This window comes from Ambystoma mexicanum, chromosome 1q, assembly GCF_040938575.1.
Source record: "Ambystoma mexicanum isolate Mex_15411 chromosome 1q, UKY_AmexF1_1, whole genome shotgun sequence".
NCBI lineage: Eukaryota > Metazoa > Chordata > Amphibia > Caudata > Ambystomatidae > Ambystoma > Ambystoma mexicanum.
The window spans coordinates 1,414,327,463-1,415,480,895 of NC_090922.1; the positions used below are offsets into that span (position 1 = coordinate 1,414,327,463).

The 1,153,433-nt window shown below is 47.3% G+C and overlaps 1 protein-coding gene across 1 annotated transcript; it reads left to right on the forward strand.

The window, feature by feature from the left end:
* The first annotated feature begins 421,755 nt into the window (after positions 1 to 421,755).
* On the forward strand, positions 421,756 to 954,421 carry POMGNT1 (protein O-linked mannose N-acetylglucosaminyltransferase 1 (beta 1,2-)). The gene is made up of 21 exons (XM_069642286.1): positions 421,756 to 421,952; positions 449,430 to 449,535; positions 463,677 to 463,792; positions 480,823 to 480,888; positions 481,555 to 481,668; positions 499,792 to 499,909; positions 518,282 to 518,380; positions 533,622 to 533,749; positions 553,711 to 553,781; positions 567,406 to 567,481; positions 568,019 to 568,102; positions 619,180 to 619,221; positions 636,350 to 636,408; positions 733,158 to 733,230; positions 775,793 to 775,921; positions 785,867 to 785,992; positions 819,940 to 820,004; positions 844,013 to 844,057; positions 895,199 to 895,334; positions 896,008 to 896,117; positions 940,234 to 954,421. Exons 1-21 carry the CDS (start codon positions 421,851 to 421,853, stop codon positions 940,331 to 940,333), a joined length of 1,965 nt encoding a protein of 654 aa, XP_069498387.1. The 5' UTR covers positions 421,756 to 421,850; the 3' UTR covers positions 940,334 to 954,421.
* The last annotated feature ends 199,012 nt before the right edge of the window (positions 954,422 to 1,153,433 follow it).

Below are 1,153,433 nucleotides of genomic sequence, written 5' to 3' on the forward strand. Positions count from 1 at the left end.
ACTTCTTGGCTCAGTGGGGTCAGGGGGATTCTGAGAGAGGGGTGTTATATAAGGGTTGTCATCCAGAGTAAATGAACTGGACATAAAAATACATCAATAAGGGCTTCCATCAGCATCCCAGACTTGGCATTGACTTAGCTGTAGTGTTGAATTGAAGTCGCTTACAAAGTGGGGGCTCGTAGCCGGGATATTCTGGATTAGTTTTACCACTTGTGTAGCTTAATACAGTGTGTCAACTGACCGGATACACATATCCGGTTAGATAACCACACTGTTTTACACTGTGAAAGCACCCCTCAAAGGAACGCTCTAAGGAAACGGTCTGTTTTGCAAAATAAAATACAAACTTCTGTAAGTCGGGAAGGAACTCAAATTCCAGAATGACGACACTGGTAGACATCAAAATAGCCAGAGAACACTTCTTACATAAGCTATTTGTGAGAGGTGAATGGACTGAGCAGGGCCAGGATGCGTGGTTGCAGGCAATCACACAACAGGTCACTGCAACTGGGTTAGATATCTGGAGAGATCAGGGTCCCAGTGAATTATACGTGGCTCCTAAAGCTAAAGATGAACACGACAAGATGGTTAGGATAGCGGCATATTTGTATCTATATATGGGAGCCATGCAGGACAAATGCGCTGAAGGCCAAGATCTGGCAAATAGGCAACAGATCGCGTTAGAGAAGGCCCAATCTGACCTGGTCTCTTCTGAGCAGAGGATGCACAGAAGCCAGGAGTCAGAAAATGAGAGCAGACAGTATCTCATTAAAATCAAAGAGGACATGTGTATCCTGCAACAGGAAAAGTCTGACCAGGATACCAGATTTCTGGCCTTGCAGAAGGAGTACCAAGAAGGTTTGGACTCCCTACTGCAGAGCCAGAAAAAGCTGGAGCAACAATAAGATTTCAATAGGGCATGTGCTGAGCAGGTAGTCACCCTGCAAAGCCACCTAGATAGGGAAAAGGCAAAGAGCAATAAACTGATCCTGGAAGACCTGGATACCCAGGCAGAGTTTCATCAGGAGCGCCAGAAAGCTGGTGCCCTTCAAAGGCAAAGGGACGACCTGGCGGCACAGATGCAGACTCTTAGTCAGGAAAGGGACACCTTAGGCCAGGAAGTCTGCCATTTAAAAAGAAAAACTGAAGAAAATCACTTGGCCCTCCAGGGGCTGGGTGACCTCCAAAAAGAGCATCAGAACCTGTTAGAGCACACCAGGAGGGTGGAAGAGGCTCTGGCAAGAAAGGAGCAGGCCAGTAGGGATGGGACTCAGGAGGTAACCCTCCTGCAGCAAAGACTGGCCCAGTACTCCAGGACCAATCAGAAGGCACAGAGAGAGAATGAGGCTTTCTTCCAGCACAATGATAGGCTCCAGCAACAGGTAGCCATGCAGGAGAGACTGATAGAGTCTAGTAAGGCCTTAACTGAGGAACTGAAAGCGCAGGCTCTTGCATGGCAACAGGGAGCAGGGGCTGATAGAGATGAGGTTCGCTGGGAAAGGGAAACGCCTGAGCATAACCTCAGGAGCCCTAGTACCAGAGGCCTTCATCTCTCCCAGTCCCTGGACTCTGCCACCCCCATATCCCCTGGCGCACATGAGCACAGGGCCATAGGGATGGCAGATTACTATCCAGCCAAAAGGATGGGGCTCATAGGCCAGTACCACCCAGAAATGGATGGGCCGGCATCCGGGTATGGGCACCTAAGTACAGTGCAATTTAGTGGGGAACCCCAGGAGAGTAGGCCCACTAAGGGCGTCCTGAAAACCTCTGCCCAGTTAGGTCAGTGGGGGGGTACCCATTAAATCCTGGTAGCAAGGAGGGATCTGAAGACTCCTCTGAGCATCACAGGACACAGGAGACCAGGTCCCCACATTCTGCCAGCTATTCCCAGGCTCGCAGAATCCGGGAAAACCTGGAAGATCAGACGGGCACCTCTGGGAGCAGTGCTTCTGAATCAGAGGATGAATGGACCAGGGTTACCCGAACCAAAAAGGCCAATAAGGTGAAAAGGGCCTTGCTTAAGGACCCCTTAAAACAGATTAAGGCAATCAGGAGTGTTATCACGCCTTATCATAAGAACGCCAAGTATTCTGTTTGGGAACACTTGGAGCTCTATGAGCAAATGATGGAGACTTTCCATTTGAAGGACAGCAGTAGCTGCATCCAGTACGTCAAATGGACATTCTCCCCTGAATACTCCAGTTTCTTTGCGGGGCTGGAGGACCAAAACCATTCAAGATGGTCCACATATAGGGCGGCCATCTTGAAACATTTTTCTGTACATAGAAATCCCCAAGAGGCTCGCAAGGCAGCCTACAATTTGCAATGTGGGGAGGATCAGGCCCCACAAGAATTTGTGCAAGAATTGAAGTGTGCCTTTGCGCAGACCACCAGAAGGGTGCGCACGGACAGCAGAAAATTCATCAACACATTTTTCCATGCTCTTCCCAAGTACATAATGACCCAGCTCGTGAGAGATTTTCACGAGAAAAGATCTTTAGACTGCTGTAAATACTGGAAGGGGGTGTCTGTACTTCTGCTCCCTATATGGTAGAAGAGAGGCACAGAGGACCCCAGCCAAGATTCTCTATTACGGTAGCAATGGACGAGCAATCAAGGCCTAGCTTCTCAGGAGGTGATGCAGGCTGGTTCTTAAGTACAGTGTAGTCCCCAAGCCCCCACAAAGGAATGTCCACACAATGTATTGGTTAGAACACAGTCTTTATATAATCAATATTCAAGGTTATGTACACTTATCATAATAACTCACTTTGTACTTAGGAAAATCAACAATGGCAAATATACAATTCTAAAAGTGGTACCACCCTTTGTATTAGATCTCATGAAAAGTGCATCAACAATACTGTAATCATGTCACACAGATCAATAGAGTGAAACCAGCAATAGAGAGAGGGGAGAAAATAAGATGGTTGAACAATAGGCAGAATACTGGCCCCTACCACTAGACACAGTTCTGTGTGGAGATCCCCCCACCTGGGCAACCTGTAAAATAAAGATATAGCACAAGCCCAGTCCATATATTGTTCTGCAAGTCTTATTCCCTCCTATAATGTTTTTACCCCCCAAATGTACCTGGTGGAGTCGAGTTCTTCGAAGAGGCGTCGACAGATCCTTCTTGAGTGACCCCCTTTCAAGCGGGAGTCACGGATCGTCGAGAGGCATCGAGAAGCGTCGAGGAACTTGGCGTTCGGCGTCAGGGAATCGACGGCCCTTCTTGAATGCCTTCCCTTTCAAGCGGGAGACACGGGGCGTCGAACGTCCGACAACAAACAGGGTAGAACGGCGTCGATGAGGCGGCAGCTTCGATCCAAGCGGTGCTCGTCGACGACGGAGCGTTGGCGTCCTGCAAGGCAGAGGCGTGCGGGGCACCTCGATGACAATTGTTCTGGACCGCAAAGATTGTGAAGACAGAGGCCCAGCAAGGGCGTCGAGTCGTTCGAGTCTTTGTGGTCTTCGGGTGGCGGGAAACCCACCGGCAGATTTCTCCTCGGCGCGTTGGTCGTCCTCGACTCTCTCCGGCGGGACAAAGCGGTCGACGGTGCGGACGAGGGAGTCCTTCGATTCAAATGTTCTTAGGCAAGGAGCGGACGGCTCCGGTCGTCGGCGGCACAGCGTCAAGTGGTTCCCACGGCTGGGCAACACAACTTCGACGGGCCTCCAGCGGTTATACAGACCTGCGAACCCTGGTCGACGGCAATGGACTTCGACGGCGGCGATGTCCGGGTGCTTCACTTCGATCTCCTCGGCGGTCCCGTCTCGGGTCGGCAGCCTTTCGAGGGTCTGACTTCCAGGGCGCTTCGGCGAAGATGTAGCGGTGCTCGATGATCCCTCGGAGCACGGGAAGAGGTCGCCTTACCTGGTCCTCTCTCGGGTCAGTCCTCGACGAATTCGGCAACCTTCAGATCTGTCGAAGCAAATGCAACAGCAAGTCTTCTTCTTCCAGCTGGACGTCAAGGATCAGCAGTTCCAGTTACTCTTAGAGTGGAGACTCAGCTTCTGAATGCTTCTGAACCATTTCCAGTGGTGAGAGGTCCCCAGATATACTATTCTGTCTCTCATCCACACTGCTGGCACACACTCAGCAGCCAATCACACAGAAGGGCATTCATGCAGTCAGTCAGCCAATCAGGCACACAGTGCATTCAGGCCACACTCCTCCCTTTCAGACACTCACAACAAGGAATGTGGATTGGGACAAGTACCCAGCCATTCAACACTACACACTGCATTCAGGCCAGTTTCGGGCAGGGCTGTCTCAGTCTTTGTCTCTCATGCCAGAAACCAGACAACCACAACAAGGAGTGTATATTGGTCACACACTCCATTCACCCAGGTCCCACCCACAGTTGGTACCCACAACATACAGTCACTGGGAAGGCTCCAGTCAGTCTAGCAGGGCACCTGTCAAATTCAGCATGGAGCTGCCACCAGCCCATACCCTGCTCTGTGGGCCACCCACAGGTGCCCAAAAACATACACTAGGGGCACAGGGTTGTACCCCTATCCATGGGTGCCATAAGGGATATCCCATGGATCTGTTCACCAAACCAAAAGAGAGAGCTGCACTGCCAGGAGTCCCACATGGACTCCTGGGCAGAAAAAATGACAGAACACACGAAAAAAGACAGTAAAGGACAAGGATTCAGAGGCCCTGTCCCTCTGATGCATTTCCAGCATCACAACTGGGTCATTGAGCAAGCCACCCGGATCTATGAGGTGCAGAAGCCCATAGGAAATAAAAGTAATGCGCAGAAAAACCCCAAAACCAACAGCACCCCTGCTGCTGCCAAGGTGGCAGAGGGAAAGGTTGCCCCCGTTTTAGATTTGGAGATGGGGGGGCCTAAAAACCTGCCTGCACCAAATAATTCACAGCCCAGAAGGCCCTTGGGCCAGTCACAGACAGGGAGTCGAGGAGGTAGTCCCACAAATGGGGTCCCCCGCTCCCCTGACTATGTAAGTCCCCGCTACAAGGGAAACCGAACAATCCTGGGTTATGTGTGGACTCCTCCAGCCCAAGGGGGGGGATCCAGCCAAGCACCTGACCCAGGGAACTTCCTTCCTTACTTCCCACAGGAGGGCAGAAATTCCCCAAACACTGGACAGAACTTTTTTCCCAGGTATCCACAAGGTTTTCAGCCCCAAAACCATGCATCCTTCTTTCCCAAATTCCCTGAGCCCAGACAACCTAATCCGGGAGAGGGGCGGCCAAGGGTGAAGGGGTACCCAAATCTTCCCAACCCGGGGTATTACCAGAGAAGGGATAGCTACCCTTCCCGGGATCAGCCCAGGGGAGAAAATAGAACCCCGTATCAACCTCAGCGGGTTTCCCAACTTGAGCGCCAGGTCCAAAATATGGCACGGGATCTTGGTCACATACTGAGGGCTCAACAGAACCCTCAGATGAGCATGCCACCGCAGAATGCCCCAAACTCTGGACCTGGTGCTCCAGAACAATGACGGGGGCACCACCCCGATAACCCACGGTTCCCAGGGAGGAGGCACAAGGGGAAGAGGGGTGTAAAGCCTTGGAGGAAGCTTCCTTCCCAACTTGTAAACAGCCCCTGGAAAACCAGGAACCGGAAACAAAATCTCCTGCCCCTGAAAGCCTGCCTCCCAAGGAGCAGAGGGGAGGTAGGAGAAACAAAGGACCCAAACAGACCCATTTTGTGGAGGAGGTACAGGTCTTCCAATTTGAGGGAGAGGGATCCCAAGAGGATCCTGGGAAAAGGACCTTCTCCTTCCGAGATGGTGGAACTCCTCCCAAGGAAAAATGGGTCCCAAGAGATTCCAATCCAGACTGGGTAGATGTGGGGATTGACCTGTCACCGCCCATCATTCTATCCCAGAACCAACAAGACCGAAAACCCCTGGTTAAACCCCTCCTGGTGACTGCCTCCAAAAAGGCAGGGGCGGCCCAGAACTGGAACCAGGGGAACCGAAAACCGAATCAACAGACTGGGTAGATGTGGGGATTGAGCTGTCGCCACCCATCATTCTATCCCAGAACCAACAATACCAAAATCCCATGGGTCCAACCCATCCTGATGACTGCCTCCAGAAAGGGGGGGGCGGCCCAGAACCCGAAACCATTTCCAGTTGCCAACTTTTTCTTTCAGATTCCCCAGGTTTGTTAAGAAAGGAAGAATGCATTGACTATGGCAAGGAGAAAAAATGCACAGGATTGCACTGTGAACAACTTGTATATAATACCCAAGACTTGTGTATGTGTAAAACCCAGGAGTGCAAGTAAAGTAAAACAATATATGAAAAGGGATGTGGGGTAAACACTTAGGAACTCCTTATGACTGAAAGGAAAGTCAGTAAACTCTTTACCCACTATGCTCTTACAGATACTGACAGAGCTAAACCCACGTAGCGGGCAAGCAAGGACAGATTCTGTGAACTGGCACTCTGTAGAATACTTGAATAAGGAACTTATTAACAGTACTCACTCGGACCGGAAAGACCACTTGAATGTCAGTAATTACACGAACCCTGTAGATCAAACAGGGACTCAGAAGGCTGTAAAAGCAAAGGGTTAAAGATAACAAAATACATAAAACCCTAGACAAAGGCAAGTTGGAATTGCGATAATAAATTGTGAGGAAAACTAAAAGGGGAACACACTGGAACTAGTTACAACAACACCCACACCAAATAATCAATGGAAAATAAATGCAGAAGTGCAATGGAAAACATGGAATGGAATCTCAATGAAGTAGGATCAGGAGCAGGGAAAATGATATCGCAAAAGGAAACCTTTCCCACCCATCCAAGGATAAAAGGCAGTAAACTAATTCTACAAAATAAAGATTAATGCATCAAGCTTTTCAGTAACCAGGACAGCATAAAGAGACAGAAAGCACCGGCAGACTGGGCTGCATCAAATAGTAAAGCACAGAGAAAGGCTGTCTGCAGACAGAGGAAAACAGAAAGGGAAATTCAGAAAGCATAAATCAATTAAGCACATAAATCCGAAATCCAGGACAGAGGAACAAGATACAGGAACTAGGGACTGGGCACAAAAGCTAGGAACAAGGAACAGGAACTAGGTACTAGGCGCAGGAACTAGGAACAAGGAACTGGAACTAGGTACTAGGCACAGAAACTAGGAACAAGGAACTGGAACTAGGTACAAGGCACAGAAACTAGGAACTAGGAACAGAGACTAGTCACAACAGGAACACTGCTACGATGACCAGCGCCGGACTGAAGCAAACTGAGGTTTTTAAAGCTGCTTAACGAGCACACCCCCAGGCGTGTTGCCTGCTGCACCTGGAGCCACAGGTGTTGCCTATCCTCCTCCCAGCCTTGTGCTGCAAGGGAGGAGATGATGCAGTGAGCCAGGCATTCTGGGAAGCAAGAGGTGAAGCAGTGAGCCAGGCATTCTGGGAAGCAAGAGGTGAAGCAGTGAGCCAAGGCATTCTGGGAAGCATAGTCATTTGATTTGAGTAGCATGCTGGCTGCCAGGGAGGAGATGAAGCAGTGAGCCAGGCATTCTGGAAAGCAGGAGGTGACGCAGTGAGCCAAGGCATTCTGGGAAGCGTAGTCATTTGATTTGAGTAACATGCTGGCTGCCAGGGAGGAGATGAAGCAGTGAGCCAGGCATTCTGGAAAGCAGGAGGTGAAGCAGTGAGCCAAGGCATTCTGGGAAACATAGTCATTTGATTTAAGTAGCATGCTGGCTGCCAAAAACCTGGAATGGATCCGGAAGGGAAGTAACTTGGAAAATAAGGTTTAAATGCTCCCAATTCATCAGAACACTGTAGCATAGGGTTCGAAGGAAATGTCCAGTAGGGAAGAAACCCCAAAACATGCCCCCAAGTGGCGGGAACGGGAGCGAAGGGAGCGAGCCGTGACAAGGTTCTTCACAGAATTCTACCCAAATCTCTTCTTTCGCCATGTCCAAAACCAGAAAGTTAGCCCACCAGTTGTCCAAAAATGTGCATTATCTGTGCCCCCTTGAGGAGAAGGAGGGTAGATATTATGCCCCGGTACAAGTACAGGGGCAGGGTACAATCTTGGCGCTGGTGGACACTGGATCTCAAGCCACCCTTCTGTCCAGAAGGGCCTTTGATGAACTGAATTCAGGTAGGGGGGAGTAGTACCAAATTCCCCTCACCTCTCTTCCTGGACAACTTCAGAACTTTGACGGGAAGGAAATTCCCGTCGAGGGGACTGCAGAGTTGGACATTAAAATTGGGCGACACAAGGTGAAACACCCGGTCATAGTAGTAACTCCAGAGGGCACCCCTTGTTTACTAGGGAATGACCTCCTGAGAAGGTTGTCACCCCTAATAGATTGCGTAAACAAGGTCCTCTGGACCCAGACTAGCCGACCAATAAAATTATAACAGAGTGTCAACCATGTTAGTTTAAACGGCACCTGCCACATGGTTGAACAAAAATCTGACCAAGTAGAATTTCACTTCCAGAACAACCAAATTCCAGACGTGACAGTAATCGCAGTAGGGCAACAGAATGGTGATGGGGGGTCCTCTCTATTTCTGAAAATCAACCTTCCTTCCAGTTTAAGGTGGTATTCCACACTGAAAGGAAACACTCTGAAATTCTTTACCAATCCACAATCAGACACTCCCACTCCTATAGTCCAGAAAGATGTGAAATCAGCTCAGAGCCTGGCTGATATTCAGCAAATTGGAGAGCAGTTGTTCATCCCTGTTCAGTTAATTGATGGGAAGGACTCTGTTCTCATTTGAGTGTGTGTGAACAACGGTAAGAGCTTCATCAGCGAAGCCATGTTCCGCCAACTCCCAAAAGATCCAGCCATTCCCACATTCAAACTGATAGACAAATGGGAAATGGATCTGGAAACACCCAATTCCAAACATCTCCTGCCAAGCAGGTGTATGCTCAAAATCTCAATTGGCAACAAGAGCATAGTCCATAATTGTTGGCTCGTGCGAGACGTCACTGCCGCCTTTTACTTAGGCAGTGACATTCTCAATCGCTTCGCCATTAGTTTGGACCCAATAAACTTCAAAGCTTGGTCCCGATTAGCGGATAATCCCATGGGCTTTGATGATCAAGAAAAAGCATCTAGGTCAGCTCAATTGCTACCTTATGCAGTTGAAATTCAGCTTAAAGAGGAAGTCACCATCCCAGAAAGGACCCGACAATTCTCCCTGGAAGTGAAAGTTAAAAGAGGACAAAAATTCAAAAACCCTGATGCTTATATTCATCTAAATGCTTCTCTCCAACAGCAAGGGTTAGGGGTAAACCCAACACCATTAGTCAACATAGAACATGACACCATTCCAATAGAGGTGGATAACAGCGACTTACAGAGTATTACTCTAGCCGCAGGCACCATTATTGGAATGGCGGTTGATGACCGACATTTCTCCATTGATTTAGGAAATGAACTGTTGGGACCAATCTCCAAGGACTGTTTTGACAGTGACTGTGATGACAATACAACACCAGACAGGATTTTCACCCGGCATGGGGGGAACTTCCTGGTGTACACTTCTTGCCCTTATGGTAAGGAAGATGTGACTTGTGACTTCAGGAGGGATGAGGTGATTTTCTAGGTCCATGAGGGGTGCCTTTCCCACCTGAAGCCTCCAGTCCAAATCAGCACTCTGACCAGGGACTTTTCCACCCAGGTGGAGGAGGCCGCTGAGATAGCAAAACCAGAAGTCTTTCCAGGCTTGAAGCAGATGGTGGAAGAGAGAGTCAACCTGGCTGATGCCTGCGTGACTCGGGAACAGAAGCAAAAGTTGAAACAAGTTTTCTTGGATTTCCAAGATCTCTTTGCGGTAGAATCATATGACTGTGGTCGCACCGACATCCACACGACAACAATTCCAACGGACCCTGGCATGACTCCAGTGTTTGTGAAGCAATATCGCTTGCCTCTCGCATCCATGGAGTCCCTTACTGAAATAATTAAGAACCTTGAGTCCCGGGGAATAATCCGTCCAGTCCACAGCACTTTCAATAATCCGGTGCTGGGAATATTGAAGCCAAACGGCCAGTGGAGACTCTGTGCCGACCTTAGGGAGCTCAACAAATGGGTCCATACTTCCCGATGGCCTCTGCCCTACATTGACCAAGGGCTGGCCCAGATCCAGGGGTCACAGGTATTCACAGCAATAGACCTGACCAATGGATACTGGGCTGTGCCTGTCAGTAGGGAGGACCAATACAAACTGGCTTTTACCTTTGGGGGCCAGCAGTAGACATGGACCCGGACTCCCTTCGGATACCTCAACTCCGACAATGAATTCAACATTTTCCTACATAAGGCCATGCCCGACCTGGGTGGGAGGGGTAACCTGGCTTATGTAGATGATGTCCTCATCAAAAGTTCATCTGTGGAAGAACACATAGTGGAGATCCGTTATGTTCTGATGCAGTTGAGGGCCGCCGGAGCAAAACTTTCCTTTCAGAAAGCACAGTGGTGTAGAACCCGTGTTAATTTCTTGGGGCATGAGATTACTCCTCAGGGTCTCTGTCCCCAGGAAAAGAAAGTGGAAGCACTTCAGAAACTGAAGGATCCCACAACTCTGCGGGATCTAAAGAGCCTCCTTGGACTGACTAATTACAGCAGAAAGTTCATTGAAGGCTACGCAGAGATCACTAGACCCCTGATTCATCTTTTGAAGGGGGGGGTCAAGTGGGAATGGGGTCCAGAACAATCCGAGGCAGTAAGACAACTCAAAAGAAGCCTCTCACAAGCGCCTTGCCTAGCTTACCCTGTCAGAAACAAGGAGTTCTTCCTGGAGACAGGGTTCTCTAATAAGTGCTTGACGGCAGTATTTTACCGAAAGCATGACAAGGTCAATAAAGTAATCTCCTATGCGAGCAAAACCTTATCCTCTGTGGAGGAAAAATTCAACGATTGTGAAAAGGCACTCCTGGCAACGCTGTGGGCATTGAAGAATTACCGCCCGTTCATCCAGGGGGAACACATCATAGTGGAGACTCCACACCAGCCTCTGCAATACCTCCAAAGTGACAGAATCCGGCCGGAAATGTGAGTAATTTCCGAATTACTTCCTGGATTCTGTCAATGCAAGGCTTTCCTGTGGAGGTCAGATATGGCCAAAACAAGAAGAGTCCCCTCGCGCAAGGTCTGGCTGACTTGCATGATTGTGCCAGAGAAAACTGTCTCGAGGACGAAAGTCTAAAAATCAAGGACAACATGGAGGCATACCTTAATTCCCCACACAAAGTCTTTGAAGAAGACAAGTGTGAGGCAATGCCCACTGTCTATGAGGATGGATGCTCTTACCATGTTGACAACAACGGGGAGAAAGAACTGGTGGCCGGCGTAGGGAATGCATGGGTGAAGGAGTTTCCAGAACCCTCCGCTGGGTACAAAATTGGTCCCCGAAGTAGTCAGGTGGCAGAGTTGATGGCTGTGCATCAGGCCATCCTCACTGCTGTCCAACATCAACTCCACGAACTGGTCATAATCACAGATTCGGATTATGTACGGAACGGGTTCGTGGAGCACCTGTTCAATTGGAAAACCAGAGGCATGTTATGTGCTAATAACAAACCCTTGAAACATGGGAAGTTAATCCAAAACATTGATGATCTGGTCACCTCGAATGGGAAGACCATCTACTGGAAAAAGATTAAGGGTCATTCCAAAGTAGAGGGACAAGACAAAACTGGAAATAAGTTAGCTGATCAGCTGGCCAAAACCGGGGCCATCCAAGGGGATCTAATAGAAATAGAGTCCCTGTTGGGGGAAATCCAGGTCACTGCTATCACTAGGTCCCAGACAAATGCTCACAATGATCTTTCAACTGCACAATGGAGTAAGGAGACCCCTGATGCTGATTTAATTACGGCTCAAAAGGGGGATCCAATAATTGGTAAGTTTTACCAACACATTGAGGACCCTGAGAACTTTCCCCTGACAGATACCGAATACATTGGGAAGGAGGACCTTAGAGTGTTGATGAAATGTCCAAAGATGTTCCGAATCCAAGACGGTTTGTTTGTAACGAAATCCCAAGCTGGCCATGATCAGTGGGTGGTCCCTACCTCATTCCGAAGCCTGATGTTAAGTCATGCCCATGATGCGGCCACAGCCGGTCATAGGGGGTTTCACACAACACTTGAGATCTTAAGAGAGATTGCATACTGGCCACACATGGGGCAGGACCTTGACCAATACTTGAAGGGGTGTCTTGTGGGTGCACAATTTCAGCCATCATCCCTCACACAGCGGGCGCCTCTCCAAAAGAGGGGGATGACACTGCCATGGTCAGATTTGCAAATCGACTTCGTAGGCCCTGTAATTCGCTCGTCTAGAGGAAACAAGTACATGTTGACCGTCACATGCTTGTTTACCAAGTGGGTGGAATGTCTCCCGGCCCCAAACTGCAAGGCAGAAACAGCTGCTGCCCTGATGATTAACCACATCTTTTCCCGTTTTGGTCTACCTCAAAGGATTGAGTCAGACAGAGGTAGCCACTTCACCAGTGAAGTAATGACAAAGATGTGGGAGATACTGGGGGTTAAAAGGAAGCTACGCATTGCTTACAGGCCAGCTTCTTCTGGAGCAGTAGAGAGATACAACCGAACCATTGTGAGCATATTAAAAAAGTTTGTGGCAGATTCTGGGCCAAGTTGGGATATCCGATTACCTCTGGTCCTAATGGCCATCAGATCTACCCCTTCATCTGCAACCAAAATGTCACCATTTGAGTTGATGACCGGACGCAAGATGGTGCTTCCCCAGCATTTGCTCTACAGGACCCAAGAGCAGACACTGATAAATGCCTCCACAACTCATGAGTATGTGGAGAATTTAAGGAAACACCTCCAACATGCTTTTGCCTATGCTCAGCGGAATCTAGAAAGATCAGCTGATAGCATGAAAACCCACTACGACCTGAAGACCACCAGGAAGGAATATACTGTGGGAGACCGGGTCTATCTATACAATTTCCAAAGAAACCAGGCCAAACAGCGAACATTTTTGTCTACGTGGAAGGGACCTTTTGAAATTATAGACAAAATCTCCCTTGTAGCATATAAGATCCGCATCCCCAAAGGTAGTCTGGCGGAAGGGGAAGACAAGTGGGTCCATATTAATCAGCTAAAGTGTTGCCATCCCATGCACACTCTGCAACAACTGGAGGAATCCTCTGGAATTCCAGAGGGGGCCGCTCCAGATTAATCCAGTTCCAACCTAAAATATCCCACATAAGTCTCTAAAATATTATGATTGGAAAAAAAAATGTTTCATGTTATATCTTGTTTTAAAATAAGACTGAAAAATGATTCCTGATGTATAAAATGTATATGCCTGCCCCACCATTAATAATGGTGGAGAAATGTCTACGAATAGGTATTGCCGCTTTTGCTTTATCATCCTAGGAGAGATGAAACCATGGAGACTGACCATGGAGAACGACACGGGGACCGGGAGCAGAGATCCGAGGGGCTCGGGGTACCGCCCAATATTCCCATCAGGACCGGCGAGGAGAACCGATCGATCCAACCGGATGGAGGAAAAGATGCTGAACTGTGCCATCTACAGAATTGGAAGAAGATGATGCAGACATACCAGCGCGTGGATCAAAACATCCTTTGCACCTGACTCCCCTCGACTTGAAATCAATGCGCAGTCAGGCGGGGGGGCTTGTCAAGGGTTTTGACCCATGTTGAATTATAAGACAGGGTAGATGTGGGGATGAGCTGTCGCCGCCCATCATTCTATCCCGGAATGAAACTGAATCAATAGACTGGGTAGATGTGGGGATGAGCTGTCGCCGCCCACATTCACGCCAGAATCCAGGAGAACCGCGCAGTTTGCGCACACCAAAATGGTCACTTAATCTGCCACCCACCAGTGCAAAGAAAGGTGGTTCTGTTCAAAATCCGTTTTTATTTTTGTCAAAAAGTTGCTAAAATCATGGGCACAAGACCACTCTAAAGATACAACCTTCTTGTGGGGGGTTCCACATCACCACTCTACTGTAAGGATGCCATCAAAACAATGTTAAGCAAGGGTCCTATACTATCAAGCAAAAGACCACTCTATTGAAATGCATTAATTCAAGACAGATCCCAAAAATGGGTGCAGTACCAGCTTTGTCCACAAACCGGCACTAGCAGTCTAAACTCTGACAGTAGAACCGTATCTCAGAATGCAAGAGGATCCTGAGCTAACTGGGACTTCAAAGGTTTGTTCCCAGGAGGCAGGCTAATTCAATTAAAACACATCAAAGGGCCTCTGTCCATGGGAAGCATTCACACCAGCCCTTACCAGCAACAGCCCCGGAGATCACAGGGATCTGCTAACCAAATGCAGGGTGGCCCCCTGGTTTTCTGACCCCAGCCCACACAATAGACTGTTTCCTTTGAATAGGATATGCTAATTATGAGTGTGGACTGTAAACAGAGCTGCCTGGGAGGGCAGACATGTGATCCCTGACCCACCCAAGCTTCTGGGGGGTGGGCTCAGACACTTTTGTGGAATCATATTGCAGCAAATATATGTTTAAGTTAAATGCTTCTAAAATATTGTATTAAGCTTACAAAAATGTGCAATTTGGAGAACCTCAATCTAAGAAATCTACCCACAATTCAAGACTTGATTCAACTTTGTACCATGTTCTGAGGCGAAACCCCGCTATTTATTGATATTACAGACAGCGGGTTTATGCTAGAAACCTAGTAAATAGCTGGAATGTGTGTAGAAGGAGGGTGTACATTTGTGTAATTTTTGATGAAAAACCAATGTTGCAAAACCCACTAAAAACGAAATTAAGTTGCCATTTGTTAATGCAAGCCCCCAGGAAGATCAGAGTCGGACAAGCATGGACCATAAGGAATCTGTAGTAATATATACATGTAATTTCAACAAATTGTGTATCTAGGAAATATGTATTTGGATCAGAAATAGATTTGTGTGCAATTTGACAAGGGGAGGTTCCTCTGACCATAAAACCTACAGCATCACTCTGACACTCCATTTTCTTTCCCCCAATCAAGGGAGAGAATAAAGCTTGGCCAATGATAAGTGAGAGGGGCAGGCTTAGCTAGGCCCAGGCACACACCCGTTTTCAAAACACATAAAAGGAGCATTGAAACCCAGGTAGAGAGGATTCACTTTCCACTTTCTTGCGGGACGCTTTGCTGGGAGACTCCAGACTTCAAATCCATCAATCTCCAGAGACCTAGACTGACTCCAGCTAGACAGAGACCATAACTTAGAACTCTGATTCCACAATTTAAAGCAAAGGCCTAAACCACAAGATGAGTTCTCTTCAGCAGGCCTCAAAACAAACCAAACTATTCAACAGCCGGGCAAGCTGTTTGAATTCTTTGCCAAGAACTTTTGCAAGAACCTGTAGCAGTATCCAGAAAGCAGTGCTGTATCCGGAACCAGAGAGAACCACAAACCAGACCGTTGTGAGCAGAACCGGTGCTTGACAGACCCAGAGAGCAGAGCTGACCCGGATAGCCGGTCCTTCAGAACCACCCGCCGGACGTCCCGTCCAACTTGACCAGACCTTGATGGCTTATTTCAAAAATATAGTGTGAGTACTCACTGTGCAAAACTAATCTCTTAGTTTAAAATAATCTAATCCAAACTATTTTAGCCTATTAGAACTGACTCCTAGAATCATGTTATTCTGTCATCTCTAAACCTGAAAACTGTCATCTGTCATTCTGAGCTTTAAAATTTCAAATATGAAAAACTACCTTGACCAAATCGGCCGTTCTAACTGTCATCATAAAGTTAAGATTCTAAGCTTTCCAACAAACCTAAAACCAACTTGCTACTCCTTATAGTGCCTCCGTAATTGCGGTCGACGCACGCGACTACATTTGCTGCAATTTGACATTTTGCTTAATTTCAGCCACGTGTAAAAAGAGTTGTCCTTGCTTTCCTTGCTGAAATTTGTGTGCAACCTGACAATCATTCATAGAGCATTGCTAAAGTGATCCTGAATTCATTTAAAGTATCTCTCACTCACCCTGAACCCCCTAGAGGGAATTAAAAGCATTTTTAGCATATTTCTCACTTCTGTGCATACCACATCAGAGTATCTTGCCTGTGTTTACAACTCCTACCTGTTTTCCTCTAAGCTTGCTAGGGGGGAACTGAATTATATTTGATTGCATTCCTGAGAACTGTGTGCTTTCCTTTACATCTCCTTATCTTGCATAAAGGGGGGGGTGAATTGTCAAAGAAAAGTGATTACATTGTGTTTTGTTGAAGTCATATCAAGTTTATTTTCTGTACTACATTTTCATTCATCATTGCATTGTCCTTGAAGCCATAAAAGCATTCTCAGCTACTTCATCCTCTCTATATCACTTCTATGCCATCAAAAAGAGTGTACCACGGTAACATTATCCATTATTGATCACTACCATCCTCACAAGTGTGCTATCAAATATTAATTTACTATAAAAGTGTGATAGATATATATTGTTTAATTTTCAAATAAACCTTTTAATTTGCAAAACAAACCTACTTCTTGGCTCAGTGGGGTCAGGGGGATTCTGAGAGAGGGGTGTTATATAAGGGTTGTCATCCAGAGTAAATGAACTGGACATAAAAATACATCAATAAGGGCTCCCATCAGCATCCCAGACTAGGCATTGACTTAGCTGTAGTGTTGAATTGAAGTCGCTTACACAGTGCAGGCTTTGACGAAGGCTCAGGATGTCACAGAGGTTGACGTCAGAGGGGTCTCCTCTCGTACTTTCTCGGAAAAATCTGGGGAAAATTCTGAGAGCAGTCTAGAGGACTGGAGTTGGTTGGCTGGGTTCTTAGCAGTCAAATCATAATGCCAGCAGTACCCCCGGGGTGTCCAACAAATTACCTTGTCAAAAGGGAAAAAAATCATTGTTGGAACACAAGGGGGTTCTCCCATTTTCTCGGGAATCAAGCAGTGGACCTAACTAACTATGACCTATTCTGCCTACAGGAAACATGGTTGTGCGACCTTCCACTCTTAGATGGGTTTGAACTTTTCTGAACCCTGCAGTAAAGGGTCCAAAAGGGAGACCAAGTTCGGGTCTCTTATTGGGGATCAAGCGAACATGTGGTCTAAGGGTGCTCTCATCTATAAATAAAAACCCATGGATTAAGCTTACCACAGTTCAAACTCCTACCAAAGCTCTGGACCCCTCATTGGAATGGAAATTGCTTGTATTTAACGTCTACTGGAGACCCACAGAAAGTCAAGAGGACAGCTTCAAGGAAGTGCTCTTAAAAGCCATAGACGACGCTAGGACCATGTGTTCCAAACTGGAGGTCCTCCTTTGTGGTGATTTCAATACGGAATGCTTGATAAAATGGGGAGCAAAATTGAGTTTCTGCCTTTGTTCGCTACAAAGAACATGACAAGAGGAGTCAACCTTGAGAAAAAACTTACATGTAGGAACATTCTGATGGTAAACAGAAGTCTGTGGGGTGATCAACTGGCTGCATCAACTTGGAAACGTGCTAATCAATTTAGCACGTTGGACTACATTTTCGCAACAGAGGAACTGATGGGGAAACTAACATCGTTGAAAGTGGTCCTCGCGGCACAAAGTGATCACAATATCCTGGAACTCGTAAGTGAGGACTGGGACAAGCGTTCTACTTTACCAGCTCAACACTTACCGGATTACCATCTTGAATTGGTCCCGGGTGGAAACAGACTCTGAATTAAGAGAAAGGACACAGGCTTGGTATTGGACTCTCTAATGAAGTTAAATTCTGATGAGCACGACCAAAGTACTAACATCATTGAATATACTGACGTACTGAAGGTCTTTCACATGAAGGAGGCAGTTACGGGTGGTCCTTCAATTAATAGGCACGCTTACGACCATCAAGTAGCTGCCAAAAAAAGGTTGTTCGAAGAGCCAGGAGGCGATTTTTAACTACTAACACACCAGTTAATCTACTTCAGTACAAGAAAACTAGAAAGAGCTATAAAAACTGGCTCATTCATCACAAACATTAGCTAGTGCCACAAGACAATGAGAAGATGCTAAAACTGATAACCAGTAAAAATATCTCTGGCATTTGGAAATTAATCAATGACACAAGTTCACCTCTGGACTCAAAAACTGTAAACCCTATAACAACCACAGCCTGGGAGGATCACTTCCAGAAACTCTTCTCCATGGGGAAAGTCTGTGGTCCACAAAAACAACTACTTTCGGATGAGTCCTGGGACCTCAAATTCGAAAAACAGGATATTGTGGACCTTATTAATAACTCAAATTCTTCCAGGGCCGCTGGGCCAGATAGCCTTACAAACGACATTCTTAAGAAAGATCCGAAGAAATGGGCCCTATTCATGACAACTCTGTTTAACGATATAAAGAGACTCAAAAGGATACCTCATTCTTGGACCAGGTTAATAATTGTACCGATTTTCAAGAAGGGCGACAGGTCTGTGCCTGCGAATTACAGACCGATTGCCCTCTTGGATGTCGTGGGAAAAATATTCGCTGCAGTGGTCCTGAGACATTTGAATGACTGGAGTCGGCTGTCAAACCACCTAGACCCCTGGCAATCGGGCTTCCGCAAAGTCATCGGGACGTCCTTGAATGTCCTAATCATTAACATACTCAAATGTATGGTTAAGGAAAAAAAATACAAAACCATCTTCATTGCGTCTATAGACCTGGAACAGGTGTTCGACTCTGTCGATCGTAGCCTCTTGTGAAACAAACTGAGGAAATGGGGTTGTCCTAATAATCTGAGAGAACCCTTGGAGGCACTACACAGTGGAACAACTCTCAGAATCAGACTGGACAGACAGGGTACCCTTTCAAATAGCGTTGTTGCTCAGAATGGGCTGAAACAGGGGTGTCGCTTGGCACCGGCGGTATTCTGCCTATTCATATCCGATATGCACAAAACCTTTGGAGCAGTAAGAAGCTTCCCATCTAAGATCGCGGGGACCTCTGTGGGCAGGCTGTTGTTTGCCGATGATCTTCTTTTACTAGATCAGACTGCAATAGGTCTTCAGCGACAACTAAAAGCATTAGAGCTCTACGTACAGGAAAATGGTCTCAGAATTAACATAAAAAAAAAAAATTCTGAGCTTAGGTCCAACAACCAGCGACAAAAATCTTAGGTGGTACTTATCGGGGGAAGCTGTACCAGTGGTCCCGTCAATGGTTTACCTTGGAATTACTCTAAACAATAGTATCCAAGAAGGACCAGGCGTCGCAAGATTAAGAAGCAAAGTCACGAACTTGGCATCCCAAGCACTTCTAATAAAGCGACGCTATTGCTCGTTCTCACTCCGACCACTTATAGACTTCTACAAATTAAAAGTATCGCCTGTTTTGACCTACGCCGGCGAGGCTAACTTCTTTCTTGCCCCGGAGGTTTGGCGCTTGTTGGAAGGCCTATTTTGGAAAAGAGCCCAGAGATTACCATCATCCATTCCCATCGAATGCGTGAGGAAAGAACTAGGGTTAACCTCACTCTACATTTCCATGGTTTGGAAATCATTAACCTTTTACAGCAAATGCCTGCACCCTCCGGAAAGAAGTGGATTATTGGCCATAAATGAAGCACTGTCTGGTAGACAGATTCCAGCCTTAAATACATGGCAGATAACTTGCATTGGCATTCTGAACAACATTGCCCAAAACACAGACAGGCTAATGCAAAATCCGCTCAGGGTAAAGAAAAATCTTTTAGACTGGGATTGGATTGTTACCTTGGACAGGCTTAGTGCTCTCCCGTCTATATCCCTGGGCACGGACGAACACTACAGTAGAGGCACTGTGCTTCCATACTTGGACAAATTCCCTTCATACTCTGAAAGGCAGCACTTTCTGAGATTCCGTCTAAACCTCCTCCCTACAAGGGAAGTACTAGGAAGGAGGATCAAAAAGAGGGAAGACGGGAAGACCGAGCTTTGTTATGTCGTTGCTGTGGACAGGAGGAAGAAACCATACAGCATTTGGTGATGAATTGCGTTCCACTCTCTGTTTCTAGAGAAAAATGGTTGGGAATACATTTTGAAAAACTGTAATTTAAATCTCCTCACGAGAGGTGGTCTATTTTAAGATGGGAAGGAAAAGTATCTCTGACTTTGGCTGTGTTGAACTTTGTGAGAGAGATTTTTTTAATGCTGGATACGTAGTTCTCTGGTTTCCTTTTCTGCCTTTTCCTCCCTATATAGTTGTATTTTTTTTCTTACTCTTTTTCTTTCTTTCTTAATTTTTGTACAGTGCATTTCAAGTATTTTTTTAAACTAATTGATGCAATAAGCAATAAAAAAAAATATATGGCATTGCATCAGCTTCATAAGATAACGTAGGAAATACTTTAGAGTGGTAAAATGTAAGGACGGGTAGACTATAGAACCGTCCATATATCTGCTATGTCCTGACTATCGACCTCGGCAGGATGAAAGGCTGAGTCAAGCCCTTCCGGGATTCGAACCTGGGTCAGCCGGCTCTGCATGGATGAGCGCTCTACTCGCTGTGCTATCTGACCAGCAGTTTCAGTTTTGTGTGCACCGAATAGCATATTTTTTTATGCTCCGAATGTGAAGCCAAATAGCTCTTTCTTTTAAACTTTAATTGGGAAAAGTAAACCAAATGCCATAAAAGTACCAAACACAGATACAAATACAATAACATTAAAAATCCATCTCATAAAAATGAAGTTAAGTCAAAACCAATTTAGATCAGCCAAATAAATTGTAAGATGAACAAACTTTTCAGGAAAAGACATGAAATATAGAGAACAAGCTTCATACCTTCGAGGTTGTGGACTAAGTGATGGTCTTGCTTCCAACAACTCGGAACAAACTATTACCCAGATAGCAGAAACCTTAGATCAAACTAAGGTCATATATTGGCTCACCTACAAGGTGCATCAAGCTGATAGAAGCTATCCCAGCTGTATCATGTGAACAAGCTAAAGGCATTGAGCCTTTAATCCCCAACGCCTAGTTCTCTATAGCAACAATACCTGGGAGACTCCTCTACCAGTCCAAGTTCATGGGGTTATGATGCCATTGAGTCTCCTCACCTACAGTCACCAAGAACTAGCCATGTTGTTAGAGCGATATCAGGACATGTTCTCGGCCAAGACAGGAAGAGGGAAAGGGCGGTAGAGTAGATTTGTTGTTTTTGAAATATTTCATGTATATGTTTTAAATTTTGTAAAGGCTTCTGGAAGCTATATACAATAAAAAAAAATAAAAAAAAGGGTGGATCACAAAATCCAAATCGCACCAGGAAGGGTCATACAATTGAAACCCTGTTGGGTGTTTGAGACTAGAAGCAAATCATAATAGAAGAAGTAAAGAAAATGCTGGATCTCGGGGTTATCGAGAGGTGGTCCTTGCCAATCGCTCTGGTCCCCAAGCCGGATAACAAGTGGATATTCTGTATTGACATCAGGCGACTCAACGAGATATCGGTGTTAGATGATTACCCAATGCCCACGATCGATGCCTGGGAGGGCAAAATTAATCTCCACCTTAGACCTGACAGAGGGCTACTGGCAGGTGGCTTTGGAAGAAGAAGCCAAATGCAAGACTTTCTCATTCACTCCGGAAGGCCTCTTCCACTTAATGATGCTCCCATTTTGCCTCCATGGGACGCCTGCTAAATTTCAGAGGCTAATTGACTGAGTTGTGGCACTGTCAAGCTTGTGCTGGAGCTTATCTCAATTACATCTTCATATCCAGTATCACCCGGGAAGCCCATCTAAGGCACTTGACAGCTGTATGTGACCAGCTGCGGCAGGACCCCCTCACCGCCAATCCAGTTAAATGTCATCTAGACAGCCCTATTTATTGGGCATTTATTAGGTGCTTATACAACAAATACATTACGTTTCAAAGCACCCACAGGGCAACAGAGAGGGAACATGGGATAGAAACCAATACATTGGAAGATAAAGACAAACCCACTAGGCCTTGTGAGCATTCAGAGCGTGCAAGTTCAGAGAGAGGAGGAGGATGGGGGAGAGAGGGGTAAATGCAGTGCCCATGCTCGTGAGTGAGCAGCAGGTGTAGGTACCCAGAGTAGGATGTGCTAGGGAACTATCATCTGTAAAAAATAGAAATAACTGGGTAAGTGAGGCCTACAGTGGCGAAGGCCGGTAAGTGCCAAGGCAAGTGCTGTGTGTAGATGGAGGATGAAGGTGTTTGGGTGTGGGAAGTCAGGGCCCCAAAGACACATAAGGGCCCTGGTCACTAATCACAGCGAACGTGAGATTAGCAGGGGAGGGAAGAAGCAGGGGAGGGGATGCAAAGGAAAGCCTTGAGGTGGTTTCGGAATTTGAGAATGTCTGGCTCAAGATCAAAAGGAAGGCGGAGGCTGTTCCATAAGAGGGAGCCAGCTGAGGAAAGAGATTGGCTTCCAGCCCTCTGTTAGCGAAACACTTCACACACAGAGACTTGGTACCAGTGGAGTGTAGAGGTCTAGAGGGAGAGTATTTAGTAAGAGCAAGTTGCAGATAGTGTAGTCCCCAGCCCCAGGCAGACTTGTAGTTGATGTTGAGGGATTTGTACTTGATCCTTTCAGCAACTGGGAGCCAGTGGGGAGATTTTAGGGCAGGAGAGATGCAGTCCCTGGGCTTGAGGCCAAGGATAAGGCTTGCTGCCCTATTCTGGATTAGCTGGCGGGTCGTAGAGAGGAAGAAGATAGATTCAAGAGAAGGCTATTGTAGTAGTCTAGCCTAGAGAGAACCATACCTAGATATACCTCCTTCAACATAGACGGCAACGCGATTAAGGTGATGAAGGAGGTATATTATGGCTGAGTTTGTTAGTATTAGGTGGGGTCCCCAGGATGATGAGCTCCGTTTTATCATCATTCAGGCATAGGCCATGGAGTGCCATCCATGCCTGGATGATGAGGTATATCCTATTCACCAAGGCCATATCCTTGTTGTAATCCCCTGTAAGCGGGAAGAGAATCTGAGTGTCCTCTGCATAGTTACTGTAGGTGACACCCAGACAATCCAGATCATCAAAGAGGGGCTTGGTGAATATGCAGAGTATAGCATTTGGGTAGATCTGTTGGGCAATTGTGTTTCGTAATTCCATCTTTCTAAAATAGACAACTTGTGTCAAACAGATTTGCAACCGGTATCAGTTGTACATCATCACACAGTCAAAACTGTCAATCCTGGTCAAGTCAATCCTCGACTCTGGTCTCACCCTGACAAAACAAGTAAATGCTCTGGCATCTGCCATGGTTTACACGTGTAAACTGATTAGATCAGCTAAACCCTTCCTCTCTACAAGCAGTTGTACCACATTGGCAAGAGCACTTGTACTATCTAAATTGGACTATTGTAACACTCTCTACATTGGGGCCAACAAATATATCACTAAGAAAATACAATCACTCCAAATCAATGCCTTAAGAGCAGCGCTAGGAATGTCTAAAAAAGATCACATCTCCTCAGTAAGGAGAAATGATAACTGGCTATCTACTTTAGATAAAATCAAACTTAAAACTGCCTCCCTTACCTTCAAAGCCCTCAACAATGCAGCACCCCCCTACCTCACCAAGAGGTTCAACAGAAGACCGACAATCCGACCTACGAGATCAACTTACACCAACTGCTTGACAGTTCCACCATTCAAACGAGTTACCATTGAGCGAAATAGCTTCCCTGTCAAAGCCGCCCAACTATGGAACTCCTTGCCTCCACACCTGAGGGAAAACCAAACATACCGAGATTTCAGGTATAACATTATCAATTGGCTTAAATCGAATGATATCTAAATCCAGACTAAGGAGAGAACGGCCCCTAACCCTTCCCAACAGTACCTACCGTTACACGACTGCCATCCTTATTTACTGAATACTCTTGCCAATGCTGCTGCGCCCTGTACTAAAACTTGTAAGCTGTATAACTAATATGGAATATGTAAATTTGTAAACTCCTCTGTGCCATATCATGCAACTTTGTAAGCCTCATACCTCAATATGTAACATGTAAATTTGTAAATTCCACTGTACTATATTATGTACCTTTGTAAGCCTCCTACCTCAGTATGTAACATGTACATTTGTAAATTCCACTGTACTATATTATGTAACTTTGTAAGTCTCTTAACTCAATATGTAACATGTAAATTTGTAAATTCCACTGAACTACATTATGTAACCTTGTAAGCTTAAAATATCCTTGTCTCCGCGCCCTGACACCTCCGGGTCTGGCGCGTGTTACAAATAAAATAAACAAACAAAACAAACAAACAAATATCAGAAAAGATTTGGAAACCAGCCACACCTCCTGAAGTTTCTAGATTAATCACCTGGCAACCCAGATCCTCACTTATACACTGAGAATCAGTAACAACACCTTGGACATCATCAAATGCATTAACATATGGATTATAACCTAAATGATGCAGTAAATATTTTACAAAGCATCAATCAAGTCAAACAACTTTTGCACTGTTTGGCTCAATTTCTACTGTGTGGTGGATTTGTCTGATAATGTCAGCAACATGAATATCATCAGTGTCAAAAGACACCTCTGTACTCTTGGCCCGCAATCTCTGTCTCGCTCGTGAGCTCAGTGCAAGGACCTCCGACAAGTGGTACCTATTAGGGATTGGGGACCGAGCCATAGCACTACATTCTTCTGGTACAAACACACTGCTTATCACGGGTATATAGGACTTTTTGGACGCACATTTTCTTTTAGCGGGCATGTTGTACCATAAGTACCAGACTTATTAGCAAGCAAGAAGAAACACTGAAAAAAAATAATACCAAGCTAGATACCAGAATCAAGGCTGTACCAAACTATTCAGGGTTGCCTAATGAACAGCACAACGGCACACGGAAATGCCAGAAGCCGCCACAACCACGGTCAAACTCAAGCGCCAGAACGCCATACTGCAGCTCCAGCCGGACCGTCACCGACAAGACAGGCTATGCATTAAAGTAGCAAGAAGCGGGCAAAGCAGTGAGGGACGGAAATAATTAAACAAAGTAAATGTCCTGGCACCTGTTAACATTTTTCAACATCTAGAACGTAGTGTGTGCTTTCCGGTTCTAGTTATCTTCATTACTCCAGCCCTCTTCCTCGTTTCAGTGTTATCAAGCAAAGGGGAATGTAAATGCAGTTAGTGACTCGCCATGACTGGAGGCTCTACACCCACACTACAGTATGCCATTCAGGACTAGGGAGACAAATGTGTGTTACCAGAGGCTAAAGAAACAGGGAAATGTCTGCCTTGACCTAGCAAGTCTAATCCACCTCCTGAGGGTTGACTTCCCACATGTGGTCCTCTCACAGAGAGCCACCCCCAGAGTCATGTTAGAATATATTACACGGCACAAGCAAGTCAGCAATCTCCTTCCCCTACAATGAATGTAGCGCACAATAAAAACACTTTTTATTCCTACAACTCAGATTCTTTCTTAAGGAGGCCTCCAACCCGTCTCGCAACCAACCTCCACCAGCACCCCGTGTCACAATGGACTAGTAACCAGGCCGGTGTGTATCAATAAATATTTTAGAATTAGAATAAACCAATTACAATGGCCACCAAGGTCGTGACAACACAAAAATGCAATGACTTCTAGAAAGCAACCAGGTTAAGATATACTGTGATACTTCTTCCTTATTTAATGACAAAACAGGGCAAAAAAAACAATTCACCTCAAAATGATAGCACAAAGATTAGGCACTCCACCTGCAAGACTCCACCCCAAACATCAATTGGACTTGATTCCCTTGAATGGAAGGCACTGGCAGGGAGTAGGAATACAGGGGGCAAATCGGTGTTGGGGTGGTGCCCACAGACACAAGATGGGGAACCAGCAAAGAAGGGAACAATTTGAGCACAATGAAAACATTTTTTTTAATGATCTAGCACAACTGCTATGGGACAGAACAGAAGGGTATTAGCACTTCTTATACTTAGGAGACACCCAGGCCTTTAGAGAATACTAGTCAGCACACAAGGGGAAACAGAAACAGAGTAGGACAATTGTTTTTAGGAGATTCAACACATGGGCAATGGAAAAGAAAAATACAAATGGGAATTTGATTTCACTGATGCTTACAATGACAGGCAAGCTCGGAGAAATGGGGTAACTCACAATAGGAAAATCTTTGGTTAGGATGACAGATGCCAGGGGAAAATACAGCTGCAGATAGAAATTCATTTGGCAGGGCACAATTTAAACACAGTGACACATTCCTTTTTTCACCTCACAATGGGATTACTTCTTTTGGGCAACACTTTATAACTATAACAACTCACAATGCACTGGGAAGAGACAGTTGGTTTCGAATTCCAACTATACAAATCCTATGAAATAAATGGGGAAATTGATTGATTTACTTAGAAAAATATACTAGGGATCTACACAGGCAAATGGGGATTCTTCAATGGGAAACTGACTAAACTGCACAGACAAATAAAGGATTCTTCAATAGAAAAATAACTAAAATGCATAGACAAATATGTTAGAAGTTTGTCTATGGCAATGCTGAAGAGGATAGGGCTTATGCAATCTATGGCTTGGGATATATATACTTACAGGAGAGGGCTTGATTGGATAGCAGGGAGCGTCAGAGCACCACTGCTGGGACAGTCAAGTGGGCCAGTCAAGGATTTCCTCTTTCCTCCAAGGGGTACCAAGTCAGATACTAAAACTCCTGGCTCGACTGCAAGCTATGCCTCACTGTGCTGGGATGTACACTCCAGATTTCGCCAGCTGCTCACCTCAGGATTTAGTAGGAAGAGCCCTGATTTGTGGCAGAGTGACTTATTTATAGGGCAAGTGACATCACAAATGTGTCAGACTTCCCGCAGCAGGGCTTGGGTACTGTTCAAAAGTCCACTCCCATCTGTGGGCTTATAGGTCCCAAAAATGTGGGAGTGTTTTGGGAAACTGCAGGAGTTGTCATGATTCACTATGGTTTTCACTATCACCGACCTGCTGCCAACGCTTAGATTTGACTTTATGGACACATTAGGGGTCATTCCGAGGTTGGAGGTAAGGGATAAACGATGCCGGTAAAGGATTACCGGCATCGCTTAGCGCTCTGGGCTATTCCAACCAGCCAAACCGCTATTAGAGGCACCGTAAATAACGGTGCCTCTAATAGCGGCATGGGCGCGGGCACGCGGCCCATCATACCGGCAATATCGGCATGCCGAAAACTGGAGGACATCACAAGTGAAGCGGACATGCAAATACCGGCATCATGAAGGCGCTAAAAGTGGATTCCGGCATGCCGTAAATACCGGCATCGCTGACCAACCGTAAAATGCCATGTGAAGTGTTCCCAACTGCCACAGGTGCACACCATCAGCACAGGTAGAGGCAATGGAGTCTGGGCCTGAACAAAAGGAGCACACCCACACACCACACCCCTTTCCACACCAAGATCAATCCAATAGTAGCATCAACACTTCAGCTGGAGGACATGCATGCATTGCAACACCAGCAACAACACCAACACAACAGCAGGCACCACAAAGACGCAGCAGGAGAAGGAAGGTGAGTGTTACGCTCATCTGGCTCCCACAGGGGCGTCGATCGGAACTGGACAGCTGCGGTCTCCACCAACGTGACGCGTAGTGCAGAGATGACAGACTGGACTGGCCCGCCTAGTTTCGTCTGCTTGACCCGTAGAAGTATTCTCCTGAAATTGGAGAAAGGGAATTAGCCACCCGTGGATTTGAGTGATAACACCCCACTGTTCTTCCCACTAATCACCTCCGATATCTCCTTTCATAGTCTCACCTTATGTTTTTAAAAGATGAGCTCTCCACCTTGCGTGGAATGCAGGGGTGCGTAGATAACCAGTTACTTCACTGGTCCAAAGGAATTGGGAGAGTTCCAGACCAATATTGACTCTGAGGTCCCTGGCGAGGAACCGTAAGTATATAGTTCGTAAGAGTTCAAAATGTCTAATATTCACTCTTGTCCGATTCCTTTTGTCTTGCAGCTTGACCCAAGAGAAGATTGCCTCGTGGCAGCGGGTAGCGTTCAGGTAAGAGTCTGTATTACCCATCACTGTCCGGTAAATGATACTTGTGTTTAATCTGTTGCTTTCCCTCTTATTACAGGTACGGCGTGAGAAATGATGATGTTTTGATGAATAATGCCTCTGGTGGTAAAATCAGGTAAGTCTATGGCGGTAAAAGAGATTGCCTTTGTTTGTTCTCTCGGCTCACCTTGCTGTTCTTTTGTTCCCCTTAGGTGCCGGAGTTCGGCGAAGATGTGATGGAGTCTGCGCCGGATCGTGGAGGTGCTGCGAAGGCTGGTGAGTATAGCGTGGCGCTGCGGCGGGCGATGCCACGCATATCAAATTAACGTCTTTTTCCTTGTTCGAAGGCGCGATGGATCCGGAATCAGGTGAGGAATAAAAGTAATGTTCTTGTTCTAACCTTTCCTCCTTCTTCCCCTTTTCTCTAGGAGCTCCGGACTCGAGGCGGGCGTGGCAGAAGGCTGGGTGCTGACTTGCAGGCACGGTGAGCGTTACGCTGCAGGATTCAGAATAATGCGAAGCGTGTGCTGCTCTTCGGGCGTGGTTTAAATAGCCTTCAAAGTAGTCTCAGGTAAGAAGTTCCCCCAAGACCACACCCGAGTAAGAAAATAGTCCCTGAAGTAAAGTAGTCCCCTTCAGGCTGCATGTTGGCTTGGATTCTTAGAAGCATGGTCTGCATGAGATAAGTGTAAGCATATGAGCCTGGTGCCTACGGCGCCAGGACTGTACCCAGATAGCCCCTAGCCAGGGCTGCTGGGCTTTTTCTAAGCATCTGGATGCCTGCTCCCGGGACTGATGGGCCTGGTCCGGATGCCCAGGGGTAGGCATCATGACAGCACTCCCCCCAAGGCCCCTCCTAAGGTCGTTCTTCCCCTTGGCCCTGGTTTGTCTGGGAAGTTCCGATGGAATTCTTTCACCAATCGAGGTGCATGAACGTGGTCACTAGGCTCCCATGACCTTTCTTGTGGTCCGTAAGCTTTCCAGTCAATTAAATAAAAAAGTCTTGAGTTAACTATCTTAGAGGCCAGGATATTTTTAACTTCAAATTCGGGCTCCCCATCTATTAGCATGGGGTCAGGTGGATTGGTTAATCTTGTCCCGGGTTGAACTGATTTCAGAAGTGAAACGTGAAAGACGGGATGGATTTGCATATTAGAAGGTAATTCCATTTTGACGGCCACCGGGTTGATAATGGCCTTAATAGTGTAAGGTCCCAAATATCTAGGGTTAAAGGTCTGAGTTCCTTTTAGGGGTATCCCCCCAATCTGGTATTGTGGAGCATCACTCCTATGTTGGTCAGCATTTTTTTTGTATTTTTCTTTTGCTTGTTTTAAATGTTCTGTTGCCTCCTTGAAGGCTTGTGTGATAGTAGTGTGCAGATGATTCACCACAGGCATTTCTAGGTGTTGGGACGAATCGAGTTCTGAGGTTCGAGGATGATGCCCATATATGGTATAAAAGGGGCTTTGTCCGGTTCCTGAATGTACAGAGTTGTTGTATGCGTATTCGGAAATCCACAAAATATCCTTCCAATTGCCTTTGGTTTCGTGTAGCATACAACGTAGGTATTGCTCAAGAGTCTGGTTGGTTCTCTTCGTCTGACCATCGGTCTGGGGATGGTGACTGGTGGATAACCTCATGTCGATTTGCGCCAATTGACAGCATTTCTTCCAAAATTGCGAAATGAATTGACTACCTCGGTCTGAGACCAATACTGAAGGGAATCTGTGTAGTCGAACAATATTTTCAAGAAATTCCTTGGCCAAAATTTAAGCGGAAGGTAATCCCTTTAAAGGAATAAAGTGGGCCATCTTGGAAAAAAGATCCACTACAACTAGAATGGTGTTAAATCCACTACATGGAGGCAGATCAGTAATGAAGTCTAGGGACAAAGTGTGCCATGGTGTAGGTGGAATATCCAAAGGTTGTAAAAGACCAGCTGGTTTTTTCTTCAGGCTTTTGTTTTGGTCACAGATACCACAAGATAGCACAAATGACTTTACGTCTTTTCGCCAGGTAGGCCACCAAAATTGTCTCTTAATTTTAGCTTCAGTTTTTGCGACTCCTGGATGTCCTTCAATCAGCGCATCGTGATAATTGGAGATAACTAATTCTTGTAGTTCCTTGTGTGGTATGAATAGACGACCTTGATAGTAAGGTAGGTCATTGATGACTGAATAATCTTGGCCTTTCTTTACCCAGTCCTGTAGGGCTGCTGGATCGAAAAGTTGCTTGATTTTTAAATGAATATCTTCTAGAGTCTGTAGAGTAGTTATGCCAAGAATTCTTTCTTCTAAAATTATAGGCACCGGTTCTGGGTTCGAGTATGCTTCTCCCATTCCTATTAGGGATAAGGCATCTGCCTTTCCATTTTTACAACCTGGTCGATAAGTGATCACGAAATCGAATTCTGCAAAGAATAATGCCCACCTAAGTTAACGTGATGATTGGGCCTTGGCTGTCTTCAAATATTGCAAATTCCTGTGATCGGTGATTACAGTGATGGTATGCCTGGCGCCGAGAAGATAATGCCGCCAAGCCTTGAAGGCAGATTTGATGGCCAATAATTCTTTATCGGTAACTGCATAGTTTAATTTGGGTGCCGAGAATTTTCTTGATCAGAATGCTACTGGATGAAGTCGGCCGGTTTCAGGATCCTTCTGAGACAGGACAGCTCCCATGGCTAAACTGGATGCATCCGTTTCAACTATGTATGGAAGCTCGGGACGTGGGTGCTTTAAAACATGTGCAGACATGAATTTCAATTTTAGATCTTGGAAGGCTCTTTCAGCTTCTTCGGTCCACAAGAAGCGCTTGTTCTTTTGCAAGAGTGCTGTGATGGGATGTACAATATGTGAGAATTCATGGATAAATCTTCGGTAGAAATTAGCGAAGCCAAGCATGCTCTGTACTCCTTTGACTGAACTGGGTGATGGCCATTTAAGAATGGCGTCCACCTTTCGAGAGTCCATTCGGACTCCCTTTTGGGTCAGGATAAATCCAAGAAATTCGACTTCTGTAGAGTGAAAGACACATTTTTCCAATTTTGCATATAACTTGTGCTGGCGTAATTTCTCAAGGACTGCACAAACGTGCTTAACATGGTCTGATTTTGAGGCGGAGTACACTAGAATATCGTCTATGTATACGACAACACAGACGTCAATGAGTTCACGAAAGACATCGTTCATAAAATACTGGAAGGCTGCCGGTGCATTGCACAACCCGAAAGGCATCACCTGATATTCGAATAATCCGTACTTGGTGCGAAAGGCAGTCTTCCATTCATCGCCTTTCTTCACAAGTACCAGATGATATGCCCCTCGGAGATCTAACTTAGTGTAGATACAAGCATCCTTAACTTGGTCCAGTAATTCAGGGATCAGAGGCAATGGGTATCGGTTTTATACCGTAATTTGGTTTAATGCGCGGTAATCTATGCACGTTCTAAGGCCACCTTCCTTTTTAGGCACAAAGAATAGAGCTGAGGATGCAGGAGACTTGGATGGTCGAATGAAGCCATTAGCAAGGTATTGACCCAAGTATTGTCGTAGGTGAAGGTTTTCGGGCTCCGTAAGGGCGTAGATCCTGCTGCATGGGGGTTGTGCACCGGGTAAGAGATTGATTTGACAATCGTATGATCTGTGAGGTGGTAAGGTGTTTGCCTGTTCTTTCTGAAAAACATCCTGAAATTCTTGATATTCCTGAGGTAACTGCACGATTGGATTAGTGACTGTGGCCAGGCCTTTGTTCAAGGTTTTTTCCGGGTAACAGGTGTGAGCACAATCTGGGAAGGTCATTCTCTTCTCTCGCCATTCGATACAAGGATTATGTGTTTCCAACCATGGCATTCCCAGAATTATTTGGAATTGCTGAGCCTTGATTAAGTCAAACACAAAGCTTTCTCGATGCCCATCTTGACCCAACAGTTTCATCTCTGTAGTGGAATGAGTTACTGGCCCAGAGGCAATTTCAGTTCCATCGACGGTAGTGATGACATCTGTAGTGGTCCTTTTGCAAAGAGATAGGTTCATACTTGAAGCAAGTTTGTGGTCCATGTAGTTTCCTACGGCCCCACTATCAATATACGCTCTTACTGCGTGCATACGTGATGGCTGCCTTGGATCAATAAGGACCATTTGTATGATTAGGTGCGAGGTCTGAGTGTCCTTCTTTAAGCTCGGCAAGCGGACCTCTATTCTTGTTGGGCGTGGTCGTTTCCCGAAGCAGACTTAGTATGGATTTTGTCCGCAGCTCCTACCACCCTTTTGGGTAGTTTTACCGGGCAATCCCGTAGAAAATGTCCTGAGGTTCCACAGTACAGACACAAGTGCAATTGCCGTCTCTTTTCTCTTTCCTTCGGAGTTAAAGGTCCTTTAACCCCCCCGATCTGAATGGGTTCTGGTGCATCTGTTCCTTTGGGGGTAACGTTGGGTTTAACCAACACTCGATTCTCGAACTTAGCTTGATCAGCCTTTCTATTCTGAAGTCGGTGATCTATCTGGACCACTAAGTCTATGTATTCAGCGCAATCCTGAGGTGGGTTCACAACTTGAGCCAAAACATCTTTCAGTTCTCCTCGCAGTCCACGATGGAATAATGTAATTCGTTTTACCTCAGGCCATCCGGTTTCCACCACCAACCTATTGAAGGTAGCGATATAGGCTAGCAGATCCTGGTTACCCTGTCGCAGGGACAAAAGTTCGTTATCCAGGGCCTGTCCCTGTGAATGTCGGGCGAATAGTCTTTCCATGCTCATTTGAAAACCCTAAAAATCCCGAAGAAGAGGGTCATCCTGGTTGACTAGTGGAATTGACCAATCAGCTGCGCTGCCACTGAGGTATGATAGTACAAAGGCTACTTTGGCTTGATCGTTTGGAAATGCTCCAGGTCTGCATAAAAAGTGCAGGCGGCATTGGTTCATAAACACGGCAAACCTTTTGGGGTCCCCAGCAAAGCGTTCGGGTGGAGCTAAAGGAATCGTTCCTGGTAGAATTCCTTGCACAGGGTTGCTTGATGAAACAGGAGTTGGGTTTCCCCCGAGTCCAGGTAGGGGTGTTTGCCCAGCCTGGCTTTGCAGTAGTTGTCTAGCAAGGTCTTCAGTGCGCTCCTTCAACACAATCAGTTCTCTCCTGAGAGCATTAGTTTCTTGGCGGGCGGAATGTACTTCAGCCCTAAGTTCCCCTAATAATTGGGCCAGTTGGTCAGTTTCTGAGGTCTCCATAACGCCCGGGTGGGAATTTGTAGGGAGGCTTCGCATTCTGTTATGCTCATCTGGCTCCCACAGGGGCGTCGATCGGAACTGGACAGCTGCGGTCTCCACCAACGTGACGCGTAGTGCAGAGATGACAGACTGGACTGGCCCGCCTAATTTCGTCTGCTTGACCCGTAGAAGTATTCTCCTGAAAGTGGAGAAAGGGAATTAGCCACCCATGGATTTGAGTGATAACACCCCACTGTTCTTCCCACTAATCACCTCCGATATCTACTTTCATAGTCTCACCTTATGTTTTTAAAAGATGAGCTCTCCACCCTAAGTGGAAAGCAGGGGCGCGTAGATAACCAGTTACTTCACTGGCCCGAAGGAATTGGGAGAGTTCTAGACCAATATTGACTCTGAGGTCCCTGGCGAGGAACCGTAAGTATATAGTTCGTAAGAGTTCAAAATGTCTAATATTCACTCTTGTCCGATTCCTTTTGTCTTACAGCTTGCCCCAAGAGAAGATTGCCTCGTGGCAGCTGGTAGCGTTCAGATAAGAGTTTGTATTACCCAACACTGTCCGGTAAATGATACCTCTGTTTAATCTGTTGCTTTCCCTCTTATTACAGGTGCGGCGTGAGGAATTATGACGTCTTGATGAATAATGCCTCTGGCAGTAAAATCTATGGTGGTAAAAGAGATTGCCTTTGTTTATTCTCTCGGCTCACCTTGCTGTTGTTTTGTTCCCCTTAGGTGCCGGAGTTCGGCGAAGATGTGATGGAGACTGCACCGGATCGTGGAGGTGCTGCGAAGGCTGGTGAGTATAGCGTGGCGCTGCGGCGGGCGATGCGACGCATATCAAATTAACGTCTTTTTACGTGTTCGAAGGCGCGATGGATCCGGAATCAGGTGAGGAATAAAAGTAATGTTCTTGTTCTAACCTTTCCTCCTTCTTCCCCTTTTTTTCTAGGAGCTCCGGACTCGAGGTGAGCGTTACGCTGCAGGATGTAGAATAACGCGAAGCGTGTGCTGCTCTTCGGGCGTGGTTTAAATAGCCTTCAAAGTAGTCCCAGGTAAGAAGTTCCCCCAAGACCACACCCGAGTAAGTAAATAGTCCCTGAAGTAAAGTAGCCCCCTTCAGGCTTCACATTGGCTTGGATTCTTAGCAGCATGGTCTGCATGAGGTAAGTGTAAGCATATGAGTGTGGCACCTATGGCGCCAGGACTGACCCCTTCTATGAGCCTGGTGCCTACGGTGCCAAGACTGTACCCAGATAGCCCCTAGCCGGGGCTGCTGGGCTTTTTCTAAGCATCTGGATGCCTGCTCCCGGGACTGATGGGCCTGGTCCGGATGCCCGGGGTTAGGCATCATGACAGTGAGACAGGCCCAGCATGCCCCACCAATGCAGCCAGCGTAACCATGCATGCAGCCCCCAATCCCAAACATCAGAGCCAACCCAACCCCGGAGCACAACCACACCCTGTACCGTCTGGACCGGGACACCATCAACACCATCGTGGACATGATACACGATTGTCAGCCTCATTGAAATACGCATCGCCATCCCCCCTCTACTGAAGGTAGTGTTAGTGCTCCACTTCCTTTCCACAGCCACCTACCAGCACACAGTGGGGCACATGCATGGCAAATCACCACCCTTATTCACTCGCATCCTGAAGCAAGTGCTGGATGCCCTCCTCAAGCACACAACAGAATACATATCCCTACCACGGACTCCCCAGGAGATTCTTGAAACAAAAGGTGGCCTCCATGCCATGGAGGTGGTTTACCACAATCGCAAGCAATACCACTCCAACCAGGTGCAGATGGGAGGCGACACAAGCAAGATCATCACACATTGTTGTGCCCGATATCCCGGATCAACCACAGATATGCCGCATGTCACGGACCGAGGTGTATGCGTACACAATGCATGAGCAACAACACGGCAGAGCACACCTTCTATCATCTTGAAGATGCAACCCACACCATTATTCCATGGCACAGGACACATGGAGGGCCTAAAAATGGTGTGCATACATCCAGGGACATATGCATGTGGCCAACGATAATCTGGCGGCATGTGTATCCAACGCAACGTGCCCCTGCCCCCTGACATTGAACTGCAACCACCTGGTGATGATGAAGGGGATGAAGAAGAAGTGGCTGCACATCATTGCGGTGCCGATGCACAGGAGGGACGTGCTGTGCGTCAGTCAGTGATTTCACAATATTACTGACACACATGGCTGCAGAGGGTGACATGATAGTTTGACAGAGGGCACTGGGTGTGGGGGAACATGCACACTATGCACTGTATATGAATAAATGACACATGCGCAATGATGAATGTCCACTCAGGTCTTGCTTTTGACAGAACGGGTGTATTGAACTTAGCAATAACCCTCCCCCACACTCTCCCTCCTCCCCCTGCCCCCACAACTCCCCCACACACCCTGCTCCCCTTCCCCCACACACCCTCACCCCCTCCTTCTCCCCCCACAACTCCCCCACACATGTCCCATCAAGTCTCTAATGCCTACATCAGGCTGCCCAGACTATGAATTAGCACTCCCTGGACCTGGTGGCGGCATGTCTGGCCGGCGCAGGGTGTGTGACGGGTGTGTGATGACCTGCGGAGCGGGCTGGTCTGGGTAGAGCTTGACGAGGATGGTGTGGCCGCCTGCTCAAATGGGTTGTCGGACACCCTGACTCCATGGCATCGGCTATGCGGCTGAGTACCTGCTGCAGGGCGGATACCTCCTCGCACAGGCGGCTAGTGTTCTCCGTAAATATCTTGCCCATGGAGGCAGTGTTGTCTGAGATGGTCCTGCCTAGAGAGGCGATGTTCTCCTGCCACTCCTGCCTTGCCTGGGCTTTGTCCTCAGTGAACTGCCGCACAAGGGCAGTCATTGGCCCTGTGGGTGCCCCTGTGGAGGTGGACGGTTCCTGGGTGTCATGCTCGGCCTCACTACTCGCCACTATCGGACTAAAGGGCCCTTCAATTGACTCCCACCTAGACTGCTCCGGGGTGGTGGCGTGGTCTGTCTCAAGGGATGAGATTTGGGGGATGCCTGTGGACTGGGCGTGCGGGGCAGTTCTGAGGAATCATCCTCCACGGGCACCCATACCTCATCATGTGCCTCCTTCACAGCCTGGGGTGCTGTGGCTGCCACCTCCCCAGCCAAACCTGACTCCTCCGAGTGTGGTGCCTCGGCTGCTTCCTCTGGCTGTGCAATAGGTGTTGGCGCTTTCGCCTCTACGGCCCTTGGCATCACCGGCGCACAGGCAACCTGGGGTGTTTTCACTGGTGGTGCACCACGGCCCTTGGGTTGGCTCTTCAAGGTGGAAGGCCGGTTGGCCTCATCACGGGCCCTCTTCCGGGGTGTGGTTTCCACGGGGGTTGAGTCCTGGGCATCGCTGTCATGGTCAGAGCCTGTCGGGGTCGAAGATAGGGACGGCATGGGTGATGTTTTGATAGGCATCATATATACATTTGTACAATTGATCAGCCACACAATCGAGGGTAATAGGCATTTGAGTTTGGATGATCAAGTTGTTTGATACATGGGTGGGTTAAGCAGGCATACGTCGGGGGGGTCACTCATGTTGGCCAAGACCTATGGTATGTGACATGCATATTTGTTGGGGCCTACATGCTGTCTGACTTATGACATTTACATTTTGTGTGGTATGTGTCAGGTACGGCATTGCCTTGCTGCAGGCATCTACATGTGTCTGTGATGCATCCAACAACTTTGCTGGGAGTGTGTGTGTGTTGGGCCATGGCTTGGCTCTTTGGATGGACACATTGGTTGACTTTCATCAGACTCTGCATTACAGTGTTTTCTTAGGACACTCACCTCCATCCGCCGATGTTGTGGCGCTACACTCCATGTCACCGACACCTTCTCTATCCCCTCAATGCCAATCATGCTGGCGCAGATGTCAGCTAGCATCTCCAACTCGTCTTCGTTGAAGTGCTCCTTTGCGATGGCGGGCGGCGCCCTTCTTAACGACCTTGGGCATTCTGGTGTGTAAGTAGAAGAGTTTCCAACAAACAGCAGAGTCCCACAGATCCTGTGTGCTCAGGATGGCAATGGATTGTGTTTTTAAAGATGGCTGCCGTGCTCCTTCCCGTTCCTGTGCGATGATGCTACTTCCGGTTCCGCTTATTTACGGTGACCATTATTAGCGGTCACCGCTATTAGCGGTCACCGCTAATGCCGCATTGGTTCATGCTGGTAGTGCAATCTGCGCTATGCATGATGACGCTAAGGGTATTTTTCGTGCCTTTAATGGAATGGCGGTAAGGACAGTTACCTCCAAACTCGGAATGACCCCCATTGACTTTGGTGCTGCACCTTCTCAACTCTCATGCTGGACCTCCCCCTGATCTCATACTCAGGGTGGCCCTGAATCATGCTGTATCCATCATCTTCTTGAATCCTTGCCTACATTTTCTATTCCCTGCAACATTACGTGTTTTACTAACCTCTGAAACTGTATTCGCTCTCCCCTCTGCTTCTCTGCTCCTTTTCACTGTTTTATTCTCGGTTCTCCCCTCTCCCTCCTTCTCTCCTCACACCCTCCCTTACTTTTTTCTATGCACTTACTCCATCAGAATTGTCCCTGGACCAAGTATGATAGTAACAAATGTTTGTCTCCTTCCCCCTTCCCATACTTGTTCCCTCCCCCCTCCAGCACTATCTGAAATGTCATCAGGCCCAATACGATAGTCACAGGTTTTGTTCATCTCCCTCCTTTCTCCTCCCATTTCCCTCACCTCTTGTAAATCTCCGACTCTACCAGAAAAGTCATCAGGCCTAGTACGGTAGTTGCGTTTCTGTTTCCATTTCCTTCTTATCTGTGTTTTAGCTCTTGCATTATCTAAAATATCGCCTGGCCGAGTACGATAGTTATTTCACATTCTTGTTGTTCATGGCCTTGTAAGAATGTCACTGTATTTTCCCTTGTTCACGCCCTTGCCTTGAAGCGCTATGAAACGCATTGTGTATAGGCGCTATATAAATAAACTATCATATCAAATCATATCATAAACCAGGGGAGGAGACCTATCCATCATCTTCCTTCGACAGGGTGGCTTGGTTTGGCTCAGGGACAGAGAAATATCCCTGCATGACAAGTGCCCTTAATCTTTATATTTCGACGCATTTTTGCACTCTAGATTTTATTGCGAATCAAATTACCCTATTAAGAGGTTTGTGGGTTATTCCATTGCAGAGCTACAGTTTTCCCTCATTTACCCCAGAATTATATCTGTGAAAAATATGGCGCTCGATAGCCGGAATATGGATCATATTCTGCATGTTTTCTCAAATGTGTATGGTTCTCACCTTCATATGGAGGGCCACATGACGTTTTCCTAAATAACTAGGGGTGTGTAGGCCCCACCAAAATAATTTTCGGGTGACCAGAAGCGCCTGGCCGGCATCTTTTCAGAAATCGTAACATGAAAATTGTGTGACAGATTTCCATTTTTATGGGCCAAAAAACGCTTCTCCCATTTTACACAATGGGAAATAAACTCCCTCATTTACCTGACCCCCACCCTTGCCATGTGTCTGTTCCTGGCTGTGACATAAAGAGGGAGTCCTGTGTTTAGATTAGCTCAGAGCTTCAAGAGCTAATTGCCAGCTATGGCCAATTTCTATGGCCGTTTGTGGGGCCCAGGGTCATAAACTGGAAAGCAGAACTTGTTCTTATCTCGCCACACCACAAAAGTGATCGCTAACAGCATTTAGTTTGTATTTTTAAAAGAATGGCCTCAGGTCTGCACTGAGATAGGCCTAAATCCCCACGGCAACATGGGCTTTTGAATCTAGTTTCACATTTGAAGACACAAGCAGAGAGAAACAAAACCAAGATTAGGCCTGCCCCCACTTAGCCAACATGGCCTTTTAACTCCATTGTACTTTCAAATGAACTCTTGGAAATGCACACAATTTTAACATGTAAAACCCTAGTAGTTCTCTGCACAAAATGGTTAAAGAAGCGCAACATAATCATAATTTTGGAGGCTTTTGTTGTACATCTAGATGTGCAGAGTGTCACTTTAAAGCAAAATTTAAATTACATTGGGCCTCATTACGACCCTGGCGGAATGGGTTAAACGGCGCCATAAAAGGCTGCAGCGGCGTTCAACCCGTTCCTCCACATTACGAGGTCCCCTCGCGGGACACGTTAAGCACACCTGGGAAAACCAAGCGTGCATACCGGGTCCCGCGAGGGGAAGAGGGAGCAAACAACGGGCCATCTCGTAATGGCCCGTTGTTTACTCCCTCTCCCATTCCCATTCAGCCCTCTGGGGGCTGAAATGGGAATGGGGATGAACCGTGTCAGTGTCCTCGAGTGAGGAATTACCGGGCCATCCGAACTCGGAATGGTCCGGTAAGTCCTCATTCCGAGGACACGGACACGGATGCGGTTTTGCCGGCAGCCATGCCGCCAATAGCGGCATGGCTACCGGCATACCTCGTAATGAGGCCCATTGTGTTGCTTTCATCCGTGAAAAAATCTTCATTTTACTGCAGTTCAACATCCCCTTGTAGATTCTGTGTATTGTTGTTTTCTCTGTGGTGGGCTCATGATGGACAGAATCCAAGTTCATATTGTACAGTCTTGCACACATTGTGATGCACATTACTTTAGTATAAAGGGAAAAACGGAATTATCCCTGAAATGTCTGCAGACAATGCTGACATCCCATTAAGGGTTCTGTGTACTGTAGTTTCTGAGGATGTTGCTTCAGCTTTCTCATAATTTGGCAACTCCTGCCATGTGTCTTTCCCTTATGTAAGGCAATTATCATTTTTATGCATCTCAATATTTTGATGCTCAATTTCCCTCCTTTTTGCTTTGAAAGTGCAGGGCCTCATTTCCACATGATTTCAGTACCGGCCTGAGAATTTGGGGAGTCCTCTCACCCCACAATCCTAGTCAGGTAGTTTCTGCCTTTCCCGGGCCACATGAGTGGAGATTTTCCCCCAGTGAAGTAGTTAAGACTTTGCTAGATTCCTCACAAAACCCAGATCATCCAGGCAAGTCACCCACTTGTTTCCATTATACCTTTTCATTAAGCTATAACTACTCAAGGAAGCATCTTCTGGGGAATCCAGATTCACACATATGGAATTTAGGTCACTTCCCAAGAGGACCTAGCCCCGGTTGGTCATTGACAGCCAATCGGTAATAACATCCGTCAAAAGATATAAGACTTGGTCAATACTGCAAATCAAGTGGTGCCACTAGATGTTAAGCAGCATTTTACGCTTCAATGCCGCCATTGAGAGAGAGACCAGGGCTGCAAGCAACCCTAGAATAAAGTGAGAATGCCGAGAGCCTGAATATATATATATATATGTTCAAATAAACACACATTAAATAATTGTCATTATTTATTGACTATCTCAAAGTGGTAAATTTCACATTTCCAACACTTCCAGCACACTATGTATAAAGGCCACGAGATTATTTAAAGCAAACGAACACACAAATTGCGAACAAAGTGAACACGAGATTTAAAAATGAGACTCAATATGAAACATAAATCATGGCAAGAACCACAGCCAAATAAAATTGCAATCTCCCTGTCACGAGCCCTGTTATAAATAACAGAAGCCAACTGATCCTATCCTAGGGATGTCACGTCACCTCGGGTGTACGTAGGGAAATGCGCTGTACATTTCAAACACATTTCCATTCTGTAACTGACCCAGAAGCGGCGGGTGTAAAGATGTCAGGACCAGAGAGAAAGTGGATACTGTGATGAATATGAAATATACATAGAGTAAAAACACAGAAATACACCGATAAACAGAAACCTCTGCAATAGTGGGAAAGATAACCATCACCAGACACTCAGGTGTCGATTCATGGAATTAATGTGCGCCGATAATTCCCGCGCAGAGGTGCCAAAACGTGCGATTCGCAGTAAAAGTGCGAAAATCGCAGTGCAAGTGCGAAAAACGCAGGGAAACCAGCGCACATCGATTCATGGAAGGCCGGGCGCGAGAAAAATATCGGATGTGCGCTGAAAAAGTGCGTGGCGCACGCCGGCGCACAGGATATCTAACGACGTGCGCCACGGCCACAGCGAAATCGCACATAGCGCGGCGCACACAACAAAAGTAGGGGGAACACGGGGCGTAACATTCGGAATGGGGAACAACTCATCAAAATGTGTGCGTCACGGGGGAAGTACAGGAGGCAAGTGCGCGGAACGCCCACACGCTCGCCTACAACACATATTCATGGAATCCAATAGGGCAAACCAGCGCACGGTCAAACCAGCGCACAGGCCCAAACACGTCCAAAAAGCACCTATATACAGCTATGATGAATGTCACATACTGTGGCCCTCTAAGACAAATGACGTGCAAAGGGGTACGCGACAAACACGGACACCCGCTGTGTGAAAAATAGCGTGTGCGTGTATTCTGTGCTGCGCGGAAATTCCCATTCGCGATTGGCTGGGTACGTGTATTCCGGGGTGCGCGGGAAGTTCCACACGCGAATTGCCTGGGTCTCTGTATTCCGGGGTGCACGGGAAGTCCCACACACGATTGGCCTGGGTACGTGTATTCCGGGGTGCGCAGGAAGTTCCACACGCGAATTGCCTGGGTCCGTGTATTCCGGGGTGTGCGGGAAGTCCCACACGCGATTGGCCTGGGTACGTGTATTCCGGGGTGCGCGGGAAGTTCCACATGCGATATCAGCAGGGTACGTGGATTCCGGGATGCGTGTGAAGTTCCACACGCTAATTCTGCAGGGTACGTGTATTCCGGGGTGCGCGGGAAGTTCCACACGCGATTTCAGCAGGGTACGTGGATTCCGGGGTGCGCGTGAAGTTCCACACGCTAATTCTGCAGGTTACGTGTATTCTGGGGTGCGCGGGAAGTTCCACACGCGATTTCAGCAGGGTACGTGTATTTCGGGGGTGCCGGGTAGTACTACACGTGAATTGACCGTGTGGGTCCTCCCAGGTGTTCCCTCTACACCCTCCAAGGCCCCTGCAGGCAGCCCACACCACAGGGGACTACCCTGCAGCCCTACTCATGTCACGCAGGCAGCCCATCCACCATGGCCATGCCCCCCAGCCAACCCACATGTCACCTTGCACTACTGATCACCAACGCATGTCTCCCAGCACCCCCACCCACCAGCATCCAGGGGCACCCTCCACCAGGCCCCCACACATGTCTCCCACCACCCCCACCCCCCAGCAGTCAGGAGCACCTGCCAGCAGGCCCACACACATGTCTCCCACCACCCCCACCCCCCAGCAGTCAGGGGCATCCTCCACCAGGCCCCCACTGATGTCCACCTCATGTCCCCCTGCACCTCCACCCCCCAGCAGTCAGGGGCACCCTCCACCAGGCCCCCACTCATATCCCCCTGCACCCACACCCCCCAGCAGCCAGGGGCACCCTCCACCAGGCCCCCACTCATGTCCCCCTGCACCCCCACCCCCCAACAGTCAGGGGCACCCTCAACCAGGCCCCCACTCATGTCCGCCTGCACCCCCACCCCCCAGCAGTCAGGGGCACCCTGCACCAGGCCCCCACTCATGTCCTCCTGCACCCCCACCCCCCAGCAGTCAGGGGCAGCCTCCACCAGGCCCCCACTCATGTCCCCCAGCACCCCCAACCCCCACCAGTCAGGGACACCCTCCACCAGGCCCCCACTCATGTCCCCCTGCACCCCCACCACCCAGCACTGTGGTGCACCCTCCACCAGGCCCCCACTCATGTCCAACTCATGTCTCCCAGCACCCCCACCCCCCAGCAGTCAGGTGCACCCTCCACCAGGCCCCCACTCATGTCCCCCTGCACCCACACCCCGCAGCAGTGCAGGAAACCTGCCAGCAGGCCCCCACACATGTCCCCCTGCACCCCTACCCCCCAGCAGTCAGGAGCAGTATCCACCAGGCCCCCACTCATGTCCAACTCATGTCCCCCTGCACCCCCACCCCCCATCAGTCAGGGGCACCCTCCACCAGGACCCCACTCATGTCCCCCTGCACTCCCACCCCCCAGCAGTCAGCGGCAGCCTCCACCAGGCCCCCACTCATGTCCAAATCATGTCCCCCTGCACCCCCACCCCCCAGCAGTCAGGGGCACCCTCCACCAGGCCCCCACTCATGTCCCCCTGTACCCCCACCCCCCAGCAGTCAGGGGCACCCTCCACCAGGCCCCCACTCATGTCCCCCTGCACCCCCACCCCCCAGCAGTCAGGGGCACGCCCCACCAGGCCCCCACTCATGTCCCCCTGCACCCCCACCCCCCAGCAGCCAGGGGCACCCTCCACCAGGCCCCCACTCATGTCCCCCTGCACCCTCACCCCCCAGCAGTCAGGGGCACCCTAAACCAGGCCTCCACTCATGTCCCCCTGCACCATCACCCCCCAGCAGTCAGGGGCACCCTCCACCAGGCCCCCACTCATGTCCAACTCATGTCCCCCTGCACACCCACCCCCCAGCAGTCAGGGGCACCCTCCACCAGGCCCCCACTCATGTCCCCTTGCACCCCCACCCCCAGCACTGTGGGGCACCCTCCACCAGGTCCCCACTCATGTCTCCCAGCACCCCCACCCCCCACCAGCCAGGGGCACCCTCCACCAGGCCCCCACTCATGTCCCCCTGCACCCCCACCCCCCCAGCACTGTGGTGCACCCTCCACCAGGCCCCCACTCATGTCCAACTCATGTCTCCCAGCACCCCCACCCCCAGAAGTCAGGTGCACCCTCCACCAGGCCCCCACTCATGTCCCCCTGCACCCACACCCCCAGCAGTGCGGGGCACCTGCCAGCAGGCCCCCACACATGTCCCCCTGCACCCCCACCCCCCAGCAGTCAGGGGCAGCTTCCACCAGGCCCCCACGCATGTCCAACTCATGTCCCCCTGCACCCCCACCCCCCAGCAGTCAGGGGCACCCTCCACCAGGCCCCCACTCATGTCCCCCTGCACCCCCAGCCCCCAGCAGTCAGGGGCACCCTCCACCAGGCCCCCACTCATGTGCCCCTGCACACCCACCCCCCAGCAGTCAGGGGCACCCTCCACCAGGCCCCCACTCATGTCCCCCTGCACCCCCACCCCCCAGCAGCCTGGGGCACCCTCCACCAGGCCCCCACTCATGTCCCGCTGCAGCCCCACCCCCCAGCAGTCAGCACCCTCCAACAGGCCCCCACTCATGTTTCCCTGCACCCCACCCCCCAGAAGTCAGGTGCACCCTCCACCAGGCCCCCACTCATGTCCCCCTGCACCCACATCCCCCAGCAGTGCGGGGCACCTGCAAGCAGGCCCCCACACATGTCCCCCTGCACCCCCACCCCCCAGCAGTGCAGGGCACCCTCCACCAGGCCCCCACTCATGTCTCCCAGCACCCACACCCCCCAGCAGTCAGGGGCACCCTCCACCAGGCCCCCACTCATGTCCCCCTGCACCCCCACCCCCCAGCAGTCAGGGGCGCCCTCCACCAGGCCCCCACTCATGTCCCCCTGCACCCACACCCCCCAACAGTGCAGGGCACCCTCCACCAGGCCCCCACTCATGTCTCCCAGCACCCCTACCCCCCATCAGCCAGGGGCACCCTCCACCAGGCCCCCACTCATGTCCCCCTGCACCCCCACCCCCCAGCACTGTGGTGCACCCTCCACCAGGCCCCCACTCATGTCTCCCAGCACCCCCACCCCCCACCAGTCAGGGGCAGCCTCCACCAGGCCCCAACTCATGTCCAACTCATGTCCCCCTGCACCCCCACCCCCCAGCAGTGCAGGGCACCCTCCACCAGGCCCCCACTCATGTCTCCCAGCACCCCTACCCCCCATCAGCCAGGGGCACCCTCCACCAGGCCCCCACTCATGTCCCCCTGCACCCCCACCCCCCAGCACTGTGGTGCACCCTCCACCAGGCCCCCACTCATGTCTCCCAGCACCCCCACCCCCCACCAGTCAGGGGCAGCCTCCACCAGGCCCCAACTCATGTCCAACTCATGTCCCCCTGCACCCCCACCCCCCAGCAGTTAGGGGCACCCTCCACCAGGCCCCCACTCATGTCCCCCTGCACCCCACCCCCCAACAGTCAGGGGCACCCTCCACCAGGCCCCCACTCATGTCCCCCTGCACCCCCAACCCCCAGCAGTCAGGGGCACCCTCCACCAGGCCCCCACTCATGTCCCCCTGCACCCCCACCCCCCAGCAGCCAGGGGCACCCTCCACCAGGCCCCCACTCATGTCTCCCAGCACCCCCACCCCCCACCAGTCAGGGGCAGCCTCCACCAGGCCCCCACTCATGTCCAACTCATGTCCCCCTGCACCCCCACCCCCCAGCAGTTAGGGGCACCCTCCACCAGGCCCCCACTCAAGTCCCCCTGCACCCCCACCCCCCAACAGTCAGGGGCACCGTCCACCAGGCCCCCACTCATGTCCCCCTGCACCCCCACCCCCCAGCAGTCAGGGGCACCCTCCACCAGGCCCCCACTCATGTCCCCCTGCACCCCCACCCCCCAGCAGCCAGGGGCACCCTCCACCAGGCCCCACTCATGTCCCCCTGCAGCCCCACCCCCCAGCAGTCAGCACCCTCCAACAGGCCCCCACTCATGTTTCCCTGCACCCCCACCCCCCAGAAGTCAGGTGCACCCTCCACCAGGCCCCCACTCATGTCCCCCTGCACCCACATCCCCCAGCAGTGCGGGGCACCTGCCAGCAGGCCCCCACACATGTCCCCCTGCACCCCGACCCCCCAGCAGTGCAGGGCACCCTCCACCAGGCCCCCACTCATGTCTCCCAGCACCCACACCCCCCACCAGTCAGGGGCACCCTCCACCAGGCCCCCACTCATGTCCCCCTGCACCCCCACCCCCCAGCACTGTGGTGCACCCTCCACCAGGCCCCCACTCATGTCCCCCTGCACCCCCACCCCCCAGCAGCCAGGGGAACCCTCCACGAGGCCCCCACTCATGTCCCCCTGCACCCCCACCCCCCAGCAGTCAGGGGCACCCTCCACCAGGCCCCCACTCATGTCTCCCAGCACCCCCACCCCCCAGAGGTCAGGTGCACCCTCCACCAGGCCCCCACTCATGTCCCCCTGCACCCACACCCCCAGCAGTGCGGGGCACCAACCAGCAGGCCCCCACACATGTCCCCCTGCACCCCCACCCCCCAGCAGTCAGGGGCAGCCTCCACCAGGCCCCCACTCATGTCCAACTCATGTCCCCCTGCACCCCCACCCCCCAGCAGTCAGGGGCACCCTCCACCAGGCCCCCACTCATGTCCCCCTGCACCCCCACCCCCCAGCAGTCAGGGGCACCCTCCACCAGGCCACCACTCATGTCCCCCTGCACCCCCACCCCCCAGCAGTCAGGGGCACCCTCCACCAGGCCCCCACTCATGTCCCCCTGCACCCCCACCCCCCAGCAGTAAGGGGCGCCCTCCACCAGGCCCCCACTCATGTCCCCCTGCACCCACACCCCCCAACAGTGCAGGGCACCTGCCAGCAGGCCCCCACACATGTCCCCCTGCACCCCCACCCCCCAGCAGTGCAGGGCACCCTCCACCAGGCCCCCACTCATGTCTCCCAGCACCCCTACCCCCCACCAGCCAGGGGCACCCTCCACCAGGCCCCCACTCATGTCCCCCTGCACCCCCACCCCCCAGCACTGTGGTGCACCCTCCACCAGGCCCCCACTCATGTCTCCCAGCACCCCCACGCCCCACCAGTCAGGGGCAGCCTCCACCAGGCCCCCACTCATGTCCAACTCATGTCCCCCTGCACCCCCACCCCCCAGCAGTTAGGGGCACCCTCCACCAGGCCCCCACTCATGTCCCCCTGCACCCCACCCCCCAACAGTCAGGGGCACCCTCCACTAGGCCCCCACTCATGTCCCCCTGCACCCCCAACCCCCAGCAGTCAGGGGCACCCTCCACCAGGCCCCCACTCATGTCCCCCTGCACCCCCACCCCCCAGCAGCCAGGGGCACCCTCCACCAGGCCCCCACTCATGTCTCCCAGCACCCCCACCCCCCACCAGTCAGGGGCAGCCTCCACCAGGCCCCCACTCATGTCCAACTCATGTCCCCCTGCACCCCCACCCCCCAGCAGTTAGGGGCACCCTCCACCAGGCCCCCACTCATGTCCCCCTGCACCCCCACCCCCCAACAGTCAGGGGCACCGTCCACCAGGCCCCCACTCATGTCCGCCTGCACCCCCACCCCCCAGCAGTCAGGGGCAGCCTCCACCAGGCCCCCACTCATGTCCCCCAGCACCCCCACCCCCACCAGTCAGGGACACCCTCCACCAGGCCCCCCCTCATGTCCCCCTGCACCCCCACCACCCAGCACTGTGGTACACCCTCCACCAGGCCCCCACTCATGTCCAACTCATGTCTCCCAGCACCCCCACCCCCCAGCAGTCAGGTGCACCCTCCACCAGGCCCCCACTCATGTCCCCCTGCACCCACACCCCCCAGCAACGCGGGGCACCTGCCAGCAGGCCCCCACACATGTCCCCCTGCACCCCTACCCCCCAGCAGTCAGGAGCAGCATCCACCAGACCCCACTCATGTCCAACTCATGTCCCCCTGCACCCCCACCCCCCAGCAGCCAGGGGCACCCTCCACCAGGCCCCCACTCATGTCCGCCTGCACCCCCACCCCCCAGCAGTCAGGGGCACCCTCCACCAGGCCCCCACTCATGTCCCCCTGCACCCCCACCCCCCAGCAGTCAGGGGCAGCCTCCACCAGGCCCCCACTCATGTCCCCCAGCACCCCCACCCCCACCAGTCAGGGACAACCTCCACCAGGCCCCCACTCATGTTCCCCTGCACCCCCACCACCCAGCACTGTGGTGCACCCTCCACCAGGCCCCCACTCATGTCCAACTCATGTTTCCCAGCACCCCCACCCCCCAGCAGTCAGGTGCACCCTCCACCAGGCCCCCACTCATGTCCCCCTGCACCCACACCCCCCAGCAGTGCGGGGCACCTGCCAGCAGGCCCCCACACATGTCCCCCTGCACCCCTACCCCCCAGCAGTCAGGAGCAGCATCCACCAGGCCCCCACTCATGTCCAACTCATGTCCCCCTGCACCCCCAACCCCATCAGTCAGGGGCACCCTCCACCAGGACCCCACTCATGTCCCCCTGCACCCCCACCCCCCAGCAGTCAGGGGCAGCCTCCACCAGGCCCCCACTCATGTCCAACTCGTGTCCCCCTGCACCCCTACCCCCCAGCAGTCAGGAGCAGCATCCACCAGGCCCCCACTCATGTCCAACTCATGTCCCCCTGCACCCCCACCCCCATCAGTCAGGGGCACCCTCCACCAGGACCCCACTCATGTCCCCCTGCACCCCCACCCCCCAGCAGTCAGGGGCACCCTCCACCAGGCCCCCACTCATGTCCCCCTGCACCCCCACCCCCCAGCAGTCAGGGGCAGCCTCCACCAGGCCCCCACTCATGTCCCCCAGCACCCCCACCCCCACCAGTCAGGGACAACCTCCACCAGGCCCCCACTCATGTTCCCCTGCACCCCCACCACCCAGCACTGTGGTGCACCCTCCACCAGGCCCCCACTCATGTCCAACTCATGTTTCCCAGCACCCCCACCCCCTAGCAGTCAGGTGCACCCTCCACCAGGCCCCCACTCATGTCCCCCTGCACCCACACCCCCCAGCAGTGCGGGGCACCTGCCAGCAGGCCCCCACACATGTCCCCCTGCACCCCTACCCCCCAGCAGTCAGGTGCAGCATCCACCAGGCCCCCACTCATGTCCAACTCATGTCCCCCTGCACCCCCACCCCCATCAGTCAGGGGCACCCTCCACCAGGACCCCACTCATGTCCCCCTGCACCCCCACCCCCCAGCAGTCAGGGGCAGCCTCCACCAGGCCCCCACTCATGTCCAACTCGTGTCCCCCTGCACCCACACCCCCCAGCAGTCAGGGGCACCCTCCACCAGGCCCCCACTCATGTCCCTCTGCACCCCCACCCCCAAGCAGTCAGGGGCACCCTCCACCAGGCCCCCACTCATGTCCCCCTGGACCCCCACCCCCCAGCAGTCAGGGGCACGCCCCACCAGGCCCCCACTCATGTCCCCCTGCACCCCCACCCCCACAGCATCCAGGGGCACCCTCCACCAGGCCCCCACTCATGTCCCCCTGCACCCTCACCCCCCAGCAGTCAGGGGCACCCTCCACCAGGCCCGCACTCATGTCCCCCTGCACCCTCACCCCCCAGCAGTCAGGGGCACCCTCCACCAGGCCCCCACTCATGTCCAACTCATGTCCCCCTGCACCCCCACCCCCCAGCACTGTGGGGCACCCTCCACCAGGCCCCCACTCATGTCTCCCAGCACCCCCACCCCCCACCAGTCAGGGGCACCCTCCACCAGGCCCCCACTCATGTCCCCCTGCACCCCCACCCCCCAGCACTGTGGTGCACCCTCCACCAGGCCCCCACTCATGTCCAACTCATGTCTCCCAGCACCCCCACCCCCAGCAGTCAGGTGCACCCTCCACCAGGCCCCCACTCATGTCCCCCTGCACCCATACCCCCAGCAGTGCGGGGCACCTGCCAGCAGGCCCCCACACATGTCCCCCTGCACCCCGACCCCCCAGCAGTCAGGGGCAGCTTCCACCAGGCCCCCACTCATGTCCAACTCATGTCCCCCTGCACCCCCACCCCCCAGCAGTCAGGGGCACCCTCCACCAGGCCCCCACTCATGTGCCCCTGCACCCCCACCCCCCAGCAGTCAGGGGCACCCTCCACCAGGCCCCTACTCATGTCCCCCTGCACCCCCACCCCCCAGCAGCCAGGGGCACCCTCCACCAGGCCCCCACTCATGTCCCCCTGCACCCCCACCCCCCAGCAGTCGGGGGCACCCTCCAACAGGTCCCCACTCATGTTTCCCTGCACCCCCATCCCCCAGAAGTCAGGGGCACCCTCCACCAGGCCCACACTCATGTCCCCCTGCACCCACATCCCCCAGCAGTGCGGGGCACCTGCCAGTAGGCCCCCACACATGTCCCCCCTGCACCCCCACCCCCCAGCAGTCAGGGGCAGCCTCCACCAGGCCCCCACTCATGTCCAACTCATGTCCCCCTGCACCCCCACCCCCCAGCAGTCAGGGGCACCCTCCACCAGGCCCACACTCATGTCCCCCTGCACCCCCACCCCCCAGCAGTCAGGGGCACCCTCCACCAGGCCCCCACTCATGTCCCCCTGCACCCCCACCCCCCAGCAGTGCAGGGCACCCTCAAACCAGGCCCCCACTCATGTCTCCCAGCACCCACACCCCCCACCAGTCAGGGGCACCCTCCACCCTGCCCCCACTCATGTCCCCCTGCACCCCAACCCCCCAGCACTGTGGTGCACCCTCCACCAGGCCCCCACTCATGTCCCCCTGCACCCCCACCCCCCAGCAGCCAGGGGCACCCTCCACGAGGCCCCCACTCATATCTCCCTGCACCCCCACCACCCAGCAGTCAGGGGCACCCTCCACCAGGCCCCCACTCATGTCTCCCAGCACCCCCACCCCCCAGAAGTCAGGTGCACCCTCCACCAGGCCCCCACTCATGTCCCCCTGCACCCACACCCCCAGCAGTGCGGGGCACCTGCCAGCAGGACCCCACACATGTCCCCCCTGCACCCCCACCCCCTAGCAGTCAGGGGCAGCCTCCACCAGGCCCCCACTCATGTCCAACTCATGTCCCCCTGCACCCCCACCCCCCAGCAGTCAGGGGCACCCTCCACCAGGCCCACACTCATGTCCCCCTGCACCCCCACCCCCCAGCAGTCAGGGGCACCCTCCACCAGGCCCCCACTCATGTCCCCCTGCACCCCCACCCCCTAGCAGTCAGGGGCACCCTCCACCAGGCCCCCACTCATGTCCCCCTGCACCCCCACCCCCCAGCAGTCAGGGGCACCCTCCACCAGGCCCCCACTCATGTCCCCCTGCACCCCCACCCCCCAGCAGCCAGGGGCACCCTCCACCAGGCCCCCACTCATGTCTCCCTGCACCCCACCCCCCAGCAGTCAGGGGCACCCTCCACCAGGCCCCCACTCATGTCCCCCTGCACCCACCCCCCCCAGCAGTCAGGTGCACCCTCCACCAGGCCCCCACTCATGTCCCCCTGCACCCCACCCCCCAGTAGTCAGGTGCCCCCTCCACCAGGCCCCCACTCGTGTCCCCCTGCACCCACACCCCCCAACAGTGCAGGGCACCTGCCAGCAGGCCCCCACACATGTCCCCCTGCACCCCCACCCCCCAGCAGTGCAGGGCACCCTCCACCAGGCCCCCACTCATATCTACCAGCACCCCTACCCCCCACTAGCCAGGGGCACCCTCCACCAGGCCCCCACTCATGTCCCCCTGCACCCCCACCCCCCAGCACTGTGGTGCACCCTCCACCAGGCCCCCACTCATGTCTCCCAGCACCCCCACCCCCCACCAGTCAGGGGCAGCCTCCACCAGGCCCCCACTCATGTCCAACTCATGTCCCCCTGCACCCCCACCCCCCAGCAGTTAGGGGCACCCTCCACCAGGCCCCCACTCATGCCCCCAGCACCCACACCCCCCAGTAGTCAGGGGCACCCTCCACCAGGCCCCCACTCATGTCCCCCGGCACCCCACCCCCCAGCAGTCAGGGGCACCCTCCACCAGGCCCCCACTCATGTCCCCCTACACCCCCACCCCCCAGCAGTAAGGGCACCCTCCAACAGGCCCCCACTCATGTCCCCCTGCATCCCCACCCCCCAGCAGTCAGGGGCACCCTCCACCAAGCCCCCACTCATGTCCCCCTGCACCCCAACCCCCCAGCAGTCAGGTGCACCGTCCACCAGGCCCCCACTCATGTCCCCCTGCACCCACACCCCTCAGCAGTGCGGGGCACCTTCCAGCAGGCCCCCAAACATGTCCCCCAGCCAACACGTCATCACAATCCAGATCCCAGGCTCCTATGCCCACCCAAATCCCACCCCACGCCACCCCAGTCCAAACACCCAACCAAGCTTTACATCCATTCAAAATGGAAATACCCATTACATGATAGATAACAAATAAGCAGTATGCGCATGAGTTCAAGTCCGTCAGACCCACACATTGGCAACACATGACTGTGAAAACCCACATTGTGACAGGCATGAAACCAATGAGAGAAGTCCACATATAGAAGTAAGAAACAAAAATGTATTACAGTGTTAATGAAGTGAATGAAATCTAAACAAACAATAATGGCAACAAATATCAAAATGCAGCATGTCCACAAAAATAATAAATCATGAAAATGGGAATCCAAAATAACCGTAAAGAAATTGTGTCCAAAGTCACCGTCCAACAAAGCAAATCCAAAGGGAAAGTAAAGTCAAAATCCATTGCTCAATGGTGAAAAAATTAATAAAAGATGAAGGCCACAATCCACTGTCAAACTATGTACAAAGAGCAAATTCATGGTCCATGATCCCAATGATGTAAATGAAACCTACAATAAAACCTACCTAACTAATAACTATATACAAAAAAGTGGGACATAGTCGAAGCGCCCCAAATTCAAAAAAAGAAATAAAACATAACACTAATTAACTATATACAAAGGCGGCGGGCTAGTCCAGCGGCTCACTCTGTGGTGTTCCGGGCCAGGGCATCATCGAACTCCTGTTCGATGTCCCAGAGGCGGTCCTGTTCCATGGCCCCGAGGGTCCGCAGGGACGCTGACAGGTCCTCCTCCAACTCCCTGTGGATTGCCTCTCCGCCCTGACCATTGTAAGAGGATTCAATTCAACACTACAGCTAAGTCAACGCCTAGTCTAGAATACTGAATGAAAACCCTTATTGATATATCTTTATGTCCAGTTCATGCGTTCTGGATGACTACCCCTATATAACACCCCTCTCTTGGAATCCCCCTGACCCCACTGAGCCAAGAAGTAGTTCTGTTTTGCAAGTTAAAAGGTTTATTTGATAATTTAAACAATCGATATATATATCACACTTGATAATAATTAATAATTGAATATCACACTTAATCTGAGCAGTAATCAATAATGGATAGTCTGGCACTAGCACACTTGTGAATAGGAACAGAAGAATAAGGTGGTAGAGAATACTTTATATAAGTTCAGATGGATGTAATGTTGAATGAAAAATGCAATACAGAAAATACTCAATATGATTTCAACAAAACAATGTAATCACTTTTCTCTGGCAATTCACCCCCCCCCCTTTTATGCAATGCAAGGAAATGGAAGGAAAGCACACAGTTCTCAGAAATGCAATCAAATGTAATTCAGTCCACCCCAGCAAGCTTAGAGTACAGAAGTTTGAAACACAGGCCTAAAATGCTTTTATATGTGCTGGCAATGAAGTGAAAAATATGCTAAAATGCTTTTAATTCCCTCTAGAGGTCCAGGGTGAGTGGTGTCAAGTTAATATTAGTCCAGGCTCACTCTAGCAATGAGTCAGGGATGGTTCTTAAGAGGCAAACAAATTTTTAGCAAGGAAAGCAAGGGAGCTGCTGTTTTCACACGTGGAGAAATTTGCAAATCGCGGTAATATTCGCGAGTGCGTTTTTCGCGATTGCGGCAAAAGTATCTGGAATAGGAATGCGTTTCTAGGTTCGTTGAAAAGCCAAGATTCCCAGCTTTCAGAGGAAAGTTACTGCAAGTCTCTAAGACAAACGGTCACGGAGATATGAGCGATATGGTAAATGTCTTTTTTCAGATTTGAAATTTTAAAGTTCAAAAAGACAAGTGACAGCTAGCAACTAGAAAATGACAGGTGACAGCTTTACAAATGACAGGTGACAGTTAGGAGACAGTTCTGGTTAGATTAAAATAGATTGAATTATATTATTTTAACTAAGAGATTGGTTCTGCACAGTTCTGCTAAGTACTCACAATATATTTTTGAAATAAATGGGCCTCGCCACGGATCTGGTCAGGTTTTCTTCACTCGCCACGGACGGTCTCTGCGCACAGCGTCTGGGTCAGCTCTACTCTGCTGGTCTGGTCTGGGTCTCTGGTTATGATCAGGTCTGTGGGTCCGGATACAGCGGTCTCCGGTTCAGCTGGTCTCTCTCTGGATACAGCACTGCTCTCTGGCAAAGGGCAAGAGTTCTTGCAAAGAATTCAAACAGCTCGCCTGGCTGTGATAATGGCAATGATTTGAGGCCTGCTAAAGAGGGATTTAGCTTGTAGTTGACCTCTCTGCTATGAATTCTGAAGTAAAGTCTTGGTCTCTGAAGGTGGATAGATTGAAGTCTCTATGTTGGCTCTCTGGAGGTTGATGGTGGTAAAGTATGGATTTTCCCGGCAAAGCGTCCCGCAGCAGATGGAATTGAATGCCTCTATCTGTCCTGCCTGTCTGCTTTTATGTGTTTTGAAAATGGGTGGAGAGGCTAGCTTCCTAGGCCCTACCCCTCTCCACTTGTCATTGGCCACTTCATCCTCTTCCCCTTGATTGGGGGAATGAAATGAAGTGTCATCATGATGAGGTCTGTTTATGGTACAGAGAACCCACCCCTGTCAAATTACACACAATCTATATTTTGACCCAAAAGACATATTTGCACAGGTACACATTTGTTTAAAATTACATGCACCCATCACATATCACAGGAGGTATACCCTGTCCAAATCTGCTCTTCCTGGGAGCTTGCATTCAGAAATGGCAACATTTGCACTTTTTAACTGGTTTCGTAATATCGGACATTACCCCAAATTTATACACATGTGCGCAAGGAGTATGGACATTACTTGATGAAGTGTCAGATTTTTAACATGCATACATTTTAAGTAATACCCTCTTAACTGCTAGCTTGCCCCCAGATCATACCACCGGTTCTAAAAACCTCTTAAAATGTGGGCAGAAAAATCACAAGAATAATGGTATCATTTAAATAATTATGACAAGTCCGTACTCTGAGTTATTCATCTTTTTCTAAAACCATATTCTGGCTACAGGGGTGTGGTTTCCCCCCAGCACAAGGTTAAATTTCTGGTTTTTCCAGTTCTGCCAAGCCAGCTTGCTCTCACAGGCAGTGCTCCTCCCCTTTCCTTCCAGGAGGAAGCCACTTTTATGGCCCCCATAATAAAACATTTGCCTGAGTCCGGACAGGGCTTTGTTCAATTTCCTGCAGAGCCCAGGTAATTCAATCAGAGAAGTGTCATATCCCTTTTGGTGGGAGCAGCAAAAGGCAGCTAGGCCTGGGAACATAGCTGTTGTGCAAGTCTCATCTCCTGTCGGGGGTAGCTGGTGGGCAGAATTCAGTTCCTCAAGCCAGGCCCCAGCTAATGTCACTTTTAGTTACCCAGTTTTCTGCATTCAAATAAAACTAACCATTTTTACATATGCAGCTAGAATGCTGATTCTAAGTTTAAAACTATGACATTTAAACAATTGCAACCTATGTGACACTCAAAAGTAGGTCACTCATTTCTTTTAAACATTTAGATTTTTAGTGTCTTTCAGTCCAAATTTACTTAAACTGCTGAAATCCACAGCTCAGCCAGTCTTGTTATAAACCTTCAAGTCAATTCAGAATATAACTTTACATTGTATCCACCTCTCAGTAAGTCTTTCTTTGGCCTGCTTTGGGTTCATCTATTCAGTTTTACACAAAGTCTGGTGGTTTTAAAACGCCGGCTTTCTGATAGTGGTGAGTACTGGTAATGCAACCATTTTGGGGATTTTTCTTGGATTAATGCATTCCAAACAGGAATGGTTCTTACATGGTAGTAAATCCTTGCTTAACATTGTTTTGATGGGGCTCCTTACAGTAAAATGGTTATGTGGAACCCCACAAAAGGGTTGAATCTTTAAAGTGGTCTGGTGAGCCACGATTTCAGCAACTTTTTGACATCAGTAACAGTGGATTTTGTTAACAAAGATCTTTCTTTACTCTGGTGGGTGGCATGTTAGGTAACCATTTTGGTGTGCGCACAAACTGCGTGGTTCTCCTGGATTCTGGCGCACTTGTGGGCTTTTTGGCCATCTTGGATTTTCTAAGCCCACAGCACCAAATGTTGCAGCATGATAGCTCAAACGTGGGTCAGGACACCCAACAGATCCCCCCACGTGACTGCCCTTTGAATTTGAGTCGATGGGGAGTCGGGTGCACAAGGGTTTTGACCCACGCACTGGTCTGTCCGCATAATCTTCTTCCAATTCTGCCAATGGCACAGTTCAGCATCTTTTCCTCCATCCGGTACTGATCGATCGGTTCTCCTCGCCGGTCCTGATGGGAGTATTGGGCGGTACCCCGGGCCCCTCGCGTCTCGGCTCCCGGTCTCCGGATCGTCCTCCTTGGCCAGTCTCGAGGTTTTCTTTCTCCCAGGACGACAAAGGAAGAGCGGCAATATCTATTCATAGACATTTTTCCCCCACCATTGATATAGTGGGGTGGCATATAAATTTATAGTCAAAACATATGAACATGCACATTTCTTTTTGCATTCAAAAACGACAACACCCACATTGAGAAACTCAGAATTTGATAGGCGATATGTAGGATCTTTTAAGTTAGAACTGAATTAATCTGAGACAGCACCCTCTAGGATTCCAGAGGATTCCTCCAGTTGTTGCAGAGTGTGCCTGGGATGGCAACACTTCAACTGGTTAATGTGGACCCACTTGTCTTCCCCCTCTGCCAAACCGCCTTTGGGGATGCGGATCTTGTAGGCCACAGGGGAGATTTTGTCTATAATCTCAAAGAGTCCCTTCCATGTAGGCAAAAATTTTCGCTGTTTGGCCTGGTTCCTTTGGAAATTGTATAGATAGACCCGGTCCCCCACCTGATATTCCTTCCTGGAAGTCTTCAGGTCATAGTGGGTCTTCATGCTATCAGCTGATCTTTCTAGATTCCGCTGAGCATAAGCAAAAGCATGTTGAAGGTGTTTCCTTAAATTCTCCACATACTCGTGAGTTGTGGAGGCATTTATTAGGGTCTGCTCTTGGGTCCTGTAGAGCAAATGCTGAGGAAGCACCATCTTGCGCCCAGTCATCAACTCAAATGGTGACATTTTGGTTGCAGATGAAGGGGTAGATCTGATGGCCATTAGGACCAGAGGTAATCGGATATCCCAACTTGGCCCAGAATCTGCCACAAACTTTTTTAGTATGCTCACAATGGTTCGGTTATATCTCTCTACTGCCCCAGAAGAAGCTGGCCAGTAAGCAATATGCAACTTCCTTTTGTCCCCCAGTATCTCCCATATCTTTGTCATTACTTCACTGGTGAAGTGGCTACCCCTGTCTGACACAATCCTTTGAGGTAGACCGAAACGGGAAAAGATGTGGTTAATCATCAGGGCAGCTGCAGTTTCTGCCTTGCAATTTGGGGCTGGGAGACATTCCACCCACTTGGTAAACAAGCATGTCACAGTCAACATGTACTTATTCCCCCTATCAGAGCGAATCACGGGGCCTACAAAGTCGATTTGTAAATCTGACCATGGCAGTGTCATCCCCCTCTTTTGGAGGGGTGCACGGTGTGTGAGGGATGTTGGCTGAAATTGTGCACACACAAGACAACCCTTCAAGTATTGGTTGAGGTCCTGGCCCATGTGTGGCCAGTATGCAACCTCTCTTAAGATTTCCAATGTTGTGTGAAACCCCCTATGACCGGCGGTGGCCGCATCATGGGCGTGACTTAACATCAGGCTTCGGAATGAGGTAGGAACCACCCACTGATCGTGGCCAGCTTTGGATTTCCTTACCACCAAATCGTCTTGGATCCGGAACATTTTTGGACATTTCATCAACACCCTTAGGTCCTCTTTCCCAATGTAATCGGTATCCGTCAGGGGAAAGTTCTCAGGGTCCTCAAGGTGCTGGTAAAATTTACCAATTATTGGATCCCCCTTCTGAGCGGTAATCAAATCACCATCAGGGGTCTCCTTACTCAATTGTGCAATTGAAAGGTCGTTGTGAGCATTTGTCTGGGACCTAGTGATAGCAGTGACCTGGATTTCCCCCAACAGGGACTCAATCTCAATTAGATCCCCTTGGATGGCCCCGGTTTTGGCCAGCTGATCAGCTAAGTCATTTCCAGTTTTGTCGGGTCCCTCTATTTTGGTATGACCCTTGATCTTTTTCCAATAGATGGTCATCTCGTTCGAGGTGACCAGATCATCAATGTTTTGGATCAACCTCCCATGTTTCAAGGGTTTGTTGTTAGCACATAACATGCCTCTGGTTTTCCAATTAACCAGGTGCTCCACGAACCCGTTCCGTACATAATCCGAATCTGTGATTATGACCAGTTCATGGAGTTGATGTTGGACAGCAGTGAGGATGGCCTGATGCACAGCCATCAATTCTGCCACCTGACTACTTCGGGGACCAATTTTGTATCCAGCGGAGGGTTCTGGGGACTCATTCACCCATGCATTCCCTACGCCGGCCACCAGTTCTTTCTCCCCGTTGTTGTCAACATGGTACGAGCATCCATCCACATAGACAGTGGGCATTCCCTCACACTTGTCTTCTTCAAAGACTTTGTGTGGGGAATTAAGGTATGCCTCTGTGTTGTCCTTGATTTTTAGACTTTCGTCCTCGAGACAGTTTTCTCTGGCACAATCATGCAAGTCAGCCAGACCTTGTGCGAGGGGACTCTTCTTGTTTTGGCCATATCTGACCTCCACAGGAAAGCCTTGCATTGATAGAATCCAGGAAGTAATTCGGGAATTACTCACATTTCCGGCCCGGATTCTGTCACTTTGGAGATATTGCAGAGGCTGGTGTGGAGTCTCCACTATGATGTGTTCCCCATGGATAAACGGGCGGTAATTCTTCAATGCCCACACCGTCGCCAGGAGTGCCTTCTCACAATCGTTGAATTTTTCCTCCACAGAGGATAAAGTTTTGCTCGCATAGGAAATTACTTTATTGACCTTGTCATGCTTTTGGTATAATACCGGCGTGAAGCACGTATTAGAGAATCCCGTCTCCAGGAATAACTCCTTGTTTCTAACAGGGTAAGCTAGGCAGGGCGCTTGTGAGAGGCTTCTTTTGAGTTGTCTTACTGCCTCGGCTTGTTCTGGACCCCATTCCCACTTGACCCCCCCTTCAGGAGATGAATCAGGGGTCTGGTGATCTCTGCGTAGCCCTCAATGAACTTTCTGCTGTAATTCGTCAGTCCAAGGAGGCTCCTTAGTTCCCGCAGAGTTGTGGGGTCTTTCAGTTTCTGAAGTGCTTCCACTTTCTTTTCCTGGGGACAGAGACCCTGAGGAGTAATCTCATGCCCCAAGAAATTACCACGGGTTCTACACCACTGTGCTTTCTGAAAGGAAAGTTTTTCTCCGGCGGCCATCAACTGCAACAGAACATAACGGATCTCCGCTATGTGTTCCTCCACAGATGAACTTTTGATGAGGACATCATCTACATAAGCCAGGTTACCCCTCGCACCCAGGTCGGGCATGGCTTTATGTAGGAAAATATTGAACTCATTACCGGAGTTGAGTTATCCGAAGGGAGTCCGGGTCCATGTGTACTGCTGGCCCCCAAAGGTAAAAGCCAGCTTGTATTGGTCCTCCCTACTGACAGGCACAGTCCAGTATCCATTGGTCAGGTCTATTGCAGTGAATACCTGTGACCCCTGGATCTGGGCCAGCCCTTGGTCAATGTAGGGCAGAGGCCATCGGGAAGTATGGACCCGTTTGTTGAGCTCCCTGAGGTCGGCGCAGAGTCTCCACTGGCCGTTTGGCTTCAACATTCCCAGCACCGGATTATTGAAGGTGCTGTGGACTGGACGGATTATTCCCCGGGACTCAAGGTTCTTAATTATTTCAGTAAGGGACTCCATTGATGGGAGAGGCAAGCAATATTGCTTCACAAACACAGGAGTCATGCCAGGGTCCGTTGGGATTGTTGTTGTGTGGATGTCAGTGCGACCACAGTCATATGAGTCTACCGCAAAGAGATCTTGGAAATCCAAGAAAACTTGTTTCAACTTTTGCTTTTGTTCCAGAGTCACACAGGCATCAGCTAGGTTGACTCTCTCTTCCACCATCTGCCTGAAGCCTGGAAAGACTTCTGGTTTGGCTATCTCAGCGGCCTCCTCCAGCTGGGTGGAGAAGTCCCTGGTCAGAGTGCTGATTTGGACTGGAGGCTTCAGGTGGGAAAGGCAGCCCTCATGGACCTGGAAAATCACCTCATCCCTCCTGAAGTCACAAGTCACATCTTCCTTACCATAAGGGCAAGAAGTGTACACCAGGAAGTTCCCCCCATGGCGGGTAAAAATCCTGTCTGGTGTTGTATTGTCATCACTGTCACTGTCAAAGCAGTCCTTGGGGATTGGCCCTAACAGTTCATTACCTAAATCGATGGAAAAATGTCGGTCATCAACCGCCATTCCAATAATGGTGCCTGCGGCTAGAGTAATACTCTTTAAGTCGCTGCTATCCACCTCTATTAGAATGGTGTCATGTTCTATGTTGACGAATGGAGTTGGGTTTACCCCCAACCCTTGCTGTTGGAGAGAAGCGTTTAGATGTATGTAAGCATCAGGGTTTTTCAAATGTTGTCCTCTTTTAACTTTCACTTCCAGGGAGAATTGTCGGGTCCTTTCTGGGATGGTGACTTCCTCTTTAATCTGAATTTCAACTGCATAAGGTAGCAATTGAGCTGACCTAAATGCTTTTTCTGGATCATCAAAGCCCATGGGATTATCCGCTAATCGGGACCAAGCTTTGACGTTTATTAGGTCCAAACTAATGGCAAAGCGATTGAGAATGTCACTGCCTAAGTAAAAGGCGGCAGGGACGTCTCGCACGACCCAACAATTGTGGACTATGCTCTTGTTGCCAATGGAGATTTTGAGCATACACCTGCTTGGCAGGAGATGTTTGGAATTAGGTGCTTCCAGGTCCATTTCCCATTTGTTTATCAGTTTGAAGGTGGGAATGGCTGGATCTTTTGGGAGTTGGCGAAACCTGGCTTCGCTGATGAAGCTCTTTCCATTGTTCACGCACACTCGAGCGAGAACAGAGTCCTTCCCATCATTTACCTGAACAGGGATGAACAACTGCTCTCCAATTTGCTGAATATCAGCCAGGCTCTGAGCTGATTTCACATCTTTCTGGACTATAGGAGTGGGAGTTTCTGATTGTGGATTAGTAAAGAATTTCAGGGTGTTTCCTTCCAGTGTGGAATACCACCTTAAACTGGAAGGAAGGTTGATTTTCAGAAATAGAGAGGACCCCCCATCACCAGTCTGTTGTCCTACTGCTATTACTGTCACGTCTGGAATTTGGTTGTTCTGGAAGTGAAATTCTACTTGGTCAGATTTTTGTTCAACCATGTGGCAGGTGCCGTTTAAACTAACATGGTTGACACTCTGTTTTAATTTTATTGGTCGGCTAGTCTGGGTCCAGAGGACCTTGTTTACGCAATCTATTAAGGGTGACAACCTCCTCAGGAGGTCATTCCCCAGTAAACAAGGGGTGCCCTCTGGAGTCACAACTATGACCGGGTGTTTCAACTTGTGTCGCCCAATTTTAATGTCCAAATCTGCCGTCCCCTCGACGGGAATTTCCTTCCCGTCAAAGTTCTGGAGTTGTCCAGGAAGTGAGGTGAGAGGAATTTGGTAATTCCCTCCCCTTCCTGCATTCACTTCATCAAAGGCCCTTCTGGACAGAAGGGTAGATTGAGATCCCGTGTCCACCAGCGCTGAAATCGTACCCTGCCCCTGTACTTGTACCGGGGCATAATATCTTCCCTCCTTCTCCTCAAGGGGGCACAGATAATGCACATTTTTGGACAACTGGTGGGCTAACTTTCTGATTTTGGACATTTCAAGAGAAGACATTTGGGCAGACTTCTGTGGAGAGCCTTGGGAATCTGAAAGAAAAAGTTGGCAACTGGAGATCAGAGCCATTGTGGGTTCCCCTGGTTCCGGTTCTGGGCCGCCCCGCCCTTTTTGGAGGCAGTCATCAGGATGGATTTGAACCAGGGGATTTTGGTATTGTGGGTTCTGGGATGAGATGATGGGTGGCGGTAGCTCAGTCTCCATATCTCCACAGTCTGGATTGGAATCCCTTGGGGCCCATTTTTCCTTGGGAGGAGTTCCCCCATCTCTGAAGGAGAAGATCCTTTTCCCAGGATCTTCTGAGGATCCCTCTCCCTCAAATTGGAAGATCTGTACCTCCTCCTCAAACTGAGTCTGTTTGAGTCTTTTGTTTCTCCTACCCCCCCTCTGCTCCTTAGGAGGCAGACTTTCAGGGGGAAGAGATTTTGTTTCCGGTTCCTGGGTTTCCAGGGGCTGTTTACAAGTGAGGAAGGAAGCTTCCTCCAAGGCTGTACAACCCCCTTCCCTTTGTGCCTCCTCCCTGGGAACCGGTGAGTTATCGGGGTGCTGCCCCCGTCATTGTTCTGGAGCACCAGGTCCAGAGTTGGGTGCGTTCTGCGCCGGCACGCCGATCTGAGGGTTCTGCTGAGCCCTCAGTATGTGACCCAGATCCCGCGCCATGTTTTGAACCTGGCGCTCTAACTGGGAAACCCGCTCAGGCTGATACGGGGCCCTGTTTTCTCCCCTGGGCTGATCCCGGGAAGGGTAGCCATCCCTTCTTTGGTAGTACCCCTGGTTGGGAAGATTTGGATACCCCTCCACCCTTGGCCTCCCCTCTCCCGGATTCGGTTGTCTGGGCTCACGGAATTGGGGAAAGAAGGGTGGAGGATTTTGGGGCTGGAAGTTGGGTGGATACCTGGGGAAGAAGTTCTGCCCAGGGTTTGGTGAGTTTCTGCCCTGCTGTGAGAAGTTGGGAGGGAAGTTCTCTGGGTTAGGTGCTTGGCTGGATCCCCCCCCTTGGGCTGGAGGAGTCCACACATAACCCAGGATGGGTCTGTTTCCCTTGTAACGGGGGCTTACATAATCAGGAGAGCGAGGGACCCCATTTGTGGGGCTGCCTCCCTGGCTCCCTGTCTGTGACTGGCCCGAGGACCTTCTGGGCCTAGCATTATTAGGTGCAGGTAGGTTTTTAGGCCCCACCATCTCCAAATCTAAAACGGGGGTGACCTTTACCTCTGCCACCTTGGCAGCAGCAGGGGTGTTGTTGGCTTTGGGGTTTTTGGGCGCATTATTTTTATTTTCTATTGGCTTCTGCACCTCATAGATCCGGGTCGCCTGTTCAATGACCCAGTCTAAAGATCTTTTCTCGTGAAAATCCCTCACGAGCTGGGTCATTATGTATTTGGGCAAGGCATGGAAAAACGTATTAATACATTCTCTGCTATCCGTGCGCACCCTTCTTGTGGTCTGTGCAAAAGCACGCTTTAACTCCTGCACAAATTCTTGTGGGGCCTGATCCTCCCCACATTGTAAATTGTAGGCTGCCTTGCGAGCCCCTTGAGGATTTCTATGAGTAGAAAAATGTTTCAAGATGGCCGCCTTATAGGTGGACCATCTTAAATGATTTTGGTCCTCCAGCCCCGCAAAGAAACTGGAGTATTCCGGGGAGAAGGTCCACTTTACATATTGAATACAGCTTTGGCTGTCCTTCAAATGGAAAGTCTCCATAATTTGCTCAAACAACTCTAAGTGCTCCCAAACAGAATACTTATGATAAGGCGTGATGACGCTCCTGATTGCCTTAATCTGCTTTAAGGGGTCCTTAAGCAAGGCCCTTTTTGTCTTATTGGCCCTTTTGGTCCGGGTAACCCTGGTCCATTCATCTTCTGACTCAGAGGCACTGCTCCCAGAGGTTCCCGTCTGTTCTTCCAGGTTTTCCCGGATTCTGCGAGCCTGGGAATGGCTGGCAGAATGTGGGGACCTGGTCTCCTGTGTCCTGTACTGCTCAGAGGAGTCTTCAGATCCCTCCTTGCTGCCAGGATTTGATGGGTACCCCTCCCACTGACCTAACTGGGCAGAGGTTTTCAGGATGCCCTTAATGGGCCTATTCTCCTGGGGTTCCCCACTAAATTGCACTGTGCTTGGGTGCCCATACCCGGATGCCCGCCCCTCCATTCCTGGGTGGTACTGGCCTATGAGCCCCATGCTTCTGGCTGGATAGTAATCTGCCATCCCTGTGGCCCTGTGCTCATGTGCGCCAGGGGACATGGGGGTGGCAGAGTCCAGGGACTGAGAGAGATAAAGGCCTCTGGTACTAGGGCTTCTGGGGTTATGCTCAGGAGTTTCTCTTTCCCAGCGAACCTCATCTCTATCCGCCCCTGCTCCCTGTTGCAATGCAAGAGCCTGCGCCTTCAGTTCCTCAGTTAAGGCCTTACTAGACTCTATCAGTCTCTCCTGCATCGCTACCTGTTGTTGGAGTCTATCATTGTGCTGGCAGAGAGCCTCATTCTCTCTCTGTGCCTCCTGATTGGTCCTGGAGCACTGGGCCAGTTTTTGCTGCAGGAGGGTTACCTCCTGAGCTGTGTCCCTATTGGCCTGCTCCTTTCTTGCCAGAGCATCCTCCACCTTCCTGGTGTGCTCTAACAAGTTCTGGTGTTCTTTTTGGAGGTCACCCAGTCCCTGGAGGGCCAGGTGATTTTCTTCCATTTTCCTTTTTAAGTGGCAGACTTCCTGGCCTAAGGTATCCCTTTCCTGACTAAGAGCCTGCATCTGTGCCGCCAGGTCGTCCCTTTGCCTTTGGAAGGCACCAGTTTTCTGGCGCTCCTGGTCAAACACTGCCTGGGTATCCAGGTCTTTCAAAATCAGTTTATTGCTCTCTGTCTTCTCCCTATCTAGGTGGCTTTGCAGGGTGACTACCTGCTCAGCACATGCCCTATTGAAGTCTAACTGTTGCTCCAGCTTTTTCTGGCTCTGCAGTAGGGAGTCCAAACCTTCTTGGTACTCCTTCTGCAAGGCCAGAAATCTGGTATCCTGGTCCGCCCTTTCCTGTTGCAGCACATCCATATCCTCCTTTATTTTAGTGATGTACCGTCTGCTGTCATTTTCTGACTCCTGGCTCCTGAGCAGCCTCTGCTCAGAAGAGTCCAGATCAGATTGGGCCTTCTGTAATGCCAGCAGTTGCCTACTCGCCAGATCTTGGCCTTCAGCACATTTGTCCTGCATGGCTCCCATATGTAAATATAAATATGCCGCTACCCTGGTAATCTTGTGGTGCTCATCCTTGGCCTTTGGGGCCAAATATAGTTCACTCAGGGCCACATGTAGGGGACCCTGATCTCCCCATATCTCTGACCCTGTTTCGCGATTGCCTGCAACCAAACCTTTTGGTCCTGATGAGTCCACTCACCTCTCACAAATAACTTATGTAAGAAGTGCTCTCTGGCTATTTTCATATCTACCAAGGTCGTCATTCTAGAGATTGGTCTCTGTCCTGACTTACAGAAGTTTGTATTTTATTTTTGCAAAACAGACCTTTTCCTTAGAGCGTTCCTTTGAGGAGTGCTTTACAGCGTAACACAGCGTGGTGATCCGACCGGATATGTGTATCTGGTCAGCTGGCACGCTGTATTAATCTGCACAAATGGTAGATCTAACCCAAACGTCCCGGACGAGCCCCCAATTTGTAAGAGGATTCAATTCAACACTACAGCTAAGTCAACGCCTAGTCTAGAATACTGAATGAAAACCCTTATTGATATATCTTTATGTCCAGTTCATGCGTTCTGGATGACTACCCCTATATAACACCCCTCTCTTGGAATCCCCCTGACCCCACTGAGCCAAGAAGTAGTTCTGTTTTGCAAGTTAAAAGGTTTATTTGATAATTTAAACAATCGATATATATATCACACTTGATAATAATTAATAATTGAATATCACACTTAATCTGAGCAGTAATCAATAATGGATAGTCTGGCACTAGCACACTTGTGAATAGGAACAGAAGAATAAGGTGGTAGAGAATACTTTATATAAGTTCAGATGGATGTAATGTTGAATGAAAAATGCAATACAGAAAAAACTCAATATGATTTCAACAAAACAATGTAATCACTTTTCTCTGGCAATTCACCCCCCCCTTTTATGCAATGCAAGGAAATGGAAGGAAAGCACACAGTTCTCAGAAATGCAATCAAATGTAATTCAGTTCACCCCAGCAAGCTTAGACTACAGAAGTTTGAAACACAGGCCCAACATGCTTTTATATGTGCTGGCAATGAAGTGAAAAATATGCTAAAATGCTTTTAATTCCCTCTAGAGGTCCAGGGTGAGTGGTGTCAAGTTAATATTAGTCCAGGCTCACTCTAGCAATGAGTCAGGGATGGTTCTTAAGAGGCAAACACATTTTTAGCAAGGAAAGCAAGGAAGCTGCTGTTTTAACACGTGGAGAAATTTGCAAAGCGCGGTAAAATTCGCGAGTGCGTTTTTCGATTGCGGCAAAAGTATCGGGATTAGGAATGCGTTACTAGGTTCGTTGAAAAGCCAAGATTCCCAGCTTTCAGAGGAAAGTTACTGCAAGTCTCTAAGACAAACGGTCACGGAGATATGAGCAATATGGTAAAGGTCGTTTTTCAGATTTGAAATTTTAAAGTTCAAAAAGACAAGTGACGGCTAGCAACTAGAAAATGACAGGTGACAGCTTTGCAAATGACAGGTGACAGTTAGGAGACAGTTCTGGTTAGATTAAAATAGATTGAATTATATTATTTTAACTAAGAGATTGGTTCTGCACAGTTCTGCTAGGTACTCCCAATATATTTTTGAAATAAATGGGCCTCGCCACGGATCTGGTCAGGTTTTCTTCACTCGCCACAGACGGTCTCTGCGCACAGCGTCTGGGTCAGCTCTACTCTGCTGGTCTGGTCAGGGTCTCTGGTTCTGATCGGGTCTGTGGGTCCGGATACAGCGGTCTCCGGTTCAGCTGGTCTCTCTCTGGATACAACACTGCTCTCTGGCAAAGGGCAAGAGTTCTTGCAAAGAATTCAATCAGCTCGCCTGGCTGTGATAATGGCAATGATTTGAGGCCTGCTAAAGAGGGATTTAGCTTGTAGTTGACCTCTCTGCTATAAATTCTGAAGTAAAGTCTTGGTCTCTGAAGGTGGATAGATTGAAGTCTCTATGTTGGCTCTCTGGAGGTTGATGGAGGTAAAGTATGGATTTTCCCGGCAGAGCGTCCCGCAGCAGATGGAATTGAATGTCTCTATCTGTCCTGACTGTCTGCTTTTATGTGTTTTGAAAATGGGTGGAGAGGCTAGCTTCCTAGGCCCTACCCCTCTCCACTTGTCATTGGCCACTTCATCCTCTTCCCCTTGATTGGGGGAATGAAATGAAGTGTCATCATGATGAGGTCTGTTTATGGTACAGAGAACCCACCCCTGTCAAATTACACACAATCTATATTTTGACCCAAAAGACATATTTGCACAGGTACACATTTGTTTAAAATTACATGCACCCATCACATATCACAGGAGGTATACCCTGTCCAAATCTGCTCTTCCTGGGAGCTTGCATTCAGAAATGGCAACATTTGCACTTTTTAACTGGTTTCGAAATATCGGACATTACCCCAAATTTATACACATGTGCGCAAGGAGTATGGACATTACTTGATGAAGTGTCAGATTTTTAACATGCATACATTTTAAGTAATACCCTCTTAACTGCTAGCTTGCCCCCAGATCATACCACTGGTTCTAAAAACCTCTTAATATGTGGGCAGAAAAATCACAAGAATTATGGTATCATTTAAATAATTATGACAAGTCCGTACTATGAGTTATTCATCTTTTTCTAAAACCATATTCTGGCTACAGGGGTGTGGTTTCCCCCCAGCACAAGGTTGAATTTCTGGTTTTTCCAGTTCTGCCAAGCCAGCTTGCTCTCACAGGCAGTGCTCCTCCTCTTTCCTTCCAGGAGGAAGCCACTTTTACGGCCCCCATAATAAAACATTTGCCTGAGTCCGGACAGGGCTTTGTTCAATTTCCTGCAGAGCCCAGGTAATTCAATCAGAGAAGTGTCATATCCCTTTTGGTGGGAGCAGCAAAAGGCAGCTAGGCCTGGGAACACAGCTGTTGTGCAAGTCTCATCTCCTGTCGGGGGTAGCTGGTGGGCAGAATTCAGTTCCTCAAGCCAGGCCCCAGCTAATGTCACTTTTAGTTACCCAGTTTTCTGCATTCAAATAAAACTAACCATTTTTACATATGCAGCTAGAATGCTGATTCTAAGTTTAAAACTATGACATTTAAACAATTGCAACCTATGTGACACTCAAAAGTAGGTCACTCATTTCTTTTAAACATTTAGATTTTTAGTGTCTTTCAGTCCAAATTTACTTAAACTGCTGAAATCCACAGCTCAGCCAGTCTTGTTATAAACCTTCAAGTCACTTCAGAATATAACTTTACATTGTATCCACCTCTCAGTAAGTCTTTCTTTGGCCTGCTTTGGGTTCATCTATTCAGTTTTACACAAAGTCTGGTGGTTTTAAAACGCCGGCTTTCTGATAGTGGTGAGTACTGGTAATGCAACCATTTTGGGGATTTTTCTTGGATTAATGCATTCCAAACAGGAATGGTTCTTACATGGTAGTAAAACCTTGCTTAACATTGTTTTGATGGGGCTCCTTACAGTAAAATGGTTATGTGGAACCCCACAAAAGGGTTGAATCTTTAAAGTGGTCTGGTGAGCCACGATTTCAGCAACTTTTTGACATCAGTAACAGTGGATTTTGTTAACAAAGATCTTTCTTTACTCTGGTGGGTGGCAAGTTAGGTAACCATTTTGGTGTGCGCACAAACTGCGTGGTTCTCCTGGATTCTGGCGCACTTGTGGGCTTTTTGGCCATCTTGGATTTTCTAAGCCCACAGCACCAAATGTTGCAGCATGATAGCTCAAACGTGGGTCAGGACACCCAACACCATCGTGAGCCGTGCCTCTTCCACCCGCCGCCGCTCCGCACCTATCTGCTGGCCCAACCGCTGCCACACGGAAGACACTTCCCGTCCTGGGTCCTCCTGCCCTCCGGCCGATGCCTGCCCCTGCGATGTAGATTGCCCCGGGCCATGATGCCTCCCACGTTGACTCCGCTGCTGCCTCCGACGCAACTGCCTCTGCCAGCACGACGACATCCAGGCTGATGGAATCCACCAACGCCGTTGTGCACGTGCCCTGCCCAATGATGCCGGCACATCCTCCATCTGCTGGGGTCCAGTTGCTGTGGTGTCCACCCCTGCTGGACCTCCGACTCTCGACTGTGGCAGGGATGGGATCCCCACCAAACTGGCTGCGTTGGTCAGGGCAGGTCCACAGGGGGCCCTGGTGGCATCTGGGCCAGAAGACGGCATGGAGAACGACTGGCGTATAGTCTCCACAGAGGAGGAGAGGGCCGCCAGATTGGCCGACACATGTATGAAACCCCCGACCACTGCCGATCCCAACTGGGCCACGTCGGCACGGTGCTCTTCGTGATGACGTGCAAGCTCCTCCCGGGAAGCATGCACATCATCACGAATGACACCCGTGCGCAACGCGACACCAATCAGAACCTTCTCCATACAGCCATGGGTCCCCTCGTCCGCAGGTGGAGGGGAGTCAGATGACATGGACATCCTCCCTACCTGCGGACGGGCCTGGGATGGGGCATCCCTGCTGGTGCATGGTGGTGCAGTCACAGTGTCAGGAACAGTGACATGCACAGGCCCCTCCACGGCGACCTATGCTGCCTCCTGCCCCTGCCCTTGGACTGCACCACTTGCACCAGCAGGGATGCCCCCACCAGGTCCCATGTGCGCCTCAGTAGCGGCCTCCTCCGCCTCTGTGGAAACCACCAACCTGGATGGCTCCACACCGTCTTCCGCCGTTGCAAGCCCCTGTGGGGGCTCACCCACCCCTTCCGCTGCAGCCGTGGGGGCATCCCCGCCGCTTTGCTCCACAGCGCCGTCTCCGCCCTCTTCTTCACTTGCCGCTGTGTAGAGGGAGACATATAACACAAGCATCAGGGTACTGTACAATGGTCCCCTAGACAGGAAGCAATAGCAGATGAGTGGCACTGTCAAAGATCACTTCCATCATGTCCCTCCACAACACATGGGTCAGTGCAGGCAAAACACACGCAGTAACAGGCATGGCACATGCTATGGACATTTGCATACATGTCCAAGGGACTCTCCAAACATACAATGTTGTTATGGAACTCACATGCATCATGGGTCATGCCTATCACATGCACACACATCACCGTAGTTTCATCCATCTGGCCTTGTACACCCCAGACACAGTGGATACAAGGATAACTAGGCTGCATCTGTGAATCTGTACTTTGTCACAGACATGTGTCATGCATCCATGGCATTCACAAGTCACAGGCACACAGGTCAGACACACAGACATGGATACCATACATGTACCACTCATGTGCCCCTGCACCCCCACCCCCCAGCAGTCAGGGGCACCCTCCACCAGGCCCCCACTCATGTCCCCTTGCACCCACACCCCCCAGCAGCCAGGGGCACCCTCCACCAGGCCCCCACTCATGTACCCCTGCACCCCGCCCCCCAGCAGTCAGGGGCACCCTCCACCAGGCCCCCACTCATGTCCCCCTGCACCCCCACCCCCCAGCAGTCAGGGGCACCCTCCACCAGGCCCCCACTCATGTCCCCCTGCACCCACATCCCCCAGCAGTGCAGGGCACCCTCCACCAGGCCCCCACTCATGTCTCCCAGAACTCCCACCCCCCACCAGTCAGGGGCGCCCTCCAACAGGCCCCCACTCATGTCCCCCCAGCCCCCAGCCCCCAGCACTGTGGTGCACCCTCCACCAGGCCCCCACTCACGTCCCCCTGCACCCCCACCCCCCAGCAGTCAGGGGCACCCTTCACCAGGCCCCCACTCATGTCTCCCAGCACCCCCACCCCCCAGAAGTCAGGTGCACCCTACACCAGGCCCCCACTCATGTCCCCTTGCACCCACACCCCCAGCAGTGCGGGGCACCTGCCAGCAGGCCCCCACACATGTCCCCCTGCACCCCCACCCCCCAGTAGTCAGGGGCAGCCTCCACCAGGCCCCCACTCATGTCCAACTCATGTCCCCCTGCACCCCCACACCCCAGCAGTCAGGGGCACCCTCCACCAGGCCCCCACTCATGTCCCCCTGCACCCCCACCCCCCAGCAGTCAGGGGCACCCTCCACCAGGCCCCCACTCATGTCCCCCTGCACCCCCACCCCCAGCAGCCAGGGGCACCCTCCACCAGGCCCCCACTCATGTCCCCCTGCACCCCCACCCCCCAGCAGCCAGGGGCATCCTCCACCAGGCCCCCACTCATGTCCCCCTGCACCCCCCCCAGCAGTCAGGGGCACCCTCCACCAGGCCCCCACTCATGTCCCCCTGCACCCACATCCCCCAGCAGTGCGGGGCACCTGCCAGCAGGCCCCCACACATGTCCCCCTGCACCCCCACCCCCCAGCAGTGCAGGGCACCCTCCACCAGGCCCCCACTCATGTCTCCCAGCACCCACACCCCCCACCAGTCAGGGCCACCCTCCACCAGGCCCCCACTCATGTCCCCCTGCACCCCCACCCCCCAGCAGTGCAGGGCACCCTCCACCAGGCCCCCACTCATGTCTCCCAGCACCCACACCCCCCACCAGTCAGGGCCACCCTCCACCAGGCCCCCACTCATGTCCCCCTGCACCCCCACCCCACAGAACTGTGGTGCACCCTCCACCAGGCCCCCACTCATGTCCCCCTGCACCCCCACCCCCCAGCAGCCAGGGGCACCCTCCACCAGGCCCCACTCATGTCCCCCTGCACCCCCACCCCCCAGCAGTCAGGAGCACCCTCCACCAGGCCCCACTCATGTCTCCCAGCACCCCCACCCCCCAGAAGTCAGGTGCACCCTCCACCAGGCCCCCACTCATGTCCCCCTGCACCCACACCCCCAGCAGTGCGGGGCACCTGCCAGCAGGCCCCCACACATGTCCCCCTGCACCCCCACCCCCCAGCAGTCAGGGGCAGCCTCCACCAGGCCCCCACTCATGTCCAACTCATGTCCCCCTGTACCCCCACCCCCCAGCAGTCAGGGGCACCCTCCACCAGGCCCCCACTCATGTCCCCCTGCACCCCCACCCCCCAGCAGTCAGGGGCACCCTCCACCAGGCCCCCACTCATGTCCCCCTGCACCCCCACCCCCCAGCAGTCAGGGGCACCCTCCACCAGGCCCCCACTCATGTCCCCCTGCACCCCCACCCCCCAGCAGCCAGGGGCACCCTCCACCAGGCCCCCACTCATGTCCCCCTGCACCCCCACCCCCCAGCAGCCAGGGGCACCCTCCACCAGGCCCCACTCATGTCCCCCTGCACCCCCACCCCCCAGCAGTCAGGAGCACCCTCCACCAGGCCCCACTCATGTCCCCCTGCACCCACCCCCCCCAGCAGTCAGGTGCACCCTCCACCAGGCCCCCACTCATGTCCCCCTGCACCCCCAACCCCCAGCAGTCAGGTGCACCCTCCACCAGGCCCCCACTCATGTCCCCCTGCACCCACACCCCCCAACAGTGCGGGGCACCTGCCAGCAGGCCCCCACACATGTCCCCCTGTACCCCCACCCCCCAGCAGTGCAGGGCACCCTCCACCAGGACCCCACTCATGTCTCCCAGCACCCCCACCCCCCACCAGCCAGGGCACCCTCCACCAGGCCCCCACTCATGTCCCCCTGCACCCCCACCCCCCAGCACTGTGGTGCACCCTCCACCAGGCCCCCACTCATGTCTCCCAGCACCCACACCCCCCACCAGTCAGGGGCAGCCTCCACCAGGCCCCCACTCATGTCCCCCTGCACCCACACCCCCAGCAGTGCGGGGCACCTGCCAGCAGGCCCCCACACATGTCCCCCTGCACCCCCACCCCCCAGCAGTCAGGGGCAGCCTCCACCAGGCCCCCACTCATGTCCAACTCATGTCCCCCTGTACCCCCACCCCCCAGCAGTCAGGGGCACCCTCCACCAGGCCCCCACTCATGTCCCCCTGCACCCCCACCCCCCAGCAGTCAGGGGCACCCTCCACCAGGCCCCCACTCATGTCCCCCTGCACCCCCACCCCCCAGCAGTCAGGGGCACCCTCCACCAGGCCCCCACTCATGTCCAACTCATGTCCCCCTGTACCCCCACCCCCCAGCAGTCAGGGGCACCCTCCACCAGGCCCCCACTCATGTCCCCCTGCACCCCCACCCCCCAGCAGTCAGGGGCACCCTCCACCAGGCCCCCACTCATGTCCCCCTGCACCCCCACCCCCCAGCAGTCAGGGGCACCCTCCACCAGGCCCCCACTCATGTCCCCCTGCACCCCCACCCCCCAGCAGCCAGGGGCACCCTCCACCAGGCCCCCACTCATGTCCCTCTGCACCCCCATCCCCCAGCAGCCAGGGGCACCCTCAACCAGGCCCCCACTCATGTCCCCCTGCACCCCCACCCCCCAGTAGTCAGGGGCACCCTCCACCAGGCCCCCACTCATGTCCCCCTGCACCCACCCCCCCCAGCAGTCAGGTGCACCCTCCACCAGGCCCCCACTCATGTCCCCCTGCACCCCCAACCCCCAGCAGTCAGGTGCACCCTCCACCAGGCCCCCACTCATGTCTCCCTGCACCCACACCCCCCAACAGTGCGGGGCACCTGCCAGCAGGCCCCCACACATGTCCCCCTGTACCCCCACCCCCCAGCAGTGCAGGGCACCCTCCACCAGGACCCCACTCATGTCTCCCAGCACCCCCACCCCCCACCAGCCAGGGCACCCTCCACCAGGCCCCCACTCATGTCCCCCTGCACCCCCACCCCCCAGCACTGTGGTGCACCCTCCACCAGGCCCCCACTCATGTCTCCCAGCACCCACACCCCCCACCAGTCAGGGGCAGCCTCCACCAGGCCCCCACTCATGTCCCCCTGCACCCACACCCCCAGCAGTGCGGGGCATCTGCCAGCAGGCCCCCACACATGTCCCCCTGCACCCCCACCCCCCAGCAGTCAGGGGCAGCCTCCACCAGGCCCCCACTCATGTCCAACTCATGTCCCCCTGTACCCCCACCCCCCAGCAGTCAGGGGCACCCTCCACCAGGCCCCCACTCATGTCCCCCTGCACCCCCACCCCCCAGCAGTCAGGGGCACCCTCCACCAGGCCCCCACTCATGTCCCCCTGCACCCCCACCCCCCAGCAGTCAGGGGCACCCTCCACCAGGCCCCCACTCATGTCCCCCTGCACCCCCACCCCCCAGCAGCCAGGGGCACCCTCCACCAGGCCCCCACTCATGTCCCTCTGCACCCCCATCCCCCAGCAGCCAGGGGCACCCTCAACCAGGCCCCCACTCATGTCCCCCTGCACCCCCACCCCCCAGTAGTCAGGGGCACCCTCCACCAGGCCCCCACTCATGTCCCCCTGCACCCACCCCCCCCAGCAGTCAGGTGCACCCTCCACCAGGCCCCCACTCATGTCCCCCTGCACCCCCAACCCCCAGCAGTCAGGTGCACCCTCCACCAGGCCCCCACTCATGTCCCCCTGCACCCACACCCCCCAACAGTGCGGGGCACCTGCCAGCAGGCCCCCACACATGTCCCCCTGTACCCCCACCCCCCAGCAGTGCAGGGCACCCTCCACCAGGACCCCACTCATGTCTCCCAGCACCCCCACCCCCCACCAGCCAGGGCACCCTCCACCAGGCCCCCACTCATGTCCCCCTGCACCCCCACCCCCCAGCACTGTGGTGCACCCTCCACCAGGCCCCCACTCATGTCTCCCAGCACCCACACCCCCCACCAGTCAGGGGCAGCCTCCACCAGGCCCCCACTCATGTCCAACTCATGTCCCCCTGCACCCACACCCCCCAGCAGTTAGGGGCACCCTCCACCAGGCCCCCACTCATGTCCCCCTAGACCCCCACCCCCCAGCAGTCAGGGGCACCCTCCACCAGGCCCCCACTCATGTCCCCCTGCACCCCCACCCCCCCCAGCAGTCAGGTGCACCGTCCACCAGGCCCCCACTCATGTCCCCCTGCACCCACACCCCCCAGCAGTGCGGGGCACCTTCCAGCAGGCCCCCACACATGTCCCCCAGCCAACACGTCATCACAATCCAGATCCCAGGCTCCTATGCCCACCCAAATCCCACCCCACGCCACCCCAGTCCAAACACCCAACCAAGCTTTACATCCATTCAAAATTGAAATACCCATTACATGATAGATAACAAATAAGCAGTATGCGCATGAGTACAAGTCCGTCAGACCCACACAATGGCAACACATGACTGTGAAAACCCACATTGTGGCAGGCATGAAACCAATGAGAGAAGTCCACACATTGAAGTAAGAAACAAAAATGTATTACAGTGTAAATGAAGTGAATGAAATCTAAACAAACAATAATGGCAACAAATATCAAAATGCAGCATGTCCACAAAAATAATAAATCATTAAAATGGGAATCCAAAATAACCGTAAAGAAATTGTGTCCAAAGTCACCGTCCAACAAAGCAAATCCAAAGGGAAAGTAAAGTCAAAATCCATTGCTCAATGGTGAAAAAAATAATAAAAGATGAAGGCCACAAATCCACTGTCAAACTATGTACAAAAAGCAAATCCATGGTCCATGATCCCAACGATGTAAATGAAACCTACAATAAAACCTACCTAACTAATAACTATATACAAAAAAGTGGGGTATAGTCCAAGCGCCCCAAATTAAAAAAAAGAAATAAAACCTAACACTAATTAACTATATACAAAGGCGGCGGGCTAGTCCAGCGGCTCACTCCGTGGTGTTCCGGGCTAGGGCATCATCGAACTCCTGTTCGATGTCCCGGAGGCGCTCCTGTTCCATGGCCCCGAGGGTCCGCACGGACGCCGACAGGTCCTCCTCCAACTCCCTGCGGATTGCCTCGAGGCACTCTGCCCGCCTCAGGGCCCTCCGCATGGAGTTCTCCGCCCTGACCATCGAGAGCGGCGCCTCTTCCGCCCGCCGCAGCTCCGCACCTATCTGCTGGCCCAACCGCTGCCACACGGAAGACACTTCCCGTCCTGGGTCCTCCTGCCCTCCGGCCGATGCCTGCCCCTCCGATGTAGATTGCCCCGAGCCATGATGCGTCCCACGCAGGTGGAGGGGAGTCAGATGACATGGACATCCTCCCTACCTGCGGACGGGCCTGGGATGGGGCATCCCTGCTGGTGCATGGTGGTGCAGTCACAGTGTCAGGGACAGTGACATGCACAGGCCCCTCCACGGCGACCTGTGCTGCCTCCTGCCCCTGCCCCTGGACTGCACCACTTGCACCAGCAGGGATGCCCCCACCAGGTCCCATGTGCGCCTCAGTAGCAGCCTCCTCCTCCTCTGTGGAAACCACCAACCTGGATGGCTCCACACCGTCTTCCGCCGTTGCAAGCCCCTGTGGGGGCTCACCCACCCCTTCCGCTGCAGCCGTGGGGGCATCCCCGCCGCTTTGCTCCACAGCGCCGTCTCCGCCCTCTTCTTCACTTGCCGCTGTGTAGAGGGAGACATATAACACAAGCATCAGGGTACTGTACAATGGTCCCCTAGACAGGAAGCAATAGCAGATGAGTGGCACTGTCAAAGATCACTTCCATCATGTCCCTCCACAACACATGGGTCAGTGCAGGCAAAACACACGCAGTAACAGGCATGGCACATGCTATGGACATTTGCATACATGTCCAAGGGACTCTCCAAACATACAATGTTGTTATGGAACTCACATGCATCATGGGTCATGCCTATCACATGCACACACATCACCGTAGTTTCATCCATCTGGTCTTGTACACCCCAGACACAGTGGATACAAGGATAACTAGGCTGCATCTGTGAATCTGTACTTTGTCACAGACATGTGTTATGCATCCATGGAATTCACAAGTCACAGACACACAGGTCAGACACACAGACATGGATACCATACATGTACATGGCATCAGCACCCATCCCTCACACCCACCCATGTCCAGGAACAGAGACTGGCATGCTCTCATGTGTCCAATCCGCATAGGGCTCCCCATGTTGCATTTAAACACATGCACCAACCGTGTGGTTCACACATTACTGGTCTCACATGCATGACCATGATGTCCCTGCACACATACATGCGTACATGGCCTATGTCACACATACAGGCAAGCATCAGACAACCAGCACACTGCAACATGCCCTGTCTCACACAGCAATGCTTGCCCACTTACCGCTCAACTCCAGACGGGTCTGCCTCGCAAGGATCTGGGCGTGGAGCGCTGGGTCTACACGTTCCAGGACCCTCAGCTGGATGGTAATCATGCGGCCTCGGCCCCCCTCCACGAGGCGCCGGGCCTTCAAGAGGGTCCTGGACCTCAAGTCCTCCCAGCACTTCTTGACTTTCTGGATGTTGCGGGTTGCCACCCCCTACGCGTTGATGGCAACCACCAAGTCGTTCCAGATCCTGTCCCGTCCTTCCTTGTTGGCGCGTGACGATCCGAAGAGGGCATCATACTGCCCCAGGACATGCTCCACCAGGACACCAACTTCGGTGGCAGTGAAGCTGGTGCCCCTCTGCCTCTCTGGCCAGGGGTTGCCACTGGTGCCAGATGTTGCAGTGCCCGACATGGCAACCCCAGAGGCAGGAGTGGGTGGGCAACTGGGTTCTGGGGCTGGACTGTGGAGCGATGGTATACCAGTCAGGAGTCTTCTGTTCCAGCAGGGGTGGACACAGCAACTGGACTCCTGCAGATGGCAGATGTGCAGGCACAAAATGGCAGGGCACGGTGGCAGCAGGCAGGCAGGCAGCAGCAGATGGCTCGTGGGAGGCTGCTCGGGGCTCTGGGGGGCAGTAATTCGGCCTTCTGGGCAGGAGCGTGGTCTTCCGTGTGCTTACACGTGGCCAGCTTGATACGGAGTGAATTGGCACGTGAAAATCCTGCACGTCAATGTGAAATTCGAGGAAAGGGCCTTAGCGCGTAAGCGTGTCAGCACGCATACGCGATTCCATTGGACCAAAGGCCCTCAGTGCGTAAGCGCGTCTGTGACGTGACGCACGTGGGTGTTTACCTCATAGCACGTGATGACAGAGCACACGTGGAAACACTGCACGCCAGAGTATCATTGCGTGTAATTGGAGGAAAGTGCGCGTACACGCAATTGGCCTGGGTACGTGTATTTCAGGGGTGCGCGGGAATTCTCACACGCGATTTGCTTGGGTACGTGTATTACAGGGGTGCGCGGGAATTCTCACACGTGATTTGCTTCGGTACGTGTATTACAGGGGTGCACGGGAATTCTCACACGCGATTTGCTTGGGTACGTGTATTACAGGGGTGCGCGGGAATTCTCACACGCAATTTGCTTGGGTACGTGTATTACAGGGGTGCGCGGGAAGTTTTACACGCTCGTCAACAACACGTATCGATGGAATTGAACGGGGCTAAGGCATGCGCACAAATAATCGTGCTAATCCGGAAACATGTATGCCAGCAGGAAGCAGGCGTACGTCGACCGGCGCAGCATAAAAGTGCGCTCAAACAACAAACAAGCTCAGACTCCAGGATGAATATACCGTTCCTAGCAGCAGTGGCCGTGGGTTACCAAAGGAGGAGGAGGAGGATAGTGAGGGCCCGAATTTTCACACCCAGAACCAGCCTTTTTGGGATGCCTGATGACCAGGTGTTTGGAGGTACAGGTTTCCACCTCACATAATACTGGACCTGGTGAGTGAGTGGGAGGATGACCTCACATCACCCACCCTGTGCTCCCAAGCACTCAGCCCCCTGGAGAAGGTCCTTAATGTACTGCACTTCTTGGCCACTGGATCATTTCAGCGGACAAGTGCCATAGTGGGTGGGGTGTCACAGGCCACGCAGTCACGCTGCCTACACCAGGTCTTGAACATCATCACTGCACGCCCATCAGTCCGCAGGCACATATACCTGCCCAGAACACCTGCAGAAAGTCAGGCTGCCGCCCTGGATTTCTACGGTGTGGCACAATTCCCCAAAGTGCTAGGTGCCATTGACTGCACCCATGTGGCACTACGTCCCCCCAGGGCATCTGAGCACATCTATAGGAACCGCAAGCACTGGCATTCCATCAACGTGCAGGTAGTATGTAATGCCAAGGGAATCATCACCTCAGTATATGCCAACTATCCAGGGTCCACCCACGACAGCTTCATTTACCGAATGGCTAGCCTAAGCCGGGACCTAGAAGCTGGGCGGCATGGCGATACATGGCTGCTTGGTGAGTATGAATGCCACTGCACATGCATGCATGTCAGATGCAGAGTTATGTCACTACCCCACTAATGATACCTGTCACCTCCTCACCAGGGGACAGTGCCTACCCTCTGGGCACCCACATGATGACGCCAATTTGGAACCCCATCACGCCTCCCGAGGTAAGATACAACACAGCCCATATTGCAACCCGGGGCATAGTGGAGCGCATATTCGGAGTGCTCAAGTCACGCTTTCGCTCCCTTGACCGTTCTGGCGGGCAGCTGTTATATGCGCCCCCAGTAGTGTGCAGGATCATAGTGGCAGCATGTGTCCTGCACAATGTTGCAACACGCCGGGGCCTGGCTGTGGACATGGTGGTGCCCCCACATCCCCAACCACATGCACGCCCGCTGCGCATGGGAGGGGAAAGGACACGGGGTGAGGCAGCCCGTACGCAGCTGGTGGCTAATTACTTCACATAGAAATCACACCCCTGTGGAGTGCACACAGCCCTGGCACATACCATCTGATGAGCAATGATGACTCGACCTGACAATTATGATGAACAAAGGGACAGTTAACTGTCAGAACCATAGCAGCCTGAGATTGTTCATTTGGAAGTGTCATAATGTGTGCATCCCTACCTACACAAACACCACCAATGCAGTGTCATCAAAAGACACACTTCCATGCAGCAAAAATGAATACCCACTTGCAAAATACTACATGAGAACAGTGCCATGTCACCCAACCCCTCCCCGGCACGGCCACACAACATACCATGGCATGTCATGCAATGTGAGAGCAAACAAATTAATCCCCACAACATGCCCCAAGTGTCACCAACTACAGTGTCCCTAATGGAAACTGGCCACACATGAAATGCTCACAGTAATGCAGGACCAACAACACACATTACCAAATACTTACCAAGAATACCAATCACCTACACAACCTCCAACCTACCATAAACATGACAGTACAGACTTAAAAAATTGGTAGCCTCACTACCTGATAATGCCAGCACTTCGAACACTTCCAAGTATACAGTATTAGCGCCACGCAAGAGTGTAGGTGCACTGCTTACAACATGGACTCCAGTCCCAAAGTAGACCGCCTTGTGAAGACATGAGAAATGGACCTGAAAATTAGGAGGGTGAGATGGATGCAGAGGCACATATCAATACACCATGCAGTGTACAATACAACAACAATATGCACTCGGAATGTATACACAGTATTGACTACAGACTGCCCACACATCAAATGGGAGTCCAACGTCACCGTGTACGTCAATGTCACTTGGGCACACCCTTTGCAAGCCCATGGAAACGGGAAGCAGGAGGGGTGTGTGTCACACAAACCCAAGCATCTGACCCAAATTCAGGACAAGCCTGCATGTGCCCAGCCACAATACAGCATATGCCCCCGGGAGCCACACAAGGCAACACACTGTCCAAAAAATCAAAAATTCAGAAATAAAAAAAATAAAAAAAAATAAATCAAAAATGGCCATTAATGGGCCCAGGGGGCTGGGGGAGGCCACCCAGGAGGTCCGAGGACAGGGTGCACACCAAAACCCACCTGTGTGGATCTTGCGAAAAAAAAACACCTCCATGGGCTCATGGCCTGCACGGCTACCCTATTGTGAGAGAATCACTGCTGTCGCTCTCCCCAGACTCTGCAGCTGCCTCAGGAGGTGGTGGCACTATAGGAGGCAGCCCACGCAAAGCCCTAGTCTGGTTGTCCATGGCAGCAAGTATGCAGGTCTGGAAGGTCTGGTTCTGGAGGATAATCGTGCGGAGGTCCCCATGCAATAACTCACGGGATGACCGGACCTCCTCACGAATTGCCTGCATCTCAGCTGAGAGCGTACATGTGAGACGCTCCAGCTTGTGTTTGTTGAAGCCTCCAGCTCAACAAGAGTCGTCCTGAGGTGACGGAGTTCCACCCTCAGGGCTTCCCTGTGGCCCTGGGACTCTATGGAAATGGCTTCCCGCAGAGTCCCCAGTCCCGCCCGCCTGTCCCTGTCGGACGCCAACATGTCCTCCCTGTGTGACTGGCAGATGGAGTCTGTTGCCTGCTGTAGTCGCTCCATCAGCCTTTCTGGGGGGACAATGGAAGTGGCCACCCTATCCATGGCCTGAGCCATCATCTCTGATGATGCTGCCTGTTGGGTTGCCATACCGTATATGGATTTCTCCCATGCGGTATTGCCAGGTGGCGTACGGCCACCACGTCGGCGGGCACCACACCTGTCTGGGGCAAGGCGAACTGCGCCTTGCTGGGCTGGCACTGCCTGAGGCTGCAGGACTGCATTCCCCCTCTGATCTGCTGGCCCAGGAACAGGATTAGATGTTGCGGAGTGTGACCCTGCATCCGTAACCACCAAAGGCGGACCTGCCAACACTGACATCCCCATTGAGGGTTCTACCCCTGGTGCAGGTGGGTCGGACAGAACAGAATCCCTCCCAGGAACACTCACCTGCGACGGCACATAGGTCTCATCATCCGAATCGACACCTGAATACAGCTCGGGGGAGGTGCACCCAGAGACACCCCTTGAGAGCACGACCTGCAGCAGTTGTGGGTTCTCACCCACCACCACACCACGACCCTCACTGGTGGTCGGTCGGCCCTGAGACCCCTGCTGGGTCTGCACCATCTCCACAACCCCAGCAGTATCAAGTGCATCATCCCCTGCAAAGACATGAAAGAAAAGAAATGGAAACAGGCATTAGCACTATGGCACACAATTAGGGCTGAGAAGCTACAGAACCAGTACTTGATTGACACATGTCCCACATGACTAAAATCCTCCCATGCATGCACCGTCACTGCGTATGAAGGGGAGGCAAATGGCACACATTGATGACACCAAGATGGAAGATCAACACATTTGCTGCATGCAGCCTAGCAGTGGCATCACACATTGGCCTGTGATTGGCAGGTCAAATACACATGCCATCACACAGATGGCATGTACCATAGCCATAAAGTGAAGAGGGGGAGGAGGGCACCACTTGTTCATTCAGTCTAGTTTGCTCATGAAATTGCTTTTTTAATTGAAATAGTTCAAATGTGTAACCTGGAGCTGCCAGTCCAAAATGGTCCTATAGCACAGGGACATGTCTAAACAAATGATATCCAGGAAACAAAGTCAGTCCACTTTACCATAGCCATGTCAGACATGTGACAATAGGACTGAGAAATGCCTAGTAAAAGTGGTGGAATGTAAACAATCTGCCTGAATAAACAGAGAAAAATAAGCAACAATGTTGTGGCAAGATGACACTTCAAGGGCAACTGGCGTGGTGTTGGGCTAGATGTCTACTGTTGGCAGAAGGGATACTGCTATACCCAAATGCTGGTGCGCAGAATGTATTGGATGAGGCACATGGGTGACCCAAACCACTCAGGCACACACACCCTCACCTGGCACCCAAACAGAAGCCCTCACACACACACCATGCACATGGATGACACACACATGCATGTGCACTCACCGGACAATGCCTCGTAATCTGCCAGTTCTCCCACGCCTTGGATCTGTTCCTCCGTGATGTAGGTCCCAGCAACATGCTCATGTGGAGTGAGTTCTATGTCCTCTGCTGGAGACCCACCTCCAGTCACTAGAGTAGCGGCATGACTTGAGGCCAGCTTATTCTTTGCCCTGCGCTTCAGGTAATTCCAGCGCTTGTAGCATTCAGTAGCTGTGCGCCTCACGATTGCAAGGGCACTTATGATGTCCGCGATGGTCTGCCAGTGTGCCAGACGTCGTGCAGGTGTGGTCTTGGATCCTGCAATAATCACCATTTCACGGTCATGTGCGGACACATACTCTACAAGTGCATTCAGTTCGGCCTCAATGAAGCTGGGCTTCCTTGACGGGCCGGACTGTGTAGCCGTGTCTGGGGCATCAGCCTCTACTGGACGAGCACTCTTCCCTTTCCGCTTGGAAGGTGGTGGGGATCCTGAGTGTCCTACACCGCTCTGGACACTAGGGGCAGGAGCCCCGGTGGACTCTGTACTAGGAGTGTGGGATTGCACACTCAGCATGGGAGTTGGTGCAGGCATTAGCTCAAGTGTGATGGTGTCAGGGGGAATGTCAGCAGGATGGACTAGGACCGACACTGTCCTGGCTGGGTGTGTGAGAGGTGGGGTGGATGGAGCCGCAGCTGCCCCTGCAGCCTCCCCACCCTGCCTACTCGGGGCAGCAGATGACCTAGCTGCCCCTGATCCACGTGGCCTGATGACACCAACGTGCACCAGCGCACGTGGCCTAGACCTGCTGACCTGGAAGTCAGCCATGGAGTCACCCTGTGCCAGGTCTGGTGCCACAGTGGGCTGGTCCAACAAGGGCTGAGCATGGATGGTGTCAGCCACGTTACCCTCAACCAGGGGGGGGGGCATGGGTGTCCCTGACTGGTCCTCCACACATGGGGGGCTAGGGGCACCCTGCAAGTCACGGCCACGTCCCCTACCGGATCCAACGGCCACCACTTGGGGCTCGGCCACCTTTGCCACCCTTACGGCTTGGTCGCCTCCCAACCATGGCACTGATGTTATTGTGCATATGGGAGTCGCTCTGAACTATTGTCCTGGGCAATTGGGGGTTAAAGGGGTTGGGTACCAGATGGTAATCGTACCCTAGTGCTCTAGCAAGGCTGTATGTCACCCCTGGGGAAAGATGACGGGTCATGCAACGCACAGGCACCCCAAAAAACGGAAGTAAGGTGCACGCAACCCTTCCTAGACCACGTGTGTGGAAAAATAAACCTGCACTATGCTGTGGCACCCAGAAGCACAAGAATGAACGTATGCGTGTCACAGGCAGCCTAGAATGACCTCTGAAGGGGTACGCGACACACAGGGCTAGCACAGATGTTAAATACGTGCGCGACTCACCGTCTGCCAGGAAAAAAAGCGTGAAAAAGACGCGTGTGTGCGCGTTGGCAACACCCCCGCAAAAAGAAGAATTGTACGCAGTCTGAGGAGACAGGACAACAGTAGAAGGGAACGCTGTTTGAGAAAACAGGCCCAGGAAAAAGAGGAAAAGAGAAAAAGCTGTCAGAGGTAACAGGGAGTACGAACTTGAAACGCTGTGAAGTAAATCGCGTGTGAACCGACAAGAAGTACAGATTTCACCCACTCGCTCTCCACGAAAAGCACGTACAAGGAAATGGTGTTCTACACGTACCTTTTATACACACGTCACAGACGCGCATACGCGCTGAGGCCATTTCCACCAATTACACGCTTTGACACTCGGACGTGTATTTTTTTTTTACACGCGCCATTCTCAGCGGCCATGCGCGTGATGTCATAGACGCGCCTGGGGGCCTTTGGGCCAATGAATTAATGTACGTGTGCTGACGCGCTAAGGGCCTTTCCTCAAATTACACACAGACGTGCTGGATTTTCACACGCCAAATCACTCCGTATCAAGCTGGCCACGCGTAAGCACACGGAAGACCACGCTCCTGCCCAGAAGGCCGAATTCCTGCCCCCAAGAGCCCAGAGCACGCTCCCACCAGCCATCTGCTGCTGCCTGACTTCCTGCTGCCCACGTGTCCTGCCATTTGCTGCCTGTGCATCAGCCAGGGGTGCTGTTGCTGTGACCACCCCTGCTGGAACCGAAGACTCCCGACTGGGATACCATTGCTCCACAGCCCAGCCCCAGGACCCAGTTGCCCACCCACTCCTGCCTCTGGGGTTGCCATGTCGGGCACTGCAACATCTGGCCAGAGAGGCAGAGGGGCACCAGCTTCACTGCCACCGAAGTTGGTGTCCTGGTGGAGCATGTCCTGGGGCAGTATGATGCCCTCTTTGGAAGGTTGCACACCGACAAGGAAGGACGGACTCGGATCTGGACGAACATCGTGACTGCCATCAACGCGGAGGGGGTGGCAGTCCGACTATTCCGTCATGTGAAGAAGCGCTGGGAGGACTTCAGGTCCAGGACCCTCAAGAAGGCCCGGCGCCTCCTGAAAGCAGCAGATGATAAGGGGCGTCAGGGCCACTTGTCGGAAGATCAGATGAGGGTCCTGGAACGCATATCCCCAGCGCTCCACGTCCAGGTCCTTGAGAGGCAGACCCGTCTGGAGTCGAGCGGTAAGTGTACATGCATACTGATTGTAAGCTGTGCGTGTGGTGGTATGGCAGGAGTGTGCAGGTTGCACATGTGGTTTTATGTGGCCAAGTATGGGGGGGTACAGGGCCGTGAGGCTGACACATGCGAGGGCTCTCATGTGTGACACATGGATGGTGCTTGTGTGTTTAGGCTTGCATGGCAAAGGATGTGGAAGAATGATTGGCAGGTGTGACATGGATGCCGATCTGAACACTGCGACAGTTGGCGGAGGTGTACACATGCATGCAAGTGTGGTGGTGTGTGTGCATGCGTAGTGCACTCCCTGTGTCGCATGTGATGTCTGGCTCACCTTTGCCTGCTCATGCTGTTGTATGTGTATGGATGGTGCTGGCTGTTGCGATATGGCTGTGGTATAGCTCATGTGTGCAAGTTGAAATGACATGTGTGTTGGGGATTGTGATGCCATGTCTGAGGTTTGCCAATGCCACTCATGTACAACTGTCATGTGTTTATGAGTCCATTATACAGTGCCCTGATGCCTGTGTTTTATTTCTCCCTGTCTGCAGCGTCAACTGATGAAGAGGGCGGAGAAGGTGCTGTGGAGCACAGCGGCAGGGGTCGCACCACCAGCCGGAGACGCAAGGCCCGGCTCCCCTCCCAGGTTGTGATCTCATCGGGGAGTGAGGAGTCCGGTGCCGCGTCTGAGGCCGCAGCTGCTGAGGGGAGGTCCAGGAGGCGGAGGTTAGAGTTGGACTCCTCGGCAGCAGAAGGGGCAGCTGGGACCCCACAGGGCCCAACGGAGGAAGATGGCACGGAGTCATCTAGGTTGGTGGGGGGTTTGGTGGAGGAGGAGGCCGTGCAATCAACAGAGGCGGGGTCTGGAGGTGGGGATTCCACTGGTGCTAGTGGTGCAGTGCAGGACCAGGGACAGGTGGCAGCACAGGCCGCCACAGAGGTGCCTGTGTGCAATCCTGTCCCTGCTCCTGTCACTGCATCATCTTGCACCAGCAGGGATGCCTACCTCCAGACCCGTTCTCAGGGAGGGGATTGGCTTACACCAACTGGCCTTCCTCTCCCTGCGGATGTGGCTATCCTGCAACAGGTTGAGCCTGTCCAGGGTGGGGTGGCGTTGCGTCAACGGACCATGCGAGCTGACCTGCAGTCTTTCCATGATGAGACTGCACGTCTTCTCGCATGGCTCGTTGACCGCGTTGACCCACTGGGACAACTCACCATGGCCGGATTCCTCCGTTTCCTGGACCTTGTTCCGACCCCCTCCTCAACGGAACCCCCTATGCCCCAGTCGTCCTCCATGCCATCTTCCCACACATGTATCACCTGGGTGCCCTGTGGAGCTGCCTCTGACCGTGCGGCCAGGCTGGTGGACAACAGATCCCTGCCACAGTCGGGAGTCGAACGTCCAGCAGGGGTGGCCACATCAACAACTGCACCCCAGCTGGAGGAGGATGCGCAGGCACCATCGGACAGGGCACATGGACAGCAGCAGCAGTAGCAGCAGCAGCAGGAGGCTGCCGGTCGGAGCCACGATGGCTCGGGGCCTTCGACATCGGAGGGGCAGGCATCGGCCGGAGGGCAGGAGGACCCAGGACGGGAAGTGTCTTCCGTGTGGCAGCGGTTGGGCCACGCCATACATGCGGAGCGGCAGCGGGCAGAAGAGGCACAGCTAACGATGGTCAGGGCGGAGAAGGGCCATGAGGCGGGCCGAGTGCCTCGAGGCAATCCGCAGGGAGTTGGAGGAGAACATGTCGTCCCTGCGGACCCTCGGGGCCATGGAACAGGACCGCCTCCGGGACATTGAGCAGTAGTTCGATGATGCCCTGGCCCCCAACATCCAGAAGTGAGCCGTTGGTCTAGCCCGCTGCCATTGTATATAGTTAATTAGTGTTAGGTTTTATTTATTTTTTTAAATTTGGGGCGCTTGGACTATGCCCCACTTTTTTGTATATAGTTATTAGTTAGGTGGGTTTTATTGTAGGTTTCATTTACATCGTTGGGATCATGGACCCTGGATTTGCTCTTTGTACATAGTTTGACAGTGGATTTGTGGCCTTCATCTTTTATTATTTTTTCACCATGGAGCAATGGATTTTCACTTTACTTTCCCTTTGGATTTGCTTTGTTGGACGGTGACTTTGGACACAATTTCATTACGGTTATTTTGGATTCCCATTTTCAATTATTTATTATTTTTGTGGACATGCTGCATTTTGATTTTTGTTGCCATTATTGTTTGTTTTGATTTCATTCACTTCATTTACACTGTAATACATTTTTGTTTCTTACTTCAATGTGTGGACTTCTCTCATTGGTTTCATGCCTGCCACAATGTGGGTTTTCACAGTCATGTGTTGCCATTTTGTGGGTCTGACGGACTTGTACTCATGCGCATACTGCTTATTTGTTATCTATCATGTAATGGGTATTTCAATTTTGAATGGATGTAAAGCTTGGTTGGGTGTTTGGACTGAGGTGGCGTGGGGTGTGATTTGGGTGGGCATAGGAGCCTGGGATCTGGATTGTGATGACGTGTTGGCTGGGGGACATGTGTGGGGGCCTGCTGGCAGGTGCTCCGCACTGCTGGGGGGTGGGGGTGCTGGGAGACATGAGTGGGGGCCTGCTGGCAGATGCCCCACAGTGCTGGGGGGTGGGGGTGCTGGGAGACATGAGTTGGACATGAGTGGGGGCCTGGTGGAGGGTGCACCACAGTGGTGGGGGGTGGTGGTGTAGGGGGACATGAGTGGGGGCCTGGTGGAGGGTGCCCCTGACTGGTGGGGGGTGGGGGTGCTGGGAGACATGAGTGGGGGCCTGGTGGAGGGTGCCCTGTACTGCTGGGGGTGGGGGTGCAGGGGGACATGTGTGGGGGCCTGGTGGAGGGTGGCCTGCACTGCTGGGGGATGGGGTTGCAGGGGGACATGAGTGGGGGCCTGGTGGAGGGTGCCCTGTACTGCTGGGGGATGGGGGTGCTGGGAGACATGAGGTGGACATGAGTGGGGCCTGGTGGAGGGTGCACCACAGTGCTGGGGGCTGGGGTTGTAGGGGGACATGAGTGGGGGCCTGGTGGAGGGTGCCCCTGACTGGTGGGGGGTGGGGGTGCTGGGAGACATGAGTGGGGGCCTGGTGGAGGGTGCCTTGCACTGCTGGGGGGTGGGGGTGCAGGGGGACATGCGTTGGTGGGCAGTAGTGCAAGGTGACATGTGGGTTGGCTGGGGGGCATGGGCATGGTGGATGGGCTGCCTGCGGGACATGTGCAGGGTAGTCCCCTGTGGTGTGGGCCGCCTGCAGGGGCCGTGGAGGGTGTAGAGGGAACACCTGGGAGGACCCACATGGGCAATTCACGTGTAGTGCTCCCCGTGCACCCCTGAAATACACGTGCCCTGATGGAATCGCGTGTGTTACTTCCCGCGCACCCCTGATGTACACGTACCCAGGACAATCGCGTGTGAAACTTCCCGAGAACCACTGAAATACACGTTCCCCGCTTGGCGTTTGCTGTTTGGCAGCCCTGTGAACTGGTCCAGGGTTAGCGCAGGCCTTTGCGATGATTTGGAAATTTTGAAGGCTTTTCCTTGCGCGAGGGCGTTCTTGGGTGCGTAACTGGCGCTGCTGCAGGGTCGCTGCGCCACTCTGCGCCACGGCTGGTTTTTGAGGCTAAAATCCATGAATACGCTGTGCGATGAAAAGGATTTTATCGCACGCGGCTGGCGCAGTGTATTGCACTGGGACACTCTACGCCAGCCGCGTGCGCCACTTTTGTGCGAATTTCTATGAATTACCCTGTCAATGTATTATTGACCTTACGATCCAGTGATGACACCAACCATCAGATGTGCACACTAGGCTTAGGTTAAAATGACACATGAAGTGGAAGAACCACCACCATGAGGAAAAGACCATCCCTCCCAAGTAATGGATGTCATACCTTACGGCCCAGAATAAACAAAAGGGCACTGACAATGCCTGCCAACTGTAAAATGCTGGTGTATCCATAGATTTCCTGAAGATTAGCTAAGTCCAAAAGGGCTAGAAAGAAAAAGAAATTAGAAGAGAGAAAATTACTATCCAGTTGGAATGCACCTACGAGTATTCCCCCTTATCTCAATGGAGGGGGGTGAAGGGTTTATTTATTTTATTTATATATTTGTAACGCGCCGAAACTCGCATCAGGGCGCGACAAGAACACGAAGATGGAGAAATAGAACGGGACTATACAGAAAAGAGAAACGATGGACTCAATATGTGTCCAGAATTGGATAAGGTGTCAGATTACCTAAAAAGTAATATTTTCAACTTGAGGGTCATGTGAGGTTTAGCAGCATGGTGAATAGAGCTTCCCAACAGACAGATCAAAGCTTCAAAACAGGGCCATCAAATACAGCGGCCAAATGGATACAAAGGGGCTGCAGAAAAGCATTACACGTGGCCACTGCAAACAAGGGAAAAGTGAGTAAAAAAGCGGACAATTATACAGTCGAACTGCATCGCTACTGTGACGTAAGGGGCGATGTTGAAGCTCACCAATATTATGCTGCGTTGATATGAGAAAAATCAGTTAAGGCAAGACGGACACATCCACACATGCTGGCGTTCCGTTGCTGGAAAACGGTGCGATGCAAAGTACATCTAAGGGAACTGACCTAGTCACATGATTGAGTAAAATGTTTTGACCACACACTGAGGAAAGATGTTGGAGTGGAGAAACTACAAGTGATGAAGGAGCCCCTAACAAAAACAGCAGCCCCAGAAGGTAAGAGAGACACTCTTTCTGGCCCTGTATCTGTAACTAATGTAAGGAAGGCATGGTATCAAAGTAAAACAGGCACAAGTGATCACAGTTCAAGGGGGTTTATTGAACTTTTATCAGGGTCGCGAAAAAGCCAATCTAAACCTAAATCTAAGATGGGAGCAAGCTACGACCATCACATAATAATAATACAGTCCTAAAGGCCTATACTAAAATAAACGATTGCCAATCCTTACCGCTATGCTACAAAATAGTGTGGGATAGTGTTCACAAAAGAAAGAAGTGTTCACAAAAAGATAAGTCAGGATGCTTAGGCACGGGACAAGGAGGGTCACTCAGCACAGCACACTCTTGAGCTTCTTCGGCACGAGGTCACAGTTCCTTTTACCAACATCAGCGCCTTCTGTGACCAAGTCGCTTTCGTGCTAAGTTTCTTGCTTCAGAGGGCCCGATTCACCATAAACAACAAAGAAACGTTATTGTCCAAATAGGCAAGCCCACCATTTACTCTTCACCCTGGATGACCCTCAGCCAGGGTCAGATGCTCTTTTCACAATTGGGCTCTCTCAGTCTCGGTTGAGACTAACTTTAATTTGCAGGCATCCCTCAATCGGGTTCACATTTGCCACAACAATATCTTTGTGGGTGAGTTTTACTGTTCACCCTGGATCCCCCTCTTTCGGGCTCAGATCCCCTTTTGACAATTAGCCCTCCTCAGCCGGGCTCGGACCAATTTTAGTTCGTAGGCAATCAAAGACTTTCGAATGTGCACGGCTTCCACTTAACCCACTGCAGGACCACTTAGATTTCACCGTTCAATAATCTTTTACACGCGGTGGAGGGGGGGGGATACCAAGCAGAAACGGTTGTGAGCGACAACTCACGTGGCGCCATACCACTCTGTATCTGGTACCTATTTTGGTTTCACAAAATTGAATCGCACACAAGTTCTTTGTTCATACAATGTTGCCACTTGCAACCTTGAGCGTCACACAGTCCGGTCTGTTATCAGTTTCTCCCAACTTACCAGCTGTGCTGAACTTGTTGCCGTTTGCTTTGCTGTCGGAGTCAAGGAAGGTACCACAGTGGCAATTGCTTCTCCCCGCCTTGGCTATCAATGCAGGAGGGCCCTGTGTACTTTTGACACACGCTACAGCGCTTGTAAGCTGTAATTCCTGGTCTTATGTTTCTTTTCCTTGAGGCTTCTAGAAAGTCACGATCGTTTCTTGAAAAGGGCAAGGGTAATTCACTCCTTGTCATACCCTATGGTTTCGCTGCCTTTCTCCTCAGTTTATACTGCCATCCCCGAACAGCTGCTTCCTCGTGCGTTTGACCTTGCTCAGAGTGTGCTTTTGTACTCCGCCTTTTATCCGTGTGGGGAAGTGTGATGAAGTCAGGTGTGTGTAGTTATCAGTAATTGCCTGACTCTGCCTGGCCCTTGTGTTGGGACATGTCAGGTATACGACTCTGGTGTTAGTCCGTTGTCGCTCACGATGTAATGTCCGTGAGAAAGTGTACGTGTCGGAAAAGGGGGGGGGTTGAGTTTCTAGATATCCTAGTAGGATGGGGAAAAGGTGTCATAAGGAAGGGGATACAGCGTCTCAACCTTTGGTGTCCCACCTCCACTCCCCGAAGACCCCCCATCCAGGTGATCCGCCCACACTGGTCCGCCCTCAGGAATTGGATCCAATAGCGATGGCTGTGTTCTGGCCACCTGGATGACAGATCCCCGGGGACTAGCGGGTGAGACACCTTCAGGTTTCTCACATAACCTTCCTCTATGCGATGTAGCCGCATCTGCTTCACAGGGGACCCGGGAAAGGAAATGTACATTCCCCTGATCTTTTCCTTTTCAGTGTTCCACAGTGAAATAGTAGCAATGCAGGTCTAAGAACCATCGCATGACACGAGGGTTGGAGTCTTTTTGTTGGCTAATCCAAACTAGTGGAGAATGGTCCGTGACGAGTGTGAACTCTCTCCCTAAGAGGTAGTATCTAAGGTGGATAATGGCCCACTTGATAACAAGGGCCTCTAATTCCAGCACAGAGTAATTTTTTTCACGTGGGAAAAGTTTGCGACTCATACAAAAGATGGGATGTTCTAATCCATCGCAGACTTGTGATAGGACTGCTCCTAACCCTGTAAGGGAGGCGTCCGTTTGCAATACAAATTCCTTTGAAAAATCTACTACCTTTAGGATTGGGTTCTGGCACATGGTTTGTTTTAAGGTGTTGTAACACATCATCCTCGTCAGTCCAGTGAAGTTCCTGGCGTTCAGCGTTCTTAATTTTATCTGTCAGTCTAGCTGTTTTGTCCAAAAAGTTTGGGATAAACCTACGGTAATACCCTATTAACCCTAGAAAGGCTCTGAGATCTCTTTTAGTTTTAGGTGTAGGGGTATCTAAGATGGCTTTCACTTTCTCATGTTGAGGTTGTACATTACCATTCCCTACAAAGAAGCCGAGGTATTTCACGGCTGACTGGGCCAGTCTGCATTTGGATGGATTAGCAGTTAGACCAGCCTCTCTGAGGACTCTCATAATAGTAAAAAGATGGAAAAGGTGGTACTCCCAGGTCTTACTATAAATGAGGATATCGCCACAGAAATCGGAGTAGGGTTGCAATATGTTGTCCATGAGGCGTTGCAAAGTGGCTGGAGAGCTGTGTAACCCAAAAGGGAGGACTTTGAATTTAAATAGTTCTAGGGGCGTTGAGAACGCTGTCTTTTCCTTATCAGGCCCATATACTGGGACCTGCCAGTACCCTTTTGTTAAGTCTGGGGTGGATAGAAAAGTGGAGGTTCCAAGTTTATCAATTAGGTCATCGATGCGTGGCATGGGATAGGCATTGAAGTCGGAAATGGCATTAACTGGACAGAAATCTATGCAAAACCTCCAGGAATGGTCAGGTTTTGTGACCAATATGATAGGGGAGGACTAGGGGCTGGAAGAAAGCTCGATAATATTTACTCTTAACATCTTATCCACTTCCTCAACCACTATCTCTTTACACGCTTCCGGGAGTCTATACAGTTTTGGATGAACCACTTTTCCCTTAGGTGTTCTAATATAGTGATAGGTGCCTTTTACTCTTCCTGTTTTTTCGGAGAATATATCAAGAAATGATGTGACTACATCTTTTAGATCTCCTTGTTTGTGAACAGATAGCTCTGGAGGAATTAATTCAATGTTGTCTATTTTTCTGGAACCAAACAGGATAGTATTGTGGCATGTGTGGCTGACGGGTTCTACTTCCACCCTTTTAAGAAATGTACATGATATAGATGGACCTTCTGTTTCCTGTCCAGTTGGGCTTCCTTATAAATACAGGTTCCCGTCCGTTCCAATATTTCATATGGCCCGTGCAACTTAGAGACACGCTTGTTTTCCTAGGTGGGCAAGAGGACTAGTACGTCTTGTCCTATGGAAAGCCATCTTAAACTCAACTTCTTGTCGTAAGTGGATTTTTCTTGGATCTGGGATTTTTCCATATGGGTGCAGACTAGATCTCGAACAAGTCTCATATGCTCCTGCAATCTGGTAGAAGTTTGCAAGAGGGGAATGGGTGCTTATTCCCGTTCTTCCCAGGTTTCCCAGAGCATGTCCTGGACATCTCTAGGTCTCTGCCATAAAGTTGTTCAAAAGGAGAGAATCCAGTAGAGGCCTGAGGGGTTTTCCTTACTGCAAATAGTGCCCAGTGGATCATTCGGTCCCAGTCCTTATCTACCAACTTTCTTAGGATCAATTTAAGGGTTTTATTGAATCTTTCTACCAAACTATCTGTTTGGGAATGGTACACAGAACTTTGTAAGGTGGTAATAGGGAGCAGCTCTTTGACTTCAGCGATGAGCTTGCTCATTAAATTTGACCCTTGATCTGTCAGTATTTCCTTAGGAAAGCCAACTCTGGAGAAACACGGTAGGAGGTGTTTGAGAATTTGCTGGGTAGTATTATTCCGCATACGGAATGCCTAGTGGTACCTGGTTGCGTAGTGGACAATCATGAGGACCTATTTGTTGCCTAGTCTAGATGTTTCTAGAGGTCCAATGTTGTCCATCCCGATACTTGAAAAAGGGACTTCTATGATTGGTAAAGGATTCAGAGGGGCAGTTAGTGGGATGTGAGTGCTGTTTTTTTGACATATCTCACACGTCTGAATAAAGGTCTTTATATCAGAGTGGATACCTGGCCAGTAATACTTCCCACTGATATGTGCCTGGGTTTTGAATTGTCCAAAGTGTCCCACGGTTGGATGGGAATGCGCATTCTCTAGTACAACCTTTCGGTGGGTATTAGGGGTTACTAATTTTGTCTTTTCTATGCCTTCTTTAGATGTTTCTTTTCTATATAGCAACCCCTGCTTCAAGAAGAAAGAAGGGCTTCCCTTCTCTATACCTTCTCCTTTGGAAATAGCTTGTAAAAAAGCTTCAGTAAGAGCTGGATCATTTTGCTGGGCGAAGGCTAGGTCGGGATGAATGGTAGGCTCTTCTCCCTTTCTTCCTTCAATGTTAGGTTTATCAGCTTCCCCAAAGCCTAATGTAGCTCTTTCTTTTTTGCCTGGTTCACTTTCTTTAAAATGAGGAAACTGAGCCTTTTCTAGAATTCATTGAGCAATTTGGTCCCCACGATGTACTTCGAATGGGATTTCACCATGATTCTGTAAGAGAACCTTTAGGTCTCCCTGAAGTCTGGACTGATGACGCGTCCTAGCAGGTCTATACCGAACTTCCAAGCTAGGCCAGATTTTGGGTATCAAAATCAAATCTGTAGGAATCATTCCTCTTTTCCCGGGGGGGATAATAGCCTCTCTACTGCTACAGATACCGAAGCCTATTGATTCTTACGTGGCAACAGAGGGGCTGGAAGTTCTATGACTAAGTTTCTAAAATTGTATGGTTCCCTGATTTGTTTCAATTGAGTCACATCCCACAGCTAACACCATATGTATGGAAGGCATGCTATCAAAGTAAGACAGATACAAGTGATCAAAGTGCAAGGGTGTTTATTGAACTTTTATCAGGGGTGTGAAAAATGCCTATCTAAACCTAAATCTAAGATGGGAGCAAGCTACGACCATCGAATAATAATAATACTACAGTCCTAATGGAGTCTAGTCAAATAAAAAGGGCCTGTAGTAAAAAAAAACTATTGCCAATCCTTACTGCTATGCTACAAAATATTGTGGGATAATGTTCACAAAAAGAAAGAAGTGTTCACAAAATAGTAAGTCAGGATGCTTAGGCCGTGGGACTCCCTTCCCCGCGTTTTTAGCACAGGACAAGGCGGGTCACTCAAGCACAGCACACTCTTGAACTTCTTGGGCACAAGGTCACAGTTTCCTTTATCAACATCAGGGCCTTCTGTGCCCAATTCACTTTTGTACAAAGTCTCTTGCTTCAGAAGCCTGATTAACCATAAACAACAAAGAAAAGTTATTTTACAAATAGTCAAGCCAGGCCATTTACCCTTCGCCCTGGATCCCTTTAAGCCGGGCTCAGTTCCTTCTTTCACAATTAGCCTCCCTCAGTCGGGTTCAGACCAACTTGAATTTGCAGGCATCCCTTAGTCAGGTTCACATTTGCCACAACAATATCTTCGCAGGTGAGTTTTACTCTTCACCCTGGATCCCCCTCTTGCGGGTTCAGATAACCTTTTGACAATTAGTCCTCCTCAGCCGGGCTCAGACCAATTTCAGTTCGTAGGCAATCGAAGACTTTTGAATGTGCACAGGCTTCTACTTAACCCGCTGCTGGACCAGTTTGATTTCACTGTTCAATAATCTTTTACACGCTCTGGGAGGGGGAGGGTACCGAACAGAGACCTTTGAGACAGCACCCACCTGGCGCCGGACCACTCTGTATCTGGTACCTATTTTAGTTTAATAAAATTCAATCGCACACAAGTTCTTTGTTCATACAATGTTGCTGCTTGCAACCCTGAGCGTCAAACAGTCCGGTCTGTTATCAGTTTCTCCCGACTCACCAGCTGTGCACAGTGGCAATCGCTTCTCCCCACCTTGGCTATCAATGTGGGAGGGCCTGTGTACCTTTGACACACGCTACACCGCTAATCAGCTGTAATTCCTCGTCTAATGTTTCTTATCCTTTAGGCTTCTAGAAAGTCATGATCCTTTCTTGAAAAGGGCAAGGGTAATTCCCTCCTTGTCGTCCTCTCTGGTCTCGCCGCCTTTCTCCTCGGTTTAAACTGCCATAGCGGAATAGCTGCTTCCTTGTGCATTTGACCTTGCTCAGAGTGTGCTTTTGTGCTCCGCCCTTTATCCGTGTGGGGAAGTGTTATAGAAGTCAGGTGTGTGTAGTTATCAGTAATTGCCTGACTCTGCCTGACCCTTGTGTTGGGACATGTCAGGTATACGGCTCTGGTGTTAGTCTGTTGTTGCTCACTATGAACTGCCTGTGAGAAAGTGTTTGTGTCGGAAAAGGGAAGGGGTTGAGTTTCTAGATATCCTACCTGGTAGGATGGGGAAAAGGTGTAATAAGGAAGGGGATTGCGCATCTGACCCTGCAGTGTCCCACCGCCACTCCCAAAAGATCCCCAATCCAGGTGATCCTCCCGCACTGGTCCACCCCCAGGCACTGGATCCAATAGTGATGGCTGTGTCCTGGCCACCTGGATGACAGATCCTCGGGTACTAGCGTGTGAGACACCTTCAGGTTTCTCACACTACCCCTATTGACACAGGATGTGACGCCTGCCTGTCAAGAAAATTTAAATTTAGACTCTGATGTAAAATATCCATATATTTACATTGGCAAGTGAAATAGATCATTCATTCCTCCGTTGTAAGTATTTAACTGATGGATCCATCTGGCCTCTTTACACAACTATGTGCGTTATGCATTAGGTGAATTCTTAACCATGTCTATGACCCACCACACTAGACCATCTGGTGAATAGGGAAATTCCAAAAAGTCTGAAACTAGGAGGTGCTGTGGTATTCTTACAGTGGATTCTACACTGATGTTTGGATATACACACATGCACTGACTGCATGGTTTTGCCCACTTATCTTTGATGCACTCGATGCAGTAGACCACCTTGGTGGTTTTGCAATTCGTGAAGCTTCTTAGCTGCCATTGTTTGTCTCCAATATTCAAAAAGGTTTTTTTTTTTTTTAAAGTGCAGTTTCCAAAGGGGAAATGTCCAGAAATTGGACGTAAATCCCAACTTAGGACGGTGGAACGAGTTTCTGGGATTTTTGAATGTACCACATCGTCCTTCAAGATTTTGGGTTGTCTGAATGCAAATAAAGGTACCGGCCTGTTGGAGATGCTCAGTTGTATCAGCGGACAAAATGTCTTAATCGATTTTTTAAGAGAAAATGCGCTGGGACTCTGTGTGATCACACACACACACACTAGTTTCTCCTGTTTGACCTGTTTGACCTTCTCTTGGGGCTTAAAGAGAGAATGTGAGATCAGTTTCTTGGGATAACCTCGAGCTTTCAAACGTTCACCCACATTTTTGGCATGGTGGTAGTAAAACTGTCATGGTACAGATTTGACTCAAGCATAGAAACTGACAATAAAGTAGGCTCTCCCTAACACTTCTCGGGTGGAAACTAGCAAAATGCAATGGTGTTCCGGTCTATTGACTTTTTTATAAAGTAAACAGATCAACGCACCTCAATGGTTCTTAATAATCTGGTCCAAGAAATTGATTTTTTCCCTACTTTATTCCGCAGTAAATTGTATGTTCTGATGACACTGATTAATCCAGCCAAAGATTTCACGTAGTGTTTCTTGGGGGCCAGACCAAATGAACACTATGTTGTGTATATAGCGTCGCCAGCTGGAAATCATAGACACAAAGGGGTTAGTCTCAGACAAAACAAATGGTTCCTCCAAAGATGCCATAAACAGTATGGCTAAGGTAGGCGCAAAAGCTGCCCCTATAGCTGTGCCTGGCAATATAACTGATTATTGAACTTGAAAAAGTTATTTTGGAGCGCCGTAGACAACAATTCAATGATGAATTCCATGGGTACACGTTGTTGTAAATTCTCACATGTAAGGTGTTCCCGTACTCATTTTATAACTCCTCTTGCGGAATACTGGTGTGTAACACTTTAATATCCATTGTAATCAGTATATCCTGCTCAGTATTAAAAGGGTGACCTTCAAAAAGCTGAATTACTGAGGTCTTATCCTTAAGATATGTGGGGATACATTGGTTGAGTGGCTGGGCTCGAAAATGGACCCACACCCTGCCGCTATAGGGCAACTAGGGGGTGCAATTGGGTCTTTGTGTATTTCCGTAAAGGTGGTGAGTCAGCATTGCGTTGGTTCGAGCATGCGGTTCAAAGTGGCGTCGAGCGATAAGGCCGATGGATCACCAGGAACGATCAGGCATGGTTTGAAGTGATGAGTACTGTTGGTTCGGGTTGATGAGTGATACAATGATCCAGCAAGTCGAGTCAAGCTGCAATGTGAAGTCCTGCCAGTTTGGTGCTTTGTTCGAAGTTGTTTGCATGGTGCTGTAAGGAACTCATGGTGGCAACAGTACAGACAGACACAAGTGATTTCAGTTTGAGGGTGTTTATTAAACTGTATAAATGGTTTGGAAAAATGTCAATCTAAACCTAAATCTAAGATGGGAGAAAGCTATGACCATCAAATAATAATAAGGCAGTCTTAGTGGCGTCTTGCCAAATAAAAGGGTGTATACTAAAAATATATATATTGCCAATCTTTAAAGCTAACTTCAAAAAGAGTGTGGGATAAGGTTCATAAGAAAAAGAAAAAAGTGTTCCGAGGGAGTGCGGGGGGTCTCCCTTCCCCACGTTTTTAGCACAGGAAAAGGCAGGACTTTTGAGAACAGCACACTCTGACTCTGCCCGACCCTTGTGTTGGGACATGTCAGGTAAACGGCCCGAGTGTTGGTCCGTTGTCTGTCTCGTTGTAGGAAAGTGTTCGTGTTGGAAAAGGGGAAGGCAGAAATTTGGAGTATCCTACGAGGTTGGATGGGGAAAAGGAGTTATATGAAAGGGGTTACCGCGTATCACCCGTCGGTGTCCCGCTGCAACTCCCCGAGGGCCCCTCAACCAGGTGATCCTCCCACACTGGTCCACACCCAGGAATTGGATCCAATAGTGATGCTGTGTCCTGGCCACCTGGATAACAGACACCCGGGACTAGTCAGGGAAACACCTTCAGGTTTCCCACAGTGCGCTGGTGCTGGAGCCCAAAGCAGAAGAAAAGACAGCCTCACCAGCAGAAGGTTACAGTTTATCAGGGCCGTCTGTGGCAATGTCTCTTTCACACAAAGTCTCTTGCCTCAGAGGACCTGATGTGTTACAATCAACAAAAACAAAGGTTCCCTCAATAAATCTTCATGGGGTGGTTACTCTTCGCCTTCGGATCTCCCTCTGCCGGGCTCTGATCTCTCATACAACATGGGCCTCCCTCCGATGGGTTCACGCTTGTCGACTCTATTTTCACTTTGTTTTATCGATATGTGATATTCACTCTCCTTAGCTTTCCCCTTGGCATCCCTCCATCGAGCTCATGTAGCCATTCTTATGCAGTTCATGATTTGCTCATTCTCGTCAGAAAGCGGGGTTCACCATGTGTCAAAGACTTTCGACTGAATGAAGGATTTTACTTGACCCTCGTATGACCACTTTGACACTACAGCCTCCCATAAGGCCCCTTGGTCTTTGTGGTTTCGTAAGCAAAAAAATGTTCTCAGTTAATACTTTCTCTTTCAGCAATGAAATACCATATAGAGCTCTTCGAATGAGGGCCCATGTGGTGCCTACCATTCTATGTCTGGTTCCACCTTCACTCACAAAAGACCTCTGTCTATTATCTTCTTTCTGTATATACAATGTTGCCACTGCAACCTTGGGCTCAACACATTCTGGTTTGCTATCACTTGCTTTCGACTCACCGGCTGGGTTGAACTCGTTGGCGTTTCCCTTTGTCGCTGGAGTCAAGGGCTGTACAATGATAAGAACCATCTCTTCCCGCCCTGGCAATCAGTGCGGGAGGGTTCCAAATACCTCTGACCTCCGATACGCCACTCGCCAGATGCAAATCCCAGTCTTAAGTTTGCTTTCACAGAGACTTTGTGGGTCTGGGTTGAAAAGGTGAAGGGCAATTCCCTCCTGGTGGTCTTTTCAAATCTTCCTGCCTTTCTCCTCCTCTTGAACTGCCGGTCCAGAATGTGTGCTTACACGTGCGTTCGGCCTTGCTCGAAGTGTGCTTTCATGCTTCGCCTTTTATCCCTGTGGGGAAGGGAAAGGGCTGTCAGGTGTGCATAGTTATGGTTAATTGTCTGACTCTGCCCGACCCTTGTGTTGGGACATGTCAGGTAAACGGCCCGAGTGTTGGTCCGTTGTCTGTCTCGTTGTAGGAAAGTGTTCGTGTTGGAAAAGGGGAAGGCAGAAATTTGGAGTATCCTACGAGGTTGGATGGGGAAAAGGAGTTATATGAAAGGGGTTACCGCGTATCACCCGTCGGTGTCCCGCTGCAACTCCCCGAGGGCCCCTCAACCAGGTGATCCTCCCACACTGGTCCACACCCAGGAATTGGATCCAATAGTGATGCTGTGTCCTGGCCACCTGGATAACAGACACCCGGGACTAGTCAGGGAAACACCTTCAGGTTTCCCACAGTGCGCTGGTGCTGGAGCCCAAAGCAGAAGAAAAGACAGAGAAAAAAAAACACATGCACAAAGATCCTGAATTTGTTAGTGAAACCCCCCCAAAATCCCATAATGTTCAATGTTTTTTAAACATTTATTGTTTTTAAAAAGGACCATGCGGCAAACACTACGGCTCTAAATGGGGAGGCGGAACTCACGTCACAGGGAAAGAGCCGCGGAGAAGGACAACAGGTAAAGGCGCCGCCAGAGGTAAGTTTTAGGGGTCAGGGGTGGAGGGATAGCTGGTGGGTGTAATGTCCATGTTTATTGCATGCCAGACATTTCAAATTCGTCCTGTAGGGGAGGCATGGTATGACAAGTATGACACTGACACAATGGGTACAATTTGTAAAACCTTAATTGAAATTGTTGGGGTTGGAGAAACTCCTATTCTGACCTATAACTAAGATGGGAGTCGTCTCGACCATCAAATAATAAATAACGCAGTCCTAGTGGAGTCTATCAAATCAAAATGGCCTGTGCTAACAAAACCTAATGCCTGCCCTATCTCTTGTACAAAAAAGTGTAAAAAGGAGAAATGTATGCAAAAGGAAAAATGTTAAAATGAAAATGTGGCTGAACCAGTTCTCCTCCCCACATTACACCTCACAGAGTAAGGTGTCCCTGTAGGCAGGATGACACACTCTGGCTCGGCTTCCAATACAATAAACCATTCCAGGATGAGGATCGAGGCCCATCTGGCCTTCCATGTTTAAGTCTCTTTTCTCGACTTCAAAATAAGGTTTCAGCCAAAAAGTTCACAAAGGTCCCCGTTTTTCGGGTTCAGGTCTTTCACCACACAGTTCTCGTAGGTCCCCCTCAGCCGGGCTCAGACTTCAAACTTGCCATGGGGCTACTTTCCCAAAGCTTATTTCACTTTGGGTCTCCCTCTGTCGGGCTCGGACCACTTTCAGATGTCAAAGACATTCGAATATACATGGTTTACCTTTCAGACCACTGCAGGACTTCCAACTCACAATTTACCGATCACCTTTCACTCTCCCCTTCTGTAGTAGTTAAACCTCGCAATTTCATTTTTGCTGTTCTTTTGCTTCGAACAATTTACTTTTACACTGAGACTTTGGAGTGGCTACTTCCTTTCGCCGGATCGCTCGGTTACTTATTAACGCTGATTTTGCAGCTATCTTTTACTTCAAAGTTCATTCACAGGTCTGCCTTTCCTCACGTCTCACTTGCACACGTGCAGCCTTCACTTGTGATAAAATGTTGCTATTTCAAACTTTAACCCACACTGGTCTTTCAGGTCGCTGGCCAACTCATAGGCTGTGGGCGTCTTTTTCTTGGTTTTGCGATATCAAAGTCACGAGTCAAGGTTAGTACCACAAGCTTGGCCTCGCGTCCCCAAATGTGCTGTTTACCCGGGAGGGTCTCTGGCATCCTTGCAACACAATGCAGTCTTCACTTGTGGGATCTGGCTTTCTCCCTGTGTTTTCCGTGGCCTGTCTGAGGCAACGACCTCCGGTAGGGAACTCTTGGGGTTTTCGACCCGCTGCTCTCACCCGATTGATCCGTTGCTCTGCTCCAGTAGGTTTGCCTTTGTCCCAGAAGTTCTGCTTGCACTCTTTTTCCACCTTGCTCTGAGTGTGTCTTTGGGTTCTGCCTTTTATTCGTATGAAAAGAGCTAGGTGGTATCAAGTGCCTGACTTTGCCTGACCCGATTAGTGGGACATGTCCAGTACGATGTGTTAAAGTTAATGTTGTTACTCTCAATCTTCCTCTTCCTCGGCCCAGTATTTGTGTAAAAAGGGGGCGGGGAGTTGGGACCTCGTAGCATCCTAAAACATAGGATGGGTTGGATAAACAAAATAAGGGGGAATACCGCATTTCAACATTGGCTATCCCACCTCCACTCCCTGAAAACCCCTCACCCAGGTAATCCTCCTGCACTGGTCCACCCCCAGGGTCTGGATCCAAAGGCGATGGCCGTGCCCTAGCCACCTGAGAGAGAGATCCCCGGGGATACCCTCTGGTTTCTCACAATCCCTAGAGCCAGACAAGTGATAAGGCTCTGCTGGGTTGCTGCAGAGTCGAGCCAGTTCAATGATTATCTAAATTCGAAGGTGGGTGCCAAAGGCAGCACCCCGGATACTGGATGCTTGAAAGAGTGGAACATGGATAGCACCCTGGATACTGGATGCTTGAAAGAGTGGAACATGGTTTGAATGAAGTGTTTACGCTGGTTTGAGTGATAAAGGAGACCTGGTTGCTTTGGCCCTCTGCATGCTGTGAATCCTACAGCAGGGGGGCTCTAGGGCAAGTTGAGTTTTTTTCAGTCTCTTCTCTGTCTGTCTAGGGAGGTATGGTAGCAGAGTGACATGCCTTGGTCCTCAGCAAAGTCACCCCCAAAGGGCCCGGGTGATGGGTATGGAGCAGAGCTTTCCTCTGCATTGGAGCACCTGTCGTCACCACTGGCAGAGGGCTTTGGAAAGGACTGCTTTCACAACAGTGTCCACATTAATATTTCCTGATGTCCTTGGAGGTCCAAAATTGAAACTAAGGAGTGTGAGACCCCATCTACTATAGGTAAAAGGCCACAGGAGATTGGATCAAAGCAAATTTGCTTTAATGGGTCCAATCCCCATTCTTGTGGCAAGTGTGCATTGCTCCTGATGTCACACTCAAAGTGCCATGTACTGCAGGAAGTGGTGGGGCACGTGTTATGAGAGAAAAGCGAACAGAGAATCGAGAAAGGTACCCTTCCTTAAACTGACTTGGGCTGCCTGTCTGTCCTGATTCCACTACTTTCTCAGCCCGCAGTTTGTCAGCAGAGTAAGGCACTCTGTCTTTTGGCCTATTCACTGGAATGCAGACAGTCAGGTGTCTGGAATACATATTGCATCTCATAGATGGTTTTATCTCACAGGATTGGAAATGATATGCTACAAATTAGGTATGGTCTTAATATTTATGTGAATCATCAGCCTCCATACCAAAACTTAGGTATGGATTATATTTGAAGATTATCCTGACACCAGGCATAATTATTATGGTTTTGAAACAGAGGTGCAAACTTAAATGCAGCCTTTACACTGCAGTGTCTGTCATCCAGGACACCTTTGGCCTCTAAACCTGCTTTGTTCCACTGGGGAGTAGGAGCTGCAGATCAGGAAGTTATGTTATGTTGATTTATAGCATGCACCGCTACCAGCCAGGGGCAGTCTCCATGCATACGGATGCAGCAGGGCATAGGAGTACACTATACTTCTGGAATGGAGTTTAATAAAAGTGGGGTCTGATTAGTAGAAATGGAATCAACTGAAGCAAGAGCTTTTACACTCTTACCAGATGGTAATTACTCACAACCACTTCTTCCATCTCATCATAAAGGGCTTGGAAGTCCTCTGCTGGGCTCATCTCTATGGTATGTGTTCAGTGAAGCAGGAAGGAGGTGCTGACATTTGAACGCGGTGCTGCTGGGGAGAGAGACCAGCTGCACTGTGTGCAATAGAACAGGTCGATTTTATGCTCATCTCAACCTGTAAAGGCACTCACTTGGATTATGATGGTACTCCTCTCTTGGTGAAGAAATTAGTACATCAGAACCTGGAGACGCCCTGAAATGAGGTATCCCACGAAGATGTGGAGTCTGAGGTAAACTTTCATATACTGACAGAAAGTGTGGCAGGGTGTAAAAAAAGACACATGTGAACACAGGATTCTATAGGAGTGGCGTGTGATTGAGCACCACTCAAATCCTGATGAAAGCCGGGTTTAGCTGGAGCAGTTGACATTGCTCAATGTGTTGTCTGGAAAAAACAGCCGAAACAACGTGTCTTGTGGAAAGAAACTTGTCGACCGGAAAACAACCTAAAGAAATACACACATTGTTAAATAGGTGTTGGTGTTGCAAAAAAGAAAAACGATACTTGGTTCGTGTACGCTAATAATTGTATTAGGGTGTAGAATTGAGCGTGACATTTATGTGTTTTTGTATGTATCATTTTGTATTGTCTTAGTCCTGTGATGTCAATGTCGTTTTTATGATGTCACTTTTTGGAATAAGTAGGTGTAGGTGTGTGTTTTGTGCAATTTGTGCACTTCCTTATTTCTCATGTGTTGTGATGTAATGTTTATTCTGATTGTGGCATACAGTGGGTGCATCAATTTAAAGGATGTTTTCAATATGCGCTATAGATAATGAATACAAATGTATTTTTTGAAGTAGTGAGTTGTCTTGCTGTGCATATTACATAGCTTCATCTGTCTGACAGAGGTCTTGCTCACATTGGGTCGTTAGATCTCTAGTGGGCTCCTACAAAGTTCTCCTCACTGGGGTCCTGCACTGCTGCCTTTTCTGCTGTTCTTGAGGGTCTTCAAATGCAACTTGACAAAATACTCTACCTCCCCTGAAGTGGGGGTCTCGCCTTCTACCCAGCAAAAATGTACATTATGTCCAGAAAGCGGTTGATACCCTCAGGTTCCTTCGACTCTTTGAGAAGCTTACTCTGGATAGCAGGGATAAGAGGCATTCCCTTATTTGAGTCCTCTTCAAATTACTGCATCAAATGGCCATTTTCCACAGCAAGCTGAGCAGCTTCTTTGAATTTAATACATGCTGTCATGCTAGCCAAAACCTTATACACGGTCCAGTTGAGGATCTTCTCTCTTGGCTTGCCGGTCCATTTTTCAGATCACTACGATGAGGAAGAGGCTGCAGGCAAGGATGATGGGAGATTCGGTTCATGCTATTTAGCCCTGCGCTTCAAAGCAATCGCCTTCTCTCTCACTGTCTCTCTGATAAGCTCCTTCAAGCACTCCACAGACTTCGACTATTCGGGGAAGGCGGATCAGCGGGATGAGGATGACCCTAGAGTTTTCTTTTTCAAAATACTTGGCCATTAATGTATCCTCATGAAACAAGGAGAGGGACAAATCTGGTAGCACCCATGGGTGCATACAGTCGGTGTACTAGTAATCTATTGCAAGGCCAGTGAGAAGCAGGTTTCCAGTAGACATGCGCAGTGGTGCAGGCTCAGGTGTGGCAGTCTGCACAAGTGCCCCAACATACTGCGGTGATGCGTCCATTCGCTGCAGGGATTCCAAACGTAGGAATCACAGCACCGCTCCTCACAGCCATCTCACCACTCACTTAACTGGCCAACAGGGAGAGGGCACGATCCAGTTTCCCCATCAATACAGACAGCCCATCAGATGACCTGCGCAACAGTGCAGACTGTGGGGTGCATTTAAAGGCCCTAAACAGAAATCCCTTTCACCTGAAAAACTGCATTTAAACACTGCCACCAAAAACGGCCATGCTTTGCTTTCCCTGTCACATGAGTGGCAGGCATTTGAACACTGCATCCAAAAACGGCCCTGCTTTGCTGTTATTTCACCTGAATGACAGGAAGCTATACACTGCATGCAAAAACGGTCTGCTTTGCAATTATTTTACATGAGTGGCAAGCTTTTGAACACTACAACCCAAAAACGTCCTTGCTGTGCTTTACTTCACTTGAATGACAAGAAGTTATACATTGCATCCAAAAACAGTCTTGTTTTACTTTTAATTCACATGAGGGGCAATGATTTCAACTCTACAACTAGAAACGGATTTTGCTTTCAATTTCACTTAAACAGCAGCCCTTCAAACACTGCAAATGAAAAACACCTTAGCTTTTTCTCCTGTTCAAGTCAAATCAAAGAACCACATGGAAGTGGGCCTACTCCTAATTGTCAATGGACTAATAGCAAATGCAAACTCACTAAAAATGAGAAATTAGAGAATCCTGTGATCTACAAGACAGGATCTCAAACATTAAACGCAAAAACGGCTTGCACACGTGTGAAAAAGAAAATTGACTTTAAAAAGCCACAGTGAAAAGATAGCACTGCTCGCACAAGAAAAATGTCTGGAAAATATGCTGGGTGTTGACTAAAGTAATGTACATTATGTTTCCACCCACAAGACTTCAGTCACCTTTGAAGAGGCACACACTATTGGAAAAACCAGTTTGCGGCTAAGGCAGGAAACTTCACAATTAAAAGCCCCACTTCCACTGGAAGTCGCACCTACCAGTGATCTATTCCGCAGTCAACTGTGAGGTTACTGATGGTGTGATAATTCCCTGCTCTGCCAGACTTGCAGGCAGGGTCTCAGGGATTTCAAAGAAAGCAAGTGTGGCTAAAGTTTGATTAGGGGGTGTGAGCTCCTTCCTACACCCACTACAAAGAACAAACTGACAACTTCAAATGGGTCATAAAATTCTCTGGTCACCGGCTGAGCCAGGGAAAGACAGTTGGCTGTGGGGGAGGAAGCGCCCCTCCCACAGAGGAGGATAGACCTCCCAATTGACTTCAAGGGACTGATTTCATTTTAGCCATTTTTAGCAGCAATTAGAATGACAAATAATTTAGGTTTATGCTATGTTTTTATGTAATTTCCATGCGGTTATTAAGAGATAAAGTGCATTTTCCTAAGACTTTGGAGACTGAAATGGCCAGTTAAGATAGTTTTCTGGCTGATTTAAAAATGGGACAAATATGACAATTGGTGGAAAGATGGAAAATGAAATCATGAACATGCTTGATCATTTGCAGAGTTATAACTGTTATACATTTTGTGAAAAGGACAGAAATGTGCCACCAGGCCATGCCAGATCGTACGGAGTTGGGGATTGGCTTACTCACTTCCGTATGACCCACTAAAACCACATATCTAGTTCATATGTCAGGGGCTAGTAGAATTATGACATTGGAGTCATAAATGGTGTTTGCCAAAAAGTGGCAAGGAGGACAAAGGATAGTAATAAATGCAAACAGACAGATGGTGCTCTCTTCCCTTGAACCAATCATGCCAGGGGGTGGTCAGAGGAATGGTAAACGGTCCTATCTGAGCAGTAGGGGTAATTACAGAGTACTTCCCCTAGATTGTAAAGTGAGTGATGTCATTTGTGCTATATAAGGGGGACTGTACTAGGTCAGGACACACAAAATAATCTGGGGAAACAGGAGAAGGACGACGGAGAGAAGGCGGCTGAACCAAACCAAGGTAGAGTGCAGTGAACATACTCCTTGCCTCGCTGTCTAGAGGGTCCTGAGATCCAGCTGGCTTTCCAGAATCCCAAACCAAAGCAGAGTGCAGTGACCAGACCACTTGCCTCGCTGTCCAGAGTGTCCTGATATCCAGCTGGCTTTTTTTCCGAGGCTTTTGCATTCAATGCTTCATATTTGAGGGAATCACTGGATACCGAACTGAGGCACTCAATGCCCCTGCCAGCGTTAATTGTTATGTCTCTTCTTACTTGTATTCAAGTCCAACGCCACTAGTGGCCCTCGATACCTCGTGCCGAGTATCACCGAGTACACTGAGAACTTAGCGGAGCAAAACTCAATCTGTGCCTTACTATTTCTGCCATGCCATGCCTTACTAGTTCTGCCATGCCAAATGTTAACCAGAAAATGAGCAAAGTACCATTACTTGTATAGGACCCACCAATCAGTAGCAAAACAGAACAGACTCTCCCCACCAAAATGTGCTCTTCTTCTCTACTGCTAATATCCTGAACACAACGGGTATCCCTCCAGTTATTTCTCTACTTAATAGTGGTAGTAATTCGCTTTCAACCAATCTGCCAAGGTATGCTTACCGTCACAAATCGATTCCAGCCCATCCTAGCAATCTGTCTCTTTCTGGTCCACCCATACGCAGAAATCGGTTATAGCTCCCATTGTCAGAAACGAAACATAGCACAAGCTACCCCATGGTGTCTCTTTCTACATATTACTATAGAAGTGAACTGCTGAGCTATACCTGTTTACCTACTGTTAGGAACTCATAGCTATCCTACTTTGCCAAATTGTATTCTCCATCCTATTGTTAGCAAATCGCATTTATCCATTTACCAACCTGTGTTCATCCATCCTTTTGTTGTTAGCACACTGCATTCTTCTACATGCCAAACTGTGTTCATCCATCATGTTGTTAGCACACTGCATTCATCTATATGCCAAACATTGTTGACCTATCCTCTAGTTAGCAAACAGCACTGAACCATCTGCCATACTGTGATTATCCACCCCATAGACAGCAATCAACATTAGTCTGCTACTGTGAAATCTCACCTAGCAGGCATCTTACTTGACTCACTATGTAAGCAGATTCCCACAGCCTACACCTGACCTCTCAGGCCAACCTGAACAGCCTAGCCCCTACTTATATCCAGCACCATTCCTTAGTTTCAGCTCATTGAGCAAGGCGCCCCTCCACCGCCTCAACCTTAACTAGACCCTGCCATGCTAGACTGGTTAACCCTCTTCATGTTCCCTTTCTGCATCATCCAAAATAACATACCCTGTTCTGGGAGTCACTACGTCAGCTACAAAAACGGCCTCTTCAAACTGGCCTTCATCCGGCATCACCCTATCCCCTGCCCCACTCCCTTCCTGCCCTCCCTGGCATCCTTTCCACCCACCACCAACCACTGCCACGTCACCAGCGCCAACGCCATTATGCACAGTACAAAACATTTCACCACCAACACAATGGAGTACCCACAAATCCACAACATCCTTGAAGAACTCCACTTTCTTCCCATTCTGGACAAGACTAGACACTATCGCCTGAGATCACGAACTATGCATCGTGCCCATGACTTCACACCTGATCCCAATTCATCCAGGCAGGCATCGCCTATGCTGCTCCCCTGTCACCATAAGCCGAAAACCAATACCAATCTAGTTCCTACTACTCCGTGCTCAGAGACCTCTAAAACAGAAGCTACACCCAGACAGATACCACCCACCAGCTACCAAGGTGCCCACATTAATGCCTGGTCTTTAGGAGCTCAAGCCATTGAAATATAAGATCTCATCACAGAACTACAACTAGACTTCCTAATAGTCACTGAATCCTGGCTTCACCAAGCCTCCGGCCCTCTCTTGTCACTCGCAATTCCACCAGACTACACTATCCTTAGAACCGATAGGTCCCACTCTCATGGTGGCGATGTAGCCATCATAGCCAAGACAAAACTCCAATTGAGATCCTGCCCCATTGAAAACATTGCAGGCTATGAACTACTCCTAGCTAAATCCGCCACCAATGAAAAAACTACAATTAAAATTGTATTGATCTATAGATCACCTAATTCAAACAGCCATCCAGAAATAGACATCCCATTATTACTAGCTCCACTTATCAAACCTAATACCAAATGCGTCCTCCTTGGAGACTTTAATCTAGGATTTAACAACAGCCTAGACCCCAAAGGGGAAGCCCTACAATCCTCTCTCAAGGATATGAGTTTTACACAACTAGTGAATGCCCCCACCCACATTAAAGGAAGAACACTAGATTGGATCCTCTCCCTCAACACGGCCATAACTATTGATTCCACCTCACCCCTAGACTGGACGGACCACCACAATATTAAGCTCATGCTTCACTCTGACGAACCCTGTACCTTCCAACCCAAAGCAACTACACCTACGAAACTTGCAATCCTCGCAAGCTTGCACCTGATAATCTTATCCCCATGCTTAGTAGAGCCTTAGACACCTTGTCAAGATGACAACCCCTGTCTCCTAGCAGATGCTTACCATAACTGTCTCACCTCTACCATCAATGCGGTAGCACCTCTAACCACCAAAACAAGACGCATAGACAAACGATTGTGCTTTTGGTTCAATGATGACCTAGTGATACTTAGGAGAACCAAACTCGCTCTTGAACATGCCCATAGGAAAATAAATACCCCACTACAGAGTCTGGAAAAGCCTTCCAGGTGGCAAACAAAACCTACAAATCAGCCATCATCACTCACAAAGCCAACGCTGTTTCTGATAACAAGGAACTTTTCTGGTGCACTACCATTCAAGATGCCCTAGCCGCCAAGATTGCTCTTCTACAAAACAAAATAACTACAAATAGGCAACTAATAGCTGACAAACCCGCCTCTGGCAACCACATCTTCATTACTAAAGTGAATACCAATCCCTTGTTCTACTTCACGCCTGTCAATCAAGAATTAGCGCTTGACACTTCAAAGCCTGAACTGTAAAGGAGACTCCGTCCCAGCACAAGTAGTCAAATCATGCGCCCATACCGTCACACCCATCATAACCAATTGTGTTAATGCTTCCTTCAATTCCAAACTGGTCCCAGCCAGCATTAAAGAAGCCTGGGTCACCCCCCTAGAAAAAAAGCCCACCGTAGATCCTACTGTGCCCACAAACTACTGGCCAATAACGACAGTTCCATTCTTACTCAAAATCCTCGACAAAATAGCCTACAGCCAAGTCCAAGCTCATCTTGAACATAACCAGCTCCTTGGCACCAGACAATCCGGCTTAAGGCCCAATCACAGCACGGAAACGGCTCTTCTGGATTTGAAAATCCAGATGCACACCATCAGGGATACAGGAAAACTCTGCATTCTCCTTTTGTCTGGACCTATCCGCAGTGTTCGACCTTGTGGATCACAATAAACTCTGCCCACCACAGCTAAGGATTTTAACTTCTCCACTGATGCCACCATGTGGGTTAAATCTTTCCTAGCTGAACGAACCCCCAGAGTCTCTATAGGCAAAGAAGCTGCAGACTCCATCCCAGTCCCCATTGGAGTACCCCAAGGCTCTTGCCTGTCACCTACTCTCTATAACACATACACAACGCTCCTCCTCTCAGCTCTAGATGACATGGGTGTCATCTACACTCATTTTGCAGATGACACCGAGATCCTCATTCCACTCTCAGGGAATTACACCCAAGATACACTGACTATTAATAAAATCTATGCCATAATACAAAACAGTCTCTCTTTGTCAACCCACAAACGCCAGGCGCAAGCAGACCTAACTTCACAGGTCTTAGGTGTACATATAAGTGGACAAATACACCAGACTCCTGTTATGCGCAACCCGGATACCCAACAGATCCAACATCATTTTGTTTGGTTTGAGTCCCCGGAAAGAGACACAGCTACATAATATACCAGGAGCGTAAAGGGGCATACATGTGCACTAGGTACAGGGTCCACACACAATGGTTCATTTATTTTGTACAAAATGATGCAGCTACAAATGTGATGATGTACAAACAGTAACGAATGTATAGGATGAGACTAATATGAAGTAATATTTAGCCTGATCCTTTTCTGTTTGGGTTATACGTTGAAGCACACTAAATTGATATGTTTTTGCCTTATCTTTTCTTTTCATGTTGTTGACTGTATGGATTACTCAATGAATGGTGTTTGCATATTTTCACAATATCTGTCTGTTTTGTAATACGTCAAACTTGTTTTAACACTCTTTTATAAAAACTGAATGAAAGCTACATGTCTAGCCAAAATAATAAAAAGGCAGCTGTAGACCAATCTCAGTAGTTGGATGGTTCCTCCCCCAGTGACACGTATTTGTAAGTTGCTCGTCTTGAGGATTAGGAAGCTTCAAATAATCATTGCAAGAAGTTATTGCAGAAACTAATTCTTGAGGGCATGACTACACCCCTTTTGTACATACTATTTCTCCAGCCCGCCATGTCCTGTCCGCTCCAGGGCTGTCCCTCATGTAATTAATAATACAAAACTGGATGGCACTTAATAGTCTCTGCCTCAACGATGAGAAGACAGAGATTCTCATTGTGGGTTCCCAGGTCAAAATCGGTTCTCTTCATCCAGGCTACTCCTCCATCAACATTGACGGCACTATAATCCCTGTACTAAAGCAAGCAAAAACTTTAGGAGTCTATTTGGATGCTAACCTCACAATGACCAAACACATTAGTACCCCCTCATCTACTACCTCCGACACCGCCAAACTAATTGCCCTAAGCTGCCAGTTCCTGACTCTGACCAACTGCATCACTCTGGCCAGAGCTTTGATTTTATCAAAACTTGACTACTGTAATGTGTTGCTACTCAGCACATCCATTACTAATCTTAATAAACAGCAACTAATTTAAAATAAGGCCTTACGGGCCATTTAGGAATAAAATTAATATGATCATATCTCCAAGACTAGAAGAGATTCTCATTGGCTACATATCAAAGGTAGAATCATCTTCAAAACACTATGCATCACCTTCAAATGCCAACATAAAAAGCCCTAACTACCTGAACAATGCTATAGTCAAAAAAAGAATCCACCAGAACGCTAAGATCTAACAGCCACCTTTTTTTTTTTTTTCCAAATATATTTTTATTGGTTTTATACATGCATTGCATTGGATGTTTGCAGGTACATAAATAGCGCTGGGCGCTGCGCGCCGCGCGCTTGAGTTCAGTTGTGCAAGTGTTAAATCAACAAGGACAATGTCCTTCATAACAGAACAACAGTCATAACAACAACAGGTCAGGGGAGGGATTCTGGGGTGAGGACAGCGATTAGTTTAGCCCTGGTGGGCCGAAATGGGGTAAATGTGGGTGACAAGGGGACTTTGTGTGAGCTTTTATGCCCTTGATCGATTTCAGCTCGCAGTGCGTGGGATTGTTTAGGCCTTAGAGCCTCATTCCTGGGTTCGTTGACAGGCCAGACCCTGGACCTCTTTGTACCTCCGCACAGCCTTGGCCCCTTTGTGTTTAGTCGGTTTTGTTCATCCAACGCAGGGAAGGGGGTTGTCGTGCTAGGCCTGGAAATTGTTGGGTAAAGTCTAGAAAGGGAGCCCACGTTTGGAAGAATTTATCTCTGTTTCCGAGTCGTAGGGCAGTAATTTTCTCCGCTGCAATTATGTCCCAACATTTTGTCCACCACATTTGCACTGCCGGGCCCTCTGGGTTTTTCCACAGCCTGGCTATGGAGATTTTTGCCGCCGTGAGCAGATGGGAGCATAGTTCTGCTCTATGCCCGGAGAGGGGGAATTGGTCTGCCCCGCTTGATCCAAGTAGGACAATGCCTGGGTCCCAAGGGATGGTGAGGCCTGTGATTTTGTTGATGTGGTCCAGCACTGTTTTCCAGAACTCCGTGGCCCTGGGACATGTCCAGAGTAGATGAAAGAGTGTGCCTTTGTCTGGGCACCCTCTCCAGCAGGACGGGGGGATTGCGGGATTGCATTTATTGAGTATCTCTGGGGTCCGATACCATCTGAAGCATACCTTAAATGCACCTTCCTTGTTGGTAACGCATTTCGAACTCCTGTTCGCTCTAGCCCAGATGTGGTTCCACTCCTCCACCTCGATAGGTCTCCCTATGTCGTTTTCCCACTTTAGCATGTATGGCTCTTTGCGTGCTGGGTCGGTTCTGTCCAAGAGCTTATAGAGGGTGGAGATTCTGCCCTTTGGCGGGGGACCGGTGAGGGTGAGTTCCAGGGCGGTAAGGGCTCTGCTTCCATGGCGTTTCACCTCCCTGTTCGATAGCCAGTGGCGGAGCTGCGTGTATCTAAATCTCTCGCTCTCTGGCACATCAAATTTTTCCTTGCAGGCCTCGAAGTCCAGGGGGTTTCCCTCCTCATAAAAATCTTGCAGTCTTTCCAGCCCTCCATTCTTCCATCTCCCAAAGTTCTTGGGGTTACAGCCCGGGGTGAAATCTGGGTTTCCCCAGACTGGGGTGAGGGGGCCCGTCGTGCTGCGTAGATTCCAGAGTCGCGCTGCTGTCTTCCAGCTTCTTACAGTATTTACCGTCGCCGTTAGAGGACCCATGTCCCCGATTGCACTGGGTTCCTTTAGGTGTGGCAGCGACGTTATTGGACTTGAGCTCCAGGCCTCCTCCAGCTCCAGCCAGCGGGGCTTGGAGGTGGTGGGGAGCCAGGCGAACGCCGACGAGAGCTGAGCAGCCAGCACATATCTTGCCACATCGGGCGCTCCCAGGCCTCCAGTCTCACGGCCCCGGAGCATGATCCTTCGCGAAATGCGTGGCTGTTTCCCCTCCCAGATATAGCTCATGACATATTTTTGTAGCTTCTGGATCTCCTGTTTCGGGATCAAGGTGGGTATGGCAGCGCACTGATAAAGGAGTCTGGGGATGAGGTTCATTTTCAGGGCAGTGATTCTTCCGAACCATGAGATCTCCTGCTTTTGCCATCGTCTGATATCAGCTCTGAGTTCTCTCAGGAATGCCGGGAAGTTTGCTTTGTATAGTCTGCTGGGAGCGCCGGGGAGCTGGACCCCCAGGTATGGGAGGTTCTTCTTGGCCCAGGGTATCTGGTATTTTTCCTCCAGGTCTGCTACTAGCTGGCTCGGTAGGTTGATGCTCAGTGCTGTAGATTTGGTAAGGTTGACCTTAAAGCCTGAGGCGTCCCCGAATTCTAGCAGTTCTTTCCATAAGGCCTTCATGGATTCCTCTGGCTTGACTAAGGTGAGAAGGACGTCGTCGGCGTAAAGGGCGATTTTATATGTTTGGGCCTTGATTGACAGCCCTTGGATCTTTACATTGCGGCGAATTCTGGTCGCGAATGGCTCCATGGAGAGGGCGAATACCAGGGGGGAGAGGGGGCAGCCCTGTCTAGTGCCCCTTGAGATTTTGATCGTGTCGGATCTGACTCCATTCATTCTGAGGCAGGTGGAGGGGTGTTGATAATTAGCTAGTGTCCATTTTATAAAGTTTGGGCCGAAGCCGTAATGAACGAGTGAATTTCGAATGTAGCCCCAGTCAACCATATCGAAAGCTTTATGTGCGTCCAAGGATAGTACCATCGCTGCCTGCCCCCTCCTGTTGGCTGATTCAATGACATTGATAGTTCTTCTTATATTATCGTGGGTGCTACGGCCGGGTATAAATCCCGTCTGATCCGGGTGGATGATAGCCGGGAGCAGTGGGGCCAGTCTGTTCGCTAGGGTTTTAGTGAAAATTTTTGCGTCATAATTCAGGAGGGTGATTGGTCTATATGAGGTGCACTGGCTCCGGTCTTTTCCAGGTTTCGGCAGTAGCACTGTGATTGATTCTTCCATGGAAGGAGTGGTTGTGCCTGAGGATAGAAATGAGTTAAATAGGGTAGCCAGGTGGGGGGCTAGGATGTATGCAAACTTTTTATAGAATTGGGCCGTGAGCCCGTCTGGGCCGGGGGTTGAGTTTTTCAGTTTGGTTATGGTTTCACTGACTTCTTCTGACGAAAAGGGGGCTTCCAGGGCCTCAAGTTGCGGACCTGGGAGGGGAAGTTGTACTTCAGCTAGGTATTTGGCTTGTGCTGCTTCGGAGGTGGGAGCACCCGACATAATCGATCTATGATGAGAAGCCATTATTTCCATTTTCTCTTTGATAGAGTAGCGAAGTGTCCCTTGCTCATCAGCGAGGCTGTGGATGAGGTTTCTAGTTTGTAGCTTTTTTAGTTTGTGAACCAGGAGCCGATTTGCTTTATTGCTGTGCACATAATAAAACTGTTTTGTGTAAGTTAGCGCTCTGACAGCTTTGTCGGCCAGGTGCATTTCTAGGGAACGTTTCGCCTTTTGGTGGATGCGGCTCGCTATCCTGTTTGGGCCTCGTTTAAGGGTGTTTTCCGCTTCTGCCACCTCTGCTTCGAGTGCGTCTTGCTGTACTTTATCCCGACGTCTGAGTCGGGCTGTGCAGTCGTTCACCGTGCCCCTGATGACGGGTTTCATGGCGTCCCAAATCATAGCCAACGATGAGTCTTCGGTAGTGTTTTCCCTGAAATAATTCTTAAGGGCTTCCGCAATTTCAGTTCTGGTTGCGATGTCTGAGAGGATGTGCTCTTGGAGTTTCCATTGCCTCTGGGGTGGCTCCGGAAGGCAGGATACCCTTAGGTTCAATGTGACTGGAGAATGATCTGAGAGGGCTCTGAGCCCGATTTGGATGGCTTCGACACAGGGAATGAGGTTACTTGAGATTAGAAGGAGATCGATCCGTGAGTATCCCAGGTGCACGTGAGAGAAGAAAGTGTAGTCCCTCTCCCCCATGTTGGCCAGTCTCCATACATCTATGGTGTCGGTTTCCCTTAAGAATTCTGCCATGGCCAGGGCTTTGCTGAAATCATCATTCGATGGTGGGAGCGATTTGTCAAGATTTGGGTCGGGAGTCAAGTTGAAGTCACCCCCTATGAATAATTGACCCTCTCTGAAGGCAGACAGAGTTGGTAGGAGATTCCGCAGGAATTTGCTTTGCCCGGTGTTTGGGCAATATATGGCGACGATGGTGATGGGTAGTTCTACCAGGAGGCCTTTTAGCAGGAGATAACGGCCCTCGGGGTCCCGTTTGGTGGTTATATTGGTCAAAGGTAAGTCCCGGTTTAACAGGATGGCCACCCCCCTCTTTTTGAGATCTGCTGAAGCAAAGAAGCTTTTGTTGTATCGGTGGAAGGCAATGCGGCGTTCGTCGCTCCTGAGGAGATGAGTCTCCTGTAGGCAAGCAATGTCAGGTGCCAGTTGAGCGAGCCTGTGTTCCACAGACTTTCTTTTCCGGGGGGAGTTTAGACCCTGGACGTTCCAGGTCAGCATTGAGAGTTCCTTATCCGGTTGAGACATTATTAGGTAGGATTGATAGCGGGTTTATGTGGCATCTTTTGGATTGTAGAGCTGGGGCCTCCTCAGCGCTGAGTGGACCCTCCGCCACTGCCTTGGGGCCGCCGTGCGGGGAGGGGGGCGCTCCGATTACTTGTATTTTGACCTTCGTTTCCACGTCACCTCCCGCCCGAGCCCAGACTCCGAATCTCATTTTCCCCCCGACCAAGGAGAACCAACAACATAAACTAAAACATAACTTAAAACAGTTAACATGTACAGGTATCCAGACCAGCCTTCTACCAACGGGGCTGTCGGCTGGGTCACGGACGCCAATTGTGTCGGAGACCACGGGGTCTCATGCTGTAGTGGTGAAGTTCTTGCAAATCAAGAGAGCGCTCCGCCGGCAGCTCTGGCCCACCCGGCTGTGAGGACACAGGGTAGGTTGGCGCCGCCCCGAGTAGGCCATATAAGTGTGAGTATTTAGGGTAGCCCTTTTGGCCCCCAGGAAGGTGGGCCGGTGTATGTTGACAGGTTCTGGAGAGGATCAGCATGGGACCGGGAAGACCGGCCTCTCAGTTGGTGTTGGTTTTATTCCCCCTAACAGGAGGGCCGCGCATCCTGCGTCGGCCAACCACCCGGGACCAGGAGCAAGAGGCCCCCCCCCCGACCCCCTCGGGGGAGCGGGCCGGGTCCCCTGGGACCTCCCCCTCCAGGTCCGGATTCATAAACACTGCAGCCTCCCGCGGGGATGGAATTTGCTGAGTCTTTCCCTCCCAAGTGAAGGAGAGACCTGAAGGGAAGCTCCAGCGGTAGGGGATTTTGCGCTCTCGTAGCCAGTCGGTCATAGGTTTGAGAGCTCTTCGTTTGGCTAGGGTGGAAGCAGCTAAGTCTTGGAACAGGGCGATCTCCGAGTCTCGGAAGTGGATCTGGCCCATGGCCCTGGCCTCCTGCATGATCTCCTCTTTGAGTTTGTAGAAATGAATCCTGACCAGGACATCGGCCGCCCCATTTGACCTCTGCCTGGGTCTAGCCCTGTGTACTCTGTCCAGTTCCAGGGGAGAGTTGTCTGGGAGGGTGATAATGTGGCGGAGAAGGTCGGAGACGTAGGATGGGAGCTCCTTCTCTGAGACTGCAGCTGGGATTCCCCGGATTCTAATGTTATTCCGCCTCGAGCGGTTTTCAGCGTCCTCTTGTCTGGCCTCAAGCGCCTCGCACCTGCACTCCAGGGCCCTGATCCTGTCGGCCCCCTCTCCGATCTCAAAGTTCTGCTCACATAATGTAGACTCAATCTCCTCGGCTCTGGCCTCCACCTCCCCCACTCTCTTGTCTAGCTGGGTAATTTGGGTCTTGACCTCCTCAGTGCCCTTCTGGAATTCCCTGGTGAGGGCCGATAGAAGCTCATGGAGGTCTGCTTTCGTGACCGCCTGTGATGCTTGGTCACCGGGGAGGCCGTTCCCCATCCCCGTGTCCATGCGTTCACCCCTCTTGCTTTTTTCCCCCGCAGGAGGCATTGTTAATAGAGTAGAAATATCCGACTGTTTGGCGGCTTTGCCCGATTTGGACATGGTAACCCGGGGACGCCCCTGCAGCTACGACGGGGGCGGAGGGGCCACCAGCCAGGCCCGAGGGGCAGCAGAGCGTCCAGTTAGGGCGAGATGCGGCAGGTGCCGCCTTACCTTGTGGCAGTGCTTTAGGGGGGGCTACCTCCCCTCCCCGGAGGTGCCCGAAGCGTGCGGCGAAAGGAAGTCCAGGGGCTCAGGAGAGTGAGGAAGAAGCTGAAGGGAACCCCGGCGCGGGCCCAACCTGCAGGGTAGGAAGCGTGGGGAGACCCCGGGGTCGTTAGTTGCCGGGTTCGCCTTGCTTCCGGAGATGAGCCCCCCCTGGGAGGTATGCTGGGTGATGGGGCCTCCGTGGCCCTGAGGTGGATGGGCCCCGTCCACACTGAAGCGGGCAGATCCAGGCGGCTGCGTAACTGAAGTTGAGGCTTTGTGGCCGAAGTGAGGAGGAAAGGGCGGGGGCTGCTGCGGCGAGCTCGCATCAGCCCCTGGGCGTCTATTCAATTGTGGCCTCTGTCCAGGTCTGTCCAGGCCGGGGGGCCCCCCCTGATCGTTCCGCAGGACCGCCGGTCCGGAGGTCTGGAGGCCGGGTCCCCAGGCGGCCCGCAGCTGCTGGGTGCCCTCCGGATCGGCTCAATTTGCTGGTCTGCCCCCACAGGAGGCGGGAGGCAGACGGTGGTCGCCGAAGTAATTATCCAGGAGGGAGGAGGGAGGAGGGAGGAAACCAGCCCCCACCCGGGCACCGCGGCCCCGATCGATCGGCTGGTGCGTGGGGCTGGCGTAAAACGGCAGACCGCCGATCCTTGGAGCAGGAGAAGCGGGGGAGGGGCCCCCAGAGCCGGAACCACCCTCGGGCGCAGCCGGGCCCCCGAAGGGAGCCGGAGAGCCTCCGGGGCGATGTGGTGGCCGAGTCGCTGGGTTCCGCCGGCCCGATCCCGCACCCGGGGTGCTCCGATCCAACCCCTAGGCCCCGGGGTTAGTGCCGGGCAGGGTGGGCGGCCGCCATCTTGCTACGTCCTGCGCTCCCTCTTGGTGTGTCGCAGGCGGCGGATCTTTGCCATCCGCGTCTGCAGGGCTCCACTATGCCGCCCCAGTGTTCCGCAGCATCTCAGCTGTCGATCGCTGAAGAGTGGATCGAGAAGATCTATCGTTCACCGGGCATTTTCCGTGGCGACGTGACACCAGCCGGGAGCTCTCACTGAGCACGTCCGACTGCCATGGCTCCAAGCCACGCCCCCACAGCCACCTTTTTTTTAGCTATGGCCGTTATTGGAACACTAGAGCAGGGGGGAGCAGCTTCCAATACCTAGCCCCCAAACACTCGAACTCCCTCCCACTCAGCATCAAAAAAGAGGAATCCTTCCCGGGCTTTAAAGAATTGTTAAAAACATGGTTATTTAACCAAAACTAATAAAGCAGCACCCCTAGATTTTGTATATAATGCTGCATATATGTTGTACTATTGTATTGTTGTAAATATGTTGTTCATTGTAACTATACTGAAATTGTCTTTTGACTGATGTTTTACAAGTTGTCTGTAACCTCGCCGTGATACCTAAGGGTCTGGGTGTGCAACAAATGCAATAAATAAATAAATAAATGAATAAAATCTCTTTATCAAATTGTTCTTTTTCAATGTTGCCATTAATGACTGTGTGAATTGTAATAGGATCTCTTAACCTAATTGTTTTGTAGAGATTAGTGCATTTTGTATTGCCACAACATTGGTGGCTATGAAATAGTTTGATTTTCCTTTTTCATTAAATAATAAATTAATAAATATCTTCTTGATACACGTGACACGGGGTGTTTGTGGAGGTTGGGTGCGAGACGGGTTGGAGGCATACTAAAAAAAAAAGAAACAGTGGTTTATTAAAAATAAAAAGTGCTTTAGTGTACACCACATTCATTGTCGGGGAAGGATTCCCTGTTTGGAGTGTGCCGTGTAATAAAACCTTGACAAGACCTGATCAACGGCATCGCTCGTACATGTGCTCAGCAACTCCAGTCCTCTCAGCTGTGATGCTGTTCCTCCAGTTTGTGGTGATGCTCTCCTGCCTACCAAAGTCATGGCACTACATCAAAGGCACAGAACTGCCTTATCTAAGGGCCTGGACTAAGGCCAATATCCCTGGTGCTGGTCCCCTGTGACAAAATGACTACTGTGGAAACCTGCCTACTCAGCTCTGCACTACTACTAAACCAGAAGTGATAAAAATCATAAAGATGAAATGGGCACACCCAATAGGTATACCACCTGTGCCTCTTTTGGTAACATGGGCCAAGGGGAAGACGTTACTCTCTCGGAATGCGAGCCCATCATTTTGAGCAGAAACAATAATACGTTAGTACTAAAATAAAATAAAATCCCAGCACAGGTTCTATAATAAATAGGACATTTGATAAAAAAGTAACAATGTAAACAACTAATTAAAAATGCTAAAGACCCACCGTTGTAAAGGAAACAGAGAAAGCAGATTTTTAGAATAATTGGGCACTCTTCACAAAGACAGGTTTGCAGGCAAATGATTTGAGCAGCAAATGTCAATGGACGTCATTACAAGTAGGGCGCAAAGGGATACCGGGCACCGGTAATGACACCAGTACCGGTAGTCCCTGTGCGCCCTAATACGAGTTCCCTTTGCGGGTCCTTCCTTAATGCCTGCTTTTAGCAGGCGTTAAGGACGGGACCCGCAAAGGGATACCAGGGTCAATAACGGTACCGCAATTTGCGGTACCATTATTGCTGCCTTCCCCCTTCCCATTGAGCCCTATGGGGGATCAAATGGGAATGGGGAATGGCCCTGGTGAATGGGGAATTACCGGTCCCGCCAACCTCGTAATGGACCGGTAATTACTCCATTCACCAGGCCGTAGTTGGAACGATTTTGGAGGCAGCCATGCCGCAAATAGCGGCATGGTTACCTCCAAACTCGGAATGAGGGCCAATATCTTAAAAGGAAAAGGGGGCTAAAAATCATTCAAGTACTTTAAAGCAGACGAGGAGGACAGGGCTTCCTCAAATTCCTTTGACTATTGTCTTTGGGGCTGGACAGCATCGAGGCATTTCGAATCGGTAGTCCCAGGAGATAGCGGACGTTTCGTCAGGTCCAATCAGCTCAAAGTATTCCAACAGTGTGATGCGGTCTCTGCAGCAATGATCGGCTCCATCCGGCAAAGTGCAGACAAGCAATGGGTCATGTTGCTATCTCAAATCACCAGAGTCGTCTTAAGGAGGTCCAAAGGTGAGTTGCAGTGCTTCAACATTTGGCTTCACAGTCCTGGAACACAGGCAGGAGATGTGTTGAATCAGCGGCTAACAGCATATGAGAAAGCTTTGAGTTTCTAAAGCAGCTCCTGTTGCTCACGGCAGCTTAAAATGCAGTTTGAAGCAGTTATGCAGGCTCAAAAAGTGATTGAAGTTGTGAAACAAGCACTAGAGCTGCTCCTTGGATTCTAGGTGCTGGTGAGCGACTCAATCCAGGATCGCCGCAGGCCAGCTGAGTCCTTTCTTTCTGCACCACCCAGCAAGGATGGTTGAAGAGCACACTTGCAGGATTTCGTCACCTCCAGTGAGCATGGTCCTGGGTGCCAGTTTCTCAGTTGCTGTAGAGCGATCCAGCCAAATGGTCACCCCAAATAGGCCCTTAGGATGGAATGGCAGAACACTTTGGAATAGACTGGAATAGACCAGGTGAATCCTTCTCGCCTTGAAGTCCAAAGAAGAATCAACTATTGGCAGGGTACCTCACCCTTAAAAAGCGAAAATTCTAAAGCAGACCGGTCCAAAGTAATTATGTTTTCTGGAGTCCAGTCCAGGCTGCTAAGTGCCCTCTGCCTTCTGATGTCATACTGTGAGTGCTTTGTTCGTAGGAAGTGGGCAGGAAGGGAGCTGTAACAGAACCCAAGATGGCGAAGTCCCTCTCTTGGCCTAAGCTCTCCCCTAGGCTACTCTAACTCTACCCCCTTCTCACGACTTCAAAAAGACTCCAGCAATCAGCACCCTGTTGTGAGAGTGTCTTTGTATGTCGGGACTGTCTGTGAAACACCAGTTAAACTGGGACCTCCTTGGGGGGATCCTGTGCCCTGGAGAAAGATGTAATCCTGCCTTATTGGGATCAAAATTGATAGCTTCCTGGGCAGAGTCCCATGAGAAACCCACACCAGACAGCTAATACAACCAGCTCTGTCACAAGTGAAGTACTGCTCACAAAGCTGACGCTAATATGACATCCAAAGGCTGTGGCTGTTTAATTGTGCAATCCCAGTAGACACTGGATTAGAAAGGAAAGATGACTCCAGGACTCTGCGCCAGTAAATAAGTGTAAGATTGATTTAATGTTCAATCAAAAGTAGCAGGTTTGCCCTCTTCTTGGTGATTACACGTGTTTCGGCTCACCTGAGCCTTTATCAAATCAGGACTGACATGTATGAGCAAAAATGTATGAAATAATATCATTAAAAACAATAGTCCATAATATATGTAGAAATACAAGAAAAACTATTTAAACATGTAATATTCCATTGCAGAACCATGGTACCATCATACCCCATGGTAAAATAACATTGCAAAAGACAGAAAAATGAGGGTTGGCGAAGGGAAGGATTAGAAGGGGTCGAGAAAACATACAATAATAAGCAAATGTCACAAAAAGGGAAAAGAACATAAAAAGGCCATTAATTCAATTGTTAATATATCTGATTCTCAGCACGGTATGCATTGTTGTGTTTCCAGCAAGAGCTTATATGTTGGCTTACATGCAAGTAACAGGAAAACATCCATAAGACTGTTGTCAGATGAGTAATTATTTGGGGTATTATCTTTCTGATCAGAACTCCATCAAAGCATGGACAGATATTATTAAATGCAAAACCAGACCACTCCTTTCTCAAATGAAAATGATTTATACCCGCTTTTGCAAATTTTCTTTAACCCCGTTAATTGAATTTATGTCCTTGAAAACTGAGAGTGTCATTCTTTATGCGTTAGACATTTGTTTGTGTGATATGTCTAATATGTTGGAGTGTTTACAAGGCTCACTTTTAAAAGCAGCAATGTTTTTGCCAATGTCCATTCCGAATGCCATCATCCGACATGAATTGGGGTTGGTGGCATTATCGTTTAGATGGAAGTGGAGACAGTTATCTCACTTTTCCAAGATGAATTATCCACCGATTAATTCATTATATGTGGATTTGAATAAGATGTTGGGTACCAACTGTCCTATTTCCTTTAATACCTATCAACTAAAAATGCAACAACTTTTAAGTGAAATCAACATCACAGTGAATGATGTTCATCTCCGCCCTGGTTATGCTAAAAAAAAACTTTTTGAATTAGATTGGTGTGCAACTATTGATCGGATTAGGACATATAATTCTTATGAAGAATATGGTGCCTATGTTAAGCAGCGCATCTCCCGCTATGCACATATCACTTTATTTCCTTGTGAAATTACTAGGAAGGCGTATATTCGATTTAGATTTAATCTCTATCACACGAGAGATAGAATTAAGAATTGGCAAAAAAATGCCATCACATTTGCTGCGGGATGTAGATTTAATGAATGCAGCGAACCATATGAAACATTGAAGCATCTTGTACTCTATTGTCCGCATTTTAAAAAAATGCGCACAGCAAGACTCATGAAATTTGTTGATATAGAGTTTGAAGATTGCCTTGAGTTTTTATGGTCTCGTTTGATGCAAGGAGCTCACAATCGCTTAATCTTTGAACTAGTAAGCCTCTGTAAGCATATAGAAAAGGAACTTATTTTGAGCGGAGTATGAAATGCTTAGACGGTAAATTGTTTAGTCTATCCCTTTTCGTATCTGTATTTTAAATTGTATTTAGAGTATTGTGTATTGATGTAATTCAACATGTTTTAAAACCCTTTTTACATGGATTTAATATGTTCGTTTTGCAAAGGTTCTACTCAAATTTATTCTTGTAATTGAACTAAATGCAAATAAAATAAAAAAAAAAATAGCTGAGACAAATCCCCAGATTCAGTAATCTGTAACAAAGCATTTAGCAAGTTCCTATATTAGTGTCTACACATGATTAACCACCAATATATTCAAAAACAGGACAATGTCATCCCATGTCGTGTAGGGAGTAGGAAACATTTAAAGCGTTAATAATCACACATCAAATACTGCAGTCTGGGCAGATTAGGTTTGTGTAGAGTTCCCATCCTAATCATATACACATCCCGTAGACCGTCATATTTTAAGTAAAAATTGATTTTCAAATTAAAATGAAACGATTTCCATCGTAATGCTATTGAATGCAAGATGCACTTAATGCGTGCAATCTATGTTATCTCAATAAAACAAGATGATTAGTATGCTGCAGATTGCCATCCGTAAATTCAGATTACAAATTCTAACTGGCCGTTAATAATATATCCGATCAATGTATAAGTAGACCGCATATAAACGGTGACAAGATAAGAAGACTTACCCTGTTGCTCGGAGTCACACGCGTCGGCTGCACGCGATTGTTCAGCAGCCGACGCCATTTTAGAAACTCAGGTATTGTTTCATCTCCATGGCAACGCGGCCACATTACAACAGTGGCGGTAAGACAACGGCGCTGGTAGTGCTACGGTGCCGTTGTTACCATGCTGCCACATTACGAGTTCTGCCCGCGGGTGCTGATCTGCACGCCTGGCCAGACCACGTGTGCAGAGCGGCACATGGGAGCAGAGCAGGATGGTAGCAACGGTACAGTTATGGATGATACCGCTGCTACCATCCTCCCCATTACCATTGAGCCCTGTGGGGCTCAATGGGAATGGGGACGTACTGGCTCCGGGCCCCGCGCAATGGGAATTACCGGCCCCGCAAAGGTCGGAATGGCTAAACATGGCTTATATTGACAGTTTAACATGCTACCAGGCTGACCAGGATACAAAATTGATATGTTTTGAATAAGAGCTGCAGATGATTAAAAATCCACCTCCTGCTCGAACATTGGGCCTCATTACACGGATGGCGGTAAGGATTTACCGGTATCGGTATTTTACCGGTACCGGTAAATCCTTACTGCCTTACTACGAGGTCCCTTTGCGGGTTGGGGAATTTAACGCCTGCTTTTTGCAGGCTTTAAAAACCAACCTGCAAAGGGACCCAGGGAGCTAATTATGGTACCGCAATTTGCAGTACCGTAATTAGCGCCTTCCCCATTCCCATTATGCCCTATGGGTCAAAAATGGGAATGGGGAAGGGTAATGGTGGAAGGGGGAATTACCGCCCCGCCGACCTTGGAATGGGGCGGTAATTCCCCTTTCCACCAAGGCGGTGCCGGTATTTTACCGGCATGAACCATGGCGCTAATAGCGCCATGGTTCTCCGCCATCCGTGTAATGAGGCCCATTGTGTTAAAGCACATTTCAGGAATGCACATGTGACATTTGAACCTGGCCTGCTGCCACTGTAGGGCAGTTGCTGTAGATGTCAAGATACGGTCACTGCAAAGGCACAGTAGTGCACCATGATTCTGGCATGAAATATTATGAACGGGGGCTGATTAGCAAATCCTCAGTTCAAAAACAGAATTACATGCATAATTTTGTTTCTAAAAATCAAAAAGTTTCAGGCTATCCCGCCTTGACTAGATGGAATTTTGTCACACGCCCCTAGACAGATCTCGTTGAGCACCACCCTCTTAAGAGTCAAACTCATCATCTAGTGAAAGTACCAATTGAGGCCATTTGCTTTGGAGCGCTGTATATTTGATGTCTATATTCAGTCCCTTTAGGAATATGGCCCGGCGCAGCAACCTGGGAGTCTTTCCCTACATGGTCATTAACCACCTAAAAGGTCTGTTGTCAGTCTGGATGGTAAAACAAGACCCAAATGTGAGGGTTTCAGATTGAAGATTACCAAAGCTAACGCAAATGCCTTTTTTTCACTGGAGGCCTAGGTGCATGAGCCAGTCACCTGCTAATATAGGCAACGGTAAAACCCTTTCTGAGTTTAGTTGCACTAAAACTGTCCAATTCCAAACTCAAAGGCATCTGTCTGGATAATGAATTCCTGTCCATAATCTGGAATCTTTACAACTGGGGTGGTTTGGCAGGAAAGAGTCCAAGTGACTTAATAAGGCATCTTTTTTATGTGAAGTTTTTCAGGGGAATGACAATGCTCCAGTATCCCTCGATAAAATATCTGTAGGACCCAGTGAGGCACAGGAAGGCTATAAATCAAATCTTAGTGGTAGGGACATCTCAAGCCTGAACGCCTTACACTTTCGCTGGGAGAGGCTGTGTCGTACTGTCACCCACCTGCTGTACCAAGTAAGTAACATTACCCTGCCATATCTGCACTTTGAAGACTTGATAATTAAACCAGCACTGCATGGCTTGAGGCACCTGCTACAGATTGGAAAGATGATCTTCCACGTCTGGTTTAAAACTGCAGCATCATCGATGTAGGCAGTGCGGAAGTTCTCGAGGCCACTGAGGACCTGCTTTACCATCCACTGAAAGGTGGCAGGCACATTTATTTATCCAAAAGGTGTAACGCTAAAGTAATCGTATAGTGGCCTCTCGTGTGGAAAATGATGCCCTCCCTTTTCTCCGTCAGACAGGCCAACCTACCAGCACCTGACCATGATCTCAAAAGGTACTTATGTACTTGTCAGCATTGAACCAATAGGTTTGTCTGCACAAGGTGTGGGGGTGAGCATTCTGTTTTGGTCATATTTAGCTCCTGCTTCTAGCATAGTAGAGCCTGGTTAGCTTGAAACCAACAGCTACCAGGAACTACTTTTGGCTCCTAGGGCCAACTGATGCCTTCCAAATATGTAAATGTGACATTAACACTGTGTGTTTGAGCGTGTTAATTAAGAAGAATTAGACCACATCCAATACACATTTAAAAATAATGGTTCATACAAAATGGCAAAAAGTTAAAGGAGCATCTTTTGTGGCCCCTGGTTCCCCTGTGGTAGCTCCTGTCTACAGCGGTGTTAGCTCATGCTCACCGAATCTCAATTTCAAAACCTGCTATGTAGTCCACACATAAGCAGACTTTAGTTTTCCCATTGCTGGATCTTTGGCTAGCCCATAAACTATGGGACGGGTCAATAACCCCTAGGTCCAACATCTAAAAAAAAACAACCTCTTTGTGGTGTCCCTCACCTTGTCAGACATCCATTGAAGTCTGCTCTTCACCGGCTAACTGTCTCCTGTGGCTATTTCATGGACACAGCTGTCTGTGAACTGGAGTCAGTGAAAACAGAATTGCCAAATGGCCCAGTAGCCACTGGCAGGCCTGCAATTGCCGTTGTTCAGATAGGCCCATCTGCGGCTTCTGTGTGTGGCAAGTCTGGGTCAGGATCTATCGCCTATTCAGACTCACCATCACTAGAGACAACACCAAATCATCCCTGCTACAATGTTGTTTCAGCTGATTGATATGAAAGACCCTATGAGTCTCCCTAGGCGTCTTTGTATCAAGGAAGTAGTTAACCTTACAGAACTTCTACAGAACCACATAGGGCACAGCCCTCCTAGCCTAAAGTGCATTCGGCTTGACAGGTTCCATAATCCAGACAATTGGTCCGGTGAAGTACTTTGTCACAGTGCCCTTCTGGTCATGCCAGTGTTTCATCAACGCTTGGCTAGCCGGAGATTCTTGGTAGACTGTTCTATGTACATGGTCATTCTGTATCTGAGCCCAAGCACATAAACCAATATGTTGTGGGAAGGACTTTGTGTGTTACCCTCCCATCCTTCACACACCAGACTTGGTGACCTCTAACCGGATGGCCATACAGAAGTTAATAGGCACTGAACCATATTCCATTCTGTGTAGGCGAACATCAAGCATTTCAGGCAAATATTCCACGTTCTATTCGGGTCTTTTTACAGACCACCTATCATGCCTTTCAATGTCTTTTAAAATCTCTCAAAAAGTCCAATGGTTTGGGGATAGAAAGCTGTAGAGAACTTGTAAATCACTTCACCCTTCACCCACATCGCCTTCATATGTGCAGATGGGAAGCTGGAGTCCCTGCCTGACAGGAATTATTTAGGGAACCCTATATCAGAGAAGCTGGTCAGATAGTGCAGCAAACTAAGCGCTCGTTTCTGACATCTGTGTGCAGCCTGCTGATGCAGGTTCGAATCCCGGCAGGGCCAACTCAACCTTTCATCCTTACGAGGTCGATAAATTGAGTACCACAAAGTGGGATAATAATTTCATCTGTGATCTCAGCACTCAGATGCCTGCGGGCTAGTAGCACTATATATTATTATTATATTTATATTATATAATATGTCATCCTAGGGGGTTTGATACTCCTCAGGGGTACTGCTTCAGGGTATCTAGTGGCACGGTCTACCACTACCAAGATATACCAGTTACCTGAGGTGGTTTGGGGATCCAGAGGACTCACAAGGTCCATACAAACGTCTTGCAAGTTTGCCCAACCACTGGTAGTGAGATTAAGAGGGCCTTTATTTTCCCGTCTGACTTACCAGAACCTTGGCAGGTCTGACAGGACCCGAACAAATTTCTACATTTTCAAGCCTCTCTGTGGCAAGTAAAAATGCACAAACAAGCTGTCAGCTGCCTTGGTCCCACTAAGTGACCTGCCAAAGGAATATCACGAGAAAGGTGCAGTTGGAACCTCTATGGCTTTGGGGAATAACTAATCGTTGGTTGCAAGAGACCAGCAGAGGGGGTGCCTTGAGCAAGCAGAGAGAGTGCAAGCCTAGTAGGCCCCCCAGGAACCGCGGACTAGAGGAAAGAACAGAAATGTGGAGGTTTATGATAAGAGTACTCTCTTAAAAAGGGCGGGGTAAAAAATAAAAAGCTGGAGTAATTTTGGTATTGGATGTCAGTAAGCAGGGCATATTCATGTGTAAGGACTGGAATGAGAAAGATGGGCGCACAATGAATGCAGTCGAGTGCCCTAAAATGCAGGAGTGTTCCACTTGGCAGTTCTTTGGTACCTCAATTCTAGTAGCAGGATCTTGACATTGTGCAGCAGAGTTTTTGCACAACTTTCAAAATGTCAATGATGGTGCAGCAGTCTTGATAAAAAAATAATGCTGCCTCTCGAAGAATATGACCAAGAGCATCACCGATGTACGTGCAATCTGAATTGCATGTGTTCTGCAACTGAATCATGTTATCTAAATGTAGGCGACATGAAAAACTGCAGAAAGATACCCTACAGGGAAGTACAGACCTAAAAAGAGTTTTATGTACCTTTGCATTGGTACGTTTGTGTAACATCGGAACGAACGATACAGCATCCTTTCTACTTTGTCTGGCATCCTTCCTCAGACTTATCAGAGGTCTGCACTTGCTGAATTTACCACAGGCCCCACACACGATCTCTGGGTGCCATGAAACGCGCACATATCCAAAATATGACAGATACATTTTCAAGATATTTTCTTTTTTTTTCTAACGTTTTAGAAGATACAAACCTGCGCATTATTAAGGAATGAAATGCTACCTTCCCAAAAAAAACCTTTTTTATTAGGCAATTAGCAGCTCTTCATACCTATGAACCACCGATATATTTTTCACAAGTCCAATTCCAGGGTTGCCCGTTTATTTTCATTATAGTTAAATTTTATGTAACTTTGAACATCATTGTGAGTTGGGCGGTATTACCACAGGGAGTTTACCGCATGCAGTACCGGTAAACCTGTCAGTCAGTAACAATAAGTCTGCATGATTCTGAGCCATGAGGACCCTTCAGTTATTCCCCATTTGTTGGAGTGCCAGATGAACTCCACACATAAGCAGGCGGTTTTCCAGAGTTTTGTTTGGTATTCCAAAATACCAGAAATAGGACCTCATTACATGTTTATTGGTATCTCAGCAGTAACTCCGCTGAGATACTATCAAATGGAATTACCGTTACCGCCACTTGGCCCGGCTGTATTATGACCGGATTACAAGTGGTAGTGTCGGTGTTAATCCTCATTTAATTAGAGTCAATAGGACTCCATGGGGGGTTTCGGCGGAATTTGGCAGAAAGCTTGCATATTTAACTCCAGCGAATCCGCCGACGGTCTGCCAAACTTATAGTTGGGCGGTGCGGTAATGCTCAACTCATAATCAGGCCCATATTACCACCATTATAAAATTCATAATGAGGCCCTTTGGTGCCCTTTGAACAAGAATGACAATTTTTTTGTTCTTGAACTAAATTATTTGACAAATTCAATACGACAAGCGTATTTCTCCAATATGTTGTGTTGACTTCACCGCTGATTCCTCTGATCCCCTAGAAATCTGCAGAGAAGGAGGGTACCTCCCAGAGTTTTCTATTTCTAAATACTTGCCCATGAATAGATCGATGGTGCACCGGGAAACCAGGAGAGAGCCAAAGCAGCTGGCACCCAGGGAAGCATGCAGGCAGCGCACTAGCAACAGGCGCAGCAATGCAACTGAGAAGCATGTTTCCGACGTGCAACGTGCTTACCTTCGGCCTCATCATGAGTTGGGCAGTATCCCGGCTGTAATACCGCCCAACTGTAATAGCGTTAGCACCCACTGGTCCGGCCGGTATTTCTGCTGGATCACAGGCTGGGCTTTAACAGTAAATCCACATTACCCATTGGGTCCATTGAATCCGATGGGGCATTTTTGGGGCTAATAACGCAGCCTAATATCTCTGAAAACAGGGCGCTTAATGGGATTTTCACCTCCAGAAAAAAGGTGGAGGTAAAACAGCCCATTTAGCGTCCAACTCGTGATAGAGCCAGGCCTTAAATGCGGCGGTAATACAGTTACCACAGCATGTAAGGGCTACAGCCCAGCTCGTGATGAGGCCCATTATGAGAAACATATTGTGTGCCTACAGCTGTAGAGCTCACGAGTTGCCCTTGATCATGTGTTACCTTGTCCAGTCCTCGTATCTCCTTTGCATTGTGGCGATTGGAGTCATAATGAGAAATTTTAAAACTACAAATGCCAGAATGCAAAGAATAAAAGCAGGATTTAATGGTCTTGTCATGCATGACATGTGGCAATTTGCCAACTCTGAAGCTTTTTAACAAAAGAACGACCTGTTTAGTAAATGGTGAAACGGATGCATTTGGTGGTCCTAGTCGCCCTCACCCTTTTCGGTGTATACCTGGGTACAGATCGATCTGCTTTACCCTGCGGATGCCGCTTTAGTTCTGCTGCATGGATACAACTATAGCCCTTACATAGAAAAGGTAAAGAAGAGCTAAATAGTAGTTCAGAAAGCAACAACGAGCCAAGTACAGAAATCAAGGTACGTGAGGGCTCGTTTAACACTGAAACTCGCGTTGGCCAGTGAATCACTATTTTGTGACTATTATTTTACAATCCGTCTTTTGTTGTAGAGTGGGAGTCTGCCCCTCTTTTGTCTTGATATTGGACGCGGATTCGGTTCACAGGTCAGTTGTTTCTTTCCAATTTGGTCCATGCAATTCCCCCTGGTCTTGCCAGTAATGACAGCAGCAGCTGATGTGGGCAGGTTGCAAGGACTCTTGGGAAATAGACATTTGCATACAGCTTGTTAAAAGGCGGACAACATTGCCGCCTTAGTACTTAGCAACCGACAGCCCTGATCTGTACAGGGCCCCCTTTCCTATCAAGTTTTATTTACATAAAAGAACATGTTTTGCTCGTGGTCTTTTCTTTATCTAAATGAAGACAGTGATTGAGCATCTGTGGTTGCTTGCACGTAACATATTTGTAATAATAATAATAATAATAACACAAAATACATTTTCCTGTACCGCCTCAGACCAGATGTCTCCAGCAATATGCATCCTAAGGAAATGATCTTGCCCTATTCGTGCGATACTCGGATAAAAGGATGAGTGGACCCATCTAGATTCAAACCTCTGACTCTCTGACCGCAGGTGACACAGATCTCAACAGCACGTACTTGCCTCGCTGAGCTATCAGCTAGGAAGTGTACATATTAGTGTGCACTCTAGCTTTTACTGAACAATGTGTTCTTGGACAATGATGGAAAGTGCAGTGTCCAGGAAGGACACTGAACCAGGAGCTTTGCCGCTGGACTGGGACCAATAGGAACGTGCGCACTGGTGCATGCGCATTGGAGTTCTGATGCGTTTGCGGCAGAGGGACGGAGAAAGTCAATAAAGAAACACTTCTTGCTCCCGGTCTCCGTGTCCCTTCAGGTGCGCTGCCCCCTGGCGACAAATGCACATAGCAGAGGCCCCATGAGAAGGGGACACAGAAGAAAGTGGCTCCATTTAGAATATAAATGTCACAAGCAGTGTTCTGGTTTCTTAGAAGTCTTCAAACTTAACTGCTTGAGACACTTGTCGGAAAAACACTGCAATTATAAACAAAAAATACAGAAGATTTAGATTTATTAGTTGCTGTTTTTATTTTCTTGATTGTTTAAGCCTCTGCAGAGAATGCGTTCACAACTCTAAATTCCTGATGAATTGCAGTAAAATGCTTTGCCGGAATGCAATTCCGTCAAATGGGTTTTCGGCCATTGGATGGTACATGGGGAAATAAGCAAGTATTGTTGAAGTAAACAGTTATGGCTTTTGCATTTGCTAATTGCATTTAACATATATACGCATTCATTTCGGAGGCGTTCTAAAGAACGGGACCAGGTCAAAGAACATACAAGTTGAAGTGCCAGTCATCACTGAACTATTATTATGTGAGCAGCTAGCCTCTGCTGGTTCATTAAATACTCTTACCATTTTAAATCCACTGAGGCACGAAGCCAGGAGCTTACAAAACCAGGGACGTCATTTCACCAAAACAACAGGGGTAGCGGAAGTGACATCACACGGCCTTTAACCTGACATCACAGGAAGTGATGTCATTTGACCCCCGCCCCAACGATACCTGGAAGTGACATCACAAAACAGGAAGTGGCATCACATATTATTCCTAAGTACACTACGAATAATATGTTTGCTATATCACTATAGTGTGATATACAATTTAATACAATAATGGATCACCATATGTATCGTTAATATCAGTGTGTATAGGACCATATTACCAAATTACTGTTAATGCAAGCAGACATTCAAGGCCAAATGATAACATGTTATGATATAGCACTTACCCTTAAGCGCTTTACATAGAGCAAATATACATACAATATCACCCAAACTGTGTTGGTACTCATTTATCGACCTCAGAAGGATGAAAGGCTGAGTTGAGGTGCTTAAGAACAGGCTCAATCAGTGACTCACCCCCTGAAGTTGACTGGAAATAAACCTTTAGGAGTCTGGCAATTATTGGATAGAATTCCAGAAAGACAAATTATGTTATTCCTATTCATTCTTATTTAGGGTCACTGCTCAAAGTGATACACTTGTGGAAACCCCTGTTTTTTATAAGAGGCCTGAACAAGAAAGTCAGCCACTCCAAAAATAAAGAGCTTCATGACACTGGCCACAGCCCAGGAGCTTACATTTAAAAAAAAGAAAAAAAAGTGTGTCGTTTTTGTTTCTTTCTTCTTCTTCTAGTAATAGCAAGGGAGACCACAGAGGTAGCAAGGGCGACCCCCAAATGACGTCCCTGCACAAAACGTGCTATGGAGACCGATACAATTCTTGTGATCTCTATACCATCCAGCATGACATCATCAATAATGTAAAAACACATCTTCTGGACCCAATTACCAACATGCCCAACTGAGTAGGGTATCCCTTAACAATCGATTTACTATAGGGCCAAACTTGTAGAACTATATCACCCCTAAGCAGAGTACAAACATACGTGATGCATGAGATCATGTGTAGGAGGGAATGTACTGCTCGCTAACTATTGTTTGCAGCAAGGTAAGTACGCTGAGCTGTAGATCCAGTTCACCAGCCATGTTCATACACATGACAGTGAGGGCAAAACAAATGATTGTTAATAAGAAAGTACACACCTGAAAAAATGTGTTAAGTCCTAGTCATATGGCTAAGGGATTCCGTCTCTGAAGGTTCATCAGACCTCGATGGTCCCGGCTCCTCAAACTCACCCGATACTATCTTCACAGCTGGCTGTGTGGTGTTATCAGACCCACAAAACCACATTAAGATGGCTGCCGTGCTGCCGAGCACGTATCCAGCCTGAAGGCATCTCATCCTGGCTCTTTGCAGTACGCTCCGGCAAGCTGGATGCGCAGTCAGCCAACACCAAGGCCAGCACTCAAGGCCTTTGGATTCTGTCCCTGCCGGCTCCTCAGACCTCCATGGTCCTGGCTACGCAAGCTCATCAAACCCACAAAACCACATTAAGATGGCCGCAGTGCTGCTGAGTGCTTATCTAGGCACCCAGCCTGCAGCCTCCCCCTTGGCCACTAGCCTGCTCTTTGTAACCCGCCCTGACAAGTGCAGCCGGCCTACACCGAAGGCCAGCATATAAGGCCTTTGGATTCTGTCTCTGCCAGAGAAGCCTGCAAGCTGACACCCTAATTTCGCCTTTCCAGACATTCACCATCCCGACCACCACCATCTACTCATTAGGTAAGCCCACACACTGGCCAACAGCGAGCGCATCGTCTAAGTATAGCAGCGTCTGGTTCTGCCGCATTGTAAACCTCACAGGGGCAACACACCCACCCATACCCAAACCATCGTCATTGCTCCGACTACTTCGCTCTCTGCACAAAACCACCTCCTACTTCCGGCAACTGTCAGCCACATGGCACAACAAACTGGAAGTGCCACCCTAAACTGCATTATTACCACTTGTGCACCAAAACTGCTGCTGCCTCAGCCAATTTCCTTCCTGCCATCACTCCGACCGATGCAAACAATTACTGCCTTGCAGCATATAACTGCTGGGTATGTGGCATGCCCCACGTCTAGTTTTTAGCCTGCCATTAAGTCAGCTCCCCTATTTACCCAGCAGCACATATTGCCTCCGCTCCCTACCCATCTGACTCCACTCCGAGGTCACACGCTTCAGCACACTACACATCTTACACCCTGGAGCAAGGAACCTAGGGTACCATACTTGCCTACACCATCAACCTCGGCTGTGCTACATACCTGCCACTGCCTAAGCCAACTTCCTTCTTGCCACCTGCCTGACCCTTGAAAATCACGACCTCCTTGCAGCAAATAACTGCCGGCCTCCTGGCATGTCCCACATACAGCTCTTTGCTGGCCATGTGGTTAGCTTGCTCACCTCACCCAGTGACACACAATGCCTCCCACCCCACCCAACACCACCCCTATCCTGCGTGCAATGGCACACTACATGACTAACAGCCTGCCATAACCTACAACAGAACGCTCCCACCACCTGGCAGCTTGCGCGTAGTTACCACCTCCCTTCCTTAATCCTTCCCACTGACAACATTGCTACGCAATTCCTATCTCAGACACCATACTGCCATCAACCTTTTCCCATCTCCTGCCACAGCTCCCTCGCATCTAATAAGCTCACCCAGCAGCACCCCAACCCCACGTCATGCTACACAAATACCACCCATCCAGTGTGCTTGATCAACGCCAGAGCGTTGGCGGCCCATGCCCCAGACATCCTGGACCTCATTGTATTCAACAACATCGACATCTTGGCCATAACAGAAACCTGTAGATTACACCATACTTCATTGCGATCTTTCAGAAAGGGCAGCACATTTGCCTCATCTACAGGGACACCCTCTCACTGGGCTCCATTACATCCACCCAGCTCCCCCCCAGCTTAACTCAACTGCTCACTTAACTCCACTATTGCCCTCCACCTCATCTACCGACCTCAGGTTCCGGGCGTAACATTTGAAGACGATCTCAACCAACTTACCTAAACCAACCTCAAACCCACTACCCACCTCATTATCTTGGGAGACTTTAACCGAGGCTTCAATTAATCCACTGACGCAGAGGACTTAGCCCTTGCAAAGTCCACCACCACCCTGGGCTGCATCCAACAGATTCTCAACCCCACACACTCAAAAGAACATCCCCTAGATTGGCTTTTGGATCACAACTGTAACACCTCCATCATCTGTAATCTACCTTGCCCATGGTCAAACCACCACATCATCATCTTCACCATCCCCATACCAAGCAAAAGTACCAAAACTAGCACCATACTACCCCCCACCATTGTCTGCAGCTCTTGTTTCCCCACCAGTGCTCACATTCGTGCTCTCCTCAGCCACCCCCTTCCCTTCACCACGACACCACCACCCTTGTGAACCACTACAATTCAATTGACTCCTTATCCCCTCTTAAAGCTTGCAAAGCCAAAAACACCAGTCAGGGTAACACTTTGTTCACCCTGATCTCTGTGCAACCCACGCAAAAATGGGTAGCCGAGTCCGCATGGCAGAACGACTCACCAACAGCAAATAAAAATCGCTTCTCAAACATATCTCTCAAGTACATGCATGCCATTTACTCCACTAAAGCTGCAACTTGCCACAAAAGAATAGCAAACGCCTCCTCTAATTCCCGAGAATTGTTCACAATCCACTGAGCTAGAAGCTCCTACTGCCTCCTCTCCCATTGTGAAAGACAACCTCTGGCGCAGTAACGTCCAAGACTTCCTCGATGGGAGAATCACACAACTGCAAACCAAAATCAGCACCAAACTCGCTTGCATATCCAATGCCCAGACGTAACATTCAGCTCGGCCCACCAGCCCACAACCCTCCTTTCGAGTTCCAACCTATCACGGATCCTGACCTGGCCACCATAATCAAATGGCTTAAACCTTCCAGCTGAAAAGGAGACTTATGCCCAGCATCCCTTATAAAGAAATGTGCAGATCCTCTACTCGCTCTCATCACCACATTGGCATCTTCTCCTTTGTCTCCTGCTCTATTCCTTCCACCATCTAAAAATCCTGGATCCATCCCCCGTTCAAAAAACCTCCCTTAGACCCTGCATCTCCCACCAACTACCGGCCCATCACAACCGTCTCCTTCCTCCGGAAAATCATTGACAGAATCACCTACCTCCAAATTCAAGACTTCCTTGACACGCACCATATCCTGAGCCCCTGGCAATCCGGATTCCGCCATAAACATGGAACTGAAACAGACCTGCTGGAACTTAAGAACTAACTTGATGACACAGATGATGTCTTACTCCTCGACATATCTGCTGCTTTCGACCTAGTCAACCATCTGGCGCTTTGCCACCACCCCATATCCTCGGCCCATTTCTCCCCTGAAGCCGCCAACTGGATTGCATCATTCCTGGCCAACACAACCTCCAGAGTCTTCAGTGGTGACGGTGTCGCCCTCCCACTGCAATCTCTTGCAGTATCCCACAAGGATCCTGTGTCTCACCTACCATCTAAAATGTTTAAATGAAGCCCTTATTTGACCACCTCAACTCTCCTGGTATAGCCTTTTGTAAGCGATATTCAATCAACACTACAGCTAGGTCAATGCCTAGTCTGGGATGCTGAGGAAAACCCTTATTGATGTATTTTTATATCCAGTTCAGTACTCTGGATGACAACCCTTGTATAACACTCCCCTCTTGGAATCCCCCTGACCCCACTGAGGCAAGAAGTAGGTTTGTTTTGCAAATTAAAAGGTTTATTTGGACAATTCAACAATATATATATCTATCACACTTTATAAATAAATTGATAACTGATATCACCCTTCAGAATATGACCGTATCAACAATGGATAATGTTACAGGGGTACACTGATTTGGTTACTTATGAGTAGTGTAGAGGATGAGGTAGCTGAAAATGCTTGATGGTTTCAAGGATATGCAAGGTGGAATAAAATGCAGTACAGAAATAACTTGTTATGATTTTAGCAAAATGTAATATGATCACTTTTTCATTGACAATTCACTCCCCCCCCTATGCATTACAAGAAATGGAAGGAGAGCACACAGTCTTCAAGAATCCCAACAAATCACACTTTATAATGCAATACACAGTTCCAGTTCCCCCAGCAAGCTTAGAGAAAACAGGGATGAGTTTTAAACACAGGCGAAATTACTTTAATGTGGTTTGCAAGGAAGTGAAAAGGTGCTAAAATTGCTTTTAATTCCCTCTAGAGGTTCAGGGTAGGTGATGGCTACTTTATATTAGTTCAGGCTCACTTTAACAATACTCTATGAATGATTAGCAGATTTCAAACGAATTTTAGCAAAGAGAAGCAAAAAGCTGCTGATTTCTACAGATGAAGAAATCGGGCCAAATAGCAAATCGCGGTAAATTTCGCGAGTGCGTGTCTCGCGATTACGGAAAGAGTATAGGGAGTAGGAAGTCGGTTCTAGGTTCGTTGGAAAGCCTAGATTCTCAGCTTTAAAATAAAAGTTAAACCACGGCTCCAGAGATACAGATGATTTAATAAAGGTAGATTTTCGGATTTAAAGTAAAACTCAAAATGACAGGTGACAGCTTGCAGCTGCAGAATTGACAGGTGACAGTTGTGCAGCTTTAAAAATGACAGATGACACGATTTCTAGGAGGCTGTTCTAATTAGGTTGAAATAGCTTGAATTAGATTATTTTAACTAAGAGATTGGGTTCTGCACAGTTCTGGCGGTACTCACAATATATTTTGGGCAGGAATGGGCCTCGCCACGGATCTGGTCAGGTTTTGGACTGGACTCCGGTTCTGGTCTCGGCACTTCACAGCGATCTGGGTCAGCACTCTGGATACAGCACTGCTTTCTGGATACTGCTACAGGTTCTTGCAAAAATTCTTGGCAAAAATTCAAACAGCTCTCCCGGCTGTTGAATAGTTTGGTTGGTTTTGAGGCCTGCTGAAGAGGATTCAGCTGGTGGATTCAGGCCTCTCTGCTACAAATTCTGGAGTTAATTTCTGCTACAGGTTCTGGAGATTGATGGATTTGAAGTCTGGATCTCTGGATGTGAAGTCGTCGGTCAGCATGCTCCGCAGCAAATGGAATTGAATGTCTCTACCAGTCCCAGCAGTCTCTTTGTATGTGTTTTGAAAATGGGTGTGTGCCTGGGCCTAGCTAAGCCTGCCCCTCTCTACTTGCCATTGGCCCAATTCTCCCCTCTCCCATGATTGGGGGAAGGACATGGATTGTCATCATGATGAGGTCTGTTTATGGGTCAGAGGATCCTCCCCTGGTCAATTTGCACACACATCTATTTCTGACCCAAATACATATTTATCTATGTACCATTTTTCTAATATTATAGGTCCAGTTAACATATTTTCTGTAGCACCAAACCATCCGATCCCTGTCTATGTACGATGTCGTGTCCACTGATGACAGAATTCTCCCCTTTTCATCCAGATAATGACCTCTAAACCTTTCCAGATTTTACACAAATGTGCACCAGGGATATGGGTTACAGATGATAAAGTCTCAGATTTATAACATTCATACATTTGGAGTAACAACCTTTTTTCCGCTACTATCCCCAGGAACATACCACAGGGTCCTAACACCTTTTAAAATGTGCACAGAAAAATCACAAGAATAATGATATTATTTATATATTTTTGACAGGTCCGTACTATGAATTATCCATCTTTTTAAAAGTATGCCCTGGTCAAAAAGGGGTGTGGCATCCCACATCACATGGTGGAATAACTGGTTTATCCACTTCTCCCAAGCTCAGCTGGCTAGCAGAGGCACTGCCCCTCCCAGTTTCCCCTAAGAGGAAGCCACTTTACGGCCACCCCAATATGACATTTGCCTGAGTCCATTGTTCAGTTTCCTGCAGTGCCCCAGCTGCCACTCCCCTTTCAATCAACAGGGCAATGTGACCTCCTTTTTGTGGGGCAGCAGAATGCAGCCAGGCCTGGGAACACAGCTGTTGATCCAGTTTCAACTCCTGTCGGGGGTAGTTGTCAGGCAGAATCCAGTTTCATTAAGCCAGGTTTCAGCTAAATGTCACTTTATGTTCCCAGTTTTCTACATTCAAATTCAACTTACATGCAGCTATTTTTTATATATACATTAAATAATTACTTCCTTCAAGTCATTTCAGAATATAGTTTTACATTGTATCCACCTCTTAGCAAGTCTTTCCTTGGCCTGGTTTCGGTTCATTTGTTCAGTTTTACACAAAAGTCTGGTGGTTTTAAAACACCGGCTTTCTGATATGGTGAGCACCGGTACTGCATCCATTTTTGTTATTAAAAAAATAATTCCCCACAATTCTGGGTTGCTTTTGGCAATCAGCATTGCCATTCCCAATGGTTTCAGGCTACTGTGTGTGTAGCCCAATGGTGGTTTTAGGCGGTGCCCTCCTGTGCTCACAACATAGGCAAAAATGGGTGGCAGCCTATTCTTCATGTTTTCCCTGTGCACTTTCTGGGGAGTTCTGGCCATCATGATGTTTTCCATGCCAGTACTGCACAGTTTTATGGTAGGGCTTGGATGCATAGGTAAAAACATCCCACAAGCCCCCCCCTCTTGCGATGGCCATTCTGTCCTTTCACTGATGGAACTCGCAAGATCTGGGATGTTCGCCTCCTCTTCTTCCAATTCCGTAGATGGCGCAGTTCAGCATCTTTTCCTCCCTCCAGTCGATCAATCAGTTCTCCTTGCTGGTCCTGATGGGAGGATTGGGCGGTACCACGGGCCCCTCAGGTCTCTGCTCCCAGTGCCCGGTCGTCCTCCTTGGTCAGTCTCCATGGTTTCATCTCTCCTAGGATGATAAAGCAAAGCGGCAACACACATTCCTAGACATTTCTTCCCCACCATTGATATGGTGGGGTGGCATATACATTTTATAGTTAAAACATTTGCGTTCTTATTTTAACCAAAACAAGATACAATTATAAGACATTCTTTTTCCAAATCATAATATTTTAGAGACTATATGTGGGATATTTTAGGGTTGGAATTGAATTACTCTGGAACGGTCCCCTCTGGTATTGCAGAGGACTCCTCCAGTTGTTGCAGAGTGTGTCTGGGATGGCAACACTTTAGCTGATTTATATGGACCCACTTGTCTTCCCCCTCTGCCAAACCGCCTTTGGGGATGCGGATCTTGTAGGCCACAGGGGAGATTTTGTCTATAATTTCAAATGGTCCCTTCCATGTAGGCAAACATTTTCGCTGTTTGGCCTGGTTCCTTTGGAAATTGTATAGATAGACCCGGTCTCCCACATCATATTCCTTCCTAGTGGTTTTCAAATCATAGTGCGTTTTCATACTCTCAGCTGATCTTTCTAGATTCCGCTGAGCATAGGCAAACGCATGCTGAAGTTGTTTCCTTAAATTCTCCACATACTCATGAGTTGTGGAGGCATTTATCAACGTTTGCTCTTGGGTTCTGTAGAGCAAATGCTGGGGAAGCACCATCTTGCATCCGGTCATCAACTCAAATGGTGACATTTTAGTTGCAGATGAAGGGGTAGATCTGATGGCCATTAGGACCAGAAGTAATCGGATATCCCAACTTGGCCCAGAATCTGCCACAAACTTTTTTAATATGCTCACAATGGTTCGGTTGTATCTCTCCACTGCTCCAGAAGAAGCTGGCCTGTAAGCAATGTTTAGCTTCCTTTTAACCCCCAGTATCTCCCACATCTTTGTCATTACTTCACTGGTGAAGTGGCTACCTCTGTCTGACTCAATCCTTTGAGGTAGACCAAAACGGGAAAAGATGTGGTTAATCATCAGGGCAGCTGCTGTTTCTGCCTTGCAGTTTGGGGCTGGGAGACATTCCACCCACTTGGTAAACAAGCATGTAACGGTCAACATGTACTTGTTTCCTCTAGAGGAGCGGATTACAGGGCCTACAAAGTCGATTTGCAAATCTGACCATGGCAGTGTCATCCCCCTCTTTTGGAGAGGCGCACGGTGTGTGAGGGATGTTGGCTGAAATTGTGCACACACAAGACACCCCTTCAAGTATTGGTCGAGGTCCTGCCCCATGTGTGGCCAGTATGCAACCTCTCAAGATTTCCAGTGTTGTGTGAAACCCCCTATGACCGGCGGTGGCGGCATCATGGGGGTGACTTAACATCAGGCTTCGGAATGAGGAAGGCACCACCCACTGTTCGTGGCCAGCTTTGGATTTCCTTACCAGCAAACCGTCTTGGATTCGGAACATTTTTGGACATTTCATCAACACTCTTAGGTCCTCTTTCCCAATGTAACCGGTATCCGTCAGGGGAAAGTTCTCAGGGTCCTCAAGGTGTTGGTAAAATTTACCAATAATTGTATCCCCCTTCTGAGCTGTAATTAAATCAGCATCAGGGGTCTCCTTACTCCATTGTGCAGTTGAAAGATTATTGCGAGCATTTGTCTGGGACCTAGTGATAGCAGTGACCTGGATTTCCCCCAACAGGGACTCTATTTCTATTAGATCCCCTTGGATGGCCCCGGTTTTGGCCAGCTGATCAGCTAAGTCATTTCCAGTTTTGTCTGATCCCTCTACTTTGGAATGACCCTTGATCTTTTTCCAGTAGATGGTCATCCCATTCGATGTGACCAGATCATCAATGTTTTGGATTAACTTCCCATGCTTCAAGGGTTTGTTATTAGCACATAACATGCCTCTGGTTTTCCAATTAACCAGGTGCTCCACGAACCCGTTCCGTACATAATCCGAATCTGTGATTATGACCAGTTCATGGAGTTGATGTTGGACAGCAGTGAGGATGGCCTGATGCACAGCCATCAATTCTGCCACCTGACTACTTCGGGGACCAATTTTGTATCCAGCGGAGGGTTCTAGTGACTCATTCACCCATGCATTCCCTACGCCGGCCACCAGTTCTTTCTCCCCGTTGTCGTCAACATGGTACGAGCATCCATCCACATAGACAGTGGGCATTCCCTCACACTTGTCTTCTTCAAAGACTTTGTGTGGGGAATTAAGGTATGCCTCCATGTTGTCCTTGATTTTTAGACTTTTGTCCTCGAGACAGTTTTCTCTGGCACAATCATGCAAGTCAGCCAGACCTTGCGCGAGAGGACTCTTCTTGTTTTGGCCATATCTGACCTCCACAGGAAAGCCTTGCATTGACAGAATCCAGGAAGTAATCCGGGAATTACTCACATTTTCGGCCCGGATTCTGTCACTTTGGAGATATTGCAGAAGCTGGTGTGGAGTCTCCACTATGATGTGTTCCCCCTGGATAAACGGGCAGTAATTTTTCAATGCCCACACCGTTGCCAGGAGTGCCTTCTCACAATCGTTGAATTTTTCCTCCACAGAGGATAAAGTTTTGCTCGCATAGGAGATTACTTTATTGACCTTGTCATGCTTTTGGTATAATACTGCCGTCAAGCACGTATTAGAGAACCCTGTCTCCAGGAAGAACTCCTTGTTTCTGACAGGGTAAGCTAGGCAAGGCGCTTGTGAGAGGCTTCTTTTGAGTTGTCTTACTGCCTAGGATTGTTCTGGACCCCATTCCCACTTGACCCCCCCCCTTCAGGAGATGAATCAGGGGTCTAGTGATCTTTGCGTAGCCCTCAATGAACTTTCTGCTGTAATTAGTCAGTCCAAGGAGGCTCCTTAGTTCCCGCAGAGTTGTGGGATCCTTCAGTTTCTGGAGTGCTTCCACTTTCTTTTCTTGGGGACAGAGACCCTGAGCAGTAATCTCATGCCCTAAGAAATTAACACGGGTTCTACACCACTGTGCTTTCTGAAAGGAAAGTTTTGCTCCGGGGGCCCTCAACTGTGTCAGAACATAACGGATCTCCGCTATGTGTTCCTCCACAGATGAACCTTTGATGAGGACATCATCTACATAAGCCAGTTTACCCCTCGCACCCAGGTCGGGCATGGCCTTATGTAAGAAAATGTTGAATTCATTGCCGGAGTTGAGGTATCCGAAGGGAGTACGGGTCAAGGTGTACTGCTGACCCCCAAAGGTAAAAGCCAGTTTGTATTGGTCCTCCCTACTGACAGGCACGGCCCAGTATCCATTGGTCAGGTCTATTGCAGTGAATACTTGTGACCCTTGAATCTGGGCCAGCCCTTGGACAATGTAGGGCAGAGGCTATCGGGAAGTATGGACCCGTTTGTTGAGCTCCCTAAGTTTGGCGCAGAGTCTCCACTGGCCGTTTGGCTTCAATATTCCCAGCACCAGATTATTGAAGGTGCTGTGTACTGGACATATTATTCCCCGGGACTCAAGGTTCTTAATTATTTCAGTAAGGGACTCCATGGATGCGAGAGGCAAACGATATTGCTTCACAAACACTGAAGTCATTCCAGGGTCCGTGGTAATTGTTGTGGTGTGGATGTCGGTGCGACCACAGTCATATGAGTCTACCGCAAAGAGATCTTGGAAATCCAAGAAAACTTGTATCAACTTTTGCTTCTGTTCCAGAGTCACACAGGCATCAGCTAGGTTGACTCTCTCTTCCACCATCTGCCTGAAGCCTGTAAAGACTTCTGGTTTGGCTATCTCCGCGGCCTCCTCCAGCTGGGTGGAGAAGTCCCTGGTCAGAGTGCTGATTTGGACTGGCGGCTTCAGGTGGGAAAGGCAGTCTTCATGGACCTGGAAAATCACCTCATCCCTCCTGAAGTCACAAATCACATCTTCCTTACCATAAGGGCAAGAAGTGTACACCAGGAAGTTCCCCCCATGCCGGGTGAAAATCCTGTCTGGTGTTGTATTGTCCTCACTGTCACTGTCAAAACAGTCCTTGGGGATTGGTCCTAACAGTTCATTTCCTAAATCAATGGAGAAATGTCGGTCATCAACCGCCATTCCAATGATGGTGCCTGCGGCTAGAGTAATACTCTGTAAGTCGCTGTTATCCACCTCTATTGGAATGGTGTCATGTTCTATGTTGACTAATGGTGTTGGGTTTACCCCTAACCCTTGCTGTTGGAGAGAAGCATTTAGATGTATGTAAGCATCAGGGTTTTTCAATTTTTGTCCTCTTTTAACTTTCACTTCCAGGGAGAATTGTCGGGTCCTTTCTGGGATGGTGACTTCATCTTTGATCTGAATTTCAACTGCATAAGGTAGCAATTGAGCTGACCTAAATGCTTTTTCTGGATCATCAAAGCCCATGGGATTATCCGCTAATCAGGACCAAGCTTTGAAGTTTATTAGGTCCAAACTAATGGCAAAGCGATTGAGAATGTCACTGCCTAAGTAAAAGGCGGCAGTGACGTCTCGCACAACCCAACAATTATGGACTATGCTCTTGTTGCCAATGGAGATTTTGAGCATACACCTGCTTGGCAGGAGATGTTTAGAATTGGGTGCTTCCAGGTCCATTTCCCATTTGTCTATCAGTTTGAATGTGGGAATGGCTGGATCTTTTGGGAGTTGGCGGAACATGGCTTCGCTAATGAAGCTCTTACCGTTGTTCACACACACTCGAGCGAGAACAGAGTCCTTCCAATCATTTAACTGACCAGGGATGAACAACTGCTCTCCAATTTGTTGAATATCAGCCAGGCTCTGAGCTGATTTCACCTCTTTCTAGACTATAGGAGTGGGAGTTTCTGATTGTGGATTGGTAAAGAATTTCAGAGTATTTCCTTCCAGTGTGGAATACCACCTTAAACTGGAAGGAAGGTTGATTTTCAGAAATAGAGAGGACCCCCCATCACCAGTCTATTGCCCTACTGCTATTACTGTCACGTCTGGAATTTGGTTGTTCTGGAAGTGAAATTCTACTTGGTCAGATTTTTGTTCAACCATGTGGCAGGTGCCGTTTAAACTAACATGGTTGACACTCTGTTTTAATTTTATTGGTCGGCTAGTCTGGGTCCAGAGGACCTTGTTTACACAATCTATTAGGGGTGACAACCTTCTCAGGAGGTCGTTCCCTAGTAAACAAGGGGTGCCCTCTGGAGTCACTACTATGACCGGGTGTTTCACCTTGTGTCGCCCAATTTTGATGTCCAAATCTGCAGTCCCCTCGACAGGAATTTCCTTCCCGTCAAAGTTCTGCAGTTGTCCAGGAAGAGAGGTGAGAGGAATACGGTAATTCTCCCCCCTTCCTGCATTTAGTTCATCAAAGGCCCTTTTGGACAGAAGGGTAGCTTGGGATCCAGTGTCCACCAGTGCCAAAATTGTACCCTGCCCCTGTACTTGTACCGGGGCATAATATCTTCCCTCCTTCTCCTCAAGGGGGCACAGATAATGCACATTTTTGGACAACTGGTGGGCTAACTTTCTGATTTTGGACATTGCTAGCGAAGAGATTTGAGCAGAATTCTGTGGAGAGCCTGGGGAATCTGAAAGAAAAAGTTGGCAACTGGAGATCAGAGCCATTGTGGGTTCCCCTGGTTCCGGTTCTGGGCTGCCCCCCCCTTTTTGGAGGCAGTCACCAGGATGGGTTTGAACCAGGGGATTTCGGTATTGTGGGTTCTGGGATGAGATGATGGGCGGTGGTAGCTCAGTCTCCATATCTCCCCCGTCTGAATTGGCATCCCTCGGGACCCATTTTTCCTTGGGAGTAGTTCCCCCATCTCTGAAGGAGAAGATCCTTTTCCGAGGATCTTCTGAGGATCCCTCTCCCTCAAATTGGAAGACCTGTACCTCCTCCACAAAGTGGGTCTGTTTGGGTCCTTTGTTTCTCCTACCCCCCCCTCTGCTCCTTGGGAGGCAGGCTTTCAGGGGCAGGAGATTTTGTTTCCGGTTCCTGGTTTTCCAGGGGCTGTTTACAAGTTGGGAAGGAAGCTTCCTCCAAGGCTTTACACCCCCCTTCCCCTTGTGCCTTCTCCCTGGGGCCCGGTGGGTCATCGGGGTGCTGCCCCCGTCATTGTTCTGGAGCACCAGGTCCAGAGTTTGGGGCATTCTGTGGTGGCATGCTCATCTGTGGGTTCTGTCGAGCCCTCAGTATGTGACCCAGATCCCGTGCCATATTTTGGACCTGGCGCTCAAGTTGTGAAACCCGCTCAGGCTGATACGGGGCTCTATTTTCTCCCCTGGGCTGATCCCGGGGAGGGTAGCTATCCCGTCTCTGGTAATACCCCGGATTGGGAAGATTTGGGTACCCCTCCACCCTTGGCCTCCCCTCTCCCGGATTAGGTTGTCTGGGCTCAGGGAATTGGGGAAAGAAGGATGGATGGTTTTGGGGTTGGGAATTGGGTGGATACCTGGGGAAAAAGTTCTGCCCAGGATTTGGTGAATTTCTGCCCTCCTGGGGGAAGTTAGGAGGGAAGTTCCCCGGGTTAGGCGCTTATCTGGATCCCCCCCTTGGGCTGGAGGGGTCCACACATAACCCAGGATGGGTCGGTTTCCCTTGTAGCGGGGACTTACATAGTCAGGGGAGCGGGGGTTCCCATTTGTGGGACGACCTCCTCGACTTCCTGTCTGTGACTGGCCCGAGGGCCTTCTGGGCTGTGAATTATTTGGTGCAGGCAGGTTTTTAGGCCCCCCCATCTCCAAATCTAAAACGGGGGCAAACTTTACCTCTGCCACCTTGGCAGCAGCAGGGGTGCTGTTGGTTTTGGGGTTTTTCGGCGCATTATTTTTATTTTCGATGGGCTTCTGCACCTCATAGACCCGGGTAGCCTGTTCAATGACCCAGTCTAAAGATCGTTTCTCATGAAAATCTCTCACGAGCTGGGTCATTATGTATTTGGGTAAGGCATGGAAAAACGTATTCATAAATTCTCTGCTATCCGTGCGCACCCTTCTGGTGGTCTGCGCAAAAGCACGCTTTAATTCTTGCACAAACTCTTGTGGGGCCTGATCCTCCCCACATTGCAAATTGTAGGCTGCCTTGCGAGCCTCTTGAGGATTTCTGTGCACAGAAAAATGTTTCAAGATGGCCGCCCTGTATGTGGACCACCTTGAATGGTTTTGATCCTCCAGCCCCGCAAAGAAACTGGAGTATTCTGGTGAGAAGGTCCACTTTACATATTGAATACAGCTCTGGCTGTCCTTCAAATGGAAAGTCTCCATCATTTGCTCATAGAGCTCCAAGTGTTCCCAAACAGAATACTTGGCGTTCTTATGATAAGGCGTGATGACACTCCTTATTGCCTTTATTTGTTTCAATGGGTCCTTAAGCAAGGCCCTTTTTGCCTTATTGGCCTTTTTGGTTCGGGTAACCCTGGTCCATTCATCCTCCGACTCAGAAGCGCTGCTCCCAGAGGTGCCCGTCTGATCTTCCAGGTTTTCCCGGATTCTGCAAGCCTAGGAATGGCTGGCAGAATGTGGGGACCTGGTCTCCTGTGTCCTGTGACGCTCAGAGGAGTCTTCAGATCCCTCCTTGCTACCAGGATTTGCTGGGTATCCCCCCCCACTGACCTAACTGGGCAGAGGTTTTCAGGATGCCCTTAGTGGGCCTACTCTCCTGGGTTTCCCCACTAAATTGCACTGTGCTTGGGTGCCCATACCCGCATGCCCGCCCATCCATTCCTGGGAGGTACTGGCCTATGAACCCCATACTTCTAGCTGGATAGTAATCTTACATCCCCATTGGCCCTGGGCTCATGTGCGCGAGGGGACATGGGGGTGGCAGAGTCCAGGGACTGGGAGAAATGAAGGCCTCTGCTACTAGGGCTCCTGAGGTTATGCTCAGGAGTTTCTCTCCCAGCGAACCTCATCTCTATCCGCCCCTGCTTCCTGTTTCAATGCAAGAGCCTGCGCTTTCAGTTCCTCAGTTAAGGCCTTACTAGACTCTATCAGTCTCTCCTGCATGGCTACCTGTTGCTGGAGCCTATCATTGTGCTGACAGAGAGCCTCATTTTCTCTCTGTGCCTCCTGATTGGTCCTGGAGTACTGGGCCAGTCTCTGCTGCAGGAGGGTTACCTCCTCAGTCCCATTCCTACTGGCCTGCTCCTTTCTTGCCAGAGCCTCCTCCACCCTCCTGGTGTGATCTAGCAAGCCCTGATGCTCTTTTTGGAAGTCACCCAGCCCGTGGAGGGCCAAGTGATTTTCTTCAATTTTTCTTTTTAAATGGCAGACTTCCTGGCCTAAGGTATCCTTTTCCTGACCAAGAGCCTGCATTTGTGACACCAGGTCGTCCCCCTGCCTTTGAAAGGCACCAGCTTTCTGGCGTTCTTCATAAAACTCTGCCTGGGTATCCAGGTCTTTCAAAATCAATTTATTGCTTTCCTCTTTCTCTCTGTCTAGTTGGATTTGCAGGGTGGCTACCTGCTCTGTGCATGCCCTGTTGAAATTGATCTGTTGCTCCAGCTTTTTCTGGCTCTGCAGTAAGGAGTCCAAACTGTCTTGGTCCTTCTGCAAAGCCAGAATTCTGGTATCCTGGTCTGTCTTTTCCTGTTGCAGTATATCCATGTCCTCTTTTATTTTAATGATATACTGCCTACTATCATTTTCTAACTCCTGGCTCCTCTGCAGCCTCTGCACAGAAGAGACCAGGTCAGATTGGGCCTTTTCTAACGCCTTCTGTTGCCTATTTGCCAGGTCTTGGCCTTCAGCACATTTGTCCTGCATGGCTCCCATATATAGATACAAATATGCTGCTATCCTGGCAATCTTATTGTGTTCATCTTTGGCCTTAGAAGCCATATATAATTCACTCAGGGCCACATGTAATGGACCCTGATCTCTCCATATATCTGACCCTGTTTCAGTAACCTGTTGCGCGATTGCCTGCAACCAGACCGTTTGGTCCTGATGAGTCCACTCACCTCTCACAAATAGCTTATGTAAGAAGTGCTCTCTGGCTATTTTCATATCTACCAAGGTCGTCATTCTGGAATTTGAGTTCCTTCCTGACTTACAGAAGTTTGTATTTTATTTTGCAAAACAGACCGTTTCCTTAGAGCGTTCCTTTGAGGGATGCTTTCACAGTGTAAAACAGTGTGGTGATCTAACCGGATATGTGTATCTGGTCAGTTGGCACACTGTATTAATCTGCACAAGTGGTAAATCTAACCCAGAATAACCCGGCTCCGAGTCCCCACTTTTGTAAGCGATATTCAATCAACACTACAGCTAAGTCAATGCCTAGCCTGGGATGCTGAGGAAAACCCTTATTGATGTTTTTTTTATATCCAGTTCAGTACTCTGGATGACAACCCTTGTATAACACCCCTCTCTTAGAATCCCCCTGACCGCACTGAGCCAAGAAGTAGGTTTGTTTTGCAAATTAAAAGGTTTATTTGGACAATTCAACAATATATATATCTACCACACTTTATAAATAAATTGATAACTGATATCACCCTTCAGAATATGACCGTGATCAACAATGGATAATGTTACAGGGGTACACTGATTTGGTTACTTAAGAGTAGCGTAGAGGATGAGGTAGCTGAAAATGCTTTATGGTTTCAAAGAAATGCAAGGTGGAATAAAATGCAGTACAGAAATAACTTGTTATGATTTTAGCAAAAGGTAATATGATCACTTTTTCATTGACAATTCACTCCCCCCTATGCAATACAAGAAATGGAAGGAGAGCACACAGTCTTCAAGAATCCCAACAAATCACACTTTATAATGCAATACACAGTTCCAGTTCCCTCAGCAAGCTTAGAGAAAACAGGGATGAGTTTTAAACACAGGCGAATTACTTTAATGTGGTTTGCAAGGAAGTGAAAAGGTGCTAAAATTGCTTTTAATTCCCTCTAGAGGTTCAGGGTAGGTGATGGCTACTTTATATTAGGTCAGGCTCACTTTAACAATACTCTGTGAATGATTAGCAGATTGCAAACGAATTTTAGCAAAGAGAAGCAAAAAGCTGCTGATTTCTACAGATGAAGAAATCGGGCCAAATCGCAAATCGCAGAAAATTTCGCGCAGCTTTAAAAATGACAGATGACACGATTTCTAGGAGGCTGTTCTAATTAGGTTAAAATAGCTTGAATTAGATTATTTTAACTAAGAGATTGGGTTCTGCACAGTTCTGGCGGTACTCACAATATATTTTGGGCAGGAATGGGCCTCGCCACGGATCTGGTCAGGTTTTGGACTGGACTCCGGTTCTGGTCGCGGCACTTCACAGCGATCTGGGTCAGCTCTCTGGATACAGCACTGCTTTCTGGATACTGCTACAGGTTCTTGCAAAAATTCTTGGCAAAAATTCGAACAGCTCGCCCGGCTGTTGAATAGTTTGGTTGGTTTTGAGGCCTGCTGAAGAGGATTCAGCTGGTGGATTCAGGCCTCTCTGCTACAAATTCTGGAGTTAATTTCTGCTACAGGTTCTGGAGATTGATGGATTTGAAGTCTGGATCTCTGGATGTGAAGTCGTCGGTCAGCATGCTCCACAGCAAATGGAATTGAATGTCTCTACCTGTCCCAGCAGTCTCTTTTTATGTGTTTTGAAAATGGGTGTGTGCCTGGGCCTAGCTAAGCCTGCCCCTCTCTACTTGCCATTGGCCCAATTCTCCCCTCTCCCATGATTGGGGGAAGGACATGAATTGTCATCCTGATGAGGTCTGTTTATGGGTCAGAGGATCCTCCCCTGGTCAATTTGCACACAAATCTATTTCTGACCCAAATACATATTTATCTATGTACCATTTTTCTAATATTATAGGTCCAGTTAACATATTTTCTGTAGCACCAAACCATCCGATCCCTATCTTTGTACGATGTCGTGTCCACTGATGACAGAATTCGCCCCTTTTCATCCAGATAACGACCTCTAAACCTTTCCAGATTTTACACAAATGTGCACCAGGGATATGGGTTACAGATGATAAAGTGTCAGATTTTTAACATGCATACATTTGGAGTAACAACCTTTTTTCCGCTACTATCCCCAGGAACATACCACAGGGTCCTAACACCTTTTAAAATGTGCACAGAAAAATCACAAGAATAATGATATTATTTATATATTTTGGACAGGTCCGTACTATGAATTATCCATCTTTTTAAAAGTATGCCCTGGTCAAAAAGGGGTGTGGCTTCCCACATCACATGGTGGAATAACTGGTTTATCCACTTCCCCCAAGCTCAGCTGGCTAGCAGAGGCACTGCCCCTCCCAGTTTCCCCTAAGAGGAAGCCACTTTACGGCCCCCCAATATAACATTTGCCTGAGTCCATTGTTCAGTTTCCTGCAGTGCCCAAGCTGCCACTCCCCTTTCAATCAACAGGGCCATGTGACCTCCTTTTTGCGGGGCAGCAGAATGCAGCCAGGCCTGGGAACACAGCTGTTGATCCAGTTTCAACTCCTGTCGGGGGTAGTTGTCAGGCAGAATCCAGTTTCATTAAGCCAGGTTTCAGCTAAATGTCACTTTTTGTTCCCAGTTTTCTGCATTCAAATCCAACTTACATGCAGCTATTTTTTATATATACATTAAATAATTACTTCCTTCAAGTCATTTCAGAATATAGTTTTAGGGGGCGCTGTTGAGCGGCCAGCAAGATGGCCACTTAGCGTTTAAGCTCTGTGGCCCGTGAGCTACACATCCACCATAATCAGCGGTTCTGGTGATACATACGAGCTGGGACCTCAGGCATTGTGCTGCCCATCGCCTCTGCTACACCCTGCCCCGTTTCTGGGTGAAAACGGACCTTCGGAGCCACTTTTCTGCCGACGAAGGCCTCCAGGCCGCGTGACTCTGCTTACAGCCCATCCCCCCTTCATTGCCCCGCGAGGGGTCATCTCCTGCGGCTTGGTACGAGGCCGCTTGGGGCACAGGCGCTGCCCCCTCTCCGCCCTCCCTCCCTGGCCTGCATGGACTGCCGCTCCTGAGCGGGGCTGACATCCGCACCTCGCTCCCCCGGCTGGGGTGCGCCGGAGCCAGTGTCCTGCCGGCGAGAGGGTGCCGCTCCTGCCATTGGCGGCGTTGGCGGCGCCGGCCGCCCTGCGGACACCACCTGGGCGCATCGGCTTCGCAACTCCGTCGCATAAACCTCCTGTCCCCTGGGACGGCTTTGGCGCCTGGCGGCACCTGGCCCTCCCCGCTGCGGCAGAACTGCCATCGCGCCCCGCTGCTACTGCGGTGGTGCCCCTGAGCCCGTGGCCTGCTGAGGTGGCTAGCCCGCCGACCGCTCCTGCAGCGGTGACAATCCGAGTCCATTCCGGGATGCGGCGGGGCTGCTGGAGCGGCCCCAGCACAGACACCATCGGTCCTCGCTACATCGAGGCTCCGCCGCCGGCTTTGCTGACACACGCACCCTACCCTCTCTGCTGTGGTGCGCCCGAGCCTGAGGCCCTCTGCGGGCAGGATACTCTGTGATACGGCAGGGGCTGCTGGAGCGGCCCCCGCACAGACTCCATCGGTCCTCGCTACATCGAGGCTCCGCCGCCGGCTTCGCCGACACCCGCACCCTACCCTCCCTGCTGTGGTGCGCCGGAGCCTGAGGCCCTCTGCGGGCAAGATACTCTGTGATACGGCGGGGGCTGCTGGAGCGGCCCCCGCACAGACACCATCGGACCACCGCTGCATTGGGGCTCGCTCTCCCTGCTACGGGTTCCTACCGAAGATTAGGGACCCGATTCTGCCTGGACCCACTACTGCGGGCTTGAGGCCTGCTTCATCCCGGCTGGACACACACTCTGCGGCCTGCGGGGTATCAAGGTGAGGAGAGCGAGGGAACAGGTCACTGCACATTGCCCCCTCCTCCCTTTCCTCATCCCTGGGCTGTGACTGTTCCACCTTGGGGAGGAAGCTTCCCCCAAGCATACTAGGCTCCCCTGCGGCTGCGGCCAATCTTCTGTTGCTGGTGCCACCCTGAGCGTCCCTTATTCTCCTCTCTCTGGTCTGAGCACATGCCCGCCTCGCCCTGGACGCACCCCGTGCCTCCTGACTGAGCTGCCCTCCACCACCGTCCTCCTTCGCCTGGGGCCCCCTGGCTCAGAGGCCTGTGCCGCAAGATACTGTTCCCCCCGAACCACACTGCCACCTTGCCTGCCCCGGAATTCGCCAGTCGGAGGTGCTTCTTCCCTCTGCCTCCTCGGCAATTGCCGTGCCGTCGCTGTCTACGGGCCCAGTCCCTCTTTAATCCTCCTAGGCCCCATTGTTGCCTGCCCACGAAAACATTCCCTGTTCTTATCAAGGTGCCCCCGAAGATGTCCGGCAAGGCACGAGGGGCCAACAAGGCTGGAGCAATGGACAAGTTTGCCAAAGCCCTAGCCAAACAAGACCAAGCTGGGGCTGCCCCTCTTCAGGACGACTCTGATGCTTCCTCATGCCCTCCTCTGCCGGACCTTACATCACTTATGGAGACCATGGCCAAAAACTTTGCGTCATTTCACGAAAAATTAGATGATATTAATCCCAATGTAGCCTCCCTACGCACCAAACTGGATCAGCATGGTACTAGGCTGGGTGAGGCCGAGACCAGAATTGGGGCCACTGAGGATGAGGTACATGTGGTCCAGAATACGGTCTCTGACTTGGTGCGAGATATGAAGCAGGTCAAGGCGAAGTGCGATGATTTGGAATCCAGGTCCCGCAGGAATAACATCCGCATCGTAGGGGTTCCTGAGACAGCCCTCAAGGGCAAAATGGAAGTTGCAGTCGAGGCCCTTCTGAGAGACCTCCTGGGGGATCCCCAACTCTCCCCCTTCTTTACTATCGAACGCGCCCACCGCTCATTGGCCTCTCGCCCCAAGCCAGGCGACTTCCCCAGACCGATTATAGCCAAGGTTCTCAGCTACAGAGATAGAGACCACATTCTACGGCTGGCCCGTGAAAAAGGGGAACTGAGATTTGAGTCCCAGATCATCCGCATTTTTCCGGACTTCTCTGTCAATGTTCAAATGGAGTGCAGGCAATTCAATGGGGTGAAAAAAATGCTCAGGGAGAGGGGGATGGAATATGCCATGTTATTCCCTGCTAGGCTGAAGCTCACCCACCGCAATAAACTGTACTTTTTCACTGTCCCTGAGGAGGTGGTGAAATTTATTGAGTCCCATATCCCTGTCCCTGTGTGTGACCCCATTGATGAGGATTGAGCCGGCCTGCCATGCACCTGTTACTTGAATCATGGTGGTATTACTACCACGCCTGTTATGTGTAACTTGCTTGTAATTTCATGTATCTGCATTTTTGTTAACTCTCCTATTCCTGTAACTCATTGTGGAAATCTGATATACAACATGGGTCACAGTGTATGGGACACGGTATATGGCACTTATACCTGGACTCTCTATCCCTACAGCCCTGGCTCACCGCTCCTTACTATGCTGTCTCCTCTTAGAACTTAACTTAATCACCGCTGTGCGCCATTTGGTGTACTTCACCGTCCAACTATCTTAATCGGGCTCACGGTAGCAGCTTCCCCCGCTGCAGTTGCAACGCCGAGTTTGGCCTGTTTAGTTCACTGCCTGTTCCCCTGTTTGGTTTGGGGATTGGTCCCCACACAAAAGCCATGAGACTTTGGGTGGGTTCTTGGGCACTGCTATGTTGGGGATGGCAGTGAGGGAGGGGGGAGGTCTTGTTGGGGTTTGTTATATTAACAAAAATGGTGAGACAGTGGTGGCTTTGGGTATGACACATCTGGCCACGGAATATGTGGCCGGCATTCGTACGACAGTGTTTGACACGCACTACTCAGATCCCCCCTAAACTGCTGCGGAATGGCCATTAGGCTAATGTCTTGGAATATCAGAGGGCTCAGTAACACCACGAAGGCACGCAGGGTCATCACCTACGTCCAGAGGCACGGGGTCAAGATTCTTTTCTTACAGGAAACCCATGCCCTCGCACAATTATCGTCCTCTCTTGTCCCGTCATGGGGCCCTAACAAATATTACACTGCGTTCTCCTCACAATCCAGAGGTGTCCTCACCTTGATTCACAAGTCCCTGGAGTTCTCCCTTCGCACCAGCCACATTGACACCCAAGGTAGATATGTGATACTACACTGTTCCCTCGCTAATGCAGAGTGCCTGCTGGTCAACACATACGCCCCTTGCATCGATGCACCCGATTTTTTTGATGACATCCTTGATATCCTCCTTGGCTATGTTGGGGTTCCCATCATATGGGGGGGAGACATGAACCTGATCCTGGACCCCGACCTGGACAGATCCGGTGTTGCACCCAGAACATTGTCCAGGGCCGCTCGCCGCCTCCATGCACACATGCTCACTGCCGGACTGGTGGACGCCTGGCGGGCACTCTACCCTATGTCAAAAGAGTTCACATTTTACTCCTCCGTTCATGACAGTCACTCCAGGATTGATCTTTTCCTTCTCTCTGCGGGGCTCATGGGCAAAACACTCGCCTCACAGATTCTCCCTCGCACACTCTCCGATCACTCTCCGATCACGTTGGACATCTCCCTACACCCGGCGCTCCCTCTGTATTCTAACTGGAGGTTCAAATCTGACGCACTACACGACATAGTCTTCAAGGCTGACATTCTCGCAGACATCACCTTGTTTTTCGATAGCAACAAACGCCATGACACAACGGACGGGGTGAGATGGGAGGCCTTTAAGGTTTTCATCAGGGGCATGTGCATCTCCAGGAAACTCTCTGCGCCGTTCTGAGTCCAGGCTTGGGGAGCTATAGCGTGAATATGCTGCCACTCCCTCTCCGTCCATACTGGCACAAATTAGAACTGAACTGGACTCGTTCGAGGCCTTCGCCCACAGAGAGATAAGATACCTTGCCCGCCCCACTATGGCCCGAAAGTACGGTGAAGGAGAGTGACCAGGCCGTACTCTTGCCCCCCTCGCCCGTGACGAGGGTGGTAGGGCTCGAATTAATTGTGTCATTGACAACGACGGTGTGCGACACTGGTCTGACCGGCCCATTCTCGAGACCTTTGCAGGGTTCTATGCAACCCTCTATGCCCACCAACCAGAGCACAGCCCGCGAGAGTTGGACGACCTTCTGGACCGCATCCCAATGTCCCTTGTTTCCCTGGCCACTAAAGAACAACTAGATGCTTCCTTCACCCTTGAAGAGATCACTGCCGTCATTTCGGCCCTCCCTAAGGGGAAAGCCCCCGGCCCAGATGGCCTGTCCGCCGAGTTCTATCAGGAACATGTTGCTCTGCTTGCCCCGCGCCTTCACGAGGTTTGGGAGCAGTTGCTGCGCCTATCCACCCTCCCCCGGTCCCTGCGCGAGGCTGTCATCACCGTGCTTCCTAAGCCGGGCAGGCCCCCTGATGAGTGCGGCTCTTACAGACCTCTATCCCTTATCAATACCGACACCAAGATCTTCGCGAAAATCATAGCAAATAGGTTCCTCCCTATCATGAAATACTTGATTCACCCGGACCAGAGCGGATTTGTTCCCGCCCGCTCCCCTGCCTTAAACATCCGGCGGCTATTCAACGTCATCTCTAGAATTGATCTCCAAGCCAACGCAGTGGCCGTGACATTAGACGCCCAAAAAGCGTTCAACATGGTTTCGTGGCAATATCTGTGGGCGGTCTTGGGAAAGATGGGGGTTGGCCCATATATGATGTCCTGCATTAAACTACTATACACTGACCCAGTGGCCAGAGTCCTGGTTAATTCTCGTCTGTCGGCTCCCTTCTGCCTCCAAAGAGGGACGCGACAGGGGTGCCCTTTCTCCCCCTTGTTATTCGCTATTGCCATCGAGCCCATGGCTGATAGTGTACGAAACAACCACGCTCGTAAAGGGATCCGCCTGCGGGATACTCCCGAAATTATATCACTGTACGCCGATGACGTGCTTTTATATATCAGAGACCCCTCGGTCCACCTCGACCCAATCATGCGTGAAATTATCAAAATCTGCACATTCTCGGGCTTCACCGTAAATTACTCTAAATCAGAAATCTTTCCCATCACTCCCGCAACCTCCCAGCCAGCGTGCGAATTCCCTCTCAAATGGGCTCCCGAGGGTATCAAATACTTAGGGGTCCAGGTGTCCCTCTCAAAATCCTCTTTATTGTCTGGTAACTACGGGGCTGCGCACAATATGCCCACACCAAGATGGAAAGATGGCGTAACCTCCCCCTCTCACTATCAGGGAGACTGTCCCTAATAAAGATGATTATCGTCCCTAAACTTCTGTACGTATTCGCCAACGTTCCTCTTTGGCACGGGAAACAATACTTTGCGGGCCTGAACTCGGAGTTTGCCCGTTTTCTTTGGCACTCGGGGGCGGTGCGCAGGAAGTGGCAGCACATGACCCTTCCTTACGTGAGGGGTGGCTTCAGTGCACCTGACCTCACCCGGTACTGGACGGCCGCTCAGGCCCAGCACGCTACATATTGGTACCACCACCAGGAACCCCCCCGCATGTCAAACTTGAAATACTAGCGACTGAGGAGGTGAATGTCATGTCCTTGATTCTATTCCACTCATACCGAACGCAAGCTCCAGCCGACCCAGTGGCCTCAACGATTAAGGCGTGGCGGCAGATTTTGCCGCCTGGCTCGCGCTCCCCCCCGTACTTCAAATGGCTTACCCTCTGGTCTTTCCCAGGCCTCACCCCCACACAAGACAAGCTCCTCATACGCCACTGGTCGGACCTGGGATACAGATCATTCTCCGACCTGTTCCCTGACGGGAAATTCATCACCCCAGATACGTGGAGGCCTGGGCACTTCAGATCCCCACTCGAGCTGCTACAATACTTCCGCATTAGAGCGGCGGTTCAGGACATGTGGCCCTCATACCCGAACGAACCCCATGTGTCCCCCGAGGTCTGCTACATAGCCAATTCTGCTGGTGCCAGGGGTATTGTATCCTCCCTGTATAAAATGCTGATGGCACATGCGAGTGAACCCCCCCACACTGCTCGTGATGCCTGGAGCCGGGATCTGGGATTGGACATCACAGATGATATGTGGTCCAAGATGTGCATACATACTCGCAAGGTCTCTCTCAATTCTAGAATTAGATGTATCCAATACAAGCTGCTCAATCGCCTATATTACACCCCCTTTGCGATTGGAAAATTTGCCCGGGATCAATCCCACCCCTGCCAAAGATGCAGATCTAACGAAGCGGACCACGCTCACATGTTCTGGTCCTGTAGGGCATTGGCCCCGTTCTGGAACGCAGTGCTTGAAACCCTCTCTGAAATTGTTGGGTTCTCCGTAGACCCTGAACCCATTTCTCTTCTGTTTGGGCTCTGGGAGGGGACTGAAGCGAAACGGGTAGCTAAGTTTCTGAATGTGGCGGTGAGTGTGGCCAAGAAATGCATTCTGCAATGCTGGAAGCGCCGGTCCCCCCCTCCCTGAAGATGTGGCTGAAGGCCCTCACCTGGACACAATCCTGCGAAGAAGACTACGTCAACATGCTGCCTAGCAACGCTCGTCCTAAACGTATATGGACAGAATTTTGTAGTTACTTGAACAGTAAGGTAGACTTGGAACTACTATCATCCCCTCCTTCTCCTGATCTGGGGGCTGATCTCGCCACGTGATGCACGCCTCTAATGTATCGAACCTCTGTTGTGATTGTATCTGACCTTCTGTAGTACTTATCCTTCATCATCCATGCTACAATATGAAATGTGTGTCACTGTCTTAATATGCACTGTACTGTCTGCTACTTCTTGCCAATAAAGAAAAGTTTAAAAAAAAAGAATATAGTTTTACATTGTATCCACCTCTTAGCAAGTCTTTCCTTGGCCTGGTTTTGGTTCATTTGTTCAGTTTTACACAAAGGTCTGGTGGTTTTAAAACGCCGGCTTTCTGATATGGTGAGCACCGGTACTGCATCCATTTTTGTTATTAAAAAATGAATTCCCCACAATTCTGGGTTGCTTTCGGCAATCAGCATTGCCATTCCCAATGGTTTCAGGCTACTGTGTGTGTAGCCCAATGGTGGTTTTAGGCGGTGCCCTCCTGTGGTCACAACATAGGCAAAAATGGGTGGCAGCCTATTCTTCATGTTTTCCTGTGTACTCTCTGGGGAGTTCTGGCCATCATGATGTTTTCCATGCCAGTACTGCACAGTTTTATGGTAGGGCTTGGATGCATGGGTAAAAACTTCCCACACTATACAAACTATGCAGATGACACCCAAATCCTTATCCGCCTGTCCGAAAACCACACACATGACACCCTCAAAGTAAACACCATGTATGAAATGATCCAAACTTGGATGGCCTCGCACAGCCTCTGCCTGAATGATGAAAAAAAAATAACTACTTCTCATCAGATCTCCTGCAACTCTTACAAAACTTGACAACGCCTCCAGTCACTTCAGTATCAACAGCCACAAAGTCTCAGTTGCCTCATCTATAAAAACCTTGGCCGTCTATCTAGATGCATCCCTCAGCATGTCACCCCAGTGGTCCTGATAAGACTTGAGGTGGGAGTATTTTACTCCCTATTTTTAAACTTTGAGAGTAAGTATGATTTTAAGAGAGTAAAAATGACTTTTCTCCTTTGCAAGAGAGTAAAATGTATGTGACATCCAGCCGACATGTGCATAAACTGTCTGGAAATCATTACTATGCGGCAGCTTTCTGCATTGTGACAGAATACACCTTTCATTATTTCTCTAAGGTCTGGCCATTCAATCTCTCCAGTATATATGTGTTGAAAACACAAAAACCTAGCCAATTACATAGTAAAGTAAGCATGAATTGTATTGTGTGTTTTGAGGTTCGATAGCAGAATTGTCTTTTGATGTTTAATGAAAGTCGTCATTTGCTGGAGCTATTACTACCCAATTGTATGCCAATGTTATGATAAAACAGTGTAGAGAGGCAAGGACTCCATGCTAAATTCTATATTTAATCTCAAGGTCAAATGGTTATTTATATAGCGTTTTTGACAAATCACTGTACATTGTACATATTTATCAGAATTATCACCAAACCAAAGTCGGTAATCCTTTATCGACCTTGAAAGGATGAAAGGCTGAGTTGGCTTTGCTGGGATTCGAACCTGCAACCTACAGATCACTGCAATGATTGCTCAACCGGCTGAGCTATCTTATTGGCTAACATGCTTCATAGGTTGGTTATCTGAGTATCGGCTGAGGTATAATATTCAGTGCCTAGATGTTGTACGAACCATGTATGAAGCGCTACATAAAGTAAAATATCTATCTGGATTATCACAGGGACAGGGTTTGCTGAGTTTCTATTTCAATTACAAATGTAACTTTCATTTGTTTGTTTTTGAACAGCGCTTGCACTTCCTGGAGAGTCATGTTTTTAATGTTTTAATTGTAGTCTTAAAGATTTGAGAGGCTAGAACACTTGGGATTGGTGTAATGAAAATCACTCACCCTTGAACAAAGACTCTGCTGCCACTGACCATTTATAGTAATGTACCCCATTGACTGCAAAGTTGAATGGATGTAAACTAGACCTTGCATAGTCATCATTTTACACAGTGTATTTATAATTAGAGTATAAAATAAATTGTAAGTGTAAAAATGATCTGCCTCTGCATGATTATGCACACAGTAAAGGAACTCTGAAAAATATGATTGTGCAATACTGGTTTGCTTTCACTGGGGAAAAAAAACATAATTTGTTACAAAATATTAATTCTCAATTGTAACTTAGTTTTCCATATTATTAATTTTACAATCTAAAATGGTAGGTAAATAAATATGCACAGGGCTTCCGTTTGCTCCATGAGCAGCAACACAGCAGAAGCTGAATAGAAATAAACCATCCCTTTTATCACAGTGTGCAGTTTCTTTTTTTGAAAAGCTTCACAGAAATACATTCTGTTTCAGAGGCTTTTATTCATGGCTTGCAATTACATTCATGTAGATAAAAATCAAAAGAAGCGTTCTGGTTTCTGTCAATTAACCTGACCTTTGCACTGCCGTCTGCTCTAAACTTGTGTGTACACTGGAAAATAATAAAGCTGTCGTATTGACAAGATTTACCTCTACCTCAGCCTATGACATATAGCTTATTAATGCAAGCAAACCTTTCCTTTCTTCCAAAAATGGCCTCACCATTGCACAGGCCCTCATCTGCTCCAAAATGGACTACTATAACGCACTAAACTGTGCCACATGTGATAAAAACTTAAATAATCTACAAGTAAAACAAAACAATGCCCTCCGTGCTGCTCCCGACCTGGGCAATTACTACCACACATCCATAGAAAAAAGATCTGCCCACTGGCTTCCTGTCAGAAAGAATCAAATTATAAATTCTTTCTATTGCCCACTGATGCCTGTCTAACAATGCACCATCATACCCTGCTCTGAGGCTCATCAGGCATTTCCCTAGCAGATCCCCACTATCCACTCACACCCCCTGCCTCAGCATACCAAGATATAAGTAGAAAAAGATGGTGGGTACAGTTTCCCGGTTCGCGCTGCCACCCTCTGGAACAACCCCTCCTTCCCTTGCGCAGGGAGCCCCATTTCCACCAGTTCAGGAAAAAGTTTAAAACACCTCTCTGTACTTATTCATCAACTGCTTTCACAGTAACAGCTTGCTAACTAGTCTCACTGTACTTACCTGTCTACCTACTTGACTGCCTAGATGCCCATGGGCTTTACACGCTACAATACATGCAAATGTATATGATATGATATGGCATTTATAACGCGCTTAAACACAAGTGTTTCAAGGCACGACGAGGTTTGGGAGGGGAAACAGAGGGAAGACATTGATCCTACTAGGCCAGGTGACATTGAGATTGTGCTAGTGCAGGGGAGGGGGGGGGGGAAAGTGCAGAGGGAAAGGGGAGGGGATAGTGCAGTACATAGGATAACAGTAAGATAAATAAAGACACTAAATAAGTAAATACATAAATAAAAGTGCGACCAGCAGGTGGCAAGTGCAAGGGTAAGTGCAGCCATAAGTTGTCAAGTGCTAGTCGGGACTGTAGGGATACAGAACAGTCCCCGAGTCCAAGGGCTGCCAGCGGGGCAGTGTAGGTATGCAACTGGTGGGGAGGGGACCTAGGCCCGAGATCAGAGGGTAGCCAAGTAACCAGAGCAAGTTCAGATTCAGTCAGGAGATCAGCAAGGGAGAGAAGGAGAGAAAGCAGAAGCAAAGAGGAAGGTCTTCAGGTGCTTCCGGAACCGGAGATGGTTCTCCTCAAGTTTCAGAGGAGCCGGGGGTTGTTTGAGGGGGAGGCCCCAGCAGAAGAAAGAGATCTACCACCAACTCAATGCCTGGAGAAGCGACTGACCCTGAGGGAGTTGGAGGTGGATGAGCAAAGAGCTTATTAAGATATTTAGGAAGAGAGAGTTGAGGGTATTGAGGTCCTTGACCCCAGAAGGCCTTGTGGACAATGTAGAGGGTTTTGAACGTAATCCTCGCCGCCACTGGGAGCCAGTGCAGAGATTTCAGTCCTGGAGAGATACGATACCTGGCCTTCACACCAACGACAAGTCTTGCAGTCCTGTTTTGGATGAGTTGCAGAGGGCGGAGAGTAGAGGCAGGCAGATTGAGAAAGAGGCTGTTGCAATAGTCCAGCTTAGAGAGAACCAGAGCTCTGGAGACAGTGAGCTTCTGGGGAAATGAGAGGAAGGAAGAATACCTCTGAGGAGGTGCAGCTGGTAGTGTGACTTCTTAGAGACGTCAGAGATGTGAGGAGAGAACGAAAGTGTGGAGTCGAAGATGACCCCGAGGTTTTTATTTATTATTAATGTGATACAGTTTTATTTAAAACTTTACACATAATCAAAATACAATCAAGAAATGTACCTAATTTGACTTTTATACAATACAGCGATGAAAAACATAAAACCTTTAAAAGAATACCATTATCCAAATAGGTGTATATATATATATGTATATGCCCCCTTGTTGCTGTCTATTTTTATATATATATATATATATATATATATAAAATAATAAAATAGTGAAACTGAGATGGAATAAAGTATATAACACGCTTAATAAGACCAAAAAAGAAGAAGAAATCAGGATAGCAACAGCCTAGAGAACAGCAATACGTTCGCCTAGAAGGTGCATTATGATACTAATAGCGATGATTAAACACCCTAATGGCAATTACTGGCCGTTAATGCCACATCATATGTACAACGTCCTTCACTTAGTAATAATGATTTGGCATTCATTCGACCAAGAGTTAACAATGAATTCGCTATTTTATCGGCATCATTCCACCTCTCTGAAAGAGTGCCATTTGTAACTTAGCACTGAGAGTGTTGACACACTGGTTCCAGAAGTCATTTTCCATGATGCTATTAATATTATGCACATGTGTTGCATAATTACTTATGTAACTAGTGGTCATAATTGGACAACTCGTGAGTATATGTCTTGCTGTTTCTGGTTCGGATTGATGTTTATACAACCTGCAATATCTGTCCGCCTGCGGAACTGATCTTTCAGCTCTTAAATTCATCAGAGTTAGTAGTCGATATATTCGTAGTAATAATATAAATCGCCTAAGATGTTCCGATGGGCATAGATTCAAGTACTTTTGTGCTTTTTTATGGGGATATATAGCATATGACACAGACTCGCAGCTTTTTAGACTTGCCAAGTGAGAGTAATTCTTCTGCCGATTGCATAGTTTTAATCATTTATGCATATGGTATTTTATATATTCGAAATCCTCACCCCAAGGTATTGTCCAGTTCATTGACTCAAACAGACATCTCATTTCTGTTACTAGCCTGGATTGCATGCCATTGCCCAGGGACTCCTTTAAAGATTTTAATAAGGCAGTATCAGGGCGATTCCGAATTTTAAGATATAATTCTGCCCTCTTCCCCAGGACAATCGCTTTCAGCAAAGGGATTCCCAATTCTGTTCGAAGGATAGCCATGGGTACACATTGTGGGAGTCCCAACAATGTCCTCCAAAATGTCTATTCTATAGTCTATAGCCACTCAAGAGTCATTGTGATCAGTGATTCCAGACCGTATCTTATCATGGGCACTAAACACTGCACATATAGATGACGTGCTCCCCATATAGAGTAGCATCATGGCTGTTAATTGTGCAGCTTTCACCTTACGTTGTTGAATACATTGCTCGTAATTGCCTTTGCTTTCAAATTCTACTCCCAGATATTTATAAGAGTGCGTATACCTGATTTCAACTGTTTCCAAAAGCATACGCGGTCGAGCAACCTTTCTGGCGGTGTACAGTATAAGTTCAGTTTTACTATGATTTATCACTAATTCATTCACGTTTGCATATTGCCATAGTTCCGTGGTCGATCTTACTAGGCCACTGAATGTATTGTCAAAAAGCACAATATCATCCGCGTATGCCATGACTACAAACATTGCAGAACCCACTCTAGGTGGGAAATTGTAAGTGCCCAATATACATTCTGGGATATCTGAAACAAAGAGTTTAATCAGTCCAGTTCTTGTCCCTCTGTAGTCTAATTTCAACTGAACAAAGCTATTGGTGTGGAGAAGTTTCAGATAATATATCAATACCTCAGGGCAGTTCATGATACGCAATTTATGCCATAGCTTGTTCCTATTTACTAAGTCGAAAGCTGATCTAAAATCGACATATAATGCATATAATGGGGGGCTATTAGGCTTCAAAGCTTTACTCCTTAATAAGTCCATTATTATTAAGTTGTGGGATGTAGAATATCCAGTTCTAAAGCCACTCTGGAAACAGCCAAGAATCCCAGCCCTGTCTGCCCATGCTTGAAGTTCTTTTAGTAATAAGGAGGCAAACATTTTCCCAGTGCAATCAAGCATGGATAGCAGGCGATAGCTACCAGAGTCTGTTTTGTTCCCCTTTTTATACACAGGAACTAATATGGCAGTTTGCCATGTTGCAGGGATTATACCATCCCTTAGTACTTTTTCAATTAAGATCTTCATTAAACTTGCCCAAAAATTAGGATTGCCCTTCATGATCATGTCAGATAGCCCATTAGGCCCCAGAGCCCTGGTGGATTTCAATTTATTGAAATTAGTTAAGAGTTTCTCACTAGAAACTGCAAACGGCCGAATGGGCTGGGCTTCTCTAATACTTTCCCCTTTCAGCGTGATCTCCGGCCCATTCCGATCTTCCAGGAACTTAGTCCACTCGGCTACCCCAATTGGATTGATTAGGTTTTTTTTCCGATCTCCCTGCGATTCCCCGAGAAGTGCCCATATTTTACGAGTGTTTTTGGTACATATAGTTGGACCGTATTCTGCCATTGTTCCAGCTTTCTCTTCCTCTTCCATGTTTTAGTCCATTGTCTGTATTTATTTTTAAGGATCCTGATATTATTATGGATTAGAATCATAGAACGGCCTTTCGCTTTTATTTCACAAATTCCCCTTCTAAGTTTACGCTTGGCATCTCTAATTTCCTTGTGGTATATGTTGTCCTCAGTTCGATCCCTTACAACTAAAGGGACATGGGTGGTAGCATTTTTACCTACAAATATAGTGATCCACTCTTCGATGTCTTCAAAGGTCATTAAATTAAACATCTGCGCATTTTTCTCATCCCAACCACTAATTGCATTCAGGGCCTTATTGTTGTTCCTATCAGTCCACTGCACCTGGTTAGCTGCCTGATTTACCAGTATCTCACCTGTGTTTGTGATTATGGGAATTTGATTGATTACACCTAAATTCATAATCAGTGCTTCATGGTCGCTGTAGGGATTTTTAGATATTCTAATTTCCCTGACCCTAGATGCGACCTTGACACTGAGAAATATGTAATCAAGTGTGCTCCAAGCAGAGCCGCTGTCCAGGTGCTTTTACCCGGCCTATCTCTTAAGGTCCGACCATTGATAATTTCGAGCTCCCAACAATCAAAAAAACTCAACCAACAATCATCCTCCATATCATCAATATTATGTTTCATAATACAAAGGGGGTAAAGTAGCAGATTATTTGCCGTGCCACTTCCTCCATTAATGTGACAGTTAAAATCCCCCCCCACAATAACAGAGTAATTATTAATGTCCAGCAACCATTCTCCCAAGAGGTCATGCAATGTTTCCTGTATTTGCTCTCTGTACTTTGCCCCTGGGGGGTTATTAATATTAACCAATAGTAATTTATCTACCTCCTGGCCAGCCGGAATCTAAACCTGCACGGCACTCACAAAATATCCAGAGGTAGTTATAAGTTTCCTACTGAACAGTGAGTTGGCAAGCCCAATTATTAGGCCACCAAATGGGTGGCCATGCACTCCCTTATTTGCAGGATGTTTTAGCCTCACAGGTGGGAGCGGGAAGAGGGCCAAGGGAGGCCGGCCAAAGAGTGACAGAAAGGAACAGGTGTGCCGATGAGGAGAATCTGAGTGTTACTGGCATTATGGCAGAGAACATTGGCGGGACACACCACTCCTGGATAGCAGAAAGACAGTCAGAGATGAGAGAAGGAGAAGAAGCGGTGGAGGGGAGCCTGAAAATGAGTTGGGTGTCATCCTCATAGCACTGAAAGTTGGGGCAGAGAGCTGCAATGTGGTGGGCAAGAAATGCCAGGTATTGGTTAAACAGCCAGGGAGAGAGATTTTGAGTTAGTCAATCCAGTCTGAACGACATGTTTAATATTTGTGTAGAGATTTCTTTCCATTTTTATTTGTATTAACAAAATGTATAAATGAGATCAAAGTCTATATAATGCATATTTAGGGGCCGATTCATGGAACAAACGTGCGCCGAAAATCTACGCGCAAGCAGGCGCAAGCAGGCGCAAGCAGGCGCAAGCGGAAAAAAAGAGGCGCACGCGCACGCGTGCGATTCATGGAAGTCCCTGCGCGTGTCTTCCTCGGGATGTGCGCCAAACCCGTGAATGGCGCACACGTCACTGCAACATCGTGAAAGGCGTGCGCGACGCGCACAGTGAAAGCGCACAACCGCAGCGCACACACCAGAAAGTGGGCGGGACATGGGGCGTAACGCGCGGAATGGGGAACAACGCGCGAAAATAAGGGCGTAACTGGGGATGTACTGCAGGGAAGCAGACGGAACGCCCACACGCACTCGAACCACACGTATTCATGGAACCGAATAGGGCAAAGCCACGCACAGCCAAAGACACGCACAAGCTGAAACACGGCCGCCACACGAAGGCAGGCGGTAGAGTCCCAGCGCATCAAAAAAGTGGCGCGCGGGAAGTTAAATACGCGATTGAGCGGGTACGTGGATTTCAGGGGTGCGCGAGAAATTCTACACGCGATTGGCCTGGGTACGTGTATTACAGGGGTGCGCGAGAAAATCTACACGCGATTGGGCTGGGTACGTGGATTTCAGGGGTGCGCGAGAAAATCTACACACGATTGGCCTGGGTACGTGTATTACAGGGGTGCGCGAGAAAATCTACACGCGATGGGCCTGGGTACGTGGATTTCAGGGGTGCGCGGGAAGTTCCACACGCGATTGAGCGAGGTACGTGTATTCCGGGGGTGCGCGGGAAGTTACACACGGGATTGAGCGGGGTACGTGTATTTCGGGGGTGCGCGGGAAGTCAAATATGCGATTGAGCGAGGTACGTGTATTCCGGGGGTGCGCGGGAAGTTCCACACGCGATTCGGCCGGGTACGTGGATTTCAGGGGTGCGCAGGAAGTTCCACACGCGATTTGGCCGGGTACGTGGATTTCAGGGGTGCGCGGGAAGTTCCACACGCGATTGAGCGAGGTACGTGTATTCCGGGGGTGCGCGGGAAGTTACACACGGGATTGAGCGGGGTACGTGTATTTCGGGGGTGCGCGGGAAGTCAAATATGCGATTGAGCGAGGTACGTGTATTCCGGGGGTGCGCGGGAAGTTACACACGCGAATGAGCGGGTACGTGTATTTCGGGGGTGCGCAGGAAGTTCCACACGGGTACGTGGATTTCAGGGGTGCGCGGGAAGTTCCACACGCGATTTGGCCGGTACGTGGATTTCAGGGGTGCGCGGGAAGTTCCCCACGCAATATGGCTGGGTACGTGGATTTCAGGGGTGCGCGGGAAGTTCCACACGCGATTGAGTGGGGTACGTGTATTCCGGGGGTGCGCGGGAAGTTCCACACGCGATTGAGCGGGGTATGTGTATTACAGGGGTGCGCGGGGAGCAGCACACGTGAATTGCACGTGTGGGTCCTCCCAGGTGTACCCTCTACACCCTCCACGGCCCCTGCAGGTGGCTCACACCACAGGGGCCTACCCAGCACATGTCCTGCAGGCACCCCATCCACCATGCCCATGCCCACCAGCCAACCCACATATCAACTAGCACTACTGCCCACCAACGCATGTCCCCCTGCACCCCCAGCCACCAGGGGCACCCTCCACCAGGCCCCCACCCATGTCTCCCACCACCCCCACCCACCAGCCACCAGGGGCAGCCTCCACCAGGCCCCCACCCATGTCTCCCACCACCCCCACCCACCAGCCACCAGGGGCAGCCTCCACCAGGCCCCCACCCATGTCCGACTCATGTCTCCCACCACCCCCACCCCCCAGCCACCAGGGGCAGCCTCCACCAGGCCCCCACCCATGTCTCCCACCACCCCCACCCCCCAGCCACCAGGGGCAGCCTCCACCAGGCCCCCACCCATGTCTCCCAGCACCCCCACCCCCCAGCCACCAGGGGCAGCCTCCACCAGGCCCCCACCCATGTCTCCCAGCACCCCCACCCCCCAGGGGCACCCTCCAGCAGGCCCCCACCCATGTCTCCCAGCACCCCCACCCCCCAGCCACCAGGGGCACCCTCCAGCAGGCCCCCACCCATGTCTCCCACCACCCCCACCCACCAGCCACCAGGGGCAGCCTCCACCAGGCCCCCACCCATGTCCGACTCATGTCTCCCACCACCCCCACCCCCCAGCCACCAGGGGCAGCCTCCACCAGGCCCCCACCCATGTCTCCCACCACCCCCACCCCCCAGCCACCAGGGGAAGCCTCCAGCAGGCCCCCACCCATGTCTCCCAGCACCCCCACCCCCAGCCACCAGGGGCACCCTCCACCAGGCCCCCACCCATGTCTCCCACCACCCCCACCCCCCAGCAGTGCAGGGGCAGCCTCCACCAGGCCCCCACCCATGTCTCCCACCACCCCCACCCCCCAGCCACCAGGGGCAGCCTCCACCAGGCCCCCACCCATGTCTCCCAGCACCCCCACCCCCCAGCCACCAGGGGCACCCTCCACCAGGCCCCCACCCATGTCTCCCACCACCCCCACCCACCAGCCACCAGGGGGAGCCTCCACCAGGCCCCCACCCATGTCCGACTCATGTCTCCCACCACCCCCACACGCCAGCAGTGCAGGGGCAGCCTCCAGCAGGCCCCCACCCATGTCTCCCAGCACCCCCACCCCCCAGCAGTGCAGGGGCAGCCTCCACCAGGCCCCCACCCATGTCTCCCACCACCCCCACCCACCAGCCACCAGGGGCAGCCTCCACCAGGCCCCCACCCATGTCCGACTCATGTCTCCCACCACCCCCACCCCCCAGCCACCAGGGGCAGCCTCCACCAGGCCCCCACCCATGTCTCCCACCACCCCCACCCCCCAGCCACCAGGGGCAGCCTCCACCAGGCCCCCACCCATGTCTCCCAGCACCCCCACCCCCCAGCCACCAGGGGCACCCTCCACCAGGCCCCCACCCATGTCTCCCAGCACCCCCACCCCCCAGGGGCACCCTCCAGCAGGCCCCCACCCATGTCTCCCAGCACCCCCACCCCCCAGCCACCAGGGGCACCCTCCAGCAGGCCCCCACCCATGTCTCCCACCACCCCCACCCACCAGCCACCAGGGGCAGCCTCCACCAGGCCCCCACCCATGTCCGACTCATGTCTCCCACCACCCCCACCCCCCAGCCACCAGGGGCAGCCTCCACCAGGCCCCCACCCATGTCTCCCAGCACCCCCACCCCCCAGCAACCAGGGGCAGCCTCCACCAGGCCCCCACCCATGTCTCCCACCACCCCCACCCACCAGCCACCAGGGGCAGCCTCCACCAGGCCCCCACCCATGTCCGACTCATGTCTCCCACCACCCCCACCCACCAGCCACCAGGGGCACCCTCCACCAGGCCCCCACCCATGTCCAACTCATGTTCCCCACCACCCCCACCCCCCAGCACTGTGGGGCACCTGCCAGCAGGCCCCCACCCATGTCCAACTCATGTCTCCCACCCCCCAGCACTGTGGGGCACCTGCCAGCAGGCCCCCACCCATGTCCAACTCATGTCTCCCACCACCCCCACCCCCCAGCACTGTGGGGCACCTGCCAGCAGGCCCCCACCCATGTCCAACTCATGTCTCCCACCCCCCAGCACTGTGGGGCACCTGCCAGCAGGCCCCCACCCATGTCCAACTCATGTCTCCCACCCCCCAGCACTGTGGGGCACCTGCCAGCAGGCCCCCACCCATGTCCAACTCATTTTCCCCACCCAACATGTCATCACAGTCCAGATCCCTGGTCTCTATGGTCAGCCCCCAAATGCAAAACACCCACCCGAGTTTTGCATCCACCCACTCATATTTTGCAATTACATCACAGAACACCAATTGCAAGTTCCAAAACAAACACATGTCCCTCACATACAACCAATGGGTGTCAGTGATTCTCAAAACACATAACATGAAATGCATGAAAACAATGAGATACCACACATTGAAGTTCAACAAAAAAATAATGTATTAAAGGAAAGATGAATAGAAACAAAAATGAAGAAACAGAAATGTGAATGGAAAAAAATGAAAAGAAGCATGTCCGTTCAAAACTTAAAAAAATAAAGAATATAGAAATCCAAAGTAATGTAGTATAAAGTCAATGTCCACCAAACAAAATCCAATGTGAAATAAAAATAATAAGCCATTGATCCATGGAGAATGTTAAAAAAGAAAGTATGTACAAGTCCACAACTATGTACAATGCAAGAAGCCAGGGTCCATTATCCCAACAAAATAAAGGAAACCTAACTAACTACACTAACTAATAAAAAAAACTATATACAAAAATGTGGCCAATGTCCAAAAGGTCCAAATGAAATAAAAACAAAAATGAAACTTAACACTATCTACATAACTATGTACAAGGGCAGCGGGCTAGTTCCACGGCTCACTTCTGGATGTGCCGGGCCAGGGCATCATCGAACTCCTCCTCAATGTCCCGGAGGCGGTCCTCCTCCATGGCCCCGAGGGTCCGCAGGGCCGTCGACGTGTCCACCTCCAAAGCCCTGCGGATTGCCTCGAGGCACTCGACCCGCCTCAGGGCCCTCTGCATGGAGTTCTCCGCCCTGACCATAGAGAGCCGTGCCTCTTCCGCCCGCTGCCGCTCCGCATCTATGGCGTGGCCCAACCGCTGCCACACGGAAGACACATTTAGTCCTGGGTCCTCCTGCCCTCTGGCCGATGCCTGCCCCTCCGATGTCGAAGGCCCCGAGCCTTCATGGCTCCCACCATGGTGCTGCTGCTGCTGTGCCTCTGCCCCTGCACTGCCTCCTGCTGCCTGCACATCCTCCGCCGGCTGGGGTGCAGTCGTTGACGTGGCCACCCCTGCTGGACGTCCGACTCCCGACTGTGGCAGGGATGCCTCCTCCACCAGCCTGGCCGCACCGTCAGAGGCAGCTCCACAGGGCACCCAGGTGACTGATGGGTGGGAAGATGGCACAGAGTACGACAGGCGCGTAGGGGGTCCAGCTGAGGAGGGGGTCGTGGCAAGCCCCATCAGACGGAGGAATCCGGCCTGGGTGACCTGTCCCAGCAGGCTGACGTGGTCAACGAGCCATTCGAGATGACGTGCAGTCTCTTCATGAAAAGACTGCAGGTCACCTCGCATGGCCCGTTGACGCAACGCCACACCAGCCAGGACAGGCTCAACCCGGGCCTGGATAGCCACGTCCGCAGGCAGAGGAAGGCCAGTTGACGTCAGCTCATCCCCTGCCTGAAAACTGGTCTGGACATAGGCATCCCTGCTGGTGCAAGATGATGCAGGGACAGGATCAGGGACAGGATTGCACACAGGCACCTCCGCGGCGGCCTGTGCTGCCTCCTGTCCCTGGTCCTGCACTGCACCACTAGCACCAGTGGGATCCCCACCCCCAGACCCCGTCTCCGGTGCTTGCACGGCCTCCTCCTCCACCAAACCCCCCACCAACCTGGATGACTCTGTGCCATCTTCCCCCGTTGGGCCCTGTGGGGTCCCAGCTGCCCCTTCTGCTGCCGAGGAGTCCAACTGCAACCTCCGCCTCTTGGACCTCCCCCCGGCAGCTGCGGCCTGGGACGCGGCACCGGACTCCTCACTCCCCGACGAGATGACAACATGGGAGGGGAGCCGGGCCTTGCGTCTCCGGCTGGCGGTGGGATCCCCGCCGCTGTGCTCCACAGCACCTTCTCCGCCCTCTTCATCAGTTGACGCTGCAGACAGGGAGAAACAAAACACACGCATCAGGGCACTGTACAATGGACACATACACACATGACAGTTGCACATGAGTGGCATTGGCAAACCTCAGACATGTCATCACGATCACCAACACACATGTCATTACAACTCGCACACACGAGCCATACCACAGCCATTTCGCAACTGCCAACACCATCCATACACATACAACAGCATGAGCAGACAAAGGTGAGCCAGACATCACATGCAACACATGAAGTGCACCACACATGTACACACACCACCACACTTGCATGCATGTGTACACATCTGCCAAGTGTCGCAGTGTTCAGACGGGCATCCATGTCACATCTGCCCATCAGGCTTCCACTTAAAGCTGTCACATGCATCCATGTTGCATCACTGTTGCACCCTTGTCAAATACACACACATGCACATGTACACAGCGCTGATACATGCAGCTGAAAACAACATACATGCGTGACATCACGGACATGTCTACTCACATACACATTCATACAAACTTGTGTGCCCACACAACTGCATATGGCATGCAAGCCCACACACACAGGCACCATCCATGTCTCACACATTACAGCCCTCGCATGTGTCAGCCCCACGGCCCTGTACACCTGCACCCATACTCGACCCCATACAAACAGATGTGCAACCTGCACACTACTGAACAATCACCACACGCACTGCTCACAATCAGGATGCATGTACACTCACCGCTCGACTCCAGACGGGTCTGCCTCTCAAGGACCTGGACGTGGAGCGCTGGGGATATGCGTTCCAGGACCCTCATCTGTTCTTCCGACAAGTGGCCCCGGCGCCCCTTGGCATCCGCTGCCTTCAAGAGGCGCCGGGCCTTGTTCAGGGTCCTGGACCTGAAGTCCTCCCAGCGCTTCTTGACATGTTGGAAGTCGCGGACTGCCACCCCCTCCGCGTTGATGGCAGTCACGATGTCAGTCCAGATCCGAGTCCGTCCTTCCTTGTCGGCGCGGGAACTTCCGAAGAGGGCATCATACTGCCCCAGGACTTGCTCCACCAGGACACCAACTTCGGTGGCACTGAAGCTGGTGCCCCTCTGCCTCTCTGGCCGGGGGTTGTCAGTGGTCACAGATGGAGTTTGCCCCGACATGACAACCCCAGAGGCAGGAGTGGGTGGGCAACTGGGTCCTGGGGCTGGGCTTTGGAGCGATGGAATCCCAGTCGGGAGTCTTTGGTTCCAGCAGGGGTGGTCACACCAACAGCACCCCTGGCTGATGTGCAGGCAGCAAATGGCAGGGCACGTGGGCAGCAGGCAGTCAGGCAGCAGCAGATGGCAGGTGGGAGCGTGCTCGGGGCTCTGGGGGGCAGTAGTTCGGCCTTCTGGGTAGGAGCGTGGTCTTCCGTGTGCTTACGCGTGGCCAGCTTGATACGGAGTGATTTGGCACGTGAAAATTCTGCACGTCAGCGTGTAATTCGAGGAAAGGCCCTTAGCGCGTAAGCGCGTCTGCACGCATTTTCATTGGACCAAAGGCCCTCAGCGCGTGAGCGCGTCTGTGACGTGACGTGCGAGGGAGTATCCCTCATTGCACGTGATGACAGTACACACGTGGATTCCAACCAATCGCGTGTGAAAGTTCACGGGACCCCGGAACACACGTACCCAGGCCAATGGCGTGTGGAAGTACCCGCGCACCCCGAAACACACGTACCCAGGCCAATGGCGTGTGGAACTACCCGCGCACCCCAAAACACACGTACCCAGGCCAATCGCGTGTGGAACTACCCGCGCACCCCGAAACACACGTACCCAGGCCAATCGCGTGTGGAACTACCCGCGCACCCCGAAACACACGTACCCAGGCCAATGGCGTGTGGAACTACCCGCGCACCCCGAAACACACGTACCCAGGCCAGGCCCCTCCGATCACACGCGATGACACCCGAATACGGGAAACCAACGAGTCCGCCCACACGGAGGCGTCCCGCGCCCGCGCACAGCATAAAAGTGCGTGCAAACAACAAACGCGTATATACAGCGACGATGAATGCCCCATTTGTTGCTGCACTGATTGTGGGACACCGCAGGAGGAGGAGAATAGCCAGGGCACGCATTTTTGCACCACGGACAAGCCTTTTTGGGATGCCTGACGACCAGGTCTACGGCAGGTATAGGTTTCCACCCCATATCATCCTAGACCTGGTCAGGGAGTGGGAAGATGACCTCACATCCCCCACCCTTTGCTCCCAAGCATTGAGCCCCTTGGAGAAGCTGCTCAATGTCTTGCATTTTTTGGCCACTGGGTCGTTTCAGCGGACCACTGCCATAGTGGGGGGGGTCTCACAGGCCACGCAGTCACGCTGCCTACACCAGGTACTGGCAATCATGACAGCGCGCCCCTCAGTCCGCAGGCACATATACATGCCCAGAACACCCGCAGAAAGGCAGGCCGTTGTCCTGGATTTTTTCAGGGTGGCACACTTCCCCAAAGTGCTCGGTGCCATAGATTGCACCCATGTGGCCCTACGTCCACCTAGGGCCACTGAGCACATCTACCGAAACCGCAAGCACTGGCATTCCATCAATGTACAGGTGGTATGCGATGCAAAGGGAATCATCACCTCTGTCTATGCAAACTACCCTGGCTCCACCCATGACAGTTTCATATACAGAATGTCCGCCCTGAGCCGGGCCCTGGAAGCTGGGCAGCATGGCGACACATGGCTCCTAGGTGAGTACAAATGCCCTTGCACATGCATGCAAGTCACACACAGACAAATATACCAACCCTAATAATCTCAACAATTATCACCTCCCCAGGGGACAGTGCCTACCCTCTGAGCAACCACATGATGACGCCAATCCGGAACCCCACCACACCACCCCAGGTAAGATACAACGCTGCCCATATTGCAACCAGGGGCATAGTGGAGCGCACATTCGGAGTGCTCAAGTCACATTTCCGCTCCCTTGACCGCTCTGGTGGGCAACTACTCTATGCACCACCAGTTGTGTGCAGGATTATTGTGGCAGCATGTGTCCTGCACAATGTTGCAACACGGCAGGGTGTCCCGGTGGACATGGTGGTGCCCCCACATCCCCAACCACAGGCACAGGCGCTGCCCATGGGAGGGGACAGGGCACGTGGCGAGGTAGCCCGGACCCAGCTTGTGGCCACATTTTTCACCTAAACTCCCACTCCTGCGGAGTGCACACAGGCCTGGCACATACCAGGTGACAATCGATGATGACAAAGTGACAGTCAACTGTCACAACCCTACCACCCTGAGATAGTTGCCATGGAAGTGCCACATCGTCTGCATCCCTAGCTACTTAAACACAAGCTATCCTGTGCAACCAAAATGCACACATATGACATGTGACATGACATGAGCCATACACAAGTATTCAAAGGCACAATGAGGCAGTGGGGGGGGAACAAGGGAACACAGAGAACGGTACTACTAGGCCAGGTGTCATTGAGATTGTGCAAGTGCAGGGGTAGGGGGAAGGGAAAAGTGCAAGGGGAAGGGTGGGGGGGAGTCCAGTACAGGGGAAGTAGGCCAAAAAAATAATACATAGGTCGCCTGGTGGCAACTGCAAAGGTAAGTGCAGACAAGTGCTGTGAAGGGAGGGCTGTAGGGATAGAGAGACAGTCCCGCAGTGCAGGGGTTGCCAGGGTGGCAGTGCAAGTGGACAGTGGCTGGCCCAGGGACCGAGGTTGGTGAGAGTGTCCCAGTTGCAGCTCCTGTGCAGTTCCAGTGAAGAATTCTGCAAGGGAGAGGCAGAGAGTAAGCAGAAGCAAAGAGGAAGGTCTTGAGGTGCTTCCAGAACTGGAGATGGTTCCCCTCAAGTTCAAGTCAGGCAGGAAGTCTGTTCGAGGGGGAGGGCCCTGCTGCGGAGAGAAACCTACCCCCAGCTAGTTGCTCTGAGAAGCGGATGACCTGGACATGCAAGGTGTGCATCACACACACCTGCAAAACAGGCCATGGCCATCACTGTCATGTCAGTCAAACCCTCCCAAACATCAACATGACATGGCAAGCAATACCCATACACCGACCCAGTAACGATAAGGTACACATTGCCATGTCCTAAATGTACAGTGGCATCGGACAATGATGCCTGACCCGGAATCCGATGAAATGACAGACCAACAAAAAGTCCCACCCAAAATACGTCGATTCCAAATGCATTACAACAGTCGTAGACGTAACATCACAATGAATGCCTGTCAATATGCACATTATGCATTGCAAAATCAACACTGCAGCTCATGTGTGCAGTGTCCTACTCCTGCATCACACTGCTCAGCGCACAGCACAGTGAACAGCCATTGCGTGTGATGCACACCCTGACCATCACATCTAAGTGACAGACTACATCAAACATCAAATTAGGCATGTACTGGAACCATAACCGGTCACAGAACATGTGCTGCCGGGACACAGTGGGCACCAGAAGGCAAACAGTGTACACGTGGATATGCAAGGGGGGGGAGTACATGGAGTGCATCCGAGTGCAAGTGTGTGGTTCTGCAAGGACATGCACTCCACATATGCATGTGCACTCAAGTAACCATCAGTGTTCCCTACACATCACATGTGAACATCCACCATGTGCACACCCCAGCATGTCAAACCACTACTATCCCCTCGCACCTGAAAGGAAAACACAACACATGAACAGGCATTGATCAGCAGAACACAACATGTACATAGGACAACAACATTACAATGTCAGAGTTCCCATCACACTGCAGGGCAACTCAACTATCAACAACAACCCCCCCCCTCGCAATTGACCATGCCCACTGAACAACTGCACCTGGGTCATGGAGCCTCCAACCCTCATTCCCACCTGGCCACAGGATCACCTTTACCCTTCGTGTCCATCTCCCACCATGTGTGTAAAGAGATGCCTGAACCCTCAGAATCCACACTCATTTCCTAAATCACATAATCCAAGGCATGAAAAGGAACCCAAACACCCTCCAGTAGATGACTTGACGTAGCAGTACGTCTCAAAGGCCAAGTACTACCACAATGATGCAACAACCAAGGTAGCACAGCAAAACAATGTCACGACAGGATGTGAGACATGTGTGGTACATGACATAGGATGATGCACCATGAATGGATGTGTACTGTCACGGGTCCCCTGTACAGGCGCCGGAGTCTCATGAAACAACCACCCACACCATGTCCCGGGGGCCTGCAAGGTCAAACTCACACAGGCCCCTGAGATTCTGGTGGGGAATGAGGTTCAGGGATATGCAGTCGGGACAGGTGTAGACACACTGGATGACTGGAATGCGTGGCAGGTGAGGGGAGTAGGAATGAAACATGAAACCAGGGAATGCACGAAAATGTACAACCTGCATGAACACATGCACAATCCAAACAAACTTGGACATCATTGTCATGGCCTTCTGAAGTCCAGGCTCAGGAGTGGTACGAACCAACCACCCCCTCTAGGGTTTTGGCGCCTGCAAGTTCGGGGCTTACACAGGCATCCGCAACCCCAGTGGGGAAAGAGGGTCAGGGAACATTGCTTGGATAGGCATGGGAATCAGGAACACCGGGTAGAGGGTACAGGTTTCAAAATTGCATAGGATCACGGGTGATTAGGGTAAAAAACATACCAAATAGGACCACACATACATCCATGCATCAGTGCACTCCCCAGCAAGCCTATGCAGGGCAGTTTGTAAGAAAATACAACAAGACACTTAGCTCTGGTTTTGAGTGCTGGCCTCCTGCCTGCGCACTCTCAGGTCCGGTTACAGGAGCACTGCAATGCTGCAAAGAGAGACACAGTCAGCAACCTGTACGTGCCAATTACACAAAAACACAACACAAAACATGCCCCATAACAACATACAACTCTACAAACAGACAATCTGTGCTCCATGCTTCGTACCCATATATAACATCACCCCTGTGACGGGTCATTCACAGTCAATGCAGTAAGTCAGCCGCTGGTGGGTGCTTGGCAAATGGAACACCAATGTGTCACAATTCACACAACATGCAAGGTTCCCTGGGTAAGCAGACAGACCCATATGGCAAGCCATGTCTACAGAGCAAGTTGTGTACCACCATGACCAAAACAAAGTTGCCAGTGCATTTATCATGAAGTACGTGGAATAGACATGCACTGCACCCGAGTATGTCCCTTGCTGTATGTCCCTGTGAGCTGCCCCTTTCCATGTCTTGGAAGGCTACATGGTTGATACAAGTGCCTCAATGAACCTTGGTGTACCGCAGGCTATGTGCCACTGCCCCCGCATGTGTCCCAGACAACCCTACTATCAACAGCCATCAGTCCACAAACACATCTGAGCTGCATTGTGTGCTTCAACACCAATATTTGTCTAAGCTCACCCTCAGTGCTGTGACTAAGCCTGCACGTGCAACTCGCCTGGTGCAAGCTTTGCTGTCTCGTGGCCCCCCTGTGATGCTCACCTTGCCTGGAGTTCCTTGGAACATGTCAGCAGTTCTAGGATGTGGGTCTGCAATCACTGTGGCTCTGCTTGTGCACACATGTGCATGTGGGCACCAACAAACGGGTCAGGAATTACGTCGTCCAATGGGCCATGTCTGCTGGCAAAGGTGCTCTGGTGCCTCATCCCCCTGCAGAAAGTGCATGAAACACATGATTAATGCATCAAAGTGATCTGTGTGTGTCTCATCAGGCATCTCATTACTTGACCATGTCAGAGAGTCACATCACAAATCACACCATCATTCCGTCTTTCACCTCCAAAGTGTGGAACACTATCTACAGCATGATTTGCAACAAGCACGTGTACAGGAAAGATATGAAACATAATACACAATGCATAGCAATCAATGTCCACATTAATCATGACACGCCCCATCTAGCAAAAGCTGAACAGTGGACAATTACACCTAAATCATCCCCACTAGGGGTGTCAACACAAGTCAAAAAGCACCAGACATGCCACAGATATGACAGTCCAAAGCCCTTGTGTAAAATTCTGTTACACCGAACCATCCTTGCGAGCCCATGGATAAGGGAGGCAGGAGTGGCATATGTGAGTCAAGGAACCCAAGCAGCAAACACATACACAAGACAACCATGAAGGGCCCAGCTGGAACAGACAGTGGATGCCTTCAAAAACCACAAGGCACCGCACTGTCACATGTAAGCACAATAGACTACAAATTTTAAACTAACTCAACTATTAACTAATTACACTAACTATGGAAAACCTACATTACCTATTTAAACTAACTATCAAACAGAAACTTAACTAACTAAACTAAAAGAAAAATAAAAAATGGCCACTTACGACCCGGGGGGGAGGGGAGGCACCCAGGAGGGGGGAGGTACAGGGTGCTGCTCAACATCCACATGCGATGATGCTGAGCCAAAAAAAAATACCTCCATGGGCTCAACGCCTTCACAGCACGACCTATGTGGGAGATAGATGGTCGTCCGAGTCTGGCTCATCCTGGTAAGGAGGACGTGGCACAGTAGCCTGGCCACGCCTAGCCGCAGCTTGCCCCTCGTCGGCAGCAAGTCTGCCGGACAGGTGAGCCTGGTTCTGTGTGGCGATGTTACATAGGTCTGCATGCAGGACCTCACGTGATACACGTGCTTCCTCTTGCAAGGTAGCACGTGTAACACGGAGTTCCTCCTGCAAGGCCTGGCTGGACAACCGCTGCACCTCCCGGCAAGCCTGTAGCTCAGCCGAGATGGTGCGCTCAAGCTGTGCAAACCTCTCCTCTGCCCGCTGCCTCTGGGACATCATAAGGACACCCAGAGTGGATCTGAGGGAGGCATACTCCTCCCTCAGGGCATCCATGTGCGCCTCTGCGTGAGCAGCAATTGCTTGACGCAGAGACGACATTTCAGCCTGGCGTGCCCTGTCTGAGGCCGCCATGCCCAGCCTGAGTGAGCGGGCCGTGGACCGTGCCGCCTGCTGCTGGAGAAGCACCTGCCTAGCAGGGGGGAGCACAGATCGGGCCATACGCTCCATGCTGTCAGCGATGTTCTCCATTGCTGCCCCCTGCCGTTCTGAATTGGCAGTCATGTCTTGCTCCCACTCAGTATACAGCGGTTGCGCGCGGCGACCGCGTTGCCGGGCTTGACCCCTGCGGGACCCAAGGACCGGGGGTCCTCGCTGTGTTGGCACCGCCTGCGGCTGCACGACTACATGCCCCCGTCGACGTGATGTCCCAGGCACATCAGTGACTGGTGTGGAGGGTGACCCTGCGTCCCGATCCACCACGGGCGGAGGAACCAAGACTGTCTGATCCCTCAGTGCAGGGGTCGCAGACAGAGGAGTGTCCACATCAGAATCACTCACCCCTGACACATGGACTTGATGCTCATCCAACTCAACATGGACGTCAGAGTCGTCATCAAGGCTGGACTCATAGGCAGCCAGAGACAGGATGGACTGCAGCACTTGGGGGTTTTCGTGGCCTACCACCCCACGACCCCCACTAGTGCCGGGTTGATGTGGTCTTACCAACCCTGTGTCTGGCATGACAACACCATCCTCTGCATCCATTGCGTCATCACCTGAAAAATAGAGAGGAAAAGGTCAGTACACATGTCAGAAGCACACAACACACACACACACACACCGACAGCAAAGGCATCCGGCAGACATGTGACACACAACATATGACCTTGCATGCATGCTGGGTCTACTTAGAATAGCTTCTGTGATCAGACCTGTCGAAAGGTGGCAGTTGCATGGAAGTGGGTCTATGCAGTGCAGAAAATGTGTACGCCACTCACTACCTACATGTACAAGCACTCCATGGTGTGTGCCAGGAAATGTGAAGGCAGTGCAATGTCAAAATCAGACATCACGTGCATTGTGTATTCAATGTGTACCATGTCTAGAAGGCAAGCACCCCTCCACCCCAGTACCAAAGCAGGGATGCCTAGCATGGTATCAAAAGGCTGACCATACACCTGTGTATTGACAAGCAGTGTTGACTGGCATCAACAGCTTAATGTGATTGAAATTACAACACTGCAAATGATGCTGGGACAGTGGGCAGGACACATGATGGAAGATCCGGAGGCCGGCCACGTGTGAAGAAGACACAACAAGAGTTGGACAGAGTCATTGGCCATTGAACAGGCTGAGGCCTGTGAGCCACACAGATTGTCAGAGCCTAAACATGTGTGCAACGCAGGACTGAGCCACAGTTGACATGGGGAGGCCGATAATATGGCAGGCAATGTATGTAACCAAGGACTCATATTACAGTGATCATCCAGTCAAGGACACATAGGGGCATGCGTGCAATGCACATGGAGCATTAATGGGCACTCATGTCCCTGCGGGACATCTGACCCATGCACAGTACAAGTGGGATACCCTGCATCGAGTACTAAGGCTGTACCACACGGCATATGTCTGGCACTTTCTAAGCTGGAAGTTAGCATCTACACAGGACACATGAACATGAAACTACACATTGGCAAGAATGTAGCAGACCAGTGCAAAGGTGGAACTGGGGTGCAGAGTGGCGGAGGAGGGGCAAGGGAGCATGGCCACATGGAGTCCCGCATGCAGGCAGAGGAGACATGCATGACGGTGGGATTGCATTACTTACACATCAGAACCATGTACACGTCACATGTAGCAGCAATCATGCACAACACATCCCACAAGTGAAACACACACGTCCTCAACAACTACGCATCAACACTCACTGGACTGGGCATCAAAGTCCAGCATCTCTCCCACACCTTCGACCAATTCTGGTGGTATGAACTCCGCAACGAGAGCCTCATGCGGAGTGAGTTCTTCCTCCTCTGGTGCAGGCCCACCGCCAGTCACCAGAGTCAAGTTGTAATTTGAGGCACGCTTGGCCTTAGTGCTGCGCTTGATGTCATTCCAGCACTTTTTGCACTCCTGCGCCGTGCGCACCTCATGGCCGAATGAACTGACATGTTCCGCCACATGCTTCCAGTGGGTGTCACGTTGGGCAGCCGTAGTCTGACTATTGGCACCCACTAGCATGTCACGGCTGTGTCCCCGCACGTAGTCCACGAGGAAGTCCAGTTCCTGCTTACAGAAAGGCTTCTTCCTCGACGTGCAGGAGGTCGTGGCTGTGTGTGGGGTCCCAGCCTGTGCTGCAGATGCAACCTTCCTCCTCTTGGACTGTGGCGCAGACCCTGGCTGGCTAATGCCGCCCCGACCAGTATGGCCAGTGGGGTGGGTGGATTGAGCCGAGGGAGTGGCAGGTGGAGGGATGACCAAAGGCCTGACTTGTGTCAGTGGCAGCTGGGTGCCCACTAATGGACCCTGCGCAGCAACATCAGCTGTGGCAGGGTCATTGACCGCAACGGTCCTGGTTGGCAGACTCACAACCGGGGTGCTGTTGGGTGCATCTGCCCCTGCACTTGCCAACACCCGGCTGTTCGGGGCAGCAGATGACATGACTGCCCCAGGGACACGTGTCTTGGTCTGAGCAGCCCGGCCTGCCCCAATGGTTTCCCCCCTGGCCTGTTGGAGATCTACCAAGGGCTCTTCAAGTGCCAACGCAGCCTGCGCTGGCAGACCCTGAGCCTGGGTGGCGGTGTCCACAGCTGCCCCTGCAGCTACCGCTACCCTTGGGCCCGTGGCAGTCGATGAAACGGACTGCCGGGTCATACGGGTGCCAGTGCCAGATGCAGGAGCTGCATCCCCCTGAACCACAGGGGGTGGTGGCATGGCTGCACCAACACATGGCACAACATTGTGCTCAAGTGGCGCACCCCTGCCTCTTCCCCCTCTGTGGCTGCCCTGGACACCCTGGAGTCCCCCTACTCCCTGGTCACCACGGCCACGTCCCCGACCACGCCCGCCACGAGGAGGACGCCCAGCTGAGGCGCCCCTCACCTTTGGTAGCCTCCCTACCATGGCACAGATGTAATAGTGCTGGCACAGATGGAGTGGTGCCAATGGGAGGTGTACAGCACAATTGACCTGGGCAATTGGGGTGAAGGGGGTGGGAAGCAAGATGTTAACAGCCCCCCTGCACCTGCAAGGCTGTATGTGACCCCGGTGATGTGTTGACGGGTCACGCAACGCTCAGGCACCCCAAAACTGCAGTAAAACCGTGCACGCAACCCTGCAGCCTACGTGCGTGGATTAAACCTCCCGCAGTACGCGGTGGCACCCAGTAACACGTATAACGCGTACGCGTGGGACACGCAGGCTACGATGACATCGAAAATGGGTGCGATACACAGGGGCACCCGCAGTGGGAAAAGGAGCGTTTGCGACTCACCGTCTGACTAGCGCGATGCAGAAAAACACGCGTAGCCAATACCCCCGCCAAAAGAAGAGATACGTCCTTGAGAGCTGTGAAGTAGATGGCGCGCGAAACAACTGGAAGCAGCAACACACGTCGGTCTCCACGAAAGGCACGTACAGCGAACTGCTGGGCCCACTCACCTTTAACCCGTGCTGAGGGAAACGCACGCGCGCGTCACGTCACATGCGGACGTGCACTTTTTCACGTTTGATTACGCGCATTACACGCGGACGTGCAGTTTTTCACGCGCGCACGCTTATGCATGGGCCCTTTCCTCCTATTACACGCGGACGTGCAGTTTTTCACGCGCGCTTACGCGCATTACACGCAGCGTGCAGATTTTTCACGTGCCTAATCACTCCGTATGAAGCTGGCCACGCGAAAACACACGGAAGACCACGCTCCTGCCCAGAAGGCCAATTCACTGGCCCCCAGTGCCCCAAGCAGCCTCCCACATGCCATCTGCTGCTGCCTGCCTGCCTGCCTGCCTGCCTGCCTGCCTGCTGCCACCGTGCCCTGCCATTTGGTGCCTGCACATCAGCCATCTGCAGGGGTCCAGTTGCTGTGTCCACCCCTGCTGGTACAGAAGAGTCCCGACTCAAATGACATCGCTCCACAGCCCAGCCCCAGGACCCAGTTGGTCACCCACTCCTGCCCCTGGGGTTGCCATGTCGAGCACATCCACATCTGACACCAGTGGCAACCCCCGGCCAGAGGGGCAGAGGGGCACCAGCTTCACTGCCACCGAAGTTGGTGTCCTGGTGGAGCATGTCCTGGGGCAGTATGATGCCCTCTTCGGATCGTCCCGCGCCAACAGGGAAGGACGGGAGAGGACGCGGAGGGGGTGGCAACCCGCACCATCCAGAAGGTCAAGAAGCGCTGGGAGGACTTGAGGTCCAGGACCCTCATGAAGGCCCGGCGCCTTGTGGAGGGGGGCCGGGGCCGCATGAGTTCCATCCAGTTGAGGGTCCTGGAACGCGCACACCCAGCGCTCCACAGCCAGGTCCTTGAGAGGGAGACCCGTCTGGAGTTGAGCGGTAAGTGGCCAAGCATTGCTGTGTGAGACAGGGCATGTTGCAGTGTGCTGGTTGTCTGATACTTGCCTGCATGTGTGACATAGGCCATGTACGCATGTATGTGTGCAGGGACATCATGGTAATGCATGTGCGACCTGTAATGTGTGAACCGCATGGTTGTTGCATGTGTTTGAATGTGACATGGGGAGCCCTGTGCAGATTGCACACATGACAGCATGGAAGTCTCTGTTCCTGGACATGGGTGGGGGCCTGGTGGAGGGTGCCCCTGGTGGCTGGGGGGTGGGGGTGCTGGGAGACATGGGTGGGGGCCTGGTGGAGGCTGCCCCTGGTGGCTGGGGGGTGGGGGTGCTGGGAGACATGGGTGGGGGCCTGGTGGAGGCTGCCCCTGGTGGCTGGGGGGGTGGGGGTGCTGGGAGACATGGGTGGGGGCCTGGTGGAGGGTGCCCCTGGTGGCTGGGGGGTGGGGGTGGTGGGAGACATGGGTGGGGGCCTGGTGGAGGCTGCCCCTGGTGGCTGGGGGGTGGGGGTGCTGGGAGACATGGGTGGGGGCCTGGTGGAGGGTGCCCCTGGTGGCTGGGCGGTGGGGGTGCTGGGAGACATAGGTGGGGGCCTGGTGGAGGCTGCCCCTGGTGGCTGGGGGGTGGGGGTGCTGGGAGACATGGGTGGGGGCCTGGTGGAGGGTGCCCCTGGTGGCTGGGGGGTGGGGGTGGTGGGAGACATGGGTGGGGGCCTGGTGGAGGCTGCCCCTGGTGGCTGGGGGGTGGGGGTGCTGGGAGACATGGGTGGGGGCCTGGTGGAGGCTGCCCCTGGTGGCTGGGGGGGTGGGGGTGCTGGGAGACATGAGTCGGACATGGGTGGGGGCCTGGTGGAGGCTGCCCCTGATGGCTGGGGGGTGGGGGTGCTGGGAGACATGGGTGGGGGCCTGGTGGAGGGTGCCCCTGGTGGCTGGGCGGTGGGGGTGCTGGGAGACATGGGTGGGGGCCTGGTGGAGGCTGCCCCTGGTGGCTGGGGGGTGGGGGTGCTGGGAGACATGGGTGGGGGCCTGGTGGAGGCTGCCCCTGGTGGCTGGGGGGGTGGGGGTGCTGGGAGACATGGGTGGGGGCCTGGTGGAGGCTGCCCCTGGTGGCTGGGGGGTGGGGGTGCTGGGAGACATGGGTGGGGGCCTGGTGGAGGCTGCCCCTGGTGGCTGGGGGGGTGGGGGTGCTGGGAGACATGAGTCGGACATGGGTGGGGGCCTGGTGGAGGCTGCCCCTGGTGGCTGGGGGGTGGGGGTGGTGGGAGACATGGGTGGGGGCCTGGTGGAGGGTGCCCCTGGTGGCTGGGCGGTGGGGGTGCTGGGAGACATGGGTGGGGGCCTGGTGGAGGCTGCCCCTGGTGGCTGGGGGGTGGGGGTGCTGGGAGACATGGGTGGGGGCCTGGTGGAGGGTGCCCCTGGTGGCTGGGCGGTGGGGGTGCTGGGAGACATGGGTGGGGGCCTGGTGGAGGCTGCCCCTGGTGGCTGGGGGGTGGGGGTGCTGGGAGACATGGGTGGGGGCCTGGTGGAGGCTGCCCCTGGTGGCTGGGGGGGTGGGGGTGCTGGGAGACATGAGTCGGACATGGGTGGGGGCCTGGTGGAGGGTGCCCCTGGTGGCTGGGGGGTGGGGGTGGTGGGAGACATGGGTGGGGGCCTGGTGGAGGCTGCCCCTGGTGGCTGGTGGGTGGGGGTGCTGGGAGACATGGGTGGGGGCCTGGTGGAGGGTGCCCCTGGGGGGTGGGGGTGCTGGGAGACATGGGTGGGGGCCTGCTGGCAGGTGCCCCACAGTGCTGGGGGGTGGGGGTGCAAGGGGACATGTGGCTTGGCTGGGGGGCATGGCCATGGTGGATGGGCTGCCTGTGGGACATGACATGGGGTGCAGGGTAGTCCCCTGTGGTGTGGGATGCCTGCAGAGGTCGTGGAGGGGGTAGAGGGGAGACCTGGGAGGACCCACACTGCCAATTCACGTCTTGAACTTCCCGCACACCCACCACCCGCGCACCCCTGAAATCCACGTACCCAGGCCAATCGCGTGTAGACTTTCTCGCGCACCCCTGAAATCCACGTACCCAGGCCAATCGCGTGTAGACTTTCTCGCGCACCCCTGAAATCCACGTACCCAGGCCAATCGCGTGTAGACTTTCTCGCGCACCCCTAAAATCCACATACCCAGGCCAATCGCGTGTAGACTTTCTCGCGCACCCCTGAAATCCACGTACCCAGGCCAATCGTGTGTAGACTTTCTCGCGCACCCCTGAAATCCACGTACCCAGGCCAATCGCGTGTAGTTTTTCTCGCGCACCCCTGAAATCCACGTACCCAGGCCAATCGCGTGTAGACTTTCTCGCGCACCCCTGAAATCCACGTACCCAGGCCAATCGTGTGTAGACTTTCTCCCGCACCCCTGAAATCCACGTACCCAGGCCAATCGCGTGTAGTTTTTCTCGCGCACCCCTGAAATCCACGTACCCAGGCCAATCGCGTGTAGACTTTCTCGCGCACCCCTGAAATCCACGTACCCAGGCCAATCGCGTGTAGACTTTCTCACGCACCCCTGAAATCCACGTACCCAGGCCAATCGCGTGTAGTCTTTCTCGCGCACCCCTGAAATCCACGTACCCAGGCCAATCGTGTGTAGACTTTCTCGCGCACCCCTGAAATCCACGTACCCAGGCCAATCGCGTGTAGTTTTTCTCGCGCACCCCTGAAATCCACGTACCCAGGCCAATCGCGTGTAGACTTTCTCGCGCACCCCTGAAATCCATGTACCCAGGCCAATCGCGTGTAGACTTTCTCGCGCACCCCTGAAATCCACGTACCCAGGCCAATCGCGTGTAGACTTTCTCGCGCACCCCTGAAATCCACGTACCCAGGCCAATCGCGTGTAGACTTTCTCACGCACCCCTGAAATCCACGTACCCAGGCCAATCGCGTGTAGTCTTTCTCGCGCACCCCTGAAATCCACGTACCCAGGCCAATCGTGTGTAGACTTTCTCGCGCACCCCTGAAATCCACGTACCCAGGCCAATCGCGTGTAGTTTTTCTCGCGCACCCCTGAAATCCACGTACCCAGGCCAATCGCGTGTAGACTTTCTCGCGCACCCCTGAAATCCACGTACCCAGGCCAATCGCGTGTAGACTTTCTCGCGCACCCCTGAAATCCACGTACCCAGGCCAATCGCGTGTAGTCTTTCTCGCGCACCCCTGAAATCCACGTACCCAGGCCAATCGTGTGTAGACTTTCTCGCGCACCCCTGAAATCCACGTACCCAGGCCAATCGCGTGTAGTCTTTCTCGCGCACCCCTGAAATCCACGTACCCAGGCCAATCGCGTGTAGACTTTCTCGCGCACCCCTGAAATACACGTACCCAGCCCAGCCGCGTATGGAAACACCCGCACACCCCTGGAAAACACGCTCCCAGCTCTGCGTTTGCTGCTGCCCTTTGCGCTGGGTTGGGGATTTTGATGGCTTTTCCCTGCGCGAGAGGCGTTCTTGGAGGCGTAACTGGCACTGCTGCAGGGTCGCTGCGCAACTGTGCGCCACGGCTGGTTTTGGTGGCTGGAATCCATGAATACGCTGTGCGCGGAAATGGATTTTAGCGCACGCGGCTGGCGCAGGGATTCGCACGCGCACACTGTGCGCCAGCCGCGTGCGCCACTTGTGCGCTGAATTCTATGAATCGGCCCCTTAATGTCAAATGGAATTATGAAAGTAGGGGCACAATATTTTTCTTCTCTTATTATAAATTAATTTTTCCTGTATCATAGTTTTAATTACTTATATTAATACATTTATAAAGACTGTTAGGCACGGAGAAGCACAGCATTTGTGTCAAATAATTGAGGACAATAATATCCAAAACACATTTTGGCAATTTTTTTGTGTAGTGTTGCGATGAAAGTATTCATGGTATACATTGGGAGGCTACATTGATATTGAAAAAAACAAAAAAAAACACATATACATATATATATATATATATATATATATATATATATATATATATATATATATATATATACATATATTATACAGCAACGGTAGTGGCCATGTAGTTATGGTTAAGTTGCTGTTTCCATAGGAAGAGCACTTTTTGGGCGGCTTATAACTCCGCTCCCCCTGGACGAATCCATACCACACTTTGCAAAAAAAGTGTATGGGCCACTGTGAATTTTTTTGCAAATTTTAGTTTAGTTATCTTTGTTCCAGGGGGGAAAAGTTATAGGGGGGGGGTCCCAAAATGTCTTTTTTCCCATAGACCGAATGGGGGAAAAACTTTGCGCACGTCTACAGCCCAAACAGCCCAATCGGCTGAACGGATTTTGACCAAATTTGCGGCAGGAGGAGGAGCTTGGTCCCGAAAGCGTGCTTTTGTAAATTTGGTGCCAATCCGTCCAGTAGTTTTCTTTAAAACAACCAAAAACTACGTCTGAAAAAATGAGTGATATCTATGTCCGCTCTGCGGACACACTTCCCTGTCCGCGGACAAGATACCGATTGGCTAATCCGTAGCGTCATGTTCGTGGACATGTGGCACGTTCACTGATTGGATGTTGAACGGAGTGAAGTGTGTCAGATTCTGTTGCTGTGCCCGCCATCTTTCATTTATGTTTTGGTGTGCGCGGACATCACCGCTAACACATATAAAACAACACACCATTGCACTTGTTAACCAAGGCAGGCACCTGCACTGTTTGATGGAAACAGCGGTTCTGCAAGTGTATGGGAGTGGCAGTTCTCATGCATGCATTCAGATATGTTGTTGCAAAGTCAGATTGTATTTTCATTCTGAGTCAAGGCCATTTGGTTTGCTTATTTGGTTGCGAGCTCAGTAGGCCCACGCATCTGACTTAACCCATAAGGGTCAATTGTTTTTTGACCTTGAGCGAAAGGGAAAATTCAGTAAGAATGCAGGGAGTGCAAGTTTGGAAAAAATACCATTTGATAAGGTTATGTATTCAAAAAGTTTGTAAGACATGTAATATTAATTGAAGAAGATTATTTGCTGCAAGTACATCGCTGTCAAAGTAAATGTACATGTGATGTCATCAATGACATTTCTGATGTCATCTTTGATGTCCTGGGTGTTAGTGTTAGCAGTGCACAGTGGTGGCGCGAGTTATGATTGCTTAGCTTACCATAACTGGCGAATTTCAAGGATTTTTCGGTTTTACATCGAACCATAACGTCCCGTTAACAAAGTTTTTTTTGTGAATATATATATACATACATTTGTTGCTGATGTGTTAAAAAGTTGATATATTTTAGAATAAATGACAATGCACACACACCATCCAGTAAGTAAAATGTTTTCAGTTTATCAGTCATGCCCATGAAAAGAGGGCGTTAACATATATGTACACATAAAATACTAGATAAAATTCATCTGAGAAAGAAGCAAAATAGTGAAGGACATATGAACTTTTCTAGCTGCAAACAAAATGTTATAACAGTGTTCATGCCTTGCCATTTGTCTCTAAGACAACTGAAGGAGCTGCTCTACTCAGTTCTTGCCTGCAAGTTTCATGCGTACTAAAAGATCTATGCATCCCACAAATTATCCAACCAGGCAATGACCCCATTTGTGAAATATAGACAGTTCACACACAGAGACACAGTTGCATACAGCTTGTTAAAAGGTGAACACCAATCTCACCTCATTACCTATCAACTGACAGCTGCGATCTGTACAGAGCCTCCTGTCCTTTCCATGTTTTATATCCACGAATGACAATTTTTCACTCATTGTCTTTCCTGTGTCTACAAATGCAGGTTTAGGTGGTGGTTACTTCAGCATAACAGAGCAACATTATTTTATATTACATAACATTTTGTGCTTTCAGTGTCCAGCCTCCCCTTTCAAACTTTGCATGCAACCTTGCATTCTTTATTTGCCTTCTCCTGTGTGCCATTTCCATTGAGATGAACAGAAATAGAAACTAAGAAAGAAGGGACCAGCAAGAGAGGAAGAAGAGAGACAGAGAGAGTGAAAAGTAGAAGAGTACAAGAGAGAGAGGGAGAACGAGAGCGAGAAATATAAAGAAAAAAGAATGAAGCAAAAGAAGAGGGGCCCTCTGTAACAGAGCGAGGGAGATTGTGAGAGATAGAGATTGTGACTGTGAATGACTGAAATGGGTATGTCACTAGTCTGTTTATACTGTGCACATTGTGTCTGAGAAGGACTGGGATGAAAGAGAATGACTAGAATGAAGGAAATGGTTTAAGGGTTAGGACAAAGGATGACGGAGAAAAGCAAAAAGTGAATACTAGGCAAAGGACTCTGATCAAATAAAGGACAGGGCTAGGACAAAGGACTAGTGTGAAGGACAAAGGACTGGGATGAAGTACTAAGATGAAAGACAAAGCAATATAACAAGGATAAAGGCTGATGGACAAGGACTAAGGGGATAGACGAGGATGTGAAAGGACTAGGACAAAGGAAAAGGTCTAGGTCAAAGAAAAAGAAATAGTATAAAAAAGGCACTAGGCTGAAGCAGAGGTAGGACATCGTAGCCCTTCTGCTGTAAAGCAGAAGGGCTAGGATGAAGGGGTAGGACAAGGATTAAGAACTAGAATGAAAGAGAAGCACTAGGATGAAGGAGAATGACTAGGACACATGAGAATAAAGAGGATGAAATTAAGGTAAATTGCTAGGATAAAGGAGGAGGACCTGGACAAGTGAGAGGGACTAGGATGAAGAGAGGGACTAGGCTGAAAGGTAATAACAAAGGGCTATGACAAACGATAAGCACTACGATACGTTTCTAGGATGAAGAAGGACTATGACAAAGGATTATGAAAAAGGAGAAGGACCAGTAGGAATACTAGGTTGATAATTAAAAACCTTGAAGAATGTGTATGATAAAGGAGAACTGCTAGGCACAGGCGAAGGACTATGGCAAAGGATTATGGTGAAGCAGATGGACTATGACAAAGGAGAAGGCCCATGATGACTGACTGTGACATAAGAAAATGGGGAAGGAAAAGGACTAGGATGAAGAACTATGATGACGAAGGAATGGGACCAAGAAGAAGGACTATGTCAAAAGACTTTGGTAAACTAGAAAGACTAAGACCAAGGACTATGATGGAGAATGACTATGACAAAGGACTATGGTAAAGAATAATTAAGAAGAATTAGGATGAAGGACTATGACTAAGCGAAGGAATTCGACAAAGGCCTATGAAGGAGAAGGACTAGGAGAGCGGTACTATGATTAAGGAAAAGTACTAGGATTACGAAGTTCTGTGATGAAGGTGAAACACCGGGACAAAGGAAAATGACCATGACAAAGGATGTAATGTCTTGGCTGCTAATCTGCCATCATACGTGGCAAAACTAAAAAGTAAGGGCTTTCTAACATTTTAGAAATACAAACAATATGTAGTGAACACAGGCTACCCCACCATTACACATGTAAGTAGATGGATACAGGCTACGGGTTGTGCTGAAGTTAACCACTAATCAGCACACATGGTCAAAAATAAAACAATTTATTCAAACAAGACAATATATTGCAATATCAAAAACCATTCTATTCAATACATATCACACATTTAGCATATATTTCCCAGGTGATTCTGTACCTCAAGTTTATACAACGTTCTTGCCACCAATACAATGCCCCCACCTTTGTCGGTCGGGTTTCCAATTTACGTAGCGCTATGCGCTCTTCCTTCATTAAGTTGTCTCTATACTGGTTCTTTGTTGAGAAACGATTTTCAGTTTTAAGAGGATCTTATTTTCAAAAGTGATGATTTCATATCATGGATGTTAAAGGAACAAAAGAGGAAGGAGGTTTTAAGCCTTACTCACTGGAGATGTCCCTCCTTTCTTCAGAAGAATCACAAAAGAAGTACTTAAGTCTTAGAATCCTAAAGAATTTTCTCAATTCCACTTCAGTTCGGGAACCTATTTGCAAGCGTACCTGGTACAAAATATAACCCTTTGGTCAAAACACTAGTCTCTTCTTTGGACAAAATATGTTTACATAAGTTGAAAATAGGGACTACCATACTGGGGGTGTTAGTTGTGCTGTCAACTGTCTGGTGCGCATACCATGGTTCCCTTGCTGTTGGACTCTGCCCCTTTTCCCTCTCCCATGAAGAAATTGTCTCATTTGATGCTGACCACCATGTTAGTAGTGGCGGGCCACCATTAGCTGTATCATAGTCACTGCTGTTGGACGTGCCTGAAAAAGGTGACAAATCTTCTTGGGTACCTTTGATTATTTAGGCCTCCATTATTTGTTCAGTTTAACTTTTGTTGTTGATAAAAATCTGGAACCAAATATGGGTATGTCCTTTCTTCATAGTCATTTTGAATATTTTTTTTTAAGGTCCCATATTTTTTTTATCTAAGGTAAACTGTTTGAATTTACTTATTTCATCATCAATTTCTTCCAGTTTGGTCTTTATATCTAGGATCACTGAACCTTCCTATATTTTTGTTTCCAGAAGATTTAATTAGTCTTTTTGGTTTTTGGCCTCGTCATCAGCTGTTTCCATGATCAGAATCACCCCATCTCTAGAGCACTCATTACCTACTCCACTGAAGTTAACCCTAAAATTGGTTTTGTCAAGGAACACTCTAGGGATATTTTTCACCTGTAACCCTTCCAGGATAACTCCCGCCTTCAAATACTCCAGCATGATCTGGCCATGGGACTCAGTCCAGACCAATTTCTTTTATTGTGTATGATGATGTCTTGATCATTTGTAGTAAGGCTGTTCACTACAATCACAGGGGGGGTCCCAACATTGAGGGTAAATCCAACAATTTTTGAAACAGTTCATCAGAAAACAATACAATATTCACGTTCTCCATTGTGCAATAAATTGCACCCAACCAAACAAAGGGGTGTCCTAATACATAATGTATAATCTGGGTAAATCCCTCTTTTTTGTTACCGGGGGCCTGTCTCATAATGGAACCAACTATGCAAACAATATGAAGTGAACACAAGCTACACCGCCCTTAAGCATGTCAGTAGATGGATACAGGCGACAGGTTGTGCTGAAGTTAACCACTAATCAGCACACGTGGTCAGGAAAAAATAAAACAATTTATTCAAACAAGACAATAAATCGTGATATCAAAAACGGTTCTATACAATACATATCACACATTTTGCGCAAGACAAGACATCAATCAATGGTTATACATCTACAGCCACTAGAGAAGGCTGTACTCAAAAACATTCACCTATTTCAAGGGCAAGCTGGTAACTGCGCATTTGCCCTAAATCTAGGTGAGGTTAGCAACAGTGTGAAAGAAGTTCCAGTATCAATGTCGACATATTGTGTTTCTGGCTAGCCAGGGAGGACTGTTTCTTGCATCAGCTGGCGGTTTTATTCATTCCACCAAGCCTTCCTCAGGGCACCCAATTCAAAACGATGTAGATAGAGTTCCCCGATTATGAGAAACACCTCCAGTTAAACACTAAATACAAAGAACATGGTTTGGTTTAAAAACTGACCATGAGAGGTTCTGTTGTATATGAAAACCATAAACCGAAACTGTCCACCATCCTTCAATTGCTTCTACTTTTCTTGGGCAATTCACTGCTCGACACAACATAACTATTGTGTGTTCAGTAATTTCTTAATAGAAATCAAAAGGGGAGGATTATCCTCTTGCTCACGTCAACACTGCTCACCATATATCACAGTCTAGCTACTGTAAAGATTCTTAGAATTATTACCTTGCTGTTTTGTATGGATACTACAAACAACAAGGTAATAATAATTCTAATAATTATTTCAAGATACCCTTAAATAACAAATTGATAAAACATATAAACTTAACTGTTATAGCAACCATGTGTTTTTTACCAATGTTGTGGGCATGAGAATCCAATGTATAGACCCTGTTGTAAAAGGAACACGGTATGCCCAACAGTTTGGTATTGAATATACCAAATGCCCAAAACTGAAGGAGCCCTTGTTTACAAATTCTGAGTATGTGCAATACAATGTTTTGTCGTACTTGACTGCAACAATGTCTAAATAGACTAAAACTAAGAGCATGTCACAAGAAGAAATGATCATTGTAGCTCTCATGGTCAATTTCATGTTTGTTTATTCACCAAATCCAATTTTGATATTCTGTTTCCCCACGCCTCACTTTTTGTACATGTTTGTTTGTAAATGAAAAACAGCACACCATACAAAGGTAAAAATGACAGTGCTCATTGTTATAGTTCAATAAAATAGGGCAATGCAAAAAGCCCCAAAAATCAAATGATTTTTTTTCACCAACATGTATGTATATGTATAGCAAGTTGTTTTATGAAGGCATTGAGGGATTCAGAACCCAGATGAATAAAGGAATAAGCTAAATTGATGCTTGATGGAATTATAAGTGTTAGGACACTTTTTTTGTTATAATTGAAGTGCACAGGCAATGCGGGTGCAGAGGCGGGTCTGATTTACATCAGGAGCTGGATCCCTCATCACGAATGCAGTACAAAGAAAGCACGGATGCCGCTTGTGTCAACACTTGAAGAAAGGCAGGAAAGTCGCCAGCAGTGCCCGCCACTGTCGCACAGTGATGCATGAGCACCCACGTCTTGCAAACTGACGCATGCTTCTCTCTCGCGGCCCAGAGTAGTAGGGATGACGAGATTTGGCAAGAAGGTGCTTGGCACTGCCAGCTTGGATTCTCCTAAAGCTCGAGCCGAAACTCGATGTAGCAATTCTTCAGCATGGGTGCCAAGGTACATGCTTGTCAGTCCACTGGAGGGCGCAGGGACACTTCCGAGAAGGCTTTTTTACAGGGCGCCAAGGAGACATTGAGAGTGATTGGTCACACTATTCAAAAGGATTGAAGCACCTTTGCAGGTCTTCGGAGATCAAGCGAAAAAGCAGGGCTTAACGGGACAACAGTAGGCTCAGGATGCCAAACCTTCACTGCGTGGTTCCAGACAGTCCTTGGACTTACTTTTCATCTCAGCATACTTGGCTCAGTGTAGAGGTTGATTCGGACCTCGTAGTGAACTGCGGGTCTGCACTCAGAGCCCCTTCTCATATCCCAAAGTCCAGTGAGTGCTCGCACCCCAGAAGGACATTGAGGACATCTGCCCCACCAATGCTCGCCAGCAGTTGTCCAATCAGGGACCACCGCAGCGCTCATGCTGTAGTGCACACCAGACATCCTGACACCAGTAGTGTGGATTGGGACCAGACAGTAATAACAGACCTGGCCCACTTCCTGGGAATCCACACACGTGAGACACATCAGCCAGCAAAAAGCGCTGGCTTTTGCAGGTGAATGCATGCCCAAATAAGGACCTCCAGGTCACAAAGAGCAAGGGGAAGGCCAAAGGACAAGACAAAAGACCACGTGGCACGGCCGTGACAGACACTAGCCACAGTTATGAGCCAAATGCGGTAAGCGCGGTGTGGCTCAGTAAAAGTTAATACAAATACACTAAAAGGTTTCTGCTGCTGCCAGTCTACTCCTAGGCACGCATATTGTTAATTTACAAAAAAATCCTTAAGGGATGTCAGGGGCAAAAAAACGCAAGGACCCCAGTGCGCGGTACAGTAATGTACTTTGCGCACTGAAATACAGTTAACAAAAGTGGCTACAAAGTCATAAGACTAAGGGAAACAATGTTTCCCAGTACTGACTGTTAGAAGGACAAGTTAGTTTCCCCAGAATAATGAGTGAAAGCCCGATGGAGCACAGCTAAGGCTGTGCTTCACTGGCAGAAAGTCAGGACAGGAGGCTGAAACAAAAGAAAACAGTTGAGGGGTCCACAAATATTGAGGTAAAACAGCAGTAAGTGAGATTTTACCTAAGAGGCGGTGATCCCAATGGTGTCCCCGGATAAGGACAGTAGGGAGTCTGGTTAGCAGAACAGGGTGGAGGGATATGAGTGGGGAGTCCCCGGAAGAGACAGAGGTGGGTGCTGGGAGGCCAGGGAGCAGAAAGAAGGTCATTTTTGCAACTCTTGTTGCATGAAAATGAAAGAGCAATTGGAGATGAGAAAAGGATTGTTTTGCAAACATCACATGCAACCGAGCAGAGATTGCGTCAGTGTTTTCAGGATGCCTGGGATAGCCCAGCAAATTGGTCACTCGTTTCAGATATATCTGTGGGACTTCTAGTTAATTTACAGGTCCGAATCATTCCTCTGGGGAAAATACCTTTTCAGTCCTTAGAATGTGTGAACGTTTTTTAAATAATATTATACATATCTTTAGTTCAAGTTTGGCTCACCGTTTACCTTCATCCCTTCCCTTCTTTCCTATCCTCTTTGCTCCTGATTGTTTATAAATCCTGTACTGTACTTAATTAGCTTTTTTATGTTTATATGTTTATGTATTGCATCTATAGTCCTTGGCTTTATATAATACTTTGTAATTGAAAATCTTATAAATACATTTATTTTCAAATTGCCTCCGGATCATCGGGCTTGATTGTAGAAGGATGGTTGATGACAGAGTGTAATTTCATGTAGCGGGACAGTTGCCACAATATATGCCGATGGCAGTGTATGTGCTGTGCTTCTATGCCCACCTCACACTGGCAGTTGGTGAGCAGGTGCAAGTGGATCTAGGTCACTTGGCCTAAGCCCCATCCACTTTTTTAGCCGTGCTTCTTACTTTCTGCTCTTAACTCTTAGCTCATGGGTGTCTCTCACCCCGGCGTCCCAAGTGAAGGTCAGACAAAGAAAAGGGCAGTTCCTGTTTTCGACTGGGAGGACCCAGGGCCCGAACCCCTGCTCAGACAACAGTTAAACATGCACTGACATGTGCATTCTCCCTCTGTCCCCACAGGCCATCCCCACCATTATCAGGCAGCAGCAACTTCTCCGGTGCTGGGTGAGGGCTGGTGCTCCGTGGCATAGTAAGTTGTGCTCTGACCTCTTCTTGTCACCCCCTTGCTTACTAATCCCTGCCCATTACACTGTTTGTTTCAATACTGTACCTTTGCATGCACTCCTTACTACTGGGTTCTTCAGTTGTTAACCGTGCCTGATGGGTTGGGATTCTGATTTGTACTTTGACACTGTCGTTTTCTTGCCTATTATATTGACATTGTAGTGTTTTCTATGTTTCTTTTGCATTACTTGCATTGCCTGCATTCCTTACTTCTAGGATCCTTGTTGTGGTTTTATTATCTGGTGATTATTTTTGACACTGGCTGTGCTCTTGGTTTTGACTTTACTTTACATTGCCTGCACTCTTCCTTGCTGTGTTTCGTGCTTTGTTGATGGTCCTTGCGTACATCTGATTTCATAGGTTAATTTGTTCTGAGCCGTTTCTCCTTCCCTTGTGCCTCCCTACTGTCTTCCCCCTGCGCTACCCTCCACCTGCTTGGGCCTGCCCCTTACCATCCCCCACCTCTTTCCCCGTACCCTCTATGGTGTTCTATATCTCACCTATCTTCTCTAACTGCTATTCTATTGACTATCCGATCCCTCTCACTAAATCTGGCAGGAAGAAGCTCAAAAGGGACTTCCTAGTATCAAAATAGGCCTCCCTATCACTGATATCTACGCCAATGCTTCTTCCAGACAGACCCTCAACGACATCCTCTTTGTCGTTCCCTCTCCAGTCCTATGGATCCCCCATATGGTCTCTGTTCTCTGTCCTTTTCCTTCTTCCATTAATGGTGGCACACGGTTGGAAGCCCTCCCAGCCCCCTTCCATTCCTCTGAGACCATCATTAATGTCTACCTAAATGGTACCATCTTGGTCCAGGGCCCTCAGGCCAATCTCCTCCTTTTTGATAGATGCTATCTGCACCTTATCAACTTTGTTTCTTCTCCTGCTATCCCTACTTACCACTCTCTGCCTCCTCAGCCACCTCCTTCCTCCGCCACCTCTCCGGCACCATCTGCTGCTTCACTGGCTACCCTGTTGCCTCCTTTCTCAGGTACCTCTCTGGCACTCTCTTCTTCCTCTCCGACTACCCTGCCTTCTCTTCCTTCCTCCTCTGCCCATCCTCGGGCACCTCCAACAGTTCTGCAGGGCGTGCCTCTGGCCTGTACCCCTCCACGGAAGTCCTTCAAAGGTGGCAACTGGTTCCACATTGCTACTCTCAACTCTCATTCTTCTGTCAAACACGCCTCTGACATCTGCCGTCTCCTGGAAGAGCTTGATTTGGATGTACTCGGTTCACCGAGACTTGGCTCACATCCAGCTCTGTCACAAGTTTTGACACTCTCCTAATGGCTACAAGATTCTCTCCGAATGAGAACTAACCGTCCTAGCTGGGGTGTAGCCTTCATTTTCCTGGAGTTGATCCCTGCGTCTGTCATTCCTACGCAGTTCTACTCCTCCCTTAAATGCCTGGTCTGCAGGCTCTCTATCTCTCCTGGCCTCTCTCACCTTGGCTACTATCTAAAGGCCACCTGGCCAGGACGCACTCTTCCTCTCTCACTGGGCTGACCTTTACTCTTCCCTCCTTGCCTCTACCTCTCAACTTCTCCTCGGAGACCTGAACATCCACCAGGATGCCACCAACCTCTCTTCTGGGCTCTTTCGTAACCCTTGCGATTCTCTCTCTCTCTGTTCTTCCCTCTGGCCCGACTGACTCTGCAGGGCACCCCCTGGATGTCCTGATCTCCTCGGACCTCCACCTCTCTAACCCTCTCACCACTCCTCTTTCTTGGAGTGACCACTTCCTCCTGTCCCCCCACCTCTCTCTCTCTACCCCTTACGTCAAGCCATCCCCAGCACTGCCACCTACCTTCTCGGTCATCCGAGCCATGAAGCGTGTGTCAGTGGAGGCTTTCGCAGATACTTTCTCTCCTCCTCTTACACCTTAGGCTGACTCACACTCTGACAGCCCTCTCTAACCTTCATCTTTCTATCTTTAACACTCTTGACGTCCTTGCCCCTTCCTGAGGATGTGCTTAAAGCCCACTTCCAAGTGCAACTCTTGGCATGAGTCCGACCTCGCCACCCATAAACGCAAGTGTAGGGCAGCTGAGAGGAAGTGGAGGGCAGCAGGTGCATTCTCGGACAAACTGGCCTGCCGACTGCTCCAAAGGCAGTAGAGACTCTCTGTCCTCTCTAAGAAGAGAGCCTACATCCAAGCCCGCGTCTCTGCGGCATCTAACAACTCTGCCGAGCTTTTCAAAATCTGCAAGGAGCTGGCCAATCCTCCTGCAGTCTCTACCTCTCCTGTTTCCTCCCAGGTCCTCTGCACGGCCCTGGCTTCTCATTTTACTGCTAAAACTCAACACATCCTGTCCATTCTCTCTTCCTCTACCTCCTCTTCCTCCTCCTCTGCCATCCCTGGCTCGTCTTCTGTCGCTTCCCCTCCTCCTTTCTCCTCCTTTCCCCTATTCATGCCTGACAATGTTTCTAGACAAGTCTGATCTATGAAAGTCTTATCAAAGCATGTGCTCCCCTGCTCATCCAGAACCATCAAGGAACACATTGACACCCAAGTTCCAGCCTTTGCCGATATCTGCAATCACTCCTTTGCCACTTTAACCTTCACCTCCACCGTTAAGCACTCCCTTGTGCACCCCCTTCTTAAGAAGCCCTCTGCCAATCCTTTCTCTCCGCTAACTATCGCCCAATTTCCATCACTCCTTTCATGGGCAAACACCTGGAAAGGCTGGCCATCTCCCAGCTTAAACTGTATACTGAATCTGTTGGTTGTCTCCACGACCATCAGTCTGGCTTCAGAGCTGCCAGAAGCACAAAAACTGCTCTCCTGAACATCTGTGAAGACCTGCTCTCCAATCGTGACTCTAATCTTCCATCTGTCCTCATTCTCCTCGAATTTTGACATGATCAAGCATGCCATCTTGCTCAATTGCCTCTGTGACAACCTTGGTATCACTGGCCAGGCCATGTCCTGGTTGACCTCCTTTCTCACTGACCGACCCTACAAGGTCCAACTGGGTTCTTTACTCTTCTATCTCTCTCTCTAGTTGTCGTATAAACTTTCTCCTTGGCTATTCAAACACTACCTGGCACCTGTAGCCCACCGCATCACTACTTTCTGTTCTAACCTTCAGTGTTATGCGGATGGCACCCAGATCTCCTTCAGGCTCCCCTCAGCCAACTCTGCTCCTTCTCTCATACCAGACTGTCTGGCCGCAATTCAGTAATGGTGTGCTTCCAATGATCTCTGCCTTAATGACAGTAAGACCGAGATCCTCCTCATCAGGACATCTGCTCCCTCCTTTCCTCACTCTCACTGGCTGCCTGGGCCATCATCCTGCTCCTTCCTGTGAGGCTAAGAACGTTGTTCTCATGTTTGACTCCACCCTCTCCTTCTCTTCTCACATCTCTAACGTCTCTAAGTAGTGTGAGAAACCTGAGGCATTTCTCCCAGGCTATTCCCGGGCATCCTTTATTCAGGTGGTCAGGGGAGGGCCATCCCTCTGGTTCCTAACCCTGCGGCGATGGAGGGAGTGAGCGAGCGAGGGAGGGAGGATCGCCTGGGCAGGGGGTCCTTGGAGATTATGGGAGACATGCCATCGGGCAAGACATGGTATTCCTCCCATTCCAATACACCCCTACCCGACATCCCCTCAGTTGTCATGGGATATTGTCAACCGAGTCCTATTATAGCACAGTACCTTTCTCTAAGGAAAAGGTGAAACCAATCAGGCAAAACAAATGTCATCCCTAAAGTCCAACACAAGTTTTAACCCTTTCCTCAAAACCCACTTTTTCGACAACCCTAAATTCAAACCCCTTTTCCTGGCAAAAATCTACAACATCTTTATCCCTTTTTTGTAGAACACCACAACTCTCATAATCCCAATCCCTTATTGAGGTACCGATGGACTGGGACGAAGAAGAGGCAGATGGTGTAAGCGGATTCAATTCAACACTACAGCTAAGTCAATGCCTAGTCTGGGATGCTGATGGAAGCCCTTATTGATGTATTTTTATGTCCAGTTCGTTTACTCTGGATGACAACCCTTATATAACACCCATCTCTCAGAATCCGCCTGACCCCGCTGAGCCAAGAAATAGGTTTGTTTTGCTAATTTAAAAGGTTTATTTGAAAATTAAACAATATATATATATATATATATCACACTTTTATAATAAATTAATATTTAATAGCACACTTGTGAAGATGATAGTGATCAACAATGGATAATGTTACAGTGGTACACTCTTTTTGATGGCTTAGAAGTGATATAGAGAGGATAAGGTAGCTGAGAATACTTTTATGGCTTCAAAGACAATGCAATGATGAATGAAATGCAGTACAGAAAATAAACTAGATATGATTTCAACCAAAACAATGTAATCACTTTCCCCCTGGTAGCAATTCACCCCCAAACCCCCTTATGCAATGTAAAGAGATGGAAGGAAAGCAAACAGTTCTCAGGAATGCAATCAAATATAATTCAGTTCCCCCTAGCAAGCTTAGAGGAAAACAGGTTGGAGTTTTAAACACAGGCAAGATACTTTGATGTGGTTGCAATTAAGTGAAAATATGCTAAAAAGGCTTTTAATTCCCTATAGGGGGTTCAAGGTAGGTGATAGATACTTTGAATCAGTACAGGCCAGCCCTATCTATGATTCAGGGATGGTTATTAGGTTGAAAACAGATTTCAGGGATGGAAGCAAAAACAAATATTTTTACCCGTGGCTAAAATGAAGCAAAATGTCAAATCGCGGCAATTTAGTTGCGTGCGTCGAGTATAATTACGGAGGCACTATAAGGGGTAGCAAGTCGGTTTTAGGTCCGTTAGAAAGCATAGAATTCTAGCTTTAAGATGACAGTTAAAACTCGCTCCTAACGGTTCCGGAGATACGGATGATTTTGTGAAGGTAGTTTTTCGGATTTGAAATTTGAAACCTCAGAATGACAGATGACAGTTTTCAGGTTTAAAGATGACAGAATGACACAATTCTAGGAGGCAGTTCTAAATAGGTTAAAATAGTTTGGATTAGATTATTTTAAACTAAGAGATTGGGTTTTGCACAGTTCTGGCAGTACTCACATTATATTTTGGACAGGAAGGCGACTTTGCCACGGATCGGGTCAGGATTGGACTGCGGTTCCCTCGCCACGGACGGTCTCTGCCTGGTTCTGCTCACTGGATAATTCTACCTTCTGGGTCAGCTCTGCTAGCGGCACTGCACAGCGGTCTGGATCTCTGGTTCTGACAAAAGTTCTTGGCACTGCACGGCGGTCTGGTCTCTGGTTCCGGGTACAGCTCTGCTTTCTGGGTGTTTCTGGCACAGGGTTTTAGCCAGAATCAGACAGCTCAGCCTGGCTGTCTGAATAGTTTGGTTTGGTTGCTAGGTTTTGAAGGCCTGCTGACAGGAGTTCAGCTGGTTGGTTCTAGAGTTCTTGGAGTTTCTGGATGTGAAGTCTGAAATCAGGATGTGGAGTTGTCTGTCAAAATGCTCTGCAGAAAGTGAAAAAAAGAAAGTCCTATCTGGCTTCCAGTGGCTCTTTTTATGTGTTTAGAAAGTGGGTGGGTCGGCTAATTCTGCATGCCCAACCCTCTCAACTTATCATTGGCCAGTTCCTCCTCTCTTCCTTGATTGGGGGAACTGGGTTGTGAGTCAGAGTGATGAGGTAGGTTTATGGTCAGAGGATCCTACCCTTGTCAAATTGCACACAAATATATTTCTGCTCCAAATACATATTTATCTATGTACCATTTTTCTAATATTATACGTCCAGTTAACATATTTTCTGTAGCACCAAACCATCCAATCCCTGTCTTTGTAAGATGTTGTGTCCACTTATGACAGAAATCTGCCCTTTTCATCCAGATCACGACCTCTAAACCTTTCCAGATTTTACACAAATGTGCACCAGGGATATGGGTTTCAGATGATAAAGTGTCAGATTTTTAACATGCATACATTTGGAGTAACAACCTTTTTTTCCGCTACTATCCCCAAGAACATACCACAGGGTCCTAACACCTCTTAAAATGTGCACAGAAAAATCACAAGATTGATGATGTTATTTAAATAATTTTTACAAGTCCGCACTATGAAATATCCATCTTTTTAAAATTATGCTCTGGCCCCAAAGGGGTGTGGTTTTCCAAAGCACATGGTGGAATTTCTGGTTTATCCTCTTCCCCCAAGCTCAGCTTGCTCACAGATGCAGTGCCCTTCCCACTTCTCCTTCCAAGAGGAAGCCATTTATGACCCCCCTAATATAACATTTGCCTGAGCCAGGGACAGTGCTTTATTTAGTTTCCTGTAGTCCCCAGGTGCTCCTCCCCTAATTCAATCAGGGAGGTGTCATCTCCTTTTGGCAGGGGTGGCAGAATGCAGCCAGGCCTGCGAAGAGTGGCTGAGCAAGTTTCACTCCTGTCGGTGGTATTGCCGGGCAGAATTCACTCTCTTCAACCCAGGCTTCAGCTAAATGTCACTTTAGTTCCCAGTTTTCTACATTCAAATCAAACTGACAATTTTTACACATGCAGCTAGAACGCTGATTCTAAGTTCAAAACTATGACATTTCAACAGTTGCAAACTATGTGACACTCAACAGTAGGTCACTCATTTATTTTAAACATTTAGATTTTAGTGTCTTTCAGTCCAATTTCACTTCAGCTGCTGACACCCACAGCTCAGCCATTTTTGTTATGAACATTGTTTTGGGCTATTTCTCTTTCCAGATTTAGTATGCACACAAGAATACATTCTGCCAAATGCCTGCTGGTGTTCATTGAGATTTTTGAATATCTTGTGATGTTTAAAATAGGCATTTTTAGCTTGTATTTCAGAGAAACAAAGGTGACTTCAAAGCGTTTCTTTTTTTTTTAGCCACCGGCACTGCTGTTTTTCCTTTGGCACACATTTCACTCATGGCACTCCTGGCCCCTCACGCTCTCACTGGTGGGTGGCAGGTCAGGGGACCACTTTACTGTGCGCAAAACTGCACGGTTCTCTAGGATTCTGGCGCAAATGTGGGCTTTTCCGCCCTCTTGGATTTCCTAAGCCCACAGCACCAAATGTTGCAGCATAATAGTCCAAACGTGGGTCAGGACACCCAACAAACCCCCCCGCCTGACTGCACTTTGATTTTGACTCGAGATGGAGTTGGGTGCAAAGGATGTTTTGATCCACGCGCTGGGATGTCCGCATCATCTTCTTCCAATTCCGCAGATGGCACAGTTCAGCATCTTTTCCTCCCTCCGGTTGGATCGATCGGTTCTCCTCGCCTGTCCTGATGGGAATATTGTGCGGTACCCCGGGCCCCTCGGATCTTTGCTCCCGGTCTCCGGGTTGTTCTCCTTGGTCAGTCTCCGTAGTTTCATCTCTCCTAGGATGATAAAGCAAAAGCGGCAATACCTATTCATAGACATTTCTCCACCACTATTAATGGTGTGGCGAACACATACATTTTACACATCCGGTTACATTTTTCAGTCTTGTTTTAAAAACAAGATATAACAGGAAACATTTTCCTACCAGAATCATGATATTTTAGAGACTATCTGTGGGATATTTTAGGGTTGGAACTGAATTACTCTGGAGTGGCCTCCTCTGGTATTGCAGAGGACTCCTCCAGTTGCTGCAGAGTGTGCCTGGGATGGCAACACTTTAGCTGATTTATATGTACCCACTTGTCTTCCCCTTCCGCCAGACTACCTTTGGGGATGCAGATCTTATAAGCTACTGGGGAGACCTTGTCTATAATTTCAAAGGGTCCCTTCCATGTAGGCAAAAATGTTCGCTGTTTGGCCTGGTTTCTTTGGAAATTGTATAGATAAACCCGGTCTCCCACATTATATTCCTTCCTGGTGGTCTTCAGGTCGTAGTGGGTCTTCATGCTATCAGCTGATCTTTCTAGATTCCTCTGAGCATAGGCAAAAGCATGTTGGAGGTGTTTCCTTAAATTCTCCACATATTCATGAGTTGTGGAGGCATTTATCAGTGTCTGCTCTTGGGTCCTGTAGAGCAAATGCTGGGGAAGCACCATCTTGCGTCCGGTCATCAACTCAAATGGTGACATTTTAGTTGCAGATGAAGGGGTAGATCTGATGGCCATTAGGACCAGAGGTAATCGGATATCCCAACTTGGCCCAGAATCTGCCACAAACATTTTTAAGATGCTCACAATGGTTCAGTTGTATCTCTCCACTGCTCCAGAAGAAGCTGGCCTGTAAGCAATGTGTAGCTTCCTTTTAACCACCAGTATCTCCCACATCTTTGTCATTACCTCGCTGGTGAAATGGCTACCTCTGTCTGACTCAATCCTTTGAGGTAGGCCAAAACGGGAAAAGATGTGGTTAATCCTCAGGGCAGCTGCTGTTTCTGCCTTGCAGTTTGGGGCCGGGAGACATTCCACCCACTTGGTAAACAAGCATGTAACCGTCAACATGTACTTTTCCCCCTCTTTTGGAGAGCCGCCCGGTGTGTGAGGGATGTTGGCTGAAATTGTGCACACACCAGACACCCCTTCAAGTATTGGTTGAGGTCCTGCTCCCTGTGTGGCCAGTATGCAACCTCTCTTAAGATCTCAAGGGTTGTGTGAAACCTCCTATGACCGGCTGTGGCCGTGTCATGGCCGTGACTTAATATCAGGCTTCGGAATGAGGCAGGGACCACCCACTGATCATGGCCAGCTTGGGATTTCCTTACCAACAAACCGTCTTGGATTCTAAACATCTTTGGACATTTCATCAACACTCTAAGGTCCTCCTTCCCAATGTAATCGGTATCCGTCAGGGGAAAGTTCTCAGGGTCCTCAATGTGTTGGTAAAACTTACCAATTATTGGATCCCCCTTTTGAGCTGTAATTAAATCAGCATCAGGGGTCTCCTTACTCCATTGTGCAGTTGAAAGATCATTGTGAGCATTTGTCTGGGACCTAGTGATAGCAGTGACCTGGATTTCCCCCAACAGGGAATCTATTTCTATTAGATCCCCTTGGATGGCCCCGGTTTTGGCCAGCTGATCAGCTAAGTCATTTCCAGTTTTGTCTGGTCCCTCTACTTTGGAATGATCCTTGATCTTTTTCCAGTAGATGGTCATCCCCTTCGATGTGACCAGATCATCAATATTTTGGATTAACTTCCCATGTTTCAGGGGTTTGTTATTAGCACATAACATGCCTCTGGTTTTCCAATTAACCAGGTGCTCCACGAACCCGTTCCGTACATAATCCGAATCTGTGATTATGACCAGTTTGTGGAGTTGATGTTGGACAGCAGTGAGGATGGCTTGATGCACAGCCATCAACTCTGCTACCTGACTACTTTGGGGACCAATTTTGTATCCAGTGGAGGGTTCTGGGGACTCATTCACCCATGCGTTCCCTACGCCGGCCACAAGTTCTTTTTCCCCGTTGTTGTCAACATGGTAAGAGCATCCATCCACATAGACAGTGGGCATTCCCTCACACTTGTCTTCTTCAAAGACTTTGTGTGGGGAATTAAGGTATGCCTCCATGTTGTCCTTGATTTTTAGACTTTCGTCCTCGAGACAGTTTTCTCTGGCACAATCATGCCAGTCAGCCAGACCTTGCGCGAGGGGACTCTTCTTGTTTTGGCCATATCTGACCTCCACAGGAAAGCCTTGCATTGACAGAATCCAGGAAGTAATTCGGGAATTACTCACATTTCCGGCCCGGATTCTCTGTTCTGACTTGAGTGTCATGTAGACCGTTGAGACCTCCGTCCCCAAGTGACGCACAGGGGAACCTAAAAGAACCCCGCTGTGCGACCTTTGGAGTCACAGGTGGGAGATTTTGCTTCCCGGATCCACCGAACCTCAGGAACACCGATGCTGCTGCAGAAAGAACGGGGTTAAGTACCAGGCAAATACAATAGAATACAAGAATCACAGGGTCTGAATGATCTTACCTATCCAGTGTTTGGAAAACCCAGGAGACCTAGTGAAGGAGGTTCGAGACTCAGATGAGAGGTAGTCCCCAGAACAACGGGGACCGGAGTCACACGTGGGTACAGGACAGCCCACCATAACTAAGGGCTTGGAGACGTAGCGTGAGCCCTCAAAGGGCAATGGCGTAGTGCAGATAAACAAAGTTCAAAGGGATGATCCGAAGGCAAGTGAAGGACGGGCCGAGGTTCAGCGATGAGTCAACAGTGCCAAGCAAAGGTACAAAGGATAATTCGAGAGAGTCCAAGTGAGTGATCCAAAGTCAAGGTAAACCAGAAGAGCAAACAGAGTCAAAAGACAGCTGAGAAGCGGTGAGTGCTCCGTGCATCAAGCGTTATGTACTGTGCGCTTCCGAGTCACGTCACGCCCTCCATCGTCACGTGGGAAACGCCGCTCCGAGTCACGTGACTGGACGACTGTTCGATGCGGAAGCGTTCTGCCGCCCCTTCTGCTGTGTGCTCTCCATGGCAACTGCCAATGCAGGAAGGGCTGCAACCGGGCACGTACATTGTACCTGGTACGGAGCTTTCGGTCCTGTGGGGCAACCAAATCACGTGAGTCTCGAAACCTGGGGGGAGTAGTGTGGGAAACCGGGGAAGGTGTTGTGGGGGTACTAGCAGTGTTCTGATGTGCAGAGGAGCGTCTAACATTCTGTCACTTTGGAGGTATTGCAGAGGCTGGTGTGGAGTCTCCACTATGATGTGTTCCCCATGGATGAACGGGTGGTAATTCTTCAATGCCCACACCGTTGCCAGGAGTGCCTTCTCACAATCGTTGAATTTTTCCTCCACAGTGGATAAAGTTTTGCTCTCATAGGAGATTACTTTATTGACCTTGTCATGCTTTTGGTATAATACTGCCGACAAGTACGTATTAGAGAACGCTGTCTCCAGGGGGCGTGGCCAAGCAGCCATGGAGTGAGGACGCTGAATCCATGAGCTCCGCCAGAGCCGCAGTAGTCTGATCCTGAACTGGCGCTCCGAGCCCTACTACACCTCCACGCGTTGCTCCAGCCGTAGCTGGGGCGAGGACCTTTGCTTTGCAGCCTATTCCGGAAAAAATCGGAGCGAGGGAGCCTGGTGCGACGCTCCGGCCCGGCACCCCCTCTGCTCCAGACAGCGCACACAAAATGGCGGCTGCGGCGCGCTAGCGGTCCCGGACCGCGCACAGGACCTGCTGGGGACCTGCTGGGCAGCGATGCCCGTGGCCGGCTGGGCACACGCACCTGCCGCTGGCCGGCGACGGCTGGGCGTGCGGCCAGACCATCGGAGCCGGCCAGACCATCGGAGCCGTTCTGGGAAGCCTGAGGTGCGCAACAGAGAATCTGGGGGGCGGCCCCGAGTGATCTCCCGAACTACACCCCGGGCGAGCCGACCGGATGGTGCTGGGCACCCCCTGCAGCTGGGGAGCAAGACGGTGCACTATCGGTGCACGGCCGAGGCATTCGGTCCAGCTGCTGCGGACCGGGGCTTCCCTGAGGAGGAATCTGCTCGCCGACGGCCTGGGCTGCCTGCCGCGACCAGACGCGGAGCCCCCCCGAGGCATTCACTGAAGGCTGTGCCCCCACTCCCAGGATCAGCGAGGTGAGGAGCTGGGGGAACCAAACGATACGGCAGCGAGTGCTGCATGTTCCCCGCACCCGGCGCACATCACAGACTGCGGCGAGGGAGCCTGCCCTGGGGAGCGCGCTGGAGCCCCATGTGATGAACTGAGCCCGGTGGGGCCGACTTGATGGGTCCACTCAGCAGTGTGCGATCGGACACGCCGCCCCCCTGGGCACAGGATTGGACGGCCTGCATTTGACAACACCATTGTGCACTCATAGCGGTACACCAACCCCACAACCTCGCAGGTTGGTCCTGCCCTCTGCACTGCGCCCAGTGGGTTGGCCTGCAGTGGTGACTGGGATAGACACTATCTGCGACAATGGTGCGGTGAGAGCCCACCTACTCAACACTAGGGCCGGGCCACCGAGGAGAGTTGCTGCGCTGAACCCCTGCGAGGGGGACAGCGAGAAACTGGAGAAGGTCGTGCCGCTCCCTGGCTCGAGGGGGCATACTGGACACCTGCACCGCTTGACGGGGCCTGGAGACCCTGCAATGGCCACCTCAAGGAGTAAAGCTAAAAACGCCACGATGGATCCCTTTGTGACATCGAAGCCTCACCATGCCTCCCCCTCTGCGCTGAGAGGCGCAGCAGCACAGGCCAGCCAAGAGGAAAACACCAAGGACAACCAGGTGTTGGAGGCGATTGCAGCCCTAAGAACTTTTATAGACACGAAAATAGGCGAGGTCAAAGCTGACATCCAGCTCATAAAACAGGATGCCCGCAATCTGACGGAACGCGTTACTATCATAGAATCCTCCCAGAAGGATATGTCGGACGATTCAGCGGACCTCAAGGCTGAGGTGGCAGACCTTAGGAGAAAGGTGTGTTTCCTGGAGGCGAGGTCGGAGGAGGCGGAAGGACGCGCAAGGCGCAACAACATCAGAATACTCGGCATTCCGGAAGGGACAGAGACCACAGACCCGACAACCTATGTAGAATCCGTAATACAGCAGGAAATAGGAGCGGAGAAGCTCTCACAGGGCTTCGCCATAGAGAGGGCCCACAGGTCGCTCCAGAAGAAACCCCCTCCGGGTTCCTACCCACGTCCCATCATAGCGAAGGTCCTCAACTTCTGAGACAGGGAAGTCATCCTGAAATTTTCAAGAGAGGGAGGTGTAATAGAACGGGGTAACTCTAAAATTACCATCTACCCCGATTACACACAGTCGGTACAGAGAGCAAGGAACTCTTTCGTCCCAATCAAGGCCCGACTGAGAAAATTGAACTTAAAGTACATGCTCCTGTATCCTTCCAGATTAAAGGTGATCTATAAGGGACGGGCGATATTCCTGGAGTCGCCGGCCGCGGCCAACATGTGGATGGAACACAACAACTTAGCTGAGGTCCCCGGGGAACCCTCCCACGAGAGTCACGGCTAAGAAAGTAATGAGCGGTAGACGGACGTCTCGGTATGGGCCCCCTCGACCCTTGCCTGGAGCACTAGAACGAGGAGGTACACTACCACCACTGAAGCAACACTACAACAAGAGAAAGCGAAACGACTACTGGGCTCGTGCGGCCTCCTCCACATGTGCACAAACCACGAACCCACTAAAGACAAGTGCAGGCCTGTTGCCAACATGCACCAACTTGCGCCAGAAACCCGGATGGGGAAAGGCAGCGCAAGAGCGCCCGAGCACTGCATCCTTATGGCAGAGGCTGGGTGCACCAGTTATAGTTACTGTTTTCATGTTACGGTTGAGACTGCCCTACTTCTGATGACCATTAGCCAAATTGAAGCGGACCCAGGACCAGACCTCGGAGCTTACCAACCTGAGCAAGCAGAACGAGATGTGACGCCAGACAATGGATTGCCAAATCACAGATACGACGTGGAGTCCACCATTGCTAAAAGCAATTTCACACAATGGCCGCACGACCCAAGATAATCACATGGAATGTTAGGGGGATGGGATCCTACCCACGAAGAAACCGTATACATTCGTACCTGAAGAGGAAGAAAGTATCAATCGCCCTCCTGCAGGAAACACACCTCTCAACGAACACTACGGACAAACTGGTAAATTACTGGGGGGGGCAGGGCGGCGGTGCATCCTACTCGAAGTACGCATGCGGTGTATACACATGGGTGAGCCCAGGTACACCATTTCACCTGATGGGTGTGGAAGCGGATAAAGAAGGTAGATATGTGATCATATGGGGCATGCTGGAGAACTCTCGGCTGTGCATAGTGAACTCATACTTCCCCCAACACAGTATCCCTTCTCATCTCAAGAAGCTATGTGCCATAATCACATACCACAGGGAGGACATTATTTTATGGGGGGGAGATTTCAACTGCGTGTTGAATGAAGAAATGGACAGATCCACCGCGCCACGTATCCTCAACACCCCTGCCCCTCGGGCACTTTGCAGCGCGATCGAGGACTTGCACTTAGTCGACGTCTGGAGAGATTTACACCCCACCGATAGGTCCTACTCATTTTACTAGGCCCCCCACGACCTGCATACCAGGATAGATCTTTTTTTCATCGACAGTGGGCTAACTTCGCAAGTCGAATCTGCGTGCTACCTGGGCAGGTCAATATCGGATCACTCCCCGCTGCTAATACAGCTCTGCCTTAGGGGCCCTAGACCACCTATCCCAATGTGGCGCATGCCGATAGACACTTTAACGGACCCCGCATTCATGGATGCCCTGGGTGAAAAGCTGGAAGAATACATAAATATCAACAAGGGATCAGTTGAGAAATGGAGCACACTATGGGATGCCATGAAGGTGGTAACTAGGGGCGAGATAATAGCTGAAGCAGGAGGGATCAGGAGACAACTGAGAAAGGAGCTGGAGTCAAAGGAGGAGGAGATCAGACACCTAGAGAACAATCTCCACCCTACCAATGAGAAGGAAACCAGACTGAAGGAGATCAGAGAAGAGTGCAGAATCGCATCGGAGAGGCTGTCCAAATTCGACTTCTCTGCGCGAACCCTTAAGGCACACAAGGAGGCAGATAAACCAGGCAGGATACTTGCCTGGCTATGCAGGAGGGAGCACCCGAGGCAGGCCCCCAAAGAGATCAAGGATAAAGACGGTATAACTCACAGGTCACAGCAAGCAATAAACAATGTCTTTTCAGACTTTTATGCCGAACTATATGCCCACAGAGACCAAATCCCTGAATCAGACATCAGAGATACCCTGGCCGAAGTTGAACTGCCTAAACTGAGCCAGGAACAACGAAATATGCTGGGAGAGGCCATCACTATTGAGGACATTTCAGAGGTGATCAGATCCCTTTCCACAAGCAAGACCCCTGGGACAGATGGCCTAACTCCAGAATTTTACAAGGCCTATGAGGAGGTCCTTGCTCCCATGCTGCACGGAGTATACGTGGAGGCATATGAGACCGGGACGCTACCGAGTAGTATGAGAGATACCCTCATAGTACCAATACTCAAACCAGGCAAACCAGCCGACGAGTGCGACTCATATCGCCCCCTAGCGATGTTAAACTATGATAGTAAAATACTGACAACGATATTAGCTAAGAGGTTCTCAAGGGTGATAGGATCCCTGATACACGAGGACCAGAATGGTTTTGTCCCAGGACGCAACACAACGGCCAACCTGAGAAGGCTCCAACACATAATGGCTCAAACAGCTGAGTACAATGACGACCTGGCAGCACTTTCGCTAGATGCCATAAAGGCTTTCGATTCAATATTTTGGGAATGGCTGATTGAGACCCTGAGGGAGTTTGGACTTGGTGAGCATTTCATCCGATGGGTTAGAGTGCTCTACAACAACCCAGTGGCGAGAGTGAAGACAGGAGGCATGGTGTCGGGGGCTTGGGCTATCCAAAGGGGAACCAGACAATGGTGCCCACTGTCACCAATGCTGTAAATCCTTGGCCTGGAACCAGTGGCAATCTATTTCAGGAGGCAGCTCTTTGACGCTGGCATCAACATTAATGGGGTAGATAACATCATTTCCTTGTACGCTGACGATGTCCTTTTATATCTGCGAGACCCCCAACTGAATGCACCAACCGCACTAGATATCCTTGATAATTTTTGCGAAATATTCGGGGATAAAATTCAGCAGACAGAAATCTTGCTCCTTCCCCCTGGCTGGGCTTAAAGGGAAGGGTACAGAGGAACGACCCGAGATCGGGATTCAATGGCAGCCGGAAGCCTTCCGCTATCTTGGTCTTACCATTATGCACACCCCAGCCTCCGCTCATGAGTGTAACATGGAGGCAGCAATGCGCGGAGTGCGCAGGTCTATCAAATTCTGGTCGAAGTTACCGCTCTCAGTGATGGGCAGAGCTGCAATCTCCAAAATGATTATACTACCGAGATTCCTCTATTACTTTACCAACATAACATACTACATACCCCCGTCCTTCTTCAGGAAACTGGAATCCCTAATCAGAGACTTCCTTTGGGGTCGGGCCAGACACAAACTTACATTGAACACCCTTACGCTCCCATATGCCGAGGGTGGCATTCAACTGCCTGAGTTCCAGAGGTACTATTTAGCAGCACAACTATCGCATGTCGCTAAGTGGCTACTGGATGAACCCACTGCTGAGACAGGCCTCCTCTGACAACTAATCACACCTATGCATCCCAAAGAAGTAATATGGAGCACTCAAATAGGGCCCCCTGACCCACCCATGATAGTAAAGCTGGGGAGACAAATCTGGAACAAGGTCAGATCATTGCTTGGACTGCAACACTTATATGCACCGGATATCCCCATGCTTGCAGACGTATGCAAAATCCCCACTGACTTACCAACGATGAGGAGCTGGGAGAACTGTGGCCTCTATACATGGGGAGACATGTTCGACGAGGGGCTGTTCAAAGACTTTGATTCATTACAATTGAAGGATGGGCTTGCCACAGGACAATTTCTATGGTACCAAAGGGTGAAGCACGTAGCCAAGATAAATTGGAACACTTGGCCTGAGGAGCCAGAAACGCACCCTCTTGTGCAGGAAATGTACAACCTTGGCGACGGCTGGAAACCGACATCGAGGCTCTATACACGAATAAACGATAGGCCTAACCCGAGAAGTGCGCGCCTGAAAGAGAAGTGGGAGACTGATCTGGGGACTGAAATCACGGATGGTGAATGGGCAGGAGCCCTGCTGTATCCGAAGGAGGTGTCACGGAACGCCAGGTTTAGGCTGCTTCAGCTGAATGTCCTTTATAGGACTTACATGACCCCGCACAGGATAGCCGCTTTTAATGATAAAGTCTCCCCGACTTGCCCATGGTGCCCCTCCGAACATGCTGACATTATCCATATGTTTTGGGCCTGCCCCAAATCACAGAAACTCTGGCACACTGCTGAGCAGACCTGCAGGAAAGCGGGAATGGAAATATACGAATGGACACCCAAAGAGTGCCTGTTGGGCACTCACCCGAGACTGAGCAAAGTCAGGCACTTAGTGAAACTCATGGACATGGCGTGTATACTAGTGAAGCGAACGATCGCTATGGCCTGGAAGTAGCCAGCTGGCCCCAGGTTTGAACCATGGATCAGGGAACTGGAGAGATGGTCCGCCGCTGAAACAAGAGCCTGGGAGGAAGGGAACAACCGGGGCGGAGAAGAAGTGAGCACCACACTGGAGTCTTGGAGGGCCCTTATGAGAGATATGATCTTCTCCACAAGTTACAAACCCCCTTGAATTGACTCTTCTGGCACAGACTGTAAGCTTGATGCACTGACCAGGACGGCGGGCCTGGGCACTCCCTCGAGCCACCCCCCATGTGAAGGCAATGAAGAGCGAAGGTGTTGGGCTCTGGGCTTGAAGTAGGAAGAATGAAGAACTGCAAGGCAGAAGGAAGAGGACAGTCAAAGTAGTTACCACTGTTTTTCTGTTTCTGTTTGTTGTTTTTTCTCTTTCTTTTTTCTCTCTTTTTTTTGTGTGTTTTTTCTGTTGTTCTTTCCAGTTTACTTGGCAAATAAGACATGCTACAGCTGATATGACGCGCATCTTTTGCGCAACTGTTTCTGGTATACCTATAAATGCCAATAAAAACATTTAAAAATAAATAGAGAACACTGTCTCCAGGAAGAACTCCTTATTTCTGACAGGGTAAGCTAGGCAAGGCGCTTGTGAGATGCTTCTTTTGAGTTGTCTTACTACCTCGGATTGTTCTGGACCCCATTCCTACTTGACCCCCCCCTTCAAAAGATGAATCAGGGGTCTAGTGATCTCTGCATAGCCCTCAATGAACTTTCTGCTGTAATTAGTCAGTCCAAGGAGGCTCCTTAGTTCCCGCAGAGTTGTGGGATCCTTCAGTTTCTGAAGTGCTTCCACTTTCTTTTCTTGGGGACAGAGACCCTGAGGAGTAATCTCATGCCCCAAGAAATTAACACGGGTTCTACACCACTGTGCTTTCTGAAAGGAAAGTTTTGCTCCGGCGGCCCTCAACTGCGTCTGAACATCTCCGCTATGTGTTCCTCCACAGATGAACTTTTGATGAGGACATCATCTACATAAGCCAGGTTACCCCTCGCACCCAGGTCGGGCATGGCCTTATGTAGGAAAATGGTGAATTCATTGCCGGAGTTGAGGTATCCGAATGGAGTCCGGGTCCATGTGTACTGCTAGCTCCCAAAGGTAAAAGCCAGTTTGTATTGGTCCTCCCTACTGACAGGCACGGTCCAGTATCCATTGGTCAGGTCTATCGCAGTGAATACCTGTGACCCCTGAATCTGGGCCAGCCCTTGGTCAATGTAGGGCAGAGGCCATCGGGAAGTATGGACCCGTTTGTTGAGCTCCCTAAGGTCGGCACAGAGTCTCCACTGGCCGTTTGGCTTCAATATTCCCAGCACCGGATTATTGAAGGTGCTGTGTACTGGACGGATTATTCCCCGGGACTCAAGGTTCTTAATTATTTCAGTAAAGGACTCCATGGATGCGAGAGGCAAGCGATATTGCTTCACAAACACTGGAGTCATGCCAGGATCCGTGGGAATTGTTGTTGTGTGGATGTCGGTGCGACCACAGTCATATGAGTCTAACGCAAAGAGATCTTGGAAATCCAAGAAAACATGTTTCAACTTTTGCTTCTGTTCCAGAGTAACACAGGCATCAGCTAGGTTGACTCTCTCTTCCACCATCTGCCTGAAGCCTGGAAAGACTTCTGGTTTGGCTATCTCAGCGGCCTCCTCCAGCTGGGTGGAGAAGTCCCTGGTCAAAGTGCTGATTTGGACTGGAGGCTTCAGGTGAGAAAGGCAGCCCTCATGGACCTGGAAAATCACCTCATCCCTCCTGAAGTCACAAGTCACATCTTCCTTACCATAAGGGCAAGAAGTGTACACCAGGAAGTTCCCCCCATGCCGGGTGAAAATCCTGTCTGATGTTGTATTGTCCTCACTGTCACTGTCAAAACAGTCCTTGGGGATTGGTCCTAACAGTTCATTCCCTAAATCAATGGAGAAATGTCGGTCATCAACCGCCATTCCAATAATGGTGCCTGCGGCTAGAGTAATACCCTTTAAGTCGCTGTTATCCACCTCTATTGGAATGGTGTCATGTTCTACGTTGACTATTGGTGTTGGGCTTACCCCCAACCCTTGCTGTTGGAGAGAAGCATTTAGATGAATATAAGCATCAGGGTTTTTCAATTTTTGTCCTCTTTTAACTTTCACTTCCAGGGAGAATTGTCGGGTCCTTTCTGGGATGGTGACTTCCTCTTTAATCTGAATTTCAACTGCATAAGGTAGCAATTGAGCTGACCTAAAGGCTTTTTCTGGATCATCAAAGCCCATGGGATTATCCGCTAATCGGGACCAAGCTTTGAAGTTTATTAGGTCCAAACTAATGGCAAAGCGATTGAGAATATCACTGCCTAAGTAAAAGGCGGCAGTGCCGTCTCGCACGACCCAACAATTATGGACTATGCTCTTGTTGCCAATGGAGATTTTGAGCATACACCTGCTTAGCAGGAGATGTTTGGAATTGGGTGCTTCCAGGTCCATTTCCCATTTGTCTATCAGTTTGAATGTGGGAATGGCTGGATCTTTTGGGAGTTGGCAGAACATGGCTTTGCTGATGAAGCTCTTACCGTTGTTCACACACACTCGAGCGAGAACAGAGTCCTTCCCATCATTTAACTGAACAGGGATGAACAACTGCTCTCCAATTTGCTGAATATCAGCCAGGCTCTGAGCTGATTTCACATCTTTCTGGACTATAGGAGTGGGAGTGTCTGATTGTGGATTGGTAAAGAATTTCAGAGTGTTACCTTCCAGTGTGGAATACCACCTTAAACTGGAAGGAAGGTTGATTTTCAGAAATAGAGAGGACCCCCCATCAGCAGTCTGTTGCCCTACTGTTATTACTGTCACGTCTGGAATTTGGTTGTTCTGGAAGTGAAATTCTACTTGCTCAGATTTTTGTTCAACCATGTGGCAGGTGCCGTTTAAACTAACATGGTTGACACTCTGTTTTAATTTTATTTATTTATTTATTTATTTATTTATTTATTTATTTATTTATTTATTAATAGTTGATTTGGTCGCGATCAATCAAGACCTTTCAACTTTAAAAACAAGTGATAATTCATATATGTACAAATTCACAACAATTTACATAAATGTAGTATATACAAAAAAGGAAGAAAAAAATCAAGAATGTTATATAATATGCGTAAACATTACAATGAAGTTTTGGCTTTGCATACATTGGTATTTTGAGCTGATGCAGGTAATTAACCACAGCATATCTTATGGCCTTTCTGTTGGTGTGGAGTAATAGGACCCATAAATGTTTTGAGGTCAGGATCTCTTGGGCCAAAAATAGGGGTTTAAAATGAGTACAGCGGGTTGATACTAGTCTATCACACTCAGTGCATAGATGCTGAAGCGTTTCTGGATGCTGTTCACAGACTCGGCAGGGCAAATAGCTGTTGACACTGTCCCTGCGATTCAACACATCGTTGGTCAACCATAAGTTTAGCCTGAATCTCAAGAAACCATTACGGTGACTTGGGTTAGGAGACCTCACCAAGTAGTCAGCCACTGTATTATAACATTTAAGTTCGAATGGAAAAACCTCAAAGTTTTTATAGTTAGCACAGGCTAGGCGTTTATGAATCCAGTCAGCCTCCCAGATTTTTGATCTCACTTTATCTGGATTCTCTAGAAATAAGGCTGGATCTATCTGTGCTTTTCCTAGGATAGATTGGATTTTTTGCCGCCATGCTTTCGGAAAGGTGTCCATAGATCTTAGTAGATAGATGGATACGATATTGGTAATCCCTGTTGTGGCTTGATTTAAGAGGCATTTGCGATATAAGGCATATAAATTCCACTTGTAGATTGCATATAGTGAGATTAGCCCCAGCTCATATCTTACAAGTGGTAATGGTTGTGAGGTTGGTAACTGTAAAATTTGTCTCCAAAACCGACCTTCCCTGGTGGCCCAGTAGGTGTATGACATGATGCAGCGGGTCTCGGCACCATATAAAATGACTGGACCCACCTTTTGTTTAAAGTACGTGAGGATCGGTAAAAGAGAGAATTTACAGTATCTCGCTTTAATGACTTTAGCTTGTGAGATGCACATTTGCAGTTTATGAAGCCCTTTTTTGTTATACTGATCAGGGGCACACAGATTGGAGATGACCATACCTAAATACACATAGACATTAGTAACAATGATCTTGCTGTTTTGAAGAGGCCAGTAAAGCTGAGATATGCTTTGCCTCTTAGTGCCAAATTGGACGACATTTGTTTTAGCAATGTTAATTGTTATGCCATTTGCTTTTGTATAGACGTCGAGGGCACCTAATAGTTGACGTAAGCCTTTGGGAGTGTGTGACATTAGGACCATATCATCAGCATAGAGTAGCCATTGAATCTGAACTCCCATGATTCTAGGAGAATCAGATATCACTTTGCTAAAGTTTTGATGAATGTCGGAGACAAAGAAATTAAACAGGGCTGAAGCTAGTAAACAGCCCTGCTTCAGGCCTCTGGCTGTGACAATTGGAGAAGTTAATAGGCCATCATTGGTGAGTTTCACTTGAATTGTAGTGTTGGTATATAGTTGGATTATCCATTTCAGAATGTACCATGGACAGTTAACATCAATCAATTTTTTTTACAAGAGCTCTCTTGGCACCGCATCAAATGCCATTTGAAAGTCGATAAAGGCAAGATACAGAGGCTGTTTTCTTTGATAGGCTCGTTGGATAAGACTTGATAAGGTGATGATGTTTATGCCAGTGCCTATCCCTTGCAAAAAACCCGTTTGGAATGGATCTCGTAAATTGCTATTCTCTAGCCATATGGTAAATTGTTTCAAGAGTAATCTGGCAAATAATTTGCCAGGACAATCTAGTAATGCAATTGGCCTATATGATTTGGGATTCTCGTGATTACCCTTTTTGTAAATCGGGAGAATGATGGATTTTTTCCAGGTCTCAGGAATGACACCAGAATTCGACACTTGATTGAAAATACGATAAAGGATACCTGCCCATTCGTCAATGTGCTTTTTTAACATGGCGTTATGCAGCCCATCTGGGCCTACTGCCCGGGACGAGCTCAATTTCAAAATGCATAATTTGATGTCGTCAATATCAAACGTGAGTTCTTTTGATGCCATTGACAAACAGAGATTTAGTTGCATGTCAGGAAAGGGAGAGAGATAAAGTTTCTGAAAGTACGACTGCCATGTCTCAGAGGAAATAGAGTTTATTTGGGCTACATGTTGGGAAATGTCAGATGTACGATTGAGTAGGGCCCAAATACCAGCTGTGGATTTTGTAACTAATTGTTTGAGCATTGTTTTCCCCTCCAGTTCGTACAACTTGGCTCTTTTTACTTTGAGCCATTTTTTATACTTTCGTTTGGCTGTTCTTATTTCTTCAGCCATATTTATTTTTTGTAAGTTCCGCAAATATCGAATTTCCCGTCTTAGGTCAGATTTTCGATAACGTATTTCCAAATCATGGGTATGAGTGTGCCGCTGTTTATTCTGTCCATGGCTTGGAATAATTCGAGTAAATATCTGCATGGCAGCTGTATAATCTTTAACTACAAGATTACTCCGATACATGGTCTCAAGGTTGCAATTGAGAATTCTCAATTTTTCTTTGTCCCAAGACAATCTATTTCTCCCATTATTCACAACAGCCCCAGTTACATATATGTTAAACCATTGTGTTATTTGTGTATAGCCAATCTGTAATGGCAGTTTAAGTTTATGATGATCACTTAAATTTGTGTTAAGAACTTCCAGTTTTTGGACTGAGTTAAAATTTTTAGCATTAATATAAATGTAATCAATTATAGCGTATTGGGCACCTCTTTGCCAGGTTGGCTGGGCGGGGCAGTCGCCCCTCACATTTCCATTTAGCCTCAAGAAGTTGCGCTCAGCCATGATAGATGACCATTTAATTTCATCTTCCGGTAAGGGCAAGGGCCCTTCTGAGATAAGATGTAGATTGAGATCGCCTAGTATAAGAATATGTGTTAAGGCAATTTCGATGGCCAATCCATCTAAAATTCTACAAGTTGCTGAAAAAATTCTTCGGAGGCTAGTGTGTTACTACACAAATAGATATTAACAATTGCTATTTTATGGTGAGTATTAGATAGCTTTACTACCTGGAATGAGCCGGAAGGAACCTTGCACATGGTTGCCTCTAGTCCACACTAGTCACTCACTCTTCCACACCGTGGGGCGAGGGCAGGAGCCCCCCCAGCACCCCAGCCCAGCGGCGAAACCACGAGACGACGAGGAGCACGGACAGGGCCTGCCTGACCCTGTCCCCACACGCCGCCTGACCCACGCATGCCGGGCGCAGCGCGGCCTGAAACCGAGGCTGAGCCTCGCTAAAATCAGCTGTAACCGCCGGCAGGCGGATCACGCCGGCGGCCAGCGCAAAGGCCACTCTAAGGCCTGTTGAGGCCTGCTTACCCCCTCACTCACTCTTCCACACCGTGGGGCGAGGGCAGGAGCCCCCCCAGCACCCCAGCCCAGCGGCGAAACCACGAGACGACGAGGAGCACGGACAGGGCCTGCCTGACCCTGTCCCCACACGCCGCCTGACCCACGCATGCCGGGCGCAGCGCGGCCTGAAACCGAGGCTGAGCCTCGCTAAAATCAGCTGTAACCGCCGGCAGGCGGATCACGCCGGCGGCCAGCGCAAAGGCCACTCTAAGGCCTGTTGAGGCCTGCTTACCCCCTCACTCACTCTTCCACACCGTGGGGCGAGGGCAGGAGCCCCCCCAGCACCCCAGCCCAGCGGCGAAACCACGAGACGACGAGGAGCACGGACAGGGCCTGCCTGACCCTGTCCCCACACGCCGCCTGACCCACGCATGCCGGGCGCAGCGCGGCCTGAAACCGAGGCTGAGCCTCGCTAAAATCAGCTGTAACCGCCGGCAGGCGGATCACGCCGGCGGCCAGCGCAAAGGCCACTCTAAGGCCTGTTGAGGCCTGCTTACCCCCTCACTCACTCTTCCACACCGTGGGGCGAGGGCAGGAGCCCCCCCAGCACCCCAGCCCAGCGGCGAAACCACGAGACGACGAGGAGCACGGACAGGGCCTGCCTGACCCTGTCCCCACACGCCGCCTGACCCACGCATGCCGGGCGCAGCGCGGCCTGAAACCGAGGCTGAGCCTCGCTAAAATCAGCTGTAACCGCCGGCAGGCGGATCACGCCGGCGGCCAGCGCAAAGGCCACTCTAAGGCCTGTTGAGGCCTGCTTACCCCCTCACTCACTCTTCCACACCGTGGGGCGAGGGCAGGAGCCCCCCCAGCACCCCAGCCCAGCGGCGAAACCACGAGACGACGAGGAGCACGGACAGGGCCTGCCTGACCCTGTCCCCACACGCCGCCTGACCCACGAATGCCGGGCGCAGCGCGGCCTGAAACCGAGGCTGAGCCTCGCTAAAATCAGCTGTAACCGCCGGCAGGCGGATCACGCCGGCGGCCAGCGCAAAGGCCACTCTAAGGCCTGTTGAGGGCCTGTTTGGAGCATCAGGAGCCAGGGGCCACAAACTCTGCCCGTGCTGCTCCAGGTGGAGTGCATAGTCGAGCTTAGAGCCAGGACCCCTTGCCGTCCACCTACAGGGTAAGCATACTGCCCCCCTCCTCCACTATCCACTCCCGACCCTCGAGCTAGAGCCCTGACCTAGCACCTCCTAACATTGCTACGCCCAAGGTCCCACATGCACCGTTGTGCTTCTGAACTGCAACAAAATACTTAATGCACAATCCATAGCCAACCAACCATGCTCTTGCCTTGCTCTGCAATATGCTGCCATCTGACAATAGCACCGTTACCACGGTCGCCCAGCGACCACTGTAATACTGTGTAGTCTCTGTGTTGTGCCCTATGGTCATATCTAGACCACACTACTGTGTTGTGCCTTATGGTCGCATAGTGACCACACTACTGTGTTGTGCCTTATGGTCGTATCTAGACCACACTACTGTGTTGTGCCTTATGGTCGTATCTAGACCACACTACTGTGTTGTGCCTTATGGTCGCATAGTGACCACACTACTGTGTTGTGCCTTATGGTCGTATCTAGACCACACTATTGTGTTGTGCCTTATGGTCGTATCTAGACCACACTACTGTGTTGTGCCTTATGGTCGCATAGTGACCACACTACTGTGTTGTGCCTTATGGTCGTATCTAGACCACACTACTGTGTTGTGCCTTATGGTCGTATCTAGACCACACTATTGTGTTGTGCCTTATGGTCGTATCTAGACCACACTACTGTGTTGTGCCTTATGGTCGTATCTAGACCACACTACTGTGTTGTGCCTTATGGTCGCATAGTGACCACACTACTGTGTTGTGCCTTATGGTCGTATCTAGACCACACTACTGTGTTGTGCCTTATGGTCGTATCTAGACCACACTACTGTGTTGTGCCTTATGGTCGCATAGTGACCACACTACTGTGTTGTGCCTTATGGTCGCATAGTGACCACACTACTGTGTTGTGCCTTATGGTCGTATCTAGACCACACTATTGTGTTGTGCCTTATGGTCGTATCTAGACCACACTACTGTGTTGTGCCTTATGGTCGCATAGTGACCACACTACTGTGTTGTGCCTTATGGTCGTATCTAGACCACACTACTGTGTTGTGCCTTATGGTCGTATCTAGACCACACTATTGTGTTGTGCCTTATGGTCGTATCTAGACCACACTACTGTGTTGTGCCTTATGGTCGCATAGTGACCACACTACTGTGTTGTGCCTTATGGTCATATCTAGACCACACTATTGTGTTGTGCCTTATGGTCGTATCTAGACCACACTACTGTGTTGTGCCTTATGGTCGCATAGTGACCACACTACTGTGTTGTGCCTTATGGTCATATCTAGACCACACTATTGTGTTGTGCCTTATGGTCGTATCTAGACCACACTATTGTGTTGTGCCTTATGGTCGCATACTGTGCCCTGATTTTGCTGCCCACATTGCATTCTGTTTCTAGTTGTGCCATGTTGAACGATACCCTCGCCATGCCTCAACAATCCACCAGCTCACCAGCTGCCCCACTGGCATTCCTCTCCAACATTCCTCCCACCTACTTCCTACCATCATTCTTCACTGAAAGCATCCCCACAGCACGTCATCCTCCACCCAGCATAACTTCCTACACCAGACCCATCCACACCAGGAACCAACTCCTAGGTCTCCGTTCTAGATACCCTAGACTCACCCACCAAGCACCTCCCACCACTCTTAACACGCCTAACACGCCATCCCTTACAGTCAAAACACCCTTACCTAAACCCACCATGCCGCACCCCATCCCGGCGACACCACTCAACACCACCCCTACCTCGGCCCAACACACACACAACCTACAGTGTGCCCTCATAAACGCCAGATCCATCCCTGCCCATGCCATTGAAATTCACGAACTCCTAATTAGCTTGGACCTCGACATCTTAGCCATCACCGAGACATGGCTGCACAGCGCTGCAGGGCCAGCCCTCAACCTTACTATCCCACAGGGGTACGCCATTATCCGGCAAGACCGCCTCTCCTCAGTAGGTGGTGGGGTAGCATTCATCCTGAAAGATCACCTCGAGGCCAGACAAATCACCTCCAATCTAGGTGACAACATAGACTCTCTAGCTATAAAAATTGCCCTCTCCCCTAACTCCACCATCACCTTCAACCTAGTCTACCGCCCGCCCGGCCCCCTAACAGAGTTCCATGAGAACCTTGTACACCGCCTAACAGAAAACCTAAAACTCACCTCCAAAAGCATCCTTCTAGGTGACCTTAACCTGGGGTATAACGATAAAAAGGACAAGCCTGCTAAATCTCTTGCACTAGCCTTAAAAGAACTAGGCTTCGACCAAAAAATAACCTCACCCACACACAACAAAGGCCGTATCCTGGACTGGATAGCTGACCACAACTGTCACGTCGACATTAGCTCCATCACCCCGACTCCTTGGTCAGATCACCACCTCATTCACTTCTTTATTCCCGCTGTATCTAACACAAACAAACCTAACCCCATCCCCCCAGCACTGGCAAGATGTGTAAAAAATCTCACTAAAGATAAAATTACACCCCACCTTCACATCCTCTCCACAGACCTCAAGTCATCTGACCCGTCAGAATTAGCAGATATCTACAAGAGCACCATAAGCACCGCCATTGACGCCATTGCCCCCTTGCAGACCAAAAAAGCCAAAACTATCAAACACTCTAATACCTGGTTCTCCACTGAACTCAAAGAACTCCGCTCACAGAAAAGAAAAGCTCTAAACTCCTGGCAGAAATCGCCTTCCCCAGCCACCCTATCCTCCTACAAAAAAATCACTGCCCAATACAAAAAAGCCATAATCACAGCTAAATCAGTCTCTTATAATGATAGAATTGCTAATGCAAGCTCCGAATCCAAAGAACTCTTCGCCATTTTCAACGAACTCACCACACCGGCCACCAAATCACAAGACATTGTTAAAGACCAAATCTGGTGCAACTCCATACAATCTGCCTTGTTAAATAAAATTGAACTCCTACAAACAAAAATTAAGGAGCACCACAAAAACCTATCACTGCACCTCAAATCTCCCACCACCACGAGCCACATGCCCACCCCTAGTTCGGGAACCACATCCACCAAAGCCCCCACTACCCCGTTCAAATTCAGGGAAGTCACAGAACACGAAGTTATTGAGATAATGAACAAGATCAAACCATCCAATTGTAAAGGAGACCCCTGCCCCGCCAGCCTGATCAAAGACTGCACTGAAACACTCGCCCCTTTCCTTAAATCATTCATTAATGCCTCTTTCAAAACCAACACTGTCCCTGACAGTCTAAAAGAAGCCTGGGTGCGCCCGCTTCTAAAAAAAACCACCCTCGACCCTGAAGTAGCTACCAACTACAGGCCCATCACCACTGTGCCTTTCCTGCTCAAGATACTGGATAAAATGGCCTACACACAAATCCAGGATTATCTCGAAACCAACCATATCCTAGGAAAAAGACAGTCAGGCTTCCGACCAGGTCACGGAACTGAGTCAGCCCTACTTGATCTGAAAATACAGCTTGCTGACACTATGGATAAAGGCAAACCGGCACTCCTTCTCCTACTGGATCTATCTGCCGCCTTTGACCTTGTCAACCACGATATCCTAGGCATGCACCTAAAAAATGAAGCACACTTCTCCCCGGAAGCCATTGCATGGGTGGCCTCATTCCTAAATGGCAGACTCATGAAAGTCTTCTCAGACACTGCCTCGGCAACCCCTACCACCATCCACTGCGGCGTCCCACAAGGCTCCTGCACCGCCCCCACTCTCTACAATATATTCACCCTTCCTCTCTTCAATGACCTCGACTGTCGTAACATAGCGTATACCAACTACGCAGACGATACGCAGGTACTACTCCCTCTAACTGGGACCTACGAAGAAGATGCGACAGCATTAACCAAAATCTACACAGCCATCCAAACCTGGATGGCGGCCAACGGCCTCTGCCTAAACGGGGACAAAACCGAAATCCTCATAGTAGGGACCAATGACATTCTCAACAAACTCCCCCCCCAATACAAATCCTTCAACATCGACAACTCCACCATCTCAGTCTCCAAGACTGTTAAAACCTTAGGCGTTCACCTAGATGCCTCACTATCTATGTCTCGCCAGGTCAACGCCATAGCCTCTTCCTCGGCACTTACCACCAAGATGATAAATGCTGTCAAGCCTTTTCTCTCCGCCAAAAACTGCCTGTCCATCGCCAGAGCCACTATAGGTACAAAACTAGACTACTGTAATGCCCTGTTCCTAGGCACCTCCGCCCACAACCTAAAAAAACTCCAAATCACGCAAAACAATGCACTCCGGGCAGCACTGTCCATTCCAAAAAGAGAACACATCTCGCAAGCAAGGAAAGATGCCCACTGGCTACCCGTGAAGGAACGCATACTTTTCAAAGCCATGACCATCACACATAGATGCCTATCCCTGGATGCCCCACCCTATCTCGCAGAAAGAATCACACCGAAAGCCTCCATCAGACCCACCAGAGCTCACCGCACCAACATGATTGCTGTCCCCACGTTTCAAAGATCCAGGGCGGGAGGAACCAGCTTCCAACACCTCGCACCTAAAAACTGGAACTCCTTACCTACCTCACTAAGGAACGAAAAATCATACCATACCTTCCGTAAAAACCTCAAAACCCTCCTATTCCGCTAAAGTCTTCCACATGCACTCTCATGCTTGCATTGTAACCACAGCATAGCATAACCTCTAAGCTCAATGTTTATTACCAATGTGAAATGTACTCGGTAACTCGGTTTACATCTGTAAACACATTCCTATGCTTGTGTTCATGACTAAGTCTGCTGTAACAGCGCCACGATGCCCCAGGGCAGTTCTGTGCGCTTTATAAATGCAAATAAATAAAACAGGTCTTTTTTACTGCTAGTATAAGCCCTCCTTTAGGTCTACCGTGGGCGCCTTTTTCTGCGGGGGTAAAATGGATAGTATGCGAGTCCCAAATCGGTGGCCGGACAAGCCATGTTTCCTGAAGGGCAACAATGTCACTGTCACTTAAGTCCTTGCTTGGTATAGAATTCAAATGGCTATGACCTCGTGTATTCCACAAGATCAAAGTTAGAATCTTCGTATCATGGCATAGTTATGCTTGTCTTGTTCGGTTCGTCACTTCTTGTTGCGAAGAGCCATTAGAGGATGATGTGAATATACGTAACATGTGGCCCTGTAGTGTTGTAGGACCAGGCATTGTTTCTTGTGATAAAATGAACCCCAGGTCAAATAATGCCATTCTGGCCTGCCACAAGGTCTCAGCTACCAATAAAGATCGAATGTATAAGCGGGCAACAGACAGGTCCGCATGGTTTATAAACTCGATCTGTTCAATATCCAGTGATGAAATAGCTGAGAGGGCCGGAACTTCTGCACAGATTTTGAGGATACCTGACCGATTCAGATCATAGGATTTAAATGGGGCGTCTCGACATTTTATTACAAAGCGATGATGAGATGGGCCTTGTTTCGGTTTGGTCTGCGCAGGTCGATCTCTCGACAGTATTGGTGGCCTGCCTGGAGAACGGGCTCGTCTATCTTGGTCCATGGGAACAATCGCCTTTGGTCCCTGTATAAGGGGTTTGAGCGAAGGAAACCCTTTTTCTGCCAGTTTAGATGGATTCATCTCATTTGATTGGTGGATATAGGCTTCAATAGAGGCTTTGATCTCATCTCGTAGCTCTTGTCGAGAAACTGAAGTTTGATTAGAGATGGGGACAGGGGTGAAAATAGAAGCTTGAGGCTGATGTAATACGTTTATCTGAGGATTGAGACTGGCATTACGCTTCAAGTATGCTTCCACAGAGGCTCTGATTTGATCCTCCGTGTTTTTCGGGAAGCTATCTTCTCTTGGCAGGGCATTGTGGGCATCTGGGCTCTGTTCATGTTGGCCATAGGACTGTGGAGCTCGTCTGTTGTCAGATTGTAAGGGGTGAATCTTAGTCTGATCATCCACAGATATGAGGGGCACGGCGTCACGGGACTCCTGAGTTATGAACTGAGAGGACTTTTTTGGCAGAGACTTCAAGTATAAGTCAATGGATTTCTGTACTTGCAACTGAATCTCCCTCAACATGGGAGCACTCTGGAGATCAGGCGATTGGGACACAGACTCCACTGGGGCTGTTACAGCAGCAATTGATGAGACCAGGGGAATTCTATCAGGGCTTTTTAGCTGAGGGTCTTGCTGTTTGCTATTGCATTCGACCATCTGCACCAGATCGTCCAATGGTTTATGCGGAACAACCGGCACAACTATAGGAGTCACCTCCGGGTTCGTGATGCCAAGATCAGAAATAGAGACGGTCGACTGATCAATTGGTGAATCCTCCTGATTTTTTCGTTTTTTGCCCACTGTTGATTTTGTGGCAGGAGTCTTGGGCTTGACGAATTGAACTTTCCTTCTTTTGATGGACCTTAATGTAGTGGGTTTGGCAGAGGTTATGCCAAATACCTCAAACATATTCTTTTGCTTTAGTGGACAGGTGAGTTGGTTTGTCTTTAAGCTTACGGCAGGTGCAGGAACGTCTGCATAAACATTTGGCTCTGGTATAGAGGTAGGCACGGGCGTGGGAGCATTCGTATTACCAGTTGATGGTATCATGGCAGAACCTGCCGTTATCTTAGTGGTACTGTCAAGAGAATTGATATCTTTGATTATAATAGGAGATAGGTCTGTGATCGGCATCGTAGATAATTTAGGTTGGATTAGAGCCCCTTCTGTTTGTAAAGGCAAATTATTATCATGTGTCTGTGTACAAACTGCATAGGTGACTTTTGAGCTCAAGAGCTCTTGAGTCTGACTTGATGGATTCATTTGTGGTATGATTTTTGATCAGGGAAAGTACAGGGAAAGTAACTGCTTAAGACAGGAAGTCTGTTTTGAAACTTTTGCATCCAAACCTTCGTACAGTTTTGCAACAGCTAACAGGGCTGTATTAATTGCTGACAACGTGTTGTTTAGGGCCGGAGCCTCTGGAAAGGAGTATCTCTCTCTAAGATTGGGGTTGAGAAAGAAATCAGAGACTCGGGGAACCTGATCAAAACGTGGTTGCCTCGGGGTGGGTGCTTTATAGGAATCAGCTTCCTCTATTGGTTCAGGGGGACAAGACGGGTGTGTAACAGGCGAAACCGTCAGTTCAACCACTGCCGTGTTATCATGAGGCAACACGGGAGATGGATTCTCACCATTTGCACCAAAATGGTTATTAATATCTCGCTCTAGCTGAATTAAGTCACCGGTATTTGAGCACACATAAAAAACTTCTTCAGAGCGCTCCTCAGTCCGATTGGAGAGGTTCATGAAATTAATATCCTCCTCCTCTATTTCCCCAATCACAGTCATATGAGTGTAAGCTTGTCTCAGTTTGTGTTGGGCCAGAACTGAGCACTGAACAGGTTGGGGCATAGTGTCCCCCAGAAAGAGAGCTGGAGTTGTTCGTAAATCGCCTGCAACACAGGCTGCTATTATTGTGTTATCAGTGGGGGCATTATATAAGCTGATTTCTCGAGGTGGCATGTCAGTAGCAGTTATAAGCATGGGGTCAGGAGAACTGGGGCTAGAGGGTTGATCTCGGGCGTTGGACCCCATAAGAACAGATTGAGTTATTGGAGGCTGGAGGCCAAGCTGACCCTCTACCTCAGACATGAACCCCTCAGTTGGACATAGTTGCATGTTATCAGAAACTGAGTGTGAATGTTGAGTTGTAGCACGTCCCACACATGGTAATAGGCTTGTGAGTCGTGGTTGGAGAAGAATTTTTTTCGTAGCACTTGCACGCCCAAATTCCATCAGTTTTGTCCGAGTCTCTAGAATGGGCGGCATGCTGGTGCTTAATGTGTAGAGAATCATGCAATTGGCCACACAATTAGGAGATGAAGAAGAAAAATATATAAATAAACAAAAAGTAGCAGGAAAAATAAAAAAGAAGAAGAAAAAATAATACCTTGGACCAGGACCTCGCGACCCGCGAACAGCAAACAGTACTTATAGTACTTGCCGAGTGCGCGCGCGGGTGCGCTGTGACGTGGGCTAATAAGGGCCAAGCAAAGCGGGCTTGGCGGGGGGCGTGGTCAAGGGCGTCACAGTCCTTTAAAGAAATACAATAGAAGAAAAGAAAAGAAAAAAAAAAGAAGAAAGAAAGAAAACGGAGAGCTATATTAGGGGCCAGCAAAAGCGGTTAAAAGTGACACACAAACACAAAGTGCACAACGTGGCTGCTGAGTAGAAGTGCACAGCGTGCACAACGTGCTTCACGCACAGTCACCTCTGTTGCTTTCCTTTGGACCAGGCAGGTCGGGTGTTACAAGGAAGGACGTCCTCCGTACGAAAGCAGGGCAAATCCACAAGTGATGCAGCAGCTGAAGAAAATGCTCCGGCTCCCAGTCTTGAAACGCACAGAGGATCGGCACAGCAAACAGTACTTATAGTACTTGCCGAGTGCGCGCGCGGGTGCGCTGTGACGTGGGCTAATAAGGGCCAAGCAAAGCGGGCTTGGCGGGGGGCGTGGTCAAGGGCGTCACAGTCCTCTGTTGCTTTCCTTTGGACCAGGCAGGTCGGGTGTTACAAGGAAGGACGTCCTCCGTACGAAAGCAGGGCAAATCCACGAGTGATGCAGCAGCTGAAGAAAACGCTCCGGCTCCCAGTCTTGAAACGCACCATTTTATTGGTCGGCTAGTCTGAGTCCAGAGGACCTTGTTTACGCAATCTATTAGGGGTGACAACCTTCTCAGGAGGTCATTCCCTAGTAAACAAGGGGTGCCCTCTGGAGTCACTACTATGGCCGGGTGTTTCACCTTGTGTCGCCCAATTTTGATGTCCAAATCTGCAGTCCCCTTGACAGGAATTTCCTTCCCGTCAAAGTTCTGCAGTTGTCCAGGAAGAGAGGTGAGAGGAATACGGTAATTCTCCCCCCTTCCTGCATTTAGTTCATCAAAGGCCCTTTTGGACAGAAGGGTAGCTTGGGATCCAGTGTCCACCAGTGCCAAAATTGTACCCTGCCCCTGTACTTGTACCGGGGCATAGTATCTTCCCTCCTTCTCCTCAAGTGGGCACAGATAATGCACATTTTTGGACAACTGGTGGACTAACTTTCTGGTTTTGGACATGGTGAGGGAAGAGATTTGGGCAGAATTCTGTGGAGAGTCATGGGAATCTGAAAGAAAAATTTTGCAACTGGATATTGATGCGGTTTTTGGTTCCCCTGGTTCCAGTTCCGGGCCGCCCCCCCTTTTTGGAGGCAGTCACCTGGATGGGTTTGAACCAGGGGTTTTCGGTCTTGTTGGTTCTGGGATAGAATAATGGGCGGCGACAGCTCAATCCCCACATCTACCCAGTCTGGGTTGGAATCCCTTGGGACCCATTTTTCCTTGGGAGGAGTTCCCCCATCTCTGAAGGAGAAAATACTTCTCCCAGGATCCTCTGAGGATCCCTCTCCCTCAAATTGGAAGACCTGTACCTCCTCCACAAAATGGGTCTGTTTGGGTACTTTGTTTCTCCTACCTCCCCTCTGTTCCTAGGGTGGCAGACTTTCAGGGGTAGGAGATTTTTTTTCCGGTTCCTGGTTTTCAAGGGGCTGTTTACAAGTTGGGAAGGAAGCTTCCTCCAAGGCTTTGCACCCCCCTTCCCCTTGTGCCTCCTCCCTGGGAACCGGTGGGTTATCGGGGTGCTACCCCCGTCATTGTTCTGGAGCACCAGGTCCAGAGTTTGGGGCATTCTGCGGTGGCATGCTCATCTGAGGGTTCTGTTGAGACCTCACTATGTGACCCAGATCCCGTGCCATATTTTGGACCTGGCGTTCAAGTTGGGAAACCCGCTCAGGTTGATACGGGGTTCTGTTTTCTCCCCTGGGCTGATCCCGGGAAGTGTAGCTATCCCTTCTCTAGTAATATGCCAGGTTGGGAAGATTTGGGTACCCCTCCACCCTTGGCCTCCCCTCTCCCGGATTAGGTTGTCTGGGCTCAGGGAATTGGGGAAAGAAGGATGGATGAGTTTGGGGCTGGAAACCTTGTGGATACCTGGGGAAAAAGTTCGGCCCAGGGTTTGGTGAATTTCGGCCCTCCTGTTGGAAGTCTGGAGGGAAGTTCTCTGGGTTAGTTGCTTGACTGGATCCCCACCCTTGGGCTGGAGGAGTCCACACATAACCCAGGATGGGTCGGTTTCCCTTGTAGCTGGGACTTACATAATCAGGGGAGCGAGGGACCCCATTTGTGGGACTACCTCCTTGACTCCCTGTCTGTGACTGGCCCGAGGGCCTTCTGGAGTTTTGAGTTATTCTGCGCAAGGCAGGTTTTTAGGCCCCCCCATCTCCAAATCTAAAACGGGGGCAACCTTTACCTCTGCCACCTTGGCAGCAGCAGGGGTGCTGTTGGTTTTGGGGTTTTTGGGCGCATTACTTTTATTTTCTATGGGCTTCTGCACCTCATAGATCCGGGTGGCTTGCTCAATGACCCAGTCTAAAGATCTTTTCTCATGAAAATCTCTCACGAGCTGGGTCATTATGTACTTGGGAAGAGCATGGAAAAATGTGTTGATGAATTCTCTGCTGTCCGTGCGCACCCTTCTGGTGGTCTGCGCAAAGGCACGCTTCAATTCTTGCACAAATTCTTGTGGGGCCTGATCCTCCCCACATTGCAAATTGTAGGCTGCCTTGCGAGCCTCTTGGGGATTTCTATGTACAGAAAAATGTTTCAAGATGGCCGCCCTATATGTGGACCATTTTGAATGGTTTTGGTCATCCAGCCCCGCAAAAAAACGGGAGTATTCAGGGGAGAATGTCCATTTGACGTACTGGATGCAGCTACTGCTGTCCTTCAAATGGAAAGTCTCCATCATTTGCTCATAGAGCTCCAAGTGTTCCCAAACAGAATACTTGGCGTTCTTATGATAAGGCGTGATGACACTCCTGATTGCCTTAATCTGTTTTAAGGGGTCCTTAAGCAAGGCCCTTTTCACCTTATTGGCCTTTTTGGTTAGGGTAACCCTGGTCCATTCATCCTCTGATTCAGAAGCACTGCTCCTAGAGGTGCCCGTCTGATCTTCCAGGTTTTCCCAGATTCTGCGAGCCTGGGAATAGCTGGCAGAATGTGGGGACCTGGTCTCCTGTGTCCTGTGACGCTCAGAGGAGTCTTCAGATCCCTCCTTGCTACCAAAATTTAATGGCCCCCCCCCCCCACTGACCTAACTGGGCAGAGGTTTTCAGGATGCCCTTAGTGGGCCTACTCTCCTGGAGTTCCCACTAAATTGCACTGTACTTAGGTGCCCATACCCGGATGCCCGCCCATCCATTCCTGGGTGGTACTGGCCTATGAGCCCCATCCTTTTGGCTGGATAGTAATCTGTCATCCCTATGGCCCTGTGCTCATGTGCGCCAGGGGACATGGGGGTGGCAGAGTCCAGGGACTGGGACAGATGAAGGCCTCTGGTACTAGGGCTCCTGAGGTTATGTTCAGGCGTTTCCCTTTCCCAGCGAACCTCATCTCTATCAGCCCCTGCTCCCTGTTGCAATGCAAGAGCCTGCGCTTTCAGTTCCTCAGTTAAGGCCTTACTAGACTCTATCAGTCTCTCCTGCATGGCTACCTGTTGCTGGAGCCTATCATTGTGCTGGCAGAGAGCCTTATTCTCTCTCTGTGCCTCCTGATTGGTCCTGGAGTACTGGGCCAGTCTTTGCTGCAGGAGGATTACCTCCTGAGTCCCATCCCTACTGGCCTGCTCCTTTCTTGCCAGAGCCTCTTCCACCCTCCTGGTGTGCTCTAACAAGTTCTGATGCTCTTTTTGGAGGTCACCCAGCCCCTGGAGGGTCAAGTGATTTTCTTCAGTTTTTCTTTTTAAATGGCAGACTTCCTGGCATAAGGTGTCCCTTTCCTGACTAAGAGTCTGCATCTGTGCCGCCAGGTCGTTCGTTGGCCTTTGAAAGGCACCAGCTTTCTGGCGCTCTTGATCAAACTCTGCCTGGGTATCCAGGTCTTTCAGGATCAGTTTATTGCTCTCTGCCTTTTCCCTATCTAGGTGGCTTTGCAGGGTGACTACCTGCTCAGCACATGCCCTATTGAAATCTAATTGTTGCTCCAGCTTTTTCTGGCTCTGCAGTAGGGAGTCCAAGCCTTCTTGGTACTCCTTCTGCAAGGCCAGAAATCTGGTATCCTGGTCAGACTTTTCCTGTTGCAGGATACACATGTCCTCTTTGATTTTAATGAGATACTGTCTGCTCTCATTTTCTGACTCCTGGCTTCTGTGCATCCTCTGCTCCGAAGAGACCAGGTCAGATTGGGCCTTCTCTAACGCAATCTGTTGCCCGTTTGCCAGATCTTGGCCTTCAGCACATTTGTCCTGCATGGCTCCCATATATAGATACACATATGCCACTATCCTAACCATCTTGTCGTGTTCCTCTTTAGCTTTAGGAGCCATGTATAGTTCACTCTGGGCCACATGTAAGGGACCCTGATCTCTCCAGATATCTAAACCAGTTGCAGTGACCTGTTGTGTGATTGCCTGCAACCACGCATCCTGGCCCTGCTCAGTCCATTCACCTCTCACAAATAGCTTATGTAAGAAGTGCTCTCTGGCTATTTTGATGTCTACCAGTGTCGTCAGTCTGGAATTTGAGTTCCGTCCTGACTTACAGAAGTTTGTATTTTATTTTGCAAAACAGACCGTTTCCTTAGAGCGTTCCTTTGAGGAGTGCTTTACAGCGTAACACAGCGTGGTGATCTAACCGGATGTGTATCCTGTCAGCTGGCACACTGTATTAATCTGCACAAGTGATAGATCTAATCCAGAATCCCCGGCTACGAGCCCCCACTTTGTAAGCGGATTCAATTCAACACTACAGCTAAGTCAATGCCTAGTCTGGGATGCTGTTGGAAGCCCTTATTGATGTATTTTTATGTCCAGTTCGTTTACTCTGGATGACAACCCTTATATAACACCCCTCTCTCAGAATCCCCCTGACCCCGCTGAGCCAAGAAGTAGATTTGTTTTGCAAATTTAAAAGGTTTATTTGAAAATTAAACAATATACATATATATATCACACTTTTATAATAAATTAATATTTGATAGCACACTTGTGAAGATGATACTGATCAACAATGGATAATGTTACAGTGGTACACTCTTTTTGATGGCTTAGAAGTGATATAGAGAGGATAAGGTAGCTGAGAATACTTTTATGGCTTCACAGGCAATGCAATGATGAATGAAATGCAGTACAGAAAATAAACTTGATATGATTTCAACCAAAACAATGTATTCACTTTTCCCCCTGGTAGCAATTCACCCCCAACCCCGCTTATGCAATGTAAAGAGATGGAAGGAAAGCACACAGTTCTCAGGAATGCAATCAAATATAATTCAGTTCCCCCCTAGCAAGCTTAGAGGAAAACAGGTAGGAGTTTTAAACACAGGCAAGATACTTTGATGTGGTTGCAATTAAGTGAGAAATATGCTAAAAAGGCTTTTAATTCCCTATAGGGGGTTCAGGTTAGGTGATAGATACTTTGAATCAGTTCAGGCAAGCCCTATCTATGATTCAGGGATGGTTATTAGGTTGAAAACAGATTTCAGGGATGGAAGCAAAAACAAATATTTTTACCCGTGGCTAAAATGAAGCAAAATGTCAAATTGCGGCAATTTAGTCGCGTGCGTCAAGCGTAATTACGGAGGCACTATAAGGGGTAGCAAGTCGGTTTTAGGTTCGTTGGAAAGCTTAGAATCTTAGCTTTAAGATGACAGCCTAGCACAAACGGTTCCGGAAATACGGACGATTTTGTGAAGGTAGTTTTTCGGATTTGAAATTTGAAAGCTCAGAATGACAGATGACAGTTTTCAGGTTTAAAGATGACAGAATGACACGATTCTAGGAGCCAGTTCTAAATAGGTTAAAATAGTTTGGATTAGATTATTTTAAACTAAGAGATTGGGTTTTGCACAGTTCTGGCGGTACTCACACTATATTTTGGACAGGAAGGTGACTTCGCCACGGATCGGGTCAGGATTGGACTGCGGTTCCCTCGCCACGGACGGTCTCTGCCTGGTTCTGCTCACTGGATAATTCTACCTTCTGGGTGAGCTCTGCTAACGGCACTGCGCAGCGGTCTGTATCTCTGGTTCTGACAAAAGTTCTTGGCACTGCACGGCGGTCTGGTCTCTGGTTCGGGGTACAGCTCTGCTTTCTGGGTTTTTCTGGCACAGGGTTTTAGCCAGAATCAGACAGCTCAGCCCGGCTGTTTGGTTGCTAGGTTTTGAAGGCCTGCTGATAGGAGTTCAGCTGTTGGGTTCTAGAGTTCTTGGAGTTTCTGGATGTGAAGTCTGAAATCAGGTTGTGGAGTTGTCTGTCAAAATGCTCCGCAGAAAGTGAAAAAGAAAGTCCTATCTGGCTTCCAGTGGCTCTTTTTATGTGTTTAGAAAGTGGGTGGGTCGGCTAATTCTGCATGCCGAACACTTTCAACTTATCATTGGTCAGTTCCTCCTCTCTTCCTTGATTGGGGGAACTGTGTTGTGAGTCAGAGTGATGAGGTAGGTTTATAGTCAGAGGATCCTCCCCTTGTCAAATTGCAAATATGTATTTCTGCTCCAAATACATATTTATCTATGTACCATTTTTCTAATATTATACGTCCAGTTAACATATTTTCTGTAGCACCAAACCATCCAATCGCTGTCTTTGTAAGATGTCGTGTCCACTTATGACAGAATTTTGCCCTTTTCATCCAGATCACGACCTCTAAACCTTTCCAGATTTTACACAAATGTGCACCAGGGATATGGGTTTCAGATGATAAAGTGTCAGATTTTTAACATGCATACATTTGGAGTAACAACCTTTTTTTCCGCTACTATCCCCGAGAACATACCACAGGGTCCTAACACCTCTTAAAATGTGCACAGAAAAATCACAAGAATGATGATGTTATTTATATAATTTCTACAAGTCTGCACTATGAATTATCCATCTTTTTAAAATTATGCTCTGGCCCCAAAGGGGTGTGATTTTCTAAAGCACATGGTGGAATTTCTGGTTTATCCACTTCCCCCAAGCTCAGCTTGCTCACAGATGCAGTGCCCCTCCCACTTCTCCTTCCAAGAGGAAGCCATTTACGACCCTCCTAATATAACATTTGCCTAAGCCAGGGACAGTGCTTTGTTTAGTTTCTTGTAGTCCCCAGGTGCTCCTACCCTAATTCAATCAGAGAGGTGTCATCTCCTTTTGGCAGGGGCAGCATGAATGCAGCCAGGTCTGGGAAGAGTGGCTGAGCAATTTTCACTCCTGTCGGGGGTAGTTGCCGGGCAGAATTCAATCTCTTCAAGCCAGGCTTTAGCTAAATGTCACTTTAGTTCCCAGTTTTCTACATTCAAATCAAACTGACAATTTTTACACATGCAGCTAGAACGCTGATTCTAAGTTCAAAACTATGACATTTCAACAGTTGCAAACTATGTGACACTCAACAGTAGGTCACTCATTTATTTTAAACATTTAGATTTTAGTGTCTTTCAGTCCAATTTCACTTCAGCTGCTGACACCCACAGCTCAGCCAGTTTTGTTATGAACATTGTTTTGGGCTCTTTCTCTTTCCAGATTTAGTATGCACACAAGAATACATTCTGCCAAATGCCTGCTGGTGTTCATTGAGATTTTTGAATATCTTGTGATGTTTAAAATAGGCATTTTTAGCTTGCATTTCAGAGAAACAAAGGTGACTTCAAAGCGCTTTTTTTTTTGTTTAGCCACCGGCACTGCTGTTTTTCCTTTGGCACACATTTCACTCATGGCACTCCTGGCCCCTCACGCTCGCACTAGTGGGTGGCAGGTCAGGGGACCACTTTGCTGTGCGCAAAACTGCACGGTTCTCTAGGATTCTGGCGCAAATGTGGGCTTTTCCGCCCTCTTGGATTTCTTAAGCCCACAGCACCAAATGTTGCAGCATAATAGTCCAAACGTGGGTCAGGACACCCAACAATGGGAGGCATGAGGATTACCCATAGGAATCAATGGCCAATGGATTCCTATGGGCAGTATCCATGTTGTCCCAATAATGAGGTGAGGCAGAGTCAGAGAACTACTCACACCTGACTCCAATGAACTCTAGCTGGGAGTATAAAAGCAGCAGCCAGAAACAGCATTTTGCGCAAGCTGGGGATGCTGAAGGGTGCAGGGACGCCAGAGGGAGACCATTGTTCCAAGAGAAAACCTGGAAGGCGTGGAGGAGGAAAAACTGCATAGACACTGCACTGGTGAGCACAGGGGAGGCTGCAGTGTGGAGTAGAAGCTGTGCCACCAGAAGGCCAAACCAGGGGCAGCTGGGGTTACCTGGTGACAACCACATCAGCTCCTCCCCTGGGCCAAACCAGAAAGCGCAGGCCTTTGAGGGGCAGGTGGTTGGACCCTGACCTCAAGCAGAAGATCTGATTTCAGCCCCTAATGCTCCCAAACTGTGAGAGTGCCGTTTTGTGGAGCTGATGAAGTGTGAGCAAAATATGCACAAGTGCATGGGGCTTGAATTCCAAAAACATTTATTTTGAAAACCGTGAAACGAGTCTGAGCCCGGCTGAGGGAGACCCTTGAGGCGTCTGAGCCAAACTGAGGGAGACCGCTGAAAAGTCTGAGCCTGACTGAGGGAGACAGTGAGGAGTCAAGAGCAAGGCGGTGCATGAGAGAAGGCTGTACTTCCACGGAAGAGGCAAAGGTAGCAAAGAAAAGCGAGCGACCAGGGGGCTGAATCCAGGAGGCTGGAGAGTGAGAGCCATTTGTCGACAGACTGCTACCACCTAGAAGCCAAGGGGGCTATGCAGGCCAGCCCAGCAGAGAAGGAGAAAGACGGCATACAATGCTACAAGGTTACCAGCAGGTCCTCCTGGGTGAACTGCAAAGATGGGGAGGTGCTGAGGCGATAAACGGTGACAGCCTTTGACTCCAACATCAAACAGATATGAAAAAGGGAGACTCCTAAACACAACCGGTGAGTTAATTGAATCAGTGAAAGTCCAGTCTGTTGTTTGGAGTGCTTGGAACATTGAATGTGTACTTTGCTTTATGAAATGCTTCAAGTACCAAAAGGCTTTGCATTTAGTAAGTTGTGATTCGAAGTGGTCCTGCAACAGGTCAAGCCAAACTCAGTGCACATTCGAATGTCTTCGATAGTTGATGCTTGATTGAAATTGGTACGAGCCCGGCTGACGAAGACTCATTGTGTTACAAAGGGATCCGAGCCCGGCTGAGGGAGATCCGGGGTGGACCGTGAGTCACCTGAAAAGAATATCCTACAAACATTGTGGAAAAGGGATCTGATCCTGAATGAGGGGGATCAAAAGGGAATGAACTTTGTACTGAAGAGATCTGAGCCCGACTGAGGGAGATCTAGGTGAATAGTGAATTACCTAAAGTGAATGCTTGTGAGAATCCAAAGAGAAAAAGAAATTGTCATTTAATTTTGGTTGCATCAGGCCCTCTGAATGAAGAGACTTTGAGAAGCAAAGAGACTTGTGTACGGAAGGTCCTGAGGCCAATGATCAAACTGTATCCTCATTCTAAAGAAGCCAGAGACTGTGCTACGCTTGAGTGAACCGCCTTGTTCCGTGCTGAAAACGTGGGGAAGGGAGGCCAATGGCCTGAACATCCTGACATATCATTTTTGAGCACTTCTTTCTTTTGTCATAAACACTATCCCCTACACTATTTGTATTTAGAGGTAAGGATTGGGAATAGGTTTATTAGTATATGCCCTTTTATTTTGACAAGACACCACTAGGACTGCATTTTTATTATTTGATGATCGTAGCTTTCTCCCATCTGTAGATTTAGAATTAGATAGGCATTTTTCAAACCCTTTTAAAGTCAATAAACGCCCTTCAACTGTGATAACTTGTGTCTGTCGTCTTACTGTTGATACCATGGTTTTCTTACAGAAGTCACACTTTCAGCTGCACCTCCTCAGAGATATTCTGCCTTTTATCACTGTCACCCAGAAGCTCACTGTCTCTAGATCCCTGGTCCTCTTTAGGCTGGACTATTGCAACAGACTCTTTCTAAATCTGTCTGTCTCTACTCTTCAACCTTTACAACAAGACTTGTCCTTAGCCTCAAGCCCAGGGATCGTATCTCTCCAGCTCTGGAATTTTTGTACTGGCTCCCTGTGGCTAAAAGTATAAAATTCAAGACCCTTTGTATCATCGACAAGGCTTTCTGTGGCCTGGGACCGCACTACCTCCAACTTTCTCTTCCTATACATCTTACTTCTCAAGCTCTCCGCTCATCCACCTCCAATTCTCTCAGGGTCGGATGCTTTTCCAAGCAGAGAATTGGGGGCAGATCTCTGTCCTCAGCTGGGCCTCCCTCTGGAACAGCCTCCATGCCTCTCTTAAACTTGAGCAGAACCACCTCCAGTTCCGGAAGCAACTCAAGACCTTCCTTTTCATTTCTGCTTTCTCTCTTCCTCTCCCCTGCTAATGTCCCTGATAGCTCCGCACACTGGTCACTTGGCCACCCCTGAGCTCGGCCCAGGCTCCTGCATCTCTAGTTGCCCTTGCACTGCCTCAGGGCTCCCTTAGCTCTTAAGGGTCTGTATCTGTAACCCTACAGTCCCTTCTCTTTGCACTTAAGAGCCACCCTCTGGCAGCACTTATTGAGTCACCTGCACTTCTCCTCACCCCTCACCCCGCCTTAGCACTTCTCCCCTCTTCCCACACTTGTGCGATCTGATTGACACAAGGCCTAGTAAGATCATTGTTTGTCCTCCTTCTGTTTCCCCCTCCATGTCTTGTCACGCCTAGAAACACTTGTGTACAGACGCATTATAAATGACTTATCATATCAGATTCAGGCGACTGAACAGCTTTTGATTTTGGTGCAGACTGGGAGACATCGCCATTCTTGTGCAGTGTTATCTATTTACGTATGCCAGCAGCACAAATGCAATCCCATTTAATGCCAGAGGGATGTGATGTGACAGTATTATCCTCTCTGAGGTTAGTAATAATAAAACAAAGTTGTTATATCACTTCATGTCATATTGCTCACACTTATAAGCAGTGTAAAATAGCTGTTATTATTACAAAATGTAATGCTACTCAATTTCTTCAAACTCGGCAGGATGCAAGACTGAGTCCACCCCCACAGGGATTCAAACTTACACCCATCTTTTCTAACAGATGATGATAAGTGTTCCTCCTGTTATTGGTTCTACGGAGACTTAGTTTAACTTAGAAGTGTGTTCGAGCAGAGGAACATACCAATCTCCGCTTCAGAGGCATATTTCAGCCCTAGGTCTCAAGATCCATTGCATCTCTAGAGATATGTTAACATTTCTATTCCATCGGGGAGAGACTGCTTTTTCATCCGTCATTGTTATTCTGAAAGATGCACGCTGGTGAGAAAACTATGAGGTTGATAACTTAATTAACATTAAATTGGCTTATACGAGAAGCAATCATTACATTGCTTAGAAGCATGAGGAATCCAGCATTTAAAACTTCATAATACATGGCAGTCTGCAATACCCTTATACAAGTCTATAAATGTTCTTTTTACAGACTAGTTTGACCATCATTGCTGACGTGCAATAGGAAAATGACATCACGTTTCACTGTAATCAGTTATTAGAGTTGTGTTTCACTGTAATCAGTTATTGGAGTTGGGTTGTGATGTAGGTCAACATGCCTGCTGCTTGTGTCAGGACAGTGCTGTGACAAGTATTTCTAGTTCCTTTTTTGGACAATAGCTGTATATGGCTTTACAGCCATTCATTGAAAAGGAATTGTTTATGGTAGGATGTTTAGTTTGTTTACTGCTATAATTTAACACAAGAGAACATGAATGTTAGAAATTATTGTAAAGAACAAAGCGTTTTAGATGCAAATTACTTAAACTAGTTTTCCTGCCAGATTTTAAAAGTTGCATATTAGCTTTTATTTTATTACAAAACATTCTACATTCAAGACACAACATTTTCACTCATCACTAGCCATTCGCTAGTGATAAATGACTATTGGCGAGGTAGAAATGGTGTGCTATGTGTATATGTACAATTGTGGTGGCGAGTGACTTTTTAGGGCTTGCTAGTAGCTTGCAAGTTTGCATTTTTATCCCGGTTGCATTGATTTTGTATCAACAACAAGGTGATCTTACACTAAAGCAAGAGGCCAGGTATTAAAGGGGGTGGCATTTACCATAACGAATAAAATACCCACTACTGTACTTAAAAAAAGGATATTGTAAGTCACCTCAGAGTTCTGTGACCTTATAAAGGAACTCGTCCATGTCTTGCAAAATCTGTATAATTTATGGAAAGAGGTTCTTTATCTCATATTTAAAAAACGTGGAAGTTATTATTGTGGTATGTTGCGCCGGGAACAATGTGTTGTTTAACATGCACACGGTCGTGCCTTTGCAATGGAGACCTTGTACAAAGAAAACCGAAACGGAAACCAAAGAAATTACAATTTTCTTTTAAAAATTAATTATTTAATTAAAATTTTTGTCAACTAGCCAATTGCTACTAAACAAAAGAGCATCTATGCAGTGTTATGACCCTTCATCGCCTGGTTATTTTTCGATGAGTAGTTTGCCGATTTTCTTTTTATCGAAAAAACTCAAGGAAACATTGCTTTTTGGGGGGGGGGGTTCCTGCCCCAAACCCCTATCCCCTATAGTTTAAAGTATATTCCCAACCCCCCTACACCTTACGCACACCCCTATATTTTTCTGAAAAAGAAAATGTCACCAAAAAACTCATAGATATATAATCTGGGAATGAACTGAACGTCGTACCATCTATGCAGCACACCGACACTGCAAAAGCAGGCGTTGAAGTGTAATTAAAGACTTGCCATATAATTATTTGCCATGAGTCCCCAAAATCGGATCACTACTAGGAGAGAGTGCCCTGCCAAATAGACCCCGATAGACCCATCCAATACTTTTGAAATAGAAAACCTTTTAACAACACATTAACATTTACTAGATATTTGAAACCAATACTTTCTTTGATAAGCAAGAAATTGCAATACGGCAATGATTTAGAAGATAATTTACTGCAATGGACTTGATTCATCAAGCAGCGGGCATAAGCTTGAGGTCTTCTCCACACCTTGGGATAGGTCGTCAGTATCTCAGCGCTGATTTCTTGCACTGTTTGTTTAGCAGCTTCCTCATGAGCTCGTCCTTAAGCCAATGAACCTGAAGAGCACAGTTACGGGCACAGGGCATACAACTGCATCCATATTTACTAAATCGGGTTGAAATACTGTGTTTCTGTGCACAAGCTTTAAAATGTAGTTGGTGTAACCCCTAAAGTGGTATGGCCGAATGTGTCCTGCATTCCCATAAGAAATCATAGTAGGCTGCACCCACTCCGTCCCTAACATGCCACAATAGTTAGCCTTAACTGTTCTACTACCGACTGGGATTGTGAAAAACAAAGTCTATGGTAATTAAGTTAATCACTCAAAATCCTAGTGCTACCTTGCAACACCAACCTGACCTGTGAAATCTTCCTGGGAGAATAGCTCAGCACCAACGCGTTCGCCTTAGAAGCAAGACGACACGAAAAAAACACAAGTTCGATCCCCGGTCTTGCGTCTCAATTCCTGCAGGCTGTGTGAGCGCTTTAAAAATAAATTAATTACATGAAGCATGTCTGGATCAACAACGAAGCCGTGTCTTCGCTTAATGGGTGCAGGCACTGCTTCCTCACAGGTGTGATCACTGTTTCAGAGTGTGGTTCATGAGAGTATGTAGACTTTTTTTAACAGCAGCCATGCAGAACTCCAGTCCCTCTGGAGCTACACAGAACATTCAGGTGTCCTGGACCAGGACTCTCTCGTGTGTGGACAGTGCAGTGGCTCTGTGGGAACCCGCCCAACTCAGCTTAGCCATTTCATTGCATTTTGTGAGGGGCCATTTTACTGTATATTTTTGCTGCAATTTGTAAAGGGGGGGGGGGTGGTCAGGGAGTAGGTAAAACGAGAATTTGAGGCTTGTGGAATGAGGGGGAGGAGCAGGAGGAGCTATGCGGTGTGCCCCACCATAAAAAAATGCATCAACAAGAAAATAAAAACGGTGAAATGGCCACTGTGGTGAGTTGGTCTGAGCCAGGACTGGTTCTCTGTGCATCTAGACTTGCATCCGTAGTCTTGGATTTATAGATGACCATATCTAGAAGAAGTTTTTGTAGCTGGATTTTGTGTGTTGGATGTGGGGTTGGTGAGCCAATACTCATTCTAATAACTATGTACATAATGTAAGGGTGCAGAAGGAGGATACTGATTGCTACAGACTTTTATTAGACAAGGAAATAAAGAGAAAACTTAACTTTCCCTATCTTTGAGGTTGTCTCAATTTTAATACTAAAAAGGTTGTCAGAATGTGTTTGTAAACCAAAGAGTCCACTGACCTATGCTAAAATCTCTAATTCTGTCCCTTACACTTATAACTTAAACTATAATATTGCATCAATGTCCTTGGTCCAGGAGAAGGACTCCCGTCTCTTGGACTGGGTGGCACAGTTATGGTGGCATGTTCTTAACCAGGGAGAAGAACTCCCTTGCCCAGGTCAAACTTGTCCTCCAGCACAAAAAGTATTTTCAGCCTTGGTTACCTGGAGAATGACTCCCTACTTCTGGTATCTTGATTTTACAGTCCAGTTCAACACAGCCAGAGGGAATGATTCCCTTCACCTAGACTTGGTTACCAGGAGAATGACTCCCTTCTCCTGGTATCTTGACTTCATAGATGAATACAACCAGAGGGAATGACTCCCTTCCCCTGGTCTCTCTTTAACTTTGATTTCACAATTCAATACTTTAAGTCTTTCAACTTGAGGGTCCCAGACCCAGGCTTCTCTGTCTCCAGACCTGGGCAGACTTGGTTCACTCTTGTATTTGTATTTATTTTATTTGTAAAGCGCTCCTGGCCCTGGGGCATCTGGGCGCATGCCTTACAGCACATGGTGTTACACAAAAATATACAATCATTTTACATAGGTTACAACATGAAGTCAGGCAAAACACAGTATTGAATAAGGCAGGTACAATAAAACAGGTAGCAGCAAGTGGCAGTGCAACAAAAGGAGCACAGTAAGATTGCAAAATGTAAAAAAAACAAAAATATATTCTCAAAAATATGTCAAAAATCAATTAATCAATTTATCAATTTCAATAAAATTCATCAATTCATCAAACCATCAAATCAGCATGAGGGGAAATCAATAGCACCCAAAAGTGCAATTATATATAGATAATACATGACACATCATTAGAGGGTGAGTTGATCCAATGACTATAGTGTAACCTCTCTGGTTCATTCCTCAGCTATTTATCTGCATGAATGGTTAACAGTTTTGGGTCACAGACTGCACAAAAGATATTTCAACTTGCCCTTTGGTGGTAAATACTTTTTCAGCTTCCCTCAAAACTCTAAAAAGAGCTAAATGTAGACCAGAGTTCAGCGTGTTCAGACATTGATACCAAGACTCGTTACTTTTCAAATGTTCAAAACAATGTATGAATTTTCCAAGATTTTTACCATAACTAATGCTCATCTTCGGGCACTGAGTGAGTATGTGTCTAGCTGTTTCCAGCTCAGGGCGGTTTTTACAAACCCTACAGAATTTCTCTGCTTTGGTCGCAGTTTGCCCCAATTCAGTGTTCTCCAATGTTGGCAAATGATTTATACGCACCTGCAGTACAAAACGCCTAAGAGCAGGGCCTGCACAAAGATCGAGGTACATTTGAGCCTTTTTATAGGTATAAAGTACAAATGTTGCAAACATATAGGTATTTAATGTTGCTAGATGTGTAAAGTTGTTCTGCCAATCCCATAGAAATAGGCGTTTATGTAGATGATAAAACATACATTTACTGTCTTGCCCCCATTTAGGAGACCAGCAGATCTGTTCAAACAGTGCTTTCATATGTTTATCGAGCTTGGACAGGCTATTTTTCCCCATGTCTTCCTTTACGGACATTAATAGGGGATTGGTGGGATTATTTTGGATTTTAATGTACAATGCCGCTCGTTTCCGGAGCACCATTGCCTTCAGCGAAGAAATCCCAGTTCTAGTCTTAATATAGCCATAGGAATACATTGCGCAAAACCCAAAAGACACCACCACAGTACAGTAATATTGCACTACAAGGAGGGAACTAGAAGGGGGAAATGTGGAAAGGAGAGCCCTCTAGTAATCCCCGTCAGGAATAGCTACATTTACGAGTACTGCCCAGCAAGATTGAGTTCCTGGAGCCAACGTTTAGTGTTGCTCTTAAATAGTTGGAAGGAAGGTTCGGATCTGAGGGTGGAGGGAAGCGTGTTCCAGAGCTTGCCCGCCAGAACAGGGAAACTGGAGCCTCCGGATTTTTGGAGCTTAAATCTCGGGATGGACATGGTGTGAACATGAGCAGCTCTTAGTGGCCTTATGGAAGTGTGTGGAGAAAGTCTGTTGGTGAGGTAAGCTGGGGCAAGATCCCTCGCTTTGTGTGTTAAAGCCAGTGTTTTAAGGGAGATTCTGTGCTCGACAGACAGCCAGTGAAGGTTACGTCTAGTGTCCGATATGTGGAGCTTCTTAGGAATGTTGAGGGCAGCCCTGATGGCATTGTTTTGTGTTACTTAGAGCTTATTGATATTTCTGTGGCTGATCCCTAAGTAGAGGGCATTGCAATAATCAAATTTGTCTGGGTTCTTGATTTGAAGGATTTGTTTGACCTCTGCCATCATTTTGCTCATGAAGGTTGTTCCATGGTCGGTTAGTATTTCCATTGGCAAGACTACCCTTGACAAAAAGGGGATAAGGTGTTTTAGAATCAGCTGCAAGGTGTTACTTTGCATAGGAAAGGCCTCAGAGTAACATGTAGCATAGTCTAGTATAAATGGATATACTTGTTCCAGAGTTTTGATGGTGCTAATGGTCTCACAATATCCATTCCTATTTGGGAGAAGGGGCGGTGTATCATTGGTAATCCACTGGAGGAGGGTTATGTGGGGTGGGCTTTTGACACAAAGAGCATGTTGTGATGAAGTTTTTGATGTCGGCCTATACTCCCGCCCAATAAAATCGACTCCCTTGTCCCTGGGCTTTTTCTGTTACCAAATATCCTGAAGTGAGGTGGCCGATTTCTAACCCTGCAATGACTTCTAGGAACTGCTATTTGGGTTTGAGGGGCTCCCTCACTATATAATAATCAGTTTGAAGAAATAAAATGGACCATCTTTCTTTATGCCTTCCTCCTCAGAGATGGCTTTGAGGAAAACTTTGGCCAACAAACGGTCATTGCATTGTGCAAATGCTAAATCTGGGATTATTTTAGAGTCCCCATCCTCAATATTATTCTTTGGTATTAGTCAGCCTCCTCAAAAACCTTTGGGCCCACTCCCTGTGGCATCTAGCTCAGGTGCTTACAGGACCTTTGGGAAATAGAACATTCTCTAAAATTCCTTGAGCAGTCTTCTCCCTAGTTTTTACATGATAAGCATGTTTACCATTATTCTGGAGTAAGCACGTAATATGCTCTGTATAGGTTGGGTCCACGACCCCGGCCATTACTTCCAGTCTGTGTTTCCAAGCGAGCCCCAGCTTGAAGACCAATTGGATGTATGCACCTTTGGGGGCTGCTAAAACTAGATCAGTGGGGACAAGTTGTCGCTCTCTAGGTTCTACAATTATATCACAGCTACTGAGAGGTCAAACCCTATAGATTTCCCAGTAGCAATAGAGGGGTTAGATGCTCAGTCAATTAGTTTTGTGAATGTTAGGGCCCCCTGATTGTGTCAACAAGGTCAGTTACCACGCCTTACTCCTTACCACTCCTTTCTTGATCAGTCACCCTTGCACTGCCTCTGGGCTTACAGCGCACTTAGGGGCTGTAACTGTAACCCTACAGTCCCTTGTTCTCCTTTGACTACCAAGAGCCACGCTGCCTTGGCTGCACTTACTAAGAGCATGGCTGCCCTGTTTTCCCCTCTCCTCTCCCTTGTACTTACCCCATCCCTTTCCCCTTGCACTTATCGTTCTCGCACTTGCATGATCTGAATGACAAGGTCTAGTGAGATCATTTGTCTTTTCCTCCCTCTGTCTTCCCTCCCTCCCTCGTCGAGCTTAGAAACAGTTGTGTACAGGCATGTTATAAATGACATATCATATGTATGGGTGCAGAAGGAGGAGACTGAAACAGGTGGCATGGTGATTGTTATAGACTTTTATTAGCCAAGAAAATAAAGAGAAAGCCTAACTTTCCCTATTTCAAAGAGGGGTTTCCCTGCCTCAACTTAAATACTAACAGGGTTATCAGAAAGTCCTTGTAAACTAAAGAGTACACTGACCTGTGTTGTGTCAAAATCTCCAATTCTATCCCTTACACGTATAACTTACACTAGAATATTGCATCAATGTTCTTAGTCCAGGAGAATGACTTCCTTCTCCTGGACTCCTGGACTCCAGTCAAGCGGCAGAGCTATAGAGGAGGGAAGGCAGTGCAGTGATCATGCAGTGATCATTAGGTCGAGGATGTTACCTTTCTTATGCATTGGGTTTTTCGTGTGCTGTGTAATGCTGAGGGTGCCGAGAAGCCTGAGGGGAGCTGCATTCATCGGTTTGGTGACCTTGTTGGCTGGGAGGTTGAAGCCACCTAGGAAGATATATTTATCAATCTTAACATCAGATCTCTCTGTGCCCTCCTAGACAAGCTGGGTGTCATTTTTACAAATTATGCTGATGACACCCAAATTGTCCTTGAACTCACAGGGCACTCACTATGCCACAGACATGGGCATACGTGAGGTGTGTCTGTGGATGCAGAGCTGGTGTCTATGTGCTGCCAAATCTTGCTGATTTTGTCGATGAAGGTGTTCATGGAGGTGGATGTTTCGATAGAGTGCTTGACTGCTTTGAAGAAGGCTCTGCTTTTGTTGTCAGCTTCTGCTATAGTATTCTGAAAGTAGGAGGCCTTGGCTGTGTTGATGAGTTGTCAGTGGGATGCTCAGAGTTCCTTGAAGAGCACCACATCAGATGCAGTCCTGTAATGGCACCATGTTTTCTCTCATTTTGTGATGACTCTTTTGCTGAGTTTGAGTTCTTGCACGTACCAGGGTGCTGATGATTGGTTGATGGAGGCTGAAAGGGGGATGTTCAGTGCTTCCAGAAGAGAGTCACAGTTCGGTTGGGGGTTTTGGGTCCATGTAAGGTGGAGGTTGGTAAGGTTATCTATAAGGGCTTCCACCGGGAAGTTCTTGCTTGAAGGACCTGAAGGTTTGTCTGATGGGTTTCCGCCGGGAGTAGTTAACTGGGGTGGTGTGCAGGATGGGAAGTGCAGTGATGATAAGGTCAAGGACGTTCATTTTCTCGTGTGTTGGATCAACCATGTGCTGTGTGAGGCTGAGGGTGTCGAGAAGACAGAGGAGAGCTTTCTTCATCGGCTTGGTGGTCTTTTTGCGTGGGAGGTTGAAGTTGCCTAGGAAGATGTTGCTGGCGTGCATGAGGAACATGGTGGTGACCAGGTCGGTGAAGACTCAGATTAAGGCAGTGTTGGGTTTGGGTGATGTGTCGATGAGATGGAAGGTGACTGTGTCCATTGGGGAGAGCGGGAAGTGGCAAGAGAGGACTTCAAATGAGCCAACAGTGTCGACATCAAGTCTGGTGTAGGAACACAAGGTCGTATGGCCGACTGCATGGCCTCCATCTGTCTTGTTCAGTCGCACTTTGTGTTGGATTCTGTAGCCGGTGGTGACAAGGACATCTAGGATGTGGGTGGAGATGGGTGCCAGCCAGGTCTCGGTGATGAAGATGGCATCAAGGTTGTGTGTGGTGATGAGGTTGGCGGATTCTGTTGCATGGGTGATAACTGAGCGGACTTTGGCGAGCATCAATTTCGTGTTGTGGAGAGTGAGGGGGTCCCGATGGACTTGGGGCTGTTGTGGGTGAGGTTGCTGCATTGCGGAGTCCATGCCTTCAAGGAGTGGCGATATTGTTGACACTGGCATTGCCTGATGATGGTGGGGATGGCCTGTGGGAACGAAGGAAGAAAACGCATGTCAGTGCGTGCTTGCCTGTTGTCTGAGCAGATGTTCAGGCCGGGGTCCTCTCAGTCTGATCAGGTCCAAACAGGAATAGCCCTTTTCTTCGTCTGCACTTAACTTCGGACACACAAGTGAAAACACCCTTGATCTAAGAGTAAAGAGCAGAAAGGAAGAGGCAGGGCTAAAAAGGTGGCTGGTGCTTGAGCAGTCATTTTACAAGTGGGAAAATGTAGCTTTGTAGAATAATATTTCAGTGGGTTTGTGTTTGCTGTTGAAGAATAGATAAGGAAGAGTGCTCACATTCCTGGACCAATAAAGATAATAGGCCTGGGTGGCCCACTGATTAGCTGCCTGCCCCACCTTCAAGGGACTAAGCCGATGTGGCCCCCGGGTGCGGCTTTGCCGGCTCATGAACTGTGCTCTTTACTGTCCTAGACTGATACTAGTTCAAGTTAGAACTGGTTCCTGTACATGCTTAAAGAGGACTTTGTAACTATGTATGTTTGATGAGGCGGTGTGGCTACAGTGCCATGGGATAGGACGTGGCTCTGAAGTGCTCCTGCGGATCACATGATCCTGAAGAAAATACGTGATCGTAACTGGCTACTGCACGAGATTTTAGACCTACAGCAGCATGAATATGCGAGGTACAATGCGATCTACAAGCTGCAGGAAATAGTAACATATGCAGGACATTGGGAGCTGTGGAACAGTTGGTGCACAAAATGGCGATCAGACTCAAACAAGGAAGTCAGCCGCTGAGTTATGGCACAGAGTGAGGGAGAGCCGATATGCGAATGAGGTCTGATCAGACTAAGACCGGCGGGGCAAATCGAAAACAGAATGGAGGCTCGTCAGCTGTCCTGCACAGCGTCAGGAAGCAACAGTGCCATTGTTGGACTACCGCTGCGAGCTGGCAACATGAGCGAAAGCAGCTCCCGACATAGCGAGAGCGGTGCGGAACACTAAGTAAAACAAAACAGAATGCCTGCGATTTTCGAAATACAAAGACGGGAGCAGGCACATTGTTGCCAGCGCACCGGCAAGTTGAATCGAAGAAGAAAATGAGGCAAGATCAGATAGAATACGAGGCATTCTATACGAAACGCCTGAAGTCATGGACTGAAACGGAGACGGGGTGCGACTTCACAGGCAACATTGCCGGGCTCTCAATTGCTACTTGCAGTGAAACATAGTATCAAGCACAACACAGAGCTCACGAGGCTTCTAACAAACGTGTAATTGATGAGGAAGCGGTATGCTGCAAATTCCCACATACACTGGAAGCATGGCTTGCCCACAACACTGGGTGGAAGAGCTGTTGGCTGGAGATGCCCATACGGAATAAAGACTGCTACGCTTTACGCACAAGGAGAAAAGGAAAGCGATGCACTGCACAACAAAGCAGCAACGCCTCGGCAGAAGTGAGGAGGCTCTGCTAAAGAGCAAGAAAGCCGCAGCAAACAACACGGAGGATTAGAACACTGCTAATTGTCAGCTGGTAAGGTCCGGCAGGAGGTAAACAGGACTGTGGGAGTATCGTAAGAGGACCGACTGCACATAAGTGTACGAGATTGCAGTGGAGTCAGCTCTGGGAACGGTAGGAGCGTCAATACTTTACAAGACCAACCAGATCACCCTACACCAACATGCTCTGTGTGCCTCTAGTAAAAAGAGCCAGAGCAGGCGGATCCAGCTTCCCATATCTCGCACACACACACTGGAATTTGCTACCTCCCACCTCATAGGTGAGGCTTCCCTCATCGCTTTCCGTAAAGCTATGAAAACTAGTCTCTTCACATAAGGCCCCTTCCTTTAGCCTTTAATACTAACCTCTGTCCCATTGCATAAGCTGCATTCATGGAACCTGTGACCCATTGCATAAGCTGTATTGATGGAATTATGTACTTATCTGTATTTCTGTATTAAATTGTGTAATGCGCTCAAATACTGCTACCACTTCTGTAACCCTGTAACTAAGCTCTTGCAAGTAACTTCGCCTCAATGCCTTTGGGCTGTTTGCGCGCTATATAAATATAATAAATAAGTAAAATAAATAAATACAGCAAAACTATTAAGCTCCAATGTACTGATCACCACTGTATAAGTGACACAGCAGGCAAGGGCAACAACTGAGCAAAGGGCTTACAAAGTAACGATCGAAGAGGGTGACGTGCAGTGAGTAAATCCGCAATTGATATCGCAGGAAGACAATCGAATAAATCCGCAGCGAACTATGGCTGTGCCAAGTTGGACGGCACAAGAAATACAGCTGTATGCACTAGGAAGGGTTGGTGGAGCCCTCCGAACAATGCTGCCGGGGGAGAGCAGGGGCTGGTAAGAGGTACCACATAGAACAAGCTCATCACAAGTGGGAAGGAACAAAAATAAAAGGCGAAGAACGCTGAGCAAAAGGAAAAGAACAGCCTGGCATGGGTCAGACAGAGTGCGGGCTGGCGGTGGAGGATGCAGATGACTTTGTAGGCTCCAAGGTGGTGAAAGAAGAGACAACAAGCCTGAAGTGGTAGTAAAACTGTGCCTGGACTGGCAAAGACAGCAGCCTTTATGCAACTGACTATAAAAGCACACCTTGGTAACTAATGCAAACCCCAACGAGCAATTGGAACACGGAGAGCTGAACAAGTACACTTGAAGAAGACACTACCCACCGCCGCACCACCGCAGACCAGACGGTGCTCCACACTGATTGTTGCTGAGAAGAGGACTGTGGAGCAAGAGGACGCAACAATGGCATCTAAGCCAAATAAGACCAAAGTGGAACAGTCATCAATAGACGCAGTTGCCAAATCAGCGCAATCGACAGACGAGGCGAGAACAATAGGGCAAGAAGCAAGAGCAGCAGAGGCCCCTGGGTGTAATGACCAGCAGTTCCTAGAGGCCATAGCAGGTTTGAAGTCAGCATCGATGTGAACCTCTTGAGGCAGGATGTCAGAGCATTAGCAGAATGCACAGGAGTGCTAGAGAAAGAGGTGAAGGCTAACACAAGCAGTTGCAACGAAAACTGAGGAGGTCTCCATACTACAACAACAGGTGTGGAATCTGGAGAACAGAGCAGAAGAGGCAGAAGGTTGGGTACGCAGAAATAATGTACGTATTGTTGGGCTCCCGGAAGGAGAAGGAAGCTCGAACCCGACTAATTTTATCGAAAATATGTTGCTGCAAGAGATAGGAGTCGAGTCACCCACCCAGGGTGTCACAGTTGAAAGAGCGCACAGAGCGCTGCCAAGAAAACCGCCACCTGGGGCCCCACCTCGGCCGATTATTGTCAAGATATTCAACTATAAGGACAGGAAAAGAACCCTAGAACACTCCGGAAAGGAGCACCAATAAGCAGAGCATCAGCGACCATCACGGCGTACCCGGATTACATCTTCTTGATGCAAAAGCAGAGGATGAACTATGTGTCAGTCAAGAGAAGGTTATGCGCAGCTAATCTTAAATACATGCTGCTACATCCGGCAAAGATGAAGGTCATACATAAGGACCGTGCGTTGTTTTTCGAGACACTGGACGATGTGAACAAATGGATGGACACGTTGAACATTTGTCACAGAAAGAGGACCAGACGAGAAGCGGAAGTGATAAGTGAACCTGCATGACTTGTATAATGTACATTTGAATCGCGCAGTGGCCAATGTGTAATGATCAGGCAATATCATCCGAGCCAGAGAATTGAACACAAACGTACAATTAGCTAAATGCAGGAAGTACCGGCGCCGCTTAGCTTTAGACAGCGCCAGGAATTACACTATCACCATCATTAGTTTACGTAGGAAGGATACTAGTAGTTCAGTATCCTCCTGCTGCTCTCTGAATACCAGCAATAGAGCCGAAATAAGAGCGAAATACGGGGATGCCTGAGCTTCAGATCCGAAGCTGGGCAAATGTGGGGGACAATTGGGGAAGGGGTGTGGGGGGGAGTTGGGATAGTTAAAGGGAAGTTGGCCTACAGACACGCACAGCAAAAGGATGGAGGAAGGAAGGAACAAAGAGAAGGGGAGGGCGGAATGGCTTAAAGAAGATGGGTGAACTGAGGATAGCAAACTGGAATTTTAGAGGTTTTAACAGTAACATCAAACGGAACAGAGTAATGGCATATTTAAAATGCCAAAAAAATGATATAGCCCTCCTGCAAGAAACACATCTAACCAAAGACAGAGAAGATACATTGGCACAGAAGGGGGGGTGACCTTGGGGTCCACATACTCGGCATATGCAGGGGGGTGCTGCTATGGGTGGTACTGACAGTTCCGTTCAAGGTCCTCCAAACCGATTTAGATGCAGATGGTAGGATGATCATACTATGGGGGGGGGTAGAAAATATAGAAATATGCGTCATTAACACATATGCTCTAAACCATGATACAGCTGCATATTTCCAATTCTTGTATTACAAGATAAACCCGAATAGGGATGGAGTGTTTGTATGGGGAGGAGATTTTAATTGCACGCTAGACCGGAGATTAGATATGTCAGATGGCACATTTGCTCATCCAGCCCCTGCAGCGAAAGCCCTAAACACGTTGCTGCACACATTCAAGTTAGAAGACGTGTGACGGACTATGCATCGGCAGGACCGGGTGTATTCTCACTATACTGCTCCCACGAATCCCTACACAAGGTTAGATTATGTGTTTTTGAGGGTGGGGGGATACTGGGAGAGATCATACGAACCAAATACAAAGCAAGAGTTCTCACAGATCATGCTCCTCTGGTGGTCACATTGCAGGCCCTTCCGCTGTGAGCTATTGGGTGTCCTGACCCACGATTGGACTATTATGCTGCAACATTTGGTGCTGTGGGTTTAGAAAATCCAAGATGGCCGAAAAAACCCACATTGCGCCAGAATCCAGGAAAACCACGCAGTTTTGGCGCACACCAAAATGTTCCCCTGACCTGCCACCCACCAGTGTGAGCGTGATGGGCCAGGAGTGCCATGGGTGAAATGTGTGCCAAAGGAAAAACAGCAGTGCCGGTTGGCTCAAAAAGCGCTTTGAAATCACCTTTGTTTCTCTGAATGCAAGCGCAAACTGCCTATTTTAAACATTGCAAGATATTCAGAAATCTCACTGAACACCAGCAGACATTTGGCAGAATGTAGTCTTGTGTGCATACAAAAAATGGGAATAAAAGAGCCTAAAATAATGTTCATAATGAAACTGGCTGAGCTGTGGATGTTAGCAGCCTAATTTAAATTGGATTGAAAGACACTAAAATCTAAATGTTTAAAATAAATGAGTGACCTACTGTTGAGTGTCACATAGTTTGCAACTGTTAAATGTCCTAGTTTTCAACTTAGAATCAGCATTCTAGCTGCATGTGTAAAAATTGTAAGTTTATTTGGATGAAGAAAGCTTAAAGAGATTGAATTCTGCCCGGCAACTACCCCCAACAGGAGTTGAAACTTGCTCAGCCACTCTTCCCAGGCCTGGCTGCATTCTGCTGCCCCCACCAAAAGGAGATGACACCTCTCTGATTGAATCAGGGGCGGAGCACCTAGGACTGGAGGGAAACCGAACAATGAGCCTTCCTTGGCTCAGGCAAATGTTAAATTAGGGGGGGTCGTAGATGGCTTCCTCTTGAGAGAAACGGGGAGGGGCAGTGCCTCTGTGAGCAACTTGAGTAGGAGGAAGTGGACAAACCAGAAATTCCACCATGTGCTTTGGGAAACCACACCTGTCTGGGCCAGAGCATAATTTTAAAAAGATGGATAATTCATAGTACGGACTTGTCAAAATTATATAATTAATATCATTATTCTTGTGATTCTTCTGTGCACATTTTAAGAGGTGTTAGGAATTTGTGGTATGTCCTTGGTGGTAGTAGTGGAAAATAAGGTATTACTCTAAATGTCTGTATGTTAAAAATCTGACACTTTATCATCTGATGCCCATATTCCTTGTGCATGTTTGTGTAAATTCTGGAAAAGTTTAGAGGTTGTGTTCTTGATGAAAAGGGCAGAATTCTGTCATAAGTGGACACGACATCTTACAAAGACAGGGATCGGATGGTTTGGTGCTACAGAAAATATGTTAACTGGACATATAATATTAGAAAAATTGTACATAGATAAATATGTATTTGGATCAAGAATAGATTTGTGTGCAAATTGACCAGAGGTGGATCCTCTGACCCATAAACTACCTCATCACGATGACACTCCATTTCCTTTCCCCAATCAAGGGAGAGAGGAAAACTTGGCCAATGATAAGTTGCGAGGGGCAGGCGTAGTTATGCCAACACACACCCATTTTCTAAAGACATAAAAAGAGCCACTGGAAGCCAGACAGGGACATTCATTTTCCAACCTTCAACTGAATTCCTGCGCAGCACGCTGACGGAGAACTCCAGAATCCAGAACTCCAGAGATCCAGACTAACTCCAGAACAAAAACTCCAAAGAACTGAACTCTTCAGAAGGCCTCAAAATCTTTTGCAAACTATTCAACCGCCGGGCTGTGCGGTTTGCTGCTTGCTAAGAGTCCTGTGTATCCAGAACAGAACCAGTACCCAGAAAGCAGTGCTATATCCAGAATCCATTTGATCCAGACCAGCAGAACCAGAGATCCGTGCAGTGCCGAGTGCCAGACCAGACCGCTGTATCCAGAACCGCAGACCAGACCCAGCCCGCTGTGAGCAGAACCGGTAACTGATTGACCCGCCGAGCAGAGAGAACCGCAGATAAACCTATTGACCAGATCCGTGACGAGGCCATTCCGTTTAAATTTATAGTGTGAGTATCTCGCCAGAACTGTGCAGAACCAATCTCTTAGTTTAAAATAATCTAATTCAAACTATTTTAACCTATTGAGAACTGCATCATAGGAATCATGTGTTAATTCTGTCATTTCAAAGCTGCAAAACTGTCATCTGTCATTCTGAGCTTGACTTTTATTTTGAGAATCTACCTTCACAAAATCGTCCGTATGTCTTGAAAAAGTGATCACATTATCTCTTGTTGAAATCATATCAAATTATTTCTGTGTTGCATTCTGTCCCACCTTGCATTTCCTTGAACCATATAAAGCATTCTCTGCTACCTTAGTCCTCTGTTCTTATTCATAAGTAACCAAGAACTGTGCTACTGTAGGATTACCTATTGCTGATTACTGCTCATATTCACAAGTGTGCTATCAATTATCAATTTATTTATAAAAGTGTGATATATATCTATTGTTTAATTGTTCAAATAAACCTTTTTAATTTGCAAAACAAACCTACTTCTTGGCTCAGTGGGGTCAGGGGGAATCTAAGAGAGGGGCGTTATACAAGGGTTCATCATCCAGATTATAACTTGTCATAAAAATATATAAATAAGGGTTTCCATCAGCATTCCAGACTAGGCATTGACTTAGTTGTAGTGTTGAATTGAAGCCGTTAACAGAGCCAGGATTCCAGCATGAAGACTTGGGCGGAAGCACTCAAGGATACATGGTTCCGGGAACATCTAAGGGAGGAGGTGAAGGAATATTTTCAGCATAACAAGGGCAGTGTGAAATCAGCGAGTACACTGTGGGAAGCTTTTAAAGTGGTGATGAGAGGGGCAGCCATATCGAAATCAAAGGGAATACAAGACGTGATTTTGCGAGATTTGCAGAAGGTGGAGGGCAGGCTAGAAGCTATAGCGCAGGCAGGAGAAAGGTCCCTAGAAGAAGCACAGGAGTTGACCCGCCTACAACAAGACTGTCAGAAGCATTGGGATAGGTTAAGTAACTTAAGCTACAGGGAATACGTCTAGAGACAACACGCAGAAGGGGACAAGCCGGGGCGATTGCTAGCCTGGCTCTACAATAGCGAGAACAAATGGGAGTCAGTTAGAGCAGTAGTGGAAAAGGAAGGAGGATTGTTCAAGACACAAGAAGGGGTAAATTAATGTTTTTATGAATATTATAAGCATCTGTAGGAGGAAACCGCAGAATGTGATGTGGCAGAGACACAAATAGCGCTGTCTGAGATTAGCCTGCCCAAGCTTAGCACAGAAGAGCAAGATAGATTGGAAGTCCCAATTGCGATAGAGGAACTTGAGTATGTGATCAAAGAACTACCCACAGGCAAGGCCCAGGGGGCGGACGTGCTCCCCAGAGAATTTTATTAAGAGTATAAGACAGAAATCCTGACCCCAATTCTAGAAATGCTTAATGAGTCTCTGGAAACGGGCTGACTGTCCGGATCCCTAAGGGAGTCATTTATTGTCCCCCTTCTAAAACCGAATAAGCCAGAGACAGACTGTGGCTCGTATAGGCCCCTTTCTTTACTAAATCAAGATGGGAAAATGCTTACAGCAGTAATGGCGCTAAGGCTCAAACCAATCATAGCCAAGCTTATACACTCAGACCAGACAGGAAATGTCCCGCATAGGAATATTACCATTTGCGTCGATTGAACCATGTCATAGACTGGTGGAGCTCCCGAGTCTCCTTCATTTTTTTGCAAATGTCCCGTTCGCGATACCGAGAACGTTCTTCAAGAAACTGGATAGTATATGCAGGAACTTCCTGTGGCATAACTCGAGGTGCAGAGTGGCACTTTGGAATCTCCAGAACAGTGGGCTACATTGACCCACTCAGCAGAATTCCCATTCATAACCGAGATGCACTTTTGCAGTCAACAGAAAATTGGTTGCATTGGCTCTTTGGAGCACTATTGCATCAAAACTGTGTTTTGAACCGACAAAAGGATGGCTGCATCATCTTGCCAAACACCTATTCGGCGGGTTGGAAAAGGGGCACACCGAGAAAGGTGCCAGTGTGTTCTTGGGTGCACCCAAAAGAAGCAAATCAAAGCAGCGCTGCTCTGCTACTTGCAAAAAGTGAATAATTTAAACTGAAAAGGATGCTACACTGACGCTATTCTTCATCTATTCCACATCACATTGCTTTTATCCATAAGGCCCTGCCCTGCCCATCCATATCCACATTGTGCTTCAGCAGAAGCATGATCCCTGCATGACAGGCTGTGCCAGCCAAATCTGAAAAAGGCAAAAGAAACCTCACTTTCAGCCGCAGAAAACGCTTGACTTTTGAGTCACAAAATGTCAAAAAGATCAATGCTTCAAAGAAGCCCCAGCTCTCTGGGCCTATGTCTATTTCAGTGCATCTGTGTTTCAAACAAGTTGCTGCATTCAAGAAACTAACTATGGCTACAGAACAATGTGGGAATTCAGATGGAAGAGAACAACCGAATTTGAAAGGAAAATGCCAGCAGTCACCACATGTTTAAATCTCATTTTGCAAATAAGAAAAATACCTGTTTAAAAGTGTATGTTGGATAAGGTCCTGCCCTTATCTAGCAAGGTAAAGGGGTTTGTGCTGTGAAACATATATGGAAGGTTTTATTCAACAGGCTTTAAATTGCATTGGCTACATGGGGGAAATCAGCCCCAAACAGGTTTCTGCTTGGGGGTTGCTAGCAACAGAAGCCCCCCCCCACAGTAGATTCTAGGGCACACATGGGTAATAATTGCTACCTTGGCAGACTTTTGTCTGGGCTGAGGCCTCTTACAATAGAAATTCTGGGACACCAACCTGTGAAGTGGAGAAGGGGCCATAAACATTCAATCAAACTGGGAAACCCCCATCCCCAACCTGGGCTGAAATGACAGTTGGTGGTAGCTGAGAATAAAATGGGCAAAGTGAAGGACAAAGGCCCACCCCATTTGTTTCCAAAGACTATGTTATTAATAAAATGTTAAGACTTTTATCTTTGCAACAGGACTTTGCAAAAATGTAAAAGGTTAACAGTTTTAATGTAATTTTGGTGGCTTTAATTTAACACGTTGCAGCTTTCACTGCCATATTGGAAACAGAAATGGCAGAGAATGGGATATTCTGAGGACAATGTACACGGTGCTCTTGTGAAATTCAATACTGACATGCCTAATGATAATCTGTAACCATGTCTAAAGTTATAGAATTGTAAGTAATATATTTCTACCTAAAAAGTGCGAAAAACTGGTAGAAGGGTGAAACAAAGTCTGATAAACTGTAGAGTTGGACTGCCATGCTCAGCATGAAATATCTAATCTGCCTAGGTAATTTGTAAAGGTGCCAAAAACTTGTGTAAATGTGTGATTTATGTGAAGAATGATTTTTGGCTAAAGTAACTGTGGGATGATCCTATGCCTTGTAAACCCATGCCATAAAGCTGGTGTCATGTCTTTAGAACCCCAATCAGCTGTCAGGAAGGTGGTAACAATCACCTCTGGCCAATTCGGTTGTTAAGAGGCGTGCTCAGCTAAGCCTGCCCTACTATATAATTCTATGATGTCACCATGCTTGATATAAAGGGTGGCTGACAGGACTCGGGACATTTCCAGCACCTGCCTTCCTGATCTTCTACATCCATCTTGCCAGATTCCACTACATGGCCAAAGCATAGCTGACCCTACTCCAGCCAGGCAAAAGCATAGCTGACCCTACTTCAGCAAGGCCTTGATCTAAAAACCCCACGAAGGGGAAAAACTGTGGTACCCTTTGTGGGGACCATCCTGTAACCAGACCACCTTCTTGCCCACTAGCTGCATGCCCGCTGTACCTCTGTCATCCAGCTGTACTGCTATCCAGTGACCCGAATTGCCCAGCTGTTCACTATCTGGTGACCTGAGCTGTGCAGTGACCAGAACCCGGGTGACTGTTCCAAAATCCCAAATTCAAGCGTGGACTGTTAGTATTCTCCCCATCTGATAGAAACACATAGCCTATCCCATATTGACCCATTGTCTTTGTTCCACTCTTTAAGCAACCCTATCTATGCCTTGGTAATTTTTCCAACTGTCAGAATTCTTTGTGCATCTTGTCTGTGATTTCCTAGTGTCATCGCCGACTCTGCTCGAACATCAACTCATCGCTGTAGATCACTTCGATTCACTGCATCATCGAGCATTGCAACAGAACCTCACCTCAATCCGGATTGAACATCGACTGTAACCGAACCGCTAGAAGCCATAGTGTCACATGCTGAGTCAACCCCAGCGATAACTTCATTGAACCGACTTGACTGCCGATCCACACCTGTTGGGCTATGCAAACAGCATCACTCAAATGCAACATTGAACCACACGGATCACTGTCTCAGAGCTGGCTTCAGGGCGACTAGCCAGCTGAATCAACGTGACTTGATGTAACTCAAACCTAGTTTGACCACAAGATCAGTGCAGAGAAGTCTAGTTTGACACTGTCGAACGACCCAAGATCAAGAACAAGGTACTGTTGATAGGTCCTGTCCGCCCAGTCTAATTTCTGGTACTGTACCGACTTGTTAGCCCTTTTTACACCTTTTCATGAAAATACATATCCTTCAATTTGACATTTCTTCAATCGCATGGTCAAGTATCTAGAGTGCTCTTCTCTACAAGTTCTGCAATTTTGATGCTCTCACAGGGTTGGATGTTTGCTTGGGTTGTCTAATTACTTAATTATATTTTTGATTGTTTAATTAACATTTTTTTTTAATACAAACTTGTCCGTACATTCTTTTATTTTGGAGTCTTTCTATTATTACTGTTTGAGTAAGTACTTTGATCACTTTACACCCCTCCTGAGAATATGGCCTGCCCTCGTTCCCACAAAAAGCAAAAAAGGTATAACCGCCGGGCTGTATCTGTTTTACCTTTATTAAAGGGATTCCCAATGGCTCAGTAGCAGTGTCGGGGTAAGTAGATGGTTTAAGTATCCCTGTACTCCATCAGAGTAGTAATTATTTTGTCTCAGACAGTTAAATGGAGTAGAATCTGATAAATTAACTTACCAATAAAAAGATTTACTGTCACGTCTCCCGTTGCTCGCCACATTAGGAATCACATGATCACACGCCCCACCTAACCACAAGAGCAGTCCCTGCACACAGAAAGAACCAGCAGTTTGCCTGGCGTAGGAGGACACCAGCCTGTAGCCCCGGCGTCTACCGTCCTTCGTTTCGCTGGCAGTTGCCATGGAGGCGCACTCACGGCTGGTCACGCCCACGGAGACTCCCACGGCAACCCCGAACATCCAGCGTCTCGTGACCACGTGATCACGTCACATCTCGCACGTCCATGGGACACATCACGTGACTGCTTAATCAGTTTAAAAGCATCTTGGCAACGTGGGTACAGCGCTTCACAGCTGATCTCTTGAGGATTGTTTAGCGCTCTGGTTTACCTGATTTTTGCTCACAGACTTTGCGACCTCGGATTGTTCTTTGGACTTGTCTTGCCTGCCCCTCGGATTTCTGCCTCTTGGATCCCGCCTTGTTTCCCCGGCTCCTTGACCTTGGAACTCTCTCTTGGACTGCCTTTGGATTATCCTCTCTGAACCTTGGAACTTGGTTTTGACCTTCTTGCCTTACTGGTCCATCTACATCAGACCCAGGTGTGACTCACCCACGAGCCGTGTAGAACGCCTCTTTCACCACCATCAGCAGTCTGTGGCTCTCGCCACGTTTAGGACCCCACCTACAGCACTCCTGGGTAAGCCTTGTTAATACTGATTGTTACCTGTACCAATTGCACTGCTCCTGTTTAACCATCAACCATTGCTTGCAGCGGTCAGGGGGTCCTTCCGGCGTTCCTGCTACCTGATTGACGGCTCAACACACCTGTGGCCTCAAAGATTGCACAGACAGTGTATCCTTTCTATCTGTGCGGTACTTGGGGACGGAGGTACAATAATCTGCACGACCATCAAGATCAGAACATTTACTATAAATCCCATATTGTGTCTTTATCAAGTTTCTAAAGGAGTTGCTTGTGCAATTGGCATATGTTTGCCACACCTGGACATATGCCAAACACGCTTACATATGACAAAGCGAAATTATTATGACATTAAGACTTGGAAGTGCCAGTGTGAGCCCTTGTCCCATGTAGACCCCTGCACAATTTCCGACTAGACTATCTCTGTTGAAAGTTGATTATCCACATGTTGGAATGGCTCCAGCCACTTTGATAGCTTTTAAGATCGTGCCCACTCTGTCTGTGTATATCAATGACCTGGAAAGTGAGAACGTTCTACCCGCACCCATGAGCAGATTGGCTGGTATACAGGAGTAGATTAACTGCCCACCTGGCCATGAATTTAGTCTTGTTTCCCATTTCCCTTATTCTCATCAGGGCAGCCTTGTGTGTAAGGCCAAGTAAATGGCGCATGGTAAAGGGTTCAACCACTTTGCCTACTCACCGGGCCTGCCTTCTTCCTGACATTAATTCCATGACAGTGACAAAGTATCCATGTGGCCATCTCTATTCTGAGTAAATGTCTCTGACCTTAAACCAACGCACCTCTCTAAAGTTGACCTTAAATGTTTAAGCTTGTCAGATCACAACTTTTACATTTCTTCTATGCTTTAAGGAGGCCCTTGTTGTATGAAATATTGACAAATTGACACTGGTTGCACGCACACTGAATGTAATAACTGCCTGTATCGATGTATGCCCACATCTACTCCACAGGTTACTTATAGTGTATTGTTGCCCATCTACCTCATTTTGTCCTCGGATAAAGTCTATTTCAGAAGCAAGTTTGCCTCTAATTGCGACACGCATACCGCCCAACAGCTTCCAGTGAGTCATCCAACTTTGAGGACACGCTTCATTACAACTACCTTCATGGAACCCTCAACTCCAAAAGCCAGCAAATTAAGAGCCCATTCAAACATCACGTCAAAGAAAGGCAGGCAATCCTTTAAAAAATCAGGACACTTCATGCAAAAGCACATCTACTCTTTGCTGACTGCTATTACAAAGGCAAACATATAATCATCTGGTGTACAGACCTATTACTGTCGGCAAATGATATGGACTTCAGGAGGACAACCCTTAGGTCCCTTTTCTCAATGATTCAGCAAGAAACCCCGAATATTGAAGGCATTCATTGGGAAGCCAAAATGACTGTCATAAAAGGCATAACCATTTTTTTTTTACAGATAAGGAAAGCCTCATTACAAGTTAGCCGGTCCGGATTTAACAGTGCTGGTAAAACCGTACTGGCACCGTTTTCCGGACTGGTTAACTACGAGTTCTGCGGCCATGTGTTGTTACACCCGGCAGGTCTGACCTGCCAGGAGTAACGCCACCCAGCCGCAGACAGACGCAGAAACACTGGCTCCATTACCGCATGGTGCCGGTGTTTCCGCAGTCAGCATTCCCATGGAGTCCTATGGGACTCCATGGGAATGGGGAGTGCGGAAAGGGTGCATGTAAAACATTGGGCCTCATTACGAGTGTACCGGACCGGTAACAACAGTGCCTACCAGCACCGTTGTTAACGGACCGGCACACTCAGAGCCGGCGGGCCACTGCCATCCCATCCGCAAGGCCTGACCTGGTGGGCAGAACGGCAGCCACCCGCAGACTTTCACGGAAGCACCAGCACCATTATTTACGGTGCCGGTGCATCTGTCATCCCCATTCCGGACTCAATGGGAATGGGGATGAACGATTTTCCAGCGCCTGACTTCCAGGAACAGCAGGTTCGTAATCCCCTGGTGTTTCCGTGAAGCCAGGCGCCGGAAAAATTCAAGTCCAGCGGCAGACTGCTGGTTTTACCGGCATAGATACTGTCGGACTTGTAATGAGGCCCATTTTCTTCACTTCTTATGAGCTGGACATTTTTTACCATAACCTTGTCTCAAAAACAACGTAAGACACAAGTTTCAATCAATGTAGTTTGAGACCACAGAATCATGTCTTCTTAGGTAAAATTAGAATAAATTAAGGCTGATACGCGATTACAAGATAGTTGTGTGTGTGTGTGCGCGGTTTCAGCTTGGTTAGGTCAATTTAGGGGTCTAACCAAGCTGAAACTGTGCTATAAATGAATTGTACAAAGTGTTTGAATCTACATAGGCTATTTCCTGCTAGAGTGCAGTCATTACTGGGGGAACCCTCCCATGGTCTCTCGTGTAGATAATCCTGAATTTTATGAAACATAGCTTTCTGGTAATTACACAACCATAGTGGATCGCCTAAATACTTCCTGATTCTAAATAAAATGTGTCCAGAACTGGTAAAAGATGCAGAGGTAGGACACTGATATATCCCGACCCCATTATAATCTCAAATATCGAAGCAGAGGTCACCCACTCATCCAAAAAACGTTTGCTAAACCGTAAAGAAGACATCACCATCTTAATCGTCTACCTTCTCCCAGGCATAGCTGTCTTTCTTGGCTCAATGGACTGAAGGGGCACCTTTCATTAATGTTATTTGGAATGTACATTATGAACTGTGATTGTTAACCCTGTATCTAGTGATTTTTTTGTGTGTGTTGGTTTTGCCATCCACTGTGGTCTGCTGATTTTTCTTAAATTTTACCCTGCTCTTCAAAGAATAACTAGGGGTCATCTACGACCCGCTACTTCCAGGTAAAAACCGCCCTGTATGTATGGGATATCCAGCTAACATATACCTTGTTACCTCCCTTCCACCAACCTGTTACCCCCCCCCCCCAATTACTTGTACATGGCTCTGTTGAAGCATACCTACGTGATCACTAGATAAACCCACATAAATGTGTTTACCCAGTCCCTTTGAATCTCTCTTTAAGCACATGGCAACAGGCACTCTATCAAACATCCCAAAATAATGATTGGTGGAATTAAGGGAGCACTTGTCATAGTCTGGCAGCCCGGCCCTTATAATGTGACTGTGACAAGCTCAAGATCGCATTATTTGGCATTTGAAGCTGCACTTGTCATATTTCAGCCCAAACCTATAAGCTTTGCCAATACTTCTTTTGCATTTTGACCGCTAAGAAGAGGCAGCGCTCTAACTCCTTGTGAGCAGACAGCTGAAGCACTATGACAGATCAGCCCCAGCTCTTGCATAGCCTTTGGGTGTGGAGCTGGGCTCTGGCGAACTGGCGTTATGCTGAAAAGCTATCCAGATATAGATGCCTGATGTCGAGTACTCAAGCCAGTGGTTTGGCTTCAGGGAGCTCAGTAGCCAGCAGTCCGCGATGCACTGACTCCTACATAAAGCCAAAGTGGTAGAAGCATAGCAAGGCCGCGCGGCGGTCAATGATTGTGAAACGCCTTGCAGCCAGCACGTCTTGGCCCGCAGTCTCCTTCCTCACAGTGAAAGGCAAGATGGATGATTGGTCTGGCCTTATCTGCCCTGCCCCTCCCTTGCAAGGTCCCCCTAATTACGTTTTGACTGAGAGATAGTCTTAATCAATCCCACAAGCTCCTGAGGTGGGGCATCCAATCCATTCAGCTCTGGGCAGGAGCTGACCTTTGACCTTAGAGTTCCAGCTGGACACTACACACAGCGGTCTGGGGCACGTCCAATTTACACTTATTAGCAATGCAAATCACGGCCGTCTGTCTGCAGACGTGCGCTCTGTGCGAGCGCCACTGACAGTAAACACATGCAGTCCTTGCAGGGCATGCCACGGGCTCAGAAGGCCGTGCATTCATATGACTAAAACATGACGTGCGCTCTGTGCGAGCGCCACTGACAGTAAACACATGCAGTCCTTGCAGGGCATGCCACGGGCTCAGAAGGCCGTGCATTCATATGACTAAAACATGTCGGCTCCCCATCATGTAGGGCACATCCTCCGAGATGAAGGTCTGCTGCTTGCATATGCAATACGGATAGCATGACAACTGCATCCAGTAACCAAGCTTTAAAGCAATTCCCCAAAAAAACGTCATGGTTTGATCCAAGGATAACAGTGTCAATGTATAAAATGACTTCAAGCATTTGTTTGCTAAATGTATATTCAGAATTAAATGGGTAAGGGGGGGAGGGGGGTAGGGGAGCTAGAATATGTTTCTTAAAGCGATTACCAAGAGAAGCCCATCTTGACTATCACCATTCTTGACTTTCCGAACTTTGTTGTTACATGGGGATGTGGGCCTCATTTTGAGGGTGGTAACAAGCAATGGCAATGCCAAGAGTTTTAGCATTTGTCTAGTCACCGGGCAAGCGTTTGCCAGACACTACCAAAATTATACTACTGGCTATTAATCATAGAGCTGCATAGTGGTGCAAGGACCTGGGCATATTTTAACAGTGCCTGTCAAATGCCCATCCAACACCACACACAAGCCAAATGTATTGGCTTTGCCAATGTTTGTTTTTAACAGGACTTCAATCCAAGGGCATGCAGACTGCTTATAAATGAAGTGGCTGAAGGTGCACTTGGTTAAGGAATTTTTATTACACCAGTAGAGCATTAAACAATCCAATTAATCCATGAACTCTCAGAAGACTGCTCTGAAATTTCACTAGAAGACACTTTGAGCTAGCTTTATCAAACAATGGTATCAAACACTTTACTCTAAGAGATCCCAGGTGAATGTGTTTTAGGCGGGTAGGGGTAAGAAGTGGGTGTGGATGGACATAGGGATTAGCACGGTAATGGGCAGTCAATGGGTGGCTAAATGGTATGTTATTCAATATTTATTCTGCTCCCATTACCACCTTAATGGTCTTGCGGCGCATGGACTTGAACAAAAGGTGGCATATGCGTCCCTCCTTATAGTTATGTTATGTTAAGTTACTTGACATTTATATAGCGCCTTATATATAATTGGTATGACCTCAAAGCGATGGTAGGTTGAACGCCCTCGGGAACCGCAGTTCAAGCCAGTAGAGAGATAGAGTGTCGTATGGTGCGTGGGTGCACCGGATATGTGTGCAGCCGGTGTGGTTGTTTCATGATAGCTGCTTCTTAGCGGTAGGTGTGGTGCTAAGGAATCAGTTGGATGTGTTCAGTCTGGAGGGTGGACACCCAGACTGATTTCTGGCTGCGTTAGGCCTGAGGAGACGCCTAAGCTAGCCAGAATGTGCTTAGCTAGCTGTGTTTTAATAGGATGATGAGATATTCGTGGGGTCATGTTAGTATGAGAAAAGCTAGACCGAATTTATCATGGTATAGCTGTGTTCTAGTTGAATGATGGTGTATAGGAGAGAATAGAAATTTGTCTGACCAAGCAGTCTCTCGGCCTAACGCACATAGCCTAGAACCAACACAGCATGTATCACAGCTAGAAGCAACAACTCGACAGACAGTGCCCAATTACACTTCGAGGGTGCATATGCAAAGATAGACAGAAGTTTTGGACCAACCTGCTAGTAGGAGAAATAAATATCACAGCCAAAAATCATCATGGCAATCACAGGCAATCGAGATCCTCAAAAAATAACCGACAACAGAAGCCGTACAACCAGGAGCATTTTAGGAACAGGAAGAATCCTTCCTTTAAACTGCGCCAACGTACAGGCAATCAAAAATATATTGTCCTAAATAGACGCACAGTTCTGAACCTGATACACAGCATTTCGACTTTGAGAGATATCAAATCTGAAGACTTCAGGACAGTGGAAACATTGCATGACGGTCACAAAGCACTTTGCTTTCTCTATACTTCATCTAAGGGAGTGGATGCTCTGTTAGTAAAGGCAACAGACGTCCTTTATAAACAAGGATTTGAACTAACACGTCTCATATTTGACAGCAACGAGCAACCAGAACGCAAAGAACAAGGTGCCGACTGTCTCCAATCCATCACACAATCAGTCGCATCCTCGTCAAGAGATTTGTTGCACCACAGGTCGCTGTCACCCTATAGACTGGATACAGCCCAGCCAACTACTGAAAGGGAAGCCCTAATGCTTCGACCAAAGGATCCAGCTATCAACAATACGGTTGGGGCGGCATGAGTCTTAACCACCCAGAAAAAGGGGGACTCTAATAGACTAGATTTACAGTCTCAATCGTGGTCATGGCTTCCCAAAGTTCTATCATCACGACTTCACAAATAGCCACCAACGTCGACCTTTACACATCTGGATGCTCACCTACTTTCCCTTGCCTGCTGGAATACAAGGGGGTTTCTTCATCTTACAACCCCAGGTGATATCAACTTAGGTGGCTAAGATATCTTGGGCCTCATTACACGGATGGCGGTAAGGGTTAACGGTCACCGTTAATGGCAACGGTGACCGTTAACCCTTACCGCCGTACTACGAGGTCCCTTTGCGGGTTGGAGGAATTAACGCCTGCTTCTTGCAGGCGTTAAGTACCAACCCGCTAAGGGACCTCGGAGCTAATTACGGCACCGCAAAATTGCGGTGCCGTAATTAGCGCCTTCCCCATTCCCATAGAGCCCTATGGGGCAGAAATGGGAATGGGGAAGGGCAATGGCGGAAAGGGGATTTACCGCCCCTCCAACCTTGGAATGGGGCGGTAAATCCCCTTTCCGCCAAGGCGGTGCCGGTAATTTACCGGCATGGTCCAGGGTGCTAATAGCACCCTGGATTACCGCCTTCCGTGTAATGAGGCCCCTTGTGTCTACAGGAGCTGTGGTTGAAAGAAAAACCAACACTTGATGGGTTCGAAATAGCTTTCTCCCCGGCTCTATCAGGCGAAAAAGGCAGACCATCTTCAGGACTGATGATCGCAGTTCGGATGGGAAGCGGCCTACAAATTGTAAAGGTCGTCTTGAAGTCCCCATTCGTCCTAGCGGTCCTCTTTTCATGGCTTCACAGAGAGGTCGGCGTAGAAACTCCTTCTCACACATATCTGCTCGTCATGACCATCTATTGGAATCCTAAGGCGATCCAAAGAGACCTACTGTTTGACTTGGTAACAGCTACGCTAGACTCTGTACACTTAGAGCTGAAAGCCTTTGAGGTAATCATCTGCAAAGACCTTAATATCAACTGTTCCACAAACTCACCAGATGCATCAGAACCTACAGCCTCCCAGGCTTGTCAACGGGGAAAGGAGTGGTCTAATTTAATGACTTCAAGGCACATATTCAACACAGCAACCACGCTACCCGAAACCTGTAAGACACCCAGTGGAAGCGTGGTTTGGCCTATTCCACCATTGACTATATCTTTGCTTCTCAACCAATTCTAGTTTGGTGGAAACTAGTGTCCAATATACTGCTCAAAGTGACCACAATCTTCTATATATAAAATGGCCATTAGCAAAGCCAGCAAACTCTTATTATCTGGGAGAGGTCAAACCGACAAGCAAGGGAAACCTGGTTCAGGTCACTCGGAATGACATCCAAGATATTACAGTCTCCTACTCAAACTATGTAAACTGCCTCGAAGTGTCATGAACTACAGAACACGTCCCTTTTGGACTTCCTGGTCCTTGTCACAACGGGGCTTGCACTCCATAATACTCCCAACATGGTCGTCCAGCGTGAAACCCCTTTCTCGCACCACGCGCTGGATGTAACGTATTCTATTAATAGACCACGCCCTCCGCGGCTCCGTGCGTCTCAATGCTATTGCAAAGTAGCGATCCGACGTCTGTCCCGTAGCTCGCGGTATTGTTTCCTTGTAACCTCTAGCTACCCGTTCCTTGCCCCTTCCTTTCCTCCTAATTCCTGGACTCGTGTGCTAGTTACACCTTTCTTAGTTCCCTGGATTCCTGGTCCCGTGTCCCGGAAACTGAACGCACTCTGGAATCAGAAGAGACTCGGACAGCCTTGTTCAAGACCAGGTCCGTCCGCAAGAAGGCAGCGACCAAGGACTCCAGCAAAGAACGGACCCAGGTGAAAAGGGGGAACTCCTTGACAGTTTGAGACGCCACCCGACCGATCTCGATAGCAACATGGAAGCCGCTGTTCAGGACCTGATGCGTGGCATGCAAGAACTATCAACCGAGGTCAAACATCTAAAGGCGGAAAATGCTGCACTCAAACAATTGGTCCTATCCCGGGATTCGGCCACAAAAGTAAGTGTCTTGTTGGGCAGCATTGTTGACAAATACGATGGGTCGGCAAAAACCCTTCGTGGATTCCTGGATTAATTTTTGGTCCACTTTACATTTAAGCCTTATTACTTTTCGACTCCCAGGGCTAAGGCGGGGTTCATAAGTTCCCACCTTTCTGGGAATGCCTTAACCTGGGCTACACCCCTCGTTAACTCCGGCGATGCCCTCCTAGATGACTATGATGGGTTCATACAGGCCCTAAAAAACATGTTTGATCGCCCTGAGCAGGTCTTTAGTGGCCAGGAATGTCTGTTGGACTTTCAGCAGGGTTCCCAGGATATGCTCACTTATGTGACCCGATTCAAACAATTGAACAAGGAAGCTGATTGGTGCTCTGAGGTGAGTTTCACCCTGTTCAGGAGAGGACTGAATGATGAGATTAAGGATGAGTTGGCCAGAGTGGCTCAACCAAACTCATTCCAGGCACTAATGGACCTTGCCATGCAAATAGACTTCCGTATCCAGGAAAGAAAGGCTGAAAAGAAGAAATCCAAGGGAAATCCTTCCAAGGTGTCCTTTGAGAGCACCGTCAGAACGGACACAAACCCAGGCTCAGTCACAGAACCAGAACCCATGCAGGTAGGAGCCTTCCGTGGACCCATATCCCCGCAAGAAAGGATGAGAAGGATTCATACGGGGTTGTGTATGTATTGTGCTTCGGACAAACATTTGGTTAGGGAATGTCCTCTAGCCCGCCCTCGGCATTCAGGAAACGCCAGCTCCCGATCCTAGATGGAGCAGAGCTTCGGGAGAGAGACGTTTGCTCCACATCAATTCCATCCTTGAACTCTCCTGGACAAAACAAATTGGTCATACTACAGGCATTTCTATCACCCTCCAAGAGCAAGACCTATCCCATTTTGGCCTTGGTAGACTGCGGAGCAATGGGGATCTTCATTGATCATGATTGGGTTGCTAAACACCAGATTCCGTACGAGACATGAAGTACCTTGCAGCCTGCGGAAGCCATCGACGGAAGACCCCTCACTTCAGGGCCCATAAGCCTGCAGACCAAGGAGATCCAGCTCTCAATAAATCACCATCAAGAGCTGATTAGGTTCGACATCATTAAGTCAGCCCACTACCCAATGGTATTGGGTATGCCCTGGTTACAAAAACATAAGCCGTATATCAACAGGACAGCAGGATCACTATTCCTAGGCTCAGAGTTTTGTATGTCTCACTGCCTATTCCTGGAACCTTCATCAACACCCCTAAGGAACCGCCTAAAGACCGAGAAACACCACTCGTGGTTTCCAATATAATACAAGTCCCTGGGGCCTACCAAGGTTACGTTGATGTGTTTTCGACTGCCATAGTCCAGGCCTTACCCCCACACAGGCCTGAAGACTGCGCAATAGAAACGGAACCCTCAGCAGTGATTCCCTTCGGCAGGATGTTCATCCTTTCTGAACCCGAGAAAAAGGCCCTCAAAGAATACCTGGATACCAACCTTGAAAATGGCACCATAAGACCTTCAAAATCTCCAGCAGGTGCTTCGTTATTTTTTGTTCCCAAAAAGGATACCCAGGAACTCAGACCCTGCCTCGATTATCATGGCCTAAATCAATGCACCCTCAAAGACCGATACCCGCTACCCTTGATTTCAGATATCCTGGAAGCTGTAAGAGGCGCGGTAATATTCACCAAGTTGGATCTCCGGGGTGCCTATAATTTGATCCGTATCCGGGAAGGAGACGAGTGGAAAACCGCCTTTAGAACACCCTTTGGCCATTACGAATACTTGGTCATGCCCTATGGACTAGCTAATGGCCCGGCCGTCTTCCAACGTTTTATGGATAGGGGGTTCTCTGACATGTTGTTCCTCTCCGTCATTGTATATCTGGATGACATTTTGATCCTTTCCAAAGACCCTCAAAAGCATGAAGAACACATAAAGGCAGTACTACAAAGACTCTGAACACCAACTCTTGGCCAAACCCGAAAAATGCTTGTTTCACGTTACCTCTGTTCACTACCTAGGATTTATCCTTAGCCCAGAGGGAATTGGTATGGACCCTTCAAAGGTAAAGGCCATTCTGGCATGGCCTGCTCCCACGTCCGTGAAACAAGTTCAATCTTTCCTGGGACTTGCCAATTTTTTCTGAAAGTTCATATCCACCTTTTCCGAGATTGTTCAACCGATCGTTGCTCTCTTAAAGAAGGACACTCCTTTTATCTGGTCCACACAGCAAGACACAGCGTTCCAGCATTTGAAGACCGAGTTTACACAAGCTCCTATCTTAGCCCAACCCGACATAAGCCGACCATTTCTAGTGGAAACGGATGCCTCTAATTACGCCATAGGAGCAGTGTTGAAACAGAAATTAGAAGATAAGCTGGAACCCCCCATTGCTTATCTTTCACGAACCCTGACTCTGAGTGAAACACACTACTCTGTCCTGGAAAAGGAATTGTTAGCCGTCCGCCAAGCCTTCACTGAATGGCGGCATCTACTTCTGGGAGCTAGACATCCAGTCCAAGTCCGTACAGACCGTCGGAATCTTCAGATTCTACAGTCATTGGAATGTAGAAATAGTCGTCAGGCGCGTTGGGCCTACTTTTTTGCCCAGTACCAGTTCCACATCACTCATGTCCCTGGATCACAAAATCTGATTGCAGACGCCTTGTCTCGACGTCCTGACTACGTAACCACTGAAGATATGGCATATCCTAAAATGTTTTCCCCCCACGACCTTCGTAGCTCAAGCAGTCAACCTCCTAGAACAAATCCGAGCGCAAACCCAATCTTCCTAGTTATGGAAGGATATGTCAAGGAAAATTCAATGGAATCTAAGAGCCAAGGAAGGATATTTATTCAAGGACAATGCTCTGCTCATTCCTACACAGAAATTACAACAGAAAATAATAAACCTCTGTCATGACACACTTCACTCCGGGCATCGTGGCATCACCAATACCCTCTGTCTTATACAGAGACAGTTCTGGTGGCCTAAGATGAAAACTGACATACAGCACTACGTCCAAGCTTGCGTTGTCTGTGCTCAAAATAAGCATGATAACAATAGACCGGCAGGTCTTCTACTGCATCCAACACTGCCAACTAGGCCATGGGAATTCATTGCTACAGACTTCATTGTGGAACTACCACCATCTCGAGGATACACTACTATCATGGTTACCATAGACTTGTTAACTCATATGGCTCATTTTACTCCCCTAAGTAAACTACCATCCTCCTCCGAACTAGCTGGAATCTTTCTGGAACACATATTCCGCCTGCACGGACTTCCTTCCAAGATCATATCTGATAGAGGACCTCAATACGTCTCGCAATTCTGGAAACATCTCTGTCGAATTCTGGGAATTCAACGTGCCCTTTCTTCAGGATATCACCCCCAAACCAACGGAGCCACAGAACGTGCAAATCAGACCCTGGAACAGTATCTTCGATGTTTCGCCACCAAGGTCCAGGATGACCGGTCACTCCTGATACCCATTGCTGAATTCGCCTACAACAACTCTGAACATTCAGCACTCAAAACCAGTGCTTTTTATTGTAGTCAAGGGTTCCATCCATCGGTTTTACCCTCTGTTCTTCCTCATTCTGCACCGGTACCTACTGTTGACTCCTGGATCGAAACCCTCGTCAACATGCATCAGGAGGCCAAGGAATACTTAGAGAAGGCCAGATCGCAGACCAAGAGATATGTGGATTCCAAAAGAAGACCAGGCCCCTCTTATGCAGTCGGTGTCCAAGTATGGTTGTCATCAAAATTACTACCCCGACATCTAAGACCAAACAAATTGGCCCCCCGGTACCATGGTCCATTTCCCATCAAGGAAATTATTAACCCCGTCTCATACCGGATCAAACTACCAGACTCCCGGAAGAAAATTCATCCAGTTTTTCATTCCTCTTTATTGAAACCCTACATTCCATCCTCCCGGAAATCCTGTAGACCTCCTCCTCTGCTGGTGGATAACCAACTAGAATATGAGGTATCCCGGATTTGCGATTCCAGGTATAAACGGGGCCAGCTTCAATACCTGGTTGAATGGAAAGGATACCCTCCTAGTGAAAGAACCTGGGAACCTATTTCTAATATCAAGGCCCCTCGGTTGCTCAGAAGATTTCACATCATACACCCGGGAAAACCTGGAGGAAAGGGTCTTCGGAGGAGGCATGCTGTCATGAACTACAGAACACGTCCCTTTTGGACATCCTGGTCCTTGTCACAACGGGGCTTGCACTCCATAATACTCCCAACATGGTCGTCCAGCGTGAAACCCCTTTCTCGCACCACGTGCAGGATGTAACGTATTCTAAAAATAGACCACGCCTTCCGTGGCTCTGCGCGTCTCAATGCTATTGCAAAGTAGCGATCCGATGTGTGTCCCGTAGCTTGCGGTATTGTTTCCTTGTACCCTCTATCTACCCGTTCCTTGCCCCTTCCTTTCCTCCTAATTCCTGGACTTGTGTGCTAGTTGCACCTTTCCTAGTTCCCCGGATTTCTGGACCCGCGTCCCGGAAACTGAACACACTCTGGAGTCAGAAGAGACTCGGACAGCCTTGTTCAAGACCAGGTCCGTCCGCAAGAAGGCAGCGACCAAGGACTCCAGCAAAGAACGGATCCAGGTGAGAAGGGGGGAACTCCTTGACACGAAGTGGACCACAGACCGCTCTTAGAACCTTTTAGATCTGTTAACGTAGGTCCAAAGCACACTAGACCAGAAGAACCCTGTCATACTCACATATTTGATGCCTTACTGGTGGAGAAACGCAATATGGTCTGCAGAGCGAAAAGAACAGCTGCACGGCATGACACAGCCTTAAATAGATCTTGTGCAAAAGAAGTGACTAGAGTCTACAAAGCCTGGTTAAGATCATACCGGCTCGCACTTCAGCAAAAGGATTCAGTGGGGATGTTGAAGCAAATTCACAACAATAACTCTAGAGACTTTTGGAAACTGATCAACCCTCGGAGTAAAGCGACAGAATTAATACTGTCAAACAGTATAGCAGAGTCAACATGGCTACAATTCTATGCATCACTCCTTAAATCTCCCGAGGCCGCATTTGCCATCTACACTATCAACTACAATGGCCCCTTGGGTTGATCTTCATGACCCAGCCGACATATTGTCATCTATAATCAAGCTGAAAAACTCAAGGGCACCAGGGCCCGATGGCCTATCTAATGAGACCTTAAATCTGCTCCTGAAGATTGGGCAAAACTTCTGAGCTTGATCTTCTTAAGATGCTCCACACAAAGCAGGATCCCGCCCTCCTGGACCTCAGCGTTGATTATGCCGATCTTTACAAAGGGTAGGAAAGATGACCCAAGGAATTTACGTCCCGTGGCTCTATTGGATGTCATAGGGAAGGTTTACGGCACCTTACTTCTGAGGCATTTCAATCTCTGGGCAAAAACAGCACCGTGTGAAGACCCGTTACAATCAGGGTTCAAAAAGGACATTGGAACTAGCATCCACATCTTGCTATTGAGTATATTAAAAGCTAAAGCCCTGGAGGGGAATCAAAAACTCTATCTGGCGTTCATAGACCTCACCCAGGCTTTGACTTGTCAACAGAGCAAAACTCTAGAGGAAGCTAAGTGTCTGGAACTGTCCGCCGGAGATCCTGGGACCTCTACAAGCACTACACACCACTAGTGTTCAGGTCCGGCTGAATTCCATGGGTCTGCTCTCATCCGTGATACCAACATCCCGAGGAGTTAAACAGGGTTGCCCCCTTGCTCCGGCTTTTTTTTTGGCATACTTTGCAGATTACAAAGAAGCAAACGCTGAGACAAGATCTTTTCCTCCGGTGATAGGCAATGTGAAAGTTCCTAGAATCCTCTACGCTGACGACCTGATACAACTTGATCAGACACCAATCAGCCTACAACGCCAGCTGGCTTCTTCAACCACGTACACTAAAGCCAGCGACCAGGAAGTAAACAGACAAAAAACCAAGATAATGATATTTGAAAAAAGGTCCCGAAGAAGAGGAAATCCTACATGGTTCTTGTTAGGAGAGAAAGTGGAACAAGTATCAGACGTCAAATATCTTGGGGTCCTGATTGTCTCTTCGCAAAAAAACACAGCAATGCAACTTTATCTGCATGCAAAAATGAAAAACCTCATCTCACAGGCCAAAGTCCTTGACAGAAAATACGGTCGCTTTTCATTGATGCATTTAATTAAGTTTTACCGTGGGAAAGTGATACCCACAATCACTTACGGAGCGGAAGCCATGCCATCTCTACCCGACCTTTTATGGCCTAGACTGGAGAGTCTTTTCTGGCGATCAGTACTTACTCTTCCGACTTCTACACCGATAGCATTGATTAGACGAGAACTTTCACTATCATCCCTGGCGGCAATAGTAACTAGGGCAACTATAATGCTTTATCGGAAGATTAAGGATCCATCTTCTCCAACAATGTTTTCCCTGGTCCAAGAAGAGCTGAATTCAGGCAAATGCAAACTCCTGGCCACTTGGGAGAATAGATGTAAATTAAACCTAGAAGCCTGTGGAAGTTCCATTGAAGAATTAGTTTTGAATCCTACCAAAACAAAAAAACGCTTAGAAGAAACAGACTGGATTGATACGCTAGAGAAAGCAGCCACCTACAAACTGACCCAGCATCTACCCACAACGGTCAGAAAACTGAACGAAATACAACCATTCCTCATTAGGCACCCAAGTAGGAAAACAAGATCTACACTTCTTCGTGCCAGGCTGAATTTACTGCCTACAAATGAGATTCTGCAGATAAGAGGAGCTTCCGTGACTAACAGCTGTCGTTTTTGCAAAGCAAACCAACCAATTGAAACACTACGGCACCTTTTGCTATCATGCTCGGGTACAAATTCATACAGATCCCCTTACTTGCTACACCACTTGGAGAAAGCTTATTTAATGGAAGAAGAGCTGTGGTGGGAGCGATTAATAGGGGGCCTTAGACCTTCATGGGCGATCGCTGCTATGAAAATTTTGGACCTAATTTTTAAGGACAAAGTAACGGAGCTCCTGCCAGAAGCTAAAAGCCCCTTTCTCTGTTTAAACAGCATATCCTACAACCTATAGAGGATGTTGTTTTGATACTAACTTTGATCTACTGTATTTTGAATTGGCACTTACTCTACCTCGGCTACTGTTTCTTCAATTGATTTTACTACTTGCTTGTAAAAATCACTTCAGTGATTATAACTCGTAAATAAAAAAAAAATACAAAATAAGCGTAGTGGTGTGAAATGGTGGTTATCAGTAAAGCACCTGCGACCAGGCACGAGAGCAGGACAGGGGGGCATACATTGCGCATACCTATATAAAGCGACAGGATGGAGAGGGATAAACATGTGATACAGATAACATGGGTTTACCGGTATATAGCATATATAAAACTTTAACACAGCGACGCTATTAGGCACACTTTCTAAGTTCAAACTTTAACACAAATAGCGATTAGGCACACTCAATGTTGTTGGGAACAATTTCTAAATTAAAATTGTAACACAAGCTAGATGCAGGTTTTGACACAGTGACGCTATTAGGACACACTCAATGATACTTGGGGACACTATCTAGATGAAAAACTCAACACAGTGAAACAGTTTGGGCACACTATCTAGATGTGAAGCTCACCACAGTGAAACAATTAGGGCACACTCAATGATATTGGGCACACTTTCCAAGTTCAAACTTTAACACAGTGAGCCTATTAGGGAACACTTTCTAGATTCAAACTTTAACACAGTGAGGCAATTAGTTACACTTTCTTAATTCGGCTTTAACGCTATTAGACACACTCAATGTTGTAGGAAACGCTTTCTAAGTTCAAACTTTAGCACAGTGATGCTATAAGGCACACTCAATTTTGTTGGGAGCACAGTCTAGCTGCAAGGTTCAGTACAGTGATGATGTTAGGGTACAAGTAATCGTTTGACCTTAATATGTGACTGCACGATGTAACATAGTAAAAACGTTACGTTTTTAAGTAAGAGTGGTAGGGCTTTCTGGCGTGAAGTAATTGCTTCAGTCCCACCCTTGCCACACGTACTTTTGGTTGGTGCTGGTTGACGGCAGGCTACTGGGTTCTTGCATCTCCTGCGGATACCTGCAGATACGATCTGGAGCCACCTCTGTAGGAGCCGCCCTTTGGCTTGGGGCCCTTAGCCGCAGAGGCTGCCTGGCACAGGGCTTCCCTGGGAGGGTCAGTTATGACCAGATGGATTAGCCAATGGAGGCAGGGGCGGGTTGGGAGGCGGGAGGGAGACCAGGATGTGGTTGCAGGGCTACGCAGGCACACAGGAGCAGGAGATCTTTTTTTTAAACAAAATTGGACCAAAATGGGGTCGCTGGGGCAGCTGCACTCACCTGCTTCCAAGATGAAAAGTGGGAGCAGGGGGCAGCAATAGGGTCACTAGACCGAGGAACACCGGGAAAATTAGCCACTGGGAGGCGGGGGCAGGTTGGGAGGCGGGAGGGAGACCAGGAAGTGGTTGCAGGGCTACACAGGCACACGGGAGATGGAGATCTTTTTTTAAACAAAATCGGATCAAAATAGAGTCGCTGGGGCAGCTGCACTCACCTGCTTCCAAGATGAAAAGTGGAAGCAGTGGGCAGCAAGAGGGTCACTAGACCTGAGGAACAACGGGAGAATTAGCCAATGGGAGGCGGGGGGTGGGTTGGGAGGCGGGAGGGAGACCAGGAAGTGGTTGCAGGGCTACACGGGCACACGGGAGCAGGAGATCTTTTTTTTAAACAAAATTGGACCAAAATGGGGTCACTGGGGCAGCTGCACTCACCTGCTTCCAAGATGAAAAGTGGAAGTAGGGGGCAGCAAGAAGGTCACTAGACCCGAGGAACAATGGGAGCATTAGCCAATTGTAGGCAGGTGGCGGGTTGGGAGGCAGGAGAGAGACCAGGAAGTGTTTGCAGGGCTACGCGGGCACACAGGAGCTGGAGATCTTTTTTTTAAAACAAAATTGGACCAAAATAGGGTCGCTGGGGCAGCTGCACTCACCTGCTTCCAAGATGAAAAGTGGAAGCAGGGGGCAGCAAGAGGGTCCCTAGACCTGAGGAACAACGGGAGAATTAGCCAATGGGAGGCGGGGGTGGGTTGGGAGGCGGGAGGGAAACCAGGAAGTGGTCGCAGGGCTACGTGGGCACACGGGAGCTGGAGACCTTTTTTTAAACAAAATTGGACCAAAATGGGGTCTCTGGGGCAGCTGCACTCACCTGCTTCCAAGATGAAAAGTGGATATAGATTGTAATAGTGGATTAGAGCCCATCTCTCTATTAGCTGTACTCACAACGCAGTAGTTATTTCCTTATAAGTGGCGTTTTATTGCCATCTAATAGCAAAAACTATAAGGGCCCGATTCATAGAATAAAATAGCGCTGAAAAACGGGCAAGCCCCCGTTTGTTGATTCATGGAACACATTGCGTGTGGCTTACCAGAGACTTGCACCGAATCCGCGTGGGTCCAACACATCACTGTGACACCACGGACGCCTTGCGCGAGATGCCCAGCGAAGGCGCATACCGTCTAGCGGAGTCACCTAAAAGGGGGCGGAACACGTGGAATGGGGAACAAGAAGCATTAATGTGGGCGTTACGTGGGAAGTACCACAGTAAAATACTTGCAATGCCACGACACGTATTCATGAAATTGAACAGGGCTCACTGGCGCACGGAAAAAGATGCGCTAATCCAGAAACACGTCCGCCGTGATTGTGGGACACCGCAGGAGGAGGAGGATAGCCAGGGCACACATTTTTTTTTACCCCCGGACCAGCCTTTTAGGGATGCCTGATGACCAGGTCTATGGCAGGTATATGTTTCCACCTCATATCATATTAGACCTGGTCACGAAGGGGGAAGATTACCTCACATAACCTACTCTGTGCTCCCAAGCACTGAGCCCCTTGTAAAAGGTGGTCAATGTACTGCATTTTTTGGCCACTGGGTCATTTCAGCAGACAACTGCCATAGTCGGGGGCACTTCACAGGCCACGCAATCACGCTGCATACACCAGGTGTTGGCAATCATGACTGCATCCCCAACAGTCCGTAGGCACATATACATGCCCAGAACACCCACAGAAAGGCAGGCCATGGTCCAGTCCTTTTACAGGGTAGCGCACTTCCCTAAAGTGCTTGGTGCCATCGATTGCACCAATGTGGCCCTACATCTACCTAGGGCCACAGAGCACATCTATCGCAATCAGAAGCACTGGCATTCCATCAACGTGCAGGTTGTATGTGATACCAAGGGAATCATTACCTCTGTATATGCAATCTATCCAGGGTCCACCCATGATAGTTTCATATACAGAATGTCACCCCTACACCGGGCCCTGGAAGCTGGGGGTCCTGACAACACATAGCCCATTGGTGAGTAAAAATGGCCCTGCAGAGGCATGCATGTCTCACACCGACAAAACCACACCACTGACAACCCATCTCACTTCTACAGGGGCAGTGCCTACCCTCTGAGCACCTACATGAATATGCCAATACGGAACCTCACCACACCACCCCAGGTAAGATACAGCATGCATGTCTCACACAGACACAACCACACCACTGACAACCAATCTCACCTCTACAGGGGACAGTGCCTACCCTCTGAGCACCTACACAATGATGCCAAAACAGAACCCCACCACACCACCCCAGGTAAAATACAATGCAGCCCATATTGCAACTAGGAGCAAAGTAGAGCGCACATTCAGAGTGCTAAAGTCACGCTTCCGCTCTCTTGACCACTCTGGTGGTGAGATACTATATGCGCCACCAGTAGTGTGCAGGATCATTGTGGCAGCATGTGTCCTGCAGAACGTTGCAATACGGCGTGGCGTACCGGTGGACATGGTGGTGCCCCCACATAACCAACCACATACATGGCAGCTGCGCACAGGAGGGGAAAAGGCACGTGGCGAGGCTGCCCGTACCCAGCTTGTGGCGCAATTTTTCACCTAAAATCCAACCCCTGCGGAGTGCACACAGCCCTGGCACATTCCAGGTACAATCCACAATGACAAATGGACAATCATCTGTCCCAACCTTACCACCCTGAGAACCTGTCCATGGAAGCGCCACATTGTGTGCACCCCTTAGAACTTAAACCAACTAAATCTGGTGTGCACAAAAGTAGCACATGGAAGATTTGGCATGTCACTAACACAATGGCAAAGTACACCTCCAAATGCCAGTATGTCACCTAAAACATCTCACAATCCATGTCACCTGGTCGCCACACCTTGTCATGGCATGCAATGTCAAAAGTGTAAATCAAAGGCCATCACTCAACTCCACTGTCACAAAGTGCTCAACAATCAACGGAACCAGTTCATAAATAAGTTACTTTCACACATCAAACTATCAGTGTACACAGGGACACCAATTGGCCAGTACCACATACCAGATACACAGGCCAGAATAGTGAATATGTCTGACAGTGACCAATCATAATTGCACACAAGTGCCTCAACATGTTATAACTTGCACATGCTACCCTTGCATCATTTTGGATGGCCCTGATAACTAAAGTGGGCAGGGAAGCACATACAGACCGAAGGACAACAATAATACAGATGGGCAAGCCAATACATGAAGATGGAAAATTATCAAAGGATGGATCCCAATGTACACACAAAAAGGGATGGCAACCATGCACTGGACATACAATCATGAATCGCACTAGTGGTGTATACACAGGCCGGACTTGAAACTGTCCACAGATAGAAAGGAAGCCCAATGCGTCTGTGTAAATTACTGTCACACGCTGCCCTCCTTGCAAGCCCATGTAAAGGGGAAGCAGGAGTGGAATATGTGTCTAGACCCAAGGCACAAACACCAACACGAGCCATGCCTCTATGGGTCCAGCTGGAATCTACAGTGGATGCCCTCGGATGCCACACAAAGCAACACACTGTCACATAAATGCACAATAGACAAAAAACAAAAAAATAAATAAAGAAGGCCATGGTGGCCGGGGGGAGGCGTGGGATCCACCGAGGAGGGTGGAGGGGCAGGGTGCACGCCAACACCCACATGTGCAGGAGTTGAGAAGAAAAAAACAAAACCCCTCCATGGGTTCATGGGCCGCACGGCTATGATGGATTGGGAGAGCTGTCGCTGTTGTCACCACCCTCTGGTGTAGCATTAGAAGGTGGTAGTGTTAAGGGAGGATCACCACGCATAGCCCTGGCCTGTTCCTCCATGGCATCGGCCATGCAGGACTGATATGCTGGCATCTACAACATGATGGCTCGGAGGTCCCCATGCAACACCTCACAGGATGCACGGAGTTCCTCTGTGATGGTATGAGTCAACTGTTGCATCTGCTGCTCAGATCATCTATTGCGGGCTTCCTCAAGTGCAGTCAGTGTAATTCTGAGGGACCTATACTCTTCCCTCAGGGCGTTCCTGTATGCACGACACTCTGCATCCAGGGATGCCTGCAGAGGTCTGAGTTCCGCCCGTAGGCTCCTGTTGCTGGCCTCCATGTGCAACCTGTATGAGCGGCATGTGGACCGCATTGCCTGCAGCTGGAGCTCCACCTGTCTTTCTGGGGGAACCTGGCCCTTGATGGATGTGCCTGTCTGTGGCTGCAGGACTGCATCCCTCCCTTGATCAGCTGTCCCGGGACCAGGAGCCAATAATGTGGAGCGTGACCCTGCATCCGTAACCACCACAGACTGACGTACCAACACTGACTGGCCCTGTGAGGGCTCTTCATCCCCTGCAGACGTTTGGGACACAACAGCACCCACAGTTGATCCACTTACCTGCAACAGTGTTGAGGAAGCCATATCTGGTTTACCACAAGATCCAAAGGAATCATAAGAGGTGGAGTCATACTGAGTCAGGGCCAGGATGGACTGTAGCACCAGTGGATGTTCATGGGCAAACACAGCACATCCTCCACTGGTGGTTGGTAGCGGATCAGTACCCTATACCACCTCCCCCTCCTCCTCTGCATCAAGTGCCTCATCACCTGCACATGGACAGAAAAGGAAATGAAGACCCATGTTAATTGCATAGCCCACTCACACAGCTACACAATATTCACATGCAAATATTAACCTGCCATGTCACTCATGACACAAGAAACCAGGCACGTACACAGTGCAAATGGAAGTGAAGGGAACTATGAATGCAGCCATGGATGTGTGATGAAGGGCTCAACAACAAATGTAGTGCATGGTGCAAAGCACCTGCTTCACACACAAGCACCTGACGTGTAATACACAGATGCCGCATAGCCATGCGTGTACTGCCAAACAGCATGAGACGGAAACCTCATGACTTCAGTCCCAGAGCCATGTGCAATAGTTGTGACATTGCATTACATTGTACTCACAAAACCAAAATACACAAGTGTCACAATTCGCAATGAAGCTAGGGTGTCGGAATAGAGTGAAGACAAGCACACTGATTCCATGATGTGAGGTCACATTGACATCATGCCACTGAGTAGGCATGTTGAAGGGGATACCTGGGTTTGGAAGTGAGAGGGGGCAGTGCAGAACATGTGAACCGCCTCAATAACAAACATGAATACGTCACAAGTAATGCAAATGTTGTGGCCTGTTGGCAGTGCAAGGGCAAATGCACACATCAGGTGCGAAGTGGCGGTAGTGGGTTGTAGGGATACAGTAAACACACATCAAGTGCAGGGGATGGCCGGGATGTAGTGCATGGGTGAAAACGTAGGCTCAGAGGACCGTGTCAGAGATCAGATTGTAGGCAGGTCACTAGTGCATCATCACAGTCATCATGGACTCCAGCAGGGGAGAGGAGGCGAGTAAGTACAACACATGAGGTAGCTAGCATCAGATGTGCCTACATACCTGGAGAAGGTTCACCTCCAGTCCCATTCAGCCAGAGAGACTGTACCAGATGGAGGAACAAGCCAAAGACAGACATCAACCACCAACTCATTGCAATGAGGAGCTACTGACCAAGTGTGATTATGAAATGGATGAGTGAAGACTATGACAGGTAAGCAAATATTTAAGATGGAGTTGAAGTAATATTGGACCCAGGACACCTAAGGACTTGTGGACAATGCACAGGGTTCAGGAAAGATCAGTCGTAGCCACTGGGAGACAATGGCATCATCACAGTCCGAGCGAGACACAATTCATGGCCCCAACCCAAAAGGACACTTCCCACAGTCCTGGTCTGGACGAGTAGCAAAGGCAAGAGAGTTCAACCACCAAAATCTAGTAAGATACTGAAGGAGGGAGGGAAAGGGGAAATGATACTGACTGATTTGACTTGTTAAAGGTTGATAATTATTTAACCAATAAAACAAAAAAAAACAAAAAAATCTAGTAAAAGTCCATTGCAGTAGCCCACCATAGTTAAGACCAGTCCTCTGTAGACAGTGAGCTGCAGGGTAATGAGAGGAAAGGTGTTACAAGTCTCTCCCCTTCTCACCTGTCTTTCCTTGCTTGCGACCTTCTTTGATGATTTCTTTCACACGGTCCGGGATTTGTAGAGGCCTGTGTGCTGGTCGTCGGGTCCCAGCGCGGGGATAGCGGTCCTACTTCAGGAGTGGTCGGATGTCCAGGACCAGGAAGGAGACAAAGTCCGAGCTCGTAGGCACGGAACGCCGTGACTCGAGCACAGGCGAGGATCCCGGAAGAAACATAAGGTAAGTTTGAGGAAAGGAAAGGGAGGAAGTAGATTCAAGCAATCAGGAAACAGGACACGGAAGGAAGTTCCGAGCGAACTGTGGCAACACACGTCAGACTGCTCCGAGCGGTAGCGTTGAGACGCGCAGAGCCGTGGGGGTGTGTCTGCTTTGTAGAATGTTGAACGTAGCGCATAAAGACTGGCAAGCTGCGTTCCGCACCAAACGGCCATGTTGGAAGGATCACGGAATTCAGTCCTCTATGGGTCAGGGACCACGAAGTCCAGAATGGGCACAGGTGGCGGTTCATGACAGTATGCCTCCTCTGAAACCCAGCTCCTCCGGGTTTGCCTTGATGGATGAGATGGTATCTTCGTATCAGCCGGGGGGCATTCATGTTTGACACAGGTTCACAGGTGCGCTCACTGGGAGGATACCCTTTCCACTCAACCAAATACTGTAGTTGACCACGTCGGTACCTAGAGTCACAAATTCCAGAGACCTCATATTCGAGTTGGTCATTGATAATCACTGGGGTGGATCTTGGAGCAGATTGAGAGGGCTGAACTGTTACGCTCACCTGGCTCCCACAGAGGCGTCGATCGGAACTGGACAGCTGCGGTCTCCACCAATGTGACGCGTAGGGCCGAGATGACGGACTGGACTGGCCCACCTAGCTTCATTTGCTTGGCCCGTAGGAATATTCTTCTGCAAATGGAGAAAGGGAATTAACCACCCGTGGAGTTGAGCGTAAATCCCCCCACCTCCGCTGTTCTCCCCACAGATCACCTTTGATGTCCCCTCTTATAGTCTCACCTGATGGTTTGAGAAGATGAGCTCTCCATCCTGCATTGAGCGCAGGGGCGCGTTGATAACCAGTTGCTTCAATGGCTCGAAGGAATTGGTGAGTTCCAGAACAATATTGACCCCGAGATTCCCGGCGAGATGCCGTAAGTATAAAGTTCGTAAGAGTTCAAATGCCTGACTTTCACTCTTGTCCGATTCCTTGCAGGTTGCAGCTTGACCCTAAAGAAGAGTTCCTCGTGGCAACCGGTAGTATTCTGGTAAGGATTTGTATTTTCCAACACAGTTCGATAAAATAATGTCAATATGTAACCTGTTGCTTTCTCCCTTATTCAGGCGCTGAGAGGAAGTATGAAGTCTCGGGGAATAATACCTCTGGCGGTAAAATCAGGTAAGTCTATTGTGGTGAGGAGGGTTCCCCTTGTTAGTCTCTTTGTTTCACCTTGCTGTCCTTTTGTTTCCCCTTAGGGGCCGGGGTTCGGCGAAGATGCAGTAGAAGCTGCGCCGACCCGTGAAGAGGAATAGTACCCACGGTGGTAAAATCAGGTAAGTCTATGGGGGGGTAACTAATATTCCTCTGTGTATTCCCTTGGCACACCTTGCTGTTCTTGTCTTCTCCTTAGGTGCCGGAGTGCGGCGGGAACATGCAGGAGGATGCGGTGGAATGTGAAGATGCTGCGAAGGCTGGTGAGGTCAGCGCAGCGCTGCAGCAGGCGAGGCGACGCGCATAAATAGCTTCTTTCTTCCAGCTCGAAGGCGCAATGGATCGGGAATTCAGGTAAGGATCAAAGGTATTCCTCTTGTTCTAACCTTTTTTCCTTCTTTCTCCCTTTTTCTAGGAGCTCCAAACTCGAGGCGGGCGTGGCAGAAGGCTGGATGCAGACTTGCAGGCACGGTGAGCGTTACGCTGCTGGATGCAGAATAACGCGAAGCGTGTGCTGCTCTTCGGACGTGGTTTAAATAGCCTCCAAAGTAGTCCGAGGTAAGTATTCCTCCCCAGCCCCGCCCGAGTAAAAAAATAGTCCCTAAGTAAAGTGGTCCCTTCCAAGCCTCTTTTGGCTTGGAGCTCTTGCAGCATGGTCTGCTTCAGGTAAGTTTTAATCTATGAGCCTGGCACCTATGGCGCCAGGACTGACTCTCCATATGAGCCTGGCGCCGTAGGCGTCAGGACTGGACCGAAATAGCCCCTAGCAGGGGTTGTGGGCTTGCTTAGGATAACTTGATGCCTGCTTCCGGAGTTGCTGGACTTGGTCTGGGTCCCCGGGGGTAGGCATCATGACATGAACATATGGTTTTAACAAAGAAGTGTGGAAGACTGGATTAATCCTTTTCCATGACTCTGGTAGTCGGAGTCGAAAGGCCACTGGATTAACAATTTCCTATATAGAAAAGGGTCCATAATACCTGGGAGCCAATTTATTTGGTTGTAGGTGCAGAGGAAGGAGTTTTTAGGATAACCAGACCTTATCGCTAATTGAATAGGAAAGCCCAGGCCTTCTTTTGGAGTCTGCATATTGTTTCACGTCTCTTCGGGCCTTTTCTAGGTGTTCCTTTGCTTCTTTGTGCACATTGATTAGTGTTTCAATCCAGGAATCAACCGCCAGAAGTGGGGTAGGATGTGGGAGAATGGATGGCAAGACTGAAGGATGAAATCCTTGACTACAGAAGAAAGGACTGGTCTTGATAGCAGAATGATCTGAATTGTTGTATGCGAACTCGGCCACAGTATTAAGAGTGACCAATCATCCTGGACTTTGGTGGCGAAAAAACGAAGATACTGTTCCAGGGTCTGGTTTATTCGTTCGGTAGCATCATTGGTCTGTGGGTGATAACCCGAAGACAATGCACGTTAAATCCCCAATATACGACATAGCTGTTTCCAGAACTATGTACTGTGGTCCTCTGTCGGAAATGATTTTGGAAGGTAATCCATGAAGCCGGAATATGTGTTCCAGGAAAATCCCAGAAAGTTCAGATGAGGATGGTAGTTTGTATAGAGGCGTAAAATGAGCCATATGTGTGAACAAATCAATGGTAACCATTATAGTCGTGTAGCCTCTGGAAGAAGGTAGTTCTACAATAAAGTCTGTGGCAATGATTTCCCAGGGTCTTGTTGGTAGTGCTGGTTAGTGTAGGTCTAAGGAATCTGTCAGGTAAGGACAAAGGCAGTGAATATGGCAAGGGATATATGCACAATATGAGACAGTGAATAGCTTCAGTCAACAACATACATACAGGAACCAAGACTCAGGTATACTAAAACCCAGGAGTGCAAACAAAGTGTGACAACAATACAAATATATGAAAAGGGATGTGGGGTAAGCACTTAGATACTCCTTATGACTGCAAGGAAAGTCGGCAAGCTCCTACCAACAATTGCTATTACAGGTTCTGACAGCGCTAAGCCCACGTAGAGGGCAAGCAACGACAGATCTGTGATCTAACACTCTTGATGGTATTAAATAAGGAAACTTAAAAACAATACTCACGAGGACGAGAAATACCACTTGAATGTCAGCAAGCCCACAAATCCTGTTGATCAAACAGGGACCCCGAAAGGCTGTAACAGCAATGGGAGGATAACTAAATACATAAGACTCAAGACAAGGGGCAAGTAGGAATAGTGATTACAGAATAGTGAGGAAAACATAGGCATTCACACAGGAGCTAGCTAACAACCGAACACCACACCTAATGATCAATGGACAGTATATGCAGAGGTGCAAGGAAAAACATGGAATGGATTGCAAGAAAAGTAAAGGAACAGGAGCAGGGAAAACGAAATTACAAGGCCAACCTTTCCCCACCCAACCAAGGAAAAGGGCAGAAGGCTAATCTAAAAAGAGGAAAGACTAAAGCATCAAGGTATACAGCAGCAAAGGACAAGTCAGAGAAATATAGAACATGGGCAAACTGGGCTGCACCAAAGGGAAAAGCACTGAGAAATGCTGCCTGCAAACAGGGGGAAACAGAAGGGAAATCTGAGATCCAGAAATCAATTAAGCACATAAATTCAAAATCCAAGGATAAGGAACAAGCAATGGAAATTTGGAACTAGGCAGAAGGCTAAGAGCCAGGAACAAGGGACCAGTCAGAAACAGGAACACTGCATCAATGACCAGCGCTAGACTGAAGCAAACTGAGGCTTTTAAACTTGCTTAACGAGCACACGCCGCAGGTGTGCAGCTTGCTGCATCTGCAGCCACAGGTGTTGCCTATCCTCCACCCAGCCTTGTCCTGCAAGGGTGGAGATGAAGCAGTTGGCCAGGCATTCTGGGAAGCATAGTCATTTGATTAAAGGAGCATACTGGCTGGCAAAAACCTGGAATGGATCAGGAAGGGAAGTAGTTTGGCAAATAAGGATTTAGCGCTCCCAATTCATCACAGCATTGTAGCATAAGGTTCGGAAGGAATGTCCAGTAGGGAATAAACCCCAAATCATGCCCCCAAGTGGTGGCAACGGGAGCGAAGGAAGCGGATCGTGACAGTATACCCCCTCCTTTGGCCGTCTTCTGGTGCCCGCCACCCACACGAGGCATCTTCTTTCCAGGATAGGAGTGCTTTTTCTTTGGAGGCGGCACTGATGGAAATGGTGGTCTGTGGGCAAAGGCAGATGGACTGGAAAGCATAGAATCAGGTTGCAGACTAGAAGAGTCATAGGCAGGCTTCTGGTGAGGAAGATACTCATGGGCCGAAGAAATGCATGAAGGACTTGCAGGATCTGAAGCAAAGTTGGAAGGCCCAGGAAACTCCGTCACTGAGAGCGGGCACTTATAAGTCCTTGAGGAGGAAGGCAGGCTAGTGCAACATGCATTAGACAATGGTAGGTGCTCTGTTAGCCTTTCTGTCGAAAGCAGACATGCGGGAGGTGAGGAAATTGCAGGCACGCTGGCAAAAGTCTCAGATTCTGATTCTGCATTTTCAGGAGGCTCTGATGTTAAAGTCAAGCAGTTGGGAGAATTGTCTGGTGTAAAAGGCAGGCACTCTGGTGATCCCCCTGAAGCATAAGAAGGGCAGGCTGGACGTTCATCAGCAGTAAATGGTTGGGATTCAGGAGGAATCTCTGGAGCTGAAGAAACTGCTGCAGGATCTGACGGTGTAGACTGGTATACCGCTGATATTGGCAGCGAGGCTAGGTAGGATACAGTTGTCTCATGAACTGAAGGCAGACAAGCGGTAGACTCTGGGACTGAAGACATGCACTTAGGATGGACTGCCAGAGGCTCTATGGCGGAAGAGTGATATGCTGGATGGGTCGCTGCAGCTGAAGACAAACATGTCAAGGTCTTTGGGACTGACCACGTGCATGGTGGAGGCTCTTGAATAAATGGCAGACATGGCAGAGGTTCATTGATTGAAGACACATGTGCCTCAGATGACTGCAGAGCTGTGAACTGAATCATAGAAGAGTCACTGGTTGTAGGAGGACAGACTGAAGTCTCAGAAGTCGACAGACACATTTGTGGCTCAGGAATGGAAGACACCTTTAGGGCAGTAGACTCCTTGGCATCAGTAACCAAATACCGAGCTGTACCCTTGCAGTCCCTTTCCTTAGTGGATGACACAGAGTCTCTTTCTTTGTAGAAGTCCAAATCAACCACAGGGATCACCATAGTAAAGTCTCTGTTAATCAGGATTTCATCAATTGTCCATTCATCTGTCTTGGTTTCTGAAAGTGGCAGATTAACAAACAGTTCAGGAATCGCCTGCAGGGTTTTTGGTTCTGTATACTGTGGAATGGGTCCATCAGAAAATGAAATCTTTTCTGTCTCGGACTGTTCGTTGTGACCAAAATTGGCAGGAAGGAAGAGAGAACACAGAGGTAGCATTGTTTTCCACATCAGCTTGGACATCTACTTCAGTCTCAGCAGCTGGATCAAGAGCAGAGCCTAAGCCTACTGTAGTGACTGATTCAGTGTATGCTGCCATTGTGGATTGTGTTTGGAAATCGGAATCTTGCATGTGTGCAGGTTCAGAGTTATGGCAGGCTGTTACACTGGAAATCTTTGGTGAAGGAGTGGCTTGTAAATATTCAGCTAACTGCAATCCCTGACAAACAGCAGGAAAATGTCATAAACTGATCCCTGTTTAAACTGTACACCGCTATCAGTAGGCACAGTGAAAGGCATGGTGGTATCAGGGCTGGATCCTGCACTAGCAATCTGGATGTGCACTGATTGTACATTGTCATTTACTGCTTGCAGGTTCTGTGACTTATTCTCTCTCTTACCAACTTGGTCTATGTGTGCTATAAGCAAACTATTAACATTGGACCTCTTCGCATTAGGGACTACAGTATGTACTTGTGCAGAGGAGTATGCTATAGACTGAGGGTAGAAGACAGAAGTTATGCAAGGAAACCCTCCATTCTTTATGTTTGTATCATGAAACTGTTCAATTCGAGGTGAAGCATAACTGGAATCATGGGGTTCGACACCAGAGGTACTCTTGTGTAATAAGCCTAACAGTGTGTTGTTTTCTGCTACTAAGGCTTGTGCTGACACAGAATCTGGGTCAGAATGAAAGACAGAACTAGGATCAGGCAAAGTAAGATGGGCCATCCTGTGGGAAAAATACTCTGCACGTAAATGCCCATTAGTGACAAGGAGTTCATTTATGTCAGGACTAGTGATTTGATTGTCACAGGTAAATGTAGGGGAAACCTTCCGTACAAATTTGTTACAGGCCTTGCTGTCTTTCTTTCTTAAATATGCCATATTCAATGGGAATAGGTGGCTGGTCATTCTGTCAGTAATCTGTCAGGTAAGGACAAAGGTAGTGAATATGGCAAGAGATACATGCACAATATCACACAGTGAAACATACAGGAACCAAGGTATACTAAAACCCAGGAGTGCAAACAAAGTGTGACAACAATACAAATATATGAAAAGGGATGTGGGGTAAGCACTTAGATACTCCTTATGACTGCAAGGAAAGTCGGCAAGCTCCTACCCACAATTGCTATTACAGGTTCTGAAAGCGCTAAGCCCACGTAGAGGGCAAGCAACGACAGATCTGTGATCTAACACTCTTGATGGTATTAAATAAGGAAACTTAAAAACAATACTCACGAGGACGAGAAATACCACTTGAATGTCAGCAAGCCCATGAACCCTGTTGATCAAACGGGGACCCCGAAAGGCTGTAACAGCAATGGGAGGATAACTAAATACATAAGACTCAAGACAGGGGGCAAGTAGGAATAGTGATTACAGAATAGTGAGGAAAACATAGGCATTCACACAGGAGCTAGCTAACAACCGAACACCACACCGAATGATCAATGGACAGTATATGCAGAGGTGCAAGGAAAAACATGGAATGGATTCCAAGAAAAGTAAAGGAACAGGAGCAGGGAAAACAAAATTACAAGGGCAAAATGTCCCCACCCAACCAAGGAAAAGGGCAGAAGGCTAATCCAAAAAGAGGAAAGACTAAAGCATCAAGGTATACAGCAGCAAAGGACAAGTCAGAGAAATATAGAACATAGGCAAACTTGGCTGCACCAAAGGGAAAAGCACTGAGAAAATGCTGCCTGCAAACAGGGGAAAACAGAAGGGAAATCTGAGATGCTGAAATCAATTAAGCACATAAATTCAAAATCCAAGGATAAGGAACAAGCAATGGAAATTTGGAACTAGGCACAAGGCTAAGAGCCAGGAACAAGGGACCAGTCAGAAACAGGAACACTGCATCAATGACCAGCGCTGGAATGAAGCAAACTGAGGCCTTTAAACCTGCTTAACGAGCACACGCCGCAGGTGTGCAGCTTGCTGCACCTGCAGCCACAGGTGTTGCCTATCTTCCACCCAGCCTTGTCCTGCAAGGGGGGAGATGAAGCAGTGGCCCAGGCATTCTGGGAAGCAAAGTCATTTGATTAAAGCAGCATACTGGCTGGCAAAAACCTGGAATGGATCCGGAAGGGAAGTAGTTTGGCAAATAAGGATTTAGCGCTCCCAATTCATCACAACATTGTAGCATAAGGTTCAGAAGGAATGTCCAGTAGGGAATAAACCCCAAATCATGCCCCCAAGTGGTGGGAACGGGAGCGAAGGAAGCAGATCGTGACAGTAGGAGACCTGCTGGTCTTTTATTGTAATGTTTGTTCTTATTTCACACTGTACAAGTCTGGGCATGGATCTTGATGTCATCCTTCATCCTTGGCCACCAAAACTGTATTTGTATAAGATGGAGGGTGTTGGTTATGCCAAGGTGTCCTGAATGGAGAGCATCATGGCATAGGCTTGTGATCTTTTGTCTCAATCCAGGAGTAGGGATGACCAGTTGATTGTCCTTGAAGAGATATCCGTCTTTTGTTTTGAGATTCCACTGATTGTTTTTCTTAAACTCCTTCCAGGGTTCAGAGGACTGAGTTTGGGCTCGAATATCCTCCAGGAGAGTAATTGCTTGAGCAACAAATATTGAGTTGGGAAACATCTTAGGAAAGGTCCGGTCCTCAAGGGTTTCGTAATCAGGACGTCTGGATAAGGCATCGGCAATAATGTTATGTGTTCCAGGAAAATTATGGATTTGAAATTGGTATTGGGCAAAAAAGAATACCCATCGGGCTTGGCGACTGTTTCTACATTCCATGGATTGTAGGACTTGAAGATTCCGATGGTCCGTGCAGACTTGTACCGGGTGTTTGGCTCCCAGAAGGAGGTGACGCCATTCAGTGAAGGCTTGACGAATGGCTAACAGTTCCTTCTCCAGGACGGAATAATGAGTTTCACTGGGAGTCAAGGTGCGGGAGAAATAGGCGATGGGGTGTTCTAACCTGTCGCCAAGTTCCTGTTTCAGGACTGCTCCGATGGCGTAGTTGGAGGCATCAGTTTCAACAAGGAAGGGTCGGTCAGTGTCGGGTTGAGCTAGGATGGGAGCTTGTGTGAACTCCGACTTCAACGGTTGTAATGCCGAATCTTGGGCTGGGGTCCACTGAAAGGGGGAATCTTTTTTTAATAGTGTGACAATGGGATGCACAATCTCAGAGAACACGGGTATACATTTCCTGTAGAAATTAGCAAGCCCCAGGAAGGATTGAATTTGTTTTACAGTGGTCGGAACAGGCCAAGATAGAATGGAGTCAACCTTGGAAGAATCCATCCCAATCCCCTTTGGGCTAATAAACAAATCCGAGATAGTGAACAGTTGATACATGGAAAATGTAGGGAGAGGTCTATGAGGGCCGGGAAGGAGCTTGGGCGAGCTACCCTGGCTAGCTCGTCCTTTATTTCTTCATTTAGGCCTCTTCGAAAGAGGGTGAAGCTGGCTTCTTGGGACCAATCAGCCTCTTTTACAAGTTGTTTAAAGCGGGTCACATAGGTAAGCGTATCCTGGGATCCTTGTTGAAATTCAAGTAGTCATTCCTGAGCGCTGTAAACAAGCTCTGGGCGATCAAACATGGCTTTTAGGGCTTCCACGAATCCATCATAATCATCCAGGAGGGTGTCACCCGAATTGACTAGGGGGGTTGCCCAGGTTAAGGCGTTAGGTGTGAGGTGTGAGATCATAAACCCCAGCTTAGCTCTTGGGGTGGAAAAGTAGTAGGGCTTGAAGGTGAAATGCACCAAACATGAATCAAGGAAGGAACGAAGGTTCTTTGAAGAGCCATCATATTTGTCCACCACTCTTCCCAATAAGACACTTTCTTTGGTAGCAGCGTTCTCTGCCTTAAGGTTCTGGACTTCAGTGGTTAATTCCTGCATACCTCGCATGAGGGCTTGAACCGTGGCTTCCATCTCTGTATTCGTATCATTTTTTAGGCGTCTCTATCTGTCACAAGTCTCTCCCCTTCTCACCTGTCTTTCCTTGCTTGCGACCTTCTTTGATGATTTCTTTCGCACGGGCCCGGGACTTGTAGAGATCCGTGTGCTGGTCGTCGGGTTTCAGCGTGGGGATAGCGGTCCTACTTCAGGAAGCAGTCAGATGTCCAGGACCAGGAACCAGGAAGGAGACAAAGTCCGAGCTCGGAGGCACGGAACGCCGTGACTTGAGCGCAGGCGAGGATCCAGGAAGAAACGTAAGGTAAGTTTGAGGAAAGGAAAGGGAGGAAGTAGATTCAAGGAATCGGGAAACAGGACTCGGAAGGAAGTTCTGGCGAACTTCGGCAACACATGTCAGACTGCTCCGAGCGGTAGCGTTGAGACGCGCAGAGCCGCTGGGGTGTGTCTTCTTTGTAGAATGTTGAACGTAGCGCGTAAAGACTGGCAAGCTGCGTTCCGCACCAAACGGCCATGTTGGAAGGATCACAGGATTCAGTCGTCAATGGGTCAGGGACCACGAAGTCCAGAATGGGCGCAGGCGGCGGTTCATGACAAAAGGAAGAATACTCCAGAGGAGGTGCATCCGGCAGGGTGACCTCTCAGAGACGTCACAGATGTGAGTACCGAAGGAGAGTGTAGAGTGGAAGATAACACAGGCTACCCGCCATCACAGCTTGGAGCAGGAACAGTGCCACGAGAGGCTGCACAGAGAGTGACATGGAAGGGGGGATGATAATGTGTGGTGAGGACGAGTGTCACAGTGTGCAGCATATCTTATGCATGCATTCTACAGGACAACAAGCACGTGTCAGTCCACCATGACATGCCCACCCATGTCAGTCATGTAAATACAGGCAGAACTGCCGGACAATCACAACAATCCATCCAAGCAACATACATATGTCATGGATGCACACGCAGCACCACTCACCGGACATGTCCTCATAATTGAATGTGAATATTAGCATGTCCACACTTAGATAGAATTGTGAATATTAGCATGTCCACACTTAGACAGATTCGTGAATATTAGCATGTCCATACTTGGAAAGATTTGTGAATATTAGCCTGCGTCGCATATAAATAGGACTTTGAATGTTAGCATGCCCGCACTTAGATGGAACTGTGAATATTAGCATGTCCACACTTAGACAGATTTGTGAATATTAGCATGTCCACACTTAGATAGAATTATAAATATTAGCATGACCACACTTAGACATATTTGTGAATATTAGCATGCGTCGCATCTAGATAGGACTTTGAATGTTAGCATGCCCGCACTTGGATAGAATGGTGAATACTAGCCTGCGTCACATCTAGATAGGTCTTTGAATGTTAGCATGCCCGCACTTAGATGAAACTGCGAATATTAGCATGTCCACACTTAGACAGATATGTGAATATAAGCCTTCGTCGCATCTAGATAGGACTTTGAAGGTTAGCATGCCCGCACTTAGATGGAACTGTGAATATTAGCATGCCCACACCTAGACAGATTTATAGACACTAGCCTGCGCCGCATCTAGATAGCATTGAGAATGTTGGCGTGTCCACACCTACATGCAATTCTAGACATTGGCATGCGCTGCATCTAGATAGGATTGATAATGTTGGCGTGTCCACACCTACATAGAATTCTAGACATTGGCCTGCGCCGCATCTAGATAGGATTGTGAGGATCAGCAGGTGCCACACTTAGACAATACTGTGAATGTTAGCATGCTAAAGATCAGGTAACCCACTAACCAATATAAGCTCAAACTCTGCATACTTATCTCACTCAAAAAACTCACACAACCATCTCTCGCAAAATAAGCTACACGCACTTCACAACACTGTAACAACACATAAGCCGGAGCAACAGCACACACGGACTGACACCGATCCAATACCCGCACCAAAGCTCAGCACCCGGTGTATACCGAGTTGAAGCTGCCAACAGACCTCCACTCCTCTCACTATCCTACTCGCTCTTCACCTTACTATTCCATCCCACCTTATCGTTTACAGATCCGCCAGAGCGCCTGGGGACCAATTCCGTTGGTGACGGTGCGCAGTACAAATACCTTTAACATTTAACATTTAACATAACTTGGCAGGTCTCCCATGCCCTTCAATCTGCTCCACATCAATCATGTTACTGACTTGTTCTTCATGCTGAGTGAGCTCATCGTCCTGTTGTGCAAGCCCACCTCCAGTCCCTAGAGTAGAGGTTTAGGCGCTACCCAGCTTCTCTTTGACTCGGCGTCAGAGGTCATTATAACGCTTCAATGCCTCAGAAGCTGTGCGCCTCTCATTGCCCAAGGCGTTGGTCAGATCAGTGTTGCGCTGCCAGTGGGCCATACGCTGAGCATGCGTATGTGTGCTCCCTGCCCGCACCAGCATGTCATGTCCGTGTTCCCGCACGTAGTCCATGAGGATCTTGAGCTCCTCATCACTGAAGCTCCTCTTCCTCAACGTTTGGGTATCCTGTGCTGTGCATTGGGTTGGAGCCTGTCCCACTACTGCACGCTTTGCCTTCTTGCGAGACGGTGCAGCCCAGGAGTGGCTGGGACCACTTGGGTCAGTAGTGGCTGGAGCACTGGTGGACTGGGCCATGGCATCACCCACCGATGTCTGGACAGGAGGCTGCCTTGCAGGTATCCGTACCTGTGTGCAGGTGGCTGCCACTTCCCCAACACGTCCCTTCTGCTTTGAGACAGGGACTACTCCACCTGGGTCTCTCTGGACCCGTGCCTTGACCACAACAGGACTGGCTGTGTGACCCTGAGCCTGGCCGGCGTGTGCTACAGCTGCCCCTGCAGCTTCCTGAGGCAGGCTGTTAGGGACAGCAGATGATACTGCTGCGCTGGGACCCTGGGTGCTGGGGATGTCAGCATCAGCTGCATCTCCCTGATGCTGTTTGGTGGGGGGCACAGCTCTCCCTGCATGTCCCTGGCCACGTCGGCCACGTCCACCTCGGCCACCCTTCCCACTTGTTGCCCTCCCACTCATGGCACTGATGGAATTGTGCAATGGGAGGCGCAGATATGAATTGTCCTGGGCAATTTCAGTGAGGTGGGGCAGTGTACGTGATGTTAAAATTACCAGTGTGCTCTTGTAAGGCTCAATGTAACCCCTGGGGAAAAATAAATGGGCAGCGAAACGCACAGGCACCACAAAAACATAAATTACGTGTACGCAACACCTCGTTAACCCACGTGTAAAGTAAAAACCTAATGCAGAACGCTGTTGGCACCTAGTAACACAAAAAATGGCGTACGAGAAGGGCACGTAGGGTAGTATGACCCTGAAAACGGGGGTACGCGAGACAAGGGGGAACCCACAGTCGGCAAAATGCATACGCGACTCAATGTCAGCCTCAAAAACAAAAATCAAAATGCATGCACGTGTGCGCAGAGGCAAATCCCCCACCAAAAGAAAAATCTTGCCCTCTCGCTGTAGGGTAGAGATCGCCTGAAAGTGCTAGAATCTCTCACACTCTCGCTGTAGGATAGAGATCGCGTGGAAACGCTAGATACTCTCACTTTAGGGTTGAGATCGCGAGGAATCGCAGAAGTCCACACTTCCGTCCGCTATCACTAGCACAAGCGTGTAATGGTCTCCTACACAGTGATTTAGCCCGATATTGTACACTAACGGCCAACGTCCAGCACGTGTCCCGTAACTTACACGCGTAGGCCCTTTCCTCTAAATCCACGCATGTGCAGAGTCACTCTGTTTCTGGCTGGCCACGCAAGTAACATGGAAGACCCAAGCTCCTGCCTACCAGCCAATTTACCTGCCTCAAACTGCCCCGAGCTGCCTCCTATGAGCCATCTGCTGCTGCCTGCACACTCTGTGTGCCTGCTGCCCATGTACCCTGCAAACTGGTGCCTGCTGTACAGCCATTGCCAGTGCTCCTGTCACTGTGACGACATCTGCTGATCCCGAAGACTCGCGGCAACGTGCCATACCACCGCTCCAAATCCCAGCCCCAGGACCACCTTGCCTACCCACACCTGCCTTGGGGTTGTCCCGGCAGCGAGGCAGAGGGCTTTGGCATCCTGGTGGAGCAAGTCCTGGGGCATTATGATGCCCTCTTGCCCAGACCATCGCAAGTGGGCATCGAAGAACGGAGGGGGATCTGGGTGGACATCATGGGTGCCATCATCGCGGAGGAGGTGGCACCCCGCGACTACAGACATGTCCACAAGCGCTGGGAGGCCTTCAAGGCCATGACCCACAACAAGGCCCGGCGCTTCGTCAAGGCTGGTCAGGACCAGGTGAGGCGCCGGGGCTGGTTGACCAACAACTATCGGGTCCTGGAGAGGTTCTATCCAGCGCTGTACACCCAGGTCCGAGACTTGGAGCTCCGTTTGGAGTCGACTGGTAAGTGTCCATGTGTTCTCGTACACCATGGTGCATGTGCATGTTGATGTGATATGATATGATATGGCATTTGTAACACTCCTATACACAAGTGTTTCAAGGCGCGACGAGGTCGGGGGGGGGACAAAGGGAGAACAGACAACGATCCTACTAGGCCAGGTGTCATTCAGATCGCGCAAGTGCAAGGGTAGGGGGACTAGGAAAAGTGCAGGGGGAAGGGGAGAGGGGAAGTGCAGTACATGGTTAGTAGAATACAAGATAAGTGATAGGGCCAGCTGCTGGCAAGTGCAAGGAGAGTACAGTACATGGTTAGTAGAATACAAGATAAATAATAGAGCCAGCTGGTGGCAAGTGCAAGGTAAGTGCCGGGAGAAGGGGCTGTAGGATACAGAGACAGTCCTGTAGTGCAGGTAGGCAGTGCAGGGAAGAGTGGCTGGGCCAAGGACCGAGATCAGTGAGGGCCAGTTGCAGATTCAGTGCAGGTTCAGTGATTTTAGCAGGGGAGAGAGGGCGAGAAAGCGGAGGCAAAGAGGAAGGTTTTGAGGTGCTTCCGGAACCGGAGATGGTTCTCCTCAAGTTTCAGGGAGGCAGGAAGGCTGTTCCAGAGGGAGGCCCCTGCTGCGGAGAGAGATCTACCCCCAGCTCGTTGCTTGGAGAAGCGGCTGACCCTGAGGTAGTTGGAGGTGGATGAGCGAAGAGCTCGAGAAGGAAGATATTTAGGAAGAGAGAGTTGAAGGTATTTTGGCCCAAAGCCCCAGAAGGCCTTGTGGACAATGCAGAGGGTTTGTCTTGCATGCCTCTTGTACAGATGTCTGTGTACATGTCCCAGACAGTGCTGCATGTGAGTCCGTTCAAACATGTGTGACAGCAATGCTGTTTGGGTTGCAATGCATGATGCGCGCAAGCATGTAGCAACATGCAGATGTTTACATGAATGTGTCTGTACTGGGGCATGTGAGTGGTGTTACACATGTGTGCTTTCATCAAAATCACAGGCAGGCATTGTGTACATGTGCATGTGCCAGGGAAGTGAGTGTGTAACTGGCCAGGACTCATGGATGTATGACACATGGGCATTTGAATGTGTGATTGTCTCATGCTGCCAATTTGGCCTCATGTACATTCTGACGTGATAGCTGCTTGGGCTGTTGCATGACTGTCAGGTGTTGTGTTTGAATGAGATGTGTAAGGCCCATTATGCATTTGAGGTGGGTACATTAATTTAAAGTGCTCGCAGTGCCTTGTACATGAATGTGAATGTCTGTTGCGCTTGACATTCATGATTATGCTTGTGTGAATGCCACTTCCCGGTGTGTAGTGGATGGTGATGATGGTTTTGATCTTTGACAGTGCCACTGATGTACATTTGCATTGTGCCAAACACACCTATGTCCAGTCCACTGATGTTTGTGTTCTCTGTTTTCACATCCACAGCGACGATGGGAGAAGAGGGTGGAGAAAGTGCTGTGGAGCAAGGCAGCAGGGATGCCTCCACCAGGCGCAGACGCAAGGCCCAGTAGTCCTCCCAGGTACTGTCATCTTCCGGGAGCGAGGAGGCTAGTGCCGCGTCGGAGTCACAGGCTGGAGCTGCTGAGGGTAGATCCAAGAGGGCGAAAGTGGTGGAGGACTCCTCAGCAGCAGGAGGGACAGATGAGCCCACACAGGGACAAGACACTGCGGAGGACGGTGGGGAGGCATCCAGGTTGGCGGGGGATGTGGAGGAGGAGGAGGCCACATCAGCACAGTCCATGGGGCTCGGCGAGTGTGATGACGTAGGTGTGACTGCTGCAGTCCAGACTCAAGGGCTGGAGGCAGTGCAGGTCGCCGTGGAGGTGCCTGTGCTAATTTCTGCCCCTGGGACGGTGACTGCATCTGTATGCACCTGCGGGCATGCCTCAGGCTGGACCCATCCGCACGTGGCGGATGTATCCACACAAACAGGTACACCAATACCTGCAGATGAAGCCATTCGGGACCAGGTGTACAGGCAACATCCGTGATGAGGTGCAGGCTTCCAATCAGGGGGCTTGCACGTCATCACAATGGGGTCTGTCAACTCTTGAACTGGCACTTTCATGGTCTCACAATGGGTCAGTGGGCTGGACACCTATGTGACCCCCTCCTCGTCTTCCTCCTCCGTGCGCCAGTCATCCTCCTTGTCGTCTTCCAGCACAGATACCACCAGGGCCCCTGTGTATCTGTCTCCACCCTGGCGGACAGTCTGGTGGAGATCACATCCCTGCCAGAGCCGGGAGTCGAGGTGAAATCAGCAGATGTGGTCACCACAGCAACAGGAGCTATGGGAATGGAGGAAGAGCAGGCACCAAGGAGAAAGGCACGTGCACGACAGCCCCGGGGGTTGTCATCATCCCGGAGGCTGTCCTTGATGCACCGGGCATATTGGCAGCAGCAGGCTTAGAGTAGGAGGCGACAGGACTCTGGGCTTTCAACAGCAGAGGGGCAGGGACCGGCCATCAGGCAGGAGGCAAATGTGGACCTTACAACAAAGATGTCTTCCGTACTCGAGCATTTGGCCCAGCAGATCAGGGAAGAGCGGCAGCGGGCACAGGAGGCACGTATCGCCATGGCCAGGGCGGAGAATTCACTGCATCGGACAGAGAGGCGGGTGGAGGTCTTCGAGGAGACTTGCAGGGAGTTTGAGAGGAGCATGGTGGTGTCCCTGCAAGCCCTCGAGGGGGAAGCATAGGCCCGTCTAGTGGAAGTGGACGCAGTGTTCAATTATTCCCTGGCAGAGACTGGGAGGGAGCATGGTGAGGAGGAGGGCTAGCCCACTGCCATTGTATATAGTTATTTAGGTGTAGGTTTCATTTATTTTTCACTTTATTTGGAGTTCCAGGACTTTGCTCCACATTGTGTACATAGTTCTTTTTTATTGTTTTTTTTAAGGATTTTAAAGCATGTTTTGGGACAATGGACCCTGGTTGTTTGTAAGTAGTTTTATCTGTCCAGGATCAATTTTAGTTCACCATGGAGGAATGGTTTTCTTTTCATTTTTGTTTTTATTTTGACTTACATTAATGGACATGGACCACATGTTTGAGTTTTCATTTTTGACATCTAATTTATTTCAGTTCACGTTGTTTTGCTTTTTAATTTTATTCATGATGGTTTTATATGTTGTTTTTACTGTGTATGATTTTAATACTGATTTTTTAATATATTTGTACCCGTTGAATTAAAGTGGTGAATTAAAGTGGTGTCTGGTCTCCATGGCTTAGTGCAAGTTTCACTCTTCCTTCACTCAGTTCTGTGTCCCTGCTGTTGGCCAATTTTGTTCATGTGTGTGCACACATGCATGTATGTGTGATTTTGGGATTCCGATGCCATGGGGCATGTATTGGGGTGCATGACCGATGGATGGGTGTTGAGGTGCACCTGGAGTGTACAGCGTGTGGTGGCATTGGATTGCACATGTGCTGCTTTGTATGTATATTGGTCCAAAGTGTTTTGGGGTGGGGGGTGTCCAATGAGAAGGTGGGGTAGGGGTGGCGGGACTTGAGGCGGGACCTGCCTGCAGGTTGCCGTCACTGGTGGGGTGGGGGGACATGAGGCGGGCCTGCCTGCAGGTTGTTGTTACTGGTGGGGTCAGGGGTATCCCATGAGGCGGGGCCTGCCTGCAGGTTGCCGTCACTGGTGGGGTGTGGGGGTCCCATGTGGTGTGGGCTGCCTGCAGCGGTGGTCACAGATGATGGGGGTTCCATGTGGTGTGGGCTGCCTGCGGGGGTGGTCACAGGTTTAATTACAAGTTGGGATCCTATGGAGATATTTAACACATGGCATATATAAAAAGGTTTGCATGGGGAAAACGAATATTACTCCCATAAAGTAGTACTTTCTAAGTACCCCATGCAATCTCGGCTCAAAATTAGGTGTTATAAAATACCACATACTAATCAGTTGGGATCCCCATGGGATCTGTATGGCATGGGGCATACAGAGGATTTTGCATGGGATAAATAATCAACAGTTGTCTGATGCAGTGTTTTCTATGTACCCTCATGTTTGTAAAATAGGCAGCATTTAAAATATCACGTTTTTCCTTTAAGCACCATATTCCTAACAAGTCACCCATTTTCTAATGGCTGTTGCGGATGTCGAACTAACGAATTTGACTTTTTTTGCTCTTGCTTGCCTTCACCCTAATTGTGTCATCCTATGCAAATCAGTTTATCTCCTGGTGTTTCAGTAAGCATTAACAAAGAAAGTGAATGGGATTTCAGAAAACCTTTTCTAGGAGTAAGTTTTACTTACTCTTACCAATATGCAATTTCTCTCCTATGCAAGAACAAACAATAGAATGCAGCTATAACCCTCGATTAATTCGGCCTAGTTGCACACATACTTATACACCTCCATGTGCACCTCAACAGTCTTTAAAACACAGCTATGCCCCATGAAGAATCGGGCTAGCTGCACACATAGGGCCTGATTCATGGAATTATTTGCACCGTAAATCGGGTACTTGCGAGCGCAATCACGCGCAAGTGCCCGCTCGTCAATTCATGGAACACAATGCGCGGAACAATAAGCAAAAATGTGGCCGTTACGAAGTAAGTCCCACAGTAAAATACTCGCAACGCCCATATGCGTGAAAAATAACCCTATTCATGGAACGGAATGGGGCTCGCCAGCGCGTGTAAAAATACGTGCAAATCCTGAAAAACGTACGCCACGCGTAAATGTCAACGCGCACACAAACAAATTCATAAAAATGCTGCGCAATCAACAAACGCACGTATACAGCTACGATGAATGTACCATTTCTGGCAGCAGTGATCGTGGGACACCTCAGGAGGAGGAGGATGGCCAGGGCCCGGTTTTTCTACAAAGGACCAGCCTTTTTGGGATGCCTGATGACCAGGTCTATGCCAGGTATAGGTTCCCACCTCATATCATCTTAGGCCTGGTCACGAAGTGGGAAGATGACCTTACGTCACCCACCCTGTGCTCCCATGCACTGAGCCCCTTGCAAAATGTGCTCACTGTTCTGCATTTTTTGCCCACTGGGTCTTTTCAGCGGACCACTGCCATCATTGGGGGCGTTTCACAGCCCACGCAGTCACGCTGCCTACACCAGGTGTTGGCATTAATGACTGCAGGCACATCTACATGCCCAGAACAGCGTCAGAAAGGCAGGCCGTGGTCCAGGAGTTTTATGGTGTGGCACACTTCCCCAAAGTGCTTGGTGCCATTGATTGCAACCATGTTGCTCCACGTCCACCTAAGGCAACAGAGCACATTTATAGCAATAGGAAACATTGCCACTCCATCAACGTTCAGGTTGTATGTAATGCCAAGGGCATCATTACTTCTGTATATGCTAACTATCCAGGCTCCACCCACGATAGTTATATATTCAGAATGTCACCCTTACACCAGGCCCTGGAAGCTGGGAGGCATGGAAACACATGGCTCATTGGTGAGATGCAAATATACTTTCACATTGTTTTCACACTTCGCCCTGACTTTGCAGGATTGCAGAATCCTTTTCTACTCCGGTTTCTACCTGGAACCGAGGCAAACTGCTGTCCTTCCAATCAGGCTGTACACCACACCGCTGCCATGCCGACTTGCGGATAATCCTGTGTTTCTCCATTTCCTTCAGAAAACCAGGTATAATGTCCATCCATTTATTTACATAGATGAGTTATCCAATATTGACATTTGTGACTACAAGCACAACCCCTCCTGACTATTGCAGGTTTTTTGGTGTATCATTTCGAACACTGGATGCTCGCCATTACGGACCAACGTCCTTAGCCAGAAAGCGCCTAAAACACTGACTAGCAGTACGTAGACATGTTTTCTTTTCTATCTAGAGCTCAGCCAAATACCATTGCGGCACACCCACTCATTTTATCTTGTTTATATTGTTTTTAGATGATGTTCTGAACAGCACTCTACCGACCATTATCCACTCACTTCTGCATTTCTAACAACACGACCAGTCCTGCTGATAGTTCGGATTTTCTTTATGAACCATGTTACCGAACAACTCCTTTAGAGAACTATAACTTCCCGAACTTGAAACACTTAATTCAGGTTGGACAAATCTTGCTACGAGTCATGCAATCAGTCCTGACCCATGCAATATTCTAAATGCATCTTACACTGTAAAAAAATGTTGAATTGGTTTCCATGTTCACACACAAATGTCTTTGATTGTTTTCCTGGCATACTTCAATGTAGAATTCTTTGTACACTAGCATGTGTTATATTTTCATGTGCCTGTTCTGTTTTTATGTTAGTACTTCTTCTTAACCAGAATAAATTTGATTTTTCTTATATTTCGTGCCCTACTAGTTTGATCTAATGTTTTCCTACTAGGCTCTAGATACATGTCAATCTCTGCTTAGCGCTTGAAAGGAGAGGTAGCTCTGGCTCACTTCCTCGTTTTCATTGTTACACCCTCACGAGTCAGGCCCCCCGTTACCAAAAAAGAAGGTACCATAGCCTTTTTGGTTTTTGATCATTGGGGAGTATAAATGGCCATGCATATGCATTCATGTCAGACATAGACAAATAGACACCAATGTCAAACATTCTCACCTCTCCAGAGGACAGTGCCTACCCTCTGAGCACCTACATGATGACGCCAATACAGAACCCCACCACACCTGCCCAGGTAAGATACATCACAGCCCATATTTCAACTCGGGCCATAGTGGAGTTCACATTCAGAGTGCTTAAGTCACGTTTCCACTCCCTTGACCACTCTGGTGGTGAGTTGGTGTATGCACCACTACTAGTGTGAAGGATCACTGTGGCAGCATGTGTCCTGCACAATGTTGCAACACGGCGTGGCATACCGGTGGTCATGGTGGTGCCCCCACATCCACATCCACAGGAACGCTTCTTGCGTATGGCTGGGCAAGGGGCATGTGGAGAGGCTGTCCGTACCAAGCTTGTGGCTACTTTTTTCACCTAAACCCCATCCCCTGCGGAGTGCCATGCCACATTTCTGGTGCCATTCAATGATGACAATGACAATGAGCCAATCAACAGTGCCCACAAAACCACCCTGAGAATGTGCCCCTGGAAATGCAAAATTGTGTGCATCCCTTACAACTTAAAAGACATTCCTCTCTTACCACCACAAGTAACACAATGACACCACTACCAACATGACAAACCTTCAATTAACTCACCTCTGTGTCACTCAACCCATCCCATATGTCATCTTAAAAATTCAATCATACTGTGTCACAGTATGGCAAATCGTGTAAAAGTATCTACTGAAAAGCCTGCTGCACAAGGCAACTTTCTCGAAGAGCTCAATGATGGATGCAACAAGGGAAGAAAAGGAACACTTGTACAGAGCCCTAAAAACACTGAAACCACAATAGTCCCTCCAGTCCACCTCTGTGCATGTCACACAATCAACAGTCGTGGCAATAGTGATTATGTTTGATGATGACGCAACAGTTTCATAAAGTGCATGATTGTGCTAACATGCAGGGAGCGAGGACAGGGTGGAACAGACAGACACCGTACCGGCATAGTGCAATCATAAGGAGCAAGTGCACAGTTGTTTACAGGGGTTTGGCATTCGGAGGGTGTGATCAAATTCAGGGGTGTTTCAAGAACGTCCAGTCAGTGGATGATTGGGTAAGTGCAGAGAGATGCAACTCTCTTGGGTCATTCCCCAAGTGCAGTGGTGATGACACTAGTCCAGGTCCAGGAGGCAACTGGCCCAAAAATTGCTGGGGGTGACAGGGGCGTGTGAGGCCTTGAGGTACATCAAGCAGACAGTCATCAAGCAGCAAGGTCACAAGAATGGAGAGAGTGAGAGAGCAGAGGGATCGCTTAGCAGGGAAGAGGGGGAGAGAAGGAAAAGGAGAAGATGAAACACATGAGTAGTATCTTTGAACTTAAGGATATGAGGCCCCAAACAGAGGGTGGCAGGATGGGTGTCCCAGAGGTTGACCCCTGCTGACAATTAAGATCCCCCTCCAAAAATCTCCATCAAGAACTGGCTCACCTGAAGAGGGTGGGAGTAACATGATGAAATGGCAATGAAGGGACAGCATTGAGGTATGAATATTTGCAGATAGGTGTTACGCAAGCCCCACAAATCCCTGTGTACAATGCATGCTTTCTATGACTCGATGCTTTCAGCCACGGATAGCCAGTGGCGGACAATCAGTGGCAGACAGGTGTGGTCCGTGGCCTTGACATCAAGCATAATCCTTGCGGACTTGTTCTGAATGTATTACACAGGGTGTGGATTTGAAGCATGGAGTTTGAGCAAGAGGCAGTTGCAGTAGTGCAGCCTGCCTAAAATCTGGGCTGTGGAGTGACCTGCTGGTGGAAAGTGAGAAAAGGTGCAGTACCTCAGAGGAGGTGTAGCAGATAGTTGTACTTCCAAGAGATGACAGAAATGGGACACGAGAAGGAGAGATTTGAGGCAAACATGACCACAAAAACCATTCATATCTGTGCAGATGGTTGTGGCTGTATGGCCAAGGGAGTCTGGCCACAGAGAAAGTGGGAAAGCTGGTTCTGGGGTCACAACGCAAATTAATCCAGTCCTGCTGGCTTCAAGGCAGAGGTTATTTGGAGCACACCATGACTGAATCGTAGAAAGACAGTCAGATATGCGTGATGAAGATGATGAGGATGAGGATAGCATTAAATAGAGTACTGAGTCATCCACATCACACTTCAATCCAGAGGTGAAAGTGCCTTTCACATGTGAAAAGTCAACCATGTACACATAGAATCACCACGGAGATAGCTAACATCCCTGTTTAGCGCCACTGTTAGAAAGAGCCATAGAAGAATGAAAGCTTTAGTTGTGCATGTGAGATGGGTGGGAAGAAAGTAATGAGGTTAACCACACCATAGCTTGATCCCTGAACCCTGTGTACCATACACACAGTAGTGTACACAAGCTGTATTAGTGGATGACAACAATTAACATGCCTGTAAAAACTGTAACCTTACATAACAATCAATGTAAAAGAACATCTTACCTGTACCCCAGTCGTAAGAATCTGCAGACCAAGAAAAACATGAAACATTGTCATGACACATAAAAATGCATAAAAAAACTTCAATACACACGGGCACCCCTCGGTGAACTGCAACACATGCAAACCGCAAGTCCCAATTCAGCCAGTAACATGTGTCCCTGCACACAAGCAGAAACACCTGTACACTGCATGCAATACAAACACACAATACACACACACTCACACCCAACAATTTCTCACAGTGCCTGTCCACATCAATGACATGCAGCAAATGTGCATGCAACACATCCACAATCATTACATGTTGTCACATACACAATACACACTTCACTCCACATCCTGCATGAAACTGTGAAGTCAGCACATATGACAAAGATTTTACCAAAAGAAATATGGGACAGCCTCCAAACAATACCAATGTCTGGATATCCACCTGCGTATTATAAGGACGTTGCACTCCACACAGTCTCGGACGTACATTACCAATTAACAAATGTGTTGCGCATAGCTCAGGCATACATCCAATATACAAACAAATTTCAAAGGGCACACAGGAGAACAGGTTGGGGACAAGTGAATGTACACAGTCAATCACTAACACAGATCACACAATCAATACTTCCAAGAAATAATGACAATCAATCAAAGGGGAGATAAAGCTGCAATGCCTTGTCATTGTTTACAACGTACAAGTATACAGGTGATTCCGTTCAGGCAAAAGGTTGGGATTAGTGCATGGAGTACATCTTGTGCAGAAAAGGCAAGACAATAATACACTAATGGAAGTGATTAGTCACGTGTCGATACTGATCGTGAGCAAGTACACCATATACACAGTTCTGCACATGATACATGTGGTGGGTCAGGGTACCAAGGACACATAAGGCACATAGACATGAAGCATGCTACTGCATCAATAGCACAGAATACAGTGGGAGATGGAAGTGGAGAAGAGAAAGGACTACATGATCAATGTGACCTTAAGGAGTACTGCTCAATGTGCAGGGGGAGAGTGCATCTACTACACAGAAGGCATCACGCAGAGCAAATTGAGCCACCACCATTCCTTCCAATACCTAAGTGCTTCACACACAGGGAGTAGTTGCCTGAGGAATGCAGGAGTACAGAAGTGTAGTATATCATCATGAAGCATTGAAGATGGTACTGTGATCCAGACATGCCTGTGGATGATGTCCCAGTATTACAATGTAATACGTGCAGAGTTAGTGAGCCTCAGAAGCATTCATATTGCAGGAGACATGTTGGCCCTGGCTCTGAGTCAAATGACGAGTCAAGCATACATAATGTGGGTAAACTGTAGGAGACGCAGGGTAGAACAAGGAACACTCATGAGTTGGATGTTGCAGTAGTGTAGCATGAAGAGTACCACAGCACATGTAACATTGCACCTCTGCGTGATGTTATGGAAGTGTACATTAACTGTGTGCATCAAGAGCTGCAAGTCGGACTCCTTGACTATCACACAAATATGTGGCATTAAGGGAAGGGGGTAGTCGAAGGTGAATTCAACATTCCTGCCCTGGGATGAGAGTGTAGGGTGTGAGCCCATGTAGGAAGGACAGAGTCAATACCAGAAGTAGGCTGCAGTGAAGCAAGTTTGGACATGCATTTATGTAAATGGTGCACAGGCCAAGGTCATTTTGAGTACAGGATGGCTGTGAGGCTGACATGGTGAATAAGGGTGCCAGTGTGTCACTAGGAACAGTGCTGAAGAGTAGTCTGTCCTCATCATAGCACATGAATCAGTTTGACAATGGTTCAAATATGCATTGCAGCAGGCAAATATATATGTCAAAGATGCATGGAAAAGGAATGGACACTTGCATGAGGCCACCGGTGGCGGATGAAGTAGAGTAGAAGAAAGGACACAGTATGGGGTATCTATGAAAAACGATTTATTTTTTGGAATGACCTCACTTAGTCCACTGTTCGTTCATGGAGCATCAAAAAGAGGATGCAATGCATCACTGTGTGAACATCATATGAGACATCAAGGAAGGTGAGAACTGCAGGGCATTATGAATTGAGGGATGGTACCATTCAGTCATGTGACCCCTGTAGTTCAGTGTCTGATGATTCCGACAGTTTCAATCCACGCTGGTGTCCATGTACATCCCCAAGAATGCCCTCATGTGCGCACATTAGTCTGCGGACCAACTTGGCAAGCAGTTTTCCTGTAAGGTGTATAAAGCTAATACCCAGTTTGTTGCTGGACAGGAAGGCTGTGCATAAGTCACAGTAACGATGGTGCCCACAAGTGAGTGTCTGATTGAGGATGAAAAGTAAACCCCAGTAAAGGGTTTACTTTTTTACCAGATCACCAAGAGCATTTGACAGAGAGAAGATGTTGGCAATGATGGTTCTGTAAATGCAGCGGGACACCAATAGGGATGATACCTTCATGGGCTTGTCAACTCTGTTGATGACTTCAGGGGAGACATGAGTGAATGAGGAGAATGAATAATGATGATGGTGAGTGCCAGGGGCTGCAGAGGTGTGGAGGATTGTGTCAGAAGAGCCTGCCACTAGTCTGTTCAGTCAGTCATGTGTATTTGCAAGACATAGGGCCTTATTACGAGTTTGGAGGCAGGCATGCCCTATATGCCTCCAAACTCGGGTCCGTGATCCCTGAATGGGGAAATACCGGGCCATTCAGACTTTGGAGGGCCCGGTATTTCCCCATTCAGGGAACCCGGACCCGGACCATCCCCATTGCCATTTGAGCCCCCATAGGGCTCAATGGGAATGGGGAGCATGCTAACAACGGGCCCGTTATTGACGGGCCCGTTGTTAGCATGCTGGTCCCCTCGCGGGACCCGCATAGGACGTCTGGTCTGACCAGACGTCCAGAGCAAGTCCCGCGAGGGAACTTCGTAATGAGGCAGTACGGGGTTAACGGCGCCGGCACCTTTACCAGTGCCGTTAACCCCTTACCGCCTCACTTGTAATGAGGCCCATAGTGTTAAGGATTTTAAAGGGGCGTCACACTCCATACCAGGACCCTTGATACTGGCCCGGGATGCAGCACACAATCAAAACGCTTTTAGATTTATGAATTTGGATTCAACTTTGAGAAGGCAGCCAACCCGTCTCACACCCCTCTTAACGTACATCCAATGTCACAATGGACCATAGACCAGGCCGGTGTGTAATAATGAAATATTTATTTATTTTAATTTTGAATAAAAATCAAACACATTCAACATAGGGCAGCAATCACCAGTGTGGTGATAATTACACAGGAAAATGATAGCATACACTTATTTTAACCTTCTAGCACAGGAGACACAATACGCAATTGCAAGAAAGCAAAATTACTTTTAGAGTAGTGTTTTTAAATGGCACCACAGTTAAGCATTCCCCCTACAACACCTCCTCAAAACCCTGTTAACCAGATTTTGTGTGGGTGGAGTGGAGTAGCAATGAGTCAGGTATACTATGCAAAAATCAAATTGAAACTCCGATCTACCACCCCTGAATGGGAGGCAAAAATCGGATTGAGCTCCTTTGAAAAATCAGCAAAATGGCACTCAGAATTACTAAACAGTTGTTTTACATGTGTGGTTGAATAAATAAGGCAAGAATGTGTGTGGCTGTACTAACGAAGCACGAAAATTCACAAGCTACAAGGCAATGTACTAAACAATGAGCATACAGTTTAAAAATTGACTTTGGGAAGGAAAAACAGTGCAGCAAAATCACACGAGGCAGGGTTGTAATTTCTTGACTTTTACAGGTTTACAATAGCAAAACGGCTTGGAAAATGAGCTAAACAGGCAAAATCGGAATGCGGTTTAAATACTAAAGGACAAAGGCACATCAGAGGTATGATATGAAAGTGTAAGGGTGCTTCTGGAGGGATGACAATATGGAATTCTTAAAGGGAGAGGAAACTCAGTTTTTAAACAGGAACAATTTCACGGGACAACCCGGTTTTGTTAGTAAAGGGATTTCCTTTACTGAAACTATATTTTAGTGACTAGATTGTTAAAGAAAGACACAGTATGTGAGGAGGTTACTTGCAATGGCAACCTATCCACTCTGCATTCGGCTCTATATGGGAAATAATTAAATTATTCAAAATAGTACTAAGGATTTACACAAGGACTGAAATGGTTTGGAAGGAATTGCGCTACCACATGGAGATTAGCACAGATTTTCCTAAGGACAGGATACACAAAGGATTCTGACAATTAAAGAATTTAGTAGGGTATTTATAGGATTTCTTATAGGGTTTCTAATAGGGTTTCTTATAGCGTTTGACAAATGGCAAGGTAACATAGCAAGGGATGCAGCTTTTTGGTTACTGGGGAAGTGAAATACTTACAAAGAGCCTTGAATGGGGTAGTTTTGACAGCGAACAAGGTTTCTGGACAGCGAGGCAAGATCTGGTCCTTTGCAGCGGTGGGCTCCCCTGGAGGGGACAGCTGGGCCTAGTCTGGTCACTGTAGACAGCGAGTTGCAACAGCTGTGAAAAACAGGTAGCGGGGCAAAAGCCAGTCTGGTCACTGGATAATCCCAAAAAGGGTTCCACCGCCTTTCCCCCTTTCTCCATGAATTATTGGGATTTTTGTAGGGTTTCATTCTGGATTAGAGGTTCTGCCTGGATAAGAGGTTCTGCCTGGATCCGCTCTCAACTACCCCTGGCCTGGCACTGGAACCTGAAATCTTGCAGGGTGAATGTGGAATGTCTGGATCTCTGGATGTTGAATTGGATTTTTGAATCTTGGATTTTTGAAAATCCTGACTCCCCCTAAGCTTCCTGCTTATAAAGGCTGGATGACATCAGAGGATTTTTACGATGTAGGCAGAACTAAGCTACGTTCTTTTTTTCATCTGGGAGCGGCACGCCAACATTTTCCTTCGGTCTTTCGTTGGAGAGTGTGGAGCGAAACGGCCAGATCTTCCCTCTGTCTTTCATTGGGGAGTGTGAAGCTACACCCCCTTTCCTTCCTTCCCTTTCCAGGTGCCCGGGGAGGTCCTCATTGGTCTAAGAGGGAATGGAATTAGTACTCTAATAGAAGATAGAAAAGACAGGTTTTAGAATCTTTCACTGACAGTCTTCCAGGAAGGTTGACATCAGTGGAACAAAACATATATTTACATTTCTTAAAGTACTTGAACAATATCAGCAAACAATTACTTAACAATGCAAGGACATGATTGAACTTTTACACCATAGTTTTGTGATCAATAACAATAACGAAAAGTACTCCCTGTTACACAGATATAGGTATCCAGTTAAAATGTTGAATGCACATTTTCAAATGCCTTTATGTCGGAAAAAAAAAATGTGGAAAACAAATTTTACAAATATTTTTTTTTAATTTTATATATTTTTTTTGTTTAGTTAGTAAAAAAAAGGGTCAATAAAAAAAAGGGGGAACCCAACATAAAAAATAAAAAAAATCGACATTTATTTTTGCCATTTTCATTTGAGAAAAAGGCATTCGAAAATGTCACTATAAACCATAGATATACATACCTATTCCGTTCTGCTTTCTCTTTTTCTTGCTTCTTATTCTCCAGGTGTTTCCTCTATTTGAATTTCCTTGGGCTCCTCAATCAGCTGAAAAGTGTGTCTTGGGTGGCAACTCTTTAACTGGTTAATGTGGACCCATTTCTCTTCTGACAGTTCTCCTTTGGGGATGCATATTCTGTAAAGCCAGGCCTGGGATGGTGACCTCCTCTCCACTTTTGAACTTCAACTGCCTACGGTAGCAATGGGGCTGACCGGAAGACTTTCTTTAGGATTGGCAGTGCCCTGGGGTCTACCCTCCAGTTGGTACCGGGCTTGGCAATTAATGGGATCTAAATTAATTTTGAGTCGGTTGGGGATATGACTGCCCAAGTAAAAGGCAGAGGGAACACCTCACACTACCCAAAATTATGCTCTATGCTTTTACCAGGGATAGCCATTTTAGCATGCAATCATACCCACTGATAAACTGACTCAGCAGCGGGAAGGGTCTGGTCTTTTGGGAGTTTCCTGAATAATGCTTCGCTGATGTAGCTTTCATCGCTATTCAAGCCAACTCTGGCGAGAACAGACTCTAATCCCTCATTTAACTGAATGGGGAGGAACAGTTGTTCACCCTTCTTCTGAATCTCAGCTGGGTTTTGAGCTGGCCTTTCATCACTTTTGACTATAGGATTGGGATTTTCAGATTGTGACTTGGCATAACATTTCAGAGTATTTCCTTCCAGTGTGGGATGCCACTTGAAACTGGAAGGAAGGTTGATTTTCAGGAATGGAGAGGAGTCCCCATCACCAGTTTGTTGTCCTACAGCAATTACCGTAATGTCATGAAAATGAAACTCAATTTGATCCGATTTTTGTTCAACCATGTGGCATGTGCCATTTAAACTGACATAGGTGCTGCTTTGTTTTAATTTTATTGGCCGGTTAGCCTGAGTCCAGAGGACCTTCTTCACACAGTCTATTAGGGGAGACAACCTGCGAAGGATGTAATTCCCTAATAGATAGGGGTTCCCATTTGGGGTCATGACTTTAACCGGGTGCTTCACCTTATGTCGCCCAATTTTAATTTTCAGATCCACAGTCCCCTTGACAGGAATTTCATTCCCGTTGAAGTTGTGGAGTTGTCCAGGAAGAGGGGTGAGAGTGATCTGGTGTCCCTCCCCCGTCCTGAATTTAGCTGCTCAAAGGTCTTTTTAGAAAGAAGAGTGGCTTGGGATACAGTGCCCACCAGTGCTAAAAATGCACATTGCCTTTGCAATCGGACAGGGGCGTCGAATCTACCTGCTTTCTCCTCCAATGGGCAAACGTAATGGCCATTCTGGGCCAGCTGGGCGGTTAACATCTTTATTTTGGAGTTTGGGAATCTGGAAGCAAAAATTGGCATTCTGATATTTGGGGAGTTTTGGGCCCTTTCTCTCTGGATTCAATCAGCCCTACCTTAACACAATTAAAGGGACATGCCTGACCTTCAATGCTCTTAACAGGCATCTTTCTAGTCCCAGTAACAGAGTAGCAAGAGTTTAGTCGTCATTGCTCTTAGTTGCCTCTTCTTCTTCTCAGTACTGTCAGTGTTTACATGTTGGGAACCAAGGGGAACAGACTTACAATAGCCTATTAAGGTCGGGGTAGCATTGGGTTGGTCATCAGTAGGGAAAGGGGGATACCATGTCTTGCTCAAGGGCTCCCCAAGGACCCTCCACCCAGGTGATCCTCCCCCACTTCTCCAGCCCCAGGGTCGGGATCCAAGAGCGATGGCCTTTCCCTGGACACCTGCACAGAGGATCCAAGGGGCTTAGGAGTGAGAATGCCCTCCGGTTTCTCACAATACCCTGTCTGGAAAAGCCAAGTAAAGTAAAGATAAACTATCACCACTTGTGAATTAGATTGCTGAAGTAAATGTGAAAGATATCAATCTGTATAATCTATTGAAGAGCATGAAGGATTGTAAAGTCGAACTGGAACTGGTTTTGAGACTTAAGAGCAGTGGTCAAAGTGAGCGGGAGCGGTCGGGAGCGGTGCTCCTGTACTTTTTCAAATTACCTTTGACAGCTCCTATACTTTTATTTTAAAAAGAAACCGTTCCGGAATGGTTTCGTTTTAAAATAAAAGTGTAGGAAGAAGTTGAAACGTGCACTTTCAGTGCACTGCACTGAACGTTCCCTTAAACAGCAGGTGCAAGTGTTTGGGAGTGTGTATTTTGCGTGGTAGGGGGTGTGGCGATGGGGTTTGTGAGGAGCTACTTTGAACTTGGGCAAGGGGAGCTGGAAAGTAAGACAAGAGCTGGAAGAAGCTCAGAACTTTATTTGGAACACTATTTCTTTTGTTGCCGACACCCCAAGACATTGATTAGCTTTAGTTGTGAGGGCAAGTATAGGTTTTGGACACAGACAAGTTGAACTTACTGACTCGGACTATGCTTAGTTTCTTTAGGTAGGGAAATCGCACCTTAGGATAGGGCAAGTTCGGCCTTACACTATCATTTAAGTAAATAAAGATATTTTGTTTGAACCTTGAATCTGTTGTCTTTTTCTTGATTCATGATACCTTTACAGTACACACTCCCCTCCTAATATAGAAAAGATATGCCATGGACCACAGTAGTTTATTTTCCCCCTCACATGTAACAAGAACGTCATGGGTCTCAGCAGTACAAGATTACCACAGTGAAGTTGGTCACATCAGTAGAGGGTACCCTCGCATAGAGAAGAAATTGCGTGAGATGGAGCCATGCAAGCACCTCCACAATGAAAAGGAAAATGAAGGTCCTCAGGAATGCATGCTCACATAGAACGTGAACAGCATACACTTAGCAATCCAAAATCCCCTCACAAAGAACATGCCAGAATGGGGTAAGTGATCCAAGCTCCAGAATAGGAATAGCATATCAGCAGTGGGAGAACTACCCCCATACAACAGGATCAGTTAATTGCCTCTGCAGAGCAAATTCTTCATAGATAGAACTAATATTTCATTGATAGCGACATAGGCTAACTCAGCTTTGGAATAGTAGTTATTTAGTCAACCTTAATTAGAAGAATTTCAACCTTAGAACATCAAATGATTTGTGCAATATAAGTCACTCAATATGCATTTCATTTTTCCTCTACAAATGGTCTGCACATTTGATCTCTTCTGTATATATTGCAATGTTAAAGACACACTCCAACCTGACAGAATCAGAGCACACAGTGACGTGAAAAGCTCAGAGCACACAGCCCAGAGAAACATTTCTGAACTGCTGCTTCATGGCCTGCAGTTCTATCCATGCAGCTTAGAATCAAAGCATGTGTTCTGGCTTCTATCAAATCGCCACTTCTTTCCAGTGACCTCTGCACTCAATTAATGTGTAAATGGTACGCATAGAAAGATTAAAGGTGTTGTATCTGCAATATTTTAATGCATAAAAATCATAGTACAACACTCATCTGGAGGCCTGAATTTAGGGAGTGGGGTGTATTTACCTTTTAAGATGCAACCTCGTATTTTGGGATGACCAGGCAGCCATCAATCTGTTAGCAAACCCTCAATTCAGGTAGGTTATTTGGAAGTCAATTCCCATGCTGACCATACTTCTCTGGGCTGCTCTGGCTTCTTTCTCTCAATGGACAGCTCTCATGGACTGGTCTGTCAGCTGTCAAGAGTCTGTTCTCTTGCTCTGCGATCCTTAGTTTGTGCTCCTTCCATCTCTTCCTCTCCCAATATTGTGTATGCCATTAAATTTCTCTCTAACTCTTCCTCTGGCTGGTCAGAGGTTTGACTTTCCAGTCCCACGGGTGGGAGGAAAGCCCTCCTTCAAGAGAAAAGGAAATATCACTTTTATGCTCCAATTTCTGACTCATCTGTGCTACCTTGATAAAACTTATATTTGTAGATTCTACTAGTCGAAGCATATTTTCAATGACCTTTCACCTTGACTAATGCAAGACAGAGGCCTGGTCGCAGTGCAACTGAATGTCATTCAATTCTTCGGTATCTGGTCACTGCATCGAATGCAATAGCATCGAATGCCATAACAATGAAAAAAAACATTAAAAAAAGAAAAGCATTGAATGCTTTTTTTTAAAGGTAAATGGTTTTGTTGAATTAAACTGGGGGTTAAAGGTTAAAAAAATGAGGTTGGAGGGGGGACCCCCTCATAAATTCAATGCTTTTATTTTGATGCTTTTTTTCTCTGGTATGGCATTCAATGCTATTGCATTTGATGCAATGACTAGAAACCAATTCTTCTGTTGACCTCCCATTGCTAATGCATTCAGTTTGAGTTGATGGGAAATAAAACTTGAGAGATTCTTTCAATCTAAAGCCCGGTGTCATGAGGGAATGCCTAAGAAAATGTATAGTGTTTATCTGCTTCATACGCCTACCTTAAACACAATAAAGGAGCCCATCGGTAGTTCAGCAAGCAATTGAGATAGACTTAACTAGTGAAGGAACATTGGGGACCAGGGAATATGAAACCTGCCCAGAGGAAGAATCGAATTAGGATATTTCACTCTTTATGGACCCCCCATGAACATAGGCACTATCGAAGAGTTTGCAAGGTTGGGGACCACGAAACCAGAGGGGTTGGCGCCTGAAATAGTCCCGACACAAATTGACCAATCAGTGATATTGTATGAGTCCTCAAGTATGGATAAAATTGCAACGATTCCGGAAAATGAAATCACTGCTGGTAAAAAAATACAAAGGAAAGAGAAATAAAGAACTAGGACAATGGATGGAGAAAAAACTAAGAACCTAAAAGCTAAGAAGGTGAACAGTAATGCATCTAGAGGGTTTGTAAAAGCCCTGAATGCTCACCTAGTTTCAACCATCTCTAAAACATCAAACAAGTGTACAAAGTCAAAAGAAAGCATGAAGATGGCCCCGATATTTTTCAAGCAAGGATGTAACCTGAAATATAATGGCCTATGTGAATTTGCCTCCCAATATTCCTTAAACGATGCAGAATGAAATGATCTCTTCCTCTCAGACAAGGAAATCCCATCAGGCAGCATAGAAAGGCCAAAGACTATTCTGATAGAAGACCTTCAGAGCGATTCTCTAAGATCTCTTTTAGAAGACAATTTTTCGAACATATTTAGGAATAACAACCAGATCTCAACCCCGACTGAAACACTTGTGATTGGTGGAAGTGAATATTCTTCACCGAGACAGAGTAAATGGCTCCTGACACAGAAAAGCAAGAGGCCTAACTCCACTGCGAAGGAAGACCTACTGTCTTGGCTTATTCCCGCTTCCAAAACCATCTCCTTAGACCCCAAAAGACGAGGCATCCTCGCCAAAAGATCTACCTCTCCTACTTGTTATCTAGGAGACTTGAGCAACAAGGAAGACCCAATTACATTAGGAATAACTACAGACTTACATAACCATTAGATCCTAAACGAGGAAGGCTGTAAGGATAGGATTAGAACAGTGGGCTGTAAATTGCTAGAAAGTTGTCTCACTTTGGCAGAGATGATTGCAGCACAGGTGGAAAGGAAAGAGGAGGGTGGGGGGAATTCTGCGGTTTTCCTCTGCAGAAATGGTACATCAAAGACCATACCAGCAAGGCCCTAACCCCCAGATGGGGACATGGTATCCTTCCATTACAGCCTACTATGGAGGCAATATTTGAAGATCCAAATATTAAATTCTTTAATAGGTCCCGAATAGTAGCTATACTAAATGATACTCCGGGACTGGAAAGGATCTCTTCAGGTGATATTGATCGTATAGAATTTTGTGATATAGAGAGGTGAAAAGTGTGAGAATTACGATTAGCTCAAGACTAACTAGAGAAAGGATCCTTCTTGTGACTGTGTCATGGCCACAGGCCCCAGAACACAAACACCACACCATCTAGTGATGAGGGAATGGGTCACTTGACTCACTTATGTCCCTTTCGGACTCATAAACACAGGGGCCCTGGTTGGACTCAGTCCTGGTGCCTTTGGTGCCAGGATCATATAGAGATGTGAGCAGGAACACTTTATTTCATTGCAGGAGTGCTTTTATTTTACTTCAGTACAGGAGTGCTTTTAATTTGGAACTTTTCAGGTGCTGAAAGCCTTTATTCCAGAGAACATCCTCATGTGCTGACTCATCGGGCGTGGCTCCCTAGGCCTGGTCTTCAGGTGCTGACTCATCGGGTGTGGCAGGCAGGCTGAACCTGGTGGGCATGGCTTCAGAAGCTCAGCTATATAAGATGTTCCATCCTTAAGGCCGGTGCTTCGCGTTACTGTGCACTCTCGTGCAACGTGACTCTCACCCCTGCTTGGACCAGTTTACTTACCTTTGAAATTAGGCATTTTCCGGCATACTCACCTCCAGGAAACCAGTGCTTCATCGCTTCATCTGCAGACTCATCTCCTGACATCTAGTGATCTTGATCTGGATGCTGAAGCACCACGCTCCGCATCCACAAACTCGGACCCTGTGAAGAAGAAGAAAGACAAGGTTAGAACATCTGTCCTAGGACCACGCAGCATTTGAACCCGCGCGCCCCCTAGTTAACAACTTACCAGCTATTGTACCGCTGCAGCTACGTTCCTCGTTCCCTCCAGCTTCCGCCTTGAACTCCACAGCTTCTGCCAGACCAGCAACATCACCTGCAAGGGAAGAAAGCAAAAGAGCAAAAATCAAAAGTGGAACGGACAGCGATACAAGACAACAAATTTTACAATTCAACAAAAACAGATGAGGAAAGACAAAGGCAAACAGGAACACTTACCTGAAGTATAGTGGCTTAGTCGCAGCTGGACAGGACTACCATGTGCAAGGGACCAGTGAAGGAACTTGGTCCAGATCATACAAGCGCCCCTGCCAGAAGCAGCAGGACGGAGTGCTCGCCAGAGCTAATCAACAGGTGAGCTTTCCAAGGGCAGCGCATCCCACGGGTACCACGTTTTGGATGAAGGGGCTGGGAGGGGATCAGGCTCACAAGCTGGCATACTCACGCCCCCTATTCTCCACGCAGGAGCAGTCCCGAGCAGCATCACCTATTACCACCAGTCACCACATAAGCGCAGAAGGTGAAGTCGGACCCGAGCGACCTCACCCCCGGAGGGCTGCAACCGTGCCCCAACGCCTCCGCAGAGACCAGGTGAGCGTAACCGACTGATGAAATTCGTCAGAGAGGCTTTGACATTTACAATAATATGCCCTCGAAAGATAATTGTCATGAGCATGTCCGTTAAGAAACATAGGTCTGCCTATGTGTCATGACCCCAAGGGAGCTGCTAAAGATAAAACCATGATGGAAGACCTAACAAGACGGGGAGACAGGAGGGAAAACATTAATGAAATAAAACATGAAGATTGGATGTGGTGACACAACCTATGGGAGTGGCTCCAAAGATAGACCAAAGAGTTAACATATACCTTTAGCATGTGCTTATTGAACACGAGGAGCCATTATCATCTCTTTGTCTCGGGCGAGTCACAGGGGAAGTTGGTTCAATACGACCTGGTATTATTACAAGAAACTCTCCTCACTAAACAAATGGCTGTACGTGGGAAGGCAGGTTGCCCGAAGGGAGGCCTATTGATAGGAAGTAGAAATAAATGTATCCTTGAGCTTAAAGGGGTAGACGATTCATTCTATGGCATACTTGCAGCTTCATCAATACTGAGAGACAAAAAGGTTCCAGTGTTAATTATTAATGTGTACTGCAATGATGCAGAACACGCACAAACAATAATTATTGACCACATGGATGAAATCCCAATGGGATGGAATGAGATCTGGCATGACACTAACTGCCTATCCCCCTTGAAATATGGTGATTTTCTGAGGACATTTGAAGAGAAACGGCTCCAGGACCCAAAAAGGAAGAAATGGTGGAACTTTCTGGAAGGCTGGAATGTTACTCTGCTGATGAGTAAGCCTGAACAAGGGGTGCCCAAGTGGAACACCTGGAGCAATGGTGTTAATGCTTTCCTCATTGACTTTACTTTCATTTCAGAAGATTGGGCCGTATCGAGTAGTAACTTCGAAGTGCAATGCGGCCTACCCAGTGATCATGTAATTCTCCCAGCAGCACTACCAGTCGACATAAAGACGGTCCTCCTGATAAAAAAGGATCAAGTCATGGCCTCAGAGGGCAAAACAGAATAACCTGATCTGGCCCAGAATGACATTCTGGAATTTAACGAGAAGCTTGAGACATTCCTTATTACGTCTCAGGGAAAGTTTAATAGTTCTATATGCTCAGGAGTCTTCGGAAAGCTCCTGTGCCTTATAAAATGTATACAGCAGAAAAGCAGAACCAACTATAACACTCTCATTCAACAAACAAAGAGGGAATTTAGGTGTAATCTAATAACAGCCACTCGTGAGATCGCCCAGGGACCCTCACTAGATATCACGATGACACAACTTACACAGACCTACAAGCATAAACTGAGAACTATTAAAGCAGTGAACTACCAAAGGGAAGGGGCGAGAATGCTTACCTAATTGGTGAAGAAAAGTGATAACACATGGGAAAACCTTCCAGACTACAGCACAAACAAATCCCATTACTGAAAATGTCTGGTCCGCATATTTTTACCGTTTACATAATCACCCGCTGGAGTCCATCGAGAATTGGGAGAGCCTAGAAAACGACGACTAGTCCCTGAAGGTCTCTTTGGAAGACATTGAAATAATGATCCGCAGTAGAAGTAACTCCAGAGCCCCGGGTCCTAACAGACTTATTAATAAAGTAATGAAGGAATCGCCTGAGCTTTGGACATCTATAATGCATAGCTACTTTTGGTCAATTATAGAAACTAAAACTACACCAAACTCATGGAAAGAAGCACACATAGTCCTGATTTGGTGTCCAGTCAATTGGTCGACAGCAAACTGGTCGACTGCAATTTGGTCGACACCATTTGGTCGAATGCCAAATGGTCGAATTTTTTTTTTTATATATATATAATTGTGTTTTGTGGGTTTTCGTGTGGGGAAAAAAAAAAAGAAAAAAAGGGGGTTGGGGGGGGGACCCCCCAAAAAAAAACAAAAAAAGGGTAAAAAACAAAAAAAAAAATTCGACCATTTGGCATTCTTCGACCAAATGGTGTCGACCAGTTGTCCTGTCGACCAAATGTTTTCGACCAATTGACTGGTAACCTCCTGATTTACAAGAAATGAGACAGGGAAGCACCAGAAAACTACAGTCCAGTGGCCTTGAAGGATTCTGACTCCAAAACATTTGAAGGACTACTACTCTCTTCATTAGAATAATGGGCCAAATGAAAGGATATCTTGAAACCCAATCAAGTGGGCCTCAGACCAGATGTTGGTACAAATTTGGCGGGATTGGTGATTAACCATGTCCAACGTCTGGTATGGGAAGGACCTACAAAGAAGTGTATCAGTAGACCTCTCCCTAGCTTTCGACCAGGTAAACAGGGTCATTTTATGAAAAAACTGGCGGGATGGGTTCTACCAAAAGGTCTGTTGGCATCTTTGATCCATCTGCATTAACATTCTTGCATCAGGACTAGATTAAACCAAGACGGAGTACTATCAAACAGGATAAACACTGACAATGGTCTCCGGTGACGTTGCACTCTTGCACCGTTCCTATTTAATGCATATATGGAAGACTTGGGGGACCGATTGGCAGAGGCAACTTTTATTGCCCCTAAAGTTTGGGGCACAAAGATTTTGTGGATGATGTATGCAGATGAAATTATTCTTATAGATTGTACCTGGGTGGGTATACGAAGTAAGTTGAAGGCCTTCCATGCTTACTGCGAGGATAATGAATTAATCATAACTCCAAGAAAACGCACTTAGTGACAATAAGAGCGGGACGGTGCAGAAAGAAGAAATCGGTCTGGCTTGGTGAGGAGAGAGTTTTAGAAGTAGATAGTATGAAATATCTGGGTTTCGACATCTTTAATAACCCGAGTAAGAAATCAATCATGGAAGGATTACATACACAGGCTTCTAAAGCAGTAGTCCAGATGAAAAACTTTAATTACAAATATGGCAAGATCTTCTTAATCCCGCTCCCGAAACTATATGAAGCAAAGATAGTACTGATGCTGACTTATGAGGCGGAAATCCCCCATAGTTTTTGGCGGAAGACTTTTACCATTTAGAGGGATTAATCTGGAAGAAGGTGTTAAGGCTCCCCAGTGTATCCCAATTAGTGTGATTACACACAAACTGGGATTATTGTCATTAGAAGCCTACATAGCTTGGAAGAGAATCCTGCTTTGCTATAAATGTATCTCAGCACCAGCTCACACCTTATACGCAGAGAGGTCAGAGAGGAAGAAGCAGAACTTAAAAACAGTCTTGGATTCAGCCAAACTCACATTTGGGAACTGGAAGGAACCTTAATAAATCAGCCCCCTGAATCATACAAACAAAGACTGTGGAGGGTGGATTGGTGTAGAACCTGTGATACAATGGGGAAAAAACAAATACCAGAATAACAGCCGAATCCATAAAAAATTGGTAATCTGCGCACAATAACTATGCAAATTCCCATATTGGAAGGTTGATTATACTTTAATGAGATTTAGATTTGACAGTCTCCCGACTAGAGCTAATGGTGTAAAATGGAAAGAAATTGAGCAAAGAAAAGATTGTTGTAGATTGTGTTCCTTGCCTAACGAAACTTTACACCATTTACTTCTGCAATGTGAAGCACCTAAAGCTCACTGCCTAACAGGCTTTAAGAAATATCTCGACCAATACGGCAGTAACACTGGCATAAAACTCTGGATATGTGTAGAATTACCTATCAATTAAGTAAATGCCTGTTTCAATTTTGTATACTAACTGGGCTGACGGAATAGAAAGAATGGGTGGATTAACTGGCAAACTGATTTAATAGTATTTTTAACATATTTAAACCGTGATTTTAAGTGAGGAAATATTTTCATTCAGCATTTAGGAAAATGTAATTTTGCATATATTCTTCTTTTTGTTTGTTTGTTGTTTTAAATACAGATTTTATTGTGTAATGTTGAATTAATTAATTTATGTAACATGTTAATTGTTTTTAAAGCTGAAAGCACAATAAAATATTAAATTAATAAAGGAGCATCTCATATTGGTCTTAAAATCCATCTGGCCTGACCATAACATTTTCTATGCATTTCCATAAGTGGGAATATAAATGCAATATTCATTCTGTTCTTTCATTCCAGCTCCTTTAGGTTTAATGTATTCATTTATCAATTAAGGCCTGTCTTTTCAATGTACATGACATAGCAAAACGAAATTCACTAGCATTTTCATGCCTATTCTTAAGTTTGAAACACTATAGTTTTAAATGAATGACTAACATAGAAAAATAAAGAAACACATTATATATTAATTCTCACATTGACTGGAATACAACTTTTACTGTAATCACATTAGCTTGACATATAATATTTGCATTGGAAGGACATATGAAGAGAGCCAAATAAACGTTTTTAATTAAATGGCTTGCGGTTTCCATGCAAAACAGCTCATGTAATTCAGGACCTGCCTTTCACGTGTTTTGTGGTTCATTCATGGAATTAAAAGGTAGTGCACGTTAAATATTACAGTTTTCTCTGCTTAAAGTTGTAAACAAAACTATACTATCCTGTGCTTGATGTTTTGGGCTCGGGATTTCACACAAGGCAGGGGTGTGCTTTGCAAAGAAGGCCTGTATACACCACAACACATTTCTGATACACTTTCTGTGGGGTGCACAATGGCTGAAGGAAACTATTTTATTAAAGTATTTTTATTGGTTTTACAACAAAAGAAACTCAAACACTTCCCCCTTATCCCTCTCCAGTAGCCCCCCCCCCCCCAACCGGGTTAGTCCTTGTAACTGCTCTGAGCTCCTGATTGTCGCTGGTTCTTTTTAACTAAACATGTCCAGTATCTTTATTTTATGTGGGCACCATCGTTCCATATAGTCACTTTGTAAGTATTCCAAGGTTACTGCCCAGCCATCTCTGAATTATTGATAGTTCCCTTGAAGATTATAAGTTATGTGCTCCATCGTTATATGGGACAATACTCTTCTTATCCAGTCTAGTGCCACTGGCGGGTGGTTCTGCTTCCAGTTTTTGGCTATTTCCAGCCAAACTCCGATCACTAGGCCCATAAAGTTCCTTTTCTGGGTTTTGGTGAGGGTTCTGTCTCTCGGGTCTCAAATGCCACATAGCCAAACCTCCTCCCCTGGGTCTCCCATGTCTGGGAATATTAACTTCAAGTGCGCCTTGACCTCTCTCCAATATTGTTGTAGGTTAAGGCAGTCCCACCATATGTGTCGCCAAGTGCCTACTACCCCGCATGCCCTCCAACACTCATTGGAGGCTCCCCTGAACATTGTATGCAGTCTTTCTGGTGTGTAGTGCCATTGGAGGAGAATTTTCATCCACATTTCCACATTTCCTTTGAATGTATTGATTTCGTTAATTTGGGTATCAGGTCCCACATGTATTCACACCGTTCTCTGGGGATCGTTATTCTTAGGGTCTTTTCCCATCTTTTAATGTATTGCCATGTTACTTCCTCCTCCTGAGTATTTATGAATCTGTATGTGTTTGAAACAACTTTTCTGGATCCGTCATTTGTCATAAAGTATTTTTCAAATTGGGTTAGTTCTCTCAAGGCAGCTTCTCTTATTTTGTCTAGCCAATGGTATAGTTGATCATATTTATATTTATCCTTGGGGTTGAGATTCAGTAATGTGGTACACTCTTCAAATGATCTTATCTGTCCCCCCTGATACATGTCTCCCACCATTTTGCAGCCTGCTTCCTCCCACTTAAGGAATGCCTTTTTCTCTAGACCTGGTGGGAATTCCGGGTTTTTGAATAGGGGTATGAAGGGTGCTGGATTTTTGGTCAAGGTGCCTCTCTGTGTAGCTCTGTCCCATATAATCAGGGCGGTCTGCATTATTTTGCTTGTTTGGTGGTTGGGATGTCCATGTTTTTCCCCGCCCATAGCAAGTGTCTCGTGGGTGTTGTTGCTACTGCTCTGTCTTGTGCCGCCCACAGCTTCTGGGAGTTGTCTGATATCCATTCTTTCAAGATCCATAATTGGGCTGCCTCGTAGTATTTTTTAAAATGCGGAAGTGCACATCCCCCGTCCTTTCTTGAGGCTGTGAGCACAGCATTGGATACCCTCGGAGATTTCCCTTGCCATATGTATTCCTTAACTGCTTTCGTTAGGGATTTAAAGAATTCCGGGGGGGGTCTTATTGGGAGAGCTTGAAAAAGGTACATGAGTTTGGGAAGAATGTTAATCTTGATAACTGTTATCTGCCCCACCATGATATTGCTTATGAGTTCCACTTCTCCAGGTCTCTTTTTATTTGACGTAGTAGCAAAGAGTAGTTTTGGGGGTATAGTTATTGTATCTTATGTGTCAGGGTGATCCCCAGGTATTTAACTCCCCGGTATGCTATTTTTAATTGGAAATCTTGTGAGGCTGATTTTATCTGCTCGGTATCTCCCGCCAGTATCAGTATTTCTGATTTCTGTCTGTTGATCTTAAGGCCTGACAGGGAGCCGAATGTTTCTATTTCCTGCATGAGGAGCGGCAGGGAGTTTTCTGGGTCCCACAGGATCACTAGCATATCGTCTGCATATGCTGCTATTTTATGTTCCGTACCGTCCCATATCTATGCCCTTTATTTCCTTTTTGCTTCTGATCTGCGACAGCAGGGGCTCGAGGAAGATTGCATATAATAAGGGGGACAAGGGCCATCCCTGTTTCGTTCCTCTCTCGATTTGTATCTTCTCGGATAGGGTGCCGTTCACTGCTACTCTGATGTTGGGAGAGTTGCAGTTAGCTGATGAAGGGCTCACCCACCCCCATTCTCTTCAATGTGTGGAACGAGAGCAGCCATTCAACTCGGTCAAACGCCTTTTCTGCATCAAAGTCCAGTATTAACACTGGAGCTTGTGTTATTCCTATTTTTTCCACAATGTGGAGGACCCTCCTGATGTTATTGTGGGGTTGTCTACCGGGGAAAAGACCCGACTGATCCTGATGGACCAACTTCGGGAGTATTTGTGTGATTCTGGTGGCTAAGATTTTGGTGTACAACTTTGCGTCCAGGTTTATCAACGCTATTGGTCGGTATGATGTTGGGAGTTCTGGGTCTTTTCCCTGTTTCTGTATTACCAGCATTTTGGCCAGAGTGATATTGGCCTTTTCTTTGAATGAGTTAAATAATTCCGTCAGGACTGGGGGGATAATAGGTCGCTATACGTTTTACAAAATTGGGCGGTGTAGCTGTCCGGCCTCGGAGCCTTATTCCTGGGTAGATCTTTAATTGCTACAATGACCTCTTCTTGAGTTATGTCCTTATCTAGCGTGTGGATCTCTTCATCAGTAAGTACCGGAAGCGTTACCCCCTCTATATGTCTTTTGGAGGGTCTCGTCTGGGTGATCTGAGGAGTATAATTGCCGATAAAATTGCTCAAATATGGCCCCTATTTCCTTTGTTTGAGACTTTCTTCTCCCTTTCTCGTCCTGAAGTGCCATCACTGTTCTATCTCGATTTTTCCCATTCAACTGTCTGGCCAGTAACTTGTCCGCTCTATTAGCCTTTATGTAGTACCAGTGTTTCATCCTAATGAGGTGTCTTTCAGCTTTTTTTGTACGGATGGAGTCTAGTTGGCCTTGTACATGTCTCAGGTCTCTTTGTAGCTTCAATGTTGGTTTCTGTATTATTTCTGTTTGGATTTTGCTGATATTTGCCTCCAGTTCCCTCTCCCATTGTAGGCTAGGTTTATCCCTTTGGGCTTTTAATGCAATTATATGACCCCTTGTGACCGCCTTCAAAGCTTCCCATTGGGCCTCATTCCGACTCAGGCGTTAAGGGGTTTACGACCCTTAACGCCTGATTACAAGGTTCCCTTTGCGGGATGGCTGTTTAACGCCTGCTTTTTGCAGGCGTTAAAAGCCATGCCGCAAAGGGACCTTGGCGATAATTAGGGCACCGTAATTTACGGTACCGTAATTATCGCCTTTCCCCATTCCCATTATGCCCTATGGGGCAAAAATGGGAATGGGGAAGGGGGCATTGGTGAATGGGGAATTACCGCCCCACTCACCTTGGAATGGGGCGGTAATTCCGCCATCCACCATGGCGGAATTGCAACCTTAGCGGCATGGACCATGGTGCTAATAGCACCATGGTCCTCCACCAAGGTTGTAATGAGGCACATTGTGTTTCCATTGATGTTTCTGAGTGATTGTTATTTTTGAGATATTCAATAATTTGTTCTCGCATAGTGTTCCCCATCACCGGGTCTCGGACTATCTCTTCTGTGAGTCTCCATTTCAACAACCCGGAGCCCCGTGGGGTGAGCATTATCTCTGCCGAAAGGGGGGCATGGTCGGATAGTGAGATGGAGCCTATGTCTGCGTTCTGTGTTTTCCCCAGAATTCCAGGCGTGGCCCAGAGGTAATCTATCCTCAACACTGTTTGGTGAACATGTGAGAAGTATGTGAAACCTTTTCGGTTAGTGTTGATGTGTCTTCAGATATCTACGAGTGCCATATTGGACCTTTTCGTTTCAGAGGGTTTGAGGGGGAGCATTGCCCCTGTTGTCTGGGGGCAGATCTGTCGAGATTGGGGTCCCACGATATGTTAAGGTCTCCTCCCAGGACTATCTCCCCTGTAGCAAATCGTTCTAGTTTCCCCAGTGTATCCTTTAGGAATCCTTCCTGCCCCGTGTTTGGCGAGTAAAGAGCCGCAAGCATTAGGGGCGCCCTTCTATTTTCATATTTGCTAGAAGATATCTCCCCTGTTTGTCCGCCTCTGTTTGGAGAAGTTGAACCTTCAATGAGTCCTTGAATGCAATTAGGACCGTAGTCTTTTTGTCCTGTGCATTGCCTGTATTATCAGATGATACCCTTTCAGTCGGACCTTTGCCCTGTCCTTTGTTCATATATGTGTTTCTTGAAGCATGATAATGTCATATCTTTCTTATTTTCGGAAATGCTCCACTTTTTTCCCTTTGACGGGAGAGTTGAGCCCTCGGATGTTGTATGTTAATTTTTTAGTCCCCATCACGTTTCTGGAAGTTGGTCCCTAAATGTATGCCTTGGAGCTTTGCCTGAGTGTTATAGTGGTTCCCGGTATTCCCCATTCCCCCCCACCCTTATAAGGCAACCCCCAACTTGCCCCCTACCCCTTCCCCCCCTGAAACTGCCCAGAGAGGGGCGCAGGTTCCTATGATCGCTCAGACGTTGCGCTGTATGCGTCATGCCCACCTAATCTCAGGGATAACTTGTAGTCTAAAACCCTTTTGGATTCAAAATGGTGTACCGAATGCCCTCCTCACCCTTCTCCGCACCTTTGTTTCTTGTTTCTGGAAGACTCTCCTCCATTGATTTTCGGCTTTTCGGGTTGGAGTGGTTGTTCTTTGCGGAGTGCTTGGCAATTTCATCTGAGCCCTTTTCTTTTTGTTACCGTTCTCTTGGCTGGGGACCCTTCCCTCTTCTTTCGTTGTTTTTCCATTGCCCTTCTGGTCTGTTCCGGGTTTGGGTGTCTCTCCTTGTTCTTTGAGGTTCTTCCTCTTGATCGTGCATGCCCAGTATTTGCCTCCCTTCTTCACAGGTTGTTACCCTCCTTTGCTTATCCTCCCATGTGAACAGCAAGGTCCATTTGTATCTTACTTGCTTTGTCGTTAGGAATCTTACTACTGGGTCCATGTCTCTGCGTTTCTGTAGCGTGATCTGCGCTAGGTCCTGATACAGCTGCACCTCCACAACATTCATTCTGATGTGATCCATTGTCCGGGTTTTCCTCAGGACCTGTTCTTTTTGGGGATACGAGGAGAGGGCTACTAGGACATCTCTTGGTCTTACCCCGGTTCTCCTGCTTGCTTTAGGCCCACTCGGTGTACCCTGTCTATGGGTACTTCTTCATCTTCCTTTGCGTCCAGGATCTCCTTGAATACTTGTTGGACTGCCTCTTTCAGGTCCCTGTCCTCTACTGATTCTGCCATCTTCTTTATCCTTATGTTCGATCTTCGCGATCTATTTTCGAGATCCTCACACTGTATTTGAAGATTATGGGTCCGTCTCAGTAGTTGTTCCTGGACCTCCGCATATTGTTGTGTCTCTTTGTCTAGATTTTGGGTGATTTTCTCCAGGGTGTCCGTCTTCTCCCCCAAGTTTGTGATCTCCGCTTTTAATTCTTGTACCACCTTTCTCTTGTCGTTTTTCATGGATTCAAAGTGCGTTTCCGTTTTAGCCATGAATTGCGATTGAAATTCCCCAAACCACGCCTTCATGTCCTCTTTGGTCGCCATTTCGGGGTTGGGTGCTCCCGTAGTTGTTTCCAAGAGATGTCCTTCCTGGATTTTTTCTTTGTGGAGATTGAGGGAGTAGTTTGTTCCGATCCCCACAGTTGTGGTAGGCTCTGCTCCTGCTTCCTCAGGGAGTTTTGGTGAGTTGATTTCGCTGTCCTCCCCCTGGATTTTGACATAGATGCTGTTATTTGTGTTTGCTTCATAAGCCCTGCTTGCGCTGCCTGCCCCCCTGGGGGCTTGTCCCCCTATGGTGGAGTTCCTGAGTTCAGTGGGGGGGGAACGTGTCCTTCTATTTTTTATCCCCTTGCCAGTCTTCCTGTGCCTTTGTGGGGGTCGCCCCGCAGATTTGAGTTTGACCAGGTGGTGAGTGGTCTTCTTTTCTGCCTAATGCTGCCTGAGGGTCACGAATCCTTAGGTGATCTTTCAACGTATTGGCGGGGTGGAAATTGCCCCCGGTTGTAGTGCCCACTGCTATGGAGAGGAGGGGCGTTGGGGTCCCGCCTGAAGTTAACGTTCCCTGTCCGCTTCCCCCCCGGGGGATGCTTCAGGGGGGCCTCATTGAGTTTGGGGTGTCACCCGCCCTGTTGTCCACTGGTCGTTGTGTGTAGCCCCTCTGGTTATTAGGGACGTGTGTGCCGCTTCCCCCTGTATCTCTCTGTTGTAGCTGGTTTTCTTTACTGCAGGCGTGTATTCCAGGCTGGAGTCGGCGATTGCATATGGGGCCTGCCCCCCTCAGGCACTCGTACCTGTATTGCATATGTGGTGGGTCCGATCCACTGTCCTGCTATAGTTTTCTGATCCTGGTATTGCGTGTGTTTGCCCCGCCTCTGTGGTCGCGGGGCTCGGCTTCCTCCCTCTTTACTCGCCGGTGCCAGTCCACAGTCCGTGCAGCTCTGAGTGCTGGGGCTGCTCCTGTCCTCCAGGTCTCCCGCAGGCCGCGGGGAGCAGGGGGGTGGCGCTTCTGTTGTCAGTTGCTGTGTGTGCGGCTGGGGTCGGACCTCCTCCGCTCCTCCTCTCTTCTGTGGATCCAAGCTTCAATCACTCTCCCGCGGTGGTTCTCTGTTGTCCCCTGATGTCACTGCCGAGCCGCATACCGCAGGGGAGTGTCTCCCGCCAATCCTTCGTGTACCCTGGGGCCTCCCGACGGGATGGGGGTTCCTCTTCACGGGGCTCGATCCGGGCGCTGGAGTTGCCATGCACTGCCGGAATCCTCCGTGTCTGTTCGAGTCTCGTGTGCTTCACCCTCTGGCCATTCCGGTGAGAGTTGTTCCGCTTTTTTGTAGTGCTTCTGTGGTGCGGTCCGGATGGGGGACGGAGCGACGTTCAGGCACGTCCTCTTCCCATCGCCGCCATTTTGGAATCCGAAAGAAACTATTTTGCTATGATATTATGAAGTCTGCATTTGAAAACAAATTAGCCCAACATCTATTGGACATAATGTGGGAATGCACAGCAATTTGACAGGTGTCCCTTTTAAAATGACAGCATGCAAAAGGCAGAAATCCCCAATAAACTTCCATAGTCGGTGCCTCTTATTTCCCTTGCCAGGAAGACCTCTAATTTTATTGGCTCTTGGCCAAATTTGTATCATACAATTCCGAAAATACTCTCTCCACCTCCTCAACACACTCTTCCTCTCTTACACACAGCCACTTTCTATTCCCAGCTCATCCACTTCCTCAACCTTGATCTGCCCCTCCTCAGACTGTCTCTCCCCTGCTGGCTGACTGCCTCAAACTCTGATTCAGAGGTTGCAGTGAGGTGCACCTCCTCATCTTCTGCCCACGGTACTCCCTCTGAATAAAAGAGTTCTCATGAATCCTCGTTACCGGGTCTTGTTTGCCTCCTGTTACGTGCTATTACCGAAGTGTAAGTAGCTGTCCCGTCCATTTCTAGATGGCTGCCGCCACAGCACATCCCCAAGAAGGCTTCACTTAATTCAGAATGGAGGATTTCCGCTCTGTCTCACAATGCTTCAGAAGCATGCAGAAGACACTGACTAACCTTTCTTCATTGTGCTGCTTCCTCTGTAAGTGTTTTCCCCTTCTTGTTCACACCTTCAGTTGTTCTGTTCCCTTTCTTCTTGGAGGAAGCAAGCGCTGCTCGCTGAAGCTCCCAGGAGTGAGAGAGTAGAAAGCGAGAACCCCAGATTGAAACCAGAGTACCTGGAGGAGCGTTCGCACACTGGTGTATGACAGGGAAGGATTACTCGGGCCATGGCTCTCCAGGGGCATGGTATCTAGAACGGTGGATGCTGGTCAAGTAAAAATACATGACAAATGGGTCTGGAGACCAAAAGTGAACCATTAAATACTGAATAAGATGCCAAGCGTCTAATTAATTTTGAATGCTGAACTGTGGAAAAGATATGAGAATATCGTACAAATGAAACAGCAAGTGATGTGCATTTGCAAACAAGGTGAATTTAAAGAGACAGCATTTGGGAACAAAGGGAAACAAGTCAAAAGCAAATCACTATTGGATTGTGTGAAAGAAAAGTGCTAACTAGGAGAAATACCACTAAGGGATGTGTGTGAGAGTTACATGTTGGTAAAGGCAAGAAGCCGTTAAAATGAACCGGAAGCATATGTGGACCTATGATACAGATACAGAAAGGAAACCTGTGTTGTCAAGGAAGTCCTACGAGAATGAATGAATTGTTGCAAAGTAGCAAGGGTTATAGGTTGTGCAACCTGTGATGGGTGGACCATGTGGTCCCACAAATGCGCCTAGACCGAGGACCCCTTCCTTGGAGTAAACCAAGGGAAGACAAGATGCTGATCGGCTGTTGTGGATCAGTATACACTAGTGTAATACCAACAAAAGGATACAGGTCTGTGATGGATCAGAATACACTAGCGAACACACCAAATAAAGGATACATCCTATGTCTGCGTTCCGTGTTTTCCCCAGAATTCCAGGCGTGGCCCAGAGGTTATCTATCCTCAACACTGTCTGGTGAACATGTGAGAAGTATGTGAAACCTTTTCGGTTAGTGTTGATGTGTCTTCAGATATCTACGAGTGCCATATTGGACATTTTCTGTTTCAGGGCGTTTGAGGGGGAGCATTGCCCCTGTTGTCTGGGGGCAGATCTGTCGAGATTGGGGTCCCACTCTATGTTAAGGTCTCTTCCCAGAACTATCTTGCCTGTAGCAAATCGTTCTAGTTTCCCCAGTGTATCCTTTAGGAATCCTTCCTGCCCCGCGTTTGGTGCGTAAAGATCCGCAAGCATTAGGGGCGCCCTTCTATTTTCATATTTGCTAGAAGATATCTCCCCTGTTTGTCCGCCTCTGTTTGGAGAAGTTGAACCTTCAATGAGTTCTTGAATGCAATTAGGACCCTAGCCTTTTTGTCCTGTGCATTTTCCTGTATTATCTGATGATACCCTTTCAGTCGGACCTTTGCCCTGTCCTTTGTTCTTATATGTGTTTCTTGAAGCATAATAATGTCATATCTTTCTTATTTTAGGAAATGCTCCACTTTTTTCCCTTTGATGGGAGAGTTGAGACCTCGGATGTTGTATGTTAATATTTTAGTCCCCATCACGTTTCTGGAAGTTGGTCCCTAAATGTATGCCTTGGAGCTTTGCCTGAGTGTTATAGTGGTTCTCGGTATTCCCCATCCCCCCCCACCCTTACAAGGCAACCCCCAACTTGCCCACTACCCCTTCCCCCCCTAAAACGGCCCAGGGAGGGGCGCTGGTTCCTATGATCGCTCAGGCGTTGCGCTGTACACGCCATGCCACCTTTTCTCAGGGATAACTTGTAGTCTAAAACCCTTTTGGATTCCAAATGGTGTACCGAATGCCCTCCTCTCCCTTCTCCGCACCTTTGTTTCTTGTTTCTGGAAGACTCTCGTCCATTGATTTTCGGCTTTTCGGGTTGGAGTGGTTGGTCTTTCCGGAGTGCTTGGTAATTTCATCTGAGCCCTTTTCTTTTTGTTACCTTTCTCTTGGCTGGGGACCCTCCCCTCTTCTTTCGTTGTTTTTCCATTGCCCTTCCGGTCTGTTCCGGGTTTGGGTGTCTCTCCTTGTTCTTTGAGGTTCTTCCTCTTGATCGTGTATGCCAAGTATTTGCCTCCCTTCTTCACAGGTAGTTACCCTCCTTTGCTTATCCTCCCATGTGAACAGCAAGGTCCATTTGTATCTTACTTGCTTTGTCGTTAGGAATCTTACTACTGGGCCCATGTCTCTGCGTTTCTGTAGCGTGATCTGCGCTAGGTCCTGATACAGCTGCACCTCCACCCCGTTCATTCTGATGTGATCCATTGTCCGGGCTTTCCTCAGGATCTGTTCTTTTTGGGGATACGAGGAGAGGGCTACTAGGACATCTCTTGGTCTTACCCCCGGTTCTCCTGCTTGCTTTAGGCCCACTCGGTGTACCCCGTCTATGGGTACTTCTTAATCTTCCTTTGCGTCCAGGATCAACTTGAATACTTGTTGGACTGCCTCTTTCAGGTCCCTGTCCTCTACTGATTCTGCCATCTTCTTTATCCTTATGTTCGATCTTCGCGATCTATTTTCGAGATCCTCACACTGTATTTCAAGATTATGGGTCCGTCTCAGTAGTTGTTCCTGGACCTCCGCATATTGTTGTGTCTCTTCGTCTAGATTTTGGGTGATTTTCTCCAGGGTGTCCGTCCTCTCCCCCAAGTTTGTGATCTCCGCTTTTAATTCTTGTACCGCCTTTCTCATGTCGTTTTTCATGGATTCAAATTGCGTTTCCGTTTTAGCCATGAATTGTGATTGAAATTCCCCAAACCACGCCTTCATGTCCTCTTTGGTCGCCATTTCGGGGTCGGGTTCTCCCGTAGTTGTTTCCAAGAGATGTCCTTCCTGGGTTTTTTTCTTTATGGAGATTGAGGGAGTAGTTTGTTCCTATCCCCACAGTTGTGGTAGGCTCTGCTCCTGCTTCCTCTGGGAGTTTTGGTGAGTTGATTTCGCTGGCCTCCCCCTGGATTTTGACATAGATGCTGTTATTTGTGTTTGCTTTATAAGCAGCATGCAAAATGCAGAATTCCCCAATAAACTTCAATAGTCGGTACGTCTTATTTCTCTTTCCAGGAAGACCTCTCATTTTATTGGCTCTAGGCCAAATTTGTATCATACAATTCTGAAAATACTCTCTCCATCTCCTCAACACACTCTTCCTCTCTTACACACAGCCACTTTCTATTCCCAGCTCATCCACTTCCTCAACCTTGGTCTGCCCCTCCTCAGACTGTCCCTCCCCTGCTGGCTGACTGCCTCAAACTCTGATTCAGAGGTTGTAGTGAGGTGCAGCTCCTCATCTTCTGCCCACGGTACTACCTCTGAATAAAAGAGTTCTCATGAATCCTCGTTACCGGGTCTTGTTTGCCTCCTGTTACGTGCTATTATCGAAGTGTAAGTAGCTGTCCCATCCATTTCTAGATGGCTGCCGCCACAGCATTTCCCAAAGGAAGCTTCACATAATTCAGAATAGAGGATTTCTGCTCTGTCTCACAATGCTTCAGAAGCATGCAGAAGACACTGACTAACCTTTCTTCATTGTGCTGCTTCCTCTGTAAGTTTTTTCCCCTTCTTGTTCACACCTTCAGTTGTTCTGTTCCCTTTCTTCTTGGAGGAAGCAAGCGCTGCTCGCTGGAGCTCCCAGGAGTGAGAGAGTAGAAAGCGAGAACCCGAGATTGAAACCAGAGTACCTGGAGGAGCGTTCGCACACTGGTGTATGACAGGGAAGGATTACTCGGGCCATGGCTCTCCGGGGGCATGGTATCTAGAACGGTGGATGCTGGTCAAGTAAAAATACATGACAAATGGGTCTGGAGACCAAAAGTGAACCATTACATACTGAATAAGATGCCAAGCATCTAATTAATTTTGAATGCTGAACTGTGGAAAAGATATGAGAATATCGTACAAATGAAACAGCAAGTGATGTGCATTTGCGAACAAGGTGAATTTAAAGAGACAGCATTTGGGAACAAAGGGAAACAAGTCAAAAGCAAATCACTATTGGATTGTGTGAAAGAAAAGTGCTAACTAGAGATATACCACTAAGGGATGTGTGTGAGAGTTACATGTTGGTAAAGGCAAGAAGCCGTTAAAATGAACCGGAAGCATATGTGGACCTATGATACAGATACAGAAAGGAAACCTGTGTTGTCAAGGAAGTCCTACGAGAATGAATGAATGAATTGTTGCAAAGTGGCAAGGGTTATCGGTTGTGCAACCTGTGGTGGGTGGACCATGTGGTCCCATAACTGCGCCTAGAACGAGGACCCCTTACTTGGAGTAAACCAAAGGAAGACAAGAGGCTGATCGGCTGTTATGGATCAGTATACACTAGTGTAATACCAACAAAAGGATACAGGTCTGTGATGGATCAGAATACACTAGTGAACACACCAAATAAAGGATATGTCACGCTCACCTGATTCCCACGGAGGCGCAGGTCTGGCTTCGAGTGCTGATGCTTCTTCAATGGTGAAGCGCAGGACTCTGATGATGGACAGGAAGGGCCCCTCTACTCTGGCTTTTCTGGCTCGCAGGAATATTCCCCTGTGCGTGAAAAGGGAGTATTACCTACTGACGGAATTATGCTCAAGCCTCTCACTCCCTTCCAACCCTCCACGATACCCTTCCACGATTCCCCGTGAAGTCTCACCTTAGGGTCTGGAAGGATGAGTTCTCCATCCTGCTTCTGATGCAGGGGCGCGTTGAAACCCAGTTACTTCACTGGATTGAGGTTTGATGGGAGTTCAAAATAAGCTTGACTATTCAGGTGAGGTGCTGTAAGAGTTCTGTTGCAAGTTCAAAAGTTCAAGCTTAATAATAATGTTCATTGTCTTATTGCAGCAAGCGCTAATGCTTATGTCTTTTTCCCCTTAGGGGCCGGGGTTCGGAATGCCGGAGATATGGCGCCGACCCGAAGTGAAACGTGCAGTTCCAGTAAATAACAGGTAAATTCTGGATGAGCGTTCAGGTAATGTCTTTGCATTCGCTCATTCAATGTCTTTGTCTTTTTTCCCCATAGGGGCCGGGGTCCGGAATGCCAGGAAGCGGCAGGACCCGAAATGAAATGGGAATGACCCAACAGGTAAGTCTTAGAAGGAAACTGAGCTTTTCCTATTTCCCTTCCTTCTCTCACCTTGTTTTCTTGCTTTTTCTCTCTAGGCTCTGGGAAGTGGGTGCGGATCCGGATGATCGCTGCTGAAGATGGAGGCGCCCAGGAAAGGTGAGTGAAATGCAGCGCTGCAGCGATCGAAGCGAAATGCTTTTAAAATGATGTCTTCCCTTTCAGGATCGTCGGTGTGATGTCTCCGTGATGCAGCTTTAGCAGGTAAGGTCTTCTTTCTCTTTCCAATTCTCTCTTATCTCCCTTTGCAGGCGACCCAGGATGCTGACAGGCGTGGCTGAAGTTCAGATGCAGGAGCTGACACGGTGAGCGTCCAGCTGCGAGGAGCAGAACAACGCGAAGCGTGAGTTGCTGATCGGGCATGGTTTAAATAGCTTTGGTAGAAGTTCCAGGCATGTATCCTTCCACCGATCAGGTATGTATCCTTCCCCGACCACACCCAGGTGGAAAGTAGTCCCACAGGTAAAATAGTTCCATTCAGGCCTCAAGAGGGCCTGGATGTAGCAGCATGGTCTGCATCAGGTAAGTGCACATTAAAACACTTGAACACATGTCTAGCTTTATGAGCCTGGCGCCTAAGGCGCCAGGACAGGGGTCCAACATGAGCCTGGCACCTAAGGCGCCAGGACTGTGTCCAAAGGGCCCCAGCTTGGGCCCGCTGGCACTTCCCTGGGGGGAATGATGCCTGCCTCTGGGGTTGCTGGGTCGGACCTGGCTCCTTGGAGGTAGGCATCATGACAGTACCCCCCCTCAAGGCCCCTCCCAAGGTTGTTCCCTCCGGGGGTTTTGGCTTGTTCGGAAATCTCCGGTGGAACCTTTGTATTAATCGAGGTGCGTGAACATGGTTACTAGACTCCCACGATCTCTCCTGAGGTCCATATCCCTTCCAGTCAACAAGATAGAAGAGTTTTGACTTTAACACCTTGGAGTCTAAAATGTCTTTAACTTCGAATTCTAATTCCCCTTCAATTTGAACTGGGTCTGGAGGCTTGTACAGTCGGGTCCCTGGTTATACTGGCTTCAAAAGTGATGCATGAAAAACTGGATGAATACGCATGTTAGACGGTAAATCCAGTTTAAAGGCCACGGGATTGATTATAGCCTTGATGGGATAAGGTCCTATGAATCTGGGATTGAAGGTTCGTGGGCCCTTGAGGGGTAAATGTTACGTTGCTAGCCATACCTGGTCTCCTACTTGGTAAGGAGGAGTTTTACTTCGGTGAAAATCAGCGTTTTCTTTATACTTTTTCTTGGCTTGCTGTAAATGAGTTGCAGCTTCTTTGAAGGCTCGGGTTATTGTGGAATGCAGATGATTTACTGCGGGCATTTCCAGGGTCAGAGGTGGATCTAGGTCAGAGGTCCGAGGATGGTGACCATACAAAGTATAAAAAGGAGTTTGTCCGGTTCCAGAATGCACTGAATTGTTGTATGCATATTCTGCGATCCAAAGGATGTCTTTCCAATTTAACTCGGATTGGTGTAACATGCACCGAAGATATTGCTCGAGAGTCTGATTGGTTCTCTCGGTTTGTCCGTCGGTCTGGGGGTGGTGGCTGGTGGATAACCGCACATCTATTTGTGCTAGTTGGCAACACTTCTTCCAAAAATGGGAGATAAATTGACTTGCACGATCCGTGACTAATATGGAAGGAAAACCATGTATGCGAACTATATTCTCCAGAAATTCCTTGGCCAAGGTGGAAGCTGAAGGCAAACCTTTTAAAGGGATAAAGTGGGCCATTTTGGAGAATAGATCCACAATTACAAGGATAGTGTTGTAACCAGCACAAGGAGGCAGGTCAGTTATAAAGTCCATTGACAAGGTGTGCCATGGTGCCGGTGGAATATCCAAGGGTTGAAGTAGGCCGGCTGGCCTTTTCTTTTGACCCTTGTTTTGGGCGCAAATTCCGCAAGACAATACAAAAGACTTTATGTCTTTTCTCCAAGAAGGCCACCAGAAGTGGCGTTTGATTTTTTCCTCCGTTTTAGCGATACCAGGGTGTCCTTCCATTAATGATTCATGATGATGGGCAATAACAAGTTCTTGCAATTCTTTACTTGGCAGAAACAACCGCTCCTGGAAGTAGGGTAAATCATCCTTAACGGTGTAATGAGGACCCTTTTGACTCCATTCCAGTAAGGCTGAAGAATCTAGAAGTTGTTTTACTTGCGTTTGGATGTCCTGAATAGTTTGCAATGAAGTTAGGCCTAAGATTCTTTGTTCAGGTATGATTGGCACAGGTTCTACACTTGAATTGGGTTCTTCCATGCCAATCCGGGATAAGGCATCCGCTTTACCATTCTTGCAGCCAGGGCGATAGGTAATTACGAAATCAAATTCTGCAAAGAATAGAACCCATCGGAGTTGTCGTGAAGATTGAGCTTTGGCCGTCTTTAAATACTGTAAATTTCTGTGGTCCGTAATTATGGTGATGGTGTGTCTTGCCCCGAGAAGGTAGTGACGCCAAGCCTTGAAAGCAGATTTAATAGCCAGTAACTCCTTGTCGGTAATTGCGTAGTTCATTTCAGGAGGAGAAAATTTCCTGGACCCAAAGGCCACAGGGTGTAGTTGGTTAGTTTCTGGGTCTCTTTGCGACAGGACAGCTCCCATGGCCGAACTGGATGCGTCGGTTTCCACAATGTAAGGGAGATCTGGGTGCGGGTGCTTCAATACAGGTGCAGAGGCGAATTTGGTTTTCAGGTCCTGAAAGGCTTGTTCGGCCTCAAGAGTCCATTCAAAGTGTTTGTTTTTCTTTAGGAGAGCTGTGATGGGTTGGACTGTTCGGGAAAATTCCGGAATGAATCTTCGATAAAAATTGGCGAAGCCGAGCATGCTCTGAACTCCCTTCACCGAGCTAGGAGATGGCCATTTGAGGATGGCGTCCACCTTTCGCGAGTCCATTCGGACTCCTTGAGGTGTCAGGATGAATCCGAGAAACTCAAATTCTGTGTTATGAAAAACGCATTTTTCGAGCTTTGCAAATAGTCTGTGCTGGCGCAATTTCTCAAGAACTGCCCTAACATGTTTTCTGTGATAGGATTCTGAAGAAGAGTACACCAGGATGTCGTCAATATAAACAATGACACAGAGATCGTTAAGTTCCCGAAGAACATCATTCATAAAGTACTGAAAGGCGGCAGGTGCATTGCAGAAACCGAAGGGCATCACCTGATATTCGAAGAGCCCAAATTTGGTGCGGAATGCAGTCTTCCATTCGTCGCCTTCTTTTATACACACCAGGTGATAAGCTCCTCGGAGATCTAACTTGGTGTACACACAAGCGTCTTTCACCTGGTCGATAAGCTCAGGGATCAGGGGCAGAGGATAACGATTCTTAATCGTTATTTGATTTAGGGCACGATAGTCTATACACGTTCTAAGGTCGCCCTCTTTTTTCGGCACGAAAAACAGAGCTGAGGAGACAGGAGACTTGGACGGGCGAATAAAACCATTGGCTAGGTACTGATCTAAATACTGACGCAAATGCAGGTTCTCAGGTTCCGTAAGAGCATAAATCCTACTACAAGGTAGTTGAGCATTGGGTACCAGATCGATTTGGCAATCATAAGACCGGTGGGGAGGTAACGTGTTAGCCTGTTCCTTCTGAAAAACGTCTTGGAATTCTTGGTATTCTGACGGTAGCTGTACAGGGGTGGAAGTTGCTGAGGCTAGACCCAGAACTGGATTTCTTGGATAACAAGTTGATTCACAATCAGGAAAACTTATCTTCTTTGCTCGCCAGTCGATTCTGGGATTATGTGTTTCTAACCAAGGAATTCCAAGAATTACTTGAAATTGTGGGGCCTTGATCACATCAAACACGATTGCTTCCCGATGTCCATCCTGACCCACCAGTGTCATTTCAACAGTGGAATGCGTTACAGGCCCTGAGGCTATTTCGGTTCCATCTACTGTAGTAATGACATCTTGGGTTACTTTCGGGCGGAGAGGGAGCTTAATCCTGGAAGCCAATTCACGGTCTATGTAATTTCCAATAGCTCCACTGTCGATGTATGCTTTTACAGCATGCAACTGCTGAGGCTGTTTTGGGTCCACGAGCACCATTGGCATGACAAAATGCGAGGTCAAAGAGTTTGTTTTCAAGCTCGGCAAGTGGACCCCTACGCTTGTCGGGCTAGGTCGTTTCCAGAATCAGGTGTCAATAAATCGTTATCAGTGGCTCCAACCACCTTCTTAGGTGGTTTAACCGGACAATTTCGAAGAAAGTGACCGGAAGTCCCGCAATACAGACAAAGTTGCATTTGCCGCCTTCTCTCTCGTTCCTTCTGTGTTAATGGTCCTTTAACACCGCCGATTTGCATAGGTTCGGATACGTCGGTACTCTTGGAGTTTGCGTGGGTTTTGATCGGTACTCGGGTTTCGTACTTGAACCGATCTGCTTTTCTATTTTGAAGTCTGTGATCAAGTTGAACCACCAAGTCTATGTAGTCTGCGCAGACCTGGGGTGGATCTACTATCTGAGCTAGAACATCCTTAAGCTCTCCGCGCAGGCCTCGATGAAACAATGTGATCCTTTTGTTTTCTGGCCATCCAGTTTCCACAACCAGTCAATTAAAGGTGGAAACGTAGGACAGAAGATCCTGATTACCTTGTCGTAAGGATAGCAGTTCGTTATCAAGGGCCTGTCCTTGCGAGTGTCAAGCAAACAATCTTTCCATGCTGGCCTGGAAGCCCTGAAAATCCTGGAGAATGGGATCATCCTGATTTACCAATGGAATAGACCAATCGGCAGCACTGCCACTGAGGTAAGATAGTATAAAGGCTACATTGGTCTGGTCGTTAGGGAAGGCCCCGGGTCTGCATAGAAAGTGTAAACGACATTGGTTCATAAAGACGGCATATTTCTTGGGATCCCCCGCAAAACGTTCAGGCGGGGCCAAAGGCATGTGTCCAGGTAGATTGATTTGTACCGGGTTATTCAAACCCATTGATGTGGAAGTACCTCCGGAATTAGGTAAAGGAGTGTGCCCTGCCTGGGCCTGCAATAACCTTTTGGCCAGGTCATCAGTTCTTTCCTTGGATAGGATCAGTTCTCTTTTGAGAGCGTTAGTCTCCTGGCGGGCTCAGTGCACTTCTGCCCGTAATTCCCCCAAAAGCTGGGCCAGCTGATCTGTCTCGGAAGTCTCCATAGCGCCCGGGTGGGAAATTGTGGGTAGGCTTCGCGTTCTGTCACGCTCACCTGATTCCCACGGAGGCGCAGGTCTGGCTTCGAGTGCTGATGCTTCTTCAATGGTGAAGCGCAGGACTCTGATGATGGACAGGAAGGGCCCCTCTACTCTGGCTTTTCTGGCTCGCAGGAATATTCCCATGTGCGTGAAAAGGGAGTATTACCTACTGACGGAATTATGCTCAAGCCTCCCACTCCCTTCCAACCCTCCACAATACCCTTCCACGATTCCCCGTGAAGTCTCACCTTAGGGTCTGGAAGGATGAGTTCTCCATCCTGCTTCTGATGCAGGGGCGCGTTGAAACCCAGTTACTTCACTGGATTGAGGTTTGATGGGAGTTCAAAATAAGCTTGACTATTCAGGTGAGGCGCTGTAAGAGTTCTGTTGCAAGTTCAAAAGTTCAAGCTTAATAATAATGTTCATTGTCTTATTGCAGCAAGCGCTAATGCTTATGGGCCTCATTCCGAGTATGGCGGTAAGGGATAGCGGCCACCGGTAATGAGACCGGTGGCGGTGATCCCTTACCGCCATGCTCCGAGTTCCCTTTGCGCCCTCGCCCTTAACGCCTGCTTTGAGCAGGTGTTAAAGTCGAGGGCGCAAAGTGGCCTCCAAGCCAATAACGGTGACCGTAATGAACGGTCACCGTTATTTGCATCTTCCCCATTCCCATTGAGCCCTGTGGGGGCTCATTTGGGAATGGGGAAGAGCCTTGGTGAATGGGGAATTACGGCCCCGCCAACCTTGGAATGGGGCGGTAATTCCGCCATCCACCAAGGCGCTGCCGGTCCGGGTACGGCGTCAACCAAGGTGTTAATAGCGCCATTGGTTAGCGCCGTACTCGGAATGAGGCCCTATGTCTTTTTCCCCTTAGGGGCCGGGGTTTGGAATATCGGAGATATGGGCCGACCAGAAGTGAAACGTGCAGTTCCAGTAAATAACAGGTAAGTTCTGGTTGAGCGTCCAGCTAATGTCTTTGCATTCGCTCATTCAATGTCTTTGTCTTTTTTCCCATAGGGGCCGGGGTCCGGAATGCCAGGAAGCGGCAGGGCCCGAAATGAAATGGGAATGACCCAACAGGTAAGTCTTAGAAGGAAACTGAGCTTTTCCTATTTCCCTTCCTTCTCTCACATGTTTTCTTGCCTTTTCTCTCTAGGCTCTGGGAAGTGGGTGCGGATCCGGATGATCGCTGCTGAAGGTGGAGGCGCCCAGGAAAGGTGAGTGAAATGCAGCGCTGCAGCGATAGAAGCGAAATGCTTGGGCCCGCTGGCACTTCCCTGGGGGGAATGTTGCCTGCCTCTGGGGTTGCTGGGTCGGACCTGGCTTCTTGGAGGTAGGCATCATGACAGGATACAGCTCTTTAACCAGAAAAGGATACACTTGAGACATTCCAAGGTTTTCTGGATTGGAAGGGGAACAACATGGTCAATTGAAACCTTCCAACTAATGTCACCCTCTGACTAGTAAAACCGACAGTCAGTGAGAGCTATTAGTGGAAAGGGCATGTATGAACTATATCACCAGGCTGTTGATACAAAAGATATCGAATTAGGACCTAACTAAGACTTTAATAAGAATATCCCCTATCTAGTGTACACTAACCTGTTGATGAGGACAGCCATGAGTAGATTCCAAGGTCAGCAAATAATCCAAAGGAACAACGACAAGGAGGGAAGTTATTATGGGAATCCTACCCGGGCAGAACGACGGCTACACTAGAATCAGGTTGGTGCATACAGGAAAGCGTCCATTAGTCCAATGCACAGCTCTTCGTGGTTAACTCAGGAGGCAGAAATGATGTGGATATAGTCCAGATATATGAAAGTACTGGCCCTTTTATTTTTTTGAGGAATGCTCACTTGGGATTTGCAAGAGTCGACTGTTAACAATGTGTAAACCCAGTTTAAGCAGGAAGTAGGTATTGAGTACAAGTAGATGGGTAAATGACAGATGCCAGGTTACAACACTTGGACTAGACTAAACTGGAGCAGGATATGTATTATTGTTAATAAGATGTCTCCAAATGGGTGGCAGAGAAGCTAAAGTGGCAGGGTAACTTGAGTGGAAATAGATGCCACCTGTGAATCAGCTGACAGCTCCAAGAGAACTAGTGCTAGAAATCAGCCGTCGCTTGTAAACAGTTGCTGGCTCCGAATGCACTGAAGAGGGCAGTCAGACGCCGCCTAGGAAATTGATGACGGCTCCGACAGATGCTGGAGAGAGTGTCGGACGCCGTTTGTAGGTAAGAGAAAGCTCAGAATGAATTGGAGCAGGAATTCAAATGCCGCAGAGTCAGCTGAGGGCTCCTGAACGTAGGAACGAGCAGACAGGAGTTGGCCGGCTGATACTAACGACTCTGGGTAAAGCAGCAGCTGGAAACACACCGCTAGGGAAGGCGGAAGGCACAGCTGCTCCGAGACTGTAGCGGGAATAGCTTGACAACAAAGTACTGGAAAAGACAGAAGCCACTGGAATGCAACTTCAACTCCGGATCGAAACAACAATCAGAAGCACTGATTGACCAGAAATTACGTGTTTTATACGCATCACCTGATTCTAGCGTAACACGTACATCAGAACCCAGCCGGTACACATCACGTGATAAAAGTCATGTGTATACCAAACATAAACAAGGCAGATACGCGTGGAATTAAAAGGACCTGTAACATGTGTATTTGGACGTGCTTCTGACTCTCAATAGTGATGTTTCCCAGGTAATCTTCCAAACAGTCTCCAGCGCGCGTAGAATGGCCTGGCAGTTCTGAAGGCTGTGTGAGTTGGTAGCGCTGAGTGTCTGTGAGAGAAAACTGACGTGCCGGTAGTAGAAGGGCTGGCAGGCTGGACATCGGCCTAAGATTGTTCAAGTGACAGAAAGAAAAGGCAAATTGAGCAAGTTGATTTGACTGTGAATTTTAATCCAAAAGCGCCGCTTACTTGGGGAAGGGAACCCTGAGACATTTAGTGGAACTGTGATGCCATTTGGTGGAACTGTGATGAACTTGGGGAAGGGGACCACAAGGAATTTGGTGGAAGTGTCTTGAACTTGGGGAAGGGAGCCAAGAACAAACCAAAAGCTGAAAGAAGCTTAGCACTTTCGTTTGAACACAGTTTCTTTGGTTGCCAATATCCCTGCACATTGTTTAGCTTTAGTTGTGAGGGCAAGTATAGGTTTTGGACACAGGAAGACTTTTAAGTTGAACTTACTGACTCACTAGCCTTAGTTTATTTAGGTAGCGAAATCCCACCGTAGTATAGGGAAAGTTAGGCCTTACACCAACCTGACATTTGAGTTAATAAATATCTTGTTGTCTGTATCTTGCTTCATGATGCCATCACAATACCCAAATGCAATTAAAGAACACTGTAGAACCAGCAAAAGAATGCTCTGTGGCCCCTGGTCGCCGTGAGGAAATGTCATGTGGCACCCATGGAAATGCTGGCAGCGTTGGAGGTTCCATTATGGTGCCGTCGCGTAGAGTCACTCAACAGCAGTGAGCAGTCCAGTCTACAACCAAGATGGCCGACGCAGTCATATCTACGTGTGGGAACAGACGTACGGTGCATTGTATCCGTCTCTTGGTGATATGCTGCTGTTCGTCCTCTAGCTACATCTTCTTGGTCTCAGATTCTTTTGCCCTTCCAAACAATTTTGCTCCGGTTCTCTGCTGGCTTTCCTTCTTTATCTCGTGCTCACCCTCCTTTTCTTCCAGCCTTTGCTCCACCTCCCTTAGTCTACTGTTTTCTGAGTTTCCCCTTCAGGCTGTAGATTTTTCCTATTTCCCTCTCCACGTCTCCGCTGAGCTTTGCCTTTCTCTCGGCTTCAGCCGGTCTATCTCTCAGCCTTCCCACTCCCTTTATTTCCTCCCACCTTTTTTGCCGGGTTTCTCTCTTTCCTTTTACTGTTCCAGCTCTCTCTGTTGGGTATCTTCGCCAACTGGCGTTCACCCCGCGTTCTCGTGTGTTTTACACTTACCTGTCACCTTCGCACGCTACCTCGCTAGGCATTTTCGCATCTGCGCTTCAACCACACGCTCGCAGGGCTACCTCCTCTCTTCTCAGAATCTACCCCGGGTGGCTGTTCCCAAACTTCTAAGCCCAGTTTCAGGCCAGCCCTCATCTGCTGCATCCTCTACCCGCTTCCTTATCAGTCGAGCGGAATTTGCAGAACTGCTGTCCATCCCCCAAGCTCTTCTCAGAATCCTCATTAAGCAGCACAGTTTTCTGGAAGGAACTGACTTTTCAGTTATTCTCTGCGAGTGTACCTGTGCTGGTACATCACAAGACACTAACTCTGCCAGTTACCTACTTTCTAATCCTCGGAAGGACATTCCACAGAAGAACTTACATTATCCCCAGGACTCCCGATCAACGTGAGATCCACTGCCTTAGATCATACAGGGTTTTTTGTGCCAAGAGGCTTTTTCCCTGTTGTAGGGGGCTTGCTCCTCGGGGTTCCACTTGGCTTCGGTTTCCCATCAGGCCAAGGTGGACTCTGTGGGAGCTCGCCCCTACTTCCACGATAAAAGGTAGAAGAAGTTAAAGGAACCTAAGAAGCCTCGACGTAAGAAGAGGTCAGAGACCCATGACAACTCTACTGAAGACCCAGTTGAGGAGGAGGTTCTGGAGCGATCACCTGTGCATGACAGGGAAACACTCTCCTGTTCATTAATGGGATGCTGCCTCAGGAGAACAAGTGAAGTCCCAAGATCCTATCTGGCAAGAATGTTAATTTTGATACCTCGCTTTTAGTATTGTGAATTAAGGTCCGCCTCCCTGAAAATTCAGCATTAGCCAGTCCAGCCCTAGTAGACTGCAGAGTAGCTGGCCTGTTTATGGATTTACAATGGGCACAGATCAATAGCATTCCAGTTCAACCTAAGGAACAGGTACAACCTATAGCTGCATTTGATATACAGTCCCTAAATTCAGGGCCTGGCAACATCTCAGAAGAGAGAAAGACTGAAGTGACATTCAGTGTACTTGAACTGTGCATGTGGGTGAGGAGTCCCTTTTTTGATAAAGAGACATCACCTTTTATTGCCAAAGTATATACCAAAAACCTTTTCCCCCTGCAGCGTCAGTGAACAAATGCTCTTGTGGCAGTGTCATATACCGGTTTGCACCATATTACTTTTCCATTAAAGTTGTTAAGGAACGTTTTGTATACAGCTAAGTCTTATTGTACCTCTTTGCCCAGCCTTATGTGGTGATGCTGCTTGCTAGCCAGTCTCGTTCTTATTACAAGACTCATGTGGAAAACTCGGTCTTGTGGCATAATTCTAGTTGCAAATTTGACGTTCCCCGCTAGTGACTGCATTTCTTCAAAGAGTTGCTTTGTTTTTCCTGTCATTTTTGATAGCCCCTAGTAGGTCATCTACTTTCTCTTTGGGTATGCAGCATTCCCCCTTGGTGGGATACATTTCAACAACTTTAAGAATGAGAGGGTCTGGGTGGGACCTACTGTTTTCTCTACCCTTCGAACTGCCGTGATTTCACAATAATTTTTTAGTAGCGAAGCTACACAGTGGAGACCCTTCTGATCCTGTAATGAAAACAATTATCCAACTAGTGAACTACTCTCACCCCTGGCATGGCCTTTTGTAGGGGCCATTACAGAAATTAACTTATTGCTCAAAGTATGCACAAGCAATGCCAAAACCCATGGTGAGGCATTTGTCAAAATTAAAATGTCTTTCCAAAGTGAAAGCAAAGCCACTAGTATGCGCTCTTATTGACCAGCAACAGCCTAAATGCTGACTGGATGTCTGCTTTTCCCATGAGTGTCTGCCACCCTGATACTCTCTCCCGATCAATAACATCCTGAAAGCAGTTGTAGTAAACTGCCGTCTCTGTGACGGGGATGCCATCATTAAAAAGAGCCCCCTGAAAGGTAGCGCAATTGGTGGATCATTCTAAAATCACCCTTCTCTTTCTTGGGCCCTAGTCCAAGGAGGAGGAGCATACACATTCTAGGAAAGGGTGGCAGAGGGTGTCAAATGGTCCCTCTGTCATGCCCAAGCCTAGTTCTTTTTCTATTTTCTCCTTGATTATTGTAGGTAGTGAAGTGCCAGATTTCAAATTATAGGGCATTTGCTGGGACCCTGTTCATGCATTGGGATTCGAAATCCCTATTTAAAGCCTTGCCTTAAAAGGTTTCTTGCTGTTATGTTAGGGTAGTCTTGCACATTATCCTCAGTTTATCTACGTACAATGGTGAAGCCCCCATTTTAAGTTTAGTGAGTGTTTTCCCCTCATTGACTTTGGGGCTTGGCCAGGCAGCGGGGTCTTTCTGCATTTATCACTGCTGTGTTCTCCACCACATGTGTTACATTGGTGTCTGAACCTACCTTTTTCTCCCCACTGCAAGAAACCTATTTCATAATCCCAACCATATGGGGTGGTGTTCCCCCTTGGCGCGCCAGAGTTGTGGGTGCCTGTTTGCCCCTGGGTTTGTTGCACGGTTCTAGGCCCCCAATGGACAGGCCTCCGAAAAGGGTGCTTTGTTTTATGTTGGGTGACCTGCATCTCTGGTATCTGCTTCCGTGAGGCATGTACTGTGCTTCAGCTTCCAACAAAATTTTACCTCAAGTTGGCAACCTGCCCGTGTAGCTAGGTTATTTAATTAACTCAAGTGAGGCATTTACTGGGCTTCAGCCTTCAACAAACTTTACCTAAACGTTGGTAACCTGCCCATGTGGTTTGGTTATTTAGTTCACTCCATTGAGGCGTATTACTGCGCTTCAGCTTTCATCAAACTCACTTCAAGTTTGGCAGCCTGCCCTTGTAGTTTGATCATTTAATTAATTCCCGTGAGGCATATGATAACTTCTTTCATTGGGTATTCCTGCAAACTTATACCCAGGCTATAGGACCCATGCCTTGAGGTGGCCTTGGTCATCCTCGCTCCCAGATTCAGACTCAGTGTCAGACCTGTCGCTCTCGCTGCTGAAGCTGCTAGAGTTCTCCCTGGCCTTTTCTTCTTTGTCCCAGCGCCCAAATCTTTGTGCCATTTTAAAAAACTAGTATTGGCCCCAAGACATTTTGCACAGTACCTTATTTTGCTTTTCTTTTGCTGCAGGGGTGGACGTCTGCTGAGGCTGGCATGCTGCAGACATCAAGGTGCCTTTTCTTCTTGGCCTGTGGATTTTGCTCCGCTGGTCTTTCCCTTAAGGGCGAGAGCGTCAGCCATCCTTGATCCTGTTGTGGGTTTTCAATGAAGAATTGGCTGTGCTGGGGGCCTAGCTCAGGGGTGTTACACCTTTTCTCTACCAAATGGTGTTTTTAAATATATTTGTCCACAGGGCTGATTTTACAGGGATGCTGCGTTGGTCTGGTCTTTGTCTCGTGCAATCCTGGCACCCCGTAACCCACTGGCAGCTTTTCCCACTTTCCGCTGTGCGTTTTAATTCTTCTGCAGTGAATTTTAGTCCTCCTTTAAAACCTGGGTGACTCTTGCGTAGTTTCCTTCCATGCTGCACCCCTTTCACACGTTTGCTAGTTCTGTGCCGTCTTGCTTCCGAAAATGCATTTATTTTATACACGCTATTTCTCCTTGTCACCCAAAGGGCAGGGACACCGTTGCCCCCCCCCCCCCCCCCTCCCCTTCAGGCTGCTTGGGCCTCCTGCCCCCGTTATTTGGATTGTGGCGACTGGAGCGCGAGTCTGACCCTTATGCTGCTTCGTCTTTGTCATGCTTGTCCACTTGTCGCCCCCTCTCCCATTGCCATATGCAATCCAACCTCTAAAAGACGGAGGGTTGCTGCACGGTTCAGATTGTTGTTTGCCGTGTGGCCAGATGTGGGTAGCTTTTAAAATGATGCCGTGAGTTAAAACCCTCAAGACACTGAGCTGTCCTCCTTGAGGTGCCCGCTTGTCTCTCCAAGCCGTGGATGATATGGGGTGGGCTGCCAGAGACCGGGGAGTGCTTTCTACCATCCCGCCGTAGACGTGCATCCGTGTTCAAGCGCTGTTTCAGTTCGCTATGTCCACATAGTTCCCTTTTCTTTTCTCAATGATTTGCACCTTAAAATGATGTTCGCCGTATTATGAACGGTCCGCCGTGTTGAGGGGATCATGCCTGCTTACCCTCTGCTGTTCCGTCAAAACACCAGCACACTTTGCGGTAGTATTAGCCTTATCGTCCCCTGCTGCAACTGCCTGCAGCATGCTTGCATACAACGTGTTATGGCTCCGTGTCGTCCTGCTTCCAAAAAGAAGCCAGGTTTCTCTCTGCACCTGCCAGGAGCGTGGGGCGTGCGTTGTGTTACATTGTACCTCTGTGGCAGCCGCGCCTTCTCCGAGTGGCTGCCGTGTCCCGCGGGGAAGCCGACGGGGCTGGATGGAGTCATTCTCTTTCCAGCGCAGCTTCCTTTGGACGGCTCGTGTAGAGCGAATGCAGGAAAGGATTTCCTTGATTTCAATATTGCAATGCTGCTCTGGGCAAAATGACAAAGGCTGCCGAGGTTCTGCTGTCTTTGGTAGTCAGTTTCATTTTCTGAATAATTCGCTTCACCAGCTATACGCCAATGAAATCCCTGCAGCTCCAGTCGATGCAGGAGCAGGGAACAGATGACTGGGGGCTGCCTAGCCCTCACGTAGATATAGGCCAAAACTGGCCTGAGGGCGAGGCAGCCCCATCCCCTTTGATACATCAAAGTCCCCTTGTCTCCACGTCCGTCCAGATGGGAGAGGGGCCTTTGATGTGAGGTGTCAGGAGCAGAGACTACCTGTTGTCACATCCCCCTGTCACCTCCTTGCCATCCCTTTTGTTGCTAGGGCCTAGTGGCCCACCCTAAACACCTGCATGCTAAAAGGGGGGCAGCACCTGGAAGGTGCTGTCCATGTCCTGACCCACAACAGAGCCCACCTCCCATCTTATGCACCTGGGCCTACCACCTCCGGAGGGCCCATGTAAAACGGGGACCCCATGGCGAGCAGTGCTGGGGCCAGGACAGAACCACCTGCACTGCAACAGGGCAGGAGCCCCCCCGAGATAGCTGCAGGAGCAGCTATCCCGCCATCAGATCCCACAGCCCGCACCCAGCCGGCATCCGGAGACGCAGCACGAGTTCTGCAGCAGTGGCTAAGAAGCCGCGTTATCTCGTTGTGAGCCTCATCCCGTGTGCTCACCCCACAGTAGGCTGCCACTGCTCCCCAGCCTCATACCGCCACCTCCGAGCAGAGAGCAAGCCCAAGACCCCACTGCTGCCGCCATTCGCCACGTGGACCAGATCCACACAAGAAAATGGCTGCTGCGACGTGTCGGAGTGCTTTTGTTTATTGATGTCGCCTAGCAACCAGCAGATACGTGCTATTTACTTCTCCCGGCACGACCGGAAGGCGTGAGCCGACAGCCCGCCTCTAAGGCACCGCCTACAAGGCTCAGCCTGTCTGTGCCTGTCCGTGCATGACAGTGCCCAGAAAGCTTCACCCCCTCCTCACCAAAGGAACTGCAGCCAAAAGGACTCTAGTATCCCGGACACAATTGTAAGGTACTCGTAAAACCATTAGATTGTTTTGAATCATTACTCACCGTTGATAAGACCTTTACCAGGTCCTCCTATCAGTGAGCTGTTCAGCAACCTATATCATCTTAAGGCACTGCATTTGCAACACTGTACTCTATGTCTATGAATGCTCTTGCTATGGTCAATGATGTGTCACCATATGATGCTCTGCTGTCCGCCTGATATACTGCTGATCACACCCTCATCCCATTAACGGGCCACCTACCCCATTCTGACCTAAGAAAGAGTGCCCACAACTGACTATGGCACCCTCTCGTCCCTGCTCACCTCACATCCCACCCACTTGGTTCTTACCCGCACTCACTATTTCCAGCACCAATCCCTCGCATACCATCAACTGCCCTAAAAGCGCTCCTACCCACAACACCACCACCAAGCCACAAACCAACACACAAACTATCACTAGACCCATGCCTGTCCACTTGAGGAACCAAAATCTCTGTATCCGCACCACTCGCCCCAGACACTACTCTGTCATCCACCCAAGCACACACCCGCAGAACCCACCACCCCCAATAAAAACATGCACCTCGCAAGTCAACACCAACAAAACCAACAACCCAACTAATACCTACACAAACGCCAAGCATAGGGACAACCAGAAAATACAGCTCCAATGCGCACTCATTAATGCCCGCTCCCTAACTGCACATGCAACTGAGATCCATGACCTCACGCAGGACCTAGACCTGGACATACTCGCTGTTACCGAGACATGGCTACATGAAGCCTCCGGACCAGCCATCTGCCAAACCCTACCACATGGGTACATCATCTTACGCCAAGACAGAACCTCCGGTAAAGGAGGAGGGGTTGCACTAATCCTCAAGGAGACCCTCAACGTTAGGCAGTTGAAGACCCACGAAGCTGAGAACTTCGACATCTTATCAGTGAAAATATCACCCTCTCCCAACAACACCATCACAATGCATATCGGCTACCGCCCACCAGGCCCAAGCCCAGACTTCCAAACTAACATAATACACACCCTAGGAGACAACCTGAAAGCCAATTTGAGAGTCCTTCTCTTAGGAGACCTTAACCTTGGGTTCAAAGACCCTAAAGACACAAAAAGTAAAGATCTCGCCAAAGCCCTCCTAGACTTAGGCTTCACCCAACGAGTCAACGATCCAACACACACCAAAGGTCGCATCCTAGACTGGATTGCCGACCACAACTTCACAGCTGACATCAGCTCTAACACCCCCCGCCCCTGGACCGACCACCAGCTACTGCACTTTTCCATCCCAATACAAACAGGAGGTAACCCGTACCCACCTGCACCAGCCACCTTGGTCAGATCTAAAAAACTGCTCACCGTAGACAGGCTACTCCCAATCCTGGAAACCTCAGCCCTCGCCCACCCCACCTCTAAGGACCCAACAACATTAGCTGAGACTTACAACACCACGCTTAAAGAGATAGTGGAGGCCATAGCCCCACTGGAAAGGAAAAAAGCCAAAAAAATACTCCATTCTAACTCCTGGTTCTCTGAAGAACTTAAGGTAGCACGGACCGCCAAAAGAGCAGCACTAACAGCCTGGCAGTTGTTGGGTGTCCTGACCCACGTTTAAGCTATCATGCCACAACATTTGGTGCTGTGGGCTTAGAAAATTCAAGATGGCGGAAAACCCACATGTGCGCCGAAATCCAGGAAAGCTGCGCAGTTTGTGCGCACACCAAAATGGTTGCCTCACTTGCCACCCACCAGTGCGAGAATGAAAGGCCGGGTTGCCATGAGGGAAATGGGTTGCCAAAGGAAAAACAGTAGCGCCGGTTAGCTTCAAAGCGCTTTAAAACCACCATTGGACTACCCGCACAGTAGTCTGAAACCATTGGGAATGGCAATGCTGATTGCCAAATGCAACCTAGAATTGTTGGGAATTCATTTTCTTAAATCCCAAAAATGGGTGCAGTACCAGTACTCACCACTATCCAAAAGCCGGCAGTTTAAAACCACCCTGTGTTTCTCTGAAGGCAGGCTCAAACTGTCTATTTTAAACATTGCAACACATCTAAAAACTCACTGGACACCAGCAGACATTTGGTAGAATGGAGTGTTGTGTGCCTACAAAATCTGGGAAATGAAGAGCCCAGAACAATGCTTATAACAAAACTGGCTGAGCTATGGAGTCAGCAGTTTAAGTTGCACTGGATTTAAAGACACTAAAATCGAAAATGTTTAGATCAAATGAGTGACCTATGTTTGGTGTCACATGCCTTTGTAACTGTTGAAATGCCATAGTTTTGCACTTAGAATCAGCCTTCTAGCTGCATATGTGAAAATGTTTAGTTTTATTTGAAGGCAGAAACTGGGGAACAAAAAGTGACATTTTATCTGAAACCTGGCTTAAGGAACTGAATTCTGCCTGGCAACTACCCCCATCAGGAGTGAAACTTGAGTCACAGCTGTGTTCCCAGGCCTAGCTGCCCTTTTGCTGCTCACACTAAGGATATGCCATCTATCTGATAATTGAATTACCTGTGCTCTGCAGGAAAGTGAACAAAGCCCTGTCCTGGCTCAGGCAAAGGTTTTATTGGCAGGAGTCGTAAATGGTCGTAAAAAGTGGCTTCCTCCTGAGGAAAGGGGAGGGGCACTGCCTGTGAGAGCAAGCTGGCTTGGCAGAACTGGAAAAACCAGAAATTCAACCTTGTGCTGAGGGTAAACCACACCCCTTTGGAGCCAGAACATAACTTTAAAAAGATGAATAACTCATAGAGCGGACATGTGAAAATTTTATAAATGATACCATAATTCTTGTGATTTTTCTGCCCACAGTTTAAGAGGTTTTTAGAACCGGTGGTATGTTCAGGGGGGTGTCAGCGGAAAAGTGGGGATAACTCTAAATGTATGCATGTTAAAAATCTGAAACTTCATCAGTTAATGTCCGTACTCCCTGCGCACATGTATGTAAAGTTGGGTCAATGTCAGAAATTGCAAAATCAGTTAAAAAGTGAAATATGTGCCATTTCTGAATGCAAGCTCCCAGGAAGAGCAGAGTTTGAACAGGGGATACCTCCTGTAATGCATGATGGGTGCATATGATTTTAAAACAATATGTACCTCTGCGAATATGTATTTGTTTCAAATCTAGATTTGTGTGTAAATTGACAGGAGGAGTGGACTTTCTGCAGGCTGTAAAATGACATCACTCTGACTCACAGTTCATTCCCCAATCAAATGATAAATGGAAGTTTGACCAATTAGAAGCTGAGAGAGAGGTAGGGTCAGTGATGCTAGAACACACCCACATTCTAAACACATAAAAGCAGACAGACAGGACAGATAGGGACTTTTCACTTCCATCTGCAGCGGGACGCTCTGCCGGAAAAATCCATGCTTTACCTCCATCAAACCTCCAGAGAGCCAAACTAGAGACTTCAATCTATCCAGAACTAGAGACCCAGACCAGAGAACCAGAGAGAGCTGACCCAGATCACTGTGAAGTGCAGAGACCAGAGGCGAATTTAAAACCCTGACCAGATCCGTGATGAGGCCCATTTCACTCAAGAATATAGTGTGAGTACCTAGAAAACTGTGCAGAACCAATCTCCTAGTTAAAATAATATAATTCAATCCATTTTTTATCTAAGTAGAACTGCAGCTTAGCAATTGTGTTATCCTGCCATCATTTTAAAGCTGAAAAAGTGTGCGTTTAAAATTTCAAATCTGAAAAACAACCTTTATTCAATCGCTCATATCTCCGCAACCGTTTGTGCTAGAGACTTGCAGTAACTTTTATTTGGAAGCTGAGATCCTAGGCTTTCCTAGGACCCCAAAACGATAGAGATAGTCCTTGTGGTTCCTCTGTAATAGCGCTCGGCGCATCCGCGAATTTTGCCGCGATTTGCAAATTTCTTCACGTGTAAAAAGCTGCTGCTGCTTGCCTTCCATTGCCAGAAATTCGTTTAACCTGCTAACTATCCCTGCATCATTGCTAGTGTGAGCCTGGACTAATATTAACTAGATACCAATCACCCTGAACCTCTGAAAGGGAATTAAAAGTATTTTAGCATACTTTTCAATTCATTGCCAGCACATATCAAAGCAATTTGGGCCTGTGTTTTCAAACTTCTGTAGTCTAAGCTTGCTGGGGTGAACTGAATCACATTTGATTGCATTTCTGAGAACTGTGGGTTTTCCTTCCATTTCCTTGCATTGCATAAAAGGGGGGAGGGGATTGCCAGAGAAAAGTGATTACATTGTTTTGCTGAAATCATATCAAGTTGTTTTCTATACTGCATTTCATTCATTCAACCTTGCATTTCCTTGAACCTTATAAAGCATTCTCTACCACATTATACTTCTGTACCTATTTACCAGTGTGCTACCTTATCCATTTCATGTCAACTCCTTATTGATTATAGAGAAGCGTGTTAGTGCCAGATTCTCCGTTGTTAATATTTATCATATCAGATTAAGTGTGATATTCAATTATTAATTTACTATAAAGGGTGATATATATCTATTGTTTGAATGATCAAATAAACCTTTTAAACTTGCAAAACAGAACTACTTCTTGGCTCAGTGGGGTCAGGGGGATTCCAAGAGAGGGGTGTTATATAGGGGTAGTCATCCAGAACGCATGAACTGGACCTAAAGATATATCCATAAGGGTTTTCATTCAGTATTCTAGACTAGGCGTTGACTTAGCTGTAGTGCTGAATTGAATCCCCTTACAAATTGGGGGCTCGAGCCGAGACATTGGGTTAGATTTACCATTTGTGCAGCTTAATACAGTGTGCGAACTGACGGGATACATAAACCGGTCGGATCACCACGCTGCATTACGCTGTGAAGCATTCCTCAAAAGGGACACTCCAAGAAAAGTTCTGTTCTGCAAAAATAAAATACAAACTTCTGTAAGTCAGGACAGAGACCAATCTCTAGAATGACGACCTTAGTAGACATGAAAATAGCCAGAGAGCACCTCTTGCATAAGCTATTTGTGAGAGGTGAATGGACCGAACAGGGCCAGGATGTGTGGTTGCAGGCCATCACACAACAGGTCACTGAAACAGGGTCAGATATATATAGAGATCAGGGCCCCTTACATGTGGCCCTGAGTGAACTATATATGGCTCCTAAAGCCAAAGAGGAACACAATAAGATTGCCAGGATAGCAGCATACCTGTACCTATATATGGGAGATATGCAGGATAGATGTGCTGAAAGCCAAAATCTGGCAAATAGGCAACAGATGGCATTACAGAAGGCCCAATCTGATCTGGACTCTTCTGAGCAGAGGCTGCAGAGGAGCCAGGAGGCAGAAAATGATAGTAGGCAATATATCATTAAAATAAAAGAGGATATGGGCATCCTACAACAGGAAAAGACAGACCAGGACACCCGATTTCTGGCCCTGCAGAAGGAGCACCAAGACAGTTTGGACTCCTTACTGCAGAACCAGAAAAAGCTGGAGCAACAGATCAATTTCAACAGGGCATGCACAGAGCAGGTAGCCACCCTGCAAATCCAACTAGACAGAGAGAAAGAGGAGAGCAATAAACTGATTCTGAAAGACCTGGATACCCAGGCAGAGTTTGATGAGGAGCGCCAGAAAGCCGGCGCCTTCCAAAGGCAAAGGGACGACCTGGCGGCGCAGATGCAGGCTCTTAGTCAGGAAAGAGACGCCATAGGCCAGGAAGTCTGCCACTTAAAAAAGGAAATTGAAGAAAATCACCTGGCCCTCCAGGGGCTGGGTGATCTCCAAAAAGAAAACCAGAACTTGGTAGAGCACACCAGAAGGGTGGAAGATGCTCTAGCAAGAAAGGAGCAGGCCAATAGGGACATTGCCCAGGAGGTAAACCTCCTGCAGCGAAGACTGGCCCAGTTCTCCAGGACCAACCAGGAAGCACAGAGGGAGAATGAGGCCCTCTGTCAACACAATGATAGGCTCCAGCAACAGGTAGCGATGCAGGAGAAACTGATAGAGTCGAGTAAGGCCTTAACAGAGGAACTGAAGGCACAAATGCAGGCTCTTGCATTGCAACAGGGAGCAGGGGCGGATAGAGATGAGGTCCGCTGGGAAAGAGAGACTCCTGACCATAACCGCAGGAGCCCTAACACCAGGGGCCTTCATCTCCCCCAGTCCCTGGACTCTGCCACCCCCATGTCCCCTGGTGCACATGAGCACAGGGCCACAGGGATGGCAGATTACTATCCAGCTAAAAGTATGGGGCTCATAGGCCAGTACCACTCAGGAATGGAGGGGTGGGCATCCGGGTATGGGCACCCAAGTACAGTACAGTTCAGTGGGGAACCCCAGGAGAGTAGGCCCATTAAGGGCATCCTGAAAACCTCTGCCCAGTTAGGTCAGTGGAGGGGGTACCCATCAAATCCTGGCAGCAAGGAGGAATCTGAAGACTCCTGTGAACTGCGCAGGACACAGGAGACCAGGTCCCCACATTCTGCCAGCCATTCCCAGGCTCGCAGAATCCGGGAAAACCTGGAAGATCAGACGGGAACCTCTGGGAGCAGTGCCTCTGAGTCCGAGGATGAATGGACAAGGGTTACCCGAACCAAAAAGGCCAATAAGGCAAAAAGGGCCTTGCTTAAGGACCCCTTAAAGCAGATTAAGGCGATCAGGAGCGTCATCACGCCTTACCATAAGAACGCTAAGTATTCTGTTTGGGAGCACTTAGAGTTGTTTGAACAAATGATGGAGACTTTCCATTTGAAGGACAGCCAAAGCTGTATTCAATATGTAAAGTGGACATTCTCCCCGGAATACTCCAGTTTCTTTGCGGGGCTGGAGGACCAAAATCATTTAAGATGGTCCACATATAAGGCGGCCATCCTGAAACATTTTTCTGTTCACAGAAATCCTCAAGAGGCTCGCAAGGCAGCCTACAATTTGCAATGTGGGGAGGATCAGGCCCCACAAGAATTTGTGCAGGAGTTAAAGCGTGCTTTTGCACAGACCACAAGAAGGGTGCGCACAGATAGTAGAGAGTTCATAAATACGTTTTTCCATGCCTTGCCCAAATACATCATGACCCAGCTCGTGAGGGATTTTCACGAGAAAAGATCCTTAGATTGGGTCATTGAACAGGCTACCCGGATCTATGAGGTGCAGAAACCGATAGATAGCAAAAGTAATGCCCAGAAAAACCCCAAAGCCAACAGCACCCCTGCTGCTGCCAAGGTGGCAGAGGTAAAGGTCACCCCCGTTTTGGATTTGGAGATGGGGGGGCCTAAAATCCCACCTGCACCTAATAATGCTAGGCCCAGGAGGTCCTCGGGTCAGTCACAGACAGGGAGCCAGGGAGGCAGCCCCACAAATGGGGTCCCTCGCTCTCCTGACTATGTAAGTCCTCGCTACAAAGGTAACAGACCCATCCTGGGTTATGTGTGGACTCCCCCAGCCCAAGGGGGGGGGGTCCAACCGAGCACCGAACCCAGGGAACTTCCCTCCAAACTTCCCACAGGAGGGCAGAAATTTACCAAACCCTGGGCAGAACTTTTTCCCCAGATATCCACCCGACTTTCAGCCCCAAAACCATCCATCCTTCTTTCCCCAATTCCCTGAGCCCAGACCACTGAATCCGGGAGAGGGGAGGCCAAGGGTGGAGGGGTACTCAAATCTTCCCAACCAGGGGTACTACCAGAGGAGGGACAGCTACCCTTCCCGGGATCAGCCCAGGGGAGAAAACAGGGCCCCGTATCAGCCTGAGCGGGTTTCCCAGTTAGAGCGCCAGGTTCAGAACATGGCGCGCGATATGGGTCACATACTGAGGGCTCAGCAGAACCCTCAGATCGGCATGCCGGCGCAGAACGTACCCAACTCTGGACCTGGTGCTCCAGAACAATGACGGGGGCAGCACCCCGATAACTCACCGGTTCCCAGGGAGGAGGCACAAAGGGAAGGGGGGTGTAAAGCCTTGGAGGAAGCTTCCTTCCTCACTTGTAAACAGCCCCTAGAAACCCAGGAACCGGAAACAAAATCTCTGGCCCCTGAAAGTCTGCCTCCTAAGGAGCAGAGGGGGGGTAGGAGAAACAAAAGACCCAAACAGACTCAGTTTGAGGAGGAGGTACGGATCTTCCAATTTGAGGGAGAGGGATCCTCAGAGGATCCTGGGAAAAGGACCTTCTCCTTCAGAGAGGGGGGAACTCCTCCCAAAGAAAAATGGGTCCCTAGGAATGCAAATCCAGAATGGGGAGATGTGGAGACTGAGCTACCGCCGCCCACCATCTCATCCCAGAACCAACAGCAAGAAAATCCCCGGGTTCAAACCCATACTGGGGACTGCCTCCAAAAAGGGGGGGCGGCCCAGAACTGGAACCAGGGGAACCCACAATGGCTCTGATCTCCAGTTGCCAAATTTTCCTTTCAGATTCCCAAGACTCTCCACAGAATTCTGTCCAAATCTCTTCGCTAGCGATGTCCAAAACCAGAAAGTTAGCCCACCAGTTGTCCAAAAATGTACATTACCTGTTACCTGTGCCCCCTTGAGGAGAAGGAGGGAAGATATTATGCCCCGGTACAAGTACAGGGGCAGGGTACAATCTCGGCACTGGTGGACACTGGATCTCAAGCTACCCTTCTGTCCAGAAGGGCCTTTGACGAACTGAATGCAGGAAGGGGAGAGAATTACCAAATTCCTCTCACCTCTCTTCCGGGACAACTACAGAACTTTGACGGGAAGGAAATTCCTGTTGAGGGGACTGCAGACTTGGACATTAAAATTGGGCGACATAAGTTGAAACACCCGGTCATAGTTGTGACCCCGGAGGGCACCCCTTGTTTACTAGGGAATGACCTCCTGAGAAGGTTGTCACCCCTAATAGATTGTGTAAACAAGGTCCTCTGGACCCAGACTAGCCGACCAATAAAATTAAAACAGAGTGTCAACCATGTTAGTTTAAACGGCACCTGCCACATGGTTGAACAAAAATCTGACCAAGTAGAATTTCACTTCCAGAACAACCAAATTCCAGACGTGACAGTAATAGCAGTAGGACAACAGACTGGTGATGGGGGGTCCTCTCTATTTCTGAAAATCAACCTTCCTTCCAGTTTAAAGTGGTATTCCACGCTGGAAGGAAACACTCTGAAATTTTATACCAATCCACAATCTGAAACTCCCACTCCTATAGTCCAGAAAGATGTGAAATCAGCTCAAAGCCTGGCTGATATTCAGCAAATTGGAGAGCAGTTGTTCATCCCTGTTCAGTTAAATGATGGGAAGGACTCTGTTCTCGCTCGAGTGTGTGTGAACAACGGTAAGAGCTTCATCAGCGAAGCCATGTTTCGCCAACTCCCAAAAGATCCAGCCATTCCCACCTTCAAACTGATAGACAAATGGGAAATGGACCTGGAAGCACCTAATTCCAAACATCTCCTGCCAAGCAGGTGTATGCTCAAAATCTCCATTGGCAACAAGAGCATAGTCCACAATTGTTGGGTCGTGCGAGACGTCCCTGCCGCCTTTTACTTAGGCAGTGACATTCTCAATCGCTTTGCCATTAGTTTGGACCTAATAAACTTCAAAGCTTGGTCCCGATTAGCGGATAATCCCATGGGCTTTGATGATCCAGAAAAAGCATTTAGGTCAGCTCAATTGCTACCTTATGCAGTTGAAATTCAGATTAAAGAGGAAGTCACCATCCCAGAAAGGACCCGACAATTCTCCCTGGAAGTGAAAGTTAAAAGAGGACAACATTTGAAAAACCCTGATGCTTACATACATCTAAATGCTTCTCTCCAACAGCAAGGATTGGGGGTAAACCCAACACCATTAGTCAACATAGAACATGACACCATTCCAATAGAGGTGGATAACAGCGACTTAAAGAGTATTACTCTAGCCGCAGGCACCATTATTGGAATGGCGGTTGATGACCGACATTTTTCCATCGACTTAGTAAATGAACTGTTAGGACCAATCCCCAAGAACTGTTTTGACAGTGACAGTGATGACAATACAACACCAGACAGGATCTTTACCCGGCATGGGGGGAACTTCCTGGTGTACACTTCCTGCCCCTATGGTAAGGAAGATGTGACTTGTGACTTCAGGAGGGATGAGGTGATTTTCCAGGTCCATGGGGGCTGCCTTTCCCACCTGAAGCCTCCAGTCCAAATCAGCACTCTGACCAGGGACTTCTCCACCCAGCTGGAGGAGGCCGCTGAAATAGCCAAACCAGAAGTCTTTCCAGGCTTCAGGCAGATGGTGGAAGAGAGAGTCAACCTAGCTGATGCCTGTGTGACTCTGGAACAAAAGCAAAAGTTGAAACAAGTTTTCTTGGATTTCCAAGATCTCTTTGCGGTAGACTCCTATGACTGTGGTCGCACTGACATCCACACAACAACAATCCCCACGGACCCTGGCATGACTCCTGTGTTTGTGAAGCAATATCGCTTGCCTCTCGCATCAATGGAGTCCCTTACTGAAATAATTAAGAACCTTGAGTCCCGGGGAATAATCCGTCCAGTCCACAGCACCTTCAATAATCCGGTGCTGGGAATATTGAAGCCAAACGGCCAGTGGAGACTCTGCGCTGACCTCAGGGAGCTCAACAAACGGGTCCATACTTCCCGATGGCCTCTGCCCTACATTGACCAAGGTCTGGCCCAGATTCAGGGGTCACAGGTATTCACTGCAATAGACCTGACCAATGGATACTGGACCGTGCCTGTCAGTAGGGAGGACCAATACAAGCTGGCTTTTACCTTTGGGGGCCAGCAGTACACATGGACCCGGACTCCCTTCGGATACCTCAACTCCGGCAATGAATTCAACATTTTTCTACACAAGGCCATGCCCGACTTGGGTGCAAGGGGTAACCTGGCTTATGTAGATGATGTCCTCATCAAAAGCTCAACTGTTGAGGAACACATAGCGGAGATCCGTTATGTTCTGACACAGTTGAGGGCCGCCGGAGCAAAACTTTCCTTTCAGAAAGCACAGTGGTGTAAAACCCGTGTTAACTTCTTGGGGCATGAGATTACTCCTCAGGGTCTTTGTCCCCAGGAAAAGAAAGTGGAAGCACTTCAGAAACTGAAAGACCCCACAACTCTGCGGGAACTAAGGAGCCTCCTTGGACTGACTAATTACAGCAGAAAGTTCATTGAGGGCTACGCAGAGATCACCAGACCTCTGATTCATCTCCTGAAGGGGGGGGTCAAGTGGGAATGGGGTCCAGAACAAGCCGAGGCAGTAAAACAACTCAAAAGAAGCCTCTCACAAGCGCCTTGCCTAGCTTACCCTGTCAGAAACAAGGAGTTCTTCCTGGAGACGGGGTTCTCTAATACGTGCTTGACGGCAGTATTATACCAAAAGCATGACAAGGTCAATAAAGTAATCTCCTATGCGAGCAAAACTTTATCCTCTGTGGAGGAAAAATTCAACGATTGTGAGAAGGCACTCCTGGCAACGGTGTGGGCATTGAAGAATTACCGCCCGTTTATCCAGGGGGAACACATCATAGTGGAGACTCCACACCAGCCTCTGCAATATCTCCAAAGTGACAGAATCCGGGCCGGAAATGTGAGTAATTCCCGAATTACTTCCTGGATTCTGTCAATGCAAGGCTTTCCTGTGGAGGTCAGATATGGCCAAAACAAGAAGAGTCCCCTCGCGCAAGGTCTGGCTGACTTGCATGATTGTGCCAGAGAAAACTGTCTCGAGGACGAAAGTCTAAAAATAAAGGACAACACGGAGGCATATCTTAATTCCCCACACAAAGTCTTTGAAGAAGACAAGTGTAAGGGAATGCCCACTGTGTATGTGGATGGATGCTCTTACCATGTTGACAACAACGGGGAGAAAGAACTGGTGGCTGGCGTAGGGAATGCATGGGTGAATGAGTCCCCAGAACCCTCCGCTGGATACAAAATTGGTCCCCGAAGTAGTCAGGTGGCAGAATTGATGGCTGTGCATCAGGCCATCCTCACTGCTGTCCAGCATCAACTCCACGAACTGGTCATAATCACAGATTCGGATTATGTACGGAACGGGTTCGTGGAGCACCTGGTTAATTGGAAAACCAGAGGCATGTTATGTGCTAACAACAAACCCTTGAAACATGGGAAGTTGATCCAAAACATTGATGATCTGGTCACCTCGAATGAGATGACCATCTATTGGAAAAAGATCAAGGGTCATTCCAAAGTAGAGGGACCAGACAAAACTGGAAATGACTTAGCTGATCAGCTGGCCAAAACCGGGGCCATCCAAGGGGATCTAATTGAGATTGAGTCCCTGTTGGGGGAAATCCAGGTCACTGCTATCACTAGGTCCCAGACAAATGCTCACAACGACCTTTCAATTGCACAATGGAGTAAGGAGACCCCTGATGCTGATTTGATTACAGCTCAGAAGGGGGATCCAATAATTGGTAAGTTTTACCAGCACCTTGAGGACCCTGAGAACTTTCCCCTGACGGATACCGATTACATTGGGAAAGAGGACCTAAGAGTGTTGATGAAATGTCCAAAAATGTTCCGGATCCAAGACGGTTTGTTGGTAAGGAAATCCAAAGCTGGCCACGACCAGTGGGTGGTTCCTACCTCATTCCGAAGCCTGATGTTAAGTCACGCCCATGATGCGGCCACCGCCGGTCATAGGGGGTTTCACACAACATTGGAAATCTTAAGAGAGGTTGCATACTGGCCACACATGGGGCAGGACCTCGACCAATACTTGAAGGGGTGTCTTGTGTGTGCACAATTTCAGCCATCATCCCTCACGCACCGGGCACCTTTACAAAAGAGGGGAATGACACTCCCATGGTCAGATTTACAAATCGACTTTGTAGGCCCTGTGATTCGCTCGGCTAGGGGGAATAAGTACATGTTGACTGTGACATGCTTGTTTACCAAGTGGGTGGAATGTCTCCCAGCCCCAAACTGCAAGGCAGAAACGGCAGCTGCCTTGATGATTAACCACATCTTTTCCCGTTTTGGTCTACCTCAAAGGATTGAGTCAGACAGAGGTAGCCACTTCACCAGTGAAGTAATGACAAAGATGTGGGAGATACTGGGGGTCAAGAGAAAGCTGCATATTGCTTATAGACCAGCTTCTTCTGGGGCAGTAGAGAGATATAACCGAACCATTGTGAGCATATTAAAGAAGTTTGTGGCAGATTCTGGGCCAAGTTGGGATATCCGATTACCCCTGGTCCTAATGGCCATCAGGTCTACCCCTTCATCTGCAACCAAAATGTCACCATTTGAGTTGATGACTGGACGCAAGATGGTGCTTCCTCAGCATTTGCTCTACAGGACCCAAGAGCAGACACTGATAAATGCCTCCACTACTCATGAGTATGTGGAGAATTTAAGGAAACACCTCCAACATGCTTTTGCTTACGCTCAGCGGAATCTAGAAAGATCGGCTGATAGCATGAAGACCCATTATGACCTGAAAACTTCCAGGAAGGAATATCAGGTGGGAGACCAGGTCGATCTATACAACTTCCAAAGGAACCAGGCCAAGCAGCGCAAATTTTTGCCTACATGGAAGGGACCCTTTGAGATCATCGACAAGATCTCCCCTGTGGCCTACAAGATCCGCATCCCCAAAGGCGGTTCGGCAGAGGGGGAAGACAAGTGGGTCCACATAAACCAGTTGAAATGTTGCCATCCCAGGCACACTCTGCAACAACTGGAGGAATCCTCTGGAATCCTAGCGGGTACTGTCTCAGACTAATTCAGTTCCAACCATAAAACATACCACATCTAGTCTCTAAAATATTGTGATTTGCATGAAACTGTCTCTTAGTTATACTGTTTTTTTTTCAAAATAAGAATGTAATGTTTCGTTATGATGAAATGCATATGCTGCCCCACTATCTCAACAGTGGTGGAAAAACGTCTATGAGTAGGTATTGCCGCTCTTCCTTTGTCGTCCTAGGAGAAAAAAAACCTGAAGACGGGCCAAGGAGGACGATCCGGAGACCGGGAACGAAGATCCGATGGGCCCAGTGGACCGCCCAATACTCCCATCAGGACTGGCGAGGAGAACCGATCGATCAGTACCGGATGGAGAAGAAGATGCTGAACTATGCCATCTACAGAAGAGGAAGAAGATTATGCGGACAGACCGGTGCGTGGGTCAAAACCCTTGGGCACGCGACTCCCCATCGACTCAAATTCAAAGTTCAGTCACGTGGGGGGGGCTTGTTGGGTGTCCTGACCCACGTTTAAGCTATCATGCCACAACATTTGGTGCTGTGGGCTTAGAAAATTCAAGATGGCGGAAAACCCACATGTGCGCCGAAATCCAGGAAAGCTGCGCAGTTTGTGCGCACACCAAAATGGTTGCCTCACTTGCCACCCACCAGTGCGAGAATGAAAGGCCGGGTTGCCATGAGGGAAATGGGTTGCCAAAGGAAAAACAGTAGCGCCGGTTAGCTTCAAAGCGCTTTAAAACCACCATTGGACTACCCGCACAGTAGTCTGAAACCATTGGGAATGGCAATGCTGATTGCCAAATGCAACCTAGAATTGTTGGGAATTCATTTTCTTAAATCCCAAAAATGGGTGCAGTACCAGTACTCACCACTATCCAAAAGCCGGCAGTTTAAAACCACCCTGTGTTTCTCTGAAGGCAGGCTCAAACTGTCTATTTTAAACATTGCAACACATCTAAAAACTCACTGGACACCAGCAGACATTTGGTAGAATGGAGTGTTGTGTGCCTACAAAATCTGGGAAATGAAGAGCCCAGAACAATGCTTATAACAAAACTGGCTGAGCTATGGAGTCAGCAGTTTAAGTTGCACTGGATTTAAAGACACTAAAATCGAAAATGTTTAGATCAAATGAGTGACCTATGTTTGGTGTCACATGCCTTTGTAACTGTTGAAATGCCATAGTTTTGCACTTAGAATCAGCCTTCTAGCTGCATATGTGAAAATGTTTAGTTTTATTTGAAGGCAGAAACTGGGGAACAAAAAGTGACATTTTATCTGAAACCTGGCTTAAGGAACTGAATTCTGCCTGGCAACTACCCCCATCAGGAGTGAAACTTGAGTCACAGCTGTGTTCCCAGGCCTAGCTGCCCTTTTGCTGCTCACACTAAGGATATGCCATCTATCTGATAATTGAATTACCTGTGCTCTGCAGGAAAGTGAACAAAGCCCTGTCCTGGCTCAGGCAAAGGTTTTATTGGCAGGAGTCGTAAATGGTCGTAAAAAGTGGCTTCCTCCTGAGGAAAGGGGAGGGGCACTGCCTGTGAGAGCAAGCTGGCTTGGCAGAACTGGAAAAACCAGAAATTCAACCTTGTGCTGAGGGTAAACCACACCCCTTTGGAGCCAGAACATAACTTTAAAAAGATGAATAACTCATAGAGCGGACATGTGAAAATTTTATAAATGATACCATAATTCTTGTGATTTTTCTGCCCACAGTTTAAGAGGTTTTTAGAACCGGTGGTATGTTCAGGGAGGTGTCAGCGGAAAAGTGGGGATAACTCTAAATGTATGCATGTTAAAAATCTGAAACTTCATCAGTTAATGTCCGTACTCCCTGCGCACATGTATGTAAAGTTGGGTCAATGTCAGAAATTGCAAAATCAGTTAAAAAGTGAAATATGTGCCATTTCTGAATGCAAGCTCCCAGGAAGAGCAGAGTTTGAACAGGGGATACCTCCTGTAATGCATGATGGGTGCATATGATTTTAAAACAATATGTACCTCTGCAAATATGTATTTGTTTCAAATCTAGATTTGTGTGTAAGTTGACAGGAGGAGTGGACTTTCTGCAGGCTGTAAAATGACATCACTCTGACTCACAGTTCATTCCCCAATCAAATGATAAATGGAAGTTTGACCAATTAGAAGCTGAGAGAGAGGTAGGGTCAGTGATGCTAGAACACACCCACATTCTAAACACATAAAAGCAGACAGACAGGACAGATAGGGACTTTTCACTTCCATCTGCAGCGGGACGCTCTGCTGGAAAAATCCATGCTTTACCTCCATCAAACCTCCAGAGAGCCAAACTAGAGACTTCAATCTATCCAGAACTAGAGACCCAGACCAGAGAACCAGAGAGAGCTGACCCAGATCACTGTGAAGTGCAGAGACCAGAGGCGAATTTAAAACCCTGACCAGATCCGTGATGAGGCCCATTTCACTCAAGAATATAGTGTGAGTACCTAGAAAACTGTGCAGAACCAATCTCCTAGTTAAAATAATATAATTCAATCCATTTTTTATCTAAGTAGAACTGCAGCTTAGCAATTGTGTTATCCTGCCATCATTTTAAAGCTGAAAAAGTGTGCGTTTAAAATTTCAAATCTGAAAAACGACCTTTATTCAATCGCTCATATCTCCGCAACCGTTTGTGCTAGAGACTTGCAGTAACTTTTATTTGGAAGCTGAGATCCTAGGCTTTCCTAGGACCCCAAAACGATAGAGATATTCCTTGTGGTTCCCCTGTAATAGCGCTCGGCGCATCCGCGAATTTTGCCGCGATTTGCAAATTTCTTCACGTGTAAAAAGCTGCTGCTGCTTGCCTTCCATTGCCAGAAATTCGTTTAACCTGCTAACTATCCCTGCATCATTGCTAGTGTGAGCCTGGACTAATATTAACTAGATACCAATCACCCTGAACCTCTGAAAGGGAATTAAAAGTATTTTAGCATACTTTTCAATTCATTGCCAGCACATATCAAAGCAATTTGGGCCTGTGTTTTCAAACCTCTGTAGTCTAAGCTTGCTGGGGTGAACTGAATCACATTTGATTGCATTTCTGAGAACTGTGGGTTTTCCTTCCATTTCCTTGCATTGCATAAAAGGGGGGAGGGGATTGCCAGAGAAAAGTGATTACATTGTTTTGCTGAAATCATATCAAGTTGTTTTCTATACTGCATTTCATTCATTCAACCTTGCATTTCCTTGAACCTTATAAAGCATTCTCTACCACATTATACTTCTGTACCTATTTACCAGTGTGCTACCTTATCCATTTCATGTCAACTCCTTATTGATTATAGAGAAGCGTGTTAGTGCCAGATTCTCCGTTGTTAATATTTATCATATCAGATTAAGTGTGATATTCAATTATTAATTTACTATAAAGGGTGATATATATCTATTGTTTGAATTATCAAATAAACCTTTTAAACTTGCAAAACAGAACTACTTCTTGTCTCAGTGGGGTCAGGGGGATTCCAAGAGAGGGGTGTTATATAGGGGTAGTCATCCAGAACGCATGAACTGGACCTAAAGATATATCCATAAGGGTTTTCATTCAGTATTCTAGACTAGGCGTTGACTTAGCTGTAGTGCTGAATTGAATCCCCTTACACAGTCCAAGCCCTCTCTTCTCACTAGAGAGACTTACTGCACCATGGCCAAACTATATAAAAAAAGCCACCGCCACAGCTAAGGCAGCCACATACAACACCAGAATAGAGAAAGCTAACTCACAATCCAAAGAGCTCTTCGCCATATACAACAAACGTACTATCCCCCCTCATATCAGCACAACCTACCGAGAAAAACGCAACCTGGTGTAACAACATTCAACATGCCATGCTAGACAAAATCAAAACACTCAAAAACAAAATCAAAACCCAACTCGCCAACCAACCTCTCCACAAACCCTCCGGTAGGAAATACATCCGACAGCAAAAACCCACCCAAACCCTTTAGCTTTAGGAAAGTAACTATCCCCGAAGTCCTACATATCATGAAACACACTAAGCCCTCATTATGTAAAGGAGACATCTGCCCAGACAACCTAATCAAAGATTGCGCTACCGCACTTGCCCTCTTTGTCACTACCTTCATCAATGCCTCTTTTGCTAACAGTACTGTCCCGCCCACCCTCAAGGAAGTCTGGGTCCGACCCCTACTAAAGAAACCCACACTTGACCCTGACTCCCCAAACAACTACCGTCCGATTACCACTGTGCCTTCCCTTTTGAAAATTCTAGACAAAGCCGCATATTTACAGATCCAGGCTTTACTAGAAAGTCACAACATACTAGGCAAAAGACAATCAGGGTTCGGCCCCCGCCACGGCACAGAGTCGGCGCTACTTGACCTCAAGAACCAACTTCTTGAGGCTATGGTCAAGGGCAAAACCTCCCTCCTCCTTCTCCTAGACCTCTCTGCAGCTTTCGATCTGGTTGACCACAAGATCCTCTGCAAACATCTGACTGACACCGCCCACTTCTCCCAAGAAGCCACTGCCTGGATAACCTCCTTCCTGAACGGTAGAGCCATGAGGGTTTACTCTGACCAAGCATCCGCCATCCCTTCACCAATTGACTTTGGAGTCCCACAAGGTTCATGCACCTCCCCGACTCTCTACAATCTCTTCACTCTCCCCCTCTTCAATGACCTAGAAGAAATCCGCATATCATTTACAAACTATGCCGATGACACACAAATCCTAGTCCCAATAACAGGCAACTATGAGCAAGACCTCAACACCCTACAAAGCATATATGCCCGCATCCAGGCCTGGATGGCAGCCAATGGCTTATGCCTAAATGGGGAAAAAAACGAAATACTATTGGTAGGTCCCAAGGAAGCCCTAAATAAACTAGATGACTCTTACAACTCCTTCATCATCGAAGACACAGTCATCACCACCTCCTCTGCGGTAAAAACCTTAGGCGTCTACCTGGACTCCACACTGTCCATGGATAGGCAAGTCAGTGCCATCTCCTCCTCAGCAGCCCTCACATCAAAAACCATAAATGCAGTAAGACCTCATCTCTCGCCAAAGAACTGTCTAAACATCGCTAGAGCCACAATCGGAGCAAAACTGGACTATTGCAATATCCTTCTCCTTGGCACGTCCACAAACAACATTAACAGACTGCAAATCGCGCAAAACAATGCCCTCAGGGCAGCCCTCAACATACCTAAGAGAGATCACATCTCCCAGGCTAGAAAAGTGGCCCACTGGCTCCCGATCAAAGATCGCATAACGTTCAAAGCCCTCACGATCACACATAGATGCCTCGCCGAGACAGCACCAGCCTATCTAGTGGAATGAATACACCAAGCCCCATCCCCCAGACCTAAACGCGACAAATACTCTAACCAACTCTCAGTCCCAACCTTCAACAGAACTAAGGCTGGTGGTACCAGCTTTGAAGTCCTGGCTCCTAAAGCCTGGAACTCTCTGCCACCTAATCTCAGGAAAGAAGAATCCCTACTCACATTCAGAAAAGTGCTAAAAACCAAACTATTCAACTAAACTATGCTCCAATACTACCCCTTACAATAAGTAAGCAGTTCCACTGTAACCACGGAACACCATCTCTGTCTGTTATCGTTAATAACACTTGTTCTCACTTTGTTCCACTGTAACCATGGAACTCCATACACCTATCGCAAATAGACATGATCTATGCCTGTAACCATTTTTGTCAGCTGGTTACCAAGTCAAATATTCTGTAACAGCGCCACGATGCCCCCAGGCCGTGGGGCGCTTAACAAATCCAAATAAATAAATAAATGTCTAGAAGGACAGGACTGCAGTTATTTGCTGTCTAACCGTGCTTCAAAAAACATTTAGAAGGTCTAACCTACTACATTTGAAAATCAAAAACCCTGAGATTTCTTCGGCCCGCGCCAAACAGTACGTACCATTATTATTACTCGGTCTGCGCCATATACTGAAAAAGAGGGCAAATTGTAAAAATAACATAACGTTAAGGTTCAATAGTTGTCTTAATAGTTAAAGCAACATAATAAAAAAAACTGTTTTGAGAGCTTATTAACCCATATGTCCTGCTTATTTATTTGCAGTGTGGAGAGAAGGTAAAATGCGGCATGAATGCAGTCCCCTCTATTTGTATTAAATAAGAGCATATCGTGAAAATGAGGCACAGTTTAAATGTTTTTGTCTTGAAATAAGACACAGGCCCTCATTACGACCCTGGCGGAATTCGGAAAACGATGGCGGAAATGCAATACCGCCATCGAATAGCGCTCGGTGCGACTATGACCCGTCACCGCAAAGTACGAAGCCATTAGCGACACCGTAGTGAACGCCAACGCTAACTGCACCAAGCACGCGCGCGCGCGCCATGCCAAACCGTAAACACCACCATGGCGCAAGGGTACGCCAATTCCGACCCTAGCGGACATGTACCTAACGCCATCAAGCATGGCGGAATGTACCATTCCGCCATGGTGAGAAGTACGGCATCGCGAATCAACCGTAAACGGCCCCACTGAGTGCCTGTACACCGCTCCCTGCCCACAAAGTACAACTCCCCGTAGGTGCAATGAAGTCACAATGCAACCATTGAAATGTACAAGTCACCCATGCATGCCAACGAACAAATGAAACACAAGAGGGGCCAATGGGAGCTGCAGGGCACAGATGGCACGAATACAGAAGCCATCCCAATGGACATGACCACAGTCCTCCACCAAGAAACGCACGCAAACACAGGCACCTGTGACCAGCAATATTCCGAAAATCACATCATTCCACCAGTCCACCTGGCTGACCGGCATCTGTTACACAAAACCCAATCCCCCGCCCCTGAGCATGACAACATTCAAACAGTCATATTGGCAGCCCCCATCCCTGACCTCACGGGCTTCGTAGGCAAACGCGCCCAGTACAGTACCACGCAACTAAACTCCGAAGCTGGAACCCAATGCAGATCTCCTCACAATACATCGCTCCCCAAATAGGAATATGCCACATCACTTGCAAAGAAGAACGCTACACGGGCCAAATCAGAATAGAAATTTAATGCACAACAAAATCACCAAGCCCATACAGCCATCAGGCCATGAACTCCAAAACACATTTCACCATTGTGGGCTGCATCCGCAAGAAATGACCAGCCACTACTTGTGTGACGCCCTGTTCCATCATGGTACACAGAGCCACATTCACGTACGAAAAGGCAACATGGAAGCGCACAGAACCGCAGGGCCGTCCCAATGGGGAGGCACTAGTCCAGCTGAAAGGCCGAAATGTTGCTCCGAGCCACCAGTACTGCGTAAGGGCATGTGGCCCATTGGCGATCGTCCCATAAGATCGTAATGCTGCTCCACTGATTAACACGAAGCAGCAGGTGTCGGGAGTAAAAGCCATCTGCAGGAGTGGCATACAGATGGCAGTGGCAAAAGGGGAGGAGATACCTGTCAACCAAAAGAAAAGAAAAAGAACAGAATGGCCATCAGAACTACATTCGAACAACTCACTTCAATGATCACACTAAATCCACAGCCATATGCATGCTAGCCCACTCCAAAGGTTCATCACCACCCAAAAACCACTTGCGACTCATAACTATCTATATCGAGGTGTAAACACCATCACAAACGAGTGTACCTGTGCATGCGTCTGTCAAAACAGAATCCATCAGATGGGATTGGTAACGTGCATGGACACAAGTGTCTGAGGGCGCGTCGAGACAGGGAGGGCTCAACAAGGCCAGATAGACGATGGTCCCACTATGGCAGCCCTGCATCACATAGCGTAGGGGAGGCGGATAGATTCCAAGAAGCCCTGTACATGGCAAACTCTGTATCAAATCACCTGCCCATGCATCCATTCATCATTCCCTCATCCCGGGATTAAAACGCCTGAATATTTACTCACATAACATTAGAAATATCCATTGAGTCTGTGCGTTATGCAGCCTGCAAAATCCACAGTGCCCCAGCCCGTAATTCCAGTGTAGTGAAGTAACATGTATTTGGGAACGTCCGGCCTCATCGCCCACGTCGCTATTGCGCATCCCAAACCATTCATATCAATCATTGCATCCTCGCCATGGCCCCTGTCCCAAGGACATTGAACAATAGTACGTTATATTTGCAGTCAGACCTGTGGGCATTTCCTCGCCGCTAGCTGAAAACCGAAAGCGCCGCCCTTCGAATTCCTCATTTGCAACATCACGTCGAAGAGGCATCTGTGGCCGTTTGAAATCACTAATTAATCCATCGAGTGCGGCTGTGTGTGAAAATGGCAACTGCCTTCACCCACAAATGGGACGCCCCGCCCGTCGTTGCAACTCGGTACAGTGATGCATGAGGGTCCACCGTTACTCGAGTACTACGTTCCACTGACCCTTCACAAGTCTGTTCGCGACTGCACAGATAGAATGTGAAACAATGGGACCACAGCAGAATGAACATATCAACCAATGTTACACGGCCATCGGGTACAAATACATGATTGCAATAGCAAGATGCCATTCCCCGAATTGCAGCGTTGTGTGCGGGACGTGCTCGGCCAAAGGGGAGAGCAGTTTGCACAGGTGGAATGAATCACCACAGGTGGAGGCCATACAGCCTGAAAACACATAAATTGCACACCCAGTCTCCTCCCACAACCACACCGAAATGCTACCGGCAGGACTCGCGATGTTGGCCCTGGGGGACATGATAGCACTGCAAGTACTTCAACTCCAAGAAGAAGACGAACACCAACTACAACCGGCCGCACGGAGGAGACGCAGGAGGAGGAGGAGGGCAAGGCAGGGCCAGCAAGGGCCGCCAGCACAGCCACTACCACCAGGCAGGCAGCCCGCAATCCCACGCCTCCGAGCACATCCGTTCAACCTCACTGATGAGCAGATCCACACCCCCTACCGTCTGGACCGGGACACCATAGCCGCCATTGTGGACATGACACAGGCTGACCTTGTCAGCATGATAGATAGCCCAACCGCCATCCCACCCCTACTGAAGGTGGTGTCTGTACTACACTTCCTGGCCACAGGCACCTACCAGCACACAGTCGGACAGTTGCATGGCATTTCTCAGCCACTGTTCTCACGGACACTATTGCAAGTGCTCGATGCCCTCCTGCAGCACGCAGACGACTACATCTCCCTACCACGCTCGGAGCAGGAAATTACCAACACAAAAGTGGGATTCCATGCACTTGCCGGCATACCGGGTTGCATTGGTGCCATCGACTGCACCCATGTGGAATTGGTCGTCCCACATGCCATGGAGGCCCAGTACCGCAACCGAAAACAATTTCATTCTCTGAATGTACAAATGGTGTGTGACTCCAACAGGATCATTACACATTGTTGTGCCCGATTCCCTGGATCAACCCATGATTCTATGGTCTTGAGGAACTCTACAATACCACGCTACATGGAGCGACACGCAGTCTCATTACATGCATGATAATGTGGGGTATGTTATTCGGCAATGACCTGGCAGGAAGGGGGGGCGGGTGTGCGTACGTAGCAATGGCATTCCATATCATACGTTTATCGTCCACATACAGGTGATGCTGGATATCCACTGAAGAGATGGCTCCTCGCACCAGTCCGGAACCCACGGGACCAGCATGAGGAGGACTACAACCATGCCCACTCACGTACCCGTGTAGTCATTGAACAGGCATTCGGCCTACTGAAGGGTCGTTTCCGCTGCCTCAGCAGGTCTGGCGGGGCACTCCTGTACCGCCATGAGAAGGTTGCAAAGATGGTGATGGCATGTGTCATGCTCCACAACATGTGCGTACGTAGAAATGTGCCCATGCCCCCTGACGCAGAACTGCAAGCACCTGATGATGGTCATGATGAGGGTGGGGATGTGGCAGCACCTCAAGGAGTCTGCGAGGCACCGGAGGGCCGTGACATTCGTCAGCATCTCATTGATGTATGCTTCTAGCACTCACGCCTGGTGGCTGATACATGGACACGGGACTCGTGGCACTGTGTGTGTCTGGGACATGCACAATATGGACTGTACGCCTATGATGGCCTAGTACACAAAGATCAATGTCCACACATCTCATTGGTTGATCGTGCACTGTTTATGGCATATGTGATATCATGTTGTACACCCTATCGACCCGCCACCCAAGTGAGCCCAACACACCCCCTCCACCCTCCTACCTCCCCCCCGAACACCAGTGTCCAAAGATGCTCATTGTCAGTGGGCAGTCGCTATTGCAAGCCCCCTCTGCGGGTATCAGGGGCACCCCTGCCTGTGGAGCGCAGGTTCCTCCCAGATCTACGTTGGGGGCTGCCCTGGACGGAACTTGCAACGGATGATGTCTCTGCCTGCTCACGTCCATGCATGTCCCTAAGGGTTTGCGAGAGCTCAGTGAGCACACGGCGCACTGCGGCAAGTTCGGCACATACGTCCTTGGACGTCGCATGCAGTTCCCCCCTCAGGCTCTCGGTGCTTCTCTCCATTTGGACTCCCAGGCTCTCGGTGCTACTCTCCATTTGTGCCCTTAGTGTCTCTGTACCTCTCTCCATTTCTGCCCTAAGTGTCTCAGTTGATGTTTCTATGTCTGCCTTAGTGCCCCCACATTCATCGGCATGGTCCTTGAGGAGCGTGGCCAGTTGCTGCTGTTGCACGATTAACTGGTCGAGGGACTGTTGCCTCTGCTGGGCCATGGCCATTTGCGGGGGTGTCACAGAGGGGCTGTTGACCTCATGTTGCCTTGCCACAGGGCTTGTGGGGGATGGCCAGTCGTCGTCTTGTGGGTGCCCCTGCGTGGTATCCTCATGGTGTACGGGATGGAACAGACAGGGGGATTGAGACAGGTCATGGATGGATCTGACTTCGACATCCCCGTCTTCTGTGTCGGAGCATGCTGCCATCAATGGGGTGTCACCTATGGTGCTGCTGCCACCAGAGGCAGTGCCTTCTGTGGCATCCGTTGGGGGGACCTGTGGTGGTGGTGGTGTGGGCATGCTGGCTGCTGGGGTGCCTGTTGATGTTCCCTCCTCTGTGCTGCCACCTGATGTGTGCTGCTGCCGTGTCTTGATGCGTGCAGCTGAGGTGGAGGGTCTTTGGCCGTTGGTCTTGGACCTCTTTGCAGGTGTGCTGGTAGGGGTGTCCTGATGCTCGTCGTTTGGATCGGACCCTGTGGTGGAGTAAAGGAGGGCGAGGGTTATTGATGGGTCTGTGGGAATTGGAATGGCATTGTATCACATGCATTGGGGTGGTACCTGAGGGTGATTTGGGTCGGGGACTTGGAGGTGCTTTCATTTGTGTGTGGAGTGAGGGTGCAGTTGTTTGGCAGCCTGCAGTTAGGGTGTGCCTGCTGCACGTGTAGTGCGTGTTTTAGGGGTTTTTAATTATTTATGTATTTATTGTGGGTTTTAACGTGCGCTATCAGGCCGATGTGTGTGGACGTTCTCCTGGACATGTGTTTCTGTTGCACTATGTGGACACATGGTACTTCACATGGATGGACTTTGTGGATTTGGCATTGTTTTATCTGGCCCACCTACCTGAATCTTCGGATGTCTGCACTCCTTTCTCCATCCCTCCGACTCCCTCTATGCTCTCCATTCCGATGGTGGAGGCACAGATTTCTTCCCAGGGGGTCAACTTGATGGGTGATTCAGGACCTCCCCCGGTGGCTGTGGCAATGTTGCGGTTGGCAGAGAGTATGCTGCGGACGCGTATCCGCAGGTCGTCCCATCGCTTTCGGCATTGCTGTGGGGTGCGGGGTGCGGTCCCCACCGCACTTACCCGCTGTGCCACCAGAGCCCATATGGCCTTCTTGTTTGCAAGTGCCGTCCTGGTCATTTGCGTGCAGAAGACGACGGCATCATTCTCCTGGAAGGTCTCTGTTAGCACGGTGAGTTCCTCACGGGAGAAGTGGACCTGCCGCTTGCGGTCGCACGCTTTCTTCGCTACTTTTCCCATTTTTCTTGGTTTCGCTAGGGTGGATGACGGGTTGGGGTGTGTCTCAGGGTAGTGTTTTTAGTGGTTGTGTGGTTTTAGTGGTTTTATAGGTGTACGGCGGGATGTTTCCCGTTCCGGGCCCATGTTTTAACTTCCGTTTCCGTATATTTCCGGTCACCGTACTTTCCGGTAGGCGCACACTGCGGTGTCCGCTGTGATGGGTGGCGGTATTGCACCTAGGGCGCCGTACGGCGGCGGTGTGGGCCGTTTTGGGGTCATTTCCGCCATCGCGGACTTTGCACTTCCGCCATGCTGTGGTGCTCGTGCCCGATGGGTCGGAATGGGCCGCACTTTGCTCCTTCGTGCAATGGCGGAAACGCTATTTACGCTGTGGCGGTCCGGTCAGTCACTTTCCGCCAGGGTCGTAATGAGGGCCACAGACTTGGGAAAGCACTTCGATGCCATAAACTATGGCAGCAGGCGCTATACAAATGCAAGATAACATAACTTAGCTGGACATTTATCTGGGCTTTCTGATGCAAAATAGCCAATGCCTACTCAGTTCTGATCATTGACTGACAAAGAGTTGTTAATTCTTTAAATAACCCGGTGGGGGCCCTGTGAACTTTACTGACTGAGCAGCATTGTGTCCCCTTTCTCTCACAGGCATCTTCTGATCACTGTTGAGGAAAGACAGGAACTGTTTTTATTGCAGGCCCTGGCAATCCCAGAGGCTTCTTGCTCTTCTCTGGAGACCTAGAGAATAGCATGAAAGCCCGAAGGCTCTGGGACAATCCCGGATGTTAGGCAGGTCTACCTGCAGGCTGTGTTATCAATGGGGTGGGGGGAAGGGTTATGAGCTTCCGGGTGTCTGGGAGTAATATTTCTCCAGCCAGATGACTGTTGGGAGATATGTCATTCCCAGATATTTGCAAATAGTCATCCCTGCACTGATAACACAGCCTGCAGGAAGGCAGCCTTCAAAATGTCTTTGAACCGCCGGACTGCAGCAGGGCCAGCTGAAGCAGTGTTAGCATGTGCGGGCCGATTCCAGCATGATGTTTGAGGCCCCCTTTGCCTTGACCTGTGAAAAAGTCTAAGGCACCCGTGGAGTGAATACATTCTAATGAAGACAAAGTAATACAGCCAGGGGGTTAATATCTACAGATTTAACGAGACTGCAAGTCAATGGGGAGCTGGAACATTATATGTCAGCCAAAAAGATAGTAATCCTTCTTTATTATCAAGTGGCTATTGCAGAGCCACCGGACTAAACAAATCAACCACATTTCTAGATACCTCAGAGGCCCAAGGAAAGCGATGGCCTGAAGGGCTCTAGCAAATGCAGCTTCCATTGTGTGCGCTGCAAAGTGTGCATTTAAAGTATGAAATATGGACTATGTTGCTGTGTCATAAGATTCTTGACTGCCAACATGGGGGCAGTTGATGCAGGACCATCTGAGGATCATGCCCCTTTCAACTGAAAAGATTGAAATGCCCAGATTTTGTACCGTCCCATGCTTCAAAGAAGGCATATCCCTGCAGGCAGTATTAATAGGGCGGGGCTCTGTGCTATCAAGTGCCTGGGAATAATAGGTCTTCCGCCCGATGATTGGCTGGATTTTATTATTCCCAACCATTTCTTAGCAGTTGTCCCTTCAATGATAACTGCCTTCAGGCATGAGGTCTTGTAAATGTTGTTTGAATATCCACATGATAAATGAATGGTGCTCCCCAGTTAAAAAGGCCCGGAGATCACTGCCAAGGCATAAATTAGTTTTCAAAAATTGATTAGCAGAGTTTGCTAATTAAAATATTTTTGATTAATAAAACAGGCCCAATTTTATCAGCAATTCTGTACTAATATTGTTAATGTCACCAGACGTTATGTGTACCAAAGACATGAAATTAGCAACAATAGAGCAGTTTTGCGTACCGCTGAAATAAGACATTAGTGAGAGGAGTTAGGCCTTACAAATTCTTTAAACTTCAGCTAGATCTGCAAGTCGGGTAACTTAGTTTACACATTCAACCTAAGAGAAATTCATTCAACCCATAGCAACGAAGGACAACACATTTAAAATGAGATTTATGTAAAATGGTGCATGTCACTACAAACACGGTTTATGTTTGCCACTTAGAGGCCAGCCATGCACAGTGAAACCTTTATTTGACATTTACTGCAAACAAAGTAAATGTTAAATAAAAGTTTCAAACATCTCTTGTAATTGCTACTCACCCTTCATGAAATCTTCTCGACTATGCGAAAAGACTTTGGGAGCATAGATGAGTGGTGTCTGTAAAATGTTAAAGGTTAGCTGCATGAATGGACACAAATAAACAGATATGATAAAAAGGCTCTGAACACCGTTTGGCCAGCTGTCTCTTGTAGGTGGTAATCTATAATACAATCAAAAAGTAAAGCGAGCACTAGAGGATAACTACAGTGTTTGGTATTGCAGTAGATCTGTAGATGTACAGACTGGATGGAACTATTGAGCACTACTTTGCATAAGCATTTAGTTTGATTTGTGTATTCATTATGTACGAGGAAAGAAAGACTAAGTAGAATGGATTGCGTAGCAGGCAGAGAACTGGCCAAACTAGGTAAAATATTGTAGTTTGTGGTCCTCTCACTTTCAAGGTACCTGGTAAATCAACCGGGTGATAATGTAGACTGTCAATGGTTTCGTCATGGGTTTAGCACCAGTTGCGAGATGTATGCAACCTGCAGGTTACAGAACTAGGTTTGCCATCAAAAGCATTTGATCATGTACATTTTCAAAATTTCACTAGTCAACATGATGCATCTTACCCAACAAAATGAAATATAGTTGACACTATGCAATTCAGATATGTTAACTTAAACTTTACTGTAAAGCATGGAGATGATGCAGTGTTTTACAGTATCAATACTGTAATTATGCATCATGTAATAACTTTCATTTTAGGAATAGAATTGCATGACTGTCTTTTTAAAAAAGATATAAAGTTGACATATACTGGTCTTTGCCAGACAGGATATAGAAAGCTTCATACAAGTATCATCCCAATTACAACTGGTTTGCAATAAAAAAAAAGAAATGATTGCTCAGCACTTCAACACATACATGCCTTTGGCACTTTAGTCTGGGAGATGATTACTGGTGCACCGAGGGCAACAAGAAAGCGGGGCGAGCTGTGACTTAATTAAAGCAGGCAACTGTTGGGGAGAATTCTCATAAATGTGCTAATTCCCTTCACCTTAGAGACCCCCAGCAACTTTGCTGGATTTTGAGGACTGGATTATTTTTACCTGGAAATAGTGTGTTTCCCATTCTTTCATGTAATTTGATGTGTGTTTTACTCTTGTGTTCTGTGATTATGGAGTTTTAAGATAACTCCATAGGCATCTTTTCATGTGTGTTACACAGCACCCTCAGTGCAGTAACACAGGGATGTCTTTTTAGACTTCCCAAAGGTTTAAATACCTTCTCTGGGATAAATTACTGTTTCCCAGAGAATGTAAGGTTCCATTGACTTTACTAGTATTTTTAAATATCTAGACACAGCACACGTTATCTTCCTATAGAGTGCTGGAAGGGTTATCTAGTATCCCCTATTTCTAGAAACTCATGTAGCAGTCATATCCTACCCTTTCCTATCGAAATGGCTGGTGGCAGTTGTTTTAGAACGAACTACCATGATTTTTCCCGACCGCAAACACTAGTAGCTAAAAATCGCGGGAGACATGTTTTTCAAGATGGCGCCTTAAGACCCTTTGTTAAATAGGTCCCGGTCTTTTCTTTTCGTCATTTCTTTTTTGGAAAGGTCCTTCTAGTGTTTGTCTCTGCGCGCCCAACCAGGATTGGTCCCTTTGGCAGGCTTCAGGGGCCGAAGACCGCCTCTGGTGTCTGAGTGTCTGGGGTGGGCAGGAAGTGAGGGAGGTGCCCGAAACTCCCTGTGTTTAGTCCCCTAGAGACCAAATGCGCTCTGGCGTGATTGGCTGGCTGACTTTCCGCAATGACAGCCAACCTGCTGGGTGATTGGCAGCTAGGCTGGAATGAATGGGAGAAAACTGTTTAAAAGGCGAGTCTCCTGGACTGGAAAGCAGAGTCGACCGCTGGAACGATACAACCGAAGACGAGCTGGAAGAGGACGGCTGCTGCAACTCCTGGACCGTTGGTTTGCCCGGTGAAGCCCTGCTGCAGGTCCAAATTGCCAAGTTCACCTCGGCAGAGAAGCCCCTTCAAGGACTACTTCTTCCTTTGAGTTGGTGGGACCAATCAACTCATAAGCCACCAGGATACCATTCTCAGAGCTGGTTAGGATTAACCAGGTGGAAGGATACGAGATTGTGTGCTTGATGAACAGCTACTCGAACTGAAGTGACTCCATTTTGTCAGCGTTTTCCGACAATCCCGTGCAGTGCAGAAGTCCCAACGCCCTCCATCTTGTCCCCACGACTGAGGCTCAGGAACAGTGAGATCTACAGGAACTACCAGGAACCAACGTCTTCAGTTCTTTTGCTTCATACTAAGGTACTGTGCCAACCCGATTGAGAGAACGCTTCCCTTGCGGTGAAAGTTTGTGCAACTTTCTCAACTTGCAGGCCTAATCAGCTTGTGAAGCAGCATATGACTCTTTTCCGTACAAACTACTTCTGAGAACTTTGGCAAAGACTTTACCGTGTACTTCAAGAACTGCTCTTTCCTATCCAAGACCCAAGTCCATTGACTTTGGCATATGCCTATTGAACTGAATGGTGTCCTCAGTGAACTGTAGCTATTTGCACTGCCTAAGAAAGTATTTGTGATCCATTCTGCTAACTTGTGCCTTTTTGCTCCCATTGAAAGTAACTGAAATGGCCTCTTGCTCCTATTTCAGGGGAGCCTAATTTTTTCAGAAACTTATTGGTTTGCTATTGAAGCGTGTTTGTGTATAATATTAAGTTGCCTCCTTCTAGTGAATGTTTTCTAAATGATTGTGTAATAAATTAATAAGTGTTTTACCAAGAAACCTTGAGTATAAGTGTCTACTTAAACCACTGTGATTGTAAGACCTCTGTATAACCTCTTTTACTGTTCACCATTTTTTTTACCGGTGCCCGGGAATAGGCATTTACAACCCCGGTACTCGGTAATTGCCTATCCCGGCCGCCGGAACATTTTCTTCCCCATTCCCATTTGAGCCCCATGGGAGTCCATGGGAATTGGGAAGCCAGATGCACTGGCACCATTCGTGAATGGTGCTGGTGCATCTGACATGGTCTACTCGCGGGTGCTGGTACGGCTGCCAGGTCAGACCTGGCGTCTGAAAAGGCACTCGCGAGCAGACCTCGTAGTTTGCCAGTACTGTAACGATAGTAGCGACAACCTTACCAGTACCGTTGTTACTCTACCGGCAAACTTGTAATAAGGCCCATTCTCTTGGCAGTGTGAGAAGATGGAAAAGAGCTGCGGAAGGGAGACGTTCCCCAGGGGTTCTGAACATTGTGAAAAGCCTAAGAAGGGTCAGGGGAAGGGAGTGATTCATCTGGTGTTTATGAACATTGTGAGAAGCCAAAAGGAGACCAAGGGAAGGGAGTCATTCTCTTGGTCTTATAACAAATCTGAGGAAGATCAAAGAGGAGCAACGATCTCCCCTATTCTAAAGTTACGAGACTTTATTTTATTTATGTGCCTTGGCAGAGAGTCGTTCCAAGGAACCCTTTTGTTGAGACTTTTAAGTTATGCCTTAGAAGAGGAACACTTCCCCTTTCCTGCAAGTCAATTGTTGAGCTTTTTCCACAGAGAGGGCAACCATTCTTCTGAAGCAATAAGATCCACCCTTTTTTCCGTAGTTGGTTTAAAGTGTAAGGGAAGTAAATATGCTTTTGACACGACGGTGGACGCTTTGCTTTTGACACAACCTCTGGAGAGAATCTTTGGTTTGTTTGAGGAAGGGAAACCCCTCCTAGAAATAGAGGCAGGTATGGTTTTCATTTTCATATAAATAAAAGTCTGTGGAACGTTGAATCTTAAATGTCAAGTTTCAGACTTCCATTTTCATTTCTCTTCTTCTCTATCTTCGCTCTCCTTTTCCTCTTCTTCCTCATCTATACTGGCTTCTGCCCCTTTACCTTTGCTACGAATCTCTTAGCTCGGAAGGAACAGTAAAAACTCTTGTAAAAATGACTAACTGTAATTATAAACAAGTAATAATAATAAATAAAAAAAGTCTATGACCAAAAGTATGCCACCTGTGTGTCAGTCTCCTACTTCTGCACCATTACAGATGCCACTTTCAAGTGAACAAATCATCTTCTAAACATTGCTGTTAAAACAATTTATTTTATTTAACCAGACTGTACATTTATATCATAATTTCTCTTATTTCATTAATATTAATAAGGCATGGTGCATTAATAGATATCTATATGGAATGACGATAGTTCCCATAGTGCCAAAAGAGCTATTAAAAGGAAACTGTATATGCGAGGTTGCTACAGAGCTCTGGCATGTTCATATTTGAAGCACATAATACTTTTGTGTCGAAAATGAGTCCAGGTCACATTCCAACTGCTGGTGCATATATAGAAAGTGCACAGTAGATGTATCCAAGTATTAACTATACACGGTTATGAATTGCTGGGAGCTATGTTCTGCTTCTAGCCTACCCGAGCCTGGTTAGCTTGAAACCAACAGCTACAGGGAGCTACATCTGGACCCCAGGGCAACGGGTGCCTTACAAATATGCATATGTGACACTGACATTAAATATTTGCAAATGTTAATAAAGAAAAATGAGCACATACCTTGGACTCATACTTAATCATACTGGATCATGCATACTGGGCAAAAAGTTGAAGTGTGCATGTCACCTGGAAGTTTGATTAGCGGTGAGCTGGGCAACCACTCTTGGTTCCCCAGTAGTAGCTCCTGCCTATTAAGTGATGCTGACACCCAGGAGGGGGTTGTAGCACCTGCTCATTGAATCTCAATTCCTAACCATGTTATATGAATGGCAGGTTATCATGGGGAGACATATGGCAGTGGATATGGCCAATGGAATGTACACAAGATCACACAGTGAGTAATACGTATCAAACAACATGCACTCAGGAACAAAGAAACATTCACGCTCAACCCAGGATGTGCATACAGAACGGCAACAGAAAGTAAAGGAATGGGAGCAGGGAAAATGAAAATACAAGTGCACCCCCTTCCCCAACCAGGGAAGCAAAGGAAAAGGGTACAAAATATGTAATCTCTCTATGAGGCGGGTATCTAAATGATCAAGATTACACTGCAGAACAGGGCAAAGTCAAAGGAATAAAGAACACAGACAAAGTGGGCTGCACGGAAAAAGGAAAGCACTGGAAAGTGCTGACTGTAAAACAGGGGAAAACAGAAAGGGAATCCAAGAAGCAGAAAATACAACTAAGCACACTAAATTCGAAATCCAGGAACAATAAATACACTAGGAACTAGACATGAAGCATACGAACCCTGAACAAGGCACAGGTCACAAACAGGGACCCTGCAACAATTACTTAAATTTTCACTCCCTAAAAAATCATTTTACTCACAACTTAAAAAAAATAGAGAGTATAATACTGCCACTTCCAAATCCACTCTGGAGCACTGCCAATAGGGAATCCATCCTAAATCAGTCCGCAAAGTGGCAGGAACTAGAACAAAGGGAGCAAATCATGATACAGTGATCATATTACATACTCAAGACCCTGAAACCAGCTAGAGCATAATCACTGACATTATATTTTTAGCAATAGAGCATATCAGGGCAGTGTGTCTGATTAACAGCACACGCTTTCACTCAAAGAAACCAGTTTCCCGTTGCACAACAAACTGAAAAAAACTCAGGACATCGCACCCGCCAGATGGCATTGCATCACATGCCCAGAGCAAAAGAACAATAGGCAAACCCTTTTAAGGGTCCGACTCACATTTTAAGTGACAGTATCTACTGAGGCCATTGGTGTTGGGGTGTTCAAATACAGTGTACTTAATCCTGAAGGGATATGGCCCAACACAAAAGCTGTGGATTCTCCCCTTCACATCCATTACCCACCTAAGATGATGTAGAGTTTCAATGTGCGTATAGTCAACACAACAGGAAATTACTCTTTGAATTGTGGGCAGGTTTCTTACTCTGTCAACTTGCTGGTAATGGAGGTGATGGATAGGTGTGCCCGTGCAGAATTAAGCTATGCCAAAGCTGCTCCAATCCAAAAGCATCTGTTTGGATAATGAACTCTTGATCACAAACAGGGGTTTTGAGAACAGCTATAATGCAAAAATCACCTTTCAAGTTCTGAAAGGTTGTGTGGCAGGTGGTGATCTAAAGTTACTTTTTTGGTAACTTCTCGGATGCCAGATTGTTCAAGGAAAGAGCAGGTCCCAAGGGTATGCCAGTACTCAGTGAGGCCAAATAAAGTCCTTATCTGGGTCCGTTTTTTCCAAGTTTTACAGGACTGGGATATTCCATTTCAGCCTGGAGAGGCTGCTTATTGCCACAATCAATCTGGTGTCCTAAGTAATCAGCAGTGTCCTGCCCTGTCTGGCATTTGGAAGCCTTGATAGTCAAGTCAGCACTCTGCATGGCCTAAAGCATTTTTTCAAGGGGCATCTTTTCAATGTATACTCATATGCTGGAGGACCAGCATATAGTCTTCCAGCATATGACTATACATTGGAATGGTTTGAATAGGTGACAATTAAGTCTTCCAGGCCCATCAGAGCCTATTTCATCATCTGCTGAAAAGTGGCAAGTGCATTTTTTTTAAAATCAAAGGGCATTATAGTAAACTGGAGGTGCTCCTCTTGCATGGAAAATGCTGACCTCCCCTTGGCGACATGCATTACGCTGTCCTGGCTGCAAATACCTAGCTATGTGCTCAAATGCACTTGTGAATTTGGCAGCAACTTACCTGTCAATGAGCTGATCTGGTCAGATAGCCCAAGGGCAATGCAAATGCTTTAGGAAAAGGATGATGCTGTGCAATACTGGTTTGCTACCAAAGTCCAGCCGACTCTGCTCTTCATCTTCCAGATGTCAATACATTGAGTACCATGTGGGAGAATAATGGAGATACCAATTATAACAGTAGGCCTCAAAATGTGTACTCGTCAGTAGCCATTTGCTTGTGTTGACTCTTGGTGAGTAGGCAATTGTGTGCTGTGTGTAGTCAAAGAACTGAGGTGGCGAGTACCATTTTATGCCTGAATAGTATAGCCTGCAGCCTTGATTACAGTACTTAGAAACAGGAAAAAAATCCAGTATGAAGTGCTATATAAATACCAAATTATCGTCATCATTTAACTTTTGTGGGTATGAGATGAGCATCTGTTTTGGTAACAGATGTGAACTCTATTAAAATCAACATAAGATGAACCTCTGTGGTCCCAGTAATGGACTTTTTAGGAAACGGTACGACAGGAAAAGCCAATGGACTGCAAAACAGCTCACTCACCCTTATGGCGAACATTTTAAAAATATCTTCCTTAAGGGCCAGGAGGATAGCTCAGGGGCAACACTCTTACCTTGGAAACAAGACGACGCAGAGAAACACAGGTTCGATCACCGGGTCCGTGCTTACAACCTTCTGGGTATTAAGCGAATTATAAATAACCAGTTACATTTAATTCTTTTTGTCTGACAACTCGCGAATCCTACTTTTATGGGGATCACTTTTCTTCTAAAAACCATCAATGATTACAAAAAGCACAACCAAATCATCCCTAATGTAAACTGGTTTGAGTTGGAACACATGAAAGACTATATAGGCTTGGAGACTTGTTATCAATGTGGTGGTTAACCAAACTCATTTCCTGAAGCACAGTGTAGAGTCCAGTGCACTTACCTTGAGGTGCACTGGGCTTGACAGGTTCAACACCAAAAGCACTTTTCCTGCAGTGAGCATTGTCACCTTTCTGCCCATGCCCCTGCTTCAACAATTCCTTGCTGCCATTCAAGTTAATTTCAGATTTGGGCTTACAGTCATATCCAGCAATATGGATGTGACGTTATGTCAATGTTCCCATTTAGAATGTCATTGCGCGCACAGCAACGATCTTTCATTGGCCTGACCTCAGCAGGGAAGATATCGGGGTCTTTTTGATTGAAATAAAGTTCTTATTTCACACTACATCAAGTCGGATTTCATTGTGGTTTCCTTTCCTTGGTTACTACATTTTATTGGCGAAGAGAACGGGATGGACTATAAAAGACCCCAACATTGGTGAGATAAATCTCTGGACCTGCGATTGCGGTTTTCCAAGTGCTGTGTGCTCCCTGTTTATTGGTATACAGCACACATTGTGGCAAGGGCAGGTGGAGAGGTGGGCACGAGATTTGTTCAAGGTTGGTGAACAGAGCTTATATACTGCGCAACGCTGTGGGACATTGAGTCGGGGCCTTCCCTGGCCTTGCAAACCTTTGCCACACCAGCTCTGCAGAGCATTATTGCACCGTTCTTTAAAATCTCAGCGACAAGTGTCTGTGGATGTGAGCGCAAGGTTTGTTCAGGGTAATGAACAGATCTCCTCAATTGCACTAGGATGTGTAAACATTTATTTAGGTCTGCAGCAAGATAAATGTGCATTACCTCACCATGTTGGGGCCGGGTTAACGTTTCTGGAGGCCATTAAGTTTCTTTTCCTCAGTGATTAACACTTATCCTTTCGGAGAGTGTGGGCCCAGTGTTGAGGAGAGTGGTGGTAGGTGAGAGTGATTGCCTGTATTACGTTACAACTGACTGGGGCCCTCCCACGGAAGTAGCAATGACATCGCTTAGGAATGTTCTTGTTTAAAGAGCATAGCACCATCTTGTGGCCGAACTTTGTACTGCATGAGTTTAACCCTTCAATTGGAATTGATTGAAACATTACAAGGTTTTAAGTGCAGTTGGAGCCTTCAGAACAATTTTTCATCCTGTTTTGTTTGCAGTGGAAGATCGATCATGCACAGAGTCAGGACAAATCAAATTTTGTTTGCTTGATGGCTTATGGTGTCTGGTCAGTGTACATTATAACCAGTCATGCAAAATTTAGAACCACCCCAACAAATGTAAAAACCCTGGTGTTGAGTGGTTCTCACATGAGAGAAAATTCTCTACTCTGATGTGCTGTAATTAAGAAATTACCAGATGTTAAGGTAGTGAGGAGCAAGAGGGAGGTGGGGGGGATGGAGTGGGTTTGTTTGGCAAAGCTATGCGAAAATTAGAAGTACAATATGTGGTGCTTGAGGCTAAGTTATTTTCTAGGAAACAAGGTGTGGGGTAGACAGTTTTGTTGCCGATTTAAGGGGGTTATTATCCTCCTGCAAATTTTCTGGAAGTGAGGAGGAATATATTAGGGATCAGTTGATGATGCACACGTCCAGCTCCAAAACACAGCTCCAAAACACAGGAAAGGCTGTGGCAAGCAAACACAAAACAAACAAAAAAACCTTTACTTGAAGCATTGTCCATTGCCAAAGGCATAGAGTTAACCAATAAGTGTCTCAAAGAAGTAAATGCTAAAAATGAAAAACAAATGGTTCCGTTTGTGTAAAGGGGTAAGGGGAGGTGCCTGGGGAAGATTCAAAAGTATGCGCATTAAAGAAATCTAACGGGTCTGGGGAAACAATAATAATTCACAACAAGGTTGGTGCAAAGGACATTGTCCTCGATGTGGATTCAAAGAACATGGTCTAGACCCAAAAGAATGCCCAGCCATGAGAGGGAGAGGTTGGAAATGCGGCATTGTGAGTCATTTTTCCAGATTTTGTAAAGTTAATCCAAATGAGACAGTTTGGTAAATGAGTGTGAAGGGTGTTGAAGATGACAACGAAGATTGGTCTAATAAAGTCGTCATATTGTGGGAGAGGTGGGTGATGATGATGTAGGGGAATATGTTCCTCCTGAGGTGGACCTTGTTCTGGCTGGTAATGTCATCAAAGCTTTAGCGGATTCAGGGTCGCATATACTATCATTTCAGAAACGAAATACCAAAAGATTTAGGGAGAGAAAAAACACACTTTACACAATAATGACATACATTTCAAAGCATACGGGGGGGGGGGTGTGGAAAAAATAGACTTAAAGGTTTTGTGTGGTGTGATATTGCATATGGCGATACACACATTCATGGCCAGGTGTATGTGGCGACTAAGGGGGACTGTTTATTAGGATGGAACACCAAGGAAAGCTAGGGTTAGAATTGCACCCTGGCAAGAAGTCACAAGTATGTACAGTAGGAAGGAATGTTTCTGAGAAGTTCAGTGATGACATGGGTACAAAGTTCAGTGAAGTTTTTCATAATGGTATTGGAGGACCTAGAGGGTATGTACATAGAAATCACTTATTGGAAAATGAAATTCCCAGTGTACATAAGGTAAGATACCTTCCACTGAGTGTGAGGGAAAAGGTTAGATTGGAATTGAGAAATCTTTGTAAACAGAGGGTTATTGAACCCATCGAGAGCAGTGCAAGGTTATCACATATAGCAGTCACACAACGTCCTGATGGCAGGATTAGATGATGTGTAGACCTGCAGGATTTAAATAAGGATATTCTTGTGAACAAGCACGCTTTACCAAAAGTGAGTGAAATTCTATCCAACATGGAAGAAGTTGAATGGTATTCTTCTTTAGATTTATGTTCGGCATACCATTAGGTGGACCGTCGTGATTCTTCCCAAGCCCTTACTGCATTTATCACTCCCATGGGGGCTTTTCAGTACAGGAGATTACCTTTTGGATTAGCTTCTGCTGCTTCGGTTTTTTAGAAAATCATGGAGGATTTATTTGAAGGTTTGGAGGGTGTTTGATGTTTCCAGGACGATATATTGGTGGGAGCAAAGCGTGAACTGGAACACAATGCCATAGCAACTTTAAAAAGAGAAAAGTACCTATTTAAGGTACACCAAGTTAGGTTCCTGGGGCACACACTTACGGACAGGGGCGTGGAGAGCCGGCTGGAAATGGTGGATGCAATCTTACAGATCAAGGCTTCCACGAACATGGATGAATTAAGGTAATTTCTTGTTGTTGTGGAATTTTATTCTAAGTTTGTTGAAAACCTTTCTTCAAAGTGTGCACCTTTAAGGGATCTAATGAAGGGACGGAGAGAGTTTGTGTGGGGCAGGAGGGAAGAGTATACGTTTAAACTGATGAAAGCAGAATTAGCCAATGCACCCTGCCCTGCAGATAAGGGGTAAGCACACTCACAACAAAAATAAAAACGGACATATAGGAGGCTTTTCCCCGCTTTCATTCACACAGTTCCATGAAAATGTTTAAACCAGGTGGAAACGTAGTGCTACAGCAAGAAACGTCTAGAATAACTGCCTGATCAGAATACGTAAAACTGTATCTTTTTAATGTGCAGGATACCTTTGTGCAAAGAAATATGAATTACAAAACATTTCTATTCAACAGATAGAACCTATTTTTACTCGCTTATAAAATACTCCCATTGGGAATGAGAGTTTTGTTACTCCCAAAACAATCATTTTACTCCCAACTTTAAAAAATAGCGAGTAAAATACTCTAACTTCAAATCTTATCTGGAGAAATGAATGCACCTACTCTTTACAAGTTTGACCCTATTTATGAAACTACGACCACAGTGGATGCCTGTGCCAAAGGAATTTGTTCAGTTTAGTTCGAGAGTAGACAGGGAGGTGCTTGTAGCCTTTGCTTCACAGAGTTCATCCCCAGTAGAGTCAAGATACTCCACGATTGAGAGAGAGAGCCCGGCGTGCTATTGGGCGTCAAACTATTTTAAAAATGTATGTGTGGGGCATCCCGTATACCATCAGAAGTTATCATAAACCACTAGCCCATGTGTTCACCACTAGAGGATCATGGTTGGCTACTCCTAGAATTGCCAGGTGGTTGTCGCCGTTGCAGAGTTTCAATTTTGTTTTGCAATCCGGTTGCAGACTGTTCATCTAGAACATGAGAAGAGGCCGATGTGGATGAATAAATTGGTGATGAATGGATAGCTCAAATAGGAAATAAAGTAAAGAATACATTCTCTAAGGATTAAAAAGGTATTGGTGAAGATGCCGAGTTAACCGATGCCATTATTAGGATTGAGCGGGGTCTGGCGAGTGGGTGGATTCCCCTTTTTACAAAGTAAGAGAGGAGTTGTGCAGCTCACAAGGGGGTCTGACAAGCTGGGAGAGGTTAGTGCCTCCTTTATCTCTACGTGGTGAACTTGTGAGACGTGCCCAAATAGGGCATTAATGGAAGAGTCTTACTAAGAGGAGAATGAGGGCAAAGTTTTGGTGGCCAAGTTTTGACTCTATGATTGTGTGTGTAGTAGGCCATTCTATTCCCTGTTCTTCTAGCGACAAGTGCCTCAAGACTCAGAACACAGACTTGGGCAGCGTGGAGATTCCGGAAAAGGCATGGGAAAAAATAGCTATTGATTTTATGGGAACTATGAGTGTTTTGGGCCCAGACCATAGATGGTTGGAAGTTGAATTTGTTTCTACCATTTCCACTAAAAGTGTAATAGAATAAATGGAAACCCTGTTTTCAAGAGAGGGATACCCGAAAACTATTATTTCGGACAATGGAGTTCAGTTGATTTCTCTGGAAATGTGCAGTTATTTGAAGGGTCATCAAATCGAAAATCATCGGACGGTAAATATATAATCCCAAGGTAAATGGTTTGGTTGAAAGGGGGAATGGTATCATCAAAGAAACGATTCAACTTGCTTTTGCTATTGGCATGGAATAGAAAGGGTGTGTGCAGGAAATGTTGAAGGCATACAGGGATGCAACCCATGTCCTTACTGGGGTTTCTCCTTTTGAAAAAATGAGAGGTAGGATGATGTGTTCCCAAATGTGTCCTCAGTGGTTGTGTGAAGAAGAAAAGTGTACTCTTTACATAATGGTATTAGAAGCTCAGATGAAGTGAATGTAGGTGACCTTATATGCATTAAAAAACCATTTAGAGTCCCAAAGGGATGTTCACGTTACTTTGATCCAATAAGGGTGCTCAAGGTTGGTAGGAAACACGTTTTAACCAGTTACAGTAGGAGTTGGAGTATGTACAGAGTTGCCATATGTCGTGGTGTGGACAATATGATGTTCGAAATAAAAGCTGGCAAATTTGCTTATGATGTGGTGAGCAATGAATGGTATCAAGAATGGGGCAATGATGATAGTCAGGGTTCTATTAGTGAGAAATCTACATACGTCAGAGGCTGGGTATTTGGACAGTGGCAGAGAAGAAGTTGTGGAGTCTGGATTGGAAAACACGAGGTTTAGTAGGGCAAGGAAAACACCTTTGAAGTTTAAGCAGTATGAAATGTCCAAAATCCAATAAAAATATACATGTAGGGTTACTCCACTTGGAGCTTTAGACATTTATAGTATAATTCATGTTTATATTCATTTTTATGCAAATGCAATGTTAATATGATCTTTTTGTCCTCTTTGTAATTTGGTGTTTTCCCTTGCAATATAGAGAAGCATCACACCAATTCACATGGTACATGTACATTTTATGCTTTGCAAATGCATATGCTATAAGTGTTTTTTTCCCTAAAACAATTGTTATTTTAGCAATCACCTGCAAAATACAGGGAGGGGCATATCCAGTAATACTGTAATACTGATGTCACGTTATGTCAGGCACACAATAATATTCAAGGTTCCAATTTAGAATGTCATTGCGCGCACAGCAACGATCTTTCATTCTTCCATTGGCCTGCCCTCAGCAGGGAGGATGCTGGGGTCTGATTGAAAGAAAGTTCTTATATCACACCATATTGAGTTGGATTTCATCGTGGTTTCCTTTCCTTGGTTACTACATTTTAGTTACCTTCTCATTCTGGTCTTACCAGACTTAGGGGACCTGACACAGAATGGCCAAACAGACATTCAAATAGAAAGAACCCAACAAGAGAGATGGAAAGAGACCATCCCATTCAACCCAAGTAACCGGCCAATGGTATGTCATGTACCAAGTCCAGTAGGACTGAGGCATACCCAAACTATGGTTGTAGCCGACCTCAGAATTCTTGAAGTCATTGTATAGAAAAATCATTATTCCAGTACACTCTCAAGAGACTATGGGGATCATCCTGAACGTCCTCGTCCAACTGCTTTTGCAGATCTGCTAGAGTTGCACAGACTCTTGTTGCTGGCAAATCAGTTCAAGTCCAAAGCTACAGTGTTTTTTTTCCAACTCAGATTTCTTTACACTGGTAGTACGCAATCCTCGATCACAGATTCCTTTTCTCCAACAATAGGAAACTTGGTCTCCAAGGGCCCCTCCCTCTCAGAAGGAGACAACTCAATGGACTGTGGCACTGGATTTGCACCCTCTTGTGTAACGTGTCTTTTTCACTCTCCAACCGGAACGCAGTTAACAGAAAATGAGTTTGGCAGTCCTTGACCCAATTCCAAGTAATGGTTTATCAGAACAGTGAGTGAGGGTGAGGCAGAATCTATGTTGTCTTTGTAGTCACAGATGTCATCTCCCTGCAGATTCTACATAGCACTGCCTAGATCACTGATTGCTTTTCTCCAATAATAGGATAATCATTCACCATGGGCACCTCCCTCTTACAGATGTTAGTTTGTGCAATGCTGTTGTAAACGAAGATTTTGTAGAGATGGCGGCGTCGCATCCTTTAACATGTACGTTTATCCTCAAAATGTGCACGTGCCACTAGCCATCTGTTAATGATAATTGGTTTCAGGGGAGTATGTGTGCTTTGTGTTTGTGTAGAATCGGGGTGGTAAGTGCCTTTTATGACTGGCTAGTAGCTTACATCTTGAAATGTTTGCCCCTGCTTTAGATTTGCCCCAGCATCTCTCTAATACTCTATTTGTTATTTTGAGTTGAGCTAGAGCTGAATCAAATCCTCATCAGGTAGGATGCACTCTTTATAATTCCCCACAATTAAACTAGTTTTAATTTGAAACAATCTCTTATTGATGTTTCAGGTGCGTTTGGGTAGACATTGTTAACCAAGTTTAAAAGTTAGTATACAAACTGCACATTCCCCATTAATGCATATGAGGATTCAGTACGATCTGAATCAAACCGTTAATTCATTTTGGATGGTCGTTTAATTTTCTTGGTGATGGACAGCTGAAGGATGTCCACAGATATCCATTCAAAAATGCAGAGAAACGGCCGCAGTGAGTTGGTCGCCTATCAGATCCAATTAGGGTATCTTCAAATTGCTCTGTAAATATCGGTTTCATGGGTCTGATTTGAATGGACCCTAGGCTTGTGTGCGGATGGCGGTTTAGGTGTGTATATGTCTTACTAGATTAGTCATTAAAAGAAAGTGTTCTGTGACAGTGGAGTGACTTGAGAATCCTTTAGCTTGGGTAATTGAAAAGAGACAATGCGTCGGGGGCGTGCCCTCACAAGTGCTACAAACCACCTGAAAATGTCCAATCTCAATTCCAACTCTACTTAATCCCATACAAAACCCCTCTGATAATGGCCAATTCTGCCCCCTCTCTACATAGCCCCATGCAAGAGCACTCTGGCGTAGTCCAATCCGATGCATTAGCTATTAAACACCATCTGCAACCCATCTGCCAAGTTCTAAACCTGGTGCCCTCCCTATAAACCACCACCTAAAAAGCTGCTAACTAAGTCCAATTTTAGCCCCCTATACAAAAGGCCCATCCAAAACTCCTCGAAACATGGTTCAACCCCAATGTCCTCACTACAACAACACATCCAAAAACTATTGACAAGGTTCAATCATACCCCCTTCAAAGCTCCATCCAAATCATTTACAACAATGTCGAATCCGGATGCCCTCTCTCTAAAGTACCTTCCAAAACCATTAGCATGGTCTAATTCTGACCCACGACTACAATGCCTCCTCCATGTCATCTCTAACAGGGTCTTAACTGGACCCTGAAAAGTGGGTCCACACTCAGTTGGCAAGGTGAGTACCTTTATTCAGGCATGCAGATTGCAGGACTGCAACTGCTCGCTGCCTATGCCCAACGCTAACTGACATGCATTCCAAGGTTAGATGGCATTCCATTTGGAATCAAGTCAGCAGCGCGTCACAGTAGATACTACCTCTTTTATACCCTAGCCAGCTCCCACTCCATATTGCGATCCCTATGCTCTGCCCCTCTCCAAAACTATCCCTACAGAACTGCATGTTTCTTTAACGGTATTCAGACACCTTCTCTATAAGGACCACCCTGCCTGCCTTCATAGACCCTTCCCCCTTAACAAAGCCTGACACGGATGTACCGCACATTAATATTCATATCCACAAACATTGTTAAAGCCCCTATCCCCATCAAAACTGCATTTCAGGACCCAATCCCTAAATACAACCTTATTTACTGCAAATTCTCCTTCTGCGCAAGGTGCAAGAAATCTGCAGAGAATAAATCTCCACATGCAACACCATTGAGCTGATCAGGCTCCAGCGCCTCCAAACTTTTGGACGATGTTCATTCGACCTGGCTGAACTACAGAGCTGTGCGTGGCAGGACTGAACAGGACACAGACGATAACCGGTGCCTGGGCTTTGCTGTTAACCCAGGCCCTTCAATTACTAACATAAAGCATTTCACTGTTAGCACCTTCATTCATATCCATACATTTTTAGGCAATTCAAATCGTGATGTGTGGTTAGCACTTGCATGTCAGGGGAGTGATTGGAAGTGAAGAGAGGGTTACAGGAGACTGCTCCTTTTTACAGCAGTTCTTAAGTGGGTGCGTTCAGATGAAAATGGCAGAGTTAACTGCTTTTAACATAGAAGCTTCACCATCTCATTGGAATGTCTAAAGAAGTTAGATGCCCCCATACAAGTAAGTTTGCACCTTCCCCACTATCTCTGAAGTTAGCGCCTCTCGCAACATGTGAAGGGTGAGACCACCCCCCCTTCGAAATGTTAGCCTATGTGCACCCCTGGAAGGGGCTGATGTACACACTTGCAATTGGCAGAGAGGTGAGGAGGGAAGCCTTTCCTGAAAATGGCAGCATTAAAGCTTTTGTGCAGATACAGAAAATGTACTACACAAATGCTGTAACACTTTAAAGCTGCTACTTTCAAGAGTGCCATCGCCCACCTACCTCAGCAAAATCAAATGCTCACATCAGCCACCTCCCCACGGATTCAAGCCAACATATAAACAAAATATTTGTGGTGGGTGGGGACCATGCGCTCACGTTAACACAATATATAATGTAATAGTCCACAAGATATCTTGATTGAAAAACTTCTTCAAATCTCATATATTTGCTTTTGAAAGAAGAATTTATTCAGAGCTTGGACAGCCGACTCGTGTTTCGACCTACGGGTCGTTCTCAAGGCTGTATAATCCCCATATTCCAAAATAATACAATATTAAACACACATAGACATGAAAGAATAAAAAAATTGTCCAATTCACAAATAAAAGGTGAAATAAAATGTTGATACATTACAAGAATATAATTAATCAATAACAAAACAAAAAACCACATGCCAGTTTTCACAGGGGTGGGCTCAAATAAATGAAGGTCAAGAGGCCATTGAATGTAACAAAAGAAAAATGAATACAATGAATAGAGCTTCAAATAAGATTGTGGTTCATAATGCACCCACTTGCCAAGCTAGATTAGTCATGATTACCACACAAAACGTTTGTGACAAAGAGAATGATTGTTTCTAAAGTGGGAAATTAGTGTTGGACATTATTCAATTAGAAAATAATAGATAGATCCTGTGTAACTGAGACAAAATAAACCCAAAAAAGGAGGAGATTGCCACAGGAGTGCTTGACTAGATAGACCATATCATCAAATAGACGTCATCATGCACTGTGTTATGTGCATAAGGAAACTCGTGCTAACCAGTGACCACTCAAAATCCCATCAGGTGAATAGAGTCATAAAAGGCAATCTTACCGCAAATCTTAATTCTAGTTCCAATACTAAAAATAACAAAAGGCACAGTTCATCAAGGACTGTTCTAACAAGAATATACAAAGATCTAGAACTATATATGTAAAATCCTAAAAATTAGCCAAAGCATACCTTCCAAAAAAGTGTTGTTCCCTTAGTCAGTTGAAAACATGAAGTCTGTTCAAAGGCCAACTTAAATTACGACCCTTCCATTGGGTTATCAACAACCAATACTTCCTCCACAAGGAATACCTAGAATTGAAAATAAGAAGACCTCTATTGGACTCTAATACTGAAACTCACGCATCATAAATGTGCCAAAAGTAGTTGAAATCACATTAATCCTGACACAATGTGAACAACAAAATAATGGCAGTGTGTGGACCGTACTAATTCCCATACCCAGAAATTAGATTCACCTGGTAAACAGTAAAGGATCCACATTTACTAGAGCTATCACCATTAAACAAAAAGTCAACCCATCCTTTCTGGACACTGCCGCTGTAGGTCCTATGGGGGGTTGCTTAGAAGTACCAATGGTTTTTTTAAATGTGGGAATTGCAACCAATGTTCATATGCCTATGAGAACTGTCAATTTATTTTACAGATATGTATGGAACAACTGTCCAAATCAACAGTTTCATTAATTGTAAATCTTGCTACATTGTCGATGCAATTGTATGCGTGTGCAGCAAATTGTACATTAGCAGCACTATTCGACAATTAAGAATCAGGATTAGGGAACATTTAGCCAGTCTGCGGATCCAGAGGCTAAATCACCTTTATCCCAGCACTGGCAAAAGGCACACCAAATGTGTGATAAAGCAAACCTCAGATTTGTGGGCCTAATGCAAGCAAAGAGCAGCAAAAGAGGGGGTGACATTCAACTCCGACTTAGACAGATGGAATCCAAACGTATCTGTTTTTTGAGATGTACTGTGAGCCTTAGCACTGATCATGAGATACATGTGTTTCTTTAAACTACCCAGGTAATATAACTATATTTCTTCAATAACTGCGTTCAAAAGATATATTTGATTGTTTATACTGATAACACCCTTCTAAATATAGTAACAGTATGGTACTATTGTTTAGGATCAATTATTTCCATACGATTGAAATTTAGATGTATGCGTGGTATTCAATATGGACAATAATATTGGATTCAATGGATTCCGATTACACCTGCAATAGATACAATGTTAAAACCACATTGAGATGCTTTTTTATATCCCATTCATATGCTTTCTATGCGGATAATAATAGTGGACATACTAGATTTGGAATACAATTGCAATATATATATTGTTTAAACTGTATTAGAATGTTTCATCAAATTACATTCAGATAATAACCCTTCTTCTATGATTAACACTGGTTGTTTAGACAGTGAGACTTTGAGTTTTGTCATTGTACACATTAATATCACATGCTTTCATGTTATTGGTTGAACACAATGTTTAGCTGCATACTATATATATTTGAACATCATAGGAATGAACACAAAGTCATATGATCAGTGCCCGGGTCCGCATCATATGTTACTAATCACTTGTTGTTTATCAATAAACAAGTGCATAGATAAGAATAATATTGTTGTTGAGATAACTTAGGAATTGCCACCTGGTTCGCGCTCGTATGGAGAAGATCTAATGGGCATGGGATCTCAATCCTTGCTCTTGCCGTTCCTAAATTCAGTATTTTGTTTATTGTTATCAGATGCATTTACCGTTGTCTGGCATTCGCGTCAGTATTAAAGGAATGGTTTGGTCAACATTTTTTATTGTCCCTACGGGTCGGCCATGTGTTTTAAGCCTCGATTTTAGAAAAATTTCCAATGGACCTTACCCGAGTTTTCATCCATTAAACACACACGAAACAAAGCACCAGGGCACTGCCATTTTGTGATAATCCTATCACTTGCCGCATCGCCCTGGCTGACCTGCTTTTGCGGCACTAAATCATATCCTCTGCCCTTGAGCGTGACATTATCAAAACATTCTTATTCCCTGACTCTCTCCGTGACTTTACTGTACTGCGTATGCAAACGCGCACAGTCGTCTTCTACGTGACTTCACACAGAACCTGGAAACCAACACAGATCAACTCACAACACAGTGCGCCACAATTCGGAATATGAAACTGTACTTTAAAATCAAACAGCAATACGGTACATTTGGTAAAGTACATTTATTTGACATTAAATGTTTAAAGAATATTCAGCAATTGGCATATTAAATCGGAATGGAATTTTTTTTCTTTTCTCTCGATCCGCATATCCGTAAATGTTTATCGAGAGTCACGCGCTGTTCCTTTATGGTACACAGGGTGTTGGTTTTCGTTAAAAGAAGCACTTTGGATGCACGGTGAACCGCAAGGCTGTTCTATCAACTAGGCACTAGGCCACCGTAAAGGTCGATATGTTGCTTCTAGCCACTAGTACCGCATAAGGGCATATGGCTCCTTGGCGATCGTCCCATAAGAAGGTCTATGTAGTGCAGTTGTTTACAAGAAGCTGCAGCTGGCGGTTGAAGAAGCCGTCTGCCGGGGTCTGGAATAGGTGGCAGTGGCAATATGGTAGGATGTACCTGTTTAGAAAACATAAAAATCGAAATTAGTCTCACCAGCCGATCTTTATTACTATTATTCATTTTATTTATTACGGGCGAGCTGAAACTATTTGCTTGTGAGGATAGTGCAATGGAGTATGTTTGGCTCTAAAAGCAATGCGAAAACTAAAGAAATAAATTGAGGGAAACACACAAACTAATATTTTTTTTTACCGTTGAACCACTGAGAAACGACTGTTTGTTTACATGCGTGTCGAATGGGCACATGCATGCCCATGTGCCTGGTAGAAAGACGATCCCACAAATTTTGTACTTGCGCTTCATTAATTCATTCATTCATTCCGGTATAAAAGCGTCTAAAGAGTTACTTACATTATATTTGCCATTTCCATTGTATCTCTGCGTAATGCAGTCCGTAAATCCCACTGTGTTCGTGCCAACGATTTTTCATATACAGAACTAACATGAAACTCGGTCTAGTTTCAGAATTTTCAGCCTTATCGTCTCTTACGTTATTGCCCACCTCCTTCAAATGAAGTTCTTTCGGCATGGTCCCTGTGTCTCAAGGTCAAAAAACAATAGAACCTTATACTGCCAGTGCGATTCGCTGGCCTCTTCGGCCCGCGAGCATAAAATCGAAGCCGCTGCCCTTCACTCTGCATGAGCGTACATTCTTACTTTGCAACATCCTGTGTAAAGCCATCTGTGAGAACTTGAATTTTCGACTCCATGTTTGTACTAGGCCTCAATGTGCAAATGCAAACTGCCTTTTCTCCCATCTGCAACGCCTCGCTTGGTGCGTTCTAAGGCACCCAATTTTGTCCTCGTTGTCCACAAGCTTTGCAGCCCTAGAGAACCAGAACTATGGAGACATTGACTTTTTGGGGGAAGGTCAGGGAAAGTATAAAGTACCCGAGGAGTTGAGTTGAAAGTGAGATTTATTGATTATTTGTTTTATTATTTGCAAAACGCAAGCCTCCCCTCGGTTAACAGTGCGCAGCATTTACATGGGATTGTTAAACTTAGTTACAGCAACAAAAATATATACATCCACATATTCACAAGGTCAGCGATATTAGGTTAATAGAGGGAGAAGTCAAAGATGACACCCATGTTGTTCACCAGGATGGTGAATGGAGGGTTTAGGGTTAGCATACTTTGTATGAACACTGTACAATAACATTATTTTCAAAAAGACAATCAGATTACAATGATTTATTTAAACCGGGATTTGAACTTCTCAACGAGCTCTGCTTTGGGTGGACATGGCACAGTGGCAATGTTTGGTGGCAATGCATCAGTGCTCTGCAGAGAAACGCTCAAAATTCCATATCTGTGCTTCTCTAGTACACTAACAATAAGGCCTTTAACAAAGTCGAACTCCATTTCCTCATATACTGGTTTCACCCCCCATTTCTTACTTCTTTTTCCAAAGGTTGTAGTGTAGCGAGGCATCCCTACATTTCCCGTAGTCCTAGACTGTTCACGGCCCACATTCTCGTTATGGGCCAAGACCGTTAGTAGAGTCCTATATTTCATGCCCTGTAAGCTGAAATGCAATCGCTTTGGCCTGTACTTTAGGCACATATTGTGGAACACCTCCAATTCTGTTGTGTGACAGAATTCTGTCAGTCCCCTTAAATCTCTTGATAGAGTTTTATCGAAAACAATCTTCTCAATAGCTTTGTGTGTAGGTGAAGATGCAATCAACCACTTCTTCCGTGACTCCTCTGTGGACAAAGGGCCATGTTCACATTGATGGAAATGTTGGTTTTCTGTCCAGCGGTGAACGTTGGTACAGTGATGCATCAGTGACCGCCATTTTTCAAGTAGACTTTCCACTGACCCTTCACAAGTTTTGAAGCTCCACTAAAGATGGTTGCTGAGAGACTGGGACCACTGTGAAATACTTTCAAAACCTTTTTTTTTCCCTGCAGCCAAGATTTTCTTATTGATTGATTTAGCAAGATGCCATACGTCAAATTGATGTTTAATATGTGGGAACTGCTCTCTCATTGTCTTGGCAATTGAAACGTGTCTGTCCGTGGCTATGAGGTCGATGTGCATTCCCCTTGATTGTAGATATTGCAATGAATTTATAAATCCTAGTTTCTCCATGGCCACTGAGGATTTACATTGGGACACCTGCACGACCACCAAACTCACAATTTTCTTACTATCCATGTCCTGAAAGTGGTAGGTGCAGTACTTGGCAGAAAATCCAGGGCTGTCGCACTGTCCATCACCGGCTAGCCTGAATCGTTTCCCTTCGAATGTACTTGCTAGAGACAATTGTTCAATTTTCCAAGCATCACTTATGGCCAGAAACAGATAATCATGTTGCTATTTGTAGTACTGCATTTTAGAAATGAAATGGAGTCCCACAAACTGAAATAACTGGACCCACTAAAAAGTGAGGCAGCTGCACACAGTTGATTGCCTGCTGGCAGCTTTCCCAGCATTGGTTGTGCAGACCACGAGAACGCATGATTAAATCTACAGGCGGCATGTATTTTGACGTTACTGCCTTGTTTTTGACGAGTCACATGAATCAATGACTCCCCACATACTTCCCCTCCAACTGAATGCCCACATTTCAGCATATGAAATCCATCAAACAACTGTCAAATACTATGTATTTGCCCTCTTTCATTAGACTGCCATCCGGTGTGAAAGTTGTTTCGGACTGTGCCGTTCAGGACATATCAAGAAATTTGAAAGAAATATCGCTGATATCAAGTTCTGATGCGTCGTTGGGTGCTGCTGCTGGTTCATTCTCTGTCATTTCAACATCTGTTACTTCAGCATTGATGGGAGAACACAACATTGTCGACAGCTTTTTGGGTGGCATTGTGTGAATTGATCTGCGACTACATCAGAGCTATCTTCAATACATTCAGTATCATCTTCTTTTGGTGGTGCAGTCGAACTGTAGCAATGGTCCAATACAACTTTACTGGATTCTCCGGACACATTCAATTCATGTTCTGGCCGCGTCTGAATTAACAGTTCCTCCATAGTGTAAATGGTCTGGCAAGCAACATCTCTCCTTTGCTTCACTGTCTGTGTATCTATAGTTCGTACACCCATAGGTAACTAGAGGGCAGATTGGAAAAGGGATGTCCATTTTAAACACAATATAAAGTATAGTACAATTGACAGGAAAAAAACAATATAGTCCCCAACACAAAACAATTCCTAAAATTATGAACTGTTTGTAACTAACCTTATTTTTGTTCCTTTTCTTTGCAACTTTCTTTTTTTTGATCAAAGATTTTATTGATTTTAAACATAAAACAACATTACACTTATCTCTCTGCAATACCGGGTAGGGACGTGGGAAAGGGGGGGAAAGTTTGGGGCAATAGCGGAAGAGAAGGAAAGGGGTGCTCTGGAGGGGAGAGGAACATATGCAAAATCTACATTTCCTTGTACATGTGATAGGATGTGGAGAGAGAGAGACAATCAAGAAACAAAAAACATTCAAAAACTCAACTTCTGGGACCATGGTCCGACAGACCATCAACTTGACAACAGATGACCTCGTGGCATAGGCTATTCTCGGCAGAGGCATTTTCCCCACTCTCCCGGGGCTACTCTCAGTCACAGAGGCTGTGGAGCCATCCTTGTCCTTTAGCTAGCCTCTTCCCATCTTCTCCATATTTTGTCCGCTTTCTGCGGGCAACCCCTCGCCGCGTACACTCTATGTTCCATTATACCGCATATGTCCACTTCCGTGACTCACTGTTCAAAGCTTGGCGTACGTTCCGATCCCCACAGTTCTGCAATGTTCCGTCTGAGAACTGCTACCGCAGTCGACCAGAACAATTTCTCATAACGGGAAAGGTCAGTGTCACTGGAGATCCCCAGGAGAAGAAGTTTTGGGCATCTCTGTATCTCTTTACCTATAACGCTAGACAGTTTATCACAGCATCTCTGCCAGAGCCGCTGTATTCCCACAAAATATGGAAAAAGGTACCTTCTTCACTTTTGCAGCGTAGGCATTGTGCGTCCGAGGATTTGCCCCAGCGGAAGAGAGCCACTCTTTGGTAATAGGTGCGGTGCAGGATCTTCAGTTGGACCAGTCTAAGTCTTGAGGAAATGGTTGTTTCTCACGGGTACATCAGGGCCTCCACCCAGCCCTCCGGTTGAAGGGGACCCACATCCCGTTCCCACTTTGCCTTCAAGCTGGTTAGTTACGGTGTCGCAAAGGATGTTATCACATTATACATGGTAGAGGTGACTTTCCGGTCCACACGGTCCAAAACTATGTTTCTCTCTAATGGGGAGCTTTCCGGCATGTCTAGTGTTATGTGTCTGTGGGTCGTCCAAGCGTGTTTCAGCTGCATATAGTGGTACCTCACTGTGTCTGGGAGGGAGAACTTTTCATGCAATGTCTCGAATGGTACCAGGTGGTCCTTGTGAACCACATCTCCTATACTGGCAATTCCTCGCTGGGCCCACTGGGCCATCTGGGCAGCTTTCTTATTTCGGGAAGGTTGCAGTTGTTCCATAGGGGTTGTGCCAACGTTAGCTTCCCGCCCCATCCTAGGTACCGATGTGTTTCTTTCTATATTCTCACTATATGCATTGCCATATCCGTGTGTGATGTGGGGTTCAGGCCTCCATTCAGATGCTCTAGAGGCGTGGTCGTGGCATTACAAATAAGACCTTTGATATGTGGGAGGCTTCCGTCTCCGTGGAGCATATCATTTACTACCGCCATCTGGCTGGCCCAGTAATATGACTGTATCCTGGGCAGTCCAATGCCTCCTTCCCAGATAGACATTTGGAGCGAGAGCAATTCGTGGGTGTCCTCCCTCCCATAGCAGCTTCCGAAAGGTGCACTCTATTTTGTGAAATTCTCGCTGGTGAATGTATAATGGCGCATTTTGCAGGATTTATAAGAATTTAGGAAGGGCAATCATTTTGAACATGGCCGCTCTGCCCATCAGCGTTAAAGGCAAGGAGATCCAATGGCAAGTATCTTCTGCAAATCTTGTTATGAGGGGGGAGAGATTCAGGGTTGTGTATTCAGTCAAATGCTTCGTGATACGTATCCCCAGATACTTGAACTGTTCTCTTTCGATCTGGTAAGGACCAGCCGTCAAGTTTGCCAACGAGGTGTACCCTAGAGGGAAGAGGAAGGATTTGGACCAGTTCACTTGCAATCCGCTGAATGCCTCATATTGCTCTAACAGGTGCATGGCTCTGGGACAGGCATTGCTCGGGTCTTTCAGATATATGAGAAGGTCGTCTGCATAGAGAGATATTCTGTCTTCCCAGGTCTCGGACCAACGGAAGCCTTCCCAAGTTGGCGTGTTTCACAAGAGGATTGCCAGTGGTTCGATGGCGATAGCAAAAATCATGGCCAACAACGGGCTGCCCTGAGTCGTGCCCCTCCCCAGATTGAAGAGGTCCGAATGCCAGCCATTAACTCTGGTCCTGGCCACCGGGGATTCGTACAACAGGCGCACCCACTTCATAAAGTTCTCATCGAAGCCTTTGCATTGCATTATGGTCCAGATGGCCTCCCATCTCACCGAGTCGAAGGCCTTCTCGAAGTCAATTGCTAGCAGGGCTAGCGGGCCCTGTATGCTGTTGGCCCTTTCCAGGGCCGAATATAGCCTGTGGAGGTTCATACGTGTTTATCTCTGGGGCATGAAGCCGCACTGGTCCGGATGTATCAGGGTGGGAATAACCTGTTGCAGGCGGTCGGCAACTAATTTCGCCAGAATTTTAGTTTCGCTATTGATGAGTGAGATGGGCCTATATGAGCTGCATCTTTCCTGGGGCTTGTCCGGCTTGGGTATCACTATTATTGTTGCTTCTCGCAGATCTGGTGGGAGAATGCCCTCTTCTAGCGCATGTTGGGACATTTGGAGTAGTTGGGGTGCCACCACATTGGTCCCCACCTTTCGCCATAGCTCAACCGGGAAGCCGTTAGGTCCTGGGGATTTACCGGATCGGAGGCTCGACATGGCACTTAGGATCCCGTCTTCTGTGATCTCCCTCTCCAGCAGTTGCAGTTGCGTTTCCGTTACGGTGGGGATGTTAATTTGTTCCATGATTGTGACGTCCATCTGTATCGTGGGCTTTCTGTACAACTCAGCGTAATAATCCGCAAAGCCTTGGCTTATTTCCTGATCGGTCACCCCTGGATTCGGTCCTCTTGTCTCGAGCCTTCGGACATGACTGCGTCCCTGCTCCATCCTTTCATAAATTCTCGCCCGCATTGCAGTATGCGCTTGTTTCGCATTGTCCATCGCTATGTTTTGCAGCTTTTTCTGTGCCAGTAGCAACGACCGATTCGAGGACGGTGTGTCCTCAATTATGTGCCTCTCCTCTGCTTGCTTGACCTGTTGTTCGGCCTTAAGAGTCTTACTCCAGTGCTGTCTTTTTTTCGCGGTCGTCCACGATATCAGTTCGCCTCTTAACACTGTCTTGTAGGCCTCCCACAGTGTTCCTGGGTTCATTGCCGTCTGTGAGTTGAGCTTGAAGTATGTATTGGTCGTCTCCTGTAGCTTGTCCACAAGCTCAGGGTCAAACAAGTAGTAGCTATTTAGGCACCAGCTCGGCAGTGGAATCCGCCTGGATGTTATGAGTGTCAGTTCTAATGGGGAGTGGTCAGAGATGCCTTGGGGAAGAATGTTTATTTCTTGCACCCTATGTAAATCAGTTGCTGGGATGAAGAAATAATCTAGCCTGGAGAGTGAGGCATGTGCCCCTGAGTGGAAAGAGTATGCTCTCGTATCCTGGTGGAGTTCTCTCCACACGTCACATAGGCCTAGTGCAGTGGCAAACGTGGCAAGTCTGGTGGGAACATTGGGGTTTCTATTCCTCAAGTGTGATCTATCAAGGGTTACGTTCATGACTTCATTAAAGTCACCTCCCAGTATCATGAGGTTGGATGTGTCGTTTGCGATTAACGGGGCAATGTCAGTAAGCAGCGGCTCAAGCAGGGTACGGGGTGCGTAGGTAGCTATCAGAGCGATGGAGTGATCCTATAGCTTGCCTGTTGTGTACACATATTTACTGCCTGTGTCATGGGTCACCGTCGTGAGGTGAATGGGGAGGTTTTTGTGTACCAGGATCATGACCTATCTTGAGCCCATCGCGAAACCTGAGTGAAGTGCCAGCTTGTAGTTTGTGCGTCTGAATAGGGTACAGTCTGTGCCCGCAAGATGGGTCTCAGACAGGAACACTATGTCAGCCCCCCGCCTGTTGAGAAATTGCCGCACCAGCCGACGCTTGACTGCACTGCCCAGCCCATTAACGTTCCAAGTCATGAGCCTCAGTGTTCTGAGAGCGTTGCTACTACCACTATGTGATGCCATGGGTGCTCGTGATGGTCACTGCCTGTGTTGCCACTGACGGTGTTATACGCCAGCTGCAGATACGCCCGTAAGCGAACTCTGTCTTATCTAGCCTTATCATCCTATGCGTTTGACGGGTCCTGTCTGTAACTAAACTTAACAAATCACCAACCCCCCTCCCCATACTCCTCCCAACCAGAAGCTTCGGTCGCCCGAACAAAAAACCACCGGTGTCAACTGGACACCTTACATGCGTTTAACTTAACTTCAAGTACAGGTAGCCTCCCCCGGCTTGGATCCCAGGGGGAGAGAGCCCTCTCTTGGGGGGTGGCTAGGGGAAAACCACCACGAATAATACCCGTGGAGGGGGCTCTCCTTGCGTTGCGGTCTTGGGGCATACCGCGACCGCATCAGGTAAGTGTGTGTAGCCTACTGTTGCGAATGTGCCTGTAGACAGAGTAAAACAGTAGCTCAACCTGGGTGACCCAACGGGACCTCGGCCATCTGGCAGGCCTCGGGGCAGTGGTCAGCCTGTCTGCTCTTCCGGCGGGTCCTGCGCTGGTGGTTGGCGGACCTCCCGCGGTTGGTCTGGTGGAGGCCTTCGGTTCCTTCCCCTGTTGTCGCGGGGGGTCGACCAGTCTCCGTCTATGTTTTGTTCAGCCCATCGCCAAGCCTCCTTGGAATCATTGAAGTGGACTGCTGTCCCTTTATGGTAAATCTTGAGTTGCCCAGGGAAAAGCAGGCTATACCTCACCCCCATTGTTTGCAGTTGTTTTTTGAGGTGGTCGAAGAAATGTCTCGCCTTTTGCACTTCCCTGGTGTAGTCGGGAAAAAAGGCAATTTTGGAACTGTTGAATGTGACGGCGCCTTTTGCGCTCGCATGTTGCAAGAACTTGGGGAAGGCGTCTGGCTCGTGCAGATCAGTCAGCCATTGTTCTAGAAAAAGTTCCATGCAGGGGCTTCGGCCTTCTCAGGTATACCGAGTATACGCACGTTGTTACGCCTTGATCTGCCCTCTCCATCTTCAATTCTGTCCTCCAGTACCTTCAGTTTGGTTGTTACGTTTTGGAGCTGCTGTTGCATATTATGCATTCTATCCTCTGTGTTGGATATGTGATGTTCTGCTTCCCCGGTGCGTGCTTTTAGCTTTTGAAGATCGTGTCGGAGGAGGGATACATCCATGCTTATCCCGTCCATTTTCTGCTCCATTGATGTGCGGGAATCAGCTATCAGGGCCATAATGTCCTTCAATGAAATTACCTGGTCCGTTTCCATCTTGTCCGCGGATTGCGGATGGGGGTCTGCCGCCAGGGGCGGTTGGATGGTATACTGATCCATCCTGCTTTGTGTGGGAAGTTTCCTTGCCTTGTCTTTCCCCATGGTACCGATATCACTAGCTGCGTATGGGGCTGCGTGCTTGGCCGGTCTTGCACGCCGTCGCCTCCTGGAGCAGAGCTCGGGGGGGGGGACACTCGCCTCCTGGAGCACCTCTTCCCCGTCCGTGGCTCACAGGTTTGCCTTGCACGCTGGGTCGCACAGGAAGGGTGCCCCTCATTCTCGAGTAGCAGTGCTGTCGGCAGGGGTCGCGGCATCCCACGCGGTGGATACGCGCTCCGCTCTCACCTCCGCACTGGTCCGCTATAGTCCGCCTGTTGGGAGGGACACCGCCCCGCCGGGACCACTCTCTTCCTATGATGTCCACTGTGGAACAGTAACAGGCTGGATTCCGATGCCGCAGGGACTCACTTCAGGGCGTTCGTCCATGCGCGCTGGCGGCTAGTTTGGAAGCTGGATGTCGATCGGCTCGAAACTTCTCGTGGTCGTATTTCTTGGAATCGACTGCGGTTTCCTCTGCTCTACGCCTCGTTTGTGCCCAAGGGAATCCGACACCCTACGGGGTTGTTATCAGCTCTTATGTCGTTGAATTTCAGGCTATTTTATCAGGATATTTGCTGCGGTCGTGGGAGCCGAGGAGACCTACGTCTTTCTCATCCCGCAGCTAGCCACGCCCCCTCCTTTGCAACTTTCTTGACTCGAACTTCAACATCTGCACACTGTTGCTCCGATTCGTTTCCGCATGTCTTCCCTTCCTCTTGCGCTGCAACGACTATATTTTCTGGATCCGCACAGACAGCACGGAATGACGCTCCATCGACTCCCTGAAACATAGTACTTTCATTACTATGTATCACAATATTGAAAACATAAAACACACATGTGGACGAACACACAGGTACATCTCAATAGCTAAACACGAATTAAACACTCTGTAGAACAATCAAACGACAAGTATTCGAGCTCTGATGATCTAGTTCAATGGAACTGTCAGTATCCATACCTCTGGCTCTGCATGGACTGCCATGAATGGTTGTATTGGAGAGGAGGCATTAGCAACTCCCTGAAACACAGTACTTGCATTTGTACGGTTTTCAATATTGTAAACATAAAACACACTTGGGGTCGAGGGCACAGGTACATATAAAGAGATAACCATAAATTATGCATTGTCTAAAATAATCAAGGAATATCTAAATATGATCAGATTTCATTGACTTATTTCTCCGATTTCTTTACATCTGCATCACCTACAAGGGATGTTGTAATTGTAGAGGAAGCTCCGTCGTCTCCCTGAAACACAGTACTTGCATTGGTATGGTTTTCAATATTGTAAACATAACACACACTTGGGGTCGACGGCACAGGTACATATAAAGAGATAACCACAAATGATGCATTGTCTAAAAGAATCAAGGAATATCTAAATATGTTCAGATTTCATCGACTTATTTCTCCGATTTATTTACATCTGCATCATCTAAATGGGATGTTGTTATTGTAGTGGAAGCTCCGTCGTCTCCCTGAAACACAGTACTTGCGTTAATAGAGAAGAAAGTATAGCAAATGGAATCACGTTATATGATGACGCTTGATGGAGCTGTTAGTATCCATACCTCATGCTGCCGAAAAATATGTAGGGATTTTGTAAATGTAGTGCGCACTTCCGAAAGCTGTTGCGCCGATTCGTATACGCAAGGTCCCGCTTCCACTTCCCCTGGAATTACTTGAATGTCAGGCTCTGCATCAAGTGCAGGGGTTGACGCTCCATCAACTGCTTGAAAGATAGTACTTGCATTAGTAAGGATTACAATATTGAAAACATAAGACACACTTGTGGTCGACCGTACAGGTACATATCAATGGCTAACCATGAATGAAACATTGTGTAGAACAATCAAACGACAAGTATTCCAGCTCTGATGATCTAGTTCGATGGAGCTGTCAGTATCCATACCTCGTGCTGCTGAAGAACATCTAGGGATGTTGTCAATGTGGTGGACGCTTCAGCATCTCCCTGAAAGACAGTACTTGCATTACTATGGATAACACTAATCATAACTGAAAACAAACACAAGTGGACGATAGCTAAGGTGTTTATCAATTGGAAAGCACTAACCAAACATTCGGTAAAATAATTACACGATACAATAAAAATATTACTTGACATGCATAAAACAAGTCTGTAGCGGAATAGCCAAGTAAGATTACCTGATATGCACTAGAAGTGGTTGATAACTGCGAGCATGTCACGGATGTAGAATGTTCTTGCTTCAGATTTAAGGGATAGTCAAGCAGTTGTAAAGGTAAATTATTGATTGATAATGAAATGCCAATATTAAAAATTGCCATGTAAAGAGACAGAATACTTGAGAGTAATGCTATTGAAAATGCGCAATATAGCACAGTTCCCTTTGCCCATATAAAGATTTTGTTTGTGGGTTATGAAATCGAAAAAGAATATATTGATAAATGTCATTATTCAAAAAGCTATACACTCATATCAATGTTGAAAGTATTACAAGGGACACAACACCTAAAATATCAATGAATCCATTCGGCTACCTACACACTACCGCAAGGCCTAAAGCTAAATCCGGACACTTGACTCACCAGTGGCGGAATGTGGACGAATAGAGTGGGAATAGCGTTTGCGAGCAATTTTCGTGTCGTTCGCCGTTTATGCTTCTTTGTTACCCAAGATGTTGTGTACATGTTCGAGGAATAGTGCCGGATGCAGATGCGGTATCGATCACCCATCGTGTCCTCTAAGACTTGTTGGACTCTAATTTCCAGCTCATCCAGTGGATATCCGCAATGTCTGACCCATTCTCTTATTCGATCAACAGTTTTTGGGAATACATGCATTGTAGTGCCTTCAGATTTAGCATGGGTCTTCGAAGGGCAACCGCTAATCGAACAGGCAGGCATTGTTGAAAATTCTGAAAAGTAAATATCGACATTATTATACAATCTTGATGAATAAAAATGTGATACAAAAGTATTTGGTCGCAGGAACTATACCAGTTCATCATGTGCGGCTTAGCATTTGCATAAATTGCAGAAATGTATAAATGATGTGACTAAACTCTGAACATGTGACTTGTTCCTTTGGATGTTCTGTCTTGCACAAGAAGGAAACATGCTTACATTGTAGACTGGACCCCCGAAGGATGCAATTCGATGTCAATTGACACAGATGAAAATAAATAGATCTATTGATAGCATAACAATGGAAACTCAAGTCAATATCAATGAGACCAATGAACATAGCACAATTGAGTACTCTACTCGCAAGAAATTTAAAAATCAGCGAAATATGACTAGGATACATGGCCTTACCTTGACCAACAAACAGTTGTATTCAGCTAGCAGAGCAGTCTGTTGCAGGAGAACAGGTAGATGGCCACAGGTAGCACACTGACGAGTTTGCTCGAAGCGGTCACAGAAGTTCACGGATAGCACGACGACGAGCAGATTAGCATAGATCTCAGTGGTTCTCAGGTAGCACGTTCAGGAGTTGACTTGCAAAGCACAAAGATGTTCTCATGAGACATATCAAGTGGTTTATAAAGTATTACAAACAGGGGTGTGTTTGTGAATGAATGACGTGTGTATGTCGTGGTATTATGTGGTTTGCCGGGGGCCGGCCAGTGTGAGGGGGGAGATCCTGGCCAGACACACGGAGTCTGAGGAGGCCATGTGAGCGATGGGCCCTTGGCGTGGGATACCTTTTGAAGTGTACATGCTGTTTGGCACCTTGGCCGTTCGCGCCCCTGACAGTCCCCCATGGCAGCACGCATCCATTGGCGCGAACCGCCTTTGATAGAGGGGGGTGGGATGGATGGTCCTGGGGCGTGCAGATAAGGCACAGGAAGACTGCTGAATGGAGACACACTTGATTCATTTAAAAAATCGAAACAAACGTTGTTAAAATATATGTGGTGTTTTATTTTGTTTCTTTTTTTTGATGGCACAAAAATACAAAACTTTGCACATTGCAGCACAGCGAGGGAAAATCCCCTGTACTGACCGCTTTCACTCGGGAAAGTTTCTCTTATGGCATGAACGGCACAGGCGGGTATTACTCTTCGAACGCGGTGTCCAAGCCTCCCGTGAAGCCACCATGTAAAGGAACGATAGGCCACCAGCCGGGACCACCTGTGAAAAATAATGATATAAACTGTTTTTAAATGACCAAGATAAGTTGATTAAACGTTTGTTGTCAATGACAATTCTTGTAACTAATGGCATTCTGCTCGGACAAATGCTATCTAGACACTGCACACTATTGAACGACTTTCATGCGTTACAATGATATGTAGATGTAATTTTGGATATAGGAGACGACCATGAAATAGTAGTGGCATCACAAGCAGATAATACTTACTCGTTACTCGGATTACGAGGACGAACAGTTACGCGAAGTTCGTGCATTAGCACCATCATTATCCTCAACACGGACCGTGTGAGGCATGCTGCCCTGAAGTCTGGCAGCTCGGTGATGCATTGCGGTCGTGGCTTGCCTTCTGAAATGTAGGCCACACATCCCGAGTTTTCACAGCAGCAGCAGTTCTCCTCCTCGGTTGGCATTAGCTCGCACCGATTGCATGTGCACCAGGTGGAAACACCGTCCATGCGACTAGGTCTGTTTATACTTATTGAGGAAAGAGGCGTCTTGCCATTTCCATGGCGACACGTCATTAGCTGAAGCGCAGCGATTGTTGACTCGAGACGTGCTTTGGCGTTGTGAAATGGGCGGTACGCGTCTGCTGATGACAGGCTCAGAGGCGGGGATATGATTTAGTGCCGCAAAAGCAGGTCAGCCAGGGCGATGGGGCAAGTGATAGGATTATCACAAAATGGCAGCGCCCTGGTGCCTGTTTTCGTGTGCGTTTAATGGACAAAAACTCTGGTAAGGTAAATTTTTCTGAAATCGAGCAATTTAGGCTTAAAAACACATGGCCGACCCGTAGGGACAATAAAAATTTCTGACCGAACCATTCCTTTAACAGGTTCCAATGAACTATTTTTGTTCGAGTACGTTTAGGATGGTAATTTCTACATTTTCAAATGTATTCTCTCTTTGTTTACACTATGACGTCATACGCGCATTGTGCGTGACATCATCACATCATCTAGGTCACTTCCGTGACGATTTGACCGGCATTATTGAATATGTAGTGGCGGATCGAGCTGCTTTTACTTTTGTAGGCGTGGATTTATCCCATATGTATATTTTCGGGTCCTTTACTGTTTACCAGGTGAATCTAATTTCTGGGTATGGGAATTACTACGGTCCACGCGGTGCCATTATTTTGCTGTTCACATGGTGTCAGGATTAATGTGATTTCAACTACTTTTGGGCACGTTTATGATGCGCGAGTTTGAGTATTAGAGTCCAATGGAGGTCTTCTTATTTTAAATTCTAGGTATTCCTTGTGGAGGAAGTATTGGTTGTTGAGAACCCAATGGAAGGGTGGTAATTTATGTTGGCCTTTGAACAGACTTCATGTTTTCAAGTGACTAAGGGAACAACACATTTTTGGAAGGTATGCTTTGGCTAATTTTTAGGATTTAACAAATATAGTTCTAGATCTTTGTATATTCTTGTTAGAACAGTTCTTGATGAACTGTGCCTTTGTTATTTTTTAGTATTGGAACTAGAATTAAGATTTGCGGTAAGATTGCCTTTTATGACTCTATTCACCTGATGGGATTTTGAGTGGTCACTGGTTAGCACGGGTTTCCTTATGCACATAACACCGTGCATGATGACGTCTATTTGATGATATGGTCTATCTAGTCAAGCACTCCTGTGGCAATCTCCTCCTTTTTTGGGTTTATTTTGTCTCAGTTACACAGGATCTATCTATTATTTTCTAATTGAATAATGTCCAACACTAATTTCCCACTTTAGAAACAATCATTCTCTTTGTCACAAACGTTTTGTATGGTAATCATGACTAATCTAGCTTGGCGAGTGGGTGCATTATGAACCCCAATGTTATTTGAAGCTCTAGTCATTGTATACATTTTTCTTTTGTTACATTCAATGGCCTCTTGACCTTCATTTATTTGAACCCGCCCCTGCGAAAACTGGTATGTGATTTTTTGGTTTTGTTATTGATTAATTATGTTCTTGTAATGTATCAACATTTTATTTCACCTTTTATTTGTGAATTGGACACTTTTTATATTCTTTCATGGCTATGTGTGTTTAATATTGTATTAATTTGGAATATATGGATTATACAGCCTTGAGAACGACCCATAGGTCGAAACATGTGTCGGCTGTCCATGCTCTGAATAAATTCTTCTTTCTAAAGCAAATATATGAGATTTGAAGAAGTTTTTCAATCAAGATATCTTGTGGACTATTACATTATATATTTTGTTAACGTGAGCGCATGGTCCCCACCCACCACAAATATTTTGTCTATTTCTATTTCAACAGCTCTTAGTGGATGAGCTGGAGGGTGTGGTGATCACGCTGCCAGTTATACTTAACCATCTTCTTTGTTTTTATTTCTTACACATCTTTTGAGTATACATTTAAGGAGTGGTCATTAGCGCACAGCTTAACTTTACCGAATCCACATTTCTCCATCATATAAACACAATAGGTGTACTTTCACAGCCGAGGATAGGGGGCATATGTGCGCACTTGCTTTTTCTTTGGCCTATATGTGTTATATGGCGAGAATAGCATTTTGGTACAGTCAGTCTAGTCACTTATTACTGTGGCATGACATCACATACTTTTTTCCATGGCATCTGTTATTACATGGCTACACTGGCATTTTGGTGCAGCCCGTCTACTCATTTATTACTGTGGCATGACCTTATATGTACAGGTGTTATGGTGTAAAATCTACTTTTTTTCAAGAACATTTTTCAAAAGCGCTGTCCATGGCATATAAAAATTATCAAAGCAACTATTGTGCATGTCTTTAAATCCAATAACATGTTCATTCTAACTGGCACATTGCGCTTTAAAATGTACCATTTGATACTTGGTCCCCACACCAGACTATTCTTGGGGGTAGAACAGAGGGGGAGGAGCCTCCAAGTTAGCCCTGCCACATTTTTCAAGCGGCGCCTCCCATCACCAGGTAGCCCCCCCTCCATAAAAGTTAGATTTCGTTGCGCCCCTTCACTCTGCAAAAGACAAATGGATGCACATGACAAACTCAAAATAAACACCCTGCACATAGAAAACGAACCCTTGATGCAGGACCACACATTTTCTGCTGTTCGCACCGACCACTATTTTACAAACATTCTCAACCACGTGCTAGCCGACAACACACCCCCATTTTATGCACTCTGTAAATACCTCAATATTGCCCGATCCCAATGTTAAAGTCACCCCCTCTGCTGCTGGATAAATCCACAAATAAACATGGTACACAAGTCATTACCGCACCCAGAGGTCAAAGTGGGAGGGACTAAAGGGCATGCCGTTCCCTTACGTCTCAGGGAAATCAGCCATAGTACCCTTACGTTATGTGACCTGGAGTACTGTTCCAGGACAGTAGGAAAAGCGACTTAAAAAAAATGAAATTAGTTACACTTCTGCCGATTTTAATTCATGCTCTGCGTTAACAATCCTGTCGAACCATATTGTGCTATCTCGCAACTTGTGGCTAAACTTTGTTCATTTAAATGGACTGCTTGCGAATGAAGCCTATTCCCAGACAGTCAAGCAGCAATCTGGGAATTACTGTAGGCGCAGAGTGTTGTGTAGACACATAGGTGTTTGCAAGTAATAGGCAGTTGAATAACTTTTCTGAAAATGATGGGGTCCATGACAATAAGGGGCACGGTGGAGGAAGGGCGAACAGGGGCACTGAGGGATAACACTAAACTACTACACCACAAGAGTCCATTGCCGACGCTCTGTTATAACTTTCATAAAAAGACACGCCAGTCTTCTGAAACTTATAACACCACAGTTGGTCTTTAGAATTCACTGCATTGACAACAGTAAAAAAGGATGCGCCCCTTCTACGTAAAGAGGGCCTGCAATCAGGCTGAAGGGAGCTGCTGTTTGATTATTGCCACTGGGGCACTGACTCAAACAAGCATATAGACATAATACAAAATGGATTCCTGCAAGATTTTAAAACTCATTAAGACTCATTAAAATTAAGGTATGTTTTCCTGTGTTCAAATGACCCCAAGCAGTAGCGTACATAGCAGGAGGCCAGACCGGGACATTTGTCAGTGGAACGCCACTCTCATTTGGCACCTCAAAGAGGGTGCCTAACGGTAAACGTGTACCACTAGCAGGATAATGTGTGCTGCCCAATTCCTGCTCAGCCCGCTTATTGTCCTGGCAGCAGGACACCTTACACCTTCCGAACGGAAGAGGTATCCCGCTGCCTGTTCCAAGGAGCTCCGGGAAGCAGAGGTTGCTCTGTTTTAAAAGAGCATTACACTGTGAGCCTTTAGGCATGGATGGGAGGAAGGGGGAGGGACTATTAGCAGGGACGTTTGTCCCTTTAGAAATGTGTATGGGAGGGAGGGAGTGATCAGAAGTGAGAAGGGTGCATAATGTTGCATGCTTTATGAAATAATGACTTTGGCTTTAAAACCCAAGGGGGATTTGCTAGGCTCACGTTATCTGCATGATGTTGTTGTGACTTTGCATGCAGGATGGGGGGAATAAATCTAAAGCCATTCTCTCATTCCTCAGCATATTTCTATGACAGCTAGTTTACTATGAAAGGCTATCTTATTATGTATTGTGGTTTGATTCCAAGGCATTGCCAGAAATAATTATTTAAGCACATGAAATGTACAGAAAAACTTAAATAAATATATATATCTATATCGACTAAACCTGGGAAGATGTGCACAGTTGCTTAAATTGTCCACATACCAGTTTCATCGTTTAACCAACGTGTGGGATCCTGGGCAATTCATTTAATTCTATTGTGTCTTAACTGAAGGTCTGTATGTGATTCTGATTCACTTCAACAATTATGTTAACATATCATGCTATTTTATTAAGAAAGCCTAAATGACTATAGAGTTGCTCCATATATAACAATAGCGCAATTTAGGTATTTTGCACCACAGAGTTATTTGCCACTTGGCTTACTTATGGCAACTTTTTCTAAAGTCACTTCCATGGTGCATCCACATATCAAAGACTGACGATGCTCCTCGCAATGTCCTTTCCAGTGATGTCACTTCTGTTGGTGCAATTCATATGCAAATTAGGAAGTTTCCATGCATTTTATCCCAGAGGGCCTGGACAGAGTTCTAATAGATGAGCTTCCTTCATCTGCAATGATCCTACAGTTTTATTGTTTTTATGTGTAAAAATGCCATCTGTCACTAATGTTACCAAAAAAGTAGATTGGGACAGGGGAGTTTGGGGGTGTGAATGAGGTTATTTCAGGCACTGCATTTCGTGGCTCACCTCACCACCCCCCCCACTCTTGAAATGCTGGATACTCTCCTGACCCCAAATGTGATTGTACAAATGTGACGCCTCACTAGGGTCAGCCCGCAGCCCAGCCCTCCTACAAACATTATGTAACGAGGAAGCACAAGTTTGGCTGGGCACCTCAGCCAGGCTTGCGCTGTCCAATTTATGATCAATGAATTGGCGGTCACAATGCGGTGCTCCCGCCAAAGGATTGGGGGGAACAAAAAGGCATGCCACAAAAGTGGGGGAGACTTGTCCCCCACCATAATCTCCTATAATTATGCTCATAGTAATGCAAGGGGCTTATCAATGGCTATTGTCATGTACATGCCTCTTAAGATGTGTGAATGCTGGGTGAAAGGGAGGCTACATAAAGCGGGAGGCTCAAGGGGCAATGAGGCACTAATGGTCATTTAAATGTATATGAGTACCAATCAGTGGTTGAAGTGAGCGGGAGCGCTTGGGAGCGGTGCTCTTCTACTTTTTTAAATTATGTTTTACTGTTCCTATACTTGTATTTTAAAAAGAAACTGTTCCGGCATGGTTTCTTTTTAAAATAAAAGTAAAGGAAGAAGTTGAAACTTGCACTTTCAGTGCACTGCACTGAACGTTGCCTTAAACAGCAGCTACATGTGTTTGGGGGTTTGTAAAGTGTGTGGGAGGGGGGCGTGGTAATGGGGTTTGTGGGGAGTGGGTGCAGGCCAACAGGGAACATAGTTCCATTACTTCTTTCCCTACACTTCCACCACTGGTACCAATGTAAACATGTGCTCTGTAAAGCGCTTTGGAGAAGGCGTTATATAAATTAACACATCATTATATTCTTTCACTGCGTTTTGTTTAGTCTTGTGAGAACTTTTGTAAATCACAGATTTTTGGGTTGGAGGGAAGGAAAGGAAGAATGCAGATAGGGAGTTTGAATTGAGAGGGCAGGGAAAGACTGTACAGGGGATTGAAGGGAGCAGCAAAAGAGGTGGGGCATAAAAGGGGGTGGGGAAAAACTGTACAGGGGATTGAAGGGAGCAGCAAAAGGGGTGGGGCATAAAAGGGGGCGGGCAGAGGAACATAGTTCCACCATTTTTTTTTTTTTTTTTACACTTTCACCACTAACCACACCGCTACACATGATAAGTATTCCACCCTTCTACAGAGGACCGCAGGTCGGGTCCGCGTGTCAAGCAGGTTTGCTCAAACACTCCTGTGAACTTACTAGACGCTTCGGTTCTTTCCACTAGGCTAGTTCAACAGCTGTCAGCCACGTGGTCGCTGCTCCAGCTTTGCCGCTCTTGGAATGGTCACGAGGTGCCGGAGAGCGTGTGCTGCGGCGGAGTTAGTTTAGGACGTTCATTTGCCTGCGCGTAACGTACAACACGTGACATGGTGGCGGCGGCGGCGGCGGCCAGCGTTGCTAGGGTCCGTTTCTCTGATAGGACCTGGGCTAGACACTGCTCTCTACAGATGGACAGCTGTGCTCCGCAGTGACCATGGAGCAGGTGCCACCGCCTAATCAACGAAAACAGCGGAGCTGGTACCTAGCCTGGAAATACAAGCTGAGCAACCACAGGGCGGTGCGCAGGCTATGCCAGGTGAGGGGGATGAGGTTGTCCAAGGGGTGAGAGGAGCACCACAGCAAAGGGGGTGACAGCTAACTTGGGAATGGGGAAGGCACTTGTTGGTTGAGTGGCAGAACCAAATAGGGAGGCTGCCTAGATGTTAATGCCTCGGTACAGTCGGAAGCATTCTTTTAAGGAAGGGGACGAGATATGAGGTTTCAAAATCCAGGGCATTGAACATTCTTATTGGTAGGTTTGAATGGTGACAGTGTGGGTAGGTGCTAGGTAACTCTTGGAGGTTACCAGCATATTGGTTTTTTTTAACTCTTGAGTTTTTATTGCACATCATTTGGTATCAACTGCTTAAGTCCACCTTGTTCAATAGAAGGTAACCCAAAAATATAACTATACCCACTGACCTCGCAAGATCTTTAGGGAGGCAGGAGGGGGTGGAACACAGAAAGAAACTGGGACGCACACACTCCTGTTCAGTTCCTATCCCTTACACACTAGGAAGCTGAAACCTGCCCACATTGCAGTTAACTTGGGCTGTGGTAAGACCTTTCCATTGCCCCAATTCTCCCTTTCCACATTTCACGTGTGTATAGCACAGGCAGGCAATAATCTTGATTTGCTGGGCCTATCATTTTGTTCATGCCAAAATATTGCTTGTTATTATGGCCTATGTCTTCCTTAATCCAGCTAGACAAGTTTACTATTTAGTGCCGATTTCGCCACTCTTCTAAGCTCTGTAATAACATCTCTTGTTTTTGTAAAATGTAATGGTATTTAATTTACCGATCTTGGGGAAGGGTGAAGGTCCGAAAGTGAACTGCCATGATTTGAACTTGCTTTGTGCCTGCTGGCACATGCTGGAGGTGAGCATTGATATGATATGGCATTTATAACGTGCCTATACACAAGTATTTCACTGAGCTACTACAGTCTTTGTTCATTGCTGCAGTTAAGAAAAACACTTATTTTGAGATCTACCAACCACTCTTTCCTGTCCCTTCCAGCAATGTTTCAGTATAAAATGTCATAATATTAAAATAGTAACGTTTTTATGAAGTGTTCCATGGTGTAATTCTCCTGCTTCTAAGCACTGTAAAAATGATGTAGTATTAATAGGACCTGTCATTGCAAAAACAGGGGAGTGCACACATTTCTAAGGAGGGCGGCCTCCGTTTTGATGTCAGCAAGTCCCTAGCTTTAATTGGTTTAGCTTTGAGTTTGACAAGCGATTCTTCTTCAATTTTACATTGCAGTGTCTTAAGCTGGAGGAGACTACAGTATGAATTGACTAGTAATGCAAGAATAGATCTTTTCCGCTGGTTGGGAACCAAATATATGCTATTAATTAGTGTACATATGTATGTATTTATATGCATATATAGGTGTGTGTTATCTTATTTATAATGCAGGATTTGGAGGTGCCTCCTACTTTTGCCTATGGACACCTGTGTGCTTAGACCTGGAGACGCCACTGACCACCATAACTGCCTACACTCTTTTGTGGCACGTGCCTAACTTCATCCAAAAGTGTGTGTATATATAAATATATAGTGGGTACAAATCTAGGTAAGATTCCAGTTTAATTTTAAAAAAACCTGAAATTCAGCCTCATTGATGGCATAGACCCCTTGGCATTGTGGTGCTTGGGTCCTCAATACCTGTAACTCTCTCTTCGTAAGTACCTTCCTACTCGAGCTCTTCGCTCCTCCAACTCCCTCAGGGTCAGTCACTTCTCCAAGTTGGTGGTAGATCTGTTTATTCGACTGGGGCCTCCCTCTGGTACAGCCTCTCTGAAATTCGAGGAGAACCATCCCCGGTTACTTCTCCAAGTTGGTGGTAGATCTCTTTCTTCAACTGGGGCCTCCCTCTGGAACAGCCTCTCTGAAACTCGAGGAGAACCATCTCCGGTTCCGGAAGCATCTCAAGACCTTCCGCTTTGATTTTGCCTTCTCTCTTCCTCTCCCCTGTTGATTTCTTGTTTGATACGGCACTGGTCACCTGACTACCGTCTGATTTCGGGCCCAGGTCCCTACCTGCCCAGCTGCACACCGGCACTGCCTTCGGGCAACACTTGCACTTGATTCTGTATCTGTAACCCTACAGTCCCCCTACCTGCACTTTTGGACGCCTGCTGGCTGCACTTCTTGTTATTGTTTTGATCCCATGTGCAGCACTACCCCCCCCCTCTCCTGCACTTGCGCAATCTCAGTGTCACTTAGCCTAGTAAGATCGCTGTCTCTGTCCTCCCTCTGTTCCATTTTCCCTGCCTTGTTGCGCCTTGAAACACTTGTGTACAGGCGCGTTACAAAAGCCATATCATATCATCCTTGGTAGTGCAATTTACAACTGATAAGTTGCAAACTGAAACAATTTGGAAAATAGTAACTTCGGTCTCCAGAATATTATGTTTTTATAGCGATCCATCTCGCCACCATAGTAGTCTCAAAGCACGTAAACCTTGTCCAAGTTACTGTGCATCTAAGTTCCGCCCAGGGACAGCAGGACCCTCGGATGCATTGACCGGAAACGGGTGTAATGTAAGACAGAGATGCAGCTTAACCTTCATTCCAATTCTGTTGGCTGTCTCCATGATCACCAATCTGGCTTCAGAACTGCCAGAAGCACGGAAACTGCTCTCCTGAAAATCTGTGAAGATTTGCTCTTCAACCATGACTCTAACCTTCCCTCTGTCCTCATCCTACTCAATCTCTCTTTTGCCATTGACGCAGTCAACCATACCATTCAGCTCAACCGTCTCTGTGACAACCTGGGTATCTCTGCTCTGGCCTGGCTGACCTCTTTCCTCTCTGATCGACCATCCCAGCTCCAACTTGGCTCCTTCCTATCATCTATCTCCCTCTCTACCTGTGGTGTTCCCCAAGGTCTAACCTCTCGCCCTGGCTTTTTATCCAATACCTGGCAATTCTTGCCCACTGCATTGCCATTTTCTTTTCCAATTTCCAGTGTTATGCTGACGACACCCAACTCCTTTTCAGTCTGACCCTCGGCCACCTCCTCTCCTTCTCTCATCTCTGATTGCCTAACTGCCATTCAAGATTGGTGTGCTGCCAATGATCTTTGTCTGAATGCCAGCAAGACGAAGATCCTCATCAGCACACCTTCACCCTCCTTTCCCCTCACTCTCTGGCTGGCCTCACTTGATCCTCCTTCTACCCCCACCTGCGAGGCTAAGAACCTTGGGGTCATCTTTGACTCCACACTTTCCTTCTCCGCCCACATCGGACGTCTCAAAAGTAAATCTTCCTTCTGCACTTCCTTAGAGGTACTCTGCCTTTCCTCTCCTTCCCCCAGAAGCTCACTGTCTCTCAAGCTCTGGTTCTCTCTAAGTTGGACTATTGTAACAGCCTCTTTCTAAATCTACCTGCCTCTACTCTCTGCCCTCTGCAACTAATCCAGAACAGGACTGCAAGACTTGTCCCTGGTTTCAAGCCCTGGGATCGTATCTCTCCAGTTATGAAATCTCTCCTTTGGCTCCCAGTGGATGCAAGGATTACATTCAAAACCCTCTGCATTGTCCACAAGGCTTTCTGGGTCCAAAATACTTTCAGCTATCCCTCCGCAAATACCTCTCCCTCGAGATCTTCACTCCTCTTCAAGGTCAGTCGTTTTTTATAGAAACGAGCTGAGGGTAGATCTGTCCTCGGCTGGGACCTCCTGGAACAGCCTCCCTGCCACTCTGAAACTTGAGGAGAACCATCCCCGGCTCCGGAAGCACCTCAAGACCTACCCCTTTGCTTCTGTCTTCGACCTCTCCCCCCTCTTCCCTGCTGATCTGTTCTCTCTTGGCACTGTGCACCAGGCCTACCCTCTGTCTTCTGGGCCCTGGTACCTGCTCACCCTGTCACCCTCTGGCAATGCCTCCGGGCCACCCCTTCTGTATCTGTACCCATACAGCCCCCCCTCTTTCTTTCTGCACTTATCAGACATACCCTGTCTGCTGCCTTACACCAAGCACTTGCCTCTTGCTGGCTGCACTACCACGGTTTGTTGTCCTTTTATTTATTATTATTTACCTGTTTTTCTCTTTTGCTCCGCACCTTCCACTTCTCCCCCCCCCCCACCCTCTCCCATGCACTTTTCCCCTCTGCCTCCCCCATGCACTTGTACATTCTCAATGTCACTGGGCCTAGTAAGATCATTGTTTTTGTTCTCCCTTGTCTGGTTGTGCTCTGAAACACTTGTGTATGAGCGCACTATAAATAAAATATCAATTGAAGTAATACTAGTTGCAGGTTGTGTGAAGGTGTGTAAGCTAGTGTGATATTGTAAAGTATGGGTGCATGAGGGCCTCTGCTCATGCTATCCTAAGTATTTTGTGGGCATGGTTGATTTAAGGTCATCCCATTGGAAGGGTTTTGTCTTTTTAAAAGGTCTAGATTTAAGTATGTCTGTGTTGTTTATGAGGTAAACTGATTAAAGCAGATATGTGAAAAGGTAGTCTTTGTGGAAAGAGTCACATGTTGAAAAGTCCACAGTATACTTTTTAAACTATGTTGATGAACCATTGCTCGGCCCTGGCCACACACTTCATCACAAATCCAAGACATCCTTTCCTCCACTCCACAACGTACACCGGAGCCTCCCTTGGTCTTGCTCTCCCGTTCTTTTTTTTCCATCAATCTGGCTTTAGAGCATCCAGTGGCACGCACACTACTCTTCTGAACACCGATGGAGACCTCCTCTCAAATCTTGACAGTAACACTCCCTCTGTCCTCACTCTCCTTGACCTCTCCTCTGCCTTTGACATTATTAATCACAGCATCCTAATTGCACGTCTCTGGGACTCGGGGGGGATCACTGGTCAGACTCTGGTGTGGTTAATCTCATTTCTCTCCGACCGCCCTTCCCAGGTGGAACTCGGAGCCTTTCACTCGACTGTTGCTCTCTCAACCTGTGGCGTTCCCCAGGGATCTAATCTCTCCCCATGGTTCTTCATTTTCTATTTGGCTGCCTTGGCACGTGTGATTTCCACTTTCCCCTCTAACTCCCATGCCATGGTGTGCTGCAAACGACCTCTGCCTGAACGCCAGTAAGACTGAGATTGTTCTTATCGAGACCCGTGCTCCCGCTTTTCCACTTTCACTCGAGGCCGGCCTCTCTTGGCCCTGCGCCCGCACCCACCTGTGAGGCAAAAAACCTTGGTCATCTTCGACTCCACTCTCTCCTTCTCCTCTGACACTCGGACATCTGTCTATCTGCTACACCTCCTCAGAGGTACTCTACCAAGCGGCTTACTGTCTCTAGAGCCTTGGTTCTCTCTAGGCTGGATTGTTGCAACAGCCTCTTCCTCAGCCTCCCTTTTTGACCCTGCGCCCTCTGCAACTCATCAAGAACAGTACCGCAAGACATATCCTTGGCCTCAAGCCCAGGGACCGCATCTCTCTGGTGCTCAACTCCCTTCACTGGCTCGTCGTGGCTGCAAGGATCAAGTTGAAAGACCCTCTGCATTGTCCACAAGGCTTTCTGGGGCCTGGAACCTACCTACATGCATCACTGCCTACCTAAATACTGTCCCTCATGAGCCCTCCACTCCTCTACCTCCAACCTTCTGCGAGTGAGCTGGTTCTTCAAGCAGAGATTTGGTGGTTGATCCTTATCCTCAGGAGTTGCCTCCCTCTGGAATAGCCTCCCTCAGTCTTGAGCCTGACCTTCTTGAGTTTTGGAAACTCCTCAAGACCTTCCTCTTCGCGCTCCCTCTACCAAGCTAAACTCTAGCTCTCCGCTCTCTTCATCTCTCCCTTCCAGCTTGCTAACTGGCAGCCTGGTGTACCTCAGAGTCTCGAATGTCCCGGGCACTTTGCCAGTCCTCTCTCAAACTTGCCTCGGGGCCCTACACCCACCCCCTTCAAGGCACTTAGAAATAACCATAGAGAATCGCTCGCTCTGCACTTAACCCAAGCCTCCACCAACTGAGTGCACTTGGACCCCCCCCCCCCCTCCCTATTACCCTCTATGCACTTGCATGATCCAAATTCATACCTGAAGATGGCCTCTGTTCTCCCCTGTGTTTTCCCCTTAATTTCACTTTTGAAACTGCAGAAACGCCGTCAGGCCTATTTGCTGTGTCTCAACCGTAAATGCATTTTACGCACTTACTCTGCCTGTGCAGACTGTTCTCATCTCAGAATTTCAAGGGATCTGAGCGCCTGTTGTTTTTACCCCTTTTTCCCTCCCTCCTTGAGCGATTTGAAACACTATCCTGTGTGTAGGCGCTATATAAATAAACAATACCTTCTGTATGTGTTCATGAATGTCCCACTCTGGCTGGGGAAATCATTTTTTTTTTTTTTTTTACAAAGACTCATGGGATCCTTGCAAGATTCTTGTGGCACTCAGTTGCTCCTCTAAAGAAATGGTCAGAAATGATGATGCCATACGACAAAGGAGGCTTTGCAGCACCACACTTGGAAGTGTACTGGCTGGCAGCCCAAGCACAATTTGCCACACATTGGTACGTAGAAAGGGAGGGCCCACTGCACGTTAAGCAGGAGGGGCTGGCGGCTGGTACATCAGACTTACAAACCCCCTACTGCTGGACACTTCCTATAAAGATGATTGCCCGTTGGATGCAGTCCTTAGCACACTGATGGCCTGGCACTACATATGGGGGAAACTGGTGGTAGCACAGCCGTACTATAGGTGGCTGCCACAGTGGAAATTCCTGGGCCTTGTGCCCACATGGGATGAGTCTGTGAGTTTACACTCGGAACAAATGGGGTACAGGCCACTGAGCCATATATTCCCTGATGGCACATTAATCACACCTCAAACTTGGAAGCAGGGTGGAGGGACCACTGGTCTAGAGCCGATACAATATTATAGAAAGAGAGAGCAGTATCTGCAAGTAGGGAAGAGGTACCCTAAAGAGCCCCAGAAAATGATCTCCTCACATACATTGTCAACTCCGGTAGTGTGTGCAGATTGGTAGCCACTATCTACAAAATAATGGGTAAGATTGAATTGTTAAGTCCTAGAGTAAGGAGCAAAGGTGAAGAAGATAAAGGCATAGAAATCACGGATTCACAGTGGAAATTGATGTGTATGCTGTTTCTCACCCGCTAGTCACCGGCGATCTTGTCATGCAGGTGGCCAGGTCACGGCCATCGCTGTTGGATCCAGTTCCTGGGGATGGACCAGTGTCGGAGGATGGCCTGGATAGGGGGGGGCTCTTCGGGGAGTGGAGGTGGGACACCGAAGGGTGAGACGCTGTATCCCCTTCCTTATGACACCTTTTTCCCCCATCCTACCAGGTAGGATATCTAGAAACTCAACAGCCCCATTTTCCCACACATAACACTTTCTCATGGACAGTTCATCATGAGCAACAATGCACCAGAGCCGTAAAACTGCCGTGTCCCAACACAAGGGCCAGGTAGAGTCAGGCAATTACTGATAACTAGTAAGGCAAGTAATCAAAAGTTCCTTTGCCTCCAGTTCCATACCCAACGAGCTAAAGGAAGCCTGGGTACTACCCCTATTTAAAAAAAAAAAAAAAAAAAAAACACTTCTGACCCTAACATTCCCGCTAGTTTTCGACCCATCACAACAGTACCGTTCTTACAAAAAATCGTTGACCGTGCAGCCTACCTGCAAATCCAGCAATTCCTAGAATCTAACAAACTACTAGGACTAAGACAATCAGGGATTCAGACCTGGTCACGGTACAGAGACAGCACTACTCAATCTCAAAATACAGATGTACAAATTCAAAGACAGAGGAGACCTTTGCATTCTCCTCTTACTAGACCTCTCTGTAGCATTTGACTTGGTCAACCATAACATTTCATGCCACCATCTTGAAACTGCAGTACACTTTTCACCAAAGCAATCAAATGGATTGAATCCTTTCTCTCCAACTGTACAATGAGTGTTCTCAACCACAACAGCTGCCTTACCTACACCAGTGTCTTGTGGTGTTCCACAAGGTTCATGTGTGTCACCAAAACTATACAATGCCTTCATGAAGCTCCTATTTGACAAACTTGACAACATGGGCATTACATATACCAATTACGCGGATGATATGCAAATACTCATCCCCATAACAGGATGTCATGACGCTGACACCATGAACATCAACAAAATGTATCTTGCCATCCAGGCCCGGATGGCACAAAATGAATTGTGCCTTAACGATGACAAAACTGAGCTCATCCTAATAGGAAACAAAACTAAACTGGACAACATGCCTAAAAAAAAAAAAAACAATCTTTCAACATCAACGGTAATGATATCCAAGTCGCTAAAGAAATAAAAACTCTGGGAGTTTACATAGACTCCTCACTCTCCCTCTCTAGACATGTTAATTCCATTGTCTCGTCTGCAGCCTATACATCCAAACTCATTGGATCCAGTAGACCATTCCTCTCAACTGACAATAGCATCACCTCAGCAAGAGCACTGATCTTATCAAGGATGGATTACTGCAACTCCCTTTGTAGGTACTAGTGCAAGGAACATAAACTTCAAGTAGTTCAAAACAATGCTATTAGAGCAGCTTTAAATATACCCAGGAAAGATCACATCTCTCCATTAGACAGTCTACATTGGTTCCCGGTCCATGACGGAATGAAATTCAAAATACCTACACTGACCTATAAATGGCACCAGCCTATCTAACAACCAGATCAACAAAACACAATCCACCAGACCTAGCCGATCCTCCTATACCAATTCTGTCTCTGTCCTAAGATTCAAGAGAGTAAGAGCAGGTGGATCCAGCTTCCCGATAGTCGCAGCTAACCTCTGGAACGCTCTACCACTGAAAAAGTCTCTAAAACAGACTATTCAGCTTAGGTTCACAGTAAGCAATAACCTGAACCTATAACCTTGTGTAAATATGTAACTATATTCATGTAAGTAATCTGTGCTTAGGTCCACAGTAAGCAATAACCTGTACATATAACATTGCACAAATATATAACCACATCCATGTAAGTAATCTGGTTGATTATATAAGTACTCTGTAACCATATACTTAGCCCAGGGGCATCAAGGTGCACATGCTTAAGTGCCCATTATAAATGTCAAACTACACACACCAGACTTCCATCACACTTTTCGACACGGATAAAAGTTGGAGCACGAAAGCACACTCTGAGCCAGGCCAAATGCACAACGAAGCAGCTGTTCCGGTATGGCAGTTTGAACAGAGGAGAAAGGCGGTGAGACCATAGAGGACGACGAAGAGGGAATTACCCATGCCCCTTTCAAGAAAGGATTGTGACTTTCTAGAAGCCTCAAGGAAAAGAAACATGGGACCAGGAATTACAGCTGATTAGCTGTACAGTGTGTGTCAAGGTACACCTGGTCCTCCTGCATTGATGGCCAAGGCGGGGAGAAGCGATTGCCCCTGTGTTACCCTCCTTGACTCGGACAGAAAAGCAACGACAACGAGTTAAGCACAGCCAGTGTGTCGGGAGAGACTGGTAACGGACCGGACTGTATAACACTCACGGTTGCAAGAGGCAACATTGCATGAACAAAGAAATTGTGTGCGATTGAACTGTGAAACCAAAATAGGTACCAGATGCATAGTATAATTTGATTGCCTACACACCGATATTGGTCTGAGCTTGGCTGAGGGGGACTAATTGTCAAAAGGGGATCTGAGCCCAGAAGAGGAGGATCCAGGGGAAAAGTAAAACTCACCTGCGAAGATATTGTGGTGGAAAATGTGAACCCGACTGAGGGATACCTGCGAATTAAAGTTGGTCTGAACCCGACTGAGGGAGGCTAATTGTGAAAGAAGCATCTGAGCCCGGCAGAGGGGGCGGGGGGGTCAAGGGTGTAGAGTAAATCGCCCGGCTTGACTATTTGGAGAGGAACTTCTTCTTTGTTGATGGTGAATTGGGCCCTCTGAAGCAAGAGACTTTGCACGCGACTTGGGCACAGAAGGCCTTCATGTTTGTAAAAGGAACTGTCTGACCAAGTGCCGAAGAAGCTCAAGAGTCTGCTGTGTGTTTAGTTGTGAGTTTTTCTGTTTTTTTTTTGTTTGTTTTTGTCTTTTTGGTTGTGTGTCATGGATCTTTTATGAATTTGAAATTGTTATTCAGTATATGTTATTGATGTTCATATTGTTATGTATTTGTTTAATTTAAGAGTTCTTATAGGTATTGCAATTTGGACACGCCATGTGGTGTAATGGAGATTGTTTGTTGTTTTAAAATGTTAAATAAAGTGATTAAAGAGTGTGCTGTGCTCGAGTGACCCGCCTTGTCCTGTGTTAAAAAAACATGGGTAAGGGGGGACCCGGGGCCTAAGCATCCTGACTTATCATTTTGTTAACACTTCTTTCTTTTTGTGAACATTATCCCTCACTATTTTGTAGAATATCGGCAATGATTGGCAATCCTTAAGTATAGGCCTTTTTATTTGACTAGACTCCACTAGGATGTATTATTATTTGATGGTCGTAGCTTGCTCCCATCTTTTCACATGCATACTAGGAAAGTGTCATTGAATGCTAGATTCAAGCTTATTCAATATAAGGTCCTCGATGGATTATTTTATACTCCGTACAAACTTAGTAAAATTGAACCCGCAAGTGCATAGTGCGTGTCACTTGGAGGGGGCGGATCACTTTTACATGTTCTGGAAATTATTTGGGCCCTAGTGCTTTCTTTACAAAATAGGCACTGGCCTCAAAACAGAAGTCCTCTTTTATCGACTTAGTACTATATTCTTCCAATTATGTGATGATGATAAAACTGTACTCTGTCCGTAATGAAACCTGCGCCTGTTGCACACCAGATGAGAATCTGTAAAACAGCCACATGTAGCATGCTGTACCACTGAGCCCCATTGACTAGCAGTATTCATGACTAAAGTGATCTTGTGCCCCACAGGGCAGAGCTAACCTATCCATGAGGCCTATTTCTACCTAATCTCGCCCATTCGTACATATATTCTGTTTCTTTCACTTGCAATCAGCTTTTCGAATGGATTGTGTCCTCCAACGTATTCCTCATCTATGACATGTAATGTCCACAGCTGTGCTGCTTCGGAATTCTTTTCAGCAGAGGGCCCCGTGATGTCCCTTAAGGCCTCCATCGAGGGTGACATCTGCAGATGTTATAAGTAGCACGCACGGCACTCGTAGGCTCAGTTCGTTTTTTTCCGCAAACGTGTTTGCTTCGTAAAACTCAGCGCACCTTGTGGTTACTGTTATATGTCTTCTTCTTCTACCCCGACGACCCCGCAGGATGGCTTCAAGAAATGTCAGGACTGTGGCTCCAAGATGTCGATTACGGATCCGCATAGAATTTGTCTGTGGTGCCTGGGCGAGGACCATGCAACGGATGACTGTTCGAAGTGCCAGTAGTTGACTGCCAAGGCCTTGCAGGAATGCAAGGGGAAATTGAAGGTAGGAAGAGTGTCCAAGCCGTGTAAATCCGGGTCAGCTGGTCTTTCGGCCGACAAGTCTAGAGTGCACTCTCCTCATCAGAAGAAGTCCAAGTGCTCCCAGTCCTGCAGTGGTTCACGCCACTCGTCCTCTTCGTCGCGGTGGTCCAGGAAGCAACGTCACAGATCGCCTTCCTCGTCCTCTTCGAACAACGCCTCCTGCCCCACCAAATCCTCAACCCCCGGAGGAATGGTGTGCTTTCTGGGTGTAGATGTTGCAGCTATGTCAGTCCCACGGCACCGTTCTGTCTGTGCCTTCTGACAAAGCCGGCAGGTACTCGCGCGCCTTCGGGCCTGGATGGACGGTGTGATAAACATCGGGAGCCCTTGCAGCCTTGTTCGGACAAGGTATCAGGTGTTGCCCAGAGACGGTCCAGGTCACGGTCTTCGTTTCTGTCGAACCCATTGAAACCTGAGAAATCTTTGAACCCTTGAAGGTGTTGTGCCATCGGCACCTTGCCCGTCTGGTGCACCTGTCTGGTCTTAAACCCCGGTCAGTCCCTCGAAGCCATCAACGCAGTCAGAGCCATCAACGCCATTGATACCATCTGGGCCGAATTTAACGCTGGAGGTCCCTGTGACTGTGGACCCTCCGAGGAAGGCTACCTCTAAGTCTGTGAAGACTGTAATTGAGAAGAGGTGTATTCCTCTGCCAAGGAAGGACTTCTTTGTCTCTCCAGGACATTTATGAATACGAAGAAAAGTCAGAGCAGGATGTTAGTCCTTTTGGTCTTCCGTATGCTACTCCTGGTGTTCCGAAGAGTTGGATGGAGGATCTGTGTCCATCTTTGCATGATGCCAATGGCCTTGACGCTACCTTTGAGATGGGAATCATGCCAACTCATATTATCGGAGGCTAATGTCGAGAGTTGTGGAGTACCTGGGCTGTGCCAGGCCTCCAGTGCAGTTTGATTAAGATGATCTTGCAGATATTTCGGACCAGGGTCCGTCCACTGACCCGGTGTTGCCATTTCATGTGGCGTTGCAAAAGAGGGTGGCTTTTACTTGGAACACCCCAGAGACTATTAAGCAGTGAACAAGTTGTTAACGAAGAAATGCTGCCCATCCAGCAGCGACCCCAGCTAACTATTCACACACCCCACTCTGGAGATTTTGGTGGTTCAGGCGGCTACGGCCACCTCGAAGCAGGCAGCGTACCCTACCATCCCTCCTGATGGGGACGATAAACGGATGGATGGATGGATGGATGGATGGATGGATGGATGGATGGATGGATGGATGGATGGATGGATACGCAGGGTATTTTCTGCTGGGAGCTTGGCGTTGAAATCGGCCAACTCCACTTGTGCCTTAGCAAAAATGTTCACACACTCTGTGGAATTTCATCTCTTTAGCGGCTGAGAATATTCCAGAAAGGGATGGCTTTCTAGCAATTGTGAAAGATGACAACGATGCCATGTGTGAATCCCTTCAGTCTGGTTGGACAATGCGGATAGTGTCAGCAGGTTCATGGCTGCGAGTACCGTGATGCACATGTTTGCGTGGTTGCGGAAGTCCGGGTTTGCACCTGATGTGCAGGCTGTTACGCTCACCTGGTATCCACGGGGACGCCACCCAGCCCTGGTTTAATGATTTGCGATCTCGAACCCTCTCCCGGTCCCTTGGTAACGCCTCTGGTTGAAGATGGGTCTGCAATATAGGAGAGCTTAATTCAATACCAGATTCTTTGTTTTGCCACCTCCCTTGGCCTCAACTCCTTTCTCCCCCTTGGGCCTTCTCCTCACCTTAATATTGTAAAAAGTGGATTCTCCGTCCTGCTCCTCGTGGCAGGGGGCGTAGATGTGGGGGCGAGCAGCGACCAAGTTACTTCACTGGTGCAAGCCCCGCTGTGGGAATCCAGGCCTACTGCGACTCCGTAAGTTTGCTGCTTTACAGTCTTTATATGCAGTTCTTATGTTCCTCTTAATTTCAATAATAATGTCTTGCTTCTTTCCTTTTAGGTATGGAAAGGTATTTTGGTGGTGTCATGCAGTTTGAAGATGAGCATGGGCCGGTAGGCGAAAGCGCAGTGTGCGCGATGCTGTCCGGTGAGTAATGCGCGATGCGCGGCACTGTTTCGCTTTTTATATTGCTAACCTGTGTCTTTTCTCTCCTTGCAGGTTGCGATGTTCCTCGCCGAGCACCGTAATGTTCCAGCAATGATGCTGACTAGGAGATGACTACCCAGGTAAGAATTGTGTGGCTTTTTTCATTCGGGAGGAAACGTGAAAACGCTTACTAATGCTGTCTTTCTTTCTCCTCTTTCCAGGTTATGGTATTCCAGGATGCATGCGGTGCCGGATGATGGAGTTCGTACCTTCAGGTGAGTGGAAATTAAGTCAGTGATGGATTGAAGACCGGATACTGTACCGGGTAAGTTTCGTAGTGTTCTTTCTCTCTCTGCAGGTCCTTGGTTTCAGGTAAGCTGGCATCAAAGAACTGGACATGCTGAGCGTTACGCTGCCCACAGCAGAATAACGCAAAGCATGTTCTGCTGTTTGGGTGTGGTTTAAATAGTCTCGGGTAAAGTAGTCCAGGTAAAATAGTCCCAGGCCTGCCACACCCAAAGTAGTCCAGGTAAAGTAGTCCCAGGCCTGCCGCACCTAAAAGACTAGACCGCATAGCTCAGTTCCTTGTAACTGAGCTATGTGTGTGCCTCCATGTTGGCTGAACCCTCCCCCTCCTACTCCTACTCCTCCTCCTCCTGCACCCCCCAAGTTAAATAGTCCCATTCTAATGTTGGTCTTCATGATGGTTATGAGCCTGGCGCCAAAGGCGGCAGGACTGACTCCAAGAGAGTCTTGGATGAGGTTTTAAGGCCTTTGACCTGGCCCTAACTGGAAGGCTGACTTGCCAGTGAGGGCCAGGGGCAAGGGTCATGACACAGGCCCGTCTTCTCAACATGCCCTTTCACGGGTCTCATCTGTTCGGCAGCAAGGCTGACGAGAGCCTTGAGAAGTTGCAGACCTCCAAAGCAGCTGCCAAACAACTGCATCCTTTTCGTCATAGGGGACAGCAATGGAGGGGGGTGGTTCCTTTCGCTACTCCTCATTTGGAAGGGTGAGAGGAATGCCCAGTCAAAGGGGCCAATGTAAGTTTCCTTGTGGTGGTAGAGGTGCCAAAGCCGCTCAAGCAGCAGCCTCTTTGCCATCAGGCGCTGCCCCAGCCGCTTCAAAACCCCTCTGAGGCCTTGTCTCATTATCCACCGGTAGGGGGCAGGCTGTTTCAGCATCTATAAAAATGGCAAGCCTTTAGTTCAGATGTATGGGCTCTGGAAACGATTGCCCGAGGCCACTACCTTCCTTTTCTATGGCGGCCTCACGTCAATCCACCGGAGAAGCACTCCTTGAGGGTTCTGGATCCGCTCCTTGTGCAGGAGATTTTGACCCTGCTAGAGAAACGCTCTATAGAACCAGTGCCTGTGGCGGAGAGCAACAAGGGTTGGTATTCCCCGTATTTCGTTATTCCAAAGGACGACGGAGGACTGAAACCCATCTTGGACTTAGAATACTTGAACAAGTTCCTCAGGTAGGACAAGTTCAGGATGGTCACTCTTTCTCCGATCCTTCAGGCCCTCCAACTTCAGGATTGGTTAGTACCTGCTGGATGCTTATTTTCATGTGACGATCCATCTCAAGCACAGAAAATACCTGAGGCACTATCAGTTTCGAGTCCTTCCAACCTCCGCCCGAGGGTCTTCACCAAGCTCGTGGTGGTGGCAGCGCATCTCGAGAGAGGAGGATTCACCCCTCCATGGACGATTGGCTGATCAGGGCGCATTCTCCCGAACAAGCCCTGGATCATCTCAGCGTCACCTACCGCTTCCTTCATAAGCTGGGCTTCTCCCTCAATTTCAAGAAGGCTCATATGAAACCTTCCCAACAGCTCAAGTACATCCCGGCTGTGTTGGACACGTCCTTGGGGATGTGTTCGCCACCCAAGGTGAGGGCTCGACACATTCTCCAGATGGTCACCAAATTTCAACAAGCCCAAAGTCTTCCGGCTTTCGAATTCTTAAGGTTGCTCGGTCTCATGGCTTCCTGCATTTTTCTGGTGCCGGAGGCCTGACTGCGAATGCGATCCCTTCAGTGGGTTCTCCGGGCTCAATGGTCCCAGTTCTCGGGCCGGATGTCAGATCTCCATGTTCCGGTCAAGGTCTCACAGGATCTTCTGTGGTGGGCCAGCGAGGACAATCTCATGAAAGGGCAGCCTTTTTGGCAACCATGGCCAGAGGTAACGGTAGTGACGGACGCTTCCGTCACAGGGTGGCGAGCTCATGCCAACGATCTGACAATCAGCGGTTGTTTGTCTCCATCGGAGTCCAAAATACACATCACTCTTTTGGAGCTGAGAGCAATCGGGCTAGCACTGAAGGCTTTCCTGCCGTCTGTGCGGGGGAGGAATGTCCTGATAATGACGGACAGCACAGTTCCATGCATTACCTCAACAAGAGAGGTGGTGTATGGTCACTCCCTCTGTGCAGGGAGGCAATGCAGCTCTGGATCTGTGCAATTCAGGAAAGACTCTCCCTGGCGGCGGCTTATCTGGCTAGGGTGAACATGGTGGCGGATGCTCCTAAGCAGGCAGGGCGCAGTCTACCACGAGTGGGGAACTAGCTGAAGTCCTTCAAGAGATCTTTGCCCTTTGGGGAACCCCGCAGGTGGACCTGTTAGCCAACGGTGCCAACCGGAAGTGTGAAAGGTACTGCTCGAGCAAATTTCCTCTGAGAGAAGCTCTAGGAGACTTGTTTGTCGTGGATTAGTTATTCCCAATTTGTACACATTTCCTCAGATCCCTGGCATTCCTCAAGTTCTCAGGAGGTTACGACGGATCAAGACCTGCATGATTCTCATGGCTCCGGATTGGGCCTGGAGAGCATGGTACCCGGACCTTCTAGACATGTCCACTTGTCCTCCAAAACATCTTCCCCAAACAGAGGATCTTCTCTCGCGAGAGCAAGGTTGGGTTCTCCATCAAGAGGTCAAGACTCTCAACCTTCACGCGTGATTTCTAAACGGTTGAGATTTAAGTATTGAGACCTCCCAGATGACGTGGAGCAGGTGTTTGTTACGCTCACCTGGCTCCCATAGGGGCGTCGATCTGAACTGGACAGCTGCGGTCTACACCAATGTGACGCGTAGTGCCGAGATGACGGACTGGACTGGCCCACCTAGCTTCGTTTGCTTGGCCCGTTGGAATATTCTTCTGCAAATGGAGAAAGGGAATTAACCACCCGTGGAGTTGAGCGTTAACCCCCCACCCCAACACTACCGCTGTTCTCCCCACTGATCACCTTTGATGTCCCCTCTTATAGTCTCACCTGAGGGTTTGGAAAGATGAGCTCTCCATCCTGCATTGAGCGCAGGGGCACGTAGATAACCAGTTGCTTCACTGGCTCGAAGGAATTGGTGAGTTCCAGAACAATATTGACTCTGAGATTCCCGGCAAGACGCCGTAAGTATGTAGTTCGTAAGAGTTCAAATGTCTGACTTTCACTCTGTTCGATTCCTTGCAGGTTGCAACTTGAACCTAGCGAAGAGTTCCTTGTGGCAACCGGTAATATTCAGGTAATGATTTGTATTATCCAACACAGTTTGATAACATAATGTCAATATGTAGCCTGTTGCTTTCTCCCTTATTCAGGCGCTGAGAGAAAGTACGAAGTCTCGGGGAATAATGCCTCCGGTGGTAAAATCAGGTAAATCTATTGTGGTGAGGAGGGTTCCCCTTGTTTGTCCCTTTGTTTCACCTTGCTGTCCTTTTGTTTCCCCTTAGGGGCCAGGGTTGGGCGAGGAAGCAGTGGAAGTTGCGCCGACCCGTGAAGAGGAATAGTACCCCCGGTGGTAAAATCAGGTAAGTCTATGGGGGGTAACTAATATTGCCTCTGTGTATTCCCTTAGCTCACTTTGCTGTTCTTGTCTTCCCCTTAGGTGCTGTAGTGCGGCGGGAACATGCAGAAGGATGCGGTGGAATGTGAAGATGCTGCGAAGGCCGGTGAGTTCAGCGCGGCGCTGCAGCAGGCGAGGCGACGCGCATAAAATAACTTCTTTCTTCCAGCTCGAAGGCGCGATGGATTGGGAATTCAGGTAAGGATCAAAGGTATTGCTCTTGTTCTAACCTTTTCTCCTTCTTTCTCCCTTTTTTCTAGGAGCTCCAGACTCGAGGCGGGCGTGGCAGAAGACTGGATGCAGACTTGCAGGCACGGTGAGCGTTGCGCTGCTGGATGCAGAATAACGCGAAGCGTGTGCTGCTCTATGGGCATGGTTTAAATAGCCTCCAAAGTAGTCCCAGGCAAGTATTCCTCCCCAGCCCCTCCCGAGTAAAAAAAATAGTCCCTAGGTAAAGTAGTCCCTTCCAAGCCTCTTTTGGCTTGGAGCTCTTGCAGCATGGTCTGCATCAGGTAAGTTTGCAGCATGGTCCTCATCAGGTAAGTTTTAATCTATGAGCCTGGTGCCTATGGTGCCAGGACTGACTCTCCATATGAGCCTGGCGCCATAGACGCCAGGACTGCACCCAAATAGCCCCTAGCAGGGGTTGTTGGGTTTGCTTGGAATAACGTGATGCCTGCTTCCGTGGTTGCTGGGCTTGGTTTTGGTCCCCGGGGGTAGGCATCATGACAGTGTTACTTTTCAGCTAGACGGCCAGCAACAAACTTCCTGTACCATTGTCGCTGGCGTAGGTTTTGCGACTGGTGCAGAGGTAAGAATTTTGTTCCTTTTCAGTGCTCAATTCCAGAGGTTCTCTCCTTCTTACTTTCTTTGGCCCACATGGGTCTTCAGGTGGGAACCATTAAAGGTTACCTGGTAGCGCTTTCTATCTTTAAGCACTCGCCCGAGGAATGCTCCTTTAAGATTCCACTGATTGCTCAGTTTCTGAACGGGTTCACAAATGTGTTCCTGCCGTCGCCTTTTCAGGTGCCGGTCTGGGGCCTTAATTTGGTCTTAAAGTTTGTGATGGGTGCTCCGTTTGAACCTTTGCACTCTTGTCTGTTGAGATTGTTGTCATTTAAGACAGTTTTCTTGGTTGCAGTTACCTCTGCTCGAAAAGTGAGCGAGTTGCAGGCACTTTCTTCTAAGCCACCCTTTATATTGTTCCACAAGGACAGGGTTGTGTTGAGAGTAGGTCCGTCCTTCTACCTAGGGTAGTGTCAGAATTACATTTACGTCAGAAGGTGTTTCTCCCCCTCCTTCTATCCTCCTCCGCATCCTGGTAAGGACGATGCAAGGAGAGGCTCCATAGGTTGGATCCTAGGAGGGCATTGAGATTTTATCTTTCTAGAATGTCCTGGGTCAGAGAGAACGACCAGCTCTTTGTGGGGTATACTGGACACCGATTGGGCCAGGCTGTTTCTAAGCAGACCTTGTCTAGGTGGATCATCCTCACTATTTCAGAATGCTACAAGTTGGCGGGCAATGACCCTCCTGAGGGCTTGCAGGCTCATTCCACCAGTGGCATAGCTACATAGACAGCCCTGCAGAAGGGTGTCCCTGTAAAGCACATCTGTGATGCTGCAACGTGGTCTTCCATACACACATTTGTTAAGCATTATTCCCTATATTTCCCATGCTCAGGATGTTGCTTTTGGTAAGGCAGTGCTTTGCTCTGCCGTTTAATTGGGTATGTCTAAATACTTCCTCCTCCACTCAAGGCTACTGCTTTGGGAGTCTGTCATAGATGAGGAATACGTTGGAGGACACAATCCATTAGAAGAACAAGTTACTTACCAAATGGTAACTTTCTTTCAAATGGATGTTCCTCCAATGTATTCCTCATCGCCCTCCCAGCCTACCCCTCTCGAATTTCCCATGCCATTACAGTTTTCGTTCCCACATGGCTAAGTGCAGTCGATGCTGTATAATGGGCATGTGTGCCACACGTTGTCAGGGGGGGCATGAACTGAGGCTACAGGCGCCGTGCGTGCTACTTATAACATCCGATGACGCCACCCTCGACGGAGACAATCGAGGGACATCGACCCAATGCCATCGACGCATTGGGCCCTCTCTCGGAAATATTTCTGAAGCAGCACAGCTGTGGACATTAGATGTCATAGATGAGGACTACATTGGAGGAACATCTAGTCGAAAGACGTTACCAGTGAGTAAGTAAATTGTTCTTCTTTTTTTTTTTTTTCTCCACATCCCTCTCTTGACCACTCCCGTCGCTCAAAAATTCCTCGGAAACCTGCCACCACACACAATCATATACTTGACGAAGCCCCACCACAGCCCAATATAGTTAATCTAGGTCCACTTAAAATAACATGGTATACAAAAGACAAAGTAAACCTGCCTCTTAATGTCAACATTGCGGCCTTTCTAGCACACTTGAGTAAAAGCTTTGTTACACGTGGTTAAAAGGGCACGTTAGCAGGGTATTTTGACATTGGCAGTATCTGGATCTAGTTATGGGGCTTAGGCAAATGGGTGGCCAGTGGAAAAGGTTGCTCAACAGTGGCAGGGCTGTGTAGTTCCCTATACGCTGCAAAAGCACCGTGGCGGGCACCCGGTCGACCAAGAACCCAGCGTCAAAATCAAGTGTGAGCCATGCAGAAAATAAAAATGAAAGCCTATTTAATAAATGGATATTTTATGATATGTAACCCCACAAACGCGTAAAGAGAGCCAAAGCAGAATTTTACGTGACCGCTTCCTTCTCACTTTCATGGCTTGTCATTCATGAAAGGGGGTTGGGGGTGCAAATGCACCAATAACAAAGCAGCATTTACTTTGAACCCTCCAAAAACGCATATAGTTCGAAATCAAGAATGCAAATATTAAGTCCATGTGAGGGCAAAGAACGCACAGCAAGGTATAGAAGAGAACAGAAAAGCGCGTTTCTAATTTCTGTTTGCAACAATCTTCTTTCGGCACACTTCACTAAGCAATCTGCACTTCTAATTCTCCTGGACCTGTCTGCTGTTTTCGACAGTCAACCACCCTCTACTACTCCCCTATCTTCTCTTGGTTTCTCTGGCTCGGTTCTCGATTGGTTTAAATGTTACCGTTCTGGTGGTTCTGTGAAAAACCTGAGGCGTTTCTCCCAGGCTATTCCTGGGAATCCTTTGTTCAGTTGGCCTGGGGAGGGCCATCGCTCCCGGATCCCATCACTGGGGGTGGACGAGCGAACGAGGTTCACCTGGATAGGGGGTCCTTGGGGACTATGGTAGACATGCCTTCGGGTGCGACAGGGTATTCCTCCCGTTCTGATACACCCCTGCCCAACATCCCCTCCGTTTGCATGGGATATTGTCAACCGAGTCCCATATGCAGGGCTCCAGATAAGGCGAGTACTAGTCCTTTTTACGCATGAAAATCTTGTAAATATGCAAGCTTTAGTATTTTCCTGGGTACATTTACACCAAGGTTTAGAGCAGAGTGCAGTGCAAAGGTCCGGTTACTTGACAGAAACCAGAAGGCTTCTTGTGATTTTTTTATCTACATAAATGTAAATGAAAGCCACCTCTGAAACGGAATGTATTTCTCTGAAGCCTTTCAGAAAAATAAACGGCACACTGATAAAAGGAATGGTTTCTTTCCATTCAGCTTCAAAAGCACTGTGCATATTTTCCTAGAATTTTAGGATTGTATTATTAAGATGGAAAACTAAGTTGCAATTGAGATTTCTTTTTTTTATTTTTATTTTTTTTATTTTTTTTAACAAGTTATGCTTTTTTCCAGTGAAAGCAAACCAGTATTGCACAATTGTATTTCAGAGTTCCGGTGCTGTGTGCATAATCATGCAGAGGCAGATCATTTTTACACTTCTAATTTAATTTACAGTCTAATTATAAAAACAGTGTGTAAAATGACTACGCACAGTCTAGTTTACATCCATTCAACCTTGCAGTCAATGGGGTACATTACTATAAATGGTCAGTGACAGCAGAGACTTTGTTCAAGGGTGAGTAATTGTCATTACACTGATCACGGGTGTTCTAGCCTCTCAAATCTTCAAGACTACACAAAAAACATCCAAAACCTGACTCTCAAAAGAAAGTGCAAGCGCTGTTCAAAAACAAACAAATGAAAGTTACATTGGTAATTGAAATAGAGACTCAGCAAAACCTGTCCCTTTGATAATCAAGATAGGTATTTAACTTTATGTAGCGCTTCATAAATGGTTCGTCATACTTCTAGTACCGTGATCGTTCTACCTCAGTCGATACTCGGTTAACCAACCTCTGAAGGATGTTGGCCAATAAAATAGCTCAGCCGGTTGAGCATCGTTGCTGCAATCTCTGCGTGATCTGTGGGTTGCGGGTTCGAATCCCGCCAAGTCCAACTCAGCCTTTCATCCTTTCGAGGTCAATAAAGGAGCACCGACTTTGGTTTGGTGGTAATTGTGATAAATATGTTCTATGTACAGCGCTCTGCCAAAAGAGCTATATAAATAACCATTTGACCACTAGATTAGATATAGAATTTAGCATGGAGTCCTTGCCTCTCTGCACTGTTGTATTATAACATTGGCATACCATTATTTAGTAATAGCTCCAGGAAATTAGGACTTTCATTAAACATCAAAAGACAATTCTTCTATCGAATCTCAAAACACACAAAACAAATTCATGTATGCTTTACTATATAATTGGCTAGGTTTTAGTGATTTTAAATATATACAGCAGAGCTCAAATGGCCAGAAATAATGAAAGGTGTATTCTGTCACAATGCAGAAAGCTGCCGCATAGAAATGATTTCCATACAGTTTTTTTCACACGTCGGCTGGATGTTGCACACATTTTACTCTCTTGCGAAGGAGAAAAGTCATTTTTACTCTCTTAAAATCACATTTACAATACTCCCACCTCAAAATCTTATCTGGAGCCCTGCATATGTACTTTTCTGTAAGGAAAGGGCAAAACCATCTGGGAAAACAAAGACCATCCCTAATTTCCAACATGAGTTTTACCCCTCTTTCCTCAACCCACTTTTCAACAACCCTACAGTCAAACCCCTTTTTTGACACAAATCTGCAACATATTTATCCTTTTTTTGTAGAACACCACAATTCCCATAATCCCAGTTCCTTATTGAAATACCCAATGACTGAGACGAAGAAGAGAGGGACTAGGAGTACAAGGATTAAAAAGGAAAAATCCCTTAGGAAACAGAAAACCGACTCACACCTTGACAGTAGGCTGTCCCACTAATTTAGTCAAGCAAGGTCAGGCAGACCCAACACCTGGAGTTTAACATCTTCCAGGTGTATAAAGAAAGGCTGCTGAGCAAGAAGGGTCAATTGCTCTTGGGACACCAGGAGGGAGGCTGTAGATAATCCCTACCTGAAGCCCAAGCACTGGGATAAAGCAGTGGACCAGGCCCAGCACTAATAAAGGGGAGCTATGGAGCAGAGATGAGAACCCTAGATCCTTTTCAGCCAAGGACTGACAGATGGAGGGACGGATGTGGAGCAGCGCAGGAGCTCCCTGCACGGTCTGCTAGGCAGAAAAGTTGGATGCGGAGAGTGAAGGCTTCCAAACCCTCCTCCCCCCACCCCCTTCATTGAACTGTGTGTGTTCTCTTGCCACGGGTGACTGCCCGATTCCCTCCTGGGTGAACGACAGAGTTGGGGAGGAGCAAGGATGGCACCAGAGCCCCCGACCGAAGGCAAAGACCAAGGTTAATAGAAGGGAAGGTCAAGACAACCAGTGAGTTCTCTTGTACAATGGGAGAGATCCTGGCTTGTGACATTTAAAGCAATTATGGCAACAAGTAACTGCTGCATTGTGGATCATGTAGTTATAGGAAGCAGAGAAAGAATCCAGTGTATATAATGTTGTGAAGCAACAGAGTGGTCAGGCGAAGATAAATTAACCTTCTCGAAAGTCTGACAAATGTGAAGGGAGACTCCCAGAAAAAGGGGGAGTTTTGATGGGAAGGTGTCTAAAGTGCACTGTTGAAATCAAGACTTACTCGTGCCCTACTGCAAACCTGAGTAAACCCTGCTAATGAATGCTTGAACTTTTGAAACAATATGATACTTCTGACAGAGTGGTCTGGCACGGCATGTGCTCAATTGAAGGCCTCTGTAAGGTATCCAGCTGAGAGTTGGCAAAGGATTGTGAATCGAAGTGGACCTGCAACGGGTGAAGCAAAATACTGTGCACAATCCTAAGTCGTCTATGTTGCTACTGCCAAGAAAGTTGATGACAAAGTAGATGTTGGTCCAAGCCTGAACATGGGAGATCAATTGAAAAGCTTTGGTTTAAATCAAGTTTGTGTTAAACTGAATAAACATTGGTTCGAGCCTGACATTGTGTTAAAACGAATCTGAGCTTGGCGTAGGGGGGCCGGGGGATCTGTGTTGAATGGTGAATCACCTGAGAAATTGAGTATGTGTGAAATCCTAAGAGGAAAATAACTTGTTTGTTGCATCAGACCCTTTGAAAGAAGAGACTTTGAAAGGCAGAGACTTGGGCACGGAAGGCCCTGATGCTAATGTTTGAACTGCACCCTCGTGCCAGAGAAGCCATAGACTGTGCTAAGCTTGAGTATGCCGCCTTGTCCCGTGCTGAAAATGTGGGGAAAGGGAGGCAAACGGCTTGGATATCCTGACATATCATTTCTTGAACACCTTTTCTTTTGCATAACATTTTTCCTAACTATTTGTATTTAGAGGTAAGCATTGGCAATAGGTTTATTAGTATATGCCCTTTTATTTTTACAAGACGCCACTAAGACTACGTTTATTATTTTTTGATGGTTGTAGCTTGCTCCCACCTTCAGATTTAGGATTAGATGGGTGTTTTTCAAACCCTTTTAGAAGTTCAATAAACACCCTTGAACTGTGATCACTGGTCTGTCATCTTTCTGTTCATACCATGGTTTCCTTACAATTCCTATTCTGTTTCTTTGGCAGGTATCATTTCTTCCCCCTTCTCCACTACATCATGGTGTCGCACAAGGGTCTGTGTTGGGGCCTCTTCTGTTTTCCCTTTCTACATATTCTCTTGCTTCCATGTTCTCCTCCTTTTGGGACCTCCAATCCTCTCAATGCTGATTAAATCCAGCTATTTCTTTCTTTTATCTTCCTTTTCCTCCTCCATCCACAGCACTGTATCATCCTGCTTTATGTAGCCTTCCAAACTTGGATGGCGGACCAAAACCTTGTTCTCAATTCACCTAAAATGGAGGTTCTTTTCTTTCCTGCCTTCTCCATTCCCCCCTCTCCTTTCAATTTCCTTTCCCCCTTTCATCTCTTCCTATCTCATCCACGGCTCATAATCTGGAAGTGTATTTTGACTTCTTTCTTTTACTCTCCACATCTCTTCTCTCTCATGCTATTGCCATGCTCACTTATGTAATATTCGTAAAGCCCAACCTTTTCTTTCCTTTCACGCATGTAAGCTTTTGGTTTCTTCTCCCAACTGTTTACGTATTTTCTACTGTTAATCTCTTCTCTTTGTCCTCCCCCTTTACCAATTTACCCGTCTCAAATCCATATACAGTTCGTCAATTTGCCTCCTTTTGTGTGTCTCTCACCTCGAGTCTATTACCCCAGTTCTTACCGCTCTTAGTTGATTACCTTTTCATTCTGAGCTTCAACTTTCTTTGACTTTTTTTTTTAAATGTCTCCACAATCTTCCCTCCATAGTTACTTGATATTCCCCCCCCCCCTACTCATTCGCTCCGTTCCTAATCTGTTTCTCCTTGTGACACCACCTCCTCCTTTTGGTCAGTCCCGTTTGCGCCCTTTCTCCCTCATGGCCCAGTTGCATTGGAATGCACTCCCACTCGCTTTAAGTTCCCTTTCTTCTTGTAGTTTGTTTCGCTTCCACTTGCGGGATCACCTTCTGACCTCCTTAATTTGCTTTTATTCGTCCATGTCCATTTTTCAGTCATTGATTTAACATTAAGCACTTTAGTGTACATTGCGCAATAAAAATAAATTACAAAAAAAATAAGATATTAACAAAGCAATCTATGGAATATTGTAGAGGTAATGCCACTGAATGAAACTGCGCGTGAAAGTCTAACGCCCTCCACGCACTAAAACAAGCCATAGCAAGAGTCATAAATGCATGTCCCACACCACACATCCTGGATTGAAGAGAACCGAGGATTTTATTTAAGTATTCCATTCATGATCAAGTCTGAGAGGAAGTGGAAAGCGCAGATTAAAGGAATCAACAGAGACCCGAAATAGCTCCTGCACAAGGAGACCTTTACAATACAAAACAATTGGATGAGACAGCTTCAACATAGATAATAAACATATCACTGACATTATCCACTGATGGCCTGAAACCGAACCCCCTTACCTTGCGGGCATTCATACATCTTGGATAACTGGCGGAACGTTTGGCAGTCCCATGCCTCGTGCGGACCCTCTGCACGACCCTAACCTCAGCAGCACTCTTTTTCTGATAAAGCCACCATTTGGATCCTGTCCTTACTGGATAATAGATCTATGAGAATTTCCTCTCCATCAGCCTCTGCCGAACCTGCACGCGTTGTGCCCCAAGGTTTCTGTCTGTCTCCCACCTTATACAATATATTCACAAAGCATTGTTCGACGATCTCGACTATCTGGGTGTCACCTACACTAATTATGAAGATGACACCCAGATACTCCTACCTATCACCGGCGACAACAACACCAACGCCTAAATACTTAATTACATCTACAGTATCATTCAAGCTTGGATGGCCAAACAGACCGTCTCAATGACGAGAAGGAGCGTCTCCTTTTAGGCTGCAAGCTCAAAGTCAACAGACTAGACAAACAATATGACGCTTTAATATTAACGGTAACTCCATCAAGGTTTCCAAGGATGTGAAAACTCTTGGTATTTACATTGACTGTTCTCTAAACCTAGCAAGACAGGTTAATGCATCAGCATCCTAAACTACATACACCTGCAAGTTAATTACGGCCGGCAGACTGTTCCTCTCCACACCCAACTGTATCTCCATTGCCAGAGCCTTAGTACTCTCCAAGCTAGACTACTGTAACACACTCTACCTTGGAACAAGTCAACAGATCTTGAAAAAGATGCATGTTCTTCAAAACAATGCCATTGGGGCAGCTCTGAATATCCCCAGATCTCAACACATATCTGAGGTAAGGCGCAACCTGAATTGGCTATCGGTCACACAAAGGATTTCCTTCAAAGCCTTCAAATGTCTTGCTAATCTAGCACCAATATGCCTAAATAAGAACTTTGCACGTAATACTTCAGATCGTCCGATGAGATCGGCGCAGGCACATTGCCTCAAAATCCCGAATTTCAAGCTACAAAAAGCAGGAGGTAGTAGTAGTTTCCCCGTCCTAGCAGCCAAATTATGGCACACTCTACCCCTACCATTAAGAACTGAACATGCCTAACACCCATTCAGGAGGAATGCTAAAGCCTGGCTCCTCGCCCAAGAGTCCTAGCTACCCTCCGGCCTCACAACCCTAACCATCAGCGGCCCCATAATGTATGATATGCCAAAATGTAACTAAGTAGTCTCATTCTATAAACCCTGCAAATGATATCTTGGACAAATGTATATTCTGTAACTTGTGTAACTTTATTTCTGTCATTGTTTGTCACTAACTTATCTATGTAAGAAATGCACCCAGATGCCTCCGGGCTTGGAGTGCCATAAAAAATGCAAGCTTTTCGAAAAAAAAAAAAAAACCTGGCTTCAATATGGCAATTTCCACCAGCACGTGCAGTCAACCGATCCTTTGGTCCACAAAGTGCGGCAAATAGCAACCTGTTTACTTAATGATCTGGGGGCGTCGGACAGAATTTGCAATCCTTGGTCTCAGTGCTACCTAACTTCTTCACTTTCTGCCACATTTCCCCTCTATAGCTTTTTTCCTCCTTGAATATTCCTCTTCCGTCCCCAATGATGATTGAGCATTACAGTAGAAGTAACTGAATGGGAAGGCTTCCTTTGGGACCTTGCTGTCCACTGGGAATTGCTGAGTTATTGCAAAGAATGTGCTATCGAAACCTCATCAATAGTCTGAGGTTTGTCCCTTTTTGAATTGCAAAAGTTTGTGCATCCACACAATGATGGTGGTATGTCATCCTGCCTTTCACCCCTCTAACTGGCTTTGTTTTGTTTCCTGCAGACTGCTGCGGTTTTGTTTTTGCTGGTGACAGTGATTGTAAATATCAAGCTGATCCTGGACACAAGGAGAGCCGCAAGCGAGGAGGAAAATGGACAAGACTATAGTGGTGAGATTCTAGACGGGGGTTTGTCATCAGCATTTCCTGAGGTATTTTGGAACATGCCTGTTGAGTTTTATATAATTTAGAAAGCTTGCAGCCAATGATGAACTGATATTATGGTAGGTGCACGCCTCTCTCATCCTCAGTATAAAATGGGGAGGATAATTGTCTAAGGCAAGGACAGATGGTGTTTCAATTGTTATGCTATACAGTAAATGCTGTGAAATGTTCTTGTTAAATGCTGCAGAACATTTCATTAAGAAAAGATTGCCCATGTCACAAAGTGAATCATGTCTCAAATAGTGCCATCCCATTGTTCCCACCCTCAACTTGGCCACAGGAGATTTCATACTGGAATGGTATCCCAGGAAAATTGGTATTTTCAAATGAAATCTTCATCTATAAAATGGTTTCTACGCCATGCCAACGAGGTAATTCCATCCCATTTTATATCCTCTGTTAGCCACAGCAAATGTAATGTCTCATGACAATTTACACAGGAAAAAAATAATTTGTGACCTTTTGAACACATCCATGAACCTACACCAAATGTAGCAAACGTTTTGCCACATCACAATAAATGCCTGATTTCATGACCTCTGAATGATTGTGTGGAAAAATAAGGGGATACATTTTTTTTTTTTTAAAGTATTTGAATACTAATATTCGACATGCACTGTACAAACCAAAAACATGCATGTACAAAGACGAATATACAGTCCAACATCCAAGCATATTCGGGCAAGTTAAGGCCAAATGGGAAACGCACAAATGTGAAAACGGTAGCGGCAAACACGCAATTGTGCTGTATTTCAGGTATGTGCAGTACAACCTGAAATTACACAACCACACAACGAAACACATGTGTACAAATAAAGTATGGCCGCACTGACCTTTGGAGCTTGCTCTCATTTCTGGTATATGCACAACACACTGAAAACCTTGACAAACCTACTGAAATAGGACACTCGTATGAAAATGGCCATTCTGACTTCTTTGGGAAAAGGGAATTGCCACAAGAAAGATGCAGAAAACCCAAATGAAAAATAGACATGCTGCAATGGTCACAGACACTACACATACATAATATATATATATATATATATATAACCTAGGTCAAAATTAAGATTCGATGAGCAGCTCCTGGGTATCCAGCATTAACCAGTGACCGGAAGCTACCATGGCACGACATGGTGCTAGTACATAGTGTTATGCAAATCTAACTCGCACATAACATAGAAACCTATAATTTTGTCTATTGTGTATGCCCCCTTATGCTTTAAATTACATATAGTGGGGCCCTAAAATGTATTTACAGATTGTCCCAAACAAACATAGTTAAATTCACATAGGTATCTTTGTTCGCCATTAGTTGGCTTTGGGAGCCAAATATAACTCCTGTATATATGCTTTTTAACAAAGAGTTACGTTTACCATCTATAAAACCTGGAAAGTAGTGTAAGTTGGTGTTTTAACTTGCGTTGTCATGATGTGATAAACTTTTTAGTGGGGTACCAATTGACTTCTAGAGTATGTGTGGCCACAAAATGTGCACTCATCACCCATCAAACTGGGTGAGTAAACGTATGCTGTGTATGTATAGAATTGAGGTGGCGAGTGACTTTTATAACTACTAGTAGCTTGCAACTGGAATTTGTGTCCCATGATGTAAATATACGTTACATAGGGTTAGGATGAAACCTATGGAGCAATCCCTTTTGCAAAAATTAATTTGCTATTAACTTTTTACTCATTTGACGTATGTGCCTGATATTTTTTAGAGCGAGTGTGGCCCGGGCCCCCTAAATTTTAATAATTGAAGCAGTTCACCGACGTTTCAAAAATGAATAGGATTTTACCAATCCCATGCAATTTCCGATGGGTGAAAAGGTACATCCTTTTGAACAGGTGCACAGCGACAACCGCTGGATAGATTTTCACCAAATAAGGAGCTATTATTGCGTAAAGCGATGCAGCTGTGCCTTGTGGTGGTTTGCTTTAAATCTTTCCAGAAGTTATTTAAACTTTTGACAGGATGGGATGACCCTCCCCTGCCAGGCCTCCAGATAAGGTACGTACCAGGCCTTTTTACGCGTGAAAATCTTGTAAATACGACAACTTTATTATTTGCCTGTGTACATTTACACACTAGTTTAGAGCAGAGGGCAGTGCAAAGGTCAGGTTACTTGACAGAACAGAAACAGAAGTGCAAGCCACTGATAAAATGCCTCTGAAACAGAATGTATTTCTCTGAAGCCTTTCGAAAAAAGAAACTGCACACTTTGATAAAAGGAATGATTTCTTTCCATTCAGCTTCTGTTTTGTTGATGCTCATGGGGAAAACAATCACTGTGCATATTTATTTTCCTAGTATTTTAGATTGTAAAATTAATAAGATGGAAAACTAAGTTGCAATAGAGAATTAATATTTTGTAACAAATTATGCTTTTTTTCCCCCAGTAAAAGCAAACCAGTATTGCACAATTTGTATTTTTCAGAGTTCCTGTGCTGTGTGCATAATCATGCAGAGGCAGATCATTTTTACACTTACAATTTAATTTACACTCTAATTCTAAAAACAGTGTGTAAAACTTTTAGTTTACATCCATTCAACCTTACAATCAATGGGGTACATTACTGTAACTGGTCAGTGGCAGCAGAGTCTCTGTTCAAGGGTGAGTGATTGTCATTACACCAATCACAGGTGTTCTAGCCTCTCAAATCTTCAAGACAATTAAAACATTGAAAGCCTGACTATCCAGAAGTGCAAGCGCTGTTCAAAATGAAAGTTACATTTGTAATTGAAACTCAGCAAACACAGTCCCTGTGATAATTCAGATGGGTATTTAACTTTGTGGTGCTTCATACATGGTTTGTCCAACATCTAGGCACTGTGATTATTATACCTCAGTCTGAAGGATGCTAGCCAATAAGGTAGCTCAGCTGGTTGAGCACTCGTTGCTGTGATCTGTAGTTTTGTAGATTCGAATCCCGGCAAGCACATCTCAGCCTTTCATCCTGTCAAGGTCGATAAAGGAGTACCGACTTCGATTTGGTGATACTTGTGATAAATGTTATATGTACAGTGCTTTGTCAAAAGCGCTATGTAAATAATCATTTAACCATGAGATTAAATATGGAATTTAGAATGGAGTCCTTGCCTCGCTGCACTGTTGTATCATAACATTGGCATACCAGTAGGTAGTAATAACTCCAGGAAACAAGGACTTCCATTAAACATCAAAAGGCAATTCTGCTATCGAATCTCAAATCACACAACATAAAAATCATGCTTGCTTAACTATGTAATTGGCTAGGTTTTGTGTTCAACATTTAAATATATACAGGATAGATCAAATGGCCAGACCTTAGAGAAATAATGAAGGGTGTATTCTGTCCCAATGTAGAAAGCTGCAGCATAGTAATGATTTCCATACAGTTTTTGAACACATCGGCTGGATGTCGCATACATTTTACTCTCTTGCAAAGGAGAGAACTCATTTTTACTGTCTTAAAATCACATTTAATCTCGAAGTTTAAAAATAGGGAGTAAAATACTCCTACCATAAAATCTTATCTGGAGCACTGCCCATCCTAAATAAGCTTTTATAAATCTCCCAGGGTGCATTGCAGCAACAGACATTTCATAAATCAAAGGTCACCTTTTTCTTTTCTTTTTTAATCCACGCATGCTTGTCTCACATTAAATTAATGGTGCATTCTCTCAAGAACTAAGGAGACCACTAGAACTCATTTTAAAATGTATGCCAAAACCTCTCTTCCCAGCTCCTATCGCAGAGTGGTCACTGGCCATAGGACTGTAATTGGGGATGGCTGTGGGGGAGCCCTAGTGCATATCTGAAACCGATGCTGATAATATCCAGTATGACACATGTGGTGATGGGGCGGGAGGGAACAAAAAACGTTGGTGGTGTGATACATAGCATAACAAAAACTCTTGGAATTCAATTGAAGTGACCATACAGTCGTGGATAAACCCCTTGAAATTTGATAAAGTGTTGGGTGCTATGCCGCATTAACTCTTTCCCCTGTTGTGAAGCCCATGACGTAAGTTATGATATCAGTGATACCTAGAGCACACCGATTTCAACACAAATTACATTACAGCGTACATCATGGTAAGTCATAGTAAAATATTCTCTGCTCTATTTCAAGACATACAGCACATATATTGTATATGTGCATGTGTAGTGCATACTAAGAGAAATGCTATATACTTGGAGGCCCTTGATGGGGTTAAGTGGCCACTGGGCTTTGCCACCAGGTTGTATTGGCAGGCAGCCATGTGGCAACTGCCCATGATTGTCATTGGTGTGCTGTAGTTTCAGTGATTTTATCAGTGATGTAGTAATTGTTGTATGTGATGTCATCAGTGTTCTCATGGGATGTGCAATGGGAGACTCTAAAATGCAGTATTCCTTTCTTCCACAAATATCTCTTGTGACTGCTTTCCCAGTGACAGGATGTGTGATCAGGTTTTCGATTCTCAGCCTTCATGGATCCATAGTCCCGGAGCAGATGCCTTGCTCCTCTTTCCGATATGTATCAAATCTTCCTTCTGCTGCCCTGAGCCTAGATGCCGGCTTTCCGGGGTCCTGTACACCAAGCTAAATCATTCCTTAATGTTCCACAGGACTCCTGGGTGTCTCTTAGAGATGATGTTCGGGTCAGTCAGGAGAGAGGAAGAAGTACCAATCCCTACTAGGCTGCCTTCCTGACTTGGTTCTTGCCACCTGGTCTCTGAACTGTTACTAGGCTCCCTGACCCCCACTGTAACCTCCTCTTGCCTTGTTAAATATGCCTAGGGCCTGACCAGCCCTACGGTACCAACTATTTCTAGCTGGCTAGCCTGATTCTGGCTCCTTGCCCCTCTTCCTAATATCTTAACAGTCTGTGTCTCCTCTCTGGGTTTTCTCAGTCTGCGCCATCCTCCTCTGGGGTGGTTCTTCTCACTCCCCACTCTAGGGTATTCTCAGGCTCTCCACACTGTGGTAAGTCAGAATCGGAAATGGACCAAGTGGCATTTTAGTTAAAGGGTTCTTTATTCTGAACTTTCTGAAAACCTAAGCTGTCCCTACTATTGACAATAATCTAAAGAAAGAAAACTAAGGGTGCTTGTCGGGATTTCTTACAATTTAAGTCAAGTCAAGTCTGTCAGCCAGAAACCTATTCTGGCCTGACTTATGTCCCTACCACTTTAAACAGAGGAAATAACCTAACTTTTAACAAAAGCAATATGTAATGAGGACCGTTGCCGAAACCAAAGAATGGTGGTTGGCGTCTGACCCCACCGTAATGTCTTTCTTAAAGCTGAACTCCTGATCCCTGTTACAAATTTCCATTCAGTACACTAAGTTTCTCATGGGAGCACCAACTTCTTTGGAGATTTGAGAATCAGTCTCAGATTAGTCTTTCTTTCCATTGGGCTTCGCAAATGCTCTGTCCGAGTCTCCGGTTTGTATTGTCGTTGGGACACTTTCAGGTTTGTATGTCCACACCTGGTATTTTCCCTGGGCTGGGCTCCCCACCCAGGAATTCTACTGCACTCTCTCCAGTTGTCTGTCTCTGGGTTTTTACCCCTCTCTTGGGTCTTTGGTTCTTCCCCTCTTTCCTCTGCTTCTACGTTGACTGGAACCTTTGCTCCCTTCCGTAAGTAAGAGAAGGATTGGGAACACCTTGCTCAAATACGCCAACCTTATTCCAATAATGTTCAAAGGTGAGCCATCCAGTTAAGGCTGTATAGTTGGAGTTAAATCCACTTTCAGATTTCTGAACAAAAATGACCAATTCAATGTTTGTTGATGTTCTTGAAATCCTCTTTTAATCTTGTGATATTATAAGAAATAAATGTAAAGCTGATTTGCTATTGAAACAAAATTGACACATCTTTCAAATCATATGTATGAGTCCTTATTGTGCTTCAAATATAATGTCCTTAAATATTTCTCAAATCTTTCTCTCAAATCATTTTTGACACGTGTTTCCCCATTGGAACTGCCAATGGTTCATTAGGAGAAAGTAAACATTCCTAATAATGTTGTTGTTTTAAAGATCACATTACATTTCATACATTTAATTAGTGAGGCTTCAGGTAAGTAGTAAATGCTTTGTGTGTCCAGATGTTCAAAAACAAGTATTAGCAGGATTGTCTCCTGATCATATCAAGAAATCGAATATTCCACTGGGTCCTTTGTTTGTCTTAAAAGTCCTGTATTGGCCATGATAAGCCATTCGAGCTGTCCCCTGGACGAGGGTGCTCCCTTCCGCCTGATGTTCTGTGAGGCTACGGCATCGGTTGCAGCATTTCAATCCTGCACGGGCATCCTCCTTATACTTGTGGCTCTTCAGGACTGGGCTTCTCCGGGCTGTATACCGGCAGGGCTGCCATGTGTTCTGCATGCTTGTCTATGCCTGCGTTCAGCACGCTGGGTGGGTGCCTCTGGTCTGTTGCCACTACTCCCAGGAAGTGGTCTCCTGGACTGTGCTGCTCCACGGCCAGCTCTACTGGCTGATTGAAGCTTTATCTTCCCCATGACACGGAGGGAGTTCTCCAGCCTTCCATAAAACCACCCTGGAATGGAGAATCTGCTAGTTATCCATAGTACAAATCTAAAGACTGAAGGAGAAGGGATCCTATATAGCAGAACTCCACAGAAGACTTGATGATTAAAAAAAAAACTATGTGCTATAGTCTCCTGGTTTCATCCACACAAATTACAAAGTTGTTTGTTACTGTGTGGTAGTTTCATTGTGGCGTGATGGAGATGCATGAAGAACGAGAGAGGGCATTTGTGGGTGTGGGAAATGGTTGGGGAAGAGGAAGCGTTGGTTGTGTTTGGGGGACTCCCATTGCCCTCTTTAAAAGAAAGTCCCCTGATGAAGCCTACCACCAAGTAATTTAACACTTTAGCCGGTCAAGTGGCACAGCGAGTAGAGCGCTCGCTTTGACATCAGTGCAGAGCCTGCGAATGCAGGTTCGAATCCCGGCAGCGCCAAACTCAGCGTTTCATCCTTCCGAGGTCGATAAATGAGCACCACACACCGTGGGTAATAATAAGCAGCGCTCAGATACCTGAGGGTTCGTAGCGCTATATAAATGCCAAATTATTATTTTTATTATTACTTGTTGTGGGAATGAAATTGCGTAACGCCAAGAGTGGTGGGAGAAGGCGAACAATTTAAGGACATGCAATTGGCCCATGCTGTAGGATTGCAGTGCTGCCTCACTGGAAGAGATTCCAAAATGTTCACCCCACGAGGATTATCTGCCCCCTGCCCCCCAAGGCGTCCCCTCCAAGGTAATCTCCACCTTGTACCAAGTGCTGACAACATTTGAAACTACAGAGTTGACCCGACGACAGGATAGATGGGAGAGGCATGTATGAGCCCTTGATCCCGAAGAGTGGGTGGAGGCGCTTATCCCTCGGGAGGTTGGGATCTCAGCCAGGCTCCGCCTGATACAGTACACAGTTATTTATTGGGTGTACCCGCCCAGAACGGCACAGGCATGTTGGGGGGGGGGGGGAGTGGGTGGCGAGTGACTGACTGCGATGCCTGAGGGAAGGAGGTGACACCTTTTTATCATATGCTATGGGGTTGTTCATTTCAAGGGTTGTGGGGGAAATGTATTTGCAAATTGTCTATAGTCTTAGGCTCTTTGGCATTACCGCTTAACCCAAAGCCGGATTGTTCAGCATTTTGGGAGAAGCCGGGTTCACAAAGTATGAAAAAATATTCCTAGCTGTAACATTGGGACTGGCTAATAGGGTTATTGCAGCCCCCTGGGGAGCGGAAGAGCGTCTGCGATTCGGTCAATGGACTGCTGAAGTGGACTAGTGGTTGTCCTTGGAGGAAAGGGTTTATAATGCAAGAGATTGTCCCCAAAAATTCCAGAAGGTATGGAAGAGGTTGGCGAGGAGGGATGAGGAATGCTATGCATGCTCCACCCTGGTCTCCCCTATATTTGATTTGTGCCTCACTAGAGGTCCCTCTTCCCTATTATATTGCGCGTCTGTATGGCCTCTTTCTGATGTTGTATAATCAAGCTAGACCTATGTTTTTTTTTAAATATTTTGTAATGTTTTCATTTAAAACAATAAACAATTATATAAAAGTGAGAGGGATGGGGGACCCTAAAGAAGCTCCTTAAATCCAATACGTGAGTTACATTCCTGGATAAATATTTGACCCTCCCTTTTTAAATATTGGTTTTAATTTATAGATTTTATTTCTGTTTTTTAAATTTAGTCTCATAATAGTGGTCTGTTACCTTTTTAATCAGGAAAACAGTGGTTTGTTTTATGGCATATATACCGTCTGTCACAATTTTAGAAGTGTGTGTTGCTCATGAATGCTGCAATGATGCATGAATACATTAAATAAGTAACTGTCTGTTTCATAAGCATAATGGCATGTTCGTCTAGATCAGTGTCCTTCAAACTTTGGGGCTGCCCCGAAAGGCGTCCGGGGAGGGCGCAAGACTCTAAGGGTGTCCCTAATTACGCTCACACCCAAATCAATACACCCTTCTAGGGGAAATAAGGTCAAAAGGTGATCTTGTTAGGATAACAAGTTTAATCTTTACAAATGAGGATGGTAGCAAAGGACTCTGCTAGCTGAACAGTCTTCTCTTGTCCCTCTCCCGGTCTTTCATGCCAAAGTGGTCTCAAGCAGGGGCTTTTATATAGGCCTGGCTTGCCATGGTGATGTCACTTCTAGCTGGACAATGACTTCAGCCAAATCCATCTTTCTTCCATAATAGGGATGCTCCAAAGCCTTCTTTCTTCGTTGTCAGCGGTTTTGTCAGAGCATGCTGTTCTCCATTTTGCTAGCTATGCCAAAGCACACTGTAGCTCCGCAGACTTTTACGCCGAGCCCTGCCCAAAGAAAAACAAAACATTTTATGTACAAACAATTTTCATTCATTCTATCCATATTTCACTCCTCCTGCCAAGTTATATGGGTCCTGTAGTTTCCTCCACACTTAATACTTATGTAGCCCATTCTGCATTTTGCGGCACAAAACATGCAAGTCTTATTTTTAACACGCATACGTCATTGATGGACAGTGGACACTGGTGAGTCAGTTTGCGCTGGCCATAGTGACAAACGCAGCACACTAAGCCTGTGGACTATTTTGAATCCCACAGGCCACATTCCTTCTGGGAAGGAAGGGGAGTTTGACTCATCTACAGAACTAGTTAAGCTTTAAAAATGCCTGGGATCGGACATTGCAAATCAATCCAACTAATAGTTAATTGCGCCTTATATTTAGACAATAACTTCCTTCTTCAGCTCTTGCCTATTTCTGTGATTATGTTTGCATGAGAGAGGCTCCCCACCCCATTATAGCGGGTAAAGAGGTCTTGCCTAATTCTCAAGCGCTTGGGTGTTCGGAAGGACCCTGGTTCCTTCCCGACATTCCCCCTTTTTGTTACTGTAGAAGTAACTCATCCGCACCTCACATATCTACAACCCCAAAAGTATCAGTTTGAGTTTCACTGTTTATTGTATGGCAAGGTGCATTAGAACCCCCAATTGATCTTTGCACTACTAGGTTCTACATTTACTCAACATCAGAGACCCAATTGGTACATGCAGAAGAGAACCAAGAAAAAGACGATAACGGGCACCAGTAGTTATACTGCTGCCCTAGCCATGACGGTACCCAATAAAAGGCAAGCAATAGCCAATCTGTGTTCTGAACTCCACCTTCTTTCTTAATTTGAAGATTGTGCACCGCCTCTATGATGTGTAATAGTGACCTATTCTCTGCATCCTTCAGGGAACAAAAGTGCAGCAGCTTCTTGTACCCGAGAAGCCAAAAAGATCTCTACTGAGCTAAAAAGTTGATAGTCGTCAGGTATTCCTCTGAGCAGTGCGAAAGAGTCTTTTGAGATGTAGTTCAAGCTCTTCTTTCTTTTCGGCTGGTGAAATCGTTATTTTTCTTGCAGCATACACAATTCTTGTGTGATCTTCTGCAAGTTTCTCTCTGCTTCTTTAGGTCCTGGAGTTGTTGTTGGCTCTTTTGACAGGCAGTTCTTGTCCCTTCAGGTGTTCTTCTGGTATTACTCGTACTGAGTGCAGGTTGGCCAGTGAACACTTGCCCCTCCAGGAGGATGGAAGGTGCAAGTAGGCTTGTCGGCCACAGACCCAGTAGTAATCCATCACCACTGCAGCACGTTTAGTCCTATCAGGGATCACAAGAGTGTGGTTACGGTGATATGTCCCTTCTTCATTACTAACACAAGTTCATAGTCTGTCTCTATGTATTCACACTGGCTTCTCCATTGTTGCAATCCTTGTGATGTATTGGACCATATTTGCGCACACGTATCTACTTATTTCATTGCTGTACTCTATCAGTTCATCTGCCAGGCACGTCACTGTGGTACCCTTCCATTTGTTGTTGACATGAGTGACCTACCAAGTAAACCTATGGTGCTTGTAGACACTTGCTGTATTTAGTACTGCCATAGCATAGCGAGGGGTCTAAATCAATGCTCAGCTGCATGCTGTGTACCTGGTATGTTTCCTTTATCCTACCTAGTGCAAGTGCAAGATGTATTGTGCCTCTATAATTGGGTCTGGATGTGGAACTAAAACCTTGGGATGAGGGCAAACACATAACTGCTTTCATCACATTCCTTCCCACAGTATGCATAATCAGAGCCTGGTCGGTGAGAATGTTACCTGTGGTCTGGTTTGAGGTGTACTTCACACAACTATAGCCATGGTTATGTAATGGTTGTTGGTTTGCATATAATGTGTATGTAATGCAGAGTAGGAATGATGTGAATGACCAAAGGTGTGAGAATGATGGATAAGGTAGGCAGTGTGATGATAAATGAAGATTTTCCCTAGAGTGTGCAGAATGTCACTAAGCATGTGCTGAGCTCGGTAGTGTGTGCTGTGATTGGCTGGTAGAGTGGAGAGTGTGAATGAGGGTGTGCCGATCTGTGTTTCAGAATGGATGGAAAAATGCAAGCAGGCTCTGGAATCCTTTTTTCAATATTATATTTTAGGATTTACAGTGTGCTCCGGAACATAAAGAATTATTGTGATAAACTATTGTTCCCTTGTTATCTCATTTTTAACCTTGCTGTGAGAGACCACCAGTTTTTTTGCTGGATTTAGGTGTCTGCTTTTAATTAACTTTTGTTTTTATTATATTTTCCCCCCACTGTTTGAATATTATTTTGATGGCAGAGAAATACCATGTTACTAAAATGGCAAATATTACTAACCCTGTAAACCACTTCACCTGTGGAATAATAGACGTTTTTCAAAAACCAATGACATGCCAAAGCCTCAGTCCAGGAAAACAAAGACATACAAGTGAGATTAACAAAGACCCATCCTAGACGATATCTCCTTCTCCACCTTACCTCCATCTAACTTAAGAGCGCTCTGCCAGCCATTTCCCCACTAATGTGAATGTGGGAACCCAGAGGTTCTTTGCATTTCCCACAATAGAAGTCCCAACACTCAACAGGTTGCTGTTCCCAATAGATCTCCAACTTCTTAAAGTATCATAAAGGGGGCTATTGGGAAGGGCCATCATTCCTCACAAATGGGAAACCTCATCCTGTTGTATTTAGTTTTGCCATCAAAAAGATATTCTGTACCATTTGCAGTCCCTTTCCTATCTGGAAGGGAGGACAACCTTTGCCTCTGTTCCACTGGAAGCCTGCCAGCTCTATGTAAAGCCTCCCACATGCTTTGGAGTCAGTAATGATAGTCTTTCGTAGTAACCCAACTAGAACCATCAGAGGATATAACTGCAATGGAACTTTCACAATATCTACTTCAACTCCAGTACTCGGTACTGTAAATTTGAATTGAAGGCAGCTCCTCCCCAAATCCACCACAAATGTAATGAAAGAAATGCCCCAAATCCTTCTCTCCAAACCCTGTATACTATTTGAATGTATCTCCGTTGAGGAACTGTTCCACCCTCCGTCTGACCAATTCTGAGATACCTGGTTGTCAAGGGATGTTTTTGTAAACCTCACTTAACCCTTCATTCTATTCTTGTGGGAAGCACTTGTAGCCGTATGGCTTACAGGGAGCAGTATTCCCATGTCACCTCTTTTATTATTGCAGATTGAGTCCCCTCACCCAGGCAGTATGTTTAGTGCTGCTGTTTGCAGCTTTTTACATGATGACACTGCTGTGCACCATCCTTCTCACCATTAGGTCAACACCTTTCCTCTGTGACAGCCAAAATGTGACATGGTTTGCTTTAAGGGCTGTGTTAATCCTCAGCCCTGCAGAGGTTTGTATCTAGTGGGGATTTGAGCAATTCTTTTAGACTCCTGGACCTGATTGTGTGGAAGTTAAAAGGACCATGAAGGATGCTGAGAACCCTTCTTGAAGCGATAATGCAGATGACTCATTCTTCTTAAGGCAAAGCACTGCCTCCTTTGATCAGGGGAAGACTATGGTTGGTAATTCCCTCCCATGAACTGGTGGAACAACCTGTTCACCCTCACTGCTTGCAGAAAGTTATCTGAACCACTTGGAACAGAGTGCTGGTCATCCTGATAGGATGTGCCTGAGCCCAAACAAGCCTTGCATTCTACTTGGTCTTCTGGTTGACTATACACTGTGGCTCATCCTGCCTCATGACCCATCTGCTGCTTTGTCTTTGAACCGAGTTGGCTGCTTGACAGACCTAATGGTGTCTTCCTGATTCAACTGTGACCCGTTGCAAGAATAACCCTGAGAATGCTCCACTGCTGCTGCTGCTGCTGCTTCTGTGCTCTTTGCATCGGTTGCTTGAAGAAGGAGACAGTTTGTCATTGTGGCTCCTGAAGTGCTGGCCTTTTCATCTTCTGGGACTCTGAAGTCACAACCAGATACCCAATGCCTTGTCAAAACCAGTACCTACAACATACCCGACCCCCTGCCTACTGGGGTCCTGGAACATCACTGCAGGCAGCTCCTGAATCCGGGCTTCTAAGCTCGTGAATCCAGGCTTTTGGGCTATGCTTGCAAACCTGTTTCGAAAGACTCCAATCCCTCCCCCTCTAACACCTCTGACTGGAGTCCGATGGGAGGGAGACTTTTTTCACTTTTTTACATGCATCCATCTTTTCTTTCCCTTTGGTGGTGCTGTACTTTAATCTTCTGTTGTGTCTTCCTAGCTCCCGATCTTGGTGACTGACTACATCTTTGGCACTGAGACTGGTGTACCTGTTTTGCTACAATAACTGGCACAGGACTAATGGTTTTGTCTTGTTAACTCCCATCGATACGTTTCAGACTCTTAAAGGCTCTATTACTACATAGATGTATTACTTATTTGTGAATTCTTGATGAACGTCTGTCCAGGGACTTAGTTGTACTTTCTGAGACATGAATCCAAATTGTAACCCTTTTTTCCTTCTGTTTACAATGCTGTTTGTCAAATGTTCTCTCCACTTTAGATCACCTTAATGTGTGCAGGATGTTTGGTTTACTAGGTCAACTACATTACTTGCATCTTAAGCCACTCGCATGTCCCTTTTGGACACATTCCTGGTTTCAATATATATGCTAGTGTTTCCGTACCTTCTTGTGAAGTTGCCTTTGTATGCACAAACAGTTCCTAATACAGAATATATTTTCCTGTATCTACTGCATGGACAAGTCCTTTTATTTGGTGTTATCTGTACTTTTTACATGCACCTCTTCAGCCACTGCCCTCCCCCATTGACTAACCTGCCAAACTGCTTTATTGTGTTTTTCCAGTGACAGTTTGGGCTGAAATAGTTATAACCCCTGCATCCACAACACAGGCTTGATTTTCTCTCCCCGCCTCCCAAACCACGAGAGGAATGGAGAAAAACCTCATAATAAGGTTTTCAATTCTTGCACTGTTTTAGTATTAATTAGCAATATTTGTTCGCTATTCCTACAAATAAATGAATCGAATATGGAATTGAACAAAGTGTTAGTTCCTTACAACGCTCACACTGCTTTGTTTCTGTCGTAGTTGGTTCTCCATCACCTCTTTTTTTTGTTTTTTTTGTTTTATCCTGCCTTAAATACCCTTGTCTTTGTGAACGTAGTATCTCTTATGTAAACAGACAGAGACTAAAGAGATCCCTTTTTGATTGTTTTTCTTCCCATTTTAAAATAAGATGAGGTGGTACAAAATATGGAGGCTCCCCGACATCCAGCCAGAGGGAGAAAAGTCTTGGACATTGAAGTGTACTCGAGCCGGTCAAAGGTGTACGTAGCAGTGGATGGCACAACGGTATGTGTGTACTGTTAACCTCTAATGCCATCTATGTCAACAGTGTTTACCTTTTATTATTATTATTATACCAAAATCTTTTCAGATGCAGTTAACTTATTATTAATTATGCTAAAGGCTCCATATCTCGCTTCTCCCCACCCCACCACCCAACACTCTGTCGTCCTACTCTTGGGAGCTGTGTCAAAAAAAGAAAAACAGGATTGTTTCACATTCAAAAAGTGAATTGTTTACTGTAAACCAAGAGATCATCCGTTTAAAACACTGTTTTGTTCCTTAGCATCTTGGATTAGCTGTTGCTAAACTGCATGAACTGTTTTCTGTACTTTAAATGTTCCACTATATTGTGCTCTTTAGTACTGTATGCATTGTTTGCTGTAGTTTAATTATATGGATTGGTTTAAATGTTGGCGCCATTGTATTTTGCTTCTTGGCATCCTTGATTGTTTGCCCCAACAAGAACACTCTTCTTCACACCCAAACGCTTCACAGAGACCAACTATGCCTCTTGGCCACAACAATTTAAAAACCCTTCCAACAGGCCTCAAACGGAACTCTACACCCAACTTACATACCATTTCCCCAGGGAATGCAAACATTTAGAGAATAAACAACCAACCAACGGACTACCTAGTTTACCACCATCGACGGCAGCATTACAGAGAAGAATTAATAGAAGGAAAAACACTATATACCTCATCCATGAATACAAGAAACCTTGCTCAACTAAAATTATTTTTATTGCCACGTAAGGACTATGATTCTATTGCGTCACATTTCGGTAACAACATCGTACAAATACAAGGCCATGTTGTCTGAAACTCATATACACTACCCTGCCAACTAGGGAAAGAATCGCCTACAGCTTTTTTCTTAACTGTGTTCCACAATCAATTATAGCACCTTGGCATGACCCCCACCCCCAAATCATCTACCAAATGATAACCAAAGGTGGTGAGCCTCCTACACTAACACCCCATATTGGGCCAGATTAAGCAGGATCCCTCTGGAGGTGACTTCCCCCACTTAGGGGACAGGAAAACCCCAGAGGTACAAGTCACCATCACATCCCTCCCAGACTCTAACACAGCAAGGGCTAGGTTGTATGATAACCATAGACCCCTTTTAATAATGGCTGCTGGGCTTCTTACCCAACCTATGCTCAATGTCCATGGACAGCAGTGTAGCAAGTAAACCAGCCACCTATAGGAGCTTCCCTTGAAGAACCAATCGGGAGACGGTCTCTGCTGGTCCTGCAGAGTTTAGCCATGTGCCTATGGGGTTTGGGGGGGGGGGGTGGTTGGGTGGTTGTGTGTGTGACTGGTAAGTGCAAGAGCACGCCACTCCTGGCCCACGATGCGCACTGGGTGAAAGGGGCAAGACACTGCAGATAAGTAGCAGGATTAGCCCTGAGAGCAGTCGAGGACGAAGTACCTTGGATGGCCGCTGTGAAGCACCGACAAGTCCCCACACCGAATGAGTGGGAGAAGAGTAACCAACATAGAGTACAGTTAAAGAGCCGTGTAAGTTGCTCTGAAGTGAGAGGAGGGCTGAGTAGACTCCACACCGCTCCCGAGGAGCGGCGCTCAACAGTATGGTACGCAGTGGCTCCAGTGGAATGGAGGTGGGTGGTAAAGTGAGAGGGAGAAAAGCCCCAGGGTATGGCAAGGCTGGGAGAACTACGCCGCCCCCCCCCCCCCCACCCCACCTAAGCGGGGGATCAAAAAGAAGCAAGCCAAATAGTGGTGAGCAGGGAGAAAGAAAGCCCCAGGGTAAGAAGAGAATGAGACATCCCCAGAGTGCCAGTCCTGGTCCAGCAACTGTGTTCGGTTGTAAGAGTTTTAGATCGCTGGAGGATAAACATTTGCCAAACCGAGGGAAATTCCCAACAGCTGTATATAAAATATGTTCTGGCAATGTCTGGGTTTCCTGTCTGTATCTGCTGGACGTGGAGGGATCAAGATGTTTGGGATACCAACGGAAGGAGTCTAGTGTGAAAACATGAGCCACCAATCTGAGAATCATGTAATTGGATCTAGCACCACTTATGCATGAGTTGAAATGAGGAAAGGCAGTAATGCTCACCATTTAGTGACAGACCAGGATAGTAAGGCTGAACTCCCCTTACCCCCCACCCCTCAAACATCCCCTCACCCTTTGCAGGTGTTCTTGACTTGTAACAGGGTAAGCAGGAGATGGTCTGCACCAAGTAACTTAGCAAAAAATAAACAAGAGATATGACATTAGCCTTCCTAAATATCCCTAGAACTAGAAATACCAGTGTATTAGTTGTGAGTCTTTCCGTAGTATCCGTGGGTTAGCCGTTGCGAAGATGCAGCTTTCTGTTTCAAGCCACGTTAAATGTAAAATTTTCTGGAATCAATCTACTTCCGGTTTCCATCCTGCCTGACATCTGTCTCACTACGCACGATTTTGGGTACAGGCACCCGCTGTGGAATAGCTGCAGTGATTTGCCGGAGTCCCGCCTCACGGGTGCCGGTCTTCTGTACCTTATTCGGCACTAAGGAGGTGGGGGGGGCCATTGATATTGTGGGTTTATTTTAGGCCATATAAGTTGAGCAATGGATCTAGTTGAGAGTATTTGGTTAGTGGGCAATACGTTGAATCTAAAACGCATAAAATCGTTACGGATTATTTTATTTGGATACTTTGTTAGGTAACTTTCCATCCTTGGTAACCATTTATTTACAGCACACATTTGTTGGTAGAGTTTGGAGCTCAATATCGCATTTTTGGTATGTATCCAATCGAAACCCAGCACACTTTCCTTCACCCTTACCGGGTTGTTCCTAAGAGAAATCGTGGAAATACCCATTAGCATCAAGTTTTTATTTATTTCTTCGTTTAATTCCACTATGAAAGGATTGCAAATATCCCAACCTGCATGATAATATAAAGTGTTCGTCTCTGAAGAATTGCATTTTCTCCATAGCGTCATTCGTTTCCATCTCACTAGCGCCTGAAGCGAATTTAAACCCATTTCGTACTTAAGTTATACGGGATACATTTAGGTAAGTAATACATTACCGATTTCCAAATATAACTTTCTATCGAGGCCCACTCACCTTCACACGTTGAGGAATGAAATTTGGCCCCATATATTAGGCGGGGAATTACTTTTTTCATATACAATTCTCTCAGAGGGGACATAGAAAATTTCCCAAATTTTGCGTCTAATGCCCGCATTTGAGAGATAGCAATGTCAGCCATGAGTTTCAATTGTGTCCTAAGTAGGGGTCTGGACTGTGCCCCTGCTATTGAGAAGCCCAGATATTTAAACTCCGTTTTTGCTTTGAGACTTGTATACCCAGATACCCAAGATAGCGTGTTTGATTTCTTGTTCTTCATCCCCAAGCGCACAATTACTGTTTTGTCCAGGTTAACCTTAAGAGCAATTGAGGTAATAAATCCCTCAAAAGCTCTCAGCATGCGTTGGAGTCCCACCTTAGTGGTGTCAATTAGGAGGAAATTGCCTCATATGCCAACCAGGACATAAAAGTATTACAAATTCTTGGAGGTACTAATCCCCTATTTAATAACGCCTGGTTTGCGCCGCTAACATATAGGTTGAAGATTGTGGGAGCCAATCTACATCCTTGGCGCAATCCATTGTGGATAGTAAATTGCTCCGAAAGGGTACCTGCAGAGTCCACTCTTACTTTCACATCAGTCTGAGAATATATTGCCCTCACTATGTCTAGCAAAATTGCCGGCATTTTTAGTGTTCTTAATCTTGACCATAGTATATTTCTATCCACCAGGTCAAAAGCGGAACTCTGGTCCATAGACGCTATGAAGACCGAGGTATCCGCCTTTTTCATTGCTTCAGCTCTCAGGCAATACAGAATAAGTCCCACACATTCCGTCCCCATATTTTTCCTAAAACCGAAGTATCTCATATCCAAAATTTTGTTATCAATCCATTTCTGGATGTCTCTTAAAACAAGCAAAGAAAATAGCTTGGATTCCGGATCGGCAATGGCTATAGGCCGGTAGCTCTTGTGACATAATCAGGAGCCTTTTTTGAATACAGGTATAATAATGGATACCCTCCAGGACAGGGGAAATGACTTGGTCAGTAGTATATTCGAAAACAAGGTAGACAATATTTTTGCCCATAATTCGGGATCGGTCTTGAGAATTTTGTTAGACAAGTTATTAGGACCCGGCGCTCCCGAATTTATTGATTTTACAATAAGGTTTTTTATGTCCCAAACGGTAAAATTCAGGAGCCAATTTGTTTTGTGCTTCCAGGGAACCCCAACCCCCTCCTTATTAAGAGCAAACGTGTTTGAAAAATGACCCTGCCACGTTGCTTCGTTGATTGGGTTCACTAAGTGCTCTTTCTGTGGTTTGTCCCAATTGTTAATTAAAATGCAAAAGTTTCTTGAATTTGTGCCTCTTAATGCACTTAACATTTTTTCCCCCTCACTCTGACCTTTTATTTATTCTATGTTGTATGGACCAATTTTTGTACCTTTGTTTAACTCTTTTTATCCTTTCAGCTGTATTTTCTAGAGTAAGTCCCGATTTCTTAATTAGTCTGATCTCTTTTCTCATATCCCTCTTTTTTTCCCTGATTTCTATGTCAAAGTTATGGGATTTATCATTCTTCCATCGGTTTTCCCTTAAATTGGTGTAGCCCAATTTGGCGACTGCACTGTCGATGTAATCTGTAAAGTTGTTAGCGCATTAGGTCTTTTTTTTTTTTCTAGTTCTGAAAAATTCTCAAAATCTGCTACCATGGAAACAGTAAATTGTCTACTTTTTTTCCCCGTCCATGAAATTCTATTCCCTGTTTGATTGACGTTTAGATTATAATTATATACAGTTTTGGGTTCGGTAAGTACAGCAATACCTATTTCCAGTGACAAAATGCAATGATCACTAAGGGAAGTCTCAATGCACTCAAGTTTACAAGAACTATAGAACAAGTCCCCTGAACAGATAATGTAGTCAATTGAGTAGCAGCTCTAGCTTTCCAAGTTGGAAGATGGTTTACCAGAATTTCCAAGCCCCACATCTCTGCAAAGTGGGACCACAACCCCACCCCCCGCAGATTGAATTATCAAGACTTATAGAAGCATCCCCCAGCCTGCTATCAAAACGTCCCCATGAAGGAGTGCATTGAGATTACCCGCAATCACTATCTGGCCACCTATATTAATTAGCAACCAGTTCTGCAGAAGGGACCCTAAATTGCATAGTTCCGCCCATAATTGCCTGTCCGAAAGTTCAGCCGGATTCCAATATGTATTAACCAACAAAAAAGGTGTGTCTCTATTATTGTACAACAATGAGAGGCCCGCCACCAGGAAATGATGCGCAAAAGCCCATTCTCCCCTAACTTTCGGGTTAAAATGTTTTTTTGCAGCTATGAGTAGGCCACCTTTAGGACGACCTCTTCCTCCCCATTGTGCACATAGAGAGTATACCGTATAACCCTCCCAACATAAAGGAACCCTTGACCATGTTTCTTGGATGAAGAGCAGATCATATTGTGCCAAATATGATCACATTATATTAAATTCACATTATTTAGGAGATTAACCGAACCTCTCGAGTTCCAAGTTAACAGTTTCCACTTACCATTTACCTTAACTAAAGTGGCTTCCCTAGTTTCTTGAGGCTGTCAATTGACTCTCTCAGCGTCAATGCGAGCCATCTCCAGTCCTGACTCGCATCCTTTTCCCTCTCCTCACACCTCACTCCATCCTTTTTATTTGAAGCATCCTCCTTCTGTAATCTACCAGTGTTACGTGTTAGCTCAGTCAGATGAGAGTGAGTCTGAGCATACTCAAATATATCGAAACCCCTTCGATGAAATTCTTCAGCTTCTTTCATCATTAGGTTTCTGACCGAAGGAGAAGGTATAACTAAACGGACATAATCCAGCCTCTGCCTATGAATATAATCCACCAGGTAAATGTCCGTTGATTCAATCAGGATTAAATTTGGAATCTGACCCAGTAAGGACAAAATATATGGTCGATTAAGAGAAGTATTGTTGTGATCTAAGAATAGTGTAGTCAGCCCCAGGCCTGGTAGGTCTGGTCTCACCGGGTCCTTCAGATCAAATGGCCGATATGAATGAAGCTGTTCCTTCTCCTTCATATCATTTTCCCTCTCCAAGACATCCTCCTTCCTTCCTGTGCAGTATTCTTCATATGAATCTGCCCTCCTAAAATTCTGTCGCAGTTCAAACCCACTTTTGGGAGCTTCCTGCTTCTGTTTGTCGCTTAACACTCTAAGGATGTTTAGGTACAGCGCCTCATCATTTGCATTCTCATGTGTTTTCCCTCCTGGTTTCTGATTGTCCTGCTGCTCCAGGATTCCCCTTGGGACCCCACTGTTATCCTCAGAATTCTGTTGATGTGGGTTGTATGCCCCCCAATCCGATCCCTGATCTAGGGTACAGGGATTTATAATGCCCCTGGTCAAATCCAGGTTGATTTCACTTTCATTACTCTTGGGAATTTTCCAATCCCTGCTACTCTCACCCCTAATATCCGCTATGGGTATCATGTTCCTTACAGGTCCCTTATTAATATGTATTTCATTTCTCCCCTTCGGCATGCTTTTGATCATAAGTGCCTCACTTCGTTTTACATGGTTTATCTCATTAGCTTTTACAGGCAGCCCTATGGTAGTCATCATTTCCTTGGGGGGCACTGCATTAAAAATGTCATATACCTCGTCCTTTTTTTTTATTTTTCATTATTTCACATAGTTGCTGGTTTCCCTGTATATAATCACTTTGAATAGCTTGATCCTTCCCCTTATTGGAGATCCCACCATTCTCCATTAATTAGATTTTATTCTGCGGTTGTAAATTTACTCTAGGTGGAGATTAATCATTCACAGACCCCTGAATTACATTTCTCAAATTTTCTAGAAGTTTTGGCGTTTCCACCCTTTTTGTTCGTATTTTTTTTATTTTGTTTTGTCATTTTTCTTACCTGTCTTTTAGACAGTTTAAATTCTGTCATTTGACCCCCTGACCCATTTGCCCCGGTACTTTCATCTAGACAATTAGGGTCAGTGTCCTCCAGCAAAATATGAACCCCCACACCCAATGAATCAAGTGCATGTTCTTGTGATGCGTCTACCAAAATAATCTCTTCACTCATTGGATCCTTGGTAAGATCCACCAACCTGTCCTCCCCTTCCTTTTCCTTTAATCTCTTCTGAGACTTCAGCAATGCATCTGATAATATGTCACGTAACGCTCTGCAATCCGAGGTTAAGTTGGTCAAAGCCTTAGTAAGATCCACCAACCTGTCTTCCCCTTCTATTTCCTTAAATCTCTTCTGTGAATTAAGCAATGCATCTGTTAATATATCATGTAGAGCTCTGAAATCGGAGGTTAAATTAGTCAGACACTCCGTTTGCTTACGCAATTCCGATAAGATAAGTTGATTAAAGATTGTCATCATTACAGTAAGTTCAGAGTCAATACTAGTTTTAGTGAAATTCTCCTTGGCAAAAGTAGTGCCATTGGAAAAGTAACAGTTTATCATAATTTGGATTGTCATGCACTTCATTATCAGGTTTGTGAAAATTCTTCTGCTCCTTATTCAAATTGCTTCCCATCCCTATAGGCAGATCAATATTCGCTATATCGTCATCACCAAACAGCAATTGCAAGGGATCAATAATGTCCTCACTCTGTTTCTCGAGGAGAGAACGTTCTTTGGCAATTTTTAAAAATTCAGCCTCTTGAGAGGGGTCAATATTATCCTCCTGCTCTTTTCCCAACAAGGAAGCTGGTTGCGCACATTGGAGAAAATCTGCCGCCTCCTCGTTGGGCTCCGGCAACGGTAGAGCAGCTGCACGGGCCAAACTCGCCCTTCGAGTGCTTACCGCAATAAAGAAGTCTGCCCTCGCATCTTTGCGGAGCGGGAGTTTGGCTTTTCCCATTATTCAATTGTTACAAACAACAAATTGAACCCCACACAAGCTCAACAGATAGAACCCCACCAAAGTTCCGCAAATTGAACCCCACAAAAGTTCCGCAAATTGAACCCCACAAAAGTTCCACAAATTGAACCCCACAAAAGTTCAGCAAATTGAACCCCACAACTGTTCAACGAATTGGTCCCCCCCAAAAGTTCAACAAGTTGAACCCCACAAAAGTATACCATATACAAGCAAACTAACTCCAGACTCCGTCGCACAGTAGCCTGGTATCCTTCCATATTTCACCAAAAATAAGTCAGACCCCCTCTGCCCTCCGCCAGCCCAACAGCCCACTTGCGTGCCACTTCCGAATTGGTCCCCCCAAAAGTTCAACAAGTTGAACCCCACAAAATTATACCATATAAAAGCAAACTAACTCCAGACTCCGTCGCACAGTAGCCTGGTATCCTTCCATATTTCACCAAAAATAAGTCAGACCCCCTCTGCCCTCCGCCAGCCGAACAGCTCACTTGCGTACCACTTCCGGGTGCGCTAGCAATGGGGAATAAATGCAGGAGGGAGGCAGGATCACGGTCGTAGACGCAGAAAACGGACTCTGCAAATAATGGAGACACAGCGGGTCAGTGATACATTACACAGACCCACCTAACATGGAGCAGGTTCCCAGTTCCAAGGTCCTGGTCCCAGGTCCCAGCCCCAAATACCAGGTCCCAGGTGCTAGGTACAGCTCACGAAGTCCCCAGGTCCCCAAGTCCCACAGCACTGAGCACAAATGACAACAATGTCTATTGCAGAAGCAGCGTGTTACGGAGCAGGGGGATACAGCACTTCTTCTTGCTGACTCACTCGATTTCACGGGTCCACTAGTCCACAACATCTCTGGCAGCGTTTCAGCCCAACTGCCCACTTGCGTGCCACTTCCGGGTATAATTTATAAAAACAGCTTTTTTGCCCCTTCTCAAAAAAACCCACAGCAAGCCCAAGTGACACAATGCACATTTCATTGGCAAAACCCTAGAAAAATGAATCTACGAAGAGTTGGTGAATATGTCTCAATCACCAACTTTCTCCTTGAATACTAGCACAGATTCCCGTCAAAGAAAGAAACGGAATCAACTTTCTTCTCAATATGGGACATTTTAAATTGTGAAGAAACAACCAGTAGACGACTCCTACTAGTCATCGCTACAGCATTCAACACCATCAGTCATGAAACTCTACTAAAGAGGTTAGAAGACATAGTAATTAAGTGAATTGTTCTACTTTGGAAGAGAAGATTGGAGACCACACTCCTGGCCCAATTCAGGTAATCTCCTTGCATCCATAATACTCCTACAGCTAGCCCCTTCTATTAATCATATACATGAGTCCCCTCCCCCACAACACTGGTTTCACCTGCTTTAGACGTGATGACACTCCCAATATCTGTAAATTGATGAATAACCCAACATAGGACATAGCGCCCTATGCCTTGCTGACAAGGGTGGATGACAGAGAGTGGACTTACTCTACCCATCAAAACAGCACTTCTAATCAGTGGCACTACATCTTTGAACTCCACACCTATTCACTTTGCCAGAAGTAATGGAATCATTCCTACTACCTTTGCATACTGTGAGAAAGTGTTGCAATGGAGAGCTAGCTCGCAGTAGCGCCACAGTTCAAAACAAAAGGGGTGTGGTCTCCTCAAACTCCGACGCATCATACCATAGTTGACCTTTAAACACAGGACCATGGTATTTATCAATCTGGTACTATCAATTTTTGACCATGTCAACATCTTGTTAATCTGCTGAACAGACTACAGAGCCCAAAATGCAGCAGCTTCATTACTACTTAATTTGAAAAAAGACAAACCCATCACACCAGAACTCCTCATACTGACTGGCTCCCCATGAAAAAATAGGATCCACTTCAAAACCCTCTGCATCACTCATCGCTTTTACTACAACAGTGTCCCTTAATTCACCAGAAGGAATTTGTCATACTACATACCATTGAGAAGACCTAGCTCTGGCAACAATGCACTAGTAACGGTACCACTAGTAACGCACTGCTAACGTTATCATCGTCTCGGGAGGATAGCTCATGTGCAACGTGCTCGCCTTGGAAGCAAGATGCCACAGAGCAAAACGGGTTCGATCCCTGGTCCGCGCTCGGAAACCTCTGGGTATTAAGCACGTTATAAATAACATATCGTATCCTCTGCAGGAAATTACATGGAGGCTCCACTTTCTCCCTCCAGCAACCAATAATCTGTGGTCCAGTGACAATTTAAAAATCCTAAAGTAATACTACAGAAAAAAGGAAAAGATGTGGCTTAAGACAAGAGACATTGCTGATCGCCAGGTGGCTAGATCAGTCTAGGAGGGATATAAAAGAGATTATACTTGCAAAATCCTCTTCTCTGCAAAAGCAAATTAACCTTGCCAATAACAGACCTAAAGCACTTTTTGGGCTTTAAAAATTTTAACAATCCAAAATATAGCAACGTCAGTCTGCCAGCCTCGACCCAAATGGCCAATGAGTTTAACCTCTCTTTCTGGGACAAAATTAAAAACATTCGAGACAGCATTGACCATCAACACACCGATCCTGTCCTTACGTTAAAGAAAACAAATGTTCAACTGAATATGGAAACCTCATGTCCAAAGTTTCTCTCCTGTTGGAATCGAGGACATTGTCAATCTATTGGGTAGGCTCAAGCCTACCAACTTTGGTTACAATCAGATTCCAGCTTATCTGGCAAAGTGGCATGCAGATGCACTTGGTGGGGCTCTACAGACTTTAGTAAACTTCTCATTGGCCCGATGTTGTGTTCCACTATATCTAAAACAATCTTATCTTACACCCTTGTTAAAGAAACCAACTTTGGACCATAAAGTTCTATCTACTAAGGCCTGCTTAAAATCTTGGAAAAGATTGTTATCAGCCAATTGCACAGCTATGTGGAAGAACACCATATTTTGCATTCATTCCAGTCAGGATTGAAACCAGGCCATGGCACCAACACAGCCTAAATGGCACTCTCGAACGATCTGCTGGGGGCCACAGTCGATTTTGAGATTTACATTCCAGGCCATCATCGGTGGAACAGGTATCAGATGAAACCGTAGATTGGTTTGTGTCATTTTTAACTAACCGTACTCGGTAGGTTATAGTTGGCTCCTAATTTTCGGACTCACTGCCTGTGAAGTACGGGCTACCTTGGGTGTCCTTGTTGTGTCCGCTGCTATTCACCATTTATATTCTCCCATTGTTGAACATTTTCTCTGATTTTGGTTTGTGTGATCACTCATATGCTGATTACACCTACATCTTTGTATGGCTCAAAAAACAATTGGCGGCAATAGACTTGAGTTTTATCCTGTGCTATCAAGATCTGGATGCTGGAAAACAAGCTCCAGATAATTGCATCAAAAACGGAGGTCATTGTATTTGGCTCTAAGAAAAGGTAGCAAGTGCTTTACAATGTACTTCGTGTCCTGCTCTGTTTGCGGCTCCCACCAAATTTTCAGATGCAGTAAAAAACCATGGCTGTATCTGGCCGTCCAGCATGAACTGCAACCTTTATGTCAACCAGACGGTTAAATCTATATACTACCAACTCAAATATATAAAGCCTGTCTTGTCTCTTATTGCTGAAAAGGACCGTCCAATAGTGGCGGGTACACTCACAAATTCGAAACTGGACTTTTGCAATGCCCTTCTTATGTGTCCAAAAGTTCAAAGAGATTGCAGGTTGCACAGAATTCTGAACCGGGCTGGTTTTCTCATTGCCAAGGAAGGTAACCGTTTCACAATATCGCAGGAGCCTTCATTCGCTCTCGGTTCACCAGCGACTCCTGGTCAAGGTCTCGTGTTTGGTTTTCAAGTGCATTCACAGCCTTGCTCCGGCTTACCTGATCTCAAAAATCCAAACTCACTGGCCAAACCGATCACTTTGATCAGCGGATCAGTGTCTTCTGGCAGTACCATTTGTCAAAACGACAACCTGGGTTGATAGGCACTTTTCTTCTTTCAGACCTCAGTCCTGGAATTCTCTCCCGCCGGATCGCCGACGGGTTACGTCCGTATCCATCTTTAGGAAGTAATTAAAAACTCATCTTTTTGTAATTTTTTCCTACCAACTAACTTAATTATTAAGTGATAGCCTATGTAGTCAATGATAAAATTGCTTTTTGACATCTGCGCCTAGATGCAGTCTCTGCTTGGACTCTCTGGGTATGCACTTTATAAATGTTAAAATCATGCCCAAGCCCATCCAAACAGAGGAATACACCTAACCTCCACAAAACGGCTTAAAACCTAGCACTTTAGTTCATAAGAACCACCTAATAATCTACATGCTAGCCTCGTCTCCGCCCCATCAAACCTGTCTATATAATACAGAAACCACTAGGTCCCCTCACTCAATCCACTAACTAAACTACCATCATTAACCCGCAGGGATTGGATGCCACACAGCCAAAAGAAATTAAACTCCACCAAAAACATGCAACCAGCATTCTAACTGCTTCACCAGTACATTCATGCTACCTCGAATACTATCCCACATTTACGTTTTCGTCTACCCTTCCCTCCCACTAACTGTACCTGTATGTGTACTCCTCCAACTAACCAACCACCCTCTAAATTCGCACTCTTCCACCATGCATCACACTCGCGTCCCATTCTTAAGTCAATCACAGGCCTAGATTACACCATAGGCAGACTACCAAGATCTGACTTGGGCTCCTCTCTTCAGCTCTATCACCACCTGTCCCCCACAATAACGCGTTACACCGCCTAAATCATTCTTTATACTTTCTAGTCCTTGGGCTTTTCCCTGTGACTACCATACCCATAACTTGCTGTGAAATCCTGTGGAAGCATACAGACTCGCAGGAACAGGGCAACTCCTACGTAAACCTATCAAAGCCATTTGATTTGCATCTGCCTCTCCCGCTATGCCACGAACACCCCCGCTTTCTCTTAGATCCAAGTTTCAGCAATTCCAACCTGATGTAGGAGGAGTAAAGGGACTGTGGAATGGAGGGGGTGTCTGAAGGCAACTATGGGGAGGCTACAGCAAAATTGCAACTATTTAAAAAAATAAATGAATGTATGCAGAAATAGCTATCTCTTTTCCCGAAAGACCTTGTAGATTAGGGCATGCTAAACGTAAACACTTGTGTATAGGCACGTTATAAATGCCATATCATGTCATATATCATAAGGCAACGGATGCATGCTCTTGCAGAATTTTTTCTTTAATATCATTTTATTTATTGAGCATTTGTATGGTGCCTATACAGCAGAAAGGGTTGCCAGCCGCCACAAGGCGAGGAGGGTGGGGCGGGCGGAGGGAGACTGAGGAGGAATATATGGTCCTATTGGGCCTTGTGATGTACAGATAGTGCAGTGAAGAGGGGGCAGCTAAGGGGAGAGGCGATGCAGTAGGGAGGGGTCGCCAAGGACTGGGTAAGTGCTTGGGGTGGGGTGGAGGGGGAGACCCACAGGTAAGTGCATGGGTGGACGGGATAAGGGTCAATTAGTGTGAGGAGGAGGAGGGGTTGACCAGACTCGGTAGTCTAGTCAGGGAGGGATGTCCGAAGGCAAGTGCTGGAAGAGGGTGCTGAGGCACACTGGTGGAGGGAGGGCCTGGCTCCTGTATGACTCATAAGGGACCAGGAAGCCAGTTGCAGCAGCAGGGGGGCATTGACAAGTTAGGGAGAGGGGGAAGGAGGTGGAGAAAAGGAAGGTCTTGAGAAGCACAGGTCGAAGAGTGGCAGGGAGGCCATTCCAAAGAGAAGCTCCTGCCAAAGAAAGATTTACCCTCCCACCCGCATATATATATGTTAGAGCTGGTGGACAGAAGGACTCTAGCAAGGAGGTATTTAGGGAGAGAAAGTTGAATGTAGCACCGTCCAAGGCCCAAGAAAGCCTTGTGGATGATGCATGGGGTCCTGAATTTTATCCTTGCAGCCACCAGGAGCCATTGGAGAGATTTTAGGACTGGAGAGATGCGGTCCTTGGGATTGAAGCCAAGGATAAATCTTGTAGTCCTATTCTGGATTAGTTGAAGAGGGCAGAGTGAGGCGAGATTGAGGAAGAAGCTGTTTTAGTAGTCCAGCCTGGAGAGAAACAGAGCTCTGGGGGAAGGTGAGGAAAGGGAGAATTCCTCTGAGGAGGTATAGCTGGAAGTGAGCTGCCTTGGCAAGGGCAGTGATATGAGGTGAGATTGAGGGGGAGAGAAAGGAGTCGAAGATGACCCCCAAGTGTGTTGCCTCAAAAGAGGGTGAGGGGAGGGGGCCCAAGGAAGGCAGCCAGAGCGTAAGGGGAAAGGAATGGGTGGGGGGAGAATACCAATGAGAAGGATTTCCGTCTTACTAGCATTAAGACAGTGATCGTTAACAGCACAACATGCCTGAATAGTGGTCATACAATCTGGGATTGAGAGCGGAAGGAGAGCCGGGAAGCTTAATGGAGAGCCGAGTGTCATCCGCATTAAACTGGCAGTGAGGAGAGAAGGTGGAGATCAAGTGGGCAAGAGGGGCAGGGTAAATGCTGAAAAGCCTCGCCGTGAGGATAGAGCTATGAGGGACGCTGCAAGTAGAGAGTGAGGACCGATTTGAAATGGAAGTAGTCAGCCACGTCAGTGCCCGTTACGTGATGCCTGGAGTCTATATAAGAGGGTACCATGATTGACCATGTCTAAGGCAGAGGACAGATCAAGGAGGATGAGAACAGAAGGAGAGTTGGAGTTCAGATTTCAGAGCAAGTCTTCACGGGTGTTCAGGAGAGCAGTTTCAGTGCCTCTAGCTGCTCTGAAGCCAGATTGGTGGTTGTGCAGATTGAATGTGATGGATTAGTTGGAAAATTACCAACTTCTCCAAAGATGCCAACGAAGGGGGTAGTGGAAATAGGACGGTAGTTAGCTGGGCAGTAAGGCCCTGCAGACTGCTTTTTTTTTAGATGGGGGTGCACAAGGGAGTGCTTGAGAGGTGATGGGTGGGAAGGAGCCAGTGGCAACGTAGTGATTGCAGAACTCCGCCTAGTAGGGGGAGCGATGGCAGCAATATTGTCCTTGATGGTTCCAGAGGAGCAGGGAAACTCCTGTTTGGACTTTCATAGAGCAAACGGTCTTGGTAACCTCATTCGGTGCTATGGATGAGGAGAGTAGGAGGGATGATGAGAGAGGGACCAAGGGAATCATAAGTGCAGTTGGAGGAGGGAGGGGTGTAGAGGAGAGAGAGGACAGGATGCCCAGAGTTTTAGATGTGAACTGGGATACCAATGTTGTGCAGAGGGCCTGGGAAGAAAGAGTAGAGGTAGATGTTGCAGTAGGATTGGAATGTTTCTTACAGATTTCATCCATGTTTGTGGCCTGAGATATGCAGGCTTGAATATGGGCCAGTGTTATGGACTGGATTTAGTATTTTGTACTAATAGTAACATCTTTGGACAGTGGTTTTAAAAAAAACAAAAAAAGGTTTTCTGAGTTCCAGGGAAAGACAATAGCTTTTTGCAGGTTTGCATTAGAATTTAGCAGGCCTAGGGAAGTTCATTGATGTGAGGATGTTGAGGTCATTCTGGTCGATGGTGCTTGTAGCATTAGCAGTGGTGCAGCAATGCATACAGAGGGACCAGGTTGCAATTGAAGAAGAGGGAAGATAGATTTAAGAATGGGAATCCATGACTGAGGCTTGGAATCCTTCCAAGTTTTAGAATGGCATAACTATTGAGGGCATGGAGAAGAAAAGAGACCAGATGGGCATAGTTGCAGAAACGAGCCATTGATGATTGTTGCAAGCAGCCAAAGGATGATTCTTTGTCTAGGAGCACGATCCGATGATATCCTGTGATATAGTTTCTATGGGGGGGTAGCTGTGTCCGAGGGGTATTGTTGATGATGGAGGCAGCCCATGGTCTGTTAACCAGCTTTCAGTGGGGTGCTGTAAATTGGGATCCATGAGGAAGGCGAAGATTCTGATGGTCTACTTGGAGACAGAGAAATACATTGATTCTGAGGCCACATTGAGGTTTGATGGGTGGTATCCGTTTTTTGTGTGTGAGGAAGATGAGGTTTGGACCAGAGGCTATCAGAAAGCCCAAGGAGACAGTATCTGTAGTGTTGAATAGGGATAGATGAGGACTTTATGCATGATCGTTCGCTAGGGATCATCTATCTTGCTAGAAGTGGAGCCTTGAACAATGATGTAGGGATGCTGAAAGGGGAGCAACGCATGCAAAAGCTGAAGGTGGTAGTTCTTTGAAGAGCAAGGTCTTCAGTTCTATGCTGAGGTGCAAGAGAGAGGTCCGTTTGATGCATGGAGGAAATAAGTCAAGAGACCTTGTGTGTACCATGGCAAGGCCTAAGCTTTTTTCATGTGACCCAAAAGAGGTTTTAATTTCATGCCGCCTCCTGGGATCTCCCTTTTTATAGAAGTCCCTGCAGAACTTCAACGCAAGCTCATATTTTGTTGAAGAAATTCAGAAACAAAATCATTGGCGCATTGTTCTGGGTTCCAGGTGATTACATGGCAAGGAGGTGGATGGGTTTTAGGGGGGGGGGGGGGACCCTCCTCTAGTTAGATTTGCTTTAGTCTATTTTGGTCAGCTGAACTGACATAGAGTACAACTCTTGGAGCACAAGTGATGGTGAAATAAAAACACAAGACTGGGGAATCATGTCCTTTATGACATGCAGGCATCTGCTGACCTTATTCATTTTTCACAATATAGTATTCCTCAAATCTGTGCCAGATGAAGGAAGGTGAAGATTGAGTTGTTGCTGGGATTAGCACAAGGGCAGGGGAGATGGTGGTGTCAAGGGTGTGGGCATGATCTTAAGGATCACTGGTGAGCTGGTTACCAAGAAGTTGGAGAGGGTGGAATCTCATAATTGGATGAGAAAACATGTGGAAAAAGTTGAGTGACGTGAACATGGCAGTTGCTTCTGCTATAACTGTATGTTCCATTTATTTATTTTTACACCGATTGGAAATACGTTCTGATCTGAGATTTGCGCCACTAATTTAAATATTACCACAACACTATACATGACAGTGCCAAAGTGACTGTTTACGTTTTTGACACATTTGCAGGTCTTGGAAGATGAGGCCCAAGAACAGGGACGAGGAATCCATGTCATTGTCCTAAACCAAGCTACTGTAAGTTTGTCGATTCTCTTGTATTAAATGAATTTCTGTTTTAGGCTTGGAGCATCTTTTTTCGGCTACATTTCCTGACTGACAACCCAAGTTTTCTATTCATGCATTTGACTGCTGAAACAAATGTTTTGTGTTAATCTTTGAATGTAGTGGTATGTGCTTCTACCCAGCGATTTGATTTTTTTTTTTTTTTTTTTTAAATGTCCAGAACATTATTTTGAATTATACTTTTACTTTGCCAAGCTTAGCCGCAGTATTTTAGGCCTCTCTTGCTTACCATTTATTTTTCACTGTACTGTAGTTCATTCATTATTGCTTGAAAACCTTTCAAAGTTTTGTCGGCAGCCTTAAATGTTGAAGAATGTTATGATTTAGTTCATAAATTGCGTTTTAAACATTGCTTTACTTTAATGGGTTCTTATTCAATTTCTCCCCACAATGCACTATAGTCTGCACCCCCAAAAGCCTCCTTGAATCACTTGCATCGACTAGTTCCGGATGTTGCTCAGTATAAGCCACCTGTCTTTCTTTGCCAACTCTTCTACTACTTGGGTTCTCCCATCTTTAGCTGATAGGGTTTGGTTTTATGCTGTTAAATAGAAACCGTTGTTAACAAAACTATTTATTGTCCCTAATTGTATAACTTGAACACTTGTATTTCGGCAGGGCCATGTAATGGCAAAGCGGATCTTTGATACCTACTCTCCACATGAGGATGAAGCCATGGTGCTCTTTATCAATATGGTAGCTCGTGGCCGAATTCTTATCTTCACTGTCAAAGTAAGTTCTGAATGTGCTACTTTCTGGGACTGCAACACTCATAAAAAGCCACCATATATCTAGCTTTGTCAAATCATTGCCAGTCTTCACCTTTTCTTTTAGTGAATTGCATAATTTCTATTTAATAAAATAATTTAAAGTTTAATTTTAAAACATTAAACTTGCTTATTCAAAAGTAGTAAAAACTGAATTCTCAGAAATGTGCTAATTCCTCTCTACCTTAGAGACCCCCAGCAACTTTGCTGGATTTTCAGTACTTGAATTTTTTACCTGCAGATAGTGAGACCCTTTTTCCGACTCTTTCGTATTTTACTGTGATTTTGAACTTTGTTTCTTTTGGTTGTGGAGTCCGACAAACTCCATAGGCATCATCTTTTACATTGTCACGCAGCACTTTCAGTGCAGTGGCACAGGTAAGTCTTTCAGATTTCCCAAAGGGTTAAACACCTTCCCTTAGATAAACTACTGTTTCCAAAAGCAGTAAAGTGAAATTGACTTTACTTACATTTGTAACTTTCTAGACCCAGCACACCCTACTTTCTATTCCCTTTGTCCAGCTTCTCATGTAACAATTTTATGTTACCCTTTCCTCGATGAATGGCTGGTGGCAGTGGTTTACTTTTAACTACTGTGGTGTGCATTTACCGCGGGCTGCATTCGCAGTTGCAGTAAAGCACCAAGGGTGGCATTTTTGTCAAAATGGCCCCAGTCTTCTTTTTTGCCATTTCTTTGTGGAAAAGTCCTTCTTGAGAATTACTCTGCGCGCCAAACCAGGTTTGGTCCCTTTGTTAGTTTTGTCTTTGGCGGGATTCATGAGTGAAGGCCGCTTCTGGCTCCAGGGTGTCTGGCGGGGGCAGGAAGCGAGGGAGGTGCCAGATACTCCCTGTGCTTCGTCTCCTTGGAGACAGGAATGCACTCTTAGGTGATTGGCCGGCTTGCTGTCTGGCAAGGACAGCAACCCTGCTGGGCGACTGACAGCTAGGCTTGAATGAATGGGAGAACCTGCTTTTTGGCTTGGAAGGCAGAGCCGACCACTGGACGAAGGAATCCGAAGAACAACTTGGAAGAGACGCCTGCTGAAACTCCTTGACTGTTGGTTTGCCAGGTGAAACCCTGCTGCTGTGCTGAAACTCCATTTTCGTTTCGACTAGAGAAGCCCTGCAAGGTGGACTTCTCCCTTTGAGTTGGTGGGACCAATACACTCCAAAGTAAGCCACCTGGACATCCTCTCGAAGCTGGTTGAATTTTCACTGCAGTCGCTGCTGGAACCGAATAGCCAGGGAGAGGAACACCAGATCGTGTGCGTTGCTTTTAAGCTGACCAAGAGCTAACTTAACACTGGCTGGCCTGGCTTCCTGAATGATTCTTCTCACCTCTGCTTATGTGTTTTGCCTTCCTTCTAGAAAAGGGTTAACTGACTTTGCATTGGGGGTGGGGGCGGGGGGGTTATTGAAAGTACTTACCTGGTTAAGAACAATTTTGTGAATGTCTTATTCTGAAAACTCTTTTCTTTGACACTCCTCTCGTATATTCTAAATGCGACAGTGATATATTAATGTCCACTACACCCTAGCTATTGAAGTCACCTAAGTAGTGTCTGTGAGCCATTCCAAATGGGTATTTGCTGATTTACATAACTATTAGTGTGTATTTTTGAAGTGTATTTCTGTGTTGCTTTATATTGCTCCCTTCTGAAGAAGTCTTACTCTGACTGTTAAATTAATAATTTTTTAATCAAGAAACCTTGTGTGTAAGAGTTTATTTGGATACTTATCACTATGAATCTCTGTAACTCACTACATCTCACGTTGACCCCTCTTGAGATAAGCATGGCTATCCGACCACACTACCAACCTGTGTAGTCCAGACTTATACCAAAGGTCGGGTTCCTATTGCCAGGTGGAAAGGGTTGTTGTAGTGCACCCAAAGGGTACTGCATACAGTCTTGCCTAACAACTTTGTATGCTGGGTCTACGTTTTCCCTACCCCGTTGTTTTTCATCACATTAGGCCACATCACGTTGATTTATTAATCTATAGATTTGAGTCTGAAATCTGAAGGCAGCAAGCAACACAATTCTTTGTTTTCTGAACAACTGTAAGATGAGCGAAAACTATTTACAATCTTGTTTCTTAAGATTTCTGAAACAGATCTCTCAAATTGTGTTCTGTAAATCCTGGTGTTTTTTCGCATTCTTGCATACATTAGAATATCAAGAGGGCAAGTACCAGAATGCAGTTTGATTTGAGCCTAGAAGCCAGTAATGGGTGAACTTTTCAAAATCGATTTGGGGTAACTTGAAAACTCTCTCAGATGACTTATGGGTTTTACTACTTGTAAGACTTGAACATGCCTCCAGAAGAGCCTGTGCATTAGTCACCTTCTTGTAGTCTCGTATGATGCACACAACTTCTGTGCATAACATTTGCAGCAACACAAAAAAAACACGCTTTTTTAATCATACAAGCAGAAGTGAGCCATACAGTTTCAAGTTTACTTCCTGGGTGGGTGCGTGTCCACCGAATTTCAACACTTTATGGGAGCTGAGATTTGACAGATGCTGTATCCATTAATAAAGAAAACTGCCTTTAAAGAAATGTATTGCTAAACCGATATTGTAAAAAAAAGTGCATATCCTTGCACCTACAACAATGTTTTGTGCTTTGCTGCAACTTGTTTCCAGTTCTTAATACATTTTTCAAGCAGCAAATCCGTCGCCCAATACAATATAATTTGATGTGGCCTTAGCAAAACCAACCTACTACGGTGTGTAAATTGTGACTTGCAAAATTCTTATTTTTCTCCAGCTTGTCGAGCCTAGAATTGTAAATGTGCAATGTAAAGGAGTCAACTGTAAAATGTGGTAGTGTTGACCGACTATGTTGCCACTCCACACCACCACCTGGTTTGTCTTCTGCCCTCATCAAGCCCCACACTCCATATTGTTTTATATACAACACATGTTTGTTTGAGATCCAGCCTCACCAATCAAATGTGTCAGTAAAGTTCTCTATTGATTCTTGGAGCTACGTACACGATAAGTCGAATACCTAAAAAGGTAAAAGAAAATGCCTGGCTACTAGTTTCCTGGCTGAAGGAGATAAAAATGATCACTAAATGAAGTTGCAAAAAAATTGCTACTACCCATCATTGGGCACTAAATGTTCAGTCTCGCCCCAGTGATATCAGAAGTCTATAAATAGCCAACCCACAACTGCAATTGTGGGAAGATTTTGGCCTGCATTATTCTTGACTTGATAACAGATGTGTTTGCACTTGGTTGACACATTTTTCCATTTTGTCAGCCATCCAACAGACAACAGATTAAACCATGCCTGGGTATCAATATCGCAACCGTTTTTATTCCTTTTTACTGTTGTATACCTTTATTGCAAAAAAGGAAATGTGGCATTGGGGCAGCCTGTGACCTGCTTTTTGAAGACTACTTTAGAATGACCCCTGGAGTTCTTCATCCCCTTATTCTCAGCCCAACAGAAAATAATTCCCCCCCCCCAACCAGTAGTTGAAGATTCCCTTCAAAGTTCAACAGACTTTAACAATTCTCACTCTGCTAAGTTTTATCACTGATGCTTTCCCCAGATTTCCGTTCAAGAATGTCTGCTTTGCCAGTGCAGAAGGACTCTGTTAGGGAGAATTCTCAAAAATGTGCTTATTCCCTTCCTCTTAGAGACCCCCAGCAACTTTGCTGGATTTTGAGGACTTGGTTTTTTTACATGGAGAGAGTGGGAACCTTTTTTTCCCCACTCAAGTATTTTGATGTGTGTTTTACTTGTGTGTTCTTTGATTATGGAGTTTTGGACCACTCCATAGGCATCATCTTTTCATGTGTCACACAGCACCCTCAGTTCAGCGACACAGGGTAGCCGTTCAGGCTTTCCCAAGGTTTAAATACCTTCTCTAGGATAAACTACTGTTTCCCAGAGAAAGTAAAGTGAAATTGACTTTACTAGTCTTTTTAAATTCGTACAACCAGCACACCCTATCTTACAATAAAGTGCTGGAGGGGTAACTTGGTATGCCCTATGTCTAGATACTCATGTAGCAGTCAAATGCTACCCTTTCCTCTCGTTGGCTGGTGGCAGTGGTTTTACAACGAACAACCATGATTTTTGCTGACCGCGAACACCGGTAGCTTTAAATCATTGGAGCCATGTTTTTAAAGATGGCGTCCGAGCCCCATTGGTTTGAACAGGTCCCGGTCTTCTTTTTTTGCCATTTCTTTTTGGAAAGGTCCTTGGAGTTTGCCTCTGCACGCCAAACCAGGTTTGGTCCCTTTGTTCCATTGCCTTTGGCGGGCTTCAGGACTGAAGACCACCTCTGGTGCCCGAGTGTCTGGGGTGGGCAGGAAGTGAGGCAGGTGCCCAAAACCACCTGTGCTTCGTCTCCTAGGAGACCCAAATGGACTCTGGCGTGATTGACTGGCTGACTGTCCGGCAAGGACAACCACCTTGCTGGTTGAGTGGCAGCTAGGCTGAAATGAATGGGAGGAAACTGGATAAAAGGCACGTCTCTTGGCTTGGAAAGCAGAGTCGAGCACTGGAACGAAAGAACCGAAGGCGAGCTTGAAGGCTGCTGCAACTCCTGGACCGTTGGTTTGCCCGGTGCAGCCCTGCTGCAGGTCTGAATCGCCAAGTTCACCTTGACGGAGAAGCCCCCACAAGGACAACTCCTCCCTTTGAGTTGGTGGGACCAATCAACTTGACACTAAGCCACCTGGATACCGTTCCCGGAGCTGGTTGTATTTTCCTCAGAGTGCTGCAGGAAACCGAATAACCAGGGAGAGGGACACCAGTTTGTGGGCTTGACTACAGCTACTGGAATCGAAGATTTGCAAGTTGACAGCTTTTTGACCAGTCCCAGTGCAGGAGTCCCCCCAACGTCCTCCCTCTTGTCCCCACGACTGAGGCCCAGGAACGGTGAGATCTGCAGGAACTTCCTGGAACAGAAGTCTTCAGCTGCATCTTTTTCTTCATTTGTAAGGTACTGTGAAACGAGACTGAGGGTACTTACCTCTTGCGGTGAAAGTGCTTGAAACTTTCCCAACTTGCAGGCATAACCAGCTTGTGACCCAACAGGTGATTCTTTCTTTTACAAATTACTTCTGAGAACTTTGGCAAAGACTTTTCCGTTTAACTACCAGAACTGCTTTATCATATACAAGATTTTATCCCATTGACTTTGGCCTAACCTATTGCATTGAATCAACTCCTCTGGCAAACTCAAAACATTTGCACTGTCTAAGAATACTTATAACCTTCTTTTTATTAACCTATGCCATTTTGCTCCTCCTTCAAAGTAGTTTAAATGCCTCAGAATCTTATAGCGTAAAGTACTGAAGTATATTTGTGTGCGATTATATATTGCCTCCTTCTAATGAATGTTTTATAACTGACTGTAAAATAAATGAATACGTGTTTTACCAAGAAACCTTGAGTGTAAGAGTCTATTTGGATACTTGTGATTGTAGACCTCTGTGTAACATCCTTACAGCTCACATTTACTCTTTAGATAAGACTGGTTGCTCCGCTACCAAAAACTGTGTAGTACAGACTTATACCAAGTTTTGGTTTTGCATACACCTGTAGTCTTAGTTGTGTGTGGTGGTCGCAAAGGGTACTGCATACAAACTCTGCCTAACACTCTGACAACTTCAAAAAAGCATTAGCATGGCATTTCATTCCTCAACAATATTAATTGAAATGTCTCTCTCCAAAGTTAAGATTTTAGGGGTACTTCCTTGCTGACTCCCTAACGCATCGTCCTCTGGCTTATCTCCTGTGGACGTTTTGGGTAAAAGTACTACCTGCATCCCATGATTGGTTTTGTCGTCCTCACTGGGTTATAGCCACAAGCCATGAATGCAGCCACCGGTTTGGCAGAGGGTTGGGTAGATCCAACCAGACTTGGTGTGCGGGAAGCTTCAATGTGTCGCTGCAACACAATTATGGAAGTCGCACTAGTGTGAAAGCTACTGGAGTACTTTTGATCTGAGTCTACCTCCACATTGGAGAAGGGGCCAGCCATCATGGATTTGCTATACCTCCACTTCCTTCCTGAGACCCATTCCTATCTTTCTGCAGACAAGGCACTGGGGGGGGCTAACATAACAAGTAATAATATTTATTACAAAAGCAAGAATTGGCTGCTTATAGAAAGCTTGGACTGGGCCAACGCGCTGTGTCTAAGTGACTACATAATGAGTGAGACCTCGACTTATTGAATAGTCTTTGGGACTCCTCTTGGAGCGTCAGCTTGAAGAACCATCTTGAAGGGTTGTCTTGAACCATCTTGAAGATTTCACTGGGTAAAGGCTGACCAAGGTCCCATCTATTGGGTGTGAAGACAAGTAGAGAGTGCAGATCGTCTCCTTTACCGCAGGGGGAAAGCCTGACTTCAGCTGGACAATGGTACCCCAGACTGTTTCCTGAAGCGGCAGCCATGCAAGTGTCTCTGGTAACCTTCCTAGCTGGGAAGGGCAGAAGACTGGCATACCTTTCCTTGGTGATGAACTCCACAGCACCCCAAGGACCAAAATTAGCTGTCTTTGGCTCTGCAATCTTGAGCCGTGTTAAGACTCGACAAACACTTTCAGCACCTTTTTGACACTCTGCAAAGACCCAATCAGCCTTTGACACACCACTTCGAACTACTCTAACCACAGCATCACCACCTGCATAAGCTTCTTTGAGCTACGAGCCATTGCTGCATGTTAAACCACCCAACGTATTAGGATCCCGTTGAGCCTGCTCACCGATGAATCTGAATCTCTACTCCCTTCACCTCTAGACACAATCGAGCTTTGCCAACTTGAACATAACCTGCCTCTCCCAAGCTTCTTAGAGCCACAAGCCATTGCCGCTTGTTGAATCGCACCACATTGTTGTATCCTGTCGAGCAACCTTGCCAACTCAGTAACTTGACTTGAAGCACCAGGGAAAAAAAACACATAATCTTGGTTCAAAGCTGTCTGTTAAGGCATATTTTCTTTCTGCTCTTTCCCCTACATCTTCTTCTATGGAACACACATCTTTCTGCTATTGTTTTTATTCCTTAATTGGTGAGCCCTTGCCAGTTTGAATGGTAGACAAGCTTACCATTGGTGGGCTCAGAGGAGAACTCCAGCAACCATTCTTCAGATTGTCGTTGGAGCCAGGCCACCTTTTGTTGAGGTACAGCCAGATCAAGACTGGAGGGCGACCGTTGCAGCCACCAGCATTACCTCCAGCAGATTCCCGGCAAAGGCTTGCCCCTCTGTGCTAATCTCTCAAAGATCATTGTTGGTGCTTCAAACTCTTGACTGTTAGGAAGAGCCAGTCTCAAACCATGTTTGAAAATCCTGCCCTTGGAAGACTTCGGAATGGTCCTAGGACCACCATCTATACTGACCAGCTTCCTTCTTGGGTCCTTTGCTGCACCGGTTACTGTCCTGGGCTTGACCTTGTGACACAGAGGAACCCCAACTTGTGAGCTAAGAACAATCCTCATGCAGATTCTGTTGTCCATAACTAATTCGTTCTCGGTCACAAGGGTCACGTTCTGCCATTTTAGCATGGTTAATTCTGCTACTGCCCACCTTCATGTCCTGGGGTTCTCTTGATGTCCGGGGAATTGTAGAGTTCTGCATCTTATGGTACCTGCGTTGTCCAGCATTGGGAACAGTCTTACCATAGTGTTTGACCACCACCTAACGGAGCCAATCCCTAAGCCGAAAGTGACGGCTGAATCCACGTATCCTCCACCACAGGAGTCCGAGACCCGTATTCATGGTGCTGGATGTGGAGAGTTCAGTCCAGGAGTGACAGAACAGTGAGTTTTGGTACCAAGTTTGAGTCTGACTACCAACAATGAGATCCTCCAAGTTGAGGGGGCTTGTACCCAGAGCACAGAAAGGATTCAGACTAGCAAAATGCGAAACGACTGGACTGAATAGACTAGAAAGGCAGATTGCCCAGCATTGAAACGGTCTGCAACAGGACCACCCAAAAAAATGACGAACATTCCAGAGCAGCTCAGGGGAGCAGAAAGAGGGAGCCAGCCAGCTGAAATGGCCCCAAGTTTGGAGGAGCCTGCTGATATTGAATGATGAAATTCTGATAGTTAGTGGAGATTTCATGTGTTTTTAGCAAATAGATAACATTTCCAAAACTTACTTGGTAGTCCTATGTGCTACTTCTGCCAGCCCACCAGAGAAAAGGGTCCTAGTGGCTTCCTTCTAGCCCCAAGAGAAAAGTAAAAGCAAACTAAGGAAGCAACAACATGTTTGAGAGCCAGAACTGCAAACATTGAAATTCTGCCCTAAATCATGCTGTAAATCACCTCCTGCCATCTACCTCTGAAGCAGTTACCAAATATGAGGTGTTTTAAGGATTCTTATTTGTGTGATATCAGCACAAGACGATCCAACGAGACTGGAAATTAATGTAAAGCAGTGTTAGGGAGAATTCTCAGAAATGTGCTAATTACTCTCTACCTTAGAGACCCCCAGCAACTTTGCTGCTTTTTGAGGACTTGAATTTTTAACCCGTAGAGAGTGAGACCCTTTTTTCCCCCACAATCTCATGTATTTGAATGTGATTTTGAACACTGAGTTTCTTTTGGTTGTGGAGTCTGACAAACTCCATAGGCATCATCTTTTACATTGTGTCACACATCACCTTGGTGCAGTGGCACAGGCACGTCTTTCATATTTCCCCAAAGTTTAAATACCTTCTCTTGGATAAACTACTGTTTCCAAGAGCAGTAAAGGGAAATTGACTTTTTTACATTTGTAACTTTCTAGACCCAGCACACACTTTGTTACAATAGGGTGCTAGAGGGGTTAATTAGTATCCCCTTTGTCTAGCTACTCAAGTAACATTTGTATGTTACCCTTTCCTCGATGAATGGCTGGTGGTAATGGTTTACTTTTTACTACTGTTGTGTGTTTTTACCGTGGGCTGCGTTCACAGCCAAGGTAAAGCACCCATGGGTGCCATTTTTGTCAAAATGGCCCTGGTCTTTTTTTTTCGCCATTTCTTTGTGGAAAGGTCCTTCTTGAGATTTACTCTGCGTGCCAAACCAGGTTTTGTCAGTTTGTTCGTTTGTTCGCTTTGTCTTTGGCGGGATTCATGAGTGAAGCCCGCCTCTGGCTCCAAGCTGGCTGGCGGGGGCCGGAACCGAGCGAGGTGCCCAAAACTCCCTGTGCTTAGTCTACTAGGACACAGGAATGCACTCTTAGGTGATTGGACGGCTGGCTGTCGGACAACCCTGCTGGGTGACTAACAACTATGCTGGAATGAATGGGAGAAACCTGCATAAAAGGCTAGGCTTTTTGGCTTGGAAGACAGTCGACCACTGGACAAAGGAATCCGAAGAAGTTGGAAGACACGTCTGCTGCAACTCCTGGACGTTTGATTGCCCGGTGAAGCCCTGCTGCTGTGCTGAAGCTCCAGATTCATATTGACAGAGAAGCCCTTGCAAGGACGACTTCTCCCTTTTTGAATTTGTGGGAACAATCCACTCCAAGTAAGCCACCTGGACATCCTCTCAGAGTTGGTTGAATTTCCACTGCAGTCGCTGCTGGAACCGAATAGCCAGGGAGAGGAACACCAGATCGTGTGCATTGCTTTTAAGCTGGCTGAGAGCTCCAGGAAGATCCTCCGGACTACCGGGAAGCAGGACTGACTGAGCCTGAGCCCCCTCAACAGCGTGCGGGACCCCAGATGCAAGGAAAGTTCGACATCCAAGAACTGCAGTGTTGCTATTTGCAGTAGACGCGAGGAGCTGAAAATTGAAGTGCCACTTGTTTGAAGATTGCCGGTTGCGGTCCGTGTCCGTTCCATTGCAGTGCAGGAGTTTCCAGACGTCCTCCCTCTTGTCCCCACGGCTGAGGCACAGGAACAACAGGATCTGCAGAGCTGCCCAGGAACAGAAGCCATCTACTGCACTTTTTCTTTTCAACCTAACGGTACTGTAATGTCTGAGAGAATTTACCTCTTGTGCCACCTTGCTTGATCTCACTGGAGACCTGTCTCGGTTGCTCTTGTAGAGTTCCTTGCAGCTTCTTTACCTCACAGCCTAATCAGCTTGTGGCCCTACTTTGGTTTCTTCTATCCTACAAATACTTTTTTAAAACCTTGTGAAAGACTTTCTACCTCCCTGCAAGAAGGGCTTCAGCTCACCTTGACTTTTGCCCACTTAACATTGGCTGGCCTGGCTCCCTGAATGACTCTTCTATCTTCTGGCTATGTGTTTTACCTTCCTTCCAGGAAATGGTTAATTGACTTTGCATTAGGGGGTTATTTTGAAAGTACCTACTGGCTTAAGAATAATTGTGTGTATACTTGTTTTATTCTGAACTCTTTTCTTTGACACTCCTCTTGAATATTTTAAATCCAACAGTGATAAATTAAATGTCAACAGCACCCTAACTATTGAAGTCACCTGATGGTGTAGGAAGTGAATTTATACCATCCCAAATGGGTATTTGCTGATTTAGAAAACCAAGAGTGTGTATTTCTGAAGGTATTTGTGGGTTGCTTTATATTGCTCCCTTCTGAGGAAGGCTTATACCAACTAACTGACTGATGAATTAATAATTATTTAATCAAGAAACCTTCTTGTAAGAGTTTATTTGAATACTTGTCACGGTGAGTGAAGATTGACCAAGCACACAGCGCAGGAATTCTTGATTCTATTAAAGACTCGGCAGCAAGCATTATGCTTAACTTCTTTAATACTGCTAATCCACAGCATTTAAAATCTTAGTTTTCTTTTTTTTTTTATAACCATCTCAAACCTGTTAAAAAAATAACAGAAAAAACATCACAGAAGGGAAATACAAACATGGGAGTACTACATTCCCCATGATGCTTTGTTGCCTGGAATTCCTCAGCCTCCATCTCGCTGACCAATCCGAGCCCCTTTCCTCCTATTGGTGTCTGTCACGGGGTCCTTTTTCTCTTTTTTGTTCGTTCTCATAACTGTAAACCATAGTCTTAACTTAAACTCAAACTCTTCTGAGTCCTGCTATCTTGTCCCTTTCTTTTGCTTGTCTTCCCAGACTCTCATTACTGACTCCTTGTGTCGTCCTCTCGAATTATTTTGCTCTTCTCCTAGTCAAGAAAGAGAATTGCACTATTAGGGAGGGGAAATACATCTATCAGTTTCTCATACCACTATTACTGTTAACATTAACTCAATTCATAAGACATTTCTTCACCGCTTATAATCACACACGTATTTCCGCTGGGTGGGATAATGCTCGCCTCCAAGTCTTTAATAGAATCAAGACTTCCTGCTATGTGCGCTCGGGTAATCTTCATTCTATGATGAGACCAGAGGCGAGCATTATGTTTGTTCAAAGCTTTCCACAACTGCAGAAGCTATATCGGGCACAGGTTTAAAATAAAATGTCCTGAATACTGAGTCACTTGCCCAGTCTTTCGCCTTCATGATCTCTTGCAGTGGAACACCTGCTGCAAAAGCTCGCAAAGCCATGGCTCCACTGGTGGAGTGTGCTCCAAACATAGTGATGTCTATACCTTCCAGTTCCATCACTTCCCTCACCCAACTAGCTATGGTGGCAGTCGCAATCGCTTTGTATGGCTTTCTTCGTGCTATGAGCAATAGACTAACTCCTGCTGGTCTTATCGCTGCTGTTGCTGCTTCATACCATTTTACGCATTGCGCTACACACAGTTTATCATTGTTTGGGAAGTATGGGTAGGAAATTACTCTAGAATTGTTTTTTGTCCACTGCACTGTGTTAAACGCGATGCCTTCCGGATAGAATACTTTCCGGTCTATCTCTAAAGCTTTCATGTCTGAAACTCTCCTGCAAGACACTAAACATAGCAGTGTCGCTAATTTTCCTGAAAGTTGGCTATTTGATAAAAGGCCATTCCTTGGCCATTGCTCAAACAGACGCAGAATCTTATGCACATCCCACAGTGAGGAATACCTCGACATGGGGGGGTCTGCTAACCTTCACTCCTTTCAGTAGCCTTCTCACTACTGGGTGCTCTCCTACTGGAGCTCCGTCAACTAGTTTGTGTCCAGTGGATATGGCCGATCTGTATACTCCTACTGTCCTAAAGGCTCTGCCGGTGGGGGGGGGGGGGGGAGGCAGACTAGCTTGGAAGTTCACTACCTGGACTATAGGTGCTGAAACAGGAGAAATGTTCCTCCCCCCCCCTGCACCACAGCTCTCAGGCTTGCCACGCGGAATTATAGCTCCGGATTGTAGAGGGAGCCCATGATGCATTGATACATTCTGTAGCTTCCTCTGAAAGTCCCGGTAAGCTCCATCTGCGCCTGAAATTCTGCATGCCAATAGTGACAGTGTCTGATCCTGTATTAGCGGGTGATGTGTTCCCACTGCGTCTGACAGCAGATCTGGTCTGTGCGCAATCTTCTGAGGAAAATCCGTAGAAAGTTCCATCAGAACTGGAAACCAGGCTTGCGATTTCCATTCTGGCGTCACTATCGCTGCTTTGTCCCTGCGGACCTTTGCTAGTACCCTCGCCAGTATCGCGAAGGTGGGGAAAGGCGTAATGGACCTGGCTCCCCCAATGTTGAATGAAGGCGTCTGTCCCCTGCACCGCCGGTTCTAACCTCCAACTGAATTATTTCGTCAGTTGAGCGTTCAATCGTGAGGCGAACAGGTCTTTATCTAGGGGCCCCCATCTCTGCTCTAGTTTCTCGAAGGTCTCCCAGTGCAACTTCCAGTTGCTGTAATCCAGTAAGTAACAGGAGTTCCAGTCCGCCACTGTATTCAGGGACCCTGGGAGATATTCTGCTCTGACTTGTGTTCCTCGAGGCAGCTGTGCCAGCAATCCTTTGCTAGCTCTGCCAGCATCTTGGACCTGGTGCCGCTAACTTGTTTATATACTGCACTGCCGATATGTTGTCCATCCGCATAATGATTCAGTACTGTGCTTTGTCTTTGGTGAAAGATTTCACTGCAAAGGTGCCTGCGAGGAGCTCTAAGCAGTTGATATGTAATTCTAGTTCCTCCTGGGACCACTTTCCCCCTGTCTGTGTGACCGCATCTGGCCCCCCCCCACCCCCCCAAGCCTGATCTGCTGGCGTCTGACTCTGTAGTGAGCTCTGGAACGTCTCTGAAAATGGCTCCACCGTTCCAAGATTCCATATTGTGAAGCCACCAGACTAGCTCTGCTTTGCTCTCTTCGTCTAAAGGGACTAACCAATGGCATCTCCGGCCCTTCCTTAAGTACCTGATCTTCAGTCTCTGAAGAGCTCGATAATGTAACGGGCCGGGAAAAATCACTTGAGTGGATGCTGCTAGGAGTCCCACTATCCTGGCTAGATTCCTCAGCGAAATGATCGGCTTCTTGAGCGCTGATCTTAGGTCTTTCTTTATGTCCCTCTTTGCTGCTGGAAGCTCTAGGGTGGCTTTCCTTGTGTCTATGGTGAAGCCTAGAAATTCTAGTTTCCCGATGGGTACTAGTTCTAATTTTGTCTCTGTTCACTAAGAAACCTAGACCAGAGATTTGGTCTATTGCCCACTGCACTTGCACCTGCAAGCGATCGCTGTCCTCCGCCATGAGTAGGATGTTGTCTAAGTAGAGGATCATCCGAATACCTTGTTCCCGTAGTGCTGTCGCTACTGGCTCACGAGCTTGGTGAATGCCTAGGGCGCCGATGCTAGACCAAATGGCAGGCTCTTGAATTGCCTCATCTCCCCTTTCCAGATGAATCTTAGGAAAGGACTGCACTGCGCTGCTACTGTAAGGTACACGTCTTTCCGATCTAGCCGCGCCAGACAATCTCCCTATATGAGTAGGTCTCCTAGCAGATGGATCCCTTCCATCTTGAAGTGTCTGTACACTAGCCAGCTGTTTAGTTCTTTCAGATTTATCACAGGACGAACCTTGTCCTTGCGATGAACTAGGTACATGTTGCTCAGAAAGGTCAATTTGTGTGGCGTCGCCTTTTCTATTAGATTCTTTCTCGCTAGGGCCTGAATCTCTGCGTTTAACAACTCTTCTGCTCGTGCCATTGGAATGCGCGGTGGGGGTAGCTTCTGCTCTGGAGCTTCAAGAAACTCCAACATAAAACCTTGCACTGTCTGCAACACCCATGCGTCTGAAGACAGATTGCGCCAGCTGTTAAAAAATATCTTGTCCTGCCCCCTCCTGGAGGATAGCCCGCTGCGCGCTTGTTCACCTGGGTTATTGTTCTGGTGTCGGTAGTATTCACGATTCCTGTGTCCCTGGAAGCCTCTGCCTCTATTGGGGAAAAAAGACATCTTGCTGGCGTGATTCCCAATACTGCGCTCACCGACCTTGGGGCATTCTGTTGGTCGGTTGAGCGGCCCCGGCAAAAATTCGCCCTGGGAACCATTTCCTGATGGACGCTTGCGCCTTCTCTGAGGTGGTGAATGTCCCGACAAATTTGTTCATCTCCTTCACGAAGGTGTCTCCGAAAAGAAGGCCTTGGGCATTCTCTCCTACTTCATAAGAACCCAGGTCCCCTAGTTTGTCTATTTTAAGTAGCATGGACCGTCATCTCTGACGAAATTGCACAGTTTGCATTGCCCAACATGCATACTGCTCTTTGTGCCCATCCTGCTAGGATCACTGGATCTACCGACTCCCCGGTGTCCTTAGCTCTTTACACTAGGTCCATTACCTTTGCAATGGAACCCGTCGGGTCAAGTAGCTTGTCTTGGCATGTCTTCTATGCTCGGTCCATGGCCTTACGTGCGTCTTTCCCAGCCTTCGTCACGAAGGTCAGCATCTTGGGATCGAACTTGGTTGTATCTGCTTCCCCGCTAGCTCTGGTCTCGGACACTCTGCCTTGAGCCTGAATCTGGTATCTCTCTCTAGAGGCTTCCTCATCTTTTGAGACATGAATATGGCTACCCTCGGCGAAGGGACCCATTCTGTGGACCTTGGGTGCCTAATTGTGTCCGGTTCAAACATGTCTGACATGTCCTCATCATCTTGGGGGCTCTCCACAATGCTGGCTTTTGGCTCGCTGGGAATTTCCCTCTGCAAGTTCACGCTCTTTGATCAAGCTCTGCACATCATCCTCTGGCTCCTCCTCCTGTGCTGACTGGTCTGAGGATGATGTAGCTTCCCCTGTGTTTTTTGCCCCCCTGGGATGGGTACGAGGCTGGGCAGGGCTTTTTTGTTAAAAAGGCACTCTTGAGCCTGTGGAATGCATCAGCTGCCTCCTGGGTCTTCTTTATCTTCCCCATCTCTGAACCCGGGCGAGTAGAAGTGCTTTCTCTTCTGGGCCACTTTTCTCCCCTTCTCCTCATGCTGCAGAGGCTTCATTGTGGAGGTGCCCTCACCTGGATCGTGGAGCGTGCCAGCTATTTTGCCCAATAACTCTTATAGGCCAGACAATCTGTCTTGCAAGAGCTTGACCCCCTAAGCTACTGCTTGTATTAGGGAGTTCCCTAAGACTTTTTAAAAACTATTGGAGAGATCTATTTCATCCTCTCCCATGAACTCCTCCTCTTGGCCTTGTTCCTGCTCTTTCACTCCATACCTCTTCCCCCTTGCAGTACGCCATGGGGACTGTTGAAGGTGCCTGTCAAGTTTGTGATAGACAGCCTCCGAGTGGCTGGGGCACTTCTCTGTACTCTTCCAATGCTCCGTATACCTGCGTCTTTTCGTTTTTTTTTTTCTTTTTTTTTAACTTATCAATTTCTTAACTTGCACCTCTGACTTTTCAGGTTAACCGATATGATCCACAGATCTGCGCGCGTTCTGGGAGTGAGAGGAGAGCTTCTGGTAGCGACCGTCATTTCATGGATAAAAAGCTTCTGTGCATGCGCGTAGCACATCCATTTGCGTAATGGCATGCAAGCGGCTGAGCTTGTCTGTGCGTCAGACGTATTATGAGGCCTACTGTCTCCCCACGCTGGGCATGGATTAAACTGTACATCTGCTTCGGATGAAACTCAATAGGAATGTTATTGGCGGGCCCGGCCTATTAGCGGTGATGCAGCTTACTGAGGTTCTCGCACCCTTACTATTACTTCACTTCGCTGTGTATATAACTAGCGTTCAAAAGACGTGCACTGCTCGTATCTATATTGTATGTAAATGCTTATTGCCCATATGTATCTAGCATCATAAAACCATGACAGATGATTAAAAGTGTACTTGTCTGCTGTGGCTGCAGCAAAAAAGAGGGAAGGACCCTGTGACGCAGACACTGATAGGAGGAAAGGGGCTCGGATTGGTCAGTGAGATGGAGGCTGAGGACTTCCAGACAACAAAGCCTCATGGGGAATGTTGTACTCCCATGTTTGTATTTCCCTTCTGTGATGTTTTTTCTGTTATTTTTTTTTAACAAGTTTGAGATTGTTATATAAAAAAAGAAAGTAAGATTTTAAATGCTGTGGATTAGCAGTATTAAAGAAGTTGAGCATAATGCTCGCCTCCGGTCTTGTCATAGAATCTGTGTAACTCCCCTACAGCTCACATTGACCCCTCTTGAGATGAGCCTTGCTACTTGACCTCACTACCAACCTGTGTAGTGCAGGCGTATACCAAAGGTTGGGTTCCTATTGCCAAAAGGTCAGAGTTGTTGTATTGTACCCAAAGGGTACTGCATACAATCTTGCCTAACAAGCAGCAGTGTATAACCCCCCACACTGCTGATTATTTCCCCTCTGGACCACACTCTTGCTATGGAGAGTGTGGGAGAAAACCTCAGTGTTTAAATACATGACTAACTTGTTCTGGGAGTCCCCCTACCGAGACGAACACTGGCATATAACCTGTACTAAGGGAAAGTCTCCACCTGGGAGGGTCTACAGCCATGTTTTGCTCACTGTACTTTTCACAGCATAGAAATTGCCATTTGCATATCGCACCCACTTGTGCAGTACAGCACCGAAATACTGGGTAATTCTCCTTTGAACAAGAGTAGCAACAGCAACCCCAGACACGTGTTTCGGACTTGTTGGGCTTCATCAGTGAGGGGTTCACGTCTGGGTTACCCTGAGCACCAAATTTTGATCTGCTCCATCAATGATTTGTGTCTTATATAGCATTTCTTCAAATAAAAGTTTTAATCAAAATTGGTTTCATTTTGATGCACTCATTTCTTGAAGCTTAATAGGACATATGTACAGGACTCCAGTTAATGCATTCACTACAGGATGGATTTAAAGTGTTTCTGGTAGATGCAGTATTTTGTTAACTTAATGGGTACATGTGCCACAAATGTAGGTGTTTATAGGCATACAATTGAGTATATAGTGATCCTTTTCCTTACATCCAGTGAACAATCTGTTGCCTTTTATTTTCACATTACTTTTGGGGAACCTTTTGAAAAGCACTCAAACGAGTGCATTAATCATGTCTTTGCTTGAATCTCACGTTGAAGATAGATTTTATGCATTATGCATTTATTTGTTTTTTTTATATAGTGCTTTAATTTAAAGCACTCTACAGAGGTCATATTTACATACATTACTGTTACCCAATCCAAATTGGTACTGTTTACATAATATCGTGTTCCCTAGTTGTCCTATGACCAGGGGCTATTTATAGCTCCATTTTATCTATTTATTTTGATCAATGCCTCAACCCCTCTTCTTTTTACGATTTCTAATTGCGCTTTACAACGTCTTCCCTTGCTTTCCACCCTCCAAAAAGAGCACATTAATCCTATTCTTGCATGGAAATATTATTTTACAGACCAACAAAAAATAAGGCTCCTAATATAATATTTAGAATACAGATGTTGATGCTGATTATTAAACATGCTTTCTTTGGAATGCAAACATGCGCAAGATTTGTGCCAGGAATTGCTGGTATGGGATGAAGGGCAAGATATTTTCTAGCTGAATGGGGGCGTTTTCCCTTATTTGTGCAGGGGTACAGCCCTGTTGAATGGTTACCGTATTTACTCAGGATCCAAGTGTACTGTGGATCCCTGTGTACTACTTGTGTGCCATGTGCACTTAGAGGTTTCTGATGTTCTGTTGGAGCACATATGGAAGTACACCAACTGCTTCGGTATTCTCTTCTGCTGTCCAGTGCAGTTGGAACAGTGCTGATACTGAATATGATGTGATGCCTTTTGGGGGTTTGATGACCATTATCTTTTGAATCGTGTTCCATTTCTCCCCAGGACGAGGGCTCGTTCCATCTCAAAGACACAGCCAAGAGCATCCTCAAAAGCCTAGGCAGCCAAGTTGCCTCTTCGTTGAGCTGGAGGGACATGTGGACGTTTGTAGTGCGGAAAGGAGGTACAGGCACTCTTTGATTCTTTTTTAACATGTCGTCCTGGTCACAGCCCTGGTCTCAGTGAAATCTTCCAGCTTTTTATTTAAAGAAAAGAAACGGACATCGCACTTAGCTGTGGTATAAAGAGTTCTTGTAAATTGCACAATCACCGGGAATTAGCATGCTTTAAATCCAATTAAGCAAATGCCCCGCTGGCCACATTGGAACGTCTGCTTTTTAATATTTTGCTATGAGAAGCCTTGCGTTTTTATAAAGCGGCTAAATTTAGGAAATGTATTTTTTATGCTTAAGACTCTCTTCATTTTTTCCAAACTCTTAGTGCTCGATGGCTGCTTTTTCTTAACCTGGTTACTTTGTACGTTAACGTTCATCTAACGTGTCACATTTTCTCCGTTTCTCCAACCATTGGTGTCATTTTAGCTTTGCATATTCAGTCTTTCGCCTACAGATTTACAATGAGATCATGAAAATAGTTTATAATGGGTGAATGAATCAGTTTGCATAATTGCACAAATTTCAGTGTATTGTTCACCCAATTAGATATGTAGAGCATATGTTTGGCATACAAAGACATGCAATTGGTTGAATTACAATGAGTTGGCGACTGTACTTTGCAACAAATATTCAACTAGTGTTGGCGCGTAATAAACACTGCACCTATAGTTAATTATTTGCAGAAGCATTGCTGTGCACATCTGTGACAATCACTTGTCCAGGTGACATTCCATGTGTCTTTATTTGTAACTTTTACAATTTACTTGAACTTCTCATGGTCCATTTGGGTTCACAATATTTTTACTAATCCCCTTTTACGCACCCGGATGCCTTCCGGCCTGGAGCGCTATACAAAAAAGGAAATTACGACTATAGCACCTTTTAGATATGATGATATGATATGGCATTTATAATGCGCTTATACAAGTGTTTCAAGGTGCGACGAGGCAAGGGAGGGGGAACAGAGGGAGGACCGACAACAATCCTACTAGACCAGGTGTCATTCAGATCGCGCAAGTGCTTGGGAAGGAGGAGCAGTATGAGGAAGAAGGGGGAGAGGACAGTGCAGTACATAGGGAAAGAAAAAAAATAATATTTAAACAGTAAGTAAAAGTACGGCCAGCAGGTGTCAAGTACAAGGTTAAGTGCCGACACCAGGTGTCAAGTGCTGGCAGTGGGACTGTAGGGATACAGAAACGGTCCCCAAGTGCGGGGTTTGCCAGGAGGGCAGGGCAGGAGTGCGACTGGCAGGGGAGGGGACCTGGGCCCGAGATCAGAGGGTGACCAGGTAACCAGTGCAAATTCAGTGTCAGCCAGGAAGCCAGCAAGGGAGAGGGGGAGAAAAAGCAGAAGCAAAGAGGTTTTGAGATGCTTCCGGAAACAATGATTCTCTTCAAGTTTCAGGGTGGCTGTTCCAGGGGGAGGCCTCAGCCGAAGAAAGATATCTACCACCAACTCGTTGCTTGGAGAAGCGACTGACACTGAGGGAGTTTGAGGTAGAGGAGCGAAGAGCTCGAGAAGGAAGGTATTTGGGGAGAGAGAGTTGAAGGTATTGAGGCCCCAGGACCCGGAAGGCCTTGTGGACGATGCAGAGGGTTTTGAACTTATTCCTTGCAGCCACTGGGAGCCAGTGCAGAGATTTCAGTCCTGGAGACGATCCCTGGGCTCGAGGCAAAGGAGAAGTCTTGCGGTCCTGTTCTGGATAAGTTGCAGGGGGTGGAGAGTAGATGCAGGCAGATTTAGAAAGAGGCTATTGCAATAGTCCAGCCTAGAGAAAACCAGAGCTCTGGAGACTGAGCGCTTCTGGGGGAAGGAGAGGAAAGGAAGAATACCTCTGAGGAGGTGCAGCAGTAGTGTGACTTCTTAGAGATGTCATATCCGAGATGTAAGGAGAGTGTAGAGTCCAGATTGACCCCAAGGTTTTTAGCCTTACCGGTGGGAACAGGAAGATGGCAAAGGGAGGCCGGAGAGAGAGAGCTTCAGGAAAGGAGGGAGCGGGTCTGCCGATGAAGAGAATGTCTTGCTGGCATTAAGGCAGAGGTCATTGGCGGCACACCACGCCTGGATAGCAGACATTCAGAGATGAGGGAAGTGGAGGAGGAGGCCGTGGGTAGCCTGAAGATGATCTCGGTGTCTTCCGCGTAGACTAAAAGTTGTGGCAGAGAGCGGCGATGCGGTGGCCCAGGAGTGCCAGGTATTGAACAGCCAGGGAGAGAGGTTGGACCCCTGGGGGACACCACAGGTAGAGAAAAAGATAGCGGGGAGGAAGGACCCAAGTTGGACCTGGGAGGGTTGTTCGGAGAGGAAAGAAGTCAGCCACGCCAGAGCCTGACCAGTGATACCCAGGTTATAACAGACGGTTGAGCATGATGGCATGGTTGACAGTGTCAAAGGCGGAAGAGAGATCAAGCAGGATAAGGACGTAAGGGGTGTTAGAGTCCAGGTTGGAGAGCAGGTCTTCACGGATGTTCAGGAGAGCAGTTTCCGTGCTTCTGGCAGCTCTGAAGCCAGACTGATGGTCATGAAGACCGCTAACCGATTCAGTGTGGGGATTAAGCTGGGAGATGGCCAGTTTCTCCAGGAGCTTTCCCAGGAAGGGAGTGATGGAGATTGGGCGGTAGTTGGTCGGGCAGGAGGGGTCGGCAGTGGGTTTATTAAGATGGGGGTGCAAAAGGGAGGGCTTAACGGGGGATGGGAAGACTCCAGTGGCGAAGGAGTGATTTCAGAAATCAGCCAGGGCAGGAGCCAGGGAGTCTATTTGGTCCTTGATAGTTTTGGAGGAACAGGGGTGAACCTGTTTCGACAAGACTTACATAGATCGGACTTGTCTAGCAACCTAGTCTGCGTAGAAAAGGGGAAAGGCAGAGAAGGAGGGTGGAGAGGTGGCTGCAGAGAGGCTAGAGGAAGAGCAGGGAGTGGGGGGGGGGGTGTTTAGGGGCAAAGGAGGAGAGGGAGGACAGGATGTCCTGAGTTTTAGAGATGAAGTGAGAAGCCGGTGCCGTACAGAGGGCCTTAGAGGGGACATGAGAGGTAGACTGCAGCAGGTTTGACCAATTCCTTGCAGATTTTAAAGAGTTTGGCCGAGTTGTTAGACCCAGAGACGCAGGATTGAACTTCTTTCTGCATCCTTGATCACAGGGTGACTACAGATCACAAAAGGAGCGTTTTGTCTCAAGGTGCATTAAAATCTGCAAACGTTGCACGTAAAATGTTAACTTTCTATAATTTTTAACCAAGAAATGTAGATGACTGATTCCAGTGTCCACTCCATACCACAGAAACACATATGCATGACACTATTGCCCCCCTTTGACCTGCATTTCGTTTGATAAATCTGTGGGTATATAAATAATAGGGAGGGAAAAGCCTGTTAACCCATCACCATTTGTGATAATACGGAGTGTGACTCTGGGGAGCCATGCTCTTTGAGGACAGGGAGGTGAGTCTGAATCGGAATTAAAAACCAGAGGTTGTCACAAGGGAAAATCTCCCATGCCCAAGAAACGTGACGAATTACTGATTTTGTTGCACAGATTTCTGCAGCGTCCAAATGCAGTGGCGAGGTTTCATTCCACCTTTGCATCACAATCAGAAGTTAGGTTTCTGGATCTTAGGTGAGATCGGATTGAATGAACAGTATAGGCGTATTTACATCTGATAGGGGATATGTGATATGATTGGCCTGGCCATATCAGACTGCTCCACGTGGCACCATCAACAGCGGTTAGCCTGCTCAACTTGAGAAATGTATCAGCATGTGAACACAATAAAGGGTGGAGAGTGGCTTCAGGGTCTCTCCTGTTTCCCACCAATGTTGCCACCTCTCATACTCCTCTGACCCTGAGCAAGGGCATTCCAGCCTCAAGCTTCATGCTGTTATATTTCTGCCTTCAGTTTGATGGGGACAACAGTTTCTGCCTGCTTCAGATGAATGGCCAGGTCTCTGTGTGGTTTCTTCCCTTCCCCTGCTGTTTGCATGATAGACCTGGTTCACTATCCTTCCAGGCACGATTTATCACCTTGATGGAAGATGGGAAGACAAGGGATGCATACATTATTAATAGTCCTTAAAGGATCCCCAACGTAATAGTCACTGTGACCCTCAACCTTTAGCACATAGTTAGTGAAAAATACAAATGTATATATCAGTCAATGTAGGAACTGGATGTTTGGTGGGGAGGGGTGTTCTATCCCACAGCCAGAGGCCACCAAAAGAAAAGATATATTTATTCTGACTCCATCAAGGCCTACATAAACTTCAGGGAAACTATATATTGTCACTTGAAATAATTGGTGTAATCATTTATTCACATAAGCAGGAATGGAAACATGACTTAAAATTGCACAAAATCACAGGTGTAAGGTAACGTTTTAGGGTTTTGAACTGTGCGAGAAAGGGTCTGGCACTATGTAGGTCTACTTCTAAAATCGAGCAAATTCCAAGGTTTGCTTGGGCTAACCAGATATTATGCTACAATGGTAGTTTCATAACGTAATCATATAGTGGTCACAAGACAAATGGCCAACAAAAGAAAACGCACACTGAGCTGGACACTACTTTTATATGGGGAGGGGAGGGGTGGTGAGAGGGGGCATTGGATGCTCCCACTTTAAAAACTGGAAAGCCCTTTTATCTAAAGGGCCATACATTGGAAACAAATCAGATGCATGTTCAAACACTGGGAGGCAGTTTTCCTCGCTGATTAAGTTGCATTTCAAGCAAATGTTTTGCACATGCGTATTGTGTCCACATGTTTAAACGTGTTGTGTCTGGACTCTGAATGCAACCCAGCATAAAAAAGCTGAAATGCTATTGTAGAGAAGTTCTAAATTATTAGATTATATTCACATGTACAATGGTATGCATGGTCCAATGTTATAAGCAGACTCCTGTTTTTTACAATTACAATGTGTATAAGCATCTTCCAGGCAGTTGCAGCCAAATCATTGCTTGCTGCGATTGTTATGCACCTCTTAACTGAGAAAGAACTGTGCGCCCCTGTGTGGGAATTCTAATATTGTTGGAGGTTGCTGCAGTCTTCACGCTGTGCTAAACTTCACAGATAGAATACAGAACATCTTCATTGGTCTTTGGAGCAATCAAAGTAAAAGGGGGTAAGTTAACATACCTGTTACTCTTCTCCATAGGGTTACATTGCAATAAAGTCCTGTCCCTATCTCTTTCCTGACTTGGATCACTGCTTGGGCCTTCCCTACTGTGATGCGATTTGAGAAAGTTACTTGCCTGAACTTTTCCTTACTTTTGGAACACTTGATTCACAAACACTGTTATCGTCCAATCAAATAGTACAACTAACTGAAAAGTATATATTTTATGGAACTATTTACTTTAGGATAAGGCTTCAATCCACTCCATCTGTGTTTCTACTGTGTTTATCCATCTGATTACCTGCCTGTATTGAATTGGTTTTTAATAAAATGTGTTTCTATCTTTTCAGAAGTGAAAATATATATATATTTTTGTTTGTGGATCTGCTTAGAATCGCATGCTATACACCTGCCGACATCTAGTGGCTAGCTGTGCAGTAACGCATGACCTGTTTACGAAATTCGAAAAGGGAGGTCAACTGGGCATGTTTGCAATACTATCTCTTGTATAACGTCTATTGTACCCATGCTCCTTCACACGACAAGGTCTCTGTTTTTTTTCCGCCATCATAGTCGGTCACATGTTGTGGCTATTCCTGGCTAACGCCATTATTATTCTAAAGTGATATCATTATATTAGCTGTTACTTTATTTGTTTGCCCATAGCTTCTCGAACAACCTTCGGGGATGTGGATGGATGGCTTCAACTACCATCTTTGGAGGGAGGTCCTCGGCTCTCCCATATTGCCTATTTACACCTCTTTCCATCATTCGTTGTGCTGCCTTTAAAATTCAACATGGAAAATGAGATTTTAAATTTTGTCCGTCCTGTAACCGCAAATGCCCCAGGGAAGACGCGCACAAAGTGTGCAGTCACTATCTTCCTTGAGACCATGCAGAAAAACACTGCAAGTCATGCAAACTCATCAAACCTGAAACCCTAAAAGATTGCTGCACTAAGTGTTGGTACGCCCATGCCATGCAGGCCGAAGCGTCCATCGACTTAGCAGGAGCCGCAGAGTATTACAAAGGCAGCTACAGTGCACACAGTGATGCGGAAGACAATTGGGGTTCCACGATTTTCCTTGTGCTAGTCTCCAGAAAGCAGGCCGCTAACCCTGTGATGGACACTACACTACTCTTAATTTCCAAAATCCACTTAGTGGACCACAAATGTTTGAAAGTCATGAAAAGAATGTCATGCTTTGTGGATTTTATGGATGGGCACCCAGAGGAATTCTTACACCCACTGGGTAGTGGAGCACCGCAGGGTAGTGGGAGTACTTCCCCCAGGTCAACTTTTACTTAATCACAGTCCAGACACTTCAGATAGCTTGTAAAATATTGACCCCACGCAACAGTGTAATCCGTACTCGTAAGAACCCAAGGACAATTTTATGACGAGCACACAGAAATAATAATACATGTTCTATATGTATCTCTCCATTTACCCCGCACCCCCGCTCCCTCCCCCTCCCAAGTACCAGGACCAGCCTATTCCCCAGATAATCAAATGCAGTACAATGAACTGCTAATTAAGGCAGCCCAACAATTTAAAATTGATACACAAGAAGCCATTCAAGATACTTACTTCGTAGCTGACCTTTTGGGAGATAAAAAAAACAGTAATATAGTTTATTCCCTTAATCCAATCTGTGCAGTGACAAATCCAACCGTCTCTAATTACACCCATTTTAACCAGGGCACTTAGTCCTCACATAAATCTTTTTCAAACCTGCGCCAACTGTTCCTTCTACATCAGGGATCAGTTAAAACCAGACTCCTTGGTAGTTAATACCACAAGAAAAAGGGCGTGCAATCCATTGGCATCTGCGGAGGCGCCCCAGACAAGGAGAGTAAAAAGTTATATACAATGGGCAGGAAAGTGGCAACATCGGCGGCGTACCAAACTTGCATCGCCAATAATACGACCCTACCACCCAGTCACAACTGTGATATCTGGGACACTGCGGCAACAGCTTAACACTATTCCCAAACTCTCGAAGTCACATATATTAAAATTGATGTCCGAGAGTAAAGAGGTTGCCGGCTACATCCTAAAGAATAACTTGGATGCGGCAGATAATGCTGAATGCATTATAGCAGAAGAGACACCTATAAAACAGTGTTCATGGCTGTGTCAGTCGGACTTCAAATTAGAAAAGCAGGCTTACTGGTTAAGCATGCCATTCATGCGCAATGTTCTGTTTAGCAAGGCAGTCAGTGATGTACTAAAGCGTGCAAAAGAGGAACATGCTCTCTCCTTCCATGGTGCTCTCCATCTCCCCTTTTTACTCAAACCTATCACCTATCCTTCCTCTCTTTTGAAGCCTGGAAGCAAAATGTTTTTTTAAAAAAAAAAACTTCTCCTGGTATCCACTCCAGGCCTGCCCATCGCTGACACCTATGTTAACGCTTCTTCCAGGCAGACTGTCACTGACATCCTCTTTGGCACTCCCTCTCAGGACCTATGGATTCAACACATGGTCTCAGTCCTCTCCCCTTTCTCTTCATCGCCCATTAATGGTGTAACCAGGTGGGTGGTACTCTTGGCATACTTTCCATCCTCCAGGTGCATCATCAATGTCTATCAGAGCGGCACTGTCCTGGCCCAAGGCTCTCAGCCCAACCTCCTCCTCCTCGGTGGGCGTATCCCATCTCTCATCAACTTTCTCCCCTGTGTCTGCCAATCCTCTTGCCCTTCTCCTACCCTGCTGGCATACCCACATCCCTGTACCGCACCTTGGAAGACCTTGGGGATGTGGAGATGGGTGGCGTGAATGAAAATATCCCATGAAGGCCGAGGGAGAGTGGGTTGGGGTATTATGGAGAAATACTATGTCTTGCCCTTTGGCATTCTCCTGCCAATCTCTTGTGATCCTTCGTCGCTTGCCCACCCCCAGGGTCGGTGATCCAAAAGCAGTTGACCTTCCCTGGCCATCCGAATCGATGATCCCACGGGAGTAGGTGGGAGAATACAGTGAGGTTTCTCAGTTCTTAAATACTAGGTCCAAAACAGCAGGTCACTTCAAAGAAGTTCTGACATCATCCACAAACACCATCTGTATGTGAGACAAAATATCAATCTTAACCTTAAACTCAGAACCTGCAAACTTCTATACCTCATGGTGATTAGATTGCCACACACTGTCAATTCCAGGAACCCAAAAGGACTAATTCGGTCACCATCTTGAAAGTAGGCTAGGTGGGTTATCCTTACTATCACTACATCTTTTTTAGGGGGATGGAGCTTTGACATGTAGAGTTAAATGGACTAGTGTCTACAAATGCAGAAGTCTTTCTTACTCGTGTGGCTTGTCTCCATTCCTTCACGCTTATAGGATATTTTGATAGATGGACTTGGTTAGATCAAGCAAAACGATTTCTCAGGAATGAGAACTGTCTGCTTTTGCAAACCCAGCGACGCGGCCGTGTCTGTAACTGTGTGTGTGTGTGTATGCTTTAGGAGAAGAATAAGGCTCATAGATGCAAGCTCCTTTCCAGTAAGCGATAGACTACTTGGTGGCCTTAGGCCCAAGCTAATATCCCAAAATGTTACAAACCGGTAGTCCTACTGTCCAGTCGTTATGTCTAAATAATACTTCAGTGAACTCTGAACTTTTAGTCAGTGTGATACTAAGTTAGGGAGTTTTCGGAAAGAAGACTGGAGTGAAATTGCTTGATTGATGTGGAATTCGGCAAGAACGTTGGGTTTGTTTTCAAAACAACCTTGTCCTTGTGATTTCGACCAGAAGAATCTGTGAGATGCAGGTTTTGTCTTCAGAAGGCTGCACAGTATTTCATAAGGATGTTAAGGATTTGTATCCGGCGACGCACAGCTTAGTCTCGGCCTAGTATGCAGAGCACAATTGAAATGCTTCTGTTTTGATGTTAGATTCAATATTGAGATGGTACACCACTCATATCACACTCATATCACACCCCCTTTTGAAATGCCCCGGGTCACCATGGACCATGAACCAGGCTGGTTGATAAAATGTAGTAATTACCCCAATGGGGTGATGAAAACACCAGGGAATAAAAGCACTTTTTGATTTTAGTAAAGATGGCACTTGAGTTCGAATTTCCCCCAGCAATGTTCCCTCAACCCACAAATAATCAGTTCTAAATGAATGTGAAGATACAGCAGGTAATCAGGAATGGCAAATTGAAAACGGAATTGAAATCGGATCTTCCCTCCCCAAACAAGAGAGAAAAACAGACCCTGGCAACGCTAAAAATGACACTCAGAAATGGATGAATAAAATAATGAATGTGTGCAAAATCCTTGACACAAATATTATTCCTCACTACAGCAACAATGCAAATATACTAACAATCGCTAAGGATGGATAACCAAGAGCATACAGTCGAAAATGAGTGGCAAGTTTAAAACAGATTGCAGAAAATGACACTTTTGAATTCCTGAAATTACCCAAACGGTTTTTAATAAACTGTGAACTATTGTGTTTTTTGTGTTGGGGTGTAGCTATAGATCATAGGTACAATATGGAAGTGAAATGAAGTCTCTAGCTGGTAAATTGAGTAAGTTATGCAAGATCTGGAAAGGTGCATTTTGAGTAAAATGGAGCAGTGAAAAAGGAAAGGAAATCTGTTTTGACAAGAACAGTTTTGCTCTACACTAGAGCATTCAGGCTAGGCGACCAAAGAGGGACACAGTAAGCTCTGGGGTTGATTTGAGAATTCAACCCCAGCTCCCAGCATCCGCCCTGGTGGAACCAGTCCGATCATTCGAAATAAGATGAAAAGCTTAGGATTTCACAAGACTAAATTACTAAAAAAAAAAAAACTGCAGCTAGCATTAGAAATCAATGGCAGGGTGGCAAGAATGATTGTGACAGTTTGAACAAGGGATCAGGATAAGGATAGGGTGACTTACAGAGTGGGATGAGAACAAAGGCGAGATAGACTATGGGTTTAGATGGGGTGGCAATTTATACTCGCATACCACTTTTTAGTTTTTGGATTTTGGACAGTCGGCGGTTCTGGTCACCATACGGATCTGGTCTAACAAAGGACAGCCAGACAAAATCAGTGGCATAGGATCAGCTGGGCAGGGACTGGTTACCGGGTAGCACTTCTGGACTGGCAGTTCTGGTGACTGGATAATATAGGTCATCAGGATGGCAGCAGCATGCAGTGAGTAGCAGCAAACCAAACTGAAACTATAAACTTTTTACTAACTCTTGATGCAGAGTTAACAAGTTGCTAGGGAGAATTCTCTGTTAAGGCTAATTTCCCAAACCTAGTGAGTCCCACAGCAGCTTTGCTGGATTTATGGGGTTTATTTTTTTCTCCTGCTAAGAGTGAGACTCTTTTTCTCCCAATCTTAGACATGATTTGAGGTGTTCCTTTGACTTTGTATGTGTTTTATGGGCTATGGGGTCCTTTACCCCATAGGGCTTCATGTGTTTTTGGTATATGGGTTACACAGCACCCTCCGTGCGTGCAGTAACCCAGGGGTGTCGTAGCGACCCCCAAACATAGACTCCATTCCCTGGGACTGACTACTGTCTCCCAGGGCATGTAAAGTCACCATTGGCTTTACTAGTCTTAAATTGTGAACAGAACCAGTACAAACCATCATATTGTGGACGTACTGGTCGGGGAAATTCGATTGCCCCGGGGTCTGTTGTTCGAGGGGGCACTGTCCAGTCTCCCCCGAACGAGTTTTGGCTGGTGGCAGGGGGGCACTGTCCAGTCTCCCCCGACCGAGTTTTGGCTGGTGGCAGTGGATACTACTTTTTATATTCAACCGTGAATATATTCCTATGGGATTTTCCCATTGACCAGGCTACCACTTTTTAAAATGGCCTCGAACATACCGCCGGTTTATTAAATTAATATAAATTCACCGGTTGGTATTTTTTGCCGTAACTCGGTTCCAAAATGGCATTTGTGTTCGCTTCTGTGACTCCAACCCAAGTCGAGCCCTTTGTTCCACTTTTTGGCGGGCTTCTCCACAGAAGCCTCCAAAAGTGGTGCCACTCTGTCTGGGTACCACAGGGGATGTGGGAGGGGGTTTAAGCACCCTGGACTGAGTTGCCTCGGCAACTCAAGTCGCACTCTTGTGTGATTGGCCCAGTGGTGAGCCGCCTGGCTCACCACTTAGCATGTTTGAGTGACAGCTAGGCTGAATGAATGGGGGTTTTCTGCATAAAAGCAGGGCTTTGGGGATTGGGACTTCAGACGTTGCCACAGGACCAAAGAATCCGAAGAGGGAGAAGCTGAGCCGACCTGCGACGACCCCACCGGTGGAGCCCTGCTGAACCGTCTCACCACTTTTCCCGATGACAGAGGAGATCTTCAATCCGAAGAGTCTTCTTCCTTTGACTGGTGGGGATAACCAGTTTGCCCGCCTTTTCGCCTTCCTGGAGCATCTCGTGGCCGCCTTGCCTGTGCCAAGCAACCCGGCAACCGGGATACCACGTTTTCTCCACTTCCGTGAATAAAAGGGTAGTACCTTTTAACCGGAGAACTCCGCGGCTGGTTTCTTCCCTGGCAGTGCAACGACCTTCAGCTTTCCTCCACGTCAAGATCATCTCTTCCTCTGGACGATGCCGCGACTTGCACCCGCTGCCAGGAACAACTGCCCCTGCTGGAGGATCCTCTCCACTTTAGAGGTACTGTGTCCACCTGGCCTCCCTCGCAACGGTCTGTGTGGGGTGACTCTTAAAGCCTCAACTTACCACTTGGGTTGGCCCTAGGCTGGCTAACTGAACTTTTCTAAACTGAACTGATTCCTTTTTGAACTCTCTGCAAGACTCTCCAAGCCTTTTAAACTGTGTGATCTTGGGCGCATTGGTGTTCTACTCTCTCCAAGAGGGAGCCTGGCCTCTGAACCTTTTGCTCACAAGTAGACTTTGACTTTCCTGCCTTGCTGAGTGCTTCTAAAGGATTGTGGTGTGTGCTGTTCCTAATTTCTGCCTTTTCCCTCCCTTTTTCTTAAACTTATTAAAGTGCCATCTTTAGTTAAGCGCTCACCTCTGTCTGGAAAGAAGTGGTGTTCACTAAGACTTGTCTAATAAGGGATGTATATATAATAATAGTGACTGTGTTTTTGAACTTAATTATAATAATAGTGCTAGAGTGTTTCTAAGTGTGTCTTTAAATAAATAATTATATACTTTGTTACCAACGCTCTGGTCAGTGTTTGTTTGTGCGACTGTATTTTGGTACCTATCTTGTATACTCTATATATTGTCTAACTCTTCTTGAGAGCAGTCTGGCTGCTCAGCCACAGCTACCAGGTAAATCTGGGTGGTACAGACTACTACCGATTGGGTTTACTGCCAACACCTGTAGTCTTAAGCCTTTTGCAGTGGTCCCTAAGGGAACTGCACAGGTTTCTGCCTAACACAAGTCTTTAAAGTTTATTTATAAAATAGTCTTTGGAACCAAAAGGCAGTCCATTGTCACTAGATCATTTTTTTTGTTATTTCCTTCCTTCCAACTGTCATTTCCATCAGTGCAAGGAAGGGGTTTCTCATCTTAATTGAGGTTTTATTCACAGTTTAGTGTCCCAGGACTGCTATTGTCCCAGCCTGGAGCATAGACGAATGTCTGACGAGCGTGTGAACTTTCTTTGTCCTGGCCCATTCAAAGTTTTTCAAGCTGGCAATTATCAGTTTCGTGTCCTGGAAGTTTATGGTGGGTCTCCCTTCCTTGGGGAAGTTTCATGGCTGGCAACTGAAAGAACATTTTTTTTTTTTTTTTACTTTTTTTTTTTTTAGAGCTTACAACTCCAGCTCATGTGTTTTTAAACTCTTGAATTTCTTATTTTGGTTCCTTAATTAAAACAAACCTGTACAAGAATATAGCCTACGTGTGTATTATCACCACTAACCTAATCCCTTTACATCGGTGGTATTCAAACTGTGGGGTGTGACCCTGCAGGGGGCCTCGGATGCATCCCTGAGGGGCCATCAGAGGTCAGCATGAAATCTTTAAAAAATAAAATAAACATTTGTGAAATGGCTGGACCTGCTCACATGATCGGGCAGAATCATGAAACTGTAGACGCCAATGAAAAAGTGTCCCGCAGTTGTAAATGGATATTCATTCCTTTAGTCACAGACTGTTTGAATAGTACCCAAGGGGGTGCTTTGTGTTAAAATGTATGTAAATTGTGATATTTAAAGAATATTTATTTAGCAAAAATGGTCAAAGGTACTAACTGCTCAGTGGTCCAAATTTAACTGCATAGTGAAGTAACTCATCAAACTGGCCTACATTGGCCAAAAAGGTGGCCCATTTTAAATGGCCCACACTAGTATTTTGCATTTTTTGATACATGCATTGCCCTATGCCCTATAGGCCAGTCCGATCCTGGCGGCTCATCCATAATGGCGAGGGGGAGCCCACCCAGTGGACACCTCACCCATTATGGAGGAGCTAAGGAGCCAGCCCAGTGAAACAATGAGCACTCCATCAGCTGCTTTTTTCAGCTGAGAGAGTGCTCCTGGGCTGGCTGAACTGTCAAAGGGAAACGCTATTTCCCTTTGACAGTTCTGTTCTGTGCCCCAGCCGCACATGCTCATTGCATAGCTCATTGGAAATGCTGGCTGGGGCACTGCATATCTGTATTTGCGAGGCAGAGCTCCTGCGCCACCTCGCACATACGTACAGAGCAGCCTGGAGCGGGGCGTTTAAGCACCCATGCGCAGGCCTCTCCAGAAGGTACGTTTATGTTCATTTTTAAAAAATGTAAACAGGTGTATGGATGCGTGTATGCTTGTTTTATGAGTGAGTGTACGGTGATGGATGCTTATGTGAATGATAGAGTGATTGCTGTATGAATATATATGTGTGTGTGTGTGTGTGTGTGTTTTGTTTTTGGTCCGTTGAGCTGATTATGGCAAGTGGTGGATAGAGGGGGAATGAGGGTTGTACAAAAATGCCTAAATGCTTTTGTTGCACAATCCCCCTACCCGCCTGCCAATATCAGCTCTCCTTCTGAGGCGCTGTGGAGCTCAGGGAACAGAGATGGTATTTTTATACTGGATTTCTATCATAGATGTCAATTCAAAAATGCAATGCTTCCCCCTTCGTACCCCAATGCCTTGCATACCCACAATCATGTTGATTGTGTTAGGCCCAGGGGACAGGGAGGGTATTTTTTTTTTTTTTACTGGACATCTAGCATGGTTGTCCAGTAAAAAATGTCATGCCTGTCCCCTGGGCCCCCCAGCACCAATTGCAAACTGTTTGGCTATTTACCCATTTCTTTTTTTATAGTATGCTCTACAATGCAACATTTTAACCCATTATTTTAAAAAGAAATCATCGGGGATACCCTCCTCCCCCGATCCCCTCTTGATTGGTTTAGGCTCCCTCACTGTGATCGGTTGCTTAGGCATTTTTTGGGGAAATAGCTATGCCCCACCACTTCAAAAATTCACCAGCCGCCACTGGCCCTCGGACTGTGTTGGGAACGGGATGGGGGGGGGGGTCCAGGGACTGTGGTGGGAACAGGATTGGTGGGAACAATGGGATAGTTGTGGGAGCAGGGTGGGTAAATGCCAATGTGTGTGATGGGGTGGGGAGAGCCCAGGGACTGTGATGGGGGGCAGGTGGGGGAGCCCAGGGACTATACTGGGAGTAGGGTGTTGTGACAGCACGCAATAGTGGTGACAGCCCGGGGAGGATAGCTCGGCTTCAACGTGCTTTCCTTGGAAGCAAGACCACACAAAGCAACGCAGTTTCGAGCACCGGGTCAGCGCTTAAAACCTCTGGGTATTAGGCGTATTATAAATACCCTATCGTATCATACATACTGTCCATTCCGCATTTTTGGGGGGGGGGCCCGGCCTGCCCAAATTTTGCTCCAGGTGGGCCCCGGCCACAAAAGTTTGAAGACCACTGCTTTACATTGCTAGGTAAACTGGCTTTCATTCACCAATTTATTTTTAAACATGCCTTTTGTTTTTCTTCAGTCAGCAAAGCCCATTTTTCCACATGTGATTAAAAACTGCTAGCATTTCTTTCTTTAATTCGGTTTGGCAGCTCCCTCAGATGCCCACACTGTCTTTGCAGCTGTAGTCATTTACTTGAATGCAGGAGTTTTATCTAAAGCATAGATGCATTTGACACTGACCTGGATCAGAGAGTTAGTCTCTTGGATACTTTTTGGTAAGAAATAAACGCGTGTTCCCATGCGAGTGAAAGTAAAGTTGCTTATTGATTTCTCTCATAGTTGGTTTGGCTGGGCCTGTCATTTAGGAATTATGCCTGGTTTTGGTGAAGCGCAATGAAATATCCTGGGCATGACGGGGCCTTTTCATCACAGTGGCTTCAAGAAATAGAGAATTTAGCGTCACAACAGCATTTTTTTTAAAGGTGAAAAAGGTTTTATTTTCAAGGGGATTTTGGCTTTTGCAGCAAAGCAACACTGCTTTTTCACTTGATTCCATTGATAGGTTTCAGAACACACTGGCATACTTGTTCAGTGTGTCCCCTTGTTTAATCTTGCCTGGAGTGTGCTAGGCAGGATGGTGCAGCCATCTTTTTGTTGCTGCCAAAATGCAGTTTTGAGGTCCTGGTGCGCACAGGAGCCAGCGCAGCCAGGTTGCTGTTTCTTGTGCAAATGCAGCTTTGTGATGTGGGGCAATGCCGTCGAGTGGGTCAATATATCCCACAAGGACTAAGTAGTTGCCCACATTCTGAGGCCCCCCTGAACTCTCACACTGCCTCTGGGGTAGGGCAGTATCTGACAATGCCCTGGTAAGCCACCTACCCCAGCTTGTGTGGTCCATGCTGTCACCGGTTCAGAAGCCTGACTGTGTTAATATCCATAAGCAGCCATCGCACCTCTGAAAGAGTTGTTGAGGAATGAAATCGTGGACTACCCACTCGTGATTGGAGTGGCATGGTCTGCTTAGCTTGTCTGCATCGCTGCATCCACATTTTCCTCTCCGGGAAAGTAGATGACTCTGAGGAGAATCCGGTGATGGAAGCCCCACTCTCAAATCTCCACTGCAATTCAGCACATGGTCATGGGTCTGGTACCCCCCCACCCCCCCTTGACATATCTGAAAGTCGTGTTGTTCGTCTGGATCAGCATAATTGGTGAGGAACACCTTCAGGGCCAGGAAAATCACTTTGAGTTCCAGTTTGTTGATATGTCCCATCTGCTTAAACTCTTTGATTCTGCCCCCGATTGATTTGTGTACCTGGCCACCACCCTTTACTTCTCTTCGTCTGGGTTGTTGATGTGGAAGACTGTTTGACGATGCCATTGATTTTCGTCCTCTGCTTCATCACAGGGATACTTGGCGGGCGTTCCAGTTGTCTTCGCTCCTGTCAAGGAGCCCCCTAAACCTCCTGAGGTTCTTGACGTAAAGTCTCTCTCGCAGCTGATGACTTCAATTGTTTCTGATGTGCCTTACTTAGAATGTTCAAGGACGTTTCTTTAAGAGTAGTGGGGCTCGCCTTTGTAATCTGCTCATCAGACAAACTATTAAATAACTCTGAAGCCTCCAAAAGGGAGATCTAAAATGTTGTGCTGCACGACAGATTGCAACAATGTCGTCCTCCACATCTTGGCACCAACACACATGATCCCAAACTAAAGGCTGTGTCTAAATGGGAAGCAGAACGCTTAAGAAGCTCCTTGGCTGTTTTTTTTTTTTTGTCATCAGCTAGATCAGATTTGAACACCACTTGTTGATCCCAGGGAAGTTTCCCTTGGAAATAATTCAACTACTTTCATAGGCGTAAGTTTATCCCAGCAGCAAGTTACTTGTGGTAGCTTTAAGGTTAAGTTGGCATAGACCTTTTAACCCAGAGCATCACAAAAATGATCCTTTTTCCCCCCCGAGGGTTGGAGGTGGAAACTGAAGAATAAGCAGATCATATACCACCTGGTGGACAAGCAATGTCGCAGAAAACCAAGGACAGCGGGATGGGGCTGTGAGGCCAGATTCACCATGTAAAAAAGGAAAGTTCTTATAATGCACTGCCAACTTTTTGTATTGGGATGCCACAGTGTATATGGCTTACCTCCGATTTTGCAGGCTTTCATAAAGTAATTCTTTTGGGAGAGGGATACGAGATGTGCCTAATTTTATAATACACCAGCCAACACCTCTGCTACATATGGGGTTCCAACAGAGATGCGGGGCCTAAGAACCCTGCTTCTTCCCCAAGCGTTTCATGTTTAATTCCTTTAGGAGCTGCTTCTATTAATTCTTATAAATTGGAATTTTGTGTTTCTTTTTGTTTTTTTACTTTGTGTAGTAGTTGAACAAAATTATTTGTCCTCATCAGTGATTTCATGCTTTCACACCTCCTATATTGTCCATCTCCATATGTCTAATTTACTAAATAGTGTTATTTAAGGACTGATCTTTCAAAACGTTTCTTATTCATATTCTGGCTTTTAGTCCTGTTCACCCCAGCTTCTTCACCCAATTCCAGACACAAAGCTGCATGATCCTACTCATCTATTGGACATTTTTTTTCCCCTGCTATATAACCAACCGAATAGCCGATACAAGAAGGAAAACCATGTCTGCCAGAATAAAATGTGAACCTGGCTGTCTTCCGGTTTTTTAATCGCTAAACCACCAATCCCAAAATGTTTTTAATACTTGCAAAGTCAGACTTTTTTCTCTGCATTGAAGGAAAATGTATATTTAATAGAGAAACAGACAATTTCTAGATTGGGGACTGTAACGCAGAATATGTTGCTCTAGTCTAATTGTTATTGTTTACTCTCTGTTGCTGCTATAATTTAGCGCAACTGGTCTTTGGATGCTCCAATTGTAATATTGGTTCACCAATTGTCCGTATTAACATACACTGTGATGGTTCAGACACTCTAACTACTGCCAGTTGGTTGTGCTTTATTTTCTTTTTGTTAGACGCAATACTATCCGTAAACCTAGGGATTGTTCACCTCACATGGTTAGTTACCCACAATTACTTTGAGATGTGGCACATGCCTCTGCTTCACTCCCTCTCAGTTGGCTGAATGCCATGCGACTGCCATTACATTATCTAGGAAAGAGGTGAAAAATATTAAAAGTGATGTTTTTTGTGTGAATTTGTAGTCTAGCTATCCATGGACACTGCATATCTTGTCATGCCATACTTGTAAAACTAAGCAAAATAGCAGGGAATGGTTGCATGAAGAAATTAAGTACTTTATGAAATGTTAATTGCAATTTATTTTTACAGCTGCCAAGAACCGATGGGCAGAAACATGAAACTTTCCGTCTATAATAGGGGTGGTGTTGGTTTTCTTTTAGCACAAGCCTATGGAGAGAAACATTCCAAGTCTCCAGCTCTGTCCATGTGGGGGGATCCTGTTTTACTGAAGACAGAGGTCCAATTGACGTCCCCGGAAGGTAGGCAAATAGATTCAGAACGCTTAACTTGCAATGCAATATATAACTCAAACTGATACAGCCATGTTTGACAGAGAAAGGGCACACAGAATAAAGATTTAAAAACTGGGGCCTCATAAAAAGTAATTTACCATTGTTGTTTTGTCCACAGTAGTTGCGCTCAGGAGAGGGTGAGAGTGTGGCATAGGTGGCACACGCAAGTCCAAACAGCAGTAGGCACTTGGTCTAAACCCATAGTACCAAGAAAGCTGTGTGCAGATCAGGCTTTCAAAATGGCACCATTCAAGCAGACCTTCAGAACCTGGTAAATCGTGGCTTGCCGCTTATTATCCAATGGGGCTTTGTTATCCCAGAATGCTGCACACACTGAAGGAGGAAAATGGAGAATCATAAAGAAATGGCAAACCATCTGTTTTCCAGCCTACTTTCTTTTCATCAATCTTGGAGCCACATCAATGCTAGGAATTCAGAGTGCTGGAGGCGGGTGGGAGGGAATGGTTGATAAGAATGTCCCTCTGTTACTCCCATGGGGTTGTTTGCTGCCAAATCTGCACCTTTGCGGTAGAACTGGGACATAATCTGCCTTTTCCCCATATATGCAGATTGCCTATTGACTTTATCCTGTTGATTTCTGTGTGGATTATTTCACTTACTTAAAACTGTGCAAAGTGACACTCTCTGCTTCAGGACATTTTTCTTGCATCCAATTAAGGTCCAGGGAGTGTTAGGCCAAAGACTGGAATTTTAGCCTGCACCAGTGACTTCTAATGTAACTTTAAAGACATGTTTTTCTCTTTGTAAAAGTGAATGTCTAGTTACACTGTAACGATGACATTGGGCCTCATTACGAGTCCGGCGTTAACCGAGGAGGTAAAACCATCTCGGTTAACGCCGGACTCGTATTACCATTCCGCCTCCGTGATTCCCGGAATTACCGGGACATTACAACCCCGGTTTTCCGGGAATCACGGAGGCGGAATGGTGTAAATCCCCATCCCCATTTCCATCGAGTCCTATGGGACTCGATGGAAATGGGGATCATGGAACCAGCGGCAGCATCTCATAATGCTGCCGGTGTTTCTTCGTCCGCCTGCATGCGGGAGGTGTTAAACCCACCAGGTCAGACCTGGCGGGAACATAACCTCCCGCCTGCAGGGGTCGGACTCAGGCGGTCCGGACACAACGGTGGCGGCGGGTTTACCGCCACCGTTATTTCCGGACCACCTGGGTCGTAATGAGGCCCATTGTATCTATCTGTGTCCCCGAGGTGTAATTCATTGGCTCCTCTAAATGTCTTTTTATCTTCTGGTAGTATAGTGACTACCTTCCCTGTTTTCACTACTGACTAGTGGGTCTGAAACCAGGGAAGGCCTATTGTTATTTTGAGTAGCTTGGGTCATTGTTTTTTCTGGACGAGATCCTTGTTGGTCGAGTTCTGTAACAACCTGCAAAAGAACATTTCCAATCACTGGGTTGTTACACCAGTTCTGAACCTTGTTTTCAGGAACAGCCACCAAGAGCACTTGCCCCTGATCTGATGGTTTATTTAAGATTACACTCTGTAGGGGGGGGGTTCCTGGTCGTAGGTTTCTGCTGACCTCCTCAACCACGATCATTGGCATGCATCTTGCTGAGCTTTCTTTCTTTCTGGTTCTTGAATCTAGGACTGGAACTTTTGAGGGTCTCCACTGGTGTTACATGATAGTAGGTTTCGTACCTGTGGTACGACTCATATTCGCCTGATTTTTCGCATAAGCATGGCAGGACATGTAGAAGTTGTCCCGTTGATTCCCATGGGGAATTTTTGAACTTGCTGAAAACTCTTGGAAAGGGACTAGGTAGCTACTTACTTCTACATGGGCATTTGTCTTTGTTCCCCATTTTGGAGTTTTAGGGAATAACCTGGAATTTGAGCATGTACTTTTTTTTAAAACATTTGTATTACATGCCTTTCGAATGGATTGTGTCCTCCAACGTATTCCACAGCTTTGACATGTAATGTCCACAGCTGAGGTGCTTTGGAAATTTTTCTGGCAGAGGGCTTCCTGCGTCGATGGCGTCTGGTTGATGTCCCCCAAAGGCCTCTGTCGACGACGACATCACCAGATGTTATAAATAGGAGGCCCGGTGCTCATAGCCTCAGTTCTGTTTTTTTTTTTCCCAAACGTGTTTGCTTCGAGAATTCAGTGAGCCTCGTGTGATCTTCGAAGAAAATGTCTTCATCGTCTACCCCTCTGACTCTGTGGTCTGCGTTTAATACATGCCCGGGACTGTAAGTCTAAAATGTCAATTACGGACCCGCACCGCATCTGCTTGTGGTGTCTGGGCGAAAGTCATGATACCGACGACTGCTCGAAGTAACAGTTGTTGACTGCCAAGGACTTGCGGGAGGTTAACGGGAAGTTAAAGGTAGTTCGGGTTTCTAAACCCCGTAAATCCCAAAAAACGGTGTGTATTTCCACATATGATTCGAGGGGTGACTCTTCTCGTCGGAAGGAGTCCCGGGGATCTCGATCCCAGAGTGGAACCCCCACTCTTTTTCATCTCGGCTCTCCCGGAAGCGGCGTCACCCACTAAATCCTCGACTCCTAAGGAATGGGAGGCATTCAGGGAGCAAATGCTGGCGACTTTTCAATCCCAGTACACAGTTCCATCTGCGCATTCGGAAGAAGCTGGCAGGGAACGGTCTCGGTCCGATGCTCGTGCGCCTTCGGGCACTCAGCGCGATAAATGTCGGGAACTGTCAAGGTCCCGTTCGGACAAGTCTCCGGTGGATCGCCAGAGACGTGCCAGATCCAGGTCTTGGTCTTTGTCCCCAGCGAAACTGCAGAAATCTGGAAAGGGCTTGAGGTCGGCATTGGCGCTGTGTCCGTCGAGTGCGGCTGTCGGAGCATTGCCTTCGATCCAGCCTTCGGCGCTGTTGACGCCATCGGCGCCCTCGATGCCTTTGGGGCCCTTTGGCTGGAATTTGCATGCGGAGGGAGGCCCCTGTTACTGAGGATCCTCAGAGAAGGGCTTTATCCAAGACTGCGAGGCCTGTTGTGGACTCCATGGCCACTCTTCTCCCTAGGAAGGAGTTCTTTCATTCTCTGCATGATATTGGATATAGAGTTTGAGCCTGTTGAAACTCATGAGACTCCTGATATGGTCTTTTCTGAAGACAGTCATTTGGAGGAATTGCGTCAGTCGTTACATGATGCCAGTGGCCTTGACACATCTTCTGAAGTAGAGTTTGGTAGGCCAAAGCCTGGGGCTCATGCTGAATCCTCCTATAGGAGGTTGATGTTTAGAATCTCGGGTGGTCCGGAACTCTGATCAGGATGACCTGACTGATATTTTAGATCAGGGTCTGTCCACTGACCCAGTGTTGCCTTTTCATTTGGCATTGCAAAAAACAGTGGCAGCTACTTGGCAGACACCAGAGGCTCTTCCAGTAGCAACCCCAGCTACCTATCCACTCACCCAGTGAGTCGGGCAGCTACGGCCACATCTACTTCATATAACTTAAGACCAGCCCCATGTTATCCTCCCTTATTTACAACGCAACATATTGTGGTGAACCAGAATAAGAACCTAGACGATTGTGAGTCATGTTTCAAGGATTTTGTTTAAAAAAAAAAAAAATAATATATAAAAAAAGAGGAATCAAACGCCTAACTTACCTTATTTTTATGAGGGATGGTCTGTACCAAACAAAACAAGGGTGGATGCTAAAGTCCAAATTTAAACTCTTTATTCCGAATCCTATCAAGCAAACTGGCCATATCACTACAGAAAACGCCCAACTAAAAAAAGGAAAGGAAAGGGGAGGCTTCATGCACTAGTCTCGGCGAGGCTTCCACCAGGCGCACTTCATACGGTTTCTGTCTTCCAACGTTCCTTTTTTGTAGCAGGATATTCTTTCCAGCCTTAATTCTAAATTCAGGTTTGCATTCTCTCCTATTAATAAAGAAAACTGTTTCTTGATGGAAACAATTCCATGTATCCAGAATTGCTAGAGAACATGCATAACAAGGTTTCTGTCCTTTCCTCCTTCAAGGCTCTGAGACTACCCAAAGTCCTGTAGTCCTCAGATAGCTTCTTTTCTTTCACATATTATTTTGGCTAGCGTGGTAGTCCGCCCTGGTTGTTCAAAGTTTTATAATCTTAGCCTTAATTGAATTAGTCATAATTCCATCTCCACCTTTTCATGTTAGTTGCATACTCTGGTTTCTCCGATTTCCATAACCTGAATAGATTTCCCATTGATTTCTCACAACATTCGTATTATTCTTACTCCCCCCCCCCCCCCCCTTATAGGGTATTTGCAAACTTTGCTTGCTCAGTCTCGCGTAACTGGGATGTGTTCCCAAGCTGTTGTTCTCAATCTTCGTACCTAGTAGTGGTATATCTTCAGTCTGGTTTCTCGTGCTCCCGAAACCTCATCTGCTTTTCCTGTGGCTACATAACTCTGTAGCTGTGGTCTGACGTGCACAGAGCTCAGGAGTTCAGACTCCCTCATATAGTCTGGTTTTGGCATCTGTTACTGGCAGTGCGCGCCACCACATGTCCTTCTTGGTCGCGCCAACAGACAAGACTGGTATTTTGCCATCTCTGCTCTCGTTCTCACTTGGGCCTCTAGCTCTGATAGAACGCCCACCCGTAGGCGCTTGGTTAACATTTCGCTGTCTCTGCGGCCCAGCATGGCTCTGCCCTTCCAGGACGACCATACTGCGGAGGCTCACTAACAGTTCTACTGCCTCCGTAGTAGTGTTTGTTTTACAATCGCTCCTCTTCTTATACACGTCACAGAACCCGTTTGAACAGAGTTCTTCTTTGTTGACTATGGCATTCGGGTAGGGTTCAGCGTTGCCTGCAGCCAAGACGGATAAAGAATGATCCTTGTAAAATACTGTGGTTGCAGGAGATATACAAGTCTTTTCCATCTTCATATATGCAGACAATGTGGTTTGGACAGGGTGTTCCGTTCCGGAATGGGAGTCCGTCCCAATGAGGTCACACTTGCCCAGACCTCTAGGGGAGGGTCTTGGGTAATGGTTCACCTCTCTAGCCTCAAAGGGGGAGGCTCACCACTGGGGAGAATGGACGAATTGTATGTATTCGCCACATACCTCACGTTAAATGAGAGGCTCCCCTTTATTCAGAAGTGAGAAACAACTTTAAAAACCCATGTTGCCTTGTTGTTTGTTGATCTAAAAACCATCTCATTACTTTGGTGTTGTACTTTTCTCAGGTTAGGGGCGAATGGTCAGTCATAAACTGGAAACTTCTTCTGGTAAGGTAGTATCGTAAGTTCAGGATTGCACATTTGATTGCTAGGGTTTCAGGTTCCACTGTTCCGTATGCCTTTTCTTTGGCAAATCATTTCTGGTTGGTGTAAAGAATTGGATGCTTCGAGCCATCATGTTCTTGCGACAGCACTTCTCCTATTCCGACTTTAAGTATATGTCGAAGAATGAATTCCAAATTGCAATCGGGCATTTTTAGGACACGCTCTTGGCATAAGATTTGTTTGAGTCCTTCAAAACTTCATTGATCTTCACCCCCCCCCCCCCAGGCAAGCTTTTGTGTATGTCCGGGGATTGGCAGCTAAAATGGAATAGTTTGGTATAAACATACTATAGTAGCCAGTCAATACAAGGACTTTGCAGAGTTCCGTTTTGGTTTTTAGCACAGGTGTTGCTTGTGCCACTCTTCTGCTTGGGGTTTAATCGGTCTGTTTCCCAAAAAATAATCCAGATACTTTACGGCTGACTGGGCCAGGTGACATTTCTTTGGCTTGGCTGTTAAACCGGCTTTGTTAGTTCTTGTGATCACATAAAGTATGGTGCATGTTTTCGGGCCAGGACTTGCTATGGATAGTAATGTCATCTAAATAAGCTCTGGAAAAGCTAGACATGGGTTTAAGGATTTTGTCCATCGGGCATTGGAACGTGGCCATGCACCATGCAACCCAAAAGGTAGTACTTTGAAAAGGCGGTTATTTCCCTATCGCTGGGGTTCAGAGTCACCTGCCAATAGCCTTTAGTTAAGAACAGCATAAAGATCTACATTGATGACTCTAGCTTCTTGATGAGTTTGTCAATTTGGCATATTCAGTAATTGCCAAAAGTAGAGATTTTCTAAATTCTATGCAAAATGACCAGGACCTGCTACCAGGACAATGGGGGACTACCAGAAGGGACTGGGGACTTAATGATATTAGCCTTGAGCATCTCCTGGAGTCTCGATCCTTTTCCTCCTTGCTTCCTGGATCAGGTATGGCTTTAGCTTTTACCATTTGATCAACAGTGGTCTGGATATAATAATACAAATTTTGCGCTCTGCCAGGTTGTTTCGGAAAAGACCTCTGGAAATTGATCTAACCGGTTGTGGAGGTCTTTGGGTTAAGTTGTAGATGGGTAGGGATTAGCTGTTGGTCGAGCTCTGGGTAGGTAAGGAGGGTGGTGATGGTCACCGTAATCTCCTCCACCGGTTAGACCTTCCATGCTCAACAGGTTGATACTCTAAACCTGGACTTCTTTTGTCTGTCTGTTTGGGATACTAGATTGTTCAATGGACCCTTTTTTTATTTTTCCAAGGACTTTGTAAGGTCTGTAGTATGCTATTATCATCTAGTTCTCTGAGAAGGGAAAGGGAACTAGGACGGGTTCCCCAACGGAAAAAGACCTGGCTACTTACTGCTTGTCTATCATGTAGGGTTTTCTGATGTTGATGCACTCTACGGATATGGTGTTTGATGATTTCTCTTACTGCTTTCATATGGGATTTTTTATTTTATTATTTAGTGTTTTCTAGTTTAGTTTATCATATAAACTTCTCACACAACAATCTTAAAGTCAAAAACAGAAAAATAACAGCACATACAAAACGACTATTTGGCAAGTATAAACAGTACTACATAAAATACACAACCACCTAGGAAGTTTCAATTCATCCATAAAAGATTCAACAATTTTAAAAATAGAAGAGCACGGTTAAGTCATTTTCAAAGCAGCCACAACATAATCTTCAGCAGCAATAATTATAGGTCTGGATACTATTCTATGTCCGATACAAGAAACCTAATGACTTCAGAAAGGCAATATAATACACAATGTGCAAAGTGTTTCATCAAGAGCAGGGCATTCGAAAAACTAAAGTTCCAGGCTTTTGATGTGTTGTAAATTAAGACCGTCTTCAGGTGCGTAAATGAAAGTCCACCTTCAGTCTACATCCAACGAACTCAAATTATTTGTTGGAGGCTCATTCTTATTCTCATATAGTTCTATCTGATGAACTTGGATGGTCATTTTATTAAATAAGGTGGAAGTATATAACTCTTCTTTTTCTTCGAAGGGCAAGTTCCTAAACATTTTGTAGGTTGTAATTGAGTTGCACATCATGCACTAGTCAAACCCCACAGTGCTTTCCTTACTTTTGAAGGACCTTGGGCATTCTCGCCTAGTATGGATTCGCAGATATATTTCCATACTGAAAGAATTGCAGAGGCTCCTTGTGATATAGAGGTTTCCAAAAATTGGGAAAGGGAATTAGTGAAGCAATGCCACAATTTTCGATATAGTAAAAGGTTTTGACATCTTATCCTAGTTGCCAGAGATGTCCTAATTCAAATCGAATAACGACCACAAGGGTTGAATTCAAAAGGGCCAAAGTCTTCCTCCATATCACCCCCTCTAAACGGTCACAAAAAGAAAACTTGAGGAACTCTGCACCACAGAGTAAGGCCGGTGTTACTTTTAACCTACACAATTGCATTACAGGCATGTTGGTAAAATGTCAAAATTTGAGATCAAGCCACATCTGACCACAAAAAGCATTTCTTTTTTGCCGTAAATTGTTGTACATCTCCGACAAATCGGGTCTGCACAAACGTGAAACACCAGTTATACAATTTCCAACGTAAATGTACCCATTTTCCATGCAAATGTTACTTTTCTGGCTGTACTTATTTTAAGAATGTTCATCTTATGCTTCTTGATGTCCAGATAGTACATCCACAATACTGTTCAAATGCATTTGGCATTCTTTGAAGGCCATTGGCGTTTTCTCAATGAGTATTGACTCCTCTGCACAATCCAGACTATTTAGCCGTATAGAGCCCATTTTGAGTGGGAAAGACTTAGTCTATAACAAAAAGGGGAGAGTGCGTGGGTGCCAATACACACCCCTGGCAAAGACCATCAAAGGTGGGCATTTTTTTAGTTGATGGGCCAGGTTTGTCCAGTCGTGCTCTAGGCGTGGAATTAGAGTGCAGATGGATTTAAGATGCCTAACAAAAATGTGGGTGTAATTATAATTATAACCATCCCACAAAGCTTGAGTTTCTCCTAATGCATTGCTCTATTTAGTGTTGAAACAGCGCATTAAATCCATGAATACCATATAGAGTGGAATATAAGATTTCAAAGCAAGCCTCATCGGGAGAGTTGGGAGTAGGCCTTTCATCCCCGTCCCAACCCTTTTACGAATTCCAGAATGATAGTCCATTCCTACAATCCAGTCATATTGATGACCCAATGTTACAACTGGCATCCAAAAGAGTTTTGGGCCATTAGTTGGAAGAGTCAAGTCTTTCCCCCTTTTTAAACATAGGGACAACATAGTCAGTTTGCCAAGATGAGATCTCTTTCCCAAGAATGATCCGGTACAAAAAAGATAAAAGAATATTTGCCCATTTGGGGACTGTTTTTTCTAAAGCCCAGCTAAGGGCTTAGTTGTAACGCTCACCTGACTCCCACGGAGGCGCTGGCCTTGTTCGCGCTGCTGTGACCTCTTCTAAGGTGATGCGCAGGGTTCGGAAGATGGACTGGACCGGGCCCCCAAATCTGGCTTGTCTGGCTTGCAGAAGTATCCTTCTGTAGGCGAAAATAGGGGATTAACTGTCTGCGGTGTAATGCAATCGGCCTCCCACTTTCCCCTCTCACCCTCCTCGAAACCCTTCTGTGATTCCTCGTAGCGTCTCACCTTAGGGTCTGGAAGGACGAGCTCTCCATCCTGCTTCTGATGCAGGAGCGCGTTGGTATCCAGTTACTTCACTGGATTTTCGGATTGGTGAGAACCAAACTTGCTTGGCTTCCAGGTAAGTTTTTTGATAAGAGGTTCCCCTTGTGTCCATACATTAATGTACTAATGCTAGTGTCTGTTTCCCCATTGTGGCCGGGGTACAGAATGCCGGGGAACAGGCACCGACCCGAGATGAGAGGTGAAATCCTTGTAGAAATCAGGTAAGTCTTTAATGAGCGTTTTTTGGTAATGTCTTTTCATTCGCTCATTAACGCTGATGTCTCTTTTTCCCCTTAGGGGCCGGGGTCCGGAAATGCCAGGATGCGGCGCGGACCCGAAATGGAGAGGGAATGAATCAACAGGTAAATCTTAACATGGAGATTTAGCTTTCCTTATTCCCTTCTCTCTCTCACCTTTTGTTCTGGTCTTTTTCTCCCTAGGCGCTGGGGCGTGACTGCGAATCCGGATGATCGCTGCTGAACATGGAGGCGCCCTGTAAAGGTGAGTGGAATGCGGCGCTGCAGCGATCGACGCGATGAGCTTTTAAATAAGTCTTCCTTTTCAGGATTGTCGGCGAGATGTCTCCGGGATGCGGTTTTAGCAGGTAAGGACTTTTCCTTCTTCTGTTCTCTTCTTCTCTTCCTTTGCAGGTGATCAAGGATGCTGGCAGGCGTGGCAGAAGTCAGGATGCAGGAGCAGACATGGTGAGTGTCCAGCTGCTAGATGTAGAACAACGCGAATCACGTGTGGCTGTTCGGGTGGGGTTTAAATAGCCTTGGAAGAAGTTCCAGGTCTGTATCCTTCCCCGACCATGCCCAGATGGTAAATTAGTCCCACAGGTAAAGTAGTTCCTTTCAGGCCTCAAGGAGGCCGGGATTCTGCAGCATGGTCTGCATCAGGTAAGTGCACCCAAGCACTCCCATAATGAGCCTGGCGCTATAGGCGCCAGGACACTGTCCAAAGGGCCCCTATATGGGGTTGCTGGGTCTTCCTTGGGGACCGGATGTCCGCTTTCGGGGACGCAGGGCTTGAACCGGCTCCCCGGGAGCGGGCATCATGACATTAGTAAAGCCATTCAACTGGAACAGTACAAGACTCTGCTCTTAGTAGAAGGCTGTACCACCTGAGTATATGGTAGCGTAGAACGAGCAGCCAGGCTTATCTTAGGGAGAGAGGGCTGTAGGAAGGTACAAAGAACATTTAGTACACCAAGGGTTCAACAGAAACACTTAAAACCAGTAGTAGTATAAACAATAAAGGTGTATTATAAATACAAGTAGGCCAAGTTAAGTCTTGGGGTAAGTACTAGTCATAGTCATAAACACATTCTAAAAACACAGCGCAATGCTTGAACGTACACAGACCAAAGCAGAAATCTTCTCAAGAATGCCTAACAGTAATTCTAGGGAAGTCAGACCTTATCAAACACATTCAGTATAGGCCACACTTGGTCATGGGGAGTATAACCATGTTACTTTCTGATTACTTTCAGGTAATACAAGGGCAGTAGAGCCTGCCGGTTATGCAGTGATGCTCCGCAAATAAATCACATAATAAACCAACCTGCAAGTATACCTTTCTTAATAGTGGAACACTCGTTCAAGGAACAGTAAAAAATTATAACTTTTAGATTATACTAGGTGAGTTCAGGCCAATTGATGTAATATACAAGTACAGTAGAACTCTTTACACTAATTTAGGATTGCACCAGGCAGACCAAGGTCAGCTACACCTACAGAAAACCTTTTAAGGATGGCACACAGCTGTTCTAGGCAGGTAAAGCCTAATATACTATTAGTTGCTTTTCAGGTCAGTGGGACACAGACTAAGCAATAACTTTCTAACTTAGGAAAGTTAAAAGGGTAACCCACTGGTAACCCCAAGCCTTTCGCCACTGACCATTTTGTTCATGTGGGCAACCTACAGATTTGGGCCGAGGGTGTCGAAGCTAGCAAGGAAAACTGGGAACCCCATGCATTTCCCAAAAGAGGACACCGGTGGGAATCCACATCCTTTGGGGGGCCCGCACACTAATTCATGGTGGTCCCCCCCCCCCCACCACCTCCCAATTGGATGGGGCGCCACCTCATGTACTCCTGCCTGGGGACATAAATCTGCCCCCAGGAAGGGCTACAAGGGGTGGCCCCCCTTTTCACTGGGAGGAGGAGGGCCACCACCATTTCAGGGGGGGCAAATAAATCCCAGGCCCTCCCCGCCCCCACCCCCCATTCCCGTTGCTTTCTGTTTTTTTTAATTTTATTTTTTTGCCCCTTCACTGGGGGCAGATGATCAGCCATCTGCCCCAGGGTTGTACACATATGTGCCCCCATGCTTTGGGGGCTGGAGGGGGCGAGGGCAGCTTACTGTAAGCAGTCCCCACCTCCCCCCCCCGCATTCAAAGACATCCCTGGTGTCTATGGTGCATTGCTCCCGCGCATCAAGCGCCCTGCGCCCGATCCGCGGGCAGCAATGCTGTCACACAAGGTGTTGTTGGAAAGGGGAGAATCTTCCATTTCTAACGATGCCATTTCCGAAAAAACCCCTGGTGGCTAGGGCCCCCAAACCCCCTTCCCATCACGTATTTTTATGTTGTCATTTATTTGTTTTTTTATGCCCCCACCCCTGGGGGCAGATGGTCACCTTTCTGCCCCCAGGGGTCTTTATATGTGCCCCCATGCTTTGGGGGTTGGGGGGGGGGGAGAGGGCTGCTTATCACGTTTCCCTGGTGGTCTAGTGGGCATTGCTGCCCGCGCATCGAGTGCCCTGCGCCCGATCCGCGGGCAGCAATGCTGTCACACAGGGTGTCGCTGGAAAGGGGAGAATCTCCCCTTTCCAACGATGCCTCCCCCGATCTCTGGCTTGAAATGCAGCTGGAAACCGAGGGGGAGAAAGGTGAAAACGGAAGGTGAGTGTTAAAATTAATTTCAGTTTCACGCCGACGTGCTTTACGCACGCTGACGTGAAACTGAAGGTAATGCAGCCCCCTGCCAGTGAGGGGGCCCTCCCCCTCACATAGCCGGGGGATTGTTGTTACGCTCACCTGGTTCCAGGGGGGTGCCACCCAGCAGTTGGGGTTCAGATGTCCCTCCTTGCGATGCCCAGATGCGACCAGCGGAAGAGTTCTGCCTGGAATACAGGGAAGCTATGTTCAGAACTGGGCAACCAGGGTAAACCGCCTCCCACCTCCCTGTAGGTCTGCGACCCTTCTGGACTTCTCCTCACCTTGTTTTAGATGTTGGCGGGTCCTCCGTCCTGCTGTCTTGGCAGGGGCACATTGAGCTTGGTGGGCAATGGTGATCGAGTTGCTTCACTGATGCCAGCCCGTCTTGACTTTCAGGTATGTCTTATTGCTGTGGATGGTACTGTTCTTGCATGCCTTTTAAACACTGTCTTTTTCTTCCTAGGTACATGGAAATCCAATATGTGGCAAGGCGGAATCCGTGTTTCGCCGGTAAGTATGGGCGTTTTTGGAGCGCCTTGATACGGTGAGTCGGCGCTATGCGCTGCGCTTAAGATTCCTTGCCTTTGCTAACCTGTTATCTTTTCCTCTCCACAGGTCGCGGTACTCGGCCGGAGTATGGATTTTCCGTTGTGATGCTGATTGAGGAGCGGCCGGCGAGGTAAGCCTTTCGGCACAGTTAGTTAATTGTACAATGTCTATGCCTTGTTTCCTCTTTTTTTTCAGGTCCGTCGATCCGGAGGAGCGCTGGTTTCAGGATGATGGTCGGAAGAGACCGCTGGCGATGAAGTTCTGGTAAGCTGCTGCCTTTTTCTCACAATGTCTTCTCCTTTCCTTTGCAGGTGCTGTCCTTACAAGGTTCGTGGCTGAAGCTGAACTTGGTGAGCATTACGTTGCAGTAATGCAAAATCACGCGAAGCGTGTCAGTCTATTCGGGTGTGGTTTAAATAGCTTCAAGAAATAAGTCCAGGTAAAATAGTCCCCATGGTACCACACCCAAAAACACTACACTGCAAGCCTGGTTTCAAGGAGCCAGGTTATGAGGATGCCTCCACATGACTGGCATTTATGCAAAGTAGTTCCCAAGCACAAGTCCGTATTCAAACATGAGCCAGGCGCCAGGACTGACCCCAAGAAGGCCTATGCTGCAATTTCTTGGGTTTAGTGGGGGCTGGAATCGAGACTCTCCCTGGCCCATAGGTTGGCCAGGTGGTCTTCAGAGTGTGGGTCGTGACAGTTGGATTACAGTTTTGTGTGATCCCTGCTGCAGGGATCACACAAAACAAGGTGCCAAAAAGGACGAGATATCTTGTCCTTGGTACTAAAGAGGTTAAAGCATTTTCAGCTTCATCATGCACAATACAAAACCGCTATGTATCCAAGGTCCTGAGCGGCATGCAGTGGTCTCAGGAACACAAGTTGCATCCACAGTGAAGCCACAGATTAGGAGGCATCAGGGAAAAAGGGTCAGCAAATCAGTCTGGAAAAGGAAAAAATAACATGTTGCCAGAGGTAAAGTGTAAGGGCTTGCATGAGCGATCACTGCGATCACTGGCAAAAACAGTGACATTATCACATGTTTTTTCAGTTGAGTACACATGAACAGGCAAAGTTACTGACTGATGTTTATATGCGATTATACATTCATACTGCCTGTCGCTGTATTCCTGCCTGATAAGCACCACAAGAAGAAAACTAAATGGCTCTAAAAAGGGGGCCATTCCTCCACCGGAAACGTACAGGTAATTGCAGTAAAGTGAATGAAATCCAGGCACAAATGCAGGTATTGGGCATTTAAGGACCATACCTTCAACAAACATCAATCCCATGCAGGCTGTACCAGCAGTAAATCTTGAAATCCAGAATCTCCGGCTCTTCATTGACCATCACAGACCGGTTCAACGGGAGCAGTGTGCCAACACCCACTAGTGCAAAGGTGGAGTAGTTGCCAGGTATCCAGGGTCACAACCTTGCTAATGGACAACTCCTCAACCTGTTTTGATAGGACGTTTAACGTTCGACACTGGCTCACCATAAGCGTGCAATCATACTGAGTAGCATAAGCGATCGCACAGCAACTCTCCGAAGCCAGTGATGCATTTCTATATGATTGCATGTTTGTGTTTGGAAGTAGCATTTGCATTCCTCTCTCAGTAATTCCATAAAATGGTGGAATCTGCAGTTTTCCTTTGTCAATCAGTGTGGTACGTTCTGAAGCTCCTGAGAAAATGACTCCAAGAGAACAATGCAGAAGCTCTGCTGCTGCATCTGTCCAATTTCAAGCTCAAGTTGAAGCTGTACTGAATCTGTCGTTCCCTAATTTCTGTAGACCATAGGTAACTTCCTGACCTTTCAGGCACTGCTGGGTTACAAGCGTCCCAGACCCTCTGCTCCTGGAAGACTGCTTGCTGCTTGGCCATGTTGGACCTGAAACGAAGAGAGCCAAAGGCCTTTCAGTACTAAACAACCAGAAACTCAAGAACATTGAATAATGAGCCTTGTCCTGTCCTGCTGGACCACCAACTGCATCTGCTGCCAGACAACTGCACTGTGCCCCACCTAGTCTTCAACTCTCCTTCATTGTCGCCTTAGTTGACATCATTTTGTGGATGTCCAATTCGTCCTTACTGGAATGACCACCAACCTTAGACTGTCTCTGGTGTGCTTTTACTATGTAAAGAATTGAAAGGTTTTGGCAGATAGCGGTTGATTTTCTGTAACTGCAAGTGGAGACCTATTATCTTGATCCTGCTGCTATTGGACTCTGAGAATCTGCATTGTATTTAACACCAATATGAGCCACGAGTTGCCCTCAGACTCAACTAGCCATTTTTTATATCCCGGGGCTCTAGTTGATGTCGGACTAGCCTGGTGACCCTCGCTGGTGTGGTATTCTCAGAGATGCAACAATTCAAAAGTGAGTAACTTTACCATTTTGCTTAACTCACAGTATAGAATTCTAGATTACCAGGTTACTCATGCAGAGTGTGTGACAGAATGTTTGCCTTTATTTTCTTTCTTTGGGGGGAAGGAATTTTTTGTGTCCTACATGAAAGTGTACTTTGGTTGCACGTCAGCTGACTTTTGGCCCTGGAAGTACAATATCCTATTTTATTTGTCACCTTTTAAAGTTTGCAAACCCTGTCGTCCTATGTTGCCAGCCACCCCGACTCAACTGAATTTTTACCCTGTAGTGTTTCCATAATACTTTCTGCAAATAAACTGATATATACACTATTTTCGTTTTCTAAACAAGTAACATTTTAATTTTTGCAGATGCAGAGTGCCATTGGCCTGACACAGAATTAAACAGAAGAAGAAAGGTATTCTGCAGTAGAGTGGAGGGCTACGGTAGTGTCTGCAGCTGCAAGGATCCTACGCCCATAGAATTCAATCCAGACCCGGTAAGGATAAAGAGTACGTACATAAATGCAATCCGACTCTACCGAGTTAGCTTACAATAGTTATATTTTACATAAACATTTGATATCCATGTCGACGTGTGGTAAATCGGCAAACATTTAATGTTTGTGTCTGTCATTGTCTTTTTCTCCCTGGCTACCATCTTCGACTGTAGCTACTTACTCTACGTATAGTCACCAAGAGGAGTAGGAAAGGCTTTAGGCTCGATCAATATTTTTTTATGATGCTGTGATTGGAAATTCAAAATGCCCGTTTAGTCTACGAACTATACTTCAATTATTTGTTCATTTGGTCCCAATTTTAGGTCTTAGGTTCTGTGGCTTCAGTTTCAAATGCTATGTTTTGACCCGCTGATTATGGACATTCATTTTTGACTGAAGGACCTAGCAGAAGGGTCAATGGCATATTTGAAACGTAGCAGGGGATTGAGTTAAAAGAAATAATGTCCCTAGGGAAAGGTTGTAGGACATTCTCAAAAAGGGGAGGTGTCGTGGGTGTCGTGGGTGTCGTGGGTGTCGTGGGTGTCGTGGGTGTCGTGGGTGTCGTGGGTGTCGTGGGGATGGGGGGATTGGAGGGGAAATGTAGAAGAGGCGTAGGTGTAAAGAGATCTTGAATTTGAATGGGTCAAAATCAATTGTAGCAGTTGGGTTTAATATACAGATATGGGTATGGGATGTGGTTTAGGAGATCACCAAACTATCCTGTCCGTTGTTAAGTAGTGGCTTGCAATATTGACTGGCAATATAAAACTGCATTTTACCCAGCTGATGTGAATTCAGAGCAGCGCAAAGATCTTGCGGGGGTAAAAGTGCTCAACAGTTGGAGCAGGGTTCCCGAGTGCTCTGGTATGGTGGAACAACAATGAACAGAACACTGATGCAATCTTGGCAACATAAGTAAACGTATTAGTTTGGGCTAATAGGTGGTGCTTTAGCACAACTATAAACCGAAACTATTGATATTTTATTTCTATTGCGCTCGTACACAAGTGTTTCAGAGTGCTACAAGGCAAGGGAGGGGGACAGGGGAGAAAAAAACAGCGATGTTACTAGGCCCAGTGACATTGAGAACGCGCAAGTGCATGGTAGAGGGGAAGGGGAAAAGTGCATGGAAGGGGGGAGAAGTGGAAAGTGCAAAGCAGAGGAGAAACAGATAAATAATAAATAAATAATAAAGGCAACAAACCGTGGTAGTGCAGCCAGCAATTTGCAAAAGCTAGGTTTAAGGCAGCAGACAGGGTAGGTCTGATAAGTGCAGGAAGAAAAAGGTGGGGCTGTATGGGTACAGATCAGTGGTCAAAGTGGGCGGGAGCCGTCTTGAGCGGTGCGCCTCTACTACTTTTAAGTTTGACCGTTCCTATACTTTTATTTAAAAAAAGACACTGTAACGGAAAGGTTTCGTTTTAAAATAAGTGTTGGAAGAAGTTGAAACTTGCACTTTCAGTGCACTGCACTGGACGTGCCCGTAAACAGCAGGTGCATGTGTTTTGGAGTTTGTATTGTGCATGGGCGGGAGCGCGGTGATGGGGGTTTGCGGGGAGCGGTGCAGGGCAGTATGGAACATAGTTCCACTACTTTTCGTACACTTCGACCACTGGTACAGACCCCAGCGCAAGGAGTAGCCCAGAGGCAGTGCGAGAGGGTCGCAGGGTGAGCAGGTACCTGGGCCCGGAGGACAGAGGATGGCCAGGTGCACAGTGCCAAGAGAGAACAGATCAGCAAGGGAGAGGGGGAGCGAAGGCAGAAGAAAAGAGGAAGGTCTTGAGGTGCTTCCGGAGATGGTTCTCTTCAAGTTTTAGAGTGGCAGGGAGGCTGTTCCAGAGGGAGGCCACAGCCGAAGACCGAGATCTATCCCCAGCTCGTTTCTTTGAAAAACGACTGCCCCTGAGGGAGTTGGAGGTAGAGGAGCGAAGAGCTTGAGAGGGAAGGTATTTGCGGAGGGATAGCTGAAGGTATTTTGGACCCAGGCCCCAGAAAGCCTTGTGGGCAATGCAGAGGATTTTGAATTGTATTATACTTTATTAGAGTACAGATGGGGAGAGATGGCACATGAGGGGGGGAACTGAAATCTTGTAGGTGTTTGGTTATTTGCACACCCGTTGACTGGCCATGCCCATCCAGGTCCTGCCCCTCCTGCCCGAAACGCCACCTCATGGGAACTCCTTTGAGCTTGCGTTATTCAAGCCTTACCATCAAACTTTGCACTAGAGTGCCTGCCAGTGTTTTTTCAAAGCAATCTTCTAAGAGTTAATGACTTGGAGTTAACGCGCTACTCATGTAATATATAAATGTATTTACCCCGTCTACTGTCAGCCGTTCCATTTAAAAGTGCTGCATGGCCTTCACCGAAGCCCTGTTAAATACAAGCATTGGCAAACCCAACCATTTTGGCTTTAAAGTATTAGGCATTTGCCAGTCACTGCTATTAGATGCCCAGGTACTCACAACATTTTGGAACTGTTGCCATCAATGTTATGTTAATACAATTTATAGCATGGACGTTCAACACAAGGCATCTTGGTGTGAGAATATGTCGGATACAGGATCACCATTCTAGGGGAAAGAGTTTTCAAGAGACGGCTAAATTGGAGATGGTTTTCTGTGGCCCTAAACTCAGGCAGGAAGGCCATTCCAAACCTTGGTGGCCGCAAACGAGAAGGCTTGTCTGCCAACCTGCATATGCCCATTCTTAGGAACCACTACCAAATTAGTGAAGCTAGATCGAAGCTGACGTACTGGGACATATTGGGAACATTTATCTGAGATGTTCAGCTCCTTCGCCATAATAGGCCCGGTGGACCAAACAGAGGGATTTAAATTTGATTGTTTGGCTCACAGGAAGCCAGTGAAGGGTACATAGTACAGGACTAATGTGCACTCCATAAGTGGCATTGGTCCCCACTTGGGCTGCCAGGTTTTGTAGTTGCTGTAAACGGTGGAAAGTTCCAAATCGGATTGGACAAGATTAAAGAGTTTTATAATAATCAATCCGACTGGTGATTAAGAGAAGATACCACCAGAGGACGTAAATGCAAGGAAAACAACGGGTCGACCTTTCGCATTAATCTTAAAAAAATAAAATTAAAAAAAAATATATATTTTGCCGACCGTGCTCACCTAAGGTGCTAAGGAAAGTGACGAAGATAGAACTCCCAGATTTGTAAGTGTTGACAGGGATGGAAAACTCGCCTAGTGTGGGAGGCCAGCCAGAAAGAGGGGTGTCCAAAGAACCGAGCTAGGAGTAGACCCTACCACCATGATATCGGTCTTGTCGCCGTTTAATTTAATCCAGTTTGCACTCATCCATTCCCCGACCGCAGCCAGGTACTTACACAGATCCGACGACACCTTAGCCCAATCATGATCCAACCAGACCAGAATCTGTGTGTCGTCGGCATATGAGTAGCACCAAAATCCATGCGACTGGTTGAGGCGAACCAAAGGCTGAATTTGGATATTAAAAAGCATAGGCGACAATGCCGAGCCCTGGGGAACTCCACAGGTTAGTGATCGAGAAGTAGAAAGAAACTGAGCTAGTGACAGAGATTGGCTACTATCTGTCAAATGCGTGAACCAGGCAAGGACAGTACCTGAGAGACTGGCAGCGGCGAGGTGGGATAACGGGATGGGATGGTCAACTGTATTAAATTCCGCCGAGAGATCAAATGGGATCTGGGCCCCGACTCCACCCCGATCAACAAGAAGAGTCCGGTCATCCACCACAGAAGTCGGGATACTCTCGGTGCTCCTGCCAAGTCGGAATCTTGACTGAATTGAGTCAAAGAAGGATGATCTCGCCAAGGAATAAGATGGAAAGGTGGGCCCACAAAAGATTCAAGTAATTTCATGAAGAAAGGAAGTGGTGAAATAGGACGATAGTTAGCTTGCACAGAGGCATTCAAAGATGGTTTCTTCAGAAGAGGAATTACAGTAGCATGTTTCAATTCTGCCAGAATGAAGCCGGACTGACACGAAAGGTTGATGGCACATGTGACCTATGGTATTCTAGTGGGCAGAATTGTTTTCAGGATGGTAAGCGAAATTGGATCCGAAGAAGCAGCCGAAGACTCAGAACAGCCAGTGTAACTTCATCCACTGGAAATTCGTGAAAGGTGGACCATACCGAGGTGGTAGTCAGTGGACCCACAAAGTGGAGGGTCGGAGAAGTCACCCTGACAATAGCCTCCTGTATGTTGGTAACTTCAGAGAGGGAGTCACATAGCGCTTGAGTAGAGGGAGCCCTGGAGGATAAATGACTAACAGAAGAGAAGGATTTGACAACTGAGAAGAGTTCCTTGGAATGGTTGAGGACCTGCTCGATATTTTTCTTTTTCTTCGAGTGAAATATTTGTTTACCATTGACCATTTTATGATGGTAGTCCCTCAAATGCTCAGTGAAACATGGTTCAGCGGAGTGCTTGTGCATACGTGCAGCTTTAAGAGGGTCCAATTGATTGGCCACTTCGTTCATTATACGGGAGAGCGAGGATAAATTAGCTTTGGGAGATTGCAACGCCTGTCTCTAATCAGGAGGGACAGATGCTTGGAGTCAACACTCCGCCAGTTACGTCTCAGAGGCCCCACCAGGTGGTTTAATGCTAACGATGGGTCCTAAGAGCTGGAAGGATATGAGATGGTGTTTTGACCAAATCACAGGTTAATTTGATATAATTGAAATGTTGATGGGGGCGGGGGGCGGGGGGAGGGGCGGGGTGAGTGGGTATAGAATATAATCTGATCAAGGCACTTGGATCCCTAGCCTCGGAGGAGCTGGGACTCCCCCCCCCCCCCCCCCCCACCCAATGCAGGAGCAGTGCCATGCCTGGAGGTGCCTTAACAGCACTTCCTAAATGAAGGTAGGCCATCTGCCTATATTCAGCTGCTTAGTGAAGACTGCAGCGTGAGACGGGCTTTCCCTATTTCATGCGTCAGAATCCCTCCATAAATCTTTATTATTTGCTAAATTCGCTTTAGCAGGATCAGCCCTATTTACACCGAGTGTAATTGCCCACCATTGCCTGCCACAAGGTTTTTCACCTCTCCAAAATGGCCGCATGCCATTTCTATGACCTCTACTATGGTCAAACATACTGCATTTAATCCCATTGGCTGCCCGTTCCTACTACAAAGCCAATCATAAGCGGGCAGGCTTGAAGCCGGCTCACAAACGAAGGCACCTTCTCCTGTCGTGAGCCTGTCTGGAGCCGTAAGGCCTCCGCATGCTGGCACCCACACGGTAAGAACGGCCATACCTCCCTATGACAATTCATATGCTTATGGACACAGATTTTGTCATGTGCACCATCTCTAACTTTGTATCGCTGAGCTTGCGCTCCCCGCTGTAGTCCCTTGCCTGTTGCGATTCCGTTCCTGAAATTATTTGGTAGCCGTCACCCGTACCCGTAACACAATCAAACAAAACCCCTTGAGTACATTTTCTACTTGCCTGCTTAACTTTACGTGCATACGCAAGTCAATCTCATGTAAGCATGACCACGTGGACCAAATCATTCTAACATTATCGGTCTCGAACGCTGCTGACCACCGGATGCCTACCCCCTAAATCTTTAATATCACTGCGAGCCTTGTATGCTCTGTTTATGCCTTGCTCATTCCAACAACTGCAATTATTGCGAATACGCCTTTCTGAATCTCTGCCCAATGCAGCCTCTGTGCACTCATTTGATTTTAGCCCAATGCAGCCTCTGTGCACTCATTTGATTTTAGCTCAATGCAGCCTCTGTGCACTCATTTCATTTTAGCCCAGTGCAGCTCCGGTGTACTTATTTGACTTTAGCCCATTGCAGTCTCTGTGCGTGCTCTCTGACACTAGCCTATGCAGCCTAGTGTGCCCACTAAGTGCACCCTAGCCAATTTTGAATCTGCCTATTGCCTACACCCCAGCCAAACCTATAGGCCAGGTACCTTAGTTGCACCCCAACAGCCTCCTACCATGCTCATCTGGCTCGCCCTCATTATGTTCCCGTTTTGTGTTATGTAAGACAGTGTACCCTGCAGTGGAAACAATTACATAGCTCACAATAGTGGCCTTGCCAAACTGGCCTGCCCTAGACATTTCCCTATAACCTGCCCTACACCATTCCTGCCCACCACGCCTCCCTTTCCATTAGGCACCTATCTAGCCCACACCACCAGCGATAGCGACCACCTAGTTGACACTTTATCCCACCTTATCACTGACAGATCCAAGTGTTGCTGCCTGAGACCTAGTCCTCCTGGCCTTGCCCCTGGCGCCAGTCCCAACTACAGCCACCCTAAACCCACAACGAAGTTCTCTGCAACCAATGACCAAGTAAGCATACTTAGCCAACCCCAAACTTACTGACCCTAACAGACTAGGCACCAGACTCCCCCCCCCCCCCTCCTAGGAATAGCAACCTGCTAGCCAAATCTCACACCAACACCACACACCAACACCAACAAAAAGAGCACAGCCTCTAAGAACTCCAAACCAATCCCTCTAAAAGAAGCACTACTAAATGTCAGGTCCCTTGTTGCCCATTCCACAGAGATCGCTGACATCATCCTGACCAACAACCTTGACTTCCTTGACGTAACAGAAACCTAGCTGCATGATGCAGCGGGCCCCTCCCTAACCCTGGCCATTCCTGACAACTACTCCATCCTCGGAGCCGATCGACCCAATGCTCGAGGAGGAGGTGTAGCCATCATCTTTAAATCCTCTCTAGACATCAGATCAGCCACCTCTTCTCCACTAAAATCATGTGAACACCTTACAGTCAAGTTTCAAGCATCTCCCAAAAGTACAATTACTATTTACCTAATGTATAGGCCCCCAGGTCATTTAGGATCTTTCGAAGAAGACATCACGTCTCTAGTAGCCGAGAATTCTAAACCTTCGGCACAAATGATCATCCTCGGGGACTTCAACCTTGGTTACAACGACCCGAATGACCTCCCCTCCCTCCCCCCCAAGCTTCCCCTTTGGCCAAAGCACTAGCTGAGCATGGCTTCATACAACTTGGCTCTCAACCCACTCATCTGAAAGGTAGGATTCTCGACTGGGTAGCTGCCCTCAACTGCAATATTACCTGAAAGGACTCCCTACCACTTGTATGGACTGATCACCATCTCCTCTCACTAGACCTCAATAACATGGAGCCTAAAAAATCCACTAATTTACCAGCCTGTCCTACTAGGAATAAGTGTAACATTACTGCTGAAGCCTTAATACCCTTGGTAGTACCCATATTTAACGCTCTACCTGCCACAGCTGACCTTAACCTATTGGTCAATACCTATAACGAGTCATGTCAAAAGCCATAGACACTATCGCCCCATTGAAAATGCGCAAAGGGAAACCTAGAGCATACCTGAACTCCTGGTACACCCCCGAACTCAAACTACTTGGGTCAAAAAAAGAAAACTTTAGACGCTGTGGAAAACGGCACCCTCTACAGAAAACGGAACCAATCTCACTAATATCACATCCCTATACAAAAATGAGTTAATACGTACCAAAAAAGAAATATTCAACTCCAGGATAAACCAGGCAGGATCCAGCACCAAAGAAACTATTTAACATTCTAAAGGAACTAGAAAACCCTAATCCTCCTGCAGATACTTGTACGAAGGACAAACCTTGGTGCACCAGAACGCCCTCGCCAACAAAATCACAGGGCTCCAAACTAAAATAGAGAACAAACGACAACAACTTACCTGTAGCAAGACCACCAGCACTATCACACCATCTCCCATTGACTCGAACTCAGGCTTCACATTCAAGAAGGTAACTATACCTGAAGTACAAAAAATTATAGCCTCTTTGAAACCATCCAACGGCAAAGGGGACAGTTGCCCTGCTCAAATTGTAAAAGACGGAGCTAGAGACCTATCCCCCTTCATTACCAAACTAATAAACTCCTCATTTACCAGCAACTCGGTCCCAAGCAATTTGAAACAATCATGGGTTCTCCCACCTCTTAAAAAAAAAAAAAAATTAGACCCGTCTATACCCACCAATTACAGACCAATCACCACTGTCCCATTCCTTCTGAAAATCCTAGATAGAGTTGCTTACCTGCAAATTCAAGACTATCTAGAGTCAAACCAACTACTAGGAATCCGTCAATCTGGCTTTAGACCTCAACATGGAACTGAAACTGCCCTCGTTGACCTCAAAATTCAGATTGATGAACTTAAAGATAAAGGCAGTGCCGCCATCCTACTTCTCTTAGACCTCTCAGCAGCCTTCGACTTGGTTTACCATAAAATTATTTAATCACCTGTCGTCAGCAGCACACTTCTCCGTCTCTGCTGTCACGTGGATGCAATCCTTCCTCGCAAATAGAACCATGCGGGTCTCCTCAGCGGCGGCTGACCTGATCCCCATCACATGTGGTGTCCCACAAGGCTCTGAGAAGCTGGCTTTCCTCCACCTTAACTCTCACACTGAACTTGTTGACGTCCTCCACGGCCAACAATCCGGATTCCGAGCATCCAGAGGCATGGAAACCGCTCTTTTGAACACTCTGAAGAACTGCTCACATCTCTGTACTCCAATTCCCCTGCTGTCCTTGTCCTACTCAATCTCTCCTCTGCATTTGACACAGTTAACTAGTCCATCCTCATACCAAGGCTCCATGATACACTTGGTGTCTCGGATCGTGCACTGGATTGGCTATCTTCTTTTTTTCACTAACCGCTCTTCCCAAGTACACCGGGCCACTTCTCCTCTCCTGCTTCCATCTCCTGTGGTGTCCCATAGGGCTCTATACTTTCCCCTGTCTCTTTAACATCTACCTTGCTCTCTTCGTACGCCTCATGTCCACCTTCTGCAACTTCCAGTATTATGCAGATGACACACAACTCTTCAGACGACCTGCTGACCCTCTTTCACCCTCAATCATGCATGACTGCCTATCTGCCATCCAGTCCTGGTGCACCTCCAATGATCTCTGCCTCAACACCTGTAAAATTGAGATCCATCCCAATGGGACCCCTGCTCCCTCCTCCTTCCACTCACTCCAGCCCTCCTGCATGGGCTCTCCCTCTACACCTTCAGCTGAAACCAGAAACCTTGGGGTCATCTTCGACACCTCCTACCTCCCTTATACTCTGGACATTGCCCCAACTATCAGCTCTTCCTTCTCAAAGGAATTCTACTTTTTCTCACTTTCCCTCAGAGGCTCGATGTGACCCAAGCCCTGGTTCTCTCAAGACTTTTACTGTAACAACCTCCTCTTGAATCTGCCTTTTACCACTCTTCGACCCCCTTCACCCTATCCAGAATTGGGCAGCGAGACATATCCTTGGCCTGAAGCACAGGGACTGCATCACTCCTGCACAAAAGTCTTCACTGACTCCAGGTTGCTGCACAGATTAAATTCAAATCCATCTGCATCATCCACAAGGCTGTCTGAGCCTGGGGACCACACAATCTCACTAAATACTCCCCCCTCTATACTACTTCTGGCACCAACTCCTTTTGTGTAAAGTATTTTGCTAAACAGAGGGCCGGGGGTCGCTCTTTCCTCTGCGGGCTCCCTCCTTTTGGAAATGCCTCCCCCTCTCCCTGCGCCCTGAGCAGGATCTTCTCAAAGTCTGCAAGCTCTGTAAGACTTTCCTCTTTTCCTCCTCCTTTTCTCTGCTAATCCTACAAATGCTGTATTGATGTCCTTGGCCCTTATGCATCTCGTGGCCTTGACCTCCCACAGCAATGCTCCCCAGCACCTGTCTTCCACAGCACTTTGCATCTGCACCCCCTCTGCCCTGGAAACTTGCACTTGCACCTCCCGCGGCCCAGGCCGTGTAGCACTCGATCATGCCTTTCACTTCGTCCATGTCTCACCCTCTATTTCGAACTCCCCAGCACTTACCCCCCTCTTCACTCTTCCTTTCTGCACTTTCACGTTCTGAATATCAACAAAGCATAATAGGTTAATTCCCCCTCTTCCCACTCTTCTTAATATTGTGTTGTAATTTTATTTCCCACCCTCCCTGCCCTGTGGGTGCATAGAAACAGTGTTTCTGATGCTTGTTAATCTGCTTAGAATCACATGCTGTGCATACAGCCCACATCTAGTGGTAATCGCGGAGTATTAATGCATGTCTTTCTTATTGTATAACCACCTAAAAAGAAAACAATAAATACATAAAAATGAGTTGCTAGCGTGCCTGTTGCTACTGCATCTAACGTCTTAAACAAGATATCCAGTAGTGTTAGTTGCTACATTAGGGGCTTTCCTGACCAACTGTTAGGGGAGTTTTCCTAAAGTCCTACTGGCAGTAAGACTTTAGTAATTTTGTAGATCCCTATCAGTATGTAGTAGCTGAGGACCTTGGTAGTGTGGCAGAGCAGCCAGGCTTATCCTAAAAGGAAGATGTGAGCTGTAGGTAAGTACACTGAATCTTAGCTAGACACCCACAACAAAGAAACACTTATAATTATATAAAAAGTATATATTATATTTACACCAGAATCACATTAAATACCTCAGACATTCATACTAGAACATTTAGGATTACTTGATAATACACTTCAAATGGGACCTGTGGCACGACTTTTAGCAACTTCCTGGTTCACTGCAGTTTTGGCGCCTTTTCTGCAGCACTAACAAAGGACGCAGATCGCCTGATCAATCTTCTTCACTTTCTGCAGTCCCACAATCTGGTGAGGGGGTCTGGGTGAGTCAAATCGGATCTCTGGAGGGTCCTTACGAGTTCAGCAAAAGATTTGGACAGAGTCAGCCTTTCCACGCCATTGCACTCGAAATGGGTAGCAGGTCTCCTGGTATTAGGGTTCTGCAGCTCTGTAAGCCCCTAGCACCCTGGGAGATGGCTTGTTTCAAAGTTCCTCTTGGGGATGGTTGTTGCCACCAGCCAAAGGGTAGGAGGCGTCCTCTTCAGAGCTCCTCTGTCACATAGAAAATGGGGTCCAGACAGCAGTGGTCACTTCAGTGTTGCAAAGGGTCTGCTGGAGTGTATGGCTGTAGTCTTCTTCGGTTACTTCTGTTTCCAGTGGTTGACTTACTGTTCACTCCAGAAGCTACACCTTTTAGCCAGTTCCAGCACACACTCCTCCGCAATCTCTCAGTATTTTACAGAAAACGGTGTTTGGACACACACATACATACACCCCCTGACTCCCCCAGTTGGTACTTGGGTGCCCCTATTGTGCACTACTGGGGCTATGGACATAGCCTGCGGTACAACAAATACACAATAGTTGGTAGAACACATCCACTGCCACTAGCCATGCTAAGGTGATTGTCTATGTGCCTAACAACTCACAGGAGCAGAGAGAAAGGGGATACTAGATATCCCTTTGGCACTCCACTGAAGAGTTTTGGGAGAGATATCAAGTATCCTTCAGAACTGTAGGAGGATAGTGAGCATAGCTCAGGGGCAATGTGCTAGCTTTGGAAGCAAGATGACACGGAGCAACACAGGTTCGATCCCCGTGGGTGCGCTCTTAAACCTCTGGGTATTAAGCACATTATAAATAACCTATCATGTTGCATCAAATCATACAGTAACTAATCTTAAAGGAGGACCCTAAGGGTCCCCAGCAACACTGCCCATAAGGAGCTGTGTTCTGCAGTAGTAAAACAGATGCCTTTAAGAGCTATGGAGCAGCTACACTCAATAGTACAGGTAGAATACAAAGAATAGAGTTCCAAATGACAGAGCCTACAAGAATGAATGAGAGGAAAAAAGTCTTGACTCATTCAGGATTGAAAGGAAAAGGGCCAGAAGTCAAGCAAAAGTGCTGGGGGTCTCGCTAGGAGTGGGAATGAAGCATCAACATGATGAATCTCCCTAATACCAACCGAGTGTATGCCATCATTGTTCCCCATCCTCTACATAGTTTATATGTTACATTGAACCCCACACCTTGCAGCTCTTTGTGGAAATGAGTAACTGCTATTGATCCTCTCCTCAATTCCTTGTCCGGCTTATCTATGGATAAGAAATCTGGTTCAGAGAGCAAGTTCTGTCTGACTATGGGGAATAGTATGTGTATATCATTCACCCCACTGATCTCCCTGAGTGGGCTCCTTCAGAATGAAGAGGTGGTAGATGGTCATGTAGTACTGCTTTTTTTGGGATTTTTCCAAACTGGACTTTTTTTGTCTAACAGCTCAGATTTTTAGAATGGGAACTCTTTTTGTGGCCCTGCCGGGACTAGCTTCTTTTAACTTGCTCCCTGGTACATTTGGTGGACGCTGATGCTGGGAAACCATGAGCGAGTGAACCTCACACTTGAAATCTAACTTCCACTTGAGTTGCACACTTCACATTTCTGCTAATATGTATGATCCATTATATTTACATGTCTCCAAATTCTTCTTTATTTACATTTTCAAACACCTAAAAATGATGTCACATAATCATGATTGTAAGGCTTCAGTTGCGGTGGATAGCCAAAAGGTAGCTCCTGGTTTTAATCTAATCTAATCTGATCTGGTGCTCTTAGGGTAGAAGCAGGAGCGAAGTGGCTCCAAGCTATATTGAACCCTGATATACAGTGAATATCCAGAGTGTGGGACCATAGTCTCATTCATATTCTCATATTGATCTTCTCTGTGGTTTTGAAATTAGTTTAATCTTTGATTTCTGTAATTCTTTTTCTTTACTTTTCTGAATCTTGCTGCATACCCTTTTTTATCTGTACTCTTGTTTTACATTTGCTCTGGTGATCATACATCCACATTTCCATTTCAAATGAATTGTGTACTCCCACGTATTCCTCATCTTTTATCTCCAATATCCAGCTTCAGCTGCTTCTGAAAATAATTTCGACAGAGGGCGCTCTGCCTTTGAGGTGGTCAACTTGATGTCTCTCGTGGGCCACCGTCTTGGGGATGGTGTCATTGAAGACATACATAGCACGCACAGCGCCGGTTGGCTTCAGTTCAGTTTTTCCGATTTAAGCGTTCGCTTTGTCAACTACGGCGTGCTTCAGAAATGTCTTCGAGAAATATAAAAAATGTCTTCATCTTAGGCTATGACAACCCCGAAGACTACAATGCCAAGATGTTGCTGACTGATCCGCATCAAGCATGCTTGTGATGTCTCGGTGTGGAGCACACGACCTCGGCCTGTCAAAAGTCAGTCGATGACCGGAAAAGCTCTGAAGGAGTGTAAAGGGAAATTGGCAGTAGGTAGACCTCCTCCCCCCACCCCCTCAAAAAATCCCCTTCGACAAGACTTTCTTCCACCTCTCCTCGGCGGAAAAAGTCAAAGGTCCAGGTCAGAGTAGCTCCCACCACTCATGGACGAAATCGAAGAAAAGGCACTGCAAGTCACCTACTTTGATATCCTTGTTTGACTCCTCCCCAGAGAGGACTATATCTTGTCCCATTAAGGCCTCTACGCTGGCTTAATGGGAATCATTCAGGCAGGAAATGCTCAACATTTTCGAGAGCTAGAAACCCTTGAAGCAAGCAGGCCCTGCTTTTAACGCTTCTTCTGAAGCCGATAAGGAAATCCCACGCGCACCGGGTGAAAGCCAGATTCCCATTGAGAGCTGTCGAGGCCTCGACACGATGCGTCATCGGAGAATCCTCCGAGCCATCGAAGTCTGACTTGTTCTTGGACTTTGTCCGGGACAAAGTCGTCGTCAGTGGCGCCATCGACTCCACAGGTGCCATCGACCTCTAAAACATCTTCACCAAAGACATCGACTCCATGGGCATCTGGCTCGAAACCTTTTAAGCCATCAACAGCTTTGCCTGAAATTCAGAACCTTCACTCCATTATCTAGGAAGAATTTCTTTGTCACTCACTTCTATTTAGGAGGACAATGGGCCGTATGATAATGATGCAACTTTGGATTGCAGTATGGCACTCCAAATGTCCCAGATGGTTTCATATCAGAAGAATCCAGGTTAAGGCACCTGCATGAAAATTTACAGACGGCCAGTTGAGTGGGCACTTCACCAGTGTTGGATTTTGGAAAGCCTGAATCAGATGAGCACACAGATTGCTCATACAGGCAATTAATTACCAAGGTGGTTGATTATCTGGGATGGAGCTGGCCTGCCCTCCCATTGGAACAGGATGACCTTACAGATATCCTGGACAAAATTCCCCAAAGGGATCCTATCCTCTCCTACCCTTTCATGTCGCTCTTCAGAAGAGAGTAAGTGCTAATTCGGAAGCACTGCAATCCAATCCAGCAGTTGATAAAAACCTGACAAAGAAATACCGACCGTCAAGTAGGGACCCCAGATACATGTCAAAACACTCTAGCCCAGAAATGCTAGTGGTGCAGGCAGCCACCGCAACCTCCAAGCAGTCTGCTTACCCCAACAGATCGGGATGATAAACACATAGACACCATAGGAAACCCTTTTCTTCTGGGAGCATGGCTCTCAAATCAGCCAACTCCATATGTTCCCTTGCGAAATTCACTTACACTCTATGGGACTGTATATCCATGGCAGCTGAACACATTCCCAAGGGGGAGGAAAGAGACGGTTTCTTGGCCATTGTAAAAGATGGCAAAGAGGCCATGTGCGAGTCTTAAGACTGGTTTGGATTCTGCTGATTAAATCAGCAGAGCCATGGCGGCAAGCATCGTGATATGCCGGTTTGCGTGGTTAAGGAAGTCTGGATCATCTTTTTGGCAGCAAGGCTGACGAAAGCCTTGAGAAGCTGCAGACCTTGAAAGCGGCAATCAAGTCTTTTTGGTGCCACCATCAGACAGCCTCACCCTTTTCACTCCAGTGGAACGTCTTGGAGGGATAGATCCTTTCTCTGCTACTCCTCAGTTGGAAGAGTGAGATGAATGGCTAGTCAAAGAGGCCAAAGAAGCCAAAGAAGAATCCCTTGTGGTGGTTGAGGGTGAAGGTGCAGAGTCTCGTGCAAAAGGGATGTGACCTAGCAGTTCGGGCTGGACTACCTCTTTGGGGGTGGGACCAAGCCTGATTTGCATATGGTTTTTCCCCTTTTGTAATGGCTTGGCAGGCGAAGAACGATGGTCTGGAGGGTTGCCCAGAGCAATGCCAGAGGTCAAGATTTATTCTAAACCTTCCAGCCATCAACTCTTTTGTTTTGCTATCATCTTTACCTACAGCCATTGCTTCAGCCACCTCAAAACCTCTAAAGTCTTGACTCGCGACACCCGAGTGGGTGGCAGACTGTCTCAGCATCTGAAAGAATTGCGGGGTATTGCTTCAGATGCTTTGGCATTACAAACCATAGCCCAAGGTTACTGCCTTCCCTTCATTCAGAGACCTCAGAATCATCCACCTGGGAGCCATCCTTTAAAGGTTCCAGATCCATTCCTTGTGCATTCCTACCCTGCTAGAGAAAGGTGCTATAGAGCCAGTACCTGTGACTGAGGGGAACAAAGGATGGCATTTTCATATTTTCTAATCCCCCCCCGAGAAGAACGGAGGACTGAGACCCATCTTGGACTTGAGATACTTTAACAAGTTCTTCAGGAAGGACAAGTTCAAGATGGTCACACTTTCTCAGATCCTTCAGGCCCTCCAACTCCAGGATCGGATGGTGTCATTGGAACTTCAGGATGCTTACTTTCATGTTCCAATCCATCTCAAACACAAAGTACCTGAGGCTTGCCATTGGCGGTTCTCATTATCAGTTTCGAGTTCTACTGTTTGGGCTGACCTCTGCCCTGAGAGTTTTCACCAAATTGATGGCAGTGGTGGCAGCAAGTCTCAGGAGAGGGAGGGGATTCACGTCTGCACCTAACTGGACGATTGGCTGATCAGGGTGCTGTTAGGGAGAATTTTCATTCTATGGCTAATTTCCCTTATCTAGTGAGTCCCTCAGCAGCTTTGCTGGATTTCTGGAGTTTATTTTTTCCACCTGGTAAGAGTGTGAGCTTTTCCCCCCACTCTTACCTGTGTTTTGCCATGTGTATTTCAACTGTTTTTGTGATTGTGGACTCTGGAGTACACCACTTCAGTAGCCCCACTCTTTCAGTGCAGTGACACAGGGTTGTCTCTTAGACTTCCCACTGACTACATTTTCTGGGGCTGAATAATGTCCCCCAGAAAAGGGTAAAGTTGCCATTAACTTTACATAGTCACTCTTAGCACAGATCCAGTACCCCCCATCTTATATGGAGTATTGGAAAGGCTTAATTCTTAGCCCTTTTTATCCGTGCCTCTTGGAGCATTGTTTCGCTCCCTTAACTTTAAGACTTGGCTGGTGGCAGTGGTATCTCCCCTAATTTTCCTACTGTGATTATATTACATAACGTGGTACTGTTTTTTAGGCTATTTTAGAATCCTCGAACTTTAAACCCGCTTGCCAAAATACTTTTTATTTCGGCTCCGGTTGGGTTTGATCGCCATTTATTTTTGTTAACATCCTTCTTGGGTCGTTCTTTGCGCAGCAAACCAGGTTTGCCTCCTTTGTTCGCCGACCTTTGGTGGGCTTCTGACCAGAAGCCCTCCTTTTGGCATCTGGGTATCGAGGTGGGCTGAATGTAAGGGAGGGGTGTAGTCACCTCCTGCACAGGGTCTCCTTGGAGACCCAAGTCGCACTTTGTGTTGATTGGCTGTGGTGGTTGTCCTGGATGGGCAACCCCCCTGGTGAGTGATTGACAGCCAGGCTGTGTGAATGGGGGACTTTGGCATAAAAGGCAGGACTCTTGGGCTAGAAGGCAGAGTCGCCACTGGAACTGCAAGGAACCGAAGAGAAGCGGAGAAGAAGACTGCTACTGCAACCCGAGTCCCGGTGAAGCCCTGCTGCAGTCCTGAGCTATCTCCCCTTCAGTGACAAAAGAAGATCCAGTCTGGAGTCTTCTTCCCTTGAGCCTGGTGGGATCAACCAGCTCACCATTTCTTCAGTCAGAGAATCCTCTCATGATGAGAAAGGTTGAGAAAGTTCAGGAAAACCATGAACCTAATTGTCCCGGATTGGGCCAGGAGGGCGTGGTACCCGGACCTTCTGGACATGTCCATCTGCCAACCAAATATGTCTTCCAGAAAGAGAGGAGCTTCTCTTGTGAGAGGAGGGTCGGGTTCTCCATCCAGAGGTCAAGACACTCAGCCTTCGCTAAAGGCTTCTGAGAGACTGAGGTACAAGTATTGGGACCTCCCAGATGATATAATGGCGGTTTTGCTTTCGGCCAGAAGGCCAGCAACAAAATCTTTGCACCGCTGCTGTCGGAACAAATTCTACAGCTTGTGCAGGCACAAGAATGTGGACCCTTTTCTATGCAAAACACCGGAGGTGTTATCATTTCTGCTGTACTTGGCCAATCTGGACCTCCAAGTTGGGACCATTAAACGTTATTTAGTGGCGTTTTCCATCTTAAAGCGCTTGTCTGTGGGGACGTCATATTTTAAAATAATGTTTGGTGATACCATTTCCGAAGGAACTCACTTATGTGTTCCCTCCATCTCCTTTCCAGGTTCCTGTATGCAACCTTAATGTTGTTTCAAAGTTTCTCATGTGTGCACTGTTAGGCAAAGTTTGTATGCAGTACCCTTTGGGCGGGCGGACACACGCACGCACGCACGCACGCACGCACGCACGCACTCACTCACTCACTCACTCACTCACTCACTCGTTGAGCAGCCAGGCTTATCTCAAGAGAGGTCCGTTTATTTTATTTAGGGGAGTTGCAGAGAGATTCAGTGACAAGTATTCAAATAAACTCTTACACACAAGGTTTCTTAAATAAACAATTATTAATGTATCACTCAGTTAGAATAAGCCTTCTTCAGAAGGGAGCAATATAAAAAATAACGCACAAATACACTTCAATACTGTACACTCTTAGTTTCTAAATCGGTAAAGACCCTTTTGGGAGGGCCCACAGACACAACCTCCATCCTCAGGTGAATTCAATAGCAAGGGTCCTGGAGACATTAATATCTTACTGTTGGCATTTAGAATACTGTTATAAGTTGGTAAAAGGAAAAGGTTATTAGAACAACAAGAGACCACAAATATTCTTAAGCAGGCAAATACCTTTGGATCCCCTTAGAAGAGTCATTCAGTACACAGTCTAAGCCAAATTCAATGGGCAAAAATCTTATATAGGATGACGCTCTTCTGGTAGGTAAGTAGAAAAGTCTTTGCACAATGTTTTAGTAGTCTTTGAAGAAAAGAAGAATCAAATGTAGGCCCACAAGCTGGTTAGACTTGTGAGAATTAGAAGATGCAAGCCTCTACAGTGAGAAGTAAGTTCTCTCAGACTTTACAGTACCTTTGCATTGAAGAAAAAGTGTAGCAGATGACTTCTGTTCCTGGGCCACAGTCGTGGGGGCAAGAGGGAGGACTTGGACGGTCACCGCTTTCAACCAGTAATCTTCAAATCAGTGGCTGTTCAGTGTTTGAGCTCCTCGCTTCTACCGCAAATAGCAACACTGCGGTTCCTGGCTGTCGAGATGACTTTCCTTGCTTCTGGGGGTCCCGCACTCTGTTGAGGGGGCTCAGGCTCAGTCAGTCCTGCTTCCTGGGAGTCTGGAGGATCTTCCTGGAGCTGTAGGCCAGCTTGAAAGCAACACACACAATCTGGTGTTCCTCTCCCTGGCTACATGGTTTCCAGTAGCAACTCTGTGGAAATTCAACCAGCTCCGAGATGAATGTCCAGGTGGCTTACTTTGGCGTTGATTTGGTGCCACCTACTCAAGGGGAGAAGTCGTCCTTGCAGGGGCTTCTCTGTCGATGCAAACTTGGCGTTTCGGGACTGCAGCAGGGCTTCATCGGGCAAACCAACGATACAGGAGTTGTAAGATAGTGTGTTGGTTCTAGAAAGTTACAAATGTAAGTAAAGTTAATTTCACTTTAATGCTCTGGGAAACAGTAGTTTATCACAGAGAAGGTATTCAGACCTTGGGGAAAATTAAGAGACTTCCTTGTGTCACTGCACTCGAGATGCTGTGTGCCACAATGTAAAAGATGATGCCTATGGAGTTTGTCAGACTCCACAAAAGAAACAGAGTACAAAAATCACATTAAAATACATGAGAGATGGGGGGCTCTCTCTCTCTCTTTCTCTTTCTCTCTCAAAATCCAGCAAAGTTGCTGGGGGGTCTCTTGGAGGAAATTGGCACATTTCTGAGAATTCTCCCTAACGCTCAGGAAAGATCCTCCAGAAGGCTTGAGAGTCCATTCGACTAGGGGCATGGCTACTTCTTCTGCTCTGCAAAGAGGCGTATCTATAAAAAAAACATTTGTGAGGCAGCCACTTGGTCTACAATTCACACACTTACTAAGCATTACTGCCTTGATTCCAACTTGTCAGGATGGAAGCTTTTGGATAGCAGTCCTTCAATTTGTTACAACCCGTGATGATAACATTTGTGCTCCCTCCTCCAAAACCAACACTGCTTTGGGAGTCTTTCAAAAGATGAGTAATACGTGGAAGTACATAATCCATTCGAAGAACAAGTTACTTACCCCGGGTAATGTTCTTTTGACTGGATGTTCCTCCCACATATTCCTCATCGCCTACCCCGCAGTATAATTTCCATCTTATTGCAGCTTACGCTCCTTCAGAGTCTAGTATGCTCAAATCCGCTTGATGCAGGTTGTTCCACTTAAGAATGACACGAAACAGACATGATGCCAATGGGTGCTGCGTGTGCTACATATGCCTTCAATGACCTCCTCGAGACGGAGGCCCTCGAGGGACATAGAATCGACCGCATCGACGTACAGCGCCCTCTGCCAAAATGTATTTCCAAAGCATCTGAAGCTGGATACTGGAGATATTAAAAGATGAGGAATACCTGGGATGAACATCCAGTCGAAAGAACGTTACCACCGGTAAGTAACTTGTTAATCTAGCTGTCCCCTAGAACATTGGGTTGCATTTGAAGGATAAAGCTTGCCTTTGGAAAGTTCCCAACCCCAAACTAGAAAAATTAACGTAACATAAAGTGGATGTTTATTTGCATGTTGATACATTGGGGTTATAGCTTTAGACATGTAATATTAATTTTTTAAAGTCTTGTATAACTTTACAGATCAAAGACAACAAGGTGACAAATGTTCCTGTTGCTGTGATTGCCGGAAATCGACCAAACTACCTTTACAGGTGAGTGGCATCAGAGTACACTCCAGTTTGCCTTGATCAGTCATCAAGGTAGCAGTGATGGAAAGATGAGGAGTGGAATCTGGTACTTTGAATACCACTGGCCTCCTCCATATTAACAGGTTTGTGCTCCAGTTAGCCACTCTATGACGACCCTTCACACCAGGCCACAATGCCATACTCCGACCACCTATTGACTCACACTGGCTTCACCCACTTCCTGTCGTGGAAGAGAGACTCCATTTCCATGGAAGACATGTTTTTATAAACTTTTACACCACAGGCTGCGTGCTTGCTGTAGCTTTCTTTTTTTTTTATTTGTATTAATGCCCTTAGCAAATCGTGTCTTTGCCAATGGGTGCTAATGGCAATCTTCCCCCCTCGGGAGGGCATTGCAACCAGGTGGTAACATCCCTTAGCAGTGTTTGAAAGCCAGAATATTCGAACTGCCCTCAAAATAGGGTCTTATTAATGAATTAGAACACTGATGGCTTTTGTTTGTGTTGGGGAAGTTTTGACAAAGCCTACGTGTTTAGGTCTTTCGGCAACGGTCCTGCGGGCAGATTCTGAAAGGAGACCTTGCTCTGATGAAGAGGGACCAACACTAATGTCTACACAAATTCTATCGAGGTAGTGTGACTGAACAGGAAAGCTTAAACTTAGGATAGTGTGAGAGTGGTGAAGGGTTCAGTTAAGCACAAAAAAACACTCTTACTAATAAAAGGTAGGCAAAATGTATACAAATACAATTCTCCAGCATAGGGTCTGGCATGGATTCACATGCTCATGAATATTCCCCGTCAGGCTGGGAATCCTCGGTAAAGAAAAAATCAGTTTGTTTCATTTCTGAACTGTCTTTCTCCTAACAACCAATCACTGATCTCTGGGTCATACTGCCCCCCAGCCAATGACTGCCTTCTACCTAAACCCCTCCTCAGGCAGCCATCTTCAGATTTTTACTGCACGTTCAAGTGTTGAGAGTCCTCGTGTTTAGCTCTCGAGCTTTTACTGCACTTGCGTTGTTTGACAGAGTTTACTCTATTTTTCGGTCAATCGGGCCTTGTGCTCCAACAATCAACCTCAGTTTAACGGGGACCTGTTTTCGGATTCTTAACCACCCCTCGAGGGCGGATTTCGTCAAGTTTCTTGTGGAGGTTTCCAGAAGATCTTAGGCCTACGCTGCGTGAACCATGTCCGAGGAAAAGGATTCAACTCCCCTGTTCAGGATTTGCTCCAGCTGCGGCTTGCGGAATGTATTTTCGGACGATAAGCATTCCGAGTGCCTCTACTGCCTGTACTCGGCGCACAAGGAGGAGGATTGTGCATTTTGCCAGTAGATAGCCCCTCGCACGTGAAGGATCGGCACAGGCGGCTGAATGGGTGGCTACAGGCCAAGGCCCCTGCTCTGGGTGGGTCCCAGCAGCTCTTGCTTGGCACTGTGCATTTGGCCACACTCCGCCCCTTGGCCTAGTTATCTGCTCACCCTGCTACCCTTCTGCGCTGCCTCCCAGCCACCCCTTGCACTGGGGACTGCATCTGTACCCATCCCGCCCATTTTCTTTCTTTTATACACTTATCAGACTTACCTAGTTCTGCTGCCTTAAACACAGCACTTGCTTCTAGCGGGCTGCACTACCCCTGTTTACTGCTCCATTATATATTTTATTTGTATATATTATCATCCTTTGCTCTTTCCACTCTCCCCCTTCCATGCACTTTTCCCCTTTCCCATGCACTTGATCTCAATGTCACTGGGCCTAGTAAGATTGTTGTTTTGTTCTCCCCTGTTCACCTCCCTTGCCTTGTCGCACTCTGAAACACTTGTGTACGAGCGTGATTGAAATAAAATATCATATCATGCCTCTCCAGGTTCCAAGAAGGCTGAGCAGGCTTTTTAAATTTTTTTTTATTTATGGCTCATGGTTTATTACAAACCTTTCCCAACCACATGATATACAGTGTGTTTATGGTTTCTAGTTCATATTCAGGTGGGAGCTTTAAAAACGAGAATAGTATCCCATGTGTCCCTTTTGGAAAACTTTGTGCAGTAATTTCCCTAAGGAAAATATTAGTTTCACATTTTCTGTTTCACACAACCTGTACGACCAGGTATCAACATCTTATATAGCTGTGAATGCAGCTAGGTATATTGTTTGTCGCACATAGCTGGTGGCATACAAGTACAAGAAGTTTAATGTTTCACTTTCTCCATGGCATAGTCGACCTAAGAGATCGTCCTTGTCAATCTGTCTGCGTTGGGTCAATATCTCCTTTGTGTTAAAGAGATTTAGCCTAAAGCGCATGTGCGTTGCTCGATACACAGCACAAGGAAACTTGACAAGATGGGTAGGAATATAAATTGTACTGGTAAACTTTGAGGTAAGTTCACGGTTTGTTTCCAAAAGTGCCCTTCGATGGAGGGCCAAATTTCATGAGGTAGACAAAGGGCGGTTTCGGCACCGTAGCCTGCACCACAGTTAAATTGAATTGTGAACCTTAGCCTGCGTCACATCCGTCTCCCCATGTATATCTGTATCCCCATTTATGCCTGTATGAACCCTGTCCCTATGTATCCGTATGTCGCTATGTATGTCCCCACCGTTCTGTTCACGTGCCTGGTCTCAGGCGCCTTACAGATAACCACCGTATCACACCACAACGCTTATTCTCTACTATACACCATCACTCAACTCGAACCCCGATAATTCGGCCTAGCTGTTCACATACGAATACGACCCCATGAACACCCAACACTCAATAAAACGCAGCTAGCCGAACACATTCCGGCCTAGCTGCTCAAATAGGCGTTCCTCAGGCCTAATGCAGCCAGAACCCAGTCTGAGTGTGTTAGGGAGAATTCTCAGAAATGTGCTTATTCCTTTCATTTTAGAGACCCCCAGCAACTGTGCTGGATTTTGTGGACTTGTTTGCTTTCCCTGGACAGACTGTGAGCGTTTTTTCCCACACTCTCATGTATTTTGATGTGTGTTTTACTCTTGTGTTCTTTGATTAGAGTTTTAGATCACTCCATAGGCATCATCTTTTCATTGTTGTCACACAGCACCTTTTAGTGCAGTGGCACAGGGATGTCCTTTGGACTTCCCAAGGTTTAAATACCTTCTCTGGGATGAACTACTGTTCCGCAGAGAATGTAGAGTCAAATTGACTAGTAAAGTCTTTTTAAATGTATCGAACCAGCACACACTATCTTCCAATAGAGTGCTGAAGGGGTTACTTAGTATCCCCTATGTCTAAACACTCTTGTAGCTCTCAAATGCTACCCTTTACTATTGAAATGGCTGGTGGCAGTGGTTTTATAACGAACTACCATGATTTTTCCCGACCGCAAACACCGGTAGCAAAAAATCGGGGCCGCCATGTTTTTCAATATGGCACCCAAGACCCCTCTGTAAAAACAGACTGGTCATCTTTTTTCGCCGTTTTTTGTGGAAAGGTCCTTCAGGTGTGTAACTCTGCACGCCAAACCAGGTTTGGTCCCTTTGTTTGTGAGCCTTTGGCGGGCTTCAGGATTGAAGTCCGCTCCTGGCGTCTGAGTGTCTGGGGTGGCCAGGAAGTGAGGGAGGTACCCGAAACTCGCTGTGTCTGGTCTCCTAGGAGTCACAAATGCATTCTGGTGTGATTGGCTGGCTGGCTGTTCCGCAAGGACAGTCACCCTGCTGGGTGAGTGATAGCTAGGCTGGAATGAATGTGAGAAAACTGTTTAAAAGGCGAGTCTCTAGGACTGGAAGGCAGAGTCGACCACTGGAACGAAAGAACCGAAGACGAGCTGGAAGAGGACGGCTGCTGCAACCACTGGACCTTTGGTTTGCCCGGTGAAGCCCTTTTGCAACTCCGAATTGCCAGATCTCCATTCGACAGACAAGCTCATTCAAGGACGGCTTCTTCCCTTGAGTTGGTGTGACCAATCAGCTCAGAAGACACCTGGATACCATTCTCAATGCTGGTTAAGGTTTAGCTAGGGAGAGGGACACCAGCTTGTGTGCTTGAACTGAAGTGACTCCATTTTGTCAGCGTTTTCCGATGACCCCGTGCAGTGCAGGAGTCCCCCGCGTCTTCCCTCTTGTCCCCACGACTTAGGCTCAGGAACAGAGAGATCTGCAGGAACTGCCAGTAACCAATGTCTTCAGCTGCATCTTGTTCTTCATTTTAAGGTACTGTGCCAACCCGATAGACTACTTACCTCTCGCGGTGAAAGTTCATGGAACCTTCCCAACTTGCAGGCCTAATTAGCTTGTGACCCAACAAATGCTTCTTTTTCGTACAAAGTGCCCCCCCCACTAGACCACTGGGGAATTGTTTTTATGGAAAGGGGATGTTCCCTCCATCCCCCCCCCACCCAAAATGGACTAGGCGTCATGGTATACACCCCTCCCTGGGGGCAGTTGTCTGCTCCTAGGAAGGGACATCTTACCCCAGGGAGGGCTGCATGAAATGCCCCCCTCTTATCCGCCCCCAGGAAGGGCTGATTGAGATGGCCCCCATTTCATTTGGTGTGGGGGGGCGAGAGGGCCAACCCCTTTACATTTGAAATTTCCCCAGAGGTTAAAGGTGCCCCTCAGCCCCCCCCCTAAAATGTAGTGTACAATTTTCAATGTTTTTCTTTGTTTACCAAACTTCCCATGGTGCAGATGGGCACATTAGTGTGCCAACCTGCCCCCAGGGTGCCCAAACCGTACTGCCCCACCCACTGGGGGGGGCCTGTGCCACATTTTTTGGTGTCCCTCTTATCCCCCCCCAAAATGGAGGGGGGTGTACCTCACGCAGCCATTTGTAGCAGGCCCAGGGAGGCCTGTATGAGGTGCCCCTCTCCACCCAGCAGTAGTGAAGCAGAGAGTATTCAGACAAAGGATTCTTCGTGGTTCTGTGTTTTTGGTGCCATTTTCATAGCACCAATGAGAGGTTATAGCCCGGTAGACCCAGCTGCTCTCTTGGTTCAACCTTTGGATGAAGGGACTTCAAGGAATGGAATCTTGCCTCTGGAGGTCCGAAAGGAGTCCACCAAAGTTCTGGAGGATACGCTCTTCGGAAGATGATGCACTACTGTTAGGCAGAAACCTGTGCAGTTCCCTTAGGGACCACTGCAAAAAGTTTAGGACTACAGCAGTAAGCAGTAAACCCAATTGGTAGTAGTCCGTACCACCCAGATTTACCTGGTAGCTGTGGCTGAGCAGTCAGACTTCCCTCAAGAAGAGTTAGGCAGTATATAGAGTATACACAATAGGGCTAAAAATACAGTAGCCCAAGCAAACACTGACCAGAGCTTTGGTATGAAAGTATATAATTTATTTATTTAAAAACACACTTGTAAAAATTACACTGGCACTAATATGTCAAGCAAGTTCAAACAGTCACTATAAGTATATACACCTCCCTAGGTAATTATTCGACAAGTCTAGGTTAAGACACCACTTATTTAGCAAAACAGAGGTGAGCGCGTAACCATAGATGGCACTCCAATAATTTGTTTAAAAAGGGAGAGAAAAGGCAGAGTAGGAAAATAACACAGTGCCAACACATTTAAGAAACCACAGCCAGTCAAAGGCAGGGTCTACTGTAGAGCAAAAAGTTCATAGGCCAGGCCCACTCATGGAGAGAGCAAGGCGGAATGTGCCCAAGATCACACAGTGGAAATGCACTCAAAGTCTTTGCAGAAAAGTCAAGAGGTTAGATCAAGTCAGAAAGGTAATGTTAGCAGATCCGAGGTCACCCCAGGATGGAGAGTCACGGATTTACAGGACACAGTACCTGATATGGTGAGAGCTCCAACGGGGGCAGTTGTTCTTGTCAGCGGGTGCAAGTTGGGGCTTTGTCCAGGGGAAGAGATGATCTCGACATGGAGGAAAGCTGGAGGTCGTAGCACTGCCAGGGAAGAAACCAGCCGCGGAGTTTCCCGGTTAAAAGGTATGACCCTTTTATTCGCGGTAGTGGTGAAGCGTGGCTATCCGGCTTCCGGGGTGCTTGGCACAGGCTATTCGACCACGAGACGATCCAGGAAGGCGGAAAAAGGCGAACTGGTTGGTCCCACCAGTTCAAGGGGAAGAAGACTCTCATGGAAGAAGTTCTCCTCTGTCGTTGGGGAAGTGGTGAGTCCGTACAGCAGGGCTCCACGGTGGTGTCGTCGTTGTAGATGGCTCAGCTTCTTCCCTCTTCGGATTCTTTAGGTCCTGTGGCGACTTCTGAAGTTCCAGTCCCCAAAGCCCTGCTTTTATGCAGCAAAACCCCCATTCATCAGTCCTAGCTGTCATTCAAACATGCTAAGTGGTGAGCCGGGCGGCTCACCACTGGGCCAATCACACAAGACTGCGACTTGAGTTGCCAAGGCAACTCAGTCCAGGGTGCCTAATCCCCCCTCCCACACATCCTGTTGACCCCAGACAGACTGGCACCATTTGGAGGGCTTCTGTGGAGAAGCCCGCCAAAAAGTGGAACAAAGGGCTCGACTTGGGTTAGAGTTTCAGAGGCGAACACAAACACCATTTTAAAACCGAGTCCTGGCAAAAAGACCCAACCGGGAAATACATATTAAATAAATAACCCAGCGGTATCTTTAACAGTGCATCAAAAAGTGGTGCGTTTAAAATGAATGGGAAAATCCCATAGGAAATATTCCAGTGGAATATTTAGCGTGGTATCCAATGCCACCAGCCAGAAACTCGACAAGGGGGGACTGGACAGTGCCCCCTTGGAAAACAGACCCAGGGGCAATCAAATTACCCCTACCAGTGCTTCCACAATATGATGGTTTGTACTGGTTCTGTTCACAATTTAAGACTAGTAAAGCCAATGGTGACTTTACATGCCCTCGGAGACAGTAGCCAGTCCCAGGGTATGGAGTCTATGTTTGGGGGTCACTTTGACACACCTGTGTTACTGCACTGAGGTTGCTGTGTAACACACATACCAAAAACACATGAAGCCCTATGGAGTAAAAGACCCCATGGCCCATAAAACACATTACATAGTCAAAGGATATTCTCAAATAAAGCCTAAGAGTGGGAGAAAGAGTCTCACGCTTAGGAGAAAAAATGAAACCCCAAAAATCCAGCAAAGCTGCCAGGGGACTCACTAGCTTTGGGAAATTAGCCTTAACAGAGAATTCTCCCTAACAACTACGCACTGGCCACATGTCCCAGGGTATTGGCTGGTTGCAGTCCATGAAGGTCACAGCTCATGGCTTCAAATGCAGTTCATCATCAGACTGTTGGTCCCACCAGTATAAGTGAAGAAGTCGTCCAAATTGGAGTTCCCTGATGCTTGGAAAAGAGGGCTGGAGCAGCAGCGGCAGTCCCTCGGATGGCTCTGGGGGTGGCTGCAGCAGTCCTTCTCCTTTTTTGAATGGATCTTCCAGTGGTCGACTCTCGCTTCAGCATCAAGACCCTTGCCTTTTATGATTGTATGATATATTTTATTTATATCCCGCTCATACACATGTGTTTCAGAGCGCGAAACAGACAAAGGGAGGGGAACAAGGGAGAACAAAAACATCTATCTTACTAGGCCCAGTAACATTGAAAGCGCGCAAGTGCATGGAAAAGGGGCAAAGTGCATGGAAGGGGGGAGAAGTGGAAAGTGCGGAATGGCGGAGAGAACAGAATAAATCATAGGTAAAATAAATGAAGGCGATCAGCAGTGGTTTTGCAGCCTGCAAAATTAGTCAGATAGGGTATATCTGATAAGCGCAAAAGAAAAGTGGGAGTGATCCTGTATGGGTACATTCTACATGCTTGCTGTGCATTCAAACTTGGGGTGGGGGCTGGCCTAGGACAGCCAGCCTCCCAGTTAGAACTGATCTAAGCAGGCACACTGGGGGACAAAGATCTGTGGCGTTTCAGAATCTTCCCAGACACGCTGCCGCCTTTGGGAGCGCTTCACAAAGGGATCCCGCCGAAGACCAGGCACACATGGACATCCCCCACGCAGAACAGCATAAGGACCAAGAAAGAACAAACCATTGCGAGTTGGAGAAGAAAGATGAACCATTATGCATCAATGGTTTCCCATGTGAGCCTTATCTCAGCTGCAAATGTAGCCTGCATTGTAAGTTTCACATAATCGGTAGAAAAAAAGTATCCATTGCCACCAGCCACTTGGATGGAATTGTTACTGTAACCAAAAAGGTTACAGGAAAAGGGAAAACGACAGTGTCTCCTCAGCACTCCACATTAGGTGTTGGGAGCTGGTTTCACAAAAGAAATGTAGGTTTAATAAAAAGTATACTCCTATCCTTGGGAACAGTAGTTCTTGCAAGGAATACAAATAAAACCAAAGAGGAAAGCAGAAGGAGTTTCCAGTAACCCTGCACATAAGGTGCTGCATACTACAATAGGAAATTACAGATGCCATAGAAAAAGATGGAGGAAACTGACTCCATCAAAATAGACCCAAAAAGGGTTCCCAGAGTACAAGAACATATAATGGATGAGTTAGCAAAGATTCCCACTCATTCATAAGTCAGGAAAATGCAATACTCCTCCAAATTAGCGCTGGTGGATGGAGTGGGCTCACCAGGTGAGAACATCACACAAGATGGAAAGTCTACCTCAAAGGGTGGGTAGACTTTATTTGCACTGGCATCTTTCAACACCGCAGTATTGCATCGGGTATCCAGTGATGACGAATAAAGGTTAATGAATAACATTTTTAACTAATATTAAAATGTCAGTGTTTTTCTGTATTTTCTAAATATATATGGGGGTTGGAATTAAAACCGTTGCGGAGGGGGTTGGGTTATAATCAAAGAGAAACGGTTGCTTGAACAGGGGGGCCACATTTAAAAAAAAAAAAAAGTTTTCATTTCGTTAAAAAAAAGTGTTGAATTCACATAGATCCTGTGCATCGGTATGTGAATCCATTGGAATTAGTCCTTGGTCAGGCGTTGTTGAAAGAGCCATGTTTTGAGAGATTTGTAAAATTGGAGAATTGCGGGGGCATTGCAAGCCGAAACCGGGAAGGAGTTCCCAAGGGTGGGTGCATGACTAGAAGGATTGTTTGCGGGTCCTCTTTGCGGACGAATTGTGATTCAAACCGTTTAGTCGATTTGCAGTGCAAGGAGTGAGTGCCACCAGATATGTGGATCTTAGCCAACAGGTACGCTGGTGTGCTACTCGTGACTACTTTGTAGATGATGCCTGCAGTCTTGAGCAGTATCATGGCTTGGAATCGAAGCCAATGTAGTTTGCGTAGGATGGGGGTGATTCAGGCACATTTCAATGCTCCCGTAATAATATGCGCTGCAGCGTGGTGGACTGCTATTAGGGGAGCCAAAGGAACAGCTGGAAGGCCTGTCAGGAGAGCATGTCTCCACTCGATGTGCAAGAGCACCAGGGCTTGCACTATTGTCAGTAAGGGTTTGATTTATTGAAGGCTAGAGATTCTGAGCTAGGCTATTTGGGCCGCCTTGATTATCTGTGTCTGGAAGGACAGGCTGCGATCAATGGTGATGCCTAAGGATTTAGCAGAGTCTTGACAGTTGTGGTTCAACTAATTCTAGACCCGTATCATTGAGCCATTGTTGGACACGTATTTTTAGCAGTGGACGGATGAGGACACATTTATTCTTGGTTGGGTTTATTTTGAGGTAGATGGTCTGGATGATGGCTAGGTATTTGTGGAGACAAAATATGTCCTGCGCGCTATTTACTCTCGTGTACAACTGAATATTGGCTTCATATCGGTTGATGGCTACATTGGGATCTTTGAAGAGAATGCCCAGAGGCTACATGTAAAGGTTAAAAAAGATTGAGTGGATGGAGCCTTGGGGGACTGCACAGGAGACCTGGTGTCTTTTTAGAATGCAACAAGTTTATCTGGACAGCCTAGTGTCTGCCTGAGAGATGGGAGCTTATTCAGGACAGTGCCAGAAAATCCCATCTCGTCAGCAAGGAGGGAGAGAAGGATGCTGTGGTTGATGCTGTCAAATGCAGATGACAGGTCAAGGATGACGAGGAGGCAAGAGTCACCCTTATTCATGATTTGGAGGGCATCATCCTGTTGGGTAAGTATTTCTACAGCCGAATTAGTATTGTTCTCTACAAGACTTCTCTTGGTTTTAGGGCCCCGACCTCTAATATAGGCCTATACTACCCAATGTTGGTAGTGGCAGAGCAGCCAGGCTTATTTTAGGAGGAGGAATGTGAGCTGTAAATCAATGCAAAGAAACCAGAACATCTATAGATCCAAAGAAACCTGTACACACTTGCAGTTATATAAATGATAGTGATTTATTTTATATATTTACACCAGGCAGTTAGAAACTGAGGAATATTGTATCAACTAGCAACATTAAGCATGCATTTAGGATAGTAAGGAATACTAAAGCAGGTGAGTACATTGTTATACACTTTTCTTATCCACACAGAGTGACCTCAGGTCAGTAAAAGTACTTATTGTAAATTAACTCTGCATTATTCAAGTTTAGGTAAGTTCAAGAATGTAAAGAGCAAGAAACACAGGTAAGCAATGCTGCTAGTAGCAGCTCTTATAAGATGTAGGCATTCTTTTCCGGAGGGAAATAAGCAATGCCTAAGCCAAGAGGTTCAGTGAATCTACTGTTAAGAAACCAGCAATTCCCAAGTCAATAGCAATGCAACAGTTCTGATGGAAATCTTCTTAGCACAAGTAACAAGTTAGTTGGTCTTGGTAAAAGTTCAGGGCTTCGGAGAAGCCTTCCTAGAGGGACACACTGTATCATGCCTGTAACTAAGTGATGCGCCCGGTTGCTTTAGGGCCTTGTGCGCTTTACAAATGAAATAAATACAAATACATGTTGGGCCTGGTCGACTGAAAATGGGGAACACCCAAATAGTAAACAGTGCTCCAAAAGCAAAGGTGTGACACAAACTGCTTTAGTTAAGTTTCCCTTAAGCCTCACAGTACCTTGAGAGTGAAGAAGCTGATGCAGCTGGACGCCTTCTCCTAGTCCTTGCTCATGGTGACAAAAGGGGGGCCTCTGGATGGGTTCCTGCAGCAGTAGTCGAGAGGGGGACATCCCAAAGTTCCAGCAAGATTCGACAATGGCAAGGCAGAGCGCTTTAAGGTGGTCGAGGTACCCCGGGTATTGGACTTCTGTAGCTCAGGAAGTTCATAGGACATTGCGTGACAGCTCCAATTGATGAGTGTCTTGAGGTTGGTTATGCCCACCAGCCCAGAGGAGGAAGTCCACTTGGCAGAGCTTTGCTGTTGATTGGAAAACAGGGTCAGGATACCAGCGGTACTTCAGCAGTGCTTCTGCGGTTATTGTAGGTGCTTAGGCGTCTCTGGTCGTTTTCCTCATAGCTTCAGTTCCAGTGGTCGACTCTGCCTTCTGTCCCAAAAGCCTCGCTTTTTATGCAGAGACCCATTCGTTCAGTCCTATAGACCCGTCCATCGCCTGTGGGGTACCTGTCCTTGCATGACAGTCACCCAGTTCGAGCAGGTTCCAGCCAGGCATAGAATAAGACCAAGGCCAGAGAGGGTTTGTGCTGCTTCCCCACTTTCTGCCTCAGCAGACACTCTGGTGCCTTGGCGAGCTTCACACAGGGATCCTACCAAATGCAAAACTCAGAGGACCTACTCCCATCTGGAATGGTGGAAGAAGGGCCAAGAAGGAACACACAAATGGAAAATGGCGATAAAAGACGGGGGCCATTTTGGGGAAATGGTCCCCCATGTGTGCTATACTGCAGATGTTGAAACAGCCTTCGAGTAACTAACACAAAACATGTTTAAAAGGTATCCTCTGCCACCAGCCATTTAGGTTTGTCTAGTACTGTCTATTACTGTAACTATAAAAGTTACAGGAGCAGTGGGAGAGGAGTTAAAATATAGTTGATTGTCTCATTTCTGCTGGTACCTCAGGGTTGAGTGAGGGTTTGGTACAATGCTTTACTACTTCAAAGAGGGCTTTGCTCCTATTAGAGGCTGTTGCAGTGGTGGTGGAGTAGTATGCTGCTTTGGCCTCGGTAATCGGAATCCGGTTTGCGTAGAGAGATTTGAAGTTGGTGTGGTCTCCCGGGTTAAGGTTTTTGCACCACCATTTCTCTAGGCTCTGATTTGTGCGAGGCTAGCTCGTGGTGTAGCATAGGGCAGATGGTTTGCTCTTACCCCGACTGGGGACATGAGTGTCCAGCAGTTTTATAGCTGAGTTGCTGAATAATTCCAGGAGGCCCAAGGGTTGGGGAAGTCTGCAAATTGTAGCTTGTTGTCCGGGAAGATATTGAATGAGCAGCAATGAGTGAAGGGGCATTTAGCCTGACCTTTTGTGGGCTGTAGTCGAGTGGGTGAGTGATAATGGAAGGGTGTGTGGTCAGACCAGTCAAGTGGTAGAAATCCGGCACAGGTGATGGAAGGAGGGATGATGTGAAGAATGAGTCTAGGGTATTGGGTTTGTTGTGTGTGAGCGAGAGCACAATTTAGCGGGAGCACAATTTGCTTGAGGTTCCATGGAAGTGGTCTGTGCGAAAAGCGTGCTTTCAGTGTGATCATTAGCTTGGGACTTAGGGATGTTAAAATCACTGAGACGTATTATAAGAATGTTCTAAGTTGACCGAAGAGAGTAAGTTGGGGATATCTGCAATGAAAGTCACTCCTGTGACGTGGCCCATAGATTAGGTGGAAAGTGATGGATTCCTTGTGCGATAGAGGGAACCGTCAGATTAGTGATTCAAACAAGGTTTTTCTGGGATAGGGGATGATGGGGCATGGCCAATCGCTCCTGTGGACGATTGCCACTCCTCCTCCTGCCCGTCCTGGCTGGTCAGCTTGTTGGATGCAGTAGATTTGGGGTAGGAGGATGTCTGATACATGGGGGGGGGGGTATACCATGTTTCAGTGATGAACAGGGCATCAAGGTTGTTGTATGAGCTCGACTGCTGAGCGAGCATTGATCAACATGAGAGGGCGTGAGCATGTTTGTGTTGGATGGGGTTAAGGGCGATATTGATATGTTTTGCTGGGGTTGATGACCGGGGTTGCCCATAACATTTGGCCATTCGAACCCTAGAGAGGGTGGGAATGGACTGTGGAGGTTGGAGACGCATGTTGATGTCTTCTGGTGAGTAGCAGTAATAGCAATTAGTTTACAGGTGAAATGTAGGCTAGCGGTTCAGGCCCTTGTCCCCATCAGGCCTGAACAGGCACAAACAGGTCGGGTCTTTGTCTTCCCCCGTCCTTTGCTGAGGACGCCGGCGATGAGGGTGCCTGAGGACTGAATAAATATGTGGTGGGTGTAGCAACTGAATTGCAGGGCCTGGTCACGCGACCAGCAGGCCACGCGATAGTCTACCTGGAGCTAGCCTACAATCCTTAAAAGGCTTCGATGGCCTAATTACTTGATTGCAACGCATGTTGATACCTTTTAGTGATGTGATTTGCCTTCTTCCCCTTCCCTTTTCTTATAGGGGTGTACCAAAATGTTCATGAAATAACCTTGTAGAAAAAATGTATCATTATTGGTTTATTTTGGGATTTGTTGTAGAATGTGCTCTGCTAAGTAAAATAATGTTTGAAGCACTGCAACGCATATATTGATATTTTGAGCAGAACATTGCCTGGTGCAGTGGTCAATTAAGTGTTAAATTAAGGGGATAAAAAATAGTTAATTGAGTACACTTTTATGTCTACCTTGTAGGATGCTGCGGTCCCTCCTCTCTGCTCAGGGAGTCACTCCTGCAATGATAACAGTTTTTATTGATGGCTATTATGAGGTAAGGATTACCCTAATGCGTTGTTTTCATTTGCTCTTTAAGGTCCCATTGATTTATGTTTTTTGTTGTTGTACCGTCAACAGTTTTCCTACGCAAGGCAGATTTCTTTAATTAGTTTTCCAATAAAAGGAACGTGGAGTTTGTGCCAGTTTCCCTTCTGTGAGCACACACGATCATGCAACATCTGTGAACCCTTTCGAGTGGAGACGTGGCATGCTTTGGTGTGTGATCATTTCTGTAAGATTGTGGTTCAAAACTGCCTCATCATTTAGTGACCGAAGGGCACTGTCTCAAACTAATTTGGTAAAATAAAGCTATGCATGTCACCACCTGAGTCTAAGAACATTTAGTAATGATGCCATGTGCCCGATGCAATCTGTTATTGGCATACACATGCATCTCTAAAGCACATTTAAAGTGTCCTAGTAATAATTCTTAATGAGCCTGAGTTCCGCTACCAAAGGGTGCCTGCAATGTTGTAGATGTAATACATTTTCTAATTGATAAACTGTGTTTTATTTGGTTTTTTCCATCTAGGAACCAATGGATGTGGTAGAACTGTTTGGATTGAAGGGGATTCAGCACACTCCCATCAGCATTAAAAATGCCCGGGTGTCCCAGGTATAGCTGTTTTCCTTTATTTTATGTATTCCTTTAATCCCCTCATCCTACGAAAATGGGCTAGAAAACACTCTCTGGGTTTATTCATAAAATGTGTACTTAATATGTGCCGCAAGGTTCCTGTATATGTGGGCATTGCACCCTCAAAAACATGAACTGCAAGCTCAAAAACTATTTGGACTGGGGGTCAGGGGACACTGTTGCACACATCGTCGTATGCAGCGTTGAGCGTGAGCTCCGTGGGCATGAGGACTGGAGCCTGAAAACCAGCATAAAATACCCCGGTTATTGTCAGAAATTGCAGCGAGGATGTATAAAGGTGCGGGCCATCTGCACACGAAAAATCGCCACATTTCACCCAGTGGTTCTGGAGCTCTGCCGTGTGCCCTGCCGTGAGGGCCTAGGAGACAGTGAAAGCCGCTCCCAGCGGCAGTTGAGGAAGTCAGAGAAGTGTCCAGGCACAGAGGTGCCCTCCTACGCCTGCTTTGACAGAGGTAACCGGGTTGCCACAGCGCAGCATACAAGTGCACTCCTACGTCTGGTATGACAGCGGTAACAAGGAGCCTACAGCGGGGCGATATAATCCAAAAGCATAAGGAAGATTTTCACCCGGCCGCGATAAACCACAAAGCAACAGGTCGGAGAAGGGGAACTAGGAAACACCTGGGGAGCAAACGCCTGCGGCACCGGAGCCCGAGGCCATCCAGGACACCAATCACTCCCGCAAGCAAGGCTGCGCTACCACTCGAGGAACTGGGGCACAATGCCTGCACCTCAGATGGATGCTGGAGCCGAAATGCAGCTCCCGAATCGAGCAGACGGTAAACCCCGCTGCTGAGACAAAACCATTGCATGTACGGGTCGCGCTGCAGCCCGCATGACTCCCAGGGGTACCCAGAAGTCACAGCAACCCCACACCCCACCTACTATTGGGGCCCCCCTGACATTCAATAGCTACCTGCGAAAAGGGCAACTGCACGTAGGAAGGACTGCCAATCCACCACATCCCTGACCCAAGCGTGTTAAGAGAATATGCTCAGGGGAACACTGCTGCTAGCTGTAACGCATGGTACAACAGACCATACAAAGCCCACCCCACATGTGAGGTTCCTCAAAGAAGCCATAAGAAAGGCATAGAATGCTATAACTAAAGCGTAGAAACTAAAATGCAATAAAGAGGGGCAAAATATCCGGTATAAGCAGACCCGTTGAGGAAGGCGATAGAATTGTAAGTCTGTGAGCAGTATAGCTCTGAAACATTCACAGCCCCCATAAAGTGGACATTGGGAAGTGTATTAGACCCTTGACAATACTGACCCCGTGAACCACAGGGTCGCGGGTGAGGGTCAGCTCGCCGCCACACGTGAGACAGCGTAATAAAGGGACATTAGAGAACCGCGCCACGGTCCCCCAGCTCAGCAATTGGTCTGCATCACGGGAGGGCAGGCACCATTAGATCAACGGGACAGCTGGACGCACACTGGAGAGAAGCAATTTACCGAGATGGAACCATGCACATGCAATAACTGTTTAGCTACACATATGGGGCAAATCACAGGCGACCTGCTAGAAATTGTGGTTGAAGCTTGACCCTACAACAGGAGCAGAAGTGCAAAAGGGACACAAGCAGTGGAGGCAAAGCACAGGCGTCGCTGACCCTGTATATACCACACTGAATGCTGGTCCGTTGCGGAGATGTTGGGGCACAACTGAAGGGAAATTCATGGAACCCTCGCTACCATACGAAACGGCGCTGGTAGAGAGAAATCGTACAAGGAGTGAAATACAATGCCCAAAGGGGCAGCGTCCAAGAAAAAAGAACGATGGATAGATTCACGACATCAACTGCCAAAGCAAGCACTATAACACCCGCCTGGTCCAAGCTATGCTTCCCTCAACAACTATGACAGCCACCAACATGGACCCGCAAGCAGTGTTTGCATCAATGCAGCAGGGCTTTACAGCATTGAACGATAAGCTGGATGGCATCAATGCTAATGTCACATCAACCGGGAACCAACCCAAGAAGGATACCACCCGCATTACTGAAGCAGAAACGAGGATCAGCATGGTGGAGAGGACACTGGAGACACTGCGAAATACTAACAGCTATGGCCAAAGATCTGGGAACTGTAAAAATGAAATGTGATGATTTGGAAGTGAGATATCGCCGAAATAACGTGCGCATAGGGTTGCCAGAGGACGCACTCAAAGGCCTGATGGAGCTGGCAGTTGAAGACCTGCTGAAAGAATTGCTTGGAGACCCAGGTATGGTCGGCTATGTCTGTTGTCGAAAGAGCACACAGATCACTTGCTCCACGCCCAGAAACTGGAGCCTTTCCAAGGCCGACAATAGCAAAATGAATGAACTAGGGAGATGGAAATCTGGTGCTGCAAGAGATAAACAGGAACTGAAACTGGGCTCCAATGTGATATGCATATTTCCAGACTATACCTTGGCAGTCCAACAAGAACAACTACCTTTCACATGAGTTACAAAATGCTATGTGAACGTATGATAAAATGTGCCATGCTGTACCCGGCCAGACTGCGATTGCAGTATAACAAGACAGATGTTTTCACATTCCCGGAGGAAGCTGCCACCTTTTTGTAGAATCTAATATTCCACTACCCGACAAGCAGAAACCCAGTGGCAGCGGCAGCGATGTGAATCGACCCCCTCCACACGAGGCAGACATTTGTGGATGATCAGGTCATAGCCATAGCCTGGAACAACGAACCCAATGTTTTATAAAGAGCGATCCCCCGAAACGTCACCCTTGAGGGGAGCAACCACTGCACCGTTTATCACCTCATTCTATTTTGTGTACTGGAGACTTAACCAGGAATGGAAACCGTGAAGACTAGAAATGAGGGCCCCAGTCCTCGGCTGCCACTGTATCGGCCCCCCACATGCGAGTGCATGAGAGTGTTAATCGGGTGAGCGTGTAGGGCGGAGGGGGAAATGGAGGGACATGCATAGTTGAAGTTTGGGGATCAATGAGGGTGGGAGTGGGTTAGGGAGGGGTTTGGGTAAGAAAATGCACTGACAGCTCGCTAATTGTTACCCAAAGATAATGATGGGATAGTGGAACACAGCAAGGTCTAGAGAAGGATACTTGAAGGGCTGAAAACAACCAGCGGAGATTAAATTATTGAGCTGGAATGTGAGAGGGCTTGGGATGCCTGTGAAAGAGAGGAACGTTTTGGCGTATGTCAATAGAACAGGAGCACAGATAATTTACCTACAGGAGACACACCTGCAGATTCGCACCAGGGTGGGGGAACCTTCGTTTTTATACATCCTACTCAACCAGAGCTAGACGGGTGATATTAGTTCATAAAACACTACCATTTACGCATCTCGCAACAAAGAGTGATCCCAATGGCAGATACGTGATAGTTCATGGAAAATTAGGCGAAGCTGTGGTCATGCTCATCAATATATACGGCCCAAACATCGATGACCCCGATTACTACACTGAGGTCTTCCCGAAATGCACTAAATACTCTACGGCACAGGTTATTAGGGGTGCAGGGGCTTCAACACAATACTTGACACAGAGATGGATCGCTCACCCGGCACCCCCCCCCCCCAAGCAACTGACCAACACCACCCGCATAATACACACACATATGGCGGACCTTGGACTGAGGGATGCATGACGATCATTGCACGGACCACAACGAGCATACACCTTCTACTCATCTGAGCATGACATGCACTCTAGGATAGACATATGGCTGGTATCTGAGGGTTCTGGGCTGGGTCACGGAAGCAACGATATTACCTAGAACACCATCTGATCACTCGCCAGTATTGATTTCGCTATCCATCCGTAAAGTTCCCCACAGAGCCTGCTATGGTGCTTTAAAGCAGCTGCACTGTCTGACCCGCTATACACAACCAGCTTATCACATCACATTGAAGAATTTTTTGAAAATGAGGGCACAGTAACAACACAGGCGGTCCTATGGCAGACGTTCAAGGCTTACATCAGGGGCACAGCTATGTCAACCGAACAGAGTACTCAAAAATGGACATAGAGAATTGGGGAGGGGGAAGAAAGCATAGGCAAATTGCAAGAACACTATGCAACTACCCCAAAGGTGCGGACAAAGTTGGAGATTAAAACACAACTTGAGGCATTCCGGGCTGCAGCGGACCGAGAGGTGCGCTACTTTGACAGGCCAGCCGCAGATAGGCAGTATGGGGAACAAGAACGGCCTGGCAAATTGTTGGCACAGATGGTAAGAGGAGAAAGGGTAAATTTGGATATTCCTTGCATAACAAGGAGCAACGGGAAGGTGGTCAGGGATCAGAAAGAAATCAGTAAAGTCTTCTTTGATTTCTACGCCGAACTATATTCTCCCCAAAGTACTGCCACGGAGGAAGAAATAAACGGATACCTAGCTAAAATTCCTACCACACTTTTATCTGCAGGAACACGAGAAACCCTGCACAACCCATTGACACTCTTCGAGAGCGGAGGCCTTAAAAGCCTTGCCCAATGGGAAATCCCTGTGCTTGGATGGACTGGAGGCAGAATTTGCCGAGACATTAGTACCCCGACTCTATGCCGTATGGACAGAGGCGCTGGAAACGGGTAAATAACCTGAAACGACTCTGGAAGCGGTCATAACGCTACTCCGTAAAAGCAGGGAAGCAACCCGAGGACTGCGGCTCCTATCACCCATTGTCCCTCATAAATACGGACGTAAAGATCTTCGCGAAGATACAAGCCTCACGATTGACCCCCCCCCCCCCAATGCCCCATATGGTCCACGAAGACCAGACGGGCTTTGTATTGGGCAGATATACAGCCTCCAATATACGCCTATGCTACTATATTCTTACCTCGATCCCCAGGGTCACCAAAGAGGTTGCACTGGCGCTAGACATGCAAAAGGCCTTTGACAGTGTATTGGCCCTTTTTGTTATTGTACAACTATGGATTTGCGCCAAATTTTATAAAATGGGTCCGAATACTATACACGCAACCCTTCGCCAGAGTATGCGTCAATGGGACACTGTCGGCAATACTAGAGTTAGCAGGGGGCACGCAGCAAGGATGTCCGCTGTCCCCACTGTTTTTTGCCCTGGTGCTAGAACCACTGGCAGACCTTCTAAGGGCAAGATGTAGCAGAGTGGGGATTCAGATAGCCGGTAAAACTGAGGTCATAATTCTATACGCAGATGACATAATGCTGTATGTGAAAAATCCTGAAACGAACCTGAAGAAAATATTGAAGGAAGAATATCCGAGAGTTCGACTACTCCGGCCTGAGGCTGAATGCAACCAAGTCGGAAATGTTTCCGCTCATAGAGGCAACTAGAAAGCCTGCAGAAATGTATGGACTTATATCGGCTCCCAATCAATTGAAATACCTGATCGTTGAATAGTGGGCACAACGCAACTAGCTTGCACCCTAAACTATGGTACACTTTTAGAAGCACTGTGCGCAAACTGGACCGATGGAAACGCCTACCGGTCTCTCTGATGGGTAGACTCGCATTGATTTAAAATGATCATTCTCCCCAAACAGTTTTTTATTTATTTAGCACATTCCCGGTATGGGCAGGCAGATCCTTCTTTGCTAACATACAAGGTGCATGCTCAGCATTTATATGGAACCAGCAACCTAGGGTGAGCTGGAAACGGCTCACCAGACCATATGTAAATAGGGGTTTAGCTGCCCCGGACTTCGAGCTTTATTTTCTCGCTGCACAGGCTTACTATGCGACATACTGGGCGGAGGAAGGCATATCTCTCCCAAATGCGATCATAGAGACAGACAAGGAAGGCCCTGGTGACATTATTACACAACATTGCCGAAAGGAAAGTAAGGACCGACAACACCACAAACCCGGCACTAGTGACATGCAGGGTGTGGACCAGGATGGCGAGTTGCTTCAGGCACACCGTGTTATATATCCCAACCATGCCACTGTGGGACGCCCCCTACCTCCCCCTACACAGGATACAATACTGGCAGCACATTGGAAGTGTAGAGGGGTTAACCGCTTTGGGGACTTATTTGTGAACAAGCAATTTGTCAGCTGGTGCAAGATTAATGCGATCATAGGTGATAACCAGATGCAGCGGCTGCAATATCTCCGACTGCGCTCAGCTATGGCGGACACATGGGTGGACGTCCCGGCAGAACCACTCACACCCAGCCCTAGGTTACATACTCAGCCCAAGCATAACTAAGACATCTGCTTCCACACTATTCAAAATCGCATTAGTAACCAGGGAAATGGGAACATGATCTAGGACTCACCCTTACAGATGCGCACTGGACACAGTTATGTTAATTGAGGAGAAACACATACAATTCCCGATACCGTTTGATACACTATAAGGTACTACACAGGATCCATCTCACCTTGGCTAGACTTAAAAGTATGTACCCTGCAGCAACTGGGAGGTGCCCGAGGTGCAGAGGCAGACATAACACACATGCTGTGGTTGTGTACTAAGTTAACCGAATAGTGGTCGGATGTGTGCAGAGTGCTGGATGAGATGTCCAACCTTTAGACTGGGACCCAAGTTCATGTGTGTTGGGCATTGTAAGCAAGATGAACCCTACTTGACGCAAGTTCCTGAACCTTAGTTTATTGTTGGTGAAGCGTGTTATACTGATGCTCTGGAAAAGTAAATGGCACTTACCGAGATTCAGCTGCAGATTTCCTGCTCTGGTCTCCGGTCTGCGTACTCCGAGTCCCGGCACTATGAAGGGAAAGCCACCCAGCGGTAGACTTTGTTTACTACAGCTGGCTGGCTTTTCCTTCATTAGTGCCGCAAAAACAAAAGCCAGCACAGGAGGGCCTCCATTTCACAAAATGGCTGCGCCCCTGTGCTTGCTTTTTCGAATTTTGAGCTTGAATAGCTCAAAATTTTACATAGGAAGTTTTAAAACGGAGGATGCTAGTATTTTTTTTTTTTTATGTGGCCTATCTATTTTTTAAATAACATTTTTTACTAGACCATCCCTTTAAGTGAGGCTAGGGAGGTGAGCCCGCTCTGCAGCACCCTACTTAGGGTTCGAGGCAAGTGGGTCCTGCATTTTCAATCGCGAGACAGAATATGAGTTTCGAGGGGATTGGGGTCCTCCGACGTATTCCATATCTTTGACAATAATCACCACAGCTGTGCTGCTTCGGAACATTTTCAGCGTCCTACGTCGTCCGCGAGGACCTCCTCCGACGGGCGACGTCACCCGATGTGATAAGTAGGACGCACGACGCACGTCGCCTAAGTTCTGTTTTTTCTGCAAACGTGTTCGCTTCGTGAATATCGGTACACCTCGACCCTTTGGAGTTTCTGTTATCTTCTCGGTTCTTTGAACCTGTTCGGTTTTGTGAAAAAGCCTGTTTGTGATGATGTCTACCTCGTCTTGAACCCCGCGTCCGGGCTTCAAAAAATGCGGGGACTGTGGGTCCAAGATGTCGGTAACGGACTCGCACGACGCCTGCCTCTGGTGCCTCGGGGAGGCCCACGACACGGACTGTGTCGACTGCCAGTCGCTCATGGCCAAGTCCTTGTGGGAGCACAAGAAGAAGTTGTCGGTAGGTAGGGTGTCTAAGCCACAGAATTCGAGGTCTGCAAGGCTTTCGACGGATGATTCGAGAGGCGACTTTACGCGTCCTTCTCAGAGATCCAGTGGGTCTCCTTCCAGGAGTCGGTCTCGCCACTCCTCTGCCTCTTCGAGGCATTCCCGATAGCGCCGGCATCGGTCGCCTTCCCGGTCCTCTTCCGAGGACTTCGCCCGTCGGCGGGTCGCTTATCCCACCATGCAAGTGGCACTGGAGGAATGGGCTTCCTTCGGGAAGAAGATGTTAGCGATTCTCGAATCGCAGGGCACTGGTCCGTCTGCGTCTCCGAGTGGGGTCGGTCGTGATTGGTCGAGGGACACTGCTCGCACGCCTTTGGGCTCGGGTGGTCGGCACTGTTCGTGGGAGAGGTCCCGCTCGGACAAGGGTAACCGTTCTTCGCATGCCTGTTCCAGGTCCCGGTCCTCGTCATGCTCGAGACCGCGTGATCCTGTGCAGTCTTCGAGGAAGACGTCGGCGCCTGTGGCGCCGAGGTCTTCGACGACCTCTCTCGAGGATCTGCCTCAGACGGGGTCGTCGAAGCTGTCGGCGCCTAGGTTGTCGAAGTACACGCTCAGAGCTCTGGCTTAGAGGCCTGTGTTGACGCCGTCGATGCTGGCGGTGCTGCGGCTGACGTCGACGCCGATTCACTCGACGCTGATTCATTTGGCTCCCTAGACGCCTTTTGAGGCGGTGGTGTCGGAGGAGCCCCGTGGCACGGGGGAGGCTCCTAGAAAGACTCTGGCTAAGGTCAGGCATAGCTTTGGTCCCCAGGTGCCTTCCTCTCACTGTACATTTTAGAGGTTGATGAGGGCTCTGATGAGGGCTTGGTTCCGGATACAGTGCCAGATGAGCTTCTCGGGCCATAGCCAATTTGAAGACCTGAGGCAGTCACTCCATAATGCCAGTGGACTGGACACCTCTCCGGAGGTGGAGTTTTGTAGACCTCAGCCTGGCACTCATGCCGATTCTTCGTACCGGCGCCTTATGTCTCTGGTCACTGAGTACTTGGGATGGTCGGCTCCCCCAGGGGAGTTTGTTCAGGATGATCTTACGGACATCCTCGATCTTGGTCCCCCCACTGCCGTTTCATTTGGCTCTGCAGAGAAGGGTGGCGGCGGCTTGGACTGCTCCGGAGAGTCTACCGGCAGTGGGCAAGTCTTTGTCGTGAAAATACTGTCCAGCCAGTAGCGACCCCTGCTACTTGTGCAGGCACCCAACTCCAGAGAGTTTGGTGGTGCAGGCGGCACGGCTCCGGCAAAGCAGGCGTTGTGTCCTACCATCCCTCGGGATAGGGACGACAAACGTTTTGATGGCTGGGTGAAGAAAGTGTTTTCTTCAGGGGGTATGGCGCTTCAGGAGGCCAACTCCGTATGTGCCTTGTCTCGTTTCACACACACTCTGTGGAACTGTGTTGCATTAGCGGCTGAACATATTCCCGAAGGGGACGAACGGGATGGTTTTCTTGCTATGGTCCAGGATTGCAAGGATGCCATGTGCGCGAGGCTGTTCAGTCGGGTTTGGACATGGCAGATTGTGTCACCCGGTCCATGGCTGCGAGCACCGTAATACGCAGGTTTGCGTGGTTGCGGAAGTCTGGGTTCGCTCCTGATGTGCAGTCCCGGCTCCTCAACATGCCCTTTGATGGTGAACCTCTTTTTGGCAGCAAGGCTGACGAGAGCCTTGAGAGGTTGCAGACCTACAACGCTGCAGCGAAGTCATTGGGCGCTGCAGTTCGACAACCTCCGCCTTTTCGTCCTAGGGGACAACAATGGAGGGGAGGTTCCTTTCGTTTTTACTCATCCTTCAGTAAAGCGAGAGGAGCTGTCAGTCAAAGAGGCCACTGTAGGAGTACCAGAGGTGTAAAACAGGGTACTCGAGGTGCCAAAGCCGCTCAGGCAGTTGCCTCTTTGCCCTCAGGCAACGCCGCAGCTGCTACCACTCAGTCATGAGGCCATGTCCCATGGTTCGCCGGTTGGGGGGAAGGCTGGCGCAGCATCTTGCAGAGTGGCGTGCCATTACTTCAGATGTGTGGGTTCTGGAGATCATAACCTACAGCTACTGTCTTCCCTTTCGGCAGAGGCCTCGCGACAATCCACCTGGGAACCTCTCTTCGAAGAGTCTGGATCCGCTCCTTGTGCAGGAAATTCAAGCCCTGTTTGAGAAAGGCGCCATAGAACTGGTGCCTGTAGAGGAGAGGAACAAGGGATGGTATTTTTGATTTCGAAGAAAGACTGTGGATTGAGACCCATCATGGACTTGCGCGGTTTGAACAAACTCCTCCGGAAGGACAAGTTCAAGATGGTTACTCTCAAGTCCTCCAGGCCCTTCAACTTCAGGACTGGTTGGGGTCTCTCGACCTCAAAGACGCTTTCTTCCATGTGCCAATCCATCCCAAGCACAAGAAGTACCAGGCCATCCAGCACCCAACCAACCGTTGGGTGCTGGATGGCCTGGCCCACGGGTGCACACTCAAATTTTTGAAGTGCTCCCGCATTGCTCCCGTGGCCAGAAAGGAAAATCACGTCCCTCAACTGCTGTTAGAGGTAAGGGCGATGCTCAAGAAAGGTGCGATCGAGCTCGTCCCAAAGAGGCTCTGGGGCGCCGGAGTATACTCGAGATACTTCCTTGTCAGAAAGAAGACAGGAGGTTGGCGCCCCATCCAGGATTTGCGTCGGTTAAACAAATTCATCAAGGCCCAGAAGTTCCGGATGGTCACCCTCCAGCACATGCTGGGACAGCTGGAGGAAGGCGACTTCCTGTTGTTGCTGGACTTGAAGGATGCTTACTTCCACATCCCCATTCCAAAAGGACAACGAAAGTTTCTCAGATTCGTAGTTCAAGAACGGCACTACCAATTCAAGGCCCTGCCGTTCGGATTGAAGTCGGCGCCCAGGGTATTTACCAAGTGCCTGGCACCAGTGGCAGCGCGGCTGCGCCTGCAGGGGATCCATGTTTATCCCTACCTGGACGATTGGCTCATCCGAGCAATGACAAGGGAGCTTGCCGTGGAGTACACAGAGAAGACCCTCAAACTGCTCATGGATCTGGGATTCTCCATCAACTTTTCCAAATCCCACCTGGTTCTGTCACAGGTTGCACTGTTTCTGGGAGTCAAGCCAGTGGCACAATTGGCGCCTCCATCGGAAGACATGACAAAGGCCATTCTGGGCAAGGTGCAGCGCCTGCTGTCCACGGACGTGGCCAGGGTGAGGTCCATCAAGTCCCTTCGCTGCATAATGTCCTCTTGCATCTACCTGGTGCGCCTATGCAGGCTGCGGATGCGCCCTCTACAAGAGTTCCTCGACGTCCGTTGGATGCAAGCGGGCAGCTTCGAAGACAAGATCCCGCTGAACAAGGTCTTCCACCAAGCAATTGAGTGGTGGGGCACCCGCGCGCAGACTTTCAGACCCCAGCACACCAGGAGACTGTGATGACTGATGCCTCTCTGGAAGGATGGGGAGCCCACACTGGAGATCTTCACGCGAGAGGCCTTTGGCTTCCGGAGGAGAGGTCACTACACATCAATGTCCTGGAGCTATGAGCCGTGTTCTGGGCCCTCGGGTCCTTCCTCCTGTCCCTCAAGGGCAAGGAGGTAAGGATCTTCACCGACAACACCACCACGATGTTCTACATCCGAAAGCTGGGAGGAACCACATCCCTGGCCCTATCCAAGAAGGCCCAGGAGCTGTGGCATTGGGCCGTTGCCCAGGGGATGTTTTCTGGTGCCCTTTGACCTAGCAGGGATAAAGAACACCATTGCCGGCTCGCTCAGTAGGGAGCTGCGCTCGTGCCACGAGTGGGAACTGCGTCCGGATCAAGTGGATCGGCTTTTCCGACGATGGGGCAAACCCCAGATCGACCTGTTCGCGACGGCGACAAACTCCAAGTGCCAGAGGTTCGCCAGCAGGTTTCCCCAGCCGCGGAGCATGGGCAGTGCTTTCTCGTTCCCCTGGGACGGCCTGTTCCTGTATGCGTTCCCTCCGTTGCCGTTGCTACTGCGACTCGTCAACCAACTCAAGAGGGCCCGGTGCAGGATGATCCTTGTCGCACTGGCGTGGCCGAGGCAGATCTGGTTCCCGGACCTTCTGGACTTGTCAGCGTCCACCCCAGTCAAGCTACCGACATACGCAGATCTTCATGGCAAGATCTATGAACATACGCAGATCTACATGGCAACATTGGACATGAAAAATACATACTTTCATATTTCAATGTTCCCAGCGCACAGAAAATTCCTGCGTTTCCAGATAGCAAATCAACACTACCAATTCAACGTGCTCCCCTTCGGAATAGCCTTAGCTCCAAGGGTATTCACCAAGGTACTGGCGGCGTACTTACTCGGGCAATCAATCCCAGTGTACCCTTATCTGGACGACTAGCTGATAACGGGGGAACACCCCCAAATTTCCAAGCAAAATGCCCATTGAAACCACCAACCTTCTATTCTAATATGGGTTTTCCATCAACGAGAAAAAATCAAGCAGTTCCTGGGAGCTATCATAAAGACAAAGGAGGGACTAGTCTTCCCCTCAAACGAAAGAGTTCAAAACATACTGCTGCAAATACCTCAGTATCTTTCCAGTCGCCAAATAACTGTACGCAAGGCAATGCCCCTGCTTGGGACGATGGCTTCATGCATTTATCTAGTGCCATCCGCAAAGTTGCAACATTTGGGCCCAATGGTCTCAGGCAAGTGTTCAGTGGGACGATCTAATGGTTGTTTGGCTAACCCTAGTACAAGCTCTTTGCTGGTGGTCAAAGCAAAATTTGTTAAAAGGGAAATCCTTTCACAATCCTCCAATACGTGCGATAATTACATCAGACTCGTCACTCTCCGGATGGGTAGCCCTTTACCTTCACCACACAGCGCATGGCCTGTGGACATGGATCACAACCCAAAACCACATCGCCCTTCTAGAACTACTAGTGGCACTCAAAGCCTTGGAAGCCTTCCAACTGCATCTAAGAGGCCAAACGGTGCAAGTCCTCACAGATCGCACCCCCGCCATATTCTAAATAAACAAGCAGGGAGGCACACGCTCTCCAAGTCTGTCCAGGCTATCCCAGAAAATGTGGAAGTGAGCACTCAAGCGGAACATGTTCCTAGCGTCTCAACACGTTCCAGGGGAACTCTAAGCAGAGATTGTCTACCCGAGGAACACGAGTGGCAACTCGGCAGAGAAATTATAGACCGTGTCTTCTTCCTCTGGGGTTATCCTCTTTTAGACTTGTTCTCTAAGCCTAAACGCACAATGCCCATACTTTGCATCCAGGTTTCCCCAACCCAGATTCACGGGGGAACGCCCTGTGGGTGAGCTGGTCAGGGAAGTTTGCTTGCGCTTTTCCACTGACACCGCTCCTGAGCAGGATTGTGTACAAGATGCACCAGGGACAAGTGACTCTAATCCTGGTTGCTCCTATGTGGGCAAAACAACATTGGTTTCCACATCTGCTCAAACTGGCGATGTGCGAACCAATCAAGCTCCCGTGCCCCCACAACATGCTGTCCAGCACGGGGGGGACAACATTCCACCCACATCCTCACTCTATGAACTTAGCAGCTTGGCTCCTGATGTCATCTATTTTGGACATTTAAAATTACCTCAAAGGTGTATGGATATCCTCAAGGAGGCTTGCAAACCTAACCGCAGGCACTGCTGCTTCTTCAAATGGAAAAGATTTGTAATATGGTGCTGATCAAATGATGTGAAACCCTATTGAATGTACTACTTGACAAATTCTTCACTACATGCTCCACTTCAACTCTGGGCTAGTATTTAACTCCATCAAGGTTCACCTACTGGCTCTTTCAGCGTACACCAATTCACATAACAAGGTGTCCTGATGGAAAGTTCCAGTTAAGGCTTTAATGGAGAGACTTTACCCCACATTTCCAACCCGCCTATAGGTTGGGATCTTAATGTTGTACGCTCACAGCTCATGGGTCCTCCCTTCGAGCCTATGCACAAATCCAGCCTCAAACACTGTTGGCGTGAATTTTAATTTCTGTGCTAATTCCTTTCACCCTTCGAGACCCCCAGCTCTTTTGCTGGAATTAGGACATTTTAACTCCTGAGCGAGTGTGGCTTTTTTCTCACTGTCGTGTTTTTTCCCAGATTTGGATTTTTTCACTGTTTTTGGAGTCTGACAAACTCCATAGGCATCTGCTTTTTGTATGGTGACACACAGCACATTCTGTGCAGTGTCATTGAGAGAACCTTAGGATTTCTATTAAGGTTTAAATACCTTTTCTTGGGTGAGCTACAGTTCCCAAGAATGGTAAGGCGAAATTGATCTTACTTACCTTACTTCTTTGTAGGTCCAGCACACACCATCTTGTATGGAGTGCTGAGAGAGGTGGGGGGGGCAACTAGTAGTCCCTTATCCTACCTTCTCATGTACCATTTTTTTGTTACCCTCACTACTTTAAATGGTTGGTGGTAGTGGTTTAATTATTACTACCATTGTCCTTTTTTATTTTTTACCGCAGGCTGAATCCTCAGCTGGAGTACAGCACCCATGGGAGTCAATTTTGACAAAATGGCCCCGTCTTCTTTTTTTTGCCATTTTCTGTTTGTGAGGTCTTTCTTGGCTTTTACTCTGTGCGTTGAGACACATTTGGCCCCTTTGTGTGTTTTTGCCTTTGGCGGGCTTTAGCCTTGAAGCCTGCCCCTGGCTTCAATGTGTCTGGAAGGACAGGATGTGTGGGAGGGTCCTGAAACTCTATCCTTTGTCTCTAGGAGTGCCTGAACAAAACCAGTCCTGACTAACTGGCTGACCTGAAAGGACAGCCACCCTGCTGTGTGATTGACAGCCTAGCTGTGCATGAAAGGGAGAACTTGCTTAAAAGGCGAGGCTCTTGGCACTACAGGCAGAGTCGACCACTGGAAGAAACATCAGACGAAGAAACCGGGAAGAGAAGCCAGCAGAACCCTCCTGGACCTAGAATTGCCCGGTGAAGCCCTGCTGCTGTCCTGACCTCCTTTTTCCAATCGCCAGAGAAGCTCCAGAAGGGACGACTTCTTCCCTTGGGTTAGTGGGACCAACTAACCCCCAGACAAACTCCACTTTGGCGCAATCTCCGGCTTGGTGTGCCTCTCAGTTGCTGCAGAAGCCCAATACCTGGGGTCGAGTGTCCATAACCGAGTGCAACGTCTGGCGCAGAGCGAATCCAGATAAAAGCCCCAGGAGCCTCCTCCAGACGCTCCAGAAGCAGGAAATCGAGATCCAGAGTCCCCTCACCAGAGTGCAGGACCGAGGGTGCAAGGAAACCGGAGTCAACTGCTCTACATCAGTGCAGTTTGCGAAGCGCTGAAACCGCAAAGTGCAGCTGGATCCAGAGTCCGTAGCTGCTGACGACTTTTATGACGTCCTCCCTCATGACCCACGACTGAGGCTCATTAACCATGGTCTGCTTGGCTGTAGCAAGACGGAATCCAGCTGTGCCACTTTTTCTTCTAACCAGAGGTATTGTTTGGGCTTGGGGGTACTTGCCTTTTTTCCTTAAGTCGTGCTCTCTCACTTGAGGCTGGCACTTGCTTAACTTGCTGAGTTGATTCCCACTCCCTTTTCACAGACTTAACAGCTTTTGTTCCTACAAGTGATTTTTTTCTGATCTCTGATTTTGTGCAAGGCTTTTGTCCAAGAAATGCATCAGAACTATAGACTTTAGCCAAATGACTTTGGCTATCCTGGCTCCTTAAGGCACTCTTCTAAATCTATTGACTTTGGTATTGCTTGTCCCTAATTAGCTTGTAGCTTGTTGAATACTGTTACTGCTGGGAAAGTCTAATCTAGACTTCATTGGAGGATTCAGTTGTCCTCACATTTTCTAATAAACTGTTCTAACCTTTTTTTCTTTCCTTAACCCTTCCTTTCTGCAACTCAGAGCCCACAGAGTATATTGGTGTTCTGTATAAATGCAAATACGATCCTTGTAATTGAAGTCACTTCAGGATGTAGGAGAAATGTATTAAGCATATCCAAAGAATATTCACCAGCTTTATTGGCTCTGAAAAGTAATTCCAAAGTTTGCTTGGTTCTGAAAACTAATTCCAAAATTTGCTTGAACTGTAACAAACCATTGCCTTTTTAAACAATGCTTTATTAAAAACTGATGTTAAATAAATAACTATGTATAACTGAAACCTGTGTAACTGTTACTTGTATTGACTCATCTCTACAGCTCACATGTACCCCTCTTGGGATAGGCCTGGCTGTTCAGTCCCACTACCAAGTTGTGTAGTACAGACCTATACCAAAAGGTGGGTTACCGAATACCAAGCACATATGTCTTGTGTAATCTCACACAGTGCGACAGGGCCAATTCTTACCTAACTAACACCTAACATACAAAACAATGTTTCTAGTAGCCTTCACCTCAATTAGAAGGGTTAATGAGCTATGAGCCTTGTCGGTGCAAGACCCTTTCTTTATCCACAAAGACGAAATGCTACTTGGAGCACACCTTAGGTATTCATATCCAAGTTCTATCTGAACCAATCCATTGAACTACCTGCTTTCTTTCAAGATCCATCAAACTCAGCTGAGAAAATCCTCCATACACTGGATGTAAGGACGGCAGTTTTGTACTATGTAAACAAAACAAAACCGCAAAGAAAAACAGATCAACTATTTTGCTTCCATAGCACCTGGCAGGGATGGTGATCACGTTTCAAAGAACGCTAACTCCAGATGGATAGTGAAATGCATTCAGCTCTGTTATTCACTATCAAAGGAAACTCTGCCTTTCACACCAAGAGCTCACTCTACCAGAGGTACAGGAGCTACTTTGGCTTTTATTGGAAACGTCCCACTAGACACCATTTGCAAAGCAGCTGCATGGAGTTCACACATACTTTTACTATGCATTACTGCATTGACACACATTCTAAAGCACATTCACAGGTGGAATGTCTTAGCGGTGCTAAGACATCTATTTGCTGCCGTACCTTCTCACAACCCACCTCCTCCTGTTGCTAGTCTATGCATAGCATGTGATCTAAGCAGATCCACAAGCCTCAGAAGGGATACATTATTCACCATAATCGTATTTCTGATGCTTGTATCTGTTTAGATTCACATGCGCCCACCAGTCCTCCCCACTTGGAGTAGAAGGTACATAGATGGTTTTCTGGCTTTATCGCTGATCTGCTTTATTACATCTGTACTCGCGTAGTATTTTGGATGCTTGTATCTGCTTAGATTCTTAGATTCACATGTTATGCATAGCCCGACTTCTAGTGGTAGTCAGAGTATTACATTATTTGTTTTCGAAACGCAAAAATGGAAGTCGACAGGGTGTGCCAGTAATACTATCCCTAGTGTGATTTCTACTGTACCCATGGGCCTTCATGCGTCGAGGTCCCTCCGTTTTATTTTTTCTTTACGCCATCATAGACACCCATCGCTGAGTTCCTTCTTGGCTGACACCATTACTTAGTAAAGTTGAATTCTAGTACCTCTTTCTTTCCTTTCGACAACCGGTTACAGCAAGATCTTCGGCGACGGCTTCGAGGACAAGATCATTTGTCGATGACAGCAACTCCAGTCTCGACGATCCTTTGTCTACAGGATCTCAAGACCCCACCAGGCCTTAGCCCTGCACAGTAGGGAGAGTAGGGAGAGTGGGGTGAGGTTCATATTCTAGTCTCACTAAGATAATGTATATTCCCCTTTACTCCCATTTATTTCGGCAGGCTGCCATCCTTGTACATTAGGGGAAACACTCTTTTTTTTAAATTTTGTCCTTCCTGTAATAGGACATTTCCCTAGAAAGATTTGCACCGGTTGTGCAACCTTTGTCTCCCCAGGGACCACGCCGAGAAACAGTGCAAGTCTTGCAAACTGTTCAGGCCAAAATCCCTAAAGGACCGCAAGACCAAGCGCTGGTGCACCACGCCATGAAGGCCAATGCCACCATGGACTTCGAGGGAGCCTCCAGCGAAGGCAGCATTGACGTAAGTGACGCCGAGTGAGATCGGGTGCCATCAGATTCTTGCGTGCAAGACCCCAACAGACTGGCTGGCGGTTCAGTTATGGGGACGACACCCGGCGGCTCAAGCACTACCAAGTTACATCACACCAAGCACATCCCCAATGGCCGATGGCATCCATGTCGTTGACTGGTAGGCCACACGCGGCTTGGAGGTGATGATCCGGCTCAAGCACTACCAAGTTACATCACACCAAGCACATCCCGAACGGCCGATGGCATCCACATCGTTGACTGGTAGGCCACACGCGGCTTGGAGGTGATGATCCGAACATTCCCTATCCTCTGGGCCATCACGGTCACCATCACCACACGACAGGCCCCCCGAAACAGACAGTAAAGTCAGTTTCCGACATTTGCATGTAAATCTGGGTAGTCCTCGGGAGGCGATGACCGGGCTTCGAAAGATGAGTCTATGACCTGAAGAAAAAGCTATACAAAAAAATAATCAAAAACGCATCCCTGGCATCCTACTAAAGGCCAGGCCAGAACGTCTAAAAACCATGTGTCTTCGCCCCAGGTTAAAGTTCAGGCCACTAAAAGCAGAGATTACACTACCCCACAGGGCACCCTTTCAGGGGCTGTGTATTATAAGAAAACCCCTGTCCCCATCTACACCTGCTCCTCCTACCCCTGCTCTCTCTGTATTGCTGTGCTCCTCACAATGGACCACTGAACAATTCGATAAAGTGATGAGTAGAATGTCCTGTTTCATATGTTTCTTTGACGACCACCCCGAAGTTCTCAAACTGTCGGGGGAAACCCCACAGAGCGGGGCATCAGTCACTCTGCACGTTGCCAAAAAAGACTGCATAGACACCACGCAGGCTACCAACTGGTCACATCATGACCTAGGTCAAGACACTTATTACCATAGCACGCAAGGCTCTCAAGACCCCGGCACATACACAGACCCAGAAGACAAAGGAGACACAGGGCACTTGGGCCATTATTATTATGATGATGACAATGGACATTTAAGTCATCTAGTCCCCAGACCACACCAATCCACCTGTGGCTGGCTCCCCTGTAGATAACCATTTGCAATATAATCTGCTCCTAAAGACTGCAGAACACTTCAAATAGACACCCAAGAAACCCAAGTCGACAAAGACTTGGTGGAGGACATCCTTGGGGGATAAGAAATGGCAACTCCGTTCATCCACCTGTTACATCCGGTGTAGAGACACATTCAGTCGTCTCTGCTTACACCCTATTTGACACGGGCAGTCAACACGCGCATCGAGATGATGTTCAGGCCAGCCCCCTCAGACCTTATACATTAGGGGGCAGCTAAAGCCAGACTCTTTAATAGTTGCCACTACAAGAAAGAGGGCAGGAACAACCTCCTGATTAGAGTGTTTAAATAAATCTACACCGTGGGCAAAAAGGTAGCTTCCTCTGCAGCTTATCAAACAAGGATAGCTAATAACACACTATTAGCTACTTATAATTGCCACAAGTGGGATGAGATCGCACAACAGATGGACTCAATCCCACAGCCCCTAAAAACACAGCTCTCACTCGCCATCGCTGAGGGGACATAGGTAACAAACTGCATCCTTAAAAACAACCTGGACGCAGCAGACAATGCAGGAAGAATCTTGGCATAAGGCGCACTGATTTAATGCCCTTCATGGCTACGTCAATCAGGCTTCAAACTAGAAACCCGGGCTACCCTCTTAAACATGCCCATTGAACCCAACTCTTTGTTTGGCAAAGCAGCAGAGGATGCACTTATAAGCTCAAAAGAGGAATATGATGCCCTTAAATCCCTGCAGCAGCTCACTAACAAACCCTTTGGGCAAAGACGGGTCTTCTAATTCTCGCCAGTTTAGAGGACAGAACTCTGTGGTCCTCTAATTACAACGAAGGTGGGCATGGTTCGTCCTGGGGTCTGTCACATGGGCAGTCCACCCAACAGGGTTTTCAAAGAGGCCAAAGAAGGTCTAGGAGTAGGGGCAGAGCCTCCTCCTCAAAGCAATGACCACCCGCTACAGGTTCTCTCCCATGCCACCCCAGTAGGTCATATTTCACACTTTACCTACGCATGGGAGGGCATCACTTTGGACAAGTGAGTACTTACCAAAGTAGGGAGGGGTATTGCATAGAGTTGATCCAAATACCTGCCAACCACCCACCAAGACAAAGACAGACTTCACAGGGAAAACAATGTATCCTGTTGGAAGAGGTGAAGGCACTGCTTCTAAAAGACGCCATAGAAATCATCATGGCAAACCAGATAAACAAGGTTATGTATTCCATGAACTTCCTTGTGCCGAAAAAAGACTCAACAATGTGCCCTGTCCTAGACCTGCGCCCTGTAAACACCTATTTCAGGCCACAAAAATTCCACTTTACAACGCTACAGGAAGTAATCCCACTGCTAAAACAGGGGGACTACATGGCAACCTTGGATATGAAAGATGCATACTTTCATATTTCAATGTTCCCAGCGCACAGAAGGTTTGTGCGTTTATAGCAAACCAACACTACCAATTGAATGTGCTACCTTTCGGCATATCCTCCACTCCAAGGGTATTCACCAAGGTACCAGCGGTGGTGGCCGCACATCTACTCAGAGAATCAATCCCAGTGTACCATTATCTGATAACGGGAGAATCACCTCAAATTTGCTAGTAAAATACCCAAAGAACAATCAATCTCATTTTCCAATTGGGATTCTCAATCAACGATCTTAGGAGCTGTCATAAAGATCGAAGAGGGTCTAGTCTTTCCATCAAACGAAAGAGTGCAACACATAATGCTGCAAATACCTTAGTATCCAGCCGGTAGCCAAATAACTGTACTCAAAGCAATGCACGCTTGCCCGGGATGATGGCTTCATGCATTTACCTTGTTCCTCACGCACGGCTGCACGTGCGTCCAATGTAATAGTGTCTAGCGAAATCGTGGTCTCCGGCAATCGGTCAGCGGGACGATCTAGTGGTTTTTTCGCTAACCCTAGTACAAGCACTACGCTGGTGGACAAAGGAAAACCTATTAAAGTGAAAACCTTTTAACAACCCTACAGTGCAAAATGTTGTCACAATGGACGCATCACTCACCGGGTGCGGAGCCCATTACCTTCGCCACACAGTGCATGGCCTGTGGACACAGTTCCCAGCCCAAAATCACATAAACCTTTTGGAACTGCTAGCAGTGCTCAAATCCCTGCAAGCTTTACAAGTGCACCTGTCGGGACAGACAGTACAAGTCCTCGCAGACAGCACCACTGCCATGTTTTACATAAACAAGCAGGGGGGCACACTCTCCAAGTCTGTCCATGCTAGCACATAAAATTTGGACACTTAAGCGGGACATGTTCCGAACATCGTAACATGTTCCAGGGGAACTCCATTCTCTGGCAGACTCATTAAGCAGATATCCTCTACCTGAGGGGCACGAATGGCAGCTCGGCAGAAATATCCTAGACAATACCTTCTCCCTATTGGGTTACCCCTCTTTAGACTTGTTCGTCACAAGCCAAAACACGCAATGCCCAGACTTTGCATCCAAGTTTCCCCAACTTTGGTGCATTGGGAACGACCTGTGCATGAACTGGTCAGGGAAATTTGCCTACGCTCCCGCCCCTCCCATCCCCCTGACACCGCTATTGAGCAGGCTGGTGAACAAAAAGCACCGGGAACATGCAACACTCCGGTGTGGGTGAGACAACCTTGGTTTCCACATCTGCGCAAACTGGCAATGTGTTTATTATTTATACAGCGTGCCACACCCTAGGGTATCGGGGCGCTATGAAAGACAATTTAGAATACATACAATCATTGCATTGGTACAGAATACATCTGAGAACGATTACAATTTAGTGCAATGTACATAGTAGATCTTAGGTTACAAGCTCAGGCAGTGAGGTAGGTCCTAATTTACAAACTCTGTCCCGGAAGACAAGTGTTTGTTGAGTAGCCATTTTTTGGTATTGAGCCTAAAGCCATAGAAGTTTAGGTTAGAACGTAGGTTGAGCGGGAGGGCATTCCACGCTAGTGCTGTTTGTACTGGGAAACTGGTGCCTCTGGCTCTTTTTAAGTTGAAGCGTGGTGACATAATGCAGAATGAGTTGGCTGATCTACTAGGTCTGGCTGATGTTTTAGGAGTAATTTCATCTGTTAAGTATTTGGGGCAGCATTGTTGAGGCATTTGTGAGAGATGGAGACAAGTTTGAAGTAGATTCTGTCCTGGATAGAAAGCCATTTCTGGCGTCTTATTTCTTGGAATGCACAATGCCATTCTTAGAGCGTTGTTTTGGCGTTGGAGTTTATTTAGCACTTGTTTGTTTGCTTCTGCGTCGAGTGTGTTGCAATAATCTAGTTTGGACAAGATTAGGGCACCCGCTAAGATCATACAGCTGTTGGTGGAAAGGTAGTTTTTGCATGAATAAATAAGTTTGCAAGTATAGGCGGCCGCTGTGACATTTACTTGTTTCCTAAGGTTCAGGGCTGAATCGAGATGGAAGCCTAGAGTTTTAGTTTCTGTAGCCTTTAAGATCAAGTTACTGTCTATGTTGAATGAGGTGTACTTAGGGCTGAGTTTTTTTTAGGTAAATGGGGGGCACCTAATATGAGAATTTCAGTTTTCTCGTCATTCAGGGAAAGGCTATGGGTGGCCATCCAAGCCTGAATGGCGAGGAATATTTTGCTTGAAGTCGTTGTCCGTGTCATAGTTACCTGATAGTGTGATCAGTATTTGGGTGTCGTGTCATCTGCATAGTTAGTGTAGATGACACCCATACGGTCCAGGATGTCAAAGGTTTGGTAAACACATTGTATAGTGTAGGGGAGATGCAGAAACCTTGTGGCACTCCGCAGGAGATGGGAATGGGGTCGGTAGCGTCTGACGGCGAGAAGACTCCTCATTCTGTTATTTTAAAAGGACTTGATCCAAGTTGCAGCCTCAGGTGAGAAGTTTGCTGCAGATGAGAGGTGCTCACAGAGAATCTTGTGGTCTACCAGAACGAAGGCCGCAGATGGGTCCAATAAAAGAAGTAATGCACATTGTCTATTGTCTTTTATTAGATCTGAGTCTTCAGGTCTATGAGTGCTGTTTCAGTGCCGTTGATGGGTCTAAATCCCGATTGTCTAAGTCCAAAGAGGTTGTTAGCCTCTAGATACGTCTGGATTTGGATGTAGGCTGCTTTGTCGATGATTTTGAGAAGGATCCAATCAAACTCCTGTGCCCCTACAACATGCTCACAGAGCACGGTGGGACAACGTTCCAACCACAACCCCAGGCTATGAACTTGGTAGCTTGGCTCCTGAAGTCATACAATTTGGCCATTTGAAACTAGGTCAAAGGTGTATGGACATCCTCAAAGAGGCGGCACGCAAACCAGACACTGTTATTTTAACAAATTGAAAAGATATAAACTGATAGAATGTACTCCATCCCACATTCTCCATTACATGCTCCACTTAGTACACTGTGGGCTAGTATTTAACTCAATCAAGGTTCACCTAGCGTCTCTATCCGCGTACACCACTTCTCAAAGCAAGGTGTCCAGGTGGAAAATCTGTCATTAAGGCATTTATGGAGGGAGTAAAAAGACTTTACCCTCCCATTTCTAACCCACCTCCAGGGTGGGACCTAAATCTGGTACTTGTAAAGCTCATAGGACCCCACTGCCCCCCCTTTGAGCCTATGCACAGGTCCAGCTATGAAGCAACATATATATAAACGGCTTTTCCGCTGGATGTCGCCTTTGTAAGAAGAGTCTGTGAACTACAAGCTTTGTCAGTGCAAAACCCTTTCTTTGTTATCCACAAAGGCAAATTGGTACTAAGAACACACCCTAGGTTTTCACCTAAATTCATATGAGTTCCATGTCAATCAGTCCATCGAACTACCAGCTTTCTTTCAAAGCCCTTCAAGCTCAGCTGAGAATCTCCATACACTAGATGTAAGGAGGGCGATCCATGTTAGGTAAGAATTGGTGCTGTCACACTGTGTGAGACTACACACAAGACCTATCCGGTTGGTATTAGGTAACCCACCTTTTGGTATAGGTCTGTACTATGCAAGTTGGTAGTGTGACTGAGCAGCCAGGCCTATCTCAAGAGGGTCAATACAAGTAACCAAGTAACCTTTACACTCAAGGTTTCAGTTATAAATATATATTTATTTACACAACTTTTAGTTGAGCAATCTTTAAAAAGGCAATGGTTTGTAAAAGTCAAGCAAACTTTGGAATCACTTTTCAATAAAGTTGGTGAATACACTTTGGTTATGCTAATACACTTCTCCTACACCCTGAAGTGACTTCAATAACTAGGATAGTAATGCATTTATATAAAGCACCAATATACTTTTAGGACTCTGTTTCCGGAAGGAAGGGTTAGGGCAAAATTGAAAGGTTAAAACATACTTTCTAACACAGAGAGTTGAGATAAAATTACCTCTGATTTGTTTTATGGTGCATTAGTATGTGTTTTTGTTTTATGTTGTCGTATAGATGTTGTTTGTTTAATATGTGGGTTTCCGTCACGTCAGAAGTGGATGACTACATGGATACGTCTGGTTATGATTACATCCTCCTATCAAGGCTTAAAGGAGCATGACTGCAACTGTGCTTTATTAGAAATGTTTGGTATTATTTTGTGTTGCCCTTATTAAGGGCAGGATTGCGAATATAAAATGGAGAAGGAAGGAAACTGGTTTCAAGATGAATTTATTTTTTATTTTATTTTACATTTATAAAGCGCTCACACAGCCCGCAGGCATCGAGGCGCTGTTACAGGAATTGTTTGTCTTAGTTGCATATTTTTTTTTTTTGTCTTAGTTACGTATTTATAACGCGCTTAAACACCCAGAGGTTTCTAAGCGCGGTTCCGGGGATCGAACCTGTTGTTGCTTTGTGTCGTCTTGCTTCCAAGACGTGCACGCTGCCGCTGAGCTATCCTCCCGGGTCCTTGACGTTTTGTTTGTGGAACATTAAAGGACTAAATAATCCCAGGAAAAGGAAGGAGGTTTTAATGCGACTAAAGAGGGAAAAGTTGGATGCTGTCCTTCTACAAGAGACTCATTTATTGGAAGAATCTAAAAATGTAATGAATAATACATTGTATAGCATGATACTGTTAAACTGTTACATTTCCAAATCAAGAGGAGTGGAAATATTGTTTAGCAGAGGGATAAATATGAGTGTGGGGAGGGCAATTCTGGATGATGTGAAGTATAAGGGGATTGTAATTACAACAGGATGCCCATATGGTCCCTGTGCTGCGGGGAACATTTTTTTAAAAAAAAAAATCTCTGAGAAATGAGTGGAGAACACATTATATTGGGGGGAGATTTTAACTGTCCTTAACCACAAGCTGGACTGTTTAGCACGATGCTTGTATACGGCGGAGAGTTTAAGCAGAGCAATTGGTGAATTTTTGCATAGTCTTGATGTAGTGGATATATGGAGATCTTTACACCCAGGGGAGAAGAAGTATTCTTTTCTTTCACTGGTTCATGATTCTTATTCCAGAATTGATTATTTTTTGCTTTCCGAAAGACTCCTTGAAAAGGCTACTAACGTAAAGATAATGGAGCCAGGTATATCGGACCATTCTTTGATAACGCTGAAGCTGGATTTGGGGGAGGTACGGTCAACTATGCTAAAATGGCACTTAAAAACATACATACTAAAGGATCAGGAAGTACTGACATCCTTAAAATAATTTGTTAGAACCTTTATGAAATTAATGAAGGCTCAGTGAGCTAGTGGTCTGGGATTGTTTTAAAGCGGCTATTAGGGGAGAATTAAACATTACAGCCCATACAAGGATATGATATGGTATTTATAACGCGCCTATACACAAGGAAAATGGGGATGGTGGAATTGAAACGTCTGAGTACATTTGAAACGTGGCAGAAGAAATTCTAATTGTCAAGAAGCAGCGAAGGACAAGGTGAAGATAGATGGGGCGCGTGAATCCTTGAAGAGGGAAATGGATATACAGAGTGAGCAAGGTCTATTTTTTTATGAAACTGAAATATTGGGAGCAGGGAGACAAGGGTGGTAGATTGCTTTCAAACAAATTGAAGGGTCTAGTTGATAAATCCTTTGTCCAGAGAAAATAGTGAATGAACAGGGGATATCTAAGGTCAAAAGGGAGGAGATAATGGGCCTCATTACGAGGTTGGAGGTACCCATGCCGTTTTTAGCTGCATGGCTACCCCCAAACTCTGGTCCGGGTCCCGCAAAAGGGGCTTACCGGGCCATTCCGACCTTGGGGGACCCGGTACGTCCCCATTCCCATTGAGCCCCTATAGGGCTCAATGGGAATGGGGAGGATGCTAACAGGCCTGTTAATAACGGGCCCATTCTTAGCATCCTGTACTGCTAGCGGGTCCCGCTCTGCACGTCTGGTCTGGCCATGCGTCCAGAGCGGGACCCCCTGCAGAACTCTTAATGTGGCGGCCCGGAATGAACAGTGCCAGGCCCTTACCATCACCGTTCATTCCATGGCCACCACACTGGTAATGAGGCCCTTGTGTTAGGAATTTTTATGCGTCTTTGTATACAGAAACCCAATTCCGGACACAGTCAGCTTATAGCTTTTTTGGGGAAGATCAATTTGCCAAAATTGACTTTGGCTGATCAATGGTCATTGATTGGTCCAATCAGGTAGAAGATATTAAGAGCAATCTAACCTACTTAATATAGGTAAATCGCCGGACCTAGATGGGCTGCCAGTTGAGTTCTGCCGGGCTCTTGGTCCTGAGTTAGCGCCATTAATATGTAGCCTGTACAACTCTTTGATGACAGAAGGGGTTATGTTCCCAATGATGCGTGAGAAATATATCACAGTAATCCCAAAACCAGGTAGGGTTCAAACAAAATGTGAAAATTACAGGCCAATATCATTCATTGAATGTAGACACAATTATTCACTAATCGATTGGATATGTAAATTGCTGGGCTAATTGGACATTCTCAGGTTGGGGTTATGCGTGGGAGACATGGTTATGATCACATCAGAACTATTATGGATATAATGGGGCTTCCTAAGTTTGAGGTTGAGAACATGCTACTAATCTTTATGGATGCAGAGAAGGCATTCGATCGGGTCAATTGGTTTTTCTTAGATTACACACTTAAGAACATGGGATTTGGGGATGCCTTTCTGAGAACCATTAAAGCTTTACATTCTTGCATTAGTGCAGGAATATGGGTAAATTGAGAACTTTCTGCATCTTTTATTTGACTGGGGGTAACTGACAGGGCTGCCCACTGTCGCCTTACCTATTTAAGCTGGCAATAGAGCCTTTAATGACCTGTATTAGACAGGAACAAGGTCTACAGTGGCTTACAGTTGGTGAAGGGGATGTTATGTGGATGATATGACAATACTGTACAACCCAAGGGGGGGAGGGATAAACTTAAAAGTATGTTTGAGGAGGTGGGGCGTCTGTCTGGCCACAACATTAATTGGGGGGAGTCAGTGGTCTTTCCTTTGGATGTCACTCAACCAAGAAGTGATTTTAACTTGTGCAATTGTCACCGGAATACGGGAAGTGTGAAGTATTTGGGGGTTAATCTTGTTTGTGACCTGAAGAAGATGGTGGAATTTAATGTAGCTAAAATAATAGAGGAACTCAAGAAGGATGTGTTAAAATGGGATCGGTTAATACTTTGTGTTTGGGTGAAGATTAATGCTATAAAAATTGTACTCTTGCCCAAAGTTCTTTACATTATTCAGTCTAAGGTGTACAAAGAAGATTATTAGATGCATTGAAAAGGTGTTTCAGAAAGTCTTTGGGGTGATGGCAAGAGACCTAGGATTCCACGGTACGACTGATGAGGGCAGTGCGAGATGGGGACTTTGGGTACCCTAATTCGGAAAACTATTGCAGGGGGTTTGTAGTAGAAGTCAGGAATATATTTTGATTGGAGGGATAATGACATGCCGTTATGGAAGATTATAGAGAAAGATACATTTTTTCTGTACGCTCTGCAAGATGTATATACAATGGGGAAGATGCCTAATATAAGCACCAAATTGCCTACTATAGGAACGACTGGAGATGCTTTGAGACCTTTGATGACCAATAGAGGGGAACATATTTGGTTTCATCATGATGATCGTTGTGACACAATGTGGCTGCAGATTGGAAATAAGACATTGTGCTGGCGTAGCTTGGTTAGGGAGGGTATATTAAGGGTGAGTGATGTGTGGAAAGATGGTCATGTGATTTCTTTTGAGTTACTCGGAAGAGATTTTGGCTGAGGGAAAAGAGAGCACAGGCCTTGTATAGAATTGATGTCCCTCCTAGTGGAATGACCGGGGATGTTAGATAGCCATAAGAAAGAGAGACCAACGGTCTGCAGCGTTTTTCAATCCTCGACCGATCTGAAAATGCCGTTGGATAGTTCTTGTGTAAATGCATGGGAGAAGTTGCGCAGGCATGAGTGAAAGAATTAGGACATAACTGTAAAGTAGTGGGATAGCCTGGTGAGAACTGGCACGAAATCAAAGATGGATTTGAAATTACGATATGTGTGTCAAAGGATTCTGTGTCACCTATACCGGACCCCTGCACAGATGGCTTACTTAGGTATGATTGCTGAGGATGTGGCAGTAATGGAGGTAAATTATTACACATGCTATGAGAATGTCTGAGAGTTGTTGGTTTTTGGAATTATGTTCTGAGCCGATTGGATTGAATACTGGGAGTTGCGATACCAAGAACGCCATATTCAACAATTCTGCTGTCAAATACAGGGAGATGTGCAGTGGCTCAAGAGTTCAGTGGGTGGATTAACAGAGTACTTGGGGTGGCGACAAAGCAAATTCTTGGGGTATGGAAGTCAAGGAAAAAGCCAGAAGTAGAGGGATGGCTGTCGAACTTGCAAACACTGTCTAGTTATGAGAAAGTAATGCTAAAAAACCAGTAGCGAGAGTACTGTTATTCTGAAATATGGGGATCATTCAGTGAGCTGTATGGTTGATGCTAGCATTATAGGGCTACTAGGAGGATATGACGTGAAAGGAGAGGAGACTAATATGAAATGTCTATTTGTTGTCTGTTAGTGTCTGTCATGGGCATGTTGCCTGGTTGTGTTTATAGGTGTAGAATTGTTGTAGCATAGAGAATTCGTTGTGGATAATATTAGGTAATGTGAATATAGTTATTATAGTTGTTAGAGTATTCAATGTTGTAAGAATTCTGTACTCAAAATGTAATCCGCTGATATGATTTGCATTGTTTTTTGTGTTTACTCTTTAAAATAATAAAGTGATTAAAAAAAAACACTTTCTTATGAAGTAAAGAGAGTTTGAATCATCCAATGAAATCTAGGTAATCCTTTCCCAGCAGTAACCGTGTTCAACAAATTAAAACCTATGAGGGACAAGCAGTGCCAAAGTGAATGGATTCAGTAGGGTGTTAGGGAGCCAGGACAGCCAAAGTCAATTGGACATTGTGTATAGTGGACAAGGATGTTAAGCCTGTGCAAGGGGAGTTGAAATGAACTCAGAAAGTTAAGCGAGTGTAAGTTTTAAGGCATGAAGGTAAGCCCAAAAAGTACCTCTGGTTAGAAGAAAGTGTTCCAGGTGGATTCCGTCATGCTGCAGCCAAGCAGAGCCTGCTTCCTGAGCTGCAGTCGTGGTGACAAGAGGGAGGACGTCTGGCGGGCTCCTGCGGCAGTACTCTGGAAAAGGATTCGGCAGCTACAGGCTCTCTTCAATTCATTGGCTCGTTGTGGTTTCAGCGCTTCGCAAACAGCACAGATTTATTTTTATTACATTTATAAAGCCACCCTGGGGCATCGTGGCGCTGTTACAGTGGTGCTTACTTGGTTACAAGGAAAATAGACCAGAACGCCTGTCTGTGGTTCTTGGTTACATTGAACCTAATACCAGACAGGTGAATGTTACATTGATACAGAAAGGCATAGTTACAGGCTCAAAGGTTCTGGTAGGAAACGGAATGCCCCAGTCAGATGGCAGGCGACCTTCCCTGGGAGGGAGGAGTGAGGGGGCAGTAAATACAGTAGTGACTTAATTGAAGAGCTCAGTTAGGGGAGAGGTCTCATTTCGTAGGGTTGCAGGGAGGGAATTCCTGTGTTTGGGAGCAAGCAAAGTGAAGCTGGCACCTCCTGCTTTGGCCCTTTTGAAGGAGGGGACTTTGGGCTGATTAGACTGATGAGACCTTTTAGGTCTGGAGGAGGTAGCTGTTTTTTCAGCAAGATAAGCGGGGGCGGTGAGTGCAAGGCATTTATGGGTAATGGCTAGTGTCATGAACAGTATCCGTTCTTTGACAGGAAGCCAGTGAGCATCCTGTCTAGTGCAGTAGATGTGCTCCTTTTGGGAATGCTGAGGGCAGCCCTAAGGGCATTATTCTGAATGATTTGTAGTCTAAGATGTTTGGACGATGTGCCTGCAAATAGGAGGTTACAATAGTCTAATTTGGCTCCAATGGTGGCTCTAGCTATGGAGAGGCAGTAGTGCGTGGATAAGTAAGGTTTGACCACATTGATTAGCTTGGTTCTGAATACTGCCGAGGGCGCAAAGGCGCTGACTTGGCATGTCATTGAGAGAGTGGAGTCGATGTAAACTCCAAGGGCTTTGACTGCTGCAGAAACAATGATTTGGTTGTCGTCTATGATGGAGTTGTACTGTTTGTCAAACTTGTTAAGTGTTTCCTTGGGGCCTACAAGGAGAAGCTCAGTTATATCCCTGTTGAAGCACAGACCATTGGCTGCCATCCAAAATTGGATGGTGGCATAGGTTTTGCATAGTGTTTCTGCGTCTTTCATATGCGCCGGTGAGAGGAAGGAGTGTATTGTCGGCATAGTTGGTGTAGGCTATGCCGAGATTGTCCAATTCATTGAAGAGAGGTAGGGTAAAGAGATTATACAAAGTGAGAGATGTGCAGGATCCTTGTGGGACTCCGCAATGTATGGTGGTGGGAGCTGCGCAAGGCTGCTCTGAGAATACTTTCATGGCTCTCCCTTCAAGGAAGGAGGTAACGCATGCAGTAGCTTCCGAGGAGAATTGGGCTGAATTTCTGAGTTGCTGCTGTGTGTACTGTGGTCCACAAGTTCAAACGCTGCAGACAGGTCGAGATGGAGGAGCAACGCTGGCTTGTCTTCATCCATAATTTCCCTTAGTTGGTTTTTCAGAGCAAATAGGACAGTTTCGGTCCCGTGACCAGGGCGGGAACCTGATTGCCTCTTACTTAGGATGTTGTTTGTTTCCAGGAATTGTTGGATTGTGTATGCAGCTTTGTCTAGGATGATTTTTTTACAGGAAGGGCACGGTAGTGATGGGTCTGTAGTTAGGCGAAGAAGGGTCCAAGGATAGTTTCTTCAGGAGTGGGCGAACGATTGCCTCCTTCAGGCACGGTGGGTCAATTCTGGAGGCGAAGGAAGCATTAATTAATTATTTCAAAGGTGTAAGGGTGTCTGCACAATCTTTGATGTTGGCTGGGTAGGCGTCATCTTTACGGTTGGATGGTTTTATGTTTTTTAGAATGGCTAGTACTTCAGATTCCGACACATCTCTGAAGGCAAAAAGCATCTCGTCTTCCGAGGAGTGGGTGTTGGTGGGGTAAGCAGATCTGATTTGGGCAGGGCATTGTAGTGGGATTTGATTTTGCGGTGCAGGTCGTCTGTTTTGTTGAACATGGCAGACTGGATGCTCGAGCACCAGGAGTCGTCTTTTACGAGATCTTGGGTGCTGGTGGCTGGGGTGGCCAATCCCTTGAATATGGCAAACATTTCTTTAGATTCAGATTTGCCTTTGGTGATTCTGGTGTTATAGGAATCGGATTTAGCTGCTTTGATGGCTTTTTTGTATTGGGTGGCGAGTTTCTTGTAAGCATGTAGGGTGATGTCCTGTGGTTAATCAGGAGTTGGTGTATATTTTTCTTTTTTGTTTTCTTTTTTTCTAGAGGGCTAATGGCATCAATTACATTTTTAATAGTCTAATTGTAGAGTTATGCTTGAGTGAGGGGGTCCTTGGAGAACGGAGGCTTGTGGGCCGGATTCTCTAAGAATGGTAGGATATTGTTTTTTTGTTTACGAGCACTTCTAGCTAGAGCAGGTGGTGAAGGAGTGTTGGGTGTAATGGTTTTAATTGTCCAGAGGATTGAAGAAATGATTGAGGTGGTGGTCCGTCCATGGGCAAGGGGTGTTGGAGCTGATGTTGCAGTTATGGTCCACTACCCAATCTAGAATGCAACCTTTGGTATAAGAGGGGTTGGAGATTAGTTGCATGAATCCTAAGTCGTGAAGAGTTTTGGCAAGAGATTTAGCTAGTTTATCTTTTGGGTCATTGAAACCAAAGTTTAGGTCACCAAGTAGTAAGGATTTAGTCGTGTTTTTCAGGTTATTGTCTAGTAAATGGAGAAGGTTATACTGAGAATCCAGTAGTGAGCCAGGCAGCCTGTAGATAATATGGATGGCAATCGTGCAGTTAGGCAATTGGGAGAATTTCACAGTCAAGGCATCAGCGTTGCCACCTAATGGAGAATTGGTTTGTCTGTCCAACAGGGAATCCTTGACTGAGTGCTACTCCCCGTCCTTTGGTAAGCAGTCTGTCCTGCTGGAGAAGGGTGTAGCCTGGTGGGAGGCTACTGCGATGGCTGGACAAGCTGCTTCTTGTAGCCAAGATTCAATAATAGCGAGAGAATCCACATCCACATTTGTGAGTAAGTCACAGATCTCAGTGGTGTGTGCTGAGAGTGGGCTTACGTTTAAAAGGGCACATTGGATTGGGATGGGACCGGTGTTCTCTTTAGTCTTAGGTGGTATGGGATGGTGCTTTATGTAGGAGGTTAGGGGTGTGGCTGGTGTTGTGTGGGGGGTGTTAGTAGTAGCGAGGTGAGATGTGCGCAGGCCAAGTAGTTGGTTCCTGATAGAGGTAGGCCTAGGGCAAGTCAGCTGAGGACTGTGCTCCATACGGGAGTTCAGCAGGGAGAGTGTGTGCAAAATTATCCCTGGTGTTGGAGGAAGAGGGTGCGCAGCTTGGGTGTGCAGCTTAGTCTGGTGGCTGAGAAAGGAAGGTAGGATTAGAGTGGTTGGAACGTCCTCAGAGTTGGGTGGTAAGCGTGCCATGCTTTGGTCACAGGTGTTTCTAGGCCTATGTGAATAGATGCTGAGGCGTGGTGGGCAAGTAGAGCAAATATAGCAGGGGTAACGTGGTGTGGTTAGTTTGATTCAATGATGCAAATAGGCCAGGTGCAACAATCAATAATTTGGGCAAACTGATGCAGAACAAATATTTTCAATTGGTCATTCCTTGGTCCCTCAGTACTTGACTCTGGTGAGGGGACTGTAGGTCGGGATATCCTGCTTCTGGAGTGCCCTTAGGAGGCTCCTGCAGCTTTTGGCCAGATTTGTTCTGCGGCAGTTGTTGCACTCTGTTATGGACACTCGACCCCTGACATTGGGCTTATGCAGCAATGGAGAGGCACAGCAAGTCAAGTCTGGGATTGTGCCAAAGTGGAGTTTGTCTTGGGGTTAGTTGGTCCCACTAACCCAGGAGAAGAAGTTGTCCCGTCTGGAGCTTCTCTGTCGATGCGAAAAAGGTCAGCACAGCAGCAGGGCTTCACTGGGCAATTCAAAATCCAGGAGGCTGCAGCAGGCTCCTCTTCACCATTTCTTCTTTGGATGTTAATTACAGTGGTTGACTCGGCCTCTAGTCCCAAAACCCTTACCTTTTATGCAAGTTTCCCATTCATTCACAGCCTAGGCTGTCAATCACACAGCAGGACTGGTTTCGTCCAGGCATACCTAGAGACAAAGGACAGGAGTTTTCGGGATCCTCCCTCACTTCCTGCCCAGACTCACTGGAGCCGGGTGCAGGCTTCAGGGCTGAAGCCAGCCAAAGGACAACACACGCACAGGGCTCAAATCTGTCAACGCACAGAGTAAAAGCCAAAAAGAAAATGGCGGAAAAGAAGACCGGGGGCCATTTTGACAAAATGGACACCCATGGGTGCTGTACTGCAGCTGAGGGTTCAGCCTGGGGTAAAAAACTCACATCGGTAGTAAAAAGTAAACCTCTGCCACCCGCCATTTATAGTAGTGTGGGTAACAAAAATGTTTACATGAGAAAGTGGGATGAGGGGCTACTAGGTAACCCTCCAGCACTCCACATAAGATGGTGTGTGTGCTGGATCCACAAAGTAAAAAGGTAAATAAGATCAATTTCACCCTACTATTCCTTGGAACAGTAGTTCATCTAGGAAAAGGTATTTAAAGCTTGGGAGTAATCCAAAGTATTTCTCAATGACACTGCACTGAAGGTGCTGTGTGTCACTATACAAAAAGATGCCTATGGAGTGTGTCAGACTCCAAAAACAGCGACAACATAAAATCCTAATTGGGGCAAAACACATGAGTGAGAAAAAAGGTCCCACTCACTTAGGAGTTAAAATTAAAAAGTCCAAGTCCAGCAAAAGAGCTGGGGATCTCCAAGGTTGAAGGGAATTGGGGAGAATTTTCATTTTTGCGCCAACAGTCCTTTACTATGTAAACAAGACAAGAACGCTAAGAAAAACAGGCCAACTGTTTGTCTCCATAGCACTTGGCAGGGAGGGTGATCACGTTTCAAAAAACACCATCTGCAAATGGATTGTGAAATTCATACAACTCTGCTACTCTGTCAAATAAAACTCTGCCTTTCACACCAAGAGCTCACTATTCAAAGGGTACAGGAGCTACCTTGACCTTTATTGCGAACGTCCCGCTGGATGCCATTTGCAAAGCAGCTACATGGAGCTTTATTTTACTCAGCATTACTGCATTGACCCACATTCTAAAGCAGATTCACAAGTGGGACAATCAGTGCTAAATCTATTTGCCGCAGTAACTTCTCACAACCCACTAACTTCTCCAGACACTGCTCGCTAATCTATGCATAGCATGTGATCTAAGCAGATTCCACTCAAAATGGATACATTACTCAACGTAATCGTATTTCTAATGCTTGTATGTGCTTAGTCACATGCGCCCACCCTTCCTCCCCTGTGGAGTAGAAGGTCTGGCTTTATCTGCTATCACCTGCTTTATTACTTCTGAACACACGCTGCATCATGCTACCACATGTCAGAAACAAACCTTGATGCGTGAAGGACCATGGGTACAGTAGACGTCACATTAGGGATAGCATTACTGGCACGCCCTGTCGACTTCCCTTTTCGAGTTTCGAAAACAAGAAATATAATTCTCTGCATCCACTAAATGTCGGCCTATGCATAGCATGTGAATCTAAGCAGATACAAGAATCAGAAAGATTACGGTGAGTAATGTAATTTCTGATGCTTGTGTAATCTGCTTAGATCACATGCTATGCATAGGCTGACATCTAGTGGAAGCTGCTGAGTATTACAGCGGTTTTTCGAAATTCGAAAATGGACGTCGACAGGGCGTGCCAGTAATACTATCCCTATTGTGAGGTCCCCTGTACCCATGATCCCTCACGTGTCTAGGACCTTCAGATTGTTTTTTTCCACCATTGTGAGCGGTCGCATATTTGCGGAGTGCATTTCGGCTTACGCCATTGACCTTTATAACTTAAGTTAGTATCTCTTTCTGTCCTTTACCGACGCTGTGTGTTTACGCGGTGAAGACTCCAGGAAGACTACGATGCTGACCGGCGGACAAAGATTTCGATGGCGCCACCCGGCCTTGGAAGGCCCTTTCGGCCTTATAGTAGGGAGGGGAGAGTGGGGGGTGGTCATAAACATGTATATTACCACCCTTTCCCATTGTCGCCCAGCTGTGCCAACAAAATGGAACGTACTCCTTTTTAAATTCTGCCCATCCTGCAATAAAAAATATACATGACGTGGCTTGACAAACACAGGGTGTGCAACCTTTGTGGCTCATTGTCGGTCCTGTAAACTGCTCCGACCCAAGCAATTCAAGGACAGGCGGACAAAGTGTTGGGCCTATCACGCCATGCAGGCAGAGGCCGCCATGGACGTTGAAAGGGCGTCCAGCGAAGGCAGCGACGCCATTCCTTTGGATGGCGAGGGTGATGGGGAGCCTCCACGTTCCCCAGTGCCAGCCCCCGACCCTAACAGACAGGCCAGCGGTCCTATTACGGAGAAGACACCCGGCGACAAGGGCACAACACTCCCCCACACTAAACACACTCCCCACGGCGGGAGAGACCGACCTGGAGAGCAGTCATCCACCCCAGAACCTGTGGTTATTCTTGTCCAAGACACCTCTGAGGAGCCTGATCAAGCAGAGCAGCCTAATCCTATCTGTGTAGATGAGGAAGAGCTATATCCCACCTCTACCCTTGCCTACCCAGGGGCTATCCCCAGTTGAGCCTCATGGACCTCACAAGAAATTGAGTCATGAGTCGTATGACTTGTTTGGCAAATTTTTTTGATGAACATCTACATGTTCTCACAAATCTTGCCAACACGCCTGCCACTACCCAGGCATCTGGCTCAAAAACAAAAGACACGGCCTCTCAGTCCCAGTTACGAGCTAAGAAAAGATCTTTTCCACCAGTGGAACTGTCCGTGGAGCCAGTCCCCAAAACTCCCCGCCTCTCCTCTTGCCTGTACGACCTGGATGCAGGAGGTGATGAATACATGGATGAGGATGAGCCTTATTATGACAACGTCGAAGAATACGACGCCGGGGGAAACTACAGGAGTTTTTGTAATGGACTCTCCGGGCCCGCAAGACCCTTCTTTACCCGATGCCCCGGTGGACAACCAGCCCTTGTTCATACTCCTACGTGCTGCAGAGCATTTCAGGATCGAAACGCAAGAGATCCAACAGGATAAAGATTTTGCAGAAAAGATCTTGGGCGACAAGCAACCTGCAGCCCAATTTATTCCCCTGCTTAAGTCAGTCCAAAGATGGATTCAGCCTTCCTTAGAAAGGCTGAATGAAATCAGGGTTGTAAACCCTAGAATTGAGAAACTCTTCCACCCAGCGCCTTCCGACCCTTTATATATAAGGGGCCAACTTCGGCCAGACTCTTTGGTAGTCACCACTACCAGGAAGAGAGCTGGTACCCCCTTGGCATCCTCCGAAGCTCCTCTGAACAAGGAGAGCAAAAAACTGTATGCCATGGGTAGGAAAATGGCATCAGCGGCATACCAAGCGCGGATAGCAAATAATTCCACCTTACTATCCAGCTACGACTGCACCAAATGGGATGAGGTGAGATGGCCCTGGCAAAGTCGGCACCAGAGCCACTTAAATCCAAACTCTCCCTTCTGGCTGCCGAAGGCAGAGCTACAGCTAGCGTTCTCCTGAAAATCAACTTTTCGTTATCGCGGAAGCCACAATCTTAAAACGCCACGCCTGTCTTAGACAGTCGGAGTTCAAATATGAAACACAAGCCACCTTACTCAACATGCCGGTTGAGCAGAATGTGTTTGGCAAAGCAGTTGAGGATGCTCTAAAGTCCGCCAAGGAAGAATGAGACACTAAAAAGCCTTGGCCAAATGACAAACAACCAGGCCAAAGAGGTGCCAATAATTTACGTCGCTTTCAGGGTCAAAACACACAGAGGCACTGGATCTAATCAGACCCAAGGTACCTCATGGAACACCAACCAACAGGCTACCCAGGGTTACCCCAGAGGTCAGCGCAGGGGTTGCGGAAAAGGGAGAGGTTCCCCCACCAGAAGTGGAGGGACACCCTCCAAGCAGTGACGCCCTGCTACAGGTCCACTCCCATGCCTCCCCAGTCGGGGGATGAATATCTTTTCTCACCCACGCATGGGAGGGCATAACATCGGACAAGTGGGCGCTGTCGACGGTGACAGGAGGTTACTGTATAGAACTCCAGGGAAGACCATCAAATCTCCACCGTGCCAAAAAAACATCACAGGAAGAACAACTCGTCCTGCTGGAGGAAGTCAAGGCTCTACTCCTCAAGGAGGCCATCAAAGTCATACCAACAACAATGTAAACCAGGGTATTTATTCAATGTACTTCCTTGGTCTGACCATGCGCCCAGTACTAGACCTGCGCCCTGCAAACAAGTTTGTCAAGCCACATAAATTTTGCATGACAACGCTACATGTAATCCCTCTGTTAAAACTGGGGGATTACATGGCAACATTGGACAATGTTCCCAGCGCACAGAAGACTCTTGCGGTTCAAAGTAGCAGACCAGCAATACTAGTTCAAGATGCTGCCCTTTGGGATAGCCTCAGCTCCAAGGGTGTTCACCAAGGTACTGGCGGTGGTGGCAGTGCACCTACGCAGGGAGTCAATCCCAGTGTACCCTTGCCTGGACGATCACGGGAGAAACCTAGGATCTTTGCAAGCTAAACACACAAATAACTATAGACCTTCTCTTCCAATTGGGCTTCTCAATAAACGAGAAAAAGTCAAGTCTAGCACCAAACTCATTGAAACGGTTCCTAGGAACTGTATTAGATACGAAAACAGGCCTAGCCTTCCCATCCATGGAAAGAGTACAAAACATGCTTTGGCAAATACCCCAGTATCAAGCCGGTCTCCGGATAAGCGTACGCAAAGCAATTCCTCTGCTAGGTACGATGGCATTGTGCATTTACCTGTTCCCCCACGCATGCCTGCACATGCGACCAATACAGGAGTGGTCAGTGGGACGATCTAGTGGTTGTTTCGCCAACACTGGTTCAAAATTTACGGTGGTGGTCAAGGGAGAATCTGCTCAAGGGGAAACCTTTCCACGAACCGAAAGCGCAGGCGGTCGTCACGACAGACTCGTCACTTTCCGGGTGGGGGGCCCACTACCTTCAGCACACTGCCTGTGGTCACAAGAGACCGCACAAAGGCACATAAACATACTAGTTATTGGCAATCCTCAAGGCACTACAAGCATTCGATGAACATCTGACGAACCAATCGGTACAAGTCCTAACAGAGCACTACCGCTATGTTCTATGTCAACAAACCGGGAGGGACACACTCTCCAAATCTGTCCAAGCTGGTGTGGAAAATATGGAAGTAGGCACTCAGACGAGGGATGTTTCTATCCTCCCAACATGTTCCAGGGGTTCTCCACACTCTAGCGGACTCTCTCAGCAGAGATCCTCTGCCAAGAGGGCACGAGTGGCAACTGCACGCAGACGTAGTAGGCCACATCTTCTCTCTTTGGGGCTACCCCTCTCTAGACTTGTTAGCTGCAAAAGAGAACAAGCAATGCCCAGACTTCGCGTCCAGATTCCCCCTACCAGACTCCAGGGGGAACGCCCTATGGTTGAATTGGTCAGGGAGATTTGCTTATGCTTCTCCACCCCCAGACTCCATTAAACTGCAGTGTAGTGAAAAAGATCACAGGGAACAGATGACACTCATCCTAGTTGCTCCTATGTGGGCGAGACAACCATGGTATCCACATCTGTGCAAACTGGCGATGTGCGACCCCCATCAAACTCCCGTACCAGGTCAACCTGCTGACTCAGCACTGGGGTGGGTGGTTCAACAATACATTCACAACCTCACTCTTTGAACCTGGTAGCATGGTTCCTGAAATCATAGAGTTCGGACACCTTAATCTTCCACAACTGTGTATGGACATTCTAAAAGAAGCACGGAAGCCAAACACCAGACATTGCTATTTCCACAATTGGAAGAGATTTGTCATTTGGTGTCAATCTATGCAGATAAACCCCTTAGCGTGTACTCTAGCACACACTCTTACTTACATGCTCCATCTGTTGGATTCAGGGTTGGTCTTTAATTCTCTTAAAGTCCATCTAGCAGCTTTATCAGCATACACCACCTCTCAAAGTAAAATCTCATGGTGGAAAGTACCAGTCATTAAGGCATTCATGGAGGGAGTAAAGAGACTACACCCTCCGGTCTCTAATCCCCCGCCTGGTTGGTATCTAACTGTAGTACTAGCAAAATTCCAAGATGGATAGTCAAATGTATACAATTATGCTATTCATTATCAGACTAAACGCTGCCTATAACACCAAGAGCCCACTCCACACGCGGTACCAGGGCCACTCTAGCCTTCTTTGCAAATGTCCCCATAGGCAGCATTTGCAAGGCAGCTACATGGAGCTCCGTTCATACCTTCACTCAGCACTACTACATTGACACCCATTCCAAGAAAGATAGACAGGTGGGGCAAGCGGTTCTAAAACATCTATTTGCCGCTATTCCTTTTCTTGACCCACCACCTTCTCATAACACTGCTCGCTTAATCTATGCATAGCATGTGATCTAAGCAGATTACACAAGCATCAGAAGGAATACATTACTCCCGTAATCGTATTTCTGCTGCTTGTATCTGCTTAGATTCACATGCGCCCACCCTTCCTCCCCTGAGAGAAGGTGCATAGATGTTACATGAGCTTTTTATATATCTGCTTGGAAACTCTGTACTCGCGCTATTCCTCATACTACCCCATGTCTGAAAAAAATAAAATGAGGGACCTACACACGTGAGGGATCATGGGTACAGGGGACGTCACAATAGATATAGTATTACTGGCACACCCTTTTTCGACGTCCATTTTCGAATTTTGAAAAACAACTGTAATACTCTGCAGCTTCCACTAGATGTCGGCCATGCATAGCATGCAAATCCAAGCAGATATAAGCACCAGAAATACGATTACGGTGAGTAATGTATTCCATATATATCTATCCTCATAGACAAAGATACTTTCCTGGAGAAAAAAGGTTTGCATTTGAGTTAATTTGCATACCCCCAATGCCTTGCTGTTGTGGCTCAAAACCTGAGGTGAACTTCGTGATGGCTACTAGGTGGTGTTGGGAAATGTATGACTTGGGTCAAATTAACTTTCCTACTTTCACATTATATAAGTTCCAACTTCAATTTTCTAAATAAGCCGGCATTCGACCTCTATGTGGGTGCCTCCTGGATGGCTTCAGAACTAGCCACATTAAACTAACACCCACTGCCAAAAAAGTGACTAGACTATGTTCATAATCTGATCACGTAAGTGTGAAACACAAAGAAACTAGGGCACACTATCTGCGCTATGTTTAAAATATTTCACATATTATTCAATGAACAGTCTAAAGATTCCATAGTTGCAGACATGGACCTAATGGACTTAATGGGAACTAGCAAACCTGGGAGTAAGCACTCCTGTAGTCACCATGCATCCTCATCAGTCCCACATAGTATCACCATGTCTTTTCGCGTAATCACTTTCTCTAAATGCAACAGTATTCGTGTACCTGGGGCAGTGTCTTTGTCTCACGAGTGCCAGTCAGGAATTATGTAGATAATCGATACGTCTTCTCTTTTATCCCTGGTACCCATCCTAACCGTATTTGGATCCCGTATAGGAATACCTCTAGTTGCATGGGTTGCCCTCATAAGGTGCTGTGCAGTGTGTTTGTATGATGGCTGCCACTGATGCTGGATAAATGCCAGGAGTTGAGCACACCATACCCTTCTCTGTGAAAGAACTGGTTGCATTTAGCTTGCTTAACAAGTCCCTCCCTAATATATTTTTGCGAGTGTCTTTTGAGTAAAATAGGGGAGCTATAAGATGTTGTGTGCCTATAGTTTGGGGTTAATCTTGTGTAACTGGAACCATGACAATAGCCCCAGGGAAGCCATGTCTGTCCATCACCTTGTTTGACAGTGGAAGCCCACCCTTCTGTATGCAAGATTCGGTGGCCCCAGTGTCTATCAAGGAGCAGAAATCTTTCTGTCCTATCTTCACTGCTACTTGGGTTCCTCATTGGGGTCTTGAGTTACTGCAAGGACTCGACACACACACATTTTGTGGTTACTCCTATTGGGGCATTATATTCTGTAGGAATGGGAAAGGATTCCCTCCCAGAACCGTTACTTCAGTGTAGTGGGGTGCTGCATTATGTCCCAACAGCCTACTGTCCCCTCGTGGATGTGTTTGCACGGGTGCCTGTAATGCATTTGTGGGTGTTCCCGGGATCTCTACCAGCCCTGTTTGGGCCAATGTCTGCGTTTGCTGGGGACGAGGGGCTGCCGGGACTGAGGCTGGGTAGGCAGCACCTGCTGTGATAGCAGAGTCTGCTGTATTGGGGCCTGCCGCTGTGTCTGACTCCCTATCTGCTGTTCTCCAGGGTTGTAGTATAATATCTAGCCAAAGGGATGCATGAAGCATGGGCCAAAAAAAACCTAGTCCCTGCTCCTCTATATTAGCCTCTCTTCTCCCCCTGCACCCTGGTCCCATTTGTGGGTGTCCTCTTCCTAATCAGTAATACCCCATTGGCTGGTACACCCTTACTTGTGGGTAAAACCCGGGCTGCTGCATCCCCTACTATGAGGCATAGTGTGACTGCATGTACCCTCCATGCTGTCGCACACCCTCTACCGGGACCTCCTGCCTGCCCCCTGTTGGCAGGAATCCATGTCTGTGTGGGTTGGGGTGTGCACTGCTCATTCTTTGGAGAGTTTTGTCTAGGAGAAGCCCTCAGACCAGGATGTGTTAGAAAATTGTTTTGTATTCATCCCAAGATTTTCACCTCTAGTTTCCACAGCTCCTGTATTTGTCTTATATATTCTGCAGGGTCCTCGTCTGGCTTCATTTTACAGGCCATCACGGCCCCAAGAACCGAGGTATCGGTCACACGCTCCTTAACACCATCCATACATGGGCTTGACAGTTATTAAAGGGTGAGCTACATTGTGTATATTTTGTTCTTGGTTTAACCCCATTCTAACCTGCTTGTGCCCATATTCTGTCCCCTCTCTTCCATATTATTAAAGCAAACAAGATTTTCATGTCCCCGATCACCCTGCTGTCTCCTTTTCAAGCATGTATATCCATTTGCTGGCCCCTGCCATAAGGGAGGGCAAGCTGTATATCCAGATTTCAAAGGGATTGGTTCCTCCGAAGTATTCCACATCTATGACAGATAATCAAACCGGGCACCTGGAAAGGGGGCGGTGGGAACACATTAGAGAGCCCTTTGAGAAACTGAAAAAATAAAGTAATCTTAAAATAAGAACACTCCTCAGACGAGCACTTAAATATGGACAGCGCCGCCAGGTAACCTTTAATGGTACCCACTTGCAGGCCCTTGTGGGCTAAGGAAAGTAAAAAAGACAGAACCACAGGAATGGCACATGAAAAAGGATCCACATTCAGAACCCTGCACCAGTCGCAGAACTTTATCCAACGGCAATGGTACAGGGATTTTGTTGCGGGCCTTCTGGCCGAAAGCAACACCTCCATCACGTCTTCAGGGAGGTCCCAATCCTTATACCTCAACCTTTCAGAAGCAAAGCATGAAGGTTGAGGGACTTGACCTCTGGATGGAGAACCTGACCCTCCCCTTCCCGTGAGAGCAGATCGTCTCGATAGGGAAGACGGCCTTGAGGGCAGAAGGACATTTCTCGAAAGTCCGGGTACCACGTTCTCCCGGCCCATGCTGGAGCAATGAAGATCATCCGGGAAACGAACCTCTGTAACCTCCGTAGCACTTGCAGAATGACGTGAACTGGAGGAAACGCGTACAGCAGTGGGAAGGACCACTCCACTACGAACAAGTCCCCTAAGGCTCCTCTTGGAGGAAGTTCCCGCGAGCAGAATCTTTTGCACTTCCGATTGACACTGGTGGCGAAGAGATCCACTTGAGGGGTCCCCCAAAGGGCGACGATCTCCAGGAGAATCCCCTGAGCCAGCTCCCACTCGTGGGAGACCGTACTCTGCCTGCTCAGAGCGTCCGCTGCCTCGTTTTCGTCTCCGGCCAGATGAACTGCTGAGATCGAAATTTCCTGCTGGATGGCCCAGAACCAGAGCTGCATCGCCTCTGCACAGAGGAAGTGACCCTGCCCCCCCTTTTTGTTGAGGTAGTGCATGGCCACGGTGTTGTCCGTCAGAATCAAAACATTCTTCCCTCGCACAGTCAGCAGAAAAACCTTCAGGGCTAGCCTGATGGCCCTCAGCTCCAACAGATTGATATGGAGTCTGGACTCCGACGGAGACCAACGACCGCTGACTGTCAACTTGTTGGCATGAGCTCCCCATCCCGTGAGGGACACGTCACTACGCCAGGGTAGCCAAAATGGAGCCCCCCTCATCAGATTGCCTTCAACGGGCCACCACAGAATATCTTGGGCGACCGAGGGTGGCACCTGAACGGGGTCCGACATCCTGCCGGAGGACTGCGACCACTGGAGCTTGAGAGCCCATTGCAGAGATCTCATCCGCAACCTGGCCACTGGCACCACAAGAATGCAGGATGCCATGAGGCCGAGCAACCTCAAGAACTCGAACGCCGGGAAACTCTGGGCATGTTGAAACTTGAGCACCATCTGCAGAATGTGACGAGCCCTCACCCGGGGAGGGAAAAACTGCCCCAGGGATGTGTCGAGCACTGCTCCGATGTACTGGAGCCGCTGGGTTGGGGTCAAGTGGGGCTTCTTTAAATTGAGGGAGAAGCCCAGCCTGTGCAGGGAGTGGCAGGTGACTGACGGATGATCCAGGACTTGCTCGGGAGAGCGCACCCTGCTCAACCAATCATCCAGGTAGGGATAGACGTGAATCCCCCCTTTCCCGAGATACGCTGCCACCACCATGGGCTTGGTGAAAACCCTTGGGGTGGAGGTCAATCAGAACGGCAGGACCCAAAACTGAAAATGCGAGTCGCCAACCGCGAACCTCAGGTACTTGTGCTTGGGATGCATCGGCACATGAAAATAAGCATCCTTGAGGTCGAGAGACACCAACTAGTCCTGAGGTTTAAGGGCATGGAGGACTTGAGAGAGAGTAACCATCTTCAACTTGTCCTTCTTGAGGAGCTTGCTCAAACCACGCAAGTCCATGATTGGTCTCAATACACAGTCTTTCTTCGGGATCAAAAAATAAGGGGAATACCATCCCTTGTTCCTCTCCGCTATTGGCACCAGTTCTATGGCACCTTTCTCCAGCAGGGATTTGATGTCCTGCGCAAGGAGCGGATCTGGACTCTTCAAAGAGACAATCCCTGGTGGATTGTCGCGAGGCCTCTGCCGGAAAGGAGGACAGTAGCCGTGGGCTATGATCTCCAGAACCCCCACATCTGACATTCTACAAGATGCTGCGCCAGCCTTCCCCCAACCGGCGAACCATGGGACATGGCCTCATGACGGAGCTGAAGCGGCTGCGGCATTGCCTGAGGGTAAAGAGGCAACTGCCCGAGTGGCCTTGGCACCTCGAGTACCTTGTTTTCCACCTCTGGTACTCTTACGGTGGCCCCTTTGACTTGCAGCTCCTCTCGATCTACCAAAGGAAGAGTAGTATCGAAAGGAACCTCCCCTCCATTGCTGTCCCGTAGGAGGTTGGCGAACTGCAGCGCTCAACGACTTGCCGCTGCAACCTCACAAGGCTCTCGTCAGCCTTGCTGCCAAAAAGATGTTCACTATCAAAGGGCATGTTGAGAAGCCGGGCTTGTACATCAGGAGCAAACCCCGACTTCCGCAACCACGCAAATCTGCGCATTACGTTGCTCGCCGCCATGGACCGGCTGACACAATATGGCAATATGCCATGTCCAGACCCGACTGAACGGATTCGCACATGGCATCCTTGCAATCCTGAATGAGAGCAAGAAAACCATCCCGTTCCTCCCCTTTAGGAATATGTTCAGCCACCAAAGAGACACAATTCCACAGAGTGTGAGTGAAACGTGCTAAGGCACACAGAGTTGGCCACCTGTAAAGCCATACCCCCCGCCCCCTGAAGAAAACACTTTCTTCGCCCAGCCATCAAAACACTTGTCGTCCCTAGGAGGGATGGTAGGGTACGACACCTGCTTTGCTGGGGCCATAGCCGCCTGCACCACCAAACTCTCAGGAGTGGGGTGCGTAGTCAAGTAGCAGGGGTCGCTACTGGCTGGACGGTATATTTTCGGCAAAGACTTGCCCACTGCTGGGAGACTCTTCGGAGCAGTCCAAGCCGTGGCCACCCTTCTTTGCAAGGCCATATGGAATGGCAGTAACGGGTCAGTTGGCGGACCTTGGTCCAAGATATCGGTCAGGTCATCCTGCAGAAAATCCACTGGTGGCGCAGACCACCGCAAGTACTCCATCACCCTCGACATGAGGCGCCTGTACGAAGATTCAGCATGCGTACCAGGCTCAGGCCTGCCAAACTCAACCACCGGAAAGGTATCAAGACCACTGGCGTTGCGCAAAGACTGACGCAGGTCTTCCAACTGGCTATGACCAGGTAACAGGTCATCAGGAACCTCATCAGGTACCAAACCTTCCTCAGACCCCTCATCCACCTCAGAAATATAATCAAGAGGCTGGAATAATTCCTTGGAAGAGGGCACAGAAAAAGGCAAAATCACATTTTTCGACTTGGCCAGAGCCTTCCACTGGGGTTTCCACCGGTCTCCGGGGCACCTCCGATAAAGCCTCCTCGAAAGGTGTCGATGGAATCGGAGACCTCCACAGGCTCTGACCGTCTTGAGGGCGTCGAGGACCGGGACCTGGAGCGGGCATGTCTAGAGCGATCCACCTTATCCGACCGGGACCTCGAAGGTTCCTGGTGATCGCGCCGACCACCCGAGCCCAAAGGCGTGCAAGCAGCAGCTCTAGCATGTTTGTTCCCTGCCGGCTTCTTTCGAGGGCGCGGATGGAACGGAGCCCTGCGACTGAAAAATCGCCATCATCTCCTTAAGAAATTAATCCCATTCCGCAGGAGAGGAATGCTTGTTTGGACAAGCAACTCGCCGATGGGCGGCGTCCTTGGACGAGGAAGGCGACTGGTGATGGCACTCCGCGAGTGCCACGAAGAGGCAGAGGAATGGCGGGACCCACTCCGGGACCGAGACCCCCTGGATTTACACTGGCGATGCAGAGAGTCGCCTCTCGAATCGTCGGTCGAAAGCCCAGCGGATTTCGACTTTCGGGGCTTGGACACCCTACCGGCAGAAAGCTTCTTCTTTCGGTCCCGCAAGGCCTTCGATGTTAATAACTGGCAATCGTCACAAACATGTGGCGTGGTCCTCACCGAGGCACCAGAGGTAGGCGTTGTGCAGGTCCGTCAGCAACACCTTGGAACCGCCGTCCCAACACTTCTTGAAACCCGGATGCGGGGTAGAAGAAGACAAAGACATCAGGGAAACTTTCACAAACGAAAAAGTTCAAAGAACCGATAGACTTACTCAGAAGGACCGAGGCGCGCAGAGATCTCCGAAGTGAACACGTTCGCGGAAAAAACGGAACTGGGGCTACGGGCGTCGTGCGTTCTACTTATAACATCCGGTGATGTCGGCTCGACGGAGGCCCTCGAGGACAGCGCATCGACGCAGGACGCAGACTATTTTCCGAAGCAGCACAGCTGTGTTGGTGGTCTGTCATAGATGTGGAAAAAGTCGTCGAACATCCCATTGAAAGAATGTTACCAGGTAACAAAGTAACTTGTTCATCTCTATCCATCGTCTGCCACGGCACATAGTGTGTGCTTCCCCTCCCCTTTTATAATGGGATGTTTGGATTGTCTGGGGTTTCGCATCCATCCTCCCTCTTGTGACCTTTGCCATCACCATCTTCACCTTTCTATGGCAGAGGCTTGTCAACCAATGTCTACTTGTTTATCCCTTAGCCCACTTCTTTCTTTGCTTGCGTCCCTTCTCTTTCTACGCCACCCTGGGATGCTCGACCCCGCACTTATTTCTGCCGCCTCTTCCTCTGCGACTTCATAGTCCTCATCTGACATAACCATTCCTTCTTCCACCGTGTCGGACTCTCCAATTTGAGCTTTCTTTCCTGATGTCCACCCACCACCACCCCAGTGGTCTGTTACTGCTCCTCCTTCCTCCGCACCCCCGTTTCTATTACCCGCTCTGCTTCTGTCCAACTGTTTCATGCTTTTTTTTCTGTGTCTGCCACATACATTCGGTCACCATTTTCCTTCGGTTCCCCAGATCTGTCCTCCATGCTACTTGTCTTCCCCTTTTCAGAGTGTCCCCCCCCCCCACTTGGGGCCACACACTCTGGGTTAGTGTACCCTGCGGCGGGCTTCAATGTTGGATGCAACCCGTAAGGAGGGGGTGGCATGCTGGGTCCTTCTGTCATGTCGATATTCTGCCCGCCTTTTTTTCACAGGCTCCTCCTTTTTCTCTTCATAGATCTTCCAAAGCCCTAAAATACTTCGCCTGCTCTTGAGCTTTGCATGTTGCCAATAGGTACGAGTACATATTTTCTATTATTCCACTATCGAAATTTCCCTTTCCGGGCCATTCACAGAAACACTGGATGTGGTATTTTAATTTCTTATCACGAACTTGGGGTAACTTAGTACATAAATGTTCTAGGGGTGTGTCCATCCTAAAAGCCATTCCCAACCGTCTACATCCTTACTCTACTTCTAGTTGAAGCTCTCCTCCCTATCCAGTTAAACCTTCCCCCACACTTCAAATTCTTGTATTCCCTGCATAACACCCCTAAAATCCCCTCTGACACTGTTCCCACGCTCACCCACTCCCACCTACTTTCTCCTGCATCCATACTTACCACTCCTTCAGCTTGTGCCCTATCCAGTCACTGGCCCTCTCCACAGGCCCACCTCCAGTTAATGTGCACTCGTCTGGCCACACCTCCTCCTCTTCCGGCCATGCATCTGTCACTACCAAGCCAGGCACAACTATATACAAGTTCTCTCTGGTGTCAACCCTTCCACCTCAACCCCACATAAACCAACAGATACTCCAACTACTACAAAAAGAACAGAATACCAAAAGACAGACCAACGGCCATACCTAACATATACCCTATCATGTGCCCTCCTTTAACACTTCGTAAAAAATCATAAACACCCCGTTCCCAAAAATGATACAACTCTACATTCGCCTGCACTATGCGCAACTCCCATCTAGTGGGGCCCGCCACTTTCCACGCACCCTTCTGCTCCAACACCAGATGTGCCCGCCACACACCCACTCCCTTATGAAGGGGTGGAACTAAACTCTACGACTACTACGGCTGATAGTCCTCCCCGTGTAGGATGCATTCTAAACACCATAAAAGAGAATCTTTCCCTCCTCTGTGGGCATGCAACAATGGTATTGCACGTTCATGCGAGGGTGAACTCGCATGTCCTAGAGATGCTAGAGTCCCCCAGCACCAAGCCTTCCCTGTGACTTACCCCTCCACCTGAAAGCGGGCGGTGCTGTGGACCAGGCAGACCTCCCCGGTGGTGCATGTGTAACTGGTCTGGGCTCACCTGACCCACCCCCGAGGCCACACCAGAGGGTGGCCGAAATTCCCACGGATGGTCGTGGGAACTGAGGATCTCGATGGGGCCTCCAAAATGCATCAGGGGTCCTCAAAATGCATGTAATCACAGGAACCATGGTTGTCTTGCCCATTATTCCCCCGCGCTGGGTCAGTAGATTGGTCTGGCACAGGAGTTTGATGCGAATCGCACATCACCACTTTGTGCAGATGTGGATACCATGGTTGTCTTGACTTTAGAAGTAAAGTCCCATAAGGAGCATACACCAAGCACAAAGTAAGTTTATTACAAGTTCAGACGCATCTGGGAGAGCATAATTCAAACAGAACAGTAGATCAGAACTGAATGAAGATAGCTGTCAGTGCTGCCTACTGAAGCTTAACATTGTTTAGAGTTTCATAATATTAACATGGGCAAAATTTGCCACAAATGTTAAACCATCCTACAAAGTTTATATGCAGGACTAGGTCAGTCCCCTATGGCTACCTATACATTACTCATTCATTACTCACTCATATGAGTAGGCCCTATTGACCCCCTCAGTCCACACCACCCACTGTGATGTTACGAACCTTCCCACACAGCCCCACAATGAGTCATTGCATCACGTATGTGTGCTGACCGCCAGATCTTTATTCATATGCCAGTGGCCAGTTCTCATGAGCCACATAACCTGAGCTTGGCAAGGAGGAGATATTCACATGGAATCTAACCAATGATGTGCAATGCCGACATCGGCAAGGGCACTAAACATTGTTGCACTCTACAGACACCGAAACTCTCGCCATGATTGGTCACCTCCTGGCTCATCCCTTCGCCCCACAGCCCTCTTCCCAGGTCCTTTTGCCAGGGGGCGATTTGAAACCGCTTATTCTACTGTGATTTAGCTCTTATTTGCCTGTATTTGTTATCTAAATTTCTTCCTTTCCCACTGAGTGCCCAGGTATCTGTCTCGCTGTCTTCGAAAGTATCGGTTGGACCCATCTCCCAGCAACTAGTCTCCTGGGAACGATCAGTTTGCAACAATTTTCCAACACAATGCTGTGGCTTGGTGATCAAGAAATTCATGTCAGCCCTTGAACACAGGGCCTGTGAGTGCGAAAGCCCAAGAGACTGACTTACCTGCGGCTTGTCTCTCAACATGGCTGCTGTGTGGTTCATGATATAGTATACTGCTGCTACTACCCCTGTCCCTGTCCTATCTGGATGCCCCAACTCCCACTCTTTCCCACAGACTTCTCTAGCTGCACCGGCACACTTTACACGTTACAGCTGTTAATGATGTCCGTCCGCCCCTCCCTCCCCGTTCAGGAATGCCTCTTCCCCTTTCCCTGGCACTCCCGCAACTCATAACTGTGCCGCCCCCTAGCAGCAATGAATTTGCACCTTTACAGCATCTCGACCAAATTAAATTTGACTCATGTGCAAGTCTGTTATTTTCCAATTTGGGAACTTGTGAACTTAATTCCCATGGGAGGACCCAGCCATATTCCTTGCAAATGCTTTTTGATACCATGTCCAGCCAAGTATGTTTCCTGTTACGATTTTGAATGAATATATCCATCGTCTTTTGTAATTCGGGTGGGCTAGGCCCGAGCGGTAATTTGTTGGTATCCCTTGTATCCTTAGTCAAGTTTCTCACATTTTTGCACACATACAAGGCACATTCATTGCTATTTCTCTCCTTTAAAAAACACCCTTGTTAAATAACTGTCTCTTTAAAGGGTCAGGGTTTCCTGGGTAATATTTCTTTGAGAATAGTAGTTATCTATGGTGCTTTGGTGATGAAAAAAGGTGCATTTTGTGGCGTAATGCTTTTTGTTTATGTTGTGTTCGGCCACTAATGTCATTGCTTCTGTCTGGACTTGGAACACCCTTCGATGGCTGCTTTGTGAACTTGGCAAAGTGTTTTCATCGAACGTCTGTATAAAATAAATGCACAAGCGTCATGCTTGCAAGTGCTTGTTAAGTTCCTTTGAGCGGTGTACAATGCTGGGAATATCAAATCCTTCTGTTGGGACACTATTGTTTTAATGGACAGTGGAGAATGTCTCTCTCTTGCCCCTGCATTCCCTGTTTGTGATAACTGCCCTGCCTTGCTTGTGAGTTAATTGATGGTGTGTGCTAGATCTCTAGAAGGATAGCTTAGTTATTTTGTTCTTGGGCTTTTGTTTTAAGGTTCCATTGTTTTTGTTCTCATTTCTTCTGGAGTTCTTGGGTATTTCTTAATGACACATGACTTCTCCCTCTTCTAGCGGTATCCCTATTTGTTTTTGCAATTTCTCCCTGTCAAATGAAATGAATGATTAAAGTACATTGCTAATACTTCACTGATCATTCTTTGTTTTCTTAATCCTAGCATTACAAGGCCAGCTTAACGGCAACCTTCAATCTTCACCCGGTGAGTGTGTGCGAGGCCATGACCTTTGTTCTTATGAGACTACTGTGAATCTCTGTATACTTCCTGACCTGTCAATCACATTTATTTGTCCCTGGCTTACATAGTGAGCATTTATTTTCTAAATCTTCCTGGTATGGCGCTGTGCGAGTGAACCATGGAAGTTCTATTCCACTAGTATAACCACACGGCAAGGGGCATTCTCTCTGCCACTTGGGTCGCAGCTGGTGTGTGGAGTGAAAACAGGTGACCCAATAGAGAGGTGGGCTAACATTGTAGATATTTCTTCTTTTGGCCCAGGTTGCAGAAGCGTACCTCGTGCATCCCTTATATCCCCCCTCCCCATGTTCTACTGGGCCTTGGGAACAACATATGGTGCGAGAAATGGATTCTGAGAGGTTCATAGACAGCATACAATTGTGACTTGGCACCCATCTACAGCAGGTAACCAATAGGAAAAAACAATTATGTATCCCCATGTAACTGAGATACTGCACACATTGACCACATTAATCAAATGTCCCTTTTAAACCTACCACACATTGGTGAATTTAAGTTCAAACAATTACCTTTACCCACTGCTCAACTCGACAACCACCTCACATCCATAGTACTCACAACCCCTCCTCTGACTTCAAAGGTCAGCATCACATCATCGCAGAAGACACCTGCATTGACATCCAGTACAACTAATCTAAAAAATTGCAGACACTGCTAAGATTAAGAGAAACCTGCCACACAGCTAACTTTCAGCACACCAGACATCTCCTTCGTAGCATATTACTTTCAACAAACTGCACAATTTTACATGCCTGCAGACATACAGATTACTATCAACATACAAGCAACCTCTCCCTTCACCTCTGTCACACCTCACATGGCAGTCTCCTCTACCATATTTTGCACTTTTTGTAGATCAGGTTTCACTCATAACCCTTTGGCGGATTATATTACTGTTGTCGATTACCCACCTGCAAATCTACATGACTCCCCTTTTTTCTTGTTGGCTGCTTATTAATGCACACTATTGTCATGTAAATTACCAGAGCTTGATACCTTGTTTCTTAAAACTATATCTAATCCGTCTGCTCAGTAAACGTTTGTTGGCATTGTATGTACTTCTACTTCGAGACGGTGCCACACTATCCATACTTGTGTTATATACCCTTGAGGAAATGAGTACTATAACATTTATTATAAACACAATTCTAAAAACCTACCGGCAGGGGCCGCTGAACAAATGGCTACAACCAAGATCTGAACAACCACCTACTTTGTCGATTATGACTCCTGTGTCCGGGATGCCTTTGATTGTTGCAGCAAGTGAGCTGCCGTAGTTTCCCTTGCAAAGCAGACAGAAATTACCACAAAGTTGCAGGCCCCTCCTATACACCCTCTGCAAACATTTACAAGAGGATGGGTTTATTCTAACGATACTGTATTGCCTACACAAGTAACAACAGTTAATAATATGTCTTCCTTTTATTCAAATACTTTATCCCCTAGTCAATTTTCTTCAGTTAGTACAACACAATGTGAACTAGGAAGTGCCTTACCATCTGGGAAATGGGTTATGCTTGAGGAACTAGACCCAGAAATGGAGAGCCGCCTTTAAAATCAGACATTTTTTACTTGATTTATGGCGTAAAATACCTCGCCTGTCAATGAGGCCTGAAGACTTGATCCACCAGTAGTTGATAACCCCACTAAGTGGGCACTGATAGAAATCATAACCCTGGAGGTTGTCGCCCTATTGATTCTTGTATAGTGGAGTTAAAAGAGCTGGGTTTCCAACTGACTAGATGTAGGAGGTATACTACCAAGGTGACTGGGAGTACAGCCCTAAATATGAGCCCCAATTGTTTAGATTAATCTAATACCCAGGCTACAGAAAGATCTAGCCTACTGGCCTCGGTTAGAAGTAGGAAAGCAACAAGGGCACAAAAGGAAGTTGTCCATTGGATATTCGACACCTTGAGCATTAAAGGCAACTGACATGCTCAGCTGATTACAGCATTAAATGGATATGCTGGGACACAAGAAGTTTTATATCTTTTTGGTACACCCACTAGTTTATCATATATTACTTCTTGCAAGGTCTTTTAGTTGAAGGAACTTGGGCAACTAAACCATTTAACATAGATGGATACATTGTGTTGTGCCGTCCTGCCATGCAGAAGGCCAAAGCCGGCCTATGGGTGGACTGGCTATTGGAGCTAGAGTTCAATTTGAACTGAAGCCTTGTACAGTTGGCCCTTCTACTCCTTATGTCTTGTCAGCCATTATTTATGACTCTAAATGCACAATGACACAAATACTGATTGTAAAGAACTACTATCCTCCAGATGGTATTGCCACTCGAGGCATTCTGAAAACAATTGAGAATTTGCTACTTTATTGGTTGGATGTTTACTCTGGAGGGAAATGTGTTAATCGCTGGGGATAATAATACTCCTAATTTACATTCACACCCATCAACGCAAATAAAAGTTTTTTTTTCGTGCAACCTATATCAAGTAGAGAATACAAGGTAGACGAAAAGAGATTTGAACTGTGTCCAGCTCGAAAGCTCACATGGCCCGTTATATTTGAACAACAAGGGACAAGCAACTAACACACTTTGTACTACCCGGTCCAATAGCTGAGCATCTTCCTGTTTGGATTATGTTCTTATTGATGTTGAGCTATGGATGCGATGTGGTAAATTGGATGCATGTCAAATGGAGATGAGCGATCATGCTGTTTTTATGATTTCACAATTTTTACATAATCCCTGCAAGATGAATTATGTTGATTCTAAAATACCTATTAATGCTCAGGGAAACCGCATTATTTGGCCCGAAACAAACGTTAAAAGATTGACCATGTACATTAGTGGTAATTGCTTGTCACTTGAGCGGTGGTTGGAGATTAATAATTGGGATTTTAGGGGGATGATGAGTATTCTAGAAATTGTGCTCGACTCCTAAGATTAGCACTGGGAATTGTTTTCACAAGGGTCCTTTCGGCAGATGGGGAGCAGGTGCAAGTGGATCTAGGTCCCCTGGCCTAAGCCCCGCCCACCTGGTGCCTTCCTGCCTGCCGCTCTTTTTCACCACTTAGCAAGCCCCACCCACCTGGTGCCTTCCTGCTTGCTGCTCTTTTTCACCACTTAGCAAGCCCCGCCCACCTGGTGCCTTCCTGCTTGCTGCTCTTTTTCACCACTTAGCAAGCCCCGCCCACCTGGTGCCTTCCTGCTTGCTGCTCTTTTTCACCACTTAGCAAGCCCCACCCACCTGGTGCCTTCCTGCTTCCTGCTCTTTTTCACCACTTAGCAAGCCCCGCCCACCTAGTGCCTTCCTACTTATCGCTCTGTTTTCCTACTTAAGGAGCCCTCCAGCTTCTTTTCCTTTGCAGATGGGGAGCAGGTGCAAGTGGATCTAGGTCACCTGGCCTAAGCCCCACCCACCTGGTGCCTTCCTGCCTGCCACGCTTTTTCACCACTTAGCAAGCCTCGCCCAATTGGTGCCTTCCTGCTTGCCGCTCTTTTTCACCACTTAGCAAGCACCTGTCCACCTGGTACCTTCCTTCACCATCACTGTCTTGTGGCCAATGCTGGATTTGACTTTTATGGGCTTCATTCATTCACGGTGCGTCACTCTTTCTCAACTCTCATGCTGGACTTCTTTGCATCTTGTACTCATGGTGGCCCTGAATCATGCTGTTCCCATCTTCATCTTGTATCCAGTCTTGCAACATTATGTGTTACTAATGACTTCTGCAATTGTATTCGCTTTCCACTCTTGCCTCTCCACTCTTTTTGACTGCTTACTCTTTTCTCTCCTCCTTTCCCTTCTTCCTTTTCCTATCTCTTCCCCTTACTTTCTTATATGCACTTACTCTATCAGAATTGTCCCTGGACCTAATATGATAGAAACCTCGTCTGTTTCCTCCACCCTCCCATTACTGTGTTGCTCCCCACCACGCCTCCAGCTCTATCTGAATGGTCGTCAGGCCTAGTATGATGGTCGCTTGTTTTGTATCTCCCCTCCCTTTCTGCGCCCCTCCGTCACCTTTTGTTTTTCTCCGGCTCTACCAGAAATGTCGTCGGGCCTAGTACGGTAGTCGCCTGTCTGTTTCCATTTCCTTCCCACTCTCCCCCTCCCTTCCTTATCTATGTCTTAGCTCTTACACTATCTGAAATGTCGTGAGGCCGAGTACGATAGTTAGTTTCACATCCTTACTGTTCATGGCCTGTAAGAATGTGGTTGTATTTTCCCTTGTTCCCTCCCTTGTCTTGAAGCGCTGTGAAACACATTATGTATAGGCGCTATATAAATAAACGATCATATATCATATCATAGTAAGTGTTGGAGAGCATTTTCATTTTAGTGTTTAATAACTCTCTCCATTGAGACCCCCAGCTCTTTTTGCTGCACTTTAGGACTTTTAATTTCTATCCTGGAGAGAGCGAGACCTTTCTCCCAATCTCTGATGTATTTTTCATTAATTTGAACACTGTTTCTTTTGACTTTAGAGTCTCACAAACTCAATAGACATCATCTTTTTACATTGTGACACACAGCCACTTCAAGGGAGGTCTCACAGATTTTCCAAAGGTTTAAATAACTTCTCTTGGTTAAACTACAGTTTCCAAGCACAGTGAAGTGAAATTGACTTTACTTAGATTTTGTAACTTTCTAGACCCAGCACACACCATCTTAATAGGGTGCTGGAGGGGTTGCTTTGTATCCCCTTTGTCTAGTTCCTCATGTTATATATTTGTTACCCTTTCTACAATTAATGGCGGGTGACAGTGGTTTACTTTTTCCTATCATTGTGTGTTTCTACCACAGGATGCAATTGCAGCTGCAGTAAAGCAAACATGGGTGCCCCTTTTGTCAAAATGGCCCTATCTTCTTTTTTCACCATTGCTTGTTGGAAAGGTCCTTCTTGAGATTTACTCTGCGCACCAAACCAGGTTTGGTCCCTTTGTTGGTTTTGTCTTTTGTAGGATTCACCAGTAAACCTGCCTCTGGGCCCAGCGTTTCTAGCAGGTCAGGTAGTGAGGTAGGTGCTTAGTGCCCTTGGTTACAGGAATGCACCCAAAGGTGATTGGCTGACTGTCCTTGGAGGACAGCCACCCTGCTGTGTGAGTGACAGCTAGGCTGCGAATGAATGGGAGAAACCTACATAAAAGGCGAGGTCTTTTGCTCGGAAGACAGCGTCGACCATGGACGAAGGAATCCGTATGAGTAACTTGGAAGAGACTCTTGCTGAAACTCCTGGCCGGTTGGTTTTCCCGGTGAAGCCCTGCTGCATTGCTGAAGCTTGAAATCGCCTTGACTAGAGTAGCCACGCAAAAGACGACTGGTTGGTGGGACAAATCGACCCCAAGACTAACTCATCTGGAAAGCCTCTCAGAGCTGGCTGTACTTCTGCTGCTGCAGGAATCGATTGCCAGGGAGAGGAACGCCAGAATAGAGTGTCATCTTTAAGTCGAATCCGAGCTCCAGGAAGTTCCTCCAGACTCTCATGAAGCAGGACTGACTAAGCCGAAGCCACCTCAACAGATTGCTGGAACCCAGATGCAAGGAAAGTCCATAAGGTATCCGAGAACCGCGGTGGTGCTATTCGCGAGAAACTTAATCCGCAAAGATGCGATGATCTGAAGTTTGCCCATTGCTGCCACCAACCTTTAAACCGTAGTGCAGGAGTCCCCAGACATCCTCCCTCTTGTCCCCATGACTGAGGCCCAGGAACAACCGGATCTGACATACTACAATTACAACAGAAGCCAGCTGGAACCAATTTCTTCAGACCTAAGCTACTGTAAACTAAGGGGTACTTGCCTCTTGTCATGTAGCCTTGCTAGCTCTCAGTTGATACGTTTGCAGAGTTGCTTGCAGCATTGCCCCGCACGAGCCTGCCAGCTTGTGGCCCAACAGAGATTTCATTTTCTACAAAGATTTCTAAAACATTGTGCAAGATTTTTTACTTGCCTTCAAGAGTGCTTCAGCTCCCCTAGATTTGCTCAATTGACATTGGCTGTCCTGTCTCCCTGAAAGACTCTTCTATCCTCTGACTTTGTGCTTTTAGCTATCCCTCAACAAAATCCGCACATTCTATAACTTGTGTATCTAGGAAAGGGTTAATTTACTTTGCAGTGGGGATTCAAAAGTACTTACCTGCTTAAGAATATTTAACCATTGTTTTATTCCCTAAACCTTTTCTTTAACACCAAACTCAGTATTGCTCTAAATGTACCAGTGATCTATCAATGTCCACAGTGCCCTAGTTATTTAAGTCACCCCAGGGTGTAGGCAGTATCTGTGTTCCATCTCAAATGGGTATTTACTGATTTAGTGAAACTGAGTGTGTATTTTTGAAGTATATTTTTGTGTATAAAGGATAAAGAAATAGGACTAAAGGATAGAGCTGATCGCCGTCGCTCTCCCACAGGGCTTTACCACTGGCGTACATTGCAAGCCCAAGCTCATCCCCGTAAGGGGGTCCGTACCACCCAAAATGGGTTTGAGTAAAGGACCCAGGTGTGGAAAAAACAATAATGCTATAGCAATAAGTGGGCAAGAGTGTCAAACCATCACACCATGTCACCACTCAGAATCGGAATGATGGATCAATGCAATCGGAATACCTCCGATGAAAATACCCACTAACTGTGGGGCAAAGCCACAAACCCATGTGAAAAGTGTCATAGCCAGCACGCACTTAAAACCACAAAGTCAGATCAAGTAGTGGCTTCACACAAATTGAGGGAAACAAAACGAAGGGGGAGTTTCACCACCGAAGGGGGTTGCTTTCATTTAAACCCCGTTCTATGGTATCCAGTCGATGTATCCACCTGGCCTCGGCTAAATTGAGGCTACATGCCAAGGTGTTTTGTCTCGGTAGAGCCTCCAAGATCCACCAAAAGAGATCTTCAGGGGAATGGCCAAATTGCATATAGTGAGAAACTAAGGGGGCATTGATGCTCTTACATCTAATGCGAGACCTATGTTCCACGATCCGTGTGTGGGCAGGTCTCAAGGTCTGGCCCACATACTTGAGGCCACATGGGCACTGGATACAGTAAATTGCATTAGATGTTTTGCAATTTGTCATAGCTCGAATGTCCCATTTCCTATCTCTCACCTGGAAGTCCTTCATTTTTTTGTTGTACTTACAGACAGAGCAGCCTCCACACGGGAAATGTCCTACCAACGGCCGGAGGTCCCAGCCCGTAGTTCTATTTCTCGAAATCCGAGATTTCGAATGCACAAACAAATCCCTCAGATTTTTCTGTCTGGTCGTTGCGAAAAGTGGTGTTGGTTCATCACACAATTCCAATTTGACCAAGGGCCAAAATCTTTTAATCAATTTCTTGACCGCATAAATATGCGTAGTGTAAGGCAGAACACAGACAAGTTTTTCTTCTGTGGTACGGACTTTGGGAGTGAGCAGACATTCCCTAGGGGTGAATCTCGCCCTTTTTACCGCCTTCAAAACCAGTTTCCTAGGGTAGCCCCTAGCAACCAAACGTGTTGTAAGGCTATCCGTGTGGGTGTTGTACTCATTGATAGATGTGCAATTTCTGCGCAATCGCAGAAATTGTCCATACGGAAGATTCTCCTTTAATCCCCTCGGATGGAAACTCGAGAAGTGGAGTTATGTATTTCTATCCGTAGGCTTTCTGAATAGCGAACTTTCTAAATTGCCATTCCTTGCATATATTCTGAGATCCAGGAACTGGATCTCTTTGGTACTGGAACTAATCGTGAATTTGATCTCTGTATGTTGTCTGTTAATCCACAAAAAGAATTCTTGGAGAGCCGAGGCTGGGCCCTGCCAGATAAGAAGAATGTCGTGAATATACCGCCGCCAAAGTTTTATGTGGCTCACAAACGGGTTAGTTTCCGCAAGGACAAAGCGATGTTCCCACATAGCCATCTATAATATGGCTAAACTGGGCGCAAACGCTGCGCCCATCGCCGTTCCATGTGTTTGCAGTAAGAACTGTTCCTTATATTGGAAATAGTTCTTTTCAAGGGCCATCGTGAGTAACTCCAAAATGAATTCAGTAGGAGTGTTGCGGGGCGATTTTTCCGATCGTGAGAATTTCGCGTATGCATTGAATCGCCTCTTGCTGGGGAATGCTCGTATATAAAGCACATATATCTAGTGTAACAAGAATTTCTTCCTCAGTGTTGAATGGCCTCCCCTCGACCAGTCTAATCACTGAGGAACTGTCACATAGATAAGTGTTAGTTGCCTGACTAAGAGGCTGCAAGAATTTGTCAATATATTTTTCGGTTCGAGGACCGAACCACAACCAGCAACTATTGGACGCCCCGGGGGATTGTCGGCATTCTTATGTATCTTTGGGATCGCATAGAATGTGGGGGTGCGCCCCTCCGAAAGGTTCAGAAAATCGAACTCATCTTTAGACAGCCAACCCCGCTCAAGTGCTAGAGTGGTAGCTGACTGTATGGTCTGCCTGAGATCCATACGCGGGTCTTTTTTGATTTTCTTGTAACTGACCGTATCGTCTAATAGGTTCAAAACCATTGTGTGGTATTGTTGTTGATTGAAAACAACAATACCTCCACCCTTATCCGCAGGTTTAATAACCAATTCGGAATCCTCAGATAGGGTTTTGATGGCTTGTCTTTCCAGGTTGGTCAGATTGTGTCTGAGTGATTGTTTCTTATGCTCTAGATCTCGGATGCCCTTGAACGCATTTCTCAGAGGTAAGGATCTCCTTCGTCACCTGGTTATCGGTAGGTGTAAACGAAGAGGGTCCTTTTAATCCCGTGTCCGAACTTTTTTCCGGTGGTTCTGAGATCTTGAAGAAAGATTTTAATCTGACTTTCCTCAGAAATTTTCTGATGTCTGTTTCGACTACAAACCAATCGGTACAGGTCGTGGGGACAAATGAAAGTCCCTTAGATAAGACATTTTTCTGTGCTTGTGTGAGGGTTTTGCCTGACAGATTGAATATGGGCAAAGTAAGCTGAGCATCAATCTGGTTTATCTCCTCCGGCGTTGCCGAGGCCTCTGTGCCGGGGGAAGCCACATGGGGGGCGGATATTGTGGGCCCCAAAACTGGCCTTGCATGGAACCTCTGCCTAAAAAAGGTCTATAGCCTGGTTGTGGGGGCCCAAGGGGATACTGCAGAACTGCCTGCATATACAGCCCCGGGTTATATCCTTGATTAGAGCCCTGGGATGAGTTACTGCCCGAGCTCGAGAAACTCACTCTTGACCCCTGTCTGCGAGCCTGACCTCCTGTTTGGTTCTTACTGCTTCTAATCTGGAGGAAGTCGGCTGACAAATATGGATAGATGGTCTCCAGCTTGAACTCTTGGATGTCCTTGGACAATTTTTTGTTTTTTGTAATATTCTTAAATTCTTCGAATAATTTTTGAACCTCCTTAAGTTTTTCCTGTGCATTGGCAATAACCGTACTAGTACGGAATTTGGTCTCAGCCTCATCCAATTCAATTTGTATATGGCTTGTGAGGCGTTGCGCCGTAGATATAGTAAGATATATGAGATCACGACTACATTTAGTCGCAATAAAATTAAAATTAGTCTTATACATTTCATCTTCCAAGAATAGACACGGTTCGTTCCTGACGACAAGGCCTGCCGGTATGATATTGGCCTTCAAGTACTCCCGAAGGAAATGCCCATGTAGTTCAGGGCGAAAAGATTTTTTCTTTAGCTTGATCAAGTCCTCCTCACCCGATGATGTTTGGGGAACATTGGCATCAGAGCTACCTAAATCAAAAAAAGAGAAGGACCTTTAAGTATATTAGTAATCTGGTCCTCCGTAAAACTTAGTGTAGCCGCATCCGCCATCTTGCCCTAAGAATAAAGGACAAGTGGTGCTAAAAATAAAAAACAAGATGCGTTAAGAAGCACCACACACACAAATAAGTTCAGGGTCGAAAGAGAAAGGGCTCCCAAACACCACGGACACAGCCTCACCAAAAAGTCAAAGATGACTACCCATGTAGTCAAAATCGCCTCATACACCAAATGTGAAACCTCAAAGAAGGGAAGGAAAAGAACCAAACTAATTAGGGACCCCTACAAACAGCAACAAACTGTCTGGATATAGCCACACAAGGGATACACACTCAAAGGCATACAGGGGACAAATGAGTGACATCATCAACACACAAAGGGGAGTCCCCCAGATGAACCATTCAGGAACGAATTTGATGACCCAGTCTCAATTTAAACTGGGTCCCATTCCGTGAGTTGTATACATCACCTCACAGAATGAGAAATACACAGTGTACCAAATTTTTCATTTAATAAAAAAATCATAGTTTTATTTCGTAGGCCATAGGTCCTACGTACACCAATCATAAAAAACACCACATACAGACATGTGGTCTCGAAAAGCATGTTCTCTGTATTCTGGTTCCTCCTTCTGGGCAGATTAGCTTCGGTAACTTTTCCCCCAGGGTCTTCTCCCTCAACGTTCCGGTCGGTGCTTATGCAGGTAAACTTCTCGAGCTAATTAAAGAGTTTCCAAATACTAGACTGCACATAGGTTTCCTGGACCTAGTGGATGAGGAGGACTGGTGCAATTGGCCATTAAGGCTTGAGGTATGGCGGCATCCTCCCTAAGAGGGAATGGGGTAAGTGACTTTTCCCAATGGTGTCATCCCTTTTCTTGTAGGTGGTCCTCCCTCATATAGCCACCCCCTTGGTCACGATCATGTAGCTGCTGCCGTCCCTTGTCCACATAGGGAGAGACTACCTCAGTGAAAGAAGTGAGGACGTAATTAGATTCATCACAGAAGCGAAAAACTGGAAATTCAACCCCCTGGATCAAGCGGAGATCACGGAAGTTACTGTTCCACACACCAAGGAATAGCCATCAAGGAGAAGAACCAGCAGTCTGCGATACATCTGACAGACTCAAGGAAGTCTGTCCAAGGAATGAGAAGCAGTGTAGAGAAACAAAGCAGAAAGGTGGTGGCCTGGTTGGGAAACAAGTGAAAAGCCCTTTCATCCCTGATGCTGCTATCAGGAACCGAAGCAGGGCCAGAGACGAACACGGAGAAGAAAGAGAATGGTGACTGTAAAGAACGCATGGTGGTAATAGTGTGACACAAGTTACTACAGTTCAAGGGTGTTTATTGAACTTGCACAATGGTGTGATAAACGCCCATCTACACCTAAATCTACAGATGGGAGCAAGCTATGACCATCAAATAATAATAATGCAGTCCTAGTGGAGTCTTGTCAAAATAAGAGCCTATACAAAAAAAAACTATTGCCAATGCTTAGCTCTCATTTACAAATAATATGGGGGAATGTTCATGAAAAAGAAAGAAGTGTTCACAAAAATATGTCAGTATGTTCGCGCCGATGGTCTCCCTTCCCCACGTTGTAAGAAACTCATGGTGGCAACAGTAAAGACACACACAACTGACCACAGTGCAAGGGTGTTAATTAGACTGTATGAATGGGTGCGAAAATGTCTAATCTAAACCTAAAGCTAAGAAGGGAGAAAGCTAAAAATATCAAATAATAATAAAGCAGTCCTAGTGGCGTCTTGTCCAAATAAAAGGGGCTTATACTAAAAAACAAAAAAACATTACCAATCCTTACCACTAAGTTACACAAAGAATGACCTGGCTTAGATCCTTCTTGCAACGTGGGCCTCCCTCTGTCTGGTTTACTACGGCCTTTAACTCTATATATCAACACAATGTTCTCCGGTGCATCATGCTTCACCCTGATTCGCAGGATTTACTTCTCTTAGATTTTCCCTTGGCTTCCCTCCGTCGGGTTCACATATCAACTTTAACACAATGTATATGAGTTTCTAACACACAGTTCATGATTTGCTTCAACTCTTCAGAAAGCGTGGTTTCTGTTTCTCTAGCTTTCTCTCGGCATCCCTCCATCTGGTTAAAACTAGCCTTAATTCACAATTTCACAACCTTTTTGAAAAGCAGGGATTTCCTTCCCCTAGTTTTTCTTTGGTATCCCTATGTCGGGTTCACAAATGCCTTAGGTCATAATGTTGTCGTTTCAATACAAAACAAGAAGGGCCAGCCAGAATCCTTTCGAATGAGCACTCCTCCGGTGCCTGACCACTCTGTAGCTGGCCCTTCTCTGGGCTTTCCCAAAAGTTCAAGCGCACACCTTGCATTCATATAATGTTGCTACTTGCAACCTTGGGCTCAATACCGTTCGGTTTGCTATCGGCTTCCTCTCTCACAGGTTGTGCTGAACCCGTTGGCTTGTCTTACTTCTTGAGTCAAGGACGGTACCACGGTAGCCAGCGTGCCTCCCACCAGTGCTATCAATGCAGGAGGCCCCTGTGCACCGTTGACACCTGCCACAACACACACCAGCTGTATTCCCCAGTCTTCTGATTCCCTTTACGGAGGCTTTGCGGGTCTGAGTTGAAAAGGTCAATAGCAATTCCCTCCTCGTCGTCCTTTTAGGTCTCGCTGCCTTTCTCCTTCGCTTGAACTGCCGGTCTGGAATAGCTGCTTCCTCGTGCATTTGGCCTTGCTTGTAGTGTGCTCTCGTGCTCAGTCTTTTATCCCTGTTGGGAAGGTAAAGGGCCATTGGGTGTGTGTGGTTATTGTCAATTGCCTGACTCTGCCTGACACTTGTGTTGGGACCTGTCAGGTAAACGGCTTTGTTATTAATTAGTTGTCTGTCATGGTGTAAGAAAGTGTTTGTGTTGGAAAAGGGGGTCATGGGGAAGATTTTCCTAATGCGAAGTAGGATGAGGGGAAAAGGTGTCATACGGAAGGGGGTGGTTGGTTAACTTAGAAAGGTGAGCTTTGTAGGGTTTGTGAAATGAATTTGGGGGGGACTGTAGGAACGATATTGTTCTGTCAAGACAAACTGCGAGTTTGGGAAATAATCAGGGAGACATGGAAAGAAATAACTGGGAGTGTTTGGGTAGGAAACAGGAAAACAGGTATTCTGGGAGATGTGGGTTTTGAACGCAACACGGTTGCTAATGGATCTACCAGATATGGAAGGGTCGTTGGATTTGGGTATGGGAGATACCTTGGGTGGAAGGGAGGTAGATGTGGAATAACCTGCAAAGGCCTCAGGGACTTCCTCCTCCTGGCCTTCGCCCCTGGTATAATGCTGCGTCTCCCACAGGGTATTGCCCCAAGCATAACTCAGGCCTCCCCCTACCCAGGTAATCCTCCCTCGCTCGTCAGCCCCAGGGTTGGGATCTTCAGTTACTTTAGTTCACATATTAGACTTCAGAATTGTTTCAGCTATTGGCCACACATTGTCTGAATCTATGTATATAGCGATGTATAAAGTATTTAGACACAGATAACAAAAATGTATGGTAGATATGGTGGTATACTGATCTACATTTCGACCATACATATACCTGTATAAGGAGACAAGCTTAGGGCACTTAGTTAAGATATGTCTAATTACCCACAATTTTGCAGATCCGACAATGTCGTTGATTTATGGCTAGTTTCCATTGCGAACCATAGGTAGCTCTTACTGGCAGTTGTTTTTTTCTCATAAATAACCAAAATCTACGAACTGCTGGACTAGGACATCGTATTAAGTATTTTTGTGGACTGAGGTATGTATGGACAATACCCTCTATCTGATGGTAATTATGCAAACTGCTCATATGGCTAAATTTGATTTCCCTTTCTATTTTCAGAGATCGCTTCTTGAAAGTCACTTTAACTGTTATACCGTCCACATTTAGAGCGATCAATAGACAAATGTAATACTATATGAATCAATACACAGAATGTCATATTTATTAGGGGCTTCAGTTTTATTTAACCATAATGCTGAACATCACCAGGTGGCATAATGCATTAAATGGAAGGAGACCTATTTGGTACTCAATAATAGCTCGAAGGGATGTCAATCCAAATTCTACTTTGATATATTGTACAGGGCAAGTTGGAGGAAGGCATAATATGGAACGCCAGAAGTAGCAATCTATTTTATCTAACCGATATAGGTTTTTAATGGTTAGAGCCTCTAAACCATAGGCCAACACTGTGATAAACCACTGTGTATATAACATTATGCCCTTCAAAGAGTAGCCTGCATAATGTAGTACAAAACTACGGACAAGCATGGTAATTTGTTTAGCACGTTGAGTCTTTCTAGCAATTAATGGCTGATATCCTTGTTTGCTGTCCATGTCAACTCCCAAGTATTTATGGGAGTCTGTATATTCAATAGTTCCCCAATTTAAAGGCTTTTGGGGCCTGTTTACTTTCCTTGTTGTGAATAGCATAGTCTTCTTTTTTTTTTTTTAATGGTTGGGGGTTTGTTGTACCAACTGTCATCGGCCCTGCGCCCAATTCAATTTATAATATTAGTGTGTCGCGAGTTTGTGAAGAAAAACCGAGGCAAAGTGCCCTACCCCTGTTTGGAAGAGCAATTGGATGGTTTCTTCATAGAGAGAACTGTGCTACACTGGTTAGTTGGGTTCAAAAACTTTGATGGGCATCCATAGGGCCTTACTCCACCATGGGAGATGGAATTTCTTGTTTCATTTACAAACCATAAACGTTTTTGAACCCAACTAACCAGTGTGGCGCAGTTCTTTCTGTGAAGAAACCATCCAATTTGTGTTTTTTTTTTTTAAAGTTGATGTTCATGCTATGTTCGGAGGTAAAGCGGCCCAACTCTTCTAATATAGTTTTCATGCCCTTAAACTTGTGGTCAACAATAACAAGGTCATCAGCGTACAATAGTGCTGTGACCTTTGTCGTTTTATATGTGACTGGGCAATGTGCATAATTTTAAAGTCGTATAATTAATTGCGCTATATAAAGATTGAAAAGTAGGGGTGCAATAGGCACCCCGTTTAACCCCTTTGTTGATTTTTGAACGTCTAGATAACCGCCCTTCATTTTCTAGGCGTATACAAGCAGTATTGTTGGTATGTAGTTTTGTCAATATCGCTAATAGCCATGTGGGACATTTCAGCTCAGACACGATTTCCCATAACTACTTCCGATTAACCCTATTGAAAGCTGAGCTGAAGTCTATGAATGTTACATAGACAGAAGGATTAGGGCGCTGTTTAGCTCTGGTAATGATAGCATCAAGAAGTCGTATATTGTAGACTTTACTAGAGCCAGTTCGAAAGCCTGACTGAAATGGGTGTAGTAAATGGTTAGTCAGCATAGCATTGCAGGTGGTCTAACACAATAGCAGTGAATACTTTATTGGTGGTATGTAATAAGGAAAGTATTCGATAATTTTCAGGCTTAGTTCTAGTGCCTTCTTTAAATACGGGTATACGAATAGAGGTGGTCCAGGAGTTGGGGATTTGTTTTTCCTTGCACACTTATTTGCATAGTATATAGAGTATTTTGGTCCAGCTAATGGGGTCATATTTGATGAAATAGATGCTAAGCCATTGGGCCATGGTGCTCGTAAATTCTTAAGCTTACTAATAATTCTTTTGATGTCACTTCTGGAGAAATTCAGTGGCCATTCATCAGCGGTATCTTCTGCCTTAACAACTGCATGTTCATCGTACATGATGTTAGTAAGATGGACCACCCATTTATCATCACTGATCAGATTTAAGGGTTGTGGAAGTGAGTTACCTCTAACTTTAACATTTTCCACACCGATTTGGTGTTTCCTCCTTGCAGTATACCTGTAATCTTTTGCCATTTCATATTTCTTTTTCTCTAGTCTTTTACGTTTGCGCCAACCTCTATATTTGTTGTTCAGTTGTTTCTTTTGTGCTATGTATATATTAATTGGAAAATGTTGCTTTTTTAGTGTGCTAAGTTCCCTGCGATGGATTCGCCTGGCCACAAGCATCTCTCCATCATATGAAATGTCACAATTTTTACCAGTAGCAGCGATGGAGGGTTACACAAACGGAAACCACTTCCATAGTAGTTTCATTAATCAAATTTTCAATGTCGTCCCACTTCATGTTATTAATATCAAGTTACAAATGTTCAATTAACTGACACATTCTTCTTGTCATTTTCCTAATCTTTAATCCTACTACTAGTTATCCTAATGTTTGTGGGGCCCCTCTCTGGAGTTAAATCAGTTCAATTTAACATAAGTGAGTGAATGGTCGCTGTTGCATATAAGTTCAAGTGCTGGCATATTTCCACAAATGTGGGTTGTTTGCTGCCACTATTCCATGTACATTTCCCTCGGGTTTCACTTAGTTCTTCCGTTACGCGGCCATATCTCCCAGTCCTTCAAGAAATTTGAGCATACCATCCCCATATCGTTCCTTAGATTTATCCATCACATTGGTGGCTGTCATATTGTCAAAGACTACTTTCATTGTAGATAGCCCACACTGTGCATTAAAATCGCCACCAAGGACAATCACATAGTTACCCTCTTGCATAAGCCATTCTGTCATTATTACATCAATGGACTTGTGTATCTCATTCGTGCAATCTCTAGTGGGGGGAGTCCTATATATTGATAATCAATATATTCTGAGCGGCTGGTCAATGTTTGGCTTTAATTTGTATGGCTAGGACATGATCGTAAGATTATTTTGATGAAATTTCACTAGCTTTAAAGTCATGGCTGGCCCCAGTTATCAGACCACCATAGGGCCTACCCTTTACTCCTTTTTTGCGTTATGATGGTATATACAATGGGTGTCAATGTGATAGTCCTTGAGTAGCCACGTCTCTTGTAATAAAAATATAGGATATTTTATACGGTAATCAAGGGAGGCTCCTAGGCTAAGAAAGTGGGCATGGCCTCTCGTGTTCCAAGAGGCAATCCTAGTTTCTCATGGTTGCGCCATTTCCATCTGCCCCAACAATTTCTTTAACCATTTGCACCCTGCTTGATTTTCATTAATAGTTTCAACTTGCTCAGGGGGATTGATGGGGGTTTTAAGATTGGGGATGCCACAATGTTCACATGGATGTAGAGCAGTCGATTCCGGGATCACGGTCTAGAACCTATCCCAGAAAGTCCAGCTTAATGTGCCAACATAGCATTGCCACTTTGAGCCTATGCAGACATGGGATATCAAATTGGTTGCTACTACAAAAATATCTAAAGTGTCAAAGTACATTGCCATGTCCTTTGATCCTGTTGTCGACTAATTCTATTCTGAATTTATTCAAATTGGGTTTTGTATTTTGCAGGATGCAAAATTTGCAGTTGTTCTTGAAGAAGACTTGGACATTTCAATAGATTTCTTTAGGTAAGTTTAAATCCCCAAAAATGCGCACAATGCCTACCTACTTTCCAAATCAATAGACTCTTATTATTCGTTTTTACTAAATGTGAAACAATGACCCTTAAGTCTTTTTTACTGGTCTTATATAAATGGTACCTCAGTGTCATTCTTAATATCTTGTTCCACACACCTTGCACTCCCCACCCTACCTAGACTCTCTGATCTGCTCCCCAGTGTCTCCTCTCCAAGTTGCTTGTCAATCCCTTAATGCCAATTGCCCACCTAGTTAGGGCCCCCCCTCCCCTTTTCTCTACTTCCCTCATTGTGTTCTTCCCCTATGATTGTAAAGTGTTCCACTGCTTCCCGAAGCTAGGTCCACACTCAATAAATACCATAATAACAATAAAAACTTCACACACATTCTACTATTTTTCAAATTCTGTCACCTTTCCTTTTGGTTGGTCAAGGGTGCTATTTGCAGTGGGAACATTTCTGTTAGAGCAATGTAGTAACGACGGGCTGTATATTTACTTATGTTTCTGATGGATCTACACTACACACATTATAACTCATTGAAATAGTAACTTAAAAACCAGTGTGGTATTGATCATCCCCTTACTTTTTTGTTACATAGCTGTCACTATTGCCTCTTCTTTTGTTCTAACCTTGTTATTCCCCTTGGCTTTTTGTAATCCTGATATATTTCTTGCACCTCCTGTGAGCTCCCAGAAAGCTGCAAATGTATTTTTTTTTTATTTTTTATTATTAGTGTTTTATTTGGTTAAGTATACCCTTAAAATGTATTTTAATGTGTTGCCCTAAGAAGCTGTTTGGGGAGCTTTTCTAAAGTCCTACTGGTAGTAAGACTTTAATAAGCTACCGCAGGGGTTGGTAGATCCCCAGCTCATCAGTCTGTACTAACTCAGGACCTTGGTAGAGTGGCAGAGCAGTCAGACCTATCTTAAGAGGTAGATGTGAGTTGTAGGCAAGTACGCTGAACCTTAGTTAGACATGCACACCAAAGAAAGTGTAGAGAAGAAGCTAAGTACCCCCACCTCAATTGCCTTGCCCGTCTTGCCTCGGACTCCATGGGGATGGGGACTTAAAAAATTACTGGCGCCTGACTTCCTGGCCGGTTGCAATACCCCGGTGTAACCGGGAAGTTGGGCGCCAGTCATTTTTTTTTTTTAGTCTGGCGGCAAGCTGCCAGTATCACGGCATACTGCCAGCCTCGAAATGAGGCCCAGTGTTAACGTATTATCGGTTATTACGCACAACTGTGTTTTTTAACAGTTCATACTGTAATACATTTACTCTGCAAACAAATATAGTAAAGTCACTTTAGAGGAGGAAAATAGTTAGTGCAACATTAGATTGGTTCAAGGTTCTAGACTGGGGTTTCTTCGCACAGCAAGACTTTTTTAAAGTCCAAAAACACAACCCTAGCTAAAGGCAGTTCGGAGAGGGATCAAAGTCTTGATAAGCAGCAGAATACAAAGAGTTCCAGAGGATTTCTTCCCGTCTCTAGTGTTGTAGAAGCAGCAAGTTAACCACTAACAAAGGAGACCTGTAACTCTATTAAGGGACACAAGAAGCGGCTTGAGTCAGATGTAAGACGGTGTGACCGTGGACATCTCTAGGTGCACTCCAACGCTTTGGAGCAATTTCTTGGAATCCGGTAAGCAATTCCTTTTACCCCACAGTAGAAGAAAATGTTTGTGCTGGATGCTCCTCAATGTTGCAGCGATGGAACTGACCTCTAGATTCCTTGGTCTGATGACTGAAGGCAGGACAATGGACGGGATCTCTCAGCAGCAGTCGCAAGGGAGGACATGTGGCACGACTTTCAGTAACATCTTGGTTAACTCTGGGGATTTGGTGCCTTTTCGGCAGCACCAACAAAGGACACGGATTGCCCGGTCAATCTTCTTCACTTCATGCAGTCCCACACTTTGATGAGGGGCTCCTGGTGAGTCGGATCGGATATCGGGAGTGTCCTTACGGGTTCAGCACACATTTGGGCGGATTCAGCCTTTCCAGGACAATGCACTCGAAATGGCCCGCAGGTCTACTGGTATTGGGGTAACGCAGCTCTGGAAGCTCCTAGGATCTCAGGCTATGGCTCAATTCAAAGTATCAATATAGTCGGAAATTATCAGGGTGACCAAACGAAACACATAGTTCGATATTCATTCAATTCATATAATCATTCATTATTGGGTTGGGTAAATGAATTGTAACAGGACATACATTAGTAAAAATATGGTATTAAAACAGGATACAGTAACATTTTTATCCATGCATTTTGGTCTGGACATACATCTAGAAAGATAACAAGGTCTTAAGCGACATTTTGAGATCAGACGATCTAGTTTAACAAACAATGGTAGTATAAACCAAATTACAATGTTTACAGTATGGAAATTAGACATTGAGAGGGATGTCGACACAAGTGTTTCGGCCAATTGAGAGCTGATATATTGTGCTGGGAGTGGATGGCCTTCATCAGGACGAAAAAGAGGGTACAATGATGGAGTCCGGTTTCTCTTGTGTTTTCATAGTTTTGCACAGTGCTTTCAAGAATCCACTTCAATGTTACTGGACAAAGGAATGATGCTAAACTTTCTTGCTTCCGGGGCCTCCTGTGTGTTTCATATACGGGATGTTTGATGGTCCGCTCCACAGATTGCAGTAGGATCAAGCGGAAATGCTGCCTGGCTCAAGCTGAGCCTCAAATTAATCAATGAGAGACACATTCGCTGACCATGCACTCGAACGAGGGAACTGCCACACAGCATGGCCCAATCCATTACTAGTGCATGGTCATAGCTGCGATACGGCCTCCAACATGCTCACCATTTAAGATCTTATACCACAATTCTTTACAAGTTAAATGTACGTGTTCTTGGAAGGAAGAATGAAGAAAATCAGACTCTCAGATAAGGTGGGACAAAATGCCAGCAAGTGTTTGAAAGTTTCGGTTTCATCCGGCTTCTGGCAGAATCGACACAAATGATCTCATTTGGCAATAACTTCCCAACAGCACAAGACCTCTTTTGTGAGTCATAGGTTCAAATGAAATCGTAAATATAAAATGCTATAGACTCGACAGGGGAATTTGACAAGATGGTGTTCAGGATCTGAAAGACTTGTGATCCTATAATTGCTGCATTCAAAAGGTTGATGAAGCATGCACTGTTGCCGGGTTAGTATCCAGTCGTAGCGCCATAGTTTTATTTTGGCGCCATCTGGATTAGTTGTAAACAAATTTTTCAAAAAAGAAGATGGCAATATCTGCAGCCTTCAATAATTTCAGTGAGCTGTTTCCAAGGATGCATAAAATGATCCTCTGCAGTTTTGACGTAAGAAGCTAGGCTGAACAGGGAATTCGTATCATCAGCCAGTAAGCACTTTATTAACAGAATGCATAACTTCCACACATAAGATTCCAAGGGAAAGCAGCACCAGCCCATGTCTAACAATACACATAGGTTGGCTCCCTGGCAAGCAAAGCCCCTGCTTCCAAAATATTTTTCCACACCCTAGTCTCGGCGCTATAGACCACAATTGGGACAACCTTCTGTTTGTAGTACGTGATTGGAGGGGGGAAAAAGTGAATCGACCGTACTTGCTATGGAGTTTACGGACCTGCACGACAGATGCCTGTACGTACGATAAGGTAAATCAGAAGGGTGGTTATTGGTGTTAAGGCCAAGGTATCGATATTCAGTTACCACTTCTAGACTGGAGCCATACAACTGCCATTTATAGAAGCAATGTCTAGTGTGGTAGGAATTTGCACAAATCCTGACCTTTTAGATTTATTGTTAGCTGATTGATCTTAGTGTATTCTTGTAGAACTTTCAACAATTTTTGTAAGCCGTTTGGAGTCTTGAATAGAAGCACTAGATCTGGGTACAGCAGCCAAGGGATGGCACAATTGCCAAGTTTGGGGGGGGGGGTGTTCAGAGACGACCTTTGTTAGATGTAGATTCAAATCAGATTTGAAGAAGTTAAGTAGCTCTGAGGCCAAAATGCAGCCTTGCTTCAGGCCTCTGTATGTCGGAATAAGCAATGATAATTTCCCATCTAGGGATGGGCAGATTTGAACAGAAGTGTTTGAATGGAGCTGAGACACTAGGGTGTGGATGTGAGTAGGGCAGGCCGCTTTGGCCAATTTGCTAATTAGCAATTCACAAGTCATAGAATCAAAGGCGCTCTTGAAGTACACAAAAGCCATATATATTGGTTTTCATTTGCTTTCTATACACTTTTTTTAAACCATTTTTATTTTCAACAGAGACCAAATCGGATAACAGTTGTACTTTTTTCTACAATACATTGCTACAATCCGCGATCAACTTTCAACATTGTCAAGAGCATCAGTAAAGTCTCCAATTTTCCTCCTATTAGATTTCTATCCTCCTCACGTCCCCCGTCCCTCCTCCACTCCCTCCCCTCCTTTTCCTTTTTTTCTTAGCCAAAAGTACTTGGTTCCTTTCCAACTCTTCTCCCTGAGCCGAACTACCAGTTTTGGGCTCTCTGAATCTCTCAGCTGATATGAATATTCTTGAGTAATCGCGGTTTGAAGTAGTGAGCTTCCCTTTCCCCTCCGTAGTCCTGGAAGGGGTCCCATATCGATTAGGAATTTCAGATATTTCCCAATATTTGTGGCGCAGATGTTTTCCATTGCCATGCCTCCCCACACTTTGACCCACCACCAGGGCGTGGAAGTGCCTTCTATCGTCTTCCAACGTTGGGCCACTGTCATTCTTGCGGCTGTCAGCAGATGTGTTATCAGGGCTGCCCTGTTCCCTGATGCAGGGTATTTTCCTTCTGCTACTGCTCCCAGTAAGATTACTTTTGGAGACCATGGCAGCTCGGTTCCTGTTATGTCCTATGAGCCCCAGAATTTCTTTCCAGAATATAATCACCTTTGGGCACGACCACCACATATGGAACAGGTCACCCCTATCTCCACATTGACGCCAGCATTCCAGGGGGGTACGTGGGATTTTGTGTAGGCGGGTGGGAGACAAATACCACCGGTAGCAGAGTTTGTATGCCAATTTTTTGCTTGTCGACGATTTAAACAACTTATGCGCTCTCGTCCATATTTGACCCCTTTCTTCTTCTGTGATCGTTCTCCCAATCTTTCTTATATTGGAGGGTATCCGCTGCTTGTGCCTTGTTTAGTAGCCTATACAGTCTAGTTATACCTTTCAAGGATGTTCCTTCTCGTATTGTTAGTTCTAGGCCCATTGGGGTTCGTGGTCCAGCCTTCTTGACTGCTGGGTGAGAGAGCCAGTGACGTAATTGCATGTATTTATATATGTGGTTTTTGCCAATTCTGAATTTCTTTTTGCAGTCTTCAAGTGAAACAGGGGAACCCTCCTGGTACATATCATTTAATGACAGGGTTTCCGCTTCCCTCCATCCTTCCCAGAATTTATTGTGGAGTCCAGGAGAAGTCTGTATTATGTGCTAGCGGCGACAGTGGGCGCGGTCCATGATGCACCCTTTTCCTTCGTATTGTTTGATCCCAAATGCGCTGGGTCTTTTTGGTGGCCTCTAATAGTATTTGCCCATTCTCACGAGCACCAGGCTTTAAAAATTGTAATACTTTTAGCGGGGTCGCTGTTGGTGCTTGTTCTATCTTACTCCAACCGGATGGGTTGTTCTGGCCTGCCCATTTCAACATTGGTGTCAGGTGTGCTGCCAAATACCTTCCTATGTCTGGGACACCCACCCACCCAAGGAGCGTTGGTCGCATCAAGATCTGTCTTTGGATCCTTGGTTTTCTGTTTTGCTATATGAACTTAAATATAGCTTTCTGTAGTTCCTTAATTAGCCTTATGGGAATATCAACTGGGATTGAGCTCACTACATACAGTAACCTGCGGAGTAATGTCATTTCGAGGGGATTGGGTCCTCCGACGTATTCCATATCTATGACATGTAATCACCACAGCTGTGCTGCTTCGGAAACTTTTTCGGCGTCTGCGTCCTGTGTCGATGACGTCGATGCGCCGCCGTCGAGGACCTCCTCCGACGTCCGACGTCATCCGATGTGATAAGTAGGACGCACGACGCCAGTAGCCTCAGTTCCGTTTTTTCCGCGAACGTGTTGCTTCGTGTTTCTCGGTTCTAGCCTCGACTCATTAGAGTTCTGTTCTTTCCGGTTCTTCGAACCTGTTCGTTTGTGAATTGTTCCTTCGACGATGTCTTCCACTTCGTCTTCAACCCCGCGTCCGGGCTTCAAGAAGTGCGGGGAGTGTGGGTCCAAGATGTCGGTGACTGACTCGCACGATGCCTGCCTCTGGTGCCTCGGGGAGGCCCACGACACGGATGACTGTGTCGACTGCCTGTCGCTCACGTCCAAGGCCTTACGCGAACGTAAGAAGAAATTGTCGGTAGGTCGGGTGTCCAAGCCCCGGAAGTCGAAGTCGGCGGGGCTTTCGACGGATGATTCGAGGGGTGACTCTCCGCGTCATCGTCGGAAGTCTCGTCGGTCTTCTTCTAGGAGTCGGTCTCGCCACTCCTCGGCCTCTTCGAGGCATTCTCGGAAGCGCTGACACCGGTCGCCTTCCAGGTCCTCTTCAGAGGACTCTGCCCGGCACGTCGGTTACCCCACCAGCCGTGCGACGCCGGAGGTATGGGCTTCCTTCGGGAAGAAGATGTTGGCGATTCTTGAGTCGCAGGGTACTCAACCGTCCGCGCCCCCGAGTGGGGTCGGCCGTGAGAGGTCGAGAGCCACCGCTCGCAAGAGTGGTCGGCGCGAGTCACGGGAGAGGTCCCGTTCGGACAAGGGGGCTCGTTCTCGCCGTACCCGTTCCAGGTCCCGGTCCTCGACGCGATCGAGACCGTGTGCACCTGTGATGTCTTCGAGGAAGACATCGACGTCTGAGGCGTCGAGGGCGTCGACAGGCTTTCTCGAGGCTCCGGCTCCGAGGAAGTCGTCGAAGCCGTCGACGGTCAGGTCGTCGAGGGACACGCTCGGAGCTCCGGCTTCGAGGGCTGTGTCGACGCCGCCGATACTGGAGGCGCTGCATCTGACGTCGACGCCGATTTCGTCGACGCCGATCCTCTCGGCGCCGTTGCCGGTTTTCTCGACGTCGGCGCCGATTCGCTCGACGCCATCGACGCCTTTCGTGTCGGAGGTGCCCCGTGTCTCGGGTGTTCCCCCTAGGAAGGCTCTGGTTAAGAGCAGGCACTCTCGGGTGCCTTTCCACCACTTGGATTATATTTCGGAGGCGGATGAGGATTCGGATGGCCTGGTTCCTAGTCAGGTGCCGGATGACATTGTCTCGGGCCATAGTCAATTTGACGATTTGAGGCAGTCGCTGCATGATGCCAGTGGACTGGACACCTCTCCGGAGGTGGAATTTGGTCGGCCTGAGCCTGGCTCCCATGCCGATTCCTCATACCGGCGCCTTATGGCTAGGGTGTCTGAGTATCTGGGATGGTCTGCTCCCCCAGGTGAGTTTGTGCAGGATGATCTGACGGACATCCTTGATGTTGGTCCCCCAACTGACCCGGTACTGCCGTTCCATATGGCTTTACAGCGTAGGGTGGCGGCGGCTTGGACTGCTCCGGAGTGTCTCCCGGCAGTGGGCAGATCCTTGTCGCGAAAATACCGTCCAGCCAGTGGCGACCCCTGCTACTTGACCAGGCACCCCACTCCGGAAAGTTTGGTGGTGCAGGCGGCCACGGCCCCGGCAAAGCAGGCGTCGTACCCTACCATCCCTCCTGATAGGGACGACAAACGTTTTGATGGCTGGGCGAAGAAGGTGTTTTCTTCTGGTGGTATGGCGCTTCAGGCGGCCTACTCCGTTTGTGCCTTGTCGCGTTTCACGCACACTCTGTGGAACTGTGTTGCGTTAGCGGCTGAACATATTCCCGAAGGGGTCGAACGGGATGGTTTCCTTGCTATGGTCCAGGATGGTAAGGATGCCATGTGTGAGTCCGTTCAGTCGGGTTTGGACTTGGCTGAATGTAGGTCAGTAGGTCCATGGCGGCGAGCACCGTGATACGCAGGTTTGCGTGGTTGCGGAAGTCGGGGTTTGCTCCTGATGTGCAGTCCCGGCTCCTCAACATGCCCTTTGATGGTGAACATCTTTTTGGCAGCAAGGCTGACGAGAGCCTTGAGAGGTTGCAGACCTCAAAAGCTGCAGCGAAGTCGTTGGGCGCTGCAGTTCGCCAACCTCCGCTTTTTCGTCCTAGGGGACAGCAGTGGAGGGGTGGCTCCTTTCGCTATTACTCTACCTTTGGTAGAGCGAGAGGAGCTGGCAGTCAAAGGGGCCAACGCAGGGGTACCAGAGGTGGACGACAAGGTACCCGTGGTGCCAAGGCCGCTCGGGCAGTTGCCTCTTTGCCCTCAGGTAACGCCGCAGCCGCTCCTACTCAGTCATGAGGCCATGTACCATGGTTCGCCGGTTGGGGGAAGGCTGGCGCAGCATCTTGTAGAGTGGCGTGCCATTACTTCAGATGTGTGGGTTCTGGAGATCATTTCCCACGGCTACTGTCTTCCCTTTCGGCACAGGCCTCGCGACAATCCACCGGGGAACCTCTCTTTGAAGAGTCCGGATCCGCTCCTTGCGCAGGAAATTCAAGCCCTGCTGGAGAAAGGCGCCATAGAACTGGTGCCTGTAGCGGAGAGGAACAAGGGATGGTATTCCCCTTATTTTTTGATTTCGAAGAAAGACGGGGGTTTGAGACCCATCATGGACTTGCGCGGTTTGAACAAACTCCTCAGGAAGGACAAGTTCAAGATGGTTACTCTCTCTCAAGTCCTCCAGGCCCTTCAGCTTCAGGACTGGTTGGTGTCACTCGACCTCAAGGATGCTTACTTCCATGTGCCGATCCATCCCAAGCACAAGTAGTACCTGAGGTTCGCGGTTGGCGACTCGCACTTTCAGTTTCGGGTCCTGCCGTTCGGTTTGACCTCCGCCCCGAGGGTTTTCACCAAGCTCATGGTGGTGGTGGCAGCGCATCTCAGGCAAGGGGGGATTCACGTCTACCCCTACCTGGACGATTGGTTGATCAGGGGGAGCTCTCCCGAGCAAGTCCTGGATCATCTGTCCGTCGCCTGCCACTCCCTTCACAGGCTGGGCTTCTCCCTCAATTTAAAGAAGTCCCATTTGACGCCAACACAGAGGCTCCAGTACATCGGAGCAGTGCTCGACACTTCCCTGGGGCAGTGTTTTCCTCCCCAGGTGAGGGCTCTTCACATTCAGCAGATGGTGCACAAGTTTCAGCATGCCCAGACGCTCCCGGCGTTCGAGTTCTTGAGGTTGCTCGGCCTCATGGCATCCTGCATTCTTCTGGTGCCAGAGGCTCGCCTGCGGATGAGATCTTTGCAGTGGGCACTCAAGACGCAATGGTCGCAGTCCTCCGGCAGGATGTCGGACCCGGTTCAGGTGCCGCCCTCGGTCGCCCGGGACCTTCTGTGGTGGGCTGTCGAAGGCAACTTGATGAAGGGGGCTCCGTTTTGGCTACCCTGGCCGGAGGTGACGATCGTGACGGATGCATCCCTCACGGGATGGGGAGCTCATGCCAACGGGCTGACAGTCAGCGGTCGTTGGTCTCCGTCGGAGTCCAGACTCCATATCAATCTGTTGGAGCTGAGGGCCGTCAGGCTAGCCCTGAAGGCTTTTCTGCCGACTGTGCGAGGAAAGGCTGTCCTGATCATGACGGACAACACTGTGGCCATGCACTACCTCAACAAAAAGGGGGGGGCAGGGTCACTTCCTCTGTGCAGGGAGGCGATGCAGCTCGAGTTCTGGGCCATCCGGCAGGAAGTTTCGATCTCGGCAGTTCATCTGGCCGGAGACGAAAACGTGACGGCGGACGCTCTGAGCAGGCAGAGCGCGATCTCTCACGAGTGGGAGTTGGCTCAGGAGATTCTCCTGGAGATCTTCGCCCTTTGGGGGACCCCTCAAGTGGATCTCTTCGCCTCCAGTGTCAACCGGAAGTGCGAGAGGTTTTGCTCGCGGGAATTTCCTCCGAAAGGAGCCTTAGGCGACGCGTTTGTGGTGGAGTGGTCATTCCCGCTGCTGTACGCGTTGCCTCCAGTCCCCGTCATCCCGCAAGTGCTGCGGAGGTTGCGGAAGTTCGGTTCCCGGATGATCCTCATTGCTCCGGCGTGGGCTCGGAGGACGTGGTACCCGGACCTTCTCGACTTGTCCATCTGCCCTCCACGTCGTCTTCCCTACCGAGACGATCTGCTCTCACGGGAGGGGGGTCAGGTTCTCCATCCAGAGGTCGGATCCCTCAACCTTCACGCTTGGCTTCTGAAAGGTTGAGGTATAAGGATTGGGACCTCCCTGAAGACGTGATGGAGGTGTTGCTTTCGGCCCGAAGGCCCGCAACTAAGTCTCTGTACCGTTGCCGTTGGCGTAAGTTCTGCGACTGGTGCAGAGTTCAGAATGTGGATCCTTTTGCATGTGACATCCCCATGGTTCTGTCCCTTTTGCTTTCTTTGGCCCACAGGGGCTTGCAAGTGGGTACCATTAAAGGTTACCTGGCGGCGCTGTCCATCTTTAAGCGCTCATCTGAAGAATGTTCTTACTTTAAAATCCCTTTAATTTCACAGTTTCTGAAAGGGCTCACTAATGTGTTCCCTCCGTCGCCTTTCCTGGTGCCCGGTTGGGATTTAAACCTTGTTCTTAGGTTTCTTATGGGTGCTCCGTTTGAGCCTTTACATTCTTGCCCTTTGAGACTGTTGACTTTGAAAACTGCGTTTCTAGTTGCGGTTACTTCCGCTCGCAGAGTGAGTGAGTTACAGGCACTTTCTGTTAAGCCACCCTTCACTGTATTTCACAAGGACAGGGTTGTCCTTCGAGTTCGTCCTTCTTTTCTTCCAAAGGTAGTGACGGAATTTCATTTGGCCCAGAAGATTGTTCTTCCGGCTTTCTATCCTCCTCCGCATCCTGGTAAGGAAGAGGAGAGGCTCCATAGGCTTGATCCTAGGAGAGCTTTGAGCTTTTATGTTTCTCGCATGTCCCGGGTCAGAGTGGACGATCAACTCTTTATTGGTTACGCTGGTAAGCGCTTGGGGCAAGCTGTGACGAAACAGACTTTGTCACGCTGGATTATTTTGGCCATCTCGGAGTGTTACCGCTTGGCGGGTAAGGACCCACCGGCTGGCTTGCGGGCCCATTCTACCAGGGGCGTGGCTGCATCTACTGCCCTGCAGAGGGGTGTTCCTATTCGCAACATCTGTGATGCTGCCACCTGGGCTTCAGTACATACACTTGTACGGCATTATTCCCTCGATTCCATCAGAGGGCAGGATCTGGCCTTTGGCAAGGCGGTCCTTTGCTCTGCTATTTGATTGGCTATTCTAAATTTTGTTTCTAAATTCTTTCCCTCCTCCTTGATTTGGTACTGCTTTGGGAGTCTGTCATAGATATGGAATACGTCGGAGGACCCAATCCCCTCGAAGAACAAGTTACTTTCTTACCTGGTAACGTTCTTTCGATGGGATGGTCCGACGACGTATTCCATATCGCTCCCACCCTGCCTTCCCCGCTGCAGAATTTCTTTTGCGATTGCAGCTTACGTTCCGCAAGGCTTTGTGTCTGACTGGCAGTTGACTTATGTCACACGTTCTGGGGGAAAAAACTACAACTGAGGCTACTGGCGTCGTGCGTCCTACTTATCACATCGGATGACGTCGGACGTCGGAGGAGGTCCTCGACGGCGGCGCATCGACGTCATCGACGCAGGACGCAGACGCCGAAAAAGTTTCCGAAGCAGCACAGCTGTGGTGATTACATGTCATAGATATGGAATACGTCGTCGGACCATCCCATCGAAAGAACGTTACCAGGTAAGAAAGTAACTTGTTCTTCTATTGCCGCAATTCTTGCGAACCATGAGAATTCCTGGCTGTCCTACCTTTGTAGGTCCCCTTCCAAAGAGGCACAAGGTTTGCCTTGAATACTTTCCCCAGAACTTTGGTAACTTGAACCCCTAAGTAATTCAGGGCTGCTTTTCCCATTTTAGAGCGTATAGATTCTCTAGGGGCGCTAGATCCTCCCTCTCTGTGATGTTTAATGCCTTGGTTTTTGAGTAATTTATTGTGAATCCCAATACCGCTGCAAACCTCTGTAGTTCAGTGATGATCCTAGGTAGTGCGTTTTATAGTGTCTGCCATATAGAGCATAATATCTGCATAGAGCGCAATCTTACGTTGGGTCCCCCCGCTAACGACCCCCTTGATATTTGGGTTCCTCCTTATACTAATTGCAAAAGGTTCCAATGGCATTGCAAAGACCAACGGGGAAAGGGAGCAACACTGGCGTGTGCCTCTCATAATGTCAGTCTGTTTTGAGGTATAACCATTTACCATAAAGTGCGTGGATGGGAGCTGGTAATTTTCTAACACCATCTTGTTGAATGCTGACCCATATCTGAACCCCTCCAGCAACAACCTCAAGTATTCCCAATTCGCACTATCGAAGGCACGCCTAGCGTCCCAGGCCGCTAGCGAGAATGTTTGCTTCGTTCTTGTACCCCAATCCATGATGTCTATCGCCCGTCCAACATTATCTTGTGTGTGCCTCCCTCTTATGAAGCCTGCTTGGTCCTTGTGTATTATTTCTGGTAGGACAGTCATCAGTCGATTTGCTAGAATTGTAGCATACAGTTTTCAGTCCGTATTATGGAGAGCAATAGGGCGGTAACTGGCACAATCTACCGGGTTCCTCCCGGGTTTTAAGGTTGATATCGTGGCTGACTTCCCCATATCCATCGACACTGACCCTGTCTCTAATCACGTTGAAGAGACAGGTAAGGGGGGGTTATTAACTGTGCGTGGAATTTTTTGTAATAGCCATTTCCTAGGCCATCTGGACTCGGTGTCTTCCCACTTGGGAGGGCTGCTACCGCATCACTAACCTCTTGGGCTGTAATCCGTTCCTCTAACCTATTTCTGTCTCCTTCTGTAATTTGTGGCAATCCGGATTGCAGACATAAAGGTTATTTGGTTAGCCTTATCTAAATTCTCATTAGTCACTAGCCCCTAATGGAATTGGACCATATTTCAAATTTGTCCTCATCTGCCGTATGTAATTCCAGTCTATTGATGTTGTTGCGTGCTTTCGGTTTGCGTAATTTGGCTGCAAGAAATGTATTTGCCTTCTCCCCGTGTATGTAATAGGATTCTTTTGATTTCATTAATGCCTGCGCCGTTCTGTCTGCAGTGTGATTTTCCAGTTTGGCTCTAACCTTCCTAAACTCCCGCAGAGTCTTAGACGTCTGACGGACCTTATGTAACTTTTCTGCCTCCCGCAATTCTTCCTCAACTTTGCGTGTTATGTGGGCTTTCTCCCTGTAGTATTGTGCCGTTTGTGCAATAAATTCCCCTCAGACTACTGCTTTCCCCGCATCCCAGATTACCCTTCAATCAACCTCACCGTTGTTATTCTCCCTGAAATAGTTGTTTATGGTATTTTCCATGTGTGCTCTTGGGATTGTTTCATTTAGCCTCCACTGTGGACTGGGTCTATTTCCTCCCCCCTTCAGTTCTATGGTAATGGACACCAGGGTGTGGTCCGAGAGGTACTGTACTCCGATTTCTATTTTCGTGACATTGGGGATCAGTGAGGAAGAGACTAGAATCAGATCTATTCTAGAGTAACCCCCATGCACCGCCCAGAAATGCGTGTATTCTCTGTTTTCTCCCTGGAAGAACCACCATGTTTCGATAACCCCCAGGTCTCTAAAGAGCTTACCCAGAGCCGTTCTGTTCCTCTGGTCTGCGATTGTTAGGGGTGCGGGGGGGAGGGGGGGTAGTGTTTTATCTAATTTAGGGTCCATTACACAGTTGAAGTCCACACCTATGATCAGCTGGCCTTCGCACCACCCTCCTACTTTCGTTAGGTAAATGGACCGCTATAATTGTGTATGTTTGTTCCCTGATTGTGCCTTTTCAATTCCCACGTACCTACCCTTATCATCCCTTATGTGGTGTTTTTGGAAACCTAGGTCGCGATTGCATAAAATTGCAACTCCCTTTTTGATTTTTTTTTTCACGCTTGAGGCAAAATATTGGAGTGGATATGACCTGCTTTGCATCCTCTTCATCTTTCTGAAGGAGGTCCATCTCTTGAAGCATTGCTATTGCTGCACGCATCGCTTCGTCTACCCAGGATTGCTCTACGTTTGGCAGGGGAGTTCAGCCCCTGTACATTAATTGAAACTATGTTCGCCTCCTCCATCGTGCCGAGGTCTATGATAGCCTATTTGTCTCTCACCCTGCTCCTTGTTCAGGGTCCCTTTGCACTCCAGTCTGGACTCTCCTTTCTCCCACTGGGCTATTGGCTCATATTTCTTATGTGTCTCTTGACTCTTCTTTCCTTCTCCTACCCACCCTCCCCTTTCCCCAATTACCCCCCCCCCCCCCCCCCCAACACCCCTCTCCCCATGTCTGGGAATACATGTGGCCTGGGTTCCCGAAGAATCCACCCGCCGATCATACAGAGGCGTTGGGCCCTAGAATCTCCCCAGTCCTCAAAATGCCAGGTCCTGGCTCAGCTTCCAAGATGTACTGTCCTCCTACCTCCGTGCAGACGCATCAATTCTGATCTTTTCAGCAGTTTGATCTGCATTGGCTGTTTCATAACGATTGTCAGTTTTATGGGTCGTCGCTCAGTATGCATTTCTTATCTCCTCAAACATTCTCGGCTCTGCTGTAGGTCCTTGGTTTTTTCTGCTTTCTCTGATTGTCTTTCTTTCCGTCGACCATTCCCATGGTTTGCCTGCTGTGCCTGGGATTTTGTGCTGTGGTCTAGTGTCAGGTCGGGTTTGGCCATCTTCCATTTGGAGAAGTGAGAGGCCTTTGTCACAGGTGTTGATTCTCCTCTGTTTTCCCTCCCATGTGAATGATTGGCCGAACGGATGCGTCCACCTGTATTGGATATGCTGTGCCTGGAGGGCTTTGGTAATTGGCTGCATTAGCCTTCTTTTGTGGAGGGTGACCAACGCTAGATCTTGATATACTCAATCATCTCGGGTTGGGTGTCATTAAGCAGGCTGCTAAAACATTGCTGCCTGGTGTCCCTTAGGTCTTTATCCAGCACAGATTCTGCCATGCCCTTGCCCCTAATATTAGATTTTCTTGAGTGGTTCTCAAGGTCCTCTGCCTGGAGTTCTAGATTGTTTGTTGCATTAGCCAGCTGGTCCTGCTATTCTGATTAGTTTCTGCTGCCACATTTGACAGTCCGTTTTCCACTACGTATACTCTTCCTTCCAACTCTGCCATTTCTTTGCTAACCTCCTGGAGGCCAGATCCGACGAAGGGGAAGGTGATTAGCTGTGTGTTTGTCTTCTCCATCTCCAACACCTCTCTAATTGACTTTCTTGGGTTCTGGCCGGGATTCTTGCTCTTGATGGGCCAGGATTTGATTTGGTGCCTGGCATCTGGTTCACTCTAACCGAAAGCAAAAGCGCTGATCAGGGCTACAAGAGCTGCGCCGAGGGTGCCGGAAACTAGTGAGCCTTATTGGCCTTCTATTCTTTTACTGCCCCAACTTCATCGACCTCTCCATCGGCCGATGCTGGTCTCTTCCCCTCTGTCCTGGCTTGATCCGACGCTTTGGAGTACAACGTTTATGCACTGTCCTTATTGGGGTGGTCAATATCCACTTTTCTACCCACTCAACTTCTGATCGCCCCACAGATACTTGGGACTTGCTTCATGGGATCCAGGCCGCCCGCGCAGGCACTTGATGAGCAGCCAATTAATGGTGCCAGACACTGCGCACATTGCCTTTCCACTACGTTAGCAAATCGTTTCACCGGGACCCTTTACCCTCGTTGTCACATAGACCTTCCTTTCTCATCAAGTATACTTCCCAGTCTCATAGTCCGTCTGTGCCCACCATACCTTATTCATCCACTCTTACAGAGACTTGGGTGGGTTGCGCAGTGGGCAACTCGTACCGTTCGGGTTTATTGCGGGCTCGTTTGACACCTGGTTCCCTCCCTTACCTGCACCAACCGTCCTGCTGGTTCGCCTTACGTACGCCGAGTAGGCAGGAGGCGTTTATGCAGTAATCCTTTCACTCTGTTCTGGCTACTGGGCCGCTGCTCTCACCCGAGAACCGCCACTGGGTGCAGCTGAGGGGGCCAGTTATAGTCGTAATGTGCTCTTGTTTTGGGAGCTGTGGGCTCATCAACAAGCTTCAGGTACTATACGTTACTGATCTTGGTCTGTGTGGATCATGTGCTGCCTCCATCGTCTGCTGCAGTAGTCTGGGCGATGTTGCTATTCCTTCCTTCAGAAGAGCATGCCATGTGGTCTGCTGTGTGGGTCCATCCATATCTTATGCTTGCCCGCTCCCTCGAGAACCTCTAGACCACTGGCTGGAGCCTGCCGCGTCGGCTTATGGGGTATATGAGTTTGAGGAGCTCTACCGCCGATAAAGCTGTTCGCTGACGATATAATCCTGATCGTTCTTGTTCACGCTGTTATGGGAGAAGGGGGCGCTTCCTCGCTGGGCTCCGTTGTGGTATGACGGCGGCCTCCTCAGTGGACTGCACACACTCTGGGGGTGTTCTGCCCTTCCCTTGCGCCTGCAGCTCCTCTCTCCCAACCCGCCGTCAGGCACGGTTCCCGCTCTCCTGTCGGACTTCACCGTGGAGGCCCGATTGCCTCCTATCACCTTCTCTGCGTTCTGGGGGGCAGGAAAGGACCAACAGTGTCTGGAATTCCTTTCTGCCACGTTGTTGCTTGTTAGTTCAAGATCCCTTTGGCGGTCATCATACATTCAGCCGGCCTTGGCCACTCAAGCAGGGCTCCGCACCTACCGCAGAGGGGAGCATCCGGCCCACTGTATGGAATACTGCGCCCTGTATCTCGAACATCGTTGGGTTCAATTGAATCTGGTATCCGTTTTCTTGCGTCGGCTTCTCCCAGGTAGCAGCGTTCTGGTCCACGGCAGGAACCTCTGCTTCCCGTACTTCTTAGGACATCTGGGCTCATTTGGATCTGTCATCTGGTGACTTGCGACAGGTTGGGGGACAGGAACTTCAAATACCCATCTTGACTCCGCTTTCCAAACTTTGACGTTGCAGATGCTTTATGTTGCTTTCGATGCTGTCCGCACGGAGGACCTGTGGTACACGTCCTCGCGGTCTGGCGGCCATCTTGCTTTCTATACATTTTTATGGCAGTCGTGATCAATAAGTTATGATATATTTTATTTACATCACGCTCGTACACAGGTGTTTGAGTGCGACCAGGCACAGGGAGGGGGAACAGGGGAGAGAACAGGGGAGAGAACAAAAACAACGATCTTACTAGGCCCAGTGACATTGAGAACGCAAAAGTGCATGGGGAACGTGCGTGGGAGGGGAGAGAAATTGGAAAGTGCAGAGCATTAGAGAGGACAAGATAAATAATAAGTAAATAAAATACGGTGATCCAAAACATTGATAGTGCAGCCTGTGAGGGCCAAGTGCAAGGTTAGTCAGATAGGGAGTATCTGATCAGTGCAGACGAAGAGTGGGGTGGGGGGCCTGTATGGGTTGATGGCAGTACCTAGCCCTGCTACAAAACTCGTTTGAAATGTGTCATGCAAGTGGCGTTCTGTCATCCAACAATTGAAATCCCGTAGAATTAGGTGAGCAAAAAGTTTTCCCAGGGCATCCAAGAGAGTAATAGGTCGATAGCTCTCTGGGAGCTCACGATTGCCCTTCTTCAAAACGGGAACTATAATGAATTTTTTCCATGACGGAATCTGATGACATTTGACAACATTAAGATAGATGTTCTGTAAAATAGCAGCCCAGAGTTCAGGATGGCTCTTCAGCATGACATTGGTAAGACCATCATGTCCAGAGGCTCTGGAAGAGCTTAGTTTAGTGATTTTAAATAAAATATCACTTTTAACTAATTGATAGTGGTATCTGTAGATATTTGATTGAGGTGCTCGAGCATAGAGTCTGGAAGTATGCAATCCATGTTTGTTCTTAGACTGTATTAATTTGTATGGAAGTTTGGGGATCATGGCTCGCCTGATTAAACAGGTTCCAAATGGAGGCAGCATTTCTGGAGGCTCAGCATTTTGCTGCATAGAGTTTGGCATGCCTTGAGCCAATGTCTGTAATGTGTCTTGAGATATTATATTCTAGGAACTCTTAAGTTCAAAGGGCAACCCTATCAGATTTCTGAGACTGGTGCACAAGTCAGTTTTCCTATTATGTAAGTCTTGATTGTAAATGTGCTTGTGGATTGGATGAACGGAAGTGGATGGCTGTTCTGTAAATATTTGCAGAGCTGCTACATACATTTCCATCCAACGTGAAAGTAAGCAATTGTTAACGATTTTGCAGGAGGGTGTTTAGATGGGTTAATGATGTTGGTGTCCATCTAAATCTGTTCCTGCCCCCAGAGACTGTGAGAATTGATTTGTAATGTTGGGGGGGATAAGTAGGGGTCGAGACATGAGCCTCGTCAAAGATAAGAGCTCATGATCGCCTTTTTTTTGCGGAACTATTTGGAAGTGCTCGACAATAGCGAATAAGTTCCTACTAGTGAAGATGTAATCAGTGATAGCGGATTGCTGACCTCTCCTCCAAGTACTCTGTGGCGGTAGGGCACCCTTGATCGCTACATTGACATTCAGAATTGCGGCTCTTTCATTAAGGAGAGCCACCGTTTTACAATTGAGTCAATTTTGCGTGGCTTTTCCGAAAGCAATTCAGGTTAAGACCATAACATTTCGGTGCTGGACTGCCCATGTGGACGGGACAAAGACTGATATGCAAATGGTTATTTCCCATCTGTGAAAGGTACAGTGAGCTCAAGTGGGGCTGCGGACTCTAGAGTGGGTCCCTTCCCAAAGAACGGGTCAATGGGCCATGTTCGTTCTCGCAGAGGGGCGCCTATGCACTATTTTTTAACATGTTAAGATCTCTGTTAGGGAGAATTTTGAGTTTAGTGCTAAATTCCTCCCACTAGCACTTTTGCTGAACTTTGGGACTTTGTACTTTTAATTCTGTGTTTCTTTTGGTTGTGGAGTCTGACAAACTACGTAGGCATCATCTTGCATCATCTTTGCATTGTGACACACCACCTTCAGTGCAGTGGGACAGGGAAGTCTCTTAGATTTCCCAAAGGTTTAAATACCTTCTCTTGGATAAACTACTGTTTCCAAGAGCAGTAAAGTGAAATTGACTGTACATACAAACTATAACTTTCTAGACCCAGCACACACTATCTTACCCATAGGCTGCTGGAGGGGTTACTTAATATCCCCTTTGTCGAGTTTCTAATGTAACATTTTTTTATGTTACCCTTTCTACAATTAATGGCTGGTGGCAGTGGTTTACTTTTTACTACCATCGTTTATTTTTACCACAGGCTGTGTTCGCTGCTACAGGAATGCACCCATGGTTGCCCATTTTGCAAAATGGCCCAATCGTCTTTTTTCACCATTTTTGCTGGAAAGTTCCTTCTTGAGATTTAGTCTGCACGCCAAACCAGGTTTAGTCACTTTGTTCGTTTTGTCTTTGGTGGGATTCACGAGTGACGCCCACCTCTGGCTCCAGTATGTCTGGCTGGGGCAGGACCTGAGTGAGCTGCCCAAAACTCCCTGTGCTTAATGCCCTAGGTTACAGGAATGCACCCAATGGTGATGTCCTTGAAGGACAGCCACTCTGCTGTGTGACTGACAGCTAGGCTGAATGAATGGGAGAAACCTGCATAAAATGCGTGGCATTTTGTCTTGGAAGGCAGAGTCGACCACTGAAAGAAGGAATCCGAAAAAGAACTTGGAAGAGACCCCTTCTGCAACTCCTGGACCTTTGGTTTGCCCGGTGAAACCCTGCTGCTATGGTGAAGCTCCAAATTCATCTCAACTAGAGAAGCCCTGCAAGGACGACTTCTCCCCTTGGGTTGGTGGGAACAATCAACCCCAAAGTGAACTCGTCTGGACATTCTCTCTGAGCTGGCTGTACTTCCAACCGAAGCGCCAGGGAGCGGAACATTAGATCGAGTGCATCGCTTTTAAGTCAGACCCAAGCTCCAGGAAGATCCTTCAGACCTGACCAAGCCTGAGCCACCTCAACAGAGTGCTGGACCCCAGATGCGAGAAAAGTCCAAAGTGGTATCCGAGAGACCACATGAGGAGCTGGAACAGCAAAGTGCCGCTGAATTGAAATGTGTCCTTTGCTGATGCCGACCTTACCAATGTAGTGCAGGGGTCCCCTGAAGTCATCCCTCTTGTCCCCACGACTGAGGCCCAGGAACAACAGGATCTGCAGAGCTGCACAGGAACAGAAGCCAGCTAGAACCATGTATTCTAACCAAAGGTACTGTAAAACTATGGGGACTTACCTCTTGTGGTGTAGCCTTAGTTGTTCTCAGTTGAGGCTTGTCTTGGTTGCTTGCAGCTTTGCCCTTCACAAGCCTATCAGCTTGTGGCCCTTCTGGGATACTTATTTTTTTTTTTTTTTTTTTACAACTTCTACAACATTGTGCAAGACTTTTACTTAACTAGAAGAAGTGCTTCAGTACTCCTAGACTTTTGCTCAATTAACATTATCTGGCCTGGCTCCCTGAAAACTCTTCTTACCTCTGACTTTGTGCTTTAACTTTCCTCCAGGAAAGGGTTGATTCACTTTGCATTGGAGGGTTAAAAAGTACTTACCTGCTTCAAAATATTTGTTTAATCTTTTTTTTTTTACTTATTTATTAACAGCGCACAGGAGCAAGCATGATAAACTTACATTTGTTACAGACAGCATATGACATATGGAATGCCCCTAACCCCCAATCCCTACGCATGCAGAAGGCATTGTTCCCGGGCCTCATTCCATCCCGCCAGGCGGTGAGCTGTCCCCCATTGAATGGAGAGCGGTCGCGATAAGGCGCGGCTTAAAAGTAAGCGCCGGATATTTCTGGTCATGGTCTAGGACCGGAGTCCAGACGTCCAAGAAACGATAGTCTACCCGCCTTAGCTGCCGTGACCTTTTCAGCTATTAGGATGTCCCAGAGTTTGATCCACCATAGGGCCATGAGGGGGCCTTCAGCAGTTTTCCAGGTGCGGGCTACCGTGATTTTGGCGGCCAGCAAGAGTTGAGTGATCAGCGTGGCCCTCCTCCCCGTTCTCGGGTAAGCGTCCGGGTGCGGGATCCCAAGAAGGACCTGTTCGGGAGTTAGCGGAATGGTCACTTGGGTGATGTCTTTTATAGTGGTGAGGCATTGGGTCCAAAAGTCCTTTACCTTAGGGCAGGTCCACCACATGTGGAAGTAGGATCCCAAGTGGCCGCATAGACGCCAGCAGTGGGGGTCCAGGGCTTGTTGGAAGTGGTGAAGACGTAAAGGGGGGGTAGTACCATCGCAAAAGCAGTTTGTGGGCGCATTCCTGGTTGGTGATGCAGCGGGATGCCGTGCGCGTCCTGGTCCAGATATCCACCCAGGATTGGTCCTCTATAGCGTGATCCAGGTCCGTCTCCCACAGGGACATGTAGGAGGGTTTAGAAAGGAGGGGGTCGTCCAGCAGTAGCTTGTAGAGAGTGGAAATCTTCCCTTGGGCAGGCAGGTCAGACGCTGTGAGTTCCAAGGGAGTAAAAGGCCGAGTTGCTGCCATCCGGGTCTAGGGGTTGGAGCACCAGTGTCTTAGTTGGGCATAGGAGAATTTGTCCGTCTCCGCTAGCTGAAAAGAGGATTTACATTGTTCGAAGTTAAGGGGGGAGTCTCCTGCGAAGAGCTGTCCCAGCGTTTCAAGGCCTCCTGCGACCCAGTTCCTGAAGTTCGCTGGATGAGCTCCCGGGGAGAAGGCCGGGTTGAGGAAGATTGGGGAGAGCGCGCTCAGGTCGCCTGGGATCCCTCTGTATCTGCGGGCCCACTCCCATGCCTTTATCGAGTTTTTCGTGGCCATCAGCACATCTGGCCATCTCCGACGCAAGGCGTTCGGGAGGAAGCGAAGAGGCAGGAGTAGGCGGTATTGTTCGATGTCCACCCACTTTGGGCGACCTGAGGCCAGTCCCCATGCCTGGAGATGGGCCAGCTGCGCTGCTATATAGTACTTGCAGAGGTCCGGGACCCCCAGCCCTCCCAGTCTAGCGCTGGCCATCAACGTTTTCCGGGGAATCCTCGCTTTCTTGCCCTTCCATATAAAGTCAATCAATTTCCGTTGAAGCTTCATGAGGGGGGGGAAGCGGGATTGAGACGGGAAGGGAAGTGCAGGCATATAGGAATCGGGGAAGGAGGTTCATTTTGCAAGTCGTTATACGGCCCAGCAGGGAGATTTTTCTGCGACCGCCAGCGCGTGAGGTCCTTCTCCAATTCCTCGAAGAGCGGGGGGATGTTGGCCTGGTAGACTTTTGTTGGCTGTGCTGGGATCTGGACCCCCAGGTATGGGATTGCTTGGGTGCTCCATTGGAACGGGCTTTGCTTCTCCGGGGCGACCCTTTCATCCGGGCTCAGGCCCACACCGAGGGCTATTGATTTTGAGAAGTTGATGGTGAATCCCGCTACCTCGTTGGAGCTTCCCCCAGAGCTGCCCTCAGGGAGGATTGGATGTTTGTGATGGTTAGCAAGACGTCATTCGCGTAGAGGGCGATCTTGTGCTGGGTGGCGCCTATCTTCGGGCCGCCTATCAGATGGTTTGTCCGCACCCGTTGGGCCAACGGTTCCATGACCAGGGCGAAAAGCAGGGGGGACAGAGGGCATCCCTGCCTCGTTCCTCAGGTAGGAAGGATAGGGTCCGACAGGTGGCCGTTAACTCTGAGCCTGGTTTTGGGAGCTTGATAATTTGCCAGGACCATTTTCCTGAAGATTGGACCAAAGCTGAAGGCTTCGAGGGTAAGAGTAAGAAATGACCAGTCCACCTTATTGAAGGCCTTGGTCGCGTCCAGGGCAAGTAAGGCCAGCTGCTGGGAATTTCTTGTGGTAACCTCTGAGGTTTAGAGCTCTGCGAATGTTATCTTTCGTGGACCGCTAGTTGATAAAGCCGGTTTGGTCCGGCTCTGTGATGTTCGGTAGGACTGGAGCCAGGCGGTTAGTCAAGATCTTTGAATAAATATTGGCGTCCAAATTGAGCAAGGAAATCGGTCTGTACGAGCTGTTCTCAAGGGGGTTCTTTCCGAGCTTTGAAGCGAGAACCGTGATGGATTCCTGCATGGACGGAGTGATCGTTCTGGTAGTCGCAAATGAATTGAAAAGGCGGGCCAAGGGAGCCACCAATTGGGGACGAAAGATTTTATAAAACCGAGTGGTGAAGCCGTCCGGGGGCCCTAGGCTTCAGACTCTTTATATCCTCTTCCACCTCCTCCTCCGTGATGGGCTTTTCCAGCTCCTGGCTAACCTCCAGGGCCAGACATGGAAGGGCCGCCTTACGGATGTATGCGCGCTGCGCTTCCTAGTCTCTCGGGACCGCTGTCATAATCTCGGATTGATGGGCCGCGGCTAGCCGAATTTTCTCTTGGTCTGCATAGTGAACCGACCCCTGTGGGTCTCGAAGCCCCAGGATGGATTTCCGAGTCTTCTCCCTAGCTAGCTTGCTGACCAGGAGCTTGTTGGCTTTGTTATTGTGGACATAGTACTATTGTTTGGTTCTAGCGAGCAGGTTCGCAGTGGTGTCGGCGTGGAGAGCCTCAAGCTTCTTCCTCACCATTTGCAAGGCTTTGTAGGATTTCGGGGACCAGCCCCTCCGCTTGTGGACCGCTTCGGCTGCACGAACCTCAGCCTCCAGGGCGTCCCGGGTCGCCTTCTTTGTTTGTGAAACGCGGCGCCTTGGGCGATCAGTTCCCCCCTGAGCACCGCCTTCATTGCATCCCAGGTGTTGGCGGGGGACGTGTCTTTGTTGCGGTTCTTCGTAAAGAAGTTTTTGATTGTCCTGGTGATCGCATCTCTCACCGTCATGTCCCCCAGGATAGGGTCATACAAGGTCCATTGGTGACGTGGAGGGGGATCCGGGTCGAGGACTCGGAGGGAGAGCGAGACCGGGGCATGGTCTGAGAGGATCTGAGGGCCGATCGTGACGTCATCCGTGAAGGCCAGGATCCGGGGTGAGGCCAACAGCAGGTCTATTCTGGAGAAAGTGCGATGTACATATGAGTAAAAGGTGAAGTCCTTCTCCTCCGGGTATAACACTCTCCAGGTGTCGACGACATCAAGCAAGCGGAACAAGTGGAGCAGGGCCAGGGCTAGCTTCTGGTCCCTGGAGGTTGGGGGGTGAGACCTGTCTTTAAGAGGGTCCGGGGCCCTGTTGAAATCAACCCCGATGACAAGTTGACCCTCAGTGAACGGGAGGAGGATCTCTTCCAGGTCCTGGTAAAATCCTTCTTGGAACTCATTTGGGGCATATGCTGGGACGAGAGTGTAGAGTTGGCCCATAATGATGCATTTGACAGCCTCAAAGCGACCCTCTCGGCAGCGCAGGACGTCGAGGACCTGGGGGTTCAAGCCCGCAGCCAGAAGGATAGCGGTGCCACCCTTTTTGGTGCCATTGGATGCTAAGAATTGCGTGGGGAAGAGCCTGCTTCGGAGGCGGGAAAGGTCCGCTGGAATTAAGTGCGTTTCCTGAAGGAAAGCGATTGAGGTTCTGTCAGATTGCAGGCTGTGTAGGATAGAGTTTCTCTTCGGGGGGGGAGTTCAGGCCCCTAACATTCAAAGTGGTGAGTTTCAATTTCTGGTGCGGGGGCTGGCTGTCCGAGGACCTTTGCCGCGGGGGGGGGATTTGGGAGGGGTCTAGGTTAGCCATAGCTGCGATGTGTCAGAAGAGTTAGAGCTCCTGTGGCTGATGGTTTTTAACAATAGTCTCCAACGGGAGTTCTGGACTTCCAACTTCGGCCTCCAACGGGAGGACCTAACTCTGGCCAGGGGGCCGATTGCTAACTGTCGGCGGGTCCCCCGTGCGTCCCAGGCCGGCAATGGGCGACCTGGGCACATGATCGAAGTTTTCTCCACGGGTAATACCATGACATCCACCTTGGATGAGGGTGTAGGCCGCATGGGGTCCGCGGCGGGCTTAAGAGAATATCGCTAGTCTCGGTGCCGCTTGATCCTTAGGGGAAGCGTGGGCCATTATTTGGGTTTGCGGGATCTCTGCACTCGTGACCAGGGGGTCCGTTTCGGCTTGGGGGAGCCAAGCTCCAAGGCCAGGTCCAACCGAGGTGGGAGAGAGGGCCCCGAGCCCTCGGGAGAGCCTTGTCGTAGAATGGAGGCCGTGTCCTCGAGGTGACTGATGGTGCGAGGAGTGCCTTTATACGAAAATTGTAGCGCCGTAGCAAACAGCCATCTGTAACGCACCTGCTGGTCTCGGAGAAAAAGGGTGAGAGGACGGAGCATTCTGCGTTTTTGAAGAGTTAGGGGCGATAGATCTTGGAAGATTTGAAGTGGGGATCCCTGGAAGGAGAGCTCGTCCTTTGAGCGGCCTATCGCAGCGATGGCCTCCTTAGTGGTGAAGAAGTGGACTCTCGTGATGACATCTGGGGGAGAGTCTGTGTCAGATCCCCGCCGAGGGCGCATTCAGTGGGTACTGTCAAGTAGGAGTTGCGTTTCATCTAAATCCGGCAGTAGAGATTGAAAGAGGGTGCTGACATATTCGGGAAGTTCCTTGTCCGGGATTGATGAGGGGACCCCTCGGATCCGTAAGTTATTGCGCCGGGAGCGGTTTTCCATATCCTCTTGCTTGAATTCGAGGATTTCGGTTCTGTCCATTAGAGCTTGGATGTTACGCTGCATCTCCTTCATCGAGTTAGATTGGTCCACTGCCAGTTCCTCAACCTCCACTATTCAGTGTTCAACCTTGTCAATCCGTCGTTCGGTTTGTTCCAACTTGGCTGTGAGGTCCGTCATGCATTTCCGGAATTCTGCTTTAATGTCTGACATAAAGACCTGGAGGTCTTCCTTGGCGGCCAGCGTGCCCTTCACATCGGAGGCCCTCTTGGGAGTTAGATTCGGGGGGGGGGGGGTTGGTTTTCTTCCCCTTCTCCGGGGCCTGCAGCATGGTGGCAATGTCGGTGCTCCTCGATGATTTCACCACCTTGATCATGGCTTTGGGGGAGAAGCGATGGGTCTCGAGAGTTGGCCCCGGGGGGGGGGGAGAATATGCTCACTGCCAGAGGCCACAGGAGCCTAAGGTGGCGATAGGAATGGAGTGGGCCGGGGCGCCACAGGAGATTTCTCAAGGAGGAGGGGCAGGAGTGCCTTCGCAGGATGGTAATAGTGTCGTGATGAGAAGCCACACAAGGTGAGAGGCCCGGATCCAAGGCAATGGGGTGGAGGTGGATCTGCTCCGCCGGTGCGTGGTGATGGTGGGCAGGGGCGCCCCAGGAAGCTGCAGGAGCACCAGGACCACCGCTGTGGAAGCAGACCACGATCAATAGGAGGTGGGGGAGCACAAATCCGGTAGGCCTCAGGAATGGCGGCGGGCCTCCAGGCAAGCCCCAGAGAGAAGCCAATCGTGGGTGCAAGTGGGGAGGCTCAGGGGCCAGAGGGACAGAGCCCACCTCACTCAATGGGGCCAGAGGCGCTCACCTGGAGAGTGGCGCGCCGATCACGCTGGAGATAGTGGCAGGGGAGCCCTCCTCCAGAAGGGCTCCCTGTGGCTGTAGGGGGGAGGATGCATCGCTGTAGCTCTCAGCGTTGGAATGGCGGGAGTCCAAACGGTCGCTGGACCCGGCAGTCTCAATCGAGGACCCCGTGCAGATGAGGGGGAGGGGTGGGGGAGACGGCAGGTACTACAAGGGTAGTGCTGTTGCATGTTGGAGCCAAGCCACTCCCCCACCCCCCGCATCGGGTGGAGAGGGCAAGCGGGCCGCGGCGGCGAAGAGTCCTGGTCGCAGCCGCCATCTTGAATCGCGGCGGGGAACACCGTGGAGAAGTTCCTACGCCTCGTTTTCAGCCGCTCTGCCGTGTTAAGGGCCAGGGATGTAGCCACGGGCGCAGGAGGCGTTCAGCTGCAGATCCCTGTCAGGAGGCCGTTGCAGCATAGCGGGAACCGGCGAAAGATCAGTCAGAGCCACGGAGCCTAACGGAGGCCATCAATGGAGCAGCCTCATCCGCAGCGCTCCAGGCCACGCCCCATTTAATCTTTGTTTTATTCTTTTTTCTTTGACGCCAAACTCAGTATTGCTCTAAATATACCAGTGATATATTAATATCTGCAGTGTCCTTGTTATTTAAGTCACCTCAGGGTGTAGAAAGCATCTGTGTGCCATCCCAAATGGGTACTTGCTGATTTAGAGAAACTAAGAGTGTGTATTTTGAAGTATTTGTGCTGCTAAATTATTGCTCCCTTCTGAAGAAGGCTTATTCAACGGACTGTTAAATGAATTAATAATTGTTTAATCAAGAAACCTTGCGTGTAAGTTTATTTGAATACTTGTCACTGTGAATCTCTGTGTAACCACCCTACTGCTCCCATTGGCCCCTCTTGAGATAAGCCTTGCTGCTCAGCCACACTACCAACCTGTGTATTACAGACTTATACCAAAGGTTGCGTTCCTATTGCCAGGAAGACAAGGTTGCAGTTGTCTCCCAAAGGATACTGCACACAATCTAGCCTAACAGGACTGGTCTCCTGTTCTCAAGTTAGGAGACTTAGGCAAGATTGCTGAGTTAGAATTAAAATGTGTGGTGAGGGGGGATTGGGGGGGGGTCGGGGTTTCTGATCATTTCAGTTCTCTTTAAAATGATGATTTCCAAGGATTTATGTGCAAGGAGGAGAAAGGGCCATGCCGATAAAGCATAGTGGCAAGCTCAGTGCACCTTTGCTCGAGTGCAAGGAAGTCATGCATGAGGATTCAGGGGCTCATTGTGGCAATTAGCTCATTCTTCAAACAAGGACATGATTGAACAAGGTTGTGGGGTATCGGATTTCTTGTACTGAAATTCCACTTCATGCACAAGGGTGTCAAGAGGTTCAGCAATACTAGCAGCTGTGCAAGCTGAAATTTCGGGAATCTGCAGTAGTTATTGTTAGGGAGAATTCTCTTAAGGCTAATTTCCCAAACCTAGTGAGTCCCCCAGCAGCTTTGCTGGATTTTTGGGGTTTGTATTTTTCCTCCTGCTAAGAGTGAGACTCTTTTCCTCCCACTCTTAGGCATGATTTGATTGTCTTTGACACTTTGTGTGCTTATGAGCTATGGGGTTTTCTTTCTACTCCATAGAGTATCATCTATTTTTTATTGTGTTACACAGTACCCTCAGTGCAGTAACACAGGGGTGTCATAGTGACCCCCAAACATAGACTCCATACCCTGGGACTGACTACTGTCTCCCAGGGCATTTAAAGTCACCATGGACTTTACTTGTCCTAAATTGTGAACAGAACCAGTACAAACCATCATATTGTGGAAGTACTGGAAGGGGTTAATTATATTGCCCCTGGGTCTGTTTTCAAGGGGGGCACTGTCCAGTCCCCCCTTGTCGAGTTTCTGGCTGGTGGCAGTGGTTACACGCACCACTTTTTGGTGCAATGTTAAAGATAACACTGGTTTATTCATTTAATATTAAATCCCAGGTTGGGTGTTTTTGCCAGAACTCTTTTCTAAAATGGCGTTTGTGTCCGTCTCTGTAACTCTGACCAAGGTCGAGCCCTTTGTTCCACTATTTTGGCAGGCTTCTCCACAGAAGCCCTCCAAATGGTGCCACTCTGTCTGGGTTCCACAGGAGGGGTGGGGGGGGAATTGGCACCCTGGACTGCGTTGCCTCGGCAACCCAAGTCGCACTCTACTCTGATTGGTCCACTGGTGAGCTGCCCGGCTCACCACTTAGCATGTGTGAGTGACAGCTAGGCTGTTGAATGGGGGTTTTTCTGCATAAAAGCAGGGCCTTTGGGACTGGAACTTCAGAAGTCGCCACAGGACCTAAGAATCCGTAGAGGGAAGAAGCTGAGCCATCTGCAATGACGAAACCACCGGTGGAGCCCTGCTGCAACGACCTCACCACTTTCCCGACGACAAGAGAAGATCATCTGCTGGACGAGTCTTCTTCCTCTGAGCTGGTGGGACCAACCAGTTCTCCCTTTTCGCCTTCCAAAGACGTCTCTTGGTCGAATCGCCCGTGCCAAGCACCCTGGCGGCTGGATAGCCAAGCTTCACCACTTTGCCCGCGAATAAAAGGAACGCTCCTTTTATTGATGAACTATGCGGCTGGTTTCATCCCTGTGCAGTGCAACGACTCCACGTTTCCTCCTCGACGAGATCCTCTCTTCTCCTGGTCGAAAAAACAAACTGCAACCACTGCCAGGAACAACTGCCACCGCTGGAGCTTCCTCTCTGTTTAAGGTACTGTGTCCTGCCTGGCCTCCCTTTCTTCGGTTTGCCCAAGGTGACCCTTAAATCCTTGGCTTGCCAACTGGGTTGGCCCCAGACCTTCTGACTTTACCTTCTTGAATCGCCCCAACCTCTTTTGAACATTCTGCAAAGACTTTTAGTGCATTTTAAACCGTGTGATCCTGGGCCCATTTCGCTTTGCTCCCTTTAAAGTGGGCCTGCCCTATGAACTTTGGCTCTACAGTCTATACAGCCTTTATTCCCTTGCTGAGAACTCCTAAACGTGTTGGGACCTGTTTTTTCTTCTATGCTCTGCCTTTTTCTCTCCCTTTAACTGAACTATTGGAGTGCCATCAGGTTATGCACTCACATCTGTTTAACAAATCGTGGTGTTTTAATTCTTATTTGTCTAATAGTTATTAAGGGAGGTGTGTATACTTTACCTGACTGTGTTTTAACTTGCTTTTGATTTAGAGTGCTAGTATATTGCCTAAAGTGTATTTTAAATAAATAATTATATACTTTTTTATACAAAGCTCTGGTCAGTGTTTGTTTGCTCTGTGTTTTTAGCCCTATTGTGTATGCTCTATATACTGCCCTACTCATCTTTAGAGAAGTCTGACTGCTCAGCCACAGCTACCAGGTAAATCTGGGTGGTACAGACTGCTACCAATTGGGTTTACTGCTTACTCCTGTAGTCTTAATCTTTTTGCAGTGTTCCCTAAGGGAACTGCACAGGATTCTGCCTAACAGTTATTTTCGTCACGTCAAGGTCACATTTATTTTTGGTCTTGTAATTAGTAGCCAAGTCTATCTTTTTGCTGGCCATTGTAAGTGGCCAAATTAATTTTCCAGAGCATGATTGCAATGAGCTTGAGAGAGCTCGCTTGGGTTTAGTTTTTTTTTCAGTGATGCCTTTGGTTTTGCTCCAAGTTTGGCCATGTAAAGATGGTAAATTTCAGTTTAAGAGGGGAGCGAGCCGCAGAAACTTTGGGCATGCAAGCTTCACAACCTAGATTTGGGGGATCCGTTAATCAGTGTATTAGTGTGTCAATAGCAATTGCTGAAGACCTTGCACTCCTAGAGGGCTTGGCAAATGTATAATGAGAAGGTGGCTTGCTCTCGATTTGCATCAATTCAGGCAGAGCGGAATTGCCTCCCGGACGCTGTTCATATAGGGTCATCAAAAGAGCGGTTTGGTTGTCGACTTTGGTATCCATTCTTTCAAACAACTTGGTCAGCAACGCAAGAGCGGTGTTCATCGTAAAGATATTTCTATTAGATGAATGGTGGAAGCTTCAGAAGGGATTGTTTTCCAGAGAATTGGGCTGGCAAAGGAAATGGAAAGATCTGATGAGGAGCTTGAGGTAGAATTTGGAAACATAATGGGCGATTGAGATATGTTATCGGGGCGAGGGCAAGTCATTTGAACAGGGGACATGTTAGGGGGTATCCTGATTAGACTGGAAATTAAGCCAACCAGCTCACCTGTTATGATGGTTACAGGACAGATGACATCAGAAGGAGGAAGCACACTGCTGTGCTGGGTGTCATTTGGCAAGGTATGGCCAGGAATAGGATTGTTGGGGATTTGAGGTGTAATCACAGAATTAGGTAGTGTGATTACAGCTGAGGGAGCTTGCTGTTCCCTAGGGTAATGTCTAACGTTTGAGTTGTACTCAAATCGGAAACCCAATGCATACTCGCTGCAGGCAAGATATAGCCGGCAGCCAGGATTGAATCGTGAGGGGTTGAAAGGCAACCGTCAACAGCAGCGTTTGTTTAAATAGAGCTCGACACTGCGTTGACGGGAAGAGCTTTGGAAACCACTTCAGCTGGAATCTTCAGAGCACGCTCTGAATTGCAGAAACCTCTTGCGTTAGTAGTAAGAGACTGTTATCGAAGCCGTGAAGATGCACCATTCACGCGAGAGGAGCTTGCAGAGTTAGCTTCTAGCGGGCATGGCGGTTTTAAGAATATAGTTTCCAGCCATGAAAATTATCTGGCGAGAATATCAATCAAGAAATTAGACCAGCTGAATTACAGGAAGAGTAAAAGATTAAAGAAGTCGGTTTGGGCTCCCCATTCACAAGCTCTGCTGCATACCTGCACTCAACAAATACTTTTTATTGGAAGTGCGGGTCACAGGGGGAGGAGCCAATGATTTGTTAGAGGCAGCAGCAGTGTAATAAGCGTTTCCACAAAGGAACAGAACAAAGGATTTATGTCCCTTTAGCAGAAAGTCTGTGCGTAACTGCACTCAACAGAGCACTCTGCTATGCGCGTGCTGTAACAATACAATTATTCATAATGAGGGCGAGTCTCTCAGTACTGACAGTTTTAATGACTAGTCCCCATAAGAATAAAGATTTTCCATAATAACTTACTAGAAAGTCTTAATTCTATTAAAGACACGGAGGCGAGCCTTATGCTTCTTTCTTTTATTCAACAATAAAGAAAAAGCTCAGGAGCAAGACATTTGTGCACCCAAATGTGCCATGAGTAATGTGCATAAAACAGGTGCACTAAATATATAGTAAGCAGAGTAATATAACAGTAACATCAAACAGTCTCTGAAAGAACTGCATTTCACAGGGAGCTTGGCTCCAGTTCATTTAGAGGCCACCAACATGTGACCTAGTCCACCAATAGTAGTCCAGATCCCCTCCATAAACAGTCCCAAACATGTCACTTCCTCTTTCGAGGCTGCAAACTTGGCTGTCCATAGTAGGAGATAACTGTAGCCAACTTGTAGAAGAACCTGTGTCGGGCCGTGATCAGGCGGACTTGTCTGTAGGCGCTGTCAAAGAAAAAGGGAAAAATGTGTTTCCTGTATATGACAACCCTAGATCCCTTATCACGGTGGGAGAGAAATTCATGGAGTTATTCTGATAGAATACATATAAATTCCCAAAACATTAATATTTGCATTTAAGTCTTTAATCAACATCAACTAACATGCCTCCGTGTCTTTAATATAATTAAGACTTTCTAGTAAGTTATTATGGAAAATCTTTATTCTATGTCAAGACCGGAGGCTCCCATTATGCTTGTTTAAAGCTTACTCACCACAATGGATGCCGGCTGATCTACCGGTTTTAGGTAGAATTGCTTGAATACTGATTCGCTTGCCCAGTCTGCCATCTTCATGATGTCTTCTAGGTGAACTCCTGCCTGAAAGGCTTTGGAGGCCATGGCTTCTCTAACGGAGTGGGTTCTGAAGTGCTGGGTGTTGATCCCTGCTTGAGCTAGAGTCCAGCGCACCCAGCGTGCTAAGGTCGGCACAGATACTGCTTTGTGCGGTTTACGCAGAGCTATCAGTAGCTGCCCGTTAGGGGAGGTCCTGAGTGAAGCTGTCTTTTCTTCGTAGACTTTCAAGCATTTAACCAAGCAAAGCTTAGGTTGATCACTAAATGCGGGATAAGAAATCGCCCTGGAATTGCACTTCGTTCTTCTGTGAATATGGAATATAATGCCATCCGGATAAAAGGCCCTGCCTGCTAAATTTAGAGCTCTGACGTCAGACTCTCCTGCAGGATACCAAGCAGAGTAGAGTAGTGAGTTTGCCGGATAGGGCCGTACGTGATAGTTCTTCGTTACGAGGCCATGACAAAAAAAGGTTCAGTACTTTATTAACGTCCCAAAGCTTGTCGTAGCGAGCTGGAGGTGGGACGGTAAGCCTCACACCCTTGAGCAACCTGCAGACGAGGTGGTGTTCTCCTGCTGGTACTCCTCGGATAAGGTTGTGACCTGCGGAAATTGCTGAACGGTAGGCATTCACGGTCCTGTAGGCAAGCCCTCTTTCCGCTAGGGATGCTAGAAAATTCAAAATCTCTTCTACAGGTGCTGAAATTGGATGTAATCCTTTCTCTCTGCACCAGGAGCGCCAGATGCTCCAAGAGTTGGAATATCTCTTAAGGGTAGTAGGAGCCCAGCTCTCCTCGATGAGATTGATCGCTTTGTGAGACATGCCTGGGACTCTCCATCTTGACCTGAAATCCTCCAGGCCGCTAGGGTCAGAGATCCGCTGAGGAGGAGAGGATGACGCTGACCTGATGGATCTAGTAGGAGATCCGGAAACAGGGGTTAGTAGGATTGGAGAATCTGAAGAAAGTTCCACGAGAACTGGATACCGGGTCTGAGATGTCCAGACCGGCGCTATAAGGATCGGATCTGCATGCACCTGACGGGCCTTCGCCAGGGTCCACGCTATCATAGTGAAATGAGGAAAGGCATACAGTATTCCCTGGGACCATGACTGCAGGAATGCGTCTGTTGCGGCTGCTGCTGGGTCTGGCCTCCAGCTGTAGAACGTTGGTAATTGGGAGTTGAGTCTGGAAGCAAAGAGGTCTATGGACATTGGACCCCAGATATCCTGGAGGCGGAGGAAAACCTCTGTTGATCCTCCAATCGCTGTAATCTGTCGAGTGACGGGAGTACCAGTCCACTACTACATTTGAGAGACCGGGAAGGTATTCCGCTGTAACTGAAATCCGATGATCCAGACAGAAATGCCAGAAATCCTTGGCTAATTCTGCTAGGGGTCTCGACTTTGTGCCGCCCAGATGGTTGATGTATCTTACTGCTGAGATGTTGTCCATCTTTAGTAAGATACAGCAGCTCGCCCTGTCTCTGGCAAAAGAGCGCACTGCAAAGAAACCTACAAGAAGCTCTAGACATTTGATATGCAGATCCAGTTCCTGAGGGGACCAAGTCCCTCCCGTGGCTACGGAACCGCATCTCGCTCCCCAACCGGATCAACTGGCATCCGACTCGATGATAATAGCTGAAGGGGAGCAGAGCCCAAGATGCCTCTGCCATTCCAGGCTTCCATGTGAGTTAGCCACCAGTTGAGCTCTGTCCTCGCTTGATGAGACAGTGTCAGGGGTTGAGCATAAGAAAGGCTTTGTCTTAAGTGTTGGCCTTTTAGTCTTTGCAGTTCTCGATAGTGAAGAGGGCCGGGAAATATTGCTTGAATGGAAGATGAAAGTAGCCCTATCACTCTTGCTAGTTCTCGAAAAGAGAACATGTTCTTCTGGAAGAGCCTGCGTATCTCTCTTTTGGTAGAGTGAATCTTGGCTGATGGGAGTCGAATTTGTGAATTCTGTGTGTCCACTATGAATCCCACAAATTCCATATTTTTGTATGGCAGTAGAACCAATTTTTCCCAGTTTATGAGAAAACCGTGGCTGTGTTGCAAGTTTATTGAAAATTTGGTCTGTTTCTGAACTAGCTCTTGCGAGTGGGCCATGAAAATAATGTCGTCTAGATAAATTATGAGACGGACACCTTGTTCTCTTAATTGAGCTACTACAGGTCTTAAGAGTTTGGTGAAAACCCAAGGCGCCGAAGAGAGTCCGAAGGGTAGACTTGTGAACTCCCAATCTCGCTTTCTCCAAGAGGTAACTTGTGTGCTTGATGAATCGGCACTGCGAGGTAAGCGTCTTTTAAGTCTAGGCGCATAAGCCAGTTGTTGGGTCTCAGAAGATCTCTGAGCATGTGTATACCTTCCATTTTGAATTGGCGGTAAATGATGAATTCGTCAAGTGCTTTGAGGTTTATGTGACTGGGCGTACCTTTTGCTTCTTGCGTACCAGAAATATGGGACTGAAGAAGCCTCCCTGACTTGAGCAGGGGCGAATCGCTTGCTTCTGATGAAGACTGAGTATTTCGCTGTCTAAGGCGGTTTGATCCGACTGAGACATTACTATGGGAGTGGGGCGACATGTCTGAATGGGCTGCGCAAAAAACTCTAGGCACAGGCCCCGAGCTGTATCCCTTACCCAGGCGTCTCCCGATAAGGTATCACACCATTTCCAAACATCATTAACCTCCCTCCTATAGGTGTTAGTGGCGCTGGTGCTGCTATTAGTACACTGACCTGTAGATTGTTGTTGGGCTGGGCATCTAGCCGCTCTCCTCCAGGGGACGCCCTCTTCCACGACTCTCGAGGGGAAGAATGTGTCGGGGCGTTCTTGCCAGGAATTATGCTGGCCTCTGGATTGTTGAAGTAACGGCCGGAAGAGCGACCTCTTCCTCGAACGGCCAAGGAGAAAACCTTCGTTGCAAATACACTTTTTTTTTTTTTTTTATTGAAGCCTGTGCTTTGTCCAATGCTGTCAATGTCCCGATGAATTTTGTCATCTCCTTCATAAAAGGATCTCCGAAAAGCAGGCCTTGCGCAGTTGGGCCGGATTCTGTGTCTGTCAGTTCGGTTAATTTGGCGTCTATTTTGTAATAGCCCTCTGGACCCAACCGGACAGTATTACTGGGTTGATGGGGTCCGAGGAGCTGATGGTTGCATTTGCAAGATCTGAGATTTTTGCTAGTGGACCTGCTACGCCCAGTACTTTGTCCTGGCAGGACTTCCAGGAGTGATCAATACCCTTCCTAGGGTCTTTGACGTTTTTACCTAGAAAGGTAATCATTTTAGAATCGACCTCTGGAGTCAGAGCTACTTTGTCTGCAATGTCTGGTCATGGACATTCAGCACGAAGTCTGGCCCTGACTTACTTGTCAAGTGGCTTGCGCATCCTAAGGTGGATGTAATTTGATGTCTTCGAAGATGGTTCCCAGTCGGTGGACCTCGGGGTGTATCAAGTCTTCCGGGGTAAACATCCCTTCTGTAGGAGGTTTGTTCCCGGTTGTATCTTTAGGGATTGGGTCTGCCGCAATCCCTGACCGTGAGGGTTTTGAATCCTCTAGATGAAATTCCTCTTCTGAAGAAGAGTGGGAAAGATCAGCGTCGTAGACGCTCCTATTATGATCTTCTTCTTCCGTGCCCTGTCCCTATCATTCGGGCTTGAGGGTCTATCTCCCCTGATTTCTTCCTCGGGGTAAGAGGGTTGATGGGAAGGGGTTACCTTCCTATTCATGAAGGCTTGTTTCAGCCTTGAGAAGGCGTCCGTTACGGCAGCTGTGGCATTAGTTGGCTGGCTCGGGGGTGTCGTACATCTCTTGCGAGCCGGTGTACATCCCCCTTCAGTAAGGTGCTTCCTTTTCTGTGTTCTCTCCCTCCCAGGAGGGGAGGTCCCTCTTAAATGCTCCTCCATAGTGTCTATGCGATTTTGTATGGGAATGAGCATATCAGTTACCGCTTTCTTAATTCTGGTCTCCACTGAGGATCCCAGAACCTTCTGTAAGCTATTAGCCATTGCCACTTCATCTATATAGCAGTGATCTCCCTCCGCCTCAGACCAAGCCTGATCTGATTGAGGTGAGTACTGCGCTGCCATGATAAAATAAATACACCTTACTCACTTTATTTGTTTTTATTTTATTTTTTTGTTTCTTTTCTGGGCTTCTGAACACCTTCTCTCACTGCCCAGTAATCTTAGTTCAGTTCAGCTTTGTTATTGTTCTTGGTATGCTGAACAGGAGATTTCTTTCTCTTTTTTTTTTTTTTTAATGCAAATTTAGAATTTAAAATATATATATGTTCACTTGTGTGGGTTCTCCTGTCAATCCACGATGAAAATTCGCAATGAAAAAACTAGCTACTGCCTGAAGAGGGATTCCGGCGCTCGAGCTCGCAAGAACCGTTATACTATTGACGGTCATGCGCACTCGAGCGCCGGAATGTTGAGGAAAGGACCAGGGAAAGCAGGAGCTCCCCTGGTGGTCTGCGGTTGGCGCAGCTTGTTCCGGCTAGGCCACGCCGGCTCCCCAGTGCTCAAGGAGAGCAACGAAGATACAGGGAAGCCGGCGCGAGTCCGCCGAGGATCCCCTCGACGAGCAGATCAAAAACAGCTGATCAACTGTGACCGCGCAAAGCGGAGCTTCGCATTACGTAGTCTCCGAGGCTAGTAGAAGACAACTGGCGTCGGCGCGCACAACAATGAATAACAGTACGAAAATCAATAGATATTGAAAGTAAATTCGTATAAGCAGAGCACTCTCAATAACAATGTAATAAATATAATATTATGAAAAAATGTAACGTTATCTTTTAAATTATGAAATCATGTCATAAACAGTGCTAAACATGAAGTACTTATCTCTTGCTGTGAGCAGAAAAGAAAGAGGAAGTGACATCATGTTTGGGACTGTTTATGGAGGGAATCTGGACTACTATTGGTGGACTAGGTCACATGTTGGTGGCCTCTAAATGAACTGGAGCTAAGCTGCCTGGGAAATGCAGTTCCTTCAGAGACTTAGTTTTATGTTATGATGTTACTGTTATATTAATATGCTTACTACATATTTAGTGCACCTGTTTTATGCACATTACTCATGGCACATTTGGGTGCACAAATCTCTTGCTGCTGAGATTTTTCTTTATTGTTGAATAAAAGAAAGAGAAGCATAATGGGAGCCGCCGGTCTTGACATAGAATTAGTGGATCAGAAGGCTCTACTTGACTCAGTCAGGACAGGGTTAAAAACGAGCAAAAAAAAAAATGTCAAATAGAAATCTATAGAGCGAAAGGTGCAAAATGAAAACCTTTCCTAACTACTACGAGCGAGATTTTAAAACCGGTGTCCTAGAAATGCTTGTGACTTTTATTTGTGCGTTTTACTTTTAGGAACTGCCATTCTGGCACTCTCTAAAGCCTCCAGATTTCCTTTTGAGAGTAGCTGTTGGGAATGTGTTTCTGTTTGCAACTTTCCTCAACGGACTTTACTGAAGTCACCTTTCCTGTTTTGTTTCTTTGTCTTGATCCTCAATGTTTTGGGCGAGTGAGGCTCTTCTACCCCTTAGCCTCTTCTCTCATTTCTTTTGCTCTACTCTGGTCAGTCACTATGGCTACCAGTGCACGGAAGTTGCCTCCCTTTGTTTTTATCCTTCAGTCTTACAGCATAGCTCATGGCACCATCAGTGGCTTCCTGCAGTTACTCGGCCCTGTTACATTTTTCTTCCTGCAGTTACTTTTGTGTTTTATAGAACAGCTTCAGCAAAAGGTTTTATACCTTTTTCCTGGTGCAGTCATCAACTTTATTTTTTCCTGTGCTAATGCCCGTTTGAGTACAATATGCTCAATTAGTGTTCCCCTTGGTACAAGCCCTGTTTTGTGCCATTCTTGGTTGGCCGTCTTCCTCCCTTCTTAGGTTGAAAATAGCAATATAAAACCATCTATCCAGCTCTGGGTTCCCGGTCTGCGAGAGCTGTTGTGTTTCTGGGACTGCCTGGTGCCAATCCACAAATCAGCCAGGCTATTTCCTATTACTGGACAGAATGTGAAGTTGCTGTTTGTCTGGGTTGGATAGACGCCTCCCGTCCAACTTCCCTGTTTGAATGTTGGCGGTCATTTCCAGGGGTGGGCTCGGAATTCTCCAGTCAGTCAGAATTCTGGATAAAAGGATCCATCATGATAACTGAGCAAAAGATCTAGGCATGTGAAGCTGAAGGATCGCCAGACCCTCCGAAGGGTTGGCCACTGCAATCAACCAGGCTTTGGAAGGTGGAAGGCCAATGGACTGATCGACAGTGGAAAGGATCAAGAGAAAGCCAGGCAAGATTTCACAGCTTTTGGGAGGCTGTGAGCGTTCAAAAAGCAAAGCTGAGCCAGTTGAGGAAAGAAACCTTCAAGTTGCCCAAAAGTGGTCCAACAACCCTCACGGGTAAACAACAGAGTTGAGGAGCAGAAGAGGCGTTGGTAACTACCTTGAGCTGCAGAAAAGAGATGAAAGAAATCAAGTTAACATAGCCAGTGATTTATCGAGGGGAAACAAATGTCTGGTTGATCTTAAAGGAAAAGTGACTATAATTTAAATATTGCACGTGTGCCGATAGAACGCAAATGAGGAGAACAATTGTTAAAAGACAAGGAAACAAAGTAGCTGCGTGGGTCCTACAAGAGAAAGTCGCACATTCCAAAAGTCTCTGTGAAAACTTTATGGAATTTGAAAGATATTTCATGCAGCGGTCAAAGGAAACCGCACTTAGGAAAGAAGGTTGAATAAGAGAAAAGTGATATTTGTGAAATATGCCAAGCGGGCAAAAGTAAATTATAAGAACTGTGACAAAAGGCCAAGAAGGCAAGTGAGAGAGAAATAAGAACTAAAAGAGGCATTGTTGCTACCAGAGAAAATGGTGAACCGAAGGATAGTTGAAAGAGAGGCCGAGGTGGTATACACAGGCTTTATGTGAATTCCTTGCTGTCTCAAAAGTCTTTGACAAAAAGATATGAGATAAAATGCAGGGAAGGGAACCCCCACGAAGAAAAGACGGGCTCGAGCCGGCTGTGAGAAAATTAGATTATATGAACTGAGTATTGATGTCAAGGCGGGGGCGAAGCCTAAAGAAGTGATTGAGCTACCAGAAGTTGAAAGCTTAAGAATGAACTGTTTAATTATACCAGTAAGCCAAAGTGTGCGAGACAGACAGAATTGTGCCATCCACCCGTGGGGTTGAACCTGGGGAAAAGAAGTTTGTGCAGAAGCCATTCTGACATTTCCTTTTGAGACACTATTTTCATTTTGTATTCCCTGAACACATTTGTTATTCTAAGGAGGGCAAGGGGTTTTCTTAGTAGAAGCTTTTTTATTTTTACTAGACTGACTTGGACGCATTTGTAATTGTTTAACGGTTGATATTACTCCTATTTTAGAGTTGGGACCAGTTAGGAATTCTACCGTCCCAAACAAAAGTATAAATAAAGATTTTCAAAACTTGGATCCATTGTGTCTGTGTCTACTACTGATACCATGCCTTCGTCACATACCTAAAGGATGAGAAGAATGGCAGATCAGACAGACTTACTTTATGAGGAGGATGTGAGCTGTAGGTTACTACAATGTATCCAGTCAATACATTAGCCCAAAGAAACTCTTAAACACGGGAAGTTTATAATAAAGTATATTTTATATACAAAAGGCAAGGTAGGTAAATACTATTTTAGACTAACAATGCACATAGGAAACATAAGCAATACTTTTCAGAGGTGACTGCTTCAATAGTATTGACTCACACCCACAATTGTTACAGAAAGTGACAGTAATGACAGTTCCACTGTTTAAATAGTAGTGCCCCGCACCTGCGTTTGTAGCAGTGAATTAAGTCATTCATTTACAAAGTCACTCAGTCTGTAGGAAGAAAAAATAATTTTAGTGCTAGCAGCAGTGATCTACTTCTCAGCAACACTTTTGAAGGCTTCTAATGCTTTAGCAACCCAATCCCTAACTAGTCAAGAGTTCATCAAAGTCAGTGTAGGATGGGAGTACGAGTCTTATGCAGCAGCAGAAAAGGCAAAGTTCCACAGGAGACGATTTACTTTAAATAAAATGCTTTAGTAGGATGACACAATAAGGACCCTGCAAAAGATTCCCTAAAATAGCGCAAGCTGTTAGGCCTTGGCCAGAGATATGGGTGGACGCCCAAACGCCTAGTATCGCACTCGGTCACACTGGAGCGACTATTCGGCTTGGGGTAAGTTCTACCTTGAGCCCCACAGTAACTTAGGGTGGTTGAAGAAAATGCAGCTGGATACTTTCCTGTGCAGCAGGGATGGACCCAGTCTCCCGATTCCTCAGTCTGGTGTCGAAAGGAAGGACTCTGAATGGAATGTCACAGCAGCAGTCGCGAGAATGGACCCTCAGCAAGGTTTTCTTCTGTCTCCTGCAGTTCTGGTGCCTTGTTTTCAGCTTCAACAGTGAATAGTCAATGCTCGGTCGATATTCCTTGACTCTATAGTCCTGCACTCTGGTGAGGGGCCTCGGATGAGTGGGATCGTGCCTCTGGAGGTCCACCTGGTGCTCACCAAAGTTCTTGGAGGATTCGTTCATGCGAAGACGTTGCACTGCGAATGGGTCAGAAGTCCTCTGATACTTGTGGTTTCCATCCCTGGAAGGTCACAGCACCTCCGGGGATGGCTCGATCTGCAGTTCGTTTCAGCCTGGTAGGTCCACCAGTCAAAGAGAAGGGATTTGTCCTCTTCAGTGCTCCTCTGTCAATAAGAAAACTGGGTCAGAACAGCAGTGGCTTCCACGGTTATTGGAAGGGTCTGCAGGCGTCTCTGGTGGTCTTCAGCTTTGGATCTTCCTGTTCCATTGGCCGACTTGCTTTCTGCCTCAACCTCACCATTTTATTTGGATTTCCCAATCACTCCTCTGCAAACTCTCCCTGCAGATTACAGAAAGGGGCGGTTGGCTGTCCAATCGGGACATCCAGCCCCTCATTGGGAACTGGTTCCATTCAGGCACTTCAGGCACATCAGACAAAGGCCGCCAGAGGCAAAATACAGAATGGTACTCCCAGAATGGCAGAAGAAAGGCTAACAAAGGACACCCACACACAAAATGGCGGAAAAAAGAAAGGTGCCACCATGTTAATCATAGGTGACTCTTTTGGGCATAAACGGGGCTGCGGATACACCTTCAGTAGAACATGGCCAAATAATTGGTAGAACACATCCACTGCCCCCAGCCATATCTATAGGGTTGTCTTTGTAACCAGAAAATCACAGGAGCAGAGAGAAGGGGCAATGCTAGATATCTCCTTAGCACTCCACATAAGTTGGAGGGATACAAAGTACTCCTCTTTCCTTTAGAACAGTAGTTCATGGGGAAAATGAAAATACAAAAAGGAGAACCGAAAGGGTTCCCAGCAAAACTGCACAGAGGGTGCTGTGTGCTTCAAAAGTGCAACACAGATGCAGAGATCTGGAGGAAAGCAAGACTCTATATAAATAGGTAAAACATAAGAACAGAGTTCCTATGGTTAGAGCATGTAAGAATGAATGAGGAGAAAAAGGTTGCCTTCATTCAGGAGAACTAGACAAAGCTCCATAAGTCCAGCAAAAATGGTTTGGGGCCCTCATTGGGAGAGGGGATTAAGCATAAAACCGATAAATCTCCCTAACAACCTCAGCGTCTCTCCCTTCCTCACTCCTGCAAACCCTGGCATGCAAAGCACAGAAGATTGTGTCCCCCATGAAGTCTGGAACGTCGGCAGTGGTCTCTGTAGGTTTAAGTTAACCTACCTGTTTTACCCCTCCAGCCCGCCTCCTCCCATTCGCCATTGGGTGAAGTCCAACATCCCTTCTTAGGCCTATCCTAGTATGGGAATGGAGTGAGTTTACTTACCTGAACTTTACCTGCTTACCTTTTTGACTTTTGTATCATAACCACTGGCATCATCCAATCTTTTAGTAAGAATTCATGAAAAGTATAACTTTGGAACAAATGACTTTAGGGTACGAGGCCCCAAACCATTTTAGGGCTGGACTCACAGTTGGGAAAACCTTTCTGTGGTTATTCTAAAATCTCTTTGTAACTGAATGTCATGCATCTGTTATGTGAAGTTAATTTGTAGAGGGCAATGGTCGGCTGAGAAGCATCTTGGCAGGACAGCAGGAAAGAAATGAAAGAAGATTTACAATGCCTGGCGGAAGGAGAAGTGGTTTGCCGTGGGCCGAAGAGCATGTGGCAGAGCTTTCTGGAAGGATGAGGCCGCAGCACCAAAGGAGCAGCCACCAATCTGACTAAACTTAAACCTAGGGACAAGGACAATACAGGCATCCGCAGAGCGCAATGCTCGACCAGGTACATATGGGTGAAATTTTGCCTGAAGGTACTCTGCACAGTGACCGTAGAATGCATGGTGTACTGAGCATAAAGCTTTAAATTGAATGCGCTGGGCCACAGGGGCCAATGGAGTTAACGTAGCACGGCAGAATTCTGGAGGTGTCACAGTAAATGGACAGGCTGAACCAGAAATAAATGGAATAATCGATCGAGGATGTAACAAGGGCAGACACACCAGGAGCATGGAGCTGTGCCGTAATGAAAGAGGACCCTACAGAGCAGTTTTAATTCGAAGTGGCCCTGCTTGCATATTGCACTTACTTGATCCTCCATAGATGGGCATATATTTTTACTCCCAAGTCCACAGGGACAGGAAGAGGGCCAAAAGATGGGCAGAAAGCAGAAGCCCAAAGATAAGAAGCAGCAGGAGGGCACACTGCCAAACTTTCCGTTTTTTTGCTGTTCAACTTGAGCCATTGTTACACATCCATTCCCCCATGGCTTCCAGACAAGACTTGAACCTAGCCGCCGTCACAGGATGAGAAAGGTCAAAGTGAACCAGGATCTGGGAGTCCTCTGCGTAAGAATAGCAGAGGAAGCTGTTGGAGGAAATGAGTTTGGTCAGAGTTTGAATGTATACATTGAATAGCACTGCCGAGATGGCAGGCCCTTGAGGAACACCACAAGTGAGAGTCATAGCCTGAGAGCAAAACGGGGGAAGAGAAAGGGTTTGATAGTTATCCGAGGGAAAGGAAGAGAACCCGGCAATAACGGCACCTGAGGCCGGCCCCCATCAGATGATTCACACGATGACATGATCAATGGTATCCCATTCGTGCCCTTCGTGTGAGGTGCAGCAGGCTGGAGCCCTTCTCCCACCGTTGCAGGAGCAACCATCCTGCTGCCTGCAGAACGCTGTGCCTCTGAAGTCTCCTACACTACAAATGACGTGACCATCGGATTGATCTTCTCTCCTATAACTAGCTATAATTATATGGTGAGAGGGAACATAGATCCCAATCTGGCGAACAAAATATCTTTTTATTTCTTCTGATATTCGACGTGTTACCGGCCCGCATTGTCCGCACTAGCGACTGACAAGAATATGGCGGGTGCAACGCGGCACCACAACAAGGCTGTTGCTAGGCAACTGGGCCTCTCTTCTACCAATCCCATTGCCGGCAGGCGGAAACTGGCCAGCGGACGAAGGCCTAGGAAAAAGGCCCTATTTGGTGCGGCGAGCCGCGTACACACTATTGCTGTCCAGGTGAGAGTAATCTCTCCCATGCTATTTTCTATCGCCACGTTCCTCTAAAAGTCCCATAAGAGGCGCACGGGCCAATACCCCCTTCAACCCTGCGCAGCTCACAGCCCGTACGGCTTGCACTCAGAGCCGACTGCATTTAAATCTCGATCTACACCAGAAAACATGCGGCTTCATGATCATCTGTGCAGCGTGCTGATAACTCCATTCCCCCTCTGATGATTTGAAGTACACCGACCCTCCTGTCTCTACGACTCACGCGGCTGGTCACATGCCGCGATATCTGTACTCGTTTGTAGATGGTATATATAATATATAACATAATACTGTACTTACTGTGCTACAGAACCTACGATCACCTGTACAACCTATGGATTTACTGCCTGTAGGACCTAGCAATGTATTAGCGAGTGATTTACACTGTATTTCTTGGTCAATTCTGTATCAGTGAGTGATAAGTCTATTGTGATTGCACTGGGATTTCAGATTACCCCTGAGCCTGATACGATAATGCGTAGCCTACTGTGAGTGAGCCTCACATCTAGCCCCCATTGTGTTAGTAATGACCCATACTGCACGGCCTAGCCTGTTGTGAATTCCTAGCGCCCTCAAAACTGTACTGATCGAAGCAATATTTTAGCACCATTCAGCCTCGCGTGGTTTCATCTACCTCGCTGAATGTGCATCCATACTGTTCTAGTGCCTGTATTCACAACTGTCTGATCTAAATGACGTTCACCTTAATCCATATCTGTATATGTGTCAGGAGATCTTATTACGTTACTCAGAGTAATCCATAGTCATTACTATTATTTCTCCAGCATGGGGTCTGGCATGGATTCACATGCTCATGAATATTCCCCGTCGTCAGGCCGGGAATCCTCGGATAAGAAAAAAATCAGTATCTGTTTCGTTTCTGATCTGTCTTTCTTAGTAGTAACCAATCACTGGTCTCTGGGTCATACTCCACCCAGCCAATGACTGCCCTCTCCCTAAGCCCCGCCTCTGGCAGCCATCCTCAGATTTTTACCGCACGTTCAAGTGTTGGGAGTCCTCGTGCTGTAGCTCTCGAGCTTTTACTGCGTTTTCGCGCTTTTTCAGGAGATTTTTCTCATTTGTCGGTTAAATAGAGCCTCAAGCTCCACCGTTTCTACATCCGATCAACAGGGATCCGTTTCGGAGTTTTCTACGCCCCTCAAGGGTGAAGTTTTCGTCGAGCAACGCTTTTGGAGGATTCCAGAAGTTCCGAGGTCTACCCCGGACATGGCCCAGGAGAAAGGAAGCTCGACGCCCGCGAAGCTGTTCAGGACCTGCCCTGGATGCCAGCTTCAGAATGTTTTCAAGGACGAGCATTCGTTATGCCTCTACTGTCTCCATGAGGACAAGACGCACACGGAGAAGGACTGTGCGTTTTGTGGGAACATGTCAGAGCGGACCATGAAGGATCGCCACCTCCGTCTCGCCAACTGGCTGGAAGGGAAGAGCCCGTCGGGCGAGAAGAAGAAAAAGAAGTCCGAGCAGTCTTCTAAGTCCTGTGTGGGCGCCCCGGCGACGGGGGCCCAACAAAAGGCTAAGCACCGCGAGTCCGCGGGCACCGGGAGCGCCGAACGGTCGGGCTCCTTGGCTGCCAGGCAGGGCGCACCCTCCCCGGCGCCATCAACCACGAGCCAACGCTCTGGCTCGGGTAAAAGGAAGTCCGAGAACCTGGCGAAGCTTCTGGAGAGGCCCCGGTCGATCTTGAAGATTCTGGCAGAGGGAGAGCGAGGCTCGGACCCTCCCCCCAAGGTGAAGGCCCCAGGCGTCCAGAAGGTGGCGATGGCCTTAATTCACTGTGCTAAGACCTCAATTGAGGATGTCGCCGTGGCCCTGGCTCAGCCTGTAGAGGCTACACCAGTGGAGGCGCCCTCAGGACCCAGAGTCTCCCTGCCACCGCAGAGGGAGTCGTCTTTCAGGCCCATTGAGAATACCCCCACGAAGTCCTCGTTGGAAAAGGTGGGGGAGGGGCTGGTGGCCATCGTGGATACGGACACGACCCATCAAAGTCGTGGAAGAGGCCAAGCCCATCGGGAGGGATCCCGACGAGGGCGACGAGAGCGACAGTGTCGCCGACAAGGCTCCTCAAGAGCCCTCGCGCCCGTCGTTTCCGGCGCCGCAGGACACTTCGGCGGCCATTTTGTCAGCGATTCAGTCCTTATGCTCGGAAATAAGGACAAGGTTGCCCCTTTCCCCGACGGAGGTACCTGAGCCAGACCCGACGGGGGAACCGGAGCCAGGACCTTCGGAGAGTCCACCTCATAAGAGGAGGACGACGCATCCTACACCACCTCTCCCAACTCTGCGGCCTGCTTTGCCTTCCCCCCGGTCTACTACCCACGGGGATGATACAGGCACGGACACGGCTACGACAGGTACAGATGACGACGGAGGCGACGACGGGACGTGTCCCCCATCGCCCCATGCTCGGGCGTCCCCGCCCGACGAGATCGGATCCTTTCATGCCATGATTTCCAGGGCATCCGAGCTTTTCCAGCTCTGCCCAGAAGAAAAGAAGAAAGCAGGGTTCCTTTACCAACGGCGCAAGGCTAAAAGCAAGACGGTCCTCTCCGTACCGCTTCTTGATGACATCTGGGATGAGGGGCTCGCCCTCCTCAAGAACCCTGCCACGGCGCCAGCAAAGAGGGACCGGTACGAGAAGTACCGTGTCCCCGACGCTGCCCCTTGTGCCTTCGGGCACAACCTACCCCAGATTCAGTCGTCTCGGCGGCGGCAAAGAAGAAAGCTGGGGGGGGCATCGGTCTCGACATCAACTTCCCCGCCGGACGGCGAGGGCAGGAAGTTGGACACGATGGGACGACGGATCATCTCATCCGCAGCAACGACTATCAAGGCGGCTAACGCCCTGGCTATCGTAGCCCGCTAGGACAGGGAGTTGTGGTTCAAAATCGCCCCTCTGTTAGACTTCACTTCCTTCCGGATGCCAAAAGGGCTGAGGCCCTTGAAATCCTACAGGAGAGGGAGATTGCTTCGGACCACGCCATCACGGTGGCAACGGACATCGCCGACACCGGTATCCGTCAGTTGGGCAACAGCGTTTGCTTGAGACGACGAGGATGGCTCAAGGTCACGAATTTCCGCCAGGACGTACAAACCAAGGTTTTGGACATGCCCTTCGACGGGAACAACTGTTTGGGAAGGAGGTTGATGAGTCCCTTCAGGCCATCAAGATGGACACAGAGACTGCCCGGGCACTGGGAGTGCTCCAACAACGACGGCCGTCCTTTTGGAGCTCCGGAGGCAGACAAGGTGCCTCCAAGGGATCCGGCAGTGGCTAATCCACTTACCACCAAGCGGAAAGATCTTCGTCCCAGGAAGCCTACAGGGGACGCGGCAAGTCAGGTGGCGCCCGTCGTCGTCGACGGGGAGGTCAAGGAGGCAAGGCGGCCTCCAAACAAGATATAACCGACCACAGGGTCGGGCCCCCGCCGAAGCACCCCGGTGGGAGGCCGGCTGGCGAGGTTCGTCAGCATGTGGGAGTCCAACTCCACCGACCGCTGGGTGCTGGACGCTCTGGCCCAAGGGCACGCTCTCGAGTTTCAGAAGAAGTGCCCTCGCGTTCCACCCGTGGCCAGGAAGGAAAATCATGTCCCACAACTACTGTTGGAAGTAAGGGCGATGCTCAAGAAGGGTGCCATCGAGCTCGTCCCAAAGAGGCTTCGGGGCTCTGGAGTTTACTCAAGGTACTTCCTCATAAAAAAGAAGACTGGAGGATGGCGCCCCATCCTGGACCTACGACGACTGAACAAGTACATCAAGGCGCAGAAGTTCCGTATGGTCACCCTCCAGCACGTGCTGGGACAGCTGGAGGAGGGTGATTTCCTGTCGTCGTTGGACTTGGAGGATGCGTACTTCCACATCCCCATTCTAAAACGACACCGAAAGTACCTCAGGTTTGTGGTCCAAGGGCGGCACTACCAGTTCAAGGCCCTCCCGTTCGGATTGAAGTCGGCACCCAGGGTGTTCACCAAGTGCCTCGCACCGGTGGCAACGCGGCTGCGCCTACAGGGGATCCACGTCTACCCCTACCTGGACGATTGGCTCATCCGGGCAAGGACGAGGGAACTCGCTGTGGAGCACACTGCGAAGACCGTCCAGCTGCTCACGGACCTGGGATTCTCCAACTTTCCAAAATCTCACCTGGTTCTGTCGCAAGTCGCCCTGTTTCTGGAGCCAAGCTCGACAGTGGCGCGGCTGGCCTCGCCGTCGGAGGAAAGGACCAGGACCATTCTGGGCAAGGTGCAGCGTCTGCTGGCCACGGACATGGCCAGGGTAAGATCTATCAAGTCCCTCCTCGGGATGATGTCCTCCTGCATTTATCTGGTGTGCCTTTGCAGGCTTCGGATGCGCCCCTTACAAGAGTTCCTCGACGCCCACTGGGTCCAGTCGACGGGCAGCTTCGAGGACAGGATCCCTCAACGAGACATTCCGTCAGGGGATCCGGTGGTGGGGTACCCGCTCCCATCTGGCGGCGGGCACAGACTTTCAGATCCCAGCTCACCAGGTGACGGTGACGACGGACGCCTCCCTGGAAGTTTGGGGAGTGCACTCCGGAGACCTTCACGCGAGAGGCCTTTGGCTCCCGGAGGAGAAGTCACTCCACATCAACATCTTGAAGCTCCGCGCAGTGTTCTGGGCCCTCAGGTCTTTTCTTCCGTCCCTCAAGGGCAAGGTGGTGAGGATCCTCACCGACAACACCACCACAATGTTCTACATCCGGAAGCAGGGCGGGACCAGGTCCCCGGCCCTATCCAAGGAAGCCCAGGATCTGTGGCATTGGTCTGTCGCCCCACGGATGTTTCTGGTGCCTCTTCATCTGGCAGGGATAAAAAACACGATCGCCGACTCACTCAGCAGGGAGCTGCGCTCTTGCCACGAGTGGGAGCTACGCCAGGATCAAGTGGATCAACTCTTCCGACGATGGGGCGAACCCCAAATCGATCTCTTCGGGACGGCGACGAATTCCAAGTGCCGGAATTCCACGCCTCCATCAAAATACATCTGGCTGCAATCTCCCAATATACCAGGACTGCGGGACGGGCGTCCTTGTGGTCTCATCGCCTGGTGACAGAATTCATGAAGGGACTATTCCGATCATTTCCGCCGGTGAAGGCTCCTGCCCCGGCGTGGGAGCTTAATGTGGTGCTGACCAGGCTCATGGGGGCCCCATTCGAGCCTATGCATTCGGCGCCTCTGAAGTTCCTGTCATGGAAGACAGCTTTCCTCGTGGCCATCACCTCCGCACGACGAGTGGGAGAGATCCAGGCCCTATCTTGCAAGCCTCCATACTTGACTTTTCATGACACGAGGGTGGTGCTGAGGACGCACCCCTCCTTTATGCCCAAGGTGCCGTCGGACTTCCACCTCAACGAGCCCTTGGTGTTGCCAGTTTTCTTCCCGTCGCCTTCATCGCCGGCTGAGAGGACTTTGCACTCGCTGGATGTAGCTAGAGCGCTGACGTTCTACGTGGACCGCACAGAGTTTTCGGAAGACGATACAGCTGTTTGTGAACTTTGGGACTGTGAATCAAGGGAAGGCTCTCTCGAAGACTTCCATTTCCAGATGGCTCTCCGGCTGCATCATGCACTGTCACCGGTTGGCAAACCGACCGCTGCCCGGCCATCCGAGAGCCCATTCGACCAGAGCGATCGCTGCTACCACGGCGTTCCTGTCTGGTGTGCCCCTGCTGGACATCTGCAGGGCTGCGACGTGGAGGTCGACGCACACCTTCACAAGATTCTACTGCGTCGATCGGGACTCCAGGGAGGAGTCCCGGGTCGGCCAAGCAGTGCTGCTTAACCTGTTCGCCTAAGGTGAGCCTGGTGAGGAGGTAAGAGTTGCTTAATATTGAGTTGTTGTATTGCTTAATGTTGAGCCTGTTGCCACCTCCCGTGGTTGTGCATGTGTGTACTGCTATGTATTCTCTTATTCATGAGCATGTGAATCCATGCCAGACCCCATGCTGGAGAAGGAACAAGTTACTTACCTGTAACTGTTGTTCTCCTGCATGGGTCTGGCATGGATTCACATGCGAACCCTCCCGCCTACCCCTCTGCGGCTCTTCACTTGGTCATACTGCCACTTTACGTGCTACCAAATATGAGGATGGCTGCCAGAGGCAGGGCTTAGGGAGAGGGCAGTCATTGGCTGGGGGCAGTATGACCCAGAGACCAGTGATTGGTTACTACTAAGAAAGACAGATCAGAAACGAAACTGATACTGATTTTTTTCTATACCGAGGATTCCTGGCCTGACGACGGGGAATATTCAAGAGCATGTGAATCCATACAAGACCCATGCTGGAGAACAACAGTTACAGGTAAGTAACTTGTTCCTCATAGTAGATCTCCAGTTCTGTGTGCATAGTGTCTAAACTTTGCCTAGTATAGACGACCAGAACTCCAGAACTGCATATAGGACCTTTAACTTGCGGGTCCACATTGCTTAAATGTTATTTTGATTGTATCCTCAATGTGCAACATCTTACAACTAGGTTCCTCTCTTGACCAGTGTGAGTCGTAGCACTGATATAGATCCTTTCCTATCAAATACTTAGTCATTGTAGGCCGATTAATCGCCACTATGTATCCATTTTGATGATGATATATGATGGGTTATTTACAGCGCGCTTAATGCCCAGAGGTTTCTAAGCGTGGATCCGGGGATCTAACTTGTGGTGCTCTGTCGTCTTGCTTCCAAGGCAAGCACGTTGCCCCTGAGCTAGCCTCCCGATTATAATTAAAGACACCCTACCTTGTACAAGAGGTGCCTTCATTACACAGGCAAACAGCCTGACTAGAATGGGCTGCTAAAGACACCATCCCATCCCCCACTCCGTTTCTACCCACCACCCCACCGTTCATGCCCACCCAGGACCATGAAAGTACTTAGTGCACCATCACCACTAATAACCTAGTGCTGTCCCTCGCCACCTCCAAGATGTCCTCAGAACATACACCCAACAATATAGACACCTTTGCTACACTCCCCAGCGCGAGTCCTACCTCACACAACCCCCCTCCAGGGTAACACTAGACTGAGTAGATTAAGGTCACTTACGGCATATATCCACTCAAGTAATAAGCCACCTCTGACCATCCAACACATCCAGCTGCAAAAGTCCCACAAACCCAACTCTCCCCCTGAGCTAAAACATATGGCTTCTCCTATGGCTGCAGCCAAGCAACACCACGCTATAAAAGCAACACATTCCCTAGCCACAGCTTCCCCGCCTCTCCCAGAACCCCCTGCAAGCATCAAGGGCGCTCTCCTCAATGTACGCTCACTCTGAGCCCATTCCATCGAGATCCATGATCTTATCATTGATCAACAACTATTAGTTGTTACGGAAACCTGGCTGCTCCAAGCATCAGGCCCCCTACTAGCTTTGGCTATCCCATCAGGATTCAATATTCTCAGGACTGATAGACCTAATGCACAGGGAGGTGACGTGGCCATAATAGCCAAAACCAACCTGCAAATCGGGTCCTGTCCCATGGAATCAATAGAAGGATATGAATTTCTCCTGGCTAAATTTACATCCAATCCAAAAACAGCAACCAACATTCTGGTTATCTACAGATCACCTAATAACACCCACCCGGACTCAGATATCCCTCTTCTCCTAACTCCATACATTAAACTGAACACCAGATTCATCATCCTTGGTGACATCAATTTAGGATTTAATGATGAGCAAGACCACAAAGCAGATGCCCTCCCAGGTATGAATTTCACACAACTAGCGAATGCTCCCACTCATAACAAGGGTAGAATACTCACCCTAAACTCTCAGATCCCTTTCGACTCCATTTTACCACTTGACTGGACAGATCACCACATTATCAATTTCACATTAATCAGTAATGAGAAATGCCACCTCACTCCCAAGATAGTGGACACTTATGAAACAAGAGACATCCAGAAGCTAAGAATAGACAACCTTACCCCTATCCTAAAAGAAGCTCTATCAGCCTTCCAATCTGGCCATGTCCCAACTGGCCTTAAGGAAACCTGTGTACGCCCGCTCCTCAAGAAACCCTTCCTTGACCCAACGGTACCGGGGAACTACAGGCCCATCACCACTGTCCCTTTTTTACTAAAAATACTTGATAAAGCAGCTTACCTGCAAGTCCAATAATTCCTTGAAGACCACCGTCTTCTGGGCCTTCGGCAGTCTGGCTTCAGACCACGACATGCTACCGAAACGGCTCTCCTTGACCTGAAAAATCAAATGGCCGACATCAGGGATGCTGGCAAACCAGCGCTCCTTCTGCTCCTTCATTTATCGGCTGCATTTGATGTGGTGGTTCATAAAGCTCTTTGCCACCATCTCTCCATAGCGGCCAATTTCTCCCCCAATGTGTGCATGGATCACTTCGTTTCTACAGGAAAGGGCCATGAAAGTCTGATTTAGCATGCGCTATTCCTAGTCACATCAAATGTGGAGTCCCCCTGCGCTCTTGCATTGCGCCTACCCTTTATAACCTGTTCACCAGGCCTCTCCAACATTCTCGACGCGGTGGTCAGTCATAATTTCGAAAAAATAATGTTGAATGACAAAAATGTCGGAAAAAAAGTTGAATTCCGTTTTTTAAATTATATATTTATTTTGGGGTCCGGGAGTATAAATAAAATGGGTAAAACAAAAAAAAAATTTAAAAAGGGGGTTCGGGGGGCGAACCCCCATTACGAAAAAAAAACGTATTGAAAAAAATTTGAATTTCTCGAAAAAATGACTTTCGACATTGTGTTCGAAATTATCACTATAAACCTCTCGACGCACTGGGCATCTTGGACACCAACTATGCTGATGACCTAGGTGCTCATTCCTCTTCTAGGTGATTGAGGTTGACGGGAGCACCCTTAACTCAATCTATTTTACAATCCAAGCCTGGATGGCAGAAAACTGGTTATGCCTGAACAGCGAGAAAACCGAACTTCTGTTAATTGGGTCACCGACCACTCTGGGTAATCTGGACAAACAATACTGGTCCTTTACCATTGATAATATAGCCATCTCTGTCTCAAACAGTCAAGACCTTGGGAGTCTATCTTGACTCTAATCTCACCATGAATAGGCAGGTCAATGCCATTCCCCCCTCCTCTGCATACTACTCTAAACTGCTTAATGCAACAAGGCCCTTCTTATCCTTACAGAGCTGCCTCATGATTTCTAGGGTTACGATAGGGTCTAGATTGGACTAGTGCAATTCTCTCCTTGGTGGGACCTCCGGCAAAAACATTGCTAAACACCAACTGGTTCAAAACAACGCCCTTAGGGCCGCCACAGGAATCTCCAAAAAGGATCACATCTCTGATCTGAGAAGGCAGGTCCATTTGGCTTCCCGTCAAAGAGAGAATCCTCTTTAAAATCCTCTCATGCATAAATGCCTCCATGATTTGACACCTCCATACCTTGCCCAGAGAATAGCTATGCCAACAACCTCCAGGCCTTCGAGAATGGCCTACACAAACTTGATCTCCACGCCCAAGACCCGGAGAGTGCGTGCAGGCCGCTCCAGCTTCCCAGCCATCGCAGCATCACACTGGAATGCTTTACCTACACACCTTAGGGGGAATTCACTCTCACCTAGCCTTCAACAAAGCCATTGGAACTAGGTACGACTCCTAAATGTTGACTCTGTACACTCCTAAAGAGTCTCACCTGGTACCTAGTAAGTTTTCAATGTTTTTGCCCCTGTTGAAACCCTTCCAGTGCTTCCAAATGTATCTGTAACCAAGTACCGCCTATTCTGTAAACAAGAAACCATACGTTGTGCCACCACTTATGTAACTGTGAATCTTGCCTACGTACACTTTCATGTAACGGCGCCTCAATGCCTTTGGGCTGTAGTGCGCTCTACAAATGTAAAAAATCAAAATAAAATAATTGTATTAGTTGTGAGGGTGCAGAAGTAAGGCTCGGACACAATGGTGGCATGGTTTTGGCTAGAAACATTTATTAAATGAAAAACGGTTGGAGAAACGTCTCTGTCCCTAAAACAGAGGGGATTCCCTGCCTCTAAGAAAATGACAAAATTGTCAGAATGTCCAAATTATAAAGTCCATCACTGTCATGTATCAAAAGGCCTACTTCTGTCTCTAACACTAATAGCCTAAACCAATTTGTGTAATGATAACCTCTTCTAAAGTAAAGTGTTCTGTGTAGATCTATGCAAGAAACATTGCCAGTCTCTTGCGTAATCACAATTGGCAAAAATAGACATGTTCAAATCCATAGGTCTCAAAGGTTAGGGTTGTAGTCCTTTCACCTGGATTCCTACATATAGTGTCTCTCCTTTTGTGTCATTTCAGGTATGTACTTGCTCATATACATGTCAACAAGCGGCTCACAAGAATGTGCTTGTTTATGCTTCTCCTGCTTATCCAACCAACTTGGCATACTCATTTTGCCAAAGTTTAGGATTAGTTTGCACGATCTATTTTCCACTTATTTTGGGTGTGGGTCCCAGACATCCATATTCGAAATGGCTTGGTTTCTTCCTTGCCAAACAAAGCTCCTCTGTTGGACTGTCTCTCTTTTGGGTGCGTGTCCCAGACTCCTAATATTCAGTTGCTTGGTTTGGTCCCCTGCCAGGCAACAGCCCCAACTTGGACTTTCTCTGTATGAGTGTGGGTCCCAGATTTGAAATCTTTTATTTGGCTTTTTCAGTTTCTCATATAGGTGTGGGTCCCAGACTCGCCCTTTGTTTCCAGGGCCCTAGACCCTCTTGATCCGACTTCTTCCTTCAACCTCCAGCACCACTTGGGTAACCGCGTACCTGTTTGCTTCTCTCTGGTAGGTACCAGCGCTTCCCGAGCAGCTGCTGAATCTCTGGCGGCCTCGGTTGCAGTTGTTGCTTTTTTGCAGCGGCCTTGCTGATGTCTGCTCCTATTGCCCCACTCCCCCACAGAGGTGTGCCCTCTCTCCTGGACGCTTGGCTTTTACGGTGGATGGCCGAAGGATTTGCACAGCAGCAACGCAAGCACTCCTTGCCTCTGGGACCTCGTTATCCTCCTCCGCTATCAGCTTCCCTCCTGCTGGCTCTTGTCACATTTTGCTGAACTGGTAGATTAGTCCCTATACCTAGTGAGTGTGAACCTTTTTCCACACTCACAGATCCTTTTACTCTTTTTATCAGTGTCATTTTTAAGACTGTCCATAGTGTGCTTTTAATTTTATCCTCTGACTAATGTTGGTATATACCCTTTTATTGTTACTGGGTTGCCCTGTTGGGCTCCCCTTTACTTTCTCTGGCTAACTTTGTGAAAACTACAGATCCCAAGGGTAGAAAGGATATTTCTATCCCTTCTACATTTTGTCAGGTGAAACCAGCACACCCCACCTTATGTGGAGTGCTGAGAAGATGCAATGTATCCCCTTTCTCACTAGCACTGTAACAATTCTGTTACACGGACAAGCTTACCTTAAATGGCTTGTGGCAGTGAACTTTTTTACAAATTCGTGCACCTTTACCGCAGACTGTTTTCACAGCTGCGGTAAAGACACCAACAGGTGCCCATTTTACCAAAATGGACCCTATCTTCTTTTTTTGCCAATTTCACGCTTCTTGTCCCTTTTTCGTCTTTCCTTTGTGTGATTTTTATCTTCGGTACGAGATCTCGGTTTCCCCCCCCCGTTCCAGAGTGTCTGTGAAGGCAGTAAACGAGGAATGAGTCCAACTCTGCAGCCCTTTGTCTTTCAGCCTGCCTGGGAGAATCCAGTTCAAACTGGTATGCTGTCTACACCCAAGAGGCAAGAATGTTGAATTTGACTTGAATTGTTAAATTTAATCACTAGTTGGTACTGTGGGACAAAAAGTTAACCGACACATGTGATAATTGTTTGGTGTTGAACACTGTTCTAGTTTGGGTAAAATGAGGATTATTTTTTATTCTATTTTATTTTCATCTATAGTTTTCTTTTACCCTGTTACCCATGTTTTGTCCTTTTTCTTCTGTGCTTGCTTTACATCTTCCGAATTTTTGATTTCATCAGTTATATATTTATTTACCCATTATCTACTGATTCATCTAGTTTTTTCTCAGTCAATATCATTTGCTTCCTACCATTCTTTCTTGCATAACTGTTTCTTTAAACCTTAAGTGAGAAGATTATTTTCCTTTGTGACAGTTTTGTGGCCGTTCAAGCATTTTGATGAATTCATTTTTAAGGCGCGGAGACCTCTGTGTTTTATGCATGGGTAGAAGAGTAATCATCGGCAGCCTGCCTTACAAGCCTCACCTTTCAATATGGAGTCCTACTTTTCAAGCGGCCGTCTAATGTTCTTGATAAAGACTATAGATCATAGTGACAGTAAGCAGGCGCGATCACCTTTTGGCATTTTGACTGTTAGTATTAAGATCTTGATTATTTTTCACATTTTGTTTATTTGGGTGTGTTACTTTATTTTATGTCATTTGGTGTTTTTGTTCTTTTATTTTTTTATCTAGGGCGTTGATTAGTTTTGCAGGGTGCACGTTTTGCCCACTGCTTGCCCTTTTGGAAGTCACTGGGCACCCGACTAGGGTGCCAGCGGTGCATTGTACAGGACACGTTTTACAGAATCACTTTAGGCAGTCCAACATAGTGTGGCTGCCATTAAGCAGAGGAGTATTCCATGATAGCCCACCATCACTATGAAGAGCTTTATATTAAAACGTTCGCTTCTGGGGTATTTTGGGAAGCAACGCGAATTACTGCGAGTTTACTGCATCTTGCGAACACTGAGCAGGAGGACCGATGAGATGTCACTTTAATACAGCATTAGGTATTCATACTGGACCGAGTGGTTTACTGTCTTATTGTTGAGATTGTTTCTTATGTCCCTGTGTATGCATTTCTGCCCATTCATGGTATCGTAGGCGTTTGTCTGCAACCTTCTCTAGGAGGGCAGATTGGATAGTTAACAGACTAGAGGTGCAGTTGGTGTAGGTGCTGACCTGGGTGAGCTGACTCGTGTTCCTGTTGGATTTTAGGCTGATTTAGCCAGGAGGTAAATTGTCGATTTTGTTTTGGCACTCTGCTAGTATTGGGCTACTTCTGTTAGCGTTCTTATCGCACATTGGTATTTATGGAGAGCATTCATTTTCTATATAAATTATCTTTTGCTACAGGCTTTCATGACTTGTTATACTGGTTATGAAATTAAATGATATTCTATTTGTATCGCGCTCATGTTTCAGAGCGTGACCAGGCAAAGGGAGGGGAACAGGGGAGAACAAAAACAACCATCTTACTAGGCCCAGAGACATGAAGAACGCTCCAGTGCATTGGAAAGGGAAAAGGGGGAAAGTGCATGGAACACTTTAATGGGTTTATGATTCTATGACCAAGTACTTGCCTGCGGAACAGAGGAGAGAACAGAATACATATTAATAAGTAGAATAAATAAATAAAGGTGATAACCAGTGGTAGTGCAGCCAGCAAGTGCTGGGTTAGTCGGATAGGGTATAATCTGATAAGTGCAGAAGAAAGGTGAGTGGGGGTCTATATGGGTACAGATACAGACCCCAGTGCAACTGGTGGCCCGGAGGCAGTGCAGGAGGGTGGCAGGGTTAGCAGGTACCTGGGCCCAAAGGACAGGGTGTGGCCAGGTACACAGTGCGAGAGAGAACAGATCAGCAGGGGAGAAGAGGGGGAAAAGGCAGAGCTGAAGAGGAAGGGCTTGAGGTGCTTCTGGAACCGGAGATGGTTCTCTTCAAGTTTCAAGGTGGCAGGGAGGCTGTTCCAAAAGGAGGCCCCAGCCGAATACAGATCTACCCCCAGCAAGTTTCTTTGAAAAACGACTGACCCGGAGGGAGTTAGAAGTAGAGGAGCAAAGGGCTCGAGAAGGGAGGTATTTACGGAGGGATAGTTGAAGGTATTTTGGACCCAGGCCCCAGAAAGCCTTGTGGACAATGCAGAGGGTTTTAAATGTAATCTGTGCATTCAATGGGAGCCAATGGAGGGATTTCGGAGCTGGAGAGATATGATCGCAGGGCTTGAGGCCAAGGACAAAGTTATACTAGCACCTAAGGGTATACATTAGGTGCTAGGATTGCATGGCTATCTGCTCTTTTGACCTTCATGACTTTGCACGGGTGATAAGAGGCCGTTTTTTCTTGTAAGGACATTGTTGGTGCATGATGTAGGGCAATTTACTTTGTGTATTTTGGGTGGACTACTACATTTATTTACAGTATTTATTACTGAATCTGCTATTCTTTTTTTGTTTTTCACCTGTCGACTTGCATTGTGGTATGGAACACTCGCAGAGGTTATCTCTCGTCTCCAGAATACCAGAGTATTTTATTTTCTCCAACTTGTGTGACTACTATGTATTATGTGAAGTCTATCTGATGACTCATGGAATAATTTTAGGTGGTTAAAATTGTGTTTGTATTTATCTCTGTTGATTTGACACAATCAGATATGTTGTGTTATTAAGGAGATAAAGGAACACAAATGTGTTTAAATTCTAGAACTGTCAGCTCCACAGGCTGTGCTCCTGTGCCTGGACTTTTTCCCTGAAAATATACTGTAATTCCTGGAAGATGTCAACTCCTGCTACTCCAGATGCTAAAAGACAAAAAGGTGGTGAGAAAGAAAATATTGGAGAGAACAGAGAAGATAAACTCTTTGATATGCTGAGCAAAATGACATTGGACATTGGAGAGATAATGTAACGCTCACCTGATTCCCGCAGAGGCGCCGGTCTTGACTGGGTGAATGCCGTATCTTCAAAGGTGATGTGTAACACACGGTTGGCTCTTTGGGCTGGACCTCTGTGCACTGTATGTCTGACTCGAAGAGTAAGATGTCTGCAGATAGAAAATATGGGATTAATGAACTGGGGTTATTGGGTGCCTCTCTCCTCTTCCCTTTCTCTTCTCCTGTAGAACCCCAAAGGTTAACGCCCTCACCTTAGGTAAGTGAACGCCGAGCTCTCCATCTGCCTCGGGGCAGGGTGCCGTAACCAGTTTCTTCACTGAAAAATGGTGCAGGCCTCTTGACCTCAGAGGACTGCTGTCTGTCGTTAACTGCACGAACGGTAAGTTCTGGGCACTTCAAATGTCTTAAAAGTCTTTTGTAATGATATCTCTTGTTTTGCAGGTTTCCGGCGATGGCGGGCTGATGAGAGTTGAGGATCGAACCCGCGTGAGGAATAGAAGCGCCTGGAAGCACGTAAGTAAGCGCTTGTAGCCTGCTTCACGATGCGCACTAACTGTCCCTTTTATCTTGCAGGTACAATTTCGGAGCTTTAGAGAAGCTGAAGGGTGCTGGAATACCCACTGGATTCGGCGCGGGAAGGAGTAATGGCACGTGAGTAATAAAGTTGCCCAATGTCTTTAAACGCACCTTCTTTTGTCTTTCAGATGCGGGATGCAGCGCCGAAGGCCTCCGGAGCGTGCGAAGAGCTGGTAAGCTTTTGTCTTTCAGATGCCGAAATGCAGCGCGAGGCGTTGGTGACAGCCGATGGACCAGGTAAGAGATGCGCTGCCACTGAAGACCGTAGTGCTAACCTGTTCTTTCTTTGTCTTTACAGGTGCTGCTGAAGACCAGATTCCAGGATGGTAAGCCTTTGTTCCCTTAGGCCCAGGATCAGAAGCAGAAGACACGATGAGCGTTCTGCTGCAGAGAATGCAGAATAACGCAAAGCAAGATTCATCCATTATGTGTGGTTTAAATAGCCTCCTGTAGTGCTTAGGTGTCTCCTTCCATAGCCACGCCTAGGTAAGGAAAGAGTTCCTGCTTTCCAGAAGAGTTCCAGTGTTCTGAACCTAGGGAGTGGCTCCTGCCCCACCCAACAGGAAAAGTAGTCCCAAACAGAAGAGGATCAGGGGTTCAACTGGCAGGTAAGTAAGCAGCATGGTCTGCTGCAGGTAAGTCCACCCAAGCATTATGAGCCCGGCGCTTCCAGCACTGGGACTGGGCATCTTTATGAGCCTGGTGCCACTGGCGCCAGGACAGGGTCCAAAAGGTCCCAATTGGGACTGGCTGGCACTCGGAACCGGGGTTATGGGTCTGCTTCCAAGGGAGTCGGGCAAGTCCTGATCTTTTGGAAGCAGAGATCATGACAGATAAAGGCAGTTCTTTTGAAGTCAGAAGAAAAGTTTTCCACAGTTGTCAAAAGAGTGGATTCTGTTGAGGACCATTTGAATGTGGTGGATGAAAAAACTTTAAAGCTGATGGACCAGATAAGAGAATTGAAATTGGTTAATGAGAAGATTACCTTGAAGCTCTCAGCACAGGAACATTTTTCACAGAGGAATAATCTTTGTTTTGCTGGCTTTCCGGAAAATGCAGAAAGAGGTAACGCCATTGACTTTTCAAATAAGAACTTGCCTAAAATGCTGAATATAGATGCGGCTATTTCATTGGAAATAGAGCTCATCTGTCTCTTGGACCTAAACCAGCCCTGGGAGAAAGGCCAAGACATATTATTGTTAAATTCCTGAGGTTCCCTGTGAAGGAGTTGGTGTTGAGGAAAGCTCGGGAGCTGAAGGAACTTGCCTGGGGAGGCAATAAAATAATGTTTGCCATCTTGAGTAAGGATGTAATGGATAAAAGGAAAACTTTTAATGGGACAAAAATAAAAGCCAGAGAAAAAAAATCTAAAATACATGATCTTTCCTGCAATTTTGAGGATAGTAGTGGAAGGCCGATTACATTCTTTTATTGAGAGCAAGTTGTCAGAGGCTTTTCTAACTGACTTGGATCTGGAACCAATAAAAGGTACATCAGGTTTGGAGCCCAATGCTAGGCTGAGGAAGAAAAAGGGAAGACTAGATTCACACTAGACTTTGGTCATCTACAGTTGCTCTGTTGAACGTATTATATTCGCAATGATTTGGAATGTTTACATTCTTGAAGGTAAACCTTGATTGCCTTGAAATGTCCGTGTTGTTGGTATTAAGGAAAGCACCTTGTTGATTTGTCACGTTATGCGAGACGTAACGGAGAAGATACTTCCTTCCTCGCATTTGCTTCCTGCTTGCCACGATTCTTTGTTTATCATGAGGGATCCGATGCGGTAAAAATTGAAGCGGGGCACAATAGATCCTTCTGCATGCCAACGCCGTCATGAGCGGCAACTGCATGAGGCAATAAATTCAAATTCCTGCTGAAGGTGAAAATACAGTGCTTAGGGCTTCACCGTGTCCACGGCTTCGTTCGGGAATACAGAGTATGCTGTTCCCGTTTGCTTCTCAGGACTTCTATATATGGACATGGTAAGCTCGCTGAAATGTAGCCGCTGCCTCGAATCCTTTTGTGCCCAGGGTTGTGCTCCTCATGCTTCCCTCTTGGCTACCTTTCCAAACGCTGCATAGGCTTAATGACTGTTGTCTCCAGGGCCCGAACATCACGATGTTGCCTAACCGGGTGTACTGCCTCCTCCGAATTTGCATATGCTGATAGTGCTATGACTTGCTGCACGAAACATGCCAAAAGGCTGTCTGGAACTTGGTACATTGGGACAGTGTAATGAGTTGGTGGCTGGGTGTGGGCCTGGAGCTGTGGTTTTTTTTTTGGGGGGATGCCAACATTAGGAATACGGGCATTCTGACAACTGCAGTGTTGAAAACTACTTTGTGTGCCTCTATGTGGTTGCAGCAGTTTGCGCCCAGCTCTATGCGCTCATGTCCCTATTCTGTGGAAATTAATAATTCTACGACTCCTGTTGTGGATGATATTATGCATATAAAATTGAATGGGGTTTAATATTATATGTTAAAGGTGTTAAAATTTAGCTCTGGCTGCTTACAGAGTCATCCTTTCTAGACTTTATCACCCACCACTGCATATGTTCATTCATCCTGTGGCTTTGCACAAAAGGGCTCGGAAGAAAGAAGGAAAGATGATTGACTTTGCAATGTCATTGTCTCTGTGCTTGAACGTGGAGATGTCTGAAGGCATTGCACTGCTGTGTGACTTTGGAACAAACGTCATCTAGTTGGTCCAGGAGGTCACGATTGATTTCGGAGACACTTCATTTTGCTTTTAACGGCTGCAATAGGAACTTGAACACACTAGTCTGCAATACCCCATAATCCATGGGGGGGGGGGGGTGGCTCCTTGGTAGCGTCTGCAATTAAGTGTTATTATATGTTCTACTCACTAGGTCTATTAGGTTTGACCCAAGTGCAGTCATTATATGCATGATGTACTTGCTTATGTCTTTGTGACATTATGACTTAGTCAGAGAGGTTCTCGGATGCTTCTTTCTGTGATGGACTTGGGGGATGACATGTTTTCCTGTACAAGACTGAAGGCTGAAGATTACTGTACTGTATTGTACGGAGGGTACTATTGTGACATATGTGGAAACTGTACGTTAGAATATGCCTTTACTTGTACTTGGAATGTGTTGTAACGCATTAGGTGATGTATGTCTTGCAGGGCATGGGGATAACTTTGATTGTTTCAACGCCCCTAAGGGGATTTGCAGGATTATTTCGGTGAGAATATCACATATTAGTGGTTAGAATAGTGAAGGCCTTGGGATTGTGGTTTTGGGTGTTGTGTACATATTTTGTGTATGTTCAGGAAGGTGGGGATTCCGGTTGGATGTTAGACATCTGTATTTCATAGTTACTTTTAGATAGTTGTGAGGTAAGTTGAATGGTTGTTTGGTGTGAAAACATTTCATTGCATGTATGCTCCATTGGTATAGATTTATTTGGCATTGGCTGAATAGTTAGTAGGGATAAGGAAGTTCACATTATTCATATTAATATTGTAGGGACGATTTTCTTTGGCATATTTATGATATTTGGCCATGGAGTTTCGATTCTGGTGGGTATAGTTCAAAATGTTGTACTTGCATGCTTATTTTAAGACTGATGTTTATTGTTCTGGACATTTTGTGCAATGCTTATGCTGTATGTTTGTTTGTTTTTGTGTGTCTTGTTGTAGTCTATCCTTTCCTTACTTGTTCATTTTTTGGAGCCTTGCCTTTGAACTTGATGTATATTATATGCATTGAACTTACCTGAATTGAGGGTCATGGTTGCATTGACTTTTGTTTACTGGAATGTTAAGGGAATTGGTAATGCTGTGAAAAGACGCAAGGTTTTGGCACGATTATGGAGAAGTAGAGCTGATGTGGTTTTCCTTCAAGAAACACATTTGGATGAACGAACTGAAACATACTTGACCAATTCCAAATACTCTAGGGTTGTCTCGAATTGCTATGACTCTAGAGGGGTGAGTATATTGTTTAGAAAGGGCCTACTGATTAAAATTGAAAAGACGGTTGCAGATGAGGAAAGTAGAATCCTATTGCTTGACATACTTCATAAGGGGGAAAAAAATGATGATTGGTACTGTATATGCACCGTGCTCACCGGCTGTGTCTTTTCTTAGTCAATTGGGCCTTTTGCTGGATGGTATGGAGGGTGAGTCATTTGTGTTAGGTGGTGACTTTAATTTAGTGATGAATAGTAGGTTGGATCGAAAATCAGAATGTAGATATTACAATGAGAAGTTTATTGAGGAATTGAAGGCGTTTGTGTATAAATATAAACTTTTAGATATATGGAGGGAACTTCATCACGATGAAGAAGAATTCTCATTTTATTCACCTGTTCATGACTCGTTCTCCAGAATTGATTTATTTCTTTATTAGTGATACCTTGAGTAGTCAGACAGTGTTCACAAATATACTGGAAAGGGGTATCTCTGATCATGCTTTATTGGAGCTGCAGTTAATTCTGGACAATATAGGTGCCAAATCAAGGAGATGGATAATGCAGGCTAACGCACTAAAGGATGACTTGGTTACTGAGGGTTTAGTTGCTTTTATTGGACATTACTTTGAGGAAAATGTAGGTTCAGCTGGTTTTAAGTCTGTCTGGGATTGTTTTAAGGCAGTCTTACGGGGAGAATTGATAAGTAGGTCTGCCCATGCAAAGAAGAATAATCAGAAAATGATTAGTAATCTGGAGGCGGAGATCAAGACTTTACAGAGGGTTTGTGCTAATGTTGTTTCGGGTCAGAATAAGCTGAAATTGCATAAATTGGAAGCGGAATTAAAGACTCGTATACAAAAATTGGCAAGTAAAAGTATGTTTTATTCGAAACAGAGGTTTTGGGAATCTGGTGATGGGAATGGCAAATTATTGGCCTATAATCTTAGGGGGATGGCGACTGATACATGTGTTTCTACTATTCAAACTGATGGTGGCATTAGTTTACACAGGAATAGAGACATCTGTGAATATATTAGGGATTTTTATGAATCTTTGTATAGGGAGGACAGTGCCCCAACGGATGATAGATTAGAAATGTTTTTAGTAAAACATGTCACTCTAAACTGGCTCTTGAGAAGCAGACTTTACTTGACTCTGAAATTGTGGTTGCTGAAGTTAGTATGGCTATATCACAGATGAAAGATGGAAAATCTCCAGGTCCTGATGGTATAGTCTCGGAATTTTATTAAAAAAATTTGTGGTTCAATTAGCACCTGTTTTGTGTGAACTTTATAACGAGTTTATAGCATTGGGTATGCTGTGTGAATCAAGAAAGAAGCATTGATTGTTGTGATCCCGAAACCTAATAAGGATCATACTAGGTGTGGAAATTACAGACCTATTTCAATGTTGAATGTTGATCTTAAAATCTTCACTAAGATTTGGGCCAACAGATGTGTGGGGGATCTGATTGATGGGTCTCAGGTGGGTTTCATTGAAATGCGATATGGCTTTGACAATATCAGAACTGTGTTAAATGTGGTTGGTGAGCGTTTTAGAAAGGTATCGAATTAAGTCATTGGGTTTTTTGATGCTGAAAAAGCCTTCGATAGGGTTAACTGGAAGTTTCTGGAATTGTTATGCTCACCTGACTCCCACGGAGGCGCTGGCCTGGTTCGCGCTGCTGTGACCTCTTCTAAGGTGATGCGCAGGGTTCGGAAGACGGACTGGACCGGGCCCCCAAATCTGGCTTGTCTGGCTCGCAGAAGTATCCTTCTGTAGGCGAAAATAGGGGATTAACTGTCTGCGGGGTAATGCAATCGGCCTCCCACTTTCCCCTCTCACCCTCCTTGAAACCCTTCTGTGATTTCTCGTAGCGTCTTACCTTAGGGTCTGGAAGGACAAGCTCTCCATCCTGCTTCTGATGCAGGGGCGCGTTGGTATCCAGTTACTTCACTGGATTTTCAGATTGGTGAGAACCAAAATTGCTTGGCTTCCAGGTAAATTTTTTGATAAGAGGTTCCCCTTGTGTCCATGCATTAATGTACTAATGCTAGTGTCTTTTTCCCCATAGGGGCCGGGGTCCGGAAATGCCAGGAGGCGGCACGGACCCGAAATGAAGAGGGAATGAATCAACAGGTAAGTCTTAACATGGAGATTTAGCTTTCCTTATTCCCTTCTCTCTCTCACCTTTTGTTCTGGTGTTTTTCTCCCTAGGCGCTGGGGCGTGACTGCGAATCCGGATGATCGCTGCTGAACATGGAGGCGCCCTGTAAAGGTGAGTGGAATGCGGCGCTGCAGCGATCGACGCGATGAGCTTTTAAATAAGTCTTCCTTTTCAGGATTGTCGGCGAGATGTCTCCGGGATGCGGATTTAGCAGGTAAGGACTTTTCCTTCTTCTGTTCTCTTCTTCTCTTCCTTTGCAGGTAATCCAGGATGCTGGCAGGCGTGGCAGAAGTCAGGATGCAGGAGCAGACACGGTGAGCGTCCAGCTGCTAGATGCAGAACAACGTGAAGCACGTGTGGCTGTTCGGGTGGGGTTTAAATAGCCTTGGAAGAAGTTCCAGGTATGTATCCTTCCCCGACCACGGCCGGATGGTAAATTAGTCCCACAGGTAAAGTAGTTCCTTTCAGGCCTCAAGGAGGCTGGGATCCTGCAGCATGGTCTGCATCAGGTAAGTGCACCCAAGCATTCCCATAATGAGCCTGGCGCCTATGGCGCCAGGACTGATGTCTTTTATGAGCCTGGCGCCATAGGCGCCAGGACACTGTCCAAAGGGCCCCTATATGGGGTTGCTGGGTACTTCCTTGCGGACTGGATGTCCACTTTCGGGGACGCCGGGCTTGAACCGGCTCCCCGGGAGCAGGCATCATGACAGGAATACACTTTAATGAAAATGGGATTTGGCCCAATCTTCATGACAATGGTAGTGTGTTCATAGAGCTGTTAGGTCATTGGTGAATGGGGTTATTTCGGATGAATTTCAGTTATTGAGGGGCACGCGACAGGGCTGTCCGTTGTCCCCTTTTTTGTTTGATTTGGCGTTAGAACCACTTGCTACTTATATTAGACAATGTGAGGTTATTAAAGGAATTGTGGTTGGGAAAGTTGAAGTTAAAGTTTTTAAAGTTTTATCGTATGCTGATGACATGCTTCTTATGTTGTCTAATCCTGAAGTATGTGGTGAGGTAATTAAAAAAATGTTTCAGGAGATCCACCAGGGGGCGCTGAGATGTGTTGATGCATCTCCGCTCGTCTCCCCAATAGGGCGCTGATCGAGGGACCTGAGCCCCCCCCGACCCACCCGGAACAAGACACCGACACCCCCCCCCCCGTGTCCTAGCGAACTCCGAGGGCGCGAGGCCCCTCCTCCCTGCGGCTCGGCGGCTCCGCGGAAAGTAGCAGAGAGCCCGGGCCCAGAGAGGGCTTGCTAAGGCACTCCGGCCTTGACCGACGGCGGCTCGCGGCGACGAAACGGTCCGTGAGGTGGACCGCGGAGCGGGAGAGGGAGGCGCCGCAGCAGATCAAAGGGAACCCCCCAGCCGGGAGTCTGCAGCGGATCGGCACCAGGAGTGCGCAGAGTCTGGTGAGCCCGCGTGGGGCGAACACGAGTGGCTTGGGTGTGGCCCCCCCGAGGTAAGGAGACCCACCCCGGGGCTGGGCACCCTCTGGGGGTAATAACAACCCAAAAGGGGGTAGGAGGAGAGAAGCCAGGGAAAGCCCACACTAGCCCCGGAAGCACCCCGAGCCCTAGAGGTGCACGGGGCTCAACCGAGGGCACCTACCCCCCGCAAACGCCGCAGAAGGACAGACCGCTGACACACATCAGGTCACGGCCCCCAACTACGGGGGAAATAAAAAAAATAAAATAAATATAAAACAAGGAAAATCTGGGAAAGGAAGACCCCCGCCCACGAAGGAGGAATTGCCTGGGGCTCCAGCCCCCCCACAACCGTGACCCCACCCCCGGCCGCAGAGCTGCCAGGGGCCCCCGCTCCCCCCAGGAAGCTGAGGAGACAAGCAGGCCCCGTAGGCCACAACCACCCGGTGGCAGACACCGGGGAGCGGGAGTGCCCAGGGAGGGCCTATGACCTGGAGGGAAACACTGCAGAGGTTTCGGCGCCCGTCCCTCGAGCCCCCTTCTGCCCCTGAAATGGCCGCCCAAACGCAACAAGAAGCGACAGATGCAAACTCAGTCTCCAGGGGTATGGCGGCCCTGCTTGATGAAATTAGAGGATTCCGCGCAGATATCACCCTTAGGCTGGACACCCTAGACAAAAAGGTGGACAATATAGAAGACAGGGTGCAGGCACTGGAGAACAATATGTCTTCGAGTGACATTTTCGAGACCCAATTTGACATGCGCCTGTCGGAGCTTGAAAGAAGAGAAGAGAAATGCTCACTAAAAATGGACGACCTGGAAAACAGGGAAAGGCGCTGCAACTTACGTTTCCTAGGCTTCCCGGAACATGATGGTGAAACCCAGGCAGACATTGTCAAGGCAGTCAACGCGGTGGTGGGGGTACTTTTTGACGGAGCTAATACTAACGAACCCACTATAGACAGGGCCCATAGAGCAGGGGCAGCCTCCAGAGGCCCCAGATCCGTCTTGGTCCGCTTCCACTACTTTTCAGAAAAAAGTAGGATCCTTGAACTGGCTCGTAAGAAGGGCCCGGTGGAATGGGAGGGGGCCCAGATCTCGGTATACCAGGACTTGTCGGCCTTCACTCTGGCGAGACGCCGCCTCTGTTCCCCCCTGACGAAAATGCTCCAAGCTAAGGGAGTCCGATACAGGTGGGGGTATCCTTTTTCCCTATCTTTTGAGTTGGAGGGATATAAGTATACCCTGATCACCGAAGATGACATCCAAAGAGTGACGGGCGAACTCCTAGATAGTTCGGGTTTGGAACGGGGAGACCGTGACCGGGAGCGTGCCCCGATGGGCCCAAAAAAAGAACAACGCTCCGAAGGAGAGGCGTAGAGTACGAGGCCAAAGGAAATTTAGTAGAGTGGCTCCGGCGTCGCCGGATCCTCATAATGGCTGAAACAAAACACTGGAATCTGATGAAAATTTTATCCACTTGACGTTGCAAAGGGGGGAAGTTAACTTTTTACGTTTTTGCATTAATCCCGGAGAGGGGGGGGGGGGGCTCGAATGGGTGTTTATAAAGAGGTACAGAGCCCGGAGGGGGGAGACATGGTTAGCCAGTTGTGTGACCTTGGGACGATGCCTCAACACAACCAGGCGATCTGGGGGGAGGGGGGTGGGGGGAGAGATGAGGGGAAGTTGGGACAGTTGGGGTTTTGTTATAGTACGCCAAAGTTTGGGGACTTGATCGCACCCTGGGGACAATTACCAGCCCTCTGTAGGGTGCGGAAACATTTAGGGAGTACCGACGCTTGCATCCTTGAATTCGGAGTTATGTGTTTCAAAACGTGTCCTAATGGATGAGTCACTTCAATCCTTGTCAGTGGGGTCTTTAAACGTTCAGGGGCTCAACTCTCCCACCAAGAGGTCGCTGCTCATGCGGGAATTCACGAGGTCGAAACTACAGTTCCTCTTTGTGCAAGAGACCCACTGGGTTCGGGGGAGGGAGCCCAAGCTCAAGGCTAAAAACATAGATCAGGTATTCTCGGCCTCGACCCAGTCCAAGAGGAGGGGAGTAGCTTTGCTGGTGTCCCCCGAGGCTCACTTTGGGTTTAAGGTTGCACAGACCGACCCCGAGGGTCGGTATCTCATGGTTAAAGGGGATGTGCGGGGACGATTGTTCACCTTGGTCTGCATATACGCCCCAAATGAGTCGCAGGACGTCTTCTGGGAATGCATGAAGGGGACAATAATGGCATTCGCGGAGGGCACCCTCCTGGTGGGAGGGGACTTTAACATGGTGCTGTGTCCCGAAAGGGATAGAAAATCTGTGAACCCTTGCCCCAACATCCGGCTCCACAAAAAATTGGCATCTGCCTTCCAGGAAGTGAATGGGGAATTGGGGTTGTGTGACACGAGTGTACCCAAGCAAGGTCTGAACCCCGATTACACTTTCTACTCCAAGCCTCATGAGGTTTTTTCGCGCATAGACTATATTCTGGTAGATGCATCTATGCGGGGAGAGATCACCAGCGCTGGTGTGGAAACAGTCCCCTGGACGGACCATGACATGGTCAAGATTAGGATCGGCCTCCCCCCTACCCCTGCAGCCAGCTCCCGGTGGAGTTGTAACGACCTCCTTCTTCACGATAAGGAGACGCGCCAAACCCTCCTGACAGCCATAGAAGATTATTTCTCCCTGAACGACAACGGGGAGGTAGGCACTATGGGAGTATGGGAGGCATTTAAGGCAACTATCAGAGATACCCTGATTGGCATCGGGGCGGGGAAGAAAAGGGAGAGGGACCGGGAAGAGAGAGACCTGAAAACCAAGATAGAGGCCATACAACCAGGTGGTAAACTGAAAACACAGATGTTTCCTGGGCAGTGGGTGGAATTACAGAAGCTGCGCACTAGATTGGCTCACCTTCAAGTAGGGCAAATGGAAAGGAAGCTCTTTTTTCTGAAACAAAAATATATGGAGAAAGGGGAAAAGGCCGACAAGATACTCGCCTGGAGACTCCGCGAACTTAGGAATAGCAGGAGAGTGAATTCAATCCGCTCTGCGGACGGTAACTCGACTGCAAGGGACTCCAAAATAGCTGAACAATTTAGGCTATATTATGAAAATTTATACTGCTCAGAATACAAGGGGGATGGGATTGACGTTGATAGGTTCCTGGATTCCCTCCCTGTCCCGGGCCTGCTGCCAGACAAAGCCGACACCTTGGAAATCCCCATTTCATCGGAGGAAGTAATTGACACTAATCTCCTCCTTGAAAAGTGGTACGGCCCCGGGGGACGACGGCTTCTCAGTTAAATTCTATAAGACCTATAGATCCACACTCGCCCCCTTTCTGGCCAAACTGTTCAACAGCACACTTAGCCAAGGGTCCCTCCCACCCACAATGATGTCAGCCTTAATAGTGGTCTTACCTAAAGAGGGCAAGGACCCAGCCTTATGCCAGTCTTATCGGCCCATATCGCTCCTGAACACTGACGTCAAAATATTGGCGAAACTTCTGGCGAACAGATTGGCACAATTCCTTCCCACCCTGGTGCATGGAGATCAAGTGGGCTTTATCCCGGGGCGCCAGGGGTCCGACAACATCAGAAAAACCCTCGGCCTTATGCACGAGGCAACCGAGCAGGGAGTGGAGGGGTACCTCCTTTCACTCGACTCAGAAAAAGCCTTCGACCGGGTCGAGTGGGCTTACATGATCAAGGTCCTTAGGAAAATGGGATTGGGAGATAATTTTTGTAGGTGGGTCGCAGCACTATACAACTCGCCCACGGCGAGAGTGTTGGTTAATGGGGGTACGTCCGAGCCCTTTTCCCTTTCCCGAGGCAGCCGGCAAGGCTGTCTGTCACCTCTCCTATATGCCTTGGCCATGGAACCCCTGGCTATAGCGGTTAGGAACGACCCGGAAATTGTGGGTATACGGTGTGGTGAGTGCGAGTTTAAGCTCTCCCTATTCGCAGACGACATACTAGGCTACCTGACCAGCATCCAAAAATCCCTACCGAGGCTGTTTGATCTTATGCGCTTATTTGGCTCCTTTTCGGGACTGAGAATAAACACATCCAAATCAAGCATCATGCCAATGGGCCCAGGGGAACAAGAAATTGAGAATAAAACTGACATTCAGGGGGTTAGAATCGAGCGAGAATCCACTAGATATCTGGGCACCATCATCCCCAGGGATCTGTCACAGCTATACCAACGGAATTTCCCTGAAATCCTTGCCCGGGTCACTAGCGACCTCAAAAGATGGGCCCCCCTCACACTCTCCTGGTTGGGACGTATGGTTTCGGTTAAAATGAACATTCTGCCACGCCTTCTCTATCTCTTCTCCGCTCTCCCTGTCGTGATTCCCGAAGCCTTTTTCGAGCTGCTCCAGTCCCGTGTCCTCCACTTCATTTGGAATGGCAAAAGACCCAGGGTTAAAACCTCCACTCTGACCCTCCCAAAATCCCATGGTGGCTTTGGACTCCCCGATTTTAGGCTTTACTATAAAGCAGCCCAGCTCAGGGTGATGTTGGAACACATGCGGGACGATATGCGTACATTTTGGACGTATATCGAAGACATCCACGCACATCCGAGGAAGGTCAGGGACTATCTCTGGGCCTCTCCCAGGTCAATCCCCCCACAACTCAAGACACATCCTACCTTAGCAGTCCTTTGGACGCTGTGGAAACCCAACAAAGCCAATAATTTGATATCTACATGGCCTTCTCCTCTGGCATCACTCTGGGGCCCCCCCATCGATCTGGACATGAGGGGCTTTCGGGACACCCAGGCATGGTCTGACATGGGACTGGAAAGAGTCTCTCAGCTTACACGAGAAGAGGGCTTCATCGAATATGGTGGATAGGCCCCCTACAGTTTTTGAATTTCTGCGGATGAAGGGGATACTTACCCAATCAAGGTGGTCCGAACAGCTTAGTCGCCCCCTCACCCCATTCGAACTTATTCTGGCCAAAAGTAGATCTCGCAAAGGTTCGCTATCTAAGTTCTATAGTGTGCTGATTACAGCGGACCTAGAAGGCAGACAACCCTTCAAGCGCATATGGGAAGAGAGGATGGGCATGTTAATAGATGATCACACCTGGAGTGCGGTTTTTAAGTGCATTTTCACGGGCTCCCTATACACAGCAGCTATGGAACACAACTTTAAAATCCTCCATTCATGGCATCGCCCCCCGGCTCTGTTGTCTAGAATGTACCGGGATGTTTCCCCCCTCTGCCCCAGAGGATGCCACCAACGGGGAACCTGGTTTCATATGTGGTGGAGTTGCCCGTCCATACAGATATACTGGGCGGAGCTTCTTAGCTGGATCAAAGATATCGAGGGTTATGGACCAGCTTTGCACCCGCTGGAAATCCTACTGGGCTCCCCCACGCCTGAATCGGAGGGGAATGCCTTCCCCAAGGTCATCAGCGCTATGTTGCGGGCAGGGAGACTGGCGCTTGCGCAAAAATGGAAGAGTATCCTGGCCCCCTCCAAGGAGGAATGGCTCTGCAAGCTTAGGGTGATTTTCAGTTACGAAAAACTCTCGGCAATAGCAAACGATACCATGTCTGATTTTGTCCAAGAATGGACAGCAGTGCTGCTGCACGATGACTGTATTACTATGCGATTGTAGAGGGGTGATCGAACAAATGTTTAAGCCAAAGGTTAAATTGCGCGAATCCCCACGCTCCTTGGGGGGTTGGACTTGCCCCGGCCTACCCGCTTCATAGTATTACCCCACTGTTTCAAGGCTCACGTTTTTCTGTCAAATGCTAAGCAAGTGTTCTTCCCTATGCTCAAGGTATATGCATTATCCCTAAAGTTGGCGCGACAATTGTTTGGGGGGAGGGATGGGGAGGGGGGAATAGGGGTTGGGAGTTAATCAGAAAATGTTCCTGACAATGTGATTACTTCTGCATTTATTGCGGGTGGGATAGGCCAGTTGGCCCACCCTGTTGTGTATGTTGTCAATAAAAACAAAAATTTAAAAAAAAAAAAAATGTTTCAGGAAGTGGGTGATTTATCAGGACATAAAGTGAATTGGAATAAAACTGAGGTCTTTCCTTTGTCTAGCCACTGTGATTGTAATGTTTTGCGTTTGTGGAATTGTAAGTGGTCGCCGGGGGGGTGAAAGAAAATATTTAGGGATTCATATTCTTGGGGATTTGAAGAAATTGCTACAATTTAATTTGGACTTGGTAACTGCGAATATTTCATTATTGATTAAGAGATGGAAAAGATTGACATTGAATTTGTGGGCAAAGATAAATGCGATTAAAATGGTCCTTTTACCAAAGATCTTATATGTTCGCCAGTCCATCCCGTTGTTATATAAAAAAACAGTTATTAAATATTGAAAAACTTTTTTCTTCTTTTTTGTGGGGTTCTGGGAAAAGACCTTGGGTTCCAAAATACATGCTGGTACAAAAGGTTGAGGATGGGGATTTGGATTACCTGATTTAATTAAATATTACAAAGCCTTAAAAAAAGCTCATATTACTTTAGAGACTGGAATGCAAATGAACCAATTTGGTTGTGCATGGAGAGGGAAATTTGTGCTCCATTTGACCTAGGTAATGTATACAGTATGGATAAATTAGAGATTGAAGTTAACTCGAATAGTGGCAACTAGATGGGGGCGTGGTTTAGAGACAATGGACAGAGTTATGGTTTCAGTCCTGATGCTTCTTTATGGTATAATGAAGCGTTGCAGATTGATAATAAATGTTTGAATTGGATTAGTTGGATAAATAAAGGAATTCTGAAACTGGCGGATGTGATGGATGGGGATCGGTGGTTGAGTTTTGTAGAATTACAGGATAGATTCAGTTTGAGGCGAAGTGAAAGGAATAGGTACTTGTCTTTAGTGACTATGATAAATAGTAGGATGGAAATGGCTGATGGTTCTATTCTTTTGGAAAGAAACCGGAGATTAGTAAGTTGTTAGAGGGTCAGGAATATGGTGTGCGTACTTATAGTGTGGTCTAGATTGCGAGAAATTTGGTCGGATGGTGTTCAGGGTGAAATTCCTGAAGTAGATTGGCGAAATATTCTGAAGGTTGCTTTGAATTTGGGACCTGATATGGGTTTACGTTTAATTCGGCAGAAAGTTGTTAGGCGGTTGTATTGGACGCCAGTTAAGATGTTTAAATTGGAGCTACGGCCCAATGATTTGTGTTCGTGTTGTAATGTTGATAGGGGTACTTGATTGCATTTACTGCGGGATTGCTCGAGAGTGCAGGCGTTTTGGACGGCACTAATCGATAGGATTGATTTGATTTTTGGTATTTTGCGGAGATCGGCAGTGAATGTCATTTTGCTTTACCATAAAGATAGAGGTGGAAGAGCTGGGAAGAGCTGGGAGACATTCTTGCTGGATTGATAGGGCCATAATGATGGCGATTAAGTGAATCCTCAGGATTTAGAAAACGAGGAAAAAAACCAAATGTTGAGGATTGGCTGATGGAATTGCATATTTCGGCACAATTTGATAAGGTTTCATTTCGTAATAAGGATAAGGAAGAGGATTATATGAAGCGATGGGGTCCGTTTCTGGCTTTTTATGATTGACATGAAGGTTGAGTTGCTATGGTATTTGTGGTAAGGTTGGTAGGGTTCCTCTCCCTTCCCCCCTTTTTTTTTTCTCTTCTCTCCTCCTCTTTTCTTCTACCCATTTATAGTGTCCTTTGTGTTGTCCTTTGTGTATTTCTGTTACTTTATTGATTGTGTTTCACTAGGGTTGGTTGATTATTGGTCTGAAATATTTATGATGCTTTTATTATTCTGTAAATTTAATTTTCTGATTAATGTGAGACATTGTTACTTTTACTACTGTTATGTTTTTTGTGGAAATTAAGTGTTTTGGAAAAAAAAATGAGAACTGGTTGTTTTTCTATTATCTTTTGTCCTAGGTATTTGAGGGGTTTTCCCTGATAATGGGACACCAGGTCCCAAAGCGCGTAGGTTTTTTGTACCAACTTATAATAATCATTTCTTTTTCAAGTAACTTTATTTTAAGTACCAATTGATTCAATACTGAAATGATATGAATGTATTTAACACTGTTTGCTTAATGACCTGTCTGAGATAAACATTTTGAGTACTAATTTTGAGAATTATTTTGAGCACTTTTCTGAATTTAAGAATATATTTTTGTTAATATTTTGCAATTTACAAAATTTGAGGCCGTGACCCTATACCGTGACAATACATTTTTCAGTGCTTTTTTCATTCATGTACAAAAATATCATATTTACTTCAAGACTAGTTCAGATCATTAGCTGATAACGTTATTTGAGAGTTGTAAAACCTTAGGCTCATATATAGAGTGAGTGCTGCTGACCTCTTGGTTGCACTAGTCCGGACAGTAATATTGTTGTGCTTTAAGGGTGTGGGAGCAAACCCTTTCATTACTTCTAGCACTACAAGTGTTTCGTCCTTTTAGAGAAATCCCATTTGTCATGATTTTTGGATTATCATAATTGGTTAAATTGTAGAGTGCAGTCCCCATCCCAGATATTTTTCCTGAAAGGACTGCCAATGCCCTCCCCTCGACCACCCCATTTGAATGTTGCACGTCAGTTTTATTGGCTAGGTTCCTGCATAAAAGTCAGATTCTGGAAGCTGAAAAGGTAGTCGACCACTGGACCTGAATCCGAAGAGGAAGATGGAGAAAACGCGGCTCAGATGATTTCCATTGACCGGAGAGCCTGCTGTGTAACCGCAGCCTGCTGTTACCCTTCCTTCGGAGTGACCTGGGGACTCTGAAAACGACGACCCAGAGCCTGTTGAGATCCACTGGACTCAAGAAGACCAGCATTTTGAGCCATCCCATGTCGTGCTGCAATACCCTGTACCCTGGGACCTTGAGCCAGTGTGCGGTGCAGTCTTTCGAATTTCCGAATTGAGCTGAAACTTTGGTGGCATCCTGCAGGACCTCCAGAGATGTGAATAGAGTCCAGAAATTCTCATAAACATAGTTCTGGACCTTGCAAGCGACGAGAATCAGTCCAGCAATATAAATTCGTCTTCTGGCTCCACACAGCCACATCCAGCCGTGAAGAAACTCTTGTCTGGAGCCTTCCCCATTGATCCTGGCTGCAAAATCCCTTCCAAAATCCTGTCTTCTGTTTTCATGACAGGAATCCATCAAGCAGGTTTTTGACTGCAGATCCTGAAGTCTATCTGTTGCAACTCTTCTGTGCTGAGGTACTGTGTTGGCTGGGGTATGTACTGAGCTGAAAAGCAACTGTAATTGTATATTACACAAAAAAGTCTTACTCTCCTAGTATAAATGTTTGTTATCCTGAATGTGGTTATAGGTTTCTATTGTTCCTTGAACTGAGTGTTCCACTATTCAGAAAACTATACTCACAGGTTGGCTTACTAAGTGATTCCTTAACTGAGTGGGTCTGCACAACACTGACTACCCTTGTATTACTGAAAGTAATTTATGTATTTATTGTTCGCTTGTTAGGCGTTATACAGTAAGTCAATTCTGTTTCGAAGGGGACAAGGGGATGAGAAACATTAACATACATGAAAATAAAAACAAAAAATGCAGTGGGGGCGGGGAGACAAACATACTATGCCTTGTGAGTGAGTGTTCAGAACGTGCAAGTGCAGAAGTGAGGGGGAGTGGAGTAGGCGCTGGGGTGCTCATGGGTGAGCAACAGGTTAAGTGCAATGTATGGTAAGTGCGAGCCTCCAGGGTGGAGGGTGTGCTGAAGGCAAGTGCTGAGGATAGTCTGAAACGGGGTGGGATCTGGTGTGGGAGGTCAGGGTCCTGAGGATGCAGAAGGGCCCTGGACACAAATCAAGCAACTAAGATTAGCAGAGGACAGAGTGGGGAAAGAGGAGTTAAAGTGGAAAGTCTTGAGGAGCTTCCGGAATTTAAGGAAGTCCTTCTCAAGACGAAGAGGAGGGGGGAGGCTGTTCCAAAGAAGGGAGCCAGCTGAGGAAAGTGATTGAAGCTTTACAGACAGTTGGTGGTAATCAGAAAGTAACTTATGCGTTTACCCCCCATAAAAAAGTGTGTCCTATACTTAATGTGTCTGACTTGCCTAGAAATACTGTGAGTATTCTGAACAAGGTTTATGGTTTGGTATGTGTACATTGAAGCATTGAGTTGTGTTTTTATAATGGATTTATGATTCTATGACCAAGTACTTACCCCCCAAGATTTATCTTTGCCCAACTTTTATTTATAATACTTCTGGTTGTCAGTGTTTCTGTTGAACCCTTGCTATACTAGAAGTAAGTTGTACCTTCCTACAGTCCTCTCTCCCTTCTTAGATCAGCCTGGCTGCTCTGTCTATGCTACCATATACTTAGATGGTACAGCCTTATACTAAGAGTGGAGTTTTGTAACATCTCAGTTGTACTTTAGTTGGACTTCGGAAAAAATGTCCTAACAGTCCTTTTCGCTGCTGCACAGCCTGACGATTTCCTCCTTAGAAGATTGCTCTCCTGTTGTATTTCAGCTGTGACATTTAAACTCCCGCGTTGGAAAAGGGAGTCGCTCTGGGCCAATCGGACTCATCTCCTTTTCCAGAGTGATCCTTGGACTCCTGATCATCATCATCTTCTTCTCAGTACATAACATAGTCAGGTGTGTAACATATTTTGCATTCTTTAAGGTTTGAACCTTGTCGGGTCTATTACGTTGGCTAAATTGACATTAGCAAATATTGTCCTTGTCAAAAGAAGGAAGCGGAGGATTGAACATTGGGGAATGATTTATATGTCCTAATGTGTGGAAATACTGTGTTCTTTGAACATGGTTAACCCTAATCCCATGAGGGTGTTACTCCCCCCATGTGATCCTCTCTCGGTGCACCACACATAGTGGAACTATGGCAGCACCGCACTGGCCCCGTGGGAAAGGTCTCCTAGGGGAGAAGGGACAACATCATCCAATTTGTCACATAGTGCAATTTGTATTTGAAGGAGCCATAACACACAAAAATGCCTAGTGTGTGTATAAGAAACTTAAATAGCCCTAAAAGGCACAGCCCATTTGTGTACTGCAAGTAGATTGACTTCCTAGTGATAGTCACATTACATGTAGAGATAAAGGTGGGCAGGAAAGTGCAACCAGACATTAAGGCAACCACCATTATTGGTAATTGCAGTAAGTATACTAAATGCCAAACCGAAGTCACTGTGACCCTAAACCTCTTGAACATAGTATTAGCAAAATACAAATTTGTACTTCAGACAATGTTTGGCCCAGAGGGGGCAGGAATCCATTTAAGCACAGAGCCAAAGGCTACCAAAATATGGCTGCTCCATGACATTACACTTCAGGGTAAAAGAAAAATGGTGTGTTAGGGTACATTTACATTTTTATGCATAAGCCCCTCCACATGCGAGTCCCCCAGCAGTTTTCTGCGGGACTTAAGGATTTTTGGTTTTTTCCCCTGAGCGAGTGGGAACCTTTTTCCACACTCACTTACTCTTTTACTCTATCCTTGAGATATTTTGTATTTCTTTTTGTAACCCTCTTGGGAAAACGCTTTCCCCCAAGTTCTATGGCATCTGTCATTGAATTTTGCTACACAAATTACTCTGTGCAGTGTGGCTGGGAGCCTCTTGGAATTCCTTTTTACTTTATTTTCCTTGTGCAAAGTCCTGTTCCCAAGGGCAGGGGGCTATTTAGTATCCTTACTAACTTTTATATTGAGATCAGCACACCCACCTTATGTGGAGTGCTAAGGAGTTACACTGTATCCCCTTTCTCACTGCTCCTGTAACTATTTGGTCAAAGTGACAGGCAAATCTGCATGGCTGGTTGCAGTAGTTTTATCCTATCAAAATCGTGGCTGTATTCCTTTTTTTCGCCATTTCTCTTTTGTTTGTCCCTTCTTGGTTCTCTGTACTTCTCTCCAGAAACTGGTGAAGTGAAGGGTGAAGGAGTTTGACTACCCTGGAGCACTGCCTGTCTGGAAGCTGCCTGAAGAGCCTGGTGGAAACTGATTCACCTGGGGGAAACAAGAGGAGAGTACCCCTGCAGCTCCACCTCAGCCTAAGAGGTGGTAGAGCTGACCAGGGGAGTGGCTAAGGCAGCAACTCGATAACAGGTAGAGAGACTGGGACTGAAGGAAGTCCCCTAACAGGAAGAGGAGCAAAAGCAAAGTCCCCTGAAGAGGACAGGGGGGAAGAGAAAAGGGCAGCAAAGTGAAAATACCCAGCAGAGGGAGTAAGAGACAGAAGCAAAAGTGACTGACGAGAACACCTGAAGGAACACAACAGAAGGTCAAAACCCCTGAAAGGAAGACTGGGGCATGGTCAAATGGAGAAAGAAGGGACCCCAACATGAGTTTGGACATAAATGATCCCTGAAGCAGAAGACGGGCAGAAGCTAAAACCTGCAGAGGGAAGGGAGCGAGAGAAACTTAGGCCAACATGCGTTTGGGGCAACATACGAAGCAACTAAGAGAGAGTGAGAGGGATAAGTGAAACAAAGGACCAAAGCACAGGACCCAGCTGATCCCTTGCCTAAGAGGTCCTGCATCTGGAAGGCAACCTAGAGGTCCTAGTTTGAGTTTTCAAATAAGTGGCCCTATTGCTGGTCTATCCGAGGAGGCCTGGGAGATGTTCTCTCTGAATTGATGGCCTGTTATGTTAGGGAAGGACTAGAAGTTAGAGATGTTACCTCCAACATTTTTCCACTTATGGGAAGGACTTTGATATTCGCATCATTTTAACATTTGATATAGCCGTTCTGATAACTTACTCTTTTAGGAACATTTGATTCAGGAAACCTTTATATCAAGTTGAGGATTTGTTGTAAGAGGCAAATTCACTTCAGGGCTTTAGTACTTTGAGCACCTTTTTGATTCCATAGGTGAAGTACACCTTATGTTTGCATTATTCTCAAAGGGAGGGAGTTCTAAATTATTTGTGTTTGATCACTTTGCTTTATTCGTCAAACCATGTTTTGTCTTACGCTTAATAAAGAGTTTTCTTCACAAAGACCCAATGTCTGAGATCCTTCTGTTCGCCCTGTAGTCACGGTACTAGATTGTGTTGTAAAGGCATGTCCGGTCCTGATGCATTCAAATACCTAGATATAAAATAAATGTCAAAGACCACCGAGAATCTGCAATATGGTTCCCAGTTCCTGCTGCACTGGAAAAAAAGACTGACTTGCTCCAGTTTACATGTAGCCTGCTTAATCGTTCAAATATTTTCAGTATTTCTATGACTCTGCTATAGGATCCGAGGGGACCCCCATAAACAAAAGAAAGTGACAATCGAACATCATGGCCGGATGGCCAAATAAAACCCTTCATCAGGAGGTCTCCTCTAAGCCATATCACAAGTGGGTCTATGGCTAAGGGAAAGAGCAGTGGTAGGAGGGGACACCCCTGTAGCGTCACCCATCCCAGACAGAAGGATCAGGAAGAAACACTTATTGGTTCTGGGACAACGCATAGGTCTTGGAAGCAAGACCACTTTGAGCAACACAGGTTTGAATCCCAGATCTGCGCTTGAAACCAAACATGTTATAAATAACCTGCACTTGCACTATTTGAATGTAGAAGGTCTAGTAGGATCGTTCCACACCCCTCCACCCCACCATAGACTTGTTGCGCCTTGAGTCACACACGTATATAGGCGCATAACAAATAACCTATAAAAAAAAAAAATTGCAAACTATTGCTTGCGGGCTCACATACTGCAGTCTGATCCATTGCAAGAACTTTTCTCCGAAGCCCATCACCGATAATAGCGCCCGTAAGAAGTCCCGGGTGATTGAAACAAGTGGTTTCTTGAAATCGGCCACCACCATGGCGAGAGTGTCTTCGCAGGAGTTTTTTTCAAGGCAATATGTACTCTGCGTATATTCATGCTCGTGCCTCTGACCGGTTAGATAACACTCTGGTCTGGATGGATCAGCGAGGTGAAGTGGGAGAATGGAAGACCAGGCTCCCGTCCTTCACCTCTCGCGCTTGGCCTAGAGGGTCACGGCCCAGACACCCGCCGCGAGAAGAGTTCGTCCAGTTACCAGACGACCAGGTACCATGGTACAGGAACATACGGATGTGTCCACCTGCCTGCCCAGCAGCCCGCACTGGCCGTGCCGACACCTGCGGCCCGGATCAGCTAGACTAAAAACCACACGTCGTTAGAGATGCCATGACGACCTAGACAACGGGAAGCACATCTGTATAAATATACACACTTAACATTCCCACACCAATCTACACGAAGAATATACTCAGTGCTCTGACGTAGGCGACAGGCATATTCACGGACATGCATCTTTATTATTTTTACATAGGCTTTCAGAGTACAGAAACGCAAGACGCATCATGAACTCATCTATAACGCTTGCTCATGCTTCCCTTGAAACCCGTTACCACCGTGAGAGGTATAATGGAAACACGATATTGGTCATGGAAATATATGCCACTATAATCTAAAGCACCCATGCACGAAATGGATCTCTTATGCACCAGGCCCAAGTAGGCCTCAAGCAAGAGTTCCGTGGACATTAACAAAGCAAAAGTCAGGTTGCTGATCCTGCAGAATGAGCCTGGTGGAGCACCCAGCCAAGGTCGCAATGTTGCAAACCCACATCCAAGACCAAATCATCAAAGGCACGATGTTGCAACCTCGCACTCCGCGTACCAACGTTAGAATCATATCTACAAATTAAACCAGACACACAGTGGAAAAACAATATTAATTGTGCAGAATTCTGCCTCAAACACGGTCCCGCCTCACGTGACCAAGCCGAACCTGACGAGATGCCAAAACCCAGGAGAGACAGGGCGTCTGGGTCCCGCACTACGAGACACAGGCCGGGACACTTGAAAGGCTCAATGGACACCTGCTGCAGTGGGAACGGTCAGCTCCCACCTATGAATAAATCCTCACATTGTCTGCATGTACCCATATTGAAACATTGTTGCAAACACGGGTACACCGAGAGCTGGGAACAACGGTGGTCCCAGGCTGGGGAGCTCACGGATGCACCAATCAGAACATGGGGCTCTTATCTCAGACGTCAGTAACATTAGCCAATCCTCAGGGGTCTTCATGTAACAATTCTTATGTATCTAATTGAAGGGACAACCCAGATATACCACCTGACTACACCTTGACCACTAATATCATTCTCTATATGTGTACTATACTAACCCTACCACTCGAGCAACCAATTAAGAGTGGCGGTAGGTTTTTGTTAACTTTTTGAAGTGACGCAAGTAGCGCGTCATATTACAGTAAAAAGGGCCTGCGAGCCCCACGATCGTGTGTGTGTCAGGACGAACGCGTACGCTCCTTGACCCATCCCTGCCGTTTGCATAATAAACAGCAGAAGTTGCCTTGCTCCTTGTGTGTGCCTCATACTCTGTCTCGATCCGAGATATACACGGGAGGAGTTGGGGCCTCCCTGCCCGGAGGTCTGCGGGCGGCCCGGGCGACCCCGGCAGAATTTCCCCCCGACAAGTTGGAGGCACTGCTGAGATCTGTTTAAGATCGACTTTTATTTTTAATTTTTCCAGGCACTCCCGTTGCGAGGAGGCCCGGCGGCGCGGCCCCCTCTGCCGTTGCCCCCTTCTGAGGACTACAGGACCATCGCGGAGCTGCGAGAGGACCGGACAGCGCAATCCGGATATTGGCCCTCGGGAGCCGGTTGAGAAGTATCCCGCCCGCGGTCGGCGAGTGTCCAGACGTGGTCCAGACGAGGGGAGGTGGCGAGCAGCTTGGAGGGGTGCACGCAGTCGAGCGGCCCTGCATCGAGAGAACTTGGTGAGCATGACACGCACAACAAGCAATGCGAAATTGTGAGGGAGGGGGAGGAAGTAAATAAGGGAGGAGGGAGGAATTGTAAAGTGGCGAGGGTTTAATTGAGTGTTGCTAAATGGAATGAATGGTAGCGAAACGAGTGCGAAAGCAGGCGGCTAACGTTACGCGAAAGAGGGGGGCGGGGCACGAAAACATCACGTGCAGCCGCTCGTAACAGTGAGCTAACGTTACGCGAAAGAGGGGGGCGGGGTACGAAAACATCACGTGCAGCAGCTCGTAAGACACTGATTGGCCTGAATCGCGGATACGTGTGAGGGTGGGTGTGTGGTTTCCTACGATTTGATATTTATTATTGAATGAGTAGATGAGGTTCCCTATTGTTCGAGCAAGAAACTCGATAGGTAGATGACGTTTCCCTGTGGGCGGTGGCTAGTTACATAGTTGCCCAAAACGGAAGATAATTGGCTGGTTAAGCCCTCCTGTTGAGGGGCGTATCACACGCGAGGCGACGCAGCGTGCGCAGTCCGGTTATAGTATTGATGAGATTACCTTGTTCCAGGAGAGACAGGAAGACAGCTGTAGGGTTAGCGGGGTAGATTACAAGTGTATTTTGAATTTAAAGAACATAACACGAATATACCAGTAGCTCGAAGAAATCGGTGACGTCACCAGTAGGGATTTAATAGGATATCGTGAGCACAAGGAACCTTGGGTTCGAGAGTGGTGGGGAGGAGAAGTATGATAAAGGAGCTGATACGGAGATAAACTATAAACCAGTGGATCGAAAGAAGAAGGGGAAAGGGGCGTGGCTGCGCACGGAGAACGCCGGCCACGGCAAGTGTAAAAGGGGGAGGAGAACGGAGAAACAGGACAACTGTATAAGATCGTCGTAAGGGGTACGCAGCCGCAGGGGGCTGCGTGCGCTTCGGCCGCAGGGGGCCGTAGGGGAAGGAATATAATATAACATCACATTTATTACTATTGCATAATTTGTCAAAGGATTGTCGTAAGTCCCCACACTTGCGGGGCGAGGTAAGCAATACAAGGTTGTATATTGTAAATTGGTAGTAAGGGGAAGGGTAACAAGGGGAGTACAACCATGTCATACGGGAGAGGGTCGGGAGGGTGGGGGAACACCCTCACTACCCCACTACAGCACATATGCACCACACTGCCACCACACAGGGAGAAGTTAATTAAGTACAGCATAGAGTGGACCCAGGGGACCGACAATAAAATGTTAACACCATGGCCGCCTAATGGTAGTTTCGATCCATATGCCCAACACTCACTACTGAACCATCTGCACAATACATACAAGGGGAAGAAGTTGGCAAACCACGTGGAGGTGTTTAACTTATGGAGGATGTTCCAGGGGTCTCGACCAGGACCAAATGGAATGTTCACTATGGGGGAAACACCGGAAGAAAAGGAGATTAAGAAAGAAGGAACGGGTGGGGAAAAGGAGTGCGAAAGCACAAAGAATACGGGGATCGAAAGACAGGGAGGAGAAAATGTTGATAAATCAGACGACATAAAAAAGGAACCGAGCAATGAGATACCCATAACACCGGGAGTGAAAACAGAGGGAGGAGGGTTGTACCCGTTAAGAGAATTAGGAGAAATAGAAGGACGGTTAAGGGCGGCTGAAGGATACTCAAACCCGGCATACAGCCCTCCACCATATGTAGCTCATGGGAAGATACCAATGGGGGAAGGGAGGATTAGAGAAGAGCAGACTGTAGAGATAGGAGACGATGAGTGGGTAGCTGCACAGATATTGTTGAAATTACGAGGCTCACTAACTGGAGAAGAAAGGGAGGCGGTAAGGAGAACAAACGAGGATAGTGCCAGAGAGAGTGAAATGAGGGGAGAGGAGCTACTACGGCAGAAGGAAGAGATTTTGGAGGAAAGATTAGCAAAACTAAGGGAAGAGCAGAATGAACTGATCAAACAACTTGAGAGGGAGGAAAGAGAGAGAGTGAGGAAAAGGAAAGAAGGTAAGGACGAATTGGAAAGATTAAGGGAACGAAGCGAGGAACAAAAGAGAGAAGCTGAAAGGGTAAAAGCAGCAGCAGATAGGGTATCAAGAGTAGTGCTGAGAGAGAAGAAGAAGGAAGAAGAAGAAAAGGAAAAAGAAATGGAAATATGGAGGAGGAGGATAATATCTGAGACAGCTAAAAAATATGAAGAGGGGAAGGTAATAGAGAGTATAGTAGAAAGAGAAAGGGTGAAATGGGAAAGGAAGAGGGAGGATGAAGATATTGGAACAGATGAGCAACGAAGTAATGGAGGAATTAAAAAGGAAAAGAGAGGAAAATAGTAGGGAAATGGAGGAGAGAAGTGAAGAAGGAAGAGAAGGGAGGGGTAGGGAGAGTGAAAGATGGGGAGATGTATACAAAAGTAGGGAGGTAGCAACGACATCAGCACTAGGGGGGACAGTTGGTAACAACGAAAGGGGAGAAAGAGACTTAATAGATTTAAAAACAGTAACAATAAAAGGAAAAAAGGCAGAGTGGGGGGTGGAATTTATAAATAATTTTTGCAGTGAGGAGGAAGAAGGAGTGGAGAAGGATGGAAGAGAGAGTGAAAGGGAAAGCTTAGATAAACTATACCTCACTAGAACAAACATAGATTCGCCCTGGATAAGTAGAAGAGGGGAGGAGCTGGAGAGAAGTAAGGAGGAAACGAAAAGAATAGGGGAAACACAAACCAATGAAACCACGCCACCCACATCTCCATCACGCCGCCCTCCCACGTCACTACCTACGTGTTCAACCACCGCACGCTCTCTGCACAGAATAAAGCTCGCGCCCTTCATGAACGAACTTACACCGTATGCATGTCGGCTTAGGGACCTCCCTAGTCGCAGGCAAGACAGACAAATAAACATACCCATATTGAACACAGGAAATGATGAAAGAAGGGGAAAGGAAGAAGAGGGAGGTAGGGGAAGAGGTAGTAAGGAAGAATTTGAAGTAGTAAAAGAAATGGGGGAAGAGGAGGGGTGTGAAGACTCAATATCATGGAGCGTAAAGGGTGAAAAAAGACAGAATTTAATGCCACTGCTGGAGAGAGGAGGGGTTAGACCACAGTATGTACCTTGGAAACATACGGATAAGGAAAATATAAAATGTAGGCTCCCATCACTAAGTGGAGGTGCGGGTAAGTGGATATATGAAATGGAAAAACACACCGCAGGACAGAAACTAGCAGTAGGAGATGTGAAGGGCCTGTTAATATCAATATTAGGGGATAGAGCGGATGACATTTGGAAAAGAGCGGGATTCCATGGAGTAACAATAACAAACACATCGCATGATGGGGCACCATTTGCAAACTGCAGACATGCGCTATGGCAGGCACTGAGAGTGCAGTACCCAGACACCTCAGACATAGGAGCCATTACTTCCCGTAAGATGGGTGAAAATGAGGATCCTGTTGATTATATCCAGGACATTCAAGAGAAGTGGCGCATGGAGACTAGAGAACAATGGGACAAGACACCAGCAATATTTTATCATATACTAGTACAAGGGCTCCCAGAAGGAGTTCAGAAACAGCTAAAGAAAGTAGTAGGAATGGAAGCAAAACCATGGCCAGAAATACAACTGACTATAGTACATCACTGCAGGACATGGCAAGGAAAGATGAAACAAAAGGAGGAGGACAGGAAAACAGAAGAGGCCAAATTAGTACAGAAAAAACTTACTAAATACACAATGGAAGGGGCACTAATAACTACGCCCACACCAATGACCCAAAGCCCAACGCAAGTAGTGGCTGCACAAGATCAAGCTCAAATAGCGCCCCCACAAGGTGTAATACAGCAAGTGCCGCCTCTGCAATTACACACACCGAACATGGGAGGAGGGTACCCAATGCAAGGAACTGGGTATTATAGTTATAACAGAGGGAGAGGAGGGTTTATGAGAGGGAGAGGATATGGATATAATACCCAACAACAGGCTGGGGGACTCAGAAATAACTACTCCACAGGGCAACCCGTATACCAAGACAACGCAGGGAGCTTCCCATGGCAAAACAGGGAACCACCCGTGTGTTGGAGCTGCGGAATATTAGGACACATGTCACGTACATGTAGGGTCAGGCCAGGAACACCAGCATGGAATGAACAAGCACAACCTAGGACATCACAAGAACAGCAGGGCATACAACAGCAGCAGATGTCACAACAAGGGAGTGGCCAACCACAACAACCACAACAGCAACAAACCTATTCACTGCCACAACAACAAATAACACAGTATCTGCCACCGCCACAACAACAAGTAGCGTTAATACAACCACCACCACAAAATGAACGAACACAATTGGGTGGGGTGACGGTGTTGGGACACAACCCTTACACAGGGAATGGCCAATCATTGTACCCCCAATAGGCCAGCCCACAGACGGCCTTGGTGTGTCCCATCCTGTCAGTAACACCTAATAGTGCGGAGGAACCACGCATAGAGGTAAAGATAGGTGACAAAAAATTATCATTTCTTGTTGACACCGGGGCAACCCGGTCTTGCATAAGGGAAGGTAAATTTAAGATGTCAGGCGAAGCCATGAACACCCAAGGATTTTCTGGGGCTAAAGGGTTGGTTCCATTTACTGATAACGTTCCGTTATCTATTGGAGATTGTGATCTGTCAGTTCCACTTTTGTATTATAGCGCCTCACCAGTAAATATACTGGGGAGGGACATAATGAACAGGTTGAACATGACGATCTCGTTTACAGAGGATGGCATAATTTGCTCTACTCCAGGGATTAACATGCTCGCAGCACGACAGATTTTGCAAGCATACTGTGGACAGACAGCGATTAGGGCGGAGCCAGTAGATGGCGAGATATTTCAATATGGCACTGACATGGCATTTGCATGGATGCCAGGGATAGAAGGGAAAATATGGAGGAGACCAGCAGCCTATCTATTCCGACCAGAAACACCAGCTAATGAACTGGAAGGGAAGGTGTTTGCAGTGGACATTGAGAGCATTATTGCAACAGCTGATTATGTTGCTGTGCACGCCCAAGATAAAGAAGGGAGAGCTTGGAGGGCGGTGATAGCACTAGCAGAAGGGTGTAGGCTGACCCAGGTGTCAGATGAAGAGCTGTTCTCAGAAGAAAAGGAAGAAAATGAAATGGTGTTCATGATGAGCGTAGAAATATGGCTAAGAGTGGCTCACAAACAAGTAGCACAGAAAATTGCAATGGCACTTGAGGCACCCGCAGGCACCCCAGTCCCATTTTTTAAGGAGGATATGTCAAAGGTGCCCAAATCATTATGGACTATTAGCCCTTATGACGTAGGATGCATAAAAAGCATAGGGGGTGTAAGGATAAAGTTGAAAAAGGGTGCCATATTACCAAGAGTGAAACAGTACCCATTGTCAAAAGAGGCAGATGAGGGCATATATGAAACCATAACGGCCCTTATAAACAATGGCATATTGGTCCCCTCAGAATCACCATGTAACACAGCTGTGTACCCGGTGCGCAAGGCTAAAGGGGGGTCTTGGCGCTTCATACAGGACCTCAGACCCTTGAACAACATAGTAGAAGCAGAGTATCCAGTAACAGCAAACCCGGCCACAATATTGTGTGGCATTCCGGCAGAAGCATCACGTTTTACAGTGATTGACCTTAAAAATGCTTTTTTCTCAATACCATTACACCCAGACTCACAAGATTTGACAAGCTTTACTTACCGAAATACAAAGTGGAAACATACCAGATTACCACAGGGGTATTGTGAATCACCCTCAATTTTCAATAGAGTAATACAGATGGATTTGGGTAACGTTGAGGTGGAAAGCACAGTGTTACAGTATGTGGATGACATAATAATTTGTAGTACAAACGAAAGCAAATGTAGAGAGGACTCATTAAAAATGTTGACGATACTGGCAGAAAAGGGGTACAAGGTAGACATGGAAAAGATACAATACTGTCAGGAACAGGTACTTTACATTGGCCAACTGATATCCCAACATGGAAGAAGGATTGCACCACAAAGAGCACAGGCCATCTCAAGCACTCCCGTGCCACAGACTGTGAGAGAACTACAGCAATTTCTGGGGCTGTGCAACTACTGTAGAGCATGGGTATTTGATTACAGCTCATACATAGGACCCCTGCTTGAGGGGTTGAAGGAAGCAAATAAAGGGGAGAAAAAGTTGGGATGGACTATGGAAATGAGGGAGGCATTTGACGAATTAAAAGACGCAATATCAACTGCTCCAGTACTGGCATCCCCAGACTATGAGCGGCGCTTCTTTATATTTTCACATTGCGACTCAGCAGTGATGAAAGCAGTATTGGCCCAAAAAACTAGCATGGGCTATAAACCAGTAGCATTTTACAGCGGTCACTTAGACCCTATAATGTTAGGCCAATTCTCTTGTGAACAAGGTCTCGCTGCAGCTGCTTTTGCAGTAGAAAAAGCATCAGCAATAACTATGGGGTGTCCAACTACACTATTTGTGGAACATGCACTATTTGCGATATTGAATAAACCTAAGTCCACACTAACAACACAGAGGGCATCAGGTTATGAGATTATTTTGTCTAAAGCTGAACTAGCAATTGTTAGATGTAGCACGGTTAACCCTGCAAGGTTCCTAGCAGAAGTAATTGAAGAAGGAGATTACGCCCACGACTGCACCCAAGTAACTGAACTATACTCATGTACTAGGAAAGTTGAAGAAAACGCACTAGAGGGAGGTGAGCTTTTGTTTATTGATGGGTCATCAACTATTGATCAAGGAGATGGGATACGAAGGACTGGGGCAGCTGTAGTAAAAATGATGGAGGCGCCGGTGTGTGTGGCTATGAAGTGTGTACAATTACCACAGCATTACTCTGCTCAAGCGGCGGAACTCGTTGCACTCATATTGGCATTAAAGGAAAGTTTTAATAAAAGAGTAACCATATATTCCGACAGTGCATATGTTACATCCACTGTCCACTCAGGGCTATCAAAATGGAGAAGAAGAGGGTTTAGGAGAGCTGATGGCACTCCAGTACAACATGCCCTCTTGTTGGCTGAACTAATTGAAGTAATAAACGATCCCCAAGAACTAGCCCTAGTAAAATGCACCGCACACACCAATGGAGAAGACTATGTATCAAAAGGAAATGCAGCAGCAGACGCACATGCGAAATATGCTGCATATTTTGGTGAGATATGGAACCCCACCGACTCACAGAGAGGGAGAGGGAGGGGAATAGCGAGGGAGATGTTAATAAGAGAAGGGTACACCCATCTCCCAGCCACACAGATTATGGAGCTACAAGCGGCTGCACCAATGGCCGAAAAAGAAGTATGGGTGAAAAGAGGATGCACAATGTCACCAACTGACGCACTATGGCGCCAGGGTGGCACTGGGAAAGTTGTAATACCGTTGGCACTGTTAAATACCGCCCTGAGCCAATTACATCACCCACCCATACAGGCAAGGAAATAATTGCAGCACGAATTAGAGAAGATTGGTTTTGTCCCGAGCTAACCTCTCATGTGTCAAATTTTATCAGCAATTGCCTCACATGTCAACAGTTTACGGCCGGCCATACTTTAAAAGTGATAAGAGGTACAATACCCCGGCCAGAAGGACCTTTTCGGCACCTTCACATTGACTATGTTGATATGATCAACATCTGTCAAGGCAATAGGTATATGATTGTAGTAGTATGCCCATTTTCTAGGTGGATTGAAGCAGGGCCCTGTTCACACCCTGATGCGTTTAGAGCAGCCAAATTCATAGTAAGGGAGGTCTTCCCCAGATGGGGAGTGTGTGAGGTGTTAAGATCAGACAACGGGCCCCATTTCGCAAACGAAATGTTCCAGCATATCACATCCCTGCTGAACATTAAACACAAATTTGCATGTGCATACCACCCACAGGCTAATGGTGTATGTGAACGCCTGAATGGCTTATTGAAGGAGGCAATTGCTAAAATACAACAAACAACAAAGAAAAGTTGGTTGTATTGCCTCCCGTTAGCATTGTTTGAACTTAGAAACAGGCCAGGGTCCTACCACCACCTCACCCCACACGAAGTGGTTACTGGACGCCAAATGCGCCTTCCCCTAACACCAACGTCAAGGGCATTCACCGACCACGAAAGTTCAGCGAATGTGTTAGGTGATGAAATGTATCAATATGTGTCTTCTTTGATTACTAGTGTCGTGTTTGTGTCTCAACAGCTCGAGCGCACACGGGGCGGGTCCACCAGCAATCAAGAAAAAGACGAAAGTACGGAATTGGGAAAGGAGAACTCCTGCAAACTTGCCAAAGGTGACCACGTACTACTTCGCAATTTCAATAGAAGGTGGCATGAGAAGAGGTTCACTGGCCCCCATCTGGTAGAGGACGTATCAACAAGAGCAGTAAAACTAAAGGATAAGCGTGCCTGGAACCACCTACATGACGTAAAGATCTACAAACTGCAGACCCGCCCCAGCGCCAACGACAGAGCAATTGGAAGAACAGCAACCACATCCCCTACAGCGGAAGAAAGTTCAACCACAGACAACGACCCAATTGTTCCCTCGGAGACAATAACTGACCAAGAAGGAAGTGATCCCCATACTGCCCACCCCATGATCACTCGCTCAAAGAGTAAAAATACTTCCGCCATTTGAGCACAAACCCCCCCATTGACTGCTAAGTACAGTTGTAACTAAAACTGAAGGACATGCTTGCACTAATACACATGTAAACACGTGAATGTTCTCTTTTTCTCTCGCACATACAGGAACTGCGTAATATTGTATTGTTAAGAAAAGTTAATTAACAAGTTCAGTGTACAGGCGTAGATGGTGCTGCCAGACGATAACTACCCAGAAGAATTGTCACACCAATTTGTATACGAAATAAAGAGGCCAACATACTTAAAAAGGAGAAGGGTACGTGTATACTACACAGCCTTCCTCCTGGCCATAGAATATCACATGCCCCACCTCCACCCATACTTGCCAGTCCTAAGAGACCCATCACTTAGAGTAGCGTGGGAGCAGCTCTTCGCCTGGGCACTGAATGACTACTTGATAGGGAGAGCTTAAAGGTAACAAAACTAACATCTAATAACCAGCACTTTTGAGAATTTTCAGGCGGGCAACTATAACGTCGCAAGAATAAGCTGCCAGGACCGCAGCAAGGTAAGAGCAAAATGCCGGTGAAATTAGCATATGTAATAAAAATAATAGGGATTTTTATGATCACCGGGTTCTTGGCTGCTTCTGTCTGGCAGTACAGCTATGCTATTGATTTTATTGCTGCACCCAACCTTAATATACCCCCGTCCCCTGCTGCAACAGGTGTTACGTCAGGTGGTAATAGTAATTTTGCACCCAAGCAAAATAGAGTTAAACGCAGCACATACTCAGACAATAAAGGTATTGATAATTATGTACAAGATTCAGCACACGTCACAAACAACATATGGTACCAACACATGACCCGCATTGGCAAGCAGACAACTGAGGATAGCTGTTACGTTTGCTCATTAATACCATACGCCATGAGCGCTTCACGAACATTTGTTGCCACAGAAATAGATGAAAAAACAGCACAGTGCGTAATATATTTGGCCCTGTTCCAAACAAAAGGAAGATTTCAAGGAACAGTAGTGCACATGACATGGAAAACACGAGACTCATACCCATATGAAAACAACTTCCTCAAGACCTATCTAAGTTATCACAAGACCAGTTTACATGCTGAAGCATTCAGGTACATAACAAGTGGCCCTGCAAAAGGAGAAACAAAGAAGGTAACACTGCAGTACCTACCATGTGATTGGTACGCCACTGAAGTTCCGGGTAAACAAGGATGCTGGGAAAGGCCGCTACTGACGATAACAGGAAAGGTGTTCCTGGGCAACAGCTGGGAGATAGGAGTGATTGGCAGCAACATGGTAACAAAAGAAACTATCAACTATCGAGACACACAATCATCGATGTTGGACGACGTGGATCAAGTATGTACCAATGCTCACATGGGTAGAAGAAGATGAAGACCCGATAACTATACTACCATTGACTGCACCCAAAGTATGCTACCAGCATAAAGGAGAGGTGGACGTAGGATATAACACCAATTGTGCAAACGTGATGGAGTTACCTGAGGGGGGAGCGGGAACAGCAGTAATAATGGACCATTATTGGGCCTGTGGGGAAAAGGCATATCATACATTGCCTCCCCTGTGGAATGGTGTGTGCACAATGGTACACGTCAATGTACCATCACTAGTGGTACCTAAGAAGCATGTCGATGTGGCGAAATTTCCTAAAATGGATGAAGGGGATAAGAGAAGAAAGAGATCTGCACCACTCCAGAAGGAGCAAGGAAACAGGACCAACAGCAATAATACTGTCCTAAACAGGAGAAAAAGACAAGGAGAGCCATTGACAGGAAATTACCTGTGGGGAAGATCGGAAACGGAACTAACATCAATACCGCCAGAACATAGACTATTCAGCAGAGCAGCAATGTTCTTCTCCTCAATAATACATCCGGGACTGCAGGCATACGCAAACGCAAAATGGCTCCAAATAACAAGGTGGGAACTAATGATGACCATCAATTCAACAGTAAATGGGTTCAACGCAATTAAAGAGGAGCTGCGAGCTGTAAGGATGGTTGCACTCCAGAACAGATATGTATTGGACCTCCTCACAGCAATGGAAGGAGGAGTTTGTGCAAAGATAGGACAATCTTGCTGCACGTTCATACCTGCCAACGATGCTGACAATGGTACGCTGACAGAAGCAGTTTCACAATTGGCCCAGATGCACTCCAAAATGATGGACGAAAGTAACGGTGTGAACAAGGATAAGAGCTGGTTTTCACTATTATGGTCATGGATGCCATCTTGGCTGTCAGATGGACTGAAAATAATAGTGGGATGTGCTATTTTGGCTGGAGCTGCCCTGATAATAATTAGGTTTTGGAAGGCCCGGAAGGCACGCACGACTGACGAGTTGCTGGAAATGGTGGGAATGCACCCCTTGATGCCAGCAGATGATGGTCAGCATACAGGGGTGATAATACAAGAGAGGGAGAAGCTGCGCACACAAATCATCGCCAACCATCTAGATCCACCATCAGTGAAGATCGAGAACCCAAGGAACCCCAGGAGCTACATAGGAAGATGGGTATACTGTACTCCTGGAAGAACATGTGAATACATGTATTGGTCGTTTGAAGATCATGTAAACCATTATGGACATCTCGGAGGGATAACTAAGATATGGAGGGTAAGAGGAGATAACGAGAAGGATATGTTTGTGGTCGACAAGTCGACCAGAGGGGGGACTGAAGTGGGAGAATGGAAGACCAGGCTCCCGTCCTTCACCTCTCGCGCTTGGCCTAGAGGGTCACGGCCCAGACACCCGCCGCGAGAAGAGTTCGTCCAGTTACCAGACGACCAGGTACCATGGTACAGGAACATACGGATGTGTCCACCTGCCTGCCCAGCAGCCCGCACTGGCCGTGCCGACACCTGCGGCCCGGATCAGCTAGACTAAAAACCACACGTCGTTAGAGATGCCATGACGACCTAGACAACGGGAAGCACATCTGTATAAATATACACACTTAACATTCCCACACCAATCTACACGAAGAATATACTCAGTGCTCTGACGTAGGCGACAGGCATATTCACGGACATGCATCTTTATTATTTTTACATAGGCTTTCAGAGTACAGAAACGCAAGACGCATCATGAACTCATCTATAACGCTTGCTCATGCTTCCCTTGAAACCCGTTACCACCGTGAGAGGTATAATGGAAACACGATATTGGTCATGGAAATATATGCCACTATAATCTAAAGCACCCATGCACGAAATGGATCTCTTATGCACCAGGCCCAAGTAGGCCTCAAGCAAGAGTTCCGTGGACATTAACAAAGCAAAAGTCAGGTTGCTGATCCTGCAGAATGAGCCTGGTGGAGCACCCAGCCAAGGTCGCAATGTTGCAAACCCACATCCAAGACCAAATCATCAAAGGCACGATGTTGCAACCTCGCACTCCGCGTACCAACGTTAGAATCATATCTACAAATTAAACCAGACACACAGTGGAAAAACAATATTAATTGTGCAGAATTCTGCCTCAAACACGGTCCCGCCTCACGTGACCAAGCCGAACCTGACGAGATGCCAAAACCCAGGAGAGACAGGGCGTCTGGGTCCCGCACTACGAGACACAGGCCGGGACACTTGAAAGGCTCAATGGACACCTGCTGCAGTGGGAACGGTCAGCTCCCACCTATGAATAAATCCTCACATTGTCTGCATGTACCCATATTGAAACATTGTTGCAAACACGGGTACACCGAGAGCTGGGAACAACGGTGGTCCCAGGCTGGGGAGCTCACGGATGCACCAATCAGAACATGGGGCTCTTATCTCAGACGTCAGTAACATTAGCCAATCCTCAGGGGTCTTCATGTAACAATTCTTATGTATCTAATTGAAGGGACAACCCAGATATACCACCTGACTACACCTTGACCACTAATATCATTCTCTATATGTGTACTATACTAACCCTACCACTCGAGCAACCAATTAAGAGTGGCGGTAGGTTTTTGTTAACTTTTTGAAGTGACGCAAGTAGCGCGTCATATTACAGTAAAAAGGGCCTGCGAGCCCCACGATCGTGTGTGTGTCAGGACGAACGCGTACGCTCCTTGACCCATCCCTGCCGTTTGCATAATAAACAGCAGAAGTTGCCTTGCTCCTTGTGTGTGCCTCATACTCTGTCTCGATCCGAGATATACACGGGAGGAGTTGGGGCCTCCCTGCCCGGAGGTCTGCGGGCGGCCGGCCGACCCCGGCAGAATTTCCCCCCGACAGAGGGAAGGACGTCCATCAGGGATACCTTTAGCCAATACCTTTGCGTCTGCATTCATGAGCAAAATAGTCCTGTATGAGGCACACTTAGTCGATTTAACCATCCTTTGATATTACTACAATAGTTGCATCAGCTCCCCGTTGATCCTAGAAGCCTGGACCATCAAGAGCAAAGGGACATGATGCCCGATCACGTAGCGCCTTCCATAGCTCTATTGGAAACCGCTGGGCCACGGAGATTTGCTGCATTGTAGAGCGGATGAGGCCAAAAACAGTCCCACCTCTGATTTCAGAATCCAAAACATCTCTCACCTGGAAGGAAATGGTGGACAAAGTAATCTCCTTAAGGTGGGCAGAAAACCTGGGTCGCGATATGCATCAGTTGGTGGCGCATAGAGACGACTATAATAATCTGTCAGCGCTTTTCATATATCGCCATCGACATGCTGCAAGCTAAACTGAACATTGTAATCATGTTTACACAGCTTGCGGACAAACCAACATCTTTCCGGCATTATCCCCAGCCTTATGCAGGTCGAACCTGTGAGGCCTGGTGGGACTGGCTAGCATCAGTCGCGCAAATTACGTTAAGCGTCCAGAGTCTGCAACAATAGTCTTTGGAATTTGAAAATACAAATTTGAAATATTTAAGCTACTTTTAAAAAACACAATCCCCAGACACACCATCTTTCCCGGGCAGATAATGATCTCACCAAGCAATAGGGCGCAGGAAATGCCTCAATAATGTCAGTGTTGTCCATGTAGAGCTGGATCCTTGCCTGCCTAGCAGTCTGGTCAGATAAGGAAGCCCTCCTAAACAATCCACAAGTTTCACATTTAATTTCCTTCACCCACACTTAGGCAGTCCAGATCTGTGAGTTGTTAATATTCATGCGTTTTAACAGGGTGCCTCCTAAAACTACCACTAGGCTATCTCATATATCCAAACTGCGATTAAATCAATGCTACTAATCGGTAGTGGATTTGCACACAGCAAAACGGTACTTGGTGCACTATGACTCTCGGTTTAGGGCCCTCCTTGGGCACATCCATTCCCGACGAGGGTTCCGATTAGACCATGTCAAAACGGTCAGTGCAAATATAAATGAGTTGTATTTTAGGCTTTTCAATCTCACAAAAGCAGGCATTGTTACTTAGATCAGCTTGCCACAAAACTCCATCTTGAATAACTTATCCTTGTCTACCTTCCACACTCCTGAAATGTTGTATGTGTATGTATATTGCAAATAACCCACAGTGCTTTATGTTGAATAAATAAGATGCATATTATTGATGTTCAAGTGAAAATATATGCATGTGGTTTCTTTCTAGTTTTTTGAGTCAGACGGTCCATTTACTGGAGGAAGATGAGAGCCTGTACTGCATTTCTGCTTGGAACGATCAGGTTGGTTAAGTTATGTGTGTGAAATGGGACTGATTGATGACACATTGCCTTGATTTTCAATGTATTTAAAGGTTTACTTTTACAAGCTTTTGTGACCCAATTATTCACCGTTTGTGCGAGACGTTTCACACTTGAGAGGTTGGCGAATAGCTTTACCTTACTGTGCACCATTTCCGCCATAAATCACTGATTGTTCTTTTTTCATTACAACATGCTTTCAGAGTTATGATTGTTTGCATCTGAGCTTCTGAATGAATAATTCTTCTTGGAAAATAAGGCTTATAATATCAAGCCATTGTATTATATAATTATTATTCAGAACTTTGCCAACCCCCGTAAGTAGAGTAGGGTACTCTCTCCGAAAGGGTCTTTTTCCACCCCCATTTTAGTTTTATAAAAAAAAAAACCTTAAAGTGGATTTTATAGGAACGTTTTCATGCTACTTGTATGATTTTTGGACAATGTTTTGGATGTGATGGCTGGGTTCAAAATTGAGGGGAGCTGGGAGCTGTTTAGCTCCTGCTTGTAGCCTAGAAGAGCCTGGTCCGCTTTATACCAAAAGCTACCGGGAGCTACTTTTGTCTCCACAGGCCAAATGAGAACTAACACCTATGTGAAGTTCACTCTGCATGTTGGACAATCTATAAATAAATAGAACACATCTATACGACAATAGAAGAATAAGGGTTTATACATTATGGACAAAATTATAATTTTGCATGCTATGTGGAAGTAAGATTTGCGGAAGGCTATGTACTGGCTCCTCGTAACCCAGTGGTAGCTCCTGTTCACTGGTTAATGCTGGACATCCAGGAGCTGATTTTAGCTCCTACTTATCCAATCTTAATTTCTGACCCTGTGATGGGGCCCTGTCAAATCTTTAAAAAGTGTAACCTCATGCTTCAAAGGGTGAGATGGGTTCAATTGAGTTGGTGAGAACGCGGGTTAACCTGGGAAGTTCTGGAATATATTCAAACATTGTCAAGATTTTGGCAAATTCAGTTTCATGCATCCACAGAAGTAAATTGATGATGTGCTTCCTTCATGGGGTGTTTCAGGTGACTCCATGCTTAGCTTAATTTGATGTCTTTTCCAGGGCGCCTTTGCTGGGCTTTTATTTGTGGAAATGTTTACTTAACTTTCATAGTTGGAGGAACATTACAGCGTGCTTTTCCTATTTTTGAAAAATTATTTTTTTAATTCCACAAAACTTTTAGGCTTATCCTTCTGGGTTTGTTTTACGTCTTCTAATTAATGAAAACAAAATAGTTTACTTGAAGTTTGATTTTGGTTTAGTGGTTTAAGATGGTTATGTTTGCACCAGCTTAAAAAAAAATATATTTTCTATTGTTCTTTTAAGTGTTTGGTAAGATTTTACCTTTATTGCTAAATCGATCTCACTTGTGAGAACCCCAGAACTTGTTGCTGGACTGGTAGATTATTTTTCCCTATACCTCAGTGAGTGGGATCCTTTTTTCACACTCACAGATCTTTGTACTCTTTGTATGGGTGTCAATTTTAAGACTCTCCATAGTGTCCTTTATTTGTATCCTCAATGACACACTTTTTTGGTATAAACCTTTTATTGTTACAGGGTTGCCCTTTGGGGCTCCTCTTTTACTTTCTCTGGCTAACCTTGTGCGAACTACAGTTCCTAAGGGTAGAAAGGATAATTCTATCCCTTCTACATTTTGTTATGTGAAACCAGTACCCATGCATCCTTAAGTGGAGTGCTGAGGAGATGCAAGGTATCCGCTTTTTCACTAGCACTGTAACAATTCTGTTACAGGGACAAGATTACCTTAAATGGCTGGTGGCAGTGAACCTTTTTACAAATTTGGTGCAAATGGCTCTGTTTTCTTTTTTTGCCATTTTAGTGCTTCTTGTCCCTTCTTGCCCTCCAAGGAAAGAAAGTTCTTTGAGCGATTTCTTTCTTCAGCATAGACCTCGGTCAAACCCACCCAGAATCCATTGTGTCTGTGAAGGCAGGAAGCGAGGGACCAGTCCAAAACTGTACTCCCTTTCCTCTTCCAGCGTGACTGGATGAATCGAGTTCAAGCTGGGAGGCTGGCTGTCCTGAAAGGACTGCCACCCCTCCAAGTTTGACTGTTGTGCGTCTGTTTAATTGACTGGGTTCCTGCATAAAAATCCGGTCTTGGAAGCTGAAGAGGAAGACAACCACTAGACCTGAATCCGAAGAGGAAGATAAAGCAGAGATGATTTCCGGCGACCGGAGAGCCTGCTGTGTAACCAGAGCCTGCTGTTACCCTTCCTTCCAAGCAACCTGGGGACTCCGAAAAGGATGGCCACGACAAGGGCCTGGTGCGATCCACTGGACTCGGGAAGACCTGTATTTTGGGCCATCCCACGTCGTGCTGTGACCTTGTCTGACTGAAATACCCCAATGCCCTGGGACCTCAAGCCATTGTGCGGTACATGGTCTTCTTAAGTCCGAATCGCGCTGAAACTTTAGTAGCATCCCCGTGGATCTCCAGAGACACGATTCGAGTCCTTGAAGTCCCCTCACCCAAGTGCTGTACCCGGCTAGCGACGAGAATCAAACCAGCAATATTCAGTCTTCTGGCTCCTGCAAAGGGTGCCAAAATCAGAGCCGCATCCAGCCACAAAGAAACTCTTGCCTGTAGCCTTCCCCGTTGATCCCTGCTGCAAAATCCTTTCTAAAGTACTGTCTTCCGTCTTCATGACAAAGGAATCCATTGACCAGTTTCTTGGCTGCAGATGCTGAAGTCTCTCCTACTGCAACTTTTCCTCTGTGCTGAGGTGCTGTGCTGGCTGGGGTATTTACCTACCTTAAGCCTTTGTGATTTCCTGTAAAGCTTTGGGGTGTTTCTTGTGATTGGGAGTCCTCTCATCCAGTTCACCCAGTCCCACTGCTGAAATCCTCCTAGGGTATCTTCTCGGAAGTCCCTGGACCTAACCTACTCTAAAGTGAACTGCTTACTTGTTTGAACAATCTTCCACAGAATCTGACTTTTTCTGCAACTGGATTCAATCTCACCCTGCCTGCAACTGGCACCTTAACCCCTCGGGTCCCTCGTCTGAATCTGAGAGAACTCATGTAATATAATAGGGAAGGGCTGCATAAGAAAAGGATTTGGCCTTGAAAAATATAACCAGTGTTTAAAAGTGTACTTACTTGTGTAAGAGTTAGTTGGTAACTAACTCTGAGAGTGAACAGTTAACAAAAGTCCTTACTTACCTTGAATGTGTGTTGTGCCATTCTAAAAAGTATATGTAATTTATTTTACTCGCCTGTGAATTGGTTGTGGCTCTTCCCAAAAGTAACGCTGTTGGCTTCACTTCTTCCCGAATATTAATGTGCAAGTTCACCCACTGGGTCTTGCTTCCCCTGACATGCTGTATAGCCTGTCTAAACAAAGTCTGCCTTGGGTTTTACCTACAGTGAATAATATTGGATCATTCTTAAATTTTAACACTTGGTTTTGCTTCTCCTGGTCTGTTTTATACAGATGCTGAAACAGTCTTAGGTGTATACCTACCTTTAAGTTGCTGGTAGCTCCTTGTGTATGGGTTTTTAATTGCCTTGGTCTGGTCTGCCTTGTGCCATCATGAAATAAGTTAGTTATTGCTTACCTTGGTCTGTGTTCCACTGACCTAAAAAGCAACTGTAACTGTATATTACATCAGTGGGTTTTACCTGCCTAGAATGGCTGTGTGCCATTAAGTGTTGTGGAGGAGTTGCCTTGGTCTGCCTGGTGCAACCCTAACTTAGTGTAAAGAGTTCTTCCGTACCCTAGTCTGTATCCCACTGAGCTGAAAAGCAAATAATTGTATATTACGCCAAAAGGCTGTTGGGCAGGAATTAATGTAGTAATCCGGTGGGAGACCACACAACCCTTGTCCTCTTGTTATGTAATGCGCGCCAGACCCGAGCATATCAGGGCCCAAGGTACAAGAATATTTTCAGCTTATAGTTACAGGTTACACAATTATAATACAAATACACAGTTATGATACAGTCAGAAGTTCAGATACAACAGCAAACATATCATGTTGCACAATTAAATCCAAATGCACAGTAATGATACATTCAGGGTTCAGGTACAACAGCAGAATATATATACACACATTAAACGTGGTTAGGACATTGCATGGCAGAGGTAGGATCAGTAAGCTGTATGCCTGCGGATGCCCATTTAACATAGCATAGTTGGTAGCCGGAATAATTTAGTGGTCATTTTGTTTAAACTAGTTGATAATGTTTTGTCTAAAGTTCAGCTTTGTCTGATCCGACCCTCAAAGCGGGAGGCAGGGAGTTCCAAAGCTGCGCAGCTTTGACTGGGAAGCTGCCACCCCCAGCCTTAGTCCATTTGAATCTTGGTACGACCAAGCAGTTACTTTTAGCTGGTTGGAGGATTTTTTGTTAAATCTTTCTATGAGGTATCAGGGTGCAGCATTGTTTAGGCACTTATGAGTTAGTGAGGCAGTTTTAAGGTGGAGTTTGTCGCTAGTGGTAAGCCAATTGTTCTGTCTTCTCAATTCCGAAATATGTTCTTTCCTGGAAATACCCAGTGCTGCTCTGAGCACATTATTTTGAAGAGTTTGGATTTTTTGGATGATGAACTTGGTGGCCCCCAAGTATAGGGCATTGCAGTAATCCAATGTGGACAGTATTAAGGCTCTGGTCAGAGTCATGCAACTGTTTGTGGATAGAAAGTTTTGCCAGCTCTGGTCAACTTGCAAGTGTAAGCTGATGCAGAGGCAATGGAGTTAACCTGTTTGGTGAGTGTGGAGTCTATGTAAAAACCTAATATTTTTACCTCTTTGGCAACTTTCATGGTGTTACCATAAATAATGAGGTATATTTATGACCCAGTTTGTAAATGTTAGATGTGGTTCGCAATATGAAGAGTTCGGTTTTGTCATCCTTCAGGCATAGTCGATGGACCGCCATCCATTCCTGGATGATGAGGTAGATTTTGTTTACCAAGGCCAAATCCTTATCATAATCCCCAGTAAGTGGTATGAGAATCAAGGGGCTTGGTAAATGTTATACATTGTGGGCCAGACACATAAACCCTGTGGCACACCACACATGATGGGAATAAGGGCTGCTGTTGCTGATGGTGAAAAGACTCTTAATAGTCCTATTGCTCAAAAAGGATTGGATCCAGCCTTCTGGGAGAAGTGCGCTGCTGAGTCAAGGTGATCACATAAGAACTTGTGATCTACCAGGTTAAATGCTGCCGAGAGATCAAGTAGTAGTAGTAGTAGTAGTAGTAGTAGTAGCAGCAAGGCTGATTTTCCTCCATCTCTCAGCTCATCGACCTGGGCCTTGAGGTCCATTAGTGCAGTCTCAGTACCATGTTGTGGCCTGAATCCTGATTGCCGAGCTCCTAGTAGTTGGTTATTCTCCAGGTAATCTTGAAGATATGCCACTCTATCTAAACATTTTAGTAGGAATGGCACTGTTATGGGCCTGTAGTTGGTGGGTATAGCGGATCTAATGACTGTTTTCTAAGGAGTGGGAGTACCAGGGGTGGTGCCAGTAGTGAATGAAGCATTGATTAACTTTGAGATGAAGAGCACCAAGTCTCTAGCCGCATCTTTGATGATTTGGGCTGGGCATACATCTCCCTTACAATTATGTTTTAGAGAGAGGATGATTTTTTCAACCTGAGATTGAAACTTTAGCAAAGCTAAAGCAACGTCCTGGTTTAGATAGAGGAGATGGGGTGTTAACCTGTGTGGTCTTGATAGGTATATTACATTTTTAGTTGGCTATTTTTTCCTGAAGGGTGGAGATTTTGTTGGTGAGGGCCTTCTGTATGTTAGAGCACCTTGTTTTGCCCTTTACATAGTTGTCAGGCACAGGGATCGGGGCTTCAAGTTCTTTTAGGATAGTAAAAAGTTCCTTTGTACTTGATTTGGCTTGCAGGATCCTGTTATTGTATGTTTCCTGCTTAGTGCATAGTATTTCGTTTTTGTACTTAGTAAAGATGTTGATGAGGTTCAGTTTATTTGCACCAGTAGGTGTCTGCCTTCAGATGCCTTCATGTTTTCTTTTGTCCTTTCTTAGTTTTGAGGTGTGGGGTAAACCAGGAGTTCAGATGTGCTCTGAATTTACTTTTTCTCATTTTTAGAGGTGCAAAAGCTTCAGTCAGTTTTGTTGTATTCGTTAACTCGGGTGGTAGATCAAGAGTGTCTGGTAGAGAATTGAGTGTTGGTAGTATTAAGGGTAGGAGTTCGTTTGTGGTAATGTTCTTTTTATGGTGGGAAGGGCAGTTAGATTATTTTTGGTTGAGAGAATTTTAGCATCTAATGTGAATGCGATCAGATGGTGGTCTGTCCATATTAGTGGGGTTATGGCAGTGATGGCAGCATTACAATTGTAGTCTGCCACCCAGTCAAGTGTTTTGCCTTTGTCATGTGTTGGTAGTGTCACTTTCTGGGTCAGGCCAAGTTCAGATAGGACACTGGCTATTACTGCTAGTTGCTGGTCTTTAGGGTCATTGAATCCCAAGTTAAGATCCCCTAGCAGGAGTACTTGTGAAGTGTTTTTTTCGGTTGTTTGAGAGAATAGTGGAGATATCCTGCTTGAATAAGGCAATGGGGCCAGTAGGTCCGTATATTAGGTGAATGATGAGCGTTTGGGAGTTAGAGATGAGTAATTTGGCCGTGAGGGATTCACACGATTTAACGTTTGGGGATGGGGCAAGCCTTGGTTTTAGCTATGAGAGCTATGCCACCTCCACGTGTGTCGGTTCTGTCTGCTCGAAGAATGGTATAGTTGGCAGGTACTGCGAGCATGAGGGCAGGGCCTGCTGCTGCATGTAGCCAAGATTCAGTAACAGCTAGGAAGTCGTAGTTTTCTGCATGGGTTAAGTCAGCTATCTCCTTGGTATGAGCAACTAAGGACCTAGTTGATTAAGGACCCCTTATGGTTTGGAGCATGGGTCCCTGACAGCGGGACAGTTGAGGTGCAATAGTTGACTTCGCCTGTCGTTGTCGGGAGGTGGGATTTGTTCTGCCTATATTTTCTTTTCTATAAGTGGGATTACTATAATTATAGTATTATATTTTAGGCATAGATGAGGTGTTGGGATCAGTATTTTTGGTTATGGTAATTTGTTTGTCGCAATTTTTCATAAGGCCATAGTTAGTCGTTGAGCTGGCGGGAGGTTTGAATAATTTCGATAGTCTGGAACGGAGTCTAGTATTCTAGCCAGTAAGTGGCAAGGTATGTTGGATCTAGGTGGGTTTTGGGTGAGATTGGCAGTAAGTGACGATTGTCGTTGTCACAGGTTACTAGGTGCCAATAGGGTACATGTGTCATCTACTATAGCTGTCATGGTATTCCTAGTAATAAACTCTGGGGCAGGGTTGCTATGTAAGTCTGTAGAGTTTAGTACTAGTGCCAGTAAGAACCACCGTATGATGGACTGTAAGGCAGAGGCGACCATAGTGTGCTGATAGTTGGTTAAGGTGTGGTGTATTGGAGTTCAGTGTCCAGAACATGGATGGTAGTGGGGTAGATTGTTATGGTTTTAGTATCATGGGCTGCTTCAATTGGCCTACTGTGCATCTGTTTAGGGTAGAGTAGGCGTGTTGGTAGAGCAAGAAATAGTTTAGTTGTCTTCTGGACAGCTATTTCTAAATTAGCAATACAGGTTTTAGCATACAGTTTAATTGCTAGCGTAGACTCAAGGTACGCCAGGAATACAATGGGCTAGTGCAGGTAGCTAAAAGCAGTTAAAAGCAATGAGGATGCACATGGAGATACAGTAGGCTGTTTCAGATCAGTAAAAACGCACTGAAAATGCTCATGATGTAGTCTTTTTCAGAATTGGTTAAAAGCGGAGGAGATGCGCAGAAGGTACTGAGGATATATATATATATATATATATATATATATATATATAAGGTTCAGTAGGCCATTTTAAATCCAGGTAAGATGCACTAAAATGCACACGATGCAGTAGGCTATTTCGAATTGGTTAAAAGTGGTGAAAATACACAGGCCGCACTACCAGGTACATGAGATACAATTAGCTATTTTATATCAGATAAGAAGCACTAGAGAAGGACATGGTGCAGTAGGCTATTTCAAATTAGTTAATACCAGCGAGAATGCATAGAGAACACAGCACTGAGGATGTAAATGAGGTACAGTAGGCTATTTAAATCGGGTAAGATGCACACGATGCAATAGGCCTTTATCGAATTGGTTAACAGCGGTGAAAATACACACCCGCACTACCATTTACATGAGATACAATGAGCTATTTCAAATCAGATAAGAAGCACTAGAGAAGGACTTGGTGCAGTAGGCTACTTCAAATTAGTTAAAACCAGTGAGAATGCATAGAGAACACAGTAGGATGGTTGATCTAGGCTCAGATGCGAATATGGTACGGTGGGCTAGTTGGAACACGATCCATAGAATGCCGGGGGCATAATGAGCAATGCTAAGCACAAGTACGACCTTTAGTTTGTGGAAGCAGATGGTTCAAACAGGAGCCGTAATTATTTGCCTTTAGACCCTTAACAGAGGCATATAGATATATGCAGTGCTCAGCAGGTGTGATCATCTGTTGGGCAATTTGTGAAGACACATGACATTCAAGGCGATGAGGGTTAGGTAGCGAGAATAATGGCAGAGAGTGTGAAGCGACTGCAGGTAAGCGATCAAGCAAGTTAGTCAATAGGGGCGTGTAGGTTGCTGGGCTGCGTCGGGGATAAAATATAGTTTTGGTAAAGGCGGGTGATGACTCGTTGGGCACAGGAGACTGGGCAATGTGGACAAGTGGATAGCTTACCAATGTGAGGCAGATATCATGAGGGGCCTGGCGCCGGCACACACCAGTGCGCAAACGGGGCCTTTGCACCGCAGGCCTTTGCAGCGGTGTGCCAGCTTCCGCCTCGCCGGAGGATGTGCGTTAGATGATCTGCAGATGACGTTGCCTTGCAACGCAATGCTGGCTCTGCCATGGATAAGGCGGCCATTTCGAATGCTGCAGGTATTCAGTAATCTAAAGAAATGGTGCAGATATTAATGATCAAAAGGTGATTGTGGTATTGGCGTACGGAGCCTTTGAGTGGCACTGATGTGCTCACCTTCTCCTCGTTATGTGCGAGTGCTTCGTGCTTCGCTGCTCCTGCAGTCTGCGTGAAGAGCGCGCCGGCTGCATTGGGGGCAGCATGGAGGGAAAGGGCTCCTGCCCTCTCCTGCTGATAGAAGGAAATGGTTTCCACGTGCGCAAAACAGGGCTGGTGCACCACAGGCCTTCACAGCGGTGGGCTGGCTTCCGCCTCGCCGGAGGATGTGCGTCCGGATGATATGCAGATGACGATGCCTAGCAACACGAGGCTGGCTCTGCCGTGGATAAGGCAGCCATTTTGAATGCTTCAGCCATTCAGTAATCGAAAGAAATAGTGCAGATATTAATGATCAAAAGGTTATTGTGGCATTGGGGAATGGAGCCTTTGAAGGGCACCGATGTGCTCACCTTCTCCTCGCCATGTGCGAGTGTATCGCGCTTTGCTGCTCCTGCACCTCCTCCTTACCTAATACCTCTTGGTATTGGGTAATCCACCTATTGGTGTAGGTCTGTACTACGCAAGCTGGTAGTGTGACTGAGCAGCCAGACTTATCTCAAGAATGGTAAATGTGAGCTGTTGAGCTGTAGCAATGAAATCCACAAATACAAGTAGCCATGTAACACTTACACTCAAAGTTTTTATTTAAAATTATTATTTAAGTCGGTTTTAATTAAGCATTCTTTAAAAAGGGTAATATATGAAGCAATAAAAATACACTTAGAAATACTTGTTCAGAATCAACAAAAAGCTAGTCGATACTCTTTAGTGATGCTTCTTACACACTTCCTACACCCTGAGGTGACTTCACTAACTTGGACAGTAATTGCATGTATATTTCACTAGTACACTTAGTATGTTCTGAGATTCGCAGAAAGGAAATGTTGGAGGAAAGAAAAAGGTTACAGATTCTCAGAGAATGTGAGCACTTTAAATCTTCCAATGAAGTCTAGATAAAAACCTTTCCCAGCGATATTAGTTTAAAACCAATGCATCACCTATGAGGGACAGTAAGTATCAAAGTGAAATGGAATAGAAGAGTCTGCAGGCAACCAGGACAGGCCAAGTCAATTTGAGAAAAGTCGATGGAGCTGAGGCACTTCTTAGATAGTAAAAGTTTTGCACAAGGTTAGAGTTTGTTGAAGAAAAATCACTGTAGGGTCGCAAGCTGTTACACTTGTGAAAGGCAGAGCTGAAATCAACTCTGGAAAAGCAGCTAATGAAAGTCTCAACTGAGAAGAGCAAGCTACAGACACAGAGGCAAGTACCCCCTGTCAGAACAGTACATTTGGTTAGAAGAAGAGTGGTCCAGCTGGCTTCTATCGGGTAGCAGCGATGCAGATCCTGTATTCCTGGGCCTCAGTAGTGGGGAAAAGAGGGAGGACATCTGGGTACTCCTGCGGCAGCAATTCGAATGTCGGTGGCAGCACATGCTCCTTTCGGATCCGCTGCACTTCACTGGGTAAACTGTACCACTGCGGATCTAGGATACCGATAGGGCTTCCTTCACTCCTTGAGTCCTGCACGCTGGTGAGGGGGCTCTGTGGGATGATTCAACCCACATTTGCTCTGCCATGCGGCATCACTGTGTTCTGATGGGGCCAGAAACATCAAAATGGCCACAAAACCCTTGTGCGCCAAAACCACAGAAAATTGGGCTCTGCAAAGCACAAAAAAATGGCGGCCCATGTTGTCAGTGGTGGAAAAGAGATTTCACTCCTGAAATGTCACTGGGCTCCACAACAAGTGAAAATGGAGCACAGAGGTAAAAGCAGTGCTCTGCTAAAGAAATCCAACATCTTGCTTTAAATCCTTTTTCCTTGTTGCTGAAACTGCAGAATGCCAGTACAAAACACACTGAAACATCCAAAATTCTTACGGGGTGCTACAATTCACCGAGTTCAAGAAATCATTGTGAACTTAGTGTCCTGAAAAGCTGAAAGTATAAAAGAAACATCCACAGCAAAAGTTGCCTGCCTGTGGAATCTGTCAAAATCTGGGTGCAGTACCCTCGGCTGCCTGAATGACAGCTGTCAGAAGCCTGCATGATAAACTTTAAAACATGTATAAACTGAAATCATGTGTGTGAAATCGAAGTGGCCTGTTACTGAGAGTAACCTATGTTGTAATTGTGACTCCCATGGTTTAAAATCTGTAATAAGTGTTCTAGCTGCTTGTTTTAAACTAAGGAAAAATGCAACAGAATTAACATTTAAATTTAAGCCTTGCTAAAACCACCCAAACTGGAATAACAGCTTTCCTCACAGAGGCAGGGCCTCTCCCTCCAGTCCTCTCCAACAGGAAATCACACCTACGTGATGATTATAGGGTGGAGGAGAATTTGGTCTACAGGGGGAAGGAGACAATGGACTTCCTCCAGCTAAAGGAAATGTGAGGTGTGAAGAGTCGTAAATGGCCTCTGCCCAGGAGAAACGGGGAGGAGATGCTCCTGAGTCCCAGGGAGAGACCAAAGGGGTGGAGCTAAACAACCATTGTTTGCTTAACAAGGACAAAAGACACATTTTAAAAAGACTGATAACTGTGATATTACACAAAATGTATTTCTGAGAGAAGTATGACACTTTATACATGTATGCCCATGTTCAACGTGCACATTTGTAGAAATTTGCTCCTAAATTAGACGTGTTCCGGATGAAAAGGGCAAAATTCTGTGAAAAGCAGACACAAGATCCCACAGCTACGGGGCTTGGAGGAGGATCTGCTACACAAAATATGTAATCTGTATATATGATTTGTTATAGAGGTTGCACATTTGGAAATATATATTGTCCCAAAAGTAGATTTTGTGTTCAAGAGGTTAGGGGTGGACTCTAGGCCTCATAAACCCACACCATAAAGGTAACACACTGTTTTTCTCCTCCTATCAAGGAAGGGGGGAGACCTTGACCAATCCCTGTCAAAGGCGCGAGCTTGGGCTAATCCAGCAAACACACCCCTTTATCATAAGCATAAATAGAGACAGCAGAGGGCAGAAAAAGACTGACAGATTCCCCCACTATCCGAATGCCAGCGGATCACCCTGTTGCAGACCTATCCATCTTACTTGCTCCAGACTCCAGAAACTTGGCAAAGCAGAACCATTTGCCCATTGCATAGCTGAACCATTTTCAGCTAGGCCTTACATTTCCAGAACCAACCCCAGAAACCTAAGGGGAACCAAAAGACAGCCGGGCTGTGCTGTACTGCTTGCCTGCTGAACTAATTATCAGAACCAAAAGATCCAATCCAGTCTGGTGCCGTGCTGTGACCAGAACCATTGCAGATCCAATCTAGTCCTGTGCCATGCTGTGAACAGACAGAGTCCAATCCGTGGTGCCCAGCAGTCTGTCCTGACCAGAATCACTGACCAGAAATCTTGACGGACCAGAATCCTGGTGGTTCCGTTTCAAAACATATCTCGTGAGAATTTATCGATAGAACTGTCACTAGCATATGTACTGTCCATAGCTAATCCCTATCTTAAACCTACCCTATCTTGTCTTCAGAACCTGATATTGTTAGGAGTATTTTTGAATTGTCAGAACTTTTTTGCGCTGAGTTTCTCTTATTTGTATTCTAAAATCATAAGTCATGAGTGTTGTGAGTAACTAAAGTGAATCCCAGAAAGAAATTGGGTATCCACCATGGGAAGGGTCCCCAGGCCAAGAATTGTGGAGATTCATGTGTGGCATTCTCTTTTTCTATAGTCCTAATCTAGTGTAAGAAATCTCATTGCTCTTTTAAAAGAGCATTCCTGTTTTCCATTCCTGCGCCTACTCGAAACAAACGACCTCTACTAAAACGTCCATAACTCGCTCCATTTTTGTGCTAGAAACGTCTGCTTGTAGCCAACATCCACATCTTTAATTCGCATCTGAAACTGCATCCCAAATCCCCATAGCTCTCCCTTAATCGCAATTATCGCGCAATGAAAAGTTTGACGCAAATTTCGTTTTAGGGGAATTCAGACACGTGTAAAACAGCTTTTGATTGCTTCCGACCTTCATTTTAAGATTTCACATTGTTCCTGAGTATCAAATCATTGCTAGTGTCTGTGTGCAACTATCCAAAGCGGCTCCCATAAGAATTCAAATAATTTCAGCAATTTAAACCATATTTAGTGTTTTTACCCAATTTATTCTAAGATAACTTTAACACCATTCTGACCGCTTGCCAATCAATTCTGTTTTCTCTTGTGTTGCTGGGGGGAAATTGGGATTGATATTTTGTTTGAATTCTGCCATTCCTGAATACCTGCTCTCTCCTCCTATCTCTATACATTGCCTGTTGGAGGGGTTGAGGGGTGTGCAGGGGGAACTAGTAACCACACTGTTATTTGGTCTGAACACACACAACAGTATTGTTTATGTGCTGAATTGTTTTGTTTACTATTACTCCTTGTGTATTAAAGAGATTATTTAGTGTTACATCACCCCATTGGTGATCATTGTGTACCCATTGAAACATAGTGTTATTAATTTGTAACAACATAAATATTTTAACTTTGCAAACCAGCCTGATTCCTGGTTCAGTGTGACCGGAGGGGTTCCAGGAGAGGGGCGTGATATGAGTGGTACATTGTTCAGAATAAAAGAACTTTTAGACACAAATAAGGATTTCAGTTGTGCATTACACGCTAGGCATTGACTTAGGTGTGTGTCGGATTGAAATCACTTACAACTCAAGCACTTGTCGTCCTGCTTCGGGAGGGTCCTGCGGAGACTCCTGGAGCTTCTGGCCAGATCAGACGTTACACTCGCGTATGAATTTCTCGACCCCCTTGCACTCGGTTTGCAGCAGCAAAGAAGTACAGCCAGTCGGGGGAAGGTCGTCCAGTGGAGTTTGTCTTGGGGTTAGTTTGTCCCTCTAACCCAAGGGAAAGTCGTCCTTTCCGAAGCTTCTGGAAACTCTCAGAAAAGAGTTTCAGCACAGCAGCAGGGCTTCACAAGGCAGTTCAAGGGTGCAGCAAGCTTCGTGCATGGTTTTTCCGTCGGGTTTTTCTTCCCAGTGGTCGACTCGGTCTTCAGTCCCAAAACCCTACCTATGCTGTTGAAAATAACAGCATAGGTACTCAAATCTCAACATTTGGGCAATCACCCTCAACAAATCAAACTATAGGCCATTATTCCCTGCGTTTATTAACCCCCACCCCCCCACCCAGTATCTCAGGCTATTCGGACTGCTTATAGAAGTCATGCGGCATAGGGCAGCGTCGATCGGGGTTTTCTCCGCCAGTGGTTAACCGGCTTTCCAAGTTCCAGGTCCATTCGTTCAATGTCAGGGCTTGTGTGGCCGAGATGGCCGAGGGTCTCAGGACGTGACCTCTGTTTTGCCAAACACCTCTTGAAATTACAGCCAGTCTATCTCTATTTGGGTGCTTGAACCATGTAGAGCCGCTGTAAGTCTTTCCATAAGGAATATGTCTTTGGCTATCATCACCCAATTTCTCTTCGTGGGGAGAGCGGGCCTCTTCCATGTTCTAGCACGGGCCGCTCTGCCTGCCAACAGTAGGGAGTGTGAGAGGTCTGGTAATATTTCCCAGTGGTCATCCTTACGCTGCAGGCCGAACAATATCAAGATTGGGTCCAATGGGAGTACCCCTTCTCCCTCCTCTTTCAGCCAGCTGAGCACTTCGGCCCAGTAAGTTTGGACCTTCCCGCATGACCACCACATGTGCCAATAGTTTGCCCTTTCCCCACACCCGTGCCAGCAAAGTGGGATTACATCTGGGAACATCATAGTGTGTGATCGAGTCATACTGCCATCTGTGGAAGAGTTTAACAGCATGGGTTTCGTATTGGCAGGAGATCGAAGTCTTGAATGATCTACTACAGAGTCACCCCCAGAGATTGTCTCCGATCCTACAACCCAAATCTCTTTCCCATTTCCCTCTGAGGCTTTTGGTGGTTCCCTCCCGGGGGGGTTAGAAGGGCAGAATAAAGGAGTGAGATGAGGCCTTTCATTACTACATGGGTGTCTAAGATTTTCTCAACTGGGGTGAGTTTTCTTTGTAATTTGGGCTTTAGTTTTGGTTTCATTAGGATTCCCATGAGTCTCAGGTAGAGGAGTGGGGAGAGCCTGCCTATTCCCAGGGACTCTTCAAGCTCCTGGATACTTATAAAGTACTCCTCCCTGACCAACTGACCAACTCTGCATAAGCCCGCGTCGAACCAGGGCTGATAGTGTTCGTGGCATGAAATTTCCTCTAAAACTGGTGTGGACCAGATGTGGCTCATTGGGGTGGGCCAAGTGATCACCTTCTCTCCGTGTCCCTTACCTTCCAGCGCCTTCCACATTGTTACTAGTATTGGGTGTTCCCTAATTCTCCTTGGGAGCTTTTTCATCGGGACCCATAACCACTCACCTACTGTGACAGGGCTCAGGAGGGAGTTTTCAAGAAAGACCCATTGCTTGTTGGGGTACTCTGAGGTGGGGGGCCAGGTTTCTGAGCTGGGCTGCTCTGTGGTAGGTTCGTAAGTCTGGGAGGCCGACCCCCCTCTATCCTTGGGGAGGGTGAGTGTTTCATAACCTATTCTGGGTCTCTGGCCTTGCCATACGAATTTCGTTATGCGTTTTTTGGCTTCTTTAAGGAGTGCTTCTGGGGCCTCTAGAGGTAGCATCTGGAAAACATACAGGACCCTGGGGAGGAGGTTCATCTTTATGGCGTTTATTCTTCCCATCCATGAGATTTGTCCCCTACCCCATGTCTCCATCTCTTTGAATAATTTGTCGAACAGCGGGGGGTAGTTTGCCTGGCTTAAATCTACGTGGGGCTGGACTATATTGATCCCCAGGTATTTGATCTCTTCGTTACAGATTTGGAAACCCTGGGGGGACAGCTCCGTCAGGTCCCTGTCTGTACCTGGGCAAAGGGGAAGATCAATGATTTCCCAATGTTTATCCTGAAGCCTGAGAATTGGCCAAACCGTTCGATAACATGCACGGCAGCCGGGACAGAACTACTAGGTTCCCTCAGGTGGAGCAGTATGTCATCTGCATAGAGGCCGAGCTTAAAGGTCCGACCTCCAACATCAATACCGCGGACCATCGGGGCACATCTGATGTACTCCGCGAGTATTTCCATGGTCAAGGCGAACAGGATTGGGGAGAGGGGGCAGCCCTGCCTCGTCCCCCTTTGAAGGCTAAATGTTCGTGACAGGCGACCATTTACCATGACTCTAGCTGAGGGGTATGTATATAGGGCCCTAATGGCTCGTCTGATTCCCTCACCGAAGCCCAGTTTGACAAGGACACCATGTAGAAACTCCCAGTCCACCCTGTCGAACGCTTTTTCGGCGCCGATGGCCACCAAGACAGGGTTGTCTCCCTTCGGGGCCGCTTCCATCCTGAGGTGCAGGGTTTTTACGGAGTGTGTCTGCCCCCTGTCTCCCCTGTATGAAGCCCACCTGGTCGGAATGGATGAGTACCGGCATATGGCTGTCTATTCTCGTGGCTATGATCCTGGTGAACAGTTTAGCATCCACGTTCAGGAGGGAAATTGGTCTATAAGACCGACAGTCTGCTGGATCTTTGCCCTCCTTCGGAATCACTGTTATCAGTGCTTTGCCAAAAGACGGGGGTGCACTCCCGGTCCTCATGATATTTGTGAATAGGCCCGCCAAGAACCCCGCTAGTAGGTCTCCAAAGGCCTTATAAAAGCCTGCAGTGAATCCGTCCTCCCCAGGGGCCCTGCCCAGCTTAAGTCCTGATATTGCCTTGAGTACCTTCTCGCTCGTTATTGGGGTGTCCAAGGCTGATGCTTCTGAGGGGTCCATCACAGGTAATTGTTAGGGAGAATTCTCTGTTTAGGCTGAATTTCCTAACCTAGTGAGTCCCCCAGCAGCTTTGCTGGATTTTTTGGGGTTTATTTCTTTCTCCTGCCAAGAGTGAGACTCTTTTACCCTCACTCTTGGACATGATTTGAGTGTTTCTCTTTGATTCTATATGTGTTTAATGGGCTATGGGGTCTTTTACTCCATAGGGCTTCATGTGTTTTTGTGATGTGTTACACAGCACCCTCAGTGCAGTAACACAGGTGTGTCATAGTGACCCCCCAGTATAGACTCCATACCCTGGGACTGACTGCTGTCTCCCAGGGCATGTAAAGTCACCATTGACTTTACTAGTCTCAAATTCTGAACAGAACCAGTACAAACCATCATATTGTGGACGTACTGGCCGTAGCAATTAGATTGCCCCGGGGTCTGTTAGTCGAGGGGGTACGTCTCCGTCCCCCCTGATCGAGTTTTGGCTGGTGGCAGTGGAAACTACTTTTTATATTCGACCACAAATATATCCCTATGGGATTTCCCATTGTTCGAGGCTACCAACTTTAATTATTTAATTCCTATAGCCTCGAACATACCGCCGGTTTATTTAATAATAATTCTCCGGTTGGTATTTTTTGCCAGAACTCGGTTCTAAAATGGCGTTTGTGTTCACTTCTGTGACTCCAACCCAAGTTGAGCCCTTTGTTCCACTTTTGGCGGGCTTCTCCACAGAAGCCCTCCAAAGTGGTGCCACTCTGTCTGGGGTACTTAGGAGAGGTGGAGGGGGATTTAGGCACCCTGGACTGAGTTGCCTAGGCAACTCAAGTCACACTCCGTCCGATTGGCCCAAGTGGTGAGCCGGCCGGCTCACCACTTAGCATGTTTGAGTGACAGCTAGGCTGAGTGAATGGGGGTTTTCTGCATAAAAGCAGGGCTTTGGGGACTGGAACTTCAGAAGTCACCACAGGACCTAAGAATCCAACGAGGGAGAAGCTGAGCCGACCTGCTACGACGACACCACCGGTGGAGCCCTGCTGAACCATCTCACCGCTTTTCCCAGCGACAGAGGAGATCTCCAGCCTGGAGAGTCTTCTTCCTTCGACTGGTGGGGGTAACCAGTCTGCTTCCTTTTTCGCTTCCTGGAACATCTTGTGGCCGCCTTGCCTGTGCCAAGCACCCCGGCAACCGGGATATCACGTTTTACCACTACCGCGAATCAAAGGGTAGTACCTTTAACCGGAAAACTCTGCGGCTGGTTTCTTCCCTGGCAGTGCAATGACCTTCAGCTTTCCTCCACGTCGAGATCTTCTCTTCCTCTGGATGACGCCGCGACTTGCACCCGCTGCCAGGAACAACTGCCCCCGCTGAAGGATCCTTTCCACATAAGGTACCGTGTTCCGCCTGGCTTCCCTTGCAACCGACTGTACGGGGTAGATTTAGCCCCCGGATTTCGACCCTGGGTCAGCCTGGGACACCCTGGCTAAACTTTTCTGAGCCTAACTAAAACCTTTCCGAACTCCCTGCAAGACTTTCTTAAGCCTGTTGTCATTGTGTGATCTTGGGTGCATTTGTGCCCTGCTCTCCAAGAGTGGGCCCGGCCTATGGACTTTGGCTCACAAGTAACTTTTGACTTTCCTGCCTTGCTTAAGAGTTCCTAAGTATTAGTGTGGTGTATTTTCCTACATTCTGCCTTTTTCCCCTCCCTTTTTCGTTAACTTATTGGAGTGCCATCTATAGTTAAGTGCTCACCTCTGTTTGGAAATAAGTGGTGTTAACTAAGACTTGTCTGATAAGGAATAAGGAGTGTATATATAATAGTAATGGTGTTTAGAGTGATTTACAATAATAGTGCTGGAGTGTTTCAATAAGTGTGTTTTTAAATAAATAATTATATACCTTGTTACCAAAGCTCTGGTCAGTGTTTGCTTGTGCTATTGTATTTGAGTGCCTATTGTGTATACTTTGCATACTGCCTAACTCTTCTTGAGGGAAGTCTGACTGCTCAGCCACAGCTACCAGGTAAATCTGGGTGGTACAGACTGCTACCAAGTGGGTTTACTGCCAACACCTGTAGTCTTAAATCTTTTGCAGTGGTCCCCAAGGGAACTGCACAGGTTTTTGCCTAACAGTAATGTTACTCCTCCGAGGTATGCTCCTAGTGCCTCCGCCTCCACTTCTCCTTCCCTCCAGTAGAGTCTCGTAAAACCCCGCAAATTCCTCGACTATACCCTCGGGATCTGTTTTTGCCCCCTCCTCCCTGCGTGAGATCCTTGTCACCCATCTATTTCTCCTTTGGCCCCAGAGTTTGGCTGCCAGCATAGCGTCAGACTTATCTCCTTTTTCATAATACCTTTGACGCAGGTGTTGGAGGCCCGCTACAATTTTCCCCATCTCCAATGCTCGCAGCTCTTGCCTTTTCTCTCTTGCATCCCCCAAGTCCCTTTCCCTCTCTTTGTCACCCTTCCCTTCTGATCCCTCCAATGCTATTATCTCCGCCCGTAGCCTATGGGCCAGGAGGGCTCTGGTCCTTTTTTTGGAAGCCCCCTCTCTAATCAGGACACCCCTCCAGGTCGCCTTTGCTGCCTCCCACACCGTCTGTTAACTTCGCCTGTGTTGTTCAGTTCGAAATATACGTTGATCGCCTTCTCCATCTCCTCCTTAAAAACCACATCCCTAAGTAGGAGGTCATTGCATTTCCACAGGGATTCTCTGGGCTTCAGACCCGGTACACTAATAGCTGCCCAGACCATATCATGGTCCGACCAGCTAACCGGGCGGATGGTGCAGGACTCCACTCGCCTCATGTTCTGGTGCCCCATGAAAAGGTAATCTATTCTCGTTCTGGTACCATGGACCGCTGAGTACAAAGTGTATCCCTTTCCCTCCGGATGTAATTCCCTCCATGTGTCCACAAGCCCATAGCCCCACCTCAGCTCCCGGAATTTTCCCTGGGCTCTACCCCCTCTGCTGCCTAGCGGGATGGCCCCTCCACTATAGTCTAGTTCCCCGATTTGCCCACATGGTAAAGTCTCCACCCAGTATAAGGATCCCCTCTGCCTTGGCCATTATCTCTCCCATTGCCTCTTTGAGAAATTCAGCCTGGCCCACATTAGGACAATAGATAGCTGCTAGGGAGACTCTGGAGTTATGCAGGTTACCCGATATAATCATGGCTCTACCGTCTTCCCTCCCCTACCTGGTTACCTCTGTGAGTCTCTGGTTTCTCTGCAGGATGATCCTGACTCCACTCCACTTCGTGGGAGCGGATGCCCAGAAGGTCTGGCCCACCTGCGCTCGCGAAATGGCCCTCTCCTCTCCCGTGACAGTTCTAGTTTCCTGGATGAAAAGGATATCTATTTTAGCATTCTTCATTTCCCCTCCCCAAGAGGGAGCGCTTTGCTGGAGAGTTCAGACCCTTTACATTGAGTGAACCTATTCTCAGTGACTCAGCCCGGCCCCTATTCTCATTGTCTGCCATTGGATCCTTGCCTTGTGTATAACGTCTTCCCGGATCTATGCATGCTGCCACCTTCCCATGGGGTTTTGAGACTGTGTGGGTCCCCAAGATCCCCAACTCCCTCCTTCCCCCTCCCCCTCTTTATCGCGACGCCTGCCAACGGGCAAGCCACCAGGGTGAATGCAAGTCCATCCACCGGAGTCCCCTTGTTAAGCTCAGCGTCCCCGGCCGAGGCTTGTTTGATTCGATCCCTCGATTTCTCTAAAGGCGAGCCTCTGACCACTTAGTCCCCTTCGGCTTCCGTTGTTGGGGTGTTTAGTTTCTTGAATTTCCTTCTGCCCTTTATCATCTTCTTTGTGGACCAGGGGCACTCCGGCTCCCTCCTGGCACTCGGAAGCTTTTGCACCTCCATCTCGTTTCCGTCCTCTGGGGTATCCCCTTTGAGTACCTGCAGCACTTGAGATGCCTCCTTGCCGCTGGTCACTCTATAGTCCACTCCTGCACGCTCGAAAGACAAGGCGAATGGGAAGGACCACCTGTATCTTATGTCCTGACTGGTGAGCCACTGGGTGAGTGGCCGGCATTCTCTTCTGCGGGTTAGCGTAAAAGCCGAGAGGTCCTGGTAAATTCTAACTGTGTCTCCTTCGAGCAAGAAGCTCTCCAGCCTTCTTGCTTTCTCGAGGACCTCCATTTCTCTTTGTAGCGGAGAAAGTGCACAATGATGGACCTTGGGCCGCCCCTTGCTCCACCTCCCCCCTCGGTGGGCTCTTTCCAGCTGGACTTCCTTGCCCCCTCGAGTGTGAAGAGTTGGTTAATGAGGCCTTGAACCTTTCGCCCCACGTCTGTAGCCGTCTCGCCTCTCTGTTGACTCACACCCGTGATGCGCAGGTTGTTTCGGCGTTCTCTGTTCTCTAGGTCGTCCATTTTCAGGACTATGTCCTCCTGCCTGATTTCTAAGTCTGTTAGCCTCGCTTCGTATTTCATGTCTAACAGGTCCGTTTGGAGGTGGTTGTTTTTCCATTCCTTCCATTTTTTCTTCGAGCGTCTCCACTCTCCCCCTGAGATCAACTATCGAGGCTTGTATGTCCGTTCGGATCGCCTTTATCTCCTGGAGGATGTCCTTGAGGTCGTCCTTCGTTAGCACTGCGGGGGGGGGGTTCGGCACTCGAAGGCATGGTGACTCTGTGTGGTTCTCTGAGGGGTGCGTTGGACCGGCGGAAGTGTTGGAGGGAGTGGATTGCGCATGTGGGCTGGGTCGGTTCCAGGGCTCCGATCTCTGGGTGCACTTTGGAGTATGGGGGAGGGCGGGGGCGCCCCTCACCCTGCCTTAATGCCTTAATGTTCCCTCTGGTCGTCTTGGGCCCTCCCCGCTTCCGCGGTGGCAAGCTCGCATGTGGGGGGGGGGACCCCGGAGATGGCTCAGGTCCTCTCGGGGAGAGCTGAGTTTGTAATTGGGGCCTGCTTCCCCAGATGCGTCACAGCAGAAATGTTCCGGGGGGGCCACCTTTCCTCCAGGGGGGGAACGGCGGGCCAGCTTTTGTGGGGTGGATTGTACTGATCCGTGCACGGTGGGCGCTGGAGGGGAGGGTGAGGGGGCCAAACACAGTCCGCCGAGTCAAGTATCAATTCTCCCCCCTCCCACGCTCTTCACCTTCTTCAGGCTGCCGGGGGCCGCCACACGTCCATTGTGGGCTTGGGCCCCTTCACTGGAGACCCCTTTTCATATAGGCCTCCGTGCGCGGGGGATGGGTCGGGACGCTCTGGGAGCCCTGATTTGCTGCCGGTGGTGACCTCCCGGGGGACCGGCACTGGAGCAGTTCTTGGTGGTGGGGGCCCCCACCAGGACGCCCCACTCGCCCCCGGCCCCGCGCGTCATCCACACACCACCGGGGCTGAGCTCCAGGGCCCGCACAGTGGGGGGCGTGCTCCGGAGTCATCCTCTCGGTGTTATGGCCGGGGGGGGGAGCCCCAAAGCTCCCGGACTGCAGCTGCAGGGGCGGCAACCGGCAGCTCCGGGCTCCGCAGCGGGTCTGGCTGAAGCCTGGGGCACCGCGAGGCGCACCACCCCCAGGGGCTCTGCTGCACGGCATCTGAAGAGGTGTACTCTCTGTTGCTCAGCGAGCGGGGCCTCAAATCGGGACCAGGCTGTATCGACTTTCGGAGAAGCGCTCGATTCGTTGGACCGCTGCCGCGGGGCACACGTTCACGTTGGGGTTACTCCAAGCTCCCGGCTGGGGATTGGCTCAGAGTGCTAGGCCCTGCGGTGGTGGAGGAGCGCTGGTCTCACACGTCCAGCATGCTCCGCGCCCCCTGGCGGTCTGCAAAACCCTCGCCTTTTAAGCAGTTTTCACCCATTCATGCACAGCCTAGCTGTCACTCAAACAGAAGGGTGGCTGTCCTGCAATGACAACCAGCCAGCCAATCAGAACTGGGTGTATTCAGGCATTCCTAAAGACAAAGAACAGGAGTTTCGGGACCCTCCTTCACTTCCTGCCCTTCCAGACACACTGTAGCCAGAGGCGGGTTTCAGTACTGAAGCCTGCCAAAGGCAAAATGAACAAAGGGCTCAAACCTGGTTTTGCACACAGGATAAACCCCAAGAAAGACCGCGCAAACAGAAAATGGCGAAAAAAGAAGACCGGGGCCATTTTGACAAAATGGTCACCCATGGGTACTATGCTGCAGCTGAGGATTCAGCCTGCGGTAGAAAAGCACAATGGCAGGAAAATTAAACCTCTGCCACCAGCCATTTAAAGTAGTGAGTGTAACATATACGTGTGTACACGAGTAGGTAGGAACAGGGGCTACTAAGTAACCCCCCAGCACTCCAAATAAGATGGTGTGCTGGACCTACAAAGAGAAAAGGTAAGTAAGTCAATTTCACTTAACTATTCTTGAACAGTAGTTCACACAAGAATAGGTATTTAAACCTTTAGAGAAATCTAAAGGATTTCTCTGTGAGACTGCACTGAAGGTGCGATGTGTCACCATACCAAAAGTAGATGGCTATGGAGTTTGTCAGACTCCAAAAACAAAGGAAGCACATAATCCAAATTGGGTCAAAACACATGAGAGAGTGAGAAAAAGGTGTCACTCACTCCAGGGTTAAAATGAAAAAGTCGTAAAGTCCAGCAAGAGCTGGGGCTCTCTAAGGTTGAAGGGAATTAGCACTAAAATGATAATTCTCCCCAACACTCATCTAGTATAACGGTGTGTTATCCTGAATATGGCTATAGGTTTCTACTGTTCCTTGAATGAATGTTCTACTATTCAGAAAAGTATAAGTGCAAGGTGGTTTACAAAGTGATTCATTAACCAAGTGTCACTGCACAGCTGCTAGGGTCTACTACCCTTGTATTACGGAAAGTAATCAGAAAGTAACCTATGGTTTTACTCCCCATAAATAGGTGTGTCTATGCTAAATGTGTTTTGAGAAGGTCTGACTTGCCTAGAAATACTGTTGGGTATTCTGAACAAGGTCTATCCTTTGGCCTGTGTACCTTCAAGCATTGTGTTGTGTTTTTATGTGTTTATCACCCTAAAACAAAGTACTTACCCCAAGACTTAACTTGGCCCAACTGTATTTATAATAAACCTCTGTCGTGTATGATACTTCTGGTTGTTAGTGTTGAATCTTTGGTATACTAGTTCTTTGTACTTTCGTACAGCCCTCTTACCCCCTCTCCCCCCAGGCTTCCCAACACCCCTTTAAGATCAGCCTGGCTGCTCTGTCTACGCTACCATATTCTCCAGTGGTTCAGCCTTATACTAAGAGTGGAGTCTTGTACTGTCTCAGTTGAATGGTTTTACTAAGCTCTTAGTTGTATTTCAGAAAAGCTGTCCTAACACTAAGGAATCACGATGGATTTTGCAATCTTAGAGTGGTAAATGGAGTGGCAGACTATTCCTCTCCCTCAATCTTCCCAATATGAAGAAGTGGCGATTCAGATTTCTGCAGCTTTTTTCAGTACATGTTGCATTTTTATTTTTTTATCTGTTTATTTGTATTGCGCCGAACTACTCGCAAGCATCAGAGCGCAAACGTGAAGACACAGACAGACGATAGAAAACAAAAACAATAGACGGGAAGATTCAGTGCAAAGAGGGATTAAGGCAGCAGTAGACAGAGAATCGTATCTAGGATTACTTAAAGAGCATGGTTTTAAGTTTTCTGCGGAATGAGTATAGATTAGTTTCCAGTCTGAGACATGTTGGTAGTTTGTTCCAGAAAGCTGCTGCACGGGTGGGGAAGGCTCTTCCTAGACTCAGTTCTTTTTTGAATTTAGGAGTTATCAAACCCTTGGCTTCAGATCTTAATGTTCTGGTTGGGTTGTAGGGTGTAAGTTTGGTCTTAAGGTAGGCAGGTGCTTTTGCATAAAGGCATTTATGGGTTAGACACAAGGACTAGAATTGTACGCGGTCTTCCATTTTCAACCAATGTAGGTTGTGTCTAGCTTCGCTAATATGATCTCCCCTTGAGTTTTGTTTAACTCTTATCACTTGATTTTGAATCAGTTGGTACTTGTGTAAGCTTTGCTTGCTGGCACCAGCAAGGAGTGCGTTACCATAGTCCAAACGCGATAAAATGGTGGCTCTGGCAATAGTGGCGCAATTCTTTTAATTGAGAAGTGGTCTGATTGCTTTGAGGAGTCTAATGTAGTAGTTGCAATTTTTGCTGACATACGTAGCTTGAGCATCTGCGTTAAGTGTAGCTTCCAGCGTCATGCCAAGTGTTTTAACCTTACCAACTACTTCAATGCAAGATTCCTTGATTTGAAATGCCTTGTAGTCAAATGTCAGTTTAGCGCGCGCCTGGGTGGATCCAAATACCATTAACTCAGTCTTTTTGCTGTTAAGGCACATCCAATTATTGTTCATCCACTCTTTGATATTCTTGCATCGGCTTTAAAGATAATTCTGCTCTTAAGGGAGATAGAGCAGTGGAGAACTGATGTAATAGTTGTGCTTAAGATGAGGTGATGGAGAAGTCTGGGTTAGTGTTGATTGAGAACACTCAGTGGGCAGGGCAACCGTCGCAACTGCGGGGGACAGAACCAATGACCCTAAGAAGGACAGATGACATGCACAGGAGTTCCTCCAGAGTATTGAGGCCAAAAGGAAAAACATAATCCTGCCTTTTTCCCTTGTGCATGGCATTATTTAATGGTGGATCAGTGACTTTGCCCTACTGAGCAAAGTGCTCTTTCATCCGAACAGTAAGAAGTCTAGCCAAACCCAGTGCAGGTAAGGTAACAGAGCGGTGAGGCTCAGATTTGTCCAGATACCTCTGCAGAGATTCTGTATTCCATTGGGGGCAGTCTTCTGTGCTTGGTCCCATCGAGGGAGGCGCAGGGATAATGGGTACACAGGTCACTTTCGGACACGTGACTGTTTCGGTACATTACGGTGCTTAGGAATCTGTTCCGGACAACTTGCATCAGAATACCCAAACAAAGAAAACATAAAGACCTCTGAATACCCCCATGGAGCGATGAGGATGAGTTGCAGCGGGAGTCACCATGATCAAGTGGTGACAGTCGATCTTCAGTGGACGAGCAGGCCCAGCACAACATACGATGCAAGAAGGCTGAACATGCTGGAGCAGGCATCTTGTTACAAAAGTTGATGGTCTTCCAAGTTCCAAGACGCACTCTGAACAGTGATGTCTGCAGCCAGGAAGCTCTGGGGTGAGATAGTCAGTCCACCGGTTGGTCCAGGGACACTTCGGAAAAGGCTCAGAAGGCACAGATCCTTGCGCAGGAGCCGAACCTCATTGTTCCCATCAGTCCAGGGGTTGAAGCACCAACTAGAGATGAAGGACTCTTGAGAATGGGACAAACAGGCCTTCACCGGTACTTCATATGAGGTGATGCTGTTCAGCTGCAAGAGCCATCCTCTGGTCCTCCTCCTCTGGTGGTCCACCTCCTCCTCCTCTGGTGCTCCACCTCCTCCTCCTCCTCTGGTGGTGGTCCTCCTCCTCTGGTGGTGGTCCTCCTCCTCTGGCTACGCATTGTAGGGGACTTGGATCTGTTGAATGTTTGCAGGGGCCTTCCTTTTATCCAAGATTTGGGTTGGGAGGTGGCCCAAGCCCACAAATGGCAAGGATCTGTACCATTTAAGCTGGCAGTGACTGTCCAGTCAAGCAATAGCCACTGGCCACAACATCTGCCCAGCAACAGACATTCGGGCACGATGTGTACTGGGACCAGACAGTCTCATCCACCCACATCCAGGCTTGCGGCCAAACTGTCTCGGAAAGCAACATCTTTCCTCAGGAAAGGCCTTTCCAAAATATGGCAATTCCAGATCCGAGAGGGCAAGAAGAATGCAAAAGAACAATGGTGCCAAAATCTCATGGCACTAGCCACCCTTTGTAGACATTTGAGCTGAAGGCAAAGGTGCAAAAATAAAATCACAAAAACAGTAGAAAAATGCCCCCCGACACCAGTTCATCCTAGGCACATCATAAAAGTAACCAAAAAGCCATTATAGAAAAAGAAATGAGGATGCAAAGAAATGTGTGCATTTGTAATAATACAAGAAATTCACACAGAGAGACTTCTCTCAGTACTCCTAGTCTACTGCTGGATCTCTTTCCCCATAAGAATGAACAAACTGGCAAGGGACGTAAAGCAGAAGGCTATACATGCCTCCACAAAGTCAGGTTAAGAGTCTAAAACAAGCAAAAAGTAAGTGTGTACATGGCAGGACAGTTTTTCTAAACTTCACCTATAGGACTTTATAGAGCGATCTACTTGGCAATGCAGAGATCCAACTTCTAGTATACGTCTGCACTGCTCAATGTAGGTAGAGGGTAGCTATGGCAAATCAACCAGGCTAATCATAGGAGGGAGAGAGGGCTGTAGGAAAGTACAAATAACTTGTAGCATACATGTGGCCCAAAGAAACACTTCAACCTTTAGTTATGGAAAAATAATGGTGTTTATTAACTCTATCTCTGAATCTGCTTAGATCACATGCTATGCATAGGCTGACATCCAGTGGAAGCTGCGCAGTATTACGAAACTCGAAAAGGGATATCGACTGGGCATGCCAGTAATACTATCCCTAGTGCGACGTCCACTGTACCCATGGTCCTCAGATTGTTTTTTTTCCGTCATCATCGTCAGACGTTATAAGGCAGAGTTCTGTTTCGGCTAACTCCATTTATTACTTAAGTTATTAGAGCTAGTACTCTTTCTATCCTTTATTTACCGACCTTCGACTAACATCTTCGGTGGTGAAAAGAACGAACGCCGATGACCAAGAGCTGACCCGACAGCGCCCCTTCGGCCTTGGAAGGCCGCACTGGGCCTCAGCCCAGACAGTAGGGAGAGTGGGGGGGTTGAAATTTCTTAGGCCACTAAGAGAATGCATTTACCCTCTTTATTTTCGCCTAGCTCCCCTTCAATTCAAATATGGAAAACACACCATTTAAATTCTTCCCCAGTTGCAACAAGAAGTTCCCCTGGAAAGACAAGCACTGAGTGTTCAACCTCTGTCTTGCACAGGACCATGATGAGGGCCACTGTCGAGCTTGTCAGCTCTTCAAACCTAAAATACTAAATGACCGAAAGACCAAACGTTGGGCCTACCACGCCATGCAGGCCGAAGCCTCCATCGACATGGAGGGTGCAACCAGCGACAGCTGCATTGGCGTCTTTTAGGATGACGAAGGTGGCAGGGAACAGACAGAATCCCACGTGCTAGCCACCGACCCCACCAGGCAGGCTGTCTGCGCTGTTACGGGGATGACACCCAGTGGCAGTAGCACACATAAATCAGCCCACACTAAATCCCTACCCAAGTGCGGAGAGTCGACGACGACATCGTCTACACGCCTGCACACCGCGTCGAGGGTTAGGTCCACTAGTTTGCTGTAATCTGTGAAATCGAGATCCCGATCGCCACATGACAGGCCCCCAAAGTTGCGAGACTACGCAGACGCTGTGTCCAAATAATCAGCCGCTGCGTCTTCGGACCTCCTGTCTACAGAGATTCGACACTCCTCACAGACGTCGAAATCGGCAAACAGCACCAACACTTCAAAAATAGTTCATCTGGTGCAAAAGCATGTCCCGGAGACTCTCCTTGAAGGGAAATCTTTTGAAAAACACTCTACAAAGAGTCAACATTCGCGTAGAAAAAGCACAAGTACATCACAGAGGGAAAAGGACATTGTTTCCCAAGAGGAGGATACCATAACAGCAACCTTGAAAAACAAGGACAAACCTTTTCCAACAACACCACAAACTCCTGTGATTATACCAAGTTCCTCTCAGTGGTACCTCTGATGACATTGATAGGGTGATGAGACGAATAATATTCATGGCAGATTTTTTGTAGAAAAATCCCCAGGCTATGCTAAGCTTACAAAACATGCAACAACTAGTGGCGCCACGTCTTCGCCACCCCTAGAAAAGAGGCCACGTCCAGATACCCTCCAAGTTACCCTTCAGCAAGGCCCAGTCAAATTGATTCCTTTGATCCAAATACAGACTCTGAGGAGATTGAAACACTAGACGAGGTGGACCAATACAACAATGAAGATAAAGAGGATGTGTATAACTTACCCTGTCCTTTTAACCTAGACCCACCGATGGCAGACTCATCGGTGGACAACCAACTTCAGTATAATTATGTGCTCATAAAGGCAGCCGAGCATTTCCAGATTCAGACTTCGGAGACGTAATTAGACAAGGATTTTGTAGAGGACATTCTAGGGGTCAATCTGTTCAAAGAAGAATCCAACCCTCTCTACAAACTCCTAGCCAAATGCGAGCGGTTAACCCGCATATTGAAAACATTTTCTGCCCTGCGCCAACAGACCCACTGTACATCAGGGGCCAACAAAAACCAGATTCACTAGTAGTGACCACAACACGAAAGAGGGCAGGTACACCTCTAGCCTCACTGGAAGCACCCCCTGATAAGGAAAGTAAGAAGCTTTAAACACTAGGGAGAAAAGTAGCCACCTCGGCGGCTTTTCAAACAAGGATTGCTAACACCACTTTATTGGCAAGTTACAACCGCCACAAGTGGGAAGAGATTGCAACCCTAATGGCCTCAGCTCCAGAACCCTTAAAGTCGCAACTGCCCATCGCAGTGGCGGTAGGAAAGGCAGTGTCAAACTGCATCCCAAAAAATAACTTGGATGCCGCAGATAATGCTGGCAGAATAATCGATGCGGGGAAACCTTTAAAACGCCATGCATTGCTTCGACAATCAGAATTTAATTTGGAAATGCAGGCTACACTGCTCAACATGCCTATCGAACCGATTGTCCTATTCGGTAAAGTGGTTGGGGACGCATTGAAATCTGCCAAAGAGTATGACACTCTAAAATCATTAATAAGCTACCAGGCCAAAGAGGCGGAAACAATTTTTGTCACTTTCGAGGACAAAAGTTGCAAAGAGGTACCGCTTATAGCCAAAATCAAAGATCTTCCTGGGGTTCGAATCAAGGACAAGCCTCTCAAGGCTTCCAGAGGGGCCAGTGTAGATCTCATGGCCGGGGGAGCTCCTCCACTTCCAGAGGTGAAGCTACACCTCCGAAACAATGACCACCCGCTTCAAATCCCCTCCCATGCCTATCCAGTATGAGGGCTTATAACGCACTTCACCCACGCATGGGAGCGGATCACATCGGATAAGTGGGTGCTATCATCCTTGGTGGGCGGTTATTGCGTGGAGTTACTGCAGCAACCCCCAAACCATCCCGCACCAAAAACGAACCACAAAAGTGGAGCAACCCATCCACCTGGAAGAGGTCGCAATGCTACTGCTCAAGAACACCATAGAAATTGCCCCAGCGAACCAGGTAAACAAGGTTATCTATTCAACGTGCTTCCTTGTGCCAAAGAAAGATCGAACGATGCGCCCAGTTTTAAACTTGGGCCCTGCAAACACCTATGTCAACCCACAAAAATTCTGCATGACAACGCTATAAGAAGTAATCCCACTGCTAAAGCCTGGGAACTACATGGCAACATTGTATAGGAAAGATGCTTATTTTCATATTTCAATGTTCCCAAGGCACAGAAAATTCGTACGTTTCAAAATAGCAAACCATCACTACCAATTCAAGGTGCTACCGTTCAGAATAGCATCCGCTCAAGGGTATTCACCAAGGTACTGGCGGTGGTGGCAGCGCACTTACGCAGGGAGGCAATCACAGTGTACCCCTACCTGGACGACTGGCTGATCACTGAAGAGTGACCCCCGATTTGTAGGCAAAATACACAAAGAACAATAAACCTTCTTTTCCAATTGGGTTTCTCAATAAACGAGAAAAGATAAAGCCTTGTATCAAACAAGACCAAACAGTTCCTAGGACCTGTAATAAACACGGAAGAAGGGCTAGTCTTTCCGTCAAAGGAAAGAACCCAGAACATGCTACTGCAAATACCCCAGTATCAGGCCGTTCGCCAGTTAAGCGTACGCAAAGCTATGTGTTTGCTCGGCATGATGGCATCTTGCATTTACCCGGCCCCACAAGCACGTTTGCGCATGCACCCGCTGTAAGGGTGGCTGTCAAAACAGTGGTCTCAGGCAAGCGGTCAGTTGGACGATCTAGTGGTCGTTTCACCAACACTAGTACAAGCCCTTCTCTGGTGGACAAAGGAGAATCTGTTAAGGGGAAAACCCTTCCACGATCCGGCGATGAAAGCAATAGTTACAACAGAAGCATCACTCTCCGGGTGGTGGGCACATCAACTTCATCACACAGTACATGGTCTATGGGCACGCATCACGGCACATAACCATATCAACCTGCTGGAACTTCTAGTGTCAATAGTCAATACAGATCCTAACTGACAGCACCACTGCAATGTTCTACATCAGCAATCAGAGGGGCACACATTCTCCAAATCTGTCCAAACTAGCGCAGAAAATATGGAAATATGCACTCAGACTAGGGATGTTCCTAACTTTCCAACATGTTCTAGCGCAACTCGACACCCTAGCAGATTCGCTAAGCAGAAATCCCCCTACAAGAAGTACTCAAATGGCGACTCGACCCAAGTGTTGTAGATCCCGTCTTCTCCCAGTGGGGCTACCCTACAATAGACTTGTTCACTACAAAAGAAAACAAGCAATACCCATACTTCGCGTCCACGTTTCCCCAACGAAACTCCAAAAGGAACGCACTATGGATGAGTTGGTCAGGGAAAATGTGCTTACGCTTACCCCCCCCCCAACAGGGTGGTGAACAAAATTCACAGAGAACAGATGACGCTCATTCTAGTTGTTCCTATGTGGGCGAGACAACCATGGTATCTGCGCAAACTGGTGATCCCATCAAACTCCTGTGCCAGACCCATTTACTTACCCAGCATGGGGGAATAACATTACACCCGCAACCTCACTCAATGAACTTGGCAGCATGGCTCCTGAGGTCATAGTTTGGACATCTTAATCTAGCACAGAGGTGTATGGATATCCTCAAGGAGGCACGTAAACCAAATACCAGACCCTGCAATTTCGACAAGTGGAAGCAATTTGTGTGTTGGCGCCAGTCTAAACAAATAAACCACATAGAATGTACTCCATCCCACATTCTCCAGTATATGCTCCACTTGCTAGACTCGGGGTCAGTATTTAACCCTATAAAGGTTCACCTGGCGGCTTTATCAGCTTACACCACCTCTCATAAAAAGGTATCCTGCTGGAAGGTTCCCGCATTCAAGGCATTTATGGAGGGAGTAAAAGGACTCCACCCTCCGATTTTAAACCCACCGCCAGGCTGGGATCTCAATATAGTACTTGCAAAGCTCGTGGGTCCTCCTTTTGAGCCTATGCATAAACCAAGTGTTGAACACCTCACATATAAGGCTGCCTTCTTAGTGGCTATTACAGAAGAGTTAGTGATCTTCAAGCATTGTCAGTGCAAGACCCATTCTTTGTCATCCACAAGGATTTACCGGTTTTACGAACACATCCATTTTCACCTAAATTAATGTCCAAGTTTCACGTTAACAAGTCCATTGAGATGCTGGCCTTCTTTCAGAACCCAACAAACTCAGCTGAGAAAAATCTCGGTACACTAGATGTAAGCAGGGCGGTTCTTTACTACGTGAACAAGACCCGACCGCTCAGGAAAACAGACCAACTGTTTGTCTCTGTAGCACCAGGCAGAGAAGGAGAGCTCATTTCCAAGAATGCCATCTCCAAATGGATAGTCGGATGCATACAGCTCTGTTACTCTTTATCAAGCAAGACACTGCCTTTCACACCATGAGCCCTCTCCACAAGGGACTCATTTTAAAGCAGATACACAAGTGGGACAAGCGGTTCTAAAACATGTATTTGCCGCTGGACCTTCTCACAACGCACCACCTTCTCCTAACACTGCTCGCTAATCTATGCATGGTATGTGATCTAAGCAGATTCCACAAGCCTCAGAAGGGATACATTACTCTCCGTAATTGTATTTCTGATACTTGTATCTGCTTAGATTCACATCCCCCTACCCTTGCTCCCCTTGGAGAAGAAGGTGCATAGCTGTTTTACCTGAGCTTTATCTGATACTTATCTGCTTTAATGCTCCTGTACTAATGCTACACTTCATGCAGCCTCATGTCGGAAACAAAACAATCTGAGGGACCTTGACGCGTGAAGGACCATGGTTTCATTGGGCGTCACACTAGAGAGAGTATTACTGGCACACCTGTCAACGTCTCTTCAAGTTTCGAAAACAACTGTAATACTCTGCAGCTTCCACTAAATGTCAGCCTATTCATAGCATGTTAATCTAAGCAGATACCTTGATCTATGAATGTACACCTTACTTAAGAATTCGGATGCATTTTTAAAACTGTCGGTTGGTGCATTTCTACTGAATTTAAGTCTAGTGTGGTATCGGTGTATATATTGTTGCCACTTTGGTAGTATTGGTAGTATGTTATTTATCTGTATATCTGTTTGTCTTGAGTGATCAGGGTCGCACCTGTGTAGCCCTTGTCCCAGCAGTCGGTACAATAGGCAACCGGTATCTGGCATGAAGCCAATGTTAACATGGCTGCCGCCGGATCACAGAACGAAGCATCATTGTGAGCGAGCTGATTGGCCAGAACTCGCCGGACGGTGAATTGGGCCGACCTCAAAGGCCGTACTCTAAGGCTGACTACACTCTCAGCAGCTGTGCTGCCTCTCCTGTCCTCCCCCAGCCCCTGATGCCCCCAATTGCTCATGGATGCCAGTGAGGAGTTTCAGCACAAAGCCACTGATAAGATGGCCGACGCCGGGGTCACAGAACAAAGAAGCATCTACACTGCATCATTGTGAGCCAGCCGATTGGCCAGAACTTGCTCAAAATGGATTCGAATCAACATTGCTATGAAGACGACTGGATCTTTACAAAACCATTTGAAGGTAAGCCTGATGCTCCGTTATGCACGACGGCTATTGTAATGTAATTACTGAACACAAATCATTATGGTACGTTGAAGAGTAAAAGCGCAGGAGTAATGAAGAATGACTGTCAACTACTGAGACGAAGAAAGCATACAAAGTTCTAAAGAACACAAAGGAAGGACTATGATGAGAGGCTGGGGAATGGGGAAACCCCAGCATTCAGTGTTAAAAGTGGGAGGATCCAGATAACCAGAGAGCTAAACCCAAAATCTTCAAACCTGTTGAATGATGGAAGATGGTGAGTCGGGGAGAATGCTGGTTTGCACTGCGGCAACCCAAATGAGGCGAACAGTGCCCGAGGAGCTCTACAGAGTGAGCAACAGACAGAAGTGTCCAGAGGCTGGTATTCCTAAGAGGGTCTTTTGACCAGGGCTGACGGAGAACCCAAACTTCACCATGCTGGGAATAAAGCAGGCCAACTGCAAACTGCGACAGGTTTACCAGACTGAAGCATATCCCAGGAGGGAAACGAGTGCAGGAGGTGGTGGCACAGAAGAACTTTGCCGGAGCCAATACGATGGTCAGAGACCAGATCGCGAAAGCGGAAAAGCCATCATGAAGAACAATGATAAACCGAAGCAAGAAAGAACGCTGAACAGGTGAAGTGGCCCCACTCCATTCTAGGTAAAGAGGACAGCGGGAGACACGTAAAAATAGGCACAAGTAATATCTACGAATGTTGTGAAACCGAACAATGAGTAGAGTAATCATACTCGTCCCAGTGAGTGGCAAACCTTAAAACCGAGTGGGACTAATCATATTTGTCCCAGTTTGTGGCAAACTTGTAAGAAGAGTATTCCTCCTTATCCCAGTGAACTGGAAACTTGAGACTCCTACAGAGACTGATAAAAGGAGTGAAGGTTTAACAAGGACTCAACATTGTATGGTTTAGTGGGGAGAAGAAGAATATAGAAAGAGAGGAATTATTCAGAAAAAACTCAGAGGAACAAAAAGGAACCCAAAAATAAGGGCCTGGAGGAGCCCCTTTTAAGAACTAGAAGACTTTCTACATGAAGGGGCAAGGGACTATCTGAAGCTTTCTTAGTAAGGTGAACTGTGAGAGCTGTGCTGAAAAAACAACCAAGGAGAAGGGAGTCCTTATCCTGGTCTTTTCTGTTATTTTATATAAGTTGTAGAGTCAGACTAGGTTCGTTTTGGGGCAGAGGACAGACTTTGTTACGAACATCACTATTGATGAGCACCCTAGTTTAGTTGTGTTTGGCAGGGAAACCCATAGGTTAAGGAAAGGTAGGGATTTTCATTATTAATCCATAATAAATCTCGTTGAACCTGACATCCATTGGTCTGTATCCTACTTCTGACCTACCACAGGGGGCTTAAGTAAAATTGCCTCTGTCCACAAAGAGGTTGCAGATCCTAAAAACCAAAAGGGAAAAAAAGAATGTTTAGGCGTCCCATAAAAGGGACTCCAGAACTCCCTCGAATGGAATCCCGTCATAAAAGTATCTATGACCAAGCAGTCCGGCTTTCCTCAAGGGATGAAGTAGACTATGCAGTGAGTTACGAGTTCCAGTACGGGCCCACAGATAATGCACTACACTGTTATACTGAAAACATGTACTTTTATTATGAAATGACTCCTACAGTAACCATCAGTAAAAATAAATACTTTTTGATTAATCATAGCATATAAGAAAACAGTGTTTAAAAACAGTAAAAGGACTAAAGGTAGACCATTTCCACTCCTAAACTAAAGATATGCCTACTAGGTGGTGCTGGATTACACAATGATAAAAGGGAAGGCGAAAAAGGGTACCGTTGACTGTGATTAAAAAGAAAACAAAATGATACATTCATGCTCGGTACCCCCAAATGCCAAACATGAACAGGCGCTATATCCCACACCACATCTATTATGTAGGAAACAAAGGTTCCTTACAGGGTCACCAAAATCCTGAACAGAATTTGGCTTACATTACTAGACCTATATGGTCCCATTACACTCCTTGAAATAGAAACAAAAATAACCACATATACAATGTAACCAAGCACGTTTCAATAGGCAGGAATGTGATGCAGTGCCTAAAATTCTGTTAAAAATTAGGGATACAAGCTAAGATATTGGTCTTTAGTGGAACATCCCAGGAACCCAAGGGGGAGCAGAGGAAAACTGTTAGTGTTTAGGTGAGTATCTAAACATTAGTGAAGTTCAAAAGTTGTAGAACTATTCTCGATAGAATTAAAGAGAACAAAGTCCATAGGCAGAAAAGCAGTAATGGGATAAAGGCAGGTAGGTATCCTTTCTACACACAAAGGTGAAACCCACCCAAGAGAACATCAGAGGAGACCCCCACGAAGAGCTCCAGTTTCAGATTCAAGACCTAGGACACCCAGGACGGAAGTAATGCTGCACTCGGGCCATTAGGCTCTAAAGGTGAAACACAGTTGCAGGGGCCCAAAACACTACATCACTGCAGGACACACTGGACCCCTGATGGAGGTTTTGACATAACCCAGATGTCCAGGCCCCCCGGGGGGGAAGGGAGTTTAGTACTCAATGACGGATTCAGAGGACTTTGCTCAGGACTGGGAAACAATCGGATGAATACAAGGCTACTGATGATGGGTGAGTTACAGAATCCAGGGGCTTGCACACCGTTGATTGATTGATAGTTTATTTATAATGCGCCCATACACAATTGTTTCAAGGTGAAACCAGACAGGGAGGGGAAAACGAGCAAACTATCTTACTGGGCCTAGTATAATTTAGATCATTCTAGTAGTGGCCCAGAGAATCCCAAAGAAGAGTAAACCACCTTTCCAGTAGGATGATCAACCAGCTAGGAGCAGAACATCAATGAGGAAGGCACCTGGAAGACGAAGAAACGGTAAAACCTGATGAAGCGGATTTGGGGGCAACAATTGAGGTAAACCTAGATGGCTTTCAGAGCAGTGGTAGGGTACTGGTCGCCTTTTGGACGATAGGGGCTTCCTACCTCGAGGCACAAACACAGGAAGCTGGAAATAAAATGGCCCAGAAACAGTCCCAGCATGGGACATCCACTCCAACCTGTGAGGATGATGAGCAACAGTACAGGAAGGACAACTATCAGCCAAAAGAAGAAAATCGAGCCAAAGACAAAAGACTGAGTCTAGCTTGTATGGGTGAACGTGGCACCAGCACAGGATTTTCCCTAAATATCCACATTCCCTTTTGGGTTGCCCTAAGCCACTCCTATACTGTTACAGCTGACAGACTCACAAAGGTTTCGGCCATCACTCAATCAGGCAGGTCTGAAAAATGCCGAACACGGAGGTCAAACCACACAGTCTGGAAATTCCTGGGCAGGGGGCCAGAATAAACAAGTCAACCCCTATACAGAGGGTATAGGGGTAGGCTAAATGTGATCCCATGAGTGCATAACTGCCATTGGAGGCCTGCCCCATGGAAAGTTTTGTCCCAAAACAAGATGATTGAGAGTAGGATTTAAAAAAATGCATAAGCACCCCAATGGATACCAAACTGGTATGTTGGCCTACTAATGCTGTAAAAGCAGCTGCACCCCTGATGAAGCCAAAACTAAAATAAACCAGCCTATTCCACAGCACTATTGTATGGTAATATAATCTCCCTAGGGACAAAATTGCATGTTGTCCTAGGATGTGTACAGTATTCCAGCATTATCGTGTAGATCACTTTCCCGAAGATAGATCAAGGTTTGCCAGCTTTGTCATGTTGAGCATGTTCATGATGCTCTGTCAACATTAGATCACAACATTGCCACAGTAATTAAATTTGAGAATGTCTTGCACACATTATAAACCAGAACTGCCATTGTAAATACATTTCTTGATGCAACCCCTCGCCTGCCAAACACATGCAAAGTTTACATACTTCCATTCAAACCTTTTCAGTCTTTCTCACGCACTTATTCACGGTTTAAGCTTGCATACGTGCTCCCCTTTGGTCTTGCCCACACACCCCTTTGGTCTTGCCCACGCACCCCTTTGGTCTTGCACACATTGCATGCAATACAATCACAGGCACACACTTTTTTTTTAAACATTTTTCGTGGCACATTTTCAAGGTAATATTTGTAACCATATGGGCTACTAAGGGCAGCAACCAGAAGGGTTGCAATGATGGGGGACGTCTACTGAAATGCTTCTGAGCGCCAAAGAACAGTGGGAAAAAACAAGGAAGCCAGAAATTAATGTTGGAGACTGATGAATCCTCACCAAGACCCCACTTATTCTCCTCCCAGGTAGCCGGGGGAAGGCATCCTCTAGCTGATCCTAACCTTGGGGTTGGTATTATCTGGGAGGATCACCTGGGAGAAGGGCCCTAAGGGAATTGGAGGACTGCGTTGGAAGGGACGCAGTTTTTGTATTCCTCAGAGGGAGAGATTTCTGTGATACCAGAATATGTAATGGCTTGTTGTCAGAGTAAGGTTTCCCTTCCCAAAGCTATCCATCTTGTCGGTTGTAAAAACTGTCAGGATCTCCACAGGAAACATAATATTAATACTCTGGCTTCTCATGAATCTGATTCTCTTAAATTTGAATCAAACATTTATCAAGAGTAACACTTCCCTTCACAAAGTGGTCCACATTTTTAGTAATCAACTGGAGAATGATGGATGTGGACATCAGAACATTAACATATTAAATTCAAACCAATCATTGGGCCCTTTTCAAATTCCTTTTGAGGGTGTAATTAATGATAAGAGTGAAGTGAGTAAAGTAGAAGACAATACTCAAAATTAAGAGGTCATTTGAACATTGGTGACTTCAAGTCCTACAATGGCCATGCCACTGTGACGAGGAAGAGTTATTCAAAAGCACTAGTGCTTCTAATGACCCACACCTGAGCAGGATCTTTGAGTATATAAGACAAATTCATAGACCCAGCACACACCATCTCCCAATGGAGTGCTGGAGAGGTTACATAGTATCCCCTGCGTCAAACTACTCATGTAGCAGTCAAATGCTACCCTTTCCTATTGAAAAGGCTGGTGGCAGTGGTTTTACAACGAAATACCATGATTTTTCCCGACCGTGAATACCGGTAGCAAAAAATCGGGGCTGTCATGATTTTCAATATGGCCCCCAAGACCCCTCTGTAAAAACAGACTGCGGTCATCTTTTTTCACTTGTTTCTTCGTGGAAAGATCCTTCTGGTGTTTAACTCTGTGTGCCAAACCAGGTTTGGTCCTTTTGTTTGTGAGCCTTTGGCAGGCTTCAGGACTGAAGTCCGCCTTGGCGTCTGAGTGTCTGGGGTGGGCAGGAAGTGAGGGAGGTACCCGAGCTTGGTCTCCTAGGAGACCCAAATGCACTCTGACCTGATTGGCTGGCTGACTGTCCAGCAAGGACAGCCACCCTGCTGGATGAGTGACAGCCAGGCCAGGGAGAAAAATGTTTAAAAGGCGAGTCTCTTGGACTAGAAAGCAATGTCGACCACTGGAACGAATGAACCGAAGACCATCTGGAAGAGGACGGCTGCTGCAACTCCTGGACCATTGGTTGGCCCGGTGAAGCCCTGCTGCAGGTCCGAATTGCCAAACTCGGTTCGACAGAAAAGCTCCTTCAAGGACGGCTTCTTCCTTTGATTTGGTGGGACCAATCAACTCGTAAGACACCTGGATACCTTTCTCAATGCTGGTTAAGGTTTAACCAGGAAGAGGGACACCAGTTTGTGTTCTTGAATCTACAGCTACTAGAACTGAAGTGACTTCATCTTGTTTGCTTTCTTCAATGATCCCGTGCAGTGCAGGAGTCCCCCAAAGTCGTCCTTCTTGTCCCCACGACTGAGGCTCCGGAACAGCAGGATCTGCAGGACCTGCCAGGAACCACAACTTCAGCAACATTTGTTTTCTTCATACAAAGGTACTGTGCCAACCCGATTGAGATAACGGCACTCTCGCGGTGAAAGTTTGTGAAACTTTCCCAACTTGCAGGCCTAATCAGCTTGTGACCCGACAAATGATCCTTTTTTGCCTAAACTACTTCTGCGAACGTTTGCAAAGATTTTACTGTTTGATACCAGAACTGCTCTTTCCTTTTCCAGAACACTAGCCCATTGACTGGCCTATTGACTTGAATTGAACAACTCTGGTGAACTAAAACTAGTTGCACTGCCTAGAAAGTATATGTGATCTATTATACTTGTGTCCTTTTTGCTCACTGATCAGTAACTGAACTGCCATTTTGCTCCTATTTCAGGGGAGCTCAAACTGTCTCAAAAGCTTACAGTTTTGTATTGAAGTGTAGGGTATATAATATTAACTTGTCTTCTTCTAGTGAAATGTTTTCTAAATGATTGTGTAATAAATTACTAAGTGTTTTTACTAAGAAACCTTGAGTAGAAGTGTCTACTTGAACCACTGTGATTGAAAGTCCTCTGTGTAACTACTTGTACTGTCACATTCACTCTTGAGATAAGCCTGGCTGCTCAGCTCGCTACCAAAAACTGTGTGGTACAGACTTATACCAAAGGTTGGTTTGGCTAACAGCTATAGTCCTAATTGTGTGTAGTGGTCCCAGAAGGTACTGCCTGCAATTCTGCCTAATACCGTGCAGAGGAAGCAGAAGGCACTGCTGCAGCAGAGTGAGTAGATGCACAAGCATAAGCGGCAAACAGTGAGTCCCGCTGGTCACTAATAGTTAGGCCAAACATATATAAAGAAGTTGAGGTGGCATGATAAGCACTTGGTGAGCAGACCAGAGAGGAAAGTTTGATTGTTACTATAAAGACCAACATCATTGCCAAAGCAAAGAGAGGGCAATTCTGAAGCATTCTAATTACAACCCTATTGCCAGCGTGAGAAAGAGGCAAGAGTTGGAAAAGACCTCAACAAGCATTGTATAAGCCAAAAAAGAGCAAGTGTGATAGAGAGCCATTATCAGCATTTGTTTGATGTAAGAGTACAATTGTGGCAGGAGAGAAGCCCTCCTGATAGGAAGCATTCAGGAGGAGAGGAGCATGACCTGCATTGCATGTAGCAATCACAAGTGTGGAACAAACAGCACCAATGTGTAGCATGTCGTCCTAGAAAAAGTAGTAGATTTTGATGATAAGTCAAAGGGCTTCATCACGAGTTGGGCGGTAGCCCTTAAATGCTGCGGTAACGCTAGTACTGCCACATTTAAGGGTCTGCCCAATCACGAGTCTGACAGCATTTACTCCCAGCTATAAGCTGGGGTAAATACGCCACCTTAGCACCCATTTAGCTGTGAAGAAGCAACAAGACCACGGAATCATCCTGACAAAATATTGTTGTTGATACAGATACATTGTGGAAGTGTTTTTGTTTCCTAAGAAGTTGTGTTGAACTCTTTTCTGCCTGTGGAGACATAACGACTTGTCATCTAGTTGAACTGTTGGCCATAGTCCAACTTTTGGAGCAAGAAGAACTTAATAACCAGAAGTTGGTTACAAAAGGGAACTTTCCTATTTTGAACTTTTGATTGAAAATCCTGCTTTGAATCTGGGGAAGGAGAACTAATCCAGGTTACAAGGATATGCAGTTATCAGGTTTATGTTGGACATAACTGTTATTTCTGTTTCTTTGAATTGCCATCTATTTCATTTATGTATAAGTATGAGGGGAAGATATCTTTTGTTAGTGTTTTCTTTAGTTTATTTTGATAGGCAGGGACATCCTCTTCAGGGTAGAAATAGTGAGGCGTTTGTCAACCCCTTTTGAGTTAATAAAATGGTATCTTATGAAAAAACCTTTATCAAGTTGTCCGCCTCACATTTCTGAACCCTCACAAGGACCTAGGGAGTTAGAACCCCAAACATTTACATTCTGCATTAGCACTGTGGAAAAGTCTGCCATGCACTGCCTTTTAGATCTACCCTTGGAGGGAGGTAATTGGATGTTAGGAAAGATTCTTCTCTTCAGCACCTTTCCCTCCATTATATTTGTACGCTCCCCCTTTTGCTTTTATTTTTAATGTGTCCTGCTCTTTTTGCAATAATAAAAAAGATGGGTGACCCCTTTGTTGCTGACAGAGGGGAAGCTGCAAACAATAATCAGTGTTCATGTCAAGCGGAACAATAACAACTTAATACATGAGGAAAAACCGACAGAAATGGAAGAGAGAATCCAAAACAGACACCACAGATCAATCCAAGACAGACAAAAAAAATCATGAATCATTTTATTACAACAATGAATTAAAAATACATATCAAATCTGCATGAGCCCATACTAAATATTGGCTTGTTTGTATAAGAGTAAAGTGCATCGCCATTAAAGTGCTCATCATACCCTTATAAAGAAGAACTGTCTGAACGGTCCACGCAGCTCACACAGCTAGAGCACCTGAAACCCTGGATGAGTGAAGGGAAGCACTGGAAACTGGGGACCGGTGGTCACAGGTGGGTCTGCGGTAAACTAAGAATCTCAGCAATACGCAATCTAACAGTAATAATATACACAACAGTTGACAGTGGGGTGCCAGTCAACTACTGAAGCTTCAGGGCAACATGATGGACTCAAATAAACCTGACAATAAACTGTCTTGGATTGATCTATGGTGTTTGTTTCGGTTTCTCTTACATTTCTGTCGGTTTTTCCTCATGTATTAAGTTGTTGTGGTTCCGCTTGACATGACCACTGTGTGATTACTGATCTTTTTGCAGTGCAGTGAAGCCTTCAGCTTCACTACACTGGCTTTTGCTCATTTGTCATGGGGAAACTGGCACGTACTTCAGGCTATCAGTACTGGGAAACATTGTTTCATGAACAGAGTATTTTCCATCAGCGCTCATAGCCAAACAAATTTAGCTCTGCTACAATTGTTATGGTTCAGTTTTCAATTTGGAGTAGTCTTTTGCAGTATAAAACATAGATCTGAATTTCTTGTTTAGGGTTATGAGCACACAGCCGAGGACCCTTCTCTTCTCTACCGTGTTGAGACCATGCCAGGTTTAGGGTGGGTTCTGAGAAAAACCCTTTACAAAGAAGAGTTGGAACCCAAGTGGCCCACCCCTGAAAAGGTAAGTGTTGGAGTTTTTAAATTCAAAAGTTAGTGCAGTGAATTTATTCTGTACCTTATTTATTTGTTGGCATTTTAAAAGACTGTTTTGTTTTTGGTGAACTTGCGCACCTGTTGCGTTACTTTATTTTAATGAGTGCATGTTCACCCAGTGGTCTTTTCATGCTAGACTAGGCAAGAAACTGAATTTTTACTTAACAGCCATGTTTTTACTGGATTGCAAAGAGCCAGATGGCTTTACGTCAAGTCACACTTGCCTTGTATCACATTCCAAAGCTTGGGAGCCAGCAACTTTCACTCCTTGTCTTGAACCTGCGATGCTAGCGAAGAACTGCTTAGATGAGGTTGATTCTGCGAGAGCCTGTTGGCAGATGTGTCGCTGCATTTAGGTTTAGCTTATTACATTTTTAGGAGACAAAGGCACCCCAAGTAAAGAGATCTAACGTAGTCCAGTCTTTTGTCAATAGCAGCTGAAGTTTGATTTGATAAAGGAAAGACCGAATCCAAATGGTTTTTGAGGAAAATTGGTCCAACCCATAAATGGGACAGCTTAGAGGGATTCATTTATGCATGATTTGGAAAAAAGCATTTCCCTTAGAGGGTTTCTTGCATTGACACAGATGCACTTTGTTTGGAAGATCTTTTTTAGGCTCTTTCCAGGGTCCTGGTTTATCACTACTTGGTTTGCCGGGTGTATTTGCAATGAGAGAATGGTGAGTCGGCACAATAAGAGTGAGATAGGCATAGGCGGGCAAGACAGTGTACTCTATTACGTATAGCGGTTTACTTTGGCACACCCCCTGTCATGAATCTTGCATATCTCAAGCACCCATGCTCTCCCAGCAATTTGTGGATAGTCCAGCATTGTGCCATGGTGGAAAGGATAACATAGGTTTGGTAGCTGGAAGGCAAGGAGCAAGGAAAGGCCCTGTGGCGAGCCAGAAAGACGACACTGCCCAGAAGACCTAGTTTTAAAACTTTAAATAAAAGGGAAAAACATCTTTATCCCCCTATTGATAAAAGGGGATTCCCTTCCTACAAACTATGCTCTCCAATCGTCAAAATAATAAATTGAGTCCTCTGTCCAAACCCATCTTTTATTTGACCCAGCCACTGAAGAAAACATAAATGAAACTAAGCTGAAGATCTTGCTTTCAAAGTTATGTAATTTTACCTCTGTTGGGTTTGCTGGGTATCTATTCTTCAGTACGCTTTTCTCTCCTTGCCAGAAATGTCACGAAAAAGGCTCTACAAAACCAAATACATCTCAGGTTCCTGAAAAATTAATGATCTGATATGGTGTGGATGGAGGATATCTCCTTAATCCCTGTCCACCATTTTGCTTGGCTTCTCTTCCCTGTATTCACACTTTGGTTGTCCCTGGGTTATTCTTTAATCTGTTCTATACTTACCGCTTTATGCTTTTTTGGTGCTTGGGGTGCTCTGATTCACAGTCTTGTTTATTCCAAATGGGAGTTGGTAAGCTCTTGTCTAATACTCTTCCCATAATTTGGCATAGTGTCTGTATGCCGTTTGACTCCTTATTACGAGTCTCCTGCCCTCTCATCCTTAGGCTTAAGGTATCATTTCTGTTCCTCTGGGCCTTGATGCCCTTGATCTGAGGACATTAGCCCTTGCTCTCTCTGGCATCCCTGTCCCCCGCCACCAGGAGCAAACAGTGTACCTTTTCTGGTGTGAGGCAGCTTCAACTTGTTTGCGGTGTCACTTTTCGACTTTCTCCTGAGTGTTGTATCTCACTCATCTGAACTTAATTTTCCTAGTCAATTTTGGTGTGGTGAGTGTAGGACTTCCCTCCCCCCCCCTTCTCGCTGTCTGGATTTGGCCTTGTTTCTTGTGCTCTGGGTCCACCACGTCCTTTGCGTGGTCACCGCTCCAGCTGGGACCGGGTTTGCTCATTCCAGGTCTCACCGCGGTTGCACGGCTCATCACCTGCTCAGTGGCGTCTCTCCCCTTCCACGCGCAAGGCCTGCGCCACAGCCAGCTCTGCTGTGAAGTGCAGCTCCACCTCCAACTGACGTACATACATCGGAGGTGCGCCTCTGTGTATTCCTCATCTTCTAGCCAAAGCCGATTACACTCTTATTCTTGTCCCGTGACCAAGAAGGGGCATTTTCGATATGATCAGCTGTGAAGTCCTTGTATTAAGTAGCATTGCCTTGATCAAAATGTTCTTTAGATACTTAGAAGATTGTTTGAGCCCCATGGTTAAATGAAACCTTTCTTTCCGGAATTCCCATATATGCAGATATTATTTTCTTTATAGGGAGTTCCACACAGGAGGGTGGGGAGGAGTCACTCCCAGTGATGTCTTACTGTCCCAAACCCCTAGAGGGTTTTGCTTAGCTGGCTCCTCTACCTAGCCTCAAAGGGGGGATGGGAGGATACCCCACCCCCTGGTAAGAACGGATGAATTCTCCAGATTCGTCACAGACCCCAATCCTCTAGACAAAGGAGAACACTGTTGATCACCAAGGAGATGACAACAGGATAGTCGACCTAATAGGCTGCTGGTGTAAAGTTTCTTTAGTATTAATAGAATTGTATTCAGTCTCTGGCGTTGCCCCTAGGTGGAATGGGCACAAAGACATTCCAGTACACTTGCAAATGTTAAAAACATGAAAAGATCCTTAAAATGTTTTCTTTCCCTACTTATAATATCCACCCATTACTAAGCATCTGGATAAAAAGAGAAAGAATACTCTTGAAAAATATACAGTGATTACAAGGTATTTTGAATAAAAAGGGTCCTTACATGTTGCAGGCAGCCTTGCAAATGTTACTTGAATGAGTTCCCACACACAATTTGGCTCTGCACAGTCTCAGGTAGCCTGGACCATGTGTGCTGGGTAGCCGAGGACTGTAGCAGCAGCAAGGGACCCAGCAGGGGTTCATGTGTCGGATGCGGTCCGTGTGATGTGATGGTGCAGGGTCACCTGGAGAACGCTCAAGACCTGGCCGTGTAGGTCTGAGGCAGACCGGCTGATGTGGATTAGATGGGACCACGGATTGGTTTAATGCTGTGGCTGCATTTACCAGAGTGTCAGTAGCTGGCAGAGGCAGCCTGCAGATTTCTTTGTCCTGGGTCTCATTACTGTAGTGGTCCTCGGGGTTGTGGGGGCAGGGACATCAGAGGAAGAGGTGGCCCCGAAGAGCAGGAGGCTATGCAGCACTCTTGTCCCATCTTGAAAGTGCTGCAGAGCATCCAAGTCACAGCGGTAATGTAGAATGACACCTCTGCTGGCTAAACAACATTGACTCTCGGACCTGCAACCCGTGGCAGTGATGGCAGGGCCCCTACTGGACATGGGGTTTTGCATAAGACCGCAAAACAAGACCAAATATGCATCTATTTCTGAGGATGCCGACTCAGCCCTCCTTAGTGAGGATCAGCATCGACTTATTTAATGGCCCTCCGCTCCTGTGCCTTAACATTCATTTTTATTTTTGTTTGAATCGTCCTTCATGCGGTACACACTCTGATACACTCACTCTGTTGCAGCTAAGAGGAAGCCTGGGCTGCTGAACTGTAGTTAAAGACTTTCCTTACAAGAAAGCCCCCTCACCTGTAAAAGGGGTGTGTGGTCTAATTTGTACCCACTACCCCATTTTAATTATCCTCCGCCCCAAGGATAGCATTTGAATTGGATGGCATATAAAAACATCAATCTTGGTTTAAAGGCTCCCAGTTGCCAGCCGCTACCTTGGATCTCTGGCACTGCTGAACTCCCGGAAACCCGCTCCAAGGATGGAGAGATGGTAACAGACCGGAATGGACAACAAAAACTTGTGCTGAACCCCTGTAGAATAGTGAGAATTTAGGCTAGCCTGCTTTCCCTGGTGGAGCAACAGAGCTGCAGGGAGTCTCCTGTAGGGTCTGTACCTAAACCTGCCGGTGACTTTCAGACGGGTCAGGGTCCCCATCTACCAGTTGAAGTAATGGGTAAGGTATAGTCTCCCTCGACCAGCATAGCAGGGACAATGGGAGCGGCTTCTGAATTAGCCTCAGCAAGTGTCTTGGGAGAAACTGTAGGACTGTGGTCTATAGAAGTGAGTGTTGTAACTCACAGTTGCGACTGATCAGGGTAATGATTACTAAAGTTGCCAAATTGATGATTCTCTGTGTCGGCTGCATAATCCACTTCCTGGTGGCTTTCCTTTGGGTCTCTGCATCTCAGGTGCTGGGGAGCTTCAAGGAGTTGAGCTGGTGTATGGTCTTCTTTCCACACAGTCTCACCGGTGCCTTGTTATTGGCCTTGTGGGGGATGACTCTTCAGCATCTTCTTGTGTCAGCTCAACATCATTCCGCATCAGGAAGCAGGTTGTTTTTGATGTTCCTTGGCTGTCCTTCCTCTCGCAGTTGGTAGGCAGGGAGCACTCCCTGCTGATGCTCTGTTGGCACTCCCAACCATCATTCCCTGATAAACTGCTGGCACTCCCACTGATCGCCCTCCTTGTGCCTTTCTCTCACCAGGTTTAGAACTTCACATAATTGCTATGCTGAAGTAGGTGGATTTAAAGCTTAACATTGTAGCAGCGTGTGTTGCTTTCTGCCATCTTCTCCACAGCAGCCTGGCAAGCTGATTGCCTTTCTCTATCTGACGTTGTGGCTGTTCCGTGCAGCTAGCTGTCATAGACCTTTCTGCCTGTTGCATCTGCAGAAACTACAAAGCATAGGTTTCCTGGCAGCTGGTCGTCCCTTCCAAGCATCAAGCGAGTTTGATCTATACCCACTGGCGGCATTCCTCACACAGTAGTAGGCATGAGTAAGGGTAGCCACACGCTGACACCAATCGCTAAGTGAGTGCAATTAAACCTATCCACACGGGCATCTCACTGGGAGCCGTACAGGCTCTCTTGATACCAACCAGCTCCAGCATCTGATTGAGTCTATATAAACAATCGGCGCTTTGGTATGGGTTCAGAAAGGCCAACCGTAGGGCACAAAATGCTTCTTTCACAGCTAGTGGGCATCAGTGCTGATATGCTGTTCTTTGATGGAACACATCTGTGCGCACAGAGTAAAGTGGTCTTTCATAACCAGGATGTACTTCACTCCTCACCGATCGATCACCAAGATGAGACAGTTAATGCAGAGGAGGTCCATGCGCCCAGAGGTCTGCTTGAGCTGTAGATGGGCTGTAGGATAAGTGACTGTCTTCCGGTTGACACACCTGGTGCAGTTGTGGCAGCACAGTCTGCATTCTGTCAAGACCAGAAAAATCTTTTGTGAACCAACTGAAAGGTTATGTCAAATGCTGGTCATGGAATGCATACAGTACAGCTGGTTGGAATCGTTGGAATATGTAAGGGTGTAGGAGTAAAGCTTGGACACAAGTGTGACATTGTTTCTATCCCTGAAACTAAGGCATTTCCCAGTCTAAAACTAAGCAAAACTGTCCAAATGAAAATACTTTCATTGTGTCCCAAAACGCTTCTTCTGATCCTACCACTATTACTGTGTAAGAATTCCAAAACTCTAAAGTAAACTCCTTCGGCACAGTCTTTGTTTCTCTTAGGGTCCCAGATGCTCTTATTTGGTTATCATGTTTGTGCTCGTCCCAGACTTGCAAGGTTGTAATACCAGGTCTTGGTTTACTCTCCTGCCAATACTCTTTAGGGTCCCAGAACCTCTTGTGTTCGGAATTGGTCTCTTATATGAGTGTGGGACCCAGACTTGCAAAACGTGTTCACAACAGCATTTTTCACACTCCTGCCAAACCTGTGGGTCTCTTTCACTTTCTTCAGTTACTTTCAAGGTCCCAGACCCTCTTGTTCTGTTTCCCATCAGAGTGTGCGTTCCCCGACTCTCACTCTGCTTTCAAGAGCCCTGCCACTTCTCAAATGCTTTGCACACTTTACCCCCGGATTCCCTGGACCTCCAGGCCTTCTCGGTATACCTGTATACCTTTTCTCTTGGTTCATGTCTCCCGAGGAACAATGGCAGCCTGCGAGGCACCAGCAGCATGTGAATACTTGGCTTAACTGTTTGTCGCTTCGCTGCCTTCGGCATCCTTCTCGGAGCAGCTCCGCTCCTCATTGCAGCTCTATTTTGGGGGATGTCCAGAGGGATATTCGGTACTTGCTCACACTGTCCTTACTTCTTGGACTACCAGTGGTGTACCTCCCTCTTCCATGCATGGCATCTCCCCCTTCTCTACTGGTCCTACTGGTGCAGTACTCGCAGCTGCGCATCGGCTGCCAGCTGTTCGCGACTCTCCTCCTTGAAGGGTAGCTCTCCCTCGTGTCCCAGATGTCAGGAATTTGAACGCCTGCTCTTCCCAGTTGGGTTGTTCTGGACCAGACCACTCACTCCGGTTCTCTGTAGCATTCACCTGGGTTTCTTCCTCTTCACAGTACTTGTGTAATCTTTTTCTATGCAAACCAACAGCGTCCCCTGGTATTCTAGTCGGGTCTAAGGTATTAAGTTGACTGACTGTACAACAAAAGGATGTTGGCCCCATCTGAAGAAAGGAAAGAAGAGTTGGTCTTTGGTAGAGGAGGTTTGAGATAAAGCTGGATTATACCGCGTTCTCTGGGAAGAGTAGTCCCTAATCCCATAAAGGGCTTATTCATGTGATCCTCCCCCAGTGCACCACCCCAAGGGAGACTATGGTACTGTGGATGCACCACCTTGTCCACATGAAAAGGTTTCCCCTAGGGGAGATGGGAAAACACCCACAGATTCTTCACAAATCACACCAGGCAGTAGTACTACCCAGACTCCAACATATCTTTTTTTTGGCCTGGATGCCACCCTTCTGCACAAGCGTCTTCCAATCCTAAGCATTGCAATATGATTGTGATCTCCCTTAACAACTCTAGGTACATCCACTCACCTGGTCTTGCCTCGAAGCAACTGAGGAATTCCAGAATCCGATATTTGGGGCTGCCGTATCTCATCTTTTGTCAGACGTGGTAGCTTGGGTACTTTCAGTTTGCTTATATTGCAGTAGACTTCTGGCACAGCCTCTGCCATTGATCCAAGCAGTCAACACCTCTGGCTCAGTCTGGCTTCTGCTGACATGCATAATGGCAGATGCCTCTAACATCTGCTAAACACAGCTCCTTTCACACTGTGGATCAATCTGAATCGCCTGGCAGTGCAAATGGCCTCAAAGAGGACATCTGCATCTATGTGTTTTCTGCCAGGTTGGTACTATAACTTGACATTGTATGGGGACATTGTAGCGAGCCATTGTAGTTGTATCCAGCTTTGCCATCTTCAACCCATACGACAGGTGTTTTATCTGTTCTTACTGTGAAATTAGCAATGTAAAGGTAATGCGGGAACAGCTCTGTAATGGCACACTTCATTGCCTGAAACAACAACTTGTGGACTGGCTAGTTTCCTTCCACCGCATGCAGTCCTCTGCTGTGAGAAGCGTTCAGTCTCATCTCACTGTTGGCCTCTTGTTAAAGGACATGGCTCAATCCTTCCAGGTTCGTGTCCACCTGCAAGATGTAAGGCAACTGGGTATCTGTATAGGCCAAGGCTGATGCTGTGTGGAGGTTTCGCTTGAGTACCTCAAAGGCCTGCTGACATCGGTTGTTCCCTCCCTCATCAAAGGTGTCCCACAGATAGTATAGATGTTCCATGGGTCTGATGAGATTCCTCTTGCCTTCTGTGTAGATTGGTAATTCTTTGGCTAAGTCCACAAGTGTTAAGTGCTATCCAGCGACAAACTGTTGCAGAATCCCAGGAAACCCCTTTTTAGGTTTAAGGATGTGGCTAGGCAACAAGGGGATTCCATCTTTGCCCGATCCATGGCAATGCCATCCTCGGATACCAGTGAATCCTTCACAATCCACTGTTCCATAACACCAAGGTGATTCTTATAACCTCGAACTCAATTTTAGATAATAAACCCATAGTGTTATGCATTCACTACCTTGTTAAGTTTTTGTTCCCAATGTTGATTACCGATTCAATATCCATCATAGAGTGTACATTGCTCCTAGACATTATTGCACCAATAAAAACTTAATCCTTAGGGCATCTCCTAGGTAACGTGTCTAAAATGATTGCAAGAAACTTATGACGTCACACGTCCTTGATGTTATGGAACAGTGGGTGGTGAAGGATTCACTGGTATACCTTCCACTATGAAGCACTTTGATGGTAAAGGCACAATTGGTTTAGAAAATGTATTTTTCATTCTGTCGCTCCCATCCTACCAATACTCCCCATACCAACCCTATTTTGTCTGGCTTTATTATATTTTCCATTGACGTGGTTTATTTCCATTCTGTATTGTTTTGGATTCAAATATCTTTTAATTATGGAACTATGATGTCAAATGTACATTATAATATGAATAGTATATATTATGTAAAGCCCTGTTTTGAGGACTGAAAGGTCAAAACATGGGTCCCACAAGGGCAACTTAAAGAACCTATATCATTCAAGTGGGCTGGCACTCATCAGGGAAAACCACGTTTTGATTACTTTGAAATATATGACTAGACTACCATCAAAAAATAGATAAAAATAAGCTATGAGGATACCTTAGTTCATCTCGTGATGCGACAGTCAAATTATCGTAAGACTGTTGAAAGGTGACCGCAGAGTGATGGCGGAATCCCTGTTCCTTGATTCAGTATTCTTGAGATCAGGCAGAGGAGCAAGGCTTCACAAGGACATGCCTGGAGTTGGTGCTAGCCGGCCTTGGGAGTAGGTTTGGGGTCATCAGCGGGTTGCTATTCTTCATAGAGATCTTGGTGCCAATGATGATCTATTGAATGACTGCGGGGGCCTGCCCTTTACCCAAGATTTGGGCTGGGAGCATGCCCAAACCCACCAATGGTAAGGATTTGCAGAATTGTAACTGCCCATGGCTATCCAATTATGGATAGCCACTGGCTACAACAGCTCCCAGCAATAGACCTTCAGGCACCAGGGATGTGGATTGGGGCTTGCCAGTCCCAACCCCTCCTGTGGGCCATACAAAAGTAAATGCCCCTTAGACCATAAAAGCCACAGCTTTCCCTGGGAAAGGGAATTTCCTATAAGGCATTTCCTGACCATAGAAGGCAGGAAGGCGGCCAAAGAACAAGTCAAAAACCATGTGGCTTGGCAATTTTAGGGCGCTAACCGTCATTGGTAGGCTTTCACGGTTAATGCAAAAGTGCACAAGTAAATTGTCACAAATAACGTACAAATACCATTGTTGCCATAAAACTGTCTTGGACACATTGTAAAAGTAACAAAAAAGACATTAAGTGAAAAGATAGTATAAAAAGTATCCGAACAGCATTTCATTGTAAGGTGATCAGTGCAATTGTAACAATATAGTAAGGGTGCCCCATCGATATCTATGGGAAGAAAAAAGCAAAATGAAGTTTTTAACACTCTACAAGGTGATTTTCATAAGAACGGGGTCTTCGAGGGAAGCAGTAAACCTGAGGGGCCTACCTAAGGATCATGTCTCTGTTGAAGCTTTGGTTAGAACTCATCAGAGGAACAGGGTTTTTAAGCAATCATTCAGGGCCTCTAATCTTAGATTTTGGGCCTGATTGATGGTAGTGTTTTATAATGGTACAATCCCATATGAAAACGTTCCATGAATCAGGCCCCCCTAGGGTTTTGGTCCTCACAAAATTGTACACGGAAACTCTTCATTTATTAATCTCGTCATCCAAGATAAACATTGGTTTAGACTTTTTTTGCAAAGCCACCTTTCAAACCCACAGCTATGGCTGAACTTATTTTAGTCTGTAAATGTAGAAATGTACGCATTTCAAAAGTAGTAGTCTTGCAGAGAACCATCGAATTAACAATGTTAGTAGCAGTGAAGGTAAGATTTACTTTTATTCTATATCTTGCTTAGGTGCATGTGCTGATCTTTATGGTGAATTTTCTTGCAATGGTCGAATGTCATTCAAGCCTAACATGCTCTAGTGCATAATTTATCTTTCTCACTCTCAGCTATGGGACTGGGACATGTGGATGCGGATGCCTGAGCAGCGGAAGGGACGGGAGTGCATCATTCCTGATGTGTCACGGTCTTACCACTTTGGTATTGTGGGTCTCAACATGAACGGGTATTTTCACGTGAGTGACTTTAAGAGGTTCAACAACCCAAATTTATGAATTATTTATTTCCCATTAAAACACACATTTTAGTTTTCAGTTAGCTGAACATGTAATGACTTGGATTTTAATATTTATTTGGTACTATTAAAGCATCATTCATTTTTATGGAAATGTATGCAGTTTTATGTCCAGCTGTGACTTTGCAAAATGTAGCGTCTTAGTTAATTTCTGTTCCCCCTATAACTCAGTTTCCAGCAGTAACTGCTATTAGTGCTACTATTATTAGGAGACTTCAGTGTATGTTGGCAGTTATACAGTTCTTTCTTTGTTACCTGAAACATGAATGTGAGACACTTTCCAGCCCGTCATTGCAGATTTATGTCCATACAAGTATGAAATATACAAGCCAATTCTATTTGAAACATTGGACTAAAAGCACTGTGTGCATTGTGGCATGAATCTACATTGGGACTAATTCTGTGCAAATATTGCATCTAAAAACACGAAATGGTGATTTCTTTTGATTTCTTTTATTATTAAGATTATTATATTTGTTTTTTGGTTTTAGCGATGACCTAGCTTCAAGAATCTCTTTACAGGTCATTGGGGGGAGGGGGTTGGAGGGTGATGAGGGAAGCAGAGATAAAAGGAGCGGGGAGCTAACAACTGGGCATGGGAGGGCAGGCAATTTTGCAGCAATAAATCTGTGTTGGGGGAGTTGAGGTAAGATTTCATAAAACTCTCCTAATGGTATGCAGGTCCCCAACTCTTAGTATCATTCTGTACTAGTGGTGGAACCTTGGTAGAGTGGCAGAGCAGTCAGGCTTATCATAAGAAGATGTGAGAAGTAGCAAAGTACATTGAAACTAGTTAGTAAAGTAACATTTTGTGTATGTCTACTATAAATTGTGCATTGACTGTATGTCAGCTACAAATGATCGCTAATTGTTATGTGCCCCTTCTGTTCATGTAACTCACCTATCAATAAGATGCAAGTATTCTTGTAACCTCCTGTGAACTGCGCCTTGATTCCCTTGGGTCTGGCGCGCATGCAACTAAATAAACAAAAACACTAAATGTATATTAAAGTATAGATTTATTATATTTACACAAGATATGTTTTAAAATACTTAGATCATTGCACCAATACACATAGGAATACTTTTAGATACTTTACAAAGGCAACTGTTTAGTTGGGTATTGTGGTTACAATTGTTAAGAGTATTACACTAATGACAGTTGTACCATACTATCGGTAATAACGCACACAAAGATATACAATAATTGTATTTAGTTAGCAAAACCGCATAAGATAGTCTTTTGAGAAGGCAAACAGTTGGTTAGTCAAGCAGCAGAGCTTGATGTACTAGAGGCAGTTTTGTTTTATTTATTGTGCATTGTAAGGTGCTTACACATTAAGTTGTTTCAAGTGCCCTCAAGGCAACAGGAAGGGAACCTGGGAATGGAAGGCAAATATAATAACAATGAGTAAAGTGAGGCGGTCCTACTAGGCCTTGTGAGCATTCAGGAGGAGGAGGAGGAGGGGGGGAGAGAGTAGGGGAGGGAGGGAGAGAGTAGGGGAGGGAGGGAGGGAGGGAGAGAGAAGGGGAGGGGGGAGACAGGGGGAGATATATACAGGTGCTAGTAGTACCATGGAGTGAAGTGCTAGGGAGTAAATTGCAAGCAGCTGTGAAGTTCCTGCCAGAGATCACTTGGTAAGAGTGTCATCTGCCAATACAATATGTGCAGGCCTGTGAGATAGAACAGGCCAGTGGGAACCCAAAGGCAAGTGCTGGTAGTGGGTGGAGGCTGGAGGTTATTGGGATGGGGCGGGGGCAGGACCCAGAAGGACACATAAAGGGCCCTGTTCACCAATCTCAGTGACTGTGTGGTTTAGCAAGGAAGGGAGAGGATGAAGGAGGAGGTCAAAAGGAGTCTTGAGGAGCTTCTGAAATTTTAGGAGATCCGGCTCAACGGAGAGGTAGAAGGGTGGGGGGCTCTTTCGGTGAGGAGGCAGCCCAGGAAAGAGGTTGGCCACCAGCTTGCTTTTTGGAGAAGCACTTGACACGCAGAGTTGGTGCCGGAGGAGCATAAAGATCTGGAGGGAGAGTATTTGGTGAGAGCCAGTTGTAGATAGCGTGGTCTCTGGCCCCAGACAGCCTTATGGATGATTCAGAGGGATTTGAGTTTGATCCTGCAGCAACCCGGGAGCCAGTAGAGAATTTTTAGGTCTGGAGAGATGTGGTCCCTGGGCTTGAGGCCGAGGTTAAGTCTTATATTCTGGATAAACTGGAAGGGACGTAGAGCGGAAGAGGGTAGATTAAGGTAGAGGCTGTTGGAGTAGTCCAGTCCAGTTCTTCACTGGTTTTCAGGTGAGCAGTTTCCATGCCTCTTGATGCTCGGAATCCAGCTTGATGGTAGTCTAGTCAACCAACAAGCTCAGTGTGCTGTGTCAGTTGGGGGAAGGTCAGCTTCTCCAAGAGTTTCCCAAGGAAGGAGGTGATGGAGATGGGGGCGAGGGAGCTATGTTAGCCAGACCCAAGGGGTCGGCGGAAGGTTATTTTCAGGAGGGAGTGCACAAGAGTGCTTGAGTGAAGAGGGGGAAAGACCCAGTAGCAAAATAGTGATTGAAGAAATCAGCAAGTGCCGGGGCGAGAGAGCCGATATTGTCCTTAAAAGTTTGGGAAGAACAGGGGGAGAACTTCATAGATCAGCCAATTCTGACCACATCGGATGTGATGGGAGAGAAGGAGGAGAGAAAGGCAGAGGGGGGAATGGGAGGCCATAGGTGTCAGGGGCCTGGGAGGAGAAAAAGGAAGAGAGAGTGCTCAAGATGTCCTGAGTTTTTGCCATGAAGTGTGTGGCCAATGCATTGCAGACTGCCTGAGAGGGAAAAGGGGAGGTGGAGACTGCCCAAGGGTTGGCTTGTTCCTTGCAGATTTTAAAGAGTTCAGCCATGTTGTTGGATGCACCAGATACTCCAGCCTGGATGTAGGCCCTTTTCTTGGAACAAATCGAGTGTTTTTATTCCCTTTAGAAAAAGCGACAGGCCAGTGTGTCGGAGGGTGAGCCTGAGGTCTGCCACTTCCGTTCTGCAGCTCTGCATTTGCATTTCAGGGCTGCACATTCAGAATCGTGCCAAGGGTTACACTTGGTGGCAGGTTTCATGCGGCTGCTCATGACTGGTGCAAGAATGTTGAGAGTGTTGGCACGATGAAGGTTGCAGAAAGCGGAGTCCGAGGTAGAGTCTGTAGTGGGGGAGAAGGGAGATGAAGGTGGATGTGTAGGCAGCCGTTGACGCTCATTTCATCTGAAGGATGTCGGTGAACAAGGTTGGCAGAGTTGGGGGAGGTGCTGTCAGACGGCAGCGAGGACTCCGGTGAGAGGAGGGGTTGGTCTGACCAGCAGAGTGGGGCAGAGAGCAAAAGATCTATATGAATGATGGCTTCGAGTGGGGGGGAAGGGGAGGGAGGGAGGGAGGGAGGGAAAACGTTGTTAAAAGGGACGTTCTGGATAAGTTGCGCTAATAAAAACCTATCAAATTCAGGAAAAAAACTTTGTTAAAGGACGTTATGGTTCAAAGTATGGTTTTCCTTTACTGACATATCTAAGCCGCATAGTTTTCTTCAGTAACAGTCAGGAAGTAAAAATTGAAAAGGTACTATATTTGTAGACTTAGGGTCAAGTCATATCATATGAAACATATATATAGCGGAAGACACAGGCTTCAAAGGGAGCAATCCCTTCTGTGCATGAAGATAATCATTAGAGTTATCAGCACTTTCTCATAGTTTTATTTTTATTACTATATCTTCCCTGTATATGCTCATATTTGTATACATTGTACTCACACTCCTTTCCTTAGGGTTCACTGACATCATTTGATACACATACATACAGTAAGTAGCAGCTTTGAAACAGAGCAATCATTTCTCTGCATAAAGATAATCAGTTAGGTTATGAACTCTTTCTGCTACTACTTCTGCTTTTTTTTGCTTACTTCTCTGTCCCTGTATGTACTCATATTTGTATGTGTTGTCTCTTTTTGTTTTGTCTGTATTAAGTGTAATTATGTATTAAGTGGGTTTTATTAGCTACTCATTACATGTTCGATTATGAATATTGCGCCTTCATCATGTATACTGCACACACTGCCTACGTTTCTGCATGTGTTGCTTAGTATACTGGATAAAACTTCATAATAGAATGCTATTTATATCAATGCATTGCTTAATGCACTAATTAGCTCATGATATTTATTCAAAGGATCCTTCACATTTTTTGGTCAACATTATAAGAATCCCTCCTACAGAGTTTTAATGAAAAGTAAATGCACATGTGATGTCATCAATGACATTTGTGATGTCATCTTTGATGTCCTGGGTGTTCGTGTTAGCAGTGCACGGTGGCGCGAGTTATGGTTGCTTATCTTACCATAACTGCCGAATTTCAGCGGTTTTTCGGTTTTACTTTGAACCATAACGTCCCTTTAACAAAGTTTTTTTACTGAATCTGATAGGTTTTTAGTAGCGCAACTTAACCAGAACGTCCCTGACTTTATATACATGTAACATAGAACATACTGAACCTCTAGCTAGTGATTTCGATGTCCGCGGACTCCCGCCATGTCCTCGGACATCTCGAAAATCTGAGCGTGGTGAATGTGAATTTAAATAGTTTGCCCCATTTCCCCTTTGAGGTTGGCTCTGAAAAGAGCTATTTTTTTTGCAGATGCTTGACAGACACCTGTTATTTTGTATTTTGTTTTTCTTACTTTACTCCTAAAATCTTCACATAACCTTCTCCAAAGCAACCCTTACATTCCAAAACAGAATGGCATTTCCCATAAAAGATAAGGAAATGCCATCTTCTTTAAAATAAACAGCATTACTGGAATCAATATTCTCATTATTACAGAAGAACATACCAACTCTAAGCATGAAGGCACACATGCCTCGGTTGATTACACACCTAGTATTGTTTTGATGAGGACAAAAAACTGAACTATTGTCCCATATTGCCCCAGGTACTAATCCAGAAAAAATACTTTGGCATTTGAAAGGATGTTCATTACTGCTTGAACCAAGTGTTCCAAATCTGCCAACAAAGTAGGGGCACTGACATAGCCCAAATGGAAAGCACCATAGTGCAAAACTACCACATGGGGACTGTTGATCCTGCCCATATCTTCACAAACTTGTACAGTTCCCTGTACATTGCAATCAGGCACAGTGCTCCACACCACCTCCACTCCTTTAACATCAAAATTCTTTGCAACATGCCTGCATTGAGCATACTGTTGTAAACCATGCACAAATATATCTCCGAGCACCAATACCCTGACTTTCTCCACTTCTGCCATCTTCACTACACACAGTCTCTTTGAACAAAAATCCACAACCTCAACATCTGATTGGCTGATCCCTACAGTCTTCTTTCCATGCTGGATTTGCTGGAAAACACCGGATGTAGCACGCCCTGTCCACAGACCGCAAAACTCTTAGACAGCCCTTCTACCATTTCCACTTCATTCTCTGTGCCATTCCCTCATTGGATACAGCTAAGCAGGCACACAATAAGGAGAACGTCGTCAGAACACCCCCGTTTTGTTAATTTTCGAACATTTCAGGACACCGCGAGTGTTCTTAGACCACTTTCAGCTTGACAACGAACAATACAGAACGTCTTCAGGACACCCCCTGCGAACATTCCAGGACCCCACAAGTATTCTTAGAACACTTTCACCGAATCCAATCTGTTTATTTACGAACATTTCAGAACAGCCGTGTTGTCCGCAGAAAAATCGAACACAACAAAAGTGTCTAGCACATAAAAAAAACAGAACATTGAACCTATCTCATACTCCCCCCGCCCTCCCCAAACACTCTTACACACCAACACACTCCACTAAATACAATTTTTAATCCAAGTTTCACTGCGCTGTCCGCGGTCGTCTGCGAATGCAAGATGGCGGGTGCTACAGAAAATCTGACGCGCTTCACGCACCACGCTGTCCAATCAGCGAACACGTCAGATGTCCGCGGACATAGCGCAAGCCGCTCGGCCAATCAGGGCACTGTCCGTGGAGCGAACCGGGAAGTCCGTCCGCGAAGCGAACAGAGACATCACTAATTTTTTTGTCTTACATTTTTGTCATTTTAAAAAATACTACTGGACGGATTTACACCAAACTTGCAAAAGCACGCTTACGGGACCAAGCCCCCACTCCTGCCGCAAATGTGGTGTAAATCCGTCCAGTGGTTTGGGCTGTAGGCGTGCGCAAAGTTTTTTTCCCATTATGTCTATGGGAAAAAACAAAAGTTTTGGGACCCCACCTATAACTTTGCCCCCCCTGGACCAAACCTCTCCAAACTTTGCAAAGAAATTCAGAGTGGGCCATATACTTTTTTTGCACAGTTTGGTAAGGATTCGTCCAGAGGGAGCGAAGTTATAAGCCGCCCAATAAATGCTCTTCCTATGGAAACACCAACTTAACCATAACTACATTACGCTACCGCGTCCATGTAATATATATATAAAATTGGTCACCCAGGTGAAGGAACTTGGGGGTAGATATGAGGAGAGAGGAGGAAAAATCAGCCCATTCTGAGAGGAACAGGGTGATGGAGCCAGGTGGCCTGTATGTAGTGACAATGATCAGGGAGGAAGTGGGAGAGATGGCTAGCTTGCAGACCAGGCTCTCAAATAGGTATGAGGTAAGAAGGGACCCACTCAGGGAAAATCAGGGCAACTCCACCACCAGCACTGTTAGGGCAAGGTTTGGAGATTATCTTATAGAAGGGAGTCAAAAGCACTGACTGAGCTGGTTTTGAACCATGTCTCAGTAAGAGCGGGGATATCGAGGTTAATGTCTTCAAGGAGCAGGCAGATGTCAGCAGAGTGTTTGATAACAGAGCAAGTATTAAGCATTGCTAGATGCAACAGGACACTGCCTCAGAAAGGTTTTCCGATGAGGGGTACTGGGGCATGGTACACCAGTTGGAGGAGGGGGGGACCGAGAGAGGGGGAAGGGAGTGGCAGGTGTGGGATAGAAGTTGATAAGGGATGGCAAGCGACATTCGAGGAGACGGAAATTGGTTGAGTACCCTGAGCCATGACCGTGCCATTGCGATAGACCTTGATGATACCCTGGATGTTAAGCCCACAAAGAGTACTTCCCATCTAGTGCCACCATTAATGGGTAAGATGTGAGAGGAGAGAGAGTAGAGATAAGATGAGGAGTCCAACAATCTGGAGAGGGGACACAAAAGAGGATATCAGTGACCATCTGTCTGGAAGTTGTGCTGACGGAGCTGTCTGCAATGGGTAGCCCAGGGTTAGTGGTCAGGATTTCTTAAACTTCCAGATTTCGTGAGAGAGGAAGGCTAGGTCCTATTACAGCAGTTGGAATAGATAGGGGAGATGGTGAGTGCCATAAGGGTGTGTTAGGGAGAATTCTCTGTTAGGCTGAATTTCCTAACCTAGTGAGTCCCCCAGCAGCTTTGCTGGATTTTTGGGGTTTACTTTTTCTCCTGCCAAGAGTGAGACTTTTACCCTCACTCTTGGACATGACTTGAGAGTGTTTCTGTGACTTACTATGTGCTTAGGGGCTATGGGGTATTTTTTTCCCATAGGCTATCATTGGTTTTTTGAATGTGTGTTACACAGCACCCTCAGTGCAGTAACACAGGGGTGTCATAGAGACCCCCAAATATAGACTCCACACCCTGGGACTGACTACTGTCTCCCTGGGTCTGTAAAGTCACCATTGACTTTACTAGTCTTAACTTAGGAACTTAACCAGTACAAACCATCATACTGTGGAAGTACTGGTAGGGGCAATTAGATTGCCCCTGGGTCCGTTGTCGAGGGGGTACTGTCCCGTCCCCCCTCGCCGAGTTTCTGGCTGGTGGCAGTGGATACCACGGAAATATTCCACCGGAATATTTCCCAATGGGATTTCCCCATTGATTTTAATGCACCTCTTTTTGGTGCAATGTTAAAGATAACGCCGGTTTATTTATTTAATATAAATTCACCGGTTGGGATTTTTTGCCAGAACTCGCCACCAAAATGGCGTCTAGGTTCATTTCAGTAACCCTGAACCCGAGTCGAGCCTTTGTTCCACTTTTGGCGGGCTTCTGCACAGAAGCCCTCCAAAGTGGTGCCATTCTGTCTGGGTACCCTTGGGGGTGTGGGAGGGGGTTTAGGCACCCTGGACTGAGTTGCCTTGCCAACTCATGTCGCACTCTGGTGTGATTGGCCCAGGTGGTGAGCCACCCCGCTCACCACTTAGCATGTTTGAGTGACAGCTAGGCTGTATGAATGGGGGTTTGCTGCATAAAAGCAGGGTTTTTGGGACTGGTTCTTCAGAAGTCGCCACAGGACCTGAGAAGCCGAAGAGGGAGAAGCCGAGCCGACCTGCCAAGATGACACCACCGGTGGAGCCCTGCGGAACCGTCTCGCCACTTTTTCCGACGACAGAGAAGATCTCCTGCCGTAGAGTCTTCTTCCCTTGACTGGTGGGGACAACCAGTTTCTGCCTCCTTTTCGCCGCCCTGAAGCATCTCGTGGCCGCCTTGCCTGCGCCAAGCACCCCAGCAACCGGGATACCACTTTTTACCTCAACCGCGAAAGAGGGGTAACATCCTTTTAACCGGAAAAACTCCACGGCTGGTTTCTTCCCTGGTAGTGCAACGACCTCCAGCTTTCCTCCACGACGAGATCATCTCCTCCTCTGGACGACGCCGCGACTTGCACCCACTACCAGGAACAACTACCACTGCTGGAGGATCCTTTCCATTTTAAAGGTACCGTGTTCCGCCCGGCTTCCCTTGCCACTGATTGTACAGGGTAGATTTAACCCTCGGCTCTCGACCCTGGGTAAGCCTGGGACACCCTAACTAAACTTTTCTTAACTGAGAAAAACCTTTTCTACTCACCTGTAAAGACTTGTGACATTGTTTGATCTTGGGCCTCTTTTTGCCTGGCTTTCCCTAGAGTGGGCCTGGCAACCGAACTTCCTTGCTCCTCAATAGACTGCCTTGCTAAACTTACTGTGAATCTCTGAAAAGTGTTTTACCTTGCTGTTTTCATTACTTCTGCCTTTTCCCTCCCTTTTTAACTAACTTGTTGGAGTGCCATCTAACGTTAAGCGCTCACCTCTGTTTGGAAATAAGTGGTGTTAACTTAGACTTGTCCAACCAATAACTAGGGATGTACATATAAGTAATAGTGACTGTGTTTTGACTTACTTACCTTTTCTGTGCTAGTGTAATTTATGAGTGTGTCTTTTAAATAAATAATTATATACTTTTACACCTAGCTCTGGTCAGTGTTTGCTTGTACTACTGTGCCTCTGTACCTATTATGTATGCTCTGTATACTGCCTAACTCTTCTTGAGGGAAGTCTGACTGCTCAGCCACAGCTACCAGGTAAATCTGGGTGGTGCGGACTGCTACCAAGTGGGTTTACTGCCAAACACCTGCAGCCTTAAATCTTTTGCAGGGGTCCCAGAGGGAACTGCACAGGTTTCTGTCTAACAGGGTGGAAGATGGAGAGACTGCACAGCACGAGTACAAACTAACCAGGCAGCCTAGTATCCAAAAAAGCAAAAACGGATGCAATAGAAACTCTTGAGTACCAAAACTGGGGGTGAAGAGTAAAAAACAAACCAGGATTAGAATTACTAAAAGGCACAAATGCATTAAGGAGAAGGGATATAGTAAGCGTAGAAAAACAGAATGGCAAAGGCACACATGGGTTCAACAGCTATTCGAGTTAGTAAAAAGGTATAAAAATGTCCAGGACATGACTCGCAGGTATTCTGGCGCAGCAACGTTCCAGAGGCACATGTTTGTGAGGTGGCAGGATACATGCTGGGTAGCTGTTCCATGTGGCTGATAGGTGGTGCAGTGTGTGGTGCTACGGGGGCGACGAGATGGGGCCCTACAAGGCCTGGACAGGTACAGACGGGGGCCTTGGGGGAGTGAGCCGGCTCACACGCCTGCCGGCTATCCTATTGGCTGTGAGATTCCTTATGGCGAGGAGGACTTGGATGAGTCGGATTGCGTCTGTGGAGCTTCACCTGGAGCTCAGCAAAGACTTGGACGGATTTGGACTTGGCAAGACGATGCACTAAGATTGGGTTAGCAGTTGCCTTATATTCGTGGTCCGCTGCTCTGGAACGCAACAGCCCTCTACAAACAGATTTTTCCTTATGGTTAGGGATCAGACCTTAAAAGTGTTAACCTTCGCTAAAACTGCCTCTAGAAACTTAAGCTCTGCTACTGTTTGACTAACCAACTGTTGTCCTTCCAAAAAGACCTTATGTGGTTTCGCTAACTAAATATAATACTGTATATTCTTGTCTGTGCGCTGTAATACTGATAATACGTTAGAACTGTCATTCGTGTCAAACTCTTTAACAATTCTAACCGCAAGCAACTACAAACTAAGTAGTGGCCTTTGAAAAGTATCTAAAATTAGTCCTATGTATATTGGTTTAATGAAATAAGTATTTAGATATTTCTTGTGTAATTATAATCTATATTTTATATAAATGTATTGGTGTAAGTGTTTCTTTAATCTGCTTTGCTAACTGGGTTCAGTGTACTTACCTACAGCTCACATCTTCCTCTAATGATAAGTCTGACTGCTGTCACTCTACCAAGGTTCCATGCGTAGTATAGACTGATACTAAGAGTTGGGGACCTGTATACTATTGGGATAGTTTTGTGAAGTCTTGCTTCAAGTGGACTTTAGGAAAACCCCCCGAACAGCTGTCCAATCAGAACAGCCAGCCCCCCAGTGGGCACTGGTTCCATTCAGGCAGACAAAGGGCATGGGAGTGAAAAACTCCCCCCTTGCCCCTATCCAACTTCCTGCCTACCCAGACACACTAGAGGCTAGGCGGGGGCACCCAGGGGTTCCTGCCAAAGGTAAAACACAGACACAGACCTTCCCCCTCCCAGAATGGAAGAATGGCTAACTAAGAACAACCGCCGCAGAAATGGCAAAAAAAGAAAGGAGCCCCCATCTTAGAACATAGGTGACCCTATTGTACACAACTAAGACTGTGAATAAAGGTTGCAATACAAAATAGCACAATATTTGGTAGAAAACATCCACTGCCACCAGCCATAACTAGAGGGTTGTCTGTGACTTTAAAGGAGCAGAAAGAAGGGGGGATACTAGGTAGCCCCCTGCCACTACACTTAAGGCGGTGTGTGCATCTCTCATAGTATCAAACTTATTAGGAGGGATACAAAGTATCCCTCTATCCTTACTACTGTAAGTAAGGATAAAGAAATAATCTCAAAAGGAGAACCCAAAGGGTTCCCAGCAACACTGCCCATAAGGATCTGTGTGCTGCAAAAGTTAAACACAGATGCCTTAAAAGAGATATGTAGAAAGGTAGATTCCATAGTAAAGGTAAAAAATGGAACAGAGTTCCAAAAGACAGAGCACATAAGAATGAGTGAGTGGGAAAAGGCTCCACTCATTCAGGATAGAAAGAAAAAGGTGCAGAAGTCCAACAAAAGTGCTGGGGTTCTCACTAGGAGAGGGGATGAAGCATAACAATGATAAATCTCCCTAACCGCATTGTAGACCGAGCAGAAAGGGAGACTTCAGGATACATGGAGATAATTTAAATGTAGAATTTTAGTTACACTACACATAATCAAATATTAGAGGCCACACAACATGCTTTGTATAGGCTGACATCGAGTGACAGCCGCAGCGTATTACACGTGTTTTTAGTTTGAAAAGGGATGTTGACTCAGCGTGTTTGTCATATTGTCCCCAGTGTGATTCTACTGTTCCTATGATCCCTCACGCTTCGAGGTCCCTCAGAATATGTGTTTCTGACTAGAGGGCGTATAAAGTGTATACGTGGAGAATCGGTAAGCTGTGAAAAATCTGATTTGCCCTAGTACCTTACACTCCAAGAGGGGAGGAAGGGCGGGTGCATGTGAATCTAAGCAAAAACGAGCATCAGAAATAAGATTACAGTAAGTAATTTATGCCTTCTGAGGCTTGCTGATATGCTTAGAATCACATGCTTTGCATGGATTAGCGAGTAGTACTTGGAGAAGGTGGTGGGGTGTTTGAAGGTAGAGTGGCAGAAAGATAGTGGCACAGGGGGCTGTGTTTCAACTTCAGAATGTGAATCTAAACAGAGTTGTGTGAAGGTATGAACAGAACTCCAAGTGGCAGCTTTACTTCAAGTGTCACAGCTTGTGGAATCTGCTTAGATCACATGCTATGCATAAGCCGACATCTAGTGGAAGCTGCGGAGTAGTATAGTAGTTTTCGGACCTCGGAAAAGGGACGTCGACAGGGCGTGCCAGTAATACTATCCCTAATGTTACGTTCACTGTACCCATGGTCCTTCACGCGTCGAGGTCCCTCGGATTATTTTTTTCCGCCATTGTGAGCAGTCGCATTAAGCAGAGTTCAATTTCGGCTAACGCCATTTGCTTCTGCAAAGTTTAAAAGGGAGTTTCTCTTTCTGTCCTTTTACGCCCGACACTATGCTCTCGACGCAGTGAAGATGAAAAAAAAGGACAAGCCTCCGTCGGACAAAGTCAACTTTTGACTAACCCCTTTCGGCCTGGGAAGGTCCTAGGCCCTTACTGTAGGGAGATTGGGGGTGGTCATTATAAAATGTAGTTTTCCTCCCCTTCCCCTCATCACCCGGCTGCGTTCCCGAGACATTGGAAATACACCCTTTAAATTTTGACCAAACTGTAATAAAAAAAAAATCTGCATCGACAAACCGAGTCTGTAACCTTTGTTTAAACCGTGACCACGACGAAGGGCACTGTCAAGCTTGTAAGCTCTTTCAACCCAAGATACTTAAGGATCACTGAACGAAACGCTAAGGCCGCCATGGACGTGGAGGGAGACTCCAGTGACTGCAGCACCGCCGCCTTTTCGGACGGTAATGGTGACTGGGAGCAGTCACGTACCCAAGCGCTAGGCCCTGACCCTGGGAGAAAGGCTGGCGGCTCTTCTTGTGGGGACTACACCTGGCGGCAGGAGCACTACATCTTCCCACACTAAACACACAACCCGTGGCGATGTGTCCGCTATGCCAGACAAACGCCGAGATTCACCGTCTAGGGGCAGATTGGTGGATTCCCTGTCTTCTGGGCACTCCAAGTCACGGTTGCCTCATGACGGCCCCATAAGACAAAAGACGCTGCCCATAAAACATCTACAACCGAACGCCAAACGTCAGCGGCTGGTAGGGAAGACAAAATATTCAGGGTTATCACACCTGATTGAAAAACATGTTCCAGAAACCCTCCTTAGAGGTTCTAATTCCAAAGAATCCTCCTCCAAGAGCCCGAATCATAAGCACAAGTCCCAGAAAACCAAAATCCATAAGGAAAAGTCTCAGAAAGGTGGAGAACACTGTAACTGCCCCACAAAAGGAGGGGGGAGAATGTCTCACGATGAGGGGGAAGGCCCATTAATTGAGGCCCTACATAATAAAGATCTAACCCAAAAACCTACTGTACCTTACTCTGCGGTTTTCCCCAGCTCAACTAAGTGGTCATCAGAAGACATAGATAGTTATGTCTAGAATGTCTTTCTTTGCAGATTTCTTGGAAAAAAGCATAATGCCTTAGACGTTTTCAAAATACACCTCCAACTGATCAGGCCTCAAGTTCTCAGCCCAGGTCTTCCACTATTCAGGCCCTGTCTTCATCCCAGCCTCCAACTAAGAGGTCTCGCACTGCAGACCTTTATGACATGAATGCAGACGCAGAGGGAGATCAGGAGGATCAGGAGGAGAATGAATACTATGATGGTGATGATAATAATAATAATGATGATGATTCTTCAGAGGTTTACACTAGACTCTCCAATTCCACAAGACTCTGCTTTACCAGATTCCACAGTGGATAATCAGCCAGTATTTAATGATCTCTTAAAGCAGCTCAGCACTTCGGAATTGAGACCCACAAAACTCATCAGGACAAAGATTTTGCACAGGATATCCTGGGGTATGAAAAAAAAGCAGGCATTGCGTTTATACCCTTCTTAAAGTCAGTTTAAAGGAGAATCCAACCCTTGCTTGAAATGCCCAATCAAACCAGGGCAGTCGATCCACGATTAGAGAAACTATTCCAGCCGGCTTCATCTGATCCCTTATATATCAGAGGACAGCTTAAACCAGATTCACTAGTAGCCACAACTACCCGGAAGAGGGCGGGTACACCTCTGGCCTCTTCAGAAGCTCCTCCAGACAAGGAGAGCAAGAAGCCATGGGTAGGAAGGTGGCAACTTCGGCAGCGTACCAAGCTAGGGTCGCCAACAATTCCACACTATTGGCGAGCTATGACTGCAACAAATGGGACAAAATTACGGCCCTTGGTGATTCTGCTCCAGCGCCTCTAAGAAGTAAGCTTGCCCTTGTAGCAGCTGAAGGCAAAGCTACTGCCAGCAGTCTGTTAAAAAATAACCTCAACTCTGCAGACAATGCCGGTGCATAATTGCAGAAGGAACCATTCTCAAGCGCCATGCTTGGCTTCGCCAATCCGGTTTTAAACTAGGGACACAGGCAACGTTGCTCAACATGCCAGTGGAACCAAATGTGCTATTCGACAAAGCAGTTGAGGAGGCTCTGAAGTCGGCCAAAGAGGAGTATGAAACTCTCAAATCTCTTGACCAACTTACCAATAAACAAACTGGGCAAAGGGGCGAAAACGATTTTCATCGTTTTCACAGACAAAACTCCCAAAGATGTTCAGGCTATGGCCAAACCCTGAATTCTCCATGGAACAGCAACCAGGGTCGAGCGTCCCAGGGCTATCCTAGAGGCCAGCGCAGGTCCCACAGCCGGTGGAGAGCCTCCACTTCCAGAGGAGGAGGCACGCCTCCAAAACAATGACAACCCGCTACTGGTCTCCTCCCATGCCTTCCCAGTAGGGGGACGTATTTCAACTTCACCCACGCTTGGGAGGGAATAACCACGGACAAGTGGGTGTTAGCAACAGTAGCGGGAGGTTATGCGTGGAGCTCCTCGGAACACCATCAAACCTCCCTCCGCGCCCAAGGAAGACCTCAAAAGAACAATAACTCATCTTAATAGAAGAGATCAACGCGCTGCTATTCAAGGGCGCCATCGAGATTGTGCCATACAACGAGGTAAACAAGGGTATGTATACAACATACTTCCTTGTACCAAAGAACAATCTTACAATGCACCCAGTATTAAACTTGCGCCCTGCGAAAACTTATGTAAAGCCACAAAAGTTCTGCATGACAACGCTACAAGTAATTGCCCTGCTAAAACGGGGGGGGGGATACAAGGTAACATTGGATATGAAAGATGCCTATTTTCATATTTCAATGCTCCGAGCGCACAGAAAACGCTTGTGGTTCAAAATAGCAAACCAGCACTACCAATTCAAGGTGCTGCCCTTTGGAATAGCATCATCTCCAAGGGTATTCACCAAGGTACTGGCGGTAGTGGTAGCATACATGCGCAGGGAAGCAATCCCAGTGTACTCCTATATGGACGACTGGCTGATCACAGAAGAGACTCCCCATCTTTGCAAACTAAACACGCAAAGAACCATAGATCTCATCCAGCAGGGCTTCTCGATAAACGAGAAATGAAGTCTTGTATCAAACACATCAAAACAGTTCCTAGGAGCTGTATTAGATACAAGAACAGGCTTGGCCTTCCCTTCCATGGAAAGAGTGCAGAACATGCTTCGGCAAATACCCCAGTATTAAGCTGGTCTCTGGTTAAGCGTACGCAAAGCTATGCGTTTGCTAGGCATGATGGCATTGTGCATATATTTAGTCCCACCTGCACGTCTGCGCATACGACCAATGCAGGAGTGGCTGGCAAAACAATGGTCTCAGGCAAGTGGTCAGTGGGACGATCTAGTGGTCGTTTTGCCAACACTAGTACAGAGCCTTCGCTGGTGGTCAAGATAAAATCTATTAAAGGGAAAACCCTTCCACAATCCGGAAGCGCAAGCGATTGTCACAATAGACGCATCACTCTCCGGATGGGGGGGGGCTCATTATCTTCACCACACAGCAAATGGTCTGTGGACCCAAGTAACTGCACAGAACCCTATCAATCTGCTGGAACTATTAGCAGTACTCAAAGCACTCCAAGCATTCTAAGTGCAACTGCCCAACCAGTCGGTTCAGATCCTGACGGATAGCACAACTGCGATGTTCTACATCAACAAACGGGGGGGAACACACTCTCCAAGTCTGTCCAGGTTGGCACATAAAATATGGAAATGGGCACTCAGACTAGGAATATCCTTGTCCTCACAACACGTTCCAGGGGTTCTCAACACTCTAGCAGACTCTCTGAGCAGAGATCCCCTACCAGAGGAACACGAGTGGCAACTTCAATCGGGCATCGTAGACCACATTTTCTCAATTGGGTTACCCCACAATAGACTTGTTTGCTACAGGAGCAAACAAGCAATGCCCAGACTTCGCGTCCAGGTTCCCCCAGCCAGACTCCAAGGGGAACGCCCCATGGATGAACTGGCCAGGGAAATTTGCTTACGCTTTCCCGACTCCATTAATGAGCAGGATAGTGAACAAGATGCACAGACCAGATGACACGCTTATCCTAGTTGCTCCTATGTGGACAAGACAGCCATGGTATCCACATCTGATGCCTAACCAACCTGTTAACCCAACGCGAGGGAAAAGCAGTGCACCCTCTACCACACAATGAACTTGGCAGCATGGCTCCTGAAGTCAGAGTTCAGACACCTTACTTTAGCACAGCGGTGTATGGATATCCTCAAGGAGGCAAGAAAACCTAACACTAGACACTGTTATTTCAACAAGTGGAGGAGATTCGTAATTTGGTGCCTGCCGAAACAAATAAACCCCATAGAATGTACTCCTTCACACATTCACAACTATATGCTTCACTTGTTAGACTATGAGTTAGTATTCAACTCTATAAAGGTTCACCTGGTGGCTTTATCAGCTTATACCACCTCTCAGAGTAAGGTATTGTGGTGGAAAATTCCAGTCATTAAGGCTTTCATGGAGGGAGTCAAGAGACTCCATCCTCCTATTTCAAACCCACCGCCAGGACGGGATCTCAATATAGTACTAGCAAAGCTCATGGGGCCACCAATTCGAGGCTATCCATAAGTCAAGTTTTAAACGCCTGGCATACAAAACTGCCTTCTTAGTGGCTCTTAGTTCCATAAGAAGAGTTGGTGAATTGCAAGCATTGTCAGTGCAGGACCCATTCTTTATCATACATAAAGATAAATTGGTTTTACGTACTCATCCTAGGTTCTCCCCTAAATTCATTTCTAAATTCCACGTGAACCAATCTATTGAGCTTCTGGCTTCCTTTCAGAGACCAACTAGCTCAGCTTAGGTAAAACTCCACACACTGGATGTGAGGAGAGCGGTCCTTTACTACGTAAGCCAGACCAGACCGCTTAGGAAAACAGATCAACTGTTTGTCTCGCTAGCACCAGGCAGAGAAGGGGGACCGCATTTCTAGAAATTCCATCTCCAGATGGATAGTAAAATGTATTTAGTTGTGCTATTCATTATCAAACAAGACGCTGCCTTTTACACCAAGAGCTCACTCCACAAGGAGCACTGGAGTTATGCTGGCTTTTATCGCAAATGTCCCATTAGATCGCATTTGCAAAGCGGCTACATGGAGCTCAGTACATACCTTTACTCAGCACTACTGCAATGACACACATTCCAAGACGTATACACAGGTGGGACAAGCGGTTCTAACACATATATTTGCCGTTGCTCCTTCTCATTACCCACCACCATCTCCTATCACTGCTCGCTAATCTATGCATAGCATGTGATCTAAGCAGATTCCACAAGCCTCAGAAGGGATACATTACTCACCGTAATTGTATTTCTGATGCTTGTATTTACTTAGATTATCATGCGCCCCAGCCTGCCTCCCCGGAGAGAAGGTGCATAGATGTTATGAACTTTCTGCCTGTATCTGCTTGGATACAACTGTACTCGCACTACACGTCATGCAACCTCCTGTCAGCACAAAACTATCTAAGGGACCTCGACGCGTGAAGGACAATGGGTACAGTGGACGTCACACTAGGGATAGTATTACTGGCACGCCCTGTCGACGTCCCATTTCAAGCTTTGAAAACTGTAATACTCCGCAGCTTCCACTAGATGTCGGCCTATGCATAGCATGTGCATCTAAGCAGATACAAGCATCAGAAATGCGATTACTTTGAGTAATGTATCCCATATATCAGGGCCAGCAGTAGCGGCCATGTAGTTATGATTGATTTGCTTAACTCTGAGGGAGCACTTTTTGGGCAGCTTATAACTTTGGTGCCATTTGAATCCTCACTAAACTTTGCAAAAATAAAATATATGGCCACCTCTAAATGATTAATGATTTTGCAAAGTTTGGTGCGGTTTCATCCAGCGGGCAAAGTTATAGGGGTGTCCCAAAATGTTTGAAATTCTCAGACACAATGGAAGAAAATGTTGCTTGCACCTACAGCCCAAACCGCTTTACAGATTTTCTGCAAACTTGCACGAGCAGCAGCAGCTTGGCCCATAAAGCATGCTTTTGCAAATTTGCTGTAAATCTGTCCAGTATTTTTTTTTATTTTATTTTTTTAAATGTCCAAAAAGTAGGTCCGAAAAAATGGTGATTTCTGGGTTTGGTCCACAGACTAATTTCCTGGTTCGTAGTCTGCCGGCAGCTCTTGACCAATCAAGAGGGTGTCTTGTTGTCCGCGGACATCAGTCGCACGCTAAGTGGATGTTCAAAAACGGGAGGTGCATCATAATTTTTTAAACGGTCGCCATATTGTGTCCGCAGACCACAGCTGTGGTCTGCAGGCAGCATGGTGAGCGAAAAGTCTTGAAATTACATTTGGGGTTATTTTATGGCTGAAAGAGGTTCTGGAAAGGGTGGGGGGGAGTGCAAAAAAAAGGCGATAGGGAGCTGTTTTCATAGGTGAAGAAAAACTGTTCAGGTGCCGCTGAGTCCGCATTAATTTTTACTCTCCGTTTACGTCATTAGGAGTGCGGGTGCGCCAGCGGAAATCTTGTTATTTGAAGGTGTATTTTATGTACTTGTTATATGGTTTAATTCTATCAGTTTGGAGGTGGTCCAACATTTTAATTACTTGGGAATTGTAATTAGCACTAACTTAATGAAGCTACATGATGTGGGTATTGTGAAAAGGAAAACTAGGATGAACGTCTCATATCGGTTTTTGATTGGAAATTTTGACGTTTTTCTGTGATCCCTTTGGTCAAATTTTACCATCAAAAGACAGTGCCTTGTTTGCTTTATGTTGCTGAAATGGGTCTGTTGACAAATGTTTGGGAAAGGTTTGATGCACTCTTATGCAAAAGGGCTTTAATCCTAACACAAACGACCTCAATAGCAGTTTTAAGACACAAGGTAGACTTAATCTCACTTGATGCTCATGTAAACTGCAAAAGGTACCAGTTATTTTTGTTGCCTCCTGAACATTTGGCATTCTTTGCTTTAAGACTCAAATTGGCTCAAAAGTCCTGTTTGGGTTTGACGGAGTGGTACCTTTTTAACTACCGAATCGTTGGGTGCTTACGACATTACGGTGAGGGATCATCTGTCTTCTTCAAATAGAGTAGAAAAAGCAATCTTGGAAGTTGATTGAATTAAAAATGGGCATTAGCTATGGATTACCATCTTATCTTTTTAAATATGAAATTAAACCTTATAATGCTCTACCTATTTACTTACAAAAGCATCCTCCTAGAAAACGTAGAAATGACATGTTGATATTTAAACTAAATGCATTGCCTACTAGACAGGTGGTGGGTGCTAGGGACATTTTTTTGAGGAATAGTAGTGCTTGTTTTAGTGACAATGAAGTAGACACTTTTACACCTGATTGTTTGAAGTCCTGCCTGAACTACGTTATGAATTCTTTGGTAGGTTTGTTTATGATGAAGAATGTTTTATCTAGACAGAGTAGTTCTGGTCGAGAATTTTAAATAGCAATGACATTTCCTTGAATATTGCAATTTTAAATATTTTGGAAAAGATTTTAAAATAGATCACTGATTGTATTTTATGTATTGTAATTAATCATTTTAAGTGTTATTGCTAAGGTGTGTTATAAACTATATGCAATTAAATACATGTATTTTTTCTTTTGTGATGGCCATGTACCCAAGAATTTGGTTAGCAGCAACACGCTTTAAAGTAATGTGTATAGTAATTATAGGTACTGTAGGGTGAATATACAGTATTTGCAATATGATGGAATGATATAATTGAAGTGTATACAGTATTTGATTATTATACAATTGAGGATAGTGTTTATGGAATATGTATTTGTTTCTTTGTGAAGATAAATAAAATGGGATAATACTTGCTATCGTTACTTAGTGGGATAAGTGTTGTGTTTGTGGTACAGTATTTTTTAAAGAAAAGTGAAACTGTGGCCTAGTGGTAATGCAATTGCAAATTGTAGTTGGAGCAGTGTTTGATGTCTTATAGAAGTGGTTGGAAAATAAAAGTACTTTATATGTAAGGTGAAGGGTTGTATATAGATACTTTGGTAGCTAACACTTGTGTGAGCAGGTGAAGAATGGTGTCACTTTATGGAATGTATTGAGAAAGGTTGGCAAGTTGGAATGAAAAATTGAAAATGCTGTGTGTGTTAAGAATGTTTCTTTTTAGGAGGTATTTGTTGAAAGTAAAAAAATGCATACATGCATTTACAGAAGCACTGTGTGTAACTTCTTTTTAAAGAAGGGGAAAGCAGCTGTAAAAGATTTGTACAACATTTTGTACTTCGTGTGATGTAACCAGGTGCAGAATGCTGCAATACATGGCATAGCTAGAGTGGTTAAAAACGGTATTGTTAGATGCAGATGTTGTTGAATGTGCAAATAGAAATCTTGGAGAGTTTCACATAATTTTTTGATGCAGGCGGCTGTGAGTAACCGGAGATATGTAGTCAGAGTACATATGAAGTGTTGAACTGAGATGACTGGGTTACATGTAGAGTTTTTGGATGTGATTGGTGGATGGATGAGTAACTGTTTGAAAGTAGCCAGTAAGGTAATGTTACAAGCATAAACGTAAAAAAGGTAGAAGGGCTGCTTTGTGCTATGGACGGTCGTAGACATCAGGGTGGGTTTGAGATTAGACAGGGTAGCAAGAGTTATTTTGGTTGTGTGCAGGGAATATGGCTATGGCTTTGCAGAAGGAGATTGCCTGTGTGGTGGGTGATTCTTGGGTCCATTGGTTAAGCAGTGTGGATTACCGGTAAATCTTGGATTTGAAGAATTGAAGTTTCCTGGTATGGAGTCAGAGTAATGAAGTGGGTGGAATGGCTCTTGTTTTGTGAGTATGATTATTTTGAAGCGTCCAGGCGACATTGTAGTTTTTGTGGAGGCAACAGTTTGGGCTATGGCACCAGAGTTCTCCAGCATGGGGTCTGGCATGGATTCACATGCCCATGAATATTCCCCGTTGTCAGGCTGGGAATCCTCGGGAAAGAAAAAAATCAGTATCAGTTTTGTTTCTGATCTGTCTTTCTTAGTAGTAACTGATCACTTGGTCATACTGCCCCCAGCCAATGACTGCCCTCTCCCTAAGCCCTGCCTCTGGCAGCCATCCTCAGATTTTTACCGCACGCTCAAGTGTTGGGAGTCCTTGTGTTTAGCTCTCGAGTTTTTCTACTGCGTTTTCACGCTTTTTCAGGAGATTTTCTCATTTTTTCGGTTTAATCGAGCCTCAAGCTCCACCGTTTCTACATCCGATAACGGGGACCCATTTCGGAATTCTTCTACGCCCCTCAAGGGTGAAGTTTTCGTCGAGTTTACACTTCTTGGAGGATTCCGAAAGATCTGCGGCCTACCTCAACGGACATGGCCCAGGACAAAGGGAGATCAACGCCCGGATCCAAGCTGTTCAGGAACTGCCCTGGATGCGGATCATATAACGTTTTCACGGAGGACGAGCATTCGCGATGTCTCTACTGCCTCCATGGGGACAAGACACACGTGGAGAAGGACTGTGCGTTCTGCAAGAACCTTTCGGAACGGACCAAACAAGATCGTCGTTCCCGCCTCGCCACCTGGCTGGAGAAGGGCACAGCCAGTGAGAAGGCGAAGAAGAAGGCTGAGCGGGCTTCTAAGTCCTTTGAGGGTGCCCGGGCGACGGGGGCCCAACAGAAGGCCAAGCACCGCGAGTCCACGGGCTCTGGGAGCGCCGAAAGGTCGGGCTCTTCGGTTGCCAAGCAGGGTGCTATTTCCCCGGCACGTTCAACCACGAGCCAGCGCTCTGGTTCGGGGAAGAGGAAGTCCGAGAACCCGGGTAGGCCACTGGAGCAGACCCGGTCGATCTCGAAGGGGGAGCGAGGCGTTGACCCTCCCCCCAAGGCGAAGGCCCCGGACGCACCGAAGGTGGTGAGGGCCTAGATTCACCCGGCTAAGGCCTCTACCGAAGTGGTCTCTGCGACCCTGGCGGAACCGGCTGAGACTACGCCAATGGAAACGGCCTCTGGGCCCAGATATCCCTGCCGCCGCGGAGGGAATCCTATTTCCAGCCCACCGCTAAGACCCCCGTGAAGCCCCTGGCTGAAAGAGGGGGGGGCGGTAGCCGTCACAGACTCGGAATCAGCCTCTGAGGAGGAACTGGTGGAGACCGAGAGAGGTCCATAGGCCTCAACGAGAGGTTCGAGAAGGTTCGATCCCAGGGGCAGTCCCTGCTGACGTGATCGACTATAGCAACGAGGATGCCAAACAGGGACCAGTGGAACGGCCATCCCGTACGTCGCAGCCATTGCCCGAGCCCCAGGATAGCTCGGCAGCCATTTTGTTGGCAATCCAATCCTTATGTACCGAGATAAGGACGAGATTACCACAGACCCCGACCGAGGATTCAGAACCAGGCCTGTCGGGAAACCCTCCGCTTTTCCACTCCTCTCCGCCCTTCGTGCCCGTGAGGCCGGTGGACCCCTCACACCCCTCGCCGGGAGAGGATACGGCGACGGATACGGGGACGGACGACGACAGCGGCGATGACACAGCAGACGTCCTGTCGTCACCACCCCCGCGGGCACCCCCAGCCGACGAGGTTGGCTCTTTCCACGCCATGATAACCAGGGCATCCGAGCTCTTCCAGCTCTGCCCTGAAGAACAGAAAAAAGAGGGGTTTCTGTACCAACGACGAGAGGCTAAGAGGAAGACGGTCCTTGCGGTGCCTTTACTCGACGACATCTGGGACGAGGGGCTTACTGTGCTCAAGAACCCTGCCACGACACCTGCCAAGAGGGATGGGTACGAGAAGAAGTACCGAGTCCCCTTGTGCCTCAGGGCCCAGCCCACGCCGGACTCTGTCGTCTCGGCAGCGGCTAAGAAGAAGGCGGCGGGTGCGGCGCCTTCAACTTCCACTTCCCCGCCAGACAGCGAGGGTAAGAAGTTGGACTCTATGGGACGACGAGTCATCTCGTCGGCGGCGACGACGATTAAGGCGGCCAATGCCTTAGCGATCGTGGCCCGCTGCGACAGGGAGCTCTGGTTCAAGATAGTTCCGCTGCTAGATTTCCTGCCTGATGACAAAAGGGCGGAGGCCCTAGAAATTCTGCAGGAGGGTGAGGTGGCGTCGGATCACGCCATTACGGTGGCAACGGACATTGCCGATACCGGATTTCGCCAACTGGGCAACGGAGTTTGCCTCCGACGACGAGGATGGCTCAAGGCGACAGACTTTCGCCAGGATGTCCAGACCAGAGTGTTGGACATGCCGTTCGACGGCAACAACCTCTTTGGTAAGGCGGTGGATGAGTCTCTACAGGCCATCAAGACTGACTCGGAGACGGCCCGGGCCCTTGGGGTGCTTCAGCAGCGACGGCCCTTTCGGAGCTCTGGAGGCAGACAGGGAGCCTCCAAAGGATCCAGCGGTGGCTCCTCCACCTACCGCCAGGCGGCCCGCTCCTCTTCCCAGGAGGCCTACAGACGTTGCGGCAAGCAAGGGAGTTCCCGCCGTCGGCGGCAAGGCCGCTTCCAAGCAAGACTGACCTGGCCGGGTGGTCAGGCCCCCACCGAAGCACCCCAGTGGGAGGCCGACTGACGAAGTTCGTCAGGGTGTGGGAGTCCATCTCCACCGATCGTTGGGTGTTGGACACCCAGGCCAACGGGCACTCGCTAGAGTTCCTAAAGAAGTGCCCTTGCATTCCTCCCGTGGCCAGGAAGGAGAATCGCGTCCCTCAACTGCTGTTGGAGGTAAAGGCGATGCTCAAGAAAGGTGCCATCGAGCTCGTCCCCAGGAGGCTCCGGAGTATATTAAAGGTACTTCCTCGTCAGAAAGAAGACAGGCGGTTGGCGCCCCATCCTAGACCTGCGTCGGTTAAACAAATACATCAATGCGCACAAATTCAGGATGGTCACCCTCCAGCACGTACTGGGACAGCTGGAGGAAGGAGACTTCCTATCGTTAATTCCCCATTCTAGAAAGGCACAGGAAGTTCCTCAGGTTCGTGGTTCAAGGACGCCACTACCAATTCAGAGCCCTACCGTTCGGATTAAAGTTGGCACCCAGGGTTTTCATCAAGTGCCTGGCACCAGTGGCGGCGCGGCTGCGCCTGCAGGGGATCCACGTCTACCCCTACCTGGACGACTGGCTAATCCGGGCAAGGTAAAGGGAACTCGCCGTCGATCATACGGCGAGGACCGTCCGGTTGCTCACGGAGCTGGGGTTCTCCATCTACCCCAAATCCCACCTGGTTCCGTCGCAAGTAGCACTGTTTTTGGGGGTGAAGCTCGATACAGTGGAGCAATTGGCCTCCCCTTCAGAGGAGAGGACCAAAACCATCCTGGGCAATGTACGGCGACTGTTAGCCACGGACGTGGCCAGGGTGAGGTCCATCAAGTCCTTTCTTTGGATGATGCCCTCATGCATCTACCTTGTACCCCTTTGCAGACTTCGGATGCGTCAGCTACAGGAGTTCCTCGACGCCCGCTGGTTTCAAGGGGGTGGGGGCTGCTTCGAGGACAGGATCCCCCTCGACAAGGAGTTCCGTTGGGCGATCATATGGTGGGGCACCCAGGCTCCCCTCACGATAGGCATGGACTTTCAAACCCCGGCGTTTCAGGAGACGGTGACTACGGACGCCTCTCTGGAGGGTTGGGGGGCCCACTCCGGAGATCTCCACGCAAGAGGCCTTTGGCTCCCGGAGGAGAGGTCTCTTCACATCAACATCCTGGAGCTCCGTGCAGTGTTCTGGGCGCTCAAGTCGTTCCTCCCGTCCCTCAAGGACAAGGTGGTGAGGATCTTCACCGACAACACCACCACAATGTTCTACATACAGAAGCAGGGAGGCACCAGATCCCCAGCCCTATCCAAGGAGGCCCAGGATCTGTGGCACTGGGCCGTCGCCCAGGGGATGTTTCTGGTTCCCTTCCACCTGGCAGGAATAAAAAACACCATCGCCGACTCACTCAGCAGGGAGCTGAGCTCATGCCACGAGTGGGAACTGAGCCAGGATCAAGCGGATCGACTCTTCCAACGATGGGGCAAACCCCAGATCGACCTGTTTGTGACGGCGATGAACTCCAAGTGCCAGAGGTTCGCCAGCAGGTTCCCACAGCCGAGGAGCATGGGCGATGCTTTCTCGTTACCTTGGGACGGCCTGTTTCTATACGCATTCTCGCCGTTGCTGCTCCGCCTCATCAGCCAGCTCAAGAAGTCCAGGTGCAGGATGATCCTCGTCGCACCGGCATGGCCGAGGCAGATCTGGTTCCCGGACCTTGTGGACTTGTCAATGTCCCCGCCAGTCAGGCTGCCGACAGACGCGGATCTTCTCTCCAGAGAAGAAGGCGCCATTCTACACCACGACCCACAGTCGCTGAACTTGCAGGCCTGGCTCCTGCAGCGCTAGAGTTTGGAAGGTACGATATCCCGGCTGATTGCAGAGAGGTTCTTGCAAAGGCCAGGGCGTCCTCAACTCTCAAGTGTTACGGTCATAAATGGAAGAGGTTCTCTGTCTGGTGCCATGCACGGAAGATTAACCCTCTGTGGATTACGGCCCCTCAAGTGCTGCTATACTTACTGTCGCTGGCCAAAGCTGGACTGGCTCACGCCTCCATAAAAATACATCTGGCTGCCATCTCCCGATATACCAGGACTATGGGACGGGCGTCCTTGTGGTCTCATCGCCTGGTAAAGGAATTTATGAAGGGACTATTCCGTTCATTCCCGCTGGTGAAGGCTCCTGCCCCGGCGTGGGAACTTAATGTGGTGCTGACCAGGCTCATGGGAGCCCCATTCGAGCCTATGCATTCGGCGCCCTTGAAGTTCCTGTCATGGAAGACAGCGTTCCTCGTGGCCATCACCTCTGCACGACGAGTGGGAGAGATTCAGGCCCTATCTTGCAAGCCTCCATACTTGACTTTTCATGACACAAGGGTAGTGCTTTGGACGCACCCCTCCTTCATGCCCAAGGTGCCGTCGGACTGCCACCTCAACGAGCCCTTGGTGTTACCAGTTTTCTTCCCGTCGCCTTCGACGCCGGCCGAGAGGACTTTGCACTCGCTGGATGTAGCCAGAGCACTGAAGTTCTACGTGGACCGCACAAAGAGTTTTCAGAAGACGTCACAGCTATTCGTGAACTTTGGGTCTGTGAATCAAGGGAAGGCTCTCTCGAACACTTCCATTTCCAGATGGCTATCTGGCTGCATCATGCATTGTCACCGGTTGGCAAACCGACCGCTGCCCGGCCGTCCGAGAGCCCATTCGACCAGAGCGATCGCTGCTACCACGGCGTTTCTGTCTGGTGTACCCCTGCTGGACATCTGCAGGGCTGCTACGTGGAGGTCGGCGCGCACCTTAACAAGATTCTGCTGCGTCGATCGGGACTCCAGGGTCCAGGGTCGGCCAAGCAGTGCTGCGCAACCTGTTCGCTTAAGGTGAGCCTGGTGAGGAGGTAAGAGATGCTTAATGTTGAGTTGTTGTATTGCTTAATGTTGAGCCTGTTGCCACCTCCCGTGGCTGTGCATGTGTATACTGCTATGTATTCTTTTATTCATGAGCATGTGAATCCATGCCAGACCCCATGCTGGAGAAGGAACAAGTTACTTACCTGTAACTGTTGTTCTCCAGCATGGGTCTGGCATGGATTCACATGCGAACCCTCCCACCTACCCCTCTGCGACTCTTCACTTGGTCATACTGCCACTTGGCGTGCTACCAAATCTGAGGATGGCTGCGAGAGGCGGGGCTTAGGGAGAGGGCAGTCATTGGCTGGGGGCAGTATGACCCAGAGACCAGTGATTGGTTACTTCTAAGAAAGACAGATCAGAAACGAAACTGATACTGATTTTTTTCTTTACCGAGGATTCCCAGCCTGACGGGGAATATTCATGAGCGTGTGAATCCATGCCAGACCCATGCTGGAGAACAACAGTTACAGGTAAGTAACTTGTTCCTTTTCCAACTGTTTGCTATGAAGGATACATTTGCAAAGTTAATGGAACTGTTTTCATGTTTGAAGATTGATTTTTTTCTCAGATAGCTCAAAGATAAATATGGGTATGTTCTAAATTATTTCATACACAAATGGGGAAAATAAGTTCCAATGTAAACCAAGCTGTATGTGCTTTTTTGCAGGATGTTGGAATTACATCTTTTCACTATGAAAACATCAAGTGTGATATTAATATTTTTCATGGTGATGGAGTGCATTTGACTGATGTTGGAAATCAGATTTCTTTAGAATATGCAAAATGCATTGAAACTGTTTTTGTGAACACGTGAAATATGTAGTGAAGTATTTTTTTTAGTAGTTGTAGTAAACAAATGGGCAAAACAGAACTGAAAGTAGAATTTAGATCCTGTGATTTTTTTTTTTTTTTTTTGTTTTTTATTTTTATTTTTTTTACCGGTGAAAGGTGGCTCCAAAGGCAATTGTTTTCTTCTTTTCTTTTTTGTCTTTCTGGCTTGTATATATTTTGGGGATTATTATATTTTTTTTTTTTGGTAGGCCCGAGGGGGTAAAGTGGGAGTGGGAAGGGGCTCCAACCACGGATACGGCGAGGCAGGTGGACGGGGGAAGATGTTGGACGTGCCTTAAATCTCAGGTGGGGGCAGTGTTTCTCATGCGCCTTGACTGATCCGTCGACAGCACTTTGAAACTGCTCCCCCTGCAAAGTGGTGTGTTGCAGTATATAGTGTACTGTTGTCTTGGAAAGACATTGATCAAATGCCACTTTTATGGCTTGCGAGGCCGCTGGTGGCATCTTCTGCCCCACAGGAGTAGCCGGTGTGGTGGCTCGAGCGGTTGAGAAAGATGCAGTAGAGGAAGACTGCCTACTACTTCCTGAGAAAGGGACCACCTTTCTCAGAGCACCCGGGTCGTTTGAACAGATGTGGCGGCGAATGGATGTGATACCTAAAGAGCCTTGCCTGTGTTGTCCTCGACTGAGTATGATGCCACACTCCCATGCATTACATGGGTAGCCTGAGCCTTTGGTACCCCTCGTACGGTTTTAAAGAACCGCCACACCCATGATTCTCTCTGGGTGCTGGAGGGAGGAAATGCCTACATCTCATTTTCCTGGTCCTCGTGATCCTTCTCTGCATCACTGTGCCTTTTCCCCTGTCCAGGTCCTCCAGCTTGTGCTGGTGGTCCCTGGGGGGGGAGGCATGACCATGGCCGATGCCTTTTTTTAAATTAAATAGCAGGTGTGCCAATACTCTTCCAAGCAGATGCTCTCTCCTGAATTGCAGATGGAAAATGAGTAAGAATGAGTTTAGGAGCTGTGGAAGGGTAAACCTTCTGCTTGAAACCTCCTAGATCGGCTGAAAATGCAGTACATTGGCAAAGTGCAATGTTTCACCCCACAGACTAGAATTACAGCCTTGGCCTTGGTAAATAGAGTGTATATCATCAAGGCATAGATGGCCGCGCATGGTCTATGCCTGAATGATGATTAAAACCGAACTCATCATCCTGGGCACCCCCTCTAACCTAAAAAAACTAGGATCTGACTATTCCTCATTCATAATTGATGGCAATAGTTTTAAAGTAGAACACAAGGTAAAAACACTAGGCTTGTATCTTAATGCAAACCTCTCATATGCCAAACAGGTCAATTCCTTAGCGTCCTCCACGGCTTACATGTGCAAACGTATTCGCACCGGTAAGCCATTTCTCTCTGATAGCAGCTGCACCCTCCTGGCCACAGCACTCATCCTATCTCGCCTGGACTTCTGCAATGCCCTCTATTTAGGATCAACTAAAGCTACTATCAGAAGAACCCAAACGTTACAAAACAATGCCCTTGGAGCGGCATTAGGCATTTCCAGAAGAGATCACATCTCCGAACGGAGCCAACAGAATAACTGGCTCCCAAACAACGACAAAATCCTTCTAAAAACTTTGTCGCTCACCCACAAATCTCTCAACAATGCTGCCCCCCCATCTACCTGGCCGAGATATTCCATAAACAGACCTCCCTGAGACCACTTAGTTCAGCTAACAGAGATCGCCTCTCCATACCTAGTTTCAAACGCTCCACAATCAGAGGCAACAGCTTCCCTGTGAATGCAGCCAAATTGTGGAACTCCCTGCCTCCCACACTGAGAATAGACCAATCTTACCAAAACTTCAGATCCAACATCATTATGTGGCTGAAATCTAATGACCAGTAAATGATAACTCCTGCGCAGCGAGGACTCCCTGCTGCAGTACCTTATGCCTGTATGGAGTGCATCCTTCCTGCGTCTCTCAACCTGCTACCCTGTGGTAACTACAACTGCCCTACTCACCGCCTGTATACTTGTATTTATCTCCCCCACCTGGTTACATCTATAAACACTTCAACCTTTGTATATATTGCTTCTGTAAATTCTGTATCATTTGCATATACCCTATTGTATCCTACGCCTGTAACTAGATACCTTATGTACATACCCTCTTTCAATTAATAACCTGTATGTAGATTTTTACCTTTTCTGTTGAAACTAAGCATTGCATATACTTGTAACTGCTGCGCCCTGTTTCCCCCCCGGGTATGATGCGCATTATAAATAGTAAACAAACAAACATAGTCTTGGCCTAGAAATTGAAGTTTCTGCTTGTGTCCTCACCCAAGCAGGTCAAAATCGGATGGATTAACAGTGTCTCACAGGCTCTGCTCCTACATTGTCCACAATTGTCTTTTTGGTGAAGTCTCATGAACTACTCCTCCAACTGTCTGAAGACAGCTGACTTGCGCGTTTCCCTGTTTGACCTTATTATCTATTCAAATTAAATTGGCTTTCATCTAATCAGCAGGACACGGTGTGCTTTTTACATCTGAACTGAAGACAATCTTATCTATGTAAGGACTCTGGCATGTTTGAACAAGATGGGCCTTGGCCGTATTAGATGCCGTTCTTTATCCATAAATGTTTTATACACCTGTGTGTCCTAATTAAGCATTCAACCTTGGTTAGTATTTATCTCTAATATTGTGTTTTTTGTTTTCATAAACATCAGATATGTTTACTGCTTGCAATAAAATCTTTTCAAGCGAATCCTCGAACAAAATATTGCATTTTTTGTATTCTTTATGCTCTCTGCTTCTGCGCTAATTATTACAAAGCAGATTTGTTTTGAAAAATAATTTGCAAGCGGGACAAGGTTAGAAAAGCAACTGTTGTCATCCTTTGCTTTTTTGCTCTTAAATATAAAAAAGGCATTTTGAGTGCACCAAGGTATTTCGAATTCCAATGAACACATTAATGATATGATGTAATATATTATGGTTTCAGTAATGCTCTGTATGTTTCCCATTGTGCTTGTGAAGAGAAGGCTGGCAGTCAATAGTCATGAATGGACATTTGTGAAATGCATCTCTGTCAAAGTTGATGGAAATGTATCATTCGTGGCTACAGGCTGATGCAGTCTGGCTTAGTAGGCTGTTCAAATTGTAGCGATATGATATCCTGCCAGAAGAGTTCCAGGGCCAGCTTCGAGACCAAGCAACCCCAGGAGGAGATGCAGGCAAGCAGGACACATCCCCCAGATTTTGTTTTAATTAATTTATTGGGTATTTATAATGCACTATACAGCAAAAAGCGTTTCAAGTCGCAACAAGACAAGGGTGGGCGGCATTCGGATTGTGCAAGTGCTGTAACAAGAAGTGCGGGGGAGAGAGGAAATGCTGGTCAGGGCAGAAAGGGCCCATGGGTTATGTGAGTGCCAGGGGGAGGCCAGGTGGACAAGTGGCAGTGCAATGCAGAGAGTGCAGGGGAAAGAAGGTCCACATGCTAAGTGCGAGGGACTGGACTGGAAGCGCTCAAGGGGTGCAGACCCAGCCAGGCTAGTGCAAGGGTAGACTGGTCAAGGAGGGCCTAGTGCCCTGTAAGAATCTGATTGCACCAGGCAGCCAGTCAAAAGGAGGAAGAGGGGACATTAGCAGGGGAGGGGAGATGGAAGGAGGAAGAGAAAAGGATGGTCTTGAGAAGCTTCGTGAACTTAAGGAAATCTGGCTCAAGTCTGAGAGGGGCAGGGAGGTCATTCCAGAGGGAGGCACCTGCGGAGGAGACTGATCTACCCCCACTCTCTGCTTGGAAAAGCATCTGATCTGTAGAGAGTTGAAACTAGAAGACCGAAAGGCTCCAGCAGGGAGGTATTTATGGAGTGAGAGTTGGATATAGCATGGTCTCAGGCCCCAGAAAGCCTCGTGGATGATGCAAGGGTTTTGAAGTTGATCGTCGCTGCAAACCAGAGCCAGTGGAGAGATGTTAGGGCTGGAGAGATGCGGTCCCTGAGCTTGAGGCCAAGGATAGGTATTGCAGTGCTATTTTGGGTTAGTTGAAGGGGGCTAAGATGTTAGTCAATAGGGTGAAGCAGTTGAAGCACACTTCTTTTTTCCTTCCTTGAAATAAAGGAACGCTCTGCAGGTTGGGGGGGACTTTCAACATCAGCACACTTCAAGAAATCTTTAACCATGGGGATCCCCGAAGGTAAGTTAGAGTTAACCACTGCCCCATAGTTAAATACACACAGCAGTTGCTTCTGGAAATAGTTCAGTACAGTGAAACGTAAATCTCTTTTAAAAGGGCAAACTGTCAGATTCTGGGTTTGAACCTCAGACCAGCTAGAAGTGAAAGAATTGGCAGAGGTGGACCCAGGGGACAGGAGAAATCGTGAAAGCAGGTTCTGGCTTGAGAAACTGAGGAAGGCCACCCACCAACAGAAGCAGCCGCACAAAGAAGACTAATGTGGCGGCGATCCAGGATGGTCCACACAGGCAGATGAGCCAGGTTATTGGAGTCCCAACTGCCTTCCAGGCAACAGAAGCTTCCAACCCCAAAGCTGGAACCCAGTGGATTGAAATGGGAAGAAGTGGTTAAGAGGTCCAGAAAACAAACCAGCATTGAAAGCATGGCTTAGCCAGTGAGGGGGACTAGAGGATGAGGAAGGCTCAGGAAGAGCGTCAACAAGCGGCACATCAGAATGAGATAAAAGCCCAGGAAATAGGATCCTGCCATTAGGGCCATATCTGATCCAAAAGCAATAGCCTTAATAGAGTCAAATCCTCCAAAAGGTAAGTAAACCTGCATTTCACAAAAATTCCAGGAAATTGAAGTCTGGGTTTCCCCAAGGCATGCTCGCACTCAGTGTCTGGCCTACGCCAGCCCACCAATAACCCAAAGGAGTATCACAAAGATGTTGGCAACCACCAATCAAGATTGCCCTATAAACTGCCAAACTCCCAACCACTCCCACAGAAATTGTGATCATTTGTCGCAGGCCAGGAAATGATATAGGCCAGTCCCAATCACTATATAGGAGTGCATGGCTGGTCTCAGTGATTCGACGTGTGCACAATGGCCATGCTTAGGCCTGTCTTGTGGTGGGCCTGAACAAAATAAGCTGAAAAATAAAAATTGCTAATGGTAGGTCTTTAAAAAATATCAATGCGTAAATTGGCCTGCCCCACTAGAAAAGTCCATATTGAATTGAAGCTGCTGCCATCCTACTCTTGGAGTCTATGGAGCGTGATGTAATCACACTTGGGCAAACATGTGGTGCCTAAAAAGCACAACTGGCCTGGGAGTCTTATGGGATACTAATGACCATAAACTAAATGGTTGCAGTGGCAGTTGGGCTTCAGTAGAAGCCCCACTTAACCCAAAAAGTGGTAAAAGATCCATACAATAAAGGATGTAAAAAGCAACATTTTTGGAGGCCCCTAAAGTGTCAGCAGAACCACCTTAAATGGCATTCCTCCCCAAAAGCACCCATACCCATGTCGTTCTCTTCTTTTTGCTAACACCAATATATTTTTTGGTTGTATCTTTATTTCCAAGCAATAGGCTTACTACTTACATCATTTTAAACCCATTCATTGGTAAATTCTTTTCTGTTAATTATCTGCCATATTTGCATTTGTTTTTAGATTTTGTCATGCGAAATCCCTTCTGAACTATAGTGGCTTTGTTTGTTTATTAGGTTTATATAGAGCTTTAATCCAAAGCGCTTTACAATAAAACAAGGTACAATAATGAAAGAAGCATATTTACAATCATGAAACAAACCAGTGAGACAATATTTAGAACAATTTACATAGATGGAGGAGGAGAGGGAAGGGTGAGGAGAAGGGAGAGGAGATAGTAAGAGGAGGTAGTAAGGGAAAGGAGGAACAATATTTCAAATATCTGATACAAATTCAGGGGAGTGATAAGGAGATGGGAGGGGGACAGGGCTGCTGGAGAGGAGAGATGGTAGGGAAGGAAGTCGGGGTGGATGGGAGATATTTTCTTAGTTGGTTATCTTTCTTGGTGATTGTTGTCTGGTGCATGATGTAGCCTACAAATGTCCCATTTTCATTTTGGGAAATTCTTCAGGATGTCTTGTATCTGCTTGATTGTGAAAAAAATAAGATTGATCCCAATGTGTTAATTTTGTGCAACATTGTGTTTTTTTAGGAAGCTTATTTTAAGAAGCACAAGTTCAACACCGTCCCAAGCGTCCGGTTGAAGAATGTGGAAAAGTAAGTATGATCATAACATGAGTTTAATTTGTTTTCTTTTGCGCAAATTTGTACTTGAATGGTACAGGTTGGGCCAAGAATCCATTCTCTTTTTTTGTTAACGTTTTTGGTCCACTATACTGTTTGGTGTCATGTTGGCTTTTTTTTTTTTAATAACCGGTCGAATTTTCTCAAAGTTCCTGTGGAAGGTGGTACCACATTTTAGTGTGCTGCCTGAGGTAGTCTGAATGGCTTCCAGCGCAGAGCTACTGTAATGTTTCCCTCTTTCCCTTAAAAGTGTCATATGACCTTGCAATCTTCATTATAACTGCGTGATTTCCACTGTGGAAATGGCTATTGTGTCCATTCAATGTTTGAGCTCTGGCCAGAGCTCACATAGGCTCCTTTGTATGAAATGTATCCAGCTCTGACTGTGGATCTTCCAGATACCATAATTAACCATTGTAAAAATGAGATGGGTTGCCATCTGCAGGCTTTGAAAGCTCTAGCTTTTTATTTGTATTAATATAAAATGATTCTTGTAATTCTGTTTCTGAAAGGGAAGTCTGCTAATCGGACTGGGGCTTTCATAAATGCTCCATGCCAAAAATATAGAGCACACACAAGCCTTTGAGCTAGCCTTCTGGTGCATTCTTCATAATTTATGGAACCCAAATTTTCCTCAGGTAGAGTTGGCTTTTTAAACTTCTGTGCCATTGTTTAATACGGTTTACACTTGATAATAGCGTAGTCAGTCTGTTGGCAAGTAAACCTATAAATGTAAGAAATGCTTGGTTAGAGAATGTTGGCTACTAAACGCACAGAATTCCACAAAAATGTGGGTTCAAACTAGTGTGAACTCTGTCAGAAAGGGCACAGCTAGGACCAAACTAATGAGGCTATATGACCCAAGATGGTGGGCCAACCCTGTCTGGAACGGCCAGCCACCCAAATTAAGGGCCAGAGCAAAGCAAAGGTCTATTGACGCAGATGACTGCCGTTTCCGACAAGGTCTAACAATGGTCATATCGCCATTGGCACCCGCGAATAAACACACAGGTGCTAAAGGCAAAGTGAAGCTATGAAGAAAAATGTACCTTTATTCAATCCTGCGATGCCGCATCTGCTTCAGGGGTCAGTCTTCAGTATTGATTAAAAATCATCACTGAAGATGGACTCCTGATGCAGACGTGGCTCGGAGGACTGAAGAAAGGTAAGCTGCTTTTATTTTTTGTATTTTCACTTTGCCTTTAGCACCTGCTTGTAGTTACTCACAGGTGCTAATCGCATGGGCAAAGTGGAAGGGAGCGAGAGAGACAAAGAGCGAGGGGCGTGTTGCCATGTGGGAGCTCAAATCGCGGTCTCGTAACAAAGATTACAGCCCACATTCCATGCTCCCTGATTTTGTAGCAACCCCGCTAATGTGTCTGGTCTGACTGCCCCCTCCACAGCACCACCATAGGCATCGGTCATATGTGGCACCCCTGAGTTCAAAGCAAGTTTTCAGGAGTGGGAATAGATTGGGAATTTCGTTTGGGCTTTTTATTTGGAAAGGCAGTGTTTGGTAAATAAACTCAATGTGAAATTTGTTTTGGGGACAGACATTCAAATGAAATGCAGGGGTTTTTGAGATTCCGGTTTGGGAATGAATGGAAAATTTGTTTTGGAACACACTACATTCAAAATGACATGCAGGGCTTTTTGGGATTCTGGTTTGGGAATAAATGGGAAAATAGGGTCACCAAATTAATTTGACTATATTGTGGCTGTAACACACTGGGAATGAGATTTGTTAATTTCGAACTTTAACAAAACTCACCCTGTGATCTTTTCTATTTGGGAATTAATTGAATTAACTTTAGTTAGATGTGCGAAGGCTCTACACAGATTTGCCCCCTACCCACAACTCAATGAAAAGGAATAAGGCTGGTAATTCCCAACACAATTGATAGCTTTGTGGATATATCTACTTACATAGGAGGTCCCCGTTCTCAGCTTAGGCCAGCCAGATCTCACCCCTCATTTGCAAACAGGTAGGCACCTCAGGCCTCTGTTCTCAGCAAGGTCCCACCAGCCACAGGCCTCTCTCACACAGGGCTCCCAGCTTTCCAAACAGAAGTCCCCAGCAAAGGTCCCAGGGTCTCCTGTCGGTCTTGGTTAGGCTTTTATCTCCTTTCTCTGGTTCTTCTTTCTGCTTGTCGCGCTTGCGAGTTGGTCCTCCTAGTTGTTTTTTTTTTCTTTCAGATTGAAAATTGTTATTATATAGTGCGATGATGCATACACCAATATTTCCACGCTTCGGATTGGCCATTTTTCTTCTTCCCCCGCCCACCAGTCCGCCCACTGCCAGCAGATAGGACAAGGAGTGTAGGAGGTCTAGCTTATGCATAATGAGGTTAGGAATGAAATGCATCTTTTCAAATGACATTTTTTTTTTTTTACATTTGTTTTTCTCAGAATGTCACTACATGGCAACTAACTTCTCTTTTCAGATAACTGCATAAACATGTATATTTATGAATTCTACAATATATGATTAATTGGGGAACAATTATTTTATTGTGGCACGACCCCCCTGGGAATCATTTTTCGTGGTTTATTCATGATCTGAAATAGTTATAAATATCAAAATTCATAAAACGCACATTCATTTTTCTGTCAGTTAACCAAGTTTCTGATTTTTTGAATTAAGAATGTCATGTTAGGTAGAATCCTGTGCAGTTCCCTCAGGGAACACTGCAAAAAGATTAAGACTACAGGAGTAAGCAGTTAACCCAATTGGTAGCAGTCTGCACCACCCAGATTTACCTGGTAGCTGTGGCTGAGCAGTCAGACTTCTCTCAAGAAGAGTAGGGCAGTATATAGAGTATACACAATAGGGCTAAAAACACAGTAGAGCAAAAAAACAGTGACCAGAGCTTTGTATAAAAAGTATATAATTATTTATTTAAAACACACTTTAAGCAATATACTAGCACTCTAAATCAAAAGCAAGTTAAAACACACTTGGGTAAAGTATACACACTTCCTTTAATAACTATTAGACAAGTCAGAATTAAAACACCACAAATTGTTAAACAGATGTGAGCGCATAACCTGATGGCACTCCAATTCAGTTAAAGGGAGAGAAAAAGACAGAGCATAGAAATAAAACCAGTCACAACACGTTTAGGTGTTCTCAGCAAGGGAATAAAGGCAGTATAGAATGTAGAGCCAAAGTTCATAGGCCAGGCCCACTTTAAAGGGAGCAAAGCGAAATTTGCCCAGGATCACACGGTTTAAAATGCACTGAAAGTATTTGCAGAACGTTCAAAAGAGGTCGGGGTGATTCAAGAAGGTAAAGTTCGAAGGTCTGGGGCCAACCCAGTTGGCAAGCCAAGGATCTAAGGGTCACCTTGGGCAAACCGAAGAAAGGGAGGCCAGCCAGGACACAGTACCTTAAACCGAGAGGAAGCTCCAGCGGTGGCAGTTGTTCCTGGCAGTGGTTGTAGTTCGTTGTTCCGACCAGGGGAAGAGAGGATCTCGTCGAGGAGGAAACGTGGAGTCGTTGCACTGCACAGGGATGATACCAGCCGCGGAGTTCGTCGATAAAAGGTGCGTTCCTTTTATTCGTGGTCAAAGTGATGAAGCTTGGCTATCTGGCCGCCGGGGTGCTTGGCACAGGCGATTCGACCAAGAGACTTCTTTGGAAGGCGAAAAGGGCGAACTGGTTGGTCCCACCAGCTCAGAGGAAGAAGACTCGTCCAGCAGAAGATCTTCTCTTGTCGTCGGGAAAGTGGTGAGGTAGTTGCAGCAGGGCTTCACTGGTGGTGTCGTTGCAGATGGCTCAGCTTCTTCCCTCTTCGGATTCTTAGGTCCTGTGGCGACTTCTGTAGTTCCAGTCCCAAAGGCCCTGCTTTTATGCAGAAAAACCCCCATTCAACAGCCTAGCTGTCACTCAAACATGCTAAGGTGTGAGCCGGGCGGCTCACCACTGGCCCAATCAGAACAGAGTGCGACTTGAGTTGATAAGGCAACACAGTCCAGGCTGCCAATTCCCCTCCCCACTCATCCGGTGGAACCCAGACTGAGTGGCACCATTTGGAGTGCTTCTGTGGAGAAGCCCGCCAAAAAGTGGAACAAAGGGCTCAACCTTGGTCAGAGTTGTAGAGAGGGACACGAACGCCATTTTAAAAAAGAGTTCTGGCAAAAAGAGCCAACCGTGAATTTTATATTAAATAAACCAGCGGTATCTTTAACATTGCACCAAAAAGTGGTGCATTTTAAAATCAATGGGAAAATCCCATAGAGAATATTCAGGTTGAATATTTTGCGTGGTCACCACTGCCACCAGCCAGAAACTCGACAAGGGGGACATGGACAGAGCCCCCTTGAAAAACGGACCCAGGGGCAATATAATTAACCCCTTCCAGTACTTCCACAATATGATGGTTTATGCTGGTTCTATTCACAATTTAGGACTAGTAAAGTCAATGGTGACTTTACATGCCCTGGGAGACAGTAGTCATTCCCAGGGTATGGAGTCTATATTTGGGGGTCACTATTACTGCATTGAGGGTGCTGTGTAACACACACACAAAAAAATAGATGATACCCTATGGAGTAGAAAGAAAAAACCCATAGCCCATAAGCACACAGAGTCAAAGACACTCAAATCATGCCTAAGAGTTGGAGGAAAAGAGTCTCACTCTTAGCAGGAGAAAAAAAACAAACTCCAAACATCCAGCAAAGCCTTATAAGAGAATGTTCCCGAACATGTCACAAACCAATTTTCAACTCCAATTACAAGCATGGCACATGGTTAATATTTCCATAACATGGACAAGAGTCCTGAATGAGCCCATCGCGATGTATGGTTCTCCTATTATCAATTAAAAGGTGTTCAATGTGTTTTAAATGGCAGTAATTAATATAGAAGCATGCAGTTTCACATTTAGCTCACCCTCGATGGGTTTCCATATCTCCAAAGCCACATGACTTGACATCTGCTTATCAGTAATGTCTGTTTCTACACAGTCTTTGAAGATCCATTAGCTTCTCTGAGAGCCATTTTTTTGGGGTCAAGACAGTCCTGAAAGGTCACTTCTGTTGGCTGCTTTATCTGCCCTTTCCACAATTGTGATCTAAAATATTTGTATTTGTTTGGATTTAACTGAAACGGACATGTTTTCCTGATCTGAGGTCTGAGTTCCAGGGACACAGGCTTTAGTTCAATGAGGAAAAACAGGCTACATACATAATTCTGCAAGAATAGCATTTTAAATTGTAAAGATGGATGTTGTACACATGACATTTTGTATTGCACTGTGCCTGCTGTCCATGAGTAAAATTATTTTTCATATAATTGAAAAGACATGAGTTTCCCTTTCTGCATTCTTCACACATAGGCCAGTTTACCATGATAAACCAGTGCTCACTTTTAAACCAAGTAGGCCTTTCCCTTTGAATTATGCCATTTTGGATGTTGGAAAGTAAGTGTTTTTATTTGTGTCAAATCCAATATGCTAGGCTTCACTTGGCTTTCTGGATCAGTCTCATGTTGCGTAGAAGTTAATGTGACATGCTGCTCTGTCTTTTTTAGAAAAATGGTGGCTTTTCACAGTTTCTGAAAATAGCATTTGCAGAAACACATGTCTTTTGGAATGCATTGGGCACATTCAGCAGTTTTAGGTTTTCAGGCACGCTTTCCTTCACTTCAGCGCCTGTCCACTTTGGTAAAGTTGAAAGAGGTCCATTTTTGTTCAATCACTAGGCCTTATGTCGGAAAACAATGTTTTGTACTGGCCTACATATTCCAATGGGTCTCCACATTAGCCAGCTTCACTGTCACAGTAGGGACCTTACATGGCATCTCAGTTTTTGTCACTCTGGGGCTGTATTTGCACCCCACAGACTCTGAAAAGAGAACTCTGGGGATACAGTCCATTTCAAGGTCCTTTGCCATAGAAGGTCAGCCCCATGCTGTTCTCTGCTCCTTGCTCATCCCCAGCGAACAGTGCCTTTGACCGAGGGCTCTTTCTAAATCTGCCTGCTTCTACTCTCTGCCCTCTGCAACTCATCCAGAACAGGACTGCAAGACTTGTCCTTGGCCTCAAGCCCAGGGATCGTATCTCTCCACCATTGAAATCTCTGCATTGGCTCCCAGTGGCTGCAAGGATTAAGTTCAAGACCCTCTGCATTGTCCACAGGGCCTTCTGGTGCCTGGGTCCTCAATACCTCCAACTCTCGCTTCATAAATACCTTCCTACTCGATCTCTTCGCTCCTCCACCTCCATCTCCCTCAAGGTCAGTCGCTTTTCCAAGCAACGAGTCGGCGGTAGATTTTTCTGCGGCTGGGGACTCCCTCTGGAGCAGCCTCCCTGCCTCTCTGAAACTTCAGGAGAACCATATCCAGTTCCAGAACCACCTCACGCCATTCCTCTTTGCTTCTGCCTTCTCTTCCTCTCCCTGCTGATTTCCTGTCTGATACTGCACTGGTCACCTGGCTACCCTCTGATTTCGGGCCCAGGTCTCTGCCTGCCCAGTTGCACAGCCGCACTGCCTCCCGGCAGCCATTGCACTTGGGTCTGTATCTGTAACCCTACAGTCCCCCTACCTGCACTTTTGGCCGTTTTTTGTCTGCACTTATCCTTGAACCTGCCACCTGCTGGTCGCACTTCATATTGTTTTGATCCCATGTACAGAACTTCCCCCTGGCACTTTTCCCCTTCCCTGCACTTGTGCAATCTCAATGTCACTTGGCCTAGTAAGATTGTTGTCTCTGTCCTCCCTCTGTTCCCTCTTCCTTGCCTCGTTGCTCCTTGAAACACTTGTGTATAGGCGCGTTATAATGCCATATCATAGATCTACTGGCTGTGCAGTGGAATCTGGATTCTACTCACTCGTGGTGAAGGAACCATGTAGCTGCAGAGTAAAGTATTCACCTTGTCCCCGGAGATCCTGGATTTGGTCTCCCACCAATCCAGAAGTCAAGAAACAACTCTGACTCCTGATTCCAGAATGTAACTGCTTGTGAGCTACACAAACCCAAACAAAGCCTGCCTGTCCCAAGCTGGGTCATGCCACCTGCCGTTGCTACTAGGACCACACAGGTTGTTGGACACAGTCAACCAGCTTACCAACCTCAGGCCGAATCACAGCATCAACAAACTCCCTGATTCAACCCTGCTGTGACCTTAAGACAGGGACCCAAAGAGGTACTGTGAAGAGGCCCTGTGCTCTTGGTTCCCTTTCTGGTACCATAGCGACTTTTAAGCCATCCTCTAACTTTTTTCTACGTAGACCTATCCTTGAACAATTAACTTTGTTGTCATGTCTGTTGCCTGAACACCCCTGTTGATCAACCCAGGGTGTCTTTCACTTAAGGTCTACATTCTGGGTTTCTTTTAAAGGGATGCGTTTCGGATTTTAGCATTTTTAGTTAATTTGTTGCATTGATTGTTTTATTAAATTTCCTACATTTTTGTGGAAACTTGATTGCACATTCTTTCATTTTGGAACCATTGTTCCGTTTTCAGCTCACATCTCTGCTGAAGGTATAGCCTGCCATTGGCCTCAGCTACTGAAATAAGCGAAGGGAGGGGTATCCCTTTCAGGCAGATCATGTTTTAATTTTGAAAGGGATCGCTGCCGGTTTTGGTAGTAGTATGATGCTGACTAGACAGCTTAGACACTGCTCATCCCTGCTCCTCTTCTGCTGTACTCCTGCAGAACAGAAGGCATTTTGTTGCAGTGTGTCTATGAAAGTGGAGTTTTGCTGGCCATCCCTGATTGGATTACCGTTAAACCTTTGCATTTTGTACTGATGAGTGATTGGACCGGTCTGTTGGGATTACAAGCCATTCATTGGGACCAACCTGCAAACAGCTTCCTGCGTAGCTCTAATGATATTTTATTTATATCGCGCTCGTACACAAGTGTTTCAGAGCGCGACAAGGCAAGGGAGGCGAACAGGGCAGAACAAAACGGCGATCTTAACTAGGTCCAGTGACATTGAGAACGCGCAAGTGCATGGAAAAGGAAAAGGGGAAAAGTGCATGGAAGGGGGGAGAAGTGGAAAGTGCGGAGCAGAGGAGAAACAGATGATGATAAATCAAATTATAAAGGCAATAAACAGTGATAGTGCAGCCAGCAAGTGGCAATTGCTGGGTTTAAGGCAGCAGACGGGGCATGTCTGATAAGTGCAGAAAGAAAAGAAAGTGGGTGGGGGACTGTATTGGTACAAATACAGACCCCAGTGCAAGGGGTGGCCTGGAGGCAGTGCAGGAGGGTCGCAGTGTGAACAGGTACCTGGACCCGGAGGACAGAGAGTGGTCAGGTGCACGGATCCCAGGGCCTAAGGCGAAGGACAAATCTTGCAGTCCTGTTCTGGGTTAGTTGTAGTGGGCGGAGAGTAGAGGCATGTAGATTTAGAAAGAGGCTGTTACAATAGTCCAACCTAGAAAGAACCAGAGCTTGTGAGACCATGAGCATCTGGGAGGTGCAGTAGGAAGTTTGACTTTTTAGAGACGTCAGAGATGTGGGCAGAGAAGGAAATTGTGGAGTCAAAAATGGCCCTGAGGTTCTTAGACTCGCAGGTAGGGGTAGGAGGAGGGCCAAGTGAGGCTGGCCAGAGAGTGAGGGGACGAGGGTGGACAGGATGCCCTGGGTTTTTGAGATAAAGTGAGAGGCAAGGGCATTGCAAAGAGCCTGGGAGACAAGAGGGCTACAGACTGCAGCAGGGTTGGCCAGTTCCTTGCAGATTTTAAAGAGTTTGGCCGAGTTGTTAGATGCCGCAGAAACACAGGCTTGAAGGTGGACTCTCTTCTTGGTGAGGACAGAGTCAGTATTGCCTTTGGAGCAGGCGACAGGCCAATTTGTCAGAAGATGAACAAGAAGTCCTCCATTCCTTTCAGCCGCCCTACACTTGCGTTTAATTGTAGCTAGTCAGAGTCATACCAGGAATTGCACTTGGCTTTGGACTTCAAACGGATCCTCATGACCGGGGCAAGAGCATCAAGAGTATCAGAAATAGAAGAGTAGAGCAGGTACAGGGCTTTGTCCGGTGGTGAGTCAGCCAGAGGTGGAGGGGGTAGGGGGGTAGGTGGCAGTGAAAGCCTCAACTGACACATGCTTCATGGGCCGATGTCCGAGAAGGTAGGTGGCAATGTTGGGGTAGGCTTGGCTTGGGGGCGGGGCTGGTTCGGAGGGAGAGATGAGAGGAGAAGAGGTAGTGGTCACTCAAGGAGAGAGGAGGGGTTGTAAGGGATAGAGCGGGGGAGGCCAGAGGAGATCAAGACATCAAGTGTGTGTCTTGCAGAATGAGTCGGGCCAAAGGGAGGATAGAAAGGGAGAGAGAATCGCAAAGGTAGCGATAGAGCACAGAAGATGAATGGGTAGAATCAAGATGGATGTTGAAGTCACCAAGGAGGAGGAGTTGAGTGGTTGAGGCCATGAGGGAGGAAGAGGGGTCAGCCCACTCGGAGAGAAAAGAGGTGATTTGACAAGGGGGGCCAGTAGAGAGTAGCAAAAGTAAGACATTAGCTAGGAGAGAGAGAGAGAGCCTGCAGACAAGGCATTTCGAAAGAGGAGTATATCTGAGTGGGAATGATGGTGGCAGGAATCCACTCAGGAAAGATTAGGGCTACACCACCTCCGGGCCGGGTGGATCTGGGCGCGGAGAGCATCTTGTAGCCATCAGGGAGGAGAGTGTCAAAGCTCGTGACGGAGCTGGTCGTGAACCATGTCTGGGTAACACCGAGAACATAAAGGTCCAGTTCTTCCAAGAGGTGGCAGATGTCAGAGGAGTGTTTAACAGCAAAGCGGGAGTTCAGAGTGGCAATATGATGATTACCAGCCTTATAGACCTTATGAGGAGGGGTACAAATCAGAGGTATGCCCTGCAGAGGTGTGGCAGGAGCCCAAAGTGGGACGGAGGAGAAGGGAAGAGAGGGCAAGGTAGCCAAGGGAGGAGAGAAGGGGACAGCCGGAGATGAAAGGAAATTGATGAGGCGAGGCAACCGCCTATCGAAGAGGAGCAGATTGGCCTGAGGGCCTTTGAACATGACAGTGCCTTTTTAAACTTCTTCCCAGACTTTGTGAGAAGGGAAGGATAGTTGCTAGAGAAGCAGTTCAAGTAGATAGGAGTAACAGAAAGCGCCATGGCTTAGTAGACGGAGGAGTCAGTGTGAGGAGAATGCAAGTACAGCGGTATGGAACAGTCACTTGGCTAGCAGGTTACAATCAATTGCCAAAGTTAAATGCAAAACACACCCAAATTTTACTTTCAAAGTTAAATGCTAAGGCACAGTAGGTATAGAGTCGTAGTATACATCAGAAGTTAGAGGTGAGTGCAGAAACAAGTGCATTTGAGAGCAAACAGGGAGAACTTTGAGAACAAGCAGAGAAGGATTGAAGGACCCGTAAAGGGAAAAAGGGCAATCAGACGGAGGGAACTAACCCATGGTGAGTGAGAGGAGTCTAGGTAGTCCAGTTTCATGGCTGAGTGAGGTAGCAACCTCAGGGAGGGTCGGGTTTTGGCAATAGTCTCATGTGGCGTTTTGGTAGCGGACAGGGAGCAGACCGGGGCCTTAGAAGTGGTCCTTTTTTGTTGAGCAGGCTCCCGCCTCCCGGTAACCGTGATTGGCCTATGAAGGCCCAGTCAGCCAATGGGAAAGGGAGTGCAGGCCAGGCAGGGACCTTAGATTAATGAAAAAGAAAAAGCCATCTTGGAAGGGCCCGTGGATGGTGTGGCCCAGTTTGCATGCACACGTGAAATTCGTAAACCTAGGCAAACCGGAACCAGCAGAATTAAGATTGCACTTTACAATCACTGCCCAACAGCTACAAATGCATATTTTTCTTTTTTCTTGATTTACACCAAAAACATGGTGGTCCAAAAATCGTGCATCCAGCACAATGCTCGCCGAGATTTTAAGGGGCTTACCCTAGGAGGCGTATGCTCGTGGGAGGATGCATGTAGAATGAGGACTGCAATGCCCAGCTGCGAGGCTCCGGCAGGTGGAGAAAGCAGAATTAAGGATATCCTCTTTACAAGAGGATACCCCTGGAGAATGCACAGGTGAACATCTCCCTCTTTCTTCCAAGGGAATCCAGCTCCAGGCGTGCCACCACCTGATTTGTTATGGAAAGCTGTATCATGTGCTACTCTTAAACTTCTATACTGTGTTCTTGAACTGCACCCCTGCTTTCTCTGCTAGAATCCAAATCGCTTGCTGCTATTGTACTGTGACTGCTCTTCTGGACATGCTGACCCAGACCTCTGCAACTGTCTTTCCTAAAGGGGCCTTCCTGCAGCTTCTTGATCTTCACTGGATGACCAGTGTTGAGGTAACTTGCTACTGCTTTCCTGTCAACCACCACTGTGAAGGTAGTCTTCTTGGTGCCTGATGGGCTCTTCTGTACTGCTATTTAAAGGATTCCAATCGGGTGTCACACCAGACCAGGACTTTTGCCCTTAGCCTCGGATGTAGCTCTCAATTAGAATAATTTTTCCTTTATTTTCTACGAATTTGGATTGAGCTTGCACCCAACCCATCTCAACTGTATTTCGGTGTATTTCGGTGCTGGACTGCCCCTGGGCAGGACAAAGACTGATATGCAAATGGATATTTCCCATCTGTGAAAGGCACAGTGGGTAAAAGCAGTGGCTGCGAACTCTCAAGTGGGAGGGGCGCCCGCTACCTTTGTTAAACTATTTTTTAAGGAACCTGGGATTGATAACCCTAGGTCTCCTGGGGGCAACCAGACGTGGTCTCCCTCTCACTGTGCTTAGAGAGGCATCAGCTTCACCTCACTGATGATCCCCAACAAGGGTGAAACACGTGTATGGGGTTGCTGGTGGTACTCTCGTTCAGATTGGAATTGCCATTGTATTTCGGTGCTGGACTGCCCCTGGGCAGGACAAAGACTGATATGCAAATGGATATTTCCCATCTGTGAAAGGCACAGTGGGTAAAAGCAGTGGCTGCGAACTCTCAAGTGGTTAATAACCACTGAACAGGTTATCATGTCTGTTCTTGCGAGAGAGGGGCGCCCGCTACCTTTGTTAAACTATTTTTTAAGGAACCTGGGATTGATAACCCTAGGTCTCCTGGGGGCAACCAGACGTGGTCTCCCTCTCACTGTGCTTAGAGAGGCATCAGCTTCACCTCACTGATGATCCCCAACAAGGGTGAAACACGTGTATGGGGTTGCTGGTGGTACTCTCGTTCAGATTGGAATTGCCATTGTATTTCGGTGCTGGACTGCCCCTGGGCAGGACAAAGACTGATATGCAAATGGATATTTCCCATCTGTGAAAGGCACAGTGGGTAAAAGCAGTGGCTGCGAACTCTCAAGTGGTTAATAACCACTGAACAGGTTATCATGTCTGTTCTTGCGAGAGAGGGGCGCCCGCTACCTTTGTTAAACCATCTCACATCCCCTTTTACAAATACCCCGGGTCACAATGGAGCATGAACCAAGCAGGTGGGTGGTAATACAATATTTATTTTAAATCGAAAGAAAATTACTCATTTTTATATTGGGCAGCAATCACCAATGGGGTGATAATTACAGAATAAATGATGAAATACACGTAGTTTGACCTTCTACCAGAACATATCCGAAGCACAAATGGATAGGAGCAATTTTGCGGTTTGGGTAGATGACACCCGAGTTAAGATTTCCCCCTGCAATGCTCCCTCAAACCCCAATTAGTATTTTGAGTGGATAGAAATTAGCAACAATGAGTCGGGGATATTAGGCAGCACACAGAATTGAAATCCGACCTTCACTTTCGAAATGGGAGGCAAAATTGGGTTTGAAAACCTTTAATTTCATAAACACTTGAATGAATTGATAATTTTTCTTTGAAAATCAATTTTTTTATGAAGTGTTATATATGTAGTAAGACATTACATAGCATGTGTAAGCATGAGTTAACAAAAAAAACAATCGTAACACCCCGCCCCCCTTTTCCCCCCCCCCGTTCCTCCCCCCCCAACCCCCCCACAGTTCAAGATCTCATTAGTTGCTTGTTTGACGGACTTTCCTGAGACAGATGTATCGTTACACAATGCACTTGGCGTGCCGAAGTCCTGGGTCCGACTGGGAGAAGTTCACGATCAGGTCAGTGTACAATGGTCCAGTGCCCCTGGGGGGGAAGACCCCCGGCTCAGGCGCAGAATGTTAAATTGATCGGCCATATTTGTCACAAAAGGGGAGCCAGATTTCCTCGATGTTGGACTTGGACTCATCGAGTAGGTGTGTGAGAAACTCCATGTCATATATGGCCTGCACCTTGGTCACCCACGTTTTTTCCGCTGGCATTTCCGGCCGTTTCCATTTTTGTGCGAGGCAGCATCTGGCCGCCTCCAACATGATTTGGAGCATATGGTCCTGAGTGCCGTCCTGACCTTCCCCAATGTCGATTCCAAACAGGAGGAGCCAAGGGCAGGAAGACCGCTCAACCCCGTCCACCCCTTTGATCCAGGCAAGTACCTTTTCCCAATAGTTTTGGACCACTGGGCATCCCCACCACATGTGGATGGTAGTCCCCTCTCTCGGTCTTACATTTCCAGCAGTGTTGGTCATACCCTGGTTTAATCCTGGCAATCCCCTGCGGGGGGTAATGCCATCGGTGTAGTATTTTGAGGGCTTGATGGCGATACTGGAGGGAGGCCGTGGATCGTTTGGCCTGCCTGCACATCTCCGCCCACCTCTCGTCATCAATCTCCTCTCCTAGGTCCCTACCCCATCGTGTGCGCGCCGCTGGAGGATCCCTGGGGACAGAGAACAGGAAGAGTTTGTAAAGGCGAGATATTATCCCCTTGGAGCCCCTCGCAGATAGGAGAAACTTTTCGAACTCTGTGAGATCCCTCCTGAGGGTGTCGCCCCAGGATGGCTCGGTGAGGACACCCTTGAGCTGGAGGTAGCGAAAGGGGGACAGGGTACCAATTCTCAGAGCCTCCTCAAGGTCACTTAAGGGCAGAAAAGAACCCTTCACCCAAAGCGGGCCGGTCCTGCTAAGGCCTGCCTCGAACCACAACTGATACGCCGCTGGTTCTGCTATTTTGGCCAGGAAGGGAGGGGCCCAAATGCAGCACAACGGGGATGGCCACGTCGTGAGCCACCGATAGTAACCTCCCTCTCCCCACAGGGACCACAGCACCTTCAAGATTGGATGATTCAGGACGTTTCTGGGGATATTCTTCCTCGGGACCCAAAGCCATTCCTCTATTGTGACAGGGGCAAGGGGCCTGTTATCCATGGCAACCCATTGTTTTTTCTTATCTGGGGAGAAGTGATCAACCAAAACCCTCAGCTGAGAAGCTCTGTGGTACGTTTCCAGGTCAGGATAACCCACTCCCCCATCTTCCTTAGCCCTAGTCAACACTTTGTAGGAGAGCCTATGCTTTTTGCCCGACCAGAGGAAGTTGAGCAGGACTCGCTTTGTTTCTATAAAGAAGGTCTTGGGGATTATCACCGGGAACATTTGGAAGAGAAATGAAAACTTTGGGAGGAGAACCATTTTTATGAGGTTAAGGCGCGCCATCCAGCAGAGCCCCGATCCCGCCCACCTCTCTACATCTCTTCTGATTGCGGACCACAGGGAGGGGGGAGACGGGGGGGGGAGTTGGCTGTGTACAGTTCCTCAAGGTCACGCATAATCTGTACTCCCATATACCGGAATCCCTCTTCAGTCCGTCTAAAGGGGAGCCCTTTCACAAAGGCCATCTCCGGATCTGACAGGTTCCCACCCATAAACGCCACTGACTTATCCAGATTGACTTTATAACCCGATAACTCTCCATAGCGAGTGAGGCCCTGTAATAACCGGGAGACTGTTTGGGACGGTCTGGTGACGTAGAGTAGGGTGTCGTCCGCGAAGAGGCAGATTTTGCATTGCATGTCTCCCATCTGTACTCCCCTAATAGCCTCGTCATTGCTGACTGAGATTGCCCATGGTTCCATTACTAGTGCGTAAATTAGCAGGAACAGGGGACATCCCTGCCTTGTACCACGTTGGAGGGGGAACTCTCTCGATTCTGTCCCGTTTGCCATCACTCTAGCCGAGGGGGAGGAGTAAAGCACGGCCATCCACCCCAGCCACCTAGGACCCATCCCCAGAGATCCGAAAACCTCCCCCATGAAAGCCCAGCTAACCCTGTCAAAGGCTTTCTCCGCATCGAGAGCCAGTAGGAGAGCCCCCTCGTCACGGACCCCCACTGTGGCAAGTATATGGAGTGTCTTCCGTACGTTATCAGAGCCCTGCCTGTTGAGGACGAATCCCACTTGGTCAGGGTGTATCAGGCGTGGAAGGCAGATCTCAAGTCTGGAGGCCAAGATTCTGGTAAAAATCTTGGCATCTAGGTTAAGGAGTGAGATGGGTCTATAGGACCCACATTCAGTCTGGTCTTTACCGGACTTGGGTATGATGGTGATGAGGGCTTGCAGAAACGTCGGTGGAATTGAGTCTCGGCTCCTAATCTGATTGAACAGTTTGGCCAAGGGCTTCACCAAGATCGATTGGGTCTGTTTATAGAAATCAGCCGTGTAGCCGTCCCCACCCGGTGCCTTTCCTGCCTTCAGTCTCTTAATGGCGCTCTCGACCTCTTCCTCTGAAATCTCCCCCTCAACGGCCCCCATGTCTTCGTCGGATAGCTTGGGGAGGGGGTGCTCCGCCAAGTAGGCTGAGATATCTTCCAGTGATTCGCATGCTTGCCTGGAATAAAGTTTGCTGTTCTAGTCGGCAAAGCAGTCCGCTATTTCCTCCCGGCCCCTGTGAATCCTGCCTTCCCCATCGCTAAGCTGGGAAACCCCCCTTTCCACCCTGCAGCCCCGGGATCTTTGTGCCAAGAGTCCCCATCCTGTCTCCCCGTTCATAGTATCTTTGCTTGGTGTACCACATTTTCTTAATAACCTCCCCTATAAGAACCGTGTGTAGCTCTTGTCTTTTGCCCTGCATTTCCTCTAGGCGTGCCTCTGTCAATTCTGGGAACGCCCAGTCTGGCCCGCAAGATCCCCAACTCCGCACGGAGTTTGCCCTCAATCAGGCCCCTCTCTGGTTTACGCCTCGAGCCCTCTGCTATGAGGAGACCCCTAAAAGTGGCTTTTCCGTCTTCCCATACTGTGGACATGTCGGTCTCGCCATTATCATTCGTCTCAAAATAGGCCGACATTTCTTGTTTCATAAAATCCCGGAATACGGGGTCCCTAAGAAGCGTGTCGTTGCACCGCCAACGGGAGGATCTTGGGACGACAGGCAGTGACCAGTCAGCCACAAGCAATTCATGGTCCGACCACGTTATGGCCTCCACCCTTGGCTGTTGAACCACCCCGTTCCCCTCCTCGGAGATTAGCATGAGGTCAATTCTAGTGTAGGTACAGTGTGGGGGAGAGAAAAAGGTGTAACCTCCCTGACCCGGATATGCCTTGCGCCAGACGTCCACCCAATAATGGTCCCTCAAGAGGGCCTGCAGGGCCAAATTATCCTTGGAAATCCCCATGGACCCCCCTCCTTTGGCAGACCACCAGTCCAGACGGGGGTCAGCTACCAGGTTGAAATCCCCACCCAGTATCATGGCCCCGTCTGCCCATTCATCCATGACATTAAAGATCCGAGTGAGGAACTGCACTTGCCCTGAATTGGGCGCGTATAAGGTGGCCAGGGTGATGCGTTGTCCCTCGCAGAACCCCTTGACGCCTAAGAATCGCCCCCCAAAACTTCTTAGTTTCTACCCCCGTGAGATAGAACGCCCTCCCCAGGAGAATACCTAACCCCTCCTTCTTGGAGTTCGCATGTGAGGCCCAGTAATTGGAACCAATGTCCTTCCCCTTAATTCTGGATTCCCTTCCCCGTTTGTAGTGTTTCTCTTGTAGAAAGAGGACTGTTAGATGTTGTTTGCGGAACATATTGCTCGTAAGGGACCTCTTGTTTTGGAAGTTAAGACCCTTGACGTTCAGCGTGCTTATCCTTCCTTCAATCATTATCGTCTTTTAGGTTGTGCACCTTGAACCCCTCGTAACATCTGCGTTTCAGAGCCCGCAGCCAAGCAAGTATCTGTGATTTGAACTGGTTTCTCCCCCTTCCTCCCCGTCTTTCACTAATCATTCCACCCCCGCCCCCCTTCTTCCCCCTCCCCTCACCCCCCTTACCCCCCTTTCCCTTGTAATGTAGGGCGTTCGTCCACGTCCCCCAACAAGTGTCGGGGTTGGTCAACGAACCACCAAGGACTCTAACCCCAGCCCCGGGATTTTTTGTATTAGGGAATCTCAAGTCTTGGAATCAATATACGTCTACCCCACCAAATCCTCGGTGCAAATGACCGAGGTGGAATTCTGGAACCGTGAACCCCTGCTTCAGTCTGTAAACTCCAAACTCAGACTTTCTACGTGGGTCACCACAACAAAACAGCTAACATTTAATAAAGTTCTTCCCGCCCTCCAAACCAGCGGGCCGCATGTCGCACTAACGCGGCGCCCAGGCGTGGCCCCCCCGGGCACCAAGACCCCTTACTGCCAGATCCTGGGACTGATGCTCATCATAGGATTTCCTCGACCTCCAGAAGGGCGGTGCTGTTATGGCTTCGGGTGATCCTCGGAGGTCGTTGACGGGTGCCTGGTTTTCCGAACTTTCCGGGCCCCCTTGACTTCAGGTTTGCTGCTAAGCTGTCCCAGTCTGTCGGGGCCCCATCGGGGGGTCCCGGGCTCTTCCATCTTGGCCGCTTGAGTGGCCTGCCTGGTCGCCGACCAGGTCGTCCGTGGCCCTTTGAATGTCTTCCTCAGATACCAGGTGATGTTTCTCCCCCAGCCATTCAAATTCCAAACAGAAGGGGTGGCCCCAGCGGTATCGGACCCCCTTTCCCTGAAGCCATCTTGTGAGGTTTCCACATTTCCTTCTCAATGACAGGGTGAGAGCCGACAGGTCCTGAAAGATGGACACCCTGGAGTCACCGTATTGAATATTGCCAAGGTTCCTCGCTTTCTCCAGAATTTTACCTTTGTCCTTGTAATAGTGTAGCCGGGCCAGGACCGAACGCGGGCCTCTGCCCCCTCCTCCTGCCCGATGGACCCTGTCGAACTGAATCGCACCTTCAGCGTCCGCCCCCAAGACAATCCTTACGATGTCATGTACTTTGCCCTCAAGGCCTTGTATAGTTTCTCCCTCGGCCTCCACTAAACCAAAAATACGCAGGTTATTCCTTCACTCCCTGTTCTCCATATCGTCCACCTTGAGCCGGAGTTCCTCTTCGCGTCTTTCCATGTCCCGGAATCTGATTTCCATTTGGGTCTCAAGGAGAGTAGTGGAGAGCTGATTGTTTTCGACTCCCTCCATTCGATCTTCCAAGGTGGTGACTTTAGTCGTGAGGTCTGCTAATTTGGCTCCCATATCCGTCCTTATCCCGCGGATCTCCTCCAGAATCGTCTGAATATTATTCTGGATAGCACCCAGGTCTGGGGGTGGGGTGGTGGGGGCCCCCGGTCGCCATGACGTTCTCGCTGGCCACAAATTGGTATTTCGACAGGTTTTCTTTCCAACTCATGGGAGGCTTGTTTTGGCCACCTGCTATTGGCGAGGCGGGGGGGCGGAGGGGGTGGCGTGTTTTCCGTGGTCGTCAGTTCCCCCTGTGGTGGTGGGTTTGCGGCTAGGGGGCTTTGGATCACAAGTGCCCCTGGATGTTTAGTGACCGTGGGGGAGGGGTGCGTTTTGGGGGGAGGGGGCGCTCCCGCGTCGGCCCCCAGGTTCTCGGGCCCCACGGGTTGCTGTGCGACGGTGGCCTCCTGGTGGCCTTTAGGTCCGCTCAATGTGGAGAGGGGGCGGGAATCCAATTTCCAGGGCCCCGACACTGCTCTTTTTTACTCGGCTCCGGGGTGCCCGGTAGGATCGGAAGAGGGGAGGTCGGGGGGGCACGCTCCCGCGTCGGCCCCCTGGCGATGTTGCTGCCCTGTGGGCCGGTGGCCCTCTCTTTTCACCTGGTTCCGGGGCCCCGGGATCACTCTAGGTCACGGCCTGCGTCGGCCTCCCGGCGGCGTTGCCGTTCCGTAGGCCGTTCTCTGATTCAGGCCTCTCCTGCGTTGGGCCGCGTCAGTCGCGCTCTGCCAGAACCGTGCCCAGTATCTAGGGCCTGGACGGGAAGCCCCGATGCGCTGCAGGTGTACGGCCTTGGGTTCTTCGTCCGTGCGGCGCCGCCTCTTTCTCGCCCATGGCTTCCTCACTCCAACCGAGGCCGCGTATGCGCAGCAGCTGCAACCTCCTCCAGTGCATCGCGCCGATTCGCGGGGGAGGGGCCGCGGGAACTTTCAGGCCCGTAGAACTCGGCTCAGGGGTGTCGGATTGGCACCGGAGTTGGGTGTAGCGGGGGGCCACAGGCTCCCACAGTGTATGGTGGGGGTCTCGCAGGTCATGGGATCCTCGTTCCGTGCTAGCACCGTTGTTCTCCCGGGGCTGGGTACGGAGCTTGAAGCTCAGGCGACCATCCTGCCTGCGGCTCCTGGTGGCCTCCGATAAATAATTTAAACGTGTGGTTGAATACATGAGTTAAATGATTCATCACAGTACCTGGGACTTAATATCACTAGCAACTACAAGGCAAGGTATCAAGAAAGGGCATACAGTTCAAAAAGCAACTTGAAAGTAAGAACACAGTGCGGCCAAAATCACACATTGAAAAGTTACACTTTTTTGCAGTTTCAAATGTCAAAACGGTTAATAAAAAGAAAACTGGTGAAATAGACCGAAGCGGAATGCAGTTTTCAGGCTGGGTCGTAGATGCACATCACAGAGGTAATATAGAAGTGAAAGAGTGACTCTAGCTGAATAACTGGATGAGATTTTCAATGTGGAAGGAGATTCGGTTTTGGGAAAATAAACGCAGTTGAAAGAGAAAAACGGTTTGGAAAGAGGACAAATTTTACTAAAACTGGACTTATCAATAAGATTGCGCTGCCCATCAAACAGGTTAAGCGGCCATCTTAACCCCTTCACGCTGCATGTCTCTATGTGGAAATTAATTAAATTATTCAAAATATGACTAAAGAGCTATACAAGACAGAAATGAAGAGAAGAATGCTGCTAACGCCTGGAGATCAAGGACAGGAGGCATAGAAAATTCTGACAGTTTTAGACAAGTTACCAGGGTATGGATAGGATTACCTGGAGAGTAGGACAAAGTATCAAGATAGGGTATGCTTTGTGTTGTGGGATGGGGAAATACTCGCAATCCGCACTTGAGTTTGGGATTTGGGACAGCCAACCGGGTTTCTTGACTCAAAGGCTATGGTCACAGCACGGCGTGCTCTCATAACAGCAAAGCTGCTCCTGTCTGGTAACTGGATAGCAAGGGTACAGCTGTCTTGCAGGTAGTGGTGCAAAAAGCCTGTCTGGTCAAGTGTACCACAGCTTTTCCCCCCTGGTTATTGGGATTTTTAGCTGGGTTTCTGGATCAATGGTCCTGCCTCGTTAGGGTCAGCTATTATCCGGCCTGGCAGTAGAATCTGGAAGCTTGCAGGGTGAATGTGGAATATCTAGATACGCAGGCGCTGGAAAATTCAGATCAGTGTCTCTGCAAGCTTCCCCTTTTTATAAAGCGGGTGACCTCACAGGATTTATTGTTTGGCAGAACTGAGCTAGACCTACCCCTAAGAACCAGATAGGTCAGCCTGTGTTGGTTGCCTCCTCAAGGAGAGTACTCAATTTATGGGGTTGTGTTTTATGAGGTAGAAACCCATCCCAGTCTTTTTTGCCAAAAATCAATCTGAACATAAGTCACACATTTATACCATTGTGGCACTTTTGCAAAGTACATAGGCAAATTGCATATTTCACACAGAGCATGGCAGTCCAACTCCAAAATGTATAGGACTTTGTTTCGTCCGTCTAATAATGTTTTCGTCATTTTCAGTGAGAAATATTTTACCTAAGATTCTATAACTTTATACCTGGGTACATATTATCATAAGGCATGTTAGTATTGAATTTCAAATTGGCACCATATAGACTTTCCACAGAATATGCAATTCTCTGCCATTTCGCTCCCCAATATGCCAGTGAAGGCTACCACGTCTTAATTTAAAGCCACCAACATTGCATCTAAACTGAAACTTTTGCATTACTGCATTGTCCAATTGCGGAGACAAGTCTTACTATTTTATTACTAAAATTGTCTTTTGAGCCAGATGGCCAGCATTGCCTTCCAAATATGGTCATAACGTACAAGGCTGTTCTGGTGCTGGCTTTGAAGGCCACCAGTTGAGGGGAGGTGTTACTTCCAAAAGTAGCACTTAGGTGTCCCACATTGTCTCCTTTTGGGGGAAGGCCACTCCTGTTGCCAGCACACAAATGTCCTTTGACGCCAAGCAGGAAACCTGTTTGGCTGGTTCCCCAGTACAGCCAATACATTTCTTTTTATTTAGTTTTCCTGAGCCCAAAAGGCAAGGCTGTTGAAATACAACATTATAGATTTTTAACCCAACCCCCCCCTTACATTTCTAGGCAAGGACAAAGCCTTATTCAACATTACACTTTTAAATACCGATATTATTCTTGTTTGCAGAAACACATTTTGACACATGGTGAATTCTGCTGGGGATGTCCCTGCCAAATTCGGTTTCCTCTCCCATCTGGATTCCAAACATTGTTTGCAGCCCTAATCAGTTTCTCTCACACAGCAGTGTGTTCAAGGCAAAGGTGCACAGAGAGCTAGTGTTTCTTTTGAAGGGTTTATTTTTGACACTTTGTAGCAAAAAGTCAAGTGTTTTTCCGCACGGCGGAGAGTAAAGTTTCTGGTGGTTTCCCAGATCATGCCTGACGCAGCCTGTCATTCAGTGATAATGCTTTCTTTTACTGTAGCACAATCTGAATGTGGATGGGCACAGCTGGATCTCCCTGGATCAGAACTGTGTAAAGTTTGAATAGATGAAAAAGAACATCAGGGCGCCATCACTTTAAACACCAAATATTTCCTTTTTCAAAGTGGAAATGTGGAGCTAGCAGCAAAGCAGCGCTGCTTTTTGATTTTCTTCTTGGTGTATGTAAGAAAACACACTGGCAGCCTTTCTCAGTGTGCCCCCTCTTCTATCTTGCCAACTAGGTGTGGCAAGACAGTGCAACCATAATTTTGTAGCCGCCAACGCAGTGTTGATGCGAGGCAATGGTGCGCAAAGGAGCCAGCGCAGCCATTCTGCTGGTAACTGCTGAAGTGCAGCTTGGAGATGGCGGGGAATTCTGCTAAGTGGGTAAGTGTATCCCAGAGCTAGATCTACCCTTCTGTGGCCTGGGGATTAATGTGCAGCCTTGAACCGCAATCTACGCCAACCCTCATAGCCAAACTCCACTCTGCATCATCAAACCTGGATCTTTTCTTCCTTGCCCATCAGCCTTCTCTTTATCCTTGGAGCCTCTGTTTCATCCTTGGTTCGGATCTTCTTCCCAGGCTCCCTTCCTGCAACTTGGACCACTTTGAGTTCTTCAGTCAGGTGGGCAATCTTTCGTCTAAGTGCCTTGTGTATGGGATTTATAATGCACAGCCCTATCTGGGAAGCAACACTGGGTTGTACAAAGGGGACACATTTGGGGTGGGTGGGCTACAAGTAGGGTGCTGGGGTAGCAGAGGAGCTGGGATGGGTTAGGAAAGCAGTAGATGGTGAGAGCTGATCTGTTAGACATTTTGGATGGGATGGATCACTTCATAGAAAAGGAGTATACTTTCAGTAAAATGCTGTCTGTTTTTCTGGTCGACCCTCTTCTATCCTGAAAGTGTAAACAGTTTTGAGGTAAAACTTGCACTAATACTATAGATATAAATGGATATTCTCAGTCCTTCAGCAGAGGACTTTATGAAAATCATCCTAAGAGTGTGTGTTACAGGGCGATCATAAGGAAAAGCAAAGTTAGTTTATACTAGTCTTTCATACATTATTTTCATCAACCAAGCACAGCAAAATCAGGTGCTATTCATTTGAAAATGGGCTCATGTCTCCTGTCTGTGCTTACATTCTGATGCATTGCATGTGTGGTGAGGGTTCAATATGCATTCCCTACACCGTTTTGCTGTGAAGACATTGTTTCAAGTTAAGTTTAGCGTGCTGTTTTTACTGCATATCCTAGGAACTTTAAAGCAATTGTGATTTGTCCATAGAGACCAGAAATTAAAAAGGCATACTCCTTTAGAAAGCATAAGGCCAAATATTATATACTAACCCCATCATCCGCTACACGCGTCTTAGATTACTTGTAGGGCATGTGGTTTCTAGCCTTTTTTACACCACCCATCAGTAGCGGATTCCCCGCCCCATTGTTTTTCTGGCACTCTGTTCAGTCTCTTTACTTTTTCCTGTTTAAGTTCAACTACCGCTTTCTTAATATTCTTTTACCACTTTCAACGCTTCAATCACTGTGTTTTCTTGCACCTGTCAGCTGTTTCTTGCTGGTTGCTGTCACTGATCCAGTGCTCTGCATTCATTTGTTAGCTTTCGTTGCTCTTATGCTTAAAGGTACTGGACTCAAAATTAGTCCAGCACCTATCTGAATATACCTCTTTCAAAATGCACCTGCACCCTTTGAGTACAACAGCACATGGTGCACATCCACTGCCGGTGCACCCAGATGGAGGCTGCTTTCAGTACTGAAGCATCACTAAATGAAACACTTGAAAAGATTGACCCTTTTCACTTGAAGAATGTCGACTGTGCAATATAAAGAAATTAAACTCTTAAGTGTTGCAATAGAACACGCCTTCACGACAGAAGAAATATACATTTGAAAGACTCTTATGCACAGATCCTATGATTTGGAAATGCATTCCTTTTTGATATCTGAATCACTTAAGATGCTTTTATATCCTGTTCACTTATTAATGTTGCCCTGTATCCCCTTTTTTAAGCATTTGCATGCTATTGTTTTGTGTGTTTAAATCTAAAAAGCCTCAGAATGTTTTTAAAGCTTGAAACCGAATGCTGTTGAATTCATAGAACGAGATCAACAAAGGTCCACTCATCATTATCGCATCCAACCATGTAATCTTTATTCTTCTATGTTCAATTTTCAGCTTAAAAAAGGATCTCTATGAGGTTGAAGTTAACAGACTTTTGAGGTACCTATATTGTTTTGTATCTATTAAGAATGTATATCATTGATCTAAGTACCAATCTATTGGGAAATGCCAATAGGCTCAATTAGCACTCGCCACTAGTCATTGGCTGGTGATAATTGACTCTGGGCGAGTAAGAAATTGTGTTGTGTATGTGTAGAAAATGTTATGATGTTTGCACTTATACTGCGCCGGAGCCCACAGGCATCAGGGGGCAAAAGAATGAGCAGATTTAAAACATCGAAGACTAAATACAGGAGAAGAGGGGGTTATCCAAACACTACTGTTTTCACTCCCTTCAGATACTTCAAAAGATTTGTTTCAGCACGTAAGAGTTTAGGAAGCTTATTCCACAAGGGAGCAACCTGAGAAATGAAAGACCTGCCCAGCCCTCTACCCCGCTTGCTCCTTGGAGCTAAGAGGCGAATTCCAACACTTCATCCAGTGAGCTTGATCAGGTTATAGATTTTAACATATTCTTTAAGGTAGCTTTGGGCTTGACCATTTATACATTTGTGCACTATTATCAGCGCCTTGAAGAGGATACAAGCTTCCACTGGGAGCCAGTCAAGATTCCTCCTGTTAGAGGATAATGGCTTGTGTCTGGCTATGCTCTTGACGATGCGTACCGCACGGTTTTGTAAGACCTGAAGTCGTCGAAGACTATTTTTGCTGGCCCCCAACATAAGGGCGTTACAATCGTCCAGTCGAGGCATCACAAGGGCACGTACCAAGAAGGCACAATTTACCTCTGAAACATAGGGCTTGACTAGTCTAAGGAGTCGTAGTATGTACTGTGCCTTGTTTGCCAGACTGTCACTATTGGCGTTAATGTTCAAGGAAGGTTAAAAAAAAAGAATCCCAATGTCCAGACCTTATCCACAGTTTCAATAGTATGCCCTTCCACATAGAAGGCAGCATATCATGGGTCCATCTTAGATCTTGCCTGAGGTGAGCCGAAGAGCATCATCTCCATTTTTTTGGCGTTTAAACACATTCCATTGTTTGCCATCCATTGTTGGGTGGAAACATAAACTCTATTAGGTCAGAGACCCCTCTGTATGGGCGGCAGCACACATTATAAGGAGAGGGAGACATACACGCGCCCTGGGGTACGCCTCATTTCAGAAGTTCCTCGGATGACCGTGCATTTGTCCAAGACATTTCTGACATGCAACCAGCCAAGAAGGACTTAATCCAAGCCAAGGTGTTACCTGATACACCGCCCCAAAATCTTCCACCTATCCAGCAGTTTGTCATGATGGACAAGGTCAAAGGCTGCTAAGTCCAACAACATCCGCAGCCTGAACTTGCCTTGGTCCATGACCTGGAGCATCTCTGATTTCTTGTTCAGCAAGGCACTCTCCATGTCGTGGTTAGCCCAAAAACCCCAATTGTCAAAAGGGAAGGGCTCTAGAATTTTCAAAAAATTGATACTGCAGTGTGGCCACCTAACCAAAAATCCTTAATAGAAACAGGGCATTGAAAATGGGCCTAAAGTTCTTTTGGATATAGGGTGGATTTTTTTAATAAGGGGTGTTGGATACCTTCTTCAAAGCCTCAGGGACACAACCATCCCATAAACATGCATCAATTAGGTGGGTGAGAAAAGGGAGGAACTATGTTTTATTGTTCAAAATTATTTTGGACGGAAGAGCTTCTCCTGCACAGGTGGTGGGTCTCATGTTGGTCATAATGTTAGTTAAAACTTCCTCTGTTATGCTCCTAAATGCAAACCCTGGGGAGAACATTGATCTGTGTTGTCGACAGTTGTAATGGAATTGGTACGCTCCATCCCAACCATACTGGCATACATTTTGGTTTGTGCTGCCAATAATTTTCCTACAAAAGCTGGCTGAATATTTTCAGTCAACGTTGGTGAGAGTAATTTTCTGTAGCATAGCTGGTGGATTTTCAAGATCCCTAAGAATCAAAGTTTGTTGGAGTCAACGTGGTCCAACATGTCTAAAAAAACATCTATCAAATTCTCACACCACATAATGGGGGCGTTGAAAGCAGATGTTGATGACATCAAAGATGAAAGACGGGATTCCAAGTTCTCTTGGCCAATTTTATTAAAGTTTCTACTTGATACTTTGCACAGTTATTTTTCTATGTGCAAAGACAAGGCAGCAAAACATCAAAAGAAGGGAGTGGTCAGACCAAACACAAGGTTGTACAACTGGGCTTGGTGCTAAATATTTACTGGTTACCCAAATTGTGCGTTGGTTCCTTGCCGTTTCCAATAACAAATTTATTTATGACAAACAGTTGTTCAAGCCGAGTGGTCTGGGGGGTCGATTACCCAGCACGATAGAAGCTGTGTTGGATTTATGCAAAGACGATAAGAGATCTGCCAAATAATCAGAAAAATGTGGAGGTAGATATATATCAAAACAATATTTATACAATTGTTAGTGGAGGATGAGCTTTTAAGAGAATATTTTGCAGCCCCGGCAAGTTACCGATGTTTGAAAGAAATTAAAATGTGAGAGGGCTATAATATCAACCCCTGCACCCTTATTTCTGTCTCTATTCAGACAAAAGAATGAGAAACCGGGTGGGTTGGCTAAATTAATATTTGGGCCACTTAGGTCTTGTAGCCACGTCTCCATAATACAGATAATATCGATCTTGTGGTATAGTCTCGCACTTCAAGTGCATGTTTGTCTAATGTTCAATAAAGTCATTTTGATAGGTGGATAATTTTAATCTGAGGGTAGACTTTCTTGTCTACAAACCCACGCATCACTAAACACCTGTTTGTGGGGCTAATGTTTCCTAAATGGAACCTCACAGACATCCTTTGCAGTCTCCATAAAACAACTCTTACCTCACCTGCACAACCATCAACCGGGCTCAGCGCTGGCACGTCATGCGCGGATTTGCGTAGACTTGCTAGCCCCTGATGCGCCTGAAAAGAAAGAGAAAGGCGGCATGCGTTCTACAACCAGGAGGAAGTGCCTAAAGTGCTTCATAGAGTGGGTGTTTTACAATTACTAGTATGTAAACCTTCCGTGCAAACTAAGGTGCAAAAACTGCAAATTTATCTTAAAAATTAATTTTCGAATCCAAGCACACCAACAAGCGACTAAATACACACAAGATAAAATGTTAAAAGAAATCTGTTAGAAACTGATGCTATAATAACAGTAACAATATGCTAAGAAGCAGCGTCTAATTTAGCTAAAGCTAGTAGCTTGCAATGTGAAATGTTGCTCTCTGAATGGTTAATGATAAAGCAATGTTGCGATTCTGTTTTTGTGACTGTATCATCTTGCATATTTAACTGTGCTCTCCTCCTCATTGTGATTAAATTATTTTTGAAAAACGCTAAGTAATGCTTGCTATTGTCCAAAGCTTATCCAAAGCCTTCAACCACCTATGTGCCCACTACTTTCAATGCATGTATAGCCTGAAATTGAATTGTTTGAGGTGATCGGTTGAGCAAGCAGGGAGACCCTCAAAAGCAACTTTGTACCATTGCTCTTGAGCGGCACGCTGTAAAACTGTAAATCAGTTATTCTAAGGCAATCTGTTGGTCAATTGTAAGCATTCCTTAACACTGACCACAGCTAATTACCCCCAATACATTCTCCTTCATGGAAAGTTAGACATTTAGTCTGACAAGGAAATTGCCTTCATTGAAGAATCGCTCTCTATCTTCATAATTAATGTGAAAAGTGTTGGACTGGATTTCTACACTCTGGCCTGGTTAACGGATGTGTAGGAGGCCAGCCTAGTTGGTGAACAAGGACAACTCTGGGAGCTGTAGCCAAACCAATCAAGGTAGCATGGAGAGTGGTCAAGGCTAAGTCTCAGGAAGGTGTGAGCCTGGTAAAGGGTCCACAATGAGCCAACAAGGTAATTAATTGAGGATTTAAATAAGACAAGCGGTTATAAAACATAGTATATTTATTCATGGCCAAACAAAAACTTAAAAAATTACTATAAGCAAGTAATATCACACAACACTCAAAATAAAATACATATATACAGCGTCTGTAGCCAGTGCAATAAACCACAATACGCCCCCCACCTCCACTCCACAATGCTGAAAGGTAATGGTTAGTTTTGCAATGGCAGTCCACAAGATTTCAACCCTAAGTTGACACACAGTTTCCAGTAGTTTTGTCAGCCAGAAAAACATTTGGAGGGTCTTGTAGATGGGAGAAAGGTTCCAAAAGTTAGATAAGTAATTATTTTAGTAAATTAAACTTTCCCCAGCTTTTGGCAATAAGTATTGCCAAAGCCAAGCAAAGGTGGAACTTTTAAGTGTTCCAAACTTTTATAGAAGGGGAGATAGGAGGAGCAGATTGCTGTAACTCTTTCCCCTCCCACCCTCCGTACTACAGTTTCTCTTAAGACTTGGCAGGTCTTCAGAGGTTGGTTTTCTAGCCTTTTGTTTTGTCACCAGAGCCCAGGAGTCACGGGTGCAATAGATGTCCCGGTTTCACGCATAAGCTAGTGCCACCTGTTCTGGTTTATGAACGCAACTCAGTGATGCAGCACTTCTCTAAGCAATGGACCAGACGCAGGGAAGCCGGTTTCGACAATTGTCACCCATGCACAGCAACACAAAGGGACAAAGCTGTCAAGGTCAGAGAGGGCCTCCTGTCACGGGTCCTGTTGAAGCTAGAACCCTGTTGGGAAGAATTTTCATTTATGTGCCAAGTCCCTTTAACCTTAGAGACCCCCAGCTCTTTTGCTGGACTCTGAGCTTTTGAATTTTTACTCCTGAGTGAGTGCGACTTTTTTCCCCACTCACCCATGTGTTTTTCTGAATAGGATGTTTTATTCCTACTGTTTAATGGAGTAGGGTAAACTCCATAGGCATCTGCTTATTGCATTGACACACTGCACCTTTTGTACAGTGCAACTGAGAAGTCCTTCGGACTTCTCTTAATGTTTAAATACATTTTCTTGGGTCAACTAATAGTCCAAAGAATAGTAAGATGGCTTTTGTCTTATTTATCTTTTCTATTGTGGGTCCAGCATACCCCACCCTCCTATGTGGAGTGCGGTGGGGTTACAGCATGTCATTCTTTTTTACTACCTTTGTACCATGTGTATCTGCATGCTGATTTCTCAGCTGCAGTACAACACCCAAGGGTGGTCATTTTCCCTAAATGGCCCCAGTATTCTTTTTTTGCCATTTCTTGTCTGTTCATTCCTTCTGGGCTTTTACTTTGTTGTTTGAATCGAGGTTTGAGTCCTTTGTGCATTTTTTCCTTTGGCGCAGGCTTCATCCTTGGAGCCCGCTCAGGCTCCAGGGTATCGGGAAAGGCAGGAAGTGAGGGAGGGTCAGAAACCTCTGTGTCCTTTGTCTTTAGGTGTGCCTGAGTGAAACCAATTCTCAGTGGCCGGCCGGCTGGCTATCCGGGAGGACAGCCACTCTGCTGGGTGATTGACAGCCTAGTGTTATGAATGAATGGTAACTTGATTAAAAGGGGCGAGATCTTTAGGACTAGATGCCGCCGACCACTGGAGGACAACATCCGACGAAGACGTGACGAGATTCAAGCAGCACCGTCCTGGACCAGCTTCATTTTGTCGCAATCCCCGACTTGCTGCGACTTTCCAAGGCTGCAGAATCCCAATGCCCGGCGACCCCTGACCATCATCCTGTGCATTGTCTTCGGAAATGCGATTCCGGCCAAAACTTTGTGGGCACCCAGAGGTCACTACAGAAGCAGGAAATCTTCATCCAGAGTCCCCTCACCAAAGTCCAGGACCGAGGGATCCAGTAACTTCCAATCAGAGCTGTTTGTTCTTCTTTGGCACTGAGAAAAAGGTGCCAAAACCGGAAAGGCTGCTGCATGACGGAGGATCCATTGCTGCAGAAGTCCACAAAACATCCTCCCTTTCATCACCACGACACCAGGAACAAGGGTCTGCTACACTGCAACAAGAAGGCATCCAGCTGAAATGAATTCTTCCATTCACAAGTACTGCGGGGGTTGGGGTACATCTACCTTTTGTCAATTGTGGTGCTTCCTAGCTTGGGGAGTACTATTTTAAACCCCTTTGAGTTGACCTCAATTCACCTGCACTGGCCTCCCAGTTTGTGCTTCTTCAAGATGGCTTCTCTTGAGCTTCTGTGATTTTCTACAACTACTGACTATTTTAAACATGTTTCTACGAAAAGAGCATCAGAACGTTGAACTGGCCCATTGACTTTTGCTATACTGGCTCCTTAAAGGCCCCCTTCTGAACCTATTGGCTTTGGCAGTGTGTGATCCCTTTTGGTTTTAATTGTTTAACACAATTATTGTATTATTGCTGTGATAATGATGAGACTCCCTACATCCCTCTGGGAGAATCTAAGTGTTTTACTACTTACAAAGTATGTTTTGTTCAACAGATTGCTTTTCTCCTGCACATTCCTCATCATGATAGATATCCATCATCCAACTCTGCTGTTTGGAAACCTTTCGATGGTGGGGGGGGAGCTTTGTCCGGCTCTTCATCTTTGGCTCTGTGTGTCTGTGTGTCTATCACGTCACTACAACCCATGCTTCATTTCCTTTTTTCCGCATGCTTGCACACTGCATCAGGAACACTAATCGAGTTTACTGAATGTTTTTTTTGTACGTTTCCTTGTAAAACCTTGATGCAATATATTGCAATTGATGCCGCGATTGCTAGGCCAAAATGTTAGTGACCGACCCCCACAACATCTGTCTGTGGTATCTAGGTGTTAGTCACAACACGCACAGAAGCCTGCACGTCGTGTGCAAATATGCATCGAAAAACCCTATGGGAGTGCCGGAAAACGAGGGGGAAGGAAGAAAATCGCAAGAACACAAAGAAACGGTCCCATTCTAGGAGCCATTCCTCATCTTGCTCGTGGAAGAAGCGCCACCATCGACATTGTCGCAAGTCCAGCTCGTTGTCGGAATGAGGTAAGCCCTCACCAGGGCCGACCAATCGGGAAGACTGGGAAAGTTTTAAAACTTCTATGCTCAAAATGTTGAAAAGGCAAACTACTGTAGGTGAGGCTCCAGCCCTCGACCAGCAAGCTTGGGCAGTGAAAGCGGCACTCTGTGTTCCCGACCGCAAGCCAGGCACTCTGTCGATATCGTCAAGGTCAAACTCCTTTGGACATCGCACCTACCAGCCATAAGTCGCCGGAGGCATGTAAGGCTGAGGCCCACGACACCCATAGGTTGTCGCTCTGCGCTGAAAGAACCTTCGGTATTGAAAGCCTCAGCTTCGAAAACCTATTCTCAAGCCCTTGCCACCGACTGTCGGCGACTGTTGATTTGTGCCACTGTTGAGATATTTTCTTCGAATCAATGCAATTCATATTTGACGTCGAGGACCCAGTCGACCCCCATCTACACTGGAGCCAGTGGTGTTGATTTCTTTCGACCATGCCGATTTATTGGCCCTAGCTCAGGGTCTACAAAAGGCCAGTGGTCTGGATACTTTCACAGACCTTGCGTTAGCTTAGAAACCTCTGGGTATTAAGCGTGTTATAAATAACCTATCATCATTACAGCAAATCCAGTCCTATACCCATGCTAATATCAAGTTCAGGGATCTGGTTCACAGGGTTGTTGACACTCTTCGAGGGTATGAGCTCACCAACATTTTGGATGAAGGTCCCACAGTCGAGCATAACATGCCATTCAACCCAGCTATTGCGGGCCCTTTAACCGCCATATGGCAGCACCCTTGTACCATTCCCCCAGTGAATGCCAATTTTACAGGGAAGTATAGGGCAGCAAGACGGGACTCTTTCCTCTCCACAACCCCTTCCCTGGAAGGGTTGGTTATACAGGCTGCCACTATTTCCACCAGACCTGCGTCATCCACTTCTAATCTGCCTACGGACAGACAGGGAAGGAAATCTGATGTATTGGCCAGAAAAGTGTTCTCCTCTGGTATCATGGCACTCAAAGCCACTAACCTAGCATGTGGATTCACCAAGTACTCCTGTGGCTTATGGAAGGCTGTGGAACTGGCTGCCCCGAGTGTGCCATGCAGGACGAATTTTGACAGCTGGGGGAAGATGGGAAGGAGGTAGTAAAGCAGTCCGTGCAAACAGGCCTGGATATCGCCTTGTCTCGGGAGGATAGCTCTGGGGCAACATGCTTGCCTTGGAAGCAAGATAACACGCAGCAACACAGGTTCGATCCCTGGGTCCGCGCTTAGAAACCTCTGGGTATTAATTGTGTTATAAATAACCAATCATATCGAGCCTATTTAAAAACTTCTGGCTCCTCTCCAAATGTTCAAAGAAGGCTGCTGGACATGCCATGTGACGTGCTTTTCGGCCAGAAAGCAGACAAATCCTTAGAGAAATTTAAGGAATCCAAGTTGGCTGCTAAATCATTAGGCCTAGCGGCGCAGCCACCCTTCCCTGCTTCAGCTTTGCCTCAAGGTAATTAGGATATAGACGTTATGTACCGTATGGCAGGAAGGTGCAGCTACCACAAGCCAGGCAAGGGCAGAGGCGCTTCTCGCATTGCAAAAGGGGAAGAGGGGCCCTAGAGGCCAGCAAGCAGCAACAGCGGTGGGGACACCCGTGACCTCAAAGCCGTTTGGATTATCCCCCTCACCCCCCAAAGATACACCGGTTGGTGGACAGCTGGCAGGGCATTGACCCCGGTGGCATGAAATAACTTTGAATGCCTGGGTCATGCAGTTAATTCATTAGTGTCATTGTTTGCCTTTTCTAAAGAGGCCTACAGGCAGATCTTCACCTCCCCCAATCCAAGTGGGACAGGAGCCCCAGGAAGAACTGAAAGCCATGTTATTGAAGGGTGCCGTGGAAGAGTTGCCTCCCGATTGGGTCGGGTTGGTATTCCCGTTATTTTCTGATGCACAAGAAGGGAGGACGTCTCCGTTCCATCCTGGACCTCAGGGCCTTGAACAAGTTCCTGAGAGAGAATACATTCGGGATGGTGACTTTGAGGGAGATTCTCAACGCTCTTGAACTCCAGGACTGGCTGGTGTCAATAGACCTACGGAACGCTTCTTTCCATGTGCCGATTCATCAAAAGCACTGGAAATTCTTAAGGTTCCTCACAAGGGACAAGCACCATCAGTCCAAAGTGCGTCCCTTTGTGTTGACCTCTGCGCGAAGGGTCTTCACCACGCTCATTGCAGTAGTTGCGGCTCACCTCAGGAGATGTGGAGTCCATGTATTTCCATATCTGGACAACTGGCTGATCGGAGGGAAGTCGGGGGCAAATCTTGTCTCATCTGGAAAATACCTGCCTACTACTGCACAGGCTGGGCTTCTCCCTCAACTTGAAGTCCCATTTAACACCAGTTCAGCGGCTCTAGTTATTCGGAGCATTTCTAGACACCCGGGTAGGAAAGGCTTTTCCTCCTGAGGAGAGATTCAACATAGCCCAGATGGTGCATTCATTTCAGAACCACGCCACCCTTCCAGCTGCTTCCTTCCTCCCCTTCTTGTGACTCATGGCCTCCTGTATTTGTCTAGTGCCAGAGGCCAGGCTGCGTATGAGATTCCTCCACTGGCTCCTGAGGGACCAGTGATCACAGCATCTACGAGCGCTCACGGATAGCCTTTCAGTGTCCAGCCAGGTAGTCCACGAACTCGGATAGTGAAACATGCGCAGCAATCTATTGGTGGGGGAACCCTTCTGACCTCCTTGACCCCAGTGGTCAGATGCATCCATGAAGGGTCTGAGCACCCACTGCAAGGATTTGCAGGTGAGGGACCACCTGGACTCATCAGAAGCCAGATGGCATATTAACAGGCTGGAGTTGCAGGCCATCATGTTGGCCCTGAGCCATTGCCCCATCTCTCAGGGGGAAGCATGTTCTCCTCCTGACGGACAACATGGTGGCCATGCACTACCTCAACAAGCAGGCTGGTGGGCATTCCTGCCCACTCTGCACAGAGGCAATTCAGCTGTGGCTTTCGTTGCGAAAGAACCAAATCTTGGTATCTGCGTTCATCTGGGTGGGGCAGAGAACACCTTGTCGGATGCTCTGAGCAGACAGAGCTTGGTCTCAAACAAGTGGCAAGTGTGTCGGGAAGTCCTCGAGGTCGTCTTCGGTCTCTGGGGTACCCCGGCAGTGGATCTGTTCACTGCGAAGTCCAACAGGAAGTGTGAACAGTTTTGCTCTAGAGAATTCACAGCGAACAGCACACTGGGGGATGCATTTCCAGTGGATTGGATCTCCCTCTCCACTACGCCTGACCCCACTCCGATTCCCGTCATACATTGGGTTCTCAGGAGGAAGAAGAGATTTTGAGCGACCATGATCTTGATTGCCCCGGAATGAGCAAGGAGAACGTGGTACTCAGATCTCCTGTATCTGACCATCTGTCCGCCTCACTGGTTGCCTCAGCGTATGGATCTCCTAACCCAGTGGGGGCGGTGGGGTTGAGTGCTCCACCCGACCCCAGGTTCCCTCAACCTACATGCGTGGCGCTTGAGAGGATGGGGTATGATGACTGGGACCTCTCAGGAGAGGTACTTGAGGATTTGCTGACTGATTGCAGACCTTCTACTTGGTCGCAATCACATCTGCCAGGAGGGTTAGCTAACTGCAAACCTTATGCTTCAAACCCCGTTCTGAAGTTCTTTTCCGAGACTGAAGGGGCCCCTGAGGGACCCTCGTTTGTGGAAACAAGGCACAATCAACACACGAACAGATACGCCAGACACAAGGTTGTATTCCCAAAATCTAGGGTTTATTGCAAAGCAAATATTCTCAGTTGGCCAATTGGTCCCACGCACCGCGACGTGTGAAATTCGTACAACAGTTACATATATACAAAACAAGCATCTAGTAATCGGTAGCGTCACAACTTATACCGCCACTACTGCATTTCCTTTGAACTAGACACGATGATTGACAATGGTGACCAGTATGACACCTTCAAACATTCATTTAGTAACAGTTTGCAATTTTGTAAGCTCACAGACCATAAGTCTTTGTTTTAAAGAACACAAAGCTTCTGTTTCTACAAGCAAGCTGTGGGTAGGGAGAGACACATTCCAGGCCTTGCTATCGCCTCGTTTCTATTCATGTACTGGGGGTCAACTTGCTCTTCAGGGCTCTACCGGGCTCAGGTGAGGGGGGGCCGCAAAGAAGAGCATAATTCACGTCATTTAATGTTCGCTCTAGTATTTCCACTGTGCGCACCGAGACTAGCTGGCACCTGCTGTACTGATTAGAATGCCTTGCTGCTCACTCTCCAAGGATATGCGAGGGAGGGGTCCGGGCATTTCTGTCTGGGTTATTGCGTTATGTTTCAACATGCCACTCGCAGCCTTGCATTGTGCACCAGTGAAGCAGAATAATATTTCAGCAAAGCAGTTTTACATGAGGCAAAAAGGAAACGTTAGAGAAAACAAGAAGAAAACAAAATGGCGATTTCAGTCACCTTAAAAAGGCCGCACCATGGTTAAGCTTTTGCTACACCTTTCTATTACTAAACACATGAGGCGGTTGGTCTTCGGCCAACAATGTGTAGTGCCTCTCGATCGAGGGGGTGTCTCTTCTTTCTGGACTGCCAAGACAATCTCTCTTAAAGTCAGACCCAGATTCCTTCCTAAGGTGGTTTCAGAGTTTCATAAGTCCCGTTCTATTGATTTACCTGTCCTTTACTCTCCTCCACATCCCTCAAAAGAGGAAGAGCGGTTCCGCTGCCTTGACCCCATGAGACCATTAAGCTTCTATGTTTCTCGAACCTCCCATTCATCCCCGCTCAGGAAGTCCTGTGGGTTCTCGCTTCTATCCAAATGAGAAGAAGGCATCTGGTGATGGCTCTTGGATTACCACTTCTGACTCATTCATTAGTTTGCAATCGTTGTAGTAGGGTAGCACCCTTTTGGGTTGTATCCTTATTAAAATGAGTTTTTAATGGCTTATTAGCCTCCCCCTATGGTTTTTCCTTCTGCAGCATTCAAACGTGGGGGGGGGGGGGGAGTTGCTGAAGCATGGGGCGTAGTGATGTGCTATATATACGACGCCTGACGTCCCTTCCGGAGCAGACGATCGAGAGCCGGAACAGCAGGGCTGGATGATGGATATCCATCATGAGGAATCTGCAGGAAGAATAATCCATAGAAAGATCATTACAGCAAGTAATTTCTCCATTTGACTTTTCCCTCCTTAAAACTCAATATTGTAATGGTGATCACAAATAAGTGCTTATACTGACCTCAAATGACGTTGCTTATACTGACCTCAAAAAACATCTCAGTTGTGCGCTACATTCTAGGCCGAGATCAAGGTGTGTGTCGCCCGATTGAAATCCTTAACACAATGTCAGTTGGTGAAAAGTCTAGGTGAGCTGAAGCTCTTCTTGCAGGTAAGTAAAAGTCTTGCACATGTTTTAAAAGTCTTTTCAGAAAAAGTAGAATTAATTTAGGGTCACAAGCTGGGAGGCTTGTGAGAGGTAGAAGCTCCAAGCAGCTCTACAGAAGTAACCAAGACAAGTCTCAACTGAGATCATGTAAGGCTATCACAACAAGAGTTAGTTCTCTTAGACTGTAGAGTACCTTTGGTTAGAAGAAATGGTTCCAGCTGGCTTCTGTTCCTGTGTATCTCTGTAGATCCTGTTCCTGGGCTTCAGTCATGGGGACAAGAGGGAGGAAGTCTAGGGACTCCTACACTGCAGTGGGACGGTCAGCTGCAGAAAAGGACAAACTTCTATTCAGCTTCACTTCACGGTTTCAGCTCCTCACATCTCAACAAATAGCACCACTTCAGACTTTTCGGATACCACTCTGGACTTTCCTCGCATCTGGGGTCCAGCACTCTGAGGTGGCACAGGCTTGGTCAGTCCTCCTTACTGGGAGTCCGGAGGATCGTCCATAAGCTTGGGTCTGACTTAAGTCATGCACTCCATTTGGTGTTCCTCTCCCTGGCACTTCGGTTCCAGCAGCAGTGGAAGTACAGCCAGCTCCGAGAGGATGTCTAAACAAGTTCACTTTGGAGTTGATTGGTCCCACCAACTCAAGGGGAGAAGTCGTCCTTGCAGGGCTTCTCTAGTCGAGGCGAATTCAGAGCTTCAGCACATCAGCAGGGCTTCACCGGGCAAACCAACGGTCCAGGAGTTGCAGCAGGCATCTCTTCCAAGTTCTTCTTTGGATTACTTTGTCAAGTGGTCGAGACTGCCTTCCAAGCCAAAAAGCCTTGCCTTTTATGCAGGTTTCTCCCATTCATTCCAGTCTAGCTATCAATCGCACAGCAGGGTGGCTGCGACAGCCAGCCGGCCAATCACCTTTTGGGTGCATTCCTAAAACCAAGGGGATTAAGCACAGGGAGTTTCGGGCGCCTCCCTCACTTCCTGCCCTGCCAGACATACTGGATCCAGAGGCGGGCTTCACTCGCACAGCTTAGTTTCGTCACTAAATGGCTAGCAGACGAAGTCACATCTGAGACCCCCCTGCTACAGACCCTAGTATCCCCGTTGCACATGAGAGAACTCATCTGGGCCCCTTCCCACCTAATGCGGAATGCCCCTTTCATGGCTGCCCTGGGACAAAAAATCTGGCGCAGGACAGAAACCCTTACATGCTCCAAGCACCAGTACGCCCAGGACATACCACTACTCGCGGACCTACGTGGGTCCGTCACAGATCTGCATCACCTCAGACACTGGGAAAGAAAGGGGATATACTCATGGGGGGACCGGTTTATGGACAGGGTTTTTAAAGATTTTGTAACACTCCAGGAAGAAGATGGAGTCCACACAGGCCAGTTCCTGTGGTACCAGAAGTTGAGGGCCGTAGCACGTACCAAGTGGACATCATGGCCAGAGGAACCGGAAACAAACCCCCTAATCATGCTTCTTTACGCTTTGGGAGAAGGATGGAAACCGGTGTCCCAGATATACGCCCAACTAAGTGACATCCCCAACCCACGGAGCGCCAGTTTGAGAGGTAAATGGAAAGCTGACATAGGCCGGGAAATGTCTGATGAAGAATGGGAGAGGGCCTTGTCATTCCCTAAATCTGTCTCTAGAAGCCACAGATTCAGACAAATACAACTTAACCTGCTACATAGAACATACTTGACGCAATCCAGGCTGACAAAACTCAATAGCAAGTTGCCCTCCAATTGCACATGGTGTGGACAGAGTAATGCGGACCTGATTCATGTGTTCTGGAGGTGCACTAAGTCGCAATCCTTGTGGACCGCCATACAGCAGACAAGCAATAATATGGGAGCGACCGGATACAAATGGACCCCAGAGGAATGCCTATTGGGCACGTATACTAGGCCAGCTAAACTAAAGCATTTCACCAGACTAATGGACATTATGTGCATACTGGCAAAAAGAAATATGGCAATGTCCTGGAAGAAAGCAGCTGGTACTCTGAGCTGAAACGCTGGATACGAGCAGAAACCTCGGCTTGGGAGGACAGTGTAACCAGATCCACAGATGACTCCAGTATGGCCCTGGAAGCTTGGAAGGAACTCACAGACTCCCTGTTATACCCCTCAGATGACAAGCCCCCATGAACTGGTATGTGTCTACCGTAAAACAGACCTGGGACTTGAGCTCGCAAGCCCTCATGCTGCTTCCCCCCCCTTTTTTTCCTTTCTCTTTCTCCCCCCCCTCTCTAAACCACCTGGAACCCCTTCCCCCCTGGCCCACTGCGCGGCCTCTGCACAACACGCAAATCATTGGGAGAAAGTTAATGTTGTATCGTTCGTTTGTTATTGTTTTTTCCCAGTAATGCTCATTATCCTTGAACCTTAGACATATATGCTGTCCTGCAAATGTGTTAAATAATAAATGCCAATAAACAAATTTGAAAATAAAAATAAATACTAAAGTAACCCCTCCAGCACCCTACGGTAAGATAGTGTGTGCTGGGTCTAGAAAGTTACAAATTATAAGTAAAGTCAATTTCAATTTACTTATCTTGGAAACAGTAGTTTCACCAAGACAAGGTAATTAACCTTTTGGGAAATCTAAGAGACTTGCCTGTGCCACTGTAGTGAAGGTGCTCTGTGTCACAATGCAAAGATGGTAATGCAAAGATGGTGTCTATGGAGTTTGTCAGATTCCACAACCAAAACAAGGAGTTCAAATCACATTAAAATAAGAGTGGGGGAAAGGGGTCTCACTCTCTCTCTCCAGGTTAAAAATTCAAGTCCTAGAGGGCGCTAGAGGGCCATCCAAGATGGCCGCCTTGGCCTGAGCTCCCGCAATCACCCCGCATTAATCCTTAATAATCCTGCTGTTTCCTACACTGCACAGCCCCAACTCCCCGTCTCCCGTTTCCCCGATCCGCCCAGCTGCCTGCCGGTGTTTTTGCCAACGAGAATCAGCCTCTCCATGACTATTCAAGACCCGTGAGTCTGAGCCCTGCGCAACTGGCCCACCGGAGCAGGGGAGGCCGCAGCCCACGCCCAGCCCGCCGACCGCAAGTGCCTACACCGTGCCGCCGGGAGGTCGGCCCCGCTCGGCGTGGACAGAGCCCAGCGCGAGAGCGAACGACCGTGACGGGGGTCCAGAGGCGCGGGCTCGGCATCCGCCAGGCGCGCGGTCCACATCGGTGCCCGCCCGCCCCCAATCAGCCCCGCCGGAGTTCAGAAGAGGGAGACCGGAGGACCGGCGGAGACACCAGGTACGGGGGGGGTTCGCGCGCTGCGCTGAAGTTGGCCCCGACCACCCCCCCAGCCCGGCCCCCCGCCGGTTGGCCCCGGCCGCAGGTGGCCACGATCCGGAGCTGCGGGTCGGGTGGAGTTCCCGCCGGCGCACGGAGGCATCGGCCTCGAGGGAAGCCGGGGGCCTGGTTCGGATCGGCGAGGGAGAGAGTCGCGGGGAACAACCCTGGATGATCCGGCTCTCCTCGTCCCCCCTCCATTTTGGATTGACGAGCCACCCAGCACTCCGGGGGCGTTATTTTTTCTGCACCCCTCCGGCACCACGGCGCCCTGACATCCACCACACAGCCAGTCGGGACGATCACCAACGCTAGGCTGCATCTCACTCCATGCCCTACCGAGGCCACAGCTACAAGCCGAACTGAGAGCTTCGACCACCGGCTCCCCCACCGCGGAACCGGCACCATCTCAGAGGGAGTCCAACGGTGGCCGCCAACCTCTCACCCAAAACAAACCGCATCAAAGGCGCAGAACGCAATCCGAAAACGGTGCTCCTTTTTGCTATTGAACCATAACTCGCCCAAAACCGTGCAACCGCTCACCCCAGGCCGCACAATACAACAGCTCTCACTTAAAGCGCACCGGCTCCATAGCCGAAATGGGGAAAAACGACAAGTCTCAGAGGAAATTAACTTTCGAAGGCGGCACGACTCCAAGGGCCCACGTCCAGCGGGAGGACCAACTGCCCGCTCCCGGTGGTTTACCACCGACAGAACCAGAGGGCAATCCATTTGAAATAAAAGAACTCCTTTTAGACCTGAAGGCAGGCATCGGAAATCTGAACAACAAAATGGACGGCCTAGCCTCTAAGGTAGACCTCCTTCAACACCGCATAGACACTCACACAACGTCTGGACGAGGTCGAGCAAAGAGTGTCGAATCTGGATGATGGCACGTCATCCCTCTCAACCAAAGTTTCGCAACTTGAAACCCAAATGAAGGCAACAATAGCTAAATGTGAGGACCTCGAAGGTCGTTCAAGACGGAATAACATAAGAATCGTCGGGGTGAGAGAACATCAGCCGCAAAGCAGAATGGAGGAGTTCGTGGAGTCGCTCTGCTCATCACTCTTCAGTAGGGAAGCACTGTCCCCAATGTTCATAGTGGAGAGAGCCCACAGGATTCCATCGACCCGTCCAGCCCCAGGCGCTTCACCCAGACCAATTATTGCCAGGTTACTCAACTACAAGGACCGAGACACTATCCTCCGCCTGGCAAGAGAGAAAGGAGAGCTCCTTCATGATGGGGATAAAATTCATTTCTATCCAGACTTCTCTCCTATGGTACAAACCCAGAGGAAATCCTTCACCGCCATCAAACAGAGACTCCGTGCCAATCAATTACCATACTCGATGCTCTTTCCTGCACGGCTCAGAGTGCAGCACGGAGAGAGGGTCCACTTTTTCCAAACACCCGAGGAGGCACGCATGTTTCTGGACCAGATGGGCTGTCCGGACCCGAACCCCGACCGTCCCAGGCCCCAAAGAGACAGAAATAACAGGAATCCGCCATAGTCCGGAGTGACCGGGGGCGGTGTGAAAACTTGCAGGATGGTACGACGGAAACAGGCTCAAGCCATAGTGATTTCAATGCGGGGCGGGGTAGCTTGGAGGGCCCCTGGTGCCCCTAGCACAGCTCCAGTTTATTCCCCAGGGTACACTCGGCTACCAGTAGGTCTCTAAGCTGAGTCCCCCGGATGTACAGTGTTCACAGCGACATGGTTTCCAACAGTTACGCTGTTTGTTTCAAAGGGATTAGGTGGGATCTCTCTGTGGGCCAGTTGGGGGTTGCCCACCAGGAAGAGGGAAACACCACGGGTTGGTGGGGGGCTGTCCACGGACGGTGCCCCCAAGGTTCATTTGGAAAGTTCAGCGCCACCGGTTCGCACCCCCCCTCTCGCCCTCCGCCTCCTGGGCAGACTCCGATGTCATCTACGTTAGCAAGCTACAAAGCTAGTGGCACCAAGGCCAACAAGTCTCTTCTCGGCACCTCTCCGAGACCAACGGCAATAAACGAAAAGCTGACAATTAGAATGCCTCACCCAAACCATTCAACGTATTAACGTGGAACATTAGAGGCGGCAATATCCCAGCCAAAACCAGGAAAATCCTCCAATACCTCAGGCGGCACGAAATCGACGTGGCTATGATTCAAGAGACCCACCTTCTGCCAGGGAATGAGCACCAGTGGGCCAAGAGCTGGGGCTGTCACAGATACTATTCCTCTTACTCAACCTACTCTAGAGGAGTCGCCATACTTATACACAGAAGAATGAACTTTCGCCTGTTACGCATGGCAAAAGACACGGAGGGGAGAGCCATCTTAGTAAGCGGCATCGTAACCGGACGGAAGGTGACCTTTGTCAACTCCTACGCTCCGAACACAGATGGCCCCGATAATTTCGGATGGGTACTTACCCAGCTGTCCAAACTGGATCCTGCGACCATAATCTGGGGGGGGAGACATGAACACTGTGCTTGATCCACTAAAGGACAGATCAAAACCCTCTCCTCTGCCTCCCACCAAAGCGGGCCTCCAAATAAAAGAAATTTGCAACGCCTTCAGCCTGATAGATATTTGGAGGGTCTCCAATGGCGACTCACGGGAATTCACCTTTCACTCACCTGTACACAACTCGAGCTCACGCATTGACTATCTCTTCATCTCTGCAAGTGGCCCTCTGACGGGAGATCGATGCAACATACATCCGAGAACTATCTCCGATCATTCCCCCATCTTCCTCAACTTAAAGCCTTCCACGCCGACACCACCGCTACAACGATGGCGCTTCAAGAACGGCTCGCTAAGGGATGAAGTGTTTGCTTCCGAGCTAAGAGACGAGATCATGGGGTTTCTGGATGCCAATGCTGGGTCAGTCACATCCGCTAGCACAATGTGGGAGGCACTAAAATGCTTCATCAGAGGAGTCTGCCACGCCAAGGAAAATGGCATCCATCGGCTAATCAAGCGCGAGCTCACAGACAGCGAAGAGAGACTAAAGAGCCTCGAGCGCCAAGTCATTAATGGGGCGGACTCCAAAATATCAGCAACCCTGAGAGAAGAATTGACGAACTTCAATCTGATAGCAGACCGTGAGGTCAAATTCCTGAATCGTAATTGCCAAGCACGTCAGTACGGAGAAGGCCAAAAGCCTGGGGCCCTTCTAGCAAACTTAATCGGAGCCGACAACAGAGGGGCACACATTGAGACGATCCGGACCGCCACGGGAGAGTTAGTCTATACTGATGAAAGGATAGCGGAGGAGTTCGGGGTCTTCTATCAAGAACTATATAGTGCTAAACTCAACAAAGCGTCGACTGCCCCGCTGGAGTACCTGCAAGACACCGAACTCTACTGGGTCGAACATCCTCTCCGAGAACCCTTAAATGAAATGATCCCGCAAGACGAGATCTTAGAGGCCATAAAATCGCTCCCCAGCTCCAAAGCGCCGGGCCCCGACGGACTGACGGGAGAATTCTATAAGTCCTTCGCGGGCACCTTGGCCCCTCTCCTGGAGGCAGTATATGCGGAGGCACTGGAAAGAGGGCACCTGCCCCCTACGACCTGTGAAGCAAACGTTATTCTTCTGCACAAGGCTGGCAAACCTCCAGAAGACTGCTCGTCGTACCGACCTATATCTCTCCTCAATCTAGACAATAAAATACTTGCCAAGGTGCTGGCCAGGAGATTGATACCATTGATGCCTGCCCTGGTTCTGGCGGACCAAGCCGGCTTCATCCCAGGCCGCAACACGACGTTTGGTCTTAGGAGAATGTTCGGTGTCATGGCCGCGCTGGACCCCTCACTGCAGGCCGTGGCGGTGCTTCTCGATGCCGAGAAGGCATTTGACTCGGTCGAGTGGCCTTTTCTGTTTATGGTGCTCACTAGAATGGGCCTAGGCGCCCGTTTCATTAACCTGGTCTCCCTCCTGTATACCAAGCCTCGTGCCAACATTATTGTTGGTACAGCCAAGTCGGCGTCAATAGCTCTGCAACGAGGCACAAGACAAGGCTGCCCACTATCGGCCTTAATATTCGCCCTGGTGATGGAACCTCTAGCCTCCAATCTGCGGGAACAGAGACAACGGAGAGGTCTTACTATAGGTCCCCACAAGCTCATCATCTCGCTCTACGCCGACGACGTAGCACTATTCATCCGAAACCCAGAAGAAAATCTTAACCCAGTTATGAGAGAAGTCCTCAAGTTCGGAGCAGCGTCGGGATTAAAAATCAACCACGCAAAATCCATCGTATTCCCACTAACACCAGCCACCAAACAGTTCTCGGACGACTTCAACCTCACATGGAAGTGCTCCGGAGTTAGGTATCTTGGGATACAGCTATCTCTAAATCGTCAGGAAGTGTTCCGGGATAACTATGAAGTGGTGGTCAAATCACTTCAGGACAAGATCTCCCGTTGGAAGTCTCTTCCGCTAACCCTCTGGGGCAGGATTTCCCTGGTGAAGATGGTGATTTTACCCAAGCTATTATATCTCTTCAACAATATTCCAATGTCGCTGCAACAATCCTTTTGGAAAAAATTGAAAAGCTTGGTCCTTGAACTACTCTGGGCGGGTAAGCCAGCGAGAGTGGCATACACCACGCTAACACTCCCAGTCTCCGAGGGGGGATTGGCTCTACCGGACCTGGAAAGATACTATTTGGCGGCCCAAGCACAGTTTCTCAGTCATTGGTACGCCTCCCCAGTGATCCGACCCCATGTACAAGTTGACCGTGCCCTTGCAACACCTAACTTCCTAACTGCAATCATCTTTAGTCAAACGCCAGTTCTCAGTGCCACGATGAACGTGATGCTCATAACGTACAAGGCTTGGAAGACGCTGGCCCAGAAGCTCGGGGTGCAGTCAAGGTACTCCCCGCTCCTACCCATCAAGTTCATTCCCGGAGTCCCGCTAACCTCGGAGACGGTGTTCCACAGGTGGGTCGACAAGCTGGGCATACGAACACTGGGGGATCTCTTCACAGAGGATGGATTTCTAACACCGCAGCAAGCAAAAAGTAAAGGAGGAGACACAGCTCTGGACGTGTTCCTCTACTTCAGAACTCGCTACACAATGCAGACTCTACTACCAGACTTCCCTCGTCAGCCACCAACATGGCAATTACTACATAACGTCATCCAAGCGCAGGGCGAGGGCAGGCTGGTGTCGCAGATATACAAGGCTCTCACTCCCGGCTCATCCCTCGCCATCTCAGGGGCAAAGGCCAGATGGGAGAAATCGTTACAGGTTAAAATTTCTGATGAAGACTGGACGTTCTGCCTGAAACAAACTCAAAGTGGCGCTGAACTCACGTCTTAAACTTATCCACTTCAACTTTCTCCATCAAACATATCACACACCGGCGAAGACAAACAAGCATCACCCAGACACAGAAGCGAAATGCATCAGATGTGGGCTAGTCTCTGCAAACTTTACTCACATGGCCTGGGAGTGCCCCGAGCTCTCACCTTTCTGGAATCAGGTTCTGAAGACGACTGCCGCCGTTGTGGGAGAACCAATACAACCTAGTCATACAGCGGCTATGTTGGGCATGACTAGGCTGCTCTCCGCCCCAATAAGGAAACTGGCGGGGGTAATGCTGACTCTGGCCCGTAGGAGGGTCGCCATGGCATGGGGTAGAGGCCCCCTTCCATCGGCGCAGGCCTGGCGCAAAGACTTGCTATATTACCAGGATGTAGAAACGGACTTCATTAAATTACTCCTGCTGCACGCCCGACCCCCAGACATCTGGGGGCCACTGACCCTGTTCTTGATGAGCGAAGCAGCTGAGCACGCATCTGCATCTTCAGACTCGGTGGTCACCCCCCCGGTGAGGTCTGGGCCAGATTAACTCCACATCCTCGACATGTTGGCTGGTGGGGGCACTAGCTCAATTACAGAGGACGCTGATTCAGGGGGACGGAGATGTGAGGGGGTGCGGGGGAGGGGCAACGGGCGGGTTCCGGGTCAAGGCGCAAAGTTTCAGTCCACCCTAATGTGGGTGTGAAGTTGTATCATGTTTTAAATACCAAAAATAAAGTTCGTAAAAAAAAAAAAAATTCAAGTCCTCAAAATCTAGCAAAGTTGCTGGGGGTCTCTAAGGAAGAAAGGAATTTGCACATTTCTGAGAATTCTGTCAACACTCTTCACCCCAGACTAAGGGACACAGGGATTTGATCCTCCCCTGGATGAATCTCCTTACTCCAGTTGGTCATACTTTCTGGAGAGGCCATCTGCATTTTGGTGATTACACCCTGACCTGTGATCTATGGTAAAATCAAACCCCTGTAGGCTTATTGACCATTTTAACAATTTTGGATTTTCCCCCTTCATCTGCATTGACCATCTCAAGGGTTGGTGATCTGTTTGAATCACAAAAGTAGATCCATACAAGTATGGTCTAAACTTCTTCAAAGACCACACAATGGCAGAACATTCTCGTTGTATGGTTGCCCACCTTGTTTCAGGGTCCTTCAGTTTCCTACTGATGAAGCAGATTGGGTGTTCCCTGCCTTTCTCATCCAGCTGACTGAGAACTGCACCTATACCTGTATTGGAAGCATCCATTTGTACAATAAAGGATTGGTTGTAGTCCGGAGCTCTCAAGACTGGAGCTTGACAAAGGGCTTTCTTAAGTCCTACAAATGCCTTAGTGCATGCCTCATTCCACCTGACCTACTTGGGGAATATCACATTTAAGGGAGCAGCTATGGTCCCATAGTTCTCTATGAAGTTGCTATAGTAACCTGTGAGACCTAGGAACTCACTTGGGTCTGAGTAGTAGAGTTGGCCCAGTCTTGTACAGCTTGTACTTTGCTAGGCAATGGCTTTATTTCACCTCCTCCTACCTCATGTCCAAGGTAGACCACTTTACTCTGCCCAATTTAACATTTACTTGCCTTTATGTTCAGATTGGCCTGCTCAAGAGCCTGATCTTTCCAAGTAGGGCTGAACACTGCAATGTCGTCCAATTTTGCCTTGCATAAGTCCTATATCCCATTCATAACATGATTCACCATCATTTGGAATGTAGCAGGTGCATTCTTGAGTCCAAAAGGCATAACCTAAACTGGTAAAGGCCTCCTGGGGTTGAAAATGCAGTTTTCTCCTTGGTATAGTCAGTCAGAGCTATTTGCCAATAGCCTGGGGTTAGGTCAAATGTACTGAGGTACTTGGTTAAACCATGTTTGTCCACCTCAGCTCATCTGTCCTAGGTAAAGGATGAGCATCAGTTGTGGTGACTGCATTAAGAGCTCTATAGTTCACTGTCACGACCCTCGCCCAAAACCCCCTTTGGCAAACCCATTGGCCAGGTGGAGTCAGGACTCTGGCCTCTAGAGCCTGGCATCCTCTTCAAAAGCCCTCATGGGGCCAGTCCTCATACACCATGAACAACAATGTGCTTGGGAACTACTTTATTGTATTGTCAGCCAACATGGAGGCATCCCTAAGAACCAAGCTATGCGGTCTAGTGTTTTGGGTTTGGCAGGCCGGGAACTACTTTACCTGGGCTATATAAACCACACCGTGACTGCAGAACATGCTTCGTGTTACTTTGCAGCTTGCAACGTGACGCTCACCGTGTCCAGCTATTCCCTCGAACCTCAGAGAAGCAGAACCTGCAAGGAGACAAAAGAAACATCATTAGCAGCAGCTTCTTACCTGCAGTCTTCATCTTTAAACACTTGCAGCTACTGAGAACAGCTTCCTCGAATCTGCACGCCTCCCGGACAGAACGACCTGAAAGAGGAAGATAGAGGCAACATTAAAGAAAGCTGTAGAGAATTTTACAAATTACGAACTGCTCAAAAGGCTTACCTGGCTGGTCACCTCTCGGCTGGCACCACTCCGGACATTCCACTCGCGCTGAAGAACACTGCGACCTACAAGAAAGTAAAACACAGGTTAGCAAAGGCAAGACTTTGCAGCATAGCGCTTACTTACCGCATCATAGCGCTCTTAATGCTCCATCATTTACCAGCCGGGCTCAACCAAGCCTGTTCGCCGCGCTGAAGCTCTGCATACCTAAGGGAGAAAAGAGACATTTTAAACAAAGAAAGGCATGCAGGATAGCAACAAAACTAAAGAACAGCAATAAGACCTACCTGAACAATGTCAAACGGGCCGGCGTCAGTGAAGTAACTGGACCACACTCGCCCATGAAAGACTACGCGCCCCTGCAAAGAAGGCAGGACGGAGAGCACGCCTAATTCTACCACAAGGTGAGGAGAGGGCGCCAGAGGGACTGAAAGCATACGGAGGTGGCGGGAGGATACTTACCCCAGTTGATCATTCTTGAACACAGTCCTGTATTTTCAGGCAGAACCTTCCCCGCAGACCACATCAGGGCAAAGCTGAGGAGCATACCCGGCTGGGTGGCGTCCCTGTGGATACCAGGTGAGCGTAACATCCACACAGTATCTCAACTCTTTAGATCCTGCCTTTGGCACAAGTACAAATGGACTAGTCAATGGACTTGGAGATGGCTCTATTACCCCAAGATCAAGCATCTTCTTGACCTCTTCCTTTATGTGGGTTATTACATGGTCTGACATTCTGTAACCCCGGCTTTTGACAGGTAGACAATCACCAGTGAGAATCTCATGCTGGCCCCCAGGGGTCAAGCCTGGTGATAGTTAAAACATAGGGGCAAACTGATTTAACAGAATGTTGCACTCCTCCTGCTGTTCTAGTGTCAGATCAGAAGAGATATTAACTCCTATCTTTCCATCTAAAGGTTTTCCACTGAGGAGGTCGGGTAGAGGCTCACTCTCCTCTTCCTCCTCCTGAGCAGAGGCTAGAAGCAAAGCTCCCAGTTCTGGTCTACAAACATAGGCCTTTAGGCGGTTGGTGTGAAAGACCCAGGGGGCCTCCTTAATATTGCCTAAATCCACCAAATAATTGACCTCTCCAAGTTTTCCCACAACCTTGAAGGGTCCAATCCATATGTCCTGCAAGGCCCTTTGCCTTGTAGGTACCATAACTAGAACTAGCTGGTCTTGAGTAAACTCAACCATGTTGGCCTTCTGGTCATGCCAATGTTTAACCAGAGCCTGACCTGCTTTCAAGTTATCAGAAGCTTCTGTCATCATTTGTTATTCTCCTTCAGAGACCTAACACATAGTTAGTGACTCTAACTGGCTTGTGTGAAGGAGCACTCTCCAACCCCTCCTTGATTAGGGCCAATGGACCTCTAACGGGATGACCATAGAACATCTCAAAGGGGCTGAAGTCGACCCCTTCTTGGGGGACTTCTCTATAAGCAAAGAGAAGGCATGGCAGTAGAAGGTCCCCCTTTCTTTGAGGGGGTTCTTCTAAAGCACCTATCATGCTCTACATTGTCCTATTAAACCTCTCCACCAACCCATTGGTTTGGGGATGGTAGGCTGTTGAGAACTTGTAGGTCACTACACAGTTTTTACACATGGCTTGCATGTAGTGGGACATAACATTGGTCCCCCTGTCTGAGATAACCTCCTTAGGAAAACCTACCCTGGTAAATAAATACAGAGGAGGGCCTTAGCCACTGCCTGAGCAGTAACAGACCTCCATAGCATGGTCTACCACAACCAATATAACTCGGTTGCCTGAAGATGTTGGAGAGTCTAAGGAACCAACAATGTCCTCTACCCTCTCAAAAGGCACTCCAACCACTTGGAGAGGCACCAAAGATGCCACGTTCTTAGCTCCACTCTTGCCAAAAGTCTGTCAAGTGTGACAGCTTCTACAGAACCTACCTACTTGAGACCCCATCTTGGGCCAGTAGAAATAAAGAGAAATCCTTTCCTTGGTCTTCTTAAAACTTAAATGACCAGCTAAAGGAAACTCATGGGCTAACTGTAGAAAATGGGGTCTCGCCTCCTGAGGCAGTACAAGTCTTCTGTAGTCCCCTAGTCCCCTGTGGTAGACTCAATAGGTTCACTGTACAGTAGGCCATCCTGCCAGTACAACCTGTGCATCCCTGGCTCTTGCCATTCCAGCTGGGAAGCTGTCCGTTTGCCAAGACCTTCAAGAGTAGGACACTTTTTGACCTCTGCTGTAGTCTGCCCTACAGGGCCCACCTTCTGCAAGCAAAATCTGCAGCTCAGGATGGTCTTTAGGATTCAGATCTCAAACAGTAGGGAGGTCTTCTTCCAGCTCTCATCAGTAGGTGATTTACCATCTTCTGGTTGAACCTTACACTCTGCCTCAGTTGGTGGAGGGTTCACTGGTGTGATCTGGGACTGTCCTCTCTGGGATGTCCAGGTTATGTGCACAGGAGTGCTACTTTTCTTGTTCCTGAGACCTTGGGTTTCCTCTGTCTCCTTCTTCCTGGAAATAGAGGTTTGCTCTTCCAGTGGACTGGGTGTTATAGGTTATTCTGTAACAACCTATTGAGTCATCTAAAGTTGGCTCTCTGGCCTTCCTAGTCTGCTCCTGCTTCCTTTTACTGGGAGGCCTGGGGGTGCTTGCTACAACGCCAAGAGTTTTCAAGTCATTCCCCAGAAGGGCTCTCCCAGGCACCTCACTTTGTACACTGACTGGTATTCTTACAGTTATATTGTTGCACTGGATGAGAGCTGGTAGTATTGGAACCATCTGGAGAGGGCAAGATTAGTGGGGCCTTTGGGTGCCTTAGCAACATCCTCAGGTTTGAAAAAGGTTCCATCCACCACTGTGATGCTGGCCACAGTGTCTCTAATGGCAGGGGTCTCCTGTCCATTTACAAGTACACTGGCCTTGTAGTATTCTTTGGCGTTATCTGGAGTAGAGTTATACAAATCTAAATTCTGCTGTTCCCACAGACCCAGGGACACTAAAGAAACACTGGCTGAGACTCGAATGGAGTCTTCAGCCAATAGGTGAAAGTTTCCGCTAGCCATATGCACTCCTCCCTGGGGGGGGTAAAGGCTAAGGAGGCAGTGTGCACCCCTGAAGGTTTACCCTTACATCTGGGATCCCCTTTCACATGGTCAGTAGACCCACAAGCATAACATTTACCAAATGCTTTCTGGAATGGGGGTGTCTGCTGACCTACCTCTGGTTTGGCACCAGACGTTTCACTAGACTGACCTGGTTTCCCAAATGGCTTACCCTTCTTATGTTTGTGGCCCTCCTTTGGATTGGAGGTTTTAGAATGCTCTTTGCCATCTTTCTTGTGCTGCTTCCCCTCATCCTTTTTGTGAGTGGCGCCAGAATCCTTGTGACTATCCCTGTTGGCAACCCACAAGTCAGCAGCATTTTAGCCCAAGGAGTATCTTCAGTCTTTGAGGGTCCTAAACCTCTTAAGGTACTGGGAAGGAGTTCACCCAAATCTGGCTACCAAAGTTAGCTTCACATTTTCATACTCCAATCTTTCAAGTTCCCCCACCTCCATTACAGCATCAGTTGCAACCTGGAGAAGCCTAGACAAATGCCAAGGAATCAACTGATTCCCTTTGAACCCCTGAATCCTATAGTTATTTTGGATTGATTGGGTGCTTTTGAATATATCAGGTTCTCCATCATAGGGTCTGCTATTGGTTCACATGCTCATGAATATTCCCCGTCTCTAGGCTGGGAATCCTCGGTAAAGAAACCAGTTTAATTTCTGATCTGTCTTTCTCCTAACAATCAATCACTGAGCTCTGGGTCATACTGCCCCCTGCCAATGACTGCCCTTTACCTAAGCCCTTCCTCTGGCAGCCATCTTCAGATTGTTCCCGCACGTTCAAGTTTTGGGAGTCCTCGTGTTTAGCTCTTGAGCTCTTACTGCGTTTTTTAGCTTTTTGGATGAGTTGACTCTATTTTTCGGTCAATCGAGCCTTGTGCTCCATCGATCAAACTTCCGAATAACGGAGACCCGTTTTTCGGATTCTTCAGCGACCCCTCAAGGATTGATTTTGTTGAGTTTCTTCGTGGAGGATTCCAGAAGCTTCCTCAGGCCTACGCCGCGTGGACCATGTCGGAGGAGAAGGATTTAACCCCGCTTTTCAAGCTTTTCTCAGACAGCAGGTTACGGAATGTCTTCTCGGACAACAGGCATTCCCAGTGCCTTTACTGCCTGTACCCGGCGCACAAAGAGGAAGATGGTGTGTTTTGCCAGGAGATGCCCCCTTGCACGCTGAAGGATCGGCATAGGCGGCTGAAGGAGTATGCTACAGGCCAAGGCCCCTGCTCTGGGTGGGTCCCAGGATCATGCCTCCACAGGTTCCAAGAAAGCTGAGCAGGCTTCTAAGGCCTTTGCGAGAGCCCCCAGCGGGGGTCCAACAGAAGGCTAAGCACTGCGAGTCCACTGCCCCCGGGAACGCCGTTGCTGAGGGCTCCCCGGCGGCCAGGGCGCATCCGTCTCCAGCTTTTTCTGTTACCAGTTAGCGTTCAGTATTGCTGGCCAAGAGGAAGTCAGACCATCCGAGAAAACTCAAGGAGAAGCCCAATACCGACCTGCCGGAGAAGGCCAAGGGGGATCGGGTGTGGACCATCCCCCTAAGGAGGAGGCCAAACAGGACAAGGTGTCCGGGACACCCAAGGCCAAGCATGACAAGGGATCGGTCCAGACAGTGAAAGCACAGGTACACCAGGCTAAGGCCTAGCCTTCCATCAAGGGGATAGTGGCGTCTCTCGCAAAGGCTGAGGCGGTTCTGCATGGTGCTACCCCGAAGGCGAGGGTATCCCTTCCTCCATGGAGGGAGGCTGTGTTCCGGCCCATAGAGAAGACCCCAGAGAAGATGCTGGTCATCTCGTCAAGACCGTCCCCTTTGGAAGTGAAGGAAGAGGGAGGGGCAGGGTGCGGGGCCCTCCAGGGTATGGTTATCTCATCAAAGGAGGAGCTCATCTGCCTTCAAACCATCCAGAAGGAGGAAGACTTGGGGAGCAGGCACTACAACGAGCGCAGCAACGATGAAGGCGACGACGGTGTGGATACCATCGAGGAAGAGCAGCAAGACGACGAGGGCCTGGGCGCCCTGCCGGTGCCCCAGCTGCCTATTCCGACTCTACCTCAGTTGCCGCCCCAGTCTCAGCTGCCTCCTAGAGATCTCTCGGTGGACATTCTCTCTGCACTGCATACTCTGGTCTCTGCGATACAGACAAGGATGCCTATCGTATTGCGGTCCCGTCCGCAGCACTGGTGTCGGCCGAACCTCTGGTGACAGAGGAACCACCCGCCAAGAAGAGGAAGAGGCACCCTCCGCCTCCTCGCTACATCTCGCCTCTCTCACTTCCCCCCTCTTTCCCCCTCGAATTGAGGCAGACCCAATATGACGGGGGATGGGGAACCTCCCACAGGTCCTCCCCACCAGACGAGATCGGCTTATTTCACTCTATGATCTCCAGAGTTTCAGAGCTTTTCCAGCTCGCTCCTGAAGAGAAGGAGGACTTCTTGTACTAGCGCCGCGAGACGAAGAGAGAGACATCCTCTCGGTCCCACTCCTGGATGACATCTGGGATGAAAGCTTGTCCCTCATGAAGAACCCTTCTACAGCCCCGGAGAAGAGGGGATCGCCTTGAGAAGTACAAGGTGCCAGACTCTTTGCCCAAGTGCTTGCGGACCCAACCATCGCCAGACTCTTATCGGCTGCGGCCAAGAAGAAGTCGTCGAGTGCTTCTTCCTCGGCAGCGGCCACCCCTCCGGACAGCAAGGGAAGAAATTAGATGCCATGGGACGACGGGTTATCTACTCTGCGGCCACTACAATCCAGGACGCCCCCGTAGCGCGTAATGACCGGGAGCCATGGTTCAATATTGCTCCTAACCTGGACTTCCTCCCCGACGACAAGAGGCCGGAAGCGTTGGAAATTCTGCAGGAAGGCGAGGTGTTATCGGACCACGCCATCACTGTGGCCACGGACATCGCTGAGGCGGGGTTCTGCCAGATGGGCAACAGCATTTGCCTTCATCGTCATGGCTGGCTCAAGACCACCAACTTCCGTCAGGATGTGCAGACAAGGGTTTTGGGAATGCCCTTTGACTTAGACAACCTCTTCGGTAAGGCCATAGATGAGTCTCTACAGGCCATTAAGGCGGACACCGAGAGAACATGCTCTGGACTCTATTCAACAGCAGCGACGGTCCTTTCGGCCCTCAGGAGGCAAGTCCCAAGGATCGTCCAAAGGTTTTGGCGGGAGCTCTTCTTACCGCCAGCTTGTTAAGGATTTCAATCAGGCGACACACACCTTGGTCTCGGCCTAGTATGTAGCGCACAACCGAGAAGCTTTTCTCCTTATTTTATACAGATTTAATTTGAGATGGTACACCACTCATATCCCACCCCCTTTTCAAATACCCCGGTTCACAATGGACCATGGCCCAGGAACCAGGCTGGTTGGTAAAATGCAAATTTTATTTTAAAATTCAAAAGAAACCATACAATTTTTAAGATGGGGCAGCAATCCCATGTGGGGTGATAATTACAATTAGGATGAAAGCAATACACTTGGTTTAACCTTCTAGTGGAACATATACAAAACACCAGGGAATAGGAACACTTTTTGATTTAGGGAAGATAGCACCCGGGTTAGGATTTCCCCCCTGCAATGTTCCCTCAACCCACCAATAATTGAATTCTGAATGGATAGAAAGACACAGCAGGTAATCGGGAATAAGTTGCAGAAAACTGATTCCAAATCCAACCTTCCCTCACCAAATAAGAGTGGAAAACGGATTTTAAACCCCTTGCAATGTTTTGAAATGACACTCGGAAATGGACAAATAAGTGCGGTTAAAACTTTAAGGTGAATACGATTTCCCACTAAAGCAACACTGCATAGACACTAACAATCACAAGTAATGAATTACCAAGAGCATATCATTTGAAAATGAGTGGAAAGTTTAAAACATGTTGCAGCAAAATGACACGTTTAAAAGTTGCATTTCCTTTTGATTTCCGTGTAAATTAAACGGTTTTTTATAAAAATGGGTGAAATACTCTAATTTGGAGTGCGGTTCTTGAGTTGGGGGATAGATATATATCACAGGTACAACATAGAGGTGGAACTAGATCACTAGCTGGTGAATTGAGAGCGATTTGGAAGGTAGAGTGAGGTTTGTTTTTAGGAAAATATAGCCGTGAAAAAGAGAAATCGGTTTTTAAAAGTGAAAGGCAAATTTTACTTAAACTAGATTTAATGGCTAAGAAAAGAGGAACGCCACCTTTACACTGCAGTTGTAACCCTTCAATCAGTGTACCCCTTTTCTTTAGGAAAAATTAATTTATTTAATCAAAATATCGCTAATGACTTTATAATCTAGGAAAGACCGGAATGAAGCGAAAAGTGGCGCTAATGCTTGGAGATCAAGGGCAAGAACACAGATATCTGACAGTTTTAACAAGTTACCAGGATAAAGATAGGATGGCTTAGAGAGTGGGACAAGGACAAATGCAAGACAAGGTAGACTATGGATTTCTATGGGGTAGGGATTATACTTACTGTCCACTTTTAGTTTGGGATCTTGGACCGTTAATGGTTCTGCTCACTACCCGGCAGCACGCCTGGCAAAAGACAGCTGGGCAGGTCGGGTCACTGGTTGGTAAGTCTGGTCACTAGATGGCACAAGTACCTCTGGATGCCGTTAGTGGGCAGCAAGCCAGGCTGCGTCAAGATGCAAAAGGTACCGCAGCTTTCCCCTTTTTAATGGGAGATTAGTGGGTTGATTCTGGATCAAGGGCCTTGCTGGGAATAGGATCAGCACTGCTTGGGTTTTGCAGTGGGCCCTAGAGTAGGGTCAGCAATGCTTTGGCCTTGTAGTTGGAATCTGGACTCAGCAGGATGAATGAAACCGGAACGCCAGCGCAGGAAAATCAGGAAGTGTGTGTGTAGTATGACTGGGCAGGCCTGGCTAAGCACACCTCTGATGGGATTGTTCAGGGGTGCTGGTCTCCGCCTTGCTCTCAACTAGTTTTATTTCACAGCAGGAGGGCAGATTTATGGGGTGAGTTTACAATGTTCAAAAACCTCCCACAGTTATTTTAGCCAAAATCCGATTTTTCCACAAATGGTACATTTATACAGTTGAAATCTCTTAGCGAATTATATACATAGGTTACATATTTTGTGTAGAGCATAACACTCCAACTCTGAAATCTGAGAGACATTGTTTTTCCCTTCTAATACTTTTTGGTAATTTTGAGTATGAACGCTTCTGCCTAAAATTCCAAAACTTTAGACATGTGTGGATTAACATAAGGGATGCAAGTATAAAAATGTGCATTGGCATCATGGATACTTTCCTTGTAATCCCCGATTCTTTGCCATTTCCATTCCCAAAGGGTCAGTGAATTCTACCATGTCTTAAATGAAAGCCCAAAAAATCACTTTTAAACTGGGATATTTTTACAAAGTCTTGTGGCAGAGATAAGGCTTTACATTTTTATTCATAAATAGTCTTTGGAAGCCATTGGCAGTCCTTTGTCTGTCACTGGGCAATTTATTTTTCTTTCTTCAGCTGCCACCAACTGTCATTTCCTCCAGAGCAAGGTGGGGGTTTCCCATCTGGATTGAAGCTTTATTGCCCCCTCCCCCACACTTCACACTTCCTTGTCCTGGAAATCCCATTGTCAGCAGGTTCAGCCTAGACTAGATTCTGTCCAACCCAATAATTATCACGGGGGTGTTAATATCTTCCAAGAGAGGCCCTCCTGTTTGGTTGCATCCCTCCTAAGCAGAAACCTATTTTTCTTTTGTAACTTGCAAAATCCAGCCTATATAGGTTAACAGTTTTACTTTCTTATATTTTGAGCATGAGTTAAACAAGCTAGTTGGATAAAATAAACCAGGTGTGTATTTTTCCCCAGCAACAAACCCCTTCACATTGCTAGACAATGGCAGGCTTTTGTTCAACAGTTTACTTTTAAAACGGGCCTTTCTCTCCTTGAGTTTTCAAAGCCCATTTTACATGTGTGTTGAAAAGGTGGCATTTCTTTTTAAATTCGGTTTTGCATCTCCCTCTGGATTTCCACACTGTCTTTCAGCTAAAGTTAATTTATGGTATGCCGGAGTTTTGTTTGAAGCACAGATGCATTGAGATTGACATGGCTCAGATAGCTGGAGTTTCTTTGAACTACTGAGCTTTGATACATTGTAAAGAAATTAACGTGATTTCCCGTGTGGGAAAAGTGAAGTCTTTGTTGATTTTTCTCAGAGTTGATTTGACAGGGCCTGTCATTCAGAAATCATGCCTGGTTTTTCTGAAGCACAATGAGATATACTGAGCATGGCCGGGCCTTATTAATCACAGTGGTTCATGGAAAAATGGCAGGAGATGGCGTCAGAGCAGCATTTTTAAAGGTGAAAATGTTTTCTTTTTAATGGGGATTTTGGGCTTTCAGCAAAGCAGTGCTGCCTTTTTCACTGGATTCCATCTGTATTTGTCAGAAAACACTGGCACGCTCCCTCCATGTATCCCCTTGTTCCATCCTGCCCAATGTATGCTTGGCAAGACGGTGCAGGGATCTTTTTGTTGCTGCAAAACACAGTTTTAAGGCCATTGTGCTCACCGGAGCCAACGCAACCATTTTGCTGTTTCTGCGCAAATGCAGCTTGGTTTTTGTCGAAATTCTGTTCAGTGGGTCAATGTAGCCCACAAGCCCTCCCGCTCCTCGTCCCAGGAAACCAACAGGGGACGTTCCAAGGCTTTCGGAGGAGGACGTTGTTGACAGCAGTCTCGGGGCGGCCCTTCAATGTACAAGCCGAATTGAACCGGCCGTGGCGTCGAGCCCCACCCGTGCATCCCGGTGTGAGGCCGGCTGGCGAACTTCGTCAGTGTGTGGAAGACCATCTCCACCGACCGTTGGATACTGGACGTTCTCGCACGCGGACACAACCTAGAAATTCAGCTGAAGTGTCCCCGAATTCCACCTGTGGCCCGGTAGAAAAACCATGTCCCTCGGCTGCTGCTGGTGGTTCGGGCCATGCTCAAGAAAGGCACGATAGAGCTTGTCCCAAAGCGGCTCTGGGGCTTTGGAGTGTACTCAAGGTACTTTATTGTGAAAAAGACCAGGAGCTGGAGGCCGATCCTCGACCTCCGACCACTGAACAAATACATCAGGTCCCAAAAGTTCCACATGGTCACTCTTCAGCACGTGCTCGGGCAACTTGAAGAGGGAGACTTTCTGTTGTTGCTGGACTTGGAGGATGTGTACTTAAACATCCCAATCCACAAGGGGCACCGCAAGTTTCTGCGCTTTGTTGTTCAGTGGAAGCATTACCAGTTCAAGGCCCTTCCCTTCGGACTGAATGGTCTTCACCAAGTGCCTGGCGCTGGTGGCGGCGAATCTACGTCCACCCATGCTTGGATGTTTGGCTCACCTGGGCCAGTTCAAAGGACATTGCTGTCGACCACACAGCGAGGCCCGTCCACCTACTGACGCATCTGGGGTTCTTGGTGAACTATGTAAAGTCCTGCTTGGCTCCATCGCAGGACGCGCTGTTTCTGGGATCCCGCCTCAACACGGTGTTGTGCCTGGCATCACCGTCGGAAGAACAGATCATGGCCATCTTGGGCAAGGTGCAATGGCTGTTAGCACTGAAGATCGCCACGATGAGGACCATCAAGTCTCTACTCGGCATGATGTCGTCATGCATCTCTCATTCAATGCTGCAGGCTACTGATGCCTCTATTACAGGAGTTCCGCGACGACCGTTGGATACAAGTTTCAGGCAGCTTCCAGGACAAGATCACACTCGACGAGGGCTTCCGTCAAGCGATAAGGAGGTGGGGAGTTCGCTCTCATCTGTCCGGAGGCTTGGATTTCCAGACCCTGCCGTACCAGGAGATGGTCACGAGAGACGTCTCCCTGGAAGGATGGAGGGCTAAGACCGGAAGTGTCTGCGCCAGAGGCCTGTGGCTGCCGGAGGAGAAGTTTTTGCACATCAACGTGCTGGAGCTTCGAGCAGTGTTTTGGGACCTCAAGTCTTTCCTTCTGTCCCTCAAGGGCAAGGTGGTGCGGGTCTTCAAAGAAAATACCACCACAATGTTTTACATCAGGAAGTAGGGGGACACAAGATCCCGAGCTCTCTCCAGTGAGGCACAGGACCTGTGGCACTGGGCCGTCACCCGGGGGATGTTCCTCATTCCATTTTATCTGGCAGGAGTGAAGAACTCAGTCGCCGACTCGCTCAGCAGGGAGCTACGCTCGTGCCACGAGTGGGGACTTCAGGACCAAGTGGATCATCTCTTCCGCGGATGGGGCAATCCTCAGATCGATATGTTTGCGACGGCGTAGAACACCAAGTGCCGGAGGTTCGCCAGCAGGTTTCCTCAGCCGGGGAGCATAGGGGATGCATTCTCATTCCCCTGGGACGGCCGGTTTCTGTATGCGTTCCCTCATTTGCTATTGCTTCTTCCGACTCATCAATGAACTCGGATGGTCCCGGTGTAAGATGCTACTCTTCGCGCTGGTGTGGCCGAAGCAGATCTGGTACCCGGACCTTCTCAGCATGTCAGCATCCCCTCCAGTCAAGCTTCCGGTGGTCCCAGACCTTCTCGCCAAGGAAGGAGGCGCAATTCTGCACCACGACCCAGGATCGCTGAACCTGAAGGCCTGGCTCCTGCAGCGTTAGTTTGTGGGCTGCGATCTCCTAGCGGAATGCAAGGAGGTACTTGCCAAGGCCAGGGCATTGTCTACTGACATAAATGGAAGAGGCTCACCGTTTGGTGCCGTGCACAGAAGATCGACCCTCTACGAGTGACTGCTCAGCAGGTACTACCGTATTTGCTGTCGTTGGCCGAAGCAGGATTGGCACATGCCTCCATCAAAGTTGATCTTGTGGCTGTCCTCCGCTACACCAGATCAACAAGACAGTCGTCATTATGGTCACACCATCTGGTTAAGGAGTTCGTCGAAGGACTGTTCCTTTCGTTCCCGCTGGTGTGAAGGCTCCAGCCCCGGGGTGGGAACTCAGTGTGGTGCTGACTAGGCTCATGGACCCTCCATTCGAACCTATGCTGACAGTTCCACTGAAGTTCTTGTGGTGGAAGACAGCGTTCCTCGTGGCCATCACCTCTGTACAACTGGTGGGTGGGATTCTGGCCGTGTCCTGTAAGCCACCTTACTTGACTTTTTACAACACGAGGGTGGTGCTGAGGACGCACCCCTCCTTCATTCCCAAGGTGCCATCGGATTTTCATCTAAACAAGCCCTTGGTGTTACCTGTATTTTTTCTGACGCCTTTGTCGCCGGCTGAAAGGACTTTGCACTCTCTGGATGTGGCTAGAGTGCTGAAGTTCTAAGTGGTCCGCATAGAGTTTCTGGAAGACATTGCAACTTTTTGTGAACTTTGGCCCTGTGAACCATGGGAAGGCCCTCTCCATGCCTTCCATTTCCAGGTGGCTCTCCAGCTGCATCACTCACTCACTGGTTGGCAAACCGGCCGCTGCCTCGCTGTCCGAACCCATTCTACCAGGGCGATCGCTGCTACAACGACATTCCTATCTGGGGTGCCCCTCCTGGACCATCTGCAGGGCTTCTACGTGGAGGTCGACTCACACCTTCACAAGATTCTACTGCGTCGATAGGGATTCCAGGGAGGAGTCCATAGTCTGCCAAGCAGTGCTGCGTAACCTATTCGCTTGAAGGTGACCCTGGTGAGGAGGTAAGAGATGCGCATGTTGAGCCTTGCCACATACCGTGGTTGTGCATGTGTTTATTCATGAGCATGTGAATCCATGCCAGACCCCATACTGGAGAAGGAACAAGTTACTTACCTGTAACTTTTGTTCTCCAGCATGGGTCTGGCATGGATTCAAATGCGAACCCTCCCACCTACCCCTCTGCGGCTCTTCTCTTGGTCCTACTGCCACTTTACGTGCTACCAAATCTTAAGATGGCTGCCAGAGGAGGGGCTTAGATAGAGGGCAGTCATTGACTGGGGGCAGTATGAACCAGAGCTCAGTGATTGGTTGTAAGGAGAAAGAAACAAAAGCTGATTTATTTTTATTTTTTTTTTTTAACATTTTATTTTATTTTATTTTTTCTTTACCGAGGATTCCTAGCTGACAATGGGGAATATTCATGAGCATGTGAATCCATGCCAGACCCATGCTGGAGAACAACAGTTACAGGTAAGTAACTTGTTCCTTTCACATCATAGATACTCACTGCTTCTTTAGGCATGCAAGGGCTCTTTGGACTGGAAGACATATAAGACCCTGGGATAGAAACATTTTCATATTCTTTTACATTTTCTTCATATCAAGAACATGTTGCATTTCCATTTCCCCTAGTTTGATCTCATGATGTTGGGTTTCAGCTTGGATCTTTAATTTTTTATTACTAACTCAATTCTCATTTTCTCAAGAGACACACATTCTGGATTCAGTGATGGACCTTGTGGAATCCCAGTGGCTCAAGGTTGAGGCAAAATGGCCTGTTGAGGCAAAGAGGGTCTCTCTTCCTAAGACTCCTGTCCCTCTTCTAAGACATCCGAGTTAGACTCTGCATTATCATCCCAATGTCATTTTCCACATTTCCTGGGTTAGTAGGTGTGACAGGCCTTCTACCCAGACTTTGATGATTCAATAATCTTGCAATTAGTTCATTTTTCTTTCCTTTAACAGGGATACACCTGACTTTACACATTTCTTTCAGTCGCTCCTGTCAAATTGATCAGGGCTTCCTGACAAAAGTTATCCATATTTAGCATGTTCCAATTGCTTGTCTAGTGGAGCTTAGCCGTGTGAAGGTTTTAGTTGAACAAAAGCAAAGTAAATTCTTAGTGTAACAACTCTACAATAGATCTTCACCGCCTGCCACCAGTGTTAGGCAAGATTGTATGCAGTACCCTTTGGGTGCACTACAACAACCCTGACCTCCTGGCTATAGGAACCCAACCTTTGGTATAAGTATGTACTACACAGGTTGGTAGGGGAGTTGCACAGAGATTCACAGTGACAAGTATCCAACTCTTACAAGGTTTCGTGATGAAACAATTATTAATTTATTTAAGTCCGAGTAAGCCTTCTTCAGAAGGGAGCAATATTAAGCAACACACAAATACACTTCCAAAATACACACGTAGTTTTCTAAATCAGCAAATGGCCATTTGGGATGGCATGTAGAGACTTCTACACCCTCAGGTGACTTCAATAGTTAGGGTGCTGTTGACGTTAATCTATCACTGTTGCATTTAGAATATTTTTGAGAGGAGTGTCAAAGAAAAGAGGGTTCAGAATAAAACAAGTATTCACACAATTATTCTTAACCAGGTAAGTACTTTCAATAACCCCCTCCCCACCCCCCTATGCAAAGTCAGTTAACCCTTTCCTGGAAGGAAGGCAAAACACATGAGCAGAAGAGTCATTCAGTGAGCCAGGTCAGCCAATGTTAAGTTTAGCAACTGTCAAGGTGAACTGAAGCACTTCTTGCAGGTAAGTAGAAAGTCTTGTACAATGTTTAAAAAGTCTTTGTAGAATAGAAGAAATCAGAGTAGGGCCACATGCTGATTAGGCTGGGGAGGTAAAGAAGCTGCAAGCAACTCTACAAGGGCAACCAAGACAAGTCTCCAACGAGGACAGGCAAGATGGCACAACAAGAGGTACATTCTCTTAGACTTTACAGTACTTTTAGGTTGAAGAAAAGTGCAGCAGATGACTTCTGTTCCTGTGCAGCACTGCCAATCCTGATGTTCTGTGGCCTTAGTCGTGGGGACAAGAGGGAGGACTTCTGGGGACTCCTGCACTGCAATGGGACGGTAACCAACCGCAACCGGCAATCTTCAAACAAGTGGCACTTCGGTGTTTCAGCTCCTTGCGTCTACTGCAAATAGCGGCACTGTGGTTCCTGGCTGTCGAGAAGGGCTTTCCTTGCATCTGGGGTCCCGCACTGTGTTGATGGGGCTCGGGCTCGGTTAGTCCTGCTTCCTGGGAGTCCGGAGGATCTTCCTGGAGCTCTTTGCCAGCTTAAAAGCAACGCACACGATCTGGTGTTCCTCTCCCTGGCTTTTCGGTTCCAGCATGACAGCAGTCGACTACCAGCTTCGAGAGGATATCCAGATGGCTTACTTTGGAGTTGATTGGTCCCACCAACTCAAGGGGAGATGTCGTCCTTGCAGGGGCCCCTCTGTCGATACAGATTTGGAGCTTCAGCACAGCAGCAGGACTTCACCGGGCAAACCAGCGGTCCAGGAGATGCAGCAGGCATCCTCTTCAAGTTCTTCTTTGGATTCCTTCGTCCAGTGGTCGACTTTGCCTTCCAAGCCAAAAAGCCTCGCCTTTTATGCAGATTTCTCCCATTCATTCTAGCCTAGCTGTCAGTCACCCAGCAGGGTGGATGTTCTTGCTGGACAGCCAGCTGGCCAATAATCACCTAAGAGTGCATTCCGGTCTCCTAGGAGACTTGGCACAGTGTGTTTGGGGCACCTCCCTTGCTTCCTGCCCCCGCCAGACACCCTGGAGCCAGAGGTGGGCTTCACTCGTGAATCCAGTCAAAGACAAAACGGGCAAAGGGACCAGACCTGGTTTGGCGCGCAGAGCAGTGGTCGAAGTGTACCAAAAGAAGTAGTGGAACTATGTCCCCTACTGGCCTGCACCTCTCCCCACAAACCCCATCACCATGCCCCTCCCACACAAAATTCACACCCCAAAACTTGCACCTGCTGTTTAGGGAACCGCTCAGTGCAGTGCACTGAATGTGCACGTTTCAACTTCTTCCTATACTTTTATTTTAAAGCGAAAACATTCCGGAACGGTTTCTTTTTAAAATAAAAGTATGGGAACTGTAACCCTTAATTAAAAGAATTAGAGGAGCACCACTTCGACCACTGGTGCCGAGTAAATCTCAAGAAGGACCTTTCCACAAAGAAATGGCGAAAAAAGAAAACTGGGGCACCCGTGGGTGCCTTACCGTGGCTGCGAACTCAGCCCGTGGTAAAAGCACACAATCGTAGTAAAAAGTAAACCACTGCCACCCGCCATTCATCGAGGAAAGGGTAACATAAACATGTTAGATAAGAAACTAGACAAAGGGGATACTAAGTAACCCCTCCAGCACTCTATTGTAAGATGGTGTGTGCTGGGTCTAGAAAGTTACAAATGGAAGTAAAGTCAATTTCACTTCACCACTCTTGGAAACAGTAGTTTATCCAAGAGAAGGTATTTAAACCTTTGGGAAATCTGAAAACTTCCCTTTGCCACTGCACTGAAGGTGCTGTGTGACACACTATAAAAGATGATGCCTATGGAGTTTCAGACTCCACAACCAAAAGAAACGTTAAAATACATGAGAGAGTGGGAAAAAGTGTCTCGCTCTCTCCAGGTAAAAAATTCAAGTCCTCAAAATCCCGCAAAGTTGCTGGGGGTCTCTAAGGTAGAGAGGAATTGGCACATTTTGGAGATTTCTCCCTAACAGCACGCATAGCTCAAGAACTTGGGCTTCAAGTCTGAGACAGGCATCCCTTATTAACAAGCCAGTATAGGAGACTAACTTGTTTGGGAAGGCAGTGGATGATACCTTGGAAACAGCGAAGGAGGAGCATGAGCCCTTAAAGTACCTAAACCAAATTACGGCAAGACCATATCAACCGCGAAGGGGCAGCTCTCGCTGTTCCTTTCACAGGAAATCCTTCCCACGTTCCCCCTAACCAGTACTGAACAGGGAGTGCACCATGGTCCTCCGGACAAGGAGCAACTGCCACGGTCAATATCAACAAAGGGGACAAGGCTGAGGCAAAGGAAGGGGTAGAAACTCCACCCCAAGAGGCTCTTGGGCCTCAGCTCAAAAATGACTCGCCAGTTTGTGTCCCCTACCATGCCTTCCCGGTTGGGGGACGAATAACATATTTTCTGATGCTTGTTAATCTGCTTAGATTCACATGCTGTGCATATGGTCCGACATCCAGTGGTAACCGCGGAGTGCTGCGTCTTGTCTTTCGGGGACCGAAAAGGGGACGTCGGAATAGGCGTGTCTGTAACACTATCCCTATCATGACGTGAAGTGTACCCAAAATCCCTCAGATTTTTTTTTTCCGCCCAGATAACTGGTCGCCCTATAGCGGAGCTCTTACTAGAGACATTATTTATCTTTACCGAATTATCGGTTATTCCCTGTTAAGTCACTTCGGCCACATGAACATCTTCGACAAAGGCTACGGGGGATTTGTCTACGGCTGTGGATTTCGGCGCCTAAGATCCGGCAGCTGGATTTTCCACGTGGTCGGGCCTTCTGGCCGACCTATACAGTAGGGAGAGTGGGTTCGGGGTGGCCATATTGTCGGTATGTCTTTTCTCCTTTCCCCTCTTTTCCCTTTGGTCTGGTCATCCTTCCCTTTAGCTATGGAAAGGACTCCTTTTAGATTCTGCCCTAATTGTAGGGTTAGATATCCTTGGAAGGACGAACACACGACTTGTAACGCCTGTCTCCCCCAGAGCACGATGAGAAGCGATGTGCGGCCTGCAAACTCCTTCGGCCTAAGACCCTTAAGGATCACTGTGTAAAGCGGTGGGCCGCGTACGGTATGTCGCGGGTGGAACCCCCTTCCCCCACCGCCACACCCGCTGAAAGTGACAGGGGTACCTCGGATGACCAAACATCCGTTGCGGATGTTATAGACCTCAAGGCATACTTTTCTAGGTCCGACACGCCCATCCCCGACCCTTTATGGCCTGACTCTGGTCTTGCTACAGGGACAACACCCGGCAACGGGGGCGTACAAGCGCAGCATACTAAGCAAACAACCCCTACACAATTTTCGACGTCTTTGTTGAACAAAAAAAAAGGTGAAAGCGCCAACAGGGCCGCCGAAAACTTCACCGGTTCCCTTGGATCGTTCATATCCAAAGCCTTCCCCGCATCCGCAGCAGCATCTTGTGACTGGGCAATCTAAATCAAGTAAGGGCACTGCTCCAAAAACTTTACGCGTCGAAGCGTGGAAATCTCACGCTTCAACGGTCCTGAAGGCCACAGTAGGCCCGAAAAGTACGGCTAAGCCTCTACCCGAAAACCCAACCGCTAGGCCCTATAGCGCCGCGGAAGGTGCTACACCTGCCGATAAACCATCAGAACCTCTGTCTCACGCCGACTATCGAAAGCAGCATCGGAAGAATTACTGCGGTGTTGGGTCTTATCCCAGTTCCGCCTAAAGTTATGGGACAAGCCGCAGAAAAGGTTTTGACGGATTGGGATTCCGATTCTTACGATGAGTACGCAGATAGTCAAGAGCCTCTTTCCGACACCTTAAGAGACTCTTTTCGGCGCCGTAGGGCAGAGAACACCGGCCTTCCACCCATAGGCCCGTTTGGGTCCACTAAATGGACTACACAGAAGTTCGAGGGATGTATGGATCGGCTGGAGATGATTATCAGTTTTTCTGATCTTCCTCCCCCGAAAAGGGCTCGGGTAGACCCTAACTTCCAAATTCAAGAAGATCAGTCTTCTACCTTTCAGCAGGAAGACGTTGTCCACATGGACTCGTATAGGGACATTTATAATGAAGAAGAACCTTCAATCCTACAAAGGTATGAGGAAGAACAGGATACTACGGACAACTGGGAAGAAACCCAGCAGGAACTTCAAGACCCACAGACACTGCAAGATCAGGACACTGACGTTTTGTGTCTGGATTCTCCTCCGTCCCCCCCGGCTCACCAGGCCTCTCCTGTACATGACCAAATGGCATTCAACTCCATGTTGAAAAAAGCAGCTGAATACTTTAAAATGTCCACTCAAGAGGCTGTGCCTGAGCAGGATTTTGTAGAGGATATCCTTAAGGAGAAACCTCCATCTAGCCAGGCCATCCCCCTCCTTAATTCTATTAAGAGAAGGGTAGGCCCTTTATTGGTGTCACCTGCTCAAACCTGGGGCGGTGAACCCAAGAGTCGAAAAATTATTCCGCCCCTCCCGACTAAGGACACGCCGTCCCAGATTCATTGGTAGTGACTACCCCTCTGAAAAGGGCAAGGGTACCCCTTGCCACAGGGGAATCACCCCCGGACAAGGAATCCAAGTGGCTCTATGCCCTTGTCAAACGTGTCACATCAGCGGCCGCATATACTACGCGGATTGCTAATAATACAACACTATTGGCAAGCTATGCAGACGCTCAATCGAACTTGCTCCAGGAAGGCCTCCTAGAGGTTCCTGAACCCGCCAAATCAAAACTTCTCTCCATTGTAACGGAGGGAAGACAAGTTAACCAGCATGTCATCAAAAACACTTTGGACACTGCAGAAACTGCAGGCAGGTCCCTAGCCCAAGGGACCCTACTGAAAAGATACGCGTGGCTGCATACATCGGGGTTCAAACCTGAAACCTAGGCCTCCCTCATTAATAAACCCATTGAGGAGTCTAACCTCTTCGGGAAAGAGGTGGATAAGGCTTTGGAAACAGCCAAGGAGGAGCATGAGACTCTAAAGTCTCTGCAACAAATTACGCAGAAACCCTCCTCCCAGAGGGGTACTAACTCTCGGTGGCCCTTTCGAGGGCAAGCCTGTGCTGGTCAAAACAACTACGGCACGGGTAACTTCAACACAGGACAAACATCTAGAAGCCCCACTTACTACCCTTCAAGGGGTCAGAAACGCAGCAAAGGCAGAGGTAGAGGCCCCAATCCCAGAGGAGCCACAGCCTCTGGTCAGAAATGACCACCAAATCCAGGACCCCTCTCATGTCACCCCAGTCGGGGGGCAATTAACATCTTTCCTCATGGCATGGGGGGGTATAACTTCAGACCAGTGGGTCATAAAAACGGTTGCCCACGGGTACTGCATGGAATTCGCCTGACCTCCACAATTCAGACCGCCGCGCTCACGGCGCCTTTCACCGGACCACCTGGAGATCCTGAATCAAGAGGTGGAAACACTGCTGGGAAAGGACGCCATAGAAGCCGTCCCTATTCTTCATGTAAACAAGGGTATTTATTCAGTGTACTTCCTTGTACCCAAAAAGGATCTCACCATGCGCCCTATTCTAGACCTGCGCCCAGCAACAAGTTTCTAAACCCCAGAAGTTTTGCATGTTAACACTGCAGGAGGTTATCCCATTGCTGAAACAGGGGGACTACATGGCAACATTGGACATGAAAGATGCATACTTTCATATTTCAATGTTGCCAGCGCACAAGAAATATCTAAGGTTTGTGATCCAGGACAGGCATTGCCAATTCAAGGTACTCCGCTTCGGCATCGCCTCGGCGCCAAGTGTGTTTACCAAAGTCCTGGCAGTGGCGGCAGCACACCTGCGCAGACTATCAGTCCCAGTTTACCCTTACATCGACGCTTGTTTTTCGAACACCCAAAAAACAGTAGATCTCCTCTTCAGTCTGGGTTTCTCAATCAACGAAAATAAATCCAGTTTAGTCCCCATTCAAATAAAACAATTTCTGGGAGCTCTAATTCGGACGGTCTCGTCTTCCCCTCCAACGGGAGGGTTCAGAACATGCTTTTTCGATCCCTCAATACGTAGCCAGTCAGGAGGTGACGGTGTGCGAAGCCATGTGCTTGCTAGGTATGATGGCGTCGTGCATAAACTTGTTTCCCCACGTGCGGCTGTGCATGCGTCCCATGCAAGAGTGGCTCAATAGCCAGTGGTGTCAGGCCAATGGACAATGGGAAGATCTGTTAGTTGTCTCGCCAGCCCTTGTTCTCTCTCTGCAGTGGTGGTCAAAAGAAAACCTCTTGAAGGGGATGACCTTCACCACCCCTGCAGTGGAAGCCACTCTCGCTGCAGACGCATCTTTCACAGGGTGGGGAGCTCATCTGCTTCAACAGACAGCGCACAGAGTTTGGTCTCCTCAAGTAGCGCCCAACCATATAAACCTACTGGAGCTATTAGCGGTGTTCAAGGCTTTGAAAGCCTTTCAGGTGCAACTGCAAGGCAATACAGTGCTGATTCTATTGGACAGCACTCCAGCTATGTATTACCTGAACAAACAGGGGGGCACTCACTCTCCAGGGCTATCCAAGCTGTCCCAAAACATTTGGATACAGGCCCTCAAACACAAGATGTTTTTGTTGTCCCAACATGTTCAAGGGGAACTCAATCTTCTGGCAGACTTACTCAGCAGAGATTTTCCTCTGCCAGAAGAATACGAATGGCGGCTACACGAAGACATTGTGTCCAACGTCTTCGCAGAATGGGGCTTCCCAGAGATCGACTTGTTTGCAACGAAGGAGAATGCCCAATGCCAAGACTACGCCTCCAGGTTCCCCCAGAACCTATCCAAGGGTAACGGTCTCTGGATAAAATGGTCAGGGAAATTTGTCTACGCTTTTCCCCCGACTCCCCTTCTCAACAAGATGGTGCACAAGATGCACCAGGAACCAGTTACCATGATACTGGTGGCCCCCATGTGGGCCCACCAACCCTGGTTCGCTCACCTGATGGAAATGTCCCTCTCCCCACCAATGAGACTACCTTGCCCGTACAACATGTTGTCTCAGGACAGGGGGGAGACGCTACACCCATGCCCAAAAACTCTGAATTTAGCAGCTTGGCTCCTGAGGTTATAGTTTGGACACCTGCAACTCCCTCAGAGGTGCATGGACATACTCAGGGAGGCGAGAAAACCAAATACACGTTATTGCTATGCCAGCAAATGGAAACGTTTTGTCATCTGGTGCAATTCCAAGAGCGTAAATCCCATCGATTGTTCACTGACACACATTGTGCTGTATCTAACCCATCTGTTGGACACTGGGTTAGTCTTCAATTCCCTAAAGGTTCATCTGGCTGCTCTGTCAGCCTACACCACATCACAACAAAAGGTGTTATGGTGGAAAATACTGGTGACTAAAGCCTTTATGGAAGGTGTTAAGAGGATTTATCCTCCCATTTCTCACCCAGCCCCTGGATGGGATCTGAATGTGGTTTTGACCAGTCTCATGGGAGCTCCCTTTGAGCCTATGCATAAAGCAAGTCTGAAAGACCTGACTTATAAAACAGCCTTCCTAGTGGCTATCACTTTTATCAGAAGGGTTAGCGAACTACAGGCTCTTTCGGTTCTAGACCCCTTTGTTGCAGTCCACAAAGATAAGGTAGTTCTGCGCACACATCCCAGATTTGCGCCTAAATTCATCTCAAAGTTCCATGTCAACCAATCAATCGAACTACCCACTTTCTTCCAGAACTCTACTAACATGGCCGAAAGAAGCCTACACACACTGGATGTGCGCAGGGCAGTCCTGTTCTACCTGGAAAGAACTAAACCACTGAGGAAGACAAAACAGTTCTTCGTTTCAGTGGCAGCTGGTAGAGAAGGGGATCCTGTCTCTAAATCAGCTATCTGAAGGTGGATTGTCAAATGCATCACACTGTTGCTAAGAGAGAACTGCCCTTCAAGCCGAAAGCACATTCTATTCGAGGCACAGGGGCATCCATAGCATTCATTGCAAATGTTCCCCTTGAGTCCATTTGCAAAGCGGCAACCTGGAGTTCTGTACACACCTTTTACAAAACACTATTGCCTAGACACTCCTTCTAGGTCTGATTCTCAGGTGGGACAAGCAGTACTAAGACATCTTTTCTCTACTGTTCCTTCTCACAACCCACCTCCGACTCCGGGTACTGCTCGCTAGTCTATGCACCGCATGTGATTCTAAGCAGATTAACAAGCATCAGAAGACATGCATTACTTACCGTAATAGCATTTCTGATGATTGTATCTGCTTGGATTCACATGCGCCCTCCCGGCTCGGGGTGGAAGGAACATAGATTTCTTACTACTTTCTCTCTTTATGTACTCACTCACTATAGCATTGGGCTCCCTCATGGCAGAAAAAATACAATCGGAGGGACCTCGGCGCGTGAGGGATTTTGGGTACACTACACGTCACAATAGAGATAGTGTTACAGACACGCCTATGCCGACGTCCCCTTTCGGTCCCCGAAAGACGAGATGCAATACTCTGCGGTTACCACTGGATGTCGGACCATATGGACAGCATGTGAATCTAAGCAGATACAATCATCAGAAATGCTGTTACGGTAAGTAATGCATGTCTTCTTCATGCATGGGAGGAGATCACCACAGACCAGTGGCTGCTCAAGACAGTCTCCAACGGTTACTTTATCGAGTTCAGCCAGCCACCTCGATACCCACTACCAAAATCCAGATGCCTATCACCAGAACACGTGAAAATTCTGTTACAAGAGGTGGAGACCCTTCAAGAAAAGAGCATGATAGAAGTTGTCCCCATTCTACAGGTAAACACGGGTATTAATTCAGTGTACTACGGTGTACCCAAAAAAGGATCTCACCATGCGCCCTGTTGTGCCCAGCGAATACGTTTGTCAAGCCTCAAAACGACGACACTGCAGGAAGTAATCCCTCTGCTAACACAGGGGGATAACATGGCAACATTGCACTTGAAAGATGCAAACTTTCATATTTCAATGTTGCCAGCGCACAGAAAGCACCTAAGGTTCATGATAGAGGACAAACTCCATCAGTTAAAGGTCCTTCCCTTTGGCATTGCCTCAGCCCCAAGGGTATTTACAAAGTTACTGGCGATAGTAGCTGCTCACCTGCGCAGGCAATCCATTCGTCTATCCTTACCTCGACGACTGGCTAATAACGGGATTTGTACGAAATATGCCTATCAAATACTCAGAAGATGGTAGATCTGCTATTCAACCTGGCATTCTCAATCAACGAGAAAAATTCCATCTTGTGCCCCAGTCAAACAATTTCTGGGGGCTCTAATTCGGACTGAAGATGGGCTCGTCTTTCCCTCCAATGAGAGGGTTCAAAACATGCTGTTCCAGATCCTTTACTAATGTAGCCAATCGTGAGGTGACATGCGCAACGCCATGCGACTGTTGGGGATGATGGCCTCCTGCATTTAGTCCCACGCGCACGTTTGCGCATGCGCCCCATGCAAGAGTGGCTCTCAAGGCATTGGTGTCAGGCAGCAGGCAATGGACGATCTAGTGCTTGTCTCTGCGGCCCTCGTTCTTTCTCTGCAGTGGTGGTCAAGGGAAGACCATCATTATCCCGCTGTAGAAGCCACTCTCACCACGGACGCATCTCTCATGAGGTGGGGAGCTCACAGCCTTCATCAGACAGCGTACAGCTTTTGGTCCCCAGCGGTAGCATCCATCCACATAAACCTGTTGGTATTACTAGCAGTATTCAAAGCCCTGAAGGCCTTTCAAACACCTACCAGGAGAGACGGTCCTAGTCCTCACGGACAGCACCACAACCATGTACTACCTGAACAAGAAAAGGGCACTCACCCTACAGGGCTATCCAAACTGTCTCAGAACATAAGGAAATGTGCTCTCAAACACAAGATGTTCCTCCTGTCTCAACACATTCCCGGTGAACTCAATCTTCTGGCAGACGTGCTCAGCATAGACTTCCCACTACCCATAGAGTAAGAGTCGCAATTGCACCAAGACATTGTTCTCAACATCTTGGCAGACTGGGGCTTCCCAGATATTTACCTGTTCGCAACTCTGGCGAATGCACAATGCCCAGATTATGCCTCCAGGTACCCTCAGAACCGCTCCCAAGGGTGCGGGGGGCGGTCTCTGGATAACATGGTCTGGGAAATTTGTTTATGCTCCCCATCCCCCCACGACTCAACAAGATAGTGCACAAGATGCACCAGGAACCAGTCACGATGATCCTAGTGGGCCCGCCAACTATGGTTCTCTCATCTGATGGCAATGTCAGTCTCCCCTGCGAGGAAACTACCATGCCCGTACAACATGCTATCACAGGACAAGGGGGAAACACTACATCCATGCCCGCAAACTCTGGCTCCTGAGGTAATAGAGTTCGGACACCTCCAACTTCCTCAGAGATGCACAGACATACTTGGAGAAGCAAGAAAGCCAAACACCAGACATTGCTACTCCAATAAATGGAAGTGCTTCGTCATCTGGTGCCATTCCAAGAGCATCAATCCCATAGATTGCTCCCCAACACATATTGTCCTATACCTGACTCATCTACTAGACTCAGGTCTGGTTTTTAATTCCCTGAAGGTACACTTAGCTGCACTTTCTGCTTATATACTACGTCCCAGAAAAAGGTTTTGTGGTGGAATATACCAGTTATCAAGGCTTTTATGGAAGGGGTTAAAAGACTTCATCCCCCAATTTCAAACCCAGCTCCCGGATGGGACCTGACCGTGGTTCTCACAAGACTAATGGGACCTCCATTTGAACCTATGCATAACGCAAGTCTTAAAGCACTCACTTACAAGACCGCCTTCCTGGTGGCAGTCACCTCAATAAAAAGAGTTGGTGAACTTCAGGCCCTTTCAGTTCTAGACCCATTTGTCACAATTCACATAGATAAGGTGGTTCTGCGCACTCGGCCACAGTTTGCCCCTAAATTAATTTCAAAATTCCCCATGAACCAGTTAATAGAATTATCCACCTTCTTCCAGAACTCCACTGACGTGGCAGAACAAAGCCTCCACACACTTGATGTGAGGAGAGCGGTCGTATATTATATGGAAAAGACTAAACCACTAAGGAAAACAGTTTTTCGTGTCAGTGATGGTAGAGAAGGGGACCTTGTCTCTAAATCAGCCATTTCAAAGTGAATTGTAAATTGCATCACACTATGCTACACTTTTGCAAAGAGAGATCTGCCCTTCAAGCCTATAGTACACCCTACTCGGGGCACTGGGGCTTCCATAGCATTCATTGCAAATGTTCCTCTCAAGTCCATTTGTAAGGCAGCAACCTGGAGTTCTGTAAACACCTTTTACAAAACCCTACTGCCTAGATACTCGCTGTAGGTCTGATTCTCAGGTGGGACAAGCAGTACTACGACATCTCTTTACTACTGTTCCTTCACACATCCCACCACCATTTCTGGGTACCGCTTGCTTGTCTATGCACAGCATGTGATTCTAAGATTCACAAGCATCAGAAGACATGCATTACTTACCGTAATAGCATTTCTGATGATTGCATCTGCTTAGATTCACATGCGCCCACCCTTCCTCACCTCTTAGAGTAGAAGGAACATAGACCTCTTACTCCTTTCTCTCTCTGTACTCACGATAGTCATAGGCTCCCTCACAGCAGAAAAAATACTACCAGAGGGACCTTGACGCATGAGGGATTTTGGGTACACTACACGTCATGTTAGGGATCGTGTTACAAGCACGCCCATGTCGACGTTTAGATCATCGAAAGACTAGATACAATACTCTGCGATTACCACTAGATGTTGGACGGTATGCACAGCATGTGAATCTAAGCAGATACAATCATCAGAAATGCTATTACGGTAAGTAATGTATGTCATATGCAAAGAGCCAACATGTTAGTTCACAAACTGAGGTGATACTTATTAATAACATTTGTTTGTTGCGCAATGAAGTGGTGTAGTAAATAGCAGCCTTTTAAAATTCTTTCTTAATTAAATTGTCCGATGATTCCTTGGTAGTTCATATTATTATATGCATAATATTGTAGTTGCCGCTGGTTTCCCAAACAAGTTTAAAGCACACGGGACACCAGTGCTTGCTACACATTGCAATAATTAAGGAAATTGCTACAATACTTTAGGCATGGATAACAAGAATAGAAAGAGTTGAAGTGGCTGTTGTCTACTACACTACGCAAGCGTTAATGCGTGTATAACCTGATTAGACTTCGGACTTGATAAAGCCTGTTTGAGCGAAACCCGTGGATATGGAGTCTGCTTTGTGATAAGAATATATCACTTTATTGAGTCAATTGAATGAGTCAATTAAATGTAACATTGTACTGTATTGAGCTAATCAAAATGGATGCATTAGAGTAACCGTGAACAATATGTGTACGTACAGAAACGGGAGTCAGCTTGTGAAGTAACAATTTGGCTCTTTGCATATCTATGCATTACTAGATGTGTTTAAAAAACAAAGTATTTTATTTGGTTTCTCTTAAGATGGGGGCATTATTGCAATAATAATCGTGTACTATTAATGTGCATGCTGTAAACTAGATTTACCCTGTGAAGCAACCAAGCCATACTTGGTGAATGACCTACATACCTAAACTTGGATAATGATAGTTATTGTAAGCTAACTTGCTCTGGGGCCAACTACATTTTGCAAGTTTTATTGTGTATTCTATAAATAACATGGTTGACTTAAGTTACTGTTTTAATTGCCACATGGTTAAACTAAAATTGATGTATTATAAGCATGCACTAGGTGTAATGTAAAAGCAAATGGTTTAAAAAATGAAAGCATTTTCCATTGTTGTAGCGCTCTCTTTCGTCAGTTAAATAGCGTTTTACAGCCAGAAAAAGGTCATACTCGAGGGTCTTGTTGAAAGAAAATCCTGCCTGGACATTACATTGTTGATTTGTGCCTGCTTCGGAAGACGGAATGTTCAGAATGTAGTCAATAGCAGCAGTTATTGACGGCACTCTTAACAGACTGCCTGGCTATCAATAATGAGCTCCATGTACTAATATGTTGGATTGGCTTTCTAATAAATGTGATGAAATAGTTGGTCCTGATTTCTACATGGGGTGGGTGAACAATATATTGAGTCTACGCAGTAAAAGAAACAAGAGAATGGCTGTGAAGCCTTCTACGTTTCATCTTGTCCATCACTAATTGCGCTGTCTCCTTTTTCAGTGGTATATGTTCATGAGGGTATCTTTTTTATTTTGTAGCGAGGCAGAGATTTTGGATCACACCAAAAACCCTTGTGAAGATTCCTTTATCCCTGACACAGAGGGAAAAACATACGTGATGTACATCAGAATGGACCAAGAAGCCGATTTCACCACCTGGACTCAGCTTGCGAAGGTGCTTAGGCCAATCAAATATCTGCTTCTGCACCATGTTCCTTACACGTGAAGGTTCCTTACACATGAGCCTTTCGAAGCCATGTTGCATTTGTGAATTTAATGGAACCAGCAATTTGCTCCTGTAATTCTTATTTTAATGTTTGTGATCCTACGAGCAACAGTGTAAAACAATGCTCTCTGGACAAACTGTCAAATATTTTAGTTGGTTATTTCAGAAAAATAGATTGTATGCACAAAACAATAACTACATTTTCAGAGATGTGGATGATTTGTCCTTTATGGAACACACCGGTGGAGCAATAAGCAGTTTGTAAGCGGTGTCATTGCACCAAAGTCTGTTCTATGTGACTGTCCGTCTGAAAACATCTTTATCAATAATGCTTTTGGATTTTATTTTTTAAGGTCACTCCTCTTCCCCCTTTGCCTTTATGGGGATGGAGCCATTCCCCTTTACCTTCCTGTTATCTCACCTCTTACCTGCTGCCTTTATTTAATATTATTACTTCCTAAAACCTTCCACCCTTACACCTTTGTGCGATGTTTTTTGGGACAAAGATCTTCTTTAAACAAATGTTTTTCAGTAAGTGTTTTCGCAGACAACCCACATTCCTGAGAAGCAAATGTTGAGTTGATTATTGCAATGGTCATTTTTTCCCTTTCCAATTTCACAGTGCCTCCATATCTGGGACTTGGACGTCCGAGGGAATCACAGAGGGTTGTGGCGTCTGTTCAGAAAGAAAAATCGCTTCCTCGTCATTGGAGTACCCTCCTCTCCTTATTCGTGAGTCTCGTGCTGAAAGAATACAGACTCATGCCAAATGCATTTGAACCCTGACCTTATGCAAGATGTGCACTGAGAATGTAGTGCATTTGATGGGTCTACAGTTTCAGTGCTTTAAATGGAAGAGCTTACACTGTTGTCAAGAGCTTTTATATTTTATTTTTAAAAGGCAAATGTTTGGTTATTGATCTTATTGTGTGTGTAGAAGTCCTCCAGTGGCAACTACTTATTATAGCACTCAAATACCCAATATACAGTAGCCTCAGTTGTACTTATGTTTTTTATACGCATTTGAGTATCATAGTAAACCTATCACAGATTTATTTTTCATTTATCTTTCTAGGATGAATGAAAACTGCATCATCTGTACTGGGAATAGAAATTTAAATAGTGGGCTTGTGTAGATTTCAACACTGATGCATTAAAAGGTTGGTCTGTATACAAGCCCACATTTGTGCTTCACTTTTGAGGCAACTTCTTAAATTGTCTACTTTGCTGCTGGCTGAAAGGCATACTAATGTATTTCTATGGGCATGTTTCTATATTCCTGAAATATGTCTCCATGTAGATGTTCCCCAGAAGGTTTTCAGACCTGAAACTTTGTAGCATCTCCCCATTTTGCAAAAGTCTCTTCTACATCACAGCCCAGTGTCTTCTCCATCTCGCTGCATGGGGCGCGTTGTAATAGCACGATTAGCCGTAGTGCTAGGCCTCGAGTTACTTTATTCCATGTCGTTAAATGGGATTCAAATTAATGCTTTAAGTACTTTCGGTCTTGTTTACTTTTATTCTTTCTCATATTGTGGCCCTTTAACTACTGATATAAACCAATAATCCTTTTCTTGCCTTAATCCTCGTTGACTAGAAGCAGACCTGGTGTTTTTGTTTTTTTTGAGTAGGTTGACATCCCCCCCCACCACTCATTCCTGTAGGCTCTCCTTGCCCTCACCACGTTAATGCAAGCATAGCATCATTACCCCTACCACCTTTCTCGTTAAGCAGATGTTCCATTACCCATCTTTTCCCTTCTCTTAAGACCCTCCTCACCCATTCACGCACAAGTGTTTTCAACTTCCCCACTCTGAGTCTCACCTCAAACACTCATCCACTCAGTTTCCCCTTAGAACTACATTTCTGTATCTCGCTGCCTCACTACCGGTGTAGTTCTGCCAAGTGTGTGTGTGTGTGTGTGTGTGTGTGTGTGTGTGTGTGTACTTTTGCACTCCCCAAGCTGACAGAAAGAACCTTTACGAAAATGGTTTCATTATGTATTGCAAAATATAAATGCCAGAGCGATGAACTAGACTAAGGCAGGGTCATGTCACTACTTCTGTCGTTTATTGCAAATGTGTTCTGTTAACTAATAGCATTTAAACAACCTTGGTAAATTTGATTAAGTATGCCAATGATTGGTCTCCAACCTTAGACTTTGCTGTTATCGCATAGACCAGCGATCATATATACAAGAATTCATCAATATGCCAAAGTATGCCTGAAGGCCCCTACACCAATAAGTCATGCAAACGTTTAGAATGAATGCCATATTGGGTTGCAGTCTATTAACATCTCATGACACTTCCTTGACAGGTGACCAGCAATATGTAATGTAACATTTTAGATTCGGTACCTTTGTCCCACAAATAGTTTGAAATATCAGCCGCAGTATGTATCCAGAATTCTTGAAACTGCCACCAAGTGTTCAAAGTGTGATCCCATGAGGATCTCTGTTCTAGTGTCATACTTATAGGTTGGTGCAAGATATGAAGCAACTGGCGCGTTTATTCCCCCATCGCTTCTTCTAGACTCCTAGTATGTGTTCACAATGGTGCAGCGACCAAGTCATCTTCCTGCGGCATCCAGGAAGACTTCAAAAGAAAGTGAGAACCTGTAGTGCATGCATCGCTTTGCTCCACCTATCTCCAACCTCCTCCTACAGTGCCCATCAGCTCCTCTTCCACAGAATATTTCCTTCACACTGGAGACTGGCCTTGTGTTTCAGTGGCTCATGCTTTGCTCTTTAGATTGATTTCAGTTTGCCAAATCCAGGATATCTTTTTTTGTACTAATGATTTTCATGGCTTGATCCCCTTGGATGTGTGAGATAAGGTTAGGGGAACCCTCTTTTTTGAAGGGGGCTTGACTCCAGAGGGTTACGTTAAAACTGTAGAGCGACAATAGAGTCAAAAACTACCCTTGTCATTAACGCTCTGGTAGTCTTCTATAGTAAGCAGTGGAGCTGAGGTAGCGTATGTCAGTTAGCTCTTCCAAGGAACACGAGGGAGTTAAATTGTTTACAAACATAAAAAATGCAATTTATTGATTTCTCAAAAACAAATGTTTAAAAAGGCGGCATTTGCCATTTTAGGCACAGGAAAGAACATTGTATACAAATCTCAAGTGGTTATGCATATCGGTGGGTTAGTACAACTGAAGTGACTGTAGTTTCATGTGTTGCTAAAACATGAGGCAACACGTAAACACTGTCGACGCACATGAATCGGGTGTTTCTAGTACGGTGAGTGGATTGAGCTGCCAGCGGTTGAAGAGATGGAAAACTGCTGGGAGTTGCACCGGACTGTCTTCAGGACTGGGAAATCTTGGAGCACAATGATGGTAGAAGAGTGCCAGGCACCTACAGGTATTAAAATGGGGGAGGGGGTATTAATACATAAAAGATTTTTAGAGTGTGTTCACAAGGAGACACTGCAAAAAGAAAACATACCTAGGGTAGTGGGAGCGACATGGCTAACCGTTGTTACGAGGCCAGTTGTAGAATATATCTCTGGCGAAAGGTTGTGGTCCTTGGGATGGACAGGAGGTCTCTGCAACAATTTAGAAGAGCCCAATGTAATTGGTGTTTATGCGAATGAATGAATAGATCGTGGATAATTCGCTGTTTTACCTGGTGGGGCTGGAACGGGATCCAGGTAAGATAAGATGAGAGTACAGAATTAAGCCGTGGTATACTGTGGAGGAGGGGTAAGCAAAGTGTGGAATTAATCGTAGAGAAACTGTGCTGCAGAGGTAAGCAAGTGTACTGGCATGCTGGTAAGGTAAGTAAAAATAGGTGCGAGTATATTAACAAGCTGGTGCATTGAAAGGTTCTGGGTATGGATTTGGAGGCACCTTGTGTGTGACCCGGTTGGTTCGAGGCAGCTGGAGAAACCCGTACAAGTGGTGTTGCATACGTGATTTTTCAAAAGTGCCATTTTTTAAAAGACCGTGCGGGAGGGGCTTGTAATAAGAGGCTGCCGTCATGTGGATTGAATAAAGGACAAGGCAAGCTACGGGTGTAGGTGCCTACTTAGTACCGCAAAAGACTGAATCTAAATCTGACAATGGTTTCGAGGAATATGAGTAGGGGGTGGGGGATGTAAGTTAGTAAACATGTTTCTTCCCCTCCATCTTCCATAGGGTTACATGGGTGTAAAGTCCTGTCCCCGTCTCTCTCATTCCTGACTTAGTTTGGTGGTGATCTGGTCAAGGAGCTCCTCCTGGGCTTAATCTACTCTAGTGGGATTTAGGGAGCTAACGGCCTGAACATTCCTTAACCTTTTGGAACTCTGAGTCAGAACCGCTGGCATCATCCAATAACATGAGAAACCTACCTGAAAAGTTTCTTTGTAAGTGATGACTGTCTCTGGACAGGACTTAAGTAATGGGGAAATGTTTTAGTATTGCTCCAAAGTGTTTTACTGTGATAACGGCATATGACTACTCATCTGTATTGCACTGGTTTGAATAGTTTCCTTTTCTATCATCATGCAAGACGGAATGTATATATGTATTTATAGTAAGTGTGTGACAATATTCACCTAGATGTGTGTTTTTTAAAAGCCTAATAAATCAGTGTTTCTGATACTTGTGAATCTGCTTAGTATCACATTTTGTGCATAAAGTCCGACATCTATTGGAAATCGCGGAATATTGCATCTTTCTTTCGAAGATCGAAATGGGCGTGACTGTAACACTATCCCTAACGTGACATGTAGTGTACCTAAAATACCTCACGCGTCGAGGTCCCATCAGATTGTTTTTTTCCGCCAACCTAGTTGGTCGCTTATGTCCAGCTTGTAAGCGTTAATATTGCTAAAGTTCATTTCCAGGACCAATGGTCATCTACTCCCTTTGTGGGTTTCCTGCCGTTGAAGACATCTACAACTGCTCGACTGTTGACCGTGTCTCCTCTGCCCTCCAGCCCTTAGAGTAGAGAGAGTGGGGCTCTGGGTTTTATTCCTTTCTGAGAATGTTTTTCCTTCACCCCTCTTGCTCTTCTTTTTCTGGCTGCTGCTACCCTCTGCTGTGAAGAGGACTCCATTTAAATTCTGCCCGTCGTGCAACACAAGTTTCCTTGGAAGGACACCCATTGTCGATGCAATCGGTGTCTTCCTCGGGACCACGATGAGTGCTCATGCAAGGCCTGTAAGCTCTTTTGACCGAAGACGTTGAAAGACAGGTGGACTAAACAGTTGGCGGCCTACGCTATGCAGGCCGAAGGTCTTTCCCCCGTCGACGCTGTCGATTCAGACAACGAGGTATTTGTCGGCAGCCATGTCTCTGATTGGAAGCCATCGACCTCTCAGCGGAGCCTGTGTGTTCCCAGATGCCTGTTCCCGTCCCTGATAGACTGGCCACCAGCATTGTTATGGAAAATCACAACCCGGCGACAAGGCTAGCCACGCACCACATCTACACAAGCACACAACCCCTAACCCCTCTTCGACTGAGTCGTCGAAGAAGTACTCAATGACCACAGGACTGTCGAATGTTTCAGCAGAACCTGCCGAACATCACGGTTCAACCCCCTACCCAACCACATTCGCGGCATTTGAATGGGCATCTTTTGAAACAGGATTTCGCACAAGCGCCGAAGGACCCGGGGGAGTCGCTGACCACGCCTTCAGTTGGGTCGAGACAGTTTATACAGCTGCTGATACTTGGCGAAAGCATTTCATTTTGGTGGCCAAGGAGTACAAGGGCACCCCCTATTGTCACGGACTGTTCTGAAGCCCCCCCCTCTATAAGGCCCTATTAGGAAAATCTCCCGCTTTTGAGGATTCCTTCCCTCCTCCTGACCATTCAGCTTCTTCTCTATGGACTAGGGAAAGGTTTGAGCAATACATGGACAAAATGTCCCAGTTCATTGACTTTTCAGACTGGTATATTATACCCAAAAGACCTAGGGAAGTGGACTCTTGTCCCAACCCCTCCAAATTGCAGAGAGTCCACCTCTGCACAGGGACACCAAGAAGACATCTTACAGGTCCCAGATGACCCAAACCAGAATGAGTAAGAATGTAACCCTTTTGATCAGGACCCAGACTAGGACCAGGCGGAGGATCACGATCCTTGGCTTACACCGATGCATACGGTCGACCCAGGTGCCATCTGCCTGGATCCCCCTACCACCCCTCCACAAAGTCGTCACCTATGGACGACCAGATGTTGTTCAATTCCATTTTAAAAAGAGCACCTGACCATTTTAAAATTGCAACGCACAAAGCCGCTCCAGACTCGGGCTTTGTGGAGGATATCCTGAAGGAGAAGACTCCAATTAGCCAAGCTATCCCTTTACTGAATTCTATAAAGTGGTGCCTGGCCCCTTCTTTGCTGTCCCCGTCACTCACTTGGGCAGTTAAACCTCCGGGTGGAGAAATTATATCGCCCTCGGACCCCTTCTACATCGGGGTTCATGCCACACCAGACTCCTTAGTCATTGCGACCACTCGGAATAGGGCAGGGGTACCTCTGTCCTCAACAGAATCCCGTCCGGACAAAGACTGCAAGAAGCTTTACGCCATGGGCTCGCGGGTCACCGCCTCTGCGCCCTACTGCACAAGGATCGCAAATAACACCACGCTACTGGCAAGTTACAGTGATTACAGTGGGGCCTAGTGCAGGATGGTCTTCAGAATGTTCCAGAGCCCACCCGATCATGCCAGCTGGCTGTCATGGCTAAATGCAGACAAGTAACCCAAAACATACTGAAGAACACTCTGACTTGGCTGAGACCGCGGGATGCACCCTTTATGCACTGCTTTAAAAGACCTGCCTTGTTAAAAAAAAAAAAAAAAAACTCGGTTTAGACCCGAAACTCGGGCCTCTCTAATTAAAAGCCAGTGGAGGATTCAAACCTTTTCAGGAAAGCGGTTGACGACACCCTAGAGATGGCAAAGAAAGAACACAAACCTCTAAAATCGCTTAGCCAGATCACGGTTAAGCCCTTTAACCTGTGTGGAGGCTCTAACGCACGCCGGTCCTTTCGTGGCCAATCCTGCTCCCGCTCGCCCCAGGGGCAATGCATCTAGAAAATAATTCCTGGTCCTCCTGTCAAGGCTCTGCTGGTAACTTAAATACCAGCAAAGGGGCTCTCGTAGAGGCAGAAACTCTACTCCCAGAGGCTCACCGGCCTCCACCTTAAAGTGACTCGCCGGTTCAGGTCCCCTCCCATGCATCCCTGGTCTGGGGTCGCTTGTCTTCATTTATCCACGCCTGGCAGGGGATCACTTCAGATCAGTGGGTACTAAAGCCCGTTGTCCATGGGTATTGTATAGAGTTTCCCCGACCACCTCGCTACCACCCACCGTGAAGCAGACCCTTGTCGCCAGAACACCTGCGCATCCTGCTGGAAGAAGTTCAGGTCCTGCTGGAAAAGGGCGCCATCAAAGTCATCCCGTTCTCCAAGTTAACAAGAGTATTTATTCAGTTTAATTCCTTGTACCCAAAAAGGATCTCACCATGCGCCCTGTTCTAGACCTGCCAACAAGAATGTAAAATCTCAAAAGTTCAGGATGACAACACTTCAGGAGGTAATCCCACTGCTGCAGCAGGGGGATTACATGGCCACATTGTACATGCAAGATGCATACTTTCGTATTTCAATGCTGCCAGCGCACAGAAAGTACTGCAGGTTCATGATAGAGGACACCCACTATCGGTTCAAGGTTCTCGCCTTTGGTATTGCCTCAGCCACAAGTATCTTAACAAGTTGCTGGCGGTAGTAGCGGCTCACCTGCACAGGCAGTCCATCCCAGTCTACTGTAACCTCGACGACTGGCTCATAACAGGGGATTTGTACGGAACATGCCAGACAAATACAGAGAGCACAGTAGATCTCCTCTTCAACCTAGGATTCTCTATCAACGAGAAAACACCCCAGCCAAGTTAAACAGTTTCTGGGAGCTCTAATTCAGACAGAAGACGGGCTCATCTTCCCCCTCCAACGAGAGGGTCTAAAACATGTTGTTCGAGATGCCTCACTATGTAGCCAGTCACCAAGTGACCGTACACCAAGCCATGCGACTGATGGGGATGATGGCTTCCTGCATCTACCTAGTTCCTCAAGCTCGCCTGTACATGCGCCCCATGTAAGTGTGGCTCTCAAGCCAATGATATGATAATATGATATGTTTTATTTATAGAATGCCTATAAAGTTTTTCAAGGCACGACAAGGCAGGGGAGGGGAACAAAGGGGGCATAAAACAAAGGTCTTACTAGGCTCAGTGAAGATGAGATCGCGCAAGTGCAGGGGATAGTAAAGGAGAAAAGTGCTGGGGGAAGGGCAGGAGGAGCAAATGCAAGACATGGGAATCCAACATCAAACAAGAAGTGTGGCCAACAGGTGGCCGTGCAGGGGTTAAGTACAGACAACAAGTGATAGTGCAGGTAGGGGGACTGGGGCAATGCAGGTGTGCAACTGGGGCAGGGACCTGGGCCCGTGGTTCAGAGGGTAGCCAGGTAACCAGTGCAGTATCGGACTGGAGATCAGCAGGGGAGAGGAAGAGAGAAGGCAGAAACAAAGAGGAAAGTCTTGAGCTGCTTCCGGTACCTGAGATGGTTCTGCTCAAGTTTGAGAGGTGTGGAGGCTGTTCCAGAGCAAAGCGCCAGCCAAAGAGAGATCTGACCACCGGTCGTTGCTTGGAAAAGTGACTGACCCTCAAGGAGTTAATGGTGGAGGAACAAAAAGCCTGAGCAGGGAGATACTTCAGAAGAGAAAGCTGGATATATGTTGGCCCCAGCCCCCAGAAGGCCTTGTGGACAATGCAAAGGCTCTTGAACTTGATCATTGCAGCCACTGGGAGCCAATGGAGAGATTTCAGTGCTGGAGAGATACGATCCCTGGGCTTGAGGACAGAGAGTAGAGGCGGACAGATCTAAAAAAGGCTGGACAGTAGTGAAGCCTAGAGAGAACCAGAGCTCTAGTGACGATGAGCTTCCGGGGGAAGGAAAGGAAGAATACCTCTGGGCAGTTGGTAGTTTGACTTCATAGAGACATCGGAGAAGGGAGGAGATAAGGAGAGTGTGGAGTCGAAGATAACCCTGAGGTTCTTAGCCTCACAGGTGGTAGCAGGAAGAGGGCCGGGAAGCCGGCCAGAGAGTGAAGGGAAAGAAGGGTGCAGGTGTGCTGATGAAGAGGATCTCCGTCTTGCTGGCATTAAGGCAGACATCATTGGTGGTGCACCACTCTTGGATTGCAGACAGACAAACTGGGATGAGAGAAGAAGAGGTGGCAGAGGAGAGCATGAAAACGAGCTGGGTGTCATCCACATAGTGCTGGAAGTTAGAGCAGAGAGCAGCAGTATGGTGGACGAGAGGTGCCAGGTATTGGTTGAACAACCAGGGTGAAAGGGTAGACCCCTGGGGAACACTGGAGGGAGGGAGAGAGGGGAGGAGGGAGGAGGCGGGGAGAGAGGGGGACAACGAGAACCCAAGTTGGACCTGGGAAGGTCGGTCAGTGAGGAAAGGAGTCAGCCAGGCCAGAGTCTGATCAGTGATACCCAGGTTATCCTGGAGCCGGTTGAGCAGGATGACATGGTTGACCATGTCAAAGGCAGAGAAGCGATAAAGTAGGATCAGGACAGAGGGGAGATTAGATTCAAGGTTTGAGAGCAGGTCTTCATGAATGTTCAGGAGAGCAGTTTCCATGCTTCTGGCTGCTCTGAAGCCAGATTGATGGTCATGGAGACAACCAACAGATTCAGTGTACAGATTAAGCTGGGAGATGGCCAGTTTTTCCAGGAGTCTGCCCAGAAAAGGAGTGATGGAGATAGGCAAAGGGAGGGGTCGGCTGAGGGCTTTTTGAGAAGTGCTTCAGGGTGTAGGGGAAGGTTCCAGAGGTGAAAGAGTGGTTTCAGAAGACAGCCAAAGCTGGAGCTAGGGTGTCAATATGGTCCTTGATGGTTTTGGAAGAACAGGGAAGAGCCTGTTTTGTTGAGGTTTTCATAGATCGGACTTGTCTAGAAACCTTGTGAGGTAAGAATAGAGGCAAGGCAGAGAAGGGAGGGGGGTGGCCACAGGGGAGAAGCTGAGGGTGGACAGGATGTCCTGGGTTTTAGAGATGAAATGAGAATCCAGGACCTTACAGAGTGCCTGGGAAGGGACAGAAGAGGTAGAGACTGCAGCGGGATTGGCCAGCTCCTTGCAGTTTGGCCGTGTTGTTGGATGCCGCAGAAATGCGGGCTTGGATGTGAGCTCTTAGTGAGGACAGCAAGTCGGTATTGCCTTAAGAGCAGGCGGCAGGCATGTATGTCGGAAGATGTACAGGATGCCAACCATTTCCTCTAAGCTACCCTATTCTTGCGTTTAAGGGTGACTAGATCTGAGTCGTACCAGGAATTGCACTTGGCTTTAGGCTTCATGCGGATCCACATGACCGAGGCAAGTGCATCGTGAGTATCGGAGATAGCAGAGTGGCGCATTGAAAGGGCTGTGTCAGGGTGGGAGTCAGGCAGGGGTGCAGGAGGGGGAGAAAAAGAGCCGGTGAAAGCCTCAACTGCACACGCTTCTTGGGTCGAATGACTGAGAAGGTGGGTGGCAATGTGAGGTGTAGGATTGGCCTAAAGGGTGTAGAGAGAGGAGAAAGTAGTCACTCCAGGAGAGAGGAGTGGTGAGAGGGTTGGAGAGGGGAAGGACTGAGGAGATGATTGAGAGAGACACAGTCCCGTGGAGGGACAGGAAGCATCCAGCATCCATGGTGTCAGGCCAGTGGGGACGATCTAGTGGTTGTTTCTTGGTAGCCCTCGTTCAGTCTCTGCAGTGGTGGTCAAGGGAAAACCTTCACCACCTCCGCAGTAGAAGCCACTCTCACCACATCTCTGCGGTGGGGAGCTCGCCTCCTTCAACAGACGGCAAATGCCGTGTGGTCTCCAGCAGTGGCATCCAATCACATCAACCTGTTGGAACTACTAGCAGTATTCAAGGCCCTAAAGGCCTTCCAAACACACCTCAAGGGAAAACAGTTCTAATCCTCATGGACAATACTACAGCCATGTACTACTTAAACAGGGAGGCAATCTAGGGCTGTCCAAACTATCCCAGAACATTCGGAAGTGGGAACTCAAACACATGTTCCAGGGGAACTCCATCTTCTGGCAGACTTATTCAGCAGAGACTTCCACCTACCCGTAGAGCACGAGTGGATGCTACAAGTGGACATTTTACTCGGCGTCTTCCCCGAATGGGGCTTCCCAGAGATCGACTTATTCGCCATGCTGGAGAACGCAAAATGCTCAGATCACTCCTCCAGGTACCCACAGAACCAGCCAGGGATTAATCTTCGGGCGAAGAGTCTGTCAGAACAGCTCCTGTCCACTCCAGCATTGCATCTGAGAGGCAAACTTCAAAGAGAAGGGCCTCTTCAGTGGAAAGGGGTTCTTCTCCCATTGCCAAAAGCAAGAGGAAGCTGGAGTTAATACCCTTTCTGCCTCCACTGGACTCTTCAAGCCAGAAGAAGTCACATTTGTCAGGAAAATCTACCTCCAGAGGCAAGGAGGAGTTTGCAAAAAATGGGGGGGGGGGTAGTTTTCGATGAGGAAGCCGTCCACGAGCGAAGGTAAAGGTCTGTCATCAGCCATACTGTCGACGAAACCATCATTGATGACGATTATACATAAAACATCGTCTAGGGCAAGATCGTCATCGGATTTATCGTTCACGAAGCACTCGTCGACTAAGAAAACACACCATTCGTTCACGAGGCATTCGTCCATGACGCGCTCCTCCACGGAGCACTCGTCGACGGGCAAACCACATTCGTCGACGAAACACTCGTCAACGGGATCCAAACCACATTCATCGACGAAGCACTCGTGGACAGGATCCAAACCACATTCGTCGACGGAACTACCATCTGCGAGATGCTCGTCGACGAAGTTACCATTGATCACAACACCGTCAGCGACACCGCAAGTTCCTGCAGCTACGGAAGGATTGGAGTCCGAGACGCCTTCTGCTCATGACAGGGTGACACCTGTCATTGAGGACAATTTCCTTGAGGGTGCTGAAGCTGCTGAACCAATGGTACCACAAGTTTCGCCTTTCGGGGACATGGCAGAGCTCCCTGGTGTGATTCTCCAGGAAGAATTTTCAGATGCAGAAGTAGTGGAAGAGCAACCTTGTCCCTCCCCTATGCAAAACACAGTCCCCCTTGGCAGCCGTCCACGGAAGAGGCCGAATTTCCTCATGACCCGATACTGATGTTATCCGTGCAGAGGATCGTGGAGGAGTTTTACAGACGTCAAAGTGAGAAGGACATACCGACTGATCCCATAGAAACGGAAACCCATCGGAGAGACACATCTCCAATTCCAGGCACGTCGGGAAGTTCACCTCACAGGAGTAGACCTCAAAAGAGAACAAGATCATCTGAGCCTGCTCAAAGGCCTAGGAGCAGGTCTTGCAGTGCTTCGCAGACAAGGGTCCCATCGTCACGGTCATTGCATAGACCTCATTCTCCGGATAGGGATCCAACAATGGTGCCGTCCTCAGTTTCGGTCTCAGATTGGCAGGAGGATCCTTTTAGAGAATTCTCTGATCCAGAAGAAGGCGAAATTACACAGGAACCTGACGCAACCAGTGAGTGGGATGACTATGTAGTCGAGAAGCCCAGGAAGAAGTACTCACCAGGCGATGCCTCACCGCCGGATGATCAGGTTTCTTTCCACACCATAATAGTCAAGGCTGCAGAATTGTTCAAATTCAAGTTACATCAGAGGAAAGGAAATCAGTGCTTTATGAGCACAAGGACAAATGCAGGAGAACAGTGACCACCATCCCTCTCCTTGACACCATCTGGGAGTCCAGATCCAAGATCCTATCTATGCCATTGTCTACTCCGGCTCTGGTGTCCAGACCAGAGAAGAAATATAAAGCACCCGAGTCTGCACCGCTTTGTTTGAGAGGTCATACAAAACCGGGCTCGGTTATCACAGTTGCAGCAAGGAAAAAGCTTGCCAATCCCGCTTTGCCTCTGTCAGCACCACCAGACAAGGACGGGCGTAAGCTAGAAGACATGGGCAGGAAGGTGTCGGCTTCTGCGTCGCTTACCATCAGAGCGGGTAATGTGCTGGCCATGACCGCAAGATTTGATCGCAAGCTTTGGCTCTGCATGTCCAAATTGGCTAAGCAGTTACCGCCAGAGCTCCAGGAAGAGGCTAGATCGATAATCGCTGATGGTGAAGTAACATCGGATCGTATGATCGACTCAGCGGTTGATGTGGCCGAATCAGGCTTCAGACAGATGGCACATGGCACAGTGCTCAGAAGGCAGGCCTGGATGAAGGGTACTAATTTCAGGCCTGAAGTCCAAGCGCAGATATTAGACATGCCCTTTGATGGATAAGATCTCTTTGGAAAGAAAGTAGACGACCACCTGAAAGGAATCAAATCAGACACAGCCCAAGCCATCAGTTCTTTGAAGGACCTCGACCGTCGATATTTTCGGCCCTATATAGGCTCATCTTCCAAATACAGAGGATCCACTAACACATCACCGATCTAGGGTTCATGCCAAGTCTTGCACATCCACATATAACTGGTTTGCTTTAAATACACATATCAACAAGCCTATATGGCAACTGTGTATTCTGGGATTTTCCATGTAGGTCTTCTCAAACATTAATACAATGTAGTTAAACAATGTTCTATGTTCAGTATTTGAATACATTGTTCTTAACGTATGCTCGCGGATCAGTTTCATTGCACGAGTAATCCTTTACACACAGGTCAACGAAGGACAAGGTTTCAGTTCACGACCTCAACAAGTGGCCTGGAGGCAAGTTACATATTAGCTACATACAGAGGTCAAGACGGCCATGTTGTATTTTGGAATGACATCGTCCACCATTTTAACTCACAGGGTGACTTTACAAAGCGAACCTAAAATGGCGGATTGACCTAAAATGGCGGCTTACATTGATTTTAAGGTCAGGACCTTGCAACATGGATTTCTTCGCAAACGACTTGTGAGCAGCTTGGCGTAGGCCAATATACATATATTTATTGCGATAGGAGGCACAATATAATTTCTCTTTTGACACACCCTCCTTATGGCCTATGCCAAGTGCTAAAACTACTTTGGATCTCCTTGCAAATAACTCCATGCATCATCGTCCATGCACCCTGAATCGTTGTCGGAAATATCTATTGCCATTAGGCCATTCGCTAAAATTTCTTTCAACACATATTCTTTGGAAGTTTTATCTGGGCCGTACACTTTGTCCTATTGTACCTATCGCTTGTGCGCAACATCCCCCTAGCATCGAACATATACTAGGTAGACACTGAATACAGCAACAAAGAAACAGGATTCCCAAAATAATCAGCAAGACCGAAAGTACCTTCCAACCCCAAGATCGCAAGAAGTCCCAGAACCAAGCGCTAAAATCCCAGTTTCCCTCAGGAACGTGCACTTCTGAACTAAGGACATACAGATTCTGTATTGCCTTGAAGATGGTTGGGGAGGAATCTGGCACAAAAACACAGCAAGCGGACCCCACTAATTTACACACTCCACCACGTTCAGCCAGAATGACATCTAATGCCATCCGGTTTTGAAGTGCTACTAGTCTTATCACCTTCTGTTCTAATGTCATATTATAGAGTATGTCCGTGGTCCGGTTGATGGTTCTCTCCAGTACTCTCGCTAGTCTTCTGATATCTTCGGAATTCGCTATCTGCCCCCAAAATGGCACAACTGATTTTGCTATATCCCCCAAGATTTGTGCTGGAGTGTCACCATTCTCGTCCCGCTGTGTATGAGCCTTTGAAAGTTCTTTTTTTCTAGCTATAAACACCCAGGTAACAGGATCCCTAAATAACAGGTTCCCTGCCAATCCCTGGGCAACCATGGCAATGCTTCATTACCGCAGACAAAGTAGACAGGTTCGCCTACATACAAAGGTCTGTTTTCCCCAGTCAAATTTGCAACATTGGCACAACCTAGAAAATCTCCCATTGACTGAGTTCCATTCCTCTGTATACTAAAGGAAACTGAATCGGGGCTATGATTAACAGTGTAAGAAGGAGGCATGGCATCCTTATTGCCTATCAGAGCCATCTTAAAGGAAATCGGAGATTGAAAAGGACGAGACAGGCTATCAGGAGGCCTTATAGAAGCAACGTTAGGTTTACTCCTGTTTGCGAAAAGCGAGCATCCCAGGGGAGTCCAAAAACGTTTCTCAAAACTATTCAAATTGGTGCCATCAAAGATCCCTGAGATGCAACGGCCAAAGAACAGTGTTCTAAGAGAAGCATAGCAAGCAGTTGTCAAAGGTAAAGGATGAATATACCAACCTAGCCCCTTATCCCCGTGTTGCGGTAGATGTGAGCAGACCCAACAGTTAGACTTATTAAAAATAGCATGCGTAGCATTCATGATAAGTAGTAGAGTATTATTGTGGTACCTTTGCCTATGCTGAGAGTCCCTAGGGGACAGGGTATGCAAATGTACAAAGGGAGTAGGGACAGCAGATACATTTTCAGTGGGCAACAAAGATTCTAAAGGATGCATTTCCTCAAGGTACCACAATCCTAAGAAAGTGACTTTTATAAACCCAAATATCATTATAAAAACACAGCAATACGTTTTCGGGGCCCAGGCATTTTGTCCATTGTCCCGGACGCAGATTGTATCTTACTTTTCCCGGTACTGATTGATCCGGAAACAATATGTCATCACTTCCCGTTGGAAGCAACATGTCGGAGACAAGTGAAGATGCCGAATTTGAAACGGCAGTTTCCGGATGCAAAACCTTTGGAGAGTGTGGAGACAAAATGGCGGCTTCCCCAAACCTCACGGGCTCAAAGATTCTCAGACACACTCTCCGTGCTATTTACTGCTTTGGGATCGTTGGTTGCAGCATTAGCGAGGGGTTCTGTTTCTTCTGTAACGTGTGGCATTGGGTGAGGAAGTTTCTTGACGTGGGACGCGTGGATCCAGTTCTTTCTTCCAGAGACCCGCACCGCTGTTTGGGTGACCAACAGGACTTGGAACGGGCCACACCAGCGCTTAAATGCCTTGATGAGCACCCAACTCCAAGGCTGTATACTGTGACCCGGGCCCTCGTATCGCACAGTTAAAGCTTCTCGTAACTGGTGATAAATCAAATACAGGTTTTTAGTCAACTGGCCGCAATAATCTGAAAGTAATACATTTTCAACATTTCTCAATGAATTGCATTTAGGAAGGTTCCAAATATTGGCAGGTCTCCCCATTACCACCTCAAATGGAGAGAGCCCAGTCTTAGTTTGAGGGGTTGTATGCATGGATAATAACACGATCGGTAAGGCGTCCGGCCATTTTAGTTTGGTGCCGGCACACGTCTTAGCAAGCTTGTTCTTGATGATACCGTTGTCTCTGAGCATGTCTGGCCGAATGGAACCGTTTGTCAATTTGTAATGCCTCACATATCTGCAGAATTACCGCAGTGATAAAATGTGGACCATTCTCCGACCATGTAACTCTTGGTAGCCCGAACCGCGGGAAGTATTCCCTTAACATGGTTTTTGCAGTAGTCATGGCTGTAGCATCTTTAACTTAACCTTTGCAGAAGATCTTGTAAAAACAATTCTAGCTATCCCATCAATCCTGGGAGAAGATATAACCCCCTTGGCAGATCCTTCAACTGAGCCTGGACACTGTGGACTGTGTAGCGAGAAGATGGCTACCAGCACCTCTTGAGAAAGTACTGCTGGCTGTTGTCAGATTTTTCCCTGAATGACCAGGAAAAGCTTGTGGACATGCAGTTTGACAGGAACAACCAGTTTGGTACAAAGGCTGATGAGTCGCTACAAATTTTACATTGCACCAACACGACTGCAAATTCGCTGAGACTGGCTGTGCAACAACAGGAATCTGAGATCCATGGGCAGGGGTTTTTGCTCCTACACGCAGATGAGAAGGGGTCAAGCTCTCTCAGGAAAGCAGGTTCAGCTCCGTGCCAACGGGGGCCAGGGTAGAGGTGGTGTCACAACCTCCAATGTGCGCTCCGCTGCCCCATGTGTGAAGTCTCTGAAATGGACTTCCTCCATCAGTTCCCTTTTGAGAGGCTGATTTATCCCAATTTGAGAAAGGGGAATAGTGTATTACCACTTTCGATGCATGGGCCTTACAGGTCATTCACCTGTTTCCCTTTCATTCTCCGTACCACCCACTAGATGGGCAGTTGCCACCGAATCTTGTCCTTTTGGAAGAGGTCTGTCAGCTTCTTGAAAAGGGAGCTTTAGCCTGGGAACTCTGCTCGTAACTAGGCAAAGGGCGATACTCCACTTATTTTTTGATGGCGAAGGAGAATAGGGATGGGGGACACGGTCCCATCCTAGATCCACAGCTTTTGAACTTGTACTTGCTTAAGAGAAAGTAAACAATTGTCACTCTGAACCTTCAGAATTGGATTGTCTCCCAGGATGCATACTTGCATTTACCCATACACAAGAAACATAGGAAGTACCTGTGAATTAACAATGAAAGGTCCTTCCATTTGGTCTTTTGTCAGCACCCAGGGTCTTCACCAAGCTGCTGCCAGTGGTAGCGGCTCACCTCAGATGAGAGGGCATCCATATCTGGGCTTCTGGCTCAGCCAAGCTCGCTCCCCGGACCAGGTATCGGCACCCATGTACCGGACGTGTCACCTGTTGCACTGCTTGAGCTTCTCCCGGACCATCAGGTTTCAAATATCTCTCCCAGTCCCTCTGGTTCTCAGAGCAGTCTTGGACACTTGCCTGGGACAGGGCATCCCACCCTAGGACAGAGTAGTGAACACCTGCAAGATTGTTCATGTCATCCAGGGTTACAAGACCCTCCCCAAACCCAGGCTTATCCAGCCTGGTGACAGAGTGGCTCTCATTTTCCCTGAGTGTGTCCCCACTCAATCCTCCTCCTCTTTGGAATCCCTTGTCTGCAGGCGTGGCCTCCCCCTGGCCTCTCTGACTCTAGCTACCATCTACCGCCTGAACAGGTCTCCCACTTCCTTTCTGAATGATCCAACCTTGCATCTTCTCTCGTGACCTCATCCAAGCTTCTCTTCCTTGGAGATTTCAACATTCACCTCGACTTCCAGGATGTGGCGTCTGTGACCTTCTGCCACCTCTGTGATTTTATTTCCCTCTCCATTCTTCCCTCTGGTCCAGTGCACTCTGCCGGACATAACTTAGATGCTCTCATCTCCTCAGACCGCCCCATCTCCAACCCTCGCCTTACTCCCCTCTCGTAGTGTGATCATGCTCTACTTTCCTCTCCCCTTGTCCTCCTTGGTCATTCGGCTAAGCCTTTGCTGACTGCCATCCTCCTTCTCCTACATTTCGTCCGATGAAACGAGTGTCTGCTTCCGCTTTTCCTGCCACCTACACTCCCCGGCCCCCTACTCCTTCTACTGACACTCACTCTGACACAGCCCTTTCTAACTTTCTACTCTGTTTCTCATACTCTGGACATCCTTGCCACTGGCATGAGGATCTGTTTGACTCCAGCTTCCAAGTGCAATTCTTGGTATGACTCTGATCTGGCTGCTCTGAAACGCAAGTGCACAGTTGCCGAGCTGTAGTGGCAGGTTTCGAGCACATCCTCTGACAAACTGGCCTGCTGCCTGCTCCAAAGGCAAAACGGACTGGCTGTCTGCTCTAAAAAGAGGGCCTATATCCAAACCTGCATCTCTGCGGCCTCTAGCAACATGGCTGAACTTTTCAAAATCTGAAAGTACCTCACCAACCCTGTTGCAGTCTCAACCTCTCCTCTGCCATCCCTAGCACTCTTTGGCCTCTCATTTGATATGATATGCCATTGGTAGTGGGGTGTGGAGGGCCTGGGCCTGGGCCTGCAATCAGAGGATGGCCAGGTAAGCAGTGCAGGTTCTATTTCAGCCAGGAGGTCAGCAGGAGGAGAAGAAGCAGAAGCAACGAGAAAGGTTTTGAGGTGCTTGTGGAACAGGAGATGGTTCTCCTCAAGTTTCAAGCAGGCAAGGAGGATGTTCCAGTGCTAGGCCACAGCTGAAGAAAGAGATCTACCACCAACTCGTTGCTTGGAGAAGCGACTGACCCTGAGGGAGTTGGAGGCGGATTAGCAAATAACTTGAGAACAAAGATATTTAGGAAGAGAGAGTTGAAGGTATTGAGGCCCCAAGCCCCAGAAGGCCTTCTGGACAATGCAGAGGGTTTTGAACTTAATCCTTGCCGCCACTGGGCGCCAGTGCAGAGATTTCAGTCCTGGAGAGATACGATCCCTGGGCTTGAGGCCAAGGCCAAGTCTTGCAATCCTGTTCTGGGTGAGTTGCAAAGGGCGGAGAGTAGAAGCAGGCAGACTTAGAAAGAGGCTGTTGCAATAGTCCAGCCTAGAGAGAACCAGAGCTCTCGAGACAGTGAGATTCTGGGGAAAGGAGAGCAAAGGAAGAATACCTCTGAGGAGGTGCAGCTGGTAGTGCGACCTCTTAGAGACATCGGAGATGTGAGGAGAGAAGGAGAGTGTGGAGATGAAGATGACACCAAGGTTTTTGGCCTCACATTTAATCTCCAAAACTCATAACATCCTCTTCTCATTTACCTCTACTCTGCATCTTTTCCCCTCCCCTTCTTTCATGCCTCACTTGGCTCCCATCTCCCCTCCCCATCTACTTTTTTTTTCTTCTTCTCCCATAACACCTGATCAGATTTCTAGACATGTCTCCTCTATGAAAGTATCCTCCAAACAGGTGCTCCCCTGCTCCTCCAGAACCATCAAGGACAACACTGTCTCCCTTGCACCAGCCTTGGCTGATTTCTGCAACCACTCCTTTGCCACTGGATCCTTCCCCTCACTTCTCAAGCACTCCCTTGTGCACCCACTCCTGAATAAACCTGCTGATCCTTCCTGTCTGGCGAACTACTGCCCAATTTCCACTACCCCATTCTTGGGCGAACATCTCCCGGCTTGTTCACCACACCAAATGTATTGGTTGCTTCCACGACCACCAGTCTGGCTTTAGAGCTGCCAGAGGCATGAAATCTGTTCTAATACTTCTCGATCTCTCCTCTGTCTTTGACACAGTCAACCATAAAACCCTGATAAAAACGGCTCTGTCACCCTTGGCATCGCGGAACTGGCTCTGGATTGGTTGACTTTCTTTCTCTCTGACCGACGGTCCAATCCCCATCTCCCTCTCCACTTGTGGTGTTCTCAGGGCTTTATCCTCTCGCCCTGGCTTTTTAATATCTACCTGGTCCCTCTAACCCATTTGATCTCCACCTTCTCTCCTAAGATTCAGTGATATGCGGATGACATGCAGCTCTCTTTCAAGCTTCCCTTCTCTGCCTCCTCCTCTTCCTCTCTCATTCCTGACTGCCTGCTTCACTTCTATGCCTCCTCCTCTTCCTCTCTCATTCCTGACTGCCTACCTGCTATACAGGCATGGTACACGAACAACGATCCCTGCATTAATTCCAGTAAGACAGAGCTCCTACTCTTAGGGACCTCTGCCTCCTCCTTTCCCCCACCCCCACACTCCCTCACCCCATTCTGGCCACCCTCCTTGGACCCCTCCCCTCACCTTTGTGTGAAGCAGAGAACCTTGGCTTCATCTTCAACTCCTCCCTCTCTCCTCACATTATGGACCTTGCTAAGTAGGTCCACTTCCATCTTCACCTCCTCAGAGGCATTCGCCCCTTCCTCACCTTTCCCCAGAAACTTAATGTCTCCAGATCTCTGGTTCTCTCCAGGCTGGACTACTGCGATAGCCTTAAACTGCCTAACTCTTCAGCTAATCCAGAATAGGGCTGCAAGACTTACTTCGCCTCAAGCCCAGGGACTGCATCCCTCCAGCCCTAACATTTCTCAACTGGCACCCGGTGGCTGTGAGGATCAAATTCAAGACCCTCTGCATCATCCACAAGGCTTTCTGGGGCCTGGGACCACGCTATATGCAACTCTCCCTCCATAAATGCCACCCCCTTAAAGCCTTTCGCTCGGCTACCTCCAACTCTCTGCAAATGAGATGCTTTTCCAAGCAGAGCGTGGGGGTAGATCTCTCCTCAACAGGTGCCTCCCTCTGGAATGGCCTCCCTGTCCCACTCAGACTTGAACCGGATCTCCTCCAGTTCCAGAAGCTCCCCAAGACCTTCCTTTTCTCTTCCTCCTGCCCCCCCTCCTAATGTCACATCTGCTTGTGACTGGTAGCCTGTTTCCTTCAGGATCTTACATGGCGACCGGGCCACCCTCGGCCTAGTCTACCTCTGCACTTATTCTTGCCACCTCCCAACCTGCACCTGCCTTCAATAGCTCCCACGCCTACACTTAGCTGGTGGACTTGCACCCTTGTAGCCCCCAGCTCATTCACTTGCACTTAGCTGTGGACACCCCTTACTCTGTTCCTCCCCCCTGCCCTCCTTGGCACTCTCCTTTGCACGGGCCCATCCACTCAGTTTCTGCACTTCTCCACCTCCACTCTTGCTTACCTCACTAAAACAATTTGAATGTCGCAAGGCCTATTAGGATCGCTACACCATCTTCCTGTCCCCCTCCTCACTTTGCTGCGCCTCGAAACACTTGTCTATGGGTGCATTACAAATTAATAATAAAAACAAATATTCGAATCCAATCACAGGAAAAGATTCTTGCCTCAGTTTGTCTGCGCTAGCTAGGTCTCATAGCACCATGAATCCTTGTAGTGCCGTGCCGGGGCCTATTTGTGGATGAGGTCACGGCAGTGGCTTCTGAGTTGCCAGTGTTCTCAGTTTCAGGGAAGAATGTTGAATGTTCTTCGGGCCTTGGCCAAGGTGAGCAGAGACCTGCAGTGGTGGTCACAGAGAGACCACATACTGTGACGGGCCCTACTCTGACAACCCTGGCCCCAACCTACTCAAGTCACAGATATGTGCCTGAAAGTCTGTGGTGTTCACATTGAAGACCTTACATTGAGAGACCCTTATGGTGAGGGACCTATAGTCCCCATCAGAGTGCTAGGAGCACATCAATTTGATTTGAGGGCGATAAGTCTTGCCCAAATCACCTACCACCCCTCTTTACCACCCCACTTTTGAGGCTTTTAAGGTTAGTGGGTGAAGGTCACCCCCTGGCCCTCTTTGTATTTTACCCGTTTAATCCAAAGTGGAAAACCTAGTGCTTCACCTCAGGCGGAAATGCTCAAGAGAGCGTTGAACCAATGCCCCTCACCTAAGGGTATGTCTGGGTGTCTACGCTCATGACATATTGAACCAGAAATAAATGGACATGTGATAAGAACTAAGAAAGGACCATGTTTGAATTTGGAAGCGTATATTGTTCTGGAGTAGGCAGGGAAAAGCTAACAGGAAGTTGCATGAACTAGTGAGATGTTGAACCTCCATTTGGTTTTTAAGGAGAAGTGTGGTAGTGTTGGCCAGCGTTGCAGTTTAGGTTTCAATGATGTCTGAAACTTGCAAGTCTTGGAATAAAGTTAGGTTTATTCAGCTCTCTGAAGACTAATTGGGTGATGTTTCTTTGGTTTTCTTAAAGAGTCTTGGTAATGTTTCCGCTGCACCAGTTTGTTGTTCCAGCATGCGATTTGAATTTGATGGCCATTTTATTATGGGTGCTCCAAAGGAGGTAGGGGTAGAGGAACGATTCCATTGGCTGGGCCCAGTGTAGGCTCTCGGCTTCTATGAATCTCTGATGAGAGAGGCCATGTAAGATGATCATTTTTCTGTTGGTTATGCTGGGTATGGTACCAAACATACCCTGTCATGGTGGATCATCCTCTGCAATTAAGAATGCTTTAAACTGGCTGGTAATGATGTGTCTGAAGGTGTCGAAGCACATTCCTCCTCCCTATTGGGGTGGTGTTGGGTTCTTCTTCCATGATGGGAATATATGGCACATAAAAAGTCCCTACTAAAGGTGTCATCTTTAGAGGTCAGTTGGTTTTACTAACCTTTACATAAAGTGTTCCTACGTAATGATTACAAAAATGTCTTCTTGATTTGTCTTCCTCTTATGAGCTTGACTCTGTGGGATACTAGGTTAGGACTGTTTCTGAGGATTGTTTCTCAATTTGGAGCATGTGTGTTGATGCTCACGTGTGTTTTAGCACACATGTATGTTGGTTTGAGTTAATGCCCGCCCGCCCATGTTTCAAGTTGGGTGTGTTAAATGGGAATGAGGGAGGAGGGGGGGGCTGTTGTGTCCCTGGAAGCATGCATGAGGGACTGGGGGGGTAGGTGGGAATGCGTTTTCTGCTGTGTGTTGAAAGGAGGGCAGGTGTGTTCTAGTGTTATATAGTGCTTTCTTTGATGCACAGAATGTACTGAATTTCACTGAGGAAATGCTTAGAGAGTGACAGGGATTTGTGTGCATGAGTGAAGTTCCAGCCCAGGCAGTTGAGAAATGTAATCCTGGGCAGTGGGAGCAAGTGGTTTCCTCCAGGGCTCCTGAGTGCCTGTCTTGTTCCTGTGTAACTACAGAACTTGTGAACAACCTACCGGATGTCCCATCGAGCATCCCTCCTGATGATTCACAGAATGTTGTGTAGAACTCTTAACTATAGATGGCTCTAAATAACTTAACGACGACTACTTTGTAAAGTTTACTTGTACTTGGTGTGACAAATTTTGGACACATGAGATAAAGGAATTGGTAATAATGATATATTTCAAGTATATTCCGTTAACATTTCCAACTGGAAGAACCTTTATCTCATAACGTTGACCGGGCTTCTGGTTGATGTACAGTTGCTCTTCAGTTGGTTAAATATAGTCGTAGGGTCCTATTTTTCTCTTAGATTTTTGGGAATCTAAAGCCTACAACTAATGAACAGTGTCTAGAACACCTAAATTTGATACACTAAACTTACAAATATATTCCTAGTAGTGCTGTCAGGATTAATGATAGAGTAGAGGTTATACCAACGACTGTAAACCCAATAAATGGAAAGGGCTAAATAAACCGTCAAAAGCCCAAGGCTTCTAAGAGCCGTTGCCTAACAACAATCAGAAGCCATGGATTAGAAATGCAGGTTAGAATAGCTGAAATGCCCCCCACACCTACCCGCCCGCTGGATTTCTCCTTTCCATCCGCTGTGCATATATGGATCCACTTATCCTGACCAGGGAGCTGCAATAGGGAGCCGCTTTGCCGCACACTAAATTTGTTTAAAAATGCACCAGATAAATGTTCCAAAGTTTACCTAGCACAGTTACATCATGATCCTGAATGACTATTCAAAGAAAAATATGTTCCTAAAAAGGCTTCGCTGTCTTTGAAAGGGTAAACATAACTTTAGCGTACCCTAAAATAGGAAACTATTCTAATTTGGAAAAATTTGCAGAATACCAAATTTAAGTCCAAAAAGCATATATTTTCGTGTATGATAAATGCATTGGAATAGTTGCTGTCACTTTACCAAAGCCAATCAGGAATCTTATCCAGCCCTACTGCGCCCTATAGGATCTGTTCATCAGAAAACCTCAGGAAACTGTTCTTGTTCTTCTTTGGACCTCTGTTGTATAGGCTGAAGTCGGGCTTCTCTAACCCCATATTTTCCTAGATGCCAATGCTTAGCTGGTGGCATCAGTGTCAAAAACTCTGTTTTGATCCTTCAAAATAACCAACCAAGTATCTCTTTCATTGACTCTCCATTGATTTAAATAAAGAAATGTACAGTGACCATCTGTGTCTCCTCCCCAAAACTGTATTCTAGGTCTCCCAGACTTGAGTCAACGCACTGCAAAGCTCAGGCTGCCCCCACAATCAAAGCCTGGTGTAGCAGGGGAGGTATTTCTCGTGTACACTTCATATATATTACTTTTAAAAGAAATGAACAGTTAACATGGTCATTAATAGTGATGTCAGAGTTCTAATCTCATGACTACCACAAAACGAGCTGCCCGAATAACATGGTTAACGTTGTGAATCAGTCACCTTTTTGTCTTTATATACAATTCACTTTTCGTAGTGGCTGAAAATTATATTGAAGCTTAAGGTGCATATCCAGCTAACTTTAAAATGTATTTTGTTCAATGGCTTGAAATTGGTACAATAAACTGAGTTATCAGTATGGGCTGAATTCCCTGTAAGGTGATTTCCATTTCTTTGTGAATGCGATAATCTCACAAGCCTTGCAGAATCCGTAAATTGAATTAATCCGTTTGTGCCCGCTTTTGGTGAAAACTAACACTGACTGTGTACTAGTGGTGGGCTGGAGCACCTGCGGACCTAATTCTGTGGAAGACCGTAGCACTGGTGGGGAGTGACGAGCCACCGGAAATCCAATGGTGCCGCGACGGACGTGAATCCAGCCCTTCAACTTAAAACAACAGATCCGGTGACAAGTAAGGACACAAAGCGATGTGGTCTTTATTTGCGGTCAAAGCCCTGAGTTGTGCTCTGAGGGGGCTGGGTGGTAGGATCGCCCTAGGGAGCTTTGGATGTGGTACATTAGACAGCTCTACGACCAGCAACGCAAAGGCCGCACAATCAGTGACTGATCAGTGCATCCCTTTCTTGCAACACGATTATACAGGGTCTGGGGAGCCCGCTCTGGTCCCCCAGGGCTGCAGAGTCCGTGCATCACAATAAGAGAAGCCACTGAGCCATGGCCCGGGATGCTTTGGGGCCCGACACGTGGGCTGTTCACCTAGCCACTCATCCAACAAACTGCAAGTACGGGGCTGTGATAGACATGCATCAAAGGAGATCCTGAACGGACCCGAGCGCTAAAGGTGCGGGCAAACTGAGTAGCCCAGGCAAGTACATCCAACAGAATCTGAGTGGGAAGGCTAGTGGTGTAAGTGCACTCCGACAGCTCCGGGGTCGGCCACGAGCTGTGGGGTCAACGCCAGTGAGACTGCACTAGCAACATACATCAGAATTTTCCGCTGGGGCCCTACTGTAAAGTATTGCAGGGTCACATTGAACTTGCCGACTCCCACACCCCGAACGGATTGGCTGGCGCTTGGGGCCCAGGCGGAGAACCTGGTACTAAACACTGAGCGGACTGATAATGGTGACCGACACTGAGACTGCGAACATAGTGCTACATAAAGCCTGAACAAAGGGGACCCAGCCTGGTGCTGTGCCTGACGACCGGCGCTCAGGCAAAGTATAGTACTGAGAACATCCTTATAGTTTTCTTTTGAACTGTGCACGAATAGTGGACCTCCAGATTGGTGCTGGAAGCATATTGAGCCCGCTAAGTGAAATAGAATGGCCGACAAATGCTGTGATACAAGCCACATGCTCCTAATATACTTGCGGCTAGCCTCAGAACCTTCAGACTCTGGGTTGCTCACTGCGATATCTCCGGTACAGTTGGGTCGATGGTTTACTGATAGTACCCAGCATGGCTCTTGAATAATCAAGGCAGAAAACAGTGTATTACGTGACAATCCCGAGTAATGTGGCAGGAGGCAGCTGGTGGCAGCTTTCCCCTACCCGATTGCAAGACAGGCATCCAGCAGGGGACAGTATGAGGAAGGGAGCCAGATCCAAAAAGAAAGGCCCAATGGATACATACACCAGCACCCCGACTAAGGTCTCGAACCCGACTGAAGCCCCGTCTGAAGAAGAACAGCCCCTTTGTTCAACACCACCAGCGATGACCACCTCCTTGCTGCAATGAAGAATGCCTTTATGGCAGTGAACGTGAAACTAGACGATCTAGTCTCCACCATTGGGTCAGTGACATCTAGGCTTGAAAAGGAAGGGGCTCGCATCACAGAAGTCAAAACTAGATTGAGCAAAACCAAAGACAAAGTCACGAAGCATGAACGTGACATCGCCCATCTACCGCAGGAGTTTGACAGAGTCTGGAATAAATGCAAGGATCTAGAGTCGAGAGCCTGCTAAAAACATTATTCAACTCTTCCAGAGTCTCTCAATACTTTTTGGTGGAAAGGGCGCACCGGGTCCTGGAACCTATCCCCAAGACTGGTGCCCCCCCCCCCACACTCCTTCCCCTCGCACTACCCTGGCTAAACTCTTAAACTACCGGGACATGGATCTAAACCGTCTCCGTGATAACCTGGGTATCACTGGTCAGGCTCTGGCGTGGCTGACCTCTTTCCTCTCCAATGGACCCTCCCAGGTCCAACTGGGGTCCTTCCTCTCTGACATCTTTTTCTCTACCTGTGGTGTCCCCCAGGAATCTAACCTCTCTCCATGGCTGTTCAACCAATATCTGGCACTGCTTTCCCACCAGATTGCCGCTCTCTGCCCCAACTTTCAGTGCTATGCGGATGATACCCAGCTCATTTTCAGGCTACCGTCGGCCTCCTCCTCTCCTCCCCTCCTTCCCTCATCTCAGAGTGTCTGTCTGCTATCCAGGAATGGTGTGCCGCCAATGACCTCTGCCTTAATGCCAGTAAGACTGAGATTCTACTTATCGGCACACCCACTCCCTCCTTCCCTGCAGCTCTCTGGCCGGCCTCTCTTGGCCCTCTTCCTGCTCCTACCTGCAAGGCAAAAAACCTCGGGGTCATCTTCGACTCCACACTCTCCTTCTCACCTCACCTATCTGACGTCTCTAAGAAGTCGCACTACCAGCTGCACCTCCTCCGAGGTATTCTTCCTTTCCTCTCCTTCCCCCAGAAGCTCACTGTCTCCAGAGCCCTGGTTCTCTCTAAGCTGGACTACTGTAACAGCCTCTATCTTCCTGCCTCTACTCTCTGCCCTCTGCAACTCATCCTGAACAGGACTGTGGGACTTGTCCTTGGCCTCAAGCCCAGGGACTGTATCTCTCTAGGACTGAAATCTCTGCACTGGCTCCCAGTGGCTGCGAGGATTAAGTTCAAAACCCTCTGCATTGTCCACAAGGCCTTCTGGGGATTGGGGCCAAAATACCTTCAACTCTCTCTTCCTAAATATCTTCCTTCTCAAGCTCTTTGCTCATCCGCCTCCAAATCCCTCAGGGTCAGCCGCTTCTCCAAGCAACGAGTTGGGGGTAGATCTCTCTCCGTGGCAGGGCCCTCCCTCTGGAACAGCGTTCCTGCCTCCCTGAAACTTAAGGAGAACCATCTCCGGTTCCGGAAGCACCTCAGAACCTTCCTCTTTGCTTCTGCTTTCTCTCCCCCTCTCCCCTGCTAAATTCCTGACTGAAACTGCACTGAATCTGCAACTGGGCCACTCTTACCGATCTCTGGCCCTGGCCCAGCAACTCTCCCCTTGCACTGCCTCCCTTGGCAACCACTGCACTGTGGGGCTGTCCCTGTATCCCTACAGCCCCCCTCCCCTGCTCCTGTCTGCACTTACCCTGCACTTGCCACCAGCTGGCCCGTATTATTTATCCTGTTATCCTACTACCCCTGTACTGCACTTTCCCTTCTCCCTTTCCCCTTGCACTTTCCCTTCCCCCTCTGCCCATGCACTTGCGCGATCTAAATGGCACCTTGCCTAGTAAGATCATTGTCACATCATATCACATATCATATCATGGCAAGGTAAAAAGGGGCATTGCGGTATGAATCCTCAGATATACATATATATCCTGACATTGCCGCGAGTGTACTATCCAAACGCAAGTCATGACGCAGTTAAAAAGAACTGCTATGAATTTGTCAAGTACAATATGCACTGCTATACCCGCCGAAGCTGCGCATACAGCATGGAGGAAGGGCCCATTTCTTTGAAGATCCGGACGAGGCAACAGCATATATTGAGTCCAAGATATCCATACCACTACCCAGAAGAGATTGTGGTGGCGGGGGCGGCTTTTCCGCAGGCAACAATGACCCGAATTTCATGGACACCGACTGACTCCAACTGGTAGCCTAGGCCCTTGCAGTGACTATGGGCACAGGTAATTCAAGTCACTGGGTTGGCGGCAAGAAAGTGGCCATCTGTACAGCTCTACAGACTGCACACAATGCACCCCAAGAGTGTTCAAAATGTTACTTTGTGATAAGGGTTTCATCGTGAAGTTGGGGTGATGTGGGTCCAGGGAAGGAATGAGGTTGCTTGCAATTGCAAATTTTCAGACTTTATAGGTTATGTTCACAGTTGGTATGTTTGTTCTAGAAAAATAGTGCAGAGTGCTCCTCGAGTATATTGTTCGATCACATGCTAATGTTTGCCCTGGGGGGCTGGGTTTCAACTGTGTACACTCCAGACGTGTTAGGTACTGATATTACATTTATGTCATGGAACGTCCATGGGCTCAACCACCCTATTAAGGCACGAAGGGTTGCTGTATATATGAACAGGCAGGCTCCTAAAGTTGTGATTTTACAAGAGACGCACGCCAATGGGCCCATAAATGACTCATTCGCTAAGGCATGGGGTCCACAATGCTGCTACACCAAATACTCATCACAGTAAAGGGGAGTGTTGACACTAATACATAGGTCAGTTCCATTCCAAGAGACCAAACGCAGCATTTACCCACAGGGCAGATACGTCGTTCTATGGGGTGAACTAGCAGGTATCGTCACAACCCTGGTATGACCCTCAGTTCTATGGCCAGATATTAGACCGCCTACTCGGGGCACCCCCACTCACATATTATCTGGGGGGGGGACTTCAACTTGATATTAGACAGTCATGGACAGATCCAGGACTGCACAACAGGACCTGACCAACGCAGGCCGAATGCTGTTAAGCATGATCAGACACCTTGACTTGGCGGATATATGGCGAGTGCTAAATCCAACTACACGTGAATACACATTACTCAACAGTTCATGATGCACACTCGAGAATAGATTACTGGTTAATTCCCTCCTATTTTATACCACAAGTGGAAGGGTGAAGGATACTTCCCTGCACTATTTCAGATCACTCTCCCATTGTCTTGACACTGAAGTGGAGCAGACACTACCCCACGTCCACTTTGGCGCATGCCCCCTGTCTGTCTGTCTGACCTGATCTTCCTTGAGACATTACTCACTGGGTCGATTAAATTTTTCCAATGGAATGACGGACGGTACAACAACACAGCACTGTCTAGGAGGCCTAAAAGGTGTGGGTTAGGGGCAAGATCATCTTCATTGCGTCTGGGGCGTTGAAGGAAACTAGACGTGACATGGGAAGGGTGGAAACGAACCTTAAACTGGAAGTGGAATACGGTAATACACAGAATCGTGCCCTTCTCTGTTGCATTAAAGGGAACCTTTTGAAGTTCAGGGCATTTGATGACCGGGAGGTTCAACTGCTCTATATTTCTGTGCGGGTAAGAAGATACAGGGAGGCGGATAAACCAGGACAACAAATTGTCGAACGCATTCAAGAGTGAGTCCGGGGGGGCAACACATTACTGGAATTCTTAACGTTTCCAGCACTACCCTAAATGACCCTGAAGCAGTAAAAAACGAATTCCACAGGTTTTATGAAACCTTATATTCCAAGTCGGACGACTGCTCACCCGCAGAACTTGAGGCGTACCTAGATGAGATACCACTTGCAGCGCTCTTAGCTGAGGCCCGATTGGCCATTACCCAACCGCTATCCACTGACAAGATAATTTAAGCCATTAAATTGCTTCCGTCTGGCAAGGCCCCTGGCCCTGATGGTCTAGACACTGAGCTGTGCAAAGAACTAAGCTCCAGGCTTGCTCCAAATTTACTTCGAATATGGGAAGAGTCGCATCAGGCCGACAGACTCCCCCCCCCCCATCCCTCTCAGAGGCAGTAATTACAGTTCTGCTGAAACCCAATAGACCTGCTTCCAACATGGGCTCATAAAGGCCATTGGCTCTGATTAATTCTGACACACAAAAAAAAGCCACCTCTGTTGAATCCAGAATCCAAGAAGCACAATCTCACACCAAAGAGATCTTCTCTATCTTTAGGGACCTAGAGACCCCCACCGCCACAAAACCTCAACAAAGACAAAACCTGGTGTATAGGAATCCAAACAGCCATGCTTACTAAAATCAACACACTTCAAACCAAAATTGACTCATCCAGACAATCATTAAAGACTGCTTCACCCCCGCCACCCGCTCCACCCTCACCCAGAGACCCTTGCACTCCCTTCTCTTTCAGTAAGATTGAAGAGAAGGACATGATTAATATCATGAAATCCATCAAGCCATCCAAGTTCAAAGGAGACACATGCCCCGCCAGAATCATCAAAGAATGTGCCAGCACACTAGCACCCTTCCTAACAGCTTTTGTAAATGCCTGTTTTGCCACTGGCAAAGTTCCAACCAGCCTCAAAGAGGCTTGGGTACGCCCATTACTTAAAAAACCTACTTTAGACCCAACTTCTCCCAACAACTACAGGCCCATCACCACGGTATCCTTTTTGCTCAAAATACTGGACAAAGCTGCATACCTTCAGGTGCAAAAATTAATTGAAGACAACAAAATCCTGTTGATTTAGGGGTGCACCAATCAGGCTTTCGTCCAGGACGTGGGACAGAAACTGCGCTATTGGACCTAAAAAACCAGATGGATGAGACTAGACACCGGCAAATCGGCCCTCCTTCTCCTCCTAGATCTCTTTGCAGCATTTGACGCGTTGACCACAAGGTCCTATGCCACGACCTTACGAACACAGCCAAATTCTCACCAGAAGCCACTGCGTGGATATCTTCCTTCTTGCAAGGAAGAACCACGCAAGTCTTCTCAGACTCTGCCTCGGCCTTGTTAAGATGGATTTCTGAACTCTGTCCTGGAGGGGCAGAGGTTCAGAAGGCCAGCCTAGTTTCTTGGAACAGGGTAACCTCTGGACAAGCCAGATCAATCAGGGTAGCGATCGCGGCGGTCAAGACTAGGTCTCAAGAGGGGTGAGGGTGACTGAAAGCCTACAATGAGCACACAAAGCAAGGACACTTAAAAATTACTCCAAGCAGGTGTTATATTAAAAATATATACACATTTATTACAAGGCCTTTGTAACATTGACCGTAGTGAGAAATCACAATAAAACTCCAGTAAACCAACACATACCAAACCAATATAATATATATACAAATACAAACGAGTCTAACGAGTTAGATGCACGAAATGTGTAGACCACCTAGATGGGGAGGAAAACAGGCAGTGCGAATAATAATTAGACCCAGTCCGCCTTCAGAGGCACCTAACTAAACGGAAGTCCAAGCCCTACGAAGAGTGGAGCCTTATGCTCAAAAGTACCTGCACACGCTGGTGCCAATGGGCAAAAAGGTGAGTCTCTTCGAGGGAATCAGGCAGTTTAGTTCGGTAAACAAATGAAGATGAACAGAGCTCCGCGACTCGAGCGCAGCCTCCACTGTGGGCAGAAGCAGAGCGCGAGTACGGAAAGGCGTGCTGTTAGACACAGCGGGGAAAAGCTATGGGCTCCTGCAGGAGGGAGACCAGTTCCTAGCGATGCTACTCACCGGTCCTCGATGCAAGCAGACCCAGGCTTCGCCTTGTCAGTTTTAGTGCTGGCAGGTTCAGATACGAGCAGGGGACGTGTCGTCGTGTAGATTCCGCAGCAGCAGAAGTTGAGTTGAGGGCGTCCCAAACGCAGTGAACCGCAAAGTTTGTTACCACAGCAGGGCAACGGAGCGGCCGTGTGTATTTCAGCCAAATGTACACTACTCACTTCAGACCTGGGAATGCCAAGTGTACGAATCGTGTGAGAGTGACAAGGACTCGTAATACAACACAACCTGACGGCGGTTACAGAGAAAGACTCGTGGGTAGGCTGGTCAGTCTGCTGGATGGCCCAGAGACACTTCCGAAGGCTTACGTGCAGGAGATGGTGAAGATGCTGAGAATAGTTGTTCCCACTATTCCAAGGGTCGAAGTACCAGTACAGGCCTTCTCTTTCGATCAGAGGTAGAAAGGGTTTCACAAAGCGACAGCAGTGCAGAGGAGCAGTCCTTCGTCGGGTCACCAGAGATTCCTCGGTTCAGCCTCGTGGTTGCAGGATACTTGGCTCCTGTATTCCTTTGTTCCTGAGAACTCAGGAGATCGACATGGTAGTGGTGTTTCCAGCACCCTCCTATCCACGGTTCCCTTCGCGCCAAAACGGAGGGGACCCAATGGGAGATCTGCCCACAAAACACTCACACCATACATGGACCTATCACAGACCACGGAGGTCCCAGGCATTCACACCACCCTAGACTCTCTGGCACCCAGGATCTGTATTGGGATCAGACATCCCAGCCCACATCCTGGAGGCACACACAAGGCCTGTAGAAGCCCGCGAACGCATTTGTATTTCGCGGGAAAGTACATGCCCAAATAAGGAAGGCCCTGGGTCGGCTCGACCTGTGGAAGGTGAAGGGGGCAAGATGGTCAGCGGACAGGACAACGAGCCTCGTGGTCTGGCCATTTTGGGGGCCAGGCCACCATTTTGGGCTAAGCGCGAGAAACACGCTTAAACGGCAAAAGCAGTTCAAAAACACAAAGAAACGATCGCTGCCACCAGTCCCATCCGTGATTCACTTGCACCGTTCGATAACAATCCCAAGAGAGTATCTAGGGCCTATAGTAGACTAGAGACCCGAAGAGAGCAGTAACTTAGCTTACAGTGCCCTCTTGTGCCATGTTGCACGAAAGCTGCAACATGATAAAGAAACTACGGAAAACAATGTTTCCCGGTACTGACTGTCTTAAGGGCATGTCAGTTTCCCCGTAAGAATGGAGCGAAAGCCCAGAGGAGTGTGGCAGAAGGCTGCACTTCTCTGGCAAAGTCTAGATCATGGTGAAAACAACAGCAAAAAGTTTAGGGGTTGCCACATGGAAGGAAAATTACCCACAATTAAGAAATCTTTCCTAACAGGCCTCCCCCACGATCATCCACTGTGGGGTCCCACAAGGATCCTGCATCTCACCTACACTCTACAACATTTTCACACGCTCCCTCTTTCTCATTCTGGACGCACTAGGCATCTTGTATGCTAATTACGCAAACGACACACAGATCCTCCTTGTCCTATCAGGACACTATGACGCCGACTCCACAACGCTAAATTACATGACACAATCCAAACCTGGATCGCTGAAAACGGGCTACTACTATTTGGCACCAATGAAACACTCAAGAACTTAGATCCTAAGTTCAGTCACTTTAGCATCGACAATATCAAAATCCCAGTTGCCAGCGCAGTAAAAACTCTAGGTGTCTACATCGACTCCAAACTATCAATGACCAAGCATGTCCGTGCTATTGCCTCTGCTGCAGCCTACCACGCAAAACTCATTGCAGCAGCTAGACCCTTCTTATCTAAAGAAAACTCCATTACCATCGCCCGAACCATCACTGGATCAAGACTAGATTACTGTAATGTCTGCTTCCTATGAACTTCCTCAAAGAATCTGGCTAAACTACAGGTCATTCAAAACAATGCCCTACGAGCAGCTCTAGGCATCCCAAAAAGACAGCACATCAGACGCTAGGAAAGAAGCACACTGGCTACCTATCAAAGAGAATAATTTTCAAAGCCCTTGCACTCGCACACAAATGTATTCACCAAACCGCTCCCACCTACCTGTCTGAAAAAATCCACCCCATCCTCACAGACCTACCGGAACACCTTATGCAAACATGCTCACAATCCAAGAGAGCTCGAGCTGGTGGCACCATCTTCCCCTACCTAGCAGCTACACAATGCACTGCCACCAGCACTCCTAGGTGAATGCTCTCACCTAACCTTTAGAAAAGCTGCCAAAACACTACTCTTCACATAACTGCGTCATATCGCAGCTATTCAACCCCAAATACCTGAATGCATATTGTAATGTACTCTCCTGCCTAAATGCATTTTTGTATTTGTACTGTAACTAAATTGAACTACAAATAACAGTGCCGCGATGCCCTGGGGCTGCCTGTGCGCTATAAAAATGCAAAAATAAATAAAGATATTTAACAAGCTATTATCTACTAGACTCCTACCACACGTGGCAAAACTAGTGCATCCTGATCAATCAGGGTTTATCACTGGACGGTCGACAGCATTTTACTTGGGTAGGTTATTTGGCATAATCTCACAACTCAACCCGAATGCACAATCCGTGGCGGCCTCACTGGACGCAGAGAAGGCTTTAGATTCGGTATTGTGGCAGTTCCTGTGTTCTGTTTTACGGCGCATGGGGCTGGGAGAATTCTACTACCAATGCGTTTGCCTTTTGTATTCCTCCCCAGCTGTTAGTCTGCACTGGGACCACACTATCCCCTATGTTTCTGCTTGGACTAGGCACGAGGCAGGGATGCCCGATATCCATGCTGCTGTTCGCACTCGCCATAGAGCCGCTGGCATGCATCATGCGCCTCAAACATATACATTGAGGAGTACGTGTGATGGGCCCAACTCACATATCACTATACTGACAACTCATTGCTATATATATGGAATCCAGCTACAAACCTTGCCCCAATATTTGACAAGGTCTGCAAATTCACCATCTATTCTGGATACTATATCAATGAAGCTAAGTCTGAGCTGTTCCATTTGAATGAAGCTACCACTCGCCCTCCGGACTTGGCAGGACTTCGACCCGTTCCAGATAAACTAAAGTATTTGTGCATAATTGTAACACGTCAGCACCACTCATTGCTAATTGCAAATCTTGGAAAATATATGCAAACTTTGCAAAACAAATTGAACGTGTGGACTAGGCATCCAATATCTCTATACAGCAGATTGTCCCTTTTTAAAAATGGTTCTTGTCCCCAAATTATATTTCATTTGCATGGGGGGCTTGGACACCGCGGTTGAGATAGGAGGCCATGACCAGACCATACAAACAGGGGGGGAGGTGGGGAGGGGCTCCAAGCCCCGGACTTTGAGTTATACTATGAAGTCACACAGGCGCCATTCGCCGGTTACTGGTACTCCCTAGATGAGTCCACTACATACGTGCCTGGAAGAATATAGTGTGTCCCCGGCTAGCCTACATACTGTAGTTCTGGCCAACCAACACACAGACACATGCATGTTCCATCCGCACTGTACGACTGTGAATGCCTGGGCCAGGATATTTAAAAGGTTGGGCATTACTGAGCCTTATACTGGGGCAATACCACTCTGGAATTGCCTGGGATTCCCTCCGACATATGATGAGGCTATCCAGAGAGGTTGGGATCCTGAAGACACTCTGACATTACATGACTTCTTCCCGGAGGCTTCCTTGTCACACATGCAGACTTCTCTGACATGCTGGGTACAGGATCCATCAAAAACCTCCAATATTATAGACTAAGAGCAGTAGTGGGGGAGCACTAGCCATCCTTTCCAAAAGAACACGACGAATGTGAGGCACTGGGCATGGTGGTAACAGGTGGGATAACCATGGGCTGGTCTCCAGGTTATATAAGAAATGCCAAGAAGCACAGCACCAACCCCAGAAAGCCAAAGCGAAATGAGAAATAGATTTAGGCACTCTGCTGGAGGATACTCCGTGTATCCAGGGGGGTCGCCTGACTAAGGAAGTATCCCTCAATGCCCGACAATCATTCAATTCATGATACTCAATAGGCTACACTACACCCCAGCAAAAATCTACAGCAAATGGTGGCTGAATTAAATGTAACGCAAACGTAGCAGATGCTCACCACATGTATTGAAACTGTCCCCCCAGCTTACAGAAATGGACGGAGGAGAAGGATGAGGGGACAGAACCGTAATGTACTTCTTTGCGCTCAACAGCATTCAAGGCGGTTCCAGGGCGCTTTTCAGCCTGTGAGACGGAATTAGTGACGGGAGACGGCTTCAGGTATCAGGCGGCAGGCAGTTCGGCAAGTGAGGCTGGATGGACGTCTGCAGGCTGTCCGGCGTGTCGGCTCAGCCAAGAATCATTGTCTGTGCTGGTTGGTGGATCTGGAATGATGGTCAAGGTGTATCGGACGGCTCGGGCGACTGCTTCGTGACAACAGTCAGCGGTGCAGCCGATGCGGTTCGAGGACTCGACTGTCTCAAAATTGTCCTTAAAAAGATGGACACTGGATGATGCTTGTGTGGCATCCCTCTTGGCTTCTTCGCAGGGCTCGTGTCCTTTCAAGGCGGATAGCAGGCGATGGCCTTGTCTTTTGTCCAGAGACTCTGGCACTTCCTACCTAGGAAGCTTGCTGTCAGAACCTAGCAGGGCACGCTGTGTGCTAGCTGGGTACCGGTTCTGGGGCAGATGGACATGTCCCCTGAGTCCGGTATTTCCCTCTAGATGTTTAGGGGAGGGACCTTTCTTCCCTCTTGGAGCTCCTGACCTTCCTTCACTGGCGGAAGATGTAAGGTAGACTGTACCTTCAGCTCGGGTCCAAATGAGTCCTCCTTACTCCTTGCGAAGTCTTCAGATGATCTGATCAGTGTGGGGCTCAGCCCTCTTTTAAAGCCAAACGGAGCCCAGGGATTGGTGTAGGCCAAGCATAACTTATGTGAGCCAATCCTGGTTCTCCACCAACAATCTACATTGATTCTTCATGTCAGAACCAGGGCGCTTGGCAACAGACAGGGGAAGGATGACAATATATACTTCTAAGTCCCACCCATCTTCATGTCTGCTGTACATCAAAGTATCTCCCTAATTATCTGAGCCCTACACAGCGCTTGATCACACCATGGGCCTCCTTTGAAGTAGAAGGTTGCAGGCAGACTTTCTTCTCCTACAATTCATACTTCCCTGCTCTGAAAGGAGTGGTTCCAGACAGACATTCACTGCCCTTTCATAGCAAGGACAGGTTTTGGTATCAAGTTGACACATTGCATTACAGAGAGCTGTTGGAGTCTGGTCTCCAGTGTCACTTCCTGCACCCAGGCCTTCCCTGAGGCCTGCTAATTAACATTCTTCAGTATTTGCTGCCACCAGAAAGGTTTGACAATGGAGATGCAAATCCATGGGGCCTTGAAATTCTAATCAGGCTGCCCATGGCCAAAGGCTTTTGATTTACCCACGGCTATCAGGTGTCATCTACCCAGGACAGGGGAGGGCTGCACTGGCAGGCTGTGTCCTCCCAGAGTATACGACAAATGTTTTGTTCTGTGTGGAAAAAGTGTGTGGGAATGGCCCCATCATTCATTATTTTAAACACACCAAAAAAGCCAAGGCGAGCGCACTCTGCCCATGCGGATGGTTGAATTCCTGACACGGAGATCGCTGGCTTTTTGCACTCCATAGGCATCCATGGATTCTGCCAGCCGTGCCATGCGTACATGGCAGGCAGTGGTTACATCATTTGCACAGCGAATTGCGAAAAGGCAGTGTCAAGCGTGTACGCAACCTTTTTGCCCTTCCCTTTTGCACTCCACCATGCAGACAAACATTTGGCGATGGGACCCTATATGTGAAGGTGCACATATAACTCATCACTGCCACCAAAATTATGGGAGATTTGAAAATGAAAATGTGCACATGTTCATGGCTTGGGTTTGAATTCTGTGCACACTTCATTTTGAAAAAAAACTTAAAATAAATCCACTAAGGGCGCTTTCTGCTGGCACGGGGTACCAAGCAGAGTGCTGCACAACGTCTAAATTATAACAGCAGACTAGTGTGTAAATGACACATTCAAATTAATGTGATCTCCTTAGAGCCTGTGTCAAATAAAGGCATTTTGAAGTAACTAGATATTTTCAGTAATGGCACATATCAGTGTGTATTTGTTGCAACATGTTAAACCTGTAGATAGTAGTAGGTTACAATAGTTCCGTTAAACAGCTTGCTTTAGATTATAAAGCTGTTCAAAGTGGTTGCATAATCATGCAAGAGGGCCAGAGAATAGTGAGTGTCCTATTGTAATTTCTTTGCACTTGATCATTCTTAACTACGATGTGGGCACTTTGTCTGATGATGGCAACACCTGTCAAAGGCTGACAGTGCCTTGTTCATTGCCTTGCCGGCCATCTGATGCAAGGATCTTGCATAAGGTTTGCGTGCTGTTTGATGACAATAATTTCCATATTATTTGAGTACATGACTATCTCATATCTTCTGTATGAGAGGAATTCCTGTGAATGTGATGGCAGTACCAGACATGAGTGGACATTTCTAATGATTTGTGTCCTCCCACGTATTCCTCATCTTAAATATATACTTACCTTCAGCTTTACTGCTTCGGAAATGTTTTCCTCTCTCCACCAGAGGGCGCTCCACTCGAGGCAGCGGCGTTGATGTCCCTCGGCGGCATCTATCGAGCATAGACGTCATCCGTTGTATAAAAGCCTCGAGCGCGCCTGTTGGCTTCAGTTCTGTTTTTCAGTTAGCTTCGCTTCGGATCGAGATAAAACGGTGCTTCAGTTCTAACGAATTATGTCGTCTTCTTCGAACCCGTCCACACCGAAAACTGGTTTTAAGAAATGCCAAAGGTGTGGGAGAAAAATGTTGCTGACCGACCCTCATCGTAATTGCCTTTGGTGCCTCGGTTCCGACCTTTGAATTGACGACTGCGGTTCCTGTCAGCCAATGACCCATAAGGCCTTAAAAGTAAGGGGTAAATTGGCGGTGGGGGAGGAATCCTCGAAGTTTTCTTCGAGACGGAAGAAATACTCAGCTGAGTCTTCGGCAAAACACCATAAAAAGTCCAGGTCGAGGAGTAGATCGAGAAAGTCCTCTTCTACTTCATCCAAAAAAGCAAAGCAAAGACAACACTGGTCTCCCTCTTCCTCACCTACATCGGAGGAAGTTATTACATGTCCAACAAAGCATGACTCCCCTTAAAAGTGGGAAGCGTTTAAAGCATCGGTGAAGAAAAATTTTGAGAATGCGGCCCAGACCCCCTCAAAAATGTCTGATGAAGACTATGCCTCTACGCACAAAAAAAGTGACAGGGGAAGGTCTAAGACTAGGAAATCTGACAAGAAATTGTCGAGGGTGTCTTCCAGGGATTCTTCCCAAACACCTAAAAAGAAAAGCCTTCCAGTGCATAAACAGGAGGCAGACCTTAAGAAAAGGACCTTAGACTTCGATATGTCATCGAAGGCCTCGACGAAAACATATCCGAAGCCTCCATCAAAGGCTATAGAGTATAATGGGTCGACGACCCAACCGAAAAAAGTTACGTTGAGTACACTATCGACGGCTTCGAAAACTCCTTCGGCGGCGTCGATGGTCTCGAAGACTCCTTCGACATTCATAGCTCCTTCGAAATCATCGAAGAATACCTCGACAACATCGAAGGTAATAGCCACAACATCGACGCCATTGACGCTTCTGTCGACGTCGACACCCGTTACAGTGGTGAAATCAACACCAATGTTAAAACCTATACCTGAAAAGGTGTTTTACCCAGAAAGCAGACATGATTTTTTCCAAACCATGTCATCTATATATGGAGAAATGTCATCAGGAAATGAGGAGGATGAAGAAGATGATGAACCAGAGGGTAAAATATTGTACAAGAGAAGTCCCTGAGGAATTAATTAATCCTCAATCTAAAATACAAGACCTTTATGAATGTTTACAATCTGCAAGTGGACTGGATACGTCCCCTGAATACGAGTTTGAAAAATCTGATCCAGCAGAGCATGCTGATTTTGGTTATAGAAAACTAATGAATAGAGTTGCAGAATTTATGGGATGGGATAGAAACTCGCCTGTATACCAGGATGATGACATGATGGATATCCTATCAGGAGGACCTCAGCCAGACCCCATACTTCACTTTCATATTGCCTTACAAAGGAGATTAAATGCTGCCTGGTAAAAACCCTGAAACCATTGCAGCAGTAAATAAAAAATATGTGGCAAAATATAGACCTTGTAATTCTGATCCAGAATACTTAAGTAAGCACCCATCTCCAGAAAGCCTGGTAGTTGAAGCAGCCACATCAACTAAAAATGCTGCATACCCTACAATTGCCCCTGATAGGGATGACAAAAAGATTGATGCATGGTCTAAAAAGGTTTTTACATCAGGGGGCATGGCTCTAAAATCCACAAATGTATCGCACTCCGGAGAGATTTACATATACCCTGTGGGACTGCATGTCAGCAGCAGTTCAACACATACCAGAAGGAGAGGAACGTGATGGTTTCCTATCCATGGTAAAGGATGCAAGGAGGCTTCGGGGGAATGCCTTCAAGCGGGTTTGGACACAGCTGACGGTATCAGCAGGTCCATGGCATCTAGCGCAGTGCTACGCAGATTTGCATGCCTACAGAAGTCAGGTTTTGCACCAGATGTTCAATCTAGACTTCTTAATATGCCATTTGACGGCTCGAGGTTGTTTGGCAGCAAAGCAGATGAAAGTTTAGAAAAGCTGGAGACGTCCAAGGCAGCGGCAAAATCACTCTGTGCCGCTATAAGACAACCTCAACAACGCCCCTACACAGGCTCATCTTCCTGGAGGGGTCGTCCCTTTGTTTTTACTCCTCATTTGGGAGAGGAAGGGGACAGGCCAGTCAAAGAGGACAAAGGAGATTTCCTCGGGGGCGAGGAAGAGGTGCTAGATCTGCCCCAGCAGCAGCATCTGTCCCTTAAGCCGCTGCTGCAGCTGCCGCAAAACCACTCTGAGGTTTTGATCCACAAGACCCCAGTGGGAGGCAGAATCTCACAACTTCTGCAGGAATGGCGGGGCATTACCTCAGATGCTTGGGCTCTGGAAACAGTATCCCAAGGTTACTGCCTTCCTTTTCAAAAGAAACCTCAATCACCCACCGGGATACAACTCTACCAAAAATCCAGACCCGCTTCTGTTGCAGGAAGTTTTAACCCTGCTACAGAAAGGTGCAATAGAACATGTACCTGTAGCAGAGAGGAACAAGGGTTGGTATTCCCCATATTTCCTCATACCAAAGAAAGACGGAGGATTGAGACTCATCTTGGACTTGAGAAACTTGAACAAGTTCCTCAAAAGGACAAGTTCAAGATGGTCACTCTTTCTCAGATCCTTCAGGCTCTCCAACTTCAAGACTGGTCGGTATCATTGGACCTTCAGGATGCTTACTTTCATGTGCCAATCCATCTCAAGCACAAAGTACCTGAGGTTTGCGATTGGCAATTCTCACTATCAGTTTTGAGTTCTGCCATTCGGGCTCACCTCCGCCCCAAGAGTGTTCACCAAGTTGATGACGGTAGTGGCAGCGAGTCTCAGAAGAGGGGGTATTCACTTCTATCCCTATTTGGACGATTGGATGATCAGGGCACGTTCTCCAGAACAAGCCCAGGATCATCTATCCAATACTTACCACTTCCTTCACAAAGTAGGGTTTTCTCTGAATTTAAAAAAGTCAAACATGATACCATCACAGAAGCTCCAGTTTATAGGAGCCGTCTTGGATACTTGTTCGGGCAAAGCCTCACCTCTCGAAGAGAGAGCTCACCATATTCTGCAGATGGTAACACAATTCCAGAATGCCCAGTATCTACTGGCCTTCAATTTTCTCAGGTTGCTCGGCCTCATGGCATCCTACATTTTTCTGGTGCCAGAAGCCAGGTTGAGAATGAGATCCCTTCAGTGGACCCTCAGGACTCAATGGTCCCAATTTTCAGGGGAAATGACAGATCTTTTACAAGTTCCAACCAGGGTAGCACCGGATCTCCAATGATGGGCTTTCAAGGAACATATTCTCAAGGGAGAATCTTTTTGGCAACCATGGCCGGAGATAACGGTAGTAACGGATGCCTCACTCACGAGGTGGGGAGCTCACACCAACGAGTTGACAATCAGCGGTCGTTGGTCTCCATCGGAGTCCAGACTACATATCAACCTATTACAGCTCAGGGCAATCAGACTAGCACTGAAGGCCTTCCTGCCATCTGTACGGGGACAATGTCCTGATGACGACGGACAACACAGTGGCCATGTACTACCTCAACAAGAGAGGAGGAGTAGGGTCACTACCACTGTGCAAAGAGGCAATGCAGCTCTGGTTCTGGGCAATACAAGAATGGATCTCTGTCTGTCATTCACCTAGCAGGAGAGCAAAACACAGCGGCAGACACTCTGAGGAGGCAGAGCATAGTTTCCCACCAGTGGGAACTAGCTCAGGAAGTCCTTCAAGAGATCTTCACCCTTTGGGGAACCCCTCAAGTGGATCTGTTTGCGACCATTGTCAACAGGAAGTGCGAACTGTACTGCTCAAGGGAATTTCCCTTGAGCAGGGAAAATTGGGAGACGCATTCGTAGTGGAGTGGCAGTTTCCTCTTCTGTATGAGTTCCCTCCAGTCCCTGTGATCCCTCAAGTAATCGGGAGGTTGAAAAAGTTCATGAAAACCATGATCCTAATTGCCCCGGATTGGGCCAGGAGAACGTGGTGCCCAGACCTTCTCGACATGTCCATCTGCCCTCCAATACATCTTCCAAAAAGAGAGGATCTTCTCTCGCAAGAGGGAGGTCACGTTCTCAATCCATCAGCATACTCAACCTTCACGCATGGCTTCTGAGAGGTTGAGATACAAGGATTGGGACCTTCCGGGTGATGATATGGAGATTTTGCTTTCGGCCAGAAGGCCAGCAACTAAATCTTTGTACCGGTGTCGTTGGAACAAGTTCTGTAACTGGTGCAGGGATAAGAATGTGGACCCTTTTCAATGTAATATTCCAACAGTATTATCTTTTCTGTTAATTTTGGCTAATCTGTGGCTCCAGGTTAGTACAATAAAAGGATACTTAGCAGCACTATCTATCTTCAAGCGCTCGTCAGAAGAAGAATCTTACTTTAAGATACCTTTTAAATAACACAATTTTTAAAAGTTTTAAACAATATATTTCCACCAATACCTTTTCATGTTCCTGTGTGGGATTTAAACTTGGTACTAAAGTTTCTGACATGTGCACCATTTGAGCCTTTACATTCCTGCCCATTAAGGCTTCTTACTCTGAAAACAATACTTCTAATTGCATTGACATCAGCCCGCACGGTGAGTTGCAGGCACTTTCTAGTGGTCCTCCTCACACCACCTTTTATAAAGATAAAGTTGTCCTTAGAGTCAAACCTTCTTTCTTGCCAAAAATCGTCTGACTTTCACCCGTCACAGAAAATAATACTACCTACTTTCTACCCTCCTCCTCACACAAGAAAGACTACATAGATTAGATCCTAGAAGGGCTCTTAGCTTTTATATTTCAAGATTGTCAAAAATATGTCAGTGTGACCAACTGTTTGTGGGATACACTGGCCGGAAACTGGGACTAGCCAAACAAACATTATCAAGATGGATAATCTTAGCCATAACTGAGTGTTATAGGCTAGCTGGAAAAGATCCCCCTGAGGGATTAAGCGCTCATTAAACTAGGGGCATGGCAACTTTAACAGCACTTCAAAGGGGTGTTCCTGTACAAGATATTTGTGCTGCAGCCACATGGTCATCCATGCATACTTTCATAAAACATTATGCTCTGGACTCAACTACCTCTCAAGGAGGTCTATTTGCTAAATCAGTACTCCATTCAGTACATGACTAAAAAAAAAATCTCTGTACTCCCACCTCCAATACAAAACTGTGTTGGGAGTCTATCTAAGATGAGGAATACGTGGAAGGACACAATCCATTTGAAGAACAAGTTACTTACCAACTGTAACGTTCTTTCGATTGGATGTTCCTCCCATGTATTCCTCATCGATCCTCCCATCCTACCCCGCAGTAGAGTTTGTGTTTTACACTCTAATTTCTTTTAAGTCTTGGGTCGAAAGAGGCACGCCTTTAACTATAATCCATGTGCTCTGATACACGAAAAAACAGAACTGAAACCAACGGACGCGCTCAAGGCATTTATACAACGGATGACTTTGATGCTCGTTGGATACCGCCGAGGGACTTCGGCGCCGCCGCCTCGAGTGGAGTGCCCTCTGATGGAGAGAGAAAAATTTCCGAAGCAGCAAAGCTGAAGGTAAGGATATATAAGATGAGGAATACGTGGGAGGAAATTCCAATCGAAAGAACGTTACAGTTGGTAAGCAACTTGTTCATCTGGGCTGAAGTCACTACCCGGTTTATTCTCATGCATACCTGCTAACATATTAAAAACTTTTCATAGTGCTGATTATTCTAGCTGCTTGTAAAACCAACTATGCAGAAGCTTTGAAATGATTGTGATGCATTTTTGCTTTCAGGGTGAAGAAACCTTCCTCAGTGACACCAATTTATATCGAGCCGCCGCCAAAGGAGGAGGTAGCCATAGCGGCCCCAGTTGGAGTAGCAGAGCAGACGTGATGCACAGATGGACCAGGATTGCCATTTGCACTTTGGAAGCAGCAAGCTGGACATAATCGAACCACAGTGATAACTATGGGTACTATGTACTTAATGCCTGGAATGACGAACTTCCGAAATAAGCATGCTCGGCGCAGCTGGATAGCAAAACAATGGGACATTGCTGCCTTGAGAACCTGCTGACCCACTGCAGAGGTCCAGAGTGGTCTGGGCTACCAATTCATATTTTTGTAAACAGAAACATTTAGTTTTTGTAACATAAGGTGAACTGTTTGCTGACTGGTTGGTTGCTTCGCTTGCGTGTTTACCCAAAAATGCAGACTGTATGACTGGAGCAACTCTTTTTGAGCACCCAAACTTCACGTTGTGGCAGAGGTACCTAATCGAGTCCGACCCAGACCGAACTTTGTTAGGGAACAATAACCTTGTTCTGTGTCCAAGCTATGCTTTTGTGTTTTTTGCCCTTGAGTCTGCTTGGAGAGAACTAAGGGTTGGCCTGAAACCAAGAAGGTCCTGCAGATGTCAATGGACCTTTGCCCAGTCTGGTCGCTGTGGGCCAGCGAGAGGTTTGGTCCAGGTGATTTGTGTTTTCGTTACACATCCGGTTTATCATTTCAGTTTCAATGTAGCAAAAAGTCATTTTTCTCCCTGTTTTATTGTGCCGTCCTGGACAACGTGAAGTATGAAATGTCCTACATTCTTCATGTCCTTTGATTTATGGTACTTTGTCATTTTGTAAAATACTCTTTACAACTATATAGAAAGCCTCCATGAAGCTAATAATGCAGTTAATACATTTGAGAGTGCAGTTTATAGACTTCACAGAAACACTCCACGTTTTAAACGCGTTGGTTATACCATGTGTGACCTCTCCTGAACTGATAGTGTGTCCTGGAAATCCCTCACTTAAGATAAAATTAGGATATGTTCCTCCTGATTTTAAACATAACTGAAGCAACCTATAGGTGGAATGGCCAATACCGCTCAATGCCTGGCGCAAGCTATTGATTGCAGGGAGAGAACTATAGATGATCAGCAGGAGCTAAACAATACCCCTGGCATTGACCTTTGTGCAGGAATTACCTCTGGGGAACAAGGTAATCATATTCATGTTTGAAGCACATCTCAGCTAAACATGGAATTCAAGCAATGCACCATATTCCACCAAGTATTTTACTGACACTTCTTTTTGTTTTAGAGCAAATTTATGAAGAATCCATTTTTAATAATGAAGCTGCCATTCTCTGATCCAGTTCTTAAAAACCAAGTGAATGTGTATCTGCCGAGGATTATACCTATGATAGACACCGGTCTCTAATGTATTGACATTTTCAAAAAGTATACACAGTGACCTGTTTGTCAAATTGTACACTTTTGCATAATTTAAGCATTTTACAATTGGAATCATGATTAATGGGCATATTTATGGGAATCCCAAATGAGCAGTCCTGGTGCAATATCACAGTGTATGCGTGTCATCAGTTGTCTTCCGACAGTTCACGCCACATAATGGTCTGCATTAAACCAACCAAACTCCTCTATGCTGCGCTAGGTTTCAACCCCTGTGATTGTGGGTTTTGCTCTCTCCACAAGTATCCAAGAGCATACACTACAACGCAGTAGCTGTCTTGGAGAGCATATTAGATATTCTGGGGTTAAGTACAGCACACCCTTCACCTCAGGTAGGGGATTGCTGTGTTTTCATTACTTTGTGGTACTATCTATGTTCCTCCCCAAACATTTGTTTTTATTTATTTAACAGACTGCCTTTTTATTAATGTTGCTGCTGTGGGTATAAGCCTTTTTAAAAGGTGTGTGTGTGTGTGTGGTCTTATAGTTTAGTTTTCATTTAAGAAGTACTTGGGGAGAAGCCTACACTATACAATTGTGCTTGTCCCATGAGGCATTAAAGTGTATTCCTCTCATGACAAAGGATGTACTTGTAGTAGCTAATTACCCTTTCAATGGTATAAATGTTGCCTACACTGGATTGAATTTCCCATCTGGGCACAGCGATGGGCATATCCTAAATATACACAACTACTTTTATAACATCAGGCAAAACCACTATTTTGTAATGACGTTATGGCTTGATTTATTTTGTTAGTCATGGTATGATGTAGTTCTCTGTAAAATGATTGCTGCCGACCCTGCTTATAATGCGTTGTATTGTTAGTTCATGACCACTCTTACTTAATGCAAGTTCACTGCTGAAAAATGCAGTACAAAACTCTCTACAGTATTCTTATTGGCCGAGGTTCATACACATCTAACAGAAAGGCAAAACATTAGAATCAAGAAATTACTGCCTGAAAAACTCAACAAAATTCTAAGTAGTTCAGACAAGTGCAGAAAATATTTTGAAAGGGAATCCCATTCATAAATCAAATCCAAGGTGCAAAAAAAGACCATATTGGCATTCTCAAGTGTGGAGGAAGTTGGACTACTACGAATTGCTCTACTAGCAAAAGACACTCCAGTGAGAGTAGTAGCTTGTTTTCTTTTCATGATCGACCACAGCAAAAGGCAAATGAAGTTGCCAAGACACCTGGATCACGTTGTACAAGGGGAGCAGGCATGACCAAGCGCCTAACCAAAATTAGATGGTCTCCATTCCTGCTTTTCCAAATGCGCATCCACTCGGCATCAATAGTTTGCTCACTATTACAGAAATGGATATTAAATAGCTCTTGTTTTGTCGAGTTTTCAAGGAGTATAAAAACGTTTAACTGCCAAAATTTGGAAAAATGAGAAACCCATATTTTAAACCTTGGGCCATCAAACCTAAGAAAAGAAAACATTTTAGGATAATTACGCAGCAACGGATGAACGGATGAACGGACCACTATGAATACTGTTTTTGTTTTGTTTTCCCCCATTGCGTGAAATAGGCCTGTGGTTTCTTCATTTAATATTTGACTATTGTCCCTATTCACCATTAAAGGGAATGTATGATACGTTTCCTTTTCTGTATGACTGGCTAGTAAGTTATCAGTCCTACAGTCTAATCATTGAAGCAGTGAATCCTCCATCCTTGAGCAGAACGTAAATCCCATTGGGCAAGGGCCCCTCTTTTCCATTACTTGACACCAGCCACTAGATGAAATACATAGGTTCTTCTGTTCTCTGATAATGGTCTTTTGTGTCTCTAGTAAACCTCTCAGTAAAGACCTTTCAAGAACCTGCTGTTAATTGTATCCACTTTTGTTTCTTTCACACACCACATAATGAAGCATTGCCATTAATTCTTGGTCACTCATTTGGTTGCAGTGAAATAATATCAAGGGCTGCACACTACTATCTAACACTACTTTGTATTATCTGCAGAGATGTATTCCTGGTTTGACCAGTTTCCTTATCTCCTTAATCTCTGAGCTTTTATATTTTGTACGACTGGCATGTGAGGTGGCTCATTCCTTTCCTTCCATTCACACAACCTCGGGTAACAAGCAATTCAATATAATGGGTGCTACAGTTGCCAAACAGAAGGTATACTTGTTGCATGGCAATTCTCGCCGTAGCAGCGTCAATTGTACTCCCAGCAATGAAAGGAATTAGATGATTACTCTAACGTTTCAACTGTTTAGAATTCAAAATCAGATGCACACTGTATTGGTGTGTTTTGATCCTGGATTAGGGATTCTATGTGACTCTGTTGAAGCAATGCCAGCTATACTTTATGCAAACACAATTCTGCTCATTAGATCCTTCCCGGCTAATGTGTGTAATGATATCTTCCACCCACAGATAACTCCTCTTTGAAATCCACATCGGGTGCAGTCTCGATGGTGAACATTTAAAACCTCCACCAGATGGCACCATGCCATGGTCTCCTCTGCCACAACTCTTTGGCACCCTCATGTCCCGGAAGAGATGTCATCAATATATACTTTGATCCATTAACACCATTTCACCTTGGTTCCTCGGCAGATACTTTTTTCTTGGAAAGTCAGTGGTTCCTCTTAAGTCTGGATTTAAGCACCCTCACATGATGTGTCTGTGATGCCTCAAGGAGGCCCATGGTAACGAAAAAGTGGGGGTCATTTTGCTCCATGCACCCGGATTATGTGAGTGTGTGTGGCTAAATGTTTTCTGGCCCTTATCAAGAAAATCATAAAATCTGCCCTGTAAGGCCCCAGACCTCTTAAGATTTGACATATTAGACATTGCCCCAGAAATGTTATTGAGATTAGAGGAATTTTCGTAAAGGGGCATGTTCCATCCCTTCTCCCCATCTACTCCCCTAATGTGTGTCTCTTCCAAAACCAACTCCCTGCTTTCAGAAAGTATCAGTATAAGATCTTGCCATTGGCTGGTTGACCATGCTTAAACCTATGCTGGCAAGTTCAGGGTTCAGAGCCACCTTCCTTCCACCCCATAGGAATTGAAGGAATTGTATGTAGTGGTGCTGAAGGTATTTCTGTATGATTCCTCCTCTGTCAACCAACCTGTTCCTGTTGCCCATTCAAAAGACTGCTCTGGGTACTCCAAAGACTTGAACCAGCACGCTGAAAGACTATGATCATAAGTGATGCCTGGACAGCCGGTGCTATTGACCTCTATAGCCCAGTTGCCATGGTCGATACCATCCTCCCCAGTGCTACCAAGGCCAGCTTCCTTGAATCAAATAATAAAAGTTGGTGCTATCAGATCCAGAAGAGCAGTAGATGTCCATGCTTGGGAATTCGGAGGCTTGCTATCTCTCAACAGACAAATATCCTTAAGATTTAACATTTTTCAGGAGGTGTAGGAGGAATTATTTGATCTGCCTCTATTGGTTTCAGTCCAGTGCATCCTTTAGGGAAACGTCCAAGACCGAGTAATTTGTTCTTTCATAACAATTCAGAGACTTCCTTAGTCTTATTGTCAGAGGTGCTGAGAGAATCAAGTAATTAAGGAACTTCTATGAACTCTGAGAGCAATATCTGCCCTGGGACCAGACTTTGACCCCTACATAGTCGTATATAGGGAAGTGGATATAGTGGGCTTAGCAGCACTTTTGGTGCAGCAGAGGATATACCCTTTGGCTGACATCCAAGTAGTTAGTGTTTCCCTTTTAGAGAAGGATTAACTGGCTAATTGATGGCAGCATTAGCAGAAATGCCTCCACACGTGTGGTCTGCAACCGTCTGGCGTAAAAGCATAGACTGCCTCTTCCGGACTGTACGTTTCTGATGAAACACCACACGCTGAGAGCTTGGTTGTTCTGCTGACCACAGCTGGTAATTAGGCCTACAGTATTTCCCTCGGGTCCATCAGATGAGCATTAAAAAAAAGTATGCCGGAGAGAGGCTTTTGCATCCAGAAGCTTAGCCCTCCATACCTTGAACACATCCTCTTCTGTGGTGCATTCCATACATTCCATGTGGGATGCTGATGATTGCTTGTCAGCATATGGCCCCTGATATTTGCTGGACCTCCTCCCGCAGCAAGTACGTGGTCCGAGTATTTGGAAAGAGCTATAGGCGCATAGGAGCTTTATTATGTAGGCCTTTGTGTATGCTCTTGGCAAACGTTGCCCAAGATTTACAGTGCAGGCGTTTGGAAATGCCATTTGATGGTATGGCACCGGGATTGATGAAGGTTTGGAGAAATTCAAAGCATCCAGACACACTGAAGTCTATGGGCTTATATGCTCCTTCATAGCCTTTTCTCCCAGGTAGAGCATGCTGTAGGCCATCTAGCTACCCAATGAGAAGGCACATGTCTACCCAGACACATCATCCCAGGTAGAACAGGAGGAAAGTACCTTCCTCTAGAAGCAGAAGTGCTAGCAAACCTCAATCTAAAGCCACTGTTCCCTCCAGCACCAAAAGGTGCTTTAATTGTGTTTTCTCAAAACAATGCAAATTGCCTGTGAGGCGTTGGGGGACACTGCTCTGTTGGAATGCATGTCAGGATATTACAAGAGACCACAAGGGCCTAGGAACTGTGGATCAAGCTACTGGCTTCCTTATATGCCATTCACACCTCGCAGAAGCTCCTTCCCTGTTAAACACTGCTCCACAACAGCTCCTCCCTCAGGGGATCTCTGCTGCTGCTTAAGGAGGTGGTTAAGCTTGTTCCTTCACTGGAAGACTTGAAAGGCTGGTATTCTGCTACTGCCAGATTCCCAAGAAGGCTCAGATCTCAGACGTAGGCTTGACATTCCTCAACAAGCTCTTTCTAAAGGACAGGTTCAAGATAGTAATCCCAGTCCCACCCGATAGCAGCCCATCTTTGAAGCTGCACTATTTGCTTTTGTCTTTCACATCCCGATCTACATAAAACATCAGAATGACCCTTGTTTTGTAATGGGAAACTTTCATTTTTACTATGTTAGTGCTTTCATTCAGCCTTACTTTGGTCACCAGGCTGTTAACAAAGCAGATGGTGGTTTTGGCCCATCTTTACAGCAGGAGTATGCATATCTATGCCCACCTTCAAGCAAACTCTAAAGAGATGGCACTCTTGTTATGTTACTGGTTTTTAAAAAGCATGCGTTCGCTAGTAGAAGCATGGAGCTAGGAGACATCAGAAAACAAAAGGACTTAGAACAGAATGGTTTTTAAAAGACGACAAAAGCAAGGTGGCCTGTAGTAGCCTGAATGGGGAAAGGCAAGGTGTTCCAGAGTTTGTCTGCTACGATCGAAAATTCTCAAATCTGAGTGGGTGGCCAGGCTGATAGTTTTGAAACTTATCTTGGAGGAATACTGCCACTGGTCCATTTGAGGCACGCTGAACAGTACAGAGGTACTTGAAAATAATCCTCTTCTGGATCGGCAGCTAGAGCCTGAGCGCAGGGCTTGGGAAATATGTGCCCCATAAGCAGTATTAGTGGCCACACGAGCGGCTGAATTCTGTAGTAACTGAAGACGGTGGATGATATAGGCTGGCTAAGCCAAAAACAAGGAATGGCAATAGTTAAGCCAGCTCAACACCAGAGAAGACGCCACCAAAGGGTATAATTTCTCTGGGAGAAAAGGTAGAACTCTAAGCTGGAAATAGCCAGATGTATGTATCGGGCTGCAGTTGAGTGGGACTCAGAGAACAAAATTCCCAGGTTCCTAATCAAAAGAACATGTTTTGGACATAGGACACGCTCAAGGAGCCAAAAGGCAAAGGACCAAAGTGATGAAGGCAGTGGGGACCCTCTTATTTCAGGGTGGCATGCAACTTTTGCCATAAGTTTTTTTTTTTTTAAATTAGTCTAAAGATGTTGAATCCTGCAGCATGCCTTCATCAGAGAAGTTCTAGATATGGAGGGTTTTCCTAAAGATGCTAGGGCTCATGGTTTCCTGCATGTTCATAGTCCCAGACGCACGACTGTGTGGATGCTGTCACTATGACATTCTACTGCCTAGACCACAGGTTTGCAAGAACGTGCTTTGATGTGCCTCCATGGCCAACCTCTTTGAGGGAGCCCCCATACCAACAGCTATTAGTCTGTCACGTTGGTTACGGACACGTCCTTGCTGGAATGGGTAGTTCATCTGCAGGGCCTTCATTGAGCAATATGTTGTAATGCCAGGTGAAGTCCTTCCACACAGACTTACTGGAGAACACATTCCAATGTATGTAGAACTGGTCGTTCTGACAATCAAAGAAAGGTTTCATAGCTCAGGTATTGACAGATAACACCAATGGCATGCACTACATCAAGATAACAGGGGGGTCGTGCAAGCACTGCTTGAAGGACATGTGCCTTTGGTTTTTGTTGATCAAAAACAAGGTGACGGTGTACACTTCGCACTTTGCTGGAATTCTCAACACTCAGGTGGACACATTGAGTCTGCTTTCTGGCGTACCACAAGAGCGGAAGCTTAATGGGGGAGATAGTGGATGTGATCTACCCCAGATTGTCCGGTTTACCTGTAGCTCAAGAAGGACTTGTGTGATCTTGCACTCAAGTGTGTCCGGCAGGTGACCCTGGAAGTTAGACCTAGTCTACGCATCCCCTCCATTCGTTTGGATTCCTTTTTGTTGAGGAGGCTGAAACAGAGTAAACCATTTTGATCACTCTCTATATTGAGCACAGATGACCTGGTTCCCAGTCATGCTCCACGGGCCACTTTGTCATCTGTGGCGGATCCCTTGCCTGGTGGAACTGGTGATGCCGTCTTGCCCATAGTGCTTTATCTCTGTGATGGTGCTGTGCCTGCATGCATGGCTATTGAGAGGTTGAGGCATAAGGAGTTTTATCACAAAAGAACGGTGCTAAGAGAAGCATTTACAAAAGGACAAAACAAACGTCTTGCTAACAAAACACACATACAGACTGTCCCTACTAAGAACACCCTGACCCTATTCGCAGGCGGTGCGTCGCCTATCTCAAAGGGATAGCGAGGAGACTCTACCTCATCAGCAAGTATACACGTATACCTTCCATATAGGTTAAAAAAGGCCAGACACAAGTATATAAGTTCTGTAGCGAGACAGTATACATTACATCTTGTCTCATCCGTGCGAAACAACAGACTCCTGCTGCCTGGAATTTCAATATGTTTTAATCACCAATTGGGCAGTCACCGCTGTCGCATCGGAACTTGTTCTAAACTGTTAAAACAAAGAGCCCTCAGAGAGAGAAAGCATATCTAGTACAAGAAGTAGTTTGTGATGTGTTCAAACTCAATTAGATGGACATTGTTGTGCTCATGAGAAGACTCATGGGCATAATGGTCGACTGGTTTTGATGACCACAATTATTTGGGTCATCTTCAGGACCTAGATTTCTTCTGTGTGGGCTTCTATCCATCTATGGACCATCAATTCAGTCCAGACGGCACCTCTGTTCCCCAATCAAAAGCTAGATTTCTTGCTCTGTCAGGAATTTATAGAGCAGCAAATGCAGGATGCACATCTGCGTCTTGTCGCAGTGCACAAATATCAAGGCGTCTCTGTTGAGGCTAGCTACTTCGTGTAGTTATTGCCACCATAGGCTGCCATTTGTCACCATTCATTGCAATTAGAAGTACTGCATTTTTTTCCATTCAATGGGTCTGCTCTCCTCTCCGGATGCCAGTGGCAAACGCTCCTACTCGCTGAGGTATAAGGAGTGCATGCTCTCGATAGATTTTTGGTTTAATACTCCATGCTCTATGGGGAATCTGTCCATTAAGTTCATCTATGCTTGTTACTAGTTTGTGGGCTAGCTCATAAATTGGTGCCATGATGGGTGCATTGACCCTTTATGCTGGCCCACGGCCACAATTCTGGAATTGCTCCTTTTCTTCACCCAGTCAGTATTACATGTTGGAAACGTTGAAGGTTATCAGACTGTCCTCTCCCACTTTAAGCAAAGGTGTCATAAAGGGTCTTATGCTTGTTTTTATTGGTATTACATTCCTTGAGGTTTTAACAAATGGGTTAACATGTGATTTTCACTTATTTTATGGCTGCACCTTTTAAGCCTTTATAATCATGCCTGCTGTGTCTGTTGTCATTCAAGTTTGCTTTCCTTGTCTACATTTTCGCATGGTGTGTCTCATAACCTAAAGCCTTGTCAGTTTCCCCTCCTGTTTTGTAGCCTTATGCATAAGACCATCCCTCTTCTTCTGAAAGTTGTCTCAAATTCGACCTGCAACAGAAAATCAACATGCCAGTCTTCTTTCTGCAGTAAATCCTTCCAAGGCTGAGAATCAGTTCCTCAGGCTAGAGCTTAGACAGGCCCTGAAATTCTGTATCTCTACAACGAACATTGAATTGCATGGATGATTCGTTGGGTTTGCTGGCCCAAAGGCACTGCAATTTGCAAATAAACTATATTGAGATGGAATTTGCTGTTCAGAAAACTATGCTATCAGCTTGTGCACTAAAGTTCCAGAAGTTCCCACAAGCACACTCATTCTAAGGAAAAGTGTAGATCAGCCAAGCAGCTGCTAAATAGTTCTCTTTTCATGCCTTCACAAAGTTATAGCATTTGCTAGCATTTGGATTCCCTGGAAGGAAAAGATGATTGGATTGCACAGTCAATGTTGCAAAACCTTTTGTTATAAGGGGAACATTCTTACCCTTCATTCAACCTATCCTCAGTCTTTCAGAATGGATTTGGGAGTCTTTCAAAGATGAGTAATCTATGGGAGGAATAGGTCTATTGAAAGAAAACATGATTTGCATTTGGTAATGTTCTTACTGATAGATGCAATGATTTCTTCAACAAATTCCACATCACGCATGCCAAATTCTTGTATGCAATTGGAATTTTTGCAATTATTTTTGTTGCAGTTCTGCTGTTTCTTGTGGTTGGAAGGTGGTAGAAAGGTGCAACTTTGGGAAGTTTTGTTTCAGCCGATGGTGAATGTTTGTCGACATCACATCGGTGCAAAATGGCACCAAGGCTCCATGATGCAGTAGATCATGATCAGCGAAATTGGGGGCCCTAGGAGAGCTTTAAGTTTCAGCCTGTGACAGAGGAACTGATTTACTCCCTCATAATAAAACTCAAGCCAAACAATAGCCCTGCTATTGTGCTGCCTGCCTGCACCGCTAGGCGATTAGCCCCGAATATCACACCCTTTAAGACTACTTTTGTGAATAAATCTCTGACACAGGGCTGATTCCTTGACACATTAATAGTGAAACCACTTTTTAAAAAATCCATCCTGGACCCAGCCATTTAAAAAAAAAAAAACTACGAGCCAATTGCTGGCCTGGCTTGGCCTGCTGAAGTGTTGGAGAAAGTGGTCACTTCCCAATTGCAAACCTTTGTGGAAAAAGAGGGATTGCTGGATGAACTCCAATTGGGATTTCGCCCAAAGCACGGGACCGAGCCTGCTCTGCTGGCACTGCATGACGATATGTTGGAGGTCGCGGATGGTGGTGAATCAACACTTTCGTTGATGCTGGACCTCTCTGCAGCCTTCAACATAGTTGATCATGGAGTCATGCTGGATCATCTTAGGACAGTGGGTAACGTCCCCGAATAGGCTATGGAGTGGTTTAGATCTTTCTTAGCAGAGAGATCCCAGCAGGTATTATTCAGGGGTTATAACTCTGAATCGATTGTCTTGAGGTGTGGGGTCCCCCAGGGATAGTCGCTGCCCCACTGGTTTTTAATCTCTTTATGCGTCCAGTCTTAAACATAGTGAGTTTTCAATCAGCCGATGACACTCAAATCTATAGTGAAACTAAGAACATGTAAGACGCCTTTATCAAAGTCAACCAGTGTCTGGTTGACATCAATATATGGATGGCTAACCACCAGTTTCAGCTTAATGAAGCAAAACCCGAGATTATTCTGCTCGGTCCCAAGCATGAGTTTTGAATGGCAAGGAATCTTTCACCACTCATATTCTTGGCGAGAAATTACAATTTGCTTAAAAAATGCAGAACTAGGGCTGTGTTTGGCAGGAGGATCTCGGAAGTGAAGACCAGGTGGGAGCCATGGTCAACTCGTTGCAGATGCTCAAGAATGTGTTACCATTCCTATCGGCAGATGACCACACAGGTGTTTTAGGGGCTATGAAAAATACCCACCTGGACTATTGTAGTAGTCTGATGGCGGGTATACCGGCCAAGAAAATATATAGACTACAGAAGGCCCAGAATGCTGTGGTGAGACTAGTGGGCCAGTTGGGTAAAAACTAACAGGTCTCCCCGCTCTGCAGATCTATGCACTGGCTGGCGGTTGAGGATCAAATTAAATCTAACATGGCCTGCCTAGTTTTTAAATGTGTTGGCGGCCTGGCCCCGGAGTACCTAGATGCCAAAGTCTGCTGATACCATCCTTCAAGAGCATTACGTTCAGGAGATAAGCTGCTTTTGAGTATCCCACGCACCATGTTTGTCTCCACAGGTGATAGGAGATTTGGAGTTTATGAACCTAAACTATGGAACAACCTTATTGTGGAGATCACATTATGACAGTCATTTTCTCGGTTTCAGAAGGCTCTTAAAACCCATCTGTTTAAATATAATTTGTCCAGTTTAGGGATGGCTTTTGCAAATGAATTATCTTGAACCTCATTTTGAGGCTTTGTTTTCCATATGCTCCTGTGTACAGTTTAGTCTTTTCGGTGCCCGGTACAAATGCTCAAATCAATCATCGAAATCACTAATGTAGCCTCATTGTGACACCTGATGGCTGCCCCTTACAAGTCCTTTCCATGAAGACTTCATATGATGTAGACTTTAAAACTGAGGAATCTGTGGGAGGAATCATATCTGTCAAAAGGAATAACAAAGTAAAGTACTTGTTGATCTGCTGTGTCTTTTTGGAAAGAAAATAATTTTCGGGAGGAGGGGGTCGTCTACCAACACCCCTGGAATGTACTGGGAATGAAAAGGGGTCCTGAAGATAATTTTCAAAGTGTCCCCATATTACACATTATCAGCAAGCCAACCACTTCTCCTATGAGAACATTTAGAAAAAGAATAGGTAGCCACACAAGAGGCAAAGGGTGCAGAGGTCTACTGGGAAATCTCCAGAGTTCTGTATAGGACAGTTCACCCCTGTTCTCATATTTTTGTCCCCCTCCTTGTCCCTGCCCTAAACAATCCCACGTACACTAGCTTCCAGCCTTTGTCTGTACCTGTGGCAATACTGCACTGAGCTTTTCATGCACGAAAATTCCCACTTCTCATTATTCCCAATTCTGCCTCTGGGCCCCAGCGAGAGAAACATCCATCAACATACAATTCTGCCTGCCCGTGTGCAACAGAGTTTGTAAATTCAGATTTTAAACTCTTAACTTCCCTACTTGAAGTCATCTCTCCCTTCTCTGCAGAGGAACGCCCTTTGTGTTTTGCTCCCGTTAAGGGCTGACCCAGAAAATTGTTGGTTTGGATTGATTTTGCTACTGGTTCACATGTTCTCATCTGAACAAATGTTCTGAAAGATGTTTAGAAGCACTTCTAGATTTCAATGGGAACCGAACATTGACCTTGACAAGATGAGTAATGCAAGTACTAACAATTGCCTATCTGCCTACGACTGAGAATATAGATGCCAGAGTATTAGAGTCCAGATACATTTCTTACGTATTGAAGACATTTTAATGGAATTGACTAGGGGCAAAGGGAAATAGAAGTAGTTATAACATATATGAATGTATCACATGACCCATCCCAAAGACTGCAACAATTGTGTAAAGCAAATACATTCAGTACTGGGTTTAAACAAAAAAAAGAAACCACTGCACCCTCACTTTAGGGATAATAGATCAAAAGGGAATCGTGCTAAAGTGTTTATCTGGGTTGATATTTGTTTTTGGTGGCACAACCCTTTCCTCTTTCTTAATATTGATAGGTACATGTATGTTTTTTAACTTATTTGTTTTGCCACTGTATTAGAAATTATCAGCAGTGAATGAGGCAGGCCATGGTTTCAGTATTTAGATATAGGTGTTTGGCTGTGACTGTCTGTGTGCTATTAATATGAAATGTGAAAATACCACGAAAAATAGTTTACCTTATATGCAGATAATGGAAAATGTGTTCACCTGTGCCCCTTATGTTTGAAATGGTTACCACTTGACCGTTCTCATGCTGTTACTGCTGTGTATTGCACTATCAAGGTTTAGCAAGTTTGCCTAGACCTCAAATAATTGGACAGCTTATTAATCCTTCTGGTAGTAAAGGATGATCAGGTGATGCCTTGGTTAACTGTGGCATTTTGTCCACCTAGTTTACAATGTTGCCTTGCCTCCTTCCTTGGCCTTGCCGAAGCTAGGCCATATATTTTAACACTACTTTGTGTTTAAGTTCTGCAAATGATACGTAACGTTATTGATTTTAAACAGAGCTGTTGGCCATTGTTTATGTAATAGACAAGAACAATGGTGTGATCTGGTCATTCAGAAAGAAATGTGGAGTGTATGTAAGACTGAGTAAACCAGATCAAGGTTGATTCAAAATGTAGCAGTGTATAGCCTGGTACGTTACAGCTCTTCATTTGACCATCCAAATGTTTTACATTTTATTTTGATATAAGATCTACAAGACATTAAGGACACTAATCTGACATCTGAGTCTCATATCATTCTTTGCATCTGAGCACCGGTTTTGTTAAATTTATCTTAAAGCAAAATCTGAAGAGGAGTAAAGAATGTCCAAGTGCACATATAGTCGACAATGTCAATATTGTCAATAAACGAACGTTCCAAATTGTGATGTGTTGTAAACATGGTATTTCTTAACGGTTTTATTCTGCATATGGTAGAAGGACGATGCGTTTGTATGCTAGCATTGTAATACTAGTGGAAAAAGGCTGTACCCACACTTAAACAGGTACACTCTGGAAGGCTGTCCTCACTTTAGATGTCCCATAATGGGTGAATATGAGCATTATTTTGCTTTTTAGGTATGACATTTTGAGCATTCTGATTAAGGGGGTCGTCTTTCTTCTGAGCTCTTTGGAAGATCACCAGCAGAGCACACTTCACAACTACTTGAATTGGAAACTCTGCACGTTTTGGGCAATGTGTTGTTCCTTCTTTAGAAATGAATACTGTGTCAACGCAGTAATCCTACTTTAATCCCACCGGAAAACAGTAGGATTCCATTGTTTCCATTCAACAGTTTATCTAATGCTCACCAGATCCGAAGGAATAAGGGTGCAAGAACAAAACATTGCAAAGCTTACAAGGTCACCGGGTTACAAGGTATTAGGAGGCAAGGTCAAAATAGTACAAATATACATGTTGTAAACAGGTAGGGTACATAGGCATATTAAACGGGTAACACAGGCAGTCCAATATAAATAATTATGCATCCTGGGTGTAGATTGCCGAGATCCATCCTATTGGTCAGTGGAATTGAGTAGGTTGGAGTAGTTTTGTCTGAAGTTTAGGTATGGTTGGTCTTTTCTAAGATGGTGTGGCAGGGAGTTCCATAGTTTGGCAGCTTTTACGGAAAAGCTACTACCGCCAGCATTGTTAAGTCTATATTTAGGTACAGTAAGGCAGTTGGCGTTATTAGTTCTTATGAGTCTGATGGATGTTTTTCTGTGTATTCTATCTGCAAGGTAGCTGGGGGCAGCGTAATTTAGTGCTTTATGGGTCAAGGATATGATATGGCATATGGCATTTGTAACGCGCCTATACACAAGTGTTTCAAGGCACGACAAGACAGGCAGGGAGGGAGGACAAAGGGAAGACTGACAACCATCTTACTAGGCCAGGTGTCATTCAGATCGCGCAAGTGCATGGGCAGAGGGAAAGTGAAAGTGCAAGGGGAAAGGGAGAGGGGAAAGTGCAGTACTGGGGTAGTAGAATAACACAATAAATAATAAGGGCCAGCTGGTGGCAAGTGCAAGGTAAGTGCAGAAAAGTGCTGGGAAAGGGGGCTGTAGGGATACAGAGACAGTCCCGCAGTGCAGGGGTTGCTAGGGAGGCTGTGCAAGGGGAGAGTGGCTGGGCCAAGGACCGAGATCGGTGAGAGTGGCCCAGCTGTAGATTCAGTGCAGTTCCGCCAAAAAACAAAACAAGACTCATTCTACACTTTCTTTTCTGGGGGGAGAAAGGGAATGAGCTATTGTGTTGGGTCAAAAATGGACGGATGCCGGGGTTATGCAAGTGACGACGAACAAAAGCAATGCAAAATGGAGGAGGCACCCCGATAACCCGGGCAGTGTCCTCCTCCTGGCCTCCCTCTCCTGGGAAGAAGGGGAGGCCCGACCAAAAGCGCAGCAAAGTAAGGGGAAAGCCCACGAAGGAGAAAGGCGCGGCAAAATATGGGAAAAGCCTGCGAAGGGCAACAAAAGAAGGGGGAGGGGCTACCCTTTTATAACGCGCGGGCTCCTTGCTGCAGGCAGCATCCAGCCGCAGCAGAAGGACGCCCGCCCGCTACTCGAAGGAAGAGGTTTTCGTTTAACGAACAGAACAAGCAGAAAAGCCTGGTCGTCGACGTCGCAGGACGACAAGGCGGTGTGGCAGTGTTTGGCCGAACAAACACATGAGACAGACTCCGGATGAGCCAGGAGAAAGCCGGAAGGGTCTTCGCTCTGCTCAGACCAGCGCCCCTTGGGAGCCTAGGCGGCAGGGGCGTCTGGGGGGAACAACTAGGGCTCAGCTTCCCTCAAGGAAACGGCACTCTCCCCACCCAGGAGCGCCTGCAGGGGCAGGAGAGGCTCAGACACAAAGGTTGGGAGAGTTGGGCCTATTCTGGACTCTTGGGAAAGGAAAGGGGAAGCAGGTGATTTTGGACACGGAGCAGTCGCCGTGTTTGCCACTAATGTGTGCAGTGCAGATGCGGTTTTTAGCAGGATTTTGTTGTGGGTCGAAAGCCAGTTTTGGCGTCTAGTCATAGAGATATGAACTCGCCTATTAATACCTAGAGCGGATCTTAGTGCATTATTCTGAAGGATTTGTATCCTTTGGATGATGTTTATGTTGGCACCAATGTAGAGGGCGTAATCAAACCTAGGGAGCATTAGACCTCTGGCCACAATCATGCAGCTATCATTCGATAGGAAGGGTTGGCTGGTCCTAATGAGCTTACACGTGTAGGCAGTTGTAGAGGCCATGGATTTCACTTGTCTATCAAGGGAGAGGGTGGAGTCAAGATAGAAGCAAAGGGTTTTTACTTCCTTGGCCACTTTAATAAGGTTCCCATCAATGGAAAATGAGGAATATTCCTGGCCTAATTTCTTGAGGTTAAGTTGGGTGCCCAGAATAATGAGCTCCGTCATCATTCAGGCATAGACCGTGAGTGGCCATCCATGCCTGGATGATGACATACACTCTATTCACCAAAGCCAAATCCTTGTAATCTTCAGAAAGTGGGAGGAGAATGTGAGTATCATCTACATGATTGGTGTAGGTGATACCCAAAAGGTCCAGATCGTCAAACAGGGGCTTGGTGAATATATTGTACAGTGTCGGGGAGACACAGGAGCCCTGATGGACACCACATGTGACGGGGGCAGGGTCGGCCTCTGCCAAGGGGGAAAAGACCCTCATGGTTCTATCACTCAGGAATGATTCTATCCATTTGATAGCCTCTATGGAAAAGTGTGCTGTGAGTCCAGGTGCCCGCATAAGACCTTGTCATCCACCAGGTCGAATGCAGCTGAGAGATCTAACAGGAGGAGGAGGGCTGTTTTACCTTTATCTCTTAGCTCATTGACTTGTGTTTTTAGGTCGATGAGAGCGTTTCCGTCCCATGAAGGGGACAGAATACAGATTGTCTTGCTCCCAGGAGCTTATGGTGTTCCAGATATTTTTGAATCTGGGTGTAGGCCACCTTGTCAAGTATCTTGAGCAAAAATGGTACCGTCGTGATGGGATTATAATTAGGGGGGGTGAAAGGGTCTAGTGTTTGTTCCTTTTGCAATGGGAGTACCCAGGATTGTTTCAGATTGGTGGGAATAGTGCGAGTTGAAAAGGAGGCATTGATCAAGCTAGATATAAAAGGGGCAAGATCTCTTGCAGCATCTTTTATAATCTGTGCCGGGCAGAGGTCACCTTGGCAATTGGACGGTTTAAGTGAAACAACAACTTTTTATACCTCTAATGTGGTAGTTTTGGTGAAACGGAATCTGGCAGGACGGTCAGATAGTCTTTCATTAGATTGAGGTATGGGGTTGTGAGATTGTTGTGGCATGTTGAGGGCGGCTTGTTTTTGGGGCTATTGTTCTGGAGAGTGCTTACTTTATTTGATAGTGCCTGTTGAATATCAGAGCACCATGTTTTATTTTTGGTACAAATGTCTATTGTGGGAGCGGGGGACTCCCTTTTAATATGGAGAATTTCGAGTGGATTGGGTCCTCTGACGTATTCCATATCTATGACAGTAATCACCAAAGCTGTGCTGCTTCGAAAAATCTTTCTGCGTCGATGACGTCAATACGCTGTCCTCGAGGGCCTCCATCGAGCCGACGTCACCGGATGTTATAAGTAGGATGCACGACGCCCTTAGCCTCAGTTCATTTTTTCCTTGAACATGTTCGCTTCAGAGATCTCGGCGCGCCTCGTTACTACTGAATCCTGTTCTTTCGGTTCTTCAAACCTGTTTCTTCATTGCTATGGATATGTCTTCGGCTTCTTCCACTCCGCGGTCCGGGTTTAAGAAGTGTCGGGTGTGCGGGTCCAAGATGTCGCTGACGGATATGCAGGGCACTTGCCTCTGGTTCCTCAGGGAGGACCATGATACGGACAACTGTGTCGACTGCCAATCGCTCACATCGAAGGCCTTGCAGGAGCGTAAAACGAAGCTGTCGGTCGGTAAGGTGGCCAAGCCCCAGAAGTCGCGTTCCACTGACGATTCGAGGGGCGACTCTCTGCATCGTCGTCGTGAGTCCGGGGGTTCTCTGTCTGGGAGTCGGCACCGCCATTCCTCTGTCTCTTCGAGGCACTCCTGGAAGTGCCATCACAGGTCGCCTTCCTCGTCCTCTTCCGAGGACTCCGCCCGTCGGCGGGTTACTTGTCCCAACAAGCATTCCACTCCTGAGGATGGTGATTTTTCAATCGTAGGGCTCTGGTCTGTCCGCGCCGTCTGAGGACGCCGGTCGTGGCCGTGCTAGAGACACCGCTCGGACGCCTTCGGGCTCGAGCAGTCGTTGCGACCACCGGGCGCCTTCGAGGTCCCGGTCCGACAAGGATGGTCGCTCTAGACATGCAAGTTCCAGGTCCCGGTTCTCGACGCCCTCGAGACATTGACACCGGCGGCGCCAAGGTCGTTGACAGACTCTCTTGAGGCCCTGCCTCAGACAGAGTCGTCAATGCCTTCGGCGCCCAGGCTGTCGAGAGACACGCTCGGAGCTCCACCCTCGAGGCCTGTGTCAACGCCGTCGAAGCTGTCAGCGCCGCGCTAGACGTCGACACGGCTTCCGTCGACGCCTTTCGAGGCGGCCTTGTCGGAGGTACCCCGTGGCACGGTGGCACCCCCCAGAAAGGCACTGGCCAAGGCTAAACTTGTCTTTGTGCCTTTTTCTGTTACCTCCTTCCAGCCTATGGCTTATATTTCTGAGGTGGATGAGGGGTCTGAGGAAGGTGAGGTTCCTGATGACATTGTTTCTGGTTATAGTCAACTTGAGGACCTGCGTCAGTCGCTGCACGATGCCAGTGGTCTAGACACCTCTGGAGGTGGAGTTTGGTCGGCCAGAGCCTGGCACGCATGCCGAATCCTCATACCGGCGCCTCAAGTTGAGGGTCACGGATTACCTGGTGTGGTCTGCCCCCCTGGAGATTTTCAGCAGGATGACCTGACTGATATCCTGGACCAAGGTCCTCCAACTGACCCGGTGCTGTCATTCCATATGGTCTTGCAGAGAAGGGTGGCTGCGGCTTGGACTGCTCCAGAGAGTCTCCCGGCAGTGAGCAAGTCCTTGCCGAGGAAATATCGCCAAGCCAGTGGCGCCCCTGCTACTTGACCACGCACCCGTACCCCGCCTTCCCTCCTGGTAGGGACGACAAACGTTTTGACGGCTGGGCGAAGAAGGTATTTTCTTCTGGGGGTATGGCGCTTCAGGCTGCCAACTCCGTTTGTGCCTTATCTCGTTTCACGCACACTCTGTGGAACTGTATTTCCCTAGCGGTTGATCATATTCCCGAAGGGGAGGAACGGGATGGTTTCCCTGCTATCGTGCAGGATGGCAAGGATGCAATGTGTGAATCCATTCAGTCGGGTCTGGACATGGTTGATTGCGTAAGCCGGTCCATGGCGGCGAGCACCGTAATATGCAGGTTTGCGTGGTTGCGGAAGTCGAGCCCGGCTCCTCAACATGCCCTTTGATGGTGACCAGTTTTTTTGGCAGCAAGGCTGACGAGAGTCTTGAGAGGTTGCAGACCCTCAAAGCTGCAGCGAAGTCGTTGGGCGCTGCAGTTCGCCAATCTCTGCCTTTTCGTCCTAGGGGACAGCAATGGAGGGGAGGTTCCTTTCGATATTACAAGTCCTTTAGTAAATCGAGTGGAGCTGCAAGTCAAAGGGGCAAACGTAGGAGCGCAAGAGGTGGAAAACAAGGTACTCGAGGTGCCAAGGCTGCACGACCAGTTGCCTCTTTGCCCTCAGGCACTGCCACAGCCTCTTCAGCTCAGTCATGAGGCCTATGCTTCTCCGGTTGGGGGAAGGCTGGCGCAGCATCTGGTAGAATGGCGTGCCATTACTTCAGATGTGTGGGTTCTGGAGATCATAGCCCACGGTTACTGTCTTCCTTTCAGGCAGAGGCCTCACGACAATCCACCAGGGAACCTCTTTGAAGAGTCTGGATCCGCTACTTGCGCAGGAAATTCAATCCCTGCTGGAGAAAGGCACCATAGAACTGGTGCCTGCAGCGGAGAGGAAGGGATGGTATTCACCTTATTTTTTTTATTTCGAAGAAAGACGGAGGATTGAGACCCATCGTGGACATGTGCGGTTTGAACATGCTCCTCAGGAAGGACAAGTTCAAGAGGGTTACTCTTTCTCGAGTCCTCCAGGCCCTTCAACTTCAGGACTGGTTGGTGTCTCTCGACCTCAAGGACGCTTATTTTCATGTGCCGATCAATCCAAAGCACAAGAAGTACCTGAGGGTCGAGGTTGGAGACTCGCACTTTCAGTTTCGGGTCCTGCCGTTCGGATTGACCTCCGCCCGAGGGTCTTCACCAAGCTCATGGTGGTTGTGGCAGCGCATCTCAGGAAAGGGGGGGATTCACGTCTACCCCTAGCTGGATGATTGGTTGATCAGGGCGCGCTCTCCCGAGCAAGTCTTGTCTGTCACCTGCCACTCCCTTCACAAGCTGGGCTTCTCCCTCAACTTAAAGAAGTCCCACTTGACGCCAACACAGCGGCTCCAGTACATTGGAGCGGTGCTCGACACATCCCTGGGGCAGTGTTTCCCTCCCCAGGTAAGGGCTCTTCACATTCAGCAGATGGAGCACAAGTTTCAACTTGCCCAGACGTTCCCAGCGTTCGAGTTCTTGAGGTTGCTCGGCCTCATGGCATCCTGCATTCTTCTGGTGCCAGAGGCCAGGTTGTGGACGAGATCTCTGCAATGGGCCCTCAAGCTTCAATGGTCCCAGTCCTCGGGCAGGTTGTCGGACCCCATTCAGGTGCCGCCCTCGGTCGCCCAGGACCTTCTGTGGTGGGCCGTCGAAGGCAAACTGATGAGGGGTGCTCCATTTTGGCTGCTCTGGCCAGAGGTGACAATCATGGCAGACGCATCCATCACGGGATGGGGAGCTCATGCCAACGAGCTGACAGTCAGCAGTCGTTGGTCTCCGTCAGAGTCCAGACTCCATATCAATCTGTTGAAGCTGAGGGCCGTCAGGCTTGCCCTGAAGGCGTTTCTGCCGACTGTGCGAGGGAAGAATGTCCTGATTCTGACGGACAACACAGTGGCCATGCACTACCTCAACAAAAAGGGGGGGGCAGGGTCACTTCCTCTATGCAGGGAGGCGATGCAGCTCTGGTTCTGGGCCGTCCAGCAGGAAATTTCCATCTCAGCAGTTCATCTGGCCAGAGACGAAAACGAGACTGCGGACACTCTGAGCAGGCAGAGTGCGATCTCTCACGCGGGAGTTGGCTCAGGAGATTCCCCTGGACATCTTCGCCCTTTGAGGGACCCCTCAAGTGGATCTCTTCGCCTCCAGTGTCAACCGGAAGTGCGAAAGATTCTGCTCGTGGGAATTTCCTCCTAGAGGAGCCTTAGGAGACGCGTTCGTAGTGGATTGGTCCTTCCCACTGCTGTACGCGTTTCCTCCAGTCCCAGTCATCCCGAAAGTGCTTCGGAGGTTTGGTTCCTGGATGATCCTCATTGATCTGGCATGGGCCCGCAGGATGTGATATCCGGACCTTCCCGACTTGTCCATCTGCCCTCCACGTCGTCTTCCCTACCGAGACGATCTGCCCTCACGGCAGGGGGGGGTCAGGTTCTCCATCCAGAGGTCATATCCCTCAACCTTCACGCTTGGCTTCTGAAAGGTTGAGGGTATAAGGATTGGGACCTACCTGAAGACATGATGGAGGTGCTGCTTTCGGCCAGAAGGACGTCAACAAAGTCCCTCTGCCGTTGGATAAAGTTCTTTGGCTGGTGCAGAGTTAAGAATGTGGACCCTTTTTCAAGTGACATTCCTGTGGTTCTGTCTTTTTTGCTTTCTTTGGACCACAGGGGCTTGCAAGTGGGTACCATTAAAGGTTACCTGGCGGCGCTTTCCGTATTTAAGCGCTCGTATGAGGAGTGTTCTTATTTTAAAATCCCTTTTTAATTTCTCAGTTTCTGAAAGGGCTCACTAATGTGTTTCTACATTTCACGCATGTCCCGGGTCAGAGTGGACGATCAGCTCTTTATTGGTTACGCTGCTAAGCAGACTTTGTCTAGATGGATTATCTGTGTAATTTCTGAATGTTACTGCCTGGCGTGTAAGGACCCTCCAGTAGGCTTACGGCCCATTCGACTAGGGGTATGGCTGCCTCTACTGCCCTGCAGAGGGGTGTTCCTATTCGTAACATCTGTGAAGCAGCCACTTGGGCTTCGGTCCATACTTTTGTACGTCACTAGTCCCTAGATTCTATCCATGGGCAGGATCTGGCCTTTGGCAAGGCGGTCCTTTACTCTGCAATTTGATTGGGCATTCTAAATATGTAGATTCTAAATTCTTTTCCCACCTCCAAACGTTGGTACTGCTTTGGGAGTCTGTCATAGATATGGAGTACGTCCAAGGACCTCATCCCCTCGAAGAACAAGTTACTCTCTTACTCCATATCGCTCCCTCCCTGCCTTCCCCGCTACAGAATTTCTTATGCGATTGCAGCTTACGTTTCCGCAAGGCTTTCTGTGGTCATACTGGCAGAAGATTGGTGTCACGCGTTCTGGGAAAAACTTCAACTGAGGCTACAGGCATCGTGCGTCCTACTTATACCATCCGGTGACATCGGCTCGACGGAGGCCCTCGAGGACAGCGTATTGACGTAATCGACGCAGGACGCCGAAAGATTTTCCAAAGCAGCACAGCTGTGATGATTACTGTCATAGATATGGAATACGTCGTCGGACCATCCTATTGAAAGAACGTTACCAGGTAAGAGAGTAACTTGTTCAATTCCCTCATACTGGAGTTGGCATTGGAAATACGTTTGTTGTATAAGTTTAGCTAAGCAGATATAATTTTTATATTATTGTGAGGAGATTTTAGTTAGCTTTGTTTTGTTATCATCTGATAGGCATAGTCTCGAGGTGGTTTTACATTTCCTTTTGAGGAGTCGTAGGTCCTTTAGCTGGAAGGTGAACCACTTATTTAGATGAGCTTTAGGTTTGCTGGGTCTGAATTTGAGAGACGCAATTTTATCGCGAGTACTAAGAATATATTTGTTATACTCTTGGACCAATGTGCCTGGGTCTAGGTTGTCGGGCAGAGAATTAAGAGTGGGGAGAATGGCAGAGATCACTTTCTCCACTGTAATATTTTTTATATTCCTTGTTAGGCAGGGTGGGACTGTAGGAGAGACCAACGGCAGTGGTCTGGCTGTAGCTAGTGTCAAAGACACAAGGATATGGTCTGTCCACAGTTGCGGGGAGATAAACGTGATGGTGGCAGAACAGTTATGATCTGCCACCCAGTCTAAGGTTCTCCCTTTATTGTGAGTGGGTTTGTTGATTTTTTGGGAAAAGCCTAATTCTGATAAGATATTGGATATAATAGAGGTGTTATTGTCTGCTGGGTTATTGAAACCTAGATTCCCCAAGTAGAAGTAATTGGGTGGTAGTTTTGAGGTTGTGGGAGAGGAGGGTATGGACGTCCTCCTCAAAAGTCCCAAGTGGGCCAGGAGGTCTGGAAATTAAGTGAATGGTAAGGGTCTGAGAGTTGATTAGGGGGAGTTTAACTGTAAGGACCTCGCAGGATTGTACAATTAGAGGGGTCGATCTCAGAGTGAGGTTTGATCTTGATATTATGGCAAGGCCGCCACCTCTGTCTCAATATTGTGTAGCCGTCTGGGATGGCTAGCGATAGCAATGGTCCTGCAGCGTCATGTAGCCATGATTCCGTAATAGCAAGGAAGTCCAAATTGTCTGCTACTATTTTGTCAGAGATATCTGTTGCATGGGCAACCAGGGATCTGGCATTTATAAGGGCTCCTTTAAGCGGGATTGTCTCCAATGAGGCTGTGGCCTGGCTAGCAGTTGGTGGTATGCAGTCAGCTATCCTTGGTAAGTGCTCGGACTGTTGCTTAGAATTAGCATGTAGGGGGGCAAGATAGTGGCATGTTTGGTAATGTTAGACTTTTTATTAGTCGAGAAATTGGTTTTCTTGTCTGTCGGGGTAGTGATCTTGTGAGTGGTTTGTATAATTTAGATAGTCTGGCTCGGAATCTAAGATTTCTGTCTATTATGGTGCAAGGATTAGGTCTTGAGATGGTTGAGTGGTCATGGTGACTGATGACAGGAAGGTTATTTATTGCCATTGTAGTCCTATTGGGTAAAGGTTGAGTGGCAGTAAGGAGGCTAGTTATGTAAAATAAGCTGGTTGCACATAGGCTATAAGTAATGGTGTGCATGTTTAATAGATGGCAGGTTCGTCGAGGGCCCTTGGAGGAGCGCCCTTCGAGCACTGTGTGATAGGGGTTCAAGATAGGCACCGGTCAGAAATGAGCATAAGGCACTTTAGACTAGATTAGATGGGCGCAGTTACAGGTGTTAACTGTTTTGCACCGAAGAAGGAATGCTCCAAAACACTGCAACTGGCTGAAGAATGTATTAACTTCTCGGTTTCGTATCTCAGCCTTGAACCAGCATGACAGCTGCCAATGCTCAACGTGTAGAAAACTGTATCAAAACAGTCCCAAAAAACTTTTCACTGGTATATTTTTGTCATTACCCCCAAATGATTGCATACCCTTGCAAAAGAAACCTGCCTTGTATCATTAACATGCTTTGTCGTTATTATAAATTATATTGCAGTTAATGAATACTGCACATAACTTTCTTTACCAAACGAAATTGAAAGTCAAGCTGCTTGGTCTGAATACGCAATTGATCAAACAAATTATTGATCTAAATGATCACCATACAGTAAACCCTTAAACTGTAGGAGATCTTTTCTACGCTAATCCCCCATTATGAGTATTTCAACAGATAGCCGCCAACCTTTTCAGGTACAAATTAAATGCCACCAATAGCTATTTGGCTATTTACTCAATAGGATTTAGCTTGCCACTGAAATTCCTAGCTCCCATAGGGTGTTACAGCTGGTCTGATTATGTGCAGCGCTGCTGGAGTGTCGCTTCTTTTGCTGCCAGAAATCTTCAGATGTCAGAGCTTGGATTCTGGAGAACCTTTATCTTCAATATCCTGCATACTGCAAACCTTACAAACCTTAACCTAATGCTAGTCTTCTCTGCCTGTGAGTCTTGCTTACTCACTGTGAGTGTCCCTGATTTAGGAATTGGATACAGGATGTCTGAACTGCATGCAGTCTATTTGAGCCCAATGTCTGAGGCGTGTCCAAAGGTTGGAGTTGACAGTGGTCCAAGAAAACTGCAGCAATGAGGTGGTAAACGTGAGCAGTGACTACAGTCAAGTAGGCCGCCAGCTTCCTGAAATGAAGGGTTTTGGATGGTTGTGCATGTATGCCATTCATACTGCTATGTTGAGAGAATGTAGGGATGGTGACACTGGAGGTGCAGTGCCTGTGGTGTGGGACCAAATGGAACAGAATGTATCGATTTGGACAAGTGACCAAAGGGCTCTATTGTGTGTTAAGTGAACACTGCCTAAGGTAGTGGTCCTGAGCCAAACGTGAGTGCCTTGAGCGAGGGTGAAAAGACACCAAGCACACAATAGAGCCTGATGGTATAGGATATAATAGGATTGGATCTTTTACAGGTGCATATGGGGCTTCCTGTGACATGTCTCCTTGACCTTTGCCCAGTGTCTACACATCAAACAGCACATCACAGAGGGATATGCCCTTCCACGCTTTGATTGGCTAGACAAAGGGATGTAATGTGTTCTAAGAGATTCTAAAATGGGAAAACAGGCTATTTTCTTTGTGTAGCCGCAATGCTCACCTGTGCGAGCTTCCCTGGTTGTGCTTGGGCCCACGTTTGGTATGTGCGTGGGGCCCAGAACATGGCCACTGCTTCCTCCCCTGGTTGCTTGTAGAATCTCTTGCTGCCAAATTGGCCATCTGACCTCTATCTCCCCTGTTGTCAATGCCCCACTCCCTTGTTTACCTGCTTCCTTCACTCGGTTGCTTCCCAAAGCTAGTTCCATTAACAATAAATACTCCAATAATAATCCTGACCAGGGCCCAACATCCACTGGCCATGGCTGCAGCTCATGTCCAGTGGACACAATGGATGGTCTCTTCCTTGCCCGTGGGTGGTCATGCTCTGGGGAATGTTGCCAGTGGGCATGTCTGCAAGTCATGCCTACTGTGCATATTGGTGCTCTTCGAGGAACTTGCAGCAGGGCTGGGATACAGTGAGTGGCTCAGAGGTGTCTGCAGCATGGCAGATTGTGTGATCACGTTCACAAAGGGCCTTGTGTGTGGCCCCAGGCAATGCACATTGCAGTTATCTGAATGCACTTCACTTAAGAAATGCAGGGAGAAATCGTTGGATAAAAAGGGTATTATGCTTGCAGCACCAAACGAGCATCATATTTTTGAGCTGGGATCCAAAACCAACCATACATTTGCCAACTCAATACCTCACCTCCCATCACAAATGGCATGCATGTACCCACAGTTGCTCAAGGATGTAAAGAGCTAAGAAAAAGCAAATACTAAAATACAGTCTGCTGCTTTGCATGTGCTGTGTTGTTAAAGCAGTTTGTCTCCTAAGCCATGCCGCTCTTCCATTCCTGTGACTGGAAGGAGGAGCTGTGAGTTTCAAACAATCGCTCCAGCTTGGATTGTGTGCGGAATTGCAGCCTGCTCTTTGTGACTGTGGTTGGTGACATTTATCCGCCATATAAGCCTTTGCTGGCTCTCGATTTTTGGAGTGGATATGGAAGTCCTTCGTAGCAAATAACCATTAGTGGATCCTGTGATTCCCTGCTACTGCACCTGTCTCTGGAGGATAGCTCAGGGGCAACTTGCTCGTCTTGGAAGCAAGACGACTGAGCAACAGAGGTTCGATCCCCGGGTCCGTGCTTAGAAAGCTCTGGGTATTAAGCGCGTTATAAATAGCCTATCATAACTAGGGCCTCCAATACACTGGGTGTCAGCACACCATTAAATCCAAAGGTTTCAGTAGCTGAGAGCTTACCATGTTCTAACGGGACACTTTCTGTCCCTTATGCCCTCATTTGTCATTGGTGGCTTCAGACCTACACCCATTGCTTGAACCAAATAAACAATTAGCTATTGACATGGAGGTAGGACACCCTTCCAATATGGCCCCTTAAATTGTTACAGGGCCCCGTTAAGGTTGTGTATAACATGTTACGGTCGGAGAAAAATGCTCTACTGTCCTTAGAATATGATATCTTTGAATTCTCCCCATTACTGACCCAATGCTTACTTTAAGGCATGATAGCTTGGAATCCTGGTATCCCTGGTCTGCGGATCTGTTGATAATAGTAAATCACTCCTGAGGTCCCTTTTGTCCGTCCCTTATAAAGAGCTGCTCTGTAAAACACTTGAAGAATGGGTAAGAGACCTTCTGCCTTCTCCCCGGCTGGCACTAAATCTCAACCCGTTAGCAGATCGGGAGCTACCTGGGGTTTTCTATCTTGGAATGCCAGGGGTTTTGCACACTTTTTACAGCCTATGGACACCTACCCAACTTCTCCAACCATGAAATAATTACTCTACAAGAAACCTGGCTTTGGGGACCTCCCTTCATGGTTGGTGTTAGTTTTTGTTTTACAGCCTGCTCTTAAGGGTAAGTAGTGTAAACTGCCTTTTGGAGGCCTTGCACCTACCACCAAAAGCTATAGCTCTTCCGGGTATTCTTGTTATTGAATTAACTAATGTGGCTAACTTTTCTTTCTTTTTTAAAATACTTCTGATTTGTTCAAATGTATTGGAATGAAATCAACCTGTCAAAGCCTTAGATACAATTGAAAAGATCCTTTGTGATTGGTTTAGTGAGGGGGTTCTTGATAATTTAATAATTGCTGGTGCTCTAAACTGCGGTTGCATTTCAGGTCTGCTCAATATAGCATACCAACCAACCAATTATTCAAATGCTAATTGTTAAAGCTTATTAGGAGTTGAGATCTCTTCTGCCGAAATAGTACATTCAGTTTAGAACTGATAATTTCCTCAACTTGTCAGGGGCCCCCAAAACTATACTATATTTTTTTTTTTTATTGGATTTTCAGATAAAGTTCAATTTAAAACCACAGATGACGATGTCAATTTTTGTGGACTTCAGGATATATCTAGTAACTGCATGTTATGTGGGCAAAATAGTTCGGAATATGCTCCTTGGAGGAAGTCCAGAATTGCCGGCCATTCTGTTCAAAATTTCGCCCTTTCCCTGTGGATGGCGTAAGTGACCCGTTCAAAGGACACAAAATTCCATAGTTTATAGAACCATTCCTTGATGTGTGCGGATGGGGGGAGTCTCTGGTTTTCCATTTCGGCGCTACTGCAAGTAGTGCTGCCATCTGAGTTATATTAAATGCTTTTCTTTTATGTTTTGGCCACTGTCTGTTGTCCTGTTCTATATTGTTGCAATAACATAATCAAGGGGAATGAGATAAACCATCCATGAAATGGAAAGAAAATACAACTACTACACACTTCAACTGTGATACTAGTAATGTGATATATGGGATCAAATGTCCTTGTGGCATCTATTACGTTGGGTTAACAGGACGGAAGGCCAAAACGAGATGGTGTGCGCATAAATCGAACATTACAACAATCAGTGAAGTCGCCAGTTGCACAACATTTCGGGAAATTGAAACACACGATTGCACATATTAAGTTTGTGATACTTGAACACGTAACATTACCACAAAGAGGAGGTGATTTGACCAACAAACTTCAACAAAGGGAGATCCACTGGATAGAGAGATTGGACAGTATGTATCCTAGAGGCATGAATATGGAATTGGGACCTTTACTGTTTTTTATGAAAAAGTAGGCCAGACGAAATTTCTGCCTTTGACTCATCAAAAAGGCGACAGAAGATAATCAGGGTGAGGTAGACATCTACCCCATTAAATCTACAAGATGTACAATGCAATAGGATGTAGACAATTGATGCAGTGTACAATACATATATGCATAAAGTAAATATGAATTCTCGGGAAGGTGGTTCATTTAACATCACCTGTATCACAACATAAGGAAATAGATTGGAATATAGAGTGGAGTAATGTATTTAGGCAAATCAGAAGTGGGAATGTATAAATGATAGGTGTATGACCCAGACCTAATATACCAAATAGATAGAAAGGAACATTTGTTTTCTAAAAACCATACAATGCGATTTCTTCTCTAAGGATGTCTTAAAAATGCTGAATATTCTAAACATGCTCATATGTAAATATTGAAAATCAAAAATGCTTGTTATTACCATGTGTCTATTTATATATTATGGTATGTTAAGAATGAGATCATTACCATATGGCTAGATTGACAGTCTTTTGGACCCCAAATTTAGATCGGCGGTACGTCGCCAACGACAATATGGGTAAAACGTTAGATTTACAGCAATGTGTCACACTTCGATAAAGATATGGATCAGGGCAATACTTATACACACACCTAAGATGGCGACCAGGAAAGAAGAGAGACTAGCTGCCATTCGCAGTATAACACACAAACTCTGAACGTTGCTTAGCAACATCTAGATGCTGTACCCGAAAGGCAGAATGACCATGGAGCTTGAGCGGCATTGAAAGAAAAAAAAAAAGCGGACAAGGTAAAGAACTCCTTTTAGTTATCAGAGGTTCCCCTTACTCTTATTTTTCGAAAAAATCTACGTTTAATTAACGGCACGTAGAGACTGACACATCTACATATTCTTACAGCGACTGCGTCGCAAGTTTAACATGCACAAGCTTCAACACTATATCCAAGTAGGAGAGCGGCATTTCAAGTCTGTCTGTGATGGACGTGTCCACCGTAGCCTGGCTCGGAACATCCATCTAGTCCCACTAGAGCCATATGCAGAAACGGGAGGAATGCTGAGTGTATCATGTTATGACCTTGAAGGCAATTAAGATATAGAGAAGTATAGCTAACGTTGACCCACATTATACTGTATTGCAGAGAGACTCAGAATCATACGTAACGGATAGTTACTCCCTAGAATCTGCACAAAACCAGATAAAGGGACCTGGTATTTTTTCAAACATCAGAATTCTATTTCTCCAGCATGGGGTCTGGCATGGATTCACATGCTCATGAATATTCCCCATCATCAGGCTGGGAATCCTCGGTAAAGAAAAAAATCAGTATCAGTAACAGTTTCGTTTCTGTTCTGTCTTTCTTAGTAGTAACCAATCACTGGTCTCTGGGGCATACTGCCCCCAGGCAATGACTGCCCTCTCCCTAAGCCCCTCCCCCGGCAGCCATCCTCAGATTTTTACCGCACGTTCAAGTGTTGGGAGTCCTCCTGCTATAGCTCTCGAATAATTACTGCGTTTTCGTGCTTTTTTCAAAGAGATCTTCTCATTTTTCGGTTAAATCGAGCCTCAAGCTCCACCGTTCTAGTACCGATCAATGGGGACCCGTTTCAGAATTTTCAACGCCCCTCAAGGGTGAGGTTTTCGTTAAGTTACGCTTCTTGGAGGATTCCAGAAGATCTGAGGACTAACATGGACATGGCCCAGGACAAGGGAAGCTTGACGCCCGGATCCAAGCTGTTCAGGAACTGCCCTGGATGCGGGTTACAGAATGTTTTCAAGGAGGACGAGCATTCGAGATGTCTATACTGCCTTCATGAGGACAAGACGCACGTGGAGAAGGACTGTGCGTTCTGCAAGAACCTATCGGAACGGACCATGAGGGATCATCGTTCCCGCCTCGCCAGCTGGCTGGAGAAGGGCCCAGCAGGTGAGAAGAAGAAAAGGTCTGAGCAGTCTTCTAAGTCCTGTGAGGGCACCCCAGTGATGGGGGCCCAATAGAAGGCTAAGCACTGTGAGTCGGCGGGCACCGGGAGCGCTGAACGTTCAGGCTCTTCGGCTGCCAGACAGGGCGCGCCTTCCCCGGCATGAGCCAACGCTCTGGTTCGGGAAGAGGAAATCCGAGAACCAGGGTAAACTTCTGGAGAGGCCCCAGTCAATCTCAAAGGATTCGGCCGCGGGGGAGCGAGGTGGTGACCCTCTCCCCAAGGTGAAGGCCCCAAGCGCACCAAAGGTGGCGAAGGCCTTGATTCACCCAACTAAGGCCTCTATCGAGGGAGTCGCGGCAGCCCTGGTGAAGCCTGGGGAGGCTACACCAGTGGAGGCGATCTCGGGGCCCAGAGTTTCCCTGCCACTGCAGAGGGAATCCTCTTTCCAGCCCATCGACAAGACCCCGGTGGACAAAGAGGGGGGGGGGGCGGTGGCCATCACGGACACGGATTCAGCCTCCGAGGAGGAGCTGGTGGAAACCATGAAGAACCACAATGAGAGGTTCGAGAAGGTACGATCCCACGGGGGGGATCCCGAAGAGGTGGTCGAAGAAAGTGACGGTGGCGCCGACGAGGCCCCAGTGGAGGAGCAGCCACCCCTCCCGTTGCAGCCATTGCCCGAGCCTCAGGACAGCTCAGCGGCCATTTAGATGGCAATCCAAACCTTATGCACGGAGATAAGGACGAGATTACCACGAACCCCGGCGGATGATTCAGAACCGGTCCCGTCGGGAAGCCCTCCGAACAAGCGGAGGAGAGTTCATCCCTCCCCGCCCTTCATGCCCCCACCACCTGTGGATCCCTCATCCCCCTCACCGGACCCCAGGGATGACACGGCGACGGATACAATGACGGGGACGGATGACGACGGTGGTGACGACGGGACGTATCTTCCATGACCACTCCCTCAGGCTTCCCTGCCCGACGAAATTGGCTTCTTTCACGCCATGATCGCCAGGACATCCGAGCTCTTCCAGCTCTGCCCCGAGGAACAGAAGGAGGGTTTCCTCTATCAACGGCGAGAGGCCAAGAGAAAGACAGTCCTCGCGGTACCATTACTCGACGATATCTGGGATGAGGGACTTGCGATCCTGAAGAACCCGTCCACGACGCCTGCCAAGAGGTACAGGTACGATGAGAAGTATCGGGTCCCCAACGCCACCCCTTTGTGCCTCGGGGCTCAACCTACGCCGGATTCGGTCGTCTCAGTGGCGGCCAAGTAGAAGGCGGTGGGGACGACAGCCTCAACCTCTACTTCCCCACCTGACGGCGAGGGTAAGAAATTGGACACCATGGGGCGACGGGTCATCTCATCAGCGGCAACGACAATTAAGGCGTCCAACGCCTTAGCGATTGTTGCCCGTTACGACAAGGAGCTATGGTACAAGATAGCCCCCCTACTGGACTTCCTACCAGAGGACAAGAGGGTGGAGGCCCTGGAGATTCTGCAGGAAGGTGAGGTGGCACCGGGTTTTGCCAGTTAGGCAACGGTGTTTGCCTTTGATGAGGCTGGCTCAAGGCGAGAGACTTCCGTCAGGATGTGCAGACTAGGGTTTTGGACATGCCGTTCGATGGCAACAACCTGTTTGGGAAAACAGTGGATGAGTCGCTGCAGGCCATCAAGGCCGACACAGAGACGGCCCGAGCCCTGGGGGCCCTTCAGAAACAGCGCCCCTTTCGGAGCGCCGGAGGCAGACAGGGGGCCTCCAAGGGATCAGGCGGTGGCTCCTCTACGTACCACCAGGCAGCCAGCTCCTCATCCCAGGAGGCTTACAGAGGTTGCGGCAAGCAATGAGGATCTCTGCATCGTCGCCAAGGTGGCGAGGCCGCCTCCAAGCAAGATTGAACCGGCCGTGCGCCGGGCCCCCACTGAAGCACCCCGGTGGGAGGCCGGCTGGCAAAGTTCGTCAGCATGTGGGAGTCAATCTCCACCGACCGTTGGGTGCTGGATGCCCTGGCCCACAGGCACAGTCTCGAATTCCAAAAGAAGTGTCCTCGCATTCCTCCCGTGGCCAGGAAGGAAAATCACGTCCCTCAACTGCTGTTGGAGGTAAAGGCGATGCTCAAGAAAGGTGCCATCGAGCTCATCCCCAAGAGGCTCCAGGGCTCCGGAGTATACTCAAGATACTTCCTCGTCAGAAAGAAGACAGGCGGTTGGCGCTCCATCGTGGACCTACGTCGGTTGAACAAATACATCAAGGCACAGAAGTTCAGGATGGTCACTCTCCAGCGGGACAGCTGGAGGAGGGCAACTTCCTATTGTCGTTGGACTTGGAGGATGCTTACTTCCACATCCCCCTCCTAAAAGGACACCGAAAGTTCCTCAGTTTCGAAGTCCAAGGACACCACTACCAATTCGGAGCTCTGCCTTTCTAATTGAAGTCGGCACCCAGGGTGTTCACCAAGTGCCTAGCACCAGTGGCGGTGCGGCTGTGCCTGCAGGGGATCCAAGTCTACCCCTACCTGGACAACTGGCTCATCCATGCAAGGACAAGAGAACTCGCCGTCGAGCACACGGCGAAGACTGTCCGCTTACTCACGGAGCTGGGTTTCTCCAACTACCCGAAATCCCATTTGGTTCTTTCGCAGGTGGCACTGTTTCTGGGAGCGAACCTCGATACAGTGGACCGATTGGCGTCTCCGTCGGAGGAAAGGACGAAGGCCATCTTGGGCAAGGTGCAGCGCCTGCTAGCCACGGACATGGCCAGGGTGAGATCCATCAAGTCCCTCCTCGAAATGATGTCCTCATGCATCTATCTAGTGCACCTGTGCAGGCTACAGAGGCGTCCTCTACAGGAGTTCCTCGACGCCCGCTGGATACAAGCGGCGGGCAGCTTCGAAGACAAGATCCCACTCAACAAGGTTTTCCGTCGGGCGATTCAGTGGTGGGGCACCCATGAACACCTCACGGCGGGCACGGACTTCCAGACCCCGCCACATCAGGAGACAGTGACGACGGATGCCTCCCTGGAGGGATGGGGTGCGCACACTGGAGATCAACATCGTGGAGCTCCGTGCCATGTTCTGGGCGCTTAAGTCGTTCCTCCCGTCCCTCAAGGGCAAAGTCGTGAGGATCGTCACCGACAACACCACCGCGATGTTCTACATCCAGAAGCAGGGAGGCACCAGATCCCCAGCCCTATCCAAGGTTCCCTTCCATCTGGCAGGAATAAAAAACACCATCGCCGACTCACTCAGCAGGGAGCTGCGCTCGTGCCACGAGTGGGAACTACATTGCAGTCCTTTGAAGTTCCTGTCGTGGAAGACAGCGTTCCTTGTGGACATCACCTCCGCACAACGCGTGGGAGAGATTGCCGGCCGAGAGGACTTTGCACTCACTGGATGTAGCTAGAGCGCTTAGGTTCTACGTGGACCGAACTGTTACGCTCACCTGGTTCCCACGGGGGCGTCGACCGGAACTGGGACGCTGTTATTTCCACCAGCGTGACGTGTAGCGCCGAGATGACTGACTGGACTGGCCCGCTCAGCCTAGTTTGTCTTGCTCGCAAGAATATTCTTCTGCAAAGGAGAAGAGGAATTAACCACCTGTGGAATTGAGTGTCAACCCACCTTCCCCACTCCTGTTGTCTTCCCACTGATCACTCTTGATGTCCCCTCCTTAGTCTCACCTGATGGTTTGGAAGGATGAGCTCTCCATCCTGCGTCGACCGCAGGGGCGCGTTGATGACCAGTTACTTCACTGGCGTAGAGGAATTGGTGAGTTCCAGTATTGACTCTAAAGTCCAATTGTTCATAAGAGTTCAAATGTCTGCTCTTCACTCTGTCCGATTCCTTCTAAGTTGCCGATTAATCCACTCGAAGATTTCCAAATGGCACTCGGTAAGATTCAGGTAAGTCTATTGTGTTTTTCCCCTTAGGGGCCGGGGTACGGCGATGAAGCAGAGTTGACTGCGCCGACCCGAAATGAGTTGAGTATCTCCCGTGGTAAATTAGGTAAGTCCTTGGGGGTAGCTTGTATGGCCTTAGAGAGTCCCCTTGCTCACCTTGCTGTCTTTGTCTCCTTAGGTGTCGGAGGGCGGCCGCGAGATGGAGAGAGCGTGATGGAATGCTGAAGTACCGCCAAGCAGGTGAGTTCAGCGCGGCGCCGTAGGAATGCGAAGCGATGCTTCAAAGACTTCTGTTTTTCAGTTCCATGGCGAAATGGATCAGGATTCAGGTAAGGATTAAAGTTAAAACCCTGTTCTAACCTTTATCCTTTTTGTCTTCTTGTTTCAGGAGTCCCAGGACTGAAGCGGGCGTGGCTGAAGACTGGAGCTGCTGAAAACACGGTGCAGCAAGCAGAATCACGCGAAGCATGTGTGGCTGTCCGGGCGTGGTTTAAATAGCCTTGGAAGAAGATCCAGGTAAGTATTCTTCCACAGCCCCACCCAAGTAACAAAATAGTCCCTATAGTAAAATAGTCCCTCCTAAGCCTCATTTGGCCTGAGTCTTCATGCAGCATGGTCTGCTTCAGGTAAGTTATCAATAATGAGCATGGCGCCAGGACTGACTTTATCTTTATGAGCCTGGTGCCATAGGTGCCAGGACTGTACCCAAACAGCCCCTAACTGGGGCTTTTGGGCATGCTCCAAGTGGCATGATGCCTGCTTCCGGGGCTGCTGGGCCTGGTCTGGTCTTCCGGGGGCAGGCATCATGACACGAACGAAGAGTTTTCGGAAGACATCACAGCTGTTTGTGAACTTTGGACCTGTGAACCAAGGGAAGGCTCTCTCGAAGGCTTCCATTTCCAGATGGCTCTCCGGCTGCATCATGCACTGTCATCGGTTGGCCAACCAATCGTTGCCCGGCCGTCCGAGAGCCCATTCGACCAGAGCGATCGCTGCTACTACGGCGTTCTTGTCTGGTGTGCCCCTGCTGGACATCTGCAGGGCTGCTACGTGGAGGTCGACGCACACCTCCACGAGATTCTACTGCGTCGACCGGGATTCCAGGGAGAAGTCCAGAGTCGGCCAAGCAGTGCTGCGCAACCTGTTCGCCTGAAGGTGGGCCTGGTGAGGAGATAAGAGTTGCTTAATGTTGAGTTTATGTAATGCTTAATGTTGAGCCTTTTCCCACCTCCCGTGGTTGTGCATGTGTTTACTGCTATGTATTCTTATATTCATGAGCATGTGAATCCATGCCAGACCCCATGCTGGAGAAGGAACAAGTTACTTACCTGTAACTGTTGTTCTCCAGCATGGGTCTGGCATGGATTCACATGTGAACCCTCCCTCCTTCCCCTCTGCGGCTCTTCACTTGGTCATACTGCCACTTTACGTGCTACCAAATCTGAGGATGCCTGCCGGGGAAGGGGCTTAGGGAGAGGGCAGTCATTGGCTGGGGGCAGTATGACCCAGAGACCAGTGATTGGTTACTACTAAGAAAGACAGATCAGAAACTAAACTGATACTGATTTTTTCTTTACCGAGGATTTCCAGCCTGACGAGGGGGAATATTCATGAGCATGTCAATCCATGCCAGACCCATGCTGGAGAACAGGTACAGGTAAGTAACTTGTTCCTACTACATATACATGATCACAGAGTGGGTACCAGTGCTCTTTAAGCGACTGGTCCCGCTCGTGATCTCACTGCATGTTGTCAGTTCTTTTAGCTTTTTTAGCTTGTTAAAATAATAGCAGATCACTGAAGTAGTGTTTTGTCTTGACAGTTTAAAACGACAGAGAAGAGCAAGATTAAGTGTTCAGCACACCCAGGAGTGAACCTGGTGTACAAATGTAGAAGTGGGAGCCACGGTTTTTACTTATTCTATTAAGGTTAGTACAGCGTCAGTGCTATACAAACATGTAGAAACAGTGCAACAAAGAAACCGAAATTAATTGAGATTTCTATATATATTTATTTTGTAGACGAAGAGAGGAATGTACTGATATCATCAACTGAAGAACGGCAGATTGTTGGCCCGAAACGTGTAGTGGAAATCCAAGATCAAAATCCCTAGAGGCTCATCCCATGAGCACCAGTTGAAATATCAAATATAAGATATCAGCACAGATTGAGATGGAAACATTGTCAGTGAATATGTTAATACAGAGCAATATATCTGTGATTTGAAATTAAGCAGATCAATGTGATGAAGAATTGTTACTTTGTGTTAAACCACGATATTGATCATATGTGCACGAGTAATGCCAAAATATGTGTTGATGTAAAGTTATTGATTTAATTGTTTATGTATATATTTATATTGTGAAGAACCAATACAGAAGAAATTTTATTTTGAATCCAAATGAAATAAGCAATTTATTTATATGTTTGGCTGAAATTGTATTCAGCAAAAAAGTGTGCTTCTTGCTATGTCCTCCGTTGTTTTCGGATGACCACCTTTCCCGTTTGTTGTCCTGTTCTACAATACCCAAAAGACGTTCCCCTACAGAGCTCTCATCCCGGCCCTCAAACATCTTTTGCATGTCAAACTTAACCTTGTCCCAGAAGAGTTAGAGTTTGGGGCAGGGCCACCAGATGTGTAGCCAGTCCCGCTTCCCGCCACATTCTCTCAAGCATGTGTCAGGTGTACTTGGCATTATCTTGTGCAACTGTTCCAGGGTATAACGCCATTAGAACATTACTTTATCCCAAAATTCCCCGATATACATCGATCTGATCACACTGGGGATATCTGACCACAGATTTGCCCATGCTTCTTCCGATGATATCATCCCCAGTGTTTTCTCCCATCTAGTTTGGTATGGTAATTTTGTCTGTGCGGGCTCATCTGTTAAAAATGTATATAGCTCCGAGATCAGGTGTCTATCTCCCGGGTTGGTGGTGAGGAATTTATCAAACTGTTAAGGGTCTCAATGCTGCAGATCTGTTGGGGCGGGCAATTAACCTATGCCGTACCAGAAAGTATTGGAATCTTTTGTTCTCCTGCAGCCCCAGTTCCTTCTTACATGAATTTTGAATGGTTTAATAACTTCACCCTGTAACATCACTATATTTTGTAAATCCTGCACCTTTTCTAATATGAGAATGAATTGGGATCCATCCCGATGTGAATTGTGGCTTTGTGAAGAATGGGGTAAAGGGAAATGGTAAAGTTGTAAATTGGTGCCTTTGTGTCACTTGGTCCCATGAGTCCTCAACTAGTTTCGGGATCTGATTTAGATGTATGTTTTGTAGGCAGTCTGATCTTGGCAAGCATAACTTTTCTCCCATTCTTGGCCTACTATTGCTTTTTTCCCATCTGCCCCATCTCCTATTGGCCTTCCTCGAACTATTGTTCTTCTTCACTTGCTTCCGAATGGTTTTGGGGCTATGTGGGCCTCTCCAGCGTAGACTTTCACATCTCCTAAATGAATCCAAGATCGCCTCCTTTGGACCTTAACGGCTGAAGGAGTAATGTCTTTAACAACAAAAGGGCCACTAAATCTGGGTTCATGACACTTCCTTGTGAAATTTCTTACTAGAACTGTGTCTCCGGCAAATGTTTTAGGAACACACAGCTTCTCAAGTCTGGTTGCTGTATTGTCTTCATCTGTGTCCTGAGACCGACACCCCTTCTACTTGAGTTGATCTGAAATGACAGAGATACTAGCGGTCATACATGTTAAGCACGCACGTAGCTAACAATTCTGCAGTTGTCTGGGCATCACTCTTAGTCCTCGATGGAGGAATCAGAGGCGTTCTCATCTGAGTCCCTCTAACTAGTTTGTGGGGTGTGAGGTGGTGGTCAGAGCCAGGCTGATTTCTCAATGCATATAATGCAAGGGGCAGGCAATGCAGCCACCCCTTCTTCAGTGTCAATTTCAATTTTGCTATCCTTTCCTTGAGAAGACTGTTGAGTCTTTCACATATCCCATTCGCTTGCTCTCATTCACAAAATGAGGTCCATTGTCTGATCTCAGCACCTCGCATACTCCCCATATTAGGAAATACTTCTCAAACTAAAAACTTTGCAGCGCAAGTGGCATCAGGATGTGTTAATGGACCAGCCTCAATCCATCTCGAAAAGGGGCACACTACCACTATCATGTACCTATATCCATTACAAACCTGCAGCATGTCAACATAGTCAATATGTAAATGCTGAAAAGGACCATTTGGTCGAGGAATTACTCCTCTGACTGCAGCGTGTGCCCAATAGTAAACCTTTGACATACGATGCAATTTACTACATAAAAAGCTACGTGTTCCAACAGGTTCAATACGAACCAGTCCAGCGCAATGGTTGATGCAAGGAACTGTCTAGTGACATGTGCAGGGTAGTGTAGCTGTTCTAATGCCACCCTTAATAAGGCTCAAGGCATCACCGGTTTACCAGTGCTGTGTTGTCACCACAGTGCTTCGGAAGGGGATAAAGAACACCCCCTCCGTGTCCAGTTTTTTTCTTTCTGTGGTGCTCCAACTTGAATTTCCATTAACTGTGTTCTTGATAATTGATTAAACCCTTCAAACTTTATTATAACAATTTTTTCTTTCACATCTATCAAAACTAGAAATATCAGATGAATATGCAACCGTTTTGGCCTCTTTGTCTGCGGCTTGGTTTCCGCTTGAAATAAAGTCAGTTCTCTTAGTTTGTGCTGCGCACTTAACTATTGCAATGACTACTGGCAGTTGTAGTGCTTTAATAAGCCTGTCATATAATGCAATGTGTTGCACTGGAGTGCCATCCGCTCACAGGTAGCCCTTCCTTTTCCAACGTGCTAGCCCTGCGTGCACGGTTGACATCACGTAGGTGGAGTCACTGTAGACCGTCCCTTCCTGCCCTGCGTGATTCTTGAGCGTGATAATAAGGGCCACCAACTCTGCAGCCTTTGCTGAAAAATGAGACGGTAGTCTTGCACTTGCTACTACTTCAAATTCCCTGTTCACTATGTGCCTTACCACAGCTGAACCTGAATGTCTTTCTCCATGAGTTTGATCAATCTTCGAAGACCCATCAATAAAGAGAACTTCCCCCACTGATGAAGCATTCTCCTTTACCCTCGGGATCTCGTCATAGAACTCCTCATAGTTGGAGCAATTATGCACTTGCTCATCCGCTGCCAGTGGTTCGGCTACAAACGTAGCATGATTTACCATTTTACACCTGACTATTTTGATTGCTGGATTCAATATAACTACCTCATAAGTAGAAGCTCTTTGAAACGTCAGTGTACCCTTAGGTTTTTCCAAAACAGAAAACAAAGCATGCTCAACAGATAGTCATGGAACACCCCATCACTTTGCTTGCAGACTTCTCGATAGCAAACGCAGCTGCTGCCAACGATTATTCTCAAGGGAAGTGCCCCTCATAACTGGGTCTAAACTCCCACTATAAAATGCTAAGGATTTGTACCCCAATGTGGTTCATTGTGTGAGTTCTGCTGTCATAACTGTTCCGTTTGTGTGCGAAAACAAAAAACTCCTCAGAATAATTTGGAATTCTTAAAACTGGAGCTGTGCAAATTGCTTTTTTTAATTCATCAAACCCTTCCTCCATCTCCTCAGTCCATTCAATGTTTTCCTTATTCACCCGTGCTTTCTTCAGAGCCTGCAAAAGGGGTCTCATATGAACTATAATCAAATACCAAGCTCTGACATAATCACAATGCCAAAAATTCTGCATTTGCTTTTTGTGCGGTTTTGACGTTTTCATAATTGCCTCAGCTCTTTCAGGTGTAACTTTCTTTCCTTCATGCAAAATTAACTGGCATATGTAAAATACCTCTTCCTGACAATATTGCAATTTCTCCTTATCTACTTTGCATCATTTATCTGCTAATATAATCATCAGCTGAATCATCGAATCTCATCTGCATTCTTCCTCTGTTGTGCTACAGACTAAAATATCATCTACGTATTGCAGCACAGCACTTGGCAAATCAATATTGCCTAGGTCCATCGGAATGACCCTATTAAAGATTGATGGAGACTCACAGTACCGCTGGGGCAAACGTGTACTTTTCAACTTGGTCTGACGGAATGTAAATGACGTAAGATCTTGGGAATCTTTGTACAATGGGATTGAGAAAAACACATTTTTCAAGTCAATCACTGTAAAATATTGCGCTTCCAGGGGAATACTGCATAAAATCGTCGCAGGATTCTGAACTAGAGGCTTCTACAATCTCATTAATCAGCTTCATGTCCTGAATTAAACGCCACAACCCACCCTTCGATTTCTTATTCGGATACACTACAGTCTTATGGTGACTCTGATGTCACCAAGATGCCTTGTTCCATCATGGCTGATATAGTCCTAAAAATGCCCTCATCTGCCTCTCGAGACATAGGATAGTCTTGCTTCAGGTAAAATTGCTCCTGGTTTCAACTTAATCTTGACTTCTCCCACCCCCATCAACGGGCCTACATCATAAGGGCCCATAAAGAAGCTGGCACTTTCCCCATGTCCTCATTAAATGCTGGAAGCTGCTGCACTATCATCATTTGTTGTGGGATCTCTCTTCTTTCTATCCTGATCCAATAAGTAATGCTCATTTCGAACACCACTTCGTCGTCTGACAGGTCATCTTTAAACATCCTCGTCAGCGTCATTCGGCAGTCTGTACCCTTACCCAATGGCAATCACTGTTCTCCATGGCCTGCCCTCATCAAATCCTTCGGGCATGGCCAATTTCCCTTGCACTATGGCTGCCTGAAATTCCAGGGGAAAAACCTGTGCCTTCTCTTCGTCCATAGGTATCTGTGGTCTGAACATAAATTCATCAGGGATTCTCATCATTTTGCCCTCTAAACCGTGTAGCCATGTTAACAAAATGCACACCCCATAGTGGAAAACTTCCGGCTCTAACGGTGTTCCTCGCAGAGCTATTTGTCCTGTAAATGCCATGATAAGGTCACCAACATTTAAATAATGTATTCCTGGCGTGGCACACTATGCCTTCATCAGTGAAGCAAATCGCCATATTTAGCTTTAAATCTCGGCCCAGAATATCAACTGGTGTCTGTCTTGAATACAACAATGGGACAGACCTATCACCCTCTCTTATAGAGACTGGTAATTTCTCAGTGAAAGGAGTGCTACTTGTAGCTCCAGAGAACCCTTGAGCATTCATGGCATTTCCTGATAATGAAAATGCTCCCTCTCGTATACATGAGCGAGTTGCCCCAGTGTCGACTAAAAAAGAAAAGGATTTGCCTCCTATAGTAACATCAACCCTTGGTTCCTCTTGAGGATTTGGTGTCACCGATAGTACGGAACACATCAAGCCACCCTGTGAGATGTACTATTGTGGGTACATGCTTATTCCTGTACCTGTAAACCGATTCCCTCCCACGACAGTGACACCCCCTACTCTAGAAGTCAGTAACTGTCCTGTTTGCACTCTGCTGTATCTGCATAGGTGTGTGCTGTGACTGCCCTTGTGGTGGATTCAATGGTGCTTGCTGTGGAGTGCTATATGTGGAGGATAAGCTACCCCCCCCTCAAGAATGGTCAATTCTGTGCATACTCTTGACTCCCACATGTTCGCGCTATGTGTCCTGTCATTCCACATGTCCGACACACAAGAGGGAGTCTCCTAATCTGCCCTCCCTGCATTCCTTTATTATCATTCTGCACATTCTGAAGACCACCTTGGTTATTCTGGAAGCCTCCTTCATTATTCTGAAAGCCTCCCCTTCCTCTGAAACCTGTTCCTCTGCCTCTCGGCATGAATCCATTCCCTCCTTGATTCGACTGTCGTTGATTATTTACCTGCGGCACTCCTGCTACTTGCTGTGTTCCCAACCCCTCTCCACTTGTCATAATCGCCCCTTCTCTGGCATATTTTGACATTTTCTTATGAACTAGCTTAGCTTCCTCGAGCTTCCTAAAATCTTCCCTTTTCTCTTGCAATACTCGGCAATGGTGCGCAATGGTCATGTCATGATGCCTTCCCCCAGGGACCCAGACCAAGTCCAGCAACCCCGGAAGCAGGCATCAAGTAATCCTAAGCAAGCCCAACAATCCCTGCTAAGGGCTATTTGAGTCTAGTCCTGGCGCCAGGCTCATATGGGCAGTCAGTCCTGGCACCATAGGCGCCAGGCTCATAGATTGAAACTTACCTGATGCAGACCATGCTGCAAGCTTACCTGATGCAGACCATGCTGCAAGAGCTCCAAGCCAAAGGAGGCTTGGAAGGGACTGCTTTACTTAGGGACTATTTTTTTACTCGGGTTGGGGCTGGGGAGGAATACTTACCTGGGACTACTTTGGAGGCTATTTAAACCACGCCCGAAGAGCAGCACACGCTTCGCGTTATTCTGCATCTAGCAGCGTAACGCTCACCGTGCCTGCATGTCTGCATCCAGCCTTCTGCCACGCCCGCCTCGAGTTCGGAGCTCCTAGAAAAGGGGAGAAAAAGTTAGAACAAGAGCAATACCTTTGATCCTTACCTGAATTCCCGATCCATCGCGCCTTTGAGCTGGAAGAAGGAAGTTATTTTATGCGCGTCGCCTCGCTTGCTGCAGCGCCGCGCTGAACTCACCGGCCTTCGCAGCATCTTCACATTCCACCGCGTCCTCCTGCATGTTTCCGCCGCACTTCGGCACCTAAGGAGAAGACAAAAACAGCAAGGTGAGCCAAGGGAATACACAGAGGAATATTAGTTACCACCCATAGACTTACCTGATTTTACCACCGGGGGTACTATTCCTCTTCACGGGTCGGCGCAGCTTCCACTGCATCTTCGCCGAACCCCGGCCCCTAAGGGGAAACAAAAGGACAGCAAGGTGAAACAAAGGGACTAACAAGGGGAACCCTCCTCACCACAATAGACTTAGCTGATTTTATCGCCGGAGGTATTAATCCCCGAGACTTCATACTTTCTCTCAGCGCCTGAATAAGGGAGAAAGCAACAGGTTACATATTGACATTATTTTTTCGAACTGTGTTGGAAAATAGAAATCCTTACCAGAATACTACCGGTTGCCACGAGGAACTCTTCATTAGGGTCAAGCTGCAACCTGCAAGGAATCGGACAAGAGTGAAAGTCAGGCATTTGAACTCTTACGAACTGTTAGGCAAAAACCTGTGCAGTTCCCTCTGGGACCACTGCAAAAGATTTAAGTCTACAGGTGTTGGCAGTAAACCCACTTGGTAGCAGTCTGCACCACACAGATTCACTGTGGTAGCTGTGGCTGAGCAGTCAGACTTCCCTCAAGAAGAGTTAGGCAGTATACAGAGGATACATAATAGGTACAATAGCACAAGCAAACACTGACCAGAGCTAGGTGTAAAAGTATAAACTTATTTATTAAAGGTACACTCATAAATTACACTAGCACATTAGAAAAGATAAGAAAGTCAAACACAGTTACTATTACTCATATGTACATCCCTACTCGTTTTTTGGACAATTCTAAGTTAACACCACTTATTTCCAACCAGAGGTGAGCGCTTAACGTTAGATGGTACTCCAACAAGTATTACCAAAAGGGAGGGAACAAGGCAAAAATAAAGAGAGCAGTAAGGTAAAACACTTTTCACATAAGGTTAGCAAAGACAGTCAATAGTGGAACAAGGAGAATTAGTTCGGGGCCCGCATTAGAGGGAGCCAGGCGAAAATGTGCCCAAGATCACACAACGTCACAAGTCTTTGCAGGTGAGTGGAAAACGGTTTTACTATGGTTCTGAAAAGTTTAGTTAGGGTGTCCCAGACCTACCCAGGTTCGAGAGCCGAGGGCTAAATCTACCCCGTACAATCGGTGGCAAGGGAGGCCGGGCGGAACACAGTACCTTTAAAAGTGGAAAGATTCCTCCAGCGGTGGTAGTCGTTCCTGGTAGTGGGTGCAAGTTGCGGCGTCGTCCCGAGGAAGAGGTGATCTCGACGGGGAGGAAGGCTGCAGGTCGTTGCACTACCAGGGATGAGGCCAGCCGTGGAGTTCTCCGGTCAAAAAGGATTTTTACCCCTCTTTCGCGGTTGAGGTAAAAAGTGGTAGCCCGCTGGCCGGGGTGCTTGGCACAGGCAAGGCGGCCACGAGATGCTTCGGGACGGCGAAAAGAAGGCAGCAACTGGTTGTCCCCACCAGTTAAGGGAAGAAGACTCTCCGGCGGAGATCTCCTCTGTCGTCGGGAAAAGTGGTGAGACGATTCTGCAGGGCTCCACCGGTGGTGTCGTCTTGGCAGGTCGGCTCGGCTTCTCCCTCTTCGGCTTCTTAGGTCCTGTGGCGACTTCTGAAGAACCAGTCCCAAAAACCCTGCTTTTATAAGCAAACCCCCATTCATACAGCCTAGCTGTCACTCAAACATGCTAAGTGGTGAGCGGGGTGGCTCACCACTTGGGCCAATCACACTATAGTGCGACCTGAGTTGGCAAGGCAACTCGGTCCAGGGTGCCTAAACCCCCTCCCACACCCCCTGTGGTACCCAGACAGAATGGCACCACTTTGGAGGGCTTCTGTGCAGAAGCCCGCCAAAAGTGGAACAAAGGCTCGACTCGGGTTCAGGGTTACTGAAGTGAACCTAGACGCCATTTTGGCGGTGAGCTCCGGCAAAAAATCCCAACCGGTGAATTTATATTAATTAAATAAACCGGCGGTATCTTTAACATTGCACCAAAAAGTGGTGCATCAAAAACCAATGGGAAATCCGTGGTGACAACAGACCCAGGGGCAATCTAATTGCCCCTACCAGTACTTCCACAGTGAGATGGTTTGTACTGGTTAAGTTCCTAAATTAAGACTAGTAAAGTCAATGGTAACTTTACTGACCCAGGGAGACAGGAGTCAGCCCCAGGGTGTGGAGTCTATGTTTGGGGGTCTCTAGACACCCCTGTGCTACTGCACTGAGGGTGCTGTGTAACACACATTCAAAAACCAATGATGGCCTATGGGGAAAATTACCCCCTAGCCCATAAGCACATAGCAAGTCACAGAGAACACTCTCAAGTCATGTCCAAGAGTGAGGGTAAAAGAGTCTCACTCTTGGCAGGAGAAAAAAAATAAATCCCTAAAATCCAGCAAAGCTGCTGGGGGACTCACTAGGTTAGGAAATTCAGCCTAAACAGAGAATTCTTCCTAACACTCGCCCCCCCCCCCCTCCAGACTAAGGGACAGGAGGATTTAATCCACTCCTGGATGAACCTCATACCTCTAGTCGATGACATACATCCTAGAGAGTCCATCAGCATTTTGATGGTGACACCCTGACCTGTGCTCAATGGTGAAATCAAACCCTTGGAGGCAGATTGACCATCTCAATAGTTTTGGATTTTCCCCTTTCATTTGCATTAACCATCTCAAGGGTTGGTGGTCAGTCTGAATGACAAAAGTAGAACCATACAAGTATGGCCTAAACTTCTTCAGTGCCCACACAATAGCAAAGCATTCTCTTTCGATTGTTGCCCACCTTGTTTCAGGATCCTTCAGTTTTCTACTGATGAAGCAAATGGGGTGTTCCCTACCCTTCTCATCCAGTTGGCTAAGGACTGCACCTATACCTACATTGGAAGCATCAGTTTGTACAATGAAAGTTTGGTGGTAGTCAGGAGCTCTGAGTACTGGAGCTTGGCAGAGAGCTTGGCAGAGAGCTTTCTTCAGGTTTTCAAAGGCCTGATTGCATTCCTCAGTCCATTTGACCTTCTTAGGGAATTTTGGAGAGGAGATCACAGTCAGAGGAGAAGCTATGGTCCCATAGTTCTCAATGAAATTCCTGTAGTACCCAGTGAGGCCTAAGAAGGCTCTCACCTGGGTCTGAGTAGTAGGTGTTGTCCAATTTTGCACAGCTTCAATCTTGCTGAGCAAAGGCCTTATTTCTCCACCTCCTACCTCATGTCCAAGGTAGACCACTTTGGCGCTTGCTTGCCTTTATGGTCAGATTGGCCTGCTCAAGAGCCTGCAAAACAGGCTCCTAAGTGGGTCACATGTTCTTCCCAGGAGTGGCTGAAGACTGCAATGTCATCCAAGTATGCCATGCAGAAGTCCTCCATCCCAGCCAGAACTTGGTTCACCATCCTTTGGAATGTTGCAGGTGCATTTTTCAGTCCAAAAGGCATAACCTTGAATTGGTATAGGCCAACTGGGGTAGAAAATGCAGTTTTCTCCTTGGCATGGTCTGTCAGGGCTATGCCTGACGTAAGGTCCAGTGTGCTGAGGTACTTGGCTGCACCAAGTTTATCCACCAACTCATCTGTCCTTGGCAAAGGGTGGGCATCAGTCTTGGTGACTGCATTAAGAGCTCTATAGTCCACACAGAATCTCAACTCTTTGGATCCTGCCTTTGGTACTAACACCACTGGGCTAGACCATGGACTAGTAGAGGGCTCTATTACCCCGAGATCAAGCATCTACTTGACCTCACCTTTGATGTGGGTTCTGACATGTTCCGACATTCTATATCCTCTGCTTTTGACTGGCAGACAGTCACCAGTGAGTATCTCATGCTGTCCCCACGGGGTCAAGCCTGGTGAAAGTGAGAACAGGGGGGCAAACTGATTTAACATAGCTTTGCACTCCTCCTGTTGCTCAGGGGTCAGATCTGAAGAGAGATTAACTCCTTCAACCTTTTCGTCCAAAGGTAAGCCTCTCAGGAGGTCAGGTAGAGCGTCACTCTCCTCCTCCTCTTCCGATGAAGCTAGAAGCAATGCTCCTACTTCTGGTCTAGAGACATAGGCCTTGAGGCGGTTGGTGTGGAAGACTCTGGGAGCTTCCCTGGGTTTGCCCAGATCCACCAGATAGTTGACCTCTCCAAGTTTTCCCACCACCTTGAAGGGTCCCATCCATTTGTCTTGCTAGGCCCTCTGCCTTGTTGGGAGCATAACTAGAACTAGTTGGTCTTGAGTAAACTCAACCATGTTAGCCTTCTGATCATGCCAATGTTTGATCAGAGCGTGGCCAGCTTTCAAGTTATCACTTGCTTCTGCCATCATGTGTGACATTCTCCTTCGGAGACCTATCACATAGTCAGTCACTCTGACTGGCTTGGGGGAAGGAGCACTCTCCAACCCCTCCTTAATCAGGGCCAAGGGGCCTCTGACGGGATGGCCATAGAGAAGTTCAAAGGGAGAATAACCTACTCCCTCCTGAGGGACTTCCCTATAAGCAAATAGAATGCATGGCAGTAGAAGGTCCCACTTTTTCTTAAGGGGTTCTTCTAAGGCACCTATCATGCTCTTCATGGTTCTGTTAAATCTTTCTACCAACCCGTTTGTCTGAAGGTGGTAGGCGGTTGAGAACTTGTAGGTAACTCCGCAAGTTTTCCACATGGCTTTCATGTAGTTGGACATAAAATTTGTCCCCCTGTCAGAGATCACCTCCTTAGGAAACCCAACCCTGGTAAAGATACCAAGGAGGGCCTTAGCCACAGCCCGAGCTGTAACAGTCCTCATAGGAATTGCCTCAGGGTACCTAGTAGCATGGTCTACTACAAGGATAAACCTGTTGCCTGAGGAGGTTGGGGGATCAAGGGGACCAACAATGTCAATCCCTACCCTCTCAAATGGGACTCCCACAACTGGGAGCGGCACTAAAGGTGCCACATTCTTGGAACCAACCTTACCAGAAGTCTGGCAGGTATGGCAGCTCCTGCAATACCTATCTACTTCAGCCCCCATTTTTGGCCAATAGAAGTAGAGAGAGAGAGAGCCTTTCCTTGGTCTTCTTGAAACTCAAGTGACCAGCCAACGGAATCTCGTGGGCTAGTTGCAAGAACTGTTGTCTGTTCTCTTGGGGCACTACCAGGCGTTGGTATGCTCCAGGTTCAGATTCGGTTGGTTCACTGTAGAAGAGGCCATCTTCCCAGTGTAACCTATACTTCCCAGGCTCTTGCCCATCAGCCTGAGAAGCTGCCTGCTGGCGAAGGCCCTCCAGAGTTGGACATTCTCTTTGTCCCTTACGAAAAGCTGTCCTGCTGGGTCCACCTTCTGCCAGTAAAGACTGCAGCTCAGGATGGTCAGCCGGGTCCAGGTCTCCAATAAGTTCTGGGCCTCCTACTAGCTCTTCTTCAGAGTCTAGTTCAACCAAACAGGGTTGTACCTCCCTCTCAGCCTCAGCTGGAGGTGGAGTTACAGGTGTAACGTTGGACAACCTCGGGGAAGTCCTTGTTGGAAGCACTGGAGTGCTTGCTGTAGGTTTTTTCTAGGAGCCTTGGGTTGCCCCTTTGCTCCTGATCTGGTAGTTACTGCAGTAAGTTGCTCCAGTGGGAGAGGAGTGATTTCTGTCATCATCTCCTGAGATAAACCTCGCAGGGTTTTCTCTCTTGCAGACTTGGTGAGCTCCCGTAACCTTTTACTAGGAGGTCTGGGGGTATGTGACACAACTCCAAGAGCTTTTAGGTCATATCCCAGCAGAACTCTTCCTGGCACTTCACATTGTATACTGACAGGTATCTTCACAGCCATATCATTACACTGGATGAGAACTGGTAACTGGGGACACATCTGCACAGGCCCTCCAGCTAACTTGGTGAGGCATTTGGGTGCCTTAGCAACATCCTCTGCCTTGAAAAATGATTCATCCACCACAGTTATGCTGGCCCCAGTGTCCCTGATGGCAGGGGTCTCCTGACCATTCACGTGGACACTGTCCTTATAATACTCTTTAGTATTATCTGGGATAGAATTATACACATCTAAATTTTGTTGTTCCCACAACCCCAGAGAGACTAAAGAAACACTGGCTGAGACTCCAGTGGGTTCATCAGCCAGTAGTAGAAAGTTTCCACTTGCCATAGTGACTTCCTCCTCTGGAGCGAAGGCTAAGGAGACAAGTTGGACCCCTGAATGTTTACCCTTACATCTGGGATCTCCTTTCACATGGTCAGTAGCCTTACAAACATAACAGGCCCCAAAGGTCCTTTGGAATGGAGGCTTGTTCTGACCTCCTTCTGGTTTAGCACCAGAAGGTATACTACTCTGCTGTGGTTTCCCAGGTGGCTTACCCTTATGGTTTTGTTTGGGGCCCTCTTTGGAATTAGGATTATTAGAATTCTCTTTGGAGTCTTTCTTAGGCTGTCTTCCCTCATCCTTCTTCTGAGTTACTCCAGAATCCTTGTGAGTAGCCCTGTTGGCAACCCACAAGTCAGCAGCCCTAGCTAGTTTCCTAGGGTCTAATTCCTGTGAATCAGCCAAGTGCTGTCTGAGCTCAGGAGAGCAGTCATCATAAATTGACTCCATCATTACAAGATTTCTCATTCCTTCATAAGTGTTCACCTTGTAACCCTTAATCCATCCCTCTAAGTTTTTCAACCCTTCACACACCCAGGTAGCCCAAGGGGTACCATCATGCTTTTTGAGGCTCCTAAACCTCTTAAGATACTGGGAAGGGGTCTTCCCAAACCTAGCTATCAAAGCTAGTTTCACACATTCATACTCTTTCCTATCCTCCTCCCCCAACTCCATTACCACATCAGTTGCAACAGGGGGAAGCCTAGAGAACAACCAGGTGAGTAACTCATTACCTGTGATGTTCTGGAGCCCATGATTATACTCAAACATAGACAACCAATCCAACACATCCAACTTAGGCTCATACATACCAATCAATTCCTTAGGCATCCGGGGTCTTTTAGGACTGGAACTTCTAGAGGAGCCAGAGAGAGAAGCATTCTCAACAGACAATTTCTTCATTTCTAGCTCATACTTGAGCTCCATTTCCCTTAGCCTTAGTTCTTTGTCAGTTTGAGCATTTAGTTTCTTGTACTCTAATTCAAGTTTCATTTTCTCTAGTTCAAAGTATTGAGGGCTAAATGTGGGACCTGGCAAGGGTCCAGTAGGTACAGCTGGTAGAGCAGACAGAGGCCTAGAGGGACTATCTACAACAGTTTCATCCTCCTCTTCTGGTTCTGACCCAAGATCATCAATACTTTGTTCCATATCAAGATCATTGCTGCTTTCTACATTTGCTGGAGTAATAGGTTCCTCTGGACCATCCTCCAGACTTTGGTTTTCTAACAACCTTTCTATTAGCTCTATTTTCTTTCCTTTAGTCATGAGATTCTTATGCTTACAGAGAAGTCTTAGACAATCAGCAGTTTTTGTAGCAAGGGACTCTTGACTATAACTTTCCATAGTAGACACGTTAAAAATGACTTTTTTTCTTTTTTGTGCTTAAGCTTTGTGGTTAGTTGCACTTAGGTATCTCAAAAGTACTCTAAAGTGTATACTCAATACAGATCCCACCGCTGTAAACCAGTGTTAGGCAGAAACCTGTGCAGTTCCCTCTGGGACCACTGCAAAAGATTTAAGTCTACAGGTGTTGGCAGTAAACCCACTTGGTAGCAGTCTGCACCACACAGATGCAATGTGGTAGCTGTGGCTGAGCAGTCGGACTTCCCTCAAGAAGAGTTAGGCAGTATACAGAGGATACATAATAGGTACAGAGGTACAATAGCACAAGCAAACACTGACCAGAGCTAGGTGTAAAAGTATAAACTTATTTATTAAAGGTACACTCATAAATTACACTAGCACATTAGAAAAGATAAGAAAGTCAAACACAGTTACTATTACTCATATGTACATCCCTACTCGTTTGTTGGACAATTCTAAGTTAACACCACTTATTTCCAACCAGAGGTGAGCGCTTAACGTTAGATGGTACTCCAACAAGTATTACCAAAAGGGAGGGAAAAAGGCAAAAATAAAGAGAGCAGTAAGGTAAAACACTTTTCACATAAGGTTAGCAAAGACAGTCAATAGTGGAACAAGGAGAATGAGTTCGGGGCCCGCATTAGAGGGAGCCAGGCAAAAATGTGCCCAAGATCACACAACGTCACAAGTCTTTGCAGGTGAGTGGAAAACGGTTTTACTATGGTTCTGAAAATTTAGTTAGGGTGTCCCAGACCTACCCAGGTTCGAGAGCCGAGGGCTAAATCTACCCCGTACAATCGGTGGCAAGGGAGGCCGGGCGGAACACAGTACCTTTAAAAGTGGAAAGATTCCTCCAGCGGTGGTAGTCGTTCCTGGTAGTGGGTGCAAGTTGCGGCGTCGTCCCGAGGAAGAGGTGATCTCGACGGGGAGGAAGGCTGCAGGTCGTTGCACTACCAGGGATGAGGCCAGCCGTGGAGTTCTCCGGTCACAAAGGATTTTTACCCCTCTTTCGCGGTTGAGGTAAAAAGTGGTAGCCCGCTGGCCGGGGTGCTTGGCACAGGCAAGGCGGCCACGAGATGCTTCGGGACAGCGAAAAGAAGGCAGCAACTGGTTGTCCCCACCAGTTAAGGGAAGAAGACTCTCTGGCGGTAGATCTCCTCTGTCGTCGGGAAAAGTGGTGAGACGATTCTGCAGGGCTTCACCGGTGGTGTCGTCTTGGCAGGTCGGCTCGGCTTCTCCCTCTTCGGCTTCTTAGATTCTGTGGCGACTTCTGAAGAACCAGTCCCAAAAACCCTGCTTTTATGAAGCAAACCCCCATTCATGCAGCCTAGCTGTCACTCAAACATGCTAAGTGGTGAGCGGGGTGGCTCACCACTTGGGCCAATCACACTAGAGTGCGACCTGAGTTGGCAAGGCAACTCGGTCCAGGGTGCCTAAACCTCCTCTCACACCCCCTGTGGTACCCAGACAGAATGGCACCACTTTGGAGGGCTTCTGTGCAGAAGCCCGCCAAAAGTGGAACAAAGGCTCGACTCGGGTTCAGGGTTACTGAAGTGAACCTAGACGCCATTTTGGCGGCGAGCGCCGGCAAAAAATCCCAACCGGTGAATTTATATTAATTAAATAAACCGGCGGTATCTTTAACATTGCATCAAAAAGTGGTGCATCAAAAACCAATGGGAAATCCCATTGGGAAATATTCCGGTGGAATATTTCCGTGGTATCCACTGCCACCAGCCAGAACTCGGCGAGGGGGGACGGGACAGTACCCCCTCGACAACAGACCCAGGGGCAATCTAATTGCCCCTACCAGTACTTCCACAGTAAGATGGTTTGTACTGGTTAAGTTCCTAAGTTAAGACTAGTAAAGTCAATGGTAACTTTACTGACCCAGGGAGACAGGAGTCAGCCCCAGGGTGTGGAGTCTATGTTTGGGGGTCTCTAGACACCCCTGTGCTACTGCACTGAGGGTGCTGTGTAACACACATTCAAAAACCAATGATGGCCTATGGGGAAAATTACCCCCTAGCCCATAAGCACATAGCAAGTCACAGAGAACACTCTCAAGTCATGTCCAAGAGTGAGGGTAAAAGAGTCTCACTCTTGGCACGAGAAAAAAAATAAACCCCTAAAATCCAGCAAAGCTGCTGGGGGACTCACTAGGTTAGGAAATTCAGCCTAAACAGAGAATTCTTCCTAACACGAACTTTATACTTACGGCGTCTTGCCGGGAATCTCAGAGTCAATATTGTTCTGGAACTCACCAATTCCTTCGAGCCAGTGAAGCAACTGGTTATCAATGCGCCCCTGCGCTCAAAGCAGGATGGAGAGCTCATCTTTTCAAACCATCAGGTGAGGCTATAAGAGGGGACATCAAAGGTGATCTGTGGGGAGAACAGCGGGGTTGGTGGGATTTACGCTCAACTCCACGGGTGGTTAATTCCCTTTCTCCATTTGCAGAAGAATATTCCTACGGGCCAAGCAAACAAAGCTAGGTGGGCCATTCCAGTCCGTCATCTCGGCCCTACGCCTCACATTGGTGGAGACTGCAGCTGTCCAGTTCCGATCGACGCCTCTGTGGGAGCCAGGTGAGCATAACAGAATGCGAAGCCTACCCGCAAATTCCCACCCGGGCGTTATGGATACCTCAGAGACTGACCTATTGGCCCAGTTACTAGGGGAACTGAGGGCTGAAGTGCATTCCGCCCATCAAGAAACCAATGCTCTTAGGAGAGAACTGATTTTGTCAAAGTAGCGAACTGATGACCTTGCTAGGCAACTATTGCAAAGCCAGGCTGGACAAGCACCCCTACCTGGCTCCGGGGGAAATCCAGCTCCTGTGTTATCGAGTAACCTTGTGCAAATAAACCTACCAGGAAATATTCCATTAGCTCCACCCGAGCGCTTTGCCGGAGATCCCAAAAGGGTCACCGTGTTTATGAACCAATGCCGCTTGCACTTTTTATGCAGACCTGGAGCCTTCCCAAACGACCAAGCCAAGGTAGCCTTTGTATTGTCATATCTCAGCGGCAGTGCAGCTGATTGGTCAATTCCACTACTTACTCAGGATGACCCAATTCTTCGGGATTTTCAGGGCTTTCAAACGAGCATGGAAAGACTATTTGCCCGGCACTCCCAAGGACAGGCCCTGGATAACGAACTTTTGTCCCTACGACAGGGTAACCAGGACCTTCTATCCTACATCGCAAACTTTAATAGGTTGATAGTGGAAACAGGATGGCCTGAGGTAAAACTAATCACGTTATTTCTTCGAGGGCTTCGAGGAGAACTCAAGGATGTCTTGGCTCAAGTCGTGAACCCACCTCAAGACTGCACTGAATATATAGACTTAGTGGTCCAGTGAGATCACAGACTTCAGAACAGAAAGGCTGATCGAGCCAAGTTTGAGAATCGGGTGTTGGTCAAAACCCACGCTAACCCCAAAGGAGCAGATGCTTCAGAACCCATGCAAATCGGAGGGGTTAAAGGATCCTTAACCCAGAAGGAAAGAGAAAGGAGACGGCAAATGCAATTGTGTCTATATTGTGGAACTTCTGGGCATTTTCTACGGGATTGCCCTGTAAAACCACCCAAGAAGGTGGTAGGAGCTGCTGGTAAAATCCATATAGAGTCAGACTCGGGAAACGACCACGCCCAACAAGCGTAGAGGTCCGCTTGCCGAGCTTGAAGAAGGATACTCAGACCTCGCATTTCATCATACCAATGGTCCTCGTAGATCCAGGGCAGCCATCGCGTATGCACGCAGTAAGGGCATACATTGATAGCGGGGCCATAGGAAACTATGTGGACTATGAATTGGCTTCCAGGATGAATCTACCTCTCTGCTGAAAAACCCCCTCAGATGTCATCACCACAGTCGATGGAACTGAAATTGCCTCTGGGCCTGTAACTCATTCCACCGCAGAGATGCCACTATTGGGTCAGGATGGGCATCGAGAGACTATTGCGTTTGATCTAATCAAAGCCCCACAGTTCCAAATAATACTGGGGATACCTTGGTTGGAAACACATAATCCTTGTATTGATTGGCGAGAGAAGAGAATAACCTTCCTGGATTGTGCACAAACCTGTTACCCAAAGAAAAGTCAGAACGCAGGCCTGGGCACAGTAACCACAGCAGTCGTGCAACTACCTCCAGAATACCAAGAATTCCAGGATGTCTTCCAAAAAGAACAGGCAAACACCTTACCTCCTCACAGATTGTACGATTGTCAAATCGATCTCATACCCGGTGCACAACCCCCTTGTAGCATGATCTATGCCCTTACGGAACCTGAGAACCTTCACTTACGACAATACTTAGACCAGTTCCTTGCCAATGGCTTTATTCGCCCATCCAAGACCCCTGCATCTTCAGCTTTGTTCTTCGTGCCCAAAAAAGAAGGTGACCTCAGAACGTGCATAGACTACCGCGCATTGCACCAGATAACTGTTAAGAACTGATACCCATTGCCTCTGATCCCTGAACTACTAGACCAAGTGAAGGACGCTTGTATATACACTAAATTAGATCTCCGTGGGGCATACCATCTGGTACGTGTAAAAGAAGGCGACGAATGGAAGACTGATTTCCGCACTAAGTATGGGTTATTCGACTACCAGGTGATGCCTTTCAAGGCTTGGCGGCACTATCTTCTCGGTGCCAGTCATACCATTACTTTGATCACCGGAACTTACAGTATTTAAAGACAGCCAAGGCCCAATCCTCACGTCAACTCCGATGGGCATTGTTCTTTGCCGAGTTTGATTTCGTAATAACCTATCAACCAGGTTGTAAGAATGGTAAAGCAGGCGCCTTATCCCGAATAGGGATGGGAGAGGCAGAAGTGAACCCAGAACCAGTACCTATAATTTCCGACAAAGAATTCTTGGCATGACTACTCTACCTGAATGTCCTCTAGTGTTTGTAAAGATCCAGCAACTCTTTGATCCTACAGCCCTGCAGGACTGGGTTAAAAAAGGCCCGGACTACTCTGTCACTAATGATCTGCCTTATTACCAAGGGCGGCTATTTCTGCCACACGAGGAACTACAAGAACTAGTCATTTCCCGTTATCAAGATACTCTAATGAGGGGCACCCAGGTATTGCAAAAACTCAAGCTAAAATTAAAAGACAATTCTGGTGGCCCACCTGGCGAAAGGATATTAAATCATTTCTGATGTCTTGTGGCATTTGAGCCCAAAACAAAAGTCAAAAGAAAAAACCAGCTGGACTCTTACAACCTTTAGACATTCCGCCTACACCATGGCACACCTTATCGTTAGACTTTATTACTGATCTACCCCCATGCAATAGATTTAACACCATTCTAGTTATTGTGGATCTTTTTTCCAAGATGGCCCACTTCATTCCTTTAAAGGGATTACCTTAAACTTCAATCCTGGCCAAGGAGTTCCTCGAAAACATTGTTCGCATACACGGATTTCCGTCCATATTGGTCTCTGACCGGTGCAGTCAATTCATTTGACATTTTTGGAAAAAATGATGTCAATTGGCGCAAATCGATGTGAAGTTATCGACCAGTCACCACCCCCAGACCGATGGTCAAATGGAGAGGACCAACCAGACTTCTCGAACAATACCTGCATTGTATGTTACATCAGACTGAGAATAATTGGAAAGACATTCTTTGGATCGCCGAATATGCATACAATAATTCAGTACACTCTGGAACTGGACAAAGCCCCTTTTATACCTTATATGTGCATCATCCTCGAACCTCAGACCTCGACTCACCCCAACACTTAGAAATGCCCGCAGTGGACCATCTGCACGCTACGATTACACAAGCCTTTAAGGAAGCAACTACACATTTAAAACAGGCGAAAGAAAAATACAAGAAAGATGCTGATCAGCATAGAAGTGATACTCCACAATACCAGATAGGGGACCAAGTATGGTTAGCCACAAAACATATACCTCTAAAGGGAACACGGACCTTTAACCCCAGATATTTGGGACCTTACTCTATTAAGGCCATTATATGGACTTACCTGCTAATATGCGAATTCACCCCGTCTTTCATGTGTCACTTTTGAAGCCAGTGCAACCAGGGACAAGACTAACCAAGCCACCAGACCCTATCCTTGTAGACGGAGAACCCGAATTTGGGGCTTCCTGGACTCGAAGCTGATGAAGTCAAAACTCTTTTATTTAATTGACTGGAAAGGTTACGGACCACAGGAAAGGTCATGGGAACCTAGTGACCATGTTCATGCACCCCGATTGGTGAAAAACTTCCACCGAAATTTCCCAGACAAACCAAAACCACAGGGAAGAACGACTTTAGGAGGGGCCTTCGGGGGGAGTGCTGTCATGATGCCTACCCCCGGGACCCAGACCACGTCCAGCAACCCTGGAAGCAGGCATCAAGTAATCCTAAGCAAGCCCAACAACCCCTGCTAGGGGCTATTTGGGTCCAGTCCTGGCGCCTGTGGCGCCAGGCTCATATGGAGAGTCAGTCCTGGCGCCATAGGCACCTGGCTCATAGAGTAAAACTTACCTGATGCAGACCATGCTGCAAGAGCTCCAAGCCAAAAGAGGCTTGGAAGGGACTACTTTACTTAGGGACTATTTTTTACTTGGGTGGGGCTGGGAAGGAATACTTACCTGGGACTACTTTGGAGGCTATTTAAACCACGCCCGAAGAGCAGCACACGCTTCGCGTTATTCTGCATCTAGCAGCGTAACGCTCACCGTGCCTGCAAGTCTGCATCCAGCCTTCTCCCACGCCCGCCTCGAGTTTGGAGCTCCTAGAAAAAGGGAGATAGAAGGAGAAAAGGTTAGAACAAGAGCAATACCTTTAACCCTTACCTGAATTCCTGATTCATCGTGCCTTCGAGCTCGAAGAAAGAAATTATTTTATGCACGTCGCCTTACCTGCTGCAGCACCACGCTTAGCTCACCAGCCGTTGCAGCATCGTCACATTCCACTGCATCCTCCTGCATGTTCCCGCCACACTCCGGCACCTAAGGAGAAGACAAGAACAGCAAGGTGTGCCAAGGTAATACACAGAGGAATATTAGTTACCCCCTCATAGACTTACCTGATTTTCCACCGGGGGTACTATTCCTCTTCACGGGTCGGCGCAGCTTCCACTGCATCTTCGCCGAACCCCGACCCCTAAGGGGAAACAAAGGACAGCAAGGTGAAACAAAGGGACTAACAAGGGGAATCCTCCTCACCCCAATATACTTACCTGATTTTACCGCCGGAGGTATTATTCCCCAAGACTTCATACCTTCTCTCAGCACCTGAATAAGGGAGAAAGCAACAGGTTACATATTGACATTATTTTATCGAACTGTGTTGGAAAATACAAATCCTTACCAGAAAACTACCGGTTGCCACGAGGATCTCTTCATTAGGGTCAAGCTGCAGCCTGCAAGGAATCGGACAAGAGCGAAAGTCAGGCATTTGAACTCTTACGAACGTTATACTTACGGCGTCTTGCCGGGAATCTCAGAGTCAATATTGTTCTGGAACTCACCAATTCCTTCGAGCCAGTGAAGCAACTGGTTATCAACGCACCCCTGCGCTCAATGCAGGATGGAGAGCTCATCTTTTCAAACCATCAGAAGAATACTCCTACGGGCCAAGCAAACGAAGCTAGGTGGGCCAGTCCAGTCCGTCATCTCGGCCCTACGCGTCACATTGGTGGAGACCGCAGCTGTCCAGTTCCGATCGCCAGGTAAGCGTAACAGGATGTGAAACAGCCAAAGGTGGAGGGGGGATAGAGAATGTGGCGGCAATAGCCTCAACTGACACACGCTTCATGGGCCGATGTCTGAGAAGGTAGGTGGCAGTGTTGGAGTAAGCTTGGCTTGGGGGGAAGAGAGGGAGAGATGAGAGGAGAGGAGGAAGTGATCGCTCCAGGAGAGAGGAGTGGTCAGAGGGATGGTGAGGGGGAGGTCAGAGGAGATGAAGACATCGAGTGTGTGCCCTGTAGAGTGAGTCGGGCCAGAGGGGAGGATGGACAGGGAGAGGGAGTCGCAGAGGTCATGGAAGAGTACAGAGGAGGAGCAAGGAGAGTGTAAATGTATATTGAGGTCACTGAGGAGGAGGAGTTGAGTGGTAGAGGCCAGGAGGGAGGAGGAGAGGTCTGCCCACTCAGAGAAATTGGGTAATTTGACCAGGATGCCAGTCGATGGTAGCCACAATAGGAGAAAGCCTACAGACAAGGCATTCAAAAGAGGAGTAGGTCTGAGTGGGAATGATTGAGGCAGGAATCCACTCAGGAAAGATCAAGGCTACCCCCCAACCGGACTGGGAGGATCTGGGTGCTGAGAGGATTTTGTAGCCATAAGGGAGGAGAGTGTCAAAGCTTGCGACAGAGCTGGCCGTGAACCATGTCTCAGTAAGACCAAGGACATCAAGGTCAAGTTTTTCAAGGAGGTGGCAGATGTCAGAGGAGTGTTTGACAACAGAGTGAGAGTTGAGAGTGGCAATATCAAGAAGGTTGCCAGCCTTAAAGACCTTCTGGGGAGGGGTAAAGATCAGAGGCACGCCCTGCGGAGGAGAAAGAGCCCTAGGAGGGGCAGAGGAGGATGGGGAGAGAGAGGGGGCAAGGTAGCCAAGGGGGTAGTGGAGGGGACAGCAGGAGATGAGAGGAAATTGATGAGGCGAGGGAAGCATCTATCACAGAGGAGGAGATTGGCCTGAGGGCCTTAGACCATGATAGTGCCATTTAGGTAGACATTAATGATGACTTTAGAGGAGTCGAAGGAAGCCATGAGAACTTCCCAGCGAGTGCCACCATTAATGGGAGAGGCGGAGATAGGGCAGAGCACAGAGACTATGTGAGGAGTCCATAGATCTGGCGAAGGAACGAGAAAGAGGGTGTCGGTAAGGATCTGTCTGGCGGAAGCATTGGAGTAGGTGTTGGCGATAGGAAGACCAGGGTTAGAGACCAAGATATCCTTTTTGAAATTCTTCCTACCAGACTTAGTGAGAAGGGAAGAATAGTCAATGGAGAAGCAGTTGGAAAAGATAGGAGAAACAGGAAACGCCATTGGGGTGGAAGCGAGGAGAGGATGGAGATACTGTGGGGGGCTAAGGCAGGTAGGTGTGGGACAAAAGAGAGTGGTAAGGTCACTGGGCTGGCAGGTTACATAGAAGAAACAGTATACAAGCAAAATACAGAGAATTTCACAATGGGCAGCAAGATTTGACTTTCTAGCACAAAGCAAAAACATCAAGATTTGACTTTTGTATGAGCGCTATCTCGTCAGCTTTGTCTTTTTATCCTTTCTATCTATTAATTTCCCATTCTATATCTATGGTCACACTCGCCCGTTCACTTTTCTCTTTGTCCTGTAAATCTTTAGAGATCACATCCTTTTCTGAAGTTCTTTCTGGGCTCTCATCACTGCTATACGCAGGCGGCTCATGTATCAGATTACTGTATGCTGTTGATGCTTTAGGTTCTCTTAATGGATACAATCCTTCATCTTTTGTACTATCGCCATTTACTTCAGGTGCTGTAGGATGAAAGGAAGGCTCAACGCCCCCCTCTTCAAACTGGTTAAGCATCCAGTCTTCAGGAGGCGGGTCTTCCCGTTCTTCCTGGTACATCTTCCAAAGCTCTAGCCTAGCTAACCTTTCCTCCAATTTCTTTGCCGTGTATGTAGCGTGCAAGTATTTAGTCATGTGTTGCAAAACTGCTTTTGACAGCGATCCCCCCTTGTGGCCCTGCCATGAACATTTTATCTGCCATGCCCTTAACACATTCTGCAACATATTGCTTAAGCTTGGGTGCGTGGAGTAACATCCTCCATTGTGACAAGTCTCAATCGACTGTTGATACTTACCGTTATTTTACACAGAAACAACTATTTCAGAAAAACAAAGATGGGCATGAACCAATCGTTGCCACTCCAAGCCTATGTCTCACTTTAATTCAATCTAACTATTCAGTCAATACCATCAATGACTAAACAAATAAATAACGTACTCTCAACTCTTCACACAATCTATCATTTGTCACTCTTCGGCATCTCATTATTTCCGCTATACATAAAATACATACAATACACAAACAGACCCCAATATATATCTCTTCTCTGCACTCCTCGCTGCTATATTTGCCCCTAAATTTTACTACGATGGGAGTGTACATGATTTCCTTTAGCAAACCTTGTTTGCTTGTCGCCTATTTAGCCACTTGGATTTTGAAATAACTTCTAGACATTCCCAACGCTCTGTTACTTTCTTCCCATTATCACTTTCCCCAATCAATACTCATTCATTTTTTTGCCACCTTTCTCAATCTACTCACCATTCGCTTTTCAGCTTTTGACCCTCAGGATTGTCTACTCCTCAACTGGCCACCGTCGCCTTCGGTCCACTCAGTTCCTTGTGGAAACCAGGAGGGGATTTTGTGAAAGAGAGACCTGTCCCACCCAGCTCTTTGTTTTACAAGAACTTTTTTGGCCTCTATCCACAGGAAGCCTCGCGGTCCTCCAGCTAAATGACGGAGAACATCCGATATTCCGAGACCCTTAAAAGCCTACTGTGTCGATGGGTCTTTAACCATCCTCTCTCTGCTACCACGTGAACCCCGGGACCTGGGGCCCTTTAAGACAAGGTAGCAATACTTGGAGATGGTTGGGGATGCAGAACCTACTCATACATCAATCAAAATGACTCAGGAAGTTGGCAAAACTTAGTACTGTTTTATTAACAATTATCTAAAATGGCGAGTTACAATGGACATCAACGGATGTTGCACAGTACGATCAGAATGCATTGCATAAAAAACAACATTCTTATACTAAAAAAGTTTCACTACTGACGTCATACTATGTGGCAAACTAAGAAAACCTACTTGGGGATGTGATAGGCTTAACAGGAAAATCTAGGTAAACGTTCCCTACTGATGGGGGTTTTGATTGGGTCTCTAACATCAGGTGGACAACTAATCCCATCGCAAGTGCAAGGTATCTTTTTTGTCATACTAATGCACGACTCTATTGGTTACACAAACTATAGGGCTCTTTGGTATGTGGCCCTCTATAATTGGTTGGCACGCTTGTACCCTTATGGAATATTCGACTTGCTAGCAGCACGCACACTGGTTACCCGAGTTGCTGGGCGGGTTGCCCTGGTCATGCCTCCCCATCCAATTAGCCCAACATCTATCATCACTACTGCGGTCTGTCATTCAATTAAGCTTTGTACCTGGCCTTGTAGAAGCTCACTGTGCCTGAGAATAAAAGGGAGTGTGGCATGGTCTGATCTTCGGGTTTTTGTGTAACTCAACCCAAAGTCTATTTCCATCGGATTATGTGACGTAGACCATGTTTTCAAGCTTTTAGTTGCATAAAATACTATTAAATGATGAACTCTTGACACATTCAGTTTTTATCATTCCACCTCAAACAGAAGTTTGCTTCTTCCTCACGATCATGTAGCTTCTTGACAGACAACCAGGTTCACAGTGGCCTCGACTCTCCTTCGCCATCAGTTATTTTCCAACTGCGCCACACTCAAGCCCTTTGAATTCACGGGGTTCAAGTTTGCTAAAGTGGATTGTGGAACAGCCAGATACTATACATTCCTAGATTCACTATGTAGCCAGCCTCAGGATCACTTTGTCTACTTGCGTTACAAGTAGACAAACTGTAAATCTGTACAATTGTAAAATGACTTGGCATTTTCTTCAGTGTTTCTTCACACAAGCATCTTCATTTGATCACGAAATGTTGTTAAACTTCGACACACTCCTCTTCAGATCTTATAGAATATTTATGTTCCTTCTTCATTTGTCTTTTTCTAGATGCATCAGTTCTGCCTCATGTGACGTCACCAGTCCTTTTTCTCATTCATTTTCGTACCTCTTCCGGGACTCTCTCCAGAAGACGATTATTTCTTTGTGAATGCATATAAGGTTTTCTCAATGGATACCTTGTCTCAAGAATTATTTGCGGTACAGGCATCCTCACTGGCATTGCGACAATAACCAGGTCTCAGCATGTCGGCAGCATGGGGGCTGAGCTCATGGACGGGGTATTTGGATCCTCCTCTACACTTGCTATGATCTCAGGAAGATGGTGTGAGCTCTCCGCGATTGGTTGTGCCCCATGGACCTGAGTCAGCAGCTCTGGATTTATTCCGATTTTTTTTTTATTTGGGGTGTTATGTTGTGTTCTTCTGCTTCGCTTTCCTCCGTTTGGTGCCTGGCATTGGCCATGTTCTTTGCTAAGGGGTTCCCGTTGCCTCTTATGGGTCTGTATTCCTGCTGTGCTGTTTTCTCAGGCCCAGATCCGCTGTGTTGTTTCTGGAATCTGGGTGCCACCCTGGGTAGTGTGATTTGGAGGTGTGTGGTTAGTCCTTCCTGAGCTTGTGCCTCCTGGGACACTGGTGAGATTCAGAATCCCCTGAGTCAGGGGTGATGGTTATGCCGCCCCCGCCTTGTGCAAGGAGGAGCTGCGTCTGGGTCTCCGCTTCTTATCTTCCTGTCTCCTATTAATGCCCCCAAATTATTGGTATGCTCCTGAAGTCCCAGCCTTATTTATGTATGTGGGCAGGGAGGTTGGGGTCCCGGTGCTGGAATGTAGGGGAAGCTACAGCAATATTCCACACCGCAGCTGTCTGCAGCTCGGGTTCCCCTGTGGTCCAGGTTGTGCTGCTTCTAATGGAAAGAGGAGTGCGCCTCCACCTGCCTATAGGCCTCGGGGTACCAGCACCACCCCCGGACTGCACTTGCCTATTTGCTGGGTCGGATTCGCCGGCTTCTGGGTCCCCGGTGCAGGCTCCCAGGGCCTCGGACTACATCTCCAGGAAGGGGGGGGTCGCTGTCCTTCCCGCTATGAGTCAGTTCCTTGCACTCTCTCGGTCCCAGGTAATAGCATTCTTTGGGGGGGGGGGATTCAACTTGGAGTCATGAGCTGGTGTCCCTCAGGTCATGTGCCTCTCCAGGCCCTCAATCCGCTGATCCGGTCTGGAACCCCAGCCTGTGGAGTCAGCCCACGGCCATCACGTTTTCTTGTTGTGTACAAGGTATTGGTCTCCCCAGTTAGCTCCAGACACTGCAGTGGTGCTCCAAGTGAGATTGCTTTTGATGCATTTGGGCTCTTCTACGCCGTGTAGAGATTCTATGAGGGAGGGAGCTCAACTAGTTGCATCCTCTGTGATCAGCGGCCATCTTGGAATCAATATATTATATTTATACATCACAGCCCCTATGTTCTCTCTCAACTGAGATTTACATGGATTACTCCCCTCAGTGATCATTGCATTCTAGCTTTTTCTCAAGGCATCCTACCATTTCTAGAGCATTTTGCTTAAAAAACTTTGAGATAAAATAAGGGGCAAAATCAACTAGTTTGGAGACCTAAGATGATATATAAATGTATTAGCAACGTTTTATGATACCATTGATACTAATCTAGAAAGGGAATTTGGTGCTTCTAATTTATTTATTAAATTGATTGCTGGGCAAGCTAATCTTGGACAAAAATGTAAACCTATACACATACATTTGATTTTTTGTATTCAAAAGAAGATGAGACGTGAGAGGTGAGATTAGGTATTACAAGAAATATTGGGGCCCGGAAATTGGTCACACTAAAAGAATCTTCAAACAGAAACATACAAATTGGTTTAAAATCTATAAGCACTCATTATGGCTTGCAGATTCCAACTTTATGCTTTGAACTATCCTTAAAAATAGAGATTTCAGAAAATAATAAATTCCCTGCAGTCGGGTCATGAGATTAATTTAATTAACCTCACATTAGAGATACATGGATCAGGCATTTTGTTATCTATATGCAAATCTGATAGAGCAAAGTCATGTTGATCTGGAACGCTCACTTTTTAGGAATAGCATTGAGTTTGCACAATAAGTCATTTAAAACTTTTTAGAGCAGCAGGGCCTGACAGACTGCTCAATGGTACACTCCAGTACAATCCCAATTTATGGTCAAATATTTTATATTTTTTGTTTAATAACATTTTTAAAACTCTACATATTGCATCATCTTGGAGATCCTCTTTTATTATTCCTGTTTTTAAGAAGGGAAAGGGGGGCAATCCGTCCAAGTATTCCCCCATCGACCCTTATGTCGTCCAAGTAAGGTTTTCACAGCATTGCTCTTGGATAAATTGAATCAGTGGGCACTCTCCTGTGGTTTTAGTGATACATTTTTATCCGGTTTCTCTAAAGGACTGGGACTCATGTTAATTATATCATTTTGACGATCATGTATACTGAGTTGAGATAAAAGGCCCCCTTTGCCTTACTTTTGTCGATGTAAAACGGTCTAAGCTATGGTTTAAATTAAAATATTGTGAGACACAGGAATAGTTACTGCATCTCATAGTTGAGCTGCATGCTGACACCCAAATTAACATATGGCTAGACTCTTCGGAGAAGATGTTGCCTCCCATTGAAACATTTTGAGGTATTCATCAGGGATGCGTGCTGGCCACTTCAATTTATAATCTTTATGTGGCAGATGTGGGGAGAGCCCTAAATAAAGATGGGGCTTTTCCACCTAAATTGGGATCGGGACCTATTGTCTTGGCTATGCTGATGATCTTAGACAGAACTGCTGATGGATTACAAAGACGTTTAAATGCCCCAAATAATTATATCATCGCAAATGATTTTAAGATTAACTGTACAACATTTTTTAACTTCATCAACATTAAAAAAATCAACTCTTTACATGGTATCTAGAAGGTGTCAATATTGAAATTGTAGATGGAGTTTAAATACCTAGGCTTTATGTTCTACAAATCGCCTTCCGCGATCATCTATACTACCCTGTGATGCAATACAATCATGGATATCACTAACATGAGAAAAATGAATGCTCGTTTCTGCCATTTCTTCATAATACCATTTAAGTTTCATGAAACAAGTGATTTATTCTCTTTTGTATAGTTCTGAAAGTCTGCTAAAATGTAATTATGCCTGTTGTAACAAACTGAAATGTTGCATCTGTCAAATGTTCACCCTATAAGGATCCGATGATTTGAGTTGGGTCTGATGTTTTAAGCCACAATGGTAAAATATAGGTAATTAATGCCTTATAGAAAAAAATATGAATCCTATATAAAAAAAACACTGTTCTGTGACCTAAAAGTACATCTGCTGGATGGCGTTTGCTTACTATTTAACCGTTGGTGCTCAACTTCTGAAGAGCGGTTTGAAAGTTTGAATGTTTCCACACAATTGTTAGATAATCCACTGGCAATTAAGAGCTTTAAAGCTCCATGATTGGTTTTGCCCCAAGAAAGGACTGGCTACTATAGTTTGTATTGTACCATTGCAGCAGAAGAAAAACCCCATGCAGTGATCCATGATTACCTAATTAAATGTCCTTAACAAAAATGGAAAAATACCTTTGAGGTTTAGGATAAATCGGCTCCCTACCTGTGTAGGGCTCACCTGCCACCTGGTCTAAGACCATGTGGCAATGTGACATGCTCTTTTTTGTCGGTTTTGTAAAATTCACATGACCACTGAGACTCTAAAACATATTCTAATTGATTGTTGTAAAGTACAGGAAGTGCAAGCTATGTTTAGAGGAGCAGTTACATGCCTCTGCAGGAAATCCCGCCCCCTACCTCCTATATGTTGGAAATCTGAGATTGTGCCATTCTTAACACCAGCTGTTGTGACCATACCACGGCGAGTATTCAAAAGAAGGTGCCCACTGAGAAAACCCTAGCAAATGTGTCCCCGAAGAGAGAACAATCGGAGGGAGGAACTCCCTGAAAGAATATGAAACCGAGTGAAAGAGGAGCTGGTGACCTCACAAGAGACTAGTGTGATGCCCTAAGGATACTAGCTGAAGAGAATGTATGAATCCTACAGAAACTGATGACCAAGTTAAGAATCAAGTAAGCTTTCATATGCAAAAAGGAGATTGCACTACAGAAAATACAAGCTGTTCAATAATTCTATGACAAGACCGGAGGCGAGCATTATGCTTCAACTTCTTTACTTACTGTTTAAATCTTACGTTTCTTTTTTTTTTTAAAACAGTTTTAACTTGTGCAAATAACAAAGAAAAAACATAACAAGCGCAAAGCATGGTATACTACAGCTCCCATGAGACTCTGCTGCTTGGTAGTCCCCAGCCTCCATCTCACTGGCCAATCCGGGCCCTCTTTCCCCTACAAGTGGCTGTTTCACAGGGTCCCTTCCTCTGCCTTTTTGCTGCAGCCAAACAGATAAGTACCCTAATTGTATTTCACTGTATTCTCTATGGTGACGTTTATGTATTGTTTAACGTGAACATATGTTTTCAGATACAAGATATTGGGCGCAGCGTACATTATTTAAGCTGTCAAATATATATTTTACATAATTGCGTAGTGATACGTGTTTCGTTTCGGGCACCATGTACTTTACACGCGCTCAATTTAGTTTTAATTAACAACGCGACTGACAAGCCGGGCCCGCGAGTGATCGCACTCGCATTGGGGCTCTGGCTGGTCAGTCACCAGCGTTACATGTATATATTTTCCTCAGCTTTCGAGAGGATTCCCCGGAAGCGCGAACAACCGCAACTCTCCTCACGCAAAAGGAGAGAGCATGCGCAGTAGCGCATTTATCTCGAATTAACGGTCGGATGACAAACACCTTGTTTTTCCGCACCCAGAACAGGCAGAGATGCTATTTTCTTAGCGGTTCAACTAACGAATCGGAGGCAGATTGAAATACAGTGGAAAAAGTAAAAAAGAAAAACGAAAAAGTTTATGGTAACAGAAAAGGAAGAAAGCAGACTGAGGAAGGAGATACAGCCTACTGAGCAAATCTTACCCTCAGTGAAACAAGTACCTACAGCAGTCCACATGGCCTACAGCATGGAAGAAGTGGCTTGGAGCGAGGGGAGTGAGAACAGGAGCTGGAAGGAGAGTATGTGGGAGAAGATGAAATAAACCTCTCCTCCTATAGTTTCAAGAAGGTGTTACGAGACTCTCTAGTGCGAGCTGTTCCTCAAGGAGTCAAGCCTCTACAAGACAGGTTATTAATCCTGGAAGAAATATTGGGCAAGAAGGTTGGCACGCTCGATGACCCAGGTAAGGGGGCCTCCACACAAAAGTCTCGGGAAGACGAAGAAAAGGGGAGAAGGCAGCCCGGAGGAAGAAACACTCTTCTATTCCCCCGGGCTCTGATATGGGGAAGATGAAAAAGCCCCAGGAGGCGGCTGATGCATTCAGCAGACTTGAGTGCCTTTTTGACAAAAGCTGCCCTGCCCAGCCTCGTAGCCACTACCCAAGGGGCGCAAAATACAGGGGAAGCTACATCATCCTCAGATCAGTCAGAGCAGGAAGGGGATCCCGAGGATGATATGCAAAGTTTAAGTAAGGAGAGCGTGGCCTCAGAGGAGGAACCCCTATGAGCCTAAAGCCAGCAGTGTGGAGAGTCCCCAAGATGACCAAGACATGTCAGACATGTTTGAACCGGACACCATTAGGCACCCAAGGTCCATAGAATGGATACCTTCACCAAAGGTGGCTTTATACATGTCTCAGAAGATGAGAAAGCCCCTGGAGAAAGATACCAGATTCCCACTCAGGGCCGAGTGTCCGAGACCGGAGCTAGCAGGGAAGGTGGCTGATGCACCTGAGCTTGACCCCAAAATGCTAACCTTCGTAACGAAGGCAGGTAAAGATGCCAGAAAGGGCATGGAAAACATGTCAAGACACGCTTTTGGTCCTGATGGGACCCATCATGAAAGTAATGGACCTAGCAGAAAGGGCAAAAGACAACGGGGATCCGGTAGACCCAGTTATTCCAGCAGGATGGGCCCAGATGGCAGTTTGCATGTTGGGCAATGCCAATTGTGCGCTATCAGAGCAACGTCGATCCATGCTCTTAAAATAGATGTAAGCTGTGAGACCAAGCTTCTTATGAAGCTGGTGAGAGCGCCCAAGGCCTCCCTTTCGGAGATACCTTCGTTAAGGAAATGAATACATTTGTCGGGACATTTACAGCCTTGGAAAAAGCCCAAGTTCCATTAGGAAGGTGTTTCCAGAGAGAATTTTTGCCGGGGCCGGCCGATACAGGGGCCGATCGGTCAGCCAGTTCAATGACAGGAGGCCACAAGGTCCCAGAGCGCAGTATTGGGAATCATGTCAGCAGGATGCGTTCTTTCCCAACAGAGGAAGAGGTTCCCGAGGACATCGGGGGCGTGGATATTATCGACACCAGAGCAATAGCACAGGTGAGCAAACGTGCAGCAAGTTATTCCCCACTGAGGGGCAGGACAATGTATTCTTTGAGCCGCTGGCGCGGTGTGTCTTCAGACGCATGGATCCCGCTGTCAATACAAGGATTTCTGCTGGAGTTCCTAGGGCCTCCAAAACAGAAGGGTTCCCCTCCACGCATCCAGATGGCGCACGCAGAGGAAGCGTTGTTAGACGCAGAGATTCAGGCCCTAGCACAGAAAAATGCCATAGAAAGAGCAACGTCGCACAAGCCTTCCTTTCTGAGCAACATGTTCCTAGTACACTGCAAGGACAAAGTTCGCCCGTGATAAACCTGAAAGAGTTGAACAGCTGGTTAGTGTACAGGCATTTCAAGATGGAGGGAATCCATCTGCTAGGAGATCTGCTCCGAAAGTGAGATTGGCTGGCGCGTCTGGATCTGAAAGATGCATATCTAACAGTGCCGATAGAAGTACACTGCTGCCCTTTCCTAAGATTCATCTAGAGGGACGAAATATGGCAGTTCAAAAGTCGACCATTCGGCCTAGCTTCTGCACCATGGGCATTCACCAAGCTCATGAGGCCCGTAGCAGCAGCGCTTTGAGAGCAGGGTATTCGAATGATAGTCTAGCTAGACGATATCCTCTTCATGGCAGAAGACAAGGGTCAGTTGCAAAGGCTCTCTCTCTACAGAACCTAGCCAGGATAGTGGGACTCCTAGCAGCGTCCATTCAAGCAATTTTTTTCCCGGCCTTTTACACTATTGAGCTCTTCAGAGACTGAAGATCAGGTACCTAAGGAAGGGCTGGAGATACCATCGACTAGTGCCGCTAGACCAAGAGAGCAAGAGAGAACTAACATGGTGGCTCCACAATTGGAACGGCCGAGCCATTTTCAGAGACGTTCCGGAGCTCATTGTAGAGTCAGATGCTAGCAGGTTAGGCTGGGGGAGCCCGATGCGGCCAGACGGAGATAGGGGAAAAATGGTCCCAGGAAGAGCTAGATTTTCACATCAACTGCTTAGAGCTTCTTACAGGCTCCTTCACAGTAAAAACTTTTACCAAAAGCAAAGCGCACTGCTGCATCCTTCTGAGGGTGGACAACATATCAGTGGTGCAATATATGAACAAGCTAGGAGGCATCAGATCCAAAATGGTAGCAGAGCTAGCAAAAGATTTCTGGCACAGTTGCCTAGAAAAGAGCATAACGGTCAGGGCAGAGTATCTCCCAGGGTCCCTGAATATGGTGGTGGACTGGAACTCCCGGTACTTGCTAGATTACAGTGACTGGAAACTTCACAGGACGATCTTGGAGAAGCTGGAGCACAAATGGGGCCCTGTGACCATAGACCTGTTTGCCTCATGATTGAACATGCAACTAACGAGGTGCTTCAGTTGGAAGTTAAATCCGGAAGCTCAGGGAACGGATGCGTTCCTTCACCATTAGGGAAGTCGGACACATTATGCCTTTCCCGCCTTCGCGATGCTGGGTAGGGTACTAGCAAAGGTCCCCAAGTACAAAGCAGAGATAGTAATAGTGACGCCGGAATGGAGATCGCAAGCCTGGTTTCCAGTTCTGATGGAAATTTCTACGGATTTCCCTCACAAGATTGCATACAGGCCAGATATTCTAGCCGACCCAGCGGGAGTCCCTCACCCTTTGATACAAGACCAGACATTAATGCTGTTAGCATGCAGAATTTCAGGCATAGATGGTGCTTGCCAGGGCTTTCAGAGGAAGCTGCAGAATTGATAAAAATATCGTGGGCTCCATCCACGATCCGGAGCTATAATTCCGTGTGGCAAGCCTGGGAGTTGTTGTGCAGGGGGAGTAGTATTTCTCCCATTTCAGCACCTGTGGTACAAGTAGTGAACTTTGTAGCCAGTCTACCTTCCGCTGGTAGAGCCTTCAGGACAATAGGAGTGTGTAGATCGGTGATATCCGCTGGACACAAGCTCGTATACGGCGCTCCGGTAGGGGAGCACCCAGCTGTGACAAGGCTGTTAAAAGGGGTGAAAGTTAGCAAGCCTCCCATGCAAAGATATTCTTCGCTATGGAATGTACACAAGATTCTGCGACTGTTCGAACAGTGGCCGAGAAACGCCTGTCTGTCGAATAAACAACTTTCAGGAAAATTAGCGACACTACTGTGTTTGGTGTCCTGCAGAATGGTTTCAGACGTGAAGGCTCTGGAGATAGATAGGAAAGTATTCTACCCAGAGAGGATAGCGTTTAACATAGCGCAGCAGACAAAGACCAATTCTAAAGTGATCTCCTACCCATACTTCCCAAACAATGATAAATTGTGTGTAGTGCAATGCATAAAGTCCTATGAAGCGGAAACTGCATCATTACGGCCTGCAGGAGATAGTCCACTGCTTATAGCACATAGAAAGCCATATAAAGGTAGGTGAAGGAGGTGTTGGAGCTGGCAGGCATAGACATTCCGATATTTGGTGCGCACTCCACCAGAGGTGCTATGGCCTCACTAGCTTTTGCAGCTGGAGTTCCATTGCAAGAGATCATGAAGGCGGCGGACTGGTCAAGTGACTGTGTTCATAACCCTTTATTTCAAGCCAGTCACCAACATAGCATCTGCAGTGGTGGAAAGCTTTGAACAAGCATAATGCTTGCCTCCGGTCTTGTCATAGAATAAAGATTGCCCAAGCGCCCAGCACAGAAAGTCTTTATTCTGTTAAAGACACGGAGGCGAGCATTATCCCAACCAGCAGGAATACGCGTACCATGATCATCATGAGAATTGGAAGATTGTTTGTCGTAGCAAAAATATGAGTGGTTATGAAAAGATGAACGTATTGCCCCTCCCTAACAATCCAAATCTTTTTTTGCAAAGGGGAAGAGCAAAAGAATCATCGAGAGTAGGACACATGGAGTCAGTTGACTACAGTTCTGAAGGAAAAGCAGATAGAAGATTGAGCACGTAAAAGCGAAGGACTGAAAGGGAGACACAACCTTTTTGGATATCCAAAAGCATTATGTTTTTGTTTAAAACTTTGGTTTACAGTTATGAGAGCAACTGAAAAAGAAGAGGAAGGGACCCTGTGCAACAGCCACTTGTAGGGGAATGTGGACCCGAATTGGCCAGTGAGATGGAGGCTGGGGACTACCAAGCAGCAGAGTCTCATGGAGGCTGTAGTATACCATGCGCTGCGTTTGTTTTTTTCTCTATTTGCACAAGTTAAAACTGTTTAACAAAAAAAAGAAAAAAAATGTAAGATTTAAAAAGCTGTAGTTAGCAGTAAGTAAAGAAGTTGAAGCATAAAGCTTGCCTCTGTGTTTTTAATAGAATCAAGACCTCCTGCGCAACGGCTTAGGCAATCTTTATTGTACAGCTGCTGAAACGCAAGCAGACTGATCATAGAAGCTGGCCACATGTAGTGAATAGACTGCAGGCAAAGCCACCATTGTAAAGAAACTGGACATCAGTGTCATGAATTTAGTAAGCCCGGACCCATGGAGAGGAAAGGCAGAGAACTGTGTCTGCAAGAATAAGCTGAGATTGTAGATGAGAATGGTGAGGCTGTTTGCCCTGATGTCAAAGCTAAAGCAGCCAAGGTTGGTTATCTATTCTTGAAGGTGGTGAATGTGAGAAGCTGAATCAACCCTTGCTAAGGTGCAAAGAAAGAACACCAAGTGTGCCAAGTTTTATTCATTTAAGACATTTAAATGCTGCAAAATTGACCAAACCGTATCTTCTGTCATGTGAGCCAAGGATGCAAATAGAGTTGAGCGTAGAGCCCTAGAACAACGATAGTGTGTGCTCGCACTCCCATATAATCCCAGAGACAAGAATACTTTGTAAGGCCAAGTTCAAAGACAATCTTCATGGCAGAAGGCATGGGTGATGAGAGATGATCGGCTAATTGGGTGGGGCGGTAAAGTCAAGTCCACCTCATGGGACCTGGGTCAGAGCTTACATGCTTCTTAGTGAACAGAATGTTCCAGACATGGCACGGGTGTGCCAACCAATTATAGAGGGCTGTATAACGAGGGGCCTTCTAGTTTGAAGACCAATAATAAACTGTGTACTTAATAATGTTGAAGATTGCATATTTTAGAGATAGGCTTACATTGTCCACCTGACAGTAGAAGCCAATCACAATCCCAGCCCGTATACTTAGATGTATCCCTTGAACCTATCACAATTCCTCGTAGGTTTTACTTATTTGCCACCTAGTATGACATCACGTCTGACGTATGTTTTGCATATAAGTTTGTTTTTATATGAAATGCATTCAGAGCTTGGGTGGATGTCCATTGTAACTCCCTGTTTTAGATAATTGTTATTAAAAAAGACCCATTGCCATCTTCCTGAATTGGTCCGATTATTTGCTGTCATAGTTATTCTGCATCCCCATCCATTGCATGCACGATACCCAATGAGCCATATGCTCATTTGTTTTTTAACTCTTTCTTGTGTGAAGGTAATATTGCATCTAGAAATGTTCTTTGGCTTTGAAATTGCACGGGTAATCAAATATCCTTAATGTTGGTAGTCCTAAGATTTAAAAATTGCTATTATGTTGAAAGGGGCTTGTTTTAGCATATGCTTTTCTTTTATTTGTTCCAAGGACAAACTCAAAATGTTCACCTTGTCCCTGATACTTCAGGATTGGCTAGTGTCACAAGATCTCCAAGACACCTACTTCCTTGTTCCTATCCATCCTAAGAATAGGCAGTACCAGAGGTTTGTGGTTGGACACCCATTATCAGTTTTCAGTCATACCTTTTCACCCAACTGTTGCCCATGGTGGCTGCTAGTCTTTGGAGGGATGCCGCTACTTCTTTCCTTATTTAGATGACTGGCTCATTCAACCATGCTCTCCAGAGCTAGTGTCTGCCCCACACTTGTCACAACTCTGAATTTCCCCTGAGTTTCAAGAAGTCCCACTTTTATCTCTTATAGACCCTGTGGTTTGTCAGGGCTGTTCTGGAATAGTGCTTGGGGAGAGATATTGCTTCTGAAGACCACATTCTCAACATCATTCAAATGGTGCGTCTATTTCATCCCTAGAGGCAGTTTCAGGCCTTTGCCTATCCCCACCTTCCTGGCTGCATGGCCTCTTACAGTACTGGAAGCCGGGTTGCGCAGGATGTAATTCCAGTTGCTGCGATGCAGTTTTTGGGGAACATGATGGGCCTTCCACGTATCTCTATTAAGGTGTTGCAGGTATCTCCTAAAATGGTCCCCCCACTAGTTTAAATGGAGAGCCTTTTTGGCAAACTTGGCCTGAGTGAACAGTAGTCCTGGACGACTCTGAAGGCTATGATGCTTACCTGGACAACCTTACTGAGCGACATGTGATCCCCTGTGGAGTCAAGAGAACGCATCAACCCCAAGGAGCTGCAGAAGATCAAGTGGGCCCTGGCTGCTCTCCTAACAGTTGTGCTATCCACATGTGTACAGACAGCACAGTGGCCAAGTATTGCTTCCACAAGGGAGGCATTACAGATATACTGGGCAAGCATTTGTCAGTTTCACATGAATAGGAACTTTGTCAGGATGAGATCTGTTTGCTGCTTGGAGACTCCATGCATGTCCCTCTTTACCTCTAGTGTCAACAGGAAGTACTTGTTCTGTAAGGTGTTTGCTCCACAGGGAACTCTAGGTGATGCATTGATTATAAGGAGGAACTGCAATCATGTCTATGCATTCCCTACAGTTCCTGTCATCCCACTAATCCTAAATAGATTAGGGATGTTTGGGTCCACCCACTTCATTGTCATGGACTGGGCCCAGAGGTTGTGGTACCCGGCACATCTGGACATGCCCATCTGTCCCTCCCATTGCTTCCCAGAGAAAGTGGAACTTCTCTTGCAGTCAGAGGGCATGTTCTTTCATTTTAGCCTCAACACCATCAATCTTCTTGCAGGCTGGCTGGGAGGCTGCGATACAAGAAGTGTGATTTGTCATATGACGTCCTGGATATATTCCACATGATACTGTCTGTCCAGTTGAATAAGAACGCAGTCGGATAGGTTGTTGAGCTTTGTCCTCATTGGTTCTAGATTTACTGTTGTCCTTGCTGTCACACGATGAACATCAGGGTCCAAAATGGATTCCAAGACCATTTACTTGGTTTAGGACTACATTGGAAATTAAATATCCTGGCCAGCTAAAGGGGGTGATGTGCAGATCGAATGTAAACTTGATTGGACTCTTAAGAACCTATTTTGTGATTACCTCGATTGTCAGGATTCCTGGCTCTGGCATCAAAGTTCCATTTCATAGAGCAGGGGGGAGGTTACATCACCTTTCCCTGCTCAAATGCTGCAGGCTCCCAGAGTGCATCCTTTCCCACCAACTGAGGGTGCCTGGCAGGGCCTGGTACTCAAAACAGCAGGGTGTTGTGCCACCTCATTCTGCTGTGGTGTTGGAGATTACTGCCTTCCTGAACCCTTTTCTATTCTTGCCTCTTGCTGCAGGCTTGTGGGGGTCCCATAACCCAAGCTATTGGTGCTCGAAATGAGATCTGGAGCCATTGAGCTGTTTTTACCAGTGGCAGATGCTTGTAAGAGAGGCCCCTTGATCACCCTGGGTGATGCTAAACCCTTCTCTTTTCTAGATTGATGGCACTCTACATGAGCCCATTTCATTGTTCCTCCCATCATCGTCCTGCCACTGCTCAGGGTGGTTCCTGATCCTACCTTGTTTTACTCTCCTCTCCACCAGCTCTGTGATGCTCTCCTCATAAGTCACAATGGGCTTTCTCTTCTTGTGTCTGTGGTTCCTCTCACCTACCCTTTGTCATTGGTGTCTTCTACTTCCCTCAACCCCTTCACTTCTCCTCAGTATATCCTCCACCAACTACTCACTTCTACCACATTTAGTCCTCTACCCCCTCCACCAGATGAAATTTCCTCTACTTGCTTTCCTCTGCCAACCTCCTCAACCTAGAAGCTTCTCCTCCTCCAGATTTCTCCACTACCCCATCTACTAACAACCTTCAACTGTTACCTCCTCCGCCAAATGTTACCCTCTTCTTGGGTTACCTCTCGCCAGTCTTCTGCCCTCCTGTTTCTCCTCTGCTGTCCCAAGTTGAGCCACCTCCTCCACTCCTGCTGCTGCTGCCGCCTCTTGGTCTTCATCCACTTTTCAACCTCCACACGTGTCTTCCTCCTACAATCTGGTTCTGGGCTGATTGTGCTTTTATAGCAGGATGGAACTAGGGTTTAGGGTATGCATCTTTAGGTTTCGAATGTTTGAGGGTGGGATTGGTCTCCTTTCTTCCCTCTTTGCAGGTCAAAGTGAGGGTGATGGGGCGGGCCTCAAGTTATATCTACGATGGTGGCTGTTTTGAATTCTCTTTGAGTTTGAATGCTGTTCCTGAGACCCGAGGGTTTTTGGTTGCTGCTCGGGTTAGGTTTGAATTCTGTGGAGCTTCTTTGTATTCCCCACATGCTCACAGGCCCTTATACGTCATGGGCTGGTCCCCGGTAGCTGCAGGTGGGTTTGCAAACCTGTGCTGGCTGTGAAACATTATGCATATATTGGTGGGGATGATCAGCGCTGCATGTGGCCATGTGGCCCTGTGGGAGCCTAGGAACTGCCTTTGAAACCCATACATTCCAATCACCAACAACATTCTCCCTGTATTTTCTGCTATCCCATTCTTTCAGTTCGTATTGTAATAATTTGAAAATAGCCCATAATACACCAGCATTAAAATGTAACACACAGAAAACTGGACAGTGGGAGAGTGCACTGAGCATCCTCTTGATTCTGCCACTGAGTACATTGTCCACTTGCATAAGGAGATTACTGGTCCCCAAGGTAACTGTACCACTCTTCCACAGACAGCCACCTGTGCCTTTTAGATTGACACTGTAATGCGGTACCTGGCCACTATTTCAAGCTTTAAGAACAAAGCACATTACTTTTTTGAATGCATCCTCACTGTTATGCAATTTTTACAAAGATTGACCTATTCGTTTCCGCCAAGCTAGTTTGTTGTTCGTGTGTGGGATTTGATCTTATTTCGGCTGCCTCATGTGTGAGACTTTGAATTTGTCCCTATTGAGGTTGCTTAGCCTTAACGGGATTTCCCTTGTTACTTCATGCCCTTCTCAAGCCCCCTTTACATTGTTTTCCCCAAAGGAAGGAGAGGCCCACATTCCTCAGGTGGTTTTGGACTTGCACCTTTCCTAGAAGATCCAACCTCCAGTCTTGTGTGGTGGGCCTCATCCGCCTAAGATGGCGGAGAGCGTGCACAATCTGGACCACCAAGGGGCTCTCACCTACTAAGTCTCTTGGAGGAGAGACTCCAAGAAAGATGCCAATCTTGTGCCCTTTCTGGTGCTCAGACTGCGTGGATTGTTACCAAGCAGTACCTGTCCAGGTTGAATTTTCTATGCAGTTGAATGCTGTGATCTTCGTGGACCTAACACCTACTTTTGCCTTATAGAGGTGGTTGCCCCTGTTGAGGACACCGGTCGGGTACGCATTTTGCCAAGCATTACTGGCTGCTTTATTTGAGTGATGTCACAAGGCTTCACAGTGCACGTGACCATTCCTTGCTCTCCTCCCTTCTCTCTGTCCTATAGTGCTTTGTGAATTTGTATATGAGAAATCTGTGAGAAAAAGTAATCTTTAGGGAACTAAAACTCCTATGAACCCTAGCCAGCATAGTCAATGGTGGTGAATGCTCATGGGAGTATTAGTCCAAAACATTTACAGAGCAGCAGGTTGCAAGAACAGAACAAATGGCTTACCTTTTGGTTATGTTTTCTGATGTTTTACTTTCTCCTACAGATTCTTGATCACCTTTCATCCTGTCCCCCTTGGGTGGGAGAGCTTTTAGCTTCTTGGATTCTTCAGCTGTGGAATGCAGTGAAAACTGTGCGGACCCGAAGTCTTTGGAGCATAGCTTGCTCAATGTATACCACCAATGGCATTGCATTCAGAGCCATTGGTGCCTTTGATGCCATGGGGATCAGATGGGGAGAGCCAGTGGCCCCCACTCCCGGTGGCTGATCAAATTCCCAAAGCCATATTTACACTTAATGATGAATTTCCAAGCTGTGGGATCTGTGTGATGGTCTATTTTATCAGAAAGAACATTGCTGAAGGTAACTTGTTCAACATAGTGATAATTTAGATCTAGGAATGTTCACATGGAGGTTTATGAAATATAGTAATTCTGATGGAGGATGTCTTAAAAAGGAGCATTCTTCAGTCTTAAACAGTAAGGTAGGGTCAACCGCAAAGTAAAAGGAAAGGTTAGGATAATAGGTTTATCATACAGTGCCTGGGGGTGCTAAAGGATCTGTATTCCTTCAATCAGGACTTAGTGTCACATATGAAATAGTTTGAAGCTAGAATGAGTTCTGATAGGCTGATGGGGATACTGATGGAGCGGAATAATGATGCTGCATGGTCCCTAAGGCTTGACTTAGTATTATTGATGGGGCCAATGTTAAAGATCTGGCCATCCTTCTGGGTCATTCTGTGCCTTTGTGAAGATGAGCAGAGTGGCAGAAACCTTGGCGTTGGGTATTTTTGCCAATTTCATATGCAGAGGTATAATGTCAGCAGAGGTTCTTGCATTCTGGTGGCTAAGTAGTGGTGCACTGCAGCTGGCTAGAACATTGAAAAACCCATGATCACTGTTTAACCAAGGAACATTAGGACTCTTGGAGTTTACATTCGTACAAGTGGACATTACAGCACCTTTTCGCCTCCGGGACATGTATAGTTAACCCACAAACGCATGCTCTCTGACTTTGCCACCCTGGACATTTCTTTTTCAGCACTACATCCCCTGATGCATTGTGCCGGGGACAATACCTTGTGAACTGGATATCCCAGCCTCTTTGATGAGTAGCAATTTCCCTTTAGATGGACGGGGATGCAGATTTTATTCATACATCAATAATCGAAACGACTCAGGTAGTTTGGCAAAGGAGATCTGTTTTAATGTCAATTCATCTAAAACAGGGAGTAGAACGAACATCAGCACTCGCTTGATTCTCTTACGCCACAAATCTTACAAAAAACAGGTTATATTATTATGGAAAACTACAAAAACCTATTGAGGGAAGTGATAGGCTCTAGGTGAATATCCAAGTATAAGTTCCATATCAGTATACACCAGAGAAGGAAAGTAGGTATTTAACATCAGGTGGGGCAACTAAGCCCTCCCCTTAAAATGGCCACAATGAGCGTTAATAAATGCACAATGTCCCATTGGCTACACAAACTAAAGTACCCTTAATTACGCAGTCCTCTACAATTGGTTGGCTTCTAACCCGTCTGTACTTTTCCACCTACGTCTAGCAGCTTGCAGTCTGAACATCCAGGTGCTGGTGAGCTTGTTTTAACACTAGCTTCCCACCAATTAGCAAATCACTCCATCATCGCTTCAATGGTCCAGTGTCGATTAGGGCTTTGAAGCCTGGCCTTGAGTTTGTACTGTGCTCTGAGAAATCTTAAGGAGTATGGGCACACACTGCCCTCATGCATAGGTGTGACCACCTTGTTCTTCCAACTACATTATTCCATGTGACTGGAGACCATTTAATCGTTCCTTTTAGTGTATTAAAATACTATTTTCTAATAGTCCTCTGACGTCTTTTGTTTTGATCAAGTCTTTTGAACAGGAGTTTGTTCTTTCACACAAATTGTATCCAATATCAGTTCACTCCAGTTTGATAAGTCCATGGCTTCTTTGGCACATCCAACTCCTTTTGCTGAGATTTATTTTGTAATTCAATATGCTTTTTAACTGCGACACACTGAAAGGAGGCCTTCTTGCTACTGTCCAGCACTGCTTATAATGCATAGTGGAAACATCCATCCTTTACTTGTCCATATGCATATATATAAACACTGAAGATGGACTCACACACTATGTCTATAATATTGCAGTCCTCTCTCCTTGTCACATACCAGACGAAGCCCAAGTAGGGTGAAACGCATCGTTCTTTTTTGTGCTAAACTGCTGCTGCCTTCCTTGTCCATGTACTTTGAATTAATAACGGACTCTTTGGCTGCACGGCAAACACTGATTGTGTGTGGATGTTTGAGAAAAATGTAGTTTTCTAAATAGCCAGATTGCCGCTGCGCCCCAGACTGGATTCCACTCTCCCCTTTTTGTCTAATGTCTTCAACGCAGTCTGGCCGCGACTAGCAACAAGCACCCGTGAGGATTTCATCGGCGGAATCTATTCAAGCTGCAGCAGGAGCACGACGCGATCCAGCCAGACGTTTTTATTGAAAGCCGTGCACTTTCAGCGCACGCAGCCCTGCTTTCCAATGCAGCGGAAGCTCTAAACTTGCCGTGGGACAGATTTGCACTATTGTCAGAGGTCAGCAGCCTCCTCCGAACAACACAGGTAAGGCAACTGTTTTCCTGACCCATACACTGATGCCATGTGCATATCTTCGCTTTATTCTGTCAACATACACGGCACGGCACAATTACGCTGCACATATAGAGCTTCTACAACACGTGGCAATATCCTCTACACCTTTGAAATACTGGAAATGGGCTATTTGTATTAATAGTCATACTTAAAGTATAGAGGAAGAAAAACGCAAACATTATCCACAGCAACAACGTGTTTTTGTTTGTTTATTTAGTAAATCAAACACACCACAATGGCAGACAAGGAAGGCAGCAGGGATGCAGAGGCGTCAATTTTATTTAATGAAACCTTGCAACTCATGCCAAAACAGACTGAAAGCGCACAACCGCAGCAAATGAGAACGATACAACAGAAAATGTTAAAATTGGAGAAATTACATAAAAAGGAAACCAACAAACGGTGGGAAATAAAATCCCTACAAAATTACTTGGACAATCGGAGAATACCTAGAGGTCTCAGAATCTACCATACCGACATTGAGGACCCTGATCCTGCAATGTTGAACGAATGGGGGGAAGCAACCAGTGAATGTTCTTTTAAAATGCTGACGATATTGGTCAAATATGCTAAGAGTGACAGAATTAAAGCACTTAAAGAGATTGAAGCGCTTGAACAAGATGTATACAGTGGTCCAGATGCAGAGTCAGCAAACAAAATAAAGATTCAAATGCAGACAAACAAATATGAAGAAGAAATAAAAGAACGTAAACAGAAAAAGTTTTTGAGAGATAAGGAAGATTATGCCTCAGGTCGTATTTACACTTTTGCAAGAAAATATGACAATGTCCGTAAAGTTATTCAAAAGAAAGCAGATGCTAAAGATGAAAGCGCAATTCTGACTGAATCGGATACGGAGGAAGATGCCAGCACCTTCACAGATGTCTCAAACTCCAGTAGTGAAGATATCCCTATTAGGTTGAATTTTTAGAGGAAATGAGACTATTACACCAGGTGGGAAAAACAACACAAGTGCGAAATACAAACAAAGGCAAACAATTCCAAAAATCAATGTCAGGAAAAGGAGGTCAACAAGGGGGCGTCGGGGACAGAGGAGGAAAACGGGATCAATCAACAGGCCATCAGACACGCTCTGGAAGAAACAAGAAGAACACACAGTCAAAGACGTAATGCAAGTAATCAATTTGTCAGACAGAAACTTAACACAATACGAACATGAAGTATTGGGAAAGGGCCTCTCTTTCTGCCCCACTGCTAAATTTGACTATTCCCAAGCAAGAATTGATCTATATTGTTTCATTCGTAAACTAAGGCTAACAAAATTTCATGTCAACTTGGACAATACACAAACGCCTAGTTTGAAGATAATTCCCTCAAATCTGAACATCTGTGACATACCGGAATTAAGGGACTTAGCAAACCTAGGAGAAGGGGAAGCTACTCAGATTCCTTTCCATGCAGCACAAGATGAGTGGCTAATAGAATTACCAACAGAAATAGACACTAGCATGGCGGTCCCTAGCGGAATAAAGATCCAAATTTAATCCCTCCAATGTCCTATGTCCAACAATAGATCTATTTGGGGACCTTGTTACGGATGATCTCAAAAAATTGGCGGTTAGACCAGGAACATTCTACAATCTAACCAAACTACAATATACAGCTATGGAACATCTACAAGCAGATACATCTATCACAATAATACCATCAGAACAAAGGTGGCAATGTTGTAGTCCTTAATACCAAGGACTATCAAAGAGAGGCAGAAAGACAATTGAATGACACCAGCAATTATGTCAGATTATCCTGTGACCCATATCCGGAATACAAAGTGCAGTATGACATTATGTTGGACAAATGGTATAATTTGTAACTCATTACAACTAAAGAGAAACAATATTTAACTAAGAACTATCCCAAAACTCCAATCCTACATTTCATACCAAAAATTCACAAATCGATGTCCAGACCCCCAACCAATTGTGGCATCAATAGACTCCTTATTAGAAAACACCTCAAAATTTGTTGACAATTTCCTGTTCCCCTTTGTGGAAACTCTACCTTCTTACACCAAAGGTACAACAGCATGTTTTAATCAAATAGCACACAACCCCTGGCAACCTAATTTTCTTCTGGTCACGTTGGATGTAGTTTCTCTTTACACCTGCATCACACACTCCGAGGGCATACAAGCGGTCAAAATATTTCTGCCAACAAGATCGTTGAGCTATCGAGAATACTCACGTATGCTTTTGGATATGCTTTCTTTCATTCTGACCCACAACACCTTTATGTTTGACTCCAAGTATTACAACGAAATCTGTGGAACTGCAATGGGTACAACAGTGGCTCCAACTTTTGCGAATTTATATATGGGTGCGTGGGAGGAAGAACTCTTCTCTAGTGACACCCAGAAGGAACATACAGACAAAATAATTATGTCGCAAATATACATCGATGATTTATTCATCATTTGGAACGGGACGGACACCGAATGGACACGTTTCTTTCACAGTTTGAATCAAAATCAACAGAATCTGCAATTCACGGAACATCACAGTAAAACGGAAATAGTCTATTTAGACATAAAAGTGAAAGTTATTGGAAACTGTCATGCCACTCACCCGACGGTCTGGCCCTTCCGCTCCCGTCAATCGGCTCCCTCTTGGCGATTTATTCTCGCTTCCGCACTTGGGGTTCGGCTCCCCGGGGAATTCTGGGAATCCGGAGTTATGTTCCACTGCGCATGCGCAGTCGCTCGTGTCCTCGCGCCCGCGCATGCGCAGTATATTGGGCACTCGGAGCGATGAGAGCTTGCTTCTCAAGCCTCGTTCTGGGCTCGCCAGCACCTGGGAACGAGGCGGCTTGCGGTCCAAGCCTCTCAGGTGCTGGCGGCCCTATAAGATGAGCCAAGACTAAATTCAATCGCGTCTCAACGCGGTTTTGTTTTTGACAGTGTCTTCACTCCGTTCATCTGCCCGTTGGTTCCCTGTTCAGTATTGGGCTCCCTGGCCTTCCTGCTCCACCTTGTCCTTCTGTCTGTTGCCACTTACCAGTCTGCTCTCCCCGGGTTCCCTCCTATTCCCTGGCCATTGCCTTCTACCAGTCTGCTCCCACCTGGTTCCCTTCAGTTCCCCTGGCCATTAACATTACCTGCCAGTACCTTTCAGGTCCCTACCTGTCCTTTTGACCACTATCTACTTGATTCTCTATGGGTCCTTCTGCTCTCCTGTTTGCCTGCCTCTCCCTTGGTGCTTGACTTCGTTAGCCTCCTTTCCTGCCTGGGAATTCATCAGCCTCCTTGCCTGCCTGGAAATTCAGCATCCGCTTGCCTGCCTGGTAATTCATCCGCCGTGGACAAGATCCGCCAGCTACCTGATATATCATCTACTGCTTTGGAAGGACAGACCACTCTCTGCTCCCCCTGCCAGTGCTTGCACTGTCCTGACGTCACGGAAATCAGGGGTGAGCACACCGTGACGTTGGGAGGCGGTTCACCCTCCGCCCAGTTGTTAAGTTTGGGTTGAGGTCTGGACTGGCTACCCGCGTTACACTTGCTTCGGAGAAGAACAGACAGTCTGGCTGCCAACCCAAGACCTTCAGCAAGACAAACAGGTACTCATCGATCTTGTGATATCCACTTTAACAGATTGAGACGCCTGCCTTCAAGTTCCAAGATGGAGGATGATCGGGATCTTCGTGACGAGTTACGTGCTCTTAGAGCAGAAATGACGGCATTACGGCAAGAGAACCAATCATTGCGACAATTGGTGATGCAGGGAGCCGTAGGAAGCTCTTCGGCAGAAAACACTTTAGCCCACACTGCACCAATCAAGTTTGATGGGGATCCGCGACGTGTCGCTGAATTTTGCAATCATTGCCGGATCCATTTCCTTTTCAGAGCAACCCTCTTCAACAATGACAAGGCCAAGATCGGGTACATTCTGGGAAACCTGGCTGGAAATGCTTTGGCTTGGGCGACACCTCTGGTTGCCAATGATAGTCCTATTTTAAACGATTTTGTGGTTTTTGAAAAAGCCTTTTTGGAGGTCTTTCAAACTCCCAATTTGGCTTCAGTCGCTCAAAACCAACTGATGGACATCAAGCTGGGGAACGCAGATATAATATCATATATAAGTCGTTTCCGACAACTGGCAACTGATTCACAATGGCCAGAAATCACTCAGAAAACCTTGTTTCGCCGGGGTCTGAGAGAAGAATACAAGGATGAGCTTTTACACATTCCCGAGCCAGAGACCTTCCAACGCCTCATCGAACAAGTGCTTCGGATAGACCAAAGATTGGCAGAACGGAAGGTTGAAAGACGTCGGTTCGAGAGAGCCAATACCAGAATGCCTAGTGTTCCTGCTGGTACATTTGGTTCTTCGGATTCCGGACCCGAACCTATGCAGTTGGGGGCCATTAGAGGTCCTTTGCCTGAGGAAGAAAAGAAACGCAGGAGAAATTTACGTCTATGCCTCTACTGTGGGGCTGCTGGCCACATTTTGGGTACTTGCCCTCTTCGACCACAAAAGAAGGCGGGAAACTAGTGGACCTGTCGTGTAATGGAAAGGCTACGACAGGTCCAACTTCTTTATCAGTCCTTTCCCACTCCTGTTCGGTGCTCCAGCCCATGCAACCTGCCATCTTGATGACCATGAAGATCAATATACAATGGATGGACCGGTCTTTGGAAGTCCATGGATTGTTGGATAGCGGAGCCTCGGGAAACTATATTGATGAAGTATTCGCTACCACAAATTGGATACCACTTTTGTCTAGAGGAACAGCCTTACCAGTTGAAGTCATAGACGGAACACCCTTGTCCTCGGGACCCATCCGCTTACATACCATGGAACTATCTCTTTTTGTCTCTGAACACAAGGAACAAATAGCTCTGGACGTGATCAAGTCTCCCACATACAAGGTGGTCTTGGGATTATCTTGGCTTCAACATCACAATCCGGTGATTAACTGGGAAACCCGTACTCTGACTTTTGCCTCCGCCTTCTGTCTTCAGCATTGCACTCCGTCAGTCTTATCCCAAGACTCAGATCTCTCTACCACACTGGAATCAAGTTGTAATGGGGCTGGTGTAAATTCGGTTTCTCAGATTCCACAGGCGTACATCGACTTCAAACATGTGTTTTCTGAGCCTATTGACATCCCCTTACCGCCTCATCGGCTGTTTGACTGTGCTATTGACCTGCTTCCTGGCACCAAGATTCCTCATGGTAAGGTGTACGCTTTAACTCAGGCTGAAAGACAGGTATTGCAGGATTACTTGGCCGACTGTATGAAGAAAGGATACATCGTTCCTTCTAAATCACCCGCAGGATTTCCACTGTTTTTTGTCAAAAAGAAAGAGGGAACATTACGTCCGTGCATAGATTATCGGCAGCTGAACAAAATCACCATAAAGGATCGCTATCCATTGCCTTTGATCCGAAACATTCTAGAAACTCTACATTCGGCCCGGATTTTTACCAAACTAGATCTACGGGGTGCTTATCACCTGGTCCGGATCAAGGACGGGGACGAGTGGAAGACGGCATTCAAAACACCTTACGGGCATTATGAGTATAGGGTCATGCCTTTCGGCCTGTGTAATGCCCCAGCCGTCTTCCAGCGTCTAATGGACAACATCTTTGGTGACTTGACAGGCATATCTGTTTGGATTTATCTGGATGACATACTGATTTTTTCCTGTTCTTTGAAGGAACATGATGGACACGTCCGAGAGGTCCTCCATCGTTTCACTGAATCATCTGTTTGTTAAGGCAGAGAAGTGTTCCTTCCACCAAGACAAGATGGAATTCTTGGGCTACGTGATTAGCAGTGCAGGTATCCAGATGGATCCCGGAAAAGTCCAAGCGATTCAAGAATGGAGACCGCCTCATGATGTTAAGTCTCTCCAGCGGTTTTTGGGATTCGCCAATTTTTATCGGCGTTTTATCCCGTCTTTTTCTCGAATTACGGCTCCCCTTACGAGACTGACCAGCAATAAGGTTCCATATCAGTGGGATTCACACGCCGCGTTGGCATTCGATTCCTTGAAGACGGCTTTTTTTACCGCTCCAGTTTTACGTCATCCACAAGACGAGCTGCCTTATATTGTGGAGGCTGATGCTTCGGATTTTGCTGTAGGGGCCGTTCTTCTTCAAAAGGATGGACTTACTTCCAGCGAACACCCTGTGGCCTACTACTCTCGTAAGTTAACTCCCAGTGAAAGAAATTATGCAGTCATAGAAAGGGAGCTTTTGGCCATCAAGACTGCCTTCGAGGAATGGAGACATCATCTGCTTGGGGGTCGCTTTCCGGTGGAAGTACGCACCGATCATCGAAACCTACAATACCTTCGTTCTTTGCAGTGTCCTACGCCACGTCAGGCCCGATGGGCTTTTTTCTTTTCTCCCCATGTATTCAACATAACATACATACCATGCACTTCCAATCTGAAAGCTGACGCTTTGTCTCGTTCTTTGGAAAAGGGTGAGGAGAAACTCAGTCTCGATATGCCCTTGATCTCACCTAGTCATTTTCTGTTGACTTTATCTCCCTATCTTCAGACCATTCAAAGGGAGACTTTGATGGATCCCGAAAGAACAACTCTTCGTAAGAGAGCATTGGTCATGGAACGTGACGGGCTGCTTTTTTTTCAAAGACGACTGTACGTCCCAAGGGGTACTGTCCGCAAGACTATACTACATGGCTTTCATGACTCGTGCGTCGGTGGACATCGTGGCGTCCGAGCCACTCAAGACCTTGTATCCAGACATTTTTGGTGGCCCGGCTGGGCTCGAGAAGTCAATAGTTATGTGAAGAGTTGTCCAGTCTGCGCCCAGGTCAAGGCTCCCAGGAGGCGTCCATTGGGGTTATTACGACCCTCTGAAATACCGCCATATCCTTGGCACACCATTGCAACTGACTTTATAGTCGAATTACCGCCCTCTGACGGATGTACTTGTATTATGGTGGTAGTGGATTGCTTCACCAAGCGCGCCCATTTCATTCCATTCCGTGCGATACCTACGGCCGCTCAAATGGCGTCTGTCTTTTTGCACGAAGTATATCGACTGCATGGTTTACCTGAAAAGATCATCTCGGATAGAGGGCCTCAGTTCCTTTCTTCTTTTTGGACCAAACTGTGTGATCATCTCGGCATTCGCAGGGCATTAAGTTCCGGTTACCACCCTCAGACCAACGGTCAAACTGAGAGAACAAACCAAACCCTGGAGGACTATCTTCGGTGTTATGCTAACGCCACGCAATCCAACTGAGGATCGCTTCTAGACCTGGCGGAGGTCTCCTACAACAACACCATACATGCCTCTATCGGTGTGAGTCCATTCTATTGTTCTACGGGCCAACACCCCAAATTGATGCCTTTTCGTCCAGTGTTACCCAGTACCGTTCCTTCTGCTGATCAATTGGTATCCACCATACAGAGGCATCATGAGTTGGCACGTGGGGCCCTGGCGGAGGCACAGGAGCGCATGAAGAGGCAGGCGGACAGGGGTCGAACCTTGGAACCCGACTTCCAGGTGGGTGATCGGGTTTGGTTGTCATCTAAAAACCTGCCAATTCGTAACTTACCTGTCAAGCTGGCCCCTCGTTATTTTGGTCCGTTCAAGGTCATCCAGCGTCTATCCTCTGTGGCCTTTCGTCTTCAGCTACCCCCTTCCTGGCGAATACATCCCGTTTTTCATGTTTCCCACCTAAAGCCTTATGTGGTTGACGGGTATGGGCGTGCATGTCCTCGTCCTGCCTCTATCCAGGTACGGGGGTTTCCTGAATTTGAGGTTCAGGAGATTTGTGACTCGCGTTTACGTCGGGGTGTGCTTCACTATTTGGTGGATTGGAAGGGGTACCCAGCTTGCGATCGCACCTAGGAACCACATGTTCATGTGCACGCTCCCCGTCTTATTCGCAAGTTCTATCAGCGGTTTCCCTGGAAACCGGGAGCTCCGGGTCTTTCTGGGAGGGGTCATAGTGTCATGCCACTCACCCGACGGTCTGGCCCTTCCGCTCCCGTCCGATCGGCTCCCTCTTGGCGGATTTATTCTCGCTTCCGCACTTGGGGTTCGGCTCCCCGGGGAATTCCGGGAATCCGGAGTTATGTTCCACTGCGCATGCGCAGTCGCTCGTGTCCTCGCGCCCGCGCATGCGCAGTATATTGGGCACTCGGAGCGACGAGAGCTTGCTTCTCAAGCCTCGTTCTGGGCTCGCCAGCACCTGGGAACGAGGCGGCTTGCGGTCCAAGCCTCTCAGGTGCTGGCGGCCCTATAAGATGAGCCAAGACTAAATCCAATCGCGTCTCAACGCGGTTTTGTTTTTGACCGTGTCTTCGCTCCGTTCATCTGCCCGTTGGTTCCCTGTTCAGTATTGGGCTCCCTGGCCTTCCTGCTCCTCCTTGTCCTTCTGTCTGTTGCCACTTACCAGTCTGCTCCCCCCTGGTTCCCTCCTATTCCCTGGCCATTGCCTTCTACCAGTCTGCTCCCACCTGGTTCCCTTCAGTTCCCCTGGCCATTAACATTACCTGCCAGTACCTTTCAGGTCCCTACCTGTCCTTTTGACCACTATCTACTTGATTCTCTCTGGGTCCTTCTGCGCTCCTGTTTGCCTGCCTCTCCCTTGGTGCTTGACTTCGTCAGCCTCCTTGCCTGCCTGGGAATTCATCAGCCTCCTTGCCTGCCTGGAAATTCAGCATCCGCTTGCCTGCCTGGTAATTCATCCGCCGTGGACAAGATCCGCCAGCTACCTGATATATCATCTACTGCTGCGGAAGGACAGACCACTCTCTGCTCCCCCTGCCAGTGCTTGCACTGTCCTGACATCACGGAAATCAGGGGTGAGCACACCGTGACGTTGGGAGGCGGTTCACCCTCCGCCCAGTTGTTAAGTTTGGGTTGAGGTCTGGACTGGCTACCCGCGTTACACTTGCTTCGGAGAAGAACAGACAGTCTGGCTGCCAACCCAAGACCTTCGGCAAGACAAACAGGTACTCATCGATCTCGTGATATCCACGTTAACAGAAACAACATAAGTACAGAGTTACACAGAAAAGAAACAAGTACCAATACAGTTACATGCTACAAGTGCTCATCCACAATGTCTCAAAGACAGTATTCCATATGGTGAGTTCTTACGGATCAAAAGGAATTGCAGTGAATATGAAGTATGGGAAACCAATGCTAAAAAGACCGCGGCTAGATTTCTACTGCAAGGCTATAAGAAAAGAATTATAAATAAAGCCTATGATCGTAGCTGCAATAAAACTCGGGAGATGATTTTGGCCAAAAAGAGCACGATCAAAGATCAGACAAAAGACCAAGAGAACGAGGACTGCTCCCTTAGGTTTATCACCACGTATAACTCTGGAGCTAAAGAAACAAAACAGATCTTGAACAAACATTGGTATCTTTTGAAAGAGATCTTGATATCAATCCACATTTGCCATCACATGCCATTATAACGTATAGGAAACCACCATCTATACAAACTAAATTATCACCTAGTAAGCTTCAGTCACCCAAACAAAGCACCAATACCTGGCTAACCAAAAAACCATCAGGTTTTTACACCTGTGCTAAATGCAAAGCATGTCGTTACGGAATGAACACCAAGGTTTTCTTACACCCTCGAACCAAGAAGGAAATCAAGATTAAACAAGACCTGAGGTGTTTTACAGAATTTGTTATTTATGTGATTACTTGAGCGTGTAAACTATGGTACATTGGTAGCACAAAACTGGAGGCCAAGCTACGAATACTACAAAATTTACGTGCAATCAAGAATCATGACATGTCCTATCCACTTGCCAAACTTTTTGAAGAGGTTCACCAAAATGATATTAGATCATTCAAATATTTTATCATTGATTCAGTGAGCATTCATCCAAGAGGAGGGGATAGATTACGAACATTGAGACAAATGGAATCAAGATACATAGTAGATTTTAACACCAAATATCCGGGAGGTCACAATCGTGACAAAGAATTATATGTATTCTTGCGATCCTAAATCCTATGACCATCGTGATCAACATACTGTGTTCCTACTATCAGATTTATAAAGACAGAAGGAATGCATATTTGTTTAACTAGATACATTCCTAATCCTCATTTTCTATGTATATTTATTTCACTTCCAAAAGTTTTTACCAAGTATGTATATTTTCGTCAATTCTAGGTATTTTGATTATGAAATTTTTTCACAAATCTTTTTCTGTAGGTGTTGTGCAATAAGAATAAGTCAAGGTTTAAAGTATATTATGTACGTTTTGGACGCCCACACATCTGGTTGCAGTTTTTGCACCTTTTTTTATCGATTTCCCTAACAAGTATATATTAAATCACAGCTTTATATACATATTACTTTGGAAACAGGAGAGAACGATGTGCACTTAGGCGAAACGTGTTGCTTTCATAAGTATGCAAAATGTATCAATCTTATAATTGTGAATTTTATAGAAATTTCAAGAATATATATGGGTTGTAAGGATCCAAAAAATATGAATAACGTGATCAAGAAAACAAAAAGATGACAATTTTAGTTTTGAAGACATTGTGGTCAAAATGTTTAACTTGTGGGTTTTAACATGTGATTGTCTTATCTAGCCCTTTGCATTTTAACCCTTAACCCCTTGTTTTTACCATCAAGTGATCCTATTTGTGAAATTGTGAGCTATTTATTCAAGCATGTTTGTTTTTTGGTTTTGAGATGTAATTCCAATATATAGCACTATGCACATTAATACATTAGAGATGTCACTAGAATCACAGGAAAGGGCAACACATAGTCTGTTTCCTATAATTGCCACCCTTTAAAAAAAAAAGTTTAGATTTAAATTGAAATTTTATTTGAATGCATGATTCGAGCGAGACGCCTGCAAGGGTAACAAACTGTACTCTGATTCGGATATACCATCATAAATTCTTTCTTGTTTTCGTTTAGAGAGTTAGAATTTAGGTTAGTCAAGTTATACCATAGAGGCACCCGCAAGGGCAACATACAGCCTCTATTGTTTTAAAAGATCAATTTTGGGATTCCGATCCATACTTAGTATCATGTACTTGTATACACACAACATCTCTTCATCTCTATATATATAACATTCTTTTCACAAATGTGAAAACTTAGATGATAGAGACATACTAAAGAGGCACCCGCAAGGGTAAAACACAGTCTCACAGTTCAATATATGCATCATTCATAGTTTTATAATATGTACCTTGAAAGCACATAGCACTTTATTATTGAGTAGTTCATTTGTGTTTACATAGTACATAGCACTTTAGTATATATGAATCATTCGTAGTTTCATAATATATACTTTGAAAGCACATAGTACCTTACTATATAATAGTTGATTTGTATGTACATAGCACACAGCACTTTGCTATATAACACTAAGTACAATAGGATGGAACTGTGCACACCACAATTATCGTACTAGCAAGCCATAATGCCATGTGTAGCACCAAGTACTCCATCTTACCCACTTGGGAAAATGAAACTTGGTCAGCACTAAAGAATATGCTCAGTAACCATTTTTTTTATAATTATTTAAAATGGTGGACATTTGAATGGAATAAATGCATTATTAATAATCCCATATAAACCATCCCTCTTAAACCCACTTGGGATAATTAGGTTTTGGGATAATTTCGGGATATGTAACAACATTGAATCTTCATTAGCATTATCCAAACATGGGCATTGGAAGAGAACAGAAGCAATGTCCAAAATGTTCCAATATGGCTGCCTGTTTGTTTGTTACTAGTTATGTACTGTGCCAACACACCAAAATGCTAAACATTGAATATGGACTCACACACTATGTCTATAATATTGCAGTCCTCTCTCCCTGTCACATACCAGACGAAGCCCGAGTAGGGTGAAACGCGTCGTTCTTTCTTGTGCTAAACTGCTGCTGCCTTCCTTGTCCATGTACTTTTAATTAATAAAGGACTCTTTGGCTGCATGGCAAACACTGATTGTGTGTGGATTTTTGAGAAAAATTGAGTTTTTCATTTTTTCATTATGAGCATAGCCGGAGTGCCGCTGCGCCCCAGACTGGATTCCAGTCTCCCCTTTTGTCTAATATATATATATGCTTGCGCAATCTATTTACTATAAGCTAGCCTCAAAATTACTTTGTCTGCTTGCATTTCTTTTGCATCTGTACATGTGTAAACTAGCTTAATATCTTCATCTGGTTCTATGGCATAAGCTTTTTCACCTTGAACCCAAGATGTCACATATCCTTGATACGTTCTTGTATACAGGTATGGTTTTCTCAATGGGTACCTTGCCTCCCAGATGTTCTTAGGTATTGGTACTTTCACTGGTTCTGCACAGAGTCCATACTCTGCTCTTTGTCTGTTCAACTGCCCTGTGTATGTCTTATACTCTGGTTTCAAACACAGGTAACATGGGTGGGGCGTTTGGAGTAGGGGTACTTGGCTCCTCCTCTACACTTGTAAGTACAAGTAATTGGCTCTTGGTAGTAATTTACATTAATGTCCTTAGCACAGGTGTGATAATGTGGGCAGGGGACCTACAGTACACGTTCTTGCTGCTTAAGAATTACACCACTTCCTGCTTCTGCATACTGTCTGGATGGAATTTCCAACTCAAAGCTTGTGACTAAATCATTAAATCATTAGGGTTAGCAGTGCAGCAGCCGCCGTGGCAGTGTTTTGCCTTACATCTAGAGGGATGGAATGCAAAATAATAATCAGAAGAAGCAGCAAACCAATTCCATGTTTGGCGTTGGAAAATGTTAACAGATTGCAGGACATCTAATATGAAACACTTGAACAGAACATGACATTCTGTCCTCACAGTGCTGGTTGGGACACGGGAGGAACGCGGACTGGAGACAGGAGTGAGGAAACTGGAGAGATCGATGTCTAGGGAAGTTGAGCAGAGGAGTGTTTGCCGCACTACCACTGCAAGCAGCAGGAGCTGCAAGTAAAGGAGAAGGCAAGGCAGGAACCAAGAAGCCGACGAGCCGTGCTCCCAGTCAGCAAACGGACAGCGGAGGAAACTGTGAGACGCTAGTGTTGCAGAATTTGCCAAACAAGACTGGTAAACCCAGAGAAGGCATTTAGGATAGCCAGGCGCTTCATCGAGGATGCTGCGTACCATTAATAAACAGTAGAAACAGAACCAAGGGAGCTTGGATATTAAACACAATCCAAGAAGGGTTGGTGGCCTGACCAATGAAAGCTATCATTACCTGGATGCAGAAGCAGGTGAATAATGATGAAGGTTGTTACCTGGAATTTTCACTTAAATATTGAGTGGACTCAAAAGCCCTGGCATTAGAGAAAACCAGGCATTCAGTGAGTCTGGGACTCTCACCCAAGTGGATAAAACCCTGGCAGGAGAGTAAACCAGGGATTTGACAAAAGGGGCAGAAACCCCCAAAAATTGTGGAAAAGCTGAAGAAACCGAGGAAGAGCCGCCCCTTTTGGATTGTAATATATTTGAAAATATTGTGGAAACAGACAACTCGAAGCAAGAGCTACCCCTTCTTGGGACTGTAGATATTAAGGAGAAACCCCAAGAGAAGAGCCATCCTTCTTGGGGATTGTGAAATAGAGAGAACTATGTATCTGAAACACCAGGGAAGATCAATCTCCCTTGGAATTTTGGAACATAACAGTGGCATTTAATCAGCAAAAAGAACCCCAGTAGAAGGGAATGCTCTTCTCTGGTGGAACCTTCTTTACTTTCTTTTCTTCACTTTAGATACTTTGTGTTTGGAAACTTTGGAAGGAAGCTAAAGGTGTTCAGCCAAAAGACGTTCCCATCTCACTACATATTGAGTTTAGTGTGTGAGGGTCAGCTTAGGATTTTAGACTCGGGACAGAGGATCTTTTTGATTTAGACATTCTGACAGATGTTTCTTAGATTTGTTGGGGCAGGGAAACCCCTCAGAGTTAGGGATAGGTAGGAAAGCCCTCTTTTCCTTTTGATAATAAGTATTTATTGAACATAAAACGTGTTACTGTGTCCGAGTCTTACACTTGATTCCTCACAGGGCCTCAAGACCTACTACACTCCAATCCAAGAGAGCCGTCTTCACTGTCCAGACTCGCACATCGGTATTCCAGCCAGTGGCCTGTCATGTTGGCAGGTGAGAGACATCCAGGCAAATGTATACATTTTTTTAATCTATTCTAATTTACTACACTTATTTTGTGGATTTTGTTTCCAGATGCACTGACACACAGAAGAATAGCACCATCAGTACTGTAATACGTGGCCTAGTCTGAAGTAGGTTTCCGGGTACTGAATGCTTAATTTTGACCAATGATCTGGCCAAAAGGGTTGTGAACGCAATTTTTTAAAATCGTTAGATGGACCAGTAAATTACACACAGGCAACGGGTCCGACTTATCAAAGGGAGTGTTTTGTATTCATCATGGCTCATCATACAAAGTGCTTCTGAAGATTTGTGCCAATGTAATAACAGATTGTATGCGTTAATTTGCCTGGGCAGTAACAATGTTTCATGGCATGCAAAGGTGAAGAATGATCAATGGATGGAAGGTTTTGAAAGAGTCGTAACCACTGGCTTTGCTCCCCGACCCCCAAAAACCATTGTTTTTCAACATGTTATGTATAATCGATGGTGGTGCCCGGGTAACCATAGGCAAATCATGCTTGGCCCTTCCCCAATGGGTAATTCCAGTACAAACTGCTAGGCAACACGCCTTCTGCACCAGACACTGTGTAACCCCATGCTTTTTTCAGCCTTATACGGCATAATCAGTGGGGTGTAGCCTGGCACACAAGACACTACAAGCTCATGACCCTTGCTTAGGCAGATCTGTCCCAATTAGGGTTGCTTTTCCAAACCTTAAGCGGGATGGGTGGAAAGTGTGTCAAAGACTCTGGAATCGTCTCTGTGTTAACACCAGACTTGCTCTCTCCCTTCTACATTTTCAGGAAGATGCTCCAGAACCTCCTCTACTAAGAATGGCTCCCCATTAACACCTAAGTCGAAAAACCCTACCCACTCCATCTAACCTGAGACTGGGTAATGTGTTCCCCTTTTTTCCTCCCTGGTTACTTATAGATCCCTTTCTGGCCTATTGCTTGCCACCCCTATCTCCCATTGTTGGCTCTGTGCTCCCTTATATAGATCGCTTGCAATCTGCTTCCCTCACCATGTACTTCCCCTTCTGTCTTATAGAGTGTTCTGTTGCTCCCTGAAGCTAGGTTAAAGCTCAGTAAATACCCTTATAATTATGCTTGCCATAATTAGACCAGTTTTGGTTTGGGCTAGTTTTTGGGAACCGTTGGCAGAGGGTGGAGGTTGAGGTCTTTTAGTCCCCTATCATTCAAGTTGAAATAGTTGGGGGGACCCTACTAATTATTACAAACTAGCACAAACTACCCACAACCACATGCCAAATTTGCCACAAACTACCATACAACCACAAACTACTGTACATCTCCTGGAATTCTGGTCGGTACACCCCTTCCTATAGAAGTTATGTTTTCAGTTCTCTCCTCGAGGGAAGGTGTAAGTTAATTCAAGTGTGTGTTAGACAATGCTAATTTTTGTGTGTCGGTCAATAATATTATCTCTCACGGTATACTACGGCTTGGTTTTTCTTTTCATTCCACCTCCAGCAATGGGTTCTAGTCTACTGTTCCACTTCACAGGTTGTTTCTTCCAGAGACATGGAGCCTCATTACGAGTCCGGCGTTAACCGAGGCGGTAAAACCGCCTGATTAACGCCGGACTCGTATCACCATTCTGCCTCCGTGATTCCCGGAATTACCGGGGCATTACAACCCCGGTTTTCCGGGAATCACGGAGGCGGAATGGTGTAAATCCCCATTCCCATTGAGTCCTATAGGACTCAATGGAAATGGGGATCATGGAAACACCGGCAGCATCTCGTAATGCTGCCGGTGTTTCCTCGTCCGCCTGCATGCAGGAGGTGTTAAACCCGCCAGGTCAGACCTGGCGGGAACATCACCTCCCATCTGCAGGGGTCGGACTCAGGCGGTCCGGAAACAACGGTGGCGGCGGGTTTACCGCCACCGTTATTTCCAGACCGCCTGGGTCGTAATGAGGCCCATGGTATCTCTTATGGTGTCTTTTTCCTACTTGGTGAAAATAGTTACCATAATGAACTATACATACTCTTTGAATTCAAAGGTAGTTTCACCTTCACCCCGTCCTCTTCTAGAATGGAGCAGAGTATGGCGAATATTGTAAACCTGTTCTCTGTTTATGCATCTCCCCCCTTTCTTTGACATTGGGCTTTTGGGTCTCTGCTCATATCCTTTCCATGGTTTAAGCCAGATTTAATCTTGGATTCAGCGAATGGCCTCATTGGTTTGAAATGGCTTTTACGGTGGTGGTGGAATTTGCCATCTTGTGGTGCTTTTCAGCTGGCTCTAGTCCTGTTTCCACTCTTTTGGCTTAGTACAGTGCGTCACCCTGTAAGCAATCAAATCCAAATATCTAGTTCTTCGCTATCTACCCATTTCCTTTGGGTGGTATAAGGATGCCATGTAATGTACAATGACCTATAGTTTTAAGTTTGTGGTCATGGCACGTAACATTAATCGGACCCCATTGTCCAACACATTATTTAAGATCTATGTGTAGCCTGAAAAAGGTTCTGAAAAGCCTTCACTGGGATGCAGCAGTGAATTCCTGCATGGGGAAGACCCGCAGCCTCTGGTATAGTCTGTCAATACTCAGAGTCCTTTGGCTGACCTAATTGGATCTTTTGAAGCCATGTTTTACATCTATGCAGATGATACGCAATTGAAACTGCGCCTAGATAATTCTTTCAGTCAACAGATTAACTGTCATGGGAATTTTTAGAGCAGAATAGTCTGTAGATACATCATAATAGTCTTACGTTTTATGTGCAAAAAAACAAGTTCTTAATCTTGGTATCTCCTTCCCTTAGACATACTAAAGATTATGCTTGCAAAATAACAGAAGATTGTCCAGTATTAGATTCTTGGCTGTATGATCTTTGGCCCAATGCCCTTGGTACCTGGCCAGCGTGGTCAAAAATGCAGGTTGTAGGAGTTTGCTTGTATCCAAAGTTGTCTCTTGAGTGCCATATCTCCAGTTTATTATATCTTGTTTTTTAAATTAAGCTCTTTGAAGAGCTTGTTGAAATATGTTGCCTTTCAGTGGAAAATGTAATTGGTCAACATGTTTCTCCAGCATTGGATCTTTCATGGATTCACATGCTGTGAATATTCCCCGTTGTCAGGCTGGGAACCTCGGTCATTTTAACTTAGCGTTTTCCTTTGGAAAACTTCGACACTTCAGTGACCTATCAACGTCCTTTATGGGTGCTTTAAACCCCACCAATAGGATGTAGGGTATAAATAGCCCGCCCCGCGGCTTCCCTTCAGATTTCATCCATCTCGAAAGTGTTGGGATCACCTCATGTTCAATGAGTTTTTTGCATGTGCTTGTACTACGGTGGTTTGCGATGCCTTCTGGTCCGAAGATGTCTGTTCCAGCACTGTGTGACTTGTGGGCTGAAGAAAGTGTATGGGGGGGATGGGCATATGGACTGCATCAATTGCCTTTACCCTCATCACTCTGCTGACTCTTGCGAGATTTGTAGAGGTTTCTCGCAGAAGACCCTGAAGGACTGCAATCGGCGGTTGGTTTGTTGGCTGAATGAAGGCACCTACGCCGCTTCTGAGGTGGGATCGCTGCAGAGCTTGTCTTCTGAGCGGCCTGTACAGGTGGTGGATCCTCGCTGGGCAGTGTTGGCTGAGCCGTGGCTAAGAAATCTCGGCCGACTCCTGGGTCGGAGGCCGGGAAGAGTGGTGGAGCCTCTTCGAGTAAGTGTTGGGGTGTTCCATGCCATGATGGCTAAGGCATCTATCGAAGGGCGTTGCTTCGTCCAAACATGGTCTGTCATGTGGGTCTAGAGGTAGGCCTGAGAAGTCGAGCTCCGGCAAAGGGGCGTCTCAGGAAAAGGCCAAGAAAGACTTGTCGTCGAAGCGCTCCTCTTCAGGGGACCGTCACAGGTCCTCCTCTAGCCAAGAGTCCTCGAAGCACCGGTCCAGTGTGGCTAAGCACACGGGTTCACCTGGGAATTCTGCACCGCAAGTGGTGGTTCAGATGACGTCCTCGTCGACGGGAGTTCTATCATCAACAGTACCTCTGCCATCTACAGTACCGTCGTCGACGGTTGTGTCCTCTGCTCCGGCGACGACAGGATTTGATAAAGGCCCGATACTGTTCTCGTCGTCGAGGATGGATACAGATGATTTGGTGCCACTAGTGGTGCGTGGCAGGCTTCCGCCTTTGACTCGCTGATGCCGGACGCCATTTTACACCAAGAGGCGGCTACTTTTTCGGTGTCCTCGGAGGTGGACGACGACCGGGAGCAGGTGTTGCAACCATCGGCCTTAGGGCTGCAGTGTGTTGGACCTTCGTCGGGGGCCGTGGGGGCTGGCTATGTTGTCGCTCCATGTTCTGTCCACATGGCAATCCTTGTTGGGCTAGCTGGATTCGATGTTACTGCCTGTGGTTCCGGTGGGTCCTGTCATGGACGCGGCTGGTGTTCCACCGCGTTCGTCAGCTACGGCGGGGTTGCCGGGGAATCTGCTGGGGAGTGAAGATCGTCCTCGTTCCTACTCTGAGGAGGGTGAGCTGCTGGAGTCTGAGTCGGACAGTGTGCCTTGTGAGTCCATGTCTACTGGCACTTCGTTGCCGACGAGGGACGCAAAGTGGGATTCGGATGGGGAGGTGGACCAGCCTCATAGTCCGGCACAACCATCCCCTCCCGATGAGCGGAGTCCGGCTTTAAGCAGATTAACAACAGCGTTGGACTGCATCGCCAAGCCTGGCTTCAGTGCATGGGCTTTCACCCTGAGGTGCATTATAAGGTTCTGGACATGCCTTGTGAAGGGGAGCAGTTGTTTGCAGAGAAAATTGAAGAGGCCCTCAAAGGTATGAAGGAGGACACTGAGAATGCTAAATCGTTGAGAGCTTTGCAGAGTGGGTGCTCCTTTCGTGGGGCTTCGGTAAATGCTCGGTTTACTTCCACCAGGGACTGAGGTAACGGTCGATCTGGGTATTTCTCCCAGAGGTATAGGAGGTCGGCGCAGTCGGCACAGAAGAGTCAGAACTTTCAGGCCTCGAGGAAAAGAGGTGCACAGTCCTCCTCCTCTAAAGAGAGACAGGCTAAGCCACAACAATTACTGTCTTCAGGGAAACCTGCTGGGGGCAGGGTGGCACTGCACATGGACAAGTGGTGCAAAATTACATCGGACCATTGGGTGTTGGACGTGTTGCAATGGGCCACTCACTGGAGTTCAAGTGTTCCCCGGTTTCCATTCCTCCAGTGTATACCGTGCAACCTCATCTTCACATCCTACGGCAGGAGGTTGTACTTATGCTGCAGAAAGGGGCTATAGAATTGGTTCCGGTGGCCGAGAAAGGTCAAGGTCAAGGGGTTTATTTCTGTTATTTTGTCATGAAGTGGCGGCCCATTCTCGATCTTCGGGCGTTGAACAAGACTCTGCAACGCCTGAACTGAAGTTGAAGATGCTCACTCTTCAGGAAGTCATTTGGTCAGTGCAGCCAGATGAGTTTCTGGCATTGTTGGACTTACAGGACGCATACTTCCACATTCCCATGCTTCGACGGCACTGCATGTTCCTGTGGTTTGTCGTAAAAGAAGATCATTACCAGTTCCGGGTACTACCGTTTGGTTTAAAGTCGTCTCCTGGGACTTTTACAAAATGTTTGGCGCCAGTGGCGGTGTGACTCTGACGGGAGGGGTATCACGTATACCCGTACCAGGACGACTGGCTGGTGTGGGGTTCGTCACCAGGGGAAGCGCAGGACAGTCTTGGCGCTACCATGCAGCTGTTGCAATGGCGGGACTTCACCGTAAACTTCGAGAAGTCTTTTCTGTCACCTTCCAGGGACTTGGTGTTTCTGCGGGCAGAGTTTCAGACTCGTCTGGGACTTGTGAAGCCTTCAGGCGAGAGGGTGATGAAGCTCCGGCAACGGAGTGGAAGATTGGTGCAAGGGTGTCGGTTCGGACCTACATGTCACTGTTGGGGACCATGGCGTCCTGCATTCCGCTGATGCCGGACTGTTGTCTAAACATGCGGCCAGTGCAGGAGTTCCTCGCGGACCAGTGGGCTCAGAGTCGGGGCTCGTGGTCCGACAAGGTGGTGATCAACGACAGTCTGGTGGATGCTCTTCGCTGGTGGCAGTGCTCAGAAAATCTGGTTCGGGGCATGCTGTTGCTGGAACCGGAGTGCCAATTCACGATTGTGTCAGATGCCTCTCAGACATGATGGGGAGCGCATATCGGCGGCTCACAGGTTCAAGGCCTGTGGTCTCAGGTGGAGTCTCGGTTCCACATAAATGTGCTCGAGTTGAGAGCGGTACATTGGGCCCTGAAATCGTTTCTGCCGTGCATACGCGGCTCGGTGGTGTGGGTGTTCACAGACAATACCACCACAATGTTTTATCTCAGGATGCAGGGGGGCACACATTCCAGGGTGCTGTCGAAGGAAGTTCAGAATCTTTGGCATTGGGCTCTGTCACATGACATTGGCATTGTGGCGTTTTATCTGCCGGGAGTGTTAAATGTGCAGGCGGACGTGCTCAGCAGGGATGTCGGTCAGCTCCACGTATGGCAGCTGAAGGAGCAACAGGTGTCCATGATCTTCCAAAAATGGGGCCATGCTCCGTTGGATCTCTGCGCAATGAGGGAAAATAAACAGTGCAGGGAGTTCACCATCAAATGGGCTCACCCCGAGTCTCTAGGGGATGCGTTCTCGTTCCCATGGACAGGTCGGTTCACTTAGCTTTTCCTCCGTTTCCGTTCATTCGACAGGCCCTTCAGTGGATTCGGAGATACCCATGCCGTGTGATTCTTGTGGCTCCATTCTGGACCAGGCAGCCGTAGTTCTCGGATCTCCTTCATCTGTCCGTAGAGGAGCGGATTCGGTTGGAAGTGACACCGTGCCTTCTGTCTCAGGACAAGGGCACTGTGTGGCACCACAGTCCGGGATCCCTCACCCTGACCGCTTGGCTCCTGACTTCTCCAAGTTTGGCCTGCTAAGGCTGTCCAGTGACTGTCAAAGAATTTTGAAGGCAGCAAGAGCACCATCCACAAATGTCTCCTATGCATGCCAATGGAAAAGGTTTTGTGTGTGGTGTAAGGGTCAGCCGGGGGTGGACCCTTTGAACATTTCACCTGAGCAGGTTCTTCCCTACCTGTTGCCGAAAAAGGGGCCTGGCGCTATCATCCATAAAGGTTCACTTGGCAGCGATTTCGAGATTTACTCGTAGGCGACATGCGGCTCCTTTGTTTAGTGATAGTCTGATCAAACATTTCTTGAAGGGATTGTTCCATACTTTTCCTTCAGTCAAGAAATTTCCTCCGGTGTGGAGCCTTAATGTGGTTCAGTCCGGTCTGATGAGACCACCGTTTGAACCGATGATGACTCCTTTGCAGTTTTTGTCCTGGAAGGTGGCTTTTCTGGTGGCCATTACTTCGGCCAGAAGGATGTCTGAGTTGCAGGTGTTGGTTGTGGATCCTCCATAGTTGCGGTTCTTGAAGAACAAGGTGGTGTTGGCTACTAATCCGCACTTTATCCCAAAAGTGTCGACGGCTTTTCATAAACTCTCTTCTATTGTGTTGCCTTTGTGCTGCCTTTGTGCTTTGCTTCAGCCTCCACGTCTGCAGAATGGGCTTTGCATTCGCTGGATGTGAGGAGAGTGTTGAAGTTTTATTTGAATCGTAACCAAGATTTCAGACAATCTAGACAGCTTTTTGTGGCTTATGGGCCGTCCATCAAAGGACGGGCAATCTCCAAACAATGACTTTCTCGTTGGGTGTCCTCTGCTATTTCGTTCTGCCACACTAAAGCTGAAAGCCTTTGGGAAAGACTCAGAGGGTGCATTTGATGAGGTCTACGGCTTAGTCGATGGCGGTCAGGGATTCTGCTGGTGGACATTTGACAGGCAGCCTCCTGGGCGGTGATGCATACCTTTACCCGGCATTACTGTCTGGAGCAGCAGCATGGTGAGGATGTACAGGTGGGACGGGCGGTCCTGCAATGCCTGTTTCAATAAGGTAAGCCCCGCAGATTTGGGGTATTTTTTTTACCTTGATCACTGGATGGGTTTCTTTGTCTCATGTGTGTGATTATGTTTCTGTATTGGTTTGCCTTTACACTCCACCATGCATGATTGGTACTGCTCTGTAATCCATGAAAGACCCAATGCTGGAGAAGGGAGTAGTTTCTTACCTGTGACTCCCTTTCGCCAGCATTGGTATCTTTCATGGATTCACATGCGCCCTCCGAACGCCCTGCAGGCAAACCTGATGCGGGTTGCCTCCACTTTGGAGGTTAAAATCTGAAGGGAAGGGTGGGGCTATTTATACATCCTACATCCTTTTGGTGGGGTCAAAAGCACCCAAAAAGGACGTTGATGGGACAATGAAGTGTCAAAGTTTTCCATAGGAAAACGCTAAGTTAAAATGACCGAGGTTCCCAGCCTGACGACGGGGAATATTCACAGCATGTGAATCCATGAAAGATACCAACGCTGGAGAAATGGAGTTACAGGTAAGAAACTACTCCCTTGTGTCCAACCGGTTGGATATTTACAACACTGCTTTTTTGGGGCAACCCCAGTGGTCGAAGTGGGTGGGAGCGATCGGGAGCGGTGCTCCTCTACTTCTTTTAATTTCGTTTTACCGTTCCTATACTTTTATTTTAAAAGGAAACCTTCCCGGAACGGTTTAGTTTTAAAATAAAAGTGTAGGAAGAAGTTGAAACGTGCACTGCACAGGATGTTCCCTTAAAGAGCAGGCACACGTGCTTTGGGGTTTTTATTGTGCATGGGAGGGGGGCGCAGCGATGAGGTCTTGGGGAGCAGTGCAAGCCAGTAGAGAACATAGTTCCACTACTTCTTTTCGTACACTTCGATCACTGGGCAACCCAAAGCGCTGCTCCATAAACTGCAGATAATTCAAAATTCGTCCTCTAGGCTGCTGCTTTATTTAGCCTGCAGAGTGCATGTATCGACAGGTTTGCATTTTCTGCATTGGCTCCCAGATAATCAACTAATCAATTTCAAAGACTTATGATTGGTGCACAATTTTCATTACAGTCCCACTGTTTCTGGAGAAGACTTTCCTATTTCCTCTATAGGGCCATTTTGGTCTATATTTTTGGGTTTTGTGGTTTCTTTTCAGGTGATTATTTGCACTTCATAAGTCTTATACCATAATGCAATGTAGTTGTTGTGTTACAGAATTATTGTGTATTCCTTTTGTAGGCATAAGTATGACTCTACCAAATGTTCAGTTGCCATTTTCCAGAATGGCTGCAGAATTAAGTTTAATTGGTTCTCAGTGGGCTGTCTTCTTATAATATGCTCTGACCTTTAATCGTATGGGGTGTCTGCTTTCAGTTGTAATGGCTATTGAGCTCCAGTAATAACCCTGTGACATTGCATATATGAAGGCGGAATAGCCTGATATTCTTTTATTTTTAGCAATACATTGATGCAGGTTTCTCTGTCTAGCGGAAACCCATTTCATAATGATACATACTACTGACTTTGATGAGCTGCCTACTGACACCTCTCATCAGCTGCCTTGCGGTTTGGCAACATGGTAGTCTCAAAGTGACTTGTGGATTCCAGCCAGCAACTGTTGGAACCAAATGTCCAGCAGTCAGGATCTGTCTTTAACTCTGGGTAATCATGAGCCTAAATTAATTTATATAATTATTGGCCCTGGGACCTGGTGGCAAATCTAAATATAAGCCATGCATGGTTAGGGCATTGTGATCTCTGGGACTACTTGAATATATTGGTCAAAACAGATTGTCATTTTATTATCAGCTTAGTGGTCAGGGCCTCCTGTGTATTCAATGCTTCCGACTGAGTTTCTATTAGAGCAAAGCTGTATTGTTCCAGGCAGGTGGAGTGGCCCTGACCTTTCCTGAATGGGTCCATGTGTCTGTCATTCCGGCGCAGGCCTATTCCTCCTTTGAATGCCTGGTCTTCAGGCTCTCCATCTCTCCTGGCCTCTCTCTAACTGTAGCCACCATCTACAAGTCACCTGGCCAGGTCGCACTCTTCCTCTCAGAATAGGTGGAACTCACCTCTTCTGGTCTCTTCTTCCCAGCTCCTCCTCCTCAGAGATCTCAACATCCACCTAGATGCCTCTGACCCACCTCTGGGCTGTTCTGCAACATTTGCGATTCGCTCTCCCTTTCCATTCTACCCTCTGGTCAGCACTCCTGGACTGGCCTACCGGGACACCGGGACTTTCCCCGGTGGGCCTTGGGGTCATAGGGCCTCTTTTGGGGGAAGGATACATAAATAAATGACTGGGAATGAACATCCAGGCCAGCCTGAATAGTTCGCTATCCACTGGCTGCAGCATTTCTTTTCTGCCCTGTGGCTTACGCCTGTCCCTTTGTGAGGGGAATCGACTGCACGTGACCTCTGCTGCGCTCGTATCACATGAGCAGGTGCAGCGCAGTCCGGGCCGACCTGACCTCAGTGCTGACTCAGTGCCTCTGCTGCTGGTGAGTGTTGCATGCTCCGCCCGCCAGCCCACGAGGGAGGGGAGCAGTAAGCGACATTAGGCGCTGCCATTTCAGGTGCGATTACTATTAGAAAAAGTTTTAATTTTTTTATTTTGGGCTAATCTTCAGAACGGTCGATCACTGGAACTCACGCACGTTACCAATCTTTCCAGAAGTCCATAACGCCGAACTTGCATCACCTAGTCCTCGCTTGCGCAAATTAGGGCCCTCTTTATGTTGCTCAGCCATGTAAATAACATTTAGCTGTGTACAAGACTAGGGGGATGTACCGTGTAGGGGTAACTGTCAAAGGTGCGCAACATGTGTTGGCCTGAAATGGATCACAGTGGCTGTGACACTCTGAGTGCTCTCCAGTTCCCCCTTTTCAAAATGACTTGTACAAAGTGGGAGCCACAAGTAACACATGCAGCAGGGCGCGCTGCATCCAGGGCCACAGGGAAATGAAGCGTGTTCCTCAATCTGGATTTCTATCTTCAGAACTATTATTACTTTAGGAGTTGTGCATGTCTGCATACTCTCAGTGAGTGTTCAATTCTGTTTGCTTAAGTGACTTTCTCATGGCTTGTTGGCGATGCATCATGGAATGGGTCATTTTGTGCCATAAAACGGTATTTTTGCAGGATTTTGGTTGCACGTCGTTCATGGAGTCGATGATGCGATAGTGAGCCAGGGTGCAAGAGAGAGGGGGGCAGTGTGCGAGAAAAAGAGGGTGCACGAAGGTGGGAGAGAGCCAGGGTGCAACAAAGAGGATGTGTGTGCAAAGGTGCAAGAGAGCCAAGGTGCAAGAGAGAAAGACTGGGTGTGAGAAAAAGAGTGTGTGCAAAAAAAGTGTGTGCATAAAGGTGGTAGAGAGCCAGGGTGCAGCAAAAAGGGTGTGTGCTAAGGTGCAAGAGAGCCAGGGAGCAAGAGAGAAAGACAGGACGCAAGGAAAAGAGTGTGTCCACGAAGGTGCAAGAGAGCCAGGGGCCAACAAAGAGGGTGTGTGTGTAAAGGTGCAAGAGAGCCAGGGTGCAAGAGAGAAAGACAGGGCGCAAGGAACAGAGGGTGTGCATGAAGGTAGAAGAGAGCCAGGTGCAACAAAGAGGGTGTGGGACAAATGTGCAAGAGAGCCAGGGAGCAAGAGAGAAAGACAGGGTGCAAGGAAAAGAGTGTGTCCACGAAGGTGCAAGAGAGCCAGGGTGCAACAAAGAGGGTGTGTGTGCAAAGGTGCAAGAGAGCCAAGGTGCAAGAGAGAAAGACAGGGCGTGAGAAAAAGAGTGTGTGCATGAAGGTGGAAGAGAGCCAGGGTGCAACAAAGAGGGTGTGTGTGCAAAGGTACAAGAGAGCCAGGTTGCAAGATAGAGAAAGACAGTGGGCAAGGAAAAGAGGGTGTGCACGAAGGTGGAAGAGAGCCAGGGTGCAACAAAGAGGGTGTGTGTGCAAAGGTGCAAGAGAGCCAGGATGCAAGAGAGAAAGACAGGGTGCAAGGAAACGAGGGTGTGCACAAAGGTGGAAGAGAGCCAGGGTGCAACAAAGAGGGTGTGTGTGCAAAGGTGCAATAGAGCCAGGGTGCAAGAGAGAAAGACAGGGCACAAGGAAAAGAGTGTGTGCATGAAGGTGGAAGAGAGCCAGAGTGCAACAGAGAGGGTTGCGTGCAAAGGTGCAAGAGAGCTAAGGTGCAAGAGAGGAAGACAGGGCGTTAGGAAAAGAGTGTGTGCATGAAGGTGGAAGAGAGCCAGGGTGCAACAAAGATGGTGTGTGTGCAAAGGTGCAAGAGAGCCAGGGTGCAAGAGAGAAAGACAGGGCACAAGGAAAAGAGGGTGTGCACGAAGGTGGAAGAGAACCAGGGTGCAACAAAGAGGGTGTGTATGCAAAGGTGCAAGAGAGCCAGGGTGAAAGAGAGAAAGACAGGGCGCAAGGAAAAGAGGGTGTGCACGAAGGTGGAAGAGAGCCAGGGTGCAACAAAGAAGGTGTGTGTGCAAAGGTGCAATAGAGCCAGGTTGCAAGAGAGGAAGACGGGGCACAAGTAAAAGAGGGTGTGAACGAAGGTGGAAGAGAGCCAGGGTGCAAAAAAGATGGGGTGTGCGCAAAGGTGCAAGAGAGCCAGGGTGCAAGAGAGAAAGACAAGGTGTGAGAAAAATAGTGCATCCATGAAGGTTCAAGAGAACCCGTGTACAAGCAAGAGTGAGAGTGTGCGAGGGTACGACAGAGCCAGGGTGCTATCGAGGGAGAGGCTGTGTCCAAGCAAAGGCACAAGCACGAGAGCAAGGGTGCAGGACGGGAATGGTGCACAAGATGTAGAGGGGGCTATAGGTGATGAAGATAGGGCTGTCTTGAGAGGGACAGGTGCTGCGTGAGCAGAAGCAAGGGATACGTGAGGAAGAGGGGGCTGGACGCAAAGGGAAGATAGTGCATGAGAAGGAGAGTATGTGCATTAAAGGGGGAGTGCGCAGATGGAAATGAAACACATTGACCCAAGGCCCTGAGCTGCCATCACCCATGGTCTATTTCGCTCACATTGTGCTCCCTCTCCTCCGAGCCTGTGATCTGTTAGCCTTTGTGTGTTAACTCCCCTTTTTGCTATGCCCTTCAGAGACTCTCTGCAATCTTACACCCATTTTCACATTCATAAAAAGGGTTGTTTTTTTGGTGCTCTTTTAAAAGAAAACATTCGGTTTAACATTTTATGTTGAGAAAAAATAATCTGTCAGTGTCCCTTTATCACAAAATGTGCACAGCATTTACCTTTGTGTTGTTTAATGTTCCCTTTTCATACATTGTGTCGGGTGGAGGGAGCTTTGCAAGAATGCTTGCTGCTAACCATTGTTCTTGCTCTAGCTTGAATGCCAGCAAGGCCGACTCAAACTCCCATCCTTCTAATGTTGATAAATGTAGTACTATTATGTTGGAAAACAGTAAGATGGGATTTTACAGTGCTAAGAAGCAGTAGCAAGCACTAGATACAAAACAAGTGAATGAATCAGTCTCCTTTCAACCAACAGTTTTTCCTAATGTTTTATGTTGTCGGGTTCATTTAGCATGTGATTTTGTGCTCTGCAAATCAGCCTTATTAAACACACAGCCATGGTGCTAGTCTTGATCGATGACAATGAAGACATTAATATATGTTGATGCACATTTCATGGACGGATGGGAGGTAATGTGCATAGCTGTATAACATTGGAGACTGAGTTACCCACACACCGTGTATACAATTCCAGGTTCCAGACTTGGCTAAATTGTCGGCTTAATTTGACCCAAATGGACCAATTCTCCTAACGGCTAAAGATAGATCACTGAGAAGTGATTAATTTCAGTTTTCAATATAAAAAACCCTAAACCCTTTATTGCTAAATTCACCATTGTCATGCCCCAGATCACTGAAATTCTGCACGCCCTAAACACACTCCTATCAACTCCACCAACTCCACGCCCTTTACGCCCAGGCCATTTTTACAATGTTTGCCTATGGTGCCCTTTATCTTGCTTATGCTAGTGATGTTGAACCATGGTAGACCCACTAGCACAGATGCATAGGCAAATATGGCTACACTTGCCATATGATGACAGCATCAAGGCACGAGAGGGTACCCTGTACACTGTAAAAGATGACTATAAACTGGCACTCCCCGAGGCTACATTTAGCATATTATCAAAGCAACTGGGCAAGTGAAGCTGTATTTAGCATTTATAACTGGCATCTGAGGTTTTAACTGACATAACCGGATAGTAACCGGGCACAGCGGCAGGACTAGCATATGGTATGATTGCTCGCCTAGGTGTGCCCTAGGCATATCTTGACAGCACTCATGGGATATCGCTATAGCATCTTATTTAACATCTAGCTGCCAACTAAAATACCCTTTTTCTGCTTTAGATATATTTGCTGTTAATTGTGCACACATATTTTAGGCGCTTTTACTTTTGTCACATCACTTCCTGTAAGGTCATCAGGAGTGGATGGGGTGGTCAAGGGGCAGCAGATGGCCCTTGCAGTGAAGTCATCAGGTGTAAGATGTCATTTTCACTCCCCCTTGTATTCTGGTAAATTAACGTCCTTAATTCCACGAACCCGGTGTTCATTTTTTATTTTGCATTTTTAAAGCTCTCTCACAGCCCGGGGGCATCAAGGTGCAGTTACAGGAGTTGTTTATCTTAGTTGCGTAGTTGTTTGTCTTAGTTGTGTATTTATAATGCGCCTAAATACCCAGAGGTTTCCAAGCGCAGACCCGGGGATCGAACCTGTGTTGCTCCGTGTCGTCTTGCTTCCAAGGCGAGCACGTTGCCGCTGAGATATTCTCCCGGGACGACGGTTCATGTTATAATGGTGAAGCTGGTGGTGGTGACAGGGGGGCGGGGGAGGGGGTGTTTTGGTATGCCATGCTTCAGTACCTCATATCCGCTATGTGCACCATGGCGGTTACATTTTCAGCTGAAAGCTGTACTTTTTAATCAACAGTGATGCCCAAAATGCCACAGAAATGTAACACAGTTCCATAAAAGTTTGCTCTTTGTGATCCATGGCGCAATTCGCTGGATGTCTGGTATAAATGAGAACCGACTGAATCATCAGTCTCTTTTTTTCCAGCCTAACTTCTTCCATCGCTGACACGCTAATTTCAGCAATTACACAACAGGGTCTGTCAAGCATAATAAACAATGAAGTTAAACAGGAAATAAAAATTGTCTAGAGGTTTAGGTGGAATTAGAAAAACAAAATCTTAGAATTAAAAAAACGTCTTGTCCTTGCTGTAGGTTGAAATGACCATTAAGCCCTGTATAGCAGGGAGGTGTTTTTATTGTGGGTTAATGCCCAACACCAAGTTATTGCCGCAGGCATAGCAGAGGGCAATATTTTGGGCAAGAGCATTATCCTAGTTGATAAGGGAATTAGCACTTTGTGGTAAACTAAAACAAAACAGTGTATTTAATGTTAGTTGTTAGGCTTCTGCTGAAGTCAACATATGTGCAAGGAGGTCAATAATTAAGCAATATGCCCTGAGCGGCGCGGGCATTACCGAGTCAGGTAATGCCTCGGGGCCCATAGTTATAGGCCTGAGCGAAGCAAGGGCGTTATTGAAGGCCCGGGGCATTACCAGACTCGGTATTGACCCCGCCATGAGGGGTCTATTGATATTAGTAACCCGGCCCACAAGACTGGGGTACTAAAAGCATTTTTTTATGTCCTGAAACGCTGCAGCGTTTCCGAACGGAAAAGAAAAAAAAATGATGACGAAAATGGCCGCCGGCAAAGGGAAAACGAAGTCCGTTTTCCCCTTCCATGGCGGCTTTCGGGAGCGGATGGGCTGGGAACAGAAGTGTTCCCAGCGCGTTCACTCCTGAAAAAGAGAAATCAGAAGATAAGTGGGGTTGGTGGGGGGGTTGGGAGGGATGGTACGGGTGGGGAGGGGTGAGGAAAGGGAAAAAAACATACTTGAGTCCCCAGCGGGGGGCGATGGCAGCTTCTCAGCCATGTGGAGGCTTGGTGCGGGGATAGCCCCGCCTTGAGCCTCCTCATTAACTGAGGGGCAGCACGCCCCCCCTTTGGGAACAATGGCCATGGAATCCTAGCTGAGGGATTCCCACCGGTAATGACCCGGCGAGAGCCAATCAGAATGTGTTTTACCTTCTGGTTGACTCTTGCCGGGTACTAATAGAGATTATTGACAGTCAATAATGTCTTACGGATGCTGACAGGTTCCAAACCTCGAATGGGTGTTATCAGCCAGCTCCCAAATTAAGCGCCTGAGGCAAATCATATGGGCACTTAACGAGGGTCAAAGAGCTGAGAACTGTCCATCCAGCCTAGCCATAGTGGGCTAGAATGTCACTGTGATATTGGGAAATACTAGCCACATGGCCAAAAAATGGAGAGGATGAAAAGAAATCGAAGTAAGAGCCATTAAAGGTGTCCAAAGTAAAGCAGCACTAACCTGTGCGCTGGCTGCATGCCACTGATTGCAATGGTGGGAGGCTGGATAGCGGAGAATGAGTCGGACAGGAGACCGGTGGACTACGTAGTTGGGTGAAATAGAAGGCCGTGTCTGGGAGATAGAGAAAAGGTAAGGGGTGCCAGAACACAGAGCAGTCACTGGAGTAAGTGTTAAAAGCCAGGAGGAAAGCACAGGAAAAGAAGAACCAAGGTTATGGTGCGGGTGAGGATGAGGCAGGGAGATGAATTGAGATAAAGACGAAATGGCACAGTGTGAGAGTGGGGAGCAGAGATTTGATCAGGAATCTATGATAAGTGAAGATAATTGCAGAGGAGAATGCACTGGGATCGAGTATACCAACAGGGACCGAGCGACCGCAGAAAGGCACATGAGGGGAGAGATAAGCAAGGAAACAGGAGCCAGCAAAGGGCACCGGTGTTGTCACACAGGGGGAGAGGAACATTCACTGTGGTGGAGAAGAGAGGCCTATATAAGAGGTTAATCCCTTCTCCTGCCCCATTGTTGCCAGGACTGGACTGGACTATAGGTAACTCTGGAGATTTCCCTGTAGCCCTCTGCCCTATGGGCCTCTTTTGTGTGGTAACCTATTTTATTTCCAAATGTTCGCATTGTAAATGGGTTGGGGTTGCTGAAAATGTGTAATATGGGGCCACTTTGAACATTTTTCCAGGGACTCTTTTGGTTCCCAGTCCACCCCTGCTGGTCAGACACTCTGCTGGACACACCTTGGATGTTCTGATCTCCTCAGACATCCCCCTCTCTAACCTGCTCACTACTCCTCTCTCTTGGACTGACCACTTTCTGCTCTCCTACCACCTGAAACTTCCTGTCCACCAGGCAAAGGCTACCCCAGCACTGCCACCTCCCTTCTCAGTCATTCGGCCCATGAAATGAGTGTCAGCAGCTGCCTTTGCCTCCACTTTCTCAGCTCCTCCTACCCCTGTGGCTGACTCCCACTTTGACACAGCCCTCTCCAACCTGCATCTTGCTATCTCCAACACTCTGAACATCCTTGCCCCTGTCATGAGAATCCGTCTGAAGCCTACCTCAGAGTTCAACACTTGGTTTGACTCTGACTGGGCTGCCCTGAAACATAAGTGCAGGGCAGCTAATGGGAAGTGGATGGCATCAGGCGCATCCTCTGGCAAACTGGCCTGCCCCCTGCTCCAAAGGCAACACATAATCTCTGTCTTCTCCAAGAAGACAGTCCATATTCAAGCCTTTGTCTATGCGACCTCCAACAACACGGCCAAACTCTTTAAAATATGCAAGGAGATGGCCAATTCTACTGCAGTCTCCATCCCATCCTCACTTTCCACTTCCTCTCTCTTTCTCTACCTCTCTCTGGCCCGCTTTAGCCTCTGCCTCTCCCACTCTCTGATAACAACTGATGATGTTTCCAGACAATTCCGATCTATGAAAGTGTCTTCCAAACAGGTGCGCCCCTGCTCTTCCAGAACTATCAAGGACCACATTGCTTCCCTTGCTCCAGCCTTTGGCAATTTTTGCAATCACTGTTTCGCCACTGGATCTTCCCCTCTCTCCACAAGCACTCCCTTGTGCATCCCTTTCTAAAAAAAACTTTCTGCCAATCCTTCCTGTCCTGTGAACCTTCGCCCAATCTCCATCACTCCTTTCCTGGTAAAACTCCTGGAAAAGCTGGCCATCTCCCAGCTAACCCTCCACACTGAATCTGTTGGTTGTCTCCATGACTATCAGTCTGGCTTCAGAGCAGCCAGAGGCACTGAAACAGCTCTTCTGAACAACGGTGAAGATCTGCGCTCTAAACTTGACTCCCACTCTCCTATTCTCCCCATTCTCCTTGACCTTTGCTCTGCCTTTAATACAGTCAATCACGCCATCCTGTTTGACTCCAAGAACCTGGGCATCACGGATCAGGCTCTGGCATGGCTGACTTCCTTCCACTTTGACTGACCCTCCAAGGTCCAACTCAAGTCCTTCCTCTCCACCACCTCTCTCTCCACTTGTGGTGTCCCCCAGGGCTCTATCCTCTCACCCTGGCTCTTCGTCTACTTTGCCACTTTGGCCCACCTGATTTCCACCTTCTCAAACTTCCAGCGTTATGCGGGTGTCACACAGCCCTCTTTCAGGCTGTTACGCTCACCTGACTCCCACAGAGGCGCAGGTCTGGTTTGGAGTGTTGTTGCTTCTTCTATGGTGAAGCGCAGGACCCGGAAGATGGACTGGACCAGACCTTCGAATCTGGCTTGTCTGGCTCGCAGGAATATCTTTCTGTATGTGAAAAGGGACTATTAACAATCTGCGGGAGAAAGTATAAGCCTCCCGCTCCCTTCTCACCCCTCTACGAAACCCTCCTGCGACCCCCACGTGAAGTCTCACCTTAGGGTTTGAAAGGTTGAGCTATCCATCCTGCTTCTCAAGCAGGGCCGCGTTGTATCCAGTTACTTCACTGGGATTTTGATTGTAGAGGGATCAAGTTTTGTTTTCCCAGTATAGTACCATAAGGATTTGATTCCGCAATAATAATTGTTTGTTGTCTCTTTTTCAGGTGCGGAAACTATTCCGAGAAGAGCTGTGGAACCGAAGAATGAGACTGGTGAGCTTGATGAGAGTTCTCTCAGTGTCCTTGTATCAATGCGCTCACTAACGCTGATGTCTTTTTTCCCCATAGGGGCCGGGGTCCGGAAATGCCTGGATGCGGCACCGACCCGAAACGAAGCTCAATCCAGAAGAAATCAGGTAAGTCTTTAATGGGTGTTTGGGTAATGTCTTTTCATGCGCCCACTAACGCTGATGTCTTTTTTCCCCATAGGGGCTGGGGTCCGGAAATGCCTGGATGCGGCACCGACCCGAAACAAAGATCAATCCAGAAGAAATCAGGTAAGTCTTTAATGGGCGTTGGGTAACGTTTTTTCATGCGCCCCCTAATGCTGATGTCTCTTTTTCCCCTTAGGGGCCGGGGTCCGGAAATGCCAGGATGCGGCACCGACCCGAAATGAAGTTGGAATAACCCAACAGGTAAGCTTTGTAATGAAAATTAAGGTTTCCTTGTTTTCTTTCCCCTCTCACCTTTATTCTTGTCTTTTTCTCCCTAGGCGCGGTGATGTGGCTGCGAGTCCAGATGTCGCCGTAGAACGTGGTGGTACCTTGTACAGGTGAGTGAGATGCGGCGCTGCAGCGATCGATGCGATGTGCTTTTAAATGGATGTCTTCCTTTTCAGGACCATCGGAGAGATGTCTCTGGAATGCGGATTTAGCAGGTAAGGACTCTTCTTTACCCTTTTCTCTTCTCTTCTCTCTTTGCAGGTGTTCCAGGATGCTGGCAGGAAGTGGCAGAAGACAGAATGCACTAGCAAACATGGTGAGCGTCCAGCTGCTAGATGCAGAACAACGCGAAGCGTGAGTTGCTGCTTGGGCGTGGCTTAAATAGCCTTCAAAGTAGTTCCAGGTATGTATCCTTCCTCTCAGGTATGTATTCCTCCCCTGACCACACCTGTGTGGTTAAGTAGTTCCAAAGATAAAGTAGTCCCATTCAGGCCTCAGAAGGCCTGGATGTTGCAGCATGGTCTGCATCAGGTAAGTTAACACTAAGCACCTTTAACACAAAATCCCCTTTTATGAGCCTGGCGCCTATGGTGCCAGGACTGTGGCCCGATATGAGCCTGGCGCCAAAGGCGCCAGGACTGAGTGCAAAGAGCCCCTACTTGAGGCTGTTGTGACTTCCCTTGAAGACATGATGTCTGCCCCTGGGGTAGCTGGGTCTTGTCTGGCACCTTGGAGGTAGGCACCATGAAACAGGCTTCCTTCAGCCTCCGTTCCTCCTTCGCTCATTCCTGACTGTCTATCCATGATCCGGGAATGGTGGGCTTCCAATGATCTCTGCCTCAAGGCCAGTAATACTGAGATTCTGCTCATTGGGACCCCTGCTTCCACTTTCCTTCTCACACTCTGGCTGCCCTCCATGGGCCCTCTACCCTTGCCCTCCTCGGAGGCTAAAAACTTTGGGGTCATCTTCGACTCCACTCTCTCCTCACATCACAGACCTTGTCAAGAAGGCCCACTTCCAGATGCACCTCTTCAGAGGTAGTCTATCTTATCTGACCTTCCCCCAGAAGTTCACTATCTAAAGAGCTCTGGTTCTCTTCAGGCTGGACTACTGCAACAGCCTCTTTCTCAATCTGCCTAACTCTACTCTTCACCCCCTTCAACTAATCCAGAACAGGACTGCCAGATTTATCCTTGGCCTCAAGCCCAGGGACCGCATTACTCCAGCCCTGAAATCTCTGCATGGGCTTCCGGTGGCTACAAGGATCAAGTTCAAGACCCTTTACACTGTCCACAATACCTTCTGGGGCCGGAATCTGCACTATATCCAACTCCCTCTGCCTGAATACCTTCCCTTCGCTCAACTACCTTGAACTCTGAGGTTCAGACGCTTTTCCAAGCTGAGAGTGGGGAGGGGTTAGATCTTTCCTCTACAGGTGCCTCACTCTGGAACAGTCTCCATGCTCCCCTAAAACTTGAGCCAGACCAACAGAAGTTCTGGAATCTCCTCAAGATCTTTCTTTTTTTCTCCTCTGCCTTCTCTCTCCCTCTTTCTTGCTAACCTTCCTCTCTGTGTGCCTGCCCCGACTGGCTGTCGGGCTGTAACTGTAATCACCTACTACCCCATGCCCTCCATGCACTTACCTAGAGCTGCACTGCCTGCACTTACTCAGAGCCCTGCAGGACTGTGGGATATATTGACCCACTTTGCTGTGCTATGCGGTATCACCCTGCTAGTTATGGTGAAAGAAGCAGCAACATGGCGGCAAAACCCTTGTGCACGCCAAAAACCTAAAAACAACCGCGTTCTCAAACACACAAAAAGATGGATGCACAACCGGACACCCATGGTGCATGTGTGGTGGAATAAAACACACACTGCAGAAAATGTGCCAGTGGGCTCCATGACCAGCCAACAGAGGGCAGAGAAAGAAGCAGCGCTTTGCAAATGAAACTCCAAAATGTGCCTATAAATGGCATTTACTGTGTTCCTAAAAACTCCAAAATGCCTATAACACAGCACTTCTCAACATTCAAAATCTTGCTTGGCGATAAAATTCATGTAATCTTATGAAGCATTGTGAACATACAAGTCCTAAATGTGAAGAGCAAAACATTTCTTCAGAAAAACTGGATTGTCTGTAAACTGACAGCCACTGTCAGAATCTGGGTGCAGTACCTTGGGCTACCTGAATGACAGCTGTCAGATGAGTTACTGATGAAACTTTAAAGTGATCTAAACTAAAAATTCTGCCTGATTAGTAAACATAAAAAAGAGTGTGGCTAAAAAGAATACAGATATCAGTTGCTTTTTATCCCACAGAGTTAAAGCTAAGAAAGTAATGTATTTGTTTGATGCAACAAGTTTGGTTTTTCCTGGATCTTTAATTAAGATTAAATTAGCTTGGCTGAGATGCAACCCTTTGGAAGTGGACAAACAGGCTTCTTCCAGGGGGAGGGACATTCTCTCCACAGAAACTCATGTGGAGATAATAATTGTGGGTTAACCCAGACTTTTGTCTACAGAAAGAGAATGAACAATAGCAGACCCTTCAGCCCAGGAAACTGAGGTGTAAGAGGGTTGTAAATGGCTCCTGGAAGAAACTTCCCTAAGGAGGGGGATGCTCCTGGACTCCCAGGAGAGACAAAGGGGTGGAGCCAAGCGACCATCTGCTGTTAAGAATGAACAATTTTCAGAGACTCATAACTTGTGATTCAAAGTGGTGAAAAATATGAAAAGGACAGAGTTGTTAATCAAATTTCTGGCTGCACGTTTTTAGAGGCGGCAGAACTGTTTGACATGTTCTGGACAGGAATGGCAATATATGTGGTTTTATGTGAAATGTATTAATCCTAGAATTGTGAAAATTTACACACGCATCCCTATGTTAAACACACACATTTGTGGAAATGTGCATAAAGTTTGGAAATTGTGTTCATAGTGAAAAGGACAACATTCTGTAGAAAAGTGAAACAAGATCGCACAGCTGCGGGATTTTGAGGAACAGCTACTACATAAAATATGGCATCTTTGTGTGTGGTTTGTGTAAAGGTGACGAAATATGTATTAGGATGAAATCTGATTTTGAGACCAGTAGCTAAAGGGAGGTTTCTAAGAACTGTAAAGGAAACCATAAAATGTGACAACATCCGGCCTTGATCCAATCACTTAAATGCAAGGCGGAGATGAAGTTTTGATCCATTCCCAGCTCACAGGGGCAAGCTTAGCTAAGCCGGCCCATACACCCCCTTTGTGATGTCATTTGAAAGGATAAATAGAGACAGCTGACAACACATAGGGACTGACTGATTCACTCACTTTCCTGATGCCGGCGAAGCACTCTTATCCAGCATTCTACATCCAGCCTTAACATCCTTCCAGACCCAGATGCCAAGACTCTTGCAAGCAGTAGAAAGCTATTGATTTCAGCAAGGCCTAAATCCTCAAACTTATTCTTGCAACCCAGTGAAGCGCTGTGGTGTGAGAAGGCCTAAATCCTCAAACTGATTCTTCCAACCCAGTAAAGCGCTATGGTGTGAGAAGGCCTTTTGAACCAGTATCCTGACTGAAATTCTCTAGCTTGCTACCACAAGGCTTGCCTGAGGAACTTGCTATGCAGCTGATTGAAATAACCACAAAAAGGAGGGCAGATCCTGTGCAAATCCAGGGACCGGTGTAGCTGATCCGATCCCGTGCCTGATGTGCTGTTCTTCCTAGACCAGACCCAATCCAATGACCAGAACTGATGGTCCAATTTAATAACTCATTTTGTAAGTATTAATAAGAAGAAAGTGACCCTAATATCTTTGCATTGTATGATCCCAATCTCAACCCATCCCATTTTAAATTCATAATCATAGTATTGTCAGAACCTTTCTTGTGCTGATTTTCTCTCATTTGTTTTATAAAATCATAAGTCATTAGTGATATTGAGTAACCCAAGTAAATTCCAAAAAGAAATTGAGTATCCACCACGTGAAGGGTTACGCTGGCTACGTACTGTGGAGATTCATCTGTGGCATCCTCTTTTTCATAGTCATAATATAGTGTAATCAAACTCATTTGTCATTTTCAAAGTGCATTTCTGTTTTCCATTCTCGCGCTATTTTGTTAAAACGTGTCTTACTAAAACCTCTATAACTCCCTCAGGTTTATGATAGAAGCGAAATTTCAACTCCTACTTCTACCCAACATCCTTAGCTATCCATTGAACCCAAAACATTTCAAAACAGTGTGATTCACCCATTATAGCGAATATCGCGCAAGGAAAGGTTTGCAGGGAATTGAAATTCTGAGAAATTTTACGTGTGAAATAGCTTTAATCTATTTCCCACTTCGACTTTGAGATTTGAAAAGGTTTCTTCTGACTAAATCATTGCTTGTGATTGTTTCCAACTGTTCAAAGTGGCTCCCGTAGGAATTTATAATAATTTAAGTAGTTTTGACCACATTTGTTGTTTTTGCTCAGTCATTTCCAAAGACAATTTCAAAGCCACCCTGACAGCTGAAAAGTCAATTCTGTTTTTCTCTTGTGTTTGAAGGTGGAAGGTGGGGCTGAAATTTTGTTTGATTTGTGCTATTCCTGAATACCTGCTCTCTCCTCCTATCTCTTTAAATTGCCTATTGGTGGGTTGAGGGTTGTTGCAGGGGGAACCTCTAACCATTGTGCTTTCTGTTTCAAACCAAAGCAAAAGTACGCTTTTCTGTGCTGCATTTGTTTTTGTGCTCATTGCTGATTCCTAGTCATTAAAGAGATTATTCAGTGTTCTTTCACCCCATTGGTGATTGTTGTTTACCTATTAAAATATATTGTGATTACATTTTAAAATACATAAATAAATATTTACCTTTGCAAACTAGCCTGATTCCTGGTTCAGTGTGACCGGGGAGGTCTCAGGAGACGGGTGTGATATGAGTGGTATATCGTTCAGAATATTGAATTTATAGATAAAAATAAATAAGGGTTTCAGTTGTGCACTACACGCTGGGCGTGACTTGGGTGTGTGCCGGATTGAAATCACTTATAGCTTGGGGGCTCGGTGCCGGGATCCTGAATTTGAAATACCACTCGTGACAGTCTAACACAGCGTGTTAGCCGTCGGGGTACACACACCTTGTTGGGTTACCGTGCTACACTGTACAAGCACCCCTCAAAAGAAATATTCAAAGGAATTGGGCCTGTTTCAAAAGTAAAAACCCTGAGAAAGTCAGAAGGAAATTAATATTTACAGAATGGCGACCCCAGTGGAAATCAATATTGCTAGGGAACACCTACTGCACACATTGTTTGTCAGGGCTGAATGGCCAGAACAGTATGAACCGGTATGGCTGCAGGGAATGAAACAGAAAATCTCTGCAAGCAACCTTGATATCTGGCAGGGTAAGGGTCCATTACATCAAGCACTTAGCGAATTGTATATGCCCCCTAAAATAAAAGAGGAGCAATGCAAAATTGCCAAAATAGCGGCCTACCTGTACCTCCACATAGGAGTCATACAGGAAAAGTACGCAGACCATGTAGATTTCACAAAGAGGCAAGGGGAAGCAGAAAATCCAGAGCAATCTGGACTCTGCAGAGCAAAAGCTCCAAGATGGCAAATAATCTGAAACAGAGGCTAGTCAGTATGACACCCAACTCCAAGAGGATCTGGCTCTCTTACTGCAAAAGAATGCAGAACAAGATGCCCAGGTACAGACACTGCAAAAAGAGTGTCAGGAAAGGTTGGACTCTCTACCACAGAATCAACAAAAGCTGGAGCAGTAATTAACTTTTTTTTTTAAACGTGTTTATTTTAAACAGGCAGGTTATGGCAATACAAAGCTTAATGGGCACAGCGAGCAGAGCGCTCGCTTTGACATCCGTGCAGAGCCTGCTAACGCAGGTTCGAATCCCGGCGGGGCCAAACTCAGCCTTTCATCCTTCCGAGGTCGACAAATGAGCACCACACACCGTGGGTAATAATAAGCAGCGCTCGGATACCTGAAGGTTTGTAGCGCTATGTAAGTGCCAAATTATTATTATCATTATTTAATCACTTGCGACATGTAGCATACAGTAATACCATTTGACGTTCCTCCCACCCCACCCACCCCTCGGGCTCAAGTTCCTTCTTCACTTCCCTGTAGGGGGTCTCCATCCCGAATAGTTCTCCTGGCCAGTTGGGGCTTGAAAGTCAGGGCTGGGAACCTTTGGTCAAACTCCAATACCGGACCCCAGATGTTGCAAAAGCGATGCAAGGTGCCTGCTCCGGCAGCCGTCGCCTTCTCGGCGATCAGGATGTCCCAGACTTTCATCCACCAGAAAGGCATGAGAGGGCCTTCCGTTGTTTTCCAGGTGCGGGCTATCACGTTCCTACCCACAAGTAGGCATTGTGACAATAGTTTGGCCTTGGGGCCAGACCTCGGGTAGATCTCGGGGATCGGTGCTCCAAGGAGGATAGGCTCAGGGGCCAAGGGCAGTCGCACCTGAGTGATGTCCGCTATCGTCGCCAGGCATTGTTTCCAAAAGGCTTGGGCCTTGGGGCAGGATCACCACATGAGGAAGAAGGAGCCTATTCGGCCGCACTGCCTCCAGCATTGAGGGTTGATCGTGGAGTTCATGTGGTGGAGTCTTAGGGGAGGGTAGTACCACCGGAGGAGGATCTTGTAGACGCACTCTCTATTCGTGATGCATGATGAGGAGGTGTGAGCCCGGGACCAGATGTCAACCCACTGTTGGTCTTCAATCGGATGGCCCAGGTCTGCCTCCCATAAGGCCATATACCGGGTCTTGGAGGTTAGGAAGTCAGTTTGGAGGAGCTTGTACAGAGTGGAGATTCTTGCTCGGGGCAGAAGCTCCTTAAGGGTCAATTTGATGGCTGTGGGGGGACGAGTAGCTGCCTGGCGAGTCTGAGGATGGGTGCACCAGTGGCGTAGCTGGGTATATGTGAACCTATCTCATTCCTGGATCCCAAAGAGTTCTTTGCATCGCTCAAAGGTGCAGGGTTGGCCCCCTTTAAAAAGTTGACGCAAGGTCTCTAGGCCTCCTGCAATCCAGGCCTTAAAATTCCGGGGAGACAGACCAGGAGAGAAGGTCGGGTTCATGAACACTGGGGAGAGGCGGCTGAGCCCTGTCGGGATCCTTTTCTGTTTTAACGCTTTGTCCCACACCGAAATGGTGTGTTTGGTGGATGCCAGGAGATTCCGCCACTGTCGCCGTTCCGGAGGGGGGACATGTGGGAGAAAGCGTAGTGGGAGGGGCAGCTGCGCTTGTTCGAGGTCTACCCATCTAGGGCGGTTGGTAAGGACTTGCCATGATTGGATACAAGACAGGTGAGCCGCCATTTGGTATTTCTGCAAGTCAGGGACCCCGAGCCCACCCAATTTTGCGTTGCCCAGCATCGTGGGTTTAGGGATCCTGGGCTTTTTCCCCCCTCCAAATAAACTGCAGCATTTTCTTCTGTAAGCATTGAAGGGCTGGCGTTGGGACCGGCACCGGGAGTGTGGAGCATGCATACAGAAATCCCGGTAGTAAGTTCATCTTACAGGCTGTAATACGGCCCATCAGCGATATCTCCTGTGTCGGCCAGCATCTCAAATCTGCCTCCAAGTTTGTAAATAAAGGGGGAAAATTAGCCCGATAAGTTTCGCTTGGCCTGGCCGGGATCTGAACTCCCAAGTAGTTAAGTTCTTTGGTCGACCAGTGTATTGGGCACAGCGGGACCAGGGCTTCTCGGGCTTGTCGGGTCAAGCCCACTCCCACGGCGACTGATTTCCGGTAGTTAACTGTGAAGCCTGTGACCCTGCCATAGCTCGTTATCTCAGCCAGGGCTTGAGGGAGGGAGGAGCAGGGTTTCGTGATAGTCAGGAGGACATCATCTGCATAGAGGGCCAGTTTGTGGTGCGCCGAGCCTGATTGAAAGCCTTCGACTGCAGGATTCAACCTGATCCGCTGGGCAAACGGTTCCATAATTAAAGCGAAGAGAAGTGGCGACAGCGGGCATCCCTGTCGAGTTCCACAAGTTAGATTGATGGGGGAGGAGAGGGTGCCGTTAACTCTAAGAAGGGTTTTGGAGGCTTTGTAATTTTCCAGCGTCATGGTGCAGAACTTGGGGCCAAATCCAAAAGCCTCCAGGGTGAGCCTCATGAAAGTCCAATCCACTTTGTCAAACGCCTTGGTCGCGTCCAGGGCCAAGAACACCAACTCCCGGGAATCTCGGGAAGCGAGTTCCACCAGATCCAAAGCTCTTGGAATGTTGTCGGCCGTGGAGCGGTGTCTGAGGAAGCCACTCTGATCCGCACTGATTATCTCCGGCAAGAATTGAGACAGACGAGACGCCAGGATTTTAGAGTAAATATTGGCATCTATGTTGAGCAGGGCAATGGGTCTATATGTTGCAGGGTTCTTCGGATCGCCCCCAGGTTTAGGTAGTAAGACCGTAATTGACTCCTGCATGGACGGGGTTACAGTGCCCGTGGTCCTGAACGAGTTGAACAACTGTACCAAAGGTGCTAACAGCTGGGGTTTGAAAATCTTGTAGAACCTGGTTGTACAGCCATCAGGGCCAGGGGCTCGGGATTTGAGAGCTTTTATTGCCTCGTCCACTTCTTCGTCAGTGATCGGCGCCTCCAGAGAGTCACGGGCTGTTCTTTTTAGCCGGGGAAGTGCTGCACCCCGTAAGTATTCCTTCTGTTCCTCCATGTCCCGCGCTGGAGCGGTCATCACCTGAGTTAGGTGGGACGCAGCGAGCCGCAGTTTGTCCTGGTCGGCATAATGGACCTTGCCTCGTTGGTCCCGCAGGCCCACAATTGTATTGCTCCTCTTCGCTTTGGCAAGTTTGGTCACTAGTAGCTTATTTGCTTTGTTGTTTTTAGCATAATAAAACTGTTTTGCTTTTGCCATTTGGTGGGCAGTGTGTTCAGCATAGTGGGCCTCAATCTTTTTCTGTGCTATCCGGATGGCTCCCTGGGTTTTTAGGGGTCCAGCCCTTCTACTTGTGGGTCCTTTCTGCATTTTTAAGATCTTCCTCAAGGCCCTGGCGAGTTTGACGCTTGTGTCTATAATAGGCCGCTCCTTGCGCAATCAGTTCACCCCGCACTACTGCCTTCATTGTGTCCCAAGTGTTGGCGGTAGAGGTGTCCTCACTGGGGTTCTCCTTAAAGAAGTTGGAGATCGTGGTTGCGATTGCGTCCCTGAGTGGCATCTCGTTCAGAATCAGGTCATATAGGGTCCATCTGCGCTGTTGGGGGTTAGCTGGTTCCTGCACTCGAATTTCCAGGGTCACCGGAGCATGATCAGACAAGATTCTGGAGCCAATTGTCACATCGTTCGTAAATATAAAGATTTGTGGGGACACTAGGAGAAGATCTATCCTGGAGAAGGTCCGGTGGACATAGGAATAAAAGGAAACGTCTCTTTCGGATGGGTGGAGTACTCTCCATGAATCCACAACCCCTAAGGTTCTAAATAGTTGTAGGAGAGCCAGGGCTATGGTGAGGTCTCCAGCGCTGGGTGGGTGTGACTTGTCTTTCCAGGGGTCCGGAACCCTATTATAGTCCCCTCCGATCACTATCTGGCCTTCCAAAAATGGGGAGAGGGTTGTACACAGGGATTCATAGAACAGCGCCTGGCCTGAGTTGGGTGCGTATACAGAGATTATAGAATAGAGTTGTCCTAGTAATAGGCATTTCACCGCCATGTATCGCCCCTCCGGGCCGCTTATAGAGTCCAGAATCTGAGGGTTCAGGCCCCTCCCGAATGGGATAGCTGTGCCACCCCTCTTGGAGTTCCCAGATGCGAAAAGTTGCTTCGGAAAGTCTCAGGATCACAGGCGGCTGTGGTCTGCCGGCAGCAGATGGGTTTCTTGTAGCATAGCCACAGCTGCACCGTCGTTCTGAAGCTTCTATAGGATAGACTTGTGTTTGGAGGGTGAGTTTAGTCCCTTGACATTCAGGGAGACAAATCTTAAAGTTCGATGTTCCGGGGTCAGGTCTGGGGATGTTGACCAGTCTTTGGGGAAAGCGGGAGACGTAGAGGAATCAGCCATCATGTCGCGGAGTGTGTAGCCATTCCCCAACCTGCCTGTGGGGTTTTTTCTCGGGCCGCCAACGGGAGGACCGAGTTTTAACTGAGGGTGGCTGACCTTTTGCGTGTCTAATGCCTCCCTTGGCCAACAGGGCCATCGAACAGTATGTAGCCAACATGGCTAACCTTATGAGCAATCTTAGTGGTTTGTTTCAAGGACTCGTAGATGGATTGTGCCTTGGAACAGGGCATGGGCTGTGGAATAATGCCCGCTGCTTAAAGAATAATGCTTATCTGTGTTCCTGAGGGTGTAGATCGGATCATGGTGCCGGACTGTGAGCCGGGATCGAGGTGGAAGCTCCATTATGGGGTCGCATCTGGCTATTTCCTCTTCCGGAATCTGGGAACCCTCGACCAAGAGTTTGCGTGGGATTAGGGGAGGCCACCAGGATTGAATCAGCCGCTGCTTCGTAGGGCGGGAGAGACGAGGGATTGGAAGCATCTGGACGTAGGATGTCGGTAGCATCTTCCAGGTGGCTAATTTTCCTGAGCGAGCCCTTGTAGGAAAATTGCAAAGCTGTGGGAAAGATCCATTTGTAGCAGATTTTTTGAGCCTGAAGAAGGGCGGTTAAAGGGCGAAGGGCTCAGCTCTTTTGAAGAGTAAGCGGAGAAAGGTCCTGGAAGATCTGGAGAGAAGTCCCTTGAAATGTAATTTCGTCTTTGGAGCGGATTATTGCCGAGATGGCTTCCTTCGTAGTAAAGAAGTGCACCCTAGTAATGACGTCGGGGGGGCCATCCGATTCCACTCCGCGTCGGGGGTTCAGCCTGTGGGTGCGATCCAGGAGAAGCAGTGAATCTTCGAAGTCGGGGAGGAGAGATTGGAAAAAGAGGCCCACATATTCAGCTAACCCCTTGTCTGGGATCGAGGTGGGAACCCCCCCAATGCGGAGGTTGTTGCGCCGGGCCCTATTTTTGAGGTCTTCTTGCTTGTGTTCCAGGATGTCGCACCTGTCCTGCAGTAGTCCGATTGAGCGCTGGACCTCTGATAGCGCAGAGGCATAGTCTTGGATATGATCCTCAACAACTCCTACTCTTTGTTCAACCTCCGAGACCTTTTTGTCTGTGCTTTCCAGTTTAGTTGTGAGTTCTGCTATACAAGAGCGGAATTCTGATTTGATATCCGCCATGAATTCACAAATATCTTCTTTAGTCGCCAAAGGTCCCTTGTTATCTAGGGATTCCCGTGGGATAGAGGAACAGGAATCCTGTTTTTTAGCTTTGTCGGAAGCGGTCAGCAGAGTTGCTATGTCCGAAGACTTGGTGGTCTTTTGTTGCTTGGACATCGCGCTAGTTGTTAGAGGCAGGACAATGGCCGCCGGGAGCGATGTAGTGGTGAAGAGGAGCCAGACTGTGGGCCGGGGCACCCCAGGAAGCGCTCAGGGAGAAGCGCATGCGAGCTAGGCCTACCTTAAATCTCTCAAGGGGCTCCCGCTGAAGGCTCCCGCCGCCAAGCGTTGGGGGGAGGGTCTCTCATCTTCATTCCAGGAATTGAATTGCTTCTTAGGGCCGATATCTGTGCCCATGAGCCGGAAGGTAGGCCCCACCGAGCATCCAGGTGGGCCACTAATGCAGCCGCGTAGATCTCCGTCTGCTGGAAGTGTGTAGGGCGGCGTGGGCCGGGGCGCCCCAGGAGGAAAAGGGTGCACAAAACGGTGCCGATGTATGCGGGGCTCCTTGCCGGTTCCAGGGGGACCCTCGCCAGCCGATGGAAATAGTCCCCGTTTGTCTGGATATCCGGATGTCCGTCCGTCCCCTCCGGCTCGAGTGTTACGGGGAGGATCGCCTCTGATTCCTGACTTTGGCCGCCATCATACGTGCCCCCGCCATCTTGGATTCTCCGAGCCGCAGAAGGGGGGGACCAGGATTCAGGCGACGAGTACGTACATAGTGCTCCCTCTCCCAGCTTCATCTTTGAGCCGCTAGTGCCCCATCGGTTCCGATCCACATAGCTGGTGTCGGTGGATCGTATAGGCCTCAGGAACCACGCAAATTTAGCTGAAGCAGCGGGCCGTCCACGGGCGGCTTTAGAGGAGCGACTGCATCGCGTCGGCTCCAAGCCACGCCCCGCAGCAATTAACTTTTAACAGAGTCTGTGCAGAACAGTTGGTTATCCTACAAGATCGCATAGACAAATTAAAAGAGGAAAATAATGAATTAATTATTAAAGGCCTAGTATCCCAAGCAGAGTTTGATGAGGATCGCCAGAAAGCTGGGGCACTTAAAAAGCAGAGGGATGGCCTGGCTGCACGAGGGGCACTAAGTCAGGAGAGGGACGCCTTAGGCCAGGAAATCAGCCGTTTAAAAACAAAGTTGGAGGAAAGTAAGCTGGCGCTTCAGGAGTTTGGGGAAATCAAAACGGATTATGAAAAGATGTTAGAGCACACCAGGCGGGTGGAGGATGCTTTGGCAAAGAACAATCAGACTAATAAGGACCAAACTCAGAAGTTGAGTCTCCTGAAGCAACAATTGACCCAATACTCCCAATGCAGGCAGGAAGCACAGGGAGACAAAGAGGCTCTCTGTGAATAAAATGACAGGCTCCACAAACAGATAGCCATGCAAGAACAAATCATAGAGACCTGTAAGGCCTTTATAGTGAAACAAAAGGGTCAGAATTTGGCATGTCATCAGGAAAGAGGGGCAGAAAGAGATGAGGTAAGATGGGAACGAGAAACCCCTGAGCATAACCGCAGAACCCCTGGCATCAGGGACTTCAATCCCTTCAGTTCCATGGACTCTGCCAACCTCATGTCCACTGGCTCATATGAACCAAGGGTCACAGGGATGGAAGACTTCAATACAATGGGAGATATAGGACTGACAGATAAGCGCCTCCCAGAAATGGATGGGTGGGCATCTATGTACAGGTTCCCAAATATTAGGGCCAGCATCTCTGATCAGGGAGACTCCAGTGAGCGGAGAATCGGAGAAATGGAACTTCAGAAATATCACCTACCAAGGGATCAATCAGTCAAATTTGGTGGGGAATTCCATGAGACTAGGCCCACAAAGAGCATTTTAAAAACCTCTTCCCAGCTAGGACAGTGGGGGAGGGGGGAACCGAGCCAATCCTGGGAGCAAGGGAGAGCTAGAAGACTCTTCTGAGCGCCACAGGTTTCAAGAGACTAGGCCCCCACATTCTGCCAGCCATTCCCAAGCCCGCAGAATCAGGGAAAGCCTAGAGGATCAGACAGCCACCTCTAGTAGCAGTGCCTCTGAGTCAGAGGATGAGTGGACCAGGGCGGCCAACAAAAGTAAGAGGGCCCTACTGGAAGATCCCCTGAAGCAAATCAAGGCTATTAGGAGCGTCATAACTGCCTACAATAGAAATGCCAAATATTCAGTTTGGGAGCATCTCGAATTGTTTGAGCAAATGATGGAGACCTTCCTCCGGAAGGACAGCCAAAGCTGAATTCAGTATGTCAAGTGGGCATTTTCACCTGAATACTCCAGCCTCTTTGCGGGGCAGGAGGATCAGAACCATTCAAGATGGTCCACCTATAGGGCGGCCATCTTAAAGCATTTCTCAATACACAGAAACCCTCAAGAGGCCCGCAAGGTGGCCCACAATCTGCAATGTGGGGAAGACCAGGCCCCACAAGAATTTGTCCAAGAGCTGAAACGCGCCTTTGCGCAGACCACCAGGAGGGTGTGCACAGACAGTAGGGAATTTATCAATACCTTCTTTCATGCCCTCCCTAAATACATTATGACCCAGCTGGTGAGGGACTTTCATGAGAAAAGATCACTAGTCAGGGTCATTGATCAAGCAACTCGCATCTACGAAGTGCAGAAGCCGGTATAAAATAAAAGTGCCAATAAAAGCCCAAAACCAACCAACACCCCTGCTGCTGCTAAGGTGGTGGAGGTGAAGGTTGCCCCCATTTTAGATCTGGAGATGGGGGGCCCTAAAAACATTCCTGTGCAAAATTCTACCAATCAAAGACCCAGACAGCCCTCGGGCCAATCCCAAACAGGGAGTCATGGAGGTAAACCCACAAATGGGACCCTTAGCTCCCCTGACTACATCAGCCTCTGTTACAAGGACAATAGACCCATCCTGGGCTATGTGTGGACTCCCCCAGCCCAAGGTGGGGGATCCAACCAGGCAGCCGCCAACCCAGGAAACTTCCCTCCTCACTTTCTCCAGGAGGGCAGTAATCCCCCAAATCCAAATGCCGGGTTGAGTTTCTTTCCCAGGTACCCGCCAAACACCAACCCCCAAAACAACCCTTCTTTCTTTCCCCACTTTCCTGAGCCCAGATAGACCAATCCGGGAGAGGGGAGGCCAAGGGTGGAGGGGTACCAAAACTATGCCAACCAGGGTTAATATGGAAAAAGGGACAGTTACCTTTCCCGTGATCAACCAAGGGTAGACCTGAGGACCCCGTACCAGCCATAGCAGGTGTCCCAAATGGAGCGCCAGTCCAGAACTTGGCACAGGATCTGGGTCGCATGCTGAGGGCTCAACAGAACCCTCAGATGAGTGTGGCGACTCAGAACTCCTCAAATCAAGGGTCTGATGATCCAGAGCAATGGCCGGGAGAGAACCCTGACAACCCACCCGTTCCCAGGGAGAAGGCACAATGGGAAGGGGGGTGTAAAGCCTTAGAGGAAGCTTCCTTCCCCACTTGTGAAAAGCCCCTGGAAGCCCAGGAACCGGAACCAGAATCTCCTGCCCCCGAAAATCTGCAACCTAAGGAACAGAGGGTGGGTAGGAGAAAGAAAGAGCCTAAAAAGACCCATTTTGTGGAAGAGGTTTGAATCTTCCAATTTGAGGGAGAGGGGTCCTCGGAGGATTCTGGGGAAAGTATGTTCTCATTCAGGGATGGGGGAACTTCTCCCAAAGGAAAATAGGTCCCAAGAGGTCCTGATCAAGACTGGGTAGATGTGGCAACCACCCATCATCAAACCCCAGAATGACCAGCAAGAAAATCACCTTGCTCAAACCAGTTCTGGTGACTGCTTCCAAAAAGGGGGGGGGGGCAGCCCAGAATCAGAACCAGGGGAGCCCAAAACTCTCCCCATATCCAACTATCCTGTTTTCTTCGCAGATCCCCAAGCTCACACCCAGGATCATGCCCAAACCTATTCTGGGGACTGCCTCCAAAAAGGGGGGGTGGCCCAGAACCAGAGGAAGAGGAGTCCCTAGCTCCCCAAAGCCCGTCTGAGGACTGTCTCCAAAAAGGGGGGGGACATCCCTGAATCAGAAAAGGAGGAGCCCGAGACCCCTCAAATCACTGAGTATGAAACTGTGTGCTCAGATACCCAAACCATCCAACTCTATTCTGGGGACCACCTCCTAGAAGGGGGGAGCAACCCAAAACCAGCCCAAGAGGAACACCAAACCTCACCAACCACTTATGTTGACTGCCTCCAGAAAGGGGATGGCAGCCCAGAAACAGAACAAGGGGAGCCTGAGACTCCCCAAATAGCGGTGTGCCACAATTCTGTGCCAGATTCTTCGACTCCAACACTGTCTCTTGACCCAACTATCCTGGTGCCAGAGTCAGAAATGAGCAAATTGACCATCAAGCTTACCCAGAGCACCCATTACCTTTGCCCCTTGTAGGAGAAGGGAGGTAGATTCTACGCCTCCATCCAGGTGCAAGGGCAATGTGCAATTCCTGCACTGGTGGACGCTGGATCCCAAGCAACTTTGCTGTCAAAGAGGGTCTTCGAGCAGCTAAATTTGGGAAGGGGGGAGAGACACCAAATCCGTCTCACCCCTCTTTCTGGACAGCTCCAGAACTTGATGGAAAGGAAATTCCTGTTGAAGGGTCTGCAGAGCTGGAAATTAAAATTGGGCGACACAAAATGAAGCACCCGGTCTTAGTTGTTGTGCCAGAGGGAACCCCTTGTCTATTAGGGAATGACATCCTGCACAGGCTGTCTCCCCTCGTAGATTGTGTAAACAAGGTCCTCTGGACCCAGACTCACAGGCCGATTAAATTAAAACAAAGCATTAACCATGTTAGTCTAAATGGCACATGTCATATGGTTGAACAGAAACCAGACCTAATTAGGGTTCTACTTTCAAAACAATGACACACCCAACGTCACCGTCATAAGTGTGGGACCACCAAACGGTGATGTGAACTCTTCTCCATTTCTACAAATCAGCCTCCCTTCCAGTCTCGAGTGGCATTCCACCCTAGAGGGACATGCATTGAAATGTTATACTGATGTGCAATCCGAAAATCCCATAGCCAAAATTGATATCAAACCAGCACAGAACTTAGCTGGCATTCTGAAAAAGGGTGAACAGCTCTTCCTCCTGATTCAGTTAAATGACGGGAAGGAGTCTGTCCTCGCCTGAGTTTACTTGAATAGCAAAGAAAGCTTCATCAGTGAAGCATTATTCAAAAAACTCCCAAAAGACCAGAACTTACCCGCCGTAGAGTCAGTGCAGTTGTATGATCAAAATTTCTAGGCATGACAAAAGCTTAATAGATACTTGTTGGGTTGTGCAAGGTGTTCCTTCCGCCTTTTATATGAGCCATGACCTCCTCAACCAACTTGAGATTAATTTGGACCCTAGTTATTAATGGGATGTCAGAAATGGAGGAGAGGTGACCATCCCAGGACTCGCCTACAGAATCCACATGTTGAAACCATTAGTGAACCTAGATGGGGAACATTTCCAATTGTAACCAATGCAAGTGTCTTTCCCACTGCTGACATCACCCCTGAGATGTGTGGACACATTAGTGGGAAAATGTCCATAACCATGCTATGTTCTATTTTCTAGCATTTGAATTAAGAATCATCTAAAGGATTACCAAGAAGGACCACTCGGGGACCGGGAGGAAAGACCCAAGGAGCCCAGAGTGCCGCTCCATACTCCCAACCAGAACCAGCAAGGAGAGCGGGTCGCCTCCAGCGCTGAAGGGAGAAGCAATTGAATTTCTCCACGTAGACAGAAAAGAACATCCCAAACCAGGTCGGGGGGGCTCTGTGGGATGTATTGACCCACTTTGCTGTGCTATGTGGCATCACCCTGCTAGTTATGGTGAAAGAAGCAGCAACAATGGCGGAAAAACTCTTGTGCGTGCCAAAAACCTACAAAAAAAACATTCTCAAACACACAAAAAGATGGATGCACAACCGGACACACATGGTGCATGTCTGGTGGAATAAAGCACACACTGTAGAAAATGTGCCAGTGGGCTCCATGACCAGCCAACAGAGGGCAGAGAAAGAAGCAGCGCTTTGCAAATGAAACTCCAAAATGTGCCTATAAATGACATTTGCTTTGTTGCTAAAAACTCCAAAATGCCTATAACACAACACTTCTGAACAGTCAAAATCTAGCTTGGTGCTAAAATTCATGTAATCTTATGAAGCATTGCAAACTTACAAGTCCTAAATGTGAAGAGCAAAACATTTCTTCAGAAAAACTGGATTGTCTGTAAACTGACAGCCCCTGTCAGAATCTGGGTACAGTACCTTGGGCTGCCTGAATGACAGCTCGCAGATGCGTTACTGATGAAACTTTAAAGTGATCTAAACTAAAAAGTCTCCAGGATTAGCAAACATAAAAAGGATTGTGGCTAAAAAGAATACAGATATCAGTTGCTTTTTATCCGACAGAGTTAAAGCTAAGAAAGCAATGTAACAAGTTTGTTTTTTCCTGAATCTTTAATTAGGAATAAATTAGCTTGGCTGAGCTGCAACCCTTTGGAAGTGGACAAACAGGTTTCTTCCAGGGAGAGGGACATTCTCTCCGCAGAAACTCACAGGGAGATGATAATTATGGGTTAACCCAGACTTTTGTCTACAGAACGAGAATGAACAATAGCAGACCCTTCATCCCAGGAAACGGAGGTGTGAGAGGGTCATAAATAGGTCCTGGAAGGAACTTCCCCAAGGAGGGGAGCTCCTGGACTCCCGGAAGAGACAAAGGGGTGGAGCCAAGCGACCATCTGCTGTTAAGAATGAAAAATGAACAATTTTCAGAGACTCATAACTTGTGATTCAAAGTGGTGAAAAATATAAAAAGGAGTTGTTAATCTAATTGCTGGCTGCTCGTTTTAAGAGGCTGCAGAACTGTGTGACATGATCTGGACAGGAATGGCAATATATGTGGATTTATGTGAAATGTATTAATCCTAGAATTGTGAAAATGTACACACACATCCCTATGTTAAACACACACATTTGTGGAAATTTGCATAACATTTGGAAATTGTTTTCATAGCGAAAAGGACAAAATTCTGTAGAAAAGTGAAACAAGATCCCACAGCTGCGGGATTTTGAGGAACAGCTACTACATAAAATATGGCATCTTGGTGTGTGATTTGTGTAAAGGTGACAAATGTAAATAGGTTTTAGGATGAAATCCGATTTTGAGACCAGTAGCTAAAGGGAGGTTTCTAAGAACTGTAAAGCAAACCATAAAATGTGACATCATCCGGCCTTGATCCAATCACTTAAATGCAAGGCGGAGATGAAGTTTTGATCCATTCCCAGCTCACAGGGGCAAGCTTAGCTAAGCCGGCCCATACACCCCCTTTTTGATATCATTTGAAAGGATAAATAGAGACAGCTGACAACACATAGGGACTGAGTAATTCACTCACTTTCTTGATTCCAGCAAAGCACTCTGATCGAGCATTCTACATCCAGCCTTAACATCCTTCCAGATCCAGATGCCAAGAATCTTGCAAGCAGTAGAGAACTATTGATTTCAGCAAGGTCTAAATCCTCAAACTTATTCTTGCAACCCAGTGAAGCGCTGTGGTGTGAGAAGGCCTTTTGAACCAGTATCCTGAAATTCTCTGGCTTGCTACCACAAGGCTTGCCTGAGAAACTCGCTATCCAGCTGTTTGAAATAACCACAACAAGGAGGGCTGATCCTGTGCAAATCCAGTGACCGGCCTAGCTGATCCGATCCCGTGTCTGATGTGCTGTTCTTCCTAGACCAGACCCAATCCAGTGACCAGATATGACGGTCCAATTTAATAACTTATTTTGTAAGTATTAATAGGAAGAAAGTGACTCTAATATCTCTGCAATCTCAACCTATCCCGTTTTAAATTCAGAATCATAGTATTGTCAGCACCTTTCTTGCGCTGATTTTCTCTCATTTGTTTTATACAATCATAAGTCATTAGTGAAATTGAGTAACTCAAGTAAATTCCAAAAATAAATTGAGTATCCACCACATGAAGGGTTACGCTGGCATCCTATTTTTCAATGTCATAATATAGTGTGATCAAACCCATTTGTCATTTTCAAAGTGCATTTCTGTTTTCCATTCTCGTGCCTATTTTGTAAAAATGTGTCTCACTAAAACCTCTATAACTCCCTCAGTTTGAATGATAGAAGCGAAATTTCAACTCCTACTTGTGCCCAACATCCTTAGCTATCCATAGAACTCAGTGCTATTCACCCGTTATATGGAATATCGTGCAAGGAAAAGTTTGGTGCGAATAGAAATTCAGAGAAATTTTACACGTGTGAAATAGCTTTAATATATTTCCCACTTGGACTTTGAGATTTCAAAAGGTTTCTTCTGACTAAATCATTGCATGTTATTGTTTGCAACTGTTCAAAGTGGTTCCCATAGGAATTTATAATAATTTAAGTAGTTTTGACCACATTTGGTGTTTTTGCTCGGTCAATTCCAAAGACAATTTCAAAGCCACCTTGACAGCTGAAAAGTCAATTCCGTTTTTCTCTTGTGTTTGAAGGGGGAAGGTGGGACTGATATTCTGTTTGATTTGTGCTATTCCTGAATACCTGCTCTCTCCTCCTATCTCTTTACATTGCCTATTGGTGGGTTGAGGGGTGTTGCAGGGGGAACCTCTAACCATAGTGCTATCTGTTCCAAACCAAAAGTACTCTTTTCTGTGCTGCATTTGTTGTGCTCATTGCTGATTCCTAGTGCATTAAAGAGATTTTTCAGTGTTCTTTCACCCCATTGGTGAAAGAATTTTAAATACATAAATATTTACCTTTGTGAACTAGCCTGATTCCTGGTTCAGTGTGACCGGGGGGGGGGGGGGGTCTCAGGAGAAGGGTGTGATATGTGTGGTATATCGTTCAGAATATTGAACTTATAGATAAAAATAAATAAGGGTTTCAGTTGTGCACAACACGCTGGGCGTGACTTAGGTGTGTGCTGGATTGAAATCACTTATAGGACAAAGCCCTTGCAGGACAAGGCAGTGGTGTTGAGTGATGCAGGATTGCAGGAAACACTGCCAGATTATACATAGCACGCTTCCCTGCGTCCACATTGCCGTGCCTATAAGAACTGAGGTTCTGACCCTCTGGCCCAAAGCCCTCGAAAGACAATGCCCCGATGTTGAGCAATGCAGGTACGCAGGAGACGCTGCCTGATTATACGTAGCACGTTTTGCTACGTCTACGCTTCTGTACCTGTAAGAACCGAGGCTCGGACCATCTGTGGCAAAGCCCTCGCAGGACAAGGCCGCAGTGTTGTGCGATGCAGGTGTGCAGGAGACGCTGCCCAATTACATGTAGCATGCTTCGCTGCGTCCACACTTCCGTGCCTATAAGAACTTATATTTTATTATTAACCATGGCACTGACCCTCTGCAGCAAAGCCCTCGCAGGACAAGGCCACAGTGTTGAACGAGGCAGGTGTTTGACAGCGATGTGGTAGCCGCACAGACTGGAAGCGTCAACGACCTCAGCCTCCTGTTTGTGGTTGCAAGATAATAAGGTGCAGGGAGAGTTGGCTTGGTTACACTCCATGCAAGCCCCCAATCTTGTGCCCCTTCTACCTCTTTGATTTGCTTTGCTTCCCCTGCTACTGCTCCACACAGCCCCCCCAGCTCCATGCTTGCTTCTCCTCTCCCTGTCTATGTGTCCTCCTCGCAATTTAGGCCGCGTGTGCTCATTGTCAACTTAGGACGTATGCACTCCAATCTAACTTAGGCTGCGTGCGCGTCATTTTAACTGAGGCCGCGTGAGCTCCATCGCAACTAAGGCCGTGTGTGCTCCATCACCAATGAGGCCGTGTCGCTCCATCACCACTTAGGCTGCATGCGTTCCATCAAATCTTAGGCCAATTGCGCCCCCTGTTCATCTTGCTGTGTGCACACCCTGCATCATTGTTTCCTGCATCCTGTATGGGTCACCCCCCTGTGTTTCCTTCCTTCCTCCCGCTTCTTAGCCACTTCCCCTATTTTGACCTATTGTTCATTGTTTTTGACATTTTTTTTATCACTATAGTTATTGGCATTACATTGCCTAAATCCTTCCCTTCTAGGTTCCTAGTTGCTTTTTGCGCCTTGTGGATTATACCGACCTTTTGTGTTCTCTGCGGTTTGTTTACTGTGTTGTGCTCTACAGTTCTTTGGCATCACTTTATATTGTCTGCATTCTTCCCTTCTAGGTTCCTTTCTGGAGTCCTTGTCCCTTCCCTTCTAGGTTCCTTGTCCCTTCTAGGCATCGCTTTGCACTGTCTGGCTTCTTTCCTTCCACATTCCTTGTTGTTTTTTTACACCCTGCTGAGTGTACTGACCTTTTGTTGTTCTCTTCGGTTTGGTTATTGTGCTGTGCTCTACGGTTTCTGGTTTTACTCTGCATTGTCTGCCTTCTTTCCTTCTATGATCACTTTTGTGCCTTTTGCTCTGAACTGCACTTTGTCTTACATCTGATTTTGGTGGTCCATTGGTATTGTCCTTGTGCCCCCCCGCCTTTTGTCTCAGCCCGTGCCTCTGTCCTGTATGCCCCCCTGCGTGAAACTTCCCCCCCCCAGCCCCCTGCTTGGTCACCTCCGTACCTATCTTTCTCTCTGCACCCCCTATGGTGCTCTCAGTTTCGCCTATTTTCTCAAACTGCTTTTCTATCGACTAAACTATCCCTCTCACTAATTCTGGCAGGAAGAAGTTCAAAAGAGACATCCTGGTCTCCAACCCAGGCCTCCCTTTTGCTGATACCTACACCAGTGCTTCCTCCAGACAGACTGTTACCGGCACCCTCTGTCATTCCCTCTCCAGGCCTATGGACCCCCTTATGGGTTCTGTCCTCTCTACTGTCTCCTTTTCTCCCATTAATGGTTGCACCCAGTGGGAGGCCCTCCTGGCTCCCTTCCACTCCTCTAAGACCTTCATAAATGTCTACTTAAATGGCACCGTCTTGGTCCAGGGCTCTCATGCCAATCTCCTCCTTTTTTATAGACGCTTCCTGCATCTTATCTACTTCCTTTCCTCTTCTGCTATCCCTACGTACCCCTCTTTGGATCATCTGCCACCTCCTTCTTCTGCCACCGCTCTGACGCCCTCTTCTTTCTCTCTTACTACCTTACATTTTTTTCCTTCTTCCTCTGACCATTCTCGGGAACCTCCAACACTTTCACAGGAAGTACCTCTGGCCGGTACCCCTGCACGGAAGTCCTTCAAACATGGCAACCTCCTCCACATTGCTATTCTCAGCTCTCGCTCAGCTGTCAAACACTCCTCTGACATCTGCCATATCCTGAAAGAGCATGACTTAGATGTACTCGGTCTCACCGAGATGTGGTTCACTGCCAGTGGCGTCACGGGTTTTGACATTCTACTTTCTGATGGCTACAAGATCCTCTCCAACTCAGAACCAAGCGTCCCAGAGGGGATGTATCCTTGATATTCCCAGAGTGGGTCCCTGCTTCTGTCATTCCAATGCAGGACAACTCCTCCTTTAAATGCCTGATCTGCAGGCTCTCAATCTCTCCTCGCCTCTCTCTCTCACTGTGGACACTATCTCCAGGCCACCTGGCCAGGTCACCCTCTTCCTCTCTGAGTCAACTGACCTCTCTTCCTCCTTCCTTGCTCTTCCTCTCAGTTCCTCCTCCTTGGAGACCTGAACATTCACCTGAATTCTACTAGCCCTTCTAGAGACTCTTTCGCAAACTCTGCAACTCTCTCTCTCTCTCTATTCTTACCTATGGCCCGACTCACTCTGCAGTGCACACTCTGGATGCTCTGATCTCTGCAGACCCCCCACCCTTCTCTAACCCTCTCACCACTCCTCTCTCCTGGAGTGACCATTTTCTCCTTTGCTCCTACCTCTCCCTCTCTACCCCTCAGGCCAAGACATCTCCAGCAATGCCACCTACCTTTTTGGTCATCCAACCCATGAAGCGTGTGTCAGTTGAGGCTTTCGCAGCTACTTTCTCTCTTCCTCCTGCACCTTTGTCTGACTCACACTTGACTCAGCCCTCTCTAACGCCCCGGTCATGAGTCTGCCTGAAGCCCAAATCCAAGTGAAACTCTTGGTATGGTTTTGACCTTGCCACCCTTAAAAGCAAGTGTAGGGTGGCTGAGAGGAAATGGAGGGCTTCAGGTGCTCACCCTGACAAACAAGCATTCCGCCTGCTCAAAAGACAATACAGACGCTCTGTCCTCTCTAAGAAGAGGGCATACATACAAGCCCCCATCTCTGCGGCATCTCAAAACTCAGCCAAAATGTTCAAAATCTGCAAGGAGCTGGCCAATCCTGCTGCATCTCCTCCTTCCCTGTTCCCTCACAGGCCCTCCACACGGCCCTGGCTTCTCATTTCAACACTAAAACTGTGGACATCCTGTCCACCCTCTCTTCCTCTACCTCCTCTTCCTCTACCACTCCTGGCCTGTTTGTGGCTGTTTCTCCTCCTCCTGTCTCCTCCTGTCTCCTCCTTTCCCTTGTTCACCCCTGACGATGTTTCTAGACAAGTCCAATCTATGAAAGTCTTGTCAAAGCAGGTCCTCCCCTGCTCATCCAGAACCAATAAGGACCACATTGACACCCTTACTCCAGAGTGATTTCTACAATAACCCCTTTGCCACTGGAACCTTCCTCTCCCCCTTAAGTGCTCCCTTGTGCACCCCCTACTAAAACAAAAAGCCCTCTGCCGATCCTTCCTCTCTGGCTAACTATCGCCAATCTCCATCACTCCTTTCCTGGGTACACTCTTGGAAAAGCTGCCCATCTCCCAGCTTAACCTGCATACAGAATCTGTTGTAAACTGCTCTCCTGAACACCTGTGAAGACCTGCTGTCCAATCTTGACTCTAATCTTCCTTCTGTCCTCATTCTCCTCAATCTATCGTCTGCTTTTGATACAGTCAACCATACCATCCCGCGCGACCATCTCCGAGACAACCTGGTTATCACTGATCAGGCCCTGTCCTGGTTGTCCTCCTTTCTCACTGACTGACCAACCATACCAGGTCCAACTGGGGTCCTTTCTCTCGTACATCTTTTTTGCTCTACATGTGGTGTTTCCCAGGGGTCTAACCTTTCTCCCTGGCTCTTCAACCACTACCTGGCAGCTCTTGCCCAATGCATTGCTACTTTCTGCTCCAACTTTCAGTGTTATGCAGATGATGCGTAGCTCTCTTTCAGGCTCCTCTCTGCAACTCTGCTCCTTCTCTCATACCAGACTGCCTGGCAGCAATTCCGGCATGGTGTGCTGCCAATGATCTCTGCCTTAATGCCAGTTTTTTTTTTCTCTCTCTCTCTCTCATCCTCTTTCTAAATCTACCTGCCTCTGCTCTTCGACTTCTGCAACTTATCCAGAACAGGACGGTGACACTTGTCCTTGGCCTCAAACCCAGTTATTGTATCTCTCTAGCTCTGTAATTGCTCCACTGGCTCCCTGTGGCTGCAAGGATCAAGTACAAGACCCTTTGCATCGTCCACAAGGTTTTCTGGGGACTGGGACCGCTCTACCTCCAACTTTCTCATCCTAAACGTCTTCCTTCTCGAGTTCTATACTCATCTCATTTTGCATCTTGAAACACTTGTGTACAGGCGCATTATAAATTACTCATATCAAATGACTCATATCATATCTACCTCCAACTCTCTGAGGGGCAGATGCTTCTCCAAGCAGAGAATTGGGGGTAGATCTCTCTCCTCGGCTGGGGCCTCCCTCTGGAACAGCCTTCCTGCCGCACTCAAACTTGAGCAGAACCACATCCAGGTCCAAAAGCAACTCAAGAACTTACTTTTTGCTTCCGCTTTCTCTCTTCCTCTCCCCTGCTGATGTCCCTGACTGCTCTGTGCATTGGTCACCTGGCTACCCTCTGAACTCAGGCTCATGCTCCTGCTTGTCCTGTTGCCCTTGCACTGCCTCTGGGCTCTCCCAGCGCTTAGGGTCTGTACCTGTAACCCTACAGTCCCTTCACTCTGCACCTGCTGGCAGCACTTATTATGTACCTGTGCTTCTCCCATCCCCAACTCCCCCCCCCCCCACCCCCGGCACTTCTCCCCTCCCTCTTTTGCGGGACTTATGCAATCTGAATGACACAAGGCCTAGTAAGATCATTTGTCCTGTCCTCCATCGGTCTCCTTCCTTGTCTTGTGGCACCTAGAAACACTTGTGCTTTATGAATACCAAATCATATCTATCATATCATCCCCAGCACAAGCCTATGTCTTCCCCAGGAAAGAGTTGTCACCTCCCAGGAAGGCAGGAATTGTCCTCAGGGATTTGGGATAGTTCATGTGCCTCAAAGGACAGACTCTTCCAGGGTGTTCATTAACAGAGACTCTTTGTTGTATGCAGACAAAGGAAAGGGGCAGAGTAGAGTCACCTTGCAGAGGACTTTCCAGTAGTGAAGGGATTTGTCACCTTGGTTATTCCTATGGCTTTCAAACCCATTTCCTGCAGAAAAAGAACTCTGAGTATGACATCACTAGGTTTGGTTTGTGATTTGAGATATTTATTAGTTCATAACAATAGTTAACGAACAATGGTGACTGCATTTGGGTACAGATGAAAATAAAATGCATGAAGGTGCTTGTAGCAATTTTTGCAACTAAAAGTGAACTTGAGAATTATATGAACAGATGAGTTTTTAAATGTCTGTGATAGTCACCAGAGAATTTAAACGAAGATGAAGCAGAATGTTGTTCCACAGGTGCAGGCCCACCACAGAGAACCATTGGAAAACATTGGAAATGGGAACCCTGAAGCACCTGCACCGTTACTAACAGTGCTGGTGCTTCAGTGAAAAATCTGCCGGCAGGGCCCAGAGCTACCGGCAGGTCAGGCCTGCTGGTAGTTCACTGCTCCTACCAGCAGACTCGTAGTTTGCTGGCCCGGAAAAGGTGCCGGTAGCCATTGTTACAGGCACTTTTTTTCTGCACTGGTAAACTTGTAATCCGGGCCCCATCTTAAGCGCATCGCTTATGGCATATTGGCATATGGGCAGCAAAGAAGAAGTTGGTCTAGCAGTCGAGACAGGAGAAATCTTGGGTATTTTGCAAATGAGCAACTGACACATTGTAAGTGATTTGCAAATGTCTCAACAAATTGCTTGGGAGTCATTTGTCTCAGCAAATTGCTTGGAAGTCATTTGTAAAGGGCATTGGCATAGTTGAGTAGAATTCACCAAATCAGCAACAAAGCCGCAACCACCACAGCGTGCGCAGTGTGCAGAAGGTAAGGAACAGTCTGTCTCATCATTCGTAAGCAAAAAACGAAGAGCTGACAAAATCATTGACTTGAGTGACTCGTTGCATTTCACCAGTCTCCGAGGGTCGCTGAAAAGATATGTGGGGTCTATAGGCCTACTCACTTTCTCTGAGGTATTAAGGTGAAGCTAATCTTGGTATTGACTAGCCAAAGTTTCATTTTGGAAAGGCAGGAGTGAAAGTGGGATAATTTTCTTGAGGACCAGAAACGTTGAGGAAAAATTGCATCTCATCAGCATAGGAATGGAAGTGAATGTCAAAATGATGAATGATGTGTATCAAAGGTAAAACGTTAATGTTAAACAGAAGTGGCAAGTGGGGGACCTTGAGAACGAAGATGAAGCAGAATGTTGTTCCACAGGTGCAGGCCCACCACAGAGAACCACGTGCAGAGATGCAGAGAAGAGCCTGAAAGAGAGCTAGGCATCATCTGCATAACACTGAAAGTTGGAGCAGAAAGTAGCGATGCATTTGGCAAGAGCTCCCAGGTAGTGGTTGAAGAGCCAGGGAGAAAGGTTAGACCCCTGGGAAACACCACATGTAGAGCAAAAAAGATGTACGAGAGAAAGGACCCCAATTGGACCTGGTATGGTTGGTCGGTCGGTGAGAAAGGAGGACAACCAGGCCAGGGCCTGATCAGTGATAACCAGGTTGTCTCGGAGATGGTAGCGCAGGATGGTATTGTTGACTGTATCAAAAGCAGACGATAGATTGAGGAGAACAAGGACAGAAGGAAGATAAGAGTCAAGGTTGGACAGCAGGTCTTCACGGGTGTTCAGGAGAGCAGTTTCCAACAGATTCTGTATGCAGGTTAAGCTGGGAGATGGGCAGCTTTTCCAAGAGTGAACCCAGGAAATGAGTGATGGAGATTGGAGATAGTTAGCCAGAGAGGAAGGATCGGCACAGGGCTTTTTTTTTTTTAGTAGGGGGTGCACAAGGGAGTACTTAAGGGGGAGAGGAAGGTTCCAGTGGCAAGGGGGTTATTGTAGAAATCACTCTGGAGTAAGGGTTTCAATGTGGCCTTTATTGGTTCTGGATGAGCAGGGGAGGACCTGCTTTGACAAGACTTTCATAGATTGGACTTGTCTAGAAACATTGTCTGGGGTGAACAAGGGAAAGGAGGAGACAGGAGGAGGCGAAACAGCCACAAACAGGCCAGGAGTGGTAGAGGAAGAGAGGGTGGACAGGATGTCCTCAGTTTTAGTGTTGAAATGAAAAGCCAGGGCCGTGTGGAGAGCCTGTGAGGGAACAGGGAAGGAGGAGACTGCAGCAGAGATGGGGGCTTGTATGTATGCCCTCTTCTTACTTTTGAGCAGGCAGCATGCTTGTTTGTTAGGGGGAACTCCTGATGCCCTCCATTTCCTCTCAGCCACCCTACACTTGTGTTTAAGGGTGGCAAGGTCAAAACCATACCAAGAGTTTCACTTGTATTTGGGCTTCAGGCAGACTCATGACCGGGCCGTTAGAGAGGGCTGAGTCAGGTGTGAGTCAGACAAAGGTGCAGGAGGAAGAGAGAAAGTAGCTGCGAAAGCCTCAACTGACACACGCTTCATGGGTTGGATGACCAAAAAGGTAGGTGGCAGTGCTGGAGACGTCTTGGCCTGAGCAGTAGAGAGGGAGAGGGAGAGGTAGGAGGAAAGGAGAAAATGGTCACTCCAGGAGAGAGGAGTGGTGAGAGGGTTAGAGAAGGGTGGGGGGTCTGCGGAGATCAGAACATCTAGAGTGTGCACTGCAGAGTGAGTCGGGCCAGAGGTAAGAATAGAGAGAGAGTTGCAGAGTTTGCAAAAGTCTCTCTAGAAGGGCTAGTAGTATCCAGGTGAATGTTCAGGTCTCCAAGGAGGAGGAACTGAGAGAAAGAGCAAGGAAGGAGGAAGAGAGGTCAGCTGACTCAGAGAGGAAGAGGGTGACCTGGCCAGGTGGCCTGGAGATAGTGTCCACAGTGAGTCCCTGCAAAGATTTAAGCATTCCAGATTTGCGAGAAAGTGTCTAGCAGCCCGCAAAGAAATCCTTCCCGTCGGGCTCCAGTGGCAGAGGCTTTAGACGCTATACCCCTTTTGTGGGGAAGACTCTGCTGTCTCAAGCCAAACTGGGCCAGAGGAGGTTCTCACGCACTGGCAGGGGTAGAGGTGGCCTTAAAAGAAAGGACCAGTCTACATCAACCTCCACATCGAGGGCAATGGCACCTGTGAAGTCTCTTTACGCTCTCACCACATGTTTCTCTGGTTGGTGGAAGAGTCTTCGAGTACTGGGACAGGTGGAAAGAAATTACTTCCGATGCCTGGGTCCTTCAGTTGGTAAGGCTGGGCTATTGCCTCCATTTTCTCACAAGACCCCTGGGCAGACCACCACCCCTTCCTCCACAGCTGGAACCAGAGCTCAAGGAGGGGCTGGTACTCCCACTACTTTCTGATGCCCAAGTAGGGAGGCGAGAACTTCATCCCATCCTGGACCTCAGGTTCTGAGGAAGGATTGTGACGTTGAGAGAGATTCTCCATGCTCTGCAATCCTAGGATGGGTTGCTGTCACTAGACCTCTAGGGTGCCTCTTTTTGCATGATGATCCACCAAAAGCACAGGCAATTCCATAAGGTTATTCATTGGGGACACTGTTCAAAGTGCTCCCCTTTGCCATGACTTCTGCACCCAGCGTATTCACCAAGCTAATTGCGGTGGTGGCAGCGCACCTAAGGAGACTCAGTGTCTGTGTATACCCGTACATGGAGGGCTGGCTGATCCGGTGGCAGTCCCAGGAGCAGGTTTTGAAACGTCTCGAGGACACTTGCTCACTGCTCCACAGCTTGGACTCCTTCCTAAATTTGCAGAGGTCTCACATTACACCAAAGCAGAGGCTCCAGTTTATCAGAGCAGTCATGGATACTTGTGCAGGAGCAGCCTTTCCCCCTGAGGGAGAGTCACCATCATCAGACAGATTATCACTGTTCCAGAAATCCCGCAGAATCACAGTGCTCGCCTCCCTCCGCTTGTTGGGCCCCATGCCCTCCTGCATTTTCCTGGTGCCAGAGGCAATGCTTTGTATATGATCCCTTCAGTGTCTTCTGAGAAGTCAATGGTCACAATATTTCGTTAAAAAGTCGGATGTCCTCCAGATTTCGAGAACAGTGACCAACGGCCTCTATCAGTGAGCTCATGGCGAGAGCATTATGATGGAGGAGCCCTTTTGGCGACCCTGGCTGGGAGGCACTGGTGATCATAGATGCTTCCTTGAAGGCTTGTGGCACTCTCCTCGGGATCTGTTTGTGAGTGGTATTTGGTCTCAGGTGGAATGCTGCTGGCACATCAAATTGCTGGAGCTGCGAGCAATCTGGCTAGCCCTGGTAGCTTGTGTGCCTTCATCCAAGGGCGAGCAAATGTGCTGGTTTTGATGGGCAGCACACAGGCCATGCTCAACAAGCAGGGGGTTGCTCGGTCACTGCCTCTGTGCAGGGAGGGAGGCGATGCTGCTGTGGTTATGGTTAATGGAGAGCCAGAATGTGTGTCCCGGCAACTCATCTGGCAGGGATGGAGAATGGGTTGGCAGAGCTCTCAGCAGGCAGAGCATGGTCTGTATACAGACCCTGTCACTCAGTGGCTTGGACCACTGTGCAAGCCTTCTGCTTTGCCTTCTTCTCCAATCCTTCTCCCAGGCAGCTGGTAACGTTTTTTAATTGAAGAGGCATGAATGTTTCCCAGAAATATGTTTTGCCTGAGAACGTTTTCTGTGATAAATTGGACAGAAAGACCCACGGTTTGCAGTCAGTTTTTTGGGGTTGCACATGGCCAAATCAATTAGATGCCAACTCATCAACAGTGCACAGGAACATTTTCCAATGCATTCTCATCACACCTTTGCCCACAATATATGCCAGTATTAAAAAAAACGCTGGCTGTGCACATACATGTCTATGGTGGCATATGACAATACTCCAATATAAGACCATACTCCTGTTTGGTTTGACCATCATGCCACGGAAGATACTATAAGAAAGAATGTTGATGCTGGTTCTGCCAGAATCCCCAGCTACCAACATACTCCTGTTGGCTTTGTCAGTAAGAATGCTGTGCCACAGTAAGGTAACATGTTTAGATCGGATGCACCAATGTAGGCCAGTATGGCTATGTAAGAACCCTTACTTGACTTTGTCGCATCAACCATTTGTAAGCTTTCACGCTCTTCTCGAATTGCCAAACTCAGCGTCCATGCCAGAGGGCTTTCCATGGATATCCTGTGATTTAAGCACTGAAAACAAACATTGTCGGGTAAACAATATTATTTTTTCCAGCCACTATGCAACGCTTTGCCCACATATTCTAGGACTGCAGTTTATTGCATCTGTTCTAATATACGTTGGGAAAAGGTGTTTCGTAGGTGAAAGAAAATATTGTTTAACCAACAAGGTTTGTTTTCGGCCCTGAAATCACATACAACCTTTTCCATGTGGGACTTGTTCATCTTTAAACCGTTCCCTGGATGAGCTTGCTCCCTCCCTTCTTGGCTAACGCCGTCTCCAAACACTCTCCTCCCTGCACCCTTTGCTCTTGTATAGGGAGCTGCAGCCTGCGGCTCTACTACCATAATCCCTCATCATTTTCTATGCTGATCAATGGCTAATGGGAGTCGTAGTCCAAAACACCTGGAGAGCTCTTCATTCCCTGACTTCATCTCTTTCCGCTCCTTCTCTCTCTTTGCCCTACTTCGCTAGAACGGACTTCCTCTTCATATTAACAACATGCTACTACCCACTGCTTCACATCTGCACTAAAAGTGCACCTCTGTAACCAGGAGGGAGCACCGTCCATTTTACCCCCCCTCCTGCCTCCCTTACAGATCTAGCCTGCAACTAACTCCACTGTACATGCTGCCATGGATGCATGCAGTCGGTATTAGCCTACTTTTTCGAAAAACATTTGACCTTTTACTTTTGACATTTTTTGATCATTGTCTTGGTCGAAATTCGTTCAAATTTAATTAAATATATTTCTGCGTGGGGTAAGAGAATAAGAGAATGGGGGTGGCTTTGCGGGGGTTAAATACACCTCTCCCCGCATTTTCATTCAAATAACGACCTAAATAAATTCGGTCAAATGTGAAAAGGTCAAATATTTTCGACCAAGTAGACCTAAACCATACACTCCACGAAAGTAATAGTCCTACCCTGTTCTTAGTCTCTAGCCCATGTGACCCCCATCATCACGACCTCTCTCACTTAGATGCAGTTCCTAACCCAGGGTTGCCCTGTTGACTGCTACATTCTGTAAGTGCTTCTGATGGAAACACACTGTACCCTCAATACATAAAAACGAACGTCGATGTTCCGATAATAAAAGCCCCTAGAAATAAGATGCTGACAATTGTAGGCCGTCACGAAACGCCTGCAGTGCTCCATTAACAATGGTAGTCATGCAGCAATACGGCGTTTACCGATTGGAGTCTAACGGCACACCAACATGGGTAATATCTGAGCAGGGGGTCTGCAACCTTTTGACTCTCCAGATGGTTTTGACTACAACTCCCATCTATCGAGCATAGTCAATGGGGAGGCATCATGGGAGTCGTAGTCCAAAACATCTAGGTCGAAGTGGGCGGGAGCGGTGCTCCCATACTTTTTATTTTTAAGTTTCAGAGTTCCGATACTTTTATTTTAAATTTTAAAAAGAAACCGTTCTGAAATGGTTTCGTTTTAAAATAAAAGTTTAGGAAGAAGTTGAAGCTTGCACTTCAGTGCACTGCACTACACATTTCCATAAATAGCAGGTGTGTTTGTTTCGGTGTTTGGATTGTGTTTGGGCGGGGGCAGGGATGGGGTTTGTGGGAAGCGGGGCAGACCAGCAGGGAACATAGTTCCACTACTTCTTTTCGTACACTTCGACCACTTGAACAGGCAAATGTTGCAGGGCCTTGAACTGAAGGACTCGGCCATATAATTGTCTCGGGGACCAATGAAAAAGTGGGCCACAGTTGCAAATGGCAGTTCATTCCTTTGTGATGCTGTTTGTATAGTTCCCAAGGGGGATTTTTTAAAAAAATATATAAAATGTGATGCATATTGTGAATTTTAAAATGTTAAAATATTTGTGTAGCAACACTGGTCAAAACTATTAGCTGCATAGTGAAGTAACTCATCAAACTGGCCAACATTGGCCGAAAAAGTGGCCCACTGGGACCAAAAAAAATGGCCCACACCAGCATTTTTGGTTAGGTCATGGGCCTGTTGCCCTATAAGCCAGTCCGAGCCTGTGCCTAAAAGAGCAGCACGTCATGTAGATCCTTGATGTTACATCATGTTTACCGCATCTGGTAGCGGTAATTGTGTTTGTCAGTAGTACAGCAGTTAAAGCCACAAAACTCTTTGAGACGCTGAAACGTTACAAAGTGATCTTCCTGAACCTGAGATGATTGTTGAGTGACTAATTTTCAAAGGATAACTGGCGAGGGCATTTATAGTGTCACCTGCCACCACTTAACAGCCACTGCTCTTCCTTTTCTTTTCAGTCCTGCATTGAATTCGGCATTTGGAGGAAGCAAGATTGAAAAACATTTGTTTTCATGTACATATACTTCTAATTTTGGTAAAAGTAACTATGGACCGCCATCTAGTGGTCAAATTTTAATACCACAAAATGACTGAGGAATGTTTTCAATTATTTGAAATGGACACACACGAAGATATCGAGATGTGCACATTTAAATTGTATAATGTTCCATTTCAAATAAGCATAATGTCTGCTGTCATGACTGTTTGTTTCTATGTTAAGCGAGCCGAGTTATTTCACATTCTATGTGCATAATAAAATGGTTGCAGGGGTTTATCTCTCGTCTAGCCTATTGCACTTGTGTGTTGCTGTGTTGCTCTCTTCATGCCCTCCTAATATGCATCCATTCTGTGTGGAAGTGCATGTCAGTTGGGGGCTGACCCTGTAGCCTGCCATTCTGTTCAACACACAGACACTTGCTCCACGTCAAGGGTGGCCATATCGCCACTCATGGCAGCTAATGTGAACTATCTGACAACCACATCAAATACCTTCAGCCATTCGCAGCATTATGTGGCATAGGAGATTCTGGACGTAATTCTGAACAGATGTCAAAGTGCAGAGCACGTTTGCCTAAACGCGGTGATACGGCACAGGATACAATCAGTGCTTTAAGTGGGCCGGGTCCTGCCGGGACCCGCCAGTCTCCAGAAAGTGGGTCTGAGCCGGGGCCCTGTTGGGGTCCCCTGTCCCACCACGCCACGGCAGGACGCATTTTCCCGCCATGGCCGCAGCAGCGACGGGAGATGCGCCCGCCAGTTTAACGTTAGGCAAGTGGACAGAAGTGCCAGCCAGCCACAGCGTAGCTGAGCCTGGCTGGCACTTCTGTCAGTCTCTGTAACTTCCCTGATGACCCCCCATCTGAGGGGTCATCAGGGAAGTTACAGTGCCTTTGTTTGCCCTCGCCAGGTCACTGACCCTCTATGTAGATTAGATCAGCGGGCTCCCAGAGGGTGAATGACGCCTTGGGCTCTGAGATCACTGAGCCCGAGGTGCCTGTCTCCTTTGGCAAATCTTTATAAAAGATGCCTTGAACTGTGTACGTTTCAAGCCATCTTTTATGAACTTCGAAATATGTTATACATGTCTATGTTTATAAAAGGTGGCTTGAAAAGTACACAAACCATAGTAAGGTAAGCACACAAGTGTGCGTAACTTACTATGGTGTGTACACTTTCAAGCTACCTTTTAGAAACATAGAAATATGTAACATTGCTATGTTTATAAAAGAAGGCTTGAAAATACACAAACCATAGTAGTACGCATACAAATGTATAAATGCTCACATACATTTATATATTTGCGCACCCTACTATGATTTGTGCACTTTTAGGCCACGCCCCCAAACGAGCTCCCCCCCCTTAATTTCCTAGCCCACTTAAAGCACTGGATACAATGATGGTGCAATCGGAGGTTTGTACAGTAGCACTGCCAGAGAGTGGCCAAGGCACCTGAAGTGTGACTTGACTATGCCAAATCTGCATTCAATTGATTTCCTGATGCATATCTGGGCTTCAATGTAAAGTTGTTGCCATTGCGACACGGGGTTCCTGTAAGAAGTGAGTTGGTGCCTTTACAGGGGGTACCCACTATCGACTGTGGACAAAAGGGGATTCAGGACAATTATGTGATATTGTCTACAAATGCAATTCTGGGCATAGAAGCGAGTCAAGACTTATCTAGCAACCAGGTTTCCCAAATATTCCATCTTCAAATTACTGTGCAATGGCTAGGTTTTTATATCAATCTGATACTGCGTTTATAGCATTTACGGATCACATCACTTGTGTCTTCCCTTTGTTTTGCCCCCTACCCCACTTCTCTTCCATCTGCAGGTGGGATCTCCTGTCTCAATTCCATTGAAAAATAAGTAACGCTTAAAAAGGCACATTAGTGCCTAACTCCATAGCCCAGATGAAAGTGGTTGCTAATTGCCAACACCACTGAAACCGGTAGGCTTTTCTTTTCCAACCAACCAACCACGTAGTGATACATTTGAAACTCAGTGGAAGTTTGGACAATGATGCTCCCAAAGATTATACCAGGAGGACGACTCAACGCTCTGCACTGAGCCCCAAAAAAGTCGTGAAGGCTTGTTCATAGTGTACAGGAGAGCCGCACAAACATCTACGCCATTTTCCTAGAAATAGAACACAGACCTATTCTGGCAACCTAGAATTGTTCTTTGGCCAGAAATGTTAAATCCTGTGGACAGAGAAACGAAATAAAACTTGGAAACGTTTCATCTGTGAATCAGTTTTAAAGATTGAGCTCCAAAAACCCTAAAAGGAGGGCAAATCGAAAATAGAAAGAAAAGGTACCAAAATAAACCCACATGCAATTGATTCACCTGAGTCCTTTAATGTGTGAATACTACCTGATCACAACATGTCAAAAGCTTGAAAAGGTATTAGTACCTGGGCATATCATGGTAGTGCCTGGAAATTGACTGTCCATACAATAGCCAAAATGGTTGGCTTTGCCAATGCTCTTTTTAACAAGCATTTAGTCCAAAGAACATATGTGAGTGCACACATTGCTTTTAAACAAGTAGCTAGAGCTATGTAATTACACCAGGAGATGGTTTATAGCTGCAAATAAGCAGTTTTCTTTTAGTTGGCTGCTTAGAAATAACACTTGCATTCTCCCAAATGCACAGAACTGACTCAAGGAGATCCTGCGGGGGTTGCAGAGTTTTCTTTGGACGGGAAGGCCGGTGCAGTGTGAAGGAATGGCCTTACGGGACTACTACGGCCATGGACGGTCAATGGGTGGATAAAAAACAAACACCACCAGCTCCTTACAGCCCTCCTATGTCATACCTTCACTTTCCATGTCAATAGTTTTGGCGTATGGGCAGCGCTACAGCGCCGCCTAATAGCCATAACTAAAATAGTTTTTAGTCACAGTGAAGGAGCCCACATTGCGAGGAAATTACAAAAAAATCCATTATGGCTTCCTTGCAACATTTACCCCTTTCCTATTCTGGAGCTCGGGTTTTTTACACTGTTGCATTTGTCTTCTGGAGTGGCCAACATACTTTGTTACAGGTTGGCTATAATGGAGGGATGTAATATGCCCCACAACGTATCCGGACCCTCGTCAAGTGGCTCACTGCCTCAGCAATCCACTTTTAACCGTAGAAACCAAGGACATAATATATTATTTTTGGCCCCTTGCAATCATCCTGCCATGTGTTGCAGTAATAAGAACCTATTTGATGATCTCACCTAACATTTGCATGAGGCTAAGAGGATATTTGCCAAACCAAAATCAGCTTCTCAGAAATGGCCAGCAGGACTTGTCAGGGTTTTAAATTTAGTAGGCTAATGCATATTTGGTTCAAAGGTTCAGAACCACATATAGGTTATTCTTCAGGTGGTTCTGGCAGCTATGATGGAGACATAGACCTAGACTTCAGCTAAGGACTTCCATGCATCACTTGCTAAAAACGATTGAGGCCTAATCGCAAAGGGCGTTTATAGAGACGCATCATAGATGCTGTAAGCGTGTCGAAGAAGGATGCTGACAAAAGGGTGGCATTTTGATTGGCAAAAAGTTGTATTTATGAAGAAATGAAACCCTCACTATCCCGATCTTCTTAGAGGGATTTCCCTGCCTCAAACTAGTACTAGAGGATCTGTCAGAATGTCCGTTCAAAGCAAACTCCACTGTCTTGTGCCACAAGCTACCTCAATCCCTTACACTACAACTAAAGAATAAGTCAAATGAAAGTGCCTTCTCCAGGAGAATAACTCCCTTCTCCTGGTGTTTAGCTGGTATTCCCAGAAATGTGCTTTGGTAAAAGAATGCCATGGGGCTTGTGATTGCAACAAACCTTTCTACCAGTCAACCTTCGGAACCAGGAGAATGACTCCCTTCTCCTGGTAGTGGTTCCCACACTCCAATATAGTTCACATCAAAGCAAGGGGGGGGAATGACTCCCTTCCCCGGGTGTCTTCTGATCAAAAAGGCTTTCAGTTTCTTCAGCTTTCAGGACCAGGAGAATGATTTCCTTCTCCTAAGTATAAGCAAAGTCCCAAATCCTTCTTGGGCCCTCAGTGGACTTTTCCCTGCCACTGCAACGAGAATGCTTTCCTCAGATGCTTGGTGCCCTTATGTCGGGGTGCCAGACCCTTCTCTGGTGATCAGTGGACTTCAGGTTGCCACTGTGATGCGGAAGTTCTCCACGGATGCTCTATTCACTTGTGTTAGGGTCCCACACCCTTCTTTGGTGGTCAGTAGACTTGATGTTGCTACTGTGATGGGGCACTTCTCCACAGATGCTCTATTCACTTGTGTTAGGGTCCCAGACACTTCTGTGGTGGTCAGTGGACTTCATGTTGCCTTTGTGATGGGGAAGTTCTCCACGGATGCTCTATTCACTTGTGTTAGGGTCCCACACCCTTCTTTGGTGGTCAGTAGACTTGATGTTGCTACTGTGATGGGGCAGTTCTCCACAGATGCTCTATTCACTTGTGTTAGTGTTAAGACGGATTTCTGAACTCTGTCCTGGTGGCGCAGAAGTTCAGAAGGCCAACCTAATTACTTGGAACAGGGTAACCTCTGGACGAGTCAGACCAATCAAGGTAGCGATCGCGGCGGTCAAGACTAGGTTTCAAGAGGGGTGAGGGTGACTGAAAGCCCGCAATGAGCACACAAAGCAAGATCAACTACAAACTACTCCAAACAGGTGTTATATAAAAAATATATACACATTTATTTTAAGGCCTTTAAAACAATGACCGTAGCGAGAAAATCACAATATAACGATAGTAAACCACACATACCATATCAACACAATATATATACAAATACGACAGTCGCAAGCGTTATATGCACGAAATGTGTAGTCCACCTGCAAGGGAAGGAAAACAGGCAGTGCGATACAATGCTTTAGACTCAGTTCGTCTTCAGAGGCACCTAACTAGATGGAAGTCCGAGCCCTGCGAAGAGTGGAGCCTTGTGCTCAAAAGTACCTGCACACGCTGATGCCAACGGGCAAAAGGAGAGTCTCTTCTAAGGAAATCAGGCAGTTCAGTTCAGTTCACAAATGAAGGAGAAAAAGTTCCGCGACTCAAGCGCAGCCTCCACAGTGGGCAGAAGCAGAGCGCAAGTACGGCAAAAGGGTGCTGTTTTACACAGCGGGGAAAAGCAATGGGCTCCTGCAGGACGGCGACCAGATCCTAGCTAAACTACTCACCGGTCCCCGATGCAAGCAGACCCAGGCTTCTCTGCGTCAGTTTCAGCAGCTGGCAGGTTCAGAAAAGCAGGGAACGCCTCGTCGTCGTGTTGAGTAAAAAGACGTCCCAATCGAAGAAACCTGCACAGTTTTGTCACCACAGCAGGGCAACGGAGCGGCCGTGTGTATCTGAGCCAAATGTACACTACTCACTTCCGACCTGGGAACGCCAAGTGTACGAAGCGTGTGAGAGTGACAAGGACTCGAAATACTACACAACCTGGCGGCGGTTACAGAGCAAGACTCCCGTGTAAGCTGGTCAGTCAACTGGATGGCCCAGAGACACTTCCGAAGGCTTACTGGCAGGAGATGGTGAAGATGCCGAGAATAGCTGTTCCCGCTATTCCAAAGGGTCGAAGTACCAGTACAGGCCTTCTGGTTCGATCAAAGGTGAAAAGAGTTTCATAAGGCGACAGCAGTGCAGAGGAGAAGTCCTTCAGCGGGTCACCAGCGATTCCTCGGTCCAGCCTCTTGGTTGCAGGATACTTGGCGCCTGTATTCCTTCGTTCGTGAGAACTCAGGAGATCGACATGGTAGTGGTGTTTCCAGCCCCCTCTTATCCACGGTTCCCTTCGCGCCAAAACAGAAGGGACCCAATGGGAGATCGCTCATCAACACTCACACCATTCGTGGACCAATCACGGGCCACGGTGGTCCCAGGCATTCACACCACTCTAGACTCTCTGGCACCCAGGATGTGTATTGGGACCAGACATCCCAGCCCACATCCTGGAGGCACACAAAAGACATGTAGAAGCCCGCGAAAGCATCCGTGTTTTGCGAGAAAGTACATGCCCAAATAAGGAAGGCCCCGGGTCGGCTTGACCTGGGGAAGGTGAAGGGAGCAAGACGGTCAGCGGACAGGACAAAAGAGCCTCGTGGTCTGGCCATTTTGGGAGCCAGGCCACAGTTTTGGGTTAAGTGCAGAAAACGCGCTTAGAACGCCAAAAGGAGCTCAAAATACAAAGAAACGATCGCTGCCACCATTCCCGTCCCTGAATTACTTGCACCGATCAAATACAATCCTAAACGAGTATCTAGGGCCTGTAGAAGGCTAGAGACCCAAGAGAGCTGTAACTTAGCTTACAGTGCCCTCTTGTGTCATGTTGCACGAAAGCCGCAACATGATAAAAGAAACAATGGGAAACAGCGTTTCCCGGTACTGACTGTCTTAAGGGCATGTCAGTTTCCCCGTAAGAAGGAGCGAAAGCCCAGAGGAGTGCGGCAGAAGGCTGCACTTCTATGGTAAAGTCAAGAACAAGGTGAAAAACAACAGCAAAAAGTTTAGGGGTTGCCACATGGAAGGAAAATTACCTACAATTACGGAATCTTTCCTAACAGTTAGGGTCCCAGACTCTTCTCTGGTGGTCAGTGGACTTCATGTTGCCACTGTAATGGGGAAGTTCTCCATGGATGCTCTATTCACTTGTGTCAAGGTCCCACACCTATTCTCTGGTGGTCAGTGGACTTGATCTTGCTACTGTGATGGGGACGTTCTCTACGGATGCTCGATATCCTTGTGTTGGGGTTCCAGACTCTTCTCTGGTGGTCAGTGGTCTTGTTGCAGTCACTGCGCCGAGGAGGTTCTTCTTGGATGCTCTGTCCACCATTCCCAATAGTTTGATTGTTACTACTGGACAGGCAGAGAGCCTCTCCATTCCACCTCCGTGTCTTCTCTGGGTCTATCGTACCTCCAATTATCTTCTTTGGGACTTCGTTATGTCACTGGGGTTTCCTGGGACGGGGTAGGCTTCTCTCCTCCGCTTCCACAGCACTGTAGTGGCTCTGTGCTCTACTGGTCTGCTTGGCTCTCTTCCTGCTTTGTGTTTGGGTCTGCTCCAACTGAACCCATGGAGAACTTGCTCAGTGACCCACCGGCATCCTGCGCTGTTCGCCATCTCTGGTCAGCTGTCACAAATTGAAACTCTCGCTCTGGATGGTTTCCAAGCCTGCTGCCTTTCCCGGCTGGGCTTGACAAGTCTTCAGTCCTCCTTCTCGTCTTTCACAATGTTGCCAGTCCCACCCCAGCAGATTATCAAAGTATTTTATTGTTCTTGATGGATTGAGGTTCATGCATCCTTGGAGCCCCGTCCCCCAATACCATAATAGCACAACCAGTCATCTCCATTTCTTCTGTGCTCGACTTCGTCCTGGTACTTTGGATTCTGGCTGTTTCTCTTACACTACAGAAATACCCAGGTCTACTCTGAAGGAAGTTGTTTGACATGGAGTGGGGTTACGGAAGGTCAGGGTGTGATATTGGCCAACGGGTTGCACACTATGTGATTGCCCTTATCCCCAGTGGGGGGGGGAGTCCCCCATGAGGTCCTCCTGCATTAAACCACCCTTAGGGGGAATATTTGGTAGCAGCTGCACCTCTAGCCTCATGGCAAAAGGGCTCCCCTTGGGGAGAAGTGACGTTACCTGGCGGGCCGTCACAACGCCTACATTCAGATGCTTTTTTTCACCCTATTTGCATGCTGCGCAAATAAGGGCTTTTTCTGCCCATTTTGATGTGCATCCCGGCATCACTGAGGGTTTGTGTGCACTATGAAAATGCAATAAATAAATAAATAAATAAACTCCAGACACTGCAGGCATATCTCCAGAGCCTTGCAAGGGCTTGAGCTATGCGCCTTGAACCTTTCAATGTATTCATCTGATTTCCCTTTTGTGAGTGGAGAGTTGGAGCAGCGGCTTATGTTCAAGTTTTATGGCCTCATCTGGAGGGCGGGAAACACTGGTCGTGGATAAAATCGAATTGCCCTCAATCGTGTTTACTCACCTAGATAAGGCGAGGTTACGCGCCGCGCAAGGGAAGACGTGCCACCTGTAATAGCACATTTGGTCATGGCATGCTGGGAGTGACTGTCTCCTCAGCTATTGCGACCGCTCCGATGAGTGTCTTCTCCAGGAACATATTTGGCAAAGAGCTCTCATTGGTGTGACACACACAACGCATAATAGTAATATTGCACTGCCCTTAGAAGGCAATATTTGTAGTGTGCCCCTCCTATAGATTCATACAATGAATGAAGGCATTATGTAGCTTTTATACACATCACTGCATGTGCCTGTTTGTCCTTTCTTCCCTTCCTCTATCGGTCTATCTTTCTGTGGTTTGTCACATAGGTGGGTACCATAGAACACTCCAGACCTAAGGATCAGTTCAACCCCTGTATTGTCCTTATGGGGGAAGGAGGAGAGGGTTGGGTTGTGGAGGCTAAGTGGCCAGGAGAAGGACACAGAGAATGGTTAAGGTGAGGAACACCTTTTATTCACAATCTGGTCACTCCTAGGGTGCCGTGCCACGCCATCTCCCAGTGTCCTTCAGCGGCTACTGCTCCCCCGCCCCTTGCTGGCCACGACATGGTTCAAGTCCCGCATCACGGTCAGCACAGCACGGGGGACCAGACCGAGGGCTCCGCTACCGGTGGCTTACAGGTTAGAAGTGAAATGCAAAAGGTACATCGCCATAGTAACCTTGTCCGGAAGTAGAAAGCAATTATTAACATACACAGATTCGAGTCTAAGTGGAGCAAATGGTCTTAGTCCAATGTCTAAATCCCTAGTCTAATGATCGGGCACTTGGGGGTCTCCATCCCTGCAAATGTCCTTTTGTCGTTGCTCGGTTTCAGGGACTTCTTTCTTGGTTCTCTCGCTCTAATTCCACAGAGAGGTTGTTCGCCTGAAGTCTGCAGTTGTGGATGAAATGCTCACCTTCTAGGCCAAGAGCCTCTCCTCGCACTCCCTTGTCTAGGTGACCCCACTAGATCCTCCCCTATAAGGGAAAGGACGTGTGCATGCAACACCTGGGCGCAGCGACTCCTTCAGTGCATTTTGTAGGATTTTCTTCCTCCATTCCTAGGGGCTTTTCAGGTTACAATAGTTATTATTCCTCCCTGCTTCAGCCAAGGGTCAATCTCATATCTAGAGACCCCTACTTAACAGGGGTGTTGCCAGGTCTGGAAAAGATCCGGGGCTACTCTAATGTCGGAACTGTCGGGACTCAGGGCTAGCTAGCCTTTTGGTTGTACCCCCTGAGCTTCTATCCGGGGTTACAACCAAAAGACCCGGGGCTATAGCCCCCTCAGCCACCCACTAGCAATGCCTCGGCCCCTGCATGCTCTAATCCAGCATTTAGGAATTACTGGTGCTGTCCAAGCAGGATGTCAAAAGTTTGGTTCTTTCCTCTTCAACTGTACATTCACCTGAATATAGGCTATAGCTCCTAGAAGTCTAATCAAGATACTCCATCTTAATAGTTTCTGGCTCTCGGCTTCTGGGTTAGTGTCCAGCTGGCTCTGTGCGCCCCTTTCTCTAAATGCCTTCACAGTATGGCCTATTTGATTGAGCCAGCGTAGCCACCTCCTGTTCTCTGCACTAGCGGATCTCTCCACAAACACACCGAATGCTGCCCCTACCCCCACGCCACTGTCCGCCTTCTTCCTCTTGTATGCCGTGGCAAGTGGGCGAATTGCCTCAATATTGGCAGAGATTGGCTGGAGATGGAGCTCCACCTCCCTTGCACATGCTTCCTCCATTGACTTAATGTGTTGCCTACTTGGAATCGAGTCTTTGAAGTGCAAGGAGCTCATAATCGCCACCTGCCATCTTATTAAACACCATGCACTGCCAGACCTGCTCGCTGACACGGGCCACTGGTGCCGCCTGTCTTCCATCCCAGCAATGGCCTCAGACTGTACGAATGTAAACCGTTCTCTTCCCAATGCTCATGAATGGCCGCCTCTACCTTGCCTCCACTTCACACGCCGTTCTTGGCCCTACTTAGGGCTTGGGTGTATAATCCCGTGCTTCTCTTCTTTAAAGACCCCAGTGGCCTCTGCTGAGCCCTTCACCCAATAAAACCTTACTGACATCCACAAAGGTGCAACCTTTTCTTGCGCCTATTTCCGGCACCCTGCTTCGTATTTAGCAAAGAGGGCTTTGGGTAAGTGTGAGTAGGCCTCCAGCGTCCTCGCTTCGCCCAAAATCAATGCTTCCTTCTGGGATTTTCTGAGAAGAAGGGTCCTGCGGATGATCAGATCACAGCTGCCAGTGAAGCCCGCATCATTGCTGCAATACTGTCCTTGTGGGTTCTAGCCCTGCCTCAGCAAATTAGAGGACAGATCTGGCTCTGGAGGGGGAGGGGGTGAGGAGAGAACTGTTGGCCGGACATTGGTCAGGGTGGGTGCCTGGCCTGCAGGTCTCGAAACTCAGATCTGAGAGCTCAGGAGGACAATCACATCTTGAAAGGCCAGTTGGGAGACCTGCACCACCACTCATGTTATGGGTAGCTGCTCGATATGTGGCGCAACACAGTACCAGGGCTGGCGCGTTCTTTAGTGAGCCATGGGGTGCAGCCACTACAGCGCACCAATATGAAACAAGTCCCCAGAATGGGCTGTTATTTATATATTCATTTAGAGAACTCAGGGCTTTAAGTGGTCCAAGGCTAGCCGGGGATTCCCCCTGCCCCCATTAGCCCTAGTGACACTAACCCCCTCAGGCAGCCCTTTCACTCAACAGAGCTGCATTGTGAAGGGCTGCCTGCAAGGGTTGTACTTCTGATTAACAAAATAAAGGTGTAGCGGCTCAGTGGACGGACATGAAGTAGAATTTGCGCACTATTTAGAAGAGTGGCAGTCAATGAAGTCTTGCCAACAAATATAGGTATACAGAAAATGTAATTTGTATTTATAACATTAACCAGACGACAAGCAGACTTCATATACTAGAAGCATGCCAAGTCGCGTCCTATATGCACCCAATATAACACCTAGATGCACGCAGTGGGTACATATACTGTACCACCAGAAGGATATTTCGCTGTTGGGATTTTTGATTTCTTGCTCCTGTAGCACTCTTTGCCAAAGCGGTTGACTTTGGGCACCTGGCTGCGCATGCTCTATTGTGTTGTGCTTGCGCATATGGTGCATTTTATGACAGTAGCTGTAAATTGATCGTTTAGTTTGATTGATTTCTAGCAGAACATATTACCCCTAATCTTTACTGCAGGGTAATGGTGTCAATTAACAGATAAACAAAAGGTCGCATGATTTTCTAAAAATAGAAGTGCTGCGGGCTGTCCAAGGCTGCATTAATGACGTCACCTACAGCAGGATATCCACAGAGGGAAAAACACCTCATGACTGCACATTCTAGCGTAGCTTTGCAAAATGTGCTAATCCACCCGATAGGGATCAGGAAGGACAGATTGCCTTCAGCAGCAGTTACGCAAGAGCTTGCTGATACCGCGCGCCTGCCGAGATACTCTTCTGCAACACTTTGTGGTTTGCCATCCCCGGGATGGGGTACAATGCTGTCCTTGTGCTTGCAGTCCTGTGTGTCCCATCCCTAGGTCATGAGGTTTGGCGTGGCTCGGAATTCCTAAGTAAGGAAGATGATTGGACAAGGGAACTGGCATGGATTACCTCCTTCCTTTCTAAGTGCAAATGGGTCTTTTTTTATACCCCACCACACTCTCTACCTGTGGTGTCCCTCAGGGCTCCACCCTTTCGCCTTGGCTCTTCAATATCTACCTAGCCCCTCTGGCCTACCTCATGTCCACTTTGTCCCCTCATTTCCAGTGTTGTGCAGATGACACACAACTCTCCTTCAAGCTGCCATCTTCTACGTCGTCCTCTCTCATTCCTGACTGCCTGACTGCTATTCAGGCATGGTGCTCTGCCAACGATCTCTGCCAAAATGCCAGTAAGACTGAGATCCTACTCATTGAAACACCTGATCCTTGCTTCCCCCCTCTCTCTGGCCTGACTCCTCGGGTCCCCTCCCCACCTGTGAAACAAAAAAAACCTTGGATCATCATTGACTCTCTCTCTTTCTCTCCAAATATCACAGACCCTGCCAAGAAGTCCAACTTTCAGCTCCACCTCCTCAGAGGCATTCTCTCTTTCCTCACCTTCCCCCAGAAGCTCAACGTCTCCAGAGCCCTGGTTCTCTCTAGGCTGGACTACTGCAACAGCCTCTTCCTCAATCTGCCTCTTTCCTTCCTTTGCCCCCTTCAGATAATCCAGAATAGGGGCGCAAGACTTATCCTTGGCCTCAAGTCCAGGGACCACATCTCTCCAGCCCTACAAACTCTCCACTGGCTCCCGGTGACCGCAAGGATCAAAATCAAGATCCTTTGCATCATCCAAAAGGCTGTCTGGCACCTGGGACCTCTTTACATCCAACTTTCCCTTCCTAAATACCTCCCGGCCAGAGTCTGTCGGTCCTCTGTCTCCAACTCTATGCAGGTCAAAAATTTTTTCCAAGCAGGGAGTAGGAGGTAGATCCCTTTCCTCGGCCAGCTCCTCTCTCTGGAACGGCCTCCCTCCCACCCTTACAGTTGAGCCGGATCTTCTAAAGTTCTGGGAAACTTCTCAAGACATTCCTTTTCTTCTCTTCATTCCCACTCCCCATCCCGTGCTAACTCTCCCTCTTCCATAGCGACTGGGGCATGGTCCGCTTAGAGTCATACAGGGAGCAGTCCAACCCCTATCAATCCCCCCTGCACCCTTTTACAGCACTTGCCCTTGCCCTCCCTTATCCCAGACTAGCCTAACTTGTTTCTCCCTGGCCCCACACTCATCCTAACTTTCCCCCTTTCCCCTGCCACTTGCCACCTTGGCTGTTAAGCAGAATCCAGTGCAGTTCCCTTAGGGAGCACTACACCAGATTAGGACTACAGGTGAGAGCAATATATCCCTTTTGGTATGAGTCTGTACCACAAAGATTTAGTTGGTAGCTGTGGTTGAGCAGTCAGACTTATCTCAAGAGGGAGATGAGCAATATTCAGGGTTTACACAATAGGTATCACAGTACTATGGAACAAGGAAACACCGACCAAAGCTTTTGTATGATAAAGAGAATATATTTATTCTATACACAACTAGTTCAACACATGAATCACAGTTGATAAAGTAAGTTAAATTTAGTCAAGGAAAAGTATATACAACTCCGTATTCAATTGTAGACAAGTTTGCAGTAGAGTGAAAACTGAGCAAAACGGCACAGTGAAAATCAACTACAAATGGCACGCTATCAATTTAACGAAAGGGAGGGAAAGCACAAGTTAAACCGAAATATCTTCAGACATCCCCTAGCAACACTTCCCTGAAGTTTTGTGAACAAGTAATGCACAGTGACACTTTTGCAGAAAGATAAGTGAATGAAAACTAAGCAAAATGGCACTCCACAAGTTAAAACAGTAGGAAGGAAGAGGGGTTTAGAGGATTCAGGTGCATCAACACATTTCCTATTGAAAATCATTCTAGTGAGAGCAGATCTAACAAATTAGCCAGAGTCGATAGGCCTGAGCCAGAGTCAGTGGTACAGGACCAAGAGTTTAGGAGGAAAAGTGTTCTTGTAGCTGAAGTCAAGTCTTTGGTAAACGAATATTGAAAAGGTAGATGCGAGGTGAAAGACAATGTTAAGAGAGAGGGCGGCCAACCAAACAAGTAGATAAAGGATTTAAAACACCTTTAGGGCTACCACGGGGAAAGGGAGGCCTGGTGGAACAATGTACCTTAAACGTGAAGAAGTGACTCCTGCGGTGGCAGTCGTTTCTAGTAGTTCCTGCAGTTGAGGGGTCCAGCAGAGGAAGAGAGGCTCTCGTCGTGGAGGAATGTTCGAGTCACTACACTACCCAGGCATGAAACCAGCCGCGGTGCTGCCAAACAAAGTTAAAAAGTTACGCTCCTTTTAAATGCGGTCCGGGTCGATAGCTGCCTGGCTATCTGGTCTCCAAGTGCTGGGCTCTGTCGATTCGACCAAGGCAGGTCTGGGGGAGCGATGGGTGAACTGGTTGTTCGCACCAGCTCAAGGGAAGAAGGCTCTTTCGATGAAGATCTCCTCTCGTCGTGTGGAAGAAAAGTGGTGAGACGATCCGGCAGGGCTTCACCGGTGGTGTAGATGCTGAACATGTCTGTGGCTTCTCTCCCCTTCGGTTCCGTAGTTCCAGTGGTGACGTCTTGCTCTTCCAGTCCTCAGGACCCTGCTTTTATGCAGAAAGAGACCCATTCATACAGCCTAGCTGTCGCTCACACAGTGGAGTGGTCTTCTTGGCGGAAGACCCTCCAGCCTATCAGGTTAGAGTGCAACCTGATTTGCTGCGGCAACTCTGTCCAGGGGTTCTACTCCCCCTCCCAAACAACAGACCCACCCCAGACTCAGAGGCGCCGAAAGGAGGGCTTCTGGGCAGAAGCCCACCAAAAGAGCGAACAAAGGATCCCCGACCTGGGTTAGGAGTTTAGAGTAAGACACGAGAAATAAGTTATATTAAAGTTCTGGCAAATAAAACCTACCGGAGTAAAGTTAATAATAAAATAAACCGGCGGTATGTTAGAGGCTGTCAGTAAAAGTGTTAGCCTCGAACAATGGGAAAATCCCATAGGAAAATATTTGCTGTTGAATATTTTTGGTAGTAACCACTGCCACCAGCCAGAAACTTTAGAGAGCGGGACTTTAAGGTACCCCCTCGAAAATGAACCCAAAGGAAAAACTATTAACCCTTTCCAGTACCTCCATAGTAAGATAGGTTGGACTGGTTACGTTTGTAAGATTTGATTAGTAAAGCCAATGGGGACTTTACATGCTCTGGGAGACAGTAGTCAGTCCCAGGGTATGGAGTCTATGTTTGGGGGTCGCTATGACACCCCTGTGTCACTGCACTGAGGGTGCTGTGTGACACACGTGCATAAAGGTGGTTCCTATGGGTGAGAGAAAATCCCATAGGCATTAAACACAAAAATAGCCTAGAACACACATAGCAAAAATGCCTAAGAGTGGGAAAAAGAGTCTCACTCTTAGCAGGTAAAAAGAAACAAACCCTTCAAATCCAGCAAAGCTGCTGGGGGACTCTATAGGTAAGGGAAATTAGCCATAGAATGAGAATTCTCCCTAACACTCGCCCCCTCGCCCCCCAGACTAAGGGACAGGAGGATCTAATCCACTCCTGGATGAGTCTCATACCTCTAGTCAGTTATAAACATCCTAGAGAGACCATCAGCATTTTGGTGGTGACATCCTGACCTGTGCTCAATGGTAAAATCAAACCCTTGGAGGCAGATTGACCATTTTAGCAGTTTTGGGTTTTCCCCTTTCATTTGCATCAACCATCTCAAGGGTTGGTGGTCTGTTTGAATGATGAAAGTAGATCCATACAAGTATGGTCTAAACTTCTTCAAAGCCCACACAATGGCAAAACATTCTTTCTCAATAGTTGGCCACCTTGTCTCAGGTTCCTTCAGTTACCTACTGATGAAGCACATGGGGTGCTCCCTACCTCTTTCATTCAGTTGACTGAGTACTGCACCTATACCTATATTGGAAGCATCTGTCTGTACAGTGAAGGGTTGGTGGTAGTCAGGAGCTCTGAGAACTGGAGCTTGACAAAGGGCTTTCTTCAGGCTTTCAAAGGCCTGATTGCACTCCTCATTCCATTTGACCTTTTTAGGGAACTTGGGAGAAGAGATTACATTCAGTGGAGAAGCTATGGATCCATCGTTCTCAATGAAATTCCTGTAATACCCAGTGAGGCCTAGGAAGGCTCTCACGTGGGTTTGAGTAGAAGGGGTTGTCCAATTTTGCACAGCTTCAATTTTGCTGAGCAAAGGCCTTATTTCACCACCTCCTACCTCATGCCCAAGGTAGACCACTTTACTCTGACCAATTTGATATTTGCTTGCCTTTATGGTCAGATGGGCCTGTTGCAGAGCCTGCAAAACATGTCCTAGGTGGTCAACATGTTCTTTCCAAGTAGGGCTGAACACGGCAATGTCATCCAAGTATGCCATGCAGAAGTCCTCCATCCCATTCAGAACCTGATTAACCATCCTTTTGAATGTAGCAGGTGCATTCTTTAGTCCAAAAGGCATCACCTTATATTGGTATAAGCCAACTGGTGTGGAGAATGCAGTTTTCTCCTTGGCATGGTCAGTCAGGGCTATTTGCCAATAGCCTGATGTGAGATCAAATGTGCTGAGGAACTTGGCTGAACCAAGTCTATCCACCAGCTCATCTGTCCTTGGCAAAGGATGGGCATCAGTCTTAGTGACTGCATTTAGAGCTCTATAGTCCACACAGAATCTCAACTCCTTGAATCCTGCTTTTGGTACTAACACCACTGGGCTAGACCATGGACTAGTAGAGGGCTCTATTACCCCGAGATCAAGCATCTTGTTGACTTCTCCTTTGATGTGGGTTCTTACATTTTCTGACATCCTGTAGCCCCTGCTTTTGACAGGTAAACAGTCACCAGTTTGAATATCATGCTGGCCCCAAGGGGTCAAGCCTGGTGCTAGAGAAAACAGGGAGGCAAATTGATTCAGCAAAACTTTGCACTCCACCTGTTGCTCAGGTGTCAGATTAGAAGAGAGATTGACTCCTTCTATTTTCTCATCTAAAGGTTTGCCTCTGAGGAAGTCAGGTAGAGGTTCGCTCTACTCCTCCTCTTGAGCTGAAGCTAGAAGCAAAGCTCCCAGTTCTGGTCTTGAGACATAAGCTTTTAGACGGTTGATGTGAAAGACTCTAGGAGCCTCCTTAAGATTGCCTAAGTCCACCAGATAGTTCACCTCTCCAAGTTTTCCCACAACCTTGAAGGGTCCCATCCATTTGTCCTGAAAGGCCCTCTACCTTGTTGGGACCATAACAAGAACTAGCTGGTCTTGAGAAAACTCAACCATGTTGGCCTTCTGGTCATGCCAATGCTTCACCAGAGCCTGACCTGCTTTCAAGTTATCACTTGCCTCAGCCATCATGTGTGACATTCTCCTCCGGAGTCCTATCACATAGTCAGTGACTCTGACTGGTATGGAGGAAGGAGCACTCCCCAACTCCTCCTTGATCAGGGCCAATGGACCTCTGACCGGATGGCCATAGAGAAGTTCAAAGGGACTGTAACCCACTCCCTCCTGAGGGACTTCACTATATGCAAAGAGAAGGCATGGCAGTAAAAGATCCCTCTTTTTCTTAAGAGGGTCTTCTAAAGCTCCTATCATGCTCTTCGTGGTTCTGTTAAACCTTTCTACCAACCCGTTTGTCTGGGGGTGGTATGCTGTTGAGAACTTGTAGGTAACTCCACAGTTTTTCCACATGGCTTTGATGTAGTGGGACATAAAACTTGACCCCCTGTCCGATATTACCTCCTTAAGAAACCCAACCCTGGTAAAAATACCAAGGAGGGCCTTAGCTACAGCCGGAGCTGTAACAGTCCTCATAGGAATTGCTTCAGGGAACCTAGTAGCATGGTCTACTACAACAAGTATAAACCTGTTGCCTGAAGAAGTTGGAGGATCAAGGGGACCAACAATGTCGATTCCTACCCTCTCAAATGGTACTCCCACCACAGGGAGAGGCACTAGAGGTGCCACATTCTTGGAGCCACTTTTACCAGAGGTTTGGCAAGTGTGGCAACTCTTGCAATACTTATCTACCTCAGCCCCCATTTTAGGCCAATAAAAGTAGAGAGAGAGCCTTTCCTTGGTCTTCTTGAAGTGATCAGCCAAAGGTATCTCATGGGCTAGTTGCAAGAATTGGAGTCGGTTTGCTTGGGGTACTACAAATCTTTTGTAGTCCCCAGGGAGTGACTCGGTTGGTTCACTATAGAAGAGGCCATCTTCCCAGTGTAACCTATACTTCCCAGGCTCTTGCCCTTCAAGCTGAGAAGCTGCCTGGTGGCGAAAACTTTCCAGAGTTGGACATTCTCTTTGTCCCTTACTGAAGTCTGCCCTTTTGGATCCACCTTTTGCTAGTAACAACTGCAGCTCAGGATGGTCCACAGGGTCAAAATCTCCAATGAGTTCCTGGCCTCCTACGCGATCTGAGTCTTTAGGCTCTAGTTCAAGCATACAGGGTTGTACCTCACTCTCAGCCTCAGCTGGAGGAGGAATCACAGGTGTGATTTTTGCTAACCTAGGAGATTTCCTGGTTGGCAGCACTGCAGTGCTTTCTGCTGTCTTCTTTCGTGAAGCCTTGGGGGTCCCCTTTGCTTCTGGTTGCTTGGAAATATCAGTTAGTAACTTCAGTGGGGTAGGAGTGATTTTCTATCATCTCCTCAGGAAAGCCCCTCAAGGTCCTCTCCCTTGCAGGTCTGGTAAGCTCCTGTAATCTCTTAGTAGGAGGTCTGGGAGTACTTGACACTACTCCCAGGTCTTTCAGATCATTGCCCAACAGCACCCTTCCTGGTACGTCAGATTGTACACTTACAGGTATCCTGACCGTCATTTCATTGCACTGGATGAGAGCTGGTAATTGGGGAAGCATCTGCACAGGCCCTCCAGCTAACTTGGTGAGGTGTTTGGGTGCCTTAGCAACATCCTCCACCTTGAAAAAAGATTCATCCACCACAGTTATGCTGGCCCCAGTGTCTCTAATGGCAGGAGTCTCCTGACCATTGACGAGGACACTGTCTTTATAATACTCTTTAGTATTAGGAGGGATAGAATTATACACATCTAAATTCTATTGTTCCCACAACCCTAGAGATACTAAAGATACACCAACTGAGACTCCAATGGGATCATCAGCTAGTAGTTGAAAGTTCCCACTGGCCATATGTATTTCATCCTCTGGAGCGAAGACTAAGGAGACAGTGTGGACCCCTGAAGGTTTACCCTTACATCTGGGATCCCCTTTCACATGATCAGTTCAGCCACAAACATAACATTTTCCAAATGTCTTTATGAATGGTGGCTTGTTCTGACCTCCTTCTGGTCTGGGACCAGAAGGTACACTAGCCTGATTAGGTTTCCCTTGTGGTTTACCCTTAGAATTTTGTATGGGGCCCTCTCTGGAATTGGAATTACTTGAATTCTCTTTGTTGTCTTTCTTAGGCTGCTTTCCCTCATCCTTTTTCTGAGTTACCCCTGAATCTTTGTGAGTAGCCCTGTTGGCAACCCACAAGTCAGCAGCCTTGGCTAGCTTCTTAGAATCTAATTCTTTTGAATCAGCCAAGTGTTGTCTGTGCTCAGGAGAGCAGGCATCATAGATAGACTCCATCATAACAAGATTTCTCATTCCCTCATAAGTGTTAACTCTGTAACCCTTAATCCATCCCTCTAAGTTCTTCAAACATTCATTCACCCAAGTAGCCCAAGGGGTACTATCATGCTTTCTGAGGGCCCTAAACCTCTTAAGGTACTGAGAAGGAGTCTTCCCAAATCTAGCTATCAGAGCTAGCTTTACACATTCATAATCCATCCTATCCACCTCCCCCAAGTCCATTACCACATCAGATGCAACAGGGGGGAGCCTAGAGAATAACCAGGGAATCAACTGATTCCCTGTGATATCCTGGAGCCCATGATTATATTCAAACATAGCAAGCCAATCTAATACATCCAACTTAGGTTCATACATACCCACAATCTCTTTAGGCATCTGTGGTCTTTTTGGACTGGAAGATCTAGAGGATTCGGGGAGAGAAGCATTTTTCAAAGACAATTTCTTCATCTCAAGCTCGTGGTTGAGCTCCATTTCTTTGAGCCTTAGTTCTTGATGTCTCTGTTCAGTTTGGGCACTAATTCGTTTGAATTCAAGTTCAAGTCTTATTTCTTCTAGAGCTATAAATTCAGGACTTAATGTGGGACCTGGTAAGGGTCCAGTAGCTACAGGTTGAGGCCTTTGAGCAGGCAGAGGACCAGAGGGGGTGACATTGTTATCCTCCTCTTCCTCATCTGACTCAACAATAACATTTTCAACATTATCCTCATTACTGGTTGCCACATTTGCTGGAGTAGTGGCCACTACAGCACCACTACCCAGACTTTGTTTCTCTAACAGTCTATCAATCATTTCTGTTTTCGTGCTCTTGATGGATTGAGGTTCATGCATCCTTGGAGCCCCCCCCCCTCATTCCATAATAGCACAACCAGTCATCTCCATTTCTTCTGTGCTCGACTTCGTCCTGGTACTTTGGATTCTGGCTGTTTCTCTTACACTACAGAAATACCCAGGTCTACTCTGAAGGAAGTTGTTTGACATGGAGTGGGGTTACGGAAGGTCAGGGTGTGATGTTGGCCAACGGGTTGCACACTATGTGATTGCCCTTATCCCCAGTGGGGGGGGGAGTCCCCCATGAGGTCCTCCTGCATTAAACCACCCTTAGGGGGAATATTTGGTAGCAGCTGCACCTCTAGCCTCATGGCAAAAGGGCTCCCCTTGGGGAGAAGTGACGTTACCTGGCGGGCCGTCACAACGCCCACATTCAGATGCTTTTTTTCACCCTATTTGCACGCTGCGCAAATAAGGGCTTTTTCTGCCCATTTTGATGTGCATCCCGACCTCACTGAGGGTTTGCGTGCACTATGAAAATGCAATAAATAAATAAATAAATAAACTCCAGACACTGCAGCCATATCTCCAGAGCCTTGCAAGGGCTTGAGCTATGCGCCTTGAACCTTTCAATGTATTCATCTGATTTCCCTTTTGTGAGTGGAGAGTTGGAGCAGCGGCTTATGTTCAACTTTTATGGCCTCATCTGGAGGGCGGGAAACACTGGTCGTGGATAAAATCGAATTGTCCTCAATTGTGTTTACTCACCTAGATAAGGAGAGGTTAGGCGCCGCGCAAGGGAAGACGTGCCACCTGTAATAGCACATTTGGTCATGGCATGCTGGGAGTGACTGTCTCCTCAGCTATTGCGACCGCTCCGATGAGTGTCTTCTCCAGGGACATACTTGGCAAGGAGCTCTCATTGGTGTGACACACACAACGCATAATAGTAATATTGCACTGCCTTTAGAAGGCAATATTTGTAGTGTGCCCCTCCTATAGATTCATACAATGAATGAAGGCATTATGTAGCTTTTATACACATCACTGCATGTGCCTGATTGTCCTTTCTTCCCTTCCTCTATCTGTCTATCTTACTGTGGTTTGTCACATAGGTGGGTACCATAGAACACTCCAGACCTAAGGATCAGTTCAACACCTGTATTGTCCTTATGGTGGAAGGGGGAGAGGGTTGGGTTGTGGGGGCTAAGTGGCCAGGAGAAGGACACAGAGAATGGTTAAGGTGAGGAACACCTTTTATTCACGATCTGTTCACTCCTAGGGTGCCGTGCCACGCCATCTCCCAGTGTCCTTCGGCGGCTACTGCTCCCCCGCCCCGTGCTAGCAACGACATGGTTCAAGTCCCGCATCACGGTCAGCACAGCACGGGGGACCAGACCGAAAGCTCCGCTACCGGTGGCTTACAGGACAGAAGTGAAATGCAAAAGGTACATCGCCATAGTAACCTTGTCCGGATGTAGAAAGCAATTATTAACATACACAGATTCGAGTCTAAGTGGAGCAAATGGTCTTAGTCCAATGTCTAAATCCCTAGTCTAATGATCAGGCACTTGGGGGTCTCCATCCCTGCAAATGTCCTTTCGTCGTTGCTCGGTTTCAGGGACTTCTTTCTTGGTTCTCTCGCTCTAATTACACAGAGAGGTTGTTCGCCTGAAGTCTGCAGTTGTGGATGAAATGCTCACCTTCTAGGCCAAGAGCCTCTCCACGCACTCCCTTGTCTAGGTGACCCCACTAGATCCTCCTCTATAAGGGAAAGGACGTGTGCGTGCAACACCTGGGCGCAGCGACCCCTTCAGTGCATTTTGTAGGATTTTCTTCCTCCATTCCTAGGGGCTTTTCAGGTTACAATAGTTATTATTCCCCCCTGCTTCAGCCAAGGGTCAATCTCATATCTAGAGACCCCTACTTAACAGGGGTGTTGCCAGGTCTGGAAAAGATCCGGGGCTACTCTAATGTCGGAACTGTCGGGACTCAGGGCTAGCTAGCCTTTTGGTTGTAGCCCCTGAGCTTCTCTCCGGGGCTACAACCAAAAGCCCCGGGGCTATAGCCCCCTCACCCACCCACTAGCAACGCCTCGGCCCCTACATGCTCTAAACCAGCATTTAGGAATTACTGGTGCTGTCCAAGCAGGATGTCAAAAGTTTGGTTCTTTCCTCTTCAACTGTGCATTCACCTGAATATAGGCTATAGCTCCTAGAAGTCTAATCAAGATACTCAATTTTAATAGTTTCTGGCTCTCGGTTTCTGGGTTAGTGTCCAGCTGGCTCTGTGCGCCCCTTTCTCTAAACGCCCTCATAGTCTGGCCTATTTGATTGAGCCAGCGTAGCCACCTCCTGTTCTCTGCACTAGCGGATCTCTCCACAAACACACCGAATGCTGCCCCTACCCCCACGCCACTGTCTGCCTTCTTCCTCTTGCATGCCGTGGCAAGTGGGCGAATTGCCTCAATATTGGCAGAGATTGGCTGGAGATGGAGCTCCACCTCCCTTGCACATGCTTCCTCCATTGACTTAATGTGTTTCCTACTTGGAATCGAGTCTTTGAAGTGCAAGTAGCTCAGAATCGCCACCTGCCATCTTATTAAACACCATGCACTGCCAGACCTGCTCGCTGACACGGGCCACTGGTGCCGCCGGTCTTCCATCCCAGCAATGGCCTCAGACTGTACGAATGTAAGCAGTTCTCTTCCCAATGCTGATGAATGGCCGCCTCTACCTTGCCTCCACTTCACACGCCGTTCTTGGCCCTACTTAGGGGTTGGGTGTATAATCCCGTGCTTCTCTTCTTTAAAGTCCCCAGTGGCCTCCGCTGAGCCCTCCACCCATTAAAACCTTACTGACATCCACAAAGGTGCAACCTTTTTTTGCGCCTATTTCCGGCACCCTGCTCTGTATTTAGCAAAGAGGGCTTTGGGTAGGTGTGAGTAGGCCTCCAGCGTCCTCGCTTCGCCCAAAATCAATGCTTCCTTCTGGGATTTTCTGAGAAGAAGGGTCCTGCGGATGATCAAATCACAGCTGCCAGTGAAGCCCGCATCATTGCTGCAATACTGTCCTTGTGGGTTCTAGCCCTGCCTCAGCAAATTAGAGGACAGATCTGGCTCTGGAGGGGGAGGGGGTGAGGAGAGAACTGTTGGCTGGACATTGGTCAGGGTGGGTGCCTGGCCTTCAGGTCTCGAAACTGAGATCTGAGAGCTCAGGAGGACAATCACATCTTGAAGGGCCAGTTGGGAGACCTGCATCACCAGTCATGTTATGGGTAGCTGCTCGATATGTGGCGCAACACAGTACCAGGGCTGGCGCGTTCTTTAGTGAGCCATGGGGTGCAGCCACTACAGCGCACCAATATGAAACAAGTCCCCAGAATGGGCTGTTATTTATATATTCATTTAGAGAACTCAGGGCTTTAAGTGGTCCAAGGCTAGCCGGGGATTCCCCCTGCCCCCATTAGCCCTAGTGACACTAACCCCCTCAGGCAGCCCTTTCACTCAACAGAGCTGCATTGTGAAGGGCTGCCTGCAAGGGTTGTACTTCTGATTAACAAAATAAAGGTGTAGCGGCTCAGTGGACGGACATGAAGTAGAATTTGCGCACTATTTAGAAGAGTGGCAGTCAATGAAGTCTTGCCAACAAATATAGGTATACAGAAAATGTAATTCGTATTTATAACATTAATCAGACGATAAGCAGACATCATATACTAGAAGCATGCCAAGTCGCGTCCTATATGCACCCAATATAACACCTAGATGCACGCAGTGGGTACATATACTGTTCCACCAGAAGGATATTTCGCTGTTGGGATTTTTGATTTCTTGCTCCTGTAGCACTCTTTGCCAAAGCGGTTGACTTTGGGCACCTGGCTGCGCATGCTCTATTGTGTTGTGCTTGCGTATATGGTGCATTTTATGACAGTAGCTGTAAATTGATCGTTTAGTTTGATTGATTTCTAGCAGAACATATTACCCCTAATCTTTACTGCAGGGTAATGGTGTCAATTAACAGATAAACAAAAGGTCGCATGATTTTCTAAAAATAGAAGTGCTGCGGGCTGTCCAAGGCTGCATTAATGACGTCACCTACAGCAGGATATCCACAGAGGGAAAAACACCTCATGACTGCACATTCTAGCGTAGCTTTGCAAAATGTGCTAATCCACCCGATAGGGATCAGGAAGGACAGATTGCCTTCAGCAGCAGTTACGCAAGAGGTTGCTGATACCGCGCGCCTGCCGAGATACTCTTCTGCAACACTTTGTGGTTTGCCATCCCCGGGATGGGGTACAATGCTGTCCTTGTGCTTGCAGTCCTGTGTGTCCCATCCCTAGGTCATGAGGTTTGGCGTGGCTCGGAATTCCTAAATAAGGAAGATGATTGGACAAGGGAACTGGCGTGGATTACCTCCTTCCTTTCTAAGTGCAAATGGGTCTTTTTTTCTACCCCACCACACTCTCTACCTGTGGTGTCCCTCAGGGCTCCACCCTTTCGCCTTGGCTCTTCAATATCTACCTAGCCCCTCTGGCCTACCTCATGTCCACTTTGTCCCCTCATTTCCAGTGTTATGCAGATGACACACAACTCTCCTTCAAGCTGCCATCTTCTACGTCGTCCTCTCTCATTCCTGACTGCCTGACTGCTATTCAGGCATGGTGCTCTGCCAACGATCTCTGCCAAAATGCCAGTAAGACTGAGATCCTACTCATTGAAACACCTGATCCTTGCTTCCCCCCTCTCTCTGGCCTGACTCCTCGGGTCCCCTCCCCACCTGTGAAACAAAAAAAACCTTGGATCATCATTGACTCCTCTCTCTCTTTCTCTCCAAATATCACAGACCCTGCCAAGAAGTCCAACTTTCAGCTCCACCTCCTCCGAAGCATTCTCTCTTTCCTCACCTTCCCCCAGAAGCTCAACGTCTCCAGAGCCCTGGTTCTCTTTAGGCTGGACTACTGCAACAGCCTCTTCCTCAATCTGCCTCTTTCCTCCCTTTGCCCCCTTCAGATAATCCAGAATAGGGGCGCAAGACTTATCCTTGGCCTCAAGTCCAGGGACCAGATCTCTCCAGCCCGACAATCTCTCCACTGGCTCCCGGTGACCGCAGGGATCAAAATCCAGATCCTTTGCATCATCGACAAGGCTGTCTGGCACCTGGGACCTCTTTACATCCAACTTTCCCTTCCTAAAAACCTCCCGGCCAGAGTCCGTCGGTCCTCTGTCTCCAACTCTATGTAGGCCAAACGTTCCTCCAAGCAGGGAGTAGGAGGTAGATCCCTTTCCTCGGCCAGCTCCTCTCTCTGGAACGGCCTCCCTCCCACCCTTACAGTTGAGCCGGATCTTCTAAAGTTCTGGGAAACTTCTCAAGACATTCCTTTTCTCCTCTTCATTCCCTCTGCCCATCCCGTGCTAGCTCACCCTCTGCCATTGCGACTGGGGCCTGGTCCTCTTAGAGTCATACAGGGAGCAGTCCAACCCCTATCAATCCCCCTGCACCCTTTGCCAGCACTTGCCCTTGCCCTCCCTTATCCCAGACTAGCCTAACTTGTTCCTCCCTGGCCCCACACTCATCCTAACTTCCCCCCTTTCCCCTGCCACTTGCCACCTTGGCTGTTAAGCAGAATCCAGTGCAGTTCCATTAGGGAGCACTACACCAGATTAGGACTACAGGTGAGAGCAATAAATCCCCTTTGGTGTCAGTCTGTACCACAAAGATTTAGTTGGTAGCTGTGGCTGAGCAGTCAGACTTATCTCAAGAGGGAGATGAGCAGTATTCAGGGTTTACACAATAGGTACCTCAGTACTATGGAACAAGGAACCACTGACCAAAGCTTTGTACCAAAAATAGAATATATTTATTCTATACACATCTAGTTCAACACATAAATCATATTTGATAAAGTAAGTTAAGTTTAGTCAAGCAAAAGTATATACAACTCCCTATTCAATTGTAGACAAGTTTGCGGTAGAGTGAAAACTGAGCAAAACGGCACAGTGAAAACCAACTACAAATGCCACTCCATCAATTTAACAAAAGGGAGGGAAAGCACAAGTTAAACCAAAATATCTTCAGACACCCCCAAGCAACACTTCCCTGAAGTTTTGTGAACAAGTAATGCACAGTGACACTTTAGCAGAAAGATAAGTGAATGAAAACTGAGCAAAATGGCACTCCACAAGTTAAAACAGTAGGAAGGAAGAGGGGTTTAGAAGATTCAGGTGCATCAACACATTTCCTATTGAAAGTCAATCTAGTGAGAGCAGATCTAACAAATCAGCCAGAGTCAATAGGCCTGAGCCAGAGTCAGTGGTACAGGACCAAGAGCTTAGGAGCAAAAATGTTCTTGTAGCTGAAGTCAAGTCTTTGGTAAACGAATAATGAAAAGGTGAGGTGAAAGACAATGTTAAGAGAGAGTGCGGCCAACCCAACAAGTAGATAAAGGATTTAAAACACCTTTAGGGCTACCACGGGGAAAGGGAGGCCTGGCGGCACAATGTACCTTAAACGTGAAGAAGTGGCTCCTGTGGTGGCGGTCGTTCCTGGTAGTTCCTGCAGCTTGAGGGGCCCTGCAGAGGAAGAGAGGCTCTCGTTGTGGAGGAAGGTTCGAGTCACTGCACTACCCAGGCATGAAACCAGCCAGGTGTTTTGGACTGCAACTCCCATCAGCCTTAGGCAGCATACTCAATGGCGAGAGATCGGCAGATTATAGACCCCTGCTCCAGCAGGAGAAAGAGGAAAATATTACGCTTTGCTTTCCAAATAATGTATATTTTTAAGTGGGACACAGACAAGCGAAGGTTAAGGATCTAAAGCCTCAACGGGGGCTGATAAATCTAACCGTGGTTGAAAAAGGTTGTGTAGATCTGACCGGAAGCTAAGAAGGGCCAAGTGGAATGAACTAGGTTACACAATACACATTAACACCTAACAGTCAATTAGTGGTTATATATTTGACTGGCAGTGCGAGTCAAGCATTAACAGTCATGTTCATTCTCTGTTTTCCACCCTAGTATTGCATATACTAGACAGGGTTCCAGCAGGTAGTTGTACCTGACTGGATTAAATTGTGATCTGCAAAGATTTCTGCATAAGAAAGGTACTGCTTTTAAATTATTAAGAGCACCATGGCTTGGATGTTCATTCACCCATGTGCGCACTGTTTGTTTATACTTACACAAAAGCAAGCATATTCATCTATTTTGTTCTTTTTTCTCTCTCTCTTGCTTGTTTTTGTGTCCATTATTTAATGGCATTTGCTTTTTAGGCTGTTTATTGCTATATTGATGATTTATGTACACTTTTGATTTGAAATGTCACTATACCCTCTTTGTGAACTATTGTACATGGACATATATTGAACGACTGACCTGTCCCCTTGTGTTTGGTTCCTGGGTTGCACAGATTTGTATAATCAATGTGCACATCTGAATTGATGCAATGTCTTACCAGCCTCGGATGAAGAGCACGTTTATGCTCGAAACACGTGTCAGGCTGAATCTTCTGTTAAATAAATATTACCAGCAACTGAAGCATATCAGAATCTAAACAATTGTCGCTAAGTGACTGGACTTTTCTCATTCCAAACGAATAGGCCCTTAAACGTTTTGACCCAGACAAGAGCGATGGGTCGTTTTAGACTATCTTCCAGCCCCCCTATATCCACTTAACCTGCGGAAACTACACTTCCTAATTGAAAGAAGCAGATTCTTGACTTTATGTGAAAGGTCGCCTGTAACTAGCCTAAGTAAGTAAAATGAGCATGAAGGTCTGCTACTGGGAAGACCAAATACGATTTTAACAGACATTGGGCCTCATTACGAGTCCGTCAGTAGCCCTGCAGGAAAACCAAGCAGGCTGCCGCCAGACCGGTAATACCATTCCGCCTCCGTGATTGCCGGAATCACTAGGGCATTACAACCCCGGGGACCCAGTAATTCCGGAGGCGTAATTCTGTAAATCCCCATTCCCATGGAGTCCTATAAGACTCCATGGGAATGGGGACCATGGAAACACTGGTTCCGTCTTTGACTGAGCTAATGTTTCCATGTCCGCCTGAATTTGCCGGTCAGGAAACAACAGTGTCGGCAGATTGGCTGACTCATAATGAGGCCCATTTTCTTTTGTCTCTATAAACCTGCGTTGCAACTCCCAAGAGTAGGCACCACGCAGAGCACTAGAGACACACTGAGCTCCAAGTTCAAATGCAAGCCGACTAGCCCTCCTGCCAAAAGGATCTGGGTGAATTTAACGAAAAATGTTTTAAGGAAAACATTAACTAAACGAAAAGAACCAAAATATACTGAATTCTTTTTGAATTTTTTTATTTGGGCACCCCCCAAGCACCCTGTTTCTCTACGATTATAACCCGAACCCAATCCCTCCCCATCCATTTTAATCCCTTAGCCCAGTCCCCATAGATATTTTTAATTAAAAATGCAATGTTTTTTCTGTATTTTTTTATCAGTAAAAACGTTATTCTTTACATGTATTCGTTATCATCATTGGGTACCCTGCCAAAAGGCTTGGAAAATTCCCCAGCTGCGCCACCCTGCCTAACACAAGGGAATCAGCCTTTAGTCCAGATAAGTCAAGTGTACCGTAGAAGTGGGCGAGTACACATCGCTAATAACCCTGTTCTCGATGGGACGTGCTCGCCATCTCGCTTTCCGACCCCAGCGAAGTTTGAGTGAAGGAAAGCAACATTCTCAGCACATAGTGTCAGGATCATTGACATCACACGAGGTCAGGCTGGAAGCTTCGTCAGTTGCTCCCATTGGTGTTGTCGGGGTAGAACCTCAAAAGCAGATTTCAAATCCACCAATGCCAGATAAAACAACTGTTTCCCTAAAGTCACAGCTTCCGCTGGCAAGAGATTTAGGCGGGATACCTGGTCGGTGGTCTTGTGAAATCCTACTTCCTGGCGCCAAGTCTCAAGTCCAGCTGTTGCAATTGCCCATAGGCCTTTGATGAAGAGTCCAATGGGGGATATAAGGCAGTGGTTGGGAGGAACACCTGTTCGTCCTTTTTAGTTTTAGCACCACCTGTAAGCCGAAACGCGGGCATTGGAGTACAGCCAGGTAGAGGTGGCATTTGAGGAGAGGCGAATACTTGTAGGAGGTGTTTGCTTATTTGCTCATCCGTTGACTACCCATACCCCTGGTAATCCCTGTGTCCATTCACACCCACTTCCTGCCCCTCCCGGCCCAAATGCACCCTCCTGGGTTTAAACTGCTGCTGCTATAGAGATGGGGCCTGATCACGACCTCGGCGGTAACGCTAACGTTATTAGCGCGGGGGCTATTAGCGCGACTGCCATAGCCCCCGGCGCTAAAAGCGCGGGATCACAAGTTGGGCGTACTTGTAAGTCCCCATTCCCCATTGAGCCCATTCGGAAATGCCCCATTCCCCATTGGGCTCAATGGGGAAAATTCGCGCTCTTACCGCCGGTGGATTTCCCACCGGCGGTAATAGCATGAATTTTTGGCGGATTTCCCCCCAGCCAAGAGCTGGGGCAAAATCCGCCAAAGCCCTGATTCGGCAGACCCTTAAATCTGGCGGTAATAGCGCTACCGCCAGATTTAAGGGTTACTGCCGAGGTCGTGATCAGGCCCATAGTGTGGTATGGTTATAGATGTGTTTACATAATGACTCATGTGTTTCATATCCGCTTTCCTATGTAGTTTCACGATATGCTGCAAAGGCTTTCTCCAGTTATTAAAGAGGGCAAAACCGAGGACCAGATAAGAAAAGAACTCAGTACGACAAATGCTGTCTTGTTTGGTATCTGGTCTTTACATTTAATGCATTACCATCGAATGCCTTTCCATCGAAAAAATTGCATCAAAAAAATATGCATTGAATGCCATTTTTTTCAATGCAATTTTTTCAGTGGAATGGTCCGTCGATGGTAATAATTCGATGCAATGACCATAAACCGTCTTGTTTGTGTCACCGCCTGTAGATATGACCTCATTATAGCGTATGATAGATATATCGTTTGTTGGCGTTCAGGGAATGTTGGAACCCCTTCCTATGCACACTTCCTTCTGGCTATCCTGCTTCCCTGTACCTTCCCTGCTTTTCAGTGCGGTGCAACCCGTGAGCACTCCACATATAGCAGGGCCAGGGGGAAAAGAGGCGGTGCAAGGGGTGATAACATTGTGTGTCATGCTGCTACAGAGTCTTGCCTTGCCCGTCTTTAGTACAGAGTGCTGCACACTCCACCTTGTTAATTTTGGCTAGTAGATGGCCGGTGCAGTGTGAAGGAATGGCCTTACGGGACTACTACGGGCATGGACGGTCAATGGGTGGATAAAAAACAGACACCACCAGCTCCTTACAGCCCTCCTATGTCATACCTTCACTTTCCATGTCAATAGTTTTGGCGTATGGGCAGCGCTACAGCGCCACCTAATAGCCATAACTAAAATAGTTTTTAGTCACAGTGAATGAGCCCACATTGCGAGGAAATTACAAAAAAATCCATTCTGGCTTCCTTGCAACATTTACCCTTTTCCTATTCTGGAGCTCGGGTTTTTTACACTGTTGCATTTGTCTTCTGGAGTGGCCAACAGACTTTGTTACAGGTTGGCTATAATGGAGGGATGTAATATGCGCCACAACGTATCCGGACCCTCGTCAAGTGGCCCACTGCCTCAGCAATCCACTTTTAACCGTAGAAACCAAGGACATAATATATTGTTTTTGGCCCCTTGCAATCATCCTGCCATGTGTTGCCGTGATAAGAACCTATTTGATGATCTCACCTAACATTTGCATGAGGCTAAGAGGATATTTGCCAAACCAAAATCAGCTTCTCAGAAATGGCCAGCAGGACTTGTCAGGGTTTTAAATTTAGTAGGCTAATGCATATTTGGTTCAAAGGTTCAGAACCACATATAGGTTATTCTTCAGGTGGTTCTGGCAGCTATGATGGAGACATAGACCTAGACTTCAGCTAAGGACTTCCATGCATCACTTGCTAAAAACAATTGAGGCCTAATCGCAAAGGGCGTTTATAGAGACGCATCATAGATGCTGTAAGCGTGTCGAAGAAGGATGCTGACAAAAGGGTGGCATTTTGATTGGCAAAAAGTTGTATTTATGAAGAAATGAAACCCTCACTATCCCGATCTTCTTAGAGGGATTTCCCTGCCTCAAACTAGTACTAGAGGATCTGTCAGAATGTCCGTTCAAAGCAAACTCCACTGTCTTGTGCCAGAAGCTACCTCAATCCCTTACACTACAACTAAAGAATAAGTCAAATGAAAGTGCCTTCTCCAGGAGAATAACTCCCTTCTCCCGGTGTTTAGCTGGTATTCCCAGAAATGTGCTTTGGTAAAAGAATGCCATGGGGAATGACTTTCTTCCCTTGGCTTGTGATTGCAACAAACCTTTCTACCAGTCAACCTTCGGAACCAGGAGAATGACTCCCTTCTCCTGGTAGTGGTTCCCACACTCCAATATAGTTCACATCAAAGCAAGGGGGGGGGATGACTCCCTTCCCCTTGTGTCTTCTGATCAAAAAGGCTTTCAGTTTCTTCAACTTTCAAGACCAGTAGAATGACTTCCTTCTCCTAAGTATAAGCAAAGTCCCAAATCCTTCTTGGGCCCTCAGTGGACTTTTCCCTGCCACTGCAACGAGAATGCTTTCCTCAGATGCTTGGTGCCCTTATGTCGGGGTGCCAGACCCTTCTCTGGTGATCAGTGGACTTCAGGTTGCCACTGTGATGCGGAAGTTCTCCACGGATGCTCTATTCACTTGTGTTAGGGTCCCACACCCTTCTTTGGTGGTCAGTAGACTTGATGTTGCTACTGTGATGGGGCAGTTCTCCACAGATGCTCTATTCACTTGTGTTAGGGTCCCAGACACTTCTCTGGTGGTCAGTGGACTTCATGTTGCCACTGTGATGGGGAGGTTCTCCACGGATGCTCTATTCACTTGTGTTAGGGTCCCACACCCTTCTTTGGTGGTCAGTAGACTTGATGTTGCTACTTTGATGGGGCAGTTCTCCACAGATGCTCTATTGTGTTAGGGTCCCAGACTCTTCTCTGGTGGTCAGTGGACTTCATGTTGCCACTGTGATGGGGAAGTTCTCCATGGATGCTCTATTCACTTGTGTCAAGGTCCCACACCTATTCTGTGGTGGTCAGTGGACTTGATCTTGCTACTGTGATGGGGACGTTCTCTACGGATGCTCGATATCCTTGTGTTGGGGTTCCAGACTCTTCTCTGGTGGTCAGTGGTCTTGTTGCAGTCACTGCGCCGAGGAGGTTCTTCTTGGATGCTCTGTCCACCATTCCCAATAGTTTGATTGTTACCACTGGACAGGCAGAGAGCCTCTCCATTCCACCTCCGTGTCTTCTCTGGGTCTATCGTACCTCCAATTATCTTCTTTGGGACTTCGGTATGTCACTGGGGTTTCCTGGGACGGGGTGGGCTTCTCTCCTCCGCTTCCGCAGCACTGTAGTGGCTCTGTGCTCTACTGGTCTGCTTGGCTCTCTTCCTGCTTTGTGTTTGGGTCTGCTCCAACTGAACCCATGGAGAACTCGCTCAGTGACCCACCGGCATCCTGCGCTATTCGCCATCTCTGGTCAGCTGTCACAAATTGAAACTCTCGCTCTGGATGGTTTCCAAGCCTGCTGCCTTTCCCGGCTGGGCTTGACAAGTCTTCAGTGCTCCTTCTCGTCTTTCACAATGTTGCCAGTCCCACCCCAGCAGATTATCAAAGTCTTTTATTGTTCTTGATGGATTGAGGTTCATGCATCCTTGGATCCCTCCCTCCCCCCAATACCATAATAGCACAACCAGTCATCTCCATTTCTTCTGTGCTCGACTTCGTCCTGGTACTTTGGATTCTGGCTGTTTCTCTTACACTACAGAAATACCCAGGTCTACACTGAAGGAAGTTGTTTGACATGCAGTGGGGTTACGGAAGGTCAGGGTGTGATATTGGCCAACGGGTTGCCCACTATGTGATTGCCCTTATCCCCAGTGGGGGGGGGGGGAGTCCCCCATGAGGTCCTCCTGCATTAAACCACCCTTAGGGGGAATATTTGGTAGCAGCTGCACCTCTAGCCTCATGGCAAAAGGGCTCCCCTTGGGGAGAAGTGACGTTACCTGGCGGGCCGTCACAACGCCTACATTCAGATGCTTTTTTTCACCCTATTTGCATGCTGCGCAAATAAGGGCTTTTTCTGCCCATTTTGATGTGCATCCCGGCATCACTGAGGGTTTGCGTGCACTATGAAAATGCAATAAATAAATAAATAAACAAACTCCAGACACTGCAGCCATATCTCCAGAGCCTTGCAAGGGCTTGCGCTATGCGCCTTGAACCTTTCAATGCATTCATCTGATTTCCCTTTTGTGAGTGGAGAGTTGGAGCAGTGGCTTATGTTCAAGTTTTATGGCCTCATCTGGAGGGCGGGAAACACTGGTCGTGGATAAAATCGAATTGCCCTCAATCGTATTTACTCACCTAGATAAGGCGAGGTTACGCGCCGCGCAAGGGAAGACGTGCCACCTGTAATAGCACATTTGGTCATGGCATGCTGGGAGTGACTGTCTCCTCAGCTATTGCGACCGCTCCGATGAGTGTCTTCTCCAGGAACATACTTGGCAAGGAGCTCTCATTGGTGTGACACACACAACGCATAATAGTAATATTGCACTGCCCTTAGAAGGCAATATTTGTAGTGTGCCCCTCCTATAGATTCATACAATGAATAATGAAGGCATTATGTAGCTTTTATACACATCACTGCATGTGCCTGATTGTCCTTTCTTCCCTTCCTCTATCGGTCTATCTTTCTGTGGTTTGTCACATAGGTGGGTACCATAGAACACTCCAGACCTAAGGATCAGTTCAACCCCTGTATTGTCCTTATGGGGGAAGGAGGAGAGTGTTGGGTTGTGGAGGCTAAGTGGCCAGGAGAAGGACACAGAGAATGGTTAAGGTGAGGAACACCTTTTATTCACAATCTGGTCACTCCTAGGGTGCCGTGCCACGCCATCTCCCAGTGTCCTTCAGCGGCTACTGCTCCCCCGCCCCGTGCTGGCCACGACATGGTTCAAGTCCCGCATCACGGTCAGCACAGCACGGGGGACCGGACCGAGGGCTTCGCTAGCGGTGGCTTACAGGTTAGAAATGAAATGCAAAAGGTACATCGCCATAGTAACCTTGTCCGGAAGTAGAAACCAATTATTAACATACACAGATTCGAGTCTAAGTGGAGCAAATGGTCTTAGTCCAATGTCTACATCCCTAGTCTAATGATCAGGCACTTGGGGTGTCCATCCCTGCAAATGTCCTTTTGTCGTTGCTCGGTTTCAGGGACTTCTTTCTTGGTTCTCTCGCTCTAATTCCACAGAGAGGTTGTTCGCATGAAGTCTGCAGTTGTGGATGAAATGCTCACCTTCTAGGCCAAGGGCCTCTCCTCGCACTCCCTTGTCTAGATGACCCCACTAGATCCTCCCCTATAAGGGAAAGGACGTGTGCATGCAACACCTGGGCGCAGCGACCCCTTCAGTGCATTTTGTAGGATTTTCGTCCTCCATTCCTAGGGGCTTTTCAGGTTACAATAGTAATTATTCCCCCCTGCTCCAGCCAAGGGTCAATCTCATTTCTAGAGACCCCTACACAGGGGTGTTGACAGGTCTGGAAAAGATCCGAGGCTACTCTAATGTCGGAACTGTCGGGACTCAGGGCTAACTAGCCTTTTGGTTGTAGCCCCTGAGCTTCTATCTGGGGCTACAACCAAAAGACCCGGGGCTATAGCCCCCTCAGCCACCCACTAGCAACGCCTCGGCCCCTGCATGCTCTAATCCAGCATTTAGGAATTACTGGTGCTGTCCAAGCAGGATGTCAAAAGTTTGGTTCTTTCCTCTTCAACTGTACATTCACCTGAATATAGGCTATAGCTCCTAGAAGTCTAATCAAGATACTCATCTTAATAATTTCTGGCTCTCGGCTTCTGGGTTAGTGTCCAGCTGGCTCTGTGCGCCCCTTTCTCTAAATGCCTTCACAGTATGGCCTATTTGATTGAGCCAGCGTAGCCACCTCCTGTTCTCTGCACTAGCGGATCTCTCCACAAACACACCGAATGCTGCCCCTACCCCCACGCCACTGTCCGCCTTCTTCCTCTTGTATGCCGTGGCAAGTGGGCGAATTGCCTCAATATTGGCAGAGATTGGCTGGAGATGGAGCTCCACCTCCCTTGCACATGCTTCCTCCATTGACTTAATGTGTTGCCTACTTGGAATCGAGTCTTTGAAGTGCAAGGAGCTCATAATCGCCACCTGCCATCTTATTAAACACCATGCACTGCCAGACCTGCTCGCTGACACGGGCCACTGGTGCCGCCTGTCTTCCATCCGACCAATGGCCTCAGAATGTACGAATGTAAACCGTTCTCTTCCCAATGCTCATGAATGGCCGCCTCTACCTTGCCTCCACTTCACACGCCGTTCTTGGCCCTACTTAGGGCTTGGGTGTATAATCCCGTGTTTGTCTTCTTTAAAGACCACAGTTGCCTCTGCTGAGCCCTCCACCCATTAAAACCTTACTGACATCCACAAAGGTGCAACCTTTTCTTGCGCCTATTTCCGGCACCCTGCTCCGTATTTAGCAAAGAGGGCTTTGGGTAAGTGTGAGTAGGCCTCCAGCGTCCTCGCTTCGCCCAAAATCAATGCTTCCTTCTGGGATTTTCTGAGAAGAAGGGTCCTGCGGAAGATCAGATCACAGCTGCCAGTGAAGCCCGCATCATTGCTGCAATACTGTCCTTGTGGGTTCTAGCCCTGCCTCAGCAAATTAGAGGACAGATCTGGCTCTGGAGGGGCAGGGGGTGAGGCGAGAACTGTTGGTGGGACATTGGTCAGTGTGGGTGCCTGGCCTGCAGGTCTCGAAACTCAGATCTGAGACCTCAGGAGGACAATCACATCTTGAAAGGCCAGTTGGGAGACCTGCACCACCAGTCATGTTATGGGTAGCTGCTCGATATGTGGCGCAACACAGTACCAGGGCTGGCGCGTTCTTTAGTGAGCCATGGGGTGCAGCCACTACAGCGCACCAATATGAAACAAGTCCCCAGAATGGGCTGTTATTTATATATTCATTTAGAGAACTCAGGGCTTTAAGTGGTCCAAGGCTAGCCAGGGATTCCCCCTGCCCCCATTAGCCCTAGTGACACTAACCCCCTCAGGCAGCCCTTTCACTCACAGAGCTGCATTGTGAAGGGCTGCCTGCAAGGGTTGTACTTCTGATTAACAAAATAAAGGTGTAGCGGCTCAGTGGACGGACATGAAGTAGAATTTGCGCACTATTTAGAAGAGTGGCAGTCAATGAAGTCTTGCCAACAAATATAGGTATACAGAAAATGTAATTTGTATTTATAACATTAATCAGACGATAAGCAGACATCATATACTAGAAGCATGACAAGTCACGTCCTATATGCTTCCAATATAGCACGCAGTGGGTACATATACTGTACCACCAGAAGGATATTTCGCTGTTGGGATTTTTGATTTCTTGCTCCTGTAGCACTCTTTGCCAAAGCGGTTGACTTTGGGCACCTGGCTGCGCATGCTCTATTGTGTTGTGCTTGCGCATATGGTGCATTTTATGACAGTAGCTGTAAATTGATCGTTTAGTTTGATTGATTTCTAGCAGAACATATTACCCCTAATCTTTACTGCAGGGTAATGGTGTCAATTAACAGATAAACAAAAGGTCGCATGATTTTCTAAAAATAGAAGTGCTGCGGGCTGTCTGAGGCTGCATTAATGACGTCACCTACAGCAGGATATCCACAGAGGGAAAAACACCTCATGACTGCACATTCTAGCGTAGCTTTGCAAAATGTGCTAATCCACCCGATAGGGATCAGGAAGGACAGATTGCCTTCAGCAGCAGTTACGCAAGAACTTGCTGATACCGCGCGCCTGCCGAGATACTCTTCTGCAACACTTTGTGGTTTGCCATCCCCGGGATGGGGTACAATGCTGTCCTTGTGCTTGCAGTCCTGTGTGTCCCATCCCTAGGTCATGAGGTTTGGCGTGGCTCGGAATTCCTAAATAAGGAAGATGATTGGACAAGGGAACTGGCGTGGATTACCTCCTTCTTTTCTAACAGGCCCTCCCAAGTGCAAATGGGTCTTTTTTTATACCCCACCACACTCTCTACCTGTGGTGTCCCTCAGGGATCCACCCTTTCGCCTTGGCTCTTCAATATCTACCTAGCCCCTCTGGCCTACCTCATGTCCACTTTGTCCCCTCATTTCCAGTGTTATGCAGATGACACACAACTCTCCTTCAAGCTGCCATCTTCTACGTCGTCCTCTCTCATTCCTGACTGCCTGACTGCTATTCAGGCATGGTGATCTGCCAATGAGCTCTGCCAAAATGCCAGTAAGACTGAGATCCTACTCATTGAAACACCTGATCCTTGCTTCCCCCCTCTCTCTGGCCTGACTCCTCGGGTCACCGCCCCCACCTGCGAAACAAAAAAAACACCTTGGATCATCATTGACTCCTCTCTCTCTTTCTCTCCAAATATCACAGACCTTGCCAAGAAGTCCAACTTTCAGCTCCAACTCCTCAGAGGCATTCTCCCTTTCCTCACCTTCCCCCAGAAGCTCAAGGTCTCCAGAGCCCTGGTTCTCTTTAGGCTGGACTACTGCAACATCCTCTTCCTCACTCTGCCTCTTTCCTCCCTTTGCCCCCTTCAGCTAATCCAGAATAGGGGCGCGAGACTTATCCTTAGCCTCAAGTCCAGGACCAGATCTCTCCAGCCCTACAATCTCTCCACTGGCTCCCGGTGACCGCAGGGATCAAAATCAAGATCCTTTGCATCATCGACAAGGCTGTCTGGCACCTGGGACCTCTTTACATCCAACTTTCCCTTCCTAAATACCTGCCGGCCAGAGTCCGTCGGTCCTCTGTCTCCAAGTCTATGCAGGCCAAACGTTCCTCCAAGCAGGGAGTAGGAGGTAGATCCCTTTCGTCGGCCAGCTCCTCTCTCTGGAACGGCCTCCCTCCCACCCTTACAGTTGAGCCGGATCTTCTAAAATTCTGGGAAACTTCTCAAGACATTCCTTTTCTCCTCTTCATTCCCTCTGCCCATCCCGTGCTAGCTCACCCTCTGCCATTGCGACTGGGGCATTGTCCTCTTAGAGTCATACAGGGAGCAGTCCAGCCCCTATCAATCCCCCTGCACCCTTTGCCAGCACTTGCCCTTGCCCTCCCTTATCCCAGACTAGCCTAACTTGTTCCTCCCTGGCCCCACACTCATCCTAACTTCCCCCCTTTCCCCTGCCACTTGCCACCTTGGCTGTTAAGCAGAATCCAGTGCAGTTCCCTTAGGGAGCACTACACCAGATTAGGATTACAGGTGAGAGCAATAAATCCCCTTTGGTATCAGTCTGTACCACAAAGATTTAGTTGGTAGCTGTGCCTGAGCAGTCAGACGTATCTCAAGAGGGAGATGAGCAGTATTCAGGGTTTACACAATAGGTATCACAGTACTATGGAACAAGGAAACACCGACCAAAGCTTTGTACCAAAAGAGAATATATTTATTCTATACGCATCTAGTTCAACACATAAATCACAGTTGATAAAGTAAGTTAAGTTTAGTGAAGGAAAAGTATATACAACTCCCTATTCAATTGTAGACAAGTTTGCGGTAGAGTGAAAACTGAGCAAAACGGCACAGTGAAAACCAACTACAAATGGCACTTTATCAATTTAACAAAAGGGAGGGAAAGCACAAGTTAAGCCGAAATATCTTCAGACACCCCCTAGCAACACTTCCCTGAATTTCTGTGAACAAGTAATGCACAGTGACACTTTAGCAGAAAGATAAGTGAATGAAAACTGAGCAAAATGGCACTCCACAAGTTAAACAGTAGGAAGGAAGAGGGGTTTAGAAGATTCAGGTGCATCAACACATTTCCTATTGAAAATCAATCTAGTGAGAGCAGATCTAACAAATCAGCCAGAGTCAATAGGCCTGAGCGAGACTCAGTGGTACAGGACCAAGAGCTTAGGAGCAAAAGTGTTCTTGTAGCTGCAGTCAAGTCTTTGGTAAACGAATATTGAAAAGGTAGATGTGAGGTAAAAGACAATGTTAAGAGAGAGGGCGGCCAACCTAACAAGTTGATAAAGGATTTAAAACACCTTTAGGGCTACCACGGAGAAAGGGAGGCCTGGCGGAACAATGTACTTTAAACGTAAAGAAATGGCTCCTGCGGTGGCGGTCGTTCCTGGTAGTTCCTGCAGTTCGAGTGGACCAGCAGAGGAAGAGAGGCTCTCGTCCTGGAGGAAGGTTCGAGTCACTGTACTACCCAGGGATGAAACCAGCCGCAGTGCTGCCAAACGAAGTTTAAAAGGTATGCTCCTTTTAATCACGGTCTGGGTCGATAGCTGCCTGGCTATCCGGTCTCCAAGTGCTGGGCACTGTCGATTCGACCAAGGCAGGTCCGGAGGAGCAATGGGTGAACTGGTTGTTCCCACCAGCTCAAGGGAAGAAGGCTCTTTCGATGAAGATCTCCTCTCGTCGTGTGGAAGAAAAATGGTGAGACAATCCAGCAGGGCTTCACCAGTGGTGTAGATGCTGAACATGTCTGTGGCTTCTCCCCGTTCGGTTCCGTAGTTCCAGTGGCAACGTCTTGCTCTTCAAGTCCTCAGCACCCTGCTTTTATGCAGAAAGAGACCCATTCATACAGCATAACTGTCACTCACACAGTGGAGTGGTCTTCTTGGCGGAAGACCCTCCAGCCTATCAGGTTAGAGCGCGACCTGATTTGCTGCGGCAACTCTGTCCAGGGGTTCTACTCCCCCTCCCAAACAACAGACCCACCCCAGACTCAGAGGCGCCGAAAGGAGGGCTTCTGGGCAGAGGCCCGCCAAAAGAGCGAAAAAGGATACCCGACCTGGGTTAGGAGTTTAGAGTAAGACACGAGAAAGAAGTTATATTAAAGTTCTGGCAAATAAAACCTACCAGAGTAAAGTTAATAATAAAATAAACCGGCGGTATGTTAGAGGCTGTCAGTAAAAGTGTTAGCATCGAACAATGGGAAAATCCCATAGAAAAATATTTGCGGTTGAATATTTTTGGTAGTAACCACTGCCACCAGCCAGAAACTTCAGAGAGCGGGACTTTAAGGTACCCCCTCGAAAATGAACCTAAGGGAAAAACTATTAACCCTTTCCAGTACCTCCATCGTAAGATGGGTTGGACTGGTTAAGTTCGTAAGATTTGACTAGCAACGCCAATGGGGACTTTACATGCTCTGGGAGACAGTAGTCAGTTACAGGGTATGGAGTCTATCTTTGGGGGTCGCTACGACACCCCTGTGTCACTGCACTGAGGGTGCTGTGTAACACATGTGCATAAAGATGGCTCCTATGGGTAAGAGAAAATCCCGTAGGCGTTAAACACAACAATAGCCTAGAACACACATAGCAAAAATGCATAAGAGTGGGAAAAAGAGTCTCACTCTTAGCAGGTAAAAAGAAACAAACCCTTCAAATCCAGCAAAGCTGCTGGGGGACTCTATACGTAAGGGAAATTAGCCAAAGAATGAGAATTCTCCCTAACACTGGCCCGCCCAGCACTTTCCCACCCCCCTTCCCTGGGGGCATCCCACTCTTGCACTTCTTCCCCTACCCCTGCACTACCTTCTCAAGCACTTACACTGTAGGATTGTCACAAGGCCAATTTATCCGTTATAATGTGTTGCTCTACTGTATTGATTCACATGTCCCCCCACCTCCCATTTTGTCTTATGGTGCCTGGAAATACTTGGGTATATGCGCCATACAAATGTCCAATAAATAAATAAAGAGCTAGCCTACGCTATCCTATCAGCGAAGAAGGCAAGGTCTACAGGGTGGCGGGAGGGTCTCATCGCCATCGGGAAACGCGATTTGGGTGCATTCACAAAAAAGTTACTCAGAGTAACTCCAACTCGATTTACAAATAAGTATGTTAGCTCACTTACTAGGAGTAAGTCAAGAGGAAGTCATAGTTGGCGGACTGAAGGTGCCAGGACTCACCAACATGTTTCCAATGTTGTTTGGACATTCATTGGACAGGACATGATACTAAGACCTCACCGGTGAGCGACCGCTTCACCTGGGCCGGTGGTGCTTTGAATGCAACAAAGCCATGTCTTTACGAGTGCAAAGGTCTCGCAGGCACTGCTCCACCAAAAAGGCCGTGCTCTGCCCACAGAAATGTGCAGACATCCCGCTAAACAAAATGTGCATGCATGCCCACCACAACCCATAAAATAAATGGTGTGGACCACATTCCAAAATTAAATCAGAAACACTCTACCCATAAGAAAGGTGTGCGCCAGCCCAGACCATCGGGGTCTCGGAATGATAGAGTGCAATGGCGGGAGCAAAGTCGGGAGGACTAATTGTTATGAAAAAAACTTGAGTATGTGCAGGTGTCACCCAAAGTAAATCAGTGGTTACACAGCGGAGGGCATTGCATGCTGTAGAGCTGGCGTCTGCAACCTTCCGCGCTCCAGGTGTTTTGGACTGCAACTCCCATCAGCCTTAGGCAGCATAGTCAATGGCGAGAGATCGGCAGATTATAGACCCCTGCTCCAGCAGGAGAAAGAGGAAAATATTACGCTTTGCTTTCCAAATAATGTATATTTTTAAGTGGGACACAGACAAGCGAAGGTTAAGGATCTAAAGCCTCAACGGGGGCTGATAAATCTAACCGTGGTTGAAAAAGGTTGTGTAGATCTGACCGGAAGCTAAGAAGGGCCAAGTGGAATGAACTAGGTTACACAATACACATTAACACCTAACAGTCAAATAGTGGTTATATATTTGACTGGCAGTGCGAGTCAAGCATTAACAGTCATGTTCATTCTCTGTTTTCCACCCTAGTATTGCATATACTAGACCGGGTTCCAGCAGGAAGTTGTACCTGACTGGATTAAATTGTGATCTGCAAAGATTTCTGCATAAGAAAGGTACTGCTTTTAAATTATTAAGAGCACCATGGCTTGGATGTTCATTCACCCATGTGCGCACTGTTTGTTTATACTTACACAAAAGCAAGCATATTCATCTATTTTGTTCTTTTTTCTCTCTCTCTTGCTTGTTTTTGTGTCCATTATTTAATGGCATTTGCTATATTGAGGATGTATGTCCACTTTTGATTTGAAATGTCACTATACCCTCTTTGTGAACTATTGTACATGGACATATATTGAACGACTGACCTGTCCCCTTGTGTTTGGTTCCTGGGTTGCACAGATTTGTATAATCAATGTGCACATCTGAATTGATGCAATGTCTTACCAGCCTCGGATGAAGAGCACGTTTATGCTCGAAACACGTGTCAGGCTGAATCTTCTGTTAAATAAATATTACCAGCAACTGAAGCATATCAGAATCTAAACAATTGTCGCTGAGTGACTGGACTTTTCTCATTCCAAACGAATAGGCCCTTAAACGTTTTGACCCAGACAAGAGCGATGGGTCGTTTTAGACTATCTTCCAGCCCCCCTATATCCACTTAACCTGCGGAAACTACACTTCCTAATTGAAAGAAGCAGATTCTTGACTTTATGTGAAAGGTCGCCTGTAACTAGCCTAAGTAAGTAAAATGAGCATGAAGGTCTACTACTGGGAAGACCAAATACGATTTTAAGAGACATTGGGCCTCATTACGAGTCCGTCAGTAGCCCTGCAGGAAAACCAAGCAGGCTGCCGCCAGACCGGTAATACCATTCCGCCTCCGTGATTGCCGGAATCACTAGGGCATTACAACCCCGGGGACCCAGTAATTCCGGAGGCGTAATTCTGTAAATCCCCATTCCCATGGAGTCCTATAAGACTCCATGGGAATGGGGACCATGGAAACACTGGTTCCGTCTTTGACTGAGCTAATGTTTCCATGTCCGCCTGAATTTGCCGGTCAGGAAACAACAGTGTCGGCAGATTGGCTGACTCATAATGAGGCCCATTTTCTTTTGTCTCTATAAACCTGCGTTGCAACTCCCAGGAGTAGGCACCATGCAGAGCACTAGAGACCCACTGAGCTCCAAGTTCAAATGCAAGCCGACTAGCCCTCCTGACAAAAGGATCTGGGTGAATTTAACGAAAAATGTTTTAAGGAAAACATTAACTAAACGAAAAGAACCAAAATATACTGAATTCTTTTTGAATTTTTTTATTTGGGCACCTCCCAAGCACCCTGTTTCTCTACGATAATAACCCGAACCCAATCCCTCCCCATCCATTTTAATCCCTTAGCCCAGACCCCATAGATATTTTTAATTAAAAATGCAATGTGTTTTCTGTATTTTTTAATCAGTAAAAACGTTATTCTTTACATGTATTCGTTATCATCATTGGATACCCTGCCAAAAGGCTTGGAAAATTCCCCCGCTGCGCCACCCTGCCTAACACAAGGGAATCAGCCTTTAGTCCAGATAAGTCAAGTGTACCGTAGAAGTGGGCGATTACACATCGCTAATAACCCTGTTCTCGATAGGACGTGCTCGCCATCTCGCTTTCCGACCCCAGCGAAGTTTGAGTGAAGGAAAGCAACATTCTCAGCACATAGTGTCAGGATCATTGACATCACACGAGGTCAGGCTGGAAGCTTCGTCAGTCGCTCCCATTGGTGTTGTCGGGGTAGAACGTCAAAAGCAGATTTCAAATCTACCAATGCCAGATAAAACAACTGTTTCCCTAAAGTCACAGCTTCCGCTGGCAAGAGATTTAGGCGGGATACCTGGTCGGTGGTCTTGTGAAATCCTACTTCCTGGCGCCAAGTCTCAAGTCCAGCTGTTGCAATTGCCCATAGGCCTTTGATGAACAGTCCAATGGGGGATATAAGGCGGTGGTTGGGAGGAACACCTGTTTGTCCTTTTTAGTTTTAGCACCACCTGTAAGCCGAAACGCGGGCATTGGAGTACAGCCAGGTAGAGGTGGCATTTGAGGAGAGGCGAATACTTGTAGGAGGTGTTTGCTTATTTGCTCATCCGTTGACTACCCACACCCCTGCTAATTCCTTTGTCCATTCACACCCACTTCCTGCCCCTCCCGGCCCAAATGCACCCTCCTGGGTTTAAACTGCTGCTGCTATAGAGATAGGGCCTGATCACGACCTCGGTGGTAACGCTAACGCTATTAGCGCGGGGGCTATTAGCGCGACTGCCATAGCCCCCGGCACTAAAAGCGCGGGATCACAAGTTGGGCGGACTTGGAAGTCCCCATTCCCCATTGAGCCCATTCGGAAATGCCCCATTCCCCATTGGGCTCAATGGGGAAAATTCGCGCTCTTACCGCCGGTGGATTTCCCACCAGCGGTAATAGCGTGAATTTTTGGCGGATTTCCCCCCAGCCAAGAGCTGGGGCAAAATCTGCCAAAGCCCTGATTCGGCAGACCCTTAAATCCGGCGGTAATAGCGCTACCGCCGGATTTAAGGGTTACTGCCGAGGTCATGATCAGGCCCATAGTGTGGTATGGTTATAGATGTGTTTACATAATGACTCATGTGTTTCATATCCGCTTTCCTATGTAGTTTCACGATATGCTGCAAAGGCTGTCTCCAGTTATTAAACAGGGCAAAACCGAGGACCAGATAAGAAAAGTACGACAAATGCTGCCTTGTTTGGTATCTGGTCTTTACATCTAATGCATTACCATCGAATGCCTTTCCATCGAAAAAATTGCATCAAAAAAATATGCATTGAATGCATTTTTTTTTAAAGGTAAAGGGTTTACTTTAATTTTAATGGCTTTTAAAGGGTAAAAAAGGGGAGTTGGGGCGGAACCCCCATAAAAAAAAGCATTTAAAAAAATGCATTCAATGCCATTTTTTTCAATGCAATTTTTTCAGTGGAATGGTCCGTCGATGGTAATAATTCGATGCAATGACCATAAACCGTCTTGTTTGTGTCACCGCCTGTAGATATGACCTCATTATAGCGTATGATAGATATATCGTTTGTTGGCATTCAGGGAATGTTGAAACCACTTCCTATGCACACTTCCTTCCGGCTATCCTGCTTCCCTGTACCTTCCCTACTTTTCAGTGCGGTGCAACCCGTGAGCACTCCACAGATAGCAGGGCCAGTGGGAAAAGAGGCGATGCAAGGGGTGATAACATTGTGTATCGTGCTGCTACAGAGTCTTGCCTTGCCCGTCTTTAGTACAGAGTGCTGCACACTCCACCTTGTTCATTTTGGCTAGTAGATGGCGCTAAAGCACCACCTAAAAGCCGAAACTATTTCATTAGCGGTACACCCTGTTTCGGCGCTGCCGGTTCGGCGACGGGATGTTTTGGCGCTGGGATGTTTTGGCGCGCCGTGGGATTCTCTGTTTTTTTGCTTTTCGTCATTCCTGTGTTCCCGTGCCAGTGCAGTGCACAGTGTGGCTGCTGAATAACCCTAGCATGATCCACACGGTGTGATTGTTTTTGGATGGAAGAATCCAAGGCCGGTGAGTTTCTAAAGGCTCTGCACTGGGGGCTCCTGCTTTTAAGTTGTGGGCAAGTTCTGTGAACAAGACATCAGTCTATTTGAAGCATCTTTGTGGGTTTGAGGTATCAGAGCAATTTTTACCGCAAATTATGTACTGTTTCTTTGCCACAAAAAGTAGATGATAGCTTTGGGTTAGGCAATATCAGATTTTGCAGAACACGTGGTAAGAAAACGTGCAGTAAACAATTAGTAAAAACACATGGGCCCATCAGAGCAGATTTCAGGACCAGGGCTGATGCAGGGATGTATGCCAAGCTGGCTGTGCACAGTTTGCCAACCTTATAATGGTATCTGAAATAGCCCATATCATATGTTTCTCTTCGGGCGCTGAAGGAAGTCGTGTGTTTATTTATTACCAGTGCGTGCGCTTATCTGTAATAATTTAACTGATCTACTTCTTGGCGCTTTCGGCAGATTCAGAAATCAGCGAGACAGTGCAACATGAGGCCCGTTCAACAGGACATTTCTATGCGGGCCAGTTCGGCGCGGGCTGCCGCGCCGAACCGGCTCCCGCGCCGAATTGGCCGCGCCAAATCGGCCCGCGCTGAAACGGCCGCGCCGAAATGTCCTGCTCCGTTCATTAGAATACAGCTAGGAAGAATTGGTATATGATGGACACAAAGCTTGTAGGCATGGTTTGGTTATTTACTCACCCATTGACTGCCCGTGGCTATGCTAATCCTATGGCCATCCCCACCCACTTCCTGCCCCTCCCAACCCAAAACCCATTCTCCTGGGATCTATTTGAGCTACCTGCATCAAGCCTTACCATCAAACTCTGTGATCAAAGTGCCTTCTAGTGATTTTCAAATCAGTGTTCCCAGAGTTAATGACTGAATTGGAGCTGTGTGCTAGTTACTGGTGTAATAAAAATGTATTAACCAAGTCTGCCTTCAGCCACTCAATTTATAAGCACTACGTGTGCCCTTCAGTGAAGTTCTGTTATCAACAAGCATTGGCAAAGCCAACAGTTTTGGCACGTGCGTATAAGTATTAGGCATTTGCCAGGTACTGCAATTATATGCCAAGGTACTCACACAGTTTTGCAGCTGCTACCATCAATGGGCAGTTAATACTACTATGACAGTGCCTGGAAAATGCGTTTTTTCTCATCCTTCCTCTAACACCCTTGTTTTTTATCTCCCCCTCCCCTCATCCTTTCTCACTCATGTTTCCGCTTGCTTCTCATGAATGGCACCTTTTCTCAGTGGCTTCCTCCCTTTCTCTATCCCCATTCTCATTCGTATGTGCACCTGCATCCCTTCTCACATCCTCGCTTCAATCCCTGTGCTCTTTTCCTTGCACCCTGATTTTTGTTTGTTGGCACCCCATATATATACATGCAGAATAAATATCAACAAGGGAAAAATGACACTCCATAACGGGTCTCAGGCTGCATCACTATTCCTCATAAACTGCCTTCCTTTTGTGCCCATGGCATACTTGACAATTCTGGCTTTCAACATTGCATACTGGAATTTAAAGGGCCCAAACGAAATTATAAATTCCGAATGCGATGGGAAAAACCGGGTTGGCTCAAGGCGTCACGCATGACATTGGGCCGCTTGGCAGCTAAGATCCCCACAGACACTGTTCACTCTGTTGCGAGTGCACATTATGTTGTGCTCGGCTATAATGGCAGCCATGTTGTTTTTTCACCCTGGCTACCATTGCCGAGTTCTGCCGTGCGTGCACAGTCGCTGGATAACCTAGTACCACAGGCTTTTCGTGCCTAGCACCACATGTGGCGAATGTTCAAACTCCTTAAAAAAGGAAATGGCCCCACGCCGCAGAAGCGGGACCCTTCTGGCAAAATTCACTGCCGAGGGACACACTGTGTTCCTCAGACTCTTCGCACTTTGCAGATAGTGAAGTTTGTCAAGGAAGGGTGGTGCGCTGACTATGCCTTTAGTAATATAAGCGTCGTTGCTTCCCGCCATTTTGTTTCTCTACCCCATGCTATCTGTTGCCGAAGGATGGAGAGTACAGAGAGACAGATTGTGCATCAACGCCCCAGAGCAGGAGGTGGACTGAAGATGGCCGCTTAGGCATTCATTCGACAGGACAAGGTACTAATGCATCACCTGTGAGTAACTGATTCGCCTGGGCCGTGGTGCTTTGAACTCAACACACCTGTCCAATGATGAAACAACTAATTTCAGAACATATTTTGCAGCAATTTTTGGAAAAAAAATAGGATTTACAAACAGGTATACAGAGATAACATTTCAGCAACAGGCGCCTAACCTGCTGAGCTGTCTTTCCACAAATTCTGCTTTTTGATCTCCTCGCTCGCCTACTTCTTCTGTGGCAAACAGCTTTGGCCTATTGAGCACCCTCCATCCCAAGCCACCTCTCAAGTAAGGCTCAGGTGGTCCCCTGATGAGAGGTTCTTCCTACTTTGAAGCGAGCAGCATTTGCTAATTTTACAAGATGCATGCAAAACACCTCACTGAGCACAGCAGGAGTGGAGCCAGAAGCAGTGTCACACTGAGCGATTTAACAGTGCACAGCACTCAATCTTTTTTTTTTCTGTTTTCCTTTTTGGTCGCCCTCAGGCGGAATATCCGCGGGGGCCAGAATGTCCCTCCTGCTCCCCTGGTTCAAGGAGTACGAGGTCAGCTGACCCTGTGTACTCCGCGCCTATGCCGTTATCCGCCAAAAAACAAAAAGGTTGTGTAGCACCTTACTGAATTTGGAGCTCGGAACAGCATACATGTGTGTCTTTAATGTGTTTTCCCCCGGGACTGCTTCCTGGCTGGCATGCTATGCACAATGACATCACTGCCTTTACCGGAAAACATAGATGGCTGCGAGCGATGTGGCATGCTTCCCAGCAGAGGGCAGTGCTGCACCCTTATGAAATCAAAGTGAATGGGATGGAAACTCTAGGCTGAACGGTAGGTGCAGTTATCCGTTGGAGTGCGTCGTGGTTATGCGCGCGCAACCTTTTCGATGATGCTATCCGCATCAGCAGGTCAAGAGAAAATAAATGGTCTGGCAAAGGTATGTGTGAGCAGTCTGCCAACCCACCTGAGTCATACCCGCCTACATTTAAAAATCAAATACCCTGAGATGTATGCCCCGCCCACATTCACAAAAGGCTCCACCCATTTGCACACGGCTCTGCCCACACGCCCCACCCACCTGTCAAAAAGGTAAACTCTGTTGTTCTAGCCGTCATTAGAGACACGTTTGCAATAAATGTTAATTTCCAAGGGCATGCATAACCAACCAAATTGCACAGGGCGAATGGCATTCGCTTCTGTAAAAACAATACACACACAAAACCAAGAGATGATATTTTCTTCAAATAGTGTTTTTGAAAACGTTAACATGTGTGCATGTTTTAAACTCCCTATACAAAGGTTTTCCCTGGAACGTGCACAACCGAAATTGGACATTTCAACTGAATTGTTTATTTTTTATGAGGTTATAAAGTGCAGTGGTGAAGTATTCAGCCTGCAAAGCCGATGGCTGTGGTTCACTCCCTGAGGTCGGCTTTAATTCATGAACTCAAAGAGGACCTTCAATGTTTCTCATTTTACCTGGGGGGGACCTAGACCATGCTCTGAAAAAAGTGGGTGGTCTCAGTCCACCCGCGTGTACCCTCGATTTGAGCCCTGGCAAACTGGCCAAAAAGAATGGAAGCTGAAAAACGCCTATGTTTTAGTTGTCCTTTAATTTAGGGCGACAAAAACATAAAGCAAACTGGGCAAAAAGAATGAAAGCTTAAGCAAAATAAACGTGTTAATACTGCATACGTGCAGTTTCCGGGTCCCGTCCAATCCTCCATCCAATTGGCTGCAAAAGACAGCTGCCGGTAGCCAATCGGATGGAGGATTGGACGGGACCCGGAAACTGCATCGAAAACCTAGAGACTCCAGGGTGTCCCCCGGAGACCCGAAGAAATGGCTAAAAACCCTTGCTCACTACTCTTAGAGAGGCACAGCTTCATCTCACTGATGATGCCCAACTAGGCTGAAACACGTGTATGAGGTGCTGTGGTACTCTTGTTCAGAAGAGAATTGCCTAGCATTTTGGTGAAGGACTGCCCCTGGGCAGGGCAAAGACTGATATGCGGGGACATTTTTTCTCTGTGAAAAGAACAGCGAGCTAAAGACTTGGTTGAGACTCTCCGAGGGGCCATCCACCCAAGAACAAGTCGATGTGCTGTGTTTGTGCTGGTAGAGAGTTTCCCAGACCCCCCTCTGTTTTGCATACCAAGTAACTTTGGGTCTCACCCTAAATTACCAGGGGAATCCAGACGTGGACCCCTTGCTCACTGCTCTTAGAGAGGCAAAGCTTCACCTCACTGATGATGCCCAACTAGGCTGAAACAAGTGTATGGGGTTGCTGTGGTACTCTTGTTCAGAAGAGAATTGCCTAGCATTTCGGTGCTGGACTGCCCCATGGCAGGACAAAGACTGATATGCGGGGACATTTCTTTTCTATGAAAAGAACAGTGAGCTAAAGACTTGGTTGAGACTCTCCCAGGAGCCATCCACCCAAGAACAAGTCAATGGGCTGTGTTTGTGCTGGTAGAGAGTTTCCCAGACCCCCCTCTGTTTTGTAAACCTCTAATGAGTCTAACAATGATTTTATAGAATTTAATGAGTCTAACAATGATTGTATAGAATTCCAGAAAGACACATTATTTGTTATTCCTATTCATTTGTATTTATGGTCACTGTTCAAAGTGTTACACTTATGGAATCCCCTGCTTTTCCAGAGGCCTGAACACGAAAGTCAGCCACTCTAAAAACAAAGAAAGCTGGCCACAGACCAGGAGCTTCAATTAAAAAAAAATACTTTTTTAAGATTTTATTTTTAGGGGTAGCATGGGAGACCACTGGGGTAGAAAAGGAGACCTCAGGGGTCGCAGTTGCGACCCCTAGCTACCCCCAAATGACATCCCTGCGTAGCATCCCCAAGAAAAAAATGAGATCACACCTACTCCTGATTATTGGTTACGAATCAGTGCATATATTCAATTCACTTTCAAGTGTAGGAGCCCAGGATGACGATGATACAGCCAAAAGAGCCCTCACAAAACATTTCATGCCATAATTGAACCCAGACTATGAGGTATTTATATTCTGTACGACAGTGCAAGACGAAACAGAAACACCCAATGCCTATACCACACTATTGTGCAAATTATCGCTGTCAGGCTAATTTGAGGATGATGAAAATGAAATAAGACGCCAAATCACATATGGGATGAATTCCAAGGAACAGTGGCGAATAGTGCTGTGTGAGAAGAGAATAATTTCCCTACACTGCATACTGGAATATGGGCGCCAAAGAGAACTCGACCATGCCAGAGCCACACACATGGGAAACACCATACAGGGACTAAAATTCACATCTAACACAAAGGTGGCAAGACTGTCAGACAAGGACGACAAGAGAAAACATCAGGCGACCCCCCCACTATGGAGATCACACATACTAAGTCCCAGAGAGTGCGGATGGTGCGGCGGAGCATGCCATGGGAAAACCTACCCAGCACAATGCACCACGTGCAGCAGGTGTGGGCGTCTATATTACTGCACAAAAGAATGCCACTTCTCAGTGCTAACAGAGCAGTCACCACACAGCAGCGAGACCCAGCCAGAGAAAAAAAGCCAAGACCCGACAGGTAGAATTTGAAAATGACTCTTCAACAGAAGAATCAAAGGACAACAACGAACAGTCTGCGGCAACCCTACAAAGGAGGGCCATTACGAAGAGAAGACAAAAGATGCACATGATTTCCGCATTGAACGAAGGGGGAAAAAGTGGAAAATGGAAATGGCCCAGACACTTAGAGCACCAAAAAGGAATCAAGAGTTCAGAACAGAAAAGCAGGAAGTAGGAAAGCATAATACTGTAGCACAGAACCGATGCAAGGGAACATAGGCAAGGTACAGGTACATGGCAACAGTGACAAGGCACTGGTACAAGGTAACAGAGCAGAGTAATGGTACAAGATAACAGAGCAGGATACTGGTACAAGGTAACAATCTAGGTAACAAAAGCAGGCTGGAAAACTGGACTGGAAACACATGAACTATACAAGGCAAGACTTTGGATAAAAGGACTAGAACAAAAGGGAAAAGGGTACAAACAGAAGCAAGAAAAACAGAGACTGACTGATGGGGTAAAGCCCGGAAGTAAATAGACCTGGAAGCAAGGAAATGGCAGAGAAGGGAACAGAGGATACCGACAGGAATCAACACAAGTAACAGAGACTGAAAGCTACAGGGACACAGTACAGGGGCTGGGACTGGGCGCTGCCAGACATCACGCTTCAACTACAAGAGTATGTGGACAAGCACAACATTCTGCATTCCCAGCAATCGGGCTTTAGAAGTGCTCATAGCACCAAATCTGCACTGCTTGACCTTCAAACCAAAATGCTGAGTATCTTGGATAAAGGAAAGGCAGGCTTGCTGATTCTTTTGGACCTCTCGGCAGCTTTTCGATTTATTAGACCATGGGAAGCTCCGAGAGACCCTACATACATCTGGAAACTGCTCAGAAGAAGCCATTGATTGGGTATCATCCTTCCTAGAGGATAGAAACTCCAAAATCACCTCGGGTGGATATGCCACCAGTTCTAACCCTGTAGACTGTGGTGTCCCGTAAGGAGCTAGCTTCTCCCCCCTTCTCTTTAATCCATACATCTGCTGTCTCTGCACCCTACTCTCACAGTTTGGGATTTACTTTACCAACTTTCCAGATGACACGCAACTAATCTTGGAACTATGTGGTGACCACACATTAGACAACAACGGACTAGCAGCCATTTACAATACCTTTGAAAATTGGATGAAATCCAACTGGATGTGTCTAAATGGCTCCAAAACCGAGCTTATGACATTTGGAACAACTAAAGCCTTACAAAACCTAGGCTGAGCTTACTCTTCCTTCATTATAAAAGACTCTAACATCACAGTCGTAAATAAGGTTAAGACACTCAGCATATACTATACTTGCAATATCTTCACCAGGAGCGGAGGCGCAGACCTCGTACCTGCAAAGAAACTGCCAGTACAACCAGAGACCGCTTTGCTGAATTAGGCCATTTCTAAACACCAAAAACAGTGCTATAATTGCTAGAGCCACTATCCTGTCACGACTGGATTATGGTAATGCACTGCTGCTAGGCTCCAGCAATAGCTGCATTAAGCAATGTCAAATAATCCAAAACAATGCAGTTAGATCCATCGAAGGAAAATCTAAAGGCGACCACATAACAAAAGACAGAATCGACCTCCATTGGCTCGCTATAAAGAAGCGTATTCGTTTTAAATCTCTGACATTGGTCCAGCAATGCTTATATGGCACTGCTCCAGCATACCTGAAAAAGGAATTCAAATGGTATGAACCTAGCCATAGCCTAAGGTCTGCCAAGCAAGGATTACTGGAATACGGCCATGTCAGAGTAAAAGCCACAGGCTTAGGTAAGGCCTTTCCCACCAAAGCTATCTCTCTTTGGAATGAGCTACCCTGCAATCTCAGGCTGGAAAGCAATTTCAATTTCTCTAGAAAGCAGTTGAAAATCATGCTCTTTAGATAAATTTGACACACTTACCATTTCTGCACTCACACTGAGTCCATCCGTGTCTTTGTCGCGCCCTGATACTTGCGAGCTTCGGCGCGTTATAAATATATAAATAAATAAAATAAATAAATAAATCAGGACAAGAAACAGTGGGGAAATAGCTGCAGCAAAAAGGCAAGTGGCAAAAACACCTGCAGCAGGCAGAGGGTGCAGGGTTGAGCCTACAAGGCAAGGCGTTAAGAATTGGAGCCAGGCAGCAGAGGCATAGGAAAAGGTGACAAACAAAGCAAAAGGCAGAAGTCAGCAAGGTGGAGAGACACTCCAAATGGGTCACAGCTGCTCAGGGATCAGAATGCAACACAAGAACAAGGACGCTTGAGGGTGTGCCAGCTTATAAGCAGTGCTATCAGGGTAGAAAGCCTGGATGTAGCTGCATGATTGGGCTGAACGCAAGCAGTCACCTGTGTGGTTAATGGAAACCTCAGACATGGACTTAGAGAGAGGATCCAGTGCTGCCTAACACCAGGGGCCGCATTACAAGTGGGGCGCAATGGGTTAACGGGTGCCGCAAAAGGTTGCGGACCCGTTAACACCATTCCGCCACATTACGAGGTCCCCTCGCGGGACCCAGTCTGCACGTCTGGTTTTACCAAACGTGCAGAACGGGTCCCGTGAGGGGAGGAGGGAGCAAACAACGGGCCGCTCGTAATCGGACCGCTGTTTGCTCCCTCTCCCATTCCCATTCAGCCCTATGGGGGCTGAAATGGGAATGGGGAAGGTCCGGGCACGGGTTCCTGAAGGGGGGAATTACCGGGCCCTCCGAACTCGGAATGGCCCGGTAATTCCCCATTCTGGGAACCCGGACTCGGACCCGATTTTGGCAGCAGCCATGCCGCCAATAGCGGCATGGCTACCGCCAAAATCGTAATGAGGCCCCATGAGTTTTTGTATGGAAGCAAAAGCACAATAATTGCTGTGCCATTTTGAATGTTGGCTGGAGCTGCCTTCCGCTATTACATCTCCCAAAGGCAGGCAGGAAGGAAACCTTGTGGGTCAGTGCCCATCACCTGACCATCACCTCACGCTGCAGGAGCAGCATGGCCATTTCCGCTGGCAAGGTAAGACCTGAAGAGATTTCTTATTCTAATGTGGGCTAAATTCGAATTCCGTGTGACGAGCGCTTCGCACCAGTGTATTTTATTGGAAGAGCCTCATCATCCTGCTCAGTGGAAGCGCATGTTTGTGCAGTATTTGTTAAGCTGTTTAACCTTTGTTGTATCCCGTTGGCTATCTGAGTTCTTTTTGCCAAATTTGCTTCAAGATGGCTGCCTCCTCCTCTTGCAGAGGAGTTCATGCATGGCTTGGCAAGCCGCCTCTCTTATTAGACAGCCTCACTCTTAAAGGACCAACCCTGAGAGCTGGCAGGCGAAAGCCAGTCTCTTCATCAAGGCCCCACAGTAGTCCTGTCTGGGCCTTGGAGGGCTTGAAGGCCCCCCCATCTCCTCTCCCGCAGCACCTCACGCTCCACCTCCTCTAAACCTCATGGAACAGCTACCCAGCATGCAGCCAGCTACCCCACAAACTTGTGCCTCTGGAGATTTGTCCTGGACATTGTTCTGCCTTTTTACTAGCTCGCATAGCTGTTGAACCCAGGTGCGCCTATGCCATTCTGCCTTTCTATGCCTTACTATATCCCTTCTCAATGGAAAATTCAAATCCTGGTGGTTTTTTAACAACTCTTCACCCACATTTTGCATCACATTTCTGTGCCTTTGGTAAATTCGAATCCTGGTGTGTTTTTAACAACTCTACACCCTCATTTTTGGTACTCAAGTGTTTCTATAGCATCTGTTTTCTTGCTTTTTGGCTACTAGGCTGCTTGATGAGTTTGTGTTCGTACTGTGCAGTCTCTCCTCTACCTTTCATCCTTATCTCTGCGCCACTCCATGACACCCCTCATCTCCCCTATCTATTCTAACTGCTATACTATCACCTATCCTCCTTCTCTCACAAAGTCTGGAAGGATAAGGTTTAAAAAAGACATCCTGACCACTAACCCGGTGTATCCATTGCAGATTGTTACATCAGCACAACTTCCAGACAGATTGTCTTCAATATCCTCCTTCCTGTCCTCTCTCCAGATCTTTGGACTCCTCATATTAGCTCTACTCTCTCTCCTCTCACATTTTTACCCATTAATGGTGGCACTAGATGGGTAGTACTCTTGGCGGAATTCTCATCATCCAGGTGTATCAATGTCTATCGCAATGGCACTATCATGGCTCAGGGTCGTCAACCCAACCTCCTCCTCTTCGACCAGTGCTTGCTGTACCTCATCAACTTCCATCCTACACCTGCTACTCCTTCTTTCTCTCTCTCTGTCCCCCCTCCTCTGACTGGTGTACCACACCCGTGTACCCCTCATCGGAAAACCTTCAAAGGCATTAACCTGCTGCATCTAGCCATGCTTAATGCTTGCTCTGCTATCAAACACTCTGCTGACATCTGCCTCCTCCTTGAAGACTTGACCTCTATATCCTCGCTCTTACTGAGACATGGGTCAATGCCGGTACAGTCACTGCTTTTGACTCCCTTCTCCCTGATGGCTACAAGATCATTTCCAAGCCTCGCCCCAACTGTGCTGGCGGTGGGGTTGCCCTGATCTTCCTTGAGCGGGTCCCTTCTTCCCTCAAATTCACCCAGCCATACTCCTCCTTAAAGAGCCTAGTCTGCAAGATCGTCATCTCTCCCACTTTCTCCCTGACCATTGCCACTATCTACAGGACACCTGGCTCTATCACCCTGTTTCTCTCAGAATGGGCTTATTTCTCCTCCTCTCTCCACACATCTACCTTTAGAATTCTTCTTCTGGGTGACCTCAACATCCACCTTGACTCCTCAGCCATGAGATCCACTCTCTTCCGTGACCTCTGCCCCTCGCACTCCCTCTCCTTTCTGGTCCTACCCACTTTGCTGGACACACTCTCGATGCCTTGATCCACACTGATCTTTTGCTCTCTGCCCCACTCACCACCCCACTCTCCTGGTCAGACCACTCCCTCCACTCATCTCACCTGGGGCCTCTCTGCCATCTGACCACACCTCCCTTACCTCTGCCAAACTCATTCACGGACATCTGCCCGATTAAAACAAGTGTCAGCTGCTGCCTTCACATCCACCTTCATCCCCCTCTCCTCCCACTGTGACTCTACCTCTGATTCTGCTCTCAGTAATCTCCATCTTGCCATCACTAACAATCGACATTCTTGCCACAGTCATGAGTATCCACCTGAAACATGCCACCAAGCGTAACACCTGGTGTGATAATGATCTTGCAGCTCTGCAACGCACGTGCAGAGCTGCAGAACGGAAGTGGCAGACCGCAGGCTCATCCTCCGGCAAACCGCCCTGTCATCTTCTCCAAAGGCAATACCGACTGTCCATTTGTTCCAAGAAAAGGGCTCACACCCTGGCTCGTGTATCTGGTGCATCCAACAACATGGCTGAACTCTTTAGAATTTGCAACGAACAAGCCAACCCATATGCAGTCTCCACCTTGCCTCTTCGCTCTCAGACCCTCTGCAATGCATTGGCCACACACTTCACTGCAAAAACTGAGGACATCCTGAGCACTCTCCCTCTCTTTTCCTCCTCCCCTCTTCCCATCCCCCGGCTGCCTATGGCCTCCCATCCTCCCTCTGCCTTTCACTCCTCCTTCTCTCCTATCACAACCAATGAGGCAACCAGAGTGGTCTGTTCTATAATGGTCTTCTCCAAGCAGGTCCCCCACTGCAGAACTATTAAGAACAATATTGGATCTCTTGCCCCTGCACTTGCTGATTTCTTCAATCACTCTCTTGCTACTGGGTGTCCCCCCTCTTCCCTCAAGCTCTCTCTTGTGTGCCTCATATCTATCACCCCCTTCCTTGGAAAACTCTTCGAGAAGCTGGTCTTCCCCTAACTGACCCAGCACACACAGCTTGTTGGTTGCCTACACGACCATCAATCTGGATTCCAAGCATCCAGTGGCACAGAAACTGCTCTCCTGGACACCCGTGAAGAACTGCTTGTATATCTGGACTCTAACTCTCCAGCTGGTCTTATTCTACTTACACTCTCCTCTTTATTTGATACGGTCAACCACTTCATCCTCATAAAACGGCTCCACGATACCCTTGATATCTCGGAGCGGGCACTGGACTGGCTGACCTCTTTCTTCACTGACCGTCCCTCCCAGTTTATCCTGGGCTTTTTCTCCTCTCCCACCTCTGTCTCCACGTGTGGCATTCCCCAGAGCTTCAACCCTTCTCCCTGGCTATTTAACATCTAACCTGCACCGCTTGCACACCTAATTTCTATGTTCTCCCCTTACTTCCAATGACATGCAGATGACACACAACTCTTTTTTAAACTTCCCTCTGATCCTCTTCTTACTTCCTCCATTATTCCTGACTGCCTATCTGCCATCCCGTCCAGGTGTGCCTCCAATGATCTCTACCTCAATGCCAGCAAAACTCAGCCTTCCCATCAGGACTTCTGCTCCCTCTTTCTTCCCTTCACTCTGACCTCCCTCTATGCTCCCTCTTTCTTCCCTTCACTCTGGCCTCCCTCTATGGGCTTGCCCCCTCTCCTTCATCTGAATCCAGAAACCGTGGAGTCATTTGCAACTCCTCTCTTTCCTTCCTACCCACTTTCAACCCCCCCTCCTCAAAGGACTCCTTCCTTTCCTCACTTTCCCCCAGAAGCTCAATGTCGCTAGTGCTCTGGTACGCTCTATGCTTGACAACTGTAACAACCTCTTCCTTAATCTACCCTTTTCTTCTCTACGTCCCCACCAGCTTATCCAGAATAGGGATACAAGACATATCCTTGGCCTCACGCCCTCTTCAGCCCTAAAATCTCTCCACTGGCTCCCGGTTGCTGCAAGGATCAACTTTAAATCCCTCTGCATCATCCATAAGGCTGTCTGGGGCCGGGGACCACGCTATCTACAACTGGCTCTCACCAAATACTCTCCCTCCAGATCTTTACGCTCCTCCGGAGCCAACTATCTACATGTGAAGCGATTGTCTGAACAGCGAACCGGTGGCCGATCTCTTTCCTTGGCTGCCTCCCTCCCCTGGAACAGCCTCCCCTTTCCTCTACGTCTTCAGCAGGATCTCCTCAAATTCCAAAAGCTCCTCAAGACTTCCCTTTTAACTTCCTTCTTCCCCCTCTACCTCTCTTGCTAAACCCCACAGACGCTGAGATTGGTGACCAGGGCCTTATGTGTCCTTCTGGGTCCTGGCCTTCCCACCCAATCACCTACAGCCTGCGCCCACTCCCAAAACTTGCCTTTGAGTGCCCACTGGCCTGTACTGTCTCACAGGCCTGCACTTATTGTATTGGCAGCTGACCACTTTTACCAAGTGATCTCTGCCAAGCACATAACAGCTGCTTGCAATTTACTCCCTAGCACTTCCCCCTGTGGAATCCTAGCACTTACCCCCTCCCCCATTCCTTCTCTCTCTCTGCACCTGCACGTTCTGAATGCTCACAAGACCTAGTAGGACTGCCTCTTTCTTTCTTCACAATTTACTTGATGTATAAGCACCTTACAAAAGCACAATAAATACAAATAAATAAATGTTGCAGTCCATTGAAAGGCTTTTGTTTTCTTCCAGTCACAGGGAAATCAGTGTGCATGCAAACCAGATTCCAAAGGATTTTCCGGATTGGGCTGCCACAGATTCGGGGTATCTTTTAGGTGACTTATGGGAATTGAAGTCCATGTTTTTGGTAATAAAGAGTTATGGAAGGACATGTTAATGATGCAGGGTCTTCTCTGAAGATGGTAGACCACACCCTGCAGACAACACCACCCAGAGGTACAGATGCAGAGAAATCACACTTTCCACCCATAAAGGTCCAGTGTTTGAGAGAAAAAAGGAAAAAAAAGATTGATTATCTTGCTGCAGCTCTTTTACAGATAGGGGCTGCGGATCAGAACCTCTAATGTCATAGTAATTTAACATTAAAGAGCCAGAGATCCAGTAAATTTAGTACTTTGCTCACAAACCTTTGGTTTTCTGTCTTTTAAACTCGAGGTTATGTTTGCAGTCTTTAGTGCGACACAGTAAAGTGTCTGGGTGCTGCTGGCAATCAGTACAGGAAACGGGTACATTGCTGCAGGGTACAGCACAAAGACAAGTAGCAAACACAGTGGCAGCAGGAAGAGGGTGCAGGGCAGAGCCTGCAAGGCAATGCTTTAATATTGCATGCACACTGGTTTCACTGTGACTGGAACGGGAGTCCTTGTCTCCTAAGGGGAGGCTCTCCTACTGAGGTCCCACTTGCCTTGACCCCCAGGGAAGGTGTTGCGCAGTAGGCTCACCTCCCTAGCCTCACAGTGGGGTTACCCCTTGGGGAGAAGGAACACATTCCCTCAATTTCTCACAGTAGTTATACTGCAGATGTGAAGTGCAGCATAACTGCTGAGTGTTTCGCCCCTATGTTTAATTATATACACTTGACATTTATGACAATATATAGTTTACTTAATGAGCCACCATATACACGTAGCATGTTCACCAGAGTGTAGAATCTTTTGATTTTCTGCTCTTTGTGGTACCTCTAGTGTGTAGACTGCAGTAGTAACTTTCACTGACAAAGGCAAACTTAATGCATTAAAGTTTAATGTCATTTAAAAAATGTAATTGCAGACTTTTTTTTTATAGCTGTAACCATATTCTCACCTTAACTATATCTTTGCAAGTAAGTTAGGAAAAGAGGCCCTCTTCATGGTTCTCGAATTATCATTTTTTATTTTCACCAATAAAGTTTGCAATACAATCAGAAATAAACAAGCTTCATAAAATTACAAACCTGGTCACAAGATTGAGTCAAAAAGAAAAGAAAACACAACACAATATAACACAGCATAAAGCATAACACAATATAAATAAGAAGAAAAAGTAGAAGAAAGAAAATTGAAAAGAGACCAGAAAAGGAGAAGAGAAAGAAACAGAAGAATTTCTAACTTTATCATTTGGTAGTACAATTTATAAATAATCACAAAACACGTCCCCACGTAACATGGCAAATCACAATACATTTCAGGGTAATAGTGAATTTGGACAAAACACACCAGCACTGTTTCTGATTTCAAGGATAATTTGGTTTCATAGCTTTGAAGCTACAAAAGAGGACCAGAAGTTGTTGCATGAACAATGGACATAGTGGTCATAGCGTTGTACGGGAGCCTGCGACGGCTGTAGGATGTCTTTATCTTCTGAGAACAGGAGAGTCTTTCCTGACAGTCATTATAGAGATATAGATCAATGTGAGCGGGCTGGTACAGGCTGTCGCCCTGGTCTTTATCGCTATTAGGAGCACGATCCAAACATCCATGATGCTGATGGGGAGGGGGAGGCAGATTGTGGGCAAATCAATTGGTACTCAATGGAAAACATATTCAGAGGATAAGCCATTTGACAATAATACAAAAAGGCACTAGGAAAACAATAGCGAAGAATCTGTCAAACCAGATTGAGACCCTCTTTCTATTTCCATGCCTGCCTGACCTGTCATGAAAGTAATTGAATATTTTGACACTGGAGTGACGTTGTGTGGACATGTCTTTCTATCAATCATGCACTCACCACACTGAGATACTTAGACGCATCATTGTGCGTACAAAAGTAAAGGCAACTCCCGGGTTCAGGTGGCAATCCATGGATACCAGGTAACTGTCAGGTTATCTGATTTAGCGCTGCTGTGTGTGTGTGTAATGGTTATCGCAAGATTTATATCCTATGAATGCAAGGAAGGTCGCCATCAGCTGATCCTCTACTCACAACAGAGCAGATCCATAAATGCAGCCCTTGCTCACAGCAACTGGAAAACGAGGATGGAGAGTGCAGATGGGGAAGAAATCGGCCACCCCCCGCATCACCAGCAGTCCCACAGCACCTTGCCATGATAAGGTCAATACCATGGTAGTCACTGGAAGGCCTTCCAAAATGGAATTGTCACCATCCAGGTGGGAGAAGACCAAGGTTTGGACAGCGGATATGAAGTTGTTTTCTGAGATCAAGGGCTTGATTTTCCACTTGAGAGAATGTTTTCACCAGGCCGTTTGTGTCTTACTTGCTATGTGCTGTTTGAATGTGAGGTGTTTGTCGAAGTTGAACACAAGGGAGATGGCACAGGTAACCAGCTGGGTATGTGAATCCCTTAATGTTCATAGCAGTGAGTCAGATCTGGATATCAGGGTGCTCGTGTTGTTGGTCAGCAGTAGGAATTCAGTCTTTGAGGGGTTGAGCCTCAGGGAAGCACTGGACATCGAGAACTGGATCAATGTGAGGCAGGCTTTGAGCCTCTGGGTGTTTTCACTGGAGAATATCTTGAGGTAGATCTGCGTGTCATCTGCGTATTGGTGAATGTGGACATTGCGTGGAGAGAGGAGGGTTCCCAGTGGTTCCATGTAAAGATTGAAGATTACTGGGGACAGGATAGATCCTTGCTGGACTCCCGAAGAGATGGGTAGAGTTGGTGAGCTGGAAGAATCCATTTGTACAAACTGTTGGCAGATCGCAAGCTAGGATTTGAATCAGCTGAGGACGATCTTGCTGATCCCCATGCAACAATGTAAATTTTCATCGAGTGTCTGGTGGTTTACTGGGTAAAATGATGCTGACAGGTCGAGTACTAGGAGGGAAGGATGGCGATCAACCAGGATTTTAAGGGCATCATCGATTACCTTGATGGTAGCTGTTTCTGTGCTGCATCTGGGTCTGAAGCCAGACTGGCAGGAATGAAGGAAGTTATTGGCTTCAATGTGTTGGATGACTGATGAAGGTGATTACCAGTTCAAATTGAATGAATTAGATAGAATCCTGTCACCGAAACTGTAATATGTACGAAATATAACAATTTGCATTTATTGGTTGTAATTACAGTTGGCACTTTGCACTTTGGCACTTGACACTTTATCTTCCTATAGTACTGTTTGCTACAGCATCTCCAATTTATTTAATGGAATTAATTAATTTCAAAATGGATTTGCATGATTTTCACTAGAATTAATTTCAAAATGGATTTGCACGATTTTCACTAGTATTGGTTTAGGAACTTACTACCTCAAAAACTACTTTTTTCAATGGTTTTGAAACAAATATTTTGCATTATTATAAAAAAATGTAATGATTTTTAATGTTGATACTTTTGCGAATGTATAATGTGTGTTTTTATAATGTTTTGGATAAATATTAAAATATGAAGTGACACTTGAGAACCCGACTGAACCTCTTTCCTTTTTGACCTCCTACCTGTAACATGAGCACTTAAATCACTTTAGTGCTTATCCATGTGACTTCCTTTCTTCAGTTACTTCGATGTGTTGGAGACCTTGTTTGGCTACTGCTTTCTCAAGAATCTTACCTAGAATGGAACGATGGGTATTGGGGCTGTAGTTGCTGAGATCATCAGGGTCCAGTGTTGGTTTCTTAAGAAGCCGCAGGATTTGTCCAGTCTTGAGTGTCGAGGGAAAGGTGCCTTGAGGTAGGTAGCTCTTGATGATTGTCAGCTAAGGGAGGAGTGCTTCAGTCGGAAGGGTCTTGAGTAAAGAGGCAGGGAGGATGTAATCCGCATATGATATGGCCTAGAGGGATTTTAGTGTTTTGAATGTTGTCCAGGTAGTTGTGGTTTTGCAAGATGGGATATACAGTGTACTATCAGTGGTGGTGCTGGTGTCTATGTAGTGCTGGGTCATGTTAATCTTGTTGCTAAAGTAAATGCTGATGGCAGGGGTTGTTCGGAATGAGTGTGCTACGGGTGGGTCGTCAGAGGATTCATGCAGTGCTTGATGGCTTTGAAGAGGGCTCTGCTTTCATTGTTGGTCTTGGCTATAGTGCTTTGCTAATAGTTGGCCTTGGCAGTGTTGATCAGTCACCTGCATGTAGCACAGAGTTTGTTGAGCAGGATGAGTTTGGAGGTGCTGCAAGATTTTCACCAACCGTTTTCTTTCTTGTTTTCTGCTGGTTTGATTGTTGAGTTTGAGTTCTTCAGTGTACCACGAGGCTGAAGGTTTAGGCTTCAAGGAGCATCATTTTACTGGGGAATGGTGGTTGATGTTGTTTGTGAGGGTGGTGTTGAGTTCTGGGAGAATCGAGTTGAAGCCCTGGTTCGTCAGAGGTACATTAGCCCATGTGAGGTGGAGTTTGGTGAGGTCTTGTGTGACAGCCTCCACTGGGAAGTTCTTAGTTTTCAATGGGTTTGCTTGAGAGGTGGGGTGTGACTAATCTCAAGGGGGATTGCCAGATGGTCCGATCAGTCAACCAGAATAGGAGAGCTGTGATGAAGGGTATTCAGTGGGGTTATTATGAGGTTGAGGATATTACCTTTCCTGTGAGTTGGTTCTTTCATGTGCTGTGAGAGGTTCAGTGTTTCGAGTAGGCAGTGGAGATCTTTCTTCATTGATTTAGTTGCTGGGTTGCCAGGGATGTTGAAGTCACTGAGGAAGTTGTGGGCATGTGTGAGCGACATGGTGGTGACCAAGTCCATGAAGTCTTCAATGAAGGAGGTGTTGCGCTTGGGTGATCTGTAGATGAGATGAAAAGTGACTGTGTCTGTTGGGGAGAGTGGGAAGTGGCAAGATAGATTTTCGAATGAGCCAATGGTGGCGAAGTCTAGTTGGGTGCATGGCCATGATGCCTTGAAATGATGGGGAGTCCTCCGCCGATCTTGTTTGGATGGTCTTGTTGTACAATTCTCAGGTATCAGTAATGAAGATGGCATCTGAGTCATGTGTAGTGATGAGGTCAGCAATGTCAGCTGCATAGTTGATTGCTGAGCGGACATTGGCTAGCATCAATTTCCATGTATTGGTGGACGATGGAGTGGTAATGGTGTGTATGGTGACATGGGTGAGGTTGCCGCAATGCAGTGTTCATGATGTTGTTGATGTGCGGTGTGGTTGCTGATGAGTGGTGATAGTAGGAATGGACTGTTGGGAGAGAGAAGTGAAACGCGTTCAATGGAGCTTACCTGATGTTAAGAGGGGCTGGGGTTCTGGTCCTATGTCCTCACAGTCCAAACAGGTACAAATAGGAATTGCCCTTTTCGTTGTCTGCCTTTCACTTCGGAAGCCCTTGATGTAAGAGTTAAGAGCAGAAAGGAAGAAGCAGGACTAAGAAGAAGTGTGGGGATTAGGCCATGTAACCTGCTCACCAACTGCAAAGGAAAAGAGGTTGCAGGACTGCTTAAGTAGGGGAAAAAGGGCAGCAAAATTAGAAGGCACAAACAGATTAGCAGTGATTGGCAGGTGGGTGGAGCGTCAAACCAAAACATGGCGCTAATATCTGAAAAGACGTCTACCATTTTCTGCGGTATTGCAATTTAATGCATTCCTCTCCACTATGTCACAGTAGGGAGACAGGATAGCATTTCTACGGTGTTATCATTTTTCCCAGGATTGATTTCAACAGTTGCAAACAGAGAGATGGGACAGATTTATCAATCCTGTCGTCCTTCATGTCTGCAACTTCCATCACGTAAGTACGTCTCTTGTCATTATTGACTCAACCAGAGATTGTGTAATCCTGTTCTTACCCTTGCCACAGCATTTCGTGATATGCATATGATTTGTGATTCATAGCTTTGTGGGCCCAAGGAACAACAGCTCCCTCCTTTCCTCTCTCTCTCTCTCTCACATCAGAGATGTGAGGAGAGCAGGAGAGAGTGGAGTAGAAGATGACCCCAAGGTTCTTAGTCTCACAGGTTGGAGCATGAAGAGGGCCCAGAGTGGGCGGCCAAAGAACCGTGGGGTCATCTTCGACTCCACTTTCTCCTTCTCTCCTAACATCTCTGACATCTCTAAGTAGTCAATCTATCAGCCACAGCTCCTCAGAGGTATTCTTCCTTGCCTCACATTACCCCAGAAGCTCACTGTCTCCAGAGCTCTGGACCTCTCTAAGCTGGACTACTGCAACAGCCTCTTTCTAAATCATCCTGCATCTACTCTCCGTCCTCTATAACTCATACAAAACAGGACTTTAAGACGTGTCCTTGGCCTCAAGCCCAGGGATTGAATCTCTCCAGCTCCAAAATCTCTTCATTAGCTCCGAGTGGCAGCAAGGATCAATTTCAAGACCGTCTGCATCATCCACACGGCTTTCTGGTGCCTGGGACCGCACCCAACTCTCTCGTCCTAAACATCTCCGTTCTTGAGCTCTCCGCTCATCCACCTCCAACCCTGAGGGTCAGTCGCATTTCCAAGTAGAGAGTTGGGGACAGATCTCTATCTTCAGCTGGCGCCTCCCTCTGGAACAGTCTCTCTGCCTCTCTCAAACTTGAGCAGAACCACCTCCAGTTCCAGAAGCATCTCAAGACCTTCCTCTTTGCTTCCGCTTTCTCTCTTCCTCTCCCCTGTTGATGTCCCGACTGCTCCACGCACTGGTCACCTGGCCACCTTCTGAACTTGGACTCAGTTTCCTGGCTTTCCAGTTGTACCTCACACTGCCTCTTGGCTCCCCCAGCACGCGTAGTCTGTATCTGCAACCCTACAGTCCCTTCTCTCTGCACTTATGGGCCACCTGCTGGCTTCACTTTTGAGTTACCTGCACTTCTCCCTTCTCCTTCACCTTGGCACTTCACCGCGCTTGCTGAACTGATTGACACTGAGCCTACTATGATTATTGTTTTGTCCTCCCTCTGCTTCCCCCTCCTTGTCTTGTTGCGCCTAGAAATACTCGTGTGCAGGTGCTTTATAAATGCCATATCATATCATATATCAAGGAACTTTATACACGGCATTAAATGGCGATTGGCGACTGTGCCCCTCATCAGCCAAAACTAAAACAGCCAATGCTTGCGTTGAATTTGATTAACCACCCAAATGTTTTATTGCTATTTTGTTTTCAGAAAAACAAGAGATGCAGCCATGTGTGCCTGACACTGGGGCAACATTCTCTGCACCCATTCAAAGTGTGTTATAAAAGATCTCAGATAAT

Excerpts from the sequence above, each read along its gene's own strand:
- POMGNT1 (XM_069642286.1), top strand. The coding sequence starts at position 421,851 with ATGGAGCAGGTGCCACCGCCTAATCAACGAAAACAGCGGAGCTGGTAC. Across the intron at positions 785,993-819,939 it reads ACATGAACGGGTATTTTCAC|GAAGCTTATTTTAAGAAGCA; the intron begins GTGAGTGACTTT and ends GTGTTTTTTTAG. Across the intron at positions 896,118-940,233 it reads GTACCCTCCTCTCCTTATTC|GGTGAAGAAACCTTCCTCAG; the intron begins GTGAGTCTCGTG and ends TTTTGCTTTCAG.